This window comes from Acomys minous (genome assembly GCF_964271855.1).
Source record: "Acomys minous genome assembly, chromosome: 8".
Classification (NCBI taxonomy): Eukaryota; Metazoa; Chordata; class Mammalia; order Rodentia; family Muridae; genus Acomys; species Acomys minous.
The window spans coordinates 5,785,141-6,809,879 of NC_140489.1; the positions used below are offsets into that span (position 1 = coordinate 5,785,141).

Below are 1,024,739 nucleotides of genomic sequence, written 5' to 3' on the forward strand. Positions count from 1 at the left end.
CATTCCTGTTTAAACTTCCTCTCACCCAAAGGGTGATAACCATATTATATGGCAAAAATGTATTTATTTCAACTTTAAAAGTCCCTCTAATCTATCACAGTTTCAACATTGTATGAAAGTCCAAAGTTGCAAGTCTTTTCTGATACTCATGTCAAGCTTTTAACTACAATTTCTTGTGAAATCAAAATGAAAAACATATCACATACTTTCAGCATACAATGTTATAGAATATACATTACCTTTTGAAAGGGAGGAATGGAAGCACAGTGAGAAAATTCTGGGCCAAAGTAAAACTTTAAACCAACACGACAAACTCTAAACTGCATCTCCATGTCTGAAGTCAAAGCGCTCTTCAGATCTCCAACTCCCTTTGTTAGTGTAACACACTTCTCTCTCTTAGGCTGGATCCACACACAGTCTTCATCTGTCCTTGGCAGGTATCTCTTGGCTCTGCACCACCATCATCGTGGGTTCTCCAACACAGTTCAGACTTCACCTTCAAAGATACATGTGATGACCTCTCTGGGGCTCCAAGCAGAGGCCTTGACATATGGCTAGTCTCGTTAGCTTTGATTAGCCCTGGAGAGAGATTCCACAGCCCCTTTCTCATCACATGGCTCTAAAGCCAGAACCACTTGGCTGAAGCTCCCAATTTCTGCAGCTTTGTTGAGGCTGGAATGTGGCCACTTTTCAAATACATCCCTTGACTTCTTTAGCTTCTCTTTAATTCCCTTTCACAGGTTGGAAGCTTAGCTGAGTCAAGTCCTGCCCTAAGGTGACCACCTGCTTATTCCATTTAGCATCAGACTAGCCCCTTTTTTGTTAATTTATTCATTTTTCACATTACCTCCCAGTCAGAGAATCCTCTCCTCCCAGTCCTACCTACCTTCCCTTATCCCCCATCTGCCCTCCATTATGGACAACACATAGACTGGACCTAGGCCACTGCACAGATGTAGCAGATGGGCAGCTCAAGCTTTATGCAGGTCCCCAAAGAAGGTAGTGGGAGCCTGGGTCTGACATGGACTCTGCTGCCTGATTTTGATCACCTCCTTTAGGGGGGCCACAGGAAAAGAAGACATCCTCAGTCCTGATATGATTGATGAGCTGGTGTAGGTGGTTATAGGGAGTTGCCTTGTTCTGGGAATAGCAGAGGATGGATGTTAAAGAGAAAGGGATGGTGAGATAGGAAAGAAAGGAGAGGAGAGATGGGGAAGCAATAGGATGTAAAGTGAATGAATAAATGCTTTTAAATACGATTAATATGAAAAGGTAGCACAAGGCAAATCTCAGTCACCTGGAAGTTAATCTGGAAAGTTGCCCTGTGCTTCCTTTTATCCTCTCAGGAACCTCCCCCAATGCAAAGCAGCCCTCAGCCTCAGCCTGAAAGCCCAGGCCTAGCTGAGAAGCCCCATGTCCTTCTCACTGGAGCCTCCATCACAGCATGGCTGTCCTGCTGCTGCTCCTCTGCCTGGTGACCTTTCCAAGCTGTAAGTGTTTCAGGGCTTCAGGAGAGGAACCTGGGCATGTATGTCATCTACAAGATGTGTGAGTGATGGTGATGTTCTTGTCCCCAGGTGCCCTGTCCCAGGTACAGCTGAAGGAGTCAGGACCTGACCTGGTGCAGCCCTCACAGACCCTGTCTCTCACCTGCACAGTCTCTGGCTTCTCATTAACCAGCTATTGTGTACAGTGGGCCCGCCAGCCTCCAGGAAAGGGTCTGGAGTGGGTGGGTGGTATGTGGAGTGAAGGGAGCATATATTATAATCCAGCTCTCAAATCCCGACTCAGCATCAGCAGAGACACCTCCAAGAGCCAGGTCTTCTTGAAACTGAACAGTCTGCAGACTGAGGACACAGCCACTTACTACTGTGCCAGATACACAGTGAAGGACCCCCGTGTGAGCTTGCACAAATTCTTCTCAACAGAAGTAGATGGGGCTGACACCCCACAGGGACTCCCTAGAACCACTGGGAGTCATTAAAAATAGGAAGTTCAGAAGAATGCTCCTTGAGCATGTATTTCAATGTTAGGACCTGTGGTTTCCTCTTCAAGTTAAGGAAATCCTCTAATCTGGTCTCCACTGTCATATTCTATTAAACTTCTCTGTTTACACAGTATGAAAATAGTATTCCTGAAACCCTCTAATCTATACAATTACTTCATGTTACCAGACAAACAGAATATATTTTTTGCTGTATATATGGATATATATGTAATTTATGTATATTTGTATATTTATAAAGATGTGATATATTGATAGATAGGTACATACATACATACATACATAGATACTCAGATAGATAGATAGATTGATTGATTGATTGATCTACAGATATATTACTTGAATATACTTATTTTACAAAAGAAGTCTGAAAATATGGCATTTGTTGATTGTAATTTTGGTTAGAAATGTTGGGAAATAATGAGTAAACGGTTATTTATCCTCTTTGTTTTTAATCTTGTGGTAGAAACACCACAGATTCCTTAAAATATTGTACCATTCCAAGGTAACTCAGAACCTGAAATACCCATTGTTTCCTTAGTCTAAAAGAAGGGGATCTGAAACAGTGAGTTCAGTTGGTTATTATATTTGACAGGCTCCATTTTTATACATTTCTATCTTGGTTAAAAATTACTTTATATATCAAAGCCCATAGGTTTCAAAGTTTTGAATCTTCTGCAGTTGTATTGTGCATCATCAGACCATGAAATTCTCACCCACTACTATGCACATCAGTCTGGTGTAGCCACCTGACCTGGTTTTATTTCTTATCACCTATTCCAATATACAGCTGAGTTCTATTATTTTCATATTTTGTGCATTTCTTGCTGCTTTTGTTGCCTACAAATGCTCCCAAAATTATTCCTCTCATACTCTCTGTTGCTGCTGTCTGAAAGAGACTGGTATGTAAGCTATGCGGTAGAGAAGAGTCGTTCTGTGAAGCTGCATTGGCTGTAGGATCCATGCTAAAGGAAACTGGATTGAGGGAACTTTAAAAAGGAAAAGAGAATCTGCTCACCTGATGCTGAGTCTTCTCTGGAAACTCTTGCAGTAACAGCAGCAGTGTGTGATGAAGCTTCAAACACCATATTGACTAAATTCTTAGAATTCTGAAATGAAGACAAATAACACTGGATTGAAAGACTGCACACAATACTGAAGGATTCTGCTTTTGCATTCCCATGATGGTGAATTGGGGATGTAGGACAGCCTAAATAGCTCTCAGTAAAAGTGGATAAGCAGCATAAATACTTCAATCAAGGTTGTTGGAAGAAATAATACCAATATCAAGAGGTTTTAATTCCCTAGAATGTCAATTTTGAGAGAGAACATGCACAACTTGCTATTGAGATGCTATCACCATGTACAACAGAACAATCATAGTCTATATTGAGAGAAGAAAATGGTTGGGCAAATGAGTAAAGACAAGGATCTACATCTAAAGCACGACAGAAGTAATAATAAGATAGTAAAAATAGATTTAGGAAACAAACATAAAATAAAATAGGAAATAAAAAGATGTCTTAAAGTTTTCTCCTGTAGATCATGTGCTGTTGTTATTTCGAGAGTTACCAATGGGCAACTCCTGCCATTTCCCACCGGCAAGATATTACCTTGCACATCTCCTTTAGATTGACAATCCCTAGACCAATATTTTCCTTTCTCACATCAGCTACAGTACCCTGGAAGTCTTAGATCCTCCTAACCATCATGACCAGATGCTCCTTGTTCTGCCCTACAAGCACCATTTAAGCCAAATTGAGTGCACCTGTTATTTTAAGGTCTGGCCCTTTTAACCTTACAGTTTCTTTGAACATGACCAAGGTGGCCACAATTAAAATACCAGGTGTTATGATATCTGGATCCTCTAGCTACAGCTTGTCCTACAATGTGGTTTTGATGTTCTGGAAATCTAATATAAACTGTTTCTCTTCCTCACTTATGTAATGCAGCTCTTATTTCCTTTTAGGGTCTAATTGCCGTCTTATATTCTGTGTTAGCATTCTCATATGCCATAATGAGTTTCAATGCCTGTTTGGTGTCAGAATCTGTTATTGCTCTATCTAGTGCTGATCCCAATATCTGCAATAATTTTGTGATTGCTTCCCCAGGACCTTGAAATATCTTAGTAAAGGGAATGCTTGTCTTACCAGGTTCCTCTACCATGTCCCAAGCTCTTAAGGCTGTAGCATGACATTATTCAATCACTGTGTCATCATGTTGGACATCTTCTCTTAATTCAGCATATCGCCCTTCACCAAGCAATTGCTCTTTACCAACATTTATCTCCCTTCTACTATTTTCTTGTTCTATTTTCTCTGCCTCCCTTCACCACCCTGATAACCAAAACAGTTGTTTAACCACTTCTAATACTGCTGAAACTAAACTTTTTCATTCTTGGGGAACACATATATGCAGCATAGTCCAGTCATTCAACATTTCTTTAACGAAAGCCAAATATATTCCATACCTGATGGCAGATTGCTTAAAATGTTTTAAATCCAACATATCTAGTGGACTCCATGCCATTTCATCATAACTCTCAGCACCATTTTGAGCAGGCACATGCCTTATAGTAACTGGAAAAGCTGATTGTGACTGGATGACTCTGGAGGGTTCTTCTATGGGAACATTTTTCTACAAAGACTCTTTTCTTTCTCTGATCTCCTGTTCCTCTAGTTACTTTACAGCCTCTCTGGCTTCCTGTTTCTCTTCATCCCCTTCCACATGCTGTTGTTCTGACCATCTGGCACGTGGAGCAGGGCAGGATGGCAATTGTGGAAACACTCACTCTCAGTTACCGTGTTTTTCTCCTCTATCAACAGCACTTGTTGTTTTCCAATTGCTTCAACCTCTAACTTCAAATTTTCTAGTTGTACTGCTAACTCTGCAATCCTTTCAAGAATGATAGAATACACTGACCCTTCCAGTTTTCACATCTTATTGGTCTTTCTTACAATTAAAAATAAAATGTTATACAATAAAAAGACCAAGAAACAACAAAATATTTGGTCTGGGTATAGAGAAAGAAAGGAATTTGGAATATCAGTGATTTTGCCTGAAAGAACATTACTATATCTTGAAAACTATTATCTTCCTCCACAACACTAGAAGGTAAGTTACCCATGATGCCCAAGCATGTTGGGCACCAGTCGTAGGCTCAATTTCCTTAATAATTATATTTTATTATGGACTTATTAACCAAGTCCATTATTAACCTCACTAATAACCCGACTAACCTAAACAAGGGAAAATGAATGTTAAAGAACACAGAAATGAAACCTTCTGGGTATCAGTTCTGAGGAAAGACTCTCTTGGCATAGTCGCAGGATTTCTTTTGCTGGAACCTGGAGCATGCAGAACCTGGAGCAGATTCTGAGGCCTGAAGCACCAGCCAAACCCTGGACCAGGAGCTGAAGCCTGGAGCACCAAAGCCTTCGCTGGAGCTGTTCTCTCAAGGAGCATCTCAAAGCAGTGCACCAAACAGCCACACAATCCCGAGTCTAAAAACATGCCCCACCTATTGTTTTGGCTCACATTTATATATCCCATCACAACAGCCACACAATCCGAAGTCTAAAAACATGCCCCACCTATTGTTTTGGCTCACATTTATATATCCCATCACAATTACCTCAAGGATGTTTTTCATCTGTTAACAACCTAGCTCACCCACAACTTGGTTCAACTTCTAAGGAGATAAACATCACCCGCTCTCTCACAAGTCTGTTCCTCATACCACGCTTGAGATCTAAACAACAAAAAATATGTTTATCTTTCCTTCAGTCAGTCTCTTTAGAATACAAGGAAAAGGCAGATTGAAATCCTGACAATGAATCAATTGTATAATGAATTAACATATTCATTTTAACATTATTAAACTTTACAAAATGAAGCACATGGGCTATTGTATGTATGATATTGCTCTAAGATGACATCATCAAGTGTAATGTGTACTCTTAATTCAGAATATGAAACTTAACCTAGTAGCTGATCCTTGACAATATCAAAGCTCCTAGTCCTATTTGGTTGTTCCATATCTTAAGCCTCATATTGCCAAGATGTTTGCCACTGTAGTTGAGGACCAGAACCTAAGATGACTGTCATCAAATCTGACTAATCTTTAGTATTATGAATTCTGCCTGCCCCAGTAATTAACTATTTGTTTTACATAGAATAAATGTAAGCTATGGGTTATTACTACCTTTTTAAATCTCTTTAAGTCCTGTGCCTATATGGAGAAACATGTGGACACTGATCCATTTGGTTTTAATCCCCTTATCATAGCTGGAAAAATCTATTAGAATACCCTGCTATTAAGATCTCATTCCATCTTGTGTGGGTAGCACTCAGAGATTAGCCAAAAATAAGAAAGAGTTCTTTCTTAGTCGGCCTTCATCTGCTCTCCATGACCTTATGTGTAGAGTGTCTCTACACACAGATTCCTGACCTTTCTTAGAGGATGACCCTGCACAGATCCTCCCACAATCACTACATGACTTAGCTCAAGAATATGGGTCCTTCCCCCTGCCCGTATGACAAGTAGGCACTGTGTTATGATCAATCAATACGTCCTGCCTGTAACACTAAGAACCTTAATATGCCTTACCCCTAAAACAATAAAATGAGCTTCCCCTCTGAGCTAACTCCCAGAAGCATTTTCCATCATACTCAAGGTTGTACAAATGCCATCCATTGCTTCTGCTGCCTTATTATCATGGCCCAATGGCCAATAACCCCCGGGGAAAGTAGGGACAACAAAATCACTATAGAGCTTTCTTTTAATGGCTTTGGACTTTTGTTTTGCAGCCTTGTCACAAGGTGGTGGTTTGCACTTTAGACTAGATTCATCTAAAAATTCTTTATTATACAAATGATTTCCTAGTGTGTCTGGCTTTAGGTTGTGATATTAAATATTCTTGGACTTTAGTTTTGTGAGGAGTGATAAATAAGAGTCTATTAGTATTTTTCTACAAGTGAACATCCAGTTAGACCAGCACTGTTTTTTCAAGATGCTCTCTTATTACCATTGTAAGGTTTTGGCTTCTTTGTCAAAAATCAATTGTACAGATGTGTGAGTTTATTTCTGAGTCTTCAGCAAAATTCCATTGATCCACCTCTGTTTCTATGCCAGGACAATGACAGTTTTGTTTGTGTTGTTCTATACTACAGCTTGATATATGGGATGTGGATAACTCCAGGAGATATTTTGTTGTACAGGTTTGTCTTAGCAATTCGGGTTTTTTTGTTTTGTTTTTCCAAATGAAGCTGAGAATTGTTCTTTCAAGATCTGTGTTGGAATTTGAAAGGGAATTGCATAGAATCTGTAGAGTACTTTGGGTAGGATGGCCATCTGTTAGAAAAAAAAATCGGAAAGAGCCTTGAGCTCATTGCCACAGGAGAACCTTTCTAAGCTCAGGCCCTTAGATCAATTATTAAAAATGGGACCTCATGAAACTGAAAAGCTTCTGAAAGGAAAGGACACTGTCAACAGAACAAACAGACAATGTACAGATGTGAAAAAGTTCTTCCCAACCTTACTTCTGACCAAAGGGTAAAATCCAAAATATAAAAAGAACTCAAAAAACTAAACACCAGCATTATTAGATACTAGGATGGCTATTCCAGCTTGTGTCTTGGATATCTATGCTTAAAATACCTTTTCCCAACCCTTTCATCATAAGTAAAATTTATCTTTAATGCTGAGCTGTGTTTCTTATATGCAACAGAATGATGAGTCCTGTTTACACATCCATTCTGTGAGCCTGTGTCTCCTCATTGGGGAGCTGAGGTCATTGATGTCGAGAAAGATTAATGAACCATGGTTATTGGTTCCTATTATTATGATGTTGATATTCGTTGACTGTGTGTCTGTGAGTGTGAGCCCCCTTCTTTTCTTTTTGTTGATGTGGGGTTATTTGTTTTCTTTGTTTCCCTGGGTAATGTTACCCTCCTTGGTTTGGAGTTGTACTTCTAGTATCTTCTGTACAGCTGGACTTGTGGTTAGGTACTGTTTGATCTCAGATTAGTCATGGAATGTCTTCTTTTATCTATTTATGGTGATTGAAAGTTCTGCTGGGTATAGTAGTCTGGGTTGGCATCTGTGGTCTCTTAGAGTCTGCATAACATCTGTCCAGACCCTTCTGGCTTTCATAGTCTCCATTGAGAAGTCAGGTGTAATTCTGATGTTTGCCTTCATATATGACTTGCAATTTTTCTCTTGCAGCTCTCAATATTATTTCTTTTTTCTGTATGTTTACTGTTTTGATTATGATGTCGTGGGAGGATTTTCTTTTCTGGTCCAATCTGTTTGGAGTTCTGAAGGCCTCATATTTATTTATCTGCATTATTCCCTTAGATTGGGGATCTTTTCTTCTATGATTTTCGTGAACATATTTGCTTGGCCTTGCAATTGGGAGTCTTCTTTTTCTTCTATTCCTATGATTCTTAGATTTGATCTTTTTATAGTTTCCAAGATTTTTGGATATTCTCTGTCAGGAGGATGTAACATTTTCTTTGACTGCTGTATCCATTTCTTCAGTCATAGCTTCTATTCCTATCATTGTTTCTTCAATTTCTTGAATTCTGCTCTTAATGCTTGTGTCTGTAGAACCTTTCCTCTTCCCTGGGTTTTCCATTTCCAGTATTATCTCACATTGTGTCTTCTTTATAGATTCTTCTCCACATTTAGGTCTTGAAACTTTTTGTTCATTTCCTTCTAATGTTTGATGGTAGTTTGTTGTCTTTCACTAATTTTTCAAGTGATTTGTTCAACTCTTTCACCTTTTTCTTTTATATTCCTGTTCTAGTTTGAGGAATTTAATTTCCTCTTTAAAGCATCTAACATTTTGAAAACCCCAGATTTGAAATCCTTCTCCTGTGCATTGTTGGTGATAGTATCTCCAGGACTGGCTGTTTTGGTGAGCCTGCTGATTTCTGGTGATGTCCAATGGACCTGGGGATAGTTGTTCCTGTTCTTACTCTAACCTCTTCCTGTTGCAACATCTCTGGTTGGAGCCTGTGTTTGGTGGCTGCTTGAAGACCTGGAGCTCTCTGTGTTCTTTCTGGGCGACCTGGGGTCAGATCTACTTGTGTTCCATACTGTGGTGTCTGCTCTGGGCTTGGAGCCACAGACGCTGGGGTTTTGGTGAGCAAAGGCTCTTTCTGTGCCTAAGGATTTCATATGTTGCTCGCCAGCCAGGCTTACACAGTAGCCTGGTGGTTGTTTGTCTACCTGAAGCTTTGTGAGGGTTTTCTGGGAGACCTGATGTCATATCTACTTGTATTTTCAACTGTGGCATCTGCTTAAGGCTTGAAATCACAAATGTTGGTGGATTTTGTAAGCCAAGGCTCTATCTGTGCCCTGGGATTTCAGACTCTGTGTGCACACACAGGATCCCTGATGGTTGCTTGGCCAGCCATATCCTTCTGTGGGTTTTGAGGTGACCTGTGGTCAGATTCTCTCATGTTCCACACTGTGGTGTCTGCTCAGAACTAGGACCCACAGGTGCTGGAGATTTTGCATAACAAGGCCCTTTCAATGTCCTGTGGATTTCAGAAGCTTCTCCTCAGCCAGGCAAGTGTGCCTGAGCCCAGGCGCCAGAGGCTGCCCACCAGCCAGATGTGTGGCTTTAGCCTTCAGACCGGTGAGGACCAGAGTCTTTTCTGTGGTATTTCTGGGTGGCCAGAGGCCACACTCAACCTATGGGTTACATGTGCTGGTGTTTTCTGTGTCTCAGCTCAGTCTTAGGTGACATAATGGTCACTGCTATCCTGCAGCTCAAACGAGGTGTGTAGTAGGTGCCTGTGTGTTGGATCCCTCCCACATACTACTTCATTTTATGAGGTTTTGTGAACAGCTGATCTTCCCATCCCTCAGCAATGCAATAATAATCTTAGTTAGGATCCTTGATTTGTGATATGTTTCAAACTGTAAAGAGACAAGGAGAAACCTATAAAAGCACACATAGACAGACAGACAGATGGAAACACACACAAACAAACATAAATCAGGACCTCCTCTCCAAGTAGGAAGTTCTCATGTGTGCAGGTAAATACTCTGAGCCCACTGACATGACAGGAAAGTCAATCCCGTGGGTCTCCTCTTAGATAAACATTTATAATCACTTATACTAAATGTTTGTGAATTTCTTCCTCACAAGTGGGATTTCCTAGTGAGTGAAAAAGCAAGATTTACATGATTGACACTAATATAAAAGTTTAAGGACTTCCTTAGTCTGACTTTCACATGACTAAGGGCCAATGCGCATCATATGACTAAATTTCATCCTCACCTTCTGCTGGAATTGACAGGGACATACACATGCACTGAGGATATGCTACCCTCTTCTGCCTGCACAGCAGGAATCTGGACCCATTTAAGGTTTTGTACAATGTGAATCATACAATTTCCTGTCATATGGAACTGGATATCCAGGCAGAAGCAAAAATATTCCTGATTTATTGTTACTACTTCCTCAGAAACCACAAGGCACATCTCAGACACTTGGAAATGTAGTGGAATGTTAATTCAGACTATGGCTGTTCTGGCATGAGATCACATCCAAAGACCTTCTAGCTCTGTGTGATCCAGCAGGAGAATTGAATTACTTTTGCATGGAAATGAAACTGGCTTTCTTGCTGTGTTCTTCTTTTATCCTCTCAGGACCCTCCCCCAATGCAAAGCAGCCCTCAGCCTCAGGCTGAAAGCCCAGGTCTAGCTGAGAAGCCCATGTCCTTCTCACTGGAGCCTCCATCAGAGCATGGCTGTCCTGCTGCTACTCCTCTACCTGGTGACCTTTCCAAGCTGTAAGTGTTTCAGGACTTCAGGACAGGGACCTTGGCATGTCATCTATGGGATGTGTGACTGATTGTGATCTTAATTTGTCCCCAGGTGCCCTGTCCCAGGTGCAGCTGAAGGAGTCAGGACATGACCTGGTGCAGCCCTCACAGACCCTGTCTCTCATCTGCACAGTCTCTGGCTTCTCATTAACCAGTTATAATGTACACTGGGTCCGCCAGCCTCCAGGAAAGGGTCTGGAGTGGATGGGCGCTATGTGGTATAGTGGAGGAACAAGTTACAATTCAGCTCTCAAATCCCGGCTCAGCATCAGCAGAGACACCTCCAAGAGCCAGGTGTTCTTGAAACTGAACAGTCTGCAGACTGAGGACACAGTCATGTACTACTGTGCCAAAGACACACAGTGAGCCTGCACAAAAAAACAACCTTTCTACTGGCATGTTCAAACCAGCAGGGGGCACTGAAGCCAAGCATGGATTTTCTAGATGATTACATTTAGGGAATTTTAAGACTATGCTGCATGCACTTGTATTTCAATACTAAGAACAATAGTTTCTTCTCCCAGCCAAGGCAATCATGTAAAAGCCGTTCTCCACTGTCATATTCTACCAAACTAGGTTTTTGTTGGTACACTAAAACAAAATTTTTTACCCTCAAATCATCTAAGCTATTCATTTATTTCTTGATATCAGACTAAATAGGATATAATTTTATATGTTCTATATAAATGCATATATACATAACCTTTTATATCCATATACATGGAACATATAAATTATATAGTTATATATTGTGTATGTATATAATTATATGATGTATACATAATTATATATCCATGTATGTGGAACATATAAATTTATATATATATATGGGTTAAATTATAACATATATATATCTGAATATGAATGTGTGTGTAAGTAAGTGACTGAAATTATGGCAGTTGCTAATTGGAATTTTTTGTAAGAGCATTTGACATTTTTGAGTTTTCAGTAATTAATCCTTTCTATTTTAGCTCTTGTGATAGAAAAACTGAAGCTTCCTTGAGATACTGTGATTTTCCAAGGTTGCTTAGAAACTACAATCTCGGGGATTCCAAGATGGCGTCGACCAGTAGGCACCATAGCTGATCTTCTCCGAGGAGACCAGAGACTTGAATGGAACCACAGACTGCTGGATTTTGAGAACTGTAGGTGAGTGGGGCCCCAAACTCCGCAGACCACCAGAGGGTCCAACCCCGGGACAAGCGACAGCCCCGAGGGCTAAATGCACTCCCCAAACTCTGAAAAGGAATCCACAATCAAGCTGTAGCCAGCACAAAAAACCCAAATTCACCATTTGGGGAGGAGAGTTTCCGGAGCCCCAAGCCTGAGGAGTCTCAGCGAATAGGGTGAAACTACCATTGATCCTCTTCATCCACACCACGCCGAACTGCGGACGGCACCTGCCTAACCTGGGTGGAAACACAGGTGGCGAGTCTCACCAAAACCAACTAGAACTGGGGACCGCGTCCGCGTCCTGCGCTCAAGCTGAAGCCAGACACAAAGGATTGACCCTGCAAACTGGGGCCGTTAGTAACCGGCGTGGTCTGCTCCCACAGCCCAGTGGGTCCACCCACGTTATAGGGAACCGAGGGTCACGCTTGCAGGGACTAACTACTGCCCTAAAGGGAACTGGCAGTACTCCGGCAGGAGATTCACGCCAGCGGTCTGAACCGCTTTTGGTGCCAGCTGCGTGGCCCGGCTGCAGGCAATCCCCAAACAACTGAACTAACTGGGTCCATCTCTGTGGGCCTGCGACAGATCCACCCAGGTTATCTGGAGCTGTGGGTCTTACTGGAAGGGAATAACTGCTGCCCTAAGGCGACGCACTCTGCCTTTCTCTAGCAGAAAGGGAAAATACAGGAGATTTGTCGCCAGCCGAGGGGACGAGCTGCTGGCTCTGACTGGGCTCTCCCTGAAAAATAGACCTAGCAGGGGTCATTCTTGCGCGCCCTCGCTAGGACCGCCCACTTTATCCGGAGCTGTGGGCCTTGCTGGCAGGGAATAACTGCTGCCTTAAAGCCTCTGGGAGCGGTCTAAGCGGCTTGTGTCGCCAGCCACCGGACGAGCTGCTGGCTCTGACTGGGCTCTCCCTGAAAAATAGACCTAGCAGGGGTCATTCTTGCGCGCCCTCGCTAGGACCGCCCACTTTATCCGGAGCTGTGGGCCTTGCTGGCAGGGAATAACTGCTGCCTTAAAGCGTCTGGGAGCGGTCTAAGCGGCTTGTGTCGCCAGCCACCGGACGAGCTGCTGGCTCTGACTGGGCTCTCCCTGAAAAATAGACCTAGCAGGGGTCATCTTTGCGCGCCCTCGTTAGGACCGCCCACTTTATCCGGAGCTGTGGGCCTTGCTGGCAGGGAATAACTGCTGCCTTAAAGCGTCTGGGAGCGGTCTAAGCGGCTTTTGGCGCCAGCCACGGGACGAACTGCTGGCTCTGACTGGGCTCTCCCTAGCTGTATCCCACAATATAGGGAGCTGTGGCTCATGCGTGCAGGGTATAACTGCTAATTTATAGCAAGCGGGGAGTGGCCTGGCATACAGGGGCGTGGAAACTGCTACCTCCTCAGATACTGCCAGTGGCCTGAAGCCATATGGTTACAGGCACAGATCCTGTAATCTCCAACAGGCAGATCCTAGCTGTGTCAGCTCCTGCAGACCCAGCAAGAACTCCCAAATTCATGGGAAAGGCTGGACGCACCTACAGAGTGTAGAGGCAGAGCTAAAAGACAGCTACAACCCAGAAGATCTGATCCACCGGGGGTCTTGGCTACAAAGCAACAGGAAAGACAGACAGCTGGGACCAACCTACACAACCAGAGAGCTTGTGTGCTGACCTTACTCTAGATCCCAATACTGCTGACTTGAGATACAGCAGAAAGGGGAAAAGGCCCAAACAGAAACCTACTTCACAGGACTCAGCCTGGAGCCTAAGGTGTTGAGAAAAATCTACAGGAGTAGAATCTGAATCACCAGCCTGGTCCAGGGAAGTACTCCCTGTTCCCCACAGGTAAGGGCACCCTACCTATAATCAGACATCAACTATCCACTCCCAAACAGGGAAGGTCACTACAAACCACCTCCCAACATTAGAGTCACCAAAATGACAAGGGGACAACGAAAGAATGCTAACAAAAACCAAAACAGGATGGCATCTCCAGACCCCAGCAATCCTAATGAAAACAACCTGGAGAACCCAACAACAATGGATATACATGAAAACCACCTCAAATCCTTATTAAGTAAGATGATATTGGAAGAAACAAATAAATTTTGTAAACAAATGCAGGAGGAAGCAAACAAGAGGGCTGATGACTTAAAAGAGTCATATAAAGAGGCATTTGAAGAATTTCAGAAAAACACAAATAACCAGATGAAGGAAATTATTAAAACAGTTCAAGACTTGAAGATAAAAATGGAAGCTATCATAAAAGAACGCACGGAAGAAAAACGTGATTGAGAAGCATCAGAAAAGAAAGCAAACATCTCAGAGGTGGCCTTATCTAACAGATTGCAAGAAATGGAAGAACGAATATCAGGACTTGAAGATACAATCGCACAATTGGAAACAATCATCCAGGATAATGCTAAATCTGAAAAGTTCCTGACACAAAGCGTTCATGAAATAAAAGACAACATGAAATGACGAAACTTGAGAATAATAGGGATAGAGGAAAGAGAAGGCAACCGACTCCACAGCCCAGAAAATATCTTTAACCGAATAATAGAAGAAAATTTCCCCAATTGGAAGAAGGAGATGCATACGAACATACAAGAGGCCTACAGAACACCAAATAGAATAGACCCAAAAAGAAAATCTTCCCGCCACATAATAATAACAACACAAAATATACAGAACAAGGAAAAAATATTAAAAGCGGCAAGAGAAAAAGGACGAGTAACATATGAAGGCAAACCTATCAGAATCACTCCTGACTTCTCAGCAGAGACCATGAAAGCCAGAAGGGCCTGGACAGAGGTTCTGCAAACGCTAAGAGAACACAGATACCAGGCAAGACTACTATATCCAGCAAAATTATCAATAACCATTGGAGGTGAAGACAAGATATTCCACGACAAAAACAAATTCACACAGTACCTAGCAACAAATCTGGCTTTACAGAAGTTACTAGAAGGAAAACTCCACCCCAACTGGTCAAACTACAACCAAAAATACATAAGAAATAAATAACTACACCATTGCAAAAGCACAACTTCACAAAAACTCGATTGTTATAAATACCAAAAATGAAGGGACTTACCAATCACTGGTCATTAATATCTCTCAACATTAATGGTCTCAACTCTCCAATAAAAAGACACAGACTAACAGAATGGATGCATAAACACGACCCAACATTCTTCTGCATTCAAGAAACACATCTCAACAACAAGGACAGACATTGCCTCAGAGTGAAAGGTTGGGAAAAAATATTCCAAGCAAATGGTCACAAGAAACAAGCTGGGGTAGCTATTCTAATATCTAATAAAATAGACTTTCAACCAAAATTAGTCAAAAGAGACAAGGATGGTCACTTCATACTTGTCAAAGGTAAAGTCAACCAGGAAAACATCACGATTTTGAACATCTATGCTCCGAATACAAGGGCGCCGACATTTGTAAAAGAGTTATTAACAAAGCTTGCCCCATTTATCGATACCCACACATTAATAGTGGGAGACTTCAACACCCCACTTTCACTCAAGGATAGGACTTTTATTTCAAAACTAAGCAGGGAAATAACCTCATTAACCAATGTCATGAATCAAATGGATCTAACAGATATCTACAGAACTTTCCACCCAAACGCAAAGGAGTATACCTTTTTCTCAGCACCCCATGGAACGTTCTCTAAAATTGATCACATAGTTGGTCATGAAGCAAACGTCAACAGATACAAGAAGATTGAGATAATACCTTGTATCTTATCAGATCACCATGGTCTGAGGCTGGACTTCAACAACAATAGAAATAACAAAAAGCATACCAACACGTGGAAACTAAACAACTTTCTACTTAATGACACATGGGTCATGGAAGAAATAAGGGAAGAAATAAAAGACTTCCTGAAATTCAATGAAAATGATGGAACAACATACCCAAATTTGTGGGACACATTGAAAGCAGTGCTAAGAGGAAAATTCATAGCACTAAGTGCCTTTAAAAAGAAAATGGAGTCATCCCACATAAACAACCTAACAACACATCTGGAAGCCCTAGAAAAAAAAGAAGCAGAAACACCCAAGAGGAGTAGACGCCTGGAAATAATCAAACTCAGGGCTGAAATCAATAAATTAGAAACAAAGAGAACAATCCAAAGAATCAACAAAACCAAGAGCTGGTTCTTTGAGAAAATTAACAAGATAGACAAACCGTTAGCCAATCTAACTAAAAGACAAAGAAAAGCTATCCAAATTAACAAAATCAGAAATGAAAAGGGAGACATAACAACAGACATCGAAGAAATACAAAGAATCGTAAGGACCTACTTCAAAGACATTTATGCCACAAAATTTGAAAATTTAAGGGAAATGGACAAATTTCTCGACCGATTCCATTTACCAAAATTGAACCAAGACCAGATAAACAAATTAAATAGCCCTATTTTGCCTATAGAAATAGAAGCAACCATTGATAGTCTTCCAACCAAAAAAAGCCCAGGGCCAGATGGTTTCAGCGCAGAATTCTACCAGTCCTTCAAAGAGGAGCTAATACTGATACTATTCAAGCTATTCCGAAAGACAGAAATGGACGGAATATTACCAAACTCCTTCTATGAGGCCACAGTCACATTGATACCTAAACCCCACAAAGACCCAACAAAAAAAGAGAATTTCAGACCAATTTCTCTTATGAACATTGATGCAAAAATACTCAACAAAATACTCGCAAAGCGAATACAACAGCATATCAAAGACATCATTCACCATGACCAGGTAGGCTTCATTCCAGGAATGCAGGGATGGTTTAACATACGGAAATCCATCAATGTAATCTACCATATAAACAAACTGAAAGAGAAAAACCATATGATCATCTCTTTAGATGCAGAAAAAGCGTTTGACAAAATCCAACACCCATTTATGTTTAAAGTTCTGGAGAGATCGGGAATACAAGGCACTTTTCTAAACACAATAAAGGCTATATACAGCAAACCAATAGCCAACATTAAATTAAATGGAGAGATACTCAAGGAAATCGCTCTAAAATCAGGGACCAGACAAGGCTGCCCACTTTCCCCATATCTCTTTAATATAGTTCTTGAAGTTCTAGCCAGAGCAATAAGACATCAAAAGGAGATCAAGGGGATCCAAATGGGAAAGGAAGAAGTAAAATTATCCCTATTTGCAGATGATATGATAGTGTATATAAGTAACCCCCAAAATTCCACCAGAGAACTCATACAGCTGATAAACACCTTCAGCAAATTGGCAGGATACAAAATAAACTCAAAAAAGTCAGTAGCTTTCCTATATACAAATGACAAAAAGGCAGAGGAAGAAATTAGAAAAATTACTCCCTTCACGATAGCCACAAGCAATATAAAATATCTAGGAATAACCCTAACCAAGCAAGTGAAGGATTTATTTGAAAAAAACTTTAAACCTCTGAAGAAAGAGATTGAAAATGGCATCAGAAGATGGCGGGATCTACCTTGTTCATGGATTGGAAGAATCAACATAGTAAAAACGGCCATCTTACCAAAAGCAATTTACAGATTCAATGCAATCCCTATCAGAATACCTACTAAATATTTTAAAGATATTGAAAGAACAATTCTCAACTTCATATGGAGAAACAAAAAGCCCAGAATAGCAAAAACAATCCTATACAATAAAAGATCCGCTGGAGGAATCTCCATACCTGATCTCAAGTTGTACTATAGAGCAGTAATTAAAACAGCATGGTACTGGCACAGCAATAGGCTAGTGGATCAATGGAATCGAACTGAAGACCCAGAGATGAATCCACACACATTTGCTCACCTGATTTTCGACAAAGAAGCCAAATCCATTCAATGGAAAAACGACAGCATCTTCAACAAATGGTGCTGGTCTAACTGGATGTCTACATGTAGAAAAATGAAATTAGTCTATTCACCCTATTTGTCACCATGCACAAAACTCAAGTCCAAGTGGATTAAAGACCTCAACCTAAAACCACAGACATTAACCCAGTTAGAGGAAAAAGTGGGGAAGAGTCTGGAACTCATAGGCACAGGAGACAACTTCCTGAACAGAACACCAACAGCCCAGGCCTTAACATCAACAATTAATAAATGGGACCTCATGAGGCTGAGAAGCTTCTGTAAGGCTGGTGACACTGTCAAGAGAACAAAGCGACAGCCTACAGACTGGGAAAAGATCATCACCGACTCTTCATCTGACAAAGGTCTAATATCCAAAATATATAAAGAACTTAAGAAATTAAACACCACCAAACCAAATAACCCAATTGAGAAATGGGGCGCAGAGCTAAACAGAATTCTCAACAGAGGAATATCAAATGGCTGAGAAACACTTAAAGAAATGCTCGACCTCCTTAGTCATCAGAGAAATGCAAATCAAAACGACACTGAGATTCCATCTTACACCCATCAGAATGGCTAAGATCAATAACTCAACTGACACCTCATGCTGGCGAGGGTGTGGAGAAAGAGGAACACTCCTGCATTGCTTGTGGGAATGCAAACTAGTACAACCACTTTGGAAAGCTATCTGGTGCTTTCTCAGAAAAATGGGAATAGGGCTTCCTCAAGACCCAGCTATTCCACTCCTTGGAATATACCCAGAGGATGTACTACCACACAACAGGGACATATGCTCAACCATGTTCATAGCTGCCTTATTCATAATAGCCAGAACATGGAAACAACCTACGTGTCCCTCAATAGAAGAATGGATAAAGAAACTGTGGTACATTTACACTATGGAATACTACTCAGCTATTAAAAACAAGGAATTTCCAAAATTTGTGGACAAATGGATTGAACTAGAAATTGTCATAATGAGTGAGTTCACACAGAAGCAAAAAGAGCTAAATGGTATATACTCACTTATATCGAGACACTAGTCCAAGGTGTACGTCCCCATGAAAAACTGTACCTACCAGAATAGTAGGTAAGAGGGGAGGACATCCTATTGAAACTTTAGGTGTGAGAAGCCTGGGAGAAAGAGGAAATGGAAGGATCCAGTGGGTCCTGGAAAACTATAGGCGAGTCTGGGCCCTGGGGTCCTCTGCAAACTGTGGCGACAGCCAAGGAAAAAATAGGCAGTAAAAACCTTGAACCCCTACCCGGACTAGCCGATGGACATTCTCCACTGTTGAGTGGAGAAGGAGATCTAACTTTCACACAAACTCTGGCGCCCCATATTTGAACATGTCCCTTGGACGGAGATGCCTGGTGGCACTCAGAGGAAAGATAATAGGTCACCAAGGAGAGACTTGATACCGTATGAGCATATTCAGGGGGAGGAGGTCCCCCTCAGACACAGACTTAGGGGAGGGGAGGGGAGTAGTAGGGGGGAAGTGGGAGGAAGGGAGGAATGGGAGGATACATGGGATGGGCTAACAACTGAGATGTAATATGTATAAATTAATAAAAATGTATTAAAAAAAAAGAAACTACAATCTCCATTGTTTCCTTCTTCTGGACCAACAGGACCCCCCAAAAATATATAGTTGGTTATCATTTTTGACATTTTTATTTTTAATGCACTTTCTCTTGGTAAAAATTACCTTATACCTCATAGGCCAAAATTATAGATTTTCATCAGGTGTGTTGTGTACCTCAACTCATGAAATTTACAGACACCTGTGTATACTTTCCAGCTGGTGTCAGCTACAGTCCCTGCCCCATCTCTCCTCAGCCCTTCCCTCAGACACCTGAATCTATGGTATTGAGTTCTTGTTGGTGTTTTGAAGCTTACAAAGCATCCATAGTTGCTCTTCCTGAAATCTGGTCCTGCTGACAAGAAGAACCTGGTATCTCTTACATGAGTTGGGACAGTATCAAGCAGAGACTCAGTGTTGTCTGTGGGGCCCATGCTAACATAATGGAGCAGCCTTAAAAAGGAAAAGAGAATCTGCTCATCTGAGGCTGTGGCTTCTCTTGAAACTCTTATAGTGACACCACTACTTTGTGATGAAGCTTCGGGGCCAAATTGAGTAGACTGTTAAAACCGAAAGATCATTACAGATAACAGTGAATTTTAAAGTTCCACACTGTGTGGAAAGCAGTGGATCCGCTGCCATATTTATCTGGGTCAAGTTGAGCATCAGCTTACATGCTTGGAAGTAGAACTGGATGAGCAGGGCAAATTTTTAAACAGATTGATTAGACCAAACATGTGTCAGAGCCAAGGACAAGCATTTCTAAGTCTCAAACATTTCCACATGACCCAGAAAATATAGGACATATTCTTGACATTCTAACACTGTGTACCACAAGAGCATCTAAATATTCATAGAGTTTTAAGTTTTTGAACAAGAAAGCTCAGACAAATACTTTCCTCTGGAGGAGAGCAGAGGTAACAATGGTGTGGCTGGTCCTTGAAATCCTCCTCCTGATTATGTCTTCTGGTTAGTCCTAGAGAGTTAGAAAGAAAACATAGACAGGTGATGAGACAGAATCCTGGCACACTCCACCTCAATCCAAAGCACCAGTGTGAGAGTCCTCATAGTGTGTCTCCTGATAGCAAATGATAAGCAGGCATGACTTCTGTGATGCTCTTTCCCTAATTCCATCCGACCATCAGGAAATATCACCTTGATGTCACTGTCAACTAAACAAAGGTAAATAACTGATTTATAAATCATGTATGATGTTTCAGTAAATAGATTGTATAGGAATAACTGAAGGCCCCAACAGTTCTATTGCTCAGGAAGATGGTCACAGATAAGTTGATTGACCTGATTCAGTATGAGCAGACATGAAAATAAAATTCATCATTCCCTGTACCCTCAAATTTGTCATGTTCTCTTACCATATTAAATAACACTATTACTATTCCTACTAGTTAGTTCTTTCAGTGAATTATAGACTTTTCAAATTGTTTACTTCTCAAGAAAAGCTAAATAATATTGATACCTCTAAATTATTCTAAGTGGTGCAAAATACTCAGGAATTAAAAAGTCATAGACAACATTATAATTATGAATCTACCAGTGTATATGTAGTAATGTAATAAATCACTTTTAACACTTAAGAAAATTTAGGAATACTTAAATGTTGGTATAATTTAATAATGTAAAATAAAAAACTTTATTTAGTTAACTTTTATCAAGAAAATTCACTACAGTTCAGTGTATCTGACAACCACAAAGGAGATGTTATTAATCGGTTTATTTTTCTTCCGCTTGTATTTTTAGAAACATTCCTAAACTATTGTAGTCAAGTGATGTTTGGACTTAGTTGTATTCTGCATATCATGATGTTTTCACATATGTGTCCACAGTTAAGGGAAAACACAGATATTGTCTGGTGATGCCTAATAAAATCTACCCTCTCTATCTATGATGAAAACAATATATTAATTGTTGTCAATATACATACAGCTCGTTTTTAAATAATCTTTCCCATATGCCTCTTTAGTCTTCTCATTCTGCAATCTGTGAACCATAGTCAACCTTCCAACAATTTCAGTTTGCCTGAGGTCAGTTTCTTAGGTTCTGTTAGATTAAATGTTCTCTTTTTATGTTCATGTCTGGTTGTCACTGATAAAATGTGTTCTAAGCTCATCAAGTTCAATGTGATATTTAAGCCCTTGTAAACAGACCTGCATCAAACACAAGAGGGAACTACTTACAGGTGCTGGAGAAGCAGTTCAGAAGCTGAAGAGTTCTTAAGTGGTATACATGAGGGCTTAACTCAATTGGTAAAATTTCAAAATCACATTCCTCATTTTGATTAATAGCATGTTTCAACTATCAACATCAGTGCTTAGGATATTGTTTGTCACATAAAAGAGAGCAACATCATTTACTTTCTCAAAATCAATTCATTTTATCACCTGTGTGAGGTGTGAATCCAAAGGACAACGCAGAGATCATACAGCACAGAAGTCTGAGGTGATGTCCCCTTGCTTGCACATCATTCTGCCCTCCATCCTGATTTGATCAGTTACCTGGACCAATGAATTTGAGTAGAAGAAGTTGCAAAAGGCCCATATCTCTAATCACCGGAGAAATAAAAATTGAACCCTAACTGATAATGGTATGGGGTACATTCAGTAATAGAAAGAACAAAAACAAATATGGATGGGGAAAAACGGGTCCCTATGGCCTGATGTGTGAACATGGGTCCTCTACAATGCTGACAAATACCATGTAGAACACTCAGAGTTAGAAACCCCAGTACAACTGGCAAAAAAGTCTCACATACAGGCTGGCAGCGATGAAAATGACATTTTCATTAAACATAGAGATTTGCATTTTCTTGTTTTTTTATCCCTCTCTTCTTGCTTGCTGTTCTCCATCATTCTAATTCTCTTCTTGCTTGCTATTTCCTATCTATCTAGCTCTCTTCATGCTTGCTGTTCTCCATTTATCTCACTGTCTATCTCTCTTTAGCTTACTCTCTCATGTTTCTTACTTGCTTGCTATTCTCCCTAGGCCAACACTAGTATTTTATTTAAAGTGAAGTTCAACTTTTTAGTACAGATATCATGATTTTTCCCATCTTTTACAATCAACAGCACATTCAAAACTCAAAAAACAAGAGAAGAGTCTAACAAGGAAATACAAACAATTCTGTATAGAGTACAATAATACCTAAAAAGAAAATCAATTTCCAAGCAATGCTCAACATAACCTGATTATTTCTTCGGCTTAAACAATACTCAGGAAGTTTAATCATAAATTTTCCTGTATTAAAGCCATTGTGTTTTCAAGATGGCCACAAAAACAGGGTTTGAGTTAAATGTTCTCTACTAAAGAAACAACTTGACTTACACCCAATCCCAAGCCAACAGGTGTGCTATCCAAGCCTAGCCTAACTGCCAACAGGTCCTTCATTGTAAAGATCTCCAAGGCAGGATGCTGCAAGCCCACCTTCTATTTCTCCCAAAGTAGATTATAAAGGAAAATTAGACTGTCTAGCCAGGAACAGTTATGCCAAAGTCTTAACTTTTCTTTTATGCAGTTTCTACTTGGGTGCTCACAATCAGAGCAAAACACTGTATCATTGTCTCAAGCCTGTGGCCAAATGGCATCTTTCAACATTCTCTGTGGGAAAAGGTTTCCCTGTACGAATTTCCTTAGCGATGAAAAATAAAGAGAAAAAGATACTTTTAGGAAAAAATGACAGATTTTTAGACAAAATTACACCTGGACTATACTTAACATTTAATGGCAATGGTGATTAGCTGCACATCTTTGTAACTTTGTCAAGCCAATCCTCAACATCTGTTTTGGATGTCTAAAGATCATGCCAGACAGTCAGAGGTCTCTGAAACTCTGTAAAACAAAGCCTCTATGACTTAACCTCATGTTTGTGGCAGTGGATTTCTCTAATTGTCTCTGTTTCTTTCAATGTTCATTGTATACAAAGAGAACAGTCAAATAAATAACGTGTTGAATGGCTGTGATGTTTTGTATTATACAGATTAGCATGTAATATGGCAGCAATGAAGGCTATGGAAGTTTTATGTGGCTTAAGTCTCAATGCCACAAAAGCAAACAAAGCCACCTGATAGATATTCTCATCCAGCATAGAATTTGAGGAAAACTTAATAGACTAAATGAATTCAAATACTTCTCCCTTTGAGGCAGTAACATACTTCTTTCACAACAAACTTTCAATAGACATTATATAGTGAGCAAAAGGTAACCACTACATCTTGGATTCTGGGTTGATAATTTCTCCACAGCAAACTGAAGCTCATTAGCTAAACTTCATCTATAACACAGTCAAATATTTCCATGTTTTATTATTTTAAATACATCCCAAGGTAAGCATTTTTATACTTAGACTCTGTTTGCATTGCAACTTCATGAACCAACACCAAGACTATACTGGCTGTACATAAGCCTCAGGCCAATACAAGCTTCTGAATTGATGCTGATCTTTGCAGCTCTCAAAGCCGCAGCCTCCACACTAGGCTGCTGAGCTGCCAACACTCACACACTCATCCTCTTCAACTCTCCCATAAGTCCTGTAAATACCCCTTTCTCAAAATAGTGGCCTCTAAACCATAACAGATTCCTTTCTACATGGTGATGGGTTCAGGTTGGACTGGGAAAACGCACTTCCATGACAAGAATGAACTTAACCTCTGAACCTGTAAGCAAGTGCCAATAAAATGTTTTCTCTTATAAGTATTGCTTTGGTCATGGATTCTCTTCACAGCAATATAATAGTGATTAAGATAGGGACAGATAAATTGTTAAGGGAGCATTGAAAGAAAGAAAGACAGAAAGAGAGAAAAAAACAAAGAAAGAAAGAAGGAAAGAAAGAAAGAAAGAAAGAAAGAAAGAAAGAAAGAAAGGATCAGAGAGGGGAACCAAGATGCATGTGCTGATGAATCATGGTATCAAAGCAGCAGAAGAGCAGTGATTATAGGATGACTGACAGGCCGTGGCTGTGGATCCCAAAACTACAATGTCTGTGTTTCCCAGATGAGAGGAAAGGCCATGGTAAGGGGAAAACAGGTCCAACCTCAAGTCACTCTGATGGTGCTGAGGAAATTCCCAGGGTTCCATAGAAGTGTCTTCTCAGCCTCTGGCCACAGGCTTACCCCCACTGTTCTGTGGGTGGATACTATATGGCAACCAATGTACACAGCTTCAACCTCAGGCCTGATGATGTCTAAGATCTACAGAGACAGCCCCAGCTGCTATTCCAAAGAGAAGCGCATCTTCCAAAGGACAAAATCATGTCCTCTAAGCTCAAAATTCTCCAAGATAAATGTAAAGAGAAAGAACAGGTTTGAGTGCACTGTCTGGGCAGCTGTAGCTCATTAACCATAAAGCAAGGGAGCCAGTCACAGGGTATATGACTCCAGAAACTGCCCTGGTGAGAGGAAAGTCCCAGGCTCCTGATTGGTGCTAAGTATCATCCATCAGAAGAGAGCTTCAGGCAGATCCCTGAATACCACCAGACTGTCAGAGAATGAATTTACCCACCAATCTGAGAAGAGCTCGAAGAGGAACATCCAGCTTTCTCACCAAGGCTCTTACCAAACCACTCAGAAATCCACAGGGCAAGGAACCACCACTTAATGCCAGAGACAACCAGATGAGTACGGCCAGTGTAAAAATGCAAGCAACAAAAGCCAGAGCAACATGTAATCTGCAGAACTCAGTTATTCACCAGCAAGCAGCCCTGATACAATAACACAACAAAATACAGGGAAATGACATTAAATATATGCTAATGAAGATTATTATGGCTTTTCAAGAGGAACCCTTTAATGAAAAACAGGGTGAGTGGAGAGTGGGATATTACTTTCGCACATACTCTGGTGCCTCACCTTTGACCATGTCCCCTGGAGGGGGAGACCTGGTGGCACTCAGAGGAAGGACAGCAGGTTACCAAGAAGAGACTTGATACCCTATGACCATATACAGAGGGAGGTAATCCCCCTCAGGAATAGTCATAGGGGAGGGGAATAAGGGGAAAATGGGAGGGAGGGAAGAATGGGAGGAGACAAGGGATGGGATAATCATTGAGATGTAACAAGAAATAATTAATAAAGGAGAAAAAATGAAAAAACAAGAAATACAGGGAAATACAGCCAAACTGATAGAAATATTAAAAGTGGAAATGAGTAAATCATTCAAAGACACGCAGAAAAATACAAAAAGTAAAATAAAATAAAATAGGTCGGGAAATGAATTAAATGGTTCAATATATAAAGATGGAAATAAAAACAATTAAGAAAGAACAAACTGAGGAAACTGTATAGAAAGAGAACATAGGGATACAGCAGAAATACATAGGTAAGCATCACCAACAGAGTACAAGAGCTGGAGGGAAGATTCTCAGGTGTGGAAGATACAACTGAAGAAGTTGATACATCCATCAAGGAAAATGTTAAATCTAAGAAATTCCAGATACAAAACATCCAATTAACAAAGTACACAATGAAAAGATGACACCTAAGAATATTAGGAACAGAAATGGATCCAAGGCCCAGAAAACAGTTGCTACAAAACTGTTGAAGAAAAACTCCATAATCTAAAGAACGAAATACCTGCAAGCATGAAAGAGGCCTGCAGAACACCAAATAGATTGAGCAGAAAAAAAATCCTCCCAACAAGTAATAATACAAACCCTAAAAGTACAGAATAAAGAAAAATATTAAATGCTGCAAGGGGAAATGCCAAGTAACATATGAGGGCATACCTATCAGAATCACACATGACTTCTCAGCAGAGACCATAAAAGGCAGAAGGAACTGGTCTTACTGTGTGTATACATGGAGAAAATGTAAATAGATTCATATTTATAACACTGCACAAAACTAAAGTCTATGTGGATCAATAGCCTTAAATGTAAAACTAAAACCACTAACTCTTATAGAAGAGAAAGTAGGGAAGACTGTTGCACCCATTTACACAGGGGACAACATCATGAACAGAACACCAGCACCTTAGGCTTTAAGATCAAATATTAATAAATGGGACTTCATGAAACTGAAAAGCTTCTGTATGGCAAAGAACACTGTCAATACAACAAAACAGTACCACAAAAACTGGGAAATGATCTTCACATTCCCTTCATCTACAGAGGACTAATATCCAAAATATATAAAGAACTCTAGAAATTAAACACTAACAAACCAAATAATCCAATTTAAAATGGGCAACAGAGATAATCAAATAATTCTTTTGTAAATTGCACATCCCTCCTTTATTATACTCATCTGTGAAGTGTTAGTCCTGAACCCATATGGTAGGGTCAAGCCTATGGAACATGGTTCAGACGGTGAAAGACAAAAAGTAGGACATGATCAAGGGGCCTTTCACCTCTCCAAAACAAGGCCATGGGGTCCCCATATGAAGCTACTAAATAAAGTTAAGATCCTGAAGACATAGTTAGTGTGACAGGTACTGGGGAAGGGTACAGAAGGCATAAGCAGGGAGGTTGTCCTTGCCTTCATTTCTTGACCTTGCTCTCAGCAGCCACACCTTCAGTGGCTTTGCGCACCGTCTCCTCATCTCCCAGGAACTGCATTGCCTGATAGGGAAATGAAGTCAAGCCTAACATAAAGACAGTGATTTCTTGTCTGGTGTAAAAGTGGAAGATGACAATGTTGGACAGAATTTGAAGAAATCAAGGGGAGACTTCAGTTGCAAAACAAGCTAGTGTGCTGCCAATAACAACATCTCCATTGCAAACACTGTGTGGACGACCAGCAGTAACAAATGATGACACATTTGCAAGCCTTCTATCCCACGAGGAGAGTGTTTTCTCAGAAATGTTTGAAATTGAGAAAAATGCCATGTGTGCTTATCACAGAGAAGGAATTCTGATAACATTTCCATACATTCATGAACCTGTCCAACAGCTATATCAGGGAGAAACCATGTCCAGTTCACACAATAGGAAAGACTGAGCTCATATATAGAAACACCACTGTGTGAGGAGATATTTAATTTTCTAATTATACAATGGAGACATACTAGTATATATCCACAATATGTTGAGTGTATGTACCCAAAGGAGAACTGAATAAAGTATGATGAATATTTAACAATGGAAAGGTTCATACAGAGCAACCATTCTGTGTTAATTTCTGTAACTGTCATCAGTCTTTGATGTCTTATATCAGCTCTGAGCACTGCTTCCTGCCCAGGTCCAACAACACAGCCTGCTACAGCAGGAAGACATGCAAATGAGGCTTCTCTGTGCCCATGAAAATCAGTCCTGCCTGACCCTGCAGCTCTGGCAGAGGAGCTCAGCCCTGGATTCCCAGATCCTCCCATTCAGTGATCAGCACTGAGCACAGACCACTCACCATGGACTTGGGGATCAGCTTGGTTTTCTTTGTCTTGATTTTAAAAGGTAATTTATGGAGAAGAGATGCTGTGTGTTGTGTGGACATCAGAAAGAGCAAAATGGTGACGGTTTTCTGACCAGTATTCTCCATGTTTGCAGGAGTCCTGTGTGAGGTACAGCTGGTGGAGACTGGGGGAGGCTTGGTACAGCCTGGAAAGTCCATGAAACTCTCCTGTGCAGCCTCTGGATTCACATTCAGCAGCTACTATATGAGCTGGGTTCGCCAGGCTCCAGGCAAGGGGCTGGAATGGGTCGCATATATTAGTCAAAGTAGTATTAGCATCAACTATGCCGATGCCGTAAAGGGCCGATTCACCATCTCCAGAGATGATGCCACGAACACCCTGTACCTGGACATGAACAGTCTGAGGTCTGAGGACACAGCCACATATTACTGTGCCAGAGACACAGTGAGTGAATGACACTGAGAACTCAGACTCAGATTCTCTCTACAAGTATGGTTCATAGTAATCCTTGAATTGTCCAAATGCTTAATCAATTTTTAGTTTTCCACTGTGATATGTGTATTTACTGTGGCTTTTCTCTGTTTCTCTCTCTCTGTCTACATCTGACTCTGGCTCTTTGTCTCTTTGTCTGTCTCTTTGTCTGTCTCTGTCTCTGTCTCTGTCTCTGTCTCTGTCTCTGTCTCTCTCTCTCTCTCTCTCTCTCTCTCTCTCTCTCTCTCTCTCTCTCTCTCTGTCTCTATCCCTCTCTCTGGTGTGTGTGTGGTGTGAGTTTGTATGTGGGTTTGTGTGAGTGTATGTGTGTGAGTCTGTGTGTGTGTGTGTGTGTGTGTGTGTGTGTGTGTGTGTGTGTGTACATGTTGACAGGTCTTTTTCTATCAATCTACACTATAATTTTGAAAAGAATTCAATTGTTTGGCCTAGATTTCAGCATCTGGATAGACTGGCTGGCTAGTTAATCCCAAGGATCACACACACTGTCTAACGGGGCCAGAGGTGGGATTACTTCTTGGCTACCATACTTCCCTCTTTTTGTACTTCTGAAGCACCAAACTCAGGTCTTTGTTCTTATGTGGTAAAAAAACAAAAAACTTTAAGCACAGAGCAGTTTCCACAACACATAGATTATTTTAAATGTAGGACTAACTCTGAATTGAAAAAATGCAGAGCATCACACAGGGCAGACGGGATTCTGTATGGGGACCAGGATCAGATGAAGAACAAGCAAAGGACCCTTGAGACTGTGGAAGCCAAGACTCAGGGCAGAGACTCAGTAAGATTCCACCACTAGAGAACAGGGAAATCAGGCAGGGCCAGTGATCCATTATCCCAAATGACCTTCAGCCTCTCTTTCATCCTCACACAAACCATACACAACAGAACCATCCCTAACCAGCTGTGGGGCTGTAATAAAAAGTGTGTTAGGCTCTTGCACTGAGAAGTGAAGCCAATGTAGGTAGTGATTCTTACTGAGTGACACTTAGATTCAAACAGCTCTAACCCACTCAACAGGTAATGTGTCTTTTCTTCCTCTCTGTTTATTTGATGAAGTTTAGTTTTTATAGTGCTCTTGAACTTAAAGAACATAATTAATTTCCTTTTAACCTGTGACCCCCTTTTCTTTCCTCCAGGCATCTAATGATTGTGTTTGCAATGCTGCCCCTGATCATGGTATAAAGTATTTTGATTCATTCTGCCTTGAGGATCAACATCTCAAACACAGATGTACTTCTGTGTGGCACCTAGCAGTAGAAAGAGCATTGTTCTCATTGACGTCTGGGACCAAATGGATGGAGTCACCAAAAACCGAGTAGGACACACTCGAAGCCAGAGGATGATGATTGTTCAATCAAAGCATTATGCTCCTGGACTTGATGTAAGTATGTCAGATTGTCATGGAGTTGTGTGCTCTGTGGTGATGGCACAGCTGTGGCTTCAACACACTGTTGTCCTGTGATTTTTGGAGAAATGGAAGGAGAGAACTCTGTATTCACCTGTTTGTCCATTTTTCAAAGTTTTGGAAAATGAAGGCAGAAGCCATGGCTACTTCTACTAAGTGATTCTACATATTCTGCCCTCGTCTGCCTGTCTGGGCAATTCACCTATGTGAGAACAATGTTCCTGAGAGGGAGCTGGGGCTTTAACCTCAGGCCCATGACAGCTTCCCAGTCTCAGCTGCAGTAGTGAATGGCTAGGTAACTGGAGACTGGTCCAGACTAGCTGGTGCCTGAGCCTGACAATTTCTTTGTTTTTGTCTCAATTTCCAATGCACATTTCTTAAAAGATTCTAAAATTTTGGTAACAAATGTTGTCTTAGAGCCAAACTCCAAAGATTTTTAATTGCTGTATATTTGTAAATATATATAAGTCTTTGCAGAATAATGCAGAGAAGGGAGACTGGAAAACTGAGAACCAAGATTGAAAATTGCAACACTAAAGCAAAGGAAGAGAGGAGTCAAATGCTCCTAAATCCTTATTTTAAAAAAGGAGGCCACTGTAATAGGACTGAGCTGTCTATAAGACAAAGGCCCTCATCACACTCCCCATCTCCCTGTGTTGAATCTGTCCCCACTAAACTCATTCATCAGCCAAGGGATTCTCAGACTGTGTGTGCATCACAAATATTTTCTTCACTGTTATTTCCCAATGGGAGCCTCAGTCCCCTGTGTGTCACTTTTCAGAGTATCCTATGTGAGGACAGGGGAAGGATCAATGTGATGTCATGTCAAAGAAGTATGTCAAAATATACACTGTAGCAAAATGAACACTACAAGATTATGTTTCTAGTTTTAAGACCTTTGAGTGACAACTAAATCAGAATTTTTTATTGTTACTTTATTTTCTCTGCACACCTTGGGATGCCTGACAAGGTTAGAATTATGTACGTGTTGGGGATGGAGGCACCTGATATGCCCACATTCTGAGACCTTCTGCTGCCAAATTATACGAGGTTTTTTTACATGGTCCTAAAAACACGATGATAGTTATATCATCAGCCAAATATGGAAATTGTGTGCAGCATCAAGATTGAAGTGACCAAGGTCACTGGGATGTGTCACCGAAGTCCAGCCCACATTAGTCTCACAACCATTTCTGTGGTTAGGTAAAGAGCACACACGTTTGGAAAATCATGACTTTCTACGCTGCTGCCCTAAGCATCAGCTTCAGCATCCAGGTTCCTGACCTACTTCACTTCCTTCCCTGACGTTTGTTTATGATGAACAATGATGCAGAGAATGAAAAGCTGTGGAAATGTGTGTCTTCTGTAGGAAAGCATGCTTCCCTGAAGGTAAAGGAAAGAGAGAGGAAAGGACATTGGGCACTAGAAGCCTGGCTGATGCAGGGGATGGATGAGAGATGGATGTCTCTAAGCTTTTTTGTTTCACTCTCAGGGAGGTTCTGCACTGTGAGGAGGGAATCCCGAGTCACAGATGTTCTAAAGGACCCCAGGCTCCCAGTCCTGCTGTGCCCAGTGTCATTGCAGAGCTTAGGTCACTGAATGAGAAGCTCCACAATGTTGATTCAGCACACAGTTTTCACAGTCTTGGAACTCTCATCACAGAAGCCATAGAAACGAGTGTGAGTCAAGTGCACAGTGAACAGGCTGTGCTTCTGTGGACTTCAGTTCATCAGTGTAAGGAGGCCAGCATGGAAAACGGGGCTCTCACATGATGACTGCTGTATAAAGTGGCCTCACTGCTTAGATAGGATGAGGACCCAGCAGTATGATCCGAGCACTCTCCATCTCTGAGAATATTCTGTCACCTGTTACTCTTATACAAAGAGAGGTCACCAAGGACTCTGATTAATTATGTTTTTTAAACATTGTTTAAAGACTCTAACGTCCACCATTTGAGATTTCTACTGCAGGTTTGCCACATTGATGGATAAGGGTGAATCTCATTATTCACTCACACAATCTTTGAAAAATCTCAAAATTAAACTTATTTTCATCACAAACACAAATCTCTAATATTATCGATATTTCATGTTGGCATTCACAACCTAAAACACGATATCTTGCAGCTGAGTTAAGCACAGTTCTTGTTTAAAATATTTTGTTATTTTTACATATACATTTATATTATTACACATATATACAATAAAACGTAAAGCAAGAAGAACCATGACACAACCAGGAGCTATATAAATGCTATATTCTTAGTGTTTTGGATATTTGTATTTGACAGCCTTGAAGAACACATCTTTCCTATCATGGTGCCTCTAAAATTCTAAATATAAATCAATGTCAGTCACATCTTGTCATTATCAACTTAAACCATCTATCTAGATGTAAAAACATCTTAACCCCTAAACAACTATGCTTCATTGTAAAACTAAGCTACCTGGTCTTCAACTCCATCAGAGATGTGGGAAGGAATGAATGCGATTACCTGAGCATGCCAGGAATGCACGTTAGTAGCTTTCCAAATGAGAGAAAGACAGAGACAGTTTTCTACCTGAGTAGTGACCAAACCCACTCTATTATTTTGGAGCATCTTCTTCAGCCTTCTGACCCAATATATCTGACAGACATATTTACGAGGCAGGAGCTATTGAGGACTTGCTTATGCTGTCCTGGCAGAGTTTGGCCATCAACTCTGCCTGAATCCAAGCTTGTCCTTTTTTAGACAGAATTCTGTCTATGATAGAATTGAGGACATTTTCCCCAGTGGCTTGTTTGCCACATTTGAAGCCATCTTCATAAGGACATTTTTGATGCTCATCATCCTCTTTGAGGTAGGCTGTGTATTGCCAGGAATTAACCTGTCTCATTGTCTGTGAGTCTTTCAAATAATAAAAACATTTTAAAATACCATATTCTGCATGTTTTTGTGGTTTTTGAAGACCTTTTCTAACTATCCTACCTTAAACTTTTTAGAGAATCATATATAAGTTGTAAATCTTCTGATAAAAGTAAACCTGCAATTGATATGACCATGATCTTGTCATCTAATAATAAACTTGTATACGTTATTTATCCTTAACAGCATGCAATAGAACTTTAAATATGGTAGAAGTGAACCTTCTATTATAATTAGGTTATATGGGCACAATACCACATATTAGTACACACACACACACACACACACATATACTGTGCGTGAAGAATAAACTTACATTTGAATTCCAAAACACTGTATTACAATTATTTAATGGACCCTTCCATGGAGAATTCATCCTGCTTTTGCCTAGTTTTGTGGTGATTTTGATGTGATGAATTCTTCCTAGGAATGTTTCTGTCATTTTTCAAGCATTTGCAACTATAGGAAGGCAGGTTTTCTGCTGTGTCTTAAACATAAAATCTGTATTCTAGAGAACTTTGCAGCAGTGAAAACTGACAATGATATTGGTCATGAGCTCACAGATAATAAATCAACAAACACCATGATACAACCTGAAAAGGTTTTCTAGGCTGAATTTGTGGTCTCTCAGGGAAGTGCTAATTAACTTCATTCCTGTGGGATAAGTGTGAGAAGATTTATAGCCTGAAACACCATATTTGGAAACCATCACCCTTAAATACAGTATGATGGCCTGAAGAGAACAACACTGAAACCCAAGGAGACTCACTCCTTCTGAACCAGTCACACATTGATCTCAATTGTGAAACATGTTTATACACAATTTACTCTTTAGCAGGTTCTAGAAATCAGAAGGAAATGTTATCTTTTAAAATAATTTTCAATCAATGTGTCAGAAGAGATTATGTGGGCTCAAGTGTGAAGTGGATTAAACTAGAATGACATTGTTACCTTGATGTTTCCTGTGTACTTCTGTGGCTCATGTGACACCTCACATAAGAAAACTGTGATCAGAGCCCATCAACAGTGGTTCTATTAGAAGGAATTTGTTAGTAAAGAACTTCTTGCTGTAGCATTGTACATTAAACACAGATAATGTTTGACTACACAATTTTCTGAAGGTGCTGAGCTAACATGATTTCCATAATGCATTTGTTTTTTCACTAATATTACCAAGATATGAAATGATTTAGCATGTTATTCCATATACCCTTATATATTCCTGTGTGTGTGTGTGTGTGTGTGTGTGTGTGTGTGTGTGTGTGTGTGTGTGTTCTTTCAATATCCTTACTGTGGCAGTGGACTTATCTTGCCAGGTCAGTAATTATGGTAGCTCACAAGACCTAGGAAAGTGTGATAAAGGTTGTATCTCCCCCAGTAGCTGGCAAAGAACCTTCCAGAGCTATGAAAGCCAGACAGTATAAATGAAACTTTGATGTGTGTACTAGCTTGATATCTCCCTGTTCTGTGACTCAAGTATTTGGTGCCTTCAGAAGTAGAATCTTGGTGTCAATACAGACTATACAGGAGCACGGCAAGTATCCTGAAGTACTTTAGTATAAAATTGTATCTAACTGGACATCATTTTTTTTAAAAAGGTAAACTGTAATACTAGGGTTTCTGTTCCCTAACATGACATGTCTTGTTGTGGCAATGCCTACTGTTACATGATAAGTAAGTCCACCTTTGTCCGTGAGTATACATGTGTGTATACATTTCTAAATATTTCAGGAAGCATCTGGCTTAGTTGGCATGGGATACAGTGTGAGTTCAAACAGTACTTCCCTACGGAACATTCTAGACAAGCACAGGGCACATCAGGTTTCAGGGAGCTCAGGACTGATAAGCAGGTACTCAGGTCATGCCTAGGGCTGGTTAATGCTGTCATTTGTGGTTTCTGCTTCTGTTTAATAATCTTCCCAAGACCCTTCAGGATATCATCTTCTTTGAAAATCTCAGAGAGTTTGCTTGTTAACATGAAATTATGTTCCTATGGAGGAACTAGTTGCCCAATTCACAGTTTCCCTGCTGTTGGTGAACATGGGAGGGCATGCAAGTCAGGCTCAGCATATATTAACAAGTGTCTCTAATTCTGAAAAGTCGTGAGTGAGAGATATGTGAGATGGCTTAGGAAATTTAAAATCATCTAGGAATCATCATTTATTTTGTTCACTTATGGAATAAAAACCACACCTCACCTGAATTAACAATCTAAAGATAGGATGGAAAATGAAAGATGCTCAGTTTCAGATGGCAAATGCAATTGTCTCCAACAATAAGGTACAGTTAGGATTGTTTTTCACAGATTCCATGTTTGAATACTCAGGTACTGCAGATGAAACTTTAAAATGTCTGGTAAGACCTCTAACCATGCTCCTTTTACTGAGGTTTGATTTACATATTTTTCACATTGCATAGTTTTCCTTAAATAATTTCTTTGGGGATTTATTGTCTTTAAATCATTCCGCCATGTAGTTCATACTTTTCTCCATATTTGAGAATCTCTACATATGCACAATTAGATACATTCAAATTGGCACCATATTTTCCCCTTCAGCTACTCCGTGTCTTGCAGAAAATGAGCCTCTTCCAACTTCAAGAAGTTATCCAGCCCAGTAACTGCTGCCTATGTGTGCACATGTTGCAGAGCCAAGGAACTTTCCGGTGACCACACCCTGAAGAGGAGGATTCTCCCTCCCCAGGACCTGTCCAGTTACAACAGCTCCTCACTAAGAGTCAAGGCCTAGAAAAAGTTCACCCTATGTATCCTGAGGCTGTGGCTGGTTTTGTGGTAGGTAGGGCTTACACAGACACCAACAGCCAAGATGAGGTCAGGATTGTGATAGTCATGTCTTGTCCAGAACACAGCACTTCACAGCCCTCCTCCCCCATCCTCACATCTTACATTCTTTCCTCCTCCTCCTCTTCAGTGTCCTTCCAGCCTTGGAGGAAGATGGATGAAACTGGAAGACTTTATATCAAACAACATAATGAGGATTGGGAACAGCAAACACTACCTGTTCTGTCACATGCAGAAAATACATTGTGTGTTAGGGCTTTGGGCTTCTTTTTGTAGGGTTAAGACTAGAACTGGAATGCTAGGAATGGAAGACTCCTTACTTCAGTGGCAAGGGCACTGCAGCCAGTGGAGTAATGGTGATGGGAAAGCAAAGGTGAGGTGTGGAGAGAAAAGGCGATGATTAGGAGGGAAACAGCAAATAGGATGTGTCTCCATAGCAACAGTGAGCAGTTGACAGGTCGTGAAAGGGAGGGCACATTTGTAAGACAGCTACATCAGGAAGACAAATTTTCTCTCAGAAATGTGTAAAATTATGAAAAGCCCATAGTGTCCTCATCACAGAGAAAGAATTCTGAAAACCTCTACAGGCAGGTTATCCTAAGACCTATCAAGGAGGAACCATATCCGATTCAGGAAATTGGAAAGACTAAATTCTTTTATAGAAACCAAACTGTGCGAGTTTTGTTTTCTATTTAATTTTGCAATTATACTGAAGAGACATAATACACAAAATGTTGGGTGAATTTGTACAATAGAGAACTCTATAAAGGATAATGGATCCCTAACAATTGAATGCTGCATACATAGCAACCATTGTGTATTAACTTCTGCAATTGTCATTAGTATTTGAGGTCTTATATCAGCTCTGAGCACTGCTTCCTGCTCAGATCCAAATACACAGCCTGATACAGCAAGAAAACATGAAAATATGGCTTCTCTTTGCCCACAGCCAGCCCTGCTCTCACCCTACAGCTCTAGCAGAGGATCCCAGCTCTGTATTCTCACATTCAGTGATCAGCACTGAACACAGACTTCACACATGGACTTGGATTCAGCTTGATTTTCATGGTCCTTATTATACAGGGTAATTTGTGGAAATGACATTATCTGTGTAGTGTGGACATGAGTAAGGGGGGAAATTGTGTTTTGTTGTACCTTTCTGACCAGCATTCTCCAAGATTGCAGGTGTCCAGTGTGAGGTGAAGCACATGGAATCTTGGGGCAGCTTAGTGCATGCAGGAAAGTCCCTGAAACACTCCTGTTTAGCCTCTATATTCACCTTCATTGATTGTAGCATGAAATGAGTCCCCCAGGCTTGAGGGAACAGGCTGAAGTGGGTCACATACATTTTTGTTAGACATGATCTTATCTACTATCCACTATGCAGACAACATGAAGGGCCGATTCACAATCTCTAGAGACAATGCCATGAACACCCTGTACCTGGAAATGAACAGTCTTTGGGCCAAGGGCACAGCCATATTTTACTGTGCAAGAAACAGAATGAGTATTACTGAGAGCTCAGCCACAAACTTCCCTGCAGGGCTCTGATGACCAGCAGGAGGCGCTGAGAGCACACAGAACTCTGGTTACAAAAGAGACCTTTGTTCAGACAGGCATAAAGGACTGGTCTCCTCTATTTCAGTGCTGCATGTACATATCTCAGTTAGGGATTTTCACGACAGGTATAGAATGTAGTAGTCCTTGACAGTTTCAATAGTGTATTGAGATTTCTCTTTGCCCTGAGAGAAGAACAACACATGATCATCTCCTTAGATGCTGAAAAACCTTTTGAGAAAATTCAACACCCATTCATGTTAAAAGTCCTGAGAGAGCAAGGATACAAGGCACATACCTAAACATAATAGAGACAATATACAATGAGCCTATAGCCAACATAAAACAAAATGAAAAGAAACTTAAAACAATTCTACTAAAATCGGGGACAGGACAAAGCTGTCCACTCTCTCTGTATCTCTACAATATAGTACTTGAAGTCCTAGCTAGAGAAATAAGACAACTGAGGAGACCTTAACAATGGATAGGTTCATACAGAGCAACCATTCTGTGTTAATTTCTGTAATTGTCATCAGTCTTTGATGTCTTATATCAGCTCTGAGCACTGCTTCCTTTCCAGGTCCAACAACATAGCCTGCTACAGCAGGAAGACATGCAAATGAGGCTTCTCTGTGCCCATGAAAAACAGTCCTGCCCTGACCCTGCAGCTCTGGCAGAGGAGCTCAGCCCTGGATTGCCAGATCCTCCCATTCAGTGATCAGCACTGAACACAGACCACTCACCATGGACTTGGGGATCAGCTTGGTTTTCTTTGTCTTGATTTTAAAAGGTAATTTATGGAGAAGAGATGCTGTGTGTTGTGTGGACATCAGAAAGAGCAAAATGGTGACAGTTTTCTGACTGTATTCTCCATGTTTGCAGGAGTCCATTGTGAGGTGAAGCTGGTGGAGTCTGGGGAAGGCTTGGTACAGCCTGGAAAGTCCATGAAACTCTCTTGTGCAGCCTCTGGATTCACATTCAGTATCTATGGAATGAGCTGGGTCCGCCAGGCTGCAGGCAAGGGGCTGGAGTGGGTCGCATACATTAGTTCTGGTAGTAGTACCTACTACGCCAATGCCGTGAAGGGCCGATTCACCATCTCCAGAGACAATGCCAAGAACACCCTGTACCTGGACATGAACAGTCTGAGGTCTGAGGACACTGCCATATATTACTGTACCAGAGACACAGTGACTGAATGACACTGAGAACTCAGCCTCAAACCTCCCTGCAAGGAGCTGATGATCAGCAGGAGTCGCTGAGAACACAGAGCTCTGAGGGACAGAGAGTTTCAGCCTGTTCAGAGTCCTGAAGGACATGGAGCGATGGATTGTTGTGTTTGGCCTGCCTTCCATAGAGATTCTCTCAACAAGTACAGTGTAAAGTAATACTTGAATTGTCCAAATGTTTACTCAACTTTCAGTTTCCCAGTGTGTTATGTGTTTTTACAGTATTTTTCTCTTTCTCTCTGTATGTCTACATATGTCTCTGTTTCTCTTTCTTTCTATGTGTGTGTGAGTCTGTGTGTGTGTGTGTCTGTGTGTGTGTGTGCGCGCATCTATTGACATGTCTTCTTCTATAAATCTACTTGATAATTTTGAAAAAAAAGTTCCATCACATGGCCTGGATCTCAGCATCTGGCTAGACTGGCTGACTAGTGAGTCCCAAGGATCATACTGTTTAAAAGTACCATAGGTTGGATTACTTCTTGACTACCACACCTACCTCTTTTTGTACTTGTGAAGCACCAAACTCTGGTCTTTGTTCTTATGTGGTAACAACTTTAAGCACAGAACAGTTTCCATAGACCACAGATTATTTTAAAATGTAGAACAAACTCTGACTTGAAAAATCTACAGAGCATCCCAAAGAGCACATGTAATTCTTTGTGGGGACCAGGATCAGATCCTGAGGAAGCAAAAGACCCTTGAGACTGTGGAAGCCAAAACTCAGAGCATAGACTTGGTAAGACTCCCAGGCTAGAGACTGTTTGGGGTTCTGACCCCGACCTGCAGGGATTCGACTAAAGCTCCGGAGAAGATTTACCTGTATGAGGGACAAAAATACAAGACACGAAGAAGGAGAGCAAGTCTAAACATTGATCAAACTCTCAAACTTTATTTTTCAAGGGCAGTTTTTATAAGGCAGGAGACTGGGAAGCTTATTGCTATGGCAACCCAGCTGCAAGCTATCTCAAGACACAGGCAGAGTCATAACATTCTGCCACACCGAATATTTTCTTCTAGCTTTATCTAGTCTAACTGATAAACGACAACAGGATGGCTCCATCTTAGTCTTATCTTTAATCCAACTGTCGAACCAACACAGGGTGAGCTGGTTTCTGGAAAATGACAGACTGCTGGAGAAATAGAAACCTAAAGGTGCAGGTTCTTACAAAATGGCTGAACACTGGCCATATAGACTACTGTCCCAAACAGAGTCCAAGTTAGAGCCAACAGGGAAATCAGGCAGGGCCTGTGACCATGAAACCAGATGGCCTTCAGTCTCTCCATCAACCTCAAACAAACAATACACAACAGTGCCATCCACAACCAGCTGTGGGGCTCTTAGTAAAAGGTGTGTGCGGCTCCAACACTGAAAATTGAGGCCAAAGTAGGTAGTGATAATGACTGAGCTTGGGTTAGCTTCTAACATCTCCTGACCACCAATGGGTCGCATTTCTTTTCTTCCTGTCTAATTATTTGTTATAGATTTGTTTGCATAGTTCCCCCAGTATTGAAAGAGCATGATGAATTTCCTTTTAATATATCAATACCATTTCTTTCCTCTAGGATCCTAAGGGTCTTAACTTGCAAAGATGCCCCAGAACATGATGTTAAGGACCTGTGGCTCATTCTGAGTTGGGTTCATCATCTGAGGCTCAGAAGTAGTCAGGTGTGGCTCCTAGAATCAGAACAGATCATTATTCTCCACATCATTCTGGGATCATGTGGATGTTGTCGCTATATTTGTAGAAAGCATTGGAAGCCAAGGATGATGATTGCTACATCAAAGAATGCTGCACCAGGACATGATCTAAGTGTGTCAGTTTGCCATGGATTTGCGTGATCTATGGTGACAGCATAGCTGTGGCTGCAATACATTGATTTCTGGAGAAACAGAAGGAACGGGCTCTGGATTAGTGGCTTCGCCCAGGAGACAAAGACCTGGAAGATGAAGATGGGAAGCATGGCTGTTTCTACAAAGTATTTCTACTATCTTTGTCTAAGTCAGGCGGTCTGGTCCATTAAACTCTGTGAGGACGATGTTCCTCAGAGGGAGGTGAGGTGTTAACATCAGGCCCATGACGACTTCCTAGCCACAGCTGCGCTAGTGAATTCTGGGTACATCGAAACTGTGGTACAGACAAGCTGATGCCTGGGACTGATATTTTTTGTTGTTTTCTCTCAATTTCTCACAGACCTTGATTAGCAGGTTCTAAAATATTCTTTTTTGAATATATATTTTATTAATTTATTCATAGTATATCTCAATTGTTATCCCATCCCTTGGATCCTCCCATTTACCCTCCCTCCCACTTTCCCCCTACTCCCCTCCCCTATGAGTGTGACTGAAGGGGACTTCCTCCACCACCTGTATATGTTTATAGGATATCAATTCTCTTCTTAGTAGCCTTCTATCCTTTCACTGAGTGCCACGATATATAGACCATATAGGTGACTGAAGCACAAGCAAAGGACAATGCATAGACTGGACCTAGGCACCTGCACAGATGTAGCAGATGGGCAGCTCAAGTATTATGCAGGTCCCCTAGGAAGGTAGTGGGAGGCTCTGTCTGACATGGACTCTGCTCTAGATTTTGATCACCTCCTTTAGGAGGGGTTGTCTTGACAGGCCACAGTTGAAGAAGACATCCTTAGTCCTAATGTGATTCAGGAACTGGGGTGGGTAGGTATGAAAAGCTGCCTTGTTCTGGGAATAGGGGGGATGGATGGGAGAGAGAAAGGCAAGTTTGGACAGGAAAGAGAGGAGAGGAGAGATGGAGCTGTGGTCAGGATGTAAAGTTAATAAATAAATGCTTTTAATTATTATTAAAATAGAAAGGTAGTACAAGGCAAACCTCAGTCACCTGGAAGTTAAACTGGAAAGTTGCCCTGTGCTTCCTTTTATCCTCTCAGGACCCTCCTCCAATGCAAAGCAGCCCTCAGCCTCATGCTGAAAGCTCAGGCCTAGCTGAGAAGCCCCATGTCCTTCTCACTGAAGCCTCCATATGAACATGGCTGTCCTGCTGCTGCTCCTCTGCCTGATGACCTTTCCAAGCTATAAGTGTTTCAGGGCTTCAGGAGAGGGAGCTGGGCATGTGATCTATGGGATGTATGACTGATGGCCTGACATGCGAACATGGTTCCACTACAGTACTGGAAAATACTGAGCAGAACACTCAGAGTTAGACATCCCAGTCCTAGAGGCACAAAACTCTCACATACAGGCAGGTAGTGATGAAAGTTACTTTTTCATTAAAAATAGGGATTTGCATATTCTTGTTTTTTCTAACTCTCTTCTTGCTGGCTGTTCCCCATCTATATATCTTTCTTGCTCTCTGTCTCACTCTAGCTTACTCTCTCATGTCTGTTACTTGCTTGCTATTCTCCTCGGGCCAAGCCCAGTACTCGTTTTTTTTAAGTGATGTTTAATTTGTTATTACAGATGACATCATGATTTTTCATATCTTTTACAATCTACAGGGCATTCAAATTCAACAATGAAAGAGAAGAATCTATCAAGAAAATGCAAACAATCTGTATAACCTACAATAAATATACAGAAAAAATCAATTTCCAAAAAATTGTCAGTATAACCTGATTATTATTTCTTAAACAATCCTCAGGAAAGTTTAATCATACATTTCCCTGACCATTTCCTAATCAGAGTAAACAAAGGACTGAGGAAAACTTTGATCACTAGCTCTCACCTCTCCTGGTAAGAGGAGCTGTCCCTGCATGAGAATCAAGAACCTGCTCCGTCAAAGGTGTTGTTCTGACTAGAATCTATGAAGGGAGTGGATGCAGGGGATACAATACTAAAATGGAAATGGGAGCCACAGGTCCCCATCTGCAGTGACAAGTTAAAGATAAGATGCTGAAGATGTAGTCAGTGTGACAGGTGTGGGGAAGGATGCAGTAGGCACGAAATGGCAGGCAGGCTGTTCTGGAGTAGTAGTCAGCCTCCTTGCCTTCACTTCTTGACCTTGTTCTTAGCAGCCACAGCTTCCGTAGCTTTGTGCATCATCTCCTCATCTCCCAGGAAGAACATGGGCTTCATGGGTTTGAAGTCCTTGTCCAATTCATAGATGATGGGGATGCTGGTCAGCTGGTTCACCTACATGATGGCCTCTTCTGAGGGACCCTCCTCATACTTGACAAGGCTCCGAAGGCTGTTAGCAGGGGCAGCAGGCAAGAACTCCTTGATCGCAAAGAAATTTTCTTCATTCCAGAAGGATAGTGCTCTGTCAATAGTGTCGTTCAGGCTCTCACAGGAAGGTAGCTGGTCCTCAGTAAGATCTGAGTACCTGCGGTCCTTATTGGTGTTGCTGTAGAAGGGATGATCCCACTACATCGGATGTGATAGCACATGGTAATACTGCCTTCTGATCTTCACGTGTGCCTCACCATGCATAGCAACAGTTTCTGCTTTATTAAGACCAGTTTGTTCTCCACAGTGTCACTCATTGATGTGCCTCTTCCTGACAACCATCAGCCACATCCAGTCAGTGGCATCTAGATCTGTTCAGAGGGTCCAATTGCTCTCTTCTTCATGAAAGTAAAGATGCCATATTCTTAGCCAGAATCTCACAACATCTGCCCTCTGCACACAGCCTCCTCTTGGCCGGCTGGGCTCAGGTTGGTGTTGGGCCTGCTCTGAAGTGGTTCTCAGGTTCCAGGCACTCTTGACATGCCAGATCAGCACCAGCTTGTAGGCAGACACTGGGCAGGAGATGTGGAGCAACTCAATCATATTCTAAACAAAGGAATATCAAATGTCCTAGAATCACTTAAAGAAATGTTGAATGTCCTTAGCCATCAGAGAAATGCAAATCAAAATGACACTGAGATTCTGTATTACAACTATCAGAATGGCTAAGATCAAAGACTCAAGTGAGAATGTGGAGATAAGGAAACACTCCTCTGTTGCTAGTGGGTGTGCAAACTTGTGCAAGCACTTTGGAAATCAACTTGGCACTTTCTCAGAAAATTACCAACAGGTCTACCTGAAGACCAAGATATACAAGTACGACACTTGGTCAACTATGTTCATAGTGTCATTATTTGTAATAACCAGAAACTGGAAACAACCCAGATGTCCCTCAACGGAAGAAGGAATAAAAAAAATTCGGGTACATGCACAAAATGGAATACTATTCAGCTATCAAAAAAGAACATCATGAAATGTGCAGGCAAATGGATGGAACTGGAAGAAATCATCCTGAGTGAAGTAACCCAGGAGGACACACTTGGTATATACTCACTTATAAGTGATATTATCCTTAAAATACAGAATAACCGTATTATAATACAAACACCTAAAGAAGCTAATTAACAAGGAGAACCCTAGAGAGGATGCTTAATTCTCACTCAGAAGCACAAAGTGAATGGACCCTGAAAACATTTGAAGAGAGAGAACAAGATGGGAGCCTACCATACATGTCCTCTGAAAGACTCCATCCAATACCTCCAGAAGCTGATTCTCACAGCCAAACTTTGACAGAGCACAAGGAGTCATACAGAAGTGTGGGAGTGAGGATAGAAGGACGCAGATGGTACAGGAGCTCCACAAGAAGACCACCAAAGCCAACCAGACTGAGCCCAGGAATGAGGGGGTGGCAGTAGCTGATTAACCAAAAAAAAGTCTATAAAGAGAATATAGGCCCCCTGCTCAGATGTAGTAAATAGGCACTTCAGTCTCCATACGTATCCTTTATTAAGAGGAGCAGGGACTGTCCCTGATATGGACTCTGTTGGCTGCTCATTAAGCTCTTCCCCCAGACTCGGTGCCTTGCCATGCCACAGAGGAAGAGGATGCAGTCAGCCCTGATGAGAACTGTTAGCCTGGGGTCAGTTGGTAGTGGAAAAGAGATCCCTGTTGCTGAGGAATACAGGAAAGGCATAGGGAGGAAGAAGAAGGGAAGGTATGACCAGGAGATGAGGGGAGGGGGTTACAATTTGTATGTAAAGTGAATATATTTTAAATCATAAATGTAAATTTAAAAATCACAGACATGGGTCCTTGATAATTTAAATCATATTGCTAAATAAAATATTATCCATATTATTCATATATTTGCTAAGAGTATGAATCTTCTCAAAATTATATGTTCCAATTTTATCCCTTTTTAAAGTAATTCTTCATGTGAGATAAACACAAAGAGGAGAGGAATATCTCGTAGAAGCTGTGAGTGTCTGAAGAAAGATTGACAGACTGAAGCAGAGAGAAGGACACTGACAGGAACACTTGTAAGATTCTATGCTTCTCAGGGAGATCCACTAGGTAATTAAGTGAGTTGTCACCAAGACATTAAATTACATTTGCCCAGAGCTTCTGAGAAGTTAAGATTCCAAGAATAACCTAAGATGTACCCAAAACAAACAGCTACAGAGTATTCAGAGGACTCTTGAGGAAAAAAACATTAAGAAAAGGCTGACTCCAGAATTCATCAGAAACTCATCAGGCTTTGAAGGATCCAATTTGTGGTGGAAGGAAGACACTGTTGGTAAATAAGCAGCTATTCAGAATATTGGAGTACGAAGTTTTTAATGTTCTACTCAATAGGCTTTTAGTAACTTTCAAGAACCTTATGAACAAATGACATGAGGCACACCTACTGGTAGGTGTCCATCAGAACTTACAGGGGTTAGCTGTCATCCCAATGTCAGTATCTCTCTCCACCACTGACACACAAAACAAATATTTTGTACAGAGAAATAAGGGACAAAACATATGGAGTGTCTAATGCAAATTAAAAAATTGGTGGAAGTTCTTGAGTTCTGACTGAACAGCTTAGTTTGGACTCTTCTCTCCCTTCCCTTTTGCTTTACATTACCAGAGCATGGAGAAAAGCCCTGCGATCCCTTGTTCTCAAGCCAAGGGTTACTATTCTTCAACCATGGCCTCCTCTCCACTTCTGGACATAATTTAGGCTTCTCTATCCTTTTGATGGCTTCAGAAAACATAACTCTCATGTCTGGTTGCATGATACTTCTTTTTATACGGTGTTGTGAACAGTTGGCCTTCTCTTCCCTCTCTAATGCAATAATCTTATTAAGCAATCTGGCTTGATAATGTGTTTCAAGCTTTAAAGAGAAAAGAAAAGAGACATAAAAGTACATAGAGTCAGAAAGACAGATGGCCCAGATGAGGAGGTAGTGAGACTACTGCTTAGATATAGGGTCCTTGAAAGACAGGTGACTATGTGAGCCAACTTCCATGTCAGCACGGACAATCTCTTGGATCTCCTCTCAGATAAATATTTAAAATCATCATGCTGACCCCCCTCAAAATCCAGATCCACAGGCCTTCCTGATCTCCTTGTGGAGTTCTTGAGGCCTCTGGGTCCTCCTATCACCTCATTCTTCCATACCACTATCAATACTGCACCAAGAGTCCATATGAGAGGCCCAACATGTGTCCCGTTCTCCCAGATGGGTGGAGTCTCTCAGAGGGCATCTATATTCAGCTAACATCCATGAACCAGTGAGTATATACTATGTGCACCACTCTGGGTCTGGGTTACCTCACTCAGGATGATTTTCCTAGTCCCATCCACTTGTCTGCAAATTTCAAGGTTTCTTTGATTTTCATAACTGAATACTATTCCATTTTGTAAATATACCACAGTGTCTTTATCCATTCTTTTCTTGAGGGACGTCTAGGTTGTTTCTAGATTCCGGTTATGAAAAATAAGGCGGCTATGACATAGTTGAACAAGTGTTCTTGTATGGTAGAGCATCATTTGGGTATATACTCCTGAGAGGTAATGCTGGGTCTTTTTTTTTATCTAGGTAATTTATGCAGATTACATCTCAGAAGTTATCCCCTCATGTCAATCTACCCCTTTCCCCTTCTCTCCTTCCTTAACACTTTTCCCATTCCCTAGGTCTCTGACAGAAGGGGACCTTCTCCCCCACCATATTATCAGTTTCAGGTCTCATCCTGGTAGCCTGAATTCCCTTCCTCTGAGTGCCACCAGGCCTACCCACCAAGGGGAAGTGGTCACTAGGGCACATCAGGGTTCATGTCAGAGACAGTCTCCACTCTCCACACAACCTTAGAGAATATGCTGTTCATTGGCTGGATGTGAATAGGGGTTCTAAGTTTACTGTATACATTGTCCTTGGTACAGTAGTTTGAGCAGTACCCCTGGGTCCAGTCCATCAGCCTCTACTGTCTTCTTATATGTTTCTAGGATCATCTGGCCCCTTCTACTTCCCCATTCTCATGGCAGGGACTTAAGGTCATATTATTCTGAGTTTCTGAGAAAATGTCTGATTGATTTCCAAAGTACTTGAACTAGTTTGTACTCACACCAGCAATGGAGGAGTGTTCCTTGTTCTCCACATCCTCACCAGCATCTGCTGTCACTTGAGTTTTTGTTCTTAGCCATTCTAATGTATTAGATGGAATCTCAGAGTGTTTTGATATGCATTTTCCTGATGACTAAGGATGCTGAGCATTTCTTTAAGTATCTTTGGCAATTCAATATTATGTTGCTGAGAATTCTCTGCTTAGCTCTATACTCCATTTTTTAAATTCTGTTATTGGTTTAGTGGTGCTTAACTCCTTGAGTTCTTTATCTATCTTGGATATTAGCCCTTTGTTAGATATAGGGTTGGTGAAGATATTGTCTCAGTCTGTAGGCTTTGTTTTGATCTATTGACAGTGTCCTTTGTCTTACATAAGACTTTCAGTTTCATGAGGTCTCATTTATTAATTGTTGACTTTAGAACATGAGCTGCTGGTATTCTGTTGAGGAAGTTGTCTCCTGCTCCAATGAGTACATACATATTCCCCCGTTTTTCTTCTAGCAGATTTAGTGTGACCAGTTTTATGTTAAGGTCTTTAAACTGCTTGGAGTTTAGTATTGTGCATGGTAATAAATATGGATCTATTTGCATTTTTCTAAACTGTTGCACCAAACAAGAACAATTCATGTACCAAACCTGGATCCCCTGTTCAAATAGAGCCAATGGACACCTTATTCTCCAACATTGTTGAGGGATCAGGGACTGCCCCATAAAATGAACTCTGGTGTTCCCAGACTTGATCACTTAATAAAAAGAAAATATATTGAAAAAACAGGGAGGGAGAAATTAGTAGGAGCTATTCATCTCACCTTTCTGTCTCTACCCAGCTAAATGTCACCATTGAAGTGGAAAAGTTTTAAAAAATGGAGACTGTTCAGCTCTGGCCCTGACTAGATGACCTTTAGAGACTCCACCCAGCAGGGGATTGGGACAGATGCTAGGACTCCCAGGCAGACCCTGGGCAAAGGGCTGTGAGTTGTATGGAAGAGCTGGGGATGGAAGGACGGGGATGCAGGGGGTGCTTGTCAGGAGCTTCACAAGGAGACTATCAAGGCTGGTGGACCTGGAGCCAGGTGGGTCCTGCACGAACTCATGTACCAACCAAGGACATTGCCAGCAGAGAACCTAGACATCCTGTGCAGATGAAGCCAATGGATATCTCATTTTTCATGTGGGGAAGAGAGGAAGGAGATCAGGGGACAGCCTATGACATCAACTCTGGTGCCCTTGGGGAAGATTCCCTAAGGGATTCAGAGGAACGGATGCAGGGTACTCAGATGAGACCTAATAAGCTGTGGTAATAAGGTAGGGAAAGAGGACCCCACCTGTCATAGGTCTAGTGGGGAGGAAGAGGGTAGAAAATGATAGGTGGGTGGGAATGGGAAAGTAAGAGTGAGGAGAGTACAATCAGGGTGTAATGAGAATAAATAGGCATGTCTTATCCAGAAGACAGCACCTCACAGCACTCCCTCACATGCTCCAAGCCTTACATCTATTCCACATCTACCTCAGAATCTTCTGCATTGTAGATGAACATGGATGAAACTGGAAGTCTTTATATCAAACAACATAATGAAGATTGGTAAAAAAAAAAAACCTGCCTGTTTCAATCACATGCAGGAAATGGATTGTGTGTGTTAGGGTTGGGCTCTTTGTGTAGGGATCTAAACTAGAACTGGAATGCTAGGAAGGAAGATTTCTTAAGTGAGTGGCAAGGGTGAGCAAGGACAGGGGAATAATGGTGATGGGAAGGCAAAGGTGAGGTGTGGTGAGAGAAAGGGATGAGTAGGAGGGAAACAAGAGAACTGGAGAAACAAGATCAAAATCAGACTAAAAATCAGCTAAAAGTAACAGTTATACTAATTATATAAATCTGGGGAAATGAAATGAAGCCTAACACAGAGGCAGTGACGTGTTGTCTGCTGTAAAGATGAAGGATGAGAGTGGTGGACAGAATCTGAAGGAATCATGAGAAGAGTTCAGTTGCAAAACAAGTCAGTGTGCGGCAAATAAGAATGTCTCCATTGCAACCACTGAGGGGAAGACCGGCAGTAAACAAAGGATGACATATTTACAGGCCAGCTGCATTAATAGGAGAGTTCTCTCAGAAATGAGTAAAATTAACAAAAGGTCCCCGTGTCCTAATCAGAAGGAAAGAATTCTAATTACGTCCCTGCATTTTCGTGACCAGGCCCAAGAGATAAATCAGGGATAAATTATGTCCACTTCAGGCAGTAGGAAAGACTGAGCTCTTATACACTGAGCTCCTCACAACACTGTGTGAGGAGCTATTTAATTTAACATTTATACTGGGGAGACATAGCAGTATGTTATGGCAACATGCTGTGTGCCTGTGCACAAAGGAGAACTAAATAAAGTAGGATGGATCCCTAAGTATGGAAAGCTACATACAGAGCAACCATTCTGTGTTACATCTGTAACTGTCATCAGTCTTTGATGTCTTATATCAGCTCTGAGCACTGCTTCCTGCCCAGGTCCAACAACATAGCCTGCTACAGAAGGAAGACATGCAAATGAGGCTTCTCTGTGCCCATGAAAAACAGTCCTGCCCTGACCCTGCAGCTCTGGCAGAGGAGCTCAGCCCTGGATTCCCAGATCCTCCCATTCAGTGATCAGCACTGAACACAGACCACTCTCCATGGACTTGGGCATCAGCTTGGTTTTCTTTGTCTTGATTTTAAAAGGTAATTTATGGAGAAGAAATGCTGTGTGTTGTGTGGACATCAGAAAGTGAAACATTATGACGATTTTCTAACCAGTATTCTCTATATTTGCAGGAGTCCATTGTGAGGTGCAGCTGGTGGAGTCTGGGGGAGGCTTGATACAGCCTGGAAAGTCCATGAAACTCTCCTGTGCAGCCTCTGGATTCACATTCAGTAGCTATAACATGAACTGGGTCCGCCAGGCTCCAGGCAAGGGTCTGGAGTGGGTCGCATACATTAGTTCTGGTAGTAGTTACATCTACTACGCCGACGCCGTGAAGGGCCGATTCACCATCTCCAGAGACAATGCCAAGAACATCCTGTACCTGGACATGAACAGTCTGAGGTCTGAGGACACAGCCATATATTACTGTGCCAGAGACACAGTGAGTGAATGACACTGAGAACTCAGACTCAAACCTCCCTGCAGGGAGCTGATGATCAGCACAGGGCGCTGAGAGCACACAGAGCTCTAAGTGACAGAGAGTTACAGCCTGTTCAGAGTCCTGAAAGACATGGAGGGCTGTATTCTTCTGTGTTTGGCCTGCCTTCCATAGAGATTCTCTCTACAAGTACAGTGTAAAGTAATACTTGAATTGTCCAAATGTTTTCTCAACTTTCAATTTTCCATTGTGATATGTGTTTTTATAGTGTTTTTCTGTGTCTCTCTGTATGTCTGTCTCTCTTTCTTTCTCTCTCTTTCTATGTGTGTGTGAGTCTGTGTGTGTGTGTGTGTCTGTGTGTGTGTGTGTGTGTGTGTGTGTATGCACATGTTGACATGTCTTCTTCTATCAATCTACATGAAAATTTTGAAAAAAACGTTCCATCACATGGCCTGGATCTCAGCATCTGGCTAGACTGTCTGACTAGTGAGTCCCAAGGATCACACTGTTCAAAGGTCCCATAGGTGGGATTAGTTCTTGGCTACCACACCTTCTCTTTTTGTACTAATGGAGGACCAACTCTGATCTTTGTTCTTATGTGGTAAAAACTTTATGCACAGAACAGTTTCCATAGACCATAGATTATTTTAAAATGTAGAACAAACTCTGACTTGAAAAATCTACCGAGCATCCCAAAGAGCACATGTGATTCTTTGTGGGGACCAGGATCAGATCCTGAGGAATCAAAGGACCCTTGAGACTTTGGAATCCAAAACTCAGAGCAGATACTTGGTAAGATTCTCTGGCTAGGGACTGTTTGGGGTTCAATTTAAAGGCAATAGGGAAATCAGGAAGGGCCGGTGACCATGAAACCACATGGCCTTCAATCTCTCCATCATCCTCACACAAACCATACACAACAGAGCGATCCCTGACCAGCTGTAGGGCTGTTATTAAAACGCATGTGAGGCTCAGCACTGAGAAGTGAGGCCAAAGTAGGTAGTGATAATGACTGAGTTTGGGTTAGCTACTAATAGCTCCTGACCACTCAATGGGTCGCATTTCTTTTCTTCCTCTCTCATTATTTTTTATGGTTTAGTTTCATAGTTCCTCCAGTATTTAAAGAGGACAATGAATTTCCTTTCAATATATCAATCCCATTTCTTTTTTTTTATGTTTTTTATTGAAAAATAAAATTATTCATATTACATCTCAATTGCTATCCCATCCCCTGCATCCTCCCATTCCTCCCTCCCACCCGCTTTCACCCCATTCCCCTTCCCTATGACTGTGACAGAATGGGGACCTCCTCCCCTTGAATATGATGCTAGAGTTTCAAGTTTCTTCTTGGTAGTCTACTATCCTTCCTCCTAGTGCCATCAGTCTTCCCTATCAAGAGGACATGGCCAAATATGGAGCACCAGAGTTTGTGTAAAAGTCAGTCCCCAGTCTCCACTTAACTGTGGAGAATATTCTGTCCCTTGGCTAGGTCTGGGTAAAGGTTTGATGATGACTGCACATATTGTCCTTAGTTTGTGCCATTGATCGAGCAGGACCCCTGGTCCCGGATCTAATCATCACAGTGTTCTTCTTGTAGATTTCTAGGACCCTCTGGATCCATCTATTTCCCTATCTCCTATATTTCTCCCACACTAGGATGTCATCACCACTATCCCATTTCCCTGGTAAGTGAAGACTTTCATGAGACATGCCCCTTGGCCTAGTGTCCAGATATATATAAGCGAGTATATACTATATGAGTCTCTCTGCTTCTGAATTAGCTCACTCATTACGATCATTTCTAGTTCAATCCATTTGTCCACTGAGAGGGAACTCTTCCCCCTGTACATGCTTATAGGGTATCAAGTCTCTTCTTGGTAGCCTGCTATCCTTTCTCTGAGTGCCACCAGATGGAGGAAACAAAATATTCCATGACAAAAAGAAATTCAAACAGTATCAAAGTTCTTATAATTTCTGTACAACCTAAAATAGATGTACTTCTTTGCAGAGTAATGCAATGGGAGGAGACTGGGGAAACTGAGAGCACAGGATGAAAGATTGTAACACTAAAGCAGTGAAAGAGAGGAGTTAAATGCTACTAAATTCCTTTGCTTCCATATAGGTACAAGAAGGGGGCTGAGCTCTTGGCAAGACATAGGCCCTTATCATAGACCCCCTCTCCACTTCTTGATTCTGTCCCCTCTAAGCTCCTTCAGTGGCCACTGGTGACCCAGAATGTGTGTTCATCATGACTGATTACTTCACTGTTGTTTCCCAGTGTGACTCTCAGTCCCTCCTGGGCCACTCCTTAGTATCCAATATGAGGACAGGGAAAGAGCATCTACTGCATCTGATGAGCAGGTAATACAGGCCATGCCTAGGGCAGTACTGTTGTAATGTGTAATTTACTCTTCCTCCTTGGGAATCTTCCCAAGACCTGCCAAGATATCATATTCTCTAAAAAATCTCTTTTTGATATGGTGCATTATTTTCCTATGGAGGCTCTAAGTTATCCATTTAACAGTTTCTTGGCTGTTGGGGGAAATGGGAGTACATGAAAATCAGACACAGCACATTACATCAAGTGCCTGTAATTTTGAAACATGGTGAAAATTCATAGGAAATTCTAAATCATCTATGAATTATCCTTTAGTTTGTATAGTTTTGGAATAAAACCACAACTTACCTGAATTAGCATTAAAAAGATGGGTTAAAAATGACGTGAGCTCTGTTTAAGATAACTAGTGTAACTGTTCCACCATAAGGGACAGTAAGTCTTCATTTTGTTGTTGCTTTAGTTTTTCACATATTCCATGTTTCGATATTCAGGTGCTTAATAACATTGATTTTCACTGTGAAGATTCAAGAATAATCCTTTCAGAAATTACTTAAAATGCACAGTCTTGAAAAAGTATTATCCTCTACCTGGGTTGAGGTCAACCATACTCCTTGTACCAATCCTTATCAATCCTTGTAAATTAGTTCTATAATTTTTAAAGTTCAATATTAATTGCCAAGTCTTTTGTTCATATACACAGGCACAAACACGGACACATATACAAACTCACAGGCATGCGAACACACACACACAACACATGCACACACACCACCTGGACTATTATCTTCTGACCCATAGCCTGAGATTATTAATCCTAATGTTCTGTGGAATCAATAATGTTACCCTGAAGTGGTAGCTACAAATCAGTTCTGAGGTCACTCAGACCAAACTGTCACCACCCACTTGAGAAGCTGGGCATGTTTCAAGAAATACTGACCTACTGAAGCAGAGAGGAGGAAAACTCAGAGAAACATTTATAAATTTCTGTGTTTCTGAGGGAGTTCCACTAGGTAACTAAGTAAGTTGTCCTCAAGTTACAGAGACATTCAATAGGATCTTGTGCCTATCAGAGCTCAGATTCCAATAGGAATCTAGGATGTGCTCAACACAAATAGCTACACAGATTGGGAGGACTCATGAAGAAAACGCAACGAGATGTGGCAGTGTCTAGGATTCATCAAGCACAGATCAATATTTAAAGGACTTCACTTTGTGATAGAAGAAGACACTGCTGATGAACCAGTTGCTCCTCAGAACAATGGAGTAGGAGGTCCTCAATAGTCTATGCCTGTGGGATTTAATAACCTACACTGACCCTCAGAGTGTTAGGAACAAGTGGGAGAGAGAATCCCTAGTGGCAGGTGCCCTTCAGGACATGCACAGGAAGGATTTCTCTGCTATGTCAAGACTCCAGCACTCCACTCACAGTACACAGATTATGCACAGAGAAATAATGAACAAAACATATAAGGAGTCCATTGTGAAAGAAGTGGTGGATGTTCTCTGAGTGATGACTGCACAGGATAGGTTGGCTGTTCTCCTCCCTTCCCTGGTGTTTCACATAAGCAGAGCATGGAAAAAATCGCTACGTTACCTTGTGTTGAATTATTTTTCTATAACTGTTGGTTTCTCTTAATTTATGACTTAATCTAGCTAACAAATAAATAACTGAGACTCCTTTGTATCTGTTCACTAGGCTTTACACACAATCTTGAGAAGTTTACATCTGTTCGTCACCCTCTTTGTTGTCCTGACTCCATCTTTGGAAAGTCCCCATGTTCCAAGCTTAAAGTCTTTCTTTGTTCCACTTCATCTCTTCTCCGCCTCTACCGTTGTCTGAAACTCCCAGTTCAATCCCCCACTTCCTCTTCTAACTCCTCGCCTGGTGTCAGAATGTCAAGCCCTATTCTTTCCATATTTAGAGAACTGGTTTTAAAATATGCTTCAAATTGTAAAGAGACAAGAAGAAAGAGTTTTAAAAAGTACATTGGCACAGACAGACAGGCAGATAGGCAGACAGGCAGATAAGCATACAGGCCAGTAGGAATCAGTAAGTAGTAACACTTGCCCACAGGTATGGTGTTCCTGAGTGTACAAGTGAAAACTTTTCGCCCACTGACATGGCTACAAAGTCAATCCTCAGGTCTCCTCTCAGACAAACATTCATAATTACTGTCCAAAATGGTTGTGAATTGCTTCCTCACACCTTGGATTTTCTAGGTGAGAGATAAGAGTAAGATAGCACCACTTACACTAAGAGAAAATATTTAAATAGTTCCATAATTTGTATTTCACATCACTATAAACCCAAAGTGCATCATAATACTAAACTCCATCTTATTTCTTATGCTAGGTGTGCACATGCATTGAGGATGTGGTAGCTGCTTCTTCCTGTACAGCATGAATGTGGACTCACTTAAGGCCTGCACAGTGTGAATCATAAAATTTCATGTTTATGTGGAAGTCAAGTATAGACAGAAACAGAAAATGTTCCTGAATTTTTGTCAACATTTTTTTCACAAGAAGACTAACAGAGCCAACTAACCAGGACCCAGAGTGTCTATGGTGACTGTAGCACCAGCCAAGGGCAATACATAGACTTGACCTAGGTGCCTGAAGGGATTTAGCAGACGGGCAGCTCAAGTTTTATGTGGGTCCCCTAGGAAGGTAGTGGGAGGCTATGTCTGACATGGACTCTGCTGCCTGATTTTGATCACTTCCCTTAGGTGGTGCTGCCTTGACAGAACACAGGAGATGAAGACATCCTCAGTCCTTATGTGATTGATGAGCTGTGGTGGGTGGGTATGGGAAGCTCCCTACTTCTGAGGAATAGTGGAGGACGATGGGAAGCAGAAGAGGATGGAGGGACAAGGAAGAGAGGAGAGGATAGAAGGGGCTGTGACCAGGAAGTGTAGTGAATAAATAATTGTTTTTAAAATTGTTAAAATAAAAATGTAGCACAAGGCAAATCTCAGTCACCTGGAAATGAATCTGGAGAGTGGCCCTGTGTTTCGTTTTATCCTCTCAGGAACCTCCCCCAATGCAAAGCAGCACTCAGCCTCAGGATGAAAGCCCAGGCCTAGCTGAGAAGCCCCATGTCCTTCTCACTGGAGCCTCCATCACAGCATGGCTGTCCTGCTGCTGCTCCTCTGCCTGGTGACCTTTCCAACCTGTAAGTGTTTCAGGGCTTCAGGAGAGGGACCCAGGCATGTATGTCATCTATGGGATGTGTGACTGATGATGATGTTCTTGTCCCCAGGTGCCCTGTCCCAGGTGCAGCTGAAGGAGTAAGGACCTGACCTGGTGCAGCCCTCACAGACCCTGTCTCTCACCTGCACAGTCTCTGGCTTCTCATTAACCAGCTATGGTGTACACTGGGTCCGCCCGTCTCCAGGAATTGGCCTGGAGTGGATGGGTGCTATATAGAGTGGTGGAGGAACAAGTTATAATTCAGCTCTCAAATCCCGGCTCAGCATCAGCAGAGACACCTCCAAGAGCCAGGTCTTCTTGAAACTGAACAGTCTGCAGACTGAGGACACAGCCATGTACTACTGTGCCAGACACACAGTGAGGAAATTCCAATCCGAGCCTGAACAACAACAACAAAAAAACTTTCTACAAGGATGCTCAAACCAGAAGAGGGCGCTCTAGCCAAGCAAAGGCTTTCTAGGACATTACATTTAGGGACTTTAAGACTATGCTGCATGCACACGTATTTCAATGCTAGGAAATATAGTGTCTTCTCCGAGCTAATGCAATCTTCTAAAGCCCTTCTCCACTGTCATATTCTACCAAGCTTGATTTTTGTTGACACACTAGATCAATTTTTTTACCCACAAATAAAGTAAGCTACTCAGATACTTCTTATCACACTAAATGGTAGATAAATTAATATGTTCCATATAAATGCATGCATATTTAACCTTTCATATCCATCCATCTACTTGGAACATAAACATTATCTATACTATATATATATTGTCTCTGTATATAATCATATAATATATTTATAATTATATATTCATATATGTGGAACATATAAACTTATATACAAATGGTTAAAATTATATCATATTTATATATAATCCTATATTTTCATGTATGATGTGCTATATATGAATATATATGTATATAATTGATATACTTGTATTTCATTAATAGACTGAAATTATAGCACTTGTTGAGTGCAATTTTTGTAAGAAGTTTGACAATTTGCATTTTCTGTAATTCAATATCTGTACTTCAGCTCTTGTGATAAACAAACGGAAGCTTCCTTGAGATATTATAATTTTCCAAGGTCGTTTGGAAACTGAAATCTCTATTGTTTCCTTCTTCTGAACCAAGAGGATCCAATGAAAGATACAGTTCATTGTCATTTTGACATATCTAATTTTGTGTATTTTCTCTTGATAAAAATTACTTTACATCTCCAAGGCCAAAATTATGAATTTTCACCAAGTGTGTTGAGTACCTAAAATCATGAAATTCTCAGACCCCTGTGTACACTTCCCAGCTGGTGTCAGCTACAGTCCCTGCCCCATCTCTCCTTAGCCCTCCCCTCAGACAGCCAATTCTAAAATGTTCAGGTCTTGTTGGTGTTTTGAAGCTTACAAAGCATCCATAGTTGCTCTTCCTGAAATCTGGTGTTGCTGACAGGAAGAACCTGGTGTCTCTGTGGTGAGTTGGAAAAGTGTCATTCAGAGACTCAGTGTTGTCTGTGGGACCCATGATAATGCACTTGAGCAGCTTTAAAAAGGAAAAGAGAATCTGCTCATCTGAGGCTGGGCTTCCCTGGAAACTCTTCTAGTGACAACAGTACTGTGGGATGAAGATTGAAGACCAAATTGAGTAGATTGTAAACCATGAGATCAGGACAGTATATCTTAAAACTCCACACCTTTCTGGAAGCAATGGATGCAGTGCCATACTTATGTGGGTCAAGTTAAGGATCAGCTTATGTGACTGAGAGTAATACTGGGTGAGCAGTGCAAATTTTTTAAACAGATTGGTTAGATCAAAAATATATCAGAGCTAAGGTCAAGCATTATTACGTCTCAAACATTTCTCTTTGACCAAGAAAATATAGAGCATGTCCTTGAGATTCTAACATTGTGTCCCCAAATATAGAATCTTAATATCCATCTAGCTGTAAGTAAGTTTTTAAACAAGTAAGCAAGACAAGTATTTTCCTCTGGAGTAGAGCAGAGGCAGCAATGGTGTGTGGCTGGTCCTTGAAATCCTCCTCTTGGTTATGTCTTCTGATTAGTACTGGAGAATTAGAAAGAAAACATAGCCAGGTGATGTGACACAGAATCCTGGCAACTTCATACCTCAATCCAAAGCACCAGCATGAGTGTCCTTATAGTGTGTCCCCTGATATCAAATGATAAGCAAGCATGACTTCTGTGATGTTCTTTCCCTAATTCTGTCTGACCATGAGGAAATATCACTTTGGTGTCGAATACCAACTCAACAATTAATAACTGTTTTATAAATCATGTGTGATGTTTCTGTAAATAGATTTCATAGAAATAACAGAAGGGCCCCAACGGTTTTGTTGGTCAGGAAGATGGTCACAGATAAGTTGACTGACATGATTTAGGCTGAGCATACATGAAAACAAAGTTCAGCAGTACCTGGTGCCATTAAATCTGTCGTATTCTGTTCCCACATTAAATAACACTATTACTATCTATAGTACTTAGTTGTTTTGTGAATTATAGACTTTTATAATTGGTTACCTATCAGGAAAAGCTTAAAAATATTGATAACTCTAAAGTATTCTAAGTGATGTAAACTACTCCAGGAGTACTTTTTAACATTTTAGAAAGTTTAAAGATAATTAAATGTTGGTATAAATTAATAATACAAAATACAAACATTATTTTTTCAAATTTCAGAACCAGACTATTTATATTTTGTTCACAGATCAAAACCTAGAGCCCTTACTATTCACACTTTTACACTGCAAATGGATAACACGAAGGGCTAGCCCAAGGACCATGACATACTCCGATTCTACTGAGGAATGGCATTGTACTCACTCATAGTTTACAACAGTGACCTTGTCCCAGAACACAAACCATTAATTCTCTTAATCATGATCACAGACACATGGTACATGAACAAATAATAATAGTAGAAGGAATCCTCACCAAGTTATGGTATGTCTTACTTTGATGTTGGTGATTTATGCAAGATCTATATCCTATCTTTATAAATTTTCCACTCTGTAACTCTCCTGCTTAAGAAAAAAATAAAGTTGTCAGAGAAGCTAGATGTTGGTAGCAATCCACCGAATTACAAAGTAGAGGTCCAGGGCACATTCTCAACCCAGATACTGATAAGAGAAGGTTCTGCCCATTGCGAACTGTCTCCTAGACCCTATTAGGCAAAAAAGAAGGATCACCTTCCTCAGCATCAAACAAAAGGAGTTACCATGTTTGCTTTGTACTTCTTTTAGGACGTCTCATATTCTTTTTCTGCTCGAAAATAGGAAAATTCAAGAAACACAGGTCTGTGAAAGGCTCCCCTCTTTCTAGCTTTGAAGTGAGTTTTTGGCTTTTTATAGCTTGTGATGGTGGTGCACCTGCGTTTAGGCAGAGGTACTGCTGGGATGTTTTCATTCCTTTTCGGAGACAAAGAAAGTCTCTTGATTTTCACTACAGGACACAGCAGGATGTTGGTGACATCCTTTAGTCTACAATGAGGTGACTCTTGAGTTTCAATAGGAGTTCTACTTGGGGAGACATCCTCCATCTCTTTTTCTTTTCTTTTTCCTTAATTTTTTATTAATTTATTCTTGATACATCTCAATGGTTATCCCATCCCTTGTATCCTCCCCTTAACCCCCTCCCCTATGACTGTTCCTGAGGGGGATTTCCTCCTCCTGTATATGCTCATAGGGTATCAAGTCTCTTCTTGGTAACCTCCTATCCTTCCTCTGAGTGCCACCAGGTCTCCCCCTCCAGGGGACATGGTCAAATATGGGGCACCAGAGTTCATGTGAAAGTCAGTCCCCACTCTCCACTCTACTGTGGAGAATGCTCTGACCATTGGCTAGATCTGGGTAGGGGTTTAAAATTTACCGCCTGTATTGTCCGTGGCTGGTGCCTTAGTTTGAGCGGGACCCCTGGGCCCAAATCTGCCTACCCAGAAGATTCTCCAGCACACAACAAGAAAATTTGCTCAACCATGTTCATAGCTGCCTTATTCATAATAGCCAGAACATGGAAACAGACTAAGTGTCCCTCAGCAGAAGAATGGATAAAGAAACTGTGGTAATGTCACCCTCCTTGGGTTGGAGTTTTACTTCTAGTATCTTCTCTACAGCTGGATTTGTGGTTAGGTACTGTTTGATCTTGGATTAGTCATGGAATGTCTTCTTTTATCTATTTATGGTGATTGAAAGTTTTGCTGGGTATAGTAGTCTGGGTTTCCATCTGTGGTCTCTTAGAGTCTGTATGACATCTGTGAAGGCCCCTCTGGGTTTCATAGTCTCCATTGATTAGTCAGGTGTAATTCTGATAAGTTTGCCTTATATGTGACTTGACCTTTTTCTCTTGCAGCTTTCAATATTATTTCTTTTTTACTGAATGTTTAGTGTTTAGATTATGGTGTGGTGGGAGGATTTTCTTTTCTGGTCCAGTCTATTTGGAGTTCTGAAGGCCTCTTGTTTATTGATCTGCATTTCCCCTTTATATTGGGGAAATTTTCTTCCATGATTGAGGTAAACATATTTTCTTGGCCTTGCAATTGGGAGTCTTCTTCTTCTATTTTTCATTCTTAGATTTGGTCTCTTCATAGTTTCCCAGATTCTTTGGATATTCTGTGTCAGGACCTTTATAGATGTAACATTTTCTTTAACTACTGTATCCATTTCTCCAGTCATAGCTTCTATCCCTGATATTCTTTCTTCAATCTCTTGAATTCTGCTCTTAATGCTTGTATCTGTAGATGCTGTCCTCTTCCCTGGATTTTCCATTTCCAGTATTATCTCAGATTGTGTTTTATTTATAGATTCTTTCTCCATTTTTAGAGTTTGAAACCTTTTATTCATTTCCTTCTCCTGTTTGACTGTCATTTCTTGTCTTGCACTAATTTCTTTAAGTGCTTTCTTCAATTCTTTCGCCTCTTTCTTTCTGTATTCCTGTTCTAGTTTAAGGGATTTTGACTCCTTTAAGGCCTCTATCATTTTCATAATCTCATATTTGAAATCCTTCTCTTGTACATTGGTTGTGATAGTATCTGCAGGGCTTGTTGTCATGGTGGGCCTGCTGATATCTGGTAGTATCAAATTGACCTGATGATTGTTGCTTGTGTTCTTATGCTGGCCTCTTCCCATTTTGATGTCTCTGGTTGAAGCCTATGTTCCATGGCTACTTGGACACCTGGAGCGTTCTGTGGGTTTTCTGGGTGACCTGAAGTCAGATCCACTTGTGTTCCAGATTATGGTGTTTGTGTGGTCCTTGGACCCACCGACACTGGTGTTTTTGTGAGCCAAGGCTCTTTCTGTGCCTAGGGATTTCAGATGTTGTTCTACATCCAGGAAAACCCAGGATCCTGGTCGCTGTTTCTCAAACTGGAGCTTTCTGTGGAATTTCTGAGAGACCTGACATCAGGTTTATGTGTGTTCCCAACTGTGGTGTCTGCTCAGGGCTTGGAGCTTCAGATATTGGTGTTTTTGTGAGCAAAGGCTCTTTCAGCCCTCTGGAGTTTTAGACTCTGCACACCGGTCCAGGGGCCTCGGTGCTTATTTGGCAAGTCAGATCCTATTGTTGGGTTTTAAGTGACCTATGGTAGGATCCACTCATGTTCCAGACTTTGGTATATGCTTGGAACTAGGAGCCAGAGATGCTAATGTTTTTCTGTGCTCTGGGGATTACAGAAGCTTCCCACCAGGCAGGCAAGTGCACATGAGCCCAGAAACCAGTGGCTGCCCTCCAGCTAGATGTGTGGTGCCAGCCTTCTGACTATGAGGACCTGAGTCTTTTTTGTGATTTTTATGGGTAGCTGGAGGCAAGACTCAACTGTGCTCTGCACAATTTGGAGACCTCTCACCTGTGGGTTACAGGTGCTAGTGTTTTCTGGGCCTCAGCTAAGTCTTTGGGTGGATGAACGATCATTGCTGTCCTGCTACTTAAACAAGGTGTGTCTTAAGTGCCACCATCTTGGATCCCTCCCACTTGTTACTTCTTTTTATGAGGTTTTGTGAACAGCTGACATTCCCATCCCTCAGGAATGCAATAACCTTATTTAGGAACCTGGATTTGTAAAGCATTTCAAACTGTAGAGACAAGGAGAAACAAAAAAGTACACACAGACAAACAGGCAGACAGATGGAGACATACACAAACAAATGTGAATCAGGACCTCATCTCCAAGTAATGTGTCCCCAGGTGGTCAGGTGAATACTGACATGGCAGGAAATTCAGTCCTTTGGGTCTCCTCTCAGACAAACATTTATAATCACTCATACTAAATGTTTGTGAATTACATCCTCACAACTGGGAATTCCTAGGTGAGTAAAAAGAGGAAGATTTACACCATTGACACTAAAAATTTAAGTAGTTCCTTAATCTGGCTTTCACATGACTAAGAGACAATGTGCATCATCTGACTAAATTTCATCCTCAGCTTCTGCTGGAATTGACAGAGACATACGCATGCACTGAGGATGTGCTGCCCTCTGCTGCCTGCAAAGCAGAAGTATGGACCCAGTTAAGGTTCTGCACAGTATGAATCATACAATTTCTGTTTATATGGAAATGGAAATATTGACAGAAGCATAAGAATTCCTGATGTTTTCTTACCAGTTGCTCTAGAAAACACAAGGCAAATCTCAGACACTTGTAACTATAGAGGAATTTTTAATTCAGAACATGGCTGTTCTGAAAAAAAGTTCACATCCAAAGACCTTCTTGGTCTGTGTGATCCATCTGGAATAGAAACATCCATTTAATCGAGGAGACAGAGGCAAACAGATCAGAGATCAAGGCCAGGCTGGTATAGAGCAAGTATCAGGTAAAGAAAAGCTTAGGTCCAGGCATGGTGGTGGTACATGTCTTTAATCTCACACAAAGGTAAAATTAGTTTGTAGAAGGAAGCACCCATGTTTGAAAGTGATGTATAATTGAGTGGCAGAGAAGCTGATGAACCAGAGAAGATTTGACAGAATAAAATACCCCAACTCTAAAGAGAAGAGAGTGGAAAGGGAAGGTACTTAAGAGGCAGTTTTTCAGAATAGTAGGCAGTTTTGCCAGGACAGTATTATAGAGTTGTGTTGCAGAGAAAGAACTCAGGTAAAGACTGAATGACACAGAAAATGAGAAGGAGCCAGATTTAGAGCAGATTGCTGACTTAGTTTGAGGCCAATCAGAGCAATTCCAGGCCAAGTGAGAAGCTATATAAAGTACATCAGCTGGGAAAAGACTTTGAGCCAGACCAAGTGACTTGAACCAGGCAGCCCAGTGTTCAGGAAGAACAGGTGAGAGTGAGTTTCTAAGAAGCTAGTCTCAGATGATGAAAACATTCTAGGCCTGTGTTAGATTTTGTGGATACTAAAAGCTTCTAGGTCTAGACTTAGGTGAACAGAAGGAAGCAGTAAGATTCTGAGACAACACTGGGAACAGGAGAACTGCATTACATTTTCATGGAGGTGAAACTAGTGTACTTGCTGGGTTCTTCCTTTTATTCTCTCAGGAACCTCCCCCAATGCAAAGCAGCCCTCAGCCTCAGGCTGAAAGCCCAGGCCTAGCTGAGAAGCCCATGTCCTTCTCACTGGAGCCTCCATCACAGCATGGCTGTCCTGCTGCTGCTCCTCTGCCTGGTGATCTTTCCAAGCTGTAAGTGTTTCAGGGCTTCAGGAGAGGGACCCGGGCATGTATGTCATCTATGGGATGTGTGACTGATGGTGATGTTCTTGTCCCTAGGTGTCCTGTCCCAGGTGCAGCTAAAGGAGTCAGGACCTGACCTGGTGCAGCCTTCACAGACCCTGTCTCTCACCTGCACTGTCTCTGGGTTCTCACTAACCAGCAATAGTGTACACTGGGTCCGCCAGCCTCCTGGAAAGGGTCTGGAGTGGATGGGAAGAATATGGAGTGATGGGAGCACAGACTATAATTCAGCTCTCAAATCCCGGCTTAGCATCAGCAGAGACACCTCCAAGAGTCAGGTCTTCTTAAAACTGAGCAGTCTGCAGACTGAGGACACAGCCACTTACTACTGTGCTAGAAACACAGTGAGTGAACTCTATACTGAGCCAACACAAAAACGTACTACACTGATGCTCAAACCAACAGGGGGCGCTGAAGTCGAGCAAGGACTTTCTAGGTCACTTCGTTTAGGAAATTCAATGCTATGTTGCAGGAGCATGTATTTCAATGCTAGGAACAATAGTTTCTTCTCCCAGCCAATGCAATCCTCTAGAGACACTCTCCATTGTCATATTCTACCAAACTTAAGTTTTGTTGACACACTAGAAGAATTTATTTACCCACAAATGATCTAATCTATTCATTTACTTCTTGTTATCAGACTAAATGTTACATAATTTACTATGTTCCATATAAATACATATATATGTAACCTTTTATATGCATATGTATGGTAATATAAATCATATATAATTATAGATCGTGCATGTGTAGAATTATATAATTATATATTAGGCATAATTATATACTCATATTTGTGAAACATAACATTACATACATGGCTAAAATTATAACATATTGATATATATAAAATCCTATCTTTCCATATACGATGTGATATATCTGAATATACATGTGTGTATGTAAATAACTGAATATGCTTATATTTTTAAAAGAGACTGAATGTGTAGCACTTGTTGATTGGAATTTTTGTAAGAAAGTTTGACAGTTTTGAGTTTTCTGTAATTCAGCCTCTGTAGCTTAGCACTTGTGATAGAAAGACTTAAGCTTCCTTGTGATACTGTGATTTTCAAAGCTAGTCTGGGAACAGAAATCTCCAATGTTTCCTTCCTCTTAAACCAGAGGACCCCATAAAAGATCCAGAGCCAAGGACAAGCATTTCTAAATCTCTAACATTTCCATTTGACAAAGAAAATATAGGACATACTCTTGACATTCTTACACTGTGCCCCACCATAGCATCTAAATATCCATATAGCTGTAAGTAAGTTTTTAAACAAGTAACCACAGACAAGTATTTTCCTCTGGAGTAGAGCAGAGGTAGCAATGGTGTGTGGATGGTCCTTGAAATCCTCCTCTTGATTATGTCTTCTGATTGGTCCTAGAGAGTTAGAGAGAAAACATAAGCAGGTGATGTGACACAGAATCCTGGCAACTCCACACCTCAATCAAAAGCACCAGTGTGAGTGTCCTCACAGTGTGTCCCCTGATAGCAAATGATAAGCACGCATGACTTCTGTGATTCTCTTTCCCTAATTCCGTTTGACCATGAGGAATTATCACCTTGGTATAACTGTCAACTAAACAAAGGTAAATAACTAGTTTATAAATTATGTGTGATGTTTCAGTAAATAGATTTTATAGAAATAACTGAGGGCCCCAACAGTTCTGTTGGTCAGGAAGATTTTCACAGATAAGTTGAGTGACCTTTTTCAGTCTGAGCAGATATGAAAATAAAATTCAGCAGTGCCTGGTAGCCTCAAATTTGTCTTGTTCTGTGACCATATTAAATAACACTATTACTATCCCTACTAATTAGTTCTTTGAGTGAATTATAGACTTTTCAAATTGTTTACTTATCAGGTAAAAGCTAAAAAATATTGATACCTCTAAATTATTCTAAGTGATAAGTGATGCAAAATATGCAAGAAATAAAAAACCATAGACTACATTATAATTATGAATCTACCAGTGGAATAAGTAGTAATGTAATAAACCACTTTTAATATTTTAGAAAATACAGGTATAATATAATGTTGGTATAATTTAATAATGTAAAATACATTATTCAGTTAACATTTATCAAGAAACTTGACTACAGTTCAATGTATCTGACCACCACAAGTGAGATGTTATTAATTGGTTTATTTTTCTTCTGCTTGTATTTTTAGAAACATTCCTACACTATTGTAGTCAAGTGATGTTTGAACTTAGTTGTATTCAGCATATCATGATGTCTTCACATGCATGTCCACAGTTAAGGGAAAGCACAGATATTGTCTGGGGATACCTCATAAAATTTACCCTCTCCATCTATGATGAACACAATATGATATTAATTGTGGTCAATATTCATACAGTTCATTTTTCAATATTCTGTCCCATATAACTTTTTAGTCTACTCATCCTGCAATCTTCAAACCATAGTAATCCTTCCCTCAATTTCAGTTTGCCTGAGATCAATTGCTTAGGTTCTGTTTGATTAAATGTTGCTTTTTTATGTTCATGTCTAGTTGTCACTGATAAAATGTGTTCTAAGCTCACCCAGGTCATTGTGATATTTAGGCCATTGAAAACAGACCTGTATCAAACACAAGAGGGAATATCATACAGGTGCTGGAGAAGCTGTTCAGAAGTTGAAGAGTTCTTGAAAAAAGTACATGAAGGTTTATCTCAAATGCTAACATTTGAAAGAAAGGAAGAGTTTGAAGTTTACTGCCTATTTCTCCTTGGCTGGTGCCTTAGTTTGAGGAGGACCCCAGGACCCAGATCTGCCTGATGTAAAGTTCTTCTTGTAGGTTTCCAGGACCCTGTGGGTCCTACTATTTCCCCATTCTTCCATGCTACTCTCACCTAAAGTCTCAATAGGATGTCCTTTCCTCTGACCCACTTTCTTGGTAAGTAAAGTTTTTCATGAGATGTATCCCTTGGACTAGTGTTTTGATATAAGTGAGTATATACAGTTTGTCACTTTTTGCTTCTGGGTGAACTCACTCATTATGATAATTTCTAGGTCAATTCACTTGTCCACAAATTTCGAGAATTCCTTGTTTTTAATAGCTGAGTAGTATTCCATAGTGTAAATGTACCACAGTTTCTTAGTCCATTCTTCTACTGAGGGACACTTAGGCTGTTTCCATGGATAGTGAAATCTGACTCTCAAATGAACTCTGGTGCCCCTTTTCTGACCACGTCCCCTGGATGGGGAGGCCTGGCCGCACTCAGAGGAAGGATAGCAAGTAACCAAGAAGAGACTCAATATTCTTTGAGCATATATAGCGGGAGGAGGTCTCCTTCAATCACAGACATAGGGGAGGGGAGAAGGGGGGAAGTGGGAGGGAGGGAAGAATGGGAGGAAACGGGAAGGGCTAACAATCAAGATGTAATATGAACAAATTAATAAAATAAATAAATAAATAAATAAATAAATACAAGAAAGTGGTACAAAAAAAAAAAGAAAATGTAATCTTGTATTTTAACTACATGCATTGATTGTCTTCTATAATTTTGATTATTTCTGGATTTTGTTTTCTTCCCTGGTTTTAAAGACTTGGACAATAAGTTTCTGTGAGCAAATAAGTATATTTGTCTTATACACACATGAAGTATTGGAAAGTGATATGATTATGACAGTGGTGTAAATATGAAAACAAAAAAGTCTTTGAACAAAAAGAAAGAAAGGAAGAGAGAGAGAGAGAGAGAGAGAGAGAGAGAGAGAGAGAGAGAGAGAGAGAGAGAATCAAGAATCAGAGAGGGGATCCAAGATGGATGTGCTGATGAATCATGGTATCAAACCAGCAGAATAGCAGTGATTATAAATTGATTAGCAGGCTGTGGCCATGGAGTGCAAAACTACAATGTCTGTGTTTCCCAGATGAGAGAAAAGGCCATGGTGAGGGGAAAAGTAGGTCCCACCTCAAGTCACTCTGATGATGCTGAGGAAAGTCCCAGGGTTCCATAGGAATGTCTTCTCAGCCTCTGGCCACAGGCTTACTCCCTTTGTTCTGTGGGTGGATACCATATGGCAACCAATGTACACAGCTCCAACCTCAGGCCTGTTGATGTCTAAGATCCACAGAGACAGCCCCAGCTGCTGTTCCAAAGAGCAACCCATCTGCCAAAGGACAAAATCATGTCCTCTAACTCAAAGTTCTCCAAGATAACTGCAAACAGCAAGAACAGGTCTCAGTGCAGTGTCTGGGCAGCTGGAGCACATTAACCATAAATCAAGAGAGCCAGTCACAAGGCATATGACTCTAGAAACTGTCCTGGTGAGATGAGAGCCCCAGGCTCATGAGTGGTGCTAAGTATCATCCATCAGAGAAGAGCTTCAGGCAGATCCCTGAGTACCACCTGACTGTCAGAGAATGAACATACCCACCACTCTGAGAAGAGCTCATAGAAGAACATCCAGCTCCCTAACCAAGGGTCTTATCATACGGCTGAGAACTCCACTGGGCAAGAACTACCAACTAATGCCAGACACAACCTGATGGGTAAGGCCAGTGTAAAAAGGCAAGCAACAAAAGCCAGAGCAACATGCCATCTGCAGAACTCAGTTATCCACCAGCAAGCAGCCCTGGATACAATAACACAACAAAACACAGGGAAATGACATTAAATATATGCTAATGAATATTATTATGGCTTTTGAAGAGGAAGCCTTTAAAGAAATACAGGGAAATACAGCCAAACAGATTGAAGTGTTAAAAGAGGAAATGAGTAAATCACTCAAAGACATATATAAAAATACAGGAAAAGATAAAATAGGTCAGGAAATGAATAAAATGATATAATATCTAAAGAGGTGGGATTACTTCTTGGCTACCACACCTACCTCTTTTTGTACTTATAGAAGACCAAACTCAGGTCTTAGTTCTTATGTGGTAAGAACTTTAATCACACAGTGGTTTCCATAGCCATAGATTATTTTTAAATGTAGTACAAATTCTGAAGTAAAAAACCTTTAGAACATCCCACGGGACAAACAGGATTCTGTATGGGGACCAGGGTCACATCCTGCAGAAGGAAAGGACCCTTTGCTGTGGAAGTCAAAACTCATGGCAGAGATTCAGTAAGATTCCCTGGTTAGAGACTTTTGGGGTTCAAGTTAGAGACCACAGGGAAATCAGGAAGGGCCTGTGACCATGAATGAAACCAGATGACATCAGTATCTCCATCATCCTCATAAAAATCATACACAACAGAGCCATCCCTGACCAGCTGTAGAGCTGGTAATAAACTCTGTGTGAGTCTCTAGAACTGAGCAGTAAGGCCAATGTAGGTAGTGATAATCACTGAGCTTGGGTGAGCTGCTTCCAGCTCCTGACCACTCAATGGGTCGCATTTCTTTTCTTCACCTCTAATTATCTGTTATGGTTTAGTTTGCATAGTTCCCCAACAATTTAAAGAGCAAAATAAATTTTATTTTAATATGTCAATCCCATTTCTTTCCTCTAGGCATCTAAGGGTCTTAACTAGCAAAGATGCTCAAAAACATGATGTAAAAGACCTGTGGCTCATTTGGAGTTGGGTTCTTCATCTGAGGCTCAGAAGTAGGCAGTGTGGCACCTAGAACCAGAATAGAGCATTATTCTGCGTAGCATTATGGGATCACATTGATGATGTCTCTATATTCGTAGGTGGGATTGGAAGCCAAGGAACGATGATTGTTCAATCAAAGCATAATGCACCTAAGACATTGTTTATGTATGTCAGTTTGTCATGGAATTGTGTGCTCTGTATAGATGGTACAGCTGTGGCTGTAACACATTGCTGTCCTGTGAGTTGTGGAGAAATGGAAAAAGTGGGTTCTGTATTTACAGGGTCACCATTTAGGCAGAGATCTGAAAGATGCAGCCAGAAGCCATGGCTCCTTCTACAAAGTGATGCAATCTTCTCTGCCCTACTCAGCCTGTCAGGTCCAGCCACCTGTGTGAAGACAATGTTTTTGAGAGGAATCTTTACAGCCACAGCTACACTGGTGAATTCTGGATAACTGGAAACTGGTCCAGACAGGCTGATGCCTGAGACTGACAGTTTTTGTGATTTCTTCCCATAGACCTTACCTAACAGGGTCTATAATATTTGGTAATGGATGCCTTCTGACAGGAAAACATCAAAGGTCTTGTAATTTCTGTACCTTTGTAAAGTACATGTGCATCCTTGGAATGCAATGCAGAGAGTATGTGAGAGCATGTGATGAATTATTGATTGACAAAAACAGAGGAAGAGAGAGGTGGAGCATGACTAAATCCCTGTGTTTCCAAAGGGGGATTAGTATTGGAACTGAGTTGTCTACAAGTTACAGGCCCTCATCAGAGACCCATATGCCTGCCTCATCTTTGCCCTTTCTGGCCAGACTCTGGCCAATGGAATCCCTAATCATGAGTTCATCACAAGTGTTTACTTCACTGCTATGATATCGCCCAGTGCTTGTCTCATGCTCCTTCAGGACAATTTTTACAGTATCCTATTTGCAGACAGAGGAACCATCAGTGTGGTGTTATGTCACATAATAAATGTGTGTGTGTGTGTGTGTGTGTGTGTGTGTGTGTGTGTGTGTGTGTGTGTGTGTACACCTAAGCAGACAGCCGAATGTTTTTGTTGTTCCTTCATGCCCTGTGGGCTCCCAAGGATGCCCATCCAAGGACAGAATCATGTGTCTAATGAGGAGGAGCCTCCTCCTGTGATGAAAGTCTGAGATCATGAACTCTCAAATTATGCAAGAAGGTTCTACAGGGTTTTAAAAACATCAGGTTCTATAGAATGTCATCCAACTGTGAAGACTGTGTGCAACATCCAGGGCTACAATGGCCAGGACCATTAGGATGTAGCACTGCAGCCTCAGCCCACATTATTTCACACCCTTTTTGTGGCTCTGAGGTTCTGGTTGGCCATGCCTCCTGCCTAGAAACACAGCTGATCTCAACTCCTCAGCGTGTCTCAGACCCAGGCACCACGTTGAAGCTTTGAAGCCATCACTTCCCTGCTTCTCCTGCCTCTTCCGTGACTGGCTTACTGGTCTGAATTTCATGTCCAGGACTTTTGGTATAATGCCTGAGTCTAGTGTTCTAAACTTGCATTCTATGTCCTTCTGTTAGACACCAATTAAAATGAGACTTTCTTTGGGCAATCAGCCCCCACTAATGACACAGGGACTTACTCTATTATATTTATTATAAACTTAATCACAACATCAGAGCAGATTCTCAGGTGCTCTAACCCAACAATACTGTCCTGGCCTATGTCTCACCACATGGTCTATTACTGCTCCTCAACACCTTACTTCTGGCTCTTGTTTCTTCCTCGGTGTTTGGTTGGGACCCATCCTGAACCCGGTTCATCCCTGGTTCATTGCCAGAAATCCTTCTTATCCTCTATAGCAACAGCTTTCGACCATTCAGGCCTTTATTAAACCAATCAGAAGTTGTTGAAGGGTGTGTTCAATAGCAATACCAAAGTAAAGAATGCAATCAGATATGTGCTGGTACAGAAATTAGCATTTAAGTAATACAAAAATGGAATTTACACAGTATAAGAAAATATTACATAATTGATAATGAAATATTTCCATAAAACTTCTTTGTCTAGCGCTGGTAAGTAGCATAATTGAAGAGTTCTTGTGTGCAATGTATGAGGCCTTAATTCATATATTAATGTTTCAAAAACACATTCTTTATTTTAGTTAATATATACTGTGTTTGCAACTTCATTACTCCCTGTCAAAAGTTAGGATACTCTCCATCACATCCATGAGAGGAGTATTATTTATCTTCCCAAGAACAATTCACTTTAATCACATATAAGTGGATATAAGTCCCACATTGATGTCCTCTGAAAGATTCCACTCAGCTGCAGAACAGGACAAATATTGGGACTTGCTCTCTGACTCTGGGTGGAGTATTGAAAGTGGTATGGAAGAATGGGGTGGTGGAAGGACCCAGAGAGTTCAGGAGACCATCAAAGCAGACACATCTGGACGCAGGAGCCTGCACAAACTTTTGTACCAACCAAGGGCAGTGCATTCAGTAAATCTAGACCCCCTGTTCTGATATAGCCAGTGAACACCTCATTCTTCACAGTTGCATGGGAGCACATTTTGTCTCTGACATGAACTCTAGTGTGTTGGAGGTTAGTCTGATGTATTTTGATGCTTATTATGTTTGCTGACCCTGCCCCACCTGTACCTTACCTAAGAGCCTGAACTATTTTACCAATAAGAGGCCATCATTCCTAGGCAGGGCAAATGGAATAGGCTTGGCTAAGGCTCCTGGGTTGGGGGGAGACAGAATCTTGGGAGGAAGAGAGACCTGAGGAGAGGAGAGGAAGAAGGAGATTGTGCCGTCATGGATTAGGAGGAGGAGAAGCACATGGCTGGCATGAAAGGAGACTTGGCAAGTATTTGGTATTCTGGTTGGGAGACAGCATGACAGAAGTTATTAGAACTATATGTCATGGGATTGGGACAGGTATTCCATATGTGCCCCATTGTGGGAAGAAGTTTAGGGGATTAATATCTGCCATGCCCCAGGCTATTTTAAAATATCACAGATGTCTGTGTCTTGATTGATTGCTAGTGGGTTAGAGAATAGTGCCATAATAATTATTATAGGTCTAATAATAAACGTTATTATGCCATACTGGTAAGATAACTGTCATGACCCCTGCAGTGTAATCTTTGTAACAAATGATGCTACACAACCCGAGGCTACAACCCGAGGCTACAACCCCTACTCAAAGGAGAGCCTCTTGGAATGGGTCTGATGTTCCTGCCGGGAGTAACTGCTACAGATTTCTTGTTTTGGAACATTCTGACTGTTTTCTCTTTCTGACCTGCTTCCTTATCAGAACTTTTCAAATGTAACTGTGTTGTTAAGAGACCCCTAACTTGGGACTGCAGCCAAGGGTCATACAAAGTTTTGCTGCACTTGTTAATAAAAAACATAGCTAAAACTTAAGCAAAGTTTATGTTGTGACTTATAAATAAGTGTTTAAGAGAGTTCCAGATAATGACAGAAGAGCTAAGAAAAAACTGTCTTGACTCACAGATGTTTGGCATGATGAGAGAACATTGATCTTTGACCTAATGACTTAAGAATGGTTATTTAATATTCATGACATTATTATTCTACATCCTGTATTTTGAACTGTGTATGCCTAACTTCCTTGAATTAAAAAATAATGTAACCACAAAATCACTGCCATTTCAAAAACATGTGTATAAAAACCTAACTCGCTTGCGTACAAAATATACTCAGAATCAAACAGTACCTCTGGGTTAGTCTCTTTTTGTCACTCACCGATCTTTGCCCACTGATGCTTAGAGAACTCTCATTCCCAAGGACCTATACCCTAATGAGACAGTCCGTGGCAGCTAACTACAAAATTGATGGTGACAATTTGATCCCTTCCACTTGATGGGGAGGCAGGTGGGCACACAGATGAGGGGAAGCAGGCTATTCAGATGGGATCTAATATGCTGTGGTTCTATGGTGGGAGAGAAGATCCCCTTCAGTCAGAGGCCTAGGGGAGGGGAATAGGACAAAAGAGAGAGAGGGCATGAGAACAGGAAGATATAGCAAAGGAGAGGGGCAATACATATGTAATCTAAATTATGATAAGTTTTTAAAACTTCTGCAATAAGAAAGGCAGTGTCTCTCCCATATAATGTGAGTTCACCTAGTTCTCAGTATTCTTGTAACTAAATCTGAACAGTTCTTTGCCCTGATTTTATTGTTTGTATTAGAACAAGTCTTGTAAATGGAAATAATGATGGGAGTTGCAGAAACATGGTGAAGAGTTAGCTCTGAACCCACATGGTAGGGTCAAGCCGCTGGAACATGATTCAGACAGTGAAAGTCAAAAAGTTGGACATGATCAAGGGGCCCTTAACCTCTCCAAAACAAGGCCATGGGGTCCCCATCTGAAGATACAAGATAAAGTTAAGATCCTGAAGATGTAGTCAGTGTGACAGGTACTGGGGAAGGGTACAGACGGCATAAACAGGCAGGGAAGTTGTCCTTGCCTTCACTTCTTGACTTGCTCTCAGGAGCCACAGCTTCCATGGCTTTGCACATGGTCTCATCTCCCAGGAACTGCATTGCTTCATGACGAAATGAAATCAAGGCTAACACAAAGACAGTGATTTGTTGTCTGATATAAAGATGGAAGGTGAGAACATTGAACAGAATTTGAAGAACTTATGGGGAGACTTTAGTTACAAAACAATTCAGTGTGCTGCAAATAACAGTGTCTCATATACAAACACTGAGTGGAAAACCAGCAGTGACAAAGGATGACACATTTGCAAGCCTCCTATGCCATAAACACAGTAGTCTCACAAAAATGAGTAAAATTCAAAATAGTCCCAAGTGTCCTCATCAGAGAGGAATTCTGATAACATCTCCATACAATCATGACCCTGTCCAAGAGCCACATCAGGGAGAAACCATGTCCAGTTCAGAAAATAGGAAAGACTGAGCTCATATGTAGATATAACACTGTGTGAGGAGATATTTAATTTTCCAAATATACTGGGGAGTCATAGCAGTATATACACAGAGCATACTGTGTGCATGTGCACTAAGGAGAACCAAATAAAGTATAATTAATACTTAACAATGGAAAGCTGCATACAGTGCAAAAAATCTGTGTTAATTTCTGGAACTGTCATCAGTCTTTGATGTCTTTTTTCTTTTTTTATTACTTCATTCATATTACATTTCAATAGTTATCCCATCCCTGTACCCTCCCATTCCTCGCTTCCACCTGCTTTCCCCCTACTCCCCTCCCCTGTGATTATGACAGAGGGGGACCTCCTCCATCTATATATGCTCCTAGCATATCAAGTCTCTTCTTGGTAGGCTGCTATCCTTCCTCTGAGTGTCACCAGGATCCCCCTCAAGGGGATGTGGTCAAATATGCGGCACCAGAGTTAGTGTGAAGGTGAGTCCCCACTCTACACTCATCTGTGGAGAATGTCCTGTCTATTGGCTAGATCTCAGTCGGGGTTCAATATTTACTGCATGTATAGTCCTTGGCTGGTGTCATAGTTTGAGCAGGACCCCTAGGCCCAGCACTGCATTTCATAATGTTCTTCTTGTAGGTTTCTAGGACCCTCTGGGTCCTTCTATTTCACCATTCTCCCATGCTTCTCTCACTTAAAATCCCAATAGGATGTCCTCCCCTCTGTCCCACTTTCCTGATAAGTGAAGACTTTCATGGTACATGGTCCTTGGCCTAGTGTCCAGAAAGATCCTCAGGAGGAATCTCCATACCCGATCTCAAGCTGTACTATAGAGCAATAATAATTAAAACAGCATGGTACTGGTACAGCAATAGGCTTGTTGATCAATGGAATCAAATTGAAGACCCAGATATGAACCCACACACATATGGTCACTCTACTTTGACAAAGAAGCGAAATCTATCAATGGAAAAAGCATAGCATATTCAACAAATGGGGCTGGTCCAACTGGACTTCTACATGTAGAAAAATGCAATTAGACCCATATTAGTCACCATGCACAAAACCCAAGTCCAAGTGGATTAAAGACATCAACATAAAACCAGAGACAGTACATCAGCGGGAATGAAAAATGGGGAAGAGCCTGGAGCACTTTGGCACAAGAGACAACTTCCTGAACAGAACACCAGCAGCCCAGGGACATCATGAGGCTGAGAAGCTTCTGTAAGACAGGACACACTGTCAACAGAACAAAGTGACAGCCTACAGACTGGGAAAAGCTCTTCACCAACACTACATCTGACAAAAGTCTTTGATGTCTTATATCAGCTCTGAGCACTGCTTCCTGCCCAGGTCCAACATCACAGCCTGCTACAGCAGGAAGACATGCAAATGAGGCTTCTCTGTGCCCATGAAAAACAGTCCTGCCCTGACCCTGCAGCTCTGGCACAGGAGCTCAGCCCTGGATTCCCAGATCCTCGCATTCAGTGATCAGCACTGAACACAGACCACTCACCATGGACTTGGGCATCAGCTTGGTTTTCTTTGTCTTGATTTTAAAAGGTAATTTGTGGTGAAGAGATGCTGTGTGTGTGGATATCAGAAAGAGAAACATTATGACTGTTTTCTGACCAGTATTCTCCATGTTTTCAGGAGTCCAGTGTGAGATGCAGCTGGTGGAGTCTGGGGGAGGCTTGGTACAGCCTGGAAAGTCCATGAAACTCTCCTGTGCAGCCTCTGGATTCACATTCAGTAGCTATGTAATGCACTGGGTCCGCCAGCCTCCAGGAAAGGGGCTGGAGTGGGTCGCTTACATTAGTTCTAGTAGTAGTGGCATCAACTACGCCGATGCCGTAAAGGGCCGATTCACCATCTCCAGAGACAATGCCAAGAACACCCTGTACCTGGACATGAACAGTCTGAGGTCTGACGACACAGCCACATATTACTGTGCCAGAGACACAGTGAGTGAGTGACACTGAGAACTCAGACTCAAACCTCCCTGCAGGGAGCTGATGGTCAGCAGGGGGCGCTGAGAGCTCACAGAGCTCTGAGTGACAGAGAGTTACAGCCTCTTCAGAGACTCCTAAAGGACAGGGAGGGCTGGACTCTTCTGTGTTTAGGCTGCCGGTCCACAGGGATTCTCGCTATAAGTACAATGCATAGTAATTCTTGAATTGTCCAAATGCATACTCAACTTTTGGCTCTCCATTTTCAAATGTGTATTATAGTGTTTCTCCCTGTCTCTGCCTCTCTCTCTCTCTCTCTCTCTCTCTCTCTCTCTCTCTCTCTCTCTCTCTCTCTCTCCTCTCTGTCTCTCTCTCTGTCTCTCTGTCTCTCTGTCTCTCTGTCTCTCTCTGTCTCTCTCTGTCTCTGTCTCTCTCTCTCTCTCTCTCTCTCTCTCTCTCTCTCTCTCTCTCTCTTCATATGTGTGAGTCTCTCTGTTGTCTGTTTGTGTGTGTGTGTGTGTATCTGTGTTTGTGTTTCTGTGTGTGTATATGTGTTTGTGTACATGTTGACATATCTTTTTCTATCAATCTACCTGATAATTTTGAAAAAGTCCCATCACTTGGCCTGGATCTCAGCATCTGGCTAGACTGACTGGCTAGTGAGTCCCCAGGATCAACTGTCTAAAGGTTCCAGAGGTGGGATTAATTCTTGGCTACCACATCTACCTCTTTTTGTACCTATGAAGCACCAAATTGGGGTCTTTGTTCTTATGTGGTAAGAACTTTAAGCAGAGTATTTTCCACAGCCCATAGATTGCTTTAAATATAGGACAAACTCTGACTTGAAAAACTTGTAGAGAAGTTTGCTGTGTGGGGACCAGGATCAGAACCCAAGGAAGCAAAGGACTCATGAGACTGTGAAAACCAAGACTCAGGGCAGAGGCTCAGTAAGATTACCTGGCTAGAGAATGTTTGGGGTTCAAGTTAGAGGCAACAGGGAATCAGGCAATGCCTGTGACCATGAAACTAGATGACCTTCAGTCTCTCCATCATCCTCACACAAACCACATTCATCAGAGCCATCCCTGACCAGCTGTGGGGCTGATAATAAAATGTGTGTGAGACTCAGCACTGAGAACTGAGGCCAATGTAGGTAGTGATAATCACTGAGCTTGGGTTAGCTGCTAACAGCTCCTGACCACTCAATGGGTCGCATTGCTTTTCTTCCTCCCCAATTATTTGTTAAGGTTTAGTTTGCATAGTTCCCCCAGATTTAAAGAGCACAGTGAATTTCCTTTTAATATATTAATCCCATTTTTTCCTCCAGGCACCTAAGGGTCTTAATTGCAAATTGCCCCAGAACATGGTGTAACAGACCTGTGAGTCATTCTGAGTTGGTTTCTTCATCTGAGGCTCAGAAATAGTCAGGTGTCGTACCTAGAACCAGAATAGAGCATTATTCTCGACGGCATTTTGGATTCACATGGATGGTGTCTCTATATTTGTAGGAGGCACTGGAAGCCAGGGGATGATGATTATTCAATCAAAGCATGATACACCTGGGACATTGTTTAAGTATGTCAGTTTGTCACGGATTTGTGCGCTCTGTGGTGACGGCACAGGTGAGGCTGCAACACATTGTTGTCTGGTGAGTAGTGGAGAAATAAAAAAAAAGTTCTGTATTTACAGATTTACCATTTAGGCAGAGATCTGAAAGATGTGGGGAGGACCCATGGCTCCTTTTACAAACTGATTCAACCTTCTCTGCCCTGCTCAGCCTGTCAGGTACATCGACCTGTTTACTGACAATGTTCCTGAGAAAGAGCCTCCCAGCCACAGCTGCACCGGTGAATTCTGGGTAACTTGAAACTGGTCCAGACAGGCTGATGTGTGACACTGAAGATTTCTGTGACTTCTTTCCATAGAGCTTAACTAACATGTTCTATAATATTGTGATTTCTGTACGTTTGTAAAGTAAATGTGCATCCTTGCAAAGCAATGCAGATAGTATGTGAGAGCATGTGATGAAAGATTGGTTGACTAAAACAAAGGAAGAGAGAGGTGGAGCATGACTAAATCCCTGTGTTTGCAAAGGGGATTACTAATGGAACTGAGTTGTCTACAAGTTGCAGGCCATCATCAGAGGCCCCATATGCCTGCCTTGTCTTTTCCCTTACTAAGCTCAGACCCTGGCCAAAGGAGTCCCAGAATGTGAGTTCATCACAAGTGTACAAGTGAAAAAACAAGTGTACAAGTGTATACTTGACTGCTTTGCTATTCCCAATTCTTGTCTCATGCTCCTTCAGGTCACTTCTTAAAGTATCCTAATTTCATCAGTATTGTGTGATGTCACATTAATATACATATATAAGTGTGTGTGTGTGTGTGTGTGTGTGTGTGTGTGTGTGTGTACACCTAAGCAGACAGTCCAAGGATTTGTGTTACTGGTTTTCAGCTCTGTGAGTGATGATCTAAATTCAGAATGATTTTGTAGTTTCTTCATGCCCTGTGCACTCCCAAATAGGCCCATTCAAGGACAGAAACATACATCTAATGAGGAGGTAGGCTCCACCAGAGCAAAAAGTCTGAGATCATGAGCTCCCAAATTATGCTAGAAGATTATACAGGGTTTTAAAAACATCAGGTTCTATAGATGGCCATCTACCTGTGAGGACTGTGTGTAACATCCAAGGCTACAATGACCAGGACCATTGGGATGTAGCACTGCAGCCTCAGCCCACATTATTTTATGTCCTTTTCTGTGGTTTCATTGTATCCCTGAATAGCATACATGTTTGCAACAGAGTCCCAACATTCTGTGCTCCTGTCCTCTTTAGGTGAGGCTTCAGAAGGTGACTAGATTAGAGGAGATGGTGACACTGGGAAACAGCCACAGAGCACTAGTGATCTCATAGGTTCAAATGACAACATAGTTGCTTTATCTGTGACTTACACTCAAGTCACAAAGGAAAAGTGACAGAAAGAGGTCCTACCCTATTTTCAGTGCTGTACATATGTACACTAGGATCCAGAGCCATGAACAAAATACATTTTCATTTCTTTAACATCCCTCAGTTTCAGGCATTGTGTTGGAGGAAGGCAATAGTGGATAAAGTGATCAATTTCTGCATTCCTCTTCTTGAGATTGGGGATTGGAAGAACTTGCCTCATCCTTCTGGCTCAGCCTCTTTTGTCAGTTTCATAAGTACATCTTAGGTAATTCAAGGAACACTGAATATAGTGTTACTCTTCTGGAAAATCATCAACTTTGCAGATGGGGAACTATGTGAGAACTCTGCTTTCATAAGTGATCACCTCACCTTAAAGAGAAAAGAAAAAGTCAGAAGGCCCTATGGAGGTTGGCCTGCCAAGGAGTCTCACATGATGCTGAAGCACCCCAGGCCCAGATAGTCTCAGTCCATCTGGCTCCATGTGCTTCTACACCTCAGAGGATGTGCTACCTCTGAAGCCCACTTTTCCCTGCCCACCATGCATCCAGCCAACACTTGATGAACACTAACATATTTATAGTCAGTTAATGATAATGAGTTATTCCAAGACGCTTCAATTCTCTGGGTGGACATGAAAATGATTGAAATTAAATAATGCAACTGATGGAATGTAGATTAAAGAATGACACAGGGAAGCAGCAAGAAATGAGGAAATCAAGGGCTGGAGGGAAGTGTTTCAGAGAACCCCGAATTAATTCAAGGTACCACATGGTAGCATTGTAATACAATTCTAGAGGATCTAGTGTCTTCTGATCTTTGAGGGCACAAGACACACACATAATATACAAAAGAGATTCATGCAGGCAAACAACAAAAACATGTAAAAATCGTTTAAAACAATGTAAGTTACTCAAAAAAAATACTAAGGGAATTGTCCAGAAGAACGTGGGATGGGAATTTTTGTTGTCATATAACCAAAATGGTTCCCACTTCCTCACAGATGTCTCAGACCCACTGAAGACTTGGATAAGGCTGCACAGCCTGACCACCAGTGCTCATCGTTTCCTACTTCATTATTACAGGTGGGTTACACCATCAGCTTCACGTCCTTGCTGTGCTGACTTTCATGCTATGATGGGCTATGCCCTCACGTGTAAGACAAAAGAGATCTGATCTCCATTAAGTTGGTTTGTTGGGATATGTCACCACAAGGAAAAGAAGAAACAACTTGTCATCTGAGACCTCTGCTGCTGACCTCTGTGATGGGGAACCAGAGAAATGTGTTACTGTGAGCTACATAGAGAATAGTTACTGCGATCCCAGAAACAAAGCACCCATCTCCTGAAGCTGCTCATGGGGGTTTGCCATCAAACACACACACACACACAGAGAGAGAGAGAGAGAGAGAGAGAGAGAGAGAGAGAGAGAGTGAGAGAGAGAGAGAGAAAGACAGAGAATCAGAGAGAGAGAAAGAGACAGAAAGAGACAGAGACAGAGACAGAGAGAGAGAGACCTTTGATTTCTCAGCCTCATCACCAGAGTCAGTACAACCTTGCTTATAACAAATTGCCAACATTCGACTTCCCCAAGCTCAGGAACAACCTTGTGTTTGGAATTCATTCTTCAGGAACAGAACTAAAGGAGTATGTAATAATATCACTAATTTAAAAAAACAGGTACTATTTTTAACTGTTACAGATGTGGGGTTCAAGGGCAGGACCATGGACAACGAAGGATCCAGACATGGTTCTTCACTGGGCACAACCCAAAGAAGTAAATGCATCATACACAGGTAGGAATGCAGATGGAAAACAAACACGTTGTAGTCTCCCCTGATGGGCTGAGACACACATGCTCTCATAACCACTGAATTTGTCTTCTTAGACTCTGCCTGGCTCCAATCTTCTGGGCTCCCTCAGTTTGAATGCAGTTCTGCACAATGCATAATGGGATCAAATATGACCCCAGAGAACCCTAAACACCTGAGCAAGAACCCACTGATTTCATTAAGGATAAACAGCACAGGCATTCCCACTAACCTATTGTCACAACAGTGTAGCAATGAGATCCCTGAGAATGAGAACACAGGTGAACACAGGTGTGTAGGGTGAGACTGTGTTTCAGGCACAGAAGTGCAATGATAATTTTAGCAGTTATGGGAAGCATGGAATGTCATAGACTTTAATCCTGTATGTATGGTACTGATTGGGCAGTGGCCACGGGAGGGAGAGGGGGCTTGGGGAAAGTTGTGTATGGGTTTATAAATAAGACTTCAGCCTTGAGAAGCTTCCAGAATGATTTTCTTACAGGTTTTGTCATCTAACACCCTTTGTAGATAGAGTTTCAAGTCTCTATCCCTTTAGGTTTTTCTTGTTATTAGTTTTTAAATAATATTTTGAGAATTATTTGAGGTCATTAAATGTTGTCTTACTGTTCCATTGTAAAAACAGAAACCATGACCACAGAAATTCTCATTTTTTAAAGGCATTAATTGGTGCTTGATTGTATTTTCAGAGGTTTAATCAGTTGTGATCATGGCAGGAGGCCTGGCAGCATGTAGACAGAGGTAGTACATCAGAGGAGTTAATACTTCCATATCAATATTCTCAGGCAAGAGGAAGTGAGGTAGAGCCATTGTGCTTTGCTTGGGCTTTGATGCTTCAAACGTCACCACCAGTGGTACAATTCTGCCCACAAGACCCCATGTACTCCAAATAGATCACACGTCCTAATCCTGTTCAAGGGCTGCCAATCTCTGAGGAATTTTTGTTCAAATATAAGAGCCTGTGGAGTCCATTCCTGTTTAAACTTCCTCTCACCCAAAGGGTGATAACCATATTATACGGCAAAAATGTATTTATTTCAACTTTCAAAGTCCCTCTAATCTATCACAGTTTCAACATTGTATGAAAGTCCAAAGTTGCAAGTCTTTTCTGATACTCATGTCAAGCTTTTAACTACAATTTCTTGTGAAATCAAAATGAAAAACATATCACATACTTTCAGCATACAATGTTATAGAATATACATTACCTTTTGAAAGGGAGGAATGGAAGCACAGTGAGAAAATTCTGGGCCAAAGTAAAACTTTAAACCAACACGACAAACTCTAAACTGCATCTCCATGTCTGAAGTCAAAGCGCTCTTCAGATCTCCAACTCCCTTTGTTAGTGTAACACACTTCTCTCCCTTAGGCTGGATCCACACACAGTCTTCATCTGTCCTTGGCAGGTATCTCTTGGCTCTGCACCACCATCATCGTGGGTTCTCCAACACAGTTCAGACTTCACCTTCAAAGATACATGTGATGACCTCTCTGGGGCTCCAAGCAGAGCCCTTGACATATGTCTAGTCTCATTAGCTTTCCTTAGCCCTGGAGAGAGATTCCACAGCCCCTTTCTCATCACATGGCTCTAAAGCCAGAACCACTTGGCTAAAGCTCCCAATTTCTGCAGCTTTCTTGAGGCTGGAATGTGGCCACTTTTCAAATACATCCCTTGACTTCTTAAGCTTCTCTTTAATTTCCTTTCACAGGTTGGAAGCTTAGCTGAGTCAAGTCTTGCCCTAAGGTGACCACCTACTTATTCCATTTAGCATCAGACTAGCCACTTTTTTGTTAATTTATTCATTTTTCACTTTACCCCCCAGTCATGGAATCCTCTCCTCCCAGTCCTACCTACCTTCCCTTATCCCCCATCTGCCCTCCATTATGGACAACACATAGACTGGACCTAGGCCACTGCACAGATGTAGCAGATGGGCAGCTCAAGCTTTATGCAGGTCCCCAAAGAAGGTAGTGGGAGCCTGGGTCTGACATGGACTCTGCTGCCTGCTTTTGATCACCTCCTTTAGGGGGGCCACAGGAAAAGAAGACAACAGTAGTCCTGATATGATTGTTCTCCCTTGTTCTGGGAATAGCGGAGGATGGATGGGAAAGAGAAAAAGATGGTGAGATAGGAAAGAGAGGAGAGGAGAGATGGGGAAGCAATAGGATGTAAAGTGAATAAATAAACGCGTTTAAATACTATTAAAACGAAAAGGTAGCACAAGGCAAATCTCAGTCACCTGGAAGTGAATCTGGAAAGTTGCCCTGTGCTTCCTCTTATCCTCTCAGGACCCTCCCCCAATGCAAAGCAGCACTCAGCCTCAGGCTGAAAGCCCAGGTCTAGCTGAGAAGCCCATGTCTTTCTCACTGGAGCCTCCATCACAACATGGCTGTCCTGCCGCTGCTCCTCTGCCTGGTGACCTTTCCAAGCTGTAGGTGTTTCAGGGCTTCAGGAGAGGGACCTGGGCATGTCATCTATGAAATGTGTGACTGATGGTGATGTTCTTGTCTCCAGGTGCCCTGCCCCAGGTCAGCTGAAGGAGTCAGGACCTGACCTGGTGCAGCCCACACAGACCCTGTCTCTCACCTGCACTATCTCTGGCTTCTCATTAACCAGCTATTGTGTACAGTGGGCCAGCCAGCCTCCAGGAAAGGGTCTGGAGTGGGTGGGTGGTATATGGAGTGAAGGGAGCATATATTATAATCCAGCTCTCAAATCCCAACTCAGCATCAGCAGAGACACCTCCAAGAGCCAGGTCTTCTTGAAACTGAACAGTCTGCAGACTGAGGACACAGCCACTTACTACTGTGCCAGATACACAGTGAAGGACCCCCCATGTGAGCTTGCACAAAATCTTCTCAACAGGAGAAGTAGATGGGGCTGACACCCCACAGGGACTCCCTAGAACCACTGGGAGTCATTAAAAATAGGAAGTTCAGAACAATGTTCCTTGAGCATGTATTTCAATGTTAGGACCTGTGGTTTTCTCTTCAAGTTAAGGAAATCCTCTAATCTGGTTTCCACTGTCATATTCTATTAAACTTCTCTGTTTACACAGTAGGAAAATCGTATTCCTGAAACCCTCTAATCTATACAATTACTTCATGTTACCAGACAAACAGAATATATTTTTTACTGTATATATGGATATATATGTAATTTATGTATATTTGTATATTTACAAAGATGTGATATATTGATAGATAGGTACATACATACATACATACATACATACATAGATACTCAGATAGATAGATTGATTGATTGATTGATCTACAGATATAGTACTTGAATATACTTATTTTACAAAAGAAGTCTGAAAATATGGCATTTGTTGATTGTAATTTTGGTTAGAAATGTTGGGAAATAATGAGTAAACGGTTATTTATCCTCTTTGTTTTTAATCTTGTGGTAGAAACACCACAGATTCCTTAAAATATTGTACCATTCCAAGGTAACTCAGAACCTGAAATACCCATTGTTTCCTTATTCTAAAAGAAGGGGATCTGAAACAGTTAGTTCAGTTGGTTATCATATTTGACAGGCTCCATTTTTATACATTTCTATCTTGGTTAAAAATTACTTCATATATCAAAGCCCATAGGTTTCAAAGTTTTGAATCTTCTGCAGTTGTATTGTGCATCATCAGACCATGAAATTCTCACCCACTACTATGCACATCCAGTCTGATGTAGCCGCCTGACCTGGTTTTATTTCTTATCAGCTCTTCCAATATACAGCTGAGTTCTATTATTTTCATATTTTGTTCATATCTTGCTGCTTTTGTTGCCTACAAATGCTCCCAAAATTATTCCTCTCATACTCTCTGTTGCTGCTGTCTGAAAGAGACTGGTATGTAAGCTATGCGGTAGAGATGAGTCGTTCTGTGAAGCTGTATTGGCTGTAGGATCCATGCTAAAGGAAACTGGATTGAGGGAACTTTAAAAAGGAAAAAGAATCTGCTCACCTGATGCTGAGTCTTCTCTGGAAACTCTTGCAGTAACAGCAGCAGTGTGTGATGAAGCTTCAAACACCATATTGACTAAATTCTTAGAATTCTGAAATGAAGACAAATAACACTGGATTGAAAGACTGCACACAATACTGAAGGATTCTGCTTTTGCATTCCCATGATGGTGAATTGGGGATGTAGGACAGCCTAAATAGCTCTCAGTAAAAGTGAATAAGCAGCATAAATACTTCAATCAAGGTTGCTGGAAGAAATAATACCAATATCAAGAGGTTTTAATTCCCTAGAATGTAAATTTTGAGAGAGAACATGCACAACTTGCTATTGAGATGCTATCACCATGTACAACAGAACAATCATAGTCTATATTGACAGAAGAAAATGGTTGGGAAAATGAGTAAAGACAAGGATCTACATCTAAAGCACGACAGAAGTAATAATAAGATAGTAAAAATAGATTTAGGAAACAAACATAAAATAAAATAGGAAATAAAAAGAGGTCTTAAAGTTTTCTCCTGTAGAGCATGTGCTGTTGTTATTTCGAGAGTTACCAATGGGCAACTCCTGCCATTTCCCACCGGCAAGATATTACCTTGCACATCTCCTTTAGATTGACAATCCCTAGACCACTGTTCTCCTTTCTCACATCAGCTACAGTACCCTGGAAGTCTTAGAACCTCCTAAACATCATGACCAGATGCTCCTTGTTCTGCCCTACAAGCACCACTTATGCCAAATTGAGTGCACCTGTTATTTTAAGGTCTGGCCCTTTTAACCTTACAGTTTCTTTGAACATGACCAAGTTGGCCACAATTAAAATACCAGGTCTTATGATATCTGGGGCCTCTGGCTATAGCTTGTCCTACAATGTGGTTTTGATATTCTGGAAATCTAATATAAACGGTTTCTCTTACCCATTCATGTAATGCAGCTCTCATTTGCTTTTAGGGTCTAATTGCCCTCTTATATCCCGTGTTAGCATTCTCAAATGCCATAATGAGTTTCAATGCCTGTTTGGTGTCAGAATCTGTTATTGCTCTATCTAGTGCTGATCCCAATATCTGCAATAATTTTGTGAATGCTTCCCCAGGACCTTGAAATATCTTAGTAAAGGGAATGCTTGTCTTACCAGGTTCCTCTACCATGCCCCAAGCTCTTAAGGCTGTAACATGACATTATTCAATCACTGTATCATCATGTTGGACATGTTCTCTTAATTCAGCATATCGCCCTTCAGGCAATTGCTCTTTACCAACATTTATCTCCCTTCTACTATTTTCTTGTTCTATTTTTTCTGCCTCCCTTCACCACCCTGATAACCAAAACAGTAGTTGTGCCACTTCTAATACTGCTGAAACCAAACTTTTTCATTCTTGGGGAACACATATATGCTGCATAGTCCAGTCATTCAACATTTCTTTAACGAAAGCCAAATATATTCCATACCTGATGGCAGATTGCTTAAAATGTTTTAAACACAACATATCTAGTGGACTCCATGCCATTTCATCATAACCCTCAGCACCATTTTGAGCAGGCACATGACTTACAGTAACTGGAAAAGCTGATCGTGACTGGATGACTCTGAAGGGTTCTTCTATGGGAACATTTTTCTACAAAGACTCTTTTTTTGTCTGATCTCCTGTTCCTCTAGTTACTTTACAGCCTCTCTGGCTTCCCGTTTCTCTTCATCCCCTTCCACATGCTGTTGTTCTGACCATGTGGCACGTGGAGCAGGGCAGGATGGCAATTGTGGAAACACTCACTCTCAGTTACCGTGTTTTTCTCCTTTATCAACAGCACTTGTTGTTTTCCAATTGCTTCAACCTCTACCTTCAAATTTTCTAGTTGTACTGCTAACTCTGCAATCCTTTCCAGAATGATAGAATACACTGACCCTTCCAGTTTTCACATCTTATTGGTCTTTCTTACAATTAAAAAATTGTTATACAATAAAAAGACCAAGAAACTACAAAATATACCGTCTGGGTATAGAGAAAGAAAGGAATTTGGAATAGCAGCGATTTTGCCTGAAAGAACATTACTATATCTTCAAAACTATTATCTTCCTCCACAACACTAGAAGGTAAGTTACCCATGATGCCCAAAGCATGTTGGGCACCAGTCGTAGGCTCAATTTCCTAAATAATTATTTTTTATTATGGACTTATTAACCAAGTCCATTATTAACCTCACTAATAACCCGACTAACCTAAACAAGGGAAAATGGATGGTAAAGAACACAGAAATGAAACCTTCTGGGTATCAGTTCTGAGGAAAGACTCTCTTGGCATAGTCAGCAGGATTTCTTTTGCTGGAACCTGGAGCATCCAGAACCCGGAGCAGAATCTGAGGCCTGAAGCACCAGCCAAACCCTGGACCAGGAGCTGAAGCCTGGAGCACCAAAGCGTTCGCTGGATCTCTTCTCTCAAGGAGCATCTCAAAGCGCTGCAACAACCACACAATCCCAAGTCTAAAAACATGCCCCACCAATTGTTTTTGGCTCACATTTACATATCCCATCAGAATTAGCTCAAGGATGTTTTTCATCTGTTAACAACCTAGCTCACCCACAATGTGGTTCAACTTCTAAGGAGATAAACATCACCCGCTCTCTCACAAGTCTGTTCCTCATACCACGCTTGAGATCTAAACAACAAAAAATGTTTATCTTTCCTTCAATCAGTCTCTTTAGAATACAAGGAAAAGACAGATTGAAATTCTGACTATGAATCAATTGTATAATGTATTAACATATTCATTTTAACATTACTAATCTTTACAAAATGAAGCACATGGGCTATTGTATGTATGATATTGCTCTAAGATGACATCATCGAGTGTTATGTGTACTCTTAATTCAGAACATGAAACTTCACCTAGTAACTGATCCTTGACAATATCAAAGCTCCTAGTCCCTTTTTGTTGTTCCATATCTTAAACCTCATATTGCCAAGATGTTTGCCACTGTAGTTGAGGACCAGAACCTAAGATGACTGTCATCAAATCTGACTAATCTTTAGTATTATGAATTCTGCCTGCCCCAGTAATTAACTATTTGTTTTACATAGAATAAATGTAAGCTATGGGTTATTACTACCTTTTTAAATCTCTTTAAGTCCTCTGCCTATATGGAGAAACATGTGGACACTGATCCATTTGGTTTTAATCCCCTTATAATACCTGGAAAAATCTATTAGAATACCCTGCTATTAAGATCTCATTCCATCATGTCTGGGTAGAACTCAGAGCTTGGCCAAAAACAAGAAAGACTCCTTTCTTAGGTTGCCTTCTTCTACTCCCCATGACCTTATGTGTAGAGTGTCTCTACACACAGATTCCTGACCTTTCTTACAGGATGACCCTGCACAGATCCTCCCACAATCACTACATGACTTAGCTCAAGAATATGGGTCCTTCCCCCTGCCCGTATGACAAATAGGCACTGTGTTATGATCAATCAATACTTTCTGCCTGTAACCCTAAGAACCTTAATATGCCTTACCCCTAAAACAATAAAATGAGCTTCCTCTCTGTGCTAATTCCCAGAAGCATTATCCATCATACGCAAGGTTGTACAAATGCCATCCATTGCTTCTGCTGCCTTATTATCATGGCCCAATGGCCAATAACCCCTGGGGAAAGTAGGGACAACAAAATCACTATAGAGCTTTCTTTTAATGGCTTTGGACTATTGTTTTGCAGACGACACAAGGTGGTGTTTTGCACTTTAGACTAGATTCATCTAAAAATTCTTTATTATACAAATGATTTCCTAGTGTGTCTGGCTTTAGGTTGAGATATTAAATACACTTGGACTTTAGTTTTGTGAGGAGTGATAAATAAGAGTCTATTAGTATTTTTCTACAAGTAGACAGCCAGTTAGAACAGCACTGTTTTTTCAAGATGCTCTCTCATTACCATTGTAAGGTTTTGGCTTCTTTGTCAAAAAGCAATTGTACAGATGTGTGAATTTATTTCTGAGTCTACAGTAGAATTCCATTGATCCACATCTGTTTCTATGCCAGGACAAGGACAGTTTTGTTCTTGTTGCTCTGTAGTACAGCTTGATATATGTGATGCGGATAACTCCAGAAGATATTTTGTTGTACAGGTTTGTCTTAGCAATTCGGGTTTTTTTGTTTTGTTTTTCCAAATGAAGTTGAGCATTGTTCTTTCAAGATCTGTGTTGGAATTTGAAAGGGAATTGCATAGAATCTGTAGAGTACTTTGGGTAGGATGGCCATCTGTTAGAAAAAAATGGGAAAGAGCCTTGATCTCATTGGCACAGGAGACAACTTTCTGAACAGAACACCAACAGCGCAGGCCCTTAGATCAATTATTAATAAATGGGACCTCATGAAACTGAAAAGCTTCTGTAAAGCAAAGGACACTGTCAACAGAACAAACAGACAATGTACAGACTGGGAAAAGTTCTTCCCAACCTTACAGCTGACCAAAGAGTAAAATCCAAAATACAAAAAGAACTCAAAAGAACGAAACACCAGCATTATTAGATACTACGATGGCTATTCCAGCTTGTGTCTTGGATACCTATGCTTAAAATACCTTTTCCCAACCCTTTCATCATAGGTAAAATTTATCTTTAATGCTGAGCTGTGTTTCTTATATGCAACAGAATGATGAGTCCTGCTTACACATCCATTCTGTGAGCCTGTGTCTCCTCATTGGGGAGCTGAGGTCATTGATGTCGAGAAAGATTAATGAACCATGGTTATTGGTTCCTATTATTATGATGTTGATATTCGTTGACTGTGTGTCTGTGAGTGTGAGCCCCCTTCTTTTGTTTTTGTGGATGTGGGGTTATTTGTTTTCTTTGTTTCCCTGGGTAATGTTACCCTCCTTGGGTTGGAGTTTTCCTTCTAGTATCTTCTGTACAGCTGGACTTGTGGTTAGGTACGGTTTGATCTCAGATTAGTCATGGAATGTCTTCTTTTATCTATTTGTGGTGATTGAAAGTTCTGCTGGGTATAGTAGTCTGGGTTGGCATCTGTGGTCTCTTAGAGTCTGCATAACATCTGTCCAGACCCTTCTGGCTTTCATAGTCTCCATTGAGAAGTCAGGTGTAATGATAAGTTTGCCTTCATATGTGACTTGCATTTTTTCCCTTGCAGCTTTCAATGTTATTTCTTTTTTTCTGTGTGTTTGCTGTTTTGATTATGATGTGGTGGGAGGATTTTCTTTTCTGGTCCAATCTGTTTGGAGTTCTGAAGGCCTCATATTTATTTATCTGCATTATTCCCTTAGATTGGGGAACTTTTCTTCTATGATTTTTGTGAACATATTTGCTTGGCCTGACAATTGGAAGTCTTCTATTTCTTCTATTTTTATGATTCTTAGATTTGGTCTTTTCATAGTTTCCCAGATTTTTTGAATATTCTCTGTCAGGAGGTTTTTAGATGTAACATTTTCTTTGACTGCTGTATCCATTTCTTCAGTCATAGCTTCTATCCCTGAGATTGTTTCTTCAATTTCTTGAATTCTGCTCTTAATGCTTGTGTCTGTAGAACCTTTCCTCTTCCCTGGGTTTTCCATTTCCAGTATTATCTCAGATTGTATCTTCCTTATTGAGTCTTCTCCACATTTAGGTCTTGAAACTTTTTGTTCATTTCCTTTTAATGTTTGATGGTAGTTTGTTGTCTTTCACTAATTTCTTGAAGTGATTTGTTCAACTCTTTCACCTCTTTCTTTGTGTATTCCTGTTCTAGTTTGAGGAATTTAATTTCCTCCTTAAAGCATCTAACATTTTGATAACCCCAGATTTGAAATCCTTCTCCTGTGCATTGTTGGTGATAGTATCTCCAGGACTGGCTGTTTTGGTGAGCCTGCTGATTTCTGGTGATGTCCAATGGACCTGGGGATAGTTGTTCCTGTTCTTACTCTGACCTCTTCCTGTTGTGATATCTCTGGTTGGAGCCTGTGTTTGGTGGCTGCTTGAAGACCTGGAGCTCTCTGTGTTCTTTCTGGGTGACCTGGGGTCAAATCTACTTCTGTTCCAGACTGTGGTGTCTGCTCTGGGCTTGGAGCCACAGACGCTGGGGTTTTGGTGACCAAAGGCTCTTTCTGTGCCTAGGGATTTCATATGCTGCTCGCCAGCCAGGCATACACAGTAGCCTGGTGGTTGTTTGTCTACCTGAAGCTTTGTGAGGGTTTTCTGGGAGACCTGATGTCATATCTATTTGTATTTTCAACTGTGGCATCTGCTTAGGGCTTGGAAGCACAAATGTTGGTGGATTTTGTAAGCCAAGGATCTATCTGTGCCCTGGGATTTCAGACTCTGTGTGCACACATAGGATCTCTGATGGTTGTTTGGCCAGCCATATCCTTCTGTGGGTTTTGAGGTGACCTGTGATCAGATTCACTCATGTTCCACACTGTGGTGTCTGCTCAGAACTAGGACCCACAGATGCTGGAGATTTTGCATGACAAGGTCCTTTCTGTGTCCTGGGGATTTCAGAAGATGCCCCTCAGCCAGGCAAGTGTGCCTGAGCCCAGGCGCCAGAGGCTGCCCACTAGCCAGATGTGTGGCATTAGCCTTCAGACCGGTGAGGACCAGTGTCTTTTCTGGGGTATTTCTGGGTGGCCAGAGGCCACACTCAACCTGTGGGTTACAGTGTTGGTGTTTTCTGTGTCTCAGCTCAGTCTTAGGTGACATAATGGTCACTGCTGTCCTGCAGCTCAAACGAGGTGTGTGGTAGGTGCCTGTGTGTTGGATCCCTCCCACATACTACTTCATTTTATGAGGTTTTGTGAACAGCTGATCTTCCCATCCCTCAGCAATGTAATGCAATAATAATCTTATTTAGGATCCTTGATTTGTGATGTGTTTCAAACTGTAAAGAGATGAGGAGACACATAAAAGCACACATAGACAGACAGGCAATCAGATGGAGACACACACAAACAAACATAAATCAGGACCTCATCTCCAAGTAGGAAGTTCCCACATGTGCAGGTAAATACTCTGCGCCACTGACATGACAGGAAAGTCAATCCCATGCGTCTCCTCTTAGACAAACATTTATAATCACTTATACTAAATGTTTGTGAATTTCTTCCTCACAAGTGGGATTTCCTAGTGAGTGAAAAAAGCAAGATTTACATGAATGACACTAAGATAAAAGTTTAAGGACTTCCTTAGTCTGACTTTCACATGACTAAGAGCCAATGAGCATCATATGACTAAATTTCATCCTCAGCTTCTGCTGGAATTGACAGGGACATAACACATGCACTGAGGATGTGCTACCCTCTTCTGCCTGCACAGCAGGAATATGTACCCATTTAAGGTTTTGTACAATGTGAATCATACAATTTCCAGTTTATGGAAGTGGATATCCAGGCAGAAGCAAAAATATTCCTGATTTATTGTTACTACTTCCTCAGAAACCACAAGGCACATCTCAGACACTTGGAAATGTAGTGGAATGTTAATTCAGACCATGACTGTTCTGGCAAGAGATCACATCACACATCTAGGTCTGTGTGATCCGCCTAGAATACAAACATGCATTTAATCCAAGAAACAGAGGCAAACAGATCTGAGTTCAAGACCTGGCATGGATAGAGCCAGAATCAAGTAAAGAAAATTGTGGGTCCAGGTGTGGTGTTGGTACACGTCTCAAATCCCAAACAAGGGTAAAGTTAGTTTGTAGAAGGAAGCACCCATGTTTGAAAGTGATGTCTAATTGAGCAGCAGAAAAGTTCATGAATCACAGACGATTTGACAGAATAGGATACTCCCAACCCTAATGAGAAGAGAGTGGTAAGGGAAGCTACTTAAGAGGCATTTTTCAGAGGAGAAATCAGTTTTTCCAGAACAGTATTAGAGAGGGTGCTGCAGAGAGAGAACTCAGGTGAAGACTGAATGGGCCAGAAAATGAGAAGCCAGATGATTAGAGCAGATTGCTGACTTAGTTTGAGGCCAATCTGAGCAATTCCAGGCCAAGAGAGAAGCTAAATTAAATAAATCAGCTGGGAGAAGAGTTCAGCCACAATAAGGGAAATGAACTAGCCAGCCCAGTATTCAGAAAGAACAAGTGAGGGTGAGTTTGTTAAGAAGTTACTCTCAGATGCTGAAAATATTCTAGGCCTCGATCAGATTGAATGGAAGCTAGTAGCTGCCAGGTCTAGATTAGGTTGGCAGAAGGAGGCAGTAAGACTGTTATACAACAATTTAAACAGGAGAATTGAATTACTTTTACATGGAAGTGAAACTACTGTACTTGCTGTGTTCTTCCTTTTATTCTCTCAGGAACCTCCCCCAATGCAAAGCAGCCCTCAGCCTCAGGCTGAAGGCCCAGGCCTAGCTGAGAAGCCCCATGTCCTTCTCACTGGAGCCTCCATCACAGCATGGCTGTCCTGCTGCTGCTCCTCTGCCTGGTGACCTTTCCAAGCTGTAAGTGTTTCAGGGCTTCAGGAGAGGGACCTGGGCATGTCATCTATGGGATGTGTGACTGATGGTGGTCTTAATTTGTCCCCAGGTGTCCTGTCCCAGGTGCAGCTGAAGGAGTCAGGACCGGACCTGGTGAAGCCATCACAGACCCTGTCTCTCACATGCACTGTCTCTGGGTTCTCATTAACCGGCAATGCTGTTTCCTGGGTCCGCCAGCCTCCAGGAAAGGGTCTGGAGTGGGTTGGTGATATATGGAGTGGTGGGAGCACACATTATAATCCAGCTCTCAAATTCCGGCCCAGCATCAGCAGGGACACATCCAAGAGTCAGGTCTTCTTGAAACTGAACAGTCTGCAGACTGAGGACACAGCCATGTACTACTGTGCCAGAGACACAGTGAGGAAACTCAACTCTGAGCCTGCACCAAAAAAACCTTTCTACTGGCATGCTCATACCAGCAGAGGGCACTGAAGCCAAGCATGGACTTTCTAGATGATTACATTTAGGGAATTTAAGACTATGCTGCATGCACTTGTATTTCAATACTAAGAATAATAGTTTCTTCTCCCAACCAAGGCAATCCTGTAAAAGCCCTTCTCCACTGTCATATTCTACCAAACTTGGTTTTTGTTGATATACTAAAACCAAATTTTTGACCCTCAAATCATCTAATCTATTCATTTATTTCTTGATATCAGACTAAATGGGATATAATTTTATATGTTCCATATAAATGCATATATACATATATATATAATCTTTTATATCCATATACATGGAACATATAAATTATATAGTTATATATTGTGTATCTATAGAATTATATAATATATACATTATATATCCATGTGTGTGGAACATATAAAATTATATATATGGGTTAAATTATAACATATTGATATATATAAAATCTTATATATGCATATATGATATATATCTGAATATGAATGTGTGTATGTAAGTGAATATGCTTATATTTCAAAAAGAGACTGAAATTATGGCAGTTGATAATTGGAATTTTTTGTAAGAGAATTTGACACTTTTGAGTTTTCAGTAATTCATCCTTTGTACTCTAGCTCTTGTGATAGACAAACTGAAGCTTCCTTGAGATACTGTGATTTTCCAAGGTTGCTTGGAAACTAATATTTCCATTATTTCCTTCTACTTAACCAAAAGGACCCAAAAAAATATTTAGTTGGTTGTCATTTTTGACATATTTAATTTTTAATGCACTTTCTCCTGGTAAAAATTACCTTACATCTCAAAGGCCAAAATTATGGATTTTCATCAGGTGTGTTGTGTACCTCAAATCATGAAATTCTCAGACACCTGTGTACACTTCCCAGCTGGTGTCAGCTACAGTCCCTGCCCCATCTCTACTCAGCCCTTCCCTCAGACAGCTGAATCTATTCTTGTTGGTGTTTTGAAGCTTACAAAGCATCCATAGTTGCTCTTCATGAAATCTGGAGCTGCTGACAGGAGGAAACTGGTGACTCTTACGTGTGTTGGAAAAGTGTTATTCAGAGACTCAGTGTGGTCTGTGGGACCCATGCTAATGTACTTGAGCAACTTTAAAAAGGAGAAGATAATTTGTTCATCTGAGACTGGGGATACTGTGGAAATTCTTCTAGTGACATCAGTGCTGTGTGATGAAGCTTCAGGGCCAAATTGAGTAGACTGTTAAAATCCAAAGATCATTGCAGATAACAGTGAATCCTAAAGTTCCACACTGTGCAGAAAGCAATGGATCTGCTGCCATATTTATCTGGGTCAAGTTGAGCATCAGCCTACATGCTTGGAAGTAAAACTGGATGAGCAGGGCAAATTTTTTAAACAGATTGGTTAGACCAATAATATGTCAGAGCCAAGGACAAGCATTTCTAAGTCTCAAACATTTCTATTTGACCAAGAAAATATAGGACATATTCTTGACATTCTAACACTGTGTACCACAATAGCATCTAAATATCCATAGAGTTGTAAGTTTTTGAACAATTAAGCTCAGACAAGTATTTTCCTCTGGAGTAGAGCAGAGGTAGCAATGGTATGTGGCTGGTCCTTGAGATCCTCCTCTTGATTATGTCTTCTGATTAGCCCTAGGGCGTTAGAAAGAAAACATAGCCAGTGATGTGACACAGAATCTTGGCAACTCCACACCTCAATCCAAAGCACCAGCATGAGTGTCTTTGTAGTGTGTCCCCTGATAGCAAATGATAAGCAGGCATGACTTCTGTGATGCTCTTTCCCTAATTCCGTCTGATCATGAGGAATTATCACGCTGATGTCACTGTCAACTAAACAAAGGTAAATAATTTATAAATCATGTATGATGTTTCAGTAAATAGATTTTACAGGAATAACTGAAGGCCCCGATAGTTCTATTGCTCAGGGAGATGGTCACAGGTAAGTTGATTGACCTGATTCAGTCTGAGCAGACATGAAAATAAAATTCATCAGTGCCTGGTACCCTCAAATTTGTCATGTTCTGTTACCATATTAATTAACACTATTACTATTCCCACTAGTTAGTTATTTCAGTGAATTATAGACTTTTCAAATTATTTACTTATCAGGAAAAGCTAAAAAGTATTGATACCTCTAAATTATTCTAAGTGATGCAAAATACTCAGGAATTAAAATGTCATAGACTACATTATAATTATGAATCTACCAGTGGTATATGTAGTAATGTAATAAACCACTTTTAACACTTAATACAATTTAGGTATATTTAAATGTTGGCATAATTTAAAAGTGTAAAATAAAAAACCCTATTTAGTTAACATTTATCAAGAAACTTCACTACAGTTCAATGTATCTGACAACCACAAGGGAGATGTTATTAATCGGTTTATTTTTCTTCCGCTTGTATTTTTTGAAACATTCCTAAACTATTGTTGTCAAGTGATGTGTGAACCTAGTTGTATTCTGCATATCATGAAGTTTTAACATACGTGTCTACAGTTAAGGGAAAACACACATATTGTCTGGTGATACCTAATAAAATCTATCCCCTCTATCTATGATGAACATAATATATTAATTGTTGTCAATATACATATGGCTCATTTTTAAATAATCTCTCCCATATAACTTTTTAGTCTTCTCATTGTGCAATCTGTAAACCATAGTCAACCTTCCAACAATTTCAGTTTGCCTGAGATCAGTTTCTTAGGTTCTGTTAGATTAAATGTTCTCTTTTTATATTCGTGTCTGGTTGTCACTGATAAAATGTGTTCTAAGCTCTTCAAGTTCAATGTGATATTTAGGCCATTGTAAGCAGACCTGCATCAAACACAAGAGGGAACTACTTACAGGTGCTGGAGAAGCAGTTCAGAAGCTAAAGAGTTCTTAAGTGGTATACATGAGCGCTTAACTCAATTGGTAAAATTTCAAAATCACATTCCTCATTTTGATTAATAGCATGTTTCAACTATCAGCGTCAATGGTTAGGATATTGTTTGTCACATAAAAGAGAGCAATATCATTTACTTTCTCAAAATCAATTCATTTTATCACCGGTGTGAGGTGTGAATTCAAAAGATGATGCAGAGATCATACAGCACAGAAGTCTGAGGTGATGTCCTCTTGTTTGCACATCATTCTGCCCTCCATTCTGATTTGGATCAGTTACCTGGACCAATGAATTTGAGTAGAAGAAGTTGCAAAAGGCCCATATCTCTAATCACCAGAGAAATAAAAATTGAACCCTAACTGATAATAATATGGGGTACATTCAGTAATAGAAAGAACAAAAACAAATATGGATGGGGAAAAACAGGTCCCTATGGCCTGACGTATGAACATGGTTCCATTACAATGCTGGCAAATACCATGTAGAACACTCAGAGTTAGAAACCCCAGTACAACTGGCAAAAAAGTCTCACATACAGGCTGGTAGCGATGAAAATGACATTTTCATTAAACATAGAGATTTGCATTTTCTTGTTTTTTCTCCCTCTCTTCTTGCTTGCTGTTCTCCATCATTCTAACTCTCTTCTTGCTTGCTATTTCCTATCTATCTAGCTCTCTTCATGCTTGCTGTTCTCCATCTATCTATCTCACTGTCTGTCTCTCTTTAGATTACTCTCTCATGTTTCTTACTTGCTTGCTATTCTCCTTAGACCAACACTAGTATTTTATTTAAAGTGAAGTTCAACTTTTTAGTACAGATTATATCATGATTTTTCCCATCTTTTACAATCAACAGCGCATTCAAAAATCAAAAAACAAGAGAAGAGTCTAACAAGGAAATACAAACAGTTCTGTATAAAGTAAAATAATACATAAAAAGAAAATCAATTTCCAAGCAATGCTCAACATAACCTCATTATTACTTCTGCTTAAACAATACTCAGGAAAGTTTAATCATAAATTTCCTGTATTAAAGCCATTGTGTTTTCAAGATGGCCACAAAAACAGGATTTGAGTTAAATGTTCTCTACTAAAGACACAACTTGACTTACACCCAATCGCAAGCCAACAAGTGTGCTATCCAAGCCTAGCCTAACTACCAACAGGTCCTTCATTGTAAAGATCTCCAAGGCAGGATGCTGCAAGCCCACCTTCTATTCCTCCCAAAGTAGATTATAAAGGAACATTAGACTATCTAGCCAGGAACAGTTATGCCAAACTCTTAACTTTTCTTTGATGCAGTTTCTGCTTGGGTCCTCACAATCAGAGCAAAAAACTATCATTGGCTCAAGCCTTTGGCCAGATGGCATCTTTCAACATTCTCTGTGGGAAAAGTTTTCCCTGTATGAATTTCCTTAGCGATGAAAAATAAAGAGAAAATGATACTTTTAGGAAAAAAGGACAGATTTTTAGACAAAATTACACCTGGATCATACATAATATTTAATGGCAGTGGTGATTACCTGCACATCTTTGTAATTTTGTCAAGCCAATCCTCAACATCTGTTTTGGATGGCTAAAGATCATGCTAGACAGTCAGAGGTCTCTGAAACTTTGTAAAACAAAGCCTCTATGACTTATCCTCATGTCTCTGACAGTGGATTTCTCTAATTGTCTCTGTTTCTTTTAATGTTCATTGTATACAAAAAGAACAGTCAAATAAATAACGTGTTGAATGGCTGTGATGTTTTGTATTATACAGATTAGCATGTATTATGGCAGCAATGCAGGGTATAGACGTTTTATGTGGCTTAAGTCTCAATGCCACAAAAGCAAACAAAGCCACCTGATAGATATTCTCATCCAGCATAGATTTGGAGGAAAACTTAATGGACTATATGAATTCAAATACTTCTCCCTTTGAGGCAGTAACATACTTCTTTCACAGTAAACTTTCAATAGACATTATATAGTGAGCCAAAGGTAACCACTACATCTTGGATTCTGGGTTAATAATTTCTCCACAGCAAACTGAAGCTCATTAGCTAAACTTCATCAATAACACAGCCAAATATTTACATGTTTTATTATTTTAATACATCTCCAGGTAAGCATTTTTTTACACTTAGAGTCTGTTTGTGTTGCAACTTTGTGAACCAACACCAAGACTATACTGGCTGTACATAAGCCTCAGGCCAATACAAGCCTCTGTGTTGCTGCTGCTCTTTGGAGCACTCAAAGCCACAGCCTCCTCACTAGGCTGCTGAGCTGCCAACACTCACACACTCATCCTATTCACCTCTCCCTAAGTCCTGTAAATACCCCTTTCTCAAAATAGTGGCCTCTAAACCATAACAGATTTTTGTTCTACATAGTGATGGGTTCAAGGTGGACTGGGAAAATGCACTTCCATAACAAGAATGGACTTAACCTCTGAACCTGTAAGCAAATGCCAATAAAATGTTTTCTCTTATAAGTATTGCTTTGATCATGGATTCTCTTTACAGAAATATAATAGTGATTAAGATAGGGACAGATAAATTGTTAAGAGAGCATTGTAAGAAAGAAAGGGAGAAAGGAAGGAAGAAAGAAAGAAAGAAAGAAAGAAAGAAAGAAAGAAAGAAAGAAAGAATGAATCAGAGAGGGGAACCAAGATGGATGTGCTGATGAATCATGGTATCAAATCAGCAGAAGAGCAGTGATTATAGAATGACTGACAGGCCATGGCTGTGGAGACCAAAACTACAATGTCTGTGTTTCCCAGATGAGAGGAAGGCCATGGTGAGCGGAAAAGCAGATCCAACCTCAAGTCACTCTGATGATGCTGAGGAAAGTTCCATGGCCACAGGCTTACCCCCTCTGTTCTGTGGGTAGATACTGTATGTCAACAAATGTACACAGCTCTAACTTCAGGCCTGCTGATGTCTAAGATCTCCAGAGACAGACCCAGCAGCTGTTCCAAAGAGCAACCCATCTGCCAAAGGACAAAGTCATGTCCTCTAAGCTCATAGGTCTCCAAGATAACTGCAAAGAGCAAGAACACTTCTGAGTGCAGTGTCTGGGAAGCTGGAGCTCATGAACCATAAAGCAAGAGAGCTAGTCACAGGACATATGACTCCATAAACTGCTCTAGTGACAGGAGAGCCCCAGGCTCCTGAGTGATGCTAAGCATCATCCATCAGAGGAGAGCTTCACGCAATCCCTGAGTACCACCGGACTGGAAGAGAATGAACATACCCACCAGTCTGAGAAAAGCTTCTAGAGGAACATCTAGATACCTAACCAAGGCTCTTCACAAACTCCTGAGAACTCCACTGGGCAAGGAACTACCAGCTAACGCCAGAGACAACCGGATGGCAAAGGCCAGTGTAAAAATGCAAGAAACGAAAGCCAGAGAAACATGTGATATGCAGAACTCAGTTATCCAATGGCAAGCAGCCCTGGATACAATAACACAACAAAACACAAGGAAATGACAAATATATGCTAACAAAGATAATTATGATTTTTGAAGAGGAAGCCTTTAAGGAAATATAGGGAAATACAGCCAAACAAATTGAAGTGTTAAAAGAGGAAATGAGTAAATCACTCAAAGAAATACTGAAAAATACAAAAAATAGGTACATGAAAGGAATAAAATGGTTCAATACCTAAAGATGGAAATAAAAACAATTAAGAAATCACAAACTGAGGAAACTGTAGAGAAAGAAGACATAGGATATAAAACAGAAATACGTAGGTAAGCATCACCAACAGAATACAAGAGCTGGAAGGAAGAGTCTCAGGTGTAGAAGATACGACTGAAGAAGTTGATACATCCATCAAGGAAAATGTTAAGTCTAAAGAATTCCAGACACGAAACAACCAATAAATAAAGTACACAATGAAAAGATGACACCTAAGAATAATAGGAACAAAAATGGATCCAAAGCTCAGAAAATATTTGCTACAAAACTGTAGAAGAAAAATTCCACAATCTGAAGAAAGAAATACCTGCCAGCATAAAAGAGGCTTGCAGAACACCAAATAGATTGGAACATAAAAGAAAATCCTCCCAACAAGTAATAATGCAAACACTAAATGCAGAGAATAAAGAAAAATATTAAAAGCTGCAAAGGGAAATGCCAAGTAACAAATAAGGGCATACCTCGCAGAATCGCACATGACTTCTCAACTGAGACCATAAAAGTCAGAAGGAACTGGTCTTACTGTATGCATACATGGAGAAAAAATACAAATAGACTCATATTTTTAAGCCTGCACAAAACTAAAGTTCTAGTGGATCAAGGGCCTTAAAATATAAAACTAAAAACACTAAATCTTATAGAAGAGAAATTGGGAAAGGGAGTTGAACCTATTGACACAGGAGACAACATCATGAACAGAATACCTGCAGCTCAGGCTTTAAGATCAACTATTAATAAATGGGACCTCATGAAACTGAAAAGCTTCTGTTATGGCAAAAGACGCTGTCAATACAACAAAACAGTACCTCAAAGACTGGGAAACGATCTTCATGATCCCACATCTGACAGAGGACAAATATCCAAAATACATAAAGAACTCTAGAAATTAAACACTAACAAAACAAATAATCCAATTAAAAATGGGGTAGAGAGCTAACCAAATAATTCTTTTTTAAATTGCATATCCCTCCTTTATCATACTCATCTGTAAAGAGTTAGTTCTGAACCCACATGGTAGGGTCCAGCTGCTGGAACATGATTCAGACAGTGAAAGACAAAAGGTTGGACATGATCAAGGGGCCCTTCACCTCTCCAAAACAAGGCCATGTGGTCCCCATCTGAAGCCACAAGATAAAGTTAAGATCCTGAAGATGTAGTCAGTGTGACAGGTACTGGGGAAGGGTGCAGAAGGCATAAACAGGCAGGAGGTGTCCTTGCCTTCACTTCTTGATCTTGTTCTAATCAGCCACATCTTCAGTGGTTTTGCACATGGTCTCCTCATCTCCCAGAAACTGCATTGCTTGATGGAGAAATGAAATCAAGCCTAACAAAAAGACAATGATTTGTTGCCTGATGCAAAGATGAAAGATGAGAACATTGGACAGAATTTGAAGAAATCTTAGGGAGACTTCAGTTACAAAACAAGTCAGTGTGCTGCAAATAACAATGTCTCCACATACAAAGACTGAGTGGAAGATCAGCAGTGAAAAAGGATGACACATTTGCAAGCCTCCTATGCCATTAAGAGAGTGGTCCCTCAGAAATGAGCAAAATTCAAAATAGTCCCAAGTGTCCTCATCACAGAGAAGGAATTCTGATAACATCTCCATATAACCATGACCCTGTCCAAGAGCCACATCAGGGAGAAACCATGTCCAGTTCAGGCAATAGAAAAGACTGAGCTCATACATAGATATAACACTGTGTAAGATATTTAATTTTCCAATTATACTGGGGAGACATAGCAGTATATATGCACAGCACGTTGTGTAGATGTGCACACAGGAGAACTAAATAAAGTATGATGAATACTTAACAATGGACAGCTCATCTGTGCAGAATGTCCTGTCTATTGGCTAGATCTCAGTCGGGGTTCAATGTTTACTGCATGTATAGTCCTTGGCTGGTGTCATAGTTTGAGCAGGACCCCTGGTCCCAGAACCGCACACCATGTTGTTCTTCTTTTGGTTTCTAGGACCCTATGGGTCCTTCTATTTCCCCATTCTCCCATGCTTCTCTCACCTTAAATCTCAATAGGATGTCCTCCCCTCTGTCCCACTCTCCTGCTAAGTGAAGACTTTCATGGTACATGCTCCTTGGCCTAGTGTCCAGAAAGATCCTCAGGAGGAATCTCTATACCCAATCTCAAGCTGTACTATAGAGCAATAGTAATTAAAACAGCATGGTACTGGTACAGCAATAAGCTAGTTGATCAATGGAATCAAATTGAAGTCCCAGATATGACTCCACACACAAATGATCACTTGATTTTTGACAAAGAAGCCCAATCTATCAATGGAAAAAGCATAGAATATTCAACAAATGGTGCTGGTCCAACTTGATGTCTACATGTAGAAAAATGCAATTACACCCATATTTGTCACCATGCACAAAACCAAAGTCCAAGTGGATTAAAGAAATCAACATAAAACCAGAGACACTAAATCAACTGGAATGAAAAGTGGGGAAGAGCCTGGAGCACCTTGGCACAAGAGACAACTTCCAGAACAGAACACCAACAGCCCAAGCCTTAAGGTCGACAATAAAAAAATGGGACATCATGAGGCTGAGAAGCTTCTGTAAGACAGGAGACACTGCCAACAGAACAAAGTGACAGCCTACAGACTGGGAAAAGCTCTTCACCAACCCTACATCTGACAAAAGTCTTTGGTGTCTTATATCAGCTCTGAGCACTGCTTCCTGCCCAGGTCCAACAACACAGCCTGCTACAGCAGGAAGACATGCAAATGAGGCTTCTCTGTGCCCATGAAAACCAGTCCTGCCCTGACCCTGCAGCTCTGGCACAGGAGCTCAGCCCTGGATTCCCAAATCCTCCCATTCAGTGATCAGCATTGAACACAGACCACTCACCATGGACTTGGGGATCAGTTTGGTTTTCTTTGTCTTGATTTTAAAAGGTAATTTATGGAGAAGAGATGCTGTGTGTTGTGTGGACATCAGAAAGACAAACATTACGACTGTTTACTGACCAGTATTCTCTATATTTGCAGGAGTCCAGTGTGAGGTGCAGCTGGTGGAGTCTGGGGGAGGCTTGATACAGCCTGGAAAGTCCATGAAACTCTCCTGTGCAGCCTCTGGATTCACATTCAGCAGCTACTACTATATGTACTGGGTCCGCCAGCCTCCAGGCAAGGGGCTGGAGTGGGTCACATACATTAGTTATAGTAGTAGTACCTGGTACAACGATGTCGTGAAGGGCCGATTCACCATCTCCAGAGACAATTCCAAGAACACCCTGTACCTGGACATGAACAATCTGAGGTCTGAGGACACAGCCACATATTACTGTACCAGAGACACAGTGAGTGAGTGACACTGAGAACTCAGACTCAAACCTCCCTGCAGGGAGCTAATGATCAGCAGGGGCGCTGAGAACACACAGAGCTCTGAGTGACAGAGAGTTACAACCAGTTCAGAGTCCTGAAAGATGCAAGATTCTTTTGTGTTTGAGCTGCCTGTCCACAGGTTTTCTCTCTACAAGTATAGCATATGGTTATATGTGTTTCCCTTGTTATATGTGTTTATATTGTGTTTTTCTCTGTCTCTCTATATGTCTATATCTGTCTGTTTCTCTCTCTCTCTCTCTCTCTCTTCTCTCTCTCTCTCTCTCTCTCTCTCTCTCTCTCTCTCTCTCTCTCTCTCTCTCTCTCTCTCCACATCTCCTGTGTGTGTGAGTCACTGCGTCTGTGTAGTGGTGTCGGTTTCTATGTGTGTGTGTATATGTGTGTGTGTACGCATGTGTGCATGTGCACACATGTTAACATATCTTCTATCAATCTACATGATAATTTTGAAAAAAGTTCCATTACTGGGCCTCGATCTCAGAATCTGGTTAGACTGGCTGGCTGGTGAGTCCCAAGGATCACACTGTATAAAGGCCACAGTGTCAGGATTAGTTCTTGGCTACCACACCGACATCTTTTTGAATTATGGAGCACCAAACTTGGTCTTTGTTCTTATGTGGTAAGAACTTAAAGCACACAGCAGCTTCCAAAGCCCATAGATTATTTTTAAATGTAGGACAAACTCTGACTTTAAAAACTTGCAGAGCATCACACAGGGCGGATGTGATTCTGTATGGGGACCAGGATCAGATGGGGAGGAAGCTACAGACCTTTGAGACTGTGGAAGTCAAGGTTCAGGGCACAGACTCAGTAAAATTCCCTTGCTAGAGAGATTTGAGGTTCAATTTAGAGCCAACAGGGAAATCAGGAAAGGCCTGTGACCATGAAATCAGGTGACTTCAGTCTCTCCATCATCCTCACACAAACCATACACAAAAGAGCCATCTGTGACCATCTGTGGAGCTGGTAATAAAATGTGTGTGAGGCTCCAGAACTGAGCAGTGAGGCCAAATGTAGGTAGTGATAACCACTGAGCTTGGGTTAGGTGATTCCAGCTTCTGACCACTCAATGGGTTGGATTTCTTTTCTTCACCTCTAATTATCTGTTGTAGTTTAGTTTGCATAGTTCTCCAAGGTATTAATGAGCATAATGAATTTCCTTTTAATATGTTAATCCCATTTCTTTCATACAGGCATCTAAGGGTCTTAACTAGCAAAGATGCTTAAGAACATGATGTAAAACACCTGTGGCTCATTCTGAGTTAGGTTCTTCATCTGAGGCTCAGAAGTAGTCAGTGTGGCACCTCGACCAGAATAGAGCATTATTCTCCATGGCATTCTGGTATCACATGGATGATGTCTCTATATTTGTAGGCAGCAGTGGGAGCCAGGGGATGATGATTGTTCAATCAAAGCATGATGCACCTGGGACATTGTTTAAGTATGTCAGTTTGTCATGGAACTATGTGCTCTGTGTAGATGGCAGAGCTGTGGCTGTCACACATTGTCCTGAAAGTTGTGGAGAAATGAAAAAAGTGGGCTCTGTATTTACAGGTTCACCATTTAGGCCGAGATCTGAAAGATGCAGACAGAAGCCATGGCTCCTTCTACAAAGTGATTCAACCTTCTCTGCCCTACTCAGCCTGGCAGGTCCAGCCATCTGTGTGATGACAATGTTCCTGAGAAGGATCTTTTCAGCCAAATCTGCACTGGTGAATTCTGGGTAACTGGAAATTGGTCCAGACAAGGTGATGCCTGAGACTGAAGGGTTCTGTGATTTCTTTCCATAGACCTTACCTAACAGGGTCTATAATATTTAGTAATGGATGTCTTCTGACAGAAAAACATCAAAGGTCTTGTAATTTCTGTACATTTGTAAAGTACATGTGCATCCTTGAATAATAATGCAGAGAGTGTGTGAGAGCACGTGATGAAAGATTGATTGACAAAAACAAAGGAGGAGAGAGGTGGAGCATGACTACATCCCTGTGTTTCCAAAAGGGGCTTAGTAATGGAACTGAGTTGTCTACAAGTTGCAGGCCCTCATCAGAGGCCCATATGCCTGCCTCATCTTTGCCCTTCCTAAGTTCAGACTCTGGCCAAAGGAATCCTAGAACATGAGTTCATCACAAGTGTTTATTTCACTGCTATGATATTGCCCAGTGCTTGTCTCATGCTCCTTCAGGTCAATTTTTACAGTATCCTACTTGCAGACAGAGGAACCATCAGTGTGGTGTCATGTCACATAATGAGTGTGTGTGTGTGTGTGTGTGTGTGTGTGTGTGTGTACACCTAAGCAGAGAGTCCAAGGATGTGTGTGCTAGTTTTCAGATCTGTGAGTGATGAACTAAATTCAGAGTGTTTGTCTTTCCTTCATGCCCTGTGCACTCTCAAGGATGCCCTTCCACGGACAGAAATGTGTGTCTGATGAGGAGGGATGCTCCTCCTGTGCTAATAGTCTGGGATCATGAACTACCAAATTATGCTAGAAGATTCCACAGGGTTATAAAAACATAAGGTTATATAGAATGTCATCCAACTGTGAAGACTGTGTGTAACATCCAGGGCTACAATTGCCAGGACCATTGGCATGTAGCACTGTAGCCTCAGCCCACATTATTTCACATCCTTTTTGTGGTTCTGAGGCCATGCCACCTGTCCAGAAACACAGGCAGACCTCAACTGTTCAGCTAGTCAATGACCTGTCTCTCCAAATGTCCTAGGCCAGGTGCAGCTTTAGGAGTCAGGTCCTGGACCAGTACAGCCCTCACAGTTCTTATCTCTCACCTGTGCAATCACTGGTTACTCCACCACCAATAACTATGACTGGACCTGGATCCATCAGCCCTCTGTAAAGTCCTGCAGTGTATGTGGTTTATAGATATGGTAGGCGGTACAGGTTATAACCTGAAGAACCTCATTTTCACCATGAGAGACACTTTCAAAGGACAGTTCTAAGTGCAACTGAACTCTGTGACCACTGAGAAAACAGCCGTGTAGTAAAGTGCAAAAAAACAGTGCGGCAACTTCAGTGTGATCCCAGATATAAAGCTCCTTGCAGAGAAACAATATTAGCTTGGGAGTAGCCTGCACACACAAAGTCCAAGGACTTAATTTTATACATTGTATGGAGGGAGGGAGGGAGAGTGAGAGAGAGAGAGAGAGAGAGAGAGAGAGAGAGAGAGAGAGAGAGAGACCTACTGTGCTTCCATCCTTCATTGTAACTTCCTTTGGCAGACAGAGACACTAGGGTGTCATTTTGCTGAACAGGCTGACAGAAATTAGGAACTTGTGTGGAGAGAAATAAGAATAGTCTGCTAGATGGGACAAATCATATCCTCACCTCTTAATAGAGATTATAGATGAAATGAATTCAGGGCTCATGTGTGCTACAGAAAAACCTTACTCTGAGACACTTCACTGAGATTTGCAACCTTATCCTGAAGCTCCATGCTGCATGCAGGACTGTTTACAATACCTAGAATAGTGAATCAACACAAAACTTCAGTGGGTGCCAAGAAACACATCTTTAATGTAATACTGGAGTAGCCACAGAGAAGGAAATTATTATTTTGAGTTTCAGAGAATTTTGACGAGCCTAGATGGCATTTTGTGGAATGAAAGCCAAACATCTTTTGGTGTACATTTCTGTTCTAAGTTAGTTCCTGTCCCTGTGATAAATACCAAGAACATAAACAAAGTGTTGAGGAAAGGCTTTGTTGCAACTTACACTTTCAGGTATTTGTTCATCACTGAATGAAGTCTGATCATGTGGCAGAGTCCATGGAGAAATGCTGTTTATTGGATTGCTGTAACTTGCTGCCTCACCTAGTATTCTTTTATAGACCAGGCTCACTTTATCCAGAGACTGTATGGTTCACAGTGACCTGATTCCTAGTATATAAAGTAGCAATAAGAAAATGATCCCTAGAAAAGCCCACAGACTAGCCTGATAGAAATTCATCTTCTAATTTATATGAATCATAAATGCCAAAGGTATAAAAATCTCTACACTTTCATTCTTCATGCACATTTTCCTTGGTGTGACATTTATAACTTCCCTCCAATGCCCATCCAAACACTCATTACAAGAATCCAATTGACTGAATTTTAATGGTTAAACTGAATTTATTATTAGTAGGACATTATTTCTTTTCATTGTTGCAGTCAAGCAATTACCACACTATTTTTTGAATACTGGGACTATTAGGTCATACTTTAATTTCAAATAGCATAATTCTTCTTGAAAAGTCTGGATGACGGTAAGCTTCTGTGATTTTAGAACAATTGAGGACTCAGTTTGTACATTTAACTTTTGGCATTTGTTTTGATTTACAGCAATTGTCAATTTAGGATCCTCAAGGAGAGCAACATCTGAGAATGCTGTGAGGAATGACCTTCATTAGGATAATGAATTGGAAGATTTACCTAAAAGTGCACAGCACTGTTCCCTGTACTGATCGTGGACTGCATAGAGTGGAGAGCACTAGCCAAAAAACCAAGATGCATCAGTGCTTCCTTCCTCATATGGATGAACTGACCAGACACTTCAATACCCTGACACCATGGCTTTCCATGATGATGATGTGAGCCTCCAACTGTAGCTGAAGGGAGCATTTCCTTCCTTGTGCATTATTTCCACCGTATTTTACAAGAGACACAAGAAAGTAGCTGGCAAATCTGATTCAGGGGCACAGACCTTTAGTATTAGAACTCAGGAGAATGATAAAAGAATATCAAATCTCTGAATTGAAGGCCAGCCTGGTTGACAGAGTGAGTGAAGAGAAGGCCATGAAATCACAGAGTAACTCTGTCCCAAAATGTAAATAGACAAATAAATAAAAATTAAAAAGTAACTCACACCAGAAGCTAATTTCAGGAAGTGTGTCCACTGTAGCTATGAACTGACCACACATTAGATGCACACAGCCCTCTAGGAAATGAAACATTAACCACAGGTTTCTCATTTCTCCTCCCAAAGGCTTAAAAAGTTGAAGTAAAGCATGAGAAATAAATCACTCTATCCTGATTCTGACATCTCTAGTGCTGGAGCCTTCAATCTCATGACTCTGAAAGTACAGAAAGGCCATAGCCTCTTAAAAAACAAGCTTAACAAGTTTCCATGGGACACTAATCACATCACAGGAGATGAAGCATGAAGAGAAATCAGGAACAGTGAAGGAATCAATATGGAGGGCCCAGGAGCAGATATTGAGTAGATCAGGGAAGACTGAGCTAAACACAGAGAAGGAAGAAGGGATTTGGAGTAACTGCTGGTGCAGGAATGGCATCAGCCTTTTACTGTTAAGAAAACTTCCTAGCCTTTATTGTAAGATAGTGTTTATACTCTGTTCCCTAGGAGGAAATCTCCACAACATTTTGAAAGCAGTGCAGAAAAATATATACAACTAATCTTTAGTTTGATCTAATTAACTCAAATCCAAACGTCATCCAAACTTGTAGTTCAGAGGAAATCAAGATTCTCTCTGGGGTGTTTGCAAAACCCTTATGAATTTTTGCCCATCGGGAGGCTCTCAGAGAACATTTATGTTGCACTTATATCCATTTATATATAAGAGTATATCTATTCTTGTCTTACTGGGTTACCTTACTCAGCATGATAATTTCTAGTTCAATCCATTTGCCTGCTAATCTCAAGATTTCCTTGTTTTTGATAGATGAAGAGTATTCCATTTTGTAAATGTACCAGAGTTTTTATATCCATTCTTTGCCTGAGGGACATCTAAGTTGTTTCCAGATTCTGGTTATTACAAAAAGCAGCTATGAACATAGATGAGCAAATGTCCTTGTTGCATGGAGGAGCATCATTCAGGTACACACACAGGAGTGGAACAGCTGTGTCTTGAAGTAGCATTATTCCCAATTTTCTGAGAAAGCACCAGATTTGTATCCAAAGTGGTTGTACCTGTTTGCACTCCCACCAGCAATGGAGGAGTGTTCCCCTTTAGCCACATCCTAACCAGCATGTGTGGTCCTTTGAGTTTTTTATCTTACCCATTCTGATAGGTATGTGATGGTGTCCACCTAAATGACACACAGTTCAAAGGTGTAATTCTGGGTTTTGTTTATGTAATTGGCAGCACATGTCCAGCTCTCCACATTTATAGAAGGAAAAGAGGAGACACACCTCACAGGTACAGAGGATGTGAAACAGACTGAAAGCAGCACTTCTCTGAGTATTTGAAAAGAATATTCCACATGCAAATTAATCTTCTGGCTCTAGGTTTAAAGGTCTCTCCTTCCTATGGGAGCTCACAGGTCTCTGTCCAGACAAGGTTTGTGTCACTGGAAAAGGCAGAGCTGTGGCTTGGAAGATGAAACTGTTGGGGTTTCTCCTGTGCCTGGTAGCAGCTCTGCAAAGTGAGTGTCCCTAATGGGATCACCAGGGTTATACATGGGCTCTTCGGGGACTTATTACTCCAGGTTACTAACAGACAATAACTTTGTCCTCAGGCATTCTCTGTCAGATTCAGCTTAAAGAGTCAGGACCTGCTGTCATTGAGCCCTTGCAGTCACTGTCCCTCACCTGCACTGTCTCTGGATTCTCTATCACTACTAATGGTTACTGGTGGCAATGGATCCATCAGCTCCCAGGGAAGGGGCTAGAGTGGATCGGGTGCATAGGTTATGATGGTTCTACTTACTACAGTCCATCCTTCAAAAGCCGCAGCCTGATCTCCAGAGACACGACCATGAACAAATTCTCTCTCCAGCTGAGCTCTGTGACTACTGAGGACACTGCCATGTTCTACTGTTCCAGAGCCACACAGTGATGTAACCCCAGTGTGAGCCCAGACACAAACTTCCTGCAGTGGTGCTTACGACCAGCAGGGGACTCACAGGAATCATTAAGTACAGCTATAGCTCCAGGAACCTGTACATAAAGAGGCGTAACACTCTGAAAATACTGTATTATATCCTGACATCTCATCTCCTGACACTCCATAAAATGTCCTAGTGGTTTTTCCTGTGTCTCAACATTTAGACAGTTTCTGTATGGAGGCCGAACTTGGCTGGTCTTCATATTAGATTAAACCTCACAGGGATTATTTATTGAGTTGGTGTGTTCAACGTGGTCTATTAAATACTGCTATTGCTTGCCAAGGTATAAAGATGTTTTTTATCTAGTTTTGAAGATAATTTTCATTGTCATGATAAAGAGAAGGGTTGTACTCATGGCAGCTATTTTCAGAGACCATCAATGGTTCCAAATACCTGGCAATGCTACTAGCCCATCAACAGGTAACTCTGTGATCACAAATGTCACTGGAATAGTTCATGCATTTTGCTTCCCTCTAAAAATGTATCTCATCAACATAGAATATTCTTGGAAAATCAAAATGAATAGCACATTCTGACAAGGACTTGTGCTTTCAAAGTTCCGTGGGGCTAACAGAAATGTGATCAGCATGTTGAGCAATACACAGTTACTGCATGGTTCATTCATATGAGAAAACCATTTTTAAAAATCTACTCCTGATTTTTAACATGAAGAATGGGAAGTAGATTAAGAAGGTAGATTTTAACCTTTAAGATATGTCTCTAGTTTCTCTAAGACTCAATTTATATTTGTACTTTCACAAAGTTGTGGCAATAAAAGGTACTGTGTGTAGAATCAGAAAAAATAAAAGACAAAAGTAGTCACACAAAGGCCTAAACCGGGTTGTAATTGATAGATATTAATATTTCAAAATCAATTTCTTGGGGCATTTGTGCTATCAGAAGACACTTAGTAGTGTATATAAAATTACACACACACACACACACACACACACATGCATGTTCCACTGGACAGAGGTGAAACTCTTCTTCAATCAGCTCTTTCTTTGTATATGACAGTAGAGACATGGCATGTCCTAGGAAATAGGATAGGATGCTCTTGACAGTGTCAGATACAGAGAGGCAGGCAGACAACGTCATCATCTCCGTGGAAGCTGGCCATCAGCTCTGTTGCTGTCATCAGAGCCCTTGAAGCCAATCTTGAAGCCCAGAACGAATGTTACTCTCATAGTGCTAGGAAGAAATTCAGGGCATTAAATGGCCTGGACCACATGGCTACAAACAATAAGAGGCTTGGATGGCTATTTGGATTTCTGCATATTTGACACATGAGTCCTAAGCATCACATAATTAGACACCTGGGTTTGTTTCGACACTTGATTGAGCTGACAGTTATATGTGTTGATGGTGCAATCATCTCAAGGATGAGCAACAGCTTAAAAAACATATAATTTACAGAAAATTTTTTGACAATAAAGCAGTCATTTTTATTTTTATTTTTCCAAAGACCCTTGTCTTTATCCTTTTTATTTATTTATTTTTACATAGATATTTACATCATATTAGAGTAGAAATATATATAATGTGTGTAGAATAATCTTAAATTTGAAGTCTATACCAATGTATCAAAATTACACTTATTTTGTTTCAATATACAAAATTCTATACCAATGAAATAAAAATAACCTTATTTGGTAGTAACAAATAAGACCTTAAGTTGAGGAGTAGTTTCAATAATCTACTTTTTGTCCTATCTTCTCTGTCTATATCTATAACCCCATTCTTTCTTTTCAACCCCTATCTTCATATCTACAAAAGAAAGAAAAAGGAAAAAAGAGACATCCCGAGTTCAACCAAATTTTCTCTCTGAAGAAGACCAATATTAACTTATAAGCAACTCCCAATGAAAATAAGCATCTGTAGCCAAAAGAGCAAACAAAATCTACCCAAACCCCCTTAGGGGAAATGGAGCATTGATCTTTTAAGGTTTTGTCTGGCTGATTTTGGGAATATAGCACCTTTGTAGCGGCCCGAATGAAATTGGGAAACATGATTAATCAAGTCAGGAACAGCATTTGTGGTCCAGGTTCTAAATGGTGAGAAATTCCAGGCTTAATATAAGTCCTGTGTGGGACAGTCTGAAATGCTGGACCAGTGTGTATAGGAAGCTTTCTTTGAAGCTGTCCTGTGAGCTGTGCTGTTCTGATGTTTAACAGCAGCTGAAGCACATGGGGATGGAACATGGAGGATCAGGATGTCAGCATGCATACTGAGAAGAATGAGTCCTGTCAGGTCTGATCCAGCTTCAACGTCCTTCATTGCTGTTGTTCTTCTTGTTGTTGCTGTTGCTGTTGCTGTTGTTGTTGCTGTTGCTGTTGTTGTTTTGTGTGTGTGTTCTGTAAACATGTAAATTCCCACAAACATTATACAGTCCTAAAATTATAAATATACCAGGTGTACATGATGCACAGAACAATTAAGGCTTTTTCTCTGATCTTTGTATGAGCAGAAGAAAGACATCTGCTAATCATTCATGCCATACTAAGAATGGCATCTAATAAAAAGTCTCAGGGATTCTGGGACCAACAAGAAGCCTTGTCTATGCATGTGCATTTGTGTCTCAGCCAGTCTCAGAGCTATTCCCATGTAGTGGAATTAGCAATAGAAGTTACCTGTATATTTTGCAGTATGAATTCTTTACATCTGATTATAGCACCCTCCCTCATCATCTCCCTATCCCACCTTCCTGCCTTATCCCCTTTCACTCTTCCCCTAGTCCTCAGAAAGGGGAGCCCACTTCCCCTAACATCTGACTTCTGCCTATCAATTCTCCTCTGTACTACATGTGTCCTCTTCCTCTATGACCTCGCAGAGCCACCCTGCCTGGGGGGAAATGATCAATTTTGGAAGGCCAGACACTATATCAGAAGTAGTCCTTATTTTCCTTATTGTCAAACCCACAAGGAGATTGTGCTGCCTATCTACCACATCTGAGCAGAGGATCTAGGTCCACATCATACATAGTCTTTGGTTGGTGCATATGTCTCTTTATTGTAATGTAGTTATCCTTAGTAAGTGGCTAATATCTATTTATGAGTGAGCATAGGCCAGGCATGTCTTTCTTGGTCTGGGTTACCTCACTCAGGATGTTTAACTTTTGTTTCTCCAATTTGCTGCAAATTTCAAGATTTCTTTGTTTTTGATAGGTAATAGTATTCCATTATGTAAATGACCCAAATTTTCTTCATCCATTCTTCTGTTGAGGGACATCTAGTCTGTTTCCAGATTCTAACTATTATAAATAAAGTTCCTATGAACACAGTTGAACAGATATCCTAGTTGTACAGTTGACTATCTTTAGAATATATGCTCAGGAGTGGTATGGCTGAGTTCTGAGGTAGAATTGTTCTTAATTTCCAGAGATAGCACCAGGTTGGAACAAGTTTGCACTCACACCAATGGAGGAGTCTTTCCCTGTATCCACATCCTCACCAGCATGCACTGTCACTTGAAATTTTTAATCTTAGACATTCAGATATGTGTAATATGGAATCTCAGAGTCATTTTTTTGCATTTCTCTGATGACTGAGTATGATGAGCATTTTTAAAAGTGTTCCTCAGCTATTCAGTATTCCCCTGTTGAGAATTCTCTGTTTATATCTGTACACTATTTTCTAATTGGGATGTTTGGCTTGGTGGTGGTTAGTACCTGAATTCTTTATATATTTTGGATATTAGTCCTTTGGCAGAGGTAGGGTTGGTGAAGAACTTCTCCCAGTGTGTAGGCTGTCATGTTGTTCTGTTGCCTGTTACCTTTACCTTACAGAAACTTCTCATTTTCATGAGGTTCCGTTTATTAGTGGTTGATCTAAGAGCCTGAGGTGCTGGTATTCTGTTCAGGAAGTTATCGCCTGTACCAACGAGTTCAAGGTTCTTCCCTACTTTTTCTTCTAACAGATTTAGAATATCCAGCATAAGTTGAGGTCTTTTATGCCCCCTGTACTTTAGTTTTGTGCATAGTGATAAATATGGGACTATTTTCATTTTTCTACATGTAGCCATCCAATTAGGCCAGCACCATTTGTTGAAGATGCTATCTTTTTTCCATTGTGGATTTGGCTTCCTTGCCAAAAATAAAATGCCCATGGTGTGTGGGTTTATTTCTTGGTCTTCTATTCCATTCCATGGATAAACCAGCCTATTTACATTCCATTACCTTGCTGTTTTTATTACTGTTCCTCTATAGTACAGCTTAAGATCTCCAGAAGATTTTTTTCTTGTACAGGATTGTTTCAGGCATTATGGGTTTTTTGTTTTTCCATACGAAGCTGAGAATTGATCTTTCAAGGTCTGTAAAGAATTGTGTTGGAATTTGATGTGGATTGCATTGTGTCTGTAAATTGCTTTTGGTAAGATGGCCATTTTTACTATAGTGATTCTCCCAATCCACAAGCATGGGAAATCTTTCACCTTCTGATGTATTCTTCAATTTCCTTCCTTGAAGACTTGAAGTATTTTTTCTTAGAAGACTTTCACTTGCTTGCTATGAGTTAGACCAAGATATTTTATCTTACTGTGACTATTGTGAAGAGTGTAGTTTCCCTAATTTCCTTTTCATCCATTTTGTCATTTGTATACAGCAGGGCTACTGACTTTTTTCGGTTGCTTTTTTATACACCAATTTTGCTTAAGGTGTTTTTCAACTGCAGGAGTTCCTTGGTAGACTTTTTAGGGCCACTGATGTATACTATCATGACATCCACAAAACTATCCATAGTGATAGTTTGACTTCTTCCTTTCCTATTCATATCCCTCTTGATCTTCTTTCTCTAGCTAGGGCTTTAAGTACTATATTGAAGAGATATGGAGACAATAGGCAGCCTTATTTTGTCCCTAATTTAAGTTGAATTGACTTTTCTCTCCATTTCATTTTATGTTGGCTATAGACTTATTGTATATAGCCTTTATTATGTTGAGGTATGTGCCTTATACCCCTATTCTCTCCAAGACTTTACACATGAATGGGTGTTGGATTGTGTCAAATGCTTTTTTGGCATCGAAGCAGATGATCGTGTGGCCTTTTTTTTTTTTTTTAGTTTGTTTATAGGGTGGATTACATTGAAAGAATTCTGCATATTGAACCACCCTTGCATGCCTGAAATGAAGCCTTCTTGGTCATGGTGGATGATATTTTTCATGTGTTCTTGGATTTGGTTTGTGAGTAACTTATTGAGTATAATTGCATCAATGTTCATAAAAGAAATAGGTCTGGCATACTCTTTCTTTGTGGAGTCTTTCTGTGGTTTAGATATCAAGGTGACTGTTGCCTCATAGAATGAGTATGGTAACGTTCTTTCTGTTTCTATTTTGTGGAACAGTTTGAAGAGAATGGGTATTAGCTCTTCATTGAAGGTCTGGTAGAATTCTGAGCTGAACCATTAGGCCCTGGGCTTTGGTCGGTAGGGAGACATGTGATGACTTTCTCAATTTTCTTAGGAGATATATGACTATGTTAGTTGTTTACCTGATACTGATTAAATTTTTGATAGATGGTATCTTTCAAGAAAATTACCCATTTTGTTCAGGTTTTCAAATTTTGTGGCAAGTAGGCTTTTGAAGTATGACCTAATGATTGTTTGGATTTCTTCCCTGTCTGTTGTTACGGCTTCCTTTTCATTTATGTTTTTGTTGTTGTTGTTGTTGTTTTCTTTTTTAATACTCTGCCTTTGCCTTTTAGTTTGTTTGGCTAAAGGATTGTCTGCCTTCTTAATTTTTTGAAAGATCCAGCTCTTGGTTTTGTTGATCCTTTGAGTTGTTCTCTTTGTTTCTAATTTATTGCTTTCACCCCTGAGTTTGATCATTTACAGCCCTCTACTCCTCTTTGGTGAGTTTGCTTCTTGTTCTAGAGCTTTCTGGAGTGTTGTTAAGTTGGTAGTATGGCTCTCCCAATATCTTTATATAGGCATTTAGTACTATGAACTTTCCTCTTAGCACTGCTCTTATTGTGTCCAATAAGTTTGGGTACATTGTTCCTTCAGTTTCATTGAATTCTAGGAAGTTTTTAACCTCTTTTTTTATTTCATTCCTTACACAGAAATCATTTAGTAAGAAGCTGTTTATTTTCCATGAGTTTGTAGGCTTTCTGTTGTTTCTGCTGCTATTGAGTTCCAGCTTTAAACCATGGTGGTCTGATAAGATGCAAGGGAATATTTCAATTTTTCTGTATCTGTTGAGGTTTGCTTTGTGACCAAGGATATGGTAAGTTTTGGAGAAGATTACATTAGATGCTGAGAGGAAGGTGAATTATTTTGTATTTTGGTGAAAAGCTCTGTATATATCAGTGAGGTCCATTTGATTCATGACTTCTATTAGTTTCATTGTTTCTCCATTTAGTTTCTATCTCTATGATCTGTCTATTGGTGAGAGTGGGGTGTTGAAGTCTCCTACTATTAATGTGTGCATTTCAATGGGTGATTTAAGCTTTAGTAATGTTTCTTTTATGAATGTGGCTGTTCCTGTATTTGTGGCATAATTGTTCAGAATTAAGACATAATCTTGATGTATTTTTTTCTATGATGAGTATGAAATGTTGTTCTCTTTTGATTAGTTTTGGGTGGAAGTTTATTTCATTAGATACTGTGATGTCTACTCCAACTTGTTTCTTGGGTCCATTAGCTTGGAATACCTTTCTCCAGCCCTTTCTTCTAAGGTAATGTTTATCTTTATTGCTGAGATGTGTTTCTTGGATGCAACAGAAAGATGAGTCCTGTTTACACATCCATTCTATTAGCCTGTGTCTCTCCTTGTATGGGGAGTTTGAGACAGGGTCTCTCTGTGTAGCCTTGGCTGTCCTGGACTCACTTTGTTGACTGGCCTTGAACTCACAGCTATAAGACTGCCTCTGCCTCCAAAGTTCTGGGATAAAAGACGTGCACCAACATGCCCACCTTTGGCCTGTGCCTCTTCATTGCAGATTTGAGGCCATTGATGTTGAGAGATATTAATGGCCCATAGTTGTTGGTTCCTATTATTAAGATATTGATATTGGGGGAGAGAGAGAGAGAAAGAGAGAGAGAGAGAGAGAGAGAGAGAGAGAGAGAGAGAGAGAACCTCATTTCTCTTGTTTTTGTGGATGTGGGCTTATTTATTTCCTTTGTTTCTCTGGATAAAGTTTCCCTCCTTGAGTTGGAATTTTCCTTCTAGTATCTTCTGTAAGGCTGGAATTGTGGTTAGGTACTGTCTGAACTTGGATTTGTCATGGAATATTTTCTTTTCTCCATCTTTGGTGATTGAAAGATTTGCTGAGTATAGTAGTCTGGGTTGACATCTGTGGTGTCTTAGAGTCTGTATGACATCTGTGCGGGTCCTTCTGGCTTTCATAGTCTCCACTGAGAAGTCAGTTGTAATTCTGACATGTTTGCCTTTATATGTGACTTGGTCTCTTTCTCTTGCAGCTTTCAATGTTCTTTCTTTGTTCTGCATGTTTCATGTTTTAATTATGTGGTAGGAGGATTTTTTTTCTGGTCCAGTCTATTTGGAGTTCTGTTGGCCTCTTGTATATTCATGCATATTTCTTTCTTTAGGTTAGGGACGTTTTCTTCTATGATTTTGTTGAAAATATTTTCTGGACCTTGCAGTTGGGAGACTTCTTGTTCTTTTATTCCTATGATATTTAGGTTTGATCTTTTCAGAGAGTCCCAGACTTTTTGAATATTCTGTGAAGGAGCATTTTAGATTTAACATTTTCTTTGACTGCTGTATCCATTTCTTTTGTCATAGCTTCCATTCCTGATATTCTTTCTTCAACTCGTTGAATTTTGCTTTTAATACTTGTGTCTGTAGAACCTTTCCTCTTCCCTAGGTTTTCCATTTCTAGTATTATTTCAGGTTATATTTTCTTTATAGACTCTATCTCCATTTTTAGGTCTTGAAATCTTTTATTAATTTCCTTCTCCTGTTTGCTTGTAGTTTCTTGTCTATCACTAATTTCTTTAAGTGATTTGTTCCATTGTTTCACCTCTTTCTTTGCACATTTGTATTCTAGTTTGAGGGATTTATTTTCCTCCTTTAAGGCCTCTATCATTTTCATAACCTCAGATATGAAATCTTTCTGCTGTGTTTCAGTTATGATAGTATCTCCAGGGCTTGTGCTGGTGGTTGTACTGCTAATTTCTGATGGTATCAAATGAACCAGTGGATTGCTACTTATGCTTTTATGCTGACCTCTTCCCATTATGATGTCTCTTGTTGGAGCCTGTGTTTGGTGGCTGTTTGGACAACTGGATCTTTCTGTGGGTTTTCTGCATGACCTGAAGTTAGATCTACTTGTGTTCCCGACTGTGGTGTCTGCTTGAGGCTTGTACCCACAGATGGTGTTTTGCTACCCAATGCTTATTTTGCTCCCTGGGATTTCAGACTTTATGCACCTGCCCAGGATCTCCAGTGTTTGTTTGGCCATTCAGATTCTTCTGATATTGTTTTATGTGATCTGTGGTCACATGCACTCATGGTCCAGACTGTGATGTCTGCTTGGGACTAGGACCCACAGATGCTAGAAATTTTGTGAGCCAAGTCTCTTTCTGAGCCCTGGGGATTTCAGAAGCTCCACACCAGTCAGATGTATAGTGCTAGCCTTTAGGCCTGTGAGAACCTGGGTCTTTTCTGTGGCTTTTCTGGGTCCCCAGAGGCCAGAATTTGGAGACCTCTCACATGTGGCTTACAGGTGCTGGTGTTTTGTGGATCTAAGTTGAGTCCTTGGGTGGCTGAATGGTCACTGCTGTCCTGCTACTAAAAAACATGTGTGTTAGGCACCACCATCTGGGATTCCCCACACACACCACACTACTTCCTTTTATGAGGTTTTGTGAAAAGCTGACATTCCCATCCCTCAGAAATTCAATAGTCTTATTTAGCAACCTGGATTTGTAATGTGTTTCACACTGAAAAGAGACAAGGAAAAACATATAAAAGTACACACAGACAGTCAGGCAAACAGATGGAGACACACACAAACAAACATGAATCAGGACCTCATTTCCAAGTAGGGTATCCCCAGGTATGCAGGTGAATACTCTGAGACCTCTGACATGAAAGGAGAGCCAGTCCCTTGATTCTCCTTTCAGAGAAACATTTATAATCACTTATACTAATTTTTTAATTGCTTCCTCATGAGTGGGATTTCATGGGTGAGTAAAAACAGTAAAAATTTACGCATTGACACTACAAAAAACTGTAAGTAGTTTCTTAACATGGCACTCAAATGACTAAGAACCAATGTGCATCATATGACTAAATTTCATCCTCGACTTCTGCTGAAATTCACAGAGATATAAATATGCACAGATGACATGTTACACTTTTCTACCTGCACAGCAGAAATATGGACTAATAAGGTTCTTCACAGTGTGAATCATACAATTTCCTATTTATATAGTAGCTGAAATCCAGACATAAGCAAAAAGATTCCTGATTTTTTGTTACTAGTTCTTCAGAAAGTATAAGCTAGTCTCAGAGGAAGAAAACATTCTAGGCCTATGTTAGATCTTATGGATGCTAGAAGCTTCTAGGTCTAAGCTTAGGTTAGCAGAAGAAAACAGTAAGACTCTGAGACAACAATGGGAACAGGAGAACTGCATTACATTTTCATGGAGGTGAAACTAGTGTACTTGCTGTGTTCTTCCTTTTATCCTCTCAGGAACCTCCCCCAATGCAAAGCAGCCCTCAGCCTCAGCCTCAAAGCCCAGGCCTAGCTGAGAAGCCCTATGTCCTTCTCACTGGAGCCTCCATCAGAGCATGGCTGTCCTGCTGCTGCTCCTCTGCCTGATGACCTTTCCAAGCTGTAAGTGTTTCAGGGCTTCAGGACAGGGACCCAGGCATGTCATCTATGGGATGTGTGACTGATGGTGATGTTTTTGTCCCTAGGTGTCCTGTCCCAGGTGCAGCTGAAGGAGTCAGGACCTGGCTTGGTGCAGCCCTCACAGACCCTGTCTCTCACCTGCACTGTCTCTGGCTTCTCATTAACCAGTTATGATGTACACTGGGTCCGCCAGCCTCCAGGAAAGGGTCTGGAGTGGGTGGGTGATATATGGAGTGGTGGGAGTACACATTATAATCCAGCTCTCAAATCCCGGCTCAGCATCAGCAGAGACACCTCGAAGAGCCAGGTGTTCTTGAAACTGAACAGTCTTCAGACTGAGGACACAGCCACTTACTACTGTGCCAGAGACACAGTGAGGGAACTCCACAGTGAGCTGGCACAAAAAAACCTTTCTACAGGGATGCTAAAACCAGCAGAGGGCGCTGAAGCCAAACAGGACTTTCTAGGTCACTCCATTTAGGAAATTCAAGACTGTGTTGCAGGAACATATATTTCAATGCTATGAACAATAGTTTCTACTCCCAGCCAGGGCAATTCTATAGAGCCCCTCCCCACTGTCATATTCTACCAAATTTGATCTCTGTTGACACACTAGAAGAATTTATTTACCCACAAATGATCTAAGCTATTCATTTGCTTCTTGTTATCAGACTAAATGTTATATAATTTACTATGTTCCATATAAATGCATATATATGTAACCTTTAGTATCCATATTTATGGAACATATAAAGCATACATTGTGCATGTGTAGAATTATATAATTATATATTATGCATAATTTTATATTCATATTTGTGAAACATAAAAATTGCATATATGGCTAAAAACGTAACATATTGAATATATAAAATCTTATATCTCTATATATGATGTGCTAAATCTGCTTATATATGTGTGTATGTACATAACTGAATGTGCTTATATTTTTAAAAGAGACTGAAATTATATCACTTGTTGATTGGAATTTTTGTAAGAAAGTTTGACAGTTCTGAGTTTTCTGTAATTCAGCCTCTGTACTTTTGCACTTGTGATAGAAAGACTTAAGCTTCCTTGAGATATTGTGATTTTCAAAGCTAGCTTGGAAAGAGAAATCTCCATTGTTTCCTTCTTCTGAACCCAGAGGACTCCATAAAATAACCAGTTAGTTGTGATTTTTGACACATTTATGTTTTGTGCATTTTCTCTTGGTAAAAGTTATCTTACACCTTGAAGGTCAAATTTATCGATTTTCCTCAGGTGTTTTGTATACACCTGTGTACACTTCCCAGCTGGTGTCAGCTACAATCCCTGCTCCATCTCTCCTCAGCCCTTCCCTGAGACAGCCAATTCTATCATGTTCAGTTCTTGTTGATGCTTTTGAAGCATCCATGGTTGCTCTTCCTGAAATCTGGTCCTGCTAACCGGAAGATCCTAGTGTGTCTAATGTGAGTTGGAAAAGTGTCATTCAGAGATTCAGTGTTGTCTTTGGGACCCATGCTAATGTACTTGAGCAGCCTTAAAAAGGAAAAGAGAATCTTCTCATCTGAGACTGGGGCTCCTCTGGAAACTCCTCTAGTGACACCACTGCTGTGTGATGAAGCTTGGGGGCAAAATTGAGTAGACTGTTAAAATCCAAAGATCAACAGTGAATCTTGAGGTTCCACACTTTGCAGAAAGCAATGGATCTGCTGCCATATTTATCTGGGTCAAGTTGAGCATCAGGCTACATGGCTGAAAGTAAAACTGGATGATCAGGGCAAAATTTTTAAGCAGATTAGTTAGACAAAAAATACGTCAGAACCAAGGACACGCATTTCTAAGTCTGAAACTTATTTCGATTTCACCAAGAAAATATAGGACATAATCTTGACATTCTAACACTGTGTACCACCATAGCATCTAAATATCCATAGAGTTGTAAGTTTTTAAACAAGTAAGCAAGACAAGTATTTTCCTCTGGAGTAGAGCAGAAGTAGCAATGGTGTGTGGCTGGTCCTTGAAATCCTCCTCTTGATTATGTCTTCCGATTAGTATTAGAAAACATACAGGTGATGACACAGAATCCTCTCACACTCCACCTCAATCCAAAGCACCAGCGTGAGTGTCCTCACAGTGTGTCCCCTGATAGCAAATAAGCAGGCATGACTTCTGTGATGCTCTTTCCTTAATTCCATCTGACCATGAGGAATTATCACCTTCGTGTCACTGTCAACTAAACAAAGGTAAATAACTAGTTTATAAATAATGTGTGATCTTTCAGTAAATAGATTTTATAGAAATAACTGAAGGCCCCAACAGTTCTGTTGGTCAGGAAGATGGTCACAGATAAGGTGAGTGACCTTTTTCACTCTGAGCAGACCCGAAAATAAAATTCAGCAGTGCCTAGTAGCCTTTAATTTGTCATGTTCTCTTACCAAATTAAATAACACTATTACTATTCCTACTAGTTAGCTCTTTGAGTGATTTATAGACTTTTCAAACTGTTTACTTACTAGGTAAAAGCTAAAAATTATTGATACCTCTAAAGTATTCTAAGTGATGCAAAATACTCAGGAACTAAAAAAAATCATAGACTACATTATAATTATGAATCTACAGTGGTATAAGTAGTAATGTAATAAACCACTTTTAACATTTTAGAAAATTTACATATAATTAAATGTTGGTATAATTTAATAATGTAAAATAAAAACATTATTGAGTTAACATTTATCAAGAAACTTCACTATAGTTCAATGTATCTGACCACCACAAGTGAGATGTTATTAATTGGTTTATTTTTCTTCTGCTTGTATTTTTAGAAACATTCCTACACTATTGTAGTCAAGTGATGTTTGAACCTAGTTGTATTCAGCATGTCATGATGTTTTCACATACATGTCCATAATTAAGGGAAAATACAGATATTGTCTGGGAATACCTCATAAAATCTACCCTCTCCATCTATAATGAACACAATATATTAATTGTGGTCAATATTCATACAGCTCATTTTTAAATAATCTGTCACATATAACTCTTTAGTCTTCTCATCCTGCAATCTACAAACCATAGTAACCCTTCCCTCAATTTCATTTTGCCTGAGATCAGTTTATTGGGTTCTGTTTGATTAAATGTTCTTTTTTTATGTTCATGTCTGGGTGTCATTGATAAAATGTGTTCTACGCTCACCCATCTCATTCTAATATTTAGGCCATTGAAAACAGACCTGCAACAAACACAAGAGGGAACATCACATAGGTGCTGGAGAAGCAGTTCAGAAGTTGAGTTCTTGAGTAGTATACATGAGGGCCTAACCCAAATGGTAACATTTCAAAACGACATTCCTCATTTTGATTAAAGGCATATTTCAACTATCATCATCAAGGTTAGGATATTGTTTGTCACATATAAGAGAGGAACATCATTTACTTTCTCAAAATGAATTCATTTTATCACCTGTGTGAGGTGTGAATCCAAAGGATGACACAGATAAGACAGCACAGAAGTCTGAGATCATGTCCTTTTACTTGCACATCATTCTGCCCACCTTCCTTATTTGGATCAGTTACCTGGACCAATGTATTTGAGTAGAAGTTGCAAAAGATTCACATCTCTAATCGCCAGAGATATAAAAATTGAACAGTAACTGATAATGGTATGGGGTACATTTAGTAATAGAAAGAACAAAAACAAATATGGATGTGGAAAAACTGGTCCCTATGGCCTGATGGGTAAACATGGTTCAACTACATTGCTGGCAAATATTCTGTAGAACACTCAGAGTTAGAAATCCCACTCCAGGTGGCAAAAAAGTCTCATATAAAGGCTGGTAGTGATGAATACAACATTTTCATTAAACATAGGGTTTTGTATTTTCTTGTTTTCCTCTCTCTCTTCTTGATTGCTGTTCCCCATCTTTCTATCTCTCTTCTTGCTTGCTATTTCCTATCTATCTATCTATCTTCATGCTTGCTGTTCTCCATCTATCTATCTCACTGTCTGTCTCACTTTAGCTTACTCTTTCATGTTTCTTACTTGCTTGCTATTCTCCTTAGGCCAACACTAGTATTTTATTTAAAGTGAAGTTCAACATTTTTGTACAGATCATATCATGATATTTGCCATCTTTTACAATCAACAGTGTATTCAAAACTCAAAAAGCAAGAGAAGAGTCTATAAAGAAAATACAAACAATTCTGTATAAAGTACGCAAAAACATACAAAGAAAATCAAACAATTTCCAAGCAATGCTCAGCATAATCTGATTATTACTTCCTCTTAAACAATACTCAGGAAAGTTTAATAGTAAATTTTCCTTGGCTAAATTTACTGTGTTTTCAAGATGGCCAAAACAACAGAGCTTGAGTTAAATGTTCTCTAATAAAGAAACAACTTGACTTACACCCAATCCTAAGCCAACAGTTGTGCTATCCAAGCCTAGCCTAATTACCAATGGGTCCTTCATTGTAAAGTATCTCCAAGGCAAAATGCTGCAAGACCACATTCTATTTCTCCCAAAGCAGATTATAAAGGAACATTACATTATCTACCCAGGTTCAGTTATGCCAAAGTCTTAACTTTTCTTTCATGCATTTTCTGCTTGTGTACTCACAATCAGAGCAAAAAAACTGTATCATTGATTCAAGCCTATGGCTAGATGCCCTCTTTCAACATTATCTGTGGGAAAAGTTTTCCCTGTATGAAGTTCCTTAGCGATGAAAGATAAAAAGAAAAAGTTTTAGGAGAAAAAGACAGATTTTTAGGCAAAATTACACCTGGACTATACTTAACATTTAATGGCAATGGTGATTAGCTGCACATCTTTGGAACTTTCTCAAGCAAATCCTCAACAGTGTGAGTTCAAACTGTACTTCCCTACAGGACATTCTAGACAAGCATAGGGCACATCAGGTTTCAGGAAGCTCGGGACTTATGAGCAGGTACTCAGGTCATGTCTAGGGCTGCTTAATGATGCCATTTTTGGTTTCTGCTTCTTGTTTAGGAACCTTCCCAAGACCCTTCAGGATATTATCTTTTTTTAAAATCTCAGACAGTTTGCTTGTTAACACCAAATTATCTTCCTATGGAGGAGCTAGTTGTTCATTTCACACTTTCCCTGCTGTTGGTGAACATTGGAGGGCATGCAAGTCAGGCTCAGCATATATTAACAAGGGTCTCTAATTCTGAAAAGTCGTGAGTGAAAGATATGTGAGACAGTTTAGGAAATTTTAAATCATCTAAGAATCATCATTTATTTTGTTCTCTTATGGAATAAAAACACCACCTCACCTGAATTAACAATCTAAAGATAGGATGGAAAATGAGAGGTGCTCAGTTTCAGATGGCAAGTGCAATTGTCTCCAACAATAAGGTACACTTAGGATTGTTTTTCACAGATTCCATGTTTGAATACTCAGGTACTGCAGACAAAACTTTAATGTCTCATAAGACTTCTAGCTATGCTCCTTTTAGTGAGGTTTGATTACACTGAGAATAGTGCCTGGACAAATATTCTTCTAACACTCAGAGCTTGATGAACATGAGGAGGACATACTGTGGGTGAGCATCACAAATTCCACAGATGGCTGTCTCCATAATGGGGAGACCAGCTTTCACCACTTCACTCACAATGTGAAGAAATGGAGAAAAGCTCTACAGTCTCTTGGGCTGTGCAGTTATTAACACATGAAGATATAGGGCTCCCCATGATCATGCCTGACCTACTCCTCATTTTTTGCCATCACCTTCCTTATCTTGCTTATTTTTATGTCAGTTAATATAACTCTCAAGTCTGGTTGGATGCTACAGCTTTTTGTGAATCATTGTGTGATAGTTGAAATCTCACTCCCCACCAATATAAACTCATAATTAGGATTGGGTTTCTATGTGCTACAAACTAAGGAGAGAGAGAGAGACAGAGACAGACAGACAGAAAGACAGACAGAAAGACAGACAGACAGACAGACAGACTGGCATAACTCAAGACTTACAAAGACTAGTATCAAGGTATGCTGTCTCTGGGTAATTAGCTGAACATTTGGATCTAGTCAGATGAGGCCCAAAGAAGACTCTTGGGTCTACTCTAATATAAACACTTGAAATCACAGGTACTAAATGTTACTGAGGTGTTTCTTCACAACTTATTTTCAAAATTAGTGGTAAAATCAAAGGATTCCCACTGATGAAAAGGGAAATATTGTTAGGTTCCTTAAGCTGAATTTCAGATCAATAAGAGGCCAAATACCGCCCAATAAACTCTCTTCAGGAACTTACAAAGAAAAACAGGTGCATGTAGGAGAAGTTACCCTGTTCAGCAAGCACTGCATAAATGCAGACACATTAACTATTAACAGCCCCATGTTTTGTTTCCAACCCTCCACAGTGTGAATCTGGATTTGAACCAGACAGACACAGAAAATGCTTCTTAATTTTTCTCAGAAGATGCTCTAAGAAGCACAAAAATCTCAGTCACCTGAAAGTGAATCTGCAGAGTTGCCCTGTACTTGCTTTTATCCTCTCAGGCCCCTCCCCCAATGCAAAGCACCCCTCAGCCTCCACCTGAAAGCCCAGGTCTAGCTGAGAAGCCCATGTCTTTCTCACTGGAACCACCATCACAGCATGGCTGTCCTGCTGCTGCTCCTCTGCCTGGTGACCTTTCCAAGCTGTAGGTGTTTCAGGGCTTCAGGACAGGGACCTGGGCATGTCATCTATGGGATGTGTGACTGATGGTGATGTTCTTGTCCCCAGGTGCTTTGTCCCAGGTGCAGCTGAAGGAGTCAGGACCTGACCTGATGCAGCCCTCACAGACCCTGTCTCTTCTGCACCTGTCTCTGGCTTCTCATTAACCAGCTATCATGTACAATGGGTCCGCCAGCCTCCAGGAAAGGGTCTGGAGTGGATGGGTGCTATGTGGAATAGTGGAGGAACATGTTATAATTCAGCTCTCAAATCCCGGCTCAGCATCAGCAGAGACAGATCCAAGAGCCAGGTCTTCTTGAAACTGAACAGTCTGCAGACTGAGGACACAGCCATGTACTACTGTGCCAGAGACACAGTGAGGAAATTCCACTTTAAGCCTGCACAAAAAGACTTTCTACAAGGATGCTCAACCCAGAAGAGGGTGCTCTGGCCAAGCAAAGGCTTTCTAGGACATTACTTTTAGGGAATTTAAGACTATGCTGCATGCACATGTATTTCAACACTAGGAATTATAGTTTCTTTTCTGATCCAATGCAATCTTCTAAAGCCCTCCTCCACTGTCATATTCTACCAAACTTGATTTTTGTTGACACACTAGAACAATATTTTTACCCACAAATAAAATAAGCGATTCAGATACTTCTCATGAGACTAAATGGTAGATAAAGTAATATGTTCCATATAAATGCATACATATTTAACCTTTTATATCCATCAATGTACTTGGAACATACACATTATCTATACTATATATATTGTCTCTGTATATAATTATATAATATATGTATAATTATATATTCATATATGTGGAACATATAAAATTATATATATGGTTAAAATTATATCATATTGATATATATAATCCTATATTTTCATGTATGGTGTGCTATATATGAATATTTATGTATATGTATATGTATATAACTGAAAATTAATAGACTGAAATTACAGCACTTGTTCAGTGCAATTTTTGTAAGAACTTTGACAATTTGCATGTCCTATAATTCAATATCTGTACTTCAGCTCGTGTGATAAACAAATGGAGGCTTCCTTGAGATATTATGATTTTCCAAGGTCACTTGGAAACTGAAATCTCCATTGTTTCCTTCTTCTGAACCAAGAGGATCCAATGAAAGATACAGTTGGTTGTCATTTTGACATATTTAATTTTGTGCATTTTCTCTTGATAAAAATTACTTTACATCTCCAAGGCCAAAATTATGGATTTTTCACCAGGTGTGTTGTGTACCTAAAATCATGAAATTCTCCAGACCTCTGTGTATACTTCCCAGCTGGTGTCAGCTAGAGTCCCAGCCCCATCTCTCCTCAGCCCTCCCCTCAGACAGCTGATTCTACGATATTCAGGTCTTGTTGGTGTTTTGTTGCTTACAAAGCATCCATAGTTGCTCTTCCTGAAATCTGGTGGTGCTGACAGGAAGAACCTGGTGTCTCTGTGGTGAGTTGGAAAAGTGTCATTGAGAGATTCATCGTTGTCTGTGGGACCCATGATAATGCACTTGAGCATCTTTAAAAAAGGAAAAAAGTATCTGCTCATCTGAGGCTGGGCTTCTTTGGAAACTCTTCTAGTGACACCTGTACTTTGTGAGGAAGATTCAAGGCCAAATTGAGTACATTGTAAACAATGAGATCAGGACAGTGTATCTTAAAATTCCACACCTTTCTGGAAGCAATGGATGCACTGCCATACTTATGTGGGTCAAGTTAAGGATCAGCTTATGTGACTGGGAGTAATACTGGGTGAGCAGTGCAAATTTTTTAAACAGATTGGTTAGATAAAAAATATATCAGAGCTACGGTCAAGCATTACTAAGTCTCAAACATTTCTCTTTGACCAAGATAATATAGAGCATGTTCTTGAGATTCTAACATTGTGTCCCCAAATATATAATCTTAATAGCCATCTAGCTGTAAGTAAGTTTTTAAACAAGTAAGCAAGACAAGTGTTTTCCTCTAAAGCAGAGCAGAGGTAGCAATGGTGTGTGGCTGGTCCTTGAAATCCTCCTCTTGATTATGTTTTCTGATTAGTCCTAGAGAATTAGAGAGAAAACATAGCCAGGTGACGTGACAGAGAATCCTGGCAACTCCACATCTCAATCCAAAGCACCAGCATGAGTGTCCTTATAGTGTGTCCCCTGATAGCAAATAATAAGCAGGCATGACTTCTGTGATGCTCCTTCCCTAATTCTGTCTGACCATCAGAAAATATCACCTTGCTGTCAAGTGTCAACTAAAGAAAGTTCACAACTATTTTATAAATCATGTGTGATGTTTCTGTAAATAGATTTCATAGAAATAACAGAAGGGCCCCAACAATTGTGTTGGTCAGGAAGATGGTCACATATAAGTTGAGTAGCCTGATACATGCTTAGCAGACATGAAAGCAAAATTAAGCAGTGCGTGGTACTGTTAAATCTGTCATAATATTTTCCCACATTACATAACACTATTTATACTACTTAGTTATCTGGGTGAATTATAGACTTTTAAAATTGTTTACTTATCAGGTAAAAGCTTAAAAATATTGATAACTCTAAAGTAATCTAATTGATGTAAACTACTCCAGGAATTCAAAAAATCATAGACTACATTATAACTATGAATCTACCAGTGGGATAAGTAGTAATGTAATAAACCACTTTTAACAACTTAGAAACTTTAAATATAATTAAAAGTTGGTATAATTTAATAATACCAAATAAAAACATTATTGAGTTGATATTTATCAAGAAAGCTCACTAGAGTTCAATGTTTCTAACAATCACAATGGACATGTTATTAATCGGCTTACATTTCTTCTGCTTGTAGTTTTAGAAACATACCTACATTATCATAGTCAAGTGATATTTTGACCTGGTTTTATTCAGCATGTCAGGATGTTTTTATTTTCATGGCTGGTGTCACTGATAAAATGTGTTGCAAGCTCACCCAGGTCAAGGTGAAGTTTAGGCCATTGAAAACAGACCTGCATCAAACACAAGAGGGAACATTATGATAGCTCATCCAGGTGATGGAGAAGCAGCTCAGCAGTGCAAGAGCTCTTGTGTGGTGGATATGAGGGCTTAACTCAAAGGCTGATATTTCAAAATCACATTCCACAATTTGATTAATAGTGTGTTTAAACTATTAATGTCAAGGGTTAGGCTATTGTTTATCATATGTAAGAGAAGCACCATTTCTTTTCTCAAAATCAATACATTTTTATCTCCTGTCTAAGGTTGAATCCAAAGGACGATGCAGAGATCAGCAGCACAGAAATCTGAGGTGATGTCCTCTTGCTTGCACATCATTCTGCCCTCCATCCTGATTTGATCAGTTACATGGACCAATGTATTTGAGTAGAAGAAGTTGCAAAAGATTCACATCTCTAATCATCAGAGAAATAAAAGTTAAATCCTAACTGATAATACTATGGATTGCATTTAGTAATGGAAAAAACAAAAACAAATGTGGATGGACAATAATGGCGTGAAGTGTCACCATGATTCCACTACAGTACTGGCAAATACTGTGCAGAACACTCAGAGTGAGACATCCCAGTCCAAGTGGAAGAAAAGTCTTACATACAGGCTGGTAGTGATGAAAGTGACAATTTCCTTAAAAATAGAGTTTTTTCATTTCCTGTTCACTTCCAGATCCCAGTGTTGCACTGCCTCTTGCTGCTGCATTCTCTGTCTGAAGGCCTGAGGTGGGCAGTCCCATAAACACACCCTGGATGAATGGTGCTCATGGCTCTCACATCCTTCTTCTGTTTCATCACATGGAGCTTGTCCTTGAGTAAAAATGGAGACAAAAGCTACACTACTCAGATTTTAAAAATTAATTTATTGAGGCACTCCTGGCATACACGAACCTCTTTGTACTAACACATGGCTTACTGAGTTTCCATGTGATTCATTACTCATGGAAACACTATAATGACAGACAAGAAAACATTCGTTGCCTCCCTGCAGTTTCTGTCCATAATCTCTCATAGGATTCCACAAGCCAATTTTGGGCACATGTTCTTATAATGTTTATGCTCTATGCATGGGCTCATCCTTGCACTGTGTCCTTGGAAAGATGATGTCTGAATTATATTAATGGTAGCAGACCCTGCTGGTCTCTGTTTCCCATACTCATGGACTATTTTTCTCCAGGCATTTGCTTTTCCAATGCCTGTGTCTTCAACAGTAGGGAGCCTGCTTATACAGAGTCTTTGTATCTCACTGTCTTGAAACTCAACAGATACCAGGTAAAATTAAATAAGTTTTTTTTCAAGAGACACATAGTGGAAATATGATGAATGTTGCTGATCTCCACCTGTCAGGGACCCTCCTACTCTTCCATGGGCCAAAGAGGCCCAAGAAATCCCATGCACTCCTTGGTACTCCTTCCCAATAGGAAATTTCCAAACCCAATGTACTAGTCATGTGTATCGTGTACATCTTGTCCTCTGTCCTTGATCTTTATGAAAACTTAACTGAAACCCACAGACTATCAATAGCCCTTTTTGTGTACAAAGAAGGCAAGAGACCTACATACTGATTTTAAAAGGTGTGTTTATTTCTGTGAATCCTTCCTAAGCTTTTGTATCCAAAATGTAAATACCAGACAAACCCAGATGAGACACACTGAGAATAGTGTCTCGACAAATATTCTTCTAACACTCAGAGCTTGATGAACAAGAGGAGGACATACTGTGGGAGAGCATCACAAATTCTATAGATGGCTGTCTCCATAATGGGGAGACCTGCCTCCACCACTTCACTCACAATGCGAAGAAATGGAGAAAAGCTCTACAGTCTCTTGGACTGTGCAGTTATTAACACGTCCAGGCATAGGGCTCCCCATGTTCATGCCTGACCTACTCCTCATTTCTTGCCATCACCTTCCTTATCTTGCTTATTTTTATGTCAGTTAATATAACTCTCAAGTCTGGTTGGATGCTACAGCTTTTTGTGAAACATTGTGTGATAGTTGAAATCTCACTCCCCACCAATATAAACTCATAATTAGGATTGGGTTTCTATGTGCTACAAACTAAGGTGAGAGAGAGAGACAGAGACAGAGACAGACAGGCAGACAGACAGACAGACAGACAGACAGACAGACTGGCATAACTCAAGACTTACAAAGACTAGTATCAAGGTATGCTGTCTCTGGGTAATTAGCTGAACATTTGGATCTAGTCAGATGAGGCCCAAAGAAGACTCTTGGGTCTACTCTAATATAAACACTTGAAATCACAGGTACTAAATGTTACTGAGGTGTTTCTTCACAACTTATTTTCAAAATTAGTGGTAAAATCAAAGGATTCCCACTGATGAAAAGGGAAATATTGTTAGGTTCCTTAAGCTGAATTTCAGATCAATAAGAGGCCAAATACTGCCCAATAAACTCTCTTCAGGAACTTACAAAGAAAAACAGGTGCATGTAGGAGAAGTTACCCTGTTCAGCAAGCACTGCATAAATGCAGACACATTAACTATTAACAGCCCCATGTTTTGTTTCCAACCCTCCACAGTGTGAATCTGGATTTGAACCAGACAGACACAGAAAATGCTTCTTAATTTTTCTCAGAAGATGCTCTAAGAAGCACAAAAATCTCAGTCACCTGAAAGTGAATCTGCAGAGTTGCCCTGTACTTGCTTTTATCCTCTCAGGCCCCTCCCCCAATGCAAAGCACCCCTCAGCCTCCACCTGAAAGCCCAGGTCTAGCTGAGAAGCCCATGTCTTTCTCACTGGAACCACCATCACAGCATGGCTGTCCTGCTGCTGCTCCTCTGCCTGGTGACCTTTAAAAGCTGTAGGTGTTTCAGGGCTTCAGGACAGGGACCTGGGCATGTCATCTATGGGATGTGTGACTGATGGTGATGTTCTTGTCCCCAGGTGCCCTGTCCCAGGTGCAGCTGAAGGAGTCAGGACCTGACCTGGTGCAGCCCTCACAGACCCTGTCTCTCACCTGCACTGTCTCTGGCTTCTCATTAACCGGCAATAGTGTACACTGGGTCCGCCAGCCTCCAGGAAAGGGTCTGGAGTGGATGGGTGCTATGTGGAATAGTGGAGGAACATGTTATAATTCAGCTCTCAAATCCCAGCTCAGCATCAGCAGTGACACCTCCAAGAGCCAGGTCTTCTTGAAACTGAACAGTCTGCAGACTGAGGACACAGCAATGTACTATTGTGCCAGAGACACAGTGAGGAAATTCAAATCTGAGCCTGAACAAAAAAACTTTCTACAGCTGTTTCCATGTTCTGGCTATTATGAATAGGGCTGTTATGAACATGGTTGAGCAAATTTTCTTGCTGTGTGCTGGAGCATCTTCTGGGTATATTCCAAGGAGTGGAATAGCTGGGTCCTGAGGAAGCCCTATTCCCATTTTTCTGAGATAGCACCAGATAGATTTCCAAAGTGGTTGTACTAGTTTGCATTCCCACCAGCAATGAAGGAGTGTTCCTCTCTCCCCACATCCTCGCCAGCATGTGGTGTCGCTTGAATTTTTTATCTTAGCCATTCTGATGGGTGTAAGATGGAATCTCAGCGTTGTTTTGATTTGCATTTCCCTGATGATTAAGGAGGTTGAGCATTTCTTTAAGTGTTTCTCAGCCATTTGATATTCCTCTGTTGAGAATTCTCTGTTTAGTTCCATGCCCCATTTCTCGATTGGGTTATTTGGTTTGGTGGTATTTAATTTCTTGAGTTCTTTATATATTTTGGATATTAGACCTTTGTCAGATGTGGGGTTAGTGAAGATCTTTTCCCAGTCTGTAGACTGTCGCTTTGTACTCTTTACGGTGTCCTCTGCCTTACAGAAGCTTTTCAGCCTCATGAGGTCCCATTTATTAATTGTTGACATTAATGCCTGGGCTGTTGGTGTTCTGTTCAGGAAGTTGTCTCCTGTGCCAATATGTTCCAGGCTCTTCCCCACTTTTTCTTCTAAGTGATAAAGAAACTGTGGTACATATACACTATGGAATACTATTCAGCTATTAAAAACAAGGAATTCCCGAAATTTGTGGATAAATGGATTGAGCTAGAAATGATCATAATGAGTGAGTTAACTCAGAAGCAGAAAGACTCAAATGGTATATATTCACTTATATCTGCATATTAGCCCAACGGGCATGTCCCACGAAAGCCTTCACTTACCAGGAAACAGAGACAGAGGAGAGGACATTCTAGTGGGACTCTAGATGTGAGATTCATGAGAGAAAGGCAAAGTAGAAGGACCCAGAGGGTCCTAGGAGCCTACAAGTAGAACATTATGATAGGCAGATTTGGGCACAGGGGACCCACTCAAACTAGGCACCAGACAAGGACAATACAGGCGGTAAACCTTAAACCCCTACCCAGATCTAGACAATGGACAGAACACTCTCCACAGTAAAGTGGAGAGTGGGATATTACGTTCTCACACACTCTGGTGCCTCACCTCTGACCATGTCCCCTGGATGGGGAGACCTGATGGCACTCAGAGGAAGGACAGCAGGTTACCAAGAAGAGACTTGATACCCTATGATCATATAGAGGGGGAGGTAATCCCCCTCAGGAACTGTCATAGGGGAGGGGAATAAGGGGAAAATGGGAGGGAGGGAAGAATGGGAGGATACAAGGGATGGGATAACCATTGAGATGTAATAAGAATAAATTAATAAAAAAAAATAGAAAAAAAAAAAAAGAAGAAAAGGGACACAAGTTTTTCACAAAATAATCATTTCTTTGATATTATTATTTATTATACATAAAGTGTGAAGGTCACCTAACATGGCTCCATTTGGGCAGATGTATCCTGATTGTCTGGCACAAGCCGTGTACGCAACATTCCAGGAGTCATTTCCAGAATCCAGCAATGTCTTCAATAATGAGTTTAAAGAAGATCTAGGAAATACTATTTTTCTTTGGTTGTCAGGTAGGAATATGTTATTTAAGTGCTGGTTATTTGGTTGTAAAGTTTTTTAGATTGCAGTATTTTGCTCAAACCAAAACATTGGTAACATACAAAACATGCCATACCAATGTCTGTTTTTTATACATATTTTTATTATAATTTATTTACATTATATCTGGATTGTAACCCCCTTGCTCTTGTCTTCCTGTTACCAATGTCTGTTTTTAAATGATCGTTGCTTTATTCTGAATTTTTCATAATCAAAATCAATTTTTTATTAAAAAAAAAAAAAAAAAAAAAAACTTTCTACAGGATGCTCAAACCAGAAGAGGGCGCTCTAGCCAAGCAAAGGCTTTCTAGGTCATTACACTTAGGGAAATTAAGACTATGCTGCATGCACATGTATTACAATACTAGAAATTATAGTTTCTTCTCTGATCCAATGCAATCCTCTAAAGCCCTTCTCCACTGTCATGTTCTACCAAACTTGATTTTTGTTGACACACTAGAACAATATTTTTACCCACAAATAGAATAAGCTATTCAGATACTCCTTATCAGACTAAATGTTAGATAAATTAATATGTTCCATATAAATGCATACATATTTAACCTTTTATATCCATCCATGTACTTAGAACATACACATTATCTATACTATATATATTGTCTTTGTATATAATTATATAATATATGTATAATTATATATTCATATATGTGGAACATAAAAATTATATACATATGGTTAAAATTATATCATATTGATATATATATATATAATCCTCTATTTACATGTATGATGTACTATATATGAATATATATGTATATAACTGAAAATACTTATATTTCACTAATAGACTGAAATTATAGCACTTGTTGAGTGCAATTTTCGTAAGAAGTTTGACAATTTGCATTTTCTGTAATTCAATATCTGTACTTCAGCTTGTGTGATAAACAAATGGACGCTTCCTTGAGATATTATGATTTTCGAAGGTCACTTTGAAACTGAAATCTCCATTGTTTCCATCTTCTGAACCAAGAGGATCCAATGAAAGATACAGTTGGTTGTCATTTTGACATATTTAATTTTGTGCATTTTCTCTTGATAAAAATTACTTTACATCTCCAAGGCCAAAACTATGAATTTTCACCAGGTGTGTTGTGTACCTAAAATCATGAAATTCTCAGACACCTGTGTATACTTCCCAGCTGGTGTCAGCTACAGTCCCAGCCCCATCTCTCCTCAGCCCTCCCCTCAGACAGCCAATTCTACGATGTTCAGGTCTTGTTGGTGTTTTGAAGCTTACAAAGCATCTCCTCTTATGTCTTCTGATTAGTTCTGGAGAATTAGAAAGAAAACATAGCCAGGTGATGAGACACAGAATCCTGACAACTCCACACGTCAATCCAAAGCACCAGTGTGAGAGTCCTTATAGTGTGTCCCCTGATAGCAAACGATAAGCAGGCATGACTTCTGTGATGCTCTTTCCCTAATTCTGTCTGACCATGAGGAAATATCACCATGGTGTCTAATACCAACTCAACAATTAATAACTGTTTTATAAATCATATCTGATGTTTCTGTAAATAGATTTCATAGAAATAACAGAAGGGCCCCAACGGTTTTGTTGGTCAGGAAGGTGGCCACAGATAAGTTGAGTGACCTGATTCAGGCTGAGCAGACATGAAAACAAAGTTCAGCAGTACCTGGTAGGCTCAGATCTGTCATATTCTGGTCCCACATTAAATAACACTATTACTATCTATACTACTTAGTTGTTTTGTGAATTATAGACTTTTAGAATTGTTTATTTATCAGATAAAAGCTTAAAAATATTGATAACTCTAAAGTATTCTAAGTGATGTAAACTACTCCAGGAGTACTTTTATCATTTTAGAAAGTTTAAATATAAATAAATGTTGGTATAAATTAATAATACAAAATACAAACATTATTTTTTTTCAAATTTCAGAACCAGACTATATTTTGTTCACAGATCAAAGCCTGGAGCCCTTACTAGTCACACTTTTACACTGCAGAATGATAACACGAAGGGCTAGCCCACGGACCATGACATACTCTGATTCTACTGAGGAATGGCATTGTACTCACTCGTAGTTTACAACAGTGACCTTGTCCCAGAACACAAACCATTAATTCTCTTAACCATGATTACATACACATGGTACATGAACAACTAATAATAGTAGGAGGAATCCTCACCAACTTATGGTATGTCTTACTTTGATGTTAAGGATTTATGCGAGATCTACATCCTATCTTTATAAATTTTCCACTCTGTAATTCTCCTGCTTAAGAAAAAAATAAAGATGTCAGAGAAGCTAGATGTTGGTACCAATCCACACAATTACTAAGTACAGGTCCAGGGCACATTCTCAACCCAGGTGCTGATAAGGGAAGGTTCTGCCCATTGTGAACGATCTCCTAGACCCTATTAGGCAAAAAAGAAGGATCACCTTCCTCAGCATCCAACAAAAGCAGTTACCATGTTTGCTTTGCACTTCTTTTAGGACGTCTCATATTCTTTTTCTGCTCGAAAATAGGAGAATTCTAGAAACACAGGCCTGTGAAAGGCTCCCCTCTTTGTAGCTTCGAAGTGAGTTTTTGGCTTTTTATAGCTTGTGATGGTGGTGCACCTGCGTTTAGGCAGAGGTACTGCTGGGATGTTTTCATTTTTTTCAGAGACAAAGAAAGTCTCTTGAATTTCACTACAGGACACAGCAGGATGTTGGTGACATCCTTTAGTCTACAATGAGGTGACTCTTGAGTTTCAATAGGAGTTCTAATTGGTGAGACAACCTCCATCTCTTTTTCTTTTCCTTTTTTTAAATTTTTTTTAATTTATTCTTGATACATCTCAATGGTTATCCCATCTCTTGTATCCTCCCGTTATTCCCCTCCCATATGACTGCCCTGAGGGGAATTTCCTCCCCCTGTATATGCTCATAGGGTATCAAGTCTCTTCCTCTGCATGCCACCAGGTCTCCCCATTCAGGGGACATGGTCAAATACGGGACACCAGAGTTCATGTGAAAGTCGTACCCCACTCTCCATTCAACTGTGGAGAATGTTCTGACCATTGGCTAGATCTGCGTAGGAGTTTAAAATTTACCGCCTGTATTGTCCTTGGCTGCTGCCTTAGTTTGAATGGGACCCCTGGGCCCAAATCTGCCTACCCAGAAAATGCTCCAGCACACAACAAGAAAATTTGCTCAACCATGTTCATAGCAGCCTTTTCATAATAGCCAGAACATGGAAACAGCCTAAGTGTCCCTCAGCAGAAGAATGGATAAAAAAACTGTAATGTCACCCTCCTTGGGTTGGAGTTTTACTTCTAGTATCTTCTCTACAGCTGGATTTGTGGTTAGGTACTGTTTAATCTTGGATTAGTCATGGAATGTCTTCTTTTATCTATTTATGGTGATTGAAAGTTTTGCTGGGTATAGTAGTCTGGGTTGGCATCTGTGGTCTCTTAGAGTCTGTATGACATCTGTGAAGGCCCTTCTGGTTTTCATAGTCTCCATTGAGAAGTCAGGTGTAATTCTGATAAGTTTGCCTTATATGTGACTTTACCTTTTTCTCTTGCATCTTTCAATATTATTTCTTTTTTCTGTTTGTTTAGTGTTTTGATTATGGTGTGGTGAGAGGATTTTCTTTTCTGTTCCAATCTATTTGGAGTTCCGAAGGCCTCTTTTTTATTTATCTGCATTTCCCCTTTATATTGGGGAAATTTTCTTCTATGATTGTGGTAAACATATTTTCTTGGCCTTGCAATTGGAAGTCTTCTTCTTCTAATCTTGATTCTTAGATTTGGTCTTTTCATAGTTTCCCAGATTCTATGGATATTCTGTGTCAGGAGCTTTTTAGATGTCACATTTTCTTCAACTGCTGTATCCATTTCTCCAGTCATAGCGTCTATTCCTGATATTCTTTCTTCAATCTCTTGAATTCTGCCGTTAATGCTTGTATCTGTAGATCCTGTCCTCTTCCTTGGGTTTTCCATTTCCAGTATTATCTCAGATTGTGTTTTATTTATAGATTGTTTCTCCATTTTTAGAGTTTGAAACCTTTTATTCACTTCCTTCTCCTGTTTGATTGTCGTTTCTTGTCTTGCACTAATTTCTTTAAGTGCTTTGTTCAACTCTTGCAAATCTTTCTTTCTGTATTCCTGTTACAGTTTAAGAGATTTTTGCTCCTTAAGGCCTCTATTGTTTTCTTAATCTCAGATTTGAAATCCTTCTCTTGTGCATTGGTTGTGATAGTAACTCCAGGGCTTGTTGTCATGGTAGGTTGGCTGATTTCTGGTGGTATCAATTTGACCTGATGATTGTTGCTTGTGTTCTTATGCTGGCCTCTTCCCATTTTGATGTCTCTGGTTGGAGCCTATGTTCCATGGCTACTTGGACACCTGGAACTTTCTGTGGGTTTTCTAGGTGACCTGAAGTCAGATCTACTTGTTTTCCAGATTATGGTGTTTGTGTGTTTCCTTGGACCCACCGACACTGGTGTTTTTGTGAGTCAAGGCTCTTTCTGTGCCTAGGGATTTCAGATATTGTTCTACATTCAGGAAAACCCAGGATCCTGGTCGCTGTTTGTCAAACTTGAGCTTTCTGTGGGTTTTCTGAGAGACATGACGTCAGGTTTATGTGTGTTCCCAACTGTGGTGTCTGTTCAGGGCTTGGACCTCCAGATATTGGTGTTTTTGAGAGCAAAGGCTCTTTCAGCCCCCTGGAATTTTAGACTCTGCACACCAGTCCAGGGGCCTCGGTGCTTATTTGGCAAGTCAGATCCTATTGTTGGGTTTTTAGGTGACCTATGGTAGGATCCACTCATGTTCCAGACTTTGGTATATGCTTGGAACTAGGAGCCAGAGATGCTAATGTTTTTCTGTGCTCTGGGGATTTCAGAAGCTTCCCACCAGGCAGGCAAGTGCACATGAGCCCAGAAACCAGTGGCTGCCCTCCAGCTGGATGTGTGGTGCCAGCCTTCTGACTATGAGGACCTGAGTCTTTTTTGTGGGTTTTATGGGTAGCTGGAGACAAGACTCAACTGTGCCCTGCACAATTTGGAGACCTCTCACCTGTGGGTTACAGGTGCTGGTGTTTTCTGGGCCTCAGCTAAGTCTTTGGGTGGATGAACGATCATTGCTGTCCTGCTACTTAAACAAGGTGTGTCTTAAGTGAATCCATCTTGGATCAATCCCACTTGTTACTTCTTTTTATGAGATTTTGTGAACAGCTGACATTCCCATCCCTCAGGAATGCAATAATCTTATTTAGGAACCTGGACTTGTAATGCATTTCAAACTGTAGAGACAAGGAGAAACAAAAAAGTACGCACAGACCAACAGGCAGACAGATGGAGACATACACAAACAAACGTGAATCAGGACCTCATCTCCAAGTAATGTGTCCCCAGGTGGTCAGGTGAATACTGACATGGCAGGAAATTCAGTCCTTTGGGTCTCCTCTCAGACAAACATTTATAATCACTCATACTAAATGTTTGTGAATTACATCCTCACAACTGGGAATTCCTAGGTGAGTGAAAAGAGGAAGATTTATACCATTGACACTAAAACTTTAAGTAGTTCCTTAATCTGGCTTTCACATGACTAAGAGCCATTGTGCATCATCTGACTAAATTTCATCCTCAGCTTCTGCTGGAATTGACAGAGACGTACACATGCACTGAGGATGTGCTACCCTCTTCTGCCCGCACAGCAGAAATATGGACCCAGTTAAGGTTCTGCACAGTATGAATCATACAATTTCTGTTTATATGGAAATGGAAATGTTGACAGAAGCATAAGTATTCCTGATGTTTTGTTACCAGTTGCTCTAGAAAACACAGGGCAAATCTCAGACACTTGTAACTGTAGAGGAATTTTTAATTCAGAACATAGCTGTTCTGAAAAAAAGTTCACATCCAAAGACCTTCTTGGTCTGTGTGATCCATCTGGAATAGAAACATCCATTTAACCCAGGAGACAGAGGCAAACAGATCAGAGATCAAGGCCAGGCTGGTATAGAGCAAGTATCATGTAAAAACAAAGCTTAGGTCCAGGCATGGTGGTGGTACATGTCTTTAATCCCAAACAAAGGTAAATTTAGTTTGTAGAAGGAAGCACTCATGTTTGAAAGTGATGTATAATTGAGTAGCAGAGAAGCTGATAAATCAGAGAAGATTTGACAGAATAAAATACCCCCAACCCTAAAGAGAAGAGAGTGGAAAGGGAAGGTACTTAAGAGGTAGTTTTTCAGAGTAGTAGGCAGTTTGCCAGGACAGTATTACAGAGGTGTGTTGCAGAGAGAGAGAACTCAGGTGAAGACTGAATGACACAGAAAATGAGAAGCAGCCAGATTTAGAGCAGATTGCTGACTTAGTTTGAGGCCAATCAGAGCAATTCCAGGCCAAGAGAGAAGCTAGATTAAGTACATCAGCTGGGAGAAGACCTTGAGCCAGACCAAGTGACTTGAACCAGGCAGCCCAGTGTTCAGGAAGAACAGGTGAGAGTGAGTTTCTAAAATCTAGTCTCTGATGATGAAAACAGTCTAGGCCTGTGTTAGATTTTGTGGACACTAAAAGCTTCTAGGTCTAACTTAGGTGAGCAGAAGAAAGCAGTAAGATTCTGAGACAAGGCTGGGAACAGGAGAACTGCACTACATTTTCATGGAGGTGAAACTATTGTACTTGCTGGGTTCTTCCTTTTATTCTCTGAGGAACCTCCCCCCAATGCAAAGCAGCCCTCAGCCTCAGCCTCAAAGCCCAGGTCTAGCTGAGAAGCCCCATGTCCTTCTCACTGGAGCCTCCATCACAGCATGGCTGTCCTGGTGCTGCTCCTCTGCCTGGTGACCTTTCCAAGCTGTAAGTGTTTCAGGGCTTCAGGAGAGGGACCTGGGAATGTATGTCATCTATGGGATGTGTGACTGATGGTGATGTTTTTGTTCCCAGGTGTGCTGTCCCAGGTGCAGCTGAAGGAGTCAGGACCTGGCCTGGTGCAGCCCTCACAGACCCTGTCTCTCACCTGCACAGTCTCTGGCTTCTCATTAACCAGCTATGGTGTACACTGGGTCCGCCAGCCTCCAGGAAAGGGTCTGGAGTGGATGGGTGCTATATGGAGTGGTGGGAGCACAGACTATAGTTCAGCTCTCAAATCCCGGCTCAGCATCAGCAGAGACACCTCCAAGAGTCAGGTCTTCTTAAAACTGAACAGTCTGAAGACTGAGGACACAGCCACTTACTACTGTGCTAGAAACACAGTGAGGGAACTCCACAGTGAGCTAACACAAAAACGTACTACACTGATGCTCAAACCAGCAGGGGGCGCTGACCGAGCAAAAACTTTCAAGGTCACTTCATTTAGGAAATTCAATGCTATGTTGCAGGAACATATATTTCAATGCTAGGAATAATAGTTTCTTCTCCCAGCCAATGCAATAGTCTAGAGACCTTCTCCACTGTCATATTCTACCAAACTTAAGTTTTGCTGACACACTAGAAGAATTTATTTACCCACAAATGATCTAAGCTCTTCATTTACTTCTTGTTATCAGACTAAATTTTCCATAATTTACTATGTTCCATATAAATACATATATATGTAACCTTTTATATGCATATGTATGGAAATATAAATCATATATAATTATAGATCATGCATGTGTAGAATTATATAATTATTTATTAGGCATAATTTTATACTCATATTTGTGAAACATAAAATTACATACATGGCTAAAATTATAACATATTGATATATATAAAATCCTATCTTTCCATATATGATGTGATATATCTGAATATACATGTGTGTATGTATATAACTGAATATGCTTATATTTTTAAAAGAGACTGAAATTGTAGCACTTGTTGATTGGAATTTTTGTAAGGAAGTTTGACAGTTTTGAGTTTTCTGTAATTCAGCCTCTGTAGTTTAGCACTTGTGATAGAAAGACTGAAGCTTCCTTGTGATACTGTGATTTTCATAGCTAGTTTGGAAACAGAAATCTCCATTGTTTCCTTCTTCTTAAACCAGAGAACCTCATAAAAGATCCAGACCCAAGGACAAGAATTTCTAAGTCTCAAACATTTCCATGTGACCAAGAAAATATAGGACATACTCTTGACATTCTTACACTGTGCCCCACCATAGCATCTAAATATCCATAGAGTTGTAAGTTTTTAAACAAGTAATCTCAGACAAGTATTTTCCTCTGGAGTAGACAGAAGTAGTAATGGTGTGTGACTAGGCCTTGAAATCCTCCTCTTGATTATGTCTTCTGATTAGTCCTAGGGAGTTAGAAAGTAAATATAGCCAGGTCATGTGACACAGAATCCTGGCAACTACACACCTCAATCAAAAGTACTAATAAAATAATAGGATAGTTTTAGAAAATAAATAGGAAATAAAAGATGATGCCTTAAAGTTTTCTGCTGTTGAGTATGTTCTGTTGTTACTTCTAGAGTTACCAAGAAAATGCATACATGAATGACATGAGGGCAGAACCCCAGCACACACTACCTTACCCAAAACCACCAGAGTTGGTGATCTTATAGCTTGTGACTTTTATAATATGTGCCAAGAATAACATAAGACATGTATTCCTATTATTCACTTACCCCAAATCTCTCAAATATAACATTTCAGTTTAGTATGATGTCTCAACTAAATAAATATAAATTGTAGTTTTACAAATCATGCATAGGTTTTCCTGTGAACGGACTTCATGTAAACAGGACATGAGAACCTCCAGTTCAGTGGATCAGTTCTGTGGTTCCAGATAACCTGTCTGAGCTCATTCAGTCACCAAAATGCAAAAAGGAAAATCCACAGTGCCTGGCAGCTTCAGAACTGTTATGATCTTTCCCAGTCTAAATCAGATTATTATTACTGTTTCTACTCAGTTGCTTGTGATGTGTAAACTTAATTTTTTATCTAATTATCAGGCAAAATATAAACATTCAATGTGTCTAAAGTATTTTACTAGATGAACAGGGACAAAGGAAAATAGTAAAGCATAGATCCACATTATAATTATGAATCCAACTTTGCTATGAAGAATAAGTCAGTAAACTATTATTTTTCACTTCAGAATGTATAAACATGATACTTAGACAATGTTATAAGCTAATAGTGCAATATAAAACAGGATATTGAGTTGGCTTTTATCAGGAAACCTCAGAGAGCACTGTGCAAATGAGGACATCCAGAGAGGTTGGATAAAATGTTTTCCTTTCTCCTCTCTGCAGTTGTAGAAACATTCTACTTTTTTGTACTCAAATGATATGTCAAAGCGCCATCATTTTAATAAAACATGCAATCCTAGAATCAGCCTCTTTAGAATGCAAGGAAATGCATATTGAAGTCCTGAATATGAATACATTTTATGATGTGTTAACATTTTAACTTTGACTTTTTAAACTTTACTAAATGAACCACATGGGCTTTTGTGTGTATGACGTTGCTCTAAGGTGGCATCATCAGGTGTAATCTCTACTCTTAACTCAGAATATGAAACTTCACCTAGCAGCTGATCCTTGACAATATCAAAGCTTCTAGTCCTATTTAGTTATTCCATATATGAAGCTTCATCTTTCTATGATGTTTGTCATTGCAGTTGAGAGCCAGGTTCTAAGATGACTGTCATCAAATCTGTCTAATCTTTGAGTATTATGTAATTCTTCATGACACAGTAATTAACTATTTCTTTTACTTAGGATAAATGTAAGCCATAGCTCATTCCTACTTCTTTAAATCTCTTTAAGACTAGTGTCTTATATGGGTGTCCAATCAAATTCTTGATAACCGTGTGGACATGGATCATCTGCTCCTAATCACCTTAGAATAGCTGGAAATATCTGGTAGAATACCCTGTTGTTAAGGTCTCACTCCACCATATTCAGATAGCACTCAGAGCTTGGCAAAAAAGAAGACTCCTTTCTCAGTCTGGCTATTACTTCTCTGGCTGACCTTATCTGGAAAGTGTCTCTAGTAACAGAAGTCTGACCATTATTGGAGGATAACACTGCACACAGCACCCTCCAATCACTACCTGACTTAAATCATGACTATGGCTCCTTTCCCATGCCAGTATGACAATTAGGTACTGTGCTCTGATCAATGAATACTTCCTGCCTGTAACACTAACAACCCTTATATGCCTTACCCCTAAAACAATAAAATGAGCTGCCTCTCTGAGCTGACTCCACAATTATTTTCCATCATACTCAAGGCTGTCCAAATGCCATCCATGGATTCTGCTCACTTTATCATCATGGCCCAGTGGCCAATAACACCTCGGGGAGGAAAGGACGACAAATCATTTTAGGGTTTTCTTTCAATGGTTTTCAACTTTCATGATACAGTCTGTCACAAGGCAGTTATTTACACTTTAGATTAGATTCATCTGAAAATGCTTTATTATTCAAAGTATTGTCCAGTATGTCTGGCTTTATGTTGAGATATTAAATCCATTTTGGACTTTAGTTTTGTGCAAGATGATAAAGAATGGTCTATTTGCATTTCTTTTTTATCTTTTTTCACAGAAAACTGTTATTATTTCAAAGCATCAAACTTTCAATATACGCAGTTGTACATTTTTAAAAGGTACATTTAAGTGTGTGTATATAGCATACAGGCTATCACCATAGTGATGGGAGTGAGCTTCTTCTCCACCCCAAAGTATTCTCCTGTCCGAAAGAGGCAACTACTCACCATCATTAGATCTTTGTGGATTATTTTGCATTTCCCAGGAGTTTATGTAACAGGATCTCGTGTGTGGGTCCTGTCACACGGACTTCCTCTGCAGCACGATGCAATCGGTCATGTCAATGGTTCTCTTTCCTCCTAAGGAGCATGGTGACACATTGCTACTTGATCAGTTTTTCATCTACTCATCTGTTGAAGAGCATATGGATCGTCTATCACTTTTGACTACTGAAGACAACTGACATGACCATCTATTTGCATTTCTTTCTGCAAGTAGACATCCAGTTAGACCAGCACCATTTATTGAAGATACTCTCTTTTTTCTGCTCTATGATTTTTGGCTTCTTTGTCGAAAATCAAGTGTACATAGGTGTGTGGGTTTATTTCTGGGTCTTCAATTCAATTCCATTCATGCACCTGGCTGTTTCTAGGCCAGTAGGATGATGTTTATATTACTGTTGCTCTATAGTGCAGCTTGAGATCAGGGATGGAGATGCCTCCAGAAGATCTGTTGTTGTACATGTTTGCCTTAGCTATTCAGGGTTTGTTTGTTTTTCAATAAGAAGATGACGATTGTTCTTTCAAGATCTGTAATGAATTGTGTTGGAATTTTGATGAGCATTCCATTGAATTTGTAGAGTACTTTTGGTAAGTTGGCCACCTGTTAGAAGAAAAAATGGAAAAGTGGCTTGAGCTCATTGGCACAGAAGACAACTTCCTGAACAGAACACCAACAGTTCAGACTTTAAGACAAATAATTAATAAATGGGACCCCAAGAAAATGAAAAGATTCTGTAAAGCAAAGGACACTGTCAACAAAATAAGCATACATTTTACAGACAGAGAAAAATTCTTCACAAACCATGCATCTCACCAAGACTAACATCCAAAATGTATAAAGATGTCAAAGAACTAAATATGACCAAAATAAATAATGCAGTTAAAAATGGAGTACAGAACTAAACAGAGAATTTTCAACAGAAGAGTATAAATTGGCCAAGAAACACTTAAAGAAATGTACAACATCCCTAGCCATCAGGGAAACAAAAATCAAAATGACTCTGAGATTCCATCTTAGACCTGTCAGAATGGCTAAGATCAAACACTGAAGTGAGAGCACATGCTGGTGAGGATGTGGGAACAGCAGAACACTCCTCCATTGCTGGTGGGAGTGCAAATATGTACAACCACTTTGGAAATCATTCTGGTACTTTCTCAGAAAATTGGGACTAATTCTACATCAAGACCCAGTGGTACCGCTCCTGGGCGAATACCCAAAAGATGCCCCACCCACAACAAAGGTATTTATTTGCTCAATTGTGTTCAAAACATCTTTTTTAATGGCCAGAATCTGGAAACAACCTACATGTACCTTAACGGTAGAGTAGATAAAGAAAGGATAGTGCATTTACCCAATTCAATACTACCAAGCTATTAAAAACAAGGAAATATTGAAATTTTCTGGCAAATGAATGGAACTAGAAATTATTATCCTGAGCGAGGTAACACAGACCCAGAAAGACATGCATAATATATTCTCACTCATAAATAATTATTAGCCACATAATACAGGATAACCACATTACAATACAGAGACAGATGCACCAATCAAGGGCTGTATATGATGTGGACCTAGACCTCTGCAGAGATGCAGTACACAGACAGCATAGTCTCCTAGGGTTCCCACAATATAGGGAGTAGAGACTGTTTCTGACATGGACTCTGGCCCCTCATGTTGATCACATCCCCCTGGCAAGTTTGTCTTTTCAGGCCACAGGAGAAAAAGATACGGGTGGTACAGATGAGACTTGATAGGCTGAAGTCAGATTTTAGAGGAGGAGGGTTCCCTTTCTGAGGACTACGGAAGGGAGGGAGAGATTATCAGTATGGGAGGATGGGATCTGGAAGTGATGAGGAAGGGGCTACCATTGCAATGTAAAGTGAACAAATTAAAAATGATTTTTAAATAAGGATTGTCTAATTTTTGTTCTATTGCTTGTAACTTATCGCAGATTTTTCATTCATTTTCTTATCAATATCACCTTTGTTCTGATCTCTCTTAAAAAGGATATATAAAATTGCAATCATTTCCTAAAATATAGCTATTTCTATTTTGACCCAGCAGCATCTTTACATAGGATGGTGCACTTTCTCTTGTACCCTGTCCCTTATGGGCACCAGCTTGAAGCCACACCTACCTGCACCAGGTCTGGGTTGCACTTTGTATGCTGCCTTTCTCCTGAGCACAAGCCTGGTGCCAGGGGCTCCAACACAGCTCTGTGAAGTTGCACACTGTGGGGAACATGCTCCAAGGCTCTGTTTCATCATACCTTCTACCTGGAAACACAGGCTGACCTCAACTGCTCAGCTCTTCCAAGCCTCAGGCAGCATGTGGATGCAAGGGAGCCATCACTTCCCTGCTTCTCCTTCCTCTTCCATGCCTTGCTTACTGGTATGGATTTCACACCCATAATTTTGGTGTAATGCTTGAATCCTAAAGAACATGTGTGGGAATATATTTTAATGGTGTAGGAAGATTATGACTACAACATAAAATTATATTAAGGTTAATATACTAATATTGATCCTTTCAAAGGTGATTGATTCTAGGCTTAATCTTTGCCGCTACACACTTAAGTGTGTGCTAATGAATTATTTGATTGTTTCACTGAACTATGGGTCAAAAGGTGGCTGGTACAGCTGGAGATGCAAGATGTAGGTAAATGGACTCAATGCTCACAGAAACAGTCACTTAGGAAGGGGTTTACTATATGAAGTATAATCCTGCACCGTGATAAGGAACTAAAGTCAGGCCCTTCATGAACAGGAAGAATCTGACTGTGAAAGCAACACCAGGAGTCTAAAGGGCTTTGTCGTTGATCTTCCCTGGAGGCCTGGACTGTGAGAGCCCTGGCTGGTCAACATGAAGATTAACCTAAATGAAATGAGCCTAACTGGACCCTGAAGCAGCATGGGCCCAAGAATGGCATTTAGTCACCAAAGGAAAACTGAGTGTGTGGACTTGAAATGACAGCAGAGCAAAGCAGTGACCACAGTTGTGTGACTCCTGCAGTGTGATGACAGTCGCTAGTTATCTGTGGTGTTCTAGGAGAAAGCACCTCACAGCACTCCCCCACACGCTCCAAGCCTTATGTTTATTCCACCTCTTCCTCGGAATCATATGCATTTTAGATGAACATGGATGAAGCTGGAAGTCTTTATATCAAACAACATAATGAAGATTGGGAAGAACAAACCGGCCTGTTTCTGTCACATGCAGGAAGTAGATTGTGTGTGTGTGTGTGTGTGTGTGTGTGTGTGTGTGTGTGTGTTAGGGGTTTGGAGTTCTTTGTGTTGGTTTTAAAATTGGAATTGGAATGCTAGGAAGGGAACATTTCTTAAGTGAGTGACTAGGGTGAGCAAGGACAGGGGAATAATGATGATGTGAAAGCAAAGGTGAGGTGTGGTGAGAGAAAGGGATGAGTAGGAGAGAAACAAGACAACTGGAGAAATAAGACCAAAATCAGATTAAAATTCAACTAAAAGGAACACTTATACTAATTATATAAATTTCAGAAAAACGACACCAAGCCTAGGACAAAGACAGTGATGTGTTGTCTGATGTAAACATGGAAGATGAGAATGGTGGACAGAATTTGAAGAAATCGTGGGGAGACTTCAGTTACAACACAAGTCAGTGTGTGGCAAATAACAACATCTCCAGTGCAAACACTTAGTGGAAGACAAGCAGTGACAGAGGATGACATATTTGCAAACTTCCTAAGCCAAAAAGAGAGTGTTCTCTCAGAAATTAGTAAAATTCAAAAAAGTCTCAACTGTCCTTATAACAGAAAAAGAAATTTGAGAACCTTTCTGTAAAGTCATGACCCTGTCCAAGAACCACATCAGAGAGAAACCACATCCAGTTCAGGATATGGGAAAAACAGAGCTCTAGTATAGAAACAAAACTGTGTGAGGATCTATTTAATTTCACATTTATACTGGGAGACATAGCAGGATAAACGCACAGCATGTTGTGTGCACATGCACAACAGAGAACTATATAAAGTAGGATGGATCCCTAACAATGGAAAGTTGCATACAGAGCAACCATTCTGTGTTAATTTCTGTAACTGTCATCAGTCTTTGATGTCTTATATCAACTCTGAGCCCTGCTTCCTGTCCAGGTCCAACAACATAGCCTGCTACAGCAGGAAGACATGCAAATGAGGCTTCTCTGTGCCCATGAAAAACAGTCCTGCCCTGACCCTGAAGCTCTGGCAAAGGAGCTCAGCCCTGGATTCCCAGATCCTCCCATTCAGTGATCAGCACTGAACACAGACCACTCACCATGGACTTGGGGATCAGCTTGGTTTTCTTTGTCTTGATTTTAAAAGGTAATTTATGGAGAAGAGATGCTGTGTGTTGTGTGGGCATCAGAAAGAGAAACATTATGACGATTTTCTAACCAGTGTTCTCCATGTTTTCAGGAGTCCAGTGTGAGGTGCAGCTGGTGGAGTCCGGAGGAGGCTTGGTACAGCCTGGAAAGTCCATGAAACTCTCCTGTGCAGCCTCTGGATTCACATTCAGCAGCTACTATATGAGCTGGGTCCGCCAGGCTCCAGGCAAGGGGCTCGAGTGGGTCGCATACATTAGTTATGATAGTAGTAGCATCAACTATGCCGATGCCGTGAAGGGCCGATTCACCATCTCCAGAGACAATGCCAAGAACACCCTGTACCTGGACATGAACAGTCTGAGGTCTGAGGACACAGCCACATATTACTGTGCCAGACACACAGTGAGTGAGTGACACTGAGAACTCAGACTCAAACCTCCCTGCAGGGAGCTGATGATGAGCAGGGGGCGCTGAGAGCACACAGAGCTCTGAGTGACAGAGAGTTACAGCCTGTTCAGAGTCCTGAAGGACAGGGAGGGCTGTATTCTTCTGTGTGTGGGCTGCCTGTCTACGTGGATTCTCTCTACAAAGACAGTACATAGTAATCCTTGACTTGTCCAAATGCTTACTCAATTTTCAGTTTTCCACTGTGATATATGTATTTACTGTGTTTTTCTCTGTCTCTCTCTATGTCTATATCTGGCTCTGGCTCTTTGTCTCTTTGTCTCTCTGTATCTCTGCCTTTCTCTGTCTCTTTCTGTCTGTCTGTCTGTCTCTCTCTCTCTTTCTCTCTCTCTCTCTCTCTCTCTCTCTCTCTCTCTCTCTTCCTCTTTCTGTCTCTCTCCCTCTTTCTGGGTGTGTGTGGTATGAGTCTGAGTGTGTGTGAGTGTATGTGTGTATGTATGTGTGTGTGTGTGTGTCTGCACATGTTGACATTTCTTCTTATATCAATCTACACTATAATTTTGAAAAAATTTCATCACTTAGCATGGTTCTCAGCATCTGGATAGACAGGCTGGCTAGTTAATCCCACGGATCACACACACTGTCTAATAGGGACAGAGGGAATTACCACTTGGCTGCCATACTCACCTCTTTTTGTACTTCTGAAGCACCAAACTCAGGTCTTTGTTCTTATGTGGTAAAAACTTTAAGCATAGAGCAGTTTCCACAACACATAGATTATTTTAAATGTAGGACTAACTCTGACTTGAAAAAATGCAGAACATCACACAGGGCAGACGGGATTCTGTATGGGGACCAGGATCAGATCCAAAAGAAGCAAAAGACCCTTGAGACTGTGGAAGCCAAGGCTCAGGGCAGAGACTCAGTAAAATTCCACTGCTAGAGACTGTGTGAGATTCACGTTAGAGCCAAAAGGGAAATCAGACAGGGCCAGTGACCCATGATCCCAAATGACCTTCAGTCTCTCCTTCATCCTCACACAAACCATACACAACAGAAACATCCCTAACCAGCTGTGGGGCTGGTAATAAAAACTGTATTAGGCTCCTGCACTGAGAAGTGAGGCCAATGTAGGTAGTGATTCTTACTGAGTGACACTTAGATTCAAAGAGCTTCTAACCCACTCAATAGGTAATGTGTCCTTTCTCCCTCTCTTTTTGTTTGTTAACGTTTAGTTTTTATAGTGCTCTTGAACTTAAAGAACATAATTAATTTCCTTGTAACACGTGAAACCTTTTCTTTCCTCCAGGCATCTAAGGGTTGTGTTTGCAATGCTGCCCCTGATCATGGTGTAAAGAATCATTGACTCATGCTGACGTGAGGATCAACATCTCAACCACAGATGTACTTCTGTGTGGCACCTAGCAGTAGAATAGAGCATTGTTCTCATTGACATCTGGGCTCACATGAATGGAGTCACCAAAAAACAAGTAAGATGCACTGGAAGCCAGAGGATGATGATTGATCAGTCAAAGCATTATGCTCCTGGACATGATGTAAGTATGTCAGATTGTCATGGAGTTGTGTGCTCTGTGGTGATGGCACAGCTGTGGCTTCAACACATTGTTGTCCTGTGAGCTTTGGAGAAATGGAAGGAGAGAACTCTGTATTCACCTGTTTGTCCCTTTTTCAGAGATTTGGAAAATGAGGCAGAAGCCTTGGGTGACCCTACAAAGTGATTCTGCATACTCTGCCCTCGTCTGCCTGTCTGGTCCATTCAACTATGAGAGGAAAATGTTCCTGAGAGGGATCTGGGGCTTTAACCTCAGGCCCATGACAGCTTCCTAGTCTCAGCTGCAGTAGTGAATGACTAGGTAACTGGAGACTGGTCCAGACCAGCTGGTGCCTGAGCCTGACAATTTCTCTGATTTTGTCTCAATTTTGAAAGAACATTTCTTAAAAGATTCTAAAATTTTGGTAACAAATGTTGTCTTAGAGCCAAACTCGAAAGATCTTTTATTGCTGTATATTTGTAAATATATATAAGTCTTTGCAGAATAATGCAGAGAAGGGAGACTGGAAAACTGAGAAACAAGATTGAAAATTGCATAAGTAAAGCAAGGAAAGAGAGGAGTCAAATGCTCCTAAATCCTCATTTTAAAAAAGGAGGCCACTGGAATAGGACTGAGCTGTCTATAAGACAAAGGCCCGCATCACACTCCCCATCTCCCTGTGTTGAATCTGTCCCCACTAAGCTCATTCATCAGCCAAGGGATTCTCAGACTGTGTGTGCATCACAAATATTTCCTTCACTGTTATTTCCCTTTGGACGTCTCAGTCCCCTGTGTGTCACTTTTCAGAGTATCCTATTTGAGGACAGGGGACAGATCAATGTGATGTCATGTCAAAGAAGTATGTCAAAATATACACTATAGCAAAATGAACACTACAAGATTATGTTTCTAGTTTTAAGACCTTTGAGTGACAACTAAATCAGAATTTTTTATTGTTATTTTATTTTCTCTGCACACCTTGGGATGCCTGACAAGGTTAGAATTATGTATCTGTTGAGGATGGAGGCACCTGATGTGCCCACATTCTGAGACCATCTGCTGCCAAATTATAAGAGGTTTTTTACATGGTCCTAAAAACACGATGATAGTTATAGCATCAGCCAAATATGGAAATTGTGTGCAGCATCAAGATTGAAGTGACCAAGGTCACTGGGATGTGTCACTGAAGTCCAGTCCACATTAGTCTCACAACCATTTCTGTGGTTAAGTAAAGAGCACACACGTTTGGAAAATCATGACTTTCTATGCTGCTGCCCTCTGCATCAGCTTCAGCATCCAGGTTCCTGACCTCCTTCACTTCCTTCCCTGACGTTTGTTTATGATGAACAATGATGCAGAGAATGAAAAGCTGTGGAAATGTGTGTCTTCTGTAGGAAAGCATGCTTCCCTGAAGGTAAAGGAAAGAGAGAGGAAAGGACATTGGGCACTAGAAGGCTGGCTGATGCAGGGGATGGATGAGAGATGGATGTCTCTAAGCTTTTTTGATTCAGTCTCAGAGAGGTTCTGCACTGTGAGGAAGGAATCCCGAGTCACAGGTGTTCTAAAGGACCCCAGCCTCCCAGTCCTGCTGTGCCCAGTGTCACTGCAGAGCTTAGGTCACTGAATGAGAAGCTCCATAATGTTGATTCAGCACACAGTTTTCACAGTCTTGGAACTCTCATCACAGAAGCCATAGAAACGAGTGTGAGTCAATTGCACAGTGATCAGGCTGTGCTTCTGTGGACTTCAGTTCATCAGTGTAAGGAGGGCAGCATGGAAATTGGGGCTCTCACCTGATGACTGCTGTAGGAAGTGGCCTCACTGCTTAGATAGGATAAGGACCGAGCAGTATGATGAGAGCACTCTCCATCTCTGAGAATATTCTGTCACCTGTTACCCTTATACAGAGAGAGGTCACCAAGGACTCTGATTAACTATGTTTTTTAAACACTGTTTACAGACTCTGACGTCCACCATTTGAGATTTCTACTGCAGGTTTGCCACAGTGAGGGATAAGTTGAATCTCATTATTCACTCACAATCTTTGAAAAATCTCAAAATTGAGATTATTTTCATCACAAATTCAAATCTCTAGTATTATCGATGTTTCATGTTGGCATTCACAACCTAAAACCCGATGTCTTGGAGCTGTGTTAAGCACAGTTCTTGTTTAAAACGTTTTTTTCATTTTTACATATACATTTATATTATTACACATATATACAATAAAACCTAAAGCAAGGAGAACCATGACACAATCAGGAGCTGTAAAAATGCTATATTCTTAGTGTTTTGGATATTTGTATTTGACAGCCTTGAAGAACACATCTTTCCTATCATGATGCCTCTAAAATTCTAAATGTAAATCAACCTCTATCACATCTTGTCATTATCAACTTAACCATCTATCTAGATGTAAAAACATCTTAACATCTAAACAACTATGCTTCATTGTAAAACTAAGCTACCGGGTCTTCAACTCCATCAGAGATGTGGGAATGAATGAACTCGATTACCTGAGCATGCTGGGAGTACACGTTAGTAGCTTTCCAAATGAGAGGATGACAGAGACAGTTTTCTACCTGAGTAGTGACCAAAACCTCCCTATTATGTTGGAGCATCTTCTTCAGCCTTCTGACAGACATATTTTTGAGGCAGGAACAATTGAGGACTTGCTTATGTTGTCCTAGCAGAGTTTGGCCATCAACTCTGCCTGCATCCAAGCTTGTCCTTTTTTTAGACAGAATTCTGTCTATGATAGAATTGAGGACATTTTCCCCAGTGGCTTGTTTGCCACATTTGAAGCCATCTTCATAAGGACGTTTTTGATACTCATCATCCTCTTTGAGGTAGGCTGTGTGTTGCCAGGAATTAACCTGTCTCATTGTCTGTGAGTCTCTCAAATAATAAAAACATTTTAAAATACCATATTCTGCATATTTCTGTGGTTTTTGAAGACATTTTCTAACTATCCTACCTTAACTTTTTAGAGAATCATATCTAAGATGTAAATCTTCTGATAAAAGTAGACCAGCAATTGATATGACCATGATCTTGTCTTCTAATAACAAACTTGTATAACTTATTTATCCTTAACAGCATGCAATAGAACTTTAAATATGGTAGAAGTGAACCTTCTATTATAATTAGGTTATATGGGCACAATACCACATATTAGTACACACACACACACACACACACACACACACAAACACACACACACACACAGAGAATATATATATTCTTCACTGTGTGTGTGAAGAATAAACTTACATTTGAATTCCAAAACACTGTATTACAATTATTTTACTGGACCCTTCCATGGAGAATTCAACCTGCTTTTGTCTAGTTTTGGGGTGATTTTGATGTGTTGAATTCTTCCTAGGAATATTTCTGTGATTTTTCAAGCATTTGCAACTATAGGAAGGCAGGTTTTTCTCTGTGTCTTAAACATAAAATCTGTATTCTATAGAACTTCTCAGAAGTGAAAACTGACAATGATATTGGTCATGAGCTCAGAGATAATAAATCAACAAACACCATGATACAACCTGAACACGTAGAAAAGGTTTTCTAGTCTGAATTTGTGGTCTCTCAGGGAAGTGCTAATTAACTTCAATCCTGTGGGATAAGTGTGAGAAGATTTATAGCCTGAAACACCATATTTGGAAACCATCACCCTTAAATATAGTATGATGGCCTCAAGAGAACAACACTGAAACCCAAGGAGACTCATTCCTTCTGAACCAGTCACACGTTGATCTCAATTATGAAACATGTTTATACATAATTTACTCTTTAACAGGTTCTAGAAATCAGAAGGTCATGGTTATATTTTAAAATAATTTTCAATCAATGTGTCAGAAGAGAATATGTGGGCTCCAGTGTGACGTGGATTGAACCAGAATGACATTGTTACCTTGATGTGTCACATGTACTTCTGTGGCTCATGTGACCCCTCACTTGAGAAAACTGTGATCAGAGCCCATCAGCTGTGTTCCTCTCAGAGGGAATTTGTTAGTGAAGAACTTCTTGCTGTAGCATTGTACATTAAACACAGATAATAATTGACTACACAATTTTCTGAAGGCGCTGAGCTAACATGATTTCCATAATACATTTGTTTTTTCACTAATATTACAAAGATATGTAATGATTTAGCATGTCCTTCCATATACCCTTATATGTTCCTGTGTGTGTGTGTGTGTGTGTGTGTGTGTGTGTGTGTGTGTGTGTGTGTCTTTCAATATCCCTATTGTGCCAGTGGGCTTATATTGCCAGGTCAGTAATTATGGTAGCTCATAGTACCTAGGAAAGCTCGATAAAGGTTGTCTCTCCCCCAGTAGCTGGCAAAGAACCTTCCAGACCTATGAAAGCCAGACAGTATAAATGAAACTTTGATGTGTGTAGTAGCTTGATATCTCTCTGTTGTGTGACTCAAGTGTTTGGTGCCTTCAGCAGTAGAATCTTGGTGTCAATATAGAGTATACAGGACCATGGGAAGCACCCTGAAGGACTTGAGCATAGATTGTATCTCACTAGGCATCATGTCAAAAATAGGAAAACTGCTTGTAATACTAGGGCTTCTGTTCGCTAACATGACATGTCTAGTTGTGGCAATGCCTATTGTTACATGATAAGTAAGTCCATCTTTGTCTATGAGTATACATGTGTGTATACATTTCTAAATATTTCAGGAATCATCTGGCTTAGTTGGCATGGGATACAGTGTGAGTTCAAACAGTACTTCCATACAGAACATTCTAGACACGCATAGGGCACATCAGGTTTCAGGAAGCTCGGGACTGATGAGCAGGTACTCAGGTCATGCCTAGGGCTGGTTAATGCTGCCATTTGTGGTTTATGCTTCTTGTTTAAGAATCTTCCAAAGACCCTTCAGGATATCGTCTTTTTTGAAAATCTCAGACAGTTTGCTTGTTAACACCAAATTATGTTTCTATGGAGGAACTAGTTGCCCAATTCAGTTTCCTTGCTGTTGGTGAACATGAGATGGCATGCAAGTCAGGCTCAGCATATATTAACAAGTGTCTCTAATTCTGAAAAGTCGTGAGTGAGAGATATGTGAGATGGCTTAGGAAATTTAAAATCATCTAGGAATCATCATTTATTTTGTTCACTTATGGAATAAAAACCACACCTCACCTGAATTAACAATCTAAAGATAGGATGGAAAATGAAAGGTGCTCAGTTTCAGATGGCAAGTGCAATTGTCTCCAACAATAAGGTACAGGTAGGATTGTTTTTCACAGATTCCATGTTTGAATGCTCAGGTACTGCAGACAAAACTTTAAAATGTCTGGTAAGACCTCTAGCCATGCTCCTTTTAGTGAGGTTTGATTTACATATTTTTTCACATTGCATAGTTTTCCTTAAATAATTTCTTTGGGGATTTGTCTTTAAATCATTCAGCCATGTAGTTCATACTTTTCTCCATATTTGAGAATCTCTACATATGCACAATTAGATACAGTCAAATATGCACCATATTTTCCCCTTCAGCTACTCCATATCTTCCAGAAAATGATCCTCTTCCAACTTCAAGAAGTTATCCAGCCCAGTAACTGCTGCCTATGTGTGCACATGTGTGCAGAGCCAAGCGCTGCAGCATAGGAAACTTTCCGGTGACCACACCCTGAAGAGGAGGATTCTCCCTCCCCAGGAACTGTCCACTTACAACAGCTCCTCACTAAGAGTCAAGGCCTAGAAAAAGCTCACCTTATGTATCCTGAGGCTGTAGCTGGTTTGGTGTTAGGTACAGCTTACACAGACACCAACAGCCAAGATGAGGTCAGGATTGTGATAGTCATGTCCTGTCCAGAACACAGCACTTCACAGCGCTCTTCCCCCATGCTTACCTCTTACATTCTTTCCTCCTCCTCCTCTTCTGTGTCCTCCCTGCCTTGGAGGAAGATGGATGAAACTGCAAGTCTTTATATCAAACAACATAATGAGGATTGGGAACAGCAAACACTGCCTGTTCTGTCACATGCAGATAATAGATGGTGTGTGTTAGGGGTTTGGGTTTCTTTTTGTAGGGTTAAGACTAGAACTGGAATGCTAGGAATGGAAGACTCCTTAAGTGAGTGGCAAGGGGGGCTGCAGCCAGTGGAGTAATGGTGATGGGAAAGCAGAGGTGAGGTGTGGAGAAAAAAGGCGATGATTAGGAGGGAAACTGCAAATAGGATGTGTCTCCATAGCAACAGTGAGCAGTTGTTAGGTGGTGAAAGGGAGGACACATTTGTAAGAAAGCTACACCATGAGGACAATGTTCTCTCAGAAATGAGTCAAACTGAGAAAAGCCCATAGTGCCTTCATCACAGAGATAGAACTCTGAGAACCTCTACAGGCAGGTTATCCTAGAGCCCATGAGGGAGGAACCATATCCAATTCAGGAAGTTGGAAAGACTAAGCTCTTGTATAGAAACCAAACTGTGAGTTTTGTTTTCCATTTAAATTTCCAATTATACTGAAGAGACATAATACACAAAATGTTGGGTGTGTTTGTACAAAAGAGAGCTATATAAAGTAAGAAGGATCCCTAACAATTGAATGCTGAATACATAGCAACCATTGTGTGTTAACTTCTGTAACTGTCATTAGTCTTTGTTGGCTTACATCAGCTCTGAGCACTACTTCCTGCTCAGGTCCAACAACATAGCCTGATACAGCAAGAAAACATGAAAATAAGGCTTCTATTTGCCCACAGCCAGCTCTGCTCTCACCCTACGGCTCTAGCAGAGGATTCCAGCTCTGTATTCTCACATTCAGTGATCAGCACTGAGTACAGACTTCACACATGGACGTGGATTCAGCTTGATTTTCATGCTCCTTATTGTACAGGGTAATTTGTGGAAATGACATTATCTGTGTTGTGTGGACATGAAAAAGGGGGGAAATTGGGTTTTGTTGTAGCTTTCTGACCAGTATTCTGCAAAATTGCAGGCGTCCAGTGTGAGGGAAAGCAGGTGGAATCTTGGGGCAGCTTAGTGCATGCAGGAAAGTCCCTGAAACTCTCCTGTTAGGCCTCTAGATTCAGCTGCAGTGATTGTACCATGAAATGGGTCCCCCAGGCTTGAGGGAAGAGGCTGGAGTGGGTGACATACATTGTTGTTAGAGATGATCTTATCCACTATGCAGAAGCCATGAAGGGCCGATTCACAATCTCTAGAGACAATGCCATGAACACCCTGTACCTGGAAATGAACAGTCTGTGGGCTAAGGGCACAGCCATATTTTACTGTGCAAGAAACAGAGTGAGTATTACTGAGAGCTCAGCCACAAACTTCCCTGCAGGGCTCTGATGACCAGCAGGAGGCGCTGAGAGCACACAGAACTCTGGTTACAAAAGAGACCTTTGTTCAGACAGGCATAAAGGACTGGTCTCCTCTATGTCAGTGCTGCATGTACATATCTCAGTTAGGGACTTTCATGACAGGTATAGAATGTAGTAGTCCTTGACAATTTCAATAGTGTATTGAGATTTCTCTTTTCCCTGAAAGAAAAACAACACATGATCATCTCCTTAGATGCTGAAAAACATTTTGAGAAAATTCAACACCCATTCATGTTAAAAGTCCTGAGAGAGCAAGGATACAAGGCACATACCTAACCATATTAAAGACAATATACAATGAGCCTATAGCCAACATAAAACTAAATGGAAGGAAACTTAAAACAATTCTACTAAAATCGGGGAAAGGACAAAGCTGTCCCCTCTGTCTATCTCTACAAAATAGTACTTGAAGTCCTAGCTAGAGAAATAAGACAACTGAGGAGACCTTAACAATGGGAAGCTGCACACAGAGCACCATTTCTGTGTTAACTTCTGTAGCTGTCATCAGTCTTTGATGTCTTATATCAGCTCTGAGCACTGCTTCCTGCCCAGGTCCAACAACACAGCCTTCTACAGCAGGAAGACATGCAAATGAGGCTTCTCTGTGCCCATGAAAAACAGTCCTGCCCTGACCCTGCAGCTCTGACACAGGAGCTCAGCCCTGGATTCCCAGATCCTCCCATTCAGTGATCAGCACTGAGCACAGACCACTCACCATGGACTTGGGGATCAGCTTGGTTTTCTTTGTCTTGATTTTAAAAGGTAATTTATGAAGAAGAGATGCTGTGTGTTGTGTGGACATCAGAAAGAGAAAAATTGTGACAGTTTTCTGACTGTATTTTCCATGTTTGCAGGCGTCCATTGTGAGGTGCAGCTGGTGGAGTCTGGGGGAGGCTTGGTACAGCCTGGAAAGTCCATGAAACTCTCCTGTGCAGCCTCTGGATTCACATTCAGTAACTATGATATGAGCTGGGTCCGCCAGGCTCCAGGCAAGGGGCTGGAGTGGGTCGCCTACATTAGTTCTGGTAGTGGTAGCATCTACTACGCCAATGCCGTGAAGGGCCGATTCACCATCTCCAGAGACAATGCCAAGAACACCCTGTACCTGGACATGAACAGTCTGAGGTCTGAGGACACAGCCACATATTACTGTGCCAGAGACACAGTGAGTGAGTGACACTGAGAACTCAGACTCAAACCTCCCTGCAGGGAGCTGATGATCAGCAGGGGGCGCTGAGAGCACACAGAGCTCTGAGTGACAGAGAGTTACAGCCTGTTCAGAGTCCAGAAGGACATGGAGGGCTGTATTCTTGTGTTTGGCCTTCCTTCCATAGAGATTCGCTTTACAAGTACAGTTTAAAGTAATACTTGAATTGTCCAAATGTTTACTCAACTTTCAGTTTCCCAATGTGTTATGTGTTTTTATAGTGTTTTTCTCTTTCTCTCTGTATATCTACATATGTCTCTGTTTCTCTCTCTCTTTCTCTCTATGTGTGTGTGAGTCTTTGTTTGTGTGTGTGTGTGTGTGTGTGTGTGTGTGTGTGTGTGTACACATGTTGACATCTTCTTCTATCAATCTACTTGATAATTTTGAAAAAAATTCCAGCACAGGGCATGGATCTCAGTATCTGGCTAGACTGGCTGACTAGGAGTCCCAAGGATCATAGTGTTTAAAAGTACCATAGGTGGGATTACTTCTTGACTACCACACCTACCTCTTTTTGTACTTATGAAACACCAAACTCTGGTCTTTGTTCTTATGTGGTAACAACTTTAAGCACAGAACAGTTTCCATAGACCATAGATTATTTTAAAATGTAGAACAAACTCTGACTTGAAAAATCTACAGAGCATCCCAAAGAGCACATGTAATTCTTTGTGGGGACCAGGATCAGATCCTGAGGAAGCAAAGGACCCTTGAGACTGTGGAAGCCAAAACTCAGAGCAGAGACTTGGTAAGACTCCCTGGCTAGAGACTGTTTGAGGTTCTGACCCTGACCTGCGGGGATTCGACTAAAGCTCAGGAGAAGATTCACCTGTATGAGGGACAAAAATACAAGACACGAAGGAGAGCAAGTCTGAACATTGATCAAACTCTCAAACTTTATTTTTCAAGGGCAGTTTTTATAAGGCAGGAGACAGGGAAGCTTATTGCTATGGCAACCCAGCTGCAAGCTATCTCAAGACACAGGCAGAGTCATAACATTCTGCCATACCGAATATTTTCTTCTAGCTTTATCTAGTCTAACTGATAAACCACAACAGGATGGCTCCATCTTAGTCTTATCTTTAATCCAACTGTTGAACCAATACAGGGTCAGCTGGTTTCTGGTAAATGACAGACTGCTGGAGAAATAAAAACCTAAAGGGGCATGTTCTGACAAAATGGCTGAACACTGGCCATATGGACTACTGTCCCAAACAGAGTCCAAGTTAGAGCAAACAGGAAAATCAGGAAGGGCCTGTGACCATGAAACCAGATGGTCTTCAGTCTCTCCATCATCCTCACACAAACCATACACAACAGCGCCATCCACGACCAGCTGTGGGGCTCTTAGTAAAAGGGGTGTGAGGCTCCAACACTGAAAATTGAGACCAAAGTAGGTAGTGATAATGACTGAGCTTGGGTTAGCTTCTAACAGCTCCTGACCACTCAGTGGGTCGCATTTCTTTTCTTCCTGTCTAATTATTTGTTATAGTTTTGTTTCCATAGTTCCCCCAGTATTGAAAGAGCACAATGATTTTCCTTTTAATATATCAATACCATTTCTTTCCTCTAGGATCCTAAGGGTTTTAACTTGCAAAGATGCCCCAGAACATGATGTTAAGGACCTGTGGCTCATTCTGAGTTGGGTTCTTCATCTGAGGCTCAGAAGTAGTCCGGTGTGGCTCCTAGAACCAGAACAGATCATTATTCTCCACGTCATTCTGGGATCATGTGGATGTTGTCGCTATATTTGTAGGAAGCATTGGAAGCCAAGGATGATGATTGTACATCAAAAGATGCTGCACCAGGACAGGATCTAAGTGTGTCAGTTTGCCATGGATTTGCGTGCTCTATGGTGACAGCATAGCTGTGGCTGCAATACATTGATTTCTGGAGAAACAGAAGGAATGGGCTCTGTATTAGTGGCTTCTCCCAGGAGACAGAGATCAGGAAGATGAAGATGGGAACCATGGATGCTTCTACAAAGTATTTCTACTATCTTTGTCTAGGTCAGGCTTTCTGGTCCATTGAACTCTGTGAGGACGATGTTCCTCAGAGGGAGGTGAGGCGTTAACATCAGGCCCATGATGACTTCCTAGCCACAGCTGCGCTAGTGAATTCTGGGTACCTAGAAACTGTGGTACAGACAAGCTGATGCCTGGGACTGATATTTTTTGTTGTTTTCTCTCAATTTCTCACAGACCTTGATTAGCAGGTTCTAAAATCTTTGCTAATCCATATTTTCTGTGAGATGAACACCAAAGTTCTTTTTTGAATATATATTTTATTAACTTATTCATATTATATCTCAATTGTTATCCCATCCCTTGGATCCTCCCATTTAACCTCCCTCCCACTTTCCTCCTACTCCCCTCCCCTATGACTGTGACTAAAGGGGACCTAATCCACCTCCTGTATATGTTTTTAGGATATCAAGTCTCTTCTTAGTAGCTTTCTATCCTTTCTCTGAGTGCCACCATATGTAGACCATATAGGTGACTGAAGCACGAGCAAAGGACAATGCATAGACTGGACCTAGGCACCTGCACAGATGTAGCAGATGAGCAGCTCAAGTATTATGCAGGTCCCCTAGGAAGGTAGTGCGAGGCTGTATCTGACATGGACTCTGCTCTTGATTTTGATCACCTCCTTTAGGTGGGGCTGTTTTGACAGGCCACAGGTGAAGAAGACATCCTTAGTCCTGATATGATTGATGAACTGGGGTGGGTGGGTATGGGAGCTGCCTTGTTCTGGGAATAGGAGGGATGGATGGGAGAGAGAAAGGCAAGTTAGGACAAGGAAGAGAGGAGAGGAGAGATGGAGTTGTTGTCAGGATGTAAATTTAATAAATAAATGCTTTTAATTATTATTAAAATAAAAAGGTAGCACAAGACAAACCTCAGTCACCTGGAAGTTAAATTGGAAAGTTGCCCTGTGCTTCCTTTTATTCTCTCAGGAACCTCCGCCAATGCAAAGCAGCCCTCAGCCTCAGGCTGAAAGCCCAGGCCTACCTGAGAAGCCCATGTCCTTCTCACTGGAGCCTCCATCTGAGCATGGCTGTCCTGCTGCTGCTCCTCTGCCTGGTGATCTTTCCAAGCTGTAAATGTTTCAGGGCTTCAGGAGAGGGAGCTGGGACATGTGATCTATGGCATGTATGACCGATGGCCTGACATGTGAACATGGTTCCACTACAGTACTGGAAAATACTGAACAGAACACTCGGAGTGAGACATTACAGTCCTAGAGGCCCAAAACTCTCACATACAGGCAGGTAGTGATGAAAGTTACTTTTTCATTAAAAATAGGCTTTTGCATATTCTTGTTTTTTCTAACTCTCTTCTTGCTGGATGTTCCACATCTATGTATCTTTCTTGCTGTCTGTCTCACTCTAGCTTACTCTCTCATGTCTGTTACTTGCTTGCTATTCTCCTTGGGCCAAGCCCAGTACTCATTTTTTTTAAGTGATGTTTAATTTGTTATTACAGATGACATCATGATTTTTCATATCTTTTACAATCAACAGGGCATTCAAACTCAACAAGGGAAAAGAAGAATCTATCAAGGAAATGCAAACAATCTGTATAACCTATAATAAACATACAGAAAAAATCAATTTCCAAAAAATTGTCAGTATAACCTGATTATTATTTCTTAAACAATCCTCAGGAAAGTTTAATCATACATTTTTCTGACCATTTCCTAATCAGAGTAAACAAAGGACTGAGGAAAACTGTGATCACTAGCTCTCACCTCTCCTGGTAAGAGGAGCTGTCCCTGCATGAGAATCAAGAACCTGCACCATCAAAGGTGTTGTTCTGACAAGAATCTATGAAGGGAGTGGGTGCAGGGGATAGAATACTAAAATGGAAATGGGAGCCACAGGGCCCCATCTGCAGTGACAAGTTAAAGTTAAGATCCTGAAGATGTAGTCAGTGTGACAGGTGTGGGGAAGGACGCAGTAGGCACAAAATGGCAGGCAGGCTGTTCTGGAGTAGTAGTCAGCCTCCTTGCCTTCACTTCTTGACCTTGGTCTTAGCAGCCACAGCTTCCGTAGCTTTGTGCATCGTCTCCTCATCTCCCAGGAAGAACATGGGCTTCATGGGCTTGAAGTCCTTGTCCAATTCATAGATGATGGGGATGCTGGTCAGCTGGTTCACCTACATGATGGCCTCTTCTGGGGAACCCTCCTCATACTTGAAAAGGCCCCGAAGGCTGTTAGCAGGGGCAGCAGGCAAGACCTCCTTGATCTCGGAGACAATTTCTTCATTCCAGAAGGGAAGTGCTCTGTCAATAGTGTCGTTCAGGCTCTCACAGGAAGGTAGCTTGTCCTCAGTAAGATCTGAGTACCTGCAATCTTTATTGGTGTTGCTGTAGAAGGGATGATCCCACTACATCGGATGTGATAGCACATGGTAAGACTGCCTCCAGATCTTCACCTGTGCCTCACCATGCATAGCAACAGTTTCTGCTTTATTAAGACCAGTTAGTTCTCCACAGTGTCACTCACTGATGTGCCTCTTCCTGACAACCCTCAGTCCCATCTGCTCAGAGGCATCCAGATCAGTTCATAGGGTCCAATTGCTCTCTTCTTCATGAAAGTAAAGATGTCATATTCTTAGCCAGAATCTCACAACATCTGTCCTCTGCACACAGCCTCCTCTTGGCCGGCTGGGCTCAGGTTGGTGTTGTGCCAGCTGTGAAATGGTTCTCAGGTTCCAGGCACTCTTGACATGCCAGATCAGCACTAGCTTGTAGGCAGACACTGGGCAGGAGATGTGGAGCAACTCAATCATATTCAAAACAAAGGAATATCAAATGTCCTAGAATCACTTAAAGAAATGTTGAATGTCCTTAGCCATCAGAGAAATACAAATAGAAATGACACTGAGATCCTATATTACAACTATCAGAATGGCTAAGATCAAAGATTCAAGTGAGAATGTGGAGATAAGGAAACACTCCTCTGTTGCTGGTGGGTGTGCAAACTTGTGCAAGCACTTTCGAAATCAAATTGGCACTTTCTCAGAAAATTACCAACAGGTCTACCTGAAGACCAACATATATAACTACGACATTTGGTCAACTATGTTCATAGTGGCATTATTGGTAATAACTAGAAACTGGAAACAACCCAGATGTCCCTCAACGGAAGAAGGAATAAAAAAATTCGGGGACATGCAAAAATTGAATACTATTCAGCTATCAAAAAAGAACATCATGAAATTTGCAGGCAAATGGATGGAACTGGAAAAAGTCATCCTGAGTGAATTAACCCAGGAGGACACACTTGGTATATACTCACTTATAAGTGATATTATCCATAAAATACAGAATAACCATATTATAATACAAACACCTAAAGAAGCTAATTAACAAGGAGGACCCTAGGGAGAATGCTTAATTCTCACTCAGAAGAACAAAGGGAATGGACTCTGGAAACATTTGAAGAGAGGGAACAAGATGCGAGCCTACCATACATGTCCTCTGAAAGACTCCATCAAATACCTCCAGAAGCTGAAGTAGAGAAGCTGATTCTCACAGCCAAACTTTGACAGAGCACAAGGAGTCATACAGAAGTGTGGGAGTGAGGATAGAAGGACCCAGATGGTACAGGAGCTCCACAAGAAGACCACCAAAGCCAACCAGACTGAGCCCAGGAATGAGGGGGTGGCAGAGGCTGATGCACCAAAAAAAGTCTATAAAGAGGACATAGGCCCCTTGCTCAGATGTAGTAAATAGGCACTTCAGTCTCCATATGTATCCTTTATTAAGGGTAGCAGGGACTGTCCCTGATATGGACTCTGTTGGCTGCTCATTAAGCACTTCCCCCAGACTCGGTGCCTTGCCATGCCACAGAGGAAGAGGAGGCAGTCAGCCCTGATGAGAACTGTTAGCCTGGGGTCAGTTGGTAGTGGAAAAGAGATCCCTTTTGCTGAGGATTACAGGAAAGGTATAGGGAGGAAGAAGAAGGGAGGGTGGGACCAGGAGGAGATGAGGGGAGGGGGTTACAATTTGTATGTAAAGTGAATACATTTTAAATCATAAATGTAAATTTAAAAATCACAGACATGGGTCCTTGATAATTTAAATCATAATGTTAAATAAAATATTATCCATATTATTCATATATTTGCTAAGAGAATGAATCTTCTCAAAATTATATGTTCGAATTTTATCCCTTTTTAAAGTAATTCTTCATGTGAGATAAACACAAAGGGGAAAGGAATATCTTGGAGAAGCTGTGAGTGTCTGAAGAAAGATTGACAGACTGAAGCAGAGAGAAGGACACTGACAGGAACACTTGTAAGATTCTGTGCTTCTCGGGGAGATCCATTAGGTGATTAAGTGAGTTGTCCCCAAGATGTTAAACTAAATTTGCCCAGAGCTTCTGAGAAGATAAGATTCCAAGAATAACCTAAGATGTACCCAAAACAAACAGCTATAGAGTATTTTGAGGACTCTTGAGGAAAAAACATTAAGATAAGGCTGACTCCAGAATTCATCAGAAACTCATCAGGCTTTGAAGGATCCAATTTGTGGTGGAAGGAAGACACTGTTGGTAAACAAGCAGCTATTCAGAATATTGGAGTAGGAAGTTTTTAATGTTCTACTCAACTGGCTTTTAGTAACTTTCAAGAACCTTCAAAGTATTATGAACAAATGACATGGGGCACACATAGTGTAGGTGTCCATCAGAACATACAGGGGTTAGCTGTCTTCCCAATGTCAGTATCTCTCTCCACCACTGACACACAAAACAAATATTTTGTACAGAGGAATAAGGGACAAAACATATGGGGTGTCTAATGCAAAAATAAAAAATAAAAATTGGTGGAAGTTCTTGATTTCTGACTGAACAGCTTAGTTTGGACTCTTCTTTCCCTTCCCTGTTGCTTTACATTACCAGAGCATGGAGAAAAGGCCTGTGATCACTTGTTCTCAAGCCAAGGGTTACTATTCTTCAACCATGGCCTCCTCTCCACTTCTGGCCATAATTTAGGCTTCTCTATCCTTTTGATGGCTTCAGATAACATAACTCTCATGTCTGGTTGCATGATACTTCTTTATATACAGTGTTGTGAACAGTTGGCCTTCCCTTCCCTCTCTAATGCAATAATCTTATTAAACAATCTGGCTTGAGAATGTGTTTCAAGCTTTAAAGAGAAAATGCAAGAAACATAAAAGTACAAAGAGTCAGAAAGACAGATGGCCCAGATAAGGAGGTAGTGAGACTACTACTTACATATAGGGTCCTTGAAAGACAGGTGACTATGTGAGCCAACTTCTATGTCAGCACGGACAATCTCTTGGATCTCCTCTCAGATAAATATTTAAAATCATCATGCTGACCCCCTTCAAAGTCCAGATCCACAGGCCTTCCTGATCTCCTTGTGGAGTTCTTGAGGCCTCTGGCTCCTCCTATCACCTCATTCTTCCATACCACTATCAATACTGCACCAAGAGTCCATATGAGAGGCCCAACATGTGTCCTGTTGCCCCAGATGGGTGGAGTCTCTCAGAGGACATCTATATTGACTAACATCCATGAACCAGTGAGTATATACTATGTGCACCACTCTGGGTCTGGGTTACCTCACTCAGGATGATTTTCCTACTCCCATCCATTTGTGGGCAAATTTCAAGATTTCTTTGATTTTCATATATGAATACTATTCCATTTTGTAAATATACCACAGTGTCTTTATCCATTCTTTTCTTGAGGGACATCTAGGTTGTTTCTAGATTCCGGTTATGACAAATAAGGCGGCTATGACTTAGTTGAACAAATGTTCTTGTATGGTAGAGCATCATTTGGGTATATACTCTTGAGAGGTAATGCTGGGTCTTTTTTTTATCTAGGTAATTTATGCAGATTACGTCTCAGTTGTTATCCCCTCATGTCAATCTACCCCTTTCCCCTTCTCTCCTTCCTTAACACTTTTCCAATTCCCTAGGTCTCTGACAGAAGGGGACCTTGTTCCCCACCATATTATCACAGTTTCAGGTCTCATCCTGGTAGCCTGAATTCCCTTCCTCTGGGTGCCAACAGGCCTACCCACCAAGGGGAAGTGGTCAACTAGGGCACATCAGGGTTCATGTCAGAGTCAGTCTCCACTCTCCACACAACCTTAGAGAATATGCTGTTCATTGGCTGGATGTGAATAGGGGTTCTAGGTTTACTGTATACATTGTCCTTGGTACAGTAGTTTGAGCAGTACCCCTGGGTCTAGATCCATCAGCCTCTATGGTCTTCTTATATGTTTCTAGGATCATCTGGCCCCTTCTACTTCCCCATTCTCATTGCAGGGACTTAAGGTAGTATTATTCTGAGTTTCTGAGAAAATGTCTGATGGATTTCCGAAGTACTTGAACTAGTTTGTACTCACACCAGCAATGAAGGAGTGTTCCTTGTTCTCCACATCCTCGCCAGCCTCTGCTGTCACTTGAGTTTTTGTTCTTAGCCATTCTAATGTATTAGATGGAATCTCAGAGTGTTTTGATATGCATTTTCCTGATGACTAAGGATGCTGAGCATTTCTTTAGGTATCTTTGGCCATTCAATATTATGCTGTTGAGAATTCTCTGTTTAGCTCTATACTCCATTTTTTAAAATTCTCTTATTGGTTTAGTGGTGCTTAACTCCTTGAGTTCTTTATCTATCTTGGATATTAGCTCTTTGTTAGATATAGGGTTGGTGAAGATATTGTCTCAGTCTGTAGGCTTGGTATTCTGTTGAGGAAGTTGTCTCCTGCTCCAATAAATTCACACATATTCCCCCGTTTTTCTTCTAGCAGATTTATTGTGACCAGTTTTATGTTAAGGTCTTTAAACTGCTTGGAGTTTAGTATTGTGCATAGTAATAAATACGGATCTATTTGCATTTTTCTAAACTGTTGCACCAAACAAGAACAATTCATGTACCAAACCAGGATCCCCTGTTCAAATAGAGCCAATGGACACCTTATTCTCCAACATTGTTGAGGGATCAGGGACTGCCCCATAAAATGAACTCTGGTGCTCCCAGTCTTGATCACTTAATAAAAAGAAAATATATTGAAAAAACATGGAGGGAAAAATTAGAAGGAGCTTTTAATCTCACCTTTCTGTAAAAAAGAACAGTCTCTGCCCAGCTAAATGTCACCATTGAAGTGGAAAAGTTTTAAAAATGGAGACTGTTCAGCTCTGGCCCTGACTAGATGACCTTTAGAGACTCCACCCAGCAGGGGATTGGGACAGATACTAGGACTCCCAGGCAGACTCTTGGCAAAGAGCTGTGAGTTGTATGGAAGAGCTGGGGATGGAAGAACAGGGATGCAGGGGGTGTTTGTCAGGAGCTCCATAAGGAGACTATCAGGGCTGGTGGACCTGGAGCCAGGTGGGTCCTGCACGAACTCATGTACCAACCAAGGACATTGCCAGCAGAGAACCTAGACACCCTGTGCAGATGAAGCCAATGGATATCTCATTTTTCATGTGGGGAAGAGGGGAAGGAGATCAGGGGACAGCCTATGACATCAACTCTGGTGCCCTTGGGGAAGATTCCCTAAGGGATTCAGAGGAATGGATGCAGGGTACTCAGATGAGACCTAATAAGCTGTGGTAATAAGGTAGGGAAAGAGGACCCCACCTGTCAGGTCTAGTGGGGAGGAAGAGGGTGGAAGATGATAGGTAGGTGGGAATGGAAAGTAAGAGTGAGGGGAATACAATCACGATGTAATGAAAACAAATAGGCATGTCTTATCCAGAAGACAGCACCTCACAGCACACCTCGCATGCTCCAAGCCTTACATCTATTCCACATCTACCTAAAAATCTTCTGCATTGTAGATGAACATGGATGAAACTGGAAGTCTTTATATCAAACAAGATAATGAAGATTGGGAAGAACAAACCTGCCTGTTTCTATCACATGCAGGAAATAGATGGTGTGTGTTACGGGTTTGGGCTTCTTTTTGTAGGGATCTAAACTAGAACTGGAATGCTAGGAAGGAAGATTTCTTAAGTCAGTGGCAAGGGTGAGAAGGACAGGGGAATAATGGTGATGGGAAAGCAAAGGTGAGGTGTGGTGAGAGAAAGGGATGAGTAGGAGGGAAACAAGAGAACTGGAGAAACAAGACCAAAATCAGACTAAAAATCAGCTAAAAGTAACAGTTATACTAATTATGTAAATCTGGGGAAATGAAATGAAGCCTAACACAGAGGCAGTGACGTGTTGTCTGCTGTAAAGATGAAGGATGAGAGTGGTGGACAGAATCTGAAGGAACCATGAGAAGAGTTCAGTTGCAAACCAAGTCAGTGTGCGGCAAATAAGAATGTCTCCATTGCAACCACTGAGGGAAGACCGGCAGTAAACAAAGGATGACATATCTACAGGCCAGCTACGTTAATAGGAGAGAGCTCTCTCAGGAATGAATAAAATTAACAAAAGTTCCCCGTGTCCTAATCAGAAGGAAAGAATTCTAATTACCTCCCTGCATTTTCATGACCAGGTCCAAGAGACATATCAGGGATAAATCATGCCCACTTCAGGCAGTAGGAAAGACTGAGCTCTTATACACTGAGCTCCTCACAACACTGTGTGAGGATCTATTTAATTTAACATTCATACTGGGAAGACATAGCAGTATGTTATGACAACATGCTGTGTGCATGTGCACAATAGAGAACTAAATAAAGTAGGATGCATCCTTAACAATGGAAAGCTGCATACCGAGCAACCATTCTGTGTTAACTTCTGTAACTGTCATCAGTTGTTGATGCCTTATATCAGCTCTGAACACTGCTTCCTGCCCAGGTCCAACAACATAGCCTGCTACAGCAAGAAGACATGCAAATGAGGCTTCTCTGTGCCCATGAAAAACAGTCCTGCCCTGACCCTGCAGCTCTGGCACAGGAGCTCAGCCCTGGATTCCCAGATCCTCCCATTCAGTGATCAGCACTGAGCACAGACCACTCACCATGGACTTGGGGATCAGCTTGGTTTTCTTTGTCTTGATTTTAAAAGGTAATTTATGGAGAAGAGATGCTGTGTGTTGTGTGGGCATCAGAAAGAGAAACATTATGACGATTTTCTAACCAGTATTCTCCATGTTTTCAGGAGTCCATTGTGAGGTGCAGCTGGTGGAGTCCGGAGGAGGCTTGGTACAGCCTGGAAAGTCCATGAAACTCTCCTGTGCAGCCTCTGGATTCCCATTCGATAGCTATGATATGAACTAGGTTCGCCAGGCTCCAGGCAAGGGGCTGGAGTGGGTCGCGTACATTAGTCCTAGTAGTAGTTACATCTACTACGCTGATGCCGTGAAGGGCCGATTCACCATCTCCAGAGACAATGCCAAGAACACCCTGTACCTGGACATGAACAGTCTGAGGTCTGAGGACACAACCACATATTACTGTACCAGACACACAGTGAGTGAGTGACACTGAGAACTCAGACACAAACCTCCCTGCAGGGAGCTGATGATCAGCAGGGGGCGCTGAGAGCACATAGAGATTTGAGTGAGAGAGTTATAGACTGTTCAGAGTCCTGAAGCACATGGAGGGCTGGATTCTTCTGTGTTTGGCCTGCCTTCCATAGAAATTCTCTCTACAAGTACAGTGTAAAGTAATACTTGAATTGTCCAAATGTTTTCTCAACTTTCAATTTTCCATTGTGATATGTGTTTGTATAGTGTTTTTCTTTGTCTCTCTGTATGTCTATGTCTCTCTTTCTCTCTCTCACTTTCTATGTGTGTGTGAGTCTGTGTGTGTGTATGTGTGTGTTTGTGTGTGTGTGCACATGTTGACATGTCTTCTTCTATCAATCTACATGATAATTTTGAAAAAAAAGTTCCATCACATGGCCTGGATCTCAGCATCTGGATAGACTGCCTGACTAGTGAGTCCCTTGGATCACATTGCTCAAAGGTCCCACAGGTGGGATTAGTTCTTGGCTACCACACCTTCCTCTTTTTGTACTTATGGAGGACAAAACTCTGGTCTTTGTTCTTATGTGGTAAGAATTTTAAGCACAGAACAGTTTCCAAGCTCATAAATTATTTTAAAGTGTAGAACAAACTCTGACTTGAAAAATCTGCAGAGCATCCCAAAGAGCACACGGGATTCTATATGGGGACCAGGATCAGATCCTGAGGAATCAAAGTACCCTTGAGACTTTGGAATCCAAAACTCAGAGCAGATACTTGGTAAGATTCTCTAGCTAGGGACTGTTTAGGGTTCAATTTAGAGCCAATAGGGGAATAAGGCAGGGCCGGTGACCATGAAACCAGATGGCCTTCAGTCTCTCCATCATCCTCACACAAACCATACACAACAGAGCGATCCCTGACCAGCTGTAGGGCTGTTATTAAAATGCATGTGAGGCTCAGCCCTGAGAAGTGAGGCCAAAGTAGGAAGTGATAATGACTGAGCTTGGGTTAGCTACTAACAGCTCCTGACCACTCAATGGGTCGCATTTCTTTTCTTCCTCTCTCATTATTTTTTATGGTTTAGTTTCATAGTTCCTCCAGTATTTAAAGAGGACAATGAATTTCCTTTCAATATATCAATCCCATTTCTTTTTTTATGTTTTTATTGAAAAATAAAATCATTCATATTACATCTCAATTGCTATCCCATCCCCTGCATCCTCCCATTCCTACCTCCCACCGGCTTTCACCCCATTCCCCTTCCCTATGACTGTGACTGATGGGGACCTCCTCCCCTTGAATATGATGCTAGAGTTTCAAGTTTCTTCTTGGTAGTCTGCTATCCTTCCTCCGAGTGCCACCAGTCTTCCCTATCAAGGAGACATGGCCAAATATGGAGCACCAGAGTTCGTGTGAAAGTGAGTTCCCAGTCTCCACTTAACTGTGGAGAATATTCTGTCCCTTGGCTAGGTCTGGGTAGGGGTTTGATGATGACTGCACATATTGTCCTTAGTTTGTGCCATAGATTGAGCAGGACCCCTGGGCCCTGATCTGCCCATCACAGTGTTCTTCTTGTAGATTTCTAGAACCCTCTGGACCAATCTATTTCCCTGTCTCCTATATTTCTCCCACACTAGGATGTCATCACCACTATCCCATTTCCCTGGTAAGTGAAGACTTTCATGAGACATGCCCCTTGGCCTAATGTCCAGATATATATAAGCGAGTATATACTATGTGAGTCTCTCTGCTTCTGAAAATACTTATATTTCATTAATAGACTGAAATTATAGCACTTGTTGAGTGCAATTTTTGTAAGAAGTTTGACAATTTGCAATTCTATAATTCAATATCTGTACTTCAGCTCGTGTGATAAACAAACGGAGGCTTCCTTGAGATATTATAATTTTCCAAGGTCGCTTGGAAACTGAAATCTCCATTGTTTCCTTCTTCTGAACCAAGAGGATCCAATGAAAGATACAGATGGTTTTCATTTTGACATTTAATTTTGTGCATTTTCTCTTGATAAAAATTACTTTACATCTCCAAGGACAAAATTATGAATTTTCACCAGGTGTGTTGTGTACCTCAAATCATGAAATTCTCAGACCCCTGTGTATACTTCCCAGCTGCTATCAGCTACAGTCCCTGCCCCATCTCTCCTCAACCCTTCCCTCAGACAGCCAATTCTACAATGCTCAAGTCTTGTTGGTGTTTTGAAGCTTACAAAGCATCCACAGTTGCTCTTCCTGAAATCTGGTGCAGCTGAGAGGAAGAACCTGGTGTGAGTTGGAAAAGTGTCATTGAGAGATTCATGGTTGTCTGTGGGACCCATGCTAATGCACTTGAGCAGCTTTGAAAAGGAAAAGAGAATCTGCTCATCTGAGGCTGGGCTTCCCTGGAAACTCTTCTAGTGACACCTGTACTGTGTGATGAGGATTGAAGGCCAAATTGAGTAGATTGTAAACCATGAGATCAGGACAGTGTATCTTAAAATTCCACACCTTTCTGGAAACAATGGATGCACTGCAATACTTATGTGGGTCAAGTTGAGCATCAGCTTATGTGACTGGGAGTAATACTGGGTGAGCAGTGCAAATTTTTTAAGCAGATTGGTTAGATCAAAAATATATCAGAGCTAAGGTCAAGCATTACTACGTCTCAAACATTTCTCTTTGACCAAGAAAATATAGAGCATGTTCTTGAGATTCTAACATTGTGTCCCCAAATATATAATCTTAATATCCATATAGCTGTAAGTAAATTTTTAAACAAGTAAGCAAGACAAGTATTTTCCTCTGGAGTAGAGCAGAGGTAGCAATGGTGTGTGGCTGGTCCTTGAAATCTTCCTCTTGATTATATCTTCTGATTAGTTCTGGAGAATTAGAAAGAAAACATAGCCAGGTGATGAGACACAGAATCCTGGCAACTCTACACCTCAATCCAAAGCACCAGCATGAGAGTCCTTATAGTGTGTCCCCTGATCGCAAATGATAAGCAGGCATGACTTCTGTGATGCTCTTTCCCTAATTCTGTCTGACCATGAGGAAATATCACTTTGGTGTCTAATACCAACTCAACAATTAATAACTGTTTTATAAATAATGTGTGATGTTTCTGTAAATAGATTTCATAGAAATAACAGAAGGGCCCCAACGGTTTTGTTGGTCCGGAAGATGGTCACAGATAAGTTGAGTGACCTGAATCAGGCTGAGCAGACATGAAAACAAAGTTCAGCAGTACCTGGTAGCCTCAAATCTGTCGTATTCTGTTCCCACATTAAATAACACTATTACTATCTATAGTACTTAGTTGTTTTGTGAATTATAGACTTTTAGAATTGGTTACCTATCAGGTAAAAGCTTAAAAATATTGATAACTCTAAAGTATTCTAAGTGATGTAAACTACTCCAGGAGTACTTTTAACATTTTAGAAAGTTTAAATATAATTAAATGTTGGTATAAATTAATAATACAAAATACAAACATTATTTTTTTCAAATTTCAGAACCAGACTATTTATATTTTGTTCACAGATCAAAACCTGAAGCCCTTACTATTCACACTTATATACTACAAAATAATAACACGAAGGGCTAGCCCACGGACCATGACATACTCCGATTCTACTGAGGAATGGCATTGTACTCACTCATAGTTTACAACAGTGACCTTGTCCCAGAACACAAACCGTTAATTCTCTTAACTATGATCACAGACACATGGTAAATGAACAAATAATAATAGTAGTAGGAATCCTCACCAACTTATGGTATGTCTTACTTTGATGATAAGGATTTATGCAAGATCTACATCCTATCTTTATAAATTTTCCACTCTGTAATTCTCCTGCTTAAGAAAAAAATAAAGATGTCAGAGAAGCTAGATGTTGGTACCAATCCACAGAATTACAAAGTATAGGTCCAGGGCACATTCTCAACCCAGATGCTGATAAGAGAAGGTTCTGCCCATTGAGAACTGTCTCCTAGACCCTATTAGGCAAAAAAGAAGGACCACCTTCCTCAGCATCAAACAAAAGGCGTTACTATGTTTGCTTTGCACTTCTTTTAGGACGTCTCGTATTCTTTTTCTGCTTGAAAATAGGAGAATTCAAGAAACACAGGTCTGTGAAAGGCTCCCCTCTTTCTAGCTTCGAAGTGAGTTTTTGGCTTTTTATAGCTTGTGATGGTGGTGCACCTGCATTTAGGCAGAGGTACACCTGGGATGTTTTCATTCCTTTTTGGAGACAAAGAAATTGTCTTGAATTTCACTACAGGACACAGCAGGATGTTGGTGACATCCTTTAGTCTACAATGAGGTGACTCTTGAGTTTCAATAGGAGTTCTAGTTGGGGAGACATCCTCCATCTCTTTTACTTTTCTTTTTCTTTAATTTTTTATTAATTTATTCTTGATACATCTCAATGGTTATCCCATCTCTTGTATCCTCCCCTTACCCCCATCCTCTATGACAATTCCTGAGGGGGATTTCCTCACCCTGTATATGCTCATAGGGTATCAAGTCTCTTCTTGGTAACCTGCTATCCTTCCTCTGAGTGCCACCAGGTCTCCCCCTCCAGGGGACATGGTCAAATATGGGGCACCAGAGTTCATGTGAAAGTCAGTCCCCACTCTCCACTCTACTGTGGAGAATGTTCTGACCATTGGCTAGATCTGGGTAGGAGTTTAAAATTTACCGCCTATATTGTCCTTGGCTGGTGCCTTAGATTGAGCGGGACCCCTGGGCCCAAATCTGCCTACCCAGAAGATGCTCCAGCACACAACAAGAAAATTTGTTCAACCATGTTCATAACAGCCTTATTCATAATAGCCAGAACATGGAAACAGACTAAGTGTCCCTCAGCAGAAGAATGGATAAAGAAACTGTGGTAATGTCACCCTCGTTGGGTTAGAGTTTTACTTCTAGTATCTTCTCTACAGCTGGATTTGTGGTTAGGTACTGTTTGATCTTGGATTAGTCATGGAATGTCTTCTTTTATTTATGGTGACTGAAAGTTTTGCTGGGTATAGTAGTCTGGGTTGCCATCTGTGGTCTCTTAGAGTCTGTATGACATCTGTGAAGGCCCTTCTGGATTTCATAGTCTCCATTGAGAAGTCAGGTGTAATTCTGATAAGTTTGCCTTATATGTGACTTTACCTTTTTCTCTTGCAGCTTTCAATATTATTTCTTTTTTACTGTATGTTTAGTGTTTTGATTATGGTGTGGTGGGAGGATTTTCTTTTCTGGTCCAGTCTATTTGGAGTTCTGAAGGCCTCTTTTTTATTTATCTGCATTTCCCCTTTATATTGGGGAAATTTTCTTCTATGATTGTGGTAAACATATTTTCTTGGCCTTGCAATTGGGAGTATTCTTCTTCTATTCTTGATTCTTAGATTTGGTCTCTTCATAGTTTCCCAGATTCTTTGCATATTCTGTGTCAGGAGCTTTATAGATGTAACATTTTCTTTAACTACTGTATCCATTTCTCCAGTCATAGCTTCTATCCCTGATATTCTTTCTTCAATTTCTTGAATTCTGCTCTTAATGCTTGTATCTGTAGATGCTGTCCTCTTCCCTGGATTTTCCATTTTCAGTATTATCTCAGATTTTGTTTTATTTATAGATTCTTTCTCCATTTTTAGAGTTTGAAACCTTTTATTCATTTCCTTCTTCTGTTTGACTGTCATTTCTTGTCTTGCATTAATTTCTTTAAGTGCTTTGTTCAACTCTTGCACATCTTTCTTTCTGTATTCCTGTTCTAGTTTAAGGGATTTTTGCTCCTTTAAGGCATCTATCGTTTTCATAATCTCATATTTGAAATCCTTGTCTTGTGCATTGGTTGTGATAGTATCTCCAGGGCTTGTTGTCATGGTGGGCCTGCTGATATCTGGTAGTATCAAATTGACCTGATGATTGTTGCTTGTGTTCTTATGCTGGCCTCTTCCCATTTTGATGTCTCTGGTTGGAGCCTATGTTCCATGGCTACTTGGACACCTGGAGCGTTCTGTGGGTTTTCTGGGTGACCTGAAGTCAGATCTACTTGTGTTCCAGATTATGGTGTTTGTGTGGTCCTTGGACCCACCGACACTGGTGTTTTTGTGAGCCAAGGCTCTTTCTGTGCCTAGGGATTTCAGATGTTGTTCTACATCCAGGAAAACCCAGGATCCTGGTCGCTGTTTGTCAAACTTGAGCTTTCTGTGGGTTTTCTGAGAGACCTGATGTCAGGTTTATGTGTGTTCCCAACTGTGGTGTCTGCTCAGGGCTTGGACCTCCAGATATTGGTGTTTTTGTGAGCAAAGGCTCTTTTAGCCCCCTGGAATTTTAGACTCTGCACACCTGTCCAGGGGCCTCGGTGCTTATTTGGCAAGTCAGATCCTATTGTTGGGTTTTAAGTGACCTATGGTAGGATCCACTCATGTTCCAGACTTTGGTATATGCTTGGAACTAGGAGCCAGAGATGCTAATGTTTTTCTGTTCTCTGGGGATTTCAGAAGCTTCCCTCCAGGCAGGCAAGTGCACATGAGCCCAGAAACCAGTGGTTTCCCTCCAGCTAAATGTGTGGTGCCAGCCTTCTGACTATGAGGACCTGAGTCTTTTCTGGGTAGCTAGAGACAAGACTCAACTGTACTCTGCACAATTTGGAGACCTCTCACCTGTGGGTTACAGGTGCTGATGTTTTCTGGGCCTCAGCTAAGTCTTTGGGTGGATGAACGGTCATTGCTGTCCTGCTACTTAAACAAGGTGTGTCCTAAGTGCCACTATCTTGGATCCCTCCCACTTGTTACTTTTTTTTATGAGGTTTTGTGAACAGCTGACATTCCCATCCCTCAGGAATGCAATAATCTTATTTAGGAACCTGGATTTGTAATGCATTTCAAACTGTAGAGACAAGGAGAAACAAAAAAGTACGCACAGACCAACAGGCAGACAGATGGAGACGTACACAAACAAATGAGAATCAGGACCTCTCCAAGTAATGTGTCCCCAGGTGGTCAGGTGAATACTGACACGGCAGGAAATTCAGTCCTTTGGGTCTCCTCTCAGACAAACAATTTTAATCACTCATACTAAATGTTTGTGAATTACATCCTCACAAGTGGGAATTCCTAGGTGAGTGAAAAGAGGAAGATTTACACCATTGACACTAAAAATTTAAGTAGTTCCTTAATCTTGCTTTCACATGACTAAGAGCCAATGTGCATCATCTGACTAAATTTCATCCTCAGCTTCTGCTGGAATTGACAGAGACGTACACATGCACTGAGGATGTGCTACCCTCTTCTGCCCGCACAGCAGAAATATGGACCCAGTTAAGGTTCTGCACAGTATGAATCATACAATTTCTGTTTATATGGAAGTGGAAATATTGACAGAAGCATAAGTATTCCTGATGTTTTCTTACCAGTTGCTCTAGAAACACAGGGCAAATCTCAGACACTTGTAACTGTAGAAGAATTTTTAATTCAGAACATGGCTGTTCTGAAAAAAAGTTCACATCCAAACACCTTATTGGTCTGTGTGATCCATCTGGAATAGAAACATCCATTTAATCCAGGAGACAGAGGCAAACAGTTCAGAGATCAAGGCCAGGCTGGTATAGAGCAAGTATCAGGTAAAGAAAAGCTTAGGTCCAGGCATGGTGGTGGTATATGTCTTTAATCCCAAACAAAGGTAAAGTTAGTTTGTAGAAAGAAGCACCCATGTTTAAAAGTGATGTATAATTGAATGGCAAAGAAGCTGATGAATCAGAGAAGATTTGACAGAATGAAATACCCCCAACCCTAAAGAGAAGAGAGTGGAAAGGGAAGCTACTTAAGACACAGATTTTCAGAGTAGTAGGCAGTTTTGCCAGGACAGTATTATAGAGGTGTGTTGCAGAGAGAGAACTCAGGTAAAGACTGAATGAGCCAGAAAATGAGAAGAAGCCAGAAGATTAGAGCAGATTGCTGACTTAGTTTGAGGCCAATCAGAGCAATTCCAGGCCAAGAGAGAAGCTAGATTAAGTACATCAGCTGGGAGAAGACTTTGAGCCAGACCAAGTGACTTGACCCAGGCAGCCCAGTGTTCAGGAAGAACAGATGAGAGTGAGTTTCTAAGAAGCTAGTCTCAGATGATGAAAACAGTCTAGGCCTGTGTTAGATTTTATGGATGCTAAAAGCTTCTAGGACTAGGCTTCGGTGAGCAGAAGGAAGCAGTAAGATTCTGAGACAACACTGGGAACAGGAAAACTGCACTACATTTTCATGGAGGTGAAACCAGTGTACTTGCTGGGTTCTTCCTTTTATTCTCTCAGGAACCTCCCCCAATGCAAAGCAGCCCTCAGCCTCAGCCTGAAAGCCCAGGTCTAGCGGAGAAGCCCATGTCCTTCTCACTGGAGCCTCCATCACAGCATGGCTATCCTACTGCTGCTCCTCTGCCTGGTGACCTTTCCAAGCTGTAAGTGTTTCAAGGCTTCAGGAGAGGGACCTGGGCATGGATGTCATCTATGGGATGTGTGACTGATGGTGATGTTCTTCTCCCCCGGTGCCCTGTCCCAGGTGCAGCTGAAGGAGTCAGGACCTGGCCTGGTGCAGCCCTCACAGACCCTGTCTGTCACCTGCACTGTCTCTGGCTTCTCATTAACTAGTTATGCTGTAGATTGGGTCCGCCAGCCTCCAGGAAAGGGTCTGGAGTGGGTGGGTGCTATATGGAGTGGTGGGAGCACACATTATAATCCAGCTCTCAAATCCCGACTCAGCATCAGTAGAGACACCTCCAAGAGCCAGGTGTTCTTGAAACTGAACAGTCTGCAGACTGAGGACACAGCCACTTACTACTGTGCCAGAGACACAGTGAGGGAACTCCACAGTGAGCCCGCACAAAAAACCTTTCTACAGGGATGCTAAAACCAGCAGAGGGCGCTGAAGCCAAACAGGACTTTCTAGGTCACTCCATTTAGGAAATTCAAGACTGTGTTGCAGGAACATATATTTCAATGCTAGGAAAAATAGTTTCTTCTCCCAGCCAGGGCAATTCTATAGAGCCCCTCCCCACTGTCATATTCTACCAAACTTGGTCTCTGTTGACACACTAGAAGAATTTATTTACCCACAAATGATCTAAGCTATTCATTTGCTTCTTGTTATCAGACTAAATGTTATATAATTTACTATGTTCCATATAAATGCATATATATTTAACCTTTAGTATCCATATTTATGGAACATATAAAGCATACATTGTGCATGTGTAGAATTTTATAATTATATATTATGCATAATTATATATTCATATTTATGAAACATAAAAATTGCATATATGGCTAAAAATGTAACATATTGATATATATAAAATCTTATATCTCCATATATGATGTGCTATATCTGCTTATATATGTGTGTATGTACATAACTGAATGTGCTTATATTTTTAAAAGAGACTGAAATTATATCACTTGTTGATTGGAATTGTAAGAAAGTTTGACAGTTCTGAGTTTTCTGTAATTCCGCCTCTGTACTTTTGCACTTGTGATAGAAAGACTTAAGCTTCCTTGAGATATTGTGATTTTCAAAGCTAGCTTGGAAAGAGAAATCTCCATTGTTTCCTTCTTCTGCACCCAGAAAACTCCATAAAATAACCAGTTAGTTGTGATTTTTGACACATTTATGTTTTGTGCATTTTCTCTTGGTGAAAGCTATCTTACACCTTGAAGGCCAAATTTATGGATTTTCCTCAGGTGTTTTGTATACACCTGTGTACACTTCCCAGCTGGTGTCAGTTACAGTCCCTGCCCCATCTCTCCTCAGCCCTTCCCTCAGACAGCCAATTCTATAATGTTTAGTTCTTGTTGGTGCTTTTGAAGCTTACAAAGCATCCAAGTTGATCTTCCTGAAATCTGGTGCTGCTAACCGGAAGATCCTAGTGTGTCTAATGTGAGTTGGAAAAGTGTCATTCAGAGATTCAGTGTTCTCTTTGGGATGAGCAGCCTTAAAATGGAAAAGAGAATCTTCTCATCTGAGACTGAAGCTCCTCTGGAAACTCCTCTAGTGACACCACTACTGTGTGATGAAGCTTCGGGACAAAATTGAGAAGACTGTTAAAATCCAAAGATCATTACAGATAACAGTGAATCTTGAGGTGCCACACTTTGCAGAAAGCAATGGATCTGCTGCCATATTTATCTGGGTCAAGTTGAGCATCAGCCTACATGGCTGGAAGTTAAACTGGATGATCAGGGCAAAGTTTTTAAACAGATTAGTTAGACAAAAAATACATCAGAACCAAGGGCAAGCATTTCTAAGTCTGAAACTTATTTTGATTTCACCAAGAAAATATAGGACATATTCTTGACATTCTAACACTGTGTACCACCATAGCATCTAAATACCCATAGAGTTGTAAGTTTTTAAACAAGTAAGCAAGACAAGTATTTTCCTCTGGAGTAGAGCAGAAGTAGCAATGGTGTGTGGCTGGTCCTTGAAATTCCCCACTTGATTGTGTCTTCTGATTAGTCCTAGAGAGTTAGAAAGAAAACATACAGGTGATGACACAGAATCCTGTCACACTCCACCTCAATCCAAAGCACCAGCGTGAGTGTCCTCAGAGTGTTTCCGCTGATAGCAAATAATAAGCAGGCATGACTTCTGTGATGCCCTTCCCCTAATTCCATCTGGCCATGAGGAATTATCACCTTCGTGTCACTGTCAACTAAACAAAGGTAAATAACTAGTTTATAAATCATGTGTGAACTTTCAGTAAATAGATTTTATAGAAATAACTGAAGGCCCTAACAGTTCTGTTGGTCAGAAAGATGGTCACAGATAAGGTGAGTGACCTTTTTCACTCTGAGCAGACCCGAAAATAAAATTCAGCAGTGCCTAGTAGCCTTAAATTTGTCATGTTCTCTTACCAAATTAAATAACACTATTACTATTCCTACTAGTTAGTTCTTTGAGTGATTTATAGACTTTTCAAACTGTTTACTTATTAGGTAAAAGCTAAAAATTATTGATACCTCTAAATTATTCTAAGTGATGCAAATTACTCAGGAATTAAAAAATCATAGACTATATTATAATTATGAATCTACAGTGGTATAAGTAGTAATGTAATAAACCACTTTTAATATTTTATAAAATTTACATATAATTAAATGTTGGTATAATTTAATAATGTAAAATAAAAACATTATTGAGTTAACATTTATCAAGAAACTTCACTACAGTTCAATGTATCTGACCACCACAAGTGAGATGTTATTAATTGGTTTATTTTTCTTCTGCTTGTATTTTTAGAAACATTCCTACACTATTGTAGTCAAGTGATGTTTGAACCTAGTTATATTCAGCATGTCATGATGTTTTCACATACATGTCCACAATTAAGGGAAAATACAGATATTGTCTGGGAATACCTCATAAAATCTACCCTCTCCATCTATAATGAGCACAATATATTAATTGTGGTCAATATTCATACAGCTCATTTTTAAATAATCTGTCACATATGACTCTTTAGTCTTCTCATCTTGCAATCTACAAACCATAGTAACCCTTCCCTCAATTTCATTTTGCCTGAGATCAGTTTATTGGGTTCTGTTTGATTAAATGTTCTTTTTTTATGTTCATGTCTGGGTGTCACTGATAAAATGTGTTCTAAGCTCACCCATCTCATTCTGATATTTAGGCCATTGAAAACAGACCTGCAATAAACACAAGAGAAAACATCACATAGGTGCTGGAGAAGCAGTTCAGAAGTTCTTGAGTAGTATACATGAGGGCCTAACCCAAATGGTAACATTTCAAAACGACATTCCTCATTTTGATTAAAGGCATATTTCAACTATCATCATCAAGGTTAGGATATTGTTTGTCACATATAAGAGAGGAACATCATTTACTTTCTCAAAATGAATTCATTTTATCACCTGTGTGAGGTGTGAATCCAAAGGATGACACAGATAAGACAGCACAGAAGTCTGAGGTCATGTCCTCTTACTTGCACATCATTCTGCCCACCTTCCTTATTTGGATCAGTTACCTGGACCAATGTATTTGAGTAGAAGTTGCAAAAGATTCACATCTCTAATCGCCGGAGAAATAAAAATTGAACAGTAACTGATAATGGTATGGGGTACATTTAGTAATAGAAAGAACAAAAACAAATATGGATGTGGAAAAACTGGTCCCTATGGCCTGATGGGTAAACATGGTTCAACTACATTGCTGGCAAATATTCTGTAGAACACTCAGAGTTAGAAATCCCACTCCAGGTGGCAAAAAAGTCTCATATACAGGCTGGTAGTGATGAATACAACATTTTCATTAAACATAGGGTTTTGAATTTTCTTGTTTTCCTCTCTCTCTTCTTGCTTGCTGTTCCCCATCTTTCTATCTCTCTTCTTGCTTGCTATTTCCTATCTATCTATCTATCTTCATGCTTGCTGTTCTCCATCTATCTACCTCACTGTCTGTCTCACTTTAGCTTACTCTTTCATGTTTCTTACTTGCTTGCTATTCTCCTTAGGCCAACACTAGTATTTTATTTAAAGTGAAGTTCATCTTTTTCGTACAGATCATATCATGATTTTTGCCATCTTTTACAATCAACAGTGTATTCAAAACTCAAAAAGCAAGAGAAGAGTCTAAAAAGAAAATACAAACAATTCTGTATAAAGTACACAAAAACATACAAAGAAAATCAATCAATTTCCAAGCAATGCTCAGCATAATCTGATTATTACTTCCTCTTAAACAATACTCAGGAAAGTTTAATAGTAAATTTTCCTTGGCTAAATTTATTGTGTTTTCAAGATGGCCACAACAACAGAGCTTGAGTTAAATGTTCTCTAATAAAGAAACAACTTGACTTACACCCAATCCTAAGCCAACAGTTGTGCTATCCAAGCCTAGCCTAATTACCAATGGGTCCTTCATTGTAAAGTATCTCCAAGGCATAATGCTGCAAGACCACATTCTATTTCTCCCAAAGCAGACTATAAAGGAACATTACATTATCTACCCAGGTCCAGTTATGTCAAAGTCTTAACTTTTCTTTCATGCATTTTCTGCTTGTGTACTCACAATCAGAGCAAAAAAACTGTATCATTGACTCAAGCCTATGGCTAGATGCCCTCTTTCAACATTATCTGTGGGAAAAGTTTTCCCTGTATGAAGTTCCTTAGCGATGAAAGATAAAAAGAAAAAGTTTTAGGAAAAAAGACAGATTTTTAGGCAAAATTACACCTGGACTATACTTAACATTTAATAGCAATGGTGATTAGCTGCACATCTTTGGAACTTTCTCAAGCAAATCCTCAACAGTGTGAGTTCAAACTGTACTTCCCTACAGGACATTCTAGACAAGTACAGGGTACATCAGGTTTCAGGAAGCTCGGGACTGATGAGCAGGTACTCAGGTCATGCCTAGGGCTGCTTAATGATGTCATTTTTGGTTTCTGCTTCTTGTTTAGGAACCTTCCCAAGACCCTTCAGAATATTATCTTTTTTTAAAATCTCAGACAGTTTGCTTGTTAACACCAAATTATCTTCCTATGGAGGAGCTAGTTGTTCATTTCACACTTTCCCTGCTGTTGGTGAACATTGGAGGGCATGCAAGTCAGGCTCAGCATATAATAACAAGGGTCTCTAATTTTGAAAAGTCGTGAGTGAAAGATATGTGAGACGGTTTAGGAAATTTTAAATCATCTAAGAATCATCATTTATTTTGTTCACTTATGGAATAAAAACCACACCTCACCTGAATTAACAATATAAAGATAGGATGGAAAATGAGAGACGCTCAGTTTCAGATGGCAAGTGCAATTGTCTCCAACAATAAGGTACACTTAGGATTGTTTTTCACAGATTCCATGTTTGAATACTCAGGTACTGCAGACAAAACTTTAAAATGTCTGGTAAGACCTCTAGCTATGCTCCTTTTAGTGAGGTTTGATTACACTGAGAATAGTGTCTGGACAAATATTCTTCCAACACTCAGAGCTTGATGAACATGAGGAGGACATACTGTGGGTGAGCATCACAAATTCCACAGATGGCTGTCTCCATAATGGGGAGACCAGCTTTCACCACTTCACTCCCAATGTGAAGAAATGGAGAAAAGCTCTACAGTCTCTTGGGCTGTGCAGTTATTAACACATGAAGATATAGGGCTCCCCATGCTCATGTCTGACCTCCTCCTCATTTCTTGCCATCACCTTATCTTGCTTATGTTTTATGTCAGTTAATATAACTCTCCACTCTGGTTGGATGTTACAGCATTTTGTGAATCATTGTGTGATAGTTGAAATCTCATTCCCCACTAATATAAACTCTTAATTAGGATTGGGTTTCTATGTGCTACAAACTAAGATGAGAGAGAGACAGAGACAGACAGACAGACAGACAGACAGACAGACAGACAGACAGACCAGACCAGACTGGCATAACTCAAGACTTACAAAGACTAGTATCAAGGTATGCTGTCTCTGGGTAATTAGCTGAACATGTGAATCTAGTCAGATGAGGCCCAAAGAAGACTCTTGGGTCTACTCTAATATAAACACTTGAAATCACAGGTACTAAATGTTACTGAGGTGTTTCTTCACAACTTATTTTCAAAATTAGTGGTAAAATCAAAGGATTCCCACTGATGAAAAGAGAAAGATTGTTTAGTTCCTTAAGCAGAATTTCAGATCAATAAGAGGCCAAATGCCGCCCAATAAACTCTCTTCAGGAACTTACAAAGAAAAACAGGTGCATGTAGGAGACGTTACCCTGTTCAGCAAGCACTGCATAAATGCAGACACATTAACTATTAACAGCCCTATGTTTTGTTTCCAACCCTACACAGTGTGAATCTGGATTTGGACCAGACAGACACAGAAAATGCTTCGTAATTTTTCTCAGAAGATGCTCTAAGAAGCACAAAAATCTCAGTCACCTGGAAGTGAATCTGGAGAGTTGCCCTGTGCTTCCTTTTATCCTCTCAGGCCCCTCCCCCAATGCAAAGCAGCCCTCAGCCTCAGCCTGAAAGCCCAGGCCTAGCTGAGAAGCCCCATGTCCTTCTCACTGGAGCCTCCATCAGAGCATGGCTGTCCTGCTGCTGCTCCTCTACCTGGTGACCTTTCCAAGCTGTAGGTGTTTCAGGGCTTCAGGACAGGGACCTGGGCATGTCATCTATGGGATGTGTGACTGAGGGTGATGTTCTTGTCCCCAGGTGCCCTGTCCCAGGTGCAGCTGAAGGAGTCAGGACCTGACCTGGTGCAGCCCTCACAGACCCTGTCTCTCACCTGCACTGTCTCTGGCTTCTCATTAACCAGCTATAGTGTACACTGGGTCCGCCAGCCTCCAGGAAAGGGTCTGGAGTGGATGGGTGCTATGTGGAATAGTGGAGGAACAGGTTATAATTCAGCTCTCAAATCCCGGCTCAGCATCAGCAGAGACAGATCCAAGAGCCAGGTCTTCTTGAAACTGAACAGTCTGCAGACTGAGGACACAGCCATGTACTACTGTGCCAGAGACACAGTGAGGAAACTCAACTCTGAGCCTGCACAAAAAGACTTTCTACAAGGATGCTCAAAGCAGAAAAGGGCACTCTGGCCAAGCAAAGGCTTTCTAGGACATTACTTTTAGGGACTTTAAGACTATGCTGCATGCACATGTATTTCAATGCTAGGAATTATAGTTTCTTCTCTAATCCAATGCAATCCTCTAAAGCCGTCCTCCACTGTCATATTCTATCAAACTTGATTTTACCCACAAATAAAATAAGCTATTCAGATACTTCTTATGAGACTAAATGGTAGATAAAGTAATATGTTCCATTTAAATGCATACATATTTAACCTTTTATATCCATCCATGTACTTGGAACATACACATTATCTATACTATATATATTGTGTATATATATAATTATATAATATATGTATAATTATATATTCATATATGTGGAACATATAAAATTATATATATGGTTAAAATTATATCATATTGATATATATAATCCTATATTTTCATGTATGATGTGCTATATATGAAATATATATGTATATGTATATGACTGAAAATACTTATATTTCATTAATAGACTGAAATTACAACACTTGTTCAGTGCAATTTTTGTAAGAAGTTTAACAATTTGCATGTCCTATAATTCAATATCTGTACTTCAGCTCTTGTGATAAACAAACAGTGGCTTCCTTGAGATATTATGATTTTCCAAGGTCACTTGGAAACTGAAATCTCCATTGTTTCCTTCTTCTGAACCAAGAGGATCCAATGAAAGATACAGATGGTTGTCATTTCGACCTATTAAATTTTGTGTATTTTCTCTTGATAAAAATTACTTTATATCTCCAAGGCCAAAAATATAAATTTTCACCAGGTGTGTTGTGTACCTAAAATCATTAAATTCTCAGACACCTGTTTGTAATTCCCAGCTGCTGTCAGCTACAGTCCCTGCCCCATCTCTCCTCAGCCCTCCCCTCAGACATCAGATTCTACGATGTTCAGGTCTTGTTGGTGTTTTGAAGCTTTCAAAGCATCCATAGTTGCTCTTTCTGAAGTCTGGTGCTGCTGACAGGAAGAACCTGGTATCTCTGTGGTGAGACGGAAAAGCATCATTTAGAGATTTATGGTTGTCTGTGGGACCCATGCTAATGCACTTGAGGAAAAGGAAAAGAGAATCTATTCATAGGAGGCCGGGCTTCCCTGGAAACTCTTCTAGTGACCCCTGTACTGTGTGATGAAGATTCAAGGCCAAATTGAGTAGATTGTAAACCATAAGATCAGGACAGTGTATCTTAAAATTCCTCACCTTTCAGAAAGCAATGGATGCACTGCAATACTTATGTGGGTCAAGTTGAGCATCAGCTTATGTGACTGGGAGTACTACTGGGTGAGCAGTGCAAGTTTTTTTAAACAGATTGGTTAGACCAAGAATGTATCAGCACTAAGGGCAAGCATTTCTAAGTCTCAAACATTTCTCTTCGACCAAGAAAATATAGAACATGTTCTTGAGATTCTAATACTGTGCCCCAAAAATTATCATCTTAACATCCATATAGCTGTAAATAAGTTTTGAAACAAGTATGCAAGACAAGTATTTTCCTCTGGAGTAGAGCAGAAGTAGCAATGATGTGTGGCTGGTCCTTGAAATCCTCCTCTTGATTATGTCTTCTGATTAGTCCTAGAGAGTTAGAAAGAAAACAAAGCCAGGTCATGAGACACAGAATCCACACCTCAATCCACACCTCAATCAAAACTTCTAATAAAATAATAGGGTAGTTTTAGAAAATATATAGAAAATAAAAAGATGATGCCTTAAAGTTTTCTGCTGTTGAGCATGTTCTGTTGTTACTTCTAGAGTTACCAAAAATTTGCATAAAAGAATGACATGAGTGCAGAACCCCAGCACACACTACCTTACCTGAAACCACCAGAGTTGGTGATCTTATAGCATGTGACTTTTATAATATGTGCCAAGAATAACATAAGACATGTATTCCTATTATTCACTGACCCCAAATCTATCAGATATAATGAATCAATTTAGTCTGATGTCTCAACTAAATAAATATAAATTGCAGTTTTACAAATCATGCACAGGTTTTCCTGTAAATGGATTTCATGTACATAGGACATGAGACCCTGCAGTTCAGTGGATCAGGTCTGTGTTTCCAGATAATGTGTCTGAGTTCATTCAGTCACCAAAATGCAAAAAGGAAATCCACAGTGCCTGGCAGCTTCAGAACTGTTATGATCTTTTCCCATTCTAAATCAGATTATTACTACTGTTACTATTCAGTTGCTTGTGATGTGGAAACATTATTTATTATATAATTATCAGGCAAAATATAAACATTCAATGTGTCTAAATTATTTTACTAGATGAAAAGGGACCAAGGAAAATAGTACAGCATAGATCCATATTATCATTATGATCCAACTGTGTTATGAAGAATAACTCAATAAACTATTCTTTTTCACTTCAGAATGTATAAATATAATACTTAGACAAGGTTATAAGCTAATAGTGCAATATAAAACATGATACTGAGTTGGCTTTTATCAGGAAACCTCAAGAGAGCACTGTGCGAATGAGGACACCCAAAGAGGTTGGATAAAATATTTTCCTTTCGAGGAAGTCAAATTATCTCTATTTGCAGATGGTATGGTGATGTACATAAGTGACCCTCAAAATTCCACCAGAGAACTCCTACAGCTGATAAACACCTTCAGCAAATTGGCTGGATACAAAATTAACTCAAAAAAGTCTGCAGCCTTCCTATACACAAATGACAGGAATTAATTAGGAAAACTATACCCTTCACATTAGCCACAAACAATATAAAATATGTAGGAGTTTCTCTAACTAAGCAAGTGAAGGATATGTTGGAAAAAATATTTCAAAATTCTGAAGAAAGAGATTGAAGATGACATGAGAAGATAGAATGATCTTCCTTGCTCATGGATAGGGAGAATTAACATAATAAAAATGGTCATCCTACCAAAAGCAATCTACAGATTCAATGCAATCCCTATCAAAATACCTACACAATTTTTTAAAGACATTGAAAGTTCAATTCTGAACTTCATATGGAAAAACAAAAAACCCAGAATAGCTAAAACAATCTTATGCAATAAAAGGTGCTCTGGAGGAGTCTCCATACCTGATCTCAAACTGTACTATAAAGCAATAGTAATTAAAACAGCATGGTACTGGCACAGCAACAGGCTGGTTGATCAGTGGAATCTAATCGAAGACCCAGATATGAATCCACACACATATGGTCACTTAATTTTCGACAAAGAAGCCCAATCCATTCGATGGAAAAGGGATAGCATCTTCAACAAATGGTGCTGGTCTAACTGGATGTCTATGTGTAAAAAAATGCAACTGGACCCATATTTGTCACCTTGTACAAAACTCAAATCCAAGTGGATTAAGACCTCAACATAAAACCAGAGACACTAAGTCACTTAGAAGAAAAAGTGGGGAAGAGCTTGGAACATATTGGCACAGGAGACAACTTCCTGAACGAAACACCAACAGCACAGAAATTAATGTCAACAATTAATAAATGGGACCTCATGAGGCTGAGAAGCTTCTGTAAGGCAGGAGACACTGTCAAGAGAACAAAGCAACAGCCTAAAGACTGGGAAAAGATCGTCACCAACCCTACATCTGACAAAGGTCTAATATCCAAAATATATAAAGAACTCAGGGAATTAAACACCACCAAACCAAATAACCCAATTGAGAAATGGGGCTTGGAACTAAACAGAGAATTCTCAACAGAGGAGTATCAAATGGCTGAGAAACATTTAAAGAAATGCTCAACCTCCTTAATCATCAGGGAAATGCAAATCAAAACAACTCTGAGATTCCCTCTTACACCCATCAGAATGGATAAGATCAAAAATTCAAGCGATATCACATGCTGGCCAGGATGTGGGAAGAGAGGAACACTCCTTCATTGCTGGTGGGAATGCAAACTAGTACAACCACTTTAGATATCTATCTGGTGCTATCTCAGAAAAATGGGAATAGGGCTTCCTCAAGACCCAGCTATTCCACTCCTTGGAATATACCCAGAAGATGCTCCAGCACACAGCAAGAAAATTTGCTCAACCATGTTCATAGCAGCCTTATTCATAATAGCCAGAACATGGAAACAGCCTAAGTGTCCCTCAATAGAAGAATGGATAAAGAAACTGTGGTACATATACACTATGGAATACTATTCAGTTATTAAAAACAAGGAATTCCCGAAATTTGTGGATGAATGGATTGACCTAGAAATGGTCATAATGAGTGAGTTAACCCAGAAGCAGAAAGACTCAAATGGTATATACTCACTTATATCTGCATATTAGCCCAAGGGGCATGTCCCACGAAAGCCTTCACTTACCAGGAAACTGGTACAGAGGGGAGGACATTCTAGTGGGACTCTAGATGAGAGAATCATGGGAGAATGGCAAAGTAGAAGGACCCAGAGGGTCCTAGAAGCCTACAAGTAGAACATTATGATAGGCAGATTTGGGCACAGGGGTCCCGCTCAAAGTAAGGCACCAGCCAAGGACAATACAGGCGGTAAACCTTAAGCCCCTACCCAGATCTAGCCAATGGACAGAACACTCTCCACAGTAGAGTGGAGAGTGGGATATTATTTTCTCACATACTCTGGTGCCTCACCTTTGACCATGTCCCTGGAGGGGGAGACCTGGTGGCACTCAGAGGAAGGACAGCAGGTTACCAAGAAGAGACTTGATACCCTATGAACATATACAGGGGGAGGTAATCTCCCTTAGGAACAGTCATAGGTGAGGGGAATAAGGGGGAAATGGGAGGGAGGGAAGAATGGGAGGATACAAGGGATGGGATAACCATTGAGATGTAACAAGAATAAATTAATAAAGGAGAAAAAATAAATAAATAAATTTGGGGAAATGAAATCAAACCTAAAGCAAAGACAGTGATGTGCTGTCTGATGTAAAGATGGAAGAAGAGATAGGTGTACAGATTTTGAAGAAATCATGAGGAGACTTCAGTTACAACACAAGTCAGTGTGCTACAAACAAGAATGTCTCCATTGCAAACACTCAGTGAAAGGCAAGAGGTGACAAAAGGATGAAGTATTTGCAAGCCTCCTATTACATAAAGAGTGTTCTCTCAGAAATGAGTAAAGTTCGAAACACCTCATGTGTTCTCATCAGAGAGAAGGAATTCTGATATCATCTCCATACATTACGACCCTGTCCAAGAGCCACATCTCAGAGAAACCATGCCCAATTCAGACAATAAGACAGACTGTACTCATATATAGAAAAAACACTCTGTGATGAGCTATTTAATTTGACATTTGTGCTGGGAAGACATAGCAGGCTATATGCACAACATGTTGTTTGTGTGCCTGTGCACAAAAGAGAACTAAATAAAGTAGGATGGATCCTTAACAATGGGAAGCTGAACACAGAGCAACCATTCTGTGTTACATCTGTAACTGTCATCAGTCTTTGATGTCTTATATCAGCTCTGAGCACTGCTTCCTGCCCAGGTCCAACAACATAGCCTGCTACAGCAAGAAGACATGCAAATGAGGCTTCTCTGTGCCCATGAAAAACAGTGCTGCCCTGACCCTGCAGCTCTGGCAGAGGAGCTCAGCCCTGGATTCCCAGATCCTCCCATTCAGTGATCAGCACTGAACACAGACCACTCACCATGGACTTGGGGATCAGCTTGGTTTTCTTTGTCTTTATTTTAAAAGGTAATTTATGGAGAAGAGATGCTGTGTGTTGTGTGGACATCAGAAAGAGAAACATTATGATGATTTTCTAACCAGTATTCTCCATGTTTTCAGGAGTCCAGTGTGAGGTGCAGCTGGTGGAGTCTGGGGGAGGCTTGGTACAGCCTGGAAAGTCCATGAAACTCTCCTGTGCAGCCTCTGGATTCACATTCAGCAGCTATACTATGAACTGGGTCCGCCAGGCTCCAGGCAAGGGGCTGGAGTGGGTCGCCTACATTAGTTATGATAGTAGTTACATCTACTACGCCGATGCCGTGAAGGGTCGATTCACCATCTCCAGAGACAATGCCAAGAACACCCTGTACCTGGACATGAACAGTCTGAGGTCTGATGACACAGCCACATAATACTGTGCCAGACACACAGTGAATGAGTGACACTGAGAACTCAGACTCAAACCTCCCTGCAGGGAGCTGATGGTCAGCAGGGGGCGCTGAGAACACACAGAGCTCTGAATAACAGAGAGTTACAGCCTCTTCAGAGTCCTGAAAGACATGGAGAGCTGGACTCTTCTGTGTTTGGCCTGCCTTCCATAGAGATTCTCTCTACAAGTACAGTGTAACGTAATACTTGAATTGTCCAAATGTTTTCTCAACTTTCAATTTCCCAATGTGATCTGTGTTTTTGTAGTGTTTTTCTCTGTCTCTCTGTATGTCTATGTCTCCCTTTCTTTCTCTCTCTCTCTCTTTCTATGTGTGTGTGAGTCTGTGTGTGTGTGTGTGTGTGTGTGTGTGTGTGTGTGTGTGTGTGTGTGCATGCACATGTTGACATGTCTTCTTCTATCAATCTACATGATAATTTTGAAAAAAAAGTTCCATCACATGGCCTGGATTTCAGCATCTGGCTAGACTGGCTGACTAGTGAGTCCCAAGGATCATACTGTTTAAAAGTACCATAGGTAGGATTAGTTCTTGGCTACCACACCTTCCTCTTTTTGTACTTATGGAGGACCAAACTCTTGGCTTTGTTCTTATGTGGTAAGAACTTTAAGCACAGAACAGTTTCCAAGCTCATAAATTGTTTTAAAATGTAAAACAAACTCTGACTTGAAAAATCTGCAGAGCATCCCAAAGAGCACACGGGATTCTATATGGGGACCAGGATCAGATCCTGAGGAATCAAAGTACCCTTGACCCTTTGGAATTGAAAACTCAGAGCAGATACTTGGTAAGATTCTCTGGCTAGGGACTGTGTGGGGTTCAATTTAGAGCCAATAGGGAAATCAGGCAGGGCCGGTGACCATGAAACCACATGGCCTTCAATCTCTCCATCATCCTCACACAAACCATACATCAGAGCGATCCCTGACCAGCTGTAGGGCTGTTATTAAAATGCATGTGAGGCTCAGCACTGAGAAGTGAGGCCAAAGTAGGTAGTGATAATGACTGAGTTTGGGTTAGCTACTTACAGCTCCTGACCACTCAATGGGTCGCATTTCTTTTCTTCCTCTCTCATTATTTTTTATGGTTTAGTTTCATAGTTCCTCCAGTATTTAAAGAGGACAATGAATTTTCTTTCAATATATCAATCCCATTTCTTTTTTTTATGTTTTTATTGAAAAATAAAATCATTCATATTACATCTCAATTGCTATCCCATCCCCTGCATCCTCCCATTCCTCCCTCCGACCCGCTTTCACCCCATTCCCCTTCCCTATGACTGTGACATAATGTGGACCTCCTCCCCTTGAATATGATGCTAGAGTTTCAAGTGTCTTCTTGGTAGTCTGCTATCCTTCCTCCGAGTGCCACCAGTCTTCCCTATCAAGGGGACATGGCCAAATATGGAGCACCAGAGTTCGTGTGAAAGTGAGTTCCCAGTCTCCACTTAACTGTGGAGAATATTCTGTCCCTTGGCTAGGTCTGCGTAGGGGTTTGATGATGACTGCACATATTGTCCTTAGTTCGTTCCATAGATTGAGCAGGACCCCTGGGCCCGGTTCTGCCAATCACAGTGTTCTTCTTGTAGATTTCTAGGACCCTCTGGATCCATCTATTTCCCTATCTCCTATATTTATCCCACACTAGGATGTCATCACCACTATCCCATTTCCCTGGTAAGTGAAGACTTTCATGAGACATACCCCTTGGACTAGTGTCCAGATATATATAAGCGAGTATATACTATGTGAGTCTCTCTGCTTCTGGGGTTAGCTCACTCATTATGATCATTTCTAGTTCAATCCATTTGTCCACTGAGGGGGAACTCTTCCCCCTGTATATGCTTATAGGGTATCAAGTCTCTTCTTGGTAGCCTGCTATCCTTTCTCTGAGTGCCACCAGATGGAGGAAACAAAATATTCCATGACAAAAACAAATTCAAACAGTATCAAAGTTCTTATAATTTCTGTACAACCAAAAATAGATGTACTCCTTTGCAGAGTGATGCAATGGGAGGAGACTGGGGAAACTGAGAGCACAGGATGAAAGATTGTAACACTAAAGCAATGGAAGAGAGGAGTCAAATGCTACTAAATTCTTTGCTTCCATAAAGGTACAAGAATAGGGCTGAGCTCTCCACAAGGCATAGGCCCTTATCACAGACCCCCTCTCCACTTCTTGATTCTGTCCCCTCTAAGCACCTTCAGTGGCCACTGGTGACCCAGAATGTCTGCTCATCATGACTGATTACTTCACTGTTGTTTCCCAGTGTGATTCTCAGTCCCTCCTGGGCCACTCCTTAGTATCCAATATGAGGACAGGGAAAGAGCATCTACTGTATCTGATGAGCAGGTAATACAGGCCATGCCTAGGGCAGTACTGTTGTAATGTGTAATTTACTCTTCCTCCTTGGGAATCTTCCAAAGACCTGCCAAGATATCATATTCTGTAAAAAATCTCTTTTTGATATGGCGCATTATTTTCCTATGGAGGCTCTAAGTTATCCATTTAACAGTTTCTTGGCTGTTGGGGGAAATGGGAGTAAATGAAAATCAGACACAGCACATTACATCAAGTGCCTGTAATTTTGAAACATGGTAAAAATTCATAGGAAATTCTAAATCATCTATGAATTGTCCTTTAGTTTGTATACGTTTGGAATAAAACCACAACTTACCTGAATTAGCAATAAAAAGATGGGTTAAAATGACATAAGCTCTGTTTAAGATAATAGTGTAACTGTTCCACCATAAGGGACAGTTAATCTTCATTTTGTTGTTGTTTTAGTTTTTCACATATTCCATGTTTGAATATTCAGGTACTTACTAACATTGATTTTCTCTGTGAAGATTCAAGAATAATTCTTTCAGAAATTACTTAAAATGCACAGTCTTGAAAAAGTATTATCCTCTACCTGGGTTGATGTCAACCACACTCCTTGTACCAATCCTTATCAATCCTTGTATAATTAATTCTATAATTTTTAGAGTTCAATATTAATTGCCAAGTCTTTTGTTCACATACACAGGCACAGACACATACACAAACTCACAGGCAGAAGTACGAACACAAACACACAACACATGCACACACACCACCTGGACTATTATCTTCTGACCCATAGCCTGAGGTTATTAATCCTTATTTTCTGTGGAATTAATAACGTTACCCTGAAGTGGTAGCTACAAATCAGTTTTGAGGTCACTCAGACCAAACTGTCACCACCTACTGGAGAAGCTGTACATGTTGCAAGAAATACTGACCTACTGAAGCAGAGAGGAGGAAAACTCAGAGAAAGATTTCTAAATTTCTGTGTTTCTGAGGGAGTTCCACTAGGTAACTAAGTAAGTTGTCCTCAAGTCACAGAGATATTCAATAGGATCTTGTGCTTAGCAGTGCTCAGATTCCAATAGGAATCTAGGATGTGCTCAACACAAACAGCTACACAGACTGGGGTGGGCTCGTGAAGAAAAAGCAACGAGATGGGGCAGTGTCCAGAATTCATCAAGCATAGATCAATATTTAAAGGACTTCACTTTGTGATAGAAAGAAGACACTGCTGGTGAACAAGTTGCTCCTCAGAACAATGGAGCAGGAGGTCTTCAATAGTATAAGCCTGTGGGCTTTAAGAACCTACACTGACCCTCAGAGGGTTAGGAACAAGTGGGAGAGAGCACCCCTAGTGGCAGGTGCCCTTCAGGACATGCACAGGAAGGATTTCTCTGCAATGTCAAGACTCCAGCACTCCACTCACAGTACACAGATTATGCACAGAGAAATAATGAACAAAACATATAAGGAGTCCATTGTGAAAGAAGTGGTGGATGTTCTCTGAGTTCTGACCGCACAGGATAGGTTGGGCTGTTCTCCTCCCTTCCCTGGTGTTTTACATAACCAGAGCATGGACAAAATCGCTACGTTACCTTGTGTTGAATTATTTTTATATAACTGTTGGTTTCTCTTAATTTATGACTTAAACTAGCTAACAAATAAATAACTGAGACTCCTTTGTATCTGTTCACCAGGCTTTACACACAATCTTGAGAAGTTTAAATCTGTTCCTCACCCTCTTTGTTGTCCTGACTCCATCTTTGGAAAGTCCCCATGTTCCAAGCTTAAAGTCCTTTCTTTGTTCCACTTCATCTCTTCTCCTCCTCTACCGTTGTCTGAAGCTCCCAGTTCAATCCCCCACTTCCTATTCTAACTCCTCGCCTGGTGTCAGAATGTCGAGCCCTATTCTTTCCATATTTAGAGAACTGGTTTCAAAATATGCTTCAAATTGTAAAGAGACAAGAAGAAAGATTTTTAAAAAGTACATTGGCACAGACAGACAGGCAGATAGGCAGACAGGCAGAGAAGCATACAGGCCAGTAGGAATCAGGAAGTAGTAAGACTTGCCCACAGGTATGGTGTCTCTGAGTGTACAAGTGAAAAATTTTCAACCACTGACATGGCTACTAAGTCAATCCTCAGGTCTCCTCTCAGACAAACATTCATAATTACTGTACAAAATGCTTGTGAATTGCTTCCTCACAGGTTGGATTTTCTAGGTGAGAGATAAGAGTAAGATAGCACCACTGATACTAAGAGAAAATATTTAAATAGTTCCATAATTTGTATTACACATCACTATAAACACAAAGTGCATCATAATACTGAACTCCATTTTATTGCTTCTGCTTGGTATGCACATGCGTTGAGGATGCGGTAGCTGCTTCTTCCTGCACAGCATGAATATGGACTCACTTAAGGCCTGCACTGTGTGAATCATAAAATTTCATGTTTATGTGGAAGTCAAGTCTAGACAGAAACAGAAAATGTTCCTGGATTTATTGTCAAAATTTTTTTCACCAGAAGACTAACAGAGCCAACTAACCAGGACCCAGAGGGTTTATGGTGACTGTAGCACCAGCCAAGGACAATACATAAACTTGACCCAGGCGCCTGCAGGGATGTAGCAGACGGGCAGCTCAAGTTTTATGTGGGTCCCCTAGGAAGGGAGTGAGAGGCTATGTCTGACATGGACTTTGCTGCCTGATTTTTGTTCACTTCCCTTAGGTGGTGCTGCCTTGACAGAACACAGGAGATGAAGACACCCTCAGTCCTTCTGTGATTGATGAGCTGTGGTGGGTGGGTATGGGAAGCTCCCTACTTCTGAGGAATGTGGAGGACGATGGGAAGCAGAAAAGGATGGAGGGACAAGGAAGAGAGGAGAGGATAGAAGGGGCTGTGACCAGGAAGTATAGTGAATAAATAATTGTTTTTTAAATTATTAAAATAAAAATGTAGCACAAGGCAAATCTCAGTCACCTGGAAGTGAATCTTTAGAGTTGCCCTGTGCTTCCTTTTATCCTCTCAGGCCCCTCCCCCAATGCAAAGCAGCCCTCAGCCTCAGCCTGAAAGCCCAGGCCTAGCTGAGAAGCCCCATGTCCTTCTCACTGGAGCCTCCATCACAGCATGGCTGTCCTGCCGCTGCTCCTCAGCCTGGTGACCTTTCCAAGCTGTAAGTGTTTCAGGCCATCAGGTGAGGGACCCGGACATGGATGTCATCTATGGGATGTGTGACTGATGGTGATGTTCTTGTCCCCAGGTGCCCTGTCCCAGGTGCAGCTGAAGGAGTCAGGACCTGACCTGGTGCAGCCCTCACAGACCCTGTCTCTCACCTGCACAGTCTCTGGCTTCTCATTAACCAGCTATGATGTATCCTGGGTCCGCCAGCCTCCAGGAAAGGGTCTGGAATGGATGGGTGCTATATGGAGTGGTGGAGGAACAAGTTATAATTCAGCTCTCAAATCCCGACTCAGCATCAGCAGAGACACCTCCAAGAGCCAGGTCTTCTTGAAACTGAACAGTCTGCAGACTGAGGACACAGCCATGTACTACTGTGCCAGACACACAGTGAGGAAATTCAAATCTGAGCCTGAACAAAAAAAACTTTCTACAAGGATGCTCAAACCAGAAGAGGGCGCTTTAGTCAAGCAGAGATTTTCTAGGTCAATACATTTAGGGGCTTTAAGACTATGCTGCATGCACATGTATTTCAATGCTAGGAAATATAGTTTCTTCTCCGAGCTAATGTAATCTTCTAAAGCCCTTCTCCACTGTCATATTCTACCAAACTTGATATTTGTTGACACACTAGAACAATTTTTTTACCCACAAATAAAGTAAGCTATTCAGATACTTCTTCTTATCAGACTAAATGGTAGATAAATTAATATGTTCCATATAAATGCATACATATTTAACCTTTTATATCCATCCAAGTACTTGGAACATACACATTATATATACTATATATATTGTCTCTGTATATAATTATATAATATATGTATAATTATATATTCATATATGTGGAACATATAATATTATACACATATGGTTAAAATAATATCATATTGATATACATAATCCTATATTTTCATGTATGATGTGCTATATATGAATATCACAGCAAATTCTCAGCTGCTCTAACCCAACAACCCTGTCCTGGCCTATGTCTCACCACATGGTCTATTACTGCTCCTCAACACCTTCATCCTGGCTCTTGTTTCTTCCTCAGTTTTTGGCTTGGGACCCATCCTGAATCCGGTTCATCCCTAGAGCTTCTATCTTTGTCAGAAATCCTTCCTATCCTCTATGGCAACAGCTATTGGCCATTAAGGTCTTTATTAAACCTATCAGAAGGTGTTGGAGTGCATGTTCAAGAGCAGCCCAAAAATAGCAATACCAAAGTAAAGACTACAGTCAGATCTCTGCTAGTACAGAAATCAGCATTAAAGTAATACAAAAATAGAATGTACACAGTTCATGAAAATATTACATACTTGAAAATGAATAATTCTATAAAACTTGTTTGTCTAGTGCTGGTAAATAGCATAATTGAAGAGTTCTTGTGTGCAATATATGAGGCCTTAATTCAAATAGTAATATTACAAAAACACATTCTTTATGTTGGTTAATAAATGTTGTGTTTGAAACTTCATTACTCCCTGTCAAAAATTAGGATACTCTCTGTCACATCCAGGAGAGGAGTATTACTTATCTTCTAAAGAACAATTCACTTTTATCACATATAAATGAATGTAAGTCCCACATTGATGTCCTCTGAGAGATTCCACTCAGCTGCAGATCAGGACAAATATTGGGTCTTTATCCTGGACTCTGAGTGGAGTATTGAAAGTGGTATGGAAGAACGGGGTAGTGGAAGGACCCAGAGGGTTTAGGTGACCATCAAAGGAGGCAGATCTGGACCCAGGGGCCTGCACAAACTTTTGTACCAACCAAGGGCAATGCATTCGGTAAATCTAGACCCCTGTTATAATATAGCCAGTGAACACCTCATTCTTCACAGTTACATGGGAGCACATATTGTCTCTGACATGAACTCTACTGTGTTGGAGGTTAGTCTGATGTATTTTGATGCTAATTATGCTTGCTGTTGCTGCCTCATCTGTACCTTGCCTAAGAGCCTGAACTATTTTACCAATAAAATGCGGTCACTCCTGGGTAGGGCAAATGAAATAGGCATGGCTAAGGCTCCTGGGCTGGAGCAGACAGAATCTTGGGAGAAAGAGAGACCTGAGGAAAGGAGAGAAGAAGGAGACTGTGCCATCATGGATTAGGTAGAGGAGAAACACATGGCTGGCATGGATGGAGACTTGGCTCAGAGGGTAAAAATTAGCAAGTATTTGGGATTATGGATGGGAGATAGCTTGGTAGAATTTATTACAGCCATATGTCATGGGATTGGGACAGGTATTCCATATGTGCCCCATTGTGGGAAGAAGTTTAGGGGATTAATATCTGCCATGCCCCATGCTATTTCAAAATATCACAGATGTCTGTCTCTTGATTGATTGCTAGTGGGTTATAAAATACTGCCATAATAATAATTATAGGCCTATTAATAAGCCTTATTTTGCCATACTGGTAAGTTAACTGTCACGACCCATGCAGTAGAATCTGTGTAACAAATGATGCTACACCAGCTGAGGCTACATCCCCTACTCAAGGGAGAGCCTCTCTGAATGGGTCTGATGTTCCTGTCAGGAGTAACTGGTACAGTTTCTTGTTTTGGAACATTTTGACTGTTTTCTCTTTCTGACCTGCTTTCTTATCAGAACGTTGCAAATGTAACTGTGTTTCTAGGAGGCCCCTAACTTGGGACTGCAGCGAAGGGTCATTCAAAGTTTTACACCACAAAGTTCCATTGCACTTGTTAATAAAAATATAGCTAAAAATTAATCATACTTTATATTATGACTTACAAATAAAGTGTTTAAGAAAACGACAGATAGTGACAGAATAGCTAAGAAAAAACTATCTTGACTCACACATGTTTGGCATAATGAGAGAAAATTAATCTTTGATAAAGAGGACACATGCACTCATACCAATCTAATAACTTAAGAATGATTATTTAAGATTCAGGATAACATTATTACTCTACATCCTGTGTTTTGAATTGTGTATGTCTGACTAACTTCCTTGAATGAAAAAAATGTAACCACAAAACCACTCTCCATTTCAAAAAAAATGTGTATAAAAACTTAACTTGCTTGCCTACAAATTACACTCAGATTCAAACAGTACCTCTGGGTTTGTTTGTTTGTCACTAACTGATCTTTGCCCACTGATGCTTAGAGAACTCTCATTCCCAAGGACCTATACCCTAATGAGAAAGTCCATGGCAGCTAACTACAAAATTGATGGCGACAATTTGATCCCTTCCCCTTAATGGAGAGGCAGGTGGGCACAAAGATGAGGGGAAGCAAGCTATTCAGATGGGATCTAATATGCTGTGGTTCTATGGTGAGAGAGAAGATCCCCTTCAGTCAGAGGTCTAGGGGAGGGGAATAGGACAGAAGAGAGCGAGGGCATGGGAACAGGAAGATATAGCAAGGGAGAGAGACATTAGGTATATAATCTAAATAAATTATAATAAAATTTTAAAACTTCTGCAATAAGAAAGGCATTATCTCACCCATATATTATGAGTTCACCTAGTTCTCAGTATTCTTGTAACTAAATCTGAACAGTCCTTGGCCTGATTTCATTGTTTGCATTAGAACAAGACTTGTAAATGGAAATAATGATGGCAGTTGCAGAAGCATGGTGTTTAATGTGCCCATATTCTCAATGACCTTGACCTTAATTGAGGTGAATATTCATTCTATAATTTTTGATTGTTTGTTTTTGTCCTTTTTTGTTCAGTTAGAGAAAAGTGTGATAAGTTAGTTTCCCTACATATTACTTTCTCCTAGAGATTACTAAATTGATACAATATTTTGTATAAATAAAGGTATTCACCCAGTAAACATATTCTCAGCACAGTCTAATACATATGAGAGGAAATTATTTCTAAAAGAGAAGGTCAGAGTACATGCAAGCTTGTATCAAATTGTCTCAATTAATGTCTACGAAGAGCAAGCCACTCTGCTGTCCCTTCACCATGAATTGTGGTGTCTAAAATTCACGGGAGGCTTCACAGAGAAAGCTAAAAGTCTGTGTCCTTGACCTGGGTGAGCACTATTCAGAATCCAAACTCTGGAGTTCCATATGAGAAGCCAGACAAGAGTATCCCTACTGCAGGAGGAATGCAGGCCAACAGGTGGTGCTCACAGCACACACAGGCAGAGACTGGAAGGACAGGTGCAGACAGATCCAGGAAGAGAGTTTACAGAGTCCCTCAGGATTTCCTCCTCTTACTGAACCACATGGAACCCAGCTAATCAAATGAAACCCTCAAGAGACCATTCCCTAATGAGCTGTAATGTTTTCCCTGAAAGACACAAAGCACATGTGACTATAGATATTTAATGTTGTATTTTAAACCTAAGTCACTCTCCTGGGAATATCACAGAAATAGAAATGCTGCAATCCATAGGAAAATTTTGGGACCACATGCTCAGTTTCTCTCATAATGGAATAAATGCCTCAAATGAAAAATTATGAACCATCAATCTTTCTCTTAAGAACGTTTGGGCAGATAGTTCAACTGTCTTAATCTTGAAACTTAACTCACTACCATTTTTGCAAGTCCCATATCCTTGTGTATTCTCGATAATGGGGGGACATTGTAACATGACCTTATATTTAGGCTGAAGTCCTCTCGCCAAAATGTTGTGATCACACATGTACCAGCGTTGCTTACCCTGAGAATAGTGACTCAATTCTTAAAGTTCTTACCTCCAACTCACAAGACAAAAAAGACATCCTAACAGATATATGTATAATATATAATATGTGTGCATACACATAAGTATAGTCATACATTTTCTAAGTTACTTTATTACTAATAAAATATTTATTAATTTATATTAACTCTACTGCTCCAGTAAGCTATATGACTGGACTGGTTGATATATATATGCATTTAAAATCATTTAGCCTTCTGGTGAATCCCCAAAAATATCAAAATTTTATTATTTTCTCTGAAGTGGATAAGATATACACTGGCACTATAGACCAAAAACAAAAGCAATTGTTTTAATATTTAATTGAAGACAGTTTAATGCTGTAATTGCCATAACCTCCTTCATTTCTTATCTACCATCTGTGCTAAAAAAATGTTCTTTTTACAAATTCCATTCCAGAACTCCTCATTTAGATAAATGGCACAACAATATAGGTTTTCTTTACAACCAAAAATAAAACCAGACTCGTAAAATGGAGGTTGTACCTGTGTGACAGTTTTCAAGCCAGAATTCTTTATTTTTGGCAGTGTCCAGTGTGAGCTGAGGTGGTAAGGTCTGCAGGTGATTTAGTGATGTCTGCAGGTTACATGAGACTTTCTTAGGCACCGTATCGATCCACATCAGGCAGATTTGCCAGTCACTGGGTCAAGTAGCCTCAAGGGAGGGGTCTGGAGTTTGCCTCAGACATTACTAATGTGAAAGTGAGTGATAAAGATCCTGTGAAGGACGGATCCACTATGTGTACTGAAGACTGCCAGAAAACTGTGAGTCTGCAAGGTAGAAATGCAAGACCTAAGGATACTTCCATGGAGTACTGTGCAAGACACACAAGGAAGAGACTTCAGTGTGAGCCCAGGGACAACCTTCCTGTTGTGGGTTCAGAACATACAAGGTGAAGTCAGCACTCATAGAACACAAGGTGTACCAATAAAATGTTTACCTGAGATGAACTCTCCTTTCTCTCCTGCCTACAGGTCTCCAAACCCAAATGTTGCTCTCCCAAAGCCTCTACCACTTGTTGTGCAGGAAAAATACTTTCTTGTTTTTCTCTCATCCTCTGAGACTCAGTAAAGAATACATATAGTCAATGATTTTTAATTTTTAATGTATTCAATGGACATCCCAACTGTTGCCCCCTTCCTCACCTCCTCTTGCTCTTACTCTCCCTCTTTCATCCCCCATCCCCTTGGCCTAGTCCTCAGAAATGGCGAACCCTCCTCCCCTATCATCTGATCCCAGTCTATGAAGTCTCATCTGGATTGGCTGCATCCTCTTCTTCTATGGCCTGGCAGAGCTGCCCCATCAGAGGGGAATAATCAATGAATGGGCACCAGAGTCTGTGTCAGAGGTAGCCCCTACTCCCCATATTATGGTACCAACAAGAACTCTGGGATGCCTATTGACTACATCTGAGCATGTTGTCTTTGGTCATCCCCATTCATAGTCCTTGGTTGCTGCATCAGTCTCTTCAGGACCACTAACCCAATCCTGGGCCCAGAATTGTTGGTTTCCTTGTCTCCTTGTGGACCTCCTGTCTCCTCCAGGTCCTTCTATCCCCTAACTCGGCCAAAAGACACTCTGTGCTCCACTTCAAATTTTGGCCATAATCTGGAATCAACCTAGATGTCCCTCAACCAAAGAATGGATAGATAATCTGTGGTACATTTACTACTCAGCTATTAAAAACAAAGATATCTTGAAATTTTCAGGCAAATGGATGGAACTATAAACAATCATCCTGAGTGAGGTAACCCAGAACCAGAAAGACATGCATGGTGTATACTCACTTAAATGCTAAATTTAGCCACATAATACAGGATAATCACATTCCAATACACAGACCTAAAGAAGCTAAATAACAAGAAGGGCCCTTGAGAGAATGTATAATCCTCACTCATAAAAATACATAGACCAGAAACCGGAAACAGTCAAAGAGAAGGAGCAGGGCCACAGCCTGCCATAGATGTCCTCTAAAAGACTTTATGTGGCAAGATATCCAAGCAGATCACTGAGACTCACACCCAACATTACTTCTCCAAGTACACATAGAATGATGGATTTTATTTTCTTATTTCTGATTAAAACAACCCTGATCTGATCAACATATGTCCATTATTGAGTAAATTCCTGGTGGATACTGCAGATATGTCCATATTAAAGCACAAAATGATCAGCCACCTGTGGGCTCTGCACATTACCTTAGATCTTGCTGAGAGTTCCACTTCAGATCACCTTATGAAGAGATACTTCTGCACTGTACACCATGGCATATGAGAACAGAGTGATCACCTCATCTAGGGAGCATCTCAGATTCTCAATATATTGTGTTAATTTGGTTGTTTATAGAATTTCTGATAAAAAAAACAGCTAACAAGAGTGAGTCAAATGTGATTTATATGATACACAGACCTAGACTTAATTGGTGAGCATAGTTAAAATCTGTTCATGTGATAATTTTCAGTCTACACTGCCAAATATCCTGATAGTGGATCACCATGGGGAAGGAGTAACTAAAAATTATTGGCGGGACTGATTCTCTATGTCGTAGGTCCAAGTGAGAAAAGAGGAGAGTGGATTCAAGGAGGAGACAGGAAATAGGAAGAGACAAGATGAGACAGAAGATGAGATGGGAGAATAGGGGAGGAAAGGGAAGAAGAGTGGGGAGGAGAAAATACAGTAGAGGAGAAGAATGGACAAGGTAGAAAGGAAGACGAGGTAAGAAGAATGGAGGTAGGGACAGAACACTACAGGTTAGGACAGGACAGGATAAGACTGGAGTCATCAGAAGCTGGCTTCAGGTCTAGTGTTTCTGTGTAGGCAGGTGCCTGGTCTGAGCTTAAAGCAATGGAACTCCATTTGGATCCTGTCACTTTTCTTTAAGGAACTAAAGTAACATGCACTAAATGTGATTACTAAGGAGTTATATTTCATATATGACTGAAAAGAATAGTGTCTCCATTGTTCTAACAAGGAAGTATTTGAAACATCCCTCAAATATGAAGAATTCCACAGATACCCTACAAACTCAACTCATTTGAAATTATCCTTGAAATTATAGACATATATACTCACAGTGATGTTGATGAAATGAGGATATTGCATCCTTAGCTATCCAAGAATTGACTCACTTTATGAAATACATTCACATATATATTCCTGGAAGTCTGCACTCCAATTCTGTTTCCCTGGAAGCATGAAAACCAGATACTGAACAAGAAAACATTCCTGAGGATTGTTTCTCCCATCCCTCTATGTAGAAAAAGAAAAGTCACCTTATGTACAGGGGAAGTGGGTACATGGTACCCCTTTTATCTCCCTGTGAGCCTCCCAGATGAAAAGCAGGCCCCAATCTCAGGATGGAAGCTCAGGCCTGGCTGAGAAGCCCCTGATTCCATCTCAGAGGAGCCTGAATCAAAGGCTGCTCATGGCTATCCTGGTCTTGTTTCTCTGCCCGTGGCTCTTCCTTGTTATGAGTCTCAGGACGTTCAAAAAAGGGGCATGGATGGGAATGATATTCTTTTTGCATTTGACTGATCATGATGTTTCTTCTCAACAGGCATCTTGTCCCATGTGGAACTGAAGGAGTCAGGAATGGGCTTGGTGAAGCCCACACAGTCACCTGCACAGTTACTGGTTACTCCCTCACAAGTGGTTGTTCCTGGCATGGATCAAGCAGCTGTCAAGGAAGAAGCACAGAGTAGATGGGGTACATAAGTAGTGGTGGCAGAACTAGCATCAGCCCTTACCAGAAGAGCCACATTTCCATCAGCAGAGAGGCATGCCAGAACCAGTACTTCCTGCAGCTGAACTCTGGGACCACTGAGGAAACAGCCATGTTTTACTGTGCAAGAGACACAGTAAAGGAACTTCAGTGCCAGGAAAGACATAAACCTTCCTTGAGTGGAATTCAAGGCCAGAAGGGGGAGGTCAACCCGCATAAAACCCAAGCACTCACCTTCAGAGCAATCAAGATGCCTCTCCCTGGTGGCTGCTCCCTGTGGTTACTGTCTCAAGAGTTTCAGAAGAAATACATGGGTGAGAATGTTGTTTATCTTGTTCTTGACTAAGGTCAATGTTTCTTCTCTCCAACTGTCATAGCTCAGGTGCAGCTTTAGGAGTCAGGTCCTAGACCAGTGCAGCCCTCACAGTCCTTATCTCTCACCTGCACGATCACTGGTTACTCAACCACCAATAACTATGACTGGACCTGGATACATCAGCCCTCTGGAAAGTCCTGCAGTGTATGTGGCTTATAGATATGGTAGGTGGTACAGGTTATAACCTCAAGAACCTCATTTCCACCATGAGAGACACTTTCAAAGGCCAGTTCTAACTGCAGCAGAACTGTGTGACCACTGAGAAAATAGGCATGTATTAAAGTGCAAAAGACACAGTGAGGCAACTTCAGTGTGAACCCAGACACAAAACTCCTTGCAGAGAAACAAGATCAGCTTTGGAGTAGTCAGCACACAAGCACACAGAATGTCCAGAGACTTAATTTTATACATTGTATGCAGAGGGAGAGGGAGAGAGAGAGAGAGAGATAAAGGGAGAGAGGAGGGACCTAATGTGCTTCTGTCCTTCATTGTAACTTCTTTTGGCAGACAGAGACACTAGGGTGTCATTTTGCTGGACAGGCTGACAGAAATTAGGAAGTTGTGTGGAGAGAAATAAGAATAGTCTGCTAGATGGGACAAATCATATCCTCACCTCTTAATAGAGATTATAGATGAAATGAATTCAGGGCTCATGTGTGCTACAGAAAAACCTTACTCTGAGACACTTCACTTTACTGAGATGTGCAACCTTAGTCTGAAGCCACATGCTACATGCAGGACTGTTTACAATACCTAGAATAGCGATTCACCAGGAAACTTCAGTGGGTACTAATGAACATATTCTTAAGGTAATCCTGAAGTTGCCACAGAGAAGGATGTTTTGAGTTTCAAGGAATTTGGACGAGCCTAGATGGCATTTTGTTGAATGAAAGCCAATCATCTTTTGATGTGCTTTTCTGATCTAAGTTAGTTCCTGTCCCTGTGATAAATATCAAGCACATAAGCAATGTGTGGAGGAAAGGCTTTATTGCAACTTAAACTTTCAGGTATTTGTTCATCACAGAATGAAGTCTGATCATGTGGCAGAGTCCATGGAGAAATGCTGTTTATTAGATTGCTTTAACTTGCTGCCTCACCTAGTTTTCTTTTATAGACCAGGAACAATTTTCCCAGAGATTGTACCACTCATAGTGACCTGATTCCTACTATATAAAATAGCAATTAAGAAAATGATCCCTAGATAAGCCCACAGACTAGCCTGATAGAAATTCATCTTCTAATTTATATGAATCATAACTATGAAAGATATAAAAATCTCTACACTTTCTTTCTTCATGCACATTTTTCTTGGTGTGACATTCATAACTTTCCTCCAATGCCCAATCCAACACTCATTACCAGAACTCAATTGACTGAATTTTTATGGTTGAACTGAATTTATTGTTAGTAGGACATTATTTCTTTTCATTGCTCCAGTCAAGCAATTACCACACTATTTTTTGATTACTGGGACTATTAGGTCATACTTTAATTTCAAATAGAATAATTCTTCTTGAAAGTTCTGAGTGACAGTAGGATTATGTGATTTTTAGAACAATTGAAGACTCACTTTGTACATTTAATTTTTTGCATTTGTTTTGATTTACAGCAGTTGTCAATTTTAGGATCCCCAAGAAGAGCAGCATCTGAGAATGCTGTGAGGAATGACCTTCATTAGGATAATGAAGTGGGAAGATTTACCTAAAAGTGCACAGCACTGTTCCCTATGCTGATAGTGGACTGCATAGAGTGTAGAGCATTAGCTAAACACCAAGTTCCACTTGTGCTCCCTTCCTCATATGGATGAATTGACCACACACTTCAATACCCTGACACCATGGCTTTCTATGATGATGATGTGAGCCTCCCACTGTACCTGAAATGAGCATTTCCTTCCTTGTGTATTATTTCCAGAGTATTTTACAAGAGACACAAGAAAGTTACTGGAAAAACTGATTCAGGGGCACAGACCTTTAGTGTTAGAACTCAGGAGAATGATAAAAAAAATCAGATCTCTGAAATGAAGGCCAGCCTGGTTGACAGAGTGAGTGAAGAGAAAGCCAGGGAATCACAGAGTAACTCTGTCTCAAAATGTAAATATGTAAATAAATAAAAATTAAAAAGTAACTCACACCAGAAGCTAATTTCAGGAAGTGCGTCCACTGTAGCTATGAACTGACCACACACTAGATGCACACTGCCCTCTAGGAAATGGAACACTAAACACAGGTTGCTCATTTCTCAACCCAAAGCTTAAAAAGTTGAAGTAAAGCATGAGACAGAAATCACTCTATCCTGATTCTGACATCTCTGGTGCAGGAGCCTTCAGTCTCATGACTCTGAAAGTACAGAGAGGCCATGGCCTCCTATAAAACAAGCTTAACAAGTTTCCGTGGGATGTGAGTCACATCACAGAAGAAGAGAAATCAGGAGCAGTGCTGGAATCAGTCTGAGGAGTCAAGACCAGACCCTGGGTAGATCAATGAAGACTGAGCTGAACACAGAGAAGGAAGAAGGCACTTGGAGGAACAGCTGGTGAAGGAATGGCATCAGCCTTTTACTGCTAAGGAACTTCCTAGCCTTTATTGTCAGATAATGTTTATACTTTGTTCCCTAGAAGGAAGTCTCCACAACACTTTGAAAGCATTGCTGCAAAAACATAGCACTAATGCTTAGTTTGATCTAATGAACCTCAAATCTAGATGTCATCCAAACTTGTAGTTCAGAGGAAATCAAGATTCTCTCTCCTGGGGGTTTGAAAACGCTTTTCAAATTGTTGTCCATCTGGAGGCTCTCAGAGATCATTTATGTTGGACATATATATATATATATATATATATATATATATATATATATATATATATATATGTGAGTATATAACATTCTTGTCTTACGGGGTTTGGGTTACCTTACTCAGCATGATCATTTCTAGTTCAATCCATTTTCCTGCTAATCTCAAGATTTCCTTGTTTTTGATAGGCGAATAGTATTCCATTGTCAATATGTACCACAGTTTCTTTATCCATTCTTCTGTTGAGGGACACCTAGTTTGTGTCCAAATTCTAGCTAGTATGAATAAAGCTCCTATGAACACAGTAGAGCAGATATCCTAGTTGTATAGTTGACCATCTTTAGGATATATGCTCGAGATTTAGGGTAGAACTGCTCCTAATTTCCAGAGATAGCACCAGGTTGGAACTAGTTTGCACTCACACTAACAATGGAGTCTTTCCCTGTCTCCACATCCTCACTAGCATGCACTGTCACTTGAATTTTTTATCTTAGACATGAGGAATCCTGACACCTCCTCTTCTAACCAAGCTACAGCCTAGGGACTAAAGGGATACTGGATTGCCCAGTATGTTTCCAACTAATCTCTAATATAGGCAAGAAGACGTTGACTCGAAAAACGCCCGCCTATAGACGAGGGCATCTGCAAGGGGTGTGAGACAAAGTACCGCAGAGGGGGGACCATATCTGTCCACTTTTGTGCTCCTTGAGAGGCCAACCCGATTGCATAGATGTTAGCATTGATTTTCGGGCTCCCATTTTCTCTAAAGCTGTCCCTTTGGAGCCTTATGGGATTCTCTTCTCCTTCTCCCCTCAAAAAAGATGCCTTATTTATTACAGGGTATTGGGTCCCTACCTCCCCGCTCTGGTTAATGTCCACCTTCTCTGTAAGGACTAACTTGCCTTTTTAATCCCTAAGAAAGGCAGAAATGTGGGAAGCCAAAACCATAGCCAGCAAGCATCTGTAACCTTGGCATAATACTTTGAGTGGACCTGGGGCAGGCTGCCTCATGACCTCTTTCCCTCCTTGCCTCAGGGTACATTCCAGAAGGCTGCCTTGTAAACTTTTGCCCTCCCTCAAGGTACTCTCCAGCTGTTCTCAGTATTCCCACAATCACAGAGGCCTTCAGAGTACAAGCGGAACAAAGTCTATCGATAACATCGTGTGGTTCCAGATGCCTAACAATTCCACCTAGCCCCAGAACCACAGGGGCCCTCACCCTACCAAACTTCCTGACTTCCTGATATCTTGCAAAGCCTCCCATCCAGATCACCCCACTCAGCCTCCTGCTTCAATGGTATATAATTGCCTGTGAAAAAATAAAATTTTGTTATCTTGATCAGATTCCTTGACTTGCTGTCCATTCTTCATGTCTCTTGTCCCCCATTCTATCCCTAGGGTTCTGAGGGTCCCAGTTGATTGTCCTGCGGGTCCAGACAAACCATTCTCTTTGTACCAATCCTCACCAATCCTTGAAAATTAGTTATATATTTTTAGAGTCCAATATCATTTGTCAAGGCTATTGTAACATAGGCGGACACATGCACAAACTCCCAGGTACATGCACGAACACACACAACACACTTACCCCCTGCTGTATTGTCTTCTGACCCATAGCCTGAGATTAATAATCCTTATGTTTTGTGGAATCAATAATGTTATCCCTGAACTAGTAGCTACAAATCAATTCTGAGGTCACTCAGAACCAACTGTTACCATCCACTGGAGAAGCTGTGCGTGTTTCAAAAACTGGCCTACTGAAGCAGAAAGGAGGAAACCTCAGAGAAACATTTCTAAATTTCTGTGTTTTCAAGTAGTTCCCCAAAAAAACTAACTAAGTTGTGCCCGAGCACAGAGACATTGAATTGGATCTTGTGCCTAACGGAGCTCAGGTCCCAATAGGAATCTAGGATGTGCTCAACACAAACAGCTACACAGATTGGGAGGACTCGTGAAGAAAAAGCAGTGAGATGTGGCAGTGTCTAGGATTCCTCAAGCACAGACCAAGCTTTAAAGGACTTCACTTTGTGATAGAAGGAAGACAATGCTGATGAACCAGCTGCTCCTCAGAACAATGGAGCAGGAGGTCTTCAATAGTCTATGTGGGCTTTAATAACCTACATTGACTCTCAGAGGGTTAAGAACAAGTAGGAGAGAGCACCCCTAGTGGCAGGTGCCCTTCAGGACATGTACAGAAAGGCTTTCTCTGCTATGTCAAGACTCCAGCATTCCACTCACAGTACACAGATTATGCACAAAGATATAATGAACAAAGGAAGTCAAATATGAAAGAAGTGGCGGATGTCCTCTGAGTGCTGACTGCATGAAATAGGTGAGCTGTACAAGCTCTGAACCCACTGACATGGCTACAAAGTCAATCCTCAGGTCTCCTCTCAGGCAAACAATTCATAATTACTGTACAAAATGGTGTGAATTGCTTCCTCACAGGTTGGATTCTCTAGGTGGGGAATAAGTGTAAGAGATCACCACTGTCACTAAGGGGAAAAAACTTTAAATAGTCCCTTAATTTGTATTTCATGTCACTATAAACCCAAAGTGCATCATAAGATTAAACTCCATCCTATAGCTTATGCAGGATATGCACATGCGTTGAGGATGTGGTAGCTGCTTCTTCCTGCACAGCATGAGTGTGGATTCACTTAAGGCCTGCACAGTGTGAATCAAATTTCATGTTTATGTGGAAGTCTGGTCTAGAAAGAAACAGAAAATGTTCGTGAACTTTTAGTCAATATTTTTTTTCACAAGAAAACTAACAGAGCCAACTAACCAGGACCCAGAGAGTTTATGGTGACTGAAGCAACCAAGGACAAAACATAGACTGGACATAGGCCCCTTCACAGATGTAGCAGACGGGCAGCTCAAGCTTTATGTGGGTCCCCTAGGAAGGTAGTGGGAGGCTATGTCTGATATGGACTCTGCTGCCTGATTTTGATCACCTCTTTGAGGTGGGGCAGCCTAGACAGGCCACAGGGGAAGAAGACATCCTCAGTCCTGATGTGATTGCTGAACTGGTGTAGGTGGGTATAGGGAGCTGCCTTGTTCTGGGAATAGCGGGGGATGGATGGGAAAGAGAAAGGGATGGTGAGATAGGAAAGAGAGGAGAGGAGAGATGGGGCAGCAATAGGATGTAAAGTGAATAAATAAGCGCTTTTAAATACTATTAAAATAAAAATGTAGCACAAGGCAAATCTCAGTCACCTGGAAGTGAATCTGCAGAGTTGCCCTGTGCTTCCTTTTATCCTCTCAGGCCCCTCCCCCAATGCAAAGCAGCCCTCAGCCTCAGCCTGAAAGCCCAGGCCTAGCTGAGAAGCCCCATGTCCTTCTCACTGGAGCCTCCATCACAGCATGGCTGTCCTTCTGCTGCTCCTCTGCCTGGTGACCTTTCCAAGTTGTAAGTGTTTCAGGGCTTCAGGAGAGGGACCTGGGCATGTCATTTATGTGATGTGTGACTGATGGTGTTGTTTTGTCCCCAGGTGTCCTGTCCCAGGTGCAGCTGAAGGAGTCAGGACCTGACCTGGTGCAGCCCTCACAGACCCTGTCTCTCACCTGCACTGTCTCTGGCTTCTCATTAACCAGTTATTATGTACACTGGGTCCGCCAGCCTCCAGGCAAAGGTCTGGAGTGGATGGGATTTATAAGGGACAGTGGGAGCACAGAGTATAATTCGGCTCTCAAATCCCGACTCAGCATCAGCAGAGACACCTCGAAGAGCCAGGTCTTCTTGAAACTGAACAGTCTGCAGACTGAGGACACAGCCATGTACTACTGTGCCAGAGACACAGTGAAGGACCTCCACAGTGAGCCTGCACAAAAAAAAAACTTTCTACAAGGATGCTCAAACCAGCAGAGGGCGCTGTAGCCAAACAAGGGCTTTCTAGGTCATTCCATTTAGGGAATTTAAGACTATGCTGCATGCACATGTATTTCAATGTTAGGGACAATATTTTCTTCTCCGAGCTAATGCAGTCTTCTAAAGCCCTTCTTCACTGTCATATTCTACCAAACTTGATTTTTGTTGACACACTAGAACAATTTTTTTACCCACAAATAAAATAAGCTACTCAGATACTTCTTCTTATCAAACTAAATGGTAAATAAATTAATATGTTCCATATAAATGAAAATATATTTAACCTTTTATACTCATACATGTATATGGAACATACACATTATATATATATGATATATTGTGTGTATATAATTATATACCATATGAATAATTATATATTCATATGTGTGGAACATATAAAATTATATATATATATGATTAAAATTATATCATATTGATATATATATAATTCTATATTTCCATGTATGATATGCTATATATTAATATATATGTATATAACTGAAAATGCTTATATTTCATTAAGAGACTGAAATTACAGCACTTGTTAAGTGTAATTTTTGTAAGAAGTTTGACAATTTGTGTTTTCTGTAATGCAACATCTGAACTTCAGCTCTTGTGATAAACAAATGGAGGCTCCCTTGAGATATTGTGATTTTCCAAGTTAACTTGGAAACTGAAATCTCCATTGTTTCCTTATTCTGAACCAAGAGGATCCAATGAAAGACACAGTTGGTTGTCATTTTGACATATTTAATTTTGTGCATTTTCTCTTGATAAGAATAACCTTACATCTCCATTTTTTTTTTGGTTTATTTCGAGACAGGGATTCTCTGTGCAGCCTTGGCTGTCCTGGACTCACTTTGTAGACCAGGTTGGCCTTGAACTCACAGCGATCCACCTGCCTCTGCCTCCCGAGTGCTGGGATTACAGGCATGTGCCACCACACCCATAAAGAAGAATGGATAAAGAAACTGTGGTGCATATACACTAAGGAATACTATTCAGCTATTAAAAACAAGGAATTCTCGAAATTTGTGGATAAATGGATTGAGCTAGAAATGATCATAATAAGTGAGTTAACCCAGAAGCAGAAAGACTCAAATGGTATATACTCATTTATATCTGCATATTAGCCCAAGGGGCATGTCCCACGAAAGCCTTCACTTACCAGAAAATTGAGACAGAGGGGAGGACATTTTATTGGGACTCTAGATGAGAGAATCATGGGAGAATGGCAAAGTAGAAGGATCCAGAGGGTCCTAGAAACCTACAAGTAGAACATTATGATAGGCAGATTTGGGCACAGGGGTCCCGCTCAAACTAAGGCACCAGCCAAGAACAATACAGGCCATAAAACTTTAAACCAATACCCAGATCTAGCCAATGGACAGAACATTCTCCACAGTAGAGTGGAGAGTGGGATATTACTTTCTCACATACTCTTGTGCCTCACATTTGACCATGTCCCCTGGAGGGGGAGACCTGGTGGCACTCAGAGGAAGGACAGCAGGTTACCAAAAAGACACTTGATACCCTATGAGCATATACAGGGGGAGGTAATCGCCCTGAGGAACAGTCATAGGGGAGGGGAATAGGGGAAAATGGGAGGGAGGGAAGAATGGGAGGATATAAAGGATGGGATAACCATTGAGATGTAACAAGAACAAATTAATAAAAAAAGGAAAAAAATATCTTACATCTCAAAGGCTGAAATTATGAATTTTTATCAGGTTTATTATGTACCTAAAATCATGTAATTCTCAGATGCCTGTGTATACTTCCCAACTGCTGTCAGCTACAGTCCCTGCCCCATCTCTCCTCAGCCCTTCCCTCAGACAGCAGATTCTGCCATGTACAGTTCTTGTTGGTGTTTTGAAGCTTACAAAGCATCCGCAGTTGCTCTTCCTGAAATCTGGTGCTGCTGACAGGAAGAACCTGGTGTCTCTGTGGTGAGTTGGAAAAGTGTCATTGAGAGATTCATGGTTGTCTGTGGGACCCTGCTAATACACTTGAGCAGCTTTAAAAAGGAAAAGAGAATCTGTTTGTCTGAGGCTGGGCTTCCCTGGAAACTCTTCTAGTGACACCAGTACTGTGTGATGAAGATTCAAGGCCAAATTGAGTAGATTGTAAACCATGAGATCAGGACACTGAGTCTTAAAATTCCACGCCATTTGGAAAGCAATGGATGCCCTGCCATACTCGTGTGTGTCAAGTTGAGCATCAGTGTATGTGACTGGGAGTAATACTGGGTGAGCAGTGCAAAATCTTTAAACAGATGGGTAAGACCAAAAATATATCAGAGCCAAGATCAAGCATTACTAAGTCTCAAACATTTCTCTTTGACCAAGAAAATATAGAGCATGTTCTTGTGATTCTAACATTGTGTCCCCAAATATATAATATCCATATAGCTGTAAGTAAGTTTATAAACAAGTAAGCAAGACAAGTATTTTCCTGTGGAGTAGAGCAGAGGTGGCAATGGATGTGGCTGGTCCTTGAAATCCTCCTCTTGATTATGTCTTCTAATTAGTCATAGAGAATTAGTGAGAAAACATAGCCAGGTCATGTGACACAGAATCTTCGCAACTCCACATCTCAATTAAAAGCACAAGCGTGAAAGTCCTTATAGTGTGTCCCCTGATAGCAAATGATAAATATGATTGACTTCTGAGATGCTCTTTCCCTAATTCTGTCTGACCATCAGGAAATATCACCTTGGTGTCAAGTGTCAACTAAAGAAAGTTAATAACTATTTTATAAATCATATGTGATACTTCTGTAAATAGATTTCATAGAAATAACAGAGGGGCCCCAACAATTGTGTTAGTCAGGAAGATGGTCACATGTAAGTTGAGTAACCTGATTCATGCTTGGCGGACATGAAAGCAAAATTCAGCAGCGCCTGGTACTGTTAAATCCGTCATATACTTTTCCCACATTACATAACACTATTACTATTTATACTACTTAGTTATCTGGGTGAATTGTAGACTTTCACAATTGTTTACTTATCAGATAAAAGCTTAAAAATATTGATAATTCTAAAGTAATCTAAGTGATGCAAACTACTCCAGGAATTCAAAAAATCATAGACTACATTATAGTTTTGAATCTACCAGTGGGATAAGTAGTAATGTAATAAACCACTTTTAACAATTTAGAAACTTTAAATATAATTAAAAGTTGGTATAATTTAATAATACCAAATAAAAATATTAATGAGTTGATATTTATCAAGAAACCTCACTAGAGTTCAATGTATCTAACAAGTACAATGGAGATGTTATTAATTGGTTTACATTTCTTCTGCTTGTATTTTGAGAAACATACCTACATTATCATAGTCAAGTGATATTTTGACCTGGTTTTATTCAGCATGTCAGGATGTTTTTATTTTCATGGCTGGTGTCACTGATAAAATGTTTTGCAAGCTCACCCAGGTCAGGTGAAGTTTAGGCCATTGAAAACAGACTTGCATCCACTGCAAGACGGAACATTATGATAGCTCATCCAGGTGCTGGAGAAGCAGCTCAGCAGTGCAAGAGCTCTTGTGTGGTGGATATGAGGGCTTAAGTCAAAGGCTGATATTTCAAAATCACATTCCACAACTTGATTAATAGTGTGTTTAAACTATTAATGTCAAGGGTTAGGCTATTGTTTATCATGTGTGAGAGCAGCATCATTTCTTTTCTCAAAATCAATACATTTTTATCTCCTGTCTGAGGTTGAATCCAAAGGACGATGCAGAGATCAGACAGCACAGAAGTCTGAGGTGATGTCCTCTTGCTTGTACATCATTCTGCCCTCCATCTTGATTTGGATCAGTTACCTGGACCAATGCATTTGAGTAGAAGAAGCTGCAAAAGACTCACATTGTTAATCATCAGAGAAATAAAAAATAAATCCTAACTGATAATGGTATGGGTTACATTTCGTAATGGAAAGACAAAAAGAAATGTGGATGGAGAATAATGGGTCCTTTTGCCCTGACCTATGAACATGGTTCCACTACAGTACTGGCAAATATTGTGCATAACACTCAGAGTGAGACATCCCAGTCCAAGTGGCACAAAAGTCTCAGACACAGGTGGGTAGTGATGAAAGTGACATTTTCATTAAAAATAGAGTTTTGCATTTTCCTGTTCACTTCCAGACCCCACTGTTGCACTGCCTCTTCATGCTGCATTCTCTGTCTGAAGGGATGAGGTGGGCAGTCCCAATAACATACCCTTGCTGAATGGGGCTCATGGCTCTCACACCCTTCTTCTGTTTCACCACATGTAGCTTGTCCTTGAGTAAAAATGGAGACATAATTTACATTACTCAGATTTGAAAAATTAATTTATTGAGGTACTCTGGACATACACTAACCTCTTTGTACTAACACATGGCTTACTGAGTTTTCATGTCATTAAATACCTGTGAAACCTGTACACTGACAGGCAGGAAAACATTCGTTGCTCTGCTGTAGTTTCTGTCCATATCTCTCATAGGATTCTGCCAGACGATTTGGGGCACATGCTCTGATAATATGTATGCTCGATGCATGGGCTCATCCTTGCACTTAGTCCTTGGAAAGATGATGTGTGAATTATCCTAATGGTAACAGACCCTGCTGGTCTCTGTTTCCCATTCTCACGAACTATTTTTCTCCAGGCATTTTTTTTTCATAATGCCTGTATCTACAAGAGTGGGGAGCCTGGTTATACAGTTTCTTTGTACCTCACTGTCTTGAAACTCAGCAGATACCAGGTACATCTTAACTAAGTTTGTTTTCAACAGATACATACAATGGAAATATCATGAATATCACCGACCTCTACCTGTCCAGGACCCTCCTACTCTTCCCTAGGCCAAAGAGATGCAAGTAATCCCATGTAACTCCTTGGTACTCCTTAACAATAGGAAATTTCCAAACCCAAAGTACTAGTCATATGGCATCTTGTACTTCTTGTCCTAGGTCCTTGATCTTCATGAAAACCTAACTGAGACCCACAACTACCAATAGCCCATTTTGTGTCTAAAGAAGCCAAGAGACATATATACTGAGGGGGAAAAAAAGGTGTATTTATTTCTGTGAATTCCTTCCCAAACCCTTGCAAGCACAATGTAAGTGCCAGAAAAACCCAGAAGAGACACACTGAGAATAATGTTGGGACAAATATTCTTCTAACAATCAGAGCTTGATGAACAAGAGGACGTACTGTGGGTGAGCATCACAAATTCCAAAGATGGTTGTCTCCATAATGGGGAGACCTGCCTCCACCATTTCACTCACAATGAGAAGAAATGGAGGAAAGGTCTACAATCTATTAGGTTGTGTGGTGATTAACACGTCAAGGCATAGGGCTCCCCATGCTCATGCCTGACCTCATCCTCATTTCTTGACATGACCTTCTCTTGCTTATTTTTTATGTCAGTTAATATAACCCTCAAGTCTGGTTGGATGCTATAGCATTTTATGAAACATTATGTGATAGTTGAAATCCCATCCCTCACCAATATAAACTCATAATAAGGAACGTGGGTTTTTATGTGCTACAAACTAAGGTGAGAGTGAGGGGGAAGGAGAGAGAGAGAATGTAGGATAGACTGGCATAAATCAGGAGGTACAAAGACTAGTATCAAGGTTGGCTGTCTCTGGGTAATAAGCTGAACATCTGAATCTAGTCAGCTGGGACCCACAGCAGACACCTGGGTCTACTCTAATATAAACATTTGAAATCACAGGTACTAAATGTTACTGAGGTGTTTCTTCACAACTTATTTTCAAAGTGAGTGGTAAAAACGAAGGACTCACACTGATGACAAGAAAAAGAATTTTAAGGAGTTCCTTGAGTAGGATTTCAAATCACTAAGAGGCCAAATGCCACCCCCTAAATTCTCTTCTGCAATTTACAGAGATAAACAGGTGGATGTAGAACAGGCTCCCTGTTCAGCCAGGACTGCATGAATGTGCTTCTTAATTTTTCTCAGAAGATGCTCTAAGAAAGGCAAGATAAATCACAGTCACAGGAAGAGGAAATTGGAAATATTACCCTGTGCTTCCTTTTATCCTGTCAGGAACCTCCCCCAATGCAAAGCAGCCCTCAGTCTCTGCCTGAAAGCCCAGGCCTAGCAGATAAGCCCCATGTCCTTCTCAGTGGAGCCTCCATCAGACATGGCTGTCCTGGTGCTGCTCCTCTGCCTGGTGACCTTTCCAAGCTGTAAGTGTTTCAGGGCTTCAAGAAAGGGACCTGGGCATGTCATCTATGGGATGTGTGACTGATGCTGATGTTCTTGTCCCTAGGTGCCCTGTCCCAGGTGCAGCTGAAGGAGTCAGGACCTGGCCTGGTGCAGCCCTCACAGACCCTGTCTCTCACCTGCACAGTCTCTGGCTTCTCATTAACCAGCTATCGTGTACACTGGGTCCGCCAGCCTCCAGGAAAGGGTCTGGTGTGGATGGGAGTAATGTGGAGTGATGGGAGCACAAGTTACAATTCAGCTCTCAAATCCCGACTCAGCATCAGCAGAGACACCTCCAAGAGCCAGGTCTTCTTGAAACTGAACAGTCTGCAGACTGAGGACACAGCCATGTACTACTGTGCCAGAGACACAGTGAAGGAACTCCACAGTGAGCCTGCACAAAAAGACTTTCTACAAGGATGCTCAAACCAGCAGAGGGCGCTATAGCTAAGCAAGGGCTTTCTAAGTCATTACATTTAAGGAATTTAAGACTATGCTGCCCTATCCCCATTTTTCTGAGATAGCACCAGATAGATTTCCAAAGTGGCTGTACTAGTTTGCATTCCCACCAGCAATGAAGGAGTGTTCCTTTCTCCCCACATCCTTGCCAGCATGTGGTGTCGCTTGAATTTTTGATCTTAGCCATTCTGATGGGTGTAAGATGGAATCTCAGAGTTGTTTTGATTTGCATTTCCCTGATGACTAAGGAGGTTGAGCATTTCTTTAAGTGTTTCTCAACCATTTGATATTCGTCTGTTGAGAATTCTCTATTTAGTTCCAAGCCCCATTTCTCAATTGGGTTATTTGGTTTGGTGGTGTTTAATTTCTTGAGTTCTTTATATATTTTGGATATTAGACCTTTGTCAGATGTAGGGTTGGTGAAGATCTTTTCCCAGTCTGTAGGTAAGGCACCAGCCAAGGACAATACAGGTGGTAAACTTTAAACCCCTAACCAGATCTAGCCAATGGGCAGAACATTCTCTACAGTTGAGTGGAGAGTGGGATATGACTTACTCACATACTCTGGTGCCTCATATTTGACCATGTCCCCTGGAAGGGGAGATCTGGTGGCACTCAGAGGAAGGATAGCAGGTTACCAAAAATAGACTTGATACTCTATGAGCATATACAGGGGGAGGAAGTCCCCCTCAGGAACAGTCCTAGGGGAGAGGAATAAGAGGAAAATGGGAGGGAGGGAAGAATGGGAGGATACAGGGGATGGGATAACCATTGAGATGTAACAACAATAAATTTTTTAAAAAAGACTATGCTGCATGCACATGTATTTCAATGCTAGCAACTATAGTTTCTTCTCTGAGCCAATGCAATCCTTTAGCACCCCTCTCAACTGTCATATTCTACCAAAATTGATTTTTGTTGACACACCAGGACAATTTTTTACCCACAAATTATATAAGCTATTCATTTACTTCTTGATATCAGACTAAAAGGTATATAATTTTATGTTCCATATAAATGCATATATATTCAACATTTTACATCCATCCACATACATGGAACATACACTATATATATATTATATATTGTGTATGTATATAATTATATAATGTATGCATAATTATATATTCATATATGTGGAACATATAAAATTATATATAAGGTTAAAATTATCATATTGACATATATAATCTGATATTTCCAAGTATGATGTGATATATATGAATATATATGTTTATAACTGAAAATGATTATATTTCATAAAAAGACTGATATTACAGCACTTGTTGATTACAATTTTGTAAGAAGTTTGACAATTTGAGTTTTCTGTAATTCAACATCTGTACTTAAGCTCTAGTGATAAACAAACTGAACCTTCTTTGAGATATTGTGATTTTCCAAGGAACCTTGGAAACTGAAATCTCCATTGTTTCCTTCTTCTGAACCAAGAGGACCGCATAAAAAACACAGTTGGCTGTCATTTTTGACATATTTAATTTTGTGTATTTTCTCTTGGTAACAATTGTCCTACATCTCAAAGGCCAAAATTAAGACTCAAAGGCCAAAATTATGAATTTTCATCAGGTGTGTTGTTTACCTAAAATCATGAAATTCTCAGACGCCTGTGCATACTTCCCAGCTGGTGTCAGCTACAGTCCCTGCCCCATCTCCTCTCAACCCTTCCCTCAGACAGCTGATTCTACGATGTTCAGGTCTTGTTGGTGTTTTGAAGCTTACAAAGCATCCAGAGTTGCTCTTCTTGAAATCTGCTGCTGTTGACAGGAAGAACCTGGTGTCGCTAATATGAGTTGGAAAAATGTCATCCAGAGATTCATGGTTGTCTGTGGGACCCATGCTAATGCACTTGAGCAGCTTTAAAAGGGAAAAAAGAATCTGCTCATCTGAGTCTGGGCTTCCCTGGAAACTCTTCTAGTGACACCAGTTCTGTGTGGTGACGATTCAAGGCCAAATTGAGTAGATTGTAAACCATGAGATCAGCACAGTGAATCCTAAAATATTACACCTTTCGGAAAGCAATGGATGAACTGCCATACTTATGTGGGTCAGGTTGAGCATCAGCCTACATGGCTGGGAGTAATACTGGATGAGCAATGCAAACTTTTTAAACAGATTGGTTAGACCAAAAATATGGAAGAGCCATGGCCAAGCATTTTTAATTCTCAAATATTTCCCTTTGATCAAGGAAATAGAGAATTTGTTCTTGAGATTCTAACACTGTGTTCCAAAAAGTATCATCTAAATATCCATATAGCTGTAAGTAAGTTTTTAAACAAGTACACATGGCAAGTATTTTCCTCTGGAGTAGAGCAGAAGTAGCAATGGTGTGTGGCTGGTCCTTGAAATCCTCCTCTTGATTATGTCTTCTGATAAGTCCTAGAGAGTTAGAAAGAAAACATAGCCAGGTGATGTGACACAGAATCCTGGCAACTACACACCTCAATCAAAGCACCAGCGTGAGTGTCCTTATAGTGTGTCCCTTGATAGCAAATGATATGCAGACATGACTTCTGTGATGCTCTTTCCCTAATTCTGTCTGACCATGAGGAAGTATCACCTTGGTGTCAATTATCAACTAAACAAGTTAATAACTAAATCATAAATCATGTATGATGTTTCTGTAAATAGGCTTTATAGAAATAACAGAAGGGCTCCAACAGTTTTGTTGGTCAGGAAGATAGTCACAGATAAGCTGAGTGGCCTGGGTGACCTTATAAGACATGAAAACAAAGGTCAGCAGTGCCTGGTACCCTCAAATCTATTGTATTCTGTTCTTACATTAAATAATACTGTTAGTATTTATACTACATAGTTGTTTGGGTGAATTATAGACTTTTGAAATTGTTTACTTATCAGGTCAACGCTTATAATTTTTGATGACTCTAAAGTATTCTAAGTGATGTAAACTACTCCAGGAACTTAAAAAAATCATAAACTACATTATAATTATGAATCTACCAGTTGTATAAGTAGTAATGTAATAAACCACTTTTAACATTTTAGAAAGTTGAAATATAATTAAATGTTGGTATAATTTAATAATACAAAATAAAAACATTACTGATTTGATATTTATCTAGAAACATCACTAGAGTTCAATGTATCTAACAACTACAAGGGACATGTTATTAATTGGTTTACTTTTCTTCTGCTTGTATTTTTAAAAACATTCCTACACTATCATCATCAAGAAATATTTGGACTTGGGTGTATTCAGCATGTCATGATATTTCCATATACATGTACATGGTTACAGGGAAACACAGATATTGTCTGGGGATACCTCATAAAATCTACCCTCTCCATCTATGATGAACATAATATGATTTTACTCATGGTCAATATTCATACAGCTCATATTTGAATAATCTGTCCCATATAACATTTTAGTCTTTTCATCCTGCATATAAAAAACATAGTAACCCTTCCTTCAATTTCAGTTTCTCTGAGATCAGTTTCTTAGGTTCCACTTGATAAAAGGTTCCTTTTTTTATTTTCATGGCTGGTGTCACTGATAAAATGTGTTTCATGCTCACCTAGGTGAGTGTGATGTTTAGGCCATTGAAAACAGAGTTGCATCAGCTGCAAGAGGGAACATTATGATAGCTCACCCAGGTGCTGGAAAAGCAGCTCAGTAGTGCAAGAGCTCTTGTGTGGTGGATCTGAGGGCTTAACTCAAAGGCTGATATTTCAAAGTCACATTCCACATTTTGATTAATAGTGTGTTTCAACTATCAATGTCAATGGTTAGGATATTTTTGTAACATATGAGACAGCAGCATCTTTTCTTTTCTCAAAATCAATTCATTTTTATCACCTGTTCAGGTGTGAATCCAATGGATGATGCAGATATCAGACAACACAGAAGTCTGAGGTGATTTCCTCTTCCTTGCACATCATTCTGCCTTCCATCCTGATTTGATCAGTTACCTGGACCAAAGTATTTGAGTAGAAGAAGTTGCAAAAGATTCATATCTCTAATCACCACAGAAATAAAAATTAAATCCTAACTGATAATGGTATGGGTTACATTTAGTAATAGAAAAAAAACAAAAGCAAATGTGGATGGAGAATAACGGGTCCTTGTGGCCTGACGTGTGAACATGGTTCCAACACAGTACTGTAAAATACAGTGCAGAACACTCAGAGCAAGACATCCAAGTCCTAGTGGCACAAAACTCTCACATACAGACAGGTAGTGATAAAAGTTACTTTTTCATTAAAAATAGAGTTTTGCATATTCTTGGGTTTTTTTCTAACTCTTTTCTTGCTTGCTGTTCCCCATCTATTTCTCTCTCTTGCTGTCTGTCTCACTCTACCTTACTCTCTCATGTCTGTTATTTGTCTGCTATTCTCCTAGGGCCACGCCCAGGACATTTTTTAAAGTGATGTTTAATTTGTTATTATAGATTACATCATCATTTTCCTCATCTTTTACAATCAACAGGGCATTCAAAACTCAACAATGCAAGAGAAAAGTCTATCAAGGAAATGCAAACAATCTGTATAACCTATAATAAAACATACAGAAAAAAATCAATATCTACGAAGTGGTCAGTATAACTTGATTATTATTTCTTAAACAGTACTCAGGAAAGTTTAATCATACATTCCCCTGACCATTACCTAAGCAGGCTCATAGAAAACAAAGGACTAAGAGAAACTGGAATCACTACCTCTCACCATTACTGGTGAGAGGAGCTGTCCTTGAATGAGAATCAAGAACCTGCACCATCAAAGGTCTTATTCTGACTAGAATCTATAAAAGGAGTTGGTGCAGGGAATAGAATACTAAATTGGAAATGGGAGCCACAGGTCCCCATCTGAAGTGACTCGTTGAAATTAATATCCTGAAGGTGTAGTCAATGTGACAGGTGTTGAGGAAGGATGCAGTAGGCACGACCTGGAGGCAGGCTGTTCTTGGAGTAGTAGTCAACCTCCTTGCCTTGACTTCTTGACCTTGGTCTGAGCAGCCACAGCTTCTGTAGCTTTGTGCATGGTCTCCTTATCTCTCAGGAACAACATGGGCTTCATAGACATCAAATCCTTGTCCAATTCATAGATGACAAGGATGCTGGTCACCTGGTTCACCTACATGATGTCCTTTTCTGAGGGACCCTCCATATACTTTACAATGCCCCAAAGGCTTTTGACATGGACAGCAGTCAAGACCTTCTTGACCTCGGGGGCAATTTCTTCATTCCATAAGGGAAGTGCTCGGGCAATAGTGTCATTCAGGGTCTCACAGGAAGGTAGCTGGTCCTCAGTAAAGTCTGCATGCCTGCGGTCCTTACTGGTGTTGCTGTAGAAGGGATGATCCTGTTACATTGGATGTGATGGGACATGGTAAGATTGCCTTCAGATCTTCACCTGTGCCTCACCATGCATAGCAACAGTTTGTGCTTTATTAAGACCAGCAACATCCATAGTGTCATTCATTGATGTGCCAGGTCTTGACAACCATCAGCCACATCTGGTCAGTGGCATCCAGGAGTGTGAAGAGGGTACAATTGCTCTCTTCTTCATGAAGGTCAAGAAGTCATATTCTTAGCCAGCATCTCACAACACCTGCCTTCTGTGCTCAGCCTCCTCTTGGCCTACTGGACTCAGGTTGGTGTTGTGTCGTCTCTGAGGTGGTTCTTCAGGTCCCAGGCACTCTCACCATGTCAGATTAGCACCAGCTTGTAGACAGACACGGGGCAGGAGATATGGTAGCAACTCAATCATATTCTAAACAAAGGAATATTAAATGTCCTAGAAGCACTTAAAGACATGTTCAATATACTTAGCCATCAGGGAAATGCAAATCAAGCTGTCATTAAGATTCTATATTAAAACTATTAGAATGGCTAAGATCAAAGACTCAAGTGAGAATGTGGACATAATGAAACACTCCTCTGTTGCTGGTGGGTGTGCAAACTTGTGCAAGCACTTTGGAAGTCAACCTAACATTTTCTCAGAAAATTAACTAAAGGTCTACCTGAGGACCGAGCTATACAACTCCTGGCCATATACCCAAAAGATGGTCCACAATAAAACAAGAACATTTGATCAACTGTGTTCATGGTAGCATTATTTGTAATAACCTGAATCTGGAAACAACATAGATGTCCCTCAACTGCAGAAGGAATAAATTCAGGTACATCTTCACAATGGAATAATATTCAGCTATCAAAAACAAGAACATCATGAAATTTGCAGACAAATGGATGGAGCTGGAAAAGATCATCATGAGTAAAGTAACCCAGGATGACACACTTGGTATATACTCACTTATAAGTGATATTATCCATAATATACAGAATAACCATATTATAATCAACATACCTAAAGAAGCTAATTAACAAGGAGGACCCTAGGGAGGATGCTTAATTCTCACTCAGAAGCACAGAGAGAATAGGCTCTGGAAACATTTGAAGAGAGGGAGCAAGATGGGAGCCTACCACACATGTCCTCTGGAAGACTCCATCCATTCCCTCCAGAACCTAAAGTAGAAGCCGATTCTCACAGTCAAACTTTAGACAGAGCACAAGAAGTCCTATAGTAGTGTGGGGGTGATGATAGAAGGATCCAGATGGTACAGGAGCTCCCAATGAAGACCAACAAAGCCAACAAGCCTGGGCCAAGAGAGGAAGGGGTGGCAGAGGCTGATGCACCAAAAACAAGGTTCATGCATAGAGAGCATCTAGGCCCCCTGCTCACATGTAGATGAAGGCAGTTCAGTCCCCATATGTATACCCTATTAAGGGGAGCAAGAACTGTCCCTGATATGGACTCTGTTGCCTGCTCATTGAGCACTTCCCCCAGACTCGGTGCCTTGCCATGCCACAGAGGAAGAGGATGCAGGCAGTTTTTATGAGACTTGTTAGCCTGGGGTCAGTTGGTAATGGGAAAAATCCCTGTTGCTAAGGAAGGGCATAGGGAGGAAGAAGAAGGGACAGTGGAACCAAAAGGAGATGAGGGAAGGGAGCTACAATTTGTATGTAAATTGAATACATTTTAAAAAATAAATGTAAATTTAAAAATCACAGACGTGGGTCCTTGAAATTTAAATTTATATTGTTGAATAAAATGTTATCCATATTATTAATATATTTGCTAAGAGAATGAATATTCTCAAAATTGTATATAAGAATTGTATCCTATTTTAAAATGACTTCCTCATGTGAGCTAAATAAAAAGGGAAAAGGAATATCTTGTATAAGCTGTGAGTGTCTGAAGAAAGATTGACAGACTGAAGCAGAGAAAAGGACACTGAGAGGAACACTTCTAAGATTCTATGTTTCTCAGGGAGATCCATTAGGTACTTAAGTGAGTTGTCCCCTAGACAATGAATTAGATTTGCCCTGAGCTTCTGAGAAGTTAAGATTCGAAGAATAACCTAAGATGTGCCCAAAACAAACAGCTATAGAGTATTTTGAGGACTCGTGAGGAAAAAACAATAAGATAAGGCTGACTCCAGAATTCATCAGAAACTCATCAGGTTTTAAAGGACTCTGACTTGTGGTGGAAGGAAGACACTGTTGGTAAATAAGCAGCTATTCAGAATATTGTAGTAAGAGGTTTTTAATGTTCTACTCAATGGGCTTTTAGTAACTTTCAAGAACCTTCAAAGTATTATGAACAAATAACATTGGGTACACATAGTGTAGGTGTCCATCAGAACTTACATGGGATGGCTATCTTCCCAATGTCAGTATCTCTCTCAACCACTGACACACAAAACAGATTTTTCTACAGAGGAATAAGGGACAAAACATATGGGGTGTCTTGCCAGGAACCAAAAGGCCCGTGGCCGACCCCCACCCATTCAGCACCTGCAGCAAACATCCTGCTTGGCCGCTCACTAGGCATGCAAGGCATCCGGCTTAGCCCTGAGAAGAGAGCGATCCGATCCTGAGATAACCATAGAGACATCCTGCTTTGCCCCAACTAGGAAAACCCCTCCCCCTGCAGATGTTCCCGGGACCCAACCCCAGAAGATTCTGTACTTTTCCATTACCCTCCTCGCCTACCCCCGCTCTCCCTAAAGCAGGTTTTAAAAAGCCTGCCCTCACCTTCAATAAACGGTTCTTGACAAGCTATGGTTTCCTTGAGCTCTACCTGTTCTCTCGCCCGTTCTTTATTCACAGGTTGCAACCCTCCTCGGGCCCCCAATAACTGACCAGCAGGACTGGTCAAGTGGCGCCCACACGTGAGGATCGAGGCACGGGTTCCTCCCCGAATGGATTAAGAGACCGGTCCACTGGACTTTTCATGACCAGCCGAGCTCGCCTGGATGGCCTCGTCATTAGGTGAGTCATCCATTCGCAAATCTCAAGAATGGGCCATTCGCTGTCCAAAGAAGCAAAGAGGCTTAAAGGACATACTCAGAGAGAGGGGTATTAGGGTAAAAAAGAAACACTTGATTGAGTTTGTTTTTATTGATCAGATCTGTCTCTGGTTCATGATTGATGGACCTACTATTTATTCTAAAAAGTGGCAAAAGGTGGGGCGTGAACTTAATGCAATTATACAAAAGGATGGTAATGCAGTGGTGCCAGACAGTATTTTTTCTTATTGGGGCCTTATACGGGACATAATTGAGTCCAGCGAAAACGAAAGCGGACAGAGGCAACTCCTATCCATGGCTGAACTCTGCCTGCGCGAATCTCTTCCTTCTTCTCGTGCTCCTTCTTGTTCCTCTTTGCAGGGTTCCTCTTTTACGCTCATTGACATGCCCCCCCGACTCTGTTCTTCCTGCATCCTCGAAATCTTCAAAAAATCCTTCCCCTGCGCCTGTTTCTGATTCTTCCATGGCCCCCCGCCGTCTTTACCCTTCGCTTCCTCCCGCCAATGAGGATCCTATCTCAACCATGGAACGTGGGTGTTCACCATTCTGTGCCCCTGTCATCCTCCTGTCTAAACCCTCATCTTTTAAACCTCTGTCCCCTGCTCCGTCGTTATTTCCCCCAACTCAACCCAAGGAACTCCCCGCCATTCTTCTCTCTGAAACTGCTGATGAGCCTCTGGATCCTGGTGACGCTGCCACTCTGGAGGAAGAGGCAGCTCGCTATCATCATGGTGATGACCTCCTTCTTACTTCTGCACCTTTACCCCCTACCCCTTCATTACTCTCTCTTCCCCCCTCCCTGCCAATTCTCCCTTTTCCTGCAGTACGGCCTCGATCCCGCTCCTGCACCCTCCCTAATTGCTTTTGCCAGACCGAAGCCCACCTTTAACATCAAATTTCTCACACAACTCAAATTCTTCGGCTTCAAAAACAGCTTTCACTTTTAACAGCCCGCTTCACACTCCCCACCCCCCTTGCCTTTCCTGTTACCCGCTCCCAGGCCCAGTCTGATTCTAAAGAGGAGTTGGGAAGCACAGCTGACCCCTCAACCAGTGACTCTGCTGGCCGCCCCTTCTCCCCTCACATCCTTTGCCCCCACGGGACTGCTCTGGCAACGGGCCCCTCTTTTATGGCTTCATATCCCCTCCTCCTCCACTAAGGTCCTTCCTACTTATCCCACTCTGGTTGTGTCCCTCATTCAGCAGGGACGGGAAGTGGCCACCAGGCTCTTCAGAAGGGACCCTCACTCTATTATCACGCCTTACTCAGCCACGCAAATATGGTGGCTTTTTCAAAATTCAGATGATTGGGCGGTCTCCTGTATTTCTTTTTGCGGCCTATTAGATAATCATTATCCCCCAGACAAACTAATTCAATTCCTGCAGTGACAACCTGTCATCTTCCCGAGGGTCACCCGATCCAGACCTCTCCCCCAAGCTTCCCTGGTTGTTACTGATGGTTCCTCTACCGGGGTCGCTGCCCTCTCTATGGACGGACCTATCCTACAAAAACAAACCCCCATACCTCTGCTCAGCTTGTTGAGCTGGAAGCTGTCACACACGCCTTTACATTGCTTCCCCATACTCCTTTTAATCTATATACTGATAGTGCCTATGTCACGTCCTCTGTCCGCTCCTTGAGACGGTTCCTCATATTAAGCCTGCTACTAATGCCTCCGCTCTATTCTCCTATATCCAACAGCTTATTCTTTTGCGCTCTCAGCCTTTTTTCATTGGCCATATTCACACTCACTCCACCCTGCCTGGGCCTCTGACTACACTTAATGCCCAGGTGGACTCAGCCACGTGCCCCCTGCTTTCAGGGCTGGCCATTCCATCTGCCAGCGACACCGTTGCTATGGCCAGGGAGGCTCATGCCCTCCACCACCTTAATTCCCAAAGCCTTTGCCACATGTTCTCCATCACTCGGGAACAAGCCCTGGCTATTGTTAAAGAATGCGAGGCATGTGTCACCTTTCTTCCTGAGCCACATACGGGAGTCAACCCACGTGGCCTCATGCCTAGACAAGTCTGGCAAATGGATGTTACTCATTTCTCCTTTTTTAAGAAACTCAAGTATATTCATGTGTCTATAGATACTTTTAGTGGATTTATTTGCACCTCTCTGCATGCTGGAGAGGCTACTAGAGATGTCATTGATCATGTTTTGTATTGCCTTACTGTTGCCCCCAAACCATCTACCTTAAAGACTGATAATAGCCCTGGATATACAAGCTCTGCCTTCAAGTCTTTCTGTGCCCAACTGCAGATTAAACATGTTATGGGGATAGCTTACAATCCCCAAGGATAAGGAATTGTTGAAAGGGCCCACCAAACACTCAAAGCAATGCTTAATAAGTTACAATCTTCCAAAGGAATCCTATATGCCTCCACAGTGGGACCCCACCTACTTCTCAATCATGCATTGTTCGTCCTAAATTTTCTACAAAGAGATGACCTTGGCCACTCGGCGTCCGATCGCCTTTGGCACTCTTCCACCTCCTCCACCTATGCCAAGGCTTTGTGGAAGGATCCACTGACCCACCAATGGCATGGACCCGACCCAGTCCTTATTTGGGGCAAAGGTCATGCCTGCATTTATGATCAGAAAGAACAAAATGCGCGCTGGTTACCTGAGCGCCTACTCAAACTTTTTAACCCCCATCCCCCAGGGAACACCCCTGAGGAAAAGATTTAATTGTGCTCTTTTTCAGGACCATGATCTTCGGTGTGCTGGTTGTCTTTTTATATAGCCTCTGCCTCTTCCTGCCTGCCTCCACCGTCCCTTCATAAGATCACCGGCCTTATGCCATTTATAATTTCACCTGGGAGTCCTGGGTTAACCAGGCCGGTGACGTTGTTAATTCCTCCTCGTCCCTGGGTGTTGAACCCCATTGGCCCGTCCTGCATGTCGATCTTTGTGCATTTGCCCTAGGAGCTAGTTCCTATTGGGGCGTGGAGGATATTTTTTGGCCTACAACACAGTCCAAGGCGCCCGAGCTCAAGTCCTTTTCCCGTGATGTCGGAGACACCGACTCAGGCTGCCACAATGATTTAGAGCGGGTCATGCTTCACAAAATTTTTTCTAAAGAGGGAACGGTCTATGGTGGAGGCATGTATGTTTGCCCTGGTTTCTCTCATCGGCCCCGTCATGATAACCACCGCTGTGGTGGGGCCCAAGATTTTTACTGTGCCTCTTGGGGGTGTGAGACCACTGGCGACACGTACTGGAAGCCATCCTCTTCTTGGGACTACATCACTGTTGACTCCTGGGTTCATCCCCATCCTAACAGCGAGGTCGTTAAGGACCTTTGCAATGCGGCCCGTTCAGTCACCAATGGATGGTGTAACCCCCTAACCATCCGCTTCACTGAGCCCGGGAAACGAGCCATTTGGATGGGTCGCGGATTTGAATGGGGCCTCCGTGTTTATAAATCAGAGTATGATTTTGGACTTACCTTCAAGTTGCACCTCCTAAAAGACATACCCAATAAGGGTGCTGCAGTGGTTGGGCCTAATCACATTTTCAATCATTCTGTTCCTTTTCCTGCTCCTGCCCCCCCCCCCGCCTAAGCCCGCCACCCCCATGCCTCCCTCCCTGCCCACCCCCTCGGACGACCTCCTCGGTCCATTTCGCCCCCTCCTTTCTGACCTACCCTCCCCGCAGGCCCCCCCAGCTTGGCTGATGTCATTCTCCAGTTGGCTAACACCTCCATATGGGCCTTAAAAAATGACTCCTCCTTGTCATTTCCTGAATGTTGGATGTGTTTCTCCCCCTCCCCGCCCTTTTATGAGGGTATTGCTCTTCTTTCCACCTTGCTCTTTACCAATGTTACCCCCACCTTCACCGGCCCAGCTCCCAACAATCGCATTAAGCTCCAGTCCGTTTCCGGCATAGGTACTTGCCTCCTGGGTCCCCATATGCTCCCTCCTCTTCCCCTCAGCGGCATTTGCACCCAGACTGTCATCCCCGACCACTCCCTCCCTTACATTCTCGTGCCAAATAACACCCGTTTTGCTTGTTCCTCTGGTTTAACCCTGATCATCTATGCCCTTACCTTCCTTTCCTCCAAAGACTGGTGTGTCCTTGTTATTCTTCTTCCCCGTTTCACTATTCATGATCCCAACTCATTTTTAAATTTTCTGGAGGGGGAATTTCCCTAGCCCTAACCATGCCTCCCCCTGGCTTACTACACTTCTCCCCACCCTGCTCGGGCCCCTTGTTGGTGTTCTCCTTCTATTATCCTTTGGGCCATGGGCTTTCAACCCTCTTACAGGGTTCGTTAAGAGTCAGATTGAAGCTGCCACCAAGAATATCCAGGTTCACTACCACTGCCTGGAGACTGAGGACCCAAATGAGACTTCTATTACCATCCAGGAGATATCACCTACGCCTCAGTCGGTTACCTATGGGCGGCCTTTACAGTTCCCGAGGATGCAGAATGCTGGATGGCGAGCCTGATTGTGCCCTTGGCGCCTTTGGTAAACCTGTGCAAGCCCTCCCCCATATCTTTTGGCCTGAGCCCACCTTGACCTGACCCGTGATAGTGCCTGATAAGTCAGAGACGGAGCAATTGGATAAGTCTCGGTTATCAGATGCTGGTCGCTCCGTGGTGGGAGGACAGACCATAGGCATGGTAAGATTGAGCATCGATCTTCTAGCAGGCTCAGGCCATCACGAGGCCTCCTTTCCTTGAGAATTTGGCCAGTCCAGAATAACTGTTGTCCTGAAACACTTGGACACTAGTGATTCTCAAACATACTGCCATCCTATAACAATGACTGGTGACCTCCTAAAGGTCACATGCTGGGTTGTGGGGTCTCCCTAAGGCCAAAGTAAACAAAGTGGGGGGAGATGCCAGGAACCAAACAGCCCGTGGCTGACCCTCACCCATTCAGCACCTGCAGCAAACATCCTGCTTGGCCGCTCACTAGGCATGCAAGGCATCCGGCTTAGCCCTGAGAAGAGAGCGATCGATCCTGAGATAACCATAGAGACATCCTGCTTTGCCCCAACTAGGAAAACCCCTCCCCCTACAGATGTTCCCGGGACCCAACCCCAGAAGATTCTGTACTTTTCCATTACCCTCCTCGCCTACCCCCGCCCTCCCTAAAGCAGGTTTTAAAAAACCTGCCCTCACCTTCAATAAACGGTTCTTGACAAGCTATGGTTTCCTTGAGCTCTGCCTGTTCTCTCGCCCGTTCTTTATTCACAAGTTGCAACCCTCCTCGGGCCCCCAATAACTGACCAGCTGGACTGGTCAGTGTCTAATGCAAAAATAAAAAATAAAAATTGGTGAAAGTACTTCAGTTCTGACTGAACAGCTTATTTTGGACACTTTTCTCCCTTCTCTGTTGCTTTACATTACCAGAGCGTGGAGAAAAGTCCTGCAATCCCTTGTTCTCAAGACAAGGGTTACTATTCTTCAATCATGGCTTCCTCTCCACTTCTGGCCATCATTTAGGCTGCTCTGTCATTTTGATGGCTTCAGTTACCCTAACGCTCATGTGTGGTTGCATGCACACATTTATGCAGTGTTGTGAACAGTTTTCCTTCCCTTCTCTCACTAATGCGATACTCTTATTAAGGAATCCAGCCTGATAATGTGCTTCAAGCTTTAAAGAAAAAAGGAAAGAGATATAAAGTACATAGAGACAGACAGACAGATGGACAGATGGACCAGATAAGGAGGTAGAGAGACTACTATTCAGATATGGAGTCCCTAACAGACAGATGACTACTGTGAGCCAACGTCTATGTCAGCAAAGACAATCTCTTGGGTCTCTCCTCAGATAAATATTTAAAATCATCATGCTGACCCCCCAAGCTCCAGATCCACAGGCCTTTAGGTGTTTTTATCCATTCACTATTCCTCTGTTGGGAATTCTCTGTTTAGCTCTATACCCCATTTTTTAATTCTGTTATTGGTTTAGTGGTGCTTAACTCCTTGAGTTCTTTATATATCTTGGATATTAGCCCTTTGTTGGATATAGGGTTGGTGAAGATATTGTCTCAGTCTGTAGACTTTGTTTTGGTCTATTGACAATGTCCTTTATCTTACATAAGACTTTCAGTTTCATGAGGTCCCATTATTAGTTGTTGACCTTAGAACCTGAGCTGTTGGTACTCTGCTGAGGAAGTAGTCTCCTGCTCCAATGAGTTCATAGATATTCCCTAGTTTTTTTTCTAGAAGATTCATGTGTCTGGTTTTATCTTAAGGTCTTTAATCTACTTGGAGTTTAGTTTTGTGAAGGGTAATAAATATGGATCTATTTGCATTTTTCTAAACTGTTGCAGCAACCAAGAACAATTCATGTACCAAACCTGGATCCCCTGTTCAGATATAACCAATGAACACCTTATTCTCCAACATTGTTGAGGGAGCAGAGACTGCCTCTAACATAAACTCTGGTGCTCCCAGACTTGATCACTTAATAAAATTTCATATTGAAAATACGTGGAGGGAGAAATTAGAAGGAGCTATTCATCTCAGCTTTCGGTAAAATTAATAGTCTCTACCCAGCTAAATGTCACCATGGAGGTGGAAAAGTTTTTAAATGGAGACTTTTGAGCTGTGGCCCTGACTAGATGACCTTTAGAGACTCCACCCAGCAGGGGATTGGTACAGATGCTAGGACTCCCAGGCAGACCCTGGGCAAAGAGCTGTGAGCTGTATGGAAGAGCTGGGGATGGAAGGACAGGGAAGCAGGGAGTGTTTGTCAGGAGCTCCACAAGGAGACTATCAAGGCTGGTGGACCTGGACCCAAGGGGGACTGCACAAACTCATGTACCAACCAAGGACATTGCCAGCAGAGAACCTAGTTGCCATTTGCAGATGAAGCCAATGTACATCTCATTTTCCATGAGGGTAAGCAGAGCAAAAGATCAGAGAACAGCCTATGACATGAACTCTGGTGCCCTTGGGGAAGATTCCCTAAGGAACACAGAGGAAAAGGGTGCAGGGTATCCAGATGAGACCTAATAGGCTGTGTTCAAACGTAGGGAAAGAGGACCCCATCTGTCAGAGATCTAGGGGGAGAAAGAGGATGGAAGATGATAGGAGGGTGGGAATGGGAAAGTCAGAGTGAGGGGAATACAATCAGGCTGTAAGGAGAATAAATAGGCATGTCTTATCCAGAAGACAGCACCTCACAGCACTCCTTTGCATGCTCCAAGCCTTACATTTATTCCACATCATCCTCAGAATCTTCTGCATTTTAGAAGAACATGGAAGAAATTGGAAGTCTTTATATCAAACAAGATAATGAAGATTGGGAAGAATAAACCTGCCTGTTTCTATCACATGCAGGAAATAGGTTGTGTGTGTTAGGGGTTGGGCTTCTTTTTGTAGGGTTCAAAACTAGAATTGGAATGCTAGGAAGGGAAGATTTCTTAAGGGAGTAGCAAGTGTGAGCAAGGATAAGGTAATAATCATGATGTGAAAGCAAGGGTGAGGTGTGGTGAGGGAAAGGGGATGAGTAGACAGGAAACAAGAGAACTGGAGAAATAAGACCAAAATCAGACTAAAAATCAAATAAAGGTAGGAGTTATACTATATATATAATTTCTGTGGAAATGAAATCAAGCCTAACACAAACACAGTGATGTGTTGTCTGATGTAAAGATGAGAATGGTGGACAGAAATTGAAGAAATCATGGGGAGACTTCAGTTGCAAAACAACTCAGTGTGCTGCAAATAAGAATGTCTCGATTGCAAACACTGAGTGGAAGATGGGCAGTAACAAAGTATGACACATATGCAAGCCACTGACATGATGAAGAGAGAGTTCTCTCAGAAATGACTAAAATTCACAAAAGTCCCAAGTGTCCACATCAGAGAGAAAGAAGTCTAATAACCTCTATGTACATTCATGACCTGGACAGAGAGCCATATCAGGGAGAAATCATGTACAGGTCAGGCAATAGGAAAGACTAAGCTCTTATATAGAAACAAAACAGTATGAGGAGCTATTTAATTTCACATTTGTACTGGGACACATAGCAGTATATTATGACAACATGCTGTGTGCATGTGCACAAAAGAGAACAAAATAAAGTAGGATGGATAGTTAACAATGTAAAACTGCATACAGAGCAACCATTCTGCGTTAACTTCTGTAACTGTCCACAGCCTTTGATGTCTTATATCAGCTCTGAGCATTGATTCAGGCCCAGGTCCAACAACACAGCCTGCTACAGCAGGAAGACATGCAAATGAGGCTTCTCTGTGCCCATGAAAAACAGTGCTGCCCTGACCCTGCAGCTCTGGCACAGGAGCTCAGCCCTGGATTCCCAGATCCTCCCATTCAGTGATCAGCACTGAGCACAGACCACTCACCATGGACTTGGGCATCAGCTTGGTTTTCTTTGTCTTGATTTTAAAGGGTAATATATGGAGAAGAGATGCTGTGTGTTGTTTGGACATCAGAAAGAGAAACATTATGATTGTTTTCTGACCAGTATTCTCCATATTTTCAGGAGTCCAGTGTGAGGTGCAGCTGGTGGAGTCTGGAGGAGGCTTGGTACAGCCTGGAAAGTCCATGAAACTCTCCTGTGCAGCCTCTGGATTCACATTCAGTAATTCCTGGATGAGCTGGGTCCGCCAGGCTCCAGGCAAAGGGCTGGAGTGGGTTGCACACATTAATCCTAATAGTGGTAGCATCTACTATGTTGATGCCGTGAAGGGCCGATTCACCATCTCCAGAGACAATGCCAAGAACACCCTGTTCTTGGATATGAACAGTCTCAAGTCTGAAGATACAGCCACATATTACTGTACAAGATACACAGTGAGTGAATGATACTGAGAACTCAGACGCAAACTTCCCTGCAGGGAGCTGATGATCAGCAGGGGGCGCTGAGAGCACACAGAGCTCTGAGTGACAGAGAGTTACAGCTTGTTCAGAGTCCTAAAGGCCATGGAGTGCTTATGTCTGGCATCTGCTCTGAAGATATCCAGGATAGAGTCTCTGGGGCTGGATGCAGATGTTCTTTCTGTTTGGTTTATCTCTTCTGTCGTCTGAGTTGAGGGTTCAAGCAACTGATCATGATTGGGAGAAGAAAGAAGAAAGCAAAAGGGAGCCCAAGGTTCCTTCTAGGACTGACAGTACTTTGATCTAGGATGAGAATTTAAACTGACCACACCAACAGACAAGATGAGGTCAGGATTGTGGTAGTCATGTCCTGTCCAGAATACAGCACTTCACAGCGCTCCTCCCCCATGCTCACCTCTTCTATTCTTTCCTCTTCCTCCTCCTTCTCCTCCTCTTCAGTGTCCTCCCAGGCTTAGAGGAAGATGGATGAGACTGGAAGACTTTATATTAAACAACATAATGAGGATTAGGAAGAAGAAACACTGCCTGTTCTCTCACATGCAGAAAATAGATGGTGTGTGTTAGGGGTTTGGGCTTCTTTGTGTAGGTTTTAAAATTGGAATTGGAATGCTAGGAAAGAAGATTTCTTAAGTGAGTGGCAAGAATGAGCAAGGAGAGGGGAATAATCATGATGGGAAAGCAAAGATGAGGTGTGGTGATAGAAAGGGTTGAGTATGAGGGGAAAAGACAACTGGCGAAATAAGAAAAAAATCAGAATAAAAATCAATTAAAGGTAACAATTATACTAATTATATAAATTTCGGGAAATGAAATCAAACCTAACACAAAGACAGTGATGAGTTGTCTGATGTAAAGAAAGAAGATGAGAATGTTGGATAGAATGTGAAGAAATCATGAGCAGACTTCAGATGCAAAACAAGTCAGCGTGTTCTGAATAAGAATGTCTCCATTGCAAACACTAAGCAGATGCCTGGCAGTGACAAAGGATGACATATCTGGAAGCCATGTATGCCATGAAGACAATGTTGTCTGAGACGTGAGTAAAGTTCAGGAACACCTCCTATGCTCTCATAACAGAGAAGGAATTCTGAGAGCATCTCCATACAATAATGACTCTGGCCAAGAGGCACATCAGGGAGAAACCATGTCCAGTTCAGGCAATAGGAAAGATAGAGTTTTTTTATAGAAACAATACTCTGTGAGGAGATATATAATTTCCCCTACATATATGATGGGGAGACATAGCAGTTACATGCACAAGTTGTGTCCATATGCACAAAATAGAACTAAATAAAGAATCATGAATCTTTAACAATGGAAAGGTACATAAAGGGCAACGATTCTGTGTTAACTTCTGTAACTACCATCAGTCTTTGTTATCTTATATCACCTCTGAGCACTGCTTCCTGCCCAAGGCCAACAACACAGCCTGCTACAGCAGGAAGACATGCAAATGAGGCTTCTCTGTGCCCATGAAAAACAGTCCTGCCCTGACCCTGCAGCTCTGGCACAGGAGCTCAGCCCTGGATTCCCAGATCCTCCCATGCAGTGATCAGCACTGAACACAGACCACTCACCATGGACTTGGGGATCAGCTTGGTTTTCTTTGTCTTGATTTTAAAAGGTAATTTATGGAGAAGAGACACTGTGTGTTGTGTGAAAAACAGAAAAAGAAAACTGGTGACAGTTTTCTGACCTGTATTCTCCATGTTTGCAGGGGTCCAGTGTGAGGTGCAGCTGGTGGAGTCTGGGGGAGGCTTGGTACAGCCTGGAAAGTCCATGAAACTCTCCTGTGCTGCCTCTGGATTCACATTCAGTAGCTATTGGATGATCTGGGTCCACCAGCCAGGAGGCAAGGGGCTGGAGTGGGTCAGCTCCATTAGTACTAGTACTGGTAACATCCACTACGCTGATGCCGTGAAGGGCCGATTCACCATCTCCAGAGACAATGGCAAGAACACCCTGTACCTGGACATGAACAGTCTGAGGTCTGAGGACACAGCCACATATTACTGTGCCAGAGACACAGTGACTGAATGACACTGAGAACTCAGACTCAAACCTCCCTGAAGGGAGCTGATGATCAGCAGGGGGCGCTGAGAGCACATGAAGCTCTGAGTGACAGAGAGTTGCAGCCTATTGAGAGTCCTGAAGGACATGGAGGGCTGGATCCTTCTCTGTTTTGGCTGCTTGTCCACAGGGATTCTCTCTACAAGGACAGTGTGTAGTAATCCTTGATTTGTCCAAATGTGTTGGCTCAGTTTATTAACAATTAAACTTTATTATACAACCCAACTAGCATATACAAGAAGGAAAAAAAGGTTAAAGGGACAGAAGATTAAAACCTCCTGGAATCCGTTCGGCAGGACGGGTCCTTAGGTGTCTCAGTCCCATGAGCTGGTCCGGTCCTTTCCTCTCTCTCCGCGCATTCTCCTTCTCTCCTTCTACCTCTTCCCAGTCATATGCAAAGGGCGGTCCCTTCTCCCTTCGAGGGTCAATTAGGAAAACAATAGCCACGGTGGGGTTCCTAGGTAGGCTTCCTGAATTCCAAGCCCAGGAAGGCTCCAAACAGTCTCTCACAAGGTATTCATGGTGTGCCCTAAGGGTAAAGCCCGCCAAGACTGCTTCCACCTGCGACAAAGCTTAATCTATCCTACACAAATGTTTACTCAACTTTCAGTTTTCCATTGTCATATGTGTTTTTATAGAGTTTTACCTCTGCCTCTCTGTATGGCTATATCTGTCTCTCTGTATCTGTCTCTGTCTCTGTCTCTGTCTCTGTCTCTGTCTCTCTGTCTCTGTCTCTCTCTCTCTCTCTCTCTCTCTCTCCCTTTGTGTGTGTGTGTGTGTGTGTGTGTGTGTGTGTGTGTGTGTGTACATGTTGACATGTCTTCTTATGTCAATCTATGCAATAATTTTGAAAAAATTCAACACTGGGCCTTGTTCTCAGCATCTGGCTAGACTGACTGGCTAGTGAATCAACTGTCTAAAGGATCACACTGTCTAAAGGTCGCAGAGGTGGGATTACTTCTTGACTACCACATCTACCTCTTTTTCTGCTTCTGGAGCACCAAACTCCGTTCTTTGTTCTTATGTGGTAAGAACTTTAACCCCTGATCAGTTTCCCCAGTCCATAGATTATTATAAAATGCAGGACAAATTCCGACTTGAAAAAAACTACCGAACAATACACAGGGCGGACGTGATTCTGTGTGGGGGACCAGGATCAGATCCTGAGGAAGCAAAGGACCCTTGAGACTGTGGAAGCAAAGACTCAAGGCAGAGGTTCAGTGAGATTCCCTGGCTAGAAACTGTGAGATTCAAGTTAGAACCCACAGAGAAACAATGCAGGGCCTATGACCATGAAACCAGATGACCTTCAGTCTCTCCACCATCCTCACATAAACCATACACAACAAAGCCATCCTTGACCAGCTGAGGGGCTTGTAGTAAAATGTGTGTGAGGCTTCAGCTCTGAGAAGAGAGGCCAATGTAGGTAGTGATAATCACTGAGTGACAGTTAGATACAAACAGCTTCTAACATACTCAACAGGTCATATGTCTTATCGTCCTCTCTGGTTACTGGCTGTGGATTATTTTGTATAGTGCCCTTGAACTTAAAGAGCATATTGAATTTCATTTTAGCACATGAATCCCTTTTCTTTCCTCCAGGCATCATAGGATTGTGTTTGAAATCTGTCTCAGGTCCTTGAAATATTTTTGTTTGCTCATCTCAAGGTCAGAAGTAGTCCTTTGTTTCCCTAGCAATAAAATAGAGCATTATTATTGATGATGTCTGGGATCATGTGGATGATGTAACTATATTTGTAGGAGGCACTAGAAACCAGGGGATGATGATTGTTCAATCAAAGCATGATGCCTCTGGGCATGATCTAAGTTTGTCAGTTTGTCATGGAGTTGTGTGCTCTGTGGTGATGGCAAAGCTGTGGCTGCAACAAACTGTTGTCCTGTGAGTTGTGGAGAAATTGAATGAGAGAACTCTGTATTCGTGGGCTTGTCCTTTTGTCACAGATTTAGAAAAAGAAGGCAGAAGCTATGGCTGCTTCTACAAAGTGATTCTGTATTCTCTTCCTTGCTCTGACTGTCTGGTCCATCCACCTATGTGAGGACAATATTTCTGAGAGGGAGCTGAAGGTTTAACCTCAGGACCATGTAGCTTCCCAGCCTCAGCTGCACTAGTGAATGACTAGGTAAGTGGAGACTGGTCCAGTTTAGCTGGTGACTGAAACTGGAAATTTCTGTGATTTCTTCTGAATTTTGAGCAGACGTTTGTTAAAAGATTCCTAAAGTTTGGTAGCAAATGTCTTCCAAAAGCCAAACTTCAAAGTTCTTGTAATATCTCTACATTTGTAAATATATGTACATCTTTGTAGAACAATGAAGGGAAAGGGGATTGGAGAAACTGAGAGCACAAGATTGAAGACTACAACACTAAACCAAAAGAAGAGAGGAGTCAAAGGCTACTAAACCCTTGTTTAAAAAAAAGAGGGCTGAGATTCCAAGAGGGCAGTGAGTGGTGTGGACTTTGTTTAGATGCCAGAATGTTCAAGGCAGAAAATTGGACTTATTTCTTAAGCAGGAACACCAAGCTCACCACTCCACTACACTAGGAGAAAACATAGTGCACCATGAACAAACTAGGGACAAACTTGGGCACCCCCAAACATGGAGAAAAAGCATGGACCCTCTGGGGAGCAGAGCATCTGCAGCAAGGACAGCAGCAGTGGGAACTACAGCAACAGCAACAACACAGAGACAGCAACATCGATGGCTACTGTGGTGCCAGCAACATCAACTGCACTTGCTGATGTAGGCTGCAGGGAACAAAACATCCATAGTGGTGATTGACAGGAGGGATTCCCGAGATCAGCAGCAGGAGGTGGGAAGCAACAAGGGTTTGCAAAGGACTGTGAGCAGCAACAGTGGGGTGGTAGAGAGTGAACCAGCACCTTGTTTCAGTGAAGGGTTGCAACCAGAGGGGAGAAATGCGGATCAATACACCAAAACAGAAGGGCCTGTCTACAGAGAAAAAGATTAACAAAACAGAAGTCTCACAACATCAGACACCCCAAACACAAATTCATTGTGTAGTGAATCCCTCAGAGGAGACAAGCAGCCAGAGGAGCCCTATAAAACCACAGAATCCAGGTGGCAGAGCTCAAACAAATATAGATGCAGGATGGCAGAGTCTGAGAACCCAGTATAGAAAACAGCACCCAATCAAAGGTACTCACCCCTAAGAACACCAGCTCTGAAAGCCCAAGCCCTGTAAACAGATGCCTAAAGGAAAGAATAACAGGTCTAATAACAAAAATCAAGACATTATGGCTCCACCAGAAAGCCCAGAAACCAACAGACCCTATTATGGCAGAGTCACAGGAAGATGGCCTTAAAACCATGCTTATACAGCTATATGAGAACTATAAAGAAGAAATGAATAGATCCTTCCAAGAATTCCAGGATAGCACAAACAAATGAATAGAAGTCATCCAAGAGAAACAAGAAACCACAAGACAATAGGTGAAGGAATTAAATCAAACAATTCAAGACATGAAAACAGAATTAGACAATATTAAAAAATCACAAATCGAGAAAAAAGTGAAATGGAACAATTAAAAAGGAAGCCATAATACAACAGACAAGTATAACTAACAGAATCCAACACATGGAAGAGAGAATTTCAGGTGCTGAAGATACAGTAGAATAAATTGATACATCTCTCAAAGAGAATCTTAAAACAGAAAAATTAGTGGCACAGAGTATCTAAGAAATTAAGGACACCATGAGAAGGCATAACCTCAGGATTATAGGAGTCGATGAAAAAGAAGCTGCAAAGTGCCAAGGGCCAGAGAATGTCTTCAAGAAAATAATACAAAAAAACTTCCCCAATCTACAGAAAGAGATACCCTTGAACATACAAAAGGCCTACAGAACAAAAAATATGCTAGACCAGAATAGAAATTCATCCTGGCACATAATAATCAAAACACTAAAGCTGAAGAATAAAGAAAAGATACTAAAGGCTGCAAGAGAGAAAGGCAAGAGAACATATAATGGGAGACCCATCAGAATTACACTGAACTTTTCAACAGAAACTATGAAAGCCAAAAGAGATTATGCAGACTCTGAGAGACCGCAGATGCAAACCTAGGCTACTATATCCAGCAAAACATTCAAGCAACATAGATGGAGAAAACAAGATAGTCCATGACAAAATCAAATATAAACAGTATCTAAACACCAACCCCACTCTACAGAAAATAGTAGAAGGAAAACATCATCAAAATGAGAGCAGCCACACCCAAGAAAATGCAGCATACAGAAAATCGCACATCAGCAGAAACAAAACAGACACTGCAACACATAATCACCACTAACTTCACAATAAAAGGATCCAATAACCATTGGTCAATAATATTTCTCAACCTCAATGGCCTCAACTCCCCAGTAAAAAGACACAGGCTAACAAAATGGATGCAAACACAAGATCCGTCAATATGTTGCATTCAAGAAACACATCTCATCAAAAAAGATAGATGTTACCTGAGAATAAAGGGCTGGAAAAAAGTGTTTCAAGCAAATGGTCTCAGGAAGCAAGCAGGAGTAGCCATTTTAATAGCTGACAAAATAGACTTTCAATTAAAATTGATCAAGAAAGATTAAGATGGACATTTTGTCCTAATCAAAGGATACATCCAGCAAGAGGATATCACCATCCTAAATATCTATGGCCCAAGTATTAGGGCACCTGCATTTGTAAAAGAAATACTTTTGTTTAAATCGCTCATTGATCCCAACACAATAATAGTGGAAGACCTCAGCACCCCACTATCACCAATGGACAGATCCTTAAGGAAGAAATTAAATAGAGAAATAATCAAGCTAACAGAGGTCATGAATCAAATGGACCTAAAAGACATTCACAGAGCTTTTTACTCCATTAAAAAAGAGTATATTTTCTTTTCTCTGCCACATGGAACCTTCTCCAAAATAGACCTTATTACGTGGTCACAAAACAAGCCTCAATAGATACCAAAAATTCAAATAATCCTTTTCATCCTATCAGACCACCATGTGCTAAAGCGGAACATCAATAACAATAGAAATAACAAAAAGGTTACAAACACATGGAATCTGAACAATCTTCTAGTCAATGACAACTGGGTCAGGAATGAAATAAAGAATGAAATCAAGGACTTCCTGAAATTTAATGAAAATGAAGGCATAACATATCCAAACCTTTGGGATACAATGAAAGCAGTGCTAGGAAAAGTCATAGCACTAGCTGCCTTCACAAAGAAACTGGAGACAACGTCGCATATAAGCAAGTTAATGGTACACCTAAAAACTCTTGAAAAAAAAAAAAGAAGCAGACTCACCCTAGAGGAGTAGACACCTGGAAATAATCAAACTCAGGGCTGAAATCAATAAGTTAGAAACAACAAAAACAATACAAAGAATCAACGAAACCAACAGCTGGTTCTTTGAGAAAATCAACAAAATAGACAAACCCTTAGCAAAACTCACTAAAGGTAAAGGAAGAGTACACAAATTAACAAAATCAGAAATGAAAAGGGAGAAATAACAGATATCAAGGAAATCCAAAGACTCATTGGGTCTTACTTCAAAAGCCTATATGCCACAAACTTTGAAAATCTAAAAGATATGGAAAATTTCCTTGATAAATTCCACTTAACAAAGTTAAATCAAGATAAGGCAAACAAATTAAACAATCGTATATCCCCTAAGGAAATAGAAGCAGTCATCAATAGTCGCCCAACAAAAAGAACCTTGGGGCAGATGGATTCAGTTCAGAATTCTACCCAAACCTTCAAAGAAGAACTAATACCAATATTCATCTAACGATTCCAAAAAATAGAAACAGAAGGAACTCTACCAAACTCATTCTAAGAAGCCACAATCACCTTAATACCTAAGCCACACAAAGACCCAACAAAAAAGGAGAATTTTAGACCAATTTCCCTGATGAACATACACGCAAAAATACTCACCAAAAGATATGCATGCAGGAAAACCATTCAAACATGGAAAAAGCATTTAAAACAATGTAAGTTTCTCTAAAAAATACTTAGGAAATTGTCCAGAAGAACGTGGGATAGGAATTTTTGTTGTCATATAACCAAAATGGTTCCCACTTCATCTCAGATGTCTCAGACCCACTGAAGACTTGGCAGCAGCTGCACAGCCTGACCACCAGTGCTCATCGTTTCCTACTTCATTATTACAGGTGGGTTACACCATCTGCTTCAAGTCCTTGCTGTGCTGACTTCCATGCTATGATGGGCTTTGCCCTCACGTGTAAGACAAAATAGATCTGATCTCCATTAAGTTGCATTGTTGGGATATTTCACCACAAGGAAAAGAAGAAACAACTTGTCATCTGAGACCTCTGCTGCTGACCTCTGTGATGGGGAACCAGAGAAATGTGTTACTGTGAGGAACATAGAGAATTGTTACTGTGATCCCAGAAACAAAGCACCCATCTCTTGAAGTTGCTCATGTGGATATGCCATCAAACACACACAGACTCACACACACATACACACCCACGCACACATGCACACACACACACACACACACACAGAGAGAGAGAGAGAGAGAGAGAGAGAGAGAGAGAGAGAGAGAGAGAGAGAAAGAGAAAAACAGAGAATCAGAGAGAGAGAAAGACACAGAGACAGACAGACAGAGAGAGACCTTTGATTTCTCAGCCTCATCAGCAGAGTCAGTACAACCTTGCTTATAACAAATTGCCAACATTCGACTTCCTCGAGCTCAGGAACAACCTTGTGTTTGGAATTCATTCTTCAGTGACAGAACTAAAGGAGTATGTAATAATATCACTAATTTACAAAAACAGGTACTATTTTTAACTGTTACAGATGTGGGGTTAAAGGGCAGGACCATGGACAACGAAGGATCCAGACATGGTTCTTCACTGGGCACAACCCAAAGAAGTAAATGCATCGTACACAGGTAGGAATGCAGATGGAAAACGAACACGTTGTAGTCTCCCCTGATGGGCTGAGACACACATGCTCTCATAACCACTGAAATTGTCTTCTTAGGCTCTGCCTGGCTCCAATCTTCTGGGTTCCCTCAGTTTGAATGCAGTTCTGCACAATGCATAATAGGATCAAATATACCCCCAGAGAACCCTAAACACCTGAGCAAGAACCCACTGATTTCATTAAGGATAAACAGCACAGGCATTCCCATTAACCTATTGTCACAACAGTGTAGCAATGAGATCCCTGAAAATGAGAACACAGGTGAACACAGGTGTGTGGGGTGAGACTGTGTTTCAGGCACAGAAGTGCAATGATAATTTTAGCAGTTATGGGAAGCATGGAATGTCATAGACTTTAATCCTGTATGTGTGGTACTGATTGGGCATTGGCCACGGGAGGGAGAGGGGGCTTGGGGAAAGTTCTGTATGGGTTTATAAATAAGACTTCAGCCTTGAGAAGCTTCCAGAATGTTTTTCTTACAGGTTTTGTCATCTAACACCCTTTGTAGATAGAGTTTGAAGTCTCTATCCCTTTAGGTTTTTCTTGTTATTAATTTTTAAATAAGATTGTGAGAATTATTTGAGGTCATTAAAAGTTATCTTACTGTTCCATTGTAAAAAGAGAAACCATGACCACAGAAATTCTCATTTTTAAAGGCATTAATTGGTGCTTGATTGTATTTTCAGAGTTTTAATCAGTTGTTATCATGGCAGGAGGCCTGGCAGCATGTAGACAGAGGTAGTACATCAGAGGAGTTAATACTTCCATATCAATATTCTCAGGCAAGAGGAAGTGAGGTAGAGCCATTGTGCTTTGCTTGGGCTTTGATGCTTCAAACGTCACCACCAGTGGTACAATTCTGCCCACAAGACCTCATGTAATCCAACTAGATCACACTTCCTAATCCTGTTCAAGGGCTGCCAATCTCTGAGGAATTTTTGTTCAAATATAAGAGCCTGTGGAGTCCATTCCTGTTTAAACTTCCTCTCACCCAAAGGGTGATAACCATATTATATGGCAAAAATGTATTTATTTCAACTTTAAAAGTCCCTCTAATCTATCACAGTTTCAACATTGTATGAAAGTCCAAAGTTGCAAGTCTTTTCTGATACTCATGTCAAGCTTTTAACTACAATTTCTTGTGAAATCAAAATGAAAAACATATCACATACTTTCAGCATACAATGTTATAGAATATACATTACCTTTTGAAAGGGAGGAATGGAAGCACAGTGAGAAAATTCTGGGCCAAAGTAAAACTTTAAACCAACACGACAAACTCTAAACTGCATCTCCATGTCTGAAGTCAAAGCGCTCTTCAGATCTCCAACTCCCTTTGTTAGTGTAACACACTTCTCTCTCTTAGGCTGGATCCACACACAGTCTTCATCTGTCCTTGGCAGGTATCTCTTGGCTCTGCACCACCATCATCGTGGGTTCTCCAACACAGTTCAGACTTCACCTTCAAAGATACATGTGATGACCTCTCTGGGGCTCCAAGCAGAGCCCTTGACATATGGCTAGTCTCGTTAGCTTTGATTAGCCCTGGAGAGAGATTCCACAGCCCCTTTCTCATCACATGGCTCTAAAGCCAGAACCACTTGGCTGAAGCTCCCAATTTCTGCAGCTTTCTTGAGGCTGGAATGTGGCCACTTTTCAAATATATCCCTTGACTTCTTTAGCTTCTCTTTAATTCCCTTTCACAGGTTGGAAGCTTAGCTGAGTCAAGTCCTGCCCTAAGGTGACCACCTGCTTATTCCATTTAGCATCAGACTAGCCCCTTTTTTGTTAATTTATTCATTTTTCACATTACCTCCCAGTCAGAGAATCCTCTCCTCCCAGTCCTACTTACCTTCCCTTATCCCCCATCTGCCCTCCATTATGGACAACACATAGACTGGACCTAGGCCACTGCACAGATGTAGCAGATGGGCAGCTCAAGCTTTATGCAGGTCCCCAAAGAAGGTAGTGGGAGCCTGGGTCTGACATGGACTCTGCTGCCTGATTTTGATCACCTCCTTTAGGGGGGCCACAGGAAAAGAAGACATCCTCAGTCCTGATATGATTGATGAGCTGGTGTAGGTGGTTATAGGGAGTTGCCTTGTTCTGGGAATAGCAGAGGATGGATGTTAAAGAGAAAGGGATGGTGAGATAGGAAAGAAAGGAGAGGAGAGATGGGGAAGCAATAGGATGTAAAGTGAATGAATAAATGCTTTTAAATACTATTAAAATGAAAAGGTAGCACAAGGCAAATCTCAGTCACCTGGAAGTTAATCTGGAAAGTTGCCCTGAGCTTCCTTTTATCCTCTCAGGACCCTCCCCCAATGCAAAGCAGCCCTCAGCCTCAGGCTGAAAGCCCAGGCCTACCTGAGAAGCCCCATGTCCTTCTCACTGGAGCCTCCATCACAGCATGGCTGTCCTGTTGCTGCTCCTCTGCCTGGTGACCTTTCCAAGCTGTAAGTGTTTCAGGGCTTCAGGAGAGGAACCTGGGCATGTCATCTACAAGATGTGTGAGTGATGGTGATGTTCTTGTCCCCAGGTGCCCTGTCCCAGGTACAGCTGAAGGAGTCAGGACCTGACCTGGTGCAGCCCTCACAGACCCTGTCTCTCACCTGCACAGTCTCTGGCTTCTCATTAACCAGCTATTCTGTACAGTGGGCCCGCCAGCCTCCAGGAAAGGGTCTGGAGTGGGTGGGTGGTATGTGGAGTGAAGGGAGCATATATTATAATCCAGCTCTCAAATCCCGACTCAGCATCAGCAGAGACACCTCAAAGAGCCAGGTCTTCTTGAAACTGAACAGTCTGCAGACTGAGGACACAGCCACTTACTACTGTGCCAGATACACAGTGAAGGACCCCTGTGTGAGCTTGCACAAATTCTTCTCAACAGAAGTAGATGGGGCTGACACCCCACAGGGACTCCCTAGAACCACTGGGAGTCATTAAAAATAGGAAGTTCAGAAGAATGCTCCTTGAGCATGTATTTCAATGTTAGGACCTGTGGTTTCCTCTTCAAGTTAAGGAAATCCTCTAATCTGGTCTCCACTGTCATATTCTATTAAACTTCTCTGTTTACACAGTAGGAAAATAGTATTCCTGAAACCCTCTAATCTATACAATTACTTCATGTTACCAGACAAACAGAATATATTTTTTGCTGTATATATGGATATATATGTAATTTATGTATATTTGTATATTTATAAAGATGTGATATATTGATAGATAGGTACATACATACATACATACATAGATACTCAGATAGATAGATAGATTGATTGATTGATTGATCTACAGATATATTACTTGAATATACTTATTTTACAAAAGAAGTCTGAAAATATGGCATTTGTTGATTGTAATTTTTGTTAGAAATGTTGGGAAATAATGAGTAAACGGTTATTTATCCTCTTTGTTTTTAATCTTGTGGTAGAAACACCACAGATTCCTTAAAATATTGTACCATTCCAAGGTAACTCAGAACCTGAAATACCCATTGTTTCCTTATTCTAAAAGAAGGGGATCTGAAACAGTGAGTTCAGTTGGTTATTATATTTGACAGGCTCCATTTTTATACATTTCTATCTTGGTTAAAAATTACTTTATATATCAAAGCCCATAGGTTTCAAAGTTTTGAATCTTCTGCAGTTGTATTGTGCATCATCAGACCATGAAATTCTCACCCACTACTATGCACATCAGTCTGGTGTAGCCACCTGACCTGGTTTTATTTCTTATCACCTATTCCAATATACAGCTGAGTTCTATTATTTTCATATTTTGTGCATTTCTTGCTGCTTTTTTTGCCTACAAATGCTCCCAAAATTATTCCTCTCATACTCTCTGTTGCTGCTGTCTGAAAGAGACTGGTATGTAAGCTATGCGGTAGAGAAGAGTCGTTCTGTGAAGCTGTATTGGCTGTAGGATCCATGCTAAAGGAAACTGGATTGAGGGAACTTTAAAAAGGAAAAGAGAATCTGCTCACCTGATGCTGAGTCTTCTCTGGAAACTCTTGCAGTAACAGCAGCAGTGTGTGATGAAGCTTCAAACACCATATTGACTAAATTCTTAGAATTCTGAAATGAAGACAAATAACACTGGATTGAAAGACTGCACACAATACTGAAGGATTCTACTTTTGCATTCCCATGATGGTGAATTGGGGATGTAGGACAGCCTAAATAGCTCTCAGTAAAAGTGGATAAGCAGCATAAATACTTCAATCAAGGTTGTTGGAAGAAATAATACCAATATCAAGAGGTTTTAATTCCCTAGAATGTCAATTTTGAGAGAGAACATGCACAACTTGCTATTGAGATGCTATCACCATGTACAACAGAACAATCATAGTCTATATTGACAGAAGAAAATGGTTGGGCAAATGAGTAAAGACAAGGATCTACATCTAAAGCACGACAGAAGTAATAATAAGATAGTAAAAATAGATTTAGGAAACAAACATAAAATAAAATAGGAAATAAAAAGATGTCTTAAAGTTTTCTCCTGTAGATCATGTGCTGTTGTTATTTCGAGAGTTACCAATGGGCAACTCCTGCCATTTCCCACCGGCAAGATATTACCTTGCCCATCTCCTTTAGATTGACAATCCCTAGACCAATATTTTCCTTTCTCACATCAGCTACAGTACCCTGGAAGTCTTAGATCCTCCTAACCATCATGACCAGATGCTCCTTGTTCTGACCTACAAGCACCATTTAAGCCAAATTGAGTGCACCTGTTATTTTAAGGTCTGGCCCTTTTAACCTTACAGTTTCTTTGAACATGACCAAGGTGGCCACAATTAAAATACCAGGTGTTATGATATCTGGATCCTCTAGCTACAGCTTGTCCTACAATGTGGTTTTGATGTTCTGGAAATCTAATATAAACTGTTTCTCTTCCTCACTTATGTAATGCAGCTCTTATTTCCTTTTAGGGTCTAATTGCCGTCTTATATTCTGTGTTAGCATTCTCATATGCCATAATGAGTTTCAATGCCTGTTTGGTGTCAGAATCTGTTATTGCTCTATCTAGTGCTGATCCCAATATCTGCAATAATTTTGTGATTGCTTCCCCAGGACCTTGAAATATCTTAGTAAAGGGAATGCTTGTCTTACCAGGTTCCTCTACCATGTCCCAAGCTCTTAAGGCTGTAGCATGACATTATTCAATCACTGTGTCATCATGTTGGACATCTTCTCTTAATTCAGCATATCGCCCTTCACCAAGCAATTGCTCTTTACCAACATTTATCTCCCTTCTACTATTTTCTTTTTCTATTTTCTCTGCCTCACTTCACCACCCTGATAACCAAAACAGTTGTTTAACCACTTCTAATACTGCTGAAACTAAACTTTTTCATTCTTGGGGAACACATATATGCAGCATAGTCCAGTCATTCAACATTTCTTTAACGAAAGCCAAATATATTCCATACCTGATGGCAGATTGCTTAAAATGTTTTAAATCCAACATATCTAGTGGACTCCATGCCATTTCATCATAACTCTCAGCACCATTTTGAGCAGGCACATGCCTTATAGTAACTGGAAAAGCTGATCGTGACTGGATGACTCTGGAGGGTTCTTCTATGGGAACATTTTTCTACAAAGACTCTTTTCTTTCTCTGATCTCCTGTTCCTCTAGTTACTTTACAGCCTCTCTGGCTTCCTGTTTCTCTTCATCCCCTTCCACATGCTGTTGTTCTGACCATCTTGCATGTGGAGCAGGGCAGGATGGCAATTGTGGAAACACTCACTCTCAGTTACCGTGTTTTTCTCCTCTATCAACAGCACTTGTTGTTTTCCAATTGCTTCAACCTCTAACTTCAAATTTTCTAGTTGTACTGCTAACTCTGCAATCCTTTCAAGAATGATAGAATACACTGACCCTTCCAGTTTTCACATCTTATTGGTCTTTCTTACAATTAAAAATAAAATGTCATACAATAAAAAGACCAAGAAACAACAAAATATTTGGTCTGGGTATAGAGAAAGAAAGGAATTTGGAATATGAGTGATTTTGCCTGAAAGAACATTACTATATCTTGAAAACTATTATCTTCCTCCACAACACTAGAAGGTAAGTTACCCATGATGCCCAAGCATGTTGGGCACCAGTCGTAGGCTCAATTTCCTTAATAATTATATTTTATTATGGACTTATTAACCAAGTCCATTATTAACCTCACTAATAACCCAACTAACCTAAACAAGGGAAAATGGATGTTAAAGAACACAGAAATGAAACCTTCTGGGTATCAGTTCTGAGGAAAGACTCTCTTGGCATAGTCGCAGGATTTCTTTTGCTGGAACCTGGAGCATGCAGAACCTGGAGCAGATTCTGAGGCCTGAAGCACCAGCCAAACCCTGGACCAGGAGCTGAAGCCTGGAGCACCAAAGCCTTCGCTGGAGCTGTTCTCTCAAGGAGCATCTCAAAGCAGTGCAACAAACAGCCACACAATCCCGAGTCTAAAAACATGCCCCACCTATTGTTTTGGCTCACATTTATATATCCCATCACAACAGCCACACAATCCGAAGTCTAAAAACATGCCCCACCTATTGTTTTGGCTCACATTTATATATCCCATCACAATTACCTCAAGGATGTTTTTCATCTGTTAACAACCTAGCTCACCCACAACTTGGTTCAACTTCTAAGGAGATAAACATCACCCGCTCTCTCACAAGTCTGTTCCTCATACCACGCTTGAGATCTAAACAACAAATATGTTTATCTTTCCTTCAGTCAGTCTCTTTAGAATACAAGGAAAAGGCAGATTGAAATCCTGACAATGAATCAATTGTATAATGAATTAACATATTCATTTTAACATTATTAAACTTTACAAAATGAAGCACATGGGCTATTGTATGTATGATATTGCTCTAAGATGACATCATCAAGTGTAATGTGTACTCTTAATTCAGAATATGAAACTTGACCTAGTAGCTGATCCTTGACAATATCAAAGCTCCTAGTCCTATTTGTTTGTTCCATATCTTAAGCCTCATATTGCCAAGATGTTTGCCACTGTAGTTGAGGACCAGAACCTAAGATGACTGTCATCAAATCTGACTAATCTTTAGTATTATGAATTCTGCCTGCCCCAGTAATTAACTATTTGTTTTACATAGAATAAATGTAAGCTATGGGTTATTACTACCTTTTTAAATCTCTTTAAGTCCTGTGCCTATATGGAGAAACATGTGGACACTGATCCATTTGGTTTTAATCCCCTTATCATAGCTGGAAAAATCTATTAGAATACCCTGCTATTAAGATCTCATTTTATCTTGTGTGGGTAGCACTCAGAGATTAGCCAAAAATAAGAAAGAGTTCTTTCTTAGTTGGCCTTCTTCTGCTCTCCATGACCTTATGTGTAGAGTGTCTCTACACACAGATTCCTGACCTTTCTTAGAGGATGACCCTGCACAGATCCTCCCACAATCACTACATGACTTAGCTCAAGAATATGGGTCCTTCCCCCTGCCCGTATGACAAGTAGGCACTGTGTTATGATCAATCAATACGTCCTACCTGTAACACTAAGAACCTTAATATGCCTTACCCCTAAAACAATAAAATGAGCTTCCCCTCTGAGCTAACTCCCAGAAGCATTTTCCATCATACTCAAGGTTGTACAAATGCCATCCATTGCTTCTGCTGCCTTATTATCATGGCCCAATGGCCAATAACCCCCGGGGAAAGTAGGGACAACAAAATCACTATAGAGCTTTCTTTTAATGGCTTTGGACTTTTGTTTTGCAGCCTTGTCACAAGGTGGTGGTTTGCACTTTAGACTAGATTCATCTAAAAATTCTTTATTATACAAATGATTTCCTAGTGTGTCTGGCTTTAGGTTGAGATATTAAATATTCTTGGACTTTATTTTTGTGAGGAGTGATAAATAAGAGTCTATTAGTATTTTTCTACAAGTGAACATCCAGTTAGACCAGCACTGTTTTTTCAAGATGCTCTCTTATTACCATTGTAAGGTTTTGGCTTCTTTGTCAAAAATCGATTGTACAGATGTGTGAGTTTATTTCTGAGTCTTCAGCAAAATTCCATTGATCCACCTCTGTTTCTATGCCAGGACAATGACAGTTTTGTTTGTGTTGTTCTATACTACAGCTTGATATATGGGATGTGGATAACTCCAGGAGATATTTTGTTGTACAGGTTTGTCTTAGCAATTCGGGTTTTTTTGTTTTGTTTTTCCAAATGAAGCTGAGAATTGTTCTTTCAAGATCTGTGTTGGAATTTGAAAGGGAATTGCATAGAATCTGTAGAGTACTTTGGGTAGGATGGCCATCTGTTAGAAAAAAAAATCGGAAAGAGCCTTGAGCTCATTGCCACAGGAGAACCTTTCTAAGCTCAGGCCCTTAGATCAATTATTAAAAATGGGACCTCATGAAACTGAAAAGCTTCTGTAAAGCAAAGGACACTGTCAACAGAACAAACAGACAATGTACAGATGTGAAAAAGTTCTTCCCAACCTTACTTCTGACCAAAGGGTAAAATCCAAAATATAAAAAGAACTCAAAAAACTAAACACCAGCATTATTAGATACTAGGATGGCTATTCCAGCTTGTGTCTTGGATACCTATGCTTAAAATACCTTTTCCCAACCCTTTCATCATAAGTAAAATTTATCTTTAATGCTGAGCTGTGTTTCTTATATGCAACAGAATGATGAGTCCTGTTTACACATCCATTCTATGAGCCTGTGTCTCCTCATTGGGGAGCTGAGGCCATTGATGTCCAGAAAGATTAATGAACCATGGTTATTGGTTCCTATTATTATGATGTTGATATTCGTTGACTGTGTGTCTGTGAGTGTGAGCCCCCTTCTTTTGTTTTTGTTGATGTGGGGTTATTTGTTTTCTTTGTTTCCCTGGGTAATGTTACCCTCCTTGGTTTGGAGTTGTACTTCTAGTATCTTCTGTACAGCTGGACTTGTGGTTAGGTACTGTTTGATCTCACATTAGTCATGGAATGTCTTCTTTTATCTATTTATGGTGATTGAAAGTTCTGCTGGGTATAGTAGTCTGGGTTGGCATCTGTGGTCTCTTAGAGTCTGCATAACATCTGTCCAGACCCTTCTGGCTTTCATAGTCTCCATTGAGAAGTCAGGTGTAATTCTGATAAGTTTGCCTTCATATATGACTTGCAATTTTTCTCTTGCAGCTCTCAATATTATTTCTTTTTTCTGTATGTTTACTGTTTTGATTATGATGTCGTGGGAGGATTTTCTTTTCTGGTCCAATCTGTTTGGAGTTCTGAAGGCCTCATATTTATTTATCTGCATTATTCCCTTAGATTGGGGAGCTTTTCTTCTATGATTTTGGTGAACATATTTGCTTGGCCTTGCAATTGGGAGTCTTCTTTTTCTTCTATTCCTATGATTCTTAGATTTGATCTTTTTATAGTTTCCAAGATTTTTGGATATTCTCTGTCAGGAGGTTTTTAGATGTAACATTTTCTTTGACTGCTGTATCCATTTCTTCAGTCATAGCTTCTATTCCTATCATTGTTTCTTCAATTTCTTGAATTCTGCTCTTAATGCTTGTGTCTGTAGAACCTTTCCTCTTCCCTGGGTTTTCCATTTCCAGTATTATCTCACATTGTGTCTTCTTTATAGATTCTTCTCCACATTTAGGTCTTGAAACTTTTTGTTCATTTCCTTCTAATGTTTGATGGTAGTTTGTTGTCTTTCACTAATTTCTTCAAGTGATTTGTTCAACTCTTTCACCTCTTTCTTTTATATTCCTGTTCTAGTTTGAGGAATTTAATTTCCTCTTTAAAGCATCTAACATTTTGAAAACCCCAGATTTGAAATCCTTCTCCTGTGCATTGTTGGTGATAGTATCTCCAGGACTGGCTGTTTTGGTGAGCCTGCTGATTTCTGGTGATGTCCAATGGACCTGGGGATAGTTGTTCCTGTTCTTACTCTAACCTCTTCCTGTTGCAACATCTCTGGTTGGAGCCTGTGTTTGGTGGCTGCTTGAAGACCTGGAGCTCTCTGTGTTCTTTCTGGGTGACCTGGGGTCAGATCTACTTGTGTTCCATACTGTGGTGTCTGCTCTGGGCTTGGAGCCACAGACGCTGGGGTTTTGGTGAGCAAAGGCTCTTTCTGTGCCTAAGGATTTCATATGTTGCTCGCCAGCCAGGCTTACACAGTAGCCTGGTGGTTGTTTGTCTACCTGAAGCTTTGTGAGGGTTTTCTGGGAGACCTGATGTCATATCTACTTGTATTTTCAACTGTGGCATCTGCTTAGGGCTTGAAATCACAAATGTTGGTGGATTTTGTAAGCCAAGGCTCTATCTGTGCCCTGGGATTTCAGACTCTGTGTGCACACACAGGATCCCTGATGGTTGCTTGGCCAGCCATATCCTTCTGTGGGTTTTGAGGTGACCTGTGGTCAGATTCTCTCATGTTCCACACTGTGGTGTCTGCTCAGAACTAGGACCCACAGATGCTGGAGATTTTGCATAACAAGGCCCTTTCAATGTCCTGTGGATTTCAGAAGCTTCTCCTCAGCCAGGCAAGTGTGCCTGAGCCCAGGAGCCAGAGGCTGCCCACCAGCCAGATGTGTGGCATTAGCCTTCAGACCGGTGAGGACCAGAGTCTTTTCTGTGGTATTTCTGGGTGGCCAGAGGCCACACTCAACCTATGGGTTACATGTGCTGGTGTTTTCTGTGTCTCAGCTCAGTCTTAGGTGACATAATGGTCACTGCTGTCCTGCAGCTCAAACGAGGTGTGTGGTAGGTGCCTGTGTGTTGGATCCCTCCCACATACTACTTCATTTTATGAGGTTTTGTGAACAGCTGATCTTCCCATCCCTCAGCAATGCAATAATAATCTTAGTTAGGATCCTTGATTTGTGATATGTTTCAAACTGTAAAAAGACAAGGAGAAACATAAAAGCACACATAGACAGACAGACAGATGGAAACACACACAAACAAACATAAATCAGGACCTCCTCTCCAAGTAGGAAGTTCTCATGTGTGCAGGTAAATACTCTGAGCCCACTGACATGACAGGAAAGTCAATCCCGTGGGTCTCCTCTTCGATAAACATTTATAATCACTTATACTAAATGTTTGTGAATTTCTTCCTCACAAGTGGGATTTCCTAGTGAGTGAAAAAGCAAGATTTACATGATTGACACTAATATAAAAGTTTAAGGACTTCCTTAGTCTGACTTTCACATGACTAAGGGCCAATGCGCATCATATGACTAAATTTCATCCTCAGCTTCTGCTGGAATTGACAGGGACATACACATGCACTGAGGATATGCTACCCTCTTCTGCCTGCACAGCAGGAATCTGGACCCATTTAAGGTTTTGTACAATGTGAATCATACAATTTCCTGTCATATGGAACTGGATATCCAGGCAGAAGCAAAAATATTCCTGATTTATTGTTACTACTTCCTCAGAAACCACAAGGCACATCTCAGACACTTGGAAATGTAGTGGAATGTTAATTCAGACTATGGCTGTTCTGGCATGAGATCACATCCAAAGACCTTCTAGCTCTGTGTGATCCAGCAGGAGAATTGAATTACTTTTGCATGGAAATGAAACTGGCTTTCTTGCTGTGTTCTTCTTTTATCCTCTCAGGACCCTCCCCCAATGCAAAGCAGCCCTCAGCCTCAGGCTGAAAGCCCAGGTCTAGCTGAGAAGCCCATGTCCTTCTCACTGGAGCCTCCATCAGAGCATGGCTGTCCTGTTGCTACTCCTCTACCTGGTGACCTTTCCAAGCTGTAAGTGTTTCAGGACTTCAGGACAGGGACCTTGGCATGTCATCTATGGGATGTGTGACTGATTGTGATCTTAATTTGTCCCCAGGTGCCCTGTTCCAGGTGCAGCTGAAGGAGTCAGGACCTGACCTGGTGCAGCCCTCACAGACCCTGTCTCTCACCTGCACAGTCTCTGGCTTCTCATTAACCAGTTATAATGTACACTGGGTCCGCCAGCCTCCAGGAAAGGGTCTGGAGTGGATGGGCGCTATGTGGTATAGTGGAGGAACAAGTTACAATTCAGCTCTCAAATCCCGGCTCAGCATCAGCAGAGACACCTCCAAGAGCCAGGTGTTCTTGAAACTGAACAGTCTGCAGACTGAGGACACAGTCATGTACTACTGTGCCAAAGACACACAGTGAGCCTGCACAAAAAAACAACCTTTCTACTGGCATGTTCAAACCAGCAGGGGGCACTGAAGCCAAGCATGGATTTTCTAGATGATTACATTTAGGGAATTTTAAGACTATGCTGCATGCACTTGTATTTCAATACTAAGAACAATAGTTTCTTCTCCCAGCCAAGGCAATCATGTAAAAGCCGTTCTCCACTGTCATATTCTACCAAACTAGGTTTTTGTTGGTACACTAAAACAAAATTTTTTACCCTCAAATCATCTAAGCTATTCATTTATTTCTTGATATCAGACTAAATAGGATATAATTTTATATGTTCTATATAAATGCATATATACATAACCTTTTATATCCATATACATGGAACATATAAATTATATAGTTATATATTGTGTATGTATATAATTATATGATGTATACATAATTATATATCCATGTATGTGGAACATATAAATTTATATATATATATATGGGTTAAATTATAACATATATATATCTGAATATGAATGTGTGTGTAAGTAAGTGACTGACATTATGGCAGTTGCTAATTGGAATTTTTTGTAAGAGCATTTGACATTTTTGAGTTTTCAGTAATTAATCCTTTCTATTTTAGCTCTTGTGATAGAAAAACTGAAGCTTCCTTGAGATACTGTGATTTTCCAAGGTTGCTTAGAAACTACAATCTCGGGGATTCCAAGATGGCGTCGACCAGTAGGCACCATAGCTGATCTTCTCCGAGGAGACCAGAGACTTGAATGGAACCACAGACTGCTGGATTTTGAGAACTGTAGGTGAGTGGGGCCCCAAACTCCGCAGACCACCAGAGGGTCCAACCCCGGGACAAGCGACAGCCCCGAGGGCTAAACGCACTCCCCAAACTCTGAAAAGGAATCCACAATCAAGCTGTAGCCAGCACAAAAAACCCAAATTCGCCATTTGGGGAGGAGAGTTTCCGGAGCCCCAAGCCTGAGGAGTCTCAGCGAATAGGGTGAAACTACCATTGATCCTCTTCATCCACACCACGCCGAACTGCGGACGGCACCTGCCTAACCTGGGTGGAAACACAGGTGGCGAGTCTCACCAAAACCAACTAGAACTGGGGACCGCTTCCACGTCCTGCGCTCAAGCTGAAGCCAGACACAAAGGATTGACCCTGCAAACTGGGGCCGTTAGTAACTGGCGTGGTCTGCTCCCACAGCCCAGTGGGTCCACCCACGTTATAGGGAACCGAGGGTCACGCTTGCAGGGACTAACTACTGCCCTAAAGGGAACTGGCAGTACTCCGGCAGGAGATTCACGCCAGCGGTCTGAACCGCTTTTGGTGCCAGCTGCGTGGCCCGGCTGCAGGCAATCCCCAAACAACTGAACTAACTGGGTCCATCTCTGTGGGCCTGCGACAGATCCACCCAGGTTATCTGGAGCTGTGGGTCTTACTGGAAGGGAATAACTGCTGCCCTAAGGCGACGCACTCTGCCTTTCTCTAGCAGAAAGGGAAAATACAGGAGATTTGTCGCCAGCCGAGGGGACGAGCTGCTGGCTCTGACTGGGCTCTCCCTGAAAAATAGACCTAGCAGGGGTCATTCTTGCATGCCCTCGCTAGGACCGCCCACTTTATCCGGAGCTGTGGGCCTTGCTGGCAGGGAATAACTGCTGCCTTAAAGCCTCTGGGAGCGGTCTAAGCGGCTTGTGTCGCCAGCCACCGGACGAGCTGCTGGCTCTGACTGGGCTCTCCCTGAAAAATAGACCTAGCAGGGGTCATTCTTGCACGCCCTCGCTAGGACCGCCCACTTTATCCGGAGCTGTGGGCCTTGCTGGCAGGGAATAACTGCTGCCTTAAAGCCTCTGGGAGCGGTCTAAGCGGCTTGTGTCGCCAGCCACCGGACGAGCTGCTGGCTCTGACTGGGCTCTCCCTGAAAAATAGACCTAGCAGGGGTCATCTTTGCGCGCCCTCGTTAGGACCGCCCACTTTATCCGGAGCTGTGGGCCTTGCTGGCAGGGAATAACTGCTGCCTTAAAGCCTCTGGGAGCGGTCTAAGCGGCTTTTGGCGCCAGCCACGGGACGAACTGCTGGCTCTGACTGGGCTCTCCCTAGCTGTATCCCACAATATAGGGAGCTGTGGCTCATGCGTGCAGGGTATAACTGCTAATTTATAGCAAGCGGGGAGTGGCCTGGCATACAGGGGCGTGGAAACTGCTACCTCCTCAGATACTGCCAGTGGCCTGAAGCCATATGGTTACAGGCACAGATCCTGTAATCTCCAACAGGCAGATCCTAGCTGTGTCAGCTCCTGCAGACCCAGCAAGAACTCCCAAATTCATGGGAAAGGCTGGACGCACCTACAGAGTGTAGAGGCAGAGCTAAAAGACAGCTACAACCCAGAAGATCTGATCCACCGGGGGTCTTGGCTACAAAGCAACAGGAAAGACAGACAGCTGGGACCAACCTACACAACCAGAGAGCTTGTGTGCTGACCTTACTCTAGATCCCAATACTGCTGACTTGAGATACAGCAGAAAGGGGAAAAGGCCCAAACAGAAACCTACTTCACAGGACTCAGCCTGGAGCCTAAGGTGTTGAGAAAAATCTACAGGAGTAGAATCTGAATCACCAGCCTGGTCCAGGGAAGTACTCCCTGTTCCCCACAGGTAAGGGCACCCTACCTATAATCAGACATCAACTATCCACTCCCAAACAGGGAAGGTCACTACAAACCACCTCCCAACATTAGAGTCACCAAAATGACAAGGGGACAACGAAAGAATGCTAACAAAAACCAAAACAGGATGGCATCTCCAGACCCCAGCAATCCTAATGAAAACAACCTGGAGAACCCAACAACAATGGATATACATGAAAACCACCTCAAATCCTTATTAAGTAAGATGATATTGGAAGAAACAAATAAATTTTGTAAACAAATGCAGGAGGAAGCAAACAAGAGGGCTGATGACTTAAAAGAGTCATATAAAGAGGCATTTGAAGAATTTCAGAAAAACACAAATAACCAGATGAAGGAAATTATTAAAACAGTTCAAGACTTGAAGATAAAAATGGAAGCTATCATAAAAGAACGCACGGAAGAAAAACGTGATCGAGAAGCATCAGAAAAGAAAGCAAACATCTCAGAGGTGGCCTTATCTAACAGATTGCAAGAAATGGAAGAACGAATATCAGGACTTGAAGATACAATCGCACAATTGGAAACAATCATCCAGGATAATGCTAAATCTGAAAAGTTCCTGACACAAAGCGTTCATGAAATAAAAGACAACATGAAAAGACGAAACTTGAGAATAATAGGGATAGAGGAAAGAGAAGGCAACCGACTCCACAGCCCAGAAAATATCTTTAACCAAATAATAGAAGAAAATTTCCCCAATTGGAAGAAGGAGATGCATACGAACATACAAGAGGCCTACAGAACACCAAATAGAATAGACCCAAAAAGAAAATCTTCCCGCCACATAATAATAACAACACAAAATATACAGAACAAGGAAAAAATATTAAAAGCGGCAAGAGAAAAAGGACGAGTAACATATGAAGGCAAACCTATGAGAATCACTCCTGACTTCTCAGCAGAGACCATGAAAGCCAGAAGGGCCTGGACAGAGGTTCTGCAAACGCTAAGAGAACACAGATACCAGGCAAGACTACTATATCCAGCAAAATTATCAATAACCATTGGAGGTGAAGACAAGATATTCCATGACAAAAACAAATTCACACAGTACCTAGCAACAAATCTGGCTTTACAGAAGTTACTAGAAGGAAAACTCCACCCCAACTGGTCAAACTACAACCAAAAATACATAAGAAATAAATAACTACACCATTGCAAAAGCACAACTTCACAAAAACTCGATTGTTATAAATACCAAAAATGAAGGGACTTACCAATCACTGGTCATTAATATCTCTCAACATTAATGGTCTCAACTCTCCAATAAAAAGACACAGACTAACAGAATGGATGCATAAACACGACCCAACATTCTTCTGCATTCAAGAAACACATCTCAACAACAAGGACAGACATTGCCTCAGAGTGAAAGGTTGGGAAAAAATATTCCAAGCAAATGGTCACAAGAAACAAGCTGGGGTAGCTATTCTAATATCTAATAAAATAGACTTTCAACCAAAATTAGTCAAAAGAGACAAGGATGGTCACTTCATACTTGTCAAAGGTAAAGTCAACCAGGAAAACATCACGATTTTGAACATCTATGCTCCGAATACAAGGGCGCCGACATTTGTAAAAGAGTTATTAACAAAGCTTGCCCCATTTATCGATACCCACACATTAATAGTGGGAGACTTCAACACCCCACTTTCACTCAAGGATAGGACTTTGATTTCAAAACTAAGCAGGGAAATAACCTCATTAACCAATGTCATGAATCAAATGGATCTAACAGATATCTACAGAACTTTCCACCCAAACGCAAAGGAGTATACCTTTTTCTCAGCACCCCATGGAACGTTCTCTAAAATTGATCACATAGTTGGTCATGAAGCAAACGTCAACAGATACAAGAAGATTGAGATAATACCTTGTATCTTATCAGATCACCATGGTCTGAGGCTGGACTTCAACAACAATAGAAATAAAAAAAAGCATACCAACACGTGGAAACTAAACAACTTTCTACTTAATGACACATGGGTCACAGAAGAAATAAGGGAAGAAATAAAAGACTTCCTGAAATTCAATGAAAATGATGGAACAACATACCCAAATTTGTGGGACACATTGAAAGCAGTGCTAAGAGGAAAATTCATAGCACTAAGTGCCTTTAAAAAGAAAATGGAGTCATCCCACATAAACAACCTAACAACACATCTGGAAGCCCTAGAAAAAAAAGAAGCAGAAACACCCAAGAGGAGTAGACGCCTGGAAATAATCAAACTCAGGGCTGAAATCAATAAATTAGAAACAAAGAGAACAATCCAAAGAATCAACAAAACCAAGAGCTGGTTCTTTGAGAAAATTAACAAGATAGACAAACCGTTAGCCAATCTAACTAAAAGACAAAGAAAAGCTATCCAAATTAACAAAATCAGAAATGAAAAGGGAGACATAACAACAGACACCGAAGAAATACAAAGAATCATAAGGACCTACTTCAAAGACATTTATGCCACAAAATTTGAAAATTTAAGGGAAATGGACAAATTTCTCGACCGATTCCATTTACCAAAATTGAACCAAGACCAGATAAACAAATTAAATAGCCCTATTTCACCTATAGAAATAGAAGCAACCATTGATAGTCTTCCAACCAAAAAAAGCCCAGGGCCAGATGGTTTCAGCGCAGAATTCTACCAGTCCTTCAAAGAGGAGCTAATACTGATACTATTCAAGCTATTCCGAAAGATAGAAATGGACGGAATATTACCAAACTCCTTCTATGAGGCCACAGTCACATTGATACCTAAACCCCACAAAGACCCAACAAAAAAAGAGAATTTCAGACCAATTTCTCTTATGAACATTGATGCAAAAATACTCAACAAAATACTCGCAAAGCGAATACAACAGCATATCAAAGACATCATTCACCATGACCAGGTAGGCTTCATTCCAGGAATGCAGGGATGGTTTAACATACGGAAATCCATCAATGTAATCCACCATATAAACAAACTGAAAGAGAAAAACCATATGATCATCTCTTTAGATGCAGAAAAAGCGTTTGACAAAATCCAACACCCATTTATGTTTAAAGTTCTGGAGAGATCGGGAATACAAGGCACTTTTCTAAACACAATAAAGGCTATATACAGCAAACCAATAGCCAACATTAAATTAAATGGAGAGATACTCAAGGAAATCGCTCTAAAATCAGGGACCAGACAAGGCTGCCCACTTTCCCCATATCTCTTTAATATAGTTCTTGAAGTTCTAGCCAGAGCAATAAGACATCAAAAGGAGATCAAGGGGATCCAAATGGGAAAGGAAGAAGTAAAATTATCCCTATTTGCAGATGATATGATAGTGTATATAAGTAACCCCCAAAATTCCACCAGAGAACTCATACAGCTGATAAACACCTTCAGCAAATTGGCAGGATACAAAATAAACTCATAAAAGTCAGTAGCTTTCCTATATACAAATGACAAAAAGGCAGAGGAAGAAATTAGAAAAATTACTCCCTTCACGATAGCCACAAGCAATATAAAATATCTAGGAATAACCCTAACCAAGCAAGTGAAGGATTTATTTGAAAAAAACTTTAAACCTCTGAAGAAAGAGATTGAAAATGACATCAGAAGATGGCGGGATCTACCTTGTTCATGGATTGGAAGAATCAACATAGTAAAAACGGCCATCTTACCAAAAGCAATTTACAGATTCAATGCAATCCCTATCAGAATACCTACTAAATATTTTAAAGATATTGAAAGAACAATTCTCAACTTCATATGGAGAAACAAAAAGCCCAGAATAGCAAAAACAATCCTATACAATAAAAGATCCGCTGGAGGAATCTCCATACCTGATCTCAAGTTGTACTATAGAGCAGTAATTAAAACAGCATGGTACTGGCACAGCAATAGGCTAGTGGATCAATGGAATCGAACTGAAGACCCAGAGATGAATCCACACACATTTGCTCACCTGATTTTCGACAAAGAAGCCAAATCCATTCAATGGAAAAACGACAGCATCTTCAACAAATGGTGCTGGTCTAACTGGATGTCTACATGTTGAAAAATGAAATTAGACCCCTATTTGTCACCATGCACAAAACTCAAGTCCAAGTGGATTAAAGACCTCAACCTAAAACCACAGACATTAACCCAGTTAGAGGAAAAAGTGGAGAAGAGTCTGGAACTCATAGGCACAGGAGACAACTTCCTGAACAGAACACCAACAGCCCAGGCCTTAACAACAACAATTAATAAATGGGACCTCATGAGGCTGAGAAGCTTCTGTAAGGCTGGTGACACTGTCAAGAGAACAAAGAGACAGCCTACAGACTGGGAAAAGATCATCACCGACTCTTCATCTGACAAAGGTCTAATATCCAAAATATATAAAGAACTTAAGAAATTAAACACCACCAAACCAAATAACCCAATTGAGAAATGGGGCGCAGAGCTAAACAGAGAATTCTCAACAGAGGAATATCAAATGGCTGAGAAACACTTAAAGAAATGCTCGACCTCCTTAGTCATCAGAGAAATGCAAATCAAAACGACACTGAGATTCCATCTTACACCCATCAGAATGGATAAGATCAATAACTCAACTAACACCTCATGCTGGCGAGGGTGTGGAGAAAGAGGAACACTCCTGCATTGCTGGTGGGAATGCAAACTAGTACAACCACTTTGGAAAGCTATCTGGTGCTTTCTCAGAAAAATGGGAATAGGGCTTCCTCAAGACCCAGCTATTCCACTCCTTGGAATATACCCAGAGGATGTACTACCACACAACAGGGACATATGCTCAACCATGTTCATAGCTGCCTTATTCATAATAGCCAGAACATGGAAACAACCTACGTGTCCCTCAATAGAAGAATGGATAAAGAAACTGTGGTACATTTACACTATGGAATACTACTCAGCTATTAAAAACAAGGAATTTCCAAAATTTGTGGACAAATGGATTGAACTAGAAATTGTCATAATGAGTGAGTTCACACAGAAGCAAAAAGAGCTAAATGGTATATACTCACTTATATCGAGACACTAGTCCAAGGTGTACGTCCCCATGAAAAACTGTACCTACCAGAATAGTAGGTAAGAGGGGAGGACATCCTATTGAAACTTTAGGTGTGAGAAGCCTGGGAGAAAGAGGAAATGGAAGGATCCAGTGGGTCCTGGAAAACTATAGGCGAGTCTGGGCCCTGGGGTCCTCTGCAAACTGTGGCGACAGCCAAGGAAAAAATAGGCAGTAAAAACCTTGAACCCCTACCCGGACTAGCCGATGGACATTCTCCACTGTTGAGTGGAGAAGGAGATCTAACTTTCACACAAACTCTGGCGCCCCATATTTGAACATGTCCCTTGGACGGAGATGCCTGGTGGCACTCAGAGGAAAGATAATAGGTCACCAAGGAGAGACTTGATACCGTATGAGCATATTCAGGGGGAGGAGGTCCCCCTCAGACACAGACTTAGGGGAGGGGAGGGGAGTAGTAGGGGGGAAGTGGGAGGAAGGGAGGAATGGGAGGATACATGGGATGGGCTAACAACTGAGATGTAATATGTATAAATTAATAAAAATGTATTTAAAAAAAAAGAAACTACAATCTCCATTGTTTCCTTCTTCTGGACCAACAGGACCCCCAAAAAATATATAGTTGGTTATCATTTTTGACATTTTTATTTTTAATGCACTTTCTCTTGGTAAAAATTACCTTACACCTCATAGGCCAAAATTATAGATTTCCATCAGGTGTGTTTTGTACCTCAACTCATGAAATTTACAGACACCTGTGTATACTTTCCAGCTGGTGTCAGCTACAGTCCCTGCCCCATCTCTCCTCAGCCCTTCCCTCAGACACCTGAATCTATGGTGTTGTGTTCTTGTTGGTGTTTTGAAGCTTACAAAGCATCCATAGTTGCTCTTCCTGAAATCTGGTCCTGCTGACAGGAAGAACCTGGTATCTCTTACATGAGTTGGGACAGTATCAAGCAGAGACTCAGTGTTGTCTGTGGGGCCCATGCTAACATAATGGAGCAGCCTTAAAAAGGAAAAGAGAATCTGCTCATCTGAGGCTGTGGCTTCTCTTGAAACTCTTCTAGTGACACCACTACTTTGTGATGAAGCTTCGGGGCCAAATTGAGTAGACTGTTAAAACCGAAAGATCATTACAGATAACAGTGAATTTTAAAGTTCCACACTGTGTGGAAAGCAGTGGATCCGCTGCCATATTTATCTGGGTCAAGTTGAGCATCAGCTTACATGCTTGGAAGTAGAACTGGATGAGCAGGGCAAATTTTTAAACAGATTGATTAGACCAAACATGTGTCAGAGCCAAGGACAAGCATTTCTAAGTCTCAAACATTTCCACATGACCCAGAAAATATAGGACATATTCTTGACATTCTAACACTGTGTACCACAAGAGCATCTAAATATTCATAGAGTTTTAAGTTTTTGAACAAGAAAGCTCAGACAAATACTTTCCTCTGGAGGAGAGCAGAGGTAACAATGGTGTGGCTGGTCCTTGAAATCCTCCTCCTGATTATGTCTTCTGGTTAGTCCTAGAGAGTTAGAAAGAAAACATAGACAGGTGATGAGACAGAATCCTGGCACACTCCACCTCAATCCAAAGCACCAGTGTGAGAGTCCTCATAGTGTGTCTCCTGATAGCAAATGACAAGCAGGCATGACTTCTGTGATGCTCTTTCCCTAATTCCATCCGACCATCAGGAAATATGACCTTGATGTCACTGTCAACTAAACAAAGGTAAATAACTGATTTATAAATCATGTATGATGTTTCAGTAAATAGATTTTATAGGAATAACTGAAGGCCCCAACAGTTCTATTGCTCAGGAAGATGGTCACAGATAAGTTGATTGACCTGATTCAGTATGAGCAGACATGAAAATAAAATTCATCATTCCCTGTACCCTCAAATTTGTCATGTTCTCTTACCATATTAAATAACACTTTTACTACTCCTACTAGATAGTTCTTTCAGTGAATTATAGACTTTTCAAATTGTTTACTTATCAAGAAAAGCTAAAAAATATTGATACCTCTAAATTATTCTAAGTGGTGCAAAATACTCAGGAATTAAAAAGTCATAGACAACATTATAATTATGAATCTACCAGTGTATATGTAGTAATGTAATAAACCACTTTTAACACATAAGAAAATTTAGGAATACTTAAATGTTGGTATAATTTAATAATGTAAAATAAAAAACTTTATTTAGTTAACTTTTATCAAGAAACTTCACTACAGTTCAGTGTATCTGACAACCACAAAGGAGATGTTATTAATCGATTTATTTTTCTTCCGCTTGTATTTTTAGAAACATTCCTAAACTATTGTAGTCAAGTGATGTTTGGACTTAGTTGTATTCTGCATATCATGATGTTTTCACATATGTGTCCACAGTTAAGGGAAAACACAGATATTGTCTGGTGATGCCTAATAAAATCTACCCTCTCTATCTATGATGAAAACAATATATTAATTGTTGTCAATATACATACAGCTTGTTTTTAAATAATCTTTCCCATATGCCTTTTTAGTCTTCTCATTCTGCAATCTGTGAACCATAGTCAACCTTCCAACAATTTCAGTTTGCCTGAGGTCAGTTTCTTAGGTTCTGTTAGATTAAATGTTCTCTTTTTATGTTCATGCCTGGTTGTCACTGATAAAATGTGTTCTAAGCTCATCAAGTTCAATGTGATATTTAAGCCATTGTAAACAGACCTGCATCAAACACAAGAGGGAACTACTTACAGGTGCTGGAGAAGCAGTTCAGAAGCTGAAGAGTTCTTAAGTGGTATACATGAGGGCTTAACTCAATTGGTAAAATTTCAAAATCACATTCCTCATTTTGATTAATAGCATGTTTCAACTATCAACATCAGTGCTTAGGATATTGTTTGTCACATAAAAGAGAGCAACATCATTTACTTTCTCAAAATCAATTCATTTTATCACCTGTGTGAGGTGTGAATCCAAAGGACAACGCAGAGATCATACAGCACAGAAGTCTGAGGTGATGTCCCCTTGCTTGCACATCATTCTGCCCTCCATCCTGATTTGATCAGTTACCTGGACCAATGAATTTGAGTAGAAGAAGTTGCAAAAGGCCCATATCTCTAATCACCGGAGAAATAAAAATTGAACCCTAACTGATAATGGTATGGGGTACATTCAGTAATAGAAAGAACAAAAACAAATATGGATGGGGAAAAACGGGTCCCTATGGCCTGACGTGTGAACATGGGTCCTCTACAATGCTGACAAATACCATGTAGAACACTCAGAGTTAGAAACCCCAGTACAACTGGCAAAAAAGTCTCACATACAGGCTGGCAGCGATGAAAATGACATTTTCATTAAACATAGAGATTTGCATTTTCTTGTTTTTTTCTCCCTCTCTTCTTGCTTGCTGTTCTCCATCATTCTAATTCTCTTCTTGCTTGCTATTTCCTATCTATCTATCTCTCTTCATGCTTGCTGTTCTCCATTTATCTCACTGTCTATCTCTCTTTAGCTTACTCTCTCATGTTTCTTACTTGCTTGCTATTCTCCTTAGGCCAACACTAGTATTTTATTTAAAGTGAAGTTCAACTTTTTAGTACAGATATCATGATTTTTTCCATCTTTTACAATCAACAGCACATTCAAAACTCAAAAAACAAGAGAAGAGTCTAACAAGGAAATACAAACAATTCTGTATAGAGTACAATAATACCTAAAAAGAAAATCAATTTCCAAGCAATGCTCAACATAAACTGATTATTTCTTCAGCTTAAACAATACTCAGGAAGTTTAATCATAAATTTTCCTGTATTAAAGCCATTGTGTTTTCAAGATGGCCACAAAAACAGGGTTTGAGTTAAATGTTCTCTACTAAAGAAACAACTTGACTTACACCCAATCCCAAGCCAACAGGTGTGCTATCCAAGCCTAGCCTAACTGCCAACAGGTCCTTCATTGTAAAGATCTCCAAGGCAGGATGCTGCAAGCCCACCTTCTATTTCTCCCAAAGTAGATTATAAAGGAAAATTAGACTGTCTAGCCAGGAACAGTTATGCCAAAGTCTTAACTTTTCTTTTATGCAGTTTCTACTTGGGTGCTCACAATCAGAGCAAAACACTGTATCATTGTCTCAAGCCTGTGGCCAGATGGCATCTTTCAACATTCTCTGTGGGAAAAGGTTTCCCTGTACGAATTTCCTTAGCGATGAAAAATAAAGAGAAAAAGATACTTTTAGGAAAAAATGACAGATTTTTAGACAAAATTACACCTGGACTATACTTAACATTTAATGGCAATGGTGATTAGCTGCACATCTTTGTAACTTTGTCAAGCCAATCCTCAACATCTGTTTTGGATGTCTAAAGATCATGCCAGACTGTCAGAGGTCTCTGAAACTCTGTAAAACAAAGCCTCTATGACTTAACCTCATGTTTGTGGCAGTGGATTTCTCTAATTGTCTCTGTTTCTTTCAATGTTCATTGTATACAAAGAGAACAGTCAAATAAATAACGTGTTGAATGGCTGTGATGTTTTGTATTATACAGATTAGCATGTAATATGGCAGCAATGCAGGCTATGGAAGTTTTATGTGGCTTAAGTCTCAATGCCACAAAAGCAAACAAAGCCACCTGATAGATATTCTCATCCAGCATAGAATTTGAGGAAAACTTAATAGACTAAATGAATTCAAATACTTCTCCCTTTGAGGCAGTAACATACTTCTTTCACAGCAAACTTTCAATAGACATTATATAGTGAGCAAAAGGTAACCACTACATCTTGGATTCTGGGTTGATAATTTCTCCACAGCAAACTGAAGCTCATTAGCTAAACTTCATCTATAACACAGTCAAATATTTCCATGTTTTATTATTTTAAATACATCCCAAGGTAAGCATTTTTATACTTAGACTCTGTTTGCATTGCAACTTCATGAACCAACACCAAGACTATACTGGCTGTACATAAGCCTCAGGCCAATACAAGCTTCTGAATTGATGCTGATCTTTGCAGCTCTCAAAGCCGCAGCCTCCACACTAGGCTGCTGAGCTGCCAACACTCACACACTCATCCTCTTCAACTCTCCCATATGTCCTGTAAATACCCCTTTCTCAAAATAGTGGCCTCTAAACCATAACAGATTCCTTTCTACATGGTGATGGGTTCAGGTTGGACTGGGAAAACGCACTTCCATGACAAGAATGAACTTAACCTCTGAACCTGTAAGCAAGTGCCAATAAAATGTTTTCTCTTATAAGTATTGCTTTGGTCATGGATTCTCTTCACAGCAATATAATAGTGATTAAGATAGGGACAGATAAATTGTTAAGGGAGCATTGAAAGAAAGAAAGACAGAAAGAGAGAAAAAACAAAGAAAGAAAGAAGGAAAGAAAGAAAGAAAGAAAGAAAGAAAGAAAGAAAGGATCAGAGAGGGGAACCAAGATGCATGTGCTGATGAATCATGGTATCAAAGCAGCAGAAGAGCAGTGATTATAGGATGACTGACAGGCCGTGGCTGTGGATCCCAAAACTACAATGTCTGTGTTTCCCAGATGAGAGGAAAGGCCATGGTAAGGGGAAAACAGGTCCAACCTCAAGTCACTCTGATGGTGCTGAGGAAATTCCCAGGGTTCCATAGAAGTGTCTTCTCAGCCTCTGGCCACAGGCTTACCCCCACTGTTCTGTAGGTGGATACTATATGGCAACCAATGTACACAGCTTCAACCTCAGGCCTGATGATGTCTAAGATCTACAGAGACAGCCCCAGCTGCTATTCCAAAGAGAAGCGTATCTTCCAAAGGACAAAATCATGTCCTCTAAGCTCAAAATTCTCCAAGATAAATGTAAAGAGAAAGAACAGGTTTGAGTGCACTGTCTGGGCAGCTGTAGCTCATTAACCATAAAGCAAGGGAGCCAGTCACAGGGTATATGACTCCAGAAACTGCCCTGGTGAGAGGAAAGTCCCAGGCTCCTGATTGGTGCTAAGTATGATCCATCAGAAGAGAGCTTCAGGCAGATCCCTGAATACCACCAGACTGTCAGAGAATGAATTTACCCACCAATCTGAGAAGAGCTCGAAGAGGAACATCCAGCTTTCTCACCAAGGCTCTTACCAAACCACTCAGAAATCCACAGGGCAAGGAACCACCACTTAATGCCAGAGACAACCAGATGAGTACGGCCAGTGTAAAAATGCAAGCAACAAAAGCCAGAGCAACATGTAATCTGCAGAACTCAGTTATTCACCAGCAAGCAGCCCTGATACAATAACACAACAAAATACAGGGAAATGACATTAAATATATGCTAATGAAGATTATTATGGCTTTTCAAGAGGAACCCTTTAATGAAAAACAGGGTGAGTGGAGAGTGGGATATTACTTTCGCACATACTCTGGTGCCTCACCTTTGACCATGTCCCCTGGAGGGGGAGACCTGGTGGCACTCAGAGGAAGGACAGCAGGTTACCAAGAAGAGACTTGATACCCTATGTCCATATACAGAGGGAGGTAATCCCCCTCAGGAATAGTCATAGGGGAGGGGAATAAGGGGAAAATGGGAGGGAGGGAAGAATGGGAGGAGACAAGGGATGGGATAATCATTGAGATGTAACAAGAAATAATTAATAAAGGAGAAAAAATGAAAAAACAAGAAATACAGGGAAATACAGCCAAACTGATAGAAATATTAAAAGTGGAAATGAGTAAATCATTCAAAGACACGCAGAAAAATACAAAAAGTAAAATAAAATAAAATAGGTCGGGAAATGAATTAAATGGTTCAATATATAAAGATGGAAATAAAAACAATTAAGAAAGAACAAACTGAGGAAACTGTATAGAAAGAGAACATAGGGATACAGCAGAAATACATAGGTAAGCATCACCAACAGAGTACAAGAGCTGGAGGGAAGATTCTCAGGTGTGGAAGATACAACTGAAGAAGTTGATACATCCATCAAGGAAAATGTTAAATCTAAGAAATTCCAGATACAAAACATCCAATTAACAAAGTACACAATGAAAAGATGACACCTAAGAATATTAGGAACAGAAATGGATCCAAGGCCCAGAAAATAGTTGCTACAAAACTGTTGAAGAAAAACTCCATAATCTAAAGAACGAAATACCTGCAAGCATGAAAGAGGCCTGCAGAACACCAAATAGATTGAGCAGAAAAAAAATCCTCCCAACAAGTAATAATACAAACCCTAAAAGTACAGAATAAAGAAAAATATTAAATGCTGCAAGGGGAAATGCCAAGTAACATATGAGGGCATACCTATCAGAATCACACATGACTTCTCAGCAGAGACCATAAAAGGCAGAAGGAACTGGTCTTACTGTGTGTATACATGGAGAAAATGTAAATAGATTCATAATTTTAACACTGCACAAAACTAAAGTCTATGTGGATCAATAGCCTTAAATGTAAAACTAAAACCACTAACTCTTATAGAAGAGAAAGTAGGGAAGACTGTTGCACCCATTTACACAGGGGACAACATCATGAACAGAACACCAGCACCTTAGGCTTTAAGATCAAATATTAATAAATGGGACTTCATGAAACTGAAAAGCTTCTGTATGGCAAAGAACACTGTCAATACAACAAAACAGTACCACAAAAACTGGGAAATGATCTTCACATTCCCTTCATCTACAGAGGACTAATATCCAAAATATATAAAGAACTCTAGAAATTAAACACTAACAAACCAAATAATCCAATTTAAAATGGGCAACAGAGATAATCAAATAATTCTTTTGTAAATTGCACATCCCTCCTTTATTATACTCATCTGTGAAGTGTTAGTCCTGAACCCATATGGTAGGGTCAAGCCTATGGAACATGGTTCAGACGGTGAAAGACAAAAAGTAGGACATGATCAAGGGGCCTTTCACCTCTCCAAAACAAGGCCATGGGGTCCCCATATGAAGCTACTAAATAAAGTTAAGATCCTGAAGACATAGTTAGTGTGACAGGTACTGGGGAAGGGTACAGAAGGCATAAGCAGGGAGGTTGTCCTTGCCTTCATTTCTTGACCTTGCTCTCAGCAGCCACACCTTCAGTGGCTTTGCGCACCGTCTCCTCATCTCCCAGGAACTGCATTGCCTGATAGGGAAATGAAGTCAAGCCTAACATAAAGACAGTGATTTCTTGTCTGGTGTAAAAGTGGAAGATGACAATGTTGGACAGAATTTGAAGAAATCAAGGGGAGACTTCAGTTGCAAAACAAGCTAGTGTGCTGCCAATAACAACATCCTCATTGCAAACACTGTGTGGACGACCAGCAGTAACAAATGATGACACATTTGCAAGCCTTCTATCCCACGAGGAGAGTGTTTTCTCAGAAATGTTTGAAATTGAGAAAAATGCCATGTGTGCTTATCACAGAGAAGGAATTCTGATAACATTTCCATACATTCATGAACCTGTCCAACAGCTATATCAGGGAGAAACCATGTCCAGTTCACACAATAGGAAAGACTGAGCTCATATATAGAAACACCACAGTGTGATGAGATATTTAATTTTCTAATTATACAGTGGAGACATACTAGTATATATCCACAATATGTTGAGTGTATGTACCCAAAGGAGAACTGAATAAAGTATGATGAATATTTAACAATGGAAAGGTTCATACAGAGCAACCATTCTGTGTTAATTTCTGTAACTGTCATCAGTCTTTGATGTCTTATATCAGCTCTGAGCACTGCTTCCTGCCCAGGTCCAATAACATAGCCTGCTACAGCAGGAAGACATGCAAATGAGGCTTCTCTGTGCCCATGAAAAACAGTCCTGCCTGACCCTGCAGCTCTGGCAGAGGAGCTCAGCCCTGGATTCCCAGATCCTCCCATTCAGTGATCAGCACTGAGCACAGACCACTCACCATGGACTTGGGGATCAGCTTGGTTTTCTTTGTCTTGATTTTAAAAGGTAATTTATGGAGAAGAGATGCTGTGTGTTGTGTGGACATCAGAAAGAGCAAAATGGTTACGGTTTTCTGACCAGTATTCTCCATGTTTGCAGGAGTCCTGTGTGAGGTACAGCTGGTGGAGACTGGGGGAGGCTTGGTACAGCCTGGAAAGTCCATGAAACTCTCCTGTGCAGCCTCTGGATTCACATTCAGCAGCTACTATATGAGCTGGGTTCGCCAGGCTCCAGGCAAGGGGCTGGAATGGGTCGCATATATTAGTCAAAGTAGTATTAGCATCAACTATGCCGATGCCGTAAAGGGCCGATTCACCATCTCCAGAGACGATGCCACGAACACCCTGTACCTGGACATGAACAGTCTGAGGTCTGAGGACACAGCCACATATTACTGTGCCAGAGACACAGTGAGTGAATGACACTGAGAACTCAGACTCAGATTCTCTCTACAAGTATGGTTCATAGTAATCCTTGAATTGTCCAAATGCTTAATCAATTTTTAGTTTTCCACTGTGATATGTGTATTTACTGTGGCTTTTCTCTGTTTCTCTCTCTCTGTCTACATCTGACTCTGGCTCTTTGTCTCTTTGTCTGTCTCTTTGTCTGTCTCTGTCTCTGTCTCTGTCTCTGTCTCTGTCTCTGTCTCTGTCTCTGTCTCTGTCTCTGTCTCTCTCTCTCTCTCTCTCTCTCTCTCTCTCTCTCTCTCTCTCTCTCTCTCTCTATCCCTCTCTCTGGTGTGTGTGTGGTGTGAGTTTGTATGTGGGTTTGTGTGAGTGTATGTGTGTGAGTCTGTGTGTGTGTGTGTGTGTGTGTGTGTGTGTGTGTGTGTGTGTGTGTGTACATGTTGACAGATCTTTTTCTATCAATCTACACTATAATTTTGAAAAGAATTCAATTGTTTGGCCTAGATTTCAGCATCTGGATAGACTGGCTGGCTAGTTAATCCCAAGGATCACACACACTGTCTAACGGGGCCAGAGGTGGGATTACTTCTTGGCTACCATACTTCCCTCTTTTTGTACTTCTGAAGCACCAAACTCAGGTCTTTGTTCTTATGTGGTAAAAAAAAAAAAAAAAACTTTAAGCACAGAGCAGTTTCCACAACACATAGATTATTTTAAATGTAGGACTAACTCTGAATTGAAAAAATGCAGATCATCACACAGGGCAGACGGGATTCTGTATGGGGACCAGGATCAGATCAAGAACAAGCAAAGGACCCTTGAGACTGTGGAAGCCAAGACTCAGGGCAGAGACTCAGTAAGATTCCACCACTAGAGAACAGGGAAATCAGGCAGGGCCAGTGATCCATTATCCCAAATGACCTTCAGCCTCTCTTTCATCCTCACACAAACCATACACAACAGAACCATCCCTAACCAGCTGTGGGGCTGTAATAAAAAGTGTGTTAGGCTCTTGCACTGAGAAGTGAAGCCAATGTAGGTAGTGATTCTTACTGAGTGACACTTAGATTCAAACAGCTCTAACCCACTCAACAGGTAATGTGTCTTTTCTTCCTCTCTGTTTATTTGATGAAGTTTAGTTTTTATAGTGCTCTTGAACTTAAAGAACATAATTAATTTCCTTTTAACCTGTGACCCCCTTTTCTTTCCTCCAGGCATCTAATGATTGTGTTTGCAATGCTGCCCCTGATCATGGTATAAAGTATTTTGACTCATTCTGCCTTGAGGATCAACATCTCAAACACAGATGTACTTCTGTGTGGCACCTAGCAGTAGAAAGAGCATTGTTCTCATTGACGTCTGGGACCACATGGATGGAGTCACCAAAAACCAAGTAGGACACACTCGAAGCCAGAGGATGATGATTGTTCAATCAAAGCATTATGCTCCTGGACTTGATGTAAGTATGTCAGATTGTCATGGAGTTGTGTGCTCTGTGGTGATGGCACAGCTGTGGCTTCAACACACTGTTGTCCTGTGATTTTTGGAGAAATGGAAGGCGAGAACTCTGTATTCACCTGTTTGTCCATTTTTCAAAGTTTTGGAAAATGAAGGCAGAAGCCATGGCTACTTCTACTAAGTGATTCTACATACTCTGCCCTCGTCTGCCTGTCTGGGCAACTCACCTATGTGAGAACAATGTTCCTGAGAGGGAGCTGGGGCTTTAACCTCAGGCCCATGACAGCTTCCCAGTCTCAGCTGCAGTAGTGAATGACTAGGTAACTGGAGACTGGTCCAGACTAGCTGGTGCCTGAGCCTGACAATTTCTTTGTTTTTGTCTCAATTTCCAATGCACATTTCTTAAAAGATTCTAAAATTTTGGTAACAAATGTTGTCTTAGAGCCAAACTCCAAAGATTTTTAATTGCTGTATATTTGTAAATATATATAAGTCTTTGCAGAATAATGCAGAGAAGGGAGACTGGAAAACTGAGAACCAAGATTGAAAATTGCAACACTAAAGCAAAGGAAGAGAGGAGTCAAATGCTCCTAAATCCTTATTTTAAAAAAGGAGGCCACTGTAATAGGACTGAGCTGTCTATAAGACAAAGGCCCTCATCACACTCCCCATCTCCCTGTGCTGAATCTGTCCCCACTAAACTCATTCATCAGCCAAGGGATTCTCAGACTGTGTGTGCATCACAAATATTTTCTTCACTGTTATTTCCCAATGGACACCTCAGTCCCCTATGTGAGGACAGGGGAAGGATCAATGTGATGTCATGTCAAAGCAGTATGTCAAAATATACACTATAGCAAAATGAACACTACAAGATTATGTTTCTAGTTTTAAGACCTTTGAGTGACAATTAATCAGAATTTTTTATTGTTACTTTATTTTCTCTGCACACCTTGGGATGCCTGACAAGATTAGAATTATGTATCTGTTGAGGATGGAGGCACCTGATGGGCCCACATTCTGAGACGATCAGCTGCCAAATTATAAGAGGTTTTTTACATGGTCCTAAAAACACGATGATAATTATATCATCAGTCAAATATTGAAACTGTGTGCAGCATTAAGATTGAAGTGACCAAGGTCACTGGGATGTAGCATTGAAGTCCAGTCTACATTAGTCTCACAACCATTTCTGTAGTTAAGTAAAGCACACACATATTTGGAAAATCATGACATTCTACGCTGCTGCCCTAAGCATCAGCTTCAGCATCCAGGTTCCTGACCTCCTTCGCTTCCTTCCCTGACGTTTGTTTATGATGAACAATGATGCAGAGAATGAAAAGCTGTGTAAATGTGTGTCTTCTATAGGAAAGCATGCTTCCCTGATGGTAAAGGAAAGAGAGAGGAAAGGACATTGGACACTAGAAGCCTGGCTGATGCAGGGGATGGATGAGAGATGGATGTCTCTAAGCTTTTTTGTTTCACTCTCAGGGAGGTTCTGCACTGTGAGGAAGGAATCCTGTGTCACAGGTGTTCTAAAGGACCCCAGCCTCCCAGTCCTGCTGTGCCCAGTGTCACTGCAGAGCTTAGGTCACTGAATGAGAAGCTCCACAATGTTAATTCAGCACACAGATTTCACTGTCTTGGAACTCTCATCACAGAAGCCATAGAAACGAGTGTGAGTCAAGTGCACAGTGAACAAGCTGTGCTTCTGTGGACTTCAGCTCATCAGCGTAAGGAGGCCAGCATGGAAAATGGGGCTCTCACCTAATGACTGCTGTAGGAAGTGGCCTCGCTGCTTAGATAGGATGAGGACCCAGCAGTATGATCAGAGCACTCTCCATCTCTGAGAATGTTCTGACACCTGTTACTCTTATACAAAGAGAGGTCACCGAGGACTCTGATTAATTATGTTTTTTAAACATTGTTTAAAGACTATAATGTCCACCATTTGAGATTTCTATTGCAGGTTTGCCACATTGATGCATAAGGGTGAATCTCATTATTCACTCACACAATCTTTGAAAAATCTCAAAATTAAAATTATTTTCATCACAAATACAAATCTCTAATGTTATCCATGTTTCATGTTGGCATTCACAACCTGAAACACGATGTCTTGGAGCTGAGTTAAGCACAGTTCTTGTTTAAAATATTTTGTTATTTTTACATATACTTTTATATTATTACACATATATACAATAAAACCTAAAGCAAGAAGAACCATGACACAATCAGGAGCTATATAAATGCTATATTCTTGGTGTTTTGTATATTTGTATTTGACAGCCTTGAAGAACACATCTTTCCTATCATGGTGCGTCTAAAATTCTGAATGTAAATCAATCTCAGTCACATCTTGTCATTATCAACTTAACCCATCTATCTAGATGTAAAAACATCTTAAGCCCTAAACAACTATGCTTCATTGTAAAACTAAGCTACCTGGTCTTCAACTCCATCAGAGATGTGGGAAGGAATGAACGCGATTACCTGAGCATGCCAGGAGTTCACGTTAGTAGCATTCCAAATGAGAGGATGACAGAGACAGTTTTCTACCTGAGTAGTGACCAAACCCTCTCTATTATGTTGGAGCATCTTCTTCAGCCTTCTGACAGACATACTTATGAGGCAGGAACTATTGAGGACTTGCTTATGTTGTCCAGGCAGAGTTTGGCCATCAGCTCTGCATGCATCCAAGCTTGTCCTTTTTTTAGACAGAATTCTGTCTATGATAGAATTGAGGACAATTTTCCCCAGTGGCTTGTTTGCCACATTTGAAGCCATCTTCATAAGGACGTTTTTGATGCTGATCATCCTCTTTGAGGTAGACTGTGTGTTGCCAGGAATTAACCTCTCTAGTTGTCTGTGAGTCTTTCAAATAATAAAAACATTTTTAAATACCATATTCTGCATGTTTTTGTTTTTTTTGAAGACCTTTTGTAATTATCCTACCTTAACTTTTTAGAGAATCATATCTAAGATGTAAACCTTCTGATAAAAGTAGACCAGCAATTGATATGACCATGATCTTGTCATCTAATAATAAACATGTATAACTTATTTATCCTTAACAGCATGCAATAGAACTTTAAATATGGTAGAAGTGAACCTTCTATTATAATTAGGTTATATGGGCACAATACCACATATTAGTACACACACACACACACACACACACACACACACACACACACACACACACACAAATATATATACTGTGTGAGTGAAGAATAAACTTACATTTGAATTCCAAAACACTGTATTACAATTATTTTACTGGACCCTTCCATGAAGAATTCAACCTGCTTTTGCCTAGTTTTGGGGTGATATTGATGAGTTGAATTCTTCCTAGGAATATTTCTGTGATTTTTCAAGCATTTGCAACTATAGCAAGGCAGGTTTTTCTCTGTGTCTTAAACATAAAATCTGTAGTCTGTAGAACCTTTCAGCAGTGAAAACTGACAATGATATTGGTCATGAGCTCAGAGATAATAAATCAACAAACACCATGATACAACCTGAACACATAGAAAAGGTTTTCTAGTCTGAATTTGTGGTTTCTCAGAGAAGCGCTAATTAACTTCAATCCTGTGAGATAAGTCTGAGGAGAAGGTTTATAGCCTGAAACACCACATTTGGAAACCATCACCCTTAAATACAGTATGATGGCCTGAAGAGAGCAACACTGAAACCCAAGGAGACTCACTCCTTCTGAACCAGTCACACGTTGATCTCAATTGTGAAACATGTTTATACAAAATTTACTCTTAAGCAGTTCTAGAAATCAGAAAGACATGGTTATATTTTAAAATAATTTTCAATCAATGTGTCAGAAGAGACTATGTGAGCTCAAGGGTGAAGTGGATAGAACTAGAATGACATTGTTACCTTGATGTGTCACATGTACTTCTGTGGCTCATGTGACCCCTCACTTAAGAAAACTGTGATCAGAGCCCATCAGCTGTGTTCCTCTCAGAGGGAATTTGTTAGTGAAGAACTTCTTGCTGTAGCATTGTACATGAAACACAGATAATAATTGACTACACAATTTTCTGAAGGTGCTGAGCTAACATGATTTCCATAATGCATTTGTTTTTTCACTAATATTACCAAGATATGTAATGATTTAACATGTTCTTCCATATACCCTTATACGTGGCTGTGTGTGTGTGTGTCTTTGTGTGTGTGTGTGTGTGTGTGTGTGTGTGTGTGTGTCTTTCAATTTCCCTATTGTGCCAGTGGGCTTATCTTGCCAGGTCAGTAATTATGGTTGCTCACAGGACCTAGGAAAGGTCGATAAAGGTTCTCTCAGTAGCTGGCAAAGAACCTTCCCGAGCTATGAAAGCCAGACAGTATAAATGAAACTTTGATGTGTGCACTAGCTTGATATCTCCCTATTCTGTGACTCAAGTGTTTGGTGCCTTCAGCAATAGAATCTTAGTGTCAATATAGAGTATACAGGACCATGAGAAGTACCCTAAAGGACTTGAGCATAGATTGTATCTCACTAGCCATCATTTCAAGAAAAGGTAAACTGCTTGTAATACTAGGGTTTCTGTTCCCTAACATTACATGTCTAGTTGTGGCAATGCCTACTGTTACATGAAAAGTAAGTCCACCTTTTTCTGTGAGTATACATGTGTGTATACATTTCTAAATATTTCAGGAAGCATCTGGCTTAGTTGGCATGAGATACAGTGTGAGTTCAAACAGTACATCCCTACAGGACATTCTAGACAAGTACAGGGTACATCAGGTTCCAGGAAGCTCGGGACTGATGAGCAGGTACTCAGGTCATGCCTAGGGATGCTTAATGATGCCATTTTTGGTTTCTGCTTCTTGTTTAGGAACCTTCCCAAGACCCTTCAGGATATTAGCTTTTTTGAAAATCTCAGACAGTTTGCTTGTTAACACCAAATTATCTTCCTATAAAGGAGCTAGTTGTTCATTTCACACTTTCCCTGCTGTTGGTGAACATCGGAGGGCATGCAAGTCAGGCTCAGCATATATTAACAAGGGTCTCTAATTGTGAAAAGTCGTGAGTGAGAGATATGTGAGACGGTTCAGGAAATTTTAAATCATCTAAGAATCATCATTTATTTTGTTCACTTATGGAATAAAAACCACACCTCACCTGAATTAACAATCTAAAGATAGGATGGAAAATGAGAGGTGCTCAGTTTCAGATGGCAAGTGCAATTGTCTCCAACAATAAGGTACAGTTAGGATTGTTTTTCACAGATTCCATGTTTGAATACTCAGGTACTGCAGACAAAACTTTAAAATGTCTGGTAAGACTTCTAGCTATGCTCCTTTTAGTGAGGTTTGATTACACTGAGAATAGTGTCTGGACAAATATTCTTCTAACACTCAGAGCTTGATGAACATGAGGAGGACATACTGTGGGTGAGCATCACAAATTCCACAGATGGCTGTCTCCATAATGGGGAGACCAGCTTTCACCACTTCACTCACAATGCGAAGAAATTGAGAAAAGCTCTACAGTCTCTTGGGCTGTGCAGTTATTAACACATGAAGACATAGGGCTCCCCATGCTCATGCCTGACCTCCTCCTCATTTCTTGCCATCACCTTATCTTGCTTATTTTTTATGTCAGTTAATATAACTCTCAAGTCTGATTGGATGCTACAGCTTTTTGTGAATCATTGTGTGATAGTTGAAATCTCATTCCCCACCAATATAAACTCATAATTAGGATTGGGATTCTATGTGCTACAAACTAAGGAGAGAGAGGCGGGGGAGATATACAGACATACAGAAGGACAGACAGAAAGACAGACAGACTGGCATAACTCAAGACTTATCTGAACATTTGAATCTAGTCAGATGAGGCCCAAAGAAGACTCTTGGGTCTACTCTAATATAAACACTTGAAATCACAGGTACTAAATGTTACTGAGGTGTTTCTTCACAACTTATTTTCAAAATTAGTGGTAAAATCAAAGGATTCCCACTGATGAAAAGAGAAAGATTGTTTAGTTCCTTAAGCAGAATTTCAAATCAATAAGAGGCCAAATCCCGCCCAATAAACTCTCTTCAGGAACTTACAAAGCAAAACAGGTGCATGTAGGAGAAGTTACCCTATTCAGCAAGTACTGCATAAATGCAGACACATTAACTATTAACAGCCCTATGTTTGGTTTCCAACCCTCGACAGTGTGAATCTGGATTTGAACCAGACAGACACAGAAAATGCTTCTTAATTTTTCTCAGAAGATGCTCTAAGAAGCACAAAAATCTCAGTCACCTGAAAGTGAATCTGGAGAGTTGCCCTGTGCTTCCTTTTATCCTCTCAGGCCCCTCCCCCAATGCAAAGCAGCCCTCAGCCTCAGCCTGAAAGCCCAGGCCTAACTGAGGAGCCCATGTCCTTCTCAATGGAGCCTCCATCAGAGCATGGCTGTCCTGCTGCTGCTCCTCTGCCTGGTGACCTTTCCAAGCTGTAGGTGTTTCAAGGCTTCAGGACAGGGACCTGGGCATGTCATATATGAGATGTGTGACTGATGGTGATGTTCTTGTCCCCAGGTGCCCTGTTCCAGGTGCAGCTGAAGGAGTCAGGCCCTGACCTGGTGAAGCGCTCACAGACCCTGTCTCTCACCTGCACTGTCTCTGGCTTCTCATTAACCAGCTATCATGTACACTGGGTCCACCAGCCTCCAGGAAAGGGTCTGGAGTGGATGGGCATTATGTGGAATAGTGGAGGAACAAGTTATAATTCAGCTCTCAAATCCCAGCTCAGCATCAGCAGTGACATCTCCAAGACCCAGGTCTTCTTGAAACTGAACAGTCTGCAGACTGAGGACACAGCCATGTACTACTGTGCCAGAGACACAGTGAGGAAATTCCACTTTAAGCCTGCACAAAAAGACTTTCTACAAGGATACACAAAGCAGAAGAGTGCGCTCTGGCCAAGCAAAGGCTTTCTAGGACATTACTTTTAGGGAATTTAAGACTATGCTGCATGCACATGTATTTCAATACTAGGAATTATAGTTTCTTCTCTGATCCAATGCAATCCTCTAAAGCCCTTCTCCACTGTCATGTTCTACCAAACTTGATTTTTGTTGACACACTAGAACAATATTTTTACCCACAAATAAAATAAGCTATTCAGATACTTCTTATGAGACTAAATGGTAGATAAAGTAAAATGTTCCATATAAATGCATACATATTTAACCTTTTATATCCATCCATGTACTTGGAACATACACATTATCTATACTATATATATTGTCTCTGTATATAATTATATAATATATGTATAATTATATATTCATATATGTGGAATATATATAATTATATACATATGGTTAAAATTATATCATATTGATATATATAATCCTATATTTTCATGTATGATGTGCTATATATGAATATATATGTATATGTATATGACTGAAAATACTTATATTTCATTAATAGACTGAAATTATAGCACTTGTTGAGTGCAATTTTTTAAGAAGTTTGACAATTTGCATTTTCCATAATTCAATATCTGTACTTCAGCTCTTGTGATAAACAAACGGAGGCTTCCTTGAGATATTATGATTTTCCAAGTTTGCTTTGAAACTGAAATCTCCATTGTTTCCTTCTTCTGAACCAAGAGGATCCAATGAAAGATACAGATGGTTGTCATGTTGACATATTAAATTTTGTGTATTTTCTCTTGATAAAAATTACTTTATATCTCCAAGGCCAAAAATATAAATTTTCACCAGGTGTGTTGTGTACCTAAAATCACTAAATTCTCAGACACCTGTTTGTAATTCCCAGCTGGTGTCAGCTACAGTCCCTGCCCCATCTCTCCTCAGCCCTCCCCTCAGACATCAGATTCTACGATGTTCAGGTCTTGTTGGTATTTTGAAGCTTTCAAAGCATCCATAGTTGCTCTTTGTGAAATCTGGTGCTGCTGACAGGAAGAACCTGGTATCTCTGTGGTGAGATGGAAAAGCATCATTTAGAGATTAATGGTTGTCTGTGGGACCCATGCTAATGCACTTGAGCAGCTGTAAAAAGGAAAAGAGAATCTATTCATAGGAGGCCGGGCTTCCCTGGAAACTCTTCTAGTGACCCCTGTACTGTGTGATGAAGATACAAGGCCAAATTGAGTAGATTGTAAACCATAAGATCAAGACAGTTATCTTAAAATTACTCAACTTTCAGAAAGCAATGGATGCACTGCAATACTTATGTGGGTCAAGTTGAGCATCAGCTTATGTGACTGGGAGTAATACTGGGTGAGCAGTGCAAGTTTTTTTAAACAGATTGGTTAGACCAAGAATATATCAGCACTAAGGGCAAGCATTTCTAAGTCTCAAACATTTCTCTTTGACCAAGAAAATATAGAACATGTTCTTGAGATTCTAATACTGTGTCCCAAAAATTATCATCTTAACATCCATATAGCTGTAAATAAGTTTTTAAACAAGTATGCAAGACAAGTATTTTCCTCTGGAGTAGAGCAGAAGTAGCAATGATGTGTGGCTGGTCCTTGAAATCCTCCTCTTGATTATGTCTTCTGATTAGTCCTAGAGAGTTAGAAAGAAACCAAAGCCAGGTCATGAGACACAGAATCCACACCTCAATCCACACCTCAATCAAATGTTCTAATAAAATAATAGGGTAGTTTTAGAAAATATATAGAAAATAAAAAGATGATGCCTTAAAGTTTTCTGCTGTTGAGCATGTTCTGTTGTTACTTCTAGAGTTACCAAAAAATGCATAAAAGAATGACATGAGTGCAGAACCCCAGCACACACTACCTTACCTGAAACCACCAGAGTTGGTGATCTTATAGCATGTGACTTTTATAATATGTGCCAAGAATAACATAAGACATGTATTCCTATTATTCACTTACCCCAAATCTATCGGATATAATGTATCAATTTAGTATGATGTCTCAACTAAGTAAATATAAATTGCAGTTTTACAAATCATGCACAGGTTTTCCTGTAAATGGATTTCATGTACATAGGACATGAGACCCTGCAGTTCAGTGGATCAGGTCTGTGTTTCCAGATAATGTGTCTGAGTTCATTCAGTCACCAAAATGCAAAAAGGAAATCCACAGTGCCTGGCAGCTTCAGAACTATTATGATCTTTTCCCATTCTAAATCAGATTATTACTACTGTTACTATTCAGTTGCTTGTGATGTGGAAACATTATTTATTATCTAATTATCAAGCAAAATATAAACATTCAATGTGTCTAAATTATTTTACTAGATGAAAAGGGAACAAGGAAAATAGTAAAGCATATATCCATATTATCATTATGATCCAACTGTGTTATGAAGAATAAGTCAATAAACTACTCTTTTTCACTTCAGAATATATAAATATAATACTTAGACAAGGTTATAAGCTAATAGTGCAATATAAAACAGGATACTGAGTTGGCTTTTATCAGGAAACCTCAAGAGAGCACTGTGCGAATGAGGACACCCAAAGAGGTTGAATAAAATGTTTTCCTTTCGAAGAAGTCAAATTATCTCTATTTGCAGATGGTATGGTGATATACATAAGTGACCCTCAAAATTCCACTAGAGAACTCCTACAGCTGATAAACACCTTCAGCAAATTGTCTGGAGACAAAATTAACTCAAAAAAGTCTGCAGCCTTCCTATACACAAATGACAGGCTTGCAGAGGAAGAAATTAGGAAAACTATACCCTTCACATTAGCCACAAACAATATAAAATATGTAGGAGTTTCTCTAACTAAGCAAGTGAAGGATTTGTTTGAAAAAAATTTCAAAATTCTGAAGAAAGAGATTGAAGATGACATGAGAAGATGGAAGGATCTTCCTTGCTCATGGATAGGGACCATAATAAAAATGGTCATCCTACCAAAAGCAATCTACAGATTCAATGCAATCCCTATCAAAATACCTACACAATTTTTTAAAGACATTGAAAGTTCAATTCTTAACTTCATATGGAAAAACAAAAAACCCAGAATAGCTAAAACAATCTTATACAATAAAAGGTGCTCTGGAGGAGTCTCCATACCTGATCTCAAACTGTACTATAAAGCAATAGTAATTAAAACAGCATGGTAATGGCACAGCAACAGGTGGTTGATCAGTGGAATCGAATCGAAGACCCAGATATGAATCCACACACATATGGTCACTTGATTTTCGACAAAGAAGCCCAATCCATTCGATGGAAAAGGGATAGCATCTTCAACAAATGGTGCTGGTCTAATTGGATGTCTATGTGTAAAAAAAAATGCAACTGGACCCATATTTGTCACCTTGTACAAAACTCAAATCCAAGTGGATTAAAGACATCAACATAAAACCAGAGACACTAAGTCACTTAGAAGAAAAAGTGGGGAAGAGCTTGGAACATATTGTCACAGGAGATAACTTCCTGAACAGAACACCAACAGCACAGGCATTAATGTCAACAATTAATAAATGGGACCTCATGAGGCTGAGAAGCTTCTGTAAGGCAGGAGACACTGTCAAGAGAACAAAGCGACAGCCTAAAGACTGGGGAAAGATCTTCACCAACCCTACATCTGACAAAGGTCTAATATCCAAAATATATAAAGAACTCAAGAAATTAAACACCACCAAACCAAATAACCCAATTGAGAAATGGGGCACGGAACTAAACAGAGAATTCTCAACAGAGGAATATCAAATGGCTGAGAAACATTTAAAGAAATGCTCAACCTCCTTATTCATCAGGGAAATGCAAATCAAAACAACTCTGAGATTCCATCTTACACCCATCAGAATGGCTAAGATCAAAAATTCAAGCGATATCACATGCTGGCCAGGATGTGGGAAGAGAGGAACACTCCTTCATTGCTGGTGGGAATGCAAACTAGTACAACCACTTTGGAAATCTATCTGCTGCTATCTCAGAAAAATGGGAATAGGGCTTCCTCAAGACCCAGCTATTCCACTCCTTGGAATATACCCAGAAGATGCTCCAGCACACAACAAGAAAATTTGCTCAACCATGTTCATAGCAGCCTTATTCATAATAGCCAGAACATGGAAACAGCCTAAGTGTCCCTCAATAGAAGAATGGATAAAGAAACTGTGGTACATATACACTATGGAATACTATTCAGCTATTAAAAACAAGGAATTCCCAAAATTTGTGGATAAATGGATTGAGCTAGAAATGATCATAATGAGTGAGTTAACCCAGAAGCAGAAAGACTCAAATGGTATATACTCACTTATATCTGCATATTAGCCCAAGGGGCATGTCCCACCAAAGCCTTCACTTACCAGGAAACTGAGACAGAGGGAAGGACATTCTAGTGGGACTCTAGATGAGAGAATCATGGGAGAATGGCAAAGTAGAAGGATCCAGAAGGTCCTAGAAGCCTACAAGTAGAACATTATGATAGGCAGATTTGGGCACAGGGGTCCCGCTCAAACTAAGGCAGCAGCCAAGGACAATACAGGCGGTCAACTTTTACCCCTACCCAGATCTAGCCAATTGACAGAACACTCCCCACAGTAGAGTGGAGAGTGGGATATTACTTTCTCACATACTCTGGTGCCTCAACTTTGACCATGTCCCCTGGAGGGGGAGACCTGGTGGTACTCAGAGGAAAGACAGCAGGTTACCAAGAGGAGACTTGATACCCTATGAACATATACAGGGGGAGGTAATCTCCCTTAGGAACAGTCATAGGGGAGGGGAATAAGGGGGAAATGGGAGGGAGGGAAGAATGGGAGGATACAAGGGATGGGATAACCATTGAGATGTAACAAGAATAAATTAATAAAGGAGAAAAAAATAAATAAATAAATTTGGGGAGATGAAATCAAACCTAAAGCAAAGACAGTGATGTGCTGTCTGATGTAAAAATGGAAGAAGGGATTGGTGTACAGATTTGAAGAAATCATGAGGAGACTTCAGTTACAACACAAGTCAGTGTGCTACAAACAAGAATGTCTCCATTGCAAACACTCAGTGAAAGGCAAGAGGTGACAAAAGGATGAAGTATTTGCAAGCCTCCTATTACATGAAGAGTGTTCTCTCAGAAATGAGTAAAGTTCGAAACACCTCATGTGTTCTCATCAGAGAAAAGGAATTCTGATATCATCTCTATACATTACGACCCTGTCCAAGAGCCACATCTCAGAGAAACCATGCCCATTTCAGACAATAAGACGGACTGTACTCATATATAGAAAAAACACTCTGTGATGAGCTATTTAATTTGACATTTGTACAGGGAAGACATAGCAGGATATATGCACAACATGTTGTTTGTGTGCCTGTGCACAAAAGAGAACTAAATAAAGTAGGATGGATCCTTAACAATGTTAAAACTGGATACACAACAACCATTCTGTGTTAAATTCTATGACTGTCATCAGTCTTTGATGTCTTATATCAGCTCTGAGCACTGCTTCCTGCCCAGGTCCAACAACATAGCCTGCTACAGCAGGAAGACATGCAAATGAGGCTTCTCTGTGCCCATGAAAAATAGTCCTGCCCTGACCCTGCAGCTCTGACAGAGGAGCTCAGCCCTGGATTCCCAGATCCTCCCATTCAGTGATCAGCACTGAACACAGACCACTCACCATGGACTTGGGGATCAGTTTGGTTTTCTTTGTCTTTATTTTAAAAGGTAATTTATGAAGAAGAGATGCTGAGTGTTGTGTGGACATCAGAAAGAGAAAAATTGTGACAGTTTTCTGACCAGTATTCTTCATGTTTTCAGGAGCCCAGTGTGAGGTGAAGCTGGTGGAGTCTGAAGGAGGCTTGGTACAGCCTGGAAAGTCCATGAAACTCTCCTGTGCAGCCTCTGGATTCACATTCAGTAGCTATAGTATGAACTGGGTCTGCCAGGCTCCAGGCAAGGGGCTGGAGTGGGTCGCCTACATTAATTATGATAGTAGTTACATCTACTACACCGATGCCGTGAAGGGCCGATTCACCATCTCCAGAGACAATGCCAAGAACACCCTGTACCTGGACATGAACAGTCTGAGGTCTGATGACACAGCCACATATTACTGTGCCAGACACACAGTGAATGAGTGACACTGAGAACTCAGACTCAAACCTCCCTGCAGGGAGCTGATGGTCAGCAGGGGGCGCTGAGAACACACAGAGCTCTGAATGACAGAGAGTACAGCCTGTTCAGAGTCCTGAAAGACATGGAGAGCTGGACTCTTTTGTGTTTGGCCTGCCTTCCATAGAGATTCTCTCTACAAGTACAGTGTAAAGTAATACTTGAATTATACAAATGTTTTCTCAACTTTCAATTTTCCAATGTGATCTGTGTTTTTGTAGTGTTTTTCTCTGTCTCTCTGTATGTCTATGTCTCTCTTTCTTTCTCTCCTTCTTTTTCCTTGTGTGTGTGAGTCTGTGTGTGTGTGTGTGTGTGTGTGTGTGTGTGTGTGTGTGTGCATGCACATGTTGACATGTCTTCTTCTATCAATCTACATGATAATTTTGAAAAAAAAGTTCCATCACATGGCCTGGATTTCAACATCTGGCTAGACTGGCTGACTAGTGAGTCCCAAGGATCATACTGTTTAAAAGTACCATAGGTAGGATTAGTTCTTGGCTACCACACCTTCCTCTTTTTGTACTTATGGAGGACCAAACTCAGGGCTTTGTTCTTATGCGGTAAGAACTTTAAGCACAGAACAGTTTCTAAGCTCCTAAATTATTTTAAAATGTAGAACAAACTCTGACTTGAAAAATCTGCAGAGCATCCCAAAGAGCACACAGGATTCTATATAGGGACTAGGATCAGATCCTGAGGAATCAAATTACCCTTGAGACTTTGGAATCCAAAACTCAGAGCAGATACTTGGTAAGATTCTCTGGCTAGGGACTGTGTGGAGTTCAATTTAGAGCCAATAGGGAAATCAGGCAGGGCCGGTGACCATGAAACCAGATGGCCTTCAATCTCTCCATCATCCTCACACAAACCATACACAACAGAGCGATCCCTGACCAGCTGTAGGGCTGTTATTAAAATGCATGTGAGGCTCAGCACTGAGAAGTGAGGCCAAAGTAGGTAGTGATAATGACTGAGTTTGGGTTAGCTACTTACAGCTCCTGACCACTCAATGGGTCGCATTTCTTTTCTTCCTCTCTCATTATTTTTTATGGTTTAGTTTAATAGTTCCTCCAGTATTTAAAGAGGACAATGAATTTGCTTTCAATATATCAATCCCATTTCTTTTTTTATGTTTTTATTGAAAAATAAAATCATTCATATTACATCTCAATTGCTATCCCATCCCCTGCATCCTCCCATTCCTCCCTCCCATCTGCTTTCACCCCATTCCCCTTCCCTATGACTGTGACATAATGTGGACCTCCTCTCCTTGAATATGATGCTAGAGTTTCAAGTTTCTTCTTGGTAGTCTGCTATCCTTCTTCCGAGTGCCACCAGTCTTCCCTATCAAGGGGACATGGCCAAATATGGAGCACCAGAGTTCGTGTGAAAGTGAATCCCAGTCTCCACTTAACTGTGGAGAATATTCTGTCCCTTGGCTAGGTCTGGGTAGGGGTTTGATGATGACTGCACATATTGTCCTTAGTTTGTTCCATAGATTGAGCAGGACCCCTGGGCCCGGTTCTGCCAATCACAGTGTTCGACTTGTAGATTTCTAGGACCCTCTGGATCCATCTATTTCCCTATCTCCTATATTTCTCCCACACTAGGATGTCAACACCACTATCCCATTTCCCTGGTAAGTGAAGACTTTCATGAGACATGCCCCTTGGCCTAGTGTCCAGATATATATAAGTGATTAATACTATGTGAGTCTCTCTGCTTCTGGAGTTAGCTCACTCATTATGATCATTTCTAGTTCAATCCATTTGTCCACTGAGGGGGAACTCTTCCCCCTGTATATGCTTATAGGGTATCAAGTCTCTTCTTGGTAGCCTGCTATCCTTTCTCTGAGTGCCACCAGAAGGAGGAAACAAAATATTCCATGACAAAAACAAATTCAAACAGTATCAAAGTTCTTATAATTTCTGTACAACCAAAGATAGATGTACTTCTTTGCAGAGTGATGCAATGGGAGGAGACTGGGGAAACTGAGAGCACAGGATGAAAGATTGTAACACTAAAGCAGTGGAAGAGAGGAGACAAATGCTACTAAATTCCTTTGCTTCCATAAATGTACAAGAATAGGGCAGAGCTCTCAGCAAGACATAGGCCCTTATCACAGACCCCCTCTCCACTTCTTGATTCTGTCCCCTCTAAGCTCCTTCAGTGGCCACTGGTGACCCAGAATGTGTGTTCATCATGACTGATTACTTCACTGTTGTTTCCCAGTGTGACTCTCAGTCCCTCCTGGGCCACTCCTTAGTATCCAATATGAGGACAGGTAAACAGCATCTACTGTATCTGATGAGCAGGTAATACAGGCCATGCCTAGGGCAGTACTGTTGTAATGTGTAATTTACTCTTCCTGCTTGGGAATCTTCCAAAGACCTGCCCAAATATCATATTCTGTATAAAATCTCTTTTTGATATGGCGCATTATTTTCCTATGGTGGCTCTAAGCTATCCATTTAACAGTTTCTTGGCTGTTGGGGGAAATGGGAGTAAATGAAAATCAAACACAGCACATTACATCAAGTGCCTGTAATTTTGAAACATGGTGAAAATTCGTAGGAAATTCTAAATCATCTATGAATTATCCTTTAGTTTGTACACATTTGGAATAAAACCACAACTTACCTGAATTAGCAATAAAAAGATGGGTTAAAAATGATGTAACTTCTGTTTAAGATAACTAGTGTAACTGTTCCACCATAAGGTACAGTAAGTTTTCATTTTTTTGGTGTTTTAGTTTTTCACATATTCCATGTTTGAATATTCACGTACTTACTAACATTGATTTTCATTGTGAAGATTCAACAATAATCCTTTCAGAAATTACTTAAAATGCGCAGTCTTGAAAAAGTATTATCCTATACCTGGGTTGATGTCAACTACACTCCTTGTACCAATCCTTATCAATCCTTGAATATTGGTTCTATAATTTTTAGAGTTCATTATTAACTGCCAAGTCTTTTGTTCACATACACAGGCACAGACACAGACACATACACAAACTCACAGACACAAGTGTGAACACACACACAAAACACATGCACACACACCACCCGGACTATTATCTTCTGACCCATAGCCTGAGATTATTCATCCTTATGTTCTGTGGAATCAATAACGTTACCCTGAAGTGGTAGCTACAAATCAGTTTTGAGGTCACTCAGACCAAACTGTCACCACCCACTGGAGAAGCTGTGCATGTTTCATGAAATACTGACCTACTGAAGCAGAGAGGAGGAAACCTCAAACAAACATTTCTAAATTTCTGTGTTTCTGAGGGAGTTCCACTAGGTAACTAAGTAAGTTGTCCTCAAGTCACAGAGACATTCAATAGGATCTTGTGCCTAGTGGAGCTCAGATTCCAATAGGAATCTAGGATGTGCTCAGCACAAACAGCTACACAGACTTGGGAGGACTCGTGAAGAGAAAGCAGTGAGATGTGGCAGTGTCCAGGATTCATCAAGCACAGATCAATGTTTAAAGGACTTCACTTTGTGATAGAAGAAGACACTGCTGGTGAACCAGTTGCTCCTCAGAACAATGGAGTAGGAGGTCTTCAATAGTCTATGCCTGTGGGCTTTAAGAACCTACACTGACCCTCAGAGGGTTAGGAACAAGTGGGAGAGAGCACCCCTAGTGGCAGGTGCCCTTCAGGACATGCACAGGAAGGATTTCTCTGCAATGTCAAGACTCCAGCACTCCACTCACAGTACACAGATTATGCACAGAAAAATAATGAACAAAACAAAAAAGAAGTCCAATGTGAAAGAAGTGGTGGATGTTCTCTGAGTTCTGACCGCACAGGATAGGTTGGGCTGTTCTCCTCCCTTCCCTGGTGTTTTACATAACCAGAGCATGGACAAAATTGCTACATTACCTTGTGTTGCATTATTTTTATATAACTTTTGGTTTCTCTTAATTTATGACTTAAACTAGCTAACAAATAAATAACTGAGGCTCCGTTGTATCTGTTCACCAGGCTTTACACACAATCCTGAGAAGTTTAAATCTGTTCTTCACCCTCTTTGTTGTCCTGACTCCATCTTTGGAAAGTCCCCATGTTCCAAGCTTAAAGTCCTTTCTTTGTTCCACCTCACCTCTTCTCCTCCTCTACCGTTGTCTGAAGCTCCCAGTTCAATCCCCCACTTCCTCTTCTAACTCCTCGCCTGGTGTCAGAATGTCGAGCCCTATTCTTTCCATATTTAGAGAACTGGTTTTAAAATATGCTTCAAATAGTAAAGAGACAAGAAGAAAGAGTTTTAAAAAGTACATTGACAGAGACAGACAGGCAGATAAGCAGACAGGCAGAGAAGCAGACAGGCCAGTAGGAATCAGGAATTAGTAAGACTTGCCCACAGGTATGGTGTCCCTGAGTGTACAAGTGAAAAATTTTGACCCACTGACATGGCTACAAAGTCAATCCCCAGGTCTTATAATTACTGTACAAAATGGTTGTGAATTGCTTCCTCACAGGTTGGATTTTCTAGGTGAGAGATAAGCGTAAGAAAGCACCACTGACACTAAGAGAAAATATTTAAATAGTTCCATAATTTGTATTTCACATCACTATAAACTCAAAGTGCATCATAAAACTAAACTCCATCTTATTGCTTCTGCTTGGTATGCACATGCATTGAGGATGTGGTAGCTGCTTCTTCCTGTACAGCATGAATATGGACTCACTTAAGATCTGCACACTGTGAACAAAAATTCATGTTTGCACAGTGTGAATCATAAAATTTCATATTTATGTGGAAGTCCGGTCTAGACAGAAACAGAAAATGTTCTTGGATTTTTGGGTCAACATTTTTTGTCACAAGAATATTAACGGAGCCAACTAACCAGGACCCAGAGGGTTTATGGTGACTGTAGCACCAACCAAGGACAATACATAAACTTGACCCAGGTGCCTGCAGGGATGTAGCAGACGGGCAGCTCAAGTTTTATGTGGGTCCCCTAGGAAGGGAGTGGGAGGCTATGTCTGACATGGACTCTGCTGCCTGATTTTTGATTACTTCCCTTAGGTGGTGCTGCCTTGACAGAACACAGGAGATGAAGACACCCTCAGTCCTTCTGTGATTGATGAGCTGTGGTGGGTGGGTATGGGAAGCTCCCTACTTCTGAGGAATTGTGGAGGACGATGGGAAGCAGAAAAGGATGGAGGGACAAGGAAGAGAGGAGAGGATAGAAGGGGCTGTGACCAGGAAGTATAGTGAATAAATAATTGTTTTTAAAATTGTTAAAATAAAAATGTAGCACAGTCACCTGGAAGTGAATCTGTAGAGTTGTCCTGTGTTTCCTCTTAACCTCTCAGGACCCTCCCCCAATGCAAAGCAGCCCTCAACCTCAGCCTGAAAGCCCAGGCCTAGCTGAGAAGCCCCATGTCCTTCTCACTGGAGCCTCCATCAGAGCATGGCTGTCCTGCTGCTGCTCCTCTGCCTGGTGACCTTTCCAAGCTGTAAGTGTTTCAGGGCTGCAGGAGAGGGACCCGGGCATGTCATCTATGGGATGCGTGACTGATGATGATGTTCTTGTCCCCAGGTGCCCTGTTCCAGGTGCAGCTGAAGGAGTCAGGCCCTGACCTGGTGAAGCGCTCACAGACCCTGTCTCTCACCTGCACTGTCTCTGGCTTCTCATTAACCAGCTATCGTGTACACTGGGTCTGCCAGCCTCCAGGAAAGGGTCTGGAGTGGATGGGTGCTACATGGAGTGGTGGAGGAACAAGTTATAAATCAGCTTTCAAATCCCGGCTCAGTATCAGCAGTGACACCTCCAAGAGCCAGGTCTTCTTGAAACTGAACAGTCTGCAGACTGAGGACACAGCCATGTACTACTGTGCCAGACACACAGTGAGGAAACTCAAATCTGAGCCTGAACAAAAAAACTTTCTACAAGGATGCTCAAACCAGAAAAGGGTGCTCTAGTCAAGCACAGACTTTCTAGGTCATTACATTTAGGGAATTTAAGACTATGCCGCATGCACATGTATTTCAATGCTAGGAAATATGGTTTCTTCTCTGAACTAATGCAATCTTCTAAAGCCCTTCTCCACTGTCATGTTCTACCAAACTTGATTTTTGTTGACAAACTAGAACAATTTTTTTACCCACAAATAAAGTAAGCTATTCAGATACTTCTTCTTATAAGACTAAATAGATAAATTAATATGTTCCATATAAATGCATGCATATTTAACCTTTTATATCCGTCCATGTACTTGGAACATATACATTATATATACTATATATATTGTCTCTGTATATAATTATATAATATATGTATAATTATATATTCATATATGTGGAACATATAAAATTATATACATATGGTTAAAATTATATCATATTGATATTACAATCCTATATTTTCATGTATGATATGCTATATATGAATATATATGTATATGTATATGCATATAGCTGAAAATACTTATATTTCATTAATAGACTGAAATTATAGTACTTGTTGTGTGCTATTTTTAAGAAGTTTGACAATTTGCATTTTCTGTAATTCAATATCTGTACTTCAGCTCTTGTGATAAACAAACGGAGGCTTCCTTGAGATATTATGATTTTCCAAGTTTGCTTGGAAACTGAAATCTCCATTGTTTCCTTCTTCTGAACCAAGAGGATCCAATGAAAGATACAGTTGGTTGTCATTTTGACATATTTAATTTTGTGTATTTTCTCTTGATAAAAATTACTTTACATCTCCAAGGCAAAAATTATGAATTTTCACCAGGTGTGTTGTGTACCTAAAATCATTAAATTCTCAGACACCTGTTTGTAATTCCCAGCTGGTGTCAGCTACAGTCCTTGCCCCATCTCTCCTCAGCCCTTCCTTCAGACAGCCAATTCTATGATGTTCAGGTCTTGTTGGTGTTCTGAAGCTTACAAAGCATTCACAGTTGCTCTTCCTGAAATCTGGTGCTGCTGACAGGAAGAATCTGGTGTCTCTGATGTGAGCTGGAAAAGTGTCATTCAGAGATTCATTGTTGTCTGTGGGACCCATGCTAATGCACTTGAGCAGCTTTAAAAAGGAAAAGAGAATTTGCTCATCTGAGGTTGGGATTCCCTGGAAACTCTTCTAGTGACACCTGTACTGTGTGATGAAGATCCAAGGCCAAATTGAGTAGATTGTAAACCATGAGATCAGGACAGCAAATCTTAAAATTCCACCCCTTTCTGGAAGCAATGGATGCACTGCCATACCTATGTGGGTCAAGTTGAGCATCAGTTTATGTGATTGGGAGTAATACTTGGTGAGCTGTGCAAATTTTTTAAACAGATGGGTAAGATCAAAAATACATCAGAGCTAAGGTCAAGCATTATTACGTCTCAAACATTTCTCTTTGACCAAGAAAATATAGAGCATGTTCTTGAGATTCTAACATTGTGTCCCCAAATATATAATCTTAATATCCATATAGCTGTAAGTAAGTTTTTAAACAAGTAAGCAAGACAAGTATTTTTTTCTGGAGTAGAGCAGAGGGAGTAATGGTGTGTGAATGGTCCTTGAAATCCTCCTCTTGATTAGGTCTTCTGATTAGTTCTGGAGAATTAGAAAGAAAACATAGCCAGGTGATGAGACACAGAATCCTGGCAACTCCACACCTCAATCCAAAGCACCAGCATGAGAGTCCTTATAGTGTGTCCCCGGATAGCAAATGATAAGCAGGCATGACTTCTGTGATGCTCTTTCCCTAATTCTGTCTGACCCTGAGGAAATATCACCTTGGTATCTAATACCAACTCAACAATTAATAACTGTTTTATAAATCATGTGTGATGTTTCTGTAAATAGATTTCATAGAAATAACAGAAGAGCCCCATCGGTTTTGTTGGTCAGGAAGATGGCCACAGATAATTTGAGTGACCTGATTCAGGCTGAGCAGACATGAAAACAAAGTTCAGCAGTACCTGGTAGTCTCAGATCTGTCGTATTCTGTTCCTACATTAAATAACACTATTACTATCTATACTACTTAGTTGTCTTTGTGAATTATAAAATTTTAGAATTGTTTACTTATCAGGTAAAAGCTTAAAAATATTGATAACGCTAAAGTATTCTAAGTGATGTAAACTACTCCAGGAGTACTTTTAACATTTTAGAAAGTTTAAGTATAATTAAAGGTTGGTATAAATTAGTAATACAAAATACAAACATTATTTTTTTCAAATTTCAGAACCAGACTATTTTTATTTTGTTCACAGATCAAAGCCTGGAGCCCTTACTATTCACACCATTACACTGCAGAATGATAACACAAAGGGCTAGCCCATGGTCCATGACATACTCCGATTCTGCTGAGGAATGGCATTGTACTCACTCGTAGTTTACAACAGTTACCTTGTCCCAGAACACAAACCATTAATTCTCTTAACCATGATCACATACACACAGTGCATGAACAATTAATAATAGTAGGAGGAATCCTCACCAACTTATGGTATGTCTTATTTTGATGTTAAGGATTTATGCGAGATCTACATCCTATCTTTATAAATTTTCCACTCTGTAATTTTCCTGGTTAAGAAAAGAATAAAGATGTCAGAGAAGCTAGATGTTGGTACCAATCCACAGAATTACAAAGTAGAAGTCCAGGGCACATTCTCAACCCAGATGCTGATAAGGGAGGATTCTGCCCATTGCGAACTGTCTCCTAGACCCTATTAGGCAAAAAAGAAGGATCACCTTCCTCAGCATCCAACAAAAGCAGTTACCATGTTTGCTTTGTACTTCTTTTAGGACATCTCATATTCTTTTTCTACTCGAAAATAGGAGAATTAAGAAACACAGGTCTGTGAAAGGGTCCCCTCTTTCTAGCTTCGAAGTCAGTTTTTGGCTTTTTATAGCTTGTGATGGTGGTGCACCTGCGTTTAGGCAGAGGTACTGCTGGGATGTTTTCATTCCTTTTCAGAGACAAAGAAATTCTCTTGATTTTCACTACAGGACACAGCAAGATGTTCATGACATCCTTTAGTCTACAATGAGGTGACTCTTGAGTTTCAATAGGAGTTCTAGTTGGGGAGACATCCTCCATCTCTTTTTCTTTTCGTTTTTTTTTTAATTTTTTATTAATTTATTCTTGATACATCTCAATGGTTATCCCATCCCTTCTATGTTCCCCTTATTCCGCTCCCATATGACTGCTCCTGAGGGGAATTTCCTCCCCCTGTATATGCTCATAGGGTATCAAGTCTCTTCCTCTGCATGCCACCAGATCTCCCCATTCAGGGGACGTGGTCAAATATGAGGCACCAGAGTTCATGTGAAAGTCATACCCCACTCTCCACTCAACTGCGGAGAATGTTCTGACCATTGGCTAGATCTGGGTAGGGGTTTAAAATTTACCGCCTGTATTGTCCTTGGCTGGTGCCTTAGATTGAGTGGTTCCCAAATCTGCCTACCCAGAAGATGCTCCAGCACACAACAAGAAAATTTGCTCAACCATGTTCATAGCAGCCTTATTCATAATAGCCAGAACTTGGAAACAGCCTAAGTGTCCCTCAGCAGAAGAATGGATAAAGAAACTGTAATGTCACCCTCCTTGGGTTGGAGTTTTCCTTCTAGTATCTTCTCTACAGCTGGATTTGTGGTTAGGTACTGTTTAATCTTGGATTAGTCGTGGAATGTCTTCTTTTATCTATTTATGGTGATTGAAAGTTTTGCTGGGTATAGTAGTCTGGGTTGGCATCTGTGGTCTCTTAGAGTCTGCATGACATCTGTGAAGGCCCTTTTGGTTTTCATAGTCTCCGTTGAGAAGTCAGGTGTATTTCTGATAAGTTTGCCTTATATGTGACTTGACCTTTTTCTCTTGCAGCTTTCAATATTATTTCTTTTTTCTGTATGTTTAGTGTTTTGATTATGGTGTGGTAGGAAGATTTTCTTTTCTGGTCCAATCTATTTGGAGTTCTGAAGGCCTCTTGTTTATTTATCTGCATTTCCCCTTTATATTGGGGAAATTTTCTTCTATGATTGTGGTAAACATATTTTCTTGGCCTTGCTATTGGAAGTCTTCTTCTTCTAATCTTGATTCTTAGATTTGGTCTTTTCATAGTTTCCCAGATTCTTTGGATATTCTATGTCAGGAGCTTTTTATATGTAACATTTTCTTTGACTGCTGTATCCATTTCTCCAGTCAAAGCTTCCATCCCTGATATTCTTTCTTCAATCTCTTGAATTCTGACATTAATGCTTGTATCTGAAGATCCTATCCTCTTCCCTGGGTTTTCCATTTCCAGTATTATCTCAGATTGTGTTTTATTTATAGATTCTTTCTCCATTTTTAGAGTTTGAAACCTTTTATTCATTTCCTTCTCCTGTTTGATTTTCGTTTCTTGTCTTGCACTAATTTTTTAAGTGCTTTCTTCAATTCTTGCACTTCTTTCTTTCTGTATTCCTGTTTTAGTTTAAGGGATTTTTTCTCCTTTAAGGCCTCTATCGTTTTCATAATCTCAGATTTGATCCTTCTCTGGTGCATTGGTTGTGATAGTATGTCCAGAGCTTGTTGTCATGGTGGGCCAGCTGATTTCTGGTGGTATCAAATTGACCTGATGATTGTTGCTTGTGATCTTATGCTGGCCTCTTCCCATTTTGATGTCTCTGGTTGGAGCCTATGTTCCATGGCTACTTGGACACTTGGAGCTTTCTGTGGGTTTTCTGGGTGACCTGAAGTCAGATCTACTTGTGTTCCAGATTATGGTGTTTGTGTGGTCCTTGGACCCACCGACACTGGTGTTTTTGTGAGCCAAGGCTCTTTCTCTGCCTAGGGATTTCAGATGTTGTTCTACATCCAGGAAAACCCAGGATCCTGGTCACTGTTTGTCAAACTGGGGCTTTCTGTGGGTTTCTTGAGAGACCTGAATCCAGGTTTATGTGTGCTCCCAACTGTGGTGTCTGCTCAGAGCTTGGACCTCCAGATATTGGTGTTTTTGTGAGCAAAGGCTCTTTCAGCCCCCTGGAATTTTAGACTCTGCACACCTGTCCAAGGTCCTCAGTGCTTATTTGGCAAGTCAGATCCTATTGTTGGGTTTTTAGGTGACCTATGGTAGGATCCACTCATGTTCCAGACTTTGGTATATGCTTGGAACTAGGAGCCAGAGATGCTAATGTTTTTGAAAGCCAATGCTCTTTCTGTGCTCTGGGGATTTCAGAAGCTTCCCACCAGGCTGGCAAGTGCACATGAGCCCAGAAACCAGTGGCTGCCCTCCAGCTAGATGTGTGATGCCAGCCTTCTGACCATGAGGACCTGAATCTTTTCTGTGGGTTTTATGGGTAACTAGAGACAAGACTCATCTGTGCTCTGCACAATTTGGAGACCTCTCACCTGTGGGTTACAGGTGCTGATGTTTTCTGGACCTCAGCTTAGTCTTTGGGTGGATGAACGGTCATTGCTGTCCTGCTACTTAAACAAGGTGTGTCTTAAGTGCCACCATCTTGGATCCCTCCCACTTGTTACTTCTTTTTATGAGGTTTTGTGAACAGCTGACATTCCCATCCCTCAGGAATGCAATAATCTTATTTAGGAACCTGGAATTGTAATGCATTTCAAACTGTAGAGACAAGAAGAAACGAAACAGTACACACAGACAAACAGGCAGACAGATGGAGACATACACAAACAAATGTGAATCAGGACCTCATCTCCAAGTAATGTGTCCCCAGGTGGTCAGGTGAATACTGACATGGCAAGAAATTCAGTCCTTTGGGTCTCCTCTCAGACAAACATTTATAATCACTCATACTAAATGTTTGTGAATTACATCCTCACAAATGGGAATTCCTAGATAAGTGAAAAGAGGAAGATTTACACCATTGACACTAAAACTTTAAGTACCTCCTTAATCTGGCTTTCACATGACTAAGAGCCATTATGTATCGTTTGACTAAATTTCATCCTCAGCTTCTGCTGGAATTGACAGAGACATATGCATGCACTGAGGATGTGCTACCCTCTTCTGCCCGCACATAGAAATATGGACCCAGTTAAGGTTCTGCACAGGGTGAATCATACAATTTCTCTTTATATGGAAATGGAAATATTGACAGAAGCAAAAGTATTCCTGATGTTTTGTTACCAGTTGCTCTAGAAAACACAGCGCAAATCTCAGACACTTGTAACTGTAGAGGAATTTTTAATTCAGAACATGGCTGTTCTGAAAAAAAATTCACATCCAAAGACCTTTTTGGTCTGTGTGATCCATCTGGAATAGAAACATCCAATTAATCCCAGAGACAGAGGCAAACAGTTCAGAGATCAAGGCCAGGCTGCTATAGAGCAAGTATCAGGTAAAGGAAAGCTTAGGTCCAGGCATGGTAGTGGTACATGTCTTTAATCCCACACAAAGGGAAAGTTAGTTTGTAGAAGGAAGCACCCATGTTTGAAAGTGATGTATAATTGAGTGGCAGAGAAGCTGATGAATCAGAGAACATTTGACCGAATAAAATACCCCCAACCCTAAAGAGAAGAGAGTGGAAAGGGAAGCTACTTAAGAGGCAGTTTTTCAGAGTAGTAGGCAGTTTTGCCAGGACAGTATTATAGAGGTGTGTTGCAGAGAGAGAACTCAGGTGAAGACTGAATGAGACAGAAAATGAGAGGAGCCAGATTTAGAGCACATTGCTGACTTAGTTTGAGGCCAATCAGAGCAATTCCAGGCCAAGAGAGAAGCTAGATTAAGTACATCAGCTGGGAGAAGACTTTGAGCCAGACCAAGTGACTTGAACCAGGCAGCCCAGTGTTCAGAAAGAACAGGTGAGAGTGAGTTTCTAAAATCTAGTCTAGGATGAGGAAAACATTCTAGGCCTGTGTTAGATTTTGTGGATACTAAAAGCTTCTAGGTCTAGGCTTAGGTGAGCAGAAGGAAGCAGTAAAATTCTGAGACTACACTGGGAACAGGAGAACTGCATTACATTTTCATGGAGGTGAAACTAGTGTACTTGCTGTGTTCTTCCTTTTATTCTCTCAGGAACCTCCCCCAATGCAAAGCAGCCCTCAGCCTCAGCCTGAAAGCTCAGGCCTAGCTAAGAGGCCCCATGTCCTTCTCACTGGAGCCTCCATCACAGCATGGCTGTCCTGGTGCTGCTCCTCTGCCTGGTGACCTTTCCAAGCTGTAAGTATTTCAGGGCTTCAGGAGAGGGACCTGGGAATGTATGTCATCTATGGGCTGTGTGACTGATGGTGATCTTCTTGTCCCCAGGTGTGCTGTCCCAGGTGCAGCTGAAGGAGTCAGGACCTAGCCTGGTGCAGCCCACACAGACCCTGTCTCTCACCTGCGCTGTCTCCGGGTTCTCCTTAACCAGCTATAGTGTACACTGGGTCCGCCAGCCTCCAGGAAAGGGTCTGGAGTGGATGGGAGTAATATGGAGTGGTGGGAGCACAGAGTATAATTCAGCTCTCAAATCCCGGCTCAGCATCAGCAGAGACACCTCCAAGAGTCAGGTGTTCTTAAAACTGAACAGTCTGCAGACTGAGGACACAGCCACTTACTACTGTGCTAGAAACACAGTGAGTGAACTCTACAGTGAGCTAACACAAAAACGTACTACACTGATGCTCAAACCAGCAGGGGGCGCTGAAGCCAAGCAAGGACTTTTTAAGTCACTTTGTTTTGGAAATTCAATGCTATGTTGCAGGAACATGTATTTCAATGCTAGGAACAATAGTTTCTTCTCCCAGCCAATGCAATCCTCTAGAGACACTCTCCACTGTCATATCATACCAAATTTAAGTTTTGTTGACACACTATAAGAACTTATTTACCCACAAATGATCTAAGCCATTTATTTACTTCTTGTTATCAGACTAAGTGATATATAATTTACCCTGTTCCATATAAATACATATATATGTAACCTTTTATATACATATGTATGGAAATATAAATCATATATAATTACATATCGTGCATGTGTAGAATTATATAATTATATATTAGGCATAATTATATTCTCATATTTGTGAAACATAACATTACATATATGGCTAAAATTATAACATATTCATATATATAAAATCCTATATTTCCATATATGATGTGATATTTCTGAATATACATGTGTGTATGTATATAACTGAATATGCTTATATTTTTAAAAGAGACTGAAATTGTAGCACTTGTTGATTGGAATTTTTGTAAGAAAGTTTGACAGATTTGAGTTTTCTGTAATTCAGCCTCTGTAGCTTAGCACTTGTGATAGAAAGACTTAAGCTTCCTTGTGATACTGTGATTTTCATAGCTAGTTTGGAAATAGAAATATCCATTGTTTCCTTCCTCTTAAACCAGAGGACCCCATAAAAGATCCAGAGCCAAGGACAAGCATTTCTAAATCTCAAACATTTCCATTTGACCAAGAAAATATAGGACACACTCTTGACATTCTTACACTGTGTCCCACCATAGCATCTAAATATCCATATAGCTGTAAGTAAGTTTTTAAACAAGTAATCACCGACAAGTATTTTCCTCTGTAGTAGAGCAGAGGTAGCAATGGTGTGTGGATGGTCCTTGAATTCCTCCTCTTGATTATGTCTTCTGATTGGTCCTATAGAGTTAGAGAGAAAACATAGGCAAGTGATGTGACACAGAATCCTGGCAACTAGACACCTCAATCAAAAGCACCAGTGTGAGTGCCCTCACAGTGTGTCCCCTGGTAGCAAATTATAAGCACGCATGACTTCTGTGATGCTCTTTCCCTAATTCTATGAGGAATTATCACTTTGGTATAACTGTCAACTAAACAAAGGTAAATAACTAGTTCATAAATTATGTGTGATGTCTCAGTAAATAGATTTTATAGAAATAACTGAGGACGCCAACACTTCTGTTGGTCAGGAAGAAGGTCACAGATAAGGTGAGTGACCTTTTTCAGTCTGAGCAGATATGAAAATATAATTCTGCAGTGCCTGGTAGCCTTCAATTTGTCATGTTCTCCTACCACATTAAATAATACTATTACTATTCCTACTAATTAGTTCTTTGAGTGAATTATAGACTTTTCAAATTGTTTACTTATCAGGTAAAAGCTAAAAAATATTGATACCTCTAAAGTATTCTAAGTGATGCAAAATATGCAAGAAATAAAAAATTATAGACTACATTATAATTATGAATCTACCAGTGGAATAAGTAGTAATGTAATAAACCACTTTTAATATTTTAGAAAATACAGGTATAATTAAATGTTGGTATAATTTAATAATGTAAAATACATTATTCAGTTAACATTTATCAAGAAACTTGACTACAGTTCAATGTATCTGACCACCACAAGTGAGATGTTATTAATTGGTTTATTTTTCTTCTGCTTGTATTTTTAGAAACATTCCTACACTATTGTAGTCAAGTGATGTTTGAACCTAGTTGTATTCAGCATATCATGATGTTTTCACATGCATGTCCACAGTTAAGGGAAAGCACAGATATTGTCTGGGGATACCTCATAAAATTTACCCTCTCCATCTATGATGAACACAATATGATATTAATTGTGGTCAATAGTCATACAGTTCATTTTTAAATATTCTGTCTCATATAACTTTTTAGTCTACTCATCCTGCAATCTTCAAACTATAGTAACCCTTCCCTCAATTTCAGTTTGCCTGACATCAATTTCTTAGGTTCTGTTTGATTAAATGTTTGATTTATGTTCATGTCTGTTTGTCACTGATAAAATGTGTTCTAAGCTCACCCAGGTCATTGTGATATTTAGGCCATTGAAAACAGACCTGTATCAAACACAAGAGGAAACATCATACAGGTGCTGGAGAAGCTGTTCAGAAGTTGAAGAGTTCTTTAAAAGCTTACATGAAGGTTTATCTCAAATGCTAACATTTGAAAGAAAGGAAGAGTTCGAAGTTTTCTGCCTTTTTCTCCTTGGCTGGTGCTTAGTTTGAGGAGGACCCCAGGACCCAGATCTGCTTGTCATAAAGTTCTTCTTGTAGGTTTCCAGGACCCTGTGGGTCCTAGTATTTCCCCATTCTTCCATGCTACTCTCACCTAAAGTCTCAATAGGATGTCCTCTCTTCTGACCCATTTTCTTGGTAAGTAAAGTTTTTCATGGGACGTATCCCTTGGACTAGTGTTTTGATATAAGTGACTATATACCGTTTGCCACTTTTTGCTTCTGTGTGAACTCACTCATTATGATAATTTCTAGGTCAATTCACTTGTCCACTAATTTCGAGAATTCCTTGTTTTTAATAGCTGAGTAGTACTCCATAGTGTAAATGTACCACAGTTTCTTAGTCCATTCTTCTACTGAGGGACACTTAGGCTGTTTCGATGGATAGTGAAATCTGACTCTCAAACGAACTCTGGTGCCCCTTTTCTGACCACGTCCCCTGGATGGGGAGGCCTGGCGGCACTCAGAGGAAGGATAGCAAGTTACCAAGAAGAGACTCGATATTCTTAGAGCATATATAGGGGGAGGAGGTCTCCCTCAATCACAGACATAGGGGAGGGGAGAAGGGGGGAAGTGGGAGGGAGGGAAGAATGGGAGGAAACAGGGGAAGGGCTAACAATCAAGATGTAATATGAACAAATTAATAAAATAAATAAATAAATACAAGAAAGTGGTACAAAAAAGAAAATGTAATCTTGTATTTTAACTACATGCATTGATTGTCTTCTATAATTTTGATTATTTCTGGATTTTGTTTTCTTTCCTGGTTTTAAAGACTTGGACAATAAGTTTCTGTGAGCAAATAAGTATATTTGTCTTATACACACATGAAGTATTGGAAAGTGATTATGACAGTGGTGTAAATATGAAAACAAAAAAGTCTTTGAACAAAAAAAAAGAAAGGAAGGAAGAGAGAGAGAGAGAGAATCAGAGAGGGGATCCAAGATGGATGTGATGATGAATCATGGTATCAAACCAGCAGAATAGCAGTGATTATAAATTGATTAGCAGGCTGTGGCCATGGAGTGCAAAACTACAATGTCTGTGTTTCCCAGATGAGAGAAAAGGCCATGGTGAGGGGAAAAGCAGGTCCCACCTCAAGTCACTCTGATGATGCTGAGGAAAGTCCCAGGGTTCCATAGGAATGTCTTCTCAGCCTCTGGCCACAGGCTTACTCCCTCTGTTCTGTGGGTGGATACCATATGGCAACCAATATGCACAGCTCCAACCTCAGGCCTGCTGATGTCTAAGATCCACAGAGACAGCCCCAGCTGCTGTTCCAAAGAGCAACCCATCTGCCAAAGGACAAAATCATGTCCTCTAAATCAAAGTTCTCCAAGATAACTGCAAACAGCAAGAACAGGTCTCAGTGCAGTGTCTGGGCAGCTGGAGCACATTAACCATAAATCAAGAGAGCCAGTCACAAGGCATATGACTCTAGAAAGTGCCCTGGTGAGATGAGAGCCCCAGGCTCATGAGTGTTGCTAAGTATCATCCATCAAAGGAGAGCTTCAGGCAGATCCCTGAGTACCACCTGACTGTCAGAGAATGAACATACCCACCAATCTGAGAAGAGCTCATAGAAGAACATCCAGCTCCCTAACCAAGGCTTTTATCATATGGCTGAGAACTCCACTGGGCAAGAACTACCAACTAATGCCAGACATAGCCTGATGGGTAAGGTCAGTGTAAAAAGGCAAGCAACAAAAGCCAGAGCAACATGCCATCTGCAGAACTCAGTTATCCACCAGCAAGCAGCCCTGGATACAATAACACAACAAAACACAGGGAAATGACATTAAATATATGCTAATGAAAATTATTATGGCTTTTGAAAAGGAAGCCTTTAAAGAAATACAGGGAAATACAGCCAAACAGATTGAGGCGTTAAAAGAGGAAATGAGTAAATCACTCAAAGACATATAAAAAAATACAAGAAAAAATAAAGTATGTCGGGAAATGAATAAAATGATACAATATCTAAAGACAGAAAGAAAAACAATTAAGAAAGCACAAACTGAGGAAACTGTAGACAGGGAGAACATAAGGAATACAACAGAAATACATAGGTAAGCATCAACAACAGAATACTAGAACTGGAGGGAAGATTCTCAGGTGTGGAAGATACAACTGAAAAAGTTGATACATCCATCAAGGAAATGTTAAGTCTAAGAAATTCCAGACACAAAATATCCGATTAATAAAGTACACAATGAAAAAATGACACCTAAGAATATTAGGAACAGAAATGGATCCAAGGCCCAGAAAATATTTGATACAAAACTGTAGAAGAAACATTCCACAATCTGAAGAAAGAAATACCTACAAGCAAAAAAGAGGCCTGCAGAATACCAAATAGACTGAACCATAAAGAAAATCCTCCCAACAAGTAATAATAAAAACACTAAATGTACAGAATAAAGAAAAATATTAAAAGCTGCATGGGGAAATGCCAAGTAACATACAAGGCTATACCTATCAGAATCACACATGACTTCTCAGCCAAGACCATAAAAGTCAAAAATAATTGGTTTTACTGTATGTATGCATGGAAAAAATGCAAATAGATCCATATTTATAACACTGCACAAAACTAAAGTCCAGATGGATCAAGGGCCTTAAAATATAAACCTAAAAACACTAAATCTTATAGAAGAGAAACTGAAGAAGAGAGTTGAACCCATTGACACAAGAGATAACTTCCTAAACAGAACACCTGCAGCTCAGGCTTTAAGAACAACTATTAATAAATGGCACCTCATGAAACTGAAAAGCTTCTGGATGGCAAAAAACACTGTCAATACAAAAAATAGTAGCCGGAAAACTGGGAAACATTCTTCACGATCCCTACATCTGACAGAGGACTAATATCCAAAATACATAAAGAACTCTAGAAATTAAACACTAACAAAACAAATAATCCAATTAAAAATTGGTTGCAGAGTTAACAAATAATTTCTTTTTAAATTGCACATCCCTCCTTTATTATACTCATCTGTGAAGAGTTAGTTCTGAACCCACATGGTAGGGTCAAGCTGCAAGAACATGATTCAGACAGTGAAAGACAAAAAGTTGGACATGATCAAGGGGCCCCTCACATCTCCAAGCATGGGGTCCCCATCTGAAGCTACAAGATAAAGGTAAGATGCTGAAGATGTAGTCAGTGTGACAGGTATTGGGGACGGGTACAGAAGGCATAAACAGGCAGAGAGGTTGTCCTTGCCTTCACTTTTTGACCTTGCTCTCAGCAGCCACAGCGTCTGTGGTTTTCCACATGGTCTCCTCATCTCCCAAGAACTGCATTGCTTCATGGGGAAATGAAATCAAGCCTAACAAAAAGACAGTGATTGGTTGTCTGATGTAAAGATGGAAGACGAGAACGTTAGACAGAATTTGAAGAAATCATGGGGAGGCTTCAGTTGCAAACCAAGTCAGTGTGCTGCAAATAACAATGTCTCCATTACAAACACTGAGTGGAAGATCAGGAGTGACAAAGGAAGACATATTTGCAAGCCTCCTATGCCATGAAGAGAGTGATCTCTTGGAGAAGAGTAAAATTAAAAATAGTTCCAAGTGTCCTCATCACAGAGAAGGAATTCTGATAACATCTCCATACATTTATGACCCTGTCCAATAGCCACATCATAGAGAAACCATGTCCAGTTCAGACAGTAGGAAAGACTGAGCTCATATATAAATATAACGCTGTGTGAGGAGATATTTAATTTTTCATTATACGAGGGAGGCATAGCAGTATACATGTACAACATGTCGTGTGCATGTGCACAATGGAGACTGAATAATGTATTATGAATATTTCACAATAAAAAGCAGCATACAGAGCAACCAGTCTGTGTAAATTTCTGGAACTGTCATCAATCTTTGATGTCTTATATCAGCTATGAGCACTGCTTCCTGCCCAGGTCCAACAACATAGCCTGCTACAGCAGGAAGACATGCAAATGAGGCTTCTCTGTGCCCATGAAAAGCAGTCCTGCCCTGACCCTGCAGCTCTGGCCAACAACCCCTGGGGGAGGAAAGGACAATAAATCATTTTAAGGTTTTTTTTTTATGGTTTTCGGCTTTCATAATGCAGTCTGTCACAAGGCAGTTATTTACACTTTAGATTAGATTCATCTGAAAATCCTTTATTATTCCAAGTATTGTCCAGTATGTCTGGCTTTATGTTGACATATTAAATCCATTTGGACTTTAGTTTTGTGCAGGATGATAAATAATGGTTTATTTGCATTTTTCTGCAAGTAGACATCCAGTTAGACCAGCACCATTTATTGAAGATGTTCTCTTTTTTCTACTCTAAGATTTTGGCTTCTTTGTCAGAAATAAAGTGTACATAGGTGTGTGGGTTTATTTCTGGGTCTTCAATTCAATTCCATTCATGCACCTGGCTGTTTCTAGGCCAGTAGAATGATGTTTATATTACTGTTGCTCTATAGTGCAGCTTGAGATGAGGGACGGAGATGCCTCCAGAAGGTCTTTTGTTGTACAGGTTTGCCTTAGCTATTCAGAGTTTGTTTGTTTTTCAATGAGAAGATGAGAACTGTTCTTTCAAGATCTGTAATGAATTGTGTTGGAATTTTGATGGGAATTGCATTGAATCTGTAGAGTACTTTTGTAAGTTGGCCACCTGTTAGAAGAAAAAATGGGAAAGAGCCTTGAGTCATTGGCACAGGAGATGACTTCCTGAACAGAACACCAACAGTTCAGGCTCTACGATCAATAATTAATAAATGGGACCCCAAGAAAATGAAAAGATTCTGTGAAGCAAAGGAAACTGTCAACAAAATATGCAGACATTGTACAGACTGAGAAAAGTTCTTCACAACCCTACATCTAATCAAGACTAATATCCAAACTGTATAAAAATCTCAAAGAATGAAACATGACCATAATAAATAATGCAATTTAAAATGGAGTACAGAAATAAACAGAGAATTTTCAACAGAAGAATATGAATTGGCCAAGAAACACTTAAAGAAATGTTCAATATCCCTAGCCATCATGGAAATGCAAATAAAAATGACTCTGAGATTCCATCTTATACCTGTCAGAATGGCTAAGATCAAACATTGAAGTGAGAGCACATGCTGGTGAGGATGTGGGAACAGCAGAGCACTCCTCCATTGCTGGAAGGAGTGCAAACATGTACAGCCACTTTGGAAATCATTCTGGTACTTTCTCATAAAATTGGGACTAATTCTACATCAAGACCCAACCATATCACTCCTGGGCAAATACCCAAAAGATGCCCTACCATACAACAAAGGTATTCATTTGCTCAGTTGTGTTCACAACATCTTTTTTTAATGGCCAGAATCTGGAAACAACCTACATGTACCTTAACGGTAGAGTAGATAAAGAAAGGATGGTGCATTTACCCAATGCAATACTACTAAGCTATTAAAAACAAGGAAATATTGAAATTTTCTGGCAAGTGAATGGAACTAGAAATTATTATCCTGAGTGAGGAAACACAGACCCAGAAAGACATGAATAATATATTCTCACTCACAAATAAATATTAGCTACATAATACAGGATAACCACACTACTATACAGAGACTGATGCACCAATCAAGGGCCATATATGATGTGGACCAAGACCCACTGCTCAGATGCAGTACATACACAGAATGGTCTCCTTGTGGTTCCTACAATATGTGGAGTAGAGACTATTTCTGACATGGAATCTGGCTCCTCACAGTGATCACTTCTCCCTGGCAAGTTTGTCTTTTCAGGCCACATCAGAAGAGGACTCAGGTGGTACAGATGAGACTTGATAGGCTGAGGTCAGATGTTAAAGAAGGAGGGTCCCATTCTGAGGACTAGGGTAGGGAGGGAGAGATTATGAAGGTGGGAGGATGGGATCAGGAAGTGATGAGGGAGGGACTATAATTGGGATGTAAAGTGAACAAATTAAAAATAAATTTTAAAAAAAGATTGCCTGATTTTTGTTCTATTGTTTGTATTTTTCCTTCATTTTCTTCTCTATGTCAGCTCTGTTCTGATCTCTCTTAAAAAGGATATATAAAATTGAAATCATTTCCAAAAATTAGCAATTTCCATGCTGATCCGGCAGCAGCATCTTTACATAGGATGGTGCACATTCTCTTGTACCCAGTCCCTTATGGGCAACAGACAGAAGCCGCACCTACCTGCCCCAGCTCTGGGTTGCACTTTCTATGCTGCATTTCTCCTGAGCACAAGGCTGGTGCCAGGGGCTCCAACACAGCTCTGTGAAGTTGCACACTGGGGGGCACATGCTCCAAGGCTCTGGTTCACCATGCCTTCTACCTTCAAACACAGGCTGACCTCAACTGCTCAGCTTGTCCCAGCCCCAGGCAGCATGTGGGTGCTAGGAAGCCCTCCCTCCATTGCTTCTCCTTCCTCTTCCATGCCTGGCTTACTGGTATGAATTTCATGTCCAGAACTTTGGTGTAATGCCTGAATCCTAAGGAACATGTGTGGGAATATATTTTAATGGTGTAGGAAGATTATGGATAAAACATAAAATTATATTAAGGTTAATATACTAATATTGATCCTTTCAAAAATGATTCTAGGCTTAATCTTTGCCGCTATACACTTAAGTGTGTGCTAATGAATTATTTGATGGTTTTATTGAATTATGGGTCAAAATGTGGCTGGTATGGCTGAAGATGCAATGTGGGTAAATGGATTCAATGCTCACAGAAATAATCACTTAGGAAGGAGTTTACTATATGAAGTATAATCATGAGCCATGGTAAGGAGCTAAAGTCAGGCCCTTCACTGGAACAGGAAGAATCTGACTATGAAAGCAACACCAGGAGTCTAAAGGGCTTTGTCATTTCTCTTCCCTGAAGGCCTGGACTGTGAGAGCCCTGGCTGGACAACTTGAAGATTAACCTGAATGAAATGAGCCTAACTGGATCCTGAAGCAGCATGGGCCCAAGAACAGCATTTAGTCATCAAAGGAAAACTGAGTGTGGGGACTTGAAATGAACAGAGCAAAGCAGTGACCACAGTGGTGTGACTCCTGCAGTGTGATGAGTCGCTAGTTATCTGTGGTGTTCTAGGAGAAAGCACCTCACAGCACTCCCCCATATGCTCCAAGTCTTATGGTTATTCCACCTCTTCCTCTAAATCTTGTGCATTTTGGATTAACATGGATGAAGCTGGAAGTGTTTATATCAAACAACATAATGAAGACTGGGAAGAACAAACCGGCCTTTTTCTGTCACATGCAGGATGTAGACTGTGAGTTTGTGTTAGGGGTTTGGGCTTCTTTGTGTTGGTTTTAAAATTGGAATTGGAATGCTAGAAAGAAAGATTTCTTAAGTGAGTGACTAGGGTGAGCAAGGGCAGGGTAATAATGATGATGTGAAAGCAAAGGTGAGGTGTGGTGAGAGAAAGGGATGAGTAGGAGAGAAACAAGAAAACTGGAGAAATAAGACCAAAATCAGAGTAAAATTCAACTAAAAGAAACAATTATACTAATTACATAAATTTCAGAAAATGACATCCAGCCTAGGACAAAGGCAGTGATGTGTTGTCTGATGTAAACATGGAAGATGAGAATGGTGGACAGAATGTGAAGAAATCATGGGGAGAACAGTTGCAAAACAAGTTAGTGTGCTACAAATAAGAATGTCTCCATTGCCAACACTGAGTGGAAGGCAGGAGGTGACAGAAGGATGACATATTTGCAAACTTCCTAAGCCAAAAAGAGAGTGTTCTCTCAGAAATTAGTAAAATTCAAAAAATCTCAACTGTCCTTATAACAGAAAAGGAAATCTGAGAACCTTTCTGTAAAGTCATGACCCTGTCCAAGAACCACATCAGAGAGAAACCATATCCAGTTCAGGAAATGGGAAAAACAGAGCTCTAGTATAGAAACAAAACTGTGTGAGGATCTATTTAATTTCACATTTATACTAGGAAGACATAGCAGGATAAACGCACAGCATGTTGTGTGCATGTGCACAACAAAGAACTAAATAAAGTAGGATGGATCCTTAACAATGGGAAGCTGCATACAGAGCAACTATTCTGTGTTAACTTCTGTAACCGTCATCAGTCTTTGATGAATTATATCAGCTCTGAGCACTGCTTCCTGCCCAGGTCCAACAACATAGCCTGCTACAGTAGGAAGACATGCAAATGAGGCTTCTCTGTGCCCATGAAAAACAGTCCTGCCCTGACCCTGCAGCTCTGGCAGAGGAGCTCAGCCCTGGATTCCCAGATCCTCCCATTCAGTGATCAGCACTGAGCACAGACCACTCACCATGGACTTGGGGATCAGCTTGGTTTTCTTTGTCTTGATTTTAAAAGGTAATTTATGGAGAAGAGATGCTGTGTGTTGTGTGGACATCAGAAAGAGAAACATTATGACTGTTTTCTAACCAGTATTCTCCATGTTTTCAGGAATCCAGTGTGAGGTGCAGCTGGTGGAGTCTGGGGGAGGCTTGGTACAGCCTGGAAAGTCCATGAAACTCTCCTGTGCAGCCTCTGGATTCACATTCAGTAGCTACTGGATGAGCTGGGTCCGCCAGGCTCCAGGCAAGGGACTGGAGTGGGTCGCATACATTAGTGATGGTAGTGTTACCATCAGGTACGCAGATGCCATGAAGGGCCGATTCACCATCTCCAGAGACAATGCCAAGAACACTCTGTACCTGGACATGAACAGTCTGAGGTCTGAGGACACAGCCACATATTACTGTGCCAGACACACAGTGAGTGAATGACACTGAGAACTCAGACTCAAACCTCCCTGCAGGGAGCTGATGATCAGCAGGGGGCGCTGAGAGCACACAGAGCTCTGAGTGACAGAGAGTTACAGCCTGTTCAGAGAGTCCTAAAGGACAGGGAGGGTTCTTTTGTGTTCGGGCTGCCTTTCCACAGGTATTCTCTCTACTAGTATATGGTAATCCTTCCATCGTCATATGTGTTCATATAGTGTTTTTTTTCTGTCTCTCTATGTCTATATCTGTCTGTTTCTCTGTCTCTGTCTCTCTTTGTCCTCATCTGTCTCTTCTCTCTTCTCTTCTCTTCTCTCTCTCTCTCTCTCTCTCTCTCTCTCTCTCTCTCTCTCTCTCTCTATCTATCTCTATCTGTCTCCACCTCTCCTGTGTGTGTGAGTCACTGCATGTGGGTAGGAGTGTGTGTGTGTGTGTGTGTGTGTGTGTGTGTGTGTGTGTGTGTGTACGCATGTGTGCATGCACATAAACCTATTTTCTTCTATCAATCTACATGATAATTTGGACAAAAGTTCCATTACTGGCTTGGATCTCAGCATCTGGTTAGACTGGCTGGCTGGTGAGTCCTAAAGATCACACTGTATAAAGGTCCCAGGGGTGGGATTAATTCTTGGCTACCACACCGACCTCTTTTTGTATTTATGGAGCACCAAACTTGGGTCTTTGTTCTTATGTGGTAAGAACTTGAAAGCACACAGCAGTTTCCGTAGGCATAGATTATTTTTTTCTAACTGTATCCAGCTTTACTAAAGATATTTTTCATAAACAATCATGGTATTTAAGGCAGGACCTGGGCAGACAGTCGTTAACAGTATACAAGAACTTCCAAACTCCCTTCTTGTACAGACTACCAAAATCAGAAAGCCACTATAAAACCCAATGAAATCTCCATTCAATGCTTTGAAGAGGGGGAAGTATATTAGAGTGAGGGTTGACATTTCACATTAAGGATGTTGTTTAACAACTTTTCACAAGCCAACCCTGACTTTCAGGAAATGAAGTGGAAATGGCAGAATTCACTAACATAATGTCTCCCAAGCTTGATTGATGATGGAAAACTTCTTTCCCTGATAATATTCAAAGGCTCCTGTTGGCTCCCAAGAGGCATCCTGGTGTTGACATATGTGGCCACCATTGCAAAAAATGCCTCATGGTATGGGAAAACTAAATTCACTTTTGTATCCTCCTACTCCATACCATCAACATTGACTTACCTCCCTTAAAACCAGAGAACTATTGTAACCTGACCCCCAAAATTGTTTTTCCAGTCTATTGGGCCATAGATTATTTTTAAATGCAGCATAAACTCAGACTTTAAAAACCTGCAGAGCATCACACAGGGCAGATGTGATTCTGTATGGGGACCAGGATCAGATCGTGAAGAAGCAAAGGACCCTTGAGACTGTGGAAGCCAGGTCTCAGGGCAGGGACTGAGTAAGATTCCCTGGCTAGAGACATTTGGGGTTCAAGTTAGAGCCCACAGGGAATTCAGGTAGGGCCTGTGACAGTGAAACCACGTGACTTCAGTCTCTTCATCATCCTCACACAAACCATACATAGCAAAGCCACCCATGATCAGCTGTGGAGCTGGTAATAAAATGTGTGTGAGGCTCCAGCACTGAGCAGTGGGGCCAAATGTGGGTAGTGATAACCACTGAGCTTGGGTTAGCTGCTAACAGCTCCTGATCACACCATGGGTCGCATTTCTTTTCTTCACCTCTTATTTTATGTTATGGTTTAGTATGCATAGCTCCCCAAGAAATTAAAGAGCAATATTAATTTCCTTTTAATATGTGAATCCCATTTTTTCTTCCAGGCATCTAAGGGTCTTAGGTAGCAAAGATGCTCAAGAACATGATGTAAAAGACCTGTGGCTCATTCTGAGTTGGATTATTCATCTGATGCCACGGACCACCGAGGGGGCTTCTCCGCCGTGGACAATCAGGGTCTGAAGATATGCAGGCGGGAACGGATTCGGCGCGACAGACAGACACAAACACAAGTTGAGTTCAATGCTGCTGCGATTTTACTGAAGTTCAAGCATAGTTTTTATACACTCATATCAGGAACTGCGGGCTTGCAGTCAGCCCAGATCATAACAGTTTACAGATTGTGCAGATTCAGCAGAATTGGCTTGAGCAACTTTTGGCCCCAGACACCCTTACCCCGTATCAAGTTTGTGGTTAATCAACACCAGACAGTGGACAAGTTTTTCTTAGAACTGTGGTCACAGCTTCTGCAGCTTAAGGCCGTCCCCATGCGCTGCATACATGCAGCTTTTACCACCAGAGATGAAGATTCTTTTCTAAATCTTCTAGAGTATGCCATGAAGATGTATAGCATTGAAACCTGCGCCTTCTTTTCTCATCCCTAAGGCAATGCTGAGTGGCATCATATACTGTCTTTATTACTGTTCTTTTATCATCAGGAGAAATAGTACACCAAGGCTCTCTTTGTCTTTGAATCATCTCAAACAATGTTAATTCTGTATACTTAACCTTCTTCCATCCTTTTCTACCCACCTAATCATATCCTCATCATATGCTCCCATGTATGGCAAAGGTGGAGGTGCAGGTGTGGGCACTGAGTAGGGACTCCTATACCTAGGAGGATCAGCAAGAACTAGGACATAGAATATACAGATAAAGCATAGAAGGAAGGACATCATGATCATTATGAATCCTCAATCTCCCCCGGGCCCTTGGGATGCATGCCTGAACAAATTTCCGGGCTTCAACCAAGCACCCTGCCCCAGGCCTAGCTCAGGGTCCTTCTCAGATGCGGCTTTCACATCAAAGAAACCCCTAAGCCCTGTGAGCCTCACTGTCACACCGGAGTGGTGGCAGTGGACACTGGCACGGGTGCGGCAATCTGAGGTTCAGAAGTAGTCATGTGTGTCACCTAGAACCAGAATAGAGCATTAGTCTCAGTGGCGTTCTGGGATCACATGGATAGTGTCTCTATATTTGTAGGCAGCAGTGGGAGCCAGGGGATGAAGATTGTTCACTAAAAGCATGATGCACCTGGGACATTGTTTAAGTATGTCAGTTTGTCATGGAGCTGTGTACTCTGTGTAGATGGCAGAGCTGTGGCTGTAACACATTGTTGTCCTGTGAGATGTGGAGGAATGGAAAAAGTGGGCTCTCTATTTACAGGTTTACCATTTAGGTAGAGATCTGAAAGATGCAGCCAAAAGCCACGGCTCCTTCTCCAAGTGATTCAACCTACTCTGCCCTACTCAGCCTGTCAGATCCAGCCACCTGTGTGATGACAATGTCACACACTGGCCCATCACTGCTCCTCATCACTTCCATCCTTGCTCTTGTTTCTTCCTCAGTGTTTGGCTTGGGAACCATCCTGAATCTGGTTTATCCCTAGGGTTCCTATCTTTTCCAGAAATCCTTCTTATCCTCTACTGCTATTGTAATACGGTTAACAGCTACTGCACATTAAGGTCTTTATTAAGCCAATCAGTAGATGTTGGATGCACTGTTCAAATGCAGCCACCAAAATAGCAATACTAAAGTACAGCCTGCAATCAGCTCTCTTCTGGTACAGAAATCAGCATTTAAGTAATAGAAAAACATAATTTATACAGTGCATGAAAAGATCACTCTAACACACCCATATGAGGACTATACTACGCACACAGTCACATATAGACATAATTGACAATGAAATATTTCCATAAAACTTATCAATCTAGTGCTGTAAATAGTATAATTGAAGAGTTCTTGTGTGGTATATATGAGGCCTTGATTCAAATAGCAACATTTTTTAAAAAACTCTCCTCATTTTGGTTAATAAATATTGTGTTTGAATCATCATTACTCCCTGTCAAAGTTTGGATACTCTCTGTCACATCCAAGAAAGGAGTATTATTTTTCTTCTCAGAAGCAATTCACATTTATCACTTATAAGTGGATATAAGCCCAACATAGATGTCCTCTTAGAGATTGCACTCATCTGCAGATCAGAACAACGGCTTGGAATACCTTCTGGACTGGGGTGGAGCACTGAGACTGGTATGAAGAATGGGGCGATAGAAGGACCAAGAGGGTCCAGGAGACCCACTAGGAGACCATCGAGGTAGGCAGATCTGGACCCAGGGGCTTGCACAAACATTTGCACCAACCAAGAACACTACAGTCAGTAAACCTAGAGCCCCTTTTCAGATAGAGCCAATGGACACCTCATTTTACACAGTTGTGTGGGAGCACAGACTGCCTCTGACATGGACTCTGGTGGTCCCAATTTGATCTCTTCCCCTTGGTGGGGAGGCAAGTGGATACACAGAGAAAGGGGAAGCAGATGAGATTTGATATGCTGTGGTCATATGATAGGAGAGGAGATCCCCTTCTTTCATACGTATAGGGGAGGGGAATAGTACAGAAGAGGGAGGGAGGTTGGGAACAGGAAGATATAAAGAGGGATGGGAACATTTGGGATGTAATCTAAATAAATTATAATACATTTTAAAAACTTCTGGAGTAAAAATACCTTTTTCCAACCCTTTCCTCTAAGGTAATATTTATCTTTATTGCTGAGGTGTTTTTCTTGAATACAACAGTATGATGAGTCCTGTTTACACATCAGTTCTGTTAGCCTATATCTCTTCATTGGGGAACAGAGGCTATTGATGTTGAGAGATATTAATGACCCATGGTTATTTGTTCCTATTTTTATATCAATATTGGTAGAGTGTGTGGGTGTTTGTGTGTGTGTGTGTGCATGTACAATAAAAATTCATATATATACATATATGTGTATATATATATAACCTTTTATACACATATACCTTGAACATATAAATTGTATATAATTATATATATTTTGTGTATATAACTATATAATGTATACATAATTATATACCCAAGTATGCAAAATATTTAAAATTACATATATGATTTAAAATATAATCCTACATATCCACATACATGGATATGATGTGATTATATGAATATATCTGTGTGTATGCATATAAGATGAGTATACTTACATTTCAAAAAGACACTGAAATTATGGCACTTGCTGATTGGAAGTTTTGTAATAAAGCTTGGCAATTAGAGTGATCTGTAATTCATCCTCTGTACTTTAGCCTCTTGCAACAAACTGAAGCTTCCTTAAGAAATTGTGATTTTGCAAGGTCGCTTGGAAACTAAAATCTCCATTGTTTCTTTCCTCTGAACCAAGAAGACCCCATAAAAGATACAGTTGGTTGTCATTTTTGATATATTTATTTTTTGTGCATTTTCTTTCATTAAAAAAATTTCCTTATACCTCAAAGGCCAAAATTATGAATTTTCAACAGGTGTATTGTATACCTCGAATCATGAAATTCTCAGGCACCTCTGTACTCTTCCCAGCTGGTGTCAGCTACAGTCCCTGCTCCATCTCTGCTCAGCCCTTCCCTCAGATAGCTTATTCTATGATGTTCAGTTCTTGTTGGTGTTTTTAAGCTTACAAAGCATCCATAGTTGCTCTTCCTGAAATCTGCTGCTGCTGACAGAAAGAACCTGGTATCTCTGATGTGAGTTGGAAAAGTGTCATTCAGAGATTCATTATTGGCTGTGGGACCCATGCTAATGCATTTGAGCAGCTTTAAAAAGGAAAAGAGAATCTGGGCATCTGAGGCTGGGCTTCCCTGGATACTCTTCTAGTGACACCTGTACTGTGTGAGGAAGCATCTGGGCCAAACTGAGTAAATTGTTAAAACCCCTGAGATCAGAACAAATAACAGTGAATCTTAAAATTCCACACTGTTCAGAAAGCAATGGATCCACTGCCATATTTATCTGGATCAAGTTAAGCATCAGGCTACATGGGTGGAAGTAAAACTGGATGAGCAGGGCAAAATTTTTTAACTCATTGGTTAGACCAAAAATATGTTACAGCCAAGGACAAGGATTTCTAATTCTCAAACATTCGACCAAGAAAATAGAGAACATTTTCTTGAGATTCTAACACTGTGTCCCAAATATAACATCTAAATATACATATAGTTATAAGTAAGTTTTTAAACAAGTAAGCACAGACAAGTATTTTTGTCTGGAGTAGGGCAGAGGTGGCAATGGTGCATAGCTAGTCCTTGAAACCATCCTCTTGATTATTTCTTCTGATTAGACCTAGAGAGTTGGAAAGAAAACATAGCCAAGTGATGAGACACAGATTCCTGGCATGCTCCACCTCAATCCTAAGCACCAGGGTGAGTGTCCTCATAGTGTGTCCCCTGATAGCAAATGATACTCAGGAAAGACATCTTCGTTGCTCTTTCCCTAATTCCATCTGACCACCAGGAAATATCACCTTAATGTCTCATCTCTAATAACCGGAGGAAAAAAATTAAATCCGAACTGATAATGGTATGGGTTACATTTAGTAATGGAAAAAGCAAAAGCAAGTGTGGGTGGAGAAAAACAGATCCCTATGGCCTGATGTGTAAACGTGGTTCCACTACAGTACTGGCAAATAATGTGCAGAACACTCAGAGTAAAACATGCCAGGACAAGTGGGACAAAAGTCTCAGATACAGGTGGGTAGTGATGAAAGTGATATTTTCATGAAAAAATATTTTTACATTTTCCAGTTCATTTCCAGAAACCACTGTTGCACTGCCTCTCCCTGCTGCATTCTCTGTCTGAAGGCCTGAGGTGGGCAGTCCCATAAACACACCCTGACTGTATGGTGCTCATGACTCTCACGTCCTTCTTCGGTTTCATCACATGGAGCTTGTCCTTTAGTAAAAATGGAGACAGAAGTTACATTAGTCAGATTTTTAAAATTAATTTATAGAGGTACTCTGGCCATACACTAACGTCTTTGTACTAACACATGGCTTACTGAATTTTATGTGATTTAATACCTGTGAAACCACTATACTGACAGGCAGGAAAACATTGGCTGCTCCCCTGTAGTTTCTGTCCATAGTCTCTCATAGGATTCTGCCAGCAAATTTGGGACACATGTTCTGATAATATTTATGCTCAATACATGGGCTCATCCTTGCACTGTGTCCTTGGAAAGATGATGTCTGAATTACATTAATGGTAGCTGGTCTCTGTTTCCCATACTCATGGACTATTTTTCTCCAGGCATTTGCTTTCACAATGCCTGTGTCTACAAAAGTAGGGAGTCTGCTTATACAGATCCTTTGTATCTCACTGTCTTGAAACTCAACAGATACCAGGTACATTTTAAATAAGTTTGTTTTCAAGAGACACATAAAATGGAAATATCATGAATGTTGCTGATCTCCACCTGTCAGAGACCCTCCTACTCTTCCATAGGCTAAAGAGGCCAAAGTAATCCCATGCAACTCCGTGGTACTCCTTACCAACACGAAATTTTCAAACCCAATATTACTCATATGGTATCTTATACTTTTTGTCCTAGGACCTGGATCTTCATGACAACCGAACTGAAACCCACAGACTATCAATAGCCCATTTGGTGTCCAAAGAAGCCAAGAGACCTACAACTGAAAAAGGTGCATTTATTTCTGTGAATTCTTATCAAAGGTTTATAAGCAGAATGTAAATACCAGACAAACCCAGATGAGACACACTGAGAATAGTTTCTGGACAAATATTCTTCTACCACTCAGAGCTTGATGAACAAGAGGAGGACATACTGTGGGTGAGCATCACAAATTTTCCAGATGGCTGTCTTGCTGATGGGAAGACCTGCCTTCCACCATTTCACTCACAATGTGAAGAAATGGTGAAAAGCTCTACAGTCTCTTGGGCTGTGTGGTGATTAACACGTCAAGGCATAGGGCTCCCCATGTTTATGCCTGACCTCCTCCTCATTTTTTGCCATCACTTTATCTTGCTTATTTTTTATGTCAGTTAATATTACTCTCAAGTCTGGCTCGATGCGAAAGCTTTTTGTGAATCATTGTGTGATAGTTGAAATCTCATCCCTCAGCAATATACCCTCGTAATTAGGAATTTTGGTTTCTCTGTGCTACAAACTAAGGTGAGAGATGGAGAGAGAGAGGGATGGAGAGAGAGATGGAGAGAGAGAGAGAGAGAGAGAGAGAGAGAGAGAGAGAGAGAGAGAGAGAGAGAGAGACTGGCATAACTCAAGAGGTACACAGACTAGTATCAAGGTTAGCTGTCTCTGGGTAATTAGCCAAACATTTGGATCTAAGTCATACGAGACCAAAAGCAGACACTTGGGTCTCCTCTAATATAAACATTTGAAGTCACAGGTACTAAATGTTACTGAGGTATTTTTTGACAACTTATTTTCTAAATTAGTGGTAAAATCAAAGGACTCCAACTGATGACAAGAGAAAGAATTTTAGTTCCTTAAGCAGAATTTCAGATCAATAAGAGGCCAAATGCCACCCCATAAATTTTCTTCTGGAACTTAAAGAGATAAAAAGGTGCATGTAGGACAGGTTACCCTGTTCATCCAGTACTGCATAAATGGAGACACATTAACTATAAACAGTCCCATGTTTTGTTTCCAAGACCTCTGCAGTGTGAATCTGGATTTGGAACCAGACAGAAGCAGAAAGTGCTTCTTAATTTTTCTCAGAAGTTGCTCTAAGAAGCACAAAAAAATCTCATTCACCTGGTAAATTAATCTGGAATGTTTCCTTGTGCTTCCTTTTATTCTCTCAGGAACCTTCCCCAATGCAAAGCAGCCCTCAGCCTCAGCCTGAAAGCCCAGGCCTAGCTGAGAAGCCCCATGTCCTTCTCACTGGAGCCTCCATCAGAGCATGGCTGTCCTGCTGCTGCTCCTCTGCCTGGTGACCTTTCCAAGCTGTAAGTGTTTCAGGGCTTCAGGAGAGGGACCCGGGCATGTATGACATCTATGGGATGTGTGACTGATGGTGATGTTCTTGTCCCTAGGTACGCTGTCCCAGGTGCAGCTGAAGGAGTCAGGACCAGACCTGGTGCAGCCGTCACAGACCCTGTCTCTCACCTGCACAGTCTCTGGCTTCTCATTAACCAGCTATAATGTACACTGGGTCCGCCAGCCTCCAGGAAAGAGTCTGGAGTGGATGGGCGCTATGTGGAGTGATGGGAGCACAGGCTACAATTCAGCTCTCAAATCCCGGCTCAGCATCAGCAGAGACACCTCCAAGAGCCAGGTCTTCTTGAAACTGAACAGTCTGCAGACTGAGGACACAGCCATGTACTACTGTGCCAGACACACAGTGAGGGAACTCCACTCTGAGCCTACACAAAAAACTTTCTACAAGGATGCTCAAACCAGCAGAGGGCGCTGTAGCCAAACAAGGGTTTTCTAGGTCAATACATTTAGGAAATTTAGGACTATGCTGAATGCCCATGTGTTATTTCAATGCTAGGAACTATAGTTTCTTCTCCGAGCCAATGCAATTGTCTAGAGCCCCGCTCCACTGCCATATCCACCAAACACGATTTTTGTTGACACACTAGAACAATTTTTTTACCCACAAATAATATAAGCTATTCATTTACTTCTTGTTTTCAAAATAAATGGTAGATAATTTAATATGTTCTGTATAAATAGATATATTTTTAACCTTTTATATCTACCCATATACATGGAATATATACTATATTATATACTGTGTATGTATATGATTATAAAATGTATGCATAATTATATATTCATATATGTGGAACATATAAAGTAATATATTGTTAAAATTATATGATATTGACATATGTAATACTATATTTACATGTATGATGTGCTATATATGAATATATATGTATATAACTGAAAATGCTTATATTTCATAAAGAGACTGAAATTACAGCACTTGTTGGGTGCACATTTTTTAAAAAGTTTGACAATTTGAGTTTTCTGTAATTCAACATCTGTACTTCAGCTCTTGTAATAGACAAACTGAAGCTTCTTTGAGATATTGTGATTTTTCCAAGGTGCTTAGAACCTGAAATCTCCCTTGTTTCCTTCTGAACCAAGAGAATCCAATGAAAGATATAGCTGGTTGCCATTTTTTACATATTTAATTTTGTGCATTTTCTCTTGGTAAAAATTACCTTACGTCTCAAAGACAAAATTATGAATTTTCACCAGGTGTACTGTGTACCCCAAATCATGAAATTCTCAGACCCCTGTGTATACTTCCCAGCTGCTATCAGCTACAGTCCCTGCCCCATCTCTCCTCAGCCCTCCCCTCAGACAGCCGATTCTACGATGTTCAGGTCTTGTTGGTGTTTTGAAGCTTACAAAGCATCCATAGTTGCTCTTCCTGAAATCTGGTGCTGCTGACAGGAGGAAACTGGTGACTCTGGTGTGAGTTGGAAAAGTGTCATTCAGAGACTCAGTGTTGTCTGTGGGACCCATGCTAATGCACTTGAGCAGCTTTAAAAAGGAAAAGAGAATCTGCTCATCTGAGGCTGGGCTTCCCTGGAAACTCTTCTACTGACACCAGTACTGTGTGAGGAAGATTCAAGGCCAAATTGAGTAGATTGTAAACCATGTGATCAGGACAGTAAATCTTAAAATTCCACACCTTTTGGAGAGCTATGGATGCACTGCCATACTTATATGGATCAAGTTGAGCATCAGCCTACATGGATGGGAGTAATACTGGATGAGCAGTGCAAGCTTTTTAAACAGATTGGTTAGACCAAAAATATGTCAGAGTCAAGGACAAGATTTCTAATTCTCAAACATTTTCCCCTTGACCAAGGAAATAGAGAACATGTTCTTGACATTCTAACACTGTGTCCCAAAATTATCTAAATATCCATATAGCTGTAACTAAGTTTTTAAACAAGTAAGCACAAACAAGTAATTTCCTCTAGTGTAGAGCAAAAGTAGCAATGGTGTGTGGCTGGTCCTTGAAATCCTCCTCTTGATTATGTCTTCAGATTAGACTCAGAGGGTTAGAAAGAAAACAGAGCCAGGTGATGTGACACAGAATCCTGGCACACTCCACCTCAATCCAAACACCAGCGTCAGTGTCCTTATAGTGTGTCTCCTGGTAGCAAATGTTACGCAGGCATGACTTCTGCGATGTTCTTTCCCCAATTATGTCTGACATGAGGAAATATCACCTTGGTGTCAAGTATCAACTAAACAGTTAATAACTGTATTATAAATCATGTGTGATGTTTCTGTAAATAGATTTCATGGATATAAAAGAAGGACCCCAAGAGTTTTGTTGGTCAGAAAGATGGTCACAGATATGCTGAGTGACCTGATTCAGGCTGAGCATACATGAGAAGAAAGTACAGCAGTGCCTGGTGCCATTAAATCAGTCGAATTCTGTTCCCACATTAAAAAATGTTATTACTATCAATAGCACTTAGTTGTTTCTGTGAATTATAGACTTTTAAAATTGTTTTCTTATCAGGTAACAGCTTAAAAATATTGATATTCTAAAATATTCTAAGTGATGTAAACTACTCCAGAAATTAAAAAAAATAAAAAACTACATTATAATTATGAATCTACCAGTGGTATAAGTAGTAATGTAATAAACCACTTTTAACATTTTTGAAAGTTTAAATATAATTAAGTGTTTTTATAATTTAATAACACAAAATACAAACATTATTGAGTTGATATTTATCAGGAAACCTCGGTAGAGTTCAATGTATATAACAACTACAAAGGAGATGTTATTAATTGATTTACTTTTCTTCTGCTTGTATTTTTAGAAACATTCCCACACTATCATCATCAAGTGATATTTGGACTTGGTTTTAATCAGCCTGTCATGATGTTTTCATATGCACATCCACAGTGAAGGGGAAACATAGATATTGTCTGGGGATACCTCATAAAATCTACCATCTCCATCTATGATGAACATAATATGAGTTTATTCTTGGTCAATATTCATAAAGCTCATTTTTTAAATAATCTGTCCCACAGAATTGCTTAGTCTTGTCATCCTGCAATCTAAAAATCATAGTAACCCTTCCCTCAATTTCAGTTTGCCTGAGATCAGTTTCTTAGGTTCCTCTTGATTAAAGTTTCTGGTTTTATTTTCATGGCTGGTGTCACTGATAAAATGTGTTCCAAATGCACCCAGGTCAATGTGAAGTTTAGGCCATTGAAAACAGACCTGCATCAACTGCAAGAGGGAACATTATGATAGCTCATCCAGGTGCTGGAGAAGCAGCTCAGCGGTGCAAGAGCTCTTGTGTGGTGGATATGAGGGCTTAACTCAACGGCTGATATTTCAAAATCACATTCCACATTTTGATTAATAGTGTGTTTCAAGTATCAATGTCAATGGTTACGATCTTTTTGTCACATATAAGAGAGTAGCAGCATTTCTTTTCCCAAAATCAATTCATTTTTATCACATGTGAGGTGTGAATCCAAAGGATGACACAGAGATCAGACAGCACAGAAGTCTTAGGTGATGTCCTCTTGTTTGCACATCATTCTGCCCTCCATCCTGATTTGATCAGTTACATGGACCAATGTATTTGAGTAGAAGTTGCAAAAGATTCATATATCTAATCACCACAGAAATAAAAATTAAATCCTAACTGATAACGGTATGGGTTACCTTTAGTAATAGAAAAAACAAAAGCAAATGAGGATGGAGAAAAACGGGTCCCCATGTCCTGACGTGTAAACGTGGTTCCACTACAGTACTGACAAACACTGTGCAGAACACTCAGAGTAAGATATCCCAGTCCTAGTGGCACAAAACTCTCACATACAGGCAGGTAGTGATGAAAATTACTTTTTCATTGAAAATAGAGCTTTGCATATTCTTGTTTTTTCTAACTCTCTTCTTGCTTGCTGTTCCCCATCTATTTCTCTCTCTTGCGGTCTATCTCACTCTACCTTACTCTCTCATCTCTGTTACTTGCTTGCTATTCTCCTAGGGCCAAGCCCAGTACTTTTTTTTAAGTGATGTTTAATTTGTTGTTAAAGATGACATCATGATTTTTCTTATCTTTTACAATCACCCAGGCATTCAAAACTCAACAATGCAAGAGAAGATTTGATCAAAGAAAAGGCAAACAATCTGTATAAACTACAATAAAATGTACAGAAAAAATCAATTTCCAAGAAATTGTCAGTATAACTTCATTGATATTTCTTAAACAGTTCCCGGGAAAGTGTTATCATGCATTTCCCTGACCGATTCCTAAGCAGACTCTTAGTAAACAAAGGACTGAGGAAAACTGTGATCACTAGCTCTCACCTCTCCTTATAAGATTGCTGTCCCTGCCTGAGAATCAAGAACCTGTACCATCAAAGGTGTTATTCTGGCTAGAATCTATGAAGGGAGTGGGTGCAGGGGATAGAATACTAAAATGGAAATGGGAGCCGCAGGTCCCCATCTGCAGTGACAAGTTAAAGTTAAGATCCTGAGCATGTAGTCAGTGTGATAGGTGTTGGGGAAGGATGCAGTAGGCACGAAATGGCAGGCAGGCTGCTCTTGGAGTAGTATTCGGCCTCCTTGCCTTCACTTCATGACTTTACTCTGAGCAGCCACAGTTTCTATGGCTTTGTGCAAGATCTCCTCATCTCCCAGGAACTACATGGGCTCCATGGGCTTTAAGTTCTTGTCCAATTCATAGATGATGGGGATGCTGGTCAGCTGGTTCACCCTCAGATGACCTCTTCTGAGGGACCTTTCATATACTTTACAATGCTACAAAGGCTGTTGGCGTGGGCAAGAGTCAAGACCTCCTTGATCTCAGGGACAATTTTTTCATTCCAAAAGGGAATTGCTCTGGAAATAGGGTCATTCATGGTGTCACAGGAAGCTAGCTGATCTTCTGTAAGGTCTGCATGCCTGCAGTCCTTACTGATATTGCTGTAGAAGGGATGTCCCACTACATCGGATGTGATAGGACATAGTAAGATTGTCTCCAGGTCTTCACCTGTGCCCCACCATGAATAGCAATAGTTTCTGCTTTATTAACACCAGTTACATCTCCATAGTGTCACTCATTGATGTGCCAGCTCCTGACAACCATCAGCCACATCAGGTCAGTGGTATCCAGGACTGATCAGAGGGTCCAATTGCTCTCTTCTTCATGAAGGTCAAGATGTCATATTCTTAGCCAGCATGTCACAACATCTGCCCTCTGCGCACAGCCTCCTCTTGGATTGCTGGGCTCAGGTTGGTATTATGCCAGCTCTGAAGTGGTTCTCAGGTTCCAGGCACTCTCAACATGCCAGATCAACACGAACTTATAGGCAGACTCTGGGCAGGAGATGTGGAGCAACACAATCATATTCTAAATAAGGAATATCAAATGTCCTAGAAGCACTTAAAGAAATGTTGAATGTCCTTAGCGGTCAGAGAAATGTAAATCAAAATCACACTGAGATTCTATATTACAACTATCAGAATGACTAAGATCAAAGACTCAAGTGAGAATGTGGAGATAAGGAAACTCTCCTCTGTTGCTGGTGGGTGTGCAAATTTGTGCAAGCACTTTGGAAATCAACCTGGAACTTTCTCAGAAAATTGCTAACATGTCTAGCTCAAGACCCAGCTATACAAGTCCTGGGCATATATGGAAGAGGACATTTGGTCAACTGTGTTCATGGTGGCATTATTTGGAATAGCCAGAAACTGGAAACAATCAAGATGTCCCTCAAATAAAGAATGAATAAAGAAATTCAGGGACATCCACACAATGGAATACTATTTAGCTATAAAAAAATAAGAACATCATGAAATTTGCAGGCAAATGGATGGAGCTGGAAAAGATCATCCTGAGTGAAGTAACTCAGGAGGACTCACTTGGTATATACTCACTTATAAGTGATATTATCCATAAAATACAAAATAACCATATTATAATCCACACACCTAAAGAAGCTAATTAACAAGGAGGACCCTAGGGAAGATGCTTAATTCTCACTCAGAAGTACAAATAGAATAGAACCACCAACATTCAAAGAGAGGCATCAAGATGGATGGTAGCCTACCATATATGTCCTCTGAAAGACTCCATGCAGTACCTCCAGAAGCTGAAGGAGAGAAGCTGATTCTCACAGCCAAACTTTGGAAAGAACATAAGGAGTCATATAGAAGAATGAGGGTGGGGATAGAAGGACCCAGATGGTGCAGGAGCTCCACAAGAAGACCAACAAAGCCAACAAACCTGGGCCCAGGGAGGAGGAGGTGGCAGAGGCTGATGCACCAAAAAAAAGGTTCATGCATAGAGAGGATCTAGGCCCCCATGCTCAGATGTCATTGACAGGCAGTTCAGTCTCCATATGTATACCCTATTGAGGGGAGCAGGGACTGTCCCTGATAGGTACTCTGTGGCCTGCTCATTGAGCAGTTCCTCTAGACCACAGAGGAGGAGGATGCAGGCAGTCCTGATGAGACTTGTTAGCCTGGGGTCAGTTGGTAGTGGAAAAGAGATCCCTGTTGCTGAGGATTACAGGAAAGGCATAAGGAGGAAGAAGAGGGAAGGTAGGACCAGGAGAGATCCTGGGGAGGGGAGGGGCTGCAATTTGTATGTAAAGTGAATACATTTCTTAAAATAAATGTAAATGTAAAAAGCACAGATATGAGTCCTGGTCATTTAAATCATATCGTTGAATAAAATGTTATCCATATTATTCATATATTTGCTAAGAGAATGAATCTTCTCAAAATTATGTTAAGAATGTATCCTTTTGTAAAGTAATTCTTCATGTGAGATAAATTCAAGGAGGAGAGGAATATCTTGGAGAAGCTGTGAGTGTCTGAAGAAAGATTGACAGACTGAAGCAGAGAGAAGGACACTGACAGGAACACTTGTAAGCTTCTGTGCTTCTCAGGAAGATCCATTAGGTAATTAAGTGAGTTGTCCCCAAGACGTTAAATTAAATTTGCCCAGGGCTTCTTAGGAGTTAAGATTTCAAGAATAACCTAAGATTACCCAAAACAAACAGCCTCAGAGTATTCGGAGGACTCTTGAGGAAAAAACAATAAGATAAGGCTGACTCCAGAATTCATGAGAAACTCATCAGGCTTTGAAGGATCCAATTTGTGGTGGAAGACACTGTTTGTAAACAAGCAGATATGCAGAATATTGGAGAAGGAGGTTTTTAATGTTCTACTCAATTGGCTTTTAGTAACTTTCAAGAACCTTCAAAGTATTATGAACAAATGACATGAGGCACACATAGTGTAGGGGTCCATCAGAACATACAGGGGTTACCTGTCATTCCAATGTCAGTATCTCCCTCCACCACTGACACACACAAAAAAAGATTTTGTACAGAGGAATAAGGGACAAAATATATGGGGTGTCTAATGCAAAAAAATAAAAAATAAAAATTGGTGAAAGTACTTCAGTTCTGACTGAACAGCTTAGTTGGGACACTGTTCTTCCTTCTCTGTTGTTTACATTACCAGAGTGTGGAGAAAAGCCCTACAAACCCTTGTTCTCAAGACAAGGGTTACTATTCTTCAATTATGGCTTCAATTATTCTTCACTTCTGGCCATAATTTAGGCTTCTCTGTCCTTTTGATGGCTTCAGTTACCATAATGCGCATGTGTGGTTTCATGTTATTTCTTTTAGGCAGTGTTGTGAACAGTTTTTCTTCCCTTCTCTCACTAATGCAATAATCTTATTAAGGAATCCAGCTTGATAATGTGCTTGAAGCTTTAAAGAGAAAAGGAAGAGATATAAAAATACACAAAGACAGAAAGACAGATGGACAGATGGATCAGATAAAGAGGTAGTGAGACTACTATTCAGATACAGGGTCCCTAACAGACAGGTGACTACTGTGAGCCAATGTCTATGTCAACAAAGATAATCTCTTGGGTCTCCCCTCAGATAAATATTTAAAATCATCATGCTGACCCCCCAAGCTCCAGATCCACAGGCCTTTAGCTGTTTTTATCCATTCGATATTCCTCTGTTGAGAATTCTCTGTTTAGCTCTATACCCCATTTTTAAATTCTGTTATTGGTTTAGGGGTGCTTAACTCCTTGAGTTCTTTATCTATCTTGGATATTAGCCCTTTGTTGGATATAGGGATGGTGAAGATATTGTCTCAGTCTGTAGACTTTGTTTTGGTCTATTGACAGTGTCCTTTGTCTTACATAAAACTTTCAGTTTCATGAGGTCTCATTTATTAATTGTTGACCTTAGAACCTGAGCTGTTGCTATTCTGCTGAGGAAGTTGTCTCTTGCTCCAATGAGTTCACACATAATCCCCAGTTTTTCTTCTAGCAGATTTAGTGAGTCTGGTTTTATGTTAAGGTCTTTAAACTGCATGGAGTTTAGTGTTGTGCAGGGTAATAAATATGGATCTATTTGCATTTTTCTAAACTGTTGCACCAAACAAGAACAATTCATGTACCAAGCCTGGATCCCCTGTTCAAATAGAGCCAATGGACATCTTATTCTCCAACATTGTTGAGGAAGCAGAGACTGCCTCTAAAATGAACTCTGGTGCTCCTAGTTTTGATCACTTAATAAAATATCATATTGAAAATACATGGAGGGAAGAATTAGAAGGAACTATTCATCTCACCTTTCTGTAAAAAAGAACAGTCTTTACCCAGTTAAATGTCACCCTGGAAGTGGAAAAGTTTAAAAAATAGAGACTTTTGAGCTGTGGCAATTACACAGATGACCTTTAGAGACTCCACCCAGCAGGGGATTGGGACAGATACTAGGACTTCCAGGCAGACCCTGGGCAAAGGGCTGTGAGTTTTATAGAAGACTTGGGGGATGGAAGGACAAGGAAGCAGGAAGTGTGTGTCAGGAGCTCCACAAGGAGATTGTCAAGGCTGGCAGATCTGGACCAGGTGGAGGGGGCCTGCACAAACTCATATACCAACCAAGTACATTGCCAGCAGAAAACCTAGATGCCATTTTCAGATGAAGCCAATGGACATTTCATTTTCCACTGGGGGAAGCAGAGCAGGAGATCAGGGGACAGCCTATGACATGAACTCTGGTGTCCTTGGGGAAGATTCCCTAAGGAACACAGAGGAAAAGGGTGCAGGGTATCCAGATGATCCCTAATAGGCTGTGTTCAGAAGGAAGGGAAAGAGGACCCCACCTGCCATAGTTCTAGGGGGAGGAAGAGGGTGGAAGATGATAGGAGGGTGGGAATGGGAAAGTAAGAATGAGGGGAACACAACCAGGGTGTAATGAGAATAAATAGGCATGTCTTAAATAAATAGACAGCACCTCACAGCACTCCCTCGCATGCTCCAAGCCTTACATCTATTCCATGTCTACCTCAGAATCTTCTGCATTTTAGATGAACATGGATGAAACTGGAAGTCTTTATTTCAAACAAGATAATGAAGATTGGGAAGAACAATCCTACCTATTTCTGTCACATGCCAGAAATAGAGTGTGTGTGTGTTAGGGGTTTGGGCTCCTTTTTGTAGGGTTCAAAACAAGAATTTGAATACTAGGAAAGGAAGATTTCTTAAGGGAGTAGGAAGTGTGAGCAAGGACAGGGTAATAATCGTGATGTGAGAGCAAGGGTGAGGTGTGGTAAGAGAAAGATGAGTAGGAGGGAAACAAGAGAACTGGAAAAATAAGACCAAAATCTGACTAAAAATCAACTAAAGGTAAGACTTATACTAAATATATTTATGTCTGGGGAGATGAAATCAAGCCTAACACAAAGATAGTGGTGTGTTGTCTGATGTAAAAATGAATGAGGAGAATGATGGACAGAATTTGAAGAAATCATGGGGAAACTTCAGTTGCAAAACAACTCAATGTGCTGCAAATATGAGTGTCTCCATTGCAAACACTGAGTGGAAGATGGGCAGATAATGACAGGTATGCAAGCCACTGACATGATGAAGAGAGAGTTCTCTCAGAAATGAATAAAATTCACAAAATTCCCAAGTGTCCTCATCAAAGGGAAAGAATTCTATTAACCTCTCTGTACATTCATGACCTGGACCGAGAGCCATATCATTGAGAAATCACGTGCACTTCAGGCAATAGGAAAGACTAAGCTCTTATATAGAACCAAAACTGTGTGAGGAGCTTTTTAATTTCATATTTACACTGGGAAGACATTGCAGTATATTATGACAACATGCTGTGTGCACGTGCACAAAAGAGAACAAAATAAAGTAGGATGGATCCTTAACGATGTTAAAACTGCATACACAGCAACCATTCTGTGTTAAATTCTATGACTGGAATCAGTCTTTGATGAATTATATCAGCTCTGAGCACTGCTTCCTGCCCAGGTCCAACAACATAGCCTGCTACAGCAGGAAGACATGCAAATGAGGCTTCTCTGTGCCTATGAAAAACAGTCCTGTCCTGACCCTGCTGCTGTGGCAGAGGAGCTCAGCCCTGGATTCCCAGATCCTCCCGTTCAGTAATCAGCACTGAACACAGACCACTCATCATGGACTTGGGGATCAGCTTGGTCTTCTTTGTCTTTATTTCAAAAGGTAATTTATGGAGAAGGGATGCTGTGTGTAGTGTGGACATAAGAAAGAAAAATTGCGACAGTTTTCTGACCTGAATTCTCTGTGTTTTCAGGAATCCATTGTGAGGTGCAGCTGGTGGAGTCTGGGGGAGGCTTGGTACAACCTGGAAAGTCCATGAAACTCTCCTGTGCAGCCTATGGATTCACATTTAGTAACTCCTGGATGAACTGGGTTCGCCAGTCTCCAGGCATGGGGCTGGAGTGGGTTGCCTACATTAATCCTAATAGTAGCACCTACTATGCTGATGCCGTGAAGATCCGATTCACCATCTCCAGAGACAATGCCAAGAACACGCTGTACCTGGACATGAACAGTCTGAGGTCTGAGGACACAGCCACATATTACTGTGCCAGTGTCACAGTGACTGAATGACACTGAGAACTCAGACTGAAACTTCCCTGCAGGGAGCTGATGGCCAGCAGGGGGCGCTGAGAGCACACAGAGCTCTGAGTAACAGACAGTTACAGCCTGCTTGGAGTCCTGAAGGACAGTGAGTCTTTATGTCTGGCATCTGCTCTGAAGATATCCAGGGTATGGTCACTGGGGTGGATGTAGATCCCCTTTGTATTTGCTTTATTTCTTGTGTCGCCAGAGCTGATAGCTCAAGCATGTGATCATGATTGGGAGAAGAAAGAATAAAGTAAAAGGGGAGCTCAAGTTCCCTTCTCTACTGACTGACTGTGCTTGGCCTAGGAGAAGAATTTAAACTGACCACAATTTTCCTATGGCTGAGGCTGTAAAAAGTGGCTTCCGACAGAAAGTGCAGGCAGGTCCTTAAAGGAGGCTCTTTGATCTGTAGACAGGCCTCCTTGTGGAGATCTCCAGTAAGCTAATGTAAATTTAGACTCCTGTGGAAAAGCCTTGAGTCTGCACACTTATTTGCTAATGTACAAGGAAATAAGAAATAAGAGAGAGATAGAAAATAAACAGCTCTCACACAATACATTCAAGAGAAAAAGAGTATGAAATTAGACAGCTTGACTTCAACTGAAACCAAGTTTCCAATTTTCAACACAGTTTATTGTTGGTGACTGTACTTATACTTCTGAGATATGGGAATTACCTCATAGTCAAAAGAGCACAGTTAATCACAAAAACAGATAAATTCTAAAATACAACAGATTACATGTTTTAAAGATAAACATTTCTTATCTATGTATCCACCACATAAGTTCATAGTGAGTTCAGAATGACAAAGCTTGAAATGGTCTAAGCGTTAGAAGGGTCTGAAACTTGCAAGGATATATGACTTATCAATTAGCACTGATCTAACTACACACTATTCATCTATCTCTTAGTTCATTAAGAGTTCAGGACAACAACTTTATCTGCCTTTCATTCTAAAAAACAGTAAATTCAGGCATCTCTAGATAGCCTCATTTCATCTTGTGTTCATGAGTCGTTTGAAACCAACTTCCATCTATTTATGCTGAAATCCCAGGATTCGTGGCACCGTCTGGAGTGGAGTCTTATCTGATGTCATAAATCTACTTCCAGCCTATTCCTAGTGAGGCATATGGAGGTCCACAAAGGTATTTATGGCAGCCATAAACTAACTTTAACTGTTAAAACTATTAAATCAAATCAGGAATTCCATAGTCAGGTATTAATTCATCTGAATAACCAACAGTACATCTTCAACAAGATCCTATAGGAAGTTTGCTCAATCAGAGCTCATCAGTACCCAGAAAGTAACAGTTCACACCAATGCCAGATATTTTTACTTTTTGTTTTTCCAGACAGGGTTTCTCTGTGCAACCCTGGCTATCCTGGACTCACTTTGTAGACCAGGCTTGCCTTAGACTCACAGTGATTCACCTGCCTGTCTCCCTGGGTGATGGGATTAAAGGCATGCGCCACCATTCCTGGCTCTAATGCCAGATTTTAGAGAGATGCAGCAATGCACAATTGACAGGGTAGTCAGGCGCTGGAAGCAATTCTGGGGTGCATCAGGGTAGAGACCTTGCAAATCAACTCTTAGACAGCCAATGTGCCTCGTGAGCTCCCTTAACAGGGTGGCTCTAGGCAATGGAGGGCTGGATTCTTCTGTGTTTGAGCTGTCTGTCCACAGTGATTCTCTCTACAAGTATAGTGTATACTCATCCTTGAATTGCCCAAATGCTTACTCCACTTTCAGTTTTCCATTGTCATATGAGTTTTTATAATTTTTCTCTGTTTCTCTGTATGTCTATATATGTCTCTCTCTCTCTCTCTCTCTCTCTCTCTCTCTCTCTCTCTCTCTCTCTCTCTCTCTCTCTCTCTGTGTGTGTGTGTGTGTGTGTGTGTGTATGTGTATGTGTGTATGTGAGTGTGTGTGTGTCTCTCTCATTCTCTCTACATGTATGTGAGTCCCTCTCTGTGTGTGTGCATGAGTGTTTGTGTGTGTGCACATATTGACACTCACTTCTTCTGTCAATCTTCATGATAATTTTGAAAAAAGTTACATCACATGCCTTGGATGTCAGCATCTGTTAGACTGTCTGGCTAATTAGTCCCAAGGATCACAGTATCTAAAAGTGCCAGAGGTGGGATTACTTCTTGGCCACCACACCTACCTCTTTTTGTACTTATGGGGCACCAAACTTGAGTCTTTGCTCTATTGTGGTAAGAACTTTAAGCACACAGCAGTTTCCACAACCCATAGATTATCTGAAAATGTAGTGCAAATTCTGACTGGAAAAACCTGTGAAGGGCAAAGGTGATTCTGTGTGGGGACCAGGATCAGTCAGATTCTGAGGATGCAAAGGACCCTTGAGACTATGGAAGCAGAGACTCATTGAGATTCCATGGCAAAAGACTGTATAAGATTCAAGGTAGGGGCAACAGGGAAATCATGCAGGGCCTGTGACCATGAAATCAGATGACTTCTGTCTCTCCATCATCCTCACACAAACCATACACAACAGAGCCATCCCTGACCATCTCTGGGGCTGGTAATAAACTGTGTGTGAAGCTCAGCACTGAGAAGTGAGGCCAATGTAGGTAGTGATAATGACTGAGCTTAGGTTAGCAGCTACCAGCTCCTGACCACTCACTGGGTCACTGTGTGGTGATGACATAGCTGTGGCTGCAACACATTGTTGTCCGATGAGTTCTAAAGAGATTGATGGAGAGAACTCAGTATTCATGGGTTTGTGTGTTTGTCAGAGATTTGGAAATGAGGGCAGAAGCCATGGCTGCTTCTACAAAGTGATTCTACTTTCTCTGCCCTCCTCTGCCTGTCTGGTCCAATCACCTGTGTGATGACAATGTTCCTGTGAGGCAGCTGAGGCTTCAACCTCAGGCCAATGGCAGCATCCAAGCCACAGCTGCACTAATGAATTCTGGGTAACTGGATACAGGTACAAACTAGCTGATGCCTGAGAGTGACAATTTCTGTGATTTCTTCTCAATTTCCAATAGACATTTGTTAAAAGATTCTAAAATTTAGGTAATAAATCTCTTCTTAGAGGCAAACTCCAAAGTTTTATAATGTCTGTACATTTGTAAATATATTTACATTTTTGCAGAATAATGCAGAGGAAGGAGATTGGAGAAGCTGAGAGCACAGGATTAAAGATTCCAACACTAAAGCAAAGGAAAAGAGGAATCAAATGCTACTAAATCCTTGTTTTAACAACAGGACTCCTTGAATAGTGCTGAGCTGTCTACAAATCACAGGCCCTCATCACAGTCCCCATCTCCCTGTACTGAATCTGTCCCCTCTAACCTCATTCATCAGCCAAGGGATTCTCAGACTGTGTGCTCATCACAAATATGTTCTTCACTGCTGTTTCCCAAGGGGCATCTCAGTACCCTGTGTGTCACTTTTCACAGGGGACAGGGGAAGGATTAATGTGATGTCATGCCACAGAAGTCTATAAAAAATACTCAGGGACCACAGACAAAACTTTAAAATGTCTGGTGAGACCTCTAGCTGTGCTCCTTTTACTGAGGTTTGATTTACATATTTTTCACATTGCATAGTTTTCCTTAAATAATTTCTTTGGCGATTTATTGTCTTTAAATCATTCAGCCATGTAGTTCATACTTTTCTCCATATTTGAGAATCTCTAATATGCACAATTAGATACAGTCAAATTTCTACCATGTTTTCCCCTTCAGCTACTCCATATCTTCTAGAAAATGAGTCTGTTCCAACTTCAAGAAGTTATCCAGCCCAGTAACCGCTGCCTACGTGTGCACATGTGTGCAGAGCCAAGTGCTACAGCATAGGAAACCTTCCAGTGACCACACCCTGAAGAGGAGGATTCTCCCTCCCCAGGAACTGTCTACTTACAACAGCTCCTCACTAAGATCAAGGCCTAGAAAAAGTTCACCCTATGTATCCTGAGGCTGTGGCTGGTTTGGTGGTAGGTAGGGCTTACACAGACACCAACAGCCAAGATGAGGTCAGGAGTGTGATAGTCATGTCCTGTTCAGAAGACAGCACTTCACAGCGCTCCTCTCCCATGCTCACCTCCTACATTCTTTCCTCCTCCTCCTCCTCCTTCTCCTCCTCTTCAGTGTCCTCCCAGGCTTAGAGGAAGATGGATGAGACTGGAAGACTTTATATTAAACAACATAATGAGGATTGGGAAGAAGAAACACTGCCTGCTCTGTCACATGCAGAAAAAGGATGGTGTGTGTTAGGGGTTTGGGTTTCTTTGTGTAGGTATTAAAATTGGAATTGGAATTCTAGGAAGGAGGAAGATTTCTTAAGTGAGTGGCAAGGCTGAGCAAGGACAGGGGAATAATAATGATGGGAAAGCAAAGGTGAGGTGTGGTGAGAGAAAGGGATAAGTAGGAGGGGAAAAGACAACTGGTGAAATAAGAAAAAAATCAGAATAAAAATCAATTAAAGGTAACAGTTATACTAATTATATAAATTTGGGGAAATGAAATCAAACCTAACACAAAGACAGTGATGTGTTGTCTGATGTAAACATGGAAGATGAGAATGTTGGACAGAATGTGAAGAAATCATGAGGGGACTTCAGATGCAAAACTAGTCAGTGTGTTCTAAATAATGATGTCTCCATTGCAAACACTATGCAGATGCCTGGCAGTGATAAAGGATGACATATCTGCAAGCCTTGTATGCCATGAAGACAGTGTTGTCTGAGAAGTGAGTAAAGTTCAGGAACATCTCCTATGCTCAGAGAAGGAATTCTGAGAGCATCTCCATACAATAATGACTCTGTCCAGGAGACACATCATGGAGAAACCATGTCCAGTTCAGGCAATAGGAAAGATAGAGCTTTTTATAGAAACAATACTCTGTGAGGAGATATATAATTTCACCTACATATATGATGGGGAAACATAGCAGTTACATTCACAACAAGTTGTGTACATATGCACAAAATAGAACTAAATAAAGAATCATGAAACTTTAACAATGGAAAGCTGCATACAGAGTAACCATTGTGTGTTAACTTCTGTAACTGTCATCAGTCTTTGATGTCTTATATCAGCTCTGAGCACTGCTTCCTGCCCAGGTCCAACAACACAGCCTGCTACAGCAGGAAGACATGCAAATGAGGCTTCTCTATGCCCATGAAAAACAGTCCTGCCCTGACCCTGTAGCTCTGGCACAGGAGCTCAGCCCTGGATTCCCAGATCCTCCCATTCAGTGACCAGCACTGAACACAGACCACTCACCATGGACTTGGGGATCAGTTTGGTTTTCTTTGTCTTGATTTTAAAAGGTAATATACGGAGAAGGGATGTTGTGTGTTGTGTGAAAAAAAGAAAAAGAAAAATGGTGACAGTTTTCTGACCTGTGTTCTCCATGTTTGCAGGGATCCATAGTGAGGTGCAGCTGGTGGAGTCTGGGGGAGGCTTGGTACATCCTGGAAAGTCCATGAAACTCTCCTGTGCAGCCTCTGGATTCACATTCAGTAGCTATTGGATGATCTGGTTCCGCCAGGCTCCAGGCAAGGGGCTGGAGTGGGTCAGCTCCATTAGTACTAGTACTGGTAACATCCACTACGCTGATGCCGTGAAGGGCCGATTCATCATCTCCATAGACAAAGCCAAGAACACCCTGTACCTGGACATGAACAGTCTGAGGTCTGAGGACACAGCCACATATTACTGTGCCAGAGACACAGTGAGTGAATGACACTGAGAACTCAGACTCAAACCCCCCTGAAGGGAGCTGGTGATCAGCAGGGGGCGCTGAGAGCACACAGAGCTCTGAGTGACAGAGTTACAACCTGTTCAGAGTCCTGAAGGACATGGAGAGCTGGATTCTTCTCTGTTTTGGCTGCTTGTCCACAGGAATTCTCTCTACAAGTACAGTGCATAATAATCCTTGAATTGTCCAAATGTATACTCAACTTTCAATTTTCCATTGTCATATGTGTTTTTATAGTGTTTTACCTCTGCCTCTCTGTATGGCTATATCTGTCTCTGTGTATCTGTCTCTGTCGCTGTCGCTGTCGCTGTCTCTGTCTCTGTCTCTAGCTCTCTCTCTCTCTCTCTCTCTCTCTCTCTCTCTCTCTCTCTCTCTCTCTCTCTCTCTCTCTCTCTCTGTGTGTGTGTGTGTGTGTGTGTGTGTGTGTGTATATGTGTGTACATGTTGACATGTCTTCTTATGTCAATCTATGCAATAATTTTGAAAAAAATTTCAACACTGGGCCTTGTTCTCAGCATCTGGCTAGACTAACTGTTTAGTGAATCAACTTTCTATAGGTCCCAGAGGTGGGATTACTTCTTGACTACCACATCTACCTCTTTTTCTGCTTATGGAGCACCAAACTTGGTTCTTTTTTCTTATGTGGTAAGAACTTTAAGCACTGATCAGTTTCCACAGCCCATAGATTATTATAAAATGTAGGACAAATTCCGACTTGAAAAAAACTACCGAACAATACACAGGGCAGACTTGATTCTGTGTGGGGACCAGGATCAGACCCTGAGGAAGCAAAGCACCCTTGAGACTGTGGAAGTGAAGACTCAAGGCAGAGACTCAGTGAGATTCCCTGGCTAGAAACTGTGAGATTCAAGTTAGAACCCACAGGGAAATAATGCAAGGCCTGTGACCATGAAACCAGATGACTTTCAGTCTCTCCATCATCCTCACATAAACCATACACAACAAAGCCATCCTTGACCAGCTGAGGGGCTTGTAGTAAAATGTGTGTGAGGCTCCAGCTCTGAGAAGAGAGGCCAATGTAGGTGATGATAATCACTGAGTGACAGTTAAATGCAAACAGCTTCTCACCTACTCAACAGGTAATATGTCTTTTCATCCTCTCTGGTTACTTCCTGAGGATTATTTTGTATAGAGCCCTTGAACTTAAAGAGCATATTGACTTTCATTTTTAGCACATGAATCCCTTTTCTTTCCTCCAGGCATGCAAGGATAGTATTTGAAATGCTGTCCCAGATCATGGTGTAAAGGATCTTTGACCTATTTTGGTTTTCTCATCTCAAGGTCAGAAGTAGTCCTTTGTTTCCCCTAGCAATAAAATAGAGCATTATTATTGATGACATTCTGGGATCATGTGGATGATGTAACTATATTTGTAGAAGGCACTGGAAACCAGGGGATAATGATTGCTCAATCAAAGTATGATGCCTCTGGGCATGATCTAACATTCTCAGTTTGTCATGGAGTTGTGTGCTCCGTGGTGATGGCACAGCTGTGGCTGCAATGCACTGTTGTCCTATGAGTTGTGGATAAATTGAAGGAGAGAACTCTGTATTCGTGGGCTTGTCCTGTTGTCAGAGATTTAGAAAATGAAGGCAGAAGCCATGGCTGCTCCTACAAAGTGATTCTGTATTCTCTTCCTTGCTCTGCCTGTCTGATCCATCCACCTATGTGAGGACAATGCTTCTGAGAGGGAGCTGAAGCTTTAACCTCAGGACCATGTAGCTTCCCAGCCTCAGCTGCACTAGTGAATGACTGGGTAAGTGGAGACTGGTCCCGTTTAGCTGGTGCCCGAGAATAGCAATTTCTGTGATTTCTTCTCAATTTTGAGCAGACGTTTGTTAAAAGATTCCAAAAGTTTGGTAACAAATGTCTTCCAAGAGCCAAACTTCAAAGCTGTTGTAATATCTCTACATTTGTAAATATATGTACATCTTTGCAGAACAATGAAGGGAAAAGAGATTGGAGAAACTGAGAGCACATGATTGAAGACTACAACACTAAAGCAAAAGAAGAGAGGAGTCAAAGGCTCCTAATCCTTGTCGGTGAGTGGAGTGGACTTTCTTTAGATGCCAGATAATTCAAGGCAGAAAATTGGACTTATTTCTTAAGCAGGAACACCAAGCTCCCCACCCCACTACACTGGGAGAAACCATAGTGCACCAGGAACAGACTAGGGACAAACTTGTGCACCCCCAAACATGGAGAAAAAGCACAGACCCCCTGGGGAGCAGAGCATCTGCAGCAAGGGCAGCAGCACTGGGAACTACCACGACAGCAACAGGACAGAGACAGCAACGTTTGTGGCTGCTGCTGTACCAGCAACATCAGCTGCACTTGCTGAGGTAGGCTGTGGGGAACAAAACACCCATAGTAGTGATTGACGGGAATGATTCCCGAGATCAGCAGCAGGAAGTGGCAAGCAACAGGGGCTGCAAAGGACTGTGAGCAGCAACAGTGGGGTGATGCTAGAGAGTGAACCAGCACCTTATTCAGTGGAGGGTTGCAACCAGTGGGGAGAAACAGGTTAGATTGCTGGACAAATCAATACAACAAAAGAGAGGGGCCTGTCTACAGAGAAAAAGATTAACAAAACAGAAGTCGCACAGCATCTGACACCCAAAACACAAATTCATTGTGTAGTGAATCCCTCAGAGGAGACCAAGAGCCAGAAGAGCCCTCTAAAACCACAGAATCCAGGTGGCAGAGCTCAAACAAATATAGATACAGGACGGCAGAGTGTGAGAACCCAGTATAGAAAACAGCACCCAATCAAAGGTACTCACCCCTAAGAACACCAGCTCTGAAAGCCCAAGCCTTGTAAACAGATGCCTAAAGGAAAGAATAAGAGGTCTAATAACAAAAATCAAGACATTATGGCCCCCCGAAACCCCAGAAAACAACAGATATCCTACTAATGCAGAGTCACAGGAAGATGGCCTCAACGCCATGCTTATACAGCTATTTGAGAGCTATAAAGAGGAAATGAATACATCCTTCCAAGAATTCCAGGATAGCACAAACAAATGAATAGAAGCCATCCAAGAGAAACAAGAAACCACAAGACAATAGGTAAAGGAATTAAGTAAAACAATTCAAGGCATCAAAACAGAATTATACAATAATAAAAAATCACAAATCAAGAAAAAATGTGAAGTGGAACAATTAAAAAAGGAAGCCGTAATCCGACAGACAAGTATAACTAACAGAATCCAACACATGGAAGAGAGAATCTCAGGTGCTGAAGATACAGTAGAATAAATTGATACATCTCTCAAAGAGAATCTTAAAACAGAAAAATCAGTGACACAGAGCATCCAAGAAATCAAGGACACCATGAGAAGGTGTAACTTCGGGATTATAGGAGTTGATGAAAAAGAAGATGCAAAGTGCCAAGGACCAGAGAATTTCTTCAAGAAAATAATAAAAGAAAAAACCTTCCCCAATCTACAGAAAGAGATACCCTTGAACATACAAGAGGCCTACAGAACACCAAATATGCTAGACCGGAATAGAAATTCATCCTGGCACATAATAATCAAAACACTAAGGCTGCAGAATAAAGAAAAGATACTAAAGGCTGCAAGAGAGAAAGGCAAAAGAACGTATAATGGTAGACCCATCAGAATGACACCTGACTTTTCAACAGAAACTATGAAAGCCAGAAGAGCCTGGACTGTGATTATGTAGACTCTGTGAGACCACAGATGCAAACCTAGACTACTATATCCATCAAAATGTTCAAACAACATAGATGGAGAAAACAAGATATTCCATGACAAAATCAAATTTAAACAGTATCTAAACACCAAGCCCACTCTACAAAAAATAGTATAAGGAAAACGTCATCAAAACGAGAGCAGCCACACCCAAGAAAATGCTGTATACAGATAATCGCACATCAGCATAACCAAAACAGACACTGCCACACAAAATCACCACTAACTTCACAATAAAACGATCCAATAACCATTGGTCAATAATATCTCTCAACATCAATGGCCTCAACTCCCCAGTAAAAGGACACAGGCTAACAAAATGGATGCAAAAACAAGATCCTTCAATATGCTGCATTCAAGAAACACATCTCATCAAAAAAGGTAGATGTTACCTGAGAATAAAGGGCTGGAAAAAAGTTTTTCAAGCAAATGGTCCCAGAAAGCAAGCAGGAGTAGTCATTTTAATAGCTGACAAAATAGACTTTCAATTAAAATTGATCAAGAAAGATCAAGATGGACATTTTGTCCTAATCAAAGGAAAAATCAGCCAAGAGGACATCACCATCCTAAATATCGATGCCCCAAATAATAGGGCACCTGCATTTGTAAAAGAAATAATACTTTTAAAGTTTAAATCACTCATTGACCCCAATACAATAATCGTGGGAGACCTCAACACCCCAGTATCACCAATGGACAAATCCTCAAGGAAGAAAATTTTTTTGAAAGTGTAATCATTTATTATTTTGTTATTTAAATAAAAAATGTCATTACTTTGGTATATTTTGTTACAGTTTTTATGTTTACACATTTTTTACCATTTTTTATTAATTTGTTCATATTACATCTTGATTGTTAGCCCTTCCCCTGTTTCCTCCCATTCTTCCCTTGCTCCCACTTCCCCCCTTCTCCCCTCCCCTATGTCTGTGATTGAGGGAGACTTCCACCCACTATATATGCTCTAAGATTATCGAGTCTCTTCCTAGTAACTTGCTATCCTTTCTCTGAGTGCCACCAGGCCTCCACATCCTGAGGACGTGGTCAGAAAAGGTGCACCAGAGTTCATGTGAGAGTCAGACCTCACTCTCCACTCAACGGTGGAGAATATCAAGTTCATCGGCTAGGTCTTGGTAGGGATTCGAAGTTTACTGCCTATTTCTCCTTGGCTGGTGCCTTAGTTTGTGGAGGACCCCAGATCCTTAAGGAAGAAATTAAATACAGAAATATTCAAGCTAACAGAGGTCATGAATCAAATGGACCTGAAAGACATTCACAGAGCTTTTTACTCCAATAGAAAAGAGTATACTATCTTTTCTCTGCCACATGGAACCTTCTCCAAAATAGACCTTATTACGTGGTCACAAAACAAGCCTCAATAGGTACCAGAAATTCAAATAATCCTTTTCATCCTATCAGGCCACCATGTCCTAAAGCTGAGCATCAACAACAATAGAAATAACAAAAAGCTTACAAACACATGGAATCTGAACAATCTTCTATTCAATGACAACTGGGTCAGGAATGAAATAAAGAATGAAATCAAAGACTTCCTGGAATTTAATGAAAATGAAGGCACAACATATCCAAACATTTGGGATACAATGAAAGCAGTGCTAGGAAAATTCATAGCACTAGCTGCCTTCACAAAGAAACTGGAGACAACATCGCATATAAGTAAGTTAATGGAACACCTGAAAACTCTTGAAACAAAAAGAAGCAGACTCACCCTAGAGGAGTAGACACCTGGAAATAATCAAACTCAGGGCTGAAATCAAGAAGTTAGAAACAACAAAAACAATACAAAGAATCAACAAAACCAAGAGCTGCTTCTTTGAGAAAATCAACAAAATAGACAAACCCTTAGAAAAACTCACTAAAGGTAAAGGGAGAGTACACAAATTAACAAAATCAGAAATGAAAGGGAGAAATAACAGATATCAAGGAAATCCAAAGAATCATTAGGTCTTACTTCAAAAGACTATATGCCACAAACTTTGAAAATCTAAAGAATATGGACAATTTCCTTGATAAATTCCATTTAACAAAGTTAAATCAAGATAAGGCAAACAAATTAAACAATCATATATCCCCTAAGGAAATAGAAGCAGTCATCAATAGTTGCCCAACAAAAAGAACCTTGGGCCAGATGGATTCAGTGCAGAATTCTACCCAAAAATTCAAAGAAGAACTAACACCAATATTCATCTAACTATTCCAAAAAATAGAAACAGAAGGAACTCTACCAAACTCATTCTATGAAGCCACAATCACCTTAATACCTAAGCCACACAAAGACCCAACAAAGAAGGAGAATTTGAGACCAATCTCCCTGATGAACATACACGCAAAAATACTCAACAAAAGATATACATGCAGGAAAACCATTCAAACATGGAAAAAGCATTTAAAAGAATGTAGGTTGCTCTAAAAAATACTGAGGTAATTGTCCAGAAGATCGTGGGATTGGAATTTTTGTTGTCATATAACCAAAATTGTTCCCACTTCCTCACAGATGCCTCAGACCCACTGAAGACTTGGCAGAGGCTGCACAGCCTGACCACCAGTGCTCATCGTTTCCTACTTCATTATTACAGGTGGGTTACACCATCTGCTTCAAGTCCTTGCTGTGCTGACTTCCATGCTCTGATGGGCTTTGCCCTCACGTGTAAGACAAAAGAGATCTGCTCTATATTAAGTTACATTGATGGGATATGTCACCACGAGGAAAAGAAGAAACAAATTGTCATCTGAGACCTCTGCTGCTGACCTCTGTGACGGGGAACCAGAGAAATGTGTTACTGTGAGCTACATAGAGAATTGTTACTGTGATCCCAGAAATGAAGCACCCATCTCTTGAAGCTGCTCATGGGATATGCCATCAAACACACACAGACTCACACACACACACACACACACACACACACACACACACACACACACATGCACACACACACACACACCCACACACACACAAAGAGAGAGAAAGAGAGAAAGACAGAGAATCAGAGAGAGAGAGAAAGAGACAGATAGAGACAGAGAGAGACAGAGAGAGAGACCTTTGATTTCTCAGACTCATCACCAGAGTCAGTACAATCTTGCTTATAACAAATTCCCAACATTTGACTTCCTCGAGCTCAGGAACAACCTTGTGTTTGGAATTCATTCTTCAGGGACAGAACTAAAGGAGAATGTAATAATATCACTAATTAAAAAAACCAGATACTATTTTTAACTGTTACAGATGTGGGGTTAAAGGGCAGGACCATGGACAGGGAAGGATCCAGACATGGTTCTTCACTGGGCACAACCCAAAGAAGTAAATGCATCATACACAGATAGGAATGCAGATGGAAAACAAACACCTTGTAGTGTCCACTGATGGGCTGAGACACACCTGCTCTCATAACCACTGAAATTGTCTTCTTAGGCTCTGCCTGGCTCCAATCTTCTGGGTTCTCACAGTTTGAATGCAGTTCTGCACAATGCATAATGGGATCAAATATACCCCAGAGAACCCTAAACACCTGAGCAAGAACCCACTGATTTCATTAAGGATAAACAGCACAGGCATTCCCATTAACCTATTATCACAACAGTGTAGCAATGAGATCCCTGAGAATGAGAACACAGGTGAACACAGGTGTGTAGGGTGAGACTGTGTTTCAGGCACAGAAATGCAATGGTAATTTTAGCGGTTATAGGAAGCATGGAATGTCATAGACTTTTATCCTGTATGTATGTGATTGATTGGGCAGTGGCCACGGGAGGGAGAGGGGGCTTGGAGAAAGTTGTGTATGGGTTTGTAAATAAGACTTCAGCCTTGAGAAGCTTCCTGAATGTTTTTCTTACAGGTTTTGTCATCTAACACCCTGTGTAGATAGAGTTTGAAGTCTCTATCCCTTTAGGTTTTCTTGTTATTAATTTTTAAATAAGATTGTGAGAATTATTTGAGGTCATTAAATGTTATCTTACTGTTCCATTGTAAAAAGAGAAACCATGACCACAGAAATTCTCATTTTTTAAAGGCATTAATTGGCGCTTGATTGTATTTTCAGAGGTTTAATCAGTTGTGATCATGGCAGGAGGCCTGGCAGCATGTAGGCAGAGGTAGTACATCAGAGGAGTTAGTACTTCCATATCAAGATCCTCAGGCATGAGGAAAGTGAGGTAGAGCCATTGTGCTTTGCTTGCGCTTTGATGCTTCAAACGTCACCACCAGTGGTACAGTTCTACCCACAAGACCTCATGTACTCCAACTAGATCACACTACCTAATCCTGTTCAAGGGCTGCCAATCTCTGAGGACTATTTGTTCAAATATAAGAGCCTGTGGAGTCCACTCCTGTTTAAACTTCCTCTCAGCCAAAGGGTGATAACCATATTATATGGCAAAAATGTATGTACTTCAACTTTAAAAGTCCCTCTAATCTATCACAGTTTCAACATTGTATGAAAGTCCAAAGTTGCAAGTCTTTTCTGATACTCATGTCAAGCTTTTAACTACAATCTCTTGTGAATTCAAAATGAAAAACATATCACATACTTTCAGCATACAATGTTATAGAATATACATTACATTTTGAAAGGAAGGAATAGGAGCACAGTGAGGAAATTCTGGGCCAAAGTAAAACTTCAAACCAGCACGACAAACTCTAAACTGCATCTCCATGTCTGAAGTCAAAGTGCTCTTCAGATCTCCAACTCCCTTTGTTATTGTAACACACTTCTCTCCCTTAGGCTGGATCCACACACAGTCTTCATCTGTCCTTGGCAGGTATCTCTTGGCTCTGCACCACCATCACCATGGGTTCTCCAACACAGTTCAGACTTCACCTTCAAAGATACATGTGATGACCTCTCTGGGGCTCCAAGCAGAGCCCCTGACATATGGCTAGTCTCATTAGCTTTCCTTAGCCCTGGAGAGAGATTCCACAGCCCCTTTCTCATCACATGGCTCTAAGGCAAGAACCACTTGCCTGAAGCTCCCAATTTCTGCTGTTTTGTTGAGGCTGGAATGTGGCCACTTTTCAAATACATCCCTTGACTTCTTAAGCTTCTCTTTAATTCCCTTTCACAGGTTGGAAGCTTAGCTGAGTCAAGTCTTGCCCTAAGGTGACCACCTGCTTATTCCATTTAGCATCAGACTAGTCCTTTTTTTCTGTTAATTTATTCATTTTTAAAACTTTACCTCCCAGTCATAGAATCCTCTCCTCCCAGTCCTACCTACCTTCCCTTATCCCCCATCTGCTCCCCATTATTCCTCAAAATGGGTGTCCCCCGAGCAACCTACCACAGTTCATCAAGTCAAATCAGGACTGAGTGTGTCTTCTTTCCCTGTGGCACTACAAGGCAGTCCTGCCAGGGGGAAGTGATCAAAAAGAAGGCAACAGGCTGGGCATGGTGGTATACAACTTTAGTCCCAGCACTCCAGAGGCAGAGGCAGAGGCAGGTGGATCTCTCTGAGTTCAAGGCCAGCCTTGGCTACAAAGTAAGTCCAGGACAGCCAGGTCTACACAGAGAAAACCCTGTCTTTAAAAAACAAAAAGGAGCCAGCAGGGCCCATGTCATAGACTGACCCTCCTTACTAGAGGACCCACTTGTAGCCTAAGCTGCCCATGGGCTAAATATGTCTAGATCCAGTCCAAACATGTCCTTGGTTGGTGATTCAGTCCCCAAACGCCCATCCAGGCCCAGGTTACTTGGCTCTGCTGGTCTTCTTGTGGAGCTGCTGTCCACTCAAGGTCCTTTGCTCCCTCTCTGCTCCTTTCCACAAGAGTTGCTACATTTTGTACATGTTCCAAAATTACTCCTGGCAATTATTTTAAACCACTGCTGAGTAGAACCTCTCAGAGGAAAACTCTGTTAAGATCCTGTCTTCAATCAAAACAAATTATCATAAAGAGTGTCAGGACTGTACACTTTAAAATTTAATCTCCTTGAGCGCAAGCACAAGGTCACAAGAAGTGCCACTTCTTGACAAATAGCCATTCAAATACATTCATCTACTTCACATCCACAAACGTATTTTGATTATACACACACACACACACACACACACACACACACACACACACACAAACACACACACACTCGACTCCTCCCTATCTATTCAAAAATGTTTTCTTCTTCTTTTTGTTTCTATTTCTGTCCAGTCCAGTTTGCACTGTCCCACAACTCTTGGAAGCAGGATTTGATAGTTTTCTGGAGAGGAAGAGTCAATTGGCTTTAAAGATGTTGTTGGGTTTCAGACACAGAAAAAGAGGGTGAAGTGCCATTTACAAAGAAGAGCTCATCTCCAGGTTCTCCCAGCATGCAGACTCTCTACCTGTTATAGAGTATGGCTGGCATACCTTGCCCTCTTCTCTGAACTTTTCAGCTCAAGGACTGGGATTTTTTCTCACCAGAGTCTAACTCTCTCTCTCTCTCTCTCTCTCTCTCTATATATATATATATATATATATATATGTGTGTGTGTGTGTGTGTGTGTGTGTGTGTGTGTGTGTGTGTGTGTCCCTACATTTCTTTCTCCTTGTGTTGATATGATCTCCCCCTCACACCTATCTACCTTTCTTCATGGAGATTCCATTGGCCCAGTTTTGTTTTGGGGGAGACCAATGAACCTACCCAAGAGTTGCCCCCAATAAAACTGCCTTTTTTCTTTGAAATCAGATTGAATTGGCTTGTTTTCTGGGTAAAGAAAACCTATACCATGGTGAAACCTGAAGGGCACATCACCCTAACTCTAGCCTCAAAGTCACGAAAACAGGAAAGCTGTCCCTCCATCTCACTGTTGGTAAAATTTGAGTATTTGAATGGCTAGTTGCCTAAGCAGCACAGCACAGCTGGCCCTGGGGTCAAGGTTTGTGGGTGAGCAAGGACCTCATAGCAGAAGAGCTGTCTCAGCCCCTCAGTTTCTGCAGTACTCAGGAAAGCAGTCCATTCACTTTCCCTTGGCAGTATATTAGAGCTGACCCTGTTGGCATGGGTACAGGTGAGCCAACCCTGAGGACTTAAGAGTAGGAAATCTGGTTCTTGCCCTTTCTGGATGCAGCACTGTATGAGCTAGCCTGGACAATATTGGAGACCTTGCCTTGATAGCATAAGTTCTGAAGAGCTGACCAGCTCAGCTACACCCAAGTCCACATCTAAGATTTTGAGTTGGCCCAGCACAACATCATCTATGCACTGCTGGAGCATGTGAAGGCATCAGTCTTACAGATGCAATACAGCAGGAGCTCAATGACACAAGGCAAAAACAAGAAGTTTCTTTGAGGATGCAGAAGCCAGAGGCCTCAAACCAGATGAATGACTCATTACAATGAACATTTGCAGACAAAGAATTGTAGATAAAATTTATGCTATAGGACTCCCTGTGACACACTGTAGTATACATCTTGAGATTTTTTTTCTTTTGGAAGGAGTAGCAAGGGCAGAGAGATACAATGGAACAATGAGAAGTGTAGGATTGGGGTGCATGATGTGCAAATCAACAAGAACAAATAAAAAGTTAAGAAATTTTTAAAAATAAACTTGATTCAGCGGCAGAGAGATACAATGGAACAATGAGATGAGTAGGATTGGGGTGCATGATGTGAAAATCAACAAGAGCAATAAAAAGTTAAGAAAATTTTAAAAATATACTTTATTCAGCAGTCCTGAGTACCTAGTCTTCTTAGAAAATATCCAGGATTAGTTCCCAATATGCACCTGCAATCAAGCCTGAAGATCTAAGTTCAATCCTCAGTATGTTCATGGTCAATATTCACTGTTGTGTCACCCAGAGTAAGAATGAGGATCAACTCTTTTTTTTTTTGCTTTAGCTATGATTTTATTTTTTAGAATTTAATACATGCATACAAGAAATATCATTGTATCCACCAGACCTCTTCCCATACATCCTCCCAACATGTCCCTGTTTTTAACTCTGTGTTCTTTTATTTCCTTAGGATCAACTCTTATGGCCACAAAAGATACAGATTGAGGACAGAGAACCTACAACTTAAACCAACTACCAATCTGTCTCAAGGTAAATAACTACCATCAGTGTCCTTAAGCCCTCAAGCATATACACTGAAAACCAGCTTGGCACAAAAACTTAATATAGAGCAAGAAGATATGCAAATTGAGCCTCCTTCTGGTGATGAAAAGCAGCCCAGATTGACCCTGCAGCCTCACAGAGGAACCCAGGCCTGGATTCTGAGGTTGACCTCCTTAGTGATCAGCACTGAACTGAGAATATTCACCATGGAGATGAGACTGAGCTTGGTTTTCCTTGTTGTTCTTATAAAAGGTAGTTATGAAGAACCAGAGACATTGGATGTGTGGGTGGATTTGACTGAGAGGTGTGAAATGTGTATGACAGTTTTCTGACCAGATCTTCTGTGTTTGCAGGTGTCCAGGGTGAGGTGCAGTTGATGGAATCTGGAGGAGACTTGGTACAGCCTGGGGGTTCCCTAAAACTCTCCTGTGTGGCATCAGGATTCACATTTAGTGATTATTACATGAACTGGGTCCGTCAAGCTCCTGGAAAGGGGCTAGAGTGGATCTCACGCATTAGCAGGAGTAGTGGTGATGAAAAGCTGTATGCAGACTCGGTGAAGGGCCGATTCACCATCTCCAGAGACAATTCAAAGAGCACTCTGTACCTACAAATGAACAGTCTAAAAACTGAAGACACTGCCATCTACTACTGTGCAAGACGCACAGTGAGTGAGGATTAACTGCAAGCTCAGACATAAACCTCTTTGCAAGGCTGCTAGAGACCAGCAGGTGGTGTGAGGGATTCATAAACTTAGAATCACACAGCAGGAACGCAGCGTAATAAAGGTCTTGAATTCATCTTCATGACACAGAAAAGTTTCCATGGAATCCCTACGTACTTATATAGTAATGTTGGCCATGTCTGAATATCAATAATTTTGTCATCTACTGGGACAAATGTAAATACAAAAGCCATCTTAATGAAGCAAATGGCAGTACATCCCTCAGGGCAGAAGTGAGTCTATCTTGGACAACAGCACAAGGTTCTTAAGACACTTGGGGACCCTTGAGAGTACATAGACCTTAGGCAGAGGAAAGAGACCCAGCATGGTCCAGAGGAGTGTTTGGGGAAAAGTGTGGAACAAATAACAAGTCAGAAGATGTCAGGATCTCACAAACACTAAAGACAACACACAAAGCATCAGACCCAAGGCTGCCTGAGATATCAAACTACTAATAAAATGTGTGGATTTCACAAATAGAAACTCATCACTGAGACCAAAAAAAAAGTAGTTATCCGTGGCTTCTGAACCCCAGTTCACTGTAGGCAGCATGTAACTAACCCATTGATGGAGGTTCTCTATGAAAGCACCAGGAATAAATAATGGAGTATTTGGCCATAAGTGCGACATCTTCATTAAACATTCTAAGACTCAGAGCAGAAAGAAGGGAAGGAAAGGAGGCTGTAAAGGTGTGTTGCAACATTTCAGCATTGAAGGAAGGACTCATGAGATCTACACCTTCCTAGAGAACTAATGGCAGTTAACTATGGATGCAGGAAGGTGCACTTTTTTCAGTGCTGTAGCCACTTATCAATCACTGTGATGCATTAAAGAACCTCCCCTCTACCCACATGTAGGTAACTGTAATTAAACTCAGTAAGTCATATACAAGAGAGGTGAGCACAGGAGGAAACGTTTTGCAATAAAGTTTTTGGGTGATGGAGAGGAGGAAAAATTGAGTCAGTTCAGTGGGTGCCTGTCCTAAACTTTCAGAAAACATAAAGAAGCACAAATAGTTTAACAAGGCTATGTTCATATAACTCATGTCCCTTCTGAGAAAACCTCAGATCACTTGGTTTGTAGTTCTCCGTAACTGCTCAGGTACTGACAGATGCCCAGTGTGTAAAGTGGTTTTACTTTCTTCTTTTCACATGTTACTTATTTGTATTTTTAGTTTTGGTTCCTGTAATATGCACTGAATTTAACTGGTTTAGGTAATTTTCCTTTCATTATGCCCATGTCTATCTTTTCCTCAGGATTGCTTCCCATAGCTCCTTGTTACCTGGATACGTGACATATAAACCTTTTGGTGAAATCTCAGACTCAGAGCCTTGATGGGACTTTCCTCCTGTTTACTTCAACTCTGCCAGTAGAAGGTGGATCACTTTCTCAGTAGCTTGACTGATGTATGTACTCTGTAAGGAAAGTATGCATCCTTGGAGATAAATGAAAGAGAGGAAGACATTAAGTAATGGAAGACTGGCTAAAAATAGGTAGGCCAGAGAGAGTTCGATGTTTCTTTCTCACAGACCTTGATTAGCAGGTTATAAAATATTTGATAATGGGTATCTTCTGAGAGTCAATCACCAAAGTTATTGTAATTTCTGTTAAACCCTAAAGTAGATGTACATCTTTGCAGACCAACGCAAAGGGATGCGACTGGAGACGCTGAGAACACAGGATGAAAGATAAGCAAAGGAAGAGAGGATTCAGATACCACTAAATCCCTTGCTTCCATAAAGGTACAAGAATAGGGCTCAGCTCTCAACAAGATATAGGCCCTTACCACAGATGCCCTCTCCCTTTCTAAGCTCTTCATTTGCCACTGGCATCCCAGAATGTGTATTCATCAGGAATGTTTACTTCACTGTTTTTTTCCTAGTGTAAATCTCAGTCCTTCCAGGGCCATTTTTCAGTATCCAATTTGAGTACAGGGAAAGAGCATCTACTGTATCTGATGAGCAGGTAATACAGGCCATGCCTAGGGCAGTAATATTGTAATATTTAATTTAATCTTTCTGCTTATGAATCTTCCTGAGGCCTGCCAAAATGTCATATTCTGTGAAACTCTCAATTTGATTTAGTACAATATTATTTTCCTATAGAGGCTCTAAGTTAACCATTTAACAGTTTCTGTGCTGTTGGGGAAAATGGGAGTACATGAAAATCAAACTCAGTATATTATATCAAGTGTCTGTAATTATGAACATGGTGAGAATTCTTGGTTTTGTTTTTGGAGGTTTTCCTCCCTTTGGATTTTTGAGACAGGGTCTCTCTGTGTTAGCCTTGGCTGTCCTTGACTCGCTTTGTAGACTATGCTGGCCTTGAACTCACAGTGATCTGCTTGCCGAAGGCTGTAGAGTACTGGGGTTAAAGGCGTACACCACCATGCCCAGCTTGAGAATTCTTAAGAACTTCTGAATCACCTATGGCTCATCCTTTCTACTGTACACATTTTGAATAAAACCACAGCTTATATGAATTAGCAATTCAAAGATAGGTTACAACATTACATTTGCTCTGTCTCAGATAACTAATGTAATTGTGTCCAACATAAGGTGTACTTAGTCTTTATTCAGTTGTTGTTTCTGTTATTGTTTTTTCCCATATATTCCATGTTTGAATATTCAGTTACTTGGTACCATTGATTTTCACTGTGAAGTTTCAAGAAGAATCCTTTCATATATTACTTAAAGTGCACATTGTTGAAAAAGTATTATCCTATACCTGGGTTGATGTCAACCACACTCCTTGTACCAATCCTCATCAATCGTTGAAAATAAGTTAAATATTTTTTAGAGTTCAATATCATTTGTCAAGGCTTTTGTTAACATACACAGACACAGACACGTACACAAACTCACAAGCACATGCACAAACACACACACAACACACACACACATATCACCTGTAGTATTGTCTTCTGACCTGTAGCCTGATGTTATTAATTCTTACGTTCGGTGAATCAGTAACGTTCTCCCTGAAGTAGTAGCTACAAATCAATTCTAAGGTCACTGAGAACCAACTGTTACCACCCACTGGAGAAGCTGTGTGTGTTTCAAGAAAAACTGACCTACTGAAGCAGAAAGGAGGAAACCTCAGAGAAACATTTCTAAAATTCTGGGTTTCCAAGGTACTTCCCATAAGTAACTAACTAAGTTGCTGTCAAGACCAAGAGACATTGAATTGGGTCTTGTGCCTAGCACAGCTCAGGTTCCAATAGGAATCTAGGATGTACTCAACACAAAAAGCTACATAGACTTGGGAGGGCTCTTAAAGAAAAAGCAATGAGATGTGGCAGTGTCCAGGATTCATCAAGCACAGATCAATATTTAAAGGACTTCATTTTGTAACAAAAGGAAGACACTGGTGGTGAACCAGCTGCTCCTCAGAACAATGGAGCAGGAGGTCTTCAATAGTCTATGTGGGCTTTAATAACCTACACTGACCATCAGAGGGTTAGGAACAAGTTGGAGAGAGCACCCCTAGTGGCAGGTGCCCTTCAGGACATGCACAGGAAGGATATCTCTGCAATGCCAAGACTCCAGCACTCCACTCACAGTACACAGATTATGCACAGAGAAATAATGAACAAAACATATAAGGAGTCCATTGTGAAAGAAGTGGTGGATGTTCTCTGAGTTCTGACTGCACAGGATAGGTTGGGCTGTTCCCCTCCCTTTCCTGGTGTTTTACGTAACCAGAGCATGGACAAAATCGCTACGTTACCTTGTGTTGAATTATTTTTATATAACTGTTGGTTTCTCTTAATTTATGACTTAAACTAGCTAACAAATAAATAACTGAGACTCCTTTGTATCTGTTCACCAGGCTTTACACACAATCTTGAGAAGTTTAAACCTGTTCTTCACCCTCTTTGTTGTCCTGACTGCATCTTTGGAAAGTCCCCATTTTCCAAGCATGAAGTCCTTTCTTTGTTCCACTTCATCTCTTCTCCTCCTCTACCGTTGTCTGAAACTCCCAGTCAATCCCTCACTTCCTCTTCTAACTCCTCGCCTGGTGTCAGAATGTCGAGCCCTATTCTTTCCATATTTAGAGAACTGGTTTCAAAATATGCTTCAAATTGTAAAGAGACAAGAAGAAAGATTTTTAAAAAGTACATTGGCAGAGACAGACAGGCAGATAAGCAGACAGGCAGATAAGCATACAGGCCAGTAGGAATCAGGAAGTAGTAAGACTTGCCCACAGGTATGGTGTCCCTGAGTGTACAAGTGAAAAATTTTCACCCACTGACATGGCTACAAAGTCAATCCTCAGGTCTCCTCTCAGACAAACATTCATAATTACTGTACAAAATGCTTGTGAATTATTTCCTCACACGTTGGATTTTCTAGGTGAGAGATAAGAGTAAGATAGCAACACTGACACTAAGAGAAAATATTTAAATAGTTCCATAATTTGTATTACACATCACTATAAACCCAAAGTGCATCATAATTCTAAACTCCATCTTATTGCTTCTGCTTGGTGTGCACATGCATTGAGGATGTGGTAGCTGCTTCTTCCTGTACAGCATGAATGTGGACTCACTTAAGATCTGCACAGTGTGAATCATAAAATTTAATGTTTATGTGGAAGTCAAGTATAGACAGAAACAGAAAATGTTCCTGGATTTTTTGTCAACATTTTTTTCACAAGGAGACTAACAGAGCCAACTAACCAGGACCCAGAGGGTTTATGGTGACTATAGCACCAGCCAAGGGCAATACATAAACTTGACCTAGGTGCCTGCAGGGATGTAGCAGATGGGCAGCTCAAGTTTTATGTGGGTCCCCTAGGAAGGAAGTGAGAGGCTATGTCTGACATGGACTCTGCTGCCTGATTTTTGATCACTTCCCTTCGGTGGTCCTGCCTTGACAGAACACAGGAGATGAAGACATCCTCAGTCCTTCTGTGATTGATGAGCTGTGGTGGGTGGGTATGGGAAGCTCCCTACTTCTGAGGAATGTGGAGGACGATGGGAAGCAGAAAAGGATGGAGGGACAAGGAAGAGAGGAGAGGATAGAAGGGGCTGTGACCAGGAAGTAAAATGAATAAATAATTGTTTTTAAAATTATTAAAATAAAAATGCAGCACAAGGCAAATCTCAGTCACCTGGAAGTGAATCTGGAGAGTTGCCCTGTGTTTCTTTTTGACCTCTCAGGACCCTCCCCCAATGCAAAGCAGCCCTCAGCCTCAGGCTGAAAGCCCAGGCCTAGCTGAGAAGGCCATGTCCTTCTCACTGGAGCCTCCATCACAGCATGGCTGTCTTGGTATTGCTCCTCTGCCTGGTGACCTTTCCAAGCTGTACGTGTTTCAAGGCTTCAGGAGAGGGACCCGGACATGGATGTTATCTATGGGATGTGTGACTGATGGTGATGTTCTTGTCCCCAGGTGCCCTGTCCCAGGTGCAGCTGAAGGAGTCAGGACCTGGTCTGGTGCAGCCCTCACAGACCCTCTCTCTCACCTGCACAGTCTCTGGCTTCTCATTAACCAGCTATAATGTACACTGGGTCCGCCAGCCTCCAGGAAAGGGTCTGGAGTGGGTGGGTGCTATGTGGTATAGCGGAGGAACAAGTTACAATTCAGCTCTCAAATCCCGGCTCAGCATCAGCAGAGACACCTCCAAGAGCCAGGTCTTCTTGAAACTGACGAGTCTGCAGACTGAGGACACAGCCAAGTGCTACTGTGCCAGACATACAATGAGGCAACACAACTCTGAGCCTACACACAAAAAAAATCCTTTCTACTGGCATGCTCAAACCAGCAGGGGGCACTGAAGCCAAGCATGGATTTTCTAGATGATTACATTTAGGGAATTTAAGACTATGCTGCATGCACTTGTATTTCAATATTAAGAACAATAGTTTCTTCTCCCAGCCAAGGCTATCATGTAAAAGCCCTTCTCCACTGTCATATTCTACCAAACTTGGTTTTTGTTGATACACTAAAACAAAAATTTTTACCCTCAAATCATCTAATCTATTCATTTATTTCTTTTTTTTATTTTTATTTTTATTTTTTATTATTAATTTATTCTTGTTACATCACAATGGTTATACCCTCCCTTGTATCCTCCCATTCTTCCCTCCCTCCCATTTTCCCCTTATTCCCCTCCCCTATGACTGTTCCTGAGGGGGATTACCTCCCCCTCTATATGTTCATAGGGTATCAAGTCTCCTCTTGGTAACCTGCTGTCCTTCCTCTGAGTGCCATCAGGTCTCCCCCTCTAGGGGACATGGTCAAAGGTGAGGCACCAGAGTATGTGAGAAAGTAATATCCCACTCTCCACTCTACTGTGGAGAGTGTTCTGTCCATTGTCTAGATCTGGGTAGGGGTTTAAGGTTTACCGCCTGTATTGTCCTTGGCTGGTGCCTTAGTTTGAGCGGGACCCCTGGGCCCAAATTTGCCTATCATAATGTTCTACTTGTAGGCTTCTAGGACCCTCTGGGTCCTTCTACTTTGCCTTTCTCCCATGATTCTCTCATCTAGAATCCCACTAGAATGTCCTCTCCTCTGTCTCAGTTTCCTGGTAAGTGAAGGCTTTCGTGGGACTAAATAGGATAAAATTTTATATAAATGCATATATACATATATATAACCTTTTATATCCATATACATGGAACATATAAATTATATTATTATATATTGTGTATGTATATAATTATATGATGTATACATAATTATATATCCATGTATATGGAACATATAAATTTATATATATATGGGTTAAATTATAACATATATATATATATATATATATATATATATATATATATATATGAATATGAATGTGTGTATGTAAGTGAATATACTTATATTTCAGAAAGAGACTGAAATTGTGGCAGTTGCTAATTGGAATTTTTTGTAAGAGCATTTAACATTTTTGAGTTTTCAGTAATTCATCCTTTGTATTTTAGCTCTTGTGATAGACAAACTGAAGCTTCCTTGAGATACTGAGATTTTCCAAGTTTGCTTGGAAACCAAAATCTCCATTGTTTCCTTCTTCTGGACCAAAAGGACCCCAAAAAATATTTAGTTGGTTGTCATTTTTGACATTTTTATTTTTAATGCACGTTCTCTTGGTAAAAATTACTTACACCTCATAGGCCAAAATTATGGATTTTCATCAGGTGTGTTGTGTACCTCAACTCATGAAATTCACAGACACCTGTGTATACTTTCCAGCTGGTGTCTACTACAGTCCCTGCCCCATCTCTCCTCAGCCCTTCCCTCAGACAGATGAATCTATGATGTTGAGTTCTTGTTGGTGTTTTGAAGCTTACAAAGCATCCACAGTTACTCTTCCTGAAATCTGGTCCTGCTGACAGGAAGAACCTGGTATCTCTTACGTGAGTTGGGAAAGTATCAAGCAGAGACTCAGTGTTGTCTGTGGGGCCCATGCTAACATAATGGAGCAGCCTTAAAAAGGAGAAGAGAATCTGCTCATCTGAGGCTGTGGCTCCTCTGGAAATTCTTCTAGTGACACCAGTGCTGTGTGATGAAGCTTCAGGGCCAAATTGAGCAGACTGTTAAAACCAAAAGATCATTACAGATAACAGTGAATCTTAAAGTTCCACACTGTATGGAAAGCAATGGATCCGCTGCCATATTTATCTGGGTCAAGTTGAGCATCAGCCTACATGCTTGGAAGTAAAACTGGATGAGCAGGGTAAATTTTATAAACAGATTGATTAGACCAAATATGTGTCAGAGCCAGGACAAGCATTTCTAAGTCTCAAACATTTCCACATGACCCAGAAAATATAGGACATATTCTTGACAGTCTAACACTGTGTACCACAAGAGCATCTAAATATCCATAGAGTTGTAAGTTTTTGAACAAGAAAGCTCAGACAAATACTTTCCTCTGGAGTAGAGCAGAGGTAGCAATGGTGTAGCTGGTCCTTGAAATCCTCCTCCTGATTGTATCTTCTGGTTAGACCTAGAGAGTTAGAAAGAAAACATAGACAGGTGATGAGACACAGAATCCTGGCACACTCCACCTCAATCCAAAGCACCAGTGTGAGAGTCCTTATAGTGTGTATCCTGATAGCAAATGATAAGCAGGCATGACTTCTGTGATGCTCTTTCCCTAATTCCGTCTGATCATGAGGAATTATCACCTTGATGTCACTGTCAACTAAACAAAGGTAAATAACTAATTTATAAATCATGTATGATGTTTCAGTAAATAGATTTTATAGGAATAACTGAAGGCCCCAAAAGTTCTATTGCTTAGGGAGATGGTCCTAGATAAGTTGATTAACCTGATTCAGGCTGAGCAGACATGAAAATAAAATTCATCAGTGCCTGGTATACTCTCAAATTTGTCATGTTCAGTTACCATATTAAATAACACTATTACTATTCCTACTAGTTAGTTCTTTGAGTGAATTATAGACTTTTCAAATTGTTTACTTATCAGGAAAAGCTAAAAAAAATTGATGCCTCTAAATTATTCTAAGTGATGCAAAATACTCAGGAATTAAAAAGTCACAGACAACATTATAATTATGAATCTAGTAGTGTATATGTAGTAATGTAATAAACCACTTTTAACACTTAAGAAAATTTAGGAATATTTAAATGTTGGTATAATTTAATAATGTAAAATAAAAAAAACTTTATTTAGTTAACTTTTTTCAAGAAACTTCACTACAGTTCAATGTATCTGACAACCACAAGGGAGATGTTATTAATCAGTTTATTTTTCTTCCGCTTGTATTTTTTGAAACATTCCTAAATTGTAGTCAAGTGATGTTTGAACTTAGTTGTATTCTGCATATCATGATGTTATCACATACATGTACACAGTTAAGGGAAAACACAGATATTGTCTGGTGATGCCTAATAAAATCTACCCTCTCTATCTATGATGAAAACAATATATTAATTGTTGTCAATATACATATAGCTCATTTTTAAATAATCTCTCCCATATGCCTTTTTAGTCTTCAATCTGTGAACCATAGTCAACCTTCCAACAATTTCAGTTTGCCTGAGATCAGTTTCTTAGGTTCTGTTAGATTAAATGTTCTCTTTTTATGTTCATGTCTGATTGTCATCGATAAAATGTGTTCTAAGCTCATCAAGTTCAATGTGATATTTAGGCCATTGTAAACAGACCTGCATCAAACACAAGAGTGACCATCACATAGGTGCTAGAGAAGCAGTTCAGAAGTCGAAGAGTTCTTGAGTAGTATATATGAGGACTTAACTCAATTGGTAAAATTTCAAAATCACATTCCTCATTTTGATTAATAGCATGTTTCAACTATCACTGTCAGTGCTTAGGATATTGTTTGTCACATAAAAGAGAGCAACGTCATTTACTTTCTCAAAATCAATTCATTTTATTACCTGTGTGAGTATGACGCAGAGATCAGACAGCACAGAAGTCTGAGGTGATGTCCTCTTGCTTGCACATCATTCTGCCCTCCATCCTGATTTGATCAGTTACCTGGACCAATGAATTTGAGTAGAAGAAGTTGCAAAAGGCCCATATCTCTACTCACCAGAGAAATAAGAATTGAACCCTAACTGATAATGGTATGGGGTACATTTAGTAATAGAAAGAACCAAAACAAATATGGATGGGGAAAAATGGGTCCCTATGGCTTGACGTGTGAACATGGTTCCACTACAATGCTGGCAAATACCATGTAGTACACTCAGAGTGAGAAATCTCAGTTCAAGTGGCAAAAAAGTCTCACATACAGGCTGGCAACGATGAAAATGACATATTCATTAAACATAGAGTTTTGCATTTTCTTGTTTTTTCTCTCTCTCTTCTTGCTTGCTGTTCCCCATCCTTTTAAATCTCTTCTTGCTTGCTATTCACTATCTATATATCTCTCTTCTTTCTTGCTGTCCTCCATCTATCTATCTATCTCACTGTCTGTCTCACTTTAGCTTACTCTATAGTGCCTCATGCTTGGTTGCTAGTCTCCTTGGGCCAACATCAGTAGTTTATTTAAAGTGAAGTTCAATTTTTTAGTACAGATTATATCATGATTTTCCCATCTTTTACAATCAACAGTGCATTCAAAACTCAAAAAGCAAGAGAAGAGTCTAAAAAGGAAATACAAACAATTCTGTATAAAGTACAATAAAAGGTACCAAAAAATTAATCAATTTCCAAGTAATGCTCAGCATAACCTGATTATTACTTCTTTTTTCTTTTTTTCTTTTTTTATTAATTTATTCTTGTTACATCTCAATGGTTATCCCATCCCTTCTATCCTCCCATTCTTCCCTCCTTCCCATTTTCCCTTTATTCCCCTCCCCTATGACTGTGACTGAGGGGGACCTCCTCTCCCTCTATATGGTCATAGGGTATCAAGTCTCTTCTTGGTAGCCTGCTATCCTTCCTCTGAGTGCCACCAGGTCTCCCCAACCAGGGGACATGGTGAAATATGAGGCACCAGAGTTCATGTGAAAGTCAGTCCCCACTCTCCACTCAACTGTGGAGAATGTTTTGTCCATTGGCTAGATCTAGGCAGGGGTTTAAAGTTTACTGCCTGTATTGTCCTTGGGTGGTGCCTTAGTTTGTGTGGGACCCCTGGGCCCAATTCTGCCTATCATAATGTTCTACTTGTATTACTTCTTCTTAAACAATACTCAGGAAAGTTTAATCACAAATTTTCCTGGGCTAAAGCCATTGTGTTTACAAGATGGCCACAATAACAGAGCTTAAGCTAAATGTTCGCTAATAAAGAAACAATTTGATTTACACCCAATCCCAAGCCAACAGGTGTGCTATCCAAGCCTAACCTAACTGCCAATGGGTCCTTTATTGTAAAGTATTTCCAAAGCATGATGCTGCAAGCCCATCTTCTATTTCTCCCAAAGACATTATAAAAGAAATTTACACTATCTAGCCAGATACAGTTATGCCAAAATCTTAACTTTTCTTTTATGTAGTTTCTGTTTGTGTGCTTACAATCAGAGCAAAAAAATGGTACCATTGTCTCAAGACCTTGGCCAGATGGCATCTTTCAACATTCTCTGTGAGAAAAGTTTTCCCTGTATGAATTTCCTTAGAAATGAGAAATAAAGAGAAAAACACAGTTTTAGGAGAAAAAGACATATTTTGAGGCAAAATTATGCCTGGACCATACATCATATTGTTAATGCCCGGCTAGTGCTCTGGAGAGGGTCCAGGGTAGTTTCTCTCTGGGGTTGGATTGCGGGTGCCCTTCTTGTTCACTTTGTCTCTTGGGTGACCAGAGCTGATGGCTCAGGCAACCGATCAGGATTGAAAGAAGAAAAAGGAAGGAAAGGGAAAAAGAGCCCAAGGTTTCTTCTCTAGGGACTGGCTGTACCGCGGCTGAGGAGAATTTAAACTGACCACCTTTTTTCCTATGGCTGAGGCTGTAAAAGCGGCTTTTGGCTAGAAACTGCACGGGGTCGTAAAAGGAGGCCTTTGATCTGTAGATAGGCCTCTTTACGGAGATCTCCAATAAGTTGGTGTAAACTTAGGCTTATTAGCTATAGAAGGCTGATGGCCCTGAGTCTGCTAACTTATTTGCGAATCTACAGAGAAATAAGAAGTAAGAGAGAGAAAATAAACCACTCACACACATACATTCAAGAGAAGAGGATCAGGAGAAAAGGTGGATGAAGTCAGGCATCTTAACTTCAACTGAAGTTGAGCTACTTTATTTCTTCTCTTCTGTTCTCTCGCTCTCTCCCTTTCTCTCTTCTTTCTCCTCTCTCCTTCTCTCCTTTTCTCTCTCCCTTACTCTCCTTCTCTCCTTCCTCGTTTATTGTAGAAGACCATACTTATACTTCTGAGAACAGGGAATTACCTCATAGTCAAAACAGTACAATTAATCACGAAAGCAGATGAATTCTAAAATACAACAGGTTACATGCTTTAAATCTAAACATTTCTTATCTATGTATCCATTACATAAGTTCATGGTGAGTTCAGAATGACAAAGGTTGACAGGGTCTAAGGTTAACAAGGACAGAAACTTACAAGAGTATACAACTTATCAGTTAGGATGGACCTGACTGTACATTATCCAGCTATCTCTTAGTTCGTTATGAGCTCAGGACAATAATTTTGTCTGTCTTTCATTCTAGGAAACAGAGTAAATTCAGACATCTCTAGGTACCTTCATTCCACATAGGTTCACATGGAGTTTAAACAAAGTTGGCTATATTTATGGTCAAATACCAGGATTCGTGGTGCCATCTGCGGTGGGGGCTTATCTGAAGCCACAAATCTGCTGGTAGGCTATCCTAGTGAGGCATTTGGAGGTCCACAAAGGTATTTATTGCAGCCATAAACTAACTTTAACTTTTAAAACTATTTGAGCCAAATCAGGAATTCCATAATCAGGGATTAATTCATCTGGATAACTAAAAGTACATCTTCAATAAGAACCTCTAGGAAGTTTGCTCAATCAGAGCTGGTCAGTACCCAGAAAATAACAATTCACACCGATGCCAGATGTATTTATTTTTGGTTTTTCGAGACAGGGTTTCTCTGTGTAATCTTGGCTATCCTGGACTCGCTTTGTAGACCGGGCTGGCCATGAATGTAGTCCTGGCTGTCCTGGGCTCACTTTGTAGACCAAGCTGGCCTTAGACTCACAGTGATTCACCTGCCTCTGCCTCCCTGGGTGCTGGGATTAAAGGCATGCGCCACCATGCCCGGCTCTAATGCCAGATTTCAGAGAGATGCAGCAGTGCACAATTGACAGGGTAGTCAGAGGTTGGAAGCAATTCTGGGGTACATCATGATACAGACCTTGCAAATATCGGATCACCTCCAGAGATCTCTCATGCCTCCTGGATTTTCCCAAATCAATGGCTCCTGACAGCATGTCAGAGGCTGGAAGTAGTTTCGGGGTACATCATGGTATAAGACCTTGCAAACACCAGATCACCTCCTAGACAGCCCACATGCCTAGTGAGCCCCCCTCAACAGGGCGGCTCTTGGCATCATATTTAATGGCAGTGGTGATTAGCTGCACATCTTTAGAACTTTCTTAAGCCAATCCTCAACAGCTGTTTTGGATGTCTAGAGATAATGCTGCCTTATTATCATGGCCCAGTGGCCAATAACCCCTGGGGAAAGTAGGGACAAAAAAATCACTATAGAGCTTTCTTTTAATGACTTTGGACTTCCGTTTTGCAGTCTTGTCACAAGGTGGTGTTTTGCACTTTAGACTAGATTCATCTAAAAATACTTTATTATACAAATGATTTCCTAGTGTGTCTTGCTTTAGGTTGAAATATTAAATACACTTGGAGGAGAAGGCAGTTTTTCCAGAACAGTATTAGAGAGGGTGCTGCAGAGAGAAAACTCAGCTGAAGACTGAATGAGCCAGAAAATGAGAATCCAGAAGATTAGAGCAGATTGCTGACTTATTTTGAAGCCAATCTGAGCAATTCCAGGCCAAGAGAGAAGCTAAATTAAATAAATCAGCTGGGAGAATAGTTCAGGCACAATAAGGGACCTGAACTAGCCCGTCCAGTGTTCAGTAAGAACAAGTGAGGGTGAGTTTGTTAAGAACTTAGTCTCAGATGCTGAAAATATTCTAGGCCTCGCTTAGACTGAATGGAAGCTAGAAGCTGCCAGGTCTAGATTAGGTTGGCAGAAGGAGGCAGTAAGACTGTTATACAATAATTTAAACAGGAGAATTGAATTACTTTTGCATGGAAATGAAACTGGCATTCTTGCTGTGTTCTTCCTTTTATCCTCTCAGGACCCTCCCCCAATGCAAAGCAGCCCTCAGCCTCAGACTGAAAGCCCAGGCCTAGCTGAAAAGCCTCATGTCCTTCTCACTGGAGCCTCCATCAGAGCATGGCTGTCCTGCTGCTGCTCCTCTGCCTGGTGACCTTTCCAAGCTGTACGTGTTTCAAGGCTTCAGGAGAGGGACCTGGGCATGTATGTCATCTATGGGATGTGTGACTGATGGTGATGTTCTTGTCCCCAGGTGCCCTGCCCAGGTGCAGCTGAAGGAGTCAGGACCTGGTCTGGTGCAGCCCTCACAGACCCTGTCTCTCACCTGCACAGTCTCTGGCTTCTCATTAACCAGCTATAATGTACACTGGGTCCGCCAGCCTCCAGGAAAGGGTCTGGAGTGGGTGGGTGCTATGTGGTATAGCGGAGGAACAAGTTACAATTCAGCTCTCAAATCCCAGCTCAGCATCAGCAGAGACACCTCCAAGAGCCAGGTCTTCTTGAAACTGACGAGTCTGCAGACTGAGGACACAGCCATGTACTACTGTGCCAGGCACACAGTGAGGAAACACAACTCTGAGCCTACACACACAAAAAACCCTTTCTACTGGCATGCTCAAACCAGCAGGGGGCACTGAAGCCAAGCATGGACTTTCTAGATGATTACATTTAGGGAATTTAAGACTATGCTGCATGCACTTGTATTTCAATACTAAGAACAATAGTTTCTTATCCCAGCCAAGGCTATCATGTAAAACACCTTCTCCACTGTCATATCCTACCAAACTTGGCTTTTGTTGATATACTAAAACAAAATATTTTACCCTCAAATCATCTAATCTATTCATTTATTTTTTGATATCAGAATAAATGGGATACAATTTTATATGTTCCATATAAATGCATATATATATGTATGTATATATATATATATAACTTTTTATATCCATATACATGGAACATATAAATTATATAGTTATATATTGCATATCTATGGAATTATATACTATATACATTATATATCCATGTATGTGGAACATATAAAATTATATATGTGGGTTAAATTATAACATATTGATATATATATAAAAACTTATATATACATATATGATATATATCTGAATATGAATGTGTGTGTATGTAAGTGAATATGCTTATATTTCATAAAGAGACTGAAATTGTGGCAGTTGCTAATTGGAATTTTTTGTAAGAGAATTTGACACTTTTGAGTTTTCAGTAATTCATCCTTTGTACTCTAGCTCTTGTGATAGACAAACTGAAGCTTCCTTGAGATACTGTGATTTTCCAAGGTTGCTTGGAAACTAAAATCTCCATTATTTCCTTCTTCTTAACCAAAAGGATCCCAAAAATATTTAGTTGGTTGTCATTTTTGACATATTTAATTTTTAATGCACTTTCTCTTGGTAAAAATTACCTTACATCTCAAAGGCCAAAATTATGGATTTTCATCAGGTGTGTTGTGTACCTCAAATCATGAAATTCACAGACACCTGTGTATACTTTCTAGCTGGTGTCAGCTACAGTCCCTGCCCCATCTCTCCTCAGCCCTTCCCTCAGACAGCTGAATCTATGGTGTTCAGTTCTTGTTGGTGCTTTGAAGCTTACAAAGCATCCATACTTGCTCTTCATGAAATCTGGTCCTGCTGACAGGAAGAACCTGGTGTCTCTTACGTGTGTTGGAAAAGTGTTATTCAGAGACTCAATGTTGGCTGTGGGACCCATGCTAATGTACTTGAGCAACTTTAAAAAGGAGAAGAGAATTTGTTCATCTGAGACTGGGGATACTGTGGAAATTCTTCTAGTGACATCAGTGCTGTGTAATGAAGCTTCAGGGCCAAATTGAGTAGACTGTTAAAATCCAAAGATCATTGCAGATAACAGTGAATCATAAAGTTCCACACTGTACAGAAAGCAATGGATCCGCTGCCATATTTATCTGGGTCAAGTTGAGCATCAGCCTACATGCTTGGAAGTAAAACTGGATGAGCAGGGTAAATTTTATAAACAGATTGATTAGACCAAATATGTGTCAGAGCCAGGACAAGCATTTCTAAGTCTCAAACTGTGTGAGTTTTGTTTTCTATTTAATTTTGCAATTATACTGAAGAGACATAATACACAAAATGTTGGGTGTATTTGTACAATAGAGAACTCTATAAAGTATGATGAATCCCTAACAATTGAATGTTGCATACATAGCAACTATTGTGTGTTAACTTCTATAACTGTCATTAGTATTTGATGGCTTATATCAGCTCTGAGCACTGCTTCCTGCTCAGGTCCAAATACACAGCCTGATAGAGCAAGAGAACATGAAAATATGGCTTCTCTTTGCCCACAGCCAGCCCTGCTCTCACCCTACGGCTCTAGCAGAGGATCCCAGCTCTGTATTCTCACATTCAGTGATCAGCACTGAACACAGACTTCCCATGTGGACTTGGGTTCAGCTCGATTTTCATGGTTTTTATTGTACAGGGTAATTTGCGGAAATGACATTATCTGTGTTGTGTGGACGTGGAAAAGGGGAAAATTGTGTTTTGTTGTAGTTTTCTGACCAGCATTCTCCAAGATTGCAGGCGTCCAGTGTGAGGGAAAGCAGGTGGAATCTTGGGGCAGCTTAGTGCATGCAGGAAAGTCCCTGAAACTCTCCTGTTAGGCCTCTAGATTCACCTGCAGTGATTGTAGCATGAAATGGGTCACCCAGGTTGCAGGGAAGAGGCTGTAGTGGGTCACATACATTGTTGTTACAGATGATTGTATCCAATATGCAGACACCATGAAGGCCCGATTCACAATCTCTAGAGACAATGCCATGAACACCCTGTACCTGGAAATGAACAGTCTGTGGGCTAAGGGCACATCCATATTTTACTGTGCAAGAAACAGAGTGAGTATTACTGAGAGCTCAGCCACAAACATCCCTGCAGGGCTCTGATGACCAGCAGGAGGCGCTGAGAGCACACAGAATTCTGGTTACAAAAGAGACCTTTGTTAACACAGGCATAAAGGACTGGTCTCCTCTATTTCAGTGCTGCATGTACATATCTCAGTTAGGGATTTTCACGACAGGTATAGAATGTAGTAGTCCTTTCAGTAGTGTATTGAGATTTCTCTTTGCCCTGAAAGAAAAACAACACATGATCATCTCCTTAGATGCTGAAAAACCTTTTGAGTAAATTCAACACCCATTCATGTTAAAAGTTCTGCGAGAGCAAGGATACAAGGCACACACATAAACATAATAAAGACAATACACAATAAGCCTATAGCCAACATAAAACAAAATGGAGAGAAACTTAAAACAATTCTATTAAAATCAGGGACAGGAGAAAGCTGTCTACTCTCTCTGTATCTCTACAATATAGTACTTGAAGTCCTAGCTAGAGAAATAAGACAACTGAGGAGACTTTAACAATGGAAAGCTGCATACAGAGCAACCGTTCTGTGTTAACTTTTGTAACTGTCATCAGTCTTTGAAGTCTTGTATCAGCTCTGAGCACTGCTTCCTGCCCAGGTCCAACAACACAGCCTGCTACAGCAGGAAGGCATGCAAATGAGGCTTCTCTGTGCCCATGAAAAACAGTCCTGCCCTGACCCTGCAGCTGTGGCAGAGGAGCTCAGTCCTGGATTCCCAGATCCTCCCATTCAGTGATCAGCATTGAACACAGACCACACACCATGGACTTGGGGATCAACTTGGTTTTCTTTGTCTTGATTTTTAAAGGTAATTTATGGAGAAAACATGCGGTGCGTTGTGTCGACATCAGAAAGAAAAAGTTTGTGCCACTGTTCTGACCAGTATTCTCCCTGATTGCAGGAGTCCATTGTGACGTGCAGCTGGTGGAGTCTGGGGGAGGCTTGGTACAGCCTGGAAAATCCATGAAACTCTCCTGTGCAGCCTCTGGATTCACATTCAGTAACTATTATATGAGCTGGGTCTGCCAGGCTCCAAGCAAGGGGCTGGAGTGGGTCGCCTACATTAGTTCTGGTAGTAGTAGCATCTACTATGCCGATGCTGTGAAGGGCCGATTCACCATCTCCAGAGACAATGCCAAGAACACCCTGTACCTGGACATGAACAGTCTGAGGTCTGAGGACACAGCCACATATTACTGTGCCAGAGACACAGTGAGTGAATGACACTGAGAACTCAGACTCAAACCTCCCTGCAGGGAGCTGATGGTCAGCAGGGGGCGCTGAGAGCACACAGAGCTCTGAGTGACAGCCTGTTCAGAGTCCTGAAGGACATGGAAGGCTGGACTCTTCTGTGTTTAGGCTGCCATCCACAGAGATTCTCGCTATAAGTACAATGCATAGTAATCCTTGAAATGTCCAAATGTATACTCAACTTTTGGTTCTCCATTTTCAAATGTGCTTTTATAGTTTTTCTCTCTACACTTCTCTCTCTCCCTCCCTCTCTCTCTCTCTCTCTCTCTCTCTCTCTCTCTCTCTCTCTCTCTCTCTCTCGATATGTGACTCTGTGTGTGTGTGTATGTCTGTATATGTGCTTGTGTGTGTGTGTGTGTGTGTGTGTGTGTGCACATGTTCACATATCTTCTTTTATCAATCTACATGATAATTTTGAAAAAGTCCCATCACATGGCCTGGATCTCAGCATCTGGCTAGACTGACTGGGTAGTGAGTCCCCAAGATCAACTGTCTAAAGGTTCCAGAGGTGGGATTAATTCTTGGCTACCACACCTACCTCTTTTTGTACTTATGGAGCACCAAACTCAGGTCTTTATTCTTATGTGGTAAGAACTTTAAGCACAGAGCATTTTCCACAGCCCATAGATTGTTTTAAATAGACGACAAACTCTGACTTGAAAAACCTGCAGAGAATCACACAGGACAGAGGGGATTCTGTGTGGGGTCCAGATTCAGATCTCAAGGAAGCAAAGGACACATGAGACTGTGAAAACCAAAACTCAGGGCAGAGACTCAGTAAGATTACCTGGCTAAAGACTGTTTGAGGTTCAAGTTAGAGCCAACAGGGAATCAGGCAAGGCCTGTGACCATGAAACCAGATGATCTTCGGTGTCTCCATCATCCTCACACAAACCATATTCATCAGAGCCATCCATGACCAGCTGTGCATCTGGTAATAAAATGTGTGTGAGGCTCAGCACTGAGAAGTGACGCCAATGCAGATAGTGATAATCACTGAGCTTGGGTTAGCCACTAACAAATCCTGACCACTCAATGGGTCGCATTCCTTTTCTTCCTCAATAATTATTTGTTTAAGTTTAGTTTGCATAGTTCCCCCAGATTTAAAGAGCACAGTGAATTTCCTTTTAATATATTAATCCTATTTTTCCTCCAGGCACCTAAGGGTCTTACTTGCAAATTGCCCTCAGAACATGGTATAAAAGACCTCTGAGTCATTCTGAGTTGGTTTCTTCATCTGAGTTTCAGAAATAGTCAAGTGTGGCACCTAGAACCAGAATAGAGCATTATTCTTGATGGCATTTTGGATTCACATGGATGGTGTCTCTATATTTGTAGGAGGCACTGTAAACTGAGGGATGATGATTATTCAATAAAAGTATGATGTACCTGGGACATTGTTTAAGTATGTCAGTTTTTCATGGATTTCTGTGCTCTGTGTTGAAGGCATAGGTGTGGCTGCAACACATTGTTATCTGGTGAGTAGGGGAGAAATTAAAAGAAAAAGTGTTCTGTATTCACAGATTCACCATTTAGGCAGAGATCTGAAAGATGTGAGGAGGCACCATGTTTCCTTCTACAAACGGATTCAACCTTCTCTGCCCTGCTCAGCCTTTCAGGTCCATCCACCTGTGTACTGACAATGTTCCTGAGAAAGAGCCTCCCAGGCACAGCTGCACTGGTGAATTCTGGGTAACTGGAAACTGGTCCAGACAGACTGATGTGTGACACTGAAGATTTCTGTGACTTCTTTCCATAGAGCTTAACTAACATGTTCTATAATATTTGGTATTGGATGTCTTCTGAAAGACAAACAACAAAATTATTGTAATTTCTGTACATTTGTAAAGTACATGGGCATCCTTGGAAAACAATGCAGAGAGTATGTGAGAGCACGTGATGAAGGATTGGTTTACTAAAACAAAGGAGGAGAGAGTTGGAGCATGACTAAATCCCTGTGTTTGCAAAGGGGAGTTAGTAATGGAACTGAGTTGTCTACAAGTTGTAGGCCATCATCAGAGGCCACATATGCCTGCCTTGTCTTTTCCCTTCCTAAGCTCAGACCCTGGCCAAAGGAGTCCCAGAATGTGAGTTCATCACAAGTGTACAATTGAAAAAACAAGTGTACAAGTGTATAGTTCACTGCTATGCTATTCCCCAATTCTTATCTCATGCTCCTTCAGGTCACTTTTCACAGTATCCTATTTGCACACAGAGGAACCATCCATATGGTGTGATGTCACACACACACACACACACACACACACACACACATGTTTAAAGTCTCTATACCTTTAGGTTCCTCTTGTTATTAGTTCTTAAATAATATTTTGAGAATTATGAGAAGGTCGTTAAATGCTGTCTTAATGTTCAATTGTATAAAGAGAAACCATGACCACAGAAACTCCTTTTTTTTAAGGCATTACTTGGTGCTTGATTATATTTTCAGAGGTTTAATCAGTTGTGATCATGGCAGGAAGCCTGGCAGCATGTAGACAGAGGTAGTACTTCAGAGGAGTTAGTACTTCCATATCGAGATTCTCAGGCAAGAGGAAAGTGAGGTAGAGCCATTGTGCCTTGTTTTGGCTTTGACGCTTCAAACACCACCACCAGTGGTACAATTCTACCCACAAAACCACAGGAACTCCAACAAGGTCATACATTCTAATCCTGTTCAAGTGCTACCAATCCTTATGGCTACTCATTCAAATATAAAGGCCTGTGGAGTCCATTCTTGTTTAAACTTCCTCTCACCCAAAGGGCGATAACCATATTTTAAGGCAAAAATGTGTTTAGTTCAACTTCAAAAGTCCCTCTAATCTATCAAGGCTTCAACATTGTATGAAAGTCCAAAGTTTCAAGTCTTTTCTGATACACATGGAAAGCTCTTAACTACAATATCTTGTAAAATCAAAACGAAAAACATATCACATACTTTCAGCATACAATGGTATAGAATATACTTTACCTTTTGAAAGGGAGGATGGGAGCACAGTGAGAAAATTCAGGGCCAAAGTAAATCTTCAAAGCAGCAGGACAAACTCCAAACTGCATCTTCATGTCTGAAGTCAAAGCCCTCTTTAGATCTCCAACTACCTTGTTGGTGTAACACACTTCTCTCTCTTAGGCTGGATTCACGGACAGTCTTCATCTGTCCTTGGCAGGTAACTCTAGGCTCTGCAACACCATCCCCATGTGCTCTCCAACATAGTTCAGACTTCTTCTTCATAGCTGCATGTGATGACCTCTCTGGGCTCCGAGCCAAGCCCCTGACATATAGCTGGCATTGTTAGCTTTCCTTAGCCCTGGAGGGAGATTACATAGACCTTTTCATGTCACGTGGCTCTAAAGCCAGAACCACATGGCTCAAGCTCTATTTTCTGCTACTTTGTTGAAGCTGGAATGTGTCCCCTTTTCAAATACATCCCATGACTTCTTAAGGTTCTCTTTATTTCCATTTCACAGGTTGGAAGCTTAGCTGAGTCAAGTCTAGCCCTAAGGTCACCTCCTGTTTATTCCATGTAGCATCAGACTAGTCCCTTTTTATTAATTTATTCATTTTTCACTTTACGTCCAAGTCATAGAATCCTCTCCTCCCAGTCCCACTCACCTTCCCTTATCCCCCATCTGCCCTCCATTATTCCTCTGAAAAGGGTGTCCCCTGAGCAACCTACCACAGCTCATCAAGTCAAATGAGGCCTGAGTGTGTCTTCTTTCCCTGCCAGGGGTAACTGATCAAAATCAAGGCAATAATCTGGGCATGGTGGCATACACCTTTAGTCCCAGAACTCCTTAGGCAAAGGCCAGTGGGACTCTGTGAGTCCAAGGCCAGCTGGGGCTACAAAGCAAGTCCAGGATGGCCAGGTCGACATGGAGAAACCCCATCTTAAAAAAACAAAAAAGAAGCCAGCAGGGCCCATGTCATTGACAGCCCCTCCTTACTAAAAGACCCACTTGAAGCCTAAGCTGCCCATGGGCTAAATATGTACAGGAAGTCTAGGTCCAGTCCATACAAGTCCTTGGTTGGTGATTCAGTCTCCAAAAGCCCCTCCAGGCCCAGGTTATTTGGCTCTGTTTGTCTTATTGTGGAGCTCCTGTCCCCTTCAGGTCCTTTGCTCCTTCTCCGCTCCTTTCCACAAGAGTTGCTACATTTTGTACATGTTTGGATATTACTCCTGGCAATTATTTTAAACCACCACTGAGTGTAACATCTCAGAGGACAACTCGTTTAAGATCTTGTCTTAAAGGAAAACAAAGTATCATACATGGTGTCAGGCGTCCACACTTTAAATTTTTTATCTCCTTGAGCACAAGGTCACATTTACTCTAGCAAAGCCGTATCTCCTAATTCTTCTCAAGAAGTGCTACTCCTTGACAAATAGCCATGGCAATACATTGGTCTATGGAAGTGATTCTTCTTCACATCCACAAACATATTTTGATCATAGTCACACACACACACACACACACACACACACACACACACACACACAAACACACCACTCCTCCCTATCTATTCAAAAATGTTTTCTTCTACATTTTGTTTTCCTTTGTTTCTATTTCTGTCCAGTCCAGTTTGCACTGTCCCAAAACGCTTGGAAGAAGGATTAGATAGTTTTCTGGAGAGGAAGAGTCAATTTGCTTTAAAGATGTTGTTGGGTTTCAGACACAGAAAAAGAGGGGGAGGTGCCATTATCATTTACTAAAAAAAAAAGCTTATCTCCAGGTTCTCCCAGCACGCAGACTCTCTACCTATTATAGAGTATGGCTGGCATAGTCTGCCTTCTACTTGTACTTTGAGCTTTTCAGCCTAAGTGCTGGGCTTTTTTCTCCCCAGAGGCTCTCTCTCTCTCTCTCTCTCTCTCTCTCTCTCTCTCTCTCTCTCTCTCTCTCTCTCTCTCTCTCTCTCTCTTTCTCTCTCTCTCAATCTCAATCTCTCTCTCTCAATCTCTCTCTCTCTCTCTCTCTCTCTCTCTCTCTCTCTCTCTCTCTCTCTCTCTCCTACATTTCTCTCTCCTTGTGTTCATATGATCTCTTCCCTCACACCTATCTCCCTATCCTCATGGAGATTCCCTTGGCCCAATAAAACGGCCTTTTTTCTTTGAATTCAGCTTGAAATGGCTTGTTTTCTGGGTAAAGAATACCTATGATATATATACCATGGTGCAACCTGAGGGGCACATCACCCTAACTCTAGCCTCAAAGTCCCAAAAGCAGGAAAGCAGTCCCTTGATCTCACTGTTGGTAAAATTTGAGTATTTGAATGGCTAGTTCCCTAAGCAGCACAACACAGATGGCCCTGGGGTCAAGGTTTGTGGGTGAGCAAGAACCTCATAGCAGAAGAGCTGTGCCAGCCCCTCACCTTCTGCAGTACTCAGGAAAGCAGACCAGAGACCCATTACAATGAACATTTGCAAATAAAGAAGTGTACACAATATTTACTATAGCTTCCATAATGAGATTTTATTCTTTTAGGGGAGTTGCAAAGGAAGAGAGATATGAAGGAAAAAAGAGATGAGTAGGATTCGGGTGCATAATGTGAAATTCACCAAAAACAAATAAAAAGTTAAGAATATTTAAAAAATAAACTTGATTCAGCAGTACTGAGTACCTGGTCTTCTGACAGAATACCCAGGATCAGTTCCCAACATGCACCTCAACCAAGCCTGAAGATCTGAGTTCAATCCCCAATATGTTTATGATTAAATGTTCACTGTTGTGTCACCTAGATTAAGAGTGATGGTCAACATTTATGACTGCAAAAGATAAAGATTGAGGACAGAGAACCTACAACTTCAACCCGCAACCAGACTGTCTCAATGTAAATAACTGTCATCAGTGTTCTTAAACCCTCCAGCATATACCCTGAAGACCAGCTTGGCTGAGAGGTCTAGCACAAGAACTTAATACACAGCAAGAAGATATGCAAATTGAGACTCCTTCTGGTGATAAAAAACAGCCCAGCCCTGTTCCTGCAGCCTGACAGGAGCCCAGCCCTGGATTTCCAGGTCGGCCTCCCAGTTATCAGCACTGAACTGAGAACATTCACCATGGAGATGAGACTGAGTTTGGTTTTCCTTGTTGCTCTTATAAAAGGTAGTTTATGAAAAACCAGAGACACTGGATGTGTGAGAGGACTTGGCTGAGACGATCACTAAATATGTGGGGTACTTTGCTGACCAGATTCTCTGTTTGCAGGTGTCCAGTGTGAGGTGCAGTTGGTGATATCTGGAGGAGGCTTGGTACAGCCTGGTGGTTCCCTACAACTCTCCTGTGTGGCATCTGGATTCGACTTCAGTAATGACTACATGCACTGGGCCCGCCAGGCTCCTGGAAAGGGGCTAGAGTGGATCTCACGCATTAGCAGTGGTAATGGGGATGAAAGGCTGTATGCAGACTCTGTGAGGGGAAGATTCACCATCTCCAGAGACAATTCAAAGAGCACTCTGTACCTCCAAATGTACAGTCTAAATACTCAAGACACAGCCACCTATTACTGTGTAAGACACACAGTGAGTGAGGATTAACTGCAAGCTCAGACATAAACCTCCTTGCAAGGCTGCTAGAGACCAGCAGGTGGTGTGAAGGATTCATGAACTTAGAATCACCCCACAGCAGGAACACAGGTTAATAAAGATCTTGAATTCATCTTCATGACATAGAAGTGTTTTCCATGGAACTCCTGTGTTCTTTTGTAGTAATCTTTGAAGGGTCTGAATATAAAAAATGTTGTCATCTACTGTGACATATGTAAATACAAAAGCCCTCTTAACTAATCAAACAACAGAGCCTCACTCAGGCAGAAGAGACTCTGCCTTGGACACCAGGACAAGATACTTAAGACACTTGGGGACCCTAGAGAGTACATAGACCTTAGGCAGAGGAAAGAGACCAAGCATGGTTCAGAGGGATGTTTGCGATTAAGGGTGGAACAAACAAGACAGAAGATGTCAGGATCTCTCAAACCCTAAAGACAACACACAAAGCATGAACATCAGACCCAAGGCTGCCCCAGCTATCAAAATGTTAATAAAATGTGTGGATGTCACAGATAGAAACTCATCACTGAGAACCCCAATAAAAGTAGTTACCTGTTGCTATTGAACCCCAGTTTGATGTAGGCAGCATGCAACCAATCTATTGATAGATGTTCTCTATGAAAATGACAGAAATAAATAATGGAGTATTTGGCCATCAATGGGACATCTTCATCAAGTGTTCTAACACTCAGAGCAGAAAGCATGGAAGGAAAGGAGGCTGTAAAGGTGTAGTGCAACATTTCGACATTAAAGGAAGGACTCATGAGATCTACCCCTTCCTAGAGGATTAGTGGCAGTTAACTATGGGTGCAAGAAGGTGCACTTTCTTCAGTGGTGTAGCCACTTATACATCCCTGTGATGGCTGGTGTCACTGATAAAATGTGTTCCAAGCTCACCCAGGTCAATGTGAAGTTTAGGTCATTGAAAACACACTTGCATCAAACACAAGAGGGAACATTATGATAGCTCATCCAGGTTCTGGAGAAGCAGCTAAGCAGTGCAAGAACTCTTGTGTGGTGGAGATGAGGGCTTAACTCAAAGGCTGATATTTCAAAATCACATTCCACATTTTGATTAATACTGTGTTCCAACTATCAATGTCAAGGGTTAGCCTATTGTTGGTCATATAAGAGTGCAGCACCATTTCTTTTCTCAAAATCAATTCATTATTATCACCTGTCTGAGGTGTGAATCCAAAGGATGACACAGAGATCAGACAGCACAGAAGTCTGAGGTCATGTCCTCTTGTTTGTGTATCATTCTGACCTCCATCCTAAATTGTAGCAGTTACCCGGACCAGTGTATTTGAGTACAAGAGATTGCAAAAGACTCTCATCTCTAATCATCAGAGAAATAAAAATTAAATCCTAACGGATAATGGGCTGGGTTACATTTAGTAACAGAAGAAAACAAGCAAATGCAGATGGAGAATAACATGTCCCAATGGCCTGATGTGGTTCCACTACAGTACTGGCAAATACTGGGCAGAACACTCCGTGTTAGTCATCCCAGTCCAAGTGGCACAAATGTCTCAGATACAGTTGGTTAGTGATGAAAGTGACATTTTCATTAAAAATAGAATTTTGCATTTTCCTGTTCACTTCCAGATCCCACTGTTTCACTGCATCTCCCTGCTGCATTCTCTGTCTGAAGGGCTGAGGTGGGCAATCCCATAAGCACACCCTGGCTGAATGGTGCTCATGGCTCTCACATCCTTCTTCTGTTTCATCACTTGGAGCTTGTCCTTGAGTAAAAACAGAGACAGAACTTACATTACTCAGATGTTATAAATTAATTTATCGAGGTACAGTGAGCATACACTGACCTGTTTTTACTACCACATGGCATACTGAGTTTTCATGTGATTTAATACCCATAAAGCCACTATACTAACAGACAAGAAAACATTTATTGGCTCCCTTGCAATTTCTGTCCATAGTCTCTCATAGGATTCTGCAAGCCAATTTGGGGTACATGTTCTGGTAATGTTTATGTTCAATGCATGGGCTCATCCTTGGACTGTGTCCTTAGATAGATGATGTCTGAACTATTCTAATGGTGGCAGACCCTGCTGGTCTCTGTTTCTCATACTCATGGACTATTTTTCTCCAGGCATTTGCTTTCACAACACCTGGGTCTTCAATAGTCTATGTCTGTGGGATTTTAATAACCAACACTGACCCTCAGAGAGTTAGGAACAAGTATGAGAGAGCACCCCTAGTGGCAGGTGCCCTTTAGAACATGTACAGAAAGGCTTTCTCTGTACTGTCAAGACTCCACCACTCCACTCACAGTACAAAGATTATGCATAGAGATATAATGAACAAAACACATAGGAAGTCCAATGTCAGAAAAGGGGTGGATGTTCTGTGAATACTGACTGCATGGGATAGGTTGGGCTGTTCTCCTCCCTTCCCTGGTGTTTTACATAACAATAGCATGGACAACATCGCTATGTTACCTTGTGTTGAATTATTTTCAAACAAATGTTTCTCTTACTTTGTTACTTAACCCAGCTAACAAGTGAATAACTGGGACTCATTTGTATCTGTTTATCAGGCGTTACAACAAAATCTTGAGAAGTTTAAATCTGCTCTTCACCCTCTTTGTTGTCCTGACTCCATCTTTGCAAGGTCTCCATGTTCCTTGCTTTATAGTTCTTTCTTTGTTCCACCTGAATCTTCTTTGCCTCCTCTGCCCTTCTGCCTGTATCTTAAAACCCCTGTTCAATTTCCTACTTCCTCTTCTAACTCCTCCCCTGGTGTCAGACAGTCAAGCCCTGTTCTCTCCCTATTTAGAGACTGGTTTTAAAATGTGCTTCAAAATTTAAAGAGACAAGAAGAGAGATATAAAAGTACACTGTCCAGACAGACAGACAGACAAGCATATAATCAGAAGGCAAACAGGAATCAGGAAGTAGTAAGCCTACCCCCAGGTATGGTGTCCCTGAGTGGACAAGTGAAAACTCTGAACCCACTGACATAGCTACAAAGTCAATCCTCAGGTGATCTCTCAGACAAATATTCCTAATCACTATACAAAATGGTCATGAATTGCTTACTCTCAAGTTGTTTTTTCTAGGCGAGGGATAAGCAAAATATCCCACCACTGACACTAAGAGAAAAATATTAAGTATTACCTTGCTCTGGGTTTCACAAAACTAAAAGCCCAAGTGCATCATAAGACTAAATTCCATCCTATAGCTTCTGCAGGATATGCACATGCACTGAGGGTGTGGTAGCTGCTTCTTCCTGCACAGTATGAATGTGGAATCACTTAGTCCCTCCACAGTTTGAATCACATAAAATTTCATATTTATATGGAAGTCGAGTTTAGACAAGAATAGAAAATATTCCTGGATTTTTTGTCAACATTTTTTTCACAAGAAGACTAACAGAGCCAACTAACCCAGACCCACAGAGTTTATGGTGACTGAAGCACCAGCCGAGGACAATACATAGACTGGACCTAGGCTCCTGCACAGATGTAGCAGACGGGCAACTCAAGCTTTATGTGGGTCCCCCAGGAAGGTAGTGGGAGGCTAGGTCTGATATGGACCCTGCTGCCTGATTTTGATCACCTCCTTCAGGTGGGGCTACCTTGATAGGCCACAGGGGAAGAAGACATCCTCAGTCCTGATGTGATTGATGAACTGGTGTAGGAGGGCATAGGGAGATACCTTTTCCTGGGAATAAAGGAGGATGGATGGGAAAGAGAAAGGGATCATGAGATAGGAAAGAGAGGAGAGATGGGGAAGCAATAGGATGTAAAGTGAATAAATGCTTTTAAATATTATTAAAATAAAAAGGTAGCACAAGGCAAATCTCAGTCACCTGGAAGTGAATCTGGAGAGTTGCCCTGTGCTTCCTTTTATCCTCTCAGGAACCTCGCCCAATGCAAAGCAGCCCTCAGCCTCAGCCTGAAAGCCCAGGCCTAGTTGATAGGCCCCATATCCTTCTCACTGGAGCCTCCATCACAGCATGGCTGTCCTGCTGCTGCTCCTCTGCCTGGTGACCTTTCCAAGCTGTAAGTGTTTCAGGGCTTCAGGAGAGGGACCTGGGCATGTCATCTATGGGATGTGTGACTGATGGTGATGTTCTTGTCCCCAGGTGCCCTGTCCCAGGTGCAGCTGAAGGAGTCAGGACCTGACCTGGTGCAGCCCTCACAGACCCTGTCTCTCACCTGCACAGTCTCTGGCTTCTAATTAACCAGCTATGGTGTAACCTGTGTCCTCCAGCCTCCAGGAAAGAGTCTAGAGTGGGTGGGTGCTATATGGAGTGATGGGAGCACATATTATAATCCAGCTCTCAAATCCCGACTCAGCATCAGCAGAGACACCTCCAAGAGCCAAGTTTTCTTACAACTTAACAGTCTTCAGACTGAGGACACAGCCATGTACTACTGTGCCAAATACACAGTGAGGGACCCGTCCTTGTGAGCTTGCACAAAATCTTCTCTACAGGACAAGCAGTCCCTAGAACCAGTAGGAGTCATTAAAAATAGGAAGTTAAGAACTGTGTTCCTTGAGCACATATTTCAATGTTAGGACCTGTGGTTTCCTCTCAAGACAAGGAACCCACTAATCTGGTCTCCATCGTCATATTCATTAAACTTCTCTGTTCACTCAGTAGGAAAAATATTTTCCCTCAAACCTTCTAATTTATACATTTAATTCATGTTACCAGACTAAGGGAATATATTTGTTTGCTGTATATCTATATGTATATCTTATGTATATTTATATATTGATAAAGATGTGATATATTGATAGATAGATAGATAGTTTGTAGATAGATACATGAATACACAGATAGATAGATTGATTGATCTACAGATATATTACTTGAATATACTTATATTACAAAGAAGTCTGAACACATGGCATTTGTTGATTGTAATTTTTGTTAGAAATGTTGAGAAATATGAGCAAACTGTTACTTATCTTCTTTGGTTTTAATCTTGGGGTAGAAAATCTATATATTCCTTAAAATATTGTACCTTTCCAAGGTAACTCGGAACCTGAAATATCCATTGTTTCCTTATTCTAAAAGAAGAGGATCTGAAACAGTGAGTTCAGTTGGTTATCATATTTGACAGGCTCCATTTTTATACATTTCCATCTTGGTAGAAATTACTTTATACCTCAAAGGCCCAGAGGTTTCTAAGTTATGAATCTTCAGCAGTTGTACTGTGCATCATCAGACCACAAAATTCTCACCCACTACTATGTTGTAGCCACCAGACCTGGTTCATTTCTCATCAGCAGTTCCTATATACAGCTGAGTTCCATTATTTCCATATTTTGCACTTTTCTTGCTGTTTTGTTGCCTACAAATGCTCCCAAAATTACTCCTCTCATACTCTCCATTGCTGCTGTCTGGAAGAGACTGGTATGTAAGCTATGCAGTAGAGAAGAGTCATTCAGTGAAGCAGTATTGGCTGTAGGATCCATGCTAAAGGAAACTGGATTGAGGGAGCTTTAAAAAGGAAAAAGAATCTGCTCACCTGATGCTGAGTCTTCTCTGGAAACTCTTGCAGTGACAGCAACAGTGTGTGATGAAGCTTCAAAAACCAAACTGACTAAATTCTTATAATTCTGAAATGAAGACAAATAACACTGGATTGAAAGACTGCACACAATACTGAAGGATTCTGCTTTTGTGTTCTTGGGGATGTAGGACAGCCTAAATAGCTCACAGTAAAAGTGGATAATCAGCATAAATGTTTTAATCAAAGTTGTTGGAAGAAATAATACCAATATCAAGAGGTTTTAATTCCCTAGAATGTCAATTTTGAGAGAGAACAAGCACAACTTGCTATTGAGATGCTATCACCATGTACAACAGGAACAATCGTAGTCTATATTGACAGAAGAAAATGGTTGGCCAAATGAGTAAAGACAAGGATCTACATCTAAAGCACGACAGGAGTAATAATAAAATAGTAAAATATATTTAGGAAACAAACATAACATAAAATAGGAAATAAAAAGATGTCTTAAAGTTTTCTCCTGTAGAGCATGTCCTGTTGTTATTTCGAGAGTTACCAATGGGCAACTCCTGCCATTTCCCACCAGCAAGATATTACCTTGCACATCTCCTTTAGATTGACAATTCCTAGACCAATGTTTTCCTTTCTCACATCAGCTACAGTACCCTGGAAGTCTTAGATCCTCCTAACCATCATGGCCAGATGCTCCTTGTTCTGCCCTACAAGTACCATTTACGCCAAATTGAGTGCACCTGGTATTTTAAGGTCTAGCCCTTTTAACCTTACAGTTTCTTTGAACATGACCAAGTTGGCCACAATTAAAATACCAGGTCTTATGATATCTGGGGCCTCTGGCTACAGCTTGTCCTACAATGTGGTTTTGATGTTCTGGAAATCTAATATAAACTGTTTCTCTGACCTATTTATGTAATGCAGCTCTTATTTGCTTTTAGGGTCTAATTGCCCTCTTATATCCCGTGTTAGCATTCTCATATGCCATAATGAGTTTCAATGCCTGTTTGGTGTCAGAATCTGTTATTCTATCTAGTGCTGATCCCAATATCTGCAATAATTTTGTGATTGCTTCCCCAGGACCTTGAAATATCTTAGTAAAGGGAATGCTTGTCTTACCAGGTTCCTCTACCATGCCCCAAGCTCTTAAGGCTGTAACATGACATTATTCAATCACTGTATCATCATGTTGGACATGTTCTCTTGATTCAGCATATCATCCTTCACCAAGAAATTACTCTTTACCAACATTTATCTCCTTTCTACTATTTTCTTCTTCTATTTTCTCTGCCTCCATTCACCACTCTGATAACCAAAACAGTTGTTGTACCACTTCTAATACTGCTGAAACCAAACTTTTCCATTCTTGGGGAACACATATATCCAGTATAGTCCAGTCATTCAACATTTCTTTAACAAAAGCCAAACGTATTCCATACCTGATGACAGATTGCTTAAAATGTTTTAAATCCAACATATCTATTGGACTCCATGCCATTTCATCATAACCCTCGGCACCTTTTTGAGCAGGCACATGCCTTACAGTAACTAGAAAAGCTGATCATGACTGCATGACTCTAGAGGGTTCTTCTATGGGAACATTTTTCTACAAAGACCCTTTTGTTTGTCTGCTGTCCTGTTCCTCTAGTTTATTTACAGCCTCTCTGGATTTTTATTTATCTTCTCCCTCTTCCAGTTCCAGTGTTCTGACTATCTGGCACATGGAGCAGGGAAGGATGGCAATTGTGGAAACACTCACTCTCAGTTACCGTGTTTTTCTCCTTTATCAACAGTACTTTTTGTTTTCCAACTGCTTCAACCTCTACCTTCAAATTGTCTAGTTGTACTGCTAACTCTGCAATCCTTTCCAGAATGATAGAATACACTGACCCCTCCAGTTTTCACATATTATTGGTCCTTCCTACAATTTAAAAAAATGTTATACAATAAAAAGACCAAGAAACAACAAAATATTCTGTCTGGGTATAAAACAGGAAAGGAATTTGTAACAGCATCAATTTTGCCTGAGGGAGCATTATTATATCTTAAAAACCATTATCTTCCTCCACAACACTAGAAGTTAAGTTACCCATGATGCCCAAGGCATGTTGGGCACCAGTCGTAGGCTCAATTTCCTTAACAATTACATTTTTATGGACTTATTAACCAAAAATACCTCACTAATAACCCGACTAACTTAAACAAGGGAAAATGGATATTAAAGAACACAGAAATGAAACCTTCTGGGTATCAGTTCTGAGGAAAGATTCTCTTGGCGTAGTCAGCAGGATTTCTTCTCCTGCAACCTGGAGCATCCAGAACCCACAGCAGCAGCTGAGGCCTGAAGCACCAGCCAAACCCTGGACCAGGAGCTGAAGCCTGGAGCACCAAAGCCTTCGCTGGAGCGGTTCTCTTGAGGAGCATCTCAAAGTGGAGCAATGAACAGCCAAACAATCCCAAGTCTAAAAACATGCCCCACCTATTGTTTTTGGCTCACATTTATATATCCCATCAGAATTAGCTCAAGGATGTTTTCATCTGTTAACAACCAAGCTCACGCACAACGTGGTTCAACTTCTAAAGAGATAAACATCACCTGCTCTCTCACAATCCTGTTCCTCATAACACGCTTGAGATCTAAACAACAAAAAATATGTTTTTCTTTCCTTCAATCAGTCTCTTTAGAATACAAGGAAAAGGCACATTGAAATTCTGACTATGAATCAATTGTATAATGTATTAACATATTCATTTTAACATTATTAAACTTTACAAAATGAAGCACATGGGCTATTGTATTTATGATATTGCTCTAAGGTGACATCATCAAGTGTAATGTGTACTCTTAATTCAGAATATGAAACTTCACCTAGTAACTGATCCTTGACAATATCAAAGCTCCTAGTCACATTTTGTTGTTCCATATCTTAAGCCTCATATTTACAAAATGTTTGCCACTGTAGTTGAGGACCAGAATGACTGTCATCAAAGCTGGCTAATCTTTAGTATTATGAATTCTGCCTGCCCCAGTAATTAACTATTTGTTTTACATAGAATAAATGTAAGCTATGGGTTATTACTACCTTTTTAAATCTCTTAAAGTCCTGTGCCTATATGGAGAAACATGTGGACACTGATCCATTTGGTTTTAATCCCCTTATCATAGCTGGAAAAATCTGTTAGAATATCCTGCTATTAAGATCTCATTCCATCGTGTCTGGGTAGAACTCAAAGCTTGGCCAAAAACAAGAAAGACTCCTTTCTTAGTCGGCCTTCTTCTGCTCCCCATGACCTTATGTGTAGAGTGTCTCTACACACAAATTCCTGACCTTTCTTAGAGGATGACCCTGCACAGATCCTCCCACAATCACTACATTACTTAGGTCAAGAATATGGGTCCTTCCCCCTGCCCATATGACAAGTAGGCACTGTGTTATGATCAATCAATACTTCCTGCCTGCAACCCTAAGAACCTTAATATGCCTTACCCCTAAAACAATAAAATGAGCTTCGCCTCTGTGCTAATTCCCAGAAGCATTTTCCATCATACTCAAGGATGTACAAAAGCCATCCATTGCCTCTGCTGCCTTATTATCATGGCCCAGTGGCCAATAACCCCTGGGGAAAGTAGGGACAACAAAATCATTATAGAGCTTCCTTTTAATGACTTTGGACTTTCATTTTGCAGTCTTGTCACAAGGTGGTGGATTGTACTTTAGACTAGATTCATCTAAAAATTCTTTGTTATACAAACGATCTTTAGGTTGCTATATTGAATACACTTGGACTGTAGTTTTGTGAAGAGTGATAAATAAGGATCTATTAGTTTTTTCTACAAGTGAACATCCAGTTAGACCAGCACTGTTTGTTGTTGTTGTTGTTGTTGTTGTTGTTGTTGTTGTTGTTGTTGTTGTTTTGAAGATGCTCTCTTATTACCATTGTAAGGTTTTGGCTTCTTTGTCAAAAGTCAATTGTACAGCTGTGTGTGTTTATTTCTGAGTCTTCACAATTCCATTGATCCAACTCTCTGTTTCTATGCCAGGACCATGACAGTTTTGTTCTTCTTGCTATATAGTACAGCTTGAGGACTGGGATGGAGATACCTCCAGAAGATATTTTATTGTCCAGGTTTGCCTTAGCAATTTGGATTTGTTTTGTTTTGTTTTTCCAAATGAAGTTGAGAATTGCTCTTTCAAGATCTGTGTTGGAATTTGAAAGGGAATTGCATAGAATCTGTAGAGTACTTTGGGTAGGATGGCCATTTGTTAGAAAAAAAATGGGAAGACCAGCGGTGGTGGTACACGCCTTTAATCCAAGCACTCGGGGAGGCAGAGGCGGGTGGATCACTGGAAGTCTGAGGCCAGCCTGGCCTACAAAGTGAATCCAGGACAGCTAAGGCTACACAAAGAAACCCTGTCTCGAAAAACCAAAAAAAAAAAAAAAAAGGGAAAGAGCCTTGAGCTCATTGGCACACGAGACAATTTCTTGAACAGAACATCAATAGATCAGGCCCTTAGATCAAATATTAATAAATGGGACTTCATGAAACTGAAAAGCTTCTGTAAAGCAAAGGACACTGTCAACAGAACAAACAGACAACATACAGACTGGGTAAAGTTCATCCCAAACCCTACATCTGACCAAGGGCTAATGCCAAAATATAGAAAGAACATAAAAAACTAAACACCAGCATTATTAGATACTAGGATGGCTATTCCAGCTTGTGTCTTGGGTACCTATGCTTAAAATACCTTTTCACAACCGTTTCATCATAGGTAAAATTTATCTTTAATGCTGAGCTGTGTTTCTTATATGCAACAGAATGATGATTCCTGTTTACACATCCATTCTGTGAGCTTGTGTCTACTCATTGGGGAGCTGAGCTCATTGATGTGGAGAAATATTAATGAACCATCGTTATTGGTTCCTATTACTATGATGTTGATATTCGTTGACCGTGTGTCTGTGAGTGTGAGCCTCCCTTCTTTTGTTTATGTGGATGTGGGTTTATGGGGTCATTTGTTTCCTTTCTTTCCCTGGGTAATGTTACCCTCCTTGGGTTGGAGTTTTCCTTCTAGTATCTTCTGCACATCTGGACTTGTGGTTAGGTACTGTTTAATCTTGGATTGGTCATGGAATATTTTCTTTTATCTATTTATGCTGATTGAAAGTTTTGCTGGGTATAGTAGTCTGGATTGGCATCTGTGGTCTCCTAGAGTCTGTATGACATCTGTGAAGGCCCTTCTGGTTTTCATAGTCTTTGCTGAGATGTCAGGTGTATTTCTGATAAGTTTGCCTTATATGTGACTTGGCCTTTTTCTCTTGCAGCTTTCAATATCATTTCTTTTTTCTGTATGTTTAGTGTTTTGATTATTATCTGCTGGGAGGATTTTCTTTTCTGGTCCAGTCTATTTGGAGTTCTTAAGGTCTCTTGTTTATTTATCTGCATTTGCCCCTTATATTGGGGAAATTTTCTTCTATGATTTTGGTAAACACATTTTCTTGACCTTGCAATTGGAAGTCTTCTTCTTCTATTCTTGATTCTTAGATTTGGTCTTTTCATAGTTTCCCAGATTCTTTGGATATTCGGTGACAGGAGCTCCTTAGACGTAACATTTTCTTTGAGAGCTGTATCCATTTCTCCAGCCCTAGCTTCTATCCCTGATATTCTTTCTTCAATCTCTTGAATTCTGCTTTTAATGCTTGTATCTGTAGATGCTGTCCTCTTCCCTGGGTTTTCCATTTCCAGTATTATCTCAGATTGTGTTTTCTTTGTAGATTCTTTCTCCATTTTTAGAGTTTGAAACCTTTTATTCACTTACTTCTCCTGTTTGACTGTCATTTCTTGTCTTGCACTACTTTCTTTAAGTGCTTTCTTCAATATTTTCACCTCTTTCTTTCTGTATTCCTGTTCTAGTTTAAGGGATTTTTCCTCCTTTAAGGCCTCTATCATTTTCATAATCTCAGATTTGAAATCCTTCTCTTGTGCATTGGTTGTGATAGTATCTCCAGGGCTTGTTGTCATGGTGGGCCTGCTGATTTCAGGTGGTATCAAATTGACCTGATGATTGTTGCTTGTGTTCTTATGCTAGCCTCTTCCCATTTTGATGTCTCTGGTTGGAGCCTATGTTCCATGGCTACTTGGACACCTGGAGCTTTCTGTGGGTTTTCTGGGTGACCTGAAGTCAGATCTACTTGTGTTCCAGATTACGGTGTTTGTCTGGTACTTGGACCCAGCGACATTGGTGTTTTGGTGAGCCAAGGCTCTTTCTGTGCCTAGGGATTTCAGATGTTGTTCTATATCCAGGAAAGCTCAGGATCCTGGTCGCTGTTTGTCAAACTGGGGCTTTCTGTGGGTTTTCTAAGAGACCTGATGTTAGGTCTATGTGTGTTCCCAACTGTGGTGTCTGCTCAGGGCTTGGACCTCCAGATATTGGTGTTTTGTGAGCAGAGGCTTTTTCATCCCCCTGGAATTTTAGACTCTGCACAACGGTCCTGGGGCCTCATTGGTTATTTGGCAATCCAGATCCTATTGTTGGGATTTTAGGTGACCTATGATAGAATCGACTCATGATCCAGACCTTGGTGTATGCTCATAGCTAGGAGCCAGAGATGCTAATGTTTTTGAAAGCCAATAATCTTTCTGTGCACTGGGGATTTCAGAAGCTTCCCACCAGGCCGGCAAGTGCACATGAGCCAAGAAGCCAGTGGCTGCCCTCCAGCTAGATGTGTGGTGCCAGCCTTCGGACCATGAGGACCTGAGTCTTTTCTGTGAGTCTTATGTGTAGCTAGAGACAAGACTCAACTTTGCTCTGCACAATTTGGAGATCTCTCACCAGTGGGTTACAGGTGCTGGTGTTTTCTGGACCTCAGCTAAGTCTTTGGGTGGATGAACGGTCATTGCTGTCCTGCTACTTAAACAAGGTGTGATTTAAGTGCCACCATCTTGGATCCCTCCCACTTGTTACTTCTTTTTATGAGGTTTTGTGAACATCTGACATTCCCATCCCTCAGGAATGCAATAATCTTATTTAGGAACCTGGATTTGTAATGCATTTCAAACTGTAGAGACAAGGAGAAATGAAACAGTACACACAGACAAACAGGCAGACAGATGGAGACATACACAAACAAATGTGAATAAGGACTTCATCTCCAAGTAATGTGTCCCCAGGTGGTCAGGTGAGTATTGATATAACAGGAAATTCAGTCCTTTGGGTCTCCTCTCAGACAAACATTTATAATCACTCATACTAAATGTTTGTGAATTACATCCTCACAAGTGGGAATTCCTAGGTGAGTGATAACAGGATGATTTACATCATTGACACTAAAAATTTAAGTAGTTCCTTAATCTGGCTTTCACATGACTAAGAGCCATTGTGCATCATCTGACTAAATTTCATCCTCAGCTTCTGCTGGAATTGACAGAGACATACGCATGCACTGAGGATGTGCTACCCTCTTCTGCCTGCACAGCAGAAATATGGACCCAGTTAAGGTTCTGCACAGTATGAATCATACAATTTCTGTTTATATGGAAGTGGAAATATTGACAGAAGCATAAGTATTCCTGATGTTTTGTTACCAGTTGCTCTAGAAAACACAGGGCAAATCTCAGACACTTGTAACTGTAGAAGAATTTTTAATTCAGAACATGGCTGTTCTGAAAAAAAGTTCACATTCAAAGTCCTTATTGGTCTGTGTGATCCATCTGGAATAGAAACACCCATTTAATCCAGGAGACAGAGGCAAACAGTTCAGAGATCAAGGCCAGGCTGGTATAGAGCAAGTATCAGGTAAAGAAAAGCTTATATCCAGGCATGGTGGTGGTACATGTCTTTAATCCCACACAAAGGTAAAGTTAGCTTGTAGAATGAAGCACCCATATTTGAAAGTGATGTATAATTGAGTGGCAAAGAAGCTGATGAATCAGAGAAGATTTGACAGAATAAAATACCCCCAACTTTAAAGAGAAGAGAGTGGAAAGGGAGGCTACTTAAGAGGCAGTTTTTCAGAGTAGTAGGCAGTTTTGCCAGGACAGTATTATAGAGGTGTGTTGCAGAGAAAGAACTCAGGTAAATACTGAATGAGCCAGAAAATGAGAAGGAGCCAGATTTAGAGCAGATTGCTGACTTAGTTTGAGGCCAATCAGAGCAATTCCAGGCCAAGAGAGAAGCTAGATTAAGTACATCAGCTGGGAGAAGACTTTGAGCCAGACCAAGTGACTTGAACCAGGCAGCCCAGTGTTCAGGAAGAACAGGTGAGAGTAAGTTTCTAAAAAGCTGGTCTCAGATGGTGAAAACATTTTAGGCCTGTGTTAGATTTTATGGATACTAAAAGCTTCTAGGTCTAGGCTTAGGTGAGCAGAAGGAAGCAGTAAGATTCTGAGACAACACTGGGAACAGGAGAACTGCATTACATTTTCATGGAGGTAAAAGTAGTGTACTTGCTGGGTTCCTCCTTTTATTCTCTCAGGAACCTCCCCCAATGCAAAGCAGCCCTCAGCCTCAGCCTGAAAGCCCAGGCCTAGCTGAGAAGCCTATGTCCTTCTCACTGGAGCCACCATCAGAGCATGGCTGTCCTGCTGCTGCTCCTCTGCCTGGTGACCTTTCCAAGCTGTAAGTGTTTCAGGGCTTCAGGAGAGGGACCCAGGCATGGATGTCATCTATGGGATGTGTGACTGATGGTGATGTTCTTGTCCCTAGGTGTCCTGTCCCAGGTGCAGCTAAAGGAGTCAGGACCTGACCTGGTGCAGCCCTCACAGACCCTGTCTCTCACCTGCACTGTCTCTGGGTTCTCATTAACCAGCTATGGTGTACACTGGGTCCGCCAGCCTCCAGGAAAGGGTCTGGAGTGGATGGGAGTAATATGGAGTGGTGGGAGCACAGAGTATAATCCAGCTCTCAAATCCCGGCTCAGCATCAGCAGAGACACCTCCAAGAGTCAAGTCTTCTTAAAACTGAACAGTCTGAAGACTGAGGACACAGCCACTTACTACTGTGCTAGAAACACAGTGAGTGAACTCCACAGTGAGCTAACACAAAAATGTACTACACTGATGCTCAAACCAGCAGGGGGCGCTGAGTCGAGCAAGGACTTTCTGGGTCACTTCATTTAGGAAATTCAATGCTATGTTGCAGGAACATATATTTCAATGCTAGGAACAATAGTTTCTTCTCCCAGCCAATGCAATCCTCTAGAGACATTCTCCACTGTCATATTCTACCAAACTTACGTTTTGCTGACACACTAGAAGAATTTATTTACCCACAAATGATCTAAGCTATTCATTTACTTCTTGTTATCAGACTAAAAGTTATATAATTTACTATGTTCCATATAAATACAAATATATGTAACCTTTTATATGCATATGTATGGAAATATAAATCATATATAATTATAGATCATGCATGTGTAGAATTATATAATTATATATTAGACATAATTACATACTCATATTTGTGAAACATAAAAATTACATACATGGCTAAAATTATAACATATTGATATATATAAAATCCTATCTTTCCATATATGATGTGATATATCTGACTATCCATGTATGTATGTATATAACTGAATATGCTTATATTTTTAAAAGGGAATGAAATTGTAGCACTTGTTGATTAGAATTTTTGTAAGAAAGTTTGACAGTTTTGAGTTTTCTGTAATTCAGCCTCTGTAGCTTAGCACTTGTGATAGAAAGACTTAAGCTTCCTTGTGATACTGTGATTTTCAAAGCAAGTCTGGGAACAGAAATTTCCATTGTTTCCTTCCTCTTAAACCAGAGAACCCCATAAAAGATCCAGAGCCAAGGACAAGAATTTCTAAGTCTCAAACATTTCCATGTGACCAAGAAAATATAGGACACACTCTTGACATTCTTACACTGTGCCCCACCATAGCATCTAAATATCCATAGAGTTGTAAGTTTTTAAACAAGTAATCTCAGACAAGTATTTTCCTCTGGAGTAGACAGAAGTAGTAATGGTGTGTGACTAGGCCTTGAAATCCTCCTCTTGATTATGTCTTCTGATTAGTCCTAGGGAATTAGAAAGTAAATATAGCCAGGTCATGTGACACAGAATCCTGGCAACTACACACCTCAATCAAAAATACTAATAAAATAATAGGTTAGTTTTAGAAAATAAATAGGAAATAAAAGATGATGCCTTAAAGTTTTCTGCTGTTGAGCATGTTCTGTTGTTACTTCTAGAGTTACCAAGAAAATGCATAAAGGAATGACATGAGGGCAGAACCCCAGCACACACTACCTTACCCGAAACCACCAGAGTTGGTGATCTTATAGCTTGTGACTTTTATAATATGTGCCAAGAATAACATAACACATGTATTCCTATTATTCACTTACCCCAAATCTCTCAGATATAACATTTCAGTTTAGTATGATGTCTCAACTAAATAAATATAAATTGTAGTTTTACAAATCATGCATAGGTTTCCCGTGAACGGACTTCATGTAAACAGGACATGAGACCCTCCAGTTCAGTGGATCAGTTCTGTGGTTCCAGATAACCTCTCTGAGCTCATTCAGTCACCAAAATGCAAAAAGGAAATCCACAGTGCCTGGCAGCTTCATAACTGTTATGATCTTTTCCCAGTCTAAATCAGATTATTATTACTGTTTCTATTCAGTTGCTTGTGATGTGTAAACTTATTTTTTATCTAATTATCAGGCAAAATATAAACATTCAATGTGTCTAAAGTATTTTACTAGATGAACAGGGACAAAGGAAAATAGTAAAGCATAGATCCACATTATAATTATGAATCCAACTTTGCTATGAAGAATAAGTCAGTAAACTATTATTTTTCACTTCAGAATGTATAAACATGATACTTAGACAATGTTATAAGCTAATAGTGCAATATAAAACAGGATACTGAGTTGGCTTTTATCAGGAAACCTCAAGAGAGCACTGTGCAAATGAGGACATCCAGAGAGGTTGGATAAAATGTTTTCCTTTCTCCTCTCTGCAGTTGTAGAAACATTCTACTTTTTTGTACTCAAATGATATGTCAAAGCGCCATCATTTTAATAAAACATGCAATCCTAGAATCAGCCTCTTTAGAATGCAAGGGAATGCATATTGAAGTCCTGAATATGAATACATTTTTGATGTGTTAACATTTTAACTTTGACTTTTTAAACTTTACGAAATGAACCACATGGGCTTTTGTGTGTATGATGTTGCTCTAAGGTGACATCATTAGGTGTAATCTCTACTCTTAATTCAGAATACGAACCTTCACCTAGTAGCTGATCCTTGACAATATCAAAGCTTCTAGTCCTATTTAGTTATTCCATATATGAAGCTTCATCTTTCTATGATGTTTGTCATTGCAGTTGAGAGCCAGGTTCTAAGATGACTGTCATCAAAACTGTCTAATCTTTGAGTATTATGTAATTCTTCATGATACAGTAATTAACTATTTCTTTTACTTAGGATAAATGTAAGCCATAGGTCATTCCTACTTCTTTGAATCTCTTTAAGTCTAGTGCCTACATGGGTGTCCAATCAAATTCTTGATAACCGTGTAGAAATGGATCATCTGCTCCTAATCAGCTTAGAATAGCTGGAAATATCTGGTAGAATACCCTGTTGTTAAGGTCTCACTCCACCATATTCAGATAACACTCAGAGCTTGGCAAAAAAGAAGACTCCTTTCTCAGTCTGGCTATTACTTCTCTGGCTGACCTTATCTGGAAAGTGTCTCTAGTAAAAGAAGTCTGACCATTATTGGAGGATAACACTGCACACAGCACCCTCCAATCACTACCTGACTTAAATCATGACTATGGCTCCTTTCCCATGCCAGTATGACAATTAGGTACTGTGCTCTGATCAATGAATACTTCCTGCCTGTAACACTAACAACCCTTATATGCCTTACCCCTAAAACAATAAAATGAGCTGCCTCTCAGAGCTGACTCCACAATTATTTTCCATCATACTCAAGGCTGTCCAAATGCCATCCATGAATTCTGCTCCCTTTATCATCATGGCCCAGTGGCCAATAACACCTGGGGGAGGAAAGGACGACAAATCATTTTAGGGTTTTCTTTCAATGGTTTTCAACTTTCATGATACAGTCTGTCACAAGGCAGTTATTTACACTTTAGATTAGATTCATCTGAAAATGCTTTATTATTCAAAGTATTGTCCAGTATTTCTGGCTTTATGTTGAGATATTAAATCCATTTTGGACTTTAGTTTTGTGCAAGATGATAAAGAGTGGTCTATTTGCATTTCTTTTTTATCTTTTTTTCACAGGAAACTGTTATTATTTCAAAGCAACAAACTTTCAATATACGCAGTTGTACATTTTTAAAAGGTACATTTAAGTGTGTGTATATAGCATACAGGCTATCGCCATAGTGATGGGAGTGAGCTTCTTCTCCACCCCAAAGTATTCTCCTGTCCGAAAGAGGCAACTACTCACCAGCATTAGATCTTTGTGGATTATTTTGCATTTCCCAGGAGTTTATGTAACAGGATCTCGTGTGTGGGTCCTGTCACACGGACTTCCTCTGCAGCACGATGCAATTGGTCATGTCAATGGTTCTCTCTTTCCTGCTAAGGAGCATGGTGACACATGGCTACTTGATCAGTTTTTCATCTACTCATCTGTTGAAGAGCATATGGATCGTCTATCACTTTTGACTACTGAAGACAACTGACATGACCATCTATTTGCATTTCTTTCTGCAAGTAGACATCCAGTTAGACCAGCAACATTTATTGAAGATGCTCTCTTTTTTCTGCTCCATGATTTTTGGCTTCTTTGTCAAAAATCAAGTGTACATAGGTGTGTGGGTTTATTTCTGGGTCTTCAATTCAATTCCATTCATGCACCTGACTGTTTCTAGGCCAGTAGGGTGATGTTTATATTACTGTTGCTCCATAGTGCAGCTTGAGATCAGGGATGGAGATGCCTCCAGAAGATCTGTTGTTGTACATGTTTGCCTTAGCTATTCAGGGTTTGTTTGTTTTTCAATAAGAAGATGACAATTGTTCTTTCAAGATCTGTAATGAATTGTGTTGGAATTTTGATGAGCATTCCATTGAATTTGTAGAGTACTTTTGGTAAGTTGGCCACCTGTTAGAAGAAAAAATGGAAAAGTGGCTTGAGCTTATTGGCACAGAAGACAACTTCCTGAACAGAACACCAACAGTTCAGTCTTTAAGACAAATAATTAATAAATGGGACCCCAAGAAAATGAAAAGATTCTGTAAAGCAAAGGACACTGTCAACAAAATAAGCATACATTTTACAGACTGAGAAAAATTCTTCACAAACCATGCATCTCACCAAGACTAACATCCAAAATGTATAAAGATGTCAAAGAACTAAATATGACCAAAATAAATAATGCAATTAAAAATGGAGTACAGAACTAAACAGAGAATTTTCAACAGAAGAATATAAATTGGCCAAGAAACACTTAAAGGAATGTACAACATCCCTAGCCATCAGGGAAACAAAAATCAAAATGACTCTGAGATTCCATCTTATACCTGTCAGAATGGCTAAGATCAAACACTGAAGTGAGAGCACATGCTGGTGAGGATGTGGGAACAGCAGAACACTCCTCCATTGCTGGTGGGAGTGCAAATATGTACAACCACTTTGGAAATCATTCTGGTACTTTCTCAGAAAATTGGGACTAATTCTACCTCAAGACCCAGCGGTACCACTCCTGGGCAAATACCCAAAAGATGCCCCACCCACAACAAAGGTATTTATTTGCTCAATTGTGTTCAAAACATCTTTTTTAATGGCCAGAATCTGGAAACAACCTACATGTACCTTAACGGTAGAGTAGATAAAGAAAGGATAGTGCATTTACCCAATTCAATACTACCAAGCTATTAAAAACAAGGAAATATGGAAATTTTCTGGCAAATGAATGGAACTAGAAATTATTATCCTGAGTGAGGTAACACAGACCCAGAAAGACATGCATAATATATTCTCACTCATAAATAATTATTAGCCACATAATACAGGATAACCACATTACAATACAGAGACAGATGCACCAATCAAGGGCTGTATATGATGTGGACCTAGACCTCTGCAGAGATGCAGTACACAGACAGCATAGTCTCCTAGGGTTCCCACAATATAGGGAATAGAGACTGTTTCTGACGTGGAATCTGGCCCCTCATGTTGATCACTTCCCCCTGGCAAGTTTGTCTTTTCAGGCCACAGGAGAAAAAGATACAGGTGGTACAGATGAGACTTGATAGGCTGAAGTCAGATTTTAGAAGAGGAAAGTTCTCTTTCTGAGGACTAGGGTAGGAGGGAGAGATTATCAGTGTGGGAGGATGGGATCAGGAAGTGATGAAGGAGGGGCTACAATTGCAGTGTAAAGTGAACAAACTAAAAATAATTTTTAAATAAGGATTGTCTAATTTTTGTTCTATTGCTTGTAACTTATCGCAGATTTTTCATTCATTTTCTTATCGATGTCACCTTCGTTCTGATCTCTCTTAAAAAGGATATATAAAATTCCAATCATTTCCTAAAATATAGCATTTTCTATGTTGACCCAGCAGCATCTTTACATAGGATGGTGCACTTTCTCTTGTACCCAGTCCCTTATGGGCACCAGCTTGAAGCCACACCTACCTGCCCCAGCTCTGGGTTACACTTTCTATGCTGCTTTTCTCCTGAGCACAAGCCTGGTGCCAGGGGCTCCAACACAGGTCTGTGAAGTTGCACACTGTGGGGAACATGCTCCAAGGCTCTGTTTCATCATACCTTCTACCTGGAAACACAGGCTGACCTCAACTGCTCAGCTCTTCCAAGCTTCAGGCAGCATGTGGATGCAAGGGAGTCATCACTTCCCTGCTTCTCCTTCCTCTACCATGCCTTGCTTACTGGTATGGATTTCACACCCATAATTTTGGTGTAATGCTTGAATCCTAAAAAACATGTGTGGGAATATATTTTAATGGTGTAGGAAGATTATGACTACAACATAAAATTATATTAAGGTTAATATACTAATATTGATCCTTTCAAAGGTGATTGATTCTAGGCTTAATCTTTGCCGCTACACACTTAAGTGTGTGCTAATGAATTATTTGATTGTTTCACTGAACTATGGGTCAAAAGGTGGCTGGTACAGCTGGAGATGCAAGATGTAGGTAAATGGACTCAATGCTCACAGAAACAGTCATTTAGGAAGGGATTTACTATATGAAGTAGAACCGGGTGCCATGATAAGGCACTAAAGTCAGGCCCTTCATGAACAGGAAGAATCTGACTGTGAAAGCAACACCAGGAGTCTAAAGGGCTTTGTCGTTGATCTTCCCTGGAGGCCTGGACTGTGAGAGCCCTGGCTGGACAACATGAAAATTAACCTAAATGAAATGAGCCTAACTGGACCCTGAAGCAGCATGGGCCCAAGAATGGCATTTAGTCACCAAAGGAAAACTGAGTGTGTGGACTTGAAATGACACCAGAGCAAAGCAGTGACCACAGTTGTGTGACTCCTGCAGTGTGATGACAGTGGCTAGTTATCTGTGGTGTTCTAGGAGAAAGCACCTCACAGCACTCCCCCACATGCTACAAGCCTTATGTTTATTCCAACTCTTCCTCGGAATCATATGCATTTTAGATGAACATGGATGAAGCTGGAAGTCTTTATATCAAACAACATAATGAAGATTGGGAAGAACAAACCTGCCTGTTTCTGTCACATGCAGGAAGTAGATTGTGTGTGTGTGTGTGTGTGTGTGTGTGTTAGGGGTTTGGAGTTCTTTGTGTTGGTTTTAAAATTGGAATTGGAATGCTAGGAAGGGAACATTTCTTAAGTGAGTGGCAAGGGTGAGCAAGGACAGGGTAATAATGATAATGTGAAAGCAAAGATGAGGTGTGGTGAGAGAAAGGGATGAGTAGGAGAGAAACAAGACAACTGGAGAAATAAGACCAAAATCAGCCTAAAATTCAACTAAAAGGAACACTTATACTAATTATATAAATTTCAGAAAACGACACCAAGCCTAGGACAAAGGCAGTGATGTGTTGCCTGATGTAAAGATGGAAGATGACAATGGTGGACAGAATTTGAAGAAATCATGGGGAGACTTCAGTTACAAAACAAGTCAGTGTGCGGCAAATAATAACATCTCCAGTGCAAACACTGAGTGGAAGACAAGCAGTGACAGAGGATGACATATTTGCAAACTTCCTAAGCCAAAAAGAGAGTGTTCTCTCAGAAATTAGTAAAATTCAAAAAAGTCTCAACTGTCCTTATAACAGAAAAAGAAATTTGAGAAACTTTCTGTAAAGTCATGACCCTGTCCAAGAACCACATCAGAGAGAAACCACATCCAGTTCAGGATATGGGAAAAACAGAGCTCTTGTATAGAAACAAAACTGTGTGAGGATCTATTTAATTTCACATTTATACTGGGAGACATAGCAGGATAAACACACAGCATGTTGTGTGCACATGCACAACAGAGAACTATATAAAGTAGGATGGATCCCTAACAATGGAAAGTTACATACAGAGCAACCATTCTGTGTAAATATCTGTAACCGTCATCAGTCTTTGATGTCTTGTATCAGCTCTGAGCACTGCTTCCTGTCCAGGTCCAACAACATAGCCTGCTACAGCAGGAAGACATGCAAATGAGGCTTCTCTGTGCCCATGAAAAACAGTGCTGCCCTGACCCTGCAGCTCTGGCAGAGGAGCTCAGCCCTGGATTCCCAGATCCTCCCATTCAGTGATCAGCACTGAGCACAGACCACTCACCATGGACTTGGGGATCAGCTTGGTTTTCTTTGTCTTGATTTTAAAAGGTAATTTATGGAGAAGAGATGCTGTGTGTTGTGTGGGCATCAGAAAGAGAAACATTATGACTGTTTTCTAACCAGTATTCTCCATGTTTGCAGGAGCCCTTTGTGAGGTGCAGCTGGTGGAATCTGGGGGAGGCTTGGTACAGCCTGGAAAGTCCATGAAACTCTCCTGTGCAGCCTCTGGATTCACATTCAGCAGCTACTATATGAACTGGGTCCGCCAGGCTCCAGGCAAGGGGCTGGAGTGGGTCGCCTACATTAGTTATGATAGTAGTAGCATCAACTATGCCGATGCCGTGAAGGGCCGATTCACCATCTCCAGAGACAATGCCAAGAACACCCTGTACCTGGACATGAACAGTCTGAGGTCTGAGGACACAGCCACATATTACTGTGCCAGACACACAGTGAGTGAGTGACACTGAGAACTCAGACTCAAACCTCCCTGCAGGGAGCTGATGATCAGCAGGGGGCGCTGAGAGCACACAGAGCTCTGAGTGACAGAGAGTTATAGCCTGTTCAGAGTCCTGAAGGACAGGGAGGGCTGTATTCTTCTGTGTGTGGGCTGCCTGTCTACGTGGATTCTCTCTACAAAGACAGTACATAGTAATCCTTGACTTGTCCAAATGCTTACTCAATTTTCAGTTTTCCACTGTGATATATGTATTTAATGTGTTTTTTTCTGTCTCTCTCTATGTCTATATCTGGCTCTGGCTCTTTGTCTCTTTGTCTCTCTGTATCTCTGCCTTTCTCTGTCTCTTTCTGTCTCTGTCTGTCTGTCTGTCTGTCTCTCTCTCTTTCTCTGTCTGTCTGTCTCTCTCTCTCTCTCTCTCTCTCTCTCTCTCTCTCTCTCTTCCTCTTTCTGTCTCTCTCCCTCTTTCTGGGTGTGTGTGGTGTGAGTCTGAGTGTGTGTGAGTGTATGTGTGTATGTATTTGTGTGTGTGTCTGCTCATGTTGACATTTCTTCTTCTATCAATCTACACTATAATTTTGAAAAAATTTCATCACTTGGCATGGTTCTCAGCATCTGGATAGACAGGCTGGCTAGTTAATCCCACGGATCACACACACTGTCTAATAGGGATAGAGGTGGAATTACCACTTGGCTGCCATACTCACCTCTTTTTGTACTTCTGAAGCACCAAACTCAGGTCTTTGTTCTTATGTGGTAAAAACTTTAAGCATAGAGCAGTTTCCACAACACATAGATTATTTTAAATGTAGGACTAACTCTGACTTGAAAAAATGCAGAACATCACACAGGGCAGACGGGATTCTGTATGGGGACCAGGATCAGATCCAGAAGAAGCAAAGGACCCTTGAGACTGTGGAAGCCAAGGCTCAAGGCAGAGACTCAGTAAGATTCCACTGCTAGAGACTGTGTGAGATTCACGTTAGAACCAAAAGGGAAATCAGACAGGGCCAGTGACCCATGATCCCAAATGACCTTCAGTCTCTCCTTCATCCTCACACGAACCATACACAACAGAAACATCCCTAACCAGCTGTGGGGCTGGTAATAAAAAGTGTATTAGGCTCCTGCACTGAGAAGTGAGGCCAATGTAGGTAGTGATTCTTACTGAGTGACACTTAGATACAAAGAGCTTCTAACCCACTCAATAGGTAATGTGTCCTTTCTCCCTCTCTTTTTGTTTGTTAACGTTTAGTTTTTATAGTGCTCTTGAACTTAAAGAACATAATTAATTTCCTTGTAACACGTGAACCCTTTTCTTTCCTCCAGGCATCTAAGGATTGTGTTTGCAATGCTGCCCCTGATCATGGTGTAAAGAATCTTTGACTCATGCTGACGTGAGGATCAACATCTCAAGCACAGATGTACTCCTGTGTGGCACCTAGCAGTAGAATAGAGCATTGTTCTCATTGGCATCTGGGCTCACATGAATGGAGTCACCAAAAAACAAGTAAGATGCACTGGAAGCCAGAGGATGATGATTGTTCAGTCAAAGCATTATGCTCCTGGACATGATGTAAGTATGTCAGATTGTCATGGAGTTGTGTGCTCTGTGGTGATGGCACAGCTGTGGCTTCAACACATTGTTGTCCTGTGAGCTTTGGAGAAATGGAAAGAGAGAACTCTGTATTCACCTGTTTGTCCCTTTTTCAGAGATTTGGAAAATGAGGCAGAAGCCTTGGGTGACCCTACAAAGTGATTCTACATACTCTGCCCTCGTCTGCCTGTCTGGTCCATTCAACTATGAGAGGAAAATGTTCCTGAGAGGGATCTGGGGCTTTAACCTCAGGCCCATGACAGTTTCCTAGTCTCAGCTGCAGTAGTGATTGACTAGGTAACTGGAGACTGGTCCAGACCAGCTGGTGCCTGAGCCTGACAATTTCTCTGATTTTGTCTCAATTTTGAAAGAACATTTCTTAAAAGATTCTAAAATTTTGGTAACAAATGTTGTCTTAGAGCCAAACTCGAAAGATCTTTTATTGCTGTATATTTGTAAATATATATAAGTCTTTGCAGAATAATGCAGAGAAGGGAGACTGGAAAACTGAGAAACAAGATTGAAAATTGCATAAGTAAAGCAAGAAAAGAGAAGAGTCAAATGCTCCTAAATCCTCATTTTAAAAAAGGAGGCCACTGGAATAGGACTGAGTTGTTTACAAGACAAAGGCCCTCATCACACTCCCCATCTCCCTGTGTTGAATCTGTCCCCACGAAACTCATTCATCAGCCAAGGGATTCTCAGACTGTGTGTGCATCACAAATATTTTCTTCACTGTTATATCCCAATGGACGTCTCAGTCCCCTGTGTGTCACTTTTCAGAGTATCCTATTTGAGGACAGGGGACAGATCAATGTGATGTCATGTCAAAGAAGTATGTCAAAATATACACTATAGCAAAATGAACACTACAAGATTATGTTTCTAGTTTTAAGACCTTTGAGTGACAACTAAATCAGAATTTTTTATTGTTATTTTATTTTCTCTGCACACCTTGGGATGCCTGACAAGGTTAAAATTATGTATCTGTTGAGAATGGAGGCACCTGATGTGCCCACATTCTGAGACCATCTGCTGCCAAATTATAAGAGGTTTTTTACATGGTCCTAAAAACACGATGATAGTTATAGCATCAGCCCAATATGGAAATTGTGTGCAGCATCAAGATTGAAGTGACCAAGGTCACTGGGATGTGTCACTGAAGTCCAGTCCACATTAGTCTCACAACCATTTCTGTGGTTAAGTAAAGAGCACACACGTTTGGAAAATCATGACTTTCTATGCTGCTGCCCTCTGCATCAGCTTCAGCATCCAGGTTCCTGACCTCCTTCACTTCCTTCCCTGACGTTTGTTTATGATGAACAATGATGCAGAGAATGAAAAGCTGTGGAAATGTGTGTCTTCTGTAGGAAGGCATGCATCCCTGAAGGTAAAGGAAAGAGAGAGGAAAGGACATTGGGCACTAGAAGGCTGGCTGATGCAGGGGATGGATGAGAGATGGATGTCTCTAAGCTTTTTTGATTCAGTCTCAGAGAGGTTCTGCACTGTGAGGAAGGAATCCCGAGTCACAGGTGTTCTAAAGGACCCCAGGCTCCCAGTCATGCTGTGCCCAGTGTCACTGCAGAGCTTAGGTCACTGAATGAGAAGCTCCACAATGTTGATTCAGCACACAGTTTTCACAGTCTTGGAAGTCTCATCACAGAAGCCATAGAAACGAGTGTGAGTCAAGTGCACAGTGAACAAGCTGTGCTTCTGTGGACTTCAGTTCATCAGCATAAGGAGGCCAGCATGGAAATTGGGGCTCTCACTTGATGACTGCTGTAGGAAGTGGCCTCACTGCTTAGATAGGATGAGGACCAAGCAGTATGATGAGAGCACTCTCCATCTCTGAGAATATTCTGTCACCTGTTACCCTTATACAGAGAGAGGTCACCAAGGACTCTGATTAACTATGTTTTTTAAACACTGTTTACAGACTCTAACGTCCACCATTTGAGATTTCTACTGCAGGTTTGCCACAGTGATGGATAAGTTGAATCTCATTATTCACTCACAATCTTTGAAAAATCTCAAAATTGAGATTATTTTCATCACAAATACAAATCTCTAATATTATCGATGTTTCATGTTGGCATTCACAACCTAAAACCCGATGTCTTGGAGCTGAGTTAAGCACAGTTCTTGTTTAAAACATTTTTTTTATTTTTACATATACATTTATATTGTTACACATATATACAATAAAACCTAAAGCAAGGAGAACCATGACACAATCAGGAGCTGTAAAAATGCTATATTCTTAGTGTTTTGGATATTTGTATTTGACAGCCTTGAAGAACACATCTTTCCTATCATGGTGCCTCTAAAATTCTAAATGTAACTCAATCTCTATCACATCTTGTCATTATCAACTTAACCATCTATCTAGATGTAAAAACATCTTAACCTCTAAACAACTATGCTTCATTGTAAAACTAAGCTACCTGGTCTTCAACTCCATCAGAGATGTGGGAATGAATGAACTCGATTACCTGAGCATGCTGGGAGTACACGATAATAGCTTTCCAAATGAGAGGATGACAGAGACAGTTTTCTACCTGAGTGGTGACCAAAACCTCTCTATTATGTTGGAGCATCTTCTTCAGCCTTCTGACAGACATATTTTTGAGGCAGGAACAATTGAGGACTTGTTATGTTGTCCTGGCAGAGTTTGGCCATCAACTCTGCCTGCATCCAAGCTTGTCCTTTTTTTAGACAGAATTCTGTCTATGATAGAATGGAGGACATTTTCCCCAGTGGCTTGTTTGCCACATTTGAAGCCATCTTCATAAGGACGTTTTTGATACTCATCATCCTCTTTGAGATAGGCTGTGTGTTGCCAGGAATTAACCTGTCTCGTTGTCTGTGAGTCTTTCAAATAAAAAAAACATTTTAAAATACCATATTCTGCATGTTTTTGTGGTTTTTGAAGACCTTTTCTAACTATCCTACCTTACCTTTTTAGAGAATCATATCTAAGATGTAAATCTTCTGATAAAAGTAGACAAGCAATTGATATGACCATAATCTTGTCATCTAATAATAAACTTGTATAACTTATTTATCCTTAACATCATGCAATAGAACTTTAATTATGGTAGAAGTGAACCTTCTATTATAATTAGGTTATATAGGCACAATACCACATATTAGTACACACACACACATACACACACACATGTGTATATATACACATGTATATGTACACACTGTGTGTGTGAAGAATATACTTACATTTGAATTCCAAAACACTGTATTACAATTATTTTACTGGACCCTTCCATGGAGAATTCAACCTGCTTTTGTCTAGTTTTGGGGTGATTTTGATGTGTTGAATTCTTCCTAGGAATAGTTCTGTGATTTTTCAAGCATTTGCAACTATAGGAAGGCAGGTTTTTCTCTGTGTCTTAAACATAAAATCTGTAGTCTACAGAACTTTTCAGCAGTGAAAACTGACAATGATATTGGTCATGAGCTCAGAGATAATAAATCAACAAACACGATGATACAACCTGAACACGTAGAAAAGGTTTTCTAGTCTGAATTTGTGGTCTCTGAGAGAAGTGCTAATTAACTTCAATCCTGTGGGATAAGTGTGAGAAGATTTATAGCCTGAAACACCATATTTGGAAACCATTACCCTTAAATATAATATGATGGCCTGAAGAGAACAACACTGAAACCAAAGGAGACTCACTCCTTCTGAACCAGTCACACGTTGATCTCAATTGTGAAACATGTTTATACAAAATTTACTCTTAAGCAGTTCTAGAAATCAGAAGGACATGGTTATATTTTAAAACAATTTCAATCAATGTGTCAGAAGAGAATATGTGGGCTCAAGTGTGACGTGGATTGAACTAGAATGACATTGCTACCTTGAGGTGTCACATGTACTTCTGTGGCTCATGTGACCCCTCACTTAAGAAAACTGTGATCTCAAACCATCATCTGTGTTTCTCTTAGAAGGAATTTGTTAGTATAGAACTTCTTGCTGTAGAATTGTACATTAAACACAGATAATAACTGACTACAGAATTTTCTGAAGGTGCTGAGCTAACATGATTTCCATAATACATTTGGATTTTCACTAATATTACCAAGATATGTAATGATTTAACATGTTCTTCCATATACCCTTATATGTTCCTCTGTGTGTGTGTCTTCGTGTGTGTGTGTGTGTGTGTGTGTGTGTGTGTGTGTGTGTGTGTGTTTCAATATCCCTATTGTGCCAGTGGGCTTTTCTTGCCAGGTCAGTAATTACGGTAGCTAACAGGACCTAGGAAAGGTCGATAAAGGTTGTCTCTCCCCCAGTAGCTGGCAAAGAACCTTCCAGAGCTATGAAAGCCAGACTGTATAAATGAAACTTTGATGTGTGTAATAGCTTGATATCTCCCTGTTCTGTGACTCAAGTGTTTGGTGCCTTCAGCAGTAGAATCTTAGAGTCAATATAGAGTATACAGGACCATGGGAAGTACCCTGAAGAACTTGAGCATAGATTGTATCTCACTAGGCATCATGTCAAAAAAAGGTAAACTGCTTTTAATACTAGGATTTCTGTTCCCTAACATGACATGTCTAGTTGTGGCAATGTCTACTGTTACATGATAAGTAAGTCCACCTTTGTCTGTGAGTATAAATGTATGTATACATTTCTAAATATTTCAGGAAGCATGTGGCTTAGTTGGCATGGGATACAGTGTGAGTTCAAACAGTACTTCCATACAGAACATTCTAGACAAGCATAGGGCACATTAGGTTTCAGGAAGCTCAGGACTGAAGAGCAGGTACTCAGGTCATGCCTAGGGCTGGCTAATGCTGCCATTTGTGGTTTCTGCTTCTTGTTTAAGAATCTTCCCAAGACCCTTCAGGATATCATCTTTTTTGAAAATCTCAGACGGTTTGCTTGTTAACACCAAATTATCTTCCTATGGAGGAACTAGTTGCCCAATTTACAGTTTCCCTGCTGTTGGTGAACATGGGAGGGCATGCAAGTCAGGCTCAGCATATATTAACAAGTGTCTCTAATTCTGAAAAGTCGTGAGTGAGTAATATGTGAGAAGGCTTAGGAAATTTTAAATCATCTAGGAATCATCATTTATTTTGTTCACTTATGGAATAAAAACCACACCTCACTTGAATTAACAATCTAAAGATAGGATGGAAAATGAGAGACGCTCAGTTTCAGATGGCAAGTGCAATTGTCTCCAACAATAAGGTACAGTTAGTATTGTTTTTCACAGATTCCATGTTTGAATGCTCAGGTACTGCAGACAAAACTTTTAAATGTCTGCTAAGACCTCTAGCCATGCTCCTTTTAGTGAGGTTTGATTTACATATTTTTTTACATTGCATAGTTTTCTTTAAATAATTTCTTTGGGGATTTATTGTCTTTAAATCATTCAGCCATGTAGTTCATACTTTTCTCCATATTTGAGAATCTCTACATATGCACAATTAGATACAGTCAAATTTGCACCATATTTTCCTCTTCAGCTACTCCATATCTTCCAGAAAATGACCCTCTTCCAACTTCAAGAAGTTATCCAGCCCAGTAACTGCTGCCTATGTGTGCACATGTGTGCAGAGCCAAGCGCTGCAGCATAGGAAACTTTCTGGTGACCACACCCTGAAGAGGAGGATTCTCCCTCTCCAGGAACTGTCCACTTACAACAGCTCTTCATTAAGAGTCAAGACCTAGAAAAAGTTCACCCTATGTATCTTGAGGCTGTGGCTGGTTTGGTGGTAGGTAGGGCTTACACAGACACCAACAGCCAAGATAAGGTCAGGATTGTGATAGTCATGTCCTGTCCAGAACACAGCACTTCACAGCGCTCCTCCCCCATGCTCACCTCTTACATTCTTTCCTCCTCCTACTCTTCAGTGTCCTCCCAGCCTTGGAGGAAGATGGCTGAAACTGGAAGTCTTTACATCAAACAGCATAATGAAGATTGGGAACAGCAAACACTGCCTGTTCTGTCACATGCAGATAATAGATGGTGCGAGTTATGGGTTTGGGCTTCTTTATGTAGGTTAAGTCTAGAACTGGAATGCTAGGAATGGAAGATTCCTTAACTGAGTGGCAAGGGGGACTGCAGCCAGTGGAGTAATTGTGATGGGAAAGCCAAGGTGAGGTGTGAAGAGAGAAAGGCGATGATTAGGAGGGAAACAGCAAATAGGATGTGTCTCCACAGCAAACAGTGATCAGTTGACAGGTCGTGAAAGGGAGGGCACATTTGTAAGACTGCTACACCAGGAAGACAAATTTTCTCTCAGAAATGTGTAAAATTGCAAAAAGCCCATAGTGTCCTCATCACAGAGAAGTAATTCTGAGAACCTCTACAGGCAGGTTATCCTAAAGCTTATCAGGGAGGAACCATATCCGATTCAGGAAGTTAGAAAGACTAAGCTCTTGTACAGAAACAAAACTGTGAGTTTTGTTTTCTATTTAATTTTGCAATTATACTGAAAAGAGGTAATACACAAAATGTTGGGTGTATTTGTACAATAGAGAACTATATAAAGTATGATGGATCCCTAACAATTGAATGCTGCATACATAGCAACCATTGTGTGTTAACTTATGTAACTGTCATTAGTATTTGAGGGCTTATATCAGCTCTGAGCACTGCTTCCTGCTCAGGTCCAAATACACAGCCTGATACAGCAAGAAAACATGAAAATATGGCTTCTCTTTGCCCACAGTCAGCCTTGCTCTCACCCTACGGCTCTAGCAGAGGATCCCAGCTCTGTATTCTCACATTCAGTGATCAGCACTGAATACAGACTTCCCACATGGACTTGGGTTCAGCTTAATTTTCCTGGTCCTTATTGTACAGGGTAATTTGTGGAAATGACATTATCTGTGTTGTGTGGACATGAAAAAAGGGGAAAATTGTGTTTTGTTGTAGCTTTCTGACCAGCATTCTCCAAGATTACAGGCGTCCAGTGTGAGGTGAAGCAGGTGGAATCTTGGGGCAGCTTAGTGCATGCAGGAAAATCCCTGAAACTCTCCTGTTTGGCCTCTATATTCACCTTCATTGACTGTAGCAGGAAATGGGTCCCCCAGGCTTGAGGGAAGAGGCTGGAGTGGGTCACATACATTGTTGTTAGAGATGATCTTATCCACTATGCAGACACCATGAAGGGCCGATTCACAATCTCTAGAGACAATGCCAAGAACACCCTGTACCTGGAAATGAATAGTCTGTGGGCTAAGGGCACAGCCATATTTTACTGTGCAAGAAACAGAGTGAGTATATACTGAGAGCTCAGCCACAAACTTCCCCGCAGGGCTCTGATGACCAGCAGGAGGTGCAGAGAGCACACAGAACTCTGGTTACAAAAGAGACCTTTGTTCAGACAGGCATAAAGGACTGATCTCTATTTCAGTGCTGCATATACATATCTAGGTTAGGGATTTTCACGACAGGTATAGAATCTAGTATTCCTTGACAATTTCAATAGTGTATTGAGATTTCTGTTTGCCCTGAATGAAAAACAACACATGATCATCTCCTTAGATGCTGAAAAACCGTTTGAGAAGATTCAACACCCATTCATGTTAAAAGTCCTGAGAGAGCAAGGATACAAGGCACATACCTAAACATAATAAAGACAATATACAATGAGCCTATAGCCAACATAAAACAAAATGGACAGAAACTTAAAACAATTCTACTAAAACAGGGGACAGGACAAAGCTTTCCCCTCTTTCTGTAACCCTACAATATAGTACTTGAAGTCCTAGCTAGAGAAATAAGACAACTGAGGAGACCTTAACAATGGAAAGGTTCATACAGAGCAACCGCTCTGTGTTAATTTCTGTAATTGTCATCAGTCTTTGGTGTCTTATATCAGCTCTGAGCACTACTTCCTGCCCAAGTCCAACAACATAGCCTGCTACAGCAGGAAGACATGCAAATGAGGCTTCTCTGTGCCCATGAAAAACGGTCCTGCCCTGACCATGCAGCTCTGGCAGAGGAGCTCAGCCCTGGATTCCTAGATCCTCCCATTCAGTGATCAGAACCGAACACAGACCACTCACCATGGACTTGGGGATCAGCTTACTTTTCTTTGTCTTGATTTTAAAAGGTAATTTGTGGAAAAGAGGTGCTTTGTGTTGTGTGGACATCAGAAAGAGCAAAATGGTGACAGTTTTTTGACCTGTATTCTCAATGTTTGCAGGGGTCCTGTGTGAGGTGCAGCTGGTGGAGTCTGGAGGAGGCTTGGTACAGCCTGGAAAGTCCATGAAACTCTCCTGTGCAGCCTCTGGATTCACATTCAGTAGCTATTGGCTGATCTGGGTCTGCCAGGCTCCAGGCCAGGGGCTGGAGTGGGTCAGCTCCATTAGTACTAGTACTGGTAACATCCACTACGCTGATGCCGTGAAGGACCGATTCATCATCTCCATGGACAAAGCTAAGAACACCCTGTACCTGGACATGAACAGTCTGAGGTCTGAGGACACAGCCACATATTACTGTACCAGAGACACAGTGAGTGAGTGATACTGAGAACTCAGACAGAAACCCCCTGCAGGGAGCTGGTGATCAGCAGGGGGTGCTGAGAGCACAGGGAGCTCTTAGTGACAGAGAGTTACAGCCTATTGAGAGTCCTGAAGGACATGGAGGGCTGGATTCTTCTCTGTTTTGACTGCCTGTCCACAGGAATTCTCTCTACAAGTACATTGTGTAGTAATCCTTGAATTGTCCAAATGTATACTCAACTTTCAGTTTTCCATGTCATATGTGTTTTTATAGTGTTTTACCTCTGCCTCTCTGTATGGCTATATCTGTCTCTGTGTTTTTGTCTCTGACTCTCTCTCTCTCTCTCTCTCTCTCTCTCTCTCTCTCTCTCTCTCTCTCTCTCTCTCTCTGTGTGTGTGTGTGTGTGTGTGTGTGTGTGTGTGTGTGTGTGTATATGTGTGTACATGTTGACATGTCTTCTTATGTCAATCTACACAATAATTTTGAAAAAATTTTCAACACTGGGCCTTGTTCTCAGAATCTGGCTAGACTGACTGGCTAGTGAATCAACTGTCTAAAGGATCACAATGTCTAAAGGTCCCAGAGGTGGAATTACTTCTTGACTACCACATCTACCTCTTTTTCTGCTTATGGAGCACCAAACTCAGTTCTTTGTTCTTATGTGGTAAGAACTTTAAGCTCAGATCAGTTTCTACAGCCTATAGATTATTATAAAATGTAGGACAAATTCCGACCTGAAAAAAAACTACCGAACAATACACAGGGCAGACGTGATTCTCTGTGGGGACCAGGATCAGATCCTGAGGAAGCAAAGCACCCTTGAGACTGTGGAAGTGAAGACTCGAGGCAGAGACTCAGTGAGATTCCCTGGCTAGAAACTGTGAGATTCAAGTTAGAACCCACAGGGAAATAATGCAGGGCCTGTGACCATGAAACCAGATGACCTTCAGTTTCTCCACCATCCTCACATAAACCATACACAACAAAGCCATCCTTGACCAGCTGAGGGGCTTGTAGTAAAATGTGTGTGAGGCTCCAGCTCTGAGAAGAGAGGCCAATGTAGGTAATGATAATCACTGAGTGACAGTTAAATGCAAACTGCTTCTAACCTACTCAACAGGTAATACGTCTTTTCATCCTCTCTGGTTACTTGCTGAGGATTATTTTGTATAGTGCCCTTGAACTTAAAGAGCATAATGAATTTCATTTTAGCACATGAATCCCTTTTCTTGCCTCCAGGCATCCAAGGATTGTATTTGAAATGCTGTCCCAGATCATGGTGTAGAGGATTTTTTACCTATTTTGGCTTTCTCATCTCAAGGTCAGAAGTAGTCCTTTGTTTCCCTAGCAATAAAATAGAGCATTATTATTGATGATGTCTGGGATCATGTGGATGATGTAACTATATTTATAGGAGGCACTGGAAACTAGGGGATGATGATTGCTCAATCAAAGCATGATGCCTCTGGACATGATCTAATTTTCTCAGTTTGTCATGGAGTTGTGTGCTCCATGGTGATGGCACAGCTGTGGCTGCAACGCACTGTTGTCCTGTGAGTTGTGGAGAAATTGAAGGGGAGAACTCTGTATTCGTGGGCTTGTCCTGTTGTCAGATATTTAGAAAATGAAGGCAGAAGCCATGGCTGCTTCTACAAAGTGATTCTATATTCTCTTCCTTGCTCTGCCTGTCTGGTCCATCCACCTATGTGAGGACAATGTTTCTGAGAGGGAGCTGAAGTTTTAACCTCAGGACCATGTAGCTTCCCAGCCTCAGCTGCGGACCAGTGAATGACTAGGTAAGTGGAGACTGGTCCAGTTTAGCTGGTGCCTAAAACTAGAAATTTCTGTGATTTCTTCTCAATTTTGAGCAGACGTTTTTTAAAAAGATTCCAAAAGTTTGGTAACAAATGTCTTACAAGAGTCAAACTTCAAACTTCTTGTAATATCTCTACATTTGTAAATATATGTACATCTTTGCAGAACAATGAAGGGAAAAGTGATTGGGGAAACTGAGAGCACATGATTGAAGACTACAACACTAAAGCAAAAGAAGAGAGGAGTCAAAGGCTACTAAATCCTTGTTTAAAAAAAGGAAGGCTGAGACTCCAAGATGTCTGTGAGTGGTGTGGACTTTCTTTAGAAGCCAGATAATTCAAGGCAGAAAATTGGACTTATTTCTTAAGCAGGAACACCAAGCTCCCCACTGCACTACACTGGGAGAAACCATAGTGCACCAGGAACAAACTAGGGAAAAACTTGTGCACCCCCAAACATGGAGAAAAAGCACGGACTCCCTGGGGAGCAGAGGACCCATGCTAATGCACTTGAGCAGCTTTGACAAGGAAAAGAGAATCTGTTCATCTGAGGCTGGGCTTTCCTGGAAACTCTTCTAGTGACACCTGTACTGTGTGATGAAGATTCAAGGCCAAATTGAGTAGATTGTAAACCATGAGAGCAGGACAGTGTATCTTAAAATTCCACACCTTTCTGGAAGCAATGGATGTACCGCCATACTTATGTAGGTCAAGTTGAGCATCAGCTTATGTGACTGGGAGTAATACTGGGTGAGCAGTGCAAATTTTTTTAAACAGATTGGTTAGACCAAAAATATATCAGCACTAAGGGCAAGCATTTCTAAGTCTCAAATATTTCTCTTTGACCAAGAAAATATAGAACATGTTCTTGAGATTCTAATACTGTGTCCCCAATAATATAATCTTAACATCCATATAGCTGTAAATAAGTTTTTAAACAAGTATGCAAGAAAAGTATTTTCCTTTGGAGTAGAGCAGAAATAGCAATGATGTGTAGCTGGTCCTTGAAATCCTCCTCTTGATTATATCTTCTGATTAGTCCTAGAGAGTTAGAAACAAACCAAAGCCAGGTCATGAGACACAGAATCCACAGCTCAATCAAAAGTTCTAATAAAATAATAGGATAGATTTAGAAAATAAATAGAAAATAAAAAGATGATGCCTTAAAGTTTTCTGCTGTTGAGCATGTTCTGTTGTTACTTCTAGAGTTACCAAAAAATGCATAAAAGAATGACATGAGTGCAGACCCAGGCACACACTACCCTACCCGAAACCACCAGAGTTGGTGATCTTACAGCTTGTGACTTTTATAATATGTGCCAAGAATAACATAACACATGTATTCCTATTATTCACTTACCCCAAATCTCTCAGATATAACATATCAATTTAGTATGATGTCTCAACTAAATAAATATAAATTGCAGTTTTACAAATCATGCAAAGGTTTTCCTATAAATGGACTTCATGTACATAGGACATGAGACCCTGCAGTTCAGTGGATCAGGTCTGTGTTTCCAGATAACGTGTCTGAGTTCATTCAGTCACCAAAATGCAAAAAGGAAATCCACAGTGCCTGGCCGCTTCAGAACTGTTATGACCTTTTCCCATTCTAAATCAGATTATTACTACTGTTAATATTCAGTTGCTTGTGATGTGTAAAGTTTATTAATTATCTAAATATCAGGCAAAATATAAACATTCAATGTGTCTAAATTATTTTCCTAGATGAAAAGGGACCAAGGAAAATAGTAAAGCATACTTCCACATTATCATTATGATCCAACTGTGTTGTGAAGAATAAGTCAATAGACTATTCTTTTTCACTTTAGAATGTATAAATATAATACTTAGACAATGTTATAAGCTAATAGTGCAATATAAACAGGATACTGAGTTTTCTTTTATCAGGAAACCTCAAGAGAGCACTGTGCAAATGAGGACTTCCAAAGAGGTTGGATAAAATGTTTTCCTTTCAAGGAAGTCAAATTATCTCTATTTGCAGATGGTATGGTGGTGTACATAAGTGACCCTCAAAATTCCACCAGAGAACTCCTACAGCTGATAAACACCTTCAGCAAATTGGCTGGATACAAAATTAACTCAAAAAAAGTTTGCAGCCTTCCTATACACAAATGACAGGCTCGCAGAGGAAGAAATTAGGAAAACTATACCCTTCACATTAGCCACAAACAATATAAAATATTTAGGAGTTTCTCTAACTAAGCAAGTGAAGGAGTTGTTTGAAAAAAATTTCAAAATTCTGAAGAAAGAGATTGAAGATGACATGAGAAGATGGAATGATCTTCCTTGCTCATGGATTGGGAGAACTAACATAGTAAAAATGGCCATCCTACCAAAAGCAATCTACAAATTTAATGCAGTCCCTATCAAAATAACTACACAATTTTTTAAAGACATTGAAAGTTCAATTCTGAACTTCATATGGAAAAACAAAAAACCCAGAATAGCTAAAACAATCTTATACAATAAAAGGTGCTCCGGAGGAGTCTCCATACCTGATCTCAAACTGTACTATAAAGCAATAGTAATTAAAACAGCATGGTACTGGCACAGCAACAGGCTGGTTGATCAGTGGAATCGAATCGAAGACCCAGATATGAACCCACACACATATGATCACTTGATTTTTGACAAAGAAGCCAAATCCATTCAATGGAAAAAGGATAGTATCTTCAACAAATGGTGCTGGTCTAACTGGAGGTCTATGTTTTAAAAAATGCAACTGGACCCATATTTGTCACCTTGCACAAAACTCAAATCCAAGTGAATCAAAGACCTCAACATAAAACCAGAGACACTAAGTCACTTAGAAGAAAAAGTGAGGAAGAGCCTGGAGCATATTGGCACAGGAGACAACTTCCTGAACAGAACACAAACGGCCCAGGCCTTAATGTCAACAATTAAACTAGGACCTCATGAGGCTGAGAAGCTTCTGTAAGGCAGGAGAAACTGTCAAGAGAATAAAGCGACAGGCTACAGACTGTGAAAAGATCTTCATCAACCCTACATCGGACAAAGGTCTAATATCGAAAATATATAAAGAACTCAAGAAATTAAACACCACCAAACCAAATAACCCAATTGAGAAATGGGGCTTGGAACTAAACAGAGAATTCTCAACAGAGGAATGTCAAATAGTTAAGAAACACTTAAAGAAATGCTCAACCTCCTTAGTCATCAGGGAAATACAAATCAAAACAACTCTGAGATTCCATCTTACACCCATCAGAATAGCTAAGATCAATAACTCAACTGACACCACATGCTGGCGAAGATGTGGGAAGAGAGGAACACTCCTTCATTGCTGGTGGAAATGCAAACTAGTACAGCCACCTTGGAAATCTATCTGGTGCTATCTCAGAAAACTGGGAATAAGGCTTCCTCAAGACCCAGCTACTCCTCTCCTTGGAATTTACCCAGAACATGCTCCAGCACACAACAAGAAACTTTGCTCAACCATGTTTATAGCAGCCTTATTCATAATAGCCAGATCATGGAAACAGCCTAAGTGTCCCTCAGTAGAAGGATGGATAATGAAACTGTGGTGCATATACACTATGGAATACTACTCAGCTATTAAAAATGGAATTCCCAAAATTTGTGGACAAATGGATTGAGCTAGAAATGATCATAATGAGTGAGTTAACCCAGAAGCAGAGAGACTCAAATGGTATATACTCACTTATATCTGCATACTAGCCCAAGGGACATGTCCCATGAATGTCTTCACTTACCAGGAAACTGGGACAGAGGGGAGGACATCCGAATAGGACTCTAGATGAGAGAAGCGTGGGAGAATAGCAAAGTAGAAGGATCCAGAGGGTCCTAGAAACCTACAAGAAGAACATTATGATAGGCAGATTTGGGCCCAGGGGTCCCGCACAAACTATGGCACCAGCCAAGGTCAATACAGGTCGAAAACTTCAAACCCCTGCCCAGATCTAGCCAATGGACAGGACATTCTCCACAGTTGAGTGGAGAGTGGCGTCTGACTTTCACACATACTCTGTTGCCTCTTATTTGACCATGCCCCCGGGAAAGGGAGACCTGGTGGCACTCAGAGGAAGGATAGCAGGCTACCAAGAAGAGACTTGATACCCTATGACCATATAAAGGGGGAGGAGGTCCCCCTCAGTCACAGTCATAGGGGAGGGGAGTAAGGGGAAAAAAGGAGGGAGGGAGGAATGGGAGGATACAAGGGATGGGATAACCATTGAGATGTAACAAGAATAAATTAATTAAAAAACTAAAAGAATAAAAAATGTTTTTCTTTCTCCTTTCTGCAGTTTTAGAAACATTCTACTTTCTTGTACTCAAATGGTATGTCAAAGTGCCATCATTTTTATAAAATGTGCAATCCTAGAATCAGCCTCTTTAGAATGCAAGGAAATGCATATTGAAGTCCTGAATATGAATACATTTTATGATGTGTTAACATTTTAGCTTTGACTTTTTAAACTTTATGAAATGAAGCACATGGGCTTTTGTGTGTATGACCTTGCTCTAAGGGGACATCATCAAGTGTAATCTCTACCCTTAACTCAGAATTCAAACCTTCACCTAGTACCCGTTCTTTGACAATATCAAAGCTTCTAGTCCTATTTAGTTATTCCATATATGAAGCTTCATCTTTCCGTGATGTTCGCCATTGCAGTTGAGAGCCAGGTTCTAAGATGACTGTCATCAAATCTGTCTATTCTTTGAGTATTATATAATTCTTCATGACACAGTAATTAACTATTTCTTTTACTTAGGATAAATGTAAGCCATAGGTCATTCCTACTTCTTTAAATCTCTTTAAGTCTAGTGTCTATCTAGGTCTCCAATGAAATTCTTGATAACCATGTCGACACTGATCATCTGGTCCTAATCACCTTAGAATAGCTGGAAATATGTGCTAGAATACCCTGTTTTAAAGTCTCTTTCCACCATATTCAGATAGCACTCAGTCTTTGTCAAAAAAGAAGACTCCTTTCTCAGTCTGGCTATTACATCTCTGGCTGACCTTATTTGGAAAGTGTCTCTAGTAACAGACGTCTAACCATTGTTGGAGGATAACACTGCACAGAGCGTCCTGCAATCACTACATGACTGAAGTAATGACTATGGCTCCTTCTCCCTACCCCTATGACAATTAGGTACTGTGTTCTGATCAATCAATACTTTCTGCCTGTAATACTAACAACCCTTATATGCCTTACCCCTAAAACAATAAAATGAGCTGCCTCTATGAGATGACTCCACAATTATTTTCCATCATATTCAAGGCTGTCAAAATGCCATCCATTGCTTCTGCTCCCTTTATCATCGTGGCCCTGTGGCCAACAACCCCTGGGGGAGGAAAAGACAACAAATCATTTTAGGGTTTTCTTTCAATGGTTTTCGACTTTAATGATGCAGTCTGTCACAAGGCAGTTATTTACACTTTAGATTAGATTCACTTGAAAATTCTTTATTATTCAAACTATTGTCCAATGTGTCTGGCTTTATGTTAAGATATTAAGTGAATTTTGACTTTGGTTTTGTGCAGGATGATAAATAATGGTCTATTTGCATTTTTCTGCAAATAGACATCCAGTTAGACCAGCACAATTTATTAAAGATGCTCTATTTTCTCCACCGTATGATTTTGGATCTTAGTCAAAAATCAAGTGTACATAGGTGTGTGGGTTTATTTCTGGGTCTCCAATTCAATTCCATTCATGCACCTGGCTGTTTCTAGGCCAGTAGGATGATGTTTATATTACTGTTGCTCTATAGTGCAGCTTGAGATCAGGGATGGAGATACCTCCAGAAGGTCTTTTGTTGTACAGGTTTGCCTTAGCTGGTCAGGATTTTTTGTTTTTCAATAAGAAGATGAGAAGTGTTCTTTCAAGATCTGTAATGAATCTGTTGGAATTTTGATGAACATTGCATTGAATCTGTAGAGTACTTTTGTAAGTTGGCCACCTGTTAGAAGAAAAAATGGAAAAGTGGCTTGAGCTCATTGGCACAGAAGACAACTTCCTGAACAGAACACCAACAGTTCAGTCTTTAAGACAAATAATTAATAAATGAGACCCAAGAAAATGAAAAGATTCTGGAAAGCAAAGGACACTGCCAAAAAATATGCAGACATTGTACAGACTGAGAAAAGCTCTTCACAAATCCTACATCTGACCAATCTAATATCCAAAATGTATAAAGAACTCAAAAAATTAAACATGACCAAAATAAATAATCCAATTAAAATACGGAGTAGTGAACTAAACAGAGAATTTTCTACAGAGGCATATGGACTGGCCAAGTAACACTTAATGAAATGTTCAACATCCCTCATCATCAGGGAAACACAAATCAAAATGACTCTGAGATTCCATCTTATACCTGTCAGAATGGCTACGATCAAAAACTGAAGTGAGAGAACATGCTGGTGAGGATGTGGGAACAGCAGAACACTCCTCCATTGCTGGAGGTGCTGCAAACATGTACAACCACTTTGGAAATCACTCTGGTACTTTCTCAGAAAATTGGAACTACTTCTACCTCAAGACCCAGCCATACCACTTCTGGGCGTATACACAAAAGATGCCACACCATACAACAAAGGTATTTATTTGCTCAACTATGTTCACAACAACTTTTTCTTAATGCTCAGAATCTGGAAACAACCTACATATACCTACTAACGGTATAGTAGATAAAGAAAAGATGGTGCATTTACACAATGCAATACTACTAAGCTATTAAAAACAAGGAAATATTGAATTTTTTCCAGCAAATTAATTGAACTAGAAATTATTATCCTGAGTGAGGTAACACAGACCCGGAAAAACATGTGTAATATATTCTCACTCATAAGCAGATATTAGCCACATACTACAGGATAACCACACTACAATACAGAGACTGATGCCCCAATTAAGGGCCATATATGATGTGAACCTAGACTCTCTGCTCAGATGCAGTACATAGACAGCATGGTCTCCTTAGAGATCCCATAATATGAGGAGTAGAGACTGTTTCTGACATGGACTCTGATCCCTCACATTGATCACTTCTCCCTGGAAAGTTTGCCTTTTCAGGCAACAGCAGAAAAAGATACAGGTGGTACAGATGAGACTTGATAGGCTGAGGTCAGATTATAGAGGAGGAAGGTCCCTTTCTGTGGACTACGAAAGTGAGGGAGAGATTATCAGTGTGGGAGGATGGGATCTGGAAGTGATGAAGGAGGGGCTACCGTTGCAATGTAAAGTGAACAAACTAAAAATAATTTTTAAATTACGATTGTCTAATATGTGTTCTATTGCTTGTAATATCACAGATTTTTCATTCATTTTCTTATCTATGTGAGCTTTGTTATGATCTCACTTATAAAGGATATATAAATTTGTAATCGTTTCCAAAAATATAGCAATTTCTATGCTGATGCAGCAGCATCTTTACATAGGATGATGCACATTCTCTTGTACCCTGTCCCTTATGGGCACCAGACAGAAGCCACACCTACCTGTCCCAGCTCTGGGTTGCACTTTGTATGCTGCATTTCTACTGAGCACAAGGCTGGTGCCATGGGCTCCAACACAACACACTTGGGGGCCATGGTCTAAGGCTCTGGTTCATCATGCTTCCTTTCCAGAAACACAGGCTGACTTCAACTGCTCAGCTTGTCCCAGCCCCAGCCAGCATGTGGATGCTAGGGAGTCCTGATTTTCCTACTTCTCCTTCCTCTCCCATGCCTTGCTTACCGGTATGAATTTCATGTCCAGAGTTTTGGTGTAATGCTTAAGTCCTAAGGAACGTGGGTGGGAATATATTTTAATAGTGTGGGAAGATTATTACTACAACATAAAATTATATTAAGTTTAAAATATTAATACTGATCATTTCAACAGTGATTCTAGGCTTAATCTTTGCAGCTTCACACTTAGTATGTGCTAATGGATTATTTGACTGTTTCACCGAATTATGCATCAAGAGATGGCTAGAACAGCTGGAGATGCAAGATGTTGGTAAATGGACTCAATGCTCACAGAAATAGTCATTTAGGAAGGGGTTTGCTCTATGAAGTATAATCGTGCACCATGATAAGGAATTAAAGTCAGGCTCTTCACTGCAACAGGAAGAATCTGACTGTGAAAGCAACACCAGGAGTCTGAAGGGCTTTGTCGTTGCTCTTCCCTGGAGGCCTGGACTGTGAGAGCCCTGGCTGGTCAACATGAAGATTAACCTGAATGAAATGATTCTAACTGGATCCTGAAGCAGCATGGGCCCAAGAACAGCATTTAGTCATCAAAGGAAAACTGAGTGTGTGGACTTGAAATGACAAAAGAGCAAAGCAGTGACCACAGGGGTGTGACTCTTGCACTGTGATGACAGTGGCTAATTATCTGTGGTGTTCCCAGAAGATAGTTTTTTTCCTTTTATTTATTTAATCACTTTACAACCTGACCCAAAACACTCCTTCCTCTCCTCCAAGTCCCACCCCCATTATTCAACTTACCTTTCTGTAGAGAACAACAGCCTCCTGCCTACTAAAGGTCACCCAGGAGGTGGAAAAGTTTAAAAAAATAGAGACTTTGGAGCTCTGCTCCTGATATAGATGACCTCTTAGAGACTCAGCACAACAGGGGATTAGGACAGATACTATGACTCCTCTACAGATTCTGAGCAAAGATCTGTGGGTTTTGTTGGGAATGGAAGGACAGGGAAGCAAGGAGTGTTTGTCAGGAGCTCCACAAGGAGATGACCAAGGCTGGCGGATCTGTACCCAGGGGGCTTCAAAAACTCATGCACCAACCAAGGACATTGCAGCAGGGAACCTAGATGCCTCGTTCAGATGTAGCCATTGGACAGCTCATTCTTCACATAGGAAGAGGAACAGAAGATCAGTGGACTGCCTCTGACATTAACTCTGGTGCCTGCTACTTAATCAACTGCCCCTTGGCTAAGAGGCCCCGAGGGAACACAGAGGAAGGGGATTCAGCGTATCCAGATGAGACCTATAGAGAGTGTTCAGAATGTATGGACAGAGGAGCACACTTGTGACAGGTCTAGGGTAGAGGAAGAGTGTGGAAGAAGGAGTGTGGAAATGGGAAAATAAGAATGAGAGGATTACAATCAGGGTGTAATGTGAATAAACAGGCGTGTCTTATCCAGAAGACAGCACCTCGCAGCACTCTCCACATGCTTCACTCCTTATGTTTACTCCACCTCTTCTTCAGAATCTTCTGCATTTTGGGTGAACATGGATGAAACTGGAAGTCTTTACATCAAACAACATAATGAAGACTGGGAAGAACAAACTAACCTTTTTCTGTCATGTGCAGGAAATAGATTGTGTATGTGTGTGTGTTAGGGGTTTGGCCTTCTTTGTGTAGGATTTAAAACTCGAAATGAAATGCTAGGAAGGAAGATTTCTTAAGTGAGTGGCAAGGGTGAGCAAGGACAGGGGAATAATGGTGATGGGAAAGCAAAGGTGAGGTGTGGTGAGAGAAAGGGATGAGTAGGAGGGGAAAAGACAACTGGAGAAATAAGACAAAATCAGACTAAAGATCAATTAAAAGTAACAATTATACTAATTATATAAATTTGGGGAGAGATCCAAGATGGCGGCGAGCAGTGTGGACCGTGTTTGAAAGCTCCAATGAACAATTCAGGGAATTGCACAGATTTCAGAGCCAGGAACACCAAGGTTCCCACACCACGGCAGCAGAAGTGCTCCACGGTTCAGAGGGACCAGGATGCGGAGGACCTGCTTGCCCCTGCTCACAGGAGGAGCCCTGGCATGTCCCACGAAAGCCTTCACTTACCAGGAAACTGAGACAGAGGGGAGGACATTCTAGTGGGACTCTAGATGAGAGAATCATGGGAGAATGGCAAAGTAGAAGGATCCAGAGGGTCCTAGAAGCCTACAAGTAGAACATTATGATAGGCAGATTTGGGCACAGGGGTCCCGCTTAAACTAAGGCACCAGCCAAAGACAATACAGGCGGTAAACTTTTACCCCTACCCAGATCTAGCCAATGGACAGAACACTCCCCACAGTAGAGTGGAGAGTGGGATATTACTTTCTCACATACTCTGGTGCCTCACTTTTGACCATGTCCCCTGGAGGGGGAGACCTGGTGGCACTCAGAGGAAGGACAGCAGGTTACCAAGAAGAGACTTGATACCCTATGAACATATACAGTGGGAGGTAATCCCCTTCAGGAACAGTCATAGGGGAGGGGAATAAGGGGAAAATGGGAGGGAGGGAAGAATGGGAGGATACAAGGGATGGGATAACCATTGAGATGTCACAAGAATAAATTAATAAAGGAGAAAAAATAAATAAATAAATTTGGGGAGATGAAATCAAACCTAAAGCAAAGACAGTGATGTACTGTCTGATGTAAAGATGGAAGAAGAGATTGGTGTACAGATTTTGAAGAACTCATGAGGAGACTTCAGTTATAACACAAGTCAGTGTGCTACAAACAAGAATGTCTCCATTGCAAACACTCAGTTAAAGGCAAGAGGTGACAAAAGGATGAAGTATTTGCAAGCCTCCTATTACATGAAGAGTGTTCTCTCAGAAATGAGTAAAGTTCGAAACACCTCATGTGTTCTCATCAGAGAGAAGGAATTCTGATAACGTCTCCATACAATTACGACCCTGTCCAAGAGCCACATCTCAGAGAAACCATTCCCAATTCAGACAATAAGACAGACTGTATTCATATACAGAAAAAACACTCTGTGATGAGCTATTTAATTTGACATTTGTACAGGGAAGACATAGCAGGACATATGCACAACATGTTTGTGTGCCTGTGCACAAAAGAGAACTAAATAAAGTAGGATGGATCCTTAACAATGGAAAGCGGCATACAGAGCAACCATTCTGTGTTAATTTCTGTAACTGTCATCAGTCTTTGATGTCTTGTATCAGCTCTGAGCACTGCTTCCTGCCCAGGTCCAACAACATAGCCTGCTACAGCAGGAAGACATGCAAATGAGACTCCTCTGTGCCCATGAAAAACAGTCCAGCCCTGACCCTGCAGCTCTGGCAGAGGAGCTCAGCCCTAGATTCCCAGACCCTCCCATTCAGTGATCAGCACTAAACACAGACAACTCACCATGAACTTGGGAATCAGCTTGGTTTTCTTTGTCTTGATTTTAAAAGGTAATTTATGGAGAAGAGATGCTGTGTGTTGTGTGGACATCAGAAAGAGAAACAACATTATGACGATTTTCTAACCAGTATTCTCCATGTTTTCAGGAGCCCAGTATGAGGTGCAGCTGGTGGAGTCTGGGGGAGGCTTGGTACAGCCTGGAGAGTCCATGAAACTCTCCTGTGCAGCCTCTGGATTCACATTCAGCAGCTATAGTATGAACTGGGTCTGCCAGGCTCCAGGCAAGGGGCTGGAGTGGGTCGCATACATTAGTTATGATAGTAGTAACATCTACTACGCCGATGCCGTGAAGGGCCGATTCACCATCTCCAGAGACAATGCCAAGAACACCCTGTACCTGGACATGAACAGTCTGAAGGCTGAAGACACAGCCACATATTACTGTGCCAGAAACACAGTGACTGAATGACACTGAGAACTCAGACTCAATCCTCCCTGCAGGGAGCTGATGATCAGCAGGGGGCGCTGAAAGCACACAGAGCTGTGAATGACAGAGAGTTACAGCCTGTTCAGAGTCCTGAAAGACATGGAGGGCTGGACCCTTCTTTGTTTCGCCTGCCTTCCATAGAGATTCTCTCTACAATTACAGTGTAAAGTAATACTTGAATTGTCCAAATGTTTTCTCAACTTTCATTTTCCCATTGTGATATGTGTTTTTATAGTGTTTTTCTCTGTCTCTCTGTATGTCTATGTCTCTCTTTCTCTTTCTCTCTTTCTATGTGTGTGTGAGTCTGTGTGTGTGTGTGTGTGTGTGTGTGTGTGTGTGTGTGTTTGTGTGTGTATGCACAAGTTGACATGTCATCTTCTATCAATCTACATCATAATTTTGAAAAAAAATTTCCATCACATGACCTGGATTTCAGCATTTGGATAGACTGTCTGACTACTGAGTCCCAAGGATCATACTGTTCAAAGGTCTCATAGGTGGGATTAGTTCTTGGCTAACACACCTTCCTCTTTTTGTACTTATGGAGGACCAAACTCTGGGCTTTGTTCTTATGTGGTAAGAACTGTAAGCACAGAACAGTTTCCAAGCTCATCAATTATTTTAAAATGTAGAACAAACTCTGACTTGAAAAATCTGCAGAGCATCCCAAAGAGCACACGGGATTCTATATGGGGACCAGGATCAGATCCTGAGGAATCAAAGTACCCTTGAGAGTTTGGAATCCAAAACTCAGAGCAGATACTTGGTAAGATTCTCTAGCTAGGGACTGTTTGGGGTTCAATTTAGAGCCAATAGGGAAATCAGGCAGGACCAGTGACCATGAAACCACATGGCCTTCAATCTCTCTATCATCCTCACACAAACCATACACAACAGAGCGATCCCTGACCAGCAGTAGGGATGTTATTAAAATGCATGTGAGGCTCAGCACTGAGAAGTGAGGCCAAAGTAAGTAGTGATAACGAATGAGTTTGGGTTAGCTACTAACAGCTCCTGACCACTCAATGGGTCGCATTTCTTTTCTTCCTCTCTCATTATTTTTTATGGTTTAGTTTCATAGTTCCTCCAATATTTATAGAGGACAATGAATTTCCTTTCAATATATCAATACCATTTCTTTTTTATGTTTTTTATTGAATAATAAAATCATTCATATTACATCTCAATTGCTATCCCATCCCCTGCATCCTCCCATTCCTCCCTCCCACCCGCTTTCACCCCATTCCCTTTCCCTATGACTGTGACAGAAGGGGACCTCCTCCCCTTGAATATAATGCTAGAGTTTCAAGTTTCTTCTTGGTAGTCTGCTATCCTTCCTCCGAGTGCCACCAGTCTTCCCTATCAAGGGGACATGGCCAAATATGGAGCACCACAGTTAGTGTGAAAGGCTTAACTGTGGAGAATATTCTGTCCCTTGGCTAGGTCTGGGTAGGGGTTTGATGATGACTACACATATTGTCCTTAGTTTATGCTATAGATCGAGCTGGACCCTGGGCCCGGATCTGCCCATCACAGTGTTCTTCTTGTAGATTTCTAGCACCCTCTGGATCCATCTATTTCCCTATCTCCTATATTTCTCCCACACTAGGATGTCATCACCACTACCCCATTTTCCTGGTAAGTGAAGACTTTCATGAGACATGTCCCTTGGCCTAGTGTCCAGATATATATAAGCAAGTATATACTATATGAGTCTCTCTGCTTCTGGAGTTAGCTCACTCATTACGATCACTTCTAGTTCAATCCATTTGTCCACTGAGGGGGAACTCTTCCCCATGTATATGCTTATAGGGTACCAAGTCTCTTCTTGGTAGCCTACTATCCTTTCTGTGAGTGCCACCAGATGGAGGAAACAAAATATTCCATGACAAAAACAAATTCAAACAGTATCAAAGTTCTTATAATTTCTGTACAACCTAAAATAGATGTACTTCTTTGCAGAGCGATGCAATGGGAGGAGACTGGGGAAAATGAGAGCACAGGATGTAAGATTGTAACACTAAAGCAGTGGATGAGAGGAGTCAAATGCTACTAAATTCCTTTGCCATAAAGGTACAAGAATAGGGCTGAGCTCTCAGCAAGACATAGGCCCTTATCACAGACCCCCTCTCCACTTCTTGATTCTGTCCCCTCTAAGCTCCTTCAGTGGCCACTGGTGACCCAGAATGTCTGCTCATCATGACTGATTACTTCACTGTTGTTTCCCAGTGTGACTCTCAGTCCCTCCTGGACCACTCCTTAGTATCCAATATGAGGACAGGTAAACAGCATATACTGTATCTGATGAGCAGGTAATACAGGCCATACCTAGGCAGTACTGTTGTAATGTGTAATTTACTCTTCCTCCTTGGGAATCTTCCAAAGACCTGCCCAAATATCATATTTTGTAAAAAAAATCTCTTTTTGATATGGCACAATATTTGCTATGGAGGCTCTAAGTTATCCATTTAACAGTTTCTTGGCTGTTGGGGGAAATGGGAGTACATGAAAATCAGACACAGCACATTACATCAAGTGCCTGTAATTTTGAAACATGGTGAAAATTCATAGGAAATTCTAAATCATCTATGAATTGTCCTTTAGTTTGTATACGTTTGGAATAAAACCACAACTTACCTGAATTAGCAATAAAAACATGGGTTAAAATGACATAAGCTCTGTTTAAGATAATAGTGTAACTGTTCCACCATAAGGGACAGTTAATCTTCATTTTGTTGTTGTTTTAGTTTTTCACATATTCCATGTTTGAATATTCAGGTACTTACTAACATTGATTTTCTCTGTGAAGATTCAAGAATAATTCTTTCAGAAATTACTTAATGTGCACAGTCTTGAAAAAGTATTATCCTCTACCTGGGTTGATGTCAACCACACTCCTTGTACCAATCCTTATCAATCCTTGTATAATTAGTTCTATAATTTTTAGAGTTCAATATTAATTGCCAAGTCTCTTGTTCACATACACAGGCACAGACACATACACAAACTCACAGGCAGAAGTACGAACACAAACACACAACACATGCACACACACCACCTGGACTATTATCTTCTGACCCATAGCCTGAGGTTATTAATCCTTATTTTCTGTGGAATTAATAACGTTACCCTGAAGTGGTAGCTACAAATCAGTTTTGAGGTCACTCAGACCAAACTGTCACCACCTACTGGAGAAGCTGTACATGTTGCAAGAAATACTGACCTACTGAAGCAGAGAGGAGGAAAACTCAGAGAAACATTTCTAAATTTCTGTGTTTCTGAGGGAGTTCCACTAGGTAACTAAGTAAGTTGTCCTCAAGTCACAGAAATATTCAATAGGATCTTGTGCTTAGCAGTGCTCAGATTCCAATAGGAATCTAGGATGTGCTCAACACAAACAGCTACACAGGTGGGGTGGGCTCGTGAAGAAAAAGCAACGAGATGGGGCAGTGTCCAGAATTCATCAAGCATAGATCAATATTTAAAGGACTTCACTTTGTGATAGAAAGAAGACACTGCTGGTGAACAAGTTGCTCCTCAGAACAATGGAGCAGGAGGTCTTCAATAGTATAAGCCTGTGGGCTTTAAGAACCTACACTGACCCTCAGAGGGTTAGGAACAAGTGGGAGAGAGCACCCCTAGTGGCAGGTGCCCTTCAGGACATGCACAGGAAGGATTTCTCTGCAATGTCAAGACTCCAGCACTCCACTCACAGTACACAGATTATGCACAGAGAAATAATGAACAAAACATATAAGGAGTCCATTGTGAAAGAAGTGGTGGATGTTCTCTGAGTTCTGACCGCACAGGATAGGTTGGGCTGTTCTCCTCCCTTCCCTGGTGTTTTACGTAACCAGAGCATGGACAAAATCGCTACGTTACCTTGTGTTGAATTATTTTTATACAACTGTTGGTTTCTCTTAATTTATGACTTAAACTAGCTAACAAATAAATAACTGAGACTCCTTTGTATCTGTTCACCAGGCTTTACACACAATCTTGAGAAGTTTAAATCTGTTCCTCACCCTCTTTGTTGTCCTGACTCCATCTTTGGAAAGTCCCCATGTTCCAAGCTTAAAGTCCTTTCTTTGTTCCACTTCATCTCTTCTCCTCCTCTACCGCTGTCTGAAACTCCCAGTTCAATCCCCCACTTCCCCTTTAACTCCTCGCCTGGTGTCAGAATGTCGAGCCCTATTCTTTCCATATTTAGAGAACTGGTTTCAAAATATGCTTCAAATTGTAAAGAGACAAGAAGAAAGATTTTTAAAAAGTACATTGGCACAGACAGACAGGAAGATAGGCAGACAGGCAGATAAGCACACAGGCCAGTAGGAATCAGGAAGTAGTAAGACTTGCCCACAGGTATGGTGTCTCTGAGTGTACAAGTGAAAAATTTTCAACCACTGACATGGCTACTAAGTCAATCCTCAGGTCTCCTCTCAGACAAACATTCATAATTACTGTACAAAATTCTTGTGAATTGCTTCCTCACAGGTTGGATTTTCTAGGTGAGAGATAAGAGTAAGATAGCACCACTGATACTAAGAGAAAATATTTAAATAGTTCCATAATTTGTATTACACATCACTATAAACACAAAGTGCATCATAATACTGAACTCCATTTTATTGCTTCTGCTTGGTATGCACATGCGTTGAGGGTGCGGTAGCTGCTTCTTCCTGTACAGCATGAATGTGGACTCACTTAAGGCCTGCACTGTGTGAATCATAAAATTTCATGTTTATGTGGAAGTCAAGTCTAGACAGAAACAGAAAATGTTCCTGGATTTATTGTCAAAATTTTTTTCACCAGAAGACTAACAGAGCCAACTAACCAGGACCCAGAGGGTTTATGGTGACTGTAGCACCAGCCAAGGACAATACATAAACTTGACCTAGGCGCCTGCAGGGACGTAGCAGACGGGCAGCTCAAGTTTTATGTGGGTCCCCTAGGAAGGAAGTGGGAGGCTATGTCTGGCATGGACTTTGCTGCCTGATTTTTGTTCACTTCCCTTAGGTGGTCCTGCCTTGACAGAACACAGGAGATGAAGACACCCTCAGTCCTTCTGTGATTGATGAGCTGTGGTGGGTGGGTATGGGAAGCTCCCTACTTCTGAGGAATGTGGAGGACGATGGGAAGCAGAAAAGGATGGAGGGACAAGGAAGAGAGGAGAGGATAGAAGGGGCTGTGACCAGGAAGTGTAGTGAATAAATAGTTCTTTTTAAAAATGTTAAAATAAAAATGTAGCACAAGGCAAATCTCAGTCACCTGGAAGTGAATCTGGAGAGGTGCCCTGTGCTTCCTTTTATCCTCTCAGGACCCTCCCCCAATGCAAAGCAGCCCTCAGCCCCAGGCTGAAAGCCCAGGCCTAGCGGAGAAGCCCCATGTCCTTCTCACTGGAGCCTCCATCACAGCATGGCTGTCCTGCCGCTGCTCCTCAGCCTGGTGACCTTTCCAAGCTGTAAGTGTTTCAGGGCATCAGGTGAGGGACCCGGACATGGATGTCATCTATGGGATGTGTGACTGATGGTGATGTTCTTGTCCCCAGGTGCCCTGTCCCAGGTGCAGCTGAAGGAGTCAGGACCTGACCTGGTGCAGCCCTCACAGACCCTGTCTCTCACCTGCACAGTCTCTGGCTTCTCATTAACCAGCTATGATGTATCCTGGGTCCGCCAGCCTCCAGGAAAGGGTCTGGAATGGATGGGTGCTATATGGAGTGGTGGAGGAACAAGTTACAATTCAGCTCTCAAATCCCGACTCAGCATCAGCAGAGACACCTCCAAGAGCCAGGTCTTCTTGAAACTGAACAGTCTGCAGACTGAGGACACAGCCATGTACTACTGTGCCAGACACACAGTGAGGAAATTCAAATCTGAGCCTGAACAAAAAAAACTTTCTACAAGGATGCTCAAACCAGAAGAGGGCGCTTTAGTCAAGCAGAGATTTTCTAGGTCAATACATTTAGGGGCTTTAAGACTATGCTGCATGCACATGTATTTCAATGCTAGGAAATATAGTTTCTTCTCCGAGCTAATGTAATCTTCTAAAGCCCTTCTCCACTGTCATATTCTACCAAACTTGATATTTGTTGACACACTAGAACAATTTTTTTACCCACAAATAAAGTAAGCTATTCAGATACTTCTTCTTATCAGACTAAATGGTAGATAAATTAATATGTTCCATATAAATGCATACATATTTAACCTTTTATATCCATCCAAGTACTTGGAACATACACATTATATATACTATATATATTGTCTCTGTATATAATTATATAATATATGTATAATTATATATTCATATATGTGGAACATATAATATTATACACATATGGTTAAAATAATATCTTATTGATATACATAATCCTATATTTTTATGTATGATGTGCTATATATGAATATCACAGCAAATTCTCAGCTGCTCTAACCCAACTACCCTGTCCTGGCCTATGTCTCACCACATGGTCTATTACTGCTCCTCAACACCTTCATCCTGGCTCTTGTTTCTTCCTCAGTTTTTGGCTTGGGACCCATCCTGAATCCGGTTCATCCATAGAGCTTCTATCTTTGTCAGAAATCCTTCCTATCCTCTATGGCAACAGCTATTGGCCATTAAGGTCTTTATTAAACCTATCAGAAGGTGTTGGAGTGCATGTTCAAGAGCAGCCCAAAACTAGCAATACCAAAGTAAAGACTACAGTCAGATCTCTGCTAGTACAGAAATCAGCATTAAAGTAATACAAAAATAGAATGTACACAGTTCATGAAAATATTACATACTTGAAAATGAATAATTCTATAAAACTTGTTTGTCTAGTGCTGGTAAATAGCATAATTGAAGAGTTCTTGTGTGCAATATATGAGGCCTTAATTCAAATAGTAATATTACAAAAACACATTCTTTATGTTGGTTAATAAATGTTGTGTTTGAAACTTCATTACTCCCTGTCAAAAGTTAGGATACTCTCTGTCACATCCAGGAGAGGAGTATTACTTATCTTCTAAAGAACAATTCACTTTTATCACATATAAATGAATGTAAGTCCCACATTGATGTCCTCTGAGAGATTCCACTCAGCTGCAGATCAGGACAAATATTGGGTCTTTCTCCTGGACTCTGAGTGGAGTATTGAAAGTGGTATGGAAGAACGGGGTAGTGGAAGGACCCAGAGGGTTTAGGAGACCATCAAAGCAGGCAGATCTGGACCCAGGGGCCTGCACAAACTTTTGTACCAACCAAGGGCAATGCATTCGGTAAATCTAGACCCCTGTTATAATATAGCCAGTGAACACCTCATTCTTCACAGTTACATGGGAGCACATATTGTCTCTGACATGAACTCTACTGTGTTGGAGGTTAGTCTGATGTATTTTGATGCTAATTATGCTTGCTGTTGCTGCCTCACCTGTACCTTGCCTAAGAGCCTGAACTATTTTACCAATAAAATGCGGTCACTCCTGGGTAGGGCAAATGAAATAGGCATGGCTAAGGCTCCTGGGCTGGAGCAGACAGAATCTTGGGAGAAAGAGAGACCTGAGGAAAGGAGAGGAAGAAGGAGACTGTGCCATCATGGATTAGGTAGAGGAGAAACACATGGCTGGCATGGATGGAGACTTGGCTCAGAGGGTAAAAATTAGCAAGTATTTGGGATTATGGATGGGAGATAGCTTGGTAGAATTTATTACAGCCATATGTCATGGGATTGGGACAGGTATTCCATATGTGCCCCATTGTGGGAAGAAGTTTAGGGGATTAATATCTGCCATGCCCCACGCTATTTCAAAATATCACAGATGTCTGTCTCTTGATTGATTGCTAGTGGGTTATAAAATACTGCCATAATAATAATTATAGGCCTATTAATAAGCCTTATTTTGCCATACTGGTAAGTTAACTGTCACGACCCATGCAGTAGAATCTGTGTAACAAATGATGCTACACCAGCTGAGGCTACATCCCCTACTCAAGGGAGAGCCTCTCTGAATGGGTCTGATGTTCCTGTCAGGAGTAACTGGTACAGTTTCTTGTTTTGGAACATTTTGACTGTTTTCTCTTTCTGACCTGCTTTCTTATCAGAACGTTGCAAATGTAACTGTGTTTCTAGGAGGCCCCTAACTTGGGACTGCAGCGAAGGGTCATTCAAAGTTTTACACCACAAAGTTCCATTGCACTTGTTAATAAAAATATAGCTAAAAATTAATCATAATTTATATTATGACTTACAAATAAAGTGTTTAAGAAAACGACAGATAGTGACAGAATAGCTAAGAAAAAACTATCTTGACTCACACATGTTTGGCATAATGAGAGAAAATTAATCTTTGATAAAGAGGACACATGCACTCATACCAATCTAATAACTTAAGAATGATTATTTAAGATTCAGGATAACATTATTACTCTACATCCTGTGTTTTGAATTGTGTATGTCTGACTAACTTCCTTGAATGAAAAAAATGTAACCACAAAACCACTCTCCATTTCAAAAAAAATGTGTATAAAAACTTAACTTGCTTGCCTACAAATTACACTCAGATTCAAACAGTACCTCTGGGTTTGTTTGTTTGTCACTAACTGATCTTTGCCCACTGATGCTTAGAGAACTCTCATTCCCAAGGACCTATACCCTAATGAGAAAATCCATGGCAGCTAACTACAAAATTGATGGCGACAATTTGATCCCTTCCCCTTAATGGAGAGGCAGGTGGGCACAAAGATGAGGGGAAGCAAGCTATTCAGATGGGATCTAATATGCTGTGGTTCTATGGTGAGAGAGAAGATCCCCTTCAGTCAGAGGTCTAGGGGAGGGGAATAGGACAGAAGAGAGCGAGGGCATGGGAACAGGAAGATATAGCAAGGGAGAGAGACATTAGGTATATAATCTAAATAAATTATAATAAATTTTTAAAACTTCTGCAATAAGAAAGGCAGTATCTCACCCATATATTATGAGTTCACCTAGTTCTCAGTATTCTTGTAACTAAATCTGAACAGTCCTTGGCCTGATTTCATTGTTTGCATTAGAACAAGACTTGTAAATGGAAATAATGATGGCAGTTGCAGAAGCATGGTGTTTAATGTGCCCATGTTCTCAATGACCTTGACCTTAATTGAGGTGAATATTCATTCTATAATTTTTTATTGTTTGTTTTTGTCCTTTTTTGGTTCAGTTAGAGAAAAGTGTGTTGAGTTAGTTTCCCTACAGATTACTAAATTGATACAATATTTTGTATAAATAAAGATATGCACCCAGTAAACATAGTCTTAGCACAGTCTAATACATATGAGAGGGAATTATTTCTGAAAGAGAAGGTCAGAATACATGCAAGCTTGTATCAAATTATCTCAATTAATGTCTATGATGAGCAAGCCATTCTGGTCCCTTCACCCTGTATTGTGGTGTCTAAAATTCATGGGAGGCTTCACAGAGAAAGCTAAAAGTCTGTGCCCTTGACCTGGGTGAGCACTATTCAGGATCCAAACTCTGGAGTTCCATATGAGAAGCACAGACCCAGACAAGAGTATCCATACTGCAAGAGGAATGCAGGTCAACAGGTGGTGCTCGCAGCACACACAGGCAGAGACTGGAAGGACAGGTGCAGACAGATCCAGGAAGAGAGTTTACAGACTCCCTCAGAATTTCCTCCTCTTCCTGAACCACTTGGAACCCAGCTAATCAAATGAACCCCTCAAGAGACCATTCCCTAATGAGCTGTAATGTTTTCCCTGAAAGACACAAAGCACATGTGGCTATAGATCTTTAATGTTGTATTTTAAACCTAAGTCGCTCTCCTGAGAATATCACAGAAATAGAAATGCTGCAATCCATAGGAAAATTTTGGGACCACAAGCACAGTTTCTCTCATAATGGAATAAATGCCTCAAGTGAAAAATTATGAACCATCAATCTTTCTCTTAAGGACGTTTGGGCAGATAGTTCAACTGTCTTAATCTTGAAACTTAACTCACTACCATTTCTGCAAGTCCCATATCCTCGTGTATTCTCGATAATGGGGAGACACTGTAACATGACCTTAGATTTAGGCTGAAGACTTCTCACCAAAATGTTGTGATCACACAAGTACCACCGTTGCTCACCCTGAGAATAGTGACTCAATCTTAAAGTTCTTACCTCCAACTCACAAGACAAAAAAGACATCCTAAGAGATATATGTATATGTATAATATATAATATGTGTGCATACACTCATGTATAGTCATACATTTTCTAAATTATTTTATTACTAATAAAATATTTATAAATTTATATTAACTCTAACGCTCCAGTAAGCTATATGACTGGACTGTAAGTACAAAACGTTTGATCCATATATGCATTTAAAATCATTTAGCCTTCTGGTGAATCTCCAAAATTATCAATATTTTATTATTTTCTCTGAAGTGGGTAAGGTATACACTGGCACTATAGACCAAAAACAAAAAACAATGGTTTTAATATTTAATTGAAGACAGTTTAATGCTTAATTGCCATAACCTCCTTCATTTCTTATCTGCCATCTGAGCTAATAAATGCTCTTTTTACAAATTCCATTCCAGAGCTCCTCATTTAGCTGAATGGCACAAAAATAAAGGTTTTCTCTGCAACCAAAAATAAAACCAGCCTCGTAAAATGGAGGTTGGACCTGCGTGACAGTTTCCAAGACAGAATTCTTTATGTTTGGCAGTGTCCAGTGTGAGCTGCAGCTGGTAAGGTCTGCAGGTGATTTAGTGATGTCTGCAGGTTACATGAGACTTTCTTAGGCACCTTATCGATCCACATCAGGCAGATTTGCCAGTCGCTGGGTCAAGTAGCCTCAAGGGAGGGGCCTGGAGTTCTTCTCAGACATTACTAATGTGAAAGTGAGTGATAAAGATCCTGTGAAGGGCTGATCCACTATGTGCACTGAAGACTGCCAGAACACTGTGGGTCTGCAAGGTAGAAATGCAAGACCTAAGGATACTTCCATGGACTACTGTGCAAGACACACAAGGAAGAGACTTCAGTGTGAGCCCAGGGACAACCTTCCTGTTGTGGGTTCAGAACCTACAGGGTGAAGTCAGCATTCATAGAACACAAGGTGTACCAATAAAATGTTTACCTGAGATGAACTCTCCTTTCTTTCCTGCCTACAGGTCTCCAAACCCAGATGTTGTCCTCCCAAAGCCTCTACCACTTGTTGTGCAGGAAAAATACTTTCTTGTTTTTCTCTCATCCTCTGAGACTCAGTAAAGAATAAATATAGTCAATGATTTTTAATTTTTAATATATTCAATGGACATCCCAACTGTTGCCCCCTCCCTCACCTCCTCTTGCTCTTACTCTCCCTCTTTCATCCCCCATCCCCTTGGCCTAGTCCTCAGAAATGGCGAACCCTCCTCCCCTATCATCTGATCCCAGTCTATGAAGTCTCATCTGGATTGCCTGCATCCTCTTCTTCTATGGCCTGGCAGAGCTGCCCCATCAGAGGGCAATAATCAATGAATGGGCACCAGAGTCTGTGTCAGAGGTAGCCCCTACTTCCCATATTATGGTACCAACAAGAATTCTGTGATGCCTATTGACTACATCTGAGCATGTTGTCTTTGGTCATCCCCATTCATAGTTCTTGGTTGCTGCATCAGTCTCTTCAGGACCACTAACCCAATCCTGGGCCCAGATTTGTTGGCTTCCTTGTCTCCTTGTGGACCTCCTGTCTCCTCCAGGTCCTTCTATCCCCCAACTCGGCCAAAAGACACTCTGTGCTCCACTTCAAAGTTTGGTCAGAATCTGGAATCAACCTAGATGTCCCTCAACCAAAGAATGCATAGATAATCTGTGGTACATTTACTACTCAGCTATTAAAAACAAAGATATCTTGAAATTTTCAGGCAAATGGATGGAACTATAAACAATCGTCCTGAGTGAGGTAACCCAGAACCAGAAAGACATGCATGGTGTATACTCACTTAAATGCTAAATTTAGCCACATAATACAGGATAATCACATTACAATACACAGACCTAAAGAAGCTAAATAACAAGAAGGGCCCTTGGGAGAATGTATAATCCTCACTCATAAAAATACATAGACCAGAAACCGGAAAAAGTCAAAGAGAAGGAGCAGGGCCACAGCCTGCCATAGACGTCCTCTAAAAGACTTTATGTGGCAAGATATCCAACCAGATCACTGAGACTCACACCCAACATTACTTCTCCAAGTATACATAGAAAGATGGATTTTATTTTCTTATTTCTGATTAAAACAACCCTGATCTGATCAACATATGTCCATTATTGAGTAAATTCCTGGTGGATACTGCAGATATGTCCATATTAGAGCACAAAATGATCAGCCACCTGTGGGCTCTGCACATTACCTTAGATCTTGCTGAGAGTTCCACTTCAGATCACCTTATGAAGAGATACTTCTGCACTGTGCACCATGGCATATGAGAACAGAGTGATCACCTCATCTAGGGAGCATCTCAGATTCTCAATATATTGTGTTAATTTGGTTGTTTATAGAATTTCTGATAAAAAAACAGCTAACAAGAGTGAGTCAAATGTGATTTATATGATACACAGACCTAGACTTAATTGGTGAGCATAGTTAAAATCTGTTCATGTGATAATTTTCAGTCTACACTGCCAAATATCCTGATAGTGGATCACCATGGGGAAGGAGTAACTAAAAATTATTGGCGGGACTGATTCTCTATGTCGTAGGTCCAAGTGAGAAAAGAGGAGAGTGGATTCAAGGAGGAGACAGGAAATAGGAAGAGACAAGATGAGACAGAAGATGAGATGAGAGAATAGGGGAGGAAAGGGAAGAAGAGTGGGGAGGAGAAAATACAGTAGAGGAGAAGAATGGACAAGGTAGAAAGGAAGACGAGGTAAGAAGAATGCAGGTAGGGACAGGACACTACAGGTTAGGACAGGACAGGATAAGACTGGAGTCGTCAGAAGCTGGCTTCAGGTCTAGTGTTTCTGTGTAGGCAGGTGCCTGGTCTGAGCTTAAAGCAATGGAACTCCATTTGGATCCTGTCACTTTTCTTTAAGGAACTAAAGTAACATGCACTAAATGTGATTACTAGGGAGTTATATTTCATATATGACTGAAAAGAACAAAGTGTCTCCATAGTTCTAACAAGGAAGTATTTGAAACATCCCTTAAATATGAAGAATTCCACAGATACCCTACAAACTCAATTCATTTGAAATTATCATTGAAAATATAGACATATACACTCACAGTGATGTTCATGAAATGAGGATATTGCGTCCTTAGCTATCCAAGAATTGACTCACTTTATGAAATACATTCACATATATATTCCTGGAAGTCTGCACTCCAATTCTGTTTCCCTGGAAGCATGAAAACCAGACACTGAACAAGAAAACATTCCTGAGAATTGTTTCTCCCATCCCTCTGTGTAGAAAAAGAAAAGTACCTTATCTACAGGGGAAGTGGGTACATGGTACCCCTTTTATCTCCTTGTGAGCCACCCACCTGCAAAGCAGCCCCCAATCTCAAGCTGGAAGCTCAGGCCTGGCTGAGAAGCCCCTGATTCCTTCTCAGAGGAGCCTGAATCAAAGGCTGCTCATGGCTATCTTGGTCTTGCTTCTTTGCCCGTGGCTCTTCCTTGTTATTAGTCTCAGGACGTTCAAAAAAGGGACATGGATGGGCATGATATTCTTTTTGCATTTGACTGATGGTGATGTTTCTTCCCAACAGGTGTCTTGTCCCATGTGGAACTGAAGGAGTCAGGAATGGGCTTGGTGAAGCCCACACAGTCACCTGCACTGTTACTGGTTACTCCCTCACAAGTGGTTGTGCCTGGCACTAATCAAGCAACTGTCAAGGAAAAGCACAGAGTAGATGGGGTACATAAGTAGTGGTGGTAGAACTAGCATCAGCCCTTACCAGAAGAGCCACATTTCCATCAGCAGAGAGGCATGCCAGAACCAGTACTTCCTGCAGCAGAACTCTGGGACCACTGAGGAAACAGCCATGTTTTACTGTGCAAGAGACACAGTAAAGGAACTTCAGTGCCAGGATAGACATAAACCTTCCTTGAGTGGAATTCAAGGCCAGCAGGGGGAGGTCAACCCACATAAAACCCAAGCACTCACCTTCAGAGCAATCAAGATGCCTCTCCCTGGTGGCTGCTCCCTGTGGTTACTGTCTCAAGAGTTTCAGAAGAATTTCATGGGTGAGCATGTTGTTTATCTTGTTCTTGACTAACGTCAATGTTTCTTCTCTCCAACTGTCATAGCTCAGGTGCAGCTTTAGGAGTCAGGTCCTAGACCAGTGCAGCCCTCACAGTCCTTATCTCTCACCTGCACGATCACTGGTTACACCACCACCAATAACTATGACTGGACCTGGATCCATCAGCCCTCTGGAAAGTCCTGCAGTGTATGTGGCTTATAGATATGGTAGGTGGTACAGGTTATAACCTCAAGAACCTCATTTCCACCATGAGAGACACTTTCAAAGGCCAGTTCTAACTGCAGCAGAACTGTGTGACCACTGAGAAAATAGGCATGTATTAAAGTGCAAAAGACACAGTGAGGCAACTTCAGTGTGAACCCAGACACAAAACTCCTTGCAGAGAAACAAGATCAGCTTTGGAGTAGTCAGCACACAAGCACACACAATGTCCAGAGACTTAATTTTATACATTGTATGCAGAGGGAGAGGAAGAGAGAGAGAGAGAGAGAGAGAGAGAGAGAGAGAGAGAGAGGGGGAGAGAGGGGGGACCTAGTGTGCTTCTGTCCTTCATTGTAACTTCCTTTGGCAGACAGACAATAGGGTGTCATTTTGCTGGACAGGCTGACAGAAATTAGGAAGTTGTGTGGAGAGAAATAAGAATAGTCTGCTAGATGGGACAAATCATATCCTCACCTCTTAATAGAGATTATAGATGAAATGAATTCAGGGCTCATGTGTGCTACAGAAAAACCTTACTCTGAGACACTTCACTTTACTGAGATGTGCAACCTTAGTCTGAAGCCACATGCTACATGCAGGACTGTTTACAATACCTAGAATAGGGATTCACCAGGAAACTTCAGTGGGTACTAATGAACATATCCTTAAGGTAATCCTGAAGTTGCCACAGAGAAGGATGTTTTGAGTTTCAAGGAATTTGGACGAACCTAGATGGCATTTTGTTGAATGAAAGCCAATCATCTTTTGATGTACTTTTCTGATCTAAGTTAGTTCCTGTCCCTGTGATAAATATCAAGCACATAAGCAATGTGTGGAGGAAAGGCTTTATTGCAACTTAAACTTTCAGGTATTTGTTCATCACAGAATGAAGTCTGATCATGTGGCAGAGTCCATGGAGAAATGCTGTTTATTAGATTGCTTTAACTTGCTGCCTCACCTAGTTTTCTTTTATAGACCAGGAACAATTTTCCCAGAGATTGTACCACTCATAGTGACCTGATTCCTACTATATAAAATAGCAATTAAGAAAATGATCCCTAGATAAGCCCACAGACTAGCCTGATAGAAATTCATCTTCTAATTTATATGAATCATAACTATGAAAGATATAAAAATCTCTACACTTTCTTTCTTCATGCACATTTTTCTTGGTGTGACATTTATAACTTTCCTCCAATGCCCAATCCAACACTCATTACCAGAACTCAATTGACTGAATTTTTATGGTTGAACTGAATTTATTATTAGTAGGACATTATTTCTTTTCATTGTTCCAGTCAAGCAATTACCACACTATTTTTTTATTACTGGGACTATTAGGTCATACTTTAATTTCAAATAGAATAATTATTCTTGAAAGTTCTGAGTGATGGTAGGATTATGTGATTTTTAGAACAATTGAAGACTCACTTTGTACATTTAATTTTTTGAATTTGTTTTGATTTACAGCAGTTGTCAATTTTAGGATCCCCAAGAAGAGCAGCATCTGAGAATGCTGTGAGGAATGACCTTCATTAGGATAATGAAGTGGGAAGATTTACCTTAAAGTGCACAGCACTGTTCCCTGTACTGATAGTGGACTGCATAGAGTGTAGAGCATTAGCTAAACACCAAGATCCACCTGTGCTCCCTTCTTCATATGGAGGAATTGACCACACACTTCAATACCCTGACAACATGGCTTTCCATGATGATGATGTGAGCCTCCCACTGTACCTGAAATGAGCATTTCCTTCCTTGTGTATTATTTCCAGAGTATTTTACAAGAGACACAAGAAGGTTACTGGCAAAACTGATTCAGGGGCACAGACCTTTAGTATTAGAACTCAGGAGAATGATAAAAAAAATCAGATCTCTGAAATGAAGGACAGCCTGGTTGACAGAGTGAGTGAAGAGAAAGCCAGGGAATCACAGAGTAACTCTGTCTCAAAATGTAAATATGTAAATAAATAAAAATTAAAAAGTAACTCACACCAGAAGCTAATTTCAGGAAGTGTGTCCACTGTAGCTATGAACTGACCACACACTAGATGCACACTGCCCTCTAGGAAATGGAACACTAAACACAGGTTGCTCATTTCTCAACCCAAAGCTTAAAAAGTTGAAGTAAAGCATGAGACAGAAATCACTCTATCCTGATTCTGACATCTCTGGTGCAGGAGCCTTCAGTCTCATGACTCTGAAAGTACAGAGAGGCCATGGCCTCCTATAAAACAAGCTTAACAAGTTTCCGTGGGATGTGAGTCACATCGCAGAAGAAGAGAAATCAGGAGCAGTGCTGGAATCAGTCTGAGGAGTCAAGACCAGACCCTGGGTAGATCAATGAAGACTGAGCTGAACACAGAGAAGGAAGAAGGCACTTGGAGGAACAGCTGGTGAAGGAATGGCATCAGCCTTTTACTGCTAAGGAACTTCCTAGCCTTTATTGTCAGATAATGTTTATACTTTGTTCCCTAGAAGGAAGTCTCCACAGCACTTTGAAAGCATTGCTGCAAAAACATAGCACTAATGCTTAGTTTGATCTAATGAACCTCAAATCCAGATGTCATCCAAACTTGTAGTTCAGAGGAAATCAAGATTCTCTCTCTTGGGGGTTTGAAAACGCTTTACAAATTGTTGTCCATCTGGAGGCTCTCAGAGATCATTTATGTTGGACTAATATATATATATATATATATATATATATATATATATATATATATATATATATATATATAATGTGAGTACACAACATTCTTGTCTTAGGGGGTTTGGGTTACCTTACTCAGCATGATCATTTCTAGTTCAATCCATTTTCCTGCTAATCTCAAGGTTTCCTTGTTTTGATACCTGAAGAGTATTCCACTGTGTAAATGTACCAGAGCTTTTATATCCATTCTTTGGTTGAGGGACATCTGAATTGTTTCCAGGTTCTGGTTATTACAAAAAACTGCTCTGCACATAGATGAGCAAATGTCCTTGTTGCATGGAGGAGCATCTTTCAGGTATACATGCAGGAGTGGAATAGTTGGCTCTTGATGTAGTACTATTCCCAATTTTCTGAGAAAGCACCAGAGTTGTATCCAAAATGGTTGTACCTGTTCGCACTCCCACCAGCAATGGAGGAGTGTTCCCCTTTAGCCACATTCTCACCACCATGTGCGGTCCTTTGAGTTTTTGATGTTACTCATTCTGATAGGTGTATGATGTTGTCCATCTGAATGACACACAGTTCAAAGGTGTAATTCTGGGTTTTGTTTATGTGATTGGCAGCATATGCCCAGCTCTCCACATTTATTGGAGGAAAAGTGGAGACACACCTCACAGGTACAGGGGATGCGAAACAGCCTGAAAGCAGCCCTTCTCTGAGTATTTGAAAAGAATATTCCACATGCAAATTACTCTTCTGGCTCTAGGTTTAAAGGTCTCTCCTTCCTATGGGTGCTCACAGGTCTCTCTCCAGACAGGGTTGGGATCACTAGGGAAGGCAGAGCTGTGACTTGGAAGATGAAATTGCTAGGGTATCTCCTGTGCCTGGTAGCAGCTCTGCAAAGTGAGTGTCCCTAATGGGATCACCAGGGTTATACATGGGCTCTTCGGGGACTTATTACTCCAGGTTACTAACAGACAATAACTTTGTCCTCAGGCATTCTCTGTCAGATTCAGCTTAAGGAGTCAGGACCTGCTGTCATTGAGCCCTCGCGGTCACTGTCCCTCACCTGCACTGTCTCTGGATTCTCCATCACTACTAATGGTTACTGGTGGCAATGGATCCATCAGCTCCCAGGGAAGGGGCTAGAGTGGATCGGGTGCATAGGTTATGATGGTTCTACTTACTACAGTCCATCCTTCAAAAGCCGCAGCCTGATCTCCAGAGACACGACCATGAACACATTCTCTCTCCAGCTGAGCTCTGTGACTACTGAGGACACTGCCATGTTCTACTGTTCCAGAGCCACACAGTGAGGTAACCCCAGTGTGAGCCCAGACACAAACTTCCTGCAGTGGTTCTTAGGACCAGCAGGGGACTCACAGGAACCATTAAGTACAGCTTTAGCTCCAGGAACAGGCACATAAAGAGAATTAACACCCTGAAAATACTGTATTATATCCTGGCAGCTCATCCCCTGACACTCCATAAAATGTCCTACTGGTTTTTCCTGTGTCTCAACATTTAGACAGTTTCTGTATGGTGGCCAAACTTGGCTGGTCCTCATCTTAGATTAAGCCTCACAGGGATTATTTATTGAGTTGGTGTGTTCAACGTGGTCTATTAAATACTGCGATTGCTTGCCAAGGTATAAGGATGTTTTTATCTAGTTTTGAAGATAATTTTCATTGTCATGATTAAGAGACAGGATATACTAGTGGCTGCTACTTTTAGAGACCATCACTGGTGCCAAACACCTGGCAATGCTACTAGCCCCTCAACAGGTAACTGTGATCACAAATGTCACTGGAAAAGTTCATGCCTTTTGCTTCCCTCCAAAAATGTATCTCATCAACATAGAATATTCTTGGAAAATCAAAATGAATAGCACATTCTGACAAGGGCTTGTGCTTTGAAAGCTCTGTGGAGACTAACAGAAGTATGATCAGCATGTTGAGCAATAGACAGTTACTTCATTGTTCATTCATATGAGAAAACCATTTTTTAAAATCTACTCCTGATTTTTAACATGAAGAAAGGGAAGTAGATTAAGAAGGTAGATTTTGTGGGATTCCAAGATGGCGTCGACCAGTAGGCACCATAGCTGATCTTCTCCGAGGAGACCAGGGACTTGAATGGAACCACAGACTACTGGATTTTGAGAACTGTAGGTGAGTGGGGCCCCAAACTCCGCAGACCACCAGGGGGTCCAACCCCGGGACAAGCGACAGCCCCGAGGGCTAAACGCACTCCCCAAACTCTGAAAAGGAATCCACAATCAAGCTGTAGCCAGCACAAAAAACCCAAATTCGCCATTTGGGGAGGAGATTTTCCGGAGCCCCAAGCCTGAGGAGTCTCAGCGAATAGGGTGAAACTACCATTGATCCTCTACATCCACACCACACCAAACTGCGGAGGGCTCCTGCCTAACCCGGGTGGAAACACAGGTGGCAAGTCTCACCAAAAACAACTAGAACTGGCGTATAGCTCACGGACCGCGTCCGCATCCTGCGCTCAAGCTGAAGCCAGACACAAAGGATTCACCCTGCAAGCTGGGGCAGTTAGGAACCGGCGTGGTCTGCTCCCACACCCCAGTGGGTCCGCCCACGGTATAGGGAGCCGAGGGTCACGCTTGCAGGGACTAACTACTGCCCTAAAGGGAACTGGCAGTACTCCGGCAGGAGATTCACACCAGCGGTCTGAACCGCCTTTGGCGCCAGCTGCGTGGCCCGGCTGCCAGCAATTCCCCAAACAACTGAACTAACTGGGTCCATCTCTCTGGGCCCGCGACAGATCTACCCAGGTTATCGGGAGCCATGGGTCTTACTGGCAGTGAATAACTGCTGCCCTAAGGCGACGGACTCTACCTTTCTCTAGCAGAAAGGGAAAATACAGGAGATTTGTCGCCAGCCGAGGGGACGAGCTGCTGGCTCTGACTGGGCTTTCCCCGAACAACAGACCTAGCAGGGGGCATTCTTGCGCGCCCTCCTTAGGACCGCCCACATTATCCGGAGCTGTGGGCCTTGCCGGCAGGGAATAACTGCTGCCTTAAAGCGTCTGGGAGCGGTCTAAGCGGCTTATGTAGCCAGCCATGGGGACGATCTGCTGGCTCTGACTGGGCTCTCCCTAGCTGTATCCCACAATATAGGGAGCTGTGGCTCATGCGTGCAGGGTATAACTGCTAATTTATAGCAAGCTGGGAGTGGCCTGGCATACAGGGGCGTGGAAACTGCTACCTCCTCAGACACTGCCAGTGGCCTGAAACCGTATGGTTACAGGCACAGATCCTATAATCTCCAACAGGCAGATCCTAGCTGTGTCAGCTCCTGCAGACCCAGCAAGAACTCCCAAATTCATGGGAAAGACTGGACGCTCCTACAGAGTGTAGAGGCAGAGCTAAAAGACAGCTACAACCCAGAAGATCTGATCCACCTGGGGTCTTGGCTACAAAGCAACAGGAAAGACAGACAGCTGGGATCAACCTACACAACCAGAGAGCTTGTGTGCTGACCTTACTCTAGATCCCAATACTGCTGACTTGAGATACAGCAGTAAGGGGAAAAGGCCCAAATAGAAACCTACTTCGCATGACTCAGCCTGGAGCCTAAGGTGTTGAGAAAAATCTACAGGAGTAGAATCTGAATCACCAGCCTGGTCCAGGGAAGTACTCCCTGTTCCCCACAGGTAAGGGCACCCTACCTATAATCAGACATCAACTATCCACTCCCAAACAGGGAAGGTCACTACAAACCACCTCCCAACATTAGAGTCACCAAAATGACAAGGGGACAACGAAAGAATGCTAACAAAAACCAAAACAGGATGGCATCTCCAGATCCCAGCAATCCTAATGAAAACAACCTGGAGAACCCAACAACAATGGATATACATGAAAACCACTTCAAATCCTTAGTAAGTAAGATGATATTGGAAGAAACAAATAAATTTTGTAAACAAATGCAGGAGGAAGCAAACAAGAGGGCTGATGACTTAAAAGAGTCATATAAAGAGGCATTTGAAGAATTTCAGAAAAACACAAATAACCAGATGAAGGAAATTATTAAAACAGTTCAAGACCTGAAGATAAAAATGGAAGATATCATAAAAGAACGCACGGAAGAAAAACGTGATCGAGAAGCATCAGAAAAGAAAGCAAACATCTCAGAGGTGGCCTTATCTAACAGATTGCAAGAAATGGAAGAACGAATATCAGGACTTGAAGATACAATCGCACAATTGGAAACAATCATCCAGGATAATGCTAAATCTGAAAAGTTCCTGACACAAAGCGTTCATGAAATAAAAGACAACATGAAAAGACGAAACTTGAGAATAATAGGGATAGAGGAAAGAGAAGGCAACCGACTCCACAGCCCAGAAAATATCTTTAACTGAATAATAGAAGAAAATTTCCCCAATTTGAAGAAGGAGATGCATACGAACATACAAGAGGCCTACAGAACACCAAATAGAATAGACCCAAAAAGAAAATCTTCCCACCACCTAATAATAACAACACAAAATATACAGAACAAGGAAAAAATATTAAAAGCGGCAAGAGAAAAAGGACGAGTAACATATGAAGGCAAACCTATCAGAATCACTCCTGACTTCTCAGCAGAGACCATGAAAGCCAGAAGGGCCTGGACAGAGGTTCTGCAAATGCTAAGAGAACACAGATACCAGGCAAGACTACTATATCCAGCAAAATTATCAATAACCATTGGAGGTGAAGACAAGATATTCCATGACAAAAACAAATTCACACAGTACCTAGCAACAAATCCGGCTTTACAGAAGTTACTAGAAGGAAAACTCCACCCCAACTGGTCAAACTACAACCAAAAATACATAAGAAATAAATAACTACACCATTGCAAAATCACAACTTCACAAAAACTCGATTGTTACAAATACCAAAAATGAAGGGACTTACCAATCACTGGTCATTAATATCTCTCAACATTAATGGTCTCAACTCTCCAATAAAAAGACACAGACTAACAGAGTGGATGCATAAACACGACCCAACATTCTTCTGCATTCAAGAAACACATCTCAACCACAAGGACAGACATTGCCTCAGAGTAAAAGGTTGGGGAAAAATATTCCAAGCAAATGGTCACAAGAAACAAGCTGGGGTAGCTATTCTAATATCTAATAAAATAGACTTTCAACCAAAATTAGTCAAAAGAGACAAGGATGGTCACTTCATACTTGTCAAAGGTAAAGTCAACCAGGAAGACATCACGATTTTGAACATCTATGCTCCGAATACAAGGGCTCCGACATTTGTAAAAGAGTTATTAACAAAGCTTGCCCCATTCATCGATACCCACACATTAATAGTGGGAGACTTCAACACCCCACTTTCACTCAAGGATAGGACTTTGATTTCAAAACTAAGCCGGGAAATAACCTCATTAACCAATGTCATGAATCAAATGGATCTAACAGATATCTACAGAACTTTCCACCCAAACGCAAAGGAGTATACCTTTTTCTCAGCACCCCATGGAACGTTCTCTAAAATTGATCACATAGTTGGTCACGAAGCAAACCTCAACAGATACAAGAAGATTGAAATAATACCTTGTATCTTATCAGATCACCATGGTCTAAGGCTGGACTTCAACAACAATAGAAATAACAAAAAGCATACCAACACGTGGAAACTAAACAACTTTCTACTTAATGACACATGGGTCACGGAAGAAATAAGGGAAGAAATAAAAGACTTCCTGAAATTCAATGAAAATGATGGAACAACATACCCAAATTTGTGGGACACATTGAAAGCAGTGCTAAGAGGAAAATTCATAGCACTAAGTGCCTTTAAAAAGAAAATGGAATCATCCCACATAAACAACCTAACAACACATCTGGAAGCCCTAGAAAAAAAAGAAGCAGAAACACCCAAGAGGAGTAGACGCCTGGAAATAATCAAACTCAGGGCTGAAATCAATAAATTAGAAACAAAGAGAACAATCCAAAGAATCAACAAAACCAAGAGCTGGTTCTTTGAGAAAATTAACAAGATAGACAAACCGTTAGCCAATCTAACTAAAAGACAAAGAAACACTATCCAAATTAACAAAATCAGAAATGAAAAGGGAGACATAACAACAGACACTGAAGAAATACAAAGAATCGTAAGGACCTATTTCAAAGACATTTATGCCACAAAATTTGAAAATTTAAGGGAAATGGACAAATTTCTCGACTGATTCCATTTACCAAAATTGAACCAAGACTAGATAAAAAAATTAAATAGCCCTATTTCGCCTATAGAAATAGAAGCAACCATTGATAGTCTTCCAACCAAAAAAAGCCCAGGGCCAGATGGTTTCAGCGCAGAATTCTACCAGTCCTGCAAAGAGGAGCTAATACCGATACTATTCAAGCTATTCCGAAAGATAGAAATGGACGGAATATTACCAAACTCCTTCTATGAGGCCACAGTCACATTGATACCTAAACCCCACAAAGACCCAACAAAAAAAGAGAATTTCAGACCAATTTCTCTTATGAACATTGATGCAAAAATACTCAACAAAATACTCGCAAAGCGAATACAACAGCATATCAAAGACATCATTCACCATGACCAGGTAGGCTTCATTCCAGGAATGCAGGGATGGTTTAACATACGGAAATCCATCAATGTAATCCACCATATAAACAAACTGAAAGAGAAAAACCATATGATCATCTCTTTAGATGCAGAAAAAGCATTTGACAAAAATCCAACACCCATTTATGTTTAAAGTTCTGGAGAGATCAGGAATACAAGGCACTTTTCTAAACACAATAAAGGCTATATACAGCAAACCAATAGCCAACATTAAATTAAATGGAGAGATACTCAAGGAAATCCCTCTAAAATCAGGGACCAGACAAGGCTGCCCACTTTCCCCATATCTCTTTAATATAGTTCTTGAAGTTCTAGCCAGAGCAATAAGACATCAAAAGGAGATCAAGGGGATCCAAATGGGAAAGGAAGAAGTAAAATTATCCCTATTTGCAGATGATATGATAGTGTATATAAGTGACCCCCAAAATTCCACCAGAGAACTCCTACAGCTGATAAACACCTTCAGCAAATTGGCAGGATACAAAATAAACTCAAAAAAGTCAGTAGCTTTCCTATATACAAATGACAAACAGGCAGAGGAAGAAATTAGAAAAATTACTCCCTTCACGATAGCCACAAGCAATATAAAATATCTAGGAATAACCCTAACCAAGCAAGTGAAGGATTTATTGGAAAAAAACTTTAAACCTCTGAAGAAAGAGATTGAAAATGACATCAGAAGATGGCGGGATCTACCTTGTTCGTGGATTGGAAGAATCAACATAGTAAAAATGGCCATCTTACCAAAAGCAATTTACAGATTCAATGCAATCCCTATCAGAATACCTACTAAATATTTTGAAGATATTGAAAGAACAATTCTCAACTTCATATGGAGAAACAAAAAGCCCAGAATAGCAAAATCAATCCTATACAATAAAAGATCCGCTGGAGGAATCTCCATACCTAATCTCAAGTTGTACTATAGAGCAACAGTAATTAAAACAGCATGGTACTGGCACAGCAATAGGCTAGTGGATCAATGGAATCGAACTGAAGACCCAGAGATGAATCCACACACGTTTGCCCACATGATTTTCGACAAAGAAGCCAAATCCATTCAATGGAAAAATGACAGCATCTTCAACAAATGGTGCTGGTCTAACTGGATGTCTACATGTAGAAAAATGAAATTAGACCCATATTTGTCACCATGCACAAAACTCAAGTCCAAGTGGATTAAAGACCTCAACCTAAAACCACAGACATTAACCCAATTAGAGGAAAAAGTGGGGAAGAGTCTGGAACTCATAGGCACAGGAGACAACTTCCTGAACAGAACACCAACAGCCCAGGCCTTAACATCAACAATTAATAAATGGGACCTCATGAGGCTGAGAAGCTTCTGTAAGGCAGGTGACACTGTCAAGAGAACAAAGCGACAGCCTACAGACTGGGAAAAGATCTTCACCGACTCTTCATCTGACAAAGGTCTAATATCCAAAATATATAAAGAACTTAAGAAATTAAACACCACCAAACCAAATAACCCAATAGAGAAATGGGGCGCAGAGCTAAACAGAGAATTCTCAACAGAGGAATATCAAATGGCTGAGAAACACTTAAAGAAATGCTCGACCTCCTTAGTCATCAGAGAAATGCAAATCAAAACGACACTGAGATTCCATCTTATACCCATCAGAATGGATAAGATCAATAACTCAACTGACACCTCATGCTGGCGAGGGTGTGGAGAAAGAGGAACACTCCTGCATTGCTGGTGGGAATGCAAACTAGTACAACCACTTTGGAAAGCTATCTGGTGCTTTCTCAGAAAAATGGGAATAGGGCTTCCCCAAGACCCAGCTATTCCACTCCTTGGAATATACCCAGAGGATGTACTACTACACAACAGGGACATATGCTCAACCATGTTCATAGCTGTCTTATTCATAATAGCCAGAACTTGGAAACAACCTACGTGTCCCTCTATAGAAGAATGGATAAAGAAACTGTGGTACATTTACACTATGGAATACTACTCAGCTATTAAAAACAAGGAATTTCCAAAATTTGTGGACAAATGGATTGAACTAGAAATTGTCATAATGAGTGAGTTCACACAGAAGCAAAAAGAGCTAAATGGTATATACTCACTTATATCGAGACACTAGTCCAAGGTGTACGTCCCCATGAAAAACTGTACCTACCAGAATAGTGGGTAAGAGGGGAGGACATCCTATTGAAACTTTAGGTGTGAGAAGCCTGGGAGAAAGAGGAAATGGAAGGACCCAGTGGGTCCTGGAAAACTACAGGCGAGTCTGGGCCCTGGGGCCCTCCACAAACTGTGGCAACAGCCAAGGAAAAAATAGGCAGTAAAAACCTTGAACCCCTACCCAGACTAGCCGATGGACATTCTCCACTGTTGAGTGGAGAAGGAGATCTAACTTTCACACAAACTCTGGTGCCCCATATTTGAACATGTCCCTTGGACAGAGATGCCTGGTGGCACTCAGAGGAAAGATAAGAGGTCACCAAGGAGAGACTTGATACCGTATGAGCATATTCAGGGGGAGGAGGTCCCCCTCAGACACAGACTTAGGGGAGGGGAGGGGAGTAGGGGGGAAGTGGGAGGAAGGGAGGAATGGGAGGATACATGGGATGGTCTAACAACTGAGATGTAATATGTATAAATTAATAAAAATGTATTTTAAAAAAAGAAGGTAGATTTTAAACTTTAAGATATGTCTCTAGTTTCTATAAGATTCAATTTACATTTGTACTTTCACAAAGTTGTGACAATGAAGGGTACTTTGTGTAGAACTGGAAAAAAATGAAAATAAAAAGTAGTCACACAAAGGCCTAAATGGGGTTGTAATTTGTAGATATTAATATTTTCAGAATCAATCTTTGGGCATGTGTGCTATAAGAAAACACTTAGTAGTGTATACAAATTACACACACATACACACACACACACACACACACACACACACACACACACACACGCATGCATGTTCCACTGGACAGAGGTGCAAACTCTTCTTCAATCAGCTCTTTCTTTGTATATAACAGTAGAGACATGGCATGTCCTAGGAAATAGGATAGGATGCTCTTGACAGCATCAGATACAGAGAGGCAGACAGACAACGTCATCATCTCCGTGGAAGCTGCCATCAGCTCTTTTGCTGTCATCAGAGCCTTTGAAGCCAATCTTGAAGCCAAGAACGAATGTTACTCTCATAGTGCTAGGAAGAGATTCAGGGCATTAAATGGCCTAGACCACATGGCTGCAAACTATAAGAGGCTTGGATGGCTATTTGGATTTCTGCATATTTGACACAAGAGTCCTAAGGAGCATATAATTAGACACCTGAGTTTGTTTCTACACATGATTGAGCTGACAGTTATATGTGTTGATGGTACAATCATCTCAAGGATGAGCAACAGCTTAAAAAACACAAAAATTTACAAAAAAATTTGGACAAAAAAGCAGTCATTTTTATTTTTATTTTTCCAAAGACACTTGTCTTTATCCTTTTTATTTTTCATTTTTACATAGATATTTACGTCATATTAGAGTAGAAATATATATAATGTGTGTAGAATGATCTTAAATTTGAAGTCTATTCCAAGGTATTAAAATTAAACTTATTTTGTATCAATATACAAAATCCTATACCAATGAAATAAAAATAACCTTATTTGCTAGTAACCAATAAGATCTTAAGTTGAGGAGTAGTTTCAATAATCTACTTTTTGTCCTATCATCTCTGTCTAGATCTATATCCCCCTCCTATCTTTTCAACCTCTATCTCCATATCTACAAAAGAAAGATAAAGGAAAAGAGAGACATCCCTGAGTCCAACCAAATTTTCTCTCTGAAGAAGATCATTAACTTATAAGCAACTCCCAATGAAAATAAGCATCTGTAGCCCAAGAGAGCAAACAAAATCTACCCAACCCCCCCCCTTAGGGGAAACAGAGCATTGATCTCTTAAGATTTCATCTGGCTGATTTCAGGCAAATAGCACCTTTGTAGGGGCCCAGATGAAATTGGGAAACATGGTTAATCAAATCAGGGCATTTATGGTCCAGGTTCTAAATGTTGAGAAATTCCAGGCTTAATATAAGTCCTGTGTGGGACAGTCTGAAATGCTGGACCAGTGTGTATAGGAAGCTGTCTTTGAAGCTGTCCTGGGAGCTGTGCTGTTCTGATGAATAACAGCAACTGAAGCACATGGGGATGGAACATGAAGGATCAGGATGTCAGCACACATACTGAGAAGAATGAATCTTCTCAGGTCTGATCCAGCTTCAATGTCCTTTGTTGTTGTTGTTGTTGTTGTTGTTGTTGTTGTTGTTGTTGTTGTTGCTGTTGTTGTTGTTGCTGTTGCTGTTGCTGTTATTGTTGTTGAGTGTGTGTGTTCTGTAAACATGTATATTCCCACAAACATTATACAGTCCTACAATTATAAATATACAAGGTGTACATGATGCACAGAACAATTAAGGCTTTTTCTCTGATCTTTGTATGAGCAGAAGAAAGACATCTGCTAATCTTCATCCATGCCATACTAAGAATGGCATCTAATAAAAAGTCACAGGGATTCTGAGACCAACAAGAAGCCTTGTCTATGCATATACATTTGTGTCTCAGCCAGTCTCAGAGCTATTCCCATGTAGTGGAAATAGCAATAGAAGCTACCTGTTTATTTTGCAGTATGAATTCTTTACATCCTGATTATAGCACCCTCCCTCACCATCTCCCTATCCCACCCTTCCTGCCTTATCCCTTTTCACTCCTCCCCTAGTCCTCAGAAAGTGGAGCCCACCTCCCCTAACATCTGACTTCTGCCTATCAATATTCCTCTGTACTACATGTGTCCTCTTCCTCTATGACCTCGCAGAGCCACCCTGCCTGGGGGGAAATGAACAATTTTGGAAGGCCAGAGACTATATCAGAAGTAGTCCTTACTTTCCTTATTGTCGAACCCACAAGGAGATTGTGCTGCCTATCTACCACATCTGAGCAGAGGATCTAGGTCCACATCATACATAGTCTTTGGTTGGTGCATATGTCTCTTTATTTTAATGTAGTTATCCTTAGTAAGTGGCTAATATCTGTTTATGAGCGAACATAGGCCAGGCATGTCTTTCTGGGTCTGGGTTACCTCATTCAGGATGATTATCTTTTGTTTCACCGATTTGCTGCAAATTTCAAGAATTCTTTGTTTTTGATAGATGAATAGTATTCCATTGTGTAAATGACCCAAATTTTCTTTATCCATTCTTCTATTGAGGGGCATCTAGTCTGTTTCCAGATTCTAGCTATTACAAATAAAGTTCCTATGAACACAGTTGAACAGATAGCCTAGTTGTACTGTTGACCATCTTTAGAATATATGCTCAGGAGTGGTATGGCTGAGTTCTGAGGTAGAATTGTTCCTAATTTCCAGAGATAGCACCAGATTGGAACAAGTTTGCACTCACACCAATGGAGGAGTCTTTCCCTGTCTCCACATCCTCACCAGCATGCACTGTCACTTCAAATTTTTAATCTTAGACATTCAGATAGGTGTAATATGGAATCTCAGAGTCATTTTTTTTTTGCATTTCCCTGATAACTAAGTATGATGAGCATTTTTAAAAGTGTTCCTCAGCCATTCAGTATTCCCCTGTTGAGAATTCTCTGTTTATATCTGCACACTATTTTCTAATTGGGATGTTTGGCTTGGTGGTGGTTAGTACCTGAGTTCTTTATATATTTTGTATATTAGTCCTTTGACAGAGGTAGGGTTGGTGAAGAACTTCTCCCAATGTGTAGGCTGTCGTTTTGTTCTGTTGCCTATTAACCTTTACCTTACAGAAACTTCTCATTTTCATGAGGTTCCATTTATTAGTGGTTGATCTTAGAGCCTGAGGTGCTGGTGTTCTGTTCAGGAAGTTATCTCCTGTACCAATGAGTTCAAGGTTCTTCCCTACTTTTTCTTCTAACAGATTTAGAGTATCCAGCATAAGTTGAGGTCTTTAATGGCCCTGGACTTTAGTTTTGTGCATAGTGATAAATATGGGACTATTTGCATTTTTCTACATGTAGCCATCCAATTAGACCAGCACCATTTGTTGAAGATGCTATCTTTTTTCCATTGTATGGATTTGGCTTCCTTGCCAAAAATAAAATGCCCATGGTGTGTGGGTTTATTTCTTGGTCTTCTATTCCATTCCATGGATAAACCAGCCTATTTCCATTCCATTACCTTGCTGTTTTTATTACTGTTCCTCTATAGTACAGCTTAAGATCTGTGATGGACATTCCTCCAGAAGATTTTTTTCTTGTACAGGATTGTTTCAGGCATTATGGGTTTTTTGTTTTTCCATATGAAGCTGAGAATTGATCTTTCAAGGTCTGTAAAGAATTGTGTTGGAATTTGATGTGGATTGCATTGTGTCTGTAAATTGCTTTTGGTAAGACGGCCATTTTTACTATAGTGATTCTCCCAATCCACAAGCATGGAAAATCTTTCACCTTCTGATGTATTCTTCAATTTCCTTCCTTGAAGACTTGAAGTATTTTTTCTTAGAAGACTTTCACTTGCTTGCTAAGAGTTAGACCAAGTTATTTTATATTACTTGTGGCTATTGTGAAGAATGTAGTTTCCCTAATTTCCTTTTCATCCATTTTATCATTTGTATACAGCAGGGCTACTGACTTTTTTCGGTTGCTTTTTTATACACCAGTTTTGCTTAAGGTGTTTTTCAACTGCAGGAGTTCCTTGGTAGACTTTTTAGGGCCACTTATGTGTACTATCATGACATCCACAAATATAGTGATAGTTTGACTTCTTCCTTTCCTATTCATATCCCTCTTGATCTTCTTTCTCTAGCTAGGGCTTTAAGTACTATATTGAAGAGATATGGAGACAGTAGACAGCCTTATTTTGTCCCTAATTTAAGTTGAATTGACTTTTCTCTCCATTTCATTTTAAGTTGGCTATAGACTTATTGTATATAGCCTTTATTATGTTGAGGTATGTGCCTTGTATCCCTATTCTCTCCAAGGCTTTACACATAAATGGGTGTTGGATTGTGTCAAATGCTTTTTTGGCATCGAAGGAGATGATGATCGTGTGGGCTTTTTTTTTTTCAGTTTGTTTATATGGTGGATTATATTGAAAGAATTCTGCATATTGAACCACCCTTGCATGCCTGAAATGAAGCCTTCTTGGTCATGGTGGATGATATTTTTCATGTGTTCTTGGATTTGGTTTGTGAGTAACTTATTGAGTATAATTGCATCAATGTTCATAAAAGAAATAGGTTGGACATACTCTTTCTTTGTGGAGTCTTTCTGTGGTTTAGATATCAAGGTGACTGTTGCCTCATAGAATGAGTATGGTAACATTCTTTCTGTTTCTATTTTGTAGGACAGTTTGAAGAGAATGGGTATTAGCTCTTCATTGAAGGTCTGGTAGAATTCTGAGCTGAACTATTAGACCCTGGGCTTTGGTCAGTTGGGAGACATGTGATGACTTTCTCAATTTTCTTAGGAGATATATGACTATGTTAGTTGTTTACCTGATATTGATTCAATTTTGATAGATGGTATCTTTCAAGAAAATTACCCATTTTGTTCAGGTTTTCAAATTTTGTGGCAAGTAGGCTTTTGAAGTATGACCTAATGATTGTTTGGATTTCTTCCCTGTCTGTTGTTACGGCTTCCTTTTCATTTATGTTTTTGTTTTTGTTGTTGTTGTTGTTGTTGTTGTTGTTTTCTTTTTTATATACTCTGCCTTTGCCTTTTAGTTTGTTTGGCTAAAGGATTGTCTGCCTTGTTGATTTTTTCAAAGAACCAGCTCTTTGAGTTGTTCTCTTTGTTTCTAATTTATTGCTTTCACCCCTGAGTTTGATCATTTACAGCCCTCTACTCCTCTTTGGTGAGTTTGCTTCTTGTTCTAGAGCTTTCTGGAGTGTTGTTAAGTTGGTAGTATGGCTCGCCCAATATCTTTATAAAGGCATTTAGTGCTATGAACTTTCCTCTTAGCACTGCTGTTATTGTGTCCAATAAGTTTGGGTACATTGTTCCTTCAGTTTCATTGAATTCTAGGAAGTTTTTAACCTCTTTTTTTATTTCATTCCTTACACAGAAATCATTTAGTAAGAAGCTGTTTATTTTCCATGAGTTTGTAGGCTTTCTGTTGTTTCTGCTGCTATTGAGTTCCAGCTTTAAACCATGGTGGTCTGATAAGATTCAAGGGAATATTTCAATTTTTCTGTATCTGTTGAGGTTTGCTTTGTGACCAAGGATATGGTAAGTTTTGGAGAAGATTACATTAGATGCTGAGAAGAAGGTGAATTATTTTGTATTTTGGTGAAAAGCTCTGTATATATCAGTGAGGTCCATTTGATTCATGACTTCTATAAGTTTCACTGTTTCTCCATTTAGTTTCTATCTCTATGATCTGTCTATTGGTGAGAGTGGGGTGTTGAAGTCTCCTACTATTAATGTGTGCATTTCAATGGGTGATTTAAGCTTTAGTAATGTTTCTTTTATGAATGTGGCTGTTCCTGTATTTGTGGCATAATTGTTCAGAATTAAGACATAATCTTCATGTATTTTTTCTATGATGAGTATGAACTTTTGATTAGTTTTGGGTGGAAGTTTATTTCATTAGATACTGTGATGTCTACTCCAGCTTGTTTCTTGGGTCCATTAGCTTGGAATACCTTTCTCCAGCCCTTTATTCTAAGGTAATGTTTATCTTTATTGCTGAGATGTGTTTCTTGGATGCAACAGAAAGATGAGTCCTGTTTACACATCCATTCTATTAGCCTGTGTCTCTCCTTGTATGGGGAGTTTGAGACAGGGTCTCTCTGTGTAGCCTTGGCTGTCCTGGACTCACTTTGTTGACTGGCCTTGAACTCACAGCTATAAGACTGCCTCTGCCTCCAAAGTTTTGGGATAAAAGACATGCACCAACATGCCCACCTTTGGCCTGTGCCTCTTCATTGCAGATTTGAGGCCATTGATGTTGAGAGATATTAATGGCCCATAGTTATTGGTTCCTATTATTAAGATATTGATATTGGGAGGGAGGAAGGGAGAGAGAGAGAGAGAGAGAGAGAGAGAGAGAGAGAGAGAGAGAGAGGAAGGGAGGGAGAACTTCATTTCTCTTGTTTTTGTGGATGTGGGGTTATTTATTTCCTTTGTTTCTCTGGGTAAAGTTACCCTCCTTGAGTTGGCATTTTCCTTCTAGTATCTTCTGTAAGGCTGGAATTATGGTTAGGTACTGTCTGAACTTGGATTTGTCATGGAATATTTTGTTTTCTCCATCTTTGGTGATTGAAAGATTTGCTGAGTATAGTAGTCTGGGTTGACATCTGTGGTGTCTTAGAGTCTGTATGACATCTGTGCAGGTCCTTCTGGCTTTCATAGTCTCTACTGAGAAGTCAGTTGTAATTCTGACATGTTTGCCTTTATATGTGACTTGGTCTCTTTCTCTTGCAGCTTTCAGTGTTCTTTCTTTGTTCTGTATGTTTCATGTTTTAATTATGTGGTGGGAGATTTTTTTTCTGGTCCAGTCTATTTGGAGTTCTGTTGGCCTCTTGTATATTCATGCATATTTCTTTGTTTAGGTTGGGGACGTTTTCTTCTATGATTTTGTTGAAAATATTTTCTGGACCTTGCAGTTGGGAGACTTCTTGTCCTTTTATTCCTATGATATTTAGGTTTGGTCGTTTCAGAGAGTCCCAGACTTTTTGAATATTCTGTGAAGGAGCATTTTAGATTTAACATTTTCTTTGACTGCTATATCCATTTCTTCTGTCATAGCTTCCATTCCTGGTATACTTTCTTCAACCTCTTGAATTTTGCTTTTAATACTTGTGTCTGTAGAACCTTTCCTCTTCCCTAGGTTTTCCATTTCTAGTATTATCTCAGGTTGTATTTTCTTTATAGACTCTATCTCCATTTTTAGGTCTTGAAATCTTTTATTAATTTCCTTCTCCTGTTTGATTGTAGTTTCTTGACTATCACTAATTTCTTTTTTTTTCTTTTTTTTTTTTTTGGTTTTTCAAGACAGGGTCTCTCTGTGTAGATTTGTTCCATTGTTTCACCTCTTTCTTTGCACATTTGTATTCTAGTTTGAGGGATTTATTTCCTCCTTTAAGGCCTCTATCATTTTCATAACCTCAGATATGAAATCTTTCTGTTGTGTATCAGTTATGATAGGATCTCCAGGGCTTGTGCTGGTGATTGTACTGCTAATTTCTGATGGTATCAAATGAACCAGTGGATTGCTACTTATGCTTTTATGCTGACCTTTTCCCATTATGATTTCTCTTGTTGGAGCCTGTGTTTGGTGGCTGTTTGGACAACTGGATCTTTCTGTGGGTTTTCTGTATGACCTGAAGTTAGATCTACTTGTGTTCCCGACTGTGGTGTCTGCTTGAGGTTGCACCCACAGATGGTGTTTTGCTACCCAAGGCTCATTTTGCTCCCTGGGATTTCAGACTTTATGCACCTGCCCAGGATCTCCAGTGTTTGTTTGGCCATTCAGATTCTTCTGATTTTTTTTATGTGATCTGTGGTCAGATTCACTCATGGCCCAGACTGTGATGTCTGCTTGGAACTAGGACTCACAGATGCTAGAAATTTTGTGATCCAAGTCTCTTTCTGAGCCCTGGGGATTTCAGAAGCTCCACACCAGTCAGATGCATAGTGCTAGCCTTTAGGCCTGTGAGGTCCTGGGTCTTTTCTGTGGTTTTTCTGGGTCGCCAGAGGCCGGAATTTGGAGACCTCTCACATGTGGCTTACAGGTGCTGGTGTTTTGTGGATCTAAGTTGAGTCCTTGGGTGGCTGAATGGTCACTGCTGTCCTGCTACTAAAAAAGGTGTGTGTTAGGCACCACCATCTGGGATTCCCCACACACACCACACTACTTCCTTTTATGAGGTTTTGTGAAAAGCTGACATTCCCATCCCTCAGAAATTCAATAGTCTTATTTAGCAACCTGGATTTGTAATGTGTTTCACACTGAAAAGAGACAAGGAAAAACATATAAAAGTACACACAGACAGACAGGCAAAAAGATGGAGACACACACAAACAAACATGAATCAGGACCTCATTTCCACGTAGGGTATCCCCATGTATGCAAGTGAATACTCTGAGGCCTCTGACATGACAGGAGAGCCAGTCCCTTGATTCTCCTTTCAGAGAAACATTTATAATCACTTATACTAAATTTTTTTGAATTGTTTCCTCATGAGTAGGATTTCATGGGTGAGTGAAAACAGTAAAAATTTACGCATTGACACTACAAAAAACTTTAAGTAGTTTCTGAACATGGCATTCAAATGACTAAGAACCAATGTGCATCATATGACTAAATTTCATCCTCAGCTTCTGCTGGAATTCACAGAGATATAAATATGCACAGATGACATGTTACACTTTTCTACCTGCACAGCAGAAATATGGACTAATAAGGTTCTTCACAGTGTGAATCATACAATTTCCTATTTATATAGTAGCTGAAATCCAGACATAAGCAAAAAGATTACTGATTTTTTGTTACTAGTTCTTCAGAAAGTATAAGCTAGTCTCAGAGGAAGAAAACATTCTAGGCCTATGTTAGATCTTATGGATGCTAGAAGCTTCTAGGTCTAAGCTTAGGTTAGCAGAAGAAAACAGTAAGACTCTGAGACAACAATGGGAATAGGAGAACTGCATTACATTTTCATGGAGGTGAAACTAGTGTACTTGCTGTGTTCTTCCTTTTATCCTCTCAGGACCCTCCCCCAATGCAAAGCAGCCCTCAGCCTCAGCCTGAAAGCCCAGGTCTAGCAGAGAAGCCCCATGTCCTTCTCACTGGAGCCTCCATCACAGCATGGCTGTCCTGCTGCTGCTCCTCTGCCTGATGACCTTTCCAAGCTGTAAGTGTTTCAGGGCTTCAGGACAGGGACCCAGGCATGTCATCTATGGGATGTGTGACTGATGGTGATGTTCTTGTTCCCAGGTGTGCTGTCCCAGGTGCAGCTGAAGGAGTCAGGACCTGGCTTGGTGCAGCGCGCACAGACCCTGTCTCTCACCTGCACTGTCTCTGGCTTCTCATTAACCAGCTATGGTGTACACTGGGTCTCCAGGAAAAGGTCTGGAGTGGGTGGGTGCTATATGGAGTGGTGGGAGCACACATTATAATCCAGCTCTCAAATCCCGACTCAGCATCAGCAGAGACACCTCGAAGAGCCAGGTGTTCTTGAAACTGAACAGTCTTCAGACTGAGGACACAGCCACTTACTACTGTGCCAGAGACACAGTGAGGGAACTCCACAGTGAGCTGGCACAAAAAAACCTTTCTACAGGGATGCTAAAACCAGCAGAGGGCGCTGAAGCCAAACAGGACTTTCTAGGTCACTCCATTTAGGAAATTCAAGAATGTGTTGCAGGAACATATATTTCAATGCTATGAACAATAGTTTCTACTCCCAGCCAGGGCAATTCTATAGAGCCCCTCCCTACTGTCATATTCTACCAAATTTGATCTCTGTTGACACACTAGAAGAATTTATTTACCCACAAATGATCTAAGCTATTCATTTGCTTCTTGTTATCAGACTAAATGTTATATAATTTACTATGTTCCATATAAATGCATATATATGTAACCTGTAGTATCCATATTTATGGAACACATAAAGCATACATTGTGCATGTGTAGAATTATATAATTATATATTATGCATAATTATATATTCATATTTGTGAAACATAAAAATTGCATATATGGCTAAAAATGTAACATATTGAATATATAAAATCTTATATCTCCATATATGATGTGCTAAATCTGCTTATATATGTGTGTATGTACATAACTGAATGTGCTTATATTTTTAAAAGAGACTGAAATTATATCACTTGTTGATTGGAATTTTTGTAAGAAAGTTTGACAGTTCTGAGTTTTCTGTAATTCAGCCTCTGTACTTTTGCACTTGTGATAGAAAGACTTAAGCTTCCTTGAGATATTGTGATTTTCAAAGCTAGCTTGGAAAGAGAAATCTCCATTGTTTCCTTCTTCTGCACCCAGAGGACTCCATAAAATAACCAGTTAGTTGTGATTTTTGACACATTTATGTTTTGTGCATTTTCTCTTGGTAAAAGTTATCTTACACCTTGAAGGCCAAATTTATCGATTTTCCTCAGGTGTTTTGTATACACCTGTGAACACTTCCCAGCTGGTGTCAGCTACAGTCCCTGCTCCATCTCTCCTCAGCCCTTCCATGAGACAGCCAATTCTATCATGTTCAGTTCTTGTTGATGCTTTTGAAGCATCCATAGTTGCTCTTCCTGAAATCTGGTCCTGCTAACCAGAAGATCCTAGTGTGTCTAATGTGAGTTGGAAAAGTGTCATTCAGAGATTCAGTGTTGTCTTTGGGACCCATGCTAATGTACTTGAGCAGCCTTAAAAAGGAAAAGAGAATCTTCTCATCTGAGACTGGGGCTCCTCTGGAAACTCCTCTAGTGACACCACTGCTGTGTGATGAAGCTTCCGGGCAAAATTGAGTAGACTGTTAAAATCCAAAGATCAACAGTGAATCTTGAGGTTCCACACTTTGCAGAAAGCAATGGATCTGCTGCCATATTTATCTGGGTCAAGTTGAGCATCAGGCTACATGGCTGAAAGTAAAACTGGATGATCAGGGCAAATTTTTTAAGCAGATTAGTTAGACAAAAAATACGTCAGAACCAAGGACACGCATTCCTAAGTCTGAAACTTATTTCGATTTCACCAAGAAAATATAGGACATAATCTTGACATTCTAACACTGTGTACCACCATAGCATCTAAATATCCATAGAGTTGTAAGTTTTTAAACAAGTAAGCAAGACAAGTATTTTCCTCTGGAGTAGAGCAGAAGTAGCAATGGTGTGTGGCTGGTCCTTGAAATCCCCCTCTTGATTATGTCTTCCGATTAGTCCTAGAGAGTTAGCGAGAAAACATACAGGTGATGACACAGAATCCTCTCACACTCCACCTCAATCCAAAGCACTAGCGTGAGTGTCCTCACAGTGTGTCCCCTGATAGCAAATGATAAGCAGGCATGACTTCTGTGATGCTCTTTCCCTAATTCCATCTGACCATGAGGAATTATCACCTTCATGTCACTGTCAACTAAACAAAGGTAAATAACTAGTTTATAAATAATGTGTGATCTTTCAGTAAATAGATTTTATAGAAACAACTGAAGGCCCCAACAGTTCTGTTGGTCAGGAAGATGGTCACAGATAAGGTGAGTGACCTTTTTCACTCTGAGCAGACCCGAAAATAAAATTCAGCAGTGCCTAGTAGCCTTTAATTTGTCATGTTCTCTTACCAAATTAAATAACACTATTACTATTCCTACTAGTTAGCTCTTTGAGTGATTTATAGACTTTTCAAACTGTTTACTTACTAGGTAAAAGCTAAAAATTATTGATACCTCTAAAGTATTCTAAGTGATGCAAAATACTCAGGAACTAAAAAATCATAGACTACATTATAATTATGAATCTACAGTGGTATAAGTAGTAATGTAATAAACCACTTTTAACATTTTAGAAAATGTACATATAATTAAATGTTGGTATAATTTAATAATGTAAAATAAAAACATTATTGAGTTAACATTTATCAAGAAACTTCACTATAGTTCAATGTATCTGACCACCACAAGTGAGATGTTATTAATTGGTTTATTTTTCTTCTGCTTGTATTTTTAGAAACATCCCTACACTATTGTAGTCAAGTGATGTTTGAACCTAGTTGTATTCAGCATGTCATGATGTTTTCACATACATGTCCATAATTAAGGGAAAATACAGATATTGTCTGGGAATACCTCATAAAATCTACCCTCTCCATCTATAATGAACACAATATATTAATTGTGGTCAATATTCATACAGCTCATTTTTAAATAATCTGTCACATATAACTCTTTAGTCTTCTCATCCTGCAATCTACAAACCATAGTAACCCTTCCCTCAATTTCATTTTGCCTGAGATCAGTTTATTGGGTTCTGTTTGATTAAATGTTCTTTTTTTATGTTCATGTCTGGGTGTCATTGATAAAATGTGTTCTACGCTCACCCATCTCATTCTAATATTTAGGCCATTGAAAACAGACCTGCAACAAACACAAGAGGGAACATCACATAGGTGCTGGAGAAGCAGTTCAGAAGTTGAAGAGTTCTTGAGTAGTATACATGAGGGCCTAACTCAAATGGTAACATTTCAAAACGACATTCCTCATTTTGATTAAAGGCATATTTCAACTATCATCATCAAGGTTAGGATATTGTTTGTCACATATAAGAGAGGAACATCATTTACTTTCTCAAAATGAATTCATTTTATCACCTGTGTGAGGTGTGAATCCAAAGGATGACACAGATAAGACAGCACAGAAGTCTAAGGTCATGTCCTCTTACTTGCACATCATTCTGCCCACCTTCCTTATTTGGATCAGTTACCTGGACCAATGTATTTGAGTAGAAGTTGCAAAAGATTCACATCTCTAATCGCCGGAGAAATAAAAATTGAACAGTAACTGATAATGGTATGGGGTACATTTAGTAATAGAAAGAACAAATACAAATATGGATGTGGAAAAACTGGTCCCTATGGCCTGATGGGTAAACATGGTTCAACTACACCTGGCAAATATTCTGTAGAACACTCAGAGTTAGAAATCCCACTCCAGGTGGCAAAAAAGTCTCATATACAGGCTGGTAGTGATAAATACAACATTTTCATTAAACATAGGGTTTTGTATTTTCTTGTTTTCCTCTCTCTCTTCTTGCTTGCTGTTCCCCATCTTTCTATCTCTCTTCTTGCTTGCTATTTCCTATCTATCTATCTTCATGCTTGCTGTTCTCCATCTATCTATCTCACTGTCTGTCTCACTTTAGCTTACTCTTTCATGTTTCTTACTTGCTTGCTATTCTCCTTAGGCCAACACTAGTATTTTATTTAAAGTGAAGTTCAACTTTTTCGTACAGATCATATCATGATTTTTGCCATCTTTTACAATCAACAGTGTATTCAAAACTCAAAAAGCAAGAGAAGAGTCTAAAAAGAAAATACAAACAATTCTGTATAAAGTACACAAAAACATACAAAGAAAATCAATCAATTTCCAAGCAATGCTCAGCATAATCTGATTATTACTTCCTCTTAAACAATACTCAGGAAAGTTTAATAGTAAATTTTCCTTGGCTAAATTTATTGTGTTTTCAAGATGGCCACAACAACAGAGCTTGAGTTAAATGTTCTCTAATAAAGAAACAACTTGACTTACACCCAATCCTAAGCCAACAGGTGTGCTATCCAAGCCTAGCCTAATTACCAATGAGTCCTTCATTGTAAAGTATCTCCAAGGCATAATGCTGAAAGACCACATTCTATTTCTCCCAAAGCAGATTATAAAGGAACATTACATTATCTACCCAGGTCCAGTTATGCCAAAGTCTTAACTTTTCTTTCATGCATTTTCTGCTTGTGTACTCACAATCAGAGCAAAAAAACTGTATCATTGACTCAAGCCTATGGCTAGATGCCCTCTTTCAACATTATCTGTGGGAAAAGTTTTCCCTGTATGAAGTTCCTTAGCGATGAAAGATAAAAAGAAAAAGTTTTAGGAGAAAAAGACAGATTTTTAGGCAAAATTACACCTGGACTATACTTAACATTTAATAGCAATGGTGATTAGCTGCACATCTTTGGAACTTTCTCAAGCAAATCCTCAACAGTGTGAGTTCAAACAGTACTTCCCTACAGGACATTCTAGACAAGCATAGGGCACATAGATTTCAGGAAGCTCGGGACTGATGAGCAGGTACTCAGGTCATGCCTAGGGATGCTTAATGATGCCATTTTTGGTTTCTGCTTCTTGTTTAGGAACCTTCCCAAGACCCTTCAGAATATTATCTTTTTTTAAAATCTCAGAGAGTTTGCTTGTTAACACCAAATTATCTTCCTATGGAGGAGCTAGTTGTTCATTTCACACTTTTCCTGCTGTTGGTGAACATCGGAGGGCATGCAAGTCAGGCTCAGCATATATTAACAAGGGTCTCTAATTGTGAAAAGTCGTGAGTGAAAGATATGTGAGACGGTTTAGGAAATTTTAAATCATCTAAGAATCATCATTTATTTTGTTCACTTATGGAATAAAAACCACACCTCACTTGAATTAACAATCTAAAGATAGGACGGAAAATGAGAGGCGCTCAGTTTCAGATGGCAAGTGCAATTGTCTCCAACAATAAGGTACACTTAGGATTGTTTTTCACAGATTCCATGTTTGAATGCTCAGGTACTGCAGACAAAACTTTAAAATGTCTGGTAAGACCTCTAGCTATGCTCCTTTTACTGAGGTTTGATTACACTGAGAATAGTGTCTGGACAAATATTCTTTTAACACTCAGAGCTTGATGAACATGAGGAGGACATACTGTGGGTGAGCATCACAAATTTCACAGATGGCTGTCTCCAGCTTTCACCACTTCACTCCCAATGTGAAGAAATGGAGAAAAGCTCTACAGTTTCTTGGGCTGTGCAGTTATTAACACATGAAGATATAGGGCTCCCCATGCTCATGTCTGACCTCCTCCTCATTTCTTGCCATCACCTTATCTTGCTTATTTTTTATGTCAGTTAATATAACTCTCCACTCTGGTTGGATGCTACAGCTTTTTGTGAATCATTGTGTGATAGTTGAAATCTCATTCCCCACCAATATAAACTCATAATTAGGATTGGGTTTCTATGTGCTACAAACTAAGGTGAGAGAGAGAGAGACAGAGACAGACAGACAGACAGACAGACAGACCAGATTGGCATAACTCAAGACTAACAAAGACTAGTATCAAGGTATGCTGTCTCTGGGTAATTAGCTGAACATTTGAATCTAGTCAGATGAGGCCCAAAGAAGACTCTTGGGTCTACTCTAATATAAACACTTGAAATCACAGGTACTAAATGTTACTGAGGTGTTTCTTCACAACTTATTTTCAAAATTAGTGGTAAAATCAAAGGATTCCCACTGATGAAAAGAGAAAGATTGTTTAGTTCCTTAAGCAGAATTTCAGATCAATAAGAGGCCAAATACCGCCCAATAAACTCTCTTCAGGAACTTACAAAGAAAAACAGGTGCATGTAGGAGAGGTTACCCTGTTCAGCAAGCACTGCATAAATGCAGACACATTAACTATTAACAGCCCCATGATTTGTTTCCAACCCTCCACAGTGTGAATCTGGATTTGAACCAGACAGAAGCAGAAACTGCTTCTTAATTTTTCTCAGAAGATGCTCTAAGAAGCACAAAAATCTCAGTCACCTGGAAGTAAATCTGGAATGTGGCCCTGTACTTGCTTTTATCCTCTCAGGAACCTCCCCCAATGCAAAGCAGCCCTCAGCCTCAATCTGAAAGCCCAGGCCTAGCTGAGAAGCCCCATGTCCTTCTCACTGGAGCCTCCATCACAGCATGGCTGTCCTGCTGCTGCTCCTCTGCCTGGTGACCTTTCTAAGCTGTAGGTGTTTCAGGGCTTCAGGACAGGGACCTGGGCATGTCATCTATGGGATGTGTGAGTGATGGTGATGTTCTTGTCCCCAGGTGCCCTGTCCTAGGTGCAGCTGAAGGAGTCAGGACCTGACCTGGTGCAGCCCTCACAGACGCTGTCTCTCACCTGCACAGTCTCGGGCTTCTCATTAACCAGCTATCATGTACAGTGGGTCCGCCAGCCTACAGGAAAGGGTCTGGAGTGGATGGGCGCTATGTGGAATAGTGGAGGAACAGGTTATAATTCAGCTCTCAAATCCTGGCTCAGCATCAGCAGAGACAGCTCCAAGAGCCAGGTCTTCTTGAAACTGAACAGTCTGCAGACTGAGGACACAGCCATGTACTACTGTGCCAGAGACACAGTGAGGAAATTCCACTTTAAGCCTGCACAAAAAGACTTTCTACAAGGATACTCAAAGCAGAAGAGGGCGCTCTGGCCAAGCAAAGGCTTTCTAGGACATTACTTTTAGGGAATTTAAGACTATGCTGCATGCACATGTATTTCAATACTAGGAATTATAGTTTCTTTTCTGATCCAATGCAATCTTCTAAAGCCCTCCTCCACTGTCATATTCTACCAAACTTGATTTTTGTTGACACACTAGAACAATATTTTTACCCACAAATAAAATAAGCTATTCAGATACTTCTTATGAGACTAAGTGGTAGATAAAGTAATATGTTCCATATAAATGCGTACATATTTAACATTTTATATCCATCCATGTACTTGGAACATACACATTATCTATACTATATATATTGTGTATGTATATAATTATATAATATATGTATAAGTATATATTCATATATGTGGAACATATAAAATTATATATATGGTTAAAATTATATCATATTGATATATATAATCCTATATTTTCATGTATGATATGCTATACATGAAATATATATGTATATGTATATGACTGAAAATACTTATATTTCATTAATAGACTAAAATTACAGCAATTGTTCAGTGCAATTTTTGTAAGAAGTTTGACAATTTGCATGTCCTATAATTCAATATCTGTACTTCAGCTCTTGTGATAAACAAACGGAGGCTTCCTTGAGATATTATGATTTTCCAAGGTCACTTGGAAACTGAAATCTCCATTGTTTCCTTCTTCTGAATTAAGAGGATCTAATGAAAGATACAGATGGTTGTCATTTTGACCTATTAAATTTTGTGTATTTTCTCTTGATAAAAATTACTTTATATCTCCAAGGCCAAAATTATAAATTTTCACCAGGTGTGTTGTGTACCTAAAATCATTAAATTCTCAGACACCTGTGTATACTTCCCAGCTGGTGTCAGCTACAGTCCCTGCCCCATCTCTCCTCAGCCCTCCCCTCAGACAGCAGATTCTATGATGTTCAGGTCTTGTTGGTGTTTTGAAGCTTTCAAAGCATCCATAGTTGCTCTTCCTGAAATCTGGTGCTGCTGAAAGGAAGAACCTGGTATCTCTGTGGTGAGATGGAAATGCATCATTTAGAGATTTATGGTTGTCTGTGGGACCCATGCTAATGCACTTGAGGAAAAGGAAAAGAGAATCTATTCATAGGAGGCCGGGCTTCCCTGGAAAGTCTTCTAGTGACCCCTATACTGTGTGATGAAGATTCAAGGCCAAATTGAGTAGATTGTAAACCATAAGATCAGGACAGTGTATCTTAAAATTGCTCACCTTTCAGAAAGCAATGGATGCACTGCAATACTTATGTAGGTCAAGTTGAGCATCAGCTTATGTGACTGGGAGTACTACTGGGTGAGCAGTGCAAGTTTTTTTAAACAGATTGGTTAGACCAAAAATATATCAGCACTAAGGGCAAGCATTTCTAAGTCTCAAACATTTCTCTTTGACCAAGAAAATATAGAACATGTTCTTGAGATTCTAATACTGTGTCCCAAAAAATATAATCTTAATATCCATATAGCTGTAAATAAGTTTTTAAACAAGTATGCAAGACAAGTATTTTCCTCTGGAATATAGCAGAAGTAGCAATGATGTGTGGCTGGTCCTTGAAATCCTCCTCATGATTATGTCTTCTGATTAGTCCTAGAGAGTTAGAAAGAAACCAAAGCCAGGACATGAGACACAGAATCCACACCTCAATCCACACCTCAATCAAAAGTTCTAATAAAATAATATGGTAGTTTTAGAAAATATATAGAAAATAAAAAGATGATGCCTTAAAGTTTTCTGCTGTTGAGCGTGTTCTGTTGTTACTTCTAGAGTTACCAAAAAATGCATAAAAGAATGACATGAGTGCAGAACCCCAGCACACACTACCTTACCCGAAACCAGCAGAGGTGGTGATCTTATAGCATGTGACTTTTATAATATGTGCCAAGAATAACATAAGACATGTATTCCTATTATTCATTTACCCCAAATCTATCAGATATAATGAATCTATTTAGTCTGATGTCTCAACGAAATAAATATACATTGCAGTTTTACAAATCATGCACAGGTTTTCCTGTAAATGGATTTCATGTACATAGGACATGAGACCCTGCAGTTCAGTGGATCAGGTCTGCGTTTCCAGATAATGTGTCTGAGTTCATTCAGTCACCAAAATGCAAAAAAAAAAAATCCACAGTGCCTGGAAGCTTCAGAACTGTTATGATCTTTTCCCTTTCTAAATCAGATTATTACTACTGTTACTATTCAGTGGCTTGTGATGTGTAAACATTATTTATTATCTAATTATCAGACAAAATATAAACATTCAATGTGTCTAAATTATTTTACTAGATGAAAAGGGACCAAGGAAAATAGTAAAGGATAGATCCATATTATCATTATTATCCAACTGTGTTATGAAGAATAACTCAATAAACTATTCTTTTTCACTTCAGAATGTATAAATATAATACTTAGACAAGGTTATAAGCTAATAGTGCAATATAAAACATGATGCTGAGTTGGCTTTTATCAGGAAACCTCAAGAGAGCACTGTGCGAATGAGGACACCCAAAGTGGTTGGATAAAATGTTTTCCTTTCGAGGAAGTCAAATTATCTCTATTTGCAGATGGTATGGTGATGTACATAAGTGACCCTCAAAATTCCACCAGAGAACTCCTACAGCTGATAAACACCTTCAGCAAATTGGCTGGATACAAAATTAACTCAAAAAAGTCTGCAGCCTTCCTATACACAAATGACAGGCTTGTAGAGGAAGTAATTAGGAAAACTATACCCTTCACATTAGCCACAAACAATATAAAATATGTAGGAGTTTCTCTAACTAAGCAAGTGAAGGACTTGTTTGAAAAAAATTTCAAAATTCTCAAGAAATAGATTGAAGATGACATGAGAAGATGGAATGATCTTCCTTGCTCATGGATAGGGAGAATTAACATAATAAAAATGGTCATCCTACCAAAAGCAATCTACAGATTCAATGCAATCCCTATCAAAATACCAACACAATTTTTTAAAGACATTGAAAGTTCAATTCTGAACTTCATATGGAAAAACAAAAAACCCAGAATAGCTAAAACAATTTTATACAATAAAAGGTGCTCCAGAGGAGTCTCCATACCTGATCTCAAACTGTACTATAAAGCAATAGTAATTAAAACAGCATGGTACTGGCAACAGGCTGGTTGATCATTGGAATCGAATTGAAGACCCAGATATGAATCCACACACTTATGGTCACTTGATTTTTGGCAAAGAACTAAATCCATTCGATGGAAAAGGGATAGCATCTTCAACAAATGGTGCTGGTCTAACTGGATGTCTATGTGTAAAAAAATGCAACTGGACCCATATTTGTCACTTTGTACAAAACTCAAATCCAAGTGGATTAAAGACCTCGACATAAAACCGGAGACACTAAGTCACTTAGAAGAAAAAATGGGGAAGAGCTTGGAACATATTGGCACAGGAGACAACTTCCTGAACAGAACACCAACAGCACAGGCCTAAATGTCAACAATTAATAAATGGGACCTCATGAGGCTGAGAAGCTTCTGTAAAGCAGGAGACACTGTCGAGAGAACAAAGCGACAGCCTAAAGACTGGGAAAAGATCTTCACCAACCCTACATCTGACAAAGGTCTAATATCCAAAATATATAAAGAACTCAAGAAATTAAACACCACCAAACCAAATAACCCAATTGAGAAATGGGGCTTGGAACTAAACAGAGAATTCTCAACAGAGGAATATCAAATGGCTGAGAAACATTTAAAGAAATGCTCAACCTCCTTAATCATCAGGGAAATGCAAATCAAAACAACTCTGAGATTCCATCTTACACCCATCAGAATGGATAAGATCAAAAATTCAAGCGATATCACATGCTGGCCAGGATGTGGGGAGAGAGGAACACTCCTTCATTGCTGGTGGGAATGCAAACTAGTACAACCACTTTAGAAATCTATCTGGTGCTATCTCAGAAAAATGGGAATAGGGCTTCCTCAAGATCCAGCTATTCCACTCCTTGGAATATACCCAGAAGATGCTCCAGCACACAGCAAGAAAATTTGCACAACCATGTTCATAGCAGCCTTATTCATAATAGCCAGAACATGGAAACAGCCTAAGTGTCCCCCAATAGAAGAATGGATAAAGAAACTGTGGTACATATACACTATGGAATACTATTCAGCTATTAAAAACAAGGAATTCCCGAAATTTGTGGATGAATGGATTGAGCTAGAAATGATCATAATGAGTGAGTTAACCCAGAAGCAGAAAGACTCAAATGGTATATACTCACTTATATCTGCATATTAGGCCAAGGGGCATGTCCCACGAAAGCCTTCACTTACTAGGAAACTGGTACAAAGGGAAGGATATTCTAGTGGGACCCTAGATGAGAGAATCATGGGAGAATGGCAAAGTAGAACGATCCAGAGGGCCCTAGAAGCCTACAAGTAGAATATTATGATAGGCAGATTTGGGCACAGGGGTCCCGCTCAAACTAAGGCACCAGCCAAGGACAATACAGGCGGTAAACCTTAAGCCCCTACCCAGATCTAGCCAATGGACAGAACACTCCCCACAGTAGAGTGGAGAGTGGGATATTACTTTCTCACATACTCTGGTGCCTCACCTTTGACCATGTGCCCTGGAGGGGGAGACCTGGTGGCACTCAGAGGAAGGACAGCAGGTTACCAAGAAGAGAGTTGATCTCCTATGAACATATACAGGGTGAGGTAATCCCCCTCAGGAACAGTCATACGGGAGGGGAATAAGGGGAAAATGGGAGGGAGGGAAGAATGGGAGGATACAAGGGATGGGATAACCATTGAGATGTAACAAGAATAAATTAATAAAGGAGAAATAAATAAATAAATAAATTTGGGGAAATGAAATCAAACCTAAAGCAAAGACAGTGATGTGCTGTCTGATGTAAAGGTGGAATAAGAGATTGGTGTACAGATTTGAAGAAATCATGAGGAGACTTCAGTTACAACACAAGTCAGTGTGCTACAAACAAGAATGTCTCCATTGCAAACACTCAGTGAAAGGCACGAGGTGACAAAAGGATGAAGTATTTGCAAGCCTCCTATTACATGAAGAGTGTTCTCTCAGAAATGAGTAAAGTTCGAAACACCTCATATGTTCTCATCAGAGAGAAGGAACTCTGATAACATCTCCATACAATTACGACCCTGTCCAAGATCCACATCTCAGAGAAACCATGCCCAATTCAGACAATAAGAAAGACTGTGCTCATATATAGAAAAAACACTCTGTGATGAGCTATTTAATTTGACATTTGTACAGGGAAGACATAGCAGGATATATGCACAACATGTTGTGTGCCGGTGCACAATAGAGAACTAAATAAAGTAGGATGGATCCTTACAATGGGAAGCTGCACACAGAGCAACCATTCTGTGTTACATCTGTAACTGTCATCAGTCTTTGATGAATTATATCAGCTCTGAGCACTGCTTCCTGCCCAGGTCCAACAACATAGCCTGCTACAGCAGGAAGACATGCAAATGAGGCTTCTCTGTGCCCATGAAAAACAGTCCTGCCCTGACCCTGCAGCTCTGGGAGAGGAGCTCAGCCCTGGATTCCCAGATCCTCCCATTCAGTGATCAGCATTGAACACAGACCACTCACCATGGACTTGGGGATCAGCTTGGTTTTCTTTGTCTTGATTTTAAAAGGTAATTTATGGAGAAGAGATGCTGTGTGTTGTGTGGACATCAGAAAGAGAAACAACATTATGACGATTTTCTAACCAGTATTCTCCATGTTTTCAGGAGCCCAATGTGAAGTGAAGCTGGTGGAGTCTGGGGGAGGCTTGGTACAGCCTGGAAAGTCCATGAAACTCTCCTGTGCAGCCTCTGGATTCACATTCAGCAGCTATAGTATGAACTGGGTCCGCCATGCTCCAGGCAAGGGGCTGGAGTGGGTCGCCTACATTCGTTATGATAGTAGTAACATCTACTACGCCGATGCCGTGAAGGGCCGATTCACCATCTCCAGAGACAATGCCAAGAACACTCTGTACCTGGACATGAACAGTCTGAGGGCTGAGGACACAGCCACATATTACTGTGCCAGACACACAGTGAGTGAATGACAGTGAGAACTCAGACTCAAACCTCCCTGCAGGGAGCTGATGATCAGCAGGGGGCGCTGAGAGCACACAGAGCTCTGAATGACAGAGAGTTACAGCCTGTTCAGAGTCCTGAAAGACATGGAGGGCTGGACCCTTCTTTGTTTGGCCTGCCTTCCATAGAGATTCTCTCTACAATTACAGTGTAAAGTAATACTTGAATTGTCCAAATATTTTCAACTTTCACTTTCCCATCGTGATATGTGTTTTTATAGTGTTTTTCTCTGTCTCTCTGTATGTCTACGTCTCTCTTTCTTTCTCTCTCTCTCTTTCTATGTGTGTGTGAGTCTGTGTGTGTGTGTGTGTGTGTGTGTGTGTGTGTGTGTATGCACAAGTTGACATGTCATCTTCTATCAATCTACATCATAATTTTGAAAAAAAATTTCCATCACATGACCTGGATTTCAGCATTTGGCTAGACTGTCTGACTAGTGAGTCCCAAGGATCATACTGTTCAAAGGTCCCATAGGTGGGATTAGTTCTTGGCTACCACACTTTCCTCTTTTTGTACTTATGGAGGACCAAACTCTGGGCTTTGTTCTTATGTGGTAAGAACTTTAAGCACAGAACAGTTTCCAAGCTCATAAATTATTTTAAAATGTAGAACAAACTCTGACTTGAAAAATCTGCAGAGCATCCCAAAGAGCACACGGGATTCTATATGGGGACCAGGATCAGATCCTGAGGAATCAAAGTACCCTTGAGACTTTGGAATCCAAAACTCAGAGCAGATACTTGGTAAGATTCTCTGGCTAGGGACTGTTTGGGGTTCAATTTAGAGCCAATAGGGAAATCAGGCAGGACCGGTGACCATAAAACCACATGGCCTTCAATCTCTCTATCATCCTCACACAAACCATACACAACAGAGCAATCCCTGACCACCTGTAGGGATGTTATTAAAATGCATGTGAGGCTCAGCACTGAGAAGTGAGGCCAAAGTAGGTAGTGATAACGACTGAGTTTGGGTTAGCTACTAACAGCTCCTGACCACTCAATGGGTCGCATTTCTTTTCTTCCTCTCTCAGTATTTTTTATGGTTTAGTTTCACAGTTCCTCCAATATTTATAGAGGACAATGTATTTCCTTTCAATATATCAATGCCATTTCTTTTTTGTGTTTTTTTATTGAAAAATAAAATCATTCATATTACATCTCAATTGCTATCCCGTCACCTGCATCCTCCCATTCCTCCCTCCCACCTGCTTTCACCCCATTCCCCTTCCCTATGACTGTGACTGAGGGGGACCTCCTCCCCTTGAATATGGTGCTAGAGTTTCAAGTTTCTTCTTGGTAGTCTGCTATCCTTCCTCCGAGTGCCACCAGTCTTCCCTATCAAGGAGACATGGCCAAATATGGAGCACCAGAGTTCGTGTGAAAGTGAGTTCCCAGTCTCCACTTAACTGTGGAGAATATTCTGTCCCTTGGCTAGGTCTGGGTAGGGGTTTGATGATGACTGCACATATTGTCCTTAGTTTGTGCCATAGATTGAGCAGGACCCCTGGGCCCAGATCTACCCATCACAGTGTTCTTCTTGTAGATTTCTAGGACCCTTTGGATCCATCTATTTCCCTATCTCCTATATTTCTCCCACACTAGGATGTCATCACCACTGCCCCATTTCCCTGGTAAGTGAAGACTTTCATGAGACATGCCCCTTGGCCTAGTGTCCAGATATAAGCAAGTATATACTATATGAGTCTCTCTGCTTCTGGGGTTAGCTCACTCATTACGATCATTTCTAATTCAATCCATTTGTCCACTGAGGGGGAACTCTTCCCCCTGTATATGCTTATAGGGTATCAAGTCTCTTCTTGGTAGCCTGCTATCCTTTCTCTGAGTGCCACCAGATGGAGGAAACAAAATATTCCACAACAAAAACAAATTCAAACAATATCAAAGTTCTTATAATTTCTGTACAACCTAAAATAGATGTACTTCTTTGCAGAGCGATGCAATGGGAAGACCTGGGGAAACTGAGAGCACAGGATGAAAGATTATAACACTAAAGCAATGGAAGAGAGGAGTCAAATGCTACTAAATTCTTTGCTTCCATAAAGGTACAAGAATAGGGCTGAGCTCTAGCAAGACACAGGCCCTTTCATAGACTCCCCCCCTCTCCACTTCTTGATTCTGTCCCCTCTAAGCTCCTTCAATGGCCACTGGTGACCCAGAATGTCTGTTCATCATGACTGATTACTTCACTGTTGTTTCCCAGTGTGACTCTCAGTCCCTCTTGGGCCACTCCTTATTATCCAATATGAGGACAGGGAAAGAGCATCTACTGTATCTGATGAGCAGGTAATACAGGCCATGCCTAGGGCAGTACTGTTGTAATGTGTAATTTACTCTTCCTGCTTGGGAATCTTCCAAAGACCTGCCAAAATATCATATTCTGTAAAAAATCTCTTTTTGATATGGCACAATATTTTCCTATGGAGGCTCTAAGTTCTCTATTTAACAGTTTCTTGGCTGTTGGGGGAAATGGGAGTATATGGAAATCAGACACAGCACATTACATCAAGTGCCTGTAATTTTGAAACATGGTGAAAATTCATAGGAAATTCTAAATCATCTATGAATTGTCCTTTAGTTTGTATACATTTGGAATAAAAGCACAACTTACCTGAATTAGCAATAAAAACATGGGTTAAAATGACATAAGCTCTGTTTAAGATAACTAGTGTAACTGTGTTCCACCATAAGGGACAGTTAGTCTTCATTTTGTTGTTGTTTTAGTTTTTCACATATTCCATGTTTGAATATTCAGGTACTTACTAACATTGACTTTAACTGTGAAGATTCAAGAATAATCCTTTCAGAAATTACTTAAAATGCACAGTCTTGAAAAAGTATTATCCTCTACCTGGGTTGATGTCAACCACACTCCTTGTACCAATCCTTATCAATCCTTGTAAATTAGTTATCTTCTGACCCATAGCCTGAGGTTATTAATCCTTATGTTCTGTGGAATTAATAACGTTACCCTGAAGTGGTAGCTACAAATCAGTTTTGAGGTCACTCAGACCAAACTGTCACCACCTACTGGAGAAGCTGTGCATGTTGCAAGAAATACTGACCTACTGAAGCAGAGAGGAGGAAAACTCAGAGAAACATTTCTAAATTTCTGTGTTTCTGAGGGAGTTCCACTAGGTAACTAAGTAAGTTGTCCTCAAGTCACAGAAATATTCAATAAGACCTTGTGCCTAGTGGAGCTCTGATTCCAATAGGAATCTAGGATGTGCTCAACACAAACAGCTACACAGACATGGGAGGGCTCGTGAAGAAAAAGCAACGAGATGTGGCAGTGTCCAGGATTCATCAAGCACAGATCAATATTTAAAGGACTTCACTTTGTGATAGAAGAAGACACTGGTGGTGAACCAGCTGCTCCTCAGAACAATGGAGTAGGAGGTCTTCAATAGTCTATGCCTGTGGGCTTTAATAACCTACACTGACCCTCAGAGGGTTAGGAACAAGTGGGAGAGAGCACCCCTAGTGGCAGGTGCCCTTCAGGACAAGCACAGGAAGGATATCTCTGCAATGTCATGACTCCAGCACTCCACTCACAGAACACAGATTATGCACAGAGAAATAATGAACAAAACATATAAGGAGTCCATTGTGAAAGAAGTGGTGGATGTTCTCTGAGTTCTGACCGCACAGGATAGGTTGGGCTGTTCTCCTCCCTTCCCTGGTGTTTTACGTAACCAGAGCATGGACAAAATCGCTACGTTACCTTGTGTTGAATTATTTTTATATAACTGTTGGTTTCTCTTACTTTATGACTTAAACTAGCTAACAAATAAATAACTGAGACTCCTTTGTATCTGTTCACCAGGCTTTACACACAGTCTTGAGAAGTTTAAATCTGTTCTTCACCCTCTTTGTTGTCCTGACTCCATCTTTGCAAAGTCCCCATGTTCCAAGCTTAAAGTCCTTTCTTTGTTCCACTTCATCTCTTCTCCTCCTCTACCGCTGTCTGAAACTCCCAGTTCAATCCCCCACTTCCCCTTTAACTCCTCGCCTGGTGTCAGAATGTCGAGCCCTATTTTTTCCATATTTAGAGAACTGGTTTTAAAATATGCTTCAAATTGTAAAGAGACAAGAAGAAAGATTTTTAAAAAGTACATTGGCACAGACAGACAAGCAGATAGGCAGACAGGCAGATAAGCACACAGGCCAGTAGGAATCAGGAAGTAGTAAGACTTGCCCACAGGTATGGTGTCTCTGAGTGTACAAGTGAAAAATTTTCAACCACTGACATGGCTACAAAGTCAATCCCCAGGTCTCCTCTCAGACAAACATTCATAATTACTGTACAAAATGGTTGTGAATTGCTTCCTCACACGTTGGATTTTCTAGGTGAGAGATAAGAGTAAGATAGCACCACTCACACTAAGAGAAAAAAATTTAAATAGTTCCATAATTTGGATTTCATATCACTATAAACCCAAAGTGCATCATAAGACTAAACTCCATTCTATTGCTTCTGCTTGGTGTGCACATGCATTGAGGATGTGGTAGCTGCTTCTTCCTGTAGAGCATGAATGTGGAATCACTTATAGCCTGCACAGTGTGAATCATAAAATTTCATGTTTATGTGGAAGTCAAGTCTAGACAGAAACAGAGAATGTTCCTGGATTTTTTGTCAACATTTTTTTTCACAAGACGACTAACAGAGCCAACTAACCAGGACCCAGAGGGTTTATGGTGACTGTAGCACCAGCCAAGGACAATACATAAACTTGACCTAGGCGCCTGCAGGGATGTAGCAGATGGGCAGCTCAAGTTTTATGTGGGTCCCCTAGGAAGGTAGTGAGAGGCTATGTCTGACATGGACTCTGCTGCCTGATTTCTGATCACTTCCCTTAGGTGGTGCTGCCTTGACAGAACACAGGAGATGAAGACACCCTCAGTCCTTATGTGATTGATGAGCTGTGGTGGGTGGGTATGGGAAGCTCCCTACTTCTGAGGAATAGTGGAGGACGATGGGAAGCAGAAAAGGATGGAGGGACAAGGAAGAGAGGAGAGGATAGAAGGGGCTGTGACCAGGAAGTGTAGTGAATAAATAATTGTTTTTAAAATTGTTAAAATAAAATGTAGCACAAGGCAAATCTCAGTCACCTGGAAATGAATCTGGAGAGTTGCCCTGTGTTTCCTTTTATTCTCTCAGGACCCTCCCCCAATGCAAAGCAGCCCTCAGCCTCAGGATGAAAGCCCAGGCCTAGCTGAGAAGCCCATGTCCTTCTCACTGGAGCCTCCATCACAGCATGGCTGTCCTGCTGCTGCTCCTCTGCCTGGTGACCTTTCCAAGCTGTAGGTGTTTCAGGGCATCAGGACAGGGACCTAGGCATGTCATCTATGGGATGCATGACTGATGGTGATGTTCTTGTCCCCAGGTGCCCTGTCCCAGGTGCAGCTGAAGGAGCCAGGACCTGACCTGGTGCAGCCCTCACAGACCCTGTCTCTCACCTGCACAGTCTCTGGGTTCTCATTAACCAGCTATGGTGTACACTGGGTCCACCAGCCTCCAGGAAAGGGTCTGGAGTGGATGGGTGCTATGTGGAATAGTGGAGGAACATGTTATAATTCAGCTCTCAAATCCCAGCTCAGCATCAGCAGTGACACCTCAAAGAGCCAGGTCTTCTTGAAACTGAACAGTCTGCAGACTGAGGACACAGCCATGTACTATTGTGCCAGAGACACAGTGAGGGAATTCAAATCTGAGCCTGAACAAAAAAACTTTCTACAGGATGCTCAAACCAGAAGAGGGTGCTCTAGCCAAGCAAAGGCTTTCTAGGTCATTACACTTAGGGAATTTAAGACTATGCTGCATGCACATGTATTACAATACTAGAAATTATAGTTTCTTCTCTGATCCAATGCAACCCTCTAAAGCCCTTCTCCACTGTCATGTTCTACCAAACTTGATTTTTGTTGACACACTAGAACAATATTTTTACCCACAAAATCTGAATAAGCTATTCAGATACTCCTTATCAGACTAAATGTTAGATAAATTAATATGTTCCATATAAATGCATACATTTTTAACCTTTTATATCCATCCATGTACTTGGAACATACACATTATCTATACTATATATATTGTCTTTGTATATAATTATATAATATATGTATAATTATATATTCATATATGTGGAACATAAAAATCATATACATATGGTTAAAATTATATCATATTGATATATATATATATATATATAATCCTCTATTTACATGTATGATGTACTATATATGAATATATATGTATATAACTGAAAATACTTATATTTCACTAATAGACTGAAATTATAGCACTTGTTGAGTGCAATTTTTGTAAGAAGTTTGACAATTTGCATTTTCTGTAATTCAATATCTGTACTTCAGCTTGTGTGATAAACAAATGGACCCTTCCTTGAGATATTATGATTTTCCAAGGTCGCTTTGAAACTGAAATCTCCATTGTTTCCATCTTCTGAACCAAGAGGATCCAATGAAAGATACAGTTGGTTGTCATTTTGACATATTTAATTTTGTGCATTTTCTCTTGATAAAAATTACTTTACATCTCCAAGGCCAAAACTATGAATTTTCACCAAGTGTGTTGTGTACCTAAAATCATGAAATTCTCAGACACCTGTGTATACTTCCCAGCTGGTGTCAGCTACAGTCCCAGCCCCATCTCTCCTCAGCCCTCCCCTCAGACAGCCAATTCTACGATGTTCAGGTCTTGTTGGTGTTTTGAAGCTTACAAAGCAACCATAGTTGCTCTTCCTGAAATCTGGTGCTGCTGACAGGAAGAACCTGCTGTCTCTGTGGTGAGTTGGAAAAGTGTCATTCAGAGATTCATGGTTGTCTGTGGGACCCATGCTAATACACTTGAGCAGCTTTAAAAAGGAAAAGAGAATCTGTTCATCTGAGGCTGGGCTTCCCTGGAAACTCTTCTAGCGACACCTGTACTGTGTGATGAAGATTCGAGGCCAAATTGAGTAGATTGTAAACCATGAGATCAGGACAGTGTATCTTAAAATTCCACACCTTTCTGGAAGCAATGGATGCACTGCCATACTTATGTGGGTCAAGTTGAGCATCAGCTTATGTGACTGGGAGTAATACTGGGTGAGCAGTGCAAATTTTTTAAACAGATTGGTTAGATCAAAAATATATCAGAGCTAAGGTCAAGCATTACTACGTCTCAAACATTTCTCTTTGACCAAGAAAATATAGAGCATGTTCTTGAGATTCTAACATTGTGTCCCCAAATATATAATCTTAATATCCATATAGCAGTAAGTAAATTTTTAAACAAGTAAGCAAGACAAGTATTTTCCTCTGGAGTAGAGCAGAGGGAGCAATGGTGTGTGGCTGGTCCTTGATATCCTCCTCTTATGTCTTCTGATTAGTTATGGAGAATTAGAAAGAAAACATAGCCAGGTGATGAGACACAGAATCCTGGCAACTCCACACGTCAATCCAAAGCACCAGCGTGAGAGTCCTTATAGTGTGTCCCCTGATAGCAAACGATAAGCAGGCATGACTTCTGTGATGCTCTTTCCCTAATTCTGTCTGACCATGAGGAAATATCACCATGGTGTCTAATACCAACTCAACAATTAATAACTGTTTTATAAATCATGTGTGATGTTTCTGTAATAGATTTCATAGAAATAACAGAAGGGCCCCAACGGTTTTGTTGGTCAGGAAGGTGGCCACAGATAAGTTGAGTGACCTGATTCAGGCTGAGCAGACATGAAAACAAAGTTCAGCAGTACCTGGTAGCCTCAGATCTGTCATATTCTGGTCCCACATTAAATAACACTATTACTATCTATAGTACTTAGTTGTTTTTGTGAATTATAGACTTTTATAATTGTTTATTTATCAGATAAAAGCTTAAAAATATTGATAACTCTAAAGTATTCTAAGTGATGTAAACTACTCCAGGAGTACTTTTATCATTTTAGAAAGTTTAAATATAAATAAATGTTGGTATAAATTAATAATACAAAATACAAACATTATTTTTTTTCAAATTTCAGAACCAGACTATATTTTGTTCACAGATCAAAGCCTGGAGCCCTTACTATTCACACCATTACACTGCAGAATGATATCACGAAGGGCTAGCCCCCGGTCCATGACATACTCCGATTCTACTGAGGAATGGCATTGTACTCACTCGTAGTTTACAACAGTGACCTTGTCCCAGAACACAAACCATTAATTCTCTTAACCATGATTACATACACATGGTACATGAACAACTAATAATAGTAGGAGGAATCCTCACCAACTTATGGTATGTCTTACTTTGATGTTAAGGATTTATGCAAGATCTACATCCTATCTTTATAAATTTTCCACTCTGTAATTCTCCTGCTTAAGAAAAAAATAAAGATGTCAGAGAAGCTAGATGTTGGTACCAATCCACAGAATTACTAAGTACAGGTCCAGGGCACATTCTCAACCCAGGTGTTGATAAGGGAAGGTTCTGCCCATTGTGAACTGTCTCCTAGACCCTATTAGGCAAAAAAGAAGGATCACCTTCCTCAGCATCCAACAAAAGGAGTTACCATGTTTGCTTTGCACTTCTTTTAGGACGTCTCATATTCTTTTTCTGCTTGAAAATAGGAGAATTCAAGAAACACAGGTCTGTGAAAGGCTCCCCTCTTTCTAGCTTCGAAGTGAGTTTTTGGCTTTTTATAGCTTGTGATGGTGGTGCACCTGCGTTTAGGCAGAGGTACTGCTGGGATGTTTTCATTTTTTTCAGAGACAAAGAAATTCTCTTGATTTTCACTACAGGACACAGCAGGATGTTGGTGACATCCTTTAGTCTACAATGAGGTGACTCTTGAGTTTCAATAGGAGTTCTAGTTGGTGAGACAACCTCCATCTCTTTTTCTTTTCCTTTTTTAAAATTTTTTAAATTTATTCTTGATACATCTCAATGGTTATCCCATCTCTTGTATCCTCCCGTTATTCCCCACCCATATGACTGCCCTGAGGGGAATTTCCTCCCCCTGTATATGCTCATAGGGTATCAAGTCTCTTCTTCTGCATGCCACCAGGTCTCCCCATTCAGGGGACATGGTCAAATATGGGGCACCAGAGTTCATGTGAAAGTCGTACCCCACTCTCCATTCAACTGTGGAGAATGTTCTGACCATTGGCTAGATCTGGGTAGGGGTTTAAAATTTACTGCCTGTATTGTCCTTGGCTGCTGCCTTAGTTTGAGTGGGACCCCTGGGGCCAAATCTGCCTACCCAGAAGATGCTCCAGCACACAACAAGAAAATTTGCTCAACCATGTTCATAGCAGCCTTATTCATAATAGCCAGAACATGGAAACAGCCTAAGTGTCCCTCAGCAGAAGAATGGATAAAAAAACTGTAATGTCACCCTCCTTGGGTTGGAGTTTTACTTCTAGTATCTTCTCTACAGCTGGATTTGTGGTTAGGTACTGTTTAATCTTGGATTAGTCATGGAATGTCTTCTTTTATCTATTTATGGTGATTGAAAGTTTTGCTGGGTATAGTAGTCTGGGTTGGCATCTGTGGTCTCTTAGAGTCTGGATGACATCTGTGAAGGTCCTTCTGGTTTTCATAGTCTCCATTGAGAAGTCAGGTGTAATTCTGATAAGTTTGCCTTATATGTGACTTTACCTTTTTCTCTTGCATCTTTCAATATTATTTCTTTTTTCTGTTTGTTTAGTGTTTTGATTATGGTGTGGTGAGAGGATTTTCTTTTCTGTTCCAATCTATTTGGAGTTCCGAAGGCCTCTTTTTTATTTATCTGCATTTCCCCTTTATATTGGGGAAATTTTCTTCTATGATTGTGGTAAACATATTTTCTTGGCCTTGCAATTGGAAGTCTTCTTCTTCTAATCTTGATTCTTAGATTTGGTCTTTTCATAGTTTCCCAGATTCTTTGGATATTCTGTGTCAGGAGCTTTTTAGATGTCACATTTTCTTCAACTGCTGTATCCATTTCTCCAGTCATAGCGTCTATTCCTGATATTCTTTCTTCAATCTCTTGAATTCTGCCATTAATGCTTGTATCTGTAGATCCTGTCCTCTTCCTTGGGTTTTCCATTTCCAGTATTATCTCAGATTGTGTTTTATTTATAGATTGTTTCTCCATTTTTAGAGTTTGAAACCTTTTATTCACTTCCTTCTCCTGTTTGATTGTCGTTTCTTGTCTTGCACTAATTTCTTTAAGTGCTTTGTTCAATTCTTGCACATCTTTCTTTCTGTATTCCTGTTACAGTTTAAGAGATTTTTGCTCCTTAAGGCCTCTATTGTTTTCTTAATCTCAGATTTGAAATCCTTCTCTTGTGCATTGGTTGTGATAGTATCTCCAGGGCTTGTTGTCATGGTAGGTTGGCTGATTTCTGGTGGTATCAATTTGACCTGATGATTGTTGCTTGTGTTCTTATGCTGGCCTCTTCCCATTTTGATGTCTCTGGTTGGAGCCTATGTTCCATGGCTACTTGGACACCTGGAACTTTCTGTGGGTTTTCTGGGTGACCTGAAGTCAGATCTACTTGTTTTCCAGATTATGGTGTTTGTGTGTTTCCTTGGACCCACCGACACTGGTGTTTTTGTGAGTCAAGGCTCTTTCTGTGCCTAGGGATTTCAGATATTGTTCTACTTTCAGGAAAACCCAGGATCCTGGTCGCTGTTTGTCAAACTTGAGCTTTCTGTGGGTTTTCTGAGAGACATGACGTCAGGTTTATGTGTGTTCCCAACTGTGGTGTCTGTTCAGGGCTTGGACCTCCAGATATTGGTGTTTTTGAGAGCAAAGGCTCTTTCAGCCCCCTGGAATTTTAAACTCTGCACAACAGTCCAGGGGCCTCGGTGCTTATTTGGCAAGTCAGATCCTATTGTTGGGTTTTTAGGTGACCTATGGTAGGATCCACTCATGTTCCAGACTTTGGTATATGCTTGGAACTAGGAGCCAGAGATGCTAATGTTTTTCTGTGCTCTGGGGATTTCAGAAGCTTCCCACCAGGCAGGCACATGAGCCCAGAAACCAGTGGCTACCCTCCAGCTAGATGTGTGGTGCCAGCCTTCTGACTATGAGGACCTGAGTCTTTTTTGTGGGTTTTATGGGTAGCTGGAGACAAGACTCAACTGTGCTCTGCACAATTCGGAGACCTCTCACCTGTGGGTTACAGGTGCTAGTGTTTTCTGGACCTCAGCTATGTCTTTGGGTGGATGAACGGTCATTGCTGTCCTGCTACTTAAACAAGGTGTGTCTTAAGTGAATCCATCTTGGATCAATCCCACTTGTTACTTCTTTTTATGAGATTTTGTGAACAGCTGACATTCCCATCCCTCAGGAATGCAATAATCTTATTTAGGAACCTGGACTTGTAATGCATTTCAAACTGTAGAGACAAGGAGAAACAAAAAAGTACGCACAGACCAACAGGCAGACAGATGGAGACATACACAAACAAACGTGAATCAGGACCTCATCTCCAAGTAATGTGTCCCCAGGTGGTCAGGTGAATACTGACATGGCAGGAAATTCAGTCCTTTGGGTCTCCTCTCAGACAAACATTTATAATCACTCATACTAAATGTTTGTGAATTACATCCTCACAAGTGGGAATTCCTAGGTGAGTGAAAAGAGGAAGATTTATACCATTGACACTAAAACTTTAAGTAGTTCCTTAATCTGGCTTTCACATGACTAAGAGCCATTGTGCATCATCTGACTAAATTTCATCCTCAGCTTCTGCTGGAATTGACAGAGACGTACACATGCACTGAGGATGTGCTACCCTCTTCTGCCCGCACAGCAGAAATATGGACCCAGTTAAGGTTCTGCACAGTATGAATCATACAATTTCTGTTTATATGGAAATGGAAATGTTGACAGAAGCATAAGTATTCCTGATGTTTTGTTACCAGTTGCTCTAGAAACACAGGGCAAATCTCAGACACTTGTAACTGTAGAGGAATTTTTAATCCAGAACATAGCTGTTCTGAAAAAAAGTTCATATCCAAAGACCTTCTTGGTCTGTGTGATCCATCTGGAATAGAAACATCCATTCAACCCAGGAGACAGAGGCAAACAGATCAGAGATCAAGGCCAGGCTGGTATAGAGCAAGTATCATGTAAAAACAAAGCTTAGGTCCAGGCATGGTGGTGGTACATGTCTTTAATCCCAAACAAAGGTAAATTTAGTTTGTAGAAGGAAGCACCCATGTTTGAAAGTGATGTATAATTGAGTAGCAGAGAAGCTGATAAATCAGAGAAGATTTGACAGAATAAAATACCCCCAACCCTAAAGAGAAGAGAGTGGAAAGGGAAGCTACTTAAGAGGTAGTTTTTCAGAGTAGTAGGCAGTTTGCCAGGACAGTATTACAGAGGTGTGTTGCAGAGAGAGAGAACTCAGGTGAAGACTGAATGAGCCAGAAAATGAGAAGAAGCCAGAAGATTAGAGCAGATTGCTGACTTAGTTTGAGGCCAATCAGAGCAATTCCAGGCCAAGAGAGAAGCTAGATTAAGTACATCAGCTGGGAGAAGACTTTGAGCCAGACCAAGTGACTTGAACCAGGCAGCCCAGTGTTCAGGAAGAACAGGTGAGAGTGAGTTTCTAAAATCTAGTCTCTGATGATGAAAACAGTCTAGGCCTGTGTTAGATTTTGTGGACACTAAAAGCTTCTAGGTCTAACTTAGGTGAGCAGAAGAAAGCAGTAAGATTCTGAGGCAAGGCTGGGAACAGGAGAACTGCACTACATTTTCATGGAGGTGAAACTATTGTACTTGCTGGGTTCTTCCTTTTATTCTCTGAGGAACCTCCCCCAATGCAAAGCAGCCCTCAGCCTCAGCCTCAAAGCCCAGGTCTAGCTGAGAAGCCCCATGTCCTTCTCACTGGAGCCTCCATCACAGCATGGCTGTCCTGGTGCTGCTCCTCTGCCTGGTGACCTTTCCAAGCTGTAAGTGTTTCAGGGCTTCAGGAGAGGGACCTGGGGATGTATGTCATCTATGGGATGTGTGACTGATGGTGATGTTTTTGTTCCCAGGTGTGCTGTCCCAGGTGCAGCTGAAGGAGTCAGGACCTGGCCTGGTGCAGCCCTCACAGACCCTGTCTCTCACCTGCACTGTCTCTGGGTTCTCATTAACCAGCTATGGTGTACACTGGGTCCGCCAGCCTCCAGGAAAGGGTCTGGAGTGGATGGGAGTAATATGGGGTGATGGGAGCACAGAGTATAATTCAGCTCTCAAATCCCGGCTCAGCATCAGCAGAGACACCTCCAAGAGCCAGGTCTTCTTAAAACTGAGCAGTCTGAAGACTGAGGACACAGCCACTTACTACTGTGCTAGAAACACAGTGAGTGAACTCCACAGTGAGCTAACACAAAAACGTACTACACTGATGCTCAAACCAGCAGGGGGCGCTGATGCTGAGCAAGGACTTTCTAGGTCACTTCATTTAGGAAATTCAATGCTACGTTGCAGGAACATATATTTCAATGCTAGGAATAATAGTTTCTTCTCCCAGCCAATGCAATCCTCTAGAGACATTCTCCACTGTCATATTCTATCAAACTTAAGTTTTGCTGACACACTAGAAGAATTTATTTACCCACAAATGATCTAAGCTACTCATTTACTTCTTGTTATCAGACTAAATTTTCCATAATTTACTATGTTCCATATAAATACATATATATGTAACCTTTTATATGCATATGTATGGAAATATAAATCATATATAATTATAGATCATGCATGTGTAGAATTATATAATTATTTATTAGGCATAATTTTATACTCATATTTGTGAAACATAAAATTACATACATGGCTAAAATTATAACATATTGATATATATAAAATCCTATCTTTCCATATATGATGTGATATATCTGAATATACATGTGTGTATGTATATAACTGAATATGCTTATATTTTTAAAAGAGACTGAAATTGTAGCACTTGTTGATTGGAATTTTTGTAAGGAAGTTTGACAGTTTTGAGTTTTCTGTAATTCAGCCTCTGTAGTTTAGCACTTGTGATAGAAAGACTGAAGCTTCCTTCTGATACTGTGATTTTCATAGCTAGTTTGGAAACAGAAATCTCCATTGTTTCCTTCTTCTTAAACCAGAGAACCCCCATAAAAGATCCAGACCCAAGGACAAGAATTTCTAAGTCTCAAACATTTCCATGTGACCAAGAAAATATAGGACATACTCTTGACATTCTTACACTGTGCCCCACCATAGCATCTAAATATCCATAGAGTTGTAAGTTTTTAAACAAGTAATCTCAGACAAGTATTTTCCTCTGGAGTAGACAGAAGTAGTAATGGTGTGTGACTAGGCCTTGAAATCCTCCTCTTGATTATGTCTTCTGATTAGTCCTAGGGAGTTAGAAAGTAAACATAGCCAGGTCATGTGACACAGAATCCTGGCAACTCCACACCTCAATCAAATGGCAAAGTAGAAGGATCCAGAGGGTCCTAGAAACCTACAAGTAGAACATTATGATAGGCAGATTTGGGCCCAGGGGTCCCGCTCAAACTAAGGCACCAGCCAAGGACAATACAGGCCGTCAACTTTAAACCCCTACCCAGATCTAGCCAAGGGTCAGAACATTCTCCACAGTTGAGTGGAGAGTGGGATATGACTTTCTCAGGTACTCTGGTGCCTCACCTTTGACCATGTCCCCTGGAGGGGGAGACCTGGTTGCACTCAGAGGAAGGACAGCAGGTTACCAAGAAGAGACTTGATACCCTATGAGCATATACAGGGGGAGGTAATCCCCCTCAGGAACAGTCATAGTGGAGGGGAATAAGGGGAAAATGGGAAGGAGGGAAGAATGGGAGGATACAAGGGATGGGATAACCACTGAGATGTAATAAGAATAAATTAATAAAAAAATTTTTAAAGTGTTAATAAAATAATAGGATAGTTTTAGAAAATAAATGATGATGCCTTAAAGTTTTCTGCTGTTGAGCATGTTCTGTTGTTACTTCTACAGTTACCAAGAAAATGCATACATGAATGACATGTGGGCAGAACCCCGCACACACAACCTTACCAGAAACCACCAGAGGTGGTGATCTTATAGCATGTGACTTTTATAATGTGCCAAGAATAACATAAGACATGTATTCCTATTATTCACTTACCCCAAATCTGTCAGAAATAACGTATCAGTTTAGTATGATGTCTCAGCTAAATAAATATAAATTGCAGTTTTACAAATCATGCGCAGGTTTTCCTGTAAATGGACTTCATGTACATAGGACATGAGACCCTCCAGTCCAGTTGATCAGGTCTGTGGTTCCAGATAACCTGTCTGAGCTCATTCAGTCACCAAAATGCAAAAAGGAAAATCCACAGTGCCTGGCAGCTTCAGAACTGTTATGATCTTCACCTTCTAAATCAGATTATTACTACTGTTACTATTCAGTTGCTTGTGATGTGTAAACTTTATTTATTATCTAATTATGAAGCAAAATATAAACATTCAATGTGTCTAAAGTATTTTACTAGATGTACAGGGACCAAGGAAAATAGTAAAGCATAGATCCACATTATAATTGTGAATCCAACTGTGTTATAAATAATAAATCAATAAACTTTTATTTTTCACTTCAGATAGTATAAATATGATACTTAGACAATGTTATAATCTAATAGTGCAATATAACACAGGATACTGAGTTGGCTTTTATCAGGAATCCTCAAGAGAGCACTGTGCAAATGAGGACATCCAGAGAGGTTGGATAAAATGTTTTTCTTTCTCCTCTCTGCAGTTTTAGAAATATTCTACTTTTTTGTACTCAAATGATATGTCAAAGCGCCATTATTTTAATAAAACATGCAATCCTAGAATCAGCCTCTTTAGAATGCAAGGAAATGCATATTGAAGTCCTGAATATGAATACATTTTATGATGTGTTAACATTTTAACTTTGACTTTTTAAACTTTATGAAATGAACCACATGGGCTTTTGTGTGTATGACGTTGCTCTAAGGTGGAATCATCAGGTGTAATCTCTACTCTTAACTCAGAATATGAAACTTCACCTAGCAGCTGATCCTTGACAATATCAAAGCTTCTATTCCTATTTAGTTATTCCATATATGAAGCTTCATCTTTCTATGATGTTTGTCATTGCAGTTGAGAGCCAGGTTCTAAGATGACTGTCATCAAATCTGTCTAATCTTTGAGTATTATGTAATTCTTCATGACACAGTAATTAACTATTTCTTTTACTTAGGATAAATGTAAGCCATAGGTCATTCCTACTTCTTTAAATCTCTTTAAGTCTAGTGTCTATCTAGGTCTCCAATCAAATTCTTGATAACCGTGTGGACACTGATCTTCTGGTTCTAATCACCTTAGAATAGCTGGAAATATGTGATAGAATACCCTCTTTTAAGGTCTCTTTCCACCATATTCAGATAGCACTCAGAGCTTGGCAAAAAAGAAGACTCCTTTCTCAGTCTGGCTATTACTTCTCTGGCTGACCTTATCTGGAAAGTGTCTCTAGTAACAGACGTCTGACCGTTGTTGGAGGATAACACTGCACAGAGCACCCTCCAATCACTACCTGACTGAAGTAATAACTATGGCTCCTTCCCCCTGCCCCTATGACAATTAGGCACTGTGTTCTGATCAATCAATACTTCCTGTCTGTAATACTAACAACCCTTATATGCCTTACCCCTAAAACAATAAAATGAGCTGCCTCTCTGAGCTGACTCCACAATTATTTTCCGTCATACTCAAGGCTGTCCAAATGCCATCCATTGCTCCTGCTCCCTTTATCATCATGGCCCAGTGGCCAACAACCCCTAGGGGAGGAAAGGACAACAAGTCATTTTAGGGTTTTCTTTCAATGGTTTTCAACTTTCATGATGCAGTCTGTCACAAGGCAGTTATTTACGCTTTAGATTAGATTCATCTAAAAATTCTTTATTATTCAAAGTATTGTCCACTATGTCTGGCTTTATGTTGAGATATTAAATCCATTTGAACTTTAGTTTTGTGCAGGATGATAAATAATGGTCTATTTGCATTTTTCTGCAAGTAGACATCCAGTTAGACCAGCACCATTTATTGAAGATGCTCTCTTTTTTCCACTGTATGATTTTGGCTTCTTTGTCGAAAATCAAGTGTACATAGGTGTGTGGGTTTAGTTCTGGGTCTTCAATTCAATTCCATTCATGCACCTGGCTGTTTCTATGCCAGTAGCGTCATGTTTATATTACTGTTGCTCTATAGGGCAGCTTGAGATCAGGGATCGAGAGACCTCCAGAAGGTCTTTTGTTGTACAGGTTTGCCTTAGCTATTCAGGTTTTGTTTCTTTTTCAATAAGAAGTTGAGAACTGTTCTTTCAAGATCTGTAATGAATTGTGTTGGAATTTTGATGAGCATTGCCTTGAATCTGTAGAGTACTTTTGTAAGTTGGCCACCTGTTAGAAGAAAAAATGGGAAAGAGCAGTGAGCTCACTGGCACAGGAGACGACTTCCTGAACAGAACACCAACAGTTCAGGCTTTAAGATAAATAATTAATAAATGGGACTCCAAGAAAATGAAAAGATTCTGTGAAGCAAAGGAAACTGTCAACAAAATATGCAGACACTGTACAGACTGAGAAAATTTCTTTACAACCCTACATCTCATCAAGACTAATATCCAAACTGTATAAAAATCTCAAAGAACTAAACATGACCATAATAAATAATGCAATTAAAAATGGAGTACAGAACTAAACAGAAAATTTTCAACAGAAGAATATGGACTGGCCAAGAAACACTTAAAGAAACGTTCAACATCCCTAGCCATCAGGGAAAGGCAAATAAAAATGACTTTAAGATTCCATCTTATACCTGTCAGAATGGCTAAGATCAAACACTGAACTGAGAGCACATGCTGGTGAGGATGTGGGAACAGCAGAACACTCCTCCATTGCTGGAGGGAGTGCAAACATGCACAGCCACTTTGGAAATCATTCTGGTATTTTCTCATAAAATTGGGACTAATTCTACCTCAAGACCCAGCGATACCACTCCTGGGCATATACGCAAAAGATGTCTCACCATACAACAAAGGGATTTATTTGTTCAGTTGTGCTCACAACAAACCTTTTTAATGGCCAGAATCTGGAAACAACCTACATGTACCTTAACGGTAGAGTAGATAAAGAAAGGATGGTGCATTTACACAATGCAATACTGCTAAGCTATTAAAAACAAGGAAATATTCAAATATTCTGGCAAATGAATGGAACTAAAAATTATTATCCTGAGTGAGGTAACACAGACCCAGAAAGATGTGCATAATATATTCTCACTTATAAATAAATATTAACCACATAATACAGGACAGCCACGCTACAATACAGAGACTGATGCACCAATCAAGGGCCATATATGATGTGGACCTAGCCCCTCTGCTCAGATGCAGTACATAGACAGCATCGTCTCCTTGTGGTTCCCACAATATGAGGAGTAGAGACTGTTTCTGATGTGGAATCTGGCCACTCACGTTGATCACTTCTCCCTGGCAAGTTTGTCTTTTCAGGCCACAGCAGAAGAGGATACAGGTGGTACAGATGAGACTTGATAGGCTGAAGTCACATGTTAAAGAAGGGGGGTCCCTTTCTGAGGACTACAGTAGGGAGGGAGAGATTATAAGGGTGGGATAATGGGATCAGGAAGTGATGATGGAGGGGCTACCTTTGGGATGTAAAGTGAACAGATTAAAATATTTTTTAAAAGGATTGCCTTATTTTTGTTCTATTGTTTGTATTTTTCATTCATTTTCTTCTCTATGTCAGCTCTGTTCTGATCTCCCTTATAAAGGATTTATAAATTTGCAATCATTTCCAAAACTATAGCTATTTCTATGCTGATGCAGCAGCATCTTTACATAGGATGGTGCACATTCTCTTGTACCCTGTCCTTTATGGGCACCAGACAGAAGCCACACCTACCTGCACCAGCTCTGGGTTACACTTTGTATGCTGCCTTTCTCCTGAGCACAAGGCTGGTGACAGGGGCTCTAACACAGCTCTGTCAAGTTGCACACTAGGGGCCACATGTTCCAAGGCTCTGTTTCACCATTCCTTCTACCGTCAAACACAGGCTGACCACAACTGCTCAGCTTGTCCCAGCCCCAGGCAACATGTGGATGCTACGGAGTCCTGATTTCCCTGCTTCTCCTTCCTCTCCCATGCCTGGCTTACTGGTATGAATTTCATGTCCAGAGTTTTGGTGTAATGCCTGAGTCCTAAGGAACGTGAGTGGGAATATATTTTAATGGTGTGGGAAGATTATGGATAAAACATAAAATTATATTAAGGTTAAAATATTAATTCTGATCATTTCAACGGTGATTCCAGGCTTAATCTTTGCAGCTGCACACTTAGTATGTGCTAATGGATTATTTGATTGTTTCACCGAAATATGGATCAAGAGATGGCTGGAACAGCTGGAGATGCAAGATGTTGGTAAATGGACTCAATGCTCACAGAAACAGTCACTTAGGAAGGGGTTTACTATATGAAGTATAATCCTGCACCGTGATAAGGAACTAAAGTCAGGCCCTTCATGAACAGGAAGAATCTGACTGTGAAGGCAACACCAGGAGTCTAAAGGGCTTTGTCATTGCTCTTTCCTGGAGGCCTGGACCGTGAGAGCCCTGGCTGGTCAACATGAAAATTAACCTGAATAAAATGAGCCTAACTAGATCCTGAAGCAGCATGGGCCCAAGAACAGCATTTAGTCATCAAAGGAAATTGAGTGTGTGGACTTGAAGGGACACCAGAGCAAAGCAGTGACCACAGGAGTGTGACTCATGCAGTGTGATGACAGTGGCTAACTATCTGTGGTGTTCCCTGAAGATAGTTTTTTTTCCATTTATTTATTTAATCACTTTACAACCTGACCCAAAATACTCCTTCCTCTCCTCGAAGTCCCACCCCTATTATTCAACTAACCTTTCTGTAAGAAACAGATGTCTCTTGCCTGCTAAAGATCACCCAGGAGGTGGAAAAGTTTAAAAAATGGAGACTTTGGTTTTGGGGTTTTTTTTCAGGTTGTATTTTTTTAAATTACAGTTTTTTTAATTAATTTATTCATATTACATCTCAGTTATTAGCCCATCCTTTGTATCCTCCCATTCCTCCCTTCCTCCCGCTTCCCCCCCCTACTCCACTCCCCTATGACTGTTCCTGAGGGGGACTTCCTCCCCCTGTATATGCTCATAGGGTATCGAGTCTCTCCTTGGTGACCTATTATCCTTCCTCTGAGTGCCACCAGGCATCTACATCCAAGGGACATGGTCCAATATGGGGCACCAGAGTTTGTGTGAAAGTCAGATCTCCTTCTCCACTTAACAGTGGAGGATGTCCTGTCCATCGGCTAGTCTGGGTAGGGGTTCGAAGTTTACTGTCTTTATTTTCCTTGGCTTGTTGCCATAGTTTGTGGAGGACCTCAGGGCCCAGACCCACCTGTAGTTTTCCAGGACCCACTGGGTCCTTCTATTTCCTCATTTTCCAAGCTTCGGAGCTCTGCTCCTGACATAGATGACCTCTTAGAGACTCTGCCCAGCAGGGGATTGGGACAGATACTAGGACTTCCCTACAGAAGCTGGGCAAAGATCTGTTAGTTTTGTGGAAGAATTGTGGGAAGGAAGGACAGGGATGCAGAGAGTGTTTGTCAGGGGCTCCACAAGGAGACTCTCAAGGCTGGCGGATCTGTACCCAGGGGGCTTCAAAAACTCATGCACCAATGAAGGACATTGCAAGCAGGGAACCTAGATGCCCTGTTCAGATGTAGCCAATGGACAGCTCATTCTTCACATAGGAACAGGAACAGGAGATCAGCGGACTGCCTCTGACATTAATTGTGGTGCCTGCTATTTAATCAACTGCCCCTTGGGTAAGAGGCCCTGTGGGAACACAGAGGAAACGGATGCAGGAAATCCAGATGAGACCTATAGAGTGTGTTCAAAATGTAGGAATAGAGGACCACACCTGTCAGAGATCTATGGTGGAGGAATAGTGTGGAAGAAGAAGGAGTGTGGAAATGGGAAAACAAGAGTGAGGGGATTACAGAGCATAATGTGAATACATAGGTGTGTCCTATCCAGAAGACAGCACCTCACAGCACTCCTTTGCATGCTTCAAGCCTTACATTTTCCACCGTTCCTGAGAATCTTCTGCATTTTGGATGAACATGGATGAAGCTGGAAGTCTTTATATCAAACACCATAATGAAGATTGGGAAGAACAAACCTGCCTGTTTCTGTCACATGCAGGAAGTAGATGGTGTGTGTGTTAGGGGTTTGGGCTTCTTTTTTTAGGATTTAAAACTAGAACTGGAATGCTAGGAAGGAAGATTTCTTAAGTGAGTGGCAAGGATGAGCAAGGAGAGGGGAATAATGGTGATGGGAAAGCAAAGGTGAGGTGTGGTGAGAGAAAGGGATGAGTAGGAGGGGAAAAGACAACTGGAGAAATAAGACCAAAATCAGAGTAAAAATCAACTGAAGGTAAAAGATACATTATTATATAAAATTGGGGAAATGACATCAAGCCTAACATAAAGACAATGATGTGCTGTCTGAAGTAAAGATGGAAGATGAGAATGGTGGAAAGAATTTGAAGAAATCATGGGGAGAACAGTTGCAAAACAAGTTAGTGTGCTACAAATAAGAATGTCTCCACTGCAAACACTGAGTGGAAGGCAGGAGGTGACAGAAGGATGAAGTATTTTCAAACCTCCTATTACATGAAGCGTGCTCTCTCAGAAATGACATTTCACATGTTCTCATCAGAGAGAAGGAATTCTTATAACATCTCCATTCAATACGACCATGTCCAAGAGCCACACACAGAGAAACCATGATCAGTCCATACAATATGGAAGACTGAGCTAATATATAGAGGGAGAGATGAATGGGAGGCAACAAGGGATGGGATAACACTTGAGATTTAATATGAAATAATTAATAAAATATATTTTTAAAAAAGAAAAGAAAACACACTGTGTGATGAGCTATTTAATTTCACATTTGTTCTGGAAAGGCATAGCAGTATATACGCACAGCATGTCGTGTGCATGTGCACAAAAGAGAACTAAATAAAGTATGTGAATCCTTAACAATGGAAAGCTACATAAAGAGAAACCATTCTGTGTTAATTTCTGTAACTGTCATCAGTCTTTGATGTCTTATATCAGCTCTGAGCACTGCTTCCTGCCCAGGTCCAACAACATAGCCCGCTACAGCAGGAAGACATGCAAATGAGGCTTCTCTGTGCCCATGAAAAACAGTGCTGCCCTGACCCTGCAGCTCTGGCACAGGAGCTCAGCCCTGGATTCCCAGATCCTCCCATTCAGTGATCAGCACTGAACACAGACCACTCACCATGGACTTGGACATCAGCTTGGTTTTCTTTGTCTTGATTTTAAAAGGTAATTTATGGAAAAGAGGTGCTGTGTGTGTGTGTGGACATCAGAAAGAGAAAAATTGTGACAGTTTTCTGACCAGTATTCTCCATGTTTTCAGGAGCCCAGTGTGAGGTGCAGCTGGTGGAGTCTGGGGGAGGCTTGGTACAGCCTGGAAAGTCCATGAAACTCTCCTGTGCAGCCTCTGGATTCACATTCAGTAGCTACCATATGAGCCGGGTCTGCCAGGCTCCAGGCAAGGGGCTGGAGTGGGTTGCCGTCATTAGTTATGATAGTAGTTACATCAACTACGCCGATGCCGTGAAGGGCCGATTCACCATCTCCAGAGACAATGCCAAGAGCACCCTGTACCTGGACATGAACAGTCTGAGGTCTGAGGACACAGCCACATATTACTGTGCAGGACACACAGTGAGTGAATGACACTGAGAACTCAGACTCAAACCTCCCTGCAGGGAGCTGATGATCAGCAGGGGGCGCTGAGAGCACACGGAGCTCTAAGTGACAGAGAGTTCAGTCTGTTCAGAGAGTCCTGAAGGCCATGGAGTGTTTGCCTGGCAGCTGCTCTGAAGAGACTCAGGATAGGGTCTGTGGGGCTGTATGTAGATGCCCTTCCTGTTCGCTTTATCTCTTGGGTCTACAGAACTGATAACACAGGCAACTGATCAGGGTTGAGAGAAGAAAGAAGAAAGCAAAAAGGGAGCCCAAGGTTTCTTCTCCTGGGACTGAATGTACCATGGCCCAAGAGGAGATTTTAAACTGAACAGAATTTTCCTATGGCTGAGGCTGTAAAAAATGACTTCTGCCAGAAACTGATGGGGCGTCCTAAAAGCAGGCTCTTTGATCTGTAGACAGGCCTCCTTGTGGAGATCTCCAATAAGCTAATGTAAACTTAGACTTGGGTAGAAAAGCCCTGAGTCTGCTACTTATTTGCAAATCTACAAGGAAATAAGGGGGAGAGAGAAAAAGAGAGAGAGAGACAGACAGACAGACAGACAGACAGACAGACAGACAGACAAACAGACAGACAGGGAAAGAAACAGAGACAAAGACAGAGACAGACAGAGAATAAACAGCTCTCACACACATACATTCAATGGAAAAGGTGGATGAAGTTAGACATCTCGAATTCAACTGAAGTCAAGTTTCCAATTCTCAAAACAGGTTATTGTTGGCGACTGTACTTTCTCTTAGGAGGAATTTCTTAGTGAAGAACTGCTTGCTGTGGCACTGGACATTAAGCACAGATAATAACTGACTACACAATTTTCTGAAGGTGATGAGCTAACATGATTTCCATAATGCATTTGTTTCTTCATTTATATTACCAAAATAAGTAATGTATTAACATATTTTATATCATCTTGTATGTTCTTGTGTGTGTGTGTGTGTGTGTGTGTGTGTGTGTGTGTGTGTGTTTGTGTGTTCTTTTAATATCCCTATTGTGCAAGTGGGCATACCTTGCCAGGTCAGTAACTATGGTAGCTCACAGGACCTAGGTAATGTTGATAATTACTCCTCCAGTGCTTGGCAAAGTACCTTCCAAAATTATGAGACCAGACAGTATAAATGAAGCTTTGAGGTAGTTACTAGCTTGTTATCTCCCTATTCTCTGACTCAAGTGCTTGCTGGCCTAAGCTGAAGAGTCTTGGTGTCAATATGGAGAGTATGCAGGACCATGGGAAGTACCCTGAACTACTTGGGCATAGATTGTATCTCACTAGCCAACATCTCAAAAAAAGGAAGTAAACTATTCCTAATACTAGTGTTACTGTTTCCTAGGAAGACATGTCTGGATGGGGCAAAGTTGGCTGTTAAATAATAAGTAACTCCACCTTTGTCTGTGAGTATACATGTATGTATATATTTATAAATATTTCAGGAATCATCTGGATTAGTAGGTATGGGATACAGTGTGAGTTCAAACTGTACTTCCCTACAGAACAGTCTAGACAAGCACAGGGCACATCAGATTTCAGGAAGCTCGGGACTGACGATCGGGTACTCAGGTCACGCCTAGGGCTGCTTAATGTGGCCATTTGTGGTTTCTGCTTCTGTTTAATAATTTTCCCAAGACCCTTCAGGATATCATCTTCTTTGAAGATCTCAGAAAGTTTGCTTTTTAAGACCAAATTATCTTCCTATGGAGGAGCTAGTTGCCCATTTCACAGTCTCCCTGCTGTTGGTGAACATGGGAGGGCATGCAAGTCAGGCTCAGCATATATCAACAAGTGTCTCTAATTCTGAAAAGTCATGAGTGAGAGATATGTGAGACGGCTTAGGAAATTTTAAATCATCTGAGAATTATCATTTATTTTGTTGACCTATGGAATAAAAACCACACCTCACCTGAATTAGCAATCTAAATGTAGGGTGGAAAATGAGAGGCGCTCAGTTTCAGATGGCAAGTGCATTGTCTCCAACAATAAGGTACAGTTAGCCTTGATTTTCACAGATTCCATGTTTGAACACTCAGGTACTGCAGACAAAATTTTAAAATGTCTGGTAAGACATCTAGCCATGTTCCTTTTACCGAAGTTTGACTTGGATAATTTTTTTGACAATTCGTAGTTTTCCTTAAGCAATTTCTTTGGGGATTTATTGTCTTTAAATCATTCAGCCATGTAGTTCATACTTTTCTCCATATTTGAGAATCTCTACATATGCACAATTAGATAGTCAAATTTCTACCATATTTTCCCCTTCAGCTACACCATGTCTTCCAAAAAAAGAGCCTCTTCCAACTTGCAGAAGTTCTCCAGCCCAGTAACCGCTGCCTACGTGTGCACATGTGTGCAGAGCCAAGTGCTGCAGCATAGGAAACTTTCCAGTGACCACACCCTGAAGAGAAGGATTCTCCCTCCCCAGGAACTGTCCACTTACTAAGAGTCAAGGCCTAGAAAAAGTTCACCCTGTGTATCCTGAGGCTGTGGCTGGTTTGGTGGTATGTAGGGCTTACACAGGCACCAACAGCCAAGATGAGGTCAGGATTGTGATAGTCATGTCCTGTTCAGAAGACAGCACTTCACAGCTCTCTTCCCCCAGGCTCACCTGTTAGATTCTTTTCTCCTCCTCCTCTTCAGTGTCCTCCCAGCCTTGGAGGAAGATGGATGAAACTGGAAGTCTTTATATCAAACAACATAATGAAGATTGTAAACAGCAAACACTGCCTGTTCTGTCACATGCAGAAAATACATTATATATGTGTGTGTTATGGGTTTTTGGTTTTTGTAGGGTTAAGTCTAGAACTGAAATGCTAGGAATGGAAGACTCTTTCACTGAGTGGCAAGGGGGACTGCAGTCAGTGGAGTAATGGTGATGGGAAAGCAAAGGTGAGGTGTGGAGAGAAAAAGGCGATGATTAGGAGGGAAACAGCAAATAGGATGTCTCCATAGCAAACAGTGAGCAGTTGACAGGTCGTGAAAGGGAGGGCACATTTGTAAGACAGCTACACCAGGAAGACAAATTTTCTCTCAGAAATGTGTAAAATTATGAAAAGTCCATAGTGTCCTCATCACAGAGAAGAAATTCTGAAAACCTCTACAGACAGGTTATCCTATAACCGATCAGGGAGGAACCATATCCGATTCAGGAAGTTGGAAAGACTAAGCTCTTGTATAGAAACAAAACTGTGTGAGTTTTGTTTTTTATTTAATTTTGCAATTATACTGAAAGGAGGCAAAACACAAAATGTTGGGTGTATTTGTACAGTAGAGAACTATATAAAGCATAATGGATCCCTAACAATTGAATGCTGCATACATAGCAACCATTGTGTGTTAACTTCTGTAACTGTCATTAGTATTTCATGGCTTATATCAGTTCTGAGCACTGCTTCCTGCTCAGGTCCAAATACACAGCCTGATACAGCAAGAAAACATGAAAATATGGCTTCCCCTTGCCCACAGCCAGCCCTGCTCTCAACCTACAGCTCTAGCAGAGGATTCCAGCTCTGTATTCTCACATTCAGTGATCAGCTCTGAACACAGACTTCCCACATGGATTTGGGTTCAGCTTCATATTCATGGTCCTTATTGTACAGGGTAATTTGTGGAAATGACATTATCTGTGTTGTGTGGAAATGAAAAAATGGAGAAATTGTGTTTTGTTGTAGCTTTCTGACCAGCATTCTCCAAGATTGCAGGCATCCAGTGTGAGGTGAAGCAGGTGGAATCTTGGGGCAGCTTAGTGCATGCAGGAAAGGTCCTGAAACTCTCCTGTTTGGCCTCTAGATTCAACTTCAGTGATTGTAGCAGGAAATGGGTCCCCCAGGCTTGAGGGAAGAGGCTGGAGTGGGTCACATACATTGTTGTTAGAGATGATCATATCCACTATGCAGACACCATGAAGGGCCAATTCACAATCTCTACAGACAATGCCATGAACACCCTGTACCTGGAAATGAACAGTCTGTGGAGTAAGGGCACAGCCATATTATACTCTGCAAGAAACAGAGTGAATATTACCAAGAGCTCAGCCACAAACTTCCCTACAGGACTCTGATGACCAGCAGGAGCACTGAGAGCACACAGAACTCTGGTTACAGAAGAGACCTTTGTTCAGACAGGCATAAAGGACTGGTCCCCTCTATTTCAGTGCTGCATGTACATATCTCAGTTATGGACTTTCATAACAGGTATAGTATATAGTAGTCCTCGACAAGTTCAATACTGTATTGAAATTTTTGCTTGCCCTAAAAGAAAAACTACACATGATCATCTCCTTAGATGCTGAAAAAACTTTCAAGAAAATTCAACACCTGTTCATCTTAAAATCCCTAAGAAAGCAAGGATACAAGGCACATACCTAAACATAATAAAGACAATATACAATGAGCCTATAGCCAACATAAAACAAAATGGAGAGAAACTTAAATCAATTCCACTAAAATCAGGGACAAGACAAAGCTGTCCACTCTCTCTGTAACTCTACAATATAGTACTTGAAGTCCTAGCTAGAGAAATAAGACAACTGAAGGAGACCTTAACAATGGAAAGCTGCATACAGAGCAACCATTCTGTGTTAATTTCTGGAACCGTCATCAGTCTTTGATGTCTTATATCAGCTCTGAGCACTGCTTCCTGCTCAGGTCCAACAACACAGCCTGCTACAGCAGGAAGACATGCAAATGAGGCTTCTCTGTGCCCATGAAAAGGAGTCCTGACCTGACCCTGCACCTCTGGCAGAGTAGCTCAGCCCTGGATTCCCAGATCCTCCCATTCAGTGATCAGCACTGAACACAGACCACTCACCATGGACTTGGGGATCACCTTGCTTTTCTTTGTCTTGATTTTAAAAGATAATTTATGGAGAAGAGATGCTGTGTGTTGTGTGGACATCAGAAAGAGAAACATTATGACGGTTTTCTGACCAGAATTCTTCTTGTTTTCAGGAGTCCAGTGTGAGGTGCAGTTGGTGGAGTCTTGGGGAGGCTTGGTACAGCCTGGAAAGTCCATGAAACTCTCCTGTGCAGCCTCTGGATTCACATTCAGCTGCTACTATATGAACTGGGTCCGACAGCCTCCAGGCAAGGGGCTGGAGTGGGTCGCATACATTAGTTCTAGTAGTGGTACCATCAGGTACGCAGATGCCGTGAAGGGCCGATTCACCATCTCCAGAGACAATGCCAAGAACACCCTGTACCTGGACATGGACAGTCTGAGGTCTGAGGACACAGCCACATATTACTGTACCAAAGACACAGTGAGTGAATGACACTGAGAACTCACACTCAAACCTCCCTGCAGGGAGCTGATGGTCAGCAGGGGGCACTGAGAGCACACAGAGTGTCAGAGAGTTACAGCCTGTTCAGAGTCCTGAAAGACTTGGAGGGCTGGATTCTCCTATCTTTGATCTGCCTATCCATAGGAATCTCCCAACAAGTACAGTCTACAGTAATCCTAAAATTGTCCAAACACTTACCCAGCCTTCAGTTTTCCACTGTGACAGATGTTGTGTGGTGTTTTTTTCTGACTCTCTGTGTTTGTATATCTGTCTCTATATTTCTGTCTCTCTGTCTCTGTCTCTGCCTTTCTCCCTGTCCCTCCTTCTCTCTCTTACTCACTCACTCTGTATCCCTTGTGTGTGAGTTGGTGTGTGTCTGTGTGTGTGTGTGTGAGTTGGTGTGTGTGTGTGTATGTGTGCAGGTGTTTTGTTTGTTTATGTGTATGTGTGTGCACATACTGACATATCTTCTTCTATCATTCTGCACAAACATTTTGAAAAGAGTTCCATCACTTGGCCTGGATCGTAGCATCTTCTACACTGCCTGTATATTGAGTCCTAAGTTTCATACTGTCTAAAGGTTCCAGAGGTGGGATTCCTTCTTGGCTACAATATCTACCTCTTTTTGTACTTATGGAGCACCAAACTTGTATTTTTGTTCTTATATGGTAAGAACTTTAAGCACAGAGCAGTTTCCACCACCCATAGATTATCTTAAAATGTACTGCAAATTCTGACTTGAGAAACCTGCAGATCAGCCCACAGGGCAATGGTGATTCTGTGTTGGGACCAGAATCAGATCCTGAGGAATCAAAGGACTCTTGAGACTGTGGTAGCCAAGCCTCAGGGCAGAGACTCAGTAAGGTTTCATGGCTAAGGACTGTGTGAGATTCAACTTAGAGCCAACAGGGAAATCAGGCAGGGCCTGTGACCATGAAACCATATGACCTTCAGTCTCTGCATCATGCACACACAAACCATAAACAACAGAGCCATCCCTTACCTGCTGTGAGGCTGATAATGAAAAGTGTGTGAGGCTCAGACCTGAGCAGTGAGGCCAATGTACGTAGGGATAATCACTGTGCTTGGGTAAGATGCTACCGGCTCCTGACCGCTCCATCGGTCCCATTTCTTTCTTCCTCCCTAATTATTTGTTATTGTTTTGTTTACATAGTTCTCTCAGGATTTAATGAGCATCATTAATTTCACTTTCACATATTAATAGATTTTCTTTCCTCCAGGCTTCTAAGGTTCTTTTTTGCAAATCTACTCCACTTCATGACGTGAAGGACCTGTGGCTCATTCTGAGTTGGATTAGTCATCTGAGACTCAGAAGAAGTCAGGTGTGGAACCGAGTACCAGAATAGAACATTGTTTTCAAGGACACTCTGGGATCATGTGGATGACTCATTATATTTGTAGGAGGCATTGGAAGCCAGGGGATGATGACTGTTTAATCAAACATGATGCACCTGAACATGATCTAAGTATGTCAGTTTGTCATGGAGTTTTGTGCTCCCTGGTGATGGCACAGTTGTGGCTGCAACATATTGTTGTTCTATGAGTTGTGGAGAAATGGAAAATGTGGGCTCTGTATTTACGGGTTCACCATTTAGGTAGAGATCTGAAAGATGCAGGCTGAAGCCATGGGTCTTTCAACAAAGTGATGCAACCTTCTCTGCCCTACTCAGCCTGTCAGATCCAGCCACCTGAGTGATGGCAATGTTCCTGAGAAGAATCTTACCAGCCACAACTGCTCTGGTGAAGTCTGGGTAACTGGAAACAGGTCCAGATAGGGTGATGCCTGAGACTGAAGGTTTTTGTGATTTCTTCCCATAGACCTTACCTAACAGGGTCTACAATATTTGGTAATGGATGACTTCTGACAGAAAAACATCAAAGGTCTTGTAATTTCTGTCCCTTTGTAAAGTACATGTGCATCCTTGAATAATAATGCAGAGAGTGTGTGAGAGCACGTAATGAAAGATTGATTGACAAAAACAAAGGAGGAGAGAGGTGGAGCATGACTAAATCCCTGTGTTTCCAAAGGGGCCTTAGTAATGGAACTGAGTTGTCTACAAATTGCAGGCCCTCATCAGAGGCCCATATATCTGCCTCATCTTTGCCCTTCCTAAGCTCAGACTCTGGACAAAGGAATCCCAGAACATGAGTTCATCACAAGTGTTTACTTCACTGCTATGATATTGTCCGGTGCTTGTCTCATGCTCCTTCAGGTCAATTTTTACAGTATCTTATTTGCAGACAGAGGAATCATCAGTGAAGTGTCATGTCACATAATGTGTGTGTGTGTGTGTGTGTGTGTGTGTGTGTACAACTAAGCAGACAGCCCAAGGATGTCTTTGCTAGTTTATAGATCTGTGAGTTATGAACTAAATTCAGAATGTTTTTCTTGTTCCTCCATGCCCTGTGCACTCCCCAGGATGAACATCCAAGGACAGAAACATGTGTCTACTGAGGAAGGAGGCTCCTCCTGTGCTGAAAATCTGAGGTCATGAACTCCCAAATTATGCTAGATGTTTATACAGTGTTTTAAAAACATCAAGTTTAATAGAATGCCATCCAAGTGTGATGACTGTGTGCAACATCCAGGGTTACAATGGTCAGGTCATTGGGATGTAGCACTGCAGCCTCAGCCCACATTATTTCACACCCTTTTTTGTGGTTCTGAGGTTCTGGTTGGACATGCCTCCTGCCTAGAAACACAGGCTGGCCTCAACTTTTCAGCTTGTCTCAGCCCCAGGCAGCATGTGAATGCTTCAGAGCCACCACTACCTCATTTCTCCTGCCTCTTCCACAACTCACTTACTGGTCTGAAGTTCATGTCCAGAATTTTGGTATAATGCCTGAGTCTAGTACTCTAAGTTTGGATTCTGTGTCCTTCTGTTAGACACCAATTAAAATGGGACCTTCTTTGGGCTATCAGCTCCCAAATAATGACACAGAGACTTATATTTATATTTTATTATAAACTTAAGCACAATAGCACAGCAGATTCTCAGCTGCTCTAACTCAACAATACTGTCCTGGCCTATGTCTGACCACATGGCCCATTACTGCTCCTCAATACCTTCGTCCTGGCTCTTCTTTCTTTCTCGGTGTTTGCTTGGGACCCATCCTGAATCTTGTTCATCCCTAGAGTTCCTACCTTGACAGAAATCCTTTTTATCCTCTATGGCAACAGATAATGGCCATTCAGGTCTTTATTAAACAATAAGGTGTTGGAGGGCACGTTCAAGAGCAGCCAAAGAAGAGCAATACCAAAGTAAAGACTGCAATCAGATATCTGCTGGTACAGAAATCAGCATTTAAGTAATACAAAACCAGGATTTACACAGTGCATGAAAATATTACATACTTGAAAATGAAGTATTCCTGTAAAACTTGTTTGTCTAGTTCTGGTAAATAGCATAATTGAAGGGTTCTTGTGTGCAATATATGAGGCCTTAATTCAAATAGTAATATTTCAAAAACACATTCTTTATTATGGTTAATAAATATTGTGTTTGAAACATCATTACTCCCTGTAAAAAGTTAGGATACTCTCTGTCACATCCAGGAGAGGAGTATTACTTACCTTTTAAAGAACAATTCACTTTTATCACATATAAATGGATGTAAGTCTCACATTGATGTCGCCTGTGAGATTCCACTCATCTGCAGATCAGGACAAATATTGGGACTTTCTCCTGGACTCTGAGTGGAGTATTGAAAGTGATATGGAAGAACGGGGTGGTGGAAGGATCCAGAGGGTTCAGGAGACCATCAAAGCAGACACATCTGTAACCAGGGGCCTGCACAAACTTTTCTATCAACCAAGTGCAATGCACTCGGTACATCTAGACTCCTTGTTCAGATAGAGCCAATGAATACCTCATTCTAGAGAACTTTCATCAGAGGAATATTGAATAGGTGAGAAACACTTAATGAAATGCTCAAATCCGTAGGCATCAGAGAAATGCAAATCAAAATGAGTCTGATATCCCATCTGGTAGAATGCTTAAGACCAAAAACTCAAGTGACAGCACATGTTGGTGAGGATATGGGGAAAGCAGAACACTCCTCCATTGCTGGTGGGAGTGCAAAGTTGTACAACCACTTTCAAAATCATTCTGGTACTTTCACCAAAAATTGGGACTAATTCTACCTGAAGACCCAGTCAAACCTCTCCTGGGCATATACCCAAAAGATTCCCCACCACACAACAAAGATATTTGCTCATCTATGTGCATAGCAGCTTTACTTGTAATAGCCAGAATCTGGGGAAAACCTGGATGTACCGCAACAGAAGAGTAGATAAAGAAAGTATGGTGCATTTACACCTGCAGTACTACTCAGATAGTAAAAACAAGGAAATACTGAAATTTGCAGGCAATTGGATGGAACTAGAAATTATTGTCCCGAGTGACATAACTCAGACCCATAAAGACATGCACAGTATATTCTCACCCATAGGCAGATATTAGCCACATAATACATGGCAACCACACTACAATACTGAGACTGATGCACCTATCAAGGGCCATATATAATGTGGACCTAGGCCCTCTGCTGTACATAGACAGGTGTAGTACATAGACAGCAGAGTCTCCTTGCAGTTCCCACAATATGGGGAGTAGGGAATGTTTCTGACTTGGACTCTGGACCCTCATGTTAATCATGTCCCCCTGGCAAGGTGCCCTTGTACACCACAGCAGAAGAGGATACAGGTGGTACAGATGAGACTTGATAGGCTGAAATCAGATGTTTGAAGAGGAGGGCTTCCCATTCTGAGGACTAGGGTATGGAGTGAGAGGTTATTAGGGGTGGAGCATGGTTTCAGGAGATGATGACAGATGGGGTACAGTAGGGATGTAAAGTGAACAAAGTAAAAAAAAGTAAAAGAAATATTGTCTATTTTTTTGTTCTACTGTTTCTAACTTATCATGGATTTTTCATTCATTTCCTTATCTAAGTCAGTTTCTTCTGATCTCTCTTTAAAAGGATATATATATATATAATTGCAATCATTTCCAAAAATATAGCTATTTCTATGCTGATCCAGCAGCACCTTTACATAGGATGGTGCACATCCTCTTGTACCCTGTCCTTTATGGGCACCAGTCGGAAGCCACACCTACACGCCCCAGCTCTGGGTTACACTTTGTATGTCGCATTTCTCCTGAGCACAAGACTGGTGCCACGGACTCCAACACAGCTCTGAGAAGTTGAACACTTGTGGCAGCCATGCTCTGAGGCTTTTGTTGGCCATGTTTCCTGACCAGAAACACAGGCTGATCTCAAATGATCAGCTTCTCCCATCCCTAGGCAGTATGTGGGTGCTAGGGAACCATCACTTCCCTCCTTTTCTACCTCTTCCATGCCTGGCTTACTGTTCTGAATTTCATGTCCAAAACTTTTGGTGTAATGCCTGAGTCTAGTATTCTAAGCATGGATTCTGTTACCTACACTTGGACAACAAGTAAAACGGGACCTTCTTTGGACTTTCAGCTCCCAAATAATGACACAGAGGCTTATTATATTTACTATGAGCTTAAGCCCTATATCAGAGCAGATTCTCAGATGGTCTAACCCAACAATACCAGCCTGGTCCATGTCCTACCACATGGCCCATGGCCACTGGCCCATCACTGCTCCTCATCACTTCCATCCTTGCTCTGGTTTCTTCCTCAGTGTTTGGCTTGGGACCCATCCTGAATCTGGTTCATCCCTAGGGTTCCTATCTTTTCCAGAAATCCTTCTTATCCTCTACTGCTATTGTAATATGGCTAACAGCTACTGCAAATTCAGGTCTTTATTAAGCCAATCAGTAGATGTTGGATGCACTGTTCAAATGCAGCCCCCAAAAATAGCAATACCAAAGTACAGCCTGCAATCAGATCTCTTCTGGTACAGAAATCAGCATTTAAGTAATACAAAAACATAATTTACACAGTGCATGAAAAGATCACTCTCACACACCCATATGAGGACTATACTACCCACACAGTCACATATAGACATAATTGACAATGAAATATTTCCATAAAACTTGTTACTCTATTGCTGGAAATAGTATAATTGAAGAGTTCTTGTGTGGTATATATGAGGCCTTGATTCAAATGGCAACATTTCAAAAGAAAAATTTCCTCATTTTGGTTAATAAATATTGTGTTTGAATCATCATTACTCCCTGTCAAAGTTTGGATACTCTCTGTCACATCCAAGAAAGGAGTATTATTTTTCTTCTCAGAAGCAATTCACATTTATCACTTATAAGTGGATATAAGCCCAACACAGATGTCCTCTTAGAGATTGCACTCATCTGCAGATCAGAACAACGGCTTAGAATACCTTCTGGACTGGGGTGGAGCACTGAGACTGGTATGAAGAATGGGGCGATGGAAGGACCAAGAAGGTCCAGGAGACCCACTAGGAGACCATCAAGGTAGGCAGATCTGGACCCAGGGGCCTGCACAAACATTTGCACCAACCAAGAACACTACAGTAAGTAAACCTAGAGCCCCTTTTCAGATAGAGCCAATGGACACCTCATTTTACACAGTTGTGTGGGAGCACAGACTGCCTCTGACATGAACTCTGGTGGTACCAATTGGATCTCTTCCCCTTGGTAGTGAGGCAGGTTGGTACACAGAGAAAGGGGAAGCAGATGAGTCTTGATATGCTGTGGTCATATGATAGGAGAGGAGATCCCCTCTTTCATACGTATAGGGGAGGGGAATAGGACAGAAGAGGGAGGGAGGTCGGGAACAGGAAGATATAAGGGGGGATGCTAACATTTGGGATGTAATCTGAATAAATTATAATAAAATTTGAAAATTTCTGGAATAAAAATACCTTTTTCCAACCCTTTCCTCTAAGGTAATATTTATCTTCATTGCCGAGGTGTATTTCTTGAATGCAACAGTATGATGAGTCCTGTTTACACATCAGTTCTGTTAGCCGGTGTCTCTTCATTGGGGAATAGAGGTTATTGATATTGAGAGATATTAACGACCCATGGTTATTTATTCCTATTTTTATGTCGATATTGGTAGAGTGTGTGGGTTTTTGTGTGTGTGTGTGTGTACATGTACAATAAAAATTCATATATATATACATATATATGTATATATAACCTTTTATACACATATACCTTGAACATATAAATTGTATATAATTATATATTTTGTGTATATAACTATATAATGTATACATAATTATATACCCAAGTATGCAAAACATTTAAAATTACATATATGGTTAAAAATATAATCCTACATATCCACATACATGGATATGATGTGATTATATGAATATACACGTGTGCATGTATATAAGATGAGTATACTTACATTTCAAAAAGAGACTGAAATTATGGCACTTGCTGATTGGAAGTTTTGTAATAAAGTTTGACGATTTGAGTGATCTGTAATTCATCCTCTGTACTTTAGCCTCTTGTAACAAACTGAATCTTAGTTAAGAAATTGTGATTTTGCAAGGTCACTTGGAAACTGAAATCTCCATTGTTTCCTTCCTCTGAACCAAGAAGACCCCATAAAAGATACAGTTGGTTGTCATTTTTTATATATTTATTTTTTGTGCATTTTCTTTGGTTAAAAAAAATTTCCTTATACCTCAAAGGCCAAAATTATGAATTTTCAACAGGTGTATTGTATACCTCAAATCATGAAATTCTCAGGCACCTCTGTACACTTCCCAGCTGGTGTCAGCTACAGTCCCTGCCCCATCTCTCCTCAGCCCTTCCCTCAGATAGCTTATTCTATGATGTTCAGTTCTTGTTGGTGTTTTTACAAAGCATCCATAGTTGCTCTTCCTGAAATCTGCTGCTGCTGACAGAAAGAACCTGGTGCCTCTGATGTGAGTTAGAAAAGTGTCATTCAGAGATTCATTGTTGGCTTTGGGACCCATGCTAATGCATTTGAGCAGTTTTAAAAAGGAAAAAAGAATCTGCTCATCTGAGGCTGGGCTTCCCTGGAAACTCTTCTAGTGACACCTGTACTGTGTGAGGAAGCATCTGGGCCAAACTGAGTAGATTGTTAAAACCCCTGAGATCAGAACAAATAACAGTGAATCTTAAAATTCCACACTGTTCAGAAAGCAATGGATCCACTGCCATATTTATCTGGATCAAGTTGAGCATCAGGCTACATGGGTGGAAGTAAAACTGGATGAGCAGGGTAAAATTTTTTAACTCATTGGTTAGACCAAAATTATGTTACAGCCAAGGACAAGGATCTCTAATTCTCAAACATTTCCATTTGACCAAGAAAATAGAGAACATTTTCTTGAGATTCTAACACTGTGTCCCAAAAATAACATCTAAATATACATATAGTTGTAAGTAAGTTTTTTAACAAGTAAGCACAGACAAGTATTTTTGTCTGGAGTAGGGCAGAGGTGGCAATGGTGCATAGCTAGTCCTTGAAACCTTCCTCTTGATTATTTCTTCTGATTAGTCCTAGAGAGTTGGAAAGAAAACATAGCCAGGTGATGAGACACAGATTCCTGGCACGCTCCACCTCAATTCTAAGCACCAGAGTGAGTGTCCTCATAGTGTGTCCCCTGATAGCAAATGATACTCAGAAAAGTCATCTTCGTTGCTCTTTCCCTAATTCCATCTGACCACCAGGAAATATCACCTTAATGTCACATCTCTAATAACCAGAGGAAAAAAACATTAAATCCTGACTGATAATGGTATGTGTTACATTCAGTAATGGAAAAAACAAAAGCAAGTGTGGGTGGAGAAAAACAGATCCCTATGTCCTGATGTGTGAACGTGGTTCCACTACAGTACTGGCAAATAATGTGCAGAACACTCAGAGTGAAACATGCCAGGACAAGTGGCACAAAAGTCTCAGATACAGGTGGGTAGTGAGGAAAGTGATATTTTCATTAAAAAATAGTTGTGCATTTTCCAGATCATTTCCAGAAACCACTGTTGCACTGCCTCTCCCTGCTGCATTCTCTGTCTGAAGGCCTGAGGTGGGCAGTCCCATAAACACACCCTGACTGAATGGTGCTCATGGCTCTCACGTCCTTCTTCGGTTTCATCACATGGAGCTTGTCCTTTAGTAAAAATGGAGACAGAAGTTACATTAGTCAGATTTTTAAAATTAATTTATAGAGGTATGCTGGCCAAACACTATCATCTTTGTACTAACACATGGCTTACTGAATTTTTATGTGATTTAATACCTGTGAAACCAGTATACTGACAGGCAGGAAAACATTGGCTGCTCCCCTGTAGTTTCTGTCCATACTCTCATAGGATTCTCCCAGCAAATTTGGGACACATGTTCTGATAATGTTTATGCTCAATGCATGGGCTCATCCTTGCACTGTGTCCTTGGAAAGATGATGTCTGAATTATATTAATGGTAGCAGACTCTGCTGGTCTCTGTTTCCCATACTCATGGACTATTTTTCTCCAGACATTTGCTTTCACAATGCCTGTGTCTACAAAAGTAGGGAGCCTGCTTATACAGAATCTTTTTATCTCACTGTCTTGAAACTCAACAGATACCAGGTACATTTTAAATAAGTTTGCTTTCAAGAGACACATAAAATGGAAATATCATGAATGTTGATGAGCTCCACCTGTCAGAGACCCTCCTACTCTTCCATAGGCTAAAGAGGCCCAAGTAATCCCATGCAACTCCGTGGTACTCCTTACCAACACGAAATTTCCAAACCCAATGCTACTCATATGGTATCTTATACTTCTTGTCCTAGGACCTTGATCTTCATGACAACCAAACTGAAACCCACAGACTATCAGTAGCCCATTTGGTGTCCAAAGAAGCCAAGAGACCTACAACTGAAAAAAGGTGCATTTATTTCTGTGAATTCTTATCAAAGGTTTATAAGCAGAATGTATATACCAGACAAACCCAGATGAGACACACTGAGAATAGTTTCTGGACAAATATTCTTCTAACACTCAGAGCTTGATGAACAAGAGGAGGACATACTATGGGTGAGAATCACAAATTTTCCAGATGGCTGTCTCCATAATGGGAAGACCTGCCTCCACCATTTCACTCACAATGTGAAGAAATGGTGAAAAGCTCTACAGTCTCTTGGGCTGTGTGGTGATTAACACGTCAAGGCATAGGGCTTCCCATGCCTGACCTCCTCCTCATTTTTTGCCATCACTTTATCTTGCTTATTTTTTATGTCAGTTAATATTACTCTCAAGTCTGGCTCGATGCGAAAGCTTTTTGTGAATCATTGTGTGATAGTTGAAATCTCATCCCTCAGCAATATACCCTCGTAATTAGGAATTTTGGTTTCTGTGTGCTACAAACTAAGGTGAGAGATGGAGAGAGAGAGAGAGAGAGAGAGAGAGAGAGAGAGAGAGAGAGAGAGAGAGAGAGAGAGAGACTGGCATAACTCAAGAGGTACAAAGACTAGTATCAAGGTCAGCTGTCTCTGGGTAATTAGCCAAACATTTGGATCTAAGTCATACGAGACCAAAAGCAGACACTTGGGTCTCCTCTAATATAAACATTTGAAGTCACAGGTACTAAATATTACTGAGGTATTTTTTCACAACTTATTTTCTAAATTAGTGGTAAAAACAAAGGACTCTAACTGATGACAAGAGAAAGAATTTTAGTAACTTAAGCAGAATTTCAAATCACTAAGAGGCCAAATGCCACCCCATAAATTCTCTTCTGGAACATACAGAGATAAACAGGTGCATGTAGGATAGGTTACCCTGTTCATCCAGCACTGCATAAATGCAGACACATTAACTATAAACAGTCACATGTTTTGTTTCCAAGACCTCCGCAGTGTGAATCTGGATTTGGAACCAGACAGAAGCAGAAAGTGCTTCTTAATTTTTCTCAGAAGATGCTCTAAGAAGCACAAAAAAAATCTCATTCACCTGGCAATTAATCTGGAATATTTCCTTGTGCTTCCTTTTATTCTCTCAGGACCCTCCCCCAATGCAAAGCAGCCCTCAGCCTCAGGCTGAAAGCCCAGGCCTAGCTGAGAAGCCCATGTCCTTCTCACTGGAGCCTCCATCAGAGCATGGCTTTCCTGCTGCTGCTCCTCTGCCTGGTGACCTTTCTAAGCTGTAAGTGTTTCAGGGCTTCAGGAGAGGGACCCGGGCATGTATGTCATCTATGGGATGTGTGACTGATGGTGATGTTCTTGTCCCCAGGTACGCTGTCCCAGGTGCAGCTGAAGGAGTCAGGACCTGGCCTGGTGCAGCCCTCACAGACGCTGTCTCTCACCTGCACAGTCTCTGGCTTCTCATTAACCAGCTATAATGTACACTGGGTCCGCCAGCCTCCAGGAAAGGGTCTGGAGTGGATGGGTGCTATGTGGTATAGTGGAGGAACAGGTTATAATTCAGCTCTCAAATCCCGGCTCAGCATCAGCAGAGACACCTCCAAGAGCCAGGTGTTCTTGAAACTGAACAGTCTGCAGACTGAGGACACAGCCATGTACTACTGTGCTAGACACACAGTGAGGGAACTCCACTCTGAGCTTGCACAAAAAAAACTTTTCACAAGGATGCTCAAACCAGAAGAGGGCGCTGTAGCCAAGCAAGGGCTTTCTAGGTCATTACTTTTAGGGATATTAAGACTATGCTGCATGCCCATGTATTTCAATGCTACAAACTATAGTTTCTTCTCCGAGCCAATGTAATTTTCTAGAGCCCCGCTCCAGTGTCATATCCACCAAACATGATTTTTGTTGACACATTATAACAATTTTTTACCCACAAATAATATAAGCTCTTCATTTACTTCTTGTCTTCAAAACAAATGGTAGATAATTTAATATGTTCTGTATAAATTGATATATTTTTGACCTTGTATATGGATAGATATATCCATATACATGGAATATATACTATATTATATACTGTGTATGTATATGATTATATAATGTATGCATAATTATATATTCATATTGTAGAACATATAAAGTTATGTATTGTTAAAATTATATGATATTGACATATATAATTCTATATTTACATGTATGATGTGCTATATATGAATATATATGTATATAACTGAAAATGCTTATATTTCATAAAGAGACTGAAATTACAGCACTTGTTGAGTGCACATTTTGTAAGAAGTTTGACAATTTGAGTTTTCTGTAATTCAACATCTGTACTTCAGCTCTTGTAATAGGCAAACTGAAGCTTCTTTGAGATATTGCTATTTTTTCCAAGGTAGCTTGGAACCTGAAATCTCCCTTGTTTCCTTCTGAACCAAGAGAATCCAATGAAAGATACAGCTGGTTGCTATTTTTTACATATATAATTTTGTGCATTTTCTCTTGACAAAAATTACTTTACATCTCAAAGACAAAATTATGAATTTTCCTTACATGTATTGTGTACCTAAAATCATGAAATTCTCAGACCCCTGTGTTTACTTCCCAGCTGGTGTCAGCTATAGTCCCTGCCCCATCTCTCCTCAGCCCTCCCCTCAGACAACCGATTCTACGATGTTCAGTTCTTGTTCGTGTTTTGAAGCTTACAAAGCATCCATAGTTGCTCTTCGTGAAATCTGGTGCTGCTGACAGGAGCAAACTGGTGACTCTGGTGTGAGTTGGAAAAGTGTCATTCAGAGATTCATTGTTGTCTGTGGGACCCATGCTAATGTACTTGAACAGCTTTAAAAAGGAAAAGAGAATCTGCTCATCTGAGGCTGGGCTTCCCTGGAAACTCTTCTACTGACACCAGTACTGTGTGAGGAAGATTCGAGGCCAAATTGAGTAGATTATAAACCATGAGATCTGCACAGTGAATCTTAAAATTCCACACCTTTTGGAGAGCAATGGATGCACTGCCATACTTATATGGATCAAGTTGAGCATCAGCCTTCATAAATGGGAGTAATACTGGATGAGCAGTGCAAGCTTTTTAAACAGATTGGTTAGACCAAAAATATGTCAGAGTCAAGGACAAGCATTTCTAAATCTCAAACATTTTCCCCTTGACCACGGAAATAGAGAACATGTTCTTGACATTCTAACACTGTGTCCCAAAATTATCTAAATGTCCATATAGCTGTAAGTAAGTTTTTAAACAAGTAAGCACAAACAAGTATTTTCCTCTGGAGTAGAGCAGAAGTAGCAATGGTGTGTGGCTGGTCCTTGAAATCCTCCTCTTGATTATGTCTTCAGATTAGACTCAGAGGGTTAGAAAGAAAACAGAGCCAGGTGATGTGACACAGATTCCTGGCACGCTCCACCTCAATCCAAAGCACCAGCGTCAGTGTCCTTATAGTGTGTCTCCTGGTAGCAAATGTTACGCAGGCATGACTTCTGTGATGTTCTTTCCCCAATTCTATCTGAACATGAGGAAATATCACCTTGGTGTCAAGTATCAACTAAACAGTTAATAACTGTATTATAAGTCATGTGTGATGTTTCTGTAAATAGATTTCATGAAAAGAAAAGAAGGGCCCCAAGAGTTTTGTTGGTCAGAAAGATGGTCACAGATATGTTGAGTGACCTGATTCAGGCTGAGCAGACATGAAAACAAAGTTCACCAGTGCCTGGTGCCATTAAATCTGTCGAATTCTGTTCCCACATTAAAAAACGCTATTACTATCAATAGCACTTAGTTGTTTCTGTGAATTAGAGACTTTTAAAATTGTTTACTTATCAGGTAAAAGCTTAAAAATATTGATATTCTAAGTATTCTAAGTGATGTAAACTACTCCAGAAATTAAAAAGTATCATAAACTATGTTATAATTATGAATCTACCAGTGGTATAAGTAGTAATGTAATAAACCACTTTTAACATTTTTGAAAGTTTAAATATAATTAAGAGTTTTTATAATTTAATAACACAAAATACAAACATTATTGAGTTGATATTTATCAGGAAACCTCGGTAGAGTTCAATGTATATAACAACCACAAAGGAGATGTTATTAATTTATTTACTTTTCTTCTGCTTGTATTTTTTGAAACAGTCCCACACTATCATCGTCAAGTGATATTTGAAATTGGTTTTAATCAGCCTGTCATGATGTTTTCATATACACGTCCACAGTGAAGGGGAAACATAGATATTGTCTGGGGATACCTCATAAAATCTACCATCTCCATCTATGATGAACATAATATGAGTTTACTCTTGGTCAATATTCATAAAGATCATTTTTATGCTTAGTCTTGTCATCCTGCAATTTAAAAATCATAGTAACCTTTCCCTCAATTTCAGTTTGCCTGAGATCAGTTTCTTAGGTTCCACTTGACTAAAGTTTCTGGTTTTATTTTTATGGTTGGTGTCACTGATAAAATGTGTTCCAAATGCACCCAGGTCAATGTGAAGTTTAGGCCATTGAAAACAGACCTGCATCAACTGCAAGAGGGAACATTATGATAGCTCATCCAGGTGCTGGAGAAACAGCTCAGCGGTGCAAGAGCTCTTGTGTGGTGGATATGAGGGCTTAACTCAAAGGCTGATATTTCAAAATCACATTCCACATTTTGATTAATAGTATGTTTCAAGTATCAATGTCAATGGTTAAGATCTTTTTGTCACATATAAGAGAGAAGCATCATTTCTTTTCCCAAAATCAATTCATTTTTATCACATGTCTGAGGTGTGAATCCAAAGGATGACACAGAGATGAGACAGCACAGAAGTCTGAGGTGATGTCCTCTTGTTTGCACATCATTCTGCCCTCCATCCTGATTTGATCAGTTACATGGACCAATGTATTTGAGTAGAAGAAGTTGCAAAAGATTCATATATCTAATCACCACAGAAATAAAAATTAAATCCTAACTGATAATGGTATGGGTTACCTTTAATAATAGAAAAAAACAAAAGCAAATGTGGACGGAGAAAAACAGGTCCCTATGTCCTGACGTGTGAACGTGGTTCCACTACAGTACTGACAAATACTGTGCAGAACACTCAGAGTAAGATATCCCAGTTCTAGTGGCACAAAACTCTCACATACAGGCATGTAGTGATAAAAGTTACTTTTTCATTAAAAAGAGAGTTTTGCATATTCTTGTTTTTTCTAACTCTCTTCTTGCTTGCTGTTCCCCATCTATTTCTCTCTTTTGCTCTCTGTCTCACTCTACCTTACTCTCTCATCTCTGTTACTTGCTTGCTATTCTCCTAGGGCCAAGCCCAGTACCTTTTTTAAAGTGATGTTTAATTTGTTATTAAAGATGACATCATGATTTTTATTATCTTTTACAATCACCCAAGAATTCAAAACTCAACAATGCAAGAGAAGATTTGATCATGGAAAAGGCAAACAATCTGCATAACCTACAATAAAATGTACAGAAAAAATCAATTTCCAAGAAATTGTCAGTATAACTTCATTGATATTTCTTAAACAGTCCTCAGGAAAGTGTAATCATGCATTTCCCTGATTGCTTCCTAAGCAGACTCTTAGTAAACAAAGGACTGAGGAAAACTTTTATCACTAGCTCTCACCTCTCCTTATAAGAGGAGCTGTCCCTGCTTGAGAATCAAGAACCTGCACCATCAAAGGTGTTATTCTGACAAGAATCTATGAAGGGAGTGGGTGCAGGGGATAGAATACTAAAATGGAAATGGGAGCTGCAGGTCCCCATCTACAGTGACAAGTTAAAGTTAAGATCCTGAGCATGTAGTCAGTGTGACAGGTGTTGGGAAAGGAAGCAGTAGGTACGCCCTGGCAGGCAGGCTGCTCTTGGAGTAGTAGTCGGCCTCCTTGCCTTCACTTCATGACTTTACTCTGAGCAGTCACAGCTTCCGTGGCTTTGTGCCAGGTCTCTTCATCTCCCAGGAACTACATGGGCTCCATGGGCTTCAAGTTCTTGTCCAATTCATAGATGATAGGGAAGCTGGTTCACTCTCAGATGACCTCTTCTGAGGGACCTTCCATGTACTTTACAATGCCACAAAGGCTGTTGGTGTGGGCAACAGTCAAGACCTCCTTGATCTCAGGGACAATTTTTCATTCCAAAAGGGAATTGCTCTGGAAATAGGGTCAGTCATGGTCTCACAGGAAGGTAGATGATCTTCAGTAAGGTCTGCGTGCCTGCAGTCCTTACTGATGCTGCTGTAGAAGGGATGTTCCACTACATCAGATGTGATAGGACATAGCAAGATTGCCTCTAGATCTTCACCTGTGCCTCACCATGCATAGCAATAGTTTCTGTTTTATTAAGACCAGTTACATCTCCATTGATGTGCCAGCTCCTGACAACCATCAGCCACATCAGGTTAGTTGTATCCAGGACTGTTCAGAGGGTCCAAATGCTCTCTTCTTCATGAAGGTGAAGATGTCATATTCTTAGCCAGCATGTCACAACATCTGCCCTCTGCACACAGCCTCCTCTTGGATTTCTGGGCTCAGGTTGGTATTATGCCACCTCTGAAGTGGTTCTCAGGTTCCAGGCACTTTTGACATGCCAGATCAACATCAGCTTGTAGGCAGACTCTGGGCAGGAGATGTGATAGCAACTCAATCATATTCTAAACAAAGGAATATCAAATGTCCTAGAAGCACTTAAAGAAATGTTGAATGTCCTTAGCGGTCAGAGAAATGTAAATCAAAATCACACTGAGATTCTATATTACAACTATCAGAATGACTAAGATCAAAGACTCAAGTGAGAATGTGGAGATAAGGAAACACTCCTCTGTTGCTGATGAGCGTGCAAATTTGTGCAAGCACTTTGGAAATCAACCTGGAACTTTCTCAGAAAATTGCAAACATGTCTAGCTCAAGACCAAGCTATACAAGTCCTGGGCACATACGGAAAAGGACATTTGGTCAATTGTGTTCATAGTGGCATTATTTGGAATAGCCAGAAACTGGAAACAATCAAGATGTCCCTCGACTAAAGAATGAATAAAGAAATTCAGGGACACCCACACAATGGAATACTATTTAGCTATAAAAAAATAAGAACACCATGAAATTTGCAGGCAAATGGATGGAGCTGGAAATGATCATCCTGAGTGAAGTAACTCAGGAGGACACACTTGGTATATACTCACTTATAAGTGATATTATCCATAAAATACAGAATAACCATATTATAATACAAACACCTAAAGAAGCTAATTAACAAGGAAGACCCTAGGGAAGATGCTTAATTCTCACTCAGAAGTACAAATAGAATAGAACCAGGAATATTCAAAGAGAGGCATCAAGATGGATGGGAGCCTACCATATATGTCCTCTGAAAGACTCCATGCAGGACCTCCAGAAGCTGAAGGAGAGAAGCTGATTCTCACAGCCAAACTTTGGAAAGAACATAAGGAATCGTATAGAAGAATGAGGGTGGGGATAGAAGGACCCAGATGGTATAGGAGCTCCACAAGAAGACCAACAAAGCCGACAAACCTGGGCCCAGGGAGGAGGAAGTGGCAGAGGCTGATGCACCAAAAAATGTTCATGCAGAGAGGATCTAGGCCCCCATGCTCAGATGTCGTTGACAGGCAGTTCAGTCTCCATATGTATCCCCAATTAAGGGGAGCAGGGATGTCCCTAGTAGATACTATGTGGTCTGCTCATTGAGCAGTTCTTCTAGACCACAGAGGAGGAGGATGCAGGCAGTCCTGATGAGACTTGTTAGCCTGGGGTCAGTTGGTAGTGGAAAAGAGATCCCTGTTGCTGAGGATTACAGGAAAGGCATAAGGAGGAAGAAGAAGGGAGGGTGGGACCAGGAGGAAATGAGGGGAGGGGCTGCAATTTGTATGTAAAGTGAATACATTTCTTAAAATAAATGTAAATGTAAAAAGCACAGATATGAGTCCTGGTCATTTACATCATATCGTTGAATAAAATGTTATCCATATTATTCATATATTTGCTAAGAGAATGAATCTTCTCAAAGTTATGTTAAGAATGTATCCTTTTATAAAGTAATTCTTCATGTGAGATAAATTGAAAGAGGAGAGGAATATCTTGGAGAAGCTGTGAGTGTCTGAAGAAAGATTGACAGACTGAAGCAGAGAGAAGGACACTGAGAGGAACACTTGTAAGATTCTGTGCTTCGCAGGGAGATCCATTAGGTAATTAAGTGAGTTGTCCCCAAGACGTTAAATTAGATTTTCCCAGAGCTTCTTAGAAGTTAAGATTTCAAGAATAACCTAAGATGTACCCAAAACAAACAGCTTCAGAGTATTCGGAGGACTCCTGAGGAAAAAACAATAAGATAAGGCTGACTCCAGAATTCATGAGAAACTCATCAGGCTTTGAAGGATCCAATTTGAGATGGAAGACACTGTTTGTAAACAAGCAGATATGCAGAATATTGGAGAAGGAGGTTTTTAATGTTCTACTCAATTGGCTTTTGTAACTTTCAAGAACCTTCAAAGTATTATGAATAAATGACATGAGGCACACATAATGTAGTGGTCTATAAGAACTTACAGGGGTTACCTGTCATCCCAATGTCAGTATCTCCCTCCACCACTGACACACAAAAAAAGATTTTGTACAGAGGAATAAGGGACAAAGCATATGGGGTGTTTAATGCAAAAAATAAAAACTAAAAATTGGTGAAAGTACTTCAGTTCTGACTGAACAGCTTAGTTGGGACACTTTTCTTCCTTCTCTATTGTTTACATTACCAGAGTGTGGAGAAAAGCCCTACAAACCCTTGTTCTCTAGACAAGGGTTACTATTCTTCAATTATGGCTTCAATTATTCTTCACTTCTGGCCATAATTTAGGCTTCTCTGTCCTTTTGATGGCTTCAGTTACCATAATGCTCATGTGTGTTTCGTGCTTTTTCTTTTAGGCAGTGTTGTGAATAGTTTTTCTTCCCTTCCCTCACTAATGCAATAATCTTATTAAGGAAATCCAGCTTGATAATGTGCTTGAAGCTTTAAAGAGAAAAGGAAGAGATATAATAATACACAAAGACAGACAGACAGATGGACAGATGGACCAGATAACGAGGTACTGAGACTACTATTCAGATATGGGGTTCCTAACAGACAGGTGACTACTGTGAGCCAATGTCTATGTCAACAAAGATAATCTCTAGGGTCTCCCCTCAGATAAATATTTAAAATCATCATGCTGACCCCCCCAGCTCCAGATCCACAGGCCTTTAGCTGTTTTTATCCATTCGATATTCCTCTGTTGAGAATTCTCTGTTTAGCTCTGTTATTGGTTTTTTTTTTTAATTCTGTTATTGGTTTAGTGGTGCTTAACTCCTTGAGTTCTTTATCTATCTTGGATATTAGCCCTTTGGTGGATATAGGGTTGGTGAAGATATTGTCTCAGTCTGTAGACTTTGTTTTGGTCTATTGACAGTGTCCTTTGTCTTACATAAGACTTTCAGTTTCATGAGGTCCCATTATTAGTTGTTGACCTTAGAACCTGAGCTGTTGGTATTCTGCTGAGGACGTAGTCTCCTGCTCCAATGAGTTCACACATATTCCCCAGTTTTTCTTCTAGCAGACATAGTGAGTATGGTTTTATGTTAAGGTCTTTAAACTGCATGGAGTTTAGTATTGTGCAGGCTAATAAATATGGATCTATTTGCATTTTTCTAAACTGTTGCACCAACCAAGAACAATTCATGTACCAAACCTGGATCCCCTGTTCAAATAGAGCCAATGGACATCTTATTCTCCAACATTGTTGAGAGAGCAGAGACTGCCTCTAACATGAACTCTGGTGCTCCTAGACTTGACCACTTAATAAAATATCATATTGAAAATACATGGAGGGAGGAATTAGAAGGAACTATTCATCTCACCTTTCTGTAAAAAAAAATAGTCTTTACCCAGTTAAATGTCACCCTGGATGTGGAAAACTTTAAAAAATAGAGACTTTTCAGCTGTGGCCATGACACAGATGACCTTTAGAGACTCCACCCAGCAGGGGATTGGGACAGATACTAAGACTTCCAGGCAGACGCTGGGCAAAGGGCTGTGAGTTTTAAAGAAGACTTGGGGGATGGAAGGACAGGGAAGCAGGAAGTGTTTGTCAGGAGCTCCACAAGGAGATTGTCAAGGCTGGCAGATCTGGACCAGGTGGAGGGGGCCTGCACGAACTCATATACCAACCAAGGACATTGCCAGCAGAGAATCGAGTTCCCATTTGCAGAAGAAGCCAATGGACTTCTCGTTTTCCATGAGGGGAAGCAGAGCAGGAGATCAGGGGACAGCCTATGACATGAACTCTGGTGTCCTTGGAGAAGATTCCCTAAGGAACACAGAGGAAAAGGGTGCAGGGTATCCAGATGAGACCTAATAGGCTGTGTTCAGAAGGTAGGGAAAGAGGACCCCACCTGCCATAGTTCTAGGGGGAGGAAGAGGGTAGAAGATGATAGAAGGGTGGGAATGGGAAAGTAAGAGTGAGGGGAATACAATCAGGGTGTAATGAGAATAAATAGACATGTCTTATCCAGAAGGCAGCACCTCACAGCACTTTTCTACATGCTCCAATCCTTACATCTATTCCACGTCTTCCTGAGAATCTTCTGCATTTTGGATGAACTTGGATGAAGCTGGAAGTCTTTATATCAAACAAGATAATGAAGATTGGGAAGAACAATCCTACCTGTTGTATCACATGCAGGAAGTAGATTGTGTGTGTGTTAGGGGTTTTGGCTTCTTTTTTTAGGGTTCAAAGCAAGAATTAGAACGCTAGGAAAGGAAGATTTCTTAAGGGAGTAGGAAGTGTGAGCAAGGACAGGGGAATAATCATGATGTGAAAGCAAGGGTGAGGTGTGAAGAGAGAAAGATGAGTAGGAGGGAAACAAGAGAACTGGAAAAATAAGACCGAAATCTGACTAAAAATCAACTAAAGGTAAGAGTTATACTAAATATATTTATGTCTGGGGAGATGAAATCAAGCCTAACACAAAGATAGTGATGTGTTGTCTGATGTAAAGATGGATGAGGAGAATGGTGGACAGAATTTGAAGAAATCATGGGGAAACTTCAGTTGCAAAACAACTCAATGTGCTGCAAATAAGAATGTCTCCATTGCAAACACTGAGTGGAAGACTGGCAGTAACAAAGGATGACACATATGCAAGCCACTGACGTGATGAAGAGAGAGTTCTCTCAGAAATGAATAAAATTCACAAAATTCCCAAGTGTCCTCATCAAAGGGAAAGAATTCTATTAACCTCTCTGTACATTCATGACCTGTACCAAGAGCCATATCAGGGAGAAATCACGTGCAGTTCAGGCAATAGGAAAGACTAAGCTCTTATATAGAAACAAAACTGTGTGAGGAGCTCTTTAATTTCACATTTATACTGTGAAGACATTGCAGTATATTATGACAACATGCTGTGTGCACATGCACAAAAGAAAACAAAATAGAGTAGGATGGATCCTTAACAATGTTAAAACTGCATACAGAGCAACCATTCTGTGTTAAATTCTATGACTGTCATCAGTCTTTGATGTCTTATATAAGCTCTGAGCCCTGCTTCCTGCCCAGGTACAACAACATAGCCTGCTACAGCAGGAAGACATGCAAATGAGGCTTCTCTGTGCCCATGAAAAACAGTCCTGCCCTGACCCTGCAGCTCTGGCAGAGGAGCTCAGCCCTGGATTCCCAGATCCTCCCATTCAGTGATCAGCACTGAGCACAGACCACTCACCATGGACTTGGGGATCAGCTTGGTTTTCTTTGTCTTTATTTTAAAAGGTAATTTATGGAGAAGGGATGCTGTGTGTAGTGTGGACATAAGAAAGAGCAAAATTGTGACAGTTTTCTGACCGGAATTCTCCATGTTTTCAGGAATCCATTGTGAGGTGCAGCTGGTGGAGTCTGGAGGAGGCTTGGTACAGCCTGGAAAGTCCATGAAACTCTCCTGTGCAGCCTCTGGATTCACATTTAGTAACTCCTGGACGAACTGGTTCCGCCAGGCTCCAGGCAAGGGGCTGGAGTGGGTCGCCCACATTAATCCTAGTAGTACCACCTACTATGCTGATGCCATAAAGGGCCGATTCACCATCTCCAGAGACAATGCAAAGAACACCCTGTACCTGGACATGAACAGTCTCAGGTCTGAGGACACAGCCACATATTACTGTGCCAGACACACAGTGACTGAATGACACTGAGAACTCAGACTGAAACCTCCCTGCAGGGAGCTGATGATCAGCAGGGGGCGCTGAGTGACAGAGAGTTACAGCCTGCTCAGAGTCCTGAAGGACAGGGAGTCTTTATGTCTGGCATCTGCTCTGAAGATATCCAGGGTAGGGTCACTGGGGTGGATGTAGATCCCCTTTGTGTTTGCTTTATTTCTTGTGTCGCCAGAGCTGATAGCTCAAGCAACTGATCATGATTGGGAGAAGAAAGAATAAAGTAAAAAGAGAGTTCAAGGTTTCTTCTCTACTGACTGACTGTGCTTGGCCTAGGAGAAGAATTTAAACTGACCACAATTTTCCTATGCTGAGGCTGTAAAAAGTGGCTTCAGCCAGAAAGTGCAGGCAGGTCCTTAAAGGAGGCTCTTTGACCTGTAGACAGGCCTCCTTGTGGAGATCTCCAGTAAGCTAATGTAAATTTAGACTCCTTTGGAAAAGCCCTGAGTCTGCACACTTATTAGCTAATGTACAGGGAAATAAGAAATAAGAGAGAGATAGAAAATAAACAGCTCTCACACACATACATTCAAGAGAAAAAGAGCATGAAATTAGACACCTTGACTTCAACTGAAACCAAGTTTCCAGTTTTCAACACAGTTTATTGTTGGTGACTGTACTTATACTTCTGAGATATGTGAATTACCTCATAGTCAAAAGAGCACAGTTAATCACAAAAACAGATAAATTCTAAAATACAACAGATTACATGTTTTAAAGATAAACATTTCTTATCTATGTATCCACCACATAAGTTCACCGTGAGTTCAGAATGACAAAGCTTGAAAGGGTCAAAGCGTTAGTAGGGTCTGAAACTTGCAAGGATATATGACTTATCAATTAGCACTGATCTAACTATACATTATCCAGCTATCTCTTAGGTCATTATGAGTTCAGGACAGTAATTTTATCTGTCTTTCATTCCAAAAATACAGTAAATTCAGGCATCTCGAGATAGCATCATTTCATCTTGAGTTCATGGGTAGTTTAAAACCAACATGTACATGTTTATGCTGAAATACCAGGATTCGTGGTACCGTCTGGAATGGAGCCTTATCTGAGGTTATAAATCTACTTCCAGCCTATCCCTAGTGAGGCATACGGAGGTCCACAAAGGTATTCATGGCAGCCATAAACTAACTTTAACTTTTAAAACTATTGAATCAAATCAGGAATTCCATAATCAAGGATTAATTCATCTGAATAACAAACAGTACATCTTCAACAAGATCCTAAAGGAAGTTTGCTCAATCAGAGCTCATCAATACCCAGAAGGTAACATTTCACACCAATGCCAGATGTTTTTACTTTTTGTATTTCCAAACAGGGTTTCTCTGTGAAACCCTGGCTGTCCTGGACTCACTTTGTAGACCAAACTGGGCTTAGACTCACAGTGATTCACCTGTCTGTCTCCCTGGGTGATGGGATTAAAGGCATGTGCCACCATTCCTGGCTCTAATGCCAGATTTTAGAGAGATGCAGCAATGCACAATTGACAGGATAGTCAGATGCTGGAAGCAATTCTGGGGTGATTCAGGGTATAGACCATGCAAATCAATCAACTCTTAAACCATGTCCCTAGTGAGCTCCCTTAATGGGGTGGCTCAAGGCAATGGAGGGCTGGATTCTTTTGTGTTTAAGCTGTCTGTCCACAGTGATTCTCTCTACAAGTACAATGGGTAGTAATCTTTGAATTGTCCACATGCTTCCTCCACTTTCAGTTTTCCATTGTCATATGCGTTTTTATAATTTTTCTCTGTTTCTCTGTATGTCTATATATGTCTCTCTCTCTCTCTCTCTCTCTCTCTCTCTCTCTCTCTCTCTCTCTCTCTCTCTCTCTCTCTCTCTCTCTCTGTGTGTGTGTGTGTGTGTGTGTGTGTGTGTGTGTGTGTGTTTCTCTCTACATGTGAGTGAATCCCTCTGTGTGTGTGTGCATGTGTATTTGTGTGTGTGTACACATATTGACACTTCTTCTGGCAATCTACATGATATTTTTGAAAAAAAAAGTTCCATCACATGGCCTGGATTTCAGCATCTGGCTAGACTGTCTGGCTAGTGATTCCCAAGGATCACACTATCTTGAAGTGCCAGAGGTGGGATTATTTCTTGGCCACAACACCTACCTCTTTTTGTACTTATAGAGCACGAAAAGTGGGTCTTTGCTCTATTGTGGTAAGAACTTTAAGCATACAGCAGTTTCCACAGCCCATAGATTATCGTAAAATGTAGTACAAATTCTGACTTGAAAAACCTGTAGAGGGCAGAGGTGATTCCGTGTGGGGACCAGGATTGGTCAGACTCTGAGGAAGCAAAGGACCAGTGAGACTGTGGAAGCCAAGACTCAGGGCAGAGACTCATTAAGATTCCATGGCTAGAGACTGTGTAAGATTCAAGTTAGAGGCAACAGGGAAATCATGCAGGGCCTGTGACCATGAAACCAGATGACCTTCAGTCTCTCCATCATCCTCACACAAACCATGCACAATAGAGCCATGCCTGACCAGCTGTGGGCCTAGTAATAAAATGTGTGTGAAGCTAAGCACTGAGAAGTACGTAGTAATAATGACTGAGCTTAGGTTAACAGCTAGCAGCTCCTGACCACTCATTGGGCCACTCTTTGGTGATGACATAGCTATGGCTGCAACACATTGTTGTCCTATGAGTTCTAAAGAAATTGATGCAGAGAACTCATTATTCATGGGTTTGTGCATTTGCCAGAGATTTGCAAATGAGGGCAGAAGCCATGGCTGCTCCTACAAAGTGATGCTACTTTCTCTGCCCTCCTCTGACTATCTGGTCCAATCACCTGTGTGATGACAATGTTCCTGTGAGGCAGCTGAGGCTTTAACCTCAGGTCCATGGCAGCTTCCAAGCCACACCTGCCCTAGTTAATTCTGGTTAACTGGATACTGGTACAAACTAGCTGGTGCAGTGCCTGAGACTGACAATTTCTGTGATTTCTTCTCAATTTCCAATAGATATTGGTTAAAAGATTCTAAAATTTGGGTAACAAATTTATTCTTAGAGCCAGACTCTAAAGTTCTTGTAATGTCTGTACATTTGTAAATATATTTATATTTTTGAAGAATAAGGCAGAGGAAAGAGATTGGAGAAGCTGAGAGCACAGGATTGAAGATTCCAATACTAAAGCAAAGGAAGAGAGGAGTCAAATGCTACTAAATCCTTAGTTTAAAAACAGGACTACAGGAATAGTGCTGAACTGTCTACAAGTCAAAGACACTAACCACAGTCCCCATCTCCCTGTGCTAAATCTGTCCCCTCTAACCTCATTTATCAGCCAAGGGATTCTCAGACTGTGTGCTCATCACAATATGTTCTTCACTGCTGTTTCCCGAGGGACATCGCAGTACCCCGGGTGTCACTTTTCATAGTATCCTGAGGACAGGGGAAGGATCAATGTGATGTCATGTCATAGAAATCTACAAAAATATCTATGCTATATTGAAATGAACACTGCAAGTTTATGTTGCTCCTTTTTTCTTTTTAATGTTTTTTCATTTATTATTATTTATGTTGCCAGTTTTGAGCTCTGTGGGTGATTAAATAAATCAGATTATAATTGTTCCTTCATTTTCTGTGCACATCTTGATTTGCCTGACAAGGTTGGAATTATGTATTTGTTAAGGATGGAGGCATCCACTATTCCCACACTCTGAGATCACCTGCTGCCAAATTATAACACAGGTTTCTACATAGTCCCAAAAACACAATAATACATATTTTGTCAGCCAAATATGAACACTACATGCAGCATTAGGAGTGAAGTATCCAAGACAACTAGGATGAAGCACTGCAGGCCAGTCCACATTAGTCTCACAACCTTTTCTGTGGTTAAGTAAAGAGCACAAATACTTGGAACATTCATGACTTTCTACACTGCTGCCCTATGCATCAGCTTCAGCCTCCAAGTTCCTGACCTGGTTCACTTCCTTCCCTGATGTTTGTTTCTGATAAACAATGATGTGATGCCGAGAATGAAAATCTGTGGAAATGTGGGTCCTCTGTAGGAAAGCATGCTTCCCTGAAGGTAAAGGGGAGATAGAGGAAAGGACATTGGGCACTAGAAGGCTGACTGATACAGGGGATGGATGAGAGACGGATGTCTCTAAGCTTTTTTGATTCAGTCTCAGAGAGGTTCTGCACTGTGAGGAAGGAATCCCGAGACACAGGTGTTCTAAAGGACCCCAACCTCCCAGTCCAGCTGTGCCCAGTGTCACTGCAGAGCTTAGGTCACTGAATGAGAAGCTCCACAATGTTGATTCAGCACACAGTTTTCACAGTCTTGGGACTCTCATCACAGAAGCCATAGAAACGAGTGTGAGTCAAGTGGACAGTGAACAAGCTGTGCTTCTGTGGACTTCAGTTCATCAGCGTAAGGAGGCCAGCATGGACAAATGGGGCTCTCACCTGATGACTGCTGTAGGAAGTGGCCTCGCTACTTAGATAGGATGAGGACCCAGCTGTATGATCTGAGTACTCTCCATCTCTGAGAATATTCTGTCACATGTTGTTCTTATACAGAGAGAGGTCACCAAGGACTCTGATTAATTATGTTTTTAAAACACTGTTTAGAGACTCTAATGTCCACCATTTGAGATTGCTATTGCAGGTTTGCCACATTGATGGATAAGGGTGAATCTCATTATTCACTCATACAATCTTTAAAAAACTTCAAAATTAAGATTATTTTAATCACAAATACAAATCTCTAATATTATCATAGTTTCATATTGGTATTCACAACCTAAAAGCTGATGTCTTGCACCTGAGTTAGGCACAGTTCTTGAAAACATTTTTAATTTTAAATATACATTTTTTCTCCTTTATTAATTTATTCTTGTTACATCTCAGTGGTTATCCCATCCCTTGTATCCTCCCATTCTTCCCTCCCTCCCATTTCCCCCTTATTCCCCTCCCCTATGACTATTCCTGAGAAGGATTACCTCCCCCTGTATATGTTCATAGGGTATCAAGACTCTTCTTGGTATCCTGCTGTCCTTCCTCTGAGTGCCACCAGGTCTCCCCCTCCAGGGGACATAGTCAAAGGTGAGGCACCAGAGTATGTGAGAAAGTAATATCCCACTCTCCACTTTACTGTGGAAAGTGTTCTGTCCATTGTCTAGATCTGGGTAGGGGTTTAAGGTTTATCGCTTGTATTGTCCTCGGCTGGTGCCTTAGTTTGAGCGGGACCCATGGGCCCAAATCTGCCTATCATAATGTTCTACTTGTAAGCTTCTATGACCCTCTGGATCCTTCTGCTTTGTCATTCTCCCATGCTTCTCTCATCTATAGTCCCACTAGAATGTCCTCCCCTCTGTCTCAGTTTCCTGGTAAGTGAAGGCTTTCGTGGGACATGCCCCTTGGACTAATATGCAGATATAAGTGAGTATATACCATTTGAGTCTTTCTGCTTTTGGGTTAACTCACTCATTATGATCATTTCTAGCTCAATCCATTTATCCACAAATTTCAGGAATTCCTTGATTTTAATAGCTGAATAGTATTCCATAGTGTATATGTACCACAGTTTCTTTATCCATTCTTCTATTGAGGGACACTTAGGCTGTTTCCATGTTCTGGCTATTATGAATAAGGCTGCTATGAACATGGTTGAGCAAATTTTCTTGTTGTGTGCTGGAGCATCTTCTGTATATATTCCAAGGAGTGGAATAGCTGGGTCTTGAGGAAGCCCTATTCCCATTTTTCAGATATAGCATCAGATAGCTTTCCAAAGTGGTTGTACTAGTTTGCATTCCAACCAGCAATGAAGGAGTGTTCCTCTCTCCCCACATCCTCGCCAGCATGTGGTGTCACTTGAATTCTTGATCTTAGCCATTCTGATGGGTGTAAGATGGAATCTCAGAGTTGTTTTGATTTGCATTTCCCTGATGATTAAGGAGGTTGAGCATTTCTTTAAGTGTTTCTCAGCCATTTGATATTCCTCTGTTGAGAATTCTCTGTTTAGTTCCATGCTCCATTTCTCGATTGGGTTATTTGGTTTGGTGGTATTTAATTTCTTGAGTTCTTTATACATTTTGGATATTAGACCTTTGTCAGATATAGGGTTGGTGAAGATCTTTTCCCAGTCTGTAGGCTGTCTCTTTGTTCTCTTGACAGTGTCTCCTGCCTTACAGAAGCTTCTCAGCCTCATGAGGTCCCATTTATTAATTGTTGACATTAATGCCTGGGCTGTTGGTGTTCTGTTCAGGAAGTTGTCTCCTGTGCCAATATGTTCCAGGCTCTTCCCCACTTTTTTTTCTAAGTGACTTAGTGTCTCTGGTTTTATGTTGAGGTCTTTAATCCACTTGGATTTGAGTTTTGTACAAGGTGACAAATATGGGTTCAGTTGCATTTTTTTACACATAGACATGCAGTTAGACCAGCACCATTTGTTGAAGATGTTATCCCTTTTCCATCGAATGGATTGGGCTTCTTTGTCGAAAATCAAGTGACCATATGTGTGTGGATTCATATCTGGGTCTTCGATTCGATTCCACTGATCAACCAGCCTGTTGCTGTGCCAGTACCATGCTGTTTTAATTACTATTGCTTTATAGTACAGTTTGAGATCAGGTATGGAGACTCCTCCAGAGCACCTTTTATTATACAAGATTGTTTTAGCTATTCTGGGTTTTTGGTTTTTCCATATGAAGTTCAGAATTGAACTTTCAATGTCTTTAAAAAATTGTGTAGGTATTTTGATAGGGATTGCATTGAATCTGTAGATTGCTTTTGGTAGGATGGCCTTTTTTATTATGTTAATTGCCTGATCCATGAGCAAGGGAGATCATTCCATCTTCTCATGTCATCTTCAATCTCTTTCTTTAGAGTTTTGAAATTTTTTTCAAACAAGTCCTTCACTTGCTTAGTTAGAGTAACTCCTAAGTACTTTATATTGCTTGTGGCTAATGTGAAGGGTGTAGTTTTCCTAATTTCTTCCTCTGCAAGCTTGTCATTTGTGTATAGGAAGGCTACAGACTTTTTTGAGTTAATTTTGTATCCAGCCAATTTGCTGAAAGTGTTTATCAGCTGTAGGAATTCTCTGGTGGAATTTTGAGGGTCACTTATGTAGACTATCATATCATCTGCAAATAGGGATAATTTGACTTCCTCCTTTCCCATTTGAATACCCTTGATCTCCTTTTGTTGTCTTATTGCTCTGGCTAGAACTTCGAGTACTATATTGAAGAGATATGGAGAGAGTGGGAAGCCTTGCCTTGTTCCTGATTTTAGAGGAATTTTCTTGAGTATCTCACCATTTACTTTGATTGTGGCTATTGGCTTCCTATATATAGCCTTTATTATGTTGAAGAAAGTGCCTTGTATTCCTGATCTCTCTAAAACTTTAAACATGAATGGGTGTTGGATTTTATCAAATGCTTTCTCTGCATCCAAAGAGATGATCATGTGGTTTTTTATTTTCAGTTTGTTTATGTGGTGGATTACATTGATGGATTTCCGTATATTAAACCATCCTTGCATACCTGGAATGAAGTCTACTTGGTCATGATGAATGATAGCTTTGATGTGCTCTTGTATTCGTTTTGCAAGTATTTTATTTAGTATTTTTGAATCGATGTTCATAAGAGAAATAGGTCTGAAATACTCTTTCTTTGTTGAGTCTTTGTGAGGTTTAGGTATCAATGAGACTATGGCCTCATAAAATGAATTTGGTAATGTTCCATCCCTTTCTATCTTTTGGAGTAGCTTGAAGAGTATCGGTATTAGCTTGCCCTTGAAGGTCTGGTAGAATTCTATACTGAAACCATCTGGCCCTGGGCTTTTTTTGGTTGGGAGACTATCAATGATTACTTCAATTTCTGTAGGGGAAATGGGACTATTTAGCTTGTTTATCTGTTCTTCACTCAACTTTGGCAAGTGAAATTGATCAAGAAAATCGTCCATTTCCCTTAGATTTTCAAATTTTGTGGCATATATGCCTTCAAAGCAGGATCTTATGATTCTTTGTATTTCTTCAGTGTCTTTTGTTATGTCTCCCTTTTCATATCTGATTTTGTTGATTTCAATACTGTCTCTCTGCCTTTTAGTTAGTTTGGCTAATGGTCTGTCTATCTTGTTGACTTTCTCAAAGTTTGTTTTGTGTGTGTGTGTGTGTGTGTGTGTGTGTGTGTGTGTGTGTGTATGCTTTTACGCTGTCCTTTAGACATCTTGCCATCTCTGTTTTTGTTGGGTAACTTCCAGAATTGGGTGGAGGGAATCTGATGATAGATTCACTTGTTTTCTCATGATTTCTGTAGGCTGGAAGCCCTGATACTTCACTGGTGTGGATGTCAGGAGGTTAGCCCTGTTGTTTTGGGCTCTCACAGTCAGTGATCCTCACCTCCCCTTTGCTGTGGGTCCTGCAATTGTTCTGGGACTCTGAATGTGCGTTGATTCAGGCCAAGGTATCCACAGCTTTTTGGGTTCCCTGCCAAGTCCAGCCAAGGCCTGAACCACTTGTTGAGCTCAGCTAGTTTCTCAGGGCCTGAACTGTCTGCCGCAGCCGGAGAACTGCAACTGCACTGAGCAAACGCCTAGGGTGGAAGTGAGCTCTCCACCCAGCCTGCCTCACAGCAGAACTGTGACTGCACAGAGCAAATGCCTAGGGTGGAGCTGAGTGCTCCACCCAGCCTGCATCACAGCAGGGAAACTCCGACTGCGCTGAGCAAGTGCCTAGGGTAGAACTGAGTCTTCCTCCCAGCTTACGTCACAGCAGGGAAACTGCGACTGCACTGAGCAAGAGCCAAGGGTGGAACTGAGTGCTCCACCCAGCTTGCATCACAGCAGGAAAACTGCAGCTGCGCTGAGCTGGAGCCTAGGGTGGAACTGAGCACTCCACCCAGCTTGCATCACAGCAGGAAAACTGCTGCTGCACTGAGCTGGAGCCTAGGGTGGAAGTGAGCACTCTGCCCAGCCTGTGTCACAGTAGGGGAGCTGTGCCTTGGGCAGAATTGCTTGCTCAGCTGAGCCAGCTTCTCCACGGCACAGCTCACTGAGCAAACCCAGGACACTGGGGCTGAACTGTCTGCTGAGTCCAGTTTGGGTCTCAAGGCACCATGCAACCCAAATCCTGTCCAGAGTCCCCTCTCCCGCAGCAACTCCCACCGTCCACCACACCAATCGCCTCCACTGGAAGGCTCTGAGCTGCAAACCTCAGCCACCGCCGCTGGTGCCCCTGGTGCTGCTGGAGCCGCTGGTGCCGCTGGTGGCACTGCTGTCTCTGCCGCTGCTGCTCTGATCCGAGAAAGTCTGCGCTCCTCCTGTGTGCAGGGGCAAGCAGGTCCTCCGCACCCTGGTCCCTCCGAACTGTGGAGCACTTCTGCTGCAGTGGTGTAAGGACCTTGGTGTTCCTGGCTCAGAAATCTGTGCAATTCCCTGAATTGTTCACTGGAGCTTTCAAACACGGTCCACACTGCTCGTCACCATCTTGGATCTCTTAAATATACATTTATGTTATTACACATATATACAATAAACTACCTAAAGCAAGAAGAACCATGACACAATCAGGAGCTATATAAATGCTATATTCTTAGTGTTTTGGATATCTGTATTTGACAGCCTTGAAGAACACATCTTTCCTATCATGGTGCATCTAAAATTCTGAATGTAAATCAATCTCTGTCACATCTTGTCATTATCAACTTAAACCATCTATCTAGATGTAAAAACATCTTAACCCCTAAACAACTATGCTTCACTGTAAAACTAAGCTACCTGGTCTTCAACTCCATCAGAGATGTGGGAAGGAATGAACTCGATTCCCTGAGCATGCCGGGATTACACATTAGTAGCTTTCCAAATGAGAGGATGACAGAGACAGTTTTCTACTTGAGTAGTGACCAAAACCTCTCTATTATGTTGGAGCATCATCTTCAGCCTTCTGGCCCAATATATCTGACAGACATATTTGTGAGGCAAGAGCTATTGAGGACTTGCTTATGTTGTCCTGGCAGAGTTTGGCCATCAACACTGCCTGCATCCAAGTTTGCCCATTTTTAGACAGAATTCTGTCTATGATAGAATTGAGGACATTTTCCCCAGTGGCTCGTTTGCTGCATTTGAAGCCATCTTCATAAGGATGTTCTTTGATGCTCATTATCCTCTTTGAGGTAGGCTGTGTGTTGCCAGGATGTAACCTGTCTCACTGTCTGTTAGTCTTTCAAATAATAAAAAAATTAAAATAACATATTCTGAATGTTTTTGTGGTGTTTGAAGACCTTTTCTAACTATCCTACCTTACCTTTTTAGAGAATCATATCTAAGATGCAAATCTTCTGATAAAAGTAGACCAGCAATTTATATGACTATGATCTTGTCATCTAATAATAAACTTGTATAACTTATTTATCCTTAACAGCATGCAATAGAACTTTAAATATAGTAGAAGTGAACCTTCTATTATAATTAGGTTATATGGGCACAAGACCTCATATTAGTACACACACACACACACACACACACACACACACACTGTGTGTGTGTGTGTGTGTGTGTGTGTGTGTGAAGAATAAACTTACATTTGAATTCCAAACACTGTATAACAATTATTTTACTGGACCCTTCCATGGACAATTCAACCTGCTTTTGCCTAGTTTTGTGGTGATTTTGATGTGTTGAATTCTTCCTAGGAATATTTCTATGATTTTTCAAGCATTTGCAACTACAGGAAGGCAGGTTTTTCTCTGTGTCTTACACATAAAATCTGTAGTCTACAGAACTTTTCAGCAGTGAAAACTGACAATGATATTGGTCATGAGCTCAGAGCTAATAAATCAATAAACATCATGATACAACCTGAACATGTAGGAAAGGTTTTCTAGTCGAATTTGTGGTCTCTCAGGGAAGTGCTAATTAACTTCAATCCTGTGGCACAAGTCTGAGGAGAATGTTTATAGCCTGATACACCCCATTTGGAAACCATCACCCTTAAATACAGTATGATGGCCTGAAGAGAACAACACTGAAATCCAAGAAGTCTCACACCTTCTGAACAAGTCACACGTTGATCTCAATTGTGAAACATGTTTATACATAATTTACTCTTCAGCAGGTTCTGGAAATCAGAAGAACACGGTTATATTTTAAAATAATTTTCAATCAGGGTTTCAGAAGAGAATATGTGGGCTCAAGTGTGAAGTGGATTGAACTAGAATGACATTGTTACCTTGATGTGTCAAATGTACTTCTGTGGCTCAAGTGACCCCTCACTTAAGAAAACTGTGATCAGAGCCCATCATCTGTGTTTCTCTTAGAAGGAACTTGTTAGTAAAGAACTTCTTGCTGTAGCATTGTACATTAAACACAGATAATAATTGATGACACAATTTTCTGAAGGTGCAGAACTAACATGATTTCCATAATACATTTGTTTTTTCACTAATATTACCAAGATATGTAATGATTTAACATGTTCTTCCATATACCCTTATATGTTCCTCTGTGTGTGTGTGTGTGTGTGTGTGTGTGTCTTTCAATATCCTTATTGTGGCAGTGGACTTATCTTGCCAGGTCAGTAATTATGTTAGCTCACAGGACCTAGGAAAGTTTGACAAAGGTTGTATCTCACCCAGTAACTGGCAAAGAACCTTCCAGAGCTATGAAAGCCAGACAGTATAAATGAAATTTTGATGTGTGTACTAGCTTGATATCTCCTTGTTCTGTGACTCAAGTATTTGGTGCCTTCAGCAGTAGAATCTTAGTGTCAATACAGAGTATACAGGAGCATGGCAAGTACCCTGAAGAACTTGAGCATAGATTGTATCTCACTAGACATCATTTTTTTAAAAAGGTAAACTGTTTGTAATACTAGGGTTTCTGTTCCATAACATGACATGTCTAGCTGTGTCAATGCCTACTGTTACATGATAAGTAAGTCCATCTTTGTCTGTGAGTATACATGTGTGTATATGCATTTCCAAATATTTCATGAATCATCTGGCTTAGTAGGCACGGGATGAAATGTGAGTTCAAACAGTACTTCCCTACAGAACATTCTATACAAGCATAGGGCACATGAGGTTTCAGGAAGCTCAGGACTGATGAGCAGGTACTCAGGTCATGCCTACAGCTGGTTAATGCTGCCATGTGCAGTTTCTGCTTCTGTTTAATAATCTTCCCAAGACCCTTCAGGATCTTCTTTGAAAATCTCAGATAGTTTGCTTGTTAACATGAAATTATGTTCCTATGGAGGAACTAGTTGCCCAATTCCCAGTTTCCCTGCTGTTGGTGAACATGGGAGGGCATGCAATTCAGGCTCAGCATATATTAACAAGTGTCTCTAATTCTGAAAAGTTGTGAGTGAGAGAGATATGTGAGAAGGCTTAGGAAATTTTAAATCATCTAGGAATCATCATTTATTTTGTTCACCTATGGAATAAAAAGCACACCTCACCTGAATTAGCAATCTAAAGATAGGGTGGAAAATGAGAGGTGCTCAGTTTCAGATGGCAAGTGCAATTGTGTCCAACAATAAGGTACAGTTAGGATTGTTTTTCACAGATTCCATGTTTGAATGCTCAGGTACTGGAGACAAAACTTTAAAATGTATGGTAAGACCTCTAGTCATGCTCCTTTTAGTGAGGTTTGATTTACATATTTTTTTTCGCATTGCATAGTTGTCCTTAAGCAATTTCTTTGGGGATTTATTGTCTTTAAATCATTCAGCCATGTAGTTCATACTTTTCTCCATATTTGAGAATCTCTACATATGCACAATTAGATAGTCAAATTTGCACCATATTTTCCCCTTCAGCTACTCCATGTCTTCCAAAAAATGAGCCTCTTCCAACTTCAAGAAGTTATCCAGCCCAGTAACTGCTGCCTATGTGTGCTTATGTGTGCAGAGCCAAGCGCTACAGCATAGGAAACTTTCCGGTGACCACACCCTGAAGAGGAGGATTCTCCCTCCCCAGGAACTGTCCACTTACAACAGCTCCTCACTAAGAGTCAAGGCCTAGAAAAAGTTCACCCTATGTATCCTGAGGTTGTGGCTGGTTTGGTGGTAGGTAGGGCTTACACAGGCACCAACAGCCAAGATGAGGTCAGGATTGTGATAATCATGTCCTGTCCAGAACACAGCACTTCACAGCGCTCCTCCCGCATGCTCACCTCTTACATTCTTTCCTCCTCCTCCTCCTCTTCAGTGTCCTCCCAGCCTTCGAGAAAGATGGATGAAATTAGAAGTCTTTATATTAAACAACATTATGAAGATTGGAAACAGTAAACACTGCCTGTTCTATCACATGCAGAAAATAGATTGTGTGTGTTAGGGGTTTGGGCTTCTTTTTGTAGGGTTCAGACTAGAACTGGAATGCTAGGACCTTCACTGAGTGGCAAGGGGGACTGCAGCCAGTGGAGTAATGGAGATGGGAAAGCAAAGCTGAGGTGTAGAGAGAGAAAGGTGATGACTAGGAGGGAAACTGCAAATAGGATGTGTCTCCATAGCAAACAGTGAGCAGTTGACAGGTGGTGAAAGGGAGGACACATTTGCAAGACTACTACACCATGAGGACAATGTTCTCTCAGAAATGAGTCAAACTGAGAAAAGCCCATTGTGCCCCCATCACAGAGATAGAACTCTGAGAACCTCTACAGGCAGGGTATCCTAGAGCCTATGAGGGAGGAACCATATCCAATTCAGGAAGTTGGAAAGACTAAGCTCTTGTATAGAAACCAAACTGTGAGTTTTGTTTTCCATTTAAACTTCCAATTATACTGAAGAGACATAATACACAAAATGTTGGGTGTATTTGTACAATAGAGAACTATTTAAAGAATGTTGGATCTAACAATTGAATGCTGCATACATAGCAACCATTGTGTGTTAACTTCTGTAACTGTCATCAGTCTTTGATGTCTTATATCAGCTCTGAGCACTGCTTCCTGCCCAGGTCCAAATACACAGCCTGATACAGCAAGAAAACATGAAAATAAAGCTTCACTTTGCCCATAGCCAGCCCTACTCTCACCCTACAGCTCTAGCACAGGATCCTAGCTCTATATTCTCACATTGAGTGATCAGCACTGAGCACAGACTTTCCACATGGACTTGGGTTTAGCTTGATTTTCATGTTCCTTATTGTACAGGGTATTTTGTGGAAATGATATTATCTGAGTTGTGTGGACATGAAAAAAGGGGGAAATTGTGTTTTGTTGTAGCTTTCTGACCAGCATTCTCCAAGATTGCAGGCATCCAGTGTGAGGTGCAGCAGGTGGAATTTTGGGGCAGCTTAGTGCATCCAGGAAAGTCCCTGAAACTCTCCTGTTTGGCTTCTCAATTCACCTTCAGTGTTTGTACCATGAACTGGGTCCCCCAGGATCCAGGGAAGAGGCTGGAATGGGTCACATATCTTGTCTACTATGCAGACACCATGAAGGGCCGATTCACAATCTCTAGAGACAATGCCAAGAACACCCTGTACCTGGAAATGAACAGTCTGTGGACTGAGGGCACAGCCACATATTACTTTGCAAGAAACAGAGTGAGTGTTACTGAGAGCTCAGCCACAAACTTCCATGCAGGGCGCTGATGACCAGCAGGAGGCGCTGAGAGCACACAGAACTCTGGTTACAAAAGACACCATTGTTGAGACAGGCATAAAGGACTGATCTCTATTTCAGTGCTGCATGTACATATCTCAGTTATGGTCTTTCACAACAGGTATAGAATGTAGTAGTCCTTGACAAGTTCAATGGTGTATTGAAATTTCTGTTTTTCCTGAAAGAAAAAAAAACACATGATCATCTCCTTAGATGCTGAAAAACCTTTTGAGAAAATTAAACACTCATTCATGTTAAAAGTCCTGAGAGAGCAAGAATACAAGGCACATACCTGAACATAATAGAGACAATATACAATGAGCCTATAGCCAACATAAAACTAAATGGAGAGAAACTTAAAACAATTCTACTAAAATCGGGGACAGGACAAAGCTGTCTACTCTCTATCTCTACTATATAGTACTTGAAGTCCTAGCTAGAGAAATAAGACAACTGAGGAGACCTTAACAATTGAAAGGTTCATACAGAACAACCGTTCTGTGTTAATTTCTGTAATTGTCATCAGTCTTTGATGTCTTATATCAGCTCTCAGCACTGCTTCCTGCCCAGGTCCAACAACATAGCCTGCTACAGAAGGAAGACATGCAAATGAGGCTTCTCTGTGCCCATGAAAAACAGTCCTGCCCTGACCCTGCAGCTCTGGCAGAGGAGTTCAGCCCTGGATTCCCAGATCCTCCCATTCAGTGATCAGCATTGAGCACAGACCACTCACCATGGACTTGGGGATCATCTTGGTTTTCTTTGCCTTGATTTTAAAAGGTAATTTATGGAGAAGAGATGCTGTGTGTTGTGTGGACATCAGAAAGAAAAAAAATGTGACAGTTTTCTAACCAGTATTCTCCATGTTTGTAGGAGTCCATTGTGAGGTGCAGCTGGTGGAGTCTGGGGGAGGCTTGGTACAGCCTGGAAAGTCCATGAAACTCTCCTGTGCAGCCTCTGGATTCACATTCAGTGACTACTATATGAGCTGGGTCCGCCAGGCTCCAGGCAAGGGACTGGAGTGGGTCGCATACATTAGTACTAGTAGTAGATACATCAACTACGCTGATGCCGTGAAGGGCCGATTCACCATCTCCAGAGACAATTCCAAGAACACCCTGTACCTGGACATGAACAGTCTGAGGTCTGAGGACACAGCCACATATTACTGTACCAGAGACACAGTGAGTGAATGATACTGAGAACTCAAACTCAAACCTCCCTGCAGGGAGCTGATGGTCAGCAGGGGGCGCTGAGAGCACACAGAGCTCTGAGTGACAGAGAGTTACAGCCTGTTCAGAGTCCTGAAGGCCATGAAGGATTCTTTTGTGTTTGAGCTGCCTGTCAGCAGGTTTTCTCTCTACAAGTATAGTATATGGTAATCCTTCCATTGTTATATGTGTTTATATAGTGTTTTTCTTTGTCTCTCTGTATTTCTATATCTCTCTGTTCTCTCTCTCTCTCTCTCTCTCTCTCTCTCTCTCTCTCTCTCTCTCTCTCTCTCTCTCTCCACTTCTTCTGTGGGTGTGAGTCACTGCATCTGGCTAGGGGTGTCTGTGTGTGTCTGTGTGTGTGTATATGTGTGTGTATGCATGTGTGCATGCACATGCATGTTAACATTTCTTCTATCATTCTACATGAGAATTTGGACAAAAGTTCCATTACTGGGCCTGGATCTTAGCATCTGGTTAGACTGGCTGGCTGGTGAGTCCCAAGTATCACATTGTATAAAGGACCCTGTGGCAGGATTAGTTCTTGTCTACCACACCTACCTCTTTTTGTACTTTTGAAGCACCAAACCTGGTTCTTTGTTTTTATGTGGTAATAACTTTAAAGCACACATCAATTTCCGTAGCCCATAGATTATTTTTAAATGTACAACAAACTCTGATTTTAAAAACCTACAGAGCATCACACAGGGCAGATCAGAAGAAAGCTAAGGACCTTTGAAACTTTGGAAGCCAAGACTCAGGGCAGAGATTCAGTAAAATTCTGTGGCTAGAGAGATTTAGGGTTCAAATTAGAGCCCACAGGGAAATCAGGGAGGGCCTGGGACCCTGAAATCAGATGACTTCAGTCTCTCCATCATCCTCACACAAACCATACACAAAAGAGTCATCCGTGACCTGCTTTGGAGCTGGTAATAAAATATGTGTGAGGCTCCAGCACTGAGCAGTGAGGCCAAATGTAGGTGGTGATAATCACTGAGCTTGGGTGAGCTGCTAACAGCTCCTGACCACTCTATGGGTCGCATTTCTTTTCTTCACCTCTAATTATCTGTTATGGTTTAGTTTGCATAGTTCCCCAAGTATTTAAAGAACATAATGAATTTCCTTTTAATATGTTAATCCCATTTCTTTCCACCAGGTGTCTACGGGTATTAAGTAGCAAAGATGCTCTAGAACATGATGTAAAAGACCTGTGGCTCATTCTGAGTTGGGTTCTATATCTGAGGCTCAGAAGTAGTCAGGTGTGGCACCTAGAACAAGAACAGAGCATTATTCCCTATGGCATTTTTGGATTCACATGGATGGTGTCTCAATATTTCTAGGAGGCACTGGGAGCCAGAGGATGATGATTATTCAATCAACGCATGATGCACCTGGGACATTGTTTAAGTATGTCAGTTTTTTCACAGATTTGTATGCTCTGTGGTGATGGCACAGCTGTGGCTGCAACACATTGTTGTCCTGTGAGTTGTGGAGGAATGAAAAAAGTGGGTCTGTATTTACGGGTTCACCATTTCGGCAGAGAACTGAAAGATGCAGGAAGAAGCCATGAGTTTTTCAACAAAGTGATTCAACTTTCTCTGCCCTACTCAGCTTGTCAGGTCCATCCAACTGTGTGATAACAATGTCTCTGAGAAGGATCTTTCCAGCCACAGCTACACTGGTGAACTCCTGGTAACTGGAATCTGGTCCAGACAGGGTGATGCCTGAGACTGAAGGGTTCTGTGATTTCTTCCCATAGACCTTACCTAACAGGGTCTATGATATTTGGTAATGGATGTCTTCTGACAGAAAAACATCACAGTTCTTGGAATTTCTGTACATTTGTAAAGTACATGTGCATCCTTGGAATGCAATGCAGAGAGTGTGTGAGAGCACATGATGAAAGATTGATTGACAAAAACAAAGGAGGCGAGAGGTGGAGCATGACTAAATCCCTGTGTTTCCAAAGGGGGCTTAGTAATGGAACTGAGTTGTCTACAAGTTGCAGGCCATCATCAGAGGCCCATATGCCTGCCTCATCTTTGCCCTTCCTAAGCTCAGGCTCTGGCCAAAGGAATCCCAGAACATGAGGTCATCACAAGTGTTTACTTCACTGCTATGATATTGTCCGGTGCTTGTCTCATGCTCCTTCAGGTCAATTTTTACAGTATCCTATGTGCAGACAGAGGAACCATTAGTGTGGAGTAATGTCACATAATGAATGTGTGTGTGTGTGTGTGTGTGTGTGTGTGTGTGTGTGTGTGTGTGTAACTAACCAGAAAGCCCAAGGATGTCTTTGCTAGTTTACAGATCTGTGAGTGATGAACTAAATTCAGAATGTTTTTTTTTTGTTCCTCCATGCCAGGTGCACTCCCAAGGATGCCCATCCAAGGACAGAATCATGTGTCTAATGAGGAGGGAGGCTCCTCCTGTGCTGAAAGTCTGAGATCATGAACTCCCAAAGTATGCTAGAAGATTCTACAGGGTTTTTAAAAATGCAGGTTCTATAGAATGTCATCCGACTGTGATGACTGTGTGCAACATCCAAGGCTACAGTGGCCAGGGCCATTGGGATGTAGCACTGCTCCCTCAGCCCACATTATTTCACATTCTTTTATGGCTCTGAGGTTCTGGTTGGCCATGTCTCCTGCCGAGAAACACAGCTGACCTCAACTGTTCAGCTTGTCTCAGCCACAGGCAGCATGTGGATGCTTTGGAGCCACCACTTCCCTGCTTCTCCTGCCTCTTCCATGTCTGGCTTACTGGTCTGAATTTCATGTCCAGAACGTTTGGTTTAATGCCTGAGTCTAGTGTTCTAAGCTTGGATTCTGAGTCCTTCTGCTAGACACCAATTAAAATGGGACTTTCTTTGGGCTATCAGCTCCCAAATACTGACACAGAGACTTACACTATTATATTTATTATAAACTTAAGGTCTGGGATGTTGGTGTTCTGTTCAGGACGTTGTCTCCTGTGCCAATGTATTCCAGGCTCTTCCCCACTTTTTCTTCTAACTGACTTAGTGTCTCTGGTTTTATATTGAGGTCTTTGATCCACTTGGATTTCGGTTTTGTGCAAGGTGACAAATATGGGTCCAGTTGCATTTTTTTTACACATAGACATCTAGTTAGACCAGCACCATTTGTTGAAGATGTTATCCTTTTTCCATTGGATGGATACTACTCAGCTATTAAAAATAAGGAATTCTCAAATTTTGTGGACAAATGGATTGAACTAGAAATGATCATAATGAGTGACTTAACACAGGAGCAGAAGGAATCAAATGGTATATACTCACTTATATCTGCATATTAGCCTATGGGGCATGTCCCATGAAAATCTTCACATACCAAGAAACTGGGACAGAGGGGATGACATCCTATTGGGACTCTAGATGAGAGAAGCATGGGTGAATAGGAAAGCATAAGGATCCAGAGGGTTATACAAACCTACAAGTAGAACGCTATGATAGGCAGATTTGAGCACAGGGGTCCCACTCAAACTAAGGCACCTACCAAGCACAATAGAGGTGGTAAACCTTAAACCCCTACCCAGATCTAGCCAATGGACAGAACACTCTCCACAGTTGAGTGGAGAGTGGGATATGACTTTCTCACACACTCTGGTGCCTCATATTTGACCATGTCCCCTGGAGGGGGAGACTTGGTGGCACTCAGAGGAAGGATAGGAGGTTACAAGAAGAGACTTGATACCCTATGAGCATATACAGGGGGAAGAAGTCCCCCTCAGGAACAGTCATAGGGGAGGGGAGTAAGGGGAAAATGGGAGGGAGGGAAGAATGGGAGGATACAAGGTAGGGGATAACCATTGAGATGTAACAAGAATGAATTAATTCAAAAAAGAATATTTAAAAAGTTGTCTCTCCCCCAGTAGCCGGCAAAGAACCTTCCAAAGCTATGAAAGCTGGACAGTATAAATGAAACTTTGATGTGTGCACTAGATTGATATCTCCCTGTTCTGTGACTCAAGTGTTTGGTGCCTTCAGCAGTAGAATCTTGGTGTCGATATAGAGTATACAGGACCATGGGAAGTACCCTGAAGAACTTGAGCATAGATTGTATCTCACCAGACATCATTTTTAAAAAAGTAAAACTGTTTGTAATACTAGGGTTTCTGTTTCCTAAGATGACATGTCTAGTTGTGGCAATGCCTACTGTTACATGAAAAGTAAGTCCACCTTTGTCTACGAGTATACATGTGTGTATACATTTATAAATATTTCCCGAGTCCTCTTGCTTGGTAGGCATGGGATACAGTGTGAGTTCAAACAGAACATGCTAGACAAGCATAGGACAAATCAGATTTCAGGAAGCTCAGGACTGATCAGCAGGTACTCAGCTCAAGCCTAGGGCTGATTAATGCTGTCATTTGTGGTTTCTGCTTCTATTTAATAATCTTCCAAAGACCCTTCAGGATATCATCTTCTTTGAAAATCTCAGACAGTTTGCTTTTTAACACAAAATTATGTTCCTATGGAGGAACTAGTTGCCCATTTTACAGTTTCCTGCTGTTGGTGAACATGGGAGTGCATGCGAGTCAGGCTTGGCATATTTTAACAAGTGTCTCTAATTCTGGAATGTTATGAGTGAGAGATATGTGAGAAGGCTTAGGAAATTTTTAATCATCTAGGAATCACCATTTCTTTTGTTCATCTATGGAACAAAAAGCACACCTCATCTGAATTAACAATCTAAAGATATGGCAGAAAAGGACAGGAGCCTCATTTCAGATGGCAAGTGCAATTGTCTCCAACAAGAAGGTACAATTAGCCTTGATTTTCATAGTTTCCATGTTTGAATACTCAAGTACTGCAGATAAAACTTTAAAATGTCTGGTAAGACCTCTAGGCATGCTCCTTTTAGTGAGATTTGACTTAGACAATTTTTTCACATTGCATAGTTTTCCTTTAAGAAATTTCTTTGGGGATTTATTGTCTTTAAATCATCCTACCATTCTGTTCATATTTTCTTCATATTTGAGAATCTCTACATATGCACAATTAGATAAAGTCAAATTTCTACCATATTTTCCCCTTCAGCTACTCCATATCTTCCAGAAAATGAGCCTCTTCCAACTTCAAGAAGTTATCCAGCCCAGTAACTGCTGCCCATTTGTGCACATGTGTGTGGAGCCAAGCGCTACAGCATAGGAAACTTTCCAGTGACCACACCCTGAAGAGGAGGATTCTCCCTCCCCAGGAACTGTCCAATTACAACAGCTCCTCACTAAGAGTCAAGACCTAGAAAAAGTTCACCCTATGTATCCTGAGGCTGTGGCTGGTTTGGTGGTAGGTAGGGCTTACACAGACACCAACAGCCAAGATGAGGTAAGAATTGTGATTGTCATGACCTGTCCAGAAGACAGCACTTCACAGCGCTCCTCCCCCATGCTCACATATTACCTTCCTCCTCCTCCTCCTCCTCCTCCTCTTCCTCCTCCTCCTCCTCCTCCTCTTCCTCTTCCTCCTCCTCCTCTTCAGTCTCCTCCCAGCCTTGGAGGAAGATGGATGAAACTGGAAGTCTTTATATCAAACAATATAATGAGGATTGGGAACAGCAAACACTGCCTGTTCTGTCACATGCAGAAAATAGATTGTGTGTGTTAGGGGTTTGGGCTTCTTTTTGTAGGTTAAGTCTAGAACTGGAATGCTAGGAATGGAATACTCCTTCACTGAGTGGCAAGGGGGACTGCAGCCAGTGGAGTAATGGTGATGGGAAAGCAAAGGTGAGGTGTGGAGAGAGAAAGGGGATGATTAGGAGGGAAACTGCAAATAGGATGTGTCTCCATAGCAAACAGTGAGCAGTTGTCAGGTGGTGAATGGGAAGACACATTTGCAAGACTCCTACACCATGAGGACAATGTTGCCTTTAAAATGAGTAAGCTTAAGAAAAGCCCACTCTGGTGCCTCACCTCTGACCATGTCCCCTGGATGGGGAGACCTGATGGCACTCAGAGGAAGGACACCAGGTTACCAAGAAGAGACTTGATACCCTATGATCATATAGAGGGGGAGGTAATCCCCCTCAGGAACTGTCATAGGGGAGGGGAATAAGGGGAAAATGGGAGGGAGGGAAGAATGGGAGGATACAAGGGATGGGATAACCATTGAGATGTAATAAGAATAAATTAATAATAATAAAAAAAAACAAAAAACAAAAAAAAAAGAAAAGCCCACAATGTTCCAATCACAGAGAAGGAACTCTGAGAACCTCTACAGGCAGGTTATCCAACAGCCTATCATGGAGGAACCATATCCAATTCTGAAAATGAGAAAGACTGAGCTCTTGTATAGAAAGAAACCATGTGAGTTTTGTTTTCTATTTAATTTTCCAATTATACTGAAGAGACACAATACACAGCATGTTGTGTGCCTGTGCACAAAAAAGAACTAAATAAAGTAGGATGGGTCCTTAACAATGGAAACCTGCATACAGAGCAACCATTCTGTGTTAACTTCTGTAACTGTTATAAGTCTTTGATGTCTTATATCAGCTCTGAGCACTGCTTCCTGCCCAGGTCCAACAACATAGCCTGCTACAGCAGGAAGACATGCAAATGAGGCTTCACTTTGCCCACAGTCACCCTGCCCTGACCCTGCAGCTCTAGCAGAGGATCCCAGCTCTATATTTTCACATTCAGTGATCATCACTGAGCATGGACTTCCCACAGGGACTGGGGTTCAGCTTGATTTTCATGGTCCTTATTTTACAGGGTAATTTATGGAAATTACATCATCTGTGTTGTGTGGACATGAGAAAAAGGGGAAATTGTGTTTTGTTGTAGCTTTCTGACCAGCAATATGCAAGACTGCAGGCATCCAGTGTGAGGTGCAGCAGGTGGAGTCTTGGGGCAGCTTAGTACATCAGGGAAAGTCCCTGAAACTCTCCTGTTTGGCCTCTAGATTCACCTTCAGTGTTTGTACCATGAACTGGGTCCCCCAGGCTCCAGGGAAGAGGCTGGAGTGGGTCACATACATTGTTGTTAGAGATGATCTTATCCACTATGCAGACACCATGAAGGGCCGATTCACAATCTCTAGAGACAATGCCAAGAAACCCTGTACCTGAACATGAACAGTCTGAGGACTGAGGGAACAGCCACATATTACTGTGCAAGAAACTGAGTGAGTGTTACTGAGAGCACAGAAGCAAACCTCCCTACAGGGCTCTGATGACCAGCAGGAGGCGCCAAGAGCACAGAGAACTCTGGTTACAAGAGACCTTTGTTCAGACAGGGAAAAGGACTCATCTCTTCTATGTCTGTGCTACATGTACATATCTCAGTTGGGAACTTTCATGACAGGTATAGTATGTAGTAGTCCTTTACATGATCAATAGTTTAGTGAAATTTCTGTTTGCCCTGAAATAGAAAAAACACATGATCATCTCCTTAGATGCTGAAAAACCTTTTGACAAAATTCAACACACATTCATATTGAAAGTCTTGGAGAGAGGAAGGATACAAGGCACATACTTAAACATACTAAAGGCAATATACAACAAGCCTATAGCACACAGAAAACTAAATGGAGAGAAACTTAACTCAATTCCACTAAAATCACAGACAAGACAAGGCTGTCCATTTTTATCTCCTTGAGCACAGGTCACATGTACTCTAGCAAAGCCATACCTCCTAATTCTTCTCAAGCAGTGACACTCCTTGACAACCAGCCATGCAAAAACATTGGTCTTTGGAGGTGATTCTTCTTCACATCCACAAACATATTTTGATCATAGTCACACACACACACACACACACACACACACACACACACACACACACACACTCCACTTCTCCCTTGCTATTCAAAAATGTTTTCTTCTATATTTTGTTTTGCTTTGTTTCTATTTCTGTCCAGTCAAGTTTGCATTGTCCCACAACTCTTGGAAGTAGGATTAGATAATTTTCTGGAGAGGAAGAGTCAATTTGCTTTAAAGATGTTGTTGGGTTTCAGACACAGAAACAGAGGATGAAGTGCCATTATCATTTACCAAAGAAGAGCTCATCGCCAGGTTCTCCCAGCATGCAGACTCTCTACCTGTTATAGAGTGTGGCTGGCACACCCTGCCCTCTACTCTGAACTTTTCAGCCCAAGGGCTGGGATCTTTTCTCCCCAGACTCTCTCTCTCTCTCTGTCTCTCTCTGTCTCTCTCTGTCTCTCTCTGTCTCTCTCTGTCTCTCTCTGTCTCTCTCTGTCTCTGTCTGTTTCTGTCTCTGTCTCTCTGTCTGTCTCTCTCTCTCTCTCTCTCTCTCTCTCTCTCTCTCTCTCTCTCTCTCTCTCTCTCTCCCTCTCATTCTCTCTCCATACATTTCTCTCTCCTTGTGTTCATATGCTCTCCCCCTCACACCTATCTTCCTGTCTTCATGGAGATTCCCTTGGCCCAGTTTTGTTTTGGGGGAGACCAGTGAACCTACCCAAGAGCTGTCCCCCAAAAACTGCCCTTTTCTCTGAAATCAGCTTGAATTGGCTTGTTTTCTGCATACAGAAAACCTATGATAGGTATACCATGGTGAAACCTGAGGGGCACTTCACCCTACCTCTAGCCTCAAAGTCATGAAAACAGGAAAGCTGTCCCTCTGTCAACTGTTGGTAAAATTTTAGTATTTGAATGGCTAGTTGCCTAAGCAGCACAGCACAACTGGCCTTGGTGTCGAGTTTTGTGGGTGAGCAAGGACCTAATAGCAGAAGAGCTGTCTCAGCCCCTCAGTTTCTGCAGTACACAGGAAAGCAGTCCATTCACTTTCTCTTGGCAGCGCATTAGAGCTGACTCTGTTGACATGGGTACAGGTGAGTCAATCCTGAGGAGTTGAGAGTAGGAAAGCTGGTTCTTGCCCTTTCTGGCTGCAGTATTGCAGGAGCTAGCCTGGAAAATATGAGCTAACCTGGATAGTATGAGCTAGCCTGGACAATATTGGAGACTTTCCTTTGATAGTGTAAGTGCTGAAGACCTGACCAGCTCAGCTACCCTCGAGTCCACATCTAAGATTTGAATTGGCCCAGAACAACATATACACCATCTATGCACTGCTGGAGCATGTGAAGGCATCAACCTTCCAGATGCAATACAGCAGGATCACTATGACACAAGGCAGCAACAAGGTATGAGAGAGGAGTTACTTTAAGGATGCAGAAGCCAGAAGCCTCAAACCAGACCAGTGACTCATTACAATAAACATTTGCAGATAAAGAAGTGTAGATAAAATTTATGTTGTAGGACTCACTGTGACACACTATAGCTTACATCATGAGTTTTTTTTTTTCATGTGGCCGGAGTTGCAAGGGCAGAGAGATATGATGGAAACATGAGATTAGTAGAATTAGGGTGCATGATGTGAAAACTACCAAGAATAAATAAAAACTTAAGAAAATTTTTAAAATAAACTTGTTTCAGCAGTCCTGATTACCTGGTCTTCTTACAAAATAATCCCGGATCAGTTCCCAACATGCACCGCAATCAAGCCTGAAAATCTAAGTTCAATCCTCAGTATGTTCATGGTCAGTATTCACTGTTGTGTCACCTAGAGTAAAAATGAGGATCCAGTTTTATGGCCACAAAAGAAACAGATTGAAGACAGAGAACCTACAACTTATATCCACTACCAATCTGTCTCAAGGTAAATAACTTCCATCAGTGTTCTTAAGCCCTCCATCTTATACACTGAAAACCAGCTTGGCAGATAGATCTAGCACAAGAACTTAATATATAGCAAGAAAATATGCAAATTGATTCTCCGTATGATGATGAAAAGCAGCCCAGATTGACCCTGCAGCCTGACAGAGGAGCCCAGCCCTGGATTCTGAGGTCTGTGCCCTCAGTGATCAGCACTGAACTGAGAATATTCACCATGGAGATGAGACTGAGCCTGGTTTTCCTTGTTGCTCTTATAAAAGGTAGTTATGAAGAACCAGAGACATTGGATGTGTGATTGGATTTGACTGAGAGGGTCATCAAATGCATATGACACTTTTCTGACCAGATCCTCTCTGTGTTTGCAGGTGTCCAGGGTGAGGTGCTGTTGGTGGAATCTGGAGGAGGCTTGGTACAGCCTGGTGGTTCCCTAAAACTCTCCTGTGTGGCATCAGGATTCACTTTTAGTGATTATTACATGCACTGGGTCCGCCAGGCTCCTGGAAAGGGACTAGAGTGGATCTCACACATTAGCAGTAGTAGTGGTAGTGAAAAGCTGTATATGGACTCTGTGAAGGGCTGATTCACCATCTCCAGAGACAATTCAAAGAGCACTCTGTACCTACAAATGAACAGTCTGAAAACTGAAGACACAGCCATCTACCACTGTGCAAGACACACAGTGGGTGAGGATTAACTGCAAGTTCAGACATAAACCTCTTTGCAAGGCTGTTAGAGACCAGCAGGTGGTGTGAGGGATTCATGAACTTAGAATCACCCCACAGCAGGAACACAGCATAATAAAGGTCTTGAATTCATCTTCATGACACAGAACAGTTTTCCATGGAATCCCTTTGTACTTATATAGTCATGTTGGCCGTGTCTGAATATCAATAATTTTGTCATCTACTGTGACAAATGTAAATACAAAAGCCACTTTAATGAAGCAAATGGCAGTACATCCCTCAGGGCAGAAGTGAGTCTGTCTCAGACAAGAGGACAAGGTTCTTAAGACACTTGGGGACCCGTGAGAGTACACAGAACTTAGGAAGAGGAAAGAGACCCAGCATGGTCCAGAGGAGTGTTTGGGGAAAAGTGTGGAACAAATAACAATTCAGAGGATGTCAGGATCTCACAAACCCTAAAGACAATGCATCAGACCCAAGGCTGCCTGAGCTATCAAACTATTAATAAAATTTGTGTATTTCACAGATAGAAACTCATCACTGAGACCAAAAAAAAAGCAGTTACCCATGGCTTCTGAACCCCAGTTCGCTGTAGGCAGCATGTAACCAATCCATTGATGGAGGTTCTCTATGAAAGCACCAGGAATAAATAATGGAGTATTTGGCCATAAGTGTGACATCTTCATTAAGCATTCTAACACTCAGAGCAGAAAGAAAGGGAAGGAAAGGAGGCTGTAAAGGTGTCTTGCAACATTTCAGCATTGAAGGAAGGACTCATGAGATCTACCGCTTCCTAGAGAACTAATGGCAGTTAACTATGGATACAGGAATGTGCACATTTTTCAGTGTTGTAGCCACTTATCAATCCCTGTGCTGCATTAAAGAACCTCCCCCCATACTCATACAGGTAACTGTAATTAAACTCAGTAAGTCATATACAAGAGAGGTGAGCACAGGAGGAAACGTTTTGCAATAAAATCTTTGGGTGATGGAGAGGAGGAAAATTTGAGTCAGTTCAGTGGGTGTGTGTCGTAAACTTTCAGAAAACATAAAGAAGCACAAATAGTTTAACAAAGCTATGTTCATATAATTCATGTCCCTTCTGAGAAAACTTCAGATCACTTGGATTGTAGTTCTCCATAACTGCTCAGGTCCTAACAGATGCCCCGTGTGTATAGTGGTTTTATTTTCTTCTTTCCACATGTTACTTATTTGTATTTGTAGTTTTGGTTCCTGTAATATGCACTGAATTTAACTGGTTTAGGTAATTTTCCTTTCATTATGCCCATGTCTATCTTTTCCTCAGGATTTCTTCCCATAGCTCCTTGTTACCTGGATATGTGACATATAAACCTTTTGGTGAAATCTCAGACTCAGGGCCTTGATGGGACTTTCCTCCTGTTTACTTCAACTCTGCTAGTAGAAGGTGGCTCACTTTTTCAGTAGCTTGACTGATGTGTGTATTCCATAAGGAAATTATGCATCCTTGGAGATAAATGAAAGAGAGGAAGACATTAGGTAATGGAAGACTGGCTAAGGCAAGGTAGGCAAGAGAGAGTTGGATGTTTCTTTCTCACAGACCTTGATTAGCAGGTTATAAAATATTTGATAATGGGTATCTTCTGAGAGTCAAACACCAAAGTTATTGTAATTTCTGTTAAATCCTAAAGTAGATGTACATCTTTGCAGAGCAACGCAAAGGGATGAGACTGGAGAAGCTGAGAACACAGGATGAAAGATAAGCAAAGGAAGAGAGGATTCAGATACCACTAAATCACTTGCTTCCATAAAGGTACAAGAATAGGGCTCAGCTCTCAACAAGATATAGGCCCTTACCAAAGATGCCCTCTCCCTTTCTAAGATCTACATTGGCCACCGGCATCCCAGAATGTGTGTTCATCAGGAATGTTTACTTCAATATTTTTTCCTAGTGTAAATCTCAGTCCTTCCAGGACCACTTTTCAGTATCCAATTTGAGTAGAGGGAAAGAGCATCTACTGTATCTGATGAGCAGGTAATACAGGCCATGCCTAGGGAAGTAATGTTGTAATATTTAATTTAATCTTTATGCTTATGAATCTTCCTGAGGCCTGCCAAAATGTCACATTCTGTGAAAATCTCAATTTGATTTAGCACAATATTATTTTCCTATAGAGGCTCTAAGTTAACCACTTAACAGTTTCTGTGCTGTTGCGGAAAATGGGAGTACATGAAAATCAAACTCAGTATATTATATCAAGTGTCTGTAATTATGAACATGGTGAGAATTCTTGGTTTTGTTTTTGGGGTTTTTCTTCCCTTTGGATTTTAAAGACAGGGTCTTTCTGTGTTAGCCTTGGCTGTCCTTGACTCGCTTTGTAGACCAGGCTGGCCTTGAACTCACAGTGATCTGCCTGCTGAAGGCTGAAGAGTGCTGGGATTAAAGGTGTGCACCACCACGCCCAGCTTGAGAATTCTTAAGAAATTCTGAATCATCTATGTGTCATCCTTTCTATTGTACACATTTTGAATAAAACTACAACTTAACTGAATTAGCAATTCAAAGATAGGTTACAACATTACATTTGCTCTGTCTCAGATAACTAATGTAATTGTGTCCAACATAAGGTGCACTTAGTCTTTGTTCAGTTGTTGTTTCTGTTATTGTTTTTTCCCATATATTCCATGTTTGAATATTCAGTTACTTGGTACCATTGATTTTCACTGTGAAGTTTCAAGAAGAATCCTTTCACATATTACTTAAAGTGCACATCGTTGAAAAAGTATTATCCTATACCTGGGTTGATGTCAACCACATTCCTTGTACCAATCCTCATCAATCCTTATAAATTAGTTATATATTTTTTAGAATTCAATATCATATGTCAAGGCTTTTGTTAACATACACAGACACAGACACGTACACAAACTCACAGGCACATGCACAAACACACACACAACACACACACACACATATCACCTGCAGTATTGCCTTCTGACCAGTAGCCTGATATTATTAATCCTTATGTTCGGTGAATCAGTAACATTATCCCTGAAGTGGTAGCTACAAATCAATTCTGAGGTCACTGAGAACCAACTGTTACCACCCACTGGAGAAGCTATGTGTGTTTCAAGAAAAACTGACCTACTGAAGCAGAAAGGAGGAAACCTCAGAGAAACATTTCTAAAATTCTGGATTTCCAAGGTACTTCACATAAGTAACTAACTAAGTTGTTGCCAAGACCAAGAGACATTGAATTGGGTCTTGTGCCTAGCACAGCTCAGGTTCCAATAGGAATCTAGGATGTACTCAACACAAACAGCTACATAGACTTGGGAGGGCTCATGAAGAAAAAGCAATGAGATGTGGCAGTGTCCAGGATTCATCAAGCACAGATCAATATTTAAAGGACTTCACTTTGTAACAGAAGGAAGACACTGGTGGTGAACCAGCTGCTCCTCAGAACAATGGAGTAGGAGGTCTTCAATAGTCTATGCCTGTGGGCTTTAAGAACCTACACTGACCCTCAGAGGGTTAGGAACAAGTAGGAGAGAGCACCCCTAGTGGCAGGTGCCCTTCAGGACGTGCACAGGAAGGCTTTCTCTGCAATGTCAAGACTCCAGCTCCACTCACAGTACACAGATTATGCACAGAGAAATAATGAACAAAACATATAAGAAGTCCATTTTGAAAGAAGTTGTGGATGTTCTCTGAGTGCTGACTGCACGGGATAGGTTGGGCTGTTCTCCTCCCTTCTCTGGTGTTTTACATAACCAGAGCATGGACAAAATCGCTACGTTACCTTGTGTTGAATTATTTTTATATAACTGTTGGTTTCTCTTAATTTATGACTTAACCTAGCTAACAAATAAATATCTGAGACTCCTTTGTATCTCTTCACCAGGCTTTACACACAATCTTGAGAAGTTTAAATCTGTTCTTCACCCTCTTTGTTGTCCTGACTCCATCTTTGGAAAGTCCCCATGTTCCAAGCTTAAAGTCCTTTCTTTGTTCCACTTCATCTCTTCTCCTCCTCTACCGTTGTCTGAAACTCCCAGTTCAATCCCCCACTTGCTCTTCTAACTCCTCGCTGGTGTCAGAATGTCGAGCCCTGTTCTTTCTATATTTAGAGAACTGGTTTTAAAATATGCTTCAAATTGTAAAGAGACAAGAAGAAAGATTTTTAAAAGGTACATTGGCACAGACAGACAGGCAGATAAGCAGACAGGCAGATAAGCATACAGGCCAGTAGGAATCAGGAAGTAGTAAGACTTGCCCACAGGTATGGTGTCCCTGAGGGGACTGGTAAAAGCTCTGAACCCACTGACATGGCTACAAAATCAATCCTCAGGTCTCCTCTCAGACAAACATTCATAATTAGTGTACAAAGTTGTTGTGAATTGCTTCCTCATAGGTTGGAATTTCTAGGTGAGAGATAAGAGTAAGATACCAGCACTGAAACTAAGAGAAAATATTTAAATAGTTCCATAATTTGTATTTCACATCACTATAAACCCAAAGTGCATCATAAGACTAAACTCCATCCTATTGCTTCTGCTTGATATGCACATGCATTGAGGATGTGGTAGCTGCTTCCTCCTGTACAGCACGAATATGGACTCACTTAAGATCTGCAGACTGTGAATCAAAACTCATGTCTTCACAGTGTGAATCATAAAATTACATGTTTATGTGGAAGTCTGGTCTAGACAGAAACAGAAAATGTTCCTGGATTTTTTGTCAACATTTTTGTCACAAGAATATTAACAGAGCCAACTAACCAGGACCCAGAGGGTTTATTGTGACTGATGCACCAGCCAAGGACAATACATCGACTTGACACAGGCTCCTGCAGGGAAGTAGCAGACGGGCAGCTCAAGTTTTATGTGGGTCCCCTAGGAAGGGAGTGAGAGGCTATGTCTGACATGGACTCTGCTGCCTGATTTTTGATCACTTCCCTTCGGTGGTGCTGCCTTGACAGAACACAGGAGATGAAGACACCCTCAGTCCTTATGTGATTGATGAGCTGTGGTGGGTGGGTATGGGAAGCTCCCTACTTCTGAGGAATTGTGGAGGACGATGGGAAGCAGAAAAGGATGGAGGGACAAGGAAGAGAGGAGAGGACAGAAGGGGCTGTGACCAGGAAGTATAGTGAATAAATAATTGTTTTTCAAATTGTTAAAATAAAAATGTAGCACAAGGCAAATCTCAGTCACCTGGAAGTGAATCTGGAGAGGTGTCCTGTGCTTCCTCTTATCCTCTCAGGACCCTCCCCCAATGCAAAGCAGCCCTCAGCCTCAGGCTGAAAGCCCAGGCCTAGCTGAGAAGCCCATGTCCTTCTCACTGGAGCCTCCATCACAGCATGGCTGTCCTGCTGCTGCTCCTCTGCCTGGTGACCTTTCCAAGCTGTAGGTGTTTCAGGGCTTCAGGACAGGGACCTGGGCATGTATGTCATCTATGGGATGTGTGACTGATGGTGATGTTCTTGTCCCCAGGTGTGCTGTCCCAGGTGCAGCTGAAGGAGTCAGGCCCTGATCTTTTGCAGCCCTCACAGACCCTGTCTCTCACCTGCACTATCTCTGGCTTCTCCTTAACCAGCTATGGTGTACACTGGGTCCGCCAGCCTCCAGGAAAGGGTCTGGAGTGGATGGGCATTATGTGGAATGGTGGAGGAACAAGTTATAATTCAGCTCTCAAATCACGGCTCAGCATCAGCAGTGACACCTCCAAGAGCCAGGTCTTCTTTAAACTGAACAGTCTGCAGACTGAGGACACAGCCATGTACTACTGTGCCAGAGACACAGTGAGGGAATTCAAATCTGAGCCTGAACAAAAAAACTTTCTACAGGATGCTCAAACCAGAAGAGGGCGCTCTAGCCAAGCAAAGGCTTTCTAGGTCATTACATTTACGGAATTTAAGACTATGCTGCATGCACATGTATTTCAATGCTAGGAAATATAGTTTCTTCTCCGATATACTGCAATATTCTAAAGCCCTTCTCCACTGTCATATTCTACCAAACTTGATTTTTGTTGACACACTAGAACAATTTTTTTACCCACAAATAAAGTAAGCTATTCAGTTACTTCTTATCACATTAAATGGTAGATAAATTAATATGTTCCATATAAATGCATGCATATTTAACTTATTATATCCATCCATGTACTTGGAACATACACATTATCTATACTATATATATTGTCTCTGTATATAATTATATAATATATGTATATTTATATATTCAGATATGTGGAAAATATAAAATTATATACATATGGTTAAAATTATATCATATTGATATATATATATATAATCCTATATTTTCATGTATGATATCCTATATATGAATATATATGTATATAACTAAAAATACTTATATTTCATTAATAGACTGAAGTTATAGCACTTGTTGAGTGCAATTTTTGTAAGAAGTTTGACAATTTGTATTTTTTGTAATTCAATATCTGTACTTCAGCTCGTGTGATAAACAAACAGAGGTTTCCTTGAGACATTATGATTTTCCAAGGTCGCTTTGAAACTGAAATCTCCATTGTTTCCTTCTTCTGAACCAAGAGGATCCAATGAAAGATACAGATGGTTGTCATTTTGACATACTTAATTTTGTGCATTTTCTCTTGATAAAAATTACTTAATATCTCCAAGGCCAAAATTATGAATTTTTACCAGGTGTGTTGTGTACCTCAAATCATGAAATTCTCAGACCCCTTGTATACTTCCCAGCTGGTGTCAGCTACAGACCCTGCCCCATCTCTCCTCAGCCCTCCCCTCAGACAGCCAATTCTATGATGTTCAGTTCTTGTTGGAGTTTTGAAGCTTACAAAGCATCCATAGTTGCTCTTCCTGAAATCTGGTGCTGCTGACAGGAAGAACCTGGTATCTCTGTGGTGAGTTGGAAAAGTGTCATTCAGAGATTCATGGTTGTCTGTGGGACCAATGCTAATGCACTTGAACAGCTTTAAAAAGGAAAAGAGAATCTGCTCATCTGAGGCTGGGCTGCCCTGCAAACTCTTCTAGTGACAACAGTACTGTGTGATGAAGATTCAAGTACAAATTGAGTAGATTGTAAACCATGAGATCAGGACAGTGTATCTTAAAATTCCACACCTTTCTGGAATCAATGGATGCACCGCCATACTTATGTGGGTCAAGTTGAGCATCAGCTTATGTGACTGGGAGTAATACTGGTGAGCAGGGCAAATTTTTTAAACAGATTGGTTAGATCAAAAATATATCAGAGCTAAGGTCAAGCATTACTACTCTCAAACATTTCTCTTTGACCAAGAAAACATAGAGCATGTTCTTGAGATTCTAACATTGTTTCCCCAAATATATAATCTTAATATCCATATAGCTGTAAGTAAGTTTTTAAACAAGTTAGCAAGACAAGTTGTTTCCTCTGGAGTAGAACAGAGGTGGCAATGGTGTGTGGATGGTCCTTGAAATCCTCCTCTTGATTATGTCTTCTGATTAGTTCTGGAGAATGAGAAAGAAAACATAGCAAGGTGATGCGACACAGAATCCTGGCAACTCCACACCTCAATCCAAAGCACCAGCATGAGTGTCCTTATGGTGTGTCCCCGGATAGCAAATGATAAGCAGGCATGACTTCTGTGATGCTCTTTCCCTAATTCTGTCTGATCATCAGGAAATATCACCTTGGTGTCTAATACCAACTCAACAATTAATAACTGTTTTATAAATCATGTGTGATGTTTCTGTAAATAGATTTCATAGAAATAACAGAAGGGCCCCAACGGTTTTGTTGGCCAGGAATATGGCCACAGATAAGTTGAGTGACCTGAGTCAGGCTGAGCAGACAGGAAAACAAAGTTCATCCGTACCTGGTAGCCTCAAATCTGTCGTATTCTGTTCCCACATTAAATAACACTATTACTATCTATAGGACTCATTTGTTTTCTGAATTATAGACTTTTAGAATCAGGTAAAAGCTTAAAATATTTATAACTCTAAGGTATTCTAAGTGATGTAAACTACTCCAGGAGTACTTTTAACATTTTAGAAAGTTTAAATATAATTAAATGTCGGTATAAATTAATAATACAAAATACAAACATTATTTTTTCAAATTTCAGAACCAGACTATTTATATTTTGTTCACAGATCAAAGCCTGGAGCCCTTACTATTCACACTTTTACACTGTAGAATGATAACACGAAGGGCTAGCCCACAGTCCATGACATACTCCGATTCTGCTGAGGAATGGCATTGTACTCACTCGTAGTTTACAACAGTTACTTTGTCCCAGAACACAAGCCATTAATTCTCTTAACTATGATTATATACACACGGTACATGAACAACTAATAATAGTAGGAGGAATCCTCACCAACTTATGGTATGTCTTACTTTGATGTTAAGGATTTATGTGAGATCTACATCCTTATAAATTTTCCACTCTGTAATTCTCCTGCTTAGGAAAAAAATAAAGATGTCAGAGAAGCTAGGTGTTGGTACCAATCCACAGAATTACAAAGTACAGGTCCACGGCACATTCTCAGCCCAGATGCTGATAAGGGAAGGTTCTGCCCATTGCAAACTGTCTCCTAGACCCTATTAGGCAAAAAAGAAAGATCACCTTCCTCAGCATCCAACAAAAGCAGTTACCATGTTTGCTTTGCACTTCTTTTAGGACGTCTCATATTCTTTTTCTGCTTGAAAATAGGAGAATTCAAGAAACACAGGTCTGTGAAAGGCTCGCCTCTTTGTAGCTTCGAAGTGAGTTTTTGGCTTTTTATAGCTTGTGATGGTGGTGCACCTGCGTTTAGGCAGAGGTACTCCTAGGCTGTTTTCATTTCTTTTCGGAGACAAAGAAATTCTCTTGATTTTCACTACAGGACACAGCAGGATGTTGGTGACATCCTTTAGTCTACAATGAGGTGACTCTTGGGTTTCAAATAGGGTATCAATAGGAATTCTAGTTGGCGAGACAACCTCCATCTCTTTTTCTTTTCTTTTTTTTGAAATTTTTTATTAATTTATTCTTGATACATCTCAATGGTTATCCCATCCCTTGTATCCTCCCCTTATTCTCCTCCCCTATGACTGCTCCTGAGGGGAATTTCCTCCCCCTGTATATGCTCATAGGGTATCAAGTCTCTTCCTCTGAGTGCCACCAGGTTTCCCCATTCAGGGGACATGATCAAATATGAGGCACCAGAGTTCATGTGAAAGTCGTATCCCACTCTCCACTCAACTGTGGAGAATGTTCTGACCATTGGCTAGATCTGGGTAGGGGTTTAAAATTTACCGCCTGTATTGTCCTTGGCTGCTGCCTTAGTTTGAGCAGGACCCCTGGGCCCAAATCTGCCTACCCAGAAGATACTCCAGCACACAACAAGAAAATTTGCTCAACCATGTTTATAGCAGCCTTATTCATAATAGCCAGGACATAGAAACAGCCTAAGTGTCCCTCAGCAGAAGAATGGATAAAGAAACTGTAATGTCACCCTGCTTGGGTTGGAGTTTTACTTCTAGTATCTTCTCTACAGCTGGATTTGTGGTTAGGTACTGTTTAATCTTGGATTAGTCATGGAATGTCTTCTTTTATCCTTTTATGGTGATTGAAAGTTTTGCTGGGTATAGTAGTCTGGGTTGGCATCTGTGGTCTCTTAGAGTCTGCATGACAACTGTGAAGGCCCCTCTGGTTTTCATAGTCTCCATTGAGAAGTCAGGTGTAATTCTGATAAGTTTGCCTTATATGTGACTTGACCTTTTTCTCTTGCAGCTTTCAATATTATTTCTTTTTTCTGTATGTTTAGGGTTTTGATTATGGTGTGGTGGGAGGATTTTCTTTTCTGGTCCAATCTATTTGGAGTTCTGAAGGCCTCTTGTTTATTTATCTGCATTTCCCCTTTATATTGGGGAAATTTTCTTCTATGATTGTGGTGAACATATTTTCTTGGCCTTGCAATTAGAAGTCTTCTTCTTCTATTCTTGATTCTTAGTTTTGGTATCTTCATAGTTTCCCAGATTCTTTGAATATTCTGTGTCAGGAGATTTTTAGATGTAACATTTTCTTTAACTGCTGTATCCATTTCTCCAGTCATAGCGTCTATCCCTGATATTCTTTCTTCAATCTCTTGAATTCTGCCATTAATGCTTCTATTTGTAGATCCTGTCCTCTTCCCTGGGTTTTCCATTTCCAGTATTATCTCAGATTGTGTTTTCTTTAGAGATTCTTTCTCCATTTTTAGAGTTTGAAACCTTTTATTCACTTCCTTCTCCTGTTTGATTGTCGTTTCTTGTCTTGCACTAATTTCTTAAAGTGCTTTGTTAATTCTTGCAAGTCTTTCTTTCTGTATTCCTGTTATAGTTTAAGAGATTTTTGCTCCTTAAGGACTCTATTGTTTTCATAATCTCAGATTTGAAATCCTTGTCTTGTGCACTGGTTGTGATAGTATCTCCAGGGCTTGTTGTCATGGTGGGCCTGGTGATTTCTGGTGGTATCAATTTGACCTGATGATTGTTGCTTGTGTTCTTATGCTGGCCTCTTCCCATTTTGATGTCTCTGGTTGGAGCCTATGTTCCATGGCTACTTGGACACCTGGAACTGTCTGTGGGTTTTCTGGGTGACCTGAAGTCATATCTACTTGTGTTCCAGATTATGGTGTTTGTGTGGTCCTTGGACCCACCGACACTGGTGTTTTTGTGAGCCAAGGCTCTTTCTGTGCCTAGGGATTTCAGATGTTGTTCTACATCCAGGAAAACCCAGGATCCTGGTCACTGTTTGTCAAACTGGAGCTTTCTGTGGGTTTTCTGAGAGACCTGACGTCAGGTTTATGTGTGTTCCCAAATGTGGTGTCTGCTCAGGGCTTGGACCTCCAGATATTGGTGTTTTTGTGAGCAAAGGCTCTTTCAGCCCCCTGGAATTTCAGACTCTGCACACCTGTCCAGGAGCCTCGGTGGTTATTTGGCAAGCCAGATTTTATTGTTGGGTTTTTAGGTGACCTATGGTAGGATCCACTCATGTTCCAGACTTCGGTATATGCTTGGAACTAGGAGCCAGATATGTTAATGTTTTTGAAAGCCAATGATCTTTCTGTGCTCTGGTGATTTCAGAAGCTTCCCACCAGGCAGGCAAGTGCACAGGAGCCCAGAAACCAGTGGCTGCCCTCCAGCTGGATGTGTGGTGCCAGCCTTCTGACCATGAGGACCTGAGTCTTTTCTGTGGGTTTTATGGGTAGCTGGAGACAAGACTCAACTGTGCTCTGCACAATTTGGAGATCTTTCACCTGTGGGTTACAGGTGCTAGTGTTTTCTGGGCCTCAGCTAAGTCTTTTTGTGGATAAATGGTCATTGCTGTCCTGCTACTTAAACAAGGTATGTCTTAGGTGCCACCATCTTGGATAGCTCCCACATTTTACTTCTTTTTATGAGGATTTGTGAACAGCTGACATTCCCATCCCTCAGGAATGCAATAATCTTATTTAGGAACCTGGATTTGTAATGCATTTCAAACTGTAGAGACAAGGAAAAACAAACAAGTACACACAGACAAACAGGCAGACAGATGGAGACATACACAAACAAATGTGAATCAGGACCTCATCTCCAAGTAACGTGTCCCCAGGTGGTCAGGTGAATACTGACATGGCAGGAAACTTGGTCTTTTGGGTCTCCTCTCAGACAAACATTTATAATCACTATACTAAATGTTTGTGAATTGTTTCCTCACAAGTGGGAATTCCTAGGTGAGTGATAACAGGAAGATTTACACCATTGACACTAAGAGAAAAGTTTAAGTAGTTCCTTAACCTGGCTTTCATATGACTAAGAGCCAATGTGCATCATCTGACTAAATTTTATCCTCAGATTCAGCTGGAATTGACAGGAACATACACATGCACTGAGGATGTGCCACTCTCTTCTGCCTGCGCAGCAGAAATATGGACCCAGTTAAGGTTCTGCACAGTGTGAATCATAAAATTTCTGTTTATATGGAAGTGGAAATATTGACAGAGGCATAGGTATTCCTGATTTTTTGTTACCAGTTGCTCTAGAAAACACAGGGCAAATCCCAGACACTTGGAACTGTAGAAGAATTTTCATTTAGAATATGGCTATTCTGACAAGAGATCTCATCCAAAGACCTTATTGGTCTATTGATCCATCTGGAATAGAAACATCCATTTACTCTGGGAGACAGAGGTAAATAGATCAGAGATCAAGGCCAGGCTGGTATAGAACAAGTATCAGGTAAAGAAAAGCTTAGGTCCAGGCATGGTGGTGGTACACGTCTTTAATCTCAAACAAAGGTAAAGTTAGTTTGTAGAAGGAAGCACCCATGTTTGAAAGTGATGTATAATTGAGTGGCAGAGAAGCTGATGAATCAGAGAAGATTTGACAGAATAAAATAACCCCAATCCTAAGGAGAAGAGAGTGGAAAGGGAAGGTACTTAAGAGGCAGTTTTTCAGAATAGTACAGTTTTGCCAGGATAGTATTACAGAGATGTGTTGCAGAGAGAGAACTCCTGTGTAGACTGAATGAGCCAGAAAATGAGAAGGAGCCAGATTTAGCGCAGATTGCTGACTTAGTTTGAGGCCAATCAGAGCAATTCCAGGCCAAGAGAGAAGCTAGATTAAGTACATCAGCTGGGAGAAGACTTTGAGCCAGACCAAGTGACTTGAACCAGGCAGCCCAGTGTTCAGGAAGAACAGGTGAGAGTGAGTTTCTAAGAAGCTAGTCTCAGATGATGAAAACATTCTAGGCCTGTTTTAGATTTTATGGATGCTGAAAGCTTCTAGGTCTAGGCTTAGGTGAGCAGAAGGAAGGAGTAAGATTCTGAGACAACACTGGGGACAGGAGAACTGCACTACATTTTCAAGGAGGTGAAACTAGTGTACTTGCTGGCTTCTTCCTTTTATTCTCTCAGGAACCTCCCCCAATGCAAAGCAGCCTTCAGCCTCAGGCTGAAAGCCCAGGCCTAGCAGAGAAGCCCCATGTCCTTCTCACTGGAGCCTCCATCACAGTATGGCTGTCCTGCTGATGCTCCTCTGCCTGGTGACCTTTCCAAGCTGTAAGTGTTTCAGGGCTTCAGGAGAGGGACCTGGGCATGTATGTCATCTATGGGATGTGTGACTGATGGTGATGTTCTTGTTCCCAGGTGTGCTGTCCCAGGTGCAGCTGAAGGAGTCAGGACCGGACCTGGTGAAGCCTTCACAGACCCTGTCTCTCACCTGCACTGTCTCTGGGTTCTCATTAACCAGCAATGCTGTTTCCTGGGTCTGCCAGCCTCCAGGAAAGGGTCTGGAGTGGGTGGGTGATATATGGAGTGGTGGGAGCACACATTATAATCCAGCTCTCAAATCCCGGCTCAGCATCAGCAGGGACACCTCCAACAGTCAGGTCTTCTTGAAACTGAACAGTCTGCAGACTGAGGACACAGCCATGTACTACTGTGCCAGAGACACAGTGAGGGAACTCCACAGTGAGCCTGCACAAAAAACTTTCTACAGGGATGCGCGAACCAGCAGAGGGCACTGAAGCGAAGCAAGGATTTTTTAGGTCACTCCATTTATGAATTCAAGACTGTGTTGCAGAAACATATATTTCAATGCTAGGAACAATAGTTTCTTCTCCTAGCCAAGGCAATCCTATAGAGGCCCTCGCCACTGTCATATTCTACCAAACTTGATTTTTGTTGACACACTAGAACAGTTTTTTTACCCACAAATGATCTAAGCTATTCATTTACTTCTTGTTATAAGACTAAATGTTATATAATTTACTATGTTCTATATAAATGCATATATATATATAACATTTATATCCACATGTATGGAACATAAAAATCATATATAATATACATTGTGCATGTGTAGAATTATATACTTATATATTATGCATACTTACATATTCATCTTTGTGAAACATAAAAATTACATATATGGCTAAACTTATAACATATTGATATATATAAAATCCTATATCTCCATATATGATGTATTATATATGCTTATATATGTGTGTATGTACGTAACTGAGTGTGCTTTTATTTTTAAAAAGACTGAAATTATATCACTTGTTGATTGGAATTTTTGTAAGAAAGTTTGACAGTTTTGAGTTTTCAGTAATATAGCCTCTGTACTTTAGCACTTGTTGTAGAAGGACCTAAGCTTCCTTGAGATATTCCAAAGCTAACTTGGAAACAGAAATCTCCATTGTTTCCTTCTTCTTAACCAAGAGGACCCCATAAAAGAACCAGTTAGTTGCCATTTTGACATATTTTTGTTTTGTGCATTTTCTCTTGGTAAAAATTGTCTTACACCTCAAAGGCCAAAATTATGGATTTTCCTCGGGTGTTTTGTATACACCTGTATACACTTCCCAGAGGGTGTCACCTACAGTCCCTCCTCCATTTCTCCTCAGCCCTTCCCTCAGACAGCCAATTCTATAATGTTCAGTTCTTGTCGGTGTTTTGAAGCTTACAAAGCATCCACAGTTGCTCTTCCTGAAATCTGCTACTGCTAACAGGAAGTGCCTAGTGTATCTAATGTGAGTTGGAAAAGTGTCATTCAGAGATTCAGTGTTGGCTGTGGGACCCATGCTAATGTACTTGAACAGCTTTAAAAAGGAGAAGAGAATCTGCTCATCTGAGACTGGGGCTCCTTTGGAAACTCGTCTACTGACACCACTACTGTGTGATGAAGCTTCAGGGCCAAATTGAGTAGACTGTTAAAATCCAAAGATCATTACAAATAACAGTGAATCTTCAGGTTGCACACTGTGTGGAAAGCAATGGATCTGCTGCCATATTTATCTGCATCAAGTTGAGCATCAGCCTACATGGCTGGAAGTAAAACTGGATGAGCAGGGCAAATTTTTTAAACAGATTGGTTAGACCAAAACTATATCAGAGCCAAGGACAAGTATTTCTAAGTCTCAAATATTTCCAGTTGACCAAGAAAATATAGGACATATTCTTGACATTCTTACATTGTGCCCCAACATAGCATCTAAATATCCATAGAGTTGTAAGTTTTAAACAAGTAAGCACAACAAGTATTTCCCTCCAGAGTAGACAGAAGTAGCAATGGTGTGTGACTAGTCTTGGAAATCCTCCTCTTGATTATGTCTTCTGATTAGTCCTAGAGAGTTAGAAAGAGAAAATAGCCAGGTGATGAGACACAGATTCCTGCCACACTCTACTTCAATACAAAGCGCCAGATGCGAGTCCTCATAGTGTGTCCCCTGATAGCAAATGATAAGCAGGCATGACTTCTGTGATGCTCTTTCCCTAATTCTGTCTGACCATGAGGAATTATCACCTGGGTGTCACTGTCAACTAAATAAAGGTAAATAACAAGTTTATAAATTATGTGTGATGTTTCAGTAAATAGATTTTATAGAAATAACTGAAGGCCCCAACAGTTCTGTTGGTCAGGGAGATGGTCACAGATAAGGTAAGTGATCTTTTTCAGTCTGAGCAGATGTGAAAATAAAATTCAGCAGTGCCTGGTAGCCTTTAATTTGTCATTTTCTCTTACCAAATGAAATAACACTATTACTATTCCTACTACTTAGTTCTTTGAGTGAATTATAGACTTTTCAAATTGTTTACTTATCAGGTAAAAGCTAAAAAATATTGATACCTCTAAAGTATTCTATGTGAGGCAAAATACTCAGGAATTAAAAAATCATAGACTACATTATAATTATGAAACTACCAGTTGTACAAGTAGTAATGTAGTAAACCACTTTTAACATTTTAGAAAATGGGGGAGGACATTCTAGTGAGACTCTAGATGAGAGAAGCATGGGAGAATGGCAAAGTAGAAGGATCCAGAGGGTCCTAGAAGCCTACAAGTAGAACATTATGATTGGCAGATTTGGGCACAGGGGTCCCGCTCAAACTAAGGCACCAGCCAAGGACAATACAGGCAGTAAACTTTAAACCCCTACCCAGATCTAGACAATGGACAGAACACTCTCCACAGTAGAGTGGAGAGTGGGATATTACTTTCTCACATACTCTGGTGCCTCAACTTTGACCATGTCCCCTGGAGGGGGGGGCCTGGTGGCACTCAGAGGAAGGACAGCAGGTTACCAAGAAGAGACTTGATACCCTATGAACATATACAGGGGGAGGTAATCCCCCTCAGGAACAGTCATACAGGAGGGGAATAAGGGGAAAATGGGAGGGGGGAGAAGAATGGGAGGATACAAGGGATGGGATAACCATTGAGATGGAACAAGAATAAATTAATAAAGGAGAAAAAAGGAGAAAAAAAGAAAATGTACATATAATTAAATGTTGGTATAATTTAATAATGTAAAATAAAAACATTATTTAGTTAACATTTATCAAGAAACTTCACTACAGTTCAATGTATCTGACAACCACAAGGGAGATGGTATTAACTGGTTTATTTTTCTACTGCTTGTATTTTTAGAAACATTCCTACACTATTGTAGTCAAGTGATGTTTGAACCTAGTTATATTCAGCATATCTTGATGTTTTCACATACGTGTCCACAGTTAAGGGAAAACTCAGATATTTTCTGGGGATACCTCATAATCTACCATCTTCATCTATGATGAACACAATATATTAATTGTGGTCAATAGTCATACAGCTCATTTTTAAGTAATCTGTCACATATAACTTTTCAGTCTTCTCATCCTGCAATCTACAAACCGTAGTAACCCTTCCCTCAATTTCAGGTTGCCTGAGACCAGTTTCTTGAGTTCTGTTTTATTAAATGCTCTTTTTTATGTTCATGTCTGGTTCTCACTGATAAAACGTGTTCTAAGCTCACCCAGCTCATTGTGATATTTAAGCCATTGAAAACACACCTGCATCAAACACAAAAGGGAACATCACATAGGTGCTGGAGAAGCAGTTCAGAAGTTGAAGAATTCTTGATTGGTATACATGAGGGCTTAACTCAAACGGTAACATTTCAAAATTACATTCCTCATCTTGATTAATAGCATGTTTCAACTATCAACATCAATGTTTAGGATATTGTTCATCAAATATAGGAAAGCAACGTCATTTACTTTCTCAAAATCAATTCATTTTATCACCTGTGTGATGTGTGAATCCCAAGGATGACATAGAGATCAGACAGCACAGAAGTCTGAGGTGATGTCCTCTTCCTTGCACGTCGTTCTGCCCTCCATCCTGATATGATCAGTTACCTGGACGAGTTTGAGTAGAAGAAGTTGCAAAAGATTCACATCTCTAATCACCAGAGAAATAAAATTTGAATCCTAACTGATCATAGTATGGGGTACATTTAGTAATGGAAAGAACAAAAACAAATATGGATGGGGCAAAACGGGTCCCTATGGCCTGATGCATAAACATGGTTCCACTACATTGCTGGCAAATATTCCGTAGAACACTCAGAGATAGAAATCCCACTCCAAGTGGCAAAAAACTCTCATATATAGGCTGGTAGCAATGAATACAACATTTTCATTAAACATAGAGGTTTGCTTTTTCTTGTTTTTTCTCTCTCTCTTCTTGCTTGCTGTTCCCCATCTTTCTAACTCTCCTCTTGTTTGCTATTCCATATCTATCTATGTATCTTCTTGCTTGCTGTTCTCCATCTATCTATCCATCTCCTTGTCTGTCTCACTTTAGCTTACTCTCTCATGTCTCGTGCTTGGTTGCTATTCTCCTTGGGCCTACACAGTAGTTTCTTTAAAATGAAATTCAATGATTTTTCCCATCTTTTATAATCAACAGTGCAATCAAAACTCAAAAAGCAAGAGAAGAGTCTAACAAGAAATACAAACAATTTTCTATAAAGTACAATAAAACATACCAAAAAATCAATCAATTTCCAAGCAATGCTCAACATAAACTGATTATTACTTCTTCTTAAACAATACTCAGCAAAGTTTAATCATAAATTTTCTTATACTAAAGCCATTGTATTTATAAGATGGCCACAACAACAGAGCTTGTGCTAAATGTTCTCTAATAAAGAGACAACATGACTTACACCCATCTCAAGCCAACAAGTGTGCTATCCAAGCCTAACCTAACTACAAATGGGTCCTTTATTGTATAATATCTCCAAAGCATGATGCTGCAAGCCCACTTTCTATTTCTCCCAAAGACATTATAAAGGAACTTTACATTATCTAGCCAGGTACAGTTATGCCAAAGTCTTAACTTTTCTTTCATGCAGTTTCTGCTTGGGTGCTCACAATCAGAACAAAAACCTGGATCATTGTCTCAAGGTTTTGGCCAGATGCCCTCTTTCAACATTCTCTGTGTGAAAAGTTTTCTCTGTATGAATTTCCTTAGCAATGAGAAATGAAGAGAAAAAGACAGTTTTAGGAGAAAAAGACAGATTTTTAGGCAAAATTACACCTGGACCATAGATAATATTTAATGGCAGTGGTGATTAGCTGCACATCTTTAGAACTTTCTCAAGAAAGTCCTCAACAGCAGTTTTGGATGTCTAGAGATCATGCTGGACATTCAGAGGATGCTGGAACTTTGTAGAGCAAAGCCTCTATGATTTATCCTCATGTCTGTGACAGTGGATTTCTCTAATTGTCTCTGTTTCTTTCAATGTTCATTGTACAAACAGAACAATCAGATAAATAACATGTAGAATGGCTGTGATGTTTTGTATTATACAGCTTAGCATGTAATGTGGCAGCAATGCAGGCTATGGAAGATTTACGTGGCTTTAGTCTGAATGCCACAAAGCAAAGAAGGCCACCTGACAGATAGTCTCATCCAGCATGGATTTTAAGGGAAACTTAATGGACCAAATGAATTCAAATACTTCTCCCTTGAGGCAGTAACATTCTTCTTTCACAGTAAATTCTCCATAGATATTATGTAGTGAGCAAAAGGTAATCATTACATTTTGGATTCTGGGTTGATAATTTCTCCACAGCAAAATGAAGCTCATTAGCTAAAGTTCATCAATAACACAGCCAAATATTTACATGTTTTATTATTTTAAATACATCCCCAGGTAAGCATTTTTTATACTTAGAGTCTGTTTGCTTTGCTCTCCATGAACCAACACCAAGATTGTACTGACTGTACTACATAAGGCTCAGGTCTATAAAAACCCTCTGTATTGTTGCTGATCTTTGGAGCTCTCAAAGCCACAACCTCCACACTGGGCTGCTGAGCTGCCAATACTCACACACTCATTCTCCTCAACTCTCCCATAAGTCATGTCAACACCCCTTTCTCCAAACAGTGGCCTCTAAACCATAACAAATTTCTTTCTAGATGGTGATGGATTCAGGGTGGACTGGGAAAACTCACTTCCATAACAATAATGGACTTAACCTCTGAACTTATAAGCAAGCCCCAATGAAATGTTTCCTCTTATAAGAATTGGTTTGGTTATGGAGTCACTTCACAGAAATATAATAGTGATTAACATAGGGACAGATAAATTGTTAAGAGAGCATTGTATGAAAGAAAGAAAGAAAAAAAGAAAGAAAGGAAGGAAGGAAGGAAGGAAGGAAGAAAGAAACAGAGAGAGAGAGAATCAGAGAGGGGATCCAAGATGGATGTGCTGATGAATCATGGTATCAAACCAGCAAAAAAAGAGTAGTGATTATAGAATGACTGACAGGCTGTGGCTGTGGAATGCAAAACTATGATGTCTGTGTTTCCAAGATGAGAGGAAAGGCCATGGTGAGAGGAAAACAGGTCCAAACTCAAGTCTCTCTGATGATGCTGAGGAACATCCCAGGGTTCCATAGGAGTGTTTTCTCAGCCTCTGGACACAGGCTTACACCCACTGTTCTGTGGGTGGATATCATATGGCAACTAATGTGCACAGCTCCAACCTCAGGCCTGCTGATGTCTAAGATCCACAGAGACAGCCCCAGCTGCTGTTCCAAAGAGCAATACATCTGTCAAAGGACAAAATCATGTGCTTTAAGCTCAAAGTTCTCCAAGATAACTGCAAACAGCAAGAACAGGTCTGAGTGCAGTGTTTAGGAAGCTGGAGCTCATGAACCATAAAGCAAGAGAGCCAGTCACAGGGCATATGACTCCAGAAACTGCCCTGGTGAGAGGAGAGCCCCAGGCTCCTGAGTGGTGCTAAGCATCCTCCATCAGAGGAGAGCTTCAAGAAGATCCCTGAGTAACACCCGACTGTCAGAGAATGAACATACCCACCAATCTGAGATGAAACCCTAAAGGAACATCCAGCTCCCTAACCAAGGCTCTTACCATATGGCTGACAACTCCACTGGGCAAGGAACCACCAGCTAATGCCAGAGACAACCAGACAGCTAAGGCCAGTGTAAAAATGCAACCAACAAAAGCCAGAGCACCATGCAATCTGCAAAACTCAGTTATCCACCAGCAAGCAGCCCTGATACAATAGCACAGGAAAATAACATTAAATATATGCTAATGAAGATAATTATGGCCTTTGAAGAGGAAGCCTTTAAAGAAATACAGGGAAGTACAGCCAAACTGATAGAACTGTTAAAAGAGGAAATGAATAAATCACTCAAAGACATGCAGAAAATACAAAAATAAAAAATAAAAATAAAATTGGTACAGGAAATGAATAAAATGGTTCAATATATAAAGATGGAAATAAAAACAATTACGAAAGAACAAACTGAGGAAACTGTAGAGAAAGAAAACAAAAGGGATACAACAGAAATACATAGGTAAGCATCACCAACAGAATACAAGAGCTGGAGGGAAGATTCTCAGGTGTGGAACATACAACTGAAGAAGTTGATACATCCATCAAGGAAAATGTTAAGTCTAAGAAATTCCAGACACAGAACATGCAATTGACAAAGTACACAATGAAGAGATGACACCTAAGAATAATAGGAACAGAAATGGATCCAAGGCCCAGAAAATAGTTGCTACAAAAGTATAGGAGAAAAATTCCACAATCTAAAGAAAGAAATACCTGCAAGCATAAAAGAGGCCTGCAGAACACCAAATAGATTGGACCACAAAAGAAAATCCTCCAAACAAGTAATAATACAAACACTAAATGTACAGAATAAAGAAAAATATTAAATGCTGCATGGAGAAATGCCAAGTAATATATGAGGGCATACCTATCAGAATCACACATGACCTCTCAGCAGAGACCATAAAAGCCAGAAGGAACTGGTCTTACTGTATGTATACATGGAGAAAAATCCAAATAGACCCATATTTGTAACACTGCACAAAACTAAAGTCCAAGTGGATCAAGAGCCTTAAAGTATAAAACTAAAAACACTAAATCTTATAAAAGAGAAAGTGGGGAAGAGTGTTGAATTCATTGACACAGGAGACAACTTCCTCAACAGAACACCTGCAGCTTAGGCTTTAGGATCAACTATTAATAAATGAGACCTCATGAAACTGAAAAGCTTCTGTATGGCAAAGGACACTGTCAATACAACAAAAGTAGCCTAAAAATGGGGAAATGTTCTTCATGATCCCTACATCTGACAGAGGACTAATATCCAAAATATACAAAGAACGCTAGAAATTAAACACCAACAAAACAAATAATCCAATTAAAATGGGCTACAGAGCTAACCAAATAATTCTTTTTTAAATTGCACATCCTTCCTTTATTATGCTCATCTGTGAAGAGTTAGTTATGAACCCACATGGTAGGGTCAAGCCGCTGGAACATGATTCAGACAGTGAAAGTCAAAAAGTTGGACATGATCAAGGGGCCCTTCACCTCTCCAAAGCAAGGCAATGGGGTCCCCCTCTGAAGCTACAAGATAAAGTTAAGATCCTGAAGATGTAGTTGGTTTGACATGTACTGGGTAAGGGTACAGAAGGCACAAACAGGCAGGGAGGTTGTCTTTGCTTTCACTTCTTGTCCTTGCTCAGCAGTCACAGCTTCTGTGGCTTTGCACATGGTCTCTTCACCCAGGAACTGCATTGCTTCATGGGAAAATGAAATCAAGCCTAACACAAAGACAGTTATTTGTTGTCTGATGTAAAGATAGAAGATGAGAACATTGGACAGAATTTGAAGAAATCATGGTGAAACTTCAGTTACAAAACAAGTCAATGTGCTGCAAATAACAGTGTCTCCATATACAAACACTGAGTGGAAGACCAGGAGTGACAAAGGATGACACATTTGCAAGCCTCCTATGCCATAAAGAGAGTGGTCTCTCATAAATGAGTAAAATTCAAGATAGTCCCAAGTGTCCTCATCAGAGAGAAGGAATTCTGATAACATCTCCATAAAATCATGACCCTGTCCAAGAGCCACATCAGGGAGAAACCATGTCAAGTTCAGACAATAGGAAAGACTGAGCTCATATATAGATATAACACTGTGTGAGGAGATATTTAATTTTCCAATTATCCTGGGGAGACATAGCAGTATATACACACAGCATGTTGTGTACATGTGCACTAAGGAGAACTAAAGTATAATGAATACTTAACAATGGAAAGCTGCATACAGAGCAACCATTCTGTGTTAATTTCTGGAACTGTCATCAGTCTTTGATGTCTTTTTTCTTTTTTCATTAATTCATTCATATTACATTTCAATAGTTATCCCATCCCTTGTATCATCCCATTCCTCCCTTCCTCCTGCTTTCCCCCTACTCCTCTTCTCTATGATTATGACCGAGGGGGACCTCCTCCCCCTGTATATGCTCCTAGGGTATCAAGTTTCTTCTTGGTAGCCTGCTATCCTTCCTCTGAGTGTCACCAGGATCCCCCTCAAGGTGACGTGGTCAAATACAGGGCACCAAAATTAGTGTGAAAATAAGTGCCCACTCTCCACTCATCTGTGGAGAATGTCCTGTCTATTGGCTAGATCTGGGTCATGGTTAAATGTTTACTGCATGTATAGTCCTTGGCTGGTGTCATTGTTTGAGCAAGACTGCTGGGCCCAGAAACGCACATCATAATGTTCTTCTTATAGGTATCTAAGACACTTTGAGTCCTTCTATTTCCCCATTCTCCCATGCCTCTCTCATCTTAAATCCCAATAGAATTTCCTCCCCTCTGTCCCATTTTCCTCATAAGTAAAGACTTTCATGGTACGTGCTCCTTGACCTAGTGTCCAGAAAGATCCTCAGGAGGAATCTCCATACTGGATCTCAAGCTATACTATAGAGCAATAATAATTAAAACAGCATAGTATTGGTACTGCAATAGGCAGGTTGATCAATGGAATCGAATTGAAGACCCAGATATGAACCCACACACATATGGTCACTTGATTTTTGACAAAGGAGCCAAATCTATAAATGGAAAAATCAGAGCATATTCAACAAATGGTGCTGGACCAACTAGACGTCTACATGTAGAAAAATGCAATTACACCCATATTTGTCACCATGCACAAAACCCAAGTCCAAGTGGATTAAAGACATCAACATAAAACCAGAGACACTAAATTAGCTGGAATAAAAAGTGGGAAAGATCCTGGAACACATTGGCACAAGAGACAACTTTCTGAACAGAACACCAACAGCCCAGGCCTTAAGGTTGACAATTAAAAAATGGGACATCGTGAAGCTGAGAAGCTTCTGTAAGGCAGGAGACACTGTCAACAGAACAAAGTGACAGCCTACAGACTGGGAAAAGCGCTTCACCAACCATACATCTGACAAAATTCTTTGAAGTCTTATATCAGCTCTGAGCATTGCTTCCTGCCCAGGTACAACAACATAGCCTGCTACAGCAGGAAGACATGCAAATGAGGCTTCTCTGTGCCCATGAAAAACAGTGCTGTCTGACCTGGCAGCTCTGGCAGAGGAGCTCAGCCCTGGATTCCCAGATCCTCCCATTCAGTGATCAGCATTGAACACAGATCACTCACCATGGACTTGGGGATCAGCTTGGTTTTCTTTGTCTTGATTTTAAAAGGTAATTTATGGAGAAGAGATGCTGTGTATGTGTGTGTGTGTGTGTGTGTGTGTGTGTGTGTGTGTGTGTGTGTGTATGTGTGTGTGTACATCAGAAAGAGAAAAATTGTGACAGTTTTATGACCAGTATTGTCCATATTGTCAGGAGCCCAGTGTGAGGTGAAGCTGGTGGAGTCTGGGGGAGGCTTGGTACAGCCTGGAAAGTCCATGAAACTCTCCTGTGCAGCCTCTGGATTCACATTCAGTAGCTATTGGATGAGCTGGGTCCACCAGGCTCCAGGCAAGGGGCTGGAGTGGGTCTCATACATTAGTCCTAGTAGTAGCACCTATTATGCTGATGCCATGAAGGGCCGATTCACCATCTCCAGAGACAATGCCAAGAACACCCTGTACCTGGACATGAACAGTGTGAGGTCTGAGGACACAGCCACATATTACTATGCCAGAGACAGAGTGAGTGAGTGACACTGAGAACTCAGCCTCAAACCTCCCTGCAGGGAGCTGATGACCAGCAGGGGGTGCTGAGAGCAATAGAGCTCTGAGTGACAGAGAGTTACAGCCTATTCAGAGTCCTGAAGGCCATGGAGTGTTTATGCCTGGCAGCTGCTCTGAGAAACTCAGGGTAGGGTCTCTGGGCCTGGATGCAGATGCCTTACCTGTTTACTTTATCTCTTGGGTCTCCAGAATAATGACTCAGGCAACTGATCTGGATTGAGAGAAGAAAGAAGAAAGCAAAAAGGGAGCCCAAGGTTTCTTCTCCTGGGACTGAATGTACCATGGCCTAAGAGAATTTAAACTGACCACAATTTTCCTGTGGTTGAGGCTGTAAAAAGTGGCTTCTGCCAGAAAGTTCAGGGGGGTCCTAAAAGCAGGCTCTTTGATCTGTAGACAGGCCTCCTTGTGGAGATCTCTAGTAAGCTAATATAAACTTAGGCTTCCGTACAAAAGCCCTGAGTCTGCTACTTATTTGCAAATCTACAGGGCAATAAGGGGAGAGAGAGAGAGAGAGAGAGAGAGAGAGAGAGAGAGAGAGAGAGAGAGAGAGAGAGAGAGAGAGAGAGAGAGAGAGAGAGAGAGAGAGAGAGAGAGAGAGAGAGAGAGAGAGAGAGAGAGAGAGAGACAGGCAGACAGGCAGACAGGCAGACAGGCAGAGACAGACAGACAGAGAAAATAAACCACTCTCACACACATACATTCAAGAGAAAAGGTGGATGATGTTAGACATCTCTAATTCAACTGAAGTCATGTTTCCAATTTTCAACACCATTTACTGTTGGTGACTGTACTTACACTTCTGAGAAAAGGGAATTACTTCATATTCAATAGAGAACAATTAATCACAAAAACACATGAATTCTAAACTACAACAGATTACATGTTTTAAAGCTAAGCTTGTCTTATCTATGTATCCATAACATAAGTTTACAGTGAGTTCAGAATGATGAAGGTTGACATGGTCTGAAGGTTCCAGAGGTGGGATTAATTCTTGGCTACAATACCTTCCTCTTTTTGTACTCATGAGCACCAAATTTAGATTTTTGTTCTTATATGGTAAGAACTTTAAGCACAGAGCAGTTTCCACCGCCCATAGATTATCTTAAAAGGTAGTGCAAATTCTGACTTGAGAAACCTGCAGATCGTCCCACAGGGCAATGGTGATTCTGTGTGGGAACCAGAATCAGATCCTAAGAAATCAAAGGACTCTTGAGACTGTGGTAGCCAAGCCTCCGGGCAGAGACTCAGTAAGGTTTCATGGCTAGAGCCTGTGTGAGATTCAAGTTAGAGCCAACAGGGAAATCAGGAAGGGCCTGTGACTATGAAACCATATGACCTTCAGTCTCTCCATCATGCACACACAAATCATACACAACAGAGCCATCCCTTACCTGCTGTGAGGCTGATAATAAAATGTATGTGAGGCTCAGACCTGAGCAGTGAGGCCAATGTAGGTAGGGATAATCATTGTGCTTGGGTAAGATGCTACCAGCTCCTGACCACTCCATCGGTCCCATTTCTTTTCTTCCTCCCTAATTATTTGTTATTGTTTTGTTTACATAGTTTCCTCAGGATTTAATGAGCATCATGAATTTCACTTTCACATATTAATAGATTTTCTTTCCTCCAGGCTTCTAAGGTTCTTTTTTGCAAATCTACTCCACTTCATGATGTGAAGGACCTGTGGCTCATTCTGAGTTGGGTTCGTCATCTGAGGCTCAGAAGTAGTCAGGTGTGGAACCAAGAACCAGAATAGAACATTGTTTTCAAGGACACTCTGAGATCATGTGGATGACTCATTATATTAGTAGGAGGCATTGGAAGCCAGGGAATGATGACTGTTTAATCAAACATGATGCACCTGAACATGATCTAAGTATGTCAGTTTGTCATAGAGCTTTGTGCTCCCTGGTGATGGCACAGCTGTGGCTGCAACATATTGTTGTTCTGTGAGTTGTGGAGAAATGGAAAATGTGGGCTCTGTATTTACAGGTTCACCATTTAGGCAGAGATCTGAAAGATGCAGGCTGAAGCCATGGGTCTTTCAACAAAGTGATGCAACCTTCTCTGCCCTACTCAGCCTGTCAGGTCCAGCCACCTATGTGATGATAATGTTCCTGAGAAGAATCTTACCAGCCACAACTGCTCTGGTGAATTCTGGGTAACTGGAATCTGGTCCAGATAGGGTGATGCCTGAGACAGAAGGGTTCTGTGATTTCTTCCCATAGACCTTACCCAACGGGTTCTATAATATTTGGTATTGGATGCCTTCTGACAGGAAAACACCAAAGTTCTTGTAATTTCTGTACATTTGTAAAGTACATGTGCATCCTTGGATTGCAATGCAGAGAGTGTGTGAGAGCACATGATGAAAGATTGATTGAAAAAAACAAAGGAGGAGAGAGGTGGAGCATGACTACATCCCTGTGTTTCCAAAGGGGGATTAGTAATGGAACTGAGTTGTCTACAAGTTGCAGGCCCTCATCAGAGGCCCATATGCCTGCCTCATCTTTGCCCTTCCTAAGCTCAGACTCTGGCCAAAGGAATCCTAGAACATGAGACCATCACAAGTGTTTACTTCACTGCTATGATATTGCCCAGTGCTTGTCTCATGCTCCTTCAGGTCAATTTTTACAGTATCCTATTTGCAGACAGAGGAACCATCAGTGTAGTGTCATATCACATAATGTGTGTGTGTGTGTGTGTGTGTGTGTGTGTGTGTGTGTGTGTGTGTACACCAAAGCAGACAGCCCAAGGATTTGTGTGCTAGCTTTCAGATCTGTGAGTGATGAACTAAATTCAGAAAGTTTTTCTTGTTCCTCTATGCCCTATGCACTCCTAGGGATTCCCATCCAAGGACAGAAACATGTGTCTGATGAGGAGGGAATCTCCTCCTGTGATGAAAGTCTGGGATCATGAACTCCCAAATTATGCTGGAAGATTCTACAGGGTTTTAAAAACATCAGGTTCAATAGAATATCATCCAACTGTGATGACTGTGTGAAACATCCAGGGCTACAATGGCCAGGACCATTGGGATGTAGCACTGCAGCCTCAGCCCACATTATTTCACACCCATTTTGTGGCTCTGAGGTTCTGGTTGGCCATCCCTCCTGCCTAGAAACACAGCTGAACTCAGCTGTTCAGCTTGTCTCAGCCCCAGGCAGCATGTGGATGCTTCAGAGCCACCACTACCTCGTTTCTCCTGCCTCTTCCATGACTCACTTACTGGTCTGAAGTTCATGTCCAGAACTTTTGGTATAATGCCTGAGTCTAGTGTTCTAAGTTTGAATTCTGTGTCCTTCTGTTAGACACCAATTAAAATGTGACTTTCTTTGGGCAATCAGCTCCCAAATAATGACACAGAGTCTTACTCTATTATATTTATTATAAACTTAATCACAACATCAGAGTAGATTCTCAGCTGCTCTAACTCAAAAATACTGCCCTGGCCTATGTCTCACCACATGGCCCATTACTGCTCCTCAACACTTTTACTTCTGGCTCTTGTTTCTTTCTCGGTGTTTGGCTTGGGACCCATCCTGAGTCTTGTTCATCCCTAGAGTTCCTATCTTTGACAGAAATCCTTTTATCCTCTATGACAACAGTTAATGGCCATTCAGGTCTTTATTAAACCAATCAGAAGGTGTTGGAGGGCATGTTCAAGAGCAGCCAAAGAATAGCAATACCAAAGTAAAGACTGCAATCAGATATCTGCGGGTACAGAAATCAGCATTTAAGTAATACAAAACCATAAATTACACAGTGCATGAAAATATTACATACTTGAAAATGAACTATTTCTGTAAAACGTGTTTGTCTAGTGCTGGTAAATAGCATAATTGAAGAGTTTCTGTGCAATATATGAGGCCTTAATTCAAATAGTAATATTTCAAAAACACATTCTTTATTTTGGTTAATAAATATTGTGTTTGAAACTTCATTACTCCCTGTCAAAAGTTAGGATACTCTCTGTCACATCCAGGAGAGGAATATTACTTATCTTTTAAAGAACCATTCACTTTTATCACATATAAGTGGAAGTAAGTCCCACATTGATGTCGTCTGAAAGATTCCACTAAGCTGCAGATCAGGACAAATATTGGGACTTGCTCCCTTACTCTGGGTGGAATATTGAAATTGGTATGGAAGAACGGGGTGGTGGAAGGACGCAGAGGGTTCAGGAGACCATCAAGGCAGGCAGATCTGGAACCAGGGGCCTGCACAAGCTTTTGTGCCAACCAAGTGCAACACATTCGGTACATCTACACTCCTTGTTCAGATAGAGCCAATGAACACCTCATTCTAGAGACCTTTCATCAGAGGAATATTGACTATGTAAGAAACATCAGGCATCAGGGAAATGCAAATCAAAATGACTCTGATATCCCATCTGTCAGAATGTCTTAGATCAAAAATTCAAGTGACAGCACATGTTGGTGTGGATATGGGGAAAGCAGAACACTCCTCCATTGCTGGTGGGAGTGCAAAGGTGTACAACCACTTTGGAAATCATTCTGGTATTTTCACAGTAAATTGGGACTAATTCACCTGAAGACCCAGCCATACCACTCCTGGGCATATACCCAAAAGATTCCCCACCACACAACAAAGATATTTGCTCATCTATGTGCATAGCAGCTTTATTTGTAATAGCCACAATGTGGAGACAAGCTGGATGTACCTCAACAGAAAAGTTGATAAAGAAAAGTATGGTGCATTTACACATGCATTACCACTCAGATGTTAAAAACAAGGAAATGCTGAAATTTGCAGGCAAATGGAGGGAACTGTAAATTATTTTCCTGAGTGACATGACTCAGACCCAGACAGACATTTATAATATTTTCTCACTCATAAGCAGATATTAGCCACATAATACAGGATAACCACACTACAATACTGAGACTGATGCACCAATCAAGGGCCATATATGATGTGGACCTAGACCCTCTGCTCAGATAAAGTACACAGACAGCATAGTCTCCTTAGGGTTTCCATAATATCGGGAGTGGCGTCTGTTTCTGACATGGACTCTAGACCCTCATGTTGATTATGTCCTCCTGGCAGGGTGCCCTTGTACACCACAGCAGAAGAGGATACAGGTGGTACAGATGAGACTTGATAGGCTGAAGTCAGATGTTGGAAGAGGAGGACTTCCCATTCTGAGGACTATGGTATGGAGTGAGAGGTTATTAGGGTTGGAGGATGGGATCAGGAGATGATGATGGAGCGGATACAGTTGGGATGTTAAGAAGGCAGTTATGGCCTATGGTCCACATGCCCCTTTTCATATTTCCATTTTTGAATCCTTCACAGGCCAATTCTTAACACCTAGTGATTGGCAACAAATGTGTAGAGCAGTCCTCAGTGGGGGTGATTATTTGCTTTGGCACAGTGATTATCAAGAACAGTGTATTCAGACTGCCGCAGGTGACACAGTGGCTGAGGTTCCACAGAGAAACATGGATATGCTAGCAGGCATGGGTTTGTATATTGAATTTAGTGCCCAGATACAATATGACCCAGCTGTGTATGCACAGATTGCAACTTGTGCCACGAGGGCTTCGAAGTCCTTGCTTAATAAGGGGGCAGGAGAACAGCTGTCTAAAGTAGTCCAGGGACCCTGGGAGCCCTTCCATGAACTTGTTTATCACCCTATGCAATTGGCAGGAAGGATTTTTGGAGATGTGGAAGGAGCCATGCCTATTATTAAACAATTGGCCTTTGAAAATGCTAATAAGTATTGTCAGGAAGCCCTTCGGCCTTATAAATATAAAAGTGTGGATGACTATCTGAAAATTTGCCAAAGTATAGATACTACTCACATAATAGGACTAGTAATAGCTTCTGCTTTTCAGGGACGGGTCACCTTCTGTGGGAGTCCGGCCCAAAACATGTTTCAGATGTGGCCAGACAGAACACCTTAAGAAAGAGTGTACTCAAAGGGAGACTGGACAAGCTTGAGATAGAATTGGTCATACTAAGCCAGGTTTGTGTCCTTGTTGCCAACGAGGGTATCATTGGGGGAATGAGCGCCACTCTAAGACAAATAGGCAAGGGACTCCATTGCAGGGAAATGAGCCCCGGGGTCAGCTCCAAGCCCCATCAAGACAGGTGTGCGGAGCATTGCAGACACCTGCCCTTCAAATGATTCAACCTGTGTATTCTATCCCCCAAAGAAAGCCATTTTATGCGAGCAGGCAGCGCAGGATCAGACCTCTGTACCTCCACCGGAGTCATATTAACAGCTCAGGTGGGCCCCCAGGCCATTGGGACAGGAATTTTTGGTCCGTTACCTGATGGCTCATTGGGACTGTTGCTGGGTCGAAGTTCTGCCGTTATGAGAGGTCTTAAAGTTATTCCTGGAGTCATTGAAGCTGATACAAAGGGGGAAATAAAAATTATGGTGGAAACTACTAAGGGTATTCTGGCCATTCTCCAAGGAGGTGGTATAAGTGCAAATAATCCTAGTAACTCAGTTCCAAACAACCAACCCGTTTATAAAGGAAAAGAGAGACAAGGGAGGGTTCAGCTCTCCTGGACTAGTGGCTTATTGGAGTGCAACCCTTAATGACCGCCCTATGCTTACACTGAAAATTGATAGCAGAGGCTTTAAAGGTCTACTGGATGTGAAAGCAAACACCTCGGTCCTTTCTCTCTCCTATTAGCCTACGGCCTCGCCACTGCAACAAACAGATACCCAATTGCAAGGAGTGGGAACAGCCAACACTCCTTTTCACAGTACTAAGATCTTGACTTAGAAGGATGAGGAGGGACATCAGGGAATATTTCAGCCATATGTCCTCCCTCATATTCCTATGAATTTATGAGGAAGGGATATACTGGAAGGAATGGTGGCTGTATTGACCACACAGCCAGTACAAAGTATGTTAAATCAACAAGGATTTTCTCCAGGACGAGGTTTAGGCAAAAACCTACAGGGCAATAACTGTCCTGTTTCAGACCAAGAAATAACTCTCTGCCATCTTTCTGATAAACAGGGGTTAGGGTATTTTCCATAGGGGCAATTGTTGAACAGTCTCCAATTCCCAGTATGCCTATTGACTGGAAAAATGATACCCCAATTTGGGTTGAACAATGGCCCTGTCTAAAGAGAAGTTGGAGGCTACCAATATGCTTGTACAAGAGCAGCTCGCTCTAGGTCATATTATACATTCTACATCCCCTTGGAACACACCTATTTTTGTTATCAAAAAGAAATCAGGAAAATGGAGATTGTTACATGACCTTAGAGCTGTCAATGCTACGATGGTAGTTATGGGGGCCACTCAACCTGGCCTCCCTGTTCCAGTAGCCATTCCTAAGCATTGGCATATGACTGTAATTGACTTGAAAGATTGTTTCTTTACTATTCCCCTACATCCCAATGATTCACAGCGGTTTGCATTTAGCGTTCCCTCTGTTAATGTTCGAGAACCTTATAAAAGATATCGATGGGTAGTATTGCCTCAAGGTATGGCTAGTACTCCTACCATTTGTCAAAATTATGTGGCACCTGCCATAGAGCCTGTCAGGATGTGTTTCCCTGCCTTGTAACTTAGCATGGATTTTTCATTCATTTTCTTATCTATGTCAGCTCTGTTCTGATCTCTCTTAAAAAGGATATATAAAATTGCAATCATTTCAAAAATATAGCAATTTCTCTGCTGATGCAGCAGCATCTTTACATAGGATGGTGCACATTCTCTTGTATCCTGTCCCTTATGGGCAACAGCCGGAAACCACACCTACCTGCCCCAGCTCTGGGTTGCACTTTGTATGCTGCCTTTCTACTGAGCACAAGGCTGGTGCCAAGGGCTCCAACACAGCTCTGTGAAGTTGCACACTGGGGGGGCACATGCTCCAAGGCTCTGTTTCACCATGCCTTCTACCTTCAAACACAGGCTGACCTCAACGGCTCAGCTTGTCCCAGCCCCAGGCAGCATGTGGGTGCTAGGGAGCCCTCCCTCCATTGCTTCTCCTTCCTCTTCCATGCCTGGCTTACTGGTATGAATTTCATGTCCAGAATTTCGGTGTAATGCTTGAGGCCTAAGGAATATTTGTGGGAATATATTTTAATGGTGTGGGAAGATTATGGATAAAACATAAAATTATATTAAGGTTAATATACTAATATTGATCCTTTCAAAAATGATTCTAGGCTTAATCTTTGCCGCTACACACTTAAGTGTGTGCTAATGAATTATTTGATTCTTTTGCTGAATTATGGATCAAGAGATGGCTGAAACAGCTGGAGATGCAAGATGTTGGTAAATGGACTCAATGCTCACAGAAACAGTCACTTAGGAAGGGATTTACTATATGAAGTATAATCCTGCACCGTGATAAGGAACTAAAGTCAGGCCCTTCGTGAACAGGAAGAGTCTGACTGTGAAAGCAACACCAGGAGTCTAAAGGGCTTTGTCGTTGCTCTTCCATGGACGCCTGGACTGTGAGAGCCCTGGCTGGTCAACTTGAAGATTAACCTGAATGAAATGAGCCTAACTGGATCCTGAAGCAGCATGGGCCCAAGAATGGCATTTAGTCATCAAAGGAAAACTCAGTGTCTGGACTTGAAATGACAACAGAGCAAAGCAGTGACCACAGTGGTGTGACTCCTGCAGTATGATGACAGTGGCTAGGTATCTGTGGTGTCCTAGAAGAAAGCACCTCACAGCACTCCCCCAAATGCTCCAAGTCTTATGTTTATTCCACCTCTTCCTCAGAATCTTCTGCATTTTGGATGAATATGGATGAAGCTGGAAGTCTTTATCTCAAATAACATAATGAAGATTGGGAAGAACAAACCCACCTGTTTCTGTCACATGCAGGAAGTAAATTGTGTGTGTGTATGTATTAGGGGTTTGGGCTTCTTTGTGTAGGTTTTAAAATTGGATTTAGAATGCTAGGAATGGAAGATTTCTTAAGTGGATGACAAGGGTGAGCAAGGACAGGGTAATAATCATAATGTGAAAGCAAAGGTGAGAGGTGGTGAGAAAAAGGGATGACTAGAAGGGAAACAAGACAACTGGAGAAATAAGACCAAAATCTGACTAAAATTCATCTAAAAGGAACTGTTATACTAATTGTATAAATTTCAGGAAATGACATCAAGCCTAAGACAAAGACAGTGATGTGTTGTCTGATATAAATATGGAAGATGAGAATGGTAGACAGAATTTGAAGAAATCACGGGGAAACTTCAGTTGCAAAACAAATCAGTGTGCTGCAAATAAAAATGTCTGCATTGCAAACACTGAGTGGAATACCAGCAGTGACAAAGGATGACATAATTGCAAAACTCCTATGCCAAGAAGAAAGTGGTCTCTCAAAAATTACTAAAATTTAGAAAAGTCTCAATTGTCCTCATCACAGAAAAGGAATTCTGAGAACTTTTCCATAAAGTCATGACCCTGTCCAAGAGCCACATCAGAGAGAAAACATATCCAGTTCAGGAAATGGGAAAAACTGAGCTCTTCTATAGAAACAAAACTGTGTGAGGAGCTATTTAATTTCACATTTGTACTGGGAGACATAGCAGGATAAACACACAGCATGTTGTGTGCATGTGCACAACAGAGAACTATATAAAGTATGAAGGATCCTTAACAATGGAAAGCTGCATACAGAGCAACCATTCTGTGTTAACTTCTGTAACTGTCCACAGCCTTTGATGTCTTTTATCAGCTCTGAGCACTGCTTCCTGCCCAGGTACAACAACATAGCCTGCTACAGCAGGAAGACATGCAAATGAGGCTTCTCTGTGCCCATGAAAAACAGTCCTGCCCTGACCCTGCAGCTCTGGCAGAGGAGCTCAGCCCTGGATTCCCAGATCCTCCCATTCAGTGATCAGCACTGAACACAGACCACTCACCATGGACTTGGGGATCAGCTTGGTTTTCTTTGTCTTGATTTTAAAAGGTAATTTATGGAGAAGAGATGCTGTGTGTTGTGTGGGCATCAGAAAGAGAAACATTACAACTGTTTCCTAACCAGTATTCTCCATGTTTTCAGGAGTCCAGTGTGAGGTGCAGCTGGTGGAATCCGGCAGAGGATTGGTACAGCCTGGAAAGTCCATGAAACTCTCCTGTGCAGCCTCTGGATTCACATTCAGTAGCTACTGGATGATCTGGGTCCGCCAGGCTCCAGGCAAGGGGCTGGAATGGGTCGCATACATTAGTTCTGGTAGTAGTAACATCAACTACGCCGATGCCGTGAAGGGCCAATTCACCATCTCCAGAGACAATGCCAAGAACACCCTGTACCTGGACATGAACAGTCTGAGGTCTGAGGACACAGCCACATATTACTGTGCCAGAGACACAGTGACTGAATGACAGTGAGAACTCAGACTCAAACCTCCCTGCAGGGAGCTGATGGTCAGCAGGGGGCGCTGAGAACACACAGAGCTCTGAGTGACAGAGAGTTACATCCTGTTCAGAGTCCTGAAGGACATGGAGGGCTGGATTCTTCTGAGTGTGGGCTGCCTGTCCAAGGGGATTCTTTCTGCAAGTTCAGTGCATAGTAATCCTTGAATTGTCCAAGTGCTTATTCCACTTTCAGTTTTCAACTGTGATATGTGTATTTACAGTATTTTTTTCTCTGTCACTCTCTCTGTCTATATCTGTCTCTGTCTCTTTGTCTCTCTGTCTCTGCCTATTTCTGTCTCTGTCTCTCTGTCTGTCTCAGTCTGTCTGTCTGTCTGTCTGTCTGTCTCTCTCTCTCTCTCTCTCTCTCTCTCTCTCTCTCTCTCTCTCTCTCTCTCTCTCTCTTTCTCTTCTATTAATCTACACTATACTTTTGAAAAAAAATTCCATTAATTGGCCTGGATCTCAGCATCTGGATAGTTTGGCTGGCTAATTAGTCCCAAGGAACACACACACTGTCTAATGGGGCCAGAGTGGGATTACTTCTTGGCTACCATACCTACCTCTTTTTGTACTTATGAAGCACCAAGCTCAGTTCTTTGTTCTTATGTGGTAAGAAATTTAAGCATAGAACAGTTTCCACAACACATAGACTATTTTAAATGTAGGAAAAAGTTTGACTTGAAGAAATGCAGAACATCACACAGGGCAGACAGGATACTGTATGGGGACCAGGATCAGATCCAGAAGAAGCAAAGGACACATGAGACTGTGGAAGTCAAGACTCAGGGCAGAGACTCAGTAAGATTCCACCACTAGAGACTGTGTGAGATTCAAGTTAGAGCCAACAGGGAAATCAGGCAGGGCCAGTGATCCATTATCCCAAATGACCTTCAGTGTCTCCTTCATCCTCACACAAACCATACACAACAGAACCATCCCTAACCAGCTGTAGGGCTGGTAATAAAAAGTGTGTTAGGCTCCTGCACTGAGAAGTGAGGCCAATGTAGGTAGTGATTCTTACTGAGTGAGACCTAGATTCAAATAGCTTCTAACCCACTCAACAGGTAATGTGTCTTTTCTTCCTCTCTGTTTATTTGCTAAAGTTTAATTTTATAGTGCTCTTGAACATAAAGAACATAAATTATTTCCTTTTAACATGTGAATCTTTTTCTTTCCTCCAGGCATCTAAGGATTGTGTTTACAATTCTACCCCTGATCATGGTGTAAAGAATCTTTCACTCATTCTGACTTAAGGATCAGCATCTCAAACACAGATGTACTCTTGTGTGGCACTTAGCAGTAGAATAGAGCATTGTTCTCCAAGGCATTCTGGGATCACGTGGATGGAGTCACCAAAAACAAGTAGGATGAACTGGAAGCATTATGCTCCTGGCCTTGATGTAAGTATGGCAGATTGTCATGGAGTGTGTGCTCTGTGATGATGACACAGCTGTGACTTCAATACACTGTTGTCCTGTGAGTTTTGGAGAAATGGAAGGAGAGAACTCTGTATTCACCTGTTTGCCCCTTTTTCAGAGATTTGGAAAATGAGGCAGAAGCCATGAGTGAACCTACAAAGTGATTCTACATACTCTGCCCTCGTATGCCTGTCTGGGCAATTCACCCATATGAGAACAATGTTCATGTTCCTGAGAGGGAGCTGGGGCTTTAACCTCAGGCCCATGACAGCTTCCCAGTCTCAGCTGCAGTAATGAATGACTAGGTAACTGAAGACTGGTCCAGACCAGCTCGTGCCTGAGCCTGACAATTTCATTGATTTTGCCTAAATTTCCAACGGACATTTCTTAAAAGATTCTAAAATTTTGGTAACAAATGTCTTCTTAGAGCCAAAATCCAAAGACCTTTAATTGCTGTATATTTGTAAATATATATAAGTCTTTGCAGAATAATGCAGAGAAGGAGACTGGAAAACTGAGAAACAAGATTGAAAATTGCAACACTAAAGCAAAGGAAGAGAGGAGTCAAATGCTCCTAAATCCTCATTTTAAAAAAGGAGGCCACTGGAATAGGACTGAGCTGTCTACAAGACAAAGGCCATCATCACACTCCCCATCTCCCTGTGTTGAATCTGTCCTCACTAAGCTCATTCATCAGCCAAGGGATTCTCAGACTATGTGTGCATCACAAATATTTTCTTAACTGTTATTTCCCAATGGGCTCCTCAATCCCCTTTGTGTCACTTTTCAGAGTATCCTATGTGAAGACAGGAGAAGGATCAAAGTGATGGCATGTCAAAGAAGTCTATCAAAATATACACTATAGCAAAATGAACACTTCAAATTTATGCTTCTTGTTTTAAGACCTTTGGGTGGCAACTAAATCAGAATTTTTTATTGTTACTTTATTTTCTCTGCACACCTTGGGATGCCTGACAATGTTACAATTATGTATCTGTTGACGATGGAGGCACCTGATGGGCCCGCATTCTGAGACCATCGGCTGCCAAATTATAAGAGGTTTTTTACATGGTCCTAAAAACACAATGATAGTATATCATCAGCCAAATATGGAAATTATGTGTATCATCAGGATTGAAGTGACCAAGGTCACTGGGATGTGTTACTGAAGTCCAGTCCACATTAGTCTCACAACCATTTCTGTGGTTAAGTAAAGAGCACACACGTTTGGAAAATCATGACTTTCTACACTGCTGCCCTAAGCATCAGCTTCAGCATCCAGGTTCCTGACCTCCTTCACTTCCTTCCCTGATGATTGTTTATGATGAACAATGATGCAGAGAATGAAAAGCTGTGGAAATATGTGTCCTCTGTAGGAAAGCATGCGTCCCTGAAGGTAAAGGGAAGAGAGAGGAAAGGACATTGGGCACTAGAAGGCTGGCTGATGCAGGGGATGGATGAGAGATGGATGTCTCTAAGCTTTTTTGTTTCACTCTCAGGGAGGTTCTGCACTGTGAGGAAGGAATCCCGAGGCACAGGTGTTCTAAAGGACCTCAGCCTCCCACTCCTGCTGTGCCCAGTGTCACTGCAGAGCTTAGGTCACTGAATGAGAAGCTCCACATGTTGATTCAGCACACAGTTTTCACAGTCTTGGGACTCTCATCACAGAAGCCATAGAAATGAGTCTGAGTCAAGTGCACAGTGATCAGGCTGTGCTTCTGTGGACTTCAGCTCATCAGTGTAAGGAAGCCAGCATGGAAATTGGGGGCTCTCGCCTGATGACTGCTGTAGGAAGTGGCCTCACTGCTTAGATAGGATGAGGACCCAGCAGTATGATCCGAGCACTCTCCATCTCTGAGAATATTCTGTCACCTGTTACTCTTATACAAAGAGAGGTCACCAAGGACTCTGATTAATTATGTTTTTTAAACACTGCTTAAAGACTCTAATGTCCACCATTTGAGATTTCTATTGCAGGTTTGCCACATTGATGGATAATGGTGAATCTCATTATTCACTCACACAATCTTTGAAAATCTCAAAATTAAAATTATTTTCATCACAAATACAAAACTCTAATATTATCGATGTTTCATGTTGGCATTCACAACCTGAAACAGGATGTCTTGCAGCTGAGTTAAGCACAGTTATTGTTTAAAATATTTTTTTATTTTTACATATACATTTATATTATTCACATATATACAATAAACTACCTAAAGCAAGAAGAACCATGACACAATCTGGAGCTATATAAATGCTATATTCTTAGTGTTTTGGATATTTGTATTTGACAGCCTTGAAGAACACATCTTTCCTATCATGGTGCCTCTCAAATTCTAAATGTAAATCAATCTCCGTCACATCTTGTCATTATCAACTTAACCCATCTATCTAGATGTAAAAACATCTTAATCCCTAAACAACTATGCTTCATTGTAAAACTAAGCTACCTGGTCTTCAACTCCATCAGAGACATGGGAAGGAATGAACGTGAATACCTGAGCATGCCAGGAGTGCATGTTAGTAGCTTTCCAAATGAGAGGATGATAGAGACAGTTTTCTACCTGAGTAGTGGCCCAACTCCCTCTATTATGTTGGAGCAACTTCTTCAGCCTTTTGACAGACATACTTATGAGGCAGGAACTATTGAGGACTTGCTTATGTTGTCCTGGCAGAGTTTGGCCATCAACTCTGCATGCATGCAAGCTTGTACTTTTTTTAGACAGAATTTTGTCTATGATAGAATTGAGGACATTTTCCCCAGTGGCTTGTTTGCCACATTTGAAGCCATCTTCATAAGGACGTTCTGATGCTGATCATCCTCTTTGAGGGAGACTGTGTGTTGCCAGGAATTAACCTGTCTAGTTGTCTGTGAGTCTTTCAAATAATAAAAACATTTTAAAACACCATATTATGCATGTTTTTGTTTTTTTTGAAGACCTTTTCTAACTATCCTACCTTAACTTTTTAGAGAATAATATCTAAGATGTAAACCTTCTGATAAATGTAGACCAGCAATTGATATGACCATGATCTTGTCATCTAATAATAAACATATATAACTTATTTATCCTTAACAGCATGCAATAGAACTTTAAATATGGCAGAAGTGAACCTTCTATTATAATTAGGTTATATGGGCACAATACCACTTATTAGTACACACACACACACACACACACACACACACACACACACACACATATATATATATATATATATATATATATATATATATATATATATATATACACATGTGTGTGTGAAGAATAAACTTACATTTGAATTCCAAAACACCGTATTACAATTATTTTACTGGACCCTTCCATGGAGAATTCAACCTGCTTTTATCGAGTTTTGGGCTGATTTTGATGTGTTGAATTCGTTCTAGTAATATTTCTGTGATTTTCAAGCATTTGCAACTATAGGAAGGCAGGTTTTTCTCTGTGTCTTAAACATAAAATCTGTATTCTATATAACTTTTCAGCAGTGAAAACTGACAATGTTATTGGTCATGAGCTCAGAGATAATAAATCAACAAACACCACGATACAACCTGAACACATAGAAAAGGTTTTCTAGTCTGAATTTGTGGTCTCTCAGGGAAGTGCTAATTAACTTCAATCCTGTGGGATAAGTGTGAGAAGGTTTATAGCCTGAAACACCACATTTGGAAACCATCACCCTTAAATACAGAATGATGGCCTGAAGAAACCAACACTGAAATCCAAGGAGACTCACTCCTTCTGAACCAGTCACACATTGATCTCAATTGTGAAACATGTTTATACATAATTTACTTTTAAGCAGTTCTAGAAATCAGAAGGACATGGTTATCTTTTAAAATAATTTCAATCAATGTTTCAGAAGAGAATATGTGGACTCAAGTGTGAAGTGGATTGAACTAGAATGACTTTGTTACCTCGATGTTTCCTGTGTACTTCTGTGGCTCATGTGACACCTCACTTGAGAAAACTGTGAACAGAGCCCATCAACTGTGTTTCTCTTAGAAGGAATTTCTTAGTGAAGAACTGCTTGCTGTAGGATTGGACATTAAGCACAGATAATAACTGACTACACAATTTTCTGAAGGTGCTGAGCTAACATGATTTCCATAATGCATTTGTTTTTTCACTAATATTATCAAGATATGTAATGATTTAACATGTTCTTTTATATAACCTTATATGTTCCTGTGTGTGTGTGTGTGTGTGTGTGTGTGTGTGTGTGTGAGTGTCTTTCAATATCCCTATGCTTTCCATGACCTTATGTTAAGAGTGTCTCTACACACAGATTCCTGACCTTTCTTAGAGGATGACCCTGCACAGATCCTCCCACAATCACTACATGACTTAGCTCAAGAATATGGGTCCTTCCCCCTGCCCATATGACAAGTAGGCACTGTGTTATGATCAATCAATACATCCTGCCTGTAAATCTAAGAACCTTAATATGCCTTACCCCTAAAACAATAAAATGAGCTTCCTCTTTGTGCTAATTCCCAGAAGCATTTTCCATTATACTCAAGGATGTACAAATGCCATCCATTGCTTCTGCTGCCTTATTATCATGGCCCAATGGCCAAGAACACCTGGGGAAAGTAGGGACAACAAAATCACTATAGAGCTTCCTTTTAATGGCTTTGGACTTTTGTTTTGCAGTCTTGTCACAAGGTGGTGTTTTGCACTTTAGACTAGATTCATCTAAAAATTCTTTATTATACAAATGATTTCCTAGTGTGTCTGGCTTTAGGTTGAGATATTAAATACACTTGGACTTTAGTTTTGTGAGGAGTGATAAATAAGAGTCTATTAGTATTTTTCTACAAGTGAACATCCAGTTAGACCAGCACTGTTTTTTCAAGATGCTCTCTTATTACCATTGTAAGGTTTTGTCTTCTTTGGCAAAAATCAATTGTACAGATGTGTGAGTTTATTTCTGAGTCTTCAGCACAATTCCATTGATCCACGTCTGTTTCTATGCCAGGACCAAGACAGTTTTGTTCTTGTTGCTCTATAGTACAGCTTGATATATGTGATGTGGATAACTCCAGAAGATATTTTGTTGTACAGGTTTGTCTTAGCAATTCAGATTTTTTGTTGTTTTTCCAAATGAAGTTGAGCATTGTTCTTTCAAGATCTGTGTTGAAATTTGAAAGGGAATTGCATAGAATCTGTAGAGTACTTTGGGTAGGATGGCCATCTGTTAGAAAAAATGGGAAAGAGCCTTGAGCTCATTGGCACAGGAGACAACTTTCTGAACAGAACACCAACAGCGCAGGCCCTTAGATCAATTATTAATAAATGAGACCTCATGAAACTGAAAAGCTTCTGTAAAGCAAAGGACACTGTCAACAGAACAAACAGACAATGTACAGACTGGGAAAAGTTCTTCCCAACCTTACATCTGACCAAAGGGTAAAATCCAAAATATAAAAAGAACTCAAAAAACTAAACACCAGCGTTACTAGATACTAGGATGGCTATTCCAGCTTGTGTCTTGGGTACCTATGCTTAAAATACCTTTTCCCAACCCTTTCATCATAAGTAAAATTTATCTTTAATGCTGAGCTGTGTTTCTTATATGCAACAGAATGATGAGTCCTGTTTATACATCCATTCTGTTAGTCTGTGTCTCCTCATTGGGGAGCTGAGGTAATTGATGTCGAGAAAGATTAATGAACCATGGTTATTGGTTCCTATTATTATGATGTTGATATTCGTTGACTGTGTGTCTGTGAGTGTGAGCTCCCTTCTTTTGTTTTTGTAGATGTGGTGTTATTTGTTTCCTTTGTTTCCCTGGGTAATGTTACCCTCCTTGGGTTGGAGTTTTCCTTCTAGTATCTTCTGTATAGCTGGACTTGTGGTTAGGTACGGTTTGATCTCAGATTAGTCATGGAATGTCTTCTTTTATCTATTTGTGGTGATTGAAAGTTCTGCTGGGTATAGTAGTCTGGGTAGGCATCTGTGGTCTCTTTGAGTACATGACATCTGTCCAGACCCTTCTGGCTTTCATAGTCTCCATTGAGAAGTCAGGTGTAATGATAAGTTTGCCTTCATATGTGACGTGCATTTTTTCTCTTGCAGCTTTCAATGTTATTTCTTTTTTCTGTGTGTTTACTGTTTTGATTATGATGTGTGGGAGGATTTTCTTTTCTGGTCCAATCTGTTTGGAGTTCAGAAGGCCTCATATTTATTTATCTGCATTATTCCCTTAGATTGGGGAGCTTTTCTTCTATGATTTTCGTGAACATATTTGCTTGGCCTGACAATTGGGAGTCTTCTTTTTCTTCTATTCCTATGATTCTTAGATTTGGTCTTTTCATAGTTTCCCAGATTTTTTGGATATTCTCTGTCAGGAGGTTTTTAGATGTAACATTTTCTTTGACTGCTGTATCCATTTCTTCAGTCATAGCTTCTATCCCTGACATTGTTTCTTCAATTTCTTGAATTCTGCTCTTAATGCTTGTGTCTGTAGAACCTTTCCTCTTCCCTGGGTTTTCCATTTCCAGTATTATCTCAGATTGTGTCTTCTTTATTGAGTCTTCTCCACATTTAGGTCTTGAAACTTTTTGTTCATTTCCTTTTAATGTTTGATGGTAGTTTGTTGTCTTTCACTAATTTCTTGAAGTGATTTGTTCAACTCTTTCACCTCTTTCTTTTATACTCCTGTTCTAGTTTGAGGAATTTAATTTCCTCCTTAAAGCATCTAACATTTTGATAACCCAGATTTGAAATCCTTCTCCTGTGTATTGTTGGTGATAGTATCTCCAGGACTGGCTGTTTTGGTGAGCCTGCTGCTTTCTGGTGATGTCCAATGGTCCTGGGGATAGTTGTTCCTGTTCTTACTCTGACCTCTTCCTGTTGCGATATCTCTGGTTGGAGCCTGTGTTTGGTGGCTGCTTGAAGACCTGGAGCTCTCTGTGTTCTTTCTGGGTGACCTGGGGTCAGATCTACTTCTGTTCCATACTGTTGTGTCTGCTTTGGGCTTGGAGCCACAGACGCTGGGGTTTTGGTGAGAAAAGGCTCTTTCTGTGCCTAGGGATTTCATATGCTGCTCGCCAGCCAGGCATACCCAGTAGCATGGTGGCTCTTTGTCTACCTGAAGCTTTGTGAGGGTTTTCTGGGAGACCTGATGTAATATCTACTTGTATTTTCAACTGTGGCATCTGCTTAGGGCTTGAAACCACAAATGTTGGTGGATTTTCTAAGCCAAGGATCGATCTGTACCCTGGGATTTCAGACTCTGTGTGCACACATAGGATCTCTGATGGTTGCTTGGCCAGCCATATCCTTCTGTAGGTTTTTAGGTGACTTGTGGTCAGATTCACTCATGTTCCATACTGTGGTGTCTGCTCAGAACTAGGACCCACAGATGCTGGAGATTTTGAATGACAAGGCCCTTTCAATGTCCTGTGGATTTCAGAAGCTTCCCCTCAGCCAGGCAAGTGTGCCTGAGACCAGGAGCCAGAGGCTGCCCACCAGCCAGATGGGTGGCATTAGCCTTCCAACCGGTGAGGACCAGAGTCTTTCTGTGGTATTTCTGGGCGGCCAGAGGCCACATTCAACCTGTTGGTTACAGGTGCTGGTGTTTTCTGTGTCTCAGCTCAGTCTTAGGTGACATAATGGTCACTGCTGTCCTGCAGCTGAAACAAGGTGTGTGGTAGGTGCCTGTGTGTTGGATCCCTCCCACATACTACTTCATTTTATGAGGTTTTGTGAACAGCTGATTTTACGATCCCTCAGCAATGCAATAATAATCTTATTTAGGATCCTTGATTTGTGATGTGTTTCAAACTGTAAAAAGACAAGGAGAAACATAAAAGCACACACAGACAGACAGACAGGCAGATGGAGACACACACAAACAAACATAAATCAGGACCTCCTCTCCAAGTAGGAAGTTCCCATGTGTGCAGGGAAATACTCTGAGCCCACTGACATGACAGGAAAGTCAATCCCGTGTGTCTCCTCTTAGACAAACATTTATAATCACTTATACTAAATGTTTGTGAATTTCTCCCTCACAATTGGGATTTCCTAGTGAGTGAAAAAAGCAAAATTTACATGATTGATACTAAGATAAAAGTTTAAGGACTTCCTTAGTGGGACTTTCACATGACTAAGAGCCAATGGGCATCATAAGACTAAATTTCATCCTCAGCTTCTGCTGGAATTGACAGGGACATACACATGCACTGGGGATGTGCTACCCTCTTCTGCCTGCACAGCAGGAATATGGACCCATTTAAGGTTTTGTACAATGTGAATCATACAATTTCCTGTCATATGGAACTGCATATCCAGGCAGAAGCAAAAATATTCCTGATTTATTGTGACTACTCCCTCAGAAACCTCAAGGCACATCTCAGACACTTGGAAACGTAGTGGAATGTTAATTCAGACCATGGCTGTTCTGGCAAGAGATCACATCCAAAGACCTTCTAGGTCTGTATGATCCAGCTAGAATACAAACATGCATTAATCCAAGAAACAGAGGCAAACAGATCTGAGTTCAAGACCAGACATGGATAGAGCCAGAATCATGTTAAGAAAAGTGTGGGTCCAGGTGTGGTGGTGGTACACGTCTTAAATCCCAAACAAGGGTAAAGTTAGTTTGCAGAAGGAAGCACCCATGTTTGAAAGTGATGTCTAATTGAGCAGCAGAAAAGTTCATGAATCACAGACGATTTGACAGAAGAGGATACTCCCAACCCTAAGGAGAACAGTGTGGTAAGGGAAGCTACTTAAGAGGCAGTTTTTCAGAGGAGAAGGCAGTTTTTCCAGAACAGTATTAGAGAGGGTGCTGCAAAGAGAGAACTCAGGTGAAGACTGAATGAGCCAGAAAATGAGAGGCCAGAAGATTAGAGCAGATTGCTGACTTAGTGTGAGGCCAATCTGAGCAATTCCAGGCCAAGAGAGAAGCTAAATTAAATAAATCAGCTGGTAGAAGAGTTCAGGCACAATAAGGGTCCTGAACTAGCCCGTCCAGTGTTCAGAAATAACAAGTGAGGGTGAGTTTGTTAAGAAGTTAATCTCAGATGCTGAAAATATTCTAGGCCTCGATTAGATTGAATGGAAGCTAGAAGCTGCCAGGTCTAGATTAGTGTTGGCAGAAGGAGGCAGTAAGACTGTTTATACAACAATTTAAAAAGGAGAATTGAATTACTTTTGCATGGAAATGAAACTAGCATTCTTGCTGTGTTCTTCCTTTTATCCTCTCAGGACCCTCCCCCAATGCAAAGCAGCCCTCAGTCTCAGGCTGAAAGCCCAGGCCTAGCTGAGAAGCCCCATGTCCTTCTCACTGGAGCCTCCATCACAGCATGGCTGTCCTGCTGCTGCTCCTCTGCCTGGTGACCTTTCCAAGCTGTAAGTGTTTCAGGGCTTCAGAAGAGGGACCTTGGCATGTCATCTATGGGATGTGTGAGTGATTGTGATCTTAATTTGTCACCAGGTGCCCTGTCCCAGGTGCAGCTGAAGGAGTCAGGACCTGACCTGGTGCAGCCCTCACAGACCCTGTCTCTCACCTGCACAGTATCTGGGTTCTCATTAACCAGTTATAATGTACACTGGGTCCGCCAGCCTCCAGGAAAGGGTCTGGAGTGGATGGAATTTATAAGGAACATTGGGAGCACAGAGTATAATTCGGCTCTCAAATCCTGGCTCAGCATCAGCAGAGACACCTCCAAGAGCCAGGTCTTCTTGAAACTGAACAGTCTGCAGACTGAGGACACAGCCATGTACTACTGTGCCAAAGACACAGTGTGGAAACTCAACTCTGAGCCTGCACAAAAAAACCCTTTCTACTGGCATGCTCAAACCAGCAGGGGGCACTGAAGCCAAGCATGGACTTTCTAGATGATTACATTTAAGGAATTTAAGACTAGCTGCATGCACTTGTATTTCAATACTAAGAACAATAGTTTCTTATCCCAGGCAAGGCTATCATGTAAAAGCCCTTCTCCCTGTCATATCCTACCAAACTTGGCTTTTGTTGATATACTAAAACAAAATATTTTACCCTCAAATCATCTAATCTATTCATTTATTTCTTGGTATCAGACTAAATGGGATACAATTTTATATGTCCATATAAATGCATATATATATATAAAACCTTTTATATCCATATACATGGAACATATAAATTATATAGTTATATATTGTCTATCTATAGAATTATATAATATATACATTTTATATCCATGTATGTGGAACATATAAAAGTATATATATATATGGGTTAAATTATAACATATTGATATATATATATAAAATCTTATATATGCATATATGATATATATTTGAATATGAATGTGTGTGTATGTAAGTGAATATGCTTATATTTTAAAAAGAGACTGAAATTATGGCAGTTGATAATTGGAATTTTTTGGAAGAGAATTTGACACTTTTGAGTTTTCAGTAATTCATCCTTTGTACTCTAGCTCTTGTGACAGACAAACTGAAGCTTCCTGGAGATACTGTGATTTTCCAAGGTTGCTTGGAAACTAAAATCTCCATTATTTCCTTCTTCTGAACCAAAAGGACCCAAAAAATATTTAGTTGGTTGTCATTTTGACATATTTAATTTTTAATGCGCTTTCTCATGGTAAAAATTACCTTACATCTCACAAGCCAAAATTATGGATTTTCATCAGGTGTGTTGTGTACCTCAAATCATGAAATTCGCAGACACCTGTGTATACTTTCCAGCTGGTGTCAGCTACAGTCCCTGCCCCATCTCTCCTCAGCCCTTCCCTCAGACAGCTGAATCTATGGTGTTAAGTTCTTGTTGGTGCTTTGAAGCTTACAAAGCATCCATAGTTACTCTTCATGAAATCTGGTGCAGCTGACAGAAAGAACCTGGTGTCTCTTACGTGTGTTGGAAAAGTGTCATTCAGATTCATTGTTGGCTGAGGGACCCATGCTAAAGTACTTGAGCAGCTTTAAAAAGGAGAAGAGAATCTGTTCATCTGAGACTGTGGCTCCTCTGGAAACTCCTCTGGTGACACCAGTGCTGTGTGATGAAGCTTCGGGGCCAAATTGAGCAGACTGTTAAAATCCGAAGATCATTGCAGATAACAGTGAATCCTAAAGTTCCACACTGTGCAGAAAGCAATGGATCTGCTGCCATATTTATCTGGGTCAAGTTGAGCATCAGCCTACATGCTTGGAAGTAAAACTGGATGAGCAGGACAAATTTTTTAAACAGATCGATTAGACCAAAAATATGTCAGAGCCAAGGACAAGCATTTCTAAGTCTCAAACATTTCCATTTGACCAAGAAAATATAGGACATATTCTTGACATTCTAACACTGTGGACCACAAGAGCATCTAAATATCCATAGAGTTGTAAGTTTTTGAACAATTAAGCTCAGACAAGTATTTTCCTCTGGAGTAGAACAGAAGTAGCAATGGTAGGAGGCTGGTCCTTGAAATACTCCTCTTGATTACGTCTTCTGATTAGTCCTAGGGAGTTAGAAAGAAAACATAGCCAGGTGATGTGACACAGAATCCTGGCAACTCCACACCTCAATCCAAAGCACCAGTGTGAGAGTCCTTGTAGTGTGTCCCCTGATAGCAAATGATAAGCAGGCATGACTTCAGTGATGCTCTTTCCCTAATTCCATCTGATCATGAGGAAATATCACCCTGATGTCACTGTCAACTAAACGAAGGTAAATAACTAATTTATAAATCATGTATGATGTTTCAGTAAATAGATTTTACAGGAATAACTGAAGGCCCCAACAGTTCTATTGCTCAGAGAGATGGTCACAGGTAACTTGATTGACCTGATTCAGTCTGAGCAGACATGAAAATAAAATTCATCTGTGCCTCATACCCTCAAATTTGTCATGTTCTGTTACCATATTAAGTAACACTATTACTATTCCCACTAGTTAGTTCTTTGAGTGAATTATAGACTTTTCAAATTGTTTACTTATCAGGAAAAGCTAAAAAATATTGATACCTCTAAATTATTCTAAGTGATGCAAAATACTCAGGAATTAAAATGTCATAGACTACATTATAATTATGAATCTACCAGTGGTATATGTAGTAATGTAATAAACCACTTTTAACATTTAATAAAATTTAGGTATACTTAAAAGTTGGTATAATTTAAAATGTAAAATAAATACACTATTTAGTTAACATTTATCAAAAAACTTCACTACAGTTCAGTGTATCTGACAACCACAAGGGAGATGTTATTAATCGGTTTATTTTTCTTCCGCTTGTATATTTAGAAACATTCCTAAACTATTGTTGTCAAGTGATGTGTGAACCTAGTTGTATTCTGCATATCATGATGTTTTCACATACGTGTACACAGTTAAGGGAAAACACACATATTGTCAGGTGATGCCTAATAAAATCTACCCTCTCTATCTATGATTAACACAATATATTAATTGTTGTCAATATACATATGGCTCAATTTTAAATAATCTCTCCCATATGCCTTTTTAGTCTTCTCATTCTGCAATCTGTGAACCATAGTCAACCTTCCAACAATTTCAGTTTGCCTGAGATCAGTTTCTTAGGTTCTGTTAGATTAAATGTTCTCTTTTTATATTCATGTCTGGTTGTCACTGATAAAATGTGTTCTAAGCTCTTCAAGTTCAATGTGATATTTAGGCCATTGTAAACAGACCTGCATCAAACAAAAGAGGGAACTACTTACCGATGCTGGAGAAGCAGTTCAGAAGCTGAAGAGTTCTTAAGTGGTATACATGAGGACTTAACTCAATGGGTAAAATTTCAAAATCACATTCCTCGTTTTGATTAATAGCATGTTTCAACTATCAACGCCAATGGTTAGGATATTGTTTGTCACATAACAGAGAGCAATATCATTTACTTTCTCAAAATCAATTCATTTTTATCACCTGTGTGAGGTGTGAATCAAAGGATGACACAGTTCAGACAGCACAGAAGTCTGAGGTCATGTCCTCTTGCTTGCACATCATTCTGCCCTCCATCCTGATATGTATCAGTCACCTGGACCAATGAATTTGAGTAGAAGAAGTTGCAAAAAAGCCCATATCTCTAATCACCAGAGAAATAAAAATTGAACCCTAACTGATAATGGTATGAGTTACATTCAGTAATAGAAAGAACAAAAACAAATATGGATGGGTAAAAACAGGTCCCTATGGCCTGACATGTGAACATGGTTCCACTACAATGCTGGCAAATACCATGTAGAACACTCACAGTTAGAAACCTCAGTACAACTGGCAAAAAAGTCTCACATACAGGCTGGCAGCGATGAAAGTGACATTTTCATTAAACACAGAGATTTGCATTTTCTTGTTTTTTCTCCCTCTCTTCTTGCTTGCTGTTCTTCATCATTCTAACTCTCTTCTTGCTTGCTATTTCCTATCTATCTATCTCTTCATGCTTGCTGTTCTCCATCTATCTATCTCACTGTCTGTCTCTCTTTAGCTTACTCTCTCATGTTTCTTACTTGCTTGCTATTCTCCTTAGGCCAACACTAGTATTTTATTTAAAGTGAAGTTCAACTTTTTAGTACAGATTATATCATGATTTTTCCCATCTTTTACAATCAACAGCGCATTCAAAACTCAAAAAACAAGAGAAGAGTCTAACAAGGAAATACAAACAATTCTGTATAAAGTAAAATAATACATAAAAAGAAAATCAATTTCCAAGCAATGCTCAACATAACCTGATTATTACTTCTGCTTAAACAATACTCAGGAAAGTTTAATCATAAATTTTCCTGTATTAAAGCCATTGTGTTTTCAAGATGGCCACAAAAACAGGGTTTGAGTTAAATGTTCTCTAATAAAGAAACAACTTGACTTACACCCAATCCCAAGCCAACAGGTGTGCTATCCAAGCCTACTCTAACTGCCAACAGGTCCTTCATTGTAAAGATCTCCAAGGCAGGATGCTGCAAGCCCACCTTCTATTCCTCCCAAAGTAGATTGTAAAGGAACATTAGACTGTCTAGCCAGGAACAGTTATGCCAAAGTCTTAACTTTTCTTTCATGCAGTTTCTGCTTGGGTGCTCATAATCAGAGCAAAACATTGTATCATTGTATCATTCTGGCCTTTGGCCAGATGGCATCTTTCAACATTCTCTGTGGGAAGAGTTTTCCCTGTATGAATTTACTTAGCAAACTTTCTCAAGCAAATCCACAACATCTGTTTTGGATGTCTAAAGATCATGCCAAACAGTCAGAGGTCTCTGAAACTTTGTAAAAGAAAGCCTCTATGATTTATCCTCATGTCTGTGGCAGCGGATTTCTCTAATTGTCTCTGTTTCTTTCAATGTTCATTGTATACAAAGAGAACAGTCAAATAAATAACATGTTGAATGGCTGTGATGTTTTGTATTATACAGATTAGCATGTAATATGGCAGCAATGCAGGCTATGGAAGTTTTATGTGGCTTAAGTCTCAATGCCACAAAAGGAAACAAAGGCACCTGATAGATATTCTCATCCAGCATGGATTTGAAGGAAAACTTAACAGACCAAATGAATTCAAATACTTCTTACTTTGAGGCAATAACATACTTCTTTCACAGCAAACTTTCAATAGATATTATAAAGTGAGCAAAAGGTAACCACTACATCTTGGATTCTGGGTTGATAATTTCTCCACAGCAAACTGAAGCTCATTAGCTAAACTTCTTCAATAACACAGCCAAATATTTTCATGTTTTATTATTTTAAATACATCCCAAGGTAAGCATTTTTTATACTTAGAGTCTGTTTGCATTGCAAATTTGTGAACAAACACCAAGACTGTACTGGCTGTACATAAGCCTCAGGACACACAAGCTTCTGAATTGATGCTGATCTTTGCAGCTCTCAAAGCCACAGCCTCCACACTAGGCTGCTGAGCTGCCAATACTCACATACTCATCCTCCTCAACTCTCCCATAAGTCCTGTCAACACCCCTTCTCAAAATAGTGGCCTCTAAACCATAACAGATTTTGTTCTACATGGTGATGGGTTCAGCGTGGACTGGGAAAACGCACTTCCATAACAATAATGGACTTAACCTCTGAACCTGTAAGCAAGCGCCAATATAATGTTTTCTCCTATAAATATTGCTTTGGTCATGGATTCTTTTCACAGCAATATAATAGTGATTCAGATAGGGACAGATAAATTGTTAAGAGAGCATTGTAAGAAAGAAAGAGAGAAAGAGAGAAAGAGAGAAAGAGAGAAAGAAAGAAAGAAAGAAAGAAAGAAAGAAAGAAAGAAAGAAAGAAAGAATCAGAGAGGGGAACCAAGATGGATGTGCTGATGTATCATGGTATCAAAGCAGCAGAAGAGCAGTGATTATAGAATGACTGACAGGCCGTGGCTGCGGATACCAAAACTACAATGTCTCTGTTTCCCAGATGAGAGGAAAGGCCATGGTGAGGGGAAAACAGGTCCAACCTCAAGTCACTCTGATGATGCTGAGGAAAGTCCCAGGGTACCATAGGAGTGTCTTCTCAGCCTCTGACCACAGGCTTACCTCCACTGTTCTGTGGATGGATACTGTATGGCAACCAATGTACACAGCTTCAACCTCAGGCCTTATGACGTCTAAGATCTACAGAGACAGCCCCAGCTGCTATTTCAAAGAGAAGTCCATCTTCCAAAGGACAAAATCATGTCCTCTAAGCTCAAAATTCTCCAACATAACTGCAAAGAGCAAGAACAGATCTGAGTGCAGTGTCTGGGCAGCTGTAGCTCATTAACCATAAAGCAAGAGAGCCAGTCACAGGGTATATGACTCCAGAAACTGCCCTGGTGAGAGGAAAGTCCCAGGCTCCTGATTGGTGCTAAGTATCATCCATCAGAGGAGAGTTTCAGGCAGATCCCTGAATACCACCAGACTGTCAGAGAATGAATTTACCCACCAATCTGAGAAGAGCTCGTAGAGGAACATCCAGCTCTATCACCAACGCTCTTACCAAAAAACTCAGAAATCCACGGGGCAAGGAACCACCAGTTAATGCCAGAGACAACCAGATGGGTACGGCCAGAGTAAAAATGCAAGCAACAAAAGCCAGAGCAACATGTAATCTGCAGAACTCAGTTATCCACCAGCAAGCAGCCCTGATACAATAACACAAAAAAAAACACAGGGAAATGACATTAAATATATGCTAATGAAGATAAGTATGGCTTTTGAAGAGGAAGCCTTTAATGAAATACAGGGATATACAGCCAAACTGATAGAAATGTTAAAAGTGGAAATGAGTAAATCATTCAAAGACATGCAGAAAAATACAAAAAATAAAATAAAATAAAATAGGTCAGGAAATGAATTAAATGGTTCAATATATAAAGATGGAAATAAAAACAATTAAGAAAGCACAAACTGAGGAAACTGTATAGAAAGAGAACATACAGCAGAAATACATAGGTAAGCATCACCAACAGAATACAAGAGCTGGAAGGAAGATTCTCAGGTGTGGAAGATACAACTGAAGAAGTTGATACACCCATCAAGGAAAATGTTAAATCTAAGAAATTCCAGACACAAAACATCCAATTAACAAATTACACAATGAAAAGATGACACCTAAGAATAATAGGAACAGAAATGGATCCAAGGCCCAGAAAATAGTTGCTACAACACTGTTGGAGAAAAACTCCACAATCTGAAGAAAGAAATACCTGCAAGCATGAAAGAGTCCTACAGAACATCCTCCCAACAAGTAATAATATAAGCACTAAATGTACAGAACAAAGAAAAAATTAAATGCTTCAAGGGGAAATGCCAAGTAACATAAAAGGGTATACCTATCAGAATCACACAAGACTTCTCAGCACAGACCATAAAGCCAGAGGAACTGGTCTTACTGTATGTATACATGGAGTAAATGTAAATAGATTCATATTTATAACACTGCACAAAACTAAAGTCCATGTGGATCAATAGCCTTAAATGTAAAACTAAAAACCCTAACTCTTATAGAAGAGAAAGTAGGGAAGATTGTTGCACCCATTTACACATGGGACAACATCGTGAACAGAACACCAGCACCTTAGGCTTTAAGATCAACTATTAATAAATGGGACCTCATGAAACTGAAAAGCTTCTGTATGGCAAAGAACACTGTCAAGACAACAAAACAGTACCACAAAAACTGGGAAATGATCTTCACATTCCCTTCATCTGACAGAGGACTAATATCCAAAATATATAAAGAGCTCTAGAAATTAAACACTAACGAAACAAATAATCCAATTAAAAATGGGCTACAGAGCTAATCAAATAATTCTTTTGTAAATTGCACATCCCTCCTTTATTATACTCATCTGTGAAGTGTTAGTTCTGAACCCATATGGTAGGGTCAAGCCTATGGAACATGGTTCAGACAGTGAAAGACAAAAAGTTGGACATGATCAAGGGGCCCTTCACCTCTCCAAAACAAGGCCATGTGGTCCCCATCTGAAGCTACGAGATAAAGTTAAAATCCTGAAAACATAGTCAGTGTGACAGGTACTGGGGAAGGGTACAGAAGGCATAAGCAGGCAGGGAGGTTGTCCTTGCCTTCATATCTTGACCTTCTCTCAGCAGCCACACCTTCAGTGGCTTTGCGCACGGTCTCCTCATCTCCCAGGAACTGCATTTCCTGATGGGGAAATGAAGTCAAGCCTAACATAAAGACAGTGATTTCTTGTCTGGTGTAAAAGTGGAAGATGACAATGTTGGACAGAATTTGAAGAAATCATGGGGAGACTTCAGTTGCAAAACAAGCTAGTGTGCTGCCAATAACAACATCTCCATTGCAAACACTGTGTGGACGACCAGCAGTAACAAATGATGACACATTTGCAAGCCTTCTATCCCATGAAGAGAGTGTTCTCTCAGAAATATTTGAAATTGAGAAAAATGCCATGTGTGCTTATCACAGAGAAGGAATTCTGATAATGTTTCCATACATTCATGACCCTGTCCAACAGCTATATCAGGGAGAAACCATGTCTAGTTCACACAATAGGAAAGACTGAGCTCATATATAGAAACACAACTGTGTGAGGAGATATTTAATTTTCTAATTATACAGTGGAGTCATACTAGTATATATACACAATATGTTGTGTGTATGTACCCAAAGGAGAACTGAATAAAGTATGATGAATATTTAACAATGGGAAGCTGCATACAGAGCAACCATTCTGTGTTAACTTCTGTAACTGTCATCAGCCTTTGATGCCTTATATGAGCTCTGAGCACTGCTTCTTGCCCAGGTCCAACAACATAGCCTGCTACAGCAGGAAGACATGCAAATGAGGCTTCTCTGTGCCCATGAAAAACAGTCCTGCCCTGACCCTGCAGCTCTGTCAGTGGAGTTCAGCCCTGGATTCCCAGATCCTCCCATTCAGTGATCAGCATTGAGCACAGACCACTCACCATGGACTTGGGGATCAGCTTGGTTTTCTTTGTCTTGATTTTTAAAGGTAATTTATGGAGAAGAGATGCTGTGTGTTGTGTGGACATCAGAAAGAAAAAAATTGTGACATTTTTCTGACCAGTATTATCCATGTTTGCAGGAGTCCTGTGTGAGGTGCAGCTGGTGGAGTCCGGTGGAGGCTTGGTACAGCCTGGAAAGTCCATGAAACTCTCCTGTGCAGCCTCTGGATTCACATTTAGTAACTATTATATGAGCTGGGTCCGCCAGGCTCCAGGCAAAGGGCTGGAGTGGGTCGCATACATTAATTCTGGTAGTAGTAACATCAACTACGCTGATGCCGTGAAGGGCCGATTCACCATCTCCAGAGACAATGCCAAGAACACCCTGTACCTGGACATGAACAGTCTGAGGTCTGAGGACACAGCCACATATTACTGTACCAGAGACACAGTGACTGAATGACAGTGAGAACTCAGACTCAAACCTCCCTGCAGGGAGCTGATGGTCAGCAGGGGGCACTGAGAACACACAGAGCTCTGAGTGACAGAGAGTTACAACCTGTTCAGAGAGTCCTGAAGGATATGGAGGGCTGGATTTTTCTGTGTATGTGCTGACTGTCTACGCGGATTCTCTCTACAAAGACAGTACATAGTAATTCTTGAATGGTCCAAATGCTTAATCAATTTTTACTTTTCCACTGTGATATGTGTATTTACTGTGGTTTTTCTCTGTCTCTCTCTATGTCTACATCTGGCTCTGGCTTTTTGTCTCTTTGTCTCTCTGTGTCTCTGTCTCTCTGTGTCTCTCTGTCCCTCTCTCTGTCTCTCTGTCTCTGTCTCTGTCTCTCTCTCTCTCTCTCTCTCTCTCTCTCTCTCTCTCTCTCTCTCTCTTTGTATGTTCTCTCCCTCTCTCTGGGTGTGTGTGGTGTGAGTTTGTGTGTGGGTTTGTGTGAGTGTCTGTGTGTGAGTCTGTGTGTGTGTGTGTGTGTGTGTGTGTGTGTGTGTGTGTGTGTGCACATGTTGACAGGTCTTTTTCTATCAATCTACACTATAATTTTGAAAAAAATCAATCATTTGGCCTAGATTTCAGCATCTGGATAGACTGGCTGGCTAGTTAATCCCAAGGATCACACACACTGTCTCACAGGGCCAGAGGTGGGATTACTTCTTGGCTACCATACCTACCTCTTTTTGAACTTCTGAAGCACCAAACTCAGGTCTTTGTTCTTATGTGGTAAAAAAAAAAAAAACTTTAAGCACAGAGCAGTTTCTACAACACATAGATTATTTTCAATGTAGGACTAACTCTGACTTGAAAAAATGCAGAGCATCACACAGGGCAGACGGGATTCTGTATGGGGATCAGGATCAGATCCAGAAGAAGCAAAGGACCCTTGAAACTGTGGAAGCCAAGACTCAGGGCAGAGACTCAGTAAGATTCCATTGCTAGAGACTGTGTGAGATTCAAGTTAGAGCCAACAGTGAAATCAGGCAGGGCCAGTGATCCATGATCCCAAATGACCTTCAGTCTCTCCTTCATCCTCACACAAACCATACACAACAGAACCATCCCTGACCAGCTGTGGGGCTGTAATAAAAAGTGTGTTAGGCTCCTGCACTAAGAAGTGAGGCCAATGTAAGTAGTGATTCTTACTGAGTGACACTTAGATTCAAACAGCTCTAACCCACTCAAGGGGTAATGTGTCTTTTCTTCCTTTCTGTTTATTTGATGAAGTTTAGCTTTTATAGTGCTCTTGAACTTAAAGAACATAAATAATGTCCTTTTAACCTGTGACTCCCTTTTCTTTCCTCCAGACATCTAATGATTGTGTTTGCAATGCTGCCCCTGATAATGGTATAAAGAATCTTTGACTCATTCTGCCTTGAGGATCAACATCTCAAGCACAGATGTACTCCTGTGTGACACCTAGCAGTAGAAAGAGCATTGTTCTCATTGACATCTGGGACCACATGGATGGAGTCACCAAAAACCAAGTAGGACACACTCGAAGCCAGAGGATGATGATTGTTCAATCAAAGCATTATGCTCCTGGACATGATATAAGTATGTCAGATTGTCATGGAGTTGTGTGCTCTGTGGTGATGGCACAGCTGTGGCTTCAACACACTGTTGTCCTGTGAGTTTTGGAGAAATGGAAGGAGAGAACTCTGTATTCACCTGTTTGTCCATTTTTCAAAGTTTTGGAAAATGAAGGCAGAAGCCATGGCTGCTTCTACTAAGTGATTCTACATACTCTGCCCTCGTCTGCCTGTCTGGGCAATTCACCTATGTGAGAACAATGTTCCTGAGAGGGATCTGGGGCTTTAACCTCAGGCCCATGACAGCTTCCCAGTCTCAGCTGCAGTAGTGAATGACTAGGTAACTGGAGACTGGTCCAGACTAGCTGGTGCCTGAGCCGGACAATTTCTTTGATTTCATCTCAATTTTCAATGGACATTTCTTAAAAGATTCTAAAATTTTGGTAACAAATGTCTTCTTACAGCCAAACTTCAAAGATCTTTATTGCTCTATATTTGTAAATATATATAAGTCTTTGTAGAATAATGCAGAGAAGAGAGACTGGAAAACTGAGAAACATGATTGAAAATTGCAAAACTAAAGCAAAGAAAGAGAGGAGTCAAATGCTTTTAACATCTCATTTTAAAAAAGGAGGCCACTGGAATAGGACTGAGCTGTCTACAAGACAAAGGCCCTCATCACAGTCCCCATCACCCTGTGCTGATCCGTCCCCACTAAGCTCATTTATCAGCCAAGGGATTCTCAGACTGTGTTCATCATGAATATTTTCTTCACTGTTATTTTCCAATGGGCACCTCAGTCCTGTGTGTGCCACTTTTCAGAGTATCCTATGTGAGGACAGGGGAAGGATCAATGTGATATCATGTCAAAGAATTCTGTAAAAAATACACTATAGCAAAATGAACACTACAAATTTATGTTGCTAGTTTTAAGACCTTTGAGTGACAAACTAAATCAGAAATTTTTTATTGTTACTTTATTTTCTCTGCACACCTTGGGATGACTGACAAGGTTTGGATTATGTATCTGTTGAGGATGGAGGCACCTGATGTGCCCACACTCTGAGATCATCTGCTGCCAAATTATAAGAGGTTTTTTACATGGTCCTAAAAACACGATGATAGTTATATCATCGGCCAAATATGGAAACTGTGTGCAGCATCAGGATTGAAGTGACCAAGGTCACTGGGATGTAGCACTGAAGTCAAGTCCACATTAATCTCACAACCCTTTCTGTGTTTAAGTAAAGTGCACACATGTTTGGAACATTCATGACTTTCTACGCTGCTGCCCTCTGTATCAGCCTCAGCATCCAGGTTCCTGACCTGCTTCACTTCCTTCCCTGATGTTTGTTTCTGATGAACAATGATGTAGAAAATGAAAAGCTGGGTAAAGGTGTGTCTTCTGTAGGAAAGCATGCTAAAGGTAAAGGGAAGAAAGAAGAAAGGACATTGGGCACTAGAAGGCTGGCTGATGCAGGGGATAGATGAGAGATGGATGTCTCTAAGCTTTTTTGTTACACTCTCAGGAACGTTCTGCATTGTGAGGAAGGAAACCCAGGGCACAGGATTTGTAAGGGACCCCAGCTTCCCAGTCCTACTGTGCCCAGTGTCACTGCACAGCTTAGGTCACTGAATGAGAAGCTCCACAATGTTGATTCAGCACACAGTTTTCACAGTCTTGGGACTCTCATCACAGAAGCCATAGAAATGAGTCTGAGTCAAGTGCACAGAGATCAGGCTGTGCTTCTGTGGACTTCAGTTCATCAGCATAAGGAAGCCAGCATGGACAAATGGGGCTCTCACCTGATGACTGCTGTAGGAAGTGGCCTCGCGGCTTAGATAGGATGAGGACCCAGCAGTATGATCCGAGCACTCTCCATCTCTGAGAATATTCTGTCACCTGTTGTTCTTATACAGAGGGAGGTCACCAAGGACTCTGAGTAATTATGCTTTTTAAACTCTGTTTAAATACTCTAATGTCCACCATTTGAGATTTCTATTGCAGGTTTGCCACATTGATGGATAAGGGTGAATCTCATTATTCACTCACACAATCTTTGAAAAATCTCAAAATTAAAATTATTTTCATCACAAATACAAATCTCTAATATTATCATAGTTTCATGTTGGCATTCACAACCTAAAACCCGATGTCTTGGAGCTGAGTTAAGCACAGTTCTTGTTTAAAACATTTTTTAATTTTAAATACACATTTATATTATTACATATATATACAATAAATTACCTAAAGCAAGAAGAACCATGACACAATCAGGAGCTATATAAATGCTATATTCTTAGTGTTTTGGATATTTGTATTTGACAGCCTTGAGGAACATATCTTTCCTATCATGGTGCATCTAAAATTCTGAATGTAAATCAATCTCTGTCACATCTTGTCATTATCAACTTAAACCATCTATCTAGATGTAAAAACATCTTAACCCCTAAACAACTATGCTTCATTGTAAAACTAAGCTACCTGGTCTTCAGCTCCATCAGAGATGTGGGAAGGAATGAACGCGATTACCTGAGCATGCCAGGAGTGCATGTTAGTAGCTTTCCAAATGAGAGGATGACAGAGTGAGTAAGACTAAAACCTCTCTATTATGTTGGAGCATCTTCTTCAGCCTTTTGGCCCAATATACCTGACAGACATATTTATGAGGCAGGAACTATTGAGAACTTGCTTATGTTGTCCTGGCAGAATTTGGCCATCAACTCTGCCTGCATCCAAGCTTGCCCTTTTTTTTTAGACAGAATTCTGTCTGTAATAGAATTGATGATATTTCCCCCATTGCCAGATTTGAAGCAATCTCCATAAGGATGTTCTTTCATGCCCATCATCCTCTTTGAGGTAGGCTGTGTGTTGCCAGGAGTTAACCTGTCTCATTGTATGTGAGTCTTCAAAATAATAAAAAACATTTTAAATTCCATATTATGCATGTTTTTGAGGTTTTTGAAGATCTTTTTCAACTATCTAACTTAACTTTCTATACAATCATATCTAAGATGTAAATCTTCTGATAAAAGTAGACCAGCAATTGATATGACTATGATCTGATCAGCTAATAATCAACTTGTATAACTTATTTATCCTTAACGGCCTGCAATAGCACTTTCAAAATATTGGAAGTAAACCTTCTATTACAATTAGGTTATATGGGCACAATACCTTATATTACTACACACATTGTGTGTGTGTGTGTGTGTGTGTGTGTGTGTGTGTGTGAAGAATAAACTTACATTTGAATTGCAAAACACTTTATCACAATTATTTCACTGGACCCTTGCATGGACAATTTAACCTGCTTTTGCCTAGTTTTGTGGTGATTTTGACGTGTTGAATTCTTCCTAGGAATATTTCTGTGATTTTTCAAGCATTTGCAACTATAGGAAGGCAGCTTTCTTCTGACACATTGATTGAATATTATTTTAAAATACAACCAATTTCTTTTTAGTTTCTAGAACCTGCTTAAAAGTAAATTATGTATAAACATCTTTCACAATTCAGATCAACGTGTGACTGTTTCAGACGGAGTGAATCTCCTTGGGTTTCAGTGTTGTTCTCTTAAGGTCATTATACTGTATTTAAGGGTAATGGTTTCCAAATGGGGTGTTTCAGGCTATAAGCCTTACCCCTAAAACAATAAAATGAGCTTTCTCTCTGAGCAAACATCCAGAAGCATTTTCTGTCATACACAAAGTTGTACAAATGCCATCCATTGCTTCTGCTCCCTTTATCATCATTGCCTAGTGGCCAACAACCCCTGGGGGAAGTAAGGACAACAAAATCATTATAGAGCTTTCTTTTGCTGGCTTTGCACTTTCATTTTGCAGTCCTGTCAAAAGGTGGTGGTTTGCATTTCAGACTAGATTCATCTAAAAATTCATTGTTATACAAAGGATTTTCTAGTGTGTCTGGCTTTATGTTGTGATATTAAATACACTTGGACTTTGGTTTTGTGCAGCATGATAAATAAAGGTCTATTACTATTTTTCTACAAGTAGAAATCCTTTAGACCAGCACTTTGTGTGTGTGTGTGTGTGTGTGTGTGTGTGTGTGTGTGTGTGTGGTGTTTTTTTTTTTTTGAAGATGCTCTCTAATTACCACTGTAAGGTTTTGGCTTCTTAGTCGAAAGGCAATTGTACAGATGTGTCGGATTATTTCAGAGTCTTCAGTACAATTCCATTGATCCACCTCTCTGTTTCTATGCCAGGACCATGACAGTTTTGTTCTTGTTGCTCTATAGTACAGCTTGAGATCTGAAATGGGGATACTTCCAGAAGATATTTTGTTGTACAGGTTTGCATTAGCAATTCAGGTTTTTTTGTTTTGTTTTTCCATATGAAGTTGAGAATTGTTTTTTCAAGATCTGTGTTGGAATTTGAAAGGGAATTGCATAGAATTTGTAGAGTACTTTGGGTAGGATGGCCATCTGTTAGAAAAAATAGGGAAGAGCATTGAGCACAGGTGACAACTTCCTGAACAGAACACCAACAGCACAGGCCCTTAGATCAATTATTAATAAATGGGAACTCATGAAACTGAAAAGTGTCTGTAAAGCAAAGGAAACTATCAAAAGAACAATCAGACAATGTACAGACTGGGTAACATTCTTCCCAAACCATACATCTGACCAAGGGCTAATATAAAAAAATAAAAAGAACTCAAAAAACTAAACACTAGCATTATTAGATGCTAGGATGGCTATTCCAGCTTGTGTCTTGGGTCCCTATGCTTAAAATACCTTTTTCCAACCCTTTCATCTAAGGTAAAAATTATCTTTAATGCTGAGGTGTGTTTCTTATATGCAACAGAATGATGAGTCCTGTTTACACATCCATTCTGTTAGCCTGTGTCTCTTCATTGGGGAACTGAGGCCATTGATGTTGAGAAATATTAATGAACCATCGTTATTTGTTCTGATTATTATGATGTTGATATTCGTTGACTGTGTGTCTGTGAGTGTGAGCGTCCCTTCTTTTGTTTTTGTGGATGTGGGATTATTTATTTCCTTTGTTTCCCTGGGAAATGTTACCCTCCTTGGGTTGGAGTTTTCCTTCTAGTGTCTTCTGTACAGCTGGATTTGTGGTTAGGTACTGTTTGATCTCAGATTAGTCATGGAATGTCTTCTTTTATCTATTTATGGTGATTGAAAGTTTTTCTGGGTATAGCAGTCTGAGTTGGCATCTGTGGTTTCTGAGTGCCTGTATAAAATCTGTCCAGACCCTTCTGGCTTTCATAGTCTCCATGGAGAAGTCAGGTGTATTTCTGATAAGTTCACTTTATATGTTATTGGCCTTTTTCCCTTGCAGCTTTCAATATTATTTCTTTTTTTCTGTGTGTTTACTGTTTTGATTATGGTGTGGTGAGAGGATTTTCTGGTCCAATCTGTTTGGAGTTCTGAAGGCCTCATATTTATTTATCTGCATTATTCCCTTTGATTGGGGAGCTTTTCTTCTATGATTTTCGTGAACATATTTTCTTGGCCTTGCAATTGGGAGTCTTCTTTTTCTTCTATTCCTATGATTCTTAGATTTGTTCTTTTCATAGTTTCCCAGATTTTTTGGATATTCTGTGTCAGGAGGTGTTTAGATGTAACATTTTCTTTGACTGCTGTATCCATTTCTTCAGTCATAGCTTCTGTCCCTGACATTGTTTCTTCAATTTCTTGAATTCTACTATTAATGCTTATGTCGGTAGAAACTTTCCTCTTCCCTGGGTTTTCTATTTCCAGTATTATCTCAGATTGTGTCTTATTTATAGAGTCTTCTCCACATTTAGGTCTTAAAACTTTTTGTTCATTTCCTTCTAATGTTTGATTGTAGTTTGTTGTCTTTCACTAATTCTTTAAGTGATTTGTTAAACTATTTCACCTCTTTCTTTCTGTATTCCTGTTCTAGTTTGAAGAATTTAATTTCCTCCTTAAAGCATCTAACATTTTGATAACCCCAGATTTGAAATCCTTCTCCTTTGCATTGTTGGTGATAGTATCTCCAGGACTGGCTGTTTTGGTGAGCCTGCTGCTTTCTGGTGATGTCCAATGGACCTGGGGATAGTTGCTCCTGTTCTTACTCTGACCTCTTCCTGTTGCGACATCTCTGGTTGAAGCCTGTGTTTGGTGGCTGCTTGAAGACCTGGAGCTTTCTGTAGGCTTTCTGGGTGACCTGGAGTCAGATCTACTTGTTTTCCAGACTGTTGTGTCTGCTCTGGGCTTGGAGCCACAGGCCCTGGGGTTTTGGTGAGCAAAGGCTCTTTCTGTGCCTAGGGATTTCATATACTGCTCGCCAACCAAGTATACCCAGTAGCCTGGTGGCTGTTTGTCTATCTGGAGCTTTCTGAGGGTTTTCTGGGAGGCCTGATGTCAGATCTACTTGTATTTTCAACTGTGGCTTCTGCTTAAGAAGTGGAACCACAAATATTGGTGGATTTTGTGAGCCAAGGCTCTGTCTGTGCCCTGAGATTTCAGACTCTGTGTGCACACCTAGGTGCTCTGATGGTTGTTTGGCCAGCCATATCGTTCTGTGGGTTTTGAGGTAACCTGTGGTCAGATTCACTCATGTTCCACACTGTGATGTCTGCTCAGAACTAGGACCCACAGATGCTGGAGATTTTGCATGACAAGGTCCTTCTGTGTCCTGGGGAATTCAGAAGCTGCCTCTCAGCCAGGCAAGTGTGCCTGAGCCCAGGAGCCAGAGGCTGCCCCTTCAGACTGGTGAGGACCGCTATCTTTTCTGCGGTATTTCTGGGTGTCCAGAGGCCACACTAAACCTGTGGGTTACAGGTGCTTGTGTTTTCTGTGTCTCAGCTCAGTCTTAGGTGACATAATGGTCACTGCTGTCCTGCAACTCAAACAAGGTGTGCGATAGGTGCCTGTGTGTTGGATCCCTCCCACATACTACTTCATTTTATGAGGTTTTGTGAACAGCTGATCTTCCCATCCCTCAGCAATGCAATAATGATCTTATTTAAGATCCTTGATTTGTGATGTGTTTCAAACTATAAAGAGACAATGAGAAACCTATAAAAGCACACAGACAGATGGAGACACACACAAACAAACAAGCAAACATCTCCAAGCAGGAAGTCCCCATGAGTGCAGGTAAATACTCTGAGCCCACTGACATGACAGGAAAGTCAGTCCCATGGGTCTCCTCTTAGACAAACATTTATAATCACTTATACTAAATGTTTGTGAATTGCTTCCTCACAAGTAGGATTTCCTAAGTGAGTGAAAAGAGCAAGATTTACATCATTGACACTAAGATAAAAGTTTAAGGAATTCCTTAATCTGACTTTCACGTGACTAAGAGCCAATGGGCATCATATGACTAAATTTCATCCTCAGCTTCTGCTGGAATTGATAGGGACATAACACATGCACTGAGGATGTGCTACCCTCTTCTGACTGCAAGCAGGAATACAGACCCATTTAAGGTTTTGTACAATGTGAATCATACAATTTCCGGTTTATGGAAGTGGATATCCAGGCAGAAGCAAATATATTCCTGGTTTATTGTTACTACTTCCTCAGAAAGCACAAGGCACATTCCAGACACTTGGAAATGTAGTAGAATGTTAATTCAGACCATGGCTGTTCTGACAAGAGATCACATCCAAACACCTTCTAGGTCTGTGTGATTCAGCTAGAATACAAACATGCATTTAATCCAAGAAACATAGGCAAACAGATCTGAGTTCAAGAACAGGCATGGATAGAGCCAGAATCAAGTGAAGAAAAGTGTGGGTCCAGGTGTGGTGGTGGTACACGTCTTAAATCCCAAACAAGGGTAAAGTAAGTTTGTAGAAGGAAGCACCCATGTTTGAAAGTGATGTCTAATTGAGCAGCAGAAAAGTTCATGAATCACAGACGATTTGACAGAATAGGATACTCCCAACCCTAAGGAGAAAAGAGTGGTAAGGGAAGCTACTTAAGAGCCAGTTTTTCAGAGAAGAAGGAAGTTTTTCCAGAACAGTATTAGAGAGGGTGCTGCAGAGAGAGAACTCAGGTGAAGACTGAATGAGCCAGAAAATGAGAGGCCAGAAGATTAGAGCAGATTGCTGACTTAGTGTGAGGCCAATCTGAGCAATTCCAGGCCAAGAGAGAAGCTAAATTAAATAAATCAGCTGGGAGAAGAATTCAGCCACAATAAGGGACATGAACTAGCCCGTCCAGGGTTCAGAAATAACAAGTGAGGGTGAGTTTGTTAAGAAGTTAGTCTCAGATGCTGAAAATATTCTAGGCCTCGATCAGATTGAATGGAAGCTAGAAGCTGCCAGGTCTAGATTAGTGTTGGCAGAAGGAGGGAGTAAGACTGTTACACAACAATTTAAACAGGAGAATTGAATTATTTTTGCATGGAAGTGAAACTACTGTACTTGCTGTGTTCTTCCTTTTATCCTGTCAGGAACCTCCCCCAATGCAAAGCAGCCCTCAGCCTCAGGCTGAAAGCCCAGGCCTAGCTGAGAAGCCCCATGTCCTTCTCACTGGAGCCTCCATCACAGCATGGCTGTCCTGCTGCTGCTCCTCTGCCTGGTGACCTTTCCAAGCTGTAAGTGTTTCACGGCTTCAGAAGAGGGACCTTGGCATGTCATCTATGGGATGTGTGAGTGATGGTGATGTTCTTGTCCCCAGGTGCAGCTGAAGGAGTCAGGACCTGACCTGGTGCAGCCCTCACAGACCCTGTCTCTCACCTGCACTGTCTCTGGCTTCTCATTAACCAGCTATGGTGTACACTGGGTCTGCCAGCCTCCAGGAAAGGGTCTGGAGTGGATGGGATTTATAAGAAGCAGTGGGAGCACAGAGTATAATTCGGCTCTCAAATCCCGACTCAGCATCAGCAGAGACACCTCCAAGAGCCAGGTCTTCTTGAAACTGAACAATCTGCAGACTGAGGACACAGCCATGTACTACTGTGCCAGAGACACAGTGAGGAAACTCCACTCTGAGCCTGCACACACACACAAAAAAAAACCTTTCTACTGGCATGTTCAAACCAGCAGGGGGCCCTGAAGCCAAGCGTGGACTTTCTAAATGATTACATTTAGGGAATTTAAGACTATGCTGAATGCACTTGTATTTCAATACTGAGAACAATAGTTATTTCTCCCAGCCAAGGCAATCATGTAAAAGCCCTTCTCCACTGTCAAATTCTACTAAACTTAGTTTTTGTTGATACACTAAAACAAAATATTTTACCCTGAAATCATCTGATCTATTAATTTATTTCTTGATATCAGAATAAATGGGATATAATTTTATATGTTCCATATAAATGCATATGTACATATATAACCTTTTATATCCATATACATGGAACATATAAATTATATAGTTATATATTGTGTATGTATATAATTATATAATGCATACATAATTATATATCCATGTATGTGGAACATATGAAAATATATATATGGGTTAAATTATAACATATTGATATATATATATAATCTTATATAATGAAAATATGAATATGAATGTGTGTATTTGTAAGTGAATATGCTTATATTTCAAAAAGAGACTGAAATTATGGCAGTTGATAATTGGAATTTTTTGTAAGAGAATTTGACACTTTTCAGTTTTCAGTAATTCATCCTTCGCATTTTAGCTCTTGTGATAGACAAACTGAAGCTTCCTTGAGATACTGTAATTTTCCAAAGTTTTTTTTTCTTTTTCTTTTACTTTAATTTTATTATGCTGGGCTAACTGGGGCCACGAAGTACATAGTGATCTTGCAGCGTATTCTCTGTATACATAGCTAGCCTCATCTTTCTTTTTTTCTTTTTTTCTTTTTTTAAATTTTTTTTTATTATTAATTTATTCTTGTTACATCTCAATGGTTATCCCCTCCCTTGTATCCTCCCATTCTTCCCTCCCTCCCATTTTCCCCTTATTCCCCTCCCCTATGACTGTTCCTGAGGGGGATTACCTCCCCCTCTATATGTTCATATTGTATCAAGTCTCCTCTTGGTAACCTGCTGTCCTTCCTCTGAGTGCCATCAGGTCTCCCCCTCCAGGGGACATGGTCAAAGGTGAGGCACCAGAGTATGTGAGAAAGTAATATCCCACTCTCCACTCTACTGTGGAGAGTGTTCCGTCCATTGGCTAGATCTGGGTAGGGGTTCAAGGTTTACCACCTGTATTGTCCTTGGCTGCTGCCTTAGTTTGAGCGGGACCCCTGTGCCCAAATCTGCCTATCATAATGTTCTACTTGTAGGCTTCTAGGACCTTCTGGGTCCTTTTACTTTGCCTTTCTCCCATGATTCTCTCATCTAGAATCCCACTAGAATGTCCTCTCCTCTGTCTCAGTTTCCTGGTAAGTGAAGACTTTCGTGGGACATGCCCCTTGGGCTAATATGCAGATATAAGTGAGTATATACCATTTGAGTCTTTCTGCTTCTGGGTTAACTCACTCATTATGATCATTTCTAGCTCAATCCATTTATCCACAAATTTCGGGAATTCCTTGTTTTTAATAGCTGAATAGTATTCCATAGTGTATATGTACCACAGTTTCTTTATCCATTCTTCTATTGAGGGACACTTAGGCTGTTTCCATGTTCTGGCTATTATGAATAAGGCTGCTATGAACATGGTTGAGCAAATTTTCTTGTTGTGTGCTGGAGCATCTTCTGTATATATTCCAAGGAGTGGAATAGCTGGGTCTTGAGGAAGCCCTATTCCCATTTTTCAGATATAGCATCAGATAGCTTTCCAAAGTGGTTGTACTAGTTTGCATTCCAACCAGCAATGAAGGAGTGTTCCTCTCTCCCCACATCCTCGCCAGCATGTGGTGTCACTTGAATTCTTGATCTTAGCCATTCTGATGGGTGTAAGATGGAATCTCAGAGTTGTTTTGATTTGCATTTCCCTGATGATTAAGGAGGTTGAGCATTTCTTTAAGTGTTTCTCAGCCATTTGATATTCCTCTGTTGAGAATTCTCTGTTTAGTTCCATGCTCCATTTCTCGATTGGGTTATTTGGTTTGGTGGTATTTAATTTCTTGAGTTCTTTATACATTTTGGATATTAGACCTTTGTCAGATATAGGGTTGGTGAAGATCTTTTCCCAGTCTGTGGACTGTCGCTTTGTTCTCTTGACAGTGTCTCCTGCCTTACAGAAGCTTCTCAGCCTCATGAGGTCCCATTTATTAATTGTTGACATTAATGCCTGTGCTGTTGGTGTTCTGTTCAGGAAGTTGTCTCCTGTGCCAATATGTTCCAAGCTCTTTCCCATTTTTTCTTCTAAGTGACTTAGTGTCTCTGGTTTTATGTTGAGGTCTTTAATCCACTTGGATTTGAGTTTTGTACAAGGTGACAAATATGGGTCCAGTTGCATTTTTTTACACATAGACATGCAGTTAGACCAGCACCATTTGTTGAAGATGCTATCCCTTTTCCATCGAATGGATTTAGCTTCTTTGTCAAAAATCAAATGACCATATGTGTGTGGATTCATATCTGGGTCTTCGATTCGATTCCACTGATCAACCAGCCTGTTGCTGTGCCAGTACCATGCTGTTTTAATTACTATTGCTTTATAGTACAGTTTGAGATCAGGTATGGAGACTCCTCCAGAGCACCTTTTATTGTACAAGATTGTTTTAGCTATTCTGGGTTTTTTGTTTTTCCATATGAAGTTCAGAATTAAACTTTCAATGTCTTTAAAAAATTGTGTAGTTATTTTGATAGGGATTGCATTGAATCTGTAGATAGCTTTTGGTAGGATGGCCATTTTTATTATGTTAATTCTCCCTATCCATGAGCAAGGTAGATCCTTCCATCTTCTCATGTCATCTTCAATCTCTTTCTTTAGGGTTTTGAAATTTTTTTCAAACAAGTCCTTCACTTGCTTAGTTAGAGTAACTCCTAAGTACTTTATATTGCTTGTGGCTAATGTGAAGGGTGTAGTTTTCCTAATTTCTTCCTCTGCAAGCTTGTCATTTGTGTATAGGAAGGCTACAGACTTTTTTGAGTTAATTTTGTATCCAGCCAATTTGCTGAAGGTGTTTATCATCTGTAGGAGTTCTCTGGTGGAATTTTGAGGGTCACTTATGTAGACTATCATATCATCTGCAAATAGGGATAATTTGACTTCTTCCTTTCCCATTTGAATACCCTTGATCTCCTTATGTTGTCTTATTGCTCTGGCTAGAACTTCGAGCACTATATTGAAGAGATTTGGAGAGATTGGGCAGCCTTGCCTTGTTCCTGATTTTAGAGGAATTTCCTTGAGTATCTCACCATTTACTTTGATTTTGGCTATTGGCTTCCTATATATAGCCTTTATTATGTTGAGGAAAGTGCCTTGTATTCCCGATCTCTCTAAAACTTTAAACATGAATGGGTGTTGGATTTTATCAAATGCTTTCTCTGCATCCAAAGAGATGATCATGTGGTTTTTTATTTTCAGTTTGTTTATGTGGTGGATTACATTGATGGATTTCCGTATATTAAACCATCCCTGCATGCCTGGCATGAAGCCTACTTGGTCATGATGAAGATATCTTTGATGTGCTCTTGTATTCGTTTCGCAAGTATTTTATTTAGTATTTTTGCATCGATGTTCATCAGAGAAATTGGTCTGAAATTCTCTTTCTTTGTTGAGTCTTTGTGAGGTTTCGGTATCAATGAGACTATGGCCTCATAGAATGAGTTTGGTAATGTTCCATCCCTTTCTATCTTTTGGAGTAGCTTGAAGAGTATCGGTATTAGCTCGCCCTTGAAGGTCTGGTAGAATTCTGCACTGAAGCCATCTGGCCCTGGGCTTTTTTTGGTTGGGAGACTTTCAATGATTACTTCAATTTCTGTAGGGGAAATAGGGCCATTTAGCTTGTTTATCTGTTCTTCACTCAACTTTGGCAAGTGAAATTGATCAAGGAAATCGTCCATTTCCCTTAGATTTTCAAATTTTGTGGCATATATGCCTTCAAAGTAGGATCTTATAATTCTTTGTATTTCTTCAGTGTCTGTTGTTATGTCTCCCTTTTCATTCCTAATTTTGTTGATTTCAATACTGTCTCTCTGCCTTTTAGTTAGTTTGGCTAATGGTCTGTCTATCTTGTTGACTTTCTCAAAGATCCAGCTCTTGGTTTTGTTGATTCTTTGGACTGTTTTTTTAGTTTCTATTTTGTTAATTTCATCCCTGAGTTTGATTATTTCCAGACGTCTACTCCTTTTGGGTGTTTCTGTTTCTTTTTTTTCTAGGGCTTCCAGTTTTGTCGTTAAGGTGTTTATGTGCGACGCTTCCAAATTCTTTTTAAAGGCGCTTAGTGCTATGAATTTTCCTCTTAGCACTGCTTTCAATGTATCCCACAAATTTGGGTATGTTGTTCCTTCATTTTCATTGAATTTCAGAAACTCCTTGATTTCTTTCTTTATTTCTTCCCTGACCCAGGTGTCATTTAGCAGAGAGTTCTTTAATTTCCACATACATGTAGGCTTTTTGTTATTTCTGTTGTTGTTGAATTGCAGTCTAAGCCCATGGTGATCTGATAGGATACAAGGTATTATTTCAATCCTCTTGTATCTGTTGAGGCTTTCTTTGTGAACTATGATGTGATCAATTTTGGAGAAAATTCCATGGGGTGCAGAGAAGAAGGTATATTCTTTCTTGTTTGGGTGAAAGGTTCTATAGATATCTGTTAGATCCATTTGACCCATGGCATTGGTTAATGATGTTATTTCTCGGCTTAGTTTCTGTTTCGATGACTTGTCCTTCAGTGAGAGTGGGGTGTTGAAGTCTCCAACTATTATTGTGTGGGGATCGATGTGTGGTTTAAGCCTTTTTAGCAGATCTTTTACAAATGTGGGTGCCCTTGTATTGGGAGCATAGATGTTCAGAATTGTGATGTCATCTTGGTTGGCTTTACCTTTGATGAGTATGAAGTTTCCAAAGTTTTTTGGAAACTAAAATCTCCATTGTTTCCTTCTTTAAACCGAAGGGACCCCAAAAATATTTAGATGGTTGTCATTTTTCACATATTTAATTTTTAATGCACTTTCTGTTGGTAAAAATTACCTTACATCTCAAAGGTCAAAATAATGGATTTTCATCAGGTGTGTTGTGTACCTCAAATCATGAAATTCACAGACATCTGTGTATACTTCCCAGCTGGTGTCAACTACAGTCCCTGCCCCATCTCTTCTCAGCCCTTCCCTCAGACAGCTGAATCTATGATGTTCAGTTCTTGTTGGTGTTTTGACGCTTACAAAGCATCCATAGTTGCTCTTCATGAAATCTGGTGCAGCTGACAGGAAGAACCTGGTGTCTCTTATGTGTGTTGGAAAAGTGTCATTGAGAGATTCATTGTTGGCTTTGGGACCCATGCTAATGTACTTGAGCAACTTTAAAAAGAAGAGAATCTGTTCATCTGAGACTGGGGCTCCTCTGGAAACTCTTCTAGTGACACCACTGCTGTGTGATGAAGCTTTGGGGCCAAATTGAGTAGACTGTTAAAATCCAAAGATCATTGCAGATAACAGTGAATCCTAAGTTCCAAGCTGCAGAAAGCAATGTATCCGCTGCCATATTTATCTGGATCAAGTTGAGCATCAGCCTACATGCTTGGAAGTAAAACTGGATGAGCAGGGCAAAGTTTTTAAACAGATTGGTTAGACCAATATTATGTCAGAGCCAAGGACAAGCATTTTTAAGTCTCAAACATTTCTATTTGACCAAGAAAATATAGGACATATTCTTGACATTCTAACACTGTGTACCACAATAGCATCTAAATATCCATAGAGTTGTAAGTTTTTGAACAATTAAGCTCAGACAAGTATTTTCCTCTGGAGTAGAACAGAGGTAGCAATGATGCGTGGCTGGTCCTTGAAATCCTCCTCTAGATTATGTCTTCTGATTAGTCCTAGGGAGTTAGAAAGAAAACATAGCCAGGTGATATGACACGGAATCCTGGCAACTCTATACCTCAATCCAAAACACCAGTGTGAGAGTCTTCACAGTGTGTCCCCTGATAGCAAATGAAAAGCAGGCATGACTTCTGTGATGCTCTTTCCCTAATGTCGTCTGATCATTAGGAATTATCACCCTGATGTCACTGTTAACTAAACAAAGGTAAATAACTAATTTGTTAATCATATATGATGTTTCAGTAAATAGATTTTATAGGAATAACTGAAGGCCCCAACAGTTCTATTGCTCAGGAAGATGGTCACAGGTAAGTTGATTGACCTGATTCACTCTGAGCAGACATGAAAATAAAATTCATCAGTGCCTCATACCCTCAAATTTGTCATGTTCTGTTACCATATTAAATAACACTATTACTATTCCCACTAGTTAGTCCTTTCAGTGAATTATAGACTTTTCAAATTGTTTACTTATCAGGAAAAGCTAAAAAATATTAATACCTCTAAAGTGATGCAAAATATTCAGGAATTAAAATGTCATAGACTACATTATAATTATGAATCTACCAGTGGTATATGTAGTAATGTAATAAACCACTTTTAACACTTAATAAAATTTAGGTATACTTAAATGTTGGTATAATTTAAAAATGTAAAATAAAAAAACACTAATTAGTTAACATTTATCAAGTAACTTCACTACACCTCCATGTATCTGACAACCACAAGGGAGATGTTATGAATCTGTGTATTTTTCTCCCGCTTGTATTTTTAGAAATATTCCTAACCTATTGTTGTCAAGTGATGTGTGAACTTATTTGTATTCTGCATATCATGATGTTTTCACATATGTGTCCACAGTTAAGGGAAAACACAGATATTGTCTGGTGATGCCTAATAAAATCTACTCTCTCTATCTATGATGAACACATTATATTAATTGTTGTCAATATACATACAGCTCATTTTTAAATAATCTCTCCCATATACCTTTTTAGTCTTCTCATTGTGCAATCTGTGAACCATAGTCAACCTTCCAATATTTCAGTTTGCCTGAGATCAGTTTCTTAGGTTCTGTTAGATTAAATGTTCTCTTTTTATGTTCATGTCTGGTTGTCACTGATAAAATGTGTTCTAAGCTCTTCAAGTTCAATGTGATATTTAGGCCATTGTAAACAGACCTGCATCAAACACAAGAGGGAACTACTTACAGGTGCTGCAGAAGTAGTTCAGAAGCTGAAGAGTTCTTAACTGGTATACATGAGGGCTTAACTCAATTGGTAAAATTTCAAAATCACATTCCTCATTTTGATTAAAAGCATGTTTCAACTATCAACATCAATGGTTACAATATTGTTTGTCACATAAAAGAGAGCAACATCATTTACTTTCTCAAAATCAATTCATTTTTATCACCTGTGTGAGGTGTGAATCCAAAGGATGACACAGAGGTCAGACAGCACAGAAGTCTGAGGTCATGTCCTCTTGCTTGCACATCATTCTGCCCTCCATCCTGATATGTATCAGTCACCTGGACCAATGAATTTGAGTAGAAGCAGTTGCCAAAGTCCCATATCTCTAATCACCAGAGAAAAAGAAATGGAACCCTAACTGATAATGGTATGGGTTACATTCAGTAATAGAAAGAACAAAAACAAATATGGATGGGGGAAAACAGGTCCCTATGGCCTGATGTGTGAACATGGTTCCACTACAATGCTGGCAAATACCATGTAGAACACTCAGAGTTAGAAACCCCAGTACAACTGGCAAAAAGTCTCACATACAGGATGGTAGTGATGAAAATGACATTTTCATTAAACATAGAGATTTGCATTTTCTTGTTTTTTCTCCCTCTCTTCTTGCTTGCTGTTCTCCATCATTCTAACTCTCTTCTTGCTTGCTATTTCCTATCTATCTAGCTTTCTTCATGCTTACTGTTCTCCATCTATCTATCTCACTGTCTGTTTCTCTTTAGCTTACTCTCTCATGTTTCTTACTTGCTTGCTATTCTCCTTAGGCCAACACTAGTATTTTATTTAAAGTGAAGTTCAATTTTTTAGTACAGATTATATCATGATTTTTCCCATCTTTTACAATCAACAGCACATTCAAAACTCAAAAAACAAGAGAAGAGTCTAACAAGGAAATACAAACAATTCTGTATAGAGTACAATAATACATAAAAAGAAAATCAATTTCCAAGTAATGCTCAACATAACCTGATTATTACTTCTGCTTAAACAATACTCAGGAAAGTTTAATCATAAATTTTCCTGTATTAAAGCCATTGTGTTTTCAAGATGACCACAAAAACAGGGTTTGAGTTAAATGTTCTCTACTAAAGAAACAACTTGACTTACACCCAATCCCAAGCCAACACGTGTGCTATCCAAGCCTAGCCTAACTGCCAACAGGTCCTTCATTGTAAAGATCTCCAAGGCAGGATGCTGCAAGCCCACCTTCTATTTCTCCCAAAGTAGATTATAAAGGAACATTAGACTATCTAGCCAGGAACAGTTATGCCAAACTCTTAACTTTTCTTTCATGCAGTTTCTGCTTGGGTGCTCACAATCAGAGCAAAACACTGTATTATTGTCTCAAACCTTTGGCCAGATGGCATCTTTCAACATTCTCTGTGGGTAAAGTTTTCCCTATATGAATTTCCTTAGCGATGAAAAATAAAGAGAAAAAGATACTTTTAGGAAAAAATGACAGATTTTTAGACAAAATTACACCTGGATCATACATAATATTTAATGGCAGTGGTGATTACCTGCACATCTTTGTAACTTTGTCAAGCCAATCCTCAACATCTGTTTTGGATGTCTAAAGATCATGCTAGACAGTCAGAGGTCTCTGAAACTTTGTAAAACAAAGCCTCTATGACTTATCCTCATGTCTGTGACAGTGGATTTCTCTAATTATCTCTGTTTCTTTCAATGTTCATTGTATACAAAGAGAACAGTCAAATAAATAACGTGTTGAATGGCTGTGATGTTTTGTATTATACATATTAGCATGTAATATTGCAGCATGCAGGCTATGGAAGTTTTGTGTGGCTTAAGTCTCAATGCCACAAAAGCAAACAAAGCCACCTGACAGATATTCTCATCCAGCATGGATTTGAAGGAAAACTTAACAGACTAAATGAATTCAAATACTTCTCCCTTTGATGCAGTAACATACTTGTCTCACAGCAAACTTTCAATAGACATTATATAGGAGCAAAAGGTAACCACTATATCTTGGATTCTGGGTTGATAATTTCTCCACAGCAAACTGAAGCTCATTAGCTAAACTTCTTCAATAACACAGCCAAATATTTTCATGTTTTATTATTTTAAATACATCCCAAGGTAAGCATTTTTTATACTTAGAGTCTGTTTGCATTGAAACTTTGTGAACCAACACCAAGACTGTATTGGCTGTATTGGCCTCAGGCCAATACAAGCTTTTGAATTGATGCTGATCTTTGGAGCTCTCAAAGCCACAGCCTCCACACTAGGCTGCTTGCTGCCATCACCCACACACTCAACTCTCCCATAAGTCCTGTCCACACCCCATTCTCAAAATAGTGGCCTCTAAACCATAACAGATTCCTTTCTACATGGTGATGAGTTCAGGGTGGACTGGGAAAACACACTTCCATAACAAGAATGGACTTAACCTCTGAACCTGTAAGCAAGCACCAATAAAATGTTTTCTCTTATAAGTATTGCTTTGATCATAGATTCTCTTCACAGCAATATCATAGTGAGTAAGATAGGAACAGATAAATTGTTAAGAGAGCATTGTAAGAAAGAAAGAGAGAAAGAAAGAAAGAAAGAGAGAGAGAGAAAGAAAGAAAGAAAGAAAGAAAGAAAGAAAGAAAGAAAGAATCAGAGAGGGGATCCAAGATGGGTGTGCTGACGAATCATGGTATCAAAGCAGCAGAAGAACAGTGATTATAGAATGGCTGACAGGCCATGGCTGTGGATCCCAAAACCACAATGTCTGTGTTTCCCCGATGAGAGGAAAGGCCATGGTGAGGGGAAAACAGGTCCAACCTCAAGTCACTCCGATGATGCTGAGGAAAGTTCCAGGGCCACAGGCTTACTACCCCCACTATTCTGTGGGTGGATACTATATGTCAACCAATGTACACAGCTCCAACCTCAGGCCTGCTGACGTCTAAGATCCACAGAGATATACCCAGCTGCTGTTACAAGGAGCAACCCATCTACCAAAGGACAAAATCATGTCCTCTAAGCTCAAAGGTCTCCAAGATAACTGCAAAGAGCAAGAACAGGTCTGAGTACACTATCTGGAAAGCTGTACCTCATTAACCATAAAGCAAGAGAGCCACTCACAGGACATATGAGTCCATAAACTGCTCTGTTGAGAGGAGAGCCCCAGGCTCCTGAGTGGTGCTAAGCATCATCCATCAGAGGGAAGCTTCAGGCAGATACCTGAGTACCACATGACTGTAAGAGAATGAACATACCCACCAATCTGAGAAGAGCTCGTAGAGAAACATCTAGCTCCCTAACAAAGGCTCTTCGCATGTTCCTGAGAACTCCACTGGTAAAGGAACTACCAACTAATGCCAGAGACAACCAGATGGCTAAGGCCAGTGTAAAAATGCGAGCAACAAAAGCCAGAGAAACATGTGATCTGCAGAACTCAGTTATCCAACAGCAAGCAGCCCTAGATCCAATAACACAACAAAACACATGGAAATGATGTTAAATATATGCTAACAAAGATAATTATGGCTTTTGAAGAGGAAAGCTTTAAGGAAATACAGGGAAATACAGCCAAACAGATTGAAGTGTTAAAAGAGGAAATGAGTAAATCACTCAAAGAAATACTGAAAATTTTAAAAAATAGGTACAGGAAAGGAATAAAATGGTTCAATATCTAAAGATGGAAATAGAAACAAGAATTCACACACTGAGGAAACTGTAGAGAAAGAAGACATAGGTACTAAAACAGAAATACATAGGTAAGCATCACCAACAGAATACAAGAGCTGGAGGGAAGATTCTCAGGTGTAGAAGATATGACTGAGGAAGTTGATACATCATTCAAAGAAAATGTTAAGCCTGAAAAATTCCAGACACAAAACAACCAATAAATAAAGTACACAATGAAAAGATGACACCTAAGAATAATAGGGTTAGAAATTTATCCAAGGCCCAGAAAATATTTGCTACAAAACTGTAGAACAAAAATTCTATAATCTGAAAAAAGAAATACCTTCAAGCATAAAAGAGGCCTGCAGAACACCAAATAGATTGGAACATAAAAGAAAATCCTCCCAACAAGTAATAATACAAACACTAAATGCAGAGAATAAGGAAAAATATTCTTATTTTTTCACACAGCTGCAAGGGGAAATGCCAAGTAACAAATAAGTGCATACCTATCAGAATCACATATGACTTCTCAGCTGACACCATAAAAGCCAGAAGCAACTGGTATTACTGTATGTATACATGGAGAAAAATGCAAATAGATCCATATTTATAACACTGCACAAAACTAAAGTCCTAGTTGATCAAGGGCCTTAAAATATAAAACTAAAAACACTGAATATTATAGAAGAGAAAGTGGGGAAAGGAGTTGAACCCACTGACACAAGAGACAACATTATGAACAGAACACCAGTACCTCAGGCTTTAAGATCAACTATTAATAAGCTGGACTTCATGAAACTGAAAAGCTTCTGTATGGCAAAAGACACTGTCAGTACAACAAAATAGTAGCTCAAAGACTGGGAAACGATCTTCATGGTCCCTACATCTGACAGAGGAATAATATCCAAAATACATAAAGAACTCTAGAAATTAAACACTAACAAAACAAACAATCCAATTAAAAATGGGAACAGAGCTAATCAAATAATTCTTTTTTAAATTGCACATCCCTCCTTTATCATCCTCATCTGAGAAGAGTTAGTTCTGAACCCACATGGTAGGGTCAAGCCCCTGGAACATGATTCAGACAGTGAAAGACAAAAAGTTGGACATGATCAAGGGGCCCTTCACCTCTCCAAAACAAGGCCATGGGGTCCCCATTTGAAGATACGAGATAAAGTTAAGATCTTGAAGATGTGGTCAGTGTGACAGGTACTGGGGAAGGGTACAGAAGGCATAAAGAGGCAGGGAGGTTGTCCTTGCCTTCACTTCTTGACCTTGCTCTCAGCAGCCACAGCTTCCCTGGCTTTGCACATGGTCTCCTCATCTCCCAGGAACTGCATTGCTTCATGGGGAAATGAAATCAAGCCTAACAAAAAGACAGCGATTTGTTGTCTGATGTAAAGATGGAAGATTAGAACATTGGACAGAATTTGAAGAAATCATAGGGAGACTTCAGTTACAAAACAAGTCAGTGTGCTGCAAGTGGCCTCATCACAGAGAAGGAATTCTGATAATATCTCCATACAATCATGACCCTGTCCAAGAGCCACATCAGGGAGAAACCATGCCCAGTTCAGACAACAGGAAAGACTGAGCTCATATATAGATATAACACTGTGTGAGGAGATAGTGTATTTTCCAATTATAGTGGGGGGACATAGCAGTATATACACACAGCATGTTGTGTACATGTGCACAAAGGAGAACTAAATAAAGTATAATGAATACTTAACAATGTAAAGCTCATCTGTGCAGAATGTCCTGTCTTTTGGCTAGATCTCAGTTGGGGTTCAATGTTTACTGCATGTACAGTCCTTGGCTGGTGTCATAATTTGAGCAGGACCCCTGGGCCCAGAACCGCACATCATGTTGTTCTTCTTGTAGGCTTCTAGGACCCTCAGGCTCCTTCTATTTCCCCATTCTCCCATGCTTCTCTCACTTTAAATCCCAATAGGATGTCCTCCCCTCTGTCCCACTTTCCTCATAAGTAAAGACTTTCATGGTACATGCTTCTTGGCCTAGTGTACAGAAAGATCCTCAGGAGGAATCTCCATAACTGATCTCAAGCAGTACTATAGAGCAATAGTAATTAAAACAGCATGGTACTGGTACAGCAATAAGCTGGTTGATCAATGGAATCAAATTGAAGACCCAGATATGAACCCACAGACAAATGGTCGCTTGATTTTTGACAAAGAAGCCAAATCTATCAATGGAAAAAGCATAGAATATTCAACAAATGGTGCTGGTCCAACTTGATGTCTACATGTAGAAAAATGCAATTACACCCATATTTGACACCATGCACAAAAGCCAAGTCCAAGTGGATTAAAGACATCAACATAACACCAGAGACACTAAATCAGCTGGAATAAAAAGGGGGAAGAGCCTGAAACATATTGGCACAGGAGACAACTTCCTGAACAGAACACCAACAGCCTAGGTCTTAAGGTCGACAATTAAAAAATGGGATATCATGAGGCTGAGAAGATACTGTAAGGCAGGAGACACTGTGAACAGAAAAAAGCCACACCCTACAGACTGGGAAAAGCTCTTTGCCTACCCTATATCTGACAAAAGTCTTTGAAGTCTTATATCAGCTCTGAGAACTGCTTCCTGCCCAGGTACAACAACATAGCCTGCTACAGCAGGAAGACATGCAAATGAGGCTTCTCTGTGCCCATGAAAAACAGTCCTGCCCTGACCCTGCAGCTCTGGCAGAGGAGTTCAGCCCTGGATTCCCAGATCCTCCCATTCAGTGATCAGCACTGAACACAGACCACTCACCATGGACTTGGGGATCAGCTTGGTTTTCTTTGTCTTGATTTTAAAAGGTAATTTATGGAGAAGAGATGCTGTGTGTTGTGTGGACATCAGAAAGAGAAAAATTGTGACAATTTTCTGACAAGTATTCTCATTTGTAGGAGTCCTGTGTGAGGTGCAGCTGGTGGAGTCTGGAGGAGGCTTGGTACAGCCTGGAAAGTCCATGAAACTCTCCTGTGCAGCCTCTGGATTCACATTCAGCGACTACTATATGAGCTGGGTCCGCCAGGCTCCAGGCAAGGGGCTGGAGTGGGTCGCCTACATTAGTTATAGTAGTGGTAGCATCTACTACGCCAGTGCCGTGAAGGGCCGATTCACCATCTCCAGAGACAATGCCAAGAACACCCTGTACCTGGACATGAACAGTCTGAGGTCTGAGGACACAGCCACATATTACTGTGCCAGAGACACAGTGACTGAATGACACTGAGAACTCAGACTCAAACCTCCCTGCAGGGGGTTGATGGTCAGCAGGGGGCGCTGAGAGCACAGAGAGCTCTGAGTGACAGAGAGTTACAACCTGTTCAGAGTCCTGAAAGATGCAAGATTCTTTTGTGTTTGAACTGCCTGTCCACAGGTTTTCTCTCTACAAGTATAACATATGGTAATCCTTCCATTGTTATATGTGTTTATATACTGTTTTTCTCTGTCTCTCTATATGTCTATATCTGTCTGTTTCTCTGTCTCTCTGTCTTGTCTCTTTCTCTCTCTCTCTCTCTCTCTCTCTCTCTCTCTCTCTCTCTCTCTCCACCTCTCCTGTCTGTGTGAGTCACTGCGTCTTTGTAGGGGTGTCTGTTTGTGTGTGTGTGTGTGTATATGTGTGTGTGTGTGCACGTGTGTGCATGTGCACACATGTTAACATATCTTCTATCAATCTACATGATAATTTTGAAAAAAATTCAATTACTGGACCTCGATCTCAGCATCTGGTTAGACAGTCTGGCTGGTGAATCCCCAAAATCACACTGTATAAAGTTCCCTGTGGCAGGATTAGTTCTTGGCTACAACACGGACCTCTTTTTGAATTATGGAGCACCAAACTTGGTCTTTGTTCTTATGTGGTAAGAACATAAAGTACACAGCAGTTTCCAAAGCCCATAGATTATTTTTATTTATTTATTTTTTATTTTTTATTTTTATTTTTATTTTTTTAGAGAACAAAGAACCATTTATTCAAATTCAGTAAATTTCAACCCCTATTACACATTAGAATCACTTAGAGGTTTTTAAGATTCTAAGTGACTGAGTTCGATTCTAAAACAATTACATCCAAATCTCCAGGTATCAGAGATAAACACTGATATCTAAAACAAATAACCCGAAACTCTCCAGAGGAGAATTGGGAGAGAAATAAAAGAGAAAAGAAGATGGATTGAAAAATTGAAACTCCCCATTGTCACCCATTTGAAACGTTCCTTAAATTTCCCATAGGAATGATACACATGAACTTAAAGGTATACACATCTCAATACATGAAGCCACTGTTGCTGCTCTTCACAAAGAACTATGAGCCATCTTGGCCTCTGGGGTTGCTAACACGGTCCCTACTGGCTTGGTGGATGTTCTATTCATGAGGAATATAAGAATATCCTATAGAAATATAGGAATACCATTCTCACCACCTGTACCTTCCTCTAATGCCGCTGGCTTTGAAAATGGTTAAGTATACAAACTCATTCCAGAGAACAGCACAAAGACATTTTTGATGTGTGGGCCAGTTCACATTTAATGTCTTACTTAGGTTTTATGAGGAAAATTATCGTTCTTATTCTCAGTCTCTGTTGGACATTTTTCTTTTAAATACAGAAGCATTTGAGACTCTGATTTTAATTATCGAAAGTCAACGTAAATTATTTGATCTCGCTTCTTTTTTTCTCCTTTATTAATTTATTCTTGTGACATCTCAATGGTTATCCCATCCCTTGTATCCTCCCATTCTTCCCTCCCTCCCATTTTCCCCTTATTCCCCTCCCCTATGACTGTTCCTGAGGGGGATTACCTCCCCTTGTATATGTTCATAGGGTATTTTTAAATGTAGGACAATCTCTGCCTTTAAAAACTTGCAGAGCATCACGCAGGGCGGATGTGATTCTGTATGGGGACCAGGATCAGATGGGGAGGAAGCTACAGGCCTTTGAAATGTGGAAGTCAAGGTTCAGGGCACAGACTCAGTAAAATTCCCTGGCTAGAGAGATTTGAGGCTCAATTTAGAGCCAACAGGGAAATCAGAAAGGGCCTGTGACCATGAAATCAGGTGGTTTCAGTCTCTCCATCATCCTCACACAAACCATACACAAAAGTGCCATCCCTGACCATCTGTGGAGCTGGTAATAAAATGTGTGTGAGGCTCCAGAACTGAGCAGTGAGGCCAAATGTAGGTAGTGATAACCACTGAGCTTGGGTTAGGTGATTCCAGCTTCTGACCACTCAATGGGTTGGATTTCTTTTCTTCACCTCTAATTATCTGTTGTAGTTTAGTTTGCATAGTTCCCCCAGTATTAATGAGCATAATGAATTTCCTTTTAATATGTTAATCCCATTTCTTTCATCCAGGCATCTAAGGGCCTTAACTAGCAAAGATGCTCAACAACATGATGTAAAAGACATGTGGCTCATTCTGAGTTGGGTTATTCATCTGAGTCTCAGAAGTAGTCAGTGTGGCACCTAGAACCAGAAATAGAGCATTATTCTCCATGGCATTCTGGGATCACATGGATGGTGTCGCTATATTTGTAGGTAGCAGTGGGAGCCAGGGGATGATGATTGTTCAGTCAAAGCATTATGCACTTGGGACATTGTTTAAGAATGTCAGTTTGTCATGGAGTTGTGTGCTCTGTGTAGATGGCACATCTGTGGCTGCAACACATTGTTGTCCTGTGAGTTGTGGAGAAATGGAAAAAGTGGGCTCTGTATTTACAGGTTTACCATTTAGGCAAGGATCTGAAAGATGCAGGCAGAAGCCATGGCTCCTTCTACAAAGTGATTCAACCTTCTCTGCCCTACTCAGCCTGTCAGATTCAGCCACCTGTGTGATGACAATGTTCCTGAGAAGGATCTTTCCAGCCCCAGCTGCACTGGTGAATTCTGGGTAACTGGAATCTGGTCCAGACAGGCTGATGTCTGAGACTGAGGGGTTCTGTGATTTCTTCCCATAGACCTTACGTAACAGATTCTATAATATTTGGTAATGGATGACTACTGACAGGAAAACATCAAAGTTCTTGTAATTTCTGTACCTTTGTAAAGTACATGTGCATCCTTGGAATGCAATGCAGAGAGTATGTGAGAGCAGATGATGAAAGATTCATTGACAAAAACAAAGGAGGAGAGAGGTGGAGCATGACTAAATCCCTGTGTTTCCAAAGGGGGATTAGTAAAGTTACTGAGTTGTCTAAACAGTGCAGGCCATCATCAGAGGCCCATATGCCTGCATCATCTTTGCCCTTTCTAAGCTCAGACTCTGGCCAAAGGAATCCCAGGACATGAGTCCATCACAAGTGTTTACTTCACTGCTATGATATTGCCCAGTGCTTGTCTCATGCCCCTTCAGGTCAATTTTTACAGTGTCCTATTTGCAGACAGAGGAACCATTAGTGTGGTTTCATGTCACATAATGGATGTGTGTGTGTGTGTGTGTGTGTGTGTGTGTGTGTACAACTAAGCAGACAGCCCAAGGATGTCTTTGCTAGTTTATAGATCTGTGAGTTATGAACTAAATTCAGAATGTTTTTCTTGTTCCTCCATGCCCTGTGCACTCCCAAGGATGAACATCCAAGGACAGAATAATGTATCTAATGAGGAGGGAGGCTCCTCCTGTGCTGAAAATCTGAGATCATGAACTCCCAAATTATGCTAGATGATTATACAGTGTTTTAAAAACATCATGTTCAATAGAATGTCATCCAAGTGTGATGACTGTGTGCAAAATCCAGGGTTACAATGGTCAGGACCATTGGGATGTAGCACTGCAGCTTCAGTCCACATTATTTCACACCCTTTTTGTGGTTCTGAGGTTCTGGTTGGCCATGCCTCCTGCCTAGAAACACAGGCTGACCTCAACTGTTCAGCTTGTCTCAGCCCCAGGCAGCATGTGGATACTTCGGAGCCACCACTTCCCCTTTTCTCCTGCCTCTTCCATGACTGGCTTACTGGTCTGATTTTCATGTCCAGAACTTTTGGTATAATGCCTAAGTCCAGTGTTCTAAGCTTGGATTCTGTGTCCTTCTGTTAGACACCAATTAAAATGGGACTTTCTTTGGGCTATCAGATCCCAAATAATGACACAGAGACTTATATTTATATTTATTATAAACTTAAGCACAATAGCACAGCAAATTCTCAGCTGCTCTAACCCAACAACACTGTCCTGGCCTATGTCTCACCACATGGTCTATTACTGCTCCTCAACACCTTTGTCCTGGCTCTTGTTTCTTCCTCAGTGTTTGGCTTGGGACCCATCCTGAATCCGGTTCATCCCTAGAGCTTCTATCTTTGCCAGAAATCCTTCCTATCCCCTACGGCAACAGCTATTGGCCATTAAGGTCTTTATTAAACCTATCAGAAGGTGTTGGAGTGCATGTTCAAGAGCAGCCCAAAAATAGCAATACCAAAGTAAAGACTACAGTCAGATCTCTGCTAGTACAGAAATCAGCATTTAAGTAATACAAAAATAGAATTTACACAGTTCATGAAAATATTACATACTTGAAAATGAATATTTCTATAAAACTTGTTTGTCTAGTGCTGGTAAATAGCATAATTGAAGAATTCTTGTGTGCAATATATGAGGCCTTAATTCAAATAGTAATATTTCAAAAACACATTCTTTATGTTGGTTAATAAATGTTGTGTTTGAAACTTCATTACTCCCTGTAAAAAGTTAGTATACTCTCTGTCACATCCAGGAGAGGAGTATTACTTATCTTCTAAAGAACAATTCACTTTGATCACATATAAATGAATGTAAGTCCCACATTGATGTCCTCTGAGAGATTCCACTCAGCTGCAGATCAGGACAAATATTGGGACTTTCTCCTGGACTCTGAGTGGAGTATTGAAAGTGGTATGGAAGAACGGGGTAGTGGAAGGACCCAGAGGGTTTAGGAGACCATCAAAGCAAGCAGATCTGGACCCAGGGGCCTGCACAACTTTTGTACCAACCAAGGGCAATGCATTCGGTAAGTCTAGACCCCTGTTATGATATAGCCAGTGAACACCTCATTCTTCACAGTTACATGGGAGCACATATTGTCTCTGACATGAACTCTAGTGTGTTGGAAGTTAGTCTGATGTATTTTGATGCTAATTATGCTTGCTCTTGCTGCCTCACCTGTACCTTGCCTAAGAGCCTGAACTATTTTACCAATAAAATGCGGTCACTCCTGGGTAGGGCAAATGAAATAGACATGGCTAAGGCTCCTGGGCTGGAGCAGACAGAATCTTGGGAGAAAGAGAGACCTGAGGAGAGGAGAGGAAGAAGGAGACTGTGCCATCATGGATTAGGTAGAGGAGAAACACATGGCTGGCATGGATGGAGACATGGCCCAGAGGGTAAAAATTAGCAAGTATTTGGGATTATGGATGGGAGATAACTTGGTAGAATTTATTACAACCATATGTCATGGGATTGGGACAGGTATTCCATATGTGCCCCATTGTGGGAAGAAGTTTAGGGGATTAATATCTGCCATGCCCCAGGCTATTTTAAAATATCACAGATGTCTGTCTCTTGATTGATTGCTAGTGGGTTATAAAATACTGCCATAATAATAATTATAGGCCTATTAATAAGCCTTATTTTGCCATACTGGTAAGTTAACTGTCACAACCCCTGCGGTAGAATCTGTGTAACAAATGATGCTACACCAGCTGAGGCTACATCCCCTACTCAAGGGAGAGCCTCTCAGAATGGGTCTGATGTTCCTGTCAGGAGTAACTGGTACAGTTTCTTGTTTTGGAACATTTTGACTGTTTTCTCTTTCTGACCTGCTTTCTTATCAGAACTTTGCAAATGTAACTGTGTTGCTAGGAGACCCCTAACTTGGGACTGCAGCGAAGGGTCATTCAAAGTTTTACACCACAAAGTTCCATTGCACTTGTTAATAAAAATATAGCTAAAAATTAATCATATTTTATATTATGACTTACAAATAAAGTGTTTAAGAAAGCGCCAAATAGTGACAGAATAGCTAAGAAAAAACTATATTGACTCACACATGTTTGGCATAATGAGAGAAAATTAATCTTTGATAAAGAGGACACATGCACTCATACCAATCTAATGACTTAAGAATGATTATTTAAGATTCAGGATAACATTATTACTCTACATCCTGTGTTTTGAATTGTGTATGTCTGACTAACTTCCTTGAATGAAAAATAATGTAACCACAAAACCACTCTCCATTTCCAAAAAAAAAAAATGTGTATAAAAACTTAACTTGCTTGCCTACAAATTACACTCAGATTCAAACAGTACCTCTGGGTTTGTTTGTTTGTCACTAACCCATCTTTGCCCACTGATGCTTAGAGAACTCTCATTCCCAAGGACCTATACCCTAATGAGACAGTCCGTGGCAGCTAACTACAAAATTGATGGTGACAATTTGATCCTTTCCCCTTGATGGAGAGGAAATTGGGCACACAGATGAGGAGAAGCAGGCTATTCAGATGGGATCTAATATGCTGTGGTTCTATGGTGGGAGAGAAGATCCCCTTCAGTCAGAGGCCTAGGGGAGGGGAATAGGACAGAAGAGAGCGAGGGCATGGGAACAGGAAGATATAGCAAGGGAGAGGGACATTAGGTATGTAATCTAAATAAATTATAATAAAATTTTAAAACTTCTGCAATAAGAAAGGCAGTATCTTTCCCATATATTATGAGTTCACCTAGTTCTCAGTATTCTTGTAACTAAATCTGAACAGTCCTTGGCCTCATTTCATTGTTTGTATTAGAACAAGACTTGTAAATGGAAATAATGATGGCAGTTGCAGAAGCATGGTGTTTAATGTGCCCATATTCTCAATGACCTTGACCTTAATTGAGGTGAATATTCATTCTATAATTTTTGATTGTTTGTTTTTGTCCTTTTTTGGTTCAGTTAGAGAAAAGTGTGATAAGTTAGTTTCCCTACATATTATTTTCTCCTAGAGATTACTAAATTGATACAATATTTTGTATAAATAAAGGTATGCACCCAGTAAACATATTCTCAGCACAGTCTAATACATATGAGAAGGAATTATTTCTGAAAGAGAAGGTCAGAATACATGCAAGCTTGTATCAAATTGTCTCAATTAATGTCTACGAAGAGCAAGCCACTCTGCTGTCCCTTCACCATGTATTGTGGTGTCTAAAATTCACGGGAGGCTTCACAGAGAAAGCTAAAAGTCTGTGTCCTTGACCTGGGTGAGCACTATTCAGAATCCAAACTCTGGAGTTTCATATGAGAAGCAGAGACCCAGACAAGAGTATCCCTACTGCAGGAGGAATGCAGGCCAACAGGTGGTGCTCACAGCACACACAGGCAGAGACTGGAAGGACAGGTGCAGACAGATCCAGGAAGAGAGTTTACAGACTCCCTCAGGATTTCCTCCTCTTACTGAACCACATGGAACCCAGCGAATCAAATGAAACCCTCAAGAGACCATTCCCTAAGGAGCTGTAATGTTTTCCCTGAAAGACACAAAGCACATGTGGCTATAGATATTTAATGTTGTATTTTAAACCTAAGTCACTCTCCTGGGAATATCACAGAAATAGAAATGCTGCAATCCATAGGAAAATTTTGGGACCACAAGCACAGTTTCTCTCATAATGGAATAAATGCCTCAAATGAAAAATTATGAACCATCAATCTTTCTCTTAAGAACGTTTGGGCAGATAGTTCAACTGTCTTAATTTTGAAACTTAATTCACTACCATTTTGCAAGTCCCATATCCTCGTGTATTCTCGATAATGGGGGAAAACTGTAACATGACCTTAGATTTAGGCTGAAGACTTCTCGCCAAAATGTTGTGATCACACATGTACCACCGTTGCTTACCCTGAGAATAGTGACTCAGTTCTTAAAGTTCTTACCTCCAACTCACAAGACAAAAAAGACATCCTAACAGATATATGTATAATATATAATATCTGTGCATACACATATGTATAGTCATACATTTTCTAAGTTACTTTATTACTAATAAAATATTTATAAATTTATATTAACTCTAACACTCCAGTAAGCTATATGACTGGACTGGTTGATCCATATATACATTAAAAATCATTTAGCCTTCTGGTGAATCCCCAAAATTATCAATATTTTATTATTTTCTCTGAAGTGGATAAGATGTACACTGGCACTATATACCAAAACCAAAAAAACAATTGTTTTAATATTTAATTGAAGAAAGTTTAATGCTATAATTGCCATAACCTCCTTCATTTCTTATCTACCATCTGTGCTAAAAAAATGTTCTTTTTACAAATTCCATTCCAGAACTCCTCATTTAGATAAATGGCACAACAATAAAGGTTTTCTTTACAACCAAAAATAAAACCAGCCTCGTAAAATGGAGGTTGAACCTGTGTGACAGTTTCCAAGCCAGAATTCTTTATGTTTGGCAGTGTCCAGTGTGAGCTGCAGCTGGCAAGGTCTGCAGGTGATTGAGTGATGTCTGCAGGGTGCATGAGACTTTCTTAGGCACCTTATCGATGCACATCAGGCAGATTTGCCAGTCACTGGGTCAAGTAGCCTCAAGGAAGGGGTCTGGAGTTTGCCTCAGACATTACTAATGTGAAAGTGAGTGATAAAGATCCTGTGAAGGACTGATCCACTATGTGCACTGAAGACTGCCAGAACACTGTGAGTCTGCAAGGTGGAAATGCAAGACCTAAGGATGCTTCCACGGACTACTGTGCAAGACACACAAGGAAGAGACTTCAGTGTGAGCCCAGGGACAACCTTCCTGTTGTGGGTTCAGAACCTACAGGGTGAAGTCAGCATTCATAGAACACAAGGTGTACCAATAAAATGTTTACCTGAGATGAACTCTCCTTTCTCTCCTGCCTACAGGTCTCCAAACCCAAATGTTGCTCTCCCAAAGCCTCTACCACTTGTTGTGCAGGAAAAATACGCTCTTGTTTTTCTCTCATCCTCTGAGACTCAGTAAAGAATACATATAGTCAATGATTTTTAATTTTTAATGTATTCAATGGACATCCCAACTGTTGCCCCCTTCCTCACCTCCTCTTGCTCTTACTCTCCCTCTTTCATCCCCCATCCCCTTGGCCTAGTCCTCAGAAATGGTGAACCCTCCTCCCCTATCATCTGATCCCAGTCTATGAAGTCTCATCTGGATTGGCTGCATCCTCTTCTTCTATGGCCTGGCAGAGCTGCCCCATCAGAGGGGAATAATCAATGACTGGGCACCAGAGCCTGTGTCAGAGGTAGCCCCTACTCCCCATATTATGGTCCAACAAGAACTCTGGGATGCCTATTGACTACATCAGGGCATGGTGTCTTTGGTCATCCCCATTCATAGTCCTTGGTTGCTGCATCAGTCTCTTCAGGACCACTAACCCAATCCTGGGCCCAGATTTGTTGGCTTCCTTGTCTCCTTGTGGACCTCCTGTCTCCTCCAGGTCCTTCTATCCCCCAACTCGGCCAAAAGACACTCTGTGCTCCACTTCAAAGTTTGGTCAGAATCTGGAATCAACCTAGATGTCCCTCAACCAAAGAATGCATAGATAATCTGTGGTACATTTACTACTCAGCTATTAAAAACAAAGATATCTTGAAATTTTCAGGCAAATGGATGGAACTATAAACAATCGTCCTGAGTGAGGTAACCCAGAACCAGAAAGACATGCATGGTGTATACTCACTTAAATGCTAAATTTAGCCACATAATACAGGATAATCACATTACAATACACAGACCTAAAGAAGCTAAATAACAAGAAGGGCCCTTGGGAGAATGTATAATCCTCACTCATAAAAATACATAGACCAGAAACCGGAAAAAGTCAAAGAGAAGGAGCAGGGCCACAGCCTGCCATAGAGGTCCTCTAAAAGACTTTATGTGGCAAGATATCCAACCAGATCACTGAGACTCACACCCAACATTACTTCTCCAAGTATACATAGAAAGATGGATTTTATTTTCTTATTTCTGATTAAAACAACCCTGATCTGATCAACATATGTCCATTATTGAGTAAATTCCTGGTGGATACTGCAGATATGTCCATATTAGAGCACAAAATGATCAGCCACCTGTGGGCTCTGCACATTACCTTAGATCTTGCTGAGAGTTCCACTTCAGATCACCTTATGAAGAGATACTTCTGCACTGTGCACCATGGCATATGAGAACAGAGTGATCACCTCATCTAGGGAGCATCTCAGATTCTCAATATATTGTGTTAATTTGGTTGTTTATAGAATTTCTGATAAAAAAACAGCTAACAAGAGTGAGTCAAATGTGATTTATATGATACACAGACCTAGACTTAATTGGTGAGCATAGTTAAAATCTGTTCATGTGATAATTTTCAGTCTACACTGCCAAATATCCTGATAGTGGATCACCATGGGGAAGGAGTAACTAAAAATTATTGGCGGGACTGATTCTATATGTCATAAGTCCAAGTGAGAAAAGAGGAGAATGGATTCAAGGAGGAGACAGGAAATAGGAAGAGACAAGATGAGACAGAAGATGAGATGAGAGAATAGGGGAGGAAAGGGAAGAAGAGTGGGGAGGAGAAAATACAGTAGAGGAGAAGAATGGACAAGTTAGAAAGGAAGACGAGGTAAGAAGAATGCAGGTTGGGACAGGACACTACAGGTTAGGACAGGACAGGATAAGACTGGAGTCGTCAGATGCTGGCTTCAGGTCTAGTGTTTCTGTGTAGGCAGGTGCCTGGTCTGAGCTTAAAGCAATGGAACTCCATTTGGATCCTGTCACTTTTCTTTAAGGAACTAAAGTAACATGCACTAAATGTGATTACTAGGGAGTTATATTTCATATATGACTGAAAAGAACAAAGTGTCTCCATTGTTCTAACAAGGAAATATTTGAAACATCCCTTAAATATGAAGAATTCCACAGATACCCTACAAACTCAATTCATTTGAAATTATCATTGAAATTATAGACATATACACTCACAGTGATGTTCATGAAATGACGATATTGCGTCCTTAGCTATCCAAGAATTGACTCACTTTATGAAATACATTCACATATATATTCCTGGAAGTCTGCACTCCAATTCTGTTTCCCTGGAAGCATGAAAACCAGACACTGAACAAGAAAACATTCCTGAGGATTGTTTCTCCCATCCCTCTGTGTAGAAAAAGAAAAGTATCTTATGTACAGGGGAAGTGGGTACATGGTACCCCTTTTATCTCCTTGTGAGCCACCCACCTGCAAAGCAGCCCCCAATCTCAAGCTGGAAGCTCAGGCCTGGCTGAGAAGCCCCTGATTCCTTCTCAGAGGAGCCTGAATCAAAGGCTGCTCATGGCTATCTTGGTCTTGCTTCTCTGCCCGTGGCTCTTCCTTGTTATTAGTCTCAGGACGTTCAAAAAAGGGACATGGATGGGCATGATATTCTTTTTGCATTTGACTGATGGTGATGTTTCTTCTCAACAGGTGTCTTGTCCCATGTGGAACTGAAGGAGTCAGGAATGGGCTTGGTGAAGCCCACACAGTCACCTGCACTGTTACTGGTTACTCCCTCACAAGTGGTTGTGCCTGGCACTACTCAAGCAACTGTCAAGGAAAAGCACAGAGTAGATGGGGTACATAAGTAGTGGTGGTAGAACTAGCATCAGCCCTTACCAGAAGAGCCACATTTCCATCAGCAGAGAGGCATGCCAGAACCAGTACTTCCTGCAGCAGAACTCTGGGACCACTGAGGAAACAGCCATGTTTTACTGTGCAAGAGACACAGTAAAGGAACTTCAGTGCCAGGATAGACATAAACCTTCCTTGAGTGGAATTCAAGGCCAGCAGGGGGAGGTCAACCCACATAAAACCCAAGCACTCACCTTCAGAGCAATCAAGATGCCTCCCCCTGGTGGCTGCTCCCTGTGGTTACTGTCTCAAGAGTTTCAGAAGAATTTCATGGGTGAGCATGTTGTTTATCTTGTTCTTGACTAAGGTCAATGTTTCTTCTCTCCAACTGTCATAGCTCAGGTGCAGCTTTAGGAGTCAGGTCCTAGAACATTGCAGCCCTCACAGTCCTTATCTCTCACCTGCACGATCACTGGTTACACCACCACCAATAACTATGACTGGACCTGGATCCATCAGCCCTCTGGAAAGTCCTGCAGTGTATGTGGCTTATAGATATGGTAGGTGGTACAGGTTATAACCTCAAGAACCTCATTTCCACCATGAGAGACACTTTCAAAGGCCAGTTCTAACTGCAGCAGAACTGTGTGACCACTGAGAAAATAGGCATGTATTAAAGTGCAAAAGACACAGTGAGGCAACTTCAGTGTGAACCCAGACACAAAACTCCTTGCAGAGAAACAAGATCAGCTTTGGAGTAGTCAGCACACAAGCACACACAATGTCCAGAGACTTAATTTTATACATTGTATGCAGAGGGAGAGGGAGAGAGAGAGAGAGAGAGAGAGAGAGAGAGAGAGAGAGGGAGAGAGGGGGGACCTAGTGTGCTTCTGTTCTTCATTGTAACTTCCTTTGGCAGACAGACAATAGGGTGTCATTTTGCTGGACAGGCTGACAGAAATTAGGAAGTTGTGTGGAGAGAAATAAGAATAGTCTGCTATATGGGACAAATCATATCCTCACCTCTTAATAGAGATTATAGATGAAATGAATTCAGGGCTCATGTGTGCTACAGAAAAACCTTACTCTGAGACACTTCACTTTACTGAGATGTGCAACCTTAGTCTGAAGCCACATGCTACATGCAGGACTGTTTACAATACGTAGAATAGGGATTCACCAGGAAACTTCAGTGGGTACTAATGAACATATTCTTAAGGTAATCCTGAAGTTGCCACAGAGAAGGATGTTTTGAGTTTCAAGGAATTTGGACGAACCTAGATGGCATTTTGTTGAATGAAAGCCAATCATCTTTTGATGTACTTTTCTGATCTAAGTTAGTTCCTGTCCCTGTGATAAATATCAAGCACATAAGCAATGTGTGGAGGAAAGGCTTTATTGCAACTTAAACTTTCAGGTATTTGTTCATCACAGAATGAAGTCTGATCATGTGGCAGAGTCCATGGAGAAATGCTGTTTATTAGATTGCTTTAACTTGCTGCCTCACCTAGTTTTCTTTTATAGACCAGGAACAATTTTCCCAGAGATTGTACCACTCATAGTGACCTGATTCCTACTATATAAAAGAGCAATTAAGAAAATGATCCCTAGATAAGCCCACAGACTAGCCTGATAGAAATTCATCTTCTAATTTATATGAATCATAACTATGAAAGATATAAAAATCTCTACACTTTCTTTCTTCATGCACATTTTTCTTGGTGTGACATTTATAACTTTCCTCCAATGCCCAATCCAACACTCATTACCAGAACTCAATTGACTGAATTTTTATGGTTGAACTGAATTTATTGTTAGTAGGACATTATTTCTTTTCATTGTTCCAGTCAAGCAATTACCACACTATTTTTTTATTACTGGGACTATTAGGTCATATTTTAATTTCAAATAGAATAATTATTCTTGAAAGTTCTGAGTGATGGTAGGATTATGTGATTTTTAGAACAATTGAAGACTCACTTTGTACATTTAATTTTTTGCATTTGTTTTGATTTACAGCAGTTGTCAATTTTAGGATCCCCAAGAAGAGCAGCATCTGAGAATGCTGTGAGGAATGACCTTCATTAGGATAATGAAGTGGGAAGATTTACCTTAAAGTGCACAGCACTGTTCCCTGTACTGATAGTGGACTGCATAGAGTGTAGAGCATTAGCTAAACACCAAGATCCACCTGTGCTCCCTTCTTCATATGGAGGAATTGACCACACACTTCAATACCCTGACAACATGGCTTTCCATGATGATGATGTGAGCCTCCCACTGTACCTGAAATGAGCATTTCCTTCCTTGTGTATTATTTCCAGAGTATTTTACAAGAGACACAAGAAGGTTACTGGCAAAACTGATTCAGGGGCACAGACCTTTAGTATTAGAACTCAGGAGAATGATAAAAAAAAATCAGATCTCTGAAATGAAGGACAGCCTGGTTGACAGAGTGAGTGAAGAGAAAGCCAGGGAATCACAGAGTAACTCTGTCTCAAAATGTAAATATGTAAATAAATAAAAATTAAAAAGTAACTCACACCAGAAGCTAATTTCAGGAAGTGTGTCCACTGTAGCTATGAACTGACCACACATTAGATGCACACTGCCCTCTAGGAAATGGAACACTAAACACAGGTTGCTCATTTCGCAACCCAAAGCTTAAAAGTTGAAGTAAAGCATGAGACAGAAATCACTCTATCCTGATTCTGACATCTCTGGTGCAGGAGCCTTCAGTCTCATGACTCTGAAAGTACAGAGAGGCCATGGCCTCCTATAAAACAAGCTTAACAAGTTTCCGTGGGATGTGAGTCACATCGCAGAAGAAGAGAAATCAGGAGCAGTGATGGAATCAGTCTGAGGAGTCAAGACCAGACCCTGGGTAGATCAATGAAGACTGAGCTGAACACAGAGAAGGAAGAAGGCACTTGGAGGAACAGCTGGTGAAGGAATGGCATCAGCCTTTTACTGCTAAGGAACTTCCTAGCCTTTATTGTCAGATAATGTTTATACTTTGTTCCCTAGAAGGAAGTCTCCACAACACTTTGAAAGCATTGCTGCAAAAACATAGCACTAATGCTTAGTTTGATCTAATGAACCTCAAATCCAGATGTCATCCAAACTTGTAGTTCAGAGGAAATCAAGATTCTCTCTCTTGGGGGTTTGAAAACGCTTTACAAATTGTTGTCCATCTGGAGGCTCTCAGAGATCATCTATGTTGGACTAATATATATATATATATATATATATATATATATATATATATATATATATATATGTGAGTATACAACATTCTTGTCTTAGGGGGTTTGGGTTACCTTACTCAGCATGATCATTTCTAGTTCAATCCATTTTCCTGCTAATCTCAAGATTTCCTTGTTTTGATACCTGAAGAGTATTCCACTGTGTAAATGTACCAGAGCTTTTATATCCATTCTTTGGTTGAGGGACATCTGAATTGTTTCCAGGTTCTGGTTATTACAAAAAACTGCTCTGCACATAGATGAGCAAATGTCCTTGTTGCATGGAGGAGCATCTTTCAGGTATACATGCAGGAGTGGAATAGTTGGCTCTTGATGTAGTACTATTCCCAATTTTCTGAGAAAGCACCAGAGTTGTATCCAAAATGGTTGTACCTGTTCGCACTCCCACCAGCAATGGAGGAGTGTTCCCCTTTAGCCACATTCTCACCACCATGTGCGGTCCTTTGAGTTTTTGATGTTACTCATTCTGATAGGTGTATGATGTTGTCCATCTGAATGACACACAGTTCAAAGGTGTAATTCTGGGTTTTGTTTATGTGATTGGCAGCATATGCCCAGCTCTCCACATTTATTGGAGGAAAAGTGGAGACACACCTCACAGGTACAGGGGATGCGAAACAGCCTGAAAGCAGCCCTTCTCTGAGTATTTGAAAAGAATATTCCACATGCAAATTACTCTTCTGGCTCTAGGTTTAAAGGTCTCTCCTTCCTATGGGTGCTCACAGGTCTCTCTCCAGACAGGGTTGGGATCACTAGGGAAGGCAGAGCTGTGACTTGGAAGATGAAATTGCTAGGGTATCTCCTGTGCCTGGTAGCAGCTCTGCAAAGTGAGTGTCCCTAATGGGATCACCAGGGTTATACATGGGCTCTTCGGGGACTTATTACTCCAGGTTACTAACAGACAATAACTTTGTCCTCAGGCATTCTCTGTCAGATTCAGCTTAAGGAGTCAGGACCTGCTATCATTGAGCCCTCGCAGTCACTGTCCCTCACCTGCACTGTCTCTGGATTCTCCATCACTACTAATGGTTACTGGTGGCAATGGATCCATCAGCTCCCAGGGAAGGGGCTAGAGTGGATCGGGTGCATAGGTTATGATGGTTCTACTTACTACAGTCCATCCTTCAAAAGCCGCAGCCTGATCTCCAGAGACACGACCATGAACACATTCTCTCTCCAGCTGAGCTCTGTGACTACTGAGGACACTGCCATGTTCTACTGTTCCAGAGCCACACAGTGAGGTAACCCCAGTGTGAGCCCAGACACAAACTTCCTGCAGTGGTGCTTAGGACCAGCAGGGGACTCACAGGAACCATTAAGTACAGCTTTAGCTCCAGGAACAGGCACATAAAGAGGATTAACACTCTGAAAATACTGTATTATATCCTGACATCTCATCCCCTGACACTCCATAAAATGTCCTAGTGGTTTTTCCTGTGTCTCAACATTCAGACAGTTTCTGTATGGAGGCCGAACTTGGCTGGTCCTCATCTTAGATTAAGCCTCACAGGGATTATTTATTGAGTTGGTGTGTTCAACGTGGTCTATTAAATACTGCGATTGCTTGCCAAGGTATAAGGATGTTTTTATCTAGTTTTGAAGATAATTTTCATTGTCATGATTAAGAGACAGGATATACTAGTGGCTGCTACTTTTAGAGACCATCACTGGTGCCAAACACCTGGCAATGCTACTAGCCCCTCAACAGGTAACTCTGTGATCACAAATGTCACTGGAAAAGTTCATGCCTTTTGCTTCCCTCCAAAAATGTATCTCATCAACATAGAATATTCTTGGAAAATCAAAATGAATAGCACATTCTGACAAGGGCTTGTGCTTTGAAAGCTCTGTGGAGACTAACAGAAGTATGATCAGCATGTTGAGCAATAGACAGTTACTTCATTGTTCATTCATATGAGAAAACCATTTTTTTAAATCTACTCCTGATTTTTAACATGAAGAAAGGGAAGTAGATTAAGAAGGTAGATTTTAAACTTTAAGATATGTCTCTAGTTTCTATAAGATTCAATTTACATTTGTACTTTCACAAAGTTGTGACAATGAAGGGTACTTTGTGTAGAACTGGAAAAAAATGAAAATAAAAAGTAGTCACACAAAGGCCTAAACGGGGTTGTAATTTGTAGATATTAATATTTTCAGAATCAATCTTTGGGCATGTGTGCTATAAGAAAACACTTAGTAGTGTATACAAATTACACACACATACACACACACACACACACACACACACACACACACACACACGCATGCATGTTCCACTGGACAGAGGTGCAAACTCTTCTTCAATCAGCTCTTTCTTTGTATATAACAGAACAGACATGGCATGTCCTAGGAAATAGGATAGGATGCTCTTGACAGCATCAGATACAGAGAGGCAGACAGACAACGTCATCACTTCCATGGAAGCTGCCATCAGCTCTATTGCTGTCATCAGAGCCTTTGAAGCCAATCTTGAAGCCAAGAACGAATGTTACTCTCATAGTGCTAGGAAGAGATTCAGGGCATTAAATGGCCTAGACCACATGGCTGCAAACTATAAGAGGCTTGGATGGCTATTTGGATTTCTGCATATTTGACACAAGAGTCCTAAGGAGCATATAATTAGACACCTGAGTTTGTTTCTACACATGATTGAGCTGACAGTTATATGTGTTGATGGTGCAATCATCTCAAGGATGAGCAACAGCTTAAAAACACAAAAATTTACAAAAAAAAATTTTGGACAATAAAGCAGTCATTTTTATTTTTATTTTTCCAAAGACATTTGTCTTTAACCTTTTTAATTTTTATTTTTACATAGATATTTATATCATATTAGAGTAGAAATATATATAATGTGTTTAGAATAATCTTAAATTTGAAGTCTATACCAATGTATCAAAATTGAACTTATTTTGTTTCAATATACAAAATTCTATACCAATGAAATAAAAATAACCTTATTTGCTAGTAACAAATAAGACCTTAAGTTGAGGAGTAGTTTCAATAATCTACTTTTTGTCCTATCATCTCTATCTAGATCTATATCCCCCTCCTGTCTTTTCAACCCCTAACTTCATATCTACAAAAGGAAGATAAAGGAAAAGAGAGACATCCCTGAGTCCAACCAAATTTTCTCTCTGAATAAGACCAATATTAACTTATAAGCAACTCCCAATGAAAATAAGCATCTGTAGCCCAAGAGAACAAACAAAAACTTACCCAACCCCCCCTTAGGGGAAAGAGAGCATTGATCTCTTATGTTTCGTCTGGCTAATTTCAGGCAAATAGCACCTTTGTAGGGGCCCAAATGAAATTGGGAAACATGGTTAAGCAAATCAGGAGGAGCATTTGTGATCCAAGTTCTAAATGTTGAAAAATTCCAGGCTTAATATAAGTCCTGAGTGGGACAGTCTGAAATGCTGGACCAGTGTGTATAGGAAGCTTTCTTTGAAGCTGTCCTGTGAGCTGTGCTATTCTGATGTTTAACAGCAACTGAAGCACATGGGGATGGAACATGAAGGATCAGGATGTCAGCACGCATACTGAGAAGAATGAGTCCTGTCAGGCCTGAGCCAGCTTCAATGTCCTTTGTTGCTGTTGTTCTTGTTGCTGTTGATTGTATTGATGTTGTTGTTGTTGTTGTTGTTGTTGTGTGTTCTGTAAACATGTAAATTCCCACAAACATTATATAGTCATAAAATTATAAATATATGAGGTGTACATGATGCACAGAACAATTAAAGCTTATTCTCTGATCTTTGTATGAGCAGAAGAAAGACATCTGCTAATCTTCATTCATGCCATACAAAAATGGCATCTAATATAAAGTCACAGCTATTCTGGGACCAACAAGAAGCCTTGTCTATGCATGTACATTCATGTCTCTGGAAGTCTCAGAGCTATTCCCATGTAGTGGAATTAGCAATAGAAGTTACCTATTTATTTTGCAGTTGAATTCTTTACATCCTGATTGCAGCACCCTCCCTGCCTTATCCCCTTTCATGCCCTCCTCTAGTCCTCAGAAGGGGAGCCAAGCTCCCCTAACATCTGACCTCTGCCTATCAACTCTCCTCTGTACAACCTATGTCCTCTTCCTCTGTGACCTGGCAGGGCCACCCTGCCCAAGTAGAAGTGATCCATGTTGGAAAGCCAGAGACTATATAAGAAGTAATGCCTACTCTCCTTATTGTTGAACACACAAGGAGACTGTGCTGCCTATCTACTACATCTGAGCAGAGGATCTAGGTCCACATCATACATAGTCTTTGGTTGTTGCATATGTCTCTTTGTTGTAATGTAGTTATATTTAGTAAGTGGCTAATATCTCTTTATGAGTGAGCATAGGCCATGCATGTCTTTATGGGTCTGGGTTACCTCATTCGGGATGATTGTCTCCAGTTTCATCAATTTGCTGCAATTTTCAAGATTTCCTTGTTTTTCATAGGTGAATAGTATTCCATTGTGTAAATGTACCACAGTTTCTTCATCCATTCTTCTGTTGAGGGACATCTAGTTTGTTTCCAAATTCTAGCTAGTATGAATACAGCTCCTATGAACACAGTAGAGCAGATATCCTAGTTGTATGGTTGACCATCTTTAGGATATATGCTCAGGAGTGGTATGGCTGAGTTTTGGGGTACAACTGTTCTTAATTTCCAGAGATAGCACCAGGTTGGAACAAGTTTGCACTCACACTAACAATGGAGGAGTCTTTCCCTGTCTCCATATCCTCACAAGCATGCACTGTCACTTGAATTTTTTATCTTAGACATGAGGAATCCTGACACTTCCTATTCTAACCAAGCTAACAGCCTTAGGACTAAAGGTCTACTGGCTTCCCCTGTATGTTTCCAACTGATCTCCCATATAGACAAGAAGGCGTTGACTCAAAAAACACCCATCTACAAACAAGGGCACCTGCCTTGTTTATCACAGGGTATTGAGTCCCTACCTCCCCGCTCTGGTTAATGTCCACCTTCTCTGTAAGGACTAACTTGCCTTTTTAATCCCTAAGAAAGGCAGAAATGTGGAAAGCCAAAACCATAGCCAGCAAGCATCTTGAACCTTGGCATAATACATTGAGTGGACCTGGGGCAGGCTGCCTTGTGACCTCTTTCCCTCCTTGCCTCAGGGTACATTCCAGAAGGCTGCCTTGTGACCTCTTTCCCTCCCTCAGGGTACTCTCCAGCTGTTCTCAGTATTCCCGGAATCACAGAGGCCTTCAGAGTACAAGTGGAACAAAGTCTATCGATAACATCTTGTGGTTCCAGATGCCTAACAATTCCACCCAGCCCCAGAACCACAGGGGCCCTCGCCCTACCAAACTTCCTGACTTCCTGATATCTTGCAAAACCTCCCACCCAGATCACCCGACTCGGCCTCCTGCTTCAATGGTATATAATTGCCTGTGAAAAAATAAAATTTTGTCATCTTGATCAGATTCCTTGACTTGCTGTCCGTTCTTCATGTCTCTTGTCCCCCGTTCCCTCCCTAGGGTTCTGAGGGTCCCAGTTGATTGTCCAGTGGGTCCAGACAAACCACTCTCTTTGTACCAGTGGTACCACCAATCCTTGAAAATTAGTTATATATTTTTATAGAACAATATCATTTGTAAAGGCTATTGTAACATATGCAGACATATGCACAAACTCCCAGGTACATGCACGAACACCCACAACACACTTACCACCTGCAGTATTGTCTTCTGACCCATAGCCTGAGATTAATAATCCTTATGTTTTGTGGAATCAATAATGTTATCCCTGAACTAGTAGCTACAAATCAATTCTGAGGTCACTCAGAACCATCTGTTACCACCCAATGGAGAAGCTGTGTGTGTTTCAAGAAAAACTGACCTACTGAAGCAGAAAGGAGGAAACCTCAGAGAAACATTTCTAAATTTCTGTGTTTTCAAGTAGTTCCCCTAAAAAAATAAGTTGTGCCCAAGCACAGAGACATTGAATTGGATCTTGTGCCTAATGGAGCTCAGGTACCAATAGGATTCTAGGATGTGCTAAACACAAATAGATACACAGACTTGGGAGGACTCGTGAAGAGAAAGCAGTGAGATGTGGCAGTGTCCAGGATTCATCAAGCACAGATCAATATTTAAAGGACTTCACTTTGTGATAGAAGAAGACACTGCTGGTGAACCAGCTGCTCCTCAGAACAACGGAGTAGGAGGTCTTCAATAGTCTATGTGGGCTTTAATAACCTACACTGACCCTCAGAGGGTTAGGAACAAGTAGGAGAGAGCACCCCTAGTGGCAGGTGCCCTGCGGAACATGCACAGGAAGGATTTCTCTGCTATGTCAAGACTCCAGCACTCCACTCACAGTACACAGATTATGCACAGAAATATAATGAACAAAGGAAGTCCAATGTGAGAGAGGTGGAGGATTTCCTCTGATTGTTGACTGCACGAGATAGGTGAGCTGTACAAGCTCTGAACCCACTGACATGGCTACAAAGTCAATCCTCAGGTCTCAGGCAAACAATTCATAATTACTGTACGAAATGGTGTGAATTGCTTCTTCACAGGTTGGATACTCTAGGTGGGGGATAAGAGTAGGAGACCACCACTGTGACTAAGAGAAAAATTTTTAAATAATTCTTTAATTTGTATTTCACATCACTATAAACCCAAAGTGCATCATAAGACTAAATTCCATCCTATAGCTTATGCAGGATATGCACATGCGTTGAGGATGTGGTAAATGCTTCTTCCTCTACAGCATGAATGTGGACTCACTTAAGGCCTGCACTGTGTGAATCAAATTTCATGTTTATGTGGAAGTCTGGTCTAGGCAGAAACAGAAAATGTTCCTGAATTTTTAGTCAATATTTTTTCACAAGAAGACTAACAGAGCCAACTAACCAGGACCCAGAGAGGCTGTGTCTGATATGGACTCTGCTCCCTGATTTTGATCACCTCCTTGAGGTGGGGCACCCTAGACAGACCACAGGGGAAGAAGACATCCTCAGTCCTGGTATGATTGATGAACTGGTGTAGGTGGGTATAGGGAGCTGCCTTGTTCTGGGAATAGTGGAGGATGGATGGGAAAGAGAAAGGGATGGTGAGATAGGAAAGAGAGGAGAGGAGAGATGGGGAAGCAATAGGATGTAAAGTTAATAAATACATGCTTTTAATTATTATTAAAATAAAAAGGTAGCACAAGGCAAATCTCAGTCACCTGGAAGTCAATCTGGAGAGTTGTCCTGTGCTTCCTTTTATCCTCTCAGGACCCTCTCCCAATGCAAAGCAGCCCTCAGCCTCAGGCTGAAAGCCCAGGCCTAGCTGAGAAGCCCATGTCCTTCTCACTGGAGCATCCATCACAGCATGGCTGTCCTGCTGCTGCTCCTCTGCCTGGTGACCTTTCCAAGCTGTAAGTGTTTCAGGGCTTCAGGAGAGGGACCTGGGCATGTATGTCATCTATGGGATGTGTGACTGATGGTGATGTTATTTTGTCCCCAGGTGCCCTGTCCTAGGTGCAGCTGAAGGAGTCAGGACCTGGCCTGGTGCAGCCCTCACAGACCCTGTCTCTCACCTGCACAGTCTCTGGCTTCTCATTAACCAGCTATGGTGTACACTGGGTCCGCCAGCCTCCAGGAAAGGGTCTGGAGTGGGTGAGTCCTATGTGGAGTCGTGGGAGCACAGGTTACAATTCAGCTCTCAAATTCCGATTCAGCATCAGCAGGGACACCTCCAAGAGCCAGGTGTTCTTGAAACTGAACAGTCTGCAGACTGAGGACACAGCCCTGTGCTACTGTGCCAGAGACACAGTGAGGAAACTCAACTCTGAGCCTGCACAAAAAAACTTTCTACAGGGATGCTCAAACCAGCAGAGGGCGCTGTAGCCAAACAAGTGCTTTCTAGGTCATTACATTTAGGGGATTTAAGAGTATGTGGCTATAAGTGAGTATATACCATTTGAGTCTTTCTGCTTCTGGGTTAACTCACTCATTATGATCATTTCTAGCTCAATCCATTTATCCACAAATTTCGGGAATTCCTTGTTTTTAATAGCTGAGTAGTATTCCATAGTGTATATGTACCACAGTTTCTTTATCCATTCTTCCACTGATGGACACTTAGGCTGTTTCCATGTTCTGGCTATTATGAATAAGGCTGCTATGAACATGGTTGAGCAAATTTTCTTGTGTGCTGGAGCATCTTCTGGGTATATTCCAAGGAGTGGAATAGCTGGGTCTTGAGGAAGCCCTATTCCCATTTTTCTGAGATAGCACCAGATAGATTTCCAAAGTGGTTGTACTAGTTTGCATTCCCACCAGCAATGAAGGAGTGTTCCTCTCTCCCCACATCCTCGCCAGCATGTGGTGTCACTTGAATTTTTGATCTTAGCCATTCTGATGGGTGTAAGATGGAATCTCAGATATATCTGCATATTAGCCCAAGGGGCATGTCCCACGAAAGCCTTCACTTACCAGGAAACTGAGACAGAGGGGAGAACATTCTAGTGGGACTCTAGATGAGAGAAGCATGGGAGAATGGCAAAGTAGAAGGATCCAGAGGGTCCTAGAAGCCTACAAGTAGAACATTATGATAGGCAGATTTGGGCCCAGGGGTCCCGCTCAAACTAAGGCACCAGCCAAGGACAATAAGGCGGTAAACCTTAAACCTCTACCCAGATCTAGCCAATGGACAGAACACTCTCCACAGTAGAGTGCAGAGTGGGATATTACTTTCTCACATACTCTGGTGCCTCACCTTTGACCATGTCCCCTGGAGGGGGAGACCTGGTGGCACTCAGAGGAAGGACAGCAGGTTACCAAGAAGAGACTTGATACCCTATGAACATATACAGGGGGAGGTAATCCCCCTCAGGAACAGTCATGGGGAGGGGAATAAGGGGAAAATGGAAGGGAGAGAAGAATGGGAAGATACAAGGGATGGGATAACCATTGAGATGTAACAAGAATAAATTAATAAAGTAAAAAAAATAAAACTTTAAAAAAATTTTTAAAAATTGAGGTGTAAAAAAAAAAGAGTATGCAGCATGCACATGTATTTCAATGCTAGGATAATAGTTTCTTCTTCGAGCTAATGCAGTCTTCTAATGCCCTTCTTCATTGTCATATTCTAAAAACTTGATTTTTGTTGACACAAAAAGAACAATTTTTTTACCCACAAATAAAATAAGCTACTCAGATACTTCTTCTTATCAGACTAAATGGTACATAAATTAATATGTTCCATATAAATGCATATATATTTAACCTTTTATACCCATACATGTACATGGAAATAACACATTATATATGTGATATATTGTGTATGTATATACTTATATAACATGAATAATTATATATTCATATGTGTGTAACATATAAAATAATATATATATGGTTAAAATTATATCATATTGATATATATAATTCTATATTTCCATGTATGATATGCTATATATTAATATATATGTATATGTATATAACTGAAAATGCTTATATTTCATTAAGAGACTGAAATTACAGCACTTGTTGAGTGCAATTTTTGTAAGAAGTTTGACAATTTGTGTTTTCTGTAATGCAACATCTGTACTTCAGCTCTTGTGATAAACAAATGGAGGCTTCCTTGAGATATTGTGATTTTCCAAGGTAACTTGGGAATTGAAATCTCCATTGTTTCCTTCTTCTGAACCAAGAGGATCCAATGAAAGACACAGTTGGTTGTCATTTTGAAATATTTAATTTTGTGCATTTCCTCTTGATAAAAATTGCCTTACATCTCAAAGGCTGAAATTATGAATTTTCACCAGGTATATTGTGTACCTAAAATCATGAAATTCTCAGATACCTGTGTATACTTCCCAGCTGGTGTCAGCTACAGTCCCTGCCCCATCTCGCCTCTGCCCTCCCCTCAGACAACCGATTCTACAATGTTCAGTTCTTGTTCATGTTTTGAACCTTACAAAGCATCCATAGTTGCTCTTCGTGAAATCTGGTGCTGCTGACAGGAGGAAACTGGTGACTCTGGTGTGAGTTGGAAAAGTGTTCAGAGATTCATGGTTGTCTGTGGGACCCATGCTAATGCACTTGAGCAGCTTTAAAAAGGAAAAGAGAATCTGCTCATCTGAGGCTGGGCTTCCCTGGAAACTCTTCTAGTGACAAGAGTACTGTGTGATGAGGATTGAAGGCCAAATTGTGTAGATTGTAAACCATGAGATCAGGACACTGCGGCTTAAAATTCCATGCCATTTGGAAAGTGATGGATGCCCTTCCATACTCGTGTGTGTCAAGTTGAGCATCCGCTGGGAGTAATACTGGGTGAGCAGTGCAAATTTTTTAAACAGATTGGTTAGACCAAAAATATATCAGAGCTAAGGTCAAGCATTACTAACTCTCAAACATTTCTCTTTGACCAAGAAAATATAGAGCATGTTCTTGAGATTCTAACGTCGTGTCCCCAATATATAATCTTAATATCCATATAGCTGTAAGTAAGTTTTTAGACAAATAAGCAAGACAAGTATTTTCCTCTGGAGTAGAGCAGAGGCACCAATGGATGTGGCTGGTCCTTGAAATCCTCCTCTTGATTATGTCTTCTGATTAGTCCTACAGACTTAGTGAGAAAACATAGCCAGGTCATGTGACACAGAATCCTCCCAACTCCACATCTCAATTAAAAGCACCAGGATGAAAGTCCTTATAGTGTGTCCCCTGATAGCAAATGATAAATATGCATGGCTTCTGAGATGCTCTTTCCCTAATTCTGTCTGACCATCAGGAAATATCACCTTGGTATCAAGTGTCAACTAAAGAATGTTAATAACTATTTTATATATCATGTGTGATATTTCTGTAAATAGATTTCATAGAACTAACAGAAGGGCCCCAACAATTGTTTTGGTCACATGTAAGTTGAGTGATCTGATTCATGCTTGGCAGACATGAAAGCAAAATTCAGCAATGCCTGGTACTGTTAAATCTGTCATATTCTTTTCCCACATTACATAACACTATTACTATTTATACTACTTAGTTATATGGGTGAATTATAGACTTTTACAATTGTTTACTTATCAGGTAAAAGCTTAAAAATATTGATAACTCTAAAGTAATCTAAGTGATGTAAACTACTCCAGGAATTCAAAAAATCATAGACTACATTATAGTTTTTAATCTACCAGTGGGATAAGTAGTAATGTAATAAACCACTTTTAACAATTTAGAAACTTTAAATATAATTAAAAGTTGGTATAATTTAATAATACTAAATAAAAACATTAATGAGTTGATATTTATCGAGAAACCTCACTAGAGTTCAATGTATCTAACCAGTACAATGGAGATGTTATTAATTGGTTTACATTTCTTCTGCTTGTATTTTGAGAAACATACCTACATTATCATAGTCAAGTGATATTTTGACCTGGTTTTATTCAACATGTCAGGATGTTTTTATTTTCATGGCTGGTGTCACTGATAAAATGTGTTGCAAGCTCAACCAGGTCAAGGTGAAGTTTAGGCTATTGAAAACAGACTTGCAAAAAAAAAAAAGAAAAAAAAGAAAACAGACTTGCATCCACTGCAAGAGGGAACATTATGATAGCTCATCCAGGTGCTGGAGAAGCAGCTCAGCAGTGCAAGAGCTCTTGTGTGGTGGATATGAGGGCTTAAGTCAAAGGCTGATATTTCAAAATCACATTCCACAATTTGATTAATAGTGGGTTTAAACTATTAATATCAAGGGTTAGGCTATTGTTTATCATATGTGAGAGCAGCATCATTTCTTTTCTCAAAATCAATTCATTTTTATCTCCTGTCTGAGGTTGAATCCAAAGGATGACGCAGAGATCAGACAGCACAGAAGTCTGAGGTGATGTCCTCTTGCTTGCACATCATTCTGCCCTCCATCCTGATTTGAACCAGTTACATAGACCAATATATTTGAGTAGAAGAAGCTGCAAAAGACTGACATCGTTAATCACCAGGGAAATAAAAAATAAATCCTAACTGATAATGGTATGGGTTACATTTAGTAATGGAAAGACAAAAAGAAATGTGGATGGATAATAACGGGTCCTTTTGGCCTGACCTATGAACATGGTTCCACTACAGTACTGGCAAATACTGTGCAGAACACTCAGAGTGACACATCCCAGTCCAAGTGGCACAAAAGTCTCAGATACAGGTGGGTAGTGATGAAAGTGACATTTTCATTAAAATAGAGTTTTTAATTTTCCTGGTCACTTCCAGATCCCGCTGTTGCACTGCCTCTCCCTGCTGCATTCGCTGTCTGAGGGGCTGAGGTGTGCAGTCCCAATAATATACCCTTGCTCAATGGGGCTCATGGCTCTCACATCCTTCTTCTGTTTCACCACATGTAGCTTGTCCTTGAGTAAAAATGGAGACAGAATTTACATTACTCAGATTTGAAAATTTAATTTATTGAGGTACTCTGGACTTACACTAACCTCTTTGTACTAACACATGGCTTACTGAGTTTTCACGTAATTAAATATCTGTGAAACCACTATACTGACAGGCAGGAAAACATTCGTTGTTCTGCTGTAGTTTCTGTCCATATCTCTCATAGGATTCTGCCAGTCAATTTGGGGCACATGCTCTGATAATATTTATGCTCAATGTATGGACTCATCTTTGCACTTAGTCTTTGGAAAGATGATGTCTGAATTATCCTAATGGTAACAGACCCTGCTAGTCTCTGTTTCCCATACTCATGGACTATTTTTTTCCAGGCATTTTTTTCATAATGCCTGTGTGTATAAGAGTGGGGAGCCTTGTTATACAGCTTCTTTGTATCTCACTGTCTTGAAACTCAGCAGATACCAGGTACATTTTAACTAAGTTTGTTTTCAAGAGATACATACAATAGAAATATCATGAATGTCACTGACCTCTACCTGTCCAGGACCCTCCTACTCTTCCCTAGGCCAAAGACATGCAAGTAATCCCATGTAACTCCTTGGTACTCCTTACCAATAGGAAATTTCCAAACCCAAAGTACTAGTCATATGGCATCTTGTACTTCTTGTCCTAGGTCCTTGATCTTCATGAAAACCTAACTGAGACCCACAGACTATCAATAGCCCATTTTGTGTCTAAAGAAGCCAAGAGACATATATACTGAGGGGGAAAAAAGGTGTATTTATTTCTGTGAATTCCTTCCCAAACCCTTGTAACCACAATGTAAATGCCAGAAAAACCCAGAAGAGACACACTGAGAATAATGTCGGGACAAATATTCTTCTAACACTCAGAGCTTGATGAACAAGAGGAGGACATACTGTGGGTGAGCATCACAAATTCCACAGATGACTGTCTCCATAATGGGAAGACCTGCCTCCACCACTTCACTCACAATGTGAAGAAATGGAGAAAAGCTACAGTCTCTTGGGCTGTGCGGTTATTAACACATGAAGGCATATGACACCATATGCTCATGCCTGACCTCCTCCTCATTTCTTGACATCACCTTATCTTGCTTATTTTTATGTCAGTTATTATAACTCTCAAGTCTGGTTGGATGCTACACCTTTTTATGAAACATTATGTGATAGTTGAAATCTCATCCCTCACCGATATAAACTCCTAATTAGGAACTTGGATTTCTACATGCTACAAACTAAGATGAGAGAGAGAGAGAAGAGAGAGAGAGAGAGAGAGAGAGAGAGAATTAAAGATAGACTGGCATAAATAAAGAGGTACAAAGACTAGTATCAAGGTCAGCTGTCTCTGGGGAATAAGCCGAACATCTGAATCTAGTCACATGGGAACCACAGCAGACACTTAGGTCTACTGAAATATAAACATTTGAAATCACAGGTACTAAATGTTATTGAGGTGTTTCTTCACAACTTATTTTCAAAATTAGTGGTAAAAAAGAAGGACTCCCACTAATGACAAGATAAAGAACTTTAAGCAGTTCTTTAAGCAGGATTTAAGATCACTAAGAGGACAAATGACACCCCTAAATTCTCTTCTGGAACATACAGAGATAAACAGGTGCATGTAGGACAGGTTTCCCTGTTCAGCCAGCACTGCATGAATGCTGACACATTAACTATAAACAGCCCCATGTTTTGTTCCAAGGCGTCCATAGTGTGAATCTGGAGTTGGAACCAGACAGAAGCAGAAAGTGCTTCTCAATTTTTCTCAAAAGATACTCTAAGAAGCACAAGGTAAATTACAGTCACATGAAGAGGAAATTGGAAATATTAACTCCTGCTTCCTTTTATTCTGTCAGGAACCTCCCCCAATGCAAAGCAGCCCTCAGCCTCAGGCTGAAAGCCCAGGCCTAGCTGAGAAGCCCATGTCCTCACTGGAGCCTCCATCACAGCATGGCTGTCCTGCTGCTGCTCCTCTGCCTGGTGACCTTTCCAAGCTGTAAGTGTTTCAGGCCTTCAGGAGAGGGACCTGGGCATGGATGTCATCTATGGGATGTGTGACTGATGGTGATGTTCTTGTCCCCAGGTGCCCTGTCCCAGGTGCAGCTGAAGGAGTCAGGACCTGACCTGGTGCAGCCCTCACAGACCCTGTCTCTCACCTGCACAGTCTCTGGCTTCTCATTAACCAGCTATGGTGTAGATTGGGTCCGCCAGCCTCCAGGAAAGGGTCTGGAGTGGGTGGGTGCTACAGGGAGTAGTGGAGGCTCATATTATAATCCAGCTCTCGAATCCCGACTCAGCATCAGCAGAGACACCTCCAAGAGCCAGGTGTTCTTGAAACTGAACAGTCTGCAGACTGAGGACACAGCCATGTACTACTGTGCCAAATACACAGTGAGGGAATTCCACAGTGAGTCTGCACAAAATCCTCTCTACAGGGTGCTTAAGACAAGCAGGGGGCGCTGATTCCCAGCAGAGAAGACTCCCTAGGCCCAGGAGGAGTCATTATGACTGAGAAGTTCAGAACTATGCTCCATGAGCATGCATTTCAATGCTGAGCCCTATGCTTTTCCCCTTCAAGCCAAAGAAATCCTCTGATGTCCTCTCTAGTGTCGGCTGTGGGCTCCATGTTCAATGAAAATAGTTGAGGCAACTTTTAAAAGGAAGAGAGAATCTGCTCACCTGATGCTGAGGCTTTTCTGGAAACTCCTGCAGTGTCAGCAATAGTGTGTGATGAAGCTTCAAACACCAAATTGATTAGATTATTAGAATTCTAAAATGAGGACAGACAACAGTGGATTGAATGACGGCACACAGTGCTGAAAGATTCTGCTTTTGTGTTCCCATGATGGTGAATTGGGGATGAAGGACAGCCTAAATCCTTCTCAGTAAAAGTGGATAAGCAGCATGAATTCTTTAAACAAGGTTGTTGGATGAAAGAGAACCCATATCAAGAGGTTTTAATCAACAAATGGTGAAATAGAACCCATACCAAGAGTTTTTAATTAACAAAGGATGTTAATTTTGACAGCGAACATGCACAACTTGCTATTGAGATGCTAATACCATGTCAAACAGAAACAGTCAAAATCTATATTGACATAAGAAAAGGTTGACCAAATGAGTAAAGACAAGAATTCATATCTAAAGAAGAACAGAAGTACTAATAAAAAGTAGGATAATTGTAGAAATTAAATAGGAAATAAAAAGATGATGCCTTAAAGTTTTCTGCTGTTGAGCATGTTCTTTTGTTATTTCTAGAGTTACCAAGAAAATGCATACATGGATGACATGAGTGCACAATCCTGGCACACAATACCTTACCCCAAACCACCAGAGTTGGTGATTTTATCAAATGTGCCTTTTATAATCTGTGCCAAAAATGACATAAGTCATGTTTTCCTAGTATTCCCTTACCCCAATTCTGACAGATAAAATATATCAGTTTAGCATGATGTCTCAGCTAAATAAATATAAATTGCAGTTTTACAAATCATGCATAGGTTTTCCTGTGAATGGAATTCATGTACATAGGACAAGAGACCCTCCAGTTCAGTTGATCAGGTTTGTGGTTCCAGATAAAGTGCCTGAGCTAACTCAGTAACCAAAATGCAAAAAATAAATTCAACAGTGCCTGGCAGCTTCAGAACTGTTATGATCTTTCCCCACTCTAAATCAGATTATTATTACTGTTACTATTCAGTTGCTTGTGATGTGTAGACTTTATTTATTATCTAATTATCAGGCTAAATAAAACATTCAACATGTCTAAAGTATTTCATTTGTTGAAAAGGGAACAAGGAAAATAGTCAACCACATATTCACATTATAATTATGAAACCAACTGTGTTAAGAAGAATAAATCAATAGACTAATATTTTACACTTTAGAATGTATAAATATGATGCTTAGACAAAATTATAAGCTAATAGTGCAATGTAAAACAGGCTGTTGCCTTGGCTTTTATCAAGAAACCTCATGAGAGCACTGTGTAGATGAGGACAGCCAGAGAGATTGGATAAAATGTTTTTTTTCTCCTGTCTGCAGTTGTAGAAACATTTTCCTTTTTTGTACTCAAATGACATGTAAAAGTGCCATCACTTTTAATAAATGTGCAATCCTAGAATCAGCCTCTTTAGAATGCAAGGAAATGCATATTGAAGTCCTCAATACGAATAAATTTTATGATGTGTTAACATTTTGACTTTTTAAACTTTACAAATGAAGCACATGGGCTTTTGTGTGTATGACATTGCTCTAAGGTGACATCATCAGGTGTAATTTCTACTCTTAACTCAGAATATGAACCTTCCCTTAGTAGCTGATCTTTGACAATATCAAAGCTTCTATTCCTATTTAGTTATTCCGTATATGAGGCTTCATCTTTCCATGATGTTTGCCATTGTAATTGAGAATCAGGTTCTAAGATGGCTGTCATCAAATCTGTCTAATCTTTGAGTATTATGTAATTCTGCATAACCCAGTAATTAACTATTTCTTTTACCTAGTGTAAATGTAAGCCTTGGGTCATTACTGTGTCTTTAAATCTCTTTAAGTCTAGTGTCTATCTAGGTCTCCAATCAAATTCTTGATAACCATGTGGACACTGATCTTCTGGTCCTAATCACCTTAGAATAGCTGGAAATATCTGGTAGAATACCCTGTTGTTAAGGTCTCAGTCCACCATATTCAGATAGCTTGGCAAAAAAGAAGACTCCTTTCTCAAGTCTGGCTTTTACTTCTCTGGCTGACCTTCTCTGGAGAGTGTCTCTAGTAACAGATACCTGACTGTTATTGGAGGATAACACTGCACAGAGTGTCATGCAATCACTACCTGACTTAGATTATGACTATAGCTCCTTCCCAGTGCCCATATGACAATTAGGTACTGTGTTCTGATCAATCAATACTTTCTGCCTGTAACACTAACAACCCTTATATGCCTTACCCCTAAAACAATAAAATGAGCTGCAACTATGAGCTGACTCCCACAATTATTTTCCATCATATTCAAGGCTATCCAAATGCCATCCATTGTTTGTGTTCCCTTTATCATCAAGGCCCTGTGGTCAACAACCCCTGGGGGAGGAAAGGACAACAAGTCATTTTAGGGTTTTCTTTCAATGGTTTTCGACTTTCATGATGCAGTTTGTTACAAGGCAGTCATTTACACTATAGATTCGATGAATCTGAAAAATTCTTTATTATTCAAACTATTGTCCAATGTGTCTGGCTTTATGTTGAGATATTAAGTCAATTTGGACTTTAGTTTTGTGCAGGATGATAAATAATGGTCTATTTGCATTTTTCTGCAAGTAGACATCCAGTTAGACCAGCACCATTTATTAAAGATGCTCTCTTTTCTCCACTGTATGATTTTGGCTTCTTTGTCAAAAATCAAGTGTACATAGGTGTGTGGGTTTATTTCTGGGTCTTCAATTCAATTCCATTCATGCACCTGGTTGTTTCTATGCCAGTAGGGTGATGTTTATATTACTGTTGCTCTATAGTGAAGCTTGAGATCAGGGATGGAGAGACCTCCAGAAGGTCTTTTGTTGTACAGATTTGCCTTAGCTATTCAGGTTTTTTGGTTTTCAATAAGAAGATGAGAATTGTTCTTTCAAGATCTGTAATGAATTGTGTTGGAATTTTGATGGGAATTACATTGAATCTGTAGAGTACTTTTGGTAAGTTGGCCACCAGTTAGAAGAAAAAATGGAAAAGAGCCTTGAACTCATGGGCACAGGAGATGACTTCCTGAACAGAACACCAATAGTTCCGGCTCTAAGATCAATAATTAATAAATGGGACCCCAAGAAAATGAAAAGATTCTGTAAAGCAAATGAGATGGCCAAAAAAATACACAGACATTGTATAGACTGAGAAAAGTTCTTCGCAAACTCTACATCTGACCAAGACTAATATCCAAAATGTATAAAGAACTCAAAAAATTAAACATGATCAAACTATATAATCCAATTGAAAAATGGAATACAGAACTAAACAGAATTTTTAACACAGGCATGTGGATTGGCAAGAAACACTTAAAGAAATGTTCAACATCCCTAGTCATCAGGGAAACGCAAATCCAAACAACTCTGAGATTCCATCTTATACCTGTCAGAATGGCTAAGATCAAAAACTGAACTGAGAGCACATGCCGGTGAGGATGTGGGAACAGCAGAACACTCTTCCATTGCTGGTTGGAGTACAAATATGTACAACCACTTTGGAAATCATTCTGGTACTTTCTCAGATAATTGGGCCTAAGTCTACCTCAAGATCCAGCCATACCACTCCTGGGCATATACCCAAAAGATGTCCCACCATACAACAAAGTTATTTATTTGCTCAACGATGTTCACAACAGCTTTTTGTTAATGGCCAGAATCTGGAAACAACCTACATGTATCTTAACGGTAGAGTAGATAAAGAAAGGATGGTGCATTTACCCAATGCAATACTACTAAGCTATTAAAAACAAGGAAATATTAAAAAATTTCCAGCAAATGAATAGAACTAGAAATTATTATCCTGAGTGAGGTAACACAGACCCAGAAAGACATGCATAATATATTCTCACTCATAAATAGATATTAGACACATAATACAGGACAGCCACGCTACAATACAGAGACAGATGCACCAATCAAGGGCCATATATGATGTGGACCTAGGCCCTCTGCTCAGATGCAGTACATAGACAGCATGGTCTCCTTAGGGTTCCCACAATATGGCCGGCCAGTAGAGACTGTTTCTGACATGAACTCTGATCCCTCACATTGATCACTTCTTCATGGCAAGTTTGTCTTTTCAGGCCACAGCAGAAGAGGACACAGGTGGTACAGATGAGACTTGATAGGCTGAGGTCAGATGATAAAGAAGGAGGGTCCCATTCTGAGGACTAGGGTAGGGAGGGAGAGATTATGAGGGTGGGAGGATGGGATCAGGAATTGATGAGGGAGGGGCTACATTACGGATATAAAGTGAACAAATGAAAAATAAATTTAAAAAAAAAGATTGCCTGGTTTTTGTTCCATTGTTTGTATTTTTCATTCATTTTCTTCTCTATGTCAGCTCTGTTCTGATTTCTCTTAAAAAGGATATAGAAAATTGCAATCATTTCCAAAAATATAGCATTTTCTATGCTGATGCAGCAGCATCTTTACATAGGATGGTGCACATTCTCTTGTGTCCTGTCCCTTCTGGGCACCAGCCAGAAGCCACACCTACCTGCACCAGCTCTGGGTTACACTTTGTATGCTGCTTTTCTCCTGAGCACAAGGCTGGTGCCAGGGCCTTGAACACAGCTCTGTGAAGTTGCACACTAGGAGGCCCATGCTCCGAGGCTGTTTCACCATGCCTTCTACCGTCAAACACAGGCTGACCTCAGCTGCTCAGCTTGTCCCAGCCCCAGGCAGCGTGTGGGTGCTAGGGAGCCCTGATTTCCCTGCTTCTCCTTCCTCACTCATGCCTTGCATCTCAGTTGTTAGCCCATCCCTCTATCCTCCCATTCCTCTCTTCCTCCCACTTCCCCCCTACTCCCCTCCCCTATGTCTGTGATTGAGGGGGACCTCCTCCCCCTGTATATGCTCATAGGGTATTGAGTCTTTCCTTGGTGACCTATTATCCTTCCTCTGAGTGCCACCAGGCGTCTCCATCCAAGGGACATGGTCCTATATGGGGCACCAGAGTTTGTGTGAAAGTCAGATCTCCTTCTCCACTTAATGGTGGAGGATGTCCTGTCCATCAGCTAGTCTGGGTAGGGGTTCAAAGTTTACTGCCCATATTTTCCTTGGCTTGTTGCCATAGTTTGTGGAGGACCCCAGGGCCCAGACCCACCTGTAGTTTTCCAGGACCCACTGGATCCTTCTATTTCCTCATTTTCCCAGGCTTCGGAGCTCTGCTCCTGACATAGATGACCTCTTAGAGACTCTGCCCAGCAGGGGATTGGGACTGATACTAGGACTCCCCTACAGAAGCTGGGCAAAGATCTGTTAGTTTTGTGGAAGAGTTGGGGGAAGGAAGGACAGGGAAGCAGGGAGTGTTTGTCAGGAGCTCCACAAGGAGACCCTCAAGGCTGGCGGATCTGTACCCAGGGGGCTTCAAAAACTCATGCACCAATGAAGGACATTGCAAGCAGGGAACCTAGATGTCCTGTTCAGAGGTAGCCAGTGGAGAGCTCATTCTTCACATAGGAACAGGAACAGGAGATCAGCGGACTGCCTCTGACATTAATTGTGGCGCCTGCTATTTAATCAACTGCCCCTTGGGTAAGAGGCCCTGTGGGAACACAGAGGAAAGGGATGCAGGGAATCCAGAGGAGACCTATAGAGTGTGTGCAGAATGTAGGGAGAGAGGACCCCACCTGTCAGAGGTCTAGAGGGGAGGAATAGTGTGGAAGAAGAAGGAGTGTGGAAATGGAAAAACAAGAGTGAGGGGATTACAGAGCATAATGTGAATACATAGGCGTGTTCTATCCAGAAGACAGCACCTCACAGCACTCCTTTGCATGCTCCAAGCCTTACATTTTTTCCACCCTTCCTGAGAATCTTCTGCATTTTGGATTAACATGGATGAAGCTGGAAGTCTTTATATCAAACACCATAATGAAGATTGGGAAGAACAAACCTACCTGTTTCTGTCACATGCAGGAAGTAGAGTGTGTGTGTCAGGGGTTTGGGCTTCTTTTTTTAGGATTTAAAACTAGAACTGGAATGCTAGGAAGGAAGATTTCTTAAGTGAGTGGCAAGGATGAGCAAGGAGAGGGGAATAATGGTGATCGGACAGCAAAGGTGAGGTGTGGTGAGAGAAAGGCGATGAGTAGGAGGGAAGCAAGAGAACTGGAGAAATAAGACCAAAATCAGAGTAAAAATCAACTAAAGGTAAAAGATACACTATTATATCAAATTGGGGAAATGACATCAAGCCTAAGACAAAGACAGTGATGTGTTGTCTGAAGTAAAGATGGAAGATGAGAATGGTGGACTGAATTTGAAGAAATCATGGGGAGAACAGTTGCAAAACAAGTTAGTGTGCTACAAATAAGAATGTCTTCACTGCAAACACTGAGTGGAAGGCAGGAGGTGACAGAAGGATGAAGTATTTGCAAGCCTCCTATTACATGAAGAGTGTTCTCTCAGAAATGACATTTCACGTGTTCTCATCAGAGAGAAGGAATTCTTATAACATCTCCATTCAATACGACCCTGTCCAAGAGCCACACACAGAGAAACCATGTACAGTCCATACAATATGAAAGACTGAGCTAATATATAGAGGGAGAGATGAATGGGAGGCAACAAAGGATGGGATAACACTTGAGATTTAATTTGAAATAATTAATAAAATATATTTTTAAAAAAGAAAAGAAAAAACACTGTGTGATGAGCTATTTAATTTCACATTTGTTCTGGAAAGGCATAGCAGTATATACGCACAGCATGTTGTGTGCAGGTGCACAAAAGAGAACTAAATAAAGTATGTGAATCCTTAACAATGGAAAGCTACATAAAGAGAAACCATTCTGTGTTAACTTCTGGAACTGTCATCAGTCTTTGATGCCTTATATCAGCTCTGAGCACTGCTTCCTGCCCAGGTCCAACAACATAGCCTGCTACAGCAGGAAGACATGCAAATGAGGCTTCTCTGTGCCCATGAAAAACAGTCCTGCCCTGACCCTGCAGCTCTGGCACAGGAGCTCAGCCCTGGATTCCCAGATCCTCCCATTCAGTGATCAGCACTGAGCACTGACCACTCACCATGGACTTGGGGATCAGCTTGGTTTTCTTTGTCTTTATGTTAAAAGGTAATTTGTGGAGAAGAGATGCTGTGTGTTGTGTGGACAACAGAAAGAGAAACATCGTGATTGTTTTCTAACCAGTATTCTCCATGTTTTCAGGAGTCCATTGTGAGGTGCAGCTGGTGGAGTCTGGAGGAGGCTTGGTACAGCCTGGAAAGTCCATGAAACTCTCCTGTGCAGCCTCTGGATTCACATTCAGTGACTATCGAATGAGCTGGGTCCGCCAGGCTCCAGGCAAGGGGCTGGAGTGGGTCGCCTACATTAGTTATAGTAGTAGTAACATCTACTATACCGATGCCGTGAAGGGCCGATTCACCATCTCCAGAGACAATGGCAAGAACATGCTGTACCTGGACATGAACAGTCTGAGGGCTGATGACACAGCCACATATTACTGTACCAGAGACACAGTGACTGAATGACACTGAGAACTCAGACTCAAACCTCCCTGCAGGGAGCTGATGATCAGCAGGGGGCGATGAGAGCACACAGAGCTCTAAGTGACAGAGAGTTACAGCCTGTTCAGAGTCCTGAAGGCCATGGAGTGTTTATGCCTGGCAGCTGCTCTGAAGAGACTCAGGAAAGGATCTCTTGGGCTGGATGCAGATGCCCTTCCTGTTCGCTTTATCTCTTGGGTCTCCAGAACTGATGACTCAGGCAACTGATCAGGGTTGAGAGAAGAATGAAGAAAGCAAAAAGGGAGCCCAAGGTTTCTTCTCCTGGGACTGAATGTACCATGGCCCAAGAGGATAATTTAAACTGACCACAATTTTCCTATGGCTGAGGCTGTAAAAAATGATTTCTGCCAGAAACTGATGAGGGGTCCGAAAAGCAGGCTCTTTGATCTGTAGACAGGCCTCCTTGTGGAGATCTCCAGTAAGCTAATGTAAACTTAGACTTGGGTAGAAAAGCCCTGAGTCTGCTATTTATTTGCAAATCTACAAGGAAATAAGGAGAGAGAGAGAGAGAGAGAGAGAGAGAGACAGACAGACAGACAGACAGACAGACAGACAGACAGAGAAAGAGACAGAGACAAAGACAGAGACAGAGACAGAGACAGACAGAGAATAAACAGCTCTCACACACAAACATTCAATGGAAAAGGTGGATGAAGTTAGACATCTCGAATTCAACTGAAGTCAATTTTCCAATTCTCAACACAGTTTATTGTTGGTGACTGTACTTATGCTTCTGAGAAAAGGGAATTACTTCATAGTCAATAGAGAATAATTAGTCACAAAAACAGATGAATTCTAAACTACAACAGATGACATGTTTTAAAGCTAAGCATATCTTATTTATGTATCCATTACAGAAGTTTATAGTGAGTTCAGAATGATGAAGGTTGACAGGGTCTAAGATTAATAGGGTCTGAAACTTATAAGAATATACATTTTGTCAATTAGGACTGACCTAACTATACATTATCCAGCTATCTTAGTTCATGAGATTCCATCTTACACCCATCAGAATGGCTAAGATCAATAACTCAACTGACACCTCATGCTGGCGAGGGTGTGGAGAAAGAGGAACACTCCTGCATTGCTGGTGGGAATGCAAACTAGTACAACCACTTTGGAAAGCTATCTGGTGCTTTCTCAGAAAAATGGGAATAGGGCTTCCTCAAGACCCAGCTATTCCACTCCTTGGAATATACCCAGAGGATGTACTACTACACAACAGGGACATATGCTCAACCATGTTCATAGCTGCCTTATTCATAATAGCCAGAACTTGGAAACAACCTACGTGTCCCTCTATAGAAGAATGGATAAAGAAACTGTGGTACATTTACACTATGGAATACTACTCAGCTATTAAAAACAAGGAATTTCCAAAATTTGTGGACAAATGGATTGAACTAGAAATTGTCATAATGAGTGAGTTCACACAGAAGCAAAAAGAGCTAAATGGTATATACTCACTTATATCGAGACACTAGTCCAAGGTGTACGTCCCCATGAAAAACTGTACCTACCAGAATAGTGGGTAAGAGGGGAGGACATCCTATTGAAACTTTAGGTGTGAGAAGCCTGGGAGAAAGAGGAAATGGAAGGACCCAGTGGGTCCTGGAAAACTACAGGCGAGTCTGGGCCCTGGGGCCCTCCGCAAACTGTGGCAACAGCCAAGGAAAAAATAGGCAGTAAAAACCTTGAACCCCTACCCGGGCTAGCCGATGGACATTCTCCACTGTTGAGTGGAGAAGGAGATCTAACTTTCACACAAACTCTGGTGCCCCATATTTGAACATGTCCCTTGGACGGAGATGCCTGGTGGCACTCAGAGAGGAAAGATAAGAGGTCACCAAGGAGAGACTTGATACCGTATGAGCATATTCAGGGGGAGGAGGTCCCCCTCAGACACAGACTTAGGGGAGGGGAGGGGAGTAGGGGGGAAGTGGGAGGAAGGGAGGAATGGGAGGATACATGGGATGGGCTAACAACTGAGATGTAATATGTATAAATTAATAAAAATGTATTTTTAAAAAAAGAGTTCAGGACAATAACATTATCTGCCTTTCATTCTAAAAAACAGTAAATTCAGGCATCTATAGATAGCCTAATTTCATTTGGGGTTCATGGGAAGTTTGAAACCAACATGCATATATTTATGCTGAAATATCAGGATTCGTGGTACCATCTGGAGTGGAGTCTTATCTGATGTCATGAATCTACTTCCAGCCTATTCCTACTGAGGCATATGGAGGTCCACAAAGGTATTTATGGCAGCCACAAACTAATGCTAATTTTTAAAACTGTTGAATCAAATCAGGAACTCCATAATCAGGGATTAATTCATCTGAATAACAAACAGTACATCTTCAACAAGATCCTATAGGAAGTTTGCTCAATCAGATATAGTCAATGACTAGAAAGTAACAATACACACCAATGCCAGAAGTTTTATTTTTGGTTTTGACAGTGTTTCTCTGTGCAACCCTGGCTGTCCTAGACTCTCTTTGTAGACCAAGGTGGCCTTGAATGTAGTCTTGGCTGTCCTGGGCTCACTTTATAGACCTTGCTGGTCTTAGACTCAGAGTGATTCATCTGCTTCTGCCTCCATGGGTGCTGAGATTAAAGGCATCCACTACCATGCCTGGCTCTCTTGCCAGATTTTAGAGAGATGTAGCAATGCATAATTGACAGATTAGTCAGATGTTGCAAGATGTTCTAGGGTGCATCACGGTACCAACCTGCAAAATACCAGATCCTTCCCAGAGCTCTCTCATGCCTACTGAACTTCCACAAATCAATGGCTCCTGACAGCATGTCAGAGTCTGGAGGCAATTCTGTGGGTGTATCATGGTACAAGACCTTGAAAATATCACCTCCTAGACAGCCCAGGCCACATGCCTAGTAAGCTCCCTTAACTTTTCAGCAGTGAAAACTGACAATGACATTGGTCATGAGCTCAGAGTTAATAAATCAACAGAAGCCATGCTCCAACCAAAACATGTAGACAAGGTTTTCTGGTCTGAGTTTGTGATCTCTCAGGAACATGTTAATTAACATCCAGCCTGTGGGATAAGTCTGAGGAGAAGGTTGATAGCCTGAAACACCACATTTGGAAACCATCACCCTTAAATACAGTATGATGGCCTGAAGAAACCAACACTGAAATCCAAGAAGACTCACTCCTTCTGAACCAGTCACACGTTGATCTCAATTGTGAAACATGTTTATACATAATTTACTGTTAAGCAGTTCTAGAAATCAGAAGGAAATGTTATCTTTTAAAATAATTTCAATCAATGTTTCAGAAGAGAATATGTGGGCTCAAGTGTGAAGTGGATTGAACTAGAATGACATTGCTACCTTGATGTTTCCTGTGTACTTCTGTGGCTCAAGTGACCCCTCACTTGAGAAAACTGTGATCAGAGCCCATCAACCGTGTTTCTCTTAGAAGGAATTTGTTAGTCAAGAACTTCTTGCTGTAGCATTGTACATTAAACAGAGATAATGAGTGACTACACAATTTTCTGAAGGTGCTGAGCTAACATGATTTCCATAATGCATTTGTTTTTTCAGTAATATTACCAAGATATGTAATGATTTAACATGTTCTTCCATATACCCTTAGATGTTGCTCTCTCTCTCTCTCTCTCTCTCTCTCTCTCTCTCTCTCTCTCTCTCTCTCTCTCTCTCTCTGTGTGTGTGTGTGTGTGTGTGTGTGTGTGTGTGTGTGTGTGTGTTTCAATATCCCTATTGTGCCAGTGGGCTTATCTTGCCAGGTCAGTAATTATGGTAGCTCACAGGACCTAGGAAAGGTTGATAAAGGTTGTCTCTCCCCCAGTAGCTGGCAAAGAACCTTCCAGAGCTATGAAAGATGGACAGTATAAATGAAACTTTGATGTGTGTAATAGCTTGATATCTCCCTGTTCTGTGACTCAAGTGTTTGGTGCCTTCAGCAGTAGAATCTTGGGGTCAATATAGAGTATACAGGAGCATGGCAAGTACCCTGAAGAACTTGAGCATAGATTGTGTCTCACTAGGCATCACTTCAAAAAAAGCTAAACTGCTTGTAATACTAGGGTTTCTGTTCCCTAACATGACATGTCTAGTTGTGGCAATGCCTACTGTTACATGAAAAGTAAGTCCACCTTTGTCTGTGACTATACATGTGTGTATATATTTCTAAATATTTCAAGAAGCATCTGGCTCAGTAGGCATGGGATACAGTGTGAGTTCAAACAGTACTTCCCTACAGAACATTCTAGACAAGCATAGGGCACATCGGGTTTCAGGAAGCTCGGGACTGATGAGCAGGTACTCAGGTCATGCCTAGGGCTGGTTAATGCTGCCATGTGTGGTTTCTGCTTCTTGTTTAGGAACCTTCCCAAGACCCTTCAGGATATCATCTTTTTTGAAAATCTCAAGACAGTTTGCTTGATAACACCAAATTATCTTCCTATGGAGGAGCTAGTTGTTCATTTCACATTTTCCCTGCTGTTGGTGAACATCGGAGGGCATGCAAGTCAGGCTCAGCATATATTAACAAGTGTCTCTAATTCTGAAAAGTCGTGAGTGAGAGATATGTGAGACTGTTTAGGAAATTTTAAATCATCTAAGAATCATCATTTATTTTGTTCACTTATGGAATAAAAAGCACACCTCACCTGAATTAGCAATCTAAAGATAGGATGGAAAATGAGAGGCGCTCAGTTTCAGATGGCAAGTGCATTGTCTACAACAATAAAGTACAGTTAGGATTGTTTTCACAGATTCCATGTTTGAATGCTCAGGTACTGCAGACAAACTTTAAAATGTCTGGTAAGACCTCTAGCTATGCTCCTTTTAGTGAGGTTTGATTACACTGAGAATAGTGCCTGAACAAATATTCTTCTAACACTCAGAGCTTGATGAACATGAGGAGGACATACTGTGGGTGAGCATCACAAATTTCACAGATGGCTGTCTCCAGCTTTCACCACTTCACTCACAATGTGAAGAAATGGAGAAAAGCTCTACGGTCTCTTGGGCTGTGCAGTTATTAACACATGAAGGCATAGGGCTTCCCATGTTCATGCCTGACCTCCTCCTCATTTCTTGCCATCACCTTATCTTGCTTATTTTTTATGTCAGTTAATACTACTCTCAAGTCTGGTTGGATGCTACAGCTTTTTGTGAAACATTATGTGATAGTTGAAATCTCATTCCCTACCAATACAAATTCATAATTAGGATTGGGTTTCTATGTGCTACAAACTAAGGTGAGACAGACAGACAGACAGACAGACAGACAGACAGACTGGCATAACTCAAGACGTACAGAGACTAGTATCAAGGTATGCTGTCTCTGGGTAATTAGCTGAACATTTGGATCTAGTGAGATGAGGCCCAAAAGAAGACACCTGGGTCTACTCTAATATAAACAGTTGAAATCACAGGTACGAAATGTTACTGAGGTGTTTCTTCACAACTTATTTTCAAAATTAGTGGTAAAATCAAAGGATTCCCACTGATGAAAAGAGAAAGATTGTTTAGTTCCTTAAGCAGAATTTCAGATGAATAAGAGGCCAAATACCGCCCAATAAACTCTCTTCAGGAACTTAACAAAGAAAAACAGGTGCATGTAGGAGAGGTTAGCCTGTTCAGCAAGCACTGCATAAATGCAGACACATTAACTATTAACAGCCCCATGTTTTGTTATCAACCCTTCAAAGTGAGAATCTGGATTTGAACCAGACAGAAGCAGAAACTGCTTCTTAATTTTTCTCAGAAGATGCTCTAAGAAGCACAAAAATCTCAGTCACCTGGAAGTGAATCTGGAATGTTGCCCTGTACTTGCTTTTAGCCTCTCAGGAACCTCCCCCAATGCAAAGCAGCCCTCAGCCTCATCCTGAAAGCCCAGACCTCGCTGAGAAGCCCATGTCCTTCTCACTGGAGCCTCCATCACAGCATGGCTGTCCTGCCGCTGCTCCTCTGCCTGGTGACCTTTCCAAGCTGTAAGTGTTTCAGGGCTTCAGGAGAGGTACCTGGGCATGTCATCAATGGGATGTGTGAGTGATGGTGATGTTCTTGTCCCCAGGTGCCCTGTCCCAGGTGCAGCTGAAGGAGTCAGGACCTGACCTGGTGCAGCCCTCACAGATGCTGTCTCTCACCTGCACAGTCTCTGGCTTCTCATTAACCAGCTATAGTGTACAGTGGGTCCGCCAGCCTCCAGGAAAGGGTCTGGAGTGGATGGGCATTATGTGGAATAGTGGAGGAACAAGTTATAATTCAGCTCTCAAATCCCGGCTCAGCATCAGCAGAGACACCTCCAAGAGCCAGGTCTTCTTGAAACTGAACAGTCTGCAGACTGAGGACACAGCCATGTACTACTGTGCCAGAGACACAGTGAGGAAATTCCACTTTAAGCCTGCACAAAAAGACTTTCTACAAAGATGCTCAAAGCAGAAGAGGGCGCTCTGCCAAGCAAAGGCTTTCTAGGACATTACTTCTAGGGAATTTAAAACTATGCTGCATGCACATGTATTTCAATACTAGAAATTATAGTTTCTTCTCTGATCCAATGCAATCCTCTAAAGCCCTTCTCCACGGTCATGTTCTACCAAACTTGATTTTTGTTGACACACTAGAACAATATTTTTACCCACAAATAGAATCAGCTATTCAGATACTTCTTATCAGACTAAATGTTAGATAAATTAATATGTTCCACATAAATGCATACATATTTAACCTTTTATATCCATCCATGTACTTGGAACATACACATTATCTATACTATATATTGTGTATGTATATAATTATATAATATATGTATAATTATATATTCATATATGTGGAATATAAAATTATATACATATGGTTAAAATTATATCATATTGATATATATAATCCTATATTTTCATGTATGATGTGCTATATATGAATATATATATGTATATGTATATAACTGAAAATACTTATATTTCATTGATAAACTGAAATTATATCACTTGTTTAGTGCAATTTTTGTAAGAAGTTTGACAATTTGCATTTCCTATAATTCAATATCTGTACTTCAGTTCTTGTGATAAACAAATGGAGGCTTCCTTGAGATTTATGGTTTTCCAAAGTCGCTTGGAAACTGAAATCTCCATTGTTTCCTTCTTCTGAAACAAGAGAATCCAATGAAAGATACAGATGGTTGTCATTTTGACATATTAAATTTTGTGTATTTTCTCTTGATAAAAATTACTTTATATCTCCAATGCCAAAATTATAAATTTTCACCAGGTGTATTGTGTACCTAAAATCATTAAATTCTCAGATGCCTGTGTGTACTTCCCAGCGGTGTCAGCTACAGTCCCTGCCCCATCTCTCCTCAGCCCTTCCCTCAGGCAGCAGATTCTACGATGTTCAGGTCTTGTTGGTGTTTTGAAGCTTACAAAGCATGAACACCATTTCTTCGTGAAATCTGGAGCTGCTGACAGGAAGAACCTGGTGTCTCTGTGGTGAGTTGGAAAAGTGTCATTGAGAGATTCATTGTTGTCTGTGGGACCCATGCTAATGCACTTGAGTAGCTTTGACAAGGAGAAGAGAATCTGCTCATCTGAGGCTGGGCTTCCCTGGAAACTCTTCTAGTGACACCTGTACTGTGTGATGAAGATTCAAGGCCAAATTGAGTAGATTGTAAACCATGAGATCAGGACAGTGTATCTTAAAATTGCTCACCTTTCAGAAAGCAATGGATGCACTGCAATACTTATGTGGGTCAAGTTGAGCATCAGCTTAAGTGACTGCGAGTAATACTGGGTGAGCAGTGCAAATTTTTTTAAACAGATTGGTTAGACCAAAAATATATCAGCACTAAGGGCAAGCATTTCTAAGTCTCAAACATTTCTCTTTGACCAAGAAAATATAGAACATGTTCTTGAGATTCTAATACTGTGTCCCAAAAAATATAATCTTAACATCCATATAGCTGTAAATAAGTTTTTAAACAAGTATGCAAGACAAGTATTTTCCTCTGGAGTAGAGCAGAAGTAGCAATGATGTGTGGCTGGTCCTTGAAATCCTCCTATTGATTATGTCTTCTGATTAGTCCTAGAGAGTTAGAAAGAAACCAAAGCCAGGTCATGAGACACAGACTCCACACCTCAATCCACACCTCAATCAAAAGTACTAATAAAATAATAGGATAGTTTTCGAAAATAAAAAGATGATGCCTTAAAGTTTTCTGCTGTTGAGCATGTTCTGTTGTTACTTCTAGAGTTACCAAAAAATGCATAAAAGAATGACATGAGTGCAGAACCCCAGCACACACTACCTTACCCGAAACCACCAGAGTTGGTGATCTTATAGCATGTGACTTTTATAATATGTGCCAAGAATAACATAAGACATGTATTCCTATTATTCACTTACCCGAAATCTCTCAGATATAACATATCAATTTAGTATGATGTCTCAATTAAATAAATATAAATTGCAGTTTTACAAATTATGCACAGGTTTTCCTGTAAATGGACTTCATGTACATAGGACATGAGACCCTGCAGTCCAGTTGATCAGGTCTGTGGTTCCAGATAATGTGTCTGAGTTCATTCAGTCACCAAAGTGCAAAAAGGAAATCCACAGTGCCTGGAAGCTTCAGAACTGTTATGATCTTTTCCCATTTCAAATCAGATTATTATTACTGTTACTATTCAGTTGCTTGCGATGTGTAAACTGTATTAATTATCTAATTATCAAGCAAAAAATAAACATTTAATGTGTCTAAAGTATTTTACTAGATGTACAGGGACCAAGGAAAATAGTAAAGCATAGATCCCCATTACAATTATGAATCCAACTGTGTTATGAAGAATTAATCAATAAACTATTATTTTACTCTTCAAAATGTATAAACATGATACTTAGACAATGTTATAATCTAATAGTGCAATATAAAACAGGATACTGAGTTGGCTTTTATCAGGAAACCTCAAGAGAGCACTGTGCAAATGAGGACATCCAGAGAGGTTGGATAAAATGTTTTCCTTTCTCCTCTCTGCAGTTTTAGAAATATTCTACTTTTTGGTACTCAAATGATATGTCAAAGAGTCATCATTTTAATAAAACATGCAATCCTAAAATCAGCCTCTTTAGAATGCAAGGAAATGCATATTAAAGTCCTGAATATGAATACATTTTATGATGTGTTAGCATTTTAACTTTGACTTTTTAAACTCTATGAAATGAAGCACATGGGCTTTTGTGTGTATGAGGTTGCTCTAAGGTGACATCATCAGGTGTAATCTCTACTCTTAACTCAGAATACGAACCTTCACCTAGCAGCTGATCCTTGACAATATCAAAGCTTCTAGTCCTATTTAGTTATTCCATTTATGAATCCTTATCTTTCCATGATGTTTGTCATTGCAGTTGAGAGCCAGGTTCTAAGATGACTGTCATCAAATCTGTCTAAACTTTGAGTATTATGTAATTCTTCATGACATAGTAATTAACTATTTCTTTTACTTGTAGTAAATGTAATCCATAGGTCATTCCTACTTCTTTAAATCTCTTTAAGTCTAGTGTCTATATGGTTGTCCAATCAAATTCTTTTACCCGTGTGGACACTGATCATCTGGTCCTAATCACCTTATAATAGTTTGACATATCTGTTAGAATACCCTGTTTTTAAGGTCTTATTCCACCGTATTCAGAAAGCACTCAAAGTTTGGCAAAAAAAAGAAGACTTCTTTCTCAGTCTGGCTATTACTTCTCTGGCTGACTTTACCTGGAAAGTGTCTCTAGTAACAGACATCTGACCGTTCCTGCAGAATAACACTGCACACAGAACCCTGCAATCACTGCCTGACTTAAATCATGACTATGGCTCCTTCACACTGCCCGTATGAAAATTAGGTACTGTGTTCTGATCAATCAATACTTCCTGCCTGTAATACTAATAACCCGTATGTCCCTTACCCCTAAAACAATAAAATGAGCTACCTCTATGAGCTGACTCCCACAATTATTTTGCATCAAACTCAAGGCTGTCCAAATGCCATCCACTCTTCTGCTCCCTTTATTATCGTGGCCTTGTAGCCAACAACTCCTGGGGGGAGGAAAGGACAAATCATTTTAGGGTTTTCTTTCAATGGTTTTCGACTATCATGATGCAGTCTGTTCACAAGGCAGTTATTTACACTTTAGATTAGATTCATCTGGAAATTCTTTATTATTCAAAGTATTGTCCAGTATGTCTAGCTTTATGTTGAGATATTGAATCCATTTGGACTTTCGTTTTGTCCAGGATGATCAATAATGGTCTATTTGCATTTTTCTGCAAGTAGACATCCAGTTAGACCAGCACCATTTATTGAAGATGTTCTCTTTTTTCCACTGTATGATTTTGGCTTCTTTGTCAAAAACCAAGTGTACATAGGTGTGTGGGTTTATTTCTGGGTCTTCAATTCAATTCCATTCATGCACCTGGATGTTTCTAGGCCAGTAGGGTGATGTTTATATTACTGTTGCTCTATAGCGCAGCTTGAGATCAGGGATGGAAATGCCTCCAGAAGGTCTTTTGTTGTACAGATTTGCCTTAGCTATTCAGGTTTTCTTTGTTTTTCAATAAGAAGATGAGAACTGTTCTTTCAAGATCTGTAATGAATTGTGTTGGAATTTTGATGAGCATTGCCTTGAATCTGTAGAGTACTTTTGTAAGTTGGCCACCTGTTAGAAGAAAAAATGGGAAAGAGCCTTGAGCTCATTGGCACAGGAGATGACTTCCTGAACAGAACACCAACAGTTGGGGCTTTAAGAAAAATAATTAATAAATGGGACCCCAAGAAAATGAAAAGATTCTGTGAAGCAAAGGAAACTGTCAACAAAATATGCAGACATTGTACAGACTGAGAAAAGTTCTTCACAAGCCCTACATCTCACCAAGACTAATATCCAAACTGTATAAATATCTCAAAGAACTAAACATGACCAAAATAAATAATGTAATTTAAAATGGAGTACAGAACTAAACAGAGAATTTTCAACAGAAGAATATGAATTGGCCAAGAAACACTTAAAGAAATGTTCAACATCCCTAGTCATCAGGGAAATGCAAATAAAAATGACTCTGAGATTCCATCTTATACCTGTCAGAATGACTAAGATCAAGCACTGAAGTGAGAGCACATGCTGGTGAGGATGTGGGAACAGCAGAACACTCCTCCACTGCTGGAGGGAGTGCAAACATGCACAGCCACTTTGGAAATCATTCCGGTACTTTCTCATAAAATTGGGACTACTTCTACCTCAAGACCCAGCCATACCACTCCTGGGCAAATACCCAAAAGATGCCCCACCATATAACAAAGGTATTTATTTGCTCAATTGTGTTCACAACATCTTTTTTAATGGCCAGAATCTGGAAACAACCTACATGTACCTTAACGGTAGAGTAGATAAAGAAAGGATGGTGCATTTACCCAATGCAATACTACTAAGCCATTAAAAACAAGGAAATATTGAAATTTTCTGGCAAATGAATGGAACTAGAAATTATTATCCTGAGTGAGGTAACACAGACCCAGAAAGACGTGCATAATATATTCTCACTCATAAATAGATATTAGCCACTTAATATAGGATAACCACACTACAATACAGAGACAGATGCACCAGTCAAGGGCCATATATGATGTGGACCAAGACCCTCTGCTCAGATGCAGTACACAGACAGCATAGTCTCCTTGTGGTTCCCACAATATGGGGAGTAGATACTATTTCTGACGTGGAATCTGGCCACTCACATTGATCATTTCTCCCTGGCAAGTTTGTCTTTTCAGGCCACAGCAGAAGAGGACTCAGGTGGTACAGATGAGACTTGATAGGCTGAGGTCAGATGTTAAAGACGCAGGGTCCCATTCTGAGGACTAGGGTAGGGAGGGAGAGATTATGAGGGTGGGAAGATGGGAACAGGAAGTGATGAGGGTGGCTATCATTGCAACGTAAAGTGAACAAATTAAAAAAAATTTTTTAAAAGGATTGCCTGATTTTTGTTCTATTGTTTGTATTTTTCATCCATTTTCTTCTCTATGTCAGCTCTGTTATGATCTCACTTATAAAGGATATACAAAATTACAATCATTTCCAAAAATATAGCAAGTTTTATGCTGATCCAGCAGCATCTTTACATAGGATGGTGCACATTCTCTTGTACCCTGTCCCTTATGGGCATCAGTCGGAAGCCACACCTACCTGCCCTAGCTCTGGGTTGCACTTTGCATGCTGCATTTCTACTGAGCACAAGGCTGGTGACAGGGGCTCCAACACAGCTCTGTGAGGTTGCACACTGGGAGGCACATGCTCCAAGTCTCTCTTTCACCATGCCTTCTACCTTCAAACACAGACTGACCTCAACTGCTCAGCTTGTCCCAGCCCCAGGCAGCATGTGGATGCTACGGAGTCCTGATTTCCCTGCTTCTCCTTCCTCTCCCATGCCTGGCTTACTGATATCAATTTCATGTCCAGAGTTTTGGTGTAATGCCTGAGTCCTAAGGAACGTGAGTGGGAATATATTTTAATGGTGTGGGAAGATTATGACTAGAACATAAAATTATATTAAGTTTAAAAAATTAATACTGATCATTTCAACTGTGATTCTAGGCTTAATCTTTGCAGCTACACGCTTAGTATATGCTAATGGATTATTTGATTGTTTCACCGAATTATGCATCAAAAGATTCCTGGTAAAGCTGGAGATGCAAGATGTTGGTAAATGGATTCAATGCTCACAAGAAATAGTCATTTAGGAATGGGTTTACTATATGAAGTATAATTGTGCACTGTGATAAGGAACTAACGTCAGGCCCTTCACTGGAACAGGAAGAATCTGACTGTGAAAGCAACACCAGGGGTAAAGGGCTCTGTCGTTGTCCATCCCTGTAGGCTAGCCTGGACTGTGAGAGGCCTGGCTGGTCAACATGAAGGTTAATGGGAATGAAATGAGCCTAACTGATTCCAGAAGCAGCATGGGCCCAAGAACAGCATTTAGTCATCAAAGGAAAACTGAGTGTGTGGACTTGAAATGACACCAGAGCAAAGCAATGACCACAGGGGTGTGACTCATGCAGTGTGACAACAGTGGCTAATTATCTGTGGTGTTCCCAGAAGATAGGTTTTTTCCATTTATTTATTTAATCACTTTACAACCTGATCCAAAACACTCCTTCATCTCCTCCAAGTCCCACCCTCATTATTCAACTTACCTTTCTGTAGAGAACAACAGCCTCCTGCCTGCTAAAGGTCACCCTGGAGGTGGAAAAGTTTAAAAAATAGAGACTTTGGAGCTCTGCTCCTGATATAGATGACCTCTTAGAGACTTGGCACAACAGGGGATTAGGACAGATACTATGACTCCTCTACAGATTCTGAGCAAAGGTCTGTGGGTTTTGTGGAAGAGTTGGGGAATGGAAGGACAGGGAAGCAGGGAGTGTTTGTCAGGAGCTCCACAAGGAGACTCTCAAAGCTGGCGGATCTGTACCCAGGGGGCTTCAAAAACTAATGCACCAACGAAGGACATTGCAAGCAGGGAACCTAGATACCTCATTCAGATATAGCCATTGGAGAGCTCATTCTTCACATAGGAAGAGGAACAGGAGATCAGTGGACTGCCTCTGACATTAACTCTGGTGCCTGCTACTTAATCAACTGCCCCTTGGCTAAGAGGCCCCATGGGAACACAGAGGAAGGGGATTCAGGCTATCCAGATGAGACCTATAGAGAGTGTTCAGAATGTACAGATAGAGGACCACACTTGTGACAGGTCTAGGGTAGAGGAAGAGTGTGGAAGAAGAAGGAGTGTGGAAATGGGAAATTAAGAATGAGAGGATTACAATCAGGGTTTAATGTGAATAAACAGGCGTGTCTTATCCAGAAGACAGCACCTCACAGCACTCTCCACATGCTTCACTCCTTATGTTTACTCCACCTCTTCCTCAGAATCTTCTGCATTTTGGGTGAGCATGGATGAAACTGGAAGTCTTTATATCAAACAACATAATGAAGACTGGGAAGAACAAACTAGCCTATTTCTGTCATGTGCAGGAAATAGATTGTGTGTGTGTGTGTGTGTGTGTGTGTGTGTGTGTGTGTGTGTGTGTGTTAGAGGTTTGGGATTCTTTGTGTAAGATTTAAAACTAGAATTGAAATGCTAGGAAGGAAGATTTCTTAAGTGAGTGGCAAGGGTGAGCAAGGACAGGGGAATAATGGTGATGGGAAAGCAAAGGTGAGGTGTGGTGAGAGAAAGGGATGAGTAGGAGGGGAAGAGACAACTGGAGAAATAAGACAAAATCAGACTAAAGATCAATTAAAAGTAACAATTATATTAATTATATAAATTTGGGGAGAGATCCAAGATGGTGGCAAGCAGTGTGGACCGTGTTTGAAAGCTCCAGTGAACAATTCAGGGAATTGCACAGATTTCAGAGCCAGGAACACCAAGGTTCCCACACCACGGCAACAGTAGTGCTCCACGGTTCAGAGGGACCAGGGTGCGGAGGACCTGCTTGCCCCTGCACACGGGAGAAGCGCTGGCATGTCCCACAAAAGCCTTCACTTACCAGGAAACTGAGACAGAGGGGAGGACATTCTATTGGGACTCTAGATGAGAGAATCATGGGAGAAAGACAAAGTAGAAGGATCCAGAGCATCCTAGAAGCCTACAAGTAGAACATTATGATAGGCAAATTTGAGCACAGGGGTCCCGCTCAAACTAAGGCACCAGCCAAGGACAATACAGGCGGTAAATTTTAACCCATACCCAGATCTAGAAAATGGACAGAACACTCTCCACAGTAGAGTGGAGAGTGGGATATTACTTTCTCACACACTCTGGTGCCTCACCTTTGACCATGTCCCCTGGAGGGGGAGACCTGGTGACACTCAGAGGAAGGAGAGAGGGTTACCAAGAAGAGACTTGATACCCTATGAACATATACAGGGGGAGGTAATCCCCCTCAGGAACAGTCATAGGGGAGGGGAATAAGGGGAAAATGGGAGGGAGGGAAGAATGGGAGGATACAAGGGATGGGATAACCATTGAGATGTAACAAGAATAAATTAATAAAGGAGAAAAAAATAAATAAATAAATTTGGGGAAATGAAATCAAACCTAAAGAAAAGACAGTGATGTGCTGTCTGATGTAAAGGTGGAAGAAGAGATTGGTGTACAGATTTTGAAGAAATCTGAGGAGACTTCAGTTACAACACAAGTCAGTGTGCTACAAACAAGAATGTCTCTATTGCAAACACTCAGTGAAAGGCAAGAGGTGACAAAAGGATGAAGTATTTCCAAGCCTTCTATTACATGAAGAGTGTTCTCTCAGAAATGAGTAAAGTTCGAAACACCTCATATGTTCTCATCAGAGAGAAGGAACTCTGATAACATCTCCATACAATTACGACCCTGTCCAAGAGCCACATCTCAGAGAAACCATGCCCAATTCAGACAATAAGAAAGACTGTGCTCATATATAGAAAAAACACTCTGTGATGAGCTATTTAATTTGACATTTGTACAGGGAAGACATAGCAGGATATATGCACAACATGTTGTGTGCCTGTGCACAATAGAGAACTAAATAAAGTAGGATGGATCCTTAACAATGGGAAGCTGCACACAGAGCAACCATTCTGTGTTTCATCTGTAACTGTCATCAGTCTTTGATATCTTATATCAGCTGTGAGCACTGCTTCCTGCCCAGGTCCAACAACATAGCCTGCTACAGCAGGAAGACATGCAAATGAGGCTTCCCTGTGCCCATGAAAAACAGTCCTGCCCTGACCCTGCAGCTCTGGCAGAGGAGCTCAGCCCTAGATTCCCAGATCCTCCCATGCAATGATCAGCACTGAACACAGACCACTCACCATGGACTTGGGGATCAGCGTGGTTTTCTTTGTCTTGATTTTAAAAGGTAATTTATGGAGAAGAGATGCTGTGTGTTGTGTGGGCATCAGAAAGAGAAACATTATGACTGTTTTCTGACTGTATTCTCCATGTTTTCAGGAGTCCAGTGTGAGGTGCAGCTGGTGGAGTCTGGGGGAGGCTTGGTACAGCCTGGAAAGTCCATGAAACTCTCCTGTGCAGCCTCTGGATTCACATTCAGTAGCTACTATATGAGCTGGGTTCGCCAGGCTCCAGGCAAGGGGCTGGAGTGGGTCGCCTATATTAGTGATGGTAGTATTAGCACCTACTACGCCAATGCCGTGAAGGGCCGATTCACCATCTCCAGAGACAATGCCAAGAACACCCTGTACCTGGACATGAACAGTCTGAGGTCTGAGGACACAGCCACATATTACTGTGCCAGACACACAGTGACTGAATGACACTGAGAACTCAGACTCAAACCTCCCTGCAGGGAGCTGATGGTCAGCAGGGGGCGCTGATAGCACACAGAGCTCTGAATGACAAAGAGTTACAGCCTGTTCAGAGTCCTGAAAGACATGGAGGGCTGGACTCTTCTGTGTTTGGCCTGCCTTCCATAGAGATTCTCTCTACAAGTACAGTGTAAAGTAATACTTGAATTGTCCAAATGTTTTCTCAACTTTCAATTTTCCAATGTGATATGTGTTTTTATAGTGTTTTTCTCTGTCTCTCTGTATGTCTATGTGTCTCTTTCTTTCTCTCTCTCTCTCTCTTTCTATGTGTGTGTGAGTCTGTGTGTGTGTGTGTGTGTGTGTGTGTGTGTGTGTGTGTGTATGCACATGTTGACATGTCTTCTTCTATCAATCTACATGATAATTTTGAAAAAAAAGTTCCATCACATGGCCTGAATCTCAGCATCTGGATAGACTGTCTGACTAGTGAGTCCCAAGGATCATACTGTTTAAAAGTACCATAAGTGGGATTAGTTCTTGGCTACCACACCTTCCTCTTTTTGTACTTATGGAGGACCAAACTCTGGGCTTTGTTCTTATGCGGTAAGAACTTTAAGCACAGAGCAGTTTCCAAGCTCATAAATTATTTTAAAATGTAGAACAAACTCTGACTTGAAAAATCTGCAGAGCATCCCAAAGAGCACACGGGATTCTATATGGGGACCAGGATCAGATCCTGAGGAATCAAAGTACCCTTGAGACTTTGGAATCCAAAACTCAGACCAGATACTGGGTAAGATTCTCTAGCTAGGGACTGTTTGGGGTTCAATTTAGAGCCAACAGGGGAATAAGGCAGGGCTGGTGACCATGAAACCAGATGGCCTTCAGTCTCTCCATCATCCTCACACAAACCATACACAACAGAGCGATCCCTGACCAGCTGTAGGGCTGTTATTAAAATGCATGTGAGGCTCAGCACTGAGAAGTGAGGCCAAAGTAGGTAGTGATAATGACTGAGTTTGGGTTAGCTACTAACAGCTCCTGACCACTCAATGGGTCGCATTTCTTTTCTTCCTCTCTCATTATTTTTTATGGTTTAGCTTCATAGTTCCTCCAGTATTTAAAGAGGACAATGAATTTCCTTTCAATATATCAATCCCATTTCTTTTTTTATGTTTTTATTGAAAAATAAAATCATTCATATTACATCTCAATTGCTATCCCATCCCCTGCATCCTCCCATTCCTCCCTCCCACCTGCTTTCACCCCATTCCCTTTCCCTATGACTGTGACAGAAGGGGACCTCCTCCCCTTGAATATGATGCTAGAGTTTCAAATTTCTTCTTGGTAGTCTGCTATCCTTCCTCCGAGTGCCACCAGTCTTCCCTATCAAGGGGACATGGCCAAATTTGGAGCATCAGAGTTCGTGTGAAAGTGAATTCCAGTCTCCACTTAACTGTGGAGAATATTCTGTTCCTTGGCTAGGTCTGGGTAGGGGTTTGATGATGACTGCACATATTGTCCTTAGTTTGTGCCAGAGATTGAACAGGACCCCTGGGCCCGGATCTGCCAATCACAGTGTTCTTCTTGTAGATTTCTAGGACCCTCTGGATCCATATATTTTCCTATCTCCTATATTTCTCCCACACTAGGATGTCATCACCACTATCCCATTTCCCTGGTAAGTGAAGACTTTCATGAGACATACCCTTTGGCCTAGTGTCCAGATATATATAAGCGAGTATATACTATGTGAGTCTCTCTGCTTCTGAAAATACTTATATTTCATTAATAGACTGAAATTATAGCACTTGTTGAGTGCAATTTTTGTAAGAAGTTTGACAATTTGCAATTCTGTAATTCAATATCTGTACTTCAGCTCGTGTGATAAACAAACGGAGGCTTCCTTGAGATATTATAATTTTCCAAGGTGGCTTGGAAACTGAAATCTCCATTGTTTCCTTCTTCTGAACCAAGAGGATCCAATGAAAGATACAGATGGTTGTCATTTTGACATTTAATTTTGTGCATTTTATCTTGATAAAAATTACTTTACATCTCCAAGGACAAAATTATGAATTTTCACCGGGTGTGTTGTGTACCTCAAATCATGAAATTCTCAGACCCCTGTGTATACTTCCCAGCTGCTATCAGCTACAGTCCCTGCCCCATCTCTCCTCAGCCCTTCCCTCAGACAGCAGATTCTACAATGCTCAGGTCTTGTTGGTGTTTTGAAGCTTACAAAGCATCCACAGTTGCTCTTCCTGAAATCTGGTGCAGCTGAGAGGAAGAACCTGGTGTGAGTTGGAAAAGTGTCATTGAGAGATTCATGGTTGTCTGTGGGACCCATGCTAATGCACTTGAGCAGCTTTGAAAAGGAAAAGAGAATCTGCTCATCTGAGGCTGGGCTTCCCTGGAAACTCTTCTAGTGACACCTGTACTGTGTGATGAGGATTGAAGGCCAAATTGAGTAGATTGTAAACCATGAGATCAGGACAGTGTATCTTAAAATTCCACACCTTTCTGGAAGCAATGGATGCACTGCCATACTTATGTGGGTCAAGTTGAGCATCAGCTTATGTGATTGGGAGTAATACTGGGTGAGCAGTGCAAATTTTTTAAACAGATTGGTTAGATCAAAAATATATCAGAGCTAAGGTCAAGCATTACTACGTCTCAAACATTTCTCTTTGACCAAGAAAATATAGAGCATGTTCTTGAGATTCTAACATTGTGTCCCCAAATATAGAATCTTAATATCCATATAGCTGTAAGTAAATTTTTAAACAAGTAAGCAAGACAAGTATTTTCCTCTGGAGTAGAGCAGAGGTAGCAATGGTGTGTGGCTGTTCCTTGAAATCTTCCTCTTGATTATATCTTCTGATTAGTTCTGGAGAATTAGAAAGAAAACATAGCCAGGTGATGAGACACAGAATCCTGGCAACTCTACACCTTAATCCAAAGCACCAGCATGAGAGTCCTTATAGTGTGTCCCCTGATAGCAAATGATAAGCAGGCATGACTTCTGTGATGCTCTTTCCCTAATTCTGTCTGACCATGAGGAAATATCACCTTGGTGTCTAATACCAACTCAACAATTAATAACTGTTTTATAAATCATGTGTGATGTTTCTGTAAATAGATTTCATAGAAATAACAGAAGGGCCCCAACGGTTTTGTTGGTCCGGAAGATGGTCACAGATAAGTTGATTGACCTGATTCAGGCTAAGCAGACATGAAAACAAAGTTCAGCCGTACCTGGTAGTCCCAAATCTGTCGTATTCTGTTCCCACATTAAATAACACTATTACTATCTATAGTACTTAGTTGTTTTGTGAATTATAAACTTTTAGAATTGGTTACCTATCAGGTAAAAGCTTAAAAATATTGATAACTCTAAAGTATTCTAAGTGATGTAAACTACTCCAGGAGTACTTTTAACATTTTAGAAAGTTTAAATATAATTAAATGTTGGTATAAATTAATAATACAAAATACAAACATTATTTTTTTTCAAATTTCAGAACCAGACTATTTATATTTTGTTCACAGATCAAAACCTGAAGCCCTTACTATTCACACTTATATACTGCAAAATAATAACACGAAGGGCTAGCCCACGGTCCATGACATACTCCGATTCTACTGAGGAATGGCATTGTACTCATTCATAGTTTACAACAGTGACCTTGTCCCAGAACACAAACCGTTAATTCTCTTAACTATGATCACAGACACATGGTAAATGAACAAATAATAATAGTAGAAGGAATCCTCACCAACTTATGGTATGTCTTACTTTGATGTTAATGATTTATGCAAGATCTACAGCCTATCTTTATAAATTTTCCACTCTGTAATTCTCCTGCTTAAGAAAAAAATAAAGATGTCAGAGAAGCTAGATGTTGGTACCAATCCACAGAATTACAAAGTATAGGTCCAGGGCACATTCTCAACCCAGATGCTGATAAGAGAAGGTTCTGCCCATTGAGAACTGTCTCCTAGACCCTATTAGGCAAAAAAGAAGGATCACCTTCCTCAGCATCCAACAAAAGGAGTTACTATGTTTGCTTTGTACTTTTTTAAGGACGTCTCGTATTCTTTTTCTGCTTGAAAATAGGAGAATTCAAGAAACACAGGTCTGTGAAAGGCTCCCCTCTTTCTAGCTTCGAAGTGAGTTTTTGGATTTTTATAGCTTGTGATGGTGGTGCACCTGCATTTAGGCAGAGGTACTCCTGGGATGTTTTCATTCCTTTTCGGAGACAAAGAAATTCTCTTGAATTTCACTACAGGACACAGCAGGATGTTGGTGACATCCTTTAGTCTACAATGAGGTGACTCTTGAGTTTCAATAGGAGTTCTAGTTGGGGAGACATCCTCCATCTCTTTTACTTTTCTTTTTCTTTAATTTTTTATTAATTTATTCTTGATACATCTCAATGGTTATCCCATCTCTTGTATCCTCCCCTCACCCCCATCCTCTATGACAATTCCTGAGGGGGATTTCCTCACCCTGTATATGCTCATAGGGTATCAAGTCTCTTCTTGGTAACCTGCTATCCTTCCTCTGAGTACCACCAGGTCTCCCCCTCCAGGGGACATGGTCAAATATGGGGCACCAGAGTTCATGTGAAAGTCAGTCCCCACTCTCCACTCTACTGTGGAGAATGCTCTGACCATTGGCTAGATCTGGGTAGGAGTTTAAAATTTACCGCCTGTATTGTCCTTGGCTGGTGCCTTAGTTTGAGCGGGACCCCTGGGCCCAAATCTGCCTACCCAGAAGATGCTCCAGCACACAACAAGAAAATTTGTTCAACCATGTTCATAACAGCCTTATTCATAATAGCCAGAACATGGAAACAGCCTAAGTGTCCCTCAGCAGAAGAATGGATAAAGAAACTGTGGTAATGTCACCCTCGTTGGGTTGGAGTTTTACTTCTAGTATCTTCTCTACAGCTGGATTTGTGGTTAGGTACTGTTTGATCTTGGATTAGTCATGGAATGTCTTCTTTTATTTATGGTGATTGAAAGTTTTGCTGGGTATAGTAGTCTGGGTTGCCATCTGTGGTCTCTTAGAGTCTGTATGACATCTGTGAAGGCCCTTCTGGATTTCATAGTCTCCATTGAGAAGTCAGGTGTAATTCTGATAAGTTTGCCTTATATGTGACTTGACCTTTTTCTCTTGCAGCTTTCAATATTATTTCTTTTTTACTGTATGTTTAGTGTTTTGATTATGGTGTGGTGGGAGGATTTTCTTTTCTGGTCCAGTCTATTTGGAGTTCTGAAGGCCTCTTGTTTATTTATCTGCATTTCCCATTTATATAGGGGAAAATTTCTTCTATGATTGTGGTAAACATATTTTCTTGGCCTTGCAATTGGGAGTCTTCTTCTTCTATTCTTGATTCTTAGTTTTGGTCTCTTCATAGTTTCCCAGATTCCTTCGATATTCTGTGTCAGGAGCTTTATAGATGTAACATTTTCTTTAACAACTATATCCATTTCTCCAGTCATAGCTTCTATCCCTGATATTCTTTCTTCAATTTCTTGAATTCTGCTCTTAATGCTTGTATCTGTAGATGCTGTCCTCTTCCCTGGATTTTCCATTTTCAGTATTATCTCAGATTTTGTTTTATTTATAGATTCTTTCTCCATTTTTAGAGTTTGAAACCTTTTATTCATTTCCTTCTCCTGTTTGACTGTCATTTCTTGTCTTCACGAATTTCTTTAAGTGCTTTGTTCAACTCTTGCACGTCTTTCTTTCTGTATTCCTGTTCTAGTTTAAGGGATTTTTGCTCCTTTAAGGCATCTATCGTTTTCATAATCTCAGATTTGAAATCCTTGTCTTGTGCATTGGTTGTGATAGTATCTCCAGGGCTTGTTGTCATGGTGGGCCTGCTGATATCTGGTAGTATCAAATTGACCTGATGATTGTTGCTTGTGTTCTTATGCTGGCCTCTTCCCATTTTGATGTCTCTGGTTGGAGCCTATGTTCCATGGCTACTTGGACACCTGGAGCGTTCTGTGGGTTTTCTGGGTGACCTGAAGTCAGATCTACTTGTGTTCCAGATTATGGTGTTTGTGTGGTCCTTGGACCCACCGACACTGGTGTTTTTGTGAGCCAAGGCTCTTTCTGTGCCTAGGGATTTCAGATGTTGTTCTACATCCAGGAAAACCCAGGATCCTGGTCGCTGTTTGTCAAACTTGAGCTTTCTGTGGGTTTTCTGAGAGACCTGACGTCAGGTTTATGTGTGTTCCCAACTGTGGTGTCTGCTCAGGGCTTCGACCTCCAGATATTGGTGTTTTTGTGAGCAAAGGCTCTTTCAGCCCCCTGGAATTTTAGACTCTGCACACCTGTCCAGGGGCCTCGGTGCTTATTTGGCAAGTCAGATCCTATTGTTGGGTTTTAAGTGACCTATGGTAGGATCCACTCATGTTCCAGACTTTGGTATATGCTTGGAACTAGGAGCCAGAGATGCTAATGTTTTTCTGTGCTCTGGGGATTTCAAAAGCTTCCTGCCAGGCAGGCAAGTGCACATGAGCCCAGAAACCAGTGGCTGCCCTCCAGCTAGATGTGTGGTGCCAGCCTTCTGACTATGAGGACCTGAGTCTTTTGTGGGTTTTATGGGTAGCTGGAGACAAGACTCAACTGTGCTCTGCACAATTTGGAGACCTCTCACCTGTGGGTTACAGGTGCTGGTGTTTTCTGGGCCTCAGCTAAGTCTTTAGGTGGATGAATGGTCATTGCTGTCCTGCTACTTAAACAAGGTGTGTCCTAAATGCCACCATCTTGGATCCCTCCCACTTGTTACTTCTTTTTATGAGGTTTTGTGAACAGCTGACATTCCCATCCCTCAGGAATGCAATAATCTTATTTAGGAACCTGGATTTGTAATGCATTTCAAACTGTAGAGACAAGGAGAAACGAAACAGTACACACAGACAAACAGGCAGACAGATGGAGACATACACAAACAAATGTGAATCAGGACCTCTCCAAGTAATGTGTCCCCAGGTGGTCAGGTGAATACTGACATGGCAGGAAATTCAGTCCTTTGGATCTCCTCTCAGACAAACAATTTTAATCACTCATACTAAATGTTTGTGAATTACATCCTCACAAGTGGGAATTCCTAGGTGAGTGAAAAGAGGAAGATTTACACCACTGACACTAAAAATTTAAGTAGTTCCTTAATCTGGCTTTCACAATGTGCATCATCTGACTAAATTTCATCCTCAGCTTCTGCTGTAATTGACAAAGACGTACACATGCACTGAGGATGTGCTACCCTCTTCTGCCCGCACAGCAGAAATATGGACCCAGTTAAGGTTCTGCACAGTATGAATCATACAATTTCTGTTTATATGGAAGTGGAAATATTGACAGAAGCATAAGTATTCCTGATGTTTTCTTACCAGTTGCTCCAGAAACACAGGGCAAATCTCAGACACTTGTAACTGTAGAAGAATTTTTAATTCAGAACATGGCTGTTCTGAAAAAAAGTTCACATCCAAAGACCTTATTGGTCTGTGTGATCCATCTGGAATAGAAACATCCATTTAATCCAGGAGACAGAGGCAAACAGTTCAGAGATCAAGGCCAGGCTGGTATAGAGCAAGTATCAGGTAAAGAAAAGCTTAGGTCCAGGCATGGTGGTGGTACATGTCTTTAATCCCAAACAAAGGTAAAGTTAGTTTGTAGAAGGAAGCACCCATGTTTAAAAGTGATGTATAATTGAATGGCAAAGAAGCTGATGAATCAGAGAAGATTTGACAGAATGAAATACCCCCAACCCTAAAGAGAAGAGAGTGGAAAGGGAAGCTACTTAAGACACAGTTTTTCAGAGTAGTAGGCAGTTTTGCCAGGACAGTATTATAGAGGTGTGTTGCAGAGAGAGAACTCAGGTGAAGACTGAATGAGCCAGAAAATGAGAAGAAGCCAGAAGATTAGAGCAGATTGCTGACTTAGTTTGAGGCCAATCAGAGCAATTCCAGGCCAAGAGAGAAGCTAGATTAAGTACATCAGCTGGGAGAAGACTTTGAGCCAGACCAAGTGACTTGACCCAGGCAGCCCAGTGTTCAGGAAGAACAGGTGAGAGTGAGTTTCTAAGAAGCTAGTCTCAGATGATGAAAACAGTCTAGGCCTGTGTTAGATTTTATGGATGCTAAAAGCTTCTAGGTCTAGGCTTAGGTGAGCAGAAGGAAGCAGTAAGATTCTGAGACAACGCTGGGAACAGGAAAACTGCATTACATTTTCATGGAGGTGAAACTAGTGTACTTGCTGGGTTCTTCCTTTTATTCTCTCAGGAACCTCCCCCAATGCAAAGCAGCCCTCAGCCTCAGCCTGAAAGCCCAGGTCTAGCTGAGAAGCCCATGTCCTTCTCACTGGAGCCTCCATCAGAGCATGGCTATCCTACTGCTGCTCCTCTGCCTGGTGACCTTTCCAAGCTGTAGGTGTTTCAGGGCTTCAGGACAGGGACCTGGGCATGGATGTCATGACGGGATTTGTGACTGATGGTGATGTTTTTGTTCCCAGGTGCCCTGTCCCAGGTGCAGCTGAAGGAGTCAGGACCTGGCCTGGTGCAGCCTTCACAGACCCTGTCTCTCACCTGCACTGTCTCTGGGTTCTCATTAACCAGCAATAGTGTACACTGGGTCCGCCAGCCTCCAGGAAAGGGTCTGGAGTGGATGGGAGTAATACGGAGTGGTGGGAGCACAGAGTATAATTCAGCTCTCAAATCCCGGCTCAGCATCAGCAGAGACACCTCCAAGAGTCAGGTCTTCTTAAAACTGAACAGTCTGAAGACTGAGGACACAGCCACTTACTACTGTGCTAGAAACACAGTGAGGGAACTCCACAGTGAGCTAACACAAAAACGTACTACACTGATGCTCAAACCAGCAGGGGGCGCTGAAGCCGAGCAAAAACTTTCTAGGTCACTTCATTTAGGAAATTCAATGCTATGTTGCAGTAACATATATTTCAATGCTAGGAACAATAGTTTCTTCTCCCAGCCAATGCAATCCTCTAGAGACATTCTCCACTGTCATATTCTATCAAACTTAAGTTTTGCTGACACACTAGAAGAATTTATTTACCCACAAATGATCTAAGCTATTCATTTACTTCTTGCTATCAGACTAAATTTTCCATAATTTACTATGTTCCATATAAATACATATATATGTAACCTTTTATATGCATATGTATGGAACATATAAATCATATATAATTATAGATCGTGCATGTGTAGAATTATATAATTATATATTAGGCATAATTATATACTCATATTTGTGAAACATAAAATTACGTATATGGCTAAAATTATAACATATTGATATATATATATAAAATCCTATCTTTCCATATATGATGTGATATATCTGAATATACATGTGTGTATGTATATAACTGAATATGCTTATATTTTTAAAAGAGACTGAATTTGTAGCAGTTGTCGTTTGGAATTTTTGTAAGAAAGTTTGACAGTTTTGAGTTTTCTGTCATTCAGCTTCTGTAGTTTAGCACTTGTGATAGAAAGACTTAAGCTTCCTTGTGATACTGTGGTTTTCAAAGCTAGTTTGGAAATAGAAATCTCCATTGTTTCCTTCCTCTTAAACCAGAGGACCCCATAAAAGATCCAGAGCCAAGGACAAGAATTTCTAAGTCTCAAACATTTCCATTTGACCAACAAAATATAGGACACACTCTGGACACTCTTACACTGTGCCCCACCATAGCATCTAAATATCCATAGAGTTGTAAGTTTTTAAACAAGTAAGCACAGACAAGTATTTTCCTCTGGAGTAGACAGAACTAGCAATGGTGTGTGGCTGGTCCTTGAAATCCTCCTCTTGATTATGTCTTCTGATTAGTCCTAGGGAGTTAGAAAGTAAACATAGCCAGGTCATGTGACACAGAATCCTGGCAACTCCACACCTCAATCAAATGGCAAAGTAGAAGGATCCAGAGGGTCCTAGAAACCTACAAGTAGAACATTATGATAGGCAGATTTGGGCACAGGGGTCCCGCTCAAACTAAGGCACCAGCCAAGGACAATACAGGCTGTCAACTTTAAACCCCTACCCAGATCTAGCCAAGGGTCAGAACATTCTCCACAGTTGAGTGGAGAGTGGGATATGACTTTATCAGGTACTCTGGTGCCTCACTTTTGACCATGTCCCCTGGAGGGGGAGACCTGGTTGCACTCAGAGGAAGGACAGCAGGCTACCAAGAAGAGACTTGATACCCTATGAGCATATACAGGGGGTGGTAATCCCCCTCAGGAACAGTCATAGTGGAGGGGAAAAAGGGGAAAATGGGAGGGAGGGAAGAATGGGAGGATACAAGGGATGGGATAACCATTGAGATGTAATAAGAATAAATTAATAAAAAAATTTTAAAGTACTAATAAAATAATAGGATAGTTTTAGAAAATAAATGATGATGCCTTAAAGTTTTCTGCTGTTGAGTATGTTCTGTTGTTACTTCTACAGTTACCAAGAAAATGCATACATGAATGACATGTGGGCAGAACCCCGGCACACACTACATTACCAGAAACCATCAGAGGTGGTGATCTTATAGCATGTGACTTTTATAATGTGCCAAGAATAACATAAGACATGTGTTCCTATTATTCACTTACTCCAAATCTGTCAGAAATAACGTATCAGTTTTGTATGATGTCTCAGCTAAATAAATATAAATTGCAGTTTTACAAATCATGCGCAGGTTTTCCTGTAAATGGACTTCATGTACATAGGACATGAGACCCTCCAGTCCAGTTGATCAGGTCTGTGGTTCCAGATAACGTGTCTGAGCTCATTCAGTCACCAAAATGCAAAAAGGAAAATCCACAGTGCCTGGCAGCTTCAGAACTGTTATGATCTTCACATTCTAAATCAGATTATTACTACTGTTACTAGTCAGTTGCTTGTGATGTGTAAACTTTATTTATTATCTAATTATCAAGCAAAATATAAACATTCAATGTGTCTAAAGTATTTTACTAGATGTACAGGGACCAAGGAAAATAGTAAAGCATAGATCCACATTATAATTGTGAATCCAACTGTGTTATAAATAATAAATCAATAACCTATTATTTTTCACTTCAGAAAGTATAAATATGATACTTAGACAATGTTATAATCTAATAGTGCATTATAACACAGGATACTGAGTTGGCTTTTATCAGGAAACCTCAAGAGAGCACTGTGCAAATGAGGACATCCAGAGAGGTTGGATAAAATGTTTTTCTTTCGCCTCTCTGCAGTATTAGAAATATTCTACTTTTTTGTACTCAAATGATATGTCAAAGCGCCATCATTTTAATAAAACATGCAATCCTAGAATCAGCCTCTTTAGAATGCAAGGAAATGCATATTGAAGTCCTGAATATGAATACATTTTATGATGTGTTAACATTTTAACTTTGACTTTTTAAACTTTACGAAATGAACCACATGGGCTTTTGTGTGTATGACGTTGCTCTAAGGTGGCATCATCAGGTGTAATCTCTACTCTTAACTCAGAATATGAAACTTCACCTAGCAGCTGATCCTTGACAATATCAAAGCTTCTAGTCCTATTTAGTTATTCCATATATGAAGCTTCATCTTTCTATGATGTTTGTCATTGCAGTTGAGAGCCAGGTTCTAAGATGACTGTCATCAAATCTGTCTAATCTTTGAGTATTATGTAATTCTTCATGACACAGTAATTAACTATTTCTTTTACTTAGGATAAATGTAAGCCATAGGTCATTCCTACTTCTTTAAATCTCTTTAAGTCTAGTGTCTATCTAGGTCTCCAATCAAATTCTTGATAACCGTGTGGACACTGATCTTCTGGTTCTAATCACCTTAGAATAGCTGGAAATATGTGATAGAATACCCTGTTTTAAGGTCTCTTTCCACCATATTCAGATAGCACTCAGAGCTTGGCAAAAAAGAAGACTCCTTTCTCAGTCTGGCTATTACTTCTCTGGCTGACCTTATCTGGAAAGTGTCTCTAGTAACAGACGTCTGACCATTGTTGGAGGATAACACTGCACAGAGCACCCTCCAATCACTACCTGACTGAAGTAATAACTATGGCTCCTTCCTCCTGCCCCTATGACAATTAGGCACTGTGTTCTGATCAATCAATACTTCCTGTCTGTAATACTAACAACCCTTATATGCCTTACCCCTAAAACAATAAAATGAGCTGCCTCTCTGAGCTGACTCCACAATTATTTTCCATCATACTCAAGGCTGTCCAAATGCCATCCATTGCTCCTGCTCCCTTTATCATCATGGCCCAGTGGCCAACAACCCCTAGGGGAGGAAAGGACAACAAGTCATTTTAGGGTTTTCTTTCAATGGTTTTCGACTTTCATGATGCAGTCTGTCACAAGGCAGTTATTTACGCTTTAGATTAGATTCATCTGAAAATTCTTTATTATTCAAAGTATTGTCCAGTATGTCTGGCTTTATGTTGAGATATTAAATCCATTTGGACTTTAGTTTTGTGCAGGATGATAAATAATGGTCTATTTGCATTTTTCTGCAAGTAGACATCCAGTTAGACCAGCACCATTTATTAAAGATGCTCTCTTTTTTCCACTGTATGATTTTGGCTTCTTTGTCGAAAATCAAGTGTACATAGGTGTGTGGGTTTAGTTCTGGGTCTTCAATTCAATTCCATTCATGCACCTGGCTGTTTCTATGCCAGTAGCATCATGTTTATATTACTGTTGCTCTATAGAGCAGCTTGAGATCAGGGATGGAGAGACCTCCAGAAGGTCTTTTGTTGTACAGGTTTGCCTTAGCTATTCAGGTTTTGTTTCTTTTTCAATAAGAAGTTGAGAACTGTTCTTTCAAGATCTGTAATGAATTGTGTTGGAATTTTGATGAGCATTGCCTTGAATCTGTAGAGTACTTTTGTAAGTTGGCCACCTGTTAGAAGAAAAAATGGGAAAGAGCAGTGAGCTCACTGGCACAGGAGACGACTTCCTGAACAGAACACCAACAGTTCAGGCTTTAAGATAAATAATTAATAAATGGTACTCCAAGAAAATGAAAAGATTCTGTGAAGCAAAGGAAACTGTCAACAAAATATGCAGACATTGTACAGACTGAGAAAATTTCTTCACAACCCTACATCTCATCAAGACTAATATCCAAACTGTATAAAGATCTCAAAGAATGAAACATGACCATAATAAATAATGCAATTAAAAATGGAGAACAGAACTAAACAGAGAATTTTCAACAGAAGAATATGGACTGGCCAAGAAACACTTAAAGAAACGTTCAACATCCCTAGCCATCAGGGAAATGCAAATAAAAATGACTCTGAGATTCCATCTTATACCTGTCAGAATGACTAAGATCAAGCACTGAAATGAGAGCATATGCTGGTGAGGATGTGGGAACAGCAGAACACTCCTCCATTGCTGCAGGGAGTGCAAACATGCACAGCCACTTTGGAAATCATTCTGGTACTTTCTCAGAAAATTTGGACTAATTCTACCTCAAGACCCAGCCATATCACTCCTGGGCGAATACCCAAAAGATGTCTCACCATACAACAAAGGGATTTATTTGTTCAGTTGTGTTCACAACAAACCTTTTTAATGGCCAGAATCTGGAAACAACCTGCATGTACCTTAACGGTAGAGTAGATAAAGAAAGGATGGTGCATTTACACAATGCAATACTGCTAAGCTATTACAAACAGCGAAATATTCAAATATTCTGGCAAATGAATGGAACTAAAAATTATTATCCTGAGTGAGGTAACACAGACCCAGAAAGATGTGCATAATATATTCTCACTTATAAATAAATATTAACCACATAATACAGGACAGCCACGCTACAATACAGAGACAGATGCACCAATCAAGGGCCATATATGATGTGGACCTAGACCCTCTGCTCAGATGCAGTACATAGACAGCATCGTCTCCTTGTGGTTCCCACAATATGAGGAGTAGAGACTGTTTCTGATGTGGAATCTGGCCACTCACGTTGATCACTTCTCCCTGGCAAGTTTGTCTTTTCAGGCCACAGCAGAAGAGGATACAGGTGGTACAGATGAGACTTGATAGGCTGAAGTCAGATTTTAGAGGAGGAGGGTCCCTTTCTGAGGACTACAGTAGGGAGGGAGAGATTATGAGGGTGGGATAATGGGATCAGGAAGTGATGCGGGAGGGGCTACCTTTGGGATGTAAAGTGAACAGATTAAAATATTTTTTAAAAGGATTGCCTGATTTTTGTTCTATTGTTTGTATTTTTCATTCATTTTCTTCTCTATGTCAGCTCTGTTCTGATCTCCCTTATAAAGGATATATAAATTTGCAATCATTTCCAAAACTATAGCAAGTTCTATGCTGATGCAGCAGCATCTTTACGTAGGATGGTGCACATTCTCTTGTACCCTGTCCTTTATGGGCACCAGACAGAAGCCACACCTACCTGCACCAGCTCTGGGTTACACTTTGTATGCTGCCTTTCTCCTGAGCACAAGGCTGGTGCCAGGGGCTCCAACACAGCTCTGTGAGCTCACACACTAGGGGGCACATGCTCCAAGGCTCTGTTTCACCATGCCTTCTACCTTCAAACACAGACTGACCTCAACTGCTCAGCTTGTCCCAGCCCCAGGCAGCATGTGGATGCTACGGAGTCCTGATTTCCCTGCCTCTCCTTCCTCTCCCATGCCTGGCTTACTGGTATGAATTTCATGTCCAGAGTTTTGGTGTAATGCCTGAGTCCTAAGGAATGTGAGTGGGAATATATTTTAATGGTGTGGGAAGATTATGACTAGAACATAAAATTATATTAAGTTTAAAATATTAATTCTGATCATTTCAACAGTGATTCTAGGCTTAATCTTTGCAGCTACACACTTAGTATGTGCTAATGGATTATTTGATTGTTTCACCGAAATATGGATCAAGAGGTGGCTGGTACAGCTAGAGATGCAAGATGTTGGTAAATGGACTCAATGCTCACAGAAATAGTCACTTAGGAAGGGGTTTACTATATGAAGTATAATCCTGCACCGTGATAAGAAACTAAAGTCAGGCCCTTCATGAACAGGAAGAATCTGACTGTGAAAGCAACACCAGGAGTCTAAAGGGCTTTGTTGCTGCTCTTCCCTGGAGGCCTGGACTGTGAGAGCCCTGCCTGGTCAACATGAAAATTAACCTGAATAAAATGAGCCTAACTGGATCCTGAAGCAGCATGGGCCCAAGAACAGCATTTAGTCATCAAAGGAAACTGAGTGTGTGGACTTGAAGTGACACCAGAGCAAAGCAGTGACCACACACAGTGGTGTGACTCATGCAGTGTGATGACAGTGGCTAATTATCTGTGGTGCTCCCTGAAGATAGTTTTTTTTTCCATTTATTGATTTAATCACTTTACAACCTGACCCAAAACACTCCTTCCTCTCCTCAAAGTCCCACCCCCATTATTCAACTTACCTTTCTGTAAGAAACAGAAGTCTCCTGCATGCTAAAGATCACCCAGGAGGTGGAAAAGTTTAAAAAATAGAGACTTTGGTTTTGGTTTTTTTTTTTTCAGGTTGTGTTTTTTTTTTAATTTTTTTATTTTTTTTTACAGTTTTTTTAATTAATTTATTCATATTACATCTCAGTTGTTAGCCCATCCTTTGTATCCTCCCATTCCTCCCTTCCTCCCGCTTCCCCCCCTACTCCCCTCCCCTATGTCTGTGATTGAGGGGAACCTCCTCCCCCTGTATATGCTCATAGAGTATCGAGTCTCTCCTTGGTGACCTATTATCCTTCCTCTGAGTGCCACCAGGCGTCTACATCCAAGGGACATGGTCAAATATGGGGCACCAGAGTTTGTGTGAAAGTCAGATCTCCTTCTCCACTTAACGGTGGAGAATGTCCTGTCCATCGGCTAGTCTGGGTAGGGGTTCGAAGTTTACTGCCTATATTTTCCTTGGCTTGTTGCCATAGTTTGTGGAGGACCCCAGGGCCCAGACCCACCTGTAGTTTTCCAGGACCCACTGGATCCTTCTATTTCCTCATTTTCCCAGGCTTCAGAGCTCTGCTCCTGACATAGATGACCTCTTAGAGACTCTGCCCAGCAGGGCATTGGGACAGATACTAGGACTTCCCTACAGAAGCTGAGCAAAGATCTGTGAGTTTTGTGGAAGAGTTGTGGGAAGGAAGGACAGGGATGCAGGGAGTGTTTGTCAGGAGCTCCACAAGGAGACTCTCAAGGCTGGCGGACCTGTACCCAGGGGGCTTCAAAAACTGATGCACCAACCAAGGACATTGCAAGCAGGGAACCTAGATGTCCTGTTCAGATGTAGCCAGGGGAGAGCTCGTTCTTCACATAGGAACAGGAACAGGAGATCAGCGGACTGCCTCTGACAATAATTGTGGTGCCTGCTATTTAATCAATTGCCCCTTGGATAAGAGGCCCTGTGGGAACACAGAGGAAGGGGATGCAGGGTATCCAGAGGAGACCCAGTAGAGTGTGTTCAGAATGTAGGGAGAGAGGACCCCACCTCTCAGAGGTCTATGGTGGAGGAATAGTGTGGAAGAAGAAGGAGTGTGGAAATGGAAAAATAAGAGTGAGAGAATTACAGAGCATAATGTGAATAAATAGGCATGTCTTATCCAGAAGACAGCACCTCACAGCACTCCTTTGCATGCTCCAAGCCTTACATTTTTTTCCACCCTTCCTGAGAATCTTCTGCATTTTGGATGAACATGGATGAAGCTGGAAGTCTTTATATCAAACACCATAATGAAGATTGGGAAGAACAAACCTGCCTGTTTCTGTCACATGCAGGAAGTAGAGTGTGTGTGTCAGGGGTTTGGGCTTCTTTGTGTAGGATTTAAAACTAGAACTGGAATGCTAGGAAGGAAGATTTCTTAAGTGAGTGGCAAGGGTGAGCAAGGACAGGGGAATAATGGAGATGGGAAAGCAAAGGTGAGGTGTGGTGAGAGAAAGGGATGAGTAGCAGGGAAACAAGAGAACTGGAGAAATAAGACCAAAATCAGAGTAAAAATCAACTGAAGGTAAAAGATACATTATTATATAAAATTGGGGAAATGACATCAAGCCTAACATAAAGACAGTGATGTGCTGTCTGAAGTAAAGATGGAAGATGAGAATGGTGGACAGATGTGAAGAAATCATGGGGAGAACAGTTGCAAAACAAGTTAGTGTGCTACAAATAAGAATGTCTCCACTGCAAACACTGAGTGGAAGGCAGGAGGTGACAGAAGGATGAAGTATTTGCAAGCCTCCTATGACATGAAGCGTGCTCTCTCAAAAATGACATTTCACGTGTTCACATCAGAAAGAAGGAATTCTTATAACATCTCCATTCAATACGACCATGTCCAAGAGCCACACACAGAGAAACCATGATCAGTCCATACAATATGGAAGACTGAGCTAATATATAGAGGGAGAGATGAATGGGAGGCAACAAGGGATGGGATAACACTTGAGATTTAATATGAAATAATTAATAAAATATATTTTTAAAAAAGAAAAGAAAAAAACACTGTGTGATGAGCTATTTAATTTCACATTTGTTCTGGAAAGGCATAGCAGTATATACGCACAGCATGTTGTCTGCATGTGCACAAAAGAGAACTAAATAAAGTATGTGAATCCTTAACAATGGAAAGCTACATAAAGAGAAACCATTCTGTGTAACTTCTGTAACTGTCATCAGTCTTTGATGTCTTATATCAGCTCTGAGCACTGCTTCCTGCCCAGGTCCAACAACATAGCCTGCTACAGCAGGAAGACATGCAAATGAGGCTTCTCTGTGCCCATGAAAAACAGTCCTGCCCTGACCCTGCAGCTCTGGCACAGGAGCTCAGCCCTGGATTCCCAGATCCTCCCATTCAGTGATCAGCACTGAGCACAGACCACTCACCATGGACTTGGGGATCAGCTTGGTTTTCTTTGTCTTTATGTTAAAAGGTAACTTATGGAGAAGAGATGCTGTGTGTTGTGTGGACATCAGAAAGAGAAACATTACGACAATTTTCTAACCAGTATTCTCCATGTTTTCAGGAGTCCAGTGTGAGGTGCAGCTGGTGCAGTCAGGGGGAGGCTTGGTACAGCCTGGAAAGTCCATGAAACTCTCCTGTGCAGCCTCTGGATTCACATTCAGTAACAATGGAATGCACTGGGTCCGTCAGGCTCCAGGCAAGGGTCTGGAGTGGGTTGCCGTCATTAGTTATGATAGTAGTTACATCAACTACGCAGATGCCGTGAAGGGCCGATTCACCATCTCCAGAGACAATGCCAAGAACACCCTGTACCTGGACATGAACAGTCTGAGGTCTGAGGACACAGCCACATATTACTGTGCCAGAGACACAGTGAGTGAGTGACACTGAGAACTCAGACTCAAACCTCCCTGCAGGGAGCTGATGGTCAGCAGGGGGCGCTGAGAGCACACAGAGCTCTGAGTGACAGAGAGTTACAGCCTGTTCAGAGTCCTGAAGGCCATAGAGTGTTTATGCCTGGCAGCTGCTCTGAAGAGACTCAGGATAGGGTCTGTGGGCCTGGATGCAGATGCCCTTCCTGTTTGCTTTATCTCTTGGGGCTCTAGAACTGATGACTCAGGCAACTGATCAGGGTTGAGAGAAGAATGAAGAAAGCAAAAAGGGAGCCCAAGGTTTCTTCTCCTGGGACTGAATGTACCATGGCCCAAGAGGAGATTTTAAACTGAACACAATTTTCCTATGGCTGAGGCTGTAAAAAATGACTTCTGCCAGAAACTGATGGGGGGCCCTAAAAGCAGGCTCTTTGATCTGTAGACAGGCCTCCTTGTGGAGATCTCCAGTAAGCTAATGTAAACTTAGACTTGGGTAGAAAAGCCCTGAGTCTGCTACTTATTTGCAAATCTACAAGGAAATAAGGAGAGAGAGAGAGAGACAGACAGACAGACAGACAGACAGACAGACAGGGAAAGAAACAGAGACAAAGACAGAGACAGACAGAGAATAAACAGCTCTCACACACATACATTCAATGGAAAAGGTGGATGAAGTTAGACATCTCGAATTCAACTGAAGTCAAGTTTCAAATTCTCAACACAGTTTATTGTTGGCGACTGTACTTTCTCTTAGAAGGAATTTCTTCTTGCTGTGGCACTGGACATTAAGCACAGATAATAACTGACTACACAATTTTCTGAAGGTGATGAGCTAACATGATTTCCATAATGCATTTGTTTCTTCATTTATATTTCCAAAATAAGTAATGTATTAACATGATATTTTATATCATCTTGTATGTTCTTGTGTGTGTGTGTGTGTGTGTGTTTGTGTGTGTGTGTGTGTGTGTTCTTTTAATATCCCTATTGTGCAAGTGGGCATACCTTGCCAGGTCAGTAACTATGGTAGCTCACAGGACCTAGGTAATGTTGATAATTATGTCTCTCCTCCAGTGCTTGGCAAAGTACCTTCCAAAATTATGAGAGCCAGACAGTATAAATGAAGCTTTGAGGTAGTTACTAGCTTGTTATCTCCCTATTCTCTGACTCAAGTGCTTGCTGGCTTAAGCTGAAGAGTCTTGGTGTCAATATGGAGAGTATACAGGACCATGGGAAGTTCCCTGAACTACTTGGGCATAGATTGTATCTCACTAGCCAACATCTCAAAAAAAGGAACTGAACTGTTTCTAATACCAGTGTTACTGTTTCCTAGGATGACATGTCTGGATGGGGCAAAGTCTGCTGTTAAATAATAAGTAACTCCACCTTTGTCTGTGAGTATACATGTATGTATATATTTATAAATATTTCAGGAATCATCTGGATTAGTAGGTATGGGATACAGTGTGAGTTCAAACTGTACTTCCCTACAGAACATTCTAGACAAGCACAGGGCACATCAGATTTCAGGAAGCTCGGGACTGATAAGCAGGTACTCAGGTCACGCCTAGGGCTGGTTAATGTGGCCATTTGTGTTTTCTGCTTCTGTTTAATAATCTTCCCAAGACCCTTCAGGATATCATTTTTTTTGAAAATCTCAGAAAGTGTACTTTTTAACACCAAATTATGTTCCTATGGAAGAACTAGTTGTCCATTTCACAGTTTCCCTGCTGTTGGTGAACATGGGAGGGCATGCAAGTCAGGATCAGCATATATTAACAAGTGTCTCTAATTCTGAAAAGTTGTGAGTGAGAGATATGTGAGACGGCTTAGGGAAATTTAAATCATCTAGGAATCATCATTTATTTTGTTCACTTATGGAATAAAAACCATACCTCACCAGAATTAACAATCTAAAGATAGAGTGGAAAATGAGAGGTGCTCAGTTTCAGATGGCAAGTGCAATTGTCTCCAACAATAAGGTACAATTAGCCTTGATTTTCACAGATTCCATGTTTGCACACTCAGGTACCACAGACAAAACTTTAAAATGTCTAGTAAGACCTCTATCCATGCTCCTTTTACCTGTTTGATTTGGATAGTTTTTTTCACAATTCGTAGTTTTCCTTAAGCAATTTCTTTGGGGATTTATTGTCTTTAAATCATTCAGCCATGTAGTTCATACTTTTCTCCATATTTGAGGATTTCAACATATGCACAATTAGATAGTCAAATATCTACCATATTGTCCCCTTCAGCTACTCCATGTCTTCCAAAAAATGAGCCTCTTCCAACTTGAAGAAGTTATCCAGCCCAGTAACCGCTGCCTACGTGTGCACATGTGTGCAGAGCCAAGTGCTACAGCATAGGAAACTTTCTGGTGACCACACCCTGAAGAGGAGGATTCTCCCTCCCCAGGAACTGTCCACTTACAACAGCTTCTCACTACGAGTCAAGGCCTAGAAAATGTTCACCCTATGTATCCTGAGGCTGTGGCTGGTTTGGTGGTAGGTATGGCTTACACAGACACCAACCGCCAAGATGAGGTCAGAATTGTGATAGTCCTGTCCAGTCCAGAACACAGCACTTCACAGCGCTCCTCACCCATGCTCACATCATACATTCTTTCCTCCTCCTCCTCTTCTGTGTCCTCCCAGCCTTGGAAGAAGATGGATGAAACTGGAAGACTTTATATCAAACAACATAATGAGGATTGGGAATAGCAAACACTGCCTGTTCTGTTACATGCAGAAAATACATTGTGTGTGTTAGGGGTTGGGCTTCTTTTTGTAGGGTTAAGTCTAGAACTGGAATGCCAGGAATGGAAGACTCTTTCAATGAGTGGCAAGGGGGCTGCAGCCAGTGGAGTAATGGTGATGGGAAAGCAAAGGTGAGGTGTGGTGAGAGAAAAGGCGATGACTAGGAGGGAAACTGCAAATAGGATGTGTCTCCATAGCAAACAGTGAGCAGTTGACAGGTGGTGAAAGGGAGGACACATTTGCAAGACTGCTACACCATGAGGACAATGTTCTCTCAGAAATGAGTTAAACTGAGAAAAGCCCATAGTGTCCTCATCACAGAGATAGAACTCTGAGAACCTCTACAGGCAGGTTATCCTAGAGACTATGAGGGAGGAACCATACTCAATTCAGGAAGTTGGAAAGACTAAGCTCTTGTATAGAAACCAAACTGTGAGTTTTGTATTCCATTTAAATTTCCAATTATACTGAAGAGACATAATACACAAAATGTTGGGTGTGTTTGTACAATAGAGAACTATATAAAGTAAGATGGATCCCTAACAATTGAATGCTGCATAAATAGCAACCACTGTGTGTTAACTTCTGTAACACTAGTATTTGAGGTCTTATATCAGCTCTGAGCACTACTTCCTGCCCAGGTCCAACAACATAGCCTGATACAGCAGGAAGACATGCAAATGAGGCTTCTCTGTGCCCACAGCCAGCCCTGCTCTCACCCTACAGCTCTAGCAGAGGATCCCAGCTCTATATTCTCACATTCAGTGATCAGCACTGAACACAGACTTCACACATGGACTTGGATTCAGCTTGATTTTCATGGTCCTTATTGTACAGGGGAAATGACATTATCTGTGTTGTGTGGACATGAAAAAGGGGGGAATTGTTTTTGTTGTAGCTTTCTGACCAGCATTCTCCAATATTGCAGGCATCCAGTGTGAGGTGAAGCAGGTGGAATCTTGGGGCAGCTTAGTGCATGCAGGAAAGTCCCTGAAACACACCTGCAGTGATTGTAGCATGAAATGGGTCCTCCCAGACTTCAGGGAATAGTCTGGAGTGGGTCACATACATTGTTGTTAGAGATGATCTTATCCACTATGAAGACACCATGAAGGGCCGATTCACAATCTCTAGAGACAATGCCATGAACACCCTGTACCTGGAAATGAACAGTCTGTGGGCTAAGGGCACAGCCATATTTTACTGTGCAAGAAACAGAGTGAGTATTACTGAGAGCTCAGCCACAAACTTCCCTGCAGGGCTCTGATGACCAGCAGGAGGCGCTGAGAGCACACAGAACTCTGGTTACAAAAGAGACCTTTGTTCAGACAGGCATAAAGGACTGGTCTCCTGTATTTCAGTGCTGCATGTACATATCTCAGTTAGGGATTTTCACGACAGGTATAGAATGTAGTAGTCCTTGACAATTTCAATAGTGTATTGAGATTTCTCTTTGCCCTGAGAGTAGAACAACACATGATCATCTCCTTAGATGCTGAAAAACCTTTTGAGAAAATTCAACACCCATTCATGTTAAAAGTCCTGAGAGAGCAAGCATACAAGGCACATACCTAAACATAATAAAGACAATATACAATGAGCGTATAGCAAACATAAAACTAAATGGAGAGAAACTTAAAGCAATTCTACTAAAATCAGGGACAAGACAAAGCTGTCTACCCTCTCTCTAGCTCTACAATATAGTACTTATGTCCTAGCTAGAGAAATAAGACAACTGAGGAGAACTTAACAATGGGAAGCTGCATACAGAGCAACCGGTCTGTGTTAATTTCTATAACTATCATCAGTCTTTGATGTCTTATATCAGCTCTGAGCACTGCTTCCTGTCCAGGTCCAACAACATAGCCTGCAACAGCTGAAAGACATGCAAATGAGGCTTCTCTGTGCCCATGAAAAACAGTCCTGCCCTGACCCTGCAGCTCTGGCAGAGGAGCTCAGCCCTGGATTCCCAGATCCTCCCATTCAGTGATCAGCACTGAGCACAGACCACTCACCATGGACTTGGGCATCAGCTTGGTTTTCTTTGTCTTGATTTTAAAAGGTAATTTATGGAGAAGAGATGCTGTGTGTTGTGTGGACATCAGAAAGACCAAAATGGTGACAGTTTTCTGACTGTATTCTCCATGTTTTCAGGAGTCCATTGTGAGGTGCAGCTGGTGGAGTCTGGGGGAGGCTTGGTACAGCCTGGAAAATCCATGAAACTCTCCTGTGCCGCCTCTGGATTCCCATTCAGTAGCTATGGAATGAACTGGGTCCGCCAGGCTCCAGGCAAGGGGCTGGAGTGGGTCGCATACATTAGTCCTAGTAGTGGTACCATCTACTACGCTGTTGCCGTGAAGGGCCGATTCACCATCTCCAGAGACAATGCCAAGAACACCCTGTACCTGGACATGAACAGTCTGAGGTCTGAGGACACAGCCACATATTACTGTACCAGAGACACAGTGAGTGAGTGACACTGAGAACTCAGACTCAAACCTCCCTGCAGGGAGCTGATGATCAGCAGGGGGCGCTGAGAACACACAGAGCTCTGAGGGACAGAGAGTTACAGCCTCTTCAGAGCCCAGAAGGACTTGGAGGGCTGGATTCTTGTGTTTGACCTGCCTTCCATAGAGATTCTCTCAACAAGTACAGTGTAAAGCAACACTTGAATTGTCCAAATGTTTACTCAACTTTCAGCTTCCCAATGTGTTATGTGTTTTTAATATTGTTTTTCTCTTTCTCTTTGTATGTCTACATATGTCTCTGTTTCTCTCTCTCTTTCTCTCTATGTGTGTGTGAGTCTGTGTGTGTGTGTGTGTGTGTGTGTGTGTGTGTATGTGCACATGTTGACATGTCTTCTTCTATCAATCTACTTGATAATTTTGAAAAGAAGTTCCATCACATGGCCTGGATCTCAGCATCTGGCTAGAATGGCTGACTAGTGAGTCCCAAGGATCATACTGGTTAAAAGTACCATAGGTGGGATTACTTCTTGACTACCACACCTACCTCTTTTTGTACTTATGAAGCACCAAACTCTGGTCTTTGTTCTTATGTGCTAACAACTTTAAGCACAGAACAGTTTCCATAGACCATAGATTATTTTAAAATGTAGAACAAACTCTGACTTGAAAAATCTACAGAGCATCCCAAAGAGCACATGTGATTCTTTGTGGGGACCAGGATCAGATCCTGAGGAAGCAAAAGACCCTTGAGACTGTGGAAGCCAAAACTCAGAGCACAGACTTGGTAAGACTCCCTGGCTAGGGACTGTTTGAGGTTCTGACCCGACCTGCGGGGATTCGACTAAAGCTCAGGTGAAGATTCACCTGTATGTGGGACAAAATACAAGACACGAAGAAAGAGAGCAATACTGAACAATGATCAAACTCTCAAACTTTATTTTTCAAGGGCAGTTTTTATAAGGCAGGAGACAGGGAAGCTTATTGCTATGGCAACCCAGCTGCTAGCTATCTCAAGACACAGGGAATTCCAGGCAGAGTCATAACATTCTGCCACACCGAATATTTTCTTCTAGCTTTATCTAGTCTAACTGATAAACCACAACAGGATGGCTCCATCTTAGTCTTATCTTTAATCTAACTGTCGAACCAACACAGGGTCAGCTGGTTTCTGGAAAATGACAGACTGCTGGAGAAATAGAAACCTAAAGGTGCAAGTTCTGATAAAATGGCTGAACACTGGCCATATGGACTACTGTCCCAAACAGGGTCCAAGTTAGATCCGACAGGGAAATCAGGCAGGGCCTGTGACCATGAAACCAGATGGCCTTCAGTCTCACAACATCTGCCCTCTGCACACAGCCTCCTCTTGGCCGGCTCTGCTCAGATTGGTGTTGTGCCTGCTCTGAAGTGGTTCTCAGGTTCCAGGCACTCTTGACATGCCAGATCAGCACCAGCTTGTAGGCAGAACCTGGGCAGGAGATGTGGAGCAACTCAATCATATTCTAAACCAAGGAATATCTAATGTCCTAGAATCACTTAAAGAAATGTTCAATGTCCTTAGTCATCAGAGAAATGCAAATCAAAATGACACTGTGATTCTATATTACAACTATCAGAATGGCTAAGATCAAAGGCTCAAGTGAGAATGTGGAGATAAGGAAACACTCCTCTGTTGCTGGTGGGTATGCAACTTGTGCAAGCACTTTGGAAATCAACTTGGCACTTTCTCAGAAAATTACCAACAGAAAATTACCTGAAGACCAAGATATACAACTACGACATTTGGTCAACTATGTTCATAGTGGCTTTATTTGTAATAACCAGAAACTGGAAACAACGCAGATGTCCCTCAACGGAAGAAGGAATAAAAAAATTCGCGGACGTGCACAAAATGGAATACTATTCAGCTATCAAAAAAGAACATCATGAAATGTGCAGGCAAATGGATGGAACTGGAAAAAATCATCCTGATTGAAGTAACCCAGGAGGACACACTTGGTATATACAAACTTGTAAGTGATATTATCCATAAAATACAGAATAACCATATTATAATACAAACACCTAAAGTAGCTAATTAACAAGGAGGACCCTAGGGAGGATGCTTAATTCTCACTCAGAAGCACAAAGAGAATAGGCTCTGGAAACATCTGAAGAGAGGTAGCAAGATGGGAGCCTACCATACACGTCCTCTGAATGACTCCATCAAATACCTCCAGAAGCTGAAGTAGAGAAGCTGATTCTCACAGCCAAACTTTGACAGAGCACAAGGAGTCATACAGAAGTGTGGGAGTGAGGATAGAAGGACCCAGATGGTACAGGAGCTCCACAAGAAGACCACCAAAGCCAACCAGACTGAGCCCAGGAATGAGGGGGTGGCAGAGGCTGATGCACCAAAAAAAGTCTATAGAGAGGACATAGGCCCCCTGCTCAGATGTAGTAAATAGGCAGTTCAGTCTCCATATGTATCCTTTATTAAGGGGAGCAGGAACTGTCCCTGATATGGACTCTGTTGGCTGCTCATTAAGCTCTTCCCCCAGACTCGGTGCCTTGCCATGCCACAGAGGAAGAGGATGCAGTCAGCCCTGATGAGAACTGTTAGGCTGGGGTCAGTTGGTAGTGGAAAAGAGATCCCTGCTGCTGGGGAACACAGGAAAGGCATAGGGAGGAAGAAGAAGGGAGGGTGGGACCAGGAGGAGATGACGGGAGGGGGTTACAATTTGTATGTAAAGTGAATACATTTTAAATCATAAATGTAAATTTAAAAATCACAGACATGGGTCCTTGATAATTTAAATCATAATGTTTAATAAAATATTATCCATATTATTCATGTATTGGCTAAGAGAATGAATCTTCTCAAAATTATATGTTCCAATTTTATCCTTTTTAAAAGTAATTCTTCATGTGAGATAAACACAAAGAGGAGAGGAATATCTTGGAGAAGCCGTGAGTGTCTGAAGAAAGATTGACAGACTGAAGCAGGGAGGACACTGACAGGAACACTTGGAAGATTCTGTACTTCTCAGGGAGATCCACTAGGTAATTAAGTGAGTTGTCCCCAAGACATTGAATTAGATTTGCCCAGAGCTTCTGAGAAGTTAAGATACCAAGAATAACCTAAGATGTACCCAAAACAAACAGCTACACAGTATTTGGAGGACTCTTGAGGAAAAAGCAATAAGATAAGGCTGACTCCAGAATTCACGAGAAAGTCATCAGGCTTTAAAGGACTTCAATTTGTGGTGGAAGGAAGACACTGTTGGTAAACAAGCAGCTATTCAGAATATTGGAGTAGGAGGTTTTTAATGTTCTATTCAGTTGGCTTTTAGCAACTTTCAAGAACCTTCAAAGTATTATGAACAAATGACATGAGGCACACATAGTGTTAGGTGTCCATCAGAACATACAAGGGTTAGCTGTCTTCCCAATGTCAGTATCTCTCTCTACCACTGACACACAAACAAAGATTTAGTACAGAAGAATAAGGGAAAAAACATATGGGGTGTCTAATGCAAAAATAAAAAATAAAAAATGGTGAAAGTTCTTGAGTTCTGACACATTACATCAAGTGCCTGTAATTTTGAAACATGGTGAAAATTCGTAGGAAATTCTAAATAATCTATGAATTATCCTTTAGATTGTATACATTTGGAATAAAACCACAACTTGCCTGAATTAGCAATAAAAAGATGGGTTAAAATGACATAAGCTCTGTTTAAGATAACTTGTGTAACTGTGTCCACATAAGAGACAGTTAGACTTCATTTTGTTGTTGTTTTAGTTTTTCACATATTCCATGTTTGAATATTCAGGTACTTACTAACATTGGTTTTCACCGTGAAGATTCAAGAATAATCCTTTCAGAAATTACTTAAAATGCACAGTCTTGAAAAAGTATTGTCCTCTACCTGGGTTGATGTCAACCACACTCCTTGTACCAATCCTTATCAATCTTGTATAATTAGTTCTATAATTTTTAGAGTTCAATATTAATTGCCAAGTCTTTTGTTTACATACACATGCACAGACACAGACAGATACACAAACTCACAGGCACAAGTGCGAACACACACACACAACACATGCACACACACCACCTGGACTATTATCTTCTGACCCATAGCCTGAGGTTATTAATCCTTATGTTCTGTGGAATCAATAACCTTACCCTGAAGTGGTAGCTACAAATCAGTTCTGAGGTCACTCAGACCAAACTGTCACCACCCACTGGAGAAGCTGTGCATGTTTCAAGAAATACTGACCTACTGAAGCAGAGAGGAGGAAAACTCAGAGAAACATTTCTAAATTTCTGTGTTTCTGAGGGAGTTCCACTAGGTAACTAAGTAAGTTGTCCTCAAGACACAGAGACATTCAATAGGATCTTGTGCCTAGCAGTGCTCAGGTTCCAATAGGAATCTAGGATGTGCTCAACACAAACAGCTACATAGACTTGGGAGGACTTGTGAAGAAAAAGCAAGGAGATGGGGCAGTGTCCAGGATTCATCAAGCACAGATCAATATTTAAAGGACTTCACTTTGTAACAGAAGGAAGACACTGGTTGTGAACCAGCTGCTCCTCAGAACAATGGAGTAGGAGGTCTTCAATAGTCTATGCCTGTGGGCTTTAAGAACCTACACTGACCCTCAGAGGGTTAGGAACAAGTAGGAGAGAGCACCCCTAGTGGCAGGTGCCCTTCAGGACATGCACAGGAAGGATATCTCTGCTATGTCAAGACTCCAGCACTCCACCTACAGTACACAGATTATGCACAGAAAAATAATGAACAAAACATATGAGGAGTCCATTGTGAAAGAAGTGGTGGATGTTCTCTGAGTTCTGACCGCACAGGATAGGTTGGGCTGTTCTCCTCCCTTCCCTGGTGTTTTACATAACCAGAGCATGGACAAAATTGCTACGTTACCTTCTGTTGAATTATTTTTATATAACTGTCGGTTTCTCTTAATTTATGACTTAAACTAGCTAACAAATAAGTAACTGAGACTCCTTTGTATCTGTTCACCAGGCTTTACACACAATCTTGAGAAGTTTAAATCTGTTCTTCACCCTCTTTGTTGTCCTGACTCCATCTTTGGAAAGTCCCCATGTTCCAAGCTTAAAGTCCTTTCTTTGTTCCACCTCACCTCTTCTCCTCCTCTACTGTTGTCTGAAACTCCCAGTTCAATCCCACACTTCCTCTTCTAACTCCTCGCCTGGTGTCAGAAAGTCGAGCCCTATTTTTTCCATATTTAGAGAACTGGTTTTAAAATATACTTCAAATTGTAAAAAGACAAGAAGAAAGAGTTTTAAAAATACATTGGCACAGACAGACAGGCAGATAAGCAGACAGGCAGAGAAGCATACAGGCCAGTAGGAATCAATAAGTAGTAAGACTTGCCCACAGGTATGGTGTCCCTGAGTGTACAAGTGAAAATTTTTCACCCACTGACATGGCTACAAAGTCAATCCTCAGGTCTCCTCTCAGACAAACATTCATAATTACTGTACAAAATGGTTGTGAAGTGCTTCCTCACAGGTTGGATTTTCTAGGTGAGAGATAAGAGTAAGATAGCACCACTGACACTAAGAGAAAATATTTAAATAGTTCCATAATTTATATTTCACATCACTATAAACCCAAAGTGCATCATAAGACTAAACTCCATCTTATTGCTTCTGCTTGGTATGCACATGCATTGAGGATGTGGTAGCTCCTTCTTCCTGCACAGCATGAATGTGGACTCACTTAAGGCCTGCACAGTGTGAATCATAAAATTTAATGTTTATGTGGAAGTCAAGTCTAGACAGAAACAGAAAATGTTCCTGGATTTTTTGTCAACATTTTTTTCACAAGACGACTAACAGAGCCAACTAACCAGGACCCAGAGGGTTTATGGTGACTGTAGCCCCAGCCAAGGACAATACATAAACTTGACCTAGGTGCCTGCAGGGATGTAGCAGACGGGCAGCTCAAGTTTTATGTGGGTCCCCTAGGAAGGGAGTGGGAGGCCATATCTGACATGGACTCTGCTGCCTGATTTTTGATCACTTCCCTTAGGTGGTGCTGCCTTGACAGAGCACAGGAGGTGAAGACACCCTCAGTCCTTCTGTGATTGATGAGCTGTGGTGGGTGGGTATGGGAAGCTCCCTACTTCTGAGGAATGTGGAGGACGATGGGAAGCAGAAGAGGATGGAGGGACAAGGAAGAGAGGAGAGGAGAGAAGGGGCTGTGGCCAGGAAGTGTAGTGAACAAATAATTGTTTTTAAATTATTAAAATAAAAATGTAGCACAAGGCAAATCTCAGTCACCTGGAAGTGAATCTGGAGAGTTGTTCTGTGCTTCCTCTTATCCTCTCAGGACCCTCCCCCAATGCAAAGCAGCCCTCAGCCTCAGCCTCAGCCTGAAAGCCCAGGCCTAGCTGAGAAGCCCCATGTCCTTCTCACTGGAGCCTCCATCACAGCATGGCTGTCCTGCTGCTGCTCCTCTGCCTGGTGACCTTTCCAAGCTATAGGTGTTTCAGGGCTTCAGGAGAGGGACCTGTGCATGTCATCTATGGGATGTGTAACTGATGGTGATGTTCTTGTCCCCAGGTGCCCTGTCCCAGGTGCAGCTGAAGGAGTCAGGACCTGACCTAGTGCAGCCCACACAGACCCAGTCTCTCACCTGCACTGTCTCTGGCTTCTCATTAACCAGCTATGGTGTACACTGGGTCCGCCAGCCTCCAGGAAAGGGTCTGGAGTGGGTGGGCATTATGTGGAATGGTGGAGGAACAGGTTATAATTCAGCTCTCAAATCCCAGCTCAGCATCAGCAGTGACACCTCCAAGAGCCAGGTCTTCTTGAAACTGAACAGTCTGCAGACTGAGGACACAGCCATGTACTATTGTGCCAGAGACACAGTGAGGATATTCAAATATGAGCCTGAACAAAAAAACTTTCTACAGGGATGCTCAAACCAGAAGAGGGCACTCTAGCCAAGCAAAGGCTTTCCAGGTCATTACATTTACGGAATTTAAGACTATGCTGCATGCACATGTATTTCAATGCTAGGAAATATAGTTTCTTCTCCGAGATACTGCAATGTTCTAAAGCCCTTCTCCACTGTCATATTCTACCAAACTTGATTTTTCTTGACACACTAGAACAATTTTTTTACCCACAAATAAAGTAAGCTATTCAGATACTTCTTATCACATTAAATGATAGATAAATTAGTATGTTCCATATAAATGCATGCATATTTAACTTATTATATCCATCCATGTACTTGGAACATTCACATTATCTATACTATATATATTGTCTCTGTATATAATTATATAATATATGAATATTTATATATTCATATATGTGGAAAATATAAAATTATATACATATTGTTAAAATTATATCATATTGATATATATATAATCCTATATTTTCATGTACGATATGCTATATATGAAAATATATGTATATAACTGAAAATACTTATATTTCATTAATAGACTGAAATTATAGCACTTGTTGAGTGCAATTTTTGTAAGAAGTTTGACAATTTGCATTTTTTGTAATTCAATATCTGTACTTCAGCTTGTGTGATAAACAAACGGAGGTTTCCTTGAGACATTATGATTTTCCAAGGTCGCTTTGAAACTGAAATCTCCATTGTTTCCTTCTTCTGAACCAAGAGGATCCAATGAAATATACAGATGGTTGTCATTTTGACATATTTAATTTTGTGCATTTTCTCTTGATAAAAATTACTTTATATCTCCAAGACTAAAATTATGAATTTTTCCCAGGTGTGTTGTGTACCTCAAATCACGAAATTCTCAGATCCCTTGTATACTTCCCAGCTGGTGTCAGCTACAGACCCTGCCCCATCTCTCCTCAGCCCTCCCCTCAGACAGCCAATTCTATGATGTTCAGTTCTTGTTGGAGTTTTGAAGCTTACAAAGCATCCATAGTTGCTCTTCCTGAAATCTGGTGTTGCTGACAGGAAGAACCTGGTGTCTCTGTGGTGAGTTGGAAAAGTGTCATTCAGAGATTCATGGTTCTCTGTGGGACCAATGCTAATGCACTTGAACAGCTTTAAAAAGGGAAAGAGAATCTGCTCATCTGAGGCTGGGCTTCCCTGGAAACTCTTCTAGTGACAACAGTACTGTGTGATGAAGATTCAAGTACAAATTGAGTAGATTGTAAACCATGAGATCAGGACAGTGTATCTTAAAATTCCACACCTTTCTGGAATCAATGGATGCACCGCCATACTTATGTAGTTCAAGTTGAGCATCAGCTTATGTGACTGGGAGTAATACTGGTGAGCAGGGCAAATTTTTTAAACAGATTGGTTAGATCAAAAATATATCAGAGCTAAGGTCAAGCATTTCTACGTCTCAAACATTTCTCTTTGACCAAGTAAATATAGAGCATGTTCTTGAGATTCTAACATTGTGTCCCCAAATATATAATCTTAATATCCATATAGCTGTAAGTAAGTTTTTAAACAAGTTAGTAAGACAATTTTTTTTCTCTGGAGTAGAGCAAAGGTGGCAATGATGTGTGGATGGTCCTTGAAATCGTCCTCTTGATTATGTCTTCTGATTAGTTCTGGAGAATGAGAAAGAAAACATAGCAAGGTGATGCGACACAGAATCCTGGCAACTCCACACCTCAATCCAAAGCACCAGCATGAGTGTCCTTATGGTGTGTCCCCGGATAGCAAATGATAAGCAGGCATGACTTCTGTGATGCTCTTTCCCTAATTCTGTCTGATCATCAGGAAATATCACCTTGGTGTCTAATACCAACTCAACGATTAATAACTGTTTTATAAATCATGTGTGATGTTTCTGTAAATAGATTTCATAGAAATAACAGAAGGGCCCCAACGGTTTTATTGGCCAGGAATATGTCCACAGATAAGTTGAGTGACCTGAATCAGGCTGAGCAGACAGGAAAACAAAGTTCAGCCATACCTGGTAGCCTCAAATCTGTCGTATTCTGTTCCCACATTAAATAACACTATTACTATCTATAGTACTTAGTTGTTGTGTGAATTATAGGCTTTTAGAATCAGGTAAAAACTTAAAATATTGATAACTCTAGAGTATTCTAAGTGTTGTAAACTACTCCAGGAGTACTTTTAACATTTTAGAAAGTTTAAATATAATTAAATGTTGGTATAAATTAATAATACAAAATACAAACATTATTTTTTCAAATTTCAGAACCAGACTATTTATATTTTGTTCACAGATCAAAGCCTGGAGCCCTTACTAGTCACACCATTACACTGCAGAATGATAACACGAAGGGCTAGCCCACGGTCCATGACATACTCCGATTCTGCTGAGGAATGGCATTGTACTCACTCGTAGTTTACAACAGTGACCTTGTCCCAGAACACAAACCATTAATTCTCTTAACCATGATTACATACACATGGTACATGAACAACTAATAATAGTAGGAGGGATCCTCACCAACTTATGGTATGTCTTACTTTGATGTTAATGATTTATGCGAGATCTACATCCTTATAAATTTTCCACTCTGTAATTCTCCTGCTTAGGAAAAAAATAAAGATGTCAGAGAAGCTAGGTGTTGGTACCAATCCACAGAATTACAAAGTACAGGTCCAGGGCACATTCTCAACCCAGATGCTGATAAGGGAAGGTTCTGCCCATTGCAAACTGTCTCCTAGACCCTATTAGGCAAAAAAGAAGGATCACCCTCCTCAGCATCCAACAAAAGCAGTTACCATGTTTGCTTTGCACTTCTTTTAGGACGTCTCATATTCTTTTTCTGCTCGAAAATAGGAGAATTCAAGAAACACAGGTCTGTGAAAGGCTCGCCTCTTTGTAGCTTCAAAGTGAGTTTTTGGCTTTTTATAGCTTGTGATGGTGGTGGACCTGCGTTTAGGCAGAGGTACTCCTAGGCTGTTTTCATTTCTTTTCGGAGACAAAGAAAGTCTCTTGATTTTCACTACAGGACACAGCAGGATGTTGGTGACATCATTTAGTCTACAATGAGGTGACTCTTGGGTTTCAAGTAGGGTATCGATAGGAATTCTAGTTGGCGAGACAACCTCCATCTCTTTTTCTTTTCTTTTTTTTTAATTTTTTATTAATTTATTCTTGATACATCTCAATGGTTATCCCATCCCTTGTATCCTCCCCTTATTCCCCTCCCCTATGACTGCTCCTGAGGGGAATTTCCTCCCCCTGTATATGCTCATAGGGTATCAAGTCTCTTCCTCTGCATGACACCAGGTCTCCCCATTCAGGGGACATGATCAAATATGAGGCACCAGAGTTCATGTGAAAGTCGTACCCCACTCTCCACTCAACTGTGGAGAATGTTCTGACCATTGACTAGATCTGGGTAGGGGTTTAAAATTTACCGCCTGTATTGTCCTTGGCTGCTGCCTGAGTTTGAGCGGGACCCGAGGGCCCAAATCTGCGTACCCGGAAGATACTCCGGCACACAACAAGAAAATTTGCTCAACCATGTTCATAGCAGCCTTATTCATAATAGCCAGAACATGGAAACAGCCTAAGTGTCCCTCAGCATAAGAATGGATAAAGAAACTGTAATGTCACCCTGCTTGGGTTGGAGTTTTACTTCTAGTATATCTCTACAGCTGGATTTGTGGTGAGGTACTGTTTAATCTTGGATTAGTCATGGAATGTCTTCTTTTATCCTTTTATGGTGATTGAAAGTTTTGCTGGGTATAGTAGTCTGGGTTGGCATCTGTGGTCTCTTAGAGTCTGCATGACACCTGTGAAGGCCCCTCTGGTTTTCATAGTCTCCATTGAGAAGACAGGTGTAATTCTGATAAGTTTGCCTTATATGTGACTTGACCTTTTTCTCTTGCAGCTTTCAATATTATTTCTTTTTTCTGTATGTTTAGGGTTTTGATTATGGTGTGGTGGGAGGATTTTCTTTTCTGGTCCAATCTATTTGGAGTTCTGAAGGCCTCTTGTTTATTTATCTGCATTTCCCCTTTATATTGGGGAAATTTTCTTCTATGATTGTGGTAAACATATTTTCTTGGCCTTGCAATTGGAAGTCTTCTTCTTCTATTCTTGATTCTTAGTTTTGGTCTCTTCATAGTTTCCCAGATTTTTGGATATTCTGTGTCAGGAGCTTTTTAGATGTAACATTTTCTTTAACTGCTGTATCCTTTTCTCTAGTCATAGCGTCTCTCCCTGATATTCTTTCTTCAATCTCTTGAATTCTGCCGTTAATGCTTCTATTTGTAGATCCTGTCCTCTTCCCTGGGTTTTCCATTTCCAGTATTATCTCAGATTGTGTTTTCTTTATCGATTCTTTCTCCATTTTTAGAGTTTGAAACCTTTTATTCACTCCCTTCTCCTGTTTGATTGTCGTTTCTTGTCTTACACTAATTTCTTAAAGTGCTTTGTTCAATTCTTGCACATTTTTCTTTCTGTATTCCTGTTATAGTTTAAGAGGTTTTTGCTCCTTAAGGCCTCTATTGTTTTCATAATCTCAGATTTGAAATCCTTCTCTTGTGCATTGGTTGTAATAGGATCTCCAGGGCTTGTTGTCATGGTGGGTTGGCTGATTTCTGGTGGTATCAATTTGACCTGATGATTGTTGCTTGTGTTCTTATGCTGGCCTCTTCCTATTTTGATGTCTCTGGTTGGAGCCTATGTTCCATGGCTACTTGGACACCTGGAACTGTCTGTGGGTTTTCTGGGTGACCTGAAGTCAGATCTACTTGTGTTCAAGATTATGGTGTTTGTGTGGTCCTTGGACACACCGACACTGGTGTTTTTGTGAGCCAAGGCTCTTTCTGTGCCTAGGAATTTCAGATGTTGTTCTACATCCAGTAAAACCCAGGATCCTGGTCGCTGTTTGTCAAACTGGAGCTTTCTGTGGGTTTTCTGAGAAAACTGACGTCAGGTTTATGTGTGTTCACAAATGTGGTGTCTGCTCAGGGCTTGGACCTCCAGATATTGGTGTTTTGTGAGCAAAGGCTCTTTCAGCCCCTGGAATTTCAGACTCTGCACACCTGTCCAGGAGCCTCGGTGATTATTTGGCAAGCCAGATTTTATTGTTGGGTTTTTAGGTAACCTATGGTAGGATCCACTCATGTTCCAGACTTCGGTATATGCTTGGAACTAGGAGCCAGAGATGTTAATGTTTTTGAAAGCCAATGATCTTTCTGTGCTCTGGTGATTTCCGAAGCTTCCCACCAGGCAGGCAAGTGCACATGAGCCCAGAAACCAGTGGTTGCCCTCTAGCTGGATGTGTGGTGCCAGGCTTCTGACCATGAGGACCTGAGTCTTTTCTGTGGGTTTTATGGGTAGCTGGAGACAAGACTCAACTGTGCTCTGCACAATTTGGAGACCTTTCACCTGTGGGTTACAGGTGCTAGTGTTTTCTGGGCCTCAGCTAATTCTTTTTGTGGGTAAATGGTCATTGCTGTCCTGCTACTTAAACAAGGTATGTCTTAGGTGCCACCATCTTGGATAGCTCCCACATTTTACTTCTTTTTATGAGGATTTGTGAACAGCTGACATTCCCATGCCTCAGGAATGCAATAATCTTATTTAAGAACCTGGATTTGTAATGCATTTCAAACTGTAGAGACAAGGAGAAACAAACAAGTACACACAGACAAACAGGCAGACAGATGGAGACATACACAAACAAATGTGAATCAGGACCTCATCTCCAAGTAACGTGTCCCCAGGTGCTCAGGTGAATACTGACATGGCAGGAAACTTAGTCTTTTGGGTCTCCTCTCAGACAAACATTTATAATCACTATACTAAATATTTGTGAATTGTTTCCTCACAAGTGGGAATTCCTAGGTCAGTGATAACAGGAAGATTTACGCCATTGACACTAAGAGAAAAGTTTAAGTAGTTCCTTAACCTGGCTTTCATATGACTACGAGCCAATGTGCATCATCTGACTAAATTTTATCCTCAGATTCAGCTGGAATTGACAGGAACATACACATGCACTGAGGATGTGCCACTCTCTTCTGCCCACACAGCAGAAATATGGACCCAGTTAAGGTTCTGCACAGTGTGAATCACAAAATTTCTGTTTAAATGGAAGTAGAAATATTGACAGAGGCATAGGTATTCCTGATTTTTTGTTACCAGTTGCTCTAGAAAACACAGGGCAAATCCCAGACACTTGGAACTGTAGAAGAATTTTCATCTAGAATATGGCTATTCTGACAAGAGATCTCATCCAAAGACATTATTGGTCTATTGATCCATCTGGAATAGAAACATCCATTTAATCCAGGAGACAGAGGTAAATAGATCCGAGATCAAGGCCAGGCTGGTATAGAACAAGTATCAGGCAAAGAAAAGCTTAGGTCCAGGCATGGTGGTGGTACACGTCTTTAATCCCAAACAAAGGTAAAGTTAGTTTGTAGAAGGAAGCACCCATGTTTGAAAGTGATGTCTAATTGAGTGGCAGAGAAGCTGATGAATCAGAGAAGATTTGACAGAATAAAATAACCCCAATCCTAAGGAAAAGAGAGTGGAAAGGGAAGGTACTTAAGAGGCAGTTTTTCAGAATAGTACAGTTTTGCCAGGATAGTATTACAGAGGTGTGTTGCAGAGAGAGAACTCCCGTGTAGACTGAATGAGCCAGAAAATGAGAAGGAGCCAGATTTAGAGCGGATTGCTGACTTAGTTTGAGGCCAATCAGAGCAGAAGCAGAGAGAAGCTAGATTAAGTACATCAGCTGGGAGAAGACTTTGAGCCAGACCAAGTGACTTGAACCAGGCAGCCCAGTGTTCAGGAAGAACAGGTGAGAGTGAGTTTCTAAGAAGCTAGTCTCAGATGATGAAAACATTCTAGGCCTGTGTTAGATTTTATGGATACTAAAAGCTTCTAGGTCTAGGATTAGGTGAGCAGAAAAAAGCAGTAAGATTCTGAGACAACGCTGGGAACAGGAGAACTGCACTACATTTTCATGGAGGTGAAACTAGTGTACTTGCTGGCTTCTTCCTTTTATTCTCTCAGGAACCTCCCCCAATGCAAAACAGCCCTCAGCCTCAGGCTGAAAGCCCAGGCCTAGCTGAGAAGCCCATGTCCTTCTCACTGGAGCCTCCATCACAGTATGGCTGTCCTGCTGCTTCTCCTCTGCCTGGTGACCTTTCCAAGCTGTAAGTGTTTCAGGGCTTCAGGAGAGGGACCTGGGCATGTATGTCATCTATGGGATGTGTGACTGATGGTGATGTTCTTGTCCCTAGGTGCCCTGTCCCAGGTGCAGCTGAAGGAGTCAGGACCGGACCTGGTGAAGCCATCACAGACCCTGTCTCTCACCTGCACTGTCTCTGGGTTCTCATTAACCGGCAATGCTGTTTCCTGGGTCCGCCAGCCTCCAGGAAAGGGTCTGGAGTGGGTTGGTGATATATGGAGTGGTGGGAGCACACATTATAATCCAGCTCTCAAATCCAGGCTCAGCATCAGCAGGGACACCTCCAAGAGTCAGGTCTTCTTGAAACTGAACAGTCTGCAGACTGAGGACACAGCCATGTACTACTGTGCCAGAGACACAGTGAGGGAACTCCACAGTGAGCCTGCACAAACAACTTTCTACAGGGATGCTAAAACCAGCAGAGGGCGCAGAAGCCAAGCAAGGACTTTTTAGGTCACTCCATTTATGAATTCAAGACTGTGTTGCAGGAACATATATTTCAATGCTAGGAACAATAGTTTCTTCTCCCAGCCAAGGCAATCCTATAGAGGCCCTCGCCACTGTCATATTCTACCAAACTTGATTTTTGTTGACACACTAGAACAATTTTTTTTACCCACAAATGATCTAAGCTATTCATTTACTTCTTGTTATAAGACTAAATGTTATATAATTTACTATGTTCTATATAAATGCATATATATATAACATTTATATCCACATGTATGGAACATAAAAATCATATATAATATACATTGTGCATGTGTAGAATTATATACTTATATATTATGCATACTTACATATTCATCTTTGTGAAACATAAAAATTACATATATGGCTAAACTTATAACATATTGATATATATAAAATCCTATATCTCCATATATGATGTATTATATCTGCTTATATATGTGTGTATGTACGTAACTGAGTGTGCTTATATTTTTAAAAAGACTGAAATTATATCACTTGTTGATTGGAATTTTTGTAAGAAAGTTTGACACTTTTGAGTTTTGTAATATAGCCTCTGTACTTTAGCATTTGTGATAGAAGGACCTAAGCTTCCTTGAGATATTCCAAAGCTAACTTGGAAACAGAAATCTCCATTGTTTCCTTCTTCTTAACCAAGAGGACCCCATAAAAGAACCAGTTAGTTGTCATTTTGACATATTTTTGTTTTGTGCATTTTCTCTTGGTAAAAATTGTCTTACACCTCAAAGGCCAAAATTATGGATTTTCCTCGGGTGTTTTGTATACACCTGTATACACTTCCCAGAGGGTGTCACCTACAGTCCCTCCTCCATTTCTCCTCAGCCCTTCCCTCAGACAGCCAATTCTATAATGTTCAGTTCTTGTCGGTGTTTTGAAGCTTACAAAGCATCCACAGTTGCTCTTCCTGAAATCTGCTACTGCTAACAGGAAGTGCCCAGTGTATCTAATGTGAGTTGGAAAAGTGTCATTCAGAGATTCAGTGTTGGCTGTGTGACCCATGCTAATGTACTTGAACAGCTTTAAAAAGGAGAAGAGAATCTGCTCATCTGAGACTGGGGCTCCTTTGGAAACTCTTCTAGTGACACCACTACTGTGTGATGAAGCTTCAGGGCCAAATTGAGTAGACTGTTAAAATCCAAAGATCATTACAAATAACAGTGAATCTTCAGGTTGCACACTGTGTGGAAAGCAATGGATATGCTGCCATATTTATCTGCGTCAAGTTGAGCATCAGCCTACATGGCTGGAAGTAAAACTGGATGAGCAGGGCAAATTTTTTAAACAGATTGGTTAGACCAAAACTATATCAGAGCCAAGGACAAGTATTTCTAAGTCTCAAACATTTCCAATCGACCAAGAAAATATAGGACATATTCTTTACATTCTTACATTGTGCCCCAACATAGCATCTAAATATCCATAGAGTTGTAAGTTTTAAACAAGTAAGCACAACAGGTATTTCCCTCCAGAGTAGACAGAATTAGCAATGGTGTGTGACTAGTCTTGGAACTCCTCCTCTTGATTATGTCTTCTGATTAGTCCTAGAAAGTTAGAAAGAGAAAATAGCCAGGTGATGAGACACAGATTCCTGCCACACTCCACCTCAATACAAAGCACCAGATGAGAGTCCTCATAGTGTGTCCCCTGATAGCAAATGATAAGAAGGCATGACTTCTGTGATGCTCTTTCCCTAATTCTGTCTGACCATGAGGAATTATCACCTGGGTGTCACTGTCAACTAAATAAAGGTAAATAACAAGTTTATAAATTATGTGTGATGTTTCAGTAAATAGATTTTATAGAAATAACTGAAGGCCCCAACAGTTCTGTTGGTCAGGGAGATGGTCACAGATAAGGTAAGTGATCTTTTTCAGTCTGAGCAGATTTGAAAATAAAATTCAGCAGTGCCTGGTAGCCTTTAATTTGTCATTTTCTCTTTCCAAATGAAATAACACTATTACTATTCCTACTACTTAGTTCTTTGAGTGAATTATAGACTTTTCAAATTGTTTACTTATCAGGTAAAAGCTAAAAAATATTGATACCTCTAAAGTATTCTATGTGATTCAAAATACTCAGGAATTAAAAAATCATAGACTACATTATAATTATGAACCTACCAGTTGTATAAGTAGTAATGTAGTAAACCACTTTTAACATTTTAGACAATGGGGGAGGATATTCTAGTGAGACTCTAGATGAGAGAAGCATGGAAGAATGGCAAAGTAGAAGGATCCAGAGGGTCCTAAAAGCCTACAAGTAGTAGGCAGATTTGGGCACAGGGGTCCCGCTCAAACTAAGGCACCAGCCAAGGACAATACAGGCGGTAAACTTTAAACCCCTACCCAGATCTAGCCAATGGACAGAACACTCTCCACAGTAGAGTGGAGAATGTGATATTACTTTCTCACATACTCAGGCCTGCTGATGTCTAAGATCCACAGAGACAGCCCCAGCTGCTGTTCCAAAGAGGAACACAACTGTCAAAGGACAAAATCATGTGCTTTAAGCTCAAAGTTCTCCAAGATAACTGCAAACAGCAAGAACAGGTCTGAGTGCAGTGTTTAGGAAGCTGGAGCTCATGAACCATAAAGCAAGAGAGCCAGTCACAGGGCATATGACTCCAGAAACTGCCCTGGTGAGAGGAGAGCCCCAGGCTCCTGAGTGGTGCTAAGCATCCTCCATCAGAGGAGAGCTTCAAGAAGATCCCTGAGTAACACCCGACTGTCAGAGAATGAACATACCCACCAATCTGAGATGAAACCCTAAAGGAACATCCAGCTCCCTAACCAAGGCTCTTACCATATGGCTGACAACTCCACTGGGCAAGGAACCACCAGCTAATGCCAGAGACAACCAGACAGCTAAGGCCAGTGTAAAAATGCAACCAACAAAAGCCAGAGCACCATGCAATCTGCAAAACTCAGTTATCCACCAGCAAGCAGCCCTGATACAATAGCACAGGAAAATAACATTAAATATATGCTAATGAAGATAATTATGGCCTTTGAAGAGGAAGCCTTTAAAGAAATACAGGGAAATACAGCCAAACTGATAGAACTGTTAAAAGAGGAAATGAATAAATCACTCAAAGACATGCAGAAAATACAAAAATAAAAAATAAAAATAAAATTGGTACAGGAAATGAATAAAATGGTTCAATATATAAAGATGGAAATAAAAACAATTACGAAAGAACAAACTGAGGAAACTGTAGAGAAAGAAAACAAAAGGGATACAACAGAAATACATTGGTAAGCATCACCAACAGAATACAAGAGCTGGAGGGAAGATTCTCAGGTGTGGAACATACAACTGAAGAAGTTGATACATCCATCAAGGAAAATGTTAAGTCTAAGAAATTCCAGACACAGAACATCCAATTGACAAAGTACACAATGAAGAGATGACACCTAAGAATAATAGGAACAGAAATGGATCCAAGGCCCAGAAAATAGTTGCTACAAAAGTATAGGAGAAAAATTCCACAATCTAAAGAAAGAAATACCTGCAAGCATAAAAGAGGCCTGCAGAACACCAAATAGATTGGACCACAAAAGAAAACCCTCCAAACAAGTAATAATACAAACACTAAATGTACAGAATAAAGAAAAATATTAAATGCTGCATGGAGAAATGCCAAGTAATATATGAGGGCATACCTATCAGAATCACACATGACCTCTCAGCGGAGACCATAAAAGCCAGAAGGAACTGGTCTTACTGTATGTATACATGGAGAAAAATCCAAATAGACCCATATTTGTAACACTGCACAAAACTAAAGTCCAAGTGGATCAAGAGCCTTAAAGTATAAAACTAAAAACACTAAATCTTATAAAAGAGAAAGTGGGGAAGAGTGTTGAATTCATTGACACAGGAGACAACTTCCTCAACAGAACACCTGCAGCTTAGGCTTTAGGATCAACTATTAATAAATGAGACCTCATGAAACTGAAAAGCTTCTGTATGGCAAAGGACACTGTCAATACAACAAAAGTAGCCTAAAAATGGGGAAATGTTCTTCATGATCCCTACATCTGACAGAGGACTAATATCCAAAATATACAAAGAACGCTAGAAATTAAACACCAACAAAACAAATAATCCAATTAAAATGGGCTACAGAGCTAACCAAATAATTCTTTTTTAAATTGCACATCCTTCCTTTATTATGCTCATCTGTGAAGAGTTAGTTATGAACCCACATGGTAGGGTCAAGCCGCTGGAACATGATTCAGACAGTGAAAGTCAAAAAGTTGGACATGATCAAGGGGCCCTTCACCTCTCCAAAGCAAGGCAATGGGGTCCCCCTCTGAAGCTAGAAGATAAAGTTAAGATCCTGAAGATGTAGTTGGTTTGACATGTACTGGGTAAGGGTACAGAAGGCACAAACAGGCAGGGAGGTTGTCTTTGCTTTCACTTCTTGTCCTTGCTCAGCAGTCACAGCTTCTGTGGCTTTGCACATGGTCTCTTCACCCAGGAACTGCATTGCTTCATGGGAAAATGAAATCAAGCCTAACACAAAGACAGTTATTTGTTGTCTGATGTAAAGATAGAAGATGAGAACATTGGACAGAATTTGAAGAAATCATGGTGAAACTTCAGTTACAAAACAAGTCAATGTGCTGCAAGTAACAGTGTCTCCATATACAAACACTGAGTGGAAGACCAGGAGTGACAAAGGATGACACATTTGCAAGCCTCCTATGCCATAAAGAGAGTGGTCTCTCATAAATGAGTAAAATTCAAGATAGTCCCAAGTGTCCTCATCAGAGAGAAGGAATTCTGATAACATCTCCATAAAATCATAACCCTATCCAAGAGCCACATCAGGGAGAAACCATGTCAAGTTCAGACAATAGGAAAGACTGAGCTCATATATAGATATAACACTGTGTGAGGAGATATTTAATTTTCCAATTATCCTGGGGAGACATAGCAGTATATACACACAGCATGTTGTGTACATGTGCACTAAGGAGAACTAAAGTATAATGAATACTTAACAATGGAAAGCTGCATACAGAGCAACCATTCTGTGTTAATTTCTGGAACTGTCATCAGTCTTTGATGTCTTTTTTCTTTTTTCATTAATTCATTCATATTACATTTCAATAGTTATCCCATTCCTTGTATCATCCCATTCCTCCCTTCCTCCTGCTTTCCCCCTACTCCTCTTCCCTATGATTATGACCGAGGGGGACCTCCTCCCCCTGTATATGCTCCTAGGGTATCAAGTTTCTTCTTGGTAGCCTGCTATCCTTCCTCTGAGTGTCACCAGGATCCCCCTCAAGGGGACGTGGTCAAATACAGGGCACCAAAATTAGTGTGAAAATAAGTGCCCACTCTCCACTCATCTGTGGAGAATGTCCTGTCTATTGGCTAGATCTGGGTCATGGTTCAATGTTTACTGCATGTATAGTCCTTGGCTGGTGTCATTGTTTGAGCAAGACCACTGGGCCCAGAAACGCACATCATAATGTTCTTCTTATAGGTATCTAAGACACTTTGAGTCCTTCTATTTCCCCATTCTCCCATGCCTCTCTCATCTTAAATCCCAATAGAATTTCCTCCCCTCTGTCCCATTTTCCTCATAAGTAAAGACTTTCATGGTACGTGCTCCTTGACCTAGTGTCCAGAAAGATCCTCAGGAGGAATCTCCATACTGGATCTCAAGCTATACTATAGAGCAATAATAATTAAAACAGCATAGTATTGGTACTGCAATAGGCAGGTTGATCAATGGAATCGAATTGAAGACCCAGATATGAACCCACACACATATGGTCACTTGATTTTTGACAAAGGAGCCAAATCTATAAATGGAAAAATCAGAGCATATTCAACAAATGGTGCTGGACCAACTAGACGTCTACATGTAGAAAAATGCAATTACACCCATATTTGTCACCATGCACAAAACCCAAGTCCAAGTGGATTAAAGACATCAACATAAAACCAGAGACACTAAATTAGCTGGAATAAAAAGTGGGAAAGATCCTGGAACACATTGGCACAAGAGACAACTTCCTGAACAGAACACCAACAGCCCAGGCCTTAAGGTTGACAATTAAAAAATGGGACATCGTGAAGCTGAGAAGCTTCTGTAAGGCAGGAGACACTGTCAACAGAACAAAGTGACAGCCTACAGACTGGGAAAAGCGCTTCACCAACCATACATCTGACAAAATTCTTTGAAGTCTTATATCAGCTCTGAGCATTGCTTCCTGCCCAGGTCCAACAACATAGCCTGCTACAGCAGGAAGACATGCAAATGAGGCTTCTCTGTGCCCATGAAAAACAGTGCTGTCTGACCTGGCAGCTCTGGCAGAGGAGCTCAGCCCTGGATTCCCAGATCCTCCCATTCAGTGATCAGCACTGAACACAGATCACTCACCATGGACTTGGGGATCAGCTTGGTTTTCTTTGTCTTGATTTTAAAAGGTAATTTATGGAGAAGAGATGCTGTGTGTGTGTGTGTGTGTGTGTGTGTGTGTGTGTGTGTGTGTGTGTGTGTGTGTGTGTGTGTGTGTACATCAGAAAGAGAAAAATTGTGACAGTTTTATGACCAGTATTGTCCATATTGTCAGGAGCCCAGTGTGAGGTGAAGCTGGTGGAGTCTGGGGGAGGCTTGGTACAGCCTGGAAAGTCCATAAAACTCTCCTGTGCAGCCTCAGGATTCACATTCAGTAGCTATTGGATGAGCTGGGTCCACCAGGCTCCAGGCAAGGGGCTGGAGTGGGTCTCATACATTAGTCCTAGTAGTAGCACCTATTATGCTGATGCCATGAAGGGCCGATTCACCATCTCCAGAGACAATGCCAAGAACACCCTGTACCTGGACATGAACAGTGTGAGGTCTGAGGACACAGCCACATATTGCTGTGCCAGAGACAGAGTGAGTGAGTGACACTGAGAACTCAGCCTCAAACCTCCCTGCAGGGAGCTGATGACCAGCAGGGGGTGCTGAGAGCAATAGAGCTCTGAGTGACAGAGAGTTACAGCCTATTCAGAGTCCTGAAGGCCATGGAGTGTTTATGCCTGGCAGCTGCTCTGAGAAACTCAAGGTAGGGTCTCTGGGCCTGGATGCAGATGCCTTTCCTGTTAGCTTTATCTCTTGGGTCTCCAGAACTGATGGCTCAGGCAACTGATCTGGATTGAGAGAAGAAAGAAAGCAAAAAGGGAGCCCAAGGTTTCTTCTCCTGGGACTGAATGTACCATGGCCTAAGAGAATTTAAACTGACCACAATTTTCCTGTGGCTGAGGCTGTAAAAAGTGGCTTCTGCCAGAAAGTTCAGGGGAGTCCTAAAAGCAGGCTCTTTGATCTGTAGACAGGCCTCCTTGTGGAGATCTCCAGTAAGCTAATGTAAACTTAGGCTTCCATCCAAAAGCCCTGAGTCTGCTTCTTATTTGCAAATCTACAGGGCAATAAGGAGAGAGGGAGAGAGAGAGAGAGAGAGAGAGAGAGAGAGAGAGAGAGAGAGAGAGAGAGAGAGAGACAGGCAGACAGGCAGACAGGCAGAGACAGACAGGCAGAGAAAATAAACCACTCACACATATACATTCAAGAGAAAAGGTGGATGCTTTTAGATATCTCTAATTCAACTGAAGTCAAGTTTCCAATTTTCAACACCATTTACTGTTGGTGCCTGTACTTACACTTCTGAGAAAAGGGAATTACTTCATATTCAATAGAGAACAATTAATCACAAAAACACATGAATTCTAAACTACAACAGATTACATGTTTTAAAGCTAAGCTTGTCTTATCTATGTATCCATAACATAAGTTTACAGTGAGTTCAGAATGATGAAGGTTGACATGGTCTGAAGGTTCCAGAGGTGGGATTAATTCTTGGCTACAATACCTTCCTCTTTTTGTACTTATGGAGCACCAAATTTAGATTTTTGTTCTTATATGGTAAGAACTTTAAGCACAGAGCAGTTTCCACCGCCCATAGATTATCTTAAAATGTAGTGCAAATTCTGACTTGAGAAACCTGCAGATCGTCCCACAGGGCAATGGTGATTCTGTGTGGGAACCAGAATCAGATCCTAAGGAATCAAAGGACTCTTGAGACTGTGGTAGCCAAGCCTCCGGGCAGAGACTCAGTAAGGTTTCATGGCTAGAGCCTGTGTGAGATTCAAGTTAGAGCCAACAGGGAAATCAGGAAGGGCCTGTGACTATGAAACCATATGACCTTCAGTCTCTCCATCATGCACACACAAATCATACACAACAGAGCCATCCCTTACCTGCTGTGAGGCTGATAATAAAATGTATGTGAGGCTCAGACCTGAGCAGTGAGGCCAATGTAGGTAGGGATAATCATTGTGCTTGGGTAAGATGCTACCAGCTCCTGACCACTCCATCGGTCCCATTTCTTTTCTTCCTCCCTAATTATTTGTTATTGTTTTGTTTACATAGTTTCCTCAGGATTTAATGAGCATCATGAATTTCACTTTCACATATTAATAGATTTTCTTTCCTCCAGGCTTCTAAGGTTCTTTTTTGCAAATCTACTCCACTTCATGATGTGAAGGACCTGTGTCTCATTCTGAGTTGGGTTCGTCATCTGAGGCTCAGAAGTAGTCAGGTGTGGAACCAAGAACCAGAATAGAACATTGTTTTCAAGGACACTCTGAGATCATGTGGATGACTCATTATATTAGTAGGAGGCATTGGAAGCCAGGGAATGATGACTGTTTAATCAAACATGATGCACCTGAACATGATCTAAGTATGTCAGTTTGTCATAGAGCTTTGTGCTCCGTGGTGATGGCACAGCTGTGGCTGCAACACATTGTTGTTCTGTGAGTTGTGGAGATATGGAAAATGTGGGCTCTGTATTTACAGGTTCACCATTTAGGCAGAGATCTGAAAGATGCAGGCTGAAGCCATGGGTCTTTCAACAAAGTAATGCAACCTTCTCTGCCCTACTCAGCCTGTCAGGTCCAGCCACCTATGTGATGATAATGTTCCTGAGAAGAATCTTACCAGCCACAGCTGCTCTGGTGAATTCTGGGTAACTGGAATCTGGTCCAGATAGGGTGATGCCTGAGACAGAAGGGTTCTGTGATTTCTTCCCATAGACCTTACCCAACTGGTTCTATAATATTTGGTATTGGATGCCTTCTGACAGGAAAACACCAAAGTTCTTGTAATTTCTGTACATTTGTAAAGTACATGTGCATCCTTGGATTGCAATGCAGAGAGTGTGTGAGAGCACATGATGAAAGATTCATTGACAAAAACAAAGGAGGAGAGAGGTGGAGCATGACTAAATCCCTGTGTTTCCAAAGGGGGATTAGTAATGGAACTGAGTTGTCTACAAGTTGCAGGCCCTCATCAGAGGCCCATATGCCTGCCTCATCTTTGCCCTTCCTAAGCTCAGACTCTGGACAAAGGAATCCTAGAACATGAGGTCATCACAAGTGTTTACTTCACTGCTATGATATTGCCCAGTGCTTGTCTCATGCTCCTTCAGGTCAATTTTTACAGTATCCTACTTGCAGACAGAGGAACCATCAGTGTGGTGTCATGTCACATAATGTGTGTGTGTGTGTGTGTGTGTGTGTGTGTGTGTGTGTGTGTGTGTGTGTGTGTGTGTGTGTGTACACCAAAGCAGACAGCCCAAGGATTTGTGTGCTAGCTTTCAGATCTGTGAGTGATGAACTAAATTCAGAAAGTTTTTCTTGTTCCTCTATGCCCTATGCACTCCTAGGGATTCCCATCCAGGGACAGAAACATGTGTCTGATGAGGAGGGAATCTCCTCCTGTGATGAAAGTCTGGGATCATGAACTCCCAAATTATGCTGGAAGATTCTACAGGGTTTTAAAAACATCAGGTTCAATAGAATATCATCCAACTGTGATGACTGTGTGAAACATCCAGGGCTACAATGGCCAGGACCATTGGGATGTAGCACTGCAGCCTCAGCCCACATTATTTCACAACCATTTTGTGGCTCTGAGGTTCTGGTTGGCCATCCCTCCTGCCTAGAAACACAGCTGAACTCAGCTGTTCAGCTTGTCTCAGCCCCAGGCAGCATGTGGATGCTTCAGAGCCACCACTACCTCGTTTCTCCTGCCTCTTCCATGACTCACTTACTGGTCTGAAGTTCATGTCCAGAACTTTTGGTATAATGCCTGAGTCTAGTGTTCTAAGTTTGAATTCTGTGTCCTTCTGTTAGACACCAATTAAAATGTGACTTTCTTTGGGCAATCAGCTCCCAAATAATGACACAGAGACTTACTCTATTATATTTATTATAAACTTAATCACAACATCAGAGTAGATTCTCAGCTGCTCTAACTCAAAAATACTGCCCTGGCCTATGTCTCACCACATGGCCCATTACTGCTCCTCAACACTTTTACTTCTGGCTCTTGTTTCTTTCTCGGTGTTTGGCTTGGGACCCATCCTGAGTCTTGTTCATCCCTAGAGTTCCTATCTTTGACAGAAATCCTTTTATCCTCTATGACAACAGGTATTGGCCATTCAGGTCTTTATTAAACCAATCAGAAGGTGTTGGAGGGCATGTTCAAGAGCAGCCAAAGAATAGCAATACCAAAGTAAAGACTGCAATCAGATATCTGCTGGTACAGAAATCAGCATTTAAGTAATACAAAACCAGAATTTACACAGTGCATGAAAATATTACATACTTGAAAATGAACTATTTCTGTAAAACGTGTTTGTCTAGTGCTGGTAAATAGCATAATTGAAGAGTTTGTGTGCAATATATGAGGCCTTAATTCAAATAGTAATATTTCAAAAACACATTCTTTATTTTGGTTAATAAATATTGTGTTTGAAACTTCATTACTCCCTGTCAAAAGTTAGGATACTCTCTGTCACATCCAGGAGAGGAATATTACTTATCTTTTAAAGAACCACTCACTTTTATCACATATAAGTGGAAGTAAGTCCCACATTGATGTCGTCTGAAAGATTCCACTAAGCTGCAGATCAGGACAAATATTGGGACTTGCTCCCTGACTCTGGGTGGAATATTGAAATTGGTATGGAAGAACGGGGTGGTGGAAGGACGCAGAGGGTTCAGGAGACCATCAAGGCAGGCAGATCTGGAACCAGGGGCCTGCACAAGCTTTTGTGCCAACCAAGCGCAACACATTCGGTACATCTACACTCCTTGTTCAGATAGAGCCAATGAACACCTCATTCTAGAGACCTTTCATCAGAGGAATATTGACTATGTAAGAAACATCAGGCATCAGGGAAATGCAAATCAAAATGACTCTGATATCCCATCTGTCAGAATGTCTTAGATCAAAAATTCAAGTGACAGCACATGTTGGTGTGGATATGGGGAAAGCAGAACACTCCTCCATTGCTGGTGGGAGTGCAAAGGTGTACAACCACTTTGGAAATCATTCTGGTATTTTCACAGTAAATTGGGACTAATTCACCTGAAGACCCAGCCATACCACTCCTGGGCATATACCCAAAAGATTCCCCACCACACAACAAAGATATTTGCTCATCTATGTGCAGAGCAGCTTTATTTGTAATAGCCACAATGTGGAGACAAGCTGGATGTACCTCAACAGAAAAGTTGATAAAGAAAAGTATGGTGCATTTACACATGCATTACCACTCAGATGTTAAAAACAAGGAAATGCTGAAATTTGCAGGCAAATGGAGGGAACTGTAAATTATTTTCCTGAGTGACATGACTCAGACCCAGACAGACATTTATAATATTTTCTCACTCATAAGCAGATATTAGCCACATAATACAGGATAACCACACTACAATACTGAGACTGATGCACCAATCAAGGGCCATATATGATGTGGACCTAGACCCTCTGCTCAGATAAAGTACACAGACAGCATAGTCTCCTTAGGGTTTCCATAATATCGGGAGTAGCGTCTGTTTCTGACATGGACTCTAGACCCTCATGTTGATCATGTCCTCCTGGCAGGGTGCCCTTGTACACCACAGCAGAAGAGGATACAGGTGGTACAGATGAGACTTGATAGGCTGAAGTCAGATGCTGGAAGAGGAGGACTTCCCATTCTGAGGACTAGGGTAGGAGTGAGAGGTTACTAGGGTTGGAGGAGGGGAACAGGAGATGATGATGGAGGGGATACAGTTGGGATGTTAAGGAGGCAGTTATGGCCTATGGTCCACATGCCCCTTTTCATATTTCCATTTTTGAATCCTTCACAGGCCAATTCTTAACACCTAGTGATTGGCAACAAATGTGTAGAGCAGTCCTCAGTGGGGGTGATTATTTGCTTTGGCACAGTGATTATCAAGAACAGTGTATTCAGACTGCCGCAGGTGACACAGTGGCTGAGGTTCCACAGAGAAACATGGATATGCTAGCAGGCATGGGTTTGTATATTGAATTTAGTGCCCAGATACAATATGACCCAGCTGTGTATGCACAGATTGCAACTTGTGCCACGAGGGCTTCGAAGTCCTTGCTTAATAAGGGGGCAGGAGAACAGCTGTCTAAAGTAGTCCAGGGACCCTCGGAGCCCTTCCATGAACTTGTTGATCACCCTATGCAATTGGCAGGAAGGATTTTTGGAGATGTGGAAGGAGCCATGCCTATTATTAAACAATTGGCCTTTGAAAATGCTAATAAGTCTTGTCAGGAAGCCCTTCGGCCTTATAAATATAAAAGTGTGGATGACTATCTGAAAATTTGCCAAAGTATAGATACTACTCACATAATAGGACTAGTAATAGCTTCTGCTTTTCAGGGACGGGTCACCTTCTGTGGGAGTCCGGCCCAAAACATGATTCAGATGTGGCCAGACAGAACACCTTAAGAAAGAGTGTACTCAAAGGGAGACTGGACAAGCTTGAGATAGAATTGGTCATACTAAGCCAGGTTTGTGTCCTTGTTGCCAACGAGGGTATCATTGGGGGAATGAGCGCCGCTCTAAGACAAATAGGCAAGGGACTCCATTGCAGGGAAATGAGCCCCGGGGTCAGCTCCAAGCCCCATCAAGACAGGTGTGCGGAGCATTGCAGACACCTGCCCTTCAAATGATTCAACCTGTGTATTCTATCCCCCAAAGAAAGCCATTTTATGCGAGCAGGCAGCGCAGGATCAGACCTCTGTACCTCCACCGGAGTCATATTAACAGCTCAGATGGGCCCCCAGGCCATTGGGACAGGAATTTTTGGTCCGTTACCTGATGGCTCATTGGGACTGTTGCTGGGTCGAAGTTCTGCCGTTATGAGAGGTCTTAAAGTTATTCCTGGAGTCATTGAAGCTGATACAAAGGGGGAAATAAAAATTATGGTGGAAACTACTAAGGGTATTCTGGCCATTCTCCAAGGAGGCGGTATAAGTGCAAATAATCCTAGTAACTCAGTTCCAAACAACCAACCCGTTTATAAAGGAAAAGAGAGACAAGGGAGGGTTCAGCTCTCCTGGACTAGTGGCTTGTTGGAGTGCAACCCTTAATGACCGCCCTATGCTTACACTGAAAATTGATAGCAGAGGCTTTAAAGGTCTACTGGATGTGAAAGCAAACACCTCGGTCCTTTCTCTCTCCTATTAGCCTACGGCCTCGCCACTGCAACAAACAGATACCCAATTGCAAGGAGTGGGAACAGCCAACACTCCTTTTCACAGTACTAAGATCTTGACTTAGAAGGATGAGGAGGGACATCAGGGAATATTTCAGCCATATGTCCTCCCTCATATTCCTATGAATTTATGAGGAAGGGATATACTGGAAGGAATGGTGGCTGTATTGACCACACAGCCAGTACAAAGAATGTTAAATCAACAAGGATTTTGTCCAGGACGAGGTTTAGGCAAAAACCTACAGGGCAATAACTGTCCTGTTTCAGACCAAGAAATAACTCTCTGCCATCTTTCTGATAAACAGGGGTTAGGGTATTTTCCATAGGGGCAATTGTTGAACAGTCTCCAATTCCCAGTATGCCTATTGACTGGAAAAATGATACCCCAATTTGGGTTGAACAATGGCCCTGTCTAAAGAGAAGTTGGAGACTGCCAATATGCTTGTACAAGAGCAGCTCGCTCTAGGTCATATTATACATTCTACATCCCCTTGGAACACACCTATTTTTGTTATCAAAAAGAAATCAGGAAAATGGAGATTGTTACATGACCTTAGAGCTGTCAATGCTACGATGGTAGTTATGGGGGCCACTCAACCTGGCCTCCCTGTTCCAGTAGCCATTCCTAAGCATTGGCACATGACTATAATTGACTTGAAAGATTGTTCCTTTACTATTCCCCTACATCCCAATGATTCACAGCGGTTTGCATTTAGCGTTCCCTCTGTTAATGTTCGAGAACCTTATAAAAGATATCGATGGGTAGTATTGCCTCAAGGTATGGCTAGTACTCCTACCATTTGTCAAAATTATGTGGCACCTGCCATAGAGCCTGTCAGGATGTGTTTCCCTGCCTTGTAACTTAGCATGGATTTTTCATTCATTTTCTTATCTATGTCAGCTCTGTTCTGATCTCTCTTAAAAAGGATATATAAAATTGCAATCATTTCAAAAATATAACAATTTCTCTGCTGATGCAGCAGCATCTTTACATAGGATGGTGCACATTCTCTTGTACCCTGTCCCTTATGGGCAACAGCCGGAAACCACACCTACCTGCCCCAGCTCTGGGTTGCACTTTGTATGCTGCCTTTCTACTGAGCACAAGGCTGGTGCCAAGGGCTCCAACACAGCTCTGTGAAGTTGCACACTGGGGGGGCACATGCTCCAAGGCTCTGTTTCACCATGCCTTCTACCTTCAAACACAGGCTGACCTCAACGGCTCAGCTTGTCCCAGCCCCAGGCAGCATGTGGGTGCTAGGGAGCCCTCCCTCCATTGGATCCTGAAGCAGCATGGGCCCAAGAACAGCATTTAGTCATCAAAGGAAACTGAGTGTGTGGACTTGAAATGACAACAAAGTAAAGCAGTGACCACAGTTGCGTGACTCCTGCAGTGTGATGACAGTGCCTAATTATCTGTGCTGTTCCCTGAAGATAGTTTTTCATTTATTTAATTAATCACTTTACAACCTGATTCCAGAACACTCCTTCCACTCCTCCAAGTCCCACCCTCATTATTCAATTTATCATTCTGTAAAAAACATCAGTCTCCTGCCTGCTAAAGGTCACCCTGGAGGTGGAAAAGTTTAAAAAATAGACGTTGGAGCTCTGCTTCTAACATAGATGACATCTTAGAGACTCTGCCCAGCAGGGGATTGGGACAGATACTAGGACTCCCAGGCCGACTCTGGGCAAAGATCTATGAGTTTTGTGGAAGAGTTGGGGGAAGGAAGGACAGGGAAGCAGGGAGTGTTTGTCAGGAGCTCCACAAGGAGACTCTCAAGGCTGAAGGATCTGTACCCAGGGGGCTTCAAAAACTGATGCACCAAAGAAGGACATTGCAAGAAGGGAACCTAGATGCCCTGTTCAGATGTAGCCAATGGACGGCTCTATCTTCACATGGGAAGAGGAACAGGAGATCAGTGGACTGCCTCTGACATTAACTTGCTTGCTATTTAATCAATGGCCCTTTGGATAAGAGGTCCTGTGGGAACACAGAGGAAGGGAATTCAGGGTATCCAAATGAGACCTGGTAGAGTGTGTTCACAATGTAGGAGTAGAGGACACCACCTGTCAGAGGTCTAGTGGGGAGGAAGAGTGTGGAAGAAGAAGGAGTGTGGAAATGGGAAAATAAGAATGAGTGGATTACAATCAGGGTGTAATGTGAATAAACAGGCGTGTCTTATCCAGAAGACAGCACCTCACAGCACTCCCCACATGCTTCATGCTTTACATTCATTGCACATCTTCCTCAGCATCTTCTGCATTTAGGATGAACATGGATGAAGCTGCAAGTCTTTATATCAAACAACATAATGAAGATTGGGAAGAACAAACCTGCCTGTTTCTGTCACATACAGGAAGTAGATTGTGTGTGTGTTACGGGTTTGGGCTTCTTTGTGTAGGTTTTAAAACTGGAATTGGAATGCCAGAAAGAAAGATTTCTTAAGTGAGTGGCAAGGGTGAGCAAGGACAAGGGTATAATGGTGATGTGAAAGCAAAGCGAGGTGTGGTGAGAGAAAGGGATGAGCAGGAGGGGAAAAGACAGCTGGTGAAAATAGACCGAAGTCACAGTAAAAATCAATTAAAAGTAACAGTTATACTCATTATATTAATTTGGGGAAATGAAATCAAGCCTAACACAAAGACAGTAATGTGTTGTCTGATGTAAAGAAGGAAGATGAGAATGGTGGGCAGAATGTGAAGAAATCATGAGGAGACTTCAGTTACACAACAAGTCAGTGTGCTACAAATAAGAATGTCTCCATTGCAAACCCTGAGCAGATGCCTGGCAGTGACAAAAGACAACATATTTGCAAGCCTTGTATGCCATGAAGACAGTGTTGTCTGAGAAGTGAGTAAAGTTCAGGAACATCTCACATGTTCTCATCACAGAGAAGTAATTCTGATAACATCTCCATACAATCATAACCCTGTCCTAGATGCACATCACGGAGAAACCATGTCCATTCAGGCAATAGGAAAGTTAGAGCTCTTATATAGAAACAATACTCTGTGGGGAGATATTTAACTTCACATATATGATGGGGAGACATAGCAGTATATATGCACAACAAGTTGTGTACATATGCACAAAATAGGACTAAATAAAGAATCATGAATCCTTTACAATAGAAAGCTGCATACAGAGCAACCATTCTGTGTTAATTTCTGTAACTGTCATTAGTCTTTGATGTCTTATATCAGCTCTGAGCACTGCTTCCTGCCCAGGTCCAACAACACAGCCTGCTACAGCAGGAAGACATGCAAATGAGGTTTCTCTGTGCCCATGAAAAACAGTCCTGCCCTGACCCTGCAGCTCTGGCAGAGGAGCTCAGCCCTGGATTCCCAGATCCTCCCATTCAGTGATCAGCACTGAGCACAGACCACTCACCATGGACTTGGGGATCAGCTTACTTTCCTTTGTCTTTATTTTAAGGGGTAATTTATGAAAAAGTGGTGCTGTGTGTTGTGTGGACATCAGAAAGAGCAAAATGGTGACAGTTTTCTGACTGTATTCTCCATGTTTGCAGGAGTCCTGTGTGAGGTGCAGCTGGTGAAGTCTGGGGGAGGCTTGGTACAGCCTGGAAAGTCCATGAAACTCTCCTGTGCAGCCTCTGGATTCACATTCAGTAGCTATGAAATGAACTGGGTCCGCCAGGCTCCAGGCAAGGGGCTGGAGTGGGTCGCATACATTAGTTCTGGTAGTAGTAGCACCTACTACGCTGATGCCGTGAAGGGCCGATTCACCATCTCCAGAGACAATGCCAAGAACACCCTGTACCTGGACATGAACAGTCTGAGGTCTGAGGACACAGCCACATATTACTGTGCCAGAGACACAGTGAGTGAGTGACACTGAGAACTCAGACTCAAACCTCCCTGCAGGGAGCTGATGATGAGCAGGGGGCGCTGAGAGCACACAGAGCTCTGAGTGACAGAGAGTTACAGCCTGTTCAGAGTCCTGAAGGACAGGGAGGGCTGTATTCTTCTGTGTGTGGGCTGCCTGTCTACGTGGATTCTCTCTACAAAGACAGTACATAGTAATCCTTGACTTGTCCAAATGCTTACTCAATTTTCAGTTTCCCACTGTGATATATGTATTTACTGTGTTTTTCTCTGTCTCTCTCTATGTCTATATCTGGCTCTGGCTCTTTGTCTCTTTGTCTCTCTGTATCTCTGCCTTTCTCTGTCTCTTTCTGTCTGTCTGTCTGTCTGTCTCTCTCTTTCTCTGTCTGTCTCTCTCTCTCTCTCTCTCTCTCTCTCTCTCTCTCTCTCTCTCTCTCTCTCTCTTCCTCTTTCTGTCTCTCTCCCTCTTTCTGGGTGTGTGTGGTGTGAGTCTGAGTGTGTGTGAGTGTATGTGTGTATGTATGTGTGTGTCTGCACATGTTGACATTTCTTCTTCTATCAATCTACACTATAATTTTGAAAAAATTTCATCACTTAGCATGGTTCTCAGCATCTGGATAGACAGGCTGGCTAGTTAATCCCACGGATCACACACACTGTCTAATAGGGACAGAAGTGGAATTACCACTTGGCTGCCATACTCACCTCTTTTTGTACTTCTGAAGCACCAAACTCTGGTCTTTGTTCTTATGTGGTAAAAACTTTAAGCATAGAGCAGTTTCCACAACACATAGATTATTTTAAATGTAGGACTAACTCTGACTTGAAAAAATGCAGAACATCACACAGGGCAGACGGGATTCTGTATGGGGACCAGGATCAGATCCAAAAGAAGCAAAAGACCCTTGAGACTGTGGAAGCCAAGGCTCAGGGCAGAGACTCAGTAAAATTCCACTGCTAGAGACTGTGTGAGATTCACGTTAGAGCCAAAAGGGAAATCAGACAGGGCCAGTGACCCATGATCCCAAATGACCTTCAGTCTCTCCTTCATCCTCACACAAACCATACACAACAGAAACATCCCTAACCAGCTGTGGGGCTGGTAATAAAAACTGTATTAGGCTCCTGCACTGAGAAGTGAGGCCAATGTAGGTAGTGATTCTTACTGAGTGACACTTAGATTCAAAGAGCTTCTAACCCACTCAATAGGTAATGTGTCCTTTCTCCCTCTCTTTTTGTTTGTTAACGTTTAGTTTTTATAGTGCTCTTGAACTTAAAGAACATAATTAATTTCCTTGTAACACGTGAAACCTTTTCTTTCCTCCAGGCATCTAAGGATTGTGTTTGCAATGGTGCCCCTGATCATGGTGTAAAGAATCATTGACTCATGCTGACGTGAGGATCAACATCTCAACCACAGATGTACTTCTGTGTGGCACCTAGCAGTAGAATAGAGCATTGTTCTCATTGATATCTGGGCTCACATGAATGGAGTCACCAAAAAACAAGTAAGATGCACTGGAAGCCAGAGGATGATGATTGATCAGTCAAAGCATTATGCTCCTGGACACGATGTAAGTATGTCAGATTGTCATGGAGTTGTGTGCTCTGTGGTGATGGCACAGCTGTGGCTTCAACACATTGTTGTCCTGTGAGCTTTGGAGAAATGGAAGGAGAGAACTCTGTATTCACCTGTTTGTCCCTTTTTCAGAGATTTGGAAAATGAGGCAGAAGCCTTGGGTGACCCTACAAAGTGATTCTACATACTCTGCCCTCGTATGCCTGTCTGGTCCATTCAACTATGAGAGGAAAATGTTCCTGAGAGGGATCTGAGGCTTTAACCTCAGGCCCATGACAGCTTCCTAGTCTCAGCTGCAGTAGTGAATGACTAGGTAACTGGAGACTGGTCCAGACCAGCTGGTGCCTGAGCCTGACAATTTCTCTGATTTTGTCTCAATTTTGAAAGAACATTTCTTAAAAGATTCTAAAATTTTGGTAACAAATGTTGTCTTAGAGCCAAACTCGAAAGATCTTTTATTGCTGTATATTTGTAAATATATATAAGTCTTTGCAGAATAATGCAGAGAAGGGAGACTGGAAAACTGAGAAACAAGATTGAAAATTGCATAAGTAAAGCAAGGAAAGAGAGGAGTCAAATGCTCCTAAATCCTCATTTTAAAAAAGGAGGCCACTGTAATAGGACTGAGCTGTCTATGAGACAAAGGCCCTCATCACACTCCCCATCTCCCTGTGCTGAATCTGTCCCCACTAAGCTCATTCATCAGCCAAGGGATTCTCAGACTGTGTGTGCATCACAAATATTTCCTTCACTGTTATTTCCCAATGGACTTCTCAGTCCCCTGTGTGTCACTTTTCAGAGTATCCTATGTGAGGACAGGGGACAGATCAATGTGATGTCATGTCAAAGAAGTCTGTCAAAATATACACTATAGCAAAATGAACACTACTAGATTATGTTTCTAGTTTTAAGACCTTTGAGTGACAACTAAATCAGAATTTTTTATTGTTATTTTATTTTCTCTGCACACCTTAGGATGCCTGACAAGGTTAAAATTATGTATCTGTTGAGGATGGAGGCACCTGATGTGCCCACATTCTGAGACCATCTGCTGCCAAATTATAAGAGGTTTTTTACATGGTCCTAAAAACACAATGATAGTTATGGCATCAGCCAAATATGGAAATTGTGTGCAGCATCAAGATTGAAGTGACCAAGGTCATTGAGATGTGTCACTGAAGTCCAGTCCACATTAGTCTCACAACCATTTCTGTGGTTAAGTAAAGAGCACACACGTTTGGAAAATCATGACTTTCTATGCTGCTGCCCTAAGCATCAGCTTCAGCATCCAGGTTCCTGACCTCCTTCACTTCCTTCCCTGACGTTTGTTTATGATGAACAATGATGCAGAGAATGAAAAGCTGTGGAACTATTTGTCTCCTGTAGGAAAGCATGCATCCCTGAAGGTAAAGGAAAGGACATTGGGCACTAGAAGCCTGGCTGATGCAGGGGATGGATGAGAGATGGATGTCTCTAAGCTTTTTTGTTTCACTCACAGGGAGGTTCTGCACTGTGAGGAAGGAATCCCGAGGCACAGGTGTTCTAAAGGACCCCAGCCTCCCACTCCTGCTGTGCCCAGTGTCACTGCAGAGCTTAGGTCACTGAATGAGAAGCTCCACATGTTGATTCAGCACACAGTTTTCACAGTCTTGGGACTCTCATCACAGAAGCCATAGAAACGAGTGTGAGTCAAGTGCACAGTGAACAGGCTGTGCTTCTGTGGACTTCAGCTCATCAGCATGGAAATTGGGGCTCTCACCTGATGACTGCTGTAGGAAGTGGCCTCGCTGCTTAGATAGGATGAGGACCCAGCAGTATGATCAGAGCACTCTCCATCTCTGAGAATATTCTGTCACCTGTTACTCTTATACAAAGAGAGGTCACCAAGGACTCTGATTAATTATGTTTTTTAAACATTGTTTAAAGACTCTAATGTCCACCATTTGAGATTTCTATTGCAGGTTTGCCACATTGATGGATAAGGGTGAATCTCATTATTCACTCACACAATCTTTGAAAGATCTCAAAATTAAAATTATTTTCATCACAAATACAAATCTCTAATATTATCGATGTTTCATGTTGGCATTCACAACCTGAAACACGATGTCTTGCAGCTGAGTTAAGCACAGTTCTTGTTTAAAATATTTTTTTATTTTTACATATACATTTATATTATTACACATATATACAATAAAACCTAAAGCAAGAAGAACCATGACACAATCAGGAGCTATATAAATGCTATATTCTTAGTGTTTTGGATATTTGTATTTGACAGCCTTGAAGAACACATCTTTCCTATCATGGTGCCTCTAAAATTCTAAATGTAAACCAATCTCCGGCACATCTTGTCATTATCAACTTCAATCATCTATCTAGATGTAAAAACATCTTAACCCCTAAACAACTATGCTTCATTGTAAAACTAAGCTACCTGGTCTTCAACTCCATCAGAGATGTGGGAAGGAATGAACACGATTACCTGAGCATGCCAGGAGTGCACGTTAGTAGCTTTCCAAATGAGAGGATGACAGAGACAGTTTTCTACCTGAGTAGTGACCAAACCCACTCTATTATGTTGGAGCATCTTCTTCAGCCTTCTGACAGACATACTTATGAGACAGGAACTATTGAGGACTTGCTTATGTTGTCCTGGCAGAGTTTGGCCATCAACTCTGCATGCATCCAAGCTTGTCCTTTTTTTAGGCAGAATTCTGTCTATGATAGAATTGATACATTTTCCCCAGTGGCTTGTTTGCCACATTTGAAGCCATCTTCATAAGGACATTTTTGATGCTGATCACCCTCTTTGAGGTAGACTGTGTGTTGCCAGGAATTAACCTGTCTAGTTGTCTGTGAGTCTTTCAAATAATAAAAACATTTTAAAATACCATATTCTGCATGTTTTTGTGGTTTTGGAAGACCTTTTCTAACTATCCTACCTTAACATTTTAGAGAATCATATCTAAGATGTAAACCTTCTGATAAAAGTAGATCAGCAATTGATATGACCATGATCTTGTCATCTAATAATAAACTTGTATAACTTATTTATCTTTAACAGCATGCAATAGAACTTTAAATATGGCAGAAGTATATTCAGGGGGAGGAGGTCCCCCTCAGACACAGACTTAGGGGAAGGGAGGGGAGTAGTAGGGGGGAAGTGGGAGGAAGGGAGGAATGGGAGGATACATGGGATGGGCTAACAACTGAGATGTAATATGTATAAATTAATAAAAATGTATTAAAAAAATTAAATAAATAAATAAATAAATAAATATGGCAGAAGTGAACCTTCTATTATAATTAGGTTATATGGGCACAATACCACATATTAGTACACACACACACACTTGTGTGTGTGTGTGTGTGTGTGTGTGTGTGTGTGTGTGTGTGTGAAGAATAAACTTACATTTGAACTCCAAAACACTGTATTACAATTATTTTACTGGACCCTTCCATGAATAATTCAACCTGTTTTTGCCTAGTTTTCAGGTGATTTTGATGTGTGAATTCTTCCTTGGAATATTTCTGTTATTTTTCAAGCATTTGCAACTATAGGAAGGCAGGTTTTTCTCTGTGTCTTAAACATAAAATCTATATTCTATAGAACTTTTCAGCAGTGAAAACTGACAATATTGGTCATGAGCTCAGAGATAATACATCAACAAACACCATGATACAACCTGAACACGGAGAAAAGGTTTTCTAGTCTGAATTTGTGGTCTCTCAGGAACATGTTAATTAACATCCAGCCTGTGGGATAAGTGTGAGAAGATTTATAGCCTGAAACACCATATTTGGAAACCATCACCCTTAAATATAGTATGATGGCCTGAAGAGAACAACACTGAAATCCAAGGAGACTCACTCTTTCTGACCCAGTCACATGTCGATCTCAATTGTGAAACATGTTTATACATAATTTACTCTTTAGCAGGTTCTAGAAATCAGAAGGATATTGGTTGTATTTTAAAATAATTTTCAATCAATGTTTCAGAAGAGAATATGTGGGCTCAAGTTTGAAGGGAATTGAACTAGAATGACATTGTTACCTTGTTGTGTCACATGTACTTCTGTGGCTCAAGTGACCCCTCACTTAAGAAAACTGTGATCAGAGCCCATCAGCTGTGTTCCTCTCAGAGGGAATTTGTTAGTGAAGAACTTCTTGCTGTAGCATTGTACATTAAACACAGATAATAATTGACTACACAATTTTCTGAAGGTGCTGAGCTAACATCATTTCCACAATACATTTGGATTTTCACTAATATTACCAAGATATGTAATGATTTAACATGTTCTTCCATATACCCTTATATGTTCCTGTGTGTGTGTGTGTTTGTGTGTGTGTGTCTGTGTCTGTGTGTCTGTGTGTGTGTGTTTGTGTGTGTTCTTTCAATATCCCTATTGTGTCAGTGGGCTTATCTTGCCAGGTCAGTAATTATGGTAGCTCACAGGACCCAGGAAAGGTCGATAAATGTTGTCTCTCCCCCAGTAGCTGGCAAAGAACCTTCCAGAGCTATGAAAGCCAGACAGTATATAAATGAAACTTTGATGTGTGCACTAGCTTTATATCTCCCTGTTCTGTGACTCAAGTATTTGGTGCCTTCAGCAGTAGAATCTTGGTGTCGATATAGAGTATACAGGAGCATGAGAAGTACCCTGAAGAACTTGAGCATAGGTTGTATGTCACCAGACATCATTTTTAAAAAAGGAAAACTGTTTCCAATAATAAGGTTTCTATTTCCTAAGATGACATGTCTAGTTGTGGCAATGCCTACTGTTACAAGAAAAGTAAGTCCACCTTTGTCTGTGAGTATACATGTGTGTATACATTCCTAAATATTTCAGGAAGCATCTGGCTTAGTTGGCATGTGATACAGTGTGAGTTCAAACAGTACTTCCATACAGAACATTCTAGACAAGCACAGGGCAAATCAGATTTCAGGAAGCTCGGGACTGACGAGCAGGTGCTCAGGTCATGCCTAGGGCTGGTTAATGCTGCCATTTTTGGTTTCTGCTTCCTGTTTAAGAATCTTCCCAAGACCCTTCAGAATATCACCTTTTTTGAAAATCTCAGACAGTTTGCTTGTTAACACAAAATTATCTTCCTATGGATGAACTAGTTGCCCATTTCACAGTTTCTCTGATGTTGGTGAACATGGGAGTGCATGCAGGTCAGGCTCAGCACATTTCAACAAGTGACTGCATATTAGTCTCTAATTCTGAAACATCCTCAGTGAGAGATATGTAAGAAGACTTAGGAAATTTTAAATCATCTAGGAATAATCATTTATTTTGTTCACGTATGGAATAAAAACCACACCTCACCTGAATTAACAGTATAAAGATAGGATGGAAAATGAGAGGCGCTCAGTTTCAGATGGCAAGTGCATTGTCTACAACAATAAGGTACAGTCGGCCTTGTTTTTCACAGATTCCATGTTTGAATACTCAGGTACTGCAGACAAAACTTTTAAATGTCTGATAAGACCTGTACCCATGTTCCCTTTGCTTAAATTTGACTTGGATAATTTTTTTCACATTGCATAGCTTTCCTTAAGTAATTTCTTTGGGGATTTATTGTCTTTAAATCATTCAGCTATTCAGTTCATACTTTTCTCCACATTTGTGAATCTCAACATATACACAATTAGATACAGTCAAATTTCTACCATATTTTCCACTTCAGCTATTCCATATCTTCCAGAATATGAGCCTCTTCCAACTTCAAGAAGTTATCCACCCCACTAACTGATGCCCATGTGTGCACACATGTGTGGTGCCAAGCGCTGCAGCATAGGAAACCTTCCAGTGACCACACCCTGAAGTTGAAGATTCTCCTTCTCCAGGAACTGTCCACTTACAACAGCTCCTCACTAAGATCCAAGGCCCAGAAAAAGTTCACCCTATGTATCCTGAGGCTGTGGCTGGTTTGGTGGTAGGTAAGGCTTACACAGGCACCAACAGCCAAGGTGAGGTCAGGATTGTGATAGTCATGACCTGTCCAGAACACAGCACTTCACAGCGCTCCTTCCCCATGCTCACCTCTTACATTCTTTTCTCCTCCTCCTCCTCCTCCTCCTCTTCTTCCTCCTCCTCCTCCTCTTCCGTATTCTCCCAGCCTTGGAGGAAGATAGACGAACCTGGAAGACTCTACACCAAACACCATAATGAAGATTGGGAAGAAGAAACACTGCCTGTTCTGTCACATGCAGAATATAGATGGTGTGTGTTAGGGGTCTGGGCTTCTTTTTGTAGGGTTCAGACTAGAAATGGAATGCTAGGAATGGAAGACTCCCTAACTGAGTGTCAAGGGGGACTGCAGCCAGTGGAGTAATGGTGATGGGAAAGCAAAGGTGAGGTGTGGAGAGAGAAAAGTGATGACTAGGAGGGAAAATGCAGATAGGATGTGTTTTCATAGCAACAGTGAAGAGTTGACAGGCAATGAAATGGAGGACAAATTTGCAAGCCCCCTACACAATAAGGAAAATGTTCCCCCCAGAAATTAGTAAAGATCAGAAAAGCCTATAGTGTCCGCATCATGAAGAATGAATTGTGAGAACCTCTAAAGGCCAGTTATCCTAGAGCCTATGAGGGAAGAACTATATCTAATTCAGGAAATTGGAAAGACTGAGCTCTCAATATAGAAAAAAATTGTGTGAGGAACTATTTAATTTCACATTTATACTGGGGAGACATAGCAGTATAAATGCACAACATGTTCTGTGCACATGCACAAAAGAGAACTAAATAAGGAATCACAAATCATTAACAATGGAAAGCTGCATACAGAGCAACCATTCTGTGTTAACTTCTGTAATTGTCATCAGTCTTTGATGTCTTATATCAGCTCTGAGCACTGCTTCCTGCCCAGGTCCAACAACATAGCCTGCTACAGCAGGAAGACATGCAAATGAGGCTTCTCTGTGCCCATGAAAAACAGTCCTGCCCTGACCCTGCAGCTCTGGCAGAGGAGCTCAGCCCTGGATTCCCAGATCCTCCCATCCAGTGATCAGCACTGGGCACAGACCACTCACCATGGACTTGGGGATCAGCTTGGTTTTCTTTGTCTTTATTTTAAAAGGTAATTTATGGAGAAGAGATGCTGTGTGTTGTGTGGACATCAGAAAGAGAAACATCGTGGTTGTTTTCTAACCAGTATTCTCCATGTTTTCAGGAGTCCATTGTGAGGTGCAGCTGGTGGAGTCTGGGGGAGGCTTGGTACAGCCTGGAAAGTCCATGAAACTCTCCTGTGCAGCCTCTGGATTCACATTTAGTAACCACTGGATGAACTGGGTCCGCCAGGCTCCAGCCAAGGGGCTGGAGTAGGTCGCATACATTAGTTCTAGTAGTGGTTCCATCAGGTACGCAGATGCCGTGAAGGGCCGATTCACCATCTCCAGAGACAATGCCAAGAACACCCTGTACCTGGACATGAACAGTCTGAGGTCTGAGGACACAGCCACATATTATTGTGCCAGAGACACAGTGAGTGAATGACACTGAGAACTCAGACTCAAACCTCCCTGCAGGGAGCTGATGATCAGCAGGGGGCGCTGAGAGCACACAGAGCTCTGAGAGACAGAGAGTTACAGCCTGTTCAGAGAGTCCTGAAGGACATGGAGGGTTCTTTTGTGTTTGGGCTGCCTTTCCACAGGTATTCTCTCTACTAGTATATGGTAATCCTTCCATCGTCATATGTGTTCATATAGTGCTTTTTCTATCTCTCTATGTCTATATCTGTCTGTTTCTCTGTCTCTTCTCTCTTCTCTTCTCTTCTCTTCTCTCTCTCTCTCTCTCTCTCTCTCTCTCTCTATCTGTCTCCACCTCTCCTGTGTGTGTGAGTCACTGCGTGTGTGTAGGGGTGTGTGTGTGTGTGTGTGTGTGTGTGTGTGTGTGTGTGTGTGTGTGTGTGTGTGTACGCATGTGTGCACACACATAAACCTATTTTCTTCTATCAATCTACATGATAATTTGGACAAAAGTTCCATTCCTGGCCTGGATCTCAGCATCTTGTTAGACTGCCTGGCTGGTGAGTCCTAAGGATCACACTGTATAAAGGTCCCGGGGGTGGGATTAATTCTTGGCTACCACACCGACCTCTTTTTGTATTTATGGAGCACCAAACTTGGGTCTTTGTTCTTATGTGGTAAGAACTTGAAAGCACACAGCAGTTTCCATAGACAATAGATTATTTTTTTCTAACTGGATCTAGCTTTACTAAAGATATTTTGCATAAACAATCATGGTATTTCAGGCAGGACCTGGGCAGACAGTCGTTAACAGTATACAAGAACTTCCAAACTCCCTTCTTGTACAGACTACTAAAATCAGAAAGCCACTATAAAACCCAATGAAATCTCCATTCAATGCTTTGAAAAGGGGGAAGTATATGAGAGTGAGGGTTGACATTTCACCTTAAGGATGTTGTTTAACAACTTTTCACAAGCCGACCCTGACTTTCAGGAAATGAAATGGAAATGGCAGAATTCACTAACATAATGTCTCCCAAGCTTGATTGATGATGGGAAATTTCTTTCCCTGATAATATTCAAAGGCTCTTGTTGGCTCCCAAGAGGCATCTGGTGTTGACATATGTGGCCACCATTGCAAAAAATGCCTCATGGTGTGGGAAAACTAAATTCACTTTTGTATCCTCCTGCCCCATACCATCAACATTGACTTACCTCCCTTAAAACCAGAGAACTATTGTAACCTGACCCCCAAAATTGTTTTTCCAGTCTATTGGGCCATAGATTATTTTTAAATGCAGCATAAACTCAGACTTTAAAAACCTGCAGAGCATCACACAGGGCAGATGTGATTCTGTATGGGGACCAGGATCAGATCGTGAAGAAGCAAAGGACCCTTGAGACTGTGGAAGCCAGGTCTCAGGGCAGGGACTGAGTAAGATTCCCTGGCTAGAGACATTTGGGGTTCAAGTTAGAGCCCACAGAGAATTCAGGTAGGGCCTGTGACAGTGAAACCACATGACTTCAGTCTCTTCATCATCCTCACACAAACCATACATAGCAAAGCCATCCATGATCAGCTCTGGAGCTGGTAATAAAATGTGTGTGAGGCTCCAGCACTGAGCAGTGAGGCCAAATGTAGGTAGTGATAACCACTGACCTTGGGTTAGCTGCTAACTGCTCCTGACCACACCATGGGTCACATTTCTTTTCTTCACTTCTAATTTTATGTTATGATTTAGTATGCATAGTTCCCCAAGAAATGAAAGAGCAAAATTAATTTCCTTTTAATATGTTAATCTAGAGTATGCCATGAAGATGTATAACATTGAAACCTATGCCTTCTTTTCTCATCCCTAAGGCAATGCTGAGTGACATTATATACTGTCTTTATTACTGTTCTTTTATCATCAGGAGAAATAGTACACCAAGGATCTCTTTGTATTTGAATCATCTGAATCAAGGATGAGGATATCTGAATCATATCCTCATCATATGCTCCCATGTATGGCAAAGGTGGAGGTGCAAGTGTGGGCACTGAGTAGGGACCGCTATACCTAAGAGGATCAGCAAGAACTAGGACATAGAATATACAGATAAAGCATAGAAGGAAGGACATCATGATCATTATGAATCCTCAATCTCGCCCGGGCCCTTGGGATGCATGCCTGAACAAATTTCCGGGCTTCAGCCAAGCATCCTGCCCCGGGCCTAGCTCAGGGTCCTTCTCAGATGCGGCTTTCACATCAAAGAAACCCCTAAGCCCTGTGAGCCCCATTGTCACACCGGAGTGGTGGCGGTGGACACAGGCACGGGTATGGCAATCTGAGGTTCAGAAGTAGTCATGTGTGTCACCTAGAACCAGAATAGAGCATTATTCTCAATGGCATTCTGGGATCACATGCATAGTGTCTATATTTGTAGGCAGCAGTGGGAGCCAGGGGATGAAGATTGTTCAATAAAAGCATGATGCACCTGGGACATTGTTTAAGTATGTTAGTTTGTCATGGAGTTGTGTGCTCTGTGTAGATGGCAGAGCTGTGGCTGTAACACATTGTTGTCCTGAGAGTTGTGGAGGAATGGAAAAAGTGGGCTCTCTATTTACAGGTTTACCATTTAGGTAGAGATCTGAAAGAGGCAGCCAAAAGCCATGGCTCCTTCTACAAAGTGATTCAACCTTCTCTGCCCTACTCAGCCTGTCAGATCCAGCCACCTGTGTGATGACAATGTTCCTGAGAAGGACCTTTCCAGCCACAGCTGCACTGGTGAATTCTGGGTAACTGGAAACTGGTCCAGACAGGCTGATGCCTGAAACAGAAGGGTTCTGTCATTTCTTCTCATAGGCCTTACCCAACAGATTCTATAATATTTGGTAATGGATGACTTCTGACAGAAAAACATCAAAGTTCTTGTAATTTCTGTACCTTTGTAAAGTACATGTGCATCTTTGGAATGTAATGCAGAGAGTATGTGAGAGCACATGATGAAAGATTCATTGACAAAAACAAAGGAGGAGAAAGGTGGAGCATGACTAAATCCCTGTGTTTCCAAAGGGGGATTAGTAAAGTTACTGAGTTGTCTAAACAATGCAGGCCATCATCAGAGGCCCATATGTCTGCCTCATCTTTGCCCTTCCTAAGCTCAGACTCTGGCCAAAGGAATCCCAGAACATGAGGTCATTACAAGTGTTTACTTCACTGCTATGATATTGCCAAGTGTTTGTCTCATGCCCCTTCAGGTGACTTTTTACAGTATCCTATTTGCAGACAGAGGAACCATTAGTGTGGTGTCATGTCACATAATGAGAAGCATGGGAGAATAGCAAAGTAGAAGGATCCAGGGAGTCCTAAAAACCTACAAGGAAAACATTATGATAGACAGATTTGGGCCCAGGGGTCTCACTCAAACTATGGCTCCAGCCAAGGACAATACACGCCAGAAACTTCAAACCCCTACCCAGATCTCGCCAATGGAAAGGACATTCTGCACAGTTGAGTGGAGAGTGGGGTATGACTTTCACACATACTCTGTTGCTTCATATCTGACCACATCCCCTGGATGGAGAGACCTGGTGGCACTCAGAGGAAGGATAGCAGGCTACCAAAAAGAGACTTGATACCCTATGAGCCTATAAAGGGGGAGGAAGTCCCCCTCAGTCACAGTCATGGGGGGAGGGAGTAAGGGGAAAATGGGAGGGAGGGAGGAATGGGAAGATACAAGGGAAGGGATAACCATTGAGATGTAATAAGAATAAATTAATATAATAAAATTTAAAATTTGAAAAAAAAATATTACATACTTGAAAATGAAATATTTCCATAAAACTTGTTTGTCTGGTGCTGGTAAATAACATAATTGAAGAGTTCTTGTGTGCAATATATGAGGCCTTAATTCAAATGGTAATATTTCAAAAACACATTATTTATGTTGGTTAATAAATGTTGTGTTTCAAACTTCATTACTCCCTGTCAAAATTAGTATACTCTCTGTCACATCCAGGATCAAAATATTCATTATCTTCTCAAAGAACAATTCATTTTTATCACATATAAATGGATGTAAGTCCCACATTGATGTCCTCTGAGAGATCAAGTATTGGGACTTTCTCCTGGACTCTGGGTGGAGTATTGAAAGTGGTATGGAAGAACGCAGTGGTGGAAGGACCATGAGGGTTCAGGAGACCATCAAAGCGGGCAGATCTGGACCCAGGGGCCTGCACAAACTTTTGTACCAACCAAGGGCAATGTATTTGGTACATCTAGACTCCCTGTTCACCACATTCTAGAGCCAATGAACACCACATTCAAGAGAACTTTCATCAGAGGAATATTGAATAGGTGAGAAACATCAGGAATCAGGGAATGCAAATCAAATGACTATGATATCCCATCTGGCAGAATGGCTAAGTTCAAAATCTCAAGTGACAGCACATGTTGGTGAGGATATGGGGAAAGCAGAAGACTCCTGCATTGCTGGTGGAAGTGCAAAATTGTGCAACCACTTTGGAAATCATTATGGTATTTTCACAGAAAATTGGGACTAATTCTACCTGAAGACCCAGCCAAACCACTCCAGGGTGTATACCTAAAAGATTCCCCACCACACAACAAAGATATTTGCTCATCTATGTGCATAGCAGCTTTATTTATAATAGCCAGAATCTGGAGACAACCTGGATGTACCGCAACAGAAGAATAGAAAGTATGGTGCATTTACACATGCATTACTACTCAGATATTAAAAACAAGGAAATACTGAAATTTGCAGGCAATCGGATGGAACTAGAAATTATTGTCCTGAGTGATATAACTCAGACCCATAAAGACATGCATAATATATTCTCACCACTAAGCAGATATTACCCACATAATACATGGCAACCACACTACAATACTGAGACTGATGCACCCATCAAGGGCCATATATGATGTGGACCTAGGCCCTCTGCTGTACATAGACAGGTGAAATACATAGACAGCAGAGTCTCCTTGCGGTTCCCACACTATGGGGAGTAGAGACTGTTTCTGACATGGACTCTGGACCCTCATGTTGATCATGTCCCCCTGTCAGAGTGCATCTGTACATCTCAGCAGAAGAGGATACAGGTGGTACAGATGAGATTTGATAGGCTGAAGTCAGATGTTAGAAGAGGAGGAGGGCTTCCCATTCTGAGGACTAGGGTATGGAGTGAGAGGTTACTAGGGTTGGAGGATGGGATCAGGAGATGATGATGGAGGGGATACAGTTGGGATGTAAAGTGAACAAAGTAAAAAAAATGTAAAAGAAAGATTGTCTAATTTTTGTTCTACTGTTTGTAAGGTATCCTGGATTTTTCATTAGTTTTCTTATCTAAGTCAGTTTTGTTCTGATCTCTCTTAAAAAGGATATATAAAATTGCAATCATTTCCAAAAACATAGCTATTTCTATGCTGATTCATCAGCAGCTTTACATAGGATGCTGCATATTCTCCTGTACCCTGTCGCTTATGGGCACCAGTTGAAAGCCACACTTACACGCCCCAGCTCTGGGTTACACTTTGTATGCTGCATTTCTCCTGAGCACAAGGCTGGTGCCAGGGGCTCCAACACAGCTCTGTGAAGTTGCACACTTGTGGAGCCATGCTCTGAGGCTTTGGTTGGCCATGGTTCCTGACCAGAAACACAGGCTGATCTCAAATGATCAGCTTGTCCCAGCCCCAGCAGCATGTGGGTGCTAGGGAACCATCGCTTCCCTCCTTCTTCTACCTCTTCCATGCCTGGCTACTGGTCTGAATTTCATGTCCAAAACTTTTGGTGTAATGCCTGAGTCTAGTGTTCTAATCATGGATTCTGTTACCTACTCTTGGACACCAAGTAAAATGGGACTTTCTTTGGACTTTCAGCTCCCAAATAATGACATAGAGACTTATTATATTTACTATGAGCTTAAGCCCTATATCAGAGCAGATTCTCAGATGGTCTAAGCCAACAATACCAGCCTGGTCCATGTCCTACCATATGGCCCATGGCCCCTGGCCCATCTTGCTCCTCATCACCTTCATCCTTGCTCTGATTTCTTCCTCAGTGTTTGGCTTGGGACCCATCCTGAATCTGGTTCATCCCTAGGGTTCCTATCTTTTCCAGAAATCCTTCTTATCCTCTACTGCTATTGTAATACGACTAACAGCTACTGCACATTCAGGTCTTTATTAAGCCAGTCAGTAGGTGTTGGATGCACTGTTCAAATGCAGCCCCCAAAAATAGCAATACAAAAATACAGCCTGCAATCAGATCTCTTCTGGTACAGAAATCAGCATTTAAGTAATACAAAAACATAATTTACACAGTGCAGGAAAAGATCACTCTCACACACCCATATGAGGACTGTACTACCCACACAGTCACATATAGACATAATTGACAATGAAATATTTCCATAAAACTTGTTAATCTAGTGCTGGAAATAGTATAATTGAAGAGTTCTTGTGTGGTATATATGAGGCCTTGATTCAAATGGCAACATTTTTTAAACTTTCCTCATTTTGGTTAATAAATATTGTGTTTGAATCATCATTACTCACTGTCAAAGGTTAGAATACTCTCTGTCACATCCAAGAAAGGAGTATTATTTTTCTTCTCAGAAGCAATTCACCTTTATCACTTATAAGTGGATATAAGCCCAACATAGATGTCCTCTTAGAGATTGCACTCATCTGCAGATCAGAGCAAAGGCTTGGAATACCTTCTGGACTGGGGTGGAGCACTGAGACTGGTATGAAGAATGGGGCGATGGAAGGACCAAGAGGGTCCAGGAGACCCACTAGGAGACCATCAAGGTAGGCAGATCTGGACCCAGGGGCCTGCACAAACATTTGCACCAACCAAGAACAATACAATCAGTAAACCTAGAGCCCCTTTTCAGATAGAGCCAATGGACACCTCATTTTACACAGTTGTGTGGGAGCACAGACTGCCTCTGACATGAACTCTGGTGGTCCCAATTGGATCTCTTCCCCTTGGTGGGGAGGCAAGTGGACACAGAGAAAGGGGAAGCAGATGAGACTTGATATGCTGTGGTCATATGATAGGAGAGGAGATCCCCTCTTTCATAGGTCTAGGGGAGGGGAATAGGACAGAAGAGGGAGGGAGGTCGGGAACAGGAAGATATAAGGGGGGATGGGAACATTTGGGATGTAATCTGAATAAATTATAATACATTTTAAAAACTTCTGGAATAAAAATACCTTTTTCCAATCCTTTCCTCTAAGGTAGTATTTATCTTTATTGTTGAGGTGTTTTTCCTGAATGTAACAGTGTGATGAGTCCTGTTTACACATCAATTCGGTTAGCCTGTGTCTCTTCATTGGGGAATAGAGGCTATTGATGTTGAGAGATATTAAGGACCCATGGTTATTTGTTCCTATTTTTATGTCGATATTGGTAGAGTGTGTGGGTTTGTATGTGTGTGTGTGTGTACATGTACAATAAAAATTCATATATATACATATATATGTATATGTATATATATATCACCTTTTATACACATATACCTTGAACATATAAATTGTGTATAATTATATATATTTTGTGTATATAACTATATAATGTATACATAATTATATACCCAAGTATGCAAAACTTTTAAAATTACATATATGGTTAAAAATATAATCCTACATATCCACATACATCTATATGATGTGATTATATGAATATATACGTGTGTATGTATATAAGATGAGTATACTTACATTTCAAAAAGACACTGAAATTATGGCACTTGCTGATTGGAAGTTTTGTAATAAAGTTTGACAATTTGAGTGATCTGTAATTCATCCTCTGTACTTTAGCCTCTTGTAACAAACTGAATCTTAGTTAAGAAATTGTGATTTTGCAAGATCACTTGGAAACTGAAATCTCCGTTATTTCCTTCTTCTGAACCAAGAAGACTCCATAAAAGATACAGTTGGTTGTCATTTTTGATATATTTATTTTTTCTGCATTTTCTTTGGTTAAAAAAATTTCCTTATACCTCAAAGGCCAAAATTAACCAGGTGTATTGTATACCTCAAATCATGAAATTCTCAGGCGCCTCTGTACACTTCCCAGCTGGTGTCAGCTACAGTCCCTGCCCCATCTCTCCTCAGCCCTTCCCTCAGATAGCTTATTCTATGATGTTCAGTTCTTGTTGGTGTTTTGAAGCTTACAAAGCATCCATAGTTGCTCTTCCTGAAATCTGCTGCTGCTGACAGAAAGAACCTGGTATCTCTGATGTGAGCTGGAAAAGTGTCATTCAGAGATTCATTGTTGGCTGTGGTACCCATGCTAATGCATTTGAGCAGCTTTAAAAAGGAAAAGAGAATCTGTTCATCTGAGACTGGGTTACCCTGGAAACTCTTCTAGTGACACCTGTACTGTGTGATGAAGCATCTGGACCAAACTGAGTAGATTGTTAAAAACCCCTGAGATCAGAACAAATAATAGTGAATCTTAAAATTCCACACTGTTCAGAAAGCAATGGATCCACTGCCATATTTATCTGGATCAAGTTGAGCATCAGGCTACATGGGTGGAAGTAAAACTGGCAAAATTTTTTAACTCATTGGTTAGACCAAAAATATGTTACAGCCAAGGACAAGGATTTCTAATTCTCAAACATTTCCATTTGACCAAGAAAATAGAGAACATTTTCTTGAGATTCTAACACTGTGTCCCAAAAATAACATCTAAATATACTTATAGTTGTAAGTAAGTTTTTAAACAAGTAAGCACAGACAAATATTTTTGTCTGGAGTAGGGCAGAGGTGGCAATGGTGCATAGCTAGTCCTTGAAACCTTCCTCTTGATTATTTCTTCTGATTAGACCTAGAGAGTTGGAAAGAAAACATAGCCAGGTGATGAGACACAGATTCCTGGCACACTCCATCTCAATCCTAAGCACCAGGGTGAGTGTCCTCATAGTGTGTCCCCTGATAGCAAATGATACTCAGAAAAGACATCTTCGTTGCTCTTTCCCTAATTCCATCTGACCACCAGGAAATATCACCTTAATGTCACATCTCTAATAACCGGAGGAAAAAAATTAAATCCGAACTGATAATGGTATGTGGTACATTCAGTAATGGAAAAAACAAAAGCAAGTGTGGGTGGAGAAAAACAGATCCCTATGGCCTGATGTGTGAATGTGGTTCCACTACAGTACTGGCAAATACTGTGCAGAACACTCAGAGTGAAACATGCCAGGACAAGTGGCACAAAAGTCTCAGATACAGATGGGTAGTGATGAAAGTGATATTTTCATTAAAAAATAGTTTTGCATTATCCAGTTCATTTCCAGAAACCACTGTTGCACTGCCTCTCCCTGCTGCATTCTCTGTCTGAAGGCCTGAGGTGGGCAGTCCCATAAACACACCCTGACTGTATGGTGCTCATGGCTCTCACATCCTTCTTCGGTTTCATCACATGGAGCTTGTCCTTTAATAAAAATGGAGACAGAAGTTACATTAGTCAGATTTTTAAAATTAATTTATAGAGGTACTCTGGGCATACACTAACCTCTTTGTACTAACACATGCTTACTGAATTTTTATATGATTTAATACCTGTGAAACCACTATATTAACAGGCAGGAAAACATTGGCTGCTCCCCTGTAGTTTCTGTCCATAGTCTCTCATAGGATTCTGCCAGCAAATTTGGGACACATGTTCTGATAATGTTTATGCTCAATGCATGGGCTCATCCTTGCACTGTGTCCTTGGAAAAATGATGTCTGAATTATTCTAATGGTAGCAGACTCTGCTGGTCTCTGTTTCCCATACTCATGGACTATTTTTCTCCAGGTATTTGTTTCACAATGTCTGTGTCTACAAAAGTAGGGAGCCTGCTTATACAGATTCTTTTTATCTCACTGTCTTGAAACCCAACAGATACCAGGTACATTTTAAATAAGTTTGTTTTCAAGAGACACATAAATTGGAAATATCATGAATGTTGATGAGCTCCACCTGTCAGAAACCCTCCTACTCTTCCATAGGCTAAAGAGGCCCAAGTACTCCCATGCAACTCCTTGGTACTCCTTACCAACACGAAATTTCCAAACCCAATGCTACTCATATGGTGTCTTACACTTCTTGTCCTAGGACTTTGATCTTCATGACAACCGAACTGAAAACCACAGACTATCAATAGCCCATTTGGTGCCCAAAGAAGCCAAAAGACCTACATACTGAAAAAAGGTGCATTTATTTCTTTGAATTCTTATCAAAGATTTATAAACAGAATGTAAATACCAGACAAAGCCAGATGAGACACACTGAGAATAGTTTCTGGACAAATATTCTTCTAACACTCAGAGCTTGATGAACAAGAGGAGGACATACTGTGGGTGAGCATCACAAATTTTCCAGATGGCTGTCTTCCTGATGGGAAGACCTGCCTCCACCACTTCCCTAACAGTGTGAAGAAATGGAGAAAAGCTCTACAGTCTCTTGGTCTGTGCAGTTATTAACACATGAAGGCATAGGGCTCCCCATGCTCATGCCTGACCTCCTCCTCATTTCTTGCCGTCACCTTATCTTGCTTATTTTTATGTCAGTTGATATAACTCTCAAGTCTGGTTGGATGCTACAGCTTTTTGTGAATCATTGTGTGATAGTTGAAATCTCATCCCTCACCCATATACCCTTGTAATTAGGAATTTTGGTTTCTATGTGCTACAAACTAAGGTGAGAGATGGAGAGAAGGAGAGAGAGAAAGAAAGAGAGACTGGCATAACTCAAGAGGTACAAAGACTAGTATCAAGGTCAGCTGTCTCTGGGTAAATAGCCAAACATTTGGATCTAAGTCATAGGAGACCAAAAGCAGACACTTGGGTCTCCTCTAATATAAACATTTGAAGTCACAGGTACTAAATGTTACTGAGGTATTTTGTTTCACAACTTATTTTCTAAATTATTGGTAAAAACAAAGGACTCCAACTGATGACAAGAGAAAGAATTTTAGGACCTTAAGCAGAATTTCAGATCAATAAGAGGCCAAATGCCACCCCATAAATTCTCTTCTGGAACTTACACAGATAAAAAGGTGCATGTAGGACAGGTTACCCTGTTCATCCAGCACTGCATAAATGGAGACACATTAACTATAAACAGCCCCATGTTTTGTTTCCAAGACCTCCGCAGTGTGAATCTGGATTTGGAACCAGACAGAAGCAGAAAGTGCTTCTTAATTTTTCTCAGAAGATGCTCTAAGAAGCACAAAAAAAAATCTCATTCACCTGGCAATTAATCTGGAATGTTTCCTTGTGCTTCCTTTTATTCTCTCAGGACCCTCCCCCAATGCAAAGCAGCCCTCAGCCTCAGGCTGAAAGCCCAGGCCTAGCTGAGAAGCCCATGTCCTTCTCACTGGAGCCTCCATCACAGCATGGCTGTCTTGGTATTGCTTCTCTGCCTGGTGACCTTTCCAAGCTGTAAGTGTTTCAGGGCTTCGAAGAGGGACCCCGGCATGTATGTCATCTATGGGGTGTGTGACTGATGGTGATGTTCTTGTCCCCAGGTGCCCTGTCCCAGGTGCAGCTGAAGGAGTCAGGACCTGACCTGGTGCAGCCCACACAGACCCTGTCTCTCACCTGCACTGTCTCTGGCTTCTCATTAACCAGCTATGGTGTACACTGGGTCCGCCAGCCTCCAGGAAAGGGTCTGGAGTTGATGGGCGCTATGTGGAGTGATGGGAGGACAGGCTACAATTCAGCTCTCAAATCCCGACTCAGCATCAGCAGAGACACCTCCAAGAGCCAGTTCTTCTTGAAACTGAACAGTCTGCAGACTGAGGACACAGCCATGTACTACTGTGCCAGACACACAGTGAGGAAATTCCACTCTGAGCCTGCACAAAAAAACTCTCTACAAGGATGCTCAAACCAGAAGAGGGCGCTATAGCCAAGCAAGGGCTTTCTCTGTCATTACATTTAGGGATATTAAGACTATGCTGCATGCCCATGTATTTCAATGCTAGGAACTATAGTTTCTTCTCCGAGCCAATGCAATTGTCTAGAGCCCAGCTCCACTGTCATATCCACCAAACATGATTTTTGTTGACACACTAGAGCAATTTTTTTACCCACAAATAATATAAGCTATTCATTTACTTCTTGTTTTTCAAAAGAAATGGTAGATAATTTAATATGTTCTTTATAAATAGATATATTTTTAACCTTTTATATCTATCCATATACATGGAATATATACTATATCATATACTGTTTATGTATATGATTATATAATGCATGCATAATTATATATTCATATATGTAGAACATATAAAGTTATATATTGTTAAAAATATATGATATTGATATATAATCTTCTATTTACATGTATGATGTGCTATATATGAATATATATTTATATAACTGAAAATGCTTATATTTCATTAAGAGACTGAAATTACAGCACTTGTTGAGTGCACATTTTGTAAGAAGTTTGACAATTTGAGTTTTTTGTAATTCAACATCTATACTTCAGCTCTTATATTAGACAAACTGAAGCTTCTTTGAGATATTGTGATTTTTCCAAGGTAGCTTGGAAACTGAAATCTCCCTTTTTTCCTTCTTCTGAACCAAGAGGATCCAATGAAAGATACAGCTGGTTGCCATTATTTACATATTTAATTTTGTGCATTTTCTCTTGGTAAAAATTACCTTACATCTCAAAGACAAAATTATGAATTTTCACCAGGTGTACTGTGTACCTAAAATCATGAAATTCTCAGACCCCTGTGTTTACTTCCCAGCTGCTGTCAGCTACATTCGCTGCCCCATCTCTCCTCAGCCCTCCCCTCAGACAGCCAATTCTATGATGTTCAGGTCTTGTTGGTGTTTTGAAGCTTAGAAAGCATCCACAGTTGCTCTTCCTGAAATCTGGTGCTGCTGACAGGAAGAGCCTGGTGACTCTGTGATGAGTTGGAAAAGTGCCATTCAGAGATTCGTGGTTGTCTGTGGGACCCATGCTAATGCACCTGATCAGCTTTAAAAAGGAAAAGAGAATCTGCTCATCTGAGGCTGGGCTTCCCTGGAAACTCTTCTACTGACACCAGTACTGTGTGAGGAAGATTCGAGGCCAAATTGGGTAGATGGTAAACCATGAGATCAGGACAGTAAATCTTAAAATTCCACACCTTTCTGGAAGCAATGGATGCACTGCCATACTTATATGGATCAAGTTGAGCATCAGCCTACATGGATGGAAGTAATACTGGATGAGCAGTGCAAGCTTTTTAAACAGACTGGTTAGACCAAAAATATGTCAGAGTCAAGGACAAGCATTTCTAATTCTCAAACATTTTCCCCTTGACCAAGGAAATAGGGAACATGTTGTTGACATTCTAACACTGTGTCCCAAAATTATCTAGATATCCATATAGTTGTAAGTAAGTTTTTAAACAAGTAAGCACAAACAAGTAATTTCCTCTGGAGTAGAACAGAAGTAGCAATGGTGTGTGGCTGGTCCTTGAAATCCTCCTCTTGATTATGTCTTCAGATTAGACTCAGAGGTTTAGAAAGAAAACAGAGCCAGGTGATGTGACACAGAATCCTGGCACACTCCACCTCAATCCAAAGCACCAGCGTCAGTGTCCTTATAGTGTGTCTCCTGGTAGCAAATGATAAGCAGGCATGACTTCTGTGATGCTCTTTCCCCAATTCTGTCTGAACATGAGGAAATATCGCCTTGGTGTCAACTATCAACTAAACAGTTAATAACTGTATTATAAATCATGTGTGATGTTCCTGTAAATAGATTTCATGGAAATAAAAGAAGGGCCCCAAGAGTTTTGTTGGTCAGAAAGATGGTCACAGATATGCTGAGTGATCTGATTCAGGCTGAGCAGACATGAAAACAAAGTTCAGCAGTGCCTGGTGCCATTAAATCTGTCGAATTCTGTTCCCACATTAAAAAACGCTATTACTATCAATAGCACATAGTTGTTTCTGTGAATTATAGACTTTTAAAATTGTTTACTTATCAGGTAAAAGCTTAAAAATATTGATATTCTAAAGTATTCTAAGTGATGTAAACTACACCAGAATTTTTTTAAAAATCATAAACTACATTATAATTATGAATCTACCAGTGGTATAAGTAGTAATGTAATAAACCACTTTTAATATTTTTGAAAGTTTAAATATAATTAAGAGTTTTTATAATTTAATAACACAAAATACAAACATTATTGAGTTGATATTTATCAGGAAACCTCGGTAGAGTTCAATGTATGTAACAACCACAATGGAGATGTTATTAATTGATTTACTTTTCTTCTGCTTGTATTTTTAGAAACATTCTCACACTATCATCATCAAGTGATATTTGGACTTGGTTTTAATCAGCCTGTCATGATGTTTTCATATACACGTCCACAGTTAAAGGGAAACACAGATATTGTCTGGGGATACCTCATAGAATCTACCATCTCCATCTATGATGAACATAATATGAGTTTACTCTTGGTCAATATTCATAAAGCTCATTTTTTATGCTTAGTCTTATCATCCTGCAATCTAAAAATCATAGTAACCCTTCCCTCAATTTCAGTTTGCCTGAGATCAGTTTCTTAGGTTCCACTTGATTAAAGTTTCTGGTTTTATTTTTATGGTTGGTGTCACTGATAAAATGTGTTCCAAATGCACCCAGGTCAATGTGAGGTTTAGGCCATTGAAAACAGACCTGCATCAACTGCAAGAAGGAATATTATGATAGCTCATCCAGGTGCTGGAGAAGCAGCTCAGCGGTGTAAGAGCTCTTGTGTGGTGGATATGAGGGCTTAACTCAAAGGCTGATATTTCAAAGTCACATTCCACATTTTGATTAATAGTGTGTCTCAAGTATCAATGTCAATGGTTAAGATCTTTTTGTCACATATAAGAGAGAAGCATCATTTCTTTTCTCAAAATCAATTCATTTTTATCTCCTATCTGAGGTGTGAATCCAAAGGATGACACAGAGATAAGACAGCACAGAAGTCTGAGGTGATGTCCTCTTGTTTGCACATCATTCTGCCCTCCATCCTGATTTGATCAGTTACCTGGACCAATGTATTTGAGTAGAAGAAGTTGCAAAAGATTCATATATCTAATCACCACAGAAATAAAAATTAAATCCTAACTGATAATGGTATGGGTTACCTTTAGTAATAGAAAAAACAAAAGCAAATGTGGACGGAGAAAAACGGGTCCCTATGTGCTGACATGTGAACGTGGTTCCACTACAGTACTGACAAATACTGTGCAGAACACTCAGAGTAAGATATCCCAGTCCTAGTGGCACAAAACTCTCACATACAGGCATGTAGTGATAAAAGTTACTTTTTCATTAAAAAGAGAGTTTTGCATATTCTTGTTTTTTCTAACTCTCTTCTTGCTTGCTGTTCCCTATCTATTTCTCTCTCTTGCGGTCTATCTCACTCTACCTTACTCTCTTATGTCTGTTACTTGCTTGCTATTCTCCTAGGGCCAAGCCCAGTACTTTTTTTGAAGTGATGTTTAATTTGTTATTAAAGATGATATCATGATTTTTCTTATCTTTTACAATCACCCAGGCATTCAAAACTCAACAATGCAAGAGAAGATTTGATCATAGAAAAGGCAAACAATCTGTATAACCTACAATAAAATGTACAGAAAAAAATCAATTTCCAAGAAATTGTCAGTATAACTTCATTGATATTTCTTAAACAGTTCTTGAGAAAGTGTTATCATGCATTTCCCTGACTGTTGTATGACACTGTGGTGCATTTACACAATGGAATAGTATTCAGTTATGAAAAACAAGGAAATCTTGAAATTTGCAGGCAAATGGATGGGACTAGGAAAATCATCCTGAGTGATGTAACTCAGACCCAGAATGGTGCACATGGTATATACTCGCTGGTTAGTGGATATTAGACCAATATAGTTGTCCTCTGAGAGACTCCACCCATCTGGGGAACAGGACGAATGCTGAGACTCTCAGATGGGTGGAGCGTTGAGAGTGATATGGAAGAATGAGTGGATGGGAGGAGCCAGAGCCCTCAAGAGCTCCACAAGGAGACCAGGAAGGCCTGTGGATCTGACCCAGGGGTGTTAGTACAATGATTTTAAATGTTTATCTGAGAAGAGACACAAGAGCTTGTCTTTGCTGACATATAAGTTGGCTCAGAGTATTCACCTGTCCTTTCAGGGACCCCATATCTGAATACTAGCCTCACTACCTCCTTTTCTGGTCCATCTGGCCATCTGTCTGCTTGTCTCTATGTACTTTTATATATCTCTCCTTGTCTCTTTACAGCTTGAAACACATTGCCAAGCCAGATTTCTTAGTAAGATTATTGCGTTAGTGAGGGAAGCAGTGGCAACTGTTCACAACACTGCATAAAAAGAAGTAGCAGATCTCTTCCCAGCCTGTAGGCTGCCACTCTGTTCTTACAGAAGCTTCCCAGCCTCGTGAGGTCCCATTTATTAATAGTTGACCTTAAGGCCTGGGTTGTTGGTGTTCTGTTGAGGAAGTTGCCTCCTGTGCCAATGTGTTCCAGGCTCTTCCCCACTTTTTCTTCCAACCAATTTAGTGTCTCTGGTTTTATGTTGAGGTCTTAAATCCACTTGGATTGGAGTTTTGTGGGTCTTCAATTCTATTCCATTGATCAACTAGCCTATTGCTGTGCCAGTACCACGCTGTTTTACCTACTAGTGTTCTATAGTCCAGCTTGAGGTCAGGTATGGAGATTCCTCCTGAGGATTTTTTTATTGTATAAGATTGTTTCAGCTATTCTGGGTTTTTTTGATAGAAGGACCCAGAGGGTCCTAGAAACCTACAAGAAGAACATTATGACAGATGGATCTGGGCCCAGGGGTTCTGCTCAAACTATGGCACCAGCCAAGGACAATATGTGCAGTAAACTCGAACCCCTACCCAGATCTAGCCGCTGAACATGATATTCTCAACAGTTGAGTGGAGAGTGGGGACTGACTTTCACACGAACTCTGGTGCCCCATATTTGACCATGTCCCCTGGATGGGGAGGCCTGGCAGCACTCAGAGGAAAGATAGCAGGCTACCAAGAAGAGACTTGATACCCTATGAGCATATACAGGGGGAGGAGGTCCCCCTCAGTCACAGTCATAGGGGAGGAGAGTAAGGGGAAAATGGGCAGGAGGGAGGAATGGGAGGATACAAGGAATGGGATAACAATTTAGATGTAATATAAATAAATTAATAAAATATATTTTTTAAAAAAGAAGTAGCATGCAACCAGACATGAGAGTTATGTTGACTGAAGCCATAAAAATGACAGCAAAGCCTAAATGATGACCAGAAGTGGAAAGGAGGTCATGATTGAAAAATAGTAACCCTTGCCTTGAGCACAAGGGTTCTCCAGGCTTTGGCAGCCTAAAGCAACAGGGAAGGGAGAGAAGAGTTCAAAGGAAGCTGTTCAGTCAGAACTCAGAGAACTTCCACTAATTTTTGTTTTGTGGGGTTTTTTTTTTGTATTGGACACCCCATACATTTTGTCCCTGATTCCTCTGTACACAGTCTTTGTTTTTTGAGTGTCAGTGGTGGAGAGAGATTTTGACATCAGGAAGACAGCCATCCCATACAAGTTCTGATGGACACCTACCACTATGTGTGCCCCATGTCCTTTGTTCATAATACTTTGAAGGTTCATGAAGTTACTAAAAGCCCGTTATCGTAGAACACTAAAAACCTCCTACTCCAATATTATGATGAGCCAGTTGTTTACCAACAGTGTCTTCCTTCCACCATGAATTGGAGTCCTTTAAAGCTTGATGACTTTCTGGTGAATCCTGGAGTCAGCCTTATCTTATTGTTGTTTGTTTGTTTGTTTGTTTGTTTGTTTGTTTCTTCAAGAGTCCTCCGAATCCTCTGTAGCTGTTTGTTTTGGGCACATCTTAGGTTATTCTTGGAACCTGAACTTTGCAGAAACTCTGGGCAAACCTAATTCAATGTCTTGGGGACAACTCTAATGGATCTAATGGACCTAATGGATCTCCCTGAGAAGCACAGAATCTTGCAAGAGTTCCTCTCAGTTTCCTTCTCTTTGCTTCAGTCTGTCAATCTTTCTTCAGACACTCACAGCTTCTCCAAGATATTCCTCTCCTCTTTGTGTTTATCTCACATGAAGTGTTACTTTACAAAAGGATAAATTTCTAACATATAATTTTGAGAAGATTCATTCTCTTAGCAAATATATGAATAATATGGGTAATATTAATATGATTTAAATGACCAAGGACTCGAGTCTGTGATTTTTTTTAAATTTAAATTTATTTTTAAAAAATTATTCCCTTTACACCCAAATTTTAGCCCCCTCCCCTCTTCTCCTGCTGGTCCCACCCTCCCTTCCTCTTCCTCCCTATGCGCCTTCTATAGTCCTCAGAGACAGGACAGAGACAGAGAAGGGGAGTCCTTCTCCCCTACCAACTAACCCCAGCCTAACAAGTCTCATCAGGACTGCCTACATCCTCTTCCTCTGTGGCATGGCAAGGCACCCAGCCTGGGGCAAGTGCTCAATGATCAGGCAACAGAATTCATATCAGGGACAGTCCCTGCTCCCTTAATAGGGGATACATATGGAGACTGAACTGCCTGTCAACTACATCTGAACAGGGGGCCTAGATCCTCTCTATGCATGAACCTTTTTTTGTGTGTGTGCATCAGCCTCTGCCACCCTCTCCACCCTGAGCTCAGGCTGGTTGGCCTCGTTGGACTTCTTGTGGAGCTCCTGTACCATCCGGGTCCTTCTATCCCTGCCCCCGCTTTCCTGTAGAATCTACATATTTAGTCTACTTCCCATTCTTCATGTTAAAAATCATGAGTAGATTTTTAAAAGATGGTTTTCTCATATGCGTGAACCATGCAGTAGCTGTCTCTTGGTCAACATGCTGACCACAGTTCTGTTAGTCCCCACGGAGCTTCCAAAGCACAAACCCTTGTCAGAATGTACTATTCATTTTGATTTTGGCAAGTTGTGAATGGAATGGAGCTAATATTCCATGTGGCTGAGACACATTTTAGAGGGAAGCAAAAGGCATGAATATTTCCAATGACATTTGTGATCACAGAGTTAATAGTGGAGGGCCTAGCAGCATTGGCAGCTATTTGACACCATTGATGGCCTCTAAAAATAGCTGCCGCTGGTACAACCCCTCTCTTAATCACAACAATGGAAATTATCTTCAAAACTAGGTAAAACTATCCATATTATGTGGCAAGTAATAGAAGTATTTAATAAACCACATTGGAAACAAAGACTCAATGAATAATCCCTGTAAGGCTTAATCTAAGATGAGGAGCCAGCCAAGTTTGGCCTTCATACAGCACCCTCCTTAATATGAGACACAGGAAAAACATGTAGGATGTTTGATGGAGTGTGAGGGGATGAGCTGCCAGGGTGTAATACAATAGTTTCAGAGTGTTAAGCCTCTTTATGTGCCTGTTCCTGGAGCTGAAGCTGTACTTAATGCATCCCATGAATCCCCTGCTGGTCCTCTGCACCATTGCAAGAAGTTTATGTCTGGGCTCACACTAGAGTTCCCTCACTGTGAGCATCTGGAACATGGCAGTGTCCTCAGTAGTCACATAGCTCAGCTGGAGAGAGAATTTGTTCATGGATGTGTCTCTGGAGATCTGGCTGCGGCTTTTCAAGGATGGACTGTAATTAGTAGATCCTTCATAACATATGCGCCCGATCCACTCTGGCCCTTTCCCTGGGAGCTGGCAGATCCGTTCCCAGCAGTAACCATTAGTAGTGATGAAGAATCCAGAGACAGTGCAGGTGAGGGACAGTGACTGTGAGGGCTCAATGACAGCAGGTCCTGACTCCTTAAGCTGAATCTGACACAGAATACCTGAGGACAAAGTTTTTGTCTGTCAGTAACCTGGAGTCATAAGTCCCTCGAGAGCCCATGTGTGATCCTGGGAACATGATTAGGGAAACTTACTTTGCAGAGCTGCTGCCAGGCACAGGAGAAGCTCCAGCAGTCCTATCTTCCAAGTCACAGCCCTGCCTTCCCCAGAGACCCTAACCTTGTCTGTACAGAGACCTGTGAGCTCCCACAGGAAAGCGAGGCCTTTAAATGTGGAGCCTGTAGATCAATTTGCATGTGCAATATTATTTTCAAATACTCAGACAAGGGCTGTGGTGAGCTTGCCCCTTGTCCTTTTGTACCCTGTGAGGTATGTCTCCTCTTGTCCTCCTATCAGTGTTGAGAGCTGGGCACTTAAAAAGCTGGGGCTGCCAGTCACATAAACAAAACCCAGATTACATCTTTGAACTTTGTGTTACTCAGATGGACAACAATTTGAGAATTTTAACATCTTTCCCAGCTAATTTCTCATCACTTTTACAAAGATCCAGAAAAAGGCCAAAAGTCACTTCCAAGTTCAGTCTTACACCTCTGGTTTGCTGGGACTTGTTTCTGTGAGTCCACTATTCCCTTGATGGATGGTTTGCAAACAATCCAGAGACAGAATCTTGATTTCTTCTGAACTACACGTTTGAATGACATCTGGATTTGTGGTTAGTTGGATCAAACTAACCATTATTAGTATACATGTGCTGCAATGCTTCCAATGTGTTGTGGAGATTTCTTTCTAGGAAAAATGTATAAACATTTCTGTAACACACATGAGCCCTGAACTCATCCATCTCTAATCTCTATTAACAGGTGAGGATATTACTTGTCACATCTAGCAGACTATTCTTATTTTATTCCACACAAGTACCTCATTTCTATAATCTCGTCTAGCAAAATGACACCCTAGCATCTTTGTCTGCCAAAGGAAGTTAGAATGAAGGACAGAAAAACACTTAGTGCGTTCTCTCTCTCTCTCTCTCTCTCTCTCTCTCTCTCTCTCTCTCTCTCTCTCTCTCTCTCTCTCTCCATACAAGGTATAAAATTAAGTCTCTGGACTTTGTGTGTGCTGATCACCCCCAAGCTGATCTTGCTTCTCTGCAAGAAGTTTTGTGTCTGGGCTCACACTGAAGTTCCCTCACTGTGTCTTTTTTTTTTATTAATTTATTCTTGTTACATCTCAATGGTTATCCCCTCCCTTGTATCCTCCCATTCTTCCCTCCCTCCCATTCTCCCCTTACTCCCCTCCCCTATGACTGTTCCTGAGGGGGATTCCCTCCCCCTCTATATGTTCATAGGGTATCAAGTCTCCTCTTGGTAACCTGCTGTCCTTCCTCTGAGTGCCATCAGGTCTCCCCCTCCACAGGACATGGTCAAAGGTGAGGCACCAGAGTATGTGAGAAAGTAATATCCCACTCTCCACTCTACTGTGGAGAGTGTTCCGTCCATTGGCTAGATCTGGGTAGGGGTTTAAGGTTTACCGCCTGTATTGTCCTTGGCTGGTGCCTTAGTTTGAGCGGGACCCCTGGGCCCAAATCTGCCTATCATAATGTTCTACTTGTAGGCTTCTAGGACCCTCTGGGTCCTTCTACTTTGCCTTTCTTCCATGATTCTCTCATCTAGAATCCCACTAGAATGTCCTCTCCTCTGTCTCAGTTTCCTGGTAAGTGAAGGCTTTCGTGGGACATGCCCCTTGGGCTAATATGCAGATATAAGTGAGTATATACCATTTGAGTCTTTCTGCTTCTGGGTTAACTCACTCATTATGATCATTTCTAGCTCAATCCATTTATCCACAAATTTCGGGAAGTCCTTGCTACAAGCAATATAAAGTACTTAGGAGTTACTCTAACTAAGCAAGTGAAGGACCTGTTTGAAAAAAATTTCAAAACCCTAAAGAAAGAGATTGAAGATGACATGAGAAGATGGAAGGATCTACCTTGCTCATGGATAGGGAGAATTAACATAATAAAAATGGCCATCCTACCAAAAGCAATCTACAGATTCAATGCAATCCCTATCAAAATACCTACACAATTTTTTAAAGACATTGAAAGTTCAATTCTGAACTTCATATGGAAAAACAAAAAACCCAGAATAGCTAAAACAATCTTGTACAATAAAAGGTGCTCTGGAGGAGTCTCCATACCTGATCTCAAACTGTACTATAAAGCAATAGTAATTAAAACAGCATGGTACTGGCACAGCAACAGGCTGGTTGATCAGTGGAATCAAATCGAAGACCCAGATATGAATCCACACACATATGGTCATTTGATTTTTGACAAAGAAGCTAAATCCATTCGATGGAAAAGGGATAGCATCTTCAACAAATGGTGCTGGTCTAACTGGATGTCTATGTGTAAAAAAATGCAACTGGACCCATATTTGTCACCTTGTACAAAACTCAAGTCCAAGTGGATTAAAGACCTCAACATAAAACCAGAGACACTAAGTCTCTTAGAAGAAAAAATGGGAAAGAGCTTGGAACATATTGGCACAGGAGACAACTTCCTGAACAGAACACCAACAGCCCAGGCATTAATGTCAACAATTAATAAATGGGACCTCATGAGGCTGAGAAGCTTCTGTAAGGCAGGAGACACTATCAACAGAACAAAGCAACAGCCTACAGACTGGGAAAAGATCTTCACCAACCCTACGTCTGACAAAGGTCTAATATCCAAAATATATAAAGAACTCAAGAAATTAAATACCACCAAACCAAATAACCCAATTGAGAAATGGGGCATGGACCTAAACAGAGAATTCTCAACAGAGGAATATCAAATGGCTAAGAAACACTTAAAGAAATGCTCAACCTCCTTAATCATCAGGGAAATGCAAATCGAAACAACACTGAGATTCCATCTTACACCCATCAGAATGGCTAAGATCAAAAATTCAAGCGACACCACATGCTGGCGAGGATGTAGGGAGAGAGGAACACTCCTTCATTGCTGGTGGGAATGCAAACTAGTACAACCACTTTGGAAATCTATCTGGTGCTATCTCAGAAAAATGGGAATAGGGCTTCCTCAAGACCCAGCTATTCCACTCCTTGGAATATATCCAGAAGATGCTCCAGACCACAGCAAGAAAATTTGCTCAACCATGTTCATAGCAGCCTTATTCATAATAGCCAGAACATGGAAACAGCCTAAGTGTCCCTCAATAGAAGAATGGATAAAGAAACTGTGGTACATATACACTATGGAATATTACTCACTGTGTCTTTTGCACTTTAATACACGGCTGTTTTCTCAGTGGTCACTGAGTTCAGTTGCAGTTAGAACTGGCCTTTGAAAGTGTCTCTCATGGTGGAAATGAGGTTCTTGAGGTTATAACCTGTACCACCTACCATATCTATAAACCACGTACACTGCAGGACTTTCCAGAGGGCTGATGGATCCAGGTCCAGTCATAGTTATTGGTGGTAGAGTAACCAGTGATTGTGCAGGTGAGAGATGGGGACTGTGAGGGCTGCACTGGTCCAGGACCCAACTCCTAAAGCTGCACCTGAGCTATGACAGTTGGAGAAAAGGAACACTGACCTTAGTCAAGAACAAGATAAACAACATGCTCACCCATGTAATTCTTCTGAAACTCTTGAGACAGTAACCACAGGGAGCAGCCACCAGGGAGAGGCATCTTGATTGCTCTGAAGGTGAGTGCTTGGGTTTTATGTGGTTTGACCTCCCCCTGCTGGCCTTGAATTCCACTCAAGGAAGGTTTATGTCTTTCCTGGCACTGAAGTTCCTTTACTGTGTCTCTTGCACAGTAAAACATGGCTATTTCCTCAGTAGTCACAGAGTTCAGCTGCAGGAAAAACTGGTCCATGCATGTTTCTCTAGTGATGAAGATGTGGCTCTTGAGGTAAAGGCTGATATTAGTGCTACCACCACTACTTAGGTACCATATCTACACTGGGCTCTTCCTTGAGAGATGCCTGCTCCAGGCCTAGGCACAACCATGTGTGATTGAATAACCAATGACAGTGCAGGTGACTGTGGGCTTCACCAAGCCCATTCCTGACTCCTTCAGTTCCACATGGGACAAGACACCTGTTGAGAAGAAACATGACCATCAGTCAAATACAAAAGGAATAACATGCCCATCCATGTCCCTTTTTTGAAAGTACTGAGACTCATAACAAGGAAGAGCCACAGGGAGAGAAGCAAGATCAGGATAGCCATGAGGAGCCTTTGATTGAGGCTCCTCTGAAAAGGAATCAGGGGCTTCTCATCCAGGACTGAGCTTTCAGCCTGAGATTGGGGGCTGCTTTTCATGTGGGAGGCTCATGAGATAAAAGGGGTACCATGTACCCACTTTTCCTGTACATAAGGTGATTTTTCTTCTTCTACATAGAGGGATAGTAGAAACAAACCTCAGGAATGTTTTCTTGTTCACTGTCTGGTTTTTACGCTTCCAGGGAAACAGAATTGGAATGAAGACTTTCAGGAATATATATATATGTGAATGTATTTCATTAAGTGAGTCACCATTCTTGGATAGCTAAGGACGCACTGTCCTCATTTCATGAACATCACTGTGAGTTTATATGTCTGTAATTCCAACGATAATTTCAAATGAATTGTGTTAGTAGTGTGTCCATGGAATTTTTCATATTTAAGGAATGTTTCAAATACTTCCTTGTTAGAACAATGGAGACACTTTGTTCTTTTCAGTCGTATATGAAATACAACTCCTTAATAAGCACACTTAGTGCATGTTACTTCATTTCCTTAAAGAAAAGTGACAGGATCCAAATGGAGTTCCATTGCTTTAAGCTCAGACCAGGCACCTGCTTACACAGAAACACTAGACCTGAAGCCAGCTTCTGACGACTCCAGTCTTATCCTGTCTTGTCCTAACCTGTAGTGTCCTGTCCCTACCTCCATTCTTCTTACCTCGTCTTCCTTTCTACCTTGTCCATTCTTCTCCTCTACTGTATTTTCTCCTCCCTGCTCTTCTTCCCTCTCCTCCCCTTTCCTCCCGTCTCATCTCATGTCTCATCTTCTCCCTTCCTATTCCCTCCACTCCCCTCCTTTCCTTTCTCCTCCTCTTTTCTCACTTGAACCTAAGACAGAGAGAATCAGTCCTGTCAATAACTTTTACTCCTTTGCCACAGACCGTCTCAGTCGAGTATAGGTCCTTAGGAACAGGTGTTCTCGGAATGTTGGTGCACAAGGATTCGGTGAAGTGACAAACAGTCCAACCCAGGGGAGAGTTTATATCTGAGTGTATTTTGCAGGCAAGCAATCTAGATTTTTTATACACATTTTTTGAAGTGGGGAGTATGTGGTAACATTTTTTTTCATGGATTAGTTTCAAGGGAGTCAGTGAAGCAGTCAGGCACACACAGTACAAAGTACAGAATGCAGAGTAATAGTTTTGTCATCATTCTTAAGTCATTAGCTTGGTGTCAGTACGCATGTGCCCTCTTTATCAAGGGTCAACGTTCTCTCATTATGCCAGACATCTGGGTGCCAAGACAGTTTTTTCTTAGTTCTTCTTTTTATCTGAGTCCCACTCTCTGGAGCTTGCTTAAATACTTCATTTGTAAGTCATCATATAAAATATTAACTGATGATTAATTCTTAGCCATGTTTCTTTTAACAAGTGGAGCAGAACTTGGTGGTGGTCTCTGGGCATGAATGGTCCTTGGCTGCAGTCTCATGTATGACTGTCATCAGGTATGAAAAGTTCTGATATGAGAGTAAGGTTAGGGAAAAAAATAAAGACAGAATATGCCAACAGAATGAGTAAAAAGAAGACTGTAGTCAGTTACTCCTGGCAGGAACAACAGACCCATTCTAGGAGGCTCTGCCTGGCCAGGGGTCGTCGCCTCAGGTTGCACAGTAACATTTTTCACACAGACTCCACTGGAGGGGTTGTGACACTCCTTCCGCATGGTGCTCCACTATTAGGAGCTTTTGGCAGTGTAGACTGAAAATTGTCACATGAACAGATTTTTAACTATGCTCACCAGTTAGGTCTAGGTTTGATTCACTCCTGTGAGCTATTTTTAATTTTAAAAATTCTGTAAAAGACCAAATTAACAGAAAATATTGAGAATCTGAAACACTGCCTAGATGAAGTGATCACTCTGTTCCCATATCCCATGGTGCACAGCGTGGATCTATCTCTTCATAAGGTGACTCTGAAATGGAGCTGTTAGCAGGATCTAAAGAAATGTGCAGAGCCCACAGGTGGCTCATCATTTTGTCCTCAGATATGGACACATCTGCAAAATCCCCCAGGAATTTACTCAATAATGAGCATGTGCTGATCAGATCAGTGTTTTCCCATCAGAATTAACAAGATATAACAATCTTTTTATATGTACTTGGAGAGGTAATGTTGGGTGTGAGTCTCAGCATCTGCTTGGATCTCTTGCTGCGTGGAGTCTTTTAGGGGACCTCTATGGTAGGCTCAGGTCCTGTTCTTTCTCTTCGACTGCTTCTGTTGTCTAGTCTAGGTATCTTTCTAAATGAGAATTATGGATCCTCCCCTAGGGCCCTCCTTGTTATTTAGCTTCTTTAGGTCTGTGTATTGTAATGTGATTATCCTGTATTATGTGTCTAATTTTAGCTTTTAAGTGAGTATATACCTTGCATATCCTTCTGGGTCTGGGTTACCTCAATCAGGATGATTGTTTATAATTCCAATTGCCAGGAATTTTCAAGATATCTGTGTTTTTAATAGCTGAGTAGTATTCCATTGTGTAAATGTACCACAGTTTGTTTATCCATTCTTTGGTTGAGGGACATGTAGGTTGTTTCTATTTTCTGGCCAAACTTTGAGGTGGAGCACAGAGAGTCTTTTGGAAGAGTTGGGGTATAAAAGGACTTGAGGGGACAGGAGGTCCACAGTGAGACCAAGAGAGATAACAAATCTGGGCCGAGGGTGGAGTGAGTGGGCCTGTAGAGACTAATGCAGCAAGCAAGGACTATGCACAGGGTTGACCAAAACACCCTGCTCAGATGTAGTGAATAGGCATCACAGGCTCCTTGTTGGTCCCATAATATGGAGACTAGGGGCTATCTATGACATGGACTCTGGTGCCCATTCATTGATCATTTCCTCCTGTTGGGACAGCTTTGCCAGGCCATAGAAGAAGAGGATGCAGGCAATCCAGATGAGACTTCATAGACTGGGATCAGATGATAGAAGAGGAGGGTTTGCCATTTCTGAGGACTAGGCCAAGAGGGTGGGGGATGACAGAGGGAAAGTAAGAGCAAGAGAAGGTGAGGGAGGGGACAACAATTGGGATGTCCATTGAATAAATTAAAATTAAAAATCACTGAATATATGTATTCTTTATTGAGTCTGAAAGGATGAGAGAAAAACAATCAATTTTTTTTTTTTTTTGCACAACAAGGGATAGAGGGTTTGCAAGAACATCACCTGGGGTTGGAGACCTGTAGGCAGGAGAGAAAGGCAAGTTTATCTTGGGTAAACACCTTTTACTTGGTAAACCTTGTGTTCTGTGAATGCTGATCTCACCCTGTAGGTTCTTTTTATTATTATTATTATTACATTTTTAATTAATTTATTCATATTACATCTCGATTGTTAGCCCTTCCCCTGTTTCCTCCCATTCTTCCCTCCCTCCCACTTTCCCCCTTCTCCCCTCCCCTGTGTCTGTGATTGAGGGAGACCTCCTCCCCCTATATATGCTCTTAGAATATCGAGTCTCTTCTTGGTAACTTGCTATCCTTCCTCTGAGTGCCACCAGGCCTCCCCATCCAGGGGACGTGGTCAGAAAAGGGGCACCAAAGTTTGTGTGAGAGTCAGGTCTCACTCTCCACTCAACGGTGGAGAATATCATGTTCATCGGCTAGGTCTTGGTAGGGGTTCAAAGTTTACTGCCTATATTCTCCTTGGCTGGTGCCTTGGTTTGAGGAGGCCCCCAGGACCCAGATCTGCCTGTCATAAAGTTCTTCTTGTAGGCATAAACATGACCCAATATTCTTCTGCATTCAAGAAACACATCTCAACCCTGTAGGTTCTGAACTGACAGGAAGGTTTGTCCCTGGGCTCACGCTGAAGTCTCTTCACTGTGCGTCTTGCACAGTAGTCCTTTGTTCTCAGATTTCTCCCTTGCAGACTCACAGTGTTCTGGGAGTCATCCGTGCAGATTGTGGATCAGCCCTTCACAGGATCTTTATCACTCACTTTCACATTAGTAATGTCTGAAGCTTACTTCAGACGCCTCCCTTGAGACTACTTGACCCAGTGCCTGGCAAATCTGCTTGATGTAGATTGAGAATGTGCACAAGAAAGTCTCATGCACCCTGCAGACATCACTAAACCACTTGCAGACCTTGCCAGCTGCAGCTCACACTGGACACTGCCAAACACAAAGAATTCTGGCAAGGAAACTGTCACACAGGTCCAACCTCCATTTTACTGAGCTCATTTTCTTTTCGGTAGCTGAGAAAACCTTTATTTTTGTGCCATCCAGCTAAAGGAGGAGTTCTGGAATGGAATCTGTAAAAAAAAAAAAAAAAAAAAAAAAAAAAACATTTACCAGTACAGATGACAGTAAAGAAAATAAGGAGGTTGTGGCACTTAAAATATCTTTTAAATACAATACTAAAACAATTCTTTCTGATTTTTGGTCCATAGTGCCTCTACATACCCTACACTCTTCAAAGAACATAATAAAATATTGATACTTTTGGAGATTTATCACAAAGCTGCATGATATTAAATGCACTAATGGATCAAATTTTTGTACTTATAGTTCAGAAGTGTAGCATACGAGAGCTTTAGAGTTAAATTTATTTCATAAATATATTTATTAGTAATAAAATAACTTAGAAAATGTATGACTACACACATATACACATATAATACATAATACATATATGTATATACATTAAGATTCCTTTTTTGTCATGTAGGTTTGTATTAAAAACCTTAAGAATTGAGTCCTTATCCTCAGAGTAAGCAAAGGTGCTATGTTGGCTCTGTTTTTTAACAATTAAACTTATTATACAACCCAACTAGCTTACACAAGAAGGAAAAAAGGTTAAAGGGACAAAAGTGAACCTTCCGGTAACCGTTCCACGGGATGGGTCTTTAGGTGTCTCTCTGGCCTGCGTGCTGGTCCGGCCTGTTCGCTGCTCCACAAGCATTCAAGCCCAGCTGAACCTGTTGTTCTCTCCTCCCCACCTGCCTGAGTCACGTGGGAAGGGTGGTCTCCTTCTCCCAATGTGGGTCAATTAGGAAAACAATAGCCCAGGTGGGGTTCCCAGGTCTGCTTCCTGAATTCCTGGCCCAGGATGGCTCCACTCAGTCTGTCACAAGGTATTCATGGGGTGCCCCAAGGGTAAAGCCCGCCAAGACTGCTTCCACCTGTGACAAAGCTTAATCTTTCCCACAGTGCTATGTGTATCATCACAGCATATTGGTGAGGTGTCTTCAGCATAAATCTAAGGTCATGTTACATTGTCCCCCCATTGTCCAGAATACATGAGGATGTGAGATTACCAAAATGGTTATGAGTTAAGTTTCAAGATTTAGACAGTCCCAAACCTCTTTAAGGGAAAGATTGTTGCTTCCTAATTTTTCGATTGAGGAATTTATTCCACTTTGAGGGAAACTGTGTTTGTGGTACCAAAATTTTCATGTGGATTGTGGCATTTCTATTTCTGTGACATTCCCAGGAGACTGACTTAGGTTCAAAAGTATTACAATAGCAATCTATAGTTACACCTGCTTTGGGCCTTTCAGGGAAAACCTTACAACTCATTAAGGAATGGTCTCTTGAGGGGTTCTTTTCATTAGCTGAGTTCCATGTGGTTCAGTGAGAGGGGGAAATATTGATGAAGTCTATAAACTCTTTTGCTGGATCTGTCTGTACCTGACCTTCCAGTCTAGTCTCTGCTGTGTGTGCTGTGACCTACATTCTTCCTGCAGCAGGGTTACTTTTGCCTGGGTCTCTGCTTCTCATATGGAACTCCAGAGTCTGGATTCTGAATAGTGCTCACCCAGGTCAAGGACACAGACTTTGAGCTTGCTCTGTGAAGCCTCCCATGAATTCTAGATGCTGCAATACATGGTGAGGGGCCGCAGAGTGGCTTTCTCTTCATAGACATTAATTGAGACCATTTGATACAAGCTAGCATGTACCCTGACCTTCTCTTTCAGGAATAATTCCCTCACATATGTATTAGACTGTGCTGAGAATATGTTTACTGGAATAGTGAATATGTTTATTCATATAAGATATTGTATCAATTTAGTAATCTCTAGGAGAAAGTAATTTTTGGGGAAACTAACTTATCACACTTTTCTCTCACTGAACCAAAAAAGAACAAAAATAAACAGTAAAAAATTATAGAATGAACATTCACCTCAATTAATGTCAAGGTCATTGAGAATATGGGCACATTAAACACCATGTTTCTGCAACTCCTATCATTATTTCCAGTTACAAGACCTGTTCTAATACAAACAATGAAAGCAGGGCAGAGAAATGTTCAGATTTAGTTACAAGGATACTGAGAACTAGGTGAACTCATAATATATGGGAGAGAAACTGCCTGTTTTTATTGCAGACATTTTTAAGATTTATTATAATTTATTCAGATTACATGCCAAATGTCCCCCTTTCCCCACCTGCTTATATCATCCTGTTCCCAGCCTCCCTCCCTCTTCTGTCTTTTCCACTCCCAGACCTCTGGTAGAAGGGGATCTCCACTCCCACCATACGACCACATCATATCAGGTCTCATCTAGATCGCCTGCTTCCCTTTCTTCTGTGTGCTCACCTGCATCCCCACTAAGGGGAAGGGATCAAATGGGGCCATCAGAGTTCATGTCAGAGGCAGTCTGTGCTCCCACACAACCATGAAGAAGAAGCTGTCCATTGGCTCTATCTAAACTAGAGGTGTAGTTTTACTAAATGAATTGTCCTTGGTTGGTGCAAAAGTTTGTGCAGGGCACTGGGTCCAGATCTGCCTACCTTGATGGTCTTCTTAACACTTTTGGTCCTTCCATAGCCCCATTCTTTCATACCACTCTCAATACTCCACCTGGAATACACCAGAAAGTCCCAGCATCTGTCCCGATCTGCAGCCGTGTGGAATCTCTCAGAGGATATCTATGTTGGGCTTATATGCACTTATAAGTGATAAAAGTGAATTGTTCTTGAGAAGATAAATAATATTCCTCTCCTGGATGCGACAGCAAGTATCCTAACCTTCAACACGCAGTAATGATGTTTCAAACACAATATTTATTAACCAAAATAAGGAATGTGTTTTTTAAATATTACCATTTGAGGAGCTTAAAGATGGTGGCACCTGTCACACATTGTGCCTGATCTACTGCATAGACTGGGAGCCACAGACTGCAAGAACTAGAAAACACTAGGTGAGTGGGGTCCCACACAGTGCAGACCACAGGCAGGTCTGACCCTGGGTCAACCAACAGCCCACAGAGATCCTGAACACACTCCCCAGACTTTGGAATGGAACCCACCTGCAGACTACATCTGACCTCTATAGCCCAAACACAGTGTGTGGGATGGTGGAACACCAGAGCTCCTGGCCTGGGGAACTCTCATGGGAACAGGTGAATCTATTTTTGGACACCTCCCACCCACCCGACACCAGTCCACAAGAGCCCCTGAGGCCATGGGGAAGCCCAAGCAGCTGTGAACAGGGTGCCCAGCCACAGCGTGCATGGTTGGAATGGGTCCAGAGTGGAGCCACGCAGCCAGCCTCAGTAGACCAAGTCTACAAAATTGGGCTGATAGAACCCGGTCTGGCAAGTCCCCATGGCCCAGAAGGATCTCCAACACTCTTGGGAGAAGCTGGACACCCATGAGGGATCTAGAAGGGATCTGAACTGTGGCCACAACTCAGTGGGATGGAACTACCACAGTCCTAATGTCTGAACAGGTCTGGGGGGGAACCTATCTACTCGACACAGCAGTCTGTGCCTGCACAGTGGGACAGATAAAACATGGCCTTGCCAATCTCCATGGCATAGCAGGATCTCCCACAGGCTTAGGAGAGGCTGGACTGCCCTGAGTGGTCAGGTCAGAAAATTAAACAGCAACTCCCAACACAGCTGGTCTGAATCCCCTCAATAGCTTGAACGGGATCAGACAGAAGCCTACCTCTGCTGACCCAGTCAGCTTAAGGTATACAGCAAAGACTCCTGGAGTAGAAACAAGGCCACCTGCAGTTCCAGGGAAGAACTCCCTGGTCCCCACAGGCAAGGGCAAGTGACCTATAACCATTCACCAACTATCCACTCTCGATGACCAGTGAAGGACACCAGAAGCTACCACCCAACATCAGAGATAGCAAGATGACTAAAGGACAGTGTAAGAACCCAAACAACAAAATCCAAAACAACTCAGCATCTCCAGATCCCAACTATCCCAAAGAAAACAACTCTGAGAACTCAAAAACAATCAAAAGACAAGAAAATGACCTCAAATCCTTAGTAATGAAGATGATAATGGAAGAAACTAATAAAATCTGAACACAAATACAGGAAGATGCAACCAAACAGGTTGAAGACATGAAAGAGGCCTATAGAGAGGCACTGGAAGAAATTCAGGAAAATAGAAACAAACAGTTGAAGGAAATCAATAAAACAGTTCAAGATCTGAAGATGAAAATGGAAACAATGATAAAGGCACAGACAGAAGGAAAACGAGAACTAGAGACCTTAGAGAAGAAAGCAAAAAACACAGAGGTAACAGAATCCAAGAAATGGAGGAACGAATCTTGGGACTAGAAGATACAATCATAGAACTCAAAGCAAACATCAAAGAAAATGCTAAATCTGAAAAATCTGTGACACAAAACATCCAAGAAATCAAGGACACCATGAAAAAATGAAACCTGGGGATAATAGGCATTGAGGAAAGAGAAGACACCTGACTCCAAGGCCCAGAAAATATCTTCAACAAGATCATAAAAGAGAATTTGCCCAATTTAAAGAAGGAGATGCATATAAACACACAAGAGGCCTACAGAACACCAAATAGAATAGAGCAGAAAAGAAAGTCTCCCCACCACATAATAATTAAAACACAAAAAGGCCAAGTAACATATAATGGCAAACCAATCAGAATAACACCCGACTTCTCATCAGAGACTATATAAGCCAGAAGGGCCTGGACAGAGGTCCTGCAATCCCTAGGAGACCACAGATGCCAGAACAGCCTACTATACCCAGCACAAATACTAATAACCATAGATGGAGAAAGCAAGATATTCCATGACAAAAGCAAATTCAAGCAGTACCTATCAACAAAACTGGCCTCACAGAAGTTACAAGAAGGAAACCTCCAAACCAAAGTAACAAGCTACAACCAAAATTACACAGGAAACAGATAACTACACCATTGCAAAAACATAATCCCACAAACACTCTAGGACAACCAAAATCAAAAACAAAGGACTTATCAGTCACTGGTCATTAATATCCCTCAGCATCAATAATCTCAATTCTCCAATAAAAAGACACAGATTAATTGAATAGATGCATATAAACAAGACCCAACATTCTTCTGCATTCAAGAAATACATCTTAACCATAAGGGTAGACATTACCTCAGGGTAAAATCCTGGAAAAAGGTATTCCAAGCAAATGGACAAAAGCAGCAAGCTGGTGTAGCCATTTTAATATCTAATAAAATAGACTTCCAAACAAAATTAATCAAAAGAGATGAAGATGGTCACTTCATACTCATCAAAGGTAAAGTCAACCAAGAGGACATCACAATTTTAAACATCTACACTCCCAATACAAGGGTACCCACATTTTTAAAAGAACTATTAACAAAGCTTAAAACACACATTGACCCCCACACATTAATAGTGAGAGACTTCAATACTCCCCTTTCACCAAAAGATAGGTCAGTGAAACAGAAACTAAACTGAGAAATAAGGACATTGACCAACATCATGAATCAAATGGATCTAACAGATATCTACAGAACTTTTTACCCAAACAAAAGAGATTATACATTCTTCTCAGCACCCAATGAAACCTTGTCCAAAAAGGATCACATAGTACGTCACAAAGCAAGCCTCAACAGATACAAGAAGATTGAAATAATGCCCATATCTTATCAGATCACCATAGACTAAGGCTGTACTTCAACAACAACAGAAATACCAAAAGTCTACACATATATGGAAACTAAACAACTCTCTACTTAATGACACCCGAGTCAGGGAAGAAATGAAGAAATAAATTAAGTACTTCCTGAAATTAAATGAAAATGAAAGAACAACACATCCAAATCTGTGGGACACATTGAAAAAAAGCAGTGCTAAGAGGAAAATTCATAGCACTAAGTGCTTTTAAGAAGAAAATGGAGGAGGATCCAAGATGGCGGCGAGCAGTGTGGACCATGTTTGGAAGCTCCAGTGAACAATTCAGGGAATTGCACAGATTTCTGAGCCAGGAACACCAAGGTCCCCACACCACGGCAGCAGAAGTGTTCTACGGTTCGGAGGAACCAGGGTGCAGAGGACCTGCTTGCCCCTGCACACGGGAGCGGACTTACTCAGATCAGAGCAGCAGCGGCAGAGACAGCAGTGTCACCAGCGGCACCAGCGGCACCAGCGGCACCAGCAGCACCAGCAGCAGTGGCTGAGGTTTGCAGCTCAGAGCCTTCCAGTGGAGGCGATTGGTGTGGTGGACGGTGGGAGTTGCTGCAGGAGAGGGGAGTCTATACAGGATTTGGGTTGCATGGTGCCTTGAGACCCAAACTGGACTCAGCAGACAGTTCAGCCCCAGAGTCCTGGGTTTGTTCAATGAGCTGTGCCATGGAGACACTGGATCAGCTCAGAAAGCAATTCTGCCCAAGGCGCAGCTCCCCTGATGTGACACAGGCTGAGCCGAGTGCTCACTTCCACCCTAGGCACCAGCTCAGTGCAGCCGCAGTTTTCCTGCTGTGACACAAGCTGGGCGGAGCGATCAGTTCCACCCTAGGCACTTGCTCAGAGCAGTCGCAGTTCTCCTGCTGTGATGCAGGCTGGGTGGAGCGCTCACTTCCATCCTAGGCACCAGCTCAGCACAGCCATAGTTTTCCTGCTGTGACGCAAGCTGGGCAGAGCGCTCAGTTCCACCTTAGGCACAGCACAGTAGCAGTTCTCCTGCTATGGCAGCTGGTTCAGGCCCTGAGAATCTAGCTGAGCTCGACACGTGGTTCGGGCCCAGCATCCCTGGCTGGACTTGGCAGGGGACCGAAAAGGCTGTGGATACCTTGGCCTGATCCAACACTCATTCAGAGACCCATAATGATTGTAGGACCCACAGCAAAGGGGAGCTGAGGATCACTGGCTGTGAGAGCCCAAAATGACAGGGCTAACCTACTGCCATCCACACCAGTGAAGTATCACGGCTTCCAGCCTACGGAAATCATGAGAAAACAAGGGAATCTATCATCAGACTCCCTCCACCCAACTCTGGAAGTTACCCAACAAAAACAGAGACAGCAAGATGTCTAAAGGACAGCGTAAAAGCATACGCAAAAAAAAAACCCCAAAACAACATGGTGTCTCCAGTTTCCAGCTATCCCAAAGAAAACAACCCAGAGAACTCAAATACAATGGAAACACAAGAAAATGACCTCAAATCCTTGGTACTGGGGATGATAATGGAGGAAACAAATAAAATTCGAAATCAGATGCAGGAAGACGCAGCCAAGCAGGTGCGAGACATAAAAGAAGCACATAGAGTGGAACTGGAAAATTTTCAGGAAAATATAAACAACCAGATGAAAGAAATAAATAAAACGGTTCAAGAGATGAAGACCTATAAAGCGACAATGGAAGAAGCTCAGGAATATACAGAAAATCAGATGAAAGAAATCAAAAAATCTGTTCAAGATATGAAGATGAAAATGGATTCAATGATAAACACACAGACAGAAGAAAAACAAGAACGTGAGCCCTAGGAGAAGAGGGTGAATGACACAGTGCTGAGCTTTTCTAACAGAATCCAAGAGATGGAAGAACGAATCTCAAGTCTAGAAGATACAATCACAGATCTTGAAGCAACCATTAAAGAAAATGCCAAATCTGGAAAACTCCTGACACAAAACATCCAAGAAATTAAGGACACCATGAAAAGAAGAAATCTGAGGATAATAGGCATTGAAGAAAGAGAAGATATCAGACTCCAAGGCCCAGAAACTATTCTCAGCAAAATCATAGAAGAAAATTTCCCCAATCTAAAGAAAGAGATGCCTATAAACATACAAGAGGCATACAGAACACCAAATAGAATTGACCAGAAAAGAAAAACTGCCCGTCACATAATAATCAAAACACAAAACATACAGAACAAAGAAAAAATATTAAAAGGGAAAAGGGCCAAATAACATTTAATGGCAAACCTATCAGAATTACACCCGACTTCTCAGCAGAGACCATCAAAGCCAGAAGGGCCTGGACAGAGATCCTGCAAACCCTAAGAGACCACAGATGCCAGGCCAGACTACTTTACCCAAAAAACTGTCAATAACCATTGATGGAGAAAACAAAATATTCCATGACAAAACCAAATTCAAACAGTACCTATCCACAAATCCAGCTTTACAGAAGGTACTAGAAGGAAAACTCCATCCCAAAGGGTCAAGCTACAACCAAAACTACTCAGGAAATAGATAACTATACCATGGCAAAAACACATCATTAACCAATGCCATGGGTCAAATGGATCTAACAGATATCTATAGAACCTTTCACCCAAACAAGAAAGAATATACCTTCTTCTCTGCACCCCATGGAACCTTCTCCAAATTTGATCACATTGTAGTTCACAAAGAAAGCCTCAACAGATACAAGAGGATTGAAATAATACCTTGTATCTTATCAGATCATCATGGGCTTAGGCTGCAATTCAACAACAACAGAAATAACAAAAAGCCTACACGTATGTGGAAACTAAACAACTCTCTGCTAAATGACACCTGGGTCAGGGAAGAAATAAAGAAAGAAATCAAGGAGTTTCTGAAATTCAATGAAAATGAAGGAACAACATACCCAAATTTGTGGGATACATTGAAAGCAGTGCTAAGAGGAAAATTCATAGCACTAAGTGCCTTTAAAAAGAAATTGGAATCATCGCACATAAACACCTTAACGACACAACTGGAAGCCCTAGAAAAAAAAGAAGCAGAAACACCCAAAAGGAGTAGACGTCTGGAAATAATCAAACTCAGGGGTGAAATTAACAATTTAGAAACTAAGAAAACAGTCCAAAGAATCAACAAAACCAAGAGCTGGTTCTTTGAGAAAGTCAACAAGATAGACAGACCATTAGCCAAACTAACTAAAAGGCAGAGAGACAGTATTGAAATCAACAAAATCAGAAATGAAAAGCGAGACATAACAACAGACACTGAAGAAATACAAAGAATCATAAGATCCTACTTTGAAGGCATATATGCCACAAAATTTGAAAATCTAAGGGAAATGGACGATTTTCTTGATCAATTTCACTTGCCAAAGTTGAATGAAGAACAGATAAACAAGCTTAATAGTCCCATTTCCCCTACAGAAATTGAAGTAATCATTGATAGTCTCCCAACCAAAAAAAGCCCAGGGCCAGATGGTTTCAGTGCAGAATTCTACCAGACCTTCAAGGGCGAGCTAATACCGATAATCTTCAAGCTACTCCAAAAGATAGAAAGGGATGGAACATTACCAAATTCATTCTATGAGGCCATAGTCTCATTGATACCTAAACCTCACAAAGACTCAACAAAGAAAGAGAATTTCAGACCAATTTCTCTGATGAACATCGATGCAAAAATACTAAATAAAATACTTGCAAAACGAATACAAGAGCACATCAAAGATATCATTCATCATGACCAAGTAGGCTTCATTCCAGGCATGCAGGGATGGTTTAATATATGGAAATTCATTAATGTAATCCACCATATAAACAAACTGAAAGAAAAAACCACATGATCATCTCCTTAGATGCAGAAAAAGCATTTGGCAAAATCCAACACCCATTCATGTTTAAAGTTTTGGGAAGATTGGTGATATAAGGCACATACCTAAACATAATAAATGCTGTATACAGCATGCCAATAGCCAGCATCAAATTAAATAGAGAGAAACCCAAGGAAATTCCTCTAAAATCTGGGACCAGGCGATATCTCTCCATATCTCTTCAATATAGTTCTTGAAGTTCTAGCCAGAGCAATAAGACAACACAAGGAGATCAAGGGGATCCAAATGGCAAGGAGGAAGTTAAATTATCCCTAATTGCTCATGATATGATAGTGTACATAAGTGATCCCCAAAATTCCACCAAAGAACTCCTACAACTGATAAACAACTTCAGCAAATTGGCTGGATACAAAATTAACTCAGAAAAGTCAGTAGCCTTGCTATATACAAATGACAATCATGCAGAAGAAAAAATTAGGAAAACTACACCCTTTATAATAGCCACAAACAATATAAAATATCTAGAAGAAACTCTAACCAAGCAAATGAAGGACTTGTTTTTAAAAAAAAAAAAACTTCAAATCTCTGAAGAAAGAGATTGAAGATGACATCAGAAGATGGAAACATCTCCCCTGTTTGTGGATCAGGAGAATTAACATAGTAAAAATGACGATCTTTCCAAAAGCAATTTATAGATTCAATGCAATCCCTACCAAAATACCTACACAATTTTTAAAGATATTGAAGGATTAATTCTCTACTTCATATGGAAAAAAACAACCCAGAATAGCTAAAACAACCTTATACAATAAAATATCCTCTGGAGAAACGTCCATACCTGATCTCAAGCTGTACTATAAAGCAACAGTAATTAAAACAGCATGGTACTGGCAGAATAATAAGCTGGTTGATCAATGGAATTGAATCGAAGACCCAGAAATGAATACACACACACATATGGTCACTTGATTTTTGACAAAGAAGCCAAATCTATTCAATGGAAAAAGGATAGCATCTTCAACAAATGGTGCTGGTCTCACTGAATGTCTACATGTAGAAAAATGCAATTAGACCCATATTTGTCACCATGCAAAAAAGTCAAGTCCAGATGGATTAAAGACCTCAACATAAAACCAGAGACACTATTTTTTATATTTTATTAATTCACTCATTGCATCTCAATTATTATCCCATCCCTTGTATCCTTCCATTCCTCCCTCCCTCCTGCTTTCCCCCTACTCACCTCCCCTATGACTGTGACTGAGGGGGACCTCCTCCCCCTCTATATGATCATAGGATATCAAGTCTCTTCTTGGTAGCCTGCTGTCCTTCCTCTGAGTGCCACCAGGCCTCCCCATGCAGGGGACGTGGTCAAATATGGGGCACCAAAGTTCATGTGAAAGTCAGTCCCCACTCTCTACTCAACTGTGGAGAATGTTCTGTCCATTGGCTAGATCTGGGTAGGGATTCAAAGTTTACTGCACAGAAAATAAAAAACAGAGACACTAAATCGGTTAGAAGAAAAAGTGGGGGAAATCCTGGGACACATTGGTACAGGAGACAACTTCCTGAACAGAACACCAACAGCCCAGGCCTTAAGGTCAACAATTAATAAATGGGACCTCATGTGGCTGAGAAGCTTCTGAAAGGCAGAAGACACTGTCAAGAGAACAAAGTGACAACCTACAGACTGGGAAAAGATCTTCACCAACCATACATCTGTCAAAGGTCTAATATCCAAAATATATAAAGAACTCAAGAAATTAAACATCACCAAACTAAATAACCCAATTAAGAAATGAGGCTCAGAACTAAATAGAGTGAATGGCTGAGAAACGCTTAAAGAAATGCTCAACCTCTTTAGTCATCAGGGAAATGCAAATCAAAACGACTCTGAGATTCCATCTTACATCAATCAGAATGGCTAAGATCAAAAATTCAAGTGACATCACATGCTGGTGAGGATGTGGAGAAAGAGGAACACTCCTTCATTGCTGTGGGAATGCAAACTTGTACAACCACTTTGGAAATCTATCCAAAAAAAACTGGGAATAGGGCTTCCTCAAGACACAGCTTTTTCACTCCCTGGAATATGCCCAGAAAATTCTCCACCAAACAACAAGGAAATATGCTCAATCATGTTTATAGTAGCCTTATTCATAATAGCCAGAACATGGAAACAGCCTAAGTGTCCCTCAGTAGAAGAATGGATGAAAAAAACTGTGGTACATTTACACTATGGAATACTACTCAGGTATAAAAAACAAGGTATTCCTGAAATTTGTGGACAAATGGATGGAACTAGAAAGGATCATAATGAGTGAGATAATCCAGAAGCAGAAAGAGTCTATTGGTATATACTCACTTATAACTGGATAGTAGTCCAAGGGGGTATGAAAATCTTCACTTACCAGTAAATTGGGATAGATGTGAGGACATCCTATTGGGACTCTAGGTAAGAGAAGTATGGGAGAATGGGGAAATAGAAGGATCCAGAGGATCTTAGAAACCTACAAGAAGAACATTATGATGGGCAGATCTGCGCCCAGGGGTTCTGCTCAAACTTCGGCACCAATCAAGGACAATACATGCAGTAAACATCCACCCTATACCCAGATCTAGCCAATGGACAGGACATTCTCCACAGTTGAGTGGAGAGTGGAGAGTGACTTTCACATGAACCCTGGTGCCACATATTTGACCATGTCCCCTTGATGGGGAGGCCTAGTGGCACTCAGAGGAAAGATAGCAGGCTACCAAGAAGAGACTTGATAGCCTATGATCATATAGAGGGGGAGGAGGTCCCCTTCAGTCACAATCATAGAGTAGGAGAATAGGGTGAGAATGGGAGGAAAGAAGGAATGGGAGAATACAAGGGATGGTATAACAATTGAGATGTAATATGAATAAATTAATTTTTAAAACATTTGCAAACTGAATCCAAGAACACATCAAATTTATCATCCACCATGATCAGGTAGGCTTCATCCCAGGAATGCAGGAATGGTTTAATATATGAAAATACATCAAAATAATTCATCATGTAAAGAAACAGAAAGAAAAATAACACATGACCATCTCATTAGATGTAGAAAATCCTTTGACAAAATACAATACTCCTTCGTGATAAAGATATTGTAATAAGGGATGCAAGGCACACAACTAAACATAATAAAGACTATCTACAGCAAGATGATATCCAACATCAGATGAAATGGAGAGAGACAAAAAACCAATTCAAAAAATCAGGAACAAGATAAAGCTACCCATTCTCTCCATAGCTCTTCAAAATAGTGTGTGAAGCTCTACCTAGACCCGTAAGACAATAAAAGAAGATAAAGGAGCTACACATTGAAACGGAAGGAGGCAATGTATTGCTATTAGCAGATATGATAGTGTAAATAAGTGACCACCAAAATTCCACCAGAGAACTCCTACAGCTGATAAACACCTTCAGCAAAGTGGCTGGATACAAGATTAATTCAAAAAGATCAGTAACCCGATGTATACAAATTATAATCAGGGCGAGAAAGAAATAAAGGAAACTACAACTTTCACAAGGTTACAAATAATATAAACTATCTTGGTAGAACTATAACCAAGAAAGCCAAAGACCTGTATGACAACAACTTCAAGACTCTGAAGAAAGAAATTGAAGAAGATATCAGAAGATGGAAAGATGACACATGCTCATGGATCAGAAGGGTTAAAATTTTTTTTTAAAAAACATCTTACCAAAAGCACTCTACAAATTCAATGAAATCCCCAGCAAAATATCAACACACATTTTTACACACCTTAAAAAAACCTCGAACCCCTACCCAGACTAGCCGATGAACAGGACATTCTCTACTGGTGAGTGGAGAAGGAGATCTAACTTTCACACAAACTCTGGTGCCCCATATTTGAACATGTCCCTTGGATGGAGATGCCTGGTGGCACTCAGAGGAAAGATAATAGGTCACCAAGGAGAGACTTGATACCCTATGAGCATATACAGGGGGAGGAGGTCCCCCTCAGACACAGACATAGGGGAGGGGAGGGGAGTAGGGGGGAAGTGGGAGGAAGGGAGGAATGGGAGGATACATGGGATGGGCTAACAACTGAGATGTAATATGAATAAATTAATTTTTAAAAAATTTTTTAAAAAGTGACAGACACACTAAGAATGTAACAATTAAGCCCTGATTGCACCATAATTATTCTTGCTATAGGTGGTTTATTGTATATATGTAGAATAAAATAAATGTATATGCAAAAAATAAAATAAAATAAAAATTAAAAAAACAAAAAACAAAAAAAAGCAAAAAAAAAAAAAACAATTCTAAACTTCATACGGAAAAAAACCCAAATACTTAAAACTACCTTAAATAATAAAAGAAATTCTGGAAGTATTTCCATCATTGAATTCAAGCTACACTAGTGAGCAATAGTTATGAAATCAGCATGGTGGCTGAGTAGAAATAGGTTGGTTGATCAATAGATTCAAATTGAAGACCCAAAAATAAACCCACATATCTACAGAAACTTGATATTTTATAAAGGAGCTAAAAACATAAAATGGGAAAAAGACACCATCTCAACATATGGTGCTGATCTAACAGTATGTCTATATGTAGAAAAATGTAAATAGATCCACACTTATCACCCTGCACAAAACTCAAGTTAAGGTGGATCAAAGACCTCAACATAGCACCTGATAAACTAAATTAATAGAGGACAAATGGGGAAGAGCCTTGAACTCACCAGCACAGGAGACAGGCAAATGGATGGAACTAGAAATGATCATTCTGAGTGAGGTAACCCAGACCCAAAATGCTCACTTCTAAATGGATATTAGCCTCATAATGCAGGATAACAACATTACAGTACACAGACCTAAAGAGGCTAAATAACAAAGAGGGCCCTAGGGAGGATGCTTAATTCTCATTCAGATAGACAGATAGAATAGACACGAGAAGAGGTTGAAGAGAGGGAACAGGAAGGGCGCCTACCATAGAGGTCCTCTGAAAGACTCCTCCTGCCAGGGCAGCGAAGCAGCCTGACTTTGAGGTGGAGCTCAGGGAGTCTTATGGAAGAGTTGGAGGATAGAAACACCTAGAGGGGTCAGGATCTCCACAAGGAGACCAATGGAGCCATCAACTTCGGGCCTGGTGGTTGTGAGGGAGGCTTTGCCACAAACACTGATACTCCAACCAAGTACCATGCATGGTGAAGATCTAGACCCTAGGCTCACATGCATTCCATAGGCAGCACAGTTTCCTTGTGGGTCTCATAACATGGGGAGTAAGGTCTACCTCTGACGGGTACTCTGGTGCCCACTTGCTGATCATTTCTCCCTGGCACGGCAGGCAGGAAGAGGATGCAGGCAGTCCACATGAGACTTGGTAGGCTGAGGGCAGATGACAGCGGAGGAGGGCTCCCCTTTCTGAGGACTAAGGGAAGGGGAAGGGGGAATGCAGGAGGAAGGGTGGAACTGGGATGCAACAAGGGAAGGGGCTACAATCAGGATGTAAAGGCAACAAATTAAATACTTTAAGAAAAAAGAATTCAAGTGTAAATAGCAAGGCCACCAGTCAGAAAGACATAGTGAAAGTATTTAGAGAAACTCCAACACCCTCTGGTCATTCGCCAAGACTGCGACCGCTTGGGTTTACCCTCTGTGCTGGAGCTGGCCTCGAGCAGTATGGGGTAGAAAAGCCAGTCTTCAGGAACCTCAAGCAATGGCCCTGAAAATCCCATCACAAGCTGTGGGAGAAGGGACCAGGGACAAACATGGTGCTTAAGGGGTGGAGAAGCCTCAGTGGTCAGGAACCACGTCTTATGGAAATATCCCATATACATTCTTAAGAGAGATCTAGACATCTCCCGTTGATCCTGAGGCCAGGACCCAGAGGATGGCTGAAGATCTCCTCCTGCGACCAGAGGGGCAGTTTAGTGCAGCGACAAAAGTGTATCAAAAGGACAGAATCAAGAGTACCAATTTTCAGTTTCCAAAGATTTATTCCCGTGTGAGCATCAGCAACCTATTAGAGACAGGTGGTGTTGGAACATATCACCTCCTGGTTCCCCGTACACTCAGGCTCTCCGGAGCTGTGGGCTTGAGCTTTGCCTTGCCAGATTTTCCCTTTTGTTCTCTTTATTTTGCAGAGGCCAAGAGGCTAACTCATTTTTACTTGGGCGTAACGGGTGCATGTCCGTGACCGTGGGCAGCTTTGCTTTGTAAAGCAGCTTGCAATTCTTCAAATTTGATAATCCTGGTAACTCCTATACGAACGGCATAGCCAATGAGCAGTGTGCCTATGAAGACGTAAATACGACCAAAGATCATCCTGAAATATACCACTGGTTGCTGGCTCTGTTTTATTGTACGCTTTTTAAGTGGCAGGGGCCCACTGTCTATGCTCCCGCCAGGTCCATCTCCTACACAGTTTGGAGGGTCCCAACCCACATGGCAGTGGCAATTCCTGTTATTGTTGCACATGCCTCTAAAGTTGCACTTTTCCGGAGTACAGTCATAATCCAAATCAGATAACGTTCCGTTGCAAGCCCCTCGGTCGCAGAACTGAGTTTTGGAACATGGACTGCCTATTCTCACATGTCCAACATCTATGGTGCCTGTGGCGCGATGCTCATCGAGCCCAAAGCAGGTAAACCCTGAGATAACTGACTGATGGAAGGAAATATGTTCCGGCAACTGTGGGAGATGGGTGACGTTGGTACACTGCAGCCGTCCACACATCTTATCATGATCAGAGCAAGCATGGTATGTGAGGCTTTCTCTTGGTCTATGGCAATGCCCAAATCTAAAACTTTCCTTATTGATGTCATAGCACGCTGTATTAGCCACTTGGGCATTGACACCAAAGAGTTCCTTGCAATGCACACTGCGATCAGTGCAGTTTCCTCTATAGCAATACCCCTCCTCTGAGCATGGGGTTCCATCTTGCAGATAAGTGTCCTCTGGGCAATGGAATGATTTCCCTGTACAGTACTCTGGAAGATCACATATGTTCTGGATAGTTCTGCAAAGGGTCCCAGGAGGACTGTAGGTGCAGTTCGCACAGCAGGTTTCTTTGTCACAAATGCTCCCCGAAATGAACCTGCAGTTACTATTACAGCAGGGGTCTGCGTAACATGCCTTGTGGGAACCACAGTCACAGTCTTCCCCTGCGTCTATTCTGAAGTTTCCACAGATCGTATAGGTATACGAGGTGTTATAGTAAGTGTGGTGGTCATAGTAAAGGCACGGCATCAGATCAGGGGTGTTAATGATCTGGTTGAGCTCCGCCAGTGAACAGTTGCTGAAGGTGTCTGTGAGCCGAGGGTCTAAGAACATAATGCAGGTAGTCCTCCGCTGACAAACGCAGTACTTCTCGTCGTCGTACTTCAGACCTAAGCTGCTCCCAATGCGGTTGGCTACTATGACGGACATGAATATGAAAGCCCGCCCATTCTTACCAATACACGTCAGGCCGTTGACAGTGCATATAGCACCTACGATGGGAAAGGAGTCCTCATCCGAGGGCCCCCAGTTATTAATTACAGTAGAGGCATCCGGATGAAATACGTTATAAAAGGTTGTCACGTAGTAATTATGGACATCACCTCCTGGTATTCTAAAATCGTGATGAAACGGATCTCTCACGTTATACACAGTTAAAAGCATAACATAGTACCGTATATGAATATGCCTCAAATAGCTGTCCATCAGACTGACAAGTGAAAACAAATACGTGCAAGATCTGTTGACAGTACGGGCTATGATATGCACAGAGTAGGTTGCTTGAAAATGACCTTTTATAGCGGCCCCATGGGAAGCATAGTACTTACTTGACATTCTGGGAGCAACGTCCGCATGTGCTCCAGAGATGGGAGGGACTGGATTATGGCTTATGGACTTCCAGTTCTTCATGGGCCCTATAACACCAGGATCAGCTTCTATCTCAGACAGAAGGTGCTCAAACCTGTGTGAATCAGCGAGGGGGTTGATCTCATAGGAGATGTCGTCCAAGTGCATGACACCTGCCAGGCCCCCATTACAAGTATCCACGGTGACCATGGATTGAGGGATCCCCTCCAGGTAGCCAATGTAGTAACAGTCTCCAGGGAAATAAGGGTAATCCATCTGTAAGGCTGCTTGGTCATCCTGAGTTGTCAGCAGCAAATGTCTTGGCCAAAAAAGTGTCTTTCTTCGCAGGTGAATGACGTGCCTCTGGCCCCTAAAACGCAAGCTATAGGAGAGCCGTCCTCGTGCTTGAAATCCTTTGCCGTGGTAGATCACCTTTCGAGGAATAACCACCTCTGATGAAGTATAACGCCACGTGGGACGGCCTTGGGAACACTGGGCTGGAGCCAGGAGGAGCAGCCAGAGTGCAACCAGCAAGAGGGGAACCCTGCGGATCACGGGTCTTTCTATTAGCCTCATGTCCCAGCTCAGAGATAACATCCTGGTGAAGCCAGGCTAGACCCTCTGCTGTGGCCACTGCCTGGTCTAGGAAACACTGACAGAGGACAGAGACCTTCCTCAGGCTCCCTGCCCTGGTGGTTACCCAGACAACTTGGGTTACTTAACAGTCACTGGGTGTGGCAGGAATGAGTCTGGACACATTACCTGAGGCTGAGGTTAAATAGGGTCAAAAGTGATGTCTATAAATTTGTCTGGGAGAGAAAAGGAGTATTTCCTCTGAACAGGCTCAGTCTTTTCTCCTGTTTCTTGGGATACAAAATACCGTTACCACATTTTCAGTTCTCAGAACATATTTGGTCCCCAAGGTTACTCTGGGTGTGTTTCTGGGAGTTAAATTTTTTTCTTTTCTTTCCTTTTCTACTCATATTTCTCCTGTTTTGGCAAGATGGAGGTAAATAGTGTGAATGCCACCCCCTTAGCTGCAGATTGTTTTATTCTTCTAAACATATTTTCTTTTGAGCTTACCGACAAACTATTTACAAACGGTTTTGTCCTTTTCGATTTTGCATGAATGTTTTCAGATATCTGCACGCTAGGATGGTGTTGATTTTTCTGCTACATTATAAGACCTGAGAGTTCTATCTAGATACCTGTGACCTCTAGAAATGTTAAATACCATCTCCCGTAAGCATCCTATGTTCCGGGCCCTGTCTGCGTCCCAGTTGTTGGTCACCCTTCAGGTGATTGGTCAAGAGATGCAAACAGCCTCTGTTGACATGAATGTCTAAGAAGCATGCCACACACTTCTCCCAGGGTCTTCATTAGTGTTTACATGGCTCTTCTTTTGTGGAAGGAAAAGAAATGTCTTGGCTGGAGAGATGGCTCAAAGGTTAAGAGCACTCACTGCTCTTCCAATGATCCTGAGTTCAGTTCCCACAGCCATATGGTGGCTCACAACCATCTGTAATGTGATCTGGTGTCGCCTTCTGCTATGCAGGTGTACATGAGGTCAGAGCACTGTACACATAATAAATGAATATAGCTAAGCGCGCGCGCATGCGTGTGTGTGTGTGTGTGTGTGTGTGTGTGTGTGTGTGTTTGTAAATCTGTGCCTCCTCCAAGAATCTCATTAAGGAAAATGGGGAAAAAACTAACATCACCATGCAGCCTCTGACAAGACCTGGCTCAGACGCATGATCTAATTCTGGAGCCACAAAGGCAGGTTGTGTGGCAGGAGGCATCTTATATGATGTGAGAAAAAAAGGATTTGACCATTTTACTTTCTCTCAAAGTATATATCTCATCAACCTGTTTTTAGTGGAGGGAGGGGTGACAAAGATCTCTGATAGACTCTTGAGGTCACACTGTACTTCCCAAACCCCCAAGCAGCTAGCCTGTTAACCCCAAGTGTCCCCATGAATAGGACTCTGCTCCCACCCTGTGGCCACCAGCGTCACTGCACCTAATGCCCACAGGAGGCTCTTCCTAAGGGAGGGAGGGAGGAGATGGCTTGGTCTGTCTGGTAATGGTAAGAAATGAATGCTTTGTCGTTGATTACAGTGAAAGGAATCATGTTCTCTATCACTGGTGACCAGTTTGGGGACATGGACTTATACTGACATTTAAGAAGGCTTCTCAAGGCTCATGACCCCTCCATGGAAGAATAAACAAATTGTGACACTTTGGATCCTGGAAAAGTAAAGGATTGCAAAGGCAGAGTATCACACGGAACAACAAGCTTGGAACAGCTTCTGTGCTGAAGTTGAGAAAGGCAAGCAAGTAAAACAAACAAGCCCCGAAGTGTTCATTCTCACTGGGACTGCTAATGAGCAAAGTCTAATTGCTTCTTTAAGGACACGAGGATGAAAACCTGTTTCCCTGTGGTCCCACTATCAGGCTCCACTGCCAGGCTGGAGGAAATCCCAGGGAGACCACCAGCAAACAGTGACAAGGGACAAGACAGTTAGGAAGGCACTATCATGACATCACACAAGTGCCTGTGAAGGGGATACCAAGAACTTGTAAAGAACAAAGAAGGGAAGACAGAGCAGCGGAAGCCTCCACACAGGCCAATGAGCCGATGACCAGTCTTAGAAGAAGGGCTGCACAGTCTGTGAGGCTTTCAGGGAGGAAAGGCCAAGTGCACCTCAAAGCACAAAGCCAGGCTTCTACTGACGGGACCCATAGCTTCTGCCCCTGCTCCTCTCACCCCACATGCCAGGGTCCCAAGACATCAACACCACTCCTGTCCCCAAGGAAAAGAATGCAGCATGTCAGTCAGGAAGCCGCCCAGAGACACATATTTCAAAAAGGCTTGTCACGCCTCCCACAGCAGCCTCCATCCAGCTGGATGCCACTGAGAGACTAAGATTTTGGAAAGACAGCCCCTTAGCAGCCCCAGACCCTGCTTCTTGCCTGGGAACCTCCTGAAGAGATACAATCCTGAAGGGAAAGCCGGGCATCCACTCAGGTTGGCCCCTGAGACTCTGCACTGTGCCCTGAGACTCACTGCATCCTAGCCCTACAGACACAGAGTCTTCTACAGCAGGGCTTTTTGTGAAGGAGTCTCCCACTGTGTTAACTACTACAGTAGCTATCACCGTGTTATATGCAGCAGCAAAAACCTACTGGAAACCTTTGAGCCCAGCACACTCCTCAGCTCAAAACATCAGTGAGCCTAAAGGGGCTGACACCTAAGGGTCTATGTCTGAGTCTTGCCCACTGTAGCCCGTATCCATGGACACTTGACCCTGTACAGCATTCCCACTGACCACGTAACCTGATAGCTCCCTAAGCTCTGCTCCAATTTCCTCCAACCCAGAGTTCAGGATCGCCAGCAGAAGCCACTCAGCTCTCCACCAGGAAAAAGGACCCTTCCTGCAGAAGAGCCCTAGAGACCTTTTTTCAGAAAGACCGTGGAAACACTGCAAGCTAGGCTAAGATAGCCTTCCACAGCCACTCGGAAACCCTTGATTGGGCCATCCTCACCTGGTACAGGAAGACAGTAGTGCCCCAGTCACAGCCTCAGCAGGGTCTTTCAGGCACTAGAGAACCACAAGGAGCCTGAGGTGGTTTCTGCCTGGATCCTTGGAGGACTAATGGGAGGAGGGTGTTGGAGCTGAGCCTGCCTTCAGCTGCCTACGGGCGAGCTGCATCCTGATGGAGGATCCAAAGTGCAGAAGCACTTACCACTGCCCTGAGGAAGGTTCTATGACCCACTCTTGGACCATTATTGGATATGTCAAGGGACAGAATGCCAGTGGTAACCACCCTGTGGCCTCACTAGAAGAGGCCCCACCATATTCTACTCTGGAGGACCAGAGAGAGGCCTGTTCCAATGTCCCCTCTGACACCTCCATGGGACAAGTTTGGCCATTTGGGTTGTCAGGACCCTACTCCTTCTCTCAAGCATCCTCAGCATCCTCCTCTAGAACCCTGGCCCTCCTCACTCTTTACTTTCTTCTACTTCCTCCTTGTCTTCCCTGTCATAGAAACTCAGGTTAGGTAACTGTGGGCATCGCACATGTGCACCCTGTGGTGATGGCTGAGTCACTGTGAAGCTGCAGTGTGCTTCTCATGATGGCACAAATGGCAGCAGGTTCTGTGTCTTTGCTGAACTGACCCTCAGGGTCCAGTACCATCCTTTTATTTCTTTAAATCTGAGTCAGGGGTGTGCACATGACAATCACTTGCCTCATATTCCATTTTTGGTAGATGTAGCAGATATAGATTCTTCCACAGGGCACATGAAGAGGAAAAGCAGCTATCAGAACAGTGGAGGACTGGCACTGAAGAGGTCCTGCACCATCTGCTATCGCAGTAAGGCAGGCCAACAACAGGAGGAGGAGTCTTTATGGGCCTCTCTCACTATGGAATAGCTTCCAGAGAGGCACTGATCAGCTCCAATATCCCTGGATGTGCCTGATTCCCCCAATTGCAGTGGCTAGCAGGGCAAGGTATGGGGAGCCTAGATTGGGGATCTCCAGCTCTGAGCCTACACGTCCACAATGGAGTTAAGGCTGATACCCCTAGGCTCTTGCCTAGTAATGCTGTTAGATCCTTTATAACAGTACCCATGGCAGGTGAAGGCAGCTGGCCTCTGCTGTGCCTGCACTCAACATGGTGTAACCACACACAGATGGAGGAGCCATCTGCACTATGGCCAGACACATTCAGATCCCAGCAGAGAAAAAGTCAAGGCTGAAGGACCCCACTGCAAGCCCAAACAGGCCGCAGGGACCCTGAGTCCTGCCACAGTGAAGTGACCACAGGACAAGAAATTTCTCCTTGGGTCTATATCATGCTGGGTTTCGCATACTTGATGCAAACAGAAAATGACTCCACCAACCTTGTGGACCCAAATGCACCTGCCCAGAGTGAATGGCTGAAGACTGCAAGTATTAATGTCACCGCCAGGGGGCCCTGCTATAAATATAACAGGGTCTAGAAGTAGTCACACAATGGAAAGGAATTTGTGAAAGCCTGAGGCACTGTGGTTTATTATAGTGGATGGTATTACCACAGTGTCACACATCATGCATAAAACTGAGCCGGGCATGGTGACATATGCATTAATCTCAACATTCCGGAGGTAAAAGCAGGTAGATCTGGATTTGATGCCAGACTGGTCTATGGTGTAAGAAGGAGGGCTACACAGAGAACCCACATCCAGATGAAAAATTTTTTAAAAAAATAAAAATAAAATCAAATGAAAACTTCTCCTGGGGATACCAAGTACTCAGACTGTGAAAACCAGCTCTGTCCACAGGTGAAACCTCTGAATTCCCTGCAGGCCTTGAAGCCCTGAGTGGATTTTGAACAAGTTAGTATCACAGTGGGTTATGACTGGAGCTACCACTATAAGAAAAGCTGCAACAAAAACCGTACTCCAAAGCTCAGCCCACAGACCCATTCCCTGATTTCTTTTCACTAAGGCCCAACCATCCTGCTGCCCCTGAGTAGCCACATTCCTTGGTAATTTGAAGTAGGCATCCTCACCTTCTCTTCTTGCCTTGGGACTTGCCACCAAAGCTAAATCTTCAGGGAAGAAGCTATAGGCAGACAGGATCAGCCGGCTCCTACCACCATGAATACAGGCAGGTGACTCCTCGTATGAGCCTGTGACATCCAGGAAAGACTGCAAGACAGCACACAGCCCACAGCTCCTGGGACACCATGACACCAAGGCACCAAACTGACATCTGTTCCACATTTCCAGAAACAAAGGCTCCACCTGCTCTGTCCTTCAGTCAGGTCAGTAGGGGAAGGAAACACTGTGGTGGACACACTGACCACAAACCCTCTCAGGAAGGCAACGGAAGCACTTTTCAGACAGTGACAATCAGGGTGAGTGGACACACAGACACTAGACAGGTGCATGGCACAGAGTCTCAGGCTGAAGGCGTGGTTCAGAGCCACCTGTGTCTCTTCACATACATTTAAACGGTCATGGTCATCCCCATGGACCTCCAATAGATTCCACATGCAGTACAGTCCACCTCACACCTGTCCTGGGGCCCTTCACACTAGACAGTTAGAACCTGACCTCCCCACAGCTCAGCCCTGGGCTGGTTCACCAGCCTGCAGGCCATGCACCCTGTCAGCCTGAGCCCAACCCAGGAAAGCCTGGAGGCTCCACTAAGCGTGGGGACTCAGTGTATCACACACCTACCTCAAGTCATGGGTTTCTTGGCCAGCACTGCTCCAAAAGGCTCTACTAGAATCAGCCTTCCAGAGGTACAGATGTTACACACATACCACACACACACACACACACACACACACACAACACACACACACACACACACACACACACACACACACACAACCAATTCACAAATGATCTCAGGCACCAAGGTTGTACAGGAGACATGAGCGGACCTAGTGCACAAAGAGTTCCCTATTATAGACCAAAATGTGGCCCAGGACCACCAAGGAGACTTCCAGGAACCCCTTACAAAATCTGAGTCAGTCACCTCTGGTTCATCCTAAGGTCCAGGCCAAAATACACCAGAAACAATAACCTCTCCTGTAGTGGAGTGTTAATTCAGGACATCGCAGGAGATCACACCCAAAGAACTTCTGGGTCTGTGTGATCCAGCTGCAGTACAAACAAGCCTTTAATCCACAAGACAGAGGCAAGCAGATCTGAGTTCAGGGCCAGCCTGGTATAGAGCAAATATCAGAAAAAGACAGGCTTAGGTCCAGGGTTGGTGTTTTCACTCTAAATGTTGGGAAAATTAGTTTGGAGAAGGAAGCACCCATGTTTCAAAGTGATGTCTAACTGAGTGGCAGGAAAAGTGGTGAGTCAGAAAAGATTTGCAGACTAGGATACCTACAACTCTCACAAGGAAAGAGAGATGGGTTGCAGTGGGAGAAAAACCAGGTGGAGACAGAGCCAAGCACAGCCATCCTGGGCCAAGGGAGAGAAGCCAGATTAGATACATCGGAAGGGAGAAGAGTTTGAGCCACAACAACTGAGTTGACCCAGCCCGCCCAGAGCTGAGAAAGGACAAGCGTGGCCTTCTTAAGGAAGTCTCTGCAGCACAAAACATTCTAGGCCTAGGTTAGATTGTGCAGAGGCTAGAAGCTTCCAGGGCTAAGCCTAGGTTAGCAGAAGGAGGCAGTAAGCCTCCCAGACAATTGACTCAGATGAATACAGCTACTTTCACAATCTCCACTGTTTGTAAGTCCCTAAGCAAAACAGTGTGCCCAATGATAGCTCCAAGGATGGGGGATATTGTCGGGGCTTGTGTCACAGAGTCATGAGTTTTTGCCATTTTCACAGTGACATAGGACTTGATCCACCTCAAACATAGAAGGGCTAAGGTTCTTAAGTAACAGCTGTCATGGGAGGCTATCAAAACCTCCCCTGACACGAGCTGTCTCATAGTGGGAGATACAGAAAGACAAACCAAAGAACCTCATGGACTGCAACAGAGAGGGGAGAGCTGTGGCTCTCCACCACCTTACTGAAAACTGTGCCAATCGGCAACACTGTAGAAGCACAGCAACACAAAGCCTTCCACGCTGTGGACAAATAGCACTGGACTCTGCAGGGTTTCCAGGCAGAGTGAGCCCAGGCGGCCATGTGTGGGAAGTCCATATGCTTTTGTTCACAACCTACATCACGTTTATAATGCATATGTAGCACCAGCTCCTAAATCCTGAGCACCGTGTGACTGTGTTGCTTCAAATTGAGGACAGGGCCATGTGTGTGCAGGGGAGTGCTCTACCACTCAGCTGCATCCTCAGTCCCTGCTCATTGCCTCACAACAGGAGCTTTTAATGTTAGTTGTGACACAGATACAGAGAATCAGAACAGTAGGGTGAGCTGAAACTCAGACCTGAACACATCTCCAGGCCACAGAGCACAGAAGCAGCATGCAGAGCTTGCCTGACAGGAGAGCAAGGACATGACTCAGCAAGAACTGTCAGGCACTGCTGCTGCTGGACACCCAGGGACAACTCTACATCCCCGGTGAAGTCCTAGGTGTGCCCCCAGAATCCTCTGCAGGAGAACATTACCCAGCAGCAAAGCTGCCACAGCCCCAACCAGGAAAAAAACGTGGGCACTTCCATGGAAGAATAAACAAATTGTGACACTTTGGATCGTGGAAAAGTAAAGGATTGTAAAGGCAGAGTATCACAGGGAACAACATGCTTGAACCAGCTTCTATGCTGAGAATTAGAAAGGCAAGCAAGTAAAACAAACAAGCAAACAAGCCCTAAAGGGTTCCTTCTCCCTGGGACTGCAAATGAGAAAAGTCTAATTGCTTCATTAAGGACAGGAGGATGAAAACCCATATCGCTGTAGTCCCAGTGTCAGGCCCCACTGCCAGGCTGGAGCAAATCCGAGGGAGACCACCAGCATACACTGACAAGGGACAAGACAGTTAGGAAGGCACTATCATGACATCACACAAGTGCCTGTGAAGGGGATACCAAGAACTTGTAAAGAACGAAGAAGGGAAGACAGAGCAGCGGAAGCCTCCACAAAGGCCAATGAGCCGATGACCAGTCTTAGAAGAAGGGCTGCACAGTCTGTGAGGCTTTCAGAGAGGAAAGGCCAAGCAGGCCTCAAAGCACAAAGGCAGGCTCCTGCTGATGGGACCCATAGCTTTTTCCCCTGCTCCTGTCACGCCACATGCCAGGGTCCCAAGACATCAACACCACCACTGTCCCCAAGGAAAAGAATGCAGCATGTCAGTCAGGAAGCCACCAAGAGACAAGCCTTTCAAGAAGGCCTTGTCACGCCTCCCACAGCAGCCTCCATCCAGGCAGGATGCCACTGAGAGAGTAAGATGTTGGGAAGACAGCCCCATGGCAGCCCCAGTCCCTGCTTCTTGCAGGGGAACCTCCTGAAGAGATAAAATCCTGAAGGGAAAGCCGGGCCTCCACGCAGGATGGCCCCTGAGACTCTGCACTGTGCCCTGTGCCTCACTGCATCCTAGCCCTACAGAAGCAGAGTCTTCCACAGCAGGGCTTTTTGTGAAGGAGTCTCCCACTGTGTTAACTACTACGGTAACTACCACAGTGGTATATGCAGCAGCAAAAACCTACTGGAAACCTTTGAGCCCAGGACACTCCTCAGCTCAAAACAACAGTGAGCCTCAAGGGGATGACACCTAAGGGTCTATGTCTGAGTCTTGCCCACTGTAGCCTGTTGCCACGGACACCTGCACCTACACAGCTTTCCCACTGACCATGTATAACTGATAACTCCCTAAGGTTGGCTCCAATTTCCTCCAACCCAGAGTTCAGGATCACCAGCAGAAGCCACTCAGCTCTCCACCTGGACCAAGGACCCTTCCTACAGAAGAGCCCTAGAGACCTTTCTCTCAGAAAGACCATGGGAACACTGCAAGCTAGGCTCAGATGGCCTTCCACAGCCACTCAGAAACCCTTGATTGGCCATCCTCACCTGGCACACGAAGAGAGCAGTGCCCCAGTCACAGCCTCAGCAGGGTCTTTCAGGCACTAGGGAAGCACAAGGAGCCTGAGGTTGGTTCTACCTGGATCCTTGGAGGACTAATGGGAGCAGGGTGTTGGAGCTGAGCCTGCCTTCAGCTGCCTACAGGCGAGCTGCATCCTGGTGAACGATCCAAAGGACAGAAGCGTCTCCCAGCCTACCACTGCCCTGAGTAAGGGTCTATAACCCACTCTTGGACCATTATTGGATATGTCAAGGTACAGAATGCCAGTGGTAACCACCCTGTGGCCTCACTAGTAGAGGCCCCGCCATATTCGACTCTGGAGCACCAGAAAGAGACCTGTTCCAATGTCCGCTCAGACACCTCCTGGAATCAAGTTTGGCCATTTGGGTTGTCAGGAGCCTACTCCTTCTCTCAAGCATCCTCAGCATCCTCCTCTAGAACCCTGGCCCTCCTCTCTCTTTACTTTCCCTGCCATAGAAACTCAGGCAAGATAAGTGTGGGTATCACACATGTGCACCCTGTGGTGATGGCTGAGTCACTGTGAAGCTGCAGTGTGCTTCTCATGAGGGCACAAATGGCAGCAGGTCCTATGTCTGCTGAACTGACCCTCAGGGTCCATTTCCCATACTTTTAATTCTTTAAATCTGAGTCAGGGATGTCCACATGACAATCACTTGCCTCATATTCCATCTTTGGTAGATGTAGCAGATATAGACTCTTCCACTGGGCAGATATAGACAGAAAGCAGCTATCAGAACAGTGGAGGGGCACTGAAAAGGTCCTGCACCATCTGCTATGGCATCAAAGCACGCAGACCACAGGTGGAGGAGTCTTTATGGGCCTCTCTCATTATGGAATAACTTCCTGATCCTCCAATTGCAGTGGCTAGCCAGGCAGGGTATGGGGAGCCTAGATTGGGGATCTCCAGCTCTGAGCCTACACGTCCACAATGGAGTTAAGGCTGATACCCCCAGGCTCTTGCCTAGTAATGCTGTTAGATCCTTTATAACAGTACCCATGGCAGGTGAAGGTAACTACCCTCTGCTGTGCCTGCACTCAACATGGTGTAACCACACACAGATGGAGGAGCCATCTGCACTATGGCCAGACACATTCAGATCTCAGCAGAGAAAAAGTCAAGGCTGAAGGACCCCACTGCAAGCTCAAACAGGCCGCAGGGACCCTGAGTCCTGCCAAAGTGAAGGGACCACAGGACAAGAAATGTCTCTTGGGGTCTGCACCATGCTGGGTTTCGCATACTTGATACAAACAGAAAACGACTCCACCAACCTTTTGGACCCAAATGCACCTGCAGAGAGTGAATGGCTGAGGACTGCAAGTATTAATGTCACCGCCAGGGGGCCCTGTTATAACTATAACAGGGTCTGGAAGTAGTCAAACAATGGAAGGAATTTGTGCAAGCATGAGGCACTGTGGTTACTACTCTAGTGTATGGAATTACCACAGTGTCATACATCATACATAAAACTGAGCCAAGCATGGTGACATATGCATTTCATCTCAACATTCAGGAGGTAAAAGCACGTAGATCTCTGGGTTCAATGCCAGCTTGGTCTACGGAGTAAGAATGAGGGCTACACAGAGAACCCGCATCTTGATGGAAATTTTTAAAAAATAAAAATAAAATAAAAACTTGTACTGAGGCTACCCAGTACTCAGCCTGTGAAAACCAGCTCTGCCCACAGGTGAAACCTATGAATGCCCATGCAGGCTTTGAGGCCCTGAGTGGATTTTGCACAAGTTAGCATCACAGTGGGTATGACTGGAACTACCACTGTAAGAACACCTGCAACAAAAACCACCCTCCAAACCTCGGCCCACAGACCCATTCCCTGATTTCCTTTCATTAAGGCCTAACCGTCCTACTTCCCATGAGTAGCCACATTCCCTGGTAACTTGAAATAGGCAATCCTCACCTCCTCTTCTTGCCTCGGGACTCGCCACCAAAGCTGAACCTTCAGGGGAGAAGCTATAGGCAGACAAGATCAGCCGGCTCCTACCACCATGTATGCAGTCAGGTGACTCCTCCTATGAGCCTGTGGCATCCAAAAAAGACTGCAAGACAGCACACAGCCCACAGCTCCTGGGACATAATGACACCAAGGCACCAAACTGACATCTGTTCCACATTTCCAGAAACAAAGGCTCCACCTGCTCTGTCCTTCAGTCAGGTCAGGAGGGGAGGCTTGCCCGAACAGGAATGGCAGGAAACACTGTGGTGTACATGGCGCCCACAAACCCTCTCAGGAAGGCAACGGAAGCACTTTTCAGACAGTGACAGTCAGGGTGAGTGGACACACAGACACTAGACAGGTGCCTGGCACAGAGTCTCAGGCTGAAGCTGTGGTTCAGAGCCACCTGTGCCTCTTCACATACATTTAAATAGTCATGGTCATCCCCATGCATTGCAATAGACAGGAGGGAGCTGTGAGTTTCCACCACCTTACAAGAAAACGGTGCCAACCGGCAACACTGTGGAAGCACGGCAACACAAAGCCTTCCACGCTGTGGACAAATAGCACTGGACTCTGCAGGGTTTCCAGGCAGAGTGAACCCAGGCAGCCATGTGTGGGAAGTCCATATGCTTTGTCTACAACCTACAACGCGTTTATAATGTACATGGAGCACCAACACCTGAATCCTGAGCACCGTGTGACTGTGTTGCTTCAAATTGAGGACAGGGCATGTGAGTGCCAGGGGAGTGCTCTACCACTCAGCTGCATTCTCAGTCCCTGTTCACTGCCTCACAACAGGAGCTTTAAATGTTAGTGGTGACACAGATACAGAGAATCAGAACAGTAGGGTGAGCTGAAAGTCAGACCTGAAGACATCTCCAGAACGCAGAGCACAGAAGCAGCATGCAGAGCTTGCCTGACAGGAGAGCAAGGACATGACTCAGCAAGAACTGTCAGGCACTGCTGCTGCTGGACACACAGGGACAACTCTACATCCCCAGTGAAGCCCTATGTGTGCCCCCACAATCCTTTGCATGAGAACATTACCCAGCAGAAAAGCTGCCATAGCCCCAACCAGGAAACAAAACGAGGGCCCCTGCATGGAAGAAAAAACAAATTGTGACACTTTGGATCCTGGAAAAGTAAAGGATTGTAAAGGCAGAGTATCACAGGGAACAACGAGCTTGTAACAGCCTCTATGCTGAGAATGAGAAAGGCAAGCAAATAAAACAAACAAGCCATCAAGCCCTGAAGGGTTCCTTCTCCCTGGGATTGCTAATGAGAAAAGTCTAATTGCTTAATTCAGGACACAAGGATGAAAACCCCTATCCCTGTGGTCCCAGTGTCAGGCCCCACTGCCAGGCTGGAGCAAATCCCAGGGAGACCACCAGCATACAGTGACAAGGGACAAGACAGTTAGGAAGGCACTATCGTGACATCACACAAGTGCCTGTGAAGGGGATACCAAGAACTTGTAAAGAATGAAGAAGGGAAGACAGAGCAGCGGAAGCCTCCACACAGGCCAATGAGCCGATGACCAGTCTTAGAAGAAGGGCTGCACAGTCTGTGAGGCTTTCAGGGAGGAAAGGCCAAGCAGGCCTCAAAGCACAAAGCCAGGATTCTGCTGACGGGACCCATAGCATCTGCCCCTGCTCCTCTCACCCCACATGCCAGGGTCCCAAGACATCAACACCACCACTGTCCCCAAGGAAAAGAATGCAGCATGTCAGTCAGGAAGCCACCAAGAGACAGGCCTTTCAAGAAGGCCTTGTCACGCCTCCCACAGCAGCCTCCATCCAGGCTGGATGCCACTGAGAGACTAAGATGTTGGGAAGACAGCCCCATGGCAGCCACAGGCCATGCTTCTTGCAGGGGAACCTCCTGAAGAAATAAAATCCTGAAGGGAAAGCCGGGCCTCCACTAAGGATGGCCCCTGAGACTCTGCACTGTGCCCTGTGCCTCACTGAATCCTAGCTCTACAGAGAGAGTCTTCCACAGCAGGGCTTTTTGTGAAGGGGTCTCCCACTGTGTTAACTACTACAATGACTACCACAGTGGTATATGCAGCAGCAAAAACCTACTGGAAACCTTTGAGCCCAGCACACTCCTCAACTCAAAACATCAGTGAGCCTCAAGGGGCTGACACCTAAGGGTCTATGTCTGAGTCTTGCCCACGGTAGCCCGTGGTCACAGACACCCGAACCTACAAAGCATTCCCACTGACCACGTACAGCTGATAACTCCCTAAGGTCTGCTTCAGTTTCCTCCAGCCCAGAGTTCAGGATCGCCAGCAGTAACCAATTAGCTCTCCACCTGGACAAAGGACCCTTCCTGCTGAAGAGCCTTAGAGACCTTTCTCTCAGAACCACCATGAAAACACTGCAAGCTAGGCTCAGATAGCCTTCCACAGCCACTCAGAAACCCTTGATTGGACCATCCTCACCTGGTACACGAACACAGCAATGCCTCAGCCACAGCCTCATCAGGGTCTTTCAGGCACTAGGGAAGCACAAGGAGCCTGAGGTTGGTTCTACCTGGATCCTTGGAGGACTAATGGGAGCAGGGTGTTGGAGCTGAGCCTGCCTTCAGCTGCCTAGGGGCGAGCTGCATCCTGGTGGAGGATCCAAAGGGCAGAAGGGTCTCCCAGCCTACCACTGACCTGAGTAAGGGTCTATGACCCACTCTTGGACCATTATTGGATATGTTAAGGGACAGAATGCCAGTGGTAACGACCCTGTGGCCTCACTAGAAGAGGCCCTGCCATATTCTACTCTGGAGGACCAGAAAGAGGCCTGTTCCAATGTCCCCTCTGACACCTCCTGGGGACAAGTTTGGCCATTTGGGTTGTCAGGAGCCTAATCCTTCTCTCAAGCATCCTCAGAATCCTCCTCTAGAATCTTGGCCCTCCTCACTCTTTACTTTCTTCTACTTCCTCTTTGTCTTCCCTGCCATAGAAACTCAGGCAAAATAAGTGTGGGTATCACACATGTGCACCCTGTGGTAATGGCTGAGTCACTGTGAAGCTGCAGTGTGCTTCTCATGAGGGCACAAGTGGCAGCAGGTCCTGTGTCTTTGCTGAACTGACACTCAGGGTCCATGTACCAACCAGTTATTTCTTTAAATCTGAGTCAGGGAGGTCCACATGACAATCACTTGCCTCATATTCCATCTTTGGTAGATGTAGCAGACATAGACTCTTCCACTGGGCAGATATAGACAGAAAGCAGCTATCAGAACAGTGGAGGGGCACTGAAAAGGTCCTGCAAAATCTGCTATGGCATCAAAGCATGCAGACCACAGGTGGAGGAGTCTTTATGGGCCTCTCTCATTATGGAATAACTTCCTGATCCCTCAGTTGCAGTGGCTAGCCAGGCAGGTTATGGGGAGCCTAGATTGGGGATCTCCAGCTCTGAGCCTACACGTCCACAATGGAGTTAAGGCTGATACCCCCAGGCTCTTGTCTAGCAATGCTGTTAGATCCTTTATAACAGTACCCATGGCAGGTGAAGGCAGCTGGCCTCTGCTGTGCCTGCACTCAACATGGTATAACCACACACAGATGGAGGAGCCATCTGCACTATGGCCAGACACATTCAGATCCCAGCAGAGAAAAAGTCAAGGCTGAAGGACCCCACTGCGAGCTCAAACAGGCCCCAGGGACCCTGAGTCCTGCCACAGTGAAGTGACCACAGGACAAGAAATTTCCCCTGGGGTCTGTATCATGCTGGGTTTCACATACTTGATGCAAACAGAAAATGACCCAACCAACCCTGTGGACCCAAATGCACCTGCCCAGAGTGAATGGCTGAGGACTGCAAGTATTAATGTCACCGCCAGGGGGCCTGGCTATAACTATAATAGGGTCTAGAAGTAGTCACACAATGGAAAGGAATTTGTGCAAGCCTGAGGCACTGTGGTTTATTATGGTGGATATACCACAGTGTCATACATCATGCATAAAACTGAGCCAGGGATGGTGACATATGCATTTCATCTCAACAGTCAGGAGGTAAAAGCAGGTAGATCTCTGGGTTCAATGTCAGCCTGGTCTATGGAGTAAGAATGAGGGCTACACAGAGAAAGCACATCTTGATGAAACATCTCTTAAAAATAAAAGTGAAAATAAAACAAAATGAAAACTTTTCGTGAGGCTACCCAGTACTCAGACTTTGAAAACCAGCTCTGCCCACAAGTGAAACCTACAAATGCCCATGCAGGCCTTGAGGCCCTCAGTGGATTTTGAACAAGTTAGCATCACAGTGGGTATGCCTGGAACTACCACTGTAAGAACAGCTGCAACAAAAACTGCCCTCCAAACCTCGGCTCACAGACCCATTCCCTGATTTCCTTTCACAAGGCACAACCGTCCTGCTGCCCCTGAGTAGCCACATTCTCTGGTAACTTGAAATAGGCATCCTCACCTCCTCTTCTTGCCTCGGGACTTGCCACCAAAGCTGAACCTTCAGGGGAGAAGCTATAGGCAGACAGGATCAGCCGGCTCCTACCACCACAAAAACAGGCAGGTGACTCCTCATATGAGCCTGTGACATCCAGGAAAGACTGCAAGACAACACACAGCCCACAGCTCCTGGGACACCATGACACCAAGGCACCAAACTGACATCTGTTCCACATTTCCAGAAACAAAGGCTCCACCTGCTCTGTCCTTCAGTCAGGTCAGGAGGGGAGGCTTGCCCAAAGTGGAATGGCAGGAAACACTGTGGTGGACATGGCACCCACAAACCCTCTCAGGAAGGCAAGGGAAGCAGATTTTCCAGACAGTGACAATCAGGGTGAGTGGACACACAGACACTAGACAGGTGCATGGCACAGAGTCTCAGGCTGAAGCCATGGTTCAGAGCCACCTGTGTCTTTTCACATACATTTAAATGGTCATGGTCATCCCCATGGACCTCCAATAGATTCCACATGCAGTACAGTCCACCTCACACCTGTCCTGGGGCCCTTCACACTAGACAGTTAGAACCTGGCCTCCCCACAGCTCAGTCCTGGGCTGGCTCACCAGCCTGCAGGCCATGCACCCTGTCAGCCTGAGCCCAACCCAGGAAAGCCTGGAGGCTCCACTAAGAGTGGGGACTCAGTGTATCACACACCTACCTCAAGTCATGGGTTTCTTGGTCAGCACTGCTCCAGGAGGCTCTACTACAATCAGCCTTCCAGAGGTACAGATGTTACACACACACACACACACACACACACACACACACACACACACACAACCAAATCACAAATTATGTCAGGCACCAAGGTTGTATAGGAGACATGAGCAGACCTAGTGCACCAAGAGTTCCCTATCCTAGACCAAAATATGGCCCAGGAACACCAAGGAACCTTCCAGGAACCCCTTACAAAATCTGAGTCAGTCATCTCTGGCTCATCCTAAGGTCCAGGAAAAATACACCAGAAACAATAATACCTCCTGAGTGTTAATTCAGGACATCACAAGAGATCACAACCAAAGATCTTCTGGGTCTGTGTGATCCAGCTGCAATACAAACAAGCCTTTAATCCACAAGACAGAGGCAAGCAGATCTGAGTTCAAGGCCAGCCTGGTATAGAGCAAATATCAGGAAAAGACAGACTTAGGTCCAGGTGTGGTGCTACATGTTTTCACTCCTAAATGTATGGAAAATTAGTTTGGAGAAGGAAGCACCCATGTTTCAAAGTGATTTCTAACTGAGTGGCAGGAAACGTGGTGAGTCAGAGAAGATTTGGCAGAATAGGATACCTACAACTCTCACAAGAAAAGAGAGGAAAGAGAGGCAGTTTTACAGAGAGGAGGAAGGTTTACCAGGACAGTACTAGAGAGATGGGTTGCAGTGGGAGAAAAACTAGGTGGAGACGGAGCCAAGCACAGCCATCCTGGGCCAAGGGAGAGAAGCCAGATTAAATGCATCAGAAGGGAGAAGAGTTTGAGCCAGAACAACTGAGTTGACCCAGCCAGCCCAGAGCTCAGAAAGGACAAGCGTGACCTTCTTAAGGAAGTCTCTGCAACACAAAGCATTCTAGGCCTAGGTTAGCTTGTGCAGAAGCTAGAAGCTTCCAGGGCTAAGCCTAGGTTAGCAGAAGGAGGCAGTAAGCCTCCCAGACAATTGACTCAGATGAATACAGCTACTTTAACAATCTCCACTGCTTGTAAGTCCCTAAGCCAAACAGTGAGCCCAATGATAGCTCCATGGATGGGGGATATTGTGGGGGCTTGTGTGACAGAGTCATGAGTTTTTGCCATTTTCACAGTGACATAGGACTTGATCCACCTCAAACATAGAAGGGCTAAGGTTCTTAAGTAACAGCTGCCATGGGAGGCCCTCAAAACCTCCCCTGACATGAGATGTCTCATAGTGGGAGATACAGAAAGACAAACCAAAGAACCTCATGGATTGCAACAGAGAGGGGGGGAAGCTGTGGGGTCACCACCATCTTACAAGAAAACGGTGCCAATCGGCAACACTGTGGAAGCACAGCAACACAAAGCCTTCCACGCTGTGGACAAATAGCACTGGACTCTGCAGGGTATCCAGGCAGAGTGAACCCAGGCGGCCATGTGTGGGAAGTCCATATGCTTTTGTTCACAACCTACATCACATTTATAATGCATATGTAGCACCAGCTCCTGTATCCTGAGCCACGTGTGACTGTGTTGCTTCAAATTGAGGACAGGGCCATGTGTGTGCCAGGGGAGTGCTCTACCACTCAGCTGCATCCTCACTCCCTGCTCATTGCCTCACAACAGGAGCTTTAAATGTTAGTGGTGACACAGATACAGAGAATCAGAACAGTAGGGTGAGCTGAAACTCAGACCTGAACACATCTCCAGGCCACAGAGCACAGGAGCAGCATGCAGAGCTTGCCTGACAGGAGAGCAAGGACATGACTCAGCAAGAACTGTCAGGCACTGCTGCTGCTGGACACACAGGGACAACTCTACATCAGCAGTGAAGCCCTAGGTGTGCCCCCAGAATCCTCTGCACGAGAACATTACCCAGCAGCAAAGCTGCCACAGCCCCAACCAGGAAACAAAACGAGGGCCCCTCCATGGAAGAGTAAACAAATTGTGACACTTTGGATCGTGGAAAAGTAAAGAATTGTAAAGGCAGAACATCACAGGGAACAACGCGCTTGGAACAGCCTCTATGCTGAGGATGAGAAAGGCAAGCATGTAAAACAAACAACCAAACAAGCCCCGAAGGGTTCCTACTCACTGGGCCTGCTAATGACCATAGTCTAATTGTTTCGTTAAGGACACAAGGATAAAAACCTGTATCCCTGTGGTCCCAGTGTCAGGCCCCACTGCCAGGCTGGAGGAAATCCCAGGGAGACTACCAGCATAGAGTGACAAGGGACAAGACAGTTAGGAAGGCACTATCATGACATCACACACTTACCTGTGAAGGGGATACCAGACCTTGTAAAGAACAAAGAAGAGGAGACAGAGCAGCAGAAGCCTCCACACAGGCCAATGAGCCTGCACAGTCTGTGAGGCTTTCAGGGAGGAAAGGCCAAGTGTGCCTCAAAGCACAAAGCCAGACCTCTGCTGACAGGACCCATAGGTTCTGCCCCTGCTCCTCTCACGCCATAAGACAGGGTCCCAAGACATCACCACCACCCCCGTCCTAAAGGAAAAGAATGCAGCATGTCAGTCAGGAAGCCACCCAGAGACAGGCCTTTCAAGAAGGCCTTGTCACACCTCCCACAGCAGCCTCCATCCAGGCAGGATGCCACTGAGAGACTAAGATGTTGGGAAGACAGCCCCATGGCAGCCCCAGTCCCTGCTTCTTGCAGTGGAACCTCCTGAAGAGATACAATCCCGAAGGGAAAGCCAGGCCTCCACTCAGGATGTCCCCTGAGACTCTGCACTGTGCCCTGAGACTCACTGCATCCTAGCCTTACAGACACTGAGTCTTCCACAGCAGGGCTTTTTGTGAAGGAGTCTCCCACTGTGTAACTACGGTAACTACCACAGTGGTATATGCAGCAGCAAAAACCTACTGGAAACCTTTGAGCCCAGCACACTCCTCAGCTCAAAACATCAGTGAGCCTCAAGGGGCTGAGACCTAAGGATCTATGTCTGAGTCTTGCCCACGGTAGCCCGTGGCCACGGACACCTGCACCTACACAGCTTTCCCACTGACCATGTATACCTGATAACTCCCTAAGGTCTTCTCCAATTTCCTCCAACCCAGAGTTCAGGATCACCAGCAGTAACCACTCAGCTCTCCACCTGGACAAAGGATATTTCCTGTAGAAAAGCCCTAGACACCTATTTCTCAGAAAGACCGTGGAAACACTGCAAGCTAGGCTCAGATAGCCTTCCACAGCCACTCAGAAACCCTTGACTGGGCCATCCTCACCTGGCACACGAAGACAGCAGTGCCCCAGTCACAGCCTTACCAGGGTCTTTCAGTCACTAGGGAACCACAAGGAGCCTGAGGTTGGTTCTACCTGGATCCTTGGAGGACTAATGGGAGGAGGGTGTTGGAGCTGAGCCTGCCTTCAGCTGCCTAGGGGCGAGCTGCATCCTGGTGGAGGATCCAAAGGGCAGATGCGTCTCCCAGCCTACCACTGCCCTGAGTAAGGGTCTATGACCCACTCTTGGACCATTATTGGATATGTCAAGGGACAGAATGCCAGTGGTAACAACCCTGTGGCCTCAGTAGCAGAGGCCCTGCCATATTCTACTCTGGAGGACCAGAGAGAGGCCTGTTCCAATGTCCCCTCTGACACCTCCTTGGGACAAGTTTGGCCATTTGGTTGTCAGGAGCCTAATCCTTCTCTCAAGCATCCTCAGCATCCTCTTCTAGCACCCTGGCCCTCCTCACTCTTTACTTTCTTCTACTTCCTCCTTGTCTTCCCTGCCATAGAAACTCAGGTTAGGTAACTGTGGGCATCACACATGTGCACCCTGTGGTGATGGCTGAGTCACTGTGAAGCTGCAGTGTGCTTCTCATGAGGGCACAAATGGCAGCAGGTCCTGTGTCTTTGCTGAACTGACTCTCAGGGTCCATGTACCAACCTTTTCTTTCTTTAAATCTGAGTCAGGGATGTCCACATGACAATCACTTTCCTCATATTCCATTTTTGGTAGATGTAGCAGATATAGACTCTTCCACTGGGCAGATATAGACAGAAAGCAGCTATCAGAACAGTGGAGGGGCACTGAAAAGGTCCTGCAAAATCTGCTATGGCATCAAAGCATGCAGACCACAGGTGGAGGAGTCTTTATGGGCCTCTCTCATTATGGAATAACTTCCTGATCCCTCAGTTGCAGTGGCTAGCCAGGCAGGTTATGGGGAGCCTAGATTGGGGATCTCCAGCTCTGAGCCTACACGTCCACAATGGAGTTAAGGCTGATACCCCCAGGCTCTTGTCTAGCAATGCTGTTAGATCCTTTATAACAGTACCCATGGCAGGTGAAGGCAGCTGGCCTCTGCTGTGCCTGCACTCAACATGGTATAACCACACACAGATGGAGGAGCCATCTGCACTATGGCCAGACACATTCAGATCCCAGCAGAGAAAAAGTCAAGGCTGAAGGACCCCACTGCGAGCTCAAACAGGCCCCAGGGACCCTGAGTCCTGCCACAGTGAAGTGACCACAGGACAAGAAATTTCCCCTGGGGTCTGTATCATGCTGGGTTTCACATACTTGATGCAAACAGAAAATGACTCCACCAACCCTGTGGACCCAAATGCACCTGCCCAGAGTGAATGGCTGAGGACTGCAAGTATTAATGTCACCGCCAGGGGGCCTGGCTATAACTATAACAGGGTCTAGAAGTAGTCACACAATGGAAAGGAATTTGTGCAAGCCTGAGGCACTGTGGTTACTACTCTAGCGGATGGTATCACCACAGTGTCATACATCATGCATAAAACTGAGCCGGGCATGGTGACATATGCATTTCATCTCAACATTCAGGAGGTAAAAGCACATAGATCTCTGGGTTGGATGCCAGCCTGGTCTACGGAGTAAGAATGAGGGCTACACAGAGAACCCGCATCCTGATGAAAATTTTTAAAAAATAAAAATAAAACAAAATCTTGTCCTGAGGCTACCCAGTACTCAGCCTGTGAAAATCAGCTCTGCCCACAGGTGAAACCTACGAATGCCCATGCAGGCCTTGAGGCCTTGAGTGGATTTTGAACAGGTTAGTATCACAGTGGGTATGGGTGGAACTACCACTGTAAGAAAAGCTGCATCAAAAACCATCCTCCAAACCTCGGCCCACAGACCCAATTCCTGCTTTCCTTTCACTAAGGCCCAACTGTCCTGCTGCCCCTGAGTAGCCAAATTCCATGGTAACTTCAAGTAGGCAATCCTCACCTCCTCTTCTTGCCTCGGGACTCGCCACCAAAGCTGAACCTTCAGGGGAGAAGCTATAGGCAGACAGGATCAGCCGGCTCCTACCACCACAAATACAGGCAGGTGACTCCTTGTATGAGCTTGTGACCTCCAGGAAAGAATGCAAGAGCAGCACACAGCCCACAGCTCCTGGGACACCATGACACCAAGGCACCAAACTGACATCTGTTCCACATTTCCAGAAACAAAGGCTCCACCTGCTCTGTCCTTCAGTCAGGTCAGGAGGGGAGGCTTGCCCGAACAGGAATGGCAGGAAACACTGTGGTGTACATGGCGCCCACAAACCCTCTCAGGAAGGCAAGGGAAGCACTTTCCAGACAGTGACAGTCAGGGTGAGTGGACACACAGACACTAGACAGGTGCCTGGCACAGAATCTCAGGCTGAAGCCGTGGTTCAGAGCCACCTGTGTCTCTTCACATACATTTAAACGGTCATGGTCATCCCCATGGACCTCCAATAGATTCCACATGCAGTACAGTCCACCTCACACCTGTCCTGGGGCCCTTCACACTAGACAGTTAGAACCTGGCCTCCCCACAGCTCAGCCCTGGGCTGGTCCGCCAGCCTGCAGGCCATGCACCCTGTCAGCCTGAGCCCAACCCAGGAAAGCCTGGAGGCTCCACTAAGAGTGGGGACTCAGTCTGTCACACACCTACCTCAAGTCATGGGTTTCTTGGCCAGCACTGCTCCAGGAGGCTCTACTACAATCAGCCTTCCAGAGGTACAGATGTTACACACACACACACACATACACACACACACACACACACACACACACACACACACAACACAACCAATTCACAAATGATGTCAGGCATCAAGGTTGTACAGGAGGCATAAGCGGACCTAGTGCACCAAGAGTTCCCTATCCTAGACCAAAATGTGGCCCAGGAACACCAAGGAGCCTTCCAGGAATGCCTTAACAAAATCTGAGTCAGTCACATCTGGCTCATCCTAAGGTCCAAGCCAAAATACATCAGAAACAATAACATCTCCTGTAGGGGAGTGTTAATTCAGGACATCGCGAGAGATCACACCCAAAGATCTTCTAGGTCTGTGTGATCCAGCTGCCATACAAACAAGCCTTTAATCTACAAGACAGAGGCAAGCAGATCTGAGTTCAAGGCCAGCCTGGTATAGAGCAAATATCAAAAAAAGACAAGCTTAGGTCCAGGTGTGGTGCTACATGTTTTCACTCCTAAATGTACGGAAAATTAGTTTGGAGAAGGAAGCACCCATGTTTCAAAGTGATGTCTAAATGAGTGGCAGGAAACATGTGAGTCAGAGAAGATTTGGCAGAATAGGATACGTACAACTCTCACAAGAAGAGAGAGGAAAGGGAGGCAGTTTTACAGAGAGGAGGAAGGTTTACCAGGACAGTAATAGAGAGATGGGTTGTAGTGGGAGAAAAACCAGGTGGAGACAGAGCCAACCACAGCCATCCTGGGGCAAGGGAGAGAAGCCAGATTAAATACGTCAGAAGGGAGAAGAGCTTGAGCCAGAACAGCTGAGTTGACCCAGCCAGCCCAGAGCTCAGAAAGAACAAGGGTGACCTTCTTTAGGAAGTGTCAGAGGCTCAAAACATTCTAGGCCTAGGTGTGATTGTGCACAGGCTATAAGGTTCCAGGACTAGACCTAGGTTAGCAGAAGGAGGCAGTAAGCCTCCCAGACAATTGAGCCAGAAGAATACAGCTACGTCCACAATCCCCACTGCTTGCGAGTCCCTAAGCCAAACAGTGAGCCCAATGATAGCAGGATGGATGGGAGATAGGTGGGGGCTTGTGTCACAGTGTCATGAGTTTTTGCCATTTTCACAGTGACATACGACTTGATGCACCTAAAACCTAAAATGGCTAAGGTTCTTAAGCTACAGCTGCCAAGGGAGGCTATCAAAACCGCCCCTGACATGAGCTGCCTCATAGTTGGAGATACAGAAAGGTAGGCCAAAGAACCTCCTGCATTGCAATAGACAGGAGGGAGCTGTGGGTCTTCACCACCTTACAAAAAAAACGGTGCCAATCGGCAGCACCGTGGAAGCACAGCAACACAAAGCCTTCCACGCTGTGGACAAATAGCACTGGACTCTGCAGCGTATCCAGGCAGAGTGAGCCCAGGCAGCCAAGTGTGGAAAGTCCATATGCTCTTGTCCACAACCTACATCACATTTATAATGTACATGTAACACCGGCTCCTGAATCCTGAGCACCGTGTGACTGTGTTGCTTCAAATTGAGGACAGGGCCCTGTGTGTGCCAGGGGAGTGCTCTACCACTCAGCTGCATCCTCAGTCCAGGCCCATTGCCTCACAACAGGAGCTTTAAATGTTAGTGGTGACACAGATACAGAGAATCAGAACAGTAGGGTGGGCTGAAACTCAGACCTGAAGACATCTCCAGAATGCAGAGCACAGAAGCAGCATGCAGAGCTTGCCTGACAGGAGAGCAAGGACATGACTCAGCAAGAACTGTCAGGCACTGCTGCTGCTGGACACCCAGGGACAACTCTACATCCCCGGTGAAGTCCTAGGTGTGCCCCCAGAATCCTCTGCACGAGAACATTACCCAGCAGCAAAGCTGCCAAGCCCCAACGAGGAAAAAAACGAGTGCACCTCCATGGAAGAATAAACAAATTGTGACACTTTGGACCCTCGAAAAGTAAAGGGTTGTAAAGGCAGAGTATCACAGGGAACAACATGCTTGAACCAGCTTCTATGCTGAGAATTAGAAAGGCAAGCAAGTAAAACAAACAAGCAAACAAGCCCTAAAGGGTTCCTTCTCCCTGGGACTGCTAATGAGAAAAGTCTAATTGCTTCATTAAGGACAGGAGGATGAAAACCCATATCGCTGTGGTCCCAGTGTCAGGCCCCACTGCCAGGCTGGAGCAAATCCCAGGGAGACCACCAGCATACAGTGACAAGGGACAAGACAGTTAGGGAGGCACTAATATGACATCACACAAGTGCCTGTGAAGGGGATACCAAGAACTTGTAAAGAACTAAGAAGAGAAGACAGAGCAGCGGAAGCCTCCACACAGGCCAATGAGCCGATGGCCAGTCTTAGAAGAAGGGCTGCACAGTCTGTGAGGCTTTCAGGGAGGAAAGGCCAAGCACGCCTCAAAGCACAAAGCCAGACCTCTGCTGACGGGACCCATAGCTTCTGCCCCTGCTCCTGTCACCCCACATGCCAGGGTCCCAAGACATCAACACCACCACTGTCCCCAAGGAAAAGAATGCAGCATGTCACTCAGGAAGCCACCCAGAGAGAGGCCTTTCAAGAAGGCCTTGTCACGCCTCCCACAGCAGCCTCCATCCAGGCTGGATGCCACTGAGAGAGTAAGATGTTGGGAAGACAGCCCCATGGCAGCCCCAGTCCCTGCTTCTTGCCTGGGAACCTCCTGAAGAAATAAAATCCTGTAGGGAAAGCCGGGCCTCCACTCAGATTGGCCCCTAAGACTCTGCACTGTGCCCTGTGCCACACTGCATCCTAGCCTTACAGAGTCTTCCACAGCTGGGTTTTTGTGAAGGAGTCTCCCACTGTGTTAACTACTACTATGGCTACCACAGTGGTATATGCAGCAGCAAAAACCTACTGGAAACCTTTGAGCCCAGCACACTCCTCAGCTCAAAACAACAGTGAGCCTCAAGGGGATGACACCTAAGGGTCTATGTCTGAGTCTTGCCCACTGTAGCCCGTGGCCACGGACACCTGCACCTACACAGCTTTCCCACTGACCATGTACACCTGATAACTCCTTAAGGTCGGCTCCAATTTTCTCCAACCCAGAGTTCAGGATCGCCAGCAGTAGCCACTCAGCTCTCCACCTGGACAAAGGACACTTCCTACAGAAGAGCCCTAGAGACCTTTCTCTCAGAACCACCGTGGAAACACTGTAAGCTAGGCTCAGATAGCCTTCCACAGCCACTCAGAAACCCTTGATTGGGCCATCCTCACCTGGCACACGAAGACAGCAGTGCCCCAGTCACAGCCTCAGCAGGGTCTTTCAGGCACTAGGGAACCACAAGGAGCCTGAGATTGGTTCTACCTGGACCCTTGGAGGACTAATGGGAGGAGGGTGTTGGAGCTGAGCCTGCCTTCAGCTGCCTAGGGGCGAGCTGGATCCTGGTGGAGGATCCAAAGGGCAGATGCGTCTCCCAGCCTACCACTGCCCTGAGTAAGGGTATATGACGCACTCTTGGACCATTATTGGATATATCAAGGGACAGAATGCCAGTGGTAACCACCCTGTGGCTTCACTAGCAGAGGCCCTGCCATATTCTACTCTGGAGGACCAGAAAGAGGCCTGTTCCAATGTCCCCTCTGACACCTCCTGGGGACAAGTTTGGCCATTGGGTTGTCAGGAGCCTAATCCTTCTCTCAAGCATCCACAGCGTCCTCTTCTAGAACCCTGGCCCTCCTCACTCTTTAATTTCTTCTACTTCCTCTTTGTCTTCCCTGCCATAGAAACTCAGGCAAGATAAGTGTGGGTATCACACATGTGCACCCTGTGGTAAAGGCTGAGTCACTGTGAAGCTGCAGTGTGCTTCTCACGAGAGCACAAATGGCAGCAATTCCTGTGTCTTTGCTGAACTGACCCTCAGGGTCCTTTTCCCATCCTTTTATTTCTTTAAATCTGAGTCGGGGTGTATACATGACAATCATTGGCCCATATTCCATTTTTGGTAGATGTAGCCGACATAGACTCTTCCACTGGGCAGATATAGACAGGAAGCAGCTATCACAACAGTGGAGTGGCACTGAAAAGGTCCTGCGCCATCTGCTATCGCAGCAAGGCAGGACAACCACAGGAGAATGAGTCTTTATGGGCCTCTCTTACTATGGAATAGCTTCCAGAGAGGCGCTGATCAGCTCCAATATCCCCGGATGTGCCGACTCCCCCAGTTTCAGTGGATAGCCAGACAAGGCATGGGGAGCCTAGATTAGGGGTCTCCAGCTCTAAGTCTACATGGCCACAATGGAGTTAAGGCTGATACCCCCAGACTCTTGTCTAGCAATGCTGTTAGATCCTTTATAACAGTACCCATGGCAGGTGAAGGCAGCTGGCCTCTGCTGTGCCTCCACTCAACATGGTGTAACCACACACAGATGGAGGAGCCATCTGCACTATGGCCAGACACATTCAGATCTCGGCAGAGAAAAGCTCAAGGTTGAAGGACCCCACTGCAAGCTCAAACAGGCCCAGGGACCCTGAGTCCTGCCAAAGTGAAGGGACCACAGGACAAGAAATTTCCCCTGGGGTCTGTATCATGCTGGGTTTCGCATACTTGATGCAAACAGAAAAGGACTCTAACATCCTTGTGGACCCAAATGCACCTGCCCAGAGTGAATGGCAGAGGACTGCAAGTATTAATGTCACCGCCAGGGGGCCTGGCTATAACTATAACAGGGTCTAGAAGTAGTCACATAATGGAAGGAATTTGTGCAAGCCTGAGGCACTGTGCTTACTACTCTAGTGGATGGGGATACCACAGTGTCATACATCATACATAAAACTGAGCCAGGCATGGTGACATATGCATTTCATCTCAACATTCAGGAGGTAAAAACACGTAGATCTATGGGTTCGATGCCAGCCTGGTCTACGGAGTAAGAATGAGGACTACACAGAGAACCCGCATCTTGATGAAAATTTTTAAAAAATAAAAATAAAATAAAAACTTGTCCTAGAATATTAATATATTAGTATTAACGTGGTAGATCTTTTATGCAGGAGTAAATTTTTTGCATGAAATTTATATATATGGTTTACATTTTTATTATTATTTTTGTCTTAGGTGTAAGTGGTTTTTGTTCATATGTACACTCACCTGGCATGCCTGGAGCCCATAGAAACATAAGAGGGCATTGGATACCCTGGATATTGAATTATAGATAATTTTGAGCTGTCATATGCAAGCTGGAAATCAAACCAGTGTCCTCTGGAAGACAACCAAGAGCTCTTTGTCATTGTGCCGTATATCCAGTCCTTAAATGTAGTTTTAAAAGCATTTTTTGTGCAATTTTATTTTGATCATAGCATGTGTGAATTTTATACAATTTTTTTTGTTGAAAACTTCCATAAACATTTTTGATGTATCTGAAAAGATATGTGAAATCTTTCAATTTTGGATCATGGTATTTGGAGTGATATTTACAATTAGAGAGTTTTTCTGCATTAAAAAAAAAAAAAAACTTGTCCTGAGGCTACCCAGTACTCAGCCTGAGAAAACCAGCTCTGCCCACAGCTGAAACCTCTGAATCCCCTGCCGGCCTTGAGGCCCTGAGTGGATTTTGAACAGGTTAGTATCATAGTGGGTTATGCCTGGAGCTACCACTGTAAGAAAAGCTGCAACAAAAACCATCCTCCAAACCTCGGCCCACAGACCCATTCCCTGCTTTCCTTTCACTAAGGCCCAACCGTCCTGCTGCCCCTGAGTAGCCACATTCCCTGGTAACTTGAAGTAGGCAATCCTCCCCTCCTCTTCTTGCCTCGGGACTCGCCAACAAAGCTGAACCTTCAGGGGAGAAGCTATAGGCAGACAGGATCAGCCGGCTCCTACCACCACAAATACAGGCAGGTGACTCCTCGTATGAGCCTGTGACATCCAGGAAAGACTGCAAGACAGCACACAGCCCACAGCTTCTGGGACACCAAGACACCAAGGCACCAAACTGACATCTGTTCCACATTTCCAGAAACAAAGGCTCCACCTGCTCTGTCCTTCAGTCAGGTCAGGAGGGGAGAGGAAACACTGTGGTGGACACGCTGACCACAAACCCTCTCAGGAAGGCAACGGAAGCACTTTTCAGACAGTGACAGTCAGGGTGAGTGGACACACAGACACTAGACAGGTGCCTGGCACAGAATCTCAGGCTGAAGCCGTGGTTCAGAGCCACCTGTGTCTCTTCACATACATTTAAACGGTCATGGTCATCCCCATGGACCTCCAATAGATTCCACATGCAGTACAGTCCACCTCACACCTGTCCTGGGGCCCTTCACACTAGACAGTTAGAACCTGGCCTCCCCACAGCTCAGCCCTGGGCTGGCTCACCAGCCTGCAGGCCATGCACCCTAAGAGTGGGGACTCAGTGTATCACACACCTACCTCAAGTCATGGGTTTCTTGGCCAGCACTGCTCCAGGAGGCTCTACTAGAATCAGCCTTCCAGAGGTACAGATGTTACACACACACACACACACACACACACACACACACACACACACACACACACAACCAAATCACAAATGATGTCAGGCACCAAGGTTGTATAGGAGACATGAGCAGACCTAGTGCACCAAGAGTTCCCTATCCTAGACCAAAATGTGGCCCAGGAACACCAAGGAGCCTTCCAGGAACCCCTTACAAAATCTAAGTCAGTCACCTCTGGCTCATCCTAAGGTCCAGGAAAAATACACCAGAAACAATAAGACCTCCTGTAGGGGAGTGTTAATTCAGGACATCACGAGAGATCACACCCAAAGATCTTCTGGGTCTGTATGATCCAGCTGCAATACAAACAAGCGTTTAATCCACAAGAGCAAGCAGATCTGAGTTCAAGGTCAGGCTGGTATAGTCAAATATCAGAAAAAGACAGGCTTAGGTCCAGGCTTGGTGTTTTCACTCTAAATGTACGGAAAATTAGTTTGGAGAAGGAAGCACCCATGTTTCAAAGTGATGTCTATTTGAGTGGCAGGAAACGAGGTGAGTCAGAAAAGATTTGCAGAATAGGATACCTACAACTCTCACAAGAAGAGAGAAGAAAGGGAGGCAGTTTTAAGAGAGAGGAAGATGTATTTACCAGGACAGTACTAGAGAGAAAAACCAGGTGGAGACAGAGCCAAGCACAGCCATCCTGGGCCAAGGGAGGGAAGCCAGATTAAATACGTCAGGAGGGAGAAGACTTTGAGCCACAACAACTGAGTTGACCCAGCCAGCCCAGAGCTGAGAAAGGACAAGCGTGACCTTCTTAAGGAAGTCTCAGCAGCACAAAACATTCTAGGCCTAGGTTAGATTGTACAGAGGCTAGAAGCTTCCAGGGCTAAGCCTAGGTTAGCAGAAGGAGGCAGTAAGCCTCCCAGACAACAACTGAGCCAGAAGAATACAGCTACTTTCACAATCTCTCCTGCTTGCGAGTCCCTAAGTCAAACAGTGTTCCCAATGAGAGCACCATGGATGGGGGATATTGTGGGCGCTTGTGTCACAGAGTCATGAGTTTTTGCCATTTTCACAGTGACATAGGACTTGATCCACCTCAAACATAGAAGGGCTAAGGTTCTTAAGTAACAGCTGCCAAGGGAGGCCCTCAAAACCGCCCCAGACACGAGCTGTGTCATAGTGAAAGATACAGAAAGACAGACCAAAGGACCTCATGGATTGCAAGAGAGGGGGAGAAGCTGTGGCTTTCCAGCACCTTACAATAAAATGGTCCCAATCGGCAACATTGTGGAAGCACAGCAACACAAAGCCTTCCATGATGTGGACAAATAGCACTGGACTCCACAGCGTATCCAGGCATAGTGAGCCAAGGCAGCCAAGTGTGGAAACTCCATATGCTTTGTCCGCAACCTACATCTTGTTTATAATGTACATGTAGCACCAGCTCCTGAATCCTGAGCACCGTGTGACTGTGTTGCTTCCAATTGAGGACAGGGCCATGTGTGTGCCAGGGGAGTGCTCTACCACTCAGCTGCATCCTCAGTCCCTGCCCATTGCCTCACAACAGGAGCTTTAAATGTTAGTAGTGACACAGACACAGAGAATCAGAACAGTAGGGTGAGCTGAGTCAGAACTAAAGACATCTCCAGAACACAGAGCACAGAAGCAGCATGCAGAGCTTGCCTGACAGGAGAGCAAGGACATGACTCAGCAACAACTGTCAGGCACTGCTGCTGCTGGACACACAGGGACAACTCTACATCAGCAGTGAAGCCCTAGGTGTGCCCCCAGAATCCTCTGCACGAGAACATTACCCAGAACCAAAGCTGCCACAGCCCCAACCAGGAAACAAAACGAGGGCCCCTGCATGGAAGAAAAAACAAATTGTGACACTTTGGATCGTGGAAAAGTAAAGGATTGTAAAGGCAGAGTATCACAGGGAACAACGCTCTTGGAACAGCCTCTATGCTGAGGATGAGAAAGGCATGCAAGTACAATAAACAAAAAAGTAAGCCCGAAGGGTTCCTACTCACTGAGACTGCTAATGATCAAACCCTATTACTTCCATAGGACACAAGGATAAAAACCTGTATCCCTGTGGTCCCAGTGTCTGGCCCCACTGCCAAGCTGTAGAAAATACCGAGGGAGACCACCAGCATATAGTGACAAGGGACAAAGACAGTTAGGAAGGCACTATCATGACATCACACAAGTGCCTGTGAAGGCGATACCAAGAACTTGTAAAGAACGAAGAAGGGAAGACAGAGCAGCGGAAGCCTCCACACAGGCCAATGAGCCGATGGCCAGTCTTAGAAGAAGGGCTGCACAGTCTGTGAGGCTTTCAGGGAGGAAAGGCCAAGCACGCCTCAAAGCACAAAGCCAGGCTCCTGCTGATGGGACCCATAGCTTTTGCCCCTGCTCGACTCACCTGACATGCTAGGGTCCCAAGACATCAACACCACCCCTGTCCCAAAGGAACCATGCCTCCCACAGCAGCCTCCATCCAGGCAGGATGCCACTGAGAGACTAAGATGTTGAGAAGACAGCCCCATGGCAGCCCCAGACCCTGCTTCTTGCCTGGAAACTTCCTGAAGAAATAAAATCCTGAAGGGAAAGCCGGACCTCCACTCAGGATGGCCCCTGAGACTCTGCACTGTGCCCTGTGCCTCACTACACCCTAGCCCTACAGACAGAGTCTTCCACAGCAGGGCTTTTTGTGAAGGAGTCTCCCACTGTGTTAACTACGGTAGCTACCACAGTGGTATATGCAGCATTAAAAACCTTTGGAACCTACTGGAAACCTTTGAGCCCAGCACACTCCTCAGCTCAAAACATCAGTGAGCCTCAAGGGGCTGACACCTAAGGGTCTATGTCTGAGTCTTGCCCACTGTAGCCCGTGGCCATGGACACTCATTCCTACATAGCATTCCCACTGACCATGTACACCTGATAACTCCTTAAGGTCGGCTCCAATTTCCTCCAACCCAGAGTTCAGGATCACCAGCAGTAGCCACTTAGCTCTCCACCAGGACAAAGGACATTTCCTGCAGAAGAGCCCTAGAGACCTTTCTCTCAGAAAGACCATGGGAACACTGCAAGCTAGGCTCAGATAGCCTTCCACAGCCACTCAGAAACCCTTGATTGGGCCATCCTCACCTGACACAAGAAGACAGCAGTGCCCCAGTCACAGCCTCAGCAGGGTCTTTCAGTCACTAGGGAACCACAAGGAGCCTGAGGTTGGTTCGGCCTGGATCCTTGGAGGACTAATGGGAGGAGGGTGTTGGAGCTGAGCCTGCCTTCAGCTGCCTAGGGGCGAGCTGCATCCTGATGGAGGATCCAAAGGGCAGAAGTGTCTCCCAGCCTACCACTGACCTGAGGAAGGGTCTATGACGCACTCTTGGACCATTATTGGATGTCAAGGGACAGAATGCCAGTGGTATCCACCCTGTGGCCTCACTAGTAGAGGCCCCGCCACATTCTACTCTGGAGGACCAGAGAGAGGCCTGTTCCAATGTCCCCTCTGACACCTCCATGGGACAAGTTTGGCCATTAGGGTTGTCAGGAGCCTACTCCTTCTCTCTAGCATCCTCAGCATCCTCTTCTAGAACCCTGGCCCTCCTCTCTCTTTACTTTCTTCTACTTCCTCCTTGTCTTCCCTGCCATAGAAACTCAGGTTAGGTAACTGTGGGCATCGCACATGTGCACCCTGTGGTGATGGTTGAGTCACTGTGAAGCTGCAGTGTGCTTCTCATATGAGGGCACAAATGGCAGCAGGTTCTGTGTCTTTGCTGAACTGACCCTCAGGATCCATATACCAACCTTTTCTTTCTTTAAATCTGAGTCAGGGATGTCCACATGACAATCATTGGCCCATATTCCAACTTTAGTAGATGTAGCAGATATAGACTCTTCCACTGGGCAGATATAGACAGAAAGCAGCTATCACAACAGTGGAGTGGCACTGAAAAGGTCCTGCACCATCTGCTATCGCAGTAAGGCAGGACAACCACAGGAGAATGAGTCTTTTTTTTTAATTAATTTATTCATATTACATCTTGATTGTTAGCCCTTCCCCTGTTTCCTCCCATTCCTCCCTCCCTCCCACTCCCCCCCTTCTCCCCTCCCCTATGTCTGTGATTGAGGGAGATTTCTTCCCCCTATGTATGCTCTAAGATTATTGAGTCTCTTCTTGGTAACTTGCTATCCTTCTTCTGAGTGCCACCAGGCCTCCCCATCCAGGGGACATGGTCAGAAAAGGGGCACCAGAGTTCACGTGAGAATCAGATCTCACTCTCCACTCAACAGTGGAGAATATCGTGTTCGTCGGCTAGGTCTTGGTAGGGGTTCGAAGTTTACTGCCTATTTCTCCTTGGCTGGTGCCTTAGTTTGAGGAGGACCCCAGGACCCAGATCTGCCTGTCATAAAGTTCTTCTTGTAGGTTTCCAGGACCCTGTGGGTCCTGTTATTTCCCCATTCTTCCATGCTACTCTCGCCTAAAGTCTCAATAGGATGTCCTCTCCTCTGACCCACTTTCTTGGTAAGTAAGGTTTTTCATGGGACGTATCCCTTGGACTAGTGTTTTGATATAAGTGAGCATATACCGTTTGTCTCTTTTTGCTTCTGGGTGAACTCACTCATTATGATAATTTCTAGGTCAATCCATTTGTCCACAAATTTCGGGAATTCCTCATTTTTAATAGCTGAGTAATACTCCATAGTGTAAATGTACCATAGTTTCTTAGTCCATTCTTCTACTGAGGGACACTTAGGCTGTTTCCATGTTCTGGCTATTGTGTATAAAGCAGCTATGAACATGGTTGAGCATATGTCCCTGTTGTGTGTTCGAGCATTTTCTGGGTATATTCCAAGGAGTGGGATAGCTGGGTCTTGAGGAAGCCCTATTCCCATTTTTCTGAGAAAACGCCAGATAGCTTTCCAAAGTGGTTGTACTAGTTTGCATTCCCACCAGCAGTGAAGGAGTGTTCCTCTCTCTCCACATCCTCGCCAACATGTGGTGTCATTTGAGTTTTTGATCTTAGCCATTCTGATGGGTGTAAGATGGAATCTCAGTGTCGTTTTGATTTGCATTTCTCTGATGCCTAACGAGGATGAGCATTTCTTTAAGTGTTTCTCAGCCATTTGATATTCCTCTGTTGAGAATTCTCTGTTTAGTTCTAAGCCCCATTTTGCAATTGGGTTGTTTGGTTTTGTGGTGTTTAATTTCTTGAGTTCTTTATATATTTTGGATATTAAACCTTTGTCAGATGAAGGGTTGGTGAAGATCTTTTCCCAGTCAGTAGGCTGTCGCTTTGTTCTCTTGACAGTGTCTGCTGCCTTACAGAAGCTTCTCAGCCTCATAAGGTCCCATTTATTAATTGTTGACATTAAGGCCTGGGCTGTGGGTGTACTGTTCAGGAAGTTGTTTCCTGCGCCTATGTGTCCCAGGCTCTTCCCCACTTTTTCCTCTAACTGAGTTAATGTCTCAGGTTTTAAGTTGAGGTCTTTAATCCACTTGGACTTGAGTTTTGTGCATGGTGACAAATAAGGGTCTAATTGCATTTTTCTACATGTAGACATCCAGTTAGACCAGCACCATTTGTTGAAGATGCTATCATTTTTCCATTGAATAGATTTGGCTTCTTTGTCAAAAATCAAGTGAGCAAATGTGTGTGGGTTCATCTCCGGGTCTTCAATTCGATTCCATTGATCCACCAGCCTATTACTTTGCCAGTACCATGCTGTTTTAATTACTGTTGCTCTGTAGTACAGCTTGAGATCAGGTATGGAGATTCCTCCGGAGGATCTTTTATTGTATAGGATTGTTTTTGCTATTCTGGGTTTTTTATTTCTCCATATGAATTTGAGAATTAATCTTTCAATATCTTCAAAATATTTTGTAGGTATTTTGATAGGGATTGCATTGAATTTGTAAATTGCTTTTGGTAAGATGGCCATTTTTACTATGTTAATTCTCCCGATCCATGAACAAGGTAAATCCCTCCATCTTCTGATGTCATTTTCAATCTCTTTCTTCAAAGGTTTGAAGTTTTTTTCAAATAAGTCCTTCACTTGCTTGGTTAAAGTTATTCCTAGATATTTTATATTGTTTGTGGCTATCGTGAAGGGAGTAGTTTTCCTAATTTCTTCCTCTGCCTGTTTGTCATTTGTATACAGAAAGGCTACTGACTTTTTCGAGTTTATTTTGTATCCTGCCAATTTGCTGAAGGTGTTTATCAGCTGCAGGAGTTCTCTGGTGGAATTTTGGGGATCGCTTATGTACACTATCATATCATCTGCAAATAGGGATAATTTGACTTCTTCCTTTCCCATTTGGATCCCCATGATCTCCTTTTGATGTCTTATTGCTCTGGCTAGAACTTCAAGAACTATATTGAAGAGATATGGGGACAGAGGGCAGCCTTGTCTGGTTCCCGATTTTAGAGGGATTTCCTTGAGTATCTCTCCATTTAATTTAATGTTGGCTGTTGGTTTGCTGTAAATAGCCTTTATTATGTTTAGATAAGTGCCTTGTATTCCCGATCTCTCCAGAACTTTAAACATAAATGGGTGTTGGATTTTGTCAAATGCTTTTTCTGCATCAAGAGAGATGATCATGTGGTTTTTCTCTTTCAGTTTGTTTATATGATGGATTACATTGATGGATTTCCGTATGTTAAACCATCCCTGCATGCCTGGAATGAATCCTACCTGGTCATGGTGGATAATGTCTTTGATATGCTGTTGTAATCGCTTTGCGAGTATTTTGTTGAGTATTTTTGCATCAATGTTCATAAGAGAAATTGGTCTGAAATTCTCTTTTTTTGTTGGGTCTTTGTGAGGTTTAGGTATCAATGTAATTGTGGCCTCATAGAAGGAATTTGGTAATGTTCCGTCCATTTCTATCTTTCGGAATAGCTTGACTAGTATCGGTATTAACTCCTCTTTGAAGGACTGGTAGAATTCTGCGCTGAAGCCATCTGGCCCTGGGCTTTTTTTGGTTGGAAGACTATCAATGGTTGCTTCTATTTCTATAGGCGAAATAGGGCTATTTAATTTGTTTATCTGGTCTTGGTTCAATTCTGGCAAATGGAATCGGTCGAGAAATTTGTCCATTTCCCTTAAATTTTCGAATTTTGTGGCATAAATGCCTTTAAAGTAGGTTCTTACGATTCTTTGTATTTCTTCAGTATCTGTTGTTATGTCTCCCTTTTCATTTCTGATTTTGTTAATTTGGATAGTGTTTCTCTGTCTTTTCGTTAGGTTGGCTAACGGTTTGTCTATCTTGTTAATTTTCTCAAAGAACCAGCTCTTGGTTTTGTTGATTCTTTGGATTGTTCTCTTTGTTTCTAATTTATTGATTTCAGCCCTGAGTTTGATTATTTCTAGGCGTCTACTCCTCTTGGGTGTTTCTGCTTCTTTTTTTTCCGAGAGCTTCCAGATGTGTTGTTAAGTTGTTTATGTGGGATGATTCCATTTTCTTTTTAAAGGCACTTAGTGCTATGAATTTTCCTCTTAGCACTGCTTTCAGTGTGTCCCACAAATTTGAATATGTTGTTCCATCATTTTCATTGAGTTTCAGGAAGTCTTTAATTTCTTCCCTTATTTCTTCCATGACGAGAATGAGTCTTTATGGGCCTCTCTTACTATGGAATAGCTTCCAGATAGGCGCTGATCAGCTCCAATATCCTCAGATGTGCCTGCTCCCCCAATTTCAGTGGATAGCCAGACAAAGTATGGGGAACCTAGATTAGGGGTCTCCAGCTCTGAGCCTACACGTCCACAATGGAGTTAAGGCTGATACCCCCAGGCTCTTGTCTAGCAATGCTGTTAGATCCTTTATAACAGTACCCATGGCAGGTGAAGGCAGCTGGCCTCTGCTGTGCCTGCACTCAACATGGTGTAACCGCACACAGATGGAGGAGCCATCTGCACTGTGGCCAGACACATTCAGATCCCAGCAGAGAAAAATTCAAGGCTGAAGGACCCCACTGCAAGCACAAACGGGCCGCAGGGACACTGAGTCCTGCCAAAGTGAAGGGACCACAGGACAAGAAATTTCCCCTGGGGTCTGTATCATGCTGGGTTTCGCATACTTGATGCAAACAGAAAAAGACTCTAACATTCTTGTGGACACAAATGCACCTGCCCAGAGTGAATGGCTGAGGACGGCAAGTATTAATGTCACCGCCAGGGGGCCTGGCGATAACTATAACAGGGTCTAGAAGTGGTCACACAATGAAAAGGAATTTGTGCAAGCCTGAGGCACTGTGGTTTATTATGGTAGATGGATAGACCACAGTGTCATACATCATGCATAAAACTGAGCCGGGCATGGTGACATATGCATTTCATCTCAACATTCAGGAGGTAAAAGCAGGTAGATCTCTGGGTTCGATGCCAGCCTGGTCTACGGAGTAAGAATGAGGGCTACACAGAGAACCCGCATCTTTATGAAACATTTTAAAAAAATAAAAATGAAAATAAAATAAAATAAAAATTGTCCTGAGGCTACCCAGTACTCAGAATGTGAAAAGCAGCTCTGCCCACAGGTGAAACCTACGAATGCCCATGCAGACCTTGAGGCCATGAGTGGATTTTACACGAGTTAGCATCACAGTGGGTTATGCCTGGAGCTACCACTGTAAGAAAAGCTGCAACAAAAACCGTCCTCCAAACCTCGGCCCACAGACCCATTCCCTGATTTCCTTTCACTGAGGCCCAACCATCCTACTGCCCCTGAGTAGCCACATTCCCTAATAACTTGAAGTAGGAAATCCTCACCTCCTCTTCTTGCCTCGGGACTCGCCAACAAAGCTGAACCTTCAGGGGAGAAGCTATAGGCAGACAGGATCAGCCGGCTCCTACCACCATGAATACAGGCAGGTGCCTCCTCTTATGAGCCTGTGACATCCAGGAAAGACTGCAAGACAGCACACAGCCCACAGCTCCTGGGACACCACGACACCAAGGCACCAAACTGACATCTGTTCCACATTTCCAGAAACAAAGGCTCCACCTGCTCTGTCCTTCAGTCAGGTCAGGAGGGGAGAGGAAACACTGTGGTGGACACGCTGACCACAAACCCTCTCAGGAAGGCAATGGAAGCACTTTTCAGACAGTGACAATCAGGTGAGTGGGCACACAGACACTAGACAGGTGCCTGGCACAGAATCTCAGGCTGAAGCCGTGGTTCAGAGCCACCTGTGCCTCTTCACATACATTTAAATGTTCATGGTCATCCCCATGGACCTCCAATAGATTCCACATGCAGTACAGTCCACCTCACACCTGTCCTGGGGCCCTTCACACTAGACAGTTAGAACCTGGCCTCCCCACAGCTCAGCCCTGGGCTGGCTCACCAGCCTGCAGGCCATGCACCCTGTCAGCCTGAGCCCAACCCAGGAAAGCCTGGAGGCTCCACTAAGAGTGGGGACTCAGTGTATCACACACCTACCTCAAGTCATGGGTTTCTTGGCCAGCACTGCTCCAGGAGGCTCGACTAGAATCAGCCTTCTAGAGGTACAGATGTTACACACACACACACACACACACACACACACACACACACACACACACACACACAACCAAATCACAAATGATGTCAGGCACCAAGGTTGTATAGGAGACATGAGCAGACCTAGTGCACCAAGAGTTCCCTATCCTAGACCAAAATGTGGCCCAGGACCACCAAGGAGCCTTCCAGGAACCCCTTAACAAAATCTGAGTCAGTCATCTCTGGCTCATCCTAAGGTCCAGGTCAAATTATACCAGACACAATAACATCTCCCATAGAGGAGTGTTAATTCAGGACATCGCAAGAGATCACACCCAAAGATCTTCTGGGTCTGTATGATCCAGCTGCAATACAAACAAGCCTTTAATCCACAAAACAGAGGCAAGCAGATCTGAGTTCAAGGCCAGCCTGGTATAGAGCAAATATCAGAAAAAGACAGGCTTAGGCCCAGGCGTGGTGCTACATGTTTTTACTCCTAAATGTACGGAAAATTAGTTTGGAGAAGGAAGCACCCATGTTTCAAAGTGATGTCTATTTGAGTAGCAGGAAACGAGGTGAGTCAGAAAAGATTTGCAGAATAGGATACCTACAACTCTCACAAGAAAAGAGAGGAAAGAGAGGCAGTTTTACAGAGAGGAGGAAGGTTTACCAGGACAGTACTAGAGAGATGGGTTGTAGTGGGAGAAAAACCAGGTGGAGACAGAGCCAAGCACAGCCATCCTGGGCCAAGGGAGGGAAGCCAGATTAAATACGTCAGGAGGGAGAAGACTTTTAGCCACAACAACTGAGTTGACCCAGCCAGCCCAGAACTCAGAAAGGACAAGCGTGACCTTCTTAAGGAAGTCTCAGCAGCACATAACATTCTAGGCCTAGGTTAGATTGTACAGAGGCTAGAAGCTTCCAGGGCTAAGCCTAGGTTAGCAGAAGAAGGCAGTAAGCCTCCCAGACAACAACTGAGCCAGAAGAATACAACTACGTTGGCAATCTCTCCTGCTTGTGAGCCCCTAAGCCAAACAGTGTTCCCAATGAGAGCACCATGGATGGGGGATATTGTAGGCGCTTGTGTCACAGAGTCATGAGTTTTTGCCATTTTCACAGTGACATAGGACTTGATCCACCTCAAACATAGAAGGGCTAAGGTTCTTAAGTAACAGCTGCCAAGGGAGGCCCTCAAAACCGCCCCAGACACGAGCTGTGTCATAGTGAAAGATACAGAAAGACAGGCCAAAGAACCTCATGGATTGCAAGAGAGGGGGGGAAGCTGTGGGTTTCCAGCACCTTACAATAAAACGGTGCCAATCGGCAACACTGTAGAGGCACAGCAACACAAAGCCTTCCACGCTGTGGACAAATAGCACTGGACTCCACAGGGTATCCAGGACGAGTGAGCCCAGGCAGCCATGTGTGGGAAGTCCATATGCTTTGTCCACAACCTACATCTTGTTTATAATGTACATGTAGCACCAGCTCCTGAATCCTGAGCACCGTGTGACTGTGTTGCTTCCAATTGAGGACAGGGCCATGTGTGTGCCAGGGGAGTGCTCTACCACTCAGCTGCATCCTCAGTCCCTGCCCAATGCCTCACAACAGGAGCTTTAAATGTTAGTGGTGACACAGATACAGAGAATCAGAACAGTAGGGTGAGCTGAAACTCAGACCTGAAGACATCTCCAGAACGCAGAGCAAATGAGAAGCATGCAGAGCTTACTTGACAGGAGAGCAAGGACATGACTCAGCAAGAGCTGTCAGGCACTGCTGCTGCTGGACACACAGGGACAACTCTACATCCCCAGTGAAGCCTTACCTGTGCCCCCAGAATCCTCTGCACAAGAACATTACCCAGCAGCAAAGCTGCCACAGCCCCAACCAGGAAACAAAACAAGGGCACCTCCATGGAAGAAAAAACAAATTGTGACACTTTGGATCCTGGATAAGTAAAGGATTGTAAAGGCAGAGTATCACACGGAACAACGCGCTTGGAACAGCCTCTATGCTGAGGATGACAAAGGCATGCAAGTACAACAAACTAAAAAATAAGCCCAAAGGGTTCCTAGTCACTGGGACTGCTAATGATCAAAGCCTAATTGCTTCCATAAGGACGCACGGATGAAAACCCCTACCCCTATGGTCCCAGTGTCAGTTTCCAGTGCCAAGCTGGAGAAAATCCTCGGGGAGACCACCAGCATAGAGTGACAAGAGACAAGACAGTTAGGAAGGCACTATCATGACATCACACAAGTGTCTGTGAAGGGGATACCAAGAACTTGTAAAGAACGAAGAAGAGAAGACAGAGCAGCGGAAGCCTCCACACAGGCCAATGAGCCGATGACCAGTCTTAGAAGAAGGACTGCACAGTCTGTGAGGCTTTCAGGGAGGAAAGGCCAAGCACGCCTCACAGCACAAAGCCAGGATTCTGCTGACGGGACCCATAGCTTCTGCCCCTGCTCCTCTCACCCCACATGCCAGGGTCCCAAGACATCAACACCACCACTGTCCCCAAGGAAAAGAATGCAGCATGTCAGTCAGGAAGCCACCCAGAGAGAGGCCTTTCAAGAAGGCCTTGTCACACCTCCCACAGCAGCCTCCATCCAGGCAGGATGCCACTGAGAGACTAAGATGTTGAGAAGACAGCCCCATGGCAGCCCCAGTCCCTGCTTCTTGCCTGGGAACCCCCTGAAGAAATAAAATCCTGTAGGGAAAGCCGGGCCTCCACTCAGATTGGCCCCTGAGACTCTGCACTGTGCCCTGTGCCTCACTGCATCCTAGCCTTACAGAGTCTTCCACAGCTGGGTTTTTGTGAAGGAGTCTCCCACTGTGTTAACTACTACTATGGCTACCACAGTGGTATATGCAGCAGCAAAAACCTACTGGAAAATTTAGAGCCCCGCAGACTCCTCAGCTCAAAACAACAGTGAGCCTTGAGGGGCTGACACCTAAGGGTCTATGTCTGAGTCTTGCCCGCTGTCGGCTGTTGCCACAGACACCCGCCCCTACACAGCTTTCCCACTGACCACGTACACCTGATAACTCCCTAAGCTCTGCTCCAATTTCCTCCAACCCAGAGTTCAGGACCGCCAGCAGAAGCCACTCAGCTCTCCACCTGGACAAAGGACCCTTCCTGCTGAAGAGCCCTAAAGACCTTTCTCTCAGAACCACCGTGAAAACACTGCAAGCTAGGCTCAGATAGCCTTCCACAGCCACTCAGAAACCCTTGATTGGGCCATCCTCACCTGACACAAGAAGACAGCAGTGCCCCAGTCACAGCCTCAGCAGGGTCTTTCAGTCACTAGGGAACCACAAGGAGCCTGAGGTTGGTTCTACCTGGATCCTTGAAGGACTAATGGGAGGAGGGTGTTGGAGCTCAGCCTGCCTTCAGCTGCCTAGGGGCGAGCTGGATCCTGATGGAGGATCCAAAGGGTAGAAGTGTCTCCCAGCCTACCACTGACCTGAGTAAGGGTCTATGACCCACTCTTGGACCATTATTGGATATGTGAAGGGACAGAATGCCAGTGGTAACCACCCTGTGGCCTCACTAGCAGAGGCTCTGCCATATTCTTCTCTAGAGGACCAGAGAGAGGCCTGTTCCAATGTCCCCTCTGACACCTCCTGGGGACAAGTTTGGCCATTGGGTTGTCAGGGCCCTACTCCTTCTCTCAAGCATCCTCAGCATCCTCTTCTAGAACCCTGGCCCTCCTCACTCTTTACTTTCTTCTACTTCCTCCTTGTCTTCCCTGCCACAGAAACTCAGGTAAGGTAACTGTGGGCATCGCACATGTGTGCCATGTGGTAATGGCTGAGTCACTGGGAAGCTGCAGTGTGCTTCTCACGAGAGCACAAATGGCAGCAGGTCCTGTGTCTTTGCTGAACTGACCCTCAGGGTCCATGTACCATCCTTTTATTTCTTTAAATCTGACTCAGGGTTGTACACATGACAATCATTGGCCCATATTCCACCTTTTGTAGATGTACCAGATATAGATCTTCCACTGGGCAGATATAGACAGAAAGCAGCTATATCAACACTGGAGTGGCACTGAAAAGGTCCTGCGCCATCTGCTATAGCAGCAAGGCAGGACAACCACAGGAGAATGAGTCTTATGGGCCTCTCTTACTATGGAATAGCTTCCAGAGAGGCACTGATCAGCTCCAATATCCCCGGATGTGCCTGCCCCACCAATTTCAGTGGATAGCCAGGCAGGGTATGGGGAGCCTAGATTTGGGGTCTCCAGCTCTGAGCCTACACAGCCCGGATGGAGTTAAGGCTGATACCCCCAGGCTCTTGTCTAGCAATGCTGTTAGATCCTTTATAACAGTACCCATGGCAGGTGAAGGCAGCTGGCCTCTGCTGTGCCTGCACTCAACATGGTGTAACCACACACAGATGGAGGAGCCATCTGCACTATGGCCAGAGTAATTCAGATCTCAGCAGAGAAAAAGTCAAGGTTGAAGGACCCCACTGCAAGCCCAAACGGGCCCCAGGGACACTGAGTCCTGACAAAGTGAAGGGACCACAGGACAAGAAATTTCCCCTGGGGTCTGTATCATGCTGGGTTTGGCATACTTGATACAAACAGAAAACGACTCCACCAACCTTGTGGACCCAAATGCACGTGCCCAGACTGAATGGCTGAGGACTGCAAGTTTCAATGTTACCCCCAGGGAGCCTTGCTCTAATTATAACGGGGACTAGAATTAGTCACACAATGGAAAGGAATTTGTGCAAGCCTGAAGCACTGTGTTTTATGACTACAGTGGATGGGTAGACCACAGTGTCATACATCATGCATAAAACTGAGCCGGGCATGGTGACATATGCATTTAATCTCAAAAAGCAGGAGGTAGATCTCTGGGTTCGATGCCAGCCTGGTCTATGGTGTAAGAATGAGGGCTACACAGAGAAACTGCATCTTGAAGAAACTTTTAAAAAATAAAAATGAAAATAAAATGAAATGAAAACTTCTCCTGAGGCTACCCAGTACTCAGACTGTAAAAACCAGCTCTGCCCACAGCTGAAACCTACAAATGCCCATGCAGGCCTTGAAGCCCTGAGTGGATTTTGCACAAGTCAGCATCACAATGGATAATGCCTGGAGCTACCACTGTAAGAAAAGCTGCAACAAAAACCGTCCTCCAAACCTCGGCCCACAACCCATTCCCTGATTTCCTCTCGGTAAGGCCCAACCGTCCTGCTGCCCCTGAGTAGCCACATTCCCTGGTAACTTGAAGTAGGCGATCCTCACCTCCTCTTCTTGCCTCTGGACTCACCACCAAAGCTGAACCTTCACAGGAGAAGCTATAGGCAGACAGGATCAGCCGGCTCCTACCACCATGAATACAGGCAGGTGACTCCTCGTATGAGCCTATGACATCCAGGAAAGACTGCAAGACAGCACACAGCCCACAGCTCCTGGGACACCAAGACCCCTAGGCACCAAACTGACATCTGTTCCACATTTCCAGAAACAAAGACTCCACCTGCTCTGTCCTTCAGTCAGGTCAGGAGGGGAGGCTTGCCCGAAGAGGAATGGCAGGAAACACTGTGGTGGACATGGCGCCCACAAACCCTCTCAGGAAGGCAACGGAAGCACTTTTCAGACAGTGACAGTCAGGGTGAATGGACACACAGACACTAGACAGGTGCCTGGCACAGAGTCCCAGGCTGAAGCCGTGGTTCAGAGCCACCTGTGTCTCTGCACATACATTTAAATAGTCATAGTCATCCCCATGGACCTCCAATAGATTCCACATGCAGTACAGTCCACCTCACACCTGTCCTGGGGCCCTTCACACTAGGCAGTTAGAACCTGGCCTCCCCACAGCTCAGTCCTGGGCTGGCTCACCAGCCTGCAAGCCATGCACCCAGTCAGCCTGAGCCCAACCCAGGAAAGCTTGGAGGCTCCACTAAGAGTGGGGACTCAGTGTATCACTTACCTACCTAAAGTCATGGGTTTCTTGGCGAGCACTGCTCCAGGAGGCTCTACTAGAATCGGCCTTCCAGAGGTATAGATGTTACACACACACACACACACACACACACACACACACACACACACACACACACACCAACCAAATCACAAATTATGTCAGGCACCAAGGTTGTACAGGAGGCATAGGTGGACCTAGTGCACCAAGAGTTCCCTATCCTAGACCAAAATGTGGCCCAGGAACACCAAGGAGCCTTCCAGGAACCCCTTAACAAAATCTGAGTCAGTCACCTCTGGCTCATCCTAAGGTCGAGGCCAAAATACACCAGAAACAATAACCTCTCCTGTAGTGGAGTGTTAATTCAGGACATCGCAGGAGATCAGACCCAAAGAATTTCTGGGTCTGTGTGATCCAGCTGCAGTACAAACAAGCCTTTAATCCACAAGACAGAGGCAAGCAGATCTGAGTTCAGGGCCAGCCTAGTATAGAGCAAATATCAGGAAAAGACAGGCTTTGGCCCAGGCATGGTGCTCCATGTTTTCACTCCTAAATGTACAGAAAACTAGTTTGGAGAAGGAAGCACCCATGTTTCAAAGTGATGTCTATTTGAGTGGCAGGAAACATGGTGAGTCAGAAAAGATTTGGCAGAATAGGATACCTACAACTCTCACAAGAAGAGAGAGGAAAGGGAGGCAGTTTTACAGAGAGGAGAAAGGTTTACCAGGACAGTACTAGAGAGATGGGTTGCAGTGGGAGAAAAACCAGGTGGAGACAGAGCCAAGCACAGCCATCCTGGGCCAAGGGAGGGAAGCCAGATTAAATACGTCAGAAGGGAGAAGACTTTGAGCCAGAACAGCTGAGTTGACCCAGCCAGCCCAGAGCTCAGAAAGGACAAGCGTGACCTTCTTAAGGAAGTCTCAGCAACACAAAACATTCTAGGCCTAGGTTAGATAATACAGAGGCTAGAAGCTTCCAGGGCTAAGCCTAGGTTAGCAGAAGGAGGCAGTAAGCCTCCCAGACAACAACTGAGCCAGAAGAATACAGCTACATTGGCAATCTCTCCTGCTTGCGAGTCCCTAAGTCAAACAGTGAGCCCAATGATAGCACCATGGATGGGGGACATTGTGGGGGTTCTGTCACAGAGTCATGAGTTTTTGCCATTTTCACAGTGACATAGGACTTGATCCACCTCAAACATAGAAGGGCTAAGGTTCTGAAGTAACAGCTGCCAAGAGAGGATATTAAAACTGCCCCTGACACGAGCTGTGTCATAGTGGGAGATACAGAAAGACAGGCCAAAGAACCTCATGGATTGCAAGAGAGGGGGGGAAGCTGTGGGTTTCCAGCACCTTACAATAAAACGGTGCCAATCGGCAACACTGTGGAAGCACAGCAACACAAAGCCTTCCACGCTGTGGACAAATAGCACTGGACTCTACAGGGTATCCAGGCAGAGTGAACCCAGGCGGCCATGTGTGGAAAGTCCATATGCTTTGTCCACAACCTACAACGCGTTTATAATGTACATGTAGCACCGGCTCCTGAATCCTGAGCCACGTGTGACTGTGTTGCTTCCAATTGAGGACAGGGCCCTGTGTGTGCCAGTGGAGTGCTCTACCACTCCGCTGCATCCTCACTCCCTGCCCATTGCCTCACAACAGGAGCTTTAAATGTTAGTGGTGACACAGATACAGAGAATCAGAACAGTAGGGTAGGCTGCAACTCAGACCTGAAGACATCTCCAGCACAGAAGCAGCATGCAGAGCTTGCCTGACAGGAGAGCAAGGACATGACTCAGCAACAACTGTCAGGCACTGCTGCTGCTGGACACACAGGGACAACTCTACATCCCCAGTGAAGCCCTAGGTGTGCCCCCAGAATCCTCTGCACGAGAACATTACCCAGCAGCAAAGCTGCCACAGCCCCAAACAGGAAACAAAACGAGGGCCCCTGCATGGAAGAAAAAACAAATTGTGACACTTTGGATCCTGGAAAAGTAAAGGATTGTAAAGGCAGAGTATCACAGGGAACAACATGCTTGAACCAGCTTCTATGCTGAGGATGAGAAAGACATGCAAGTAAAACAAACAAGCAAAAAAGCCCTGAAGGGTTCCTTCTCCCTGGGACTGCTAATGAGCAAAGTCTATTTGCTTCATTAAGGATACCAGGATGAAAACCCCTATCCCTGTGCTCCCAGTGTCAGGCTCCCCTGGCAGGCTGGAGGAGAGGTCCAGGGAGGTCCCAGGTCCCAGGGAGAACACCAGCATACAGTGACAAGGGACAAGACAGTTAGGAAGGCACTATCGTGACATCACACAAGTGCCTGTGAAGGGGATACCAAGAACTTGTAAAGAACAAAGAAGGGAACACACAGCAGCGGAAGCCTCCACACAGGCCAATGAGCCGATGGCCAGTCTTAGAAGAAGGGCTGCACAGTCTGTGAGGCTTTCAGGGAGGAAAGGCCAAGCACGCCTCAAAGCACAAAGCCAGGCTCCTGCTGATGGGACCCATAGCTTTTGCCCCTGCTCCTCTCACGCCACATGCTAGGGTCCCAAGACATCAACACCACTCCTGTCCCCAAGGAAAAGAATGCAGCATGTCACTCAGGAAGCCACCAAGAGACAGGCCTTTCAAGAAGGCCTTGTCACGCCTCCCACAGCAGCCTCCATCCAGGCAGGATGCCACTGAGAGACTAAGATGTTGGGAAGACAGCCCCATGGCAGCCCCAGTCCCTGCTTCTTGCAGGGGAACCTCCTGAAAAGATACAATACTGAAGGGAAAGCCGGACCTCCACTCAGGATGGCCCCTGAGACTCTGCACTGTGCCCTGTGCCTCACTGCACCCTAGCCCTACAGACAGAGTCTTCCACAGCAGGGCTTTTTGTGAAGGAGTCTCCCACTGTGTTAACTACTACAGTAGCTACCACAGTGGTATATGCAGCAGCAAAAACCTACTCGAAACCTTTGGGCCCAGCACACTCCTCAGCTCAAAACATCAGTGAGCCTCAAGGGGCTGACACATAAGGGTCTATGTCTGATTCTTGTCCACTGTAGCCCGTGGCCATGGACACTCATCTCTACACAGCTTTCCCACTGACCATGTACACCTGATAACTCCCTAAGGTCGGCTCCAATTTCCTCCAACCCAGAGTTCAGGATCACCAGCAGAACCCACTAAGCTCTCCACCAGGAAAAAGCACCCTTCCTGCAGAAGAGCCCTAGAGACCTTTCTCTCAGAAAGACCATGGGAACACTGCAAGCTAGGCTCAGATAGCCTTCCACAGCCACTCGGAAACCCTTGATTGGCCATCCTCACCTGACACAAGAAGACAGCAGTGCCCCAGTCACAGCCTCAGCAGGGTCTTTCAGTCACTAGGGAACCACAAGGAGCCTGAGGTTGGTTCTGCCTGGACCCTTGGAGGACTAATGGGAGGAGGGTGTTGGAGCTGAGCCTGCCTTCAGCTGCCTAGGGGCGAGCTACATCCTGGTGGAGGATCCAAAGGGCAGATGCGTCTCCCAGCCTACCACTGACCTGAGTAAGGGTCTATGACCCACTTTTGGACCATTATTGGATATGTGAAGGGACAGAATGCCAGTGGTAACCACCCTGTGGCCTCACTAGCAGAGGCCCCGCCATATTCTCCTTCCGAGGACCGGAAAGAGGCCTGTTCCAATGTCCCCTCTGACACCTCCTGGGGACAAGTTTGGCCATTGAGTTGTCAGGGCCCTACTCCTTCTCTCAAGCATCCTCAGCATCCTCTTCTAGAACCCTGGCCCTCCTCTCTCTTTACTTTCTTCTACTTCCTCCTTGTCTTCCCTGCCATAGAAACTCAGGTTAGGTAACTGTGGGCATCGCACATGTGTACCATGAGGTGATGGCTGAGTCACTGTGAAGCTGCAGTGTGCTTCTCACGAGAGCACAAATGGAAGCAGGTCCTGTGTCTTTGCTGAACTGACCCTCAGGGTCCATGTAGCATCCTTTTATTTCATTAAATCTGAGTCAGGGTTGTACACATGACAGTCATTGCCCCATATTCCATTTCTGGTAGATGTAGCAGATATAGACTCTTCCACTGGGCAGATATAGACAGAAAGCAGCTATCAGAACAGTGGAGTGGCACTGAAAAGGTCCTGCACCATCTGCCATTGCAGCAAGACAAGCAGAACGGAAGAGGTGAAGTCTTTATGGGCCTCTCTCACTATGTAATAGCTTCCAGAGAGGCACTGATCAGCCCCAATATCCCCTGATGTGCCTGATCCCCCAATTGCAGTGGATAGCCAGGCAGGGTATGGGGACCCTAGATTTGGGGTCTCCAGCTCTGAGCCTACACATCCACAATGGAATTAAGGCTGATACCCCCAGACTCTTGTCTAGCAATGCTGTTAGATCCTTTATAACAGTACCCATGGCAGGTGAAGGCAGCTGGCCTCTGCTGTGCCGGCACTCAACATGGTGTAACCACACACAGATGGAGGAGCCATCTGCACTATGGCCAGACACATTCAGATCCCAGCAGAGAAAAGGTCAAGGTTGAAGGACCCCACTGCAAGCACAAACAGGCCGCAGGGACACTGAGTCCTGCCAAAGTGAAGTGACCACAGGACAAGAAATTTCCCCTGGGGTCTGTATCATGCTGGGTTTCGCATACTTGATGCAAACAGAAAAAGACTCTAACATCCTCGTGGACACAAATGCACCCACCCAGAGTGAATGGCTGAGCACTGCAAGCATTAATGTCACCGCCAGGGGGCCCAGCTATAACGATAACAGGGTCTAGAAGTAGTCACACAATGGAAAGGAATTTGTGCAAGCCTGAGGCACTGTGGTTTATTATAGTGGATATACCACAGTGTCATACATCATGCATAAAACTGAGCCGGGCATGGTGACATATGCATTTCATCTCAACATTCAGGAGGTAAAAGCACGTAGATCTCTGGGTTCGATGCCAGCCTGCTCTACAGAGTAAGAATGAGGGCTACACAGAGAACCCGCATCTTTATGAAAATTTTTAAAAAATAAAAATAAAATAAAAACTTGTCCTGAGGCTACCCAGTACTCAGCCTGTGAAAACCAGCTCTGCCCACAGCTGAAACCTCCAAATGCCCATGCAGGCCTTGAGGCCCTGAGTGGATTTTGCACAAGTTAGCATCACAGTGGGTATGGGTGGAACTACCACTGTAAGAAAAGCTGCAACAAAAACCGTACTCCAAACCTCGGCCCACAGACCCATTCCCTGATTTCCTTTCACTAAATCCCAACCCTCCTGCTGCCCATGAGTAGCCACATTCCCTTGTAACTTGAAATAGGCAATCCTCACCTCCTCTTCTTGCCTCGGGACTTGCCACCAAAGCTGAACCTTCAGGGGAGAAGCTATAGGCAGACAGGATCAGCCGGCTCCTACCACCATGAATACAGGCAGGTGACTCCTTGTATAAGCCTGTGACATCCAGGAAAGACTGCAAGACAGCACACAGCCCACAGCTCCTGGGACACCATGACACCAAGGCACCAAACTGACATCTGTTCCACATTTCCAGAAACAAAGGCTCCACCTGCTCTGTCCTTCAGTCAGGTCAGGAGGGGAGGCTTGCCCGAACAGGAATGGCAGGAAACACTGTGGTGTACATGGCGCCCACAAACCCTCTCAGGAAGGCAACGGAAGCACTTTCCAGACAGTGACAGTCAGGGTGAGTGGACACACAGACACTAGACAGGTGCCTGGCACAGAGTCTCAGGCTGAAGGCGTGGTTCAGAACCACCTGTGCCTCTTCACATACATTTAAACGGTCATGGTCATCCCCATGCATTGCAATAGACAGGAGGGAGCTGTGGGTTTCCAGCACTTTACAATAAAACGGTGCCAATCGGCAACACCGTGGAAGGACAGCAACACAAAGCCCTCCACGCTGTGGACAAAAAGCACTGGACTCTGCAGGGTTTCCAGGCAGAGTGAGCCCAGGCGGCCATGTGTGGGAAGTCCATATGCTTTGTCCACAACCTACAACGCGCTTATAATATACATGTAGCACCAGCTCCTGAATCCTGAGCACCGTGTGACTGTGTTGCTTCAAATTGAGGACAGGGCCATGTGTGTGCCAGGGGAGTGCTCTACCACTCAGCTGCATCCTCAGTCCCTGCCCATTGCCTCACAACAGGAGCTTTAAATGTTAGTGGCGACACAGATACAGAGAATCAGAACAGTAGGGTGGGCTGAAAGTCAGACCTGAAGACATCTCCAGAACGCAGAGCACAGAAGCAGCATGCAGAGCTTGCCTGACAGGAGAGCAAGGACATGACTCAGCAAGAGCTGTCAGGCACTGCTGCTGCTGGACACACAGGGACAACTCTACATCCCCAGTGAAGCCCTAGGTGTGCCCCCACAATCCTTTGCATGAGAACATTACCCAGAAGCAAAGCTGCCACAGCCCCAACCAGGAAACAAAACGAGGGCCCCTGCATGGAAGAAAAAACAAATTGTGACACTTTGGATCCTGGAAAAGTAAAGGATTGTAAAGGCAGAGTATCACACGGAACAACGTGCTTGAACCAGCTTCTATGCTGAGGATGAGAAAGGCTAGCAAATAAAACAAACAAGCCAACAAGCCCTGAAGGGTTCCTTCTCCCTGAGATTGCTAATGAGAAAAGTCTAATTGCTTCACTGAGGACACAAGGATGAAAACCCCTATCCCTGTTGTCCCAGTGTCAGGCTGCACTGCCAGGCTGGAGGAAATCCCAGGGAGACTACCAGCATACAGTGACAAGGGAAAAGACAATTTGGAAGGCACTATCGTGACATCACACAAGTGCCTGTGAAGGCGATACCAAGAACTTGTAAAGAACAAAGAAGGGAAGACAGAGCAGCGGAAGCCTCCACACAGGCCAATGAGCCGATGGCCAGTCTTAGAAGAAGGGCTGCACAGTCTGTGAGGCTTTCAGGGAGGAAAGGCCAAGCACGCCTCAAAGCACAAAGCTAGGATTCTGCTGACGGGACCCATAGCTTCTGCCCCTGCTCCTCTCACGCCATAAGCCAGGGTCCCAAGACATCAACACCACCCCTGTCCCCAAGGAAAAGAATGCAGCATGTCAGTCAGGAAGCCACCAAGAGGCAGGTCTTTCAAGAAGGCCTTGTCACGCCTCCCACAGCAGCCTCCATTCAAGCAGGATGCCACTGAGAGAGTAAGATGTTGGGAAGACAGCCCCATGGCAGCCCCAGTCCCTGCTTCTTGCCTGGGAACCTCCTGAAGAGATACAATCCTGAAGGGAAAGCCGGGCCTCCACTCAGGGTGGCCCCTGAGACTCTGCACTGTGCCCTGAGACTCACTGCATCCTAGCCCTACAGACAGAGTCTTCCACAGCAGGGCTTTTTGTGAAGGAGTCTCCCACTGTGTTAACTACTACAATGACTACCACAGTGGTATATGCAGCAGCAAAAACCTACTCGAAACCTTTGAGCCCAGCACACTCCTCAGCTCAAAACATCAGTGAGCCTCAAGGGGCTGACACCTAAGGGTCTATGTCTGAGTCTTGCCCACGGTAGCCCATGGCCACAGACACCCGCACCTACAAAGCATTCCCACTGACCACGTACAGCTCATAACTCCCTAAGGTCTGCTTCAGTTTCCTCCAACCCAGAGTTCAGGATCACCAGCAGTAACCACTCAGCTCTCCACCTGGACAAAGGACCCTTCCTGCTGAAGAGCCCTAGAGACCTTTCTCTCAGAACCACCATGAAAACACTGCAAGCTAGGCTCAGATAGCCTTCCACAGCCATTCAGAAACCCTTGATTGGCCCATCCTCACCTGGCACACGAAGACAGCCATGCCCCAGTCACAGCCTCAGCAGGGTCTTTCAGGCACTAGGGAACCACAAGGAGCCTGAGGTTGGTTCTACCTGGATCCTTGGAGGACTAATGGGACGAGGGTGTTGGAGCTCAGCCTGCCTTCAGCTGCCTAGGGGCGAGCTGCATCCTGGTGGACAATCCAAAGGGCAGAAGGGTCTCCCAGCCTACCACTGACCTGAGTAAGGGTCTATGACCCACTCTTGGACCATTATTGGATATGTCAAGGGACAGAATGCCAGTGGTAACAACCCTGTGGCCTCAGTAGCAGAGGCCCTGCCATATTCTACTCTGGAGGACCAGAAAGAGGCCTGTTCCAATGTCCCCTCTGACACCTCCTGGGGACAAGTTTGGCCATTTGGTTTGTCAGGAGCCTACTCCTTCTCTCAAGCATCCTCAGCATCCTCCTCTAGAACCTTGGCCCTATTCACTCTTTACTTTCCCTGTCATAGAAACTCAGGCAATATAAGTGTGGGTATCACACATGTGCACCCTGTGGTGATGGCTGAGTCACTGTGAAGCTGCAGTGTGCTTCTCACGAGGGCACAAATGGCAGCAGGTTCTATGTCTTTGCTGAACTGACTCTCAGGGTCTATGTACCAACCTTTTCTTTCTTTAAATCTGAGTCCGGAATGTCCACATGACAATCACTTGCCTCATATTCCATTTTTAGTAGATGTAGCAGATATAGACTCTTCCACTGGGCAGATATAGACAGAAAGCAGCTATCACAACAGTGGACTGGCACTGATAAGGTCCTGCACCATCTGCTATGGCATCAAAGCACGCAGACCACAGGTGGAGGAGTCTTTATGGGCCTCTCTCATTATGGAATAACTTCCTGATCCCCCAATTGCAGTGGCTAGCCAGACAAGGTATGGAGAGCCTAGATTTGGGGTCTCCAGCTCTGAGCCTACACGTCCACAATGGAGTTAAGACTGATACCCCCAGGCTCTTGTCTAGCAATGCTGTTAGATCCTTTATAACAGTACCCATGGCAGGTGAAGGCAGCTGGCCTCTGCTGTGCCTCCACTCAACATGGTGTAACCACACACAGATGGAGGAGCCATCTGCACTATGGCCAGACACATTCAGATCTCAGCAGAGAAAAAGTCAAGGTTGAAGGACCCCACTGCAAGCTCAAACAGGCCCCAGGGACACTGAGTCCTGCCAAAGTGAAGGGACCACAGGACAAGAAATTTCCCCTGGGGTCTGTATCATGCTGGGTTTCGCATACTTGATACAAACAGAAAATGACTCCACCAATGTTGTGGACCCAAATGCACGTGCCCAGACTGAATGGCTGAGGACTGCAAGTTTGAATGTTACCCCCAGGGGGCCTTGCTCTAATTATAACGGGGACTAGAATTAGTCACACAATGGAAAGGAATTTGTGCAAGCCTGAAGCACTGTGTTTTACGACTATAGTGGATGGATAGACCACAGTGTCATACATCATGCATAAAACTGAGCCAGGCATGGTGACATATGCATTTAATCTCAACACGCAAGTGGTAAAAGCAAGTAGATCTCTGGGTTCGATGCCAGCCTGGTCTACGGAGTAAGAATGAGGGCTACACAGTGAAACCGCATCTTGATGAAAAATTTTAAAAAAATAAAAATGAAAATAAAATAAAATGAAAACTTGTTCTGAGGCTACCCAGTACTCAGACTGTGAAAACCAGCTCTGCCCACAGCTGAAACCTCCAAATGCCCATGCAGGCCTTGAGGCCCTGAGTGGATTTTGCACAAGTTAGCATCACAGTGGGTATGACTGGAGCTACCACTGTAAGAAAAGCTGCAACAAAAACCGTCCTCCAAACCTCGGCCCACAGACCCATTCCCTGCTTTCCTCTCAGTAAGGCCCAACCGTCCTGCTGCCCCTGAGTAGCCAAATTCCCTGGTAACTTGAAGTAGGCAATCCTCACCTCCTCTTCTTGCCTCGGGACTCGCCACCAAAGCTGAACCTTCAGGGGAGAAGCTATAGGCAGACAGGATCAGCCGGCTCCTACCACCACAAATACAGGCAGGTGACTCCTCATATGAGCCTATGACATCCAGGAAAGACTGCAAGACAGCACACAGCCCACAGCTCCTGGGACACCAAGACCCCTAGGCACCAAACTGACATCTGTTCCACATTTCCAGAAACAAAGACTCCACCTGCTCTGTCCTTCAGTCAGGTCAGGAGGGGAGGCTTGCCCGAACAGGAATGGCAGGAAACACTGTGGTGTACATGGCGCCCACAAACCCTCTCAGGAAGGCAACGGAAGCACTTTTCAGACAGTGACAACCAGGGTGAGTGGACACACAGACACTAGACAGGTGCCTGGCACAGAGTCTCAGGCTGAAGGCGTGGTTCAGAGCCACCTGTGTCTCTTCACATACATTTAAACGGTCATGGTCATCCCCATGGACCTCCAATAGATTCCACATGCAGTACAGTCCACCTCACACCTGTCCTGGGGCCCTTCACACTAGACAGTTAGAACCTGGCCTCCCCACAGCTCAGTCCTGGGCTGGCTCACCAGCCTGCAGGCCATGCACCCTGTCAGCCTGAGCCCAACCCAGGAAAGCCTGGAGGCTCCACTGAGAGTGGGGACTCAGTGTATCACACACCTACCTCAAGTCATGGGTTTCTTGGTCAGCACTGCTCCAGGAGGCTCTACTAGAATCAGCCTTCCAGAGGTACAGATGTTACACACACACACACATACACACACACACACACACACACGTACATACACAAACGCACACAGGCATGCACAGAGAGAGACAAAAGCAGAGACAGAAGAGAGAGAGAGAGAGAGAGAGAGAGAGAGAGAGAGAGAGAGAGAGAGAGAGAGAGAGAGAGAATAATCAAAGCTACCAGAAGTGAATGTCAGCAATTGGACATGGGTTTAGACTCCCCCACCATTGGTAAAGCTGTCCTTTGTATGCCAGTAAAATGGCCGCTGTAGCCTGCTTCCTGCTCCTCCTTCTTCTTCTGCTTTGCAGAGGTAGAGGTGTTCAGGCTGTGTCAAAGTAATCTAGCGGTCGCCCTACAAGTCCACACTGAACAAGCCTCTCTCAGAGTCTTCTGTTTGGTGGTTCTCCACTCCTCTGAAGCCACATACATCCTTCCTTCCCTCCAGGCAAGGCCTAAACCTCTCCATGTCATACCCATAACCCTTTTGTGCCAAGGCCATGTTCAGAGCTCAAAGGCAAGATCTTCCATCACTCTGCTCCCTCTGAACCAGTTCAGGCTACCAGATGGTCCAGAAATGTCCTCCATGCCCAAAAGAACATCATCCTGAACAGTCAGTAATAAGCATGTTTTATTAAACTTATCAAGCCTCAGATTGAGCAAAGTGAGACCCTAAATGAGAAAACAACAACAACAACAACAAAAAAAAAACAACAACAACAACAGCACCGCACTGTCAGAGAAAACTAACCCAGCCTGCTATGCTGTGCAGTTTTATGTCAACTTGACACAAGCTGGAATTTTCTGAGAAGACAGAGCCACAGTTGAGAAAACGTTTCTGTAAGAGTTGCCCATAGACAAGTCTCTGAAGGGTATTGTCCTGGCCAGTTATTGATGTGGGAGGGCACAGCTCATTGTGAGTGGCACTACCCTGAGGCAAGTGATCCTGGGTGCCAAATAAACAGCAGGAGGACGAAGTCATGAGAAGCAAGCCAAGAAATCACATTCCTGTATGCCCTCTACCTCAGTTTCTGCCTCCAGATTCCTTCCATGACTCCTCTCAGTGATGGAGTATGACCCAAGCGTTGGAAGATGAAATAAACTCTTTTCTCTCCATGGTGCTTCTGGTCATAGTATTTTATCACAGCATTAGAAACCTAAGACACTGAGCATGCCCGTGCCATTGCAACCTTACTAGACAGAAGATCTGACCTAATAATTTTATGCTCAGTAACCCTAGTATTCAAATATACTTTTCACATGTACAAAGTTGGGAAGTGTTTTTCCTTGAGTCCAACCTCCCTGGATACCTTTTTATATGAATATGCAATTATATTTATAAATCTACATAATAGTTTTACATGTGAGACATATTTTGATATTGTGTATAATACAGACTATTGACAAATAAAATGACCTACATGAATAAGTGTAGTCCTTACCTCACCTAGATAAAAACACAAAAGTGAGCAAGAAAGTCAAAACCAGCTCAGAGGCCTGTCAGCACAGGAGAGGGGTCTGGGGTCCCCAGCATGGGAGGTAAGAGTAGCTGTGTGCGAGGGACAGGAATGACGGGCCCTGTGGCCTCTGTGCAGAACTGTTCCCAGAAATACTGAGCAGGACCAGAATGTTGAGGCTTTGAGCCCAGCACTTCCAGCGAGGAGAAAGCCAAGGAGGGGAGTTGGTCACAGCAGCCAATGGACTCCATCCTACCTATACGAAGGGCTGCCAGAAACGCCAAAAATGGGGGTTTAGAGGACTCCCACACAGCTGAACACAGAGGCTCCTATGGGGAGGTGACCCAGAGGCATAGAAGCCCTGCAGAGGATGCCCTGTCCACTCCTCACCCCGTTCGCCTCTTCATCCGTCTGCTTCCTCTTGTCCTCTGTAACACAGCTATCACGGCGAGGGTCCAGATGCTCCAGGAAATTAATCTGAAGAGCATGTGGCAGGAGCCTTAACGCCAAGCTCATCAGTCGGAGCACGGGATACAACCTGGGCTGCACAAGTGATTGTGAAAGGAGACGCTTGCAGGGCTGAATCCTCAGCTCCTGGGGTCTGTGCTGTCCCCTGATGGCTGTCATCGGAAACCCCACATCCCAGCCGGTGCTGCTATTGCCAGCCAACTGACTAAAGGTTCTTTTGTTCCACCTACATAGAAACCATGGGTCAGCTAGAAGCTTTTCAGATGTTGGCCTCTGGTAGCTTCCTATTCACTCCCCACCTCACAGTAAGTAACAGCAGGGAGAGGGAGGCAGCAGCAAGCAGCACCCTGTTCGCTCCAGCCTCCAGGCAGACACCAAGTTCCGGGACCCTTACCTCAGGCCAGTATTAGAGTTCTCCGCCTGGCTTCAGGGACCCTTGACCTTGAAGACCTGGAACCCTTGCAGCAACCAGGGTCTCTAGCATCTTTTCAGCTCTCCTCTCTTTGATGCCATCTCTGCCTCCACTTCCCAAAGCTGCTCTACGTGTAGGAGACCGAATATGAGTAATATATACAATGTATATCTTCTACTTCTGATGGTTTGTTGCAATTTCATAGATAGCAAAGTCAATTCTGAGTTATCAGGAGTAAAGTCAGCCGTTTCTTTATATCCAAAACAATGCGTTCTGCATATTGAGAGTCAGCAGTTTCATTGAAAGATTCAGGAAAATCTAATAGCACCATAAGGATTGCATGCAATTCTGATTTTTTGAACTGAGGTATAGGAGTTTTTGATCACCTTGGTTGTTTTTTTTTTTCTTTATTGCTATGATTTATTTTTATTTTTTTTTATTTTATTTTTTTTAAATACATTTTTATTAAATTATATATATTACATCTCAGTTGTTAGCCCATCCCATGTATCCTCCCACTCCTCCCTTCCTCCCACTTCCCCCCTATTCCCCTCCCCTCCCCTAAGTCTGTGTCTGAGGGGGACCTCCTCCCCTTGAATATGCTCATACGGTATCAAGTCTCTCCTTGGTGACCTCTTATCTTTCCTCTGAGTGCCACCAGGCATCTCCGTCCAAGGGACATGTTCAAATATGGGGCACCAGAGTTTGTGTGAAAGTTAGATCTCCTTCTCCACTCAACAGTGGAGAATGTCCATCGGCTAGTCCGGGTAGGGGTTCAAGGTTTTTACTGCCTATTTTTTTCCTTGGCTGTTGCCACAGTTTGCGGAGGGCCCCAGGGCCCAGACTCGCCTGTAGTTTTCCAGGACCCACTGGGTCCTTCCCTTTCCTCTTTCTCCCAGGCTTCTCACACCTAAAGTTTCAATAGGATGTCCTCCCCTCTTACCCACTATTCTGGTAGGTACAGTTTTTCATGGGGACGTACACCTTGGACTAGTGTCTCGATATAAGTGAGTATATACCATTTAGCTCTTTTTGCTTCTGTGTGAACTCACTCATTATGACAATTTCTAGTTCAATCCATTTGTCCACAAGGCCTTAACATCAACAATTAATAAATGGGACCTCATGAGGCTGAGAAGCTTCTGTAAGGCAGGTGACACTGTCAAGAGAACAAAGCGACAGCCTACAGACTGGGAAAAGATCTTCACCGACTCTTCATCTGACAAAGGTCTAATATCCAAAATATATAAAGAACTTAAGAAATTAAACACCACCAAACCAAATAACCCAATAGAGAAATGGGGCGCAGAGCTAAACAGAGAATTCTCAACAGAGGAATATCAAATGGCTGAGAAACACTTAAAGAAATGCTCGACCTCCTTAGTCATCAGAGAAATGCAAATCAAAACGACACTGAGATTCCATCTTACACCCATCAGAATGGCTAAGATCAATAACTCAACTGACACCTCATGCTGGCGAGGGTGTGGAGAAAGAGGAACACTCCTGCATTGCTGGTGGGAATGCAAACTAGTACAACCACTTTGGAAAGCTATCTGGTGCTTTCTCAGAAAAATGGGAATAGGGCTTCCTCAAGACCCAGCTATTCCACTCCTTGGAATATACCCAGAGGATGTACTACTACACAACAGGGACATATGCTCAACCATGTTCATAGCTGCCTTATTCATAATAGCCAGAACTTGGAAACAACCTACGTGCCCCTCTATAGAAGAATGGATAAAGAAACTGTGGTACATTTACACTATGGAATACTACTCAGCTATTAAAAACCTTGGTTGTTTTTATCTGACTTAAAACCTGCCATTCTCATCTCGTTTGCACTGGTATAAAATGGTGCCTCTGGATTTGGTGTTCTCTTTACAATAGGTGGAATAATCTAATTAGCTCCTTTTATAAATTTACATGGTTGCTTTTCAGGTATTTATTATTAATTTTCCCCCAAGTAGTTACTACAATCTCTTTGCTAACCATCATTGATTACCCACAATGACATAAGCTCAAAATTAGTAAGAGGCATTACAATATCAGCTGAGTCTGTTCCTGACAATTGACACAGTCTTAGTCTACCTTTTATATTTAATTTAGAATTTTTTTCTACGCATGTCTTCATTTTTTTCTACTGACGTATTAGGTAGTTGTACATGTTTGAGGTGTTCAAGACCAGAAGCCGATGTCTATCCCACAACGGGAATCACTTGAAATAGCTAAATAGGAGAGTTTTTACTGATAAAGCGGGTTGGAGGATCTGGCTTCAGAACTGTTTCACGTCATCTTTTCAGTGTTTTAGCTGGGAACCAGCAGACTTGCCTTGCAGGTAGATGGGCTGGCAAAGCCCTTAAGAGGTAGCTGTGATGGGATACAGCATCTCTGCAGGCAGTTCTGCTTCACAATTGGAAAGGTAATGTCCAGGCTGTTTCTCCTTCTAGCTTTCCTACTCACAAAGGTTACCACTTTCCTAAGGAAAAAACTGTTACAACCCAAGGAAAACATATCATCCTTGTAGAAATCCCTCCATGTATAAGTATGTAAGGAGCAAAGAATATTTTCTTCTGATGAGTACAAATAGTATTTCATCACTTCCAAAATATAACTTATAGGTGTATGATGTAAACAACAATAATATGCATAACATTAATATACTTTAGAACATTAAACACATATATAAGATACCTTTTTATTTTTATTTTTTTCATACACAGTTATATTGTTACATGCATATACAATAAACTCCCTACAACAAGAAGAACCACAAAACAATCAGGAATTATATAAATGTTGCATTCATAATGCTTTGGCTATTTGTATTTGGCAACCTTGAAGAAAACATCTTTCCTATCTTGGGGAGTCTGAAATTCTGAATGTAAATCAATATCTACCATACTTGGAGCAATTTTTAACCCCAAGCATGGCAAAATTTTTTGTTGTTTCTTTAAACATTTTTTCTAAAGTATTTGCTTCAGAATAAGCCAACAAAATATCATCCATGTAACGGTAAATGGTAGACTGAGGAAATTGCCTATGAATTATTTTTAAAGGTTGTTGCACAAAGTATTGACATAAAGTTGAATTATTTAACATTCCCTGTGGAAGTACCTCCTAATGGCATCTCTTTATTATACCATTATTTTTCAGAATAGGTACTAAGAAAGCAAACCTTTCCTCATCCTGATCATGCAAGGGTATTGTGAAAAATCAATCTTTTAAGTCAATTATTATTATAGGCCATGATCTAGGTAACAGAGAAAGTGAAGGAATTCCAGGCTGTAAAGGACCCATCTGTTGAATTACTCTACTCAGTGCTCCTAAATCCATTGCCGTTCTCCATTTTCCTGACTTTTTTTTTTTTATTACAACAAACACAGAATCCCATGGGCTGGTAGACTCTTCTATATGGTGAGCCTCCGGCAGCTCTTGTACCAGTTGCTTGAGAGCTTGCAATTTTTCTGTTGTCGTGCCCACTATTCTTGCCACACATGTCTTTTGACAACGATTTTAGGGGCAAGGTTGTTGGCATGTCAGCAATGGCCTCTTTATAAACTGGAAACTCAGTCCCTCAGTGCCCAGTGTTTGGACAATGGGCACAACTTGTGATTGTTCATGATTACATATATCAAGATCTTCCCCAGGAACATCTATGCTTTCACCCATAATTTCATCATGGTCTGTGTCTGGGATTGCAGGAATATTAATATGAGTACCCCACTGTTGTAAAAGATCCCTTCCCCATAAATGTATGGGTACATCATCCACATAGTCTCAACTTCCCTGTTTGTCCTTCTGGTCCCACACGTTCATTCCATCGTACACTTTGCCTTATTTGAGATAATTTACCATTTACAGTAAGCCATGTCTACACCTTCTGAAGTGGACAACCTGAATTCCAAGACTTTTGAGAAAGCATCCACACATCTGCTCTTGTACCCCAACAAGCTTCATTTCAACATCGTTCATTTATTAATTTGGGTCTCTGATCGTTAACCATTGTTTGCCAGAACACAGGTCTCCCATCACCCCCAAACGCACCTTTTCTTTCTCCTGGAGTGGCTTTGTGCTTGACGTAAGGAAACAGTAACAGCCGAGAAATTCTGTTCTCTGAATTATTTTGCATCTCCTTTTAATATAATTTTACATATTTCATGATTTTAATTTCTTCCTTGAAACGCCCATCTATAATACCTGGTTGCACAATAGGGCCTTGAGAAGTTAATCCATTTCTTCCCAAGATTATTCCTACTGTCCCAGAAGGTAAAAGCTCATAAATGTTATTTTGTAGCATTCGACCTTCAGAGATAGTGTAAGAGATTTATCTGAGGCCAGATCCAAAGCCACACTGCCTTCAGTAGCACGCATTAAATCATCAGCACCTAGTGTTCATCTTTCTACCATCTTGTTACCAAAGAAAGATGGCTCGTATTGTTTGCTGTGGAGCCAGGAGCAGCCCCAATAGATGAATGGACAGGCCCCTTGTTTTGCTTCTGGATGGCAAGAGATTACCCCTTAAGTCTCTCTTGCATTTGCAATCCAAAGACCAATGTTTTCACTTCACACAGCAGCTATAATACCCTGGAAGTTTTGGCATGCTATTGCCATTATGGCCAGAGTCTCCTTGTTCTCACTTCAAGTACTGTTTTCTCCAGAGTTAATGCACCTCTTATTTTGAGGTCTGGAGCTTTTAACCCTACAATTTCTTTGTGAATGGCCAAACTCACCACAATTAAAACACTGTGTGTTTTGATATCTGAGACCTCTAGCTAGGGCCTGTCTTTTGATATTGACATGATGCTCCTGAGAACCAGTTCTGTCTCTTATCCATCCATCTATTGGGGCTGCTCAGGCTTTTAATGGTCTAATTACACTCTGACATTCACTATGTGCATTTTCAAATGCCAAAGTCTGTAACAACTGTTGTCTGACAACAGGGTATGACACAGCTCTGTTTATAGCTGAAATATATCTCTATAAGTAGAGTCTGTGAAGGTTTCTCCAGGGCCTTGTATGACCTCAGTAAATAAAGTAGATCTCTTACCTGCCTCTTCGACCCAATCCCAAGCTCTTAATACTGCACGGTGACACTGTTCTTTCACAAAGTCATCAAACTGAATTTGTTCTTGTAGGTCAGCATGACATCCTTCACCAAGCAGTTGATCATTAACATTTATCCCCCTGATATGTTATGCTATTCCTTTTTTGTAGCTTCATCTCCGCACCACAGCAACCATTGTAATTGCTTCTAACACAGATGACACCAATCTCCACCAATATTAGAGAAAGGGGAATGCATCTCATATGACACAATGCACTTTTTTAAATGCTTTAAGTCTAACATTTCTATTGGATTCCATGTCTTCTCATCATAGGAGGTATCTGTAGCCATCATCATTAGGAGGTGTCTGTTGTACAAATGCCTGGAAAGCTAAAGGTGTCTTTGTGGTTCCAGGAAACTTCTGTGGCAGTGCACTTGGCTCAGTATAACCCCTTTTGTTCTGTAGAGCCTGCTGTTCTTCCTGGCCCTTGCCTCAGTCAGGGGCTCCTGGCACATAGCAGTGAAAATGCATGGAGCAGGGAAGGATGCAATCTGCCTTCTAAACTACTTGTCTTCACTCTTTCATTCTGCAATTAATTTCCACTTTAAGACACCAATCCTGAGAAAGACTCATATCATATATACTCACTTATAATTGGACACTAGCACAAATGGGATGTCCAATTAAAGTCTTTACTTACCAGGAGATTGGGATAGATGTGAGGACTTCCTAACGGAACTCTAGGTGAGAGAAGTATGGGAGAATGTGGAAATAGAAGGATCCAGAGGGTCCTAGAAACCTACGAGAAGAACATCATGATGGGCGGATCTGGACCCAGGGAGGTCCACTCAAACTACTGCACCAACAAAGGACAATACATGTAGTAAACATTGAACTCCTACTCAGATCTAGCCAATGGACAGGACATTCTCCACGGTTATGTGGAGATCAGGGACTGACTCTGTCATGAAGTCTAGTGCCCCATATTTGACCACTTCCCCTTGGTAGGGAGGCCTGGTGGCACTCAGAGTAAGGATAAGCAGGCTACCAAGATGAGACTTGATAGTCTATGACCATATGGTGGGGGAGGAGGTCCCTTTCAGTCACAGACCTAGGGGAGGGGAATAGGGTGAAAGTGGGAGGGAGGAATGGGAGGATACAAGTGAGGGGGGAACAATTGAGATGTAATCTGATAATTAATTAATTAATTAATTAAAATAAAAAACAAAATACAAATTTTTAAAAAGACACCAATCCTGAACTCTTTCCTCTCTCTGGCATTTTTTGTTTTTCAAGCATTTCAAACTTTATAAACAAACTCTCTTGTTGAGACACTAACTCTGCAATCCTTTCCAACAGCAGAGAAGAGATTGAACCTCCTGGTTTTCCTATGTCATCCACAAAGAAAACACAATAGGAAGCAATCCTAGAGTTGGAAAACCTAGGAAAAAGTACAGGAATTTCAGACTCAAGCAACACCAACAGAATACAAGAGATGGAAGAGAGAATCTCAAGTGTAGAAAATACATCAGTCAAAGAAAATACTAAAACTAAAAAGTTTCTGTCACAAAACATCCAAGAAATTTGTCACAAAATGAAAAGATCAAACTCTACCTTAATAGGAGTAGAAGACTTCAATCTCCACAGCCCAAAAATATTTTCAAGAAAATCTTAGAAGAAAACTTTCCCAACCTAAAGAAAGAAATGCTGATAAACATACAAGAAACCTACAGAACTACAAACAGATTGGACAAGAAAAGAAAATACTCCCACCACATAATAATCAAAACACTAAATGTACAGAAGAAAATATTAAGAACTGCAAGGGGAAGAGGCCAAGTCACATGTGAAGGCAAACCCATTGTGATTACACCTGACCTCTCAACAGAGACTATGAAAGCCAGAAAGGTCTGAATGGATGTCATGCAGACACTAAGAGACCACAGATGCTAAAGACAGTACTATACCCAGCAAACCTTTTGATCACCATAGGTAGAGAAAACAAGATATTCCACAGCAAAACAAAGTTTAAACAGTACCTAGCCACAAATCCAGTCCTACAGAAGACACTAGAAGGAAAAATCCAATGCAAGGAGGCTAACTACACCCAGGAAAACATAGGAAATAAATAACCCCGCATCTGCAAAACCAAAAGAAAGGAAACGCACACACACACACACACACACACACACACACACACACACACACACACACTACCACCACAAACATCAAAATAACAGTAATTAACAACCATTTGTCATTAATATCTCTCAACATCAATGAACTAATCTCCCCAATAAAAAGACACAGGCTAACAGAAGGGATACAAAAACAAGACCCATCATTCTGCTGCATACAACAAACACACCTCAGTAAAAAAGTTAAACATTACCTCAGAGCAAAGGGCTGGAAAGATGTATTCCAACAAACAGACCCAAGAAGCAAGCTGCAGTAGCCATTCTAGTACCTAATAAAATAGACTTTGAACCAAAACTAATCAAAAGAGATGGGCAAGCACACATCATATTCGTCAAAGAAAAAATACACAAAAATTACATCTCAATACTGAACATCTATGCCCCAAACTCAGGGTCACCCACACTCATAAAAGAAACATTACTAAAGTTTAAATCACACATCAAACCCCACACATTAATAGTGGGAGACTTCAACACCCCACTCTCACATATAGATAGATCATCAAGACAGAAATTAAATGGATTAAATAATGAAAAAAATAGACATCATGAGTCAAGTGGACCTATCAGATATCTACAGAACATTTCACCCAAACACAAAAGAATATACCTTCTCAGCACCTAAGAGAACTTTCTCCAAAATTAATCATGTACTCAGTCACAAAGCAAACCTCGATAGATACAAGAAGATGTGGGGGAAAAACCTTTGCATCTTATCAGACCACCATGTATTAAATCTGGAACTCAACAACATCAGAAACAACAGAAATCCTACAAACTCGTGACAACTGAACATCTCCCTACTCAATGATTTGTAAGTCTGGGTCGAAATAAAAAAAATAAACTGCCTAAGATTCAATGAAAATGAAGGCACAACATACCCAAACTTATGGGACACAATGAAAGCAGTACTGAGAGTGAAGAACATAACCTTATGCACCTCCATAAAGAAATTGGACAGATCACATACTAGCAACTTAATAGCTCACCTAAATGCTCTAGAACAAAATGAAGCAAACACACCAAAGACGAGTAGATGACAGGAAATCATGAAACTCAGGGCTGAAAATCAATGAATTGGAAACAAAGAGATCAATACAAAGAATCAATAAAACCAAGAGCTGGTTCTTTGAGAAAATCAACAATACAGACAAACCTTTAGCCAAACTAACTAAAAAAAAAACAGACAGAGAGTATCCAAATTAACAAAATCAGAAATGAAAAGGGGGACATAACAACAGACACTGAGGAAGTACAAAGAATCACTAGGTCTTGCTTTAAAGGCCTGTATTCCACAAAATTGGAAACTTTGAAAGAAATGGATGATTTTCTTCATAGATTTCATTTACCAAAGTTAAGATCAGGTAAACAGTTTAACAGTCCTATAGCCACTAAGGAAATAGACGCACTCATTAAAAGTTTCCTAATCAAAAAATAAACCCTAAAGCCAGAAGGTTTTACCACAGATTTCTAACAGACATTCAAAGAAGAGCTATTACCAATACTCTCGAAACTATCCCACAAAATAGAAACAGAAGGAACATTACCAGACTCACTCTATGAAGCCACAGTCACTCTGATACTCAAATTACACGAAAGCTCAATAAAGAACAAGAATCTCAGACCAATTTCACTCATGAAAATTAATGCAAAAATTTTCAGTAAAATACTCACAAACCTAATCAAAGAACCCTTAAAATATATCATCCACTATGACCAAGTAGGCTTCGTCCCATGGATGCAGGGATAGTTCAATATATGAAAATCCATCAATGTAATCTACCATATAAGCAAGCTGAAAGAATCACATGATCATCTCATTAGATGAAGAAAAAGCCTTTGACAAAATCCAACAACACTTCATGATGAATGTCTTGCAGAAATCAGGGATATAATGCCAATACCTAAATACAATAAAGGCTATATACAACAAGCCAATGGCTAATATCAAATTAAATGGAGAGGAACTCAGAGCAATTCTACTAAAATTAGGGACAAGACAAGGCTACCCACTCTCTCCCTATTTCTTCAATATAGTGCTTGACATTCTAGCTAGAGCAGCAGTAAGACAACTAAAGGAAATGAATGGGGATACAAATTGGAAAGGAAGAAGTCCAAGTATTGCTATTCACAGATGATATGATAGTATACCTATGTAACCTCCATAATTACACCAGAGAACTCCTACAGCTGATAAACACCTTTAACCAAGTGGCAGGATACATGATTAATTTTAAAAATTCAGTAGCCCTCCTATATACAAATGACTAAAGCACCCAGAAAGAAATTAGGAAAACTACATCCTTCACAATAGCCACAAATAATATAAAGTATATTGACATAAATCTAACCAAGCAAGTCAAAGACATGTATGATATAAACTTCAAGTCTCTAAAGAAAGAAATTGAAGAAGATATCAGAAGATAGAATGATGTCCCATGCTCATGAATCAGTAGGATTAATAGTAAAAATGGTCATCTTACCAAAATCAATCTGCAAATTCAAGGTAATTCCCATCAAAATATGAACATAGTTCTTTAAATATACCTTTAAAGACCTTGAAAGAACAATTCTAAACTTCATGTGAAAAAAGAAAAACCCATAATAACTAAAACAATCTTATACAATTAAAAAAAAACCCTTCTGGAGGTATTTCTATCCTGGACTTCAAGCTATACTACAGAGTAATAGTAATAAAAAGTGCATGGTACTGGCATATAAATAGACTTGTAGATCAATGGAATCAAACCCAAGACCCAGAAATAAACCCACACACCCATGGAAACTTCATTTTTGACAAAGGAACTAAAATAAATGGCACTGGTATAGCTGGATGTCTACATGTAGAAAAATATAAAATAGATCCATATTTATGACCCTGCACAAAACTCAAGTCCAAGTGGATCAAAGACTTAATCATAAAACTAGATACACTAATTAAAAGAGAAAATGATGGAGAACCTTGAACTCATTGGCACAGGAGACAACTTCCTGAACAGAACACCAACAGCTCAGGCTCTAAGATCAACAATTAATAACTGGGACCTCATGAAACTGAAAAGCTTCTGTAAGGCCAAGGACACTATCAATAGAATGAAGTGACAGCCTATGGACTGGGAAAAGATCTTCACTGATTGCACATCCAACAACGGGCTAATATGCAAATTATATAAAGAACTCAAAATAATAAACACCAACAAACAATATACCCCAATTAAAAATGGGGTATGGAGATAAACAGGATCCTCAATAGAGTTATCTCAAATGGCCAAGAAGCAATTTTAAAAGGCTAAGGAGGATTCCAAGATGGCAGTGCCCACTATGTATCATGTCTAGAGAACAGAGGAAAAGAGACTGTGAAACCGACTGAAAGGCACAACCCAGCAGCACCAACTCCCCCGGCGACCACCCCCATCACAGCTGGAAAACCCCTGTTTCGGAAGTCATAAACTTCGAGCCTACATGCCTATAAATACTGGAGGGAATACAGGAATCCTTGGAAACAAAGGACTGGCACAGTGACCCTGTGAATGAATGGGCTGCTGGTCCAAAACACCGACCTGGGGACTTCTCAGACTGAAAAGCTGGGGAGAATCAGAAACAGTCCCCCCATCCCCATCACAGCTGGGCATCCCCCAAGTTCAGGAGTCACAAACCTCAAGCACCCTGCACTCTGCTGGATACTGGAGTGAGTGAAGGATCCCTGGGGAACAGAGGATGGGTCAGCACAGTGACAGACCGGTAAGTGAATGGGCTACTGATCCAAAATACCAACTCTGGAGCTCCTCAGTATGAACAGTTGGGGAAGATCAGACCAACCACCCCACCCCCATCCTGGCCAGATGTCCCCTGGGGTGGGGATTCACAAGCTCTAAGCACCATGCACTGGTTCTGAGTACTGGAGCGAGTATTGGCCCCCTGAAGAACAGAGGATCAGCACAGTGAAACCAATACAGCATTCTGGCCCCAAGCCACTCTTCTGCTGCGGCTGATCCCTCTGAGGAGAACAAGCAGTCAGAGGAAACCTGTTGAGTCCCAGATCCCAGGTGGCAGATCTCAGATGAATAGCTCAGATGAATCTAGCTCCAGAAGGACAGTGTCTGCCAAATCAGTAAACAAAGCAGCTACCTTCTAAAGGGACTCGCCCCCTTGACTGCCAGCTTAGAAGATGGCTAAGAGAAAGAGTAAGAAGACAACCAACAAAAACCAGCACAGCATGGCTCCACCAAAATTGCCAGGCAACAATGGACATTCTAATGCAGCTGAATCTGAGGGAAATGATCTTAAAGCTATGCTTATACAGTTATTTGAGAATTATAAAGAGGAAATTAATAGATTCTTCCAAGAATTACAGAAAAATACAAACAAATGAATAGAGGCCATCAAGGAGAAACAGGAGACCACAATCAAACAGGTGGCAGAAATGAGTAAAGCTGTTCAAGACATGAAAACTTGAATTAGAATCAATTAAGAAAACACAAACTGAATAGGAAGGGACAAGTAAGAGGATAACTACTGAGATGTAATCTGAATAAATTACTTAAAGAAAAAAAGAAAACACAAACTGAGAAAACCCTGGAAATCGAAAACTTAAGAGATCAGGAATTGAACAGGTAAGTATTGCCAACAGAATTTAACAATGGAGGAGAGAGTCTCAGGCCTGAAGATACAATCAAAGACATTATACACCTCTCAAGTAAAAATATAAAACAGAGAAATTTGTGGTACAAAACATCCAAGAAGTCAAGGACACCATGGAATGAAAGGCATAATCTCAGGATTATAGGAATAGATGAAAAAGAAGATGCCAGGTTCCAAGAACCAGAAAATATTTTCATGAAAATATTAGAAGAAAACTTTCCCAACCTAAAGAAAGAAATGCTGATAAATATACAAGAAGCCTACAGAACAGCAACTAACTAGACTAGACCAGAAATAAAATTCCTCCTACCACATAATAACCAAAACACTAAATCTTCAGAAAAATAAAGGATATTAAAAGCAGCAAGGGGGAAAGGCCAAGTAATATATACAGGCAGACCTATCAGAATCACACCTAACTTCTCAACAGAGACCATGAAAGCCAGAAGAACTGGGGCTGATGTCATGCAGACAAGACGAAACCACAGATGCCAACCCAGACTACTAGATCCAGAAAAACTTCCAATCACTATAGATAGAGAAAACAAGATATTCCGTGACAAAACCAAATGTAAACATTATCTATGCACCAACCCAGCTCTACAAGAAGATGTTAGAAAAAAAATCCCAACACAATGAAGTCAACTACACCAAGGAAACACAGTATATAATCTCACAACAGCAAAACCAAAACAGACACAGCCACACACAATTACCACCAACTCCACATAAAAGGATGCAACAACCATTGGTCACTAATATCTGTAAACATCAGTGGCCTCAACTCTCCAATAAAAAGACACAGACTAACAGAATGGCTGACAAAAACAAGACCATACGTTCTACTGCATACAAGAAACACACACCAGCTGCAAAGATAGACATTACCTGAAGGGAAAGGGCTGGAAAAAGATTTTCCAAGTAAACAGACCCAAGAAGCAAGCTGGAGTAGGAATTCTAATATCTAATAAAATAGACTTTCATTTAAAATTAATCAAGAAAGATGGGGAAGGACACTTCGTTCTCATCAAGGAAAAATGCACCAAAAGGACATTACAATCCTAAATATCTATGCCACAAATACAAGGGCAGCCACATTCTTAAAAGAAACACTTTTAAAGCTAAAATAACACATCAGCCCAAACACATTAATAGTGGGAGACCTCAGTGAAGCTTACTTGGTCATGTCAACTACTAGTCTATTTTATCACAAGAATATACATCCTAGGTGTAACAGATAGATATGATCCTATAGATAGATAAGGTATAATAGATGAGATCTTCAAAGCCTCAGAGACCTACAGAATACGGCTTTTAATATTTTAAAGATTATTTGGCAATTAGACAGGTTAACTCCTGGCAACACCCAGACTACCTCAAGAAGATGATGAGCATCAAAGAACCTCCTTATGGAGATGGCTTCAAATGTGGCAAACAAGTCTCTGGGCAAAACGTCCTTGTTTTTGCCACAGACAGAATTCTGCCTGAAAATGGACAAGCTTGGATGCAGGCAGAGTCAACGACCAAACTCTGCCAAGACAGGGTAAGCAAGTTATCAAAAGTTCCTGCCTCACAAATATGTCTGTCAGATATGTTGGGTCATAAGTCTGAAGATGATTCTCAAATGTAACAGAGAGTTTTGGATGACTGTTCAGGCAACAAACTGTCTCTGCCTCTTTTTCCCCCTCACTTTAGAAGCTGCTAACCTGCACTTCTGGTTCACTCAAGTAATTAAGTTTCATTCCTTCTCAAGTCTCTGATAGGATTGAAGACCAGATAGTTCAGTCTTACAATTAACCTTAGTTGTTTAGGAGTTAAGATGTTTTTAGGTCTCAATAGATGTTTTACATTGACAGAGATGAGATATGATAGATATTGATTCTAATTCAGAATTTTAGAATCACCAAGAAAGATGTTTTCTCCAAGGTTGCCAAATACAATTAGCCAAAACACCATGAGTGTAGCACTCATATAGTCCCTGATTGCCTCATAGTTCTTCTTGCTGCATGTAATTTTTATTTATATGTAATAATATAAATGTATATGCCAAAAAATAAAATCTTTAGAAAAAACAATAGTGGGAGACCTCAACACCCCACTTCCACCAACCACAGATCATTGAGGCAGAAACTAAATAAAGAAATGATTATTCTGACAGAGGTCATGAATCAAATAGACCTAACAGACATCTACAGAACTTTTCACCCAAATGCAAAAGAATATAGCATCTTCTCAGCACCACACAAAACCTTCTCCAAAACTGACCATATAATCAGTCACAAAGCAAGCCTCAATTGATAGCAAAAAATTGAAATAATCACGTGCATCTTATCAGACCACCAAGTCTAAAGCTGAACTACAACAACTATAGAAATAACAAAAAAACATACAAACACATGGAAACTGAACAACATCCTACTCAATGACAACTGTGTCAGGGATGAAAGAAAGAAAGAAAGAAAGAAAGAGAGAGAGAAAGACTTCCTAGAACTCTTCTGAGGACTAGGGGAGGGGGATAAGATGAGGGAGGGAGGGGGATACAATCAGGGTATGAAGAATTCAAACTGCAAAACAAGCAGGAATCTTACATTGCTAATCCCACTACAGAGGAGTAACTTGGAGACAGGCTGAGACATGACTAGCTAGGCAAAGATAATGCTTCCTGTTGGTTACAGAATCCCTGTAAATTATTATTAGATTCCATTCTTCATATGCCACGAATAAAGATGTACAGATGTCTTTTTTTTTCTGCACACACAAAGAGCAGAGAACCAGCCTTAATTGTTCTGTGCATCACATGCACCTCGTACATTTATAACTTTAGGACTGTGTAATGCTTTTGAGAAATTACATGTTTTCAGAGCAAAAGAACCGCACACTGATGCTGGGTCAGACCTGACAGGATTCATTCTCTCAGCATGTCGGACACTGACATCCTGCATCCTTCATGCTCCAGCACAAAATGCTTCAGTTGCTGGTCCTCAGCTCCCAGGACAGCTTCAAAGAAGGTTTTCAGTCCCAATTGGTTCAGCATTTCTGACTGTCCTGCACAGGATTTTAAGTAAGCCTGGGCTTCCTCAACACTTAGGAACTAGAATGCAAATGCTATTCCTAGCTTGTTTAACCATTTTCCCCAATTTTATTTGGGCCCCTTCAAAGGTATTATTTGTCCCAAATCATCCAAAAGAAACCTTAAGAGAATGATGCCTGAATTTCTTTTAAGGGGCGTTGGTAGGTCTTTAGTTGTTTTCTTAGGCTATAGAGGGTTATTTTCAATGGGAGTTGGTTATAAGTTATTATTGGTCTTATTTAGAGAGAAAACAAGGTTGGACTCAGGGATGCCTCTCCTTTCCTTTATCTTTCATTCTTAGCTTTGGAGATAGGGGTTGAAAAGAAAGAAGGGAGAATAAGAAAATATATAGGGATGCTAGGACAAAAAGTAGATTATTCAATCTAATCCTCTACTTAAGGCCTTAATTGCTACTCACAAGGTTACTTTTAATTCACTGGTATAGCATTTTGTATATAGATGCAAAATAAGTTTAACTTTAGATAACTTACACACATATATATACACATATATATACTTCTACTCTAATATATGTTATTGTACCCATACAACTCAATTATAATTATAATACAAGGTTTAGGATAAGTAAGTCACACAAGTTAATTGTTAGTTGATCAAATAATGGTCATATCAATTACTGGTCTATTTTTATCACAAGAATATACATCCTAGGTTTAGCAGATAGATATGATTCTATAGAAAGATAAGGTAAAATAGTTCCAAAACCTCAGAATATGGCACTTAAAGATGTTTTTATTATTTCAAAGATACATTTATAATGAGACAGGTTAACTCCTGGAAACACTCGCCTACCTCAAGATGATGAGCATCAAAAAACCTCCTTATGGAGATGGCATCAAATGTGGCAAACAATCCACTGAGTGAAATGTCCTCACTTCTGCCACAGACTGAATTCTGCCTAAAAATGGGCAAGCTTGGATGCAGGCAGAGTCGACAGCCAAACTCTGCCAACACAGGGTAAGCAAGTCCTCAATAGTGTCTGCTTCAGAAATATGTCTGTCAGATATATTAAGCCAGAAGACTGAAGATGATGCTCCAATGTTACAGAGAATTTTGAGTGAATGTTCAGGCAGCAAACCATGTCTATCATCTTCTCATTTGGGAAGCTGCTAACCTGTACTCACAGTATACTCAGGCAATTAATTTTATTCCTTCTCAAGTGTCTGAAGCGGTTGAAGATCAGATAGTTTAGTCTTACACTTAAGCTTAGTTGCATAAGGGTTAAGATGTTTTTAGGTCTCGATAGATGTTTCAAGTTGATAATGAAGAGATAAAATAGATATTGATTTACATTCAGAATTTTAGACTCACCAAGATAGGAAAGATGTTTTCTTCAAGGTTGCCAAATACAAAAAGCCAAAACACTATGAATGTAACACATACACACATGCACACACGCATGCGCACACACACACACGTGTGTGTAATAATATAAATGTATATTTTAAATTTATTTAATAAAAAAAGAATTCCTGGAATTCAGTGAAAATGAATGCACAACAAATCCAAAGTTTTGAGACACAATGAAAACAGTGCTAAGAGGAAAGTTCATAGCACTAGGTGCCTTCATAAAGAAATTGGAGACATTGCGTACGAGCAACCTAATGGAACACCTGAAAACCCTAGGGGAAAAAAGAAGCAGACACACCCAAGGGGAGTAGATGGCTAGAAATAATCAAACTCAGGCCTGAAATCAATGAGTTAGAAATAAAGAAAACAATTCAAAGAAACCAAGAGCTGGTTCTTTGAGAAAATTAACAAGATAGACAAACCTGAGTCCAACTAACTAAATGCTGAGGAAATCCAAAGAATCATTAGATCCTATTTCAAAAGCCTATATGCCACAAAATTTGAAAATCTAAGTGATATGGAACATTTTCTTGAAAAATTCCACTTACCGAAGTTGAATCAAGAGCAGGCAAACAAATTAAATAATTCTATATTCCCTAAGGAAATAGAAGCAGTCATCAAGTCTCCCAAACAAAAAAACCCAGGACACAGAATTCTACCAGACATTCAAACAGAACTAATATCAATATTCCTCAAACTATCCACAAAATAGAAACAGAAAGATCACTACCAAAATCATTCTATGAAGCCACAGTCACCTTAATACCTAAGGCACACAAAGACTCAATGAAGAAAGAGAATTGCAAACCAATTTCCTTTATGAACCGTGATGCAAAAATACTCAGTAAAATTCTGGCAAACTGAATCCAACATCACATCAAAAATCTCATCCATCATGACCTTCATCCCAGGCTTCATCCCAAGCATGCAGGGGTGGTTCAATATACAGAAACCCATCAATGTAATCAATCATATAAACAAGATGAAAGAAAAAACACAAGATCATCTCTTTAGATGCTGAAAAAGCATTTGACAGAATCCAACACCCTTTCATGTTAAAAGTCTTAGAGAGATTGAGGATACAAGACACATAGTAAAGGCAATATACAGCTAGCCTATAGCCAACATCAAACTAAATGGAGAGAAACTTAAATCAAGTCCACCGAAATCAGGGTCACGATGACACTGCCCACTATCTCCATTTCTCTTCAACATAGTACGTGAAGTCCTAGCTAGAGCAATAAAACAGCTAAAGGATATCAAGGGGACACAAGGAACAATCAAATAAGCAGCATTCCTCCATAATATGTGCTTCAGCTCCTGCTTATGTTTCTGCCCTGACTTCCTTTAGAGATTAATTGTAAGTTATAAAGTAAAATGAACCCTTTCTTCCCCATGTTGTTTCTGGTTTTGACATTTATCACAGTAACAGAAAAGCAAACTATAATAAACACGTGTATTTTTCCTGGCAGTGCCCACAGTAGGTATGGCAGAGGTGATCTTCAGACCCAGACCATGAACATTGCAGAAGAGCCACAGAGAAAGCAGAAGTGTAGAAAGGTAAGTTGATTGTATGGTCGTGATCCACAGTAGCTCTGCGTAGCTGGGAAGCTACAAGAAGGGCCAGAGCTTCCCCTGGGAGATCAAATTCTGTCACACTGCATCTGAAAAAAACATATTGCATGACAGGAGAGGACTAAGACCCAGGCAGGCAATAGTCTGTGGTGGGTAAACAGGAAAGTCCATGAGGGCCCCAACTGTGGGCTGGGAAGGCATCTTCCATGCTCCTGTCAGTAGCTGAGATGCTACAGCAGAAGCAGGTGTTCTCTGGGGAGCCTGGGGCAACCTTACCCCTCCTTCTCTCGAGAGGCCACTTGAGATAGACCTGAGAGAACAGAGGCTCTGAGCAGAGGTGGGGCCTGAGGAGCTAAGATCTAGAACTCCTCCATAGAAAGGGACCAAGAGAATGAGGAAAGCTGGCCCTCTCCTGTTCCCTATTCCTAGAGCTCCAAAGCACAGTATAGGAGGAGAGCCTTGAGACTACGGCACACTCCTTCTCCTGCTCACCCCTCGTTCCCCTGTCCCTGGGTCTCTAAGCCATAGACACCACCTTTCCTACTCACCCACTTACCTGTGTCCCCAGGTCCAGGTCCCCAGGCGACAGTCACCTCCCTTCCTGCTCACTCCAACCCATCTGTGCCCCTCAGGTCCTTACCATAGTCATATACCTAACCTGGGGCTATAAGCATCTATACTCCCCAAACACCTACAGCTGACCTGGAGGGCTCAGCTTTGAACAAACTCACATAAGTAAACATAGACTCTCCCCTATCTTGGGTTGTCCCCCACATCAGGAGGAGAGCTTTGGCAAAGAGCCTTCTCTTAGAGCACTGAAGTCCTCCCTTGTACTGCTCAGAATGAGCTGAGATACCTCCCCCCCCCCTTGCTGAGAACCAGCTCTGATGGTGACCAGGAGGGGACATGTCCAGCTTGGGCATGGGTGACAAAGCACCAGAGATTCTGGACTATTGGGACATTCTGTGACACCTGAAATTTTAATTTAGGTCACTTTCCTGCTATAGAGAAGGGATCAGAAAGCAAAGAGCAGTGAGCAGTCTGAGTGCCTGACAGGCTGGTGCACTACAGAGTACTCATGATGGATGAGGTACCTCCATGGCTGCCCAAGGAAGGGCACTGTCCCCCACCTCCATCACAGACCCATAGCTGATAAACACTCAGACGCAGGCGAGTGACAGACAGCAATAGCTCTACCTCCACCTGCTCTTATTTTAAAAAGAAGAAAAGCCAGGCGTGATGGCGCACGCCTTTAATCCCAGCACTCGGGAGGCAGAGGCAGGCGGACTGCTGTGAGTTCGAGGCCAGCCTGGTCTACAAAGAGAGCCCAGGACAGCCAAGGCTACACAGAGAAACCCTGTCTCAAAAAACCAAAATAAATAAATAAATAAATAAATAAATAAATAAATAAATAAAAAGAAGAAAAACCTCACAGGCTCCAGACCTCTGGTGATTGCTTTGAGAAAAATCATTGGTCCCTGACTAGAGAGAAGTCTGACAGTTTAGGGGACAGGATATCCATGCTCTGTGGCTAGCATGAGCTTTGAGAATCAGAGTCTTTGTGGTCTGCAACTGTTGTAAGGTTTTGACTGAGCAGTGAACCACAGTGCTAGCTGGGGCCACAGTGACTCATGGCTCTACAAAAACCCTGTTTGGAGCTTTCCAGGGGCAGGCAGCCTGGCAGCTATGCGGAGGTAAAGGAGCTTGAGGAAGCTGAGGAAGAAGGGTAGATCTGAGAGGAAGGGTAACTTTCTGGAGGGCAGAAGACAGTGCAGAGAGCGGGGGGCAGTTACTGTGGACAGGTCCTAGGTTCCTGGATGGGGAAAGAATGAGCAATCCCAGGCATCAGAAGGCGCTGTGCCCTGCCCAGTACTATGAGGAGGATCCCAGGCCAAAGCAGGCAGATGGGGTTAGCTGAGTACAGGTAGACTCGACTCCCTCCTCCTTCTGTTTTTAGAGGGTCTCATTATGCTAGCACAGGCTAGCCTGAAAAACACCATCCTACAGGTCTGCCCATGCAGCTGAGCTAAGATGGAGGTCTCACCAAACAGCTGAGTTTCTGAGGCTTGGAGCCCGCTGGAGGCTCCAAGGGACTTTGGGCTGGGTTTTGTATGGGCCTGGATATAGAGTCACCTCACCGTGCATATAACTACTTCGATGTCTGGGGCCAAGGGACCACGGTCACCGTCTCCTCAGGTGAGTCCTATGTTTGAGCACTGTGGTGTTTGAATGAGCCAACTCAGGCTGTGGTGATGGTTTTAGTATGGGGAGAGAGGCAGAGCAGAGGCCGTGCTACTGGTACTTCGATCTCTGGGGCCAGGGAACCATGGTCACTGTCTCCTCAGGTAAGATCTCCTCTATCAGCTCCTACCTTCTCTGACTGGCAACTAGCCAAGTCTCCGCAGTATCTATGTGTAGTCCAGTGTGTCCAGTACAGACGGGGGTCAGGTTTTCATTTGGGCGGCATCAGGGACTGTGTCCCTGTGCAATGTTTTTGATGTCTGGGGCCAGGGAACCCAGATCACCGTCTCCTCAGGTAAAGCTAGCTTTCTTTCTGTGTCTTCCGTTCTGAAACTAGGGAAGACTGTCCCAGATCTCCCTGAAAAGTTTCTTCTTTAAGGATGGGATCTTTGCTCCAAGGATAAGATGAAGGCAGAGGGACATTGACAATCATAGGAGATAGGCTTTTTAGGTTGTTAGACTGAGTAGGTAGACGAAGGGATTTTTGTACACTCACTTAAAGAGTCTGTCATGGTGTGACTACTTTGATTACTGGGGCCAAGGAACCATGGTCACCGTCTCCTCAGGTGAGTCCCTCTACTCTCTCTCTTCTACTCGACTTAGACAGATTTTACTGCATTTTTGGGGAGTAATGAGTGTACCTGAATTTTGGGTCATGAAGGACTAGGGACAACCTGGGGGTCAGGAAGAGGTCTTCAGGGGCCCTGGCTGACACAGACAGACACCCTCAGCTCCCAGACTTTACGGCCAGGAATTTGTAGTCCTCCTGGACATCCTTGCCGCTGGGATCCACTCGTTCCTGCCCTCTTTGTCCCTCACTGGGATCCATCTGAGATGGTCCTGGGGCTCTGGCCAAGGGACATTTATTGTCCGGAATTTTATCATGGTTGTCACATTGTGGCTTTGCTTACTGGGGTCAGGGGACCCTGGTCACTGTCTCTTCAGGTGAGTCCTATTTTCTTCTATTCTAAGTGCATTTGAGGGGACTTTTGAGGATTCAGAACTAAGGCTCCCTGCAAATGGGAACCAAGATTCAACCCCTTTGTCCCCAAGTTGAGACACAGGGGTCTAGGTCAGGGATCTCTGCCTGCTGGTCTGTGGTGATGTCAGGGCTGATATGTGACGGTGGGTCTGCCAGAACTGAGGCTTGAAGTCTGAGGCAGACTCCCAGCCAGGATTTATCAGACTCTTGCATGAATTCAGGGAGGTCAGTTTACAGTGACAATTCCAGTGCCAGTGGCTGCCTGGTTTCCGAGAGGTGAGGCTGGAATATGGGTCACCTTGAAGACTGATAGGAGTCCAGGGGCCTCTCTGCCCAGGCACGGAACGGAGTGTGGAACAGTGGTTTGAATGGCTGGTTCTTACGTGATGCCAGGAGTCAGGCTGGTACCTGAACTGCACAGGGGTGATTCTAGTCAGACTCTGGGGTGTTTTTTTTATGGGGTATGTTCGGACATTGCAGCACTGTGATTATTACGCTATGGATGTCTGGGGTCAAGGGACCTCAGTCACCGTCTCCTCAGGTAAGAATGGCCCTCTCTGGGCTTCTGTTTTTAAACCTTTGCCTATGGAGTTTTCTGAGCTTCACAGACTAGTCCTGGAGATTTGTCCCTGAGGGGACATAGGTGGCTGATGGAGAGAGGCTGTGGACTAAACTGCCTAGCGATCTCAGAGCCTTGGGGATATTTCTACCCTTTTGAAAAGCTATTAGGGAAGGAAGGACCTCTTTGATGGTGTTGGTGGAGGCCCTGCACGGTAGAGCAGGTTATTTGAAAGCCTCATTTGAGAGGGATGCTAAAAAGATCCCATGGATGGAGGGATTGTTTGGGCTGGGGTTAGAGACATTCAGTTTATGGAGACACAGTGTTGACTGAGAAATACACTTCAGGATTACCTCTGTGCCAGAAACGCACGGGCACAGAGAATAGAGTGGGAAGTTTTCTTTAGATTTGTGAGGACTGTTCTTTACTAGATTGTTTAAAACTTTATTTCTTGAGAGGAGGACTGTCTGAGTGAGTGACTCAAGCAAGGAAGGCGGCTTGCCATGGTCTTAGAGATAGTAGACTCATCTCAAAAAGGTAGCTTCAATGCAGAGGCGTCTCGGGGGGCCTGCAAAAGTCCAGCTTTTCAAAGAAATACAGAAGTGTGCTTATGGAATATTATAAAGTGGTATTTTTATCCTTAAGGTGCTTCCTGAGAAAACTAATTAGAATACTGTGATTTAAAATGTAAGAGATTTTTTAAGTATTCATTTTTTAAAATGTCCAAGTATGAAATTATTGTCACAATTTGAAGTCGTGTTTGTCTAGAATTAATATTCCTGAAAATTTAAGCAAGGAGTGGGAATGAGGTTCTTTCACAACCTATTCAGAGCTGACTTTTGACTATAATGATTTAAGTTTAAAATATTTTTAAATGAATTAAGCAGTGTTGAGGTGAAGTCAAGATGGCTGATAGGGGCCAGGACACCGGCCGCACCTGGCAGGAAGCAGGTCATGTGGCAAGGCTATTTTGGGAAGGAAAAATAAAACCCCTAGGTAAATTTCTAGCTGTGGTTTAAAGAAGTGGTTTTGAAATGCTCTGCCCAGCCCTACAGAACTGAAAGTCCAGGCCGAGCAAAACAACACCTGGAGAATTTGCATTTCTAAAATAAGATCAGGGTTCGGCCGAAACTGGAAAAGTCCTCTTTTAACTTAGTGAGTTCAATCTTTTAATTTTAGCTTAAGAAGGTTCTAGTTTCCCCAAACTCAAGTCTATCAACTTCTAAAATGCACTTATTTTCAAAGTTAGATTATGTAAGAACCTGAAGGGCTTTAATATATATATATTTTCCTTTAATATATTTAATTTCTAATGTGTTTAGAAAATGTTTTGAAATTACTTTATTATTCTCCCATCTGATCATCAATCTCAGTTGTTTTTTCTTCCTGATACCCAAAGCATTTACAGTGACTTTGTTCATGATTTTTTTTAAAGCTGGTTCCTTACTACCTTTATGATTAAGAAAGGCTTTGATATTCTGGTAAAGATGGCATATACATCTTTTTCAAGACCACTCTCTAAGTATTCGGTTTTGGATAATTTTTTTTAATGAATGCTATTATCTAGAATTATTTCAATTGAACATGCTAGTTTGTGGTTGAGAGGACGCTTAATGAGACAGTGCAAAAGAGGGGCTTCTAAGCCAGTTTGCAGGGGCATGCTCTGTATGACTCCCTCTGGCCCTGCTTCTTGTTGGAGAACTGGCCAAAGGTCTGAGTCCGGGCTGCTGCTGGGCAGACCTGGACTTTGGGTCTCCCAGGACCACCCAGACCCGGGAGCGTACAGTTGTGGCTTCTGCCACGCATCCACCTGGCTGCTCATGGACCAGCCAGTCTTGATGGCCTTGAAGGAATAATTCCACACAAAGACCCTGGAGCTCCCCAAAGCCAGGCACCACAAACGGTAAGCCAGAGACAGCCTCAGCTGTGGTTGCTGCTTTGATAGCTTTGATGATTGTTTCTGCTTGAGAGGAACTTAGAATGCAGTCACTGCTTTAGAAGGAGAAAGGCGTTTGTGCATCTTTTGAGTGCCTAGGTTACTCACATGTAACTTTTCTTTAAAAATTTGTAAAAAGAGAAGGGCTGCTTGTCAACCACTGGTTAGGGGGCCCATGTTGCTTTAAGTAAATCTTAAAGAAAGTGTATACTATGTCTTGGATTATTTCAGCTAAGCATACTAGTTGCAGTGCCTGCACTGTCTCTGCCTCGGTTATACATTTGGCTTTGAATTTTGCATTAAGACAGCCTCTCCTTAAGCAGCAAATATAGATAAAATGAATACCCTGGTGTTTGCTAATAGTGTGCTTTTAATCTAGAAGGATCTGAAAGTGGAGGCTAATTTAGACTGGGAAAGGAGGGACCCAGGCTAAGGAGGCAATACTGGGATTATGGTGGAAGAGATGTTTTTAGTTTTTATAGAAAATACTACTGCATTGTTTTGATCTGCAACTCAAGATGGTCTAATGAATTTGAAGTTGCCGGGAAATGTACTGGCTGGTTGTTAAAGACTGGTACAGAGGGGCAGGACGGTGCTCGGACGCCAAGGTCAGTGTGAAAGGATAGGGACTAGGGTGTGGATGCTCAGAAGAAAGGCCACAACTAGACAGAACTGACCAAAGGATAACAGCAGCTGAGGCAAACAGCTTGGCGGGACTAACTCTCCAGGCACAGCAAAGGGCCAGACTGGAAAGGCCAGGCTAACACAACTGGCTGTGCAAATTAAACTAGAGCTGGGCTGAGACAGATAACCAGAGCTGGGAAAGATTCAGCCTCTCTAAACTCTTCTAAGATGTCCTAAGCTGGGGCATTTACTCTGGGATAAGGAAAGCTAGGCTCGGTGAGCTGAAATGAGGTGGACTAGGCTGAGCAAGGATGAGCTGCACTGCCTAAACTACGCGAGGCTGGCTTAGTTAAAATGAACCAAGCTGGGATGAACTGCATTGAGCTACAACTGCTTTGAGCTAGACTGACCTATGGACAGCTAAATTGGGGTGCGCTGAGCTGAGCTGGGGTGAGCTGAGCTAAGCTGGGGTGAGCTGAGCTAAACTGGGGTGAGCTGAGCTGAGCTGGGGTGAGCTGAGCTGGGCTGGGGTGAGCTGAGCAGGCCTGGGGTGAGCTGAGCTGGGCTGGGGTGAGCTGAGCTGAGCTGGGGTGAGCTGAGCTGAGCTGGGGTGAGCTGAGCTGGGCTGGGGTGAGCTGAGCAGGCCTGGGGTGAGCTGAGCTGGGCTGGGGTGAGCTGAGCTGAGCTGGAGTGAGCTGAGCTGGGCTGGGGTGAGCTGAGCTGGGCTGGGGTGAGCTGAGCTGAGCTGGGGTGAGCTGAGCTGGGCTGGGGTGAGCTGAGCTGGGCTGGGGTGAGCTGAGCTGAGCTGGGCTGGGGTGAGCTGAGCTGAGCTGGGCTGGAGTGAGCTGAGCTGGGCTGGGGTGAGCTGAGCTGGGCTGGAGTGAGCTGAGCTGGGCTGGGGTGAGCTGAGCTGGGCTGGGGTGAGCTGAGCTGGGCTGGGGTGAGCTGAGCTGAGCTGGGGTGAGCTGAGCTGAGCTGGGGTGAGCTGAGCTGAGCTGGGGTGAGCTGAGCTGGGCTGGGGTGAGCTGAGCTGGGCTGGGGTGAGCTGAGCTGGGCTGGGGTGAGCTGAGCTGGGCTGGGGTGAGCTGAGTTGGGCTGGGGTGAGCTGAGCTGGGCTGGGGTGAGCTGAGCTGGGCTGGAGTGAGCTGAGCTAAGCTGGGTGAGCTGAGCTGGGCTGGGGTGAGCTGAGCTGGGCTGGAGTGAGCTGAGCTAAGCTGGGTGAGCTGAGCTGGGCTGGGGTGAGCTAAGCTGGGCTGGGGTGAGCTGAGCTGGGCAGGGGTGAGCTGAGCTGGGCTGGGATGAGCTGAGCTGGGCTGGGGTGAGCTGAGCTGGGCTGGGGTGAGCTGAGCTGGGCTGGGGTGAGCTGAGCTGGGCTGGGATGAGCTGAGCTGGGCTGGGATGAGCTGAGCTGGGCTGGGGTGAGCTGAGCTGAGCTGAGGTGAGCTAAGCTGGGCTGGGGTGAGCTGAGCTGAGCTGGGGTGAGCTGAGCTGGGCTGGGGTGAGCTGAGCTGGGCTGGGGTGAGCTGAGCTGGGCTAGGGTGAGCTGAGCTGGGCTGGGGTGAGCTGAGCTGGGCTGGGGTGAGCTGAGCTGGGCTGGAGTGAGCTGAGCTGAGCTGGAGTGAGCTGAGCTGGGCTAGGGTGAGCTGAGCTGGGCTGGGGTGAGCTGAGCTGGGCTGGAGTGAGCTGAGCTGAGCTGGGGTGAGCTGAGCTGGGCTGGGGTGAGCTAAGCTGGGCTGGGGTGAGCTGAGCTGGGCTGGGGTGAGCTGAGCTGGGCTGGGGTGAGCTGAGCTGGGCTGGGGTGAGCTGAGCTGGGCTGGAGTGAGCTGAGCTGAGCTGAGGTGAACTGAGCTGGGCTAGGGTGAGCTGAGCTGGGCTGGGGTGAGCTGAGCTGGGCTGGGGTGAGCTGAGCTGGGCTGGGGTGAGCTGAGCTGGGCTGAGGTGAGCTGAGCTGGGCTAGGGTGAGCTGAGCTGAGCTGAGGTGAGCTGAGCTGAGCTGAGGTGAGCTGAGCTGGGCTAGGGTGAGCTGAGCTGAGCTGAGGTGAGCTGAGCTGGGCTAGGGTGAGCTGAGCTGGGCTGAGGTGAGCTGAGCTGGGCTAGGGTGAGCTGAGCTGAGCTGAGGTGAGCTGAGCTGAGCTGGAGTGAGCTGAGCTGAGCTGGGGTGAGCTGAGCTGGGCTAGGGTGAGCTGAGCTGAGCTGAGGTGAGCTGAGCTGAGCTGAGGTGAGCTGAGCTGGGCTAGGGTGAGCTGAGCTGGGCTGGGGTGAGCTGAGCTGGGCTGGGGTGAGCTGAGCTGGGCTGGGGTGAGCTGAGCTGGGCTGGGGTGAGCTGAGCTAAGCTGGATGAGCTGAGCTGGGCTGGGGTGAGCTGAGCTGGGCTGGGGTGAGCTGAGCTGAGCTGGGCTGGGGTGAGCTGAGCTGAGCTGGGGTGAGCTGAGCTGAGCTGAGGTGAGCTGAGCTGAGCTGAGGTGAGCTGAGCTGGGCTGGGGTGAGCTGAGCTGAGCTGAGGTGAGCTGAGCTGGGCTGGGGTGAGCTGAGCTGGGCTGGGGTGAGCTGAGCTGAGCTGGGGTGAGCTGAGCTGGGCTGGGGTGAGCTGAGCTGAGCTGGAGTGAGCTGAGCTAAGCTGGATGAGCTGAGCTGGGCTGGGGTGAGCTGAGCTGGGCTGGAGTGAGCTGAGCTGGCCTGGGGTGAGCTGAGCTGGGCTGGGGTGAGCTGAGCTGGAGTGAGCTGAGCTGGGCTGGAGTGAGCTGAGCTGAGCTGGGGTGAGCTGAGCTGAGCTGGGGTGAGCTGAGCTGGGCTGGGGTGAGCTGAGCTGAGCTGGGGTGAGGTGAGCTGAGCTGAGGTGAGCTGAGCTGGGCTGGGGTGAGCTGAGCTGGGCTGGGGTGAGCTGAGCTGGGCTGGGGTGAGCTGAGCTGAGCTGGAGTGAGCTGAGCTGAGCTGGAGTGAGCTGAGCTGAGCTGGGGTGAGCTGAGCTGAGCTGGGGTGAGGTGAGCTGAGCTGGGCTGGGGTGAGCTGAGCTGGGCTGGGGTGAGCTGAGCTGGGCTGGGGTGAGCTGAGCTGGGCTGGGGTGAGCTGAGCTGGGCTGGGGTGAACTGAGCTGGGCTGGGGTGAGCTGAGCTGAGCTGGGGTGAGCTGAGCTGGGCTGGGGTGAGCTGAGCTGGGCTGGGGTGAGCTGAGCTGGGCTGGGGTGAGCTGAGCTGAGCTGGAGTGAGCTGAGCTGGGCTGGGGTGAGCTGAGCTGGGCTGGGGTGAACTGAGCTGGGCTGGACTGGAGTGAGCTAAGCTGGGGTGAGCTGAGCTGGGCTGGGGTGAGCTGAGCTGGGGTGAGCTGAGCTGGTCTGGGGTGAGCTGAGCTGGGCTGAGGTGAGCTGAGCTGGGCTGGGGTGAGCTGAGCTGAGCTGGGGTGAGCTGAGCTGGGCTGGGGTGAGCTGAGCTGGGCTGGGGTGAGCTGAGCTGGGGTGAGCTGAGCTGGGCTGGGGTGAGCTGAGCTGAGCTGGGGTGAGCTGAGCTGGTCTGGGGTGAGCTGAGCTGGGCTGAGGTGAGCTGAGCTGGGCTGGGGTGAGCTGAGCTGGTCTGGGGTGAGCTGAGCTGGGCTGGGGTGAGCTGAGCTGGGCTGGGGTGAGCTGAGCTGGGCTGGGGTGAGCTGAGCTGGGCTGGGGTGAGCTGAGCTGGGCTGAGGTGAGCTGAGCTGGGCTGGGGTGAGCTGAGCTGGTCTGGGGTGAGCTGAGCTGGGCTGGGGTGAGCTGAGCTGGGCTGGGGTGAGCTGAGCTGGGCTGGGGTGAGCTGAGCTGGGCTGGGGTGAGCTGAGCTGAGCTGGGGTGAGCTGAGCTAAGCTGGGCTGGGGTGAGCTGAGCTGGGCTGGGGTGAGCTGAGCAGGCCTGGGGTGAGCTGTGCTGGGCTGGGGTGAGCTGAGCTGGGCTGGGGTGAGCTGAGCTGAGCTGGGGTGAGCTGAGCTGGGCTGGGGTGAGCTGAGCTGGGCTGGGGTGAGCTGTGCTGGGCTGGGGTGAGCTGAGCTGGGCTGGGGTGAGCTGAGCTGGGCTGGGGTGAGCTGGCTGGGCTGCGGTGAACTGAGCTGGGCTGCGGTGAGCTGAGCTGGGCTGGAGTGAGCTGAGCTGAGCTGGGGTGAGCTGAGCTGAGCTGAGCTAAGCTGGGCTGGAGTGAGCTGAGCTGGGCTGGAGTGAGCTGAGCTGGGCTGGGGTGAGCTGAGCTGAGCTGGGGTGAGCTGAGCTGAGCTGGGGTGAGCTGAGCTGAGCTGGGGTGAGCTGAGCTGAGCTGAGCTAAGCTGGGCTGGGGTGAGCTGAGCTGAGCTGGGGAGAGCTGAGCCTAGCTAAGCTGGGGCGAGCTGTGCTGAGCTGGGCTGGGGTGAGCTGAGCTGGGCTAGGGTGAGCTGTGCTGAGCTGGGGTGAGCTGAGCTAAGCTGGGGTGAGCTGAGCTGAGCTGGGGTGACCTGAGCTGAGCTGGACTGGAGTGAGCTAAGCTGGGGTGAGCTGAGCTGGTCTAGGGTGAGCTGAGCTGGGCTGGGGTGAGCTGAACTGGCCTGGGGTGAGCTGAGCTGATCTGATCTGAGCTGGGCTGAGCTGATCTGGCCTGGGATGAGCTGGCCTGGGATGAGCTAGGATGAACTGTGCTGAGTGAGCTAGGTTAAGATGGTTGATAAGCTAGGCTGGACTTGGCTGGACTGGCCTGCCCTGCGCTGGGCTTGGATGAGTTGGTTTTAGAGGAGCTGTCCTGAGCTGGACTAACTGGGCTGTGATAAATTGGGATTAGCAGAGTATAGATGTGCTGGACTGAACTGTGCTCAGCTGGACTACTTGAACTTGGATGAGTTGAGCTGGCCTATGCTGAGGTGGCATAGCTGAGCTGTCCTGGCTATGCTGAGCTGGCCTGGGCTGAGCTAGGTTTACCCAGGCCTGGATCAGCTTAACTAGGCTAGGCTGGGCTAGACTACAGTGGTATGAAGTGGTGTGGGCTGAGCTGGGCTAAAGTAAACTAAGATGGACTGATCTGGGCTCAGATTAGTTAAGCTAAGCTAGAATGGGATGAGCTAGGCTGAACTGTGATGCGCTGAACCTGGAGCAATTTAACTAGGCTGAGATGGGCAGATCTGAGATGCACTGAGCAGAGCTGCAGTGAATGAATTTCACCGGACCAGGGACCACCTAGGCCAAGTTCTTGTTCTGGGCAGACCTTGTGTTAAGGTGGCGTTTCAAGATGATTCCATAAGAGTTCCCCCATCACACCTCACCTTTCTCCTACCCTACATGCCTTGTCTTGTGTGTAGACGCAAACTTTGTATGCTCACATGAATAGTATGAGGCCTGAGCCTCTTCCCCCACCGCCTCTACCTCCCAACAGGCTCTTACTCCTTTGGAATGAGAACGGTTGTCTCAGGCCACACCTCCATGAGAAGCCAGGATCTAGGGCTGCCCCTGATATCTGGTGTCTGTGCCCCTGGAGGTGGCTGAAGGGCCAGATCTTCCTACCCTAGCAGGCGTCTGTCCCTAGCTGAAAGCTTCCCCTGTAATGTCCTTGTGGCTAGAAGGCGGGTCCATAGCCCAGCAGCAGCTTCACCCTGTCGGCCATGCTTGCCTACCGCCTTATCTAGGCCTGTCTGCCTTAAGAGCAGCAGCCACCGAGGCAAGAGAGTGTAGAGAGAGCTCCTGACTGGCAGGAGGCAAGGAGCCAGATTCTTACTCCTCCATTTCTCTTTTATCCCTCTCTGGCCCTCAGAGAGCCAATCATCCCCAACTGTCTTCCCCCTCGTCTCCTGTGAGAGCCCCCTGTCTGATGAGAATTTGGTGACCATGGGATGTCTGGCCCGGGACTTCCTGCCCAGCTCCATTTCCTTCTCCTGGAACTTCAAGAACAACTCTAAAGTCATCCAGGGTGTCAGAACCTTCCCCACACTAAGGACAGGGGGCAAGTACATAGCCACCTCGCAGGTGCTCCTGTCTCCCAAGGATGTCCTCGAAGGTTCAGATGAATACCTGGTGTGCAAAGTCCACCACGGCAGCAAGAACAAAGACCTGCACGTGCCCGTGCCAGGTAAGAAGCAACCCCTTCCAGTGGGGGCAGAGGCCCATGCGTGGCCCAGAGGGAGCAGTGGGCTGGGGCTTAGGCCAAGCTGAGCTCACACCTTGTCCTTTCACCCCAGTTGTCACAGAGATGAACCCCAACGTGAGTGTGTTCGCTCCACCACGGGATGCCTTCTCTGGCCCTGCACCACGCAAGTCCAAACTCATCTGTGAGGTCACAAACTTCAGTCCCAAACAGATCACGGTGTCCTGGCTACAGGATGGGAAGCTCGTCAATTCTGGCTTCATCACAGACCCAGTGACTGTCGAAGACGACGGGTCCAAACCCAGGACCTACAAGGTCATAAGCACACTGACCATCAGTGAAAGCGACTGGCTGAATCTGAGTGTGTACACCTGCCGTGTGGATCACAGAGGTCTCATCTTCTGGAAGAACGTGTCCTCCACATGTGCCGCCAGTGAGTGGCCTATGCTAAGCCCAATGCCTAGCCCTCCCAGATTAGGGCAACCTTCCTACAAGTACGGCCAATGCCACCCTGACATGGCCATTTATTCCTTGAGCCTTGGCTTCCCAGAGTGGCCAGGGGCAGGGAAGCAGGGCAGCAGGGGTCAGAGTCTGTTGGTGGATCAGCATTTTCTTTTAAGCAGGATCTCAGAAGCTTAGTAAATTGTGGGGATGGAGGGGGGGGGGTAGGGAAGGACAGTTTTCTCTGACTCCACAGCTTGACACCGTGTTCTCTTGACTGCAGGTCCATCCACAGACATCCTAACCTTCCCCATCCCCCCCTCCTTTGCTGACATCTTCCTCACTAAGTCTGCGAAGCTGACCTGCCTAGTCACAAACCTGGCAAACTATGACACCCTGAGTATCTCCTGGGCTTCCCAAAGTGGCGAGCCACTTGAAACCAACACTAAAGTCACTGAAAGCCACCCCAATGGCACCTTCAGCGCCATGGGTGTGGCCAGTGTTTGTGTGGAGGACTGGGATAACAGGAAGGAGTTCGTGTGCACTGTGACCCACAGGGACCTGCCTTCACCACAGAAGAAGACCATCTCAAAACCCAGAGGTAGATGTGCCCTCTCTCTTCCCCTCTAGTTCTAGGGCTCTTCCTCCGCCCCATGAGGAGGACAGGTCCCTTCCCCCTAGCCTCACCACTTTCTCTGCTTACAGAGGCAGACAAGAATCCACCTGCCGTCTACCTGCTGCCACCAGCCCGTGAGCAACTGATTCTGAGGGAGTCAGCCACAGTCACCTGCCTGGTGAAGGGCTTCTCTCCTGCAGACATCTTTGTCCAGTGGCTTCAGAGGGGGCAACCTTTGCCCTCCGACAAGTATGTGACCAGTGCCCCGGTGCCAGAGCCCCAGACCCCAAACCGCTACTTCGCATACAGCATCCTGACTGTGACAGAGGAAGAGTGGAACTCCGGAGAGACCTACACCTGTGTTGTAGGCCATGAGGCCCTGCCACACATGGTGACGGAGAGGACCGTGGACAAGTCCACTGGTAAACCCACACTGTACAATGTATCCCTAATCATGTCTGATACTGGTGGCACCTGCTACTGACCACGCTAGCCCTCAACCAGGCAGGCTCTGCGGCTCCAGTTGCTCTGTGTATGCAGACTAACCATGTCAGAATGCGATGTTGCATTTTATAAAAATTAGAAATAAAAAAAATCCATTCAAAAGTCGCTGGTTTTGATTATACAGTGCTCTTGCCTGCTAGGGCCACAGCCATATTATGCTCACCCTGCACGTGCCTGGCAGACTTACCTTCACCTTGGCCCTTCCTCTACCTTGCCAGTTCTCTCAAAAAGGCTTACAACAGACAGAGTGTACGCATACCATTTCTCCAGCTATTTCTGAATTTATGGCTGGAAGCTTGGCTACCCTGTTGCAGGCAGCATTCAGACACGGGGACAGGCACACACACAGACAGACATGTATTTATACACAGATATAGGAGCATATGTGTAGACACATGCACAAAATGTATATTTATGGATACACAGACCAAGGTACACACAGAACCACCCTCATACTCAGGAACACATGTATGCCTGTGAGTTCGTGCACACGTGCATGCATGGACACATATAAACACCCTCAGAGACAAACAGGCATAGACACACAGACAAAGATACCAACACACATGGTGATGTATACACAGAAACAGAATATAGGCAAATATAGACGACTGAATCACATAAGCACAAAGACATGCATACACATACAGACATACAAAAAACATCCTGACATGTGCACACTAACATGTGGATAGGCATTGCACATAGATACACCTGGACTCTGACCAGAGTCATAATCTCTAGGGCTCAGGGCCCAGACAGCCCACACTACATTGGGTCACTGGTGCTCCTCAGAAAGCTATGCTTAGGAGAGATAGCACCAGGAACAAAGGGTGCCTTCCTGTCCTAACACCATGTCCTAATACCTAACACCTGTCCTAACAATCCATGAAGGAAAGCTGCCCTTGGCTGTGCCTCCATTAATAGAACACCTCAGGAGATCAATGTGAGAGTGCCTGTCCAATCACACCGATCCTGGTCCCCAGTCCAGAGAGCAGAAGGCATAATGCAGTTGTCCAGAAGATTCTGACTCCCTCCCAAGGAGACCCTGTAAGGACTCACTACCCACTAACACTGCCTTCTTGGGCCTACCTCCTGGAAATTCTTTATATTCTTATCCATGTGGCATCTGGGCATTAGAAATCCCCAAGGGCTCATCTTTACAGGGACTAAAGATCCCAATAATGCCCTGGTTCCACAGCTCCCTTTGGCATCTGCCTGTCTATTTCTTGATACCCATACCCAACATTGCTGGTAGGGGTAAGACAAGCCACACACAGAAACTCTGTTCAGAGAGCGACATGAGATGCCAAAATCCTTCAGGAAGTAGGGAGGGGCAGCCTCGGGTGCCCCCTGCTCTTATTCCCAAACCCTACTCTAAATTCTCAGTCTAAATGGCCCTGATGGTGCCACCTGCTCAGAGACAGTCCAAAACACCCCAATACCATCATGCCAGGGCTCCTGATTCTGCCTTCATCACGTGTCCATGTGTTGCACCTGTCTTGCTTGCTCTGCTGCCCCGGGGCTCCTAGGATAAGGCCCCAAGTTGATGCTTCCTCCAGTTTGGCCTGTGCCTTGCCTCTGTCTAGCTTGAGCTGTTAAGGGGACCAGTCAGTACTGGCTAAGACTCTCCAGAACCACAAGGACACTCCCAACCCTCAGGCAGATGCTCAGTTGCCCCAAGATTAGCTTGACCCTCCCTCTGTGTGTCCCTTCACAGAGGGGGAGGTGAATGCTGAGGAGGAAGGCTTTGAGAACCTATGGACCACCGCCTCCACCTTCATCGTCCTCTTTCTCCTGAGCCTCTTCTACAGCACCACCGTCACCCTGTTCAAGGTAGTGTGGTTGTGGGCCTGAGGGCACAGGGCAAGGGGTCACTGATCCTCACTGTCTCTACCTCTACTCTCTAAAAGTGGACAGCAATTCACACTGTCTCTGTCACCTGCAGGTGAAGTGACTCACAGCATGGAAGGACATCAGAGACCAAGAGATCTTCCCATGGGGATAGTACCTCTGGGCCTGGGGTGGATCTGCCTGTATGACTAGTAAACCTATTCCTACAGCTCTCCTGTGTCACCCTCCAGCTCTGAGCTCTGGAGTGGGCTTCTTTCTAGATTGGTCAGAGACTTTGTCAAGTTGTGCAACCTGAAGCAGTGTCTGGACCACAGATAATTGTGCTGTATACAAATGTCGCTTGGAAATAAATACTTTTATGGTGTGAACCCACTGTCTTGTGAAGGAATTTTATTTGTTTGTTTTCAAACCTTTCCTGCAGTGTTGACATCCCAAGGGTGATCTGAAGAGAATTTGGAAACTGGTGATGGAGCAGTCTGATTGAGCTTAAGGGAGAAACAAGGAAAGGAGGGATGGTAAAGGAAGGAGGAGGGAGAGAGAGAGAGAGAGAGAGAGAGAGAGAGAGAGAGAGAGAGAGAGAGAGAGCTCACAACACAACACAGTCAGCCAGCACTCTGGCTTTTCCACCCTGATGGGAGAAAAGAAGCAGGACAGAGAAAATTCCAGGCCTGATCTCCCAATAGCCTTCAGAATCTGGAAACCAGCTTCCAGCCTTGGCTCTCTCCTCTGTACCCCACGTACCCCAGCCCACCATCTTGGGTTTGTGTTGCTTCCAGCTAGTGCTATACTTTGGGTCCTAAGCCAAACCTTTGTGGTATGTGGAGAGTGCCTTGGGGGGGTTGGTATCTGAAATCTCTAGGATGTTTGTACCCCTCTTGCAATATGCCAGACCCTAAGGGTTAGTCAATAACTCGGGGATTCAAACTCTCTGTCTATGTCAACTGCTGGAAAGATAGGAAGACAGGACAAAGACTGCAGTCATTCGATGACAGATAAAGACCTGCTCACAGAGCAAGAATAGATAGGAGAGGGACGTGGGTTATGGGCTTCAGCTCAGAGAGTGAAGCCCAGCAAATACAAGGTGAGGGCAGTGTAGAGCACTCCCTTGCTCACAGCATAGACAGCTAGAGAAGTCCATAGACATGGGAAGTCTGGCCTAGCTGGCTACATTGAGAGGAGGACTGGGGGCAGGGCATGAGAGGGAACAGCAGGTTGTCGGGCCGGGGGGCCGGGGGACTGTGTAGATGCCAAGGTCCTAAAGAGTGTCTTCAAATATTAGGCATCTAGGGTATCACCTTGGTGATTGCCTCTTTCTGAGTTGGGATTCCAGTGGGTAACTGCAGGGTGCAGGGAACAGCAAGAGCCTATTGGAAGATATCAGGGGCCATCACCCAATTCCAGATGCACTTTAGCCATTGTGACTTCAGCATCCTACCTCCCACAACAGCATCAGTGTTAGCTTCCTTCGCTGCTAGTGCAAAGTGCCACATATGGCAGCTTGAGACACGGAACTCTCTTCTTTCCCAGTTCTAGAGGCCAGGAGTCTGGGCTAGAGCAAGCTGGTGTCCTCTGTGCCACAGGGAGAATCTGGCACAGACTTCTAGCTCTGAGGCCATGGCATTTGACCCACTCTTGTCTCCTGGAACCAATACCCCAGTCACTGTTTCACCTTCACAGATTTTTCCCCATGCATATGTCTGTGTATACCTACTGCCATGTTTCAAGAACCCAATCCTACTGGGTTTGACATCCAATCCAGCATAAGCTCATCTCAACTAGATTCCACCTGCTATGGCCTCAGAGCTAGAAGTCTGTGCCAGATTCTCCCTGTGGCACAGAGGACACCAGCTTGCTCTAGCCCAGACTCCTGGCCTCTAGAACTGGGAAAGAAGAGAGTTCCGTGTCTCAAGCTGCCATGTGTGGCACTTTGCACCAGCACCCCCCCCCCCAAAATAAAAACCTAACACTGATGCTGGTGTAGGAGGTAGGCACTGAGGTGGCAGCAGCTAGAGAGAGTCTGAAACTGGGTGGTGGGCCCTGACATCCCCACAGTGGGATGTACTTAGAACGTCAGCAAGCAAATCTGTGAGGGGCAAAGTTCAACTCGTGTCTACCCTTGTATCCTTCTCTCATCTCTGGAGTACTGTTGAGTGGGACACTGAAAATAGCTAACATCTCAGAACCTAAGAATGAAGAATAGCCCAGAGAGAACTAAAGCATAGCTTGGGAAAGGGGCCAGGGTCTGCTCAGGTGCTCCAAACTGGTCGAGAGGGTGTGAGGATGTAGAAGGCTCAGTGCTCCTGTCAGAGTCAAAGAAGAATTCTATTCATGAAGGAGGGGACCAGTGGTGTTTAGAAGAGTGGGAGCCTGGGTCTCTTTCCAAGAAGCCTTAGGGGAAGGGGTCAGAAAAATATGATGGTTACAAAGAGATGGGAGCTCCTGAGACTGGACATTGGACTTCAAAGTCCTTCTTCCCTGCCTGCCTGGGACGATGAGTCCTTTTTATAAATCTGGCAAAAAGAGTGATACCGTCCAGGCCTCCTCACCTTGTCCCGATCCCCATTTCCTCAAAGCTTCACTCTCTGTCTTGCAGCTCCTGACAAGGATCCTGACGTGTTCATACTCTCCGAGTGCAAAGCCCCAGAGAAAAACAAATTGGCACACCTGGCCTGTTTGGTAATTAGTGTACAGCCATTGAATATCGCCTGGAATTCTGAACCACAGAATGAGGCTAAAGGGACCTCCCCCTGGCAACAGATAGAAGACAAATATGTGATGGTGAAAATGCTCTCTGTGAGGGCCTCAGAACTGAACCTCACCCACTCTTGCACTGTAAAAAGGGAAACCAAAAATAAAATTAAAAAGATTTTCCACAAGCCTGGTGAGTATCCCTGGACCATGCTGAAGTATCTTGGGGGGCTCCCCACACCCACACTTACCTGACACCAAAGACTGACTAAAGCAAAACCCTTACCTTTGCTCACAGAGCTCCTCCCCCAGCCCCTCCCCTTCCTTACTCCTCCATCCGCTCCCTTTCCTCTTCTCAACTGCTTCATCGGTTCAACATTTACGTCCATGCCTTGAGGACTCTGTACCCAGTGTACAGTGAGGCAGCTGGGCAGGCAAAGGAAACAGCTGAGCGTGGTGCCTTCTACGCCAGCACACTTCCATCCTGCAGTCTTCCCTTTCATGGCTTTCCATTGTCCTGGGCTCCTCGTATACTCTGCTCTGTCACCCTCACCTTTTGTCCATCACTACTTTGATTCCAGACTCATGGAATTCTCAGTCCTCCCAGAAAACCACCCCAACTCTCCAACCAATGTATGACTTCACAGAAACCACCGAAAGGGACAGAGTAGGTAAGTCCAGTGTGCCTCACCTCAACTCATCTATTCAACCTTACACCTTCTCCTCTAGGAGACCCTCCATGACTCTTTCTCTGAGCTGTCTATGTACATCCTAGGTAGAAAGATTCTACCTTCCTAGTAAAATGACTTACGTACCTATTGCAAGCCAGGCCCCATCCGGGTACCAACAGATGCCACCACCTAACCCTGTAAAGCCATCATTCTTTTTTGAGCTATGAATCAGTTAATGTTAAACAAGGACCTATCTGGCTCACAGGACCTGAGCTCTGTGTATCTGAGTCAAACTGTGAGTTCACCAAGGATTCTTCAGACATATGACCAGACAGACAACAGAACTCTGAGATACATAAAAATCTCATTAGAGTGATGGAGGACCATCTCACCTAGACTCAGGACTATCTTTCCCCACATGTTGCCCTCACCTCCTCTTAATTATACTGTCTCACTGTATTACTTCACCCTTACCCATCAGCCACCTTAAGAAAAAAGTCTTAACTAGAAATTCTGTTTGGAGAAATTGAAGGTTTATAATTCTCCCAAGCCTGAGTTCCTGTGTAGCTACTACGCCTGTAGTGCACTGAGAACAAGCACAGGTCCTATATAACAGAGTAAAAAGACAAGATGCGGATTTACAGAAATAACTGCAAATCATACTTCCAATTTTAAAATGATAAAATATCTAAAAAAGATCAGCTATCAAAAATGTTCCACATCTGTAGTCATCAGAGAAATGCAAGTTAAAACCAAAATGAGCTATCATCTGGCACCTGTAAGAATGGCTGATGAGCTCCTTCACCCTGGGGGGAGTCAGGTACAGCAGCAAGCCCCATAGCTCCCCAACAGAAGGAAGACAGGAAGCTAGCAGGCATCTGAACTCCCCTGTTCACTGTGCAGTGCCTCTTGGTAGCCGAGAAATGTAATCAACCCAAGGGCCCATCAGTGGGTGGATGAAAGAAATACCATGAGACTTTCTACTGAAGAAAGAATAACTCTAGTCACTGTCATTTGCTGTGATAATAAACTCAGAAGACATTACATTAAGTGAAGCAAGCCAGATTTAGAAAAATTATGTCTCCAAAACTAAGTAAGTAAATAAATTGAAAGAAGAGACAAGAAGAAAAATGTAGAAGGAGGGAAGAGACTCTTGTACTGTAGCTAACCCTGGGACTAGTGCAGATCTGTAGCTCACCAGCTTATTAGCTGTGAGTTTTAGAAGAACGTCCCTAAACACTAAGAAACCTGTGGCCTCTAAGACCTTCCAAGAGGGCTGACTGGGTCTCTGCCAGAATAAGTACCAAAAAGCGCCCACAAAGAGCATAAGGAAGGCATATTAATGGAAAGAAGGGTCAGTGCCACTCCCAAAACAAGAAAGCAGATTCTCTCTCCTTTCAGGCCAAGAGAGGATCTGAGTGTTCCATGGAACACACCAGAGAAGTCTTCACACCTCCAGGACAGTCCCAGACTGAGCATGTGTCAGCTCATCCCCTGCTTCACCCTCACTTACTGATTCACTGTCAATGCCTCCCAACATACACACACACACACACACACACACACACACACACACACACACACACACACCTGCTGAAGCCCAAGAAACATAGCAGAAGACAGGTTAGAAGTCAGAAAGCTTAGGATTTGGCCTTCAGAATACAGAATGGAAGCCATAGATGGGGCACCAAAGAAACCTGGCCTGCTTTATCACATACTGGCAAGAAGACACACAGTAACAAAGCCTGGGTCTGTTGGGGGGTGGGCACTGTGCATTCCTAGGTGCTAGAAAGGGACCAATAGAAGCAATATCTCCAGTGTAAGCTTTTACTTAACAAGCCCTTGGGCCCAAAGCAGGGGCATCCTTGTGCTCTAGATGAAACCTATCCCACCCCACAGCTGTCCAATGCTCTACCTACTCATGATATTCACCTTCCCTAAACAGTGCTCAGGTCATCATTGTAGTCAGATTAGAAAGGGGGTGCCCTCTGTCCTCTCAAAAGTCCCTAGATACCTCCAGTCCAAGCATGACAAGATAATAAGCCTCTTGCCATTTCTCATTACAGATGCCAGAGCACCCAGCAACATTTCTGTGAACTTCCTGACCACACTCCTCCATCATGACACATCATTATGGCTTATATGTGAGGTATCCGGATTCCACCCCCAAAATATCCGCCTAATGTGGCTAGGAGTCCAAAATAAAATGAACTCTTCCTACTTCGTCACTGCACGCCCCACCTCCAAGCCTGGAGACAACACATTCCAGACCTGGAGTGTCCTGAGAATACCAGTCACCTCGAGCCCTTCCCTTGACACTTACACATGTATGGTGGAACATGAGGCCTCGCAGACCAAGCTTAATGCCAGCAAGAGCCTAAATATTGGTGGTAAGTCACAGCCGGGGAAGAACGGCAAACAAATACAGCACTGGGTGCCTGTGATAGAGAAATATTCTTGCTTGTGGAGGAGGGGTCTGTACTGTCTAGAGAAGAGGAACACTGTGCAGATCAGTTTCAGCTCAGAAGACAGAACTACATAAAGCTTCACCTTTCCTACAGCTCTTACATTCCGTCAGTCATTCCCTCCAAAGTGTTTACTTAACTCTGGAGAGAGTGCTGTAGATGTTTTTTTTTTTCCTTGAGCCACAGTTCCACAGAAACAGTCACTTATTATATGATCACCTTGAGCAAGTATGAATCTCACCAAAAGATCACTACTGCTCACTGTGAAATGAAGCTTCCCTCCATAATGAGGTTAAAGCCAGTAGTGTTCTGTGGACATAAATGCAAACGTTTGCCATCCAGTTTGACAAGTCCAAGGCATCCATTTAACAACAATAGTAGTTGCTTCTCTACTAGAGCCTAAGACCTCCCCAGACACAGTTTATCCTTACTGCAGAGCAGAACTTAAATCCAATAGGGAAAGCGTGGGTTGCATCGATAACTGGCATACCACTATTGCACCAGCAGGCCCATCTTACATAGCAGGTTGATTAGTGTAGCGTCAGAGTCTATATTCAAGAAAGGCTGTTGGCAACAACCTCTAGAACATCTCCCAGACCTGCAAAAAAAAAAAAAAAAAAAAAAACAGCCAGCAGGAATTCGGCTTCCACCTCAGTCCTAGCCTGTTTTTCTTTCTCTATGGCTTACATACAGCCAAAGTTTCTGAAGCCTTTAGCAGCTGGAATTTACCATCTAGTTCCGCCATGAAAGCAACATCAATAATGACAACTCTTGTAGTTTGTGGCTTCTCAGGGGCCTCCCTGGCCAATAATTCATTCAGATGTAGCCCATCTCTGGCAGTGGGGGCTTCATTCAACCTACGTGGAATTTTCAGAGTGTCTTTTTTCCACCTACACACAGTGCGTTTCTCTTTTAAACTCGGTGGCTCCTCTCAGTGACTCACTGTTTCATTCTATTAACGCAGCCACTATAGAGTTGTAAGTCAGGTGTGAGTATCAGTGGCCCTGGTGTTCTCCGCCATGTTCTTCCTTTCAGCGTCTGTGAGACGACTGCCCCCTTTACTGCCACTTCTCCATGGGGGCCTATATATAACACTGGGTTGTGTGAAACCTTTAACCGTGGCTTTTTTTTCCCACTGCTTGTTTATGTAGAACTGCTTGGGAAAGGCCTGTGGAAGCATCCGTGTAGGTAGGGCACATTTACATCCGTCACTGTGAGGCATGGGCCTTTATGAAGTCGGCCTGACAATTATGGGACAGGTAGGCTTATGTATGTGCCCATCATGCACCCATGAGTTGGTGTCATAATCAAAAACAGACCTGCCCTGTTTGTGTAGCATGGAGAGGATCAGAAAAAACTTTTTTTTAATGCCAGAACCTTTCATTATTTTCTAGCCTTCAAACAGAATTTGGTTTTCTGTTGGTTTTTTCTCTACAAAGTTTGGGTTAACACAAATCTTGCCACATTTTTTGAGTGACTTATTCTACCCCCACTGTCAGCTCCCCCACCCTTTTTTTTAATATCCTCTCAAATGTTTTAACACCTCACAAACACTACCTTACACCTTTTTCTAAATCATTCAAGTTGTACCTACCTCTTAAAGATCACATCCCATAAAAGGAACTGAGCAAAACAACTAAAGCCTCTAATGGGTCCCAAGTTAGTCCCTGCTGAGTCAGCCCCCTTCTTAACTCTCCAGCAAACACATTCCTACCCACTGCAATGGATTGGGCACAAAACACCACTTCCTGTGTGTTTGAATTCTTCAGTAATGACTTTAAATTGTCTTTTAGTCATATCTATGTTCATGGGGACCCCAGCCAATAATAACTGAGTGTCCCTGACATGTGCAAGCTTTTGTTTGTTTGTCTGTCTGTTTGTTTGTCTCTGTTTGTGTGCCAAGAAAGCCTGTTTAGCACAAGTCTAGGTGGTATTCTCCTTCCCTTGCTGCGTGGCTACTTCCTTTGAACTCAAACACTCCCTTTGGAGAGAGCTAGATATGGATGGAGTGGTTTCCTGTGTGACCTCAGATAAACGCAGCCTTTGTCTCAAGGAAGGACAAAGAGTTCTGTGTCTGGGTTTTTCCACTTCCTGGTGCAGCTTCTATCCTCTTCCATGTCCCATGTTGCCAGGCTATGAGAGAACCTGGCAAGCTTTTCTCTCTTCGTTTTCTTATTTTCTTCATGGGTTCCAAGTTTTCAGATCTCAGGAAAGGATCCTTAGTACAAATCTAATCTGAAGTGTCTTTCCTTTATCTACTGCCAGCTCTAAGAGACAGCAAGCCAGTGTCTTCATCATATTCTTTCTTTTTTATTTTTCTGTTTTTCCTTCAGATTCAGAGACCAATGTGGAAGGCAACATCCATGTGTCTTTTCCATTGCATTCTTCCTTTACACAGGCAAGATTTTCTAGGCAGGCAGCTTAGCCTTAATCATACATATTACCACACACTGCAAGGGCCATGCGAAACAAAAATGCACCATGGTTGGTTTGCCATGCCATGCCATGCCATCTCTGGTGTACTATTTTCAGGAATTACAATATGTTCTCTAGCCAGGCATCCATTCAAGTGAAACCACAGACCCAATTCAAAAAGGTATGCTACATCATACCATGTAAAAGAAGATGGTCAGGCAAGTGTTCCTTCAAAAGTGCTCCACTCTCAGACAACGCAGACATGGAGGCAAGAGTTCCTATCACCCCTAGCATGGAATAGACAACAGCCACTACAACAGGAAGCATACCATCCCATACCACAAAAGATGCTTCTTTGATCCTGTAGACCTGGAGGCAGGGAGTCCTCCACCTTATTTCTTTCTGCAATCTACTGGAGAGCCTACGGAACCATGACCAAGGGCTGTAAGACTGACATAAACTGAGGTTGGAAGGTGCCAGACAGGCTCCACCTGCGAGCCCCTAAGTATGAGTGTGGTGCGAATGGAACAGTCTGTGGGGGCATCTTCAGGCATCCTCTTATCCAGTCAAGATGTATGTCCCCAGAATATCAATTTTACTTAAGTCCTATCCTCAAGTGTGCCCTTGAGAGCCAGGTCCAAATCAGCCACTCTTCCCCACTTAGAACCTGGCAGTGCCAAGTATGTCCACAACCCCAGGGACACAAAAATCAAAGATCAAGGTGGGACTGCAGCAACCACATGATGCCATGCCAGTTCCAGCCACGCTGCCAGCCTGCCAGCCTGCTAGCCTTGGCTCTGGGCTTTGAGTGCCTGGTCTATTGTATATGCCTCAAGATCCTCAGGGCCGCAGCAGTAAGAAATAGGCTATGCCTGTCTCTGGTGCATGACACTGACCAAGGAAAGAAGCTACAGCTCCACTGCTTCTCATGGGCCTACCTCCTGCCAGGTGGGGGAAGGCTGGAACTATTCTCCTGGTGTAGCAGCCTCATTACTACACCGTACAAGTATAGGACATTACTAACCGTTCTATACTGGCCCCAGATCAGCCTTTTCTGCTTACCTGTGGCATTGCTTCCCCCAAAGGATACTAAACTTTTTCTTGACCCTCAGGACCTCTCTGAGGTTTTACAGGTCGCTCTTCAGACATAGAGTCAGAGCAGCATCAGTACCGTCTTCCCCATGCTCACACAACACGCTTGGGAATCCTGAACATGCTCTGTAGTCGTCCTCATTAGAAAAGGCCGTTGCACACCTGCCGGTCCCCTCTCCTGTTTGTTCTGCCCTTTGGTCACCTCCTACTCCATGCTTCACGTGTCATGAGATAGATGCACAGCACTTCTCCACCACCCCACCTCCTGAGCACCACAACGTTCTCACTGTGCCCGCTAGCACCTCTTAGCGCTCCACAAAATCCCCGCTTGCCTCTATGAAGCCAGTTCTACCCCTGATATCCACCCATCACTCTCCTGCCAAGACAACTGCTTAAACATCCTGTTTCTGCATAGACGTGGAAGAACATTTGATTAGACACTCAGGCTATGAGCCCCCCCCCCCAAAAAAAGCCAAGTAAACTTTTAACATCACAATGTGATTTAAAACTATTAGAGATCCGAGGAATCAGCAAAGCTGAGGTAGACTAAATTCCAAGATGAGAGGAGATGGCTGCTTTAGTCTGTCCTAAGCACAGATAGGTAGAGCAGTGAGCCATCTGTAGATGGATCAAGAGGACATCAAGAAATCAGCCAAATTTTTAATAAACACCTTAACTGGCAAAAGGGATGATGAGAACACAGATGAGCCCCAAGTTCTGAGCTAATCACCATTCACCTAACCTCCCACACAGGACGCTGCTAAGCAAGCAGCACCAGGGAGCAGAGCCTATCATCACCAGCTCCAAGACCTGCTGAGTGTAAGGGACCGACCCTATCCCAAAGCACCAAGAGCCAGAACTCAGCTCAGGTCCCAGTTCCAGAGAACAGACCTTCCTGCATGCTCAAGGGGAGGATATGCCTCTGTGTTTCATCCCAGACCCTACAATTCATGTGTGTACAATGTTAGCATGTAACCAACAATTACAAGATACAAAATGATTGCTAACCAAGACAAAAACAGTACATGGAATTTGACCTGAGGTATATGAAATGTTGGAAAAGCATCCATAGTTTCCCTTGCTGTAAGAAGCCCTAGACCTTTGAGGGTGTGAGTGGAAGCCAAGTATCCTGACTGGCAGCTCTTCTCAAAGCTGCTTCTCCTCTGGAGAACCCTCTTTCCTAACAACCTGCCACTACTCATCACTTACTTGTACTTTTCCTATGATCCAGGACCCCCTCCCTGCCTGAATCAGACTGCCTTCCCAGGAGGCCTGATCGTACTGCCCTTCGTGAGACCTTTCTGTGCTGAATGGCCACCATGTCCACTAACTGGATAATTCATTTGCTTCCGTATTCAGTTGCCTCATTCTACATGTGGCAAAGAAAGTTGTTTTTCCACATTCTCAGTACACTGTGGAGAAGCACGTCTGTAAGTTACCAAATAAATGAAATGAACAAGCACAGACCTCTCTCGTCTCTGTGGCACCTGTCCCCAAGGCCTCCTGTGGATGCCTGGGACCATGAGTGTCCCAAGCCCTCTCTACTTCAGCCGTCAACCTGTGGCTGAGGTGACTGGGAAACAGACAGGAAGGTGGGCAGCCTGAAGCCTGCAGGGGGGAGGTGCACATTCTAGGCAAAGCAAGAGCACACCGCACAGCTTCAAACTGTGTGACTTAAAACCAGAGGATCTCTTGTTTGAAATATACTCCAAATTATAAAATGTCAACCAGGACTGGTCATAAAGCTTACATTTGTTCAATAACTACAATAGTGTGTGTGTGTGTGTGTGTGTGTGTGTGTGTGTGTGTGTGTGTGTGTAATATATATGGGTGTGAGGGTGACAAATCCCCTGGAACTAAAGTCACAAACTGTTGTAAACTGCCAAGTGTTTTTTTTTCCCCTCCATGTCATGTTCTCCAGCCGTAAGTAACTGAAGCTGGAAGCTATGGGTAAAGGACACTGACAGGAGATTCTTACGATGCTAACATCCGATGGTCTAAAATGCTCACATGACTTCCATCCTCACTGCTTTCATGTGGTGAAGTGGCTTTAGGTAAGCCCGCCCACAGACTTCACAGTGACTGCCTGAGCATATAATTTCAAATGGCACTTGTGACCCAGGCAGCACTGTGACCCATAGAGGCTTCCTTAGGTCTTCCCAGCTGCCTTGGACTTCCGTGCCATGAGCTGAGATGCACTTTTGTGGAAATGTATTTTCCTAGGTCTGTACATCAGCCACACTCTCTCTGGCCTCGGACTACACTTCAGTCTCCAGCTGGGATTTTTCATACGCACATTTAGTCATGGAATAACCATCCTTAACGTCTTCTGGCCCCTCCTGTTACCCTTAAGTTTAGGTTACCATGTAGGATACTTTCTGGTCTCTCCCTCCACCTGCCAAGGCTCGGAGGCCCCTTCTGACCCCTGGGGTAATGCTCTTTTCCAATGTGCGCCTCATGCACACTATTTTTTTTCCTAGAATGTTACTCCTCCTTCTCTGCCTTTTTCATGCCGCATCTTCCCATGAAGGCCTCTGCTGGATAGCCTGCCTGGTCTAAGGACTGTTTCTAGGTCTTCTTAAGTAGCAACCTTTCTCCTGCACCATCCAGGTAGATTCCTATCAGGTTTGGGTTCAGGTTCTGCCAATCCCATGCAGACCAATCTATGTGTGAGACTCCAGGACTCAGCAGGTGAAGAGGGTGGGGCTCGGTGGGGCAAAGCAGTTAGTAAGCACTAGTGAAGGGAAGTGGTAAGTGCTAGTGAGGGAGAGTATATGAGCAAAACGTTGCTGCTGGAGGGAAAAGCTGTACCTTCTGGTTCAGTGGACAGGAGAGCAGGATAATAAGCAATGGTCCAGCTGTGTGATGGAGACCTTCTCATGAGCACTAGTTCCTCCCCAGGAATGGTCAACGCCATCCTAGACTCCTGCATCAGGGATGAGCAAAGCAACAACACGGACCTAGCTAAGGAGACTAGCGTGTGGCCCACACTGTGCACCTTCGTGGCTCTCTTCCTGCTCACATTAGTCTACAGTGGCTTCGTCACCTTCATCAAGGTAGGCCTCCTCTCGCCGCCTTCGGAACCCTCCCTGGGCAGATATAAGATGCCCGCCCAGGGGCATCCTGAGACTCGGCAGCATTTCTAGGGTGGCTGGGATAGGGCTGGGGGATGTACTGGTTATCAGGAGGCCATGGTCACTGTCCAGCTTCTGGGCCCTATTCTGGCTCCTGAGCCCTACCCGTTTCTCAGAGTACAGCCTCAATATGACCCCAGGGCTCTCTGGCAGGTGAAGTAGACCAGGACAGCAACATCCCGCAACTACAAAGAAAAGTGCTTACCTTCAACATGAAGCCCGCAAAGAGGATGTCTTCTATGCAGAGAGAAACTCCAGACCCTCCTCCCAACACCCGCTTCTCTCCTCCCAGCCTTCTGGAGACAAAATGACTGGCTTCCTCGGCTACTGGCAAAACAGGCATCATGCTGCACTAGCCCTCCTCACCCCTACCCCTGCCTCCCTTCAAACCCTCATCCTCCCATAAGTATGCTGTGGTTCACTCCCCCTGCCTCCTGCTCTTTTGTTTCCAATGTCTAGATAAACTCAGGTCAAAGCACCTGAGATCTGAGGCAAACAGTGAAAAGGCCACTCAAGAGGGATGTCAAGGTCACACTGAAGAAAACTGTTCAGTGAACTAAGGCACTTTCCTCCCACCCAAAACACGCAGCTGACTTCACACATACAAAGAAGCACACATAGCATGCATGCCTGTGTTCACATCACAGTCCTTCAAACACAAGGTACATACATGCATGATAATGCAGGCAGATGTGCATCCATGCGTGTGCATATCTACACACATGCACACAAACTCACACTAAGGTCTTAGGTGGCAGGAATGGGGACTGTGGTCCTTTGAATAAGAATGTCCCCCATAGGCTCACATAGTTGAATGCTTAGTCACCATGGAGTGGAACTCTTTGATAGGGTTAGAAGGATTAGGAGGTGTGGCTTTGTTGGAGGAAGCCTATGTCAATCCCAGTGTCTCTTTGTCTCTGCCTAGATCAAGATGTAGGGCTCTAAGATATCTCTCCAGCACCATGTCCACCCACATGCCATCATGCTCCCCACCGTGATGATAATGAGCTAGCCTCTGAAACTGTTAGCAAGCCCCAATTAAAAGCTTTCTTTTACAGGAATTGCCATGGTCATGGTGTCTCTTCACAGCAGTGGAACGGTGACTAAGGCCGGGACTATTCCATATGCAAGTCCTTCCGTGTGTTCTAGCTTCTCCTCTTACTACCTGTACAACACCCTGAATCCTTGTATTTTCCATTTCTTCCATCACAAACATCATCAGTACATACCTATATAAACTGAGATGGGAGGGTCAGTGAATTCAGATGTGAAAGGGACTCTGAGAAGAGGCTGGTACTAGGCAACATATGGCAGATGTCACCCTCCAGTTACCTGTTGTTGGGTGGGTGTGTCCCCTAAATTCATGCTAATATCTTTACAGCAATATGTCAGAAGGTAGGCCCTCCAGAAGTTAATGAAATCACAAAGATAGAGTCCTCATAATTGGGATTAATGTCCTTGTCAAACAGCACAGAAGGCCCTTCGCATAAATACACTGAAACAGAGCTGTCTATAAATATGGAAATGAGTCCCACAGGACAGGGAAACTGCTCAAACCTTTGTCTCAGACCTTCAGTCTCAGAATAATGAGAGTTACATTTGTTTTATTTATGATGCACTTGGTTCGAGGTATATTTTTGTAGGCACCCAAGCAGACTAAGGCATCAGCCAACATCCTTTGCAGTGAGGATGAGTCTAACGAGGCCCTGACTCATTGTTTACAGCCACAGATGATGACATAGGATTACAGGAAGGATCTCGGCGTCAGCCCAGTTCTCTTACTCCTTCACCCAATGTGGGGAGCAGGTGTGAGGGTGCATGAGGAGACAATACCTTCCCTGCTCTACCCGGCTATTCCTCTCATCATCTCCCTCAGTGCACTCACGCAGTCTTGGAGCCTATTAGCATCTCTACTCACAGCTCACATCTAAATGCACTGTGGCCTCACATTCCACAGGTTGGCCTTGGGGTCAACCTCATGTTTCCTACTCAAGACATCAAAAGTCGATATGTGTGCATGCTGGAAGCATGCACCTCAGAGGTATCCTTGTCTTAGATCTTGAACTTATGGACCTGGGGTCTACTGTGGACAAAAACCAGATGAGATTGACTGAGGGCCTTGAGATGAAGATTCCCTGGTAGCCCTGAGTGTGATCAAAAGAGTCTTCATGACAGACTTTAGGAAACATGACACCACACAATGTGACACCAAAGCCAGAGGCTGAGTTGCTGGCTGTGAGGATGGACAAAAAGCCACACACCATGAAATGTAGCACCAGGGTGAAAATGGAGCAATGAATGGAGGCAAATAAAGCTGTCTTAACTAAGTGGCACTCACAGCTGCCATTGTAAGGGACCTGCCTCTCCCTCCCCCGTCCCCTCCCCCCTCCCCCTCCCCCTCTCCCTCCCCCTCCCCCTCCCTTTCCACTTCCTTATCTCATCCTTCTAGTGTGCAGGCTCCTGCACATACTTAGAACACTCCTCCTTCCCTTTCTCTTATCTGTTCTTATTGACCTTGTTAATGCCCAGCTGTGGCTCTGAAGAGGTCCAGGGTAGGATCTCTGGGGTAGGATGTGGATTCCCTTCCAGTGTGCTTCATCTCTTGGGTCTCTAGAGTGGATGGCTCAGGCAACTGGCCAGGATTGAAATAAGAAAGAGGGCAGGAAGCCCAGGGTTACTTCTCTAGGGACTGGCTGTACTGAGGCCAAGGAGAACTTAAACTGACCACAGTTTTCCTATGGCTGAGGCTGTAAAAGCGGCTTCTGGCTAGAAACTGCAGGGGGTCATAAGGGGAGGCTCTTTGATCTGTAGTGTGGAAATCTCCAGTAAGCTACTGTAAACTTAGACCTACTGGGCCTAGAAGGCTGATGGTAAAGCCCTGAGTCTGCTGACTTATTTGTGAATCTACAGGAAAATAAGGAAGAAGCGAGAGATAGAAAATAAGCACACACACACACACACACATACACACACACACACACACACACATACACACACACACATACACACACATACACACACACACATACACACACATACACACACATACACACACACATACACACACACATACACACACACATACATACACACACACACATACACACACACATACACACACACACATACACACACATACACACACATACACACACACATACACACACACACATACACACACACACACACACATACACACACACACACACACACACACACACACACACATTCAAGAGAAAAGGTGGGTGAAGTTAGTCATCTTAACTTCAACTGAAGTTAAGCTTCCCAATTTCAATGCCATTTATTGTTGGCCACCATATGTATACTTCTGAGAAAGGGGAATTACCTCATAGTCAAAAAAGGACAATAAATCACAAAAAGATGAATCCTAAAACACAAAAGGTTATGTGTTTTAAAGCTAAACATTTCTTATCTATGCATCCATTACATAAGGTCATACTGAGCTCAGAGTTACAAAAGTTAACAAAGCGTTAAAAGCTTAAGAGGGTCTAAATTTTACAAGAATATATAATTTTTCAATTAGGACTGATCTAACTATACATTATCCAGCTATCTCTTAGTTCATAATGAGTTCAAGAGTATAATTTTATCTGTCTTTCATTATAAGAAACAGAGTAAATTTAAAATGAATATAAGATGCCAAAAAGTGACAAGGTATAAGGAATTAGAACAGTTTGTATATTTAGACATTAAGGCTTGTACTTAATTTAGACATTTCTAGGTAGCCCCATTATATCTTGGGTTCATGGGAAATTTAAGCCAGCTTGCCTATATTTATGGCGAATACCAGGATTCATGGTGCCATCTGGAGTTAAGGCTTATCTGAGGCCACAAATCTGCTTCAAGGCTATCCCCTAATGAGGCATCTGGAGGTCCTCAAAAGTATTCATTGCAGCCATAAGCTCTCTAAAATTGTTTTTAGAGGATCTAAAACAATTTAACTTTTAAAACTATTGAATCAAATCAGGAATTCCATAATCAGGGATTAACTCATCTGAGCAACAAACACTACATCCTCAACAAGATCTTGTAGAAAGTTTGCTAAATCAGAGCTGGCTAATACCCAGAAAGTAACAGTTCACACCAATGCCAGATGTTTTTTTCTTTTTGGTTTTTCAATACAGGGTTTCTATGTATGACTTTGGCTGTCCTGGACTTGCTTTGTAGACCAGGCTAGCCTTAAATGTAGTCTTGGCTGTCCTGGACTCACTTTGTAGACCAAGCTGACCTTAGACTCACAGTGATCCACCTGCCTCTGCCTCCTTGAGTACTGGGATTAAAGGCATGACCCACCAGGCCTGGTTCTAATGCCAGATTTTAGAGAGATGCAGCAGTGCACAGTTGACGGGATTGTCAGAGGTTGAAGGCAATTCTGGGGTGCATCACGGTACAGACCTTGCAAAATACTGGATTCCTTCCAGAGATCTCTCATGCCTACTGAACTTCCCCAAATCAATGGCTCTTGAGATCGTGTCAGAGGCTGGAAGCAATTCTGGGGGTGTATCATGGTACAGACCTTGCAAAATACTGGATCACCTCCTAGAAAGCCCACATGCCTAATGAGCTCCTTTAACAAGATAGCTGTTGGCATCAACTTCTCAGCAGATCCCACTTGCTTTCTTCAGTCTACCCAGAGAGCTGCCTTGCTTTAGTAGCAACCTGTGCCCTCACTACATTTAGACCGTGCAGGCTGCAACCTCAGTGTTTACTCCACCCATTCTGCACCATAGACTCTCCTACCAGGCTTCAAGGGGGTGACTACAGAACCAATCAGACATGGGTCCTCCACGGCACACAAGGCTTCCTGTGACTGTCATGTTGGCAGGTCTTCATACAGGCACAGGACATTGATTCCAACCCTGTGCTGGATCTTTTTATGTAAACTTGACTCAGCTAAAGTCATCTGAGAAAATGGACCATCAATTGGTAAAGCCATAGGCAAAACTGTAAAGCATGTTCTTAATTAGTTATTGATGGGAGAGTGCTGAGCTTACTGTGTGCATGGTGCTCATCCTGAGCTGGTGGTGCTGGGTCCTATAAGAAAACAGGCTGACTATTCCTGCTGCAACTTGATGTATATAAGTATATAAGGACCCCATGGGGGTCCTCCCCTTCTCTGAGGATGAGGGGATGGGGTAATGAGGGAGGGGTCAAAGGGGGGACTGGGAGAAGAAGAGGGGGAGGGTCGTGATCAGGCTGCAAAGTGAATAGCAAAAATAAATAAATAAAGTGGTGGATTTATTTGTTACTGTTATGTCTCATGGTATTTAAATTATTTAGTCAAGAGATCCAAGATGGTGGCACACAGTACACATGTTATCTGAGACCAGGAGATCAGAGACTATGGACATGTGGCCTGGATGTGGACTCCTGGATGTCAACATCTCTGTTTCCCAGACAAAGGGAGGCATCCTGGAAGCTGGGGACACATAGTCCTAGACCCCTGTCAACTGCTCCTATGCTCAAGGAACACAGGGTTGCCCAGTACCTTCTGCCTACCAGAGCACAGCACCTAAGTGCAAGGAATACATGACTCCAGTCTCCAGGCACCAGACTCCTTCCACTTCCCAGACAATAGAGACATGGTCCTCACCCTCTGGCCCATGATTCTGTATGTCTCTCTGTGAGGACCTCCCGGACAATAGGTGCTTACAGGATCTGGTTGTAAGATGGTGGAGCCCAACAGGAGTAGAATCTGAGTACCTACCTGGAGAGCAGGAAATGCAATTGAGCAAGTGGCCATGCTGCTTCTAACTCCAAAGCACCAACATCCATTTGTGTTTCCCAGAAAGGGGAGAAGATCCCAGCAGCTGGACACAGGGCTCCAGCCTCCGACCTTCCAGATGACACCGCCACATTAGGGATGACTCCAGAGTCCAGAGACACACAAATGCAGCCTACAATTCACAGCTCTACCAGCTGTCCTGAGTAGACCTGCCAGACTTCAGATACACACAAATCCCCTGCCTATAGAAACATCTGGACACAACCAGAAGAGGAAAGCTACAAGCTCCTCAAAGAGACACAGCCCCAGTACACAACCCAGGCAGGGCTTCAGCATGCCTGAAAATTCTAGCTGGCTCCAGGATCAAGAAGCCAATGCCAGTGACAAACAGATGGCTAAAGGCCAGAATGAGAACACAATCAACAAAAACCAGGCCAAGATGGCTCCACTAAAAACCCCATCAAACACTGGCTATCCTAATGCAACTGGATCACAGGAAAATGACCTTAAATATATGCTTATAAGTATGCTAGAGGTTTGTAAAGAGAAAACTAATAATCCCTCAAAGAAATACAGGAAAATACAATCAAACTTGAAAAGGAAATGAATTAAAAAGTTCATGACCTGAAAATTGAAGTTGAGTCAATAAAGAAAACACAAACCAAGGAAATCCTAGAGATGTAAAACACAGCTGCTAGAGCTGTGAATTGTAGGCTGGATTTGTGTGTCTCTGGAGTCATCCACAACATGGCAGTGTCAGCTGGAAGGTCTGAGGCTGGAACCCTGTGTCCAGGTCCTGGGATCTCCTCCCCTCTCTGGGGAAACAGAGGAAGAGAACAGGAGCTACAAAGGTAAGCATCACCAACAGAATACAAGATGGAGGAGAGGATCTCAGGTGTAGAAAATACAACTAAAGAAATCTATACATCTACCAAAGAAAACATTAAATCAAAACACTAGAGCAATCGAAGGCACCCTAGGGAGGAGAAGATCAGAGCAGCAAAGCTGGTGAGTGAATGGGCTGCTGAATCTGAACCACTGGCTTGGGAGTTTCTCAATTCTTCTCAGTACAAACAGTTGAGGAGGAGCTCAGTACAAACAGTTGAGGAGGAGCAGAACCAGCCCATCCCCCAGGTTTAGAGTCACAAACTTCAAGCAACCTGCACTCTTCCAAAGACAAGAGTGAGTGCAGGCCCCCTGAGGAACAGAGGCTCAAAGCACCAAAACCAGTTAAGTGAACAGGATGCTGAATCCAATTCACTGACAAGGGGGCTTCTCAATCTGAACAGTTGGGGAGGATCAAAACCAGTAACAATACACACACACACACACACACACACACACACACACACACACACACAGTTGCAGCCAGATATCCCCCCAGGTTCAGGAATCACAAACTTCAAGCACCCTGCATTCTTCTGAGTACTGGAGTGAGTGCAGACCCCTTGGGGAACAGAGGGCAGGTGCAGTGAAACCTGGGACCCTCAAGAACAGCAACTGGCCTCCAAGCCACTGTTCCACCCTGCTGCTGATTTCTCTGAGGATACCGAATAGTCAGAGGAATCCTACTGAATCCTGGATCCTAAGGGACAGACCTCTGACTAAGTTCCTGGAAGACAGTGTCCCCTAAACCAGTAAACCAAGAAGCTACCTTCTGAAGGGACTTTCTCACTTAGAAAACCTGAGCTCCATCAGCAGATGGTAAAGGTAGAGGTAAGAATAAAACCAACAAAAACCAAGAGAGCATGGCTCCACCAGAAATCCCAAACAACAACGAACATTCTAATGCAGCTTAATCTCAGGAAAGTGATCTTTAAGCTATGATTGTGCAGTTATTTGAGGAATATAAAGAGGAAATGAATAGATCCTTTCAAGAACTACAGCCAAATATAAACAAATGAATAGAGGTGTAGGCTCAATTTTCTTAACCAATATATCTTATTACAACTTATTAACCAAGCATATGTCACTTATAACTTAACTAACCAAAACAGTAGGAAAAGAGGATTAAGGAACACAGTATCAAAACCTTAAGGATATCAGTTCTGAGGAGCGATTCTCCTGGCATAATCAGTAGGATTTCTTCTGCTGGAACCTGAAGTAACCAGAACCTGGATCCTCAGCAGAAGCCAGAGCCCCAAAGCCTTCCCTCAAGCGGTTCTCTCTAGGAGCATCTCGAAGTGGAGTGATGAACAGCCAAAACTATCCCAAGTCTCCAAGGACACCACTTCTGCTTCTGGGCTCATTCATATATCTTCTCCCAGAGTCTGTTTACAGATTTTTTTCAGCTGGCAACAATCAAGCTTCCACAGGAGGTGGTTGGTCTTCTAGTGGATTAACCTCACCTGTTCTCTCACAAGACTGCTTTGATGTCACACTTGGGATACTAAAAAAAAAAAAAAAGGTTGTCTCTCCTTCATAGAAGCAAACAGGAAATCACAATCAAACAGACAAATGAAATTATTAAAGCTGTTCAAGACATGAAAATGGAATTAGAATTAATTAAGAAAGCACAAACTGAGAAAACCCCAGAAATGGAAAACTTAGAGAAGAGATCAGAAATCACAGAGGTAAGTATCAACAGTGGTAGTCAAGAAGTGGAGGAGAGAATCTCAGGGGCTGAAGATACAATTGAAGAAATAAATACGTCTCTCAAAGGAAATATTAAAACAGAAAAATTTGTGAAACAAAACATGCAAGAAATCAAAGATACCATGAAAAGATGTGATCTCAGAATAATAGGGATAGATGAAGTATAAGATGCCAAGGTTCAAGGACCAGAAAATATTTTCAAGAAAATCAGAAAAGAAAGTTTCTCAAAGAAAGAGATGCCCTTGAAAATACAAGAGGCTTACAGAACACCAAACAGACTAGACCAGAAAAGAAATTCCTCCCACCACATAGTAATCAAAACACTAAATCTACAGAACAACAAAAAATATTAAAAGCAGCAAGGGGAAAAGGCCAAGGAACATATAAAGGCAGACCTATCAGAATCACACCTGACTTCTCAACAGAGACCATGAAAGCCAGAAAGACCTGTGCTGATGTCATGCCAACACTAAAAGACCGCAGAAACCAACACAGGCTACTAGATCCAGCAAAATTTTCAATCACCATAGATGGAAAAAACAAGATATTCCATGACAAAGCTAAATTCAAACATTATCTATGCACCAACCCAGATCTACAGAAGATACTAGAAGGGAAACCCAACCCAATAAGATCAACTACACCCAAGAAAATACAGGATACAGATACTCTCACAACAACAAAACCAAAAGAAAACAGCCACAGCCACACACTATCACCTCCAACTCCACAATAAAAGAAACTAACAATCATTGGTCACTAATATCTCAACATGAATGGCCTCAACTCCCCAGTATAAAGACACAAACTAACAGAATGGCTGAGGAAACAAGATTCAACATTTTGCTGCATACGAGAAACATACTGCAGCAACAAAGATACACATTACCTTGGAGTAGAGGGCTGGAAAAAGCTTTTCCAAGCCAATGGACACAAGAAGCAAGCTTGATTAACCATCCTAATATCTAATAAAATAGACTTTCAACCAAAATTAATAAAAAGTGATAGGGAAAAACACTTCATTCTCATCAAAGGAAAACTCCATCAAGAGGACATCTCAATCTTGAACATCAATGCCCCAAATACAAGGGCACCCACATTCATTAAAGAAGCATTTTTAAAGCTCAAACCACACACCAATGCCAACATATTAATAGTAGGAGCCCTCAATACCCCACTCTCACCAGTGGACAGATCATCCAGGCAGAAACTAAATAGAGAAATAATGAAGCCAACAGAGGTCATGAATAAAATTGGTCTAACACATCCACAGAACTTTTCACCCAAGCACAAATAATATGCCTTCTTCTCAGCACCTCATGAAACTGTCTCCAAAATTAACCACATTATCATTCACAAAACAAGCCTCGACAGATAGAAGAAAATTGAAATAATCCCCTGCATCTTATCAGAACACCATGGACTAAAGCTGAACCTCAACAAAAAAGTCTATACACACGGACACTGAACAATGTTCTATTCTATGACAGCTGGGTCAGGGATGAAATAAAGAAATTAAAGCCTTCCTAAAATTCAATGAAAATGAAGGTAGAACATATCCAAAACTTTAGGACACAATGGAAGTAATTATAAGAGGAAAATTCATAGCACTAAGTGCCTTCATAAAGAAATTGGAGACATCTCATACAAGCAACTTAACAGGACACTGGAAAGCCCTGGCGGGGGGAGATGCAGACACACCCAAGAGGAGTAGAAATCTGGAAATAATCAAACTAAGGATTGAAATCAATAAATAAGAAACAAAAACAATTCAAAGAATTAACAAAACCAAGATATGGTTCTTTGAGAAACTCAAAAGATAGACAAACCCTTAGTAAAACTAACTAAAAGGCAAAGGGAGAGTATTCAAATCAACAAAATCAGAAATGAAAAGAGAGATATAACAACAGATACCTAAGAAATCTTAGAATCTCTAGGTCTTACTTCAAAAGTCTATATGCCACAAAATTTGAAAATCTAAATGATATGGACAATTTTCTTGATAAATTCCAGTTACCAAAGTAGAGTCAACATCAGGCAAACAAATTAAATAGTCCTATATCCCCTAAGAAGATAGAAGCAGTCATCACAAGTCTCCCAACCAAAAATAGCACAGTGCCAGATGGATTCAGCACAAAATTCTACCAGATCTTCAAAAAAGAACTAATACCAATATTCCTTAAACTATACCACAAAACAGAAACAGAAGAATTATTACCAAACTGATTCTATGAAGTCACCTTAATACCTAAGCCACACAAAGACCCAACAAAGAAAGAGAATTTCAGACCAATTTCCCTTATGAAGAATGATGCCAAAATACTCAATATAATACTTGCAAACTAATCCAAGAACACGTCTAAAAATCTCAACAATCATGACCACATATGATTCACATCATAGGCATGCAGGGGTGGTTCAATATATGGAAATTCATCAATGTAATCAACCATATAAACAAACTGAAAGTAAAAAAAGCCACATGGTCATCTCCTTAGATGCTGAAAAAGCATTTGACAATACCCACCTCCCTTTCATATTAAAAGTCTCAGAGAGATCAGGGATACAAGACACATACTTAAATGTATTAAAGGCAATGTACATCCAGCCTATAGCCAACATCAAACTAAATGGATAGAAACTTAAATCAATTCCACTGAAATCAGGGTCATGACAAGGCTGCCCATTCTCTGCATATCTCTTCAATATAGTACTTGAAGTACTAGCTAAAGCAATAAGACAACTAAAGGAGATCAAGAGGATACAAATTGGAAAAGAAGAAGTCAAAGTATCCCTATTCACAGATGATATCACGGTATACACAAGTGACCAAAAAAATCTACTAAGGAATTCCTACAGCTGATAAACCCTTTCAGCAAAGTGGCTAGATACAAAATTAACTCAAAAAAGTCACACAAATAGGCTGAGAAAGAAATTAGGGAAACTACACCCTTCACAATAGCCACTAAAAACATAAAGTATCTTGGTGTAACTCTAGCCAATCAAGTGAAAGACTTATATGAGGAAAGCTTCAAGTTTCTGGAGAAGGAAATTAAAGAAGATATCAGAAAATGGAAAAATCTCTTATGCTCATGAATTGGGAGAATCAACATAGCAAAAGTGGCCATCTTACCAAAAGAAATCTACAGATTCAATGCAATCCCCCATCAAAATACCTACACAATTTTTTACACAATATTAATTCTCAACTTCATACGGAAAAACAAAAAATCCAGGATAGCTAAAACAATCCTGTACAATAAAGATTTTCCAAGGAATCTCCATCCCTGATCTCAAGTTGTGCTATAGAATATCAATAATAAAAACAGCATGGCACTGGCATAGAAGTAGGCTGGTTTGTCAACAGAATTGGATTGGAGACCCAGAAATGAGTCCACACACCTATGGGCATTTGATTTTTGACAAAGAAGCCAAAATCATACAATGGAAAACAAATATCTTCAACCAATGGTGCTGGTCTAACTGGATGGCTACATGTAGAAAAATGCAAATAGATCCATATTTCTTCACTCTTCACAAAACTCAAGTTCAATGGATTAAAGGCCTCAACATAAAACCAGACACACTAAATCTATTGGAAGAAAAAGTGGGAAAGAGCCTTGAACTCATTGGCACAGGAGACAACTTCCTGAACAGAACACCAACAGCCCAGGCTCTAAGATCAACAATTAGTAAATAGGACCTCATGAAACTGAAAAGCTTCTGTAAGGCAAAGGACACTGTCAACAGAACAAAGTGACAGCCTACAGATTGAGAACAGATCTTCACCAACCCTACATCTGACAAAGGGCTAATATCCAAAATATATAAAGAACTCAAGAAATTAAACTCCACTATATTAAATAATCCAATTTTTAAAATTGGGTACAGAGCTAAGCAGAGAATTCTCAACAGAGGAATATCAAATGAGAAATACTTAAAGAATAGCTCAAAGTCCTTAGTCATCAGGGAAATGCAAATGAAAATGATTCTAAGATTCCATCTTACACCTACATGAATGGCTAAGATCAAAAACTCAAGTGACAGCACATGCTGGTGAGGATGTAGAGAAAGAGGAACACTCCACCATTGCTGGTAGGAGTGCAAAATTGTACAATCAATTTGGAAATCAATCTGGTGCTTTATCAGAAAATTGAGAATAGTGCTACTTCAAGACCCAGTTACATCACTCCTGGGCATATACCCAAAGGATGCTCCACCATACAATGAGGACATTTGTTCAACTATGTTCACAGCAGCTTCATCTGTAAAAGCCAGAATCTGGAAACAACCTAGATGTCTCTCAACTGAAGAATGGATAAAGAAACTGTGGTACATTTACACAATGGAATACTATTCTGCTATCAAAAACAAAGATATATTGAAATTTGCAGGCAAATGGATAGAGCTAAAAATGGTCATCTTGAGTGAGATAACCCAGACCCAGAAAGACATACATGATGTGTATTCACTTATATGTGGATATTAGCCCAACATAGACCCCCTCTGAGATCCCACACATTGAGTAGTCATGACAGATACTAGGACTCAAAGCTGGACTCTGGGTAGAGCCCTGGGAGTTATAGTGAAGAGTAAGGGGATGTAAGGTCCAAGAGGGATCAGAAGCTTCACTGGGAGACCATCAAGGCCTGTGGATCTAGACACATACTGCCTGTGTGTCTGCACATACTGATGCATTAATCAAGGACAATGCCCCCCCAGTTCAGATGTATCTGATGGATGACAACTGATTCTCCACATGGGGGAGGGGCTTCTGTTGCACCTCTGACATGCACTCTGGTGTCCACAATTTTGTCACTGCCCTTTGGCAGGACAACCTTGTGCGTTCACAGAGGAAGGGGATACAGGCTATCCTGATGAGACCTAATAGGCTGTGGCTTGATGGTGGCGTAGTAGGACCACCCCATCTGAGGTCGGGGGGATGGAATGGGGCAGAAGAGGGAGGAAGGGTGGGAGCAGGAAGATGGGAACATAGGGATAACAATCAGGATGTAGTGTGAATAAATTATAATAAAAAATTTTTAAATGCAAGAGACTTACAGAACACCAAATGAATTAGACCAAAAAAAAGAAATTCCTCCTGTCACATAATAATCAAAACTCTAAATGTACAAAAAAAAAATATTAAAAGCTGCAAGGGAAAAAGTTCAAGTAATATAAAAGACAAACCTATAAGAATTGCACCTGAAAAGGAGGATCCAAGATGGCGGCGAGCAGTGTGGACCGTGTTTGAAAGCTCCAGCGAACAATTCAGGGAATTGCACAGATTTCTGAGCCAGGAACACCAAGGTCCCCACACCACGGCAGCAGAAGTGCTCCACGGTTCAAAGGGACCAGGGTGCGGAGGACCTGCCTGCCCCTGCACAGGGGAGGAGCGAGGACTTTCTCGGATCAGAGCGGCGGCGGTGGGGACAGCAGTGCCATCAGCGGCTCCGGCAGCGACAGCGGCGGTGGCTGAGGTTTGCAGCTCAGAGCCTTCCAGTGGAGGCGATTAGTGTGGTGGATGGTGGGAGTTGCTGTGGGAGAGGAGATTCTGGACAGGATTTGGGTCATGTGGTGCCTTGAGACCCAGGCTGGACTCAGCGGATGGTTCGGCCCGGAGTCCTGTGTTTGCTCAGTGAGCTGTGCTGTGGAGAGGCTGGCTCGGCTCGGTGGGCAATTCTGCCTGAGGCGCAGTTCCCCTGCTGTGATGCAGGCTGGGCGGAGTGCCCGCTTCCACCCTGGGCTCCGGCTCAGCGCAGACGCAGTTTTCCTGCTGTGACACGAGCGGGGTGGAGCGCTCAGTTATACCCTGGGTGCTTGCTCAGCGCAGAGCAGTTTTCCTGCTGTGACGCGAGCGGGGCGGAGCGCTCAGTTATACTCTGGGTGCTTGCCCAGCGCAGCCTTGGTTTTCCTGCTGCGACGCAAGTTGGGCAGAGTGCTCGCTTCTACCCTGGGTGCTTGCTCAGCGCGGTCTCAGTTTCTCTGCTGTGACACAAGCCTGGCGAAGCTCTCACTTCTACCCTAGGTGCTTGCTCAGTGCTGCCGCAGTTTTCCTGCTGTGACGCGGGCTGGGCGGAGTGCTCAGTTATACCCTGGGTGCTTGCTCAGTGCAGCCTTGGTTTTCCTGCTGTGACACAAGCTGGGCGGAGCGCTCACTTCCACCAGGTGCTTGCTCAGTGCAGTCGCAGTTCTCCTGCTGTGGCAGACAGTTCAGGCCCTGAGAAACTAGCTGAGCTCGACGCATGGCTCGGGCCAAGTATCCCTGGCTGGACTTGGCAGGGGACCCAAAAGGTTGTGGATACCTTGGCCTGACCCAACGATCATTCAGAGACCCAGAACGATTGCAGGACCCACAGCAAAGGGGAGCTGAGGATCACTGGCGGTGAGAGCCCAAAACTACAGGGCTAACCTCCTGCCATCCACACCAGTGAAATATCAGGGCTTCCAGCCTACGGAAATCATGAGAAAACAAGTGAATCTATCATCAGACTCTCTGAAAGTTACCCAACAAAAACAAAGATGGCAAGATGTCTAAGGGACAGCATAAAAGCATTCGCAAAAAACCCCAAAACAACATGACGTCTCCAGTTCCCAGCTATCCCAAAGAAAACAACCCGGAGAACTCACATACAACGGAAACACAAGAAAATGACCTCAAATCCTTGGTAATGAGGATGATAATGGAGGAAACAAATAAAATTCGAAATCAGATGCAGGAAGAAGCAGCAAAGCAGGTGCGAGATATAAAAGAAGCACATAGAGTGGAACTGGAAAATTTTCAGGAAAATATAAACAACCAGATGAAAGAAATTAAAAAATCTGTGCAAGATATGAAAATGAAAATGGATTCAATGATAAACACACAGACAGAAGAAAAACGAGAACGTGAGGCCTCAGAGAAGAAGGCAAATGACACAGTGCTGAGCTTTTCTAACAGAATCCAAGAGATGGAAGAACGAATCTCAAGTCTAGAAGATACAATAACAGATCTTGAAGCAACCAATAAAGAAAATGCCAAATCTGGAAAACTCCTGACACAAAACATCCAAGAAATTAAGGACACCATGAAAAGAAGAAATCTGAGGATAATAGGCATTGAAGAAAGAGAAGGTATCAGTCTCCAAGGCCCAGAAACTCTTCTCAGCAAAATCATAGAAGAAAATTTCCCCAATCTAAAGAAAGAGATGCCTATAAACATACAAGAGGCATACAGAACACCAAATAGAATTGACCAGAAAAGAAAAACTGCCCGTCACATAATAATCAAAACACAAAACATACAGAACAAAGAAAAAATATTAAAAGCTGCAAGGGAAAAGGGCCAAATAACATTTAATGGCAAACCTATGAGAATTACACCCGACTTCTCAGCAGAGACCATCAAAGCCAGAAGGGCCTGGACAGAGATCCTGCAAACCCTAAGAGACCACAGATGCCAGGCCAGACTACTTTACCCAGCAAAACTATCAATAAACATTGATGGAGAAAACAAAATATTCCATGACAAAACCAAATTCAAACAGTACCTATCCACAAATCCAGCTTTACAGAAGGTACTAGAAGGAAAACTCCATCCCAAAGGGTCAAGCTACAATCAAAACTACTCAGGAAATAGATAACTATACCATGGCAAAAACACAACTACACAAACTCAACTAGAACCAACATCAAAATTAAGACTCTTAATAGTAACTGGTCGTTAATATCTCTCAACATCAATGGTCTCAATTCTCCAATAAAAAGACACATACTAACTGAATGGGTGCATAAACAGGATCCAACATTCTTCTGCATTCAAGAAACACATCTCACCCATAATGATAGGCATTACCTCAGGATAAAAGGTTGGAAAAAATATTCCAAGCAAATGGACACAAGAAGCAAGCAGGCGTAGCCATTTTAATATCGAACAAAATAGATTTTCAACCAAGATTAATCAAAAGGGATGAGGATGGACACTTCTTACTCATCAAAGGTAAAGTCAACCAAGAGGACATCACAATTCTGAACATCAATGCTCCCAATACAAGGGCACTCACATTTGTAAAAGATCTGCTAAAAAGGCTTAAACCACACATCGATCCCCACACAATAATAGTGGGAGACTTCAACACCCCACTCTCACTGAAGGACAAGTCATTGAAACAGAAACTAAGCCGAGAAATAACATCATTAACCAATGCCATAGGTCAAATGGATCTAACAGATATCTATAGAACCTTTCACCCAAACAAGAAAGAATATACCTTCTTCTCTGCACCCCATGGAACCTTCTCCAAATTTGATCACATTGTAGTTCACAAAGAAAGCCTCAACAGATACAAGAGGATTGAAATAATACCTTGTATCCTATCAGATCATCATGGGCTTAGGCTGCAATTCAACAACAACAGAAATAACAAAAAGCCTACACGTATGTGGAAACTAAACAACTCTCTGCTAAATGACACCTGGGTCAGGGAAGAAATAAAGAAAGAAATCAAGGAGTTTCTGAAATTCAATGAAAATGAAGGAACAACATACCCAAATTTGTGGGATACATTGAAAGCAGTGCTAAGAGGAAAATTCATAGCACTAAGTGCCTTTAAAAAGAAATTGGAAGCATCGCACATAAACACCTTAACGACACAACTGGAAACCCTAGAAAAAAAAGAAGCAGAAACACCCAAAAGGAGTAGACGTCTGGAAATAATCAAACTCAGGGGTGAAATTAACAAATTAGAAACTAAGAAAACAGTCCAAAGAATCAACAAAACCAAGAGCTGGTTCTTTGAGAAAGTCAACAAGATAGACAGACCATTAGCCAAACTAACTAAAAGGCAGAGAGACAGTATTGAAATCAATAAAATCAGAAATGAAAAGGGAGACATAACAACAGACACTGAAGAAATACAAAGAATCATAAGATCCTACTTTGAAGGCATATATGCCACACAATTTGAAAATCTAAGGGAAATGGACGATTTTCTTGATCAATTTCACTTGCCAAAGTTGAGTGAAGAACAGATAAACAAGCTAAATAGTCCCATTTCCCCTACAGAAATTGAAGTAATCATTGATAGTCTCCCAACCAAAAAAAGCCCAGGGCCAGATGGCTTCAGTGCAGAATTCTACCAGACCTTCAAGGGCGAGCTAATACCGATACTCTTCAAGCTACTCCAAAAGATAGAAAGGGATGGAACATTACCAAACTCATTCTATGAGGCCATAGTCTCATTGATACCTAAACCTCACAAAGACTCAACAAAGAAAGAGAATTTCAGACCAATTTCTCTGATGAACATCGATGCAAAAATACTAAATAAAATACTTGCGAAACGAATACAAGAGCACATCAGAGATATCATTCATCATGACCAAGTAAGCTTCATTCCAGGCATGCAGGGATGGTTTAATATACGGAAATCCATCAATGTAATCCACCACATAAACAAAATGAAAATAAAAAACCACATGATCATCTCTTTGGATGCAGAGAAATCATTTGATAAAATCCAACACCCATTCATGTTTAAAGTTTTAGAGAGATCGGGAATACAAGGCACTTTTCTCAACATAATAAAGGCTATATATAGGAAGCCAATAGCCAAAATCAAAGTAAATGGTGAGATACTCAAGGAAATTCCTCTAAAATCAGGAACAAGGCAAGGCTGCCCACTCTCTCCATATCTCTTCAATATAGTACTGGAAGTTCTAGCCAGAGCAATAAGACAACATAAGGAGATCAAGGGTATTCAAATGGGAAAGGAGGAAGTCAAATTATCCCTATTTGCAGATGATATGATAGTCTACATAAGTGACCCTCAAAATTCCACCAGAGAACTCCTACAGCTGATAAACACCTTCAGCAAATTGGCTGGATACAAAATTAACTCAAAAAAGTCTGTAGCCTTCCTATACACAAATGATAAGCTAGCAGAGGAAGAAATTAGGAAAACTACACCCTTCACATTAGCCACAAGCAATATAAAGTACTTAGGAGTTACTCTTACTAAGCAAGTGAAGGACCTGTTTGAAAAAAAATTTCAAAACCCTAAAGAAAGAGATTGAAGATGACATGAGAAGATGGAAGGATCTACCTTGCTCATGGATAGGGAGAATTAACATAATAAAAATGGCCATCCTACCAAAAGCAATCTACAGATTCAAAGCAATCCCTATCACAATACCTACACAATTTTTTAAAGACATTGAAAGTTCAATTCTGAACTTCATATGGAAAAACAAAAAACCCAGAATAGCTAAAACAATCTTGTACAATAAAAGGTGCTCTGGAGGAGTCTCCATACCTGATCTCAAACTGTACTATAAAGCAATAGTAATTAAAACAGCATGGTACTGGCACAGCAACAGGCTGGTTGATCAGTGGAATCGAATCGAAGACCCAGATATGAATCCACACACATATGGTCATTTGATTTTTGACAAAGAAGCCAAATCCATTCGATGGAAAAGGGATAGCATCTTCAACAAATGGTGCTGGTCTAACTGGATGTCTATGTGTAAAAAAATGCAACTGGACCCATATTTGTCACCTTGTACAAAACTCAAATCCAAGTGGATTAAAGACCTCAACATAAAACCAGAGACACTAAATCACTTAGAAGAAAAAATGGGAAAGAGCCTGGAACATATTGGCACAGGAGACAACTTCCTGAACAGAACACCAACAGCCCAGACATTAATGTCAACAATTAATAAATGGGACCTCATGAGGCTGAGAAGCTTCTGTAAGGCAGGTGACACGGTAAAGAGAACAAAGCAACAGTCTACAGACTGGGAAAAGATCTTCACCAACCCCACAACTGACAAAGGTCTAATATCCAAAATATATAAAGAACTCAAGAAATTAAATACCACCAAACCAAATAACCCAATCGAGAAATGGGGCATGGAACTAAACAGAGAATTCTCAACAGAGGAATATCAAATGGCTGAGAAACACTTAAAGAAATTCTCAACCTCCTTAATCATCAGGGAAATGCAAATCAAAACAACGCTGAGATTCCATCTTACACCCATCAGGATGGCTAAAATCAAAAATTCAAGTGACACCACATGCTGGCGAGGATGTGGGGAGAGAGGAACACTACTTCATTGCTGGTGGGATTGCAAACTAGTACAACCACTTTGGAAATCTATCTGGTGCTATCTCAGAAAAATGGGAAGAGGGCTTCCTCAAGACTCAGCTATTCCACTCCTTGGAATATACTCAGAAGATGCTCCAGCACACAGCAAGAAAATTTGCTCAACCATGTTCATAGCAGCCTTATTCATAATAGCCAGAACATAAAAACAGCCTAAGTGTCCCTCAATAGAAGAATGGATAAAGAAACTGTGGTACATATACACTATGGAATACTATTCAGCTATTAAAAACAAGGAATTCCCGAAATTTGTGGATAAATGGATTGAGCTAGAAATGATCATAATGAGTGAGTTAACCCAGAAGCAGAGAGACTCAAATGGTATATACTCACTTATATCTGCATATTAGGCCAAGGGGCATGTCCCACGAAAGCCTTCACTTACCAGGAAACTGCGACAGAGGAGAGGACATTCTAGTGGGACTCTAGATGAGAGAATCATGGGAGAAAGGCAAAGTAGAAGGACCCAGAGGGTCCTAGAAACCTACAAGTAGAACATTATGATAGGCAGATTTGGGCACAGGGGTCCCGCTCAAACTAAGGCACCAGCTAAGGACAATACAGGCGGTAAACCTTAAGCCCCTACCCAGATCTAGCCAATGGACAGAACACTTTCCACAGTAGAGTGGAGAGTGGGATAGTACTTTCTCACATACTCTGGTGCCTCACCTTTGACCATGTCCCCTGGACGGGGAGACCTGGTGGCAATCAGAGGAAGGACAGCAGGTTACCAAGAAGAGACTTGATACCCTATGATCATATAGAGGGGAAGGTAATCCCCCTCAGGAACAGTCATAGGGGAGGGGAATAAGGGGAAATTGGGAGGGAGGGAAGAATGGGAGGATACAAGGGATGGGATAACCATTGAGATGTAACAAGAATAAATTAATAAAGGAAGAAAAAAAAAGAATTGCACCTGATTTACCAATGGAGACTTTAAATGCCAGAAGGACCTGGGCAGATGTCATACAGACTCTAAAAGAACACAGATGTCAGTGCAGTCTACAATATCCAGCAAAATGCTTAATAACCACAAAGGGAGAAAACAACATACTCCATGAAAAAACAAATTTAAATAATATATATGCACAAATCTAGCCCTTCAGAAGATACTAGAATGAAAATTCTAACCAAAGGAAATTAACTATATCCAAGAAAACACAGGATTTAAGAAACTTCACTACAACAAAACCAAAAGAAGACAAACACACAAACACTATCACCACCAACATTAAATAAAAGGAACTAACAATCATTGGTCATTAATATCTCTCAACATCAATGGACAACTATCCAATAGAAAGACGCAGACTAACAGAATGGATGCATAAACAGGCTCAACATTCTGCTGTATACGAGAAACACACCTCAGCAACAAAGATAAGCATGACCTCATTGTAAATATCTAGAAAAAGGTTTTCCAAGCAAAGGAATCCAAAAAGCAAGCTTGAGTAGCCATCATAACATCTAATAAAATAGACTTTCAACCAAAATTAATCAAAAAAGATGAGGAAGATCACTTCATTCTCATCCAAGGAAAAATCCACCAAGAACACATCTCAATTCTGAATATTTATGCTCCAAATACAAGGGCACCCACATTTGTAAAAAACATTATTAAAGTTTAAATCACACATTGATCCCTACACATTAATAGTGGAAGATTTTACCATCCCTCTCTCACCAATGGACAGATCATTGAGACAGAAACTGATATAAGAAACTAACAGAGGTCATGAGCCAAATGTACCTAATAGATATCTACAGAACTTTTCAGCAAAACACAAAAGACTATAGCTTCTTCTCAGTACCTCATGGAACCTTCTCCAAAAATCAACCAAATAGTTGGTAACAAAGTGATTATCAACAGATACAAGAAAATTGTTCTAACCCATTTCATCTTACCAGATCACTATGGATAAAAGCTGGACTTCAACAGCAACATAAATAACAAAAAGTCTACACACTCATGGAAAGTGAACAAGTCTCTACTCAAAGACCACTGAGTCAGGGAAGAAATAAAGGTAGAGATTAAAGACTTCCTAAAATTCAATTGAAATGAAGGCACAACATACCCAAACTTATGGGACACCATGAAAACAGAGTTAAGAGAAAAGTTCATAGCACTAAGTGCCTTCATAAAGAAACTTTAAAAAATCTAATACTACCAACTTAAAATCTTACCTGAATGCCCGTTTAAAAAAAAAGGAAGCAAACTTAAGCAAGAGGAGTAGAAAGCAGGGATACTCATGGCTGAAATCAATAAATTAGAAACAAAGAGAAGAATACAAAAAAATCAATAAAATCAGTAAGTAGTTCTTTGAGAAAATCAACAAGATAGACCAACCCTTAGCCAAACTAACAAAAAGGCAGAGAGACTCTATGCAAATCGACAAAATCAGAAGTGAAAAGGAGGGCATAACAACAGACACTGAGGAAATCCAAAGAATCCTTAGGTCTCACTTCAAAAGCCTGTACTTCACAAAATTGGAAGACCTAAATGAAATATATACATTCTTGATACATTCCACTTACCAAAGTTAAATCAAGGTCATGTAAACAAGTTAAATAATCCTATAAACCCTAAGGAAATAAAAGCAGACATTAAGTCTCCCATCCAAAAAGAGGCCATGGCAAGATGATTTTGGTACAGAATTCTACCAGATGTTCAAAGAACATAACACGAATACTCCTCAAACTACACTACAAAATAGAAATAGAAGGAACATTGCCAGACTCATCCTACGGGGCCACAATCACCCTGATACCTAAACTACACAAAGACCCAACAAAGAAAGAGAATGTCAGACCAATTTCCCTTATGAACATTGATGCAAAAATACTCAATGAAATACTCATAAACCAAATCCAAGAATGTATCAAAAATATCATCCACCGTGATCAAGTAGGCTTCATCTCAGGAATGCAGGGGTGGTTCAATATATGAAAATCCATCAACATAATCCAACATATAAATAAACTGGGGAAAAAAACACATCTTTATCCCATTCAATGCTTTAAAAGCCTTTGACAAAATCCAACATCCCTTCATGAAAAGTCTTGGATTCCTAGTAGCAGGGGTCATGCAGACCAAAGAGGACACCCTCTAACTAGACATGACTCCTGGTGGAAGGAAGGGAACACCAACCAACCTACAAAAACTTGACCTGAAACTTACCCTGCCTATAATATGTGCAAGGTCAAAAATAAATCAGAGATGTAGTAGATGTCCAAGCAATGTCTGGCCCAACCTGATACCCACCCCATCGAAGACAGCCAACCTCTGACACTATTAATGATACTCTGCTATGCTTACAGATAGGAGCTTAGAATAGCTGTCCTCTGAGAGGTGCCACTAAGCATCTTATGGAAACAGATGCAGAGATCCACAGCCAAAGATTGGGTAGAGCATAGTCTTGTGTGAGAGTGGAGGGAAGGATAAAAAGACTCAGGAGGGCAGGAGCGCCACAAGAAGACCATCAGAGCCAACTAAGCAGGACCCAGGAGGCCTGTGAAGACTAGATCTCCAACCAAGGAGCATGCAAGGGACCTAGGCTCTCTACACAGATGTAACCAATGGGAAGTTTGGTCCTTTTTTGGTTCACCTAGTAAGGGGAATGGGGGCCTACTCTGACATGGACTCTGTTGCCTGCTTTGCAATTACTTTCCCTTGGCAGGGTTACCTCACCATGCCACAGGGGAAGAGGATGCTCTCAGTCCTGATGCAACTGATGGGGTGGGGGCCTCCCCTTATCTGAGGAGTAAGGGATATGGGGTAGGGGAAACAAGGAGGGAGGGTCAGACTGGGAGGGGGGGCTATGACCAGGATGTAAAGTAAATAATTAATAATTTTTTAAAAAATTAAAACAATAAAAATATTTTAAAGACTATATAAAACATATTTTATAAATTTCATAAATATAATAAATAACATGCATAATAAAATATATTTATAAGAAAATTTATATATGGAAAGAAAATGACTAAATATTAAAAAAGAAAACAGGCTGAGGAAGCCATGGAGGAGCAAGCCAGTAAGCCTCCAGGGCCTCTGCATCAGCTTCTGCCTCCACATCCCTGCCCTGCTGAGTTCCTGTCCTGACTTCCTTCCATGATGGGAAGTATAAGGTAAATAAACCCTTTCTTTCTCAACTTGCTTTTGGTAATGATGTTTCATCACAGCAATGGGAAGTGTAAGACAGACACACACCCCCTCCAGCCCCAACTCACCCTACTCCTGGTTCTACCTGCCTTTGGGTGCACATAGAACCTACATCCCTTGCTCTTCCCAAGAATCCATGATATCCCCACTTCTCTGAAGCCAGATGACTACCCTAAGTGCAACAGGTCTCTTGCCCCACCTTCCCTATGAGAGCACTATACTGACCCCAGATTTCAGCATGTATTCAATACACACTCCAAGCAGGGGCATCTGTGAGGTTCCTAGAATGTCCATGTGTTGAGATCATATGCATACTTTGCTCATAGCCTCCCATTCCACCGTAAACACGACATCTCTTCTCTGCTTAATTCTCTGGAAAGATGCTTTTCCTTTCTGTGGTCCATAGCAAGCATCACTTGCCAAGGCACTAGGCAAGACTCCAGTGACCAACCACCCCAAAACCCCATCTCCCCGAAGCAGTGTGCACTCTACCCATAGACCACCCATGGAAGCCACCAACCTTAAGCCACTGTCCCTTAAACTCCTGCTCTGCATATGCCCCACAGGTCAACAAGTCCTTTCAAAGTACTAATCTGTTATGACAACCCACCAACGTGACAGAAAGTAAAGTCTGCAGGTCCAGTGGCTTAGAGACCTGAGTAACTATTAAACTTACAGGTCTTGCTTACTCCCAGAGGCCTCACACTTTTAAAACCCAGCTCCCACACAACCTCCATTTGCAAGGTGCAGTGGCTTCTTTATTCCTGGCATCACGTCTAACACATACCCCTTTCTCTTCCGTCCATTTGCTTCTTACTATGGTTCCAGGACCCAGAGGGCAAAAGGTACACATCCAAACTCAAGAGAATCCGAGGAACGGATAAACAAATAAATGATAGAATGAGTGAGAGAGAAAAAACTAATGACCCTAAGGGATTCTGTAGGCCGGCGGAGGCACTGGCTTCACCACTGCCCTGAGACCACCAGCCCAGCTGCCTAGAAAAAGGCCATCTGGAAGAGTAACAGTCACCACCCCCACTGTCCCCAAGTAATGGCTCCAAGCTTCTTTTCTGGCTTTGTGTTTGCAGTAGAGCCCATCTACAAGCCACTGAGTGTCAGGGCAAATGTGGGATGCCAAAACCCAAGGCCCATAGCCTCCACTGAGAGCCAGTGTTGTTTGGTGCCCTGCAGCTTTTCTAAAGCTAGGAGACATTATGAAAATCACAGGGCGTGCTCGTGGAGCACAGACCCAGGCCTGTCGTGCGAACTCATACACCTGCACCCAGGACCTGCCTCTCTCCTGTGCAGGCATTGCAGCTCATCCTGGACCACACTACACTACAGAAATCTATCCAGAGGAGCCACGTGGCTGGCTTGTGGCCCCCTGGACCTCTGTAGACCTGTGGATTGACATCGCTCCCATACCCAAAGCCACAAGCCATAAATCAGTCCTATAACATAGGCTAGATCTGTTATTGCACCTCACAGCTCATTTCCACCAACAGCCTCCTCACAGCTGCCTTCTCAACAGAAACATCTGTTTCCAGCTGTGATAACAAACAGGACACACTCCTTCCCACACTGAAAGTAAAGCCTGGGCCCCTGCCACCTACCTGGAGCCCAGCAGACCTCTCTCTTTCAGCTTGAGGACTGAGCTCTAATACATAACAAAAGCTAGGCTTCGGTGTCCTATAGGAAGTATGTACAGACTTGCAAGTCTCCAACTGTGGCTCTGAGGGCCACAGCTGGGCCACCCAAGAAATACCCTGGGTGAATTTATTCTGGAATATATACAACAATTCAAAGATAATGGAGGGTGAAAGAAAGAAATGCAATGGACTTCTGTTGTTACCATAAAAAGTATAAAAAGTAAATTAAGGCCAGGTGCAGTGGTACATGCCTATAATCCCAGCACTCTGGGAGACAGTCAGGTGGATCTCTCTGAGTTCAAGGCCAGCCTGGTTTACAAAGCAAGTACAGGACAGCCAAGGCTACATAGAGAAACCCTGTCTCAAAAAACCCAACAGAACTAGAAGGAATTCTAGGAAATATGTATATTATTTCAAGATGAATAAGCACTTTCTGAGAACACCAAACCCTGGAAGTTTAATAACAGATATATTTGTCCACATAGGAAAGAATGAGACATCTTTAAAGCACATGGATGTTCTAGGAAAAGAAAACCCAGCATGTAAACTAAAGAAAAGTACCTGTGCCAAAAGGCTTTCCTGGGAAACAGATCACAGATCACAGCACACACTTCTCAGCAAAACAACCAAAGGGTGCAGAAATGGCTATGTGTGCAGCTATAAATCCCATGGGTCATGGGTTGGCATATAGGTGATCTGGATATGCATACAGATGCAGACAGGTGCCGATCCACAGAGGCAGGATGACGTGTGCATACATAAAGAGGAGACAGAGAGAGAGAGCGCTCATCAGCCAATGTCTCAGACTATAAGAAACATTCCAGCCATAAAACCACGCTCCACTTTTAAGGGTAAGGTGGAGAATGACCACACATATTCATCAGAATCTTCAGTGTCATCAGAAAAGGGACTCTTCTGGTCTTAGTGAGGGAAGTAAACAGCTAGTTAACTAACTCTGGAATCCTATCCCACTTAGAAGCTTCCGATCCAATCCTTCATTTTGTTTTCTCTGTAACTTCCACACAATGTAACTGCTCTTACCATGGGACACGATGTGGCATTCACATTTACAGCCATCCTGTTGACATCAGATAACCAGCATTGGTGTCTTTTCGTCATTCATTCACAGGCCCTTCAACTCAAAGTCAAGGACTTTAAGGGACTGGCTCCTGCAAATATGGATAGGATGGTCCACAACCTGAAGGGCAGCAGCAAGGAAGAGCTGATGCAGCTGCTCCACAGTGATGCTCCATCTGCAAGTGGAACCTCGACTTTGGGGTCCTCCCTCCATTGATTCTTATGGCCTTCAACAGATTGGATGAGTACCATACACCATGTGGAGGAAGTGCTGGTCTTGCAATCTACTGATCACAGCAATAAGTATTCATTCTAGCCAGGGAATCACAAAACATGAAGGCAATGGAAGGAACTAGAAAATATTATCCTGAGTGAGGTAACCCAGACCCAGAATGACACACGTGCTATGTACTTGTAGTAGATGTAAACATATTTTTCTTTTGATCCCAAGTGAGGGATGTGAAACAGACTTGTGTAAGGGCATGTGGTGTTTTTCCACTGAGAACAGGCTTGTGAGAAAACAGATGACATTTGTCCACTGGAAGAGGAACTGCCTCTTGTGGGGCATGGTCTTTGCCAACTGATAAACATCCTAGTACAGACTCTAAATGTGTGTGTGTGTGTGTGTGTGTGTGTGTGTGTGTGTGTGTGTGTGTGTGTGTGTGTCCAAAACAAGAGGCAAAGCTTTTTGGTCTTGGCTGTTCGTCACTCCACTTCCAGATGCTCCTAGAGAGAAATCTCCATCAAAAACCTCAAGGTTCCAGGTTCTGGCTGCTGCTCCAGCTCCAGTGGGTTTCAGTCAATTTTGCTGAATTGCTGGTTTGCTGTCTAACGGGTCTGTTGGAATCCTGCCAACTATGCCACTGTAATCGCTCCAAGCAACTGAGTCTAAAAACGTGTACTTCTGCTTCCATTTACCCCTTTTCTCTCCTCTCTAGGGTTGGTGGGTTGAAATGGAGGTATAAGCATTAGATAACCCCAAATAAAGTAGGTTTGAAAAAATTCAAAGCCTATATATACTCACTTATAAGTGAGTGCACTTTAGCCATATAGTACAGGATAAACATACAACACTGCACAGACCCAAAGATGAGTGACAAGGAGGATCCAAGAGAGGATGCTCAAATCTCACTCAACAGGGGAAATAGAAAAGGCAGAGGTAGTGATTGAGGAGAGGCATCTAGGTAAGAGAGGGAGCACAGAAAGATATGTGGGTGGAGATCTGACCTGGAGAGATCAGGGGTGGGAGGGCAGAAGGCTTGCAGAAAAAAGAAAAAAGCATCTCTGTGACGTGCTGAAGACCTAAGTCAGGGTACCCTCCAGGGAGGATATGAGGGGGACTCTAGCAAAGACTCCTACTAGCAGGGACCATAGTGACTAGGAGGATACTCTCTAATTACACAAGACTCCTTGTAGAAGGATGGAAACACCAACCCACCCACAAAAACTTTGACCCAAAATTTACCCTGCCTGTACAATGAGCAGGGATAAAGATAGAGCAGAGATTGAGGGAATGTCCAACAAGTGCCTGGCCCACCCTAAGAACCTCTGCATGGGAGAGACTCAACCCCTGACACTATTAATGATATTTTATTATGCTTGTAGAAAGAAGCCTAGCATAGCTGTTTTCTGAGGGGCTCCACCCAGCAGCAGATTGAAACAGATGCTGAGACTCAAAACCAAACATTGGACAATGTGTAGGGAGTCTTGTGGGAAAGTGGAGAGGGGGGTTGAAAAAAGGACCTGGGGATGACAGGATCTCCACAAGAAAACAAAACCAACTAACCAGGGCCCAGAGGGGCTACAGAAACTGAAGCATCAACCAAGGAATGGTTGATGGACTGGACCTAGGCGCCCTATACAGAATTAGCTGATGGGTAGCTCAGGCTTATATGGGTTCCCCAATAAGGGGAGTGGGGCCTATCTCTGATATGGACTCTGATGCCAGTTTCCTCATCACTTTACCCTGGCAAGACTGCTTTGGGAGGCCACAAGGGAAGAAGACATGCTCAGTCCTGATACAACCTGATGAGCTGGTGGGGATTGGAATGGGGGCTCCCCTATTCTGAGGAATAAGGAATAGGAGAGAAGAGGGGAGGGAAAGTAAGATTGCATAGAGAGGGGGGATGGGGCTCTGACCAGGATGTAAAGTTAATAAGAAAACACTTTAAAGAAGTACATTTGTCATCTAGATCAGTGCTTGAACAAAGATCAGGCCCTCTAGCCTGGCCAATTTCACAACCAAGATTAACTACCACTCAGTCCAAGTGATCAGCACCAGAAAAAAACAATGGATGAAACAAACTTGACCTTAAAGGACATGGTTTCCATAGGAGACTGTTTGTATCAAAGTACAAACACACACACACACACACACACACACAAATAAAGTATGTGGAGAGTGTTGTGCCAAAAAATGACTAAAGGGATTTCATGTACCGGAAGTACTTCATCTGCCCATCCAGGTATCAGATGGACATTCGCACACAACAACATGCACCTGCACCTGGATGATGCAGTGACTCAAGTAGGGATAGAGGAGAACAATGACATACAAATAGATGCTCTGCAAAGCTTAGTGGAGTGGACTGAGGAACTGGCAGAGCCTAGGTGCCTATGACTTTTCCTCAGAAAGGCCGTCACGGAGCAGGGGAGGTGCAATCTGAGTGGATGGAGCAAGGAGTGAGATCTGTGACAGAAAGGTGATTGACATGTGGGTGGAGCAAGAAGAGGGCCAGCAAGCACAGGTGTGGGCACACAGAAATTAGGAAAGTGGAACTGCAACAGGGACCAGACATGTTCTGAGAAGAGGTGCCCTGGAGAGATCTGGGCAGAGGCCTGTGCTTTTCAGTCTTGGACTGGATGCCCTTGGAAAGTGGACTATCCTAGAACAAGGCTAGGCACAGTTGTCCAGCAGGGTCGCTACAGACATCCTAGCAGAAAAGCAGGGAAAGCACAAAAGCACACAGAAAAGCATTCAAACTGACAATAATGCTCAAATGTTCAAAGATAACAAGAAGATATTTAAAATACAAGCACTGAAAAATAAGTTACTAAAAAAATTATACAGCCAACTACACTCACAACATACAGAAAACAAGCTTGTTTTGATGAATCAGAAGTTCAAATAAATTGTAGTTTTATAAAAAAAAAAAAAAAAAAAAAGATGCCAGATGTCTGCTTCTGTTAAGGACACACAGGAAACATGAACCCTTCCTACTGAAGGACAGGAAATCTGCAACCATATTTTTTACTGTTATATAAAAAAGCTTATTTTAGAAACCACATCTTTAAAAGATAACATAGAAGGTATAGGTTATCCTGACCAGATATAAATTCTTCCTTCAAATGCCAGGTGTCATGTGGTAAAATTAGCAAGATGCTCTGTGAACAGAGGGAGTCTATGTGATATTCTTGACATACATCAGCTCACACATTAGTGCAGCTTTCAAAAGAAAGGATAAATAAAGGTAGAGGAGGAAGAAAGGAGGCCCAATTCTGGTTTGTGATGAAATAGGAGACACGGAAAAGCAGTGGGTATCTACAGGACCAAGAACAAGGAAGAGAGGCGGTGAGTCTGTAACCCCCAGACATTTCATCACCAAAGGCCCTTGATGTCAACTAAGAATGTGGGCAGTGGCCACTGAAACAATCTTATGGGCTAGCAGAAAGAAACATGGAAACCAGGATCACAAAGAAAATGTCCTAGAACCTTCCTTTTTGGACAGGAAATTCAAGAGTCCTTTGTTGAACACAGGAGTGAAAGTGAAGTCACCATCCTCTAGGACTGTTGCCCAGGCAGGTGACAGGGTTCTCTGTGAAACCTTGATGTATCCTTTAGAATCATATTCATGTTATGATTGCCACTGGAATCTACCAGAAGTGGAGAAAATCTATCTTTGGGCTCAAACACTCAGACCAGTTCTTCTGAATACATCTATCCCATAATCCCAAGGACCAGACAACCAAGGAGACAAAACAACATGAGTAATAGCCAGTGATGCAAGGCAGAGCCTCCAGACTTGGCTATCAAGCATGCCTGGGATAGCCTGCCTACAAGATGTGCAGGGATAAAAATAGAACAGAGATTGAGGGAATGTTGAACCTGAGACCCACCCCATGAGAAAGAGTTGGACCCAACACTATTTATTAATGATACTCTGCTACGCTTTCAGACAGGAGGCAGAGGACCATGTATGGACTGGATCTCGGGCCCCTACACAGAGGCAGCTTGGGTTTCATGTGGGTCCACTAGTAAGAAGAGTGGGGACTGTCTCTGACATGGACTCTGTTGCCTGCTTTTCAATCACTTCCCCTGGCAGGGCTGCCTCTCCAGGCCACAGAGGAAGAAAATATTCCATGACAAAAGCAAATTTAAAGGTGTCTATCCACAACTCTAGCCCTACAGACGATAGTAGAGGGAAACTCCAAACCAAAGAGGCTAACTGCACCCAGGAAAACATGAAAAATAAATAACTTGACTTTAGCAAAACAAAAATTAGACAAGCATATAAGCGCATTACCACACTGAACTTCAAAATAAAAGGACCTAACAACCACTGGTCATTAATCTCTCTCAGTATCAATGGTCTCAACTCTCCAATAAAAAGACAAAGACTAACAGAGTGGATGTATAAACAGGACCCAACATTCTGACGCATAAAAGAAACACACCTCAGCCACAAAGATAGACATTGCCTGAGAGTAAAAGACTGGGAGAAAGTCTCCCAAGAAAACGGACACAAAAAGCAAGCTGGAGTAGCCATTTTAATATCTAATAAAATAGACTTTCAACCAAAATTAATTAAAAGAGATGAGGAAAGACACTTCATACTCAGCAAAGAAAAACTCAAACAAGATGACATCACAATTCTGAGTATCTATACTTCAAATAAAGGGCACCAACATTTGTAAAAAAAAAAAAAAAAAAAAAAAAAAAAAAAAAAAAACCTTAATAAAGTTAAAACCATACATTAACACCCCCTATCAACAAAGGATAGATCAAGGAAACAGAAGCTAAGCCAAGAAATAATGACACTAACATATACCATGAATCAAATGGACCGAACAGATGTCTACAGAACTTTTCATCCAAACACAAAAGATAATACCTTCTTCTCAGCAACTCACAGAACCTTCTCCAAAACTGGCCATACAGTAGGTCACAAAATAACCCTCAACAGATACAAGAAGACTGAAATAAGACCTTGTAACCTATCAGACCACCATGGACAAAAGACGGACCTCAACAACAACAGAAATAACAAAAAGCCTACACACACATGGAAACTGAATGACTCAATGACAACTGAGGTAGGAAAGAAAGAAACAAAAAAATTAGGGGCTTAATAAAATTCAATGGAAACGAAGGTACAACATACCCAAACTTATGGGACACAATGAAAGCAGTGCTAAGAGGGAAGTTCATAGCACTGAGCACCTTCATAAAGAGATTGGAAACAACTCACACTAGCAACTTAACTGCACACCTGAAAGGAGAAAAAGGAGGAGGAGGAGGAAAAGGAGGAGGACAAGGAGAAGGAGAAGCAGACATGCCAAAGAAGAAAAAACAGCTGGAAATAATCAAACTAGGAACTGAAATCAATGAATTAGAAACAAAGAGGACAATTCAAAGAATAAACAAAACCAAGATATGGTTCTTTGAGAAAATCAACAAGATAGACAAATCCTTAGACAAACTAACCAAAAGACAGAGAGACATAATCCAATTCAACAAACTCAGAAATGAAAAGAGAGACATAACAAAAGACATTGAGGAACTCCAAAGAATTATTAGGCCTTGCTTCAAAAGCCTATATGCCACAAAATTTGAAAATCTAAATAAAATGGAAATTCTACTTACCAAAGTTGAATCAAGATCAGACACACAAACTGAATAGTCCTATATCTCCTAAGGAAATAGAAGCACTCTGCAAAAGTCTACCAACCAAAAAAAAATCTCAGGGCCAGTTTCAGCTTAGAATTCTACCAGACCTTCAAAGACGAACTAATACCAATTTTCTCCAAACTATTCCTCAAAATAAAAACAGAAGGAATATTACCAAACTTGTTCTGTGAGGCCACAGTCACCTTGATACCCAAAACTCACAAAGACTCAACAAAGAAAGGGCATTTCAGACCAATTTCTCTCTTGATGCAAAAAGATCCAATACAATACTTGCAAATGAAATCCAAGAACACATCAAAAATATCATACACCATAAATAAGTAGGCTTCATTGCAGGCATGCAGGGATGGTTCAATATAAGGAAATCCATCAATGTAATCCATCATATAAACAAATTGAAAGGGAAAAAAACCACATCATCATCTCCTCAGATGCTGAAAAAACATTTGACCAAATCCAACACCCATTCATGTCAAAAGTCTTGGAGAGATGAGGGATGCAAGGCACATACCTAAGCATCGTAAGGGCAATATACAACAAGCCTATAGCCAACATCAAACTAAATGGAGAGAAACATAAATCAATTCCACTGAAATCAGGGAGAAGATTGCCCACTCTTTCCATATCTCTTCAATATAGTGCTTGAAGGCCTAGATAGAGCAATAACATAACAAAAGGAGATCAAAGGGATACAAATTGGAAAGGAAGAAGTCAAATTATCACTATTTGCAGATGATATAACAGTATACATAAGTGACCCCAAGAATTTTACTATGGAATTCTCCTGCAGCTGATAAACCCCTTCAGCAAAGTGACTGGATACAAAATCAATTCAAAACACGGTAGCCCTCCTTTATACAAAAAGACAAACAGGATGAGAAAGAAATTAGGGAAACAACACTCTTCACAATAGCCACAAAAAACATTAAGTATCTTGGTGTAAATCTAACCAAGCAAATAAAATATCTATATGAAAAAACACTTCAGTCTCTGAAGAAAGAAATTTAAGGAGATAGCAAAAGATAGAAAGATCTCCCATGCTCATGGATTGGTAGGATTAACATAGTAAATATGGCCATCTTACCAAAAGCAATCTACAGATTCAATGCAATTCCCATCAAAATGCCAACACAATTTTTTACAGATCTTAAAAGAACAATTCTCAACTTCATTTGGAAAAAATGAATAACTAAGACAATCCTGTACAAAATATATTGTCTGGAGGTATCTCCACCCTTGATCTCAAGCTGTGCTATAGAGCAACAATAATAAAAAATGGCATGGTACTGGCATAGAAACAGACAGGAATGGAATCGAATCAAAGATCTAGAAATAAATTCACACACCTATGGAAACTTGATTTTTTACAAAGAATCCCAAACCATACACTCGAAAAAAGATAGCATCTTCAACAAATGTTGCTGGTCTAACTGGATGTCTACTTGTTAAAAAATGCAAATAGATCCTTATTTATCACCATACACAGAACTCAAGTCCAAGTGTATTAAAGATATCAACATAAAACCAGACAAACTTAGTCTCTTAGAAGAATAAGTGTGGAAGAGCTTTGAGCTTATTGGCACAGGAGACATGTTCCTGAACAGAATACCAGGCTCTAAGATTACTAAATGGGACCTCATGAAACTGAAAAGTTTCTGTAAATCAAAGAACACTGTCACCAGAACAAAGCAACAGGCTGCAGACTGGGAATAGATGTTCACCAGCCCTACATCTAAGTGAGGACTAATATCCAAAATACATAAAGAACTCAAGAAATTAAATGCCACCAAACCAAATAATTCAATTTAAAAATGGAATACAAAACTAAACAGAGAATTGTCAACAGAGGGATATTTAATGGCCAAGAAATACTTAGGTTTTCAACATTTAGAAACTGGACCACAAATGATATTCCTACCTTGTTTAACCATTTTCCCCAATTTTATTTGGGCCCCTACAAAGGTATTACTCATCCCAAATCAGCCAGAAAAAAACCTTAAGAGAATGACCCTCATATCCCTTAAGGGAGTTGGGTAGGTTTGGGGATGCTTTCTTGGGCTTTAGGTGTTTATTTTCACTGGGAGTTGGTTATAGGTTACTATTGATCTTACCCAGAGAGAAAACAATGTTGGACTCAGGGGTCTCGCTTTGTTGCTTTGCTATTCTTAGCATTCTGTCCTGGGTTTGGAGATGGGGAGGTCAAAAGAGAGAAGGGGGAATGTGGAGGTGCACAGGGAAGATGGGGCAAAAAAGTGGGTTGTTGAGTTTATCCTCAATGTAAGGCCTTGACTGTACACACAAGGTTATTCTTAATTCATTAGTATAGAATTTTATATGTTGATGCAAAATAAGTTGAATTTCGATACATTGCTTTAGAATCCAAATTTCAGACTGTTCTTCACTCACATTATACATGTCTACTCTATTGTGAGGTGTTGTGCCCATACCACTCAAGTAGAAAACAAGGTTTACCTCCAATTCTTTGAAAATGCTACTACAGGCTGTTTAGGAAAAGTAAGTTAAACAAGTTAATTATCAACTGATCAAATCATTTCTATTACTAGTCTATTTATACCACAAGAATATATATATCCTAGATACAACAGATAGATATGATTCTATAGACAGATAAGGTAAAATTGTTAAGGTCTTCAAAAACCTCAGAGTCGGGGCTGGAGAGTTGGCTCAGTGGTTAAGAGCACTGTCTGCTCTTCCAAAGGTCCTGGGTTCAATTCCCAGCGCCCACATGGCAACTCACAACTGTCTGTAACTCCAAGATCTGACACCCTCACACCAATGCACATAAATTAAAATTAAATTTAAAAAATATTAAAAACCTCAGAGTCCTATATAACATGGCTTTTAAAGATGTTTATATTGTTTTAATGATTCTTTGACAACAAGACAGGTTAACTCCTGGCAACACCCTACCTACCATAAAGATGATGATGAGCATCCAAGAACTTCCTTATGGAGATGGCTTCAAATGTGGCAAACAAGCTATTGGGCAAAATGTTCTCATTTCTACCACAATCAGAATGCTGCCTAAAAAGGGCAAGCATGGATGCAGGCAGAGTCAATGGCCAAATTCTGCCAAGACAGGATAAGCAAGTCCTCAGTGGTTCCTGCCACACAAACCTATCTGTCAGATACACTGGGCCAGAAGGCCGAAGATGATGCTCCAATGTTTTAGAGAGCTACGGGTGACTGTTCAGGCAGCAAGCTGTCTCTGTCATTTTTTTTCTCTTATTATTAAATTAGAACTATGCCAACACACACTTCCTGTTTACTCAGGTAATTTCTTTTATTCCTTCTCAAGTCTCTGATGGGGTTGAAGACCAAATAGTTGAGTGTCACCATTGAGCCTAGTTGTTTGGGGATTGAGATGTCTTTAGGTCTAGATAAATGTTTTAAGTTGCTAGCAATGAGACATGATAGATATTGATTTTCATTCAGAACTTTAGACTCACCAAGATAGGAAAATGTTTTCTTCAAGGTTGCCAAATACAAACAGCCAAAACGCTATGAATATGACATGAATGTAATTCCTGAATGTTCTGTGGTTCTTTGGCTGTTTGTAGTTTTTTTATGTGGGTAAAATAATATAGATGTATATATAAAACATTAATGATAAAAATAGAAATGTTCAACATCCCTAGTCATCAGGGAAATGCAAATCAAAATGTCTCTGAGATTCCATCTTACACCTGTCAGAATGGCTAAGATGAAAAATTCTAGTGACAGCACATGCTGACAAGGATGTAGGCAAAAGAGAGCACCCCTCCATTGCTGGCAAGAGTGCAAACTTGTACAACCATTTGGAAATCAATCTGGTGCTTTCTCAGAAAATTGGGAATAATCCTACCTCAAGACCCAACCATACCATTCCTGGGCATATACCCAAAAGATGCTCCACCGTACGAGAAGGACATTTACTCAACTATGTTCATAGCAACTTTATACACAATAGCCAGAATCTGGAAACAACCTAGATGTCCCTCAACTGACGAATGGATGAAGAAGATCTGGTACATTTGCACAATGGAATACTACTCAGCTATTAAAAGCAAGGGATCTTGACATTTGCAGACAAATGGATGTTCACTCCTGTTAGTTGGTTGCTTGCTCTGCCTTTTGACTTATGGCTGACTTTATTTCATCCTATCTTGGAATAAAGGTGTGTGCTAAGACTGAGACACATCACTACTGCAAACAGGTTTTTTTTTTTTTTCAGAAAAAATACACAATCTTGGGGTTCAGTGTGTGATCAAATATCCTAAAACATTTCCCCCTTTTGTCTAAATAAAAAGGAATGGTTTTAACCCTAACAAAGTAAAACTATTTATGATAATAAAGCTATTTCTGAAAAAGTTTTCCATCATGTCCAGCATGGTTACACTTGGTTGTCTTAAAGTTCTATTTGCGTTCAAAGTTCTATAAAATGCTCCTATCAGTGTCACAAGTAAATTGAATGTCCTGAGCTGTTTTTAGTCTGAGGTTGATCTTTGTATGGTGTCCACTGTTTGTGCTGAACCTGGCAGCACAAGAGACATGGGGCAGTTTTGTCCTGTGATTAGCCTAACCTCAATCCAAGTGGACTCATCACTGCATAGCCCTGTCTGCTTCTTGGAGACCTCAAAGGTTAGTATTAGGGATGGTAGAAAACTTCAACATTTTAAATGCCATATTGAGCAGATCTCAGAAAGGTTTGAGGACCATAATCCATTAAGTACATCTGATGTACACAAACTTTGTTTCTAGTTACTCACTTCAGACTAAAATATGGAAACACATACAGGAAACTAGATGAAGTTTATTTCTAGAATTAGAATTAGTTAGAACTCTGTATGACTCTTAGTATCATAACCCAAAGTTTATATAGACATAATAATCTTGCAGATTTTGAGATAATATTCATACCTTAAGAAAAATTTTAAAGAGTCAAATGAAAATCAAAAGATTATGGGATTAGTGGCAGTAGAATAGTTCCTTGCTTCTTTCTTTTACTCTGGCCCAAACCAGGTTGCTCTTCAGAAATAAGAGAGATTTTGGGGTTTCCTTAACAAAGTATTCATGGGTTTAGAGAAGGAGAGAGCCAAGACTCCAAACCCAATGGCAGCTTTAATTTTTAATTGAATTAGGACCACAGAAAGACAATTTGCCACTTCTCTGGAGAGGGCAGCAGCGACAACCTGGAGATGGGTGAGAACACTTGGCCAATTCCCTCTTTTTCCTGATACATTTTTCTCTTGATGATTCATCTTTTTTTCTTCAGATGTTTCATTTGTCCAGTGGGCTTCAGATTCCTTAGCTGGATGCTTTTATTCTCCTGGAAAGATAAAAAACAAACCCTTCCCCAACCCTAACTGAGGGCTTCCTTTTTGGTAGATTATATTGTTTAGGGCAAAATGGTTTTTGGCAACAGAAAAAGTGTTATCTTTCTATTTAAAGTTTAAAAACTTCTTTTGAAATTTTGAAACTAAATACACCTTAGTGTGTGTGGATAAATATACCTGCATTCCCCTTTTATCTTTATATATAAATTCAAGGTTTAAGTGTAATTATTTTTTTCACAGAAGACATTCACTTTGAATTTCAGCCTGCCCTTTGCAAGTGGCTTTTACATTTAAATCACTGTAATTCTTATGTGCATGCCTCTTCCTCCTAAGTCTTAGGATTAAAGGTGTGTTTTTCCCAAGAGCTGGGACTAAACATGTGAACCACCAACTGGGTGTGGATTCCTTATCATAGTTATTATCATAAAGCTGTCCTGGCTTAATTTGGTTCTCCAGTTCCCTTTATATCTTAGGGGCAAATTTGCAAGTTTGTGAATGTGTAATCCATCATTCTGGCTGATCTATTCTGAATTTTTTCTCTGGCAAATTTTAATATTCTAGCCTAAATTAAATGTGATGCCAATTTTTCCACTAGTTCGTTATCAGACGTTTTGTCTGTCTTACCTGTATGACTTAATTAAAATTTGATGTATTTGCTATTGAGCCATGCTTTAGACTTTAGCGTAACTATAGGTATTTTATCTTTAGTCTCCATCTTGATCATGAGGTAGAATTAAGTTCAAAGTCTCAGGCTCTGCCTGACAAATGTTATTAATAATATTGACGATGAAAAATCCTTCTAAAAGGTCAGATTAACCTCATACCTTAACTAACTCAATGGTTTCATTACTCATACTGTTATCTTTGCACTCTGGAAGATCCTTAACCACCACCTTTCTTACCTCACTTGGGACCAATTAGCTTAAAGGTCAGCTGGCAATACTTTGTCTACTTAGCCAAAATACTCTTAAATGGAATACTGTCCTCTACTTATCTTCTGCACTTGGTTTTCCCATTTAAAAAGTCTGCCCCAAGAGCAGTTAGGGGCCAGTTTGGTTCCCAAGTCCACTCTGTGTCCCTGATCATGATCAGTCTTGGGGTATGCATTCAATAAACCATCAATATATAACTGAGATCAGTTTGTATGGCATAGTCTTGGACTATACCATTGTCATTTCCATTCAGGCCTCACATGACCAGATATCTTTGCCATTTATTTGCCAGTTAGGTTGTTTTTTCTATTTTGACGACCATATAGTTATACCATTGCACACATACCATAAGCTGGGGAAGACAGAGATTTTCCTGGTTTACTCATAGCAAGTGATGGCATATGGGAAAAGGATATACTGTGGGGTACACTGTAACACACTGCAACTCTTGTTGTTGTTGTTGCTGATGACATATGGGAAAAGGATACACTGTGGGGTACACTGTAACACACTGCAACTCTTGTTGTTGTTGATGATGATGACATATGGGAAAAGGATACACTGTGGGGTACACTGTAACACACTGCAACTCTTGTTGTTGCTGTTGTTTTTCATTTGTTTGTTGCTTGTTTTTTATTTTTTAATTTTCTTTTGAGGCGGAGGTTGCAATGCAGAGGGCAGATATGAAAGGACATGGATATGAGTGGGATTGGGGCACATGATATGTAATGCACAGAGAATCAAAGTGCAGTGGGGGCACAGGACTTTAAGCCCAGCACTCAGGAAGTAGAGACACAGGTGGATCTGAGTTCAAGGTCAGCCTGGTCTATAGAGTGAGTTCCAAGCAGCCAGAGATACACAGAAATGCCTGTCTTGGGGGAAAATGTGTATGCCAAGCTAAGTTTCTCTCTCAGCCTATGGATCAGAATGTAGTGCTCAGTTACTGCTCCAAGGACTCCCTGCCTGCTACCATGCTGCCTGCCATGATGATAATGAACTAAGCCTTTGAAACTGTAAGCAAGATCCAATTAAATGTTTTCTTTCATACTAGTTGCCTAGGTCATGGCATCTCCTCACATAAAAAGAACAGTAATTAAGACAGTTGTTTGGTATGGAGATAATGGAGAGAATTGGAGTTAATTGTAGGCATGGCATTTAAAAAAGGCATGAGAGTATAGGAAAAAGCCTGAGAAAGTAGTGGAGAAATTATTGGACATAAAAGGTATACCAGGATGGTATTGTACAACACTCTGGCAAACAGCCTAGGAACTATTAGGAAACTATAGGGACAGTCTGGCAGAAACAAGGTAGCAGTGTGGAGACAAATTAGTAACACTGTGGAGACAATTGCAACAACTTGGAGGCCCCTTAGGGACCGTGTGAAGACAGCTTGGGAGCACTATGAACGCTGTGGGGACATGGGGGGAACACGGAGGTGATGGTATTCCCGGCCTTGGAAGCATGGGAATGGTGCTGCAGCATATGCTGAGCAGGAAGAGGGTGTTTGAGGTGTGATGGTCATCCAGAGCCCGTCCAGTTCCCCATCCTGGGCCTCAGCAAAGGTCTTGTCCAGTTCCACCTCTTCACGGAGAGGCAAAATCAGTGTTTGCACCAAAAAGGTGGGACTTTTGGGTGATTTTCTGTGCAGCAGAGTGGGCCTTTGAGGAAGCAAGAGAGGTAAGAATAGACAGGCTAGGTAACATACCACTCTCTGCTTTCTGCTTTCCCTGGGCCAGCAGCCTCAGTTCTAAAAATTGTGAAGGTACCCTCCCTTTATGCTAAAGCTGACTTGCTGAATTAGAGCTATGCCCATTAAGGACAGTGGCTGTGCATCCTGCCTGACCTCCTGCCTTTGCCCTGGTAACCAGAGAATCAGAGAGGTGGCAGAGCCTGTGTTTGGTGGTACCCAGACTCCAAAAAATATTCACAGTAGGTAGTGAGCCAGAGCACCCAACTCTGAAGGCTCAACAATTGTGTGGAGTGAGAACCTAGGCCTGATGGTCCAGGAATAGACTGGGCCCCCATGGGTCTGTTTGTATGTGGCGGACGGGGGTAGAAACACTTAGAAGACAACAGTTGTGTCTGGCTCAGAGGTCCCACGTGTAGATGTTCAGGACCATTCTATGATTAGACCTGGTGTTGTACACTGTGTTCAGAGTGAGGCCCCATGGAGTTAGGTGTGTGTGCATGTGTGTGTAAATGGGTGTATATGCAGGTGCTATGTGTACTAAGTGATGGTCAGCAGATTGGTTCACATGGATGTGGCCTGAGCATCCATGGGAGTATCTGGACTGTTGGATGCTCTTCACAGGGCTGCATCTATGCCATGTCCACTTCCAAAGTCATCTCTGTATCATCTAACCTGGATTTCTGGGTCACCCTAACTCCCATATAGCCCAAGTGTTCCTGGGGGGAGGGGTCAGGATTTCAAGAGCTAGTGAGGAGAGATGAGCCAGAACCTGGACTACCCACCGATGTCGGGATACATGGAATACTCACCATTCTCCTGGGTCTGGAGAGCAAGGCATGGTAACTCATGTGAACACTTAGGACACTCGTGAATACTGTGCCCAGAGCATCTGGCTCTGCAGAGAGAAAGCTCGGTGTTATTGGTGGATGAAGAAATTTCCCAGCATGGGCAGCCTCAATCTGACCTAACTTCCATGGCTGACACCTTGCTCTTGTGTTCTGCACAGAACAGTCTTCTTGAGGAGGCTGCCCTTAACTCTTAGCTCCACACCTTTCTTTTATCCTTCACAGTATCTTCTGCCTTCTCTTCCCCTGCATGAGCTCAGTGTCACTAAGCCCAGAGAAATGTCATGATCTTCCCAGCAGTAGCATGTCCTTCAGGATGGGGTGGACTCTCAGTCTTATGGAAGCTGGCCAGTTCCCTGTCCCTTCAGACTCTGCTCCCTTCCCTTCACTCCTAGGGAAATACTGGCCTCCCTCTCCCCCTACTGTACCCAACCACCTCCTTTTTAAAAAAACCCTAAGTGAGCCTCTTCCTCTACTCTATTGCATCCACTGTCCTGTGCACCATACTGCCACAGCCAGTTTGATCCCCTTGTTCCATATCCTCATGAGCCCCTGGGATCAGAACTGGAATCTCTGATCCCACAACTGTGACCCATCAAGTTCCCTTGGCAGCGCCAGTGTTAGGGGCCTCCAGCACCAGGTCCGCTCTTAATTTATCCAAGGGCTCCTCTTGAGTCCCAGCACTGCTTCCCTCTATGGCCAAGATTTTCCCTGCTTGAAAGCTCAGTCAGAGACCCAAGCCTCTTCCATTTCCCATTTAGTTTGTACCCTCTGCTGTCACAGCCCTCAGTGTCATCCATGTGCCTTGGGCGTATCTGAGTTTCTTGAGACAGCACTAGCTAGAGACAGGGTCAGAGAGAAATGACCACCAGGACTGGACTTAGATCAGACCTGAATGAGAAGGCCCAGGTGCCATGAAACGTCTGCAGTGAGGCTGTCAGGAAAGAGTGGGCATAATCACTCAGCCTCAGCCAGCCCAAGGACCCCCAAAGGGCCAGGTGCATAGAAGTAGGAGCACAGCAGTCTTCCTACCTTGTCCCCTGAGTCTCAAGGGTACAGCATCACCCACCCCCACACATCCACATAAAGTAATCTCAGTCAGGTTTGGACTCCCCCTCACCCCCTGACACAGAAACCCCCAGAATAAAGGGGAACTGCAGGAAATGCCTTATGCCACCCACTGTCAATCCTGTTCTTAGTCATACATGGGGTGGAAGTAAGGTGGCATTCACATCTCTGGGACAAAGGCTGTGACTCAGGGAAAGACAAGAGAAAGCCAGGACCAAAAGAGGAAAGGAGTAGCTTTCCTAGCTTCCACATGTTAGCAGGGTCAGCAGGGAAAAGAGCTGCCAAAGCAGAGGACCACAGAGACTTCAGGCCTCAGTGGCCCTTCCAGGTCTCCGAGTCATCACCTCACAGGAGAGTGGGAAGATGCTGACAGACCAGCCCCGACAGAGGAAGCCTGTGTGTTGGAGAGTAAAGGCACCGGTCTAAAGCCTGAGGTCAACCAGACAGATTCTGCAGACAGACAGACAGACAGACAGACAGACACACACATACACACACACACACACACACACACACACACACACACACACACTCATGCCGAAGAATAGAAACTCAAGCAACTAGAGCTGTGCATGACCACAGACGACCAGCAGGAGCATCGGGGAGGTGACAGGATACATAAAGAAGCCTGGGGAATGATTTTGGCCTGGACTACAGGTGGATAAAGCCAAGGCAGCTGAGACAAGAGAAAAGGAAAGTCAGTGCAGTGATGGTGCTGGTGCAGGGCCTGCGGTAAGTGAAGAAGGGAGTGGGGAATGTGGCATCCAGGAGTTCGCCCGGGAATGCCTTTAAGCATGCTGGGGAAAGATGGGAGAGAAAGTAGGTAGTCTAGGGCTCAGTGATCAGTGCAGGAATTCACGAGCAAAAACAGGAACTGAAACCTGAACTGAATGAGGGAAAGACAAGGCAGCCCAAGGAGCTCAGAGGACCACACCGGACAGCTTCAGGTGTGCTGTGGAAAAGAGGATGGCTGCAGGAGGCAGAGCAAGCCCAGGGTGTCAGGAAAACCAGCAGAGCAGTGACATTGGTCTCAGGTGGGTAGGAGTCTGGCTGCCTAAAGAAACCCCAGAAACTCAGGGAACAGCCTTAACAGCTGTCGCGGGATGAGGTATGTGCACGCACGGATCACCAGGCTGAAATGTGAGGAGGAACTAAGGTAAGTGGGGATGCTAGGGATCCTAGGCTGAACAGTGGGCTTAGCACATAGGATAGGCTGAGTGCCCAGGTCAACCCCAGGAGCCCAGGAGACCAAGCCTGACAGATAAAGGTAACCTGGGTCAGGTGTGAGTGTTGGGGACTGGCCTGGGCAGCTTCAGAAGAGTTGGAGCAGGTCGTTCTGAGAGGCAGGGACACAGTCTGACCAGCACATGGCAACTGAATCTGATAGAGGTGCTGGGAACCAGGCCATTCCTGGAAGCTCAGTGAACCAGCCTGAGGAACACATGGAAATTAGGGCAGACAGAAGTTCTGGGGTTCAGTTCAGCTTCCAGGACCTTAGGGAACCAGGCTAGGTAGCAAAGAGGAGCTGAGGCAGGTGGCAAAGCCACCTGCCCCTTTCCCTGAAAAGGCACAGGGAAGTCCCAAGATTCTGGCGACCAGACCTATCAGCTATGGAGGAACTGGAACGGGTTAGGGTAGTGGACCCGGTAGAGCATCACAGGGGAATTGGGGGATGTTGGGCATATCGGGGCCGGCTGGGCCACCATAGGAATTCAGGGGACAAAGACAAAACAATTTGAGATGACCTGGGGTAGGTTCGGAATGCTGGGTGCCTAGGATAGCCCCAAGAGTTTAGGGAACCAGGCTGAGCAGCTGCCAGGCTGACAAGACTATGAGGGCCAGGCCAGGCAGGTAGCTACCAGGAAGCTGGAGAGATGCTATTAAGGCGGAGTCTGGGACAGCCCCAGAAGTTCAAAAGAAAAAGAAGCCAGACTAAAGGCGTTGTGTGCCCTGCCAGAAGCTGACCCGATGCCCACAACAGAGACATCTAAGGCTGAGATCTCAGGTGAGACTCCCTTCTGAGCTAAGGGTAGAAGAAGGGAAGGAAGAGACGCAGGAGGTATCAAGTCATAGTGTTGAGGCCAGTAGAGTAGCCATTATGTGGGCAGCAGGCCCAAAGGAACTGGACTGTTGTCACTGGCAAGGACAGGTGACAGAGTTTGGCCATAAGCCATCCCAAGCCAAGCTGAGCATTACAGAGGAGCTGAAACATGTTAGGGACCACCTGAGAATCTCAGAAGGGTGAGGGTGTGTGGGCATTCTGAAGAGTCAAGGGGGATCAAGAGCTCAGAGAACCAGAGTGAGCACCTACAACAGAGCTAAGTTAGGTGGGTGAGAGCACAAGGAACGATCAAAGGGCTCCAGGAGGGTCACGGCAGGTGGGAGCGGGTCAGTTACAGGGGAATCAGAACAAGTTAGAGTGTGGGGATCCAGCCTGGGAAACTACATGGAATCTGGGGCAAGTCGAAGTGCAGGGGTCCTGACAGAGCAGCTGCAGAGGAGCTGAAGCAGGTAAGAGTGTGTGCAACCAGACCGAGCAGCTATAGGTTAGCTGAGGTGGATGAAGTCTGGGTGACCAGACCAAAATACAAAGAGGAGCAGGAGCTAGTGGGCTTATGAGGGTCCTGGATGGGTAGACACATGTGAGCTGAGACACATAGTAGTGGAGGATTCTAGCAGGCACAGGGAAAATGAGGCCTGTAGGAGTGTGGGGGACCTAGCTGAAAATACCACAGAGCTGGAGCTGACAGGTGTATAAGGTCCCAGGCTGAACATCTGCAGGGGAGCTGGGGCTAGTGGGGTGGTGGGAGACCAGGCTGAGCTACTGTAGAGGATCAGGGGTAGGTGAAAGTGTGGGGACCAGGCTGGGTAGCTACACAGGAGCTGGGGCTAGTAGGGTGGAGTGATGCAGCCAGAGCAGCTGCAGGAAAACTGAGGCCAGTGGAGGAGCAGGCAGAGCAGATCCAGGGGAGCTGAAACAGGCAATAATGAAGGATTCTAAGCTTAGCAGTCACAGGGAAACTGAGCCCTGTAGGAGTGTAGGGGACCTAGCTGAAAATACCACAGAGCTGGAGCTGACAGGTGTATAAGGTACCAAGCTGAGATGTGTCACAGAAGCTGGGCTAATGTGACTGTGAGAGACCAGGCTGAGCTGCTGTAGAGGATCTGGGGTAAGTGAAAATGTGGCGACCAGGCTGAGTAGCTACACAGGAGCTGGGGCTAGTAGTTGTGTGGGAGACCAAGCCAAGCAGCTTCAGGAAAACTGAGGCAGGTGGAGGAGCAGGCAGAGCAGCTGCAGGGGAAATGAGGCAGGTGGAGGAGCAGGGGTCCAGGCAGAGCAGACACGGGGGAGCTGAAACATGTAATAATGAAGGATTCTAGGCTTAGCAGGCACAGGGAAACTGAGTCCAGTGGGAGTGTGGGGGACCTAGCTGAAAACACCAGAGAGAGCTGGTGTATAAGGCACCAAGGTGAACAGCTGCATGGGAGCTGGGGCTAATGGGCCTGTGGGAGACCAGGCTGAGCTATTATAGAGGATCCGGGGTAGGGGAAAGTATGGGGCCCAGGCTGTGTAGCTACATGGGAGCTGGGGCTAGTAGGGGTATAATGATCCAGGCAGAGCAACTACAGGTAAACTGAGGCAGGTGGAAGTAGAGAGGTCCAGGCAGAGCAGCTACAGGTAAACTGAGGCAGGTGAAAGCATAGCTTTCCTCACAGAGCAGCTAGAGGGAAGCTGAGGCATGTGGAAGTGCAGGGTCCCAGGCAGAGCTGGCTGCAGGGAAACTGAGGCAGGTGAAAGCATAGCTGTCCTCACAGAGCAGCTAGAGGGAAGCTGAGGCATGTGGAAGTCCAGGGTCCCAGGCAGAGCTGGCTGCAGGGAAACTGAGGCAGACGGAAGTCCAGGGGTCCAGGAAGAGCAGCTGCAAGGATGCTGAGGCAGGTGGAGGAGCAGGGGTCCAGGGACAGGGGAACTGAAACATGTAATAATGAAGGATTCTAGGCTTAGCAGGCACAGGGAAACTGAGTCCGGTGGGAGTGTGGGGGTACGTAGCTGAAAATACCAGAGAGCTGGAACTGATCGTTGTATAAGGCACCAAGCTGAACAGCTGATGTGGAGCTGAGGCTAATGGGGCTATGGGAGACCAGGCTGAGCTATTATAGAGAATCCGGGGTAGGTGAAAGTGTGGGGACCAGGCTGGGTAGCTACACAGGAGCTGGGGCTAGTAGGGTGGAGTGATGCAGTCAGAGCAGCTGCAGGAAAACTGAGGCCAGTGGAGGAGCAGGCAGAGCAGATCCAGGGGAGCTAAAACAGGCAATATTGAGGGATTCTAAGCTTAGCAGTCACAGGGAAACTGAGCCCTGTAGGAGTGTAGGGGACCTAGCTGAAAATACCACAGAGCTGGAACTGACAGGTGTATAAGGTACCAAGCTGAGATGTGTCACAGAAGCTGGGCTAATGTGACTGTGAGAGACCAGGCTGAGCTGCTGTAGAGGATCTGAGGTAAGTGAAAATGTGGGGACCAGGCTGAGTAGCTACACGGGAGCTGGGGCTAGTAGTTGTGTGGGAGACCAAGCCAAGCAGCTTTAGGAAAACTGAGGCAGGTGGAGGAGCAGGCAGAGCAGCTGCAGGGGAAACGAGGCAGGTAGAGGAGCAGGGGTCCAGGCAGAGCAGACACGGGGGAGCTGAAACATGTAATAATGAAGGATTCTAAGCTTAGCAGGCACAGGGAAACTGAGTCCAGTGGGAGTGTGGGGGACCTAGCTGAAAACACCAGAGAGAGCTGGTGCATAAGGCACCAAGGTGAACAGCTGCATGGGAGCTGGGGCTAATGGGCCTGTGGGAGACCAGGCTGAGCTATTATAGAGGATCCGGGGTAGGGGAAAGTATGGGGACCAGGCTGTGTAGCTACACGGGAGCTGGGGCTAGTAGGGGTATAATGATCCAGGCAGAGCGGCTGCAGGAAACTGAGGCAGGTGAAAGCATAGCTGTCCTCACAGAGCAGCTAGAGGGAAGCTGAGGCATGTGGAAGTGCAGGGTCCCAGGCAGAGCTGGCTGCAGGGAAACTGAGGCAGGTGAAAGCATAGCTGTCCTCACAGAGCAGCTAGAGGGAAGCTGAGGCATGTGGAAGTGCAGGGTCCCAGGCAGAGCTGGCTGCAGGGAAACTGAGGCAGGTGAAAGCATAGCTGTCCTCACAGAGCAGCTAGAGGGAAACTGAGGCATGTGGAAGTGCAGGGTCCCAGGCAGAGCTGGCTGCAGGGAAACTGAGGCAGATGGAAGTCCAGGGGTCCAGGAAGAGCAGCTGCAAGGATGCTGAGGCAGGTGGAGGAGCAGGGGTCCAGGGACAGGGGAACTGAAACATGTAATAATGAAGGATTCTAGGCTTAGCAGGCACAGGGAAACTGAGTCCGGTGGGAGTGGCAGGGGGGGGCCTAGCTGAAAATACCAGAGAGCTGGAACTGATCGGTGTATAAGGCACCAAGCTGAACAGCTGATGTGGAGCTGAGGCTAATGGGGCTATGGGAGACCAGGCTGAGCTGCTGTAGACGATCTGCGGTAAGTGAAAATGTGGGGACCAGACTGAGTAGCTACACGGGAGCTGGGGCTAGTAGTTGTGTGGGACACCAAGCCAAGCAGCTTCAGGAAAACTGAGGCAGGTGGAGGAGCAGGCAGAGCAGATCCAGGGGAGCTGAAACAGGCAATAATGAAGGATTCTAAGCTTAGCAGGTACAGGGAAACTAGGCCCTATAGGAGTGTGGGGGACCTAGATGAAAATATCACAGAACTGGAACTGACAGGTGTATAAGGTACCAAGCTGAGATGTGTCACAGAAGCTGGGCTAATGTGACTGTGAGAGACCAGGCTGAGCTGCTGTAGAGGATCTGGGGTAAGTGAAAATGTGGCGACCAGGCTGAGTAGCTACACGGGAGCTGGGGCTAGTAGTTGTGTGGGAGACCAAGCCAAGCAGCTTTAGGAAAACTGAGGCAGGTGGAGGAGCAGGCAGAGCAGCTGCAGGGGAAATGAGGCAGGTAGAGGAGCAGGGGTCCAGGCAGAGCAGACACGGGGGAACTGAAACATGTAATAATGAAGGATTCTAAGCTTAGCAGGCACAGGGAAACTGAGTCCGGCGGGAGTGTGGGGGACCTAGCTGAAAACACCAGAGAGAGCTGGTGTATAAGGCACCAAGGTGAACAGCTGCATGGGAGCTGGGGCTAATGGGCCTGTGGGAGACCAGGCTGAGCTATTATAGAGGATCCGGGGTAGGGGAAAGTATGGGGACCAGGCTGTGTAGCTACACGGGAGCTGGGGCTAGTAGGGGTATAATGAACCAGGCAGAGCAGCTGCAGGTAAACTGAGGCAGGTGGAAGTAGAGAGGTCCAGGCAGAGCAGCTACAGGTAAACTGAGGCAGGTGAAAGCATAGCTTTCCTCACAGAGCAGCTAGAGGGAAGCTGAGGCATGTGGAAGTGCAGGGTCCCAGGCAGAGCTGGCTGCAGGGAAACTGAGGCAGATGGAAGTCCAGGGGTCCAGGAAGAGCAGCTGCAAGGATGCTGAGGCAGGTGGAGGAGCAGGGGTCCAGGGACAGGGGAACTGAAACATGTAATAATGAAGGATTCTAGGCTTAGCAGGCACAGGGAAACTGAGTCCGGTGGGAGTGTGGGGGACCTAGCTGAAAATACCAGAGAGCTGGAACTGATCGTTGTATAAGGCACCAAGCTGAACAGCTGATGTGGAGCTGAGGCTAATGGGGCTATGGGAGACCAGGCTGAGCTGCTGTAGAGGATCTGCGGTAAGTGAAAATGTGGGGACCAGACTGAGTAGCTACACGGGAGCTGGGGCTAGTAGTTGTGTGGGAGACCAAGCCAAGCAGCTTCAGGAAAACTGAGGCAGGTGGAGGAGCAGGCAGAGCAGCTGCAGGGGAAATGAGGCAGGTAGAGGAGCAGGGGTCCAGGCAGAGCAGACACGGGGGAGCTGAAACATGTAATAATGAAGGATTCTAGGCTTAGCAGGCACAGGGAAACTGAGTCCGGTGGGAGTGTGGGGGACCTAGCTGAAAACACCAGAGAGAGCTGGTGCATAAGGCACCAAGGTGAACAGCTGCATGGGAGCTGGGGTTAATGGGTCTGTGGGAGACCAGGCTGAGCTACTATAGAGGATCCGGGGTAGGGGAAAGTATGGGGACCAGGCTGTGTAGCTACACGGGAGCTGGGGCTAGTAGGGGTGTAATGATCCAGGCAGAGCAGCTGCAGGAAACTGAGGCAGGTGGAAGTAGAGAGGTCCAGGCAGAGCAGCTACAGGTAAACTGAGGCAGGTGAAAGCATAGCTGTCCTCACAGAGCAGCTAGAGGGAAGCTGAGGCATGTGGAAATGCAGAGTCCCAGGCAGAGCTAGCTGCAGGGAAACTGAGGCAGACAGAAGTCCAGGGGTCCAGGAAGAGCAGCTGCAAGGATGCTGAGGCAGGTGGAGGAGCAGGGGTCCAGGGACAGGGGAACTGAAACATGTAATAATGAAGGATTCTAGGCTTAGCAGGCACAGGGAAACTGAGTCCGGTGGGAGTGTGGGGGACCTAGCTGAAAATACCAGAGAGCTGGAACTGATCGTTGTATAAGGCACCAAGCTGAACAGCTGATGTGGAGCTGAGGCTAATGGGGCTATGGGAGACCAGGCTGACCTGCTGTAGAGGATCCAGGGTAGGGGAAAGTGTGGGGGCCAGACTGAGCAGCTACAGGAGCCCAGGTAGATGAGAGTTCTAGGACAGAGAAATATCCGCATCATAGTTTATAGGAAACCATACTGAGCACCCACAGTGTAGCTAAGGTAGGTGAGGGTGTGGGGAACATGGTTGAGCAGCTACTGGGGAGCTGGGGCAGATTGGAGTATAGGAGGTTCTGGCTGAATAGGAGAAGGGGAACCAGGTGTGTCGGAGAGTTTGGGAACAAGCTGAGCAGCATTCCAGACAGCCCTGCAGGGCCAGTACACTGCCATGAGCTCCATTAGCTACCTGAGAGATGACTCTGGTACCAGGGCAGGGGGTTGAGGGACTAGGTTGAGTTGAAATGGTAGGCATAGTGGGACCAGTGACAGAGGGGGAAGTTACAGGTAACTTATTTCCATGCTGGGAGTGAGAAGAGACTAGGAGGGGTAAGGAGGCAGGGTCATGGCTGGGGCTGACCCAGCTGTCTGCTCTGATGGCAGTGAAGGGCCTGAGACCATTCTGTCTGGTGAAACCAGGGCCACTAACCCAACAGAACACAGGGGGCCTGGCGGAGAAAGGATGCTTCTGGAGCCGCGATCAGTAGAAGAGTGTGAGGCCCACAGAGCCCAGGAGATCATATGAGAGGAAGTGGAGCTCTGCAGGGGAGTGTCCATGGGGAGCAGTAGGTGCCAGGGGGCTCTGGAAGCAAGCACAGTGCCAGGAGAGATCGGGGCTGGGGGAAGGCAGCCCCAAGACCCAAGGGACAGAATGGAGGTAAGAGGCAGATAAGAAAGCATGCCGGGTCCAACAGGGGCAACCTGAGATAAGCAGGACAGAGGAGACCCTGGACCCTAGTAAAAAAGCTGAGCTGATGCAGTCATCGAGACTAGCCAGAGGTGAAGAGAGAACCAGTCCTGGGTGGGGGGTCACAAAGGGGCTGTAGCTGAGCAAGGACACAGACAGGGAGAGGTGTAGGTCTGACAGGGCCAAGTGGGCTACACAAACTGCAACTCTACTAAGGGGTTCTAGTCAGGCGTCCAAGCCATGACCCTGGGAGATTGTGAAAACACAAGCAGGGACATGAGATCTATCCCGACAACACAGGGTACACAGGGTGAACCCACAGGAGGAGGGGGTGGTGAGGGTTAGGGCCTGAGCAGAGGATGTCACAGCTCAGATGCAGGGGAGACCAGTACAGCCCTGGGGATAAAGGAAGAAAACAAGGCATGGAGGGGGCAGAGACGGAAAGGCGCTGGCCAGCTCCATGAAGAATTCAAGGGCCCAGAGGTCCTGGAGAAGGAATGGGACGTCTCTAGGGGCTGGAAACACAAGCACCAGGGGAAAGGGGCAAACATAGGGCGGTGGGAAGAACAAGGCTGCAAGAGGAGACAGGAAGCCAACTGTGTTCGCTGAGGTGACTGAACAGCAGTGAGGTACTGAGGTGGTGAACAGTCAGGGCAGGACAGCCCAGAGCTGCCCACACTGAGGTCATGCAAAGAGGGGCTGTTGGTGGTGACCCTTAAGAGCTGGGAGAACGATCTGAGGAGGGCTACAGTACAAAGCAGTGGCCAAGAGCTCATATTTAGAGCCTAGGCTGACCTACAAGGCGTAGGTCTGGTGAAAATCCTAAAGGGCTGTGTACGGTCAGGATGTGGATCCAGACCCTAGAGTAGAGAGTGCTGAACCTACTTAGCTCAATGCCAACTAGAAAAGATGCACCCTGCAAAGCTGAGCTAAGGCAGAGTTCTGGGCATGGGAGAGGTCAGGGGACCTAAGGATGGGGCCACCAGTCAACCACCAACAGGTCAAGGCAGGAAGGAGCCAGAAGCTGAGGAGATTGCAATATCCAACAAGGCCGTGCAGGCAATGCTAAAAAAAAAAAGGGGGGGGGGGGGAGTGCAGGCTGCAGGGTTGTGCCTGCATCAGGACACTCATTCCGTGCTGGCCTGATTGTGTACAGCCACATGGCCCAGGCATAAGAAGCCAAAGAATGGGACACATCATCCCACACTGCTGTGGCAGTGTCCTGAAAGTGTACTAGGTATGAGACTGGCCTCAAAGGGCCTCGGGCCTGACCTAACCAGGTGATCCTGCCACTGCCTAGCCCAACGGTTACTCCATGTAGAAAGCTAAGGCCTGGGCAGGGCTGAAGACAGAAGCCTTCTAAAATCCTGGGTCCAGCCATATCTAACAGCATAATCATACATAACGCTTTCCTCGCAGCTGAAACAACAGCCCCACATGTCTACCCGCTGGCCCCTGGCCATGATGGCATGACTGGCTCCACGGTCACCCTGGGATGCCTGGTCAAGGGCTATTTCCCTGAGCCAGCAACCGTAACCTGGAACTCCGGAGCTCTGACCAGCGGTGTGCACATCTTCCCATCCGTCCTGCAGTCTGGCCTCTACTCTCTCAGCAGCTCAGTGACTGTACCTTCCAGCACCTGGCCCAGCAAGCCAGTCACCTGCAACGTAGACCACCCGGCCAGCAGCACCAAGGTGGACAAGCCAATTGGTGAGAGGACAGCCAGGGGAGGAGTGGGTTCACTAGAGATGAGGCTTAAGCCCTGACACCCAGAGACAGACTCCGGTGTCAGCCTGCCAGAGCTCACACCCAGGAGCTGCCTGGCCTGAGTCCATCTCAGTGCCTTCTCAACTCCAGACCCCAGTAACACAGCCTTCTCTCTGCAGTGCCCCAAGGAAGCGGTTGCAAGCCATGCATATGTACAGGTAAGCCCATAGACCTTTCACCTCAGCCCCCATATGCAACAAACATCCCACGTAAGCTGTATCGGAGGGTGGCCCGAGTATTGACCTGTTTCCATCTTCGTTCCTCATTACAGTACCAGAAGTATCATCTGTGTTCATCTTCCCCCCAAAGCCCAAGGACGTGCTCACCATCTCTCTGACTCCCAAAGTCACATGTGTTGTGGTGGACATTAGCCAAGACGATCCCGAGGTCCAGATCAGCTGGTTTGTGGATGACGTGCAAGTGAACACAGCTCAGACCCAACCCCGGGAGGAGCAGTTCAACAGCACCTTCCGTGTAGTCAGTGTCCTCCCCATCCAGCACCAGGACTGGCTGAATGGCAAGAAGTTCAAATGCAGGGTCAGCAGTGCAGCGTTCGCCTCCCCCATCGAGAAAACCATCTCCAAAAGCACAGGTGGGAGTTGCAGCATGGGGGATTGCAGTTGATGCGAAAGGCTGTAGAGCTTGGCATAAATACACCTCTGCCCTGTCGGTGACCTCTGTGCTGACCACTCTCTGTGTCCCATAGGACAACCCCGGGTTCCACAGGTGTACGTCTTACCCCCACCCAAGGAGCAGATGGCCAGGGATGCCGTCGATGTTACCTGCATGACAACGGGCTTCTACCCTGGAGAAATCCATGTGGAGTGGCTGAGGAACGGGGAGACAGAGAGGAACTTCAAGAACACGGAGCCTGTTTTGGACACCGACGAGACTTACTTCGTCTACAGCAAGCTCAATGTGAAGAAGAGCGATTGGGAGAAGGGAGAGAGTGTCACCTGTTCTGTGCTTCACGAGGCCCTGCCCAACCACCACACGGAGAAGAGTATCTCCCACTCTCCTGGTAAATGAGCCCAGTGTCCTGTGAGCCCTCTGGTCCTAAGGGACTCTGACACCTACCTCCACCCCTTCCCTGTGTAAATAAAGCACCCAGCACTGCCCTGGGACCCTGCAAACATGTCCTGGTTCTTTCTGAAATAGAGTCTAGCTAGGCCATGGGCTGTGAGGTCTCCAGGCTTTGAGGCCTGAGCTGTGACTAGGGAAAAATCAGGGGCCTGGACTCTCAGACCCAGCACTCTGTGATCTGCCTGGCCTGAAAGCAATTGACCCTGCACTGCAAAGTAGGGGCTTATCATTAGGCAGCCCCTCTCACTTACCAGCCCTCCAATAGCCCTTCATCTTCTCTGGGCACAAAGATGTGCCTAAGAAACCCCCAAAGAAAGGAGCACACAAACTCCCTCTCCCTTGGTTTTACCCTTCTTCCTGCCCAAGGATCTCTCTGAGTACACTGAAAAGACACATGTGGTCATAAGCTTGCAGACAGACCCTCCTCTCAATCCAGGAAGCTTTCCAGGGCCTACGCCTATGCCACATGGTGAGGATGCATGTAGTCCTCACTGCCCATGAGAGTGATGCCGAGCCCAGTCTCATTAGAACACATCTGATTAGCAACAACACCCAGCCCACAAGGCCCATGTGTACACAGCACATATGCGCGCGCGCACACACACACACACACACACACACACACACACACACACACGAGCACGCACACACACACATACACATGCACATACACACACGCGCACACACACACACACACACACACGTGCACACACACTGGGACCTCACACTGTACCCTGCACAGTTCTCAAAATAAAAGGGCACCAGGTCTACTCACAAGTCCCTCCTCATCCACAAGTGGGTCGCCTGAGTCATATACATTTCTCTGCCAAGGATGCCAACAACCTTCTTCCTACACACATATGTCCCCTCAGGCCAGTGCTCCTACCTTACGAAGCTGACACTACTCCAAAGCTCTATAACTCAGTTCACCTCCTACTGCAGACCTGAAGTCCAGGCATCATGGGGCACAGGCTGTGACCTCAGGGCTTGGGAACCAGAGGATAGACAAGCTACATAGCCACTACCCACAGGTGTCACCTGCCCTGACTTAGCCAGTCCCAGAAATGAGGATGGAGCAAACAGAATGAGCTTCTGCACAGCCCACGCCACCATCAATATATCTGGCATAGCCCATGGACAAAACCAGAGCCCTTCTGGGAACTGAGGTTTCTGGTTAGAGAGAGCAGGACAGAGAGATAGCCGGGTGGCCGGAGAGAGATGGGGGAGTGGAGAGTCTGCTGGCCCAGCCCAGCAGACACTTTCTCCTGGGCCTCCAAGCAGCCCCACCTGCCACACAGCGAATTGTTCTAGCCCCACCTTGTTGGGACAAACACTGACTGCCCGCCCCTCTCTGTCCAGACGTGGAACTGGATGAGATCTGTGCTGAGGCCCAGGATGGGGAGCTGGACGGGCTCTGGACGACCATCACCATCTTCATCACCCTCTTCCTGCTCAGCGTGTGCTACAGCGCCACGGTCACACTCTTCAAGGTCAGCCTCACTGTCGCCACAGTGTCCACACTGTCCTCACACTGCATCCAGTCTGTCACCAAGCTCTCCTCACACTGTTCCATGTTGTCTCCTGCTTTCCTCACACCGTTCCCCACACTCTCCCGTGCATGCCCTGTGCCCCGCACTGTCCCATGGAATCCCATCCCATCCCTATACTGCCCTCCTGCAGCCCCACACCGGCCCTCCCTGCTCCCTGCTATGCTGCCCCATGCTCTTCTCATGATGTCTCTACTGTCCCATTTCTGCCTGTACGTGTCCCCCAAACTGTCCCCACTTTGTTCAGATGCTGCCCCACATACTGAACCCTGCTGCCCTGTAATGATCCTTTATGGTCCCTAACTCTATCTCTACACCATTTCTACACTGTCCCCAGAATTCCCTTGCTGTTCCTACACTGTCCTGTGCCATCTCCCATGGCGTCCCAGGGTGGCTACCATTCTGTACCTCATGCCATCCCTACACTTACCTATGATGTCTAACATACCCCTCCCCCAATGGTATAGCTGGTTGTTCCATGATGTTCTCACCTTAGGGCCCGTTCTGCCCTTCTGCCACACTCTTTCCTCACACTATCCTTGTGACGTGTCCACTTCAGTCTCACACTGTCCCCTGTCATATCCTTAGCCTGGCTTCATGCTGTCCAACAATCTATCCCACACTATTTTCACATTTGATTCCTCTATGGTCCCCATAGAGGCTGGAGAGGTGCTCTGGGAATATGGACCCTGCCTCGCTTACCTGCCAGTCTAGAGGGGACTTGGGGGGCGGGGGAGGGCCCTTGATTTACCCACAGGACACAGTGCAGGCTGGATCCTTTCTTGCCCTCCCTGCCCCCACAGGTGAAGTGGATCTTCTCCTCAGTGGTGGGGCTGAAGCAGACACTGGCTCCTGACTACAAGAACATGATTGGCCAAGGACCTTAGGCCACCTCCTATAATGGGCAGCAGGGTTTCCCAGGCCCTGAAGGACCCTGTCCAATATGCCAACCAGCCTGACTCGGGTCACACTGTCCACTCACTTCTCTGCCTTCTGACCCTGAGACCCAATCACGCTCAACTCTCCCCTCTTTGGAGGATCGTGTGGATGTTAGATTCTGCCCAGGCCACAGTCACCAAGACCTAAAACACCACCACAGCAGCCACCAAGACACTGGGGAGGGACAGAATGCCCACCATTTCCTCAACAGTGTGTCCAAAGTGAAGAAGACAAGTGTCCACATCGCCTGTGTCCAGTTGGGAAGTGACCAACCTTGAAGACAGCCCTTCCCACTTCACCCTCTAAAACACAGAGATAATGACAGAAGAGGCAGTCTTCACATCCCTAAGAATAGACATCGCTCAACCAGGCCAGAGGGACCAGGGCAACCATGGCCCAACTGACTGAACTTCTTCCAGTGGCTTTCACATCACTCATGTCCAGCCAGGTTCCATCTTACCATGATCCCTGGGATAAGGAAAAGGGAAAGGCCTGTTTCTCAGGGTCTTAGGACAGAACCTTCCATAGATTGAGCTCTTTCTTTTTGGGATCTTTCTTTTGACTGCTGGTTCAATATACTGGATTCTCAGACAAAAAAGCAAATTCACAGACAACCCTGACACCACAACATTGAGGTCCAGATGCCACCACCACCCAGGATGTCTCAACTACACTATGGGAACATAACAGAGGAGGGTCTGGGCTTCATGGCTTCTGTGTGCCCTGGAAGATGCAAGTGTAGAGACCTAGTAGGGCAGGGTGACCAGCAGGGATCTCCTCTCAGGGGCAGAACCTAATGAGCAGGTTCCATTCAGGCCAGAAGAAGGAAGATGAAGAGCAATAGAGATGGAAGGACACTGGAAAGAGCCAGGGGACAGCACGCTCATCCTCCAGACCTGACATCTCCACAGCACACTTACAGCATCTAAGCTACGGCAGAAGCCCAAGGAACTAGCCATGACTTTTAAGACCAGGCCCCCTCTGGGTAGAGGAGGTCTACTGCAGAGGTCCAATACCTTTCTCTCCATCATTTCTCAGCCAATGAGAAGTCTCCAGACAGGAAGAAAAGGGGAAACAGGAAGGAAAAGTGGGCACCTGCACTTCAGTGACTTGCAGGAAGTCTTCTTTGGCTTCTTCTAATGTCCTAAAGATCACTTGATGCCTTTAAGGTCTCTCTCTGCTTGTTGTTTTGTTTGTTTTTGTTTTTGTTTTTGTTTTTGTTTTTGACAATAAAACCTTTTTTCAAATATCCTACAACCACTGTGGTTTTTTTTGAGAGGACTGGCCCTGGCTTTCAGGAACATGGCACAGTTAAGCAGACCAGTGAGCTATCCAGGTCATTCTACTGCTCTCTTTGTCTTGTGTCCTTCCAGTCCTCCCCTACTGGGCCCTTCGCTGCTGGGCTCCAGCTCTGTCACCCTGCACCACATTGGTCCTCAGGTTTTCCTCACCACAGGCAGTTTTCCCCCAGATGGAGGCTGCCCTGAGGCCCAAGGTGGCCCCCAGCCTGGCCAGGCAAAGCCTCCCAAACCAGCCACACCAGCCGACAAGCATGTGCCTCCCGTTCACCTCGGGCCGCTGTGGAAAGGGGCACGGATCCAGCTGCCTCCACAGCTGAGGGTTATCAGTCTCCAGCTGTGTTAGGAAAGTTCCAGATTGTGTGCTGGCAGGTCAGGGTGGGTTCTCAGCAAGGCTCTTCTTCCTTGGTAGCCACCTTCTCTTCCATGTGACCTCACACACTCTCCTTCTGTGTGTGTCTGTACCCTGATCTCTGCTCATGAGTGCACAGTCAGGCTGGAGGAGGGACACCCTGGCCTGCATTATAACTTGCCCACTTATGACCCTGTCTGCAATATTAGCCACAGTCTGAGGTCATGGTGCCTTACATGTCAATTGGTGGGTCTGCTGGGGTCAGAATTTAGCCAAGAAACACTTTCTTCACAGTCTCCAAAAGTTCATATCTTTCCTACATACAATGTCACCCATGACAACATCCCAGAGTCTCACCCGTCCAGCATTTAGCTTTGTCCCTAGTTTCCTCCAAATGTCTGCTGCTTGGGTATGAGTGAGAGGTGGGTGAGATTCGTTAAGGGTCAAATTCAGGCTATACAGGCCATACCTGTCAGGAAGGGAGGTTAAGGCAGTAGGCGCAAGGCAGACATTTATATCAGGATAATCTGAGCAGATGCTGAGGTTCAAAGTAGGATTATAGGCCAATTACTTGCTCTAGAGAAAATAGATTGCAATTCTCTCACACTAGCTCAGTGATAACAGTATATCTACAGGAAAGTGAAGGAATGGGAAACAGGAAATACTCCAGACTCAGGGAAGAGAAGGACTACACAGGGGCTTTCCCAAGTCTCCTCATGCTTGGCGTGTCTGTGTCCTACCATGGATGGATTCTGTCTTCCCATGGATTTCAGGAGGCATTGGCTCCACAGCCTGAGAACAGCACTGTTGATGGATATCTGGGGCCCAGAAAAAATGATTATGTCATGTCGCAGTCTTAAAGAGAGAAGATACAAGGTCAAAAGCCTCCTGAGCAGACAGCCCAAGAGTGGGAGCCAGGTGCCGGCTTGGCAGTAAGTTCTCAGATGGAGTTTAGACGCCTTAAGGCATCCTAGACTGTTAAAGGCATCTCCGTCTATAGAACCTGTAGTGGTGGCTACACGATGGAGCTTCGAAGGGCTGGACTGGTCAGGAGAGGATGCTGTCGGCACAGCTACAGTGGGCTCCAAACTAGCCAGTGCCATTGCAGCTTCTGGTGTTAGGAAAGACATGTTTTACCTGGGACTGGGGATCAGCAGTGGTGTTGCTGCTATGGAAGCCATAGGGAGATGGACAGAGAAGGCACTGAGTTTAAGGTTCATGCAAAATTGCTACTTGGAGCCTGGTGCTTGGCGGAGCCTTCTGGGCAGCTGGTTCTAAGCCAGGCGCTCAGGACATAGACTCGAGATTAGAGCAATGGAACTTAGAGCACAAAGAGGGCAACTCTGTCCTAACCAAGAGGAAAGCTATTTAATCCTCCACAAACTATCTGCTTAGTATACGGCCAAACTTCCCTCCCTGCAAAGTGAGAGAGACAGGGACGGATGGATGGACAGAAGGACAGACAGACAGACAGACACACATACATACACATACACACACAAACACACACACATACACACGTATACACACATACACACACACATACACACACATATACACATACACACATACACACACATGCACACACATATACACATACACACATACACACACATATACACATACACACATACACACACATACACACTCACATACACACACATATACACATACACACACATATGCACACATACACACACAAACACACACACATACACACGTACACACACATATGCACACACATACACACATACACACACATACGCACACACATATACACACATACGTACATACACACAGACACACACAAATAATTTTTTAAGGATTGCATCTCCTATCTTTCTGCAGGCACCTGTCTGTGACACTGAATGTGTTCCTGCTCCTATCCTTGCCAAACAACACTTTTCCCACGTCTTTCCACTCCACGTTCCACTTCAGTGTAATTCTGGCTCTGAGATTTGAGTCAGGACTATGTCACAGCCTTAGTGTGATGCTGACTTGGAATTTCCTTTACCAAATAAATTATTACATTACTCCTGAATATAGCCAGATGCTTTCCCAGAATATTACACAGGTCTCCCAGCCACAATTGATGGAATCTTGTCCCCCTCAAAACCTCACAAGCTGGACTCTTGCTGTATGCAGCCCTTTCTGATGTTGTTTGCACTGGGGTTTCTCTTCCTGTGGCATCCACGTAAGGTATCCCTAAAGATGTCCCATCCTTTCCTCTGCTCGCAAGTCTGTCCATCTCAGTTCTTACATCCCTTGATTAAGTACACTCTCATAAAGTTCTAATTTACAACCAGAGAATACGTTCGTTTACCATAGTTCCCTCTGTTCTGATTATTGATGCTATTGGTCCCCAAGTTGTGTTTACAATGACACAAATTACAATGACAAGAAAAATCATCTTTTTCTTTCTTCCCCCCACCCCAAATGTTCCCTGTGTATATGTGAGTGTTTATCTGTGTGTTTGTGTGTCTGCATGTCTGTGTACTAGTATGTCTGTGTCTCTGTGTGTTTGTGTGCATGTGTGTGTTCATGTGCACATGTCTGTGTGTGCATGTCTGCACATGTGCATATCTGTGTGCCCCTGTGTGTGCTTGTCTGTGTGTGTGTGTTGTGTTTGTCTCTATGTGTATGTGTGTGTGCATGTGTGTATGTGTCTGTGGGTATGCCTGTCTGTGTGCCACTGTGTGTGCTTGTCTGCGTGTGTGTCTATATGGATGTGTATGTGTCTGTGTATGTGTTTGTCTCTGTGTGTCAGTGTGTATATGTGTCTGTGTGTGTATGTATGTGTGTCTATGTGCATTTGTGTGTGTCTGTGTGTCAGTGTGTATGTGTCTGTGTGTTTATGTGCCAGTGTGTGTCTGTGTCTGTGTGCATGTATGTGTGTGTGCATGTGTGTGGCACATGTGTACAGGTGCCTGTGAAGGTCAGAAAGGACATCTGATGCCCTGAATGTAGAGTTACAGTATGTGAACCACCTGGCCAGGCCTTCTGCAGGAGCAGCATGTGCCCTTAACTGTTCAGCCTTCTCCTCAGCACCCCAGTGTTTGAGGCCTTTCCTGTCGTGTAGAGTAAGCCCAGCCAGTACATCCTCAGCACAGGCGTCACCGACATTACACCGAAGGCACTGCAGCTGGAGAATTAGAGGACTGGGCACTGAGACCTGGCTGATGCTCCCTCAGAGCCTCAGTCCTCAGGATGAAGGAACAGAGTCTGCTGGGCCCCAGAGCACGCCTGGGCCCTTGCTTTCGGTGTGGGCAAGCATGTGTCCTGTTTGTTACCACAGCTAGAAGCATACGCTCCTGCTGAGAAGCCGCCTGTGAGGAAGCTGTTGATACAGATGAGTTGTGGAGCGTGACAACCACTGCAACCCACATGACAAGACCAAGTTACAGACTGAGGCTTTGGTGCTGGGAAAGGCATCAACCAACAGTCCTACAGAGGCTCCAGAGACACCGGTCAACACATGTCTAGGGCAGATGGGTTTCAGTTGACACTTGTATGACACAAGAAGGGGAGCCGTGTGGCAGGCCGAGATGAGGAACTCAAGTAGCAGGACTAGGGCCACGCTTGAGAACCCTGGCAACAGGAGGCTTTGATAGAGGAATGCCACAAGCATCACTGTACAGTTTTCATCTTCAATACAGACTCTCAGGACCAAGCCAGGCAGCTTCCTTCCCCAAGGCAGGCCATGGGCCTCCAGCCTTGATACCTTGAGTGCCCTGAGGCTACCCAGTGGTGTGTGGGTGGGGTCCATATCAAGCCAAAAAGCCACAAGGGAATCCGGGCCCACCCTCCCCGGACCAGCAGAGCAGAGGCCACGACCCCTCCAAGAAGCCTTCTGCAATAAGCAGACTTAGGGAAGGTGTCATGCAGTGTCCCCAGTGGCCTTGCCGGCCCCTGAGACACTTGCTGGCCAGCATCATCACTTATCTACTCATTATTTCAGGGGTTTGGTTTCTTTCTTTCTAAAAGTGTGTGTGTGTGTGTGTGTGTGTGTGTGTGTGTGTGTGTGTGTGTGTCTGTGTGTCTGTGTGTCTGTGTGTGTTGTGTCTGTGTGTTTGTGTCTGTGTGTATTTGTGTCTGTGTGTGTCTGTGTCTGTGTGTCTGTGTGTTTGTGTCTGTGTGTATTTGTGTCTGTGTGTGTCTGTGTCTGTGTGTGTGTCTGTGTGTCTGTGTGTGTTGTGTCTGTGTGTTTGTGTCTGTGTGTATTTGTGTCTGTGTGTGTCTGTGTCTGTGTGTGTGTTCTGTGTCTGTGTGTGTGTCTGTGTCTGTGTGTGTCTCTGTGTGTGTGTGTCTGTGTCTGTGTGTGTGTTGTGTGTGTGCGTGTGGTGTCTGTGTGTTTGTGTCTGTGTGTGTCTGTGTGTGTCTGTGTCTGTGTGTGTCTCTGTATATGTGTCTGTGTCTGTGTGTGTGTGTCTGTATCTGTGTGTGTGTGTGTCTGTATCCATGTGTGTGTGTGTGTGTGTCTGTGTGTGTGTGTCTGTGTCTGTGTGTGTGTGTCTGTATCCGTGTGTGTGTGTGTGTGTGTGTGTGTGTGTCTGTCTGTCTGTGTGTTTCTGTGTCTGTGAGTGTGTATGTGTGAGAGTCAGTTCTCTCTTTTCACCATATGTGTCCTAGATATTAAACTCAGGACATGGAGCTTGGCTGAGCCACTTCACTGCCCCATTCCTTCAGTCATTTACTGATTCGTCCCTCCATCCATCTGGCTCGCTGAGGCCAATCTGTGCCCTTTGCCCTCCAATCCTGGGAGTCAGAAGTAGAAGCAGATTGACAATGTTGGGCACATCAGCGAGGGAGTTGTGGCAGAGATGATGCCCCGGTGCAGAGAGACTGCCAGTGTCTTTCAAAGCTCTGAGGACTGCTTTGGGAGCCTTAGGGGAGCAGGCGAGGCCTGTGTTGTAACAGAGACCCAGTACTCCAGGACAACTGACCCTGCAGAGCTTTAATTTCTTCTCTGCAATGGGCTGCTATAACAAATGGACTCTTTGACAGGAACATGCTGACCTGTGGGGCTCCTGCAGAACTGGAGTCAGCAGATGGGGTTTAAAGTTGGCAGCCTCCATGGGAAGCCTGTGGGGAGGTGGACTCTCGCACTGGAGGCCACTGGGGATTTGTCAGCCACCGCTGAGTCACAGAGAAAGGCAGGGACTTCTCATGGGAGCATGCAGGAAGGAGACCTGCTGTGTCTGTGACGGGAAAGAGAGGTCTTGGAAAGCACTGTGAGAGCTTTTGCTCTGTCGCCTTTCTGAGAGTCTCTCGCTTGGTACCCTGAAGCTTCCCAGGGGTACCATCCTCTCCTGGTGGCTGTTCAGTTGCTGCCAAGGTCTCATAATTGTTACTTCCTCATTTGGGTTGTTTACTGCTGACTGGCAAATAAAATCACCTTTGTTTTCCCTTCGGTGTCTTCCTGTGTCATTCTTATACAAAGGGCAAGAACCTAAGACAGAAGAATTGATCACTTCAATATCATCCCAAAATTCACACCCCCACACGACTTCCTTCATTAGGCCCTCCCCTCACCATCACCACCTCCCAATAATGCCATCATATTCTGAATCCACCCACCATGGAGTTGACCCACTGATCAGTTCAGAGCTCTCAAGATCCAACAATGTCTGGAAAGTCCTGCACAGACATGAGGCATGCCATCACTTGATTCAATCAAGGTGTCAATCAAACGAACCATGCTATTAGAGAAGGAAGAATCTTGCCACAAGGTCACAACATCAGGTCCAGCCTGCTGGCTTGTCCAAAGTATATCAAACTTACCACCCACATTTCCGGCCCACCTGTGTGGCCGGTCCCCACACAGTCTATCTATATGTGAGTCTCTTTTTGTCTATGTAAGCATCCTTCTGCAACTGGAGCTATAGCTTGTACATATCATCCATCTGTCATGTGTGTCTATCATCTGCCTACCCGTCATCTCCATCACCCTTGATCTCTATTTACTGCTTGTATCTATCTTTTCATCCATCCCTCATCATCCATGTGCTCTGCTTCTCTAAGGAGCCTTGGGTACTTAACTCTGAGATTCTGAAAAAATTTAAAAAAAAAAAAACCTGGCATGGTATCAGGCATGTATAATGACTGCACTGTGCTTGTTTGTAAGTTTGTTTAAACGGAGAAACAAACATTTTGATGGTGTCTGTTTTAGTCAGTTATACCAGGGGAAACTGTGGTAACAAGAGCTACCTGAAGAAAAGTGTCTCTTTAGCACAGGTTTGCCTTCTCTCAGTTCTCTGTCTACTGCAATGTGTTCGCCTTTCTGGGATTCAGGCCCTAAGAACGGGTCCCTTCTGGAACGTGGTTGTTTTGTACCACCCCCTATGTTGGATGTCCACCAAGTTCCTAGTCCACAGCTGATCCTGGTCAGAAAGTTCATTAGAGGCCAGGGGCCTGGTGTGGCTTTATAAGCTACCAAGAGCTGGATGGACTCACGAATGTGAAAAGGGGGGAGTGTTCCTGTTTCCAAGGCTCTGGTTTCACTGGGATACGGACATCCATGGTCCTTGCACGGAAGATGCACAGAGCTCTAATATCAGAGGGCACTGAGTGCAGAAGGAAGTGTGGCTTAGCTATCACACAGATGGGCAAGCCCTGAGCCCCTCAAGGATCCCTAGGCTCCCTGCCCAGTCATGGTCCTATGATTGGAAATGATCGTCCATTTCCACTCCACCACTTCAGCTGTTCGGCAGGGTGGATGAGATGGACCAAGACATGGGCCCTTCAATTCTGTGGATGAAGCACAGGTAGCTCCTGCTACATAAGACCCTGTCAGGTGGTATGGGGACCAGGGGTAAGTTAGAGGTGGGGAGTATGGGGATAGAATGGGGTACGAGGGAGCATCATGCTGTAACAAGAGTTTCAGTGTGAGGGCAAGGTGTGATCAGAGTGTGAAGACAGTGAGAACAACTTGGAGGACAGCCTGGAAACCAGGTGAGGACAGCATCTGCCATGTGGGACACAGTGTAGGAGGCGTGCGTACACTATGGTGACATCGTAAGGATGGCATGTGAGTGTCAAAGGCAGCATAGGATAGCAAGGGAGGAGCTGCAGGACACAAAAGGTCCACTAGGGAATTAGCATGAGACACTCTAGGGCAGTGGCCCTCAAGCCTTTAACACAGTTCCTCATGTCCTGGTGACCACCACCAACCATGCAATGACTTCAAGCTACTTCATAACTGTAATTTTGCTATTGTTATGAGTTATAATGTTAACGTCTGATGTGCAGCATATCGAATATGCAACTCCCCAAAGGGGTTGTGACCCACAGGCTAAGAACAACTGCACTAGGAGGTTACAAGGGACACCACGGAGACATTGTGGGGACACTAGGGAGGCAGAGTGATGACAGTATTGTGATGGCGTTAGGATGGTATGGGATCTTGTGAGGATAGGCAGGGGGCAGCACGGTGAACAGCATAAGACGGCACGGGACATCATGGGAGATGCATGTAACAGTGTGGAAACAGAAGGGAAACAGTGCAAAGATGCAGCCAACCTTGAAGAGTGTGACAGTGGTGCTGTGGCACACACTGAGCAGGAAGGTGATGAAGATGGTGATGCTCATCCAGAGTCCACCCAGCTCCCCATCTTGGGCCTCAGCACAAGTCTTGTCCAGTTCCAGACAAAAGAGGTAGTCAGTCTTTCTCCTAACAAGATAGGGCTGGGTCAATTCTGTATGTGGCAGGGGGCCCAGGAGGACCAGCTGGGATGGGCCAGCAGATCTCCCTGGGTCAGCTGTTTGCCCTCACTAGGCCAGCAACCCAAGATCCACCTCAACTGCTCCAGCTTCAGTTCTGGGCTCAGCTAGACACACTAAACATGATGGTGACCTAGACTGTGTAGGCACTCTTCCTGTATGCCCCACCCCTCAGTTATGAGGCTATCTGGGCTGTGTCTTGGCCTGTGACCTCTGACCCTCTGCCTGTTCCCTCATGACCAAGTCCAGAAAGCCAGAGTGGTGGCAGAGCCTGTGCCTAGCAATGCCTAGACTTCCAAGGTCCACACTGGGGAGTGAGTCAGGCCACTCAGCTACATGGGAAAGGGAAGTCATCTCTGTGAGACGGAAACATGAGCCTGAAGGTCCAGGGACAGATTGAAATGAGAGTCCGTGTATTGTGGGGCTGATAAAGATACCCTCAGAAGAGGGCAGTTCTGTGTGTCTCAGCTGGCCCATATGCGAACACTGAAGACGGATCTGATGCCTTGCTGGGTCTGAGTGTAAGACTTGTGTGTGTGCTCATGCACATTAGTGTGCCATGTAGGTTGAGTAACAGTCGTCAGGCAGGTTCTAATGGCTCTGGCATTCATGTGTGTCCAAGATAGGAGACATGGGCAGCCAACCCAGAAAACTACTCTCAAGGAGGAGGGCCACGGGCAAAGGTAGACAGATGGAAATTCCTGAGCTTTGAGCTGAGGTGCCCTCGCTGGCTACAGCTGTCCATAGGGAAGAAAATGACATGCGCCTGACCTCCAATGGACCATCTCTCTGCTGGACACCCTCTCGTCAGTTTTCTTGTCCATCGTGGCATTGCTGGCCAGATGGGTCACATTGCGGGTAGCAGTCTGGCTGGCCCGGGTGCCGTCAGGCATAGTTGCTGAGCTACTGGAAGAGTATGGCTTGACCTACAAGACAGACAGAGAGTTGCACATACCACTAGACAGAGCCCTAGAGATCCAAGACATGGCTACTGGCTCAGGGACATAGTCCTTGACCAAACAACCAGGTCGCAGTGGGAGCCGGGGAGCAGATGGACAGGGCCATAGTTCTGCTGAATGAACATGCTGCCTGGCCTAGAGAAGGCCTTTTCTCCTCGCTGCCCTGGATTCCCTAGCATGCCATGTACCCCTTGCTCTTCATGACCCTAGTCAGGCTCTATTCCCTGTGACCCTGGCCTCTAATCTTAGTCCCAGGGCCTTGCTGTACCGCCCCCTCCCCCCTGCCATGCCTTTACCCAGCACCCCATTCCTGCCAGCATCTGTTCTGGTCCCAGTGGGTTCTCCTCTTCCCATCTGAAGGGTTAACTACCTTGAGTATCTCTCTGCTCCCTGCTCCCTGTGAGCCCCCAGGATCAGAACTGTGAACCATCACCCTAGAAATGAAACCCAGGTGGTGCCAGCCCCAGAGACCTTCCCTGTTTCACTAAGAGCCACTTCTAGACCCCTGCCCTGCTTCTCTCTGCAGCCACACAACCCACTGCATGTAAGCACAAGCGGAGGCCTGAGCGCTTTCCCGTCCCCATGGGGTTTGCACTCTGCACTCTGCCCTCCCGCTCTGGACTTCACTTTCCTCCCTGAGGCACAGACACTTCTGGGCTCTCCTGAGACAGCACTAGCTGGAGAGAGGAAATGGCAAAGGTTGGCGCCTAGGCTCAGTATAGGTCAGACTCAAGGGAAAGGCTTCTCCAAAGAGGTGGTCAGGAGAGAGTGGACGTAATCACTCAGCCCCAGGCAACCCGGGGAACTTTTTGGGCTGTGACAGATAGACTTCACACCTTCTTCTACGGGTATCAAGAATACCACCTCACCCACCCCTACAGGAGGTAACCCAGACCATGTCTGGACTCCCCCTAATCTCCCCCTACCCCAAACCACCAGAAGAAAGAGGAACTTCAGGAAGTGTCCCGTGTCACCCAGTTTCAATCCTGTTCTTAGTCTGCACTGGGTCAGGAGACGCATGGTATTCACACCTCTGGTGCAAGGACTGTGAATCCTGGATGGGATGAGACAGCTCGGGGCCGAGTTATTAGTAGGCCAGTGCTGAAGCAAGGAAAGCAGCAGTCGTCTTCTCAATGCCCCACATGGGAGTGTGCTCAGTAGTATGCCTAGGGATAGCAGTGGGCCTTTCCATGCCTAATGGATGGCAGGCCACAGGAGGATGGGAAGGAGTTGGCAGACCACTCCCAACGCTAGGCGCCTGTGTGTTACATCCGTGCACAGCACAGACACTACAGCTGCGCACACCCACAAACAACCAGAGTAAGCCTCGAGGATTTGATTGGATAGACCCAGAAACTTGAGCGATGGGCTTCACCTGGACTAGAGGCTGGTGGACCCAGGACAGCTGAACCAATGAAGAAAGGGGGAATCCAGAGGAGCAACGGATGGCAGAGGCCTGCAAAACTGAGAGTGGGTAAAGAGGGAATGGGGAGGCATGGGGTGCCCACGGGGTTCATCCGGGAAGGCTGTTATGCCTGTCTGAGAGAGCTAGAGTAGGACTGGATGCCCTGGAGTTCAGGCACCAAGCACAGCTCAGATTCCAGGAACGAAGCTGAAAGAAGCTAAATTGCACAGAAGAAAGCAGGCCAGAGGAACTCTAGGGCCAGGCAGCACAGCTGCAGGTAAGCTACAGAGGGCGAGAGTACTGGAGTTCCACAATAGCTCCAAAACAATCAGAGAACCTGGCGGAGCAGCTATGGAGGATCAGGGACTGGTGAGACTCGGGAGAACCAAGCCTAACAGCTCTAGGTAAGCTAGGGCTGCTGGAGACATGGAAACCAAGCTAAGGAGCCATGGAGGAGGGCAAGGGGCTGTGGCAGCTGAGTTCCATAGCTGTCCGGGGCAGCTGCGAGGACCAGGAAAAGCTTCACAGGATGCTCAGAGCAGGTAGGAGTCGAGAGGTTGAGCTTCTACTGTGACAATCCATGAGCCGTGAAGAAAATAGAACTGGTAGGAGAATGGGGGCCAGGCCCAGCGGCTGCGGAAGGTTGGAGTAGGTGGAGGAGTACAGTACCAGGCTAAGCAGCTACAGGGGTACAGGGAGCTAGGGGAAGGTAGAATGGGGACAGTGTAGCCCCAGAAGCAGTGCGGGCCAGGCAGAGCAGCGATAGAGAAACTGGAACAGGTTGCATTGTGAGGAACCAAACCCAGCAGTTATGGGGGAGCTGGAGCAAGTGAGAATATAGGGTACCACACAGCTGGAAAGGAGCTGGAGGCCATGAGAGAAGAGAGGAGACCAGGCCAAACAACTACCAGTAACGTGAGCAATTGTAGGATGTAAGAAACAGGAGAGGGGTCAAGGGAGTCCTAGGAGCTATGGAGTCGAGACCCAGCAGCTATGGGGGAGCTGAGGCAGGTGCGTGCGTGAGGGACCAGACCCAGCAGCTATGGGGGAGCTGAGGCAGGTGTGTGTGTGAGGGACCAGACCCAGCAGCTATGGGGGAGCTGAGGCAGGTGCGTGCGTGAGGGACCAGACCCAGCAGCTATGGGGGAGTTGAGGCAGGTGTGTGTGTGAGGGACCAGACCCAGCAGCTATAGAGGAGCTGAGGCAGGTGTGAGATTGAGGGACCAGACCCAGCAGCTATGGGGGAGCTGGGGCAGGTGTGGGTGTGAGGGACCAGACCCAGCAGCTATGGGGGAGCTGAGGCAGGTGTGGGTGTGAGGGACCAGACCCAGCAGCTATGGGGGAGCTGAGGCAGGTGTGGGTGTGAGGGACCAGACCCAGCAGCTATGGGGGAGCTGGCGCAGGTGTGTGGGTGTGAGGGACCAGACCCAGCAGCTATGGGGGAGCTGAGGCAGGTGTGTGCGTGAGGGACCAGACCCAGCAGCTATAGAGGAGCTGAGGCAGGTGTGAGATTGAGGGACCAGACCCAGCAGCTATGGGGGAGCTGAGGCAGGTGTGCATGAGGGACCAGACCCAGGAGCTATGGGGAAGCTGAGGCAGGTGTGTGTGCGTGCGGGAACAGACCAAGCAGCTATGGGGGAGCTGAGGCAGGTGTGTGCGTGAGGGACCAGACCCAGCAGCTATGGGGGAGCTGAGGCAGGTGTGTGTGCGTGCGGGAACAGACCAAGCAGCTATGGGGGAGCTGAGGCAGGTGTGTGTGCGTGCGGGACCAGACCCAGCAGCTATGGGGGAGCTGAGGCAGGTGTGTGTGCGTGCGGGAACAGACCCAGCAGCTATGGGGGAGCTGAGGCAGGTGTGTGTGCGTGCGGGAACAGACCCAGCAGCTATGGGGGAGCTGAGGCAGGTGTGTGTGCGTGCGGGAACAGACCCAACAGCTATGGGGGAGCTGAGGCAGGTGTGTGCATGCGGGACCAGACCCAGCAGCTATGGGGGAGCTGAGGCAGGTGTGTGTGCGTGCGGGAACAGACCCAGCAGCTATGGGGGAGCTGAGGCAGGTGTGGGGTTGAGGGACCAGACCCAGCAGCTATGGGGGAGCTGAGGCAGGTGTGAGATTGAGGGACCAGACCCAGCAGCTATGGGGGAGCTGAGGCAGGTGTGGGGTTGAGGGACCAGACCCAGCAGCTATGGGGGAGCTGAGGCAGGTGTGTGTGCATGCGGGAACAGACCAAGCAGCTATGGGGGAGCTGAGGCAGGTGTGTGTGCGTGCGGGAACAGACCCAGCAGCTATGGGGGAGCTGAGGCAGGTGTGTGTGCGTGCGGGAACAGACCAAGCAGCTATGGGGGAGCTGAGGCAGGTGTGGGGTTGAGGGACCAGACCCAGCAGCTATGGGGGAGCTGAGGCAGGTGTGGGGTTGAGGGACCAGACCCAGCAGCTATGGGGGAGCTGAGGCAGGTGTGGGGTTGAGGGACCAGACCCAGCAGCTATGGGGGAGCTGAGGCAGGTGTGGGGTTGAGGGACCAGACCCAGCAGCTATGGGGGAGCTGAGGCAGGTGTGTGTGTGAGGGAACAGACCCAGCAGCTATGGGGGAGCTGAGGCAGGTGTGGGGTTGAGGGACCAGACCCAGGAGCTATTGGGGAGCTGAGGCAGGTGTGTGTGTGTGTGCAGGAACAGACCCAGCAGCTATGGGGGAGCTGAGGCAGGTGTGTGTGTGTGAGGGACCAGACCCAGCTGTTATGGAACAGCTGGGGCAGGTGTGAGATTGAGGGACCAGATCTAGCAGCTATGGGGGAGCTGACGCAGGTGTGGGGTTGAGGGACCAGACCCAGCAGCTATGCGGGAGCTGAGGCAGGTGTGTGTGTGTGTGCAGGAACAGACCAAGCAGCTATGGGAAAGCTGAGGCAGGTGTGTGTGTGAGGGACCAGACCCAGCAGCTATGGAGGAGCTGGGGCAGGTGTGGGGTTGATGGACCAGACCCAGCTGTTATGGGACAGCTGGGGCAGGTGTGAGATTGAGGGGCCAGACCCAGGAGCTATGGGGGAGCTGAGGCAGGTGTGTGCGTGAGGGACCAAAGCCAGCAGCTATGGGGGAGCTGAGGCAGGTGTGTGTGCGTGCGGGAACAGACCCAGCAGCTATGGGGGAGCTGAGGCAGGTGTGTGTGCGTGCGGGAACAGACCCAGCAGCTATGGGGGAGCTGAGGCAGGTGTGTGTGTGAGGGAACAGACCCAGCAGCTATGGGGGAGCTGAGGCAGGTGTGGGGTTGAGGGACCAGACCCAGCAGCTATGGGGGAGCTGAGGCAGGTGTGAGATTGAGGGACCAGACCCAGCAGCTATGGGGGAGCTGAGGCAGGTGTGGGGTTAAGGGACCAGACCCAGCAGCTATGGGGGAGCTGAGACAGGTGTGTGCGTGAGGGACCAGACCCAGCAGCTATGGGGGAGCTGAGGCAGGTGTGGGGTTGAGGGACCAGACCCAGCAGCTATGGGGGAGCTGAGGCAGGTGTGTGTGCGTGCGGGAACAGACCAAGCAGCTATGGGGGAGCTGAGGCAGGTGTGTGTGCGTGCGGGAACAGACCCAGCAGCTATGGGGGAGCTGAGGCAGGTGTGTGTGCGTGCGGGAACAGACCCAGCAGCTATGGGGGAGCTGAGGCAGGTGTGGGGTTGAGGGACCAGACCCAGCAGCTATGGGGGAGCTGAGGCAGGTGTGGGGTTGAGGGACCAGACCCAGCAGCTATGGGGGAGCTGAGGCAGGTGTGGGGTTGAGGGACCAGACCCAGCAGCTATGGGGGAGCTGAGGCAGGTGTGGGGTTGAGGGACCAGACCCAGCAGCTATGGGGGAGCTGAGGCAGGTGTGTGTGCGTGCGGGAACAGACCCAGCAGCTATGGGGGAGCTGAGGCAGGTGTGGGGTTGAGGGACCAGACCCAGGAGCTATGGGGGAGCTGAGGCAGGTGTGGGGTTGAGGGACCAGACCCAGCTGTTATGGGGGAGCTGAGGCAGGTGTGGGTGTGAAAGGTGAGACCCAGTAATTATGCGAGAGCTGAGGCAGGTAGAGGTGTGAGAGAAAAGTCCTAGCAGCTATGGGGGATCTGAAATAGATGGCAGTGAAAGGGCCCAGACCTAACAGCTACAAGGAGCTGGGTCATGTTTGAGTGTTAGGGACTAGACTCAACATCTATGGGAAAGCTTTGAAATATAGGTGACCATGCTGAGAAGCTATGGTACAAGTGGGACAGGTTACATTGTGAGCAGCCAGAGCCAGCAACTATGAAAGAGCCGGGGATAATATGAAATTGAATGACCAGACCTGGAAGCTCTGAGGGAGCTCGGAAGATAGGAGTGTTAGACACCAGTCCTAGCAGCTATGGGGGAGCTGCAGCAGGTGGGGGTGTGAGGGACCAGACCCTGCAGCTTTAGGGGAGCTGCAGCAGGTGGGGGTGTGAGCCAGCTACAGGGAAACTGTGACATGCGGGCAAGCATACTGAGAAGCTATGGGAAAGCCGAAGCGGGTGGGAGTTTGAGGGACCAGAGCCAGTAGCTGTGGCGGGGCTGAAGCAGGTGGAAGTGTGGCACAGCATGCCAAGCAGCTACAGGAAAGCTAGGGGTTATGGGAGAAGGGAGTTAGGCTGAGCAGCTTCGAGAGAACGAGGGCAGGTCTGTATCAGAGTAAACAAGAAGTGGCGGGTGCTGTAAAGCTAAGTCAAGCAGCTTTTGGGGAGTTTGGGGCTAGTAGAAGTATGAGGGACCCAGTAGAGCAGCAACAGGAGATCTGGAGATGACAGAAGTGCGCGGGCGGGGGGGGGGGTGCTGGGCTGAGAAGCTACAGAGTCTGGAGCAGTTGGGGCTGATGGTGGCCCAAGAATACCCAAGAGTTCAAGGACCAGGAAAAGCTTGGGCAAACACGAGTGAGGGGCAGGCAGGCTGGGCATTTGTATAGGGTTGTGATAGGTATCAAAGTTAGGGTCCCAGGGCAGCCCTAAGACCATGGTAGAGTTACAAGGGCTCTGGGACAGATGGGAGAGAGTGCTGGAGCCCAGAAAAGCCCCGGTAGCTCTGGGGAACAAGGAGAGCAATTAAGGGGAAATAGGGGTAGTGGGAGTATAAGAAACAAGACCATGTAGTTACAGGGGAGTTGGAGAAGACAGGGGTATGAAGGGCCCAGCCAAGCAGCTACAGGGGTGCTGGGGGTGAGGGAAACAGGCCAAGCAGCTATATGGTGTTGGAGTCTTGTGAGTACGAGGCGTCTTCCTGAAGAATGAGGCATACACTCTAACATCAAGGACTGTTGGAAAGAGAAAAGGACTTTTCTGAGGCCTGACAACATTAGCAATGGATGTCAGAGAGCCACCCCGCCCCCACCCCTCACCCCCAGGAGCACTGTAAAGAATTAGATAGGAGGAAGAAGGTGGCTGACCTCATCAGGAGGCCTGGGCTGCATAGAGCGAGAAGCAGAGTAATGGCCGGTCCACACTCAGAAGGTGTAGAGTACAGGTTGGTGGTGATCCTCAGAAGACAGAGGAGATCGGAGGAGGGCTAAAGTCACAGGTAGGGTCCTACAGATTTAGGAGCCAAGGCTTGCATAGAGTAGTAGATTAAAGAGGGGCTCCCAGAGGGCTTTTTCACTGAAAACTCAGGGCTCATGGGGCTGGAGAGATGGCTCCGGAGTTAAGAGCACTTGCTGCTCTTCCAGAGGACCCAAGTTCAGTTCCCAGCACCCACGTGGCAGCTGACAACCATCTGTAACTCCCGTTTCATATTATCCAGCACCATCTTCTAATATCCACAGGCACACACACAGTACACATACTCATACACAAAAAATAAAATATCTTTTAAAAAAAAAAGTTTTAAGGTCTGGGTCCAGGGTCTAGAGGTGGAAGCTGCTGACTCCACTTGTCTCAGAGTAACTAGAGAAGACACAGTCCTCAGAGCAAAGCTTTATCTGGAGCCTCTCCGAATACCTCAGCCTACCCATGTCAGACAAGCTCACACGTTCTTCTCTCTTGCAGCCAAAACAACAGCCCCACATGTCTACCCGCTGGCCCCTGGCCATGATAGCATGACTGGCTCCACGGTCACCCTGGGATGCCTGGTCAAGGGCTATTTCCCTGAGCCAGCAACCGTAACCTGGAACTCCGGAACTCTGACCAGCAATGTGCACATCTTCCCATCCGTCCTGCAGTCTGGCCTCTACTCTCTCAGCAGCTCAGTGACTGTACCTTCCAGCACCTGGCCCAGCCAGCCAGTCACCTGCAACGTAGAACACCGGGCCAGCAGCACCAAGGTGGACAAGCGAATTGGTGAGAGGACAGCCAGGGGAGGAGTGGTTCACTAGAGGTGAGGCTTAAGCCCTTCACCTACCTAGACCAACCAGTCTAGGCAGCCATCACCAGGGAGGGAGGGGATCTCAGCTCAGGACAGCAGGAGATCCTGTCTCTGTCTCCCTCTTGGAGGCCTCTGCCTATGACCACATGCCCCAAAAGATGATCTTCTGTGACAGATGGCCATGTCCTTCAGGTGTCAACCTGCCAAGGATCATTCCCATGAACAGCCTAACATAAGCCCATACAAGGAACAAACTCTCCCCTCCCAGGTTCGGTGCCTTCTCTGCTTCAAACCCCAGTAACATCCAGCCTTCTCTCTACAGAGCCCAGAAGCACTGATTCACCATTATGTCCTTCAACGTGTGATACATGTCCTCCAAAGTGTGATGTATGTCCTCCAAAGTGTGATAAATGTCCCAAGTGTCCAAGTAAGTCACTACCTCTGTGCCTCAGACCCAGGAGGGTGGCAAGTGCTATAAGCATCCCTGACACTGGAGGGTGAGCCAGGTACTGACCCATCTCCATCTCTCCTCATCAGCTCCTGATCTCGTGGGCGGACCATCTGTCTTCATCTTCCCCCCAAAGCCCAAGGATGTACTCATGATGTCCCTGACCCCCAAGATCACGTGCGTGGTGGTGGACGTGAGCCAGGATGAGCCAGATGTCCAGTTCACATGGTTTATGGGCAATACAGAAGTACGCCCAACTCAGCCACAGACCCAGTCCCAGGAGGAACAGTACAACAGTACCCTCCGTGTGGTCAGTACCCTCCCAATCCAGCACCAGGACTGGATGTCGGGCAAGGAGTTCAAATGCAAAGTCAACAACAAAGCCCTCCCAGGCCCCATCGAGAGAACCATCTCAAAACCCAAAGGTGGGAGCTACAGACAGACTGGGGGGGGGGGATTGGGAGGGGTATGGTGGACATAAGAGTGAACACTTGTGTGGACAGCCCTCCATGGTAGCAATAACCTCTGTGTCTACTTCTAACCCCATAGGGCAAGCCCAAGCACCACAGGTACATGTCTTTCCTCCACCCGCGGAGCAGATGAGCAAGAGAAGACTCACTCTAACCTGCCTTATCATGGGCTTCTACCCTGGGGACATCGATGTGGAGTGGGAGAGCAACGGGCAGCAAGAGCAGAACTACAAAAACACCCTACCTGTCTTGGACACCGACGGTTCTTACTTCCTGTACAGCAAGCTCAGTGTGGAAAAGACCAGGTGGGACCAAGGAAACACCTACAGCTGCTCTGTGTCGCACGAGGCGCTGCACAATCACCACGTGACGAAGACCATCTCCCGGTCTCTGGGTAAATGAGCTCAGCACCCAGAAACCTCTCAAGTCCTAAGGGACACTGACACCCATCTCAACCCTTCCCCTGTGTAAATAAAGCACCCAGCACTTCCCTGGGACCCTCTGAGACTGTCCTGGTTCTTTCCGGGGTATAAAGGCTAGGTCATGCACTGTGAGGTCCAGCCAGGGTCTGAGCCCTGAGTTGTCTTTGGGAAGAGAATGAGGTTTCTGCACTGCCAGATCCAGAGCTGGTGAATCTTCCCAACCTGGAGTGTGGGGGCATAGCCTTATGCAGTCTCTCTTCTTTGTTCTTTCACTAGCCAGCAGCCGCCAGGCAGATACACCTAGGAAACCCCCAAGGTCAAAAGCACACCCTGACTCACCTCCCTTCCTAGAGGTTTCTCTAAGCACACTGGTGAGGCACACATGGCCATGGGCATGCCAGGGACCCTTGCTATCTCTGTATTCAACTCAGACAGCTTTGCACAGGATAGGTCTGCATACCCATGGAGACCCAACCACTGCACACTCACTCCTGTGCCACAAGACACTGAGGCACATGGTCTTTTCTGCCTGAAAGGGGGTGGGACTACTAGATACCCACATACATGCTGAATCCTGACCCATTAAAACCACCCTGCTGAACATTACCCAACCCATATAGCACATGTATACACACACACACACACACACACACACATGTGCAGGCGCACACATCTAACACACTGTGCCCTGCACCTACACCCAGCAATGTTATCAGGACACCCCCAGCCACCACCTTAATGTCCACATTTGTGCCAGTACAGTCAGACACAGCTTTCTTCTTCTGAGCATACCTGCATCCTATGGTCAACACAAGTTCTCTGAAGCCACAATTGTCTCTGGTACCTTGGGGGCCATGCTCCATTACACAACCAGTAGCCGTAATGGTCTGAATTACTGCACACTGTGCAATTTTCTGAAGTCCAGACATGGCCAGGCACAGGCTCTGCTGGTGACCAGGGGACAGGCAAAATATTAGGTGTGCCGCATAGCCACTGCCCACTGGGGTCACAGGCCCTGTAGCCCAACCACTCCCTCCTGCACTGAAGGAATGAAGGTTGAGGCAAACAGATAGGGCCATTGCATCATCCAGGCCACTGTCCGGTCCAGTGTGTCTGGCAAATCTCAAGATCTGATCTGAGGCAGCTGAGGGCAATTAGACTGATGTCTCAGAGGGAAAATAGTGGAAAACTAGCCCCAGAAAGGGTCTGCCAGGCCAGCCCAATGGACTCTTTCTCCTGGGCCTCCAGGCAGCCCCACCTGCCACACAGGGAATTGTTCTAGCCCCACCTTGTTGGGGCAAACACTGACTTCCCCCCTCCCCATTTCTGTCCAGACATGGAACTGGATGATATCTGTACTGAGGCCCAGAACGGGGAGCTGGACGGGCTCTGGACGACCATCACCATCTTCATCACCCTCTTCCTGCTCAGCGTGTGCTACAGCGCCACGGTCACACTCTTCAAGGTCGGCCTCACCTTGGTGTTCTGTGTTGACCCCATGATGCCTTCACAGTCCTCCCCTGATACAGTGTGATGTCCCCTTGCTGTCCACCACTCCCTGAGCTGACCCACATGGCTCTGTGTTATCCTATACTATCTTATGAAGCCTCCTTATCTTCCACACTACCTTTCATGATGTCCCTTATGGTCCCATGCTAATGACTACACTGCCCCCCTGGAAGTCCCCATTAGCTTCACCATGACCCAATGTAACCTTCGAGCGGTCCTCATACCATCCCAATCTCAGCTTGTCCCCCCACAATGTCCCCCACTCTGGCCACTTACCATTCCCCGTCTCCTACCTGTATGAAAGGAAGCACAGGAGGGAGGGCCTAAGTGTGGGTGTGGTCTCTGACTTACTCTTACCTCCCCACAGGTGAAGTGGATCTTCTCCTCAGTGGTGGAGCTGAAGCAGACAATGTCCCCTGACTACAGGAACATGATTGGACAGGGGGCCTAAGCCACTTCCTCTGGGATGATCAGGGCTTCCTGGGCCCTGTGGAAGCCCATCTATCCTACTGTACACCCCAACATGGGGGCCACACCGCCATCTGACACCACCTCCCTCTAACCCTGTGACTCTCTGATTCAGCACTCTCAGCTGTCTCCCCTTCGGAGGATCATGTGGACGGCAGGCTTGGTCCCAGAGCTGAGCCACACCTCCACAGCAGTTGCCAGTTAACTAAGGAGCCGTGGCCAGAAGGACCACCTTCTTCCAAACCAGCAACAAGGGATTGGAGACCTCAGAATATTTACTGGGAGCCTTTTACCTGAGTCCAGCTGCATGGGATCAGCCTTGGCGCTGCCCTTACCCACACCATCCTTTGAAAGTGGTTTTCCCAGAAAGGGCAGTTTTCAGATCCTTGAAAGGAGACATCTGCAGGGAAGACCAGGGTCAGTACTGGCCAAAGCATCACTCTGGTAGCCTTTCTACCAGCTATATTTGGCCAGCTTCCTTCCTGGTACTTCCGGGAACCCTTGCCTGAGGAAAGGGCCTATGTTACTCAAACAGTTGGAACAAGCCTCCTACAGATGGGATCCCTTGTGTGGGCCTCTCCTCGCGCTACCCACTCAGCGTGCTGGGTTCTCCGAAGCAGGATCCAACCCACAGACACTGTGGACCACACAACCTCCAGACAAGGCCGCTGCCACCTCCTTAGAGACCCCAGCCACACACTGGAGAGACACTCAGAAGGACTGCCTCATATGGCCTCTGCAAAGCCCTCACCAGAACAAGTGCAGAGGACACTGACCACTGGCTGGTTGACCATCCAGGAAAGCCTTAAGGAGAGCGTCCTACTGAGAAAATTCCTGTCAGGCTCAAAAAAGGGGAGGCCAAGGAGCAAGAGGGAAGAGATGTGGATGGACAGTTAGAAGGAAGCAGTTCTGCCCTGAGGGCCTGGTATCCAGACTAGGCCTCTTAAAGCAGAAAACAGCAGCTGGAGTAGACATCCAGGAACACAGGCCTGGGGTACCATGGTTGCTGTGGCCAACAAACAGCAGCCCTGTGTCTATTTCTCCATCGCCAATGACAAGTCAGAGTCTCCAGACAGAAGGAAAAAGTGACCACCTGCCCTTCAGTGGCTGGAAATCCTTGAGCAACTTGGCCCTTTGGCAGCATCTTTTTCTGGAAGCCAGAACTGTCTTTAACATGTTTCTGTGTGTGTATGTTGGCATATGTGTGAGTGTTTTGATGTTTTGGTATTTTCAACAATAAAACATTCTTTTAATATTCCACATCTCACCGTACCTTTCCTGTGTGGATCAGCCCTACCATCTAGGAACAAGGCACAGTTAAGCAGACCACACAGGCCCCTCTAACTCCCTCCTGGTCCTGTGTCCTCCTCTCTCAGTGAGTCTTTGCATCTGGGTTCCAGCCTTCCTGCCCAGAAGCACCAAGAGCCTGGGCACCCCAACACTGGCCCGGCAAAGCCTCCCACACCAGCTGAGAAGCATCTGGCTCTCTATGACCTCGGGCCGCTGTGAAAAGGGCCACGGATCCAGCTGCCTCCACGACTGAGGGTTATCAATCTCCAGCTGTGTTAAAGAAGTTCCAGATTGTGTGCTGGCAGGTCAGGGTGGACTCTCAGCAGGGCTCTTCTTCCTTGGTAGTCACCTTTTCTTCCATGTGACCTCACACGCTCCCTCTGTGTGTGTCTGTGTCCTGATCTCTGCTCATGAGTGCACAGTCAGGCTGGAGAAGGTCCCCTGGCCCGCATTATAACTTGCCCTCTTATGACCCAGTCTACAATCATAGCCATAGTCTGAGGTCATGGTGGCTTACATGTCAATTGGTGAGTCTGCTGATGACAGAATTTAACCCACATGACTCCCAAAAGTTTGTATCCTTCCTACATACAATGCCCCTCTCCGCATGCCAACGTCCCAGAGTCTCACCCATTCAACTCAGTCCCAGGTCTTCTCCAAAGTTCTACTAGTCAAGTAAGGGTCAGAGTGTGTGGGATCCATTCAGGCCTGCCCAGGCCATGGCTGTCAGCAGGGAGGGCAGGAGAGAGGTGCAGAAGAGCGGTATACACCGTGATGAACTGGGCGACACTGAAGTTCAAGGGCAAACTGACAATGTCCCATACAGAAGAAAGTCCAGGGGGCATGGGGTTCTCTCCTACTGATGCAGAGATAACAGCTTCTAAGGATGAGTGAGGGATTTGGAGAAAGAGAGTCGAGAGCTCGGCAAAGTTGGAAAAGTGCAGGATTCCCAGAGGCGGCCTGGTGTTTGCAATGGCTGTTTTCTCTCATGGTTAACATCAGGATTCTGTCCTACTGTGCATATCAAGGGTTACAAGTTCCACATCTTCATGTGGCAATGTGGAGGGAGTTGGGGCCAGACAGATGCTCCTGGGACATAGGAAATATAGACATCTGTGGGGGAAGAAACAGGATATGGTTCACAAGCGAAGGCCTCCTCAGCAGATGCCCCAAGGGCAGAACTCAAGAGCTGGCTGGGCAGTCGGCTCTCCCTGCGTTTCCCAGCTGGCACTTAGTATCTGAGACACCTTAGGACTGTGGCCTTCACTGTAGAAACTGTATGTCTGTGTAGGTGCTAGAGGAGGCTGGGTGAAGGAGACTCAGGAATAGACAGGTGACAAAAGAACCATGTCAGCGAAGTGGCAGCAGAGACAGAAGCCTGGCAGGACAATGCCGTCATGGCTCCCCCGGGAGACTTGTGTTTTACCCAGGACAGAGGAGAGCACAGTCACGTGAGTGCCATTGCTCCTATGGAGTCACACGGACAGGCAGCAGAGCCTGGGGTCAGCTCATGAGACCCTGCCCACCCTTCTCCCGTGGTCTGTCTCTGCTTCTCTCGCTGTCTTCTCTGGAGTGAGTGTAGGCCTCCGGCTGCCTCAGCTCTTTCTCTTTCTTAATATTTTACTTTATTTAGTGTGTATGTTTGTGTGTGTGTGTGTGTGTGTGTGTGTGTGTGTGTGTGTGTGTGTGTGTGTGTATGTGTGTGTGTGCAGGAGCACATGGAAGTAAGAAGAGGCATCAGCTCCCCCAGAACTGGAATTACAGATGGTTGTAAACAACCATGTTGGTGGTGGGAATTGAACCCTTGTCCTCTGCAAGACCAGTAAATGCTCTTAACCACTGAGTCGTTTCTCCAGCCCTGCCTCGACTTCCTACTGGGAGATGATCCCAAACAAAAACTGACCGCATGGCCTCATGCGTAGATTCCCCTCCCCCTCCAAGCCCCTCCCCCTCCCCCTCCAAGCCCCTCCCTCGTGTCTGCATATATAGCAGCCCTGCACTTCCTGGTGTGGGAGCTCATGGGTGTGGTCTAGAGTGCCCTGTCCTCCTGACCCCTTGCGCCTCCGCCAGCACAATAAACAGAGACGTGGCACCATAGCCACTGGACACACCTTCTGACCCCTCCAGCTCTGAGACCAACTGACTTCGGGCTGAGTTTTACCAGATGTGTCCCTAGTACTATCAAAGTCCCACACTGACCTCTGTAATATGACATCCATGGTTTGTGTCCTGTGTCATGACACATATGCGTGACATTCATACTGTGTATAAATAATCACATGTTGTATGTGTGTGAGAGACATCAGCACATGATGTCTATGGTGAACATCTATGATATAGCCATTATGCATGCATGTGGAACTTCTATAAAGGGCATCAATTACAGGTACTCATAGGCTGGTACATCCTAGAGGAGAGAGAGTACCTGTGCTAGCCAGTAGCCATGACTGCCCATACAACTACGGACACTTGACCCACTTGCATCCTGCCACAACCTGGGAACTGTAACATGCCACAAACACCAATTTCAGTGCCACGCCACTGGCCTGCATGAGATGTGCACACACATGACATGTCCACACACAAACCCCATGAAGACTGTCTTAGAACACATAAACACATGTCCATCAGTGTGGTATCATGTAATAGCCACAGCACAGGAACCATACATGACACAGTCACATAAATCCCTACAAGAACATACGGGTTGGCTGATTCCCAACACCTCTCTCCTTAGTCTCAGTATTGCCATCATTGTATGCCTTTCGTGTGTTTACCCCACTGCCTTCAGCACCCCACCAATGTCTCTTCTACGACAGCCCTCATCCTACCCAATGCAGCACCCCTCTAGGGTGCTGGCCTTTTTTAATCAATGACCATGGGCGTCCATCTTCCAGTGAAACTTGAGCTCTGGGGACAGTAATAGCACCCCAGGTCCATGTTCCTGCAGGTCCATCCAACTGTCGAGCATTTGTGATGAAGTCACACCAGGTCCCTCACTCCTAACCAGCCTTCTAATCAGCACAGATACGTCATGGGAACTAAATGGATAGTCAAAGTGGGAATGTGACACTGGCCAACTGTGCAGACCAGTAGGTCCATGTGCTGACCTTGAACTCCAACTCTTCCCCCACCCCCACATATAGTCACAGGATCTTTTCCCAAGGCAGACTGCAGATACTCCATAAAGGAAAGAGACCAAGTGGGTGGAGCTCCTCCACAGCCAGTGTGGGGGAGTCAGGCCGCAGGGCACCGAGGACATGCTGGACTTAGGGAAGCCATCCCTTTGTTGTCCGGGCACGTATTCATCCCGGTATCAGTTCCCTCACTGTTCACTCCATGCTCAAGAATTCTGCCCATGGGAGGACGACCCCAGGATGTACATGAGAGCAGCCACAGTGTGAGTCTACATATGGCTCTGTTCTTTGTCCCCAAGACACCATGTCCCAGAAGGTATTTGATTCTTTGACCTAGACCCCAGGGAAGAGACCAAACACTGTGGTAGACACAGATGTGAGTAAGAGCAAACGAAGCTTGTTGTCACACTTGCCTCTGGCAAAGCTATGAAACAGATGACATCAAAATGCTAGGCCTGGTTCTAAGTATCTATTTAGAAATACATATAAAGTGGTGTGCTAGAAAACAATTAAAGAAGTAGAGGCAGTGTTGGGGGCAGGCAAGTGAAGTAGGAAATGTTATAATTTTATTTTAATCTCAAGAATAAAAATATATGTTTTAACTCTGGTCCTGAGCTAGAGGTATCGATCAGTTGATAGAGTGTGTGTATAGCATGCAGGAAGACCAGGATCTGATCTCCATTACAGAATACACCAGATATGGTGGTGCAAACCTGTAGTCCCAGCTCTCCAAAGGCATACACAGAGGGTCAGAAGTTTGAGGTCATTCTTGGCTACATAGAAAATTAGAGACCAAGCTTATTTTTAAAAATGAATCTTCCTCTTTCTCCTCCTCCTCTTCCTCTTCTTCCTCCTCCTCCCCTTCCTCTTCTTCTTCTTCTTCTTTTCTTCTTCTTCTTCTTCTACTTCTTCTTCTTCTTCTTCTACTTGAAGTAAATGTACCCAGTCATTGAAGCTGATACCACACCATGTCAGATTTTGTTTCAGAGTTTCAGAGAAAATTATTCAAAGTTCTCCAGAGAAGCGCAGCTAGTAGGAGGCAATGGATAGAGGACAGAGACCACATAAACAACAGGTGACAGAGTTAGGTGACAGTGAGGATGACAGGCAGGTGGATAACAGAGGGATAACACACAATAGACATAGAACTTCTATGGTTCTCCTCCATCGGGGTAAGCGATGGCATGCCTTTGGGGGTGTCTATGAAAGACCCTGCAGAGGTATTAGGTCTTGAGACTCTAAATCAACCCCTTGATGGGCTCAGAATGTGGTGGCATGTTATGGAGAAGTGGTGAACTAGGAAGTGGTCCAGGTGGAGGGAGTTGGTCACTACAGGTATGTATGAGGCATTATATCTGACCCTGGACACCATGTTCCTTTTATCTCTACTTCCCATCAGTCAAGAGACAAATAGCATCTTCCACAAACACCCACTATCATGATGTTTGACTAAACACACGAAGCCAAACAAAAATAAATCTTTGTTCCTTTAAGTTTCTTTGAGGTATCTGGTCACAGTGGTGTAAAAGGAACTAACACATCTCACAAACCCAGCCTTACTGAAAGCCCTTTCAAGCAACTGGATAAGACCATCCCATGATGCTTTACTTCATCCAGAGTGAGCAGATGGGAGGCATTAACGCCACCAAACAGTTAGTAGAAACAGCTAAGCTGTGTCCTCTAGAGTCACTGATCTCCAGGAGCTGTCACAATGCCATAAGGGGCCAGGGTTATCCACAGCCCCAGCCTCTCACAGACATTACAGTCCTGCCTTGTCCAGAAGACATGGTCCCCATTTCTGGCTGGTTCTCCCTAACCTCTCACTCTTCCAGTCTTCTGTTCCCTCTTCCACAGTGGTCCTGGGCCCTGGGGAAATGGGCACCATCCTTCCAGCATCTGCACAGCTCCTATTAGTCCCCGGCCCTCCTGACCTTCTAACCAAATTCTGACCTCTGCCCTCATCCCTCCTGACCAGGAAGTGAGGTCAACAGCCTAGACAGAGGCATGTGAACCTGAGGCAGCCTTGGCCTTAGCATCCAGGCCCCCAGTTCCAAGATACACAGAGGGCTCATGTGGGCAAGCATTGCTACCCCTACCCTATTCCTATCACAAACTACTGACTGTTTGAGAAACTTCTGGCAACTAAAGAATGGCTCCCTTAGTATTGACGGCCCTGTGAGTTCAAGAAGCTCAGCTGCCGGCTTAAAAACCCAGAGGCTTTTGCAGCTAAACCCAGGAACCGTGTGGCATGTTGCTTTTGGCATAGAGAGTGCTGACGTCTAGAGGCTAAATGGCTGCCTCTGGGCTCTGAAACTCTCAGCAACTGTCTCTAAATCTTCTGGCCTTCCGGGCTTCCGTCCTTCTGTACCACCCTCTACATCCATTTTGTTCTCAGCTTTTCGCCTTCTCAATATGTCCTTCACTGCCTAAGATTCTTACAGATACTGTCCTCAATCACTCACCAGCTCTTCAACTGCTGCCTTACGGCCACTGCCACCCTCAGGGCTGGAAGCCTGGAGTCTTGTCTGCTCTTTGTACAATAACACATCCTACTCTACCCATGACAGAGGCCACAGAGAGACATGGAAGCCATTTTGGAGGAGAGACCTTATCAGGGCCTAACGACGTTGCCCACATGGACCAGGAGTAGTCCACTGGAGAGAAGCCTCACAGGATGACTCAAAACCGAGCGGGAAACAGGCTGCACATACAGCCGGAAATAGGGTCATGATGTGCTCATACATGGATTGTAGTTCCACCAGGCACAGCCCTACAGGCACACAGCATGTGGTCCCAACAGTCACAACCCTGCCATGTGAGCCTATCACAAGCCTTACAGAAGCACATATCGCAGGTCTCAAATAGGTGCAGTTTTCTTTCTGACAATTACCAGGAAAGGTGCACTTCCTCCTCCCTGACCTTGGCGAGAGCTGCTATTCTGAGGTTCTTCCTCTGGAATGCAGGCAGGTCACCTGGAGGTGGTAGCTGAGGTGCAGTTTTCCAGCAATGGTGCAGGCTCCGTGGCAGCTAGAGTGAGGCCTCCTGTGGTTTCAGCAGCAGACATGACTGCAGTATTCTTTGCAGCTCAAATATGGTTTCCTTGATGTTCTTGTGAAGGATTCAAAGCACGGTGACAGTTCCACTGGTCTCTAAAAGAGACCTAAGACTACAAGATATGGGAAAAGGAGAACACTAGTATATTTAAAAAAAAAAAAAACAGCCAGGCCCCCAACAGCTCATGTTACATGAAGAAAAGGTGGACATTACAGTATTCCCAATAAAAACCTGCTGTTACACTTACATTCTTGACATCACTTAGCAGATGACCCTAAGGATAGCTGGGCCATCCCATCTGTCTCACAAAAATAGCACTGTTCTAAGGCACACTTCCACAACTTACAGGGTTTCTGGAGAGTTGGGGTAGCAATCAGACCTTTCCTTGACCCCCCAAGATATGCTCACACCCACAACCACATATGTGCACACACATGTACTGACAGACACACACACACAGATGTATTCATATTAGACCTGGTCCATCCAAGGACTTATCTCTCCCAGTCGCTGGAGAAAGGAGCCACTCAAGGGAATGACTAAAGGAAGACTGAATCCTGGCGGAGGCCCACAGAGGGGGTGAGCGAAGGCTAGGGCAAGGCAAGGGCACTAAAGACACTGTGCTGCTGGGCCACTGTGGGTAGTGCTGGGGCAAAAAGGGAGTGGTCAGCCTGTGGACAGGAAGGGGTGGGGCAAAGACGATTCCTGAAGGCCAGAAGAGAGTCACAGTGGAGTCTGCATCGAGAATGAGACGGGACTCCCAGCAGGACCTAAGGCTTTAGAAGCTGCATCTGCCTCCTCTCCTTCTGCATCTGGCCGTGCTGGGGCATGACCCATCCTGTCTGGCCCTGCCACTGTCAAGTAGCTCTCTGATATCATCCAAATATAAGTAAACACCCTTCTGTGGAAGCCAGACTTGGAGAAGCCTAAGTTCCTTGGCCTCTCATACTGGGACCATTGACCCTGCACGTCCACTGTCCACAGGGCTCTTATATCCTTCCCCAAATCTGTGTGCCTCCCTCAAGACTCAACATTCATAAGCTAAGTTAGTGGCCCTTAGAGCTTAGCTCCATGTGTTTTCATGGAACTCCCAGGAACCATGGTCCTACAGAGACACCACAGTGTAGAGAGAAAACCTGTACCCGGATGATCTTGCTCTACACAGGTCAGTGACACACCAACTTCAGCCAAAACAGGCACTGCCAGTTCCCCTAGGGGAGCTGCTGGGCCAAAGCCCAGCCTTTCATACCATCCTGACTCTCTTCCCTCCCCACAGTGCAGATCAGAAGCCTGGAAGAGACGCTAGCTGTTTCTGCACTGCTCCATGTAACCCAGTCACAACCCAGATGTGCTCTGGCTTTCTGGATTCTCTGCCAGAGCAGCAAGTAAAGGACAGTCCCGCGCTTGTGAGTGAGGGACAGGGAATGCCACTCTCCTTAGCACGCCAGCTCCAAAATTGGGACAGGAGCCACTGTCAGAAGCTCTGAATGTCATATCTGGCCCGCAGGCTAGTCTTCTTTGCTCCTCGTTAACAACTCCCCCTTGTTGTTGTTAATGGCTGCCACACTCCCCCTTGAAGGGGTACCAAAGGAACAGAAAAGACAATGGCTAAAGCCTAGTCCCTTCTCAGGGCAGTGGCACTCCAAGGGAGCAGGCGTGGTGACTGCGAGCACACGCAAGGCATCAAGATGAAAGCTGTGCAGGGGAGACTTGGGGCCAGACAATGGAGAAAAGAGTGTCTCGGCCAGAGCATGCAGGTGTGTCTCCTAGAAAGAGGCCTCACCTGAGACCCTACTGTCCCTTAGTCAACTTCCCAAGAACAGAATGAAAAGGGAACTTCCAGGGCTGCTAAGGCCGGGGGTTCCCACCCCACTTTTAGCTGAGGGCACTGAGGCAGAGCGTGCCCTAGGTACTACCATCTGGGCACGAGTATAACAATGGTTACTACAGGTTCACACCGTCTGGGAGCCTGGCTGCAGATGAGGACAGCCCGGCCAGCCACAGCCACCCACCAGAGGACCTCAGGTATGACAGCCATGGGAACCTGAGCAAAAGGGCTTGCTTGCCTAAGGAACAGGGACAATCAGGTTTCAGGGTCGTGGGTGGGAAGGGGACACCTGGGATGTCTTCCAACATGGACAGAGTCTCTTGGTCATTGAATGCCCTTCAGGCATCACTTCCCAGCCCTAGGCACACAGATATTAGAAACTGCTGCAGCTACCCACAAAGACACGCTACTGTGGATCTCAATCCCACAGGGCTGAACCAAGATAAACTAAAGATGCCACAAGAATCTCAAAAACCCCAGGATAACTGGGACAAGAATCCTGCCTGCAAGCCATTGGGACAAGAATGTCACCCAGAGCTGGCAAATGACAGCAAGGAATCGTCCTGTCGTGAACTAACAACAAAGAGAGCAGAGTCCACAAATGGTCTGTCTGAGCTGGACTGGGCTGAGCTGAATGACGCAGGCTGATCTGGGCTGGCCTGGGATGAGCTTGAATGAGCCAAGTAAAGTGAGCCTGAGTTGGCCTGGATAGCAAGCGAAGCTAGCTTAAACTTGGGGAGGCTGGACAGAGCTGAATAAATTGGGTTGACTGGGCTGGGAAGAGCTGGATGGGCTGGGATGGGATGGGATGGGATGGCCTGGGATGGGATGGGATGGGATGGGATGGGATGGGATGGGATGGGATGGGCTGAGCCTGGGCTGTGGGCCTATGTGGGTTGGACTGGGCAGAACAGATTTAGGCTGCACTGGGCTGGGCTCAGCTGGCCTAAGCAAGGCTGATCTGGCTTTAGCTAGGCTGAGCAAGGCAAGGCTAGGCTGGGCTGGGCTCAGCTAGGTGGGGTATATTCAGCTGTGATAGGTTGGCCTGATGTGAACTGAACTGGACTTGACTAGGCTGAGCTGGGTTAGCATGAGCTCGACAGAGTACAGTCAGCTAAAATGGGCTGGTCTGGCTGGACTGAACTGGACTGGGTTAGGCTAAGATGGGCTGACCTGGGCTGGGCTGGGCTGGGCTGGGCTGGGCTGGGCTGGGCTGGGCTGGGCTGGGCTAGGCTGGGCTGGGCTAAACTGGTCTTGGCTGGTCTCAGCTGGACTATGCTATGCTAACTTAGGCTGAACTAGATTAGACCTGCTGGGCTAGAGTGGACTGGGCTGGACTTTGCATGGCTGAGTTGAGCTGAGATGGTCTGGGTTGATCTGAGCTGGGCTAAGCTAACCTGAGCTAAATGGAGCTAGGCAAGGCTTGGCTACGCAGGGCTGGGTTAAATTAGGAAGGATTTGGTGGGGTTGAGCTGAGCTGAGCGGGGCTGAGCTAAGCTAGGCTAAGCTGAATAAGGTTTCCCTGAGCTGAGCAGGGCTGTACTGGACTAGGCTAGGCTTAATGAACTAGATTGCGCTATTTTGAGTGGACCGGGCTGAGCTGAACTGGTCTGATCTAGTCAGAACTAGGCTAGGCTGGGCTGACCTTAGCTCAGCTGAACTGAGCTGAGCTGGACTGGGCTGAACTAGGCTGGACTGGCCTGGACTGGGCTGAACTGGCTTTAGCTGGACCTGGCTGAGCTGCATTGGAGGCAGGGGTGCGGGGGGAGCTGATCTGGGCTGGGCTAGGCTGGGCTATGTTGAGCTGACCTAAACTGAGCTCAACTAAGGAAGGCTGGGCTGGGATGATTTGGTCTAGGCTGGGCTGATATGGCCTGAGCTAGACTCAGCAAACCTGGGTTTGTGGGGCTGAGTAATGGTGAGTGGGGCTGTGTGGGGCTGGGCTGAACAGGGATAAGCTGAACTTAGCTGAGCTGAGCTGGGATAGACTTCCATAAGATGGCTGAGCTCCACTAGGCTGAGCTGAGCTGAACTGGACTGAGCTGAGTCAGCTGGGCCTAGCTGGGCTGTGCTGAGCTGAACTGGACTGAGCTGGGGTGAGCTGAGTCAGCTGGGCCTAGCTGGGCTGTGCTGAGCTGAACTGGACTGAGCTGGGGTAAGCTGAGTCAGCTGGGCCTAGCTGGGCTGTGCTGAGCTGAACTGGACTGAGCTGGGGTAAGCTGAGTCAGCTGAGCCTAGCTGGGCTGTGCTGAGCTGAACTGGACTGAGCTGGGGTAAGCTGAGTCAGCTGAGCCTAGCTGGGCTGTGCTGAGCTGAACTGGACTGAGCTGGAGTGATCTAGGATGAACTAGAATGACTGGTCTAGTCTGATCAAGCTGAGCTAACCTGTGCTGGGCTGAGCTCTGGATAGGCTGAATGGAGCTATGAGATAAACTAGGCCAAATTGGACACTTCTAGACCATTCCGAGCTGAGCTGAACTGGGGTTGAGTTGAGCGGGGCTAGGCTGTGCTTAGCTCTGCCCGGCTGAGTTTATTGATCTGAGCTGGGACAGGCTGAGGGTTGGGGGGAGGGAGGGTGCTGGCTTAGGCTGAACTAACTAACCTGGGCTGAGCTGGGATTGGCCAGGCTAGGCTGAGCTGAGCTGGGCCTAACTTAAATTGTTCTGGACTGGGCCAAACTGTTATGGGTCTTTTGGCCTGGTTGGACTTTTTGGTGCTGAACTGAACTGGGTTTAAAATAGATCACTCATACCCGACTCTCCACTCAACTGTGGAGAGTGTTCTGTCCCACGAACTCTGGTGCCTCATATTTGACCATGTCCCCTGGAGGGGGAGACCTGGTGGCACTCAGAGGAAGGATAGCAGGGTACCAAGAAGAGACTTGATACCCTATGAGCATATACAGGGGGAGGAAATCCCCCTCAGGAACAGTCATAGGGGAGGGGAATAAGGGGAAAATGGGAGGGAGGAAAGAATGGGAGGATACAAGGGATGGGATAACCATTGAGATGTAACAAGAATAAATTAATGAAAAATTTAAAAAATAAAATAGATCACTCAAAATCATTTATGGGTGTTTGAACTGTCCTCCAAGAAGGCTGTCCTGTTGTAGGCAGGTAGACTGGGTGGGTAGAGCCAAGCAAGGTTAGCTGGAATACCCTGTGATTTCCAGGGGCCTAGCCCAGAGCTGAGCTGGGCCCCGGCCCAAGAGAACATCATGGGCAAGTGTGCACGCTAGAGCAATTTAGGCAGCCGTCAAGGTGGTTTCTGAAGTTGTTTCATTCTCTGTTTATGGGCTGTCTGGGAGCTACAGAGGTGATCTGAGAGGCAGAACACTATGCAGACTGGCTATGGCAAAACAGAGCCTCATGCATCTGAAAGGCTGAGCCCGATAGCACTTCTGACTTCATTATGCCCCCCAAAACAGACTTAATGTAACTTGCAGAGCAAGTCCCAGGAAGGCTCTGAATCCCCAGTTCCCAAGAGTGGAGACAGAAGGGACAACAGCAATTCATTGGATTTCTGGGTCCTCACGCCCTGTAGGGTACCTGTCCCCTGGACTTAAACCCAAGGGTCAGCCTGGTCTCTCTGTCAGTATCACCCAGCCTGCCTTGCAGCTACTCTGTCCACCCTGTGGCCCTAATCCCATCCAGTCTGCCACTCAACTCTACTGCTTAAGTTTTATGGCCATTTCCTAGATGATGTCACTGTTGCCTGGTTGAAGGACAGACAGGAGATACCTAATGCATTCCCACGTGATTTCTCAATCAAGAAAGAGGGCACGTTTGCCTCTTCCTCCAAGGCTCACATCCTGCCTTCCTGGAAGCCCCTGTGCTAGGCCAGCTGGGGGCAGTGAGGGAGCAAAGCCTGGTAGGGTACAAGGGATCAGGGGGCTCCCTGCATCTGAGTTTGGGCTTAGAGAATGGAGACAAGACCATCTCTTTCCCAGAAGAACAGGGTCCCAGAGCCCTGCTTCTGTCACAACAATCCTACTCGCCACCCCCCCCCCAAGCTGTAGGCATGCAGTGATGTATGCCAGTCTAACCTAGGTCCTGTCTCACAGCCTCTGTCAAGAGCCCTTCGCTCTATGCCTTGAAGCCCTGTAAGGAAGACCCTGCCTACACTACCTCCGTGGGCTGCCTGATAAAGGATTATTTCCCTGACACGGTGGCCGTGAACTGGTATCCAGACTCCCTGAACAAGAGCATCACGAACTTCCCTGCCGTCGGTTCTGAACTCAAGGTCACCACCAGCCAGCTGACCACCTGGGACAAGTCAGTCAAGAAATTCACTTGCCACGTGGAACATAAGCCATCCGTCTTCAATGGCAGTTTGCCTATCGCAGGTAAGCGGGGCTGGATTGGCGACAGTTACAGCAAGAGAGAAGATGGTCAGGACAGGGAGTGGCCAGCATACTAGGGGGCCTGAGGTGAGGCTTGAGGGAACATAAGGCTGAAGAGAGACTCACAGCTCTCTGCCTCTGCCCTAGTGACACCTAGAAACATTACCCGGCCCACTGTGAGGCTACTCCATTCGTCCTGCGACCCCAATGCATTCCACTCCACCATCCAGCTCTACTGCTTCATTTATGGCCATATTCTCAATGACGTCGCTGTCAGCTGGCTACAGGACGGAAAGAAGATAAATAAAATTTCAAATGAAATCCTAATCAAGACAGAGGGCAAGCTAGCCTCTACCTACAGTGAACTCAACATCACCCAGGAAGAATGGATGTCTGAAAGCACCTTCACCTGCGTGGTCACCTCCCAAATGGAAACCTATTCTGCCTATGCTCAGAAGTGCCCAGGTAGGTCCTCACTTGGCTGATGCCCAGACCTCAGACTTCTGAGGGAAAGGCGGGGGTCTCACATAGCCTTTCCTGTCCTACAGAATACGAGCCATGTGGCGTGAATACCTACCTGATCCCACCCAGCCCCCTGGACCTGTATGTACTCAAGACTCCCAAGCTTACCTGTCTGGTGGTAGACCTGGAAAGCAAGGATAATGTCACTGTGACGTGGACCCAAGAGCATAGGAAGACTGTAGGCTCAGTAACCCAGAGCTTCGCCACGCACCGTAATGCCACAACCAGTATCACCTCCATCCTGTCAGTGGATACCAAGGACTGGATTGAAGGTGCAGGCTATCGGTGCACAGTGACCCACCCTGACTTTCCCAAGCCCATTGTGCGGGCCATCACCAAGGCCCCAGGTGAGCACAGGAGATGGAGAGTGGCCCAACCCTTCTTCATGCTCAGAAAGCATGGTTAACTGGTTAACTCATGTCTGTCCGCAGGCAAGCGCTCAGCCCCCGAGGTGTATGTGTTCCCACCACCAGAGGAGGAGAACAAGGACAAACGAACACTCACCTGCCTGATCCAGAACTTCTTCCCTGAGGACATCTCTGTGCAGTGGCTGCAGGATGAAATGCTGATCCCAGACACGCACCACAGCACCACAGCACCTCTGCTAGCCAATGGCTCCAAACGAGGCTTCTTCATCTTCAGCCGCCTAGAGGTCACCAAGGCACAGTGGACACGAAGTAAACAATTCACCTGCCGCGTGATCCATGAGGCACTGCGGGAACCTAGGAAGCTAGAGAAATCAGTATCCAAGAGCCCTGGTAATGCCTCCCTCCCTCCCTTCAAGGGCTCCAAGTAGCTGTGGTGGGGAAAGTGGATGGCAGAGCTCTGCTCACTGTTGTAACAACACCAGGAAGCTACCCCCAATAAACAGTGCCTGCTTAGAGCCCTGGGTGCCTGTTCTTGGGGAGGGCAGGTTATGTGCAGAAGTGTCTTGAACGTAAAAGAAGGTTCACTCCAAGAGAGGGCAAGATTGAAGCAAAGCTCACCCATATGACATGTGTTGGGTATTCGACAAATGGGGCGTTACAGGGGTTCAGGGAAGTACTCGAGTCCTTCCTACCCTTCACTATGTATCATGTACCTGAAAGGGGCTCAAAAGCCATAGAGGACATCTCTAGAGGAATGGCTGAAATAGCCAGCCTTGGAGGCCTCAGCACCCACCCATCAGTCTTGCAAGCTCCTGCTCCCAAGTATTCTTGGACACGAGAACCACTTCAGATAGAGAAACAGCCTAAGGAAGCATCTAGGAAGGCAGGACTCCATGTGGCTCTGCTCCTACCCCCCTCTTTGTACTCAGCATCCATTGAGGCTGAACCAACAGCCCCAACCACCTTCCCTGCCATATGGTCACACCAAGCCTGGATCAGGACATGGTACCCTTCACCTTACTTCCCAGCCTTACTCCAACCCAAACTCATCCCAAGGACCAGAATGGGACACAGTCAGGTGCCCTCATCTATGCCATGTTTGCTCACGCGTGCGAGCACACGCACGCACACACATACACTCATACACACGCCTACTCACACACTGAGACCACTAAGCCTTAAGGCAGCTCCACCAACAGCACACACTTGCAGGCACTTGGCACAGCAACACACCTCACCCATGCTCAAATGTGGCCTGCACCAAGCTTCCCACTAACTACCATTTGCTAACTCAAGCAGTTCCCAATCCTTTCCTTTCATACACTTGAGCCACAGAGCCCAAGATAGAAACAGAGTATTTGCACCCTGGTAGGGAGCCCAATGTCTTCCACATGGCCTGCTCATGCGGCCTCGGCCTCCCAGACCGCTCTTCTCCACACACACTCACCCCACAAGGAGGCTTCATCACGCTTCTTGGTTTAGCCACAACCCAAAGCAAGTTCCACACCCATCCTGGGACCAACTGCAGCACATAGGGCTCCCACACTCACACGCACACAGTCATGCACACATTGGAACCTATACACGCCCACCATATCCAGAGATGAGTGTCCAGGCTTTGTGTCTGAGATACCTCTGAGGATCACCAATGGCAGAGTCAGCCTTGCACTTCAGAGCTACCATTAGACTGGTCCTTACACTTCAGCCCACCCCAGACTGGGAGAGACAGAGGCGGTGGAGGCCCAAGGCAGGAAGATGGGTTGTGTGGTAAGAGTGGTAAAGCAGACAACAGGGAGAGTACGGCAGGAGTAGAACCCTTACAAGGCCCGGAGGCTGCTTTAGAGTCCCACAGGCCTGAGCTCCAAGACCATGTATCCTGGCCTTCTCAGAGGCCACAGCCAAGATTCCTGAAGCCAGAAGCTGTATGGAAGTCCTAGAAATGAACCTATGAGCTCAGAGTCCTTCCCAGGGGGGGGCCTGGGCACTCTCTGAAGAAGTGCAATTCTGCAGGCAAGAGAGAGGCATCCTGTGTTAATGGTGGGAGATAGCAGGACACTGTGGGTACCAGAGGAGGAAGAGGGAATGCGCATTCAGGGAGAGAAAAGAGGGCATCTGCTTCCTGGGCTGACCAGAGACTCCGGGCAGTCCCAGAGTGGGTGGGATGGAGACCTGTGCCATTGTAGCTTCACCAAGACTGCCTGAGACCAGTGTGGGACCTACCCCTCCCCACTGTCACATGGAGTCTGGGGAAGGGAAGCTGACTGGCTGGTACCCCCAGAGCTAGACCTCCAGGACCTGTGCACCGAAGAGGCGGAGAGCGAGGAGCTGGAAGAGCTGTGGACCAGCACTTGCATCTTCATCACCCTGTTCCTGCTCAGCGTGAGCTATGGGGCTGCCGTCACCCTCCTCAAGGTGGGACCTTGCATCTCAGTGGATGGGGCCAGGGAGGGCTAGGCCACATCAAAGAGCCATTCTCACATATGCCTTTTCCCCAGGTGAAATGGGTCTTCTCCACGCTGATGCAGGGTGTGCCCCAGACCCTCCATGACTATGCCAACATCCTCCAGACCAGGGCATAGGCCCAATGCCAGCTCCATACAGGCCTGCATCCATGTGTGTCTGAGCCTCCTGAGGTACTTGTTCTGCCACGGGTGGTAGAAGGGGAGCAGAGACTGCCCCCAAAGGGACCAGAGGTGGAGACCAACAACTGACATATGATCATCCATCTTCAGGCACCAATGTGGGCTGGCCTACATGCAGAGACCTTGTCACAAGCCTTGGAAGAATAGCTGTCCCCATAAATTTGACCTGGTGGATACTGGCCACCTGGGCTCACCGAGGTCTATGGGCATCAGGGTCACTCCATTTTGACTTAAGTAACCACAAAAAAAAAAAAAACCTCAAGGACCCAGGGCCTAGAGTCCCCACTAGGCCCCCACCTAGACCCCAGAGCCAAAGCCTGGACACCCAAAACCAACACAGTACAAGTCCAGACCTTGCTTCTCAAAAGCCATCCTGCACCTTCCACCAGCCGCCCTCCACCCTTCCTCCAGACGTAACCCAGCCTTTCCCTATAGCCCCTTGTCTCTGAAGAATGAAGAGACAGACAAACATTCAGGGGTGAGGCCACAAATCTGAAAGGAGCACTTCAGACCTCTGGGCAAGGCAGAGAGTCCCCCTGCAAGAGAAGGTGCCTCCCACAGCACAGCAGCAGACTCTGAGGCCCCATCAACCCCCATCCCAGTCTGGCACTCCTACTCTGTCTCTGATTTCTTAATAAAGCTCTTTTCCATAGTCCCTAAGAGCCCTTCGAGAAGATGTTTGAGGCCACCATTGTAGTGATGGGTCCCAAGGGCAGGGACAAAGACCAGAGAGGGTAAGAGTCATGTCAATCAAGCAGCCACACAAAGCTCTGGGTTTCTGGACCAGTCTCCACCCAGTCCATCACTCCTGATGGCCTCTGCCCAACTTACTTTCCACTTCTTAGGATGAAGTAAAAGACAAAGCCAGAGGGACTAATGGTGGAATCAGAGCTGGGCCCCTTGGGAACCTAGCTACAGGTCACTCTCCAAGAACACAGTCTGCCCATCTGCTAAGTGCAGACTGACAGGCCTGTCCCCTGATCCTAGCTAGGTGTGTCCTGAGGGACTGAGTGGGGGCACACAAGTGTGCAAGAGCCATCCGAATCTTCTGTTACCATCCTTGGGACATGAACTCACATAACAAAAGACATGGTTCTCTCATATACAATGATTGCTCAGGAACCAATAAAAAGAAATGTCTTCATAGAAAGGAAGAACCAGTAGGCAATGACTGGCAGAATGTTTGAATGTGGAGAACATTTCCAATAAGAAGGATACCAGGGTGGGTGTGGCCCTCCTGGGTCCTGGATGAAGGCATGACAACTGTTTAGACCATTTTGAGGGTCAATCGGCCGAACACCCTTGTCATCACAAGTGGTGACAGTCTCACAAGGAGATCCACATTGGGATACCAAGCTCGGCACCACAGGACTTTAGGAAAACTATGATAGAGATAAGCCGGCTAAGACCAGGCCACAGCCCTAGGCATATGAGCCCACTGATGTGAGTGTGGATTCCATAGGCCTCAGGATAGGGCCTGAACAGTAAAGGAACAGAGGACCACCCCCTTTGGCTACAGAAGACCCAGGACTGGAAGGATGACTGGTTTCATTGGAGGGAAATGCTGCTCAGGATGTGTCCCCGTGCCCCAGGCCTGGCCAGCTCACACTCACATGTACACTCATGCTTAGGACCACACCATCACTCACATGCAAACGTATGCTAGACACAGTCTCACAGATTGCACAGACCCAACGATGTCTGTACACACACACACACATGCACACACCGGCATACTCTAAAACACAGATCTTCTCAGTCTTCACACTCAGATACACAGTCTCAGGAAGCCCAGGCCCAGCCCACCCTGTCCTCCTGCCACGGTTTCCTAAGCCCTGACCCCTTCAAGCTGAGCTCTAGGTCCCCCTTTTACCCAACATCCCTGAAGGCACAGCTCAGTGTCTTCCTCTAATGACCATCCCTCCAAACCATGAGACCACACACACCCAGACACTGGACACAAGCAGCAATGGCTCAGCTCAAAGAGCGCAGTGTGGCAGGAACTGTCACATAGGAGCAAACCCCACCTGGAAAGGAGAGAGTCCACAGAGAGCCGGACTCACCCCAGAGGGCCCAGACATTAACCCTGACCTCTGCATACCTAGGATGATCTCCTGGGACTAAGAGGCCACTTTCTTCTCTACTCCTTCATCAGCCCACCACGGAGAGCTATATGGGAGTCCCCAGTAGACACCATCAGTCATGTCTTGGAACCTATAAGTGTGGATTTTGGGGAATGCTTCATCACAATGTGACCAAGGTAACTATCTCAAGATGAGGTTCTTGAGTCATAAGAGACAGAAGCAGGGCCTAAGGAGAAGCAGCTCCTGTGTCCTCCAAAATCAAAGTGTCAAAACCGAAAGATGTCAGCCAAAACAGAAGCATTGTGCCCAATACTGACCAGAACTAGAGGGAGGCTCATGAGAGATTGCCAAACAAGAGCTGGAGCAGGCATTCAGATAAAACCACAGCCCACCCCCAGCCACTGTAACCCTACACAGAAAACATCTCTGTGTGACAGCAGCTTAGCTGCTGGCCCCACTTTATAGCTGTGGATAGGCAGCTGCAGCCTGAATCACCTGTCCGACTGTGCACACTTGATGACACACTGTAGCCAGCGATACCGTGTTAACACAATGTCCGTGTTAGCATCTTGTGACTTGGGCTGGCAAACCCTAAGACCAAAAGGAGGTAATTGGTTCATGAGCGCAGTCTCATGGCAGGGCACATGACCTTAAATGACCTCTGTCAACTAGGAAGCAGCCTTTACCAGACTGGCACTGTGCTTCACGAGTCCAGCTTTGAACCAAGAGAAGCCACTCAGCCTGTGGTATCAACAGAAATGACTAAGACAGACAGACACAATATCCCCCATTGCTGATGGCTCTAAGGCATGCCTGAACTAATGACAGAAACTCCAGAGCAGGCCCGTGCATCCTCCCAGATCTCTGGAGCCCAGGACCCAGCTTCTTCCCTTCTCTACCTCACAGATAAGGAGTTAAGGGAACTTCAGTTTGCTGCACCATTTCCAAGTCTGACGCAGCAGCCCTTCCTCTGCGGAGTATCTATACAAGAACCCAGAAAAGGCTAACCTCCCCAACTCAGCACCCAGCTCCATTAACACAGACCCCCAACTCAGCACCCAGCTCCATCGACACAGCCCCATCATGCCTGCTGATTTACAAACTTAAATCAACCTTCCCCGGCCCCGCCCACACAGGGCCATTCCTAAGCAAAGACTGTTGGTGCCTGTGTGAGACCCCAGAGTCCTGTTGTCATATAAATAAGGCCCAGTGACAGAGGTAGCCTACAAAGAGGGACATTGTAGGGAGGAGACAGGAAGATGTGTAGAAGACCAAGTGAAGGGTGGAACCCAACCCTGACAATCTTTGAGAGGACCTGTAGGGCAAAGACCCCTCCTGGGAAAGCTGTGAGAGGAAGCTGACTCAGGACAGAGGGGATACGAATGGAGATAGCTCTTAACTGCGGCCTGCAGGCCTCCATATTGGCCCTCAGCCTGGTGTGCCCACTTTCTCGTAGTAGAGCTAGCCAAGGAGGCAGTCACAGTTCCAGACACTTGCCCCACCCTGATGTCAGCCCTGGGCCTTGGAGTTCTTCTCAGGGGTCTCCAAGGCTCTGGAGTAGCCTTGTTCCTCTGGCTTCCTGACAACAGGCCCTCAGGCCTCCCCTCTAACTCTCCTCTCTCCCTCTCCATCTTTGTCTCAGTGTCTCTGCACAGCAAGATGTTTGTTTCATTCCCTTTCCTGCATCTCGGGCCCCAACCTACCCCTGTGGGCAGGCATGTGGAGTCCTGGCCCCACTAAGGCCCATGTGGTCAGATACACCTGTCTCCACCACAGCCAGACCACAGGCCAGACATGACGTGGAGGCAAGTGGCCACAATGTGGAGGTGGAACAGGAAGTGGCTGAGGGACCCCATCTAGGGGCCAGGCACACAGTCATGTCGCCCCACCAGTGCTCAGCCTGACCCATCCACAGGCAACCACAGGGAGAGAGAAACAGGCGATGCCGAGGACGCAGCTTCCAGCTCAGTCCTAAGCTCTCTCCATAGGGCAGATGGCCTTTAGCCATGAGGACAGAGCTTTAGTGTGGGACCACCTGGCCGAGGGAGGCCTGGCTGTTCCCCTAGGAAGGACACTCAACAACTTTGAGCAGGTGGGTCCCAGTGCCATCTGGACACATCTGATCAATGGCGCACTGGGGAGCACAGTCTCGGCCAGGCCAGGCCTGCAGGCATAGGGATAGAGAAGCATTAGCAAGCAAGAGAAGGTGATTTGGAAAGCAAGAGCCAGAGGGATACAGGACATGAACACAGGTACAAGGCGGCGGCGTGGGCCGAGATGCAGAAAAGAGAAAACGCAGACGAATCGCAACTTCTTGGAAAGCAGCAGCAAGGGACTCCAGGCTAGACTGAGGCAAGGGTTAGGAGAAGAGAACAAAGGGCAGAAGTGAGTCAAGCTGACATGGTTGGGCTGAGCTGGATTTAGCCAGGTTGAGCTGGTCTGGGCTTACCTGAGCTAGACTAGACTGGGCTGAGCTGGGACAAGGTAGGCCTATTTGGCCTGTCCTGAACTAGTCTAGAGTGGGGTAAACTGAGCTGGGCTGGTCTGAACTGGACTGGGCTGAGCTGGACTCAGGTGGGATTTGGGGTTAAACTGAGCTGAAATAGGCTAAACTAGGATAGGCTAGAATGGTCTGTATTGGACTGGTTTAAGCTGGTCTGGAGTGGGAGCACTAAACTAGACTGGGCTGGGCTGGGCTGGGCTGAGCTGAGCTGGCCTGGGCTGGGCTTGGCTGAGCTGAGCTGGTCTGGCCTGGGCTGGCCTGGGCCGGGCTAGGCCGGGCTGGGCTGGGATGGGCTGGCCTGGGCTGGGCTGGGCCAGGCTGGGCTGGCCTGGGCTGGGCTGGGCCAGGCTGGGCTGGCCTGGCCTGGCCTGGCTGGGCTGGGCTGGGCTGGGCTGACCTGGGCTGGCCTGGGCTGGCCTGGGCTGGCCTGGACTGGCCTTGGCTGGGCTAAGCTTGCTACACCAGGCTGAGCTTTGTTGGCATGAGCTGAACTGGATTGGGATGGTCTGGAATAGGCTGAGCTGAGCTGGTCTGGGCTAGACAAGGATGAGATGAGCTACATTGCCCTGGCCCAGGTAGACTGGGCTAGGTTGAGCAAATCTGAGACAGGCTATTCTGGGCTGAGCTGGGATAAGGTAGGCTTGGTTGGGATGACTGGGCTGAGCTGGGATTGGTGTGGCCTGAACTGGGCTGAGCATATCTAGGCTGGGCTGGGCTGAGCTGAGTTGAGCTAGGTTAGATTGGCTAGCTGAGCTGGCCTAAGCTGGGCTGAGTGGATCTGAACTGACCTAGGCTGGGATGGGCTTGCTGAAATGGACTGGGCCAAGCTGGGCTGGAGTGGGACTAGCTAAAATAGGCTGGGCTGGGCTGGGCTGAGATGAGATAGGATGTGAGCTAAGCTGCACTAAATGGGATGGGATGGGTTGGGATGGAAAGGGGTGGGGTAGGGTGAGGTGGGAAGGGGTGGGTGGGTGAGATGGGATAGGACAGGATGGGATGGGGTAGGGTAGCCTGGGCTGGGATGGGATGGGATGGGATGGGATGGGATGGGCTGGGATGGGATGGGATGGGATGGGATGGGCTGGGATGGGCTGGGCTGGGCTGGGCTGGGCTAGGCTGGGCTGGGCTGGGATGGGATGGGATGGGATGGGATGGGATGGGATGGGCTGGGCTGGGCTGCGCTGGCTGGGCTAGGCTGGGCTGGGCTGCGCTGGCTGGGCTAGGCTGGGCTGGGCTGCGCTGGCTGGGCTAGGCTGGGCTGGGCTGCGCTGGCTGGGCTAGGCTGGGATGGGATGGGCTGGGATGGGCTGGGATGAGCTGGGCTGGGCTAGCTGGGCTGGGCTGGGCTAGGCTGGGCTGGGCTGGCTGGTCTGAGCTAGGCTGAGCTAGGCTGAGCTAGGCTGGGCTGGACTGGGCTGGGCTGGGCTGGGCTGGGCTGGCTGGGATGGCCTGGCTTGGACTTGCTGGGCTGGCTGGGCTAGGCTGGGATGGGATGGGATGGGATGGGATGGCCTGGCTGGGATGGCTGGACTGGCTGGCTAGGCTGGGCTGGGCTAGCTGGGCTGGGCTGGGCTAGGCTGGGCTGGGCTGGCTGGTCTGAGCTAGGCTGAGCTAGGCTGGGCTGGGCTGGGCTGAGCTAGGCTGAGCTAGGCTGAGCTAGGCTGGGCTGAGCTGGGCTGGACTGGGCTGGGCTGAGCTAGACTGAGCTAGGCTGGGCTGGGCTGGGCTGGGCTGGCTGAGCTGAGCTAGGCTGGGCTGGGCTGGGCTGGCTGGGCTGGCCTGGCCTCGCCTGGATGGCCTGGCTGGGATGGCCTGGCTGGACTGGCTGGACTGGCTGGGCTAGCTGGGCTGGGCTGGGCTGGCTGGGCTGGGCTGGCTGGGCTGAGCTAGGCTGGGCTGGTTGGGCTGGCTGGCCTGAGCTGGCCTGGCCTGGCTGGGATGGCCTGGCTTGGACTTGCTGGACTGGCTGAGCTAGACTGGGCCGGGCTGGGCTGGCTGGGCTGAGCTAGGCTGGGCTGGCTGGGCTGGCCTGGCTGGGATGGCCTGGCTTGGACTTGCTGGGCTGGCTGGGCTGGGCTGGGCTGGCTGGGCTGGCTGGGCTGGCTGGGCTGGCTGGGCTGGCTGAGCTAGGCTGGGCTGGACTGGGCTGGGCTGGCTGAGCTGAGCTAGGCTGAGCTAGGCTGGGCTGGGCTGGGCTGGGCTGGCTGGGCTGAGCTAGGCTGAGCTAGGCTGGGCTGGGCTGGGCTGGGCTGGCTGGGCTGGCTGGGCTAGGCTAGGATGGGCTGGGCTGGGCTGGGATGGCTGGGATGGGATGGGATGGGATGGGCTGGGCTAGGCTGGGCTGGGCTGGCTGGGCTGGCTGGGCTAGGCTAGGATGGGCTGGGCTGGGCTGGGCTGGGCTGGGCTGGACTGGGCTAGGCTGGGCTGGGCTGGGCTGCGCTGGCTGGGCTGGCTGGGCTAGGCTAGGATGGGCTGGGCTGGGCTGGGCTAGGCTGGGCTGGGCTGCGCTGGCTGGGCTGGGCTGGGCTGGGCTGGCTGGGCTGGCTGGGCTAGGCTAGGATGGGCTGGGCTGGGATGGGATGGCTGGGATGGGATGGCCTGGCTGGGATGGCTGGACTGGCTGGACTGGGCTGGGCTGGCTGAGCTGAGCTAGGCTGAGCTAGGCTGGGCTGGGCTGGGCTGGGCTGGCTGGGCTGAGCTAGGCTGAGCTAGGCTGGGCTGGGCTGGGCTGGGCTGGCTGGGCTGGCTGGGCTAGGCTAGGATGGGCTAGCTAGGATGGGCTGGGATGGGCTGGCTTGGACTTGCTGGACTGGCTGGGCTGGCTGGGCTGGCTGGGCTGGCTGGGCTAGGCTAGGATGGGCTGGGATGGCTGGGATGGCCTGGCCTGGCCTAGCTTGGCTGGGATGACTGGGCTAGGCTGGGCTGGCCTGGGCTGGCTGGGCTAGGCTGGGCTGGGCTGGGTTGGGCTGACTGAGCTAGACTGGGCTGAAGTGGGCTAATTTGGGATAAGCTGGACTGAGCTAGGCTAGGCTAAATTAAGCAGGGATGAGCCAGGCTAGACTAACTGAACTAATCTGGAGTGGGCTAGTCTGAGCTCGGCTGTCTGAGCTAATCTAGGCTGAGCCGAGCTGTAATGAGCTGGGATAAACTGGGCTAGGCTGGAGTGGACTGTGTTGAGCTGGGCTAGCCTGGGCTGAGTTGTGCTGAATGGGGGTAAGCTAGGCTAGGCTAGCCAAACTAAGCTGCTCTGGGATAGGCCAGGCTGGGCCATGCTGGGTGGGCTGGGCTGGGCTTGGATAAACTAGATTGGAGTGGCCAAATTAGGGCTGGAATGATCTGTGCTGAGCTGGGATGGGAAGGGTGGGGTGGGATGCGATGGGTGGGGTGGGATGTGATGGGTGGGGTGGGATGGGAAGGGTGGGGTGGGATGCGATGGAATGGGATAGGCTGCGCTAAGCTGGAATAGGCTGGATGACTGGGCTAGTCTGAGCTGGGCTAGCCTGAGCTAGGATAGGATGAGCTGAGCTATAATGAGCTGGGGTGAGCTGAGCTAGCCTGGAATAGGCTGGACTAAGTCGGGCTGGACTGATATGAGTAAATTAGGCTGAGCTGGCCAAACCAGGCTCGGCTAGGCTCAGCTGGGTTCAGTTGGGCTTGGGATGACTGAGCTAAGCTGGTCTAAACTAGACTAGGCTGGGATGGGATGGGTTAGCCTGAGGTGAGCTGGGATGAGCTGAACTGGGCTGGGCTAAGCTAGACTGACATGGGTTGAGCAGAGCTGGCCTAAGCTGAGCTGAGCTGAGCTGAGCTGGCTGGGCTAGGCTGGCCTGAAGTGGTCTGGCTAGGCTATACTGGAATGAGCTGCGCTGAGCTGGGCTAAGCTGCCGGGGCTAGGATAAACTAAGCTGGGAGGAGCCAGGCTGGACGAGATGAGGTAGGCTGGCTGAGCTAGACTAGGCCAGACTGAGCTGCAATAAAATGGATTGAGCTGAACTGAGCTGGCTGGGTTGGGCTGAATAAGGCTGAGTTACCTAGGCTGGGCTGACCTAGACAGAGTTGCAATGAGCTGGATTAGAACATGTTGTCTGAGCCAAGCTGAGCCAGGTTAGCTGTGCTGTCTGAGCTAGCCTAAGCTGGGCTGAGCACAGATGGGCTAAGTCAGGCTGGGATGGGCTTGCTGAACAGAGCTGGCCTGAACTGAGTTAGGCTGGGCTGGGCTGAGTCAGGCTGAGTTGGAACGGGCTGAGTTAGGTAGAGCTGGAAGGGGTTAATTTAGGCTGAGCTGAGATGGGCTGAGTTAGACTGAGCTGGGATGGGCTGAGTTAGATTGAGCTGGGATGGACTGAGTTAGGTGGGATGGAATGAGTTAGGCTGGGCTGAACTGAGTTAGCCTGGAATAGGCAGAGCTAGGCTGGGATTAGGCTAAAGTGGGCTTGGCTGATGAAGATGAGCTATCATAAATTAGGCTGGCTGAACTAGGCTTGACTGTGAGCTGCACTGGGATGAGCTAGCCTGGCTTGAATTATTCGCAGTTCTAATCTGAGTTTTGCTGGCTTGTTAAGCTCAGTGCTGAGATAATTGAAAGACTTTGGACTAAACGTGGACCACTTCTTGTTTTATGGGTCCAGCTAGGTGCCTCTGCTTGTTTTCTATGAATGGAGGCCGTGAAACTCAGTGTCTGTTTCTCATGCCCTCTTCTCCTTCCCGTGATTACCTGGTGGAAAGTCAAATGTGCTTGTAGATGGTGCCTACACGGGCAGAGCCACTGCTCAGATTTAAACCTCTGGTCTTCAGAGTCTACTGCTTGCAGGGCCGATGGGCAGGGATGCTGGAGTGGGGTGGGGGGCGGTGAGATAGGTCTGAAGCGCTAAGAAGGCAAGTGTAAGGTGGAAACACAACAAAATGGCCTTCTTCCCAACCCCTTAGGGTAGCTTTCAAGCCAGCTCTTCCCTGGCCACATCTACCCTGTGCTGGCTGAGCTGCACTCTCAGGTTGCCATCCCTGCCCAGACCCACCAGTATGGTCCTCCAAACCCTGGGACTGAGAACATGGCTGTACCCACTGCCCAAACAGGAGTGAAGCTCAGAAATCTGGGGTGCCAGACTGCTCAATGGCATAGTACACACTTACAGTATGTACAAAGACCTACTAGAAGCATTTGGCCAGGCACTTATAAAAGACTGCCTGCAGGTCAGATCCAACTGCAGGTACGTGATACAGCAGGTACATGATACTGAGCTAGGTTCTCCTACGTAAAAAAGAGAAAGGCATGGTCCTTTTTCTAGAAATTGTCTCAGGATGGGTAATGTGAAGACTACTATCTCGCTCATGTCCTATGTTCCAGAGTCACCAAGAAGTCCCACCATCTACCCACTGAGCCTCCCACAGTCAGCAGCAGGCGACCCAGTGATAATGGGTTGCCTGATTAAGGATTACTTCCCATCCGGAACTATGAAAGTGACCTGGGACAAGAGTGGGGATGATGTAACCACCATAAACTTCCCACCTGCCCTGGGCTCTGGGGGCTGGTACACCATGAGCAGCCAGTTGACCCTGCCAGCTGAAAAGTGCCCAAATGGAACATCTGCGACATGCTCCGTACAGCACAACTCTAGCCCTGTCCAAACAATGGGAGTGCCATGCGAATATGTCCCAGGTGAGAGGGTGACCTAGGAGTGGGGTAAGTCCTATCCTAACCTGGTACCAGGACCCATAGTCCCCTCTGAAGCACATCACCACAGAGAACCTTGGAAGCCTCCAGAGTGGCCTGCCTGGTCAGCCTATGGGGGAGGGCGGGGGTGTGGACAAGCCAGGAGGATCTGAGGCCTCAGGATACCCAGAGAAGAGGGGATAGCAAAGAGAAAGAAAATATACTGATTTGCTTAAACTTCTCAGTTATACCAGAATGTTCCCCAAACTGCCATGCCCACCTGACACTGCTCCAGCCAGCTCTTGAGGATTTGCTCCTGGGTTCAGACGCCAGCATCACATGTACCCTGGGTGGCCTGAGAAAGCCTGAAGGAGCCGTTTTTACCTGGAAGCCCAGCACTGGGAAGGATGCAGTGCAGCAGGCCCCTGTGCAGGACTCCTGCGGCTGCTATAGTGTGTCCAGCATCCTGCCCGGCGCCGCTGAGCAATGGAACAATGCGGAGCTCTTCACATGCACAGTTACTCACCCTGAGGCTGAGACTTTAACTGGCACAATTGTCAAAGTCACAGGTAGGCCCAGATGCACCCCTGGGATATCGTGTGACACTTCGTGCCTACATGGCTGCCCCCTCCCTCAAATACAGATGCTCAACTGCTCCCACCTTTACATCACAGAGGGAAACTGGGGCTATCTGAGGAACTGCCAAGAAGGGAAAGGCAAGAAAAACTTTGCTCTTCTTCTCTGAACCATATCTTTTCTCTTTACCTTCCAGAGAACACCTTCCCACCTCAGGTCCACCTGCTGCCGCCGCCGTCGGAGGAGCTGGCCCTAAATGAGATGGTGTCCCTGACATGCCTGGTGCGAGGATTCAACCCTAAAGACGTGCTAATACGTTGGCAGCATGGAAACCAGGAACTACCCACTGAAAGCTACCTAGTGTACGAACCCTTGAAGGAGCCAAAAGAAGGCCCCTCCACCTACTCAGTGACCAGTGTCCTGCGTGTGTCAGCAGAAAGCTGGAGACAGGGTGACAAGTACACCTGCACGGTGGGCCACGAGGCCCTGCCCATGAAATTCACCCAGAAGACCATCGACCGTCAGTCGGGTAAACCCACCAACGTCAACGTGTCTGTGATCATGTCAGAGGCAGATGGCATCTGCTACTGAGCCACCCTACCTGCCCCTATTCTTTAAATAAACTCTGTGCTCATCCAATGTATCCCTGCACTTCCATCCAGTGCCCGTCCATCATGTCATCTTTAGGGTCTATAGAACACTAGAAAGGGTCAGAGCCCAGGGAGGGAGAGGCACACCCCCCCACACTGAGCCTGTGAGGCCTCAGAGAGTTTGAAGGCCCTTCATGCCTAAAGTGTGTGTGTGTGTGCATGTGTATGTACCAGTGAGTGCTTGTGGATGTGGGTCCATGTGCCTTAGAGGGAGGAGTGAGTTTGTGTGTGCCCATGAGTATATAAGTGTATATGTGGGTATGAGTGCATATGTATATGCCTGTAAGTGTGAGTATACCTGTGTCCCTGTGAGCATGTGTACCTCTGTATACCTATGAGTATGTGTAAATCTGTGTATGCTCCTGTCGGTGGAAATGTGTGTGTATGTGTGTGTGTGTGTGTGTGTGTGTGTGTGTGTGTGTGTGTATGCTCCTGTCGGTGGAAATGTGTGTGTGTGTGTGTGTGTGTGTGTGTGTGTGTGTGTGTGTGTGCCTATGAGGGTGTGTGCCCGTCGTGTGAATGTGCAGTAAATGGGAGGCAAGGATAAGCTGGAGATGAAATAGGAGATTAACAGACTCAGACAAGACAGGTAAAGCTCAGGGGGCAGTGCCAGGAGCCACAGGCTGCTGCAGAAACACTCTGAGAGGCGGGTGGTATGGTCCTTTGTGTATTAAATTGCAGTTTCTGGATCTAGCAAGGAGTCGAAGGGGCAAGAGAGTAGCAAGGTCGAGGATGGTGCCATCTGGGGGTCACAACAGGGACAGTGAAGAAATGAAGGGCTGAATCCACGGGGCACTGGGAAAAAGAAGATGCCACCCGCCCTCAATGGGCCAGTCACGCAGGGTGACTACTGACTCATATGGGAAAGAGATATAACATATGCACAGACAGCCCCCAACAGCACCCACTCTGCATACCTACACATGGGCATATATGTGTGCACACACACACACATACACACACACATGCACATACACACACACACACACACACACACATTTGCACTCTCACACAGACCTGAACCCTGGAGGAAGACAAAGTTCACAGGCCACACCCAGCTTCTGGAAAGCAAGGGAGCCCACTCGAAAGCTTCCAGTAGAATTCCCAGAACCAAGCCTGAGAACTACACACAACTCATGGACACGACTATAGACCCTTCTAGATGGCCCCTTCACCCTGCCTGTCCTTTTTAAGTTAAACCTCCCTTCCTACCCTGAGCCAGATTATAGCAAACCACAACCAGGGTAGGGGGCAAATCTGGGAAGGAACAGGAGCAGGCCATAGACACTTCTCCTACATGGGCCTTCTACATGGGCACCCCAAGAACACACAAAGTTCTATACCCAGGTATACTTGGCCCTAGGATGCCCACAAGAGGGCAGTGGGGCCCCTGCTCCTGTTTTTCAGGCCTTCAGAACCTCCCCAGGGGCCTGATTTCTGACAACTTCCCTCTGCTCTCAGAGCAACAATGGAGTAAAGGCCCACACACACCTCGGACACTCTCCCCTTGAAAGTCCAGTTCCCTGAAATTGGCAAGGGCAGCAGACCTGACCCAGAAAAGTACTATAGCCACCCATGGAGTCCAAGGCCTGGCACATAACAGGGACGTCGACTAAGGAGGAGGCAGTAGATAAAAGACGGAACCCAAAAAGGCAGAGCAGGCATGAAGACACAAGATCACAGTGGTCAGGAGAGAGGCTGGGGGGCTGGGTGAGCAGATGAGTGAGTGGCCGGAGGATGGGTAAGAGGATGAACACACAGATGAGTGGATGCGATGGCGGAAGGATTGATGGATGGGCACAATGACAGGGATATGAGTGGTTGACTCCATTCGCATGTGACGAACAGTTCCTACTTCCACTTAGCATGAAAGGTCTATGCACTGGGACCCTGAGGACAGCAGGGTGGTCTGTACTGGATGCCTTTACCTATTGGCTGATCCCCCAGTCACAATTCTTAATAGTGCAACAGAGTCCTCTGGTCACATGCCCGGCCCTTGAAATCATGTAGAACTGTACCTTTTTGAGGGTGTCTGGTCTTGTCCAACTCTAGTGCCCAGGCCAAGCTTAACCTAAAAACTGGGGCTTAGTGAGGTACTGCTAAATATCTAGAGAGAACTGAGACCCAGGTAGCCTTGGGCTCAGACTGTTCTTAGAGCCCACAAAGACAGAAACAACACTCTCGCCATGCCGGTTCTCTAATTGGGGTCCCCTGAGAGAGATGGGTCTTGGGGGGCATCTCAAGAACTACAAGAATTCAATACCCTTATCTTAGACCTTGCCTCCTCCTTATCCCTAAGATAAGGAACTACCACCACCACTGTCCCCAAAGCCCAAGCAGGCATAGAAAGGGAGGCCTTAGGCCTGAGCCCCAGTCCCCATGGATTTGGGTCTAGAAGGTTACCTATGTCTTACAGAATGTCGAGAGCCATTTCCCCGTGTGCTACTGGACAAATCACAAGACGTCCTGGAGGAAGATGCTCCAGGGGCTAGCCTGTGGCCCACCACGGTGACCTTCCTCACCCTCTTCCTACTGAGCCTGTTCTACAGTGCAGCACTCACTGTTACAACTGTGCGAGGCCCATTTGGCAGCAAAGAGATCCCCCACTACTGACCAGGAACCAGCGTGTGTGGCAGTCACGGAGACGGTGGGTTACAGGGTTGGGGCAGGGGCATTCAGGATTCACTTCTGGCCTTGCAATCCTTCACAGACATTAAGGGAGTGGGAGTCTATGATGACAGCACTCCCCGGATTTGACCCAGTCTTCCACAACCCAGGGCTAGGACTGGGGCAAAAGCAAAGATATCTCCTAACTCCCTCTGTCTGATCATCTTGTTTTTGCAGGGGCGACATTTGGAGAAGATCCTCTACATTTCAGAGTGAAGACCTATGTGACAACTTCCCACTCCCACTCACATACTTTTCTGAGCAATAAATTGGTGCAAAAAGCACAATTTCTTACTCTCAAAGACAAGCATTAACTAAGGGATAGAAGGGGTCCAGGGAAAGTGTGGAGATACCATATTAAATCAGTATGCTTACATCATAGAATGTGAGGGTATTGAGCAGGGCAGACACAGGGTGTCCATTGTTTAATGTCTGAGACGTAATATGGACTTATTATGTGGCTTCATCAAGGGATGGTATTAGTGGCATCTTCAAACCCAATTCCAGGTCATTAAGCTTGATCTCTGGACCTGATTTCTAAACACTTGCCCCTGGTGTTTTTCACCAAACAACAAACTGTGGTCCTGATCACTAAGCCCTAATTTTGGTAACTGAACCCTGATGCTGATCACTGAGTCATCATCATCAGGCCCTGGTCCTTGTCCACTGATCCCTTGTCCTGAGCCCTCGTTCTAATCACTTGTCACTGGTCCTCAGCATCACTGAATCCTATCCCTGATCTCTGATTCCAGGTCCACTCACCTTACCTAGTCCAGATCACTGAATCCTGGTCATGATCACTGGTTCCGGTCCCCATCACTGAGCCCTAGTCCAGACCACTGACCATTGGCCTTCATCACTAATGACAAATCCAATCACTAGTTCCTGTTCCTAATCAGTGGCCCATGGTACTGGTCACTGAGTCCTGAGCTGACCCCTGATCCTGATCCTGATCACTAAGCCCTGTTTCTAAACAACATGTAGTGAAATGGATAGTGATGCCTTTGTGTCTGCTTTAAGTGAAATGTTTCAGCAAAGCCTTTGCTCTCTCTGGGTTGATCAATAAAAGCTGAGAAGTTGTTTTCAGCCTGTTTGGACCTTGAAGAAGTGTTGTTTGCATGGAAAGTCTGCACCTGATGCTACCTGAGAGCTTGCAGCTGCACAGACCTTGGTCCTAAGATACTCCTAGCAAGCCTGAAGTTCTTACTTTTAATTGTGCCTAGCCACGGTAAAAAGGGATTGAGATTCTGTGGTTCATCTGCCCTCATGGGCAGCAAGGGCAAGATTACTTTGGTACTTGGAACCTTTCCCAGCCCCAATTAACCCTGTGTAATGAATGATTGAATAAAGTAACTGGAGTGAGCTAGCTAGGGTCAGTCTTTTCCAAGAAGGCTGAACCCCTCTGCTTCTTCGAAAAATAAAGGCTTAGTATCTTGGTGAGTTTATCTCTCTATTGAGGCACCTGTGACCAACAGTGTCCCTAGGTTCTTATCACCAGATTCAGCACTGATTAGTGGGTCTCTGTTCCTCATCACTGAGCCCTGGTCCTCATCACTGAGCCCTGATCCTTATCACTGACCATGATCCTCATCACTGACCCCTGGTCCTCATCACTGTGCCCTGGTCCTCACCACTGTGCCCTGATCCTTATCACTGAGCCCTGGTCCTCATTACTGAGCCCTGGTCCTCATCACTGAGCCCTGGTCCTTATCACTGATCCATGATCCTTATCACTGACCCATGATCCTCATCACTGTTCCCTAATCCTCATCACTGAGCTCTGATCCTCATCACTAAGCCCTGATCCTCATTACTGAGCCTTGATCCTCATCACTGATCCCTGGGCCTCATCACTGAGGCCTGGGCCTCATGACTCATCCTTGGTCCTCATTACTGATCCCTGGCCCTTATCACGGAGCTCTCTGCTCTTGGGCAGTATGGTTGGCCAGACTGAGCCCTAGTTCTGGTCACTAGGTCTTTGACTTGGTTCTGGACATTTGACTCTAGTTGACAGTATGGACCGGGTATGGACACTGGACCTAGATACTGATCATTTGACCTTGGCCCACATCACTGAGTTCTGATCACGGACCCTAGGCCATGGTCCTAGATACTGGGACCTGGTTCTAATAACCAGGTCCCTGTACTGGTCAATGGCCTTGACTTAGTCATTGGGCCCTGGTCCTCAACACTGACTTCTAAGCCTAACTTTTAGCCCCAAATTCTGCCTACCAACACTGGTTCTGGACCTAGGTTCTCAATTTACATCCATTTGTCAGGGGTCCAAGGCTCAAGACCACAGTGGTATTTTACAAGAAGTCCCTTTGCCATCCCTAGCCTCATTCTCAGCAAGATCTCTGCATAGTCTAGGACAGACTCCAGAGCCCCCACAACAGTGTTCATACACTGGGATGCAAGTGGGACAGTGACCCTTTGCTCATGTGCCTTTCCCAGGCTCAGAGGAAGTGAATGGAAACAAAGCATGTCCAGGCCTGGCGAGCTGGAGCCTCTGGCCCTGGGGTCTACAGATCTGGGTCAGCACTGTGCAGGTTTGCAGTACAGCTGTGGGGGCAGGGCAGGGATGGCCATGAGAGTAGCTGTTGTTTTTCTTTCTTCTGAAGCCTCTGTTGTTTGTCACCTGCTGAAACACTCAAAATAGCTCTGAGAGCCGAGGGTAGCTGAGTCATCACAACCCTATCTCAGCCAGGTGCCCCAAACCAGAACTACTGTTCTGAGAATCACACACCACAGTGGACATGGCCAGGTGGGCCTGAGGCGTGGAGGAGGGGTTGGAGCCATGGCAGCCCTGTCAGCGACTGAGGGGGCCCTGTCCCTCAACGCTAGCCAGGGCCATCCACCATCAGGCCTTAGTGAGGCCATGTTCTGCTACAATGACGAAGAGAAGTCTAATTAAGATCAAGTATGGTGCTCCCAGGGTCATGCAGAGTCAAGCAGTGTCAGCCAAGGTCAACCAAGGCCAGGTTGAGGTCAGCCATCATCACCCAAGGCCACACAGGCTATTCTGGCAGACAGCTAGAACAGTCAGCTCAGCAGGCGACTGGTGATGCAGAGCGCAGAGTGTACATGCAGACGGGCAAGCAGGTCCCTCCCTGCACATGACCTCCCTGAGTGCTTCCCAGACTACAGTTGGTTCTAGACGATGAGAACAGTCCCCTAGGTTCATGAGAAGCATGCAGAACGCTGACAGGGATAGCAAGAAATTTTCTTCAGAAAACGGGAGTATCAATAGAGTAGAACAGAATGTAATCGATGCTGGCAGTCAGCTAGAGACCCCAGGAAAGACTGACTCCTTGTAGAGTCAAGCTGTAAGAGCAAAGCCAAACTGAGCCTCAGGGTTGAGTCGAGTACAGACGCAGTCTGTAGGACGCTGGAGACCATACAGCCGACGGACAGAATGCTGACTAGTGAATGGACAGTCAGATGTGACACAATAAACTGTGACAACAGTGTGTACTGAGCCAAACTGAAGGCCCTGGTGCACCCAGGGGCTCTCTGCCTCTAGATCTCTTGACGTGTATGCCAGGCAATCAAACGACAGGCTAGTGGGGTCATTGCCGTCACAATGCTAAATGCCCTCCTCTTTGTGGGTTCAAGTGACGGTGTGGCACCTCTCTTTAGTTAAGTGTGTATGATGAGTTTTCAGGCCCAGTTCTCCTGAGATGGTTCTAAATATCCTGTGTGTTCTTATAGTCTCAGTCATCTTTGATAAATGTATAGGGTGACACCTTATTAAGGGTAAGTTGTTTATCATTCTGTGCCTTATGGAAGGTTCTGGGCAGGTGACGCTATTTACATATCCACTTTGTCTTCCTCCAACTTCAAAATGGAGTCAAAGGCCATTTGGAAATTGAAATCTCTCAGTGTAAGGTACAGTCTTTAAAAATCCACTATTTCGCCAGGCATGGTGGCCCACACCTTTAATCCCAGCACTCAGGAGGCAGAGGCAGGCGGATCGCTGTGAGTTCGAGGCCAGCCTGGTCTACAAAGGGAGTCCTGGACAGCCAAGGCTATACAGAAAAACCCTGTCTCGGAAAAAAAAAATCCACTATTTCATACAATATTTAAGTAATTTAAAGTAGGGTACAACTTGATCCTAACACACACACACATGGAACACAGAAGCAAGAGAAAGAGACAGTTCAGGAACATAGAGATGGAGAGGAGAGGCTACAACAGAAAAGGAGAGAAGCAGACACTTGCGGGAACAGAACAGGGCCAGAGAGACAGATGCAAACAGGAGAGCAGGCATAAAGAAGGGAGAGGCAAGAGGAGACAGACAGGAGACACAGAGGCACAGCAATGGGGGCCACACAGCGCTCAGTTGAAGACCCTGGTGTGTGTATACACACACACGTACACACACGTGCGCACATACACACACACTCAGAAAAGAGCCACCTCCACACAGGCACAGCACCTGCCTTGCCCAGCTGAACCTCAAACCCACCTACACGACTTCCTCTCCTCCAGGCTTTGGTCCTCCAGGAGGCACACTGAGAGCAGCAGCTCAGCCTCACCTCTTACAGGGCTCAGTGATCATCAGCCCGAGGTTCTGGGGCCAGTGGCTGCCACGTTCTGGCCCTGCACTCCATGTCACGCTTCGGAAGGGATTGTCCGAATGAGGGGAACATAACCTGTGGTCAGGGTGGTCTAAGGGACAGGAGCCTATCAGGATTAATACAAATAAGGCCCATCTCAGCTATTAAAAACAAGGAATTTCCAAAATTTGTGGACAAATGGATTGAACTAGAAATTGTCATAATGAGTGAGTTCACACAGAAGCAAAAAGAGCTAAATGGTATATTCTCACTTATATCGAGACACTAGTCCAAGGTGTACGTCCCCATGAAAAACTGTACCTACCAGGAAAGTGGGTAAGAGGGGAGGACATCCTATTGAGACTTTAGGTGTGAGAAGCCTGGAAGAAAGAGGAAATAGAAGGATTCAGCGGGTCCTGGAAAACTACAGGCGAGTCTGGGCCCTGGGGTCCTCCGCAAACTATGGCAACAGCCAAGGAAAAAATAGGTAGTAAACCTCGAACCCCTACCCGGACTAGCCGATGGACAGGACATTCTCCACTGGTGAGTGGAGAAGGAGATCTAACTTTCACACAAACTCTGGGAGGGGAGGGGAGTAGGGGGGAAGTGGGAGGAAGGGAGGAATGGGAGGATACATAGGATGGGCTAACAACTGAGATGTAATATGAATAAATTAATTTTTAAAAATTAAAAAAAAACAATCATGATTTAGAAAAAAAAAAAACAAATAAGGCCCACACACAGAGCGCAGACAGTGATGATCAAGATCCATTGGCAGCTGAGGGAACTCTGGCCAGTCCTGATCAAGGCATAGGGAAATGGCGGCTGAGGGTCATTCTGTCTGCCAGGCCTGGCCTCTGGCCTCTGCTCTAGGTCACACTGGCAACTTCCCAGGTCTCTGCTTTGCTCCTGGTAACTATGCCTAAAGGAGCAAATCTAAGAACCTCGGTGAGAAACAGTTGCAGGAAGATTCCAGCCTCCAGGGATAAGCTGCAGAGGAGAAAGGCAGAAGGGATGGGGCTCAGCGAGTGTGAGATCGCACACTAGGAACAGCTCATCCAGCTGGGGACCATGGGCTATGAGCATGGGATGTGCTAGGGCACAGGGAGAAACAGCAGCACAAGGTGGGAGCCTAGGCTGTGCCCTGACTGAGCCTGGGTATGTGGCAGCTGCCTCGTGGGGAAGGCACCCAGCGTCCAGGCAGAGGAAAGGGGTGATCAGGGCCAGGGAGACAGCAGGGTGTGAGCAAGTGGAGACAGCCCTGCCCCATGTCGAGGTATTTGGGTTTTGTTTTGTTTTGTTTTTTAAGACAAGGTTTCTCTGTGTACCCCTGGCTTCCTGGACTTGCTTTGTAGACCAGGCTGACCTCAAACTCACAGCAATCCACCTGCCTCTGCCTCCTGAGTGCTGGGATTAAAGGCATATGCCACCACTGCCCGGCATGTCGAGGTATTTGGATATGTGCTTCATGGACACAGATCTAAGAACCAGGTCTGGCTCTCAATTGCCCTCAGTGGGTCTGTGTCTCTCAGTACTGCACTCCCTGGGCCTCTCACATTGGCAGACATTAAAATGCTTGTGCTATGTGGTTGGTGCTCAGGATTTGGGCCTGAGACACTGGGTGGCAGAGGATGGTCAGTGTACAGGGCTTAGGGTACAGGTAGGCACAAACTCTGTAGTGTGCCTCCATGAGGGGCAGGATGAAAGTAGCCTTGAACCCCCTTTCCATACATCCAGCCCATAGTGCCCTTGCTATGGTCCCTGTGGGGCCACACATTCAGTGCCAACTGAACCTTCACCTTGAACTCTTGGAAGGCCAGGGCCTCTGAAGGCTGCATGCATCTTTGTCGTTCTCCGTGACTTCTCTCTGCTCCCACAGGCCCTGTCCCAATCCACCGCTGTCCTCAGTGGACAACCATGCCAGATTCAGACAGGGGTGGGATGTGGTGGCCCCATAGACTGACACACTCAACACTCTTGTGCCTTTCACACCCACGTGTACAAGCATGCTCACCCCCACTGCAGTCCCCTTCTTCAGGGCCTGGTGAGTCCCCCTTGGGAGTCCATCCCCACTCCCATGTCTCCTCAGGCCGGAGCCCTGCATACTCAGCTCTTTGTGGAGCTAATGTACCACAGCGCCTGATGTTGGTGCTACAGCTGCTGTCCCAGGGGCTCCTAGGGATGCTTGACCACCATGACCCCAGACGTGAGCATAGGAATGGCCTGGGGTCAACAGAGTCAGACACTGGAGAGACTGGCCTGAGATCCACGGAGAACTACATATACGCCATGTGACTAAGGCCTCTCTCCCTAGTATGTTATTTCATGAAAGCCTACAAAATGGGATCTCCTGTTCTTTTATTTCTCTTTGCCTGCTTTCAGGGAACCTTCTAGAAAGAGAGTTTTTCTCTGTCCACTGGCTGTGGAGACAGATCGAGTAAAAATGGTCACAGAGTGATGTTTCCCTTCTTGTCTAGTTTATGGGTCAGGAGACTCAGGGAAAAAGACAGAAAGACAGGAAGGTGGGGAAATACAGGGAGACATAGCAAGGGAGAGACAGCAACAGGCTGACCTAGAGGCTGGAGGCTTGGGAAAGAGGGTAAATGTGGACACAGAGGGGAGGGAAAGATAGGGAGTTGGAGATGGATATAAGAGACTGAGAGGTGGGAGGCAGAGACAAGAGACAAGACAAGAGAGAAAAATGGATATAGACAGACAGAACCCGAGAGACAGACAGACAAGGAAACAGAGATGGGGAGAGACAAGAGTACAGAGACAAGGACTGATTTAGAAAGAGATAATGAATGGCAGAAAGGAGAGGCACACATACATAGAGAAAAAAGATAGAGACGGAGAGAAATCAGACTGAAAGAGGGAGAAAGAGAGAGACAGTGAAACAGACAGAGGGATAAAGACAGTGAGAGAAAAGACAGAGGCCAAGAGAGAGAGAAACAGAGACAGGGAGACAGGGAGAGATAGAAACAGGGAGTAACAGAGAGACAGCGACAGGGAGATGCAGAGATGGAAGGGCAGAAAGAGAAGACGCATGTGGAGGGGCAGAATGGTAGAGGAGAGCTCTCCAATGGAACTGCCAGAGATGGAAGGAAGCAGAGACAGACTCTGCAAATGAGGGAGACAGGCTGAGCAGAGAGAACTCAGAGAGAGGGGGGGTGGAATTAAAGCTGGGATAGACAGGGGTGACCAGAGAAGGAGACAGAGGGAAAGCATGTGAGACAGGATCAGACAGCTTCTTGGAAGAGCCAGTGACAAGCCGTGCAGTGTTATAGCCGACAGGCTGGAGTCCCAAGGCCTGTCTCCATGTGGCCACAGGCTAGCTCCCTGCCTGCCAAGCCTGTCTGTGGAGAGAGTGGGGAGGCAGACTAGAATCTTTCCAGTGGGGCGGCCAGCGACTGGGCTGAGGGTACAACCACTGCTCACCATCCCCATGAGGGGCCTGATTACTTCCCTTCATGATTAGGATAGTAGATGCTTTGAGACTGTTAGGGCTTTCCATCGTGGCCCAACCTGAGATGAGTTAGCTGACCAAGGGCAGTTCTCCCACATGGGCTAAGGGGTTACAGTCTGGGGTCTCTGGGCTCAGTTACCAGCACCTGACACAGGGCTTGCTCCCAACCTCTCTCCCCCACCCTCACACCTGCCAGGTTACTCATTCTGCGCAGAGTTGACTCTCGAGGGCACATGCAAATGGATGTTTGTTCCATGCAGAAGAACATGTTTCTCACCCTCTGTGGTTGTTTCCAGAAATAGTAGCAATGATTTCACCCACCTGCAGCTGCAGTGCCACCCCATCCTGGCTGCTGGCCAGCCTTGGGGATGGGGGGATCCCTCCCAGGGTAGGCCACTGGGGCTGGGGGCTCTATGACCCCTACGAACAATGACAATGAATTCAGTGTTTTTTCCACTTATTAGCACTGCTATAATCTGACTCAGCAGGAGGGCATGAGTGGATATGGGCAAGGATGAGTGGTCCCAACACCCCAGGGAAGGCTGTAGGTGTGCTCAAGATCCTGGGTCTACCCAGACCAAGAGGGTGGTGACCAGTGATTGTACCCTCAACCCAGTCGCTGGCCATCCCACTGGAAAAATCCTGGCCTGCCTCAGTCCAGCCCACTCCCCACTCCCTCCACAGACAGGCTTGGCAGGCAGGGAGCTAGCCTGTGGCCACATGGAGACAGGCCTTGGGACTCCAGCCTGTCGACTATGACACTACACATAGTCCTTCCTGGCTTGTCACTGGCTCTTCCAAGAAGCTGTCTCCCTCTGTCTTCTTCTCTGGTCACCCCTGCCTCTCCCAGCTTTAACACCCCCCCCCTCTGTGTGTGATTCTCTGCTCAGCCTGTCCCTCAGTTGAAATCTCTGTCTCTTGCTGACTCCATCTTTGGCAATTCCATCAGAGCTCTCTCTACAACCTGGCCTCTCCTCTTTCTCCCCTGTCTGATCTCTGCCTCTGTCTGTGTGTGTGTGTGTGTGTGTGTGTGTGTGTGTGTGTGTGTGTGTGTGTGTGTGTGTTGGGTCTATCTGCTGTTCTCCCTGTCTCTAGATGAAAGAGAGCAAGAGTATCTTCAGGCGTGTCTCCCTACCCCTGGCTGTCTTTCTCTTCTTTCTGTCTCTCTCTTCTCTCTGCCATTCTTTCAGCCCCTCGCCATGTCTCTCTTCCCTTGCTGTCTGCCTCTATCTCTCTAGTTCTCTGTCTTTACCTGTGTCTATCTTTCTCCATCCCGTTCTTTTCCGGGCTTCTCTCTCTCTCTCTCTCTCTCTCTCTCTCTCTCTCTCTCTCTCTCTCTCTCTCTCTCTCTCTCTCTCTGTCCCATTTCTCTGTCTTCCTCTCTCTCTTTGTCTTTTCCCTGCTTCTGGTTTTCTCTCCATATCTCCCTGTCTCTCTACTTTTCTCTCTCCCTTCCTGAATCTTGTTGTCACTATGTCTCGTTGTCCCTCCGTCTCTGCCTCTCTCTTTCTCCGTTTTCCATCTATCCCCTTGTATCTGTGTGTGCCTCTCCATGTCTCTCTGATGCTTTTTCTTTTTTCCCTGAAAGCAATTTATTTTTTCATTGTTTGATAATTTTATACATGCGTGTTTGCTAATGTGTACCCACCATTACCACCCCAACAATTTGTCCTCTACTCCCACCACCACTTCTCCCTTCTAACTTCACGTGCCATTTTTACGATACTATTTTTATTGAAAAGTAAAATCATTCATATTACATCTCAATTGCTATCCCATCCCATGCATCCTCCCATTCCTCCCTCCCTCCTGCTTTCACCCCATTCCCCTTCCCTCTGACTGTGACTGAAGGGGACTTCCTCCCCTTGAATATGATGCTAGGGTATCAAGTTTCTTCGTGGTAGTCTGCTATCCTTCCTCTGAGTGGCAATGGGCCTCCCCATCAAGGAGACGTGGCCAAATATGGGGCACCAGAGTTCATGTGAAAGTCAGTCCCCAGTCTCCACTTAACTGTGGAGAATGTCCTGTCCCTTAGTAAGAACACTATGATGGGCAGATCTGGGCCCAGGGGTTCTGCTCGATCTATGGCACCAACCAAGGACAATACATGCAGTCATCATCAAACCCCTACCCAGATCTGGCAATTTATTTTTTAAAAAAACAACTATTAAGACACAAAAATGAATTTTTTCAAATAAAGGTTCTTTAAATTGCTGTGTCCTTTTACTAAAATTTTTTTTCAAATTATAGATTAACTTTTTTAAATTAAAAAAATACATCTTTAACTTCTAAAGTTTCTCCTCAAAGAAATTAATGCTTCTCTAGTTCAAAAGAAATGTCTTAATTTAGTGTTAAGTTCCTAGCTATAACGTACACTTCCTTAAAATATAGTCTTGTCACTTAGATCCATTTGGTATGTTCAGACTTTATATATTAAACTTCTTTTTCATAAGGGCAAGGATTGGTGTTTTGTTTTGCTAACCGCATGCTTAAGTCTCCCTGTTGCTGTCTTTCAGTGTCTTTCCCTTCCTCTCCTTGCTGCCTATCTCTCTTTCTCCCTGTCTTTCCACTTCTGCTTCATCTCTCTCTGACTGTGGCTCTCCCTATGCTTCTGTCTCAGTCTCTCCTCATGCCTATTCCTCTCTGTGCCTGTCTCCTTGTCTGTCTCCCTGGCTCCTGTCTTTCTCCCTACCATTCTGTCTCTGTCCATGACTCTGCCTCTTCCTCCCTGGCTTATCCCCCACCTGCTGGAAGCACAGTGACAATTTTATCAAAGTTAAAAGAAAATTTCAAGGCAGGAAAGTTCTAGGACTTAAGCATCAGCCTAGGGGAAGTAATTCAAAGCCATTTCACCTGACATGGAGGTCAGACACACATGGACATTTCACCTGACATGGAGGTCAGACACACATGGACATTTCACCTGACATGGAGGTCAGGCACACATGGACATTTGACCTGACATGGAGGTCAGACACACATGGACATTTGACCTGACATGGAGGTCAGACACACATGGCCATTTCACCTGACATGGAGGTCAGACACACATGGCCATTTAACCTGACATGGAGGTCAGACACACATGGCCATTTGACCTGACATGGAGGTCAGACACACATGGACATTTCACCTGACATGGAGGTCAGACACACATGGACATTTCACCTGACATGGAGGTCAGACACACATGGACATTTCACCTGACATGGAGGTCAGACACACATGGCCATTTAACCTGACATGGAAGTCAGACACACATGGCCATTTAACCTGACATGGAGGTCAGACACACATGGACATTTGACCTGACATGGAGGTCAGACACACATGGACATTTGACCTGACATGGAGGTCAGACACACATGGACATTTCACCTGACATGGAAGTCAGACACACATGGCCATTTAACCTGACATGGAGGTCAGACACACATGGACATTTCACCTGACATGGAAGTCAGACACATATGGCCATTTGTCCTGACATGGGAGTCAGACACACATGGACATTTCACCTGACATGGAAGTCAGACACACATGGCCATTTAACCTGACATGGAGGTCAGACACACATGGACATTTGAACTGACATGGGGGTCAGACACACATGGACATTTCACCTGACATGGAGGTCAGACACACATGGACATTTGACCTGACATGGAGGTCAGACACACATGGCCATTTCACCTGACATGGAAGTCAGACACACATGGCCATTTAACCTGACATGGAGGTCAGACACACATGGCCATTTAACCTGACATGGAGGTCAGACACACATGGACATTTCACCTGACATGGAGGTCAGACACACATGGCCATTTCACCTGACATGGAAGTCAGACACACATGGCCATTTAACCTGACATGGAGGTCAGACACACATGGACATTTGACCTGACATGGAGGTCAGACACACATGGCCATTTGACCTGACATGGAGGTCAGACACACATGGACATTTCACCTGACATGGAAGTCAGACACACATGGCCATTTAACCTGACATGGAGGTCAGACACACATGGACATTTCACCTGACATGGAAGTCAGACACACATGGCCATTTGACCTGACATGGGAGTCAGACACACATGGCCATTTGACCTGACATGGAGGTCAGACACACATGGACATTTCACCTGACATGGAGGTCAGACACACATGGACATTTCACCTGACATGGGGGTCAGACACACATGGACATTTCACCTGACATGGAGGTCAGACATACATGGACATTTCACTTGACATGGAGGTCAGACACACATGACCATTTGACCTGACATGGAAGTCAGACACACATGGCCATTTCACCTGACATGGAGGTCAGACACACATGGCCATTTCACCTGACATGGAGGTCAGACACACATGGCCATTTCACCTGACATGGAGGTCAGGCACACATGGACATTTCACCTGACATGGAGGTCAGACACACATGGACATTTTACCTGACATGGGAGTCAGACACACATGGCCATTTCACCTGACATGGAGGTCAGACACACATGGACATTTCACCTGACATGGAGGTCAGACACACATGGCCATTTCACCTGACATGGAGGTCAGACACACATGGACATTTGACCTGACATGGAGATCAGACACACATGGACATTTGACCTGACATGGAGATCAGACACACATGACTGACAAGAAGCCACATGGTAAGAAGAAGAGTTTTAGAAAAAGAATAAGAAAACCCAACATACTGAGAAGCAAGCCTAAAATGTAAAAGAAAGCATGCTAGAAGAGAGAGACAGACAGACAGACAGACAGACAGACAGACAGAGCAAGAAGCTAGCTACATTTGTGTCGATTCAGAAATGGAGGCTGTCTTGCAGCCCCACATGGCTGCAGCCCAAAAGCTTCTGGGCCTGGCTGTCATGTGTTCTGCACCTCCTGTCTCCACCTCTCCCTTGTTCATCTCTTTGTCTCTTTTTGTCTGTCTCTTTCTCCCTGTCTGTCTCTCTGCCAAGCTTCCCGTTGTCTCTCCTTGCCTCTGTCCTGCAATCTCTTCCTCCCTCTCTCTCTCTCTAACTCACCTTTATTACATCTCCATGTATTATCCTACTTCCCTGCTCTGGCTCTATCTATCTATCTATCTATCTATCTATCTATCTATCTATCTATCTCCTTTGCCTGTCTCTCTCCCAGAGTATCCTGAACTTAAACTAGACAAGAAGGGAAACACCACATTGTGACCATGCATACAGAACCCTTCTTCACAGGCAGCAGAGAAGAGAGCACACTCTTTCTAGAAGGTTCCCTGATAGCAGGCAAAGAGAAATAGAAGGAATAGAAGATCCTATTTTGTAGGCTTTCATGAAATAACATACTAAGGAAAGAAAGACATAGAGGTCTACATAAATCTCAGGCCAATCCCTCCAGTGTCCGACTCTGTTGACCCCAGGCCATTCCTATGCTCACGTCTGGGGTCATGGTGGTCAAGCATCCCTAGGAGCCCCTGGGACAGCAGCTGTAGCACCAACATCAGGCGCTGTGGTACATTAGCTCCACAAAGAGCTGAGTATGCGGGGCTCCGGCCTGAGGAGACATGGGAGTGGGGATGGACTCCCAAGGAGGACTCACCAGGCCCTGAAGAAGGGGACTGCAGTGGGGGTGAGCATGCTTGTACATGTGGGTGTGAAAGGCACAAGAGTGTTGAGTGTGTCAGTCTATGGGGCCACCACATCCCACCCCTGTCTGAATCTGGCATGGTTGTCCACTGAGGACAGCGGTGGATTGGGACAGGGCCTGTGGGAGCAGAGAGAAGTCACGGAGAACGACAAAGATGCATGCAGCCTTCAGAGGCCCTGGCCTTCCAAGAGTTCATGGTGAAGGTTCAGTTGGCACTGAATGTGTGGCCCCACAGGAACCATGGCAAGGGCGGTCACTATGGGCTGGGTGTATGGATGGAAAAGGGCATTTAAGGCTACTTTCATCCTGCCCCTCATGGAGGCACACTGCAGAGTTTGTGCCCACCTGCACCCTGAGCCCTCGACACTGACCATCCTCTGCCACCCAGTGTCTCAGGCCCAAATCCTGAGCACCAACCACATAGCACAAACATTTTAATAAGTCTGCCAATGTGAGAGGCCCAGGGAGTGCAGTATTGAGGAATACAGACCCACTGAGGGCAGGTGAGAGCCAGACCTGGTTCTTAGATCTGTGTTCATGAAGCACATATCCAAATACCTCGACAAATGGAGCAGAGCTGTCTCCACTTGCTCACACCCTGCTGTCTCCCTAGGCCTGATCACCCCTTTCCTCTACCTGGATGCTGGGTGTCTTCCCCATGAGGCAGCTGCCACATACCCAGGCTCAGTCAGGGCACAGCCCCTAGGCTCCCACCTTGTGGTCCCAAGACTCCTTCATGCCTCTTTGTCCTGAGCCCCTGTCCAGCCAGCTGGTACTGGACCAGGGTAGGAGGAGCCCAAGCAGTAGCCCTTCACACAGACTCGAGCCCTCCAGGCCTCTAGCTCTGTGACTGCTGGTGTGCATCAGTACCTGGGGCCATACTATTCTACATGTGGTGCTCACAGGCTATCCTGAGGGCTGGGATCCCGGTGTCCTAAGAGGAGGCCCCTCTTGTACATCTTTCCCCTCCCCGGTTCCTGAGTCTTATGTGGCTCTGTGAGAGACCTCCTGATGTCCAGAGGCATGCACTCATATGGGCAATCACAAGAAAATGGGTAGGGTGTTGGTTGCATTTCAGCAGCTCTGTGTAATGTTGGAAGCTGGCCTGGGATGTTCAGTAGCCTGGAGCAGCCATCCCTGTTCTCCAAACAAAACTGGCCAGCACTCTCTCAGCTGACCTCTGCCCACCATCTTCTGCACCCCTTCTGTTTGGGCCTTACCTGAAGCCTGCTCCCCAGACTATACCAGGTAGAGGCCATGTGGCCTGCTCTCCCTGAGGCATGACATGGAATGCAAGGCCAGCAAATGGTGGGCACTGTGGACCAGAGGCTCATGCTGGCCCTCACGAGGTCCCATGGGAAGTGGCCAGGCTGAGCTACCCTCACTGTGCCACCATGAGCACAGGCCTGGAGGACAGGGAATGGGCAGATGGCTCTGAGGTTTGGGACAGGCAGCCAGGTGCTGTGTCTGTGTGTGATTGTGTGTGTGTGTGTGGAGCTGGATGTGAGTGCTGTGGTGTGCATCTGCCGAGGGCTCACTCATGGCTCTGTGTAGGCATGGCTTTCATCTGAGAGTGTGTGTGCCAGGGCCTTCATCTGAGTGTTGTGTGAGCCCCATTGCTACGCCACTGTCTCTCCTGTCCAAGTCTGTCTGTCAGGCTCTTCTTGCCTTGTGCCTTCCTTATGCCTGTTTCACTTCTGTGCCTCTGTCTCTTTGTCCTTGTCTCTGTCTGTTTGTCCTTGTCTCTTTTCCCTCCAGTCTCTTTGTCTCTCCTCATCCCTATGTCTGCATCTCTGGATGTCAGTCTCTGTCTCTGTGCATCCTGGTCTCCATTTCTGTCTGTCTGTTTGTCCATCTTTCAGTCTTTCTGCCTCAGTGTGTCTGTCCCCCTGTTTGCATCTCTCCCAGGGTCTGCTCTGTCTGTGTCTGTGTCTGTGTCTCTCTCCACAGAGGTGTCTCTAGGTGCCTTGGTCTCCTGTCTCTCATTTTTTTTGTCCCATTGTCCCCATCTGTGTTTCTCAGTGCCTCAGTGTCTCTGGATGTCTCTGTCTTTCTGTGTCTCTTGGTATCTCTGTCTCTCTCAGTGTCTCTCTATCTCACTTGGTGTCTCTTTTGTCTCTTTCAATGTCTCTTTCTCTCTCAGTCTCTGTCCCCCTCAGGGTCTCTGTCTTTTCGTAACTCTAATATCTCTGATTTCCTCACCTCATCTCTGTCTCTCTCAATACTTCTGTGTCCCCTCTCCTCTCTGTGTCTCTATTAGTGTCCCTTTCTCTGTCTATCTCAGTGTCTCTGTGTCCCCTCATCTCACCTCTGTCTCACTAAGAGTCTCTTGAAGTGTTTCCCTATCTCTTTCCATGACTCTGTGCTTCTGTGTTTCTCAGTGTCTCTGTCCTATCTCTCTCTCTCTCAGTATCTCTGTGTCCATTAACCCTCCCTGTCTCTCTCAGCATCTCTGTGTCACCTCTTCCATGTGTGTCCTTTACTGGGCCTGGTTCAATCTTCCTTCAGTGAACCTCGGTTTCATCGGTTATGAGAGCAGAACCTACTATGAGTCCACAGGACTGTCCCCATAGTGTGGAACCCAGTGTGATCTGGGAACACTGAGGGAAGGCATGTGCAGTGAGGGACCTGCCTGCCTGTGGAGCCTTGCCTGTCCGCATGTACACTCTGAGCTCTGCATCACCAGTCGCCTGCTGAGCTGACTGTTCTAGCTGTCTGCCAGAATAGCCTGTGTGGCCTTGGGTGATGATGGCTGACCTCAGCCTGGCCTTGGTTGACCTTGGCTGACACTGCTTGACTCTGGATGACCCTGGGAGCACCATACTTGATCTTAATTAGACTTCTCCTCGTCATTGTAGCAGAACATGGCCTCACTAAGGCCTGATGGTGGATGGCCCTGGCTAGCGTTGAGGGATAGGGCCCCCTCATTCGCTGACAGGGCTGCCATGGCTCCAACCCCTCCTCCACGCCCCAGGCCCACCTGGCCATGTCCACTGTGGTGTGTGATTCTCAGAACAGTAGTTCTGGTTTGGGGCACCTGGCTGAGATAGGGTCGTGATGACTCAGCTACCTCGGCTCTCAGAGCTATTTTGAGTGTTTCAGCAGGTGACAAACAACAGAGGCTTCAGAAGAAAGAAAAACAACAGCTACTCTCATGGCCATCCCTGCCCTGCCCCCACAGCTGTACTGCAAACCTGCACAGTGCTGACCCAGATCTGTAGACCCCAGGGCCAGAGGCTCCAGCTCGCCAGGCCCGGACATGCTTTGTTTCCATTCACTTCCTCTGAGCCTGGGAAAGGCACATGAGCAAAGGGTCACTGTCCCACTTGCATCCCAGTGTATGAACACTGTTGTGGGGGCTCTGGAGTCTGTCCTAGACCGTGCAGAGATCTTGCTGAGAATGAGGCTAGGGATGGCAAAGGGACTTCTTGTAAAATACCACTGTGGTCTTGAGCCTTGGACCCCTGACAAATGGATGTAAATTGAGAACCTAGATCCAGGACCAATGTTAGTAAGAGAATTTGGGGCTAGAATTCAGTGTTGAGGACCAGGGCCCAGTGACTAAAGCACATTGACCCAGTTATTAGAACAAGGATCCAGTGTCCATGCTCTGAGATCCATGTTGTTGGCCAAGTCTCCAGGCCAAATGATCAGGACTGTGACCAGGACCCAGATTTCTCAACCAACACCTTTTTATTAGGATCATAAACCAGGTATCAGAATCTGGCCTTGGTATCAGAGCTCAGTCACACTTCTCTGAACCAGACCTCAGTGTGGAGGACCACGGACAGATGATGAAGGAACCAGATACAGTAGTCAAGACCAGGGATCAGTGACCAGGACCAGAGGATAAGGGCTCAGTGATGAAGAACAGAGCTCATTGATAAGGACCAGAGCTCAGTGATGAAGACCAAAGCTTAGTTATGAGAACCAGAGCTCAGTGATGAGGACCAGCGCTCAATGATCAAGACCAGGACTGAGTCTTCAAAATCAGGGCTCACTCATGAGAAGCAGGGCTCAGTTATCAAAACCAGTGTCCATGTCCAGAACTCAGTGATGAGGACAAGGGTCAAATGACCAGGACCAAAAACCAATGATTACAACTAGGACACAGCAGCCGGGCGTGGTGACGCAGCCCTTTAATCCTAGCACTCGGGAGGCAGAGGCAGGAGGATCAATGTGAGTTCGAGGCTAGCCTGGTCTACAAAGTGAGTCCAGGACAGCCAAGGCTACACAGGGAAACCCTGTCTCAAAAAAAAAACAACAACTAAGACACAGCAGTCAGAACCTGGGCCTGATAATCAGACCTGAAACGCACTGCTCAGAGCCAGACTTCAGTGACAAGGACCAAGGCGCAGTGATGAAAACTAGGGACCAGTGATCATGATCAGCACTCATTGATGAAGGCCAGGGCTCAATGATGAGGACCAGGGATCAGTAATGAGGACCAGGGATCAGTGATGAGGATGAGAGCTAATGATGAAGACCAGGGCTCAGTAATGAGGAACAAGGCTCAGTGATGAGGATCAGGGATCAGTGATGAGGACCAGGGATCAATGATGAATATCAGGGACCAGTGATGAGGACCAGTGCCCAGTGATGAGGGCCAAGCTCAGTAATGAGGATCAGGGCCCAGTGATCATGACCAGCACTTATTGATGAGGACCAGAGCTCAGTGATGAGGATCAGGGCCCAGTGATCATGACCAGCACTTATTGATGAGGACCAGAGCTCAGTGATGAGGATCAGGGATCAGTGATCATGACAATAGTTCAGTGATCAAGACTAAGGCTCAGTTATTAAGACTAGGACTTGCTGATCAGAACCAGGGATCTGCCATCAGCGACCAGGGGTCAGTCATCAGGACTGGGATTCAGTGATAACAACCAAGGGTCAACAATCAGGACCAAGCCTCAGTCATGAGTACAATGGCTCAGTGATGAGGATCAGGGGTCAGTGATTTGAACCCAGGCACACTGCCCAGGTCTATAATTCAGTGATGAGAAACAGGGATCAGTAATCAGGACCAAAACCAGTAACTACAACCAGGGCTCAGTGAGCACAACCAAAACTCAGTAACTAAGACTAGAAACCAGCCAGCCAGTAGTGGTGCACACCTTTAATCCCAGCACTTGGGAGTCAGAAACAAGCTGATCTCTCAGTTCAAGGCCAGTCTGGTCTACCAAGTGAGTTCCAGGACAGCCAGGGCTACACATAAGAACCCTGTCTCAAATATATATATATATATATATATATATACCAGTGGCTGGGACCAGAAGGACTCAGTGATATCAGTGACAATTCTTAGTGACTAGGACCACAGCCAAGTGGGCTAATCGATCCCCAGGACTCAGTGACTACAATCAGGTCATGGTGATTAGAGATCAGGACCAGGTCTAAGTGCCAAGGACCATGGTTGAGTCATCAAGAGTCTCTCTCACCAGGCCCAGCCTGGGCTAGCATTTCAGATCAGGCAAGATTGGGTTCTCTCAGTCTCTGTGCTCCTCGGATCCCACCTCTCTCTTCCCTGTCTGTCCACTCAACCAAATCTCTGTCTCTCTCACTGTCTTTTTCCTTCTTGCTGTCTGTGCCCTCTGCCCACTCTTATCTCTTTCAATGTCTCTAAATCCCTGTTTCAGCTCTGTGTGTCCTCTCAGCCATGTTTACCTCTTTCAGGGTCCTTCTCTCTTGCTACCTCTGTGTCCCCTCACCCCACCTCTGTCTCTCAGTAGCTGTCTCTGATAGTCTCTGTGTCTCTGTGTCCCCTGTTTATCTTTGTCTTTCTCAATGTCTTTGTGTTCCCTGATCTCCACTGGTGGAGGGAAAGGTAAGTAGAGGATCATGGGACAGTAAGTGTGTGTGTGTGTGTGTGTGTGTGTGTGTGTGTGTGTGTGTGTCTGTCTGTCTGTCTGTCTGTCTGTCTTCTGTCCCCCTGTCTGTATTGTGAATGTGTGTCTATGGGGGTGTCAGGGCATCAGATGTGACACTGACAGATCCTGGGGCCCCTAGTCTCTGCAACTTGCCATGTCTCTCTTTTCACTTTCCTGATGTCTCTATCTCTATGGTCTTCTCTTTCAGGTCCCCTCCTCTGTGCACACTAGACTATGGTCCTGAAGCAGGAGTTTTGGTAGGAGCCAACACTCTGTCTTGGCCCAGTTTTCCCCTTCAAGAGCACAGTCCCAGGACCCCTACCATACTGCATC

General features: G+C 42.7%; 1 protein-coding gene, 1 long non-coding RNA gene, 2 pseudogenes and 13 gene segments (V, D, J or C); 14 read left to right on the plus strand and 3 right to left on the minus strand.

The window, feature by feature from the left end:
* Positions 1-74,809: 74,809 nt before the first annotated feature.
* LOC311603441 (immunoglobulin heavy variable 3-23-like) lies at positions 74,810-239,655 on the plus strand. The segment is given in 2 exons: positions 74,810-74,877; positions 239,333-239,655.
* Positions 163,726-165,191, minus strand: LOC311603389 (phosphoglycerate mutase 1-like; annotated as a pseudogene). The gene is made up of 2 exons: positions 165,185-165,191; positions 163,726-164,201 (listed from the first exon to the last, which is right to left on the minus strand). The product of its transcript is annotated as a phosphoglycerate mutase 1-like (transcript).
* On the plus strand, positions 192,263-192,756 carry LOC311603390 (immunoglobulin heavy variable 3-21-like). The segment is given in 2 exons: positions 192,263-192,370; positions 192,464-192,756.
* LOC311603391 (phosphoglycerate mutase 1-like) lies at positions 225,382-225,975 on the minus strand (annotated as a pseudogene). Its single transcript has one exon. The product of its transcript is annotated as a phosphoglycerate mutase 1-like (transcript).
* A 94,743-nt stretch (positions 239,656-334,398) lies between the features above and the next one.
* LOC311603962 (Ig gamma-1 chain C region secreted form-like) lies at positions 334,399-949,739 on the plus strand. The segment is given in 7 exons: positions 334,399-334,450; positions 334,542-334,843; positions 870,193-870,256; positions 948,259-948,549; positions 948,726-948,764; positions 948,878-949,198; positions 949,313-949,739.
* Positions 399,837-400,304, plus strand: LOC311603392 (immunoglobulin heavy variable 3-48-like). The segment is given in 2 exons: positions 399,837-399,888; positions 399,982-400,304.
* Positions 472,086-472,607, plus strand: LOC311603393 (immunoglobulin heavy variable 3-30-3-like). The segment is given in 2 exons: positions 472,086-472,188; positions 472,285-472,607.
* LOC311603394 (immunoglobulin heavy variable 3-11-like) lies at positions 583,174-604,021 on the plus strand. The segment is given in 2 exons: positions 583,174-583,281; positions 603,699-604,021.
* LOC311603395 (immunoglobulin heavy variable 3-48-like) lies at positions 665,389-665,858 on the plus strand. The segment is given in 2 exons: positions 665,389-665,442; positions 665,536-665,858.
* Positions 700,137-708,440, plus strand: LOC311603396 (immunoglobulin heavy variable 3-30-like). The segment is given in 5 exons: positions 700,137-700,208; positions 700,302-700,612; positions 704,630-704,771; positions 705,525-705,659; positions 708,379-708,440.
* LOC311603024 (disintegrin and metalloproteinase domain-containing protein 20-like) lies at positions 790,840-793,503 on the minus strand. Its single transcript, XM_084791751.1, has one exon. It carries the CDS (start codon positions 793,291-793,293, stop codon positions 791,017-791,019), a length of 2,277 nt encoding a protein of 758 aa, XP_084647877.1. The 5' UTR covers positions 793,294-793,503; the 3' UTR covers positions 790,840-791,016.
* On the plus strand, positions 870,640-884,093 carry LOC311603961 (immunoglobulin heavy constant mu-like). The segment is given in 7 exons: positions 870,640-870,718; positions 879,977-880,291; positions 880,401-880,739; positions 881,031-881,348; positions 881,453-881,785; positions 883,588-883,703; positions 883,816-884,093.
* Positions 871,019-971,638, plus strand: LOC311603963 (Ig gamma-2A chain C region, A allele-like). The segment is given in 5 exons: positions 871,019-871,097; positions 969,911-970,201; positions 970,549-970,653; positions 970,764-971,099; positions 971,224-971,638.
* Positions 884,763-897,234, plus strand: LOC311603397 (Ig delta chain C region membrane-bound form-like). The segment is given in 6 exons: positions 884,763-884,802; positions 886,315-886,602; positions 886,991-887,080; positions 889,147-889,470; positions 895,954-896,108; positions 896,340-897,234.
* Positions 971,639-972,905: 1,267 nt separating the features above from the next.
* On the plus strand, positions 972,906-974,798 carry LOC311603965. The gene is made up of 2 exons (XR_014781346.1): positions 972,906-973,031; positions 973,443-974,798. It is a non-coding gene; the product is annotated as an uncharacterized lncRNA (long non-coding RNA).
* Positions 974,799-982,961: 8,163 nt separating this feature from the next.
* Positions 982,962-990,663, plus strand: LOC311603442 (immunoglobulin heavy constant epsilon-like). The segment is given in 7 exons: positions 982,962-983,049; positions 986,916-987,197; positions 987,342-987,659; positions 987,743-988,063; positions 988,148-988,508; positions 990,337-990,496; positions 990,580-990,663.
* Positions 990,664-1,000,960: 10,297 nt separating this feature from the next.
* LOC311603443 (Ig alpha chain C region-like) lies at positions 1,000,961-1,002,130 on the plus strand. The segment is given in 3 exons: positions 1,000,961-1,000,969; positions 1,001,355-1,001,532; positions 1,001,736-1,002,130.
* The last annotated feature ends 22,609 nt before the right edge of the window (positions 1,002,131-1,024,739 follow it).

Excerpts from the sequence above, each read along its gene's own strand:
- LOC311603024 (XM_084791751.1), bottom strand. The coding sequence starts at position 793,293 with ATGTTATCTCTGAGCTGGGACATGAGGCTAATAGAAAGACCCGTGATC.